This window comes from Ambystoma mexicanum, chromosome 8 (genome assembly GCF_040938575.1).
Source record: "Ambystoma mexicanum isolate Mex_15411 chromosome 8, UKY_AmexF1_1, whole genome shotgun sequence".
Classification (NCBI taxonomy): Eukaryota; Metazoa; Chordata; class Amphibia; order Caudata; family Ambystomatidae; genus Ambystoma; species Ambystoma mexicanum.
The window spans coordinates 136907021-138060453 of record NC_090929.1 but is presented as its reverse complement, the minus strand read 5'-3'; the positions used below and the strand labels follow the sequence as shown (position 1 = coordinate 138060453).

Genomic DNA, 1153433 nt, shown 5'->3' with positions numbered 1-1153433 from the left:
CTCTCCTCAGGCGGAAAATAAGGAATCGTCTGTAAGATTTTTAGATATCTTGGCTAACCCAGAAAGGGGTAGGCTTAAACTTAGAGATAGGGAGATTTATGATATGGAAATCGAAAGATTAGCCACGAGTAAAAATAGCAGGAGTAATGAGCAGACCATTGAGGAAGTGCGTGGGGATAAACAACTACTACCAAAAAATAGAGGCAAAAGCATAAAAATTATCAAGAAAAACCGTATGGATGATAGCCCTTATCTAAATAGAGCATGGTTGTTGGAATGTTTAGGGAGAATAACACAGCTGCATAGTATAAAATCCTCTGACATAGAAAGAGTTATTCTACCCAAGGTAGGGAGTTGGGAAAATTGGGCTATTGTTCAATTCGGTACTGCCGTAATTGTTGAATTGCTCAGAGAATATGCAGCAGAGATTTGGAACAATGAATATGAAATTGTACTGTGCAATAACATTTTCCAGTAATAATAAACAATGTTCGATGGATGGTAACGTCCAACTTACCGCTAGTGTAGGAAAACTTAATAAACCAATAACCTGGATTCCGGACGAAAATTATAGATTGGAAAATTAAGTAGAGGAATCCGCTATTACTGTAATCTCATGGAATAGCAGAGGCTACTGCTATATTTTACAGAAAGAAAGTGTGCTTCTATTAAAGACTACTGCGATATTTTACAGAAAGAAAGTGTGCTTCTATTAAAGAGTAGCAACATATTTGCACTCCAAGAAACATGGGTCCTTGGAACCATAGTAATGGATGGTTACAATATTTTATTCAATCCAGCATTAGCTGGCGATAAGGGGAGACCTATGGGGGGGTCTCTGCATTGGTGTGAAATCCTCCTTTAAGAATAGAAATTAGTACCCGGCGAGAGTCAAGCAGAATGCAACATGCATTCTGATTGGCTCTCGCCGAGTCCTTACCCGGCCGAGAATCCTTTGATTCTCGGCCGGGACTCCAGCTGCCTTGTCCTCGGCGGGGGGCGTGGCAGCCCCTCAGCCATTGAGGAGGCTCGAAGCGGGGCCATCCCCGCTCCGAGCCTCCCCACGGCTGAGAGGCTGCCTCCGCCCCCCGCTGGGTACTCGGGTAAGCATTTTTTTTGTTCCCTTCCCTCACTCCTCCCTACCCCACCCCACCCCACTTACCTTCTTGCTCCTGCTTCCCTGGTGGGGGATGATGGCAGCCTCCAGCAGTGTGGAGACTCCGCGCCTACACACAGCTGGAGGCTTCCATCGTCCCCTGGCAGGGACGAAGGTACGTTTTTTTTTTTCTCCCCCCTTCCCCTCCCTCCCGCCCTCCCAACCCCACTTACCTTCTGCTTCTTTCTTTTTCGGGAGCGGACGCGCTGGGAACACTTGTGTTCCCAGCGCGTCCGCTCCCGAAGGCCGCCATGGAAAGAGAAAACGGACTCCAGTTTTCCCTTTCCGGGCAGCCATTTTCTTGGTCGTTTTTTTTTTTTCTGTCCCGAAACGCTGCAGCGTTTCGGGACAGAAAAAAATGCTTTTGGTGCCCCGGTCACGCATATAATGCGGGCCGGGGTACTAAAAGCAATATGACCAGAGCGGCGGGGGCATTACCGACTCAGGTAATGCCCCGGGCCTTCGTTAAGGCCCTTGCTTCGCTCGGGCCTATAACTATGGGCCCCTGGGCATTACCTGAGTCGGTAATGCCCCCGCCGCTCGGGTCATATTGCTTAAATACGAACAATCAGATTTCTCTAACTCGGTATTGTGTGCTATTATTGAAAACATTTTTCAGGGAAAGACCTTCTACTGATTAATGTGTACAGGCAGAATCTCCCAACGGGTATGTAATGTTAGCGGGGGATTTAAATAGTTATTGTGATGTGGCCTTGGAAAGAATGGTGGATTGGACAGAAAAATGCGGAAGCCATGAGGCCATTCCCCCCATGACGATTGGGAACGTAGGTTATAAAACAATACCACAAATCAATAATGGCATTGCCTTGCTGAATTTACTTCAGAACTGGGATCTAAATTTTGTAGAGCCTACTAATAGTGGCTCCAAATACGTTACATGGAGCAATGGATCTGTGAGTTATAGATTGGAGTACATGTTTATAGACCGTGGTTTGGAAAGTAGAATAATAAGGTTTGAGCATGTCCCTGCTCTTCTAAGCGATCATAGTGTGCTAAAATGCCTTTTCAAAGGACATAGGGGAAGAGAGGGGCTGGTAGGAGAAAGCTTGAACATACAAATTAATGGGGCTTCAAATCGTATCTGCTAGATGGAAAAAAAATCTTAATAAATTTGATGAGCTGTTTGACTATCTACCTATAGTGGGCCAGGAGATTGCATTAAATGGTCGTAAGGTGATTGGGGATCTTTAAACATGGTGATGAAAACTAATAGCAGAATTTCACTGTCTCAATTGAAGAGAAATAAATCTAAGAGACACAAGAATCTTTATGTCTGTCAGATCCAAGAAAAGAAAATGCTATTGAAGATGGATATAAATAAAATTAAAAAAGATGTGCACACTCACAATAAAAAAAGTGTCTATTAGAAATTTGCGTGCCAAATACAAAAATTGTAATAGGGTGCATAAGAGCCATATAAAAAATGCAAATTGGAAAATGATCCTGTCCTTATGCCGTACCCACGATTCGAAAAGATTTTGGTACCTTTACAGGCCATATCTTACTGAGGATAGTGACTCAGATGTTAACAATATATCTATGGATTATGGATCAAATATGTCAACGATCTGTATTTTGTAGAAAATTTGCCAGATGTCAGACAAGAAATGGGGTTGTCTGACGAGGACAGAATCTTCCCGTTCAATTTGCATAACATTTTAGCAATTATTAATAAGATGAAAGCATCAAGGGCTCCTGGCCCTGACAAATTATCTAACATTGTTATTAAGCGAAACCCTCTGAAATGGGCTAAGATACTGCTACACTTGTTCACTCAAATTTGGAAAAGTGGGGAAATTCCAGCTAGCTGGAGAGAATCTTTATTTATCCCCATATTTAAAAAGGGAATAGAAATTGCCCTAACAATTATCGCTTACTTTCGATGGCCGACTCCAGCTGCAAGATCTTTTGCTTATTTCTACTTACTATAATTAATAGTTGGATTAAAGATAACAACCTCTTATCCCCCTACCAAACAGGATTCAGAGTGGGTTGTAATACCTTAGATAACCTGCTAGCTCTGAATTGCATCCTTTGAAATACTAGAAAAAATAAAGATTTAAGGCTCTATGTTTGCTTCATAGACTTCTCCAGAGCCTTTGACTGTGTTAACAGGGATAGGCTATGGACTAAGCAAGCTGGATGGAATATGAATCCGCTGGTATTACACTTTCTGTGGGAAATGTACAGAGATGCATCTGTTACTATTTTCCTGAATAAGTGCATCACCCGATCCTCACCTATATCCACTAATCTGGGTTTAAAACAGGGATGCGCCACTTCTCCTGTGTTATATAATCTATATGTAGCGGATATTGGTGAGAGATTTGACAATATTAGAAATGTTCCACCAAATATTGGGGGGTGACACATTAGCTGGATGTCCTACGCAGATGATACTGTGTTGATGGACAGGACGCTGGTTGGCCTGCAGAGGTCGCTGGATGAACTCCAAAGGTATGCAGCAGAAAATAACCTTAAGAGAAATGCTGGGAAAACAAAAATAATGATCTTTGGGGCAAGTATTGATAAGTGTAAAAAATCGAAATACCAATGGAAAATTGACACACAGTCCATTGAAATTGTAGAGGCATACCCTTATTTGGGCATGCCAATCTGTGAAAAACGTACCCCTAAATATTATCATGAGGTGATAGCAAATAAAGTCTTTAGGAAATGGAATGTGATTAGAACGTACATTTCTACTAAGGGTGGTCTCTCAGTTGAAGGCCTTTTAGAAATCTATAAGAGTTGCATTGTACCGGGTGCCTTGTATGCCCGAGAATCTGTATCATCTAGATTGTTGGTGTATAGCTATGAAGGAGGCCTAGATGCCTAATCCTATTAGATGTTGGTGGATCTGGAAAAAATAGAAGGCAAACTGTGGAGACTAGCATTGAGACTCCCCAGATCTACCCCTATTGCGGCAATTAGATGTGAATTGGGCCTTACCTCTCTTACCACATTATGGAAGATTAATTGCTGCAAGTTCTATACAATATAGGATGATGGTTTGTTGAAATTGGTTTGCAGCTATATGGTCAAGCCGAATAATAATAATTGTTTTACGAAAGATATATTACACACCTGAATCAGTTTCCTAAAAGATATTAATCTTAAGCTCCCTATTGACATTTTTGAGACAGCCCACCTTTTTAAAATTTTGAAAAGGAAAGTAATACAGTAGGACATGTGCAATAACCCAGATTCTCTTGGAAATAAGAAACGCTATTCAGAATATAGTTTACAAGGATTGGAAGCTTCTAAACTGAGAAGTTCTATTTTAAAGTTGCAAATATGGAACTGTCCAGGTTCATTATGTTACTAAGATTTAATCTTCTTCCATGCTTTGAGTATGTGGGAGGCTGGACAGCTATACCATGAGTGAAAAGAGTCTGCAGGATGTGTAAGGATAAGGTGGAAACACCTCGACACCTGTTGACGAACTGTGAACATTATCTGAGTTATATTATAGGGGGTATAAGGATCTGACAAGTGACTTAAGGATGATAGTAACTGATCAGTTCTGGTCAAGCATTTATATGGCTTCCTCTTTGATGTATGTTGGCGCGGCCTATTTCATATGGAAAGAGATTGTTAAGAAATGGGAGGCTGTAACGCTACTTGAATAGCTATATTTTAGAATATTTAGCTATGAAGGAGCCCTAGATGCCTAATCCTATTAAATGTTCAATTTCATTTAGTGATGGAATGCTTCAATGTACTTTAAGGTCTTTTAATGTTCTTATTGATTTATTGCTTTAGGGTCAGCATATTTGCATGTGATAGATTCATATGCTATATAAGATGAATTTGCATAAGATTTGTATAATAATACAGTTGATTGATTCATATTATAATGTATATATGTTTTAAATTTGTATGTATTTGTAAAGATTGAATTTGTATAAGTGTTTAAGGTTTTTATTAACCAATTACACTATAAATAAAAATAAAGACATAATAATAAAGCATCATATCATATATCATATCATACATGATATTACTAATACTCTCGTGGAATCTTTTATGGATGTCACGGAAGACTTAGCACCATTGAAGGAAAGACACTGCCAGGAGAGATCTAGAGGCAACACTTGGTTTAACGCAAACCTTATGGAGCTTAAAGCCAAAAAAAATTAAATATTTATATTCTTGGAGAAAAAATTGTGACTCGCTTAGTTTGGACACCTATAAAAAAGCAGCAAGGACTTTTAAAACAGAGCTCCTTATAGCTAAGAATGAGTCATTTAATGACAGAATCATGAATGCAACCTCAGACAGCAAGGAGATATTCAAAATCCTAAAGGAACAAGAACAGCCGAAAGGACCTAATAAAGGTCCATTACTAAAAAAATGAGGAATGGTGCACCAATATCCAGACAGCCATGATAGGTAAACTTGAAAAAATAAAAAAAGACATTGAAGAAATAAAACTTTCTATGAAAAAAGACCTGCAGCCAGAGTCCAGTGATACTCCAGCCAAGGTTGATGTTCAACAGACCTTCAACTTTTCACCCATCTCTGAAGCAGAACGAACAAGGATTCTCATGCAGCTCAAAACCACCAGCTGCAAGGGCAATCCTTGTTCTGCCATGATCATCAAGGAGTGCTCCCCAGTGCTTATCCCAGCCTTTTCCATATTCGTTAATACCTCCTTCGGGCCAAAATTGTGTCCTAGAGGTTCTCAAGAATGCATGGATTACCCCCCTGTTACAAAAAATCTAATCTATGTTCTCCAACCCTGACAAATTACAGGCCCATTACCAATGCACCGTTTCTCCTAGAAATACTGGAGAGGGTTGCCTATAACCAGATCTCACTACACCTTAATAGCTCACAGATACTGCACAAATACCAATCAGGATTCAGACAAAATCATGGAACTGAGACTGGTCTTCTTGCCTTGAAATCACAGCTGCTTCAATCGATGGATAATGGCGAAACATCCTTGCTCATGATTTCACACCTTTTGGAGGCCTTCGACCTGGTGGCTCACTCCATCTTGATCGCCAGGTTGAGGGATATCGCCTTTTTCTCAGACCATGCCACGCTATGGATTACCTCCTTCCTGAGTAGTAGGCATGGGAAGGTTGCTAGTGGGCTGGCAGAGGCGAAACTGGTCCCTCTGACCTACGGGATCTTTTCACCGTGTCTCTATAATATTTCCATGGTACCATTCTTCAAACTGCTAGAACAAAAGGACATTTTATTTGCCAACTACGCAGATGACACGCAATGTGTCATCCCTATATCAGGCTCACACAGTACCGATGAGAATAACATCAATAATGAATATCACACTATCCATACCTGGGTGGTATTGAATTGCTTGGCCTTGAATAGTGAGAAAATTGAGCTTATGATTGTGGGAACGGCCAATAGTCTTGCCAAATTAGGCCCGATGTTCAATGCCTTCAGTATTGACAACTGCAAGATCGAGGTTAAGAGAAAAGTAAAAACATGAGGCATTATTCTGGATATGAAAGCTCAGGTGAGCAACGTAGTCTCCACATCTTCTTATTGCATAAAGTTGCGCAGACACCTCCGTCCACTTATATCTGAAAAGAGCGTGAAAACCATAGCCAGAACCATCATTGGCTCAACAAATGATTATTGTTGTAGCCTTCTTACCGGCATCACACAAGTAGACACCAACCGTTTACAGGTCATTCAGAATGGTGCAGTCAGGGTGGTTGGTGTAGGGTCTGAGATGGAAGGACCATGTGTCCTAGGCAAGACGGAGCCTGCACTGGCTCCCCGTCAAAGCCAGAGGGCATTTTAGGATGCTGCTCATTATACATAAATGTGTCGTGGATCACATGCCGGCCTATTTATCAGAGGTGATTGTGAAAAAGCAGAGCTCAAGATCCATAAGGTCCAACAATGCCAATCTCCTACAAAGAGCAACTCTTGCTATCAGTTTCTCACCCCCTTGTGCTCAGTCACTTTTTTTTCTTTCTCGGTGCCTGCCCAATACCACTGGAACTCTCTTCCTCTTTCTCTTCGCTCTATTACTCTTATTCTTTATTTCGTACTTCTCTTAAAAACGACCTTTTTCAGTCTTGAGACAATTGTGTATAGCTTGTGTTTTTACTCTGATTGTACTGTGAGTGTATTGTGTTCAGCTCTTTGGCATAGAGTGCTATATAAATTACAAATAAAATACAAATACAATCTCTGCCTCCCATACTATATCGGATTCCTTATCAATTTTCTTTGTCCCGAGAATTAGCGAAAATGTGTGTTACCATTGCAAAAACCTCTTCTACGTCTAGGGAATTACAGGTCCTTAATAGAGAAGTGCACTCTACTGGACCATTGAAATATTTTCCAGTCTTTCAGCTTACGACAGTAACCCAAGTTTTGAACATCATTTCTAAGTTCCAATCCACTTCACATCTTGATCCTATTCCTCTGAGAATTTTGAAAGACATTCAATTTGAGTTAGCGCCAATGATCACTACAGCAATCAATGCATACTTTTGCACTAGTTACATACCGTCATCTTTGAAGCATGCTCTTGTTACTACTCTGCCAAAAATGTCTCCACCGGGCCCATCTGTCCCAGCCAAGTTTCTTGTGAAGATGCTTGAAGGAGACTTTTTAGAAAAAAGAGTCCCTACTCAATCACCATCAATCTGGTTTCCAGCATTGTATGAGTGCAGGATCGGTACTGGTGGCAGTTACTAACGATTCCACCAGACGAGCTGAAGGTCAAAAATAGCAGTATTGATACTTTCAGACCTTTCAGCAGCGTTTGACACTATTGACCATGACCTCCTTTGTCAACGCCTAGAGAGCAGTGGGTTGTCTGGCTTTGACCTGAATTGGTTAAAGTAATTTTTCTCCAACCGTTTCCAAACACTCTCCATTCCCCCTCCACCCGTCCGCATAAGGCAGAAGAGGTCCCCTTAGGGTGGGACGTTCCTCAGAGCTCGGCCCTATCACCCATTTTTTTCAATAGGTTGTTACTTCTACTCATACACAGATGATACACAGTTGATCTTTCGTACTGATCGGGACCCTACTGAGTCGCCCTCTGTCTCAGAACATAATTAGCTTAAGTTAAATGGGGAGAAGACAGATGTTTTGGTCGTCGGCCCTACCTCAGCTAAACATCTCTGAACTCTGGATTTTCGACCATAGGAACTTGGCCCTCTAAGGCCAAATCTGTAAACAATCCTGGTATTTAGTTCTCAGAGTCTTTGGCCCTCATTAGGGGGGCGCTGGTAAAACCTGCCAGTAGGCGGCAGGTTACCAGCAACCCCGTAACATGTTTCTGCCACCTGACTTCCTGGTGCCACTGGGATATTATGGCAGGCGGCAGGAACGGTTAATCCACATTCCCAGGAGTCGCATAGAACTCCACTGTAATGGGGTCACTGAAGCACCAGCACTGTTGCTAACGGTGCCGGTGCTTCAGTGAAAACACTGCCAGCAGGTGCCTAAACTCCCGGCAGGTCTGGCCTGCCGGGAGTTCTGTGCCCCTACCAGAAAACTCATCATTTAGCAGTCCAGAAAGGGTTCCAGTACGTTGCTACCGGCACCCTTGTTTCCAGACTGACAAACATGTAATGAGTCCCTTTATCTCCTACACTTCCCATCAGTGCCAGCTGTAGTGTTGGCCATCTGAAATATAAAACTCTGAGGAAAATACATCCCATCCCATTTGAAATTGAACTCTTTCATGAAAATACTTCACTTTTCCCTTCTTACCGTAGGAATTACATATGATCTCGGCCTCTATCTATGGAGTAATTGATTATGGTAATGCTACTTTATCATATTAAACAGGTGCAAGTCTTGCAGAATTCCACCATAAGGCTTGTAGCTGATTTAGGAAGTTGCACTGGCTTCCTGTTGACCACAGAGTCAACTGTAAAACTCATTGGGCCTCATTACACGGTAGGCGGTGAGCCATGGCGCTATTAGCGCCATGGCTCATGCCGGTAAAATACCGGCACCGCCTTGGCGGAAAGGGGATTTACCGCCCCATTCCAAGGTTGGAGGGGCGGTAAATCCCCCTTCCGCCATTGCCTTTCTCCATTCCCATTTCTGCCCCATAGGGCTCTATGGGAATGGGGAAGGTGCTAATTACGGCACCGCAATTTTGCGGTGCCGTAATTAGCTCTGAGGTCCCTTAGCGGGTTGGATTTTAACGCCTGCAAAAAGCAGGCGTTAAATCCCCCAACCCGCAAAGGGACCTCGTAGTAAGGCGGTAGGGATTTACCGGTACGGGTATTTTACCGGTACCGGTAAATCCTTACCGCCATCCGTGTGACTCGTGCATCAGGGTTTCTATGGCAAAGCGGCCGTGTACCTCCAGGAAAGGCTCTGTAAATATAAACCCTTGCATGCTTTTCGGTGGCCGCGCCAAAACTTTGGAACAGTCTTCTAGATTGTCATCTGAGTTTTAGCAAGTCACTTCCTGTGAATAACTTCTCTGTTGCTTATTCCAATTCTCTATTGGTTTCTTCCCCTACCTTTTCTTTCTACCTGCTCGGCACCAGGATACCCTTGGGTCACAGTTCGTGCTATACAAGTTCCATTACCGTACAATACCAGTGGTGAGTAGTTGGAGTGTTCATCGGAGTGCAGTTTTGTTTTCTTCAGTAGCAGGACAATAGTGGGCCTCATTACGAGGATGGCAGTAGCCTGCTGATGTTACTGGCAGGTTGCTGCCGTCCTCGTAACACAGAATCTGTGCCACCAGGACATTACAAGTCCTGGCAGAGCAGGAAGTCAGGCGGCAGATATGGTAAGTCCCCATTCCCGTGGATTCCAATAGAAATGGGTTAGTGGAAGCACTGGCACTGTTGTTAATGGTGCCAGTGTTTCCATGACAACTCTGCGGGTGGGTGGGTGCCGTTGCGTCCAGCAGGTCAGAGCCGGAGTGTTGTGGTCCGGAAAGGGTGCCGGTACGTTGCTATCGGTACCCTTATTTCCGGACTGCCACACTCTATAAAGAGTCTCTTATGTCCTGTTTTCACAGTGTCCGAGAAGATTCCCTTATTGGGGGGAGGCCTTTGTTATGTTATGTGACATTTATGTAGAGACTAATTTTCATTCGTATTCCCTGCAAGCACTGTGTGTTTTCTGGGAATTCGGTTTTCCGTAGTCTATGCTAAATCGTTATATTTTCTTTGAAGTTTTAATATTCTATAAGTATACCGCCGACAAAATAACTGTTTAGTTTGGCAAACCAATGACAATTAACGCACAAGAAATAATATAAGAAAATAACATTCCCTCTTTCCTTGCACCAAAGAAATTTCGAGAACATGCGCTGAGACCGGACTTTCCAGAATGCTCTGTGCCTGCGCCATATCACAAAGGCGTTCAATACGCTCTGTGTGCGCTGAACAAAACAGCCGTGGCTTTCAGGGCCTGTAATTGAACTGGCAGCTCTTGGCCACTGGAAACACAATGCCACTTTGCAGTATGTTATTTCCTCCCTCTGGCATTTCCAGGGCTCACAGGGTGGCCCTCCAGATCCGTCGTGAAGGCGGATTGAAAGAGCATCGTGTGGCGCCATTGTGCAAGAGGGGGCTTTTGTCCTCACTCTTGCAAAAGGAGCCCGTGTATTACAATTCCATCAGCAACTTAACACCGCGGGTTTCGGTCGCCTGTGCCTTCAGAAGGGCTCCATCACAGACATACTCCGGCTTGTAGCGTTGGTCTGTGACAAAGAGGCTGTGGGCTTAAAAGCGGGCGAGCGGTAAAGACCGATTGCAAACACACTCATTCAGCCGGAATGGAAATCTGACCAGGCTCCACAAATGGGCACGTTGGGTTCACGGGATGAGCAATTATCATCAATAAATATATCTGTACACATATATGTGCATGCATGTGACGCCAATTCCCCGGGCTTAGCCATTGCATGCACGCTTTGGTTGAGTGATGAATGTTGGTTTGCACACGTGCTACGAAGCCGATGCATGATTGCAATGATCTATGATATTTTTTCTGGGGTTCCATGGCAGCTTTTTCAACCTAGGCTATGGGGGTCATTGGAGTTTTGGTGGTAATTCTGTCGGGATACCACCAAAACGGTCATACCGTTTCCATCAATTAGAATGGCGCAATTACCGGCATATTCCAAGTGGCGGAAACACCGGTAGATCCCCATTCCATGGAGTGCCATAGTAATCCATGGAGGGGAATGGCAGAATTACCGGCACCGGAATTACCAGTGCCGGTAATTCCAGCATTGTTTTGCCAGTGCAAGATTTACCTCCAGCTCTTGGATGGAGATAAATCAGTTCTCCCACTAGCAAACGTGAGTTTTGCCAGTGCGGTAAAAGTGCCCATGGCAGAATTACTGGCACTTTTACTGCACTGGCAAAACTGTAACAAGGCCCTTGGCCCGTAGGCATATTCTTCTGCAAATGGAGAAAGGGAATTAACCACCTGTGGAGTTGAGCGTAAATCCCCCCTCCCCCGCTGTTCTCCCCACAGATCGCCTTTGATGTCCCCTCTTATAGTCTCACCTGATGGTTTGAAAAGATGAGCTCTCCATCCTGCATTGAGCGCAGGGGCGCGTTGATAACCAGTTGCTTCACTGGCTCGAAGGAATTGGTGAGTTCCAGAACAATATTGACTCCGAGATTCCCGGCAAGACGCCGTAAGTATAAAGTTCGTAAGAGTTCAAATGCCTGACTTTCACTCTTGTCCGATTCCTTGTAGGTTGCAGTTTGACCCTAATGAAGAGTTCCTCGTGGCAACCGGTAGTATTCTGGTAAGGATTTGTATTTTCCAACACAGTTCGATAAAATAATGTCAATATGTAACCTGTTGCTTTCTCCCTTATTCAGGCGCTGAGAGAAAGTATGAAGTCTTGGGGAAAAATACCTCCGGTGGTAAAATCATCAGGTAAGTCTATTGCGGTGAGGAGGGTTCCCCTTGTCAGTCCCTTTGTTTCACCTATCTGTCCTTTTGTTTCCCCTTAGGGGCCGGGGTTCGGCAAAGATGCAGTGGAAGCTGCGCCGACCCGTGAAGAGGAATAGTACCCCTGGTGGTAAAATCAGGTAAGTCTATGGGGGGGTAACTAATATTCCTCTGTGTATTCCCTTGGCTCACCTTGCTGTTCTTGTCTTCTCCTTAGGCGCCGGAGTGTGGCGGGAACCTGCAGGAGGATGCAGCGGAATATGAAGATGCTGCGAAGGCTGGTGACGTGCATAAAATAACTTCTTTCTTCCAGCTCGAAGGCGCGATGGATCGGGAATTCAGGTAAGGATTAAAGGTATTGCTCTTGTTCTAACCTTTTCTCCTTCTTTCTCCCTTTTTCTAGGAGCTCCAAACTCGAGGCGGGAGTGGCAGAGGGCTGGATGCAGACTTGCAGGCACGGTGAGCGTTACGCTGCTGGATGCAGAATAACGCGAAGCGTGTGCTGCTCTTCGGTTCTTGGTTTAAATAGCCTCCAAAGCAGTCCCAGGTAAGTATTCCTCCCCAGCCCCGCCCGAGTAAAAAATAGTCCCTACGTAAAGTAGTCCCTTCCAAGCCTCTTTTGGCTTGGAGCTCTTGCAGCATGGTCTGCATCAGGTAAGTTTGCAGCATGGTCTGCATCAGGTAAGTTTTAATCTATGAGCCTGGCGCCTATGGCACCAGGACTGACTCTCCATATGAGCCTGGCGGCATAGGCGCCAGGACTGGACCCAAATAGCCCCTAGCAGGGGTTGTTGGGCTTGCTTAGGATAACTTGATGCCTGCTTCCGGGGTTGCTGGACGTGGTCTGGGTCCCCCGTGGGTAGGCACCATGACAGCACTCCCCCCAAGGACCCTCCTAAAGTCGTTCTTCCCTGTGGTTTCGGTTTGTCTGCGACATTTCGGTGGAATTTTTTCACCAATCGGGGTGCATGAACATGGTCACTAGGTTCCCATGACCTTTCCTGTGGTCCGTAACCTTTCCAGTCGATTAAATAAAAGAGTTTTGACTTTATCAGCTTGGAGTCCAGGATGTTCTTAACTTCAAATTCGGGTTCTCCATCTACAAGGATAGGGTCTGGTGGCTTGGTTAGACTTGTCCCTGGTTGCACTGGCTTCAAAAGTGACACATGAAATACGGGGTGAATTCGCATATTAGCAGGTAAATCCAACTTGACAGCCACCGGGTTGATAAGGCCTTAATAGAGTAAGGTCCCAAATATCTGGGGTTAAAGGTCCGTGTTCCCTTTAGCGGTATATGTTTTGTGGCTAACCATACTTGGTCCCCGATCTGGTATTGTGGAGTATCACTTCTATGCCGATCAGCATCTTTCTTGTATTTTTCTTTCACCTGTTTTAAATGTGTAGTTGCTTCCTTAAAGGCTTGTGTAATCGTAGCGTGCAGATGGTCCACTGCGGGCATTTCTAAGTGTTGGGGTGAGTCAAGGTCTGAGGTTCGAGGATGGTGCCCATATAAGGTATAAAAGGGGCTTTGTCCAGTTCCAGAGTGTACTGAATTATTGTATGCATATTCGGCAATCCAAAGAATATCTTTCCAATTACTCTCAGTCTGATGTAACATACAACGCAAGTATTTTTCGAGAGTCTGGTTGGTCCTCTCCGTTTGACCATCGGTCTGGGGGTGGTGACTGGTCGATAACCTCACATCGATTTGCGCCAATTGACAGCATTGTTTCGAAAAATTTGAAATGAATTGACTGCCCCGGTCAGAGACCAATATGTACGGAAATCCGTGTATGCAAACAATGTTTTTGAGGAACTCCTTGGCCAGGATTGAAGCTGAAGGTAATCCCTTTAAAGGAATAAAGTGGGCCATCTTGGAAAAAAGATCCACAATAACTAGAATGGTGTTAAATCCATTGCATGGGGGTAGATCAGTAATAAAGTCTAACAATAAGGTGTGCCATGGTGTAGGCGGAATGTCTAAAGGTTGTAAGAGTCCAGCTGGTTTTTTCTTTTGACTTTTGTTTTGGCTGCAAATGCAACAAGACATCACAAATGATTTAATATCCTTTCGCCAGGTGGGCCACCAGAATTGTCTTTTAATTTTAGCTTCAGTTTTTGCAATACATGGGTGCCCCTCCATTAGGGTATCATGATAACAGGAAATGACTAGCTCTTGTAGTTCCTTGTGCGGCAGAAATAGCCGCCCTTGGTAATAAGGCAGATCATTGGTGACAGAGTAGTCTGGGCCTTTTTTTACCCAGTCCTGCAGGGCTGTAGGATCAAAGAGTTGCTGGATCTTTACCTGAATGTCCTCTAGTGTCTGTAGAGTAGTCATGCCAATAATTCTTTGTTCGGAAATTATAGGTACTGGTTCTGGGTTCACTTCTGCCTCTCCCATCCCTATTCGGGATAAGGCGTCTGCTTTACCATTCTTACAACCTGGTCGATAGGTTATTACGAAATCAAACTCGGCAAAGAACAATGCCCATCGGAGTTGACGTGACGATTGGGCCTTGGCTGTCTTTAAATACTGTAAGTTCCGGTGATCGGTGATCACAGTAATGGTATGCCTGGCACCGAGAAGATAGTGCCACCAAGCCTTGAAGGCGGATTTAATGGCTAATAACTCCTTGTCGGTAACCGCATAGTTTAACTCGGGTGCCGAGAACTTTCTGGACCAAAATGCTACTGGATGAAGTTGGCCAGTTTCAGAGTCCTTTTGAGACAGGACAGCTCCCATCGCTAGACTGGATGCATCGGTTTCCACTATGTATGGAAGTTCAGGGCGCGGGTGCTTTAATACAGGTGCAGACGTGAATTTCACTTTCAGCACTTGGAAGGCATTTTCAGCTTCTTCAGTCCACATAAAGCGTTTATTTTTTCACAAGAGTGCTGTTATGGGATGTACAACATGTGAAAAATCTGGGATGACTCTACGGTAGAAATTGGCAAAGCCGAGCATGCTTTGTACTCCTTTAACTGAACTTGGTGATGGCCACTTAAGGATTGCGTCCACCTTTCGTGAGTCCATTCGGACTCCCTTTGGGGTCAGGATAAACCCAAGGAATTCAACTTCTGTGGCATGAAAAACGCATTTTTCCAGTTTTGCATATAGTTTGTGCTGGCGCAATTTCTCAAGGACTGCTCGGACGTGCTTCACATGGTCAGATTCTGAAGAGGAGTATACTAGAAAATCATCGATATATACGACAACACAAACGTCAATGAGTTCACGAAGGACATCGTTCATGAAGTATTGGAAGGCTGCTGGTGCATTGCACAACCCGAAAGGCATCACCTGGTATTCGAATAATCCATACTTAGTGCGGAAAGCAGTCTTCCATTCGTCACCTTCTTTTACACGTACCAGATGGTATGCCCCCGGAGATCTAATTTAGTGTATATACAAGCGTCCTTCACTTGGTCTAGTAGTTCAGGGATCAGAGGCAATGGGTATCGGTTCTTAACAGTTATCTGGTTCAATGCGCGGTAGTCTATGCACGTTCTGAGGTCACCTTCCTTTTTGGGCACAAAGAACAAAGCTGAAGATGCAGGGGACTTGGATGGGCGAATAAAGCCATTGGCAAGGTACTGGTCTAAGTATTGTCGTAGGTGAAGGTTCTCAGGTTCCGTAAGGGCATAGATCCTGCTACAAGGGGGTTTTGCACCGGGTATGAGATCGATTTGACAATCGTATGATCTGTGAGGAGGTAAGGTGTTTGCCTGTTCTTTTTAGAAGACATCCTGGAATTCTTGGTATTCTGGAGGTAGTTGCATGACTGCTGTGGTTACTGTGGCCAGGCATGCATTCTGACTTTTCTTTGGGTAACAGGTTTGCGCACAATCCGGAAAGGTTATTCTCTTCTCTCGCCAATCAATACAAGGATTATGTGTTTCCAACCAAGGTATTCCCAGTATTATTTGGAACTGTGGGGCTTTGATTAGATCAAACACAATAGTCTCTCGATGCCCATCCTGACCCAATAGTGTCATCTCTGCGGTGGAATGAGTTACAGGCCCAGAGGCAATTTCAGTTCCATCGACTGTGGTAATGACATCTGAGGTGGTTTTTCGGCAGAGAGGTAGATTCATCCTGGAAGCCAATTCATAGTCCACATAGTTTCCTATGGCCCCGCTATCAATGTATGCCCTTACTGCGTGCATACGCGATGGCTGCCCTGGATCTACGAGGAACATTGGTATGAAGAAATGCGAGGTCTGAGTATCCTTCTTCAAACTCAGCAAGCAGACCTCTACGCTTGTCGGGCATGGTCGTTTCCCGAGTCTGACCCCATATGGCTTTTATCAGCAGCTCCTACCACCTTCTTGGGTGGTTTTACAGGGCAATCCCGTAGAAAATGCCCAGAAGTTCCACAATATAGAAACAATTGCATTTGCCATCTCCTTTCTCTTTCCTTCTGGGGTAAGGATCCTTTAACCCCTCTGATTTGCATGGGTTCTGAAGCATCTGCTCCTTTGGGGTTAGCATGGGTTTTGACCAACACCTGATTCTCAAACTTGGCTCGATCAGCCTTTCTGTTCTGAAGTCTGTGATCTAACTGGACTACTAAGTCTATATATTCAGCGCAGTCTTGAGGTGGGTTCACGACTTGAGCCAAGACATCCTTGAGTTCTCCTCGAAGCCCTCGATGAAATAACGTGATTTGTTTTACCTCAGGCCATCCAGTTTCCACTATCAACCTATTAAAGGTTGCGATGTAGGATAGAAGGTCCTGGTTACCCTGTCGTAGGGACAAAAGTTTGTTATCCAGGGCCTGTCCTTGGTAGTGCAGGGCAAATAGTCTTTCCATGCTCGTTTGAAAGCCCTGAAAATCCCGAAGAATTGGGTCATCCTGAGTAACTAGTGGAATTGACCAATCAGCTGCACTTCCGCTGAGATATGACAATACAAAGGCTACCTTGGCTTGATCGTTTGGGAAGGCTCCAGGTCTGCATAAAAAGTGCAAGCGGCATTTGTTCATAAACACGGCGAACCTTTTGGGATCTCCGGCAAAGCGTTCAGGTGGAGTTAATGGAATATTTCCTTGTAGGTTTATTTCCACAGGGTTACCCGATAACACAGGAGCTGGATTTCCCCCGGAACCAGGTAGGGGTGCTTGTCCAGCCTGGCTTTGCAATAGTTGCATAGCAAGGTCATCAGTTCGCTCCTTTGACAAAATCAGTTCTCTCCTAAGAGCATTGGTTTCTTGACGGGCGGAATGCACTTCAGCCCTCAATTCCCCTAGTAATTGGGCCAATTGGTCAGTCTCTGAGGTATCCATAACGCCCGGGTCGGAATTTGTGGGTAGGCTTCTTATTCTGTTACGCTCACCTGGCTCCCACAGAGGCGTCGATCGGAACTGGACAGCTGCGGTCTCCACCAATGTGATGCGTAGGGCCGAGATGACGGACTGGACTGGCCCACCTAGCTTCGTTTGCTTGGCCCGTAGGAATATTCTTCTGCAAATGGAGAAAGGGAATTAACCACCCGTGGAGTTGAGCGTAAATCCTCCCACCCCCGCAGTTCTCCCCACAGATCGCCTTTGATGTCCCCTCTTATAGTCTCACCTGATGGTTTGAAAAGATGGTCTCTCCATCCTGCATTGAGCGCAGGGGCGCGTTGATAACCAGTTGCTTCACTGGCTCAAAGGAATTGGTGAGTTCCAGAACAATATTGACTCCGAGATTCCCGGCAAGACGCCGTAAGTACAAAGTTCGTAAGAGTTCAAATGCCTGACTTTCACTCTTGTCTGATTCCTTGCAGGTTGCAGCTTGACCCTAATGAAGAGTTCCTCGTGGCAACCGGTAGTATTCTGGTAAGGATTTGTATTTTCCAACACAGTTCGATAAAATAATGTCAATATGTAACCTGTTGCTTTCTCCCTTATTCAGGCGCTGAGAGAAAGTAGGAAGTCTTGCGGAATAATACCTCCGGCGTTAAAATCAGGTAAGTCTATTGTGGTGAGGAGGGTTCCCCTTGTTAGTCCCTTTGTTTCACCTTGCTGTCCTTTTGTTTCCCCTTAGGGGCCGGGGTTCGGCAAAGATGCAGTGGAAGCTGCGCCGACCCGTGAAGAGGAATAATACCCCCGGTGGTAAAATCAGGTAAGTCTATGGGGGGTAACTAATATTCCTCTGTGTATTCCCTTGGCTCACCTTGCTGTTCTTGTCTTCTCCTTAGCCGCCGGAGTGCGGCGGGAACATGCAGCAGGATGCAGTGGAATATGAAGATGCTGCGAAGGCCGGTGAGTTCAGCGCAGCGCTGCAGCAGGCGAGGCGATGCGCATAAAATAACTTCTTTCTTCCAGGTCGAAGGCAGGATGGATCGGGAATTCAGGTAAGGATTAAAGGTATTGCTCTTGTTCTAACCTTTTCTCCTTCTTCCTCCCTTTTTCTAGGAGCTCCAAACTCGAGGCGGGAGTGGCAGAAGGCTTGATGCAGACTTGCAGGCACGGTGAGCGTTACGCTGCTGGATGCAGAATAACGTGAAGCGTGTGCTGCTCTTCGAGCGTGGTTTAAATAGCCCCCAAAGTAGTCCCAGGTAAGTATTCCTCCCCAGCCCCGATCGAGTAAAAAATAGTCCCTAAGTAAAGTAGTCCCTTCCAAGCCTCTTTTGGCTTGGAGCTATTGCAGCATGGTCTGCATCAGGTAAGTTTGCAGCATGGTCTGCATCAGGTAAGTTTTAATCTATGAGCCTGGCGCCTATGGTGCCTGGACTGACTCTCCATATGAGCCTGGTGCCATAGGTGCCATGACTGGACCCAAATAGCCCCTAGAAGGGTTGTTGGGCTTGCTTAGGATAACTTGATGCCTGCTTCCAGGGTTGCTGGACGTGGCCTGGGTCCCCGGGGGTAGGAATCATGACAGAATGTCTATGCAAGTGCTAACCTTGTGTTTCCTTTCCCTTTGCAGTTGCAGCTGATCGGTGCTTGATGGGCGGTTTATGAACCCTGACAGGTGGCCGGAGATGAAGATCCTCGATGATAGTGCGTCGGAAGAAGATCCCATGTTTGATGGATGTTTCGGGACTGGTAAAGATGCCGGGCGGTACCCGCGAGGGACTGCAGATCCAGGTAAGATATGCGCGTGGCTGCAGAAGAGGAAGTAATAGCAGTGCTTCCAGTAATGGTGCGGCTGACCCAGGTAAAATGCACGCGTAGTTGCCAAAGTGAAGCGATAGCAGTGCTTCCAGCGAAGGTGCGGCTGACTCAGGTAAGATGCGCGCGTAGCTGCAGAAGTGAAGCGGTGGTGTGGCTGACCTCAAGGTAAGATGCTGGAGTAGCTGCAGAAGTGAAGCAATGGTGTGGCTGACCTCAATGTAAGATGCTGGAGGGTTCCGGAGACTGAGGATACATGTGATGAAACTGGTACGGTCTTCTGAACAGCGGTAAGCATTATGCTGCACTAGCAGATAAACGGCAGCGCCAGCATGTGAGTGGGGCCGGCTTATATAGCCTGGGCCCAGCCACTCCCTTTAGGCCCCGCCCTGAGGCCCCACCTTGCCACTCCTCCAGTCTTCTGCACGTGGCTTCCATGCATTGCTAGGGCGCCACCCTGCCCAGATGCACATGCCTTCAACAGTCTGTGTGCAAAGCACACTTTATAATGAGCTTGGTGCCAAAGGCGCCAAGACTGGGTCCATTCAGACCCTGCAGGTTGTGAAGTGACTGGCCAATGACTAGTGGCCATAACACAGACTCTCTATTTCTGCTTTCCCAAAGACCTACCTCCTTCCTATGTGTTTAAGATTCAATACTCAGACAATTCCAACCATGCAGCATCATTTGATGCAGCATCATTAGATTGGACAGGGCCTCTGATTGTGATAGGTTTCCTTGACTTATTCACACCCACCTGGGCCTCCATCATTACTTTCATTGGCCAATTGAACTCTCTTTATCAAGTAGGGATGTATTTACTACGAGTTAGCACCTCGCTCAGGAAAAGGAGAATCAAAATGAACTGTAATATTGCTTTCAATATAATTCCACGTATGGACATGTTAATAAGAATTATATGAGATTAGCCAGGCGTGGAGGTGCACACTTTTTTCAGACCACTTTAGTAATATACAATTCTGTAACAAATGATAGATACAATTCAGCTACTCCTTGCAAGAGCTGTGCTACCAGATCTGAAAGCAAGTGAGAAAACAGGTCCCTCGAAACACCTCGGGGGACAAGCAAAGGCACACTATTATCGCAATACAATTGCAGAGTGTCCTTAATCACACTCTACTCAAGATTGTTTGCATGAAAGGTTATACATATTCAAAAATCAATATGTGACTCAGTACAGTTTTCAGATGCAATCAATTAAATCATTGATGATACACGGTAATTACTAGTATTACCGTGTGTACAAATTTCATAATCCAACAACCTCTTACATTTATAAGTGATTTCATACCTATTAATATTCCTTCATTATTAACCCATCATTTGTGGTCAAATTAGCATAATACAGTCAAAACATCAAGATATTGACATTTCATTCAAAGCAACATCTCTATATGAATGATTCAAATCTCATTAGTCCAGATATCATGATAGGAGAATCGATGTTACTGTCCGTGCTGTACTGAGATTCCTCAGATTGGCATCACCTATCGACTACTATGCGTTTCGGCTTTCATGCCCTTCTTCAGGTATTGATATCAGGAATTTGTATTTTTATTCTGGGGATAAATACAAATAATTCTGATGTAAGTATTTGAATACCTGTAACTGAAAATAATTGATACAGTAACAGATTAATCAAAATGAAATAGAAAGATCAATGCACCCTATACAACTAACCTTAAAGCCAGGTGTGGACCGGGTTTCAACACCCTCCACACTGCTTGAGTAATGTGTGCGCCAATACTGTAAGTAAAGAAACTACTTTTAGTCTATTGGTAATAATATCAGTCTCCAGTGGGATCAGTCGCTTGCAAGAGCGCTCTGTCCCACTAGGAGACCAGCATTATTCCATGTTTCAAGACACGTTTCATTTGTTAGATAAAAAGGACTCACCTCATCTTTTGGGGCGATGACCAAGATTACTTCTATTGACAGCTGATTTACTTTCTGGAACTCTCACATATGGAGTGAGTCGGTTTTTTAAGCTGTGGATAATTGGGTATATTAATAATATACCGGGGTTAATGTTTTTACTGTATAACATCTGTTTTTATCGTCTATCTAATGTTAACTTGTGAAATATTCACCATTTAGATGTTCACCCCTGTGCATCTATTCGTACCTTCTATTGAAGCTTGTTCTTCATGTTCACTTTCTTCTAATGTGCGGTTGCTATGGGATGCCAACCGCATTGTTTCTAATGGTGTTCGCCGTCCTAGGGACCATGCAGGATTATACACTGTCAACGGCATCCTTTTTGTTTGTCGTTGCATGCACAACTGAGTTATTAAAACATGGCAATTGATAGATAAATCATACATTTTAATATATCATTTCACATGATGTGATCCGTGTTTTTCCACTGAATCTAAATCTGTATTCAGTTTTTGATTCGGACCAAAGTTTACAAAGCTGTTGCTGAAAATGGATTTCCCATGGTCAATTCAAGTGCATCTCTTTTGTTGTGAATTTTAAAGCGGACATGGGGCCTCATTACATGTCTGCCGCTCCAGAAATAAAGGGTGCCGGTAGCAATGTACCGGCACCCTTTCCAGACTGGCAGACTACAAATCTGCTTTCTGGGGCCTCTGAGCACGGCAGCTCTGACCTGCCGGGCGCAGCGGCCCCGGAAAGCAGAGTTGTCACGGAAGCACTGACACTTTTAGCAACAGTGCTGATGCATCTGAGTCCCCATTCCCCTGATCTGCCGAAACTCCCGGTGGCACCAGGAATACAGGCGCCAGAAACGGTGTTACAGGGTTAGTGGCAACCTACCGATGGCACCGGTGGGTTACCGCCAACCGCGTGATGAGCCCCACGGTGTCATTCTATCAGAATTAATTTGCATTTGTGTGTGAACTAAATCAATACAATAGAATATATGTTTTTTATAAACCAAGCACCATTCAACAAAATCACAAACCTATCTTTATGTCTCAGACTTATTGCTCTGGCAAGATCAGGGCTCAGAGCCCGTTTGAAGCATCTGCTATTAACTTATAAATACAAACTATTGATTTGGCCTAAATCCCTTTTACTAAACTCGCATTTAGAGGGCTTTTTTGTAATTTGAAAACAGGGCCATTTCTTAAGTACTGCAATATTCTTTCTTTCTTTCTTTCTTTCTTTCTTTCTTTCTTTTTTCTTTCTTTCTTTCTTTCTTTATAGAAATCACAGGAAATCAATGCATTTTTGGCACAAAACGCCTATAAAATGTAACATTCATGACAGTGTGGAGGGCATGGGTCCTTTACAATGGGGTGAGAGAATGTGACGTGGAGACCAGGTGCAGCAGGGAAGGTGGAAACATAAACCAGGGACGAGAACAGGACAGAATGTCATAAGAACAGGATGGAGGGGAGTATTAAAATAAGAATGGAGGGGTGATGTAAAAGTGCTGTAGGGTTGTCCGTAAGGGTGGGGAGGGAAGCAGGGTGATGGAGTGACATAGAGTGCTAGGAAGCAGGTTCTTCTGAAAGGAGGAGGCTTTGAGGTTGGATTTAAATAGTGGTAGAGTTGAAGCAGTACAGAGAGGGAGAGGAAGAGCATTCCAGAGTAGGGGAGCGAGAAGAGGGAGAGAGCAGAAAGGAGAGGGAGATCAAGGGTCTCGAGTAGTGGCAAGGAGGTGAGCCGGGGATGATCGTAACGAGCAATAGAGAGAGTAGGGAGTGAGATGAGCAGATAGGTAGGGTGGGGCAAGACAATGCATCCTTTTGAAGATAAAGAGAAGACTTTTATACTTAACTCTTTATTTCATAGATAACAAGCCAATCTGGGGATGGGCGGAGGAGGTAGAGGTAAATCAAGAAAGGTTGAAAAGTGTGTGCACCGTGAAGTTGAGGACCAGAGGTGATAAATTGTATTTGGGAAGGCCATAGAGAAGGCTATCACAACAGTCAGATATTGAAATGACTAAGGAAAGTACCTCCTTCTGCTCAGCTCACCTCCAAAACTAGTGCAACTCCTCGCCGCCATTCCTGCGAGAGCCCTATCACTCCATTGGCAACAAACAAATCCAGCATCAGTCCGCTTGCACACGCTCACATATGAGCGGACTCAGCATGCCCGCAAGCAGTTCCCGAACACACTCACCTTGCAGGCACAAAACCTGCTCCGTTGCCACACAATGGAGCTACCTCCTCCTTTCTCTCGCCATACCCTTTGGATACTCCATCCTATGAGTCGACCATCAAGACGGCCAAGGTTGTGGAGTTGCCATCATCCACAAATCCACCCCTCCCCATCAGAGCCTCACTTCTGCAGCAACTACCAGCCTATGAAATCTTACTGGCCAAACTTGAATCCCTCCCCCCAAACTACCATCAATCTACTTCTCTTCTATCGCCAACCCTCAATCACTGGCAATCCTGAAACCGGCATCCCCCTCCTCATCATCCTGCTCCTCAAGCCTAATTCCAAATTCATTTTCTTAGGTGATTTTACTGTAGGCTACGAAGACCCCACCGACCAGAAGGCCACCGCCCACGTAGACACCCTTGAAGAGATACATTTCAGCCAATTGGTCCTCTCGTCCACCCACGAAAAAGGAAGAACACTTGACTGGATACTCCCGAGCAACACTCACCTCCAAGTATCCTCCATTCTGCCCCTTCCTTGGTCAGATCACTCATTAATCCTCTTCACTTTTACCACCACCACCAAAGCGAACCCCATCACATCACCACCAGACACACCCGTAAACTCACAGTGGAGCTTCTGGCTCCCTCCATCCTAGCCTCCCTCAAATCAGCCCCAAATAATTCCTCCCCCAAAGTCATTCTAGCATCCTACAATTGTACACTGCTCACTGCACTTGATGAATACGCTCCCTTCAAAACCACCTCCCGTAAAAATAAAAAAATAGAAACTGGTACACTGATGATCTAGCCTCTCTCCAGAAAAAGAAACGCACCCTTGAACATCTCTGGAGAAAGAACCCTACATCCACTAACAAAGCTGCCTTCCAGTGTTCATCTGACACCTACAAAACAGCTATCATTTCCACCAAAGACAACGGGCCTCATTCCGAGTATGGCGGTAAGGGATAGCGGCCACCGGTAACGAGACCGGTGGCGGTGATCCCTTACCACCATACTCCGAGTTCCCTTTGCGCCCTCGCCCTTAACGCCTGCTTTGAGCAGGTGTTAAAGTCGAGGGCGCAAAGGAGCCTCCAAGCCAATAACGGTGACCGTAATGAATGGTCACCGTTATTTGCATCTTCCCCATTCCCACTGAGCCCTATAGGGGCTCATTTGGGAATGGGGAAGAGCCTTGGTGAATGGGGAATTACCGCCCCACCAACCTTGGAATGGGGCGGTAATTCCGCCATCCACCAAGGCGCTGCCGGTCCGGGTACGGCGTCAACCAAGGCGTTAATAGCGCCATTGATTAGCGCCGTACTCGGAATGAGGCCCCACATCTTTAATAGCAGAATCTCTGATGCAAGGTCCAATACTAAAGAGCTTTTCAAAATTCTTAGAGAGCTCGAATCCTTAGCACCCCATCTGACAATTTTCCCAAAAATAAAGCATGGTGCACACTCATCCAATCTTTCCTGGACACCAAAACACGGAAACTAAGGGACAAAGCCATTCTCACAAAATCCCTTCTGTCACCCATGCCACGAACCCCCATAGTCAGCACCTCCACAACTGCTACTTCTCCTCCTCAATTCCAATTCTCTGCCGTCTCCCCTTAGGAAGTCCTCACCACCATCCAGCACTTGAAAGCTTCCAACTTTGTTGGCGACACCTGCCTAGCTCACATTGTCAAAATGTGTGCAGAACCCCTGGCTCCTACCATAGCCAGCTTGTTACGCTCACCTGGTATCCACAGGGACGCCACCCAGCCAGGTTACTCGCTGGTATGCTTCTGTCTTTCATGGGCGAGTGCAGTCCAGTTACTTCAATGACGCCGGCCCGTTTGATATTGTTCAGGTAGGTCTTATTGCTGTTCTTTAGTTTTGTTGCTATCCTGCATGGCTTTTTTTGTTTAAAATGTCTCTTTTTTCTCCCTTAGGTATGCGGCGCTTCAGCGCCGCGAACTGGTTTGGTTGAGCCCCGCTGGTAAATGATGGCGCATTAAGAGCGCTATGATGCGGTAAGTAAGCGCTATGCGCAGGGCGGCGAAGTCTTGCCTTTGCTAACCTGCGTTTTCCTTCCTTGTAGGTCGCGGTGTTCTTCAGCGCGAGTGGAATGTCTGAAGTGGTGCCAGCCAAGAGGCGACCAGCCAGGTAAGCCTTTTGAGCAGTTCGTAATTTGTAAATGTCTCTACTGCTTTCTTTAATGTTGCCTCTGTCTTCCTCTTTCAGGTCGTTCTGTCCGGGAGGCGTGCAGATTCAAGGAAGCTGTTCTCAGTAGCTGCGAGTGTTTAAAGATGAAGACTGCAGGTAAGATGCTGCTGCTAATGATGTTCCTTTTGTCTCCTTGCAGGTTCTGCTTCTCCAAGGTTCGAGGGAATAGCTGGACACGGTGAGTGTCACGTTGCAAGCTGCAAAGTAACGCGAAGCGTGTTGTCTTGCTCAGGTGTGGTTTAAATAGCCCCAACAAAATAGTCCCGGTAAAGTAGTCCCTAGGCTACCACACCCAAAACACTAGACCACATAGCTTGGTTCTTAGGAACCAAGCTATGTGGATGCCTCCATGTTGGCTGACAATACAATAAAGTAGTTCCCAAGCACATTGTTTTTCATGGTGTATGAGCCTGGCGCCATAGGCGCCACGACTGGCCCCATGAGAGCTTTTGAAGAGGATGCCAGGCTCTAGAGGCCCGAGTCCTGACTCCACCTGGCCAATGGGTTTGCCAGAGGGGGTTTTGGACAAGGGTCGTGACAGCACTCCCCCCTAAGGCCCCTCCCATGGTGTTCCTTCTGTCTGGCCCAGGTTTGGTTGGGAAGTTCTGATGGAATTTCCTGATTAGACATGGTGCATGGATATTCTCACTGGGCTCACAGGAGCTATCTTGTGGTCCAAATCCTTTCCAATTGACGAGATAATATAGCTTGGTTCTAGAGTATTTAGAGTCCAAGATATCTTTGACTTTGAATTCTGGTGCTCCGTCAACAAGTATGGGCTTAGGTGGTGTCCCAATCCGTGTGCTGGGTTGCATTGGTTTCAGGAGGGACACATGGAATACCGGGTGGATGAGTAGATTAGGTGGTAAATCCAGTTTCACGGCTGCTGGGTTGATAATTGCCTTAATGGTATAGGGTCCTAAGAATCTGGGATGAAAGGTCCGGGTTCCCTTGATGGGTACAAATTTAGAGGCTAACCAAACTTTGTCTCCTACTTGATAATCAGGGGCCTTTTTCCAGTGTTGGTCGGCGAAATGTTTTTCTTTGGCATGAATAAGGTGTTCCTTTGCCCTTTGGAAAGCCTGAGTAATGGTTGTGGGTAGAGTCTTTACCGCTGGCATTTCCAAGCTGGCTGGAAGGTCTAGTTCAGAGGTACGTGGATGTCTGCCATAAAGGTTATAGAAGGTGGTTTGTCCCGTGCTTGAATGCAAAGAATTGATATATGCATATTCGGCTATCCATAGTAGGTCTTTCCAATTCCTTTGCTCGTGGTGCAGCATGCAGTGTAAATATTGCTCGAGTGTCTGATTGGTTCTCTCGGTTTGGCCGTCCGTTTGGGGATGGTGACTGGTAGATAGCCAAAAGTCGATCTGCGCCATTGCACAACATTTTTTCCAGAAGTTTGAAACAAACTGGCTGCCTCGATCAGAGACCAGAACCGAAGGGAAGCCATGTAGCTTAACCACGCCCTCCAGGAACACTTTTGCTAAAGTGGCTGCGTCTGGGAGGCCTTTGAGAGGAATAAAATGGGCCATCTTCGAGAATAAGTCCACAACTACAATGATGGTGTTGAACCCTTGGCTTGGAGGTAGATCAGTGATGAAGTCAAGGGAAAGAGTGTGCCATGGAACTGGAGGAATGTCCAATGGTTGTAGGAGACCAGATGGTTTTTGTTTCCGTGATTTATTTTGTGAGCAGACACCGCAGGACTGAATATACTGAATGATGTCCTTACGCCAGGTAGGCCACCAAATGTTCTCTTTCACCTTAGCTAGGGTTTTGGCAATCCCAGGATGTCCTTCGATCAGTGAATCGTGATAGTTTGAAATAATATGCTGTTGTAATTCCTTCTTGGGTACATATAGGTGATCCCTAAAAAAGGGTAGATGGTCCTTGATGGTATATTGTTCTCCTTGAGTTTGCCATGCGAGGTAGGCATCAGTATTCATTGTGCGTTGGATTTCTTTTCGTAGTTCTGCTTGTGTTAAGGCTGTCATGATACCCAAGAGTTTGTCTTCAGGTATAATAGGTACTGGGTCTGGAGTTGTATATACTATTTCATCTATGCCCATGCGAGATAAGGCATCCGCCTTTCCGTTTCTGACTCCTGGTCAAAAGGTGATTACATAATCATATTCGGCAAATAAAAGGGCCCACCGTAATTGGCGCCAGGACTGGGCCTTGGCTGTTTTGAGAAATTGCAGGTTTCGGTGGTCTGTGATGACTGTAATTGTGTATCTGGCCCCCAGAAGGTTGTGCCTCCAGGCTTTAAAGGCGGATTTGATAGCCAGGAGTTCCTTGTCCATGATGGCATAATTAATCTCTGGAGGTGAGAACTTTTTCGACCAGAAGTCCACAGGATGTAGCTGGCTGTTTTCCGGGTCTCTCTGTGAAAGGACAGCCCCCATTGCGAGACTGGACGCATCAATTTAAACGACATAAGGGAGGTCTGGGCGAGGATGTCGCAGGATTGGAGCAGAGGTAAACCTTTGTTTAAGTTCCTGAAAGGCTTCTTCTGCTTTTCCGGTTCAAACAAACTTTTTATTGTTTTTTCATAATAGTACTGTGATTGGGTGCACAACCTGAGAGAAGTCTGGGATGAACCGGCGGTAGAAGTTCGCAAAGCCCAGCATGCTTTGTACCCCTTTCAGAGACGTCGGTGAAGGCCATTTCAGAATGGCATCTACCTTATGCACGTCCATTCTGATGCCTACTGGAGTAAGGATAAAACCAAGAAATTCTACTTCGGTGACGTGAAAAAAGCATTTTTCAAGCTTTGCAAACAAGTGATGTAAACGGAGCTTGGTGAGGACTGAACGAACATGCCTGACATGATCTTGTTCCGAGGCTGAGTATACTAAGATGTCCTCTATGTACACTAAGGCGCACACATCAATTAACTCCCTTAAGACGTCATTCATGAAATACTGGAATGCCGCAGGAGCATTGCATAACCCGAAGGGCATGACTTGATATTCAAACAAGCCGTACTTAGTACGGAAGGCGGTTTTCCATTCATCTCCTTTTCTGACTCGGACCAGGTGGTACGCTCCTCGGAGGTCCAGTTTGGTATACATCTGGGCATCTTTAACTTGGTCTAGCATATCAGGGATAAGTGGCAAGGGGTAGCGGTTCTTCACGGTGATCTGGTTCAATGCGCGGTAGTCAATACAGGTTCTCAAGTCTACTTCCTTTTTCGGTACGAAGAACAAAGGACTGGCTGCTGGGGACTTCGAAGGACGGATAAATCCATTTGCAAGGTACTGGTCTAAATAGGATTTCAAATGAAGGTTTTCTGGTTCTGTGAGAGCATAGATCCTGCCGCAAGGGATTTGTGCACCAGGAACAAGGTCGATCTGACAGTCATAGGGCCTTTTCGGCGGCAATGTATTGGCTTGGTCTTTTTGGAAAACATCCTGGTAATCATGGTATTCACTTGGCAAGGTATTAGTTGCTCCCAGGGTTGATACTGTCGCTCCGGGAGTCATGGGGATACAGACGTCGGGTTTCTCCTCTTGGTAATGGCAGGCAGGGGAGCAGTCCCCGGGGAAGGTTAATTTTCGTGCCCGCCAGTCTATCAAAGGGTTGTGAGTAACCAACCATGGCATCCCTAGTATTAGCCTGAACTGAGGTGCCTTGATGAGATCGAATGAAACAGACTTCCGATGTCCGTCCTGGCACAGCAAGGTTACCCTGGCTGTGCACTGGGTTACTGGTCCAGAAGCAATTTCTGTCCCATCCACTGTGGTAACCTTGTCCATAGTTGGCTTGAAAGACAAAGGAAGCCCCATCTCTGCTGCCAGTTCTTGATCAATATAATTTCCAACTGCTCTGCTCTCAATGTATGCTTCAACGGCATGCATTCTTGACGACTGTTGGTGGTTAATTAAGATCACTGGTATTGCAAAGTGCGAGGTCAGCAACTCTTTCTTCTCACTCGACAAACTGACCTCTATGTTTGTCGAGCTTGGTAGTTTTCCTATTCCTTAGCTTCATCCTTCTCTGTGGCCCGACTGTTCTTCTTGGGGCTTTTACTGGACAGTCCTTCAGGAAATGTCCTGGTTTCCCACAATACAAACAAAGCTGTTGTTGTCTTCTTTTGTCCTGCTCTTGTTTTGTTAATGGAGGCCGTATCCCTCCAATCTGCATGGGTTCTACAGCATTTTCAGGTACACGGGGTGTGTTTTCCCTTGGTCGAACATACACGGTCCGAGGGTCCGTTTTAGACCGGTCTGCCTTTCGGTCCTGCAACCGGTAGTCTAGCTGCACGACCAGATTTATGAATTCTGCACAATCTCTGGGTGGATCAACCACCTGGGCTAAGACGTCCTTTAATTCTCCTCATAAGCCTCAATGGAATAACGTGGTTCTTTTGTTTTCTGGCCACCTAGCTTCGGCAACCAGTCTGTTGAAGGTAGCAATGTACGTTAACAAGTCCTGATTCCCCTGTCGGAGGGACAAGAGTTCATTGTCTACTGCTTGTTCCTGGGTATAGCGAGCAAAACGTTTTTCCATTTCTCTCTGGAACCCCCAAAGTCATGTAATAGAGGATCGTCATGGGTTACCAACGGCACCGACCAATCTACTGCACTACCACTCAGGTATGATAAGACAAAAGCTACTCGAGCTTGGTCGTTTGGAAATGCTCCAGGCCTACAAAGTAAATGAAGGCGGCACTGATTGATGAATGCTGCATACTTCCGTGGGTCGCCTGAGAACCTTTCTGGTGGTGCCAGGGGCACTGTTCCAGGTAACGTGATCTGTACCGGAGTGGGTTGTATGGCAGTGTTTTGCATCGTTGGATTGCTTCCAGGTAGAGGCGTCTGTCCTGCCTGTGATTGCAAGTATTGCCTGCTAATCTCTTCAGTGCGTTCTTTGGTCACTATTAGGTCTCTCCGGAGGGCATTAGTCTCTTGTCGGGCAGAATGAACCTCAGCACAAAGCTCTCCTAGTAATTGGGCCAATTGGGCCATTTCTGATGTCTCCATGGCGCCCAGGTGGATTTTTTATGGTAGTCTTCGAGTTCTGTTACGCTCACCTGATATCCACAGGGATGCCACCCAGCCGGGTTACTCGCTGGTATGCTTCTCAACTTTGCACTGATGTGATCTGCGGGGAAGGTTCTGACTGAAAATACAGGCGGACTGTGTTCAAGACTGACCGACTGGGGTAAGTATCCTCCCTCCACCCCCGTATGATTTCAATCCCTCTGGCGCCCTCTCCTCACCTTGTGGTAGAGTTAGGCGTGCTCTCCGTCCTGCCTTTTTTGCAGGGGCCGTTGTCTTTCATGGGCGAGTGCGGTCCAGTTACTTCACTGACGCCGGCCCGTTTGATATTGTTCAGGTAGGTTTTATTGCTGTTCTTTAGTTTTGTTGCTATCCTGCATGCCTTTCTTTGTTTAAAATGTCTCTTTTTTTCTACCTTCGGTATGGGGAGCTTCAGAGCGGCGAACTGGTTTGGTTGAGCCCCTCTGGTAAATGATGGCGCATTAAGAGCGCTATGATGCGGTAAGTAAGCGCTATGCGCAGCGCTGCAAAGTCTTGCCTTTGCTAACATGCATTTTCCTTCCTTGTAGGTCGCGGTGTTCTTCAGCGCGAGTGGAATGTCCAGAGTGGTGCCACCCGAGAGGCGACCAGCCAGGTAAGCCTTTTGAACAGTTCGTAATTTGTAAATGTCTCTACTGCTTTCTTTAATGTTGCCTCTATCTTCCTCTTTCAGGTCGTTCTGTCCGGGAGGCGTGCAGATGCGAGGAAGCTGTTCTCAGTAGCTGCGAGTGTTTAAAGATGAAGACTGCAGGTAAGATGCTGCTGCTAATGATGTTCCTTTTGTCTCCTTGCAGGTTCTGCTTCTCCGAGGGAATAGCTGGACACGGTAAGCGTCACGTCGCAAGCTGCAAAGTAACGCAAAGCGTGTTGTCTTGCTCGGGTGTGGAAATAGCACCAACAAAATAGTCCAGGTAAAGTAGTCCCTAGACTACCACACCCAAAACACTATACCGCATAGCTTGGTTCTTAGGAACCAAGCTATGTGGATGCCTCCATGCTGGCTGGCAATACAATAAAGTAGTTCCCAAGCACATCATTTTTCATGGTGTATGAGACTGGCTCCATAGGCGCCAGGACTGGCCCCATGAGGGCTTTGAAGAGGATGCCAGGCTCTAGAGGCCCGAGTCCTGACTCCACCTGGCCAATGGGTTTGCCAGAGGGGGCTTTGGGCGAGGGTCGTGACAAAGCTTTATTAATGCATCATTCAAGTCCAACTCAATTCCCACTGCCTTCAAAGACGCATGGGTCATGCCTCTCCTAAAGAAACCCACCTTAGACCTCACTATCCCCAACAACTATCTCCCCATCACCACAGTACCTTATCTCCTCAAAATCCTGGACCGCACTGCCTATTTGCATCTACAATTACACCTTGAGAACCACAATCTACTAGGTACCCACCAATCAGGCTTCAGATCCAGACACAGCACGGAATCTGCCCTCCTTGACCTCATGATCCAGCTTGACCACATATGGGACAATGGCAAGCTTGCTATCCTCCTATTGTTAGACCTCTCTGCAGCTTTCGACCTGGTAGATCATGAAATCCTTTGCAATCACCTCACTTCAACTTTCCACCTTGCCCCAGAAGCCACCTTATGGATACAATCCTTCCTATCTGGCAGATCCACCAGGGTCTTTGCAGGCCCTGAATCAGCTGGCCCCATACCTGTCTCCTATGGTGTCCCACAAGGCTCCTGCCTCTCCCCCACCCTATATAACATACCTACCAAACCCCTCCATAACCACTTAGACAGCTTCAAAATACCCTACACCAACTTTGCTGATGACACACAGGTCCTCCTCAAAATCACCGGCAAACATGAACTAGACTCTACCAACATCAACCACGTCTTCAGCATCATACAGGCCTGGATGGCCACCCATCATCTCTGTCTGTATGACGACAAAACTGAGCTCCTTATTGTGGGTTCCACACACTGCCTCAGACACCTCAGCCCCACCTTCTGTTCCTTCTGCATCAATGGTAATACCATCCCCGTTTCCACCCATGTCAAAACTCTAGGCATTTACCTGGACGCAGAACTAAACATGCAAAAACATGTCAAAGCTACCGCCTCCTCCGCAGCCTACTCTACCAAACTTATAAACCTCTCCAGGAGATTCCTTATCTCTAACAACTGTCTCTCCCTAGCCAGAGCCATCATAGACAGCAAACTGGACTATTGCAATGCCATACTAGCAGAGACCTCCACCAAAAACATCAACAAACTCCAACTGCTACAAAATAACGGTCTCAGAGCAGTCTGGGCATGAAACACTCCGATCATATCTAACAAATCAGACGGGAGGCTCATTGGCTTCCCCATCAAAGCCTGTATCAAATTTAAACTCCTTACTCTCACCTACCACTGCCTTCACAACACTGCCCCCCTACCTCACAAACCGTATCACCAAGAAACACAACATGCACAATCTCCGCTCCTCCACCACATCAGCCTTGAGCATACCTAGATTTGCCAGAAAGAGAGCCGGGGGATCCTGCTTTACTACCATCGCTCACACAATCTGGAACACCCTTCATTAGCATATCCAAGACAAACCTGCCTATGCACTCTTCGGAAAGCAAGTAAAAACCTTGCTGTTCAACAAATATCTGTAACTCATACAGCCTCTATCTTCATTGGACTTGACTCACTATCTAAGATGTAATGTAATTACCATACTGTTTCCATCTATCTGTAACAAACTATGTACCACCTCTTAGCGCTATGATACCTCCAGGTATGGGCGCTACCAACAAATAAAATAAATAAATAAGGAGATTAGCTGTTTAGAAGTATTGAAAGGAGGAAGATGACAGATATTTCTGATATTTAGAGGGGTAAGGCTGGCTGCAGTGGCAGATTTGGAGATGAAGAGCAAGAAGTTGTGTGATGGCTCGAAGATGACACCAAGGTTATGAGAGGTAGCAGAGTAAGGAATGTAGTCAGGAGAGCAGAGAAGAAGAGAGGGAGAAGAAGAGATAGTCTGTTTGCCTAGAAGTAGAGAGCATCAGTCTTTGTGGAGTGGAGTTAAGCATGAAGAAGTGAGACGCCATCCAATTTATGATGGCAGAGAGACAGTTTGAAATATTTGACAACAGCTATTTGGATAAGGAGGGAAAGATGAAAAAGGTCTTTGTGTCATCACCAAAGAGTTAAGAGGAGAAGCCGTAGGAGGAGATAGGGGTGCCAAAAGCTAAAGTATAGAGAGTGGAGAGAAGTGGACCAAGGACAGACCCTTGGAGAACTCCACCAGTAAAGGGGGTAAGTGGGAGGTAAGGCTGTTTCAGGACTCCTGGAAGTGTCTGGGGGAAAGGTATGAAGCAAACCAAGCAAGGGCCTTCTCTGATGCCAAGGAGAGATAATGTAAAGAGAAGATCAGAATGGTCGAATGGTAGGCAGCAGAGAGGTCAAGAAGAATAAAAATAGATCAACGGTTCACATGATGTGCGGAAGAAATGAAGTTGCTGACATCGTGGAGAGCTGTGTCAGTAGAATGCAGAGGTCAGAAGCCAGATTGAAGAGGGTCTCAGAGGTTTTATCAAGCAACTCAATGTGCCAATTGAATACTACTTGCTCTAAGATTTTGGAATAATGTGGTAGAAGAGCCAGGAGCCGAGAGTTGACATGAAAGTTGGGATCGAGATCAGGTTTCTTAAGGAGAGGGATGGCAGTATCTGACTTTTAGGTTGAGGGAAAAGTAGCATTATCAAGAGAGGAATTGAAGTGGGAAGTAAGTTGTGAGGCAACACTGAGAGCTATGTGCTTCACAATGTGCAGGGACAGTGGGTCAGTGGGTGCACAGGAAAGGTTAGCAATGAGGAGTAAGGCAGGAACCTCATCAGGATTGGTGGGCACAAAGGAAGACATAGTACCAGCAGAGGAGGGTAGGAGTGGTGGAGAAAAGTGAGCACGGGGAGAGGATAAAAGGTAAGTAGCAAGGTTACTGCGAATTGTAAACATTTTGGAAGCAAAGTAGAGAGCAAGATTATTTGCAGAAAGAGTGGAGGAGATGGGGGAGCATTTAGGAGGTGAGAGAATTGAGTTGAGGGATGATTGGAGGTGTCTGGGTTGGGAGGATTGAGATAAAAGGAGAGATAGCAGTCATTTTGGCAGAGTCAAGAGCCGAGGAGTAGTTTTGAAGAGCAGTAAGGTAGAGTTGGAGATCTGAGGAATGTCTTGAGTGTTGCCAAGTGTAAAGTGTTTTCCGTATTGTTGGTGTTTTAGGGTGTGGATGAGTAATCCAGAGCTGTGGGGGCTGGGGGGATTTAGGAGTAAATGTGGAAAGAGGGTAGAGTGAGGAGAAGGGAGCATAGAGAGCACTGTTAAGGTTTGAGAAGGCTTCTTTGGTGGATAGAAAGGTGAGTTCAGCAAAGGAGGAGGCAGAATGGTGTAGGTCAGAGAGGGAAACACAGGTAAAGACAAATGTGCCATTAGCCTTTTTAATATCTTGATCAAAGGGATGTATAGTGGATCTGGGAATTTCTGGTCGCAAAGGAGCTGGCTTGTGCCTAAACATATGGTGACAGATTAACTGAGGTTCGGAGCTTAGGTTCACAGAATGTCAATGCTACATGAGATCTATTTTGCCCCATGCAACTGAAAAAATATAACTTTTATTTGTTTCTATTTCAAATAGCACTCAAATAATTTGTTGCGCTGTTCATTCATTTACTAGACCACTTGTGTGATTTATAATAATGGTCTGGAACTTCCTCCCACAATACTAGCATTCAAGTTGCACAGTTCTGCATGTTCCCTTTCGCATTTAAAGCCTACAGCATATCTTGTATTTTCTGCTTTTTGTGTGTTGTTATGTCTTTCAATAATTACTAGCGGAGTACCAAACCTTTGACTTCGAGTGAGTATTGTGAGTATTGTGAGAAACCTGAGGGCGTCCTCACATCTACTCCGCTTGGATCATCTATACCGGTGGCCAGTGAAGGGACACTGCTTTCTGAACCCTGGGGTTGGACGAACGAGGGAGGGTCACCTGGGTAGAGGGTCCTTGGGGATTGGAAGTGGGATGCACTTAGGTGAGACGCAGTATTCCACATTCCACTTTCAGGAAAGAACCACTATCCCAGAGGTGGTTATGGGATATTGTTCCCCATGTCCCCTTGTCCCTGAGAAGAACAAGAAATATTATCAACCGAGACGTACTTGAAAGAGGAGGAGTATGATTGGGAATGATGTACCTTTTGACGAGACTGTCCTTTCTGTGACCCTTTTTCTCCCACTTCACCCCTTGCCTCCACACTCTCCTCACCTGAGCTGCCTGATTCAAAGCTTTCGGAGGACAGGTTTCGGCTGGCGAGGTAGTCTTTCTCCTTCTTAGATGGTAATTGCCTATCACGGAGGGAAGCCACAGTGAACGCTCTTTCCGGGAACAAGCCGATACACCAGGGAAAAAGCCAAGCGACAGAAAAAACCCTTGTCAGGCACCGCAATGCACTCTGTCCGACTCCAAGTAGAAACCTCCAAAGTGGTGTTGCATACGGGAAGGAAGACTGTAGCAGGAAGCGGCGCGGACCCAAACAGCGAGGATCAGTAGCAGACTTGGAGCCAGAAGGCGTGGCTGGTGTCAAAGGCAACCAGGAAGGACACAGGGAACACAGGACTCAGGTAAGAGAAGAGAAAGACGAAAATAGGAAACAGACCGGAAATCCAACTGGAGAGGGAACCAGGGGAACGGAGAGGAGAAAGCAGAAAGAAAACTGGCACTGGGTCTCGAAGGAGGGAGACGCGACCTGGGCGAAAGGACCGTGTGAAACCGGTAAGAGGCAAAGTAGCGAAGAGAAGGAAAACTTCGTACAGAGGACGAAGTCAGTAGCAGACAAAAAGCACTGACGATCCGTAGGGAGAGTCAGCAGCAAGCGTAAACCCGGAAGCTGGGAACACTATCCAGAGGGGTTGCAACGCAGTGTCCACCGGGAGGAGGATTAAATACTCCCTGCGGGCTCCACGCTGAGGGAACTGGTATGGCAGCTAGAGCCCTAAAAATAGAGGAAGGACTACCAGCCTCTAAACCCATGCTGCAAGCGACACCACGAAAGTATCTGCCAGTCTTAGCAGTGGCGGATGACAGTATGCCCCCCTCCAGTGTGTGAAAACCCTGTCTTACCTGGGTGTAAGCGGTGGAATCTGGAAATTAACCTAGGGGCATGTACCTGCGAAGCGGGTTCCCACGAGTCCTCCGACTCAGGGTAACCCTTCCAGGACAGTAAGTATTCCAAACAACCTCTATAATACCTAGAGTCCTGTATGGCGGACACCTCATATTCATCCTTGTTCTTCTCAGGGAAGAGAACCTGACAGGGAACCGTTCTGCAGTGTGGGTCAGGGATGAAGGGTTTGAGAAGGGAAGAATGAAAAACCGGATGGATGCGACTGAGGGTAGAAGGGAGCTGAAGCCTATAAGTGACAGGATTGACTCTAGAGAGGACAGGGAAAGGACCCAAGAAGCTAGGAGATAGTTTAGAAGGATGTGTTAATTTTGGCAAGAATCTGGTGGACAACCACACCTTGTCACCTGCCTCCAACTTCGGGCATTCTTTGCGATGCTTGTCGGCCTGATCCTTATTGTGTCTTTTACAGTCTTCCAGGCTTCGTAAAGCAGAGGTCTGAGCTGCTGCAATGTTCTGTAGAACTTCTTCTGCTGCCGGAGAGTTGGTGAGACTTGGAACACTGAGCAGAAATGCCTTGGGGTGAACCCCGTAAGTACAGTAGAAAGGTGTAAGCGATATTCAATCAACACTACAGCTAAGTCAAGGCCTAGTCTGGGATGCTGAGGAAAACCCTTATTGATGTATTTTTATATCCAGTTCAGTATTCTGGATGACAACCCTTGTATAACACCCCCCTCTTAGAATCCCCCTGACCCCACTGAGCCATGAAGTAGGTTTGATTTGCAAATTAAAAGGTTTATTTGAGAATTTAAACAATATATATATATATATCGCACTTTATAATAAATTAATATCTGATAGTAGGCTTAGAAATATGATGTTGATCAACAATGGATAATCTGGCACTAGCACACTTCTTTACAATCAATGAGGAGTTAGTATAAGATGGATAAAGTAGCAAAAACACTTATGATTTCAAGGGAAAAGCAATGAGGAATAAATGCAGTACAGAAATACTTGATATGATTTTAGCAAAAGATAAGATAATCACTTTTTCTCTGGCAATTCACCCCCCCCTATGCAATGTAAGAAATGGAAGGAGATGGAAAGAGGAGCACACAGTTCTCAGGAATGCAATCAAATACAATACGAAATTCAGTTCCCCCCCAGCAAGCTTAGAGGAAACAGGTAGGAGTTTGAAACACAGGCCCAAAATGCTTTTAAATGTGATGGCAATGGATGGGAAAATGTGCCAACTGATTTTAATTCCCTCTAGAGATTCAGGGTGAGTGGGAGATGCGTGTTGGTATTAGTTCAGGCTCACTTTAGCAATGATTCAGGGATGGTTATTAAGAGGCAAACAAATTTTTTAGCAAAGGAAAGCAAAAAGCTGCTATCTTTTTACAGGTAAAGAAATCAGGCCAAATCGCAAATCGCGGCAAAATTCGCGAGTTCGTGAGTATAAGGAGTAGCAAGTCGGTTTTAGGTTAGTTGGAAAGCTTAGATTCTAAGCTTTCAGATGAAAGTTAAATTTCGTTCCTAGCCCAAACGGTTCCAGAGATACGGACGATTAAATAAAGGTAGATTTTCGGATTTAAAGTAAAACTCAAAATGACAGGTGACAGCTTGCAGCTTCAGAATGGACAGGTGACAGTTGGGCAGCTTTACAAATGACAGATGACACGATGGGCCTCATTACAACCTTGGTGCTAAGTGCACCAACTTTACCACCATGGTGTAAACTCTGTTTACACCATGGTGGATGGCGGATTTACCGCCCCATTCCAAGGTGAGTGGGGCGGTAAATCCCCATTTCCCATTTTCCCTTCCCCATTCCCATTTTTGCTCCATATGGCATAATGGGAGTGGGGAAGGCGCTAATTACGCCGCCGTAAATTATAGCGGCGTAATTAGCACCATGGCAGGTTAGCGCCATGGATTTTAACTCCTGCTAAAAGCAGGCGTTAAAGCAGGCGTTAAAATCAGAATCAGGCGTTAAGGGTTAACGGTGGCGTTAACCCTTAACGCCTGAGTTGTAATGAGGCCCGATTTCTAGGAGGCTGTTCTACTTAGGTTAAAATAGTTTGAATTAGATTATTTTAACTAAGAGATTGGTTCTGCACAGTTCTGCTAGGTACTCACAATATAAATTTGAACTAGGCCTCATCACGGATCTGGTCAACACGTCCGGCTGTGATTCTGCCTGCTCGGCGGGTCAATCAGGCACCGGTTCTGCTCACAGCAATCTGGGTCAGCTCTACTCTGCTGGTCGAGCCTCTCTGGATTCAGCGGCCTCTGGTTCTGGATACTGCTCTGCTTTCCGGTCCGGATCAAGTGGATTCTGGGTGTAACACTGCTTCCTGGGTACTGGCAAGAGTTCTTGGCAAAAGAATTCAGACAGCTCGCCCGGCTGTGGAATAGTTTGCAAATGATTTTGAGGCCTGCTGACAAATACTTTTGCTTGCAGTGGGCCTTCTTGGTTCAAAGTTCTGTAGTCTCTGTTTAGCTTGGAAGTCTAAGTGTTGGATCTCTGGATGTGACGTCGTCAGTCAGCATGCTCTGCAGCAAATGGAATTGAATGTCTCTACCTGTCCCAGCAGTCTCTTTTTATGTGTTTTGAAAATGGGTGTGTGCCTGGACCTAGCAAAGCCTGCCCCTCTCTACTTGTAATTGGCCCAATTCTCCCCTCTCCCATGATTGGGGGAAGGAAATGGATTGTCATCATGATGAGGTCTGTTTATGGGTCAGAGGATCCTCCCCTGGTCAGTTTGCCCACAAATCTATATTTGATTCAAATACATCTTTCCCAGATATACAATTTGTTGAAATTACATGTACACATTATATATTCCTTATGGTCCATGCTTGACCGCCTCTGATCCTGGGGGCTTGCATTAAAAAATGACAACATTTTGCGCTTTTTAACTGGTTTTGCAATATCGGACATTTACCCAAAATTACACACATGTGCGCAAGGAGTATGGACATTAATTGATGCAGTGTCTGATTTTTAACATGCAGACATTTGGAGTGAGACCCTATTTTCCGCTAGCAACCCCCCAGAATACACCACAGGGTCCTAACGCCTCTCAAAATGTTCACAGAAAAATCACAAAAATAATGATATTACTTATAGAATTCTGACAAGTCCGCACTATGAGTTATCTATCTTTTTAAAATTTTGTCCTGGTCAAAAAGGGGTGTGGCTTCCCACATCACAGGGTGGAATAACTGGTTTATCCACTTCCCCCAAGCTCAGCTGGCTTGCAGAGGCACTGCCCCTCCCAGTTTCCCCTAAGAGGAAGCCACTTTACGGCCCCCAATATAACATTTGCCTGAGTCCAGGACAGGCCTTTGTTCAACTCACTGTAGTCCCCAGCTGCTCCACCCCTAATCTAATCAGAGAGGTGACAACTCCTTTTGGCAAGGGGAGTGGCTGAGCAGGTTTCAACTCCTGTCGGGGGTAGTTGTCAGGCAGAATCCAGTTTCATTAAGCCAGGTTTCAGCTAAATGTCACTTTTTGTTCCCAGTTTAAATCACTTACAATTTTACATATACATTAAATAATTACTTCCTTCAAGTCATTTCAGAATATAGTTTTACATTATATCCACCTCTTAGCAAGTCTTTCCTTGGTCTGGTTTTGTTTCATTTGTTCAGTTTTACACAAAAGTCTGGTGGTTTTAAAACGCCGGCTTTCTGATAGTGGTGAGTACTGGTAATGCAACCATTTTTGGGATTAAGAAAATGAAATCCCCACAGTTCTGAGTTGCTTTTTTTTGCAATCAGCATTGCCATTCCCAATGGTTTCAGGCTACTGTGTGTGTAGCCCAATGGTGGTTTTAGGCAGTGCACTCCTGTGCTCACAACATAGGCAAAAATGGGTGGCAGCCTATTCTTCATGTTTTCCCTGTGCACTCTCTGGGGAGTTCTGGCCATCATGATGTTTTCCATGCCAGTACTGCACAGTTTTATTGTAGGGCTTGGATGCATGGGTAAAAACATCCCACAAAGGGGAAAGGCCGATAGCAGAATGCTTGGTGTTGTTGTATGTGAAAACCGCTGTGGGAAGCAGGGAAACCCAATTGTCTTGGTGTTGATTGACGTAACATCTCAGATATTGCTCCAAAGTGGCATTGAGGCATTCAGTCTGGCCGTTATTCTGAGGATGAAATCCCGAGGAAAGCGCTCTTTCAATGCCTAGTCTTACACAAAGAGCCTTCAAAAACTTTGAGATGTAGTGGCTCCCTCGATCCAAAATAATCTTATCCGGGATACCATGTAATTTGAAGATGTCGCTGGCAAAAACCTCAGCCATTCTCGCTGCACTGGGAAGACCCGGAAGGGGAGATAAATATGTCATCTTTAGTAGCAAAGAGAAGGAAAACTTTGTACAGAGGACGAAGTCAGTAGCAGACAAAAAGCACTGATGATCCGTACGGAGAGTCAGCAGCAAGCGTAAACCCGGAAGCTGGGAACACTATCCAGAGGGGTTGCAACGCAGTGTCCACCATGAGGAGGAGGATTAAATACTCCCTGCAGGCTACGCGCTGAGGGAACTGGGACGGCAGCTAGAGCCGTAAAAATAGAGGAAGGACTACCAGCCTCTAAACCCATACTGCAAGCGACACCGCGAAAGTATCCGCCAGTCTCGGGGGCGGCGGATGACAGAGACACAGTATCCTCCTTATCAGATCAGTTCCCCTTTTGTCCTCTCTTGGGATACCTGACAGTACTGAGATGAGGGAGAAACAACTGAGAGTGACAACGCCACTTACTCTCATCACTTTGGTACTGGGACGAAAAAGATGAATAAAGATGCACGTCAGTATACTAAACAGCTGTGCAGTAGCACCTTGAAGCATATCTCATGCACAGAATGGAATTACCATTAATTGAGAGTAATGAACACCACTTACTCTCCCCAGTTTGGTACTGGGACGAAGAAGATGAATAAAGATGCACGCCAGTATATTAAACAGCTATGCAGTAGCACCTTGGAGCGTATCTCATGCACAGAATGGAATTACCATTTTTTATTTTATTTTATTGTGTATAACTGTATTTAACAGTTTTTACAAAAGAGGCCTTTCCTCGTGAACTTTGTTTCCTTTTGGGTTGGCTTGCGAGGGTTAAATCCTTTGATAGTGAGCTTTCTAAGGGAAAGAGTCTAGGGTAGAGAGTCCAGGTCAAGGCTTTGCCAGAATTTTCTGATAGCGATGACCGGTTTTCGATTTAACCCATTCATCAGGAAAGCCCATCAATAATCTTCATCCAGCCTAGAGAATTGTGAGTATAAGTGGCCAAGATGGGTTTCTTTGTTAGAGATTAATGCGGGCAGTTGAGGATAAGGGGCTTCAGGCTTTTGATTGTGTTAGACTCAGAACAAAAGCGACAGGAATTTGCCACCGTTTTCCTTCGAATTCCCAGTATCTCATTCTTTTTCAAGGTGTTTAGTCTTGCTCTTAAGAAGGTTGAGCGGATTTTCTTGTTTGGGAATTTCAGAAGATAGTTGATAGGTTTGTTTATTTTTTGTGCGAAAGGAGGCAGGTGGGCAGTGGTCTTGTAGCTCAACGCTTTTGTCTGCGTATCACACCAGTCTCTTTCGCAGTTTTGGTTGGATTTGTCAGAAGTTCGTCTTCTGTGCTTCCTATCTCTTCTAAGATCGTCTGGTTTTTACTGAGCCACGCTTGAAGCATTTTATTGGTGCCTTTCTTTATTTCCTCATGAATGAGTACGTAGATTTTTTCTTTGGAAGATCTTGCTTTCTATACAGCATCAGACTGTTGAGAGACACTGCTCCTTTGAGCGAGATGAGGCTGAGTTCTCTTCTTATCAAAGCCATCGGGGTGGAGGCTGGGAGACGCAGCAATTTCCTCCAGAGAAAACCTCCGAGTTTTATCCAGATGGTTTCGGGGATCATAGGCATGGCTTCCGCTCCATAAGTAAGGGCTGGAACCACCTTCGCCTTATAGAAGGTGATTGCCGCTTTGAGCGATAAACAAACATATTTTTTGTCCATCAAGATAATTTGATTGGTCAAGGTTTTGTTTTTAAGGACCAGGGTTTCTTGCATCGGCAGTTCTATAGTTTTGTTACTCAAGGTGATTCCCAAGTATCTGAAAGTTTCAACTTCTTCCAGATGTTCTTTAGCAAGAAACCATGCACTGTGCGCTTTCCGTTTAGATGATTTACCCAACTCGATATTAGTGGGCATAGATGGACGTGAGGGATTGCTAATATGTGAGGGAATCACCCAAGTTGTTCTCAGAAGATTATGGTCGCTGTGCAGGGTGCAGGGTGCGGATGACCTCAAAACCGATGACATGAGTCAGAAGTTCTCTAGAAATATATACATGATCTAGAGTGGTTTGCCGCCCTGCTAGTTCCCAAGTAGGGATAACCGGGTCGTGGTTTGTCTCTGAGGTAGTTTCAACACAATCCGACGTCCATCTTTCCATCATGGCCGCTTTACTCATGTTATAGTTTCTACTACAGTAAGCTTCTATGTAACTCATCTACCTTGCGCATATACATTTGTTGAGCTTCATCTTACTTGTCTTTTTGGCATAGATGATTTTGTCATCCCTTTATACCTGATTACTTTGTTACTTGGATTACACCTTCATTATTTAAGTATTTGCATATCATTTCTGTACGTCCTTGTATCTTCCCTGTATGGCACCACTATACTTGTGTCAACTTGGACTTATAGCTCTTCTATGTCCAATGGTGTATGCCGACATTCTTCCATCGCTGCAGTACGAGGATACATTCGATACGGTTGTCTGAGTGCATAACGTCTCTGATACACTTGATGCAGTACTGGGATACATTGTGTCACGCATAAAGCTCTTCTACTGGTATTCGCGCAGTATGACGGAGGTGAGGGGGTAGGCACTAGGGATGACGTCACCTGCTCCTCTACACAGCCATGTCCCACTAATAGGTTCAGGGAAAGTCAAGCAATTTCATCTAATTATGGCCATCTGCAACCTATCAGATTCTCAGGGGAGTATAAAATGAGCAGTAATAGGAAGGAAGGCGAACAAGTTGGGAGAGCAGCGGAGATGCCAGAGTTGCCCAGGACCAGCCAGTGGGGAATGAGATTCTGAGATGCTGAGAGTCTGCAGAATGAAGCAGTGACAGGAAGCATGGCGAGGGAGTCGTGTCTCCACGGAGCTGGAGAAGTCCAGAGAAAGCAGGCGGAAGATGTGTTGATCCCTTATGAAGTGATTGGAAAGAGATGCTCATTCCCCGGGGATGCAAAGGGAGACCAGGAGTCTTTGAGGGGTAGCTGGCAAGGCCCTAACCGTAATGGAAAAAGACACAACTGGTGAGTTTCACATAATGGGAAACTCGGAATGTGAGTTGAGCAGGGTTGGTCTCTCCTGAAGTTCATATAGCTCTGCTTGATATTTGATTCTGGGCCCTATGAGTTGAGCAGGGGTGGTCTCTCCTGAAGCTCAGATATCTCTGCGTGATATTTGATTCTGGGCCCTATGAGTTGAGCAGGGGTGATCTCTCCTGAAGCTCAGATACCTCTGGCTGTTATTTGATTTTGGGCCCTATGAGTTGAGCAGGGGTGGTCTCTCCTGAAGCTCAGATAGCTCTCAGTGATATTTGATTCTGGGTCCTATGAGTTGAGCTGAGGTGGTCTCTCCTAAAGCTCATATACCTCTGGCTGTTATTTGATTTCGGGCCCTATGAGTTGAGCAGGGGTGATCTCTCCTGAAGTTCAGATACCTCTGGGTGATATTCATGGGCGTAATTATAGGGGTGGACAGGGGGTTTTGTCCCCCTCCCAACTTCTGTGGCATGCCCTTTTGTCCCCCCATCCTTTGGAGGGAGGGCAGGGGGGCTGTAATCATCAATTATGTAATTGGACAGCGTCAGCCCAACTGGGGTGCCCAGCAAGGCTTGCGCTGTCTCATTACATAATGCTGAGCTGCCTGGCAGCCACACTGCAACATTTGTGGGGCCGGGATGCCCCTCGTCGCTCAGTTCATCATGCTGACTGGCCTGACTCAAAGTCAGCATTCAGGGTGCTGAACTGAGTGGTGCAGGCCCGGTGCCTGTGCTGTCACGCTAGCAGCATCACTTCTGTGGGCCATGGCACAGAGTGTCGCCTTACGGCTTTGCGTTGGTGCGACACACCGACAGGAACTAAGAAGCTCATTCAGCTTCCTGGTTTCTGTCTGGAGGCGCATGAGTGCGAAGAGGTTAGGTCGGTGTAACTTGAGACATGTCCCTTACTGCATTTGAAAGCAGAGCAGAGGTAAGTTTGAAAAAATGATAATGTTTTTGTGTTTGTGTATGTAAGGCCCCAGGTTTGAAGACACCCTAACAATAACAAATGGTGCATTCTCTGTGGCAAACGACAGCTCTGCGATGCCTCTATAATTAGTCTTGCCACTTTTCAGGTGCTACTAAAGCACCACCATCCTAATTTCAAAATGAAGTTGGCGGAAGGTGTGCCCTCCCCAAGTAGAGTGGAAAAAGTCAAGCTTAGAAAACCTGTGACCCAAAACTGTCATACTCTGCAAATTCTATGAAATAAAGCGGAGTGCTATACGCCTTCGAAACATGGTGAACTTTTGTTAAGCAGTTTTTGCACTAGGTGCGCATTAGGAACTGTATGGCATTTTGTGTTCAAAGCAAACTTTTCGGAGCCCCATGCCATTTTTTCCACTGACCCCAAAAATAATCTTCACCAAACTGGCAAAAAGTATTTCGAGTTATGCAGACTCTTTTTCAGGACAGTTAGGTGCAAATTAGTCAATGGGTGTCATGGTTCAGGTTACAGGCCACCCAAAAAGGCTTCACTTACTAAAATAAGCAGGGGACTGTCCAACATTGTAAGAGTGGGGGGTGAGCGACAAAATGCAGTGCCTGCAATTCCACATGGTCTCAGTCACGCCCCCAAACCACCCACCCCTGCCCCAATCTACATTTTTGGTAACGCTAGTGGTAGATGGCATTTTAACACATAACAAAAAAGATAACACTGCAGGATCATTGCAGATGCAGGAAACTCATCAATTAGAGCACTGCCCAAGCCCTACGTGGCAAAAAACATGCAAACCTCTTAATTAGCATATGAATTGCACCAACACAAGTGACTTCACAGAAAAGAACATTGCAAGGAGCATCATCAGTCTTTGATACATACTTGGAGGTACCATGGAAGTAACTTTGGAATAAGTTGCCATAAGAAAGCCAAGTGACAAATAACTTTGTGGTGCAAAATACCTAAATTGCACTATTGTTATATATGGAGAAACTCTATAATCATTAGGCTTTTTTAAATTATGATATTGCGATATATTAACATAAGCTTTGAAGTGAATCAGAATCAGTTACAGAGCTGCAGATAAGGCGCCTCATCACGACTTGGGCAGTAACGTCGGCGCTATTAGCGCCAGCTCTATCTGCCCTACCGCCGAACCCCCCGGCGCTAATAGCAACGGATCACGAGTTCAGCGGTAATGGTATTCCCCATTCCCCATTGAGCCCATTCGGGAATGCCCCATTCCCCATTGGGCTCAATGGGGAAATTTTGCGCTCATACCGCCGGCGGATTTCCCGCCGACGGTTTGAGCGCAAATTTTCGGCGGATTTCCCTCCAGCTCAGAGCTGGGGCGAAATCCACTGAAGCCCTGATTTGGCGTACCCTTAAATCCGGTGGTAATAGCGCTACTGCCGGATTTAAGGGTTACCGCCAAAGTCGTGATGAGGCCCAATGTGATTAAATGATTTGCCCAGGATCACACACTTTGGTTAAATGTTGAAACTGGGATTTGGACAATTTATCTACTGTGCCATCTTCCCAGGTTTAGTTGATACAGATATTTATTAAGGTTTTGCTTTACATTTCATGTGCTTAAATAATTATTTATAGCACTGCCTTGGAAGGAAACCACATTACATAATAAACTAGCCTTTCATAGTAAACTAACCATACACTATATACATTGTCATAGAAATATGTTCAGCAATGAGAGTATGGCTTTAGTTTTATTCTCCCCATCCTCCATGCAAAGTCACAATAGCATCATGCAGATTAATGTAAGCCTCATTACAAGTTTGGCGGTACCCTTGGCGGTAAAACCGGCAGGCTGCCGCCAAACTTGCACATTTTTCTGGCACCTGTCAATGGGGAAATACAGGGCCATTACGGCCCTGGTGGACTCTGTATTTCGCCATTGCCAGGCAGCGGAAATTCTTACTCCCCATTCCCATTGAGCCCCATAGGGCCCCATAGGGCTCAATGGGAATAGGGAGGCCGGTAGCACTGGCACCATTCAGAATGGTGCCGGTGCTACCCGCAGAGCCTGCTCGCGGGTGCCGGTACGCCCGCCAGGTCAGACATTGCGGGCAGGAAGGCAGCCTCGAGCAGAACTCAGAGTTTACCAGTCCGGTAGTAACAATGCCGGTAGCTTACCGGCACCATTACTACCGGACCGGCAAACTTGTAATGAGGCTGTCATTATTTCATAAAGCATGCAGCATTATACACCTTTCTCACTTTTTATCACTCCCTCTGATTCTCATTTCTAGAGGGACAGATGTTCCTGCTAATAGTACCCCCCTCCCTCCCATCAGTGCCTAGTAGCTCACATTGTAATGCTCTGTTGACACAGAGCAACGTGAACACACTCTGTTGCCCGTAGTTCCTTCGGGCATTGTCCTGGCAGGGGGACACCTCAACCATTTGGAATGATCAAGGTGTCCTACTGCCAGGACAATGAGCGTGCTGAGCAGGAATTGCTCAGCACACATTGTCCTTCTAGCAGGACACCTTTCCCGTTGGGCACCCTCATTGAGGTGCCGACCGGGAGAGGTGTCCCAGTGACAAATGTCCCAGTCTGGCTCAGAAAAGAGCCATGGGAGGGCAGCTTATCCCCCCTCCCACCCGCCTCTGCTGCTTGGTACTCCACTGCCTGGAGTAATTTGAACACATGAACACATAACATAATTTTAATCAGTCAGGATCTTGTAAAAGAAATCTATCAGCGCGTACACATATAAAATGCTGTGCAGATCCCAAGTTTGGAGATATATGGCATTTAAAAATCTATACCAAGTACACTTGGTCACCCAGTGCAGTGCATTAACTGATGGCTTCTGCCTTTCAATGAATGGAAAAATCAAGGGAATTGCTGACATTCCAGTAAATCTGTTCCTTTCTGCCACAGCTTTATAGTTCAGCTAGGTCAAGTCAACGTAGCCCAAAATGTCAATGATCAGGGGGTGATAAAGCCTAGTCTGCTCAATGGACGTTGTACCACTGTTAAAATGTGTTCTTGTGTGTATGTACATATAAATGTTGTGTGCACACAGTGTATGTCAATGGAGGTTCTGGGTGCATGTGTGTGTGAGTGTGTGTACAAGCATTTGTGTGTTGACTTTTGTGTCGGTATAAATGATAAATAATGCATTGTTTGTTTGCTCTGGGTGAAATGTAGCTTGTGAATGTTATGTTATGTCACTGGGTGCATGGCAGGCCCGGATGAAGATGTGTGGGGGTTCCAATAGAATTTTAAAGGTACGCCACTAGTCTCATCAAAGTTATAGCAGAGCATCAACAATGGACTCTGGTGTATTAGTTTAGTGTTATCACGTAGGGATTTGGGTTGTTTGACCGTAGTCATATTTGCTGTGAATACGTTTTTACCTCAGTACAAAAAACCAAACCCATGTCCCCCCAAACTACCAGTACACACACAAACCCCCGTACTTACCTTTCTCAGTCCGCTGCCTCTCCTGTACTCGGTGGTTTCAGTTCCATCCCTCTAATGCGGGTCGGATCTGAATCCGCAGTGTCCCTTTTTCTTCTTTTTTTGTCGGGGTCCCCCGCCTCCAATGTTAAGGAAGCGGGGGAAACCCTGGCAACCCCTGAAGCCAAAAATACCGAAAATGGGGTGCGGGGACACCCACACAACCTCCACTCTTCATGTTTGGTATCTTCGGCTTCAATCTAATAGTTGTGACCAAATTCGGTCAAATCTACCATTCATTGACATTTTTTACAAACAATTTGTGTGAAACGATCCTTCAGAGCCACATCCGCCCTTCTTCCACTCACCCCTTTCCTTCAGTTGGCATGTCCCCCCCAACATTTTCTGCAAAGTTACTCCACTGGTGATATTTGATTCTGGGACCTATGAGTTGAGCAGGGGTGGTCTCTCCTGAAGCTCAGTTAGCTCTGCGTGATATGTGATTCTGGGCCCTATGAGTTAAGCAGGGATGGTCTCTCTTGAAGCTCAGATAGTTCTAGGTGATATTTGATTCTGGGTCCTATGAGTTTAGCAGGGGGGTCTCTCCTGAGGCTAAGATAGCTCTGCGTGATATGGGATTCTGGGCCCTATGAGTTGATAAGGGGTGGTCTCTCCTGAAGTTCAGATAGATCTTGGTGATATTTGATTCTGGGTCCGATGAGTTGAGCAGGGGGGTCTCTCCTGAGGCTAAGATAGCTCTGCGTGATATGGGATTCTGGGCCCTATGAGTTGAGAAGGGGTGGTCTCTCCTGAAGTTCAGATAGATCTTGGTGATATTTGATTCTGGGTCCGATGAGTTGAGCAGGGGGGTCTCTCCTGAGGCTAAGATAGCTCTGCGTGATATGGGATTCTGGGCCCTATGAGTTGAGAAGGGGTGGTCTCTCCTGAAGTTCAGATAGATCTTGGTGATATTTGATTCTGGGTCCTATGAGTAGAGCAGGGGTGGTCTCTCCTGAAGCTCAGATAGCTCTTGGTGATATTTGATTCTGGGTCCTATGAGTTGAGCAGGGCTGGTCTCTCCTGAAGCTCAGATAGCTCTGTGTGATGTTTGATTCTGGCCCTATGATTTGAGCAGGGGTGGTCTCTCCTGAAGTTCATATAGCTCTGCGTGATATTTGATTCTGGGCATTATGAGTTGGGCAGGGGTGGTCTCTCCTGATTCTCAAATAGCTCTGCATGATATTTGATTCTGGGCACTATGAATTGGGCAGGGGTGGTCTCTCCTGATGCTCAGATAGCGCTGCATGATATTTGATTCTGGGACCTATGAGTTGAGCAGGGGTGGTCTCTCCCGAAGTTCAGATAGCTCTTGGTGATATTTGATTCTGGGCCCGATGAGTTGAGCAGGGGAGGTCTCTCCTGAAGCTCAGATAGCTCTGCGTGATACTTGATTCTGGGCCCTATGAGTTGAGCAGGGGTGGTATCTCCTGAAGTTCAGATAGCTCTGTGTGATATGTGATTCTGGGCCCTATGAGTTTATCAGGGGGTCTCTCCTGATGCTGAGATAGCTCTGCGTGATATGTGATTCTGGGCCCTATGAGTTAAGCAGGGGTGGTCTCTCCTGAAGCTCAGATAGCTCTGCGTGATATTTGATTCTGGGCCCTATGAGTTGAGCAGGCAGAGTCTCTCCTGAAGCTTAGATAGCTCTGGGTGATATTTGATTCTGGGCCCTATGAGTTGAGCAGGGGTGGTCTCTCCTGAAGCTGAGATAGCTCTGGGTGATATTTGATTCTGGGCCCTATGAGTTTAGCAGGGGGTCTCTCCTGATGCTCAGATAGCTCTGCGTGATATGTGATTCTGGGCTCTATGAGTTGAGCAGGGGTGATCTCTCCTAAATCTCAGATAGCTCTGTGTGATATTTGATTCTGGACCTGATGATTTGAGCAGGGGTGGTCTCTCCTGAAGTTCAGATAGCTCTGCGTGATATTTGATTCTGGGCCCTATGAGTTGCACAGGGGTGGTCTCTCCTGATGCTCAGATAGCTCTGCGTGATATTTGATTCTGGGCCCTATGAGTTCGGCAGGGGTGGTCTCTCCTGATGCTCAGATAGCTCTGCGTGATATTTGATTCTGGGATCTATGAGTTGAGCAGGGGTGGTCTCTCTTGAAGTTCAGATAGCTCTTGGTGATATTTGATTCTGGGCCCGATGAGTTGAGCAGGGGAGGTCTCTCCTGAAGCTCAGATAGCTATGGGTGATATTTGATTCTGGGCCCTATGAGTTGAGTAGGGGTGGTCTCTCCTAAAGATCATATAGCTCTTTGTGATATTTGATTCTGGGCCCTATGAGTTTAGCAGGGATGGTCTCTCCTGAATCTCAGATAGCTCTGCGTGATATTTTATTCTGGGCCCGATGAGTTGAGCAGGGGTGGTCTCTCTTGAAGTTCAGATAGCTCTGCGTGATATTTGGTTGTGGGCACTATGGGTTGAGCAGGGGTGGTCTCTGCTGAAGCTGAGATAGCTCTGGGTGATATTTGATTCTGGGCCATATGAGTTTAGCAGGGGGTCTCTCCTGATGCTCAGATAGCTCTGCGTGATATGTGATTCTGGGCCCTATGAGTTGAGCAGGGGTGGTCTCTCCTGAAGTTCAGATAGCTCTGCATGGTTTTTGATTCTGGGCCCTATGAGTTGAGTAGGGGTAGTCTCTCCTAATGCTCAGATAGCTCTGCGGGATATTTGATTATGTGCACTATGAGTTCAGCAGGGGTGGTCTCTCCTAAAGCTCAGATAGCTCTGTGTGATATTTGATTCTGGACCCAATGATTTGAGCAGGGGTGGTCTCTCCTGAAGTTCAGTTAGCTCTGCATGATATGTGATTCTGGGCCCTATGAGTTGAGCAGGGGTGGTCTCTCCTGAAGTTCAGATAGCTCTGCGTGATATTTGATTCTGGGCCCTATGAATTGGGCAGGGGTGGTCTCTCCTGATGCTCAGATAGCTCTGCGTGATATTTGATTCTGGGATCTATGAGTTGAGCAGGGGTGGTCTCTCTTGAAGTTCAGATAGCTCTTGGTGATATTTAATTCTGGGCCCGATGAGTTGAGCAGGGGAGGTCTCTCCTGAAGCTCAGATAGCTCTTTGTGATATTTGATTCTGGGCCCTATGAGTTTGGCAGGGATGGTCTCTCCTGAATCTCAGATAGCTCTGGGTGATATTTGATTCTGGGCCCTATGAGTTGAGCAGGGGTGGTCTCTCTTGAAGTTCAGATACCTCTGCGTGATATTTGATTCTGGGCCCTATGAGTTGAGCAGGGGTGGTCTCTCTTGAAGTTCAGATACCTCTGCGTGATATTTGGTTCTGGGCCCTATGAGTTAAGCCGGGGTGGTCTCTCCTGAAGCTCAGATAGCTCTGCATGGTGTTTGTATTCTGGGCCCTACGAGTGAGCAGGGGTGGTCTCTCCTAAAGCTCGGATAGCTCTGCGGGATATTTGATTATGTGCACTATGAGTTCAGCAGGGGTGGTCTCTCCTAAAGCTCAGATAGCTCTGGGTGATATTTGATTCTGGGCCCTATGAGTTGAGCAGGGGGGTCTCTCCTGATGCTGAGATAGCTCTGTGTGATATTTGATTCTGGGCCCTAAGAGTTGAGCAGGGGTGGTCTCTCTTGAAGTTCAGATAGCTCTGTGTGATATTTGGTTGTGGGCACTATGGGTTGAGCAGGGGTGGTCTCTGCTGAAGCTGAGATAGCTCTGGGTGATATTTGATTCTGGGCCATATGAGTTTAGCAGGGGGTCTCTCCTGATGCTCAGATAGCTCTGCGTGATATGTGATTCTGGGCCATATGAGTTGAGCAGGGGTGGTCTCTCCTGAAGTTCAGATAGCTCTGCATGGTTTTTGATTCTGGGCCCTATGAGTTGAGCAGGGGTAGTCTCTCCTAAAGCTCAGATAGCTCTGTGTGATGTTTGATTCTGGGTCCTATGAGTTCAGCAGGGGTGGTCTCTCCTAATGCTCAGATAGCTCTGCGGGATATTTGATTCTGGGTCCTATGAGTTGAGCCGGGGTGGTCTCTCCTAAAGCTCAGATAGCTCTGTGTGATGTTTGATTATGTGCACTATGAGTTGAGCAGGGGTGGTCTCTCCTGAAGTTCAGATAGCTCTGCGTGATATTTGATTCTGGGCACTATGAGTTGAGCAGGGGTGGTCTCTCCTGAAGTTCATATAGCTCTTGGTGATATGTGATTCTGGGCCCTATGAGTTAAGCCGGGGTGGTCTCCCCTGAAGCTCAGATAGCTCTGCATGGTGTTTGTATTCTGGGCCCTATGAGTGAGCAGGGGTGGTCTCTCCTAAAGCTTGGATAGCTCTGCATGGTGTTTGATTCCGGGCCCTACGAGTGAGCAGGGGTGGTCTCTCCTAAAGCTCGGATAGCTCTGGGTGATATTTGATTCTGGGCCCTACGGGTTGAGCAGGGATGGTCTCTTCTGAAGCTCAGATAGCTCTGGGTTATATTTGATTCTGGCCGTATGAGTTGAGCAGGGCGGTCTCTCTTGAAGCTCAGATAGCTCTGGGTGATATTTGATTCTGGGCCCTATGAGTTTAGCAGGGGGGTCTCTCCTGATGCTCAGATAGCTCTGCATGATATTTGATTCTGGGCCCTATGAGTTGAGCAGGGGTGGTCTCTCCTAAAGCTCAGATAGCTCTGTGTGATGTTTGATTTTGGGCCCTATGAGTTGAGCAGGGGTGGTCTCTCCTAAAGCTCAGATAGCTCTTTGTGATATTAGATTCTGGGCCCTTTGGGTTGAGCTGGGGTGGTCTCTCCTGAAGCTCAGATAGCTCTGCGTGATGTTTGATTCTGGGCCCTATTTGTTGAGCACGGGGGTCTTGCCTGATGCTCAGATAGCTCTGTGGGATATGTGATTCTGGGCTCTATGAGATGAGCAGGGATGGTCTCTCCTGAAGCTCAGATAGCTCTGGGTGATATTTGATTCTGGGCCCTATGAGTTGAGTAGGGGTGGTCTCTCCTAAAGCTCATATAGCTCTTTGTTGTATTTGATTCTGGGCCCTATGAGTTTAGCAGGGATGGTCTCTCCTGAATCTCAGATAGCTCTGCGTGATATTTGATTCTGGGCCCTATGAGTTGAGCAGGGGTGGTCTCTCTTGAAGTTCAGATAGCTCTGCGTTATATTTGGTTCTGGGCCCTATGGGTTGAGCAGGGGTGGTCTATCCTGAAGTTCAGATAGCTCTTGGTGATATTTGATTCTGGGCCCTATGAGTTGGGCAGGGGTGGTCTCTCCTGATGCTCAGATAGCTCTGCGTGACATTTGATTCTGGGACCTATGAGTTGAGCAGGGGTGGTCTCTCTTGAAGTTCAGATAGCTATGGGTGATATTTGATTCTGGGCCCTATGAGTTGAGTAGGGGTGGTCTCTCCTAAAGCTCAGATAGCTCTTTGTGATATTAGATTCTGGGCCCTATGGGTTGAGCAGGGGTGGTCTCTCCTGATGCTCAGATAGTGCTGGGTGATATTTGATTCTGGGCCCTATGGGTTGAGCAGGGATGGTCTCTTCTGAAGCTCAGATAGCTCTGGGTGATATTTGATTCTGGGCCGTATGAGTTGAGTAGAGCGGTCTCTCTTGAAGCTCAGATAGCTCTGGGTGATATTTGATTCTGGGCCGTATGAGTTGAGCAGGGGTCGTCTCTCCTGAAGCTCAGATATCTCTGCGTGATATTTGATTCTGGGCCCGATGAGTTGAGCTGGGGAGGCCTCTCCTGAAGCTCAGATAGCTCTGCGTGATATTTGATTCTGGGCCCTATGAATTGGGCAGGGGTGGTCTCTCCTGAAGCTCAGATAGCTCTGGATTATATTTGATTCTGGGTTTTATGAGTTGAGCAGGGGTGGTCTCTCCTGAAGTTCGGATAGCTCTGTGTGATGTTTGATTCTGGGCCCTGCCATGAACGGTGCAGCAGGCAATGCACATTGCTTTGAATCGGATTCTACATTTGACAGCGAGCATGGGGAGTTTGGAGAGTGGGTGTGATGTGTTCCCATCTTTTAGGTCTTAGGAGAAGTCCAGCTGCTCCATTCTGAGATCTTTGTAAAAGGTCTAGCAAATATTCCGGCGGTTCCAGGTAGAGGCTATTGATCTAGTAGATCATGGAGAGTACAGGGGCAATTATTGATATGGCGCCACCATGTGGGAATGCCAGGAAATACATGATACATCCAACAGATTAAAAGACGACATTTCTTACTGTGACTTTAGCATTGTTTTCCAGAATCAGGAGACTGTACTATGAGGATGTGCACTGTTGCGATTGGCTGGGGGAAACTTAAAATTAATTTAGGCCAAACAATCAATGTGTCATTTATTAATCTGGTGTAACTTGACTTGTGTTCCATTTGAGTTGGATTCAGTTTGTCAGTCATCCATGAGCCTACGTGCAGGATTTTAGGCCAAGGTCCGGTTGATTTGGGGTTGGGGTTTTGGTACGTATGCAGGTAATTTGAGCCTCAACTGCATAGTTTTCGCACTTGAGTTCTTAATTGGTAAGGATTCCCTGGAAGTGGGTTGTCTACATGCTGATGGGTAGTGTTGACATACAGCATTATTGTGGTGTCCCTCAGGCGAGGTTGCAAGTGTGTGCCTTGAGGGGTCATCTCTTTCCTGTCAGGGGAAAGGATGTGATCCAGATTAGTGCCTTCATGCCAATCCACTCGTCATTAGGCTTTTTTGGAGAAGCTTGTGCTGATAGCGCCAAAGGCCAACAAAATGTCCAAAAGGTCCCCTTGGTGCGCTTGCATCAGCGTTGATTCCATCCTCCTCTTTGGTCTGTGTGGTGATTGGTGATTGGTCCTTAATGTTGTTGGTTTTCAGGTGTTTTGCCAGCGCTCTTGTTAGCTGACTTTTAAAAAACCGTTTGCATTGAGGGGTGGGTTAACTAAAAGTGATTAAAGACATTATTCCAATTAATTGAACCATGATTCGAGTCCAGTTATTTAAGCAGTGGGCATCTCTTCCTGTACTGCTGTGTCCACTGAAGGCAGTGAAGATGGATGCCACTGACAGGACAAATGCTAAGAGTTTCATCAATGGGACACCGTTTCTTTTTTTATTTATTGTGACAAATATTCTTAGTGCTGAAGGGGAAAGGTCTCTGTTAGGAATATTCGCCATTGGGAAGTGGGAAATGATGTGTGGAATTGCAAATGGAGGCGTCTGCAATGTATCTGTGGAGTTGTGATAGTGAAGGCGTGATTAAGTGGACATTTTTTTGGAAGCACACTTTTTCAGTAGCTAATAACTTGGATGACATTCAACCAATCTGCTCAAAACATTACAAAGAAAATGTTCAGTTCCCTCAAAATTATTTTAGAAAGTTTTGTGCCGATCCATCGATGGGGGCCACATTTATAGAGAGGGCCCCCAAACGTTTCATTCTACATTCAAAGTCCAATTGGTATTTATGCTCACTGCTACCACAAAAACAGGTGGATGGCTTTATAGAAACCTTTGATTATCAGAGCTGCGGACAACTTCAATTCTTTCCAGGTGTGTTGAAAAGTACAAAGATTGAAACCTAAGGAAAAAATAGTATACATACTTGGTTGGCTTGGCAAACACCTCTGGCGAATTGTATGCAGACTTTTTAATCTGGTTAGCCTAACTCAGTCGGGTGCACAGGGAGAATATTCAGCAGACCCCTGACATTTGGGCTGATACCATGGTCTGGGGAATGAGTCGGGCATGTGGGCTCACATTTGGGGGCATAAGCAATGTGCCCATGAACTGATAGGACACCAAGGGCTGAGGCTTTGCAAAGGCCTGCATGATCACTTTTGTCCTCGTCGCACAAGGAGATCACACATGCAAGGATGGGAGACGGAGAGGGGGTCATTCCGAGGTTGGAGGACCCGGTAAGCCCCCATTCAGTAAACCTTTCCCCATTCTCATTCAATGGGGCTCAATGGGAATGGGGAAGGCGCTAATAACGGTACCGCAAATTGTGGTACCGTTATTAGCTCCAAGGTCCCTTAACGGGAACCGCAGAGAACGTGTGGTCAGACCACCCGTTCCTGCCGGGACCCGCTAAGGGACCTCGGAATAGGGCGGTAAGGGTTTACCGGCACCGGCATCCTTACCGGTGCCCATAAACCCTTACCGCCCAACTCGGAATGACCCCCAGGGAATGCATTGAAAGTGTCTGCTTTTAGAATAAGGGCAATGTACTAGAATGGGATTCTATTAAAATATACATGGTAGACGTCATTAACTACCGATGACAGCACTGCGCGTGAACATAGCCTGGGGCAATGCCCTGAGAAAAGTGGACAGTGATCATGAATAGACACTGAAGCAACTGGGTGATCGTATCTCACTCAATCAATCAATTCTTTGTCAGATCTGGATTTCTCCATTAACAGATAAAGGACAATAAATACAACAATTCACGCAGAAATACCACAGAATTTAGACATAGCTCAAATGGCACTGGACAAGGCAATAGCCTACCTCAAAAGAGCTCTAGAAACATAGTTATATAAGTTATACAAAAAAGCAGTCTCATTGCAAATCATTACAAGGCGCAGTGCATCTTGATGAAACCTAATATTGTGAGCTTTAAAATAATAGTTTTCAAATTCCTTAGGTATGTCTAAAAAAGTACGAAACAGTAACAAAATGACCAAAGTTCTCCACCATACCAGTGTTGCAATGCCCGTTCCTATGCCTCCCATTTTTGTCCCACCTCTTCCTGGCATTCAACGGCAACACACTCAGCCTAGTCATCAGCACGGACCTCATGCCTGCACCTGATCTGATAGACCACATTTCACCTCCACCGAACGTGGTGTCGCGAGATCCAGCAGAGCGGGTGAGCGAGGGGAGAGTTCTTGGTATCCCCACATTCCGCTCCCAGGCCATATGTATAGCTTTCTGTTTCAGCGTGGTCACAAGGTGAGGCAGGGGGGCGTGATGAAGGGGGCCCATATATGCGGTACTCCATGTAGTCGGCTGTTTATACCCCTCATTATACCATAGCTATTTTGACGGAGCAAGGGTACCCCGTGATTTCCCCAAACACCTCCTTCGGATTAGGGTGGAGTGGCCCGTGCAAGCCTAAAAAAAATAACAGGGGAATCTAATTTTCGCCTGCGTCTCAATGGTGGAAAATCCTCATTCTAATTGCAGCGTACTATTTGGATAACCTTGGCCAGACTAACTCATTTTGTCAGAATTCTATTTTGAATCTTCTCCAAAATTGAGCAGTTGGAATAACCCCAGATCTCACTCCCGTACATAGCATCAGGGTGCCGTCCTTAGCTTTATAAACAACAAGGCATTTATAAAACATGCGCCCTCCATACCCATGATACCATCTTAGCAATCTACCCAACCTTGCGACAGCCTTCGCAGTGATGGACGATACGTGCCCTGACCATTTTCCCTTTTTATTTCCAAGTAATCGGAGGTAGCAGTGTGATTTTACTACCTCGATTTCCTCTCCATTTAGGGCCCATGATGATTGATTTCGTCCCTTTCGAAAAACCAGGACCTTGGTCTTCGTCCGATTCAATTTGAGCCCCTGGACAGAAAAATATTTCTCAGCATAGGAGAGGAGGCGTTGCAACCCCCCCCCCCCCCCCCCCACCAGGTGTCAAACCAATGAGGGCAGCATCGTCTGCATACAAGAGCGATCCGAAGGTAGTCCCATGCACGGAGCGAGGGTTAACGCTGGATCCCGGTGCCTCAAAGTTGCAATGGGAAAGATACAGGATAAATAGGAGGGGGGCTAAGGCACATCCCTGCTTCACCCCATTAGTTGTGTGAAATGGGTCTGGCAGCCCCCCAGCGGACGATGCCCGCACTGAGGCATGCGTATCCATATAGCAGAGTTGTAATAAGTTCGAGAGTCCAGCCGGTGTATTTAAAGCGACTAACTTTCCCCATAATTTATGCTTTGTAATTGAATCAAAAGACTTTCCCAAGTCAATAAACGCCATATATAGCTTCCTGCCTCTAACTGTGCAATATTTATTCATCAGCATAGTCAGCAACAGGTAGTGGTTGACCGTGGAGTAGCCTCTTCTGAAACCTGGTTGGAATGGTTTTAGTAGATCCGAAGAATCAGCCCATTCCTTTACTCTAGATAGTAGGCAGTTGGGGAAAACTTTGCCCGGTATATCAAGCAGCGAAATGGGTCTGTAGCAATTCGGATCGTTATAGTCCCCTTTCTTAAAAATGGGGACTATAATGCTCTGTGACCATGAAAAGGGGATACCGCAGAAGAGCTCACTGCTTTAAAAAGCTTACATGAAATTGCACACAACAAGTTTAAGAAGCCCTGATTGTATCTGGTTTGTGGTCTTACCAGGGACACACAGCGCCCATAAGGCGTGTTACAGGCCATACCTTCTGGGCACTGCAGCTAGAGGCAACATCAAGGGACATGGCTGTAGGCCACTGGGCACCAGCCATGGCTGAATGCCTGTGCTCACTGCAACCAGGTGCACTGTGTCCAGGCAAGGCACCCATCACTATTTTTTCCAAAGTATGACTGCAAGCCATGCTATGTGTGGGAGCCCTGCCAAAGACTCATTACTTACAGGTCTTGGCCTCTGGAGTTGAGGGGAAGGGTGGGGCAAATGCCAGGGAGACATATATCCCCACCTGGTGAGAGTGCTAATCATTATGGAGCCCATTTTGTTTAAAAACGTGATTGCCCAGAGACGACGGCTTTCGTTTGCACTTACGTGCAAACAGAGCCTCTATGTGTAATTTCCATCATTTGCACCGTGGAGTGCAAATGAAAAGTGTGAAACACTGGCAGAAGACTCTTTACACTTCTCTATTTGCGCTCCGCAGTGGAATTACAGTAAATGCCACATGCTATGTACGCATGGCAGGCAGCGTTTACAATGATTTCCTATGGAAAACGGCTATTTTTTGCTGGTGCAAAAAGTAGGCGATTTTGTTGGTGCAAAAAGTAGGCGATTTTGCTGGTGCAAAAAGAAGGCGATTTCCCCCCTTTCTCCCAATCCAGCCCCTTTCGCACCAGCCCAGCTACACAACCCCACCACAGTCCTTTATCCTAGGTCTGGACCGTGCACCCATCGATGTGCTGCCCTGGGGTTTCACATTGAGTCTTACCACCCCAGCTAACTACCTGTCAGAGCCACAGCCAGTCTCCTCGTCTCCCCTGTTAGGTGGATGATATTGGCTTTTGGGATACTTTGCACCTGCCACCTGCATCCTACTAACCGGATTATGTTTCCGAGCCTAGTACTGTACTACTAAAATGCCTGATAGCGCCCTCGCCTTGTGGCGCGACTCCGCCAGACTACATACTTACTGGATTTGCCTATTGCACTGCACCTGCCACCTGTATCCTACCAACCGGATTATGTTTCCGAGCCTAGTACTGTACTACTAAAATGCCTGATGGCCCCTTGCCTTGTGGCGCGACTGCGCCAGACTACATACTTACTGGATTTGCCTATTGCACTGTACACTTGATGTAGCCCCCGTACCATGAGGCGCGGCTATGCCTTTCTATGTATGCAGTAACACTTGCTTGTGGTTTTCCAATCTGAGTTTGCTTATGAAGAATTATTTTTGCACTTTCTGTAACTAGCACCCTGATGCCCAAGGGTTTGGTGCGCTGCAGTAAATGCTAAAATAAAATAAAATTAAAATAAATTCGTGTCACGGCAGCATGCACTTCTCTCGCCAGCGTGAAACCGAGCTCTTTTTCAAGGTGGAGGGCAAACGGGAGGCGGCAATTGTTGACTGGCCTATTGGGAAGTCTGGAGATTTCCCTCAAAACCCATGAACATCTCCCGGAGCAGGAATGGCACCGTCAAGACAGGTGTGACAGAGGCCTTCCATTTATATTCTGGGGTTTAACAGGTCCAGTCTTTCATGAAGCTTTATATTCGAGGCTTGGGTACATGTATGATATAAACAAAAGACAGAGATGGTTCGCTCAAACTCCAGAAAATGACACATCAACAACCACTGACGAATATCGGGTTCAAACAATCAAAATGAACAGAGAGACTTGTTAAACGTGGGGCTTGAGCTCGGAATGATCTTGGTTTTATAACTCGCCTTCATGTTGCCTATGCACTGTTCCTGTGCTGCCATCTGTCGGGCACTATACGCAACTATTTAATTTCGTACAATAGAATGTGATTGTTTCTTCGGCAACTGAAAAGGTCTAACAGAGCAAGCACCATTTCTTCCGCAATTAAAGCATTTCATGAGTGATTTTCTGCAAAGTGATTGTACAGTGTGACAAGGGCAGACTGACAACACAACACAACTGTAGGAATGTCCGGTGCTCGATGATAAGCGTTAGCCTGGACAGTGGAGTAACTTTGCTGAAAATGTTGGGGGGGACATGACAACTGAAGGAAAGGGGTGGGGTGAAGGGAGGGCGGATGGTGGCTCTGAGGGATCGTTTCGGCCAAATTGTTAAAAAAAAATTGGTCGAATGGTAGATTTGACCGAATTCGGTCACCACCATTAGTTCAAAGCCGAAGATACCGAACATGAAGAGCAGTGGTTGTAAGGGTGGCCCCCCTCAGCCCATGTTCGGTATTTTTGGCTTCGGCGGTTGCAGGGGTGTCACTCGCTGCCTCAGCATTGGTGGCAATGAACCAAACAATAAAAAGAAGAAAAGGGATGCTGTCGCCTCAAACCCCACCCGCGTTAAAGGGATGGATCTGATGCTGCAGGTTACAGGAGAGGCAGCGGATGGAGAAAAAGTAAGTGGGGGGGTTTATGGGTGTACTGGCAGTTTGAGGGGACATGGGTTTGGTTTTTTGTACCAAGGTAAAAACGTATTTACAGCGTAAATGAACCCGGTTAATTCCACCGTGATTTTGTACGTCGGTCAAACAACCTAAATCCCTGAGGGATAACACCGAATGGTAGAGGTGTCCTGCTCCCAATGAGCGCTGGGTAGCAGAGGGTCCTCACGTTGCTCTGTTTTACAATGTGAGCCATTAGGCAATGACTGTACTATTAGCAGGGACTTTTGTCCCTTTAGAAATGGGAATGGGAGGGAGTGATCAGAAGTGAAAAGGGTGCATAATGTTGCATGCTTTATGAAATAATGACTATGGCTTTAAAACCCAAGGAGGATTTGTTAGGCTCACATTAATCTGCATGATGCTATTGTGACTTTGCATGCAGAATGGGGAGAATTAAACTAAAACCCTACTCCCATTGCTCAACATATTTCTATGACAATGTATATAGTGTATTGTTAGTTTATTATTAAAGGCTAGTTTATTATGTAATGTGGTTTGCTTCCAATGTATTGCTATACATATTTACATGTTATATGTATTACATAAATAATAAGCACATGAAATGTAAAGCAAAACCTTAATAAATGCCTATATCAACTAAGCCTGGAAAGATGTGCACAGGCACTTAAATTGTCCACATCCCAGTTTCACCATTTAACCAAGTGTGTGATCCTGAGCAAATCATTTAATCACATTGTGCCTTATCTGCAGCTCTGTAAGTGATTCTGATTCACTTCAAAGCTTATGTTAATGTATCATGCTATTATAATGGAAAAGCCTAATGAGTATAGAGTTGCTCCACATATAACAATAGTGCAATTTAGGTATTTTGCACCACAAAGTTATTTGTCACTTGGCTTATTTATGGCAACTTATTCTAAAGTCACTTCCATGGTGCCTCCAAGTATCAAGGACTGTTGATGCGCCTTGCAATGTCCTTTTTTGTGAAGTCACTTCTGTTGGTGCAATCCATATCCTAATTAGGAAGTTTGCATGTATTTTGACTCAGAGGGCTTGGACAGAGCTCCCCAACAAACATACACAAACACAATTAAAAACACGTTTTTTTTTTTTAAGTACCTCTGCTCTGCTTTCAAATGCCGCCCGGGCCACGTCTCGCGTTACACCAACCTAACCTCTTCGCACTCACGTGCCTCCAGACAGAAACCAGGAAGCTGAGTGAGCTTCCCAGTTCCTGTCTGTATGTCGCACGAACAAGAAGCCGGAAAGCGATGCTCTGTGCCGCTGGCCCCTGGAAGTGCTCATGCTAGCATGACAGCACAGGCACCAGGCCCCGCAACACCCAGTTCAGCACCCTGGCAGCTGATTTTGAGTCAGGCCAGCCAGGGTGTGGGACTGAGCCACGCAGGGCACCCCAGCCCTGAATGTGTTGCGGTGCGGCTGCCAGGCATCTCTGCATTATGTTATGAGGCAGCGCAAGCCTTAGCCCAGCTGGGCTTGCACTGTCCATTACATAATTGATGATTGGGGCCCCCTGCACTCCCTCCAAAAGATGGGGGGGGACAAAAAGGCATGCCACAGAAGTTGGGGGGGACAAAACCCTCTGTCCCCCCCTATAATTACGCCCATGAGCCTGGAGGTGAGAGAGACATTTCTTGGGAATGTTTCACCGACTGTTTTACTTGTGGCGTTGTACTGGCATAATGCTTTACGTGTCTATGATAATGACATCTGGTCATTTATTTTCCATAAAAACACAAAAGGATCACACAGTTCAATGGTTACGTTAATTTTACACCCCACTTGTGTTAACATTGGTTTCCCTTTCTGTTACACATCCAGAATGTGTATAATATTTTCCAAACAAGACCAATGGACAGTCAGAAAAGAAGCACTTTAACCGTCACGCGAGCCTGGTTCCATACACCAGGAAATGAAAAATATGCTGCCAAGTGTACAAGATAATTTGCGACACAAAACACGGGCTAGGACCTGCACCCATGGGCAGAGAGTTTGGGTGGACACATTGAAATGATAGGTATGTAGTGTGAAAGGGCTGCAAGTACGGGGACTGCCCAGCACTGGGCCTGGCAGCCACAAAGGACGGCACCATAAAGAAGACACAGGACACCGGGAAGCTGAATGCTACGTCTTCTTTATTCCAACATAAACTTAACACAGAACTTTCCTCCTGCCTCCGCCCCCCTCCCTAGCCCAACGTCACTTCCCCTCAGCCATGGCCTCAAACGCGGGCCACCCACATAACGATGTGGTGTGGCTTGGGGTTGCCGCCTCTGCGACATGACATCTCCCCCCTTTTTAGGACAAAAGGTCACTCACGTCTTTCAGTCCATTTCCTCGATCAGTCTCGGGGGCTTCATGCGTCCGGCGAACCACTGACCGGGTTGAGGCCTCTCTTTCCTCGCAGTCATCCTCTTCTGACGACTCTCCATCTCCAAGATATGGCTCATCGGAGTGTCTCTCGTCGAGACTGTCATATGCGCATTCATATCTGAAGGTCGGGAATGCCCCCACTTTCCTGATGTGGGACGAGTTTCTTGTCACGGGCAGTTGTCCATCCCCTGCTCGAATGGTTTGTTGATGATGGAAGCTATCTGCAAAGTCCTCTTGATGCTTGCCATAAACCTTTCGATGATGCCGTTGGCTTGCAGCCATCATGGGGTTACTTTCCTATGCTGAAACCCCATGTATTTCGCAAAGTTTTGAAATTCTTGGCTAGTTAATGGCGGGTTGTTGTCCGACTTGATGACTCTTGGGATGCCGTACGCAGGTAGCATGCAGTCCAGCCCTGGGATTACGCATGTTGCCGACATGCTCTCGACCAGCTGGGCCTCCAGGAAGTGGGAGTGTTCATCTATGAGCACGAGCACATAGGTGCCATTTCGAAGAGGACCAAAGAAATCCACAGCCAGTTTATCCCAGACCTTCTCAGGGAGTGCAGACATCTGTAATGGGTTTGGGTCTGGTGGTGGGACTACTTGCGCACAGGTGGTACATCCAACTTCTATTTCCTCCACCATGGTGTCCATCTTAGGAAACCACACCTTTTGCCGAAGAAGACGCTCTGTTGACACCACCTTGCAGCTTTTGAGGACGACGTGGTCATCCACAATGGACAACTCATCCTTCACCAGGTCCAGGCACCTGATGTCATCTCTAACAGCTTCAGCCTCGTTTCTGGCTTGGTGTTTTATGAAGGAGGGTTTTTCTGACTTGATGCAGTGGGTGACGATTCTGAGAGCCTTGTCCTGCTCGGACGCAGCCACTATGGCAGCGCAGTCCACTGGGAGTGGTTGGAGTTGGTGCACCACGTAGTTGAGAAGGCATCTGCGATGGAGGGCCCCACAAGAGCCGGTCTTGCTGGGTGGCGAGAGAGGTAGTCTGCCGGATTATCCTCCTTGCCCGGGCAATGGTGAATGTCAAAAAACTTTTAATCCTGCAGGCGCAGGCCCCGTCTGGCAATCCTAGGAGGCATTCTGGCTTTGGGCTCTCCGTAGATTGTCAGAAGGGCTTGATGGTCAGTTATGACCGTGAATGATTTCCTGTACAAGAACAGGTGGAAGTATTCACATGCCCATACCACCGCCAGACTCTCTATCTACGCCTGGTAGTCTGCCTGTTCAGTTGCAGTGAGGCTCCTGCTGGAGTAGACGACGATGTACATGTTGGAGAGGTCGGTGGGGTCTCTCTTTGTTTAGATTGCACCCAGCCCCACCGGGCTGGCGTCCACGATTACTTCCGTCTTCCTTTGTGGGTCAAAGTACGCCATGTCCTTGGCCCGGGCAATGTTGTTACGAATTGTCTCAAATGCGCTCTGGCAGTCTATGGACTACTAGAATGGCTAGTCCTTGCAGGTGAGGAGTCAGAGTGGGTTGCTTACTGTGGCATAGGCCCTCATTACGACCCCGGCGCTAAACCATGGTGCTATTAGCACCATGGTCCATGCCGGGGTCCGCCATGGTGAATGGCGGAATTACCGCCCCATTCCAAGGTTGGCGGGGCGGTAATTCCCCATTCACCATGGGCCCTTCCCCATTCCCATTTTTGCCCAATAGGGCTCAATGGGAATGGGGAAGGTGCTAAGTACGGTGCTGCAAGCATCGTACTTAGCACCAAGGTCCCTTTGCGGCACCCTACTTTAACGCCTGCTAAAAGCAGGCGTTAAGGTCGGGTCCCGCAAAGGGACCTCGTAATCAGGCGTTAAGGGTTTAACGGCGCCGACACCTTTTACGGCGCCGTTAAACCCTTAACGCCAGGATCGTAATGAGGCCCATAGTCCTTGGGATATCTGGAGCAATAGCTCGCCAGTCCCAGAAACTACCGTAGTTCAGACGTGTTTTTGGGAGGTTGTGCCGTGTTGGGCGCTGCAACCTTATCCGGGTCAGGCCGCATACCTTATTCCGAAAAGATATGCCTGAAGAATCAAAGCGACCCTTTTCCAAATTCGCATTTGGACTTGTTGAGGGTGAGGCCAGCGGCCTCGAGTGCTGCACACACTTGGTGTAGAGCTCATGCACTTCCTTGGATTTTCCAAAACGCAGCACGTCGTCTGAGTAGTTGAGGCAGTTGGGCACATGTCTTACAACCTTATGGATCTCCTCCTGAAATATTTTGGTGGCCGAGGAAATGCCGAAACAGAGTCTTTTATATTGGAACAGACCGAGATGTGTTGCAAAAGTAGTGATGTAGTGGGATTCCGACGCTATTTCGATCTGGTGGTAGCCCTTTGTGAGATCCAGCTTGGAGAATACCTTTGCCCCGTGGAGTAGATGGATCATATCGGTGATCCTTGGCACCTGGTAGCATTCGCGCTCAATCGCTTCATTGGCTCTCTGATTACTTCTTGGGCACCGGGACAATGGGCGACACCCACAGGGTCGGACCGGTGACTTGCTCGATTACCTGCTGTTGTAATAGTTTGTCTAGTTCCTCCTCCACTTGCCTCTGTATATTCACGGGTATGCCCTGGTAATGTTGGGCAACCAGCCGGACTTCAGGATTTATATGTAGGTGTATCTTCCCGTGTTTCAGTTTTCCCAGCCCTTTGAATAGCTTCGGGTATGCTGCTTCCACATTTTCTGAGATGGCCAAGTACTTGCGTGCCATTAACTGATATAAAGAGGTCGATTCATGGAATTAATGTGCGCCGAAAATTCCCGCACAGAGGTGCCAAAACGTGCGATTCGCAGTAAAAGTGCGAAAATCGCAGTGCGAGTGCGAAAATCGCAGGAAAACCAGCGCACATCGATTCATGGAAGTCTGTGCGCGAGAAAAACATTGGATGTGCGCTGAAAAAGTGCGCCGCGCACGCCGGCGCACAGGTCATCCAACAACGTGCGCCACGGCCACTGTGAAATAGCACATAGCACAGCGCACCTCACAAAAGTAGGCGTAACACGGGGCGTAACACTCGGAATGGGGAACAACGCGTGAAAATATGGGCGTCACGGGAGACGTACAGGAGGCAAGTGCGCGGAACGCCCACACACTCGCCTACAATCCGTATTCATGGAATCGAATAGGGCAAACCAGCGCACGGTGAAAGACGCGCACAGGGCCAAACAAGTACGCCACAAGAAAGCAGGCGGTAGCGTCCCTGCACCTGAAATAAATGTGCGCCAAAATGTGCGCTAACAAAAAGCACCCATATACAGCCATGATGAATGGTCCATACAGAGGACAAATGAGGTGCAAAGGGGTACCGACAAACACGGACACCCGCTGTGTGAAAAATAGCATGTGCGTGTGTTTCTGGGTGCGCGGGAAGTTCCACACGCGATTGGCCTGGGTACGTGTACTTCGGGGTGTGCAGGAAGTTCCACACGCGATTAGCCTGGGTATGTGTACTTCGGGGTGCGCATGAAGTTCCACACGCGATTAGCCTGGGTACGTGTGTTTCGGGGTGCGCGGGAAGTTCCACACGCGATTGGCCTGGGTACGTGTACTTCGGGGTGCGCGGGAAGTTCCACACGCGATTAGCCTGGGTACGTGTGTTTCGGGGTGCGCGGGAAGTTCCACACGCGATTGGCCTGGGTACGTGTACTTCGGGATGCGCGGGAAGGTCCACACGCGATTGGCCTGGGTACGTGTACTTCGGGTGCGCGGGAAGTTCCACACGCAATTGGCCTGGGTACATGTATTCCAAGGTGCGCGGGAAGATTCACACGCGATTTCAGCAGGGTACGTGTATTTCGGTGGTGCCGGGGAATGCTACACATGATTTGGCCGTGTGGGTCCTCCCAGGTGTTCCCTCTACACCCTCCACGGCCCCTGCAGGCAGCCCACCCCACAGGGGACTACCCTGCACCCCTGCTCATGTCCCACAGGCAACCCATCCACCATGGCCATGCCCCCCAGCCAACCCACATGTCACCTTGCACTACTGATCACCAACACATGTCTCCCAGCACCCCCACCCCCCAGCACTGTGGGGCACCCTCCACCAGGCCCCCACTCATGTCTCCCATCACCCCCACCCCCCAGCAGTGCAGGGCACCCTCCACCAGCCCCCCACTCATGTCCAACTCATGTGTCCCATCACCCCCACCCACCAGCATCCAGGGGCACCCTCCACCAAGCCTCCACACATGTCCCCCTGCACCCCCACCCCCCAGCATCCAGGGGCACCCTCCACCAGGCCCCTAATCATGTCCCCCTGCACCCCGACGCCCCAGCAGTGCAGGGCACCCTCCATCAGGCCCCCACACATGTCTCCCAGCACCCCCCCCAGTAGTGCAGGGCACCCTCCACCAGGCCCCCACTCATGTCCAACTCATGTCCCCCTGCACCCCCACCCCCCAGCAGTGCAGGGGCACCCTCCACCAGGCCCCCACTCATGTCTCCCACCACCACCACCCCCGGCATCCAGGGGCTCCCTCCACCAGGCCCCCACTCATGTCTCCCACCACCCCCACCCCCCAGCAGTGCAGGGCACCCTCCACCAGCCCCCCACTCATGTCCAACTCATGTGTCCCATCACCCCCACCCACCAGCATCCAGGGGCACCCTCCACCAGGCCCCCACTCATGTCTCCCACCACCCCCACCCCCCAGCCGTGCGATTTGCCTGGGTACGTGTATTCCTGGGGTGCGCAGGAAGTTCCACACGCGATTGCCCTGGGTACGTGTATTTCGGGGTGCGCGTGAAGTTTCACACTTGATTTTGCAGGGTACGTGTATTTCGGTGTGCGCGTGAACTTCCACACGCGACTGGGCCTGTGAGAGTGGGGTACGTGTATTCCAGGGGTGAGCGGGAATATTTACTCGCGACTGGGCCTAGGAGAGCGTGTTACGTGTATTCCTGGGGTGGGCGGGAAGATTCACATGGTCGCCTACAACGCGCCGAAAAATAAATGGTCCAATCCTGAAACACGTACGCCAGCATGAAGCTGGCGTACGTCGACCCGCGCAGCATAAAAGTGCGCGCAAGCAACAAACAAGCTCAGACGCCGGGATGAATATACCGTCCCTAGCAGCAGTGGCCGTGGCTTACCAAAGGAGGAGGATAGTGAGGGCCCGAATTTTCACTCCAAGAACCAGCCTTTTTGGTATGCCTGATGACCAGGTGAATGGGAGGAGCAGGTTTCCACCACACATAATACTGGACCTGGTCAGTGAGTGGGAGGATGACCTCACATCACCCACCCTGTGCTCCCAATCACTCAGCCCCCTGGAGAATGTCCTTAATGTACTGCACTTCTTGGCCACAGGATCATTTCAGCAGACAAGTGCCATAGTGGGTGGGGGGTCACAGGCCACGCAGTCACGCTGCCTACACCAGGTCTTGAACATCATCACTGCACGCCCATCAGTCCGCAGGCACATATACCTGCCCAGGACACCTGCAGAAAGGCAGGCTCCCGCCCTGGATTTCTACGGTGTGGCACAATTCCCCAAAGTGCTAGGTGCCATTGACTGCACCCATGTGGCACTACGTCCCCCCAACCGCAAGCACTGGCATTCCATCAACGTGCAGGTAGTATGTAATGCCAAGGGAATCATCACCTCAGCATATGCCAACTATCCAGGGTCCACCCACGACAGCTTCATTTACCGAATGTCTACCCTAAGCCGGGACCTAGAAGCTGGGCGGCATGGCGATACATGGCTGCTTGGTGAGTATGAATGCCACTGCACATGCATGCCTGTCAGATGCAGAGTTATGTCACTACCCCACTAATGATACCCATCACCTCCTCACCAGGGGACAGTGCCTACCCTCTGAGCACCCACATGATGACGCCAATTCGGAACCCCATCACGCCTCCCGAGGTAAGATACAACACAGCCCATATTGCAACCCGGGGCATAGTGGAGCAGACATTCGGAGTGCTCAAGTCACGCTTTCGATCCCTTGACCGTTCTGGCGGGCAGCTGTTATATGCGCCCCCAGTAGTGTGCAGGATCATAGTGGCAGCATGTGTCCTGCACAATGTTGCAACACGCCGGGGCCTGGCTGTGGACATGGTGGTGCCCCCACATCCCCAACCACATGCACGCCCACTGCGCATGGGAGGGGAAAGGGCACGGGGTGAGGCAGTCCGTACGCAGCTGGTGGCTAATTACTTCACATAGAAATCACACCCCTGTGGAGTGCACACAGCCCTGGCACATACCATCTGATAAGCAATGATGACTCGACCTGACAATTATGACAAACAAAGGGACAGTCAACTGTCAGAACCATAGCAGCCTGAGATTGTTCATGTGGAAGTGTCAGAATGTGTGCATCCCTACCTACACAAACACCACCAATGCAGTGTCATCAAAAGACACACTTCCATGCTGCAGAAATGAATACCCACTGGCAAAATACTACATGAGAACAGTGCCATGTCACCCAACCCCTCCCCGGCACGGCCAAACAACACACCATGGCATGTCATGCAATGTGAGAGCAAACAAATTAATCCCCACAACATGCCCCAAGTGTCACCAACTACAGTGTCCCTAATGGAAACATGCCCACACATGAAATGCTCACAGTAATGCAGGACCTACAACACACATTACCAAATACTTACCAAGAATACCAATCACCTACACAACCTCCAACCTACCTTAAACATGACATTACAGACCTAAAAAATTGGTAGCCTCATTACCTGATAATGCCAGCACTTCGAACACTTACAAGTATACAGTGTTAGCGCCACGCAAGAGTGTAGGAGCACTGCTTACAACATGGACTCCAGTTCTAAGGTGGACCGCCTTGTGAAGACATGAGAAATGGACCTGCAAATTAGGAGGATGAGATGGATGCAGAGGCACATATCAATACACCATGCAGTGTACAATACAACAACAATATGCACTATGAATGTATACACAGTATTGACTACAGACTGCCCACACATCAAATGGGAGTCCAACGTCACCATGTACGTCAATGTCACTTGGGCACACCCTTTGCAAGCCCATGGAAACGGGAAGCAGGAGGGGTGTGTGTGACTCAAACCCAAGCATCTGAACCAAATACATGACAAGCCTGCATGTGCCCAGCCACAATGCAGCGTATGCCCACAGGAACCACGGAAGGCAACAAATAGTCCCAAATAATCGGGAAAAATAAAAATAAAAATAAAAATAAAAATAAAAAAAAATCAAAAATGGCCATTGATGGGCCCGGGGGGGTTGAGGAGGCCACCCAGGAGGTCCGAGGACAGGGTGCACACCAAAACCCACCTGTGTGGATCCTGGGAAAAAAAAACACCTCCATGGGCTCATGGCCCACACGGCTACCCTATTGTGGGAGTATCACTGCTGTCGCTATTATCACCCTGTGCAGCTGCATCCGGAGGTGGTTGCACTATGGGAGGCAGCCCACGCAAGGCCCTAGTCTGCTCCTCCATGGCTGCAAGCATGCGGGTGTGGTAGGTCTCGTTCTGGAGGATGAGTGTGCGGAGGTCCCCATGCAACAACTCACGGGATGCCCGGACCTCCGCCCTCGTTGCCTGCATCTCAGCTGAGAGTGTATGGGTGAGACGCTCCAGCTGCTGTTCTGTCCTTTGGTATGTTGAAGCCTCAAGCTCAACAAGAGTCGTCCTGAGGTGAAGGAGCTCCTGCCTCAGGGCTTCCCTGTGGCCCTGGGACTCTATGGAGATGGCCTCCTGCAGAGTCGCCAGTGCCGCCCGCCTGTCCCTGTTGGACGCCAACATGTCCTCCCTGTGTGACTGGCAGATGGAGTCGGTTGCCTGCTGTAGTCGCTCCATCAGCCTTTCAGGGGGGACAATGGAAGTGGCCACCCTATCCATGGCCTGAGCCATCATCTCGGATGATGCTGCCTGTTGGGTTGCCATACCGTAAATGGTATTGCCAGGTGGCGTACGGCCACCACGTCGGTGGGCACCACACCTGTCTGGGGCAAGGCGAACTGCGCCTTGCTGTGCCGGCACTGCCTGAGGCTGCAGGACTGCATTTCCCCTCTGATCTGCTGGCCCAGGAACAGGATCAGATGTCGCAGAGTGTGACCCTGCATCCGTAACCACCAAAGGCATAGCTGCCAACACTGACATCCCCATTGAGGGTTCTGACCCTGGTGCAGGTGGGTGGGACAGAACAGAATCCCTCCCTGGAACACTCACCTGCGACGGCACGTAGGTCTCATCATCCGAATCAACACCTGAGTACAGCTCGGGGGAGGTGCAGCCAGAGACACCCCTTGAGAGCATGACCTGCAGCACTTGTGGGTTCTCACCCACCACCACACCACGTCCCTCACTGGTGGTTGGTCGGCCCTCGGACCCCTCCTGGGTCTGCACCATCTCCACAACCCCAGCAGTATCAGGTGCGTCTTCCCCTGCAAAGACATAAAAACAAAGAAATGGAAACAGGCATTAGCACCATGGCACACAATGAGGGCTGAGAAGCAAGAGAACCAGTACTTGATTGACACATGTCCCACATGACTAAAACCCTCCCATGCATGCACCCTCACTGCATATGAAGGGCAGGCAAATGGCACACACTGATGACACCAAGATGGAAGATGAACACATTTTCTGCATGCTGCCTGGCAGTGGCATCACACATTGGCCTGTGATTGCCAGGTGAAACACACATGCCATCACACAGATGGCATGTACCATTGCTATTGAGTGAAGATGGAGAGGAGGGCAGCACCTATTCATTCAGTCCAGTTCCCGCATGTAATAGCTTTTCTAATTCAAACAGGTCAGATTTTTCACCTGGAGCTGCCAGTCCAAAATGGTCCAATTGCACAGGGACATGTGTGAACAAATGCTATCCAGCTAACAAAGTCACTCCACTTTACCATAGCCATGTCAGACATGTGACTAGAGGACTGAGAAATGCCTAGTAAAAGTGGTGGAATGCAAACAATCTGCCTGAATGAACAGAGAAAAATAAGCAACAATGTTGTGGCAAGGTGACACTTCAAGGGCAACTGGCGTGCTGTTGGGCTAGATGTCTACTGTTGGCAGAAGGGATACTGCTATGGCCAAATGCAGCTGCGCAGGATGTATTGCATGAAGCACATGGCTGACCCATACGACTCAGGCGCACACACTCCCACCTGGCACACAAACAGAAGCCCTCACACACACACCATGCACATGGATGACACACACATGCATGTGCACTCACCGGACAATGCCTCGTAATCAGGCAGATCTCCCACGCCTTGGATCTGTTCCTCCGTGACGTAGGTCCCAGCGACTGACTCATGTGGAGTGAGTTCCATGTCCACTACTGGAGACCCACCTCCAGTCACTAGAGTTGCGGCATGACTTGAGGCCAGCTTATTCTTTGCCCTGCGCTTTAGGTCATTCCAGCGCTTATAGCAATCATTGGCTGTGCGCCTCACGATTCCAAGGGCACTTACGATGTCCGCAACGGTCTGCCAGTGTGCCTGGCGTTGTGCAGGTGTGGTCTTGGATTCTGCAACAATGACCATCTCATTATCATGTCCGGACACATACTCGACAAGTGCATTCAGTTCGTCATCCGTGAAGCTGGGCTTCCTCGACGGGCCGGACTGTGTAGCCGTGTCTGGGGCATCAGCCTGTGCCAGACGAGCACTCTTCACCTTCCGCTTGGAAGGTGGTGGTGATCCTGAGTGTCCTGCGCTGCTCTGGACACTAGGGGCAGGAGCCCTGGTGGACTCTGTATCAGGAGTGTGGGATTGCACACTCAGCATGGGAGTTGGTGCAGGCATTGGCTCAAGTGTAATGGTGTCAGGGGGAATGTCAGCAGGATGGACTAGGACCGACACTGTCCTGGCTGGGTGTGTGAGAGCTGGGGTGGATGGAGCCGCAGCTGCCCCTGCAGCCTCTCCGCCCTGCCTACTTGGGGCAGCAGATGACCTTGCTGCCCCAGATCCACGTGGCATGATGACATCAACGTGCACCAGCGCACGTGTCATAGGCCTGCTGACCTGGAAGTCAGCCATGGAGTCAGCCAGGTCTGGTGCCACAATGGGCTGGTCCAACAAGGGCTGAGCATGGATGGTGTCAGCCACATCAGCCTCAATGGGAGGGGGGGGATTATGGGTGCCCTTGACTGGTCCTCCACACATGGGGGGGACAGGCTCACCCTGCAAGTAACGACCACGTCCCCTACCGAATCCACCACGGCCACCACTTGTGGCTCTTCCACCTTTGCCACCCTTACGGAATCCTCGCCTCCCAGCCATGGCACTGATGTTAATGTGCGTATGGGAGTGGCTGTAAACTATTGTCCTGGGCAATTGGGGGTCAAAGGGGTTTGGTACCAGATGGTAATTGTACCCTAGTGCTCTAGCAAGGCTGAATGTAACCCCTGGGGAAAGATGACGGGTCACGCTACGCACAGGAGGCCCAAAAAAGGGAGATGACGTGCACGCAACCCCTCCTAGACCACGTGTGCAGAAAGAAAAACCTGCACTACGCTGTGGCACCCAGTAACACAAGAATGAACGTATGCGTGTCACACGCAGCCTAGAATGACCTCTGAAGGGGTAGGCTACACACGGGGCAAGCACAGATGTTAGATACGTGCGTGACTCACCGTCTGCCAGGTAAAAGAGCGTGAAAAAGGAGCGCGTTTGGTTGGCAACACCCCCGCCAAAAGAAGATTTGTACGCTGTCTGAGGAGACAGGACAACAGTAGAAGGGAACACTGTTTGAGGGAACAGGCCCAGGTAAACCAGTAAATGAGAAAAAAGAGAAAAAGCTGTCAGAGGTAACAGGGAGTACGAACTTGAAACGCCGTGAAGTAAATCGTGTGTGAAACGACAAGAAGTACAGAATTCACCCACTCGCTCTCCACGAAAAGCACGTACAAGGAAATGGTGTTCTACACGTACCTTTTATGCAGGCCCACACGTCCAGCGTCACTTACGCGGCGTGTACGCGCTAGGGCCATTTCCACCAATTACACTCTTTGTCACTTCTGCGTGTAGGGCCATTTCCACCAATTACACGCTTTGTCACTTCTGCATGTAGGTCCATTTTCACCAATTACACGCTTTGTCACTGCCGCGTGTACGCACTAGGCCCATTCCCACCAATTACACGCTTTGACACTCGGACGTGTCTTTCATTTTTTTCACACGCAACATTTTCCAACGTGTGCCCAATTCAACGTGCACGTGACTTCATAGACGCGCATACGCTGGTGACGCGTTTACGCGCTAAGGGCCTTTCCTCGAATTACACGCAGACGTGTTGGATTTTCACGTGCCAAATCACTCCGTATCAAGCTGGCCACGCGTTCACACACGGAAGACCACGCTCCTGCCCAGAAGGCCAAATTACTTTCCCCCCAGAGCCCTGAGCACGCTCCCACCTGCCATCTGCTGCTGCCTGACTGCCTGCTGTCCACGTGCCCTGCCATTTGCTGCCTGCACATCAGCCAGGGGTGCTGTTGCTGTGACTACCCCTGCTTGAACCGAAGACTCCCGACTGATTTTCCATCGCCCCACAGCCCAGCCCCAGGACCCAGTTGCCCACCCACTCCTGCCTCTGGGGTTGCCATGTCGGGCACTGCAACATCTGGCACCAGTGGCAACCCCCGGCCAAGGAGGCAGAGGGGCACCAGCTTCACTGCCACCGAAGTTGGTGTCCTGGTGGAGCATGTCCTGGGGCAGTATGATGCCCTCTTCGGAAGGTTGCGCGCCGACAAGGAAGGACGGACTCGGATCTGGATGGACATCGTGACTGCCATCAACGCGGAGGAGGTGGCAGTCCTCGACTACGAACGTGTCAGGAAGCGCTGGGAGGACTTCAGGTCCAGGACCCTCAACAAGGCCCGGCGCCTCCTGAAGGCAGCGGATGCTAAGGGGCGCCGGGGCCACTTGTCGGAAGATCAGATGAGGGTCCTGGAACGCATATCCCCAGCGCTCCACATCCAGGTCCTTGAGAAGCAGACCCGTCTGGAGTCGAGTGGTAAGTGTACATGCATACTGATTGTAAGCTGTGCGTGTGGTGGTGTGCCAGGAGTGTGCAGGTTGAACATGTATTTTTATGTGGCCAAGTAGGGGGGGTGTACAGGGCCGTGATGGTGACACATGCGAGGGGTCTCATGTGTGACACATGGATGGTGCTTGTGTGTGTGGGCTTGTATGGCACAGGATGTGGAGGAATGATTGTCAGGTGTGACATAGATGTCGATCAAAACACTGCGACAGTTGGCGGAGGTGTACACATGCATGCAAGTTTGGTGTTGTGTGTGCATGTGTAGTGTACTCCCTATGTTGCATGTGATGTGTGGATGACCTTTGGCTGCTCATGCTGTTGTATGTGAATGGATGATGCTGGCTGTTGCATTATGGCTGTGGTATGGCTCATGTGTGCAAGTTGAAATGACATGTGTGTTGGGGATTGTGATGCCATGTCTGAGGTTTACCAATGCCACTCATGTATAACTGTCATGTGTGTATGAGTCCATTTTACAGTGCCCTGATACCTGTGTTTTCTTTCTCCCTGTCTGCAGCGTCAACTGATGAAGAGGGCGGAGAAGGTGCTGTGGAGCACAGCGGCAGGGGTCGCACCACCAGCCGGAGACGCAAGGCCCGGATCCCCTCCCAGGTTGTGATCTCGTCGGGGAGTGAGGAGTCCGGTGCCGCGTCCCAGGCCGCAGCTGCCGAGGGGAGGTCCAAGAGGCGGAGGTTGGAGTTGGACTCCTCGGCAGCAGAAGGGGCAGCTGCGACCCCACAGGGCCCAACGGGGGAAGATGGCACGGAGTCATCCAGGTTGGTGGGGGGTTTGGTGGAGGAGGAGGCCGTGCAAGCAACAGAGACGGGGTCTGGAGGTGGGGATTCCACTGGTGCTAGTGGTGCAGTGCAGGACCAGGGGCAGGAGGCAGCACAGGTGGAGGTGCCTGTGTGCAATCCTGTCCCTGATCCTGTCACTGCATCATCTTGCACCAGCAGGGATGCCTACGTCCAGACCCGTTTTCAGGCAGGGGATGAGCTCACGACAACTGGCCTTCCTCTGCCTGCGGACGTGGCTATCCGGGTCCGGATTGAGCCTGTCCTGACTGGTGTGGCGTTGTGTCAACGGGCCATGCAAGGTGACCTGCAGTCTTTTCATGAGGAGACTGCACGTCATCTCGAATGGCTCGTTGACCACGTCGGCCTACTGGGACAGGTCACCCAGGCTGGATTCCTCCGTTTGATGGGGCTTGCTCAGACCCCCTCCTCAACTGAACCCCCTATGCGCCAGTCGTCCTCCGTGCCATCTTCCCACCCATTAGTCACCTGGGTGCCCTGTGGAGCTGCCTCTGACGGTGCGGCCAGGCTGGTGGAGGAGGCATCCCTGCCAGTCGGGAGTCGGACGTCCAGCAGGGGTGGCCACATCAACGACTGCACCCCAGCCAGCGGAGGATGTGCAGGCAGCAGGAGGCAGTGCACGGGCAGAGGCCCAGCAGCAGCAGCAACGTGGTGAGAGCCATGATGGCTCGGGGCCTTCGACATCGGAGGGGCAGGCATCGGCCAGAGGGCAGGAGGACCCAGGACGGGAAGTGTCTTCCGTGTGGCAGCGGTTGGGCCACGCCATAGATGCGGAGCGGCAGCGGGCAGAAGAGGCACGGCTCACAATGGTCAGGGCGGAGAACTCCATGCGGAGGGCCCTGAGGCGAGCCGAGTGCCTCGAGGCAATCCGCAGGGAGTTTGGGGTGAACATGTTGACGGCCCTGCAGACCCTTGGGGCCATGGAGGAGGACCGCCTCCGGGACATTGAGCAGGCGTTCGATGATGCCCTGGCCCGGAACATCCCGAAGTGAGCCGTCGGACTAGCCCGCTGCCCTTGTAAATAGTTCTGTAGTTAGTGTTAGGTTTCCTTTGGTTTTGCATTTTTTTTTTACCTTTTGGACAATGGGCCACATTTTTGTATATAGTTTCTTTTTTTTAGGTAGTGTTATTAGATAGGTTTCATTTCTTCTGTTGGGATCATGGACCCTGGATTGTTTATCTGTATATAGTTGACTTTTGGATTTTCATTTTTTTTAATGATTTACCCATGGAGCAATGGTTTTCGATTTTGATTTTCCATTGGATTAACTTTTGTGGACTGTGAATTTGGACACCTTTCCTTTGGATTATGATTTGTGGTTTTGCATTATTTCATGGACCTGCTGGTTTATTTTTTTTTAATTTCCATTATTGTTTGTTTATTTTTGATTCAATTTATGTTGCTTTTAATACATATTTTGTCTTCAAACTTCAATGTGTAGTATCACCTCATTGGTTTCATGCATATCATGATATGGGTTTTGACATTCACTGACACCCATTGGGTGTATGTGAGGGACATGTGTTCATTTCCAAACTTGCAATTGGGGTTCTATCATGTTATTGCCATTTCTAAGTGGGTGGATGCAATACTCGGGTGGGTGTTTGGCATTTGGAGGCTGATCATAAGGGCCAGGGATCTAGATTGTGATGACATGTTGGCTGGGGGACATGAGTGGGGGGCTGGTGGAGGGTGCCCCTGCACTGCAGGGGGGTGGGGGTGGTGGGAGACAAGAGTGGGGGCCTGGTGGAGGGTGCCCTGCACTGCTGGGGGTTGGGGGTGCAGGGGGACATGAGTGGGGGCCTGGTGGAGGGTGCCCCTGGATGCTGGGGGGTGGGGGTGCAGGGAGACATGAGTGGGGGCCTGGTGGAGGGTGCCCCTGCACTGCTGGGGGCTGGGGGTGATGGGAGACATGAGTGGGGGCCTGGTGGAGGGTGCCCCTGCACTGCTGGGGGGTGGGGGGGTGGGAGACATGTGTGGGGGCCTGGTGGAGGGTGCCCCTGCACTGCTGGGGGGTGGGGGTGGTGGGAGACATGAGTGGGGGCCTGGTGGAGGGTGCCCTGCACTGCTGGGGGTGGTGGGAGCCATGAGTGGGGGCCTGGTGGAGGTTGCCCCTGAACTGCTGGGGGGTGGGGTGATGGGAGACATGAGTGGGGGCCTGGTGGAGGGTGCCCTGAACTGCTGGGGGGTGGGGGTGATGGGAGACATGAGTTGGACATGAGTGGGGGCCTGGTGGAGGCTGCCCCCGCACTGCTGGGCGGTGGTGGTGGAGGCAGACAAGAGTGGGGGCCTGGTGGAGGGAGCCCCTGCACTGCTGGGGCGTGGGGATGATGGGAGACATGAGTGGGGGCCTGGTGGAGGGTGCCCCTGCACTGCTGGGGGGTGGGGGTGGTGGGAGACATGAGTGAGGGCCTGGTGGAGGGTGCCCCTGCACTGCTGGGGGGTGGGGGTGGTGGGAGACATGAGTGGGGGCCTGGTGGAGGCTGCTCCTGCACTGCTGGGGGGTGGGGGTGCAGGGAGACATGAGTGGGGGCCTGGTGGAGGGTGCCCCTGCACTGCTGGGGGGTGGGGGTGGTAGGAGACATGCGTGGGGGCCTGGTGGAGGGTGCCCCTGCACTGCTGGGGGGTGGGGGTGATGGGAGACATGAGTGGGGGCCTGGTGGAGGGTGCTCCTGCACTGCTGGGGGGTGGGGGTGATGGGAGACATGAGTGGGGGCCTGGTGGAGGGTGCCCCTGCACTGCTGGGGGTGGGGGTGGTGGGAGACATGAGTGGGGGCCTGGTGGAGGGTGCCCTGCACTGCTGGGGGGTGCGGGTACAGGGAGACATGAGTGGGGGCCTGGTGGAGGGTGCCCCTGCACTGCTGGGGGGTGGGGGTGCAGGGAGACATGAGTTGGACATGAGTGGGGGCCTGGTGGAGGCTGCCCCTGCACTGCTGGGGGGTGGGGTGGTGGGAGACATGAGTGGGGGCCTGGTGGAGGGTGCCCCTGCACTGCTGGGGGGTGGGAGTGGTGGGAGACATGAGTGGGGGCCTGGTGGAGGGTGCCCCTGCACTGCTGGTGGGTGGGGGTGCAGGGAGACATGAGTTGGACATGAGTGGGGGCCTGGTGGAGGGTGCCCCTGCACTGCTGGGGGGTGGGGGTGGTGGGAGACATGAGTGGGGACCTGGTGGAGGGTGCCCTGCACTTCTGGGGGGTGGGGGTGGTGGGAGACATGAGTGGGGGCCTGGTGGAGGCTGCCCCTGCACTGCTGGGGGGTGGGGTGATGGGAGACATGAGTGGGGGCCTGGTGGAGGGTGCCCTGCACTACTGGGGGATGGGGGGTGATGGGAGACATGGGTTGGACATGAGTGGGGGCCTGGTGGAGGGTGCCCTGCACTGCTGGGGGGTGGGGCTGGTGGGAGACATGAGTGGGGGCCTGGTGGAGGGTGCCCTGCACTGCTGGGGTGTGGGGGTGCAGGGAGACATGAGTGGGGGCCTGGTGAGGGTGCCCCTGCACTGCTGGGGGGTGGGGGTGCAGGGAGACATGAGTTGGACATGAGTGGGGGCCTGGTGGAGGCTGCCCCTGCACTGCTGGGGGTGGGGGTGGTGGGAGACATGAGTGGGGGCCTGGTGGAGGGTGCCCCGCACTGCTGGGGGTTGGGGTTGCAGGGAGACATGAGTGGGGGCCTGGTGGAGGGTGCCCCTGCACTGCTGGGGGGTGGGGTGATGGGAGACATGAGTGGGGGCCTGGTGGAGGGTGCCCTGCACTGCTGGGGGGTGGGGGTGGTGGGAGACATGAGTGGGGGCCTGGTGGAGGGTGCCCTGCACTGCTGGGGGGTGGGGGTGGTGGGAGACATGAGTGGGGGCCTGGTGGAGGGTGCCCTGCACTGCTGGGGGGTGGGGGTGGTGGGAGACATGAGTGGGGGCCTGGTGGAGGCTGCCCCTGCACTGCTGGGGGTGGGGGTGATGGGAGACATGAGTGGGGGCCTGGTGGAGGGTGCCCTGCACTGCTGGGGGGTGGGTGCGATGGGAGACATGAGTTGGACATGAGTGGGGGCCTGGTGGAGGGTGCCCTGCACTGCTGGGGGGTGGGGGGGGTGGGAGACATGAGTGGGGGCCTGGTGGAGGCTGCCCCTGCACTGCTGGGGGGTGGGGTGCAGGGAGACATGAGTGGGGGCCTGGTGGAGGGTGCCCCTGCACTGCTGGGGGTTGGGGGTGCAGGGAGACATGAGTTGGACATGAGTGGGGGCCTGGTGGAGGCTGCCCCTGCACTGCTGGGGGGTGGGGGCGGTGGGAGACATGAGTGGGGGCCTGGTGGAGGGTGCCCCTGCACTGCTGGGGGGTGGGGGTGCAGGGAGACATGAGTGGGGGCCTGGTGGAGGGTGCCCTGGCACTGCTGGGGGGTGGGGGTGCAGGGAGACATGAGTTGGACATGAGTGGGGGCCTGGTGGAGGCTGCCCCTGCACTGCTGGGGGGTGGGGGCGGTGGGAGACATGAGTGGGGGCCTGATGGAGGGTGCCCCTGCACTGCTGGGGGGTGGGGGTGGTGGGAGACATGAGTGGGGGCCTGGTGGAGGGTGCCCTGCACTGCTGGGGGGTGGGGTGCAGGGAGACATGAGTGGGGGCCTGGTGGAGGGTGCCCCTGCACTGCTGGGGGTTGGGGGTGCAGGGAGACATGAGTTGGACATGAGTGGGGGCCTGGTGGAGGCTGCCCCTGCACTGCTGGGGGGTGGGGGCGGTGGGAGACATGAGTGGGGGCCTGGTGGAGGGTGCCCCTGCACTGCTGGGGGGTGGGGGTGATGGGAGACATGAGTGGGGGCCTGGTGGAGGGTGCCCCTGCACTGCTGGGGGGTGGGGGTGGTGGGAGACATGACTGGGGGCCTGGTGGAGGGTGCCCTGCACTGCTGGGGGGTGGGGGTGGTGGGAGACATGAGTGGGGGCCTGGTGGAGGGTGCCCTGCACTGCTGGGCGGTGGGGTGCAGGGAGACATGAGTGGCGGCCTGGTGGAGGGTGCCCCTGCACTGCTGGGGGGTGGGGGTGCAGGGAGACATGAGTTGGACATGAGTGGGGGCCTGGTGGAGGCTGCCCCTGCACTGCTGGGGGGTGGGGGTGGTGGGAGACATGAGTGGGGGCCTGGTGGAGGGTGCCCCTGCACTGCTGGGGGGTGGGGGTGATGGGAGACATGAGTGGGGGCCTGGTGGAGGGTGCCCCTGCACTGCTGGGGGGTGGGGGTGGTGGGAGACATGAGTGGGGGCCTGGTGGAGGGTGCCCTGCACTGCTGGGGGGTGGGGGTGGTGGGAGACATGAGTGGGGGCCTGGTGGAGGCTGCCCCTGCACTGCTGGGGGGTGGGGTGATGGGAGACATGAGTGGGGGCCTGGTGGAGGGTGCCCTGCATTGCTGGGGTGTGGGGGTGATGGGAGACATGAGTTGGACATGAGTGGGGGCCTGGTGGAGGGTGCCCTGCACTGCTGGGGGGTGGGGGTGGTGGGAGACATGAGTGGGGGCCTGGTGGAGGGTGCCCTGCACTGCTGGGGGGTGGGGGTGCAGGGAGACATGAGTGGGGGCCTGGTGAGGGTGCCCCTGCACTGCTGGGGGGTGGGGGTGCAGGGAGACATGAGTTGGACATGAGTGGGGGCCTGGTGGAGGCTGCCCCTGCACTGCTGGGGGTGGGGGTGGTGGGAGACATGAGTGGGGGCCTGGTGGAGGGTGCCCCGCACTGCTGGGGGTTGGGGGTGCAGGGAGACATGAGTGGGGGCCTGGTGGAGGGTGCCCCTGCACTGCTGGGGGGTGGGGTGATGGGAGACATGAGTGGGGGCCTGGTGGAGGGTGCCCCTGCACTGCTGGGGGGTGGGGGTGGTGGGAGACATGAGTGGGGGCCTGGTGGAGGGTGCCCTGCACTGCTGGGGGGTGGGGGTGGTGGGAGACATGAGTGGGGGCCTGGTGGAGGGTGCCCTGCACTGCTGGGGGGTGGGGGTGGTGGGAGACATGAGTGGGGGCCTGGTGGAGGCTGCCCCTGCACTGCTGGGGGTGGGGGTGATGGGAGACATGAGTGGGGGCCTGGTGGAGGGTGCCCTGCACTGCTGGGGGGTGGGGGCGATGGGAGACATGAGTTGGACATGAGTGGGGGCCTGGTGGAGGGTGCCCTGCACTGCTGGGGGGTGGGGGTGGTGGGAGACATGAGTGGGGGCCTGGTGGAGGCTGCCCCTGCACTGCTGGGGGGTGGGGTGCAGGGAGACATGAGTGGGGGCCTGGTGGAGGGTGCCCCTGCAATGCTGGGGGTTGGGGGTGCAGGGAGACATGAGTTGGACATGAGTGGGGGCCTGGTGGAGGCTGCCCCTGCACTGCTGGGGGGTGGGGGCGGTGGGAGACATGAGTGGGGGCCTGGTGGAGGGTGCCCTGCATGCTGGGGGGTGGGGGGGGTGGGAGACATGAGTGGGGGCCTGGTGGAGGCTGCCCCTGCACTGCTGGGGGGTGGGGTGCAGGGAGACATGAGTGGGGGCCTGGTGGAAGGTGCCCTGCACTGCTGGGGGGTGGGGGTGCAGGGAGACATGAGTGGGGGCCTGGTGGAGGGTGCCCTGCACTGCTGGGGGGTGGGGTGCAGGGAGACATGAGTGGCGGCCTGGTGGAGGGTGCCCCTGCACTGCTGGGGGGTGGGGGTGCAGGGAGACATGAGTTGGACATGAGTGGGGGCCTGGTGGAGGCTGCCCCTGCACTGCTGGGGGGTGGGGGTGGTGGGAGACATGAGTGGGGGCCTGGTGGAGGGTGCCCCTGCACTGCTGGGGGGTGGGGGTGATGGGAGACATGAGTGGGGGCCTGGTGGAGGGTGCCCCTGCACTGCTGGGGGGTGGGGGTGATGGGAGACATGAGTGGGGGCCTGGTGGAGGGTGCCCTGCACTGCTGGGGGGTGGGGGTGGTGGGAGACATGAGTGGGGGCCTGGTGGAGGCTGCCCCTGCACTGCTGGGGGGTGGGGTGATGGGAGACATGAGTGGGGGCCTGGTGTAGGGTGCCCTGCATTGCTGGGGTGTGGGGGTGATGGGAGACATGAGTTGGACATGAGTGGGGGCCTGGTGGAGGGTGCCCTGCACTGCTGGGGGGTGGGGGTGGTGGGAGACATGAGTGGGGGCCTGGTGGAGGGTGCCCTGCACTGCTGGGGGGTGGGGGTGCAGGGAGACATGAGTGGGGGCCTGGTGAGGGTGCCCCTGCACTGCTGGGGGTGGGGGTGGTGGGAGACATGAGTGGGGGCCTGGTGGAGGGTGCCCCGCACTGCTGGGGGTTGGGGGTGCAGGGAGACATGAGTGGGGGCCTGGTGGAGGGTGCCCCTGCACTGCTGGGGGGTGGGGTGATGGGAGACATGAGTGGGGGCCTGGTGGAGGGTGCCCCTGCACTGCTGGGGGGTGGGGGTGGTGGGAGACATGAGTGGGGGCCTGGTGAAGGGTGCCCTGCACTGCTGGGGGGTGGGGGTGGTGGGAGACATGAGTGGGGGCCTGGTGGAGGGTGCCCTGCACTGCTGGGGGGTGGGGGTGGTGGGAGACATGAGTTGGGGCCTGGTGGAGGCTGCCCCTGCACTGCTGGGGGTGGGGGTGATGGGAGACATGAGTGGGGGCCTGGTGGAGGGTGCCCTGCACTGCTGGGGGGTGGGGGCGATGGGAGACATGAGTTGGACATGAGTGGGGGCCTGGTGGAGGGTGCCCTGAACTGCTGGGGGGTGGGGGTGGTGGGAGACATGAGTGGGGGCCTGGTGGAGGGTGCCCTGCACCTCTGGGGGGTGGGGATGCAGGGGGACATGAGTGGGGACCTGGTGAAGGGTGCCCCTGCACTGCTGGGGGGTGGGGGTGCAGGGTGACATGAGTTGGACATGAGTGGGGGCCTGGTGGAGGCTGCCCCTGCACTGCTGGGGGGTGGGGTAGTGGGAGACATGAGTGGGGGCCTGGTGCAGGGTGCCCTGCACTGCTGGGGGTTGGGGGTGCAGGGAGACATGAGTGGGGGCCTGGTGGAGGGTGCCCCTGGATGCTGGGGGGTGGGGTAGTGGGAGACATGAGTGGGGGCCTGGTGCAGGGTGCCCTGCACTGCTGGGGGTTGGGGGTGCAGGGAGACATGAGTGGGGGCCTGGTGGAGGGTGCCCCTGGATGCTGGGGGGTGGGGGTGCCGGGAGACATGGGTTGGGCATGAGCGGGGGCCTGGTGGAGGCTGCCCCTGCACAGCTGGGGGGTGGGGGCGATGGGAGACATGAGTGGGGGCCTGGTGGAGGGTGCCCTGCACTGCTGGGGGTGGGGGTGCAGGGAGACATGAGTGGGGGCCTGGTGGAGGGTGCCCCTGCACTGCTGGGGGGTGGGGGTGCAGGGAGACATGAGTTGGACATGAGTGGGGGCCTGGTGGAGGCTGCCCCTGCACTGCTGGGGGGTGGGGGTGGTGGGAGACATGAGTGGGGGCCTGGCGGAGGGTGCCCTGCACTGCTGGGGGTTGGGGGTGCAGGGAGACATGAGTGGGGGCCTGGTGGAGGGTGCCCCTGCACTGCTGTGGGGTGGGGTGATGGGAGACATGAGTGGGGGCCTGGTGGAGGGAGCCCCTGCACTGCTGGGGGTTGGGGGTGGTGGGAGACATGAGTGGGGGCCTGGTGGAGGGTGCCCTGCACTGCTGGGGGGTGGGTGTGATGGGAGACATGAGTTGGACATGAGTGGGGGCCTGGTGGAGGGTGCCCTGCACTGCTGGGGGGTGGGGGTGGTGGGAGACATGAGTGGGGGCCTGGTGGAGGGTGCCCTGCACTGCTGGGGGGTGGGGGTGCAGGGAGACATGAGTGGGGGCCTGGTGGAGGGTGCCCCTGCAATGCTGGGGGCTGGGGGTGCAGGGTGACATGAGTTGGACATGAGTGGGGGCCTGGTGGAGGCTGCCCCTGCACTGCTGGGGGTTGGGGTGGTGGGAGACATGAGTGGGGGCCTGGTGGAGGGTGCGCTGCACTGCTGGGGTTTGGGGGTGCAGGGAGACATGAGTGGGGGCCTGGTGGAGGGTGCGCTGGATGCTGGGGGATGGGGGTGCCGGGAGACATGAGTTGGACATGAGTGGGGGCCTGGTGGAGGCTGCCCCTGCACTGCTGGGGGGTGGGGGTGATGGGAGACATGAGTGGGGGCCTGGTGGAGGGTGCCCTGCACTGCTGGGGGGTGGGGGTGCAGGGAGACATGAGTGGGGGCCTGGTGGAGGGTGCCCCTGCACTGCTGGGGGGTGGGGGTGCAGGGAGACATGAGTTGGACATGAGTGGGGGCCTGGTGAAGGCTGCCCCTGCACTGCTGGGGGATGGGGTGGTGGGAGACATGAGTGGGGGCCTGGCGGAGAGTGCCCTGCACTGCTGGGGGTTGGGGGTGCAGGGAGACATGAGTGGGGGCCTGGTGGAGGGTGCCCTGCACTGCTGGGGGGTGGGTGTGATGGGAGACATGAGTTGGACATGAGTGGGGGCCTGGTGGAGGGTGCCCTGCACTGCTGGGGGGTGGGGGTGGTGGGAGACATGAGTGGGGGCCTGGTGGAGGGTGCCCTGCACTGCTGGAGGGTGGGGGTGCAGGGAGACATGAGTGGGGGCCTGGTGGAGGGTGCCCCTGCAATGCTGGGGGGTGGGAGTGCAGGGTGACATGAGTTGGACATGAGTGGGGGCCTGGTGGAGGCTGCCCCTGCACTGCTGGGGGTTGGGGTGGTGGGAGACATGAGTGGGGGCCTGGTGGAGGGTGCCCTGCACTGCTGGGGGTTGGGGGTGCAGGGAGACATGAGTGGGGGCCTGGTGGAGGGTGCCCCTGGATGCTGGGGGGTGGGGGTGCCGGGAGACATGAGTTGGACATGAGTGGGAGCCTGGTGGAGGCTGCCCCTGCACTGCTGGGGGGTGGGGGTGATGGGAGACATGAGTGGGGGCCTGGTGGAGGGTGCCCTGCACTGCTGGGGGTGGGGGTGCAGGGAGACATGAGTGGGGGCCTGGTGGAGGGTGCCCCTGCACTGCTGGGGGGTGGGGGTGCAGGGAGACATGAGTTGGATATGAGTGGGGGCCTGGTGAAGGCTGCCCTTGCACTGCTGGGGGGTGGGGTGGTGGGAGACATGAGTGGGGGCCTGGCGGAGGGTGCCCTGCACTGCTGGGGGTTGGGGGTGCAGGGAGACATGAGTGGGGGCCTGGTGGAGGGTGCCCCTGGATGCTGGGGGGTGGGGTGCAGGGAGACATGAGTTGGACATGAGTGGGGGCCTGGTGGAGGCTGCCCCTGCACTGCTGGGGGGTGGGGGTGATGGGAGACATGAGCGGGGCCTGGTGGAGGGTGCCCCTGCACTGCTGGGGGGTGGGGGTGATGGGAGACATGAGTGGGGGCCTGGTGGAGGGTGCCCCTGCACTGTTGGGGAGTGGGGGTGGTGGGAGACATGAGTGGGGGCCTGGTGGAGGGTGCCCTGCACTGCTGGGGGTGGGGGTTGTGGGAGACATGAGTGGGGGCCTGGTGGAGGCTGCCCCTGCACTGCTGGGGGTGGGGGTGATGGGAGACATGAGTGGGGGCCTGGTGGAGGGTGCCCTGCACTTCTGGGGGGTGGGGGTGATGAGAGACATGAGTTGGACATGAGTGGGGGCCTGGTGGAGGGTGCCCTGCACTGCTGGGGGTGGGGGTGGTGGGAGACATGAGTGGGGGCCTGGTGGAGGGTGCCCTGCACTGCTGGGGGGTGGGGGTGCAGGGAGACATGAGTGGGGGCCTGGTGGAGGGTGCCCCTGCACTGTTGGGGGGTGGGGGTGCAGGGAGACATAAGTTGGACATGAGTGGGGGCCTGCTGGAGGCTGCCCCTGCACTGCTGGGGGGTGAGGATGGTGGGAGACATGAGTGGGGGCCTGGTGGAGGGTGCCCTGCACTGCTGGGGGTTGGGGGTGCAGGGAGACATGAGTGGGGGCCTGATGGAGGGTGCCCCTGCACTGCTGGGGGACGGGGGTGATGGGAGACATGAGTGGGGGCCTGGTGGAGGGTGCCCTGCACTGCTGGGGGGTGGGGGTGGTGGGAGACATGAGTTGGGATGGGTGGGGCCTGATGGAGGGTGCCCCTGCACTGCTGGGGGGTGGGGGTGGTGGGAGACATGAGTGGGGGCCTGGTGGAGGGTGCCCTGCACTGCTGGGGGTTGTGGGTGCAGGGAGACATGAGTGGGGGCCTGGTGGAGGGTGCCCCTGCACTGCTGGGGGGTGGGGGTGATGGGAGACATGAGTTAGACATGAGTGGGGGCCTGGTGGAGGGTGCCCCTGCACTGCTTGCGGGTGGGGGTGATGGGAGACATGAGTGGGGGCCTGGTGGAGGGTGCCCTGCACTGCTGGGGGGTGTGGGTGGTGGGAGACATGAGTGGGGCCTGGTGGAGGGTGCCCCTGGATGCTGGGGGGTGGGGGTGCAGGGAGACATGAGTTGGACATGAGTGGGGGCCTGGTGGAGGCTGCCCCTGCACTGCTGGGGGGTGGGGGTGATGGGACACATGAGTGGGGGCCTGGTGGAGGGTGCCCCTGCACTGCTGGGGGGTGGGGGTGATGGGAGACATGAGTGGGGGCCTGGTGGAGGGTGCCCCTGCACTGCTGGGGGGTGGGGGTGGTGGGAGACATGAGTGGGGGCCTGGTGGAGGGTTCCCCTGCACTGCTGGGGGGTGGGGGTGCAGGGAGACATGAGTTGGACATGAGTGGGGGCCTGGTGGAGGCTGCCCCTGCACTGCTGGGGGGTGGGGGTGGTGGGAGACATGAGTGGGGGCCTGGCGGAGGGTGCCCTGCACTGCTGGGTGTTGGGGTGCAGGGAGACATGAGTGGGGACCTGGTGGAGGGTGCCCCTGGATGCTGGGGGGTGGGGTGCAGGGAGACATGACTTGGACATGAGTGGGGGCCTGGTGGAGGCTGCCCCTGCACTGCTGGGGGGTAGAGGTGATGGGAGACATGAGTGGGGGCCTGGTGGAGGGTGCCCCTGCACTGCTGGGGGGTGGGGGTGGAGGGAGACATGAGTGGGGGCCTGGTGGAGGGTGCCCTGCACTGCTGTGGTTTGGGGGTGGTGGGAGACATGAGTGGGGGCCTGGTGGAGGCTGCCCCTGCACTGCTGGGGGGTGGGGGTGATGGGAGACATGAGGGGGCCTGGTGGAGGGTGCCCTGCACTGCTGGGGAGTGGGGGTGATGGGAGACATGAGTTGGACATGAGTGGGGGCCTGATGGAGGGTGCCCTGCACTGCTGGGGGGTTGGGGTGCAGCGAGACATGAGTGGGGGCCTGGTGGAGGCTGCCCCTGCACTGCTGGGGGGTGGGGGTGGTGGGAGACATGAGTGGGGGCCTGGTGGAGGGTGCCCTGCACTGTTGGGGGTTGGGGGTGCAGGGAGACATGAGTGGGGCCTGGTGGAGCGTGCCCCTGGATGCTGGGGGGTGGGGGTGCAGGGAGACATGAGTTGGACATGAGTGGGGGCCTGGTGGAGGCTGCCCCTGCACTGCTGGGGGGTGGGGGTGATGGGAGACATGAGTGGGGGCCTGGTGGAGGGTGCCCCTGCACTGCTGGGGGGTGGGGGTGGGGGGAGACATGAGTTGAACATGAGTGGGGGCCTGTTGGAGGGTGCCCCTGCACTGCTGGGGGGTGGGGGTGATGGGAGACATGACTGGGGCCTGGTGGAGGGTGCCCTGCACTGCTGGGGGTTGGGGGTGGTGGGAGACATGAGTTGGACATGAGTGGGGGCCTGGTGGAGGGTGACCCTGCACTGCTGGGGGGTGGGGGTGGTGGGAGACATGAGTGGGGGCCTGGTGGAGGGTGCCCTGCACTGTTGGGGGTTGGGGGTGCAGAGAGACATGAGTGGGGGCCTGGTGGAGGGTGCCCCTGGATCCTGGGGGGTGGGGGTGCAGGGAGACATGAGTTGGACATGAGTGGGGACCTGGTGGAGGCTGCCCCTGCACTGCTGGGGGGTGGGGGTGATGGGGGACATGAGTGGGGGCCTCGTGGAGGGTGCCCCTGCACTGCTGGGGGGTGGGGGTGGTGGGAGACATGAGTGGGGGCCTGGTGGAGGGTGCCCCTGGATGCTGGGGGGTGGGGGTGATGGGAGACATGAGTGGGGGCCTGGTGGAGGGTGCCCCTGCACTGCTGGGGGGTGGGGGTGATGGGAGACATGAGTGGGGGCCTGGTGGAGGGTGCCCCTGCACTGCTGGGGGTGTGGGGGTGGTGGGAGACATGAGTTGGACATGAGTGGGGGCCTGGTGGAGGGTGCCCCTGCACTGCTGGGGGGTGGGGGTGATGGGAGACTTGAGTGGGGGCCTGGTGGAGGGTGCCCTGCACTGCTAGGGGGTGGGGGTGGTGGGAGACATGAGTTGGACATGAGTGGGGGCCTGGTGGAGGCTGCCCCTGCACTGCTGGGGGTGGGGGTGGTGGGAGACATGAGTGGGGGCCTGGTGGAGGGTGCTCCTGCACTGCTGGGGGGTGGGGGTGGTGGGAGACATGATTGGGGGCCTGGTGGAGGGTGCCCCTGGATGCTGGGGGGTGGGGGTGATGGGAGACATGAGTGGGGGCCTGGTGGAGGGTGCCCCTGCACTGCTGGGGGGTGGGGGTGATGGGAGACATGAGTGGGGGCCTGGTGGAGGGTGCCCTGCACTGCTGGGGGGTGGGGGTGGTGGGAGACATGAGTTGGACATGGGTGGGGGCCTGGTGGAGGGTGCCCCTGGGGGCTGGGGGTCCAGGGGGACATGTGTTGGTGGGCAGTAGTGCAAGGTGACATGTGGGTTGGCTGGGGGGCATGGGCATGGTGGATGGGCTGCCTGCGGGACATGTGCAGGGTAGGCCCCTGTGGTGTGGGCCGCCTGCAGGGGCCGTGGAGGGTGTAGAGGGAACACCTGTGAGGACCCACACGTGCAATTCATGTGTGGTGCTCCCCGCGCACCCCTGGAATACACGTACCCTGATGGAATTGCGTGTGATACTTCCTGCGCACCCCTGAAATACACATACCCTGCTGCCTTTGCGTGTGATACTTCCCGCGCACCCCTGGAATACACGTACCCTGATGGAATCGCGTGTGATACTTCCTGCGCACCCCTGAAATACACGTACCCTGCTGCTTTTGCGTGTGATACTTCCCGCGCACCCCTGAAATACACGTACCCTGCTGCTTTTGCATGTGATACTTCCCGCGCAACCCTGGAATACACGTACCCTGATGGAATCGCGTGTGATACTTCCCGCGCACCCCTGAAATGCACGTACCCTGCTGTTTTTGCATGTGATACTTCCCGCGCACCCCTGGAATACACGTGCCCTGATGGAATCGCGTTACTTCCCACGCACCCCTGATGTACACGTACCCAGGACAATCGTGTGTGAAACTTCCCGCGAACCACTGAAATACACGTTCCCCACTTGGCGTTTGCTGTTTGGCAGCCCTGTGAACTGGTCCAGGGTTAGCGCAGCCCTTTGCGATGATTTGGGAATTTTGAAGGCTTTTCCTTGCGCGAGGGCGTTCTTGGGGGCGTAACTGGCGCTGCTGCAGGGTCGCTGCGCCACTCTGCGCCACGGCTGGTTTCGGAGGCTAAAATCCATGAATACGCTGTGCGATGAAAAGGATTTTTTCGCACGCGGCTGGCGCAGTGTATCGCCTGGGGACACTGTGCGCCAGCCGCGTGCGCCACTTTTGTGCGAATTTCTATGAATTACCCTGACAATGTGTACCAGCCCCATGTCAACTGCCGTCCTGAAGCTGAGTATGCAGCTGCTTTGAGCTTCCGTTTTTAGAAAGTGTAGCAGTATCTTTGCCGCGTAGGTCTTGTGGGTGCACCAGGCTGTCATCATGCCCTTGCAGCGCAGAGGCGTGGTCGACCCATATGAATAAATGTCAATTGTTTGCCGTTTGAGTTTTGGTGGCTGGGCGAGGGCATTGTAGGCCTCTTCACTTATGATGTTTACTGTCGCCCCTGTATCGACGAGGCACTCCAGCGGGTGTTGTTAAAGTGCAATGTGAGTATGGGGCTGTGTTGGGGGGCAGTATTGTTATTTAAGGCCCACACATGGGGCCTCATTACGACCCAGGCGGAGGACTGGCCTATGCTGCGAAGTGTAGCTGTTTCTATTGGCTGTATAGGTGCTATCCCGAGTTCTGTTGACCTTCAATCTGCCCAGGACTTACCTTCTTGCCTGGGCCCTGTGCAGTTGCAACCTGCCTGCAGTCAGGCTGAGGGTGTGATCGGCAGGCCAAACGTGGCCTTATGCTGCAAATATGTGTTCCCTCTTACCCCTGGGCTGCCGGCTTCCCGGGGTCTGTGCACAAAGGATTGGTGGGTGCCTCACTTCCTTGACCCCAGAGCCACTGGTGCTTCCTTCCCTTTTGTCTTTGAGGGGGTCAGGTGCTCCTCCCCCTTATTTCTGCTTTGTATGCAGGGGCCCAATGCTTCCTTTGGGTGTGCAGGCGTGCTGGGCGGGCTGCTCATGGGGAGGTACACCGACATGCGTGGCTCATGCCTGACGGCATCCTCCCCGGGCCCATGGTTCGCCACACTGCCTCTTGGCAGCACATCTGCCGGCCTGCGCAGACGCCGCTGTGCGCATCTGTTTCTCCTGTCACCAAAGTGAAAGGGCTGCAAGTACGGGGACCGCCCGACACTGGCCCTGCCAGCCACAAAGGACGGTGCCATAAAGTAGACATGGGACACTGGGAAGCTGACTGCTACGTCTTCTTTATTCAGCCGTGCCCTCAACTGCGGGCCACCCACATTATGATGTAGTGGGGCTTGGGGTTGCCGCCTCTGCGACATTAAATGTAGCAGAATAACACATTGAGAAAAACAAAAAATGAGCAGCCACACTAAACACTCAACAGGGCCACCATACACATGCAGGCCAGAAGGGGGAACAAAATAAACATGAAAAATACATCACAGAGTGAAAAATATTCCACAAAATGCACGCGGATCTCCCGCGCAAAGCACCCAATCAGAACACTGTGAATCCACTGTAGGGCTGGGCGGGCAGATTGAAGTGAAACATGTGCGCCGAATTTAAAATATTTTGCAAAATGGACAAAAACATAAGCTGTTCCCAATAAACACATGTTATATCACTGCATGACATCTGGATACGCCCTGGGCACAGTCGCCCTATCAGGAGAGCCTCTCGTTATGGCCTACATTCTAATTCTTAAAAGCTATTTGAGCAAACCAAGGGTGTTGCTTTTAAGCAGGAGCATGCAGAAGCCAAATAAACCCACATTGCCCTGTGAAGGGGCCTTTGCTCGTTCCAATTACTTTCTAACTTTATTTGAGCAAACACATTTTTGAAGAAAATGAGTGCACCTAACCTAAGACACAACTCACCACGTTCCCCTGAAACCATGACCTTTCCCAGTGGCTCTACTTTAGCGCAGCCCCATTTTAGAACTTCCGGCTTTGTTCTAGGCTATTTCTGGCGAAGGAAACCGATAGTTCAGGCATCGCCAATGACTTCAGTTCAAAACGATTCATACATTGGACGTGCTTATTTTTGTTTAGCTGCATGCCAATGGATTCATGATTTAGGGCCTCATTACACGGATGGCGGTGGACCAAGGTGCTATTGGTCCATGGTGGTAAAATACTGGCACTGCCTTGGTGGAAAGGGGAATTACCGCCCTATTCCAAGGTTGGCGGGGCGGTAATTCCCCTTTCCCCCATTGCCCTTCCCCATTCCCATTTTTGCCCCATAGGGCTCTATGGGAATGGGGAAGGCGCTAATTATGGTGCCGCAAATTGCGGTACCGTAATTAGCTCCCTGGTCCCTTTGCGGGTTGGTTTTTAACGCCAGCAAAAAGCAGGCGTTAAATTCACCAACCCGCAAAGGGACCTCGTAGTAAGGCGGTAAGGGTTTACCGGTACCGGTAAAATACCGGTACCGGTAAACCCTTACCGCCTACCGTGTAATGAGGCCCTTAGATTTGAAATGAACATGTACAGAGCAATTCACACGATGGTGGAAGATGGACATGTTCTGGCGCGGCTCGGTATATGCATTAAAGGAATGGTGCGCTCAGAAATATTAATTGCTAAAATGATGGATTTCAAAACACCCGCGTTGTGTTCTGCCTGCCTTGGCTTTCACTTTGGGGCTCGCGGGCTCCCCTGGGGGAGCCCAAGAGCCCCAAAGTGAAAGCTTCTGCAGGCAGAAACACTGCGGCATGGAAACACAAACGCGTTGTGTTTCTGCCTGCCGTGGCTATCACTTTGGGACTCCAGAGCTCAGGGGCTCCAAGCTGAAGCTACCGCAAACATAAATACAACGTTTTAAAAGCTGCGGTTTTATTTCGAAGTTTTCCGGGCTCCTCCAGCCCGGAAAACTTAGAAGAAAAAAAACACAGCTAGTGCTTATTTCAAAAAAAGAAATTAGCACTTACCGAGATGCAGCTTTCCTGCCTGCAGTCTCTGGTCTCTGTCCTCCGGCACCAATGAAGCAAAAGCCACCCAGTGGTAGCTTTTGTTTACTACAGCTGGCTGGCTTTTGCTTCATTAGTGCCGCAAAGGCAAGCACAGGCGGAATCCATTTCACAAAATGGATGCTTCCTAGTGCTTCCCATTTTAAAGTTTGAGCTTCATTTGTTCAATACTTTACATAGGGACTTAAAAAAATATAAATTTTAGATATTTTTTTTAGTATTGGCCATCTTTTTTGCCAATAATATTTCTGAGGGCACCATTCCTTTAAGCGGACAAACACACATGCAAATACACACATAAAGAAAGCATGTCCATACACATGCAGAAATACACAAAGCTCATAGGGCTTCATTACGAGTTTGGCGGCAGCCATGGAGCTATTAGCTCCATGGCTGCCGCCAAATCGGGCTCCTTTACCGGGTTCCCTGAATGGGGAATTATCGGGCCTTTCCGAGTTCGGAGGGCCGGTAATTCCTCCCTCAGGGAACCCGGGCTTGGACCTTCCCCATTCCCATTTGAGCCCCCGTAGGGCTCAATGGGAATGGGAGAGGGAGCTAACAACGGGCCAATTACGACCAGCCCGTTGTTAGCTCCCTGGTCCCCTCGCGGGACCCAGTAATGACGCCTGGTATTGCCAGGCGTCCTTATCGGGTCCCGCGAGGGGACCTCGTAATCGTGCGGAATGGTGTTAACGGGTCCGCATCCATTAGCGGAACCCGTTAACCCATTCCGCACGGGTCGTAATGAGGCCCATAGTCTTTTTTCCCCCAGGTGATTCTGGAATGATGTGCATTCCTGTGGGTGTCTTGCTGGCTGACTAGGATAGAAAGGTGAGCAGTGCAAGAAGGCTATGCTATGGCTCTCTTGCATAGGATGGTCTTATACAACACTTTGAAGAAGTCCTAAGTAAGTGCAGAGTGTCAGGACTGACTAGTTTCATAACAGGAAGAGTAACAAGATTAACATTGTGCCTTTAGAGCTGGCTGGGTTAGTTGTGCTTTTAGAACTGGCTGGTTTAGTAACAGGAAGAGTTTGTTCATAGAATTAACATTGTGCTTGCCCAAGTCAAGATGGAGTGAAAGAAACTTACTCTGATTGGTTAAAGAAACAATGATATGTTTGGTTGCCTGATTGGTGGAGAGGACAATGGGTTTGATTCTTGGGAGATGAGCAAGATTCTAAACTGCCTTTCATCCAGAGAAATTCAGTGGCTGGTTGTGTATTAGTTAAGCTCCTTAAGTAAGGCCTTTCCAGAGCTCAGAAAATCTACCAAAGTAAGAATATCGTTTGCTGATCCAATTTGAACAAGAAGTCATCAGGTGGGATCGTTCTTTTAAAGATTTTGAGATTGTCACAGTGAACTTTCATTTTCTTTTATAAGAAAACTTAAAGAGTAAACAAGTTTCAAGTTCATTTGAGAAAAGAGACATTACAGTTAAAGTTATTATAAGGAAAACAAGCTTGAAGATTGTGCGTAGGATTTTAAAGTTGATTAACTGTGTGAAATGTTCTTCAAGACTGTTTAATGTGTGCGCGAGCTCGCAAGTTGCCGTTTTCGTGTTCTTTTTAAAGTGCGTGTACATTTTTCATGTGAAAGTCGTTTCCTGAGAAAGCGCGTGTGGTTTGCGATAGAGCGCGTGCCAAAAAGAATTGCGCGTGTGAATTTTAGCGCGTGTACATTTTTCACGTGAAAGTCGTTTCCTGAGAAAGCGTGTGTGGTTTGCGATAGAGCGCGTGCCAAAAAGAATTGCGCGTGTGAATTTTAGCGCGTGTACATTTTTCACGTGAAAGTCGTTTCCTGAGAAAGCCGTGTGGTTTGCAATAGAACGCGTGCCAAAAAGAATTGCGCGTGTGAATTTTAGCGCGTGTACATTTTTTCACGTGAAAGTCGTTTCAAGAGAAAGCGCGTGTCGGGCTGCGATAGAGCGCGAGTCCATTTTTATCAGCGAGTGTTATTTTTATCGCGTTTACGTATTTTTTCACGCGGGCGGGTTTTTTAAGATAATCGCGTGTGTATTTTACACGCGAGGACAATTCTTCACGTCTTCTGATTTCACGTGTTTATCGCACACGCTAGTAAAGGAAGAAACTATACGTTCTTTGTGTAAATGTGTAAATAAGGAAAACAATTCACACGCAGAAAGAAAGCAGTATTCCAGGAAGTTAAAGAATATAATTTAAAGTAATTCATGCAAATAGAACTCAATGTTTTCAGAGAAAGACTGCAATTTATGTAAGCATTGAAAACTACATAAGATCAGAAGAACTTTGAAGTAAGAAGAATATCTAATTCTGAAAAGATGTTGCAAAGGCCATCACTTTAGGATTCTAAAGAGACTAGGTTGGCTTGAACTATTTGCACAATACAAGATATATTTACAAGATATTCCACAAAGGTTACTAACCTCTAAGTCTTTTACTGAGGTTTAAGAGGTAAAGAGTTTAGAATTTATTTAGCATAATTTAGAAAAGAAGTTTTCTTATTATATTAGTAACCAGGTGTATTTGTTTATCACAGATACCAGAGCCTACCAGACGGTTGAAGGGCAGCTGTGTCTCCGTTGTTATTTTCTTCAAATTACCCTTTCCCTTTCTTGGGGTTTTCAGCTCAGCTTATGTTTAAGGGTTGAGAGGTGAACTCCTGGTGAGGGTCTGTGGGGCCAGCATCAGCTCCTGTGGAATTCAGTCAAACCGGACCCTGACAGGATGAAAGGCCCATGATAATATTTTCCACCTGAGCTGATATGGAGCCCACAGAGGCACTAGCTAGTTCCATAAGGGACATGTTTTCAGAGTTAAGGGAGGAAATGAGGGCTGTGCGAAAAGAAAAGCAGGAATTACAAGTCAAGTTTAAAGAGTTAAACTCCAAGGTTACCCGTAAGGGTGAAGAAATTTCTTTGGAGTCAAGAGATTCAGAGGATACTAGTAGAGAATTACCAGTGTTAATTAGAGAGGATTTGGGTGAAGGAACGAGTTCTCAAGAAAGACGCAGGGGAAGTTTGAATATACCTGTAGGTCCAGTCCCCTTAGCACCTCCAGAACGTTTTGGGGGAGAGGCCAAGAAATGCCAGATTTTCCTTACACAGTGTGAACTTCATTTCCTTTGTCGACCTGAAGCTTTTAACACAGATGCTTCTAAAACAGCTTTTATGCTGTCTTACCTCACTGGTGAGGCAGCAACTTGGTCAGTATTATTGGTTGGTCAAGAGAATCCAATACTAAAGAACTTGTTAGCTTTCAAGTTAGAATTTAAAAAGATGTTTGACAGACGCCAATTATCTCAAGAAGTAGATGGAGAACTACTAGAGTTAAAACAGGGAACCAAAGATTTAGTGTCTTACATCACACAGTTCAGATCTTTAGTATTAGAGAGCAATTGGCCAGAAGAGAAGCAATCCTCTTTATTTTATAGAGGTTTGAAGGAGGAATTGAAAGATGCATTATCTACAATTGTTAATAGACCCACTTCATGTGAGGATTTAATTAATCTGGTCATACAAATTGACTATAGATTAGGGGAACGCAAGGCTGAGCGTAGAAGAGGAGGAGTTGAGCAACCCAGAGTTTTCCCTAGAGTTGATAGAGGAAGATTAGAAATTGTAAATAAAGAATTGAGAACTGGGAACGCAGAGAGAGTAAATAAAGTGAGAGGTCCTTTAACTAAGGAGGAGAAGGATAGGCGAAGACAGAATAATTTATGTTTATATTGTGGGAAATCAGGACATTTTGTTGGAAATTGCCATTGGTGTCTAAAACCTTCTGCATCTACTAACAGCTCCAGAAATCAGCAAGTGGCAAATACCATCCAAGCAGCAGTACCACATAGTACATTGAATGTATCCTTGTATATTAAAGAGGAATTAAAGGGAAGTGGTCCAGTAGTAATAGATTCAGGAGCCACTGGTAACTTCATGGATTGGAATGTGGTTAAAGATATGAATGTGCCTTACGTTGTAAAAGATATACCAGAGTATGTGAGAGCGGTGGATGGGTCTCAACTGACATCAGGTTTAATTACACATGAAACAATCCCATTAGAAATGGAAATTGGAGGACACTGGGAGGAAATTGTGTTTGAATTAATTGACACTCCACAGTTGAAAATAATTTTGGGAATGCCTTGGTTGACGTATCATAACCCTCAGATTGATTGGGGAAGAAGAGTGGTGAAATTGGATTCTGCTTTTTGTGTTACAAATTGTTGTAAAGAAGAAATTCAGGAAAATGTTTCTAGTGATAATTGTTCAGAAGTAGTGGAAGGTTTGGTGAATTTGGGAACTATAGTACATTCTATAGGGGCTGTAATGGGAGAATTACCAAAGTGTTACCATGATTTCAATGATGTGTTTAGTGAAAAGGAAGCTAATGAATTACCTCCTCATAGAGAGTATGATTGTAAAATTGATTTAGAACCAGGGGCCCACATTCCTTGCAGTCGCATCTATGCCTTAACAGAAAAAGAGAATCAACATTTGAAGGATTACATCCAAGAAAATTTGAATAAGGGTTTCATCAGGCACTCTCAATCGCCAGCAGCTTCTCCACTATTTTTTGTTCCCAAAAAGAAAGGCACTTTACGAACATGCATAGATTATAGAGCATTAAACAAGATAACAATTAAAAACAGATATCCGCTGCCTTTGATATCAGTAATGTTAGACCAGATTCAAGGAGCCTCAGTATTTAGCAAACTAGATCTTCGTGGTGCATATCGTTTGGGGCGAGTTCGTCAAGGTGATGAATGGAAGACGGCATTTAGAACAAAATTTGGTCTTTTCGAATATCAAGTAATGCCATTCGGATTGTGTAACGCTCCCGCAGCCTTTCAATTTTTTATAAATGAGGTATTAAGAGATTTTATTGACATCTTTGTAGTAGTATACATAGATGACATTCTCATTTATTCTAAGGATCTCATGCAACATGAAGAACATGTCAAGAAAGTGTTACAACGACTAAGGGAGAATAAACTATTTGTTAAATTAGAAAAGAGCCAATTTCATACCAGAGAAGTGGAATTTCTAGGTTTTATGATTTCTCCCAAAGGTTTGGAAATGGATATGAAGAACATTAAGGCAGTTGAACAGTGGCCAACTTCAACTTGTGTTAAAGATATCCAAAGCTTCCTGGGCTTTGCAAACTTTTACAGGAGATTCATTAAAAATTTCTCTCAAACTGTTGCTCCTATCACCAAATTATTGAAGAAAGGAATGAAATTTGAGTGGAAAGATGAAGCGGATCAAGCTTTCAAAACATTGAAGAACTGTTTTACATCTGGACCGATCTTATTACACCCAGATGCTTCACAACCATTTTTTGTGGAGGCAGATGCTTCTAATGTTGCAATTGGAGCAGTGCTTTCTCAAAGGCATCCTGAAACTGGACAGTTGCATCCTGTGGCCTATCTATCTAAGAAATTGCTTCCAGCAGAAGTGAACTACACAATTACAGACAGAGAACTCCTGGCAATCAAGAAAGCATTTCAGGAATGGAGACATTATCTGTTGGGAGCAAGATTCACAGTAACCATTTTAACCGATCATCGAAATCTTCTGTTTTTGAAATCTGCTCGAACACTATCACCTCGACAACTTAGGTGGTCACTTTTCTTTTCAGAATACGATTTTGTGATAACATTCAAGCCTGGGCAGTTAAACGGTAAAGCGGATGCTTTATCACGACAAGGATATTCGGGAGAAGTTGAAAATCAATTATTACCAGAACCAGTGATTGCAGAAGAAAAATTTATCCTAAGTGCTACACAGGAAGAGAATCAGCTTCTTAAAAAGATTCTAAAGGAATTACCAGAAGATGAAATTCAATCTTGGTTAGCGGAGGATTCTGGAAGACATTTAATTGAAGGATTTCCATGTGTTCATTCTAAAATTTACCTTCCAAGCAAGGAACTGCAAAAGGAAATTATGCAAGAATGTCATGAATCCAAGTTGGTAGGTCACCCTGGAATTCGTAAAACTATTGAACTGATTGAGAGAAAGTTTTGGTGGAAAGAAATGAAAAAAGATATTGAAGACTACGTGAAAACATGTGAAGTCTGTGCTCGAGTAAAGTCAGGAGGAGGAAAACCATTTGGGTTATTAAATCCATTACCAGTACCTCCTAGTCCTTGGTTTACAATCTCTATGGATTATATTGTAGATCTTCCCAAAGATCAAGGTTACACTACAGTATTAGTAGTTGTGGATTTACTAACTAAAGCTGGGCATTTCATTCCCATGAAAGGAGAGGCTTCTGCAAGGAATCTGGCAAAAGGTTTTTTGGAAGAAGTAGTACGATTACATGGTCTACCAACACATATTGTATCAGATCGAGGGTCCCAGTTCATTTCTAAGTTTTGGCGAGCTTTCTGTACAGAGTTGGGAATTGAGGTAAAGCTTTCTTCAGGTTATAACCCACAGACCAACGGCCAAACAGAGCGAGTAAATCAAGAATTGGAAAAATATATTAGAGGTTTTTGGCAAGAAAGAGAAAGTTGGGTAGATCTTCTTTGGCTAGCAGAGTTTAGCTATAACAATTCTGTCAAGGATTCTACTAAGTATTCTCCATTTTTTAGCAACTATGGTTTCCATCCACGATTTTTGAAAGAAGTGTTACCATCTGAGTATTCCAATCCAGAGGTTGAGCAGCGATTGACTTGTATTAGAGATGGTTTAGTGAAAGCTAAAGAAACCTTAGAAAAAAGTAAGCTAAGATTTAAAACATTTGCTGATAAGAAACGTCGTAAAGCACCACATTATCAGGTGGGTCAAAAAGTTTGGTTGTCCACAAAAAACTTACGTTTAAAGGGAAGAACTAAATTTAGTCCGAGATTTATTGGTCCATTTGAAATAGAAAGAATAATAAATCCTGTAGCAATCAAACTGAAATTACCCGCAAGTATCAAAAGTCACCCTACATTTCATGTTAGCTTAGTGAAACCTTGTGTGTCAGGAACTAGATTAGGAAAACCACCACCAGCAGTTTACACAGAGGAAAATGACGCAGAGTTTGAAGTTAAGAAAATCTTAGATTCCAGGATTGTTAGAGGTACCCTACAATATCTTATTGACTGGAAGGGATACGGTCCTGAAGAAAGATCTTGGGAGGATCAAGTAGATGTACATGCCCCTCAATTGATAAAACAATTTCACAAGAGTTTCCCTGCTAAACCAGGCCCTGGGACAGGGCTTTGAAGAGGGGGGTACTGTCAGGACTGACTAGTTTCATAACAGGAAGAGTAACAAGATTAACATTGTGCCTTTAGAGCTGGCTGGGTTAGTTGTGCTTTTAGAACTGGCTGGTTTAGTAACAGGAAGAGTTTGTTCATAGAATTAACATTGTGCTTGCCCAAGTCAAGATGGAGTGAAAGAAACTTACTCTGATTGGTTAAAGAAACAATGATATGTTTGGTTGCCTGATTGGTGGAGAGGACAATGGGTTTGATTCTTGGGAGATGAGCAAGATTCTAAACTGCCTTTCATCCAGAGAAATTCAGTGGCTGGTTGTGTATTAGTTAAGCTCCTTAAGTAAGGCCTTTCCAGAGCTCAGAAAATCTACCAAAGTAAGAATATCGTTTGCTGATCCAATTTGAACAAGAAGTCATCAGGTGGGATCGTTCTTTTAAAGATTTTGAGATTGTCACAGTGAACTTTCATTTTCTTTTATAAGAAAACTTAAAGAGTAAACAAGTTTCAAGTTCATTTGAGAAAAGAGACATTACAGTTAAAGTTATTATAAGGAAAACAAGCTTGAAGATTGTGCGTAGGATTTTAAAGTTGATTAACTGTGTGAAATGTTCTTCAAGACTGTTTAATGTGTGCGCGAGCTCGCAAGTTGCCGTTTTCGTGTTCTTTTTAAAGTGCGTGTACATTTTTCATGTGAAAGTCGTTTCCTGAGAAAGCGCGTGTGGTTTGCGATAGAGCGCGTGCCAAAAAGAATTGCGCGTGTGAATTTTAGCGCGTGTACATTTTTCACGTGAAAGTCGTTTCCTGAGAAAGCGTGTGTGGTTTGCGATAGAGCGCGTGCCAAAAAGAATTGCGCGTGTGAATTTTAGTGCGTGTACATTTTTCACGTGAAAGTCGTTTCCTGAGAAAGCGCGTGTGGTTTGCGATAGAGCGCGTGCCAAAAAGAATTGCGCGTGTGAATTTTAGCGCGTGTACATTTTTTCACGTGAAAGTCGTTTCAAGAGAAAGCGCGTGTCGGGCTGCGATAGAGCGCGAGTCCATTTTTATCAGCGCGTGTTATTTTTATCGCGTTTACGTATTTTTTCACGCGCGCGGGTTTTTTAAGATAATCGCGTGTGTATTTTACACGCGAGGACAATTCTTCACGTCTTCTGATTTCACGTGTTTATCTCACACGCTAGTAAAGGAAGAAACTATACGTTCTTTGTGTAAATGTGTAAATAAGGAAAACAATTCACACGCAGAAAGAAAGCAGTATTCCAGGAAGTTAAAGAATATAATTTAAAGTAATTCATGCAAATAGAACTCAATGTTTTCAGAGAAAGACTGCAATTTATGTAAGCATTGAAAACTACATAAGATCAGAAGAACTTTGAAGTAAGAAGAATATCTAATTCTGAAAAGATGTTGCAAAGGCCATCACTTTAGGATTCTAAAGAGACTAGGTTGGCTTGAACTATTTGCACAATACAAGATATATTTACAAGATATTCCACAAAGGTTACTAATCTCTAAGTCTTTTACTGAGGTTTAAGAGGTAAAGAGTTTAGAATTTATTTAGCATTATTTAGAAAAGAAGTTTTCTTATTATATTAGTAACCAGGTGTATTTGTTTATCACAGATACCAGAGCCTACCAGACGGTTGAAGGGCAGCTGTGTCTCCGTTGTTATTTTCTCCAAATTCCCCTTTCCCTTTCTTGGGGTTTTCAGCTCAGCTTATGTTTAAGGGTTGAGAGGTGAACTCCTGGTGAGGGTCTGTGGGGCCAGCATCAGCTCCTGTGGAATTCAGTCAAGCCGGACCCTGACACAGAGCAGCACAATGAACTGGCTGTACTCAGCATCCTCCTTAGCCAATTCATTCCTGTCTTAATCCCGATTCCTGGTGTTTTCCAACTGTATTTCAAAGAGACTTCAGGTAAGAAAGATCAGACTGCTCCTAGAAGTCCTGGACATACAGCGCCTAAGGGACGTAGCCACCCACGGATGAGAACTTTGGTACATTAGCAGGTTACTGGTTAAAATCCCATGAGTGGGAACTCGTCCCATCATCCTTATTAGGATGGGTCATTGAGATCTTTTAAATTGTCTAATAGAAGCACATGCTTTACAGGGATACAAAATAGCGCAAACCACACACAGAACTGTGAGGTAAACACAAGTTCTTATCAGGGCTTCAAATTTTGAAGTAGGTGTGTTTTCCTCCCTATTTCTTAATGCTTCCCTCTAGAACCTCTGTAGAACGTGCATGAATACAATTAGAGACCCACTGTGGCTCCACGCTATTGGTATCACTAGTCTGAACATCCGTGGGGCAGTGTGGGTTGGAGCAGGATTGAAGGAATGTGTCATTTGTTTCCTTTTTGTTTTCGGGAAGATCGTTTAACCCCCTTTTGTTTTGTTGGGAGAATTTGCCAGTTTTTACAGAGTAAATGGGCCTCAGTACAACTCTGGCGGTAGCCGTGCCGGTAAAAACGTCTGGCTGCCTCCGGAGTTGTATATCTTTTACGACGGCTGGCAATGTAACCGGCCACTACAGCTCCGGCAGTCCCTGAAGCCAGGTGTAGGAAAAAGTAATTCCCCATTCCCATTTGAGTCCCAAAATGGTGCCGTTGATACCGTCAAAGTCTGCGAGCGGGTACCTATCCGCCTGCCAGGTCTCACCTGGCCGGCGGGACAGCAACTGCCTGCATAACTCGTAGTTCGCCGGTCCGGTAACAACAGCACCGGCAAGCTTTCCAGCACTGTTGTTTACGGCCGGGAAACTTGTAATGAGGCCCAATGTGTCTGACATTCCTCTTATCTGTGGGACTAGTTAATTCTATTATCATAATTATTGGCAGTTGGTGAGTAGGGTCGAGTGGAACTTGGTCATGTGATCGAAGACACACTCATCTTTCAATCACTGCTAAACTGTTGGTGCCTCCTTGTTTTGCTGCCCTTCTGCCCTGCTGAAGCAGCCCTCCAGCCTTGTGATGCCATCTTCATTACTGAGACCTGGATGGTATCCACCTCGACATACACAGTCAGTGGTCGAGCTTTCTCAGTGGCAGCCTCAGCTCTCTGGAACTCACTTCCACTCTCTTTTCAGGTAATCTCTGATCATTTGGCTTTCAGGAAAAAGCTAAAGATGTTTCTATTGTGTCTAAAAAGCAGGAAGAGTATGCCTCTCATTCACTATGATGGCCTTCTGTAGACTTTGGGATTCTTCAGCGCCAAGATACCTTCAGGTCATAGCTCCACTCAACCAATTCTTATAACATAACCTACATCTTGGATGTCCTCATACCAAATGGCTACAGAATTCTACAATAGATCATACAAATTAGATCAGCGCAGGCCTCACCATCATTCACAAGGTATCATGGCAATGCACCCAACTGGACGTTGCCACCCCGGGCTCTTTCAAAAACCTTCCCTGCCACTTCCAGCTCTCCACAAAGGACAAAGTCACTTTTCACCTCATCTAAAGTCCGGCCAAACCCAACACCTCCTTCCATGTCTCTCTCATACACCAACAATGGGGGTCATTACAACCCAGGCGCTAATTGCGCCAACTTTACCACCATGGTGTAAACGTAGTTTACACCATGGTGGATGGCGGATTTACCGCCCCATTCCAAGGTGAGTGGGGCGGTAAATCCCCATTTCCCATTTCCCTTCCCCATTCCCATTTTTGCCCCATAGGGCATAATGGGAGTGGGGAAGGCGCTAATTACGCCACCGTAAATTACGGTGGCGTAATTAGCATCATGGCAGGTTAGCGCCATGGATTTTAACAGCTGCTAAAAGCAGCCGTTAAAATCAGAATAGGCGTTAAGGGTTAACGACGGCGTTAACCCTTAACGCCTGGGTCGTAATGAGGCCCAATATCTTTATTGGTGACTTCAACATCCCTGGCAACACAGTAACCAAGTCTATGACGAAATATCTACATTGCCTACTCGACACTTTACACCTCACACAGCACATGAAAAAACCAACTCACAGGAAAGGCAATATCCTCTACCTCATCATCACCACTCTGCCTGACCTCCATCAGAGCTCTCCAATTCCACTCCACTGGAGACACAGGCCTCATTACGAGTGCAACGGTAAGGGGTTCATGGGTCCGGTAAGGATGCCGGTGCCGTTATCCCCTTACCACTGCATTCCGAGGTCCCTTAGCGGGTCCAACTAAGTCCGGCTGGTCAAACAAGCCGTCCCTAGCGGGAGCCGCTAAGGGACCAGGGAGCTAATAACGGGCCCGCTATTTACGGACCCGTTATTAGTTCCCTCCCCATTCCCATTGAGCCCTATGGGGGCTCGAATGGGAATGGGGAAGGGTATTTTGAATGGGGACTTACCGGGTCCTTCAAGGTTGGAATGACCCGGTAAATCCCCATTCAAAGAACCCAGACCCGGACACGACTTTGGAGGCAGCCATGGTGCTATTAGCACCATGGCTGCCTCCAAACTCGTAATGACCCCCACAATCTGGCAATCCCATTGGACATTAGTCACACCACACCAGTCAGGGAAGCTAATTGGAAACCTAGCAAACAAGCGTTCAGATTATTCAGGAACTTCCCAGTGGATGCTCTCACTGACGACCTTTCCAAACACCACCGCAAATGGGCTGATCAACCGGTGACCATTTGGAGTGGGTCTCACTTTTCCAATAACTCACTGCCACCCTCACAACAAAAATCAAACACAATGCCTCAGTGAAACAACGTACCCTTGAGCCTAGACCTTCCACACCCTGGTACACCCAAGAACTGAACTTCAACAAACGAACCATTAGAAAACAAGAAAAGACATGGCAAAAATACTGCAGCACATCATATCTCACCCTGCTCAAGGAACTCCATGCTGCACACAGACTACTGATCACCACTGGCAAGACCAACTACTGCCAAAACACTGTAGCCAAGCACAACAATGAAAGGAAAGCCCTCTTCAAAGCCATCAAGTACTGCATCAACCCTCTTTCCAACCCACCCGTACTGCACTCCAACAAAAAATACACCGCTATCAACTCCATCTTCATCAACAAGATCAGCATGATCCTACAAAACATAGACATCAACACCACAACTGACAGCACACTAAACATACCATCTCCCAAAACCACAACTACCTGGACAACTTTCAAGACACTCACTGTGGAATCCTCACTGACACCATAGCATCCCTCAAAATCACATTGTACGTGGATGACATCCTCCCTGTCTCCATACTCAAGACCCTTCCATCTGAAGCACTCATCTTTTACCTGGAAATCGTCAACAGCTCCCTAATTTCCCCTCAACCCTCAAGACCGGATGAATCATCCCGCTTCTCAAGAAACCAACACTGGACCCTGCTCATCTCAGCAACTGCCAACCCATTACCCATCTTCCCTTTCTAGTTAAGATCCTTGACCAACCAAATTACCACACAACTCCTCCAACACATCAAAGCCAACAACCGCTTTTGGTTCTATGAATCTGGCCTCAGACCCAGATGCATAACAGAAACAGCCAACATTAAGGTGACCAACGATTCCCTTAAAATCCACAATGAAGGCCATCCGTACCTCCCTGTCCCCTTTGACCTCTCAGCCACATTCAACACAGGACACCACCAGATACTCACCAACAATCCACAATACCACATGGGGATCAGCAAGATCATCCTCATCTAGTTCAAATCCTACCTTGCTAATCACAACCAGTTCAAACAAAAAGGATTCCTCCAGATCACAAACTCTTCTCATCACCGTCATAGCAGGCATGGGTAGAGTTGGTGTGGAAGTTGTGATCCCACAAGGATCCATCCTTTCCCCCAAGATCCTCAATCTTTAAATGGAACCGCTTGTAACCCTCAACGCTCATAACATCCTCATCCAGCAATTCACAGATGACACGCAGCTATACCTCAAGATATCTTCCTTCGAAGAAATCCACAGGCTCAAGGCATGCTTCACGTTGATCCTGTCACATTGGTCCAGTGCTTACCTAAAGCTCAACCCATCTAAGACTGAATTCCTAGTGCTGAACAAAAACACCAAACACCCTGACATCCAGACTTGGCTCTCTCCAATGAACCTTGAGGGCTTCACGACCCAGTGAGCCACTTGCGTCAAGTTCCTTGGATTCGACATTGACAGATACCTCTTCTTCAAACAGCACATAGCAGGGAAGACACAAACTGCTTGGTACCAACTTTCCCTCCTGCAGAAAATCAAGACCATCATCCCAAAAACCATCTTCAGATCTGCTGTCCAAGCCATGGTCCTCTCCCACCTGGATTATGGGAATGCCCCTTTGGAAGACCTTCCGTTGACTACCCTGGCACCTATGAGATGTGTCCTGTATGCTGCAGCACGACTCATCAAAGGTCTCTGCAAATGCGATCACATCACCCCGACCCTCATCTCGCTGTAGGTGTATATCATCTTCAAATCCTGCTGCATACTCTAGAAGACTTCCACCCTGAAGTCCTCAAGCTACCTCACTGAGAAACCCAGCTTCTCTGGAAGCCTTTGATCTACCAGATGTAAGGACATGTACAGACCTGAACTCTGGCAGTACAGGAAGGAAAGAATCAGAAGACAGGCATTTTCTGTCCACGCCCCATGACTCTGAAACCCCCTCCCTGTCAACATCAGACTCACTCCCTCGCTTATACAGTTGAGGAAGGAGCTCAACACCCTCTCCTTCAAGGAATGGCTCCTCCCTAACAATAATTCCACGCACCCTCAACTCCCCACCCTACCAGAGACTGGGTGAATCACTCCCCACTGTTTCTTCCCCTTGTTGCTTGTAGATCCCTTGTTGCAAAATGTACCCACCCTCCTGCACCCCTGTTGTTAGCTCCCCTCTTACTGTTTCTCTGCTTCCTTCAACGTGTTCTTCCCCCTATCATTGTAAAGAGCTCTGTTGCTTCCCGAAGCTAGGTCCGCTCTCAATAAATACCTTAATAATAAAAGTCGTTATTATTAATAAGATTATTATTTATGTGGCCAGTGGTAAGTTATTGTTATTATGTTAAATTATCTTATGGCAACACAAGTTTGCCAGGGACGACATATAAGCCCCCTGTCTCGCTAACATACACTTGAATAATACATTGCCAGGAGAAGTGACCCTTAAAACAAAGAAGAGACTCGATAGGGCTAATTTATAGAACGCTAGGTTCAGCCCTTAGCTAGCATATGGACAATCAAAAACTAGAGAACCAAACAGTCTTCCTCCCTCTTCCTCTTCAATCCATAAACTACCTGACTAGGGCCATGTACCAAATAGGTCCTGAGTCGTTAAATATCTTTAAACCATGTATCATTTATTTAGTCACTGGGGACGCACATACATATTAAACAGATAGATATATACAAATATAACACACATACCATTTTCAGAGGCACTAATCTACAATATTAGCATCTTGCATATTCTAAAATACATCCGAAAACTAATAGCAAGTAAAAACATATATAAAAATATTCATAAAACCACACCCTTCCTATACAAAACTAAAACCAATAGTGCAGTGTTGACACCAATTCATTTCTCAGTGCAATAGTCAAGTGCAAATTTGCTAATGAAGTGCAATACAATGTTGGTTGGGCAGCATCAGACACCTCATCTCATATGGGGATGCCTTACTGGAGGAATCCGTTCTTAAAAGTCGCCCTTAGTCTACCTAAAGGGGACGTTAATTTCAAGCTAATAACAATTCTCCACACTGCTTGTTTTTCAGTGTATATGACCCAACATGTTTCGTCTATCTTCCAAAGACAAGAACTTTTAAATGTCTGTAGACTTCTTCAGGGGAACCAACAACAAACAACTATATAAAAAAAACAAACAACAGCCTCAAAACATTCACTTTAGCCTGTTCCAGACTAGGCTTATATTCTTGTCCTTCACACAATGTGAATTATGGCAATTCGGAGTCCCAACGCCAGACCTTAGAGGGGCTACCACCGAAAAAATGATGGACGTGTCAGCAAAGGTATGGATTGTTTCCCTTTGGGCACAGGAATCGGTTTGGTATCTCGTCTTCTAAATAGACTCTGATCACACTCTGAGAGATAATCCTAGTTATGAAGTGTTTCTTGGACTCGAGTCTCAGATCACATATGCTCTCAAGGAGCTGCAAGCCTCTTCCACGGATAGGATGCGGTGTAGCACCCGAAGCGGGACATCGATTCCTGTAGACACCGTATGCATTCGGATCAACTGCGGGCGTCTGAACTTCCCCTCGCTGCCTGCTGAAGAAGTGACCCACCAGTGTGGAAGCAGGAACAGTTACACTTCTTTTGCAGTCCCGAGTACAGTGACAGGCTACAAGGTAACTCACTTGCATATCCAACAGTACTGTCTTAGTTCTTCAATGTAAAGATGGAGAACTGTGATATATGTAGGTGAGAATAAACAAAAGCTACAAAGAAGAACAAACTTTGATTAATGGTAGAGCATGGGGTTGGCAACCTGCGGCTCTGCCATGATCGGTTACCATTGACTAAGCTGGCCAACACTGATAGAAGGTGCAGTCCAAAACTTCTGGAGAGCCAAAGGTTGCAAATGCCAGCAATATAGTATACTCAAAGCACAACCCCTGTCGGCATCATTCCTCTTCTGCTGTTATGTGTTCACCATCCAATAAGGACTGTCAGGAACACCAGCTTTAAAGCATTCGTCAATGGGTTAGGCTGGTGGTCCAGGACCACTCACAAGCCAAGTAAATGCCATGCTAATCTACATGCAATAAGGACGTTAAGTTTTATTTCACATGGACTTTAAACTCAAAGGGCCTCATTACACGGATGGCGGTGGACCAAGGTGCTATTAGCACCTTGGTCCATGCCGGTAAAATACCGGCACCGCCTTGGTGGAAAGGGGAATTCCTATTCCAAGGTTGGTGGGGTGGTAATTCCCCCTTCCCCCATTGCCCTTCCCCATTCCCATTTTTGCCCCATAGGGCTCTACGGGAATGGGGAAGGCGCTAATTATGGCACCGCAAATTGCGGTACCATAATTAGCTCCCTGGTCTCTTTGCGGGTTGGTTTTTAACGCCTGCAAAAAGCAGGCATTAAATTCCCCAACCCGCAAAGGGACCTCATAGTAAGGTGGTAAGGGTTTACCGGTACCGGTAAAATACTGGTACCGGTAAACCCTTACCGCCTACCGTGTAATGAGGCCCAAAGTCTATTTAAACTCTGTACCCACACATCACATCACATCACAGGATTGCCATCCATTTGAGAGTTGACCATAAATAAGACTGCTAAAAGTCAACCTTACCAACTTCCAAGTGCTTTTTTACTGTGGACTTTGAGGGCTAGCACACAAGCCATGCATGATTGCCTGCTTCCTGGCTGAGCACAAGCACTGTACTACAGACACAACCATGTTTGCATTCTGAGGCATCTGTCATACTACATATATGACTGTTCGCTCGTTAAAATGCTCCTCCACATACCACTCCCTCATTTCGTGACAAGAACTGCACGTTTTAATAACTACATTAATTCTTATTTTGAGAAGAGTCTTTGAAAGTCTCAAAAGTGTAAGGTCGGCCCAAAAACCGATCGATAAAAAGCAATCCAAGGAATCAATAAGGAGTGGACGATTTGCAATAAAACCAAGATTTATTACATGCAATTACGGCCGGGAGGGTCAGTCAGCTCCGTAGAACTGAGAAACTGAAAACGCTCTCGGCCTGCTCACATTTGAGATGAGTATGTAAAGACAAAAATGAAAATGTTAACAGTAGTTACAAATATGAAGTACATGTTAATTCCACACTCCCTATTGGCAAGGCCCTATACAAAAATCTAAACACACCCTATACAGCCCAAAACCATTGGTTAGTAAACTGCCTATGATCATCTAAGTGCAGGTCCCTAGGAAATAACCTAATTGTGCAGTCAACAGACAATACTCAGTTTTGATTGGACAACATTATTCATATAATTGTTGCTACTTTATTTATTTATTTACTGGGTGTTTATAATGTGCCTGTACACAGGGCGTGTCGAGGCGCAACAAAACAAGGGGGGACAGGGACAAAAGGAGATTCTGCTCAAGTCTGAGAGGGGCATGGAGGCCATTCCTGACGGAGGCACTTGTGAGGCGAGGGGTCTACCTCCCACTATCTGCTTCAAAAAGCATCTGATCTACAGATAGTTGGAGCTAGAAGACCAAAGGGCTCTACCAGGGAGGTATTTAGGAAGAGTTGATGTAGCGGGGTCCCATGCCCCAGAAAGCCTTGTGGGTGATGTAGAGGGTCTTGAACTTGACCCCCCCAACAACCGGGAGCCAGTGGAGAGATTGTAAGGCGGGAGAGATGCGGTCCCTGGGCTTAAGGCCAAGGGTAAGTCTTGCAGTCCTATTCTGGATTAGTTGAAGGGGGCGAAAGAAGGAGTTAATCAATTTGAGGAACAATGGTCTTTTCTCATTGGCCAAGACAACTTCATGATGTGCATGCCCCCTGAAATTACCCAGTCATGTTGGAGGTGTGAACAGTGTGACCAGCATATTAGATACAACGACATCCTTGCCCTTAATCTCAAACACCCGGCAAAATCAGGAAGTTCCCAGACCTCATGGGGGTTTGTTCTGCAATACTTTTTGCAACTCCCAATTTGAAACCTTTTGCTTTCCCTTGCACACATCCTCCTATCTCCTGAGGGCGAGATTACTTCATAAAAACACGGCTGAGGCTAAACTCTTTGGAAACTAATTCTTCATATTTTGTTGCGATACCAAGCCTTTCTTACTACAGACCCAGTTTTCCTGAATCCCCAAGGGGGCAATACCACTACAACTTGATTCAGTATTCTGGCAATACCTTTACTCAGGCCTTGTTCTCACCAAGATCTGCCCTTCACAACTATATTACTAATCTAATATCAGGAACAAAACTGTTATAATGCATTCTACTCAAAACCCCCGTGAACTGCTAGGGCCTTGTAACCTTAACTGATATCTGCACAGTACTTCCCCCTTCCTCCAGGGACCTTGGCTGTCTAAACACTTGCTGTGGGTGAAGCAAGAACAAAATCTAATCAATGAACAGGACAGAAGCTCAGCAATGCGGCCTAGTGCTTCTTACTGACAGAGAGCTGCAAACGTTAACTGGGCCTATTCAAAATGGCAAGGCTCTGGCTAATGTGGCAGGTGCCCCTTATGCTAATAAAAGGCAATATCTATCCTACTTAATATTTGCACAACCTGGCACTTCAGCCATATACTCCACACTAACAAAAAGCTTTTCCTAATTAAATATTGACACAATTGCACTGCAACGAAGACATAATCCAATTCAGTGATGCTTTCTAGGAAACCCGTGGAGTGTCATAGGCCCAAATGCTAAGCGAAACGGACAGTGTCTTTTGCTGCCCCTCATTTCACCATGTAATGCTTTCTAGAGTGGGCCAAAACTAAGTGCCATTCATGCGTGGATATAAATGCTAAAACAAATGATAGAAATACTGACACTAAAATGACCATGCTAATAGAATGTCCTATGCTAATGGAATGTCCTATGCTAATAGAATGTCCTATGCTAATAGAATGTCCTATGCTAATGGAATGTACGCAGTCTGAACCTCCTTACACGTTTGGGACGTTGCACCTGCCAGGGATGTCATTTGGGGTCGCAGTTGCAACCCCTGAGGTCTCCCTTGCTACCCCTAGGAAAAAAAAAATAATCACTTTTTTTTAAAATATAAGCTCCTGGGCTGTGGCTATTTATTTCTGGAGTGTCTGACTTTCTTGTTCAGGCCTCATAAAAAAAACGGGATTCCACAAGTTTATCACTTTGAGCAGTGACGCTAAATAAGAAGGAATAGGAATAACACATCATTTGTCTTTCTGGAATTCTATCCAATAATTGCTAGACTCATAAAGGTTTATTTCCAGACACACTTCAGGGGGTGAGTCACTGATTTAGCCTGTTTTTAAACGCCTCAACTCAGCCTTTCACCATTCTGAGGTCGATAAATGAGTACCAACACAGGTTGGGTGATATTGTATGCATATTTGATCTATATAAAGCTCTTAAGCGTAAATGCTATATAATAACATATCCTTATCATTTGGCCTTGGGCGTCTGCTTGCATTCACAGTAATTTGGTAATATGGGCCTATACATACTGATATTAATGATACACATGGTGATCCATTCTTGTATGAAATGTATATAACATTATAGTGATAACGCAACCATATTTTTCGAAGTATACTTAGGAACTAGTGTGCTGTCCCTTCCTGTTTTGTCAAGGGGTGAAAGGTTGTGAAACATCGCTTCCTGTGATGTCACTTCGAGGTGAGGGTCAAATGACATCACATGCTGTGATGTCATCAGAGGTCAGAGGTCATGTGATGTCACTTCCGCTATCCATGGCATTTTGGTGAAATGACGTCCCTGGCACCTGCATAGTGACAAAAGCTTATTCATATATCAGTAAGAGTGGAGTATTACTTGTATTTAATTAGTCCATCTTTTGTAACATGCTAATTACTGGAGATCAGTCTCTAAGCGCGTTACATTCCTTTCCAGACAAACGTGTTGTCCCCAAGTTGTCCATTCACTCAATAACGGACATCTTAATTTCCACAGAGTATTTTTTGATCAGACGGATAAATAGTGGAAACACATTTTTGAAGACTTATATCACGTGTCTTGTCAATCTTGATGATTCAAGTCTATGATAAAAAGAAACAAATGTGATACGGTCTCCTCTAAAATGCCACTGCTTTCAAGGCAGGACTTTCGGCGCTTTATAGATAAACAAATAAATAAATAAATAAAGGTAGATTTCTACCCATCAGATATGAAAGGTCCCTCCTTAATACAACTTTCCTCCAGATGGCCAAACGCGTGATTGTAATATTTCAATAACAATGTTTGATCTTGTCTCAATTGTGTGTCTTCAGATCAATTCTTTACAACTTGCACTTGAAAACGTAAAACAAGTTTTGTAAAGTCAAACGTTTGGGATTTTGAATAGGCATGGGACAGGCATTTTCCAGACACCGCTAATAGTGCTGCCTAGCCATCACATGGCAACAGTTGGTAAATGAGGTTAGTGCCTGGGCATTTTACGGTAGAACCTTGTAAATACCTGTCTAAAGCCTATGCAAGAGGCAACACTGTTGGTTTTGCCAATGCCTGTTTTACCATCCAGAGAAGGAAACAGATGCAATGACAAAAATGCTGCTTATAAATCAAGCATATGAAGGCATACTTAGTTAAGACATTTGCATTCAGCAGCACCTAGTTGACAGCTACAGTTAATTATTACCCGGCACGTGCTGTCCACGGGAAATACTACATGTGGATTGGCTCTTTTCCGAGCCATACCACACGGTATTCCCGTGGACGTACGAGCATGCCAGCGTTTGTTCCCGGCGGGGGGTGTGGCAGCCCCTTAGCCAATGAGGAGGCTCGAAACGGGCCAATCCCCGCTCCGAGCCCTCCCCAAGGCTGCCTTCGTCCCCCGCTGGCGACTCAGATACGTTTTTTTTCCTCCACCCCCATCCCCTGCAAACTATCCCCTCCCCACCCTCACAACCCTACTTACCTTCTTTTTTCTTTTTCTCAGGAGCGAACGCGCTGGGAACACTTCTGTTCCCAGCGCGTACGCTCCCGATGGCTGCCATGGAAAGGGAAAACAGGCTACGTTTTCCCTTTCCCGGTGGCCATTTAAAAAAAAAAACATTTTTTCTGTTGCTAGGGGCACCGGGGGCATTACCTGGGGCGGTATTGGCCCGCCGCCCCGGGTCTTATTGCCACAATAATTACCCTTAAGAAAACTGCATGGAAATAACATTTAGCTAGACCTCTGGTTTTAAGGGGAGGCCAAAGAGATGCAAGTGGTCTGTGTTTTTTATTTGTGATGGAAATTTGGATAACAAAGCATAACCTATCACTGCCATGTTTAATTATGGAAGGATTTAGGTAAGTTGCTGCTCAATTACACTGCTCATATTTCAATTTGAATCAAACACATTGAACATTGATAATAAAACAAACATTATATAACATGACAGGCCTTTTTGTGACAGACTGGAAAGCACCAACCAGGGTAAACATATATTACCCAGGGTCTCTTAACCCTAGGCAAGGAGTTGCGGCAGCATTTTTTGGATGGTCGACGCTGGCTTTTGATTGGTGACCTTAGAACTGCAGAGTGCTTATTTCTTTCTTGATTTCTTCCGGAAATATGCAGCCATTTCTTCCAAAGTCTTCCCTTTTGTTTCCGGGAGAAGGGTGACGACGAAAATTATGTTCAGGACACAAAAGATTGAGAAAAACAAGAAAGCCCCAAAGGCACTAAGACCAGTCTACAAGAAAAAAACACAAAGGTCAAGGGTCAAAAACTCCAAAGCATATAAAGCATCTGAGATCCATATATCTACAACTCTGAACTTCTTCCCTTTAAGCCTGCAAGGCCAGAGCAAGGATGTATGCCGCCCCAATGCAAAGGGCTGTTTTGCCCCTCCCATCCGTCATAATGAGGCCAGTTTGATAATGTTGGGGCCAAAATGGGGAGCGCCAGCCCTACGTATCAGTCAGTTGTGGGAGTGTCTGTTGGGAAGATGCATACTCCCACAGATAGCTAAAATCCAGCATTCTGGCAGGAACAAGAAAGAGCAAAGAAGACATCCGGGGTTCAACATTTCTAAGAATAGAAATCATGATCAAATCCAACTTATTTCAGATAAAATCTATAGAACTGTTACTTGTTTGATACAATCAAACATCAACCTTCTCATCCTGAAAAAATGGATTTATACATATGTTATAGAACTAATATTATTGATTAAGAGCATTTTTGGTGTTGCGTTTTAGATGGAAACTCTACATTGGCTGTAGTTGCTGTTTTAGGTTTTTTGAACAGTTTAAATATGAATATAGGATGTTAACCTGTAACAAATTATTACATTTTAATTAATGTACTACTGATATCGACTGTGAAATACTAATTAATTGTATTATCTTCTTATTTTTATCTATGTGTTTATCCATATGTGTATTTGTATGTGTCTTTTTACTGAATTTATATTTCCTTTTTTTTATATGTGCTATTTCATGTGAAAAGTTAATTCATTGTGAAGGTTGTGTTTACAATCAATTTTTAAACAAACTGAAATTTAGTCTACAATAAAATACCGTAGCGCTGTGAGACTCTAGTTGTTGCCGATTGACCACAGATTACAGATCCATTAAGGGGCAAAGCGCAGATATCATATTGCAGCTCTTTGATCTCATGATCACTTATCCTCACCCTAAACTCCAAGGATAAGCTCTAAGGCAATCCTATTCTCCCTTGTTTTGAGGGCAGTTTGGTAAAAATTACTAATTTCGATAAGAGCGATTAAGAGAATAGAACTCTGCTTCAAGAATAACTTGCAGCATCTAAGGTAGGGGTGTTTTAGTGGGACCACCCTGAAAGGAGGGAGTTGTATCTCACTTTGTATTTTGTTTCTCTCTTCTCAATATCCAGGTTCTTCTGAGGCTAAGACTAGTTTTCAGAGTGTTACTACTGTCATTATGAAATCCTTATCTGACAGTGATGTAATATGCATATGTCTTTCTGAATACTGTATTAATACACATTTTCAATGAAAACATCCATGATGCCATACTTCTTCGTAAACCCCTCCAACGCGTGATGAGATTTGGAGGAGAGGATCTTGATGGGTTTGAATCCCTTTTAGGGAATACACCTGGCCTGGGACAAGTCCAATCCAATACATTTTCCTCACTCTGTTGCAGGCTTTATGGGTCATCTCCCCACAGCACCTCGATGTCTATATGAACCCATTGCCCCCCAGGATTGACTCTTTTGATGTGTTTCACCTACTCTATGCTCATGCCCAAATCAGACCTACCTGAGAGCAGAGAACAACCACCCAAGAAACATTGGCCACTGCACTGGTGAGTGGCAGGAATGGGTGGGGGCCAGCAACTTATATCTGCAATGGGATAACACTGAGATCATCTGTTTGGCACCCCTCCTTTCTCTTAGCTATCTTCTGTGGGCACCTCATATCTCCCAAAGACCATAGATCGAAACTTATGTGTCATCTTTACTATAAACTTGACCTTTGCACCACAGGTCAATATGTTCACAAACAACATGCATTTTTCAATTGTGTGCCTTACAGAAAATCTTACCTTGTTTTGTCTTCCAGTGTAGGTTGGGCCTAGTCCAGGCCCTGATTATACTTCACTTGAAGTATTACAAAAGTATATATAAAAGCACTCCTGAGAAACTAAATTGGCAGCTTAAATATATTCAAAATAGATCAGCCTGTTTGATATCAGGTTCTAAAAGGCAGAAACAACCCTCACCAGGGCGGGACACGTCAAGCCGGTCTGTGGCCTATTTAAGCCGGTGTTACTGTGCCGTGCGCGTACCATGATTTTGCATAGCACTGTATGCTGAAGAATCGAATTTGATGCAGCTAGGAATTTCATTTAGCATTTAACATCAGGAATTACTAATTTTAGTTTCACTGCGTCTCACAAACTATATAGTTCTATTGGGGGTTTGTTTTGGGTGCATTGTGGCCAAAACTGCTAGTTACAAATCCATACCTGATTTAACTTTGTGTCTTTTAAACTGTTCCGCGTATCTTCTAGACTGCTTAGATTTGAATTTGTATCGCACTCCATTTTCTTAAGAAACCAAAATGCGCAGCTCGAGCACTGCCCTTGCTTTACTAGTCTGAACTACAACTCCCTAGTGGAGTGGAGTTCTAGCCAATATATCTTTCCCACCAGTCGCAACAGGGCCGGCACAACACCCGTGGTGTACGGGTGTACGCCTTATCATTTAATACCTTGGATTCTGACTGGTGAGTTTTATTTGCTATTCCTCCTCTTCATTAGCTGCTCCTTCTGTCCTTTAGGAATTTGCAGCACGGTTTTCTTTCCCTTCGTGTCCTGAATAAGAACAGGTCTGAAAAAATTGAAATGTTCTCCCTACTGCACATTTTCAACACACCAGTTTTCATTCTTAAAATGGCATTGAGCAATGCCAGATCAGCTATCAAAAATGCAATGGCTATAAATGACTATATTGAAACCAACAAACTAGATATTCTCTGGATAAGAGAGTCTTGGTTTACAGCCACCTGTGTTTCATCTTTCATTACCTTGGTACCAGATAAATACCAGATAAAATGGATCAATAGGGAACAGCAAAAAGGGGGCAGGTTTGCCATTCTCCACAACAATATGATTGACTTTCAGAATTTTTGTACCTTGAACTGGGATGATATTTCACATATACTGGCTTGCACATATCAGATTACCCCCATTGATTTGTGTCAGGAGATCCTATGTTACAGGGCCCCAGGATCGGCCAGGCTTTTTCCTGACACCTTGGATGCCTATCTGGGGACAGAAGCGCTTTTTCACTCAAAGCTAACTATTTTGGGAGACCTCAATATCTGATGATACAGATGTATCTACAGATACAGATTTTAGACATCTACAAGACATCCTGGAATCTCACTTTCTTAACATTCTCTCAAAATGACTGACTCACATTAGTGGGCATTTTCTGGATACTATTCTGTAAAGACACCTTAATTTACGCCATCTTGATAATCAGCCAGGTAGCTGGACAGATCATCACATGGTAAACTTCACCATGGCCATTAACACTATTAAAGGTAAAACTATGACATCCGCAAACCTTGAACTTCAATGTCGAATAAAAGATCTTGGCCTTATTTCAGATATTAAGCTCCTGCATAACGTACCGTTAGTACCAAAGGAATCCTTATGTTCTGAATTTTAGTCAAATTGATGCAACAGATGCAAGCAAATTGCGACATTATAGCCCCTTTAAAAAAGGTGAAAACCACACAGAAAAGAAATAATCAATGATATAGTGGAAAACTAAGACTGCTTAAGGGTTATTATCACAAAATGGAGAAAAAAGGGCTCAGGATGAGGACTGAAGATGATCACGTTAAAGCTAAACTCGCTCTAAAGATCTACAAGGGTGAAATCTTACTGGCTAAGTCTCTGTGCCTCCAGAAACAGATAGCTCTTGCAGATAACCGATCAAAAGCTCTGTTTACGGCTATTCAAAATGTTTCTAATCCAATCTGTATAAATCCTAGCCTACCAATCTCTTTAATCCATGGCAAATGATTTTAATCATTTTTTCTCAGATAAAATTGACCAGATTAGATCAAATATTGAGTCTCACACTGTAACCTTTCAAACTGAGTTTCGCAGTGATTATATGGTCAGTTATGGAGCAAATTCACCTGAATTAATTTTTCGCTAGTAACTGAAGAAACTGTTGAGAAATTGATTTTCAATCTTATGCCAACAAACAATTGCTATGTTCCTATTCTGGCCTATTTGGCCAAACAACATACACAGGCCCTTAGTAAGCCCCTACAATTGATTGTGAACGATTTGCTAACTGAAGGCAGTATACTGTTGACTTCAAAGAAATCATATGTATTAGTCTTAGTTGCGTATTTATAGACACGCTTAATACCCAGAGGTTTCTAAGCGCGGACCCGGGGATCAAACCTGTGTTGCTTTGTGTCGTCTTATTTCCAAACGCGAGCACATTGCCGCTGAGCTATCCTCCCTGGGCATATCTTACCCTAATGCTAAAAATGCCCACCTTGTATCAAAAGATTCTTTCTTACTACTGCCCTATCGCTGGCCTTCTCTGGCCGGCTAAAATCCTGGAGAAGGTTTTGACCTCCCAATTGCAAGAATTTCTTGAAGTTAACAACATCCTGGCTGATTACCAATCGGGATTTAGGCCAGGTCATGTCACTGAGACAACCTTGGTGGCGGTCTGGGTTGATCTGCTTGAAGCTACCGACAGGGGCAATATTAGCATGCTTGTCATGCTCGACCTGCTGGCAAAATTCAACACATTAGATTTCAATATACTTAAAACCAGGCTGCTATCGCTGGCGCATATATCCAAAGAGGCCATTAAGGGGTTTGAGTCATTTCTAGCTGATTGCTTAAAACTGGTCAAGTTAGGCCCTTTTTTCTCTTTAGCACTACAAGTCACATATGGAGTACCTCAGGGTTCATCTTTGTCACCTCTGCTTTTCGATGTATACATACATCCATTGCTTAATATTTTCACTCAATTTAATTTACATTCCCACTCATATGCAGATGATACGCAGATATATGTTTGTTTAAAACAACCAGCAGAGACAGTAGAGCGACTGGTGAAATGAGCTGAAAAAATCCAATGTTGGATGCTAGAAAATAAACTTCAACTGAACCCTTTGAAAACTGAGATTATTATTTTTGGCCCGAAAAATAAACTGTCCAATGCTATATCTGCGATCTCAGTCTGTAAAAAATCTAGTTGCTTCTGGCAGTCTAGCTTAAGTTGCAATCTACATGTGAAACAAATCATAAAAACCTTATACTTTCAACTCAAATTTTTAAAACCCTTGTTGCCACTTATTTCTAAAAAAGATCGTCCTACTGGGGTAGGCACTCTCACAAACTCGAAGCTGGATTATTGCAATGCCCTTTTATTGGGCATACCAACATATCAACTCCAACATTTACAGGTAGCCCAGAACTCAGATATATGTATGATATATATGTATGATCGTCCCGGGAGGATAGCTCAGTGGCAACGTGCTCGCCTTGGAAGCAAGACTACACGAAACAACAAAGGTTCGATCCTTGAGGCCGAAACCTCTGGGTATTTAAGCGCGTTATAAATATGCAACTAAAACGACAACAAACAAAAAAAAATCTGTAACAGCGCCCTGATGCCCCCGGGCTGTGTGAGCGCTTTAAAAATGCAAATAAATAAATCATCTTTTTCCTGTCATCGAAAACACCTATCTCAGAGGTCTGGAGAAGCCTTCACTGGCTGCCTGTTCAGTGGCGGATAGAGTTTCAGATTCTATGCCTTGTTTCTAAATGCATCATGTGCTTGCCCCAACATACCTGACATCTAAGATCCTGCCTTGTTATTCGATTTGTGTCATACGATCGAACGGTCAAGGTATATTAACAACCCCCCCAGCCGCCCTCTCGAACATCTACCTGGGGAGATGACGACCCCGGTGCTAAACCATGGTGCTATTAGTACCATGGTCCATGCCGGAGTCCGCCATGGTGAATGGCGGAATTACAGCCCCATTCCAAGGATGGCGGGGCGGTAATTCCCCATTCACCATGGGCCCTTCCCCATTACCATTTTGCCCCATATGGCTCAATGTCAATGAGGAAGGCGCTAAGTACGGTGCCGCAAATTGCGGCATCGTACTTAGCACCAAGGTCCCTTTGCGGCACCCTACTTTAACGGCTGGTAAAACCAGCCGTTAAGGTTGGGTCCCGCAAAGGGACCTCGTAATTAGGCGCTAAGTGTTTAACGGCGCCGCAGCCTTTTACGGCGCCGTTAAACACTTAGCGCCTGGGTCGTAATGAGGCCCATGGTTCTCTGTTCACGGCCCTCGTATCTGGAACTCTCTTCTGCAATACTTGCGACAGACTCATTCTCTATCCAGTTTCCAGAAGCTACTAAAAACGTAGTTGTTTATTGAATTGGCTATATCCTAGAAAGCTATTTATGTTCCATATTTACATCTGCGCCCAGATGCAGTCCCCTGCTAGGTTCCTCCGGGATATGCGCATTATAAATACACACATCAAATTGGCTTCCAGGGGACCACTGTATCAGTTGGAAAGTGCTTTGCCTCACTCTTGAAATGGGCAAACAGGGGTTCAGGTACTCACTATACCAGAGCACATGCTTACTGTTGAGAAGTGCTGTTACTCTGCTATTAAAAGTATTGCATTCCTGTTGAGAAGTGCTGTTACTCTGCCATTAAAAGTATTGGATTCCTGTTGAGAAGTACTGATGTCTTTCAAATAAAAGAGGTGCAGGTACTCAGGGCGGGCAAGTACCTGCCCATTTAAAGCACTGCTCTCGGGGCTGTTTGGAGTGTTGCACTTGGCCACCATTGCCACACCTTACATGCCCCTGCAGGTATCTATGCCCTACAGCAAAGGGGCTGCTCAGTAAAGGCAAATTCCAACTATCAGCAATGGGCTCCCCGGAGATAGGAGACAACAGAAGAATGGGTTGACGTGCAAGAAGCGCTGAAAACCTCCAACCTCCCCGTTCATCCAGTGCTCCGCCCAATGGGAAGAGGGGTTACATATCTTAAGCTCTCCAGGAGACAAAGTTAAGCTGAAAGATGCTAACATGACGATGAATGGCTAGCCCCTCAACCAGGGAGCCAATCAGGTGCACAAGAGCGCAAGGCCCTGTTGTGCAAACTGTGTACCGTGCAGGCCGCACGTGTCTCCTATGCCGCCATTTCTTTTCTGTGCTCAGTCCACACACTTGCAAAAGGGTCTTTGCTCCACACAATCCCCACCACCTCTGCCTATCCCTACCCTGTGCCCCTCTCCCCCACACTGGCTCCTACTTACCTCATCTACTGGGACATCACCGTCCCACTGTCTCCCCCACCACTTTGGGCATAGAATAAAATGCCCCAAGCAGCCACCATCATTTGTAGGTTTTTTTAAGGGAAGTTGGTGCGCACGAGATATACAAAGTCGAATTCCCATTATTGATACCCTGGCTCGCATGCCATGGGGTGCTAATACCCCTATGTACCATGGTGATGGGCTCACTCCAAGCATGATGTTGGTATTGTATTGTACTGTATTGTAGTCGTCATTCATATAGCGTCTTTTACCATAACCATAGTTTCAACGCGCTTGTGGTCAGAAGACTCAGATTGAACAAGCTGTGTCCATTTACTGTGTATTATATATGTGTGCGCCTCACACTGCACAAGGCCTCTGCTGGACTGCACTTACCATGATATCAATAAATGACATGGTGACCAGGAAGGCAAATGCCCAGCAGATCAGAAGGCAGAATCCAGTGGCCCCAACTCTCACTCTCAGTGGGAACATCTCAGATATCACCAACACTGGCACGGGACCCCAGCCCAGGCCAAAACCTGTGAAGATAAATATAAAAATGGCCACTTAGCTAGAATCTATTTAAGTCCAAAATGTCAGATCAAACTGAAAAGAAGACAGCATTGTACAGTAGCATGAATGGCATCAATGTATGGGGTCAAGTACCTGGTGCCATGCACTATAGAGATATGGCAAGGGACTGAGTTTGTTGACCAAATAGATGAATGAGGCCGGAGGCAAAGTTCCTTCATAAGGTTGACAGTCAGGATACTTGCAATATCTTCACAACAGTGCTATGTGATCTGGAATTGTTTTTTTCTATTGGGGGAGTCCCCTCGTCCCCTCGAAAACCCCCATTTCCCCATGGTGTTTAAGCCCACCGCCAACCCCCTCTCCGGCCGTTTTATCTCCTTGCCCCAAACCACACACATATATATATTTTTTGTTATCTGTTTGTTTTTTGCTGTTTTGGGTCCGTTAAAAAAATCCCTCTGTTTTTTTCCTTATAATCACTGGATACACTATATAACATTTGTTGCAGGTATTTTATTCCTTATAATGCATGGCCACACCATGATTTCCTTAATACTTGGTCTCTTGCTGACTCTAATGCAAGAGATTTAACAGCTGTTGACACCATTAATCAATGGAGAATATGTTTAGATGAAACAAAAATTAAATATACAGTTTCTGATCAAATGGCAAATATATTTAGGGAGTATAATGCAATGCATTTAAAAGCTTGTATTGGGATTTAAATAAGCAATAAAATGCCGGATAGATCCGTACTCCCAGGGTTCATATTAAGCAATGCAAAAAAAGAAAATGGCTCCCATTAACAGTTCCTTAACGATTAATGACTGTAAATTCTCAAAGAATGCTATTCCCAAACAAAGGATTCTGAAAATCTCACACGCTTAATTTAGTGCTACAATGAAGTGTTAGTGCCTGCACCAGGGGGTTCTATTCTGTGGCAGGTGATGGCAGGACTAGTTAGTGGTCGCCAGCCAAAGGCAAGGGCCTCTAATGAGGGTGAAGGTCACCTAGCACACAACAGATCCCAAATGAAAGGGATCTAATCCTGTCAGAGCTTGTGCAGGGGCCGGGAGGGGGGGGGTGGACAGCCAGCGTTAGTCCCTGTTTCCTTACCCAGTGACTACTTCAATAAGGGAAGCTTGGAATGCAGCCTTTACATAATGTTAGAACCTCATTTACATGTTTACTGATTGGCTAGCGAGATGGAAACAATGAGCCTGGATACTACACTTAAGCAATAATGCTAAATTTTGAGGGCCTTAACAACCAGGTCTAATACCCCCCCCAACGCAACAATAAAACCACAAAACCTGGGATAGGCAACATGATATTTTTAATCTGAATATTCTGGCTTATTTAAAATAATAAATTAAGAAATTAAAGGCAGTCCCCTAACATTCAATGCTGGGGTAGTGACCCACAATATTCCACATAAAACAGGATGCATGTCTACAGAAAAGAAACACAAACTGCCTGCTGTTATCTTGCTAATGTTTACATTCACAAAACACGCAAACATCCATAAGTACAAAAGCAACACCGAACAACTATTCCAAAGAAAAAAATATATTCCTCTCCAATATGAGCATACCAATTGTCATCACTTGTCGGATTCAAAGAAATAAAACCATTCTCAGAATAAACTTGAAAGCAAAAGAAATTGCTTAGTTTTCTCTAAAACCATTGACAAGTGCTGGCGTCAGAGAAAAATAATGGGTTCAGATAGGACATATTCTACACGGAAATGTTGGACACTATTACTTTCGAGTATATATTGACAAAGATAGAAGAAGGCTTGGCAGGGTTGACTTGGTTACACCTTGATACAAGTTACACTTGGTTACACTTATTCTATGAGTTTTGATTCGGAGTAGAAGCATTTAATTTGAAGAGAAAAATATCTTGATATGTTAAAAGGTCACATAAGCATGAGATTCTGAAATTGAAATTGAAGTGGAATCAAGAGCTTCATTTTAATTGGTATTGGGCATCCTCTTAAAGCAGACTCATTCTATTTCTGTGCAATGTTATTTGGAAAAATGGCATTGGGTATTTAAATGTATATTATCTTCCTCGGAATGAAAGGGTGAAACAAATCTCTTTTCTATTCAACTTTGAGGAGTAGGTTATGAAGTTAATCAATCCCTGGAAATCTGTGAACCATGTTGTACACAGTGCTTGCAAACCTATATGTAATTTGTTCCTGTGAAACCCAGGGATTTAATTCATGATTTGTTACTGTCAGAGACGAATGTACCCTGTGCAATTTTGGTTTCTAGGACAATCTATTTGAAATACATTTTGACAAGGTTTCATTTACACACCCAGTCCCCCTTTAGTGAAATAGCATGCAAAGGGGACACTGTTAAAATACTTTTAATGACCCTCTGGGATATAACCAGTTCTTGGGGCATTCATCTAAACGCTCTGGAGGTATTGTGCACACTTCTGCTTTCTATTCCAAATGCCCAGGGCAGGTAGGAGCTTAGCTCAAGCCAACTCCATCAGGCAAGCTCTTGCTTTCACACTATACACTGGGTCTCACATCCCTCTCAGGGAATCTAGCTATGTCCTCAGAAAGGCTGCTGCATGCTGCGCCCTTTGGAAAAGGCCTTCGTAAGGAGAACTTCCATCAGCCCCTTCCAGTTGGAAACCCAATCTGCTTTTTTCAAATTTCCTGGAAAAAAACACCTTCTTCCTATGTGTTTGACTTAAATTGCCCATCCCACTCCATTCATAGAGCATCATTTGCAGTGGAAATTCTGGATTGGACAGGGCCCATGATAGGTTCCCTTCACTGAAACCCACCGGGATCCTCCTCTTTGGTTCGATTGGCCCAATGTATTTTAACATGTCATAAGGTGATGTATTTAGCTTTGAATTCACACTCCCCCTTGAATTATGATAACATTGGACTCAAATATGTATTTCACTTATGATTTCTTGTTTGGATCTGCGACCTCAATAAGAACTATGTATTCAGAATCTCAAGAAAATTCTGTACTCAGCGGCATCCTTCATGTTTGTGTAGCTGCACGTATAACATAGTTTGTAAAATATGCAAATGGATGAATAATTCCTATAAATTAATATATTCTTCTTATCTATATATATATATGTGACTGGGGCCAGTCCACAGAGTTTAAATCTAGTCTCAGTTTTTAAATCAAGCCCAGGGTAAAATAATGAGATCTGGCCCTTACATCTAGACTGCATTTCGAGGAGCGAAAGGCCCAGTAGCTTGAATAACCATATGCAGCTATTCATCAGGCAAACAGTGGCTGGAGTAACAATTTTGAAGTCCACTGGCCACTCTATGAGCCCCCTCATTCAGGAAGAGAAAGCGGCACAGCTGGTGGTGGTGATGACATCTGTGCCGCCACCCTCACTGGGCACCAAGTTATTGTTATTGTTAAATATGTTTTATAGGGCGCAGCCCGCCCATGGTCGTCAGTGCACAGCATTTAAGAGGAGAAACAAAGTCTAGAAAACTAAAAGGGGATGGGAGTCAAGTAAGTGACTTCATCACTGATGAATTGTCAGGTCCCAATGCTCTGATTCTGCAGGAGTTGCTGAACCCCACTCCTGTAGGTATTGATCTACGTACAATATCCTGTTGAATATTCTTTGGCCTTCGCAATACCCGTGGGGCAAACGACTGTTCATACCTCCTCCTCCCAGGGTGAAGGCTGTGAGATACTGTGATTCTGGGTCAAGGGGCACTGAGAAGAAGACATTCTTCAAATCCACTACAGTAAAATGGGTTACCTGTTTTGGGATGCTGCACAAAATGGAAGCAGGATTTGGGACAAGGGGGAACTCCTTTTGGACAATATCGTTAAGTGGGCGGAGGTCCTGGATCTTACCCCAGGACCCCCCCTGTCGCCTTCTTCACAGGGTACAAGGAGTATTGTATGAAGAGGTTGAGGGGACAAGTATTCCTTGCTTTAGGAACTCTTGCAGTGTCTCTTGGATCCCTTCCTCCACCTCTCTGGACGGGGGTATTGTATCACTTGGGGCAGTATTGCTCCGGGCTCGTGTTATTTTTACAGGGGTCACTTCTCTCAATAATCCCACATCATGGGGGTTGGTAGTCCACAGGTTGGACGGTACTTGTTACATGGCTGGGTCATAAAAGGAAGGTGGTCCGCTGGCAATGGCCATGAGGGGGCTCGGCACATTTCTTCTTTGGAAATGAAGCATGCTCAACAAATATAATCATGGAACACCCCATCACTATGCTTGCAGACTTCTCAATAGTGAATGCGGCTGCTGCCAATGATTGTTCCAAGGGAAATTACCCCTTCTAACTGGGTCTAAAATCCCATTATAATATGCTACGGTTTAGTGCCAAAATGTCATTCTCTGTGTGAGTACTGCTGTCATAACTGTTCCATGTGTGTGCAAAAACAAAAAGAACTCTAAATAATTGGGAATTCCTAAAACTGGAGAGGTGCAAATTGCTTTTTTCAATTCATCAACCCCTTTCTCCATCTCCTCAGTCCATTCGATTGTTTTCTTATTCACCTGTGCTTTCTTCAGAGCCTGCAAAAGGGGTCTCGTATATGAGCTATAATCAAATACCTATGCTCTGACATAATTACACAGTCGCAAAAACTGCTGCATTTGCTTTATCATGTGTGGTTTTGACGTTTTCATAATTGCCTCAGCTCTTTCAGATGTAACTTTCTTTCTTTCATGCGAAATTAACTGACCTATGTATAACACCTCTTCCTGACAATAATCATTAGCTGAATCAAGTCTCATCTGCACTCTTCCTCTGTTGTGCTAAAAACTAAAATATCATCTGTGTACTGCAGCACAATGCTTGGCAAATCAATACTGCTTAAGTCCATCTGCAGGACCCTATTAAAGATCGATGGAGACTCACAGTAACCCTGGGGCAAATGTGTACTTTCCAGCTTAGTCTGACGGAACGTAAATGACATAAAATCTTGGGATTTTTCAAGTCAATCAATGTAAAATATTGTGCTCCTGGGGGAATACTGCATAAAATCGTTGCAGGATTTGTACCTAAAGGAAACTCTGCCTCTACAATCTGGTTAATTCGCCTAACGTCCTGAATTAAATGCCATGACCCACCCTTCAATTTCTTAATCGGATACAATGCGGTTTTAAATGGTGACTCTGACGTCACCAAAATGCCTTGTTGCACATAGTCTTACAAATGCCTTCATCTGCCTCTCGAGACATAGGATACTGTCTTGCTCGAGGTAAATTTGCTCCTGGTTTCAACTTAATCTTGGCTTCTCCCACCCCCTTTAACAGCACTATGTCATAGGGGCCGGTAGTCCATAAAGAGGTTGGCACCTTTCCCAAGTCCTCATCCAAAAATGCTGCCTGCTGCCGCACTATCATCATTTGCTGTGGTGTGGGATCTCTCTTCTTTCTATCCTAATCCAATAAGTAATGCTCATTTCGAACACCACTTCATCGTCTGACAGATCGTCTTTAAACATATCCTCATCAGTGACATCAGTCAATCTGTACCCTTCCCCAATGGCAATCACTGTTCTCCATGGCCTGCCCTCATCATCAAATCCTTCGAGCATGGCCAATTCTCCTTGCACCATGACTACTTGTAATTCCAAGGGAAAAGCCTGTCCCCCCCCTCTTCGTCCATAGGTATATGTGCCCTGAACAAAAATTTGTCAGGTATTCTCATAATCTTGCCCACTAACCCTGGTAGCCATGCTAAGAAAATGCATACCCCATAGTGAAAAACGTCTGGTTCTAATGGTGTTCCTCACAGAGCTATTTGTCCTGTAAATGCCATGATAAATTCACCCACATTTAAATAATGTATTTCTGGCGTGGAGCACACTATGCCTTTGTCAGTAAAGGAAATCGTCATATTTAACTTCATCATTAAATCTCGGGCCAGCATATTAACTGGTGTCTGTCTTGAATACAACAATGGGACAGACACATCACATTCTCCTATAGAGACTGGTAATTTCTCAGTAAAAGGAACTCTACTTGTAGTGCCAGAGAACCCTTGAGCATTCATAGCATTTCCTGATAATTCCCTCTCGTATACATGACCAAGTTGCACCCGTGTCTACTAAAAAAGAAAAAGATTTGCATCCTATGGTAACATCAACCTTTGGTTCCTCTTGAGGATTTGGTGGCACTGATAGTACTGAACACATAAAGTCACCCTGTGAGCTGTCCTATTGTGGGTACATGCTTATTACCATGCCTGTAAAAGGGTTCCCTCCCATGATAGTGACACCCCCTACTCTAGGAGTCAACAACTGTCCTGTGTTTGCACTCTGCTGTATCTGCATAGGTGCCTGCTGTGACTGCCCTTGCAGCGGATTCAATGGTGCTTGCTGTGGTTGTAAAGCCTGTTGCATTTGCGACATTTGTGCTTAGTACACTGTCTGATCTTGGGCAAACCCATCCCTACTTTGTGGGCTATATGCTGGAGGATAAACTGCAGCCCCTCTTGAGAATTGCCCATTCTGTACATACCCCTGACTCCCACATGTTTGCGCAATGTGCCTTGTCATTCCACATGTCCAACCCACAGGAGGGAGTCTGCTAATCTGCCCTCCCTGCATGCCTTGATTATCATTCTGCACATTCTGAAAACTACCTTGGTTATTCTGGAAGCTTCCTATATTATTCTGAAATCCTCCCCTTCCTCAGAAACCTGTTCCCTTGTCTCTTGGCATGAATCCGTTCCCTCCTTTATCCAATAGCCACTGATCTTTCGCCGGCAGCACCCCCGCTACTTGCTGTGTCCCCAGCCCCTCTCCGCTTGTCAACATCGCCCCTTCTATAGCATTTTCTGAACTAGCTTAGCTTCCTCGAGCTTCCTAGCATCTTGCCTTTTCTAATTTTTCTCTTGCAACAATCGGCAATGGTGTGCAATGGTCAGCTGTATTTCTGGCCATAACTTTGCTTCCATACTATCAGCTTCTTGAGCTGTCTCTGTGCCTGTTCTGGCAGTCCCTGACATAAAATATGATAGAATACAAGTATTGATTTCCACCAAGGCTCTCGAGTTTCCAAAGACCACTGTTCCTGAAAATTCCGAATGTAAGCAAGTGAATCTTCGCCTTCCAGCATCTTGCGTGCCATAATTACCCCCATATCTGACGTATCAGGATATTGTACTCTAAGCACTTTCCAGATTGCCGCTTTACAATTATAAACAGTGCTCCATCATGCGTTGTGTTTTTTGCTGTGACACTTGAGTATCCTGCTCTTGTCCAAATGTCATCAGCCCTTTCCTCAACGATAGCTGCTAGAAGACCCTTAAGGGCCATTATAACTAAGGTATTTCCTCCTGTCAAATGTTTCCAATTCATAAATCCATTTCCCTGCCCCCACTGTTAAGCTGCGCAATTTTCATCTTAAATTGTTTTTATCCATCTGGGGCCATGGGATGTCCTGCGGTCTGGCCCGTCCTTTTTCTAACAAAGGGAATTGCAAAATCCCAAAATCGCAATCTGCTCCCATCGTCTGCCTATACATAGTAGGAACAATGGTTCCTGATCACCTTCTACCTGGTTATTACCTCAGTCTGCTCACATATGGTGGTGATTCCCCCCTCTCACTGTGAGAAAGCCTTTTAGGTCACTCAGGGTATGCCATGGGTTCTGGCATCCTTTAGGCTGGTTTAAAACTGACCACCTTACTTCCTTGTCTGTCTGAAAATATCCCTCAGGACCGCATGCACTAACACCCTCCTCCTCATGGAAGGTTTTCCTGTCGTTGTCTCACATATCTTGTCCCCAACTAGTATGGCTGTCATCATTCTCGTCTCTGTTTAGAGTCAGCCTGTCCAAAGACAAGGCTCTGTGCTTGGGAATAAACAAGCTTCCCTCCTTCCCTCATGACCCGGCAATTTCAGATCGATAGTCTTTCTGTTTATCGATTCATTTATTGTCCTCATCTCCTGTTAAGCCTTGTCGGTTCTGTCTCTCAAAATTCTCTTTCTAGGGTCCTGGCATCACTTCTTGCGACTGAAGAAATTCATCTATGTCTTCCCACAATACTACTGGACTTGGTTCTATTAGCTCTTTCTCAATGCGATCAATGTCGCGTGCCCTCTGTCTTCTCTTTTGATCCATTTCTTCATCAAGTTCCCTTTGTTTATTTGCTTCCTCTCTAACCCTGTCTTCTTCCTGTTTTTTCACTTTTCTCCTCTCATTTGCCCTACGCACCTCTTCCGCTTTCGTCTTTGCATTCTTTTATCCCTTCATTTCTATTCTTCATCTGCTTCTTTTCTAATCTTTCTATCTCATTCTTCGATTGCTCTTTGTTTATTGTCATTTCTTCTTTGATCTTCTGCTTTTCTTCCTTTCTTAACTGTTCTTCCTGATACATCTGTTCTCGTCTTTGTCTAATCTTTCTTTTATACTCGTCTTCTTTCAATCGCTTCTCTCGTTCCCTGTCTTTTTTATCCTGCCCATCTTGATTTTCCCCTTGCCTTACTTCCTCAATGCTCTTCCCATCAAGTTTGAGCAATAACTGACCACCCATCCATACATAATGTATGAGCGCTATCTCGTCAGCTTTGTCTTTTTCTCCTTTCCATCTCTTAATTTCCCGTTCTATGTCTAGGGTCAAACTCGGCCATTCACTTTTCTCTTTGTCCTGTAAGACTTTAGAGATCATGTCCTTTTCTGAAATTCTTTCTGGGCTCTCATCACTGCTATACACAGGTGGTCCATGTATCGGATTACTATATCCTGTCGCTGCTTTAAGCTCTCTTAATGTATACAATCCTTCATCTTTTGTACTATCGCCATTTGCTTCAGGCACGGTAGGTGGAGCAGAAAGCAACACCCCTCTCTTTACATTGATTAAGCATCCAGAATTCAGGAGGCGGGTCTTCCCGTTCCTCCTGATACATCTTCCAAAGCTCGAGGCTAGCTAACCTTTTCTCCAATTTCTTTCCCGTGTGCGCAGCGTGCAAGTATGTGGTCATGTGTTGCAAAACTGCATTTGACAGCGATCCTCCTTGTGGCCATGGCATGAACATTTTATAGGCCATGACTTTAACCAATTCTACACTATATTGCTTATGCCTGGGTGTGTGTTTAGGCCGTTGCTTACATAGGTGCATAAGTTGAGTAGCATCCTTCATTGTGTCAAGTCTCAATCGACTGTCGATACTTACTGTTATTTTACACAGAAATACTTTTCAGAAAAACGATAAATATGAGCGTGCACCAATCGTCGCCGCTCTAAATGTCTACGTCTCTCTTTACTTTAATCTACCTATTCAATCGATACCATCAAACACTAATTAAATAAATAATTTACTCGCAATCCTCTTAACACAATCTATCATTTGTCGCTCTTCAACATCTCATTGTTTCCTCTATACATAAAATACATACAATGCACACACGGACAAACTGGCCGAACCCAAAATATGTCTCTTTTCTGCGCTTCCCGCTGCTATTCTTGCCCCTAAATTTACTCTGATGGAAGTGTAAATTATCTCCTTTAGCAAACCTTGTTCGTTTGTCGCATATTCATCCACTTGGATTTTGAAATAATTTCTTCTAGACATTCCTTGAATGTAGGATTCTGGGCTTGTATGTGATGCTCCTCGTCATTAAATAAATACCTCTATGTGACGCTCTTCATCATTAACTAAATACCCCTATGTGGCTCTCTTCATCATTAACTAAATACCCCACCAACCTTTTGTTACTTTCGTCCCATTATCACTTTCCCCAATAATTTTTTGTCACCTTTCTCAACCTACTCACCATTTGCTTTTCAGCTCCTGACCCTCGGGATCGACTCCTCCTCAACCGGCCACCGTCGCCGTCATTCTGCTCAGCTCCTTGTGGAAAGTAGGAGGGGATTTCATGAAAGAGGGACCCATCCCACCTATCTCTTAATGTCTTGCAAGAACTTTTTCGGCTGCTATCCACAGGAAGCCTTGCGGTCCTCCAGCTAAATGGCAGAAGATATTCTGATATTCTGAGCCCCTTAAAAGCCTACTGCGTCGATGGGTCTTTAGCCATCCTACCTCTGCTACCACGTGAACCCCGGGACCTGGGGCCTCTTAAGACAAGGTAGCAATGCTTAGAGATGGATGGGGATGCAGAACTAACTCATACATCAATAATTAAAATGACTCAGGAAGTTGGCAAACTTAGTACTGTTTTATTAACAATTATCTAAAACAGGGAGTTACAACGGACATCAATGGACGCCGCACAGCATAATCTTGCATTCTCGAGAACTCAACTCGTTACATGAAAAAAAACACAGATTTATAGTAAAAACGTGTCATCATTGATGTCACACTAGATGGCAAACTAAGAAAACCTACTTGGGGATGCCATAAGCTTAACAGGAACATCTAGGTATAAGTTCCATACTGACGGGGGTTGTTATTGGGTCTCTAACATCAGGTGGACAACTAAGCCCATCCCAAATGCAAGTCATCTTCCGTGTCATACTAATACTCGACACTTTATTATTGGTTACACAAACTGCAGGGCTCTTTGATACGTGGCCCTCTATAATTGGTTGGCACTATTGTACCCTTCTGGAATATTCAGGGGCTAGGAGGGTTGGCCTGGTCATGCCTCCCCACCCAATTAGCCCAACATCCATCAGCAGTCCTGCAGTCTGTCATTCAATTAGGTTTTGAACTCGGCCTTGTAGAAGCGCACTGTGCCTGAGAATAAAAGGGGGTGTGGCATGGTCTTATCTTCTGGTTTTCTGGTGTAGCACGACCCAAAGTCTATTTTCATCTGATCATGTGACTGGAGACCACGTTTCTGAGATTTTTGTTGCATAAAACACTATTAAATTATGAACTCTTGACGCCTGCAGTGTTTTTTCATTCCACCTCAAACAGAAGTTTGTTACTTTCTCACGGCCATGTAGCTTCTTGACAGACAACCAGGCTCACTGTGGCCTTGACTCTTGGTGCTGGGGCAGTCAGCCTTTTTCGACTTCTCCTTCGCCATCAACTATTTTCCAACTGCACCACACTCCAAGCCCTTTCCATTCACAGGGTTCAAGTTTGCTAAAGTGTATTGTGGAACATCCAGATTCTATATATTCCTATTTATATACAATGGCACACCGCTACAATCTATTCACTATGTAGCCAGCCTCAGGATTGCTTTGTCTACTTGCGTTACAGCATCTGTACAAGTTTAAAATGACTTTGCATTTTCTTCAGTGTTTCTTCACATGAGCAATGTATGGGAGGCAAGGTCTTTTAGGCCCCCTCCCTTCCATTCTGACCCACTTGCACATTATGTTCGTCCAACATGCGCCTGTGGCCAGGGATGCTGGATGGCCGAGGGACGACCCATATGGATGCAAAGCTCAACCAGTAAGATGATTACTGACTCCATTTTGCACCAAACTCCAACTCCATTTTGTAAATGGCAAAACAGGCTTCATAAGCAAAAGCAGCCTGCAGGGCTGCAGCTCTCCCTTCGAGATTGCGCACAGTGGGACAGTTATTTCCATCACCCTCTTCCCCTCTGTGTCTCTGCAGCAGTCCTGTTCCATGGGAGACTAGGCACGGATAAGCTACAAGACAAACACTGTATCTTTCGCTTCCCTCCGTCCATCACTGACCTGTGAATGACCGGCCAAGAGCTTGGGTCTGAGAGAAACAATTAATCTCCACAAACATGTCCCGTCCCTTGCAGACCCTACATTTATGATAAATGCTGTGTATGACCCCCCCCAACTTTGCTCCTCTTTTGAAGTAACAGTTACATACCCCACGCTTGTGGGCCACCTGTTTCACCCACACTGCTAATCCCCCCTGTAAAGGCTGTAAATCCCTCTCTGTGGTTGTGTACTAAGGGGCAGACTCTATGAAACGCAACAAAACGATCTTTATCAAATTGCACAAAGCACAAAGCTATGATCTGTATGTTTGGAGCCTATATTGTTGGTTACATATCATTCCCTACCAAAGACAGACACTAATGTATGATATGCCAAGTAGCTCGCTTGATCTGATGCACAGCATATGATCAGTATGCTCAATGGTTTTTTCAATACTATGTCTATTCTTACAAGTGTTCAAATAGTATAGGTTTCTCATGTGTACATTATAAACAAGAAGGGCACTAGTCTAATGTGAATAGAGTCATTTTGCAGCATGATAACTACAAAGACATAACCTGTAATGTAACCAGAGCTTGCTGATTATTTGTTGTACATGCAATGACAATAGCCTGGTTTTACCTCATCATAATGATTCACACATAATCCTACAAATCGAACGGGACCAAATCTAACATGCCTCACTGCCTTCTCTCTCCCTTTCTTGCAGCGCCGCTACAAATGTAACCTCTCACCCTTCCGCCCTTCCGCTGAGCCTGTACCAAGTATTCACCCTCTTCTCAGCCCTTTGACACATGATGTCACCATGAACCTGCCTTGCACCCCCAGACTCTGGTTAAAGAAATATGGCCAATAATCCTCTTGCCCCAAAGCCTTTTGATGTAACGATTGCATGCCCCTCATCAATGTACCACCCCAGCTCACCCCAGACCCCTGATCCCATGTGTGGCAATATATTCTCCTCACAATAACAAACAATAAACAATTTTCTAATGAGATCTAAAGGAACGGTTGATGAATGTGACAACATAATCTCGTGAATAGGCTAGGCACCTGGACCCATGTATTCTCACTTTTATTGTCCAGGTCAGATGTTTAGTAATATAGCTCTCATATGTCAAAATGCATAAATAACATTCAAGGTATGTGTGGTCACAGGGGCAATTGTTAAGTAGCATAAATTGTAACAGCTTGGACATCATCTGACCCTGCGCTCCACCCAGAAGAGCCCAGCTGCCCCGTGCACCCCGCGCTGGCACCACATGGACCTCCGCCAATCCTGGAGCATCGTGCCTAAAGAATACATAATGCCCAGTCTGCAATGTCCAATCCCCACAACTTATGTGCCCCCTATAGTCTACATCATCTATGACGCAATTTTTTAATAAATATGAATGTTTTTCTATTGTCAGGCAGAGCGCTCTCAGAGTTTGCAGAGTTCTCTTTTTGCCCTATTTGGTTTTGGATAAACTTTACTTTTTATCTTCACCCGCACTTGGTCCTGGTCTCATTCCCTCCTGGGGTGTGTCCATTACTGACTCTCATTGGGGAGTTATCACTGTCTCTTTGGGGGACGCTCACTTTCAGCATCTTCATTTAAATTCTGAAATGTTGCTTAACTTTGACACCTCCTCTTCAGATCTTATAGATTTTTTATGTTCTTTTTTCATTGCTGTCTTTTCTAGGTGCATCAGTTCTGCTTCACGTGACATCACCAGCCCTTTTCCTCATTCATTTTCATACTTCTTATGGGATTCTCTCCAGAAGACAATTAATTCTTCTTGAATGCATATAAGGTTTTCTCAGTGGATAACTTGTCTCAAGAATTCTTTGCAGTATAGGCATCCTCACTGGTACTGCGCATGTCGCAATTTCCGGTTCCCAACATATAGGCACCATGGGGCAGAGCTTCTGGTAGGGGTATTTGGCTCCTCCTCTACAACCATATTGTAGAAGCATAGTATCCTTTAGCTGCAAATCCAACAACGATTTTGTGCAGCATTCCTGCGGAAGTTGCCTGTTTCACGGTCATTGACTTGAAGAATGCATTCTTCTCAGTACCACTTCAGCCAGACTCACAAGACTTGACCAGCTTTATGTATAGGAACCAGAAGTGGAAACAGACTCGGTTCCCACAGGTGTACTTTAAGTCACCATCTATCTTTAACCAAGCTATGCAGATGGACCTGAGCACCATGCAGACAGAAAGCACAGTTTTATGGTATGTAGAAGACATTTTGATTTGCAGTGAGACAGGAAACCAGTGTAGACAGGACTCAGTACACATGCTGATTGTGTCAGAAGACAAAGGATACAAGGTGGACAAGGGCAAGGTACAGTACTGTCGGAAGGAAGTGCTATACATTGGATAGACAATATCACAAAATGGCCGACAGATTACCCCGAGAGAGCAGAAACAATATGCAAAACACCTAAACCCAGGACAGTGATGCAACAGTACTTAGGGTTATGCAACCACTGCAGTGCATGGGTCTTTGACTACAGAACATACAGTAAATACACAAGGCCACTATTGTGCACCCTGAAGGATGCACAGAAGGGAAACAAGACACCAACATGGACAACTGAGATGACTGAAGCATTCGATGAACTGAAGGAAGCAATATGCCCAGCCCCAGTGTTAGGGATCTCAGACTACAAAAAGGAATTGTTCTTGTTCTCGCACACCGACAGTACAGTAATGAAGGTAGTACTGACACAAAAGACAAGCATGGGTCACAAGCCAATAGCTTACTACAGTGGACAACTTGACCCAGTAATGAGAGGACATTATCAATGCGAACAAGCTTTGGCAGCTGCGGCTTTTGCAGTGGAGAAGTCAGCAGCGGTAACAATGGTGCAGAATCCAAAGAGCACATTGACCACACAGAGAGCATCAGGATACAAGGTGATACTATTGAATGTAGACTTGAAGACAGTAGGATGCAAGACTGTAAATCCAGTAACATTCTTGGCAGATGTCCTACAAGTAGGAGACTATGCACACAACTGCACCAAGAACATTGAAATGTTCAGCGAGACACGCAAGGTAGACGAGGACACACTTGAGGGGGGAAACGTGCTCTACATTGATGGTTCTTTAACAATTGATCATACTGATGGGGTCAGAAAGAAGACCATCAGGAGGAGGTTGCACAGAAAGTAACAGTAGTTGGCAGAACCCTGTGCAATGTGCATGACTGCCACAAAAGGTGGGATGACCTGCACCTGAGGGTGCACAACCTCCTGTTGGCCTAGCACAGCCAGGACATGGCCACAAGTGGTGGCAGCGCATCCCCCATCCACCTGCAACCCTGGGAGGAGGTGTGCAGCAGTGTGCTATACCTGGAGTCCATTGAAGGTGTTGGTGCTACAGAGGCCGGAGCCATGACATCCGAGGAGGCTGATGAGTACACATAACCCCAATGTCACATCAATTTCCCTGTCCACCCTGAACACACTACAGCTGCAAAACACTCCAAGTGAGTTGTGCACAATGAGTGGAGGGAGGGGACACTTAAGCCCCCTCTATTATTCCTATGCTTCCCAGGTGAGCCCAGTTATGGCTGCTTCAGGTCCAGGGCCCCGGACTTGGGGCACTCATGCGGGAACACCTCTGGAACCATCACCCCTTTCACACGAATGCATCCATGAGTGCTGCCATATTCCCATGCATATCCGTGTATAGTTAACGCAGGACTCCATTTTGTAACGTACAGACTCCATCTTGCAAATAAGGGGAAGGCTATTCAGATTTCACCCTGGTCTGCAGCCATCTATGTTAAGCGAACAGCTTGCGTAACCCAACCCCCGCCACCTCCTCTCTGCCGTCCGCATAATTGCCTGGTTCCCATGAGAAGGCTGGCAGCAGGAATGCAACAAAACCCACACTGTATCACTTGTAGTCCAACTCCCTCCAGTGATTCAGATGCAGCTCAGGGGGAAAGGGCTAGAGCCAGTGCTATCTGTCTCTGTAAATTTGCCCTGCACCCTGGCCATAAAAACCTAATCCCCGTGCACCCCAGAGCAGAGTCAACAACGAAAGAGACCCTTAAATCAGTGAATGTATTTTCCCTTCTGACCTGTATGTGCAAAAGGGTGCCCTCTCATTTTGTGTGGAGTTCGTATGACCCCACTGATATTTTAACCGAGCCAACGAGTAAAGCAGTGCAAATACATATACGTGTTCTATTAGAAGTTCCTATGTTAACCTGTAATATTGAAGGTACAGTGTATGTTGACTCATAACATTGAAATATGTACACGACTAATTGTACTTCCATAACGTGTAAACAAACCTTAGATCTTGCAAGTTCACACAATGCTACCTCACTGTTGATATTGTAGAATGTTATTGTATGCATAACGTTAGAAAATCTCATATGAACCATTAGTCGTACTTAGCTACCCGTGTTGTGTGGTTATTTGTCAGCTATTCCTCTCTCGCCACCCCCTGTTTTTGTGTTGTGATATTGCCCAAATTGCATGGAATTAGCAGAAGTCCTAAACGCAAAGCCAAAATGTATGAAGCGGTAAACCGTGATGAGTAAATATAAAGGCCCCAAGTTAACACGTGATGAAGGGGGCCTAATCCTATCCCCGATCGTCCTGGCTTCATAAGGAGTTATGTTGTTCAGATACCTAGACACCTAAGCCCCTATAAGGAAGTGCACGTCCAAAGATGAAATGTATTTTCTGTAATCCAGTAACAGCCACCATATATTCTAACCTCCCCCTTGTCAATATTGAATGATTACCACCAATCATACATTGACCTTACAACCCCCACCCCCAGCTTAGTGTTCAAGTATGTCCTGAGCAAGAGAGAGTGATATCCTTGATAGAGTCATATAATTGATGCTAAGTAATGAATAAGCATGCCTTGTTTCCACACGTGCCAGCCTTGCAGCCGGATGAACCAGTCAAAGGTATGAATGGATGATAATGTGTGGCCACAAGGGCAAATGTTACAGCAGTAGAATATCAAAGTGTCAACCCATCGGATGTCCAACTGAACTCTCGACCCCACATATCACATCATCTCGTCACGTGTCCGTGGACCAATCAGCCATCACCGACCGTATAGCACCCATAGGTGCCTCCCCTTAGTGACCAATCCCGATCAAATATGTGCCCCCTAGGCCTCCCCCTTGCTGACGAGTTATCATGTGTATGAAAATGAAATGTAACATGTTTTCTGCAGAGCGCTCTCGTGAGCAGAGTAGATTCTGTTTGCCCTAACTTTAGATAAAAGCCTTTGATCGCACTCTCACTTGGACTTGGTCTTATTCCCTCCTGGGATGTACCTGTATTGACTCTGTTGGGCAATTAATTCACCAGCAGGCCTGTGGGGGCCTCTCACCTTCAACAACACCAACACAGCCCTGCTGGCCCCCCCACCTGCAACCTGGTCCTACTCAATGACATGCACCTTCACCCTAAACCGCTCTCATACCCCAATCACACATAGAACATAGCACAGGCATCCTGTATCGCCAACATAGAATTTTCCTGCTGGCACTCAGACAAACATCCCCTGCCACAGCAGAACTGCTGTGTTTCCGCCGTGCTAGACCCGGCAAAAAGTCACGTCAGTGCCAAGCACCTACACCACTAACAAATGACCAGCGTCACACACCAAGGAAAAATGTGACTCCCTCATCCCAGCCAGCGCGACCCATGTGCACAAATTCCCACTGATCGCTGTAAGTGCTACAGGCAGCAGGCACATAGTGGCCCCACCCATGGCACAACCCTCTACAACACGACAGCTTGTGTGCCAAACCTCTAAAACCCTACCCAGAAACTACAAGTACACCACAACCGTATCTCCTGCACACGACACACCATGTAGGTATATCACACATCCACCCGCACAGTATCCATGAAACAAGAATACGTGCACCATGCCATGTCCCCCGCGATGTCACTGACACAGCACTGTCATCAAAAAGCCAAAGCATGAATATCTGCCTCATCAGTCCACACTCTTCACTGATGCCACACTCTTCACTGAGGCCAATCCCAACACATCAAGGGGCACCAGGTGTCGACGCCGAAGGACCACCGCCACCTCAACCCAGGACTCCACACCCTCAACAGCCAGACATGCAACTGCAACCCCAGCTGCATCTGTCCACCAACCTCAGGTACCCGTGGTCTATCCAGCAGTACCACCGCAGGCTCCCATGGTCCCTCCAGCAGTGCCACTGCAGGCCCCCATGGCCCCTCCAGCAGTACCACCGCAGGCCCCAGTGGTCCCTCCATCACTGCCACCACAGGCCCCTATTGTCCCTCCACCAATGCCACCACAGGCCCATGTTGTCCCTTCACCACTGCCACTGCAGGACCCACAAGTTGTTCCCACCCCGCCAGCCCCAGAAGCAGCAGTGCCACCCCCACCACCACCGCTACAAGGCCGTGCACATGCATGCTTTGGAGACGACACAGCGGACGAGGCTGGTCTGGAAACTGGAGACATGACAGACCAGACCATTGAGGATCCCCTGGCCTTCAGCCCCATGGGCCCAATTACCCCCCAGCATCCACCCTTCCCCAGTGTGAGGGATCCTGAAGGCTGTCGCACCAGGATGGAGCAACGGCAGGATGCATTCACATCCCTGGTGCAGCAGCACCTCCAAGAGCCCCAGCTCATGCGGGAGAGCATGCAGGCCAGTGGAAGACGTAATGCACGTGCACTTGCTCGATGCACATGTGCCATTGTCCTAATGTCACAGAGGGTAAAAGAGGGCAACAGTGTGATGTCTTACATTAATGAAACAATGTTGATGTTGCTCCAGGCCTATCTAGACCGACGGCCCATGGCACTACCACCCACTCCATCAACAAGCACAACACCTAGTAGTTCTGTGCAGAGCGGCCCAAGGTGGCGTTCCATGCAGCTGTCCTGCCCTGCACACAACTGCACACCGGAGCCAAAAAGGGGACGCAAATAGGCCATGGACGCATACATGCCCTGTCTGTGACTCGTGTTAATGTACATAGCACAACATGACAGGAGTTGGCTAGAGACAGTTGGGGAGAGGTAGTGGTGAGGGATAGTTGGAGAGGGGGCTTGGGGAGGGATAGTTGGAGTGTATAATATTGGGAGTTAAGTCATTTCACATTTGTATATATTTTCTTATCACAAAATATAGTTGGTGTTGCAAAAAAAAAATCATGGACATTGATTTTTCCTTGTGAGTGTTTTTATTTATGTGCAGTCCCCAGTGCGCTACCTGGGCTCTGCCGCGTGTGTCACAGGTGATTAGAAGAAGTGCTGTATAAATTCATCTTGCGCGTCACGTCCAACCATGCCATGATGGCGCTGTGCAATTGCCAGCTCATCATCACTGTCATCCTCAGTCTGAAGTGGGTGCATGTCCATGTCGGGTGGCAGGGGGTTGTTGTGTCTGATAAAAATGTTGTACAACATTGCACAGGCAAGCACTATCTTTCCCACCTTTTCAGGGCTGTACATTAGTGCTCCGCTCGATCTGCTCAGGCAGCAGAACCTCGCCTTTAATAGGCCAAATGTCTGTTTGATGGTGCACCGAGTACATACATGGGCACGGTTGTATGCCTGCTCATGGATGTTGTATGGTTGCCTCATGAGGGTCATCAACCAGTCCATGATATGATATGGAATTTATAATGTGCCTATACACAAGTGTTTCAGGGAATAACCAGCATCACATGCACAGGAGCAACAGAAAGTTTACAATGTCATTATTCTGGCCATATCATGTTGACACAGGCTGTATAGTCTTCACTTGAGGAGGCAAACATGCACATGGAAAATGCAGTTTGGCTAGCATATGTCCTATTTCGGGTAGGAGAAATGCACTTTTAAGAAAGCGTGTTGGGTGTGTGGTGTGCAGTGCAATTCACATGGCACATTCACAGACAACATGACCTCTGACCCTTTTAGTACGACTGACACAAAAGGAACTGCTGTATGTGTCATTATTGTGTCACAAAGAAATATTACAGATATGTCCATGTACTAGGGTACATCTAGATTTCGAATGAGATGCATGTGTGATTGTGTGGTTCTAACAGGCAGGTTACCTGCCCAATAACAGGCAGGGGACCTGGCCACCCCCTTCTTCTCAACATTCTCTCTTCCTTTGGTTTCAAAGGTTCTGTACTCAACTGGCTATCCTCTTACCTCTCCTCCCGCTCTTTCACTGTTTCCTGGGGAGGCCGATCCTCTCCTTCCAAGCCTCTGGAATACGGAGTTCCCCAAGGCTCGTTGCTTGGCCCTTTCCTTTTCTCACTTTCAACCTCCCTCCTTGCCTCTGTTATCTCCTCATTTGGCATCTCTCACCATTTCTATGCCGACGACACGCAGCTCTTTCTTTCTCTTCCTTCTCTCCTGACTCCACCTTAAACTCTCTTCCTGTCTTACTGCGATTAAAAACTGGATGTCTTCTCGCTTCCTTTCCCTTAACTCTGACAAAACTGAAGTAGTTTTCTTCCCCTCCAACTCCCTTCCCCGTCTCACACCTCCTCCTTTTATTCATTTTCCCCCCTCTAATCTTACTTTCTCCCCCCACGCTCGCAATTTAGACATTCACTTTGACACCTCTCTCACTTTTTCCCACCATATCTCTCTCACCTCTCGCGCCTGTCGCTACCACCTCTATAATATTCGCAAGGTCTGCCCCTCTCTTACTTTCCATGCCACTAAACTTTTAATCTCCTCCCTTATCTTCTCTCGCCTCTTCTACTGCTCCTCCTTACTCTTTGGTCTCCCTACTTCACATCTCGCCCCCCTCAAATCTATCTACCATTCTGCCATCCGTACCCTCTGTCTCCTCACCTACCGAGACTCTATCTCTGCTTCCCTATCCTCCCTTGGCTGGCTTCCCTTTCAATCCCAACTTAAATTTCATGTCCTTTGCTTAGTCTTCAAATCTCTCCATGATCTTGCTCCCCCTTATCTCTCTTCCCCTCTTCCCTTCTCTCTTCCTACACTTCCTCTCGCTCCCTTCGCTCCGCTGACCACTTCCTTCTTACTGTTCCTCCTTCCCCTTGTGCCTCCTCTCGTTTCCGCTCCTTCCAACTCGTAGCTCCTCACCACTGGAACTCCTTACCTCTCTCAATCCGCTCTATTCCTACCTTTTCCTCATTCCGCACCTCCCTTAAATCTCTCCTTCTCCATTTTCCGCCATGATTCCCCTCCCCTTATCACTCCCCCTCTCCCACCCTTTCCCTCTTCCCCTTAATCACCTCCCTCCACTCCCCCTTCCTCTCCCTCTACACCCCCTTTGACCCCCTGTTCCTCTTCTCCTCTTCCTACCCATCCCTCCCTCTTCCACCCAGTTCTACTCCACTACTCTCCCCTCCCCCTCTCTCTAATTGCTCTACATACTCTTTTCTTGGTCTGATTCAAAATTCATAATTTGCTTCACATTCATATTTGCTTCTACTGTTACTGTTAATTTGTTATCGTTAAATTTACCCTGTTGTTAAAATGTGCAGCGCTTTTGCGTAAAGCGAGATATAAACCTAATAAATACAAATACAATGGGTGTGCAGACAAATGGTGTTATGTGGGTGGGAGCATATGTATTCTCTATCTGTGCATCAGGTGTTGTGGGTTTGCTTGACTGTGTTTGTCCTTCTTGTTGTCACTTTGGTGTGGTGCATTCTGGTACATGTAGTTCTTTTTGTTTATTGCTGTACGAAATTCATGTTGTCATGCATGCACTGGATATTTTGCCAAAATTGAGACACGCCTGTCAAGGCCTTGCACTCAGGCATGCTATTACTGTGTTGCACCTTGAGTAACATCTGCACACTTGCACGTTTAATGCACTCACAACACCAAGTAGGTTTGTCTCCCTTTAACCTTTACTTTACTTGTTGTACTATTGTCACAATTGATTATCCTTGCTCTTATTCATGGTCTACCTTCCACTTTAACCTCCCTATCCGGCCTCTGTGTGCTTTCATGGTGTTTTAGTAATTGTATGAGTGCTTAGACGTAGGAGGAATAATGGATTGATGCATACACTGTGCACAGCCACTGGTGATGGGTGTTATACATGCCCATAATAAAAAACTGCACATGCCCTTGTACTTAGACTCACCCAGCAGTCAGGTAAGCTATGGTCTTTTCTGCCCACCCCCCAAATTCAACAGTGCACATGCCCTTGTAGTTAGACTCACCCAGCAGCCAGGTATGCTATGGTCTTTTCTGCCCCCCTCAAATTCAACAGTGCACATGCCCTTGTAGTTAGACTCACCCAGCAGCAAGGTACGCTGTCCGCATTGACATGCCATATACCGAGTCAGCGTGGAGTTGCACAGCACCATGGAGTCGTGGGTAGAACCAGTAAATCTTGTGCAGCAATGGGTGATGAGGTGGCGGGCATCACACGCCATCTGCACATTCAGTGAATGATAACGTTTTCTGTTGCACAGCATCCACAGCATGCCTGGCCACCAGCTTCACATGTGTGCAGCCGAAATCACTGATGACGTTAGGCCTGTCTGCAAGGGCATGGACGGCTATTTTCATGCCATTAACCTGGTCAGCAGTCCTGGGTAGGCTGATTTGGTCTCGAATGTGGCGCAGGAGTGCATCAATGACCTGGAACAGGACACGTGAAAACAGGGTTAGGAGATCTCATGCATCTCGCCAACAGTGTGCTGGTATGTGTCTAAGGCGAGGAAATGTGGCACAGGCACTACCTTGAGCAGGGGGGGGGGTGGCTGTGTGGATATTTATGAGGCTGACCAGGTCGTCATGGATCAGGTCCACTATTGCAGTGATGGTGTCCCTGTCTAGCGGGTACAGGGTTTGGATCTGGCTTTGGCTCAGGTTGAAACGCATGGCCCTTAAGCGTGGAATTGATGGCTGTCTGCATGATGCAACCTGGTGGACGTTGGTGTTTTGCTGGCCCATGAAGGCCCTCCTTCTCCTCGAGCACTTCCGCTGCATCCTCTGCCTCCCTGCCTCTTCAATTAATAGGCCTGCAGGCATGGCCTCCAGCTCCAGTACTGCTACTGCTAGCATTGTGATGTTGTAAGGGGTTTTGGGGTGTGGGAGTGGTTCTTTTGCGCTGTAGCACTGCTCAGTGGGATAACCTGCTCTGATTTTGTGCACCTGTGGCATGTTTCTACACACCTGAATCTACTTAGCACCTAGTCCACGATGCCGGTGTTTCAGGCATCGTTTTCACATTGCTACCGGCATCTCCATGCCTGTAATTGCGTGTCCGTGCAGTTCGGAATGTGCACTTACTAACGCCATGCCGGTATCTCAGGCACGGCTGCTGCATCTCTCTGCAGATTCCGGCAATGGTGTTGCTGGATGCTGCGGGTCACTTGTGGCGGTTCCAGTATTACCGGCATCGCAACTCAGACTAAGCCGATCTGGAAAAAAGTTGCTGGTACGGATCTACCGGCAACGCTATTTCGGGACCGGCATACTTGCATTGAGGCCCAATGTGCAGATGATGTGCGATGCCCGCCACCTCATCACCCACTGCTGTGCCAGATTCCCTAGTTCAACCCACGATTCCATGGCGCTGCAGAACTCCACGCTTCCAGGCTACATGGCACATCACAGCAGAGAGCGTACCTGGCTGTCGCGGGAGTCTATTTACCAAAGCATGTGCACTGTTGATTGGGAGGGCATAATACACTATAGCGTACTTGGTTGTTGGTGAGTCTATTTACCAAAGCATGTGCGCTGTTGAATGGGGGGAGGATGATACACCATAGCGTACCTGGCTGTTGGGTAATGGCACCGACACACTTACACCTGGAAAAGCCACATTTACTTTTTGAACGTGTCATTAAATTGACATTGATGACTGCAGACATAAATCCCTAAGATCACCCTGATTCCACACAAAAATGTCCATACAATGCATGGACATCCTTTCCCACTGACAATGTGCATGTCAACATGCTCAACTATGACATATGCCACGTCTTCAGAAATTTGCATGTGAAATTTTGCATTGGTCAGTGAACACTATACCGACTATTCCAACATGATATGATACAGGCCAACATGAACCTTTTCCACTTTCTGTCGCTCCCGTGCAGGTGATGCTGGATACCCATTGATGCCATGGCTGATGACCTCCGTGAGGCAACCACAGAACCAGCACGAGCAGTGATACAACCCTGATCACATCAGGACTCGTTGTACGATTGAGCAGACATTTGGCCTGTTAAAGGCAAGGTTCCACTGCCTGAACAGATCGCGAGGGGGGGGGCACTTATGTACAGCCATGTGAAGGTGAGCAAGATAGTACTGGCCTGTGCCATGTTGCACAACATGTGTATCAGGTGCAACAATCCACTACCCCCGACATGGACATGCATCCACCAGAGGAGGAGGAGGATGACAGTGAAGATGAACTGCCATTGGCATATCGCATCAATGCCATGGATGGCCATGATGCATACGATGCACTGATTCAGTACTATTTTTGATCACTTCACACACGCACCTGGCACAGGCCAGCTAACGCACTAAGCACTGGACAGTAAATAAATCACTCACTTGTACTAAAAAAGCAATGTCCAGACATGATTTCAATGCAATACCAAGTGTAATTTGTATAATGGAATGATTAACAAATGTGGATCGAAAAAAACAACTGCTAAAACTATCCCTCCCCACTTCCCCTCCCCACTTCCCCTCCCCAACTATCCCTCCCCACTCCCCAACCCCAACTATCCCTCCCAACTATCCCTCCCCACTCCCCATCCCCAACTATCCCCCCCACTCCCCATCCCCAACTGTCTCTCCACAACTCCTGTCATGTTGGGCAAGTAGTACTTGCACAAGTCACATACAGGGCACATGTCTCTTCGGGGCCTATTTGCCTCCCCTTTTTGTGCCTGGCGTACGACTGTGTGCAGAGCTGGACAGCCGCATTGAACGCCGTCTTGTGCTGCTGGGCATGGAACTAGTAGGTGTTGAACTGATAGATGGTGTGTGGGCCTGTTCCGTGGGATGTCTTTCTAGGAATGCCTGCAGGAATATAGCCATTGTCTCAGCTATTGAGGACATCACACTGTTGCCCTCCCGTGCCCTCCTGGACACCTGTACAATGGCATTCGTACAACGGCCAAGTGCACAAGCATTTTGACGCCCACTAGCCTGGACACTCTCGTGCATCAACTGTGCCTCCTGGAGGGGCTTCTGCACCAGGGCACTAGGGCAGTCAAAGCATCCTGGTGTTCCTCCATGCACCAGAGTTTGCCATCCATTTCACACACACTGGGGAAGGGTGGGTGTTGTGGGCTCATTGGCACTATGAGGCTGAATGCCAATGGCTCATAGGTGCTGTGGTCGGTTGTCTCCCCTGTGTCCATTCCGCCATTGTCTGCTTTGTCCTTTGCACTGGACAGATGTGCACATGCATGTAGCTGTGCTGGTGGTGTTGGTACAGCAGCAGCTGGTGCTGCGTTGATGGGTGCATCTGGGGTGACCAATGCTACCTGGATGGGTGCAGCTGGGGTGACCGGTGCTGCCTGGATGGGTGCAGCTGGGGTGACCAATGCTGCCTCAACGGGTCCAGTTGGGGTGACTGGTGCTGCCTCAATGGGTGCAGCTGGGGTGGCAGTGGCAGTTGTGCCTGTTGAGGCTTTGGTGTCCTGGGTGGATGTGGTGGTGGAAGTCCGTGGAGTGGCATCGACGGCTGGTGCTCCTTGCAGTGCTTGGCTGGGCCTCTTCATTGTCAGAAAGGCAGGTTGTCAGAGAACAGTGTGCATTGATGAGGCAGAGATACATGTATTATGTTGGTTGTGGCTGTGTTGTGTTGGGGACATGGCAGGGTACATGGCATGGTGCACACATGCCTGTGTCATGCATACTGTGCGGGAGGATGTGTGATGTTCGTACATGGTAGAGTAGTGTGCATTGCGGATACTGTCATGGTGTACTGCCAATTGCTGGTTACTGTATTAGGGGTAGGCCCTTCACGCTGTGGGATTTTGGGGTGGGGAGGGATGTGGTATGGATGGGGTCAGCATGTGCCTGCTGCCTGTAGCAGTTATGGGGTTAGTTGAGCATTTATGCTCATGGGTCGGGCTGGCTGGGACAAGGGGGTCACATGTTGCCTTTGTGTGTGACGGTGGACATTTGTGAGTGGAGATGGGGCTTAGCACTGTTGTGACTTTGTGCTAGGGAAGCAATGCGTCCATGTATTGAGCTGTGGCAGGGTGATGTGTGTCTGTATGGAAGCAGATGAATGTTCTGTTGGAAGTACAGGGTGCATGTGCTGTGTTCTAGGTGTATTAGTGGTATGTGTCATGTTTTGGGGGCCAGGGTGAATGTCGGTTTATCCACCCAGGTTGCTGTACTCTTGGTGGGGATGCAGGTTTTATTTGGTGTTGTGGACGATGCAATTGGCATGTCATATGTTGGTACAGTAGTGGGCGCAGGGTGGACAGGGAGGTTGACATTACATTGGGGTTACGTGTACTCACCAGCCTCTTCAGGTGTCCCGGCTCCGGCCTCCGCAGCACCAACCCCTTCAATGGCCTTGAGGTGCAGCACACTGCTGCACATCTCCTACCAGGCCAGCAGGTGTATAGGGATGCGCTCTGGCCACCTGTGGCCATGTCCTGTCTTTGCTGGGCCGAGAGGAGGTTGCATTCCCTCAATCTTTGGTCGTCCCACCACTTGTGGCAGTCTCGCACTGTGCAGGAGTTGTGCCGACTGCAGAGACCTTCTGGGCCACCTCCTCGCAGATGCTCTTGTTGCGCAGCTAGGCTTGCCTGTGCTGGTCGTTGGAGAAGAGGTCTACTGCATGCTGGACAACGGTGTCCTCTTGCATGTTCAATTCAGCATCACTGAAGCGTGGCTTCGGTGTTTGGGTCTCACAGACTGTTGATGTCATGGTCACAATGGAGTTTGTGTGGTAAGGTTAGGTGGATGTCGCCTGTGCTTTCAGTTTTGCAATGGATTGTGTTTTTATAATAGCCACCAGCCGATTTCCTGTTCCGGCGATCACTTTGTTTCCGGTCACAGTATTTCTGAGACCGCCTTTACCGGTGCCGGAGGTTCTGGGACCGTGTTGCCAGATTCAGAGGCACTGGCACTAAGGATGAGGGTGTTGGCATTTTTGAGGGGTTTTCGTGGTGTTTCCGTGACGCTGGTAAAACCATTTCTGGAATGCCGGAATATGTGTGCACAACAACATGTAATCTTCTGGAGATTCCAGCATCACGGGTTGCCGGAAATGGTGGCACCGGCATGCCATAAACTGGGATTACTTACCAGCATACTTGTAATGAGGCCCATAGTTTTTAAAGTTTAAAGATTGGTATAATATTGTATTCCCATGTGAAGGTGAAGGATATAGTTCAGTCCTCCTTTGGGAATCACAATTAGGCACATGCGACCACTCTTTCATGTAGTTTTCACAAGTAAAAGGTTGTAACACCTGTATTGTCAAGATTAGGTATTCGGTAATGGTCTTAGCAGTGTTCCCTCTCCTTAATTAGGGACACACAACCATTCATTCAAGCAGTAACTGCCTTTCAACGACTGAACAATGGGTTTAAGCAACATTAGCTTCTCACACGATTAAAATGCCTTTCACGCTATATGTGAGTGCTACATTTCCATTGTTCTAGGTATTTCAGATGCACAAACAACTTCTACTCGCTTTAATTCTTATGCGAGTGAAAAGGGAGCTGAACACTGTTGCTGGCAATCCTCACGCAAGGTGTATCTCACCGGCTTGTTGAACACTTGCTCTGTGGGTTGCACTGCTTTCCCAATTACAGCTACAATCTCTTGTGTTTCTGGCTCACTGAGGACCCACACTCTTCTCATGTAAAGGTGTCTCTGGTCCAGCCACATGTTTAGGGAGCCCCTCTCGTTTCTGAGACCCATGGCTTGACAACTGCTTCTTGCCTCTGTCTCCTGCACGTCTGCTGCTCGGCATCCACAGCAATCAAGCTCACATGTGGAAAGACATTTCTCCTGCATGCCTTCTGCTGCACAGCCTCTGCACTTCAGAGTTTAGGGGAACAGAACCCTCTCAGAACAAGCAGGTGAAATCTGCTGTATCACTGTTCCGGTGTCCTTCTTATTCTCCCACTTCTGCTTACTTTGCCAACCTCGTATCTTCTTCCTTCTGCTACTACTGCTGCAGGTCGTATTCCAGTTACAGTTCCACTGCTTCCAATTCTCTGCACCTGGGGGGGCCTTTTATGCTTCCCAAGTGGGCTGTTAGAGTTAATTGCCTGACTACTGCAACTACATGCCTCTTGAGCCCTACTCCTCATCCCAGTACTTCTAGGATTATGGGACTTGCAGTCCCCTTCAGTAAAGTTAGTTTTCTCAACAATTGAGCTATTTTAAGGGTGGATCTACTTCTCTCAAACTCATTAACAGATGGGTTGTCAGAATTGGGGATTCATTGGGTTGAGGAAAGGGTTATTTTTTTAAAAGGGGGATTGCTGGTTAGGGGGGAGGACTGCTGGGGGTTGAGGGGTTTTGGGGGAGACCCCCCATTAAACACAAGAAGTTAAATGGAGCTGTCCAGTGCTGAAATACATTAAAGATTTCAGCACTGGACATGGGTTACATTTTGAAAATGGGGGCTGGTGGTGGGGGTTAGGTGGAGAGGAAGCCTGGGGGTTGAGGGGGGTTTGGAGGGGAGACCCCCCCAATAAACAATAAACATCACAAGTTAGAGGAAGCTGGCCAGTACTGAAATACTTTATAGATTTCAGCACTGGACAGCTCCCTGTAACGTTATAACGTTATGCATGTTTCACAGACTTTCCATGCAAAAAATGTGTTTTATGTATGGGAATTCGATGTAACACTTTTCATTGGAAAATATTTGATGATATTAACCTTCGATTGGAATAGATTCGATGGAAAGACATGTATCCGGTTTTGTAAAACGTAGCGTCATCATGGACGGTGTCGAGCTACATCACTCCCCCATGCTCCACCACCCTTTTCCATATTTCATTAACCTGCTCTCCCAACAGAGAGATGAACAAGCTCTTTATATCTCCTACAGCTAAAATAATTCATGCTGTGTGCTTCTGTAAGGCATACATCCACTTGCCCACCACCGCACTGAGGGAGGGGAGGGTACGCATTAAGTTGTCCAGATCTATGTGGGGCCAAACTACATACTGAGACCTCCCCAGTCCCTTCTGCAGCAACAGAAACTGTGTTCCTCATTTTCTATACCATTATACTTTCCCTTGCCTCTTACCCTTTGCTATGACCATTCACCCAAGTTGTAGTGTAAGCCTGTGGCCCCATTGTGTTCTTTTTTCCGGGTCCTCTCTCTCCCACCCATTGTCCACCTCCTCTCCTTCCCCATCAGTATATACAGCCATAGTCTACACTGAGGTTGTGCCTGTGCATATCTTGTGACTCTCCTGTAGCTTCCCCTAAATTGGGTGTTTCCTCCTTTGCCACTAAATGAGGATTCTCAATAGCTTTATTATCAATCTTAAAAAGAATCTGTCCCACCCAACATTGGTCTGTTCCTATTGGTGCACACTCCCCCAACCCTTGTCCCTGTGCTGCTCTTGTCAGTTGCTCCTCCGCCTTCTGTAATGCTCCTTTTATTTGAGGGCAAGCCTTATTCTCAATTTCTAAATTTAATGGGTCTCTGGTGGTGTTCTGGTATTTTCCTAATGTTTCCTTTGGGTCTTCAGTTGGGCTTGTGAACTTGGGGTTATAGTGTATCTTACAGCTGGCTGTAGGGGGTAGGACCCATAAGGGGGCAGGGCATTTTTGACTGTGCACCTGATTGGATCCCTCTTTACCATTCTCAGGGATATTCTCATTCTCTACAAGCATTTTACAGAAATCAAGTATACTCTGTCTATTTTTAAACTGCTTCCCTTTAAATGTTGACAACAAATGTGTGCATATGTACTAAAACATTTTTTTCATATCTGCCCTCTTCGGGCTATGGTGCAAAAAGTTTATCTGTTGTTCCCTGGACCCGCTCTTTGCGGTACTTTAAAATCTTTTCCTTATATTGCGGAAGTGCTTTACACATATGTTCCAATAGAGTATCCATAATAACACGAGGATCCAACCTCACTCAAAATAAACCAAATTCACAAACACCGGACCAGCGGCATCTAATTTCCAAAGCTCACAAGACACTGATAAACTGTCAACACTCCTCAAGTTCTCTTCTCGAACTGATGGATAACCTGTCCTTTCCTCATAGGAACATCACTATATATACAGCTTCGCCACATTAACTCTGCACTTTTCATCACTTTATGAAGTTATCTTTCCTCGCATCAGGGGAGATTCACCTAAACACTTCATTAATACTCATGCAGTATTGTACAACGTTGTCTTTCCTCATCTAGAGGAGCGTTCCCCCGATATTTAATTTACTTCTAAACAGTGGCAATTCACAAGCAATATTCGAACAAAGACAAATGTCAAAAACACTGCGTTTCAAACAAAATGTGCACTCACTATGTGTCTTCTGAGTACCCTGATGCTGTCCCCCCTTTAAAGGCCGGCACAGCCTGCCACAGCACCCCCAATCCAAAGATCAGACAGACATTAGAGAACACAGTGTCTGCTCACCTATTCTGTTTGCGTGCTGTGGCCCAGGATGTGCTGCGGGTGCCCCCGGCCTCCTCGGGGGGGGGGGACTGAAGATTACGTTGGTAGGTCACCAGCTGTTTGACTCCAAATAAATCCAGGAAACAATAACGAGGTGCACACATTTCAGAAAGACATCTCTTTAAAGCATGCAATTATCGTCCGGGAGATCAATCAGTATCAAGTGACCAAAAGGCTGAGGACTCTAAACCCGTCCACATCGGGCTACCATTTTTATAGACAGACACCGCAAAGTAACAATATGGTGCAGACATCAAGTAGATGCAAATCCCTATTCTCTTTCTAGCTCTCATCATTTGCAAACCTAAAGATTGACATAGATTACCCTACTCTTTTGGTTAGTACATTACACGTGACATCCCAAATCCACCCGCCTGGAGATGGCTTAATAGGGCAATTAGTGAAAAGTGAAATCAGCACTTCGTGGCAACAAATAGTAGATACATTAACATCCTTTCCCATGACACCAGCCAGCTTGGCACACAAAGACCGTTCCCAGGCCTAGCAGCTTGCTTACCATGAAACATATCTTTGCAACTACCACATTGATACATGAAGCTGTCTCCAATAATTAACTGGACCAAGGACAGAAACTGTTAGTTGCAGAACGTTAAGCTTGCCTGGGAAAGAGAGAGAGAGCTCATAGAAGAAACATGTAACAGAAACCCCACTATTATTTGTGCTAGCAGACCACTCTGTCATGGTCTCGACAGTCCTAAAACTTCGCTAGAGGGTAGTAGATCTGATAGCCTTATTCAGTATTTTGGCAGTGCCTCGACCCGAGGCCTAATTCACATCAGGAATCATCTTTTTCAAATGTTTTATTTCCATTTACCTACTGCTAAAAGACATAGGGCCTCATTAAAAGTCAGCCGGTCTGGAAACAACGGTGGCGGTAAATCCACTGCCACTGTTGTTTCCGGACCGGCTGATTCTGAGTCCTGCAGGCGGGAGGTGTCACTCCCGCCAGGTCCCCCCAGGTCTGACCTGGGGGGAGTGACACCACCCGCCTGCAGGCAGACATGGGAACACCGGCTCTGTCATGGACGGAACCAGTGTTTCCATGGTCCCCATCCCATGGGAATGGGGATTTACACAATTCTGCCTCTGGAATTACCGGGTCACCGGGGTTGTAATGCCCCGGTGATTCCAGTTATCACAGAGGCAGAATGGTATTACGGGTCCGGCGGCAGCCTGCTGTTTTTTCCGGCACGGCTACCGCCGGACTCGTAATGATGTTCATAATCCGTTATTATTTTGTATGTTCGACTTCCCTAGGAAAAGGTTCATGAGAGAAGATAACAGGATCTTCGTCTTTTGAAACAATAACTAATATGATTAATATTTGCGCTAATATTTGCGCTCCCTGGCCATCCAGCCACTTTACAAGTTCTCTTGGATGCTGTTCAAACACGGCCTAATCGAAAAATGGCAGAATCACTAAAACATCATGAAACCCTCACCTTTTGAGTCTTCTCACAGTCTGTATTTCCCCTTTACATTTAAGACATTGCACTTGCATATTAACACTATCAACAAATCATTCAAATAACTTTATAATACACTATCTTGCATAATACTAAAATATGAGGAGACAGTGTGCTAATTTTGCCATGCAACATAGCGAATTGTCTTGTAATGTTTAACATTAATTACATGATACATAAATGCAAGGCTATTTGAAATGCACATTGTTTAATGAAAGGGGTTACATCTAGTCAAATAATTGCTACATCTATATCTCTAAGGATATTGAGTGCCCAGCTGCAAATCTCACAGACAACTAAGAATCTGGCTTTTCATCGACTGACCCTACAATCAAGCTTCTGGCAGCACTCAGTCTCTCTCGCTGCAAATCTAGCAACAAGAGACCTGTTTGAGCGTACAAGCAATTGATAAGGTATACCGTCTTTTCATCAACAGGCCAGTTTTACGAATACATAATTACGAACAAGTCATCGAAATTTTACGGAGGTGCGAAAGGGGAAAGGGGTGATAAGGGGTTGGAGGGTGGGGAGGGTCGGGAATAACTAAAATTAGGTGGGTGAAAAAAATAAAAATAAAATGAAGATTGATGACTTTTTTCGTAATAGTGTCCTCGTAAAAAAGGCAGTCGTAAAAATGCCTGTCGTGAAACGGCATAGAACCCTTTATAAATGCTGCTAACATAACAGCATAACAGCGGTTGTGATGCAGTGCCCAACAGAGTCAAGGGTAGGGATTACCACTGTATATTGCACAGTTGGCTGCAGCGGCATGGTGCATACACCCTAGTGTACATGCACAGACTGACTAAATGGGCCTGCTGTACTTATCTGTGGTTGAATTGTACAGTTCTACTTTTAAAACTGCAAAACCTTTGAAACACCTATTTGCAGCAATGATGGATTATTTTGGTAATTTTAGTTGCTTAAATACACTGCAGGTAATTTTGGTGTTCAACATTAATCACACTTCTCTTTTGTAAAATGTACACATTTTACTCACCCGCTACAAAGGTCCCGACACTGCAAATTGCCATCCAATCAAGATCGCTGTTTGTTTTGGAGAAGGATGACGGTTTTTTTTCCTGCTCCTCTTCTTTGGAAGGTGAAAGTTTCAAAAACACTGCCAACAAAGCTGTGCTGACCATCATAATAACAGCTGCAAAACAAGGTTTACATATTTACTAAACAAATCAATCACTCAAGGTGAAGAGTTTGAACTCAGTTGTATCCTCCCCATTGATGCAAATAATGACACAGATTTAAGGAAATTGAAAATACTGATTTTCCCACCAGCTTTCAACGATGCCAGGCTTATTAGTCAAAGGAGAAATGTATGATAAGTTTATCCAGCTCACCCAAACAATGTCCCAGAAGAAAATAGATGGAATGGTCAGTCCTGGAGGTAACATTGTATCGGTGGAGAACAGCTGTGCCTGGAGGTGGCAGATGTGCCTGGGGTAGAAGAAGCATGTGCAAACCCTCACTTCAAAAGAGGAGGGCATGCCTGGCCTCTCTTTCATCTCCGATCTGCATAAGGGAAATGGGTATGGGAAAAGGGCTCAAATGTAGCCAGGAAGATAACTAACAGTAGAATGCTTTTTAGGAGGGTATTGTAGTGAGTTTAAGTTTTAAGAAAGATGCAATGGACCTCATTACAAATATGTCAGTATGGGGAAACGGCAGTACAATGGCAGCAATGGCATTACCACCTCTTTACTGCCAATTTCCCACACCAGGGAACTATACATTGTGGAGGTAAAGTGAAAATCGGGAGAGTTACTGCAGTGGAATTACCGCTCACGATACATATTCAACAATCCCCCTAGAGTATTACGGGCTACAAAAATGAATATCAACCCTGCCTTTTCACCAGTCAAAAACCCCTGGTAAATCCACCAGACCGAGTAGTGAAAAGGGGAAATTATTTGATAGTAATACTGAATTGCTGCAAAGCTCATAATGATGCCCAATGAGTTGCAAGCAATCAATGATGGTGCCCCAGTTAGGAATCCAGCCTTCCGCCCTGCGTCTTTGTTGCAGTTGTGTCTGAGTTATGTTGATAAGTAGTGGCATATTCCTTGGGAGCAGTGCCAGCTGAGATGGCACTTGATCAGAGAAGAGTCTTGGTTGGTGACATTCTTGGATGGACTAAGACCGATGTGTGATGGGACTTCGTGATCCAACATTATATGGCGGATTGAAAGAAGGAGTCAGACATGCTGAAGACATTATTCAATATCTTTAATCAAATTATAAATTAAAAGCTGAACTTTCTCTATTGCTAGTGAGAATACCCTACCTATCTAAAGGATCCAAAGGTGCTCGTCAGCTGTCAGGAAGTCCAGAGTAAATGTGTCCTCCATCCAAACTAACTCTATCTGACCCTACCACTATATCTAACTAAATTAAATAGGTTAGGAGAGTGTCTTATATTCGCTTGGTCTTCTCTCTTCTCTTTATATAGTTTCTTTATTTACAACACTTCTCTGTGGTACAGATATTTCTTAACATAATCTCCCTGGATAGTCTCTGAGATCAATTGCTGTAGGTCTTCAAAGAAACTCTTGGATTTCATGCTTTCTGTGGTCCTATATTTTCAGAATGTTTTCTCTGGCGGTGGTTCCTCACACTTTTGTTATCCTTTGTAGACTCTTCCCAGTTTTTAATTTGAGGCTTTCCTTGTAATACATTCCCTGTCTCAGACTCTCTCATCTTTTATCCTGTTCATGGGGTATCTTCCCTTTCTCCCATGGGATTTCTTTCTAATCTCTGTTTGTTCCCCGCAGGGTCTGGGGAATCCTCTTCTGTATATTCTTTTCACTTCTCTTGTTAACTGGTTTCCCTTTTAATATCTCATCCTCCAGACTGGGACGAGTTTCTCTCTTCTTATAATAACCCTCTTCCCCAACCAAGTAATTTGTTACTCGTTTTTTCTGCTTTTTACAATTCCAATTACACAGTCATATCATTACTTACGAGAACTGGAACGAGTTTCTTCAGATCACACTTCTCGGTCATCGCTTCGCATTCTAGGCTCCTCATCGGGTTCCTGCCACACACTGCCACGGATGACCGTAAGCTATCGACTCTTCCAGCAATGGTGATCTGGGCATCGTTGTACAGGCGTCCTGCCCACCACACTGGACTTGTGGCCATGAAACCACCGGATACCTCATTCCTTCTTTCCTCCTCACAATGCTTTCCTTGCATCTGCACACACCGGACTCTGTCGTTTAGTACTGGCGTTCTCCGGCTTATTGGAGTCATGGGGTATTCGACTCACTTTCTTTCCACAAGGTGTGATGATGTCAGAGGGCTTCCACTGCGCACAGGGCTCTCCTCCTCTTCTCCATGCACTCGTCCACGTTAAATATATGTCTTAAGGTGACATCTTCCTTTTATTTCCACATGAATTTCTCTTGGCATTGCCTTCAGTCAAAATGAAAAGATGTCAAATTCCTTGTTATAATAGTCAGTCCCATGTATGCATCTACAGTAGGTGGTTTAAGGAGTCCCTCACAGGAACGGGAGTCACCGTACCCAAAGGGAGAGTCGCTCCAGGTGAGAACCGACTTGCTTCGACCCCAAGGGAGTGTCTTGCAGAGTGGGCATGTTTTAATTGTTAATTTGTTCTTGAAATACAAATAATCTGTATTTTCTCAACTAAATCAAATAAAAATAAAAAAATATATATACTTCTTAATAAATATCTTGAGCTAAAGTTTCCCTTGTGTCATGTCAGTATTAATATTTCTAGCAATGAGTTTATGTTCCATTGAAACATACAGATCTATAGCTGCTTTTTGCACGAATTCTGGAGCGAAATTCAGTGGAGAAGAGTGTGTGAAATTGTCTGTGGTTAAATCCGCCGATATACCACCAAACGAATTTACTGTTAATGCCACTTGGTCTGGCGGAATTACTGCAGGATGAAAAGTGGCGGTATGGCAGTGTTAGTGTTAGTCCTCATTTATGGAGTCCATAGGACTCCATGGTGATTTCGGCAGAATTACTGCTGGTGATAATTCTGACGAAATTGATGTTTTCTTGGCAGTAAGGTGTCAGAACTGCCTCCAGTAATTTGCTGGAGGTTTTTCCTCCACCTTACCTCCAAATCATTAGGGGTTATTTTCATTCCCTCTGGGCCCATACACAGGTTTCCTGTGAGGTCTGCTTACAAGATATACATGGTATAAATCCTACACTACAATAAAATACAACTGTAAAGTAGGGTGGCTGATTGAGAAGGGCTAGAGTCGACCAATGTATGAGGAACAGGCAGTTGGACAAGAGTGTGGCTGGAAGAAATTGGGGACCGAGTTACAGAGATTGCTAGAGAGAGATGGAAAGAGATGGAAGAAGAGAGTTTGAGAGAGGAAGTAGATAGAGATGTTTGAGGCGGGAGGAGGAGAAAGGAGACTGAGGAGAGGAGGAGAGAGAAGTCTGCAGCAAGACGGATGAGAGAATGAAGGAAACCAGGTAGGATAGAAGGGAGTGATAAAAGGTGATTGAAGGAGTTGTCATGGTTATACAAGGAGGGTACTCTAAGAAGGGGAAGGAGATACACAAGGCAGGGGTTGTTCTGTCAGTTGGAGGTAAATTGGAGTGTATGAATGTGTTCATGGGAAAACTGATTGGCTGGAGGTTTGTGAAAGGCAGCTTGGAATTTTCAGAAAAATTCTAAACTGCCTTTCATTCAAGATAAGAACTGAGCAGGTCACAGCAACACCTAGCTCCAGAACAGTTTGAGAATCAAGTTGTTTCAGCAGGTTTTCACGAAGAAGCCATAGAAGAAAAAACAGATCTTCAGTTCCAGCAGTCAAGAACCATAAAGCTAAGTGACATATTTAAATATTTTCCACTGTAAAAGCTCAGTGCTAAAATTGACAATAACTTATTTTAATGTAAATAGTTGGCCTATCAAGTAGGTATACATGTCCATCTTACTATGTGTTAAGTGAGGTGGAATTCTGTGGCGTCTGGTAACATGGAAGATCAGGAGCTCGGGATCTTCGTTATCAGGGTCACGCACACTTAGTAATGTGATAGGCAAATAACAGTTATTAAGCCGCTCGGAGTAAGGGGCTGGGACAATTTGAGGAAAGGACCTCAAGGCACACAGAGGAGCGTGGTGATGTGGCGCAGAGCAGAGTCCTTCACAGAGGACCGATGACCTTTCAGTGAACGCAGCAGCGCGGTAAAAACATAGTAAGTGAAAAAGCAGCTAAATTAGAGAGTGTGCATATATTTAGAAGAGCATCAAGGCAGCAGACGGCGCTCGGAAGCAGTGGTGCATCGAATAGTTTAAACCTTTAGAAAATATGAGATTCTGAGGTAAAAGGGACTAAACAAACAGATATGGTGCCTGAGAAAGACAAAATAAATGTACACAAGAAGAAAGAAAGTCAACCAGAGGATGTTAGATAAATCTACAGAAAGAGACAGAATTATCTTGGAGAAACTAGATAAGCACTAAAATAAAGGCAGTGAATCATCTAGGAGTAACAAGATTAACAAATAGGAGAGGTCAGCACTACACAGAGAAGAGACAAATATAAGAATACAGATCAAGGCAGAATAAGGTAGCAGGTGAAGTTGGTGGAATCCTGATAGATATTCTTGGGATATTTCTCTTAATCCTTCTTGAGGAAGAGAACTGTGGAAGCAGAAACAGCAGCTAAACTGAGAAATTCAGAGAAAGGAAACGGGTGCCTTGGAGCGCATAGACGATGCCGACAGGTAACTTGTGGAAAAGGTCAAAGATCATAGTGGGACAGGATAGGTAAGAAGAAGTAACTAATAACCTCTTGTATTTGATTCCCAGGTCAGTGGCACTCAATCAGAGAATGTGTGAGGGAGCCACTAGCAATGTCCTGTAATATTTTATTGTATTCACTTCCCCTTTGCTCCAGGGTAGTCAGCTCAGAAAATGTAATTGGAAACTACTTTGGAGGGGTTAATGGATTTCTTCTTCAGCCACCGCAAGATCAGAAGCTGACAGAGGTTGGGATGAAAGTAGGTATATTCAAGGAAGACATTGGGAGGGAGAAGACAAGACTAAGAGAAACATCAGGAAGGAGACGGGTTGGAGGTTCAAGGAGGTGGTTGGAGAACATATTCATGAGGAGGAGTGACAGAATATCAGGGAGGAGAGAATTGGACACAAGGAAGAGATTGGAAGGAGATATAAGGAGGACGTTGTCAGAGATACGAGAAAGAGAGAGTGATAGAGCGAGCGGGAAAGAGAGAGAGTGCATCATGGAGGAAGGAAGAAGGCACGAGTAGAGGCTAAATGTGATATCGAAAAGAGAAAACATCAAAGAGAAATTAGGAAGGAGGCAGAGAGAGAGAGGAGAATGGAGACGATAGTAAGGAGGGAGGTACAGAGAAGAACCAGATCTAGGTGGAGAACATCAAACCAGAAGACTGTATTCAGAAGTCAGACAGAAAAGAGACTGTAAAGGAGATGCGAGGTGAAGGTGAGAGGATATTTAGCCAGAGAGAAGTTGTGGAGGTTCAGACACAGGCAATCCCAATGCCTGACAAGTGTGAGTCTGGAGCCGCTGTGAAGTATTCAGGGGATATAGGAGGAGATACAGATCATAACGGAGAGAAAAGGTGGTGCTGGAAAGGTCCCCTTAGGCATGAGACCATGGTTAACCATTAAGGAGGATGTCGAGAATCATGCTGAAGAGAAGAAAATCTGAAGTAAAGATTCTAGATAAATTCAAGTTCACTACTTCTTGGCGGAAGCTCTTGAGTTTTGTTGCCAAACACCAACTCGTCCCTCCTTCTACCCTCTACATGCAACCATGTGGGCAACCATGTGGGCACATGTGGCCCCAGGAGACACAGGAAAAGGGATCTCCCTTGAATAGAGGGCGAGAAGCAGAGGAACAGAGACTGCGGACTCAAGAGACAAGAAAGACAATTAAACCCCCAGGACTATGAGTGACTGAATTGATCATATACTCTAGGGAGGGAAACCCGACTCAGGTTCACAAGCTGATACGCAAACTGTTGAACACAATGACAAGACATGCTGTTGAAGGTTTAGGTTGTGTTTATCTAACTTAGCCCAAACCTGTAACTAGCCCTAATAACTCTTTGTTTAATTCGTTTTCTTTTTTGTATCTGGTTTAGAAAAAATCTTTTGTAAAAAGAAAGCACAAAGCAATTGGTCAAAATCAAACATCATAAATAGAGAATAAAAACATCAGAATACAATTTCCAATAAATTAATTAATCACATTCATAGTCTTATTAAAACCGGCCACCGCTAGGCCCTCTGATACAGAATGAATATTTATACATCTCATCCAATAATAATCACAATGACATAACTTCATTACATTATTCCAATTACATCATTTTAAAATAAATTTGTTTCTAGACTTAGTTAGTGCTTCGCATTCTAATAATTAATTTTTCAATTTTTACATTGGTCCCTTATTACAGAACCTACAGCTGCTCTCCTGCTGAGTGATAATGTGTCTCCTAAATAGAATCTCTTTTGTTAACAAGTTCCAGCGTAATCTCAGAAGGATCATTCTATAATGATGATTAGGCAATCGAGCTAAAATGAACGATGGCGTTCCATGCCTTTTATGTTCATATGCCAAATCGCTCACAAAAGGATAGGAATGCAATAAAGCAGCGCTACTCACCTAGTCTTGGTCATATAGGGCTTTCCTGACTTTCTCTGGATTATTGGCCAACAGAGTATCCCTGTCCATTTCCACACTCGTTAGAATACGGGAGCACTGGGGATTCCAAGATGGCCACTGGAGCATGAGAGTGTGCGTTCCTGTGCTCCTTCTGGGCTGCCGCATGATGTGACATTAGCAAATGCAAAGCTTCAGCAGTGATTAGCCTCCCCACTCCCACTGATTGTAAAGGAGGTAAAGCGCATTACCGAGTAGTGCCTGACGCTGTAACGGGCTGCAACGCGGCTCAGGGAAGGGTAAGAGAACGGACCCGGACTGCAGGGAAAGCTGCGTAATGGAGCCGGCTGAGGCCTGAAGAAGCGGGACGGGAGAAAGGAAACACCCGTCTGCTGAGGAACCGGCAGAGAGACGGTAGGTGGAGAGGACCACCCTCAGTATCGCGACGGACACCAGAGGAACCTGCTGTTTGTGGAACAGGAGGGACAGCAGCTGGAGGGGAGGCTCACCGGAGCATAATACGGAGGCTGGGGGGAAGGACGCACCCGCACAGAACTGCAGTGAAGTAGGAAGGTGCTCAATGACGGTACCCTCAAAGCAGAGAGAGGGAGCAACATAAGAGGAGCACCGTATGCCCGACATGAAGTAAGGACAGAAAACTCATGAGGGATATCATTTAGGGGGCGCAGAAGCGGTACGGACACAGCCCGGAACGGTAGAGGGAAGCCCCTCATCACAAAAGCACACAGCGGGAGAATAGGATGATAGGAATAGCTGCTGAATGGGGCAGGATGTGAAAGAGCAGAAATAACAGCCCCGGAAAGGATTGAAAGAGCGCACGATAAGGTGAGAGAAAGCGTCCAAGGCAGTGGAGCGCCCTGAGACTGGGTGCAAAGAACACCCAAAACAGAAGGCAAGAGAGCGGTGTCTGAGGAGTGACATGGTTTTAGTGAAGGCTAGAGGCAGGGGACAAGCCTGCTGGGGAAACATCATGCATATAAGTGCCATAAGGAGCTAGGAGGATGGCAAGCTGAGGAGCGAGGAGGCAAATGAGCCCATCCCCCAGTTTTATAGAAGTACGGGGAAAAGCTACATGAGAAAAAGAAATAGAGGCACGAGTGATCCCTGACCTGCCCCTGAACTGCCTAAAACTGGTTGTGGATGTGACGAGGCTGAGGAGATAGGAGAAGGTGGGGACTGAAAGGGAGATTATCTCGAACCTAACGGACAACATATAGCAGCTTGTACAACTGGCATATTATGGCACAGGGAAAACTGGAGACTGGACTGCTCTCCTCTAATCCCATAGAGGGGTGCTGACTACCGGTGAGCAAACGAGCTAGCTCCCAGATGCCAGAGACAAAAACCCAAGAGCACCCCTGCAAGAGTAAAAGGATCAACGAGATCGCAAGGAGGGCAATTGGAGTGGTGTTGGTGTTGGAGGCAGCAGCAACAGATAGATTCACAAGCAGCTGAACCAGCAGAAGAGACAGGGGGAAAGGATAATACAGAAACACCAAGAGGAGCTGCAAGACTGTTTGCGAGGGATGTAAAATAGGAAGATGGATTCCTTCTACAAACTATTTGGGAAAACAAAGTAGGAGCTCAAGACATCTCTCCAGGACGACAGAAGAGAAATTAACGAGCTGGGAAATAGGGTGGATGCGGTCGAAGATGGTTTATCGGAAATGACAGAAGAAGTGAAACAAAACAGTATCTGCTTGAAAAGGTAGCCAGAACAATGCACAGTCTGGTATCCAGGGACAAGATCCCGAGACGTTTTAGTAGCCTTGACCTCATACACTATGAAAGAGGAAATTCTTAGAGAGGCAAGAGCGCAACATGACGTGACAACCAATATGACCCGGGTCCACTTATACCAAGACTTGGTATTGTCTACATTACATAAAAGGAGACTGATGTAACCTGTCACCAGGGCATTAATAGCAAAGCACATGTCAGATTCTGAAGAGATCGCCCGCACTTCCTCCTCACCTGGGTCCTCTGTGGAGCTGTCTTCAGGATCCTTCTTCTTCCTTCGGCGTGACGTCAAGGTGTCCTTCCCCTTCTTGTCCTTCTTCTTCTTCTGAAGTAAATAGGGTGTCTCTCCTCTGGATGCCACTCTGTCAGTTGAAAGCTTCCCCACAGCGTGGTCTCCCCGCGAGTGAACCCCAAGTTCAAGGAAAAGCCTCCTGGCTGAAAAATCCTGTTAGTCCAGTGTGTGTTGGTAAGGTGTCTCCGGACGAATAGCTGCAGAAACGTGGAGGCACATATGAAATGGCAGAAAATCCTTCAGGCAAAGATATGGTAAGTTGAACAGCTGCAGCTTCCTTCGTGAACACAAGAGAACACGGGAGATGGCAAGGTAAGCACAAGAGAGAGCAACACGGAAAAGACAGGTAAGTAGGCAAGTATGCCAAGAGAATCAGGTAGCAAGAAAAGGGAATGAAAGCAGAACTCCCACGAGATGGGCAACCACAAGCGGCAAGTACTAAACCGAGGAAGGAAGGATACAGATAGAAAAACAGCACTGCGGCAGCAAGGGCTCCGTGAAAAAAGGGGAAAGACAGAACACGGCTGCAAGATGCACCGCGAAAGGGAGAAACAAGCACTGTCAGACACTCAGAAAGGCTACGGAGTGTAAAATGGACAGAAACAATAACTAGCGTTCGGCACGAAGAAACAAGGTGCAATGCACCGCAACGCTGAATCCGGGGTCTGTTATCCCGAGAGGCAGCCATGTTGAATAAAGACTAGACCGCTAAAGGTGAAAACACTAGATTAAGAAGTGGAATATTCTAATGGTGGCGCCAGCTGTCGCATACTTTCCAGGAGGGCAGGACAGTATACCCCCTCTTTCTCGGACGGGCCCCTGGTTTTCCCAGGTGCAATTGATGGAACTTCTGAATGAGCAGGGGTGAGTGAATGTTCCTTCTTGGTCCCAGGTTCGCTCAGCTTCAGAAAACCCCTTCCAATGGACTAGATACTGTAACACACCCTTCCGGTATCTGGAGGCTGCCAGACGGGATACTTAATATTCCTCTTTGTCAGAAGAAGCAGAAACCTCTGGCCTCAGAATCTTCCTGTGAAAGGGATCTGGTTTGCGTATCTTCAACAAGGATGTATGAAACACAGGGTGTACCTTCTTCATACTTGATGGAAGACAGACGGAACGCTACAGGATTGATCTGAGATTCAAAAGGGTAAGGACCAATGAATCTGGGAGAGAATTTCCCTTTCCTTATCCATCTGGGTAGACATCTTGTGCATAACCAAACCAAAGTTCCTTTAGACCAGGACGGGTTAGGTAATCGTCTTTCATCGGGCCCTTTGCTTGTAACTCTTCCGGCTTTCTTCCAGAGTCTCAGCAGCTTGTTTGTGGGTCTCCTTTAAGTTCTCTAGCATCTGTTCTATAGAAAGCAGTTTGGAGGTGCTTGGTACGTTGAGTGGAAGATGTCGGGGATGGTATCAATACATACATAAGAACAGGCTCATTCCGATAGCTGTGTGTAAAGTATTGTTTTACGTGAACTCTGCCATATGAAGAAATCTACTCCACTCATCCTGTTTGTCACAACAAAAACAACGTAGATACTTCTCTACCGTGGCATTCGACCACTCTGTCTGCCCATTGGTCTGAGGGTGGTACCCTGAAGAGAGAGCTCTTTGACCCCCATTTTTTGACATAGAGACCACCAGAAGAAAGAGGTGAATTGGTTGCCACAATCCGATACAATGGTGTTTGGAAGGCCATGTAAACGGAAAATGGGCTTCATTACGACCTAGGCGGTAGGGGGTTAATGGCGCAGGTAGAGCTGCCAGCACAGTAAACCCCCTACTGCCTCCTTATGAGGTCTGCTCACGGGTCCCGCTAAGGATGTCTGGTAAAACCAGACGTCCTTAGAGGGACCCGCTAGCAGACCAGAATGCTAACAACGGGCCCATCATTAACGGGCCCGTTGTTAGCATCCTCCCCATTCCCATTGAGACCTATGGGGCCCAAATGGGAATGGGGATGTACCGGGTCCGGGTTCCAGGAAAGGGAATTACCGGGCCCTCCAAGGTCGGAATGGCCCAGTAATTCCCCATTGCTGGAACCCGGACCCGTAACCTGATATGGGGGTAGCCATGCTGCTAAAAGCAGCATGGCTACCTCCATACTAGTAATGAGGCCCAATGTCTCTCTGAAATACAGAGGCGGTCTGAGGAGCTGATGGCAGAACGGGTAAGGGAGAGAAGTGGGCTAGTTTAGACAGGGTGTCCACTGTCACCATGATCGCAGTATAGCCTTCTGACTGCGGAAGGTCCACGATGAAATCAGTGGAGACGTGAGTCCATGGTCTGGAGGGAACAAGATCTTGTTGTAACAACCCGACTGGTTTGGAGGACATGGTCTTTCCTAGGGAACACGTAGGGCAAGTAGAGACATAGACCCCCGTATCCTTTCTTAAAGTCGGCCACTAAAAATACCAATATAGCAGTCCCGTGGTGGCTTTCTGGCCCTTATGCCCTGCGTACGGAAGATCATGACACCAGGCCATTGCCTGATCCTGAAGAGCCTTAGTGGGTAGAAAAATGCATACTTCTTGAAGTAGAGACCCTCCTTCCTTGTCAGCAGTTATTTCAGTGCATTGGGTAAGGCTTCTAGCTCTAATCCTGTACGAACGTCCTGTAGGAATACGTTGAATGCAATAATGATCTGCTTGCCTACTAGTACGAGTTCAACTTCACCTTCAGAATCTATAGTCTGCCCGAAGTGGCGCGACAGCGCGTCTGCCAGGATGTTTGTCTTCCCTGGAATGTATGTTACAGAAACATCGAACTGAGAGAAAAAATATGCCCAGCGAGTGTGTCCTGCATTCCTGCATTCCATCTGCTGAAATATGCAAAGGTTTCTGTAATCGGTTCTGACGACAAAGCGATGAAGTGCTCCTTACAGAAGATGGCGCCATTCTTCACAAGCTTGGCGTATGGCAAGCAGTTCCTTCTCAATCACAGAATAGTTCCGTTCACTCATTGTGAGGGTTCTTGAATGATAAGCTATCGGATGTTCCAGACCATCTTCCCCCTCTTGTAGGATTGCAGCCCCTACTGCACCTCCGGAAGCATTGGCTTCAACCACAAATGGTATGTCTTGGTATGGCTGTCTTAGGATGGGCACGGTGGTGAATGCATGTTTGAGCCGCTGGAATGCTTGCTCCACCTCTTGACCCTAACAAAAAGGGACTCCCTTCTTCAGAAGTGCAGTAAGGGGCAACACTTTATCAGAGAAATCTTCAATGAATCTTCGATAAAAGTTTGCCAGACGTAAGAAACGTTGGATATCCTGTACTGTCTTAGGGGTAGGCCACTGAGTTATTGCTTGTATCTTGCTAGGATCCATCTGTACCCCTTTTTCAGAAAGAACAAACCCTAAATAGGAGACTGATGAGACTTCAAAGAAGCATTATTCTGGCTTGGCAAAGAGGTGGTTCTTTTGTAGCCAAGACAATACCTCTCGCACGTGCTTGCGATGTTCAGAGGAAGAGGTGGAGGAAACCAATATGTCATTTAGGTATACTATGACATTCAAATGCAAAAGATCTGCAAACAATTTGTCCATAAATCGCTGGAACACTGCCGGGGCGTTCACTAGTCCAAACCGCATCACTGTGTATTCATAGTGGCCTAGGGGAGTTCTGAAGGCCATTATCCATTCAGCACCAGATCTTATTCACCACAGATGGTAAGCTCCCCTAAGGTCCAACTTTGTGAAAACAGATGCCCCCTGTACGGCTTCCAGGAACTCCTTGATTAAAGGCATTGGGTATCGGTCCTTGATGGTGAACAGGTTTAGGCCACTATAATCGATACATGGCCATGAGTTCTTTGGTTCCTTTTTTAGGGATGGAAAAGAGGGATGCACCTGCGAGGGATCTTGATTTCCTGATAAGTCCATACTTTAGGTTAGTGTCCAGATATTCTTTAAGAGCCCTGCGTTCAGGGATGGACAGGGGATACGTTCTGCCAAAAAGGATAGATGCCTCTGGTGTAATCTCTATGGCACAGTCCTCACTTTGGTGAGGAGGGAGGAGGTGATGTTCTTTGTCTTCAAACACTTTAGCAAAGTCTTAATAATGCACAGGTATAGAGCAGACTTAAGGCCAGTCCCTTCTCAGGGTTCTTGAGAGGAATGCTGTGGATGGAACCCACACAATTTTCCTGACATTGATGGGATAGAAAGCATACTGTATTGTCAGGCCAGTCTATGAGAGGGTTGTGGCGTCGCAGCCACGGCATTCCGAAAATGATTGGAAAGTGGGCTGCTTGGATAAGGTTGAAAACCACTTCTTCCTGGTGTTAAAAGACTTGGATCGGGTGTGTCTCCTTAATGATTAGCCCGGATGACAATGGTGACCCATCCACACCCTCCACAGGAATAGATTTGACCTTTGTGCGAATGGGTAGTTTGTTCTTCTCTGCCCAGCCAATGTCCACAAAGTTGCCTGTAGCACCACAGTCCATCATAGCTAAGGCCTCCCATTCCTGGGAGCCTACTGACAATGAAACCTTCAATATCATGGGTTGGTTATCCTCCTGAATACCCAGAGACTCAGTGTGGTTACAGGGACTTATAGCAACAATCCCCGACCTATCCCTGTTTAGGTTCGGGGAGTAGCGTTTCCCGACCCCCGAGGAGGGACTTCTGGGTAGTCCCATAAGAGATGTTTCTGAGAGCCACAATACAAACACAGGCCCTGTTCTCTTCTCCTCTTGAGTTCTTCAGGGGTCAAAGGACCGCTGGCTGCTCCGATCTGCATAGGGTCTTCTACCGATGTACCAGTGGAGCGATCCCCTTGCATGGATGGGTTCATCAATGGTTGTGGAACCAGACGATTCACCAGACGATTCTTTCGTCGCTTTTGTCTCCTCTCTCCTAATTGAAATTCCATCTTTAACAAGAAGGTTACCAGTTCTTGGAAGGATTGGGGTTGAGACGTTCCTTCCAGCTCGTCCTTGATATCATCATGGAGACCACGGCGGAATAGAGTTTGTTGAGCTGAGTCCGGCCGTCCTGAGTTTGCGGCCAATCGGTGAAAGGTGGAGACATAGGTTTGTACATCTTGAGAGCCCTGACGGAGGTCTAACATGGCTTTGTATGTGGACTACTGGACCTCAGGTCTCTCAAAACGAGACCTGAATTGTTGGGTAAATAAGGCATAGTCATTGACCGCCGGGTCAGCCTGGGTTATCACTGGGGTAGCCCATGCCAATGCATTGCTGACCAAATTACCTTACAGCCCCTCTTTTTAGACCCACCAATCAAATCAAGTCCCCATGGGCACACTGTCATTCCTAGCTTTCAGTCCATAGAAACAAATGCTGCCGTTGGATTCTATGCCTGCCACTCACTAATGCCATACCCACATTACACAAAATCACAGGTGCAGCACTGGCAAGTGAAGGGAAGACTCTGCAACCACAGTCCAGACAGGCAGACCATCGGAATGTGATGATATCACTGCTAAAACGAGACACTTGATGTTTAGTAAGCTGCTCCTATGGATTTCCTACAAAGAAAATATATATATCTATAGGCAGCAGCTGAGTCCTAAAAATGAGCAAGGCTTTAGAGGGAGAATAGTTGGTCCACAATACAAGTACTGCTTTGTAGGGTGGATGTTTCCCATTGATTATGACCTACTTAATCTATTAAAAATAAGAAGAGTGGATACCCATAGCAAAACTAAGAAAAACATCATATTCATATTTATTTATTTATGTATATGGAGAGAGGAAAAATGCTCTTTTGATCACAAGGGAACATACAACAGAAATCAGATTTGATGAGAAGCAGTGAGCTTCTTACTATGAGGTGAATTTGAGTGACATTCCGACCAGGTTCTGGAGGGGAGAAAATGGAACAGTCACCAGGACATATACATGGACATACATAGATTAAGGACAACCAACGTTAGACATTTTTTTAAGTGTAGGTAGGTGGTATGGACAGCTGTGTTAGTGGTGTGACCATGATTGATGAAGTGCTATAGTGGAGGCAGAGAAAGAGGGACAGAGGCGGGTTAATGGCGAGGGAAACATGTCAGCTGGAAGGCAGATGAGAGGTAGTTTAAGAGGGTAACTCAGAGGTGAGGAGGTAGGCTTTCAGTTTGGTTTTGCATACATTCATGTGGACTGTTTCTCATGTCCGGGGGAAGAAAATTCCATGCAAGTTGAGCAAGAAGAGAGAAAGAGCAGAAGCGGGAGGAAGCACAGGGAAGACGAGATGCAACATGGGTAGTCAAGGAGGCAGAGCAGAGATTACGAGGCTCGTAGAGTTTGATAGATGAAGATAGATATGATGGTTCCTCACCGTGGACAGATTTGTGAACAAGGAGAAGACATTAAAATCTGACCCTGTTTTTTCGCATCATCAGCCATCCAGCCTGAGGAGTGAGTTGAGAGGTATATTTGCTCCAGGAGACAGAGAACTGGTGAGGCACCAAGTAGAATTTAATCCAGACAAGGGCTCAATCATGAATCCCAAGACGAGACAGTGTATTTGGAGATCAGAGTGATCAACAGTGCCAAATGCAGTGTATAGGTCAAGGAGAATTAGGATAGAGGATAGGTTGGAGTGCTTAGCAGTGGCAAGATGGAGACATTCATGAGAGCAGTGTCCGTGGAGTGACAGGAGCAGAAACCTGCTTATGATGTGATGTGATAAGATGTGATAAGTCATTTATAACGTGCCTGTAGATAAGTGTTTCTAAAAGTGGGTCTTGAAGGTTGTGGATGTCTAAGAAATTGTTGACAGTTGAACACAGCCATTTTGTGCACTTTGGAGTAGTGTGGAAGGAGAAACAGTGGGCAAAAGTTGACTGGTAGGCTTGGGTCAGCCCCTTGCCTTTCTTCTGAGAGGGATGACCATGGCTGTTTTGAAAATAGAGGGAAATCAAGCTAAGTCGAAGAAAGGCCTCATGTGCACCATGAGGCCTGCGGGCGATTTGGCGCTCTATCAAGAATTTAAATAAATAAATAAATAAAACAGAGTTTAGGGAGGTGAGAGGCCACTAAAGGTTTTGACTAGCTGTGGGTCAAGAGGGTCTGATGGGGCACAAGAGGGGTTACCCTTTATCAGAAGAGATAGATCTTCTTCAGTTTTAGTGTGAGCAAAGTGGAAGACAGAGGCAGAGGATGATGGCAGAGTAGGTGGAGTGTATAGGTGGAGTGTATAATGTAGGAGGGAGTGTGAGGAAGGTGAGAAGACAGTCTTTAATTTTGGAAATTTTTGGAGCGAAGTTATCAGCTTTGTCATTAGCTGTGAGAGTGTAATTGATAGTCATAGGTTTAGGAGGAGTGTGTTTAGGGTGCCATTAGCTGGTGAGGGTGGCAGGAATGAGAGTCCATGAGGGTGAGGTACAATTCACTTTGTTGTCTACCAAGAGAGGACTTAAGAGAGGTCTGCTCAGAGAGGTAGGTCCTCATGCGAGTGGGTACGCCTCCATTTGCGCAGCAGCCAACGCATGTCTGTGCGGAGAGAGCAAATGAATGGGGTGAGAGCCATGGTTGAGGATGCTGAGACTTGGGGGTGAAGGTTAGGAGTGGGAAGTGAGAGGAGAAGGAGTCATATAGTAGGGATTAGAAGCTGGAGAAGGCAGTGTTAGTGGAAGAGGCATCAGGTGTGAAGGAAGAGAGTTAGAGCAGTAGGTCAGAAAGAAAGAGAGGAACAGCAAAAGGTTTACATTTCCTTTTAGTAATAGGTGAGGCAAGTGGTGGGGAGAGGTCTGAGGGTGGAAAGGAGATGGTGATGGAAACAATGGAATGATCAGGTAGGGATGGTGTGACAATGGTATTAGTGGTTGAGAGACAGGAGGAGATGAATAAGGGATCCAAAGATTTCCCCCACTGTGGATAGGTATGTCGGGGGGAAATTCTCCTGGGGTCAGTTGGGCCGTCCGCGGACCTCCGGGCAGAGAGGCCCCAACTCCTCACGTATATCCCAAAAAATTGAGTATGAGACACACGCAAGAAGCAAGGTGATTCTGCTGTTTATTAAACAAAATGGCAGGGATGGGTCAAGGATCGTACACGTCCATCCTGACACTCTCTCCCAATCGTGGGGCTCGCAGGCCCTTTTTACCTTAGTATGACGCGCTACTTGTGTCACCTGGGAAAGTTAGCAAAAAACCTATCGCCACTCGGGATTGGCTCCTCGAGTGGTAGGGTTAGTATAGCATACGTATAGAGAGCGTTATTAGTGGTCGAGGGTTAGTCAGGTGGTATACTTGGGTTGTCCCTTCAATTTGATACATGAAAACTGTTACATGAAGACCCCTGAGGATAGGTCAATGTTAATGGCGTCAGTGATAAGAGCCCCATGTTCTGATTGGTCCACTCGCGAGCCCCCCAGTCTGGGACCATCGCTGTTCCCAGCTCGCGGTGCACCTGCCAATTGCAACAATGTATCACTATGGGTATGTGCAGACAATGTGAGGATTTATTCATATGCTGGAAGGCAGACTACTCCCACCGCCGCAGATGTCCATTGAGTCGCTTAATTGTATCTGCCTGTGTCTTGAAACGTGGGATCCAGACGCCTCCCTCCTCCTGGGCCTGGCACCCTGTCAGGTTCGGCTTGGTCATGTGAGGTGAGACCGTGGTTGAGGCAGAATTCTGCACAATTAATATTGCATTTTCCACTGTGTGCCTGGCTTAATTTGCAGGTGTGACCTTGGCGTCGGCTTGCGGCATGCGAGTTTGCAACATTGTGCCCTTGACTGTCTGCTCTCGCCGGGCTCATTCTGCAGGGTCAGCAACTGTACTCTTGCTCATTCAATGTTCATGGAAGCTCTTGCTTGTGGCCTACTTGGGCCTGGTGCATAGGTGGAGCCGTTTGATACACAGGCGCTTTAGGTAATGGTATCATATTGCTTTATCCCCAGTATCGTGTCTTCGTTATATTTCTCATTATGATGCATGGGTTTAGGAGAAGCGTGAGCAAGCCTTTTTAGATGAGTTCATTGTGCGTCTTGCGTTTCTGCATTTTGAAAAGCCTATGTGAAAAATAATAAAGATGCGTGTCAGTGGGTGTGTCCGTCACCTACGTCATAGCACTGAGTATGTTCTTCGTGTGGATTGGTGTGGGAGTGTCCAGTGTGCATGTTTGCACGGGTGTGCTGACCGTTGGCTAGGTCATCATGGCATCTCTAACGATGTGTTGATTTTGTGTTGGATGGTTCAGTCGAGTCCATCCATGCCTCAGGTGTCGGCATGGGCAGGGCAGGCTGGTGGGCAGGCGGGTGGGCATGCAGTGGGCACATCCGTATGTTCCTGTACCAAGGTATTTGGTCGTCTGGTAGATGGGCAAACTTCTCTCGTGGCGGGTGCCTGGACCGTGATCCTCTAGGCCAGGGGTGTGAGGGGATTGGTGGGAGCCTTTTGTTCCATTCTCCCACTTCAGTCCCCCCTCTGGTCGACTTGTCGACCACAAACATATCCTTTTCCTTATCTCCTCTCACTCTCCATATTTTAGTTACTCCTCCCAAATGTCCATAGTGGTCATTTGGTCTTCAAATGACCAATACATATATACACAGGTTCCTCCAGGTGTGCAGTATACCCACTTCCCTATGTAGCTTCTTGGGTTTCTTGGGTTTTCAAGCTTCACAGATGGTGGGTCCAGGTGGTTGGTGATGATCTGGTTGCGCAATTTCTCTCTCTCTTTTATTATTGTGCCTGTGTGTTGGCCGTCATCTGCTGGCATCAAGGGGTGCATACCAACCATTTCGATCATCTCGTCTGTGGTGCGTGCCTTCCGGGCCTTCCAAAATCTTATTATGATCAGTGCAGCTCCAGCCAAAATAATGCATCCAACTATAATCTTCAGTCCATCCAACAGCCAAGATGGCATCCATGACCATAATATCGAAAACCAGCTGTCATCCTTTTTTACACCTTTACTTTCATCCATCATTTTGGAGTGCATCTGGGCAAATTGTGATACTGCTTCTGTCAGTGTACCATTGTCAGCATCGTTAGCAGGAATGAATGTGCAGCATGATTGTCCTATCTTTGTGCAAACTCCTCCTTCCATTGCTGTGAGGAGGTCCAGTACATATCTGTTCTGTAGTGCTACCATCCTCACTGCTCGCAGTTCCTCTTTTATTGTGTTGAATACATTTACTGTAGAATTAATTGTCATCATTAGTTCCCATCGAGTTATCTGGAGCCATTTTGCGTTTGCGTAAGCCTGTAGTCCCGGATGTAATATTGAGGAGAAGAACATTGCTGCTCTGCTGAATAGTCTGTGTTCTGGCGGGATTGAAGTGAGTGCTGTTTCCGACCTTCCCCATAGATAATTTCCTGTCAGAGGTTCTCCTTGTCTTTTCTTTCTATTCAGGACAGTGTTGTTGTCGTTGTTTTGGTTTTCTGGCCCCTTCTGAGGTTGTACAGATCTCTTCTTCCTCTTGTTTCCTTCATCCATTTTGGGGAAGTTCGCCACATTCACCTGTTTCTGGGGCACCACTAGTGATGGTACATTAATGTGTACCATTGTGCATATACCATTCCACAGAGGGGGCAGTGTGTGGTATGCCTTGTCTCCGCAGGCCCAGTAATGGTCCATTACCACTGCTGTTCCTGCTCCCCCCTCAGGTAACTCCGTCACGCTTTCACAGTTGGTGTTGTATCCCACGTCCACTTCTCCTCTATGTTGGTAGCATACCTTAGGTGCAGACAGCGGCAGTATTGTTATTGGGTTTTCATCCTTCTCTATCCACGTTAGCATGGGTACGTACTTGACCTAAGTCATCCAACATCTGTTGTTGTGTTCAGCAATAGTTGTAGTATCCTCTCTCGTTACCATGTTGCTGCCAACCACACCTATGTCCCATTTGTTACCTAGGTACACCTTCCCTGTTATTATTATCAGTGGTCTTTCCCAACATCCTTGTTTACCAGGAACTTCAGTGGCGTACCAATCACATGGTAGGTATTGTAGTGTTACTTTCTTTGTTTCTCCTTTTTCAGGGCCACTTGTTATGTATCTGAATGCTTCAGCATGCAGAGTGGCCTTGTGGTAACTCAAATAAACCTTGAGGAAGTTGTTTTCGTACGGGTATGTGTCTCGCGTTTTCCATACCAGGTGCACCGTGTTCCCTTGAAATCTCCCTTTCCTTTGGAACAGTGCCAGGTATATTATACATCGTGCTGTCTTTTCATCTATTTCCGTGGCAACGAAAGTTCGGGAAGCGCTCATGGCGTATGGGATCAATGAGCGGACGTAGCAGCTGTCTTCTGTTGTCTGCTTACCTATTTGAGTCATGTGCTGGTACCACATGTTGTTCGAGACGTGTGCTGAATCTTGTATGTAGTTGTCAATACCTTTATTATCTGAGTATGTGCTGCGTTTAACTCTATTTCCCTTCTGTGGAATTTTGCTAGTACCACCTGACGTAACACCTGTTGCAGCCGTGGGTGGGGGTATATTAGGTTTGGGTACAGCCAAAATACTGATAGCATAACTGTTCTGCCATACAGAGGCAGCCAAGAACCCGGTGATCGTTAAAATCCCTACCATCTTTATTACAGAGGCTAATCTCACCGGCATTTTGCTCTTACCTTGCTGCAATCCGGCAGCTAATTCTTGCGACGTTAAAGTTGCCCGCCTGAAAATTCTCAATATGCTTGTTATTAGTGTTAGTTGTTGTTTTCAAGCTCTCCCTAACAAGTAGTCGTTCAGTGCCGAGGCAAAGAGCTGTTCCCACCCCAATCTAAGCGATCTATCTCTTAGGACAGGCAAGTATGGGTGAAGATGGGGCATTGATTGTTCTATGGTCAAGAGAAATGCTGTGTAGTAGACACGTACCCTCCTCCTTTTCAGCTACTTTGGCCTTTTTATGTGATAGACAAATTGGTGTGATAGTTCTTCAGGGTAGTTATTGTCTGAGGGTAGCATCTACTCCTGGGCAGTGAACCTTGTTAGTTATCTGTTTTCTTAGCAGTACAATAATACACGGTACCTGCATGTGCGAGAGAAAAAAGAGAACATTCAAGTGTTTACATGTGTATATGTGCAAGATAATGTCCTTCAGTTGGGTTATTACTGCAGTGGGTAGGACGTCGATAGGCAGAGGGTTTAGAGCTCAACTGGCGGAAGTCTCTTTACTCTTTGATCATGTGACCATGGGGTGGGCGGTATGGGAATTACCCTTCTCTATTTCAGTAGTTGTCTCTGGGGAATCTGGGGGGTGGTAGGGTAGGGGGATGTTGGCTGTGGTAGAAGTCTCTTCCTCCGTGGGTGACGCTGTTGTTGTTCTTCCAATGGCCCTGTCGGTGACGCTAGGGCGGGTCTGGAGTTTGTAGATCTTTACGTCGTGTAGGTGATTCCAGGCACGTTTGTCCTGTAGCTTTACTGCTCTCGTTGATACTTCCTCTACCAGGTGGGGGCCAGTGAAGCGTGGGCTGTTCCACTTTCTGTTGAAATTGCGGAGTAGTACGTGGTCACCTTTAGCAATTTTGCACAGTTTTTCTTTTTCCAATTTTTTATCCGCGTCTTCTTGTTGATCACTCTTAGACCCGCCCCGCGTGCGCTCGAGCTGTTGAGACACAAACACTACACTACTAATCAAAGAAGACACATATTGGTACATTTCATCACCAAGAACGGTTGCAGTGTTTTCATAATCAGTGAATGCTCTTGATGTTGGCGTTAGAGGAAGGCGCATTTGACGTCCGGTCACCACCTCGTGAGGGGTGAGGTGGTGATCGGAGCCTGGTCTATTCCTTAGCTCAAATAGGGCTAGCGGAAGGCATTACAACCAACTCTTCTTTGTTGTTTGCTGTATTTTTGCAATTGCCTCCTTCAGTAGGCCATTCACGCGTTCGCATATACCGTTGGCCTGCGGGTGATATGCACATGCAAATTTATGCTTGATGTTCAGTAAGGATGTGATGTGCTGGAACATTTCATTGGCGAAATGCGGGCCATTATCTGACCGCAGTACCTCGCACACTCCCCACCTGGGGAAGACCTCCCTCACTAGAAATTTAGCTGCTCTGAATGCATCTGGGTGTGAGCAGGGCCCTGCCTCAATCCACCTGGAGAATGGGCATACTACTACAATCATATACCTATTTCCTTGACATACGTTGATCATATCAACATAGTCAATATGGATGTGTAGGAAGGGTCCCTCTAGCCGGGGTATAGTACCTTTTATCACCTTCAGCGTGTGACCGGCTGTGAACTGTTGACATGTGAGACAATTGCTGATAAAATTTGTCACATGGGAATTTAACTTGGGGCAGAACCAATCTTCCCTAATTCGTGCTGCAATAACTTCCTTGCCTGTGTGGGCTGGGTGGTGTAGTTGGCTCAGGGCGGTGTTCAATAGTGCCAATGGCATTACCATCTTTCCAGTGTTACCCTGGCGCCATAGTGCGTCAGTTGGTGACATTGTACATCCTCTTTTTACCCATGTTTCTTTTTCTGCCATTGGTGCAGCCGCTTGTAGCTCCATTATCTGTGTGGCTGGGAGATGGGTGTACCCTTCTCTTATCAACATCTCCTTAGCTATTCCCCTCCCTCTCCCTCTCTCTGACTCTGGGGAGTTCCATATCTCACCAAAATATGCAGCATACTTTGCATGTGCGTCTGCTGCTGCATTCCCTTTTGAGATATGATCTTCTCCATTAGTGTGTGCGGTACATTTGACTAAAGCTAATTCTTGGGGGTCATTTATTACTTCAATTAGTTCAGCCAACAAGAGAGCATGTTGCACTGGGGTGCCGTCAGCATTCCTAAACCCTCTTCTCCTCCATTTGGACAACCCTGAGTGGACAGTAGACGTGACATATGCGCTGTCAGAATATATAGTCACTCGTTTGTCAAAGCTTTCCTTCAACGCCAAGATCAGTGCAACTAATTCAGCTGCTTGAGCAGAGTAATGCTGTGGTAATTGTATGCATTTCATCGCCACACACACCGGTACCTCTATCATTTTTACCACTGCTGCCCCAGTTCTCCTTATCCCATCACTTTGGTCTATTGTTGATGACCCATCAATGAACAAGAGCTCACCTCCATCTAGTGCGTTCTCTTCAACCTTTCTAGTACATGAGTACATTTCGGTAGTCTGCGTACAATCATGTGCATAGTCTCCTTCCTCAATTACTTCTGCTATAAACCTTGCAGGGTTAACCGTGCTGCATCTAACAATTGATAGTTCTGGTCTAGATAAGATGATCTCATAACCTGACGCCCTCTGTGTGGTTAGTGTGGACTTAGGCTTGTTCAATATTGCAAATAGTGCATGTTCCACAAATAGTGTGGTTGGGCAAAGGCAGCTGCGGCAAGACCTTGTTCGCAAGGGAAGTGTCCTAACATCACAGGATCCAAGTGGCCACTGTAAAACGCTACTGGTTTGTAACCCATGCTTGTTTTTTGAGCCAACACTGCTTTCATTACTGCTGAGTCGCAATGTGAAAGCATAAAGAATTGTGTTCATAATCTGGGGTGGCCAGTACCGGAGCAGTTGATATTGCATCTTTCAGTTTATCAAAAGCCTCTTTCATTTCCATAGTCCACCCCAACATTTTCTCCCCTTTGTTAGCTTCTTTTAACGCCTCAAGTAGGGGTCCTATGTATGAGCTGTAATCAAACACCCATGCTCTACAGTAGTTGCACAGTCCCAGGAACTGCTGCAGTTTCCTCACTGTTTGGGGCAACGGCGTTTTTGAAATGGCCTGTGCTCTTTGTGGTGCAATCTTCCTTCCGTATTGGGATATGAGCTGACCAATGTAAAGTACCTGTTCCTGACAGTACTGTAACTTTTCCTTGTCTACCTTGTAACCCTTTTCAGCCAATATTGTCAGCATCTTCAATGAGTCCTCTCTGCATCTTCTTTCGTTTGTGCTGCAAATTATTATGTCATCAACATACTGCAACACTGTGCTTTCCACTTCAATGTTACCCAAGTCCATCTGTATTACTCTGTTGAAGATTGAGGGTGACTCGCAGTACCCTTGTGGCAATCTGGTGTGTTTCCACTTTGTGTTTCTGTAAGTGAAGCTTGGCAGATCTTGTGAGTCTGGGTGCAGGGGTATTGAGAAAAAGGCATTTTTGAGGTCTATCACTGTAAATCGTGTTGCCTCTGCTGGAATGCCGCACAATATTGTGGCCGGGTTTGCTGCTATGGGGTATTCTGCTTCCACTATGTTGTTCAAAGGCCTGAGGTCCTGTATGAAGCGCCAAGACCCCCCTTTAGCTTTGCGCACTGGGTATACAGCTGTGTTGCATGGTGATTCTGATGGTACCAATATGCCATTATTTATAAGGGTCGTTATTGTTTCATATATGCCCTCATCTGCCTCTTTTAATAGTGGGTACTGTTTCACTCTGGGGAGTATTGCACCCTTTTTCAATTTTATTCTTACTCCCCCTATGCTTTTTATGCACCCCACGTCATAGGGACTAGTAGTCCATAATGATGTGGGTACTTTTGCCATATCCTCCTCAAAGAAGGGAACTGGGGTGGATGTGGGTGCTTCAAGTGCCATTGCAATTTTCTGTGCCACTTGTTTGTACGTCACTCTTAGCCATATTTCTACACTCATCATAAACACCATTTCACCTTCTTCCTTTTCTTCTGAGAAGAGCTCCTCATCTGACACCTGGGTGAGTCTACATCCCTCTGCTAGTGCTATCACTGCCCTCCATGCTCTTCCTTCTCTGTCTTGGGCATGTACTGCAATGTAATCAGCGGTTGCTATAATGCTCTCTATGTTCACTGAAATCACCTTTCCTTCTGGTTCATTGGCTGGTGTTTCTGGTCTAAACTAATAGGCTGCTGGCCTCCTCCAGATCTTTCCTTCTATCCCTGGCATCCATGCAAATGCCATGTCTGTCCCGTACTGGAACAGTTCACCATCTACTGGCTCAGCCCTAATCACTGTCTGTCCACAGTATGCTTGCATAATTTGTCGTGCAGTGAGCATGTTAATTCCTGGAGTGGAGCAAATTATGCCGTCCTCCGTAAAGGAGATTGTCATATTCAACCTGCTCATTATGTCTCTCCCCAGTATATTTACTGGTGAGGCCCTAGAATATAAAAGTGGGACTGACATGTCATAATCCCCTATTGATAAGGGAATGTTATCAGTAAAGGGAACCAACCCCCTAGCCCCAGAGAATCCTTGGGTGTTCATGGCTTCAACTGACATCTTAAATTTACCTTCCCTTATGCAAGACCGGGTCGCCCCGGTGTCAACAAGGAATGATAATTTTTTGTCACCTATCGTTACCTCTATGCGTGGTTCCTCCGCACTATTAGGTGTTACTGACAGGATGGGACACACCAAGGCCGTCTGTGGGCTGTCCTATTGAGGGTATAATGATTGACCACTTCCTGTGTAAGGGTTGTGTCCCAGGAACGTCACCCTTCCCAGTTGTGTTTGCTGTAGTTGTGTATTGGTAGAGGTTATGTTATGGTCTTGGATTTGGGCAGGTTGCTGTGCTTGCTGTACTTGGGGTTGTTGTGCTATTGCTACCTGTTGTTGTGGCAGTGAATATGTCTGTGGCTGTTGTTGTGTTACTAGTTGTTGCTGTCCATTTCCCTGTTGCAATGTCTGCTGTTGCTGGATGCCCTGCTGTTCCTGTGTGGGCCCTTGTTGTCCCTGTTCACTCCATGATGGTGTGCCTGGTCTCACTCTACACGTGTGTGACATGTGCCCTACTAATCCACAAATCCAGCACACCGGTGGTTCCCTGTTCTGCCATGGAAAGCTTCCTGTGTTGTCCTGGTATACTGGTTGCCCGGTGGGTAGAAATTTCTAAGTCCTCCCACCTGCTGTTGTGTGTTATATCCATATCCTCTCCCTCTCATTATTCCTCCCCTTCCCCTGTTGTAATTATAATACCCAGCTCCTGGCGTTGAGTATCCTCCTCCCATGTTAGTCGTGTATGGTTGGAGTGGCGGCAGCTGTTGTGTTACAGTCTGTGATGATTGTATTTGGGAGGGATCTTGTGCAGCCACTACTTGTGTGGGGCTTTGAGTCATTGTTGCAGGTGTAGTTATTAGTGCGCCTTCCATCATGTATTTAGTAAGTTTTTTCTGTACTAATTTAGCCTCTTCCGTTTTTCTATCCTCTTCTTTTTGTTTCATTTTTTCTTGCCATGTCCTACAATGATGCACTATTGTCAGTTGTATTTCTGGCCATGCTTTTGCTTCCATCCCCACTACTTTCTTCAGTTGTTTCTGAACTGCTTCTGGGAGCCCTTGTACTAGTATATGGTAGAATATTGCTGGTGTCTTGTCCCATTGTTCTCTAGTTTCCATGCGCCACTTCTCTTGAATTTCCTGGATATAATCAACAGGATCTTCGTTCTCACGCATCTTGCGTGAGGTAATTGCTCCTATGTCTGATGTGTCTGGATACTGTACCCTCAGTGCCTGCCATAATGCATGTCTGCAGTTTGCGAATGGTGCCCCATCGTGTGATGTGTTTGTTATTGTGACCCCGGGGAAGCCCGCTCTCTTCCAGATGTCATCCGCTGCATCCCTTAATATTGATATTAGAAGGCCCTTTACATCCCCCACTGCCAATTTCTGTCCTGCGGTGTGTTTTTCCATTTCATATAACCATTTACCCACACCTCCACTTAATGATGGGAGCCTGCACTTTATATTTTCCTTGTCTGCATGCTTCCAGGGGACGTATTGTGGTCTAACCCCTCCCCTCTCCGGAAGTGGCATTAGGTTGTGTCCTGGTTGGCCCTTTGGGTCCCACACAATCGAATCCGTACACCCCTCCTCTTCTTCCCTGTCTTCTACGTCATCAAAGGGGTCCACATTGCTCGTAACTTTTTCTCCTCCGTCTCTTCCCTTTCTTTTATCATTTCCTTTATTTAATGTGGGCGTGTGTATTCGTTCTCCCTGCCTGCGTCCAGGGAGGTCTCTAGGCCTACCTGCATAGGGTGTCAGTTCGTGTGGGAAGGGCGCGAGTTTAGATTGGCATGTTGCACGTAATGAGCGTGAGGTAGTGGAGCATGTAGGACGGGATGGTGACGGTGTGGCTGCACGTGTCTGCCTTTCCGCTATTCCTTGCTCTTCCTCCTCACTTCCCTCCAGTTCTTCCTTTCTCCTGCAGATCCATGGTGATTCTCCATTTATCCGGGTGATGTATAATTTATCTAAGCTTTCCCTTTCACTGTCTCTCCCTTCCTTCTCTATCCCTTCTCCTTCCTCACTGCAAAAGTCCTCCATTAATGGCAACCCCCAATCTGTCTTTTTCCCCCTAATCGTTACTGTTTTTAAGTCTACTAGATCCGTTCCTCCATTGTCTTCTTTGCCAATTGCTCCCCTTTGTGCTGATGTTGTTGCTACTTCTGTGTCTCTGTATACGTACCTGCTTACTTCACTCCCCCCTCTCCTTTCTTCTCTTTCCCCTTCAATTTTCTCCACTATATCTCTACCAATTTCCTCTCTTTTCTTTTTCAATTCCTCCATTACTTCAATACTCATCTTTTCCATTATCCTTTCTTCTTCTTTCTTCCTTTCCCATTTCGCTCTTTCCCGCTCTAATATACCCTCTATCATCCTTCCTTCTTCGTATTTCCTTGTCGTTTCTGATAGTAATCTCCTTCTCCATAGTTCCATTTCCTTTTCTTTCTCTTCTTCTTCCCTTTTCTTGTCACGCAGTGCTGCTCTGGATACCCTCTCTGCTACTGCCTTCACCCTTTCTGCTTCTCTCTTTTTCTCCTCAGTTCGTTCCCTCATTTTGTCCAACTCATCCTTGCTTTCTTTCCTTTTCCGTGCTCTCTCTCTTTCCTCTCTCTCGAGTTGCTTGATCAGTGTATTCTGCTCATCCCTTAATTCTGCTAACCGTTCTTCCAAAATCTCTTCCTTCTGTCGTAACAGCTCTTCCCCCTTTCTTTTCCCCGCTTCCCCTTTCCTTTCACTCTTCCTGGTGTTGTCCTCGTTCATTTTCCTTACTACCTCCTCCTCTTCTTCTGTTAATGAACCTCTTAATTTTAATAATACCTGCGCAGCTACCCACTCATCCTGTCCTATTCCTGCGATCTGTTCCTCGCCAATCCCCCCTTCCCCTGCGGGCATTTTCGTGCGAGCTGATCCCGTCGTGCAACTCTGCTCCCTTCCTGTGTGGCTACCTTTGGCTGTATATGGTGGCAGGCTGTATGCCGGGTTCGAGTACCCCTCAGCCCCCTTAATTGAACCATGTCTCATAGTTCTGTTAAAGGATATAACCCCCTTCCTCCTTTTTCACTACCTTCGCCAGGGGTATATCGCCGTTCTGTTCCTTTTTTATTTCCTTTTCGCTTATGTTGTTACTCTTCTCTCCTCCCTCTTCTCCGTTCCCCGTGTTTTGTGTGCCTTCACTCTCTTTCTCCCCATTCTCTCCTTCCTCCTTAATCTTCTCTTCCTCCGTTGTCCCCCCATAATAAACATTCCGTTTGGTCCTGGTCGGGACCCTTGGAACATCCTCCATAAGTTAAACACCTCCACGTGGTGCGTCAACTTCTTCCCCTTGTATGTGTTATGCAGATGGTTTAATAGTGAATGTTGGGTATATGGATCGAAGCTACCATTAGGCGGCCATGGTGTCGTCATTTTGTTGTCCGTCCCCTGTGTCCATTCTATGCTATACTTGATCAGTTTCTCCCTATGGGGTGACAGTGTTTTACATATGTGCTGTAGCGGGGTAGTGAGGGTGTTCCCCAACCCTCCCGATCCTGCCCCGTATGACATAGTAGCGCTTCACTTGTTATCCTTCCCCTATTTGGTAGTGGTTATCTTACTAACAGTTTACACTATACAGCCTCATATCTTTACCTGGTCCCGTAAGTTTGGGGACTTGCGATAGTCCGCTAAGGAAAATTAGTAAAATATAGCATTTACATTTGTATATTCTTTTCTTTCTTTTCTTCTTTTATCAAACACCTTTATGGCCCCCTGCGGCCGAGGCGCACGTAACCCCCTGCGGCTGCGTGCCCCTTGTGACGTTCTTATACAGCCGTCCCACTTTCGCTTGCTCCTCCTCCTTTTTCTACACTTGCCGTGGCCGGCGTTCTCCGTGCGCAGCCACGTCCCCCTTTTCACCTTCCCCCGATCAACTCATTACCGTTTACCTCCGTTTCCACTCCCTTACCACAACTCTCTTCCCCACCACTCTCAAAAATAAAGATGCCTTGTGCTCGAGACATCCTATGAAAGCCCTACTGGTGACGTCACCGATCTCTTCAAACTACTGGTAAGTTCTTCATATGTTTTTAAAAGGTCAAAATACACTTGCAATCTACCCCTGTTAACCCCACAGCTGTCTTCCTGTCACGCCTGGAACAAGGTAATCAACAATATAATCGGATTGCGCACGCTGCGTCGCCTCGCGTGTGATACGCCCCTCGAAAGGAGTGCTTAACCAGCCATTTATCTTCCGTATTGGGAAACCAGCTAGCTACCGCCTACAGGGAAACGTCATCTATCTATTGAGTTTCTTGCCCGATCAATAGGGATCCTCATCTACTCATTGATCAGTAATTACCAAATCGTAGGAAACCGCACACACACACCCTTACACGTGGTCGCGACCTAGGCCAATCAGTGTCTACGATCGGCCGCACGTGATGTTTTTGTGCTCCGCCCCCTTCTCTCCTGTAACGTAACGGCTTGCTCTCGCACTTGTCCGGCTACCATTCATTTCATCGCCAACACTAATTTATGAAACCTTCGCCGCGCACCTGTGCAACACCTCCCGCCTCCCGTATTCAATTCCTCCCCCCTCCCTCACAATTTCACATTGCTTGTTGTGCGTGGCATACTCACCAAGTTCTCTTGATGCAGGGCCGCTCGACTGCGTGCACCCCTCCAAGCGGCTCGCCACCTCCCCTCGTCTGGACCACGTCTGGACACTCGCCAACCGCGGGCGGGATACTTCTCAACCGGCTCCCAAAGGCCAATATACGGATTGCGCTGTCCGGTCTTCTCGCAGTTCTGCGATGGTCCTGTAGTCCTCAAAAGGGGGCAGCGGCAGAGGGGGCCGCGCCGCCGGGCCTCCTCGCAACGGGAGTACTCGGAAAAATAAAATAAAAGCAGACCTCAAACAGATCTCAGCAGTGCCTCCAACTTGTCGGGGGGAAATTCTCCCGGGGTCGGCTGGGCCGTCCGCGGACCTCCGGGCAGGGAGGCCCCAACTCCTCCCGTATATCCCAAAAAATTGAGTATGAGACACACGCAAGAAGCAAGGTGATTCTGCTGTTTATTAAACAAAACGGCAGGGATGGGTCAAGGATCGTACACGTCCGTCCTGACACTCTCTCCCAATCGTGGGGCTCGCAAGCCCTTTTTACCTTAGTATGACGCGCTACTTGCGTCACCTGGGAAAGTTAACAAAAAACCTATCGCCACTCGGGATTGACTCCTCGAGTGGTAGGGTTAGTATAGCATACGTATAGAGAGCGTTATTAGTGGTCGAGGGTTAGTCAGGTGGTATACATGGGTTGTCCCTTCAATTTGATACATGAAAATTGTTACATGAAGACCCCTGAGGATTGGTCAATGTTAATGGCGTCAGTGATAAGAGCCCCATGTTCTGATTGGTCCACTCGCGAGCCCCCCAGTCAGGGACCATCGCTGTTCCCAGCTTCCGGTGCACCTGCCATTTGCAACAATGTATCACTATGGGTATGTGCAGACAATGTGAGGATTTATTCATATGCTGGAAGGCAGAGTACTCCCACCGCCGCAGATGTCCATTGAGTCGCTTAATTGTATCTGCCTGTGTCTTGAAACGTGGGATCCAGGCGCCTCCCTCCTCCTGAGCCTGGCACCCTGTCAGGTTCGGCTTGGTCACATGAGGTGAGACCGTGGTTGAGGCAGAATTCTGCACAATTAATATTGCATTTTCCACTGTGTGCCTGGCTTAATTTGCAGGTGTGACCTTGGCGTCGGCTTGCGGCATGCGACTTTGCAACATTGTGCCCTTGACTGTCTGCTCTCGCCTGGCTCATTCTGCAGGGTCAGCAACTGTACTCTTGCTCATTCAATGTTCATGGAAGCTCTTGCTTGTGGCCTACTTGGGCCTGGTGCATAGGTGGAGCCGTTTGATACACAGGCGCTTTAGGTTATGGTATCATATTGCTTTATCCCCAGTATCGTGTCTTCGTTATATTTCTCATTATGATGCATGGGTTTAGGAGAAGCGTGAGCAAGCCTTTTTAGATGAGTTCATTGTGCGTCTTGCGTTTCTGCATTTTGAAAAGCCTATGTGAAAAATAATAAAGATGCGTGTCAGTGGGTGTGTCCGTCACCTACGTCATAGCACTGAGTATGTTCTTCGTGTGGATTGGTGTGGGAGTGTCCAGTGTGCATGTTTGCACGGGTGTGCTGACCGTTGGCTAGGTCGTCATGGCATCTCTAATGATGTGTTGATTTTGTGTTGGATGGTTCAGTCGAGTCCATCCATGCCTCAGGTGTCGGCATGGGCAGGGCAGGCTGGTGGGCAGGCGGGTGGGCACGCGGGTGGGCACATCCGTATGTTCCTGTACCAGGGTATTTGGTCGTCTGGTAGATGGGAAAACTCCTCTCGTGGCGGGTGCCTGGGCCGAGATCCTCTGCGCCAGGGGTGTGAGGGGATTGGTGGGAGCCTTTTGTTCCATTCTCCCACTTCAGGTAGGTGATGGATAGAGTGGAGAGCCTGGTCACTGGGAAAAGACTGAAGCACAGATTTCTGAGAAGTGGTTGGACAAAGAATGTTAAAGTCACCTAAAAGAATGAGGTGATATTTAGTGCAAAGAGAATCAAGGAGTTGCCCAAGTTCATCAAAGAATGGTCCAGTGGGACCAGGAGGGTGATAGATGGACACAATGTGACCCGAGTGGGGCAGAGAAATAGGAGAGATGGTGAATTCAAGAGAAGTAGGAGAGGACGTGGCATTGGAGATATGTGAGGTGTTGAGGCATGAAGAAAGTAGGTGTCCAAAGCTTCCATCTCTCCCAATCAGACGAGGAGGGTGAATGAAGGATAGTTTGGAGTCATGCAGGGTTGCCAGAGTGGCAGTGTGTTAGGGAGAATTCTCCAGAATGGCTAATTCCCCTTACCTACTAAGTCCCTCAGCAACTTTGCTGGATTTCTGGGATTTATTTATTTCACCTGGTAAGAGTGTGAGCCTCTTTTCACCACTCTTACATGTGTTTTGGTGTGTGTGTTTAACATTTTTGTGTTTATAGACTGCGGAGCCTCACGTACTCCATAAGCATCATCTTTTTACTGTGTGTGTTACACAGCACCTTCAGTGCAGTGACACAGGGTTGTCTTTTTAGACTTCCCAACTGCAACTCCATTTTCTCGGACTGACTACTGTCTCCCACAGCATGTAAAGTTACCATTCACTTTATTAGTCTCTTTTAAAACTCACAGACCCAGTACAAACTATCTTACATAGAGTTCTGGAAAGGGTTAATAGTCATGCCTTTTTGTCTGTTTCTCATGGAACATTGTTTCGTTCCCTTTTCATTAAGACTTGGCTGGTGGAAGTGGTAACTACCCTATTTTTCCTACCGCGGTTATATTACATAGCCCTGGTATTGTTTTAGGCTATCTTGGTAGCCTCGAACGTAAACCCCCTGGACCATATATGTTTTTATACGGGTCCGGCTGGGTTTATTCGCCATTTCTTTTTGTAAAAGTCCTTCTCGTGTTTTACTCTGCGCACCATACCAGGTTTGGTTCCTTTGTTCGCCGATCTTTCTCGGGCTTCTGCACAGAAGCCCTCCTTAAGTGCCTGAATGTCTGGGGTGGACAGGATGTGAGGGAGGGGTTTAGGACTCCCTGCACAGGATCTCCTTGGAGACCCATGTTGCACTGTGATCTGATTGGCTGTGGTGACTGTCCCGGCAGGACAGCCACCCTGCTGTGTGATTGACAGCCAGGCTGTGTGAATGGGGGAAAACTGCATAAAAATCAGGTCTCTGGGGCTGGAAAGGCAGAGTCACCACTGGATCGAGAGAACCGAAGAGAAGCTAACAGAAGAGGACCTCTACCACGACTGAACCTCCCGGTGAAGCCCTGCTGTGGGTCCGAATCTTCAACTTCGACGACAGGGAAGATCTATAAGGAATCTTCTCTCCTTGAGCTGGTGGGAACAACCAGTTTACCAAACTGCTCGTCAGGCCTCCCTTCTCTGGTCAAATTTGCTGTACAGAGCTACAGTGAACCGGATAGCCAGAAGGAACAGACCCTGCTGGCGTTTTAAGGAGCGCACATTTTTTTTGTCGCTTTGCTCTGCTGCTGGTTTCTTCCCTGGGCAGTGCAGGACCCTCCAGTCTTCCTCCTTCTTGTCAGTCTGACAGTCGCTTCTGCCTCAGCTAGAGCATTCTTCTGCTTTAAAGGTACTGTTCTAACCCGGTTGTTAATTTCGTCCAGCCGCGGTGAAACTGTGTGAAATCTTTCGCCAATCCGAGGGCTTGTCCTTCTTCATTCTTTAAAGTAACTTTTTGTCTGACCAACTTCGTTCTGAACTCTTGGCAAAGACTTAACCGCAAACTACTCTGGACTGTGTGATCGTCTGCAAAGACTTTGGTCCATTGACTTTGGGCCAGGCCCCTTTAAATTGATTTCCTCACTGTAGTTCCTTTTTCTAGATTGCCCTGCTTACTTACTTGTTGGCACTGCTCAATTTCTGTCTAACTTTGTCTTTCCCTCCCTTTTGAATTACTGGAGTGCCATTTTGCTCACACTTCATTTTGAGCCTAACTTGTCCAGAATCTATTGGGTGCGGTGTAGTGTATTAGTAACGTGATTTTCTACTGCTTAATAATAGTGAAATGTTTAATAACTGATGTGTAAATAAATGTATATTCTTTTACTCAGAAACCTTGACTCATTGTTTGTTTGAATCATAGTAATTGCTGTCCTTTGTGTAACTATTGATACTGCTCACTTCACTCGTTGTGTGTGGTGTTCCCAAAGGGTACTGCATATAATTCTGCCTAACACAGTGTCAGATGGAGAAATCCAGGTTTCAGTGATATGAAGAAGATCTACGTGAGGAGAGCTGGCTTGAACGTAGTCAGTGATAAAGGAAGTTCTGCTGCATAAAGACTGAGTATTCCAGAGTGAAATGTTCAGTTGATGCAGTAAGGAAGAGTTGTGAATTTGGGTCTCAAAGTTGCCTTATGCAGCCAATAAACACTAGCTTACAGAATAATGGAGTCATGTAGAAGGTTTCACCTAATGTGCTGCTGCTCTTGGGGTGAATCAGGGTGATTTACAGATAAAATGGTTGAAAGAAGTGGGAGGAGTTGCTTAATGATGTGCCTCATTGGGGTCTTCTGGGTGGAGTAATAAAATGAAACGCAACAGGCTTCCTCACTGATAGCAGAAGGAGGCACTGGAGGGAATCGCTGATGCTAACACTGGGACTGAAAGCTGCATTTACCAAGGTCAGATTGTGTGCAACCACACAGGAAATAAGCTTCAACAGGACACAGGTCCTGATGAAGGAACAGCTCAGGCACAGCTTTTGATCCAGCAATAAATGAGTCGAGAAGCATTCTGCTTTTGCTTCCCTAACTCATTTCCCTTCTATAACCTTCTCCATCTCCTGTTTCCATTGTCTTCCATGCATAGCCTATCCTTCTAACTATGAACATATTATTGTACCCTACCACTGTATCATAAATGCAAACATACCCCATTACACTGGGGGATGCTAGCCAAGTCCTGGTTTTAAGTTTTCATTCTGGGACTTGGAGTCCCAGATTATAAAGCCAGTACTACAAGAAAGAAAATGCAACATTAAAACCACGACTTGACTAGCATCACCTGATTAGAATGCAACATGTAGGATGCATCCCCCTGTTCTATAGTGCTGAATTCCTTCACAGTTATGTCTGCGCTATATATAACCCAGCAAAACAAATACATACAGACCCGCAATCAGTGACAACACTGTACCAATTTGAATAGTCGGTGCAGAAATTTCCTCTTTTTTCACTTACAATAATAACTTGTTATTTATATAGCGTGTTTTACCAAAGTGCTTTACGTAGAACATTTTTATAAACAATAATTATCACCCAATCGAAATTGGTACTCATTTAATTGACCTCAGAAGGATGAATGACTGAGTCACCCTTGGCAGGAATCAAACCTACGACCTGCAGACCACAGATTGCAGCAAGGAGCGTTTAACCCACTGAGCTATCTTACCGGCAAAAAAGTGCTTGCATAGTGAGGCTGGCACGGGTAATATGAAAGAATGGATCATGTCAATATCTTAACTGTGCAGGAATATGTTTTAGGGAACCCTTAATTCATGCACTTTAAATGCTCTAAACCTTCATTACCGGATATAATGAGCAGTACTCTTCGTCCAGTTTTTTCCACGACAAATAAGGACACAACTGCAAAGAGAAGAAGGATCCCAGCTACAATAAGAGCTGCCAAGCTACTGTCCTAGAGATCCAAAAAGAGAGAGCAAATCAATTTACAGAGCAAACATCCATGTGCTGTTTCAATCACCTTCCCACCTGAAGAGACACTACTGCTTTACCTCGAAATTGGAATCAGCAAAGATGATTTCGGAATAAAAGATGACTGCGCAAATCCCAGTGAGCTGCTGAAAAATTCTCAATGAACTACCAAGAATTAATGGCTTGTAAATAGTAGGATCCTTCAAGTCCGTCAGGTAGCTAGTGTTTTCCTGGTGAAATAAGACGAAAACAGAGGTAATGATAATCCTAATACAAGGCAGGTAACAGAAAGGGCTTTTGTAAGGATAATGCAGTTTACTGCAAACCATCCATGCATTCAGCTTTTTAAAATTGATCATTAATAACCAACCAAAATTTATACTTATAATTAATTTCATAAAATATCAAATGTTTAAATAAATTACTAATACATTTCAACATCGTTTACAATATAATTCGAATATGAAGGTACTCTAAATTGAGTGAATATCATCCCCAACATATATGTAGATGGCAGCACATCAAAATTCAGAACTATTCAAGAAATTGTTTTAAATGAATACCTCTGTCTAACTAGGCAACAGGCCTTGCAGTCTAAAAGCAGATGTTTTCATGAATCTATGAGATTTGGAAGTCTACATGGATGGCAGATGCAAGCATCTTTATACAAATGTTTCAGAATGCCCAAACCTGTAGCCTGGGAATAAGATATCATTGCATATTCCTTTAAGTTCTTCTTTAACACGGCATGGCACAATTGTCACGACCCTTGCCAAAAACCCCCTCTGGCAAACCCATTGGCCAGGTGGAGTCAGGACTCGGGCCTCTAGAGCCTGGCATCCTCTTTAAAAGCCCTCATGGGGTCATTCCTGGCGTCTATGGCGCCAGGCTCATACACCATGAAAAACAATGTGCTTGGGAACTACTTTATTGCATTGTCAGCCAACATGGAGGCATCCACATAGCTTGGTTCATAAGAACCAAACTATGCGGTCTAGTGTTTTGGGTGTGGTAGCCTAGGGACTACTTTACCAGGACTATTTTGTTGGGGCTATTTAAACCACACCCAGCTTGCAACGTGACGCTCACCGTGTCCAGCTATTCCCTGGAACCTCGGAGAAGCAGAACCTGCAAGGAGACAAAAGGAACATCATTAGCAGCAGCATCTTACCTGCAGTCTTCATCTATAAACACTATAAACACTTGCAGCTACTGAGAACAGCTTCCTCGAATCTGCACGCCTCCCGGACAGAACGTCCTGAAAGAGGAAGATAGAGGCAACATTAAAGAAAGAGTAGAGACATTTACAAATTACGAACTGCTTAAAAGGCTTCCCTGGCTGGTCGCCTCTCGGCTGGCACAACTCCGGACATTCCATTCGCGCCGAAGAACACCGCGACCTACAAGGAAGGAAAACACAGGTCAGCAAAGGCAAGACTTCGCAGCGCTGCGCATAGCGCTTACTTACCGCATCATAGCGCTTTTAATGCGCCATCATTTACCAGCGGGGCTCAACCAAGCCAGTTCGCCGCGCTGAAGCTCCGCATACCTATGGGAGAAAAAAGAGACATTTTAAACAAAGAAAGGCATGCAGGATAGCAACAAAAATAAAGAACAGCAATAAGATCTACCTGAACAATATCAAACGGGCCAGCGTCAGCGAAGAAACTGGACCACACTCGCCCATGAAAGTCAACGCGCCCCTGCAAAGAAGGCAGGACGGAGAGCACGCCTAATTCTACCACAAGGTGAGGAGAGGGCGCCAGAGGGACTGAAATTATATGGGGGTGGAGGGAGGATACTTACCCCAGTCGGTCAGTCCTGAACACAGTCCTCCTGTATTTTCAGGCAGAACCTTTCCCGAAGACCACATCAGGGCAAAGCTGAGAAGCATACCAGCGAGTAACCCAGCTGGGCGGCGTCCCTGTGGATACCAGGTGAGCGTAACAGAACGTGAAGCCTACCATAACAAATCCACCTGGGTGCCTTGGAGACATCAGAAAAGGACCAATTGGCCCAATTACTAGGAGAGCTTCATGCCGAGGTTCATTCTGCCCAACAAGAGACTAATGCCCTCCGGAGAGACCTAATAGTGACCAAAGAATGCACTGAAGAGATTAGCAGGCAATACTTGCAATCACAGGAAGGACAGACGCCTCTACCTGGAAGCAATCCAATGATGCAAAACCCTGCCATACCACCCACTCCGGTACAGATCACGTTACCTGGAACAGTGCCCCTGGCACCACCAGAAAGGTTCTCTGGCAACCCACTGAAGTATGCAGCATTCATCAATCAGTGCCGCCTTCATTTTCTTTGTAGGCCTGGAGCATTTCCAAACGACCAAGCTCGGGTAGCTTTTGTCTTATCATACCTGAGTGATAGTGCAGCAGATTGGTCGGTGCCGTTGGTAACCCATGACGATCCTCTATTACATGACTTTGGGGGGTTCCAGAGAGAAATGGAAAAACTTTTTGCTCGCCATACCCAGGAACAAGCAGTAGACAATGAACTCTGCCTCGGAACAAGATCATGTCAGGCACGTTCGTTCAGTCCTCATCAAGCTCCGTCAACATCGCTCGTTTGCAAAGCTTGAAAAATGTTTTTTTTCACGTCACCGAAGTAGAATTTCTTGGTTTTATCCCTACTCCAGGAGGCATCAGAATGGACGTGCTCAAGGTAGATGCCATTCTGAAATGGCCTTCACCGACGTCTCTGAAAGGGGTACAAAGCATTCTGGGCTTTGCGAACTTCTACCGCCGGTTCATCCCAGACTTCTCTTCCTTTTTAGGTACATATAGTCGATCCCTAAAAAAGGGTAGATGGTCCTTGATGGCAAAGCTTGAAAAACTTTTTGCTCGCCATACCCAGGAACAAGCAGTAGACAATGAACTCTTGTCCATCAGACAGGGGAATCAGGACTTGTTAATGTACATTGCTACCTTCAACAGACTGGTTGCCAAAGCTAGGTGGCCAGAAAACAAAAGAACCACGTTATTCCATCGAGGCTTACAAGGCGAATTAAAGGACGTCTTAGCCCAGGTGGTTGATCCACCCAGAGACTGTGAAGAATTCATAAATCTGGTCGTGCAGCTAGACCACCGTATGCAGGACCGAAAGGCAGACCAGTCTAAGACGGACCCTCGAACCGTGTATGTTCGACCAAGGTAAAACACACCACGTGTACCTGAAAATGCTGTAGAACTATGCAGATTGCAGTGATACGGCCTCCATTAACAAAACAAGAGCGGGACAAAAGAAAACAACAACAGTTTTGTTTGTATTGTGGGAAACCAGGACATTTCCTGAAGGACTGTCCAATAAAACGCCCAAGAAGAACAGTCGGGGGGCCACAGAGAAGGATAAAGCTAATGAATCGGAAAACTACTAAGCTGGACAAACGTAGAGATCAGTTTGTCGAGTGAGAAGAAAGAGTTGCTGACCTCGCACTTTACAATACCAGTGATCTTAATTAACCACCAACAGTTGTCAAGAATGCATGCCGTTGAGCATACATCGATAGCGTAGCAGTTGGAAATTATATTGATCAAGAACTGGCAGCATAGATGGGGCTTCCTTTGTGTTCTAAGCCAACTATGGACAAGGTAACCACCGTGGATGGGACAGAAATCGCTTCTGGACCAGTAACCCAGTGCACAACCAGGGTAACCTTGCTGTGCCAAGATGGACATCGGGAGTCTATTTCATTCGATCTCATCAAGCACCTCAGTTCAGGCTAATACTAGGGATGCCAATGTTGGTTGCTCACAAACCTTTGATAGACTGGTGGGCATGAAAATTAACCTTCCCCAGTAACTGCTCCCCTGCTGGTGTTACCAAGAGGAGAAATCCGACGTCTGTATCCCCATGACTCCCGGAGTGACAGTATCAACCCTGGGAGCAACTAATACCTTGCCAAGTGAATACCATGATTTACATGATGTTTTCCGACAGGACCAAGCCAATACATTGCCGCCGCACAGGCCCTATGACTGTCAGATCAACCTTGTTCCTGGTGCACAAATCCCTTGCGGCAGGATCTACACTCTCACAGAACCAGAAAACCTGCATTCGAAATCCTATTTAGACCAGTACCTTGCAAACGGATTTATCCGTCCTTCGAAGTCCCCCGCAGCCAGTCCTTTGTTCTTCGTACCAAAAAAGGAAGGAGACTTGAGAACCTGTATTGACTACCGTGCATTGAACCAGATCACTGTGAAGAACCGCTACCCCTTGCCACTTATCCCTGAGATGCTAGACCAAGTTAAAGATGCCCAGATTTATACTAAATTGGACCTTCGAGGAGCGTACCACCTGGTCCGAGTCAGAAAAGGAGATGAATGGAACCGCCTTCCGTACTAAGTACGGCTTGTTTGAATATCAAGTCATGCCTTTCGGGTTATGCAACACTCCTGTGGCATTCCAGTATTTCATGAATGACGTCTTAAGGGAGTTAAATGATGTGTGCGCCTTAGTGTACATAGACGACATCTTAGTATACTCAGCCTCGGAACAAGATCATGTCAGGCACGTTTGTTCAGTCCTCACCAAGCTCCGTCAACATCGCTTGTTTGCAAAGCTTGAAAAATGTTTTTTTTCACGTCACCGAAGTAGAATTTCTTGGTTTTATCCTTACTCCAGGAGGCATCAGAATGGACGTGCACAAGGTAGATGCAATTCTGAAATGGCCTTCACCGACGTCTCTGAAAGGGGTACAAAGCATGCTGGGCTTTGCGAACTTCTACCGCTGGTTCATCCCAGACTTCTCTCAGGTTGTTCACCCAATCACAGTACTATTACTAAAAGACAATAAAAAGTTTGCTCGGACCGAAGAAGCAGAAGAAGCCTTTCAGGAATTTAAACAAAGGTTTACCTCAGCTCCAATCCTGCGACATCCTCGTCCAGACCTTCCTTATGTCGTTGAAACTGATGCGCCCAGTCTCGCAATGGGGGCTGTTCTTTCACAGAGAGACCCGGAAACCGGCCAGCTATATCCTGTGGCCTTCAGGTCGAAAAAGTTCTCACCTCCAGAGATTAATTATGCCATCACAGACAAGGAACTCCTGGCTATCAAATCCGCCTTTAAAGCCTAGAGGCACAACCTTCTGGGGGCCAGACACATCATTACAGTCATCACAGACCACCGAAACCTGCAATATCTCAAAACAGCCAAGGCCCAGTCTTCGCGCCAGTTAAGATGGGCCCTTTTCTTCGCTGAATATGATTATGTAATCACATTTCGACCAGGAGTCAGAAACGGAAAGGCGGATGCCTTATCTCGCATGCGCATAGATGGAATAGTATATACAACTCCAGACCCAGTACCTATTATACCTGACGACAAAATCTTGGGTATCACGACAGCCTTGACACAAGCAGATCTACAAAAAAAATCCAACGGACAATAAATCCTGATGCCTACCTCGCATGGCAAACTCAAGGAGTACAATATACCATCAAGGACCATCTACCCATTTTTAGGGATCGACTATATGTACCTAAGAAGGAATTACAACAGCATATTATTTCAAACTATCATGATTCCCTGATCGAAGGGCACCCTGGGATCGCCAAAACCCTAGCTAAGGTGAAAGAGAACTTTTGGTGGCCTACCTGGCGTAAGGACATCATTCAGTATATTTAGTCCTGCGGTGTCTGCGCACAAACTAAATCACAGAAACAAAAACCATCTGGTCTCCTACAACCATTGGACATTCCTCCAGTTCCATGGCACACTCTTTCCCTTGACTTCATCACTGATCTACCTCCAAGCCAAGGGTTCAACACCATCCTTGTAGTTATGGACTTATTCTCGAAGATGGCCCATTTTATTCCTCTCAAAGGCCTCCCAGACGCAGCCACTTTAGCAAAAGTGTTCCTGGAGGGTGTGGTTAAGCTACATGGCTTCCCTTCGGTTCTGGTCTCTGATCGAGGCAGCAAGTTTGTTTCAAACTTCTGGAAAAAATGTTGTGCAATGGCGCAGATCGACGTTCGGCTATCTACCAGTCACCATCCCCAAACGGACGGCCAAACCGAGAAAACCAATCAGACACTCGAGCAATATTTATAGTGCATGCTGCACCACGAACAAAGGAATTGGCAAGACCTACTATGGATAGCCGAATATGCATATAACAATTCTTTGCATTCAAGCACGGGACAAACGTCCTTCTATACCCTTTATGGCAGACATCCAGGTACCTCTGAACAAGACCTTCCAGCCACCTTGGAAATGCCAGCAATAAAGACTCTACACACAACCATTACTCAGGCTTTCAAAAGGCAAAAAAGGAACACCTTATGCATGCCAAAGAAAAACAAAAGAGATTCGCCGACCAACACCGTAAACCAATGCAACCCGGCACACGGATTGGGACACCACCTAAGCCCATACTTGTTGACGGAGAACCAGAATTCGAAGTCAAAGATATCTTGGACTCTAAATACTCTAGGACCAAGCTATATTACCTCATCGATTGGAAAGGATTTGGACCACAAGATAGATCCTGGGTGCTCAGTGAGAATATCCACGCACCACGTCTAATCAGGAAATTCGATCGGAACTTCCCAACCAAACCTGGGCCAGACAGAAGTAACACCATGGGAGGGGCCTTAGAGGGGAGTGCTGTCACGACCCTGGCCCAAAACCCCCTCTGGCAAAACCATTGGCATGGTGGAGTCAGGACTCGGGCCTCTAGAGCCTGGCATCCTCTTCAAAAGCCCTCATGGGGCCAGTCCTGGCGCCTATGGCGCCAGGCTCATACACCATGAAAAACAATGTGCTTGGGAACTACTTTATCGTATTGTCAGCCAACATGGATGCATCCACATAGCTTGGTTCCTAGGAACCAAGCTATGTGATCTAGTGTTTTGGGTGTGGTAGCCTCGGGACTACTTTACCAGGACTATTTTGTTGGGGCTATTTAAACCACACCCGAGATAGACAACACGCTTCGCGTTACTTTGCAGCTTGCAACGTGACGCTCACCGTGTCCAGCTATTCCCTCGAACCTCGGAGAAGCAGAACCTGCAAGGAGACAAAAGGAACATCATTAGCAGCAGCATCTTACCTGCAGTATTCATCTTTAAACACTCACAGCTACTGAGAACAGCTTCCTCGAATCTGCACGCCTCCCGGACAGACAACCTGAAAAAGGAAGATAGAGGCAACATTAAAGAAAGCAGTAGAGACATTTACAAATTACGAACTGCTCAAAAGGCTTCCCTGGCTGGTCGCCTCTCGGCTGGCACCACTCCGGACATTCCATTTGCGCTGAAGAACACTGCAACCTACAAGGAAGGTAAACACAGGTTAGCAAAGGCAAGACTTTGCAGCGCTGTGCATAGCGCTTACTTACCGTATAATGGCGATCTTAATGCGCCATCATTTACCAGTGGGGCTCAACCAAGCCAGTTCGCCTCGCTGAAGCTCTGCATACCTAAGGGAGAAAAAAGAGACATTTTAAACAAAGAAAGGCATGCAGGATAGCAACAAAACTAAAGAACAGCAATAAGACCTACCTGAACAATATGAAACGGGCCGGCGTCAGTGAAGTAACTGGACTGCACTCGCCCATGAAAGACAAAGCCCCTGCAAAGAAGGCAGGACAGAGAGCATGCCTAATTCTACCACAAGGCAGAACCTTCCCCACAGACCACATCAGGGCAAAGTTGAGAAGCATACCTGCGAGTAACCCAGCTGGCTGGCGTCCCTATGGATACCAGGTGAGCGTAACAACAATATGAGTACAAATAGGTCGCCCATCCATTATGGGGTAAGCTTTCAGAAATGTATCAACCAATTTCCTTTCCTTTTTATACTTAATATCAATCGCAAAATCAGTTGCTCTCATTTGCAGTGTAATAGAATTCATGGGGCGTTCACCTTGGGTAAATGGTCAGCTCTCTATTCAGCCTTGCAAATTGAGGGGTTGCACACTCATTTGGAAATTGGTTACGACTAGCGATCTGAAGGGCGACCAGTCACTACTCTGTCACAATGAGGATGTGTGGTGGTCACACTTTGCTAATTTGTATCAGATCATTGTGCCCCACAACCTCTGCCGCCAATTGTTTTTTGTGGGATTTTCACAGAGCTTGACTTTCTGACAGTGACTAGTGAAGAGGTGGCTATTGCCCTAAATTCCATAAGCAGTGGAAGAGCTGCAGGCCCAGACCACATTCCGATTGATTTACAAAATGACGAGGTGACTATATGGGCCACTGTACTCTCCAGGTTATTCAATTCTATTCTGTCCAGAGGGGAGGTTCCAGATTCATGGAGAAGGGCAGTGAATATACCTATTTATAAAAAGGGTGGTAAGGACAACCCAGACAATTACTGCCCAATCTCCCTTTGGGATGGCATTTGCAAACATTTTGGTAAAGTAGTGCTGAAACATCTACAGGGCTGGGCGGACAGGGGCTGCATAATTCATGATTTTCAGGTGGGCTTCAGAGAAAACAGAGAACGATCAATCAGTGTTTCATGTTTTTCCTTCCATTACAAAAATATACTGTCCTAAAGAAAATGTGCCTATATGTAGCTTTTGACTTTAAAACTGCATTTGACTCAGTCTGTAGAGCCACTCCATGGAAGATATTGCATAAACTTAAAGCCCCAGGTGTTTTGATCATCGAAAGAGGGGTCAGAAAAGATTGCACATTGGCCCCCTTCCTTTTCAATTTTTATATACAAGAAGTGATTGATATATTACTGAAAGAGTGTCAAGATTGCCCCAAAATTGATGCCGATAAATACCCAGCCCTGTTATACACTGACAATATGGTCCTCATAGCGTCATCCCCACAAGGCCTGAACAAAAACCCTGTCTATCTTTGTGAAGAAATGTAATGAGTTAGATCTCAGACTGAATATTTAAAAATCTAAAGTGATGGTCTTCTGACCCAAATGTGTAAAACGTAGGCCACTAAAAGTGGAAGCTGATGGCTCTGTGCTTGAACAGATAGAATTCTATGATTATTTGGGGGTGAGATTTGAGGAACAAGGTGGCTGGGCAGCTCAGGTTATCAAATCGTCTGCCACTTTGGAGAAGGTCGGCAGAGAAATGTTGGCATTCCACGACAAGCATGGCAGAGGTGAAATTTCCCTTGTGCTGGTCCTATTCAATAAACAACCCATTCCTGCTGCTCTGTATGGCTCCGAATTGTGGGGGTACTGTAACATTTCAAAGTTATGTACCATTGAACACAAATTTCAGAAGAAATTGTTATTGCTACCTGTTAATGCCCCATCAGCTTTGGTTTTCTTGGAGCAGGGATGCACCCTGGTCGCTTCCTTTATCCGTACCAGGCCAGCCATCATTTGGGCTACGTTATGGAGGCAGCGCGGTCTCGAAAGATACCGGAATGCAGCACTTCACCTCTTTGCTATGGGGGGTGGTAAAAATGTACAGTGGGCTTCTCATGTTAAGTCGTCTCTTCAGTACTACGATCTGCTGGAGATATGGCTAAACTTTACAAATAGAAGGTATGATAATAAAAGAAAGCATTAAACAGAGTGGTAATGAAATTCTGCTGGTGGACGCTGCTGCCTTAAAACTTGGCCCCAGTTATCTGGAATTGAGTCACATAGCGGGTCACAAATTATATTTGGATTCGATTTCTCCAGCTTTCGAAAAGGCTTTGTATTTTTGTTTTCAATTGGAAATTCCTCTGGTGGCCTCAGTTACGCAAAAGTGGTCCCCTGGAAACACAAGTGTTTGTCCACTCAGTAAGGAAGGCAATGAGACAGAAATGCCTTTTTGTTATTCTGCAGCAGGTCTGCCACTTTGAAAAAAATGTACCTGACCCCACTATGGAGAACCGATAAGATTCGGCAAGCAGTTAGTGCTGTGAGATTTATGGAGCAGTGTCTGGACATCCATGTTGTCAGAGCAACTGCACACTATATTCACGGAGCATGGATGCTCAGAGCCAGGTCTCAAGCCTAACTGTCAGGTATTAGTCGAGATTATTGTGGTCATGAAAGTGAGGTTGCAAGCTATTGACTCTCCTCAATTTGTTTTATCCATTGTCATATTTACTTATTAAATCATATTAACTTCACATATTTTGCTTCACATTTTTATCTCTGTTTTTAGATTTATTGTACTGTATTTGTATTGATATATTAATTGTGATAGGATAGTTGTATTAAAGTTTATTTTTTTTTAATGAATCTATTGTCCTACTCCATTTTCTCATTTTATTCATATGTACTTTTATGACTGATTAACCGAAATAAAGATGATGATGATGAGAATTCATGTTTTGTCATAGACTCAGATTTTCTTTATTGCTTCCTCAATTTGTGCAAATACTTCCAACCATATGGCATCTACTCCTTTCACTTTTTAACCCAATTGATCCCTGATGATGAGCTAAAAAGGTTCTTTTAATATTAAAAAAGAGCATTTGCTACGACAGAAACAATCATAATATAACAATTACATGCACATACCTTGGCCTGAAAGCACAATGGCTGTAACTCAAACCCTGCTCTAGTCAATTTGTCATGCTTTCCCGAGAAAAACCTAACGTGATGTTCCAAAGCAGTACCTCAAGTCTTTTTACCCAAAAGATGTTTTCAAAGGCCCAGAGCTTAGAACCATAAAGCAACATTGGGACTATTTTCACTTCATACGCTTTAATTAATGGTCTCAAAATGTAATCTCCAAGCCAATTATGGAACACTCGGAACGCTGTCATAAATTATGTTAACTACGTTCCATCAATGATAATCGATTATTCATAGATATGCTTAGCTATTTGTAGTTGATGATTACCTCTATAGGCATGTCCTCTATCATCCAGATAAAGGAATGGTGCACTGGCGCCCATGTGACCCGGCAGTCCGTTTCATCGACTTCCACGGGCCCAAGGGAAATGGTAGCTGCAGGTGCAGCTGTGCACACCACCACCCAGGCTCAGGGTCTGCCAGTGTAGGCTGCGTTGGCACCTGAAGAGTCCATGGAAGATTTCCAGGAGGTCAGGAGGCATACTGTACGTTCACGCAGGGCTGCCCTGACGAGGCACGTGTCCCTGGGGCACTAATGTCATCTGCTGCCCCGACCAGCCGGATCTTGGCAAGTACATGGGCAGATGCAGCCGACACGAGCCCGGTTGCGAGTCTACCAACCAGGACAGTCCCGGTCAATGACCCTGGCACAGCAGATGTTGCTGCGCAGGGTCCATTCCAGGGCATCCAGCAGCCACTGACGCAAGTCAGCGCTTCCGTCCTTGTTCCACCTGCCACTCCCTCGGTTCAATCCACCAGCGCCACTGCCCACACTGATCAGGGCGGCATTTGCCAGCCAGAGTCTGCACCACTGTCCAAGAGGAGGAAGGTTGCACCTGTAGTAGAGGCTGGGAACCCAGACACAGCTCCGGCCTCCGGCACGTCGAGGAAGAAGCCTTTCTGCAAGCAGGAACTGGACTTCCTTGTGGACTACTTGCGGGACCACAACTGTGATATGCTAGTGGGGCCCAATTGTCAAACTACGGCTGCCCATCGTATGTCCCACTGGAAGCAAGTTGCAGATCATGTGAGTGCATTCGGCCATGAGGTGCGCACAGCTCAAGAGTGCAAAAACGTTGGGATGACCTCAAACGCAGTACTAAGGCAAAGCGTGCCTCTAATTACAACATGACTCAGTGGGCTACCACATGAGGAGGAAGACCTCACTCCCCACAAGTCTGTCGCTGCGGAGTTCATACCAGCAGGAATGGTCGAAGGAGTGGGAGAGATGCTGGTCTCTGATGCCCCGTCCAGTGGGTGTTGTAGCGTCTTTGTCGAGGACATGTGTGGTTTGCTTGTGTGATGTGTTGTGCTTCACTGCCACTACACGTCATGTGTACATGGTTCCCATGTGCAAGTCATGCAATGCTTCAATGATGCGTGCCTGCTGTGCAGGATGCTGGACATGTAGTGCAGACGGGGACTGTCCTCATGGCCACACTTGCACCCCATTCACATGCTATTCACCCGGCTGCCCCTCCGGTCCATGTTCCAGCTCGCTGGCCATTCTGCAAGTAGCCTGGGGTCACTTTCCTCTCAGCACTGGGACTATGTCATTGCATGACTGATGTGCATGTGTCTTCGGCCTGCATGTGGGTACTCCACGTAGGCATCCTCCCCTGCCCCTCCACCCCCCTGCACCACAATTTAACCATGGCACTGGTATGCATCATGTTGGCATACTGCAATGGCCTGTTGAAGGCTCCTGTCTCCATGCAAACTTCCACCAGCCAACCTTCCAGACACATGCAGTGGGGTACATCCTCTGTCCTTGATGCAGGGTGTATCACTTGGACTGCACAGATGGCAGATGCTTCGCAGCAACATGAGTGCCCATTCATGCTCCATGTGCATTCCATGCATGCCCCTATGTGTCCTTGACAGAATGATCACAGTAGTAAGTGTCCAGCCTGACCTACATTTCCTGGCATTTGATCATTCCATGCCCACTCTGTCGCAGGCCGGCATCACACACAGGTTTAGGGTGTCACAGTCTGAGTGGGGCACAGGCCTCACCCTGATTCTGGCCCACTGACTCTGTTCAACTGGTGTAGTGGCTTCTGCACACATGGGTGTACTACTGAGGGTTCATCATGTGTCCTGCTTACTGTCCCATCATCATCTGCTGTGTCGTCAGTTGAGTCAGATGATGCAATTGACGCTACTCAACACTGTCTGGCAATACACAGGTCTCAGGTCACCCTTTTGCTGCCATGCAATGCCTCCCTGCATTTTCAGTTAGGGGAGTGGGGGGTTTGCTTGTAGCCATGCAACACATTGCGTGCACATTGCACGTGATTGCTGAACTTGCCCTTGCACTGCCTTCACGTCTATTGGTGTACTTCATGATGTACTTGTTCATGTAGATAGTGGCTCACTTACACATGTCCTGCACTGCATCAACCCACATCTGAGCCGGGTTTCACCCTTCTACATTAGTACTCACTGATGCATTGTCAAAGTCACCTGGCATGTATGGACTCTTTTTCATCCCTTCTCTGTCATGTATGCGACGGGCACAGGTGCATCCTGTGACACATGTACTCAGTAATTGAACTCCCTAGTGGTTGTTTAGATGGGTGTATTGGTCAATGTGCGGCCTATACCAACTTGCGTAGGGAAGTGATTGGGTGTAGCCTGCCAATCGGGTTGTGATGACTGTGCAGCATCCTTCACGTGTGTATGTGTGCAGTTCCACATGCATCAAAGCAAGCATGGTAATGGCTGCTTGCTTTGGTGTATTGGATGCTGGTCATGTTCACAATACAGGTGTAAGGGGAAATGGGTGTATCTGAACACTTTAACATGTACATATGCAGGCAGCTGCAGCATTGTGTGGTGCAACATTGCTAGTACTCCCTTATGTGTTCGTGAAAGTGTCCATTTACACATGTGTCTTCTGCAGCTTTCTTGTTGACTGACTAATATGTAGTTGATAGACGTTTATGCTGTAGACATTTATGCATTGCACACGTTATGTGGAAGTGGCAGTATCCCAAAGGTTCACTGTTGTGCAGTATGTGTAGGGCCAGGCCCACTTAGCTACTATGTTGCTTCCTGGCCGTGAACATTCCCAGAAGAAATGATGTAATAGGCACAATCATAGACCAATGTGCACAATCAAGCCCTGAGGGGTGTTGTGGAGGCCTCATGTCCTGCAGCTCGGACGGTACAGGGCGTTATGGTCCCTCATGCCTGGTTGCAGGCCCTTGCTTTGCTTGTGACATTCACTACTTCTACATGGCCCATGCCACCCGGTACGGGGCGAGCTGCAGATGGATGTGGCTATATTGATGATGATGCTTCAGTGATGCATGGCTACATGCATGTTACCTGTGTCATTGTGTGTTTGTATTCACTTGCAGCAGTGGTCAATTTGCAGTTCAGGCATGGTTATGGTGTGTTGCATCTCTTAGTTGCCATCTGTCTTTTCTGCCTGTGACATGTGCTGGACAGAGGTGGTGTCTGATGGAGTTCATATACTACATTTTGTAATACTGTAGGCTTTGCTATTTACACACATCCATTTCTGCTTTTGGGATGTGTATGCATATGATGGCCACTGGATGTATGCCAGGTTCTCCTTTGTGTGTGACATGTCTGCTTCATGTGTTGGCTGTGTATGTGATGTCTATGTGTGTGTGTTTAATGTGCTTCTGACATGTGTAGTAATGTTCATCTTTTCTTCCATTTCCAGATGATGACGCAATGGAGCCAGAGGATGGTGTTGTCATGCCAGACACAGGGTTGCTATCACACCAGCAATCCAGCACAAGTGGGGATCGTGGGGTGGTAGGCCACGAGAACCCACTTGTGTTAGAGACCATCTTGCCTAGGGCTGGCAATGAGTCTAGCTTGGATGATCACTCTGACGACAATGTTGAGTTGGATGTGCATCAGGTCCATTTGTCAGAGGTGAGTGATTCTGATGTGGACGCTCCTCTGTCTGGGACACCTGCACTGAGGGGCCAGACGGTGGTGGGACCTCCGCCTGTGGTGGATCGGGACGCAGGGTCACCCTCCACTCAAGTTGCTGATGTGCTTGGGGCATCAGGTCGACGAAGGAATGTAGTCCTGCAGTGGCAGGCGGTGCCAACCCAACAAGGATGTCAGCGTCTTGGGCCCCGCAGGTGTCAAGCCCAGCAACGCAGTGGCTGTGCACCACTGGGGTATACTGAGTGGGAGCAAGCCATGGTTGCCAATTCAGAACACCAGGGGGCAGCAATTGATAACATCGCTAAGAGCATGGAACGTGTGGCCCAATCCGTGCTACCCCCTGCTAGGCAGGGGGAACTCCAGCAGCGGGTGGCACGTTCCACGGCCCGCTAGCTCAGGCTGGGCATGGTGGCCTCAGACAGGGCACGCCGGGCTGAAATGGTGTCTTTGCGTCAAGCAATTGCTGCTCACGCAGAGGCACACATGGAGGCCATGAGGGTTGAGTATGAATCCCTCAGATCTACTCTGGGTGTGCTCTTGATGTCCCAGAGGCAGCGGTCAGAGGAGAAGTTGGAGAAGCTAGAGAGTACCATCTCGGCTGAGCTACGTGCTTGCCGGGAGGTATACCAGTTGTCCAGCCAGGCCATGCACGAAGAACTCCGTGTTACACGTGCTACCTTGCAAGAGGAAGCACGCGTATCACGCAAGGTTCTACATGCTGGCCTACGTGTCATCACTGCACAAAACCAGACTCACCCATCCCGCAGTCTTGCTGCCGACGAGGAGCAGGCTGTGCCTAGGCATGGTCATGGTACTGTGCCACGTCAAACTTTTCAGTCAGAGGGTGACTCGGACGACGAGATATCACCCACACAGGTCGGGCTGTGCAGGTGTTGAGCCCATGGAGTTTTTTTTTCTCGCAACATCATCGCATGTGGGTGTTGAGGTGCACCCTGTACCTCCCCCCTCCTGGTTGCCTCCCCCCCCGGGTCATATGTAGCCATTTTTGTTTTTTCATTTTAGTTTAGTTAGTTAAAAAAAAAATTGATAGTTTAATTAGGTAATGTAGCTTTTTTATAGTTAGTTTAATTAGTTAATATAGTTTAAAATTGCTTGTCTATTGTGCATTCATGTGACGGTGTGGTACTTTGTGGCTTTTGAAAGCATCCACTGTCTGTTCCAGCTGGGCCCTTCAAGCTTGTCTCGTGTATGTGTTTGCAGCTTGGGGTCCTGACTCACATAGACCACTGCTGCTTCCCTTATCCATGGGCTCGCAAGGATGGTTCGGTGTTACAGTCATTTACACAAGGGCTTTGGACAGTCATATCTGTGGCCTGTCTGCTGCTGTACTACTTGTGTTAACACCCCTAGTGGGGATTGTGGGGGTTTTATCCATGGCATGTCTGTATTAAATTTGGGTGGGTTCATGATTGATGTGTCCATTAATTGATATACATTGTGATGTATGTTTTTTTCTTTGCTGTACATGTGCTTGATGCACTTCATGCTGTAGACAGTGGCCTGCACCCTTTGCCTGTCAAAGTCACACTGATGGTGGGAGGAAATCTGATGTAGGTCTACAACGTGGCCCTGTCACAACCAGCATGAAGAGACACACACAGGGAACTTTCCAATGTTAATTATATGTTTTGTGCCCTTTCTGCAGGAGAATGAGCCTCCAGACCACCTTTGCCAGCAGACATGGGGCATGGTACTACAGACAGCTGGCCACGTTTGGTGGGGCAGATGTGTGCGCAAGCAGTAGCACAGGGCTTGTGCACAGATGCCCAACAGAAGCAGACGTGTTCCCAGGAGCTCCAAGCAAGGTGAGCAGCACAAGGGGGCCACACCGCAGCCAACCTTCCACTAGGCCACTTGCACATGCATGCTAAGTAGCGTCACTGATTGAGGAGCTTGGACAGATATTGTTGTAGAAGCACACAGTACAGCTAAAATGCTTTGGGGGACAAATGGCAAGTTGCTTTACAAGTTGTCAGGGGCACACGAAAGGGCTGTCGCACATATCCTCCGGTCCCCCCTGCTCCATAGAAGCTGAGTTATTAGCACAGTAGTGTTCCTAGCCAGATAATTATACAGCGCACAGGGACACCCAGCGAGGCACAGACTTGTGTGCAGTGCATATCATTTGCATGTGCTAATTGCAACTTGCACTGCATATTGTAAGCCACGGCTGGCAGGACACGACTTGTACTGAAGTCGCACCTCGCTATACGCGTCTAGCAGCTCACCCAGGGACCATTCTATCATGTGTGAATCTTGAGGCATTGCTCTTCCATTTACCGCTTGGCCACGTGTGCCGCCCTTACTGCATTGACAGTGTATGAACCATCACGATGGCAAGCTAACGTTTACGTACATAGCACCAGACAAGAGTGTTTGTTTGTGTAGAAGTCAGTGACTTTGGGGCATTGATGGTACTGTGTGTGTGTGTGTGTTGTAAACACACACAGATTAGTGACTCTCGCTCTCTTTGCAGCATGGAACTGATCCTGTCACTGGACCTAGGAGTGCACAGGTAGGATGCCAGCACTCACCCCAGAGATAAGTCTCTCTTTGTCTTGCATTTGACTCCTTTAGTACAATGTGCATGTAGAACTTGTTTTCTCTGATTGAGTATGTTATTGTGAATTGTGGTATTTTGTATTTGGCCTACTTTCCCTTGCCAATCCAACTCCCCTCTCCTGCCCCTCTTTCCGGTTATCCTGAATAGCAATGCCTGTCCATCCAACTGATCCCTGACCCTCTTTCCCTTCCGGGGTCTCGGCAGGCTGTGTAAGTTTTAACTTGCAGGTGCCCAGACCACAGAGGGGGTGGTTGGTTCGTGCCACTCCTGCGCCAGGAGACCGGAGCTGTGACACTACCCATCATTTGTGGCATCCTCATTGGATGTGGTTTCCAGAAAAAGGTACCTATCCTGTTGGCCCATTGTTCAACTGTGCTGCCTTGGAGGTTGTATCATTGTGCTTGTACATGTGCCTGGTCTTAATTTTGTACTTCAAGTTATCTACTGGACACTTTTCCAGGGTTTTCTGGTGCATAGAGCCTCTTCCAATGTGTTTGGGGTTTGGGTCCTTTGAGTTCTCCGCAATTTGGTATTTTTACCAGTCAAAGAGGCCTCTGAGGGGGCTACACACTATTTACACGCAAGGTGGGACATGAACACCAAGGGGTAGGGGGATACTGTAGCCAGGTAGACTAGAAGGAAGAAGGCTACATACCACAGACACAGTTGTTCAGAAGGTCATGGTGATGTGTAAATGAGGGTGGGCCTTTTGTTGTTGGACAATACGCCTGGCCTACAGGGTTTGGGCACTCTCTGACAATGTCATTGTGTGGTACTATTTACATGATATGTTGTGCTGGTCAATGGCTGTTCCTGTGTTGTATTTACTTTTCAGGTGTCAAGGGATTGTTGTGCTTTGACATGCTGAGGTGTACACATGGTCAGTGTTCACATGTGATGGGTACAGGACACTCAGGGTCACTTTATTTCACATGCATATATTGAGTGCATGTCCCTACTGACACACACAGTTGCACAATGCTCAACCACACGTGCAACCACCCTTCCATGTCCACAGGTGCACACATATTGCCTTCTCAGGCATGCTGTGTCCCTCTAACGCATGATGAATTGCCATTTGGGGATCCTGTACATGCGTCAATAGTTTATTTTTTACCTTAGTCCTTTTCATGTGGTGCTGAAGGTGTATCCCCAACACAATGGCTGCTCACTGTGATGTGTGCTGAGCAGTGTGTAGCAGGAGAGGCACACAGCACACGGTTTGGGGAGTAGTGAGGTTGCCATGTCGAATGTGCATGTGAACAGGCATTCAGTGCTGTGTTGAAGCTACCACTGGTGCAAGGCATTTGTGTATGACTTGGTATGTGTGGGAGGTTGTTGGTCAGTCATTTAATCTGATTCCATGTCAGGCGTCATTGTCTCGGGCCACTTTCCATTTCTCACGTGTCACTCCGTATCTTATTGGTCATGTGTTTGGCTTTTGCTGTTGCATGCCATGTCATGGTGTGGCAGACAAGGGTGATGTGGTTTGGGAGGGTTTGGGTGACATACCAGAGATTGTCATGGCCTGTTTTGCGGGGGGGTGTGATACAAAGCTTACATGTGTTCCTTTTGGTCACACAGGATTGGTTATGTTTAAGTAGCTAGGGATGCACACAATGTAGCACTTCCATGGCAACATCCTCAGGGTGGTAAGGTTGTGACAGTTGACTGTCTCTTTGTCATCATCGGTTGTCACCTGGTATGTGCCAGGCGTGTGCACTCCGCAGGGGTGGGAGTTTAGGTGAAAAATGTGGCCACAAGCTGGGCCCGGAATGCCTCGCCACTTGCCCTTTCCCCTCCCATGGGCAGCGCAGGTGCGTGTGGTTGGGGATGTGGGGGCACCACCATGTCCATCGGTACGCCGTGCCGTGTTGCAACATTGTGCAGGACACATGCTGCCACAATGATCTTGCAACCTACTGGGGGTGCATATAGTAACTGTCCGCCAGAGCGGTCAAGGGAGCGGAAGCGTGACTTGAGCACTCCGAATGTGCGCTACACTATGGCCCTGGTTGCAATATGGGCAACGTTGTATCTTACCTGGGGTGGTGTGGTGGGGTTCCAGATTGGCGTCATCATGTGCTTGCTCAGAGGGTAGGCACTGTCCCTTGGGGAGGTGAGGATGGTTGTGATTAGTTGGGTTTGTGTATTCATCTCTGTGTGACATGCATGCATGTGCACAAGCAATTATACCCTACCTAGGAGCCATGTGTCGCCATGCTTCCCAGCTTCCAGGGCCCGGCTCAGGGCGGACATTCTGTGTATGAAACTGTCATGGGTTGAGCCAGGGTAGTTTGCATAGACAGAGGTGATGATTCCCTTTGCATCGCATACAACCTGCATGTTGATGGAATGCCAGTCCTTGCGGTTTCGATAGATGTGCTCAGCGGCCATAGGTGGACGTAGGGCCACATGGGTGCAATCTATGGCACCAAGCACTTTGGGGAAGTGTGCCACCCTGTAGAAGCCCTGGACCACGGCCTGCCTTTCTGCGGGTGTTCTGGGCATGTATATGTGCCTGCGGACTGAGGGGCGCGCAGTCATGATTGCCAACACCTGGTGTAGGCAGCGTGACTGCGTGGCCTGTGAGACCCCCCCCCCACTATGGCAGTTGTCCGCTGAAATGACCCAGTGGCCAAAAAGTGCAGGATATTGAACACCTTCTCCAAGGGGCTCAATGCTTGGGAGCACAGGGTGGGGGATTTAAGTTCATCTTCCCACTCCCTGACAAGGTCTAGGATGATACGAGGTGGTAACCTATACCTGCCATAGACCTGGTCGTCAGGCATCCCAAAAAGGCTGGTCCGGGGCAAAAAAATGCAGGGCCTGGCTATTATCCTCCTCCTGCGGTGTCCCATGATCAGCGCTGCGACAAATGGGACATTCATCATAGCTGTGTATACATGTTTGTTGTTGCGTGCACTTTTATACTGTGAGCGGGGACGCTTCCGTCTGCCTTCCTGTGGCGGACGTGTTGACGCCTGTGCACATCTATTAGCGTGCGCATGTTTGCCGTATTCGATTCCATGAATACGTATTGTTCGCGTATGTGTGGGCGTTCCGTGTATTTTCCTGCAGTACTTCCCCAGTTACGCCTTCTTTTTCACACGTTGTTACCCATTCCGCATGTTACGCCCCGTGTCCCGCCCCCTTTTTGGTGAGTGGGCGTTGCGCACGGCGTTCGGGATGTTGGAATGACGTGTGCGCCTGTGTGCGCCATGCAAGGATTTGGCGCACATCCTGCAGTAAACACGCGCATGCCGTTCCATGAATCGCACGTGTGTGCATGCGTTTGCTTTTTCACGCTTGCACAAGCTTGCCTCAAGATTTTCGGCGCACATTTGTTCCATGAATCGGCCACTTGATTTTTAAGAAGAAAGGCTCACGAGCAGCCCTATGCATATACTGCCAGCAAAGATTGGCAATACTGTCACAATAAACCAGTGGTCTTCAAACTGTGGGGCTGGCTGCCCGAGGGTGGCCCGAAGGTAGCCTATGGGGGGGTGTGAGGCTCTTCAAAAAGGGATTACAATGACTGCTTATAATAGTAAATATAGCGGATATGGTAATTGGGGGGCTCATCAACAATAGTTGTACTCATGGGGGGTTCGGCAGCAATATTTTTACTCAAGGAGAGGCTCAACATATAAAACTTTGAATACCACTGCAATAAACAATCAAGGAAGCATTATCTTGGCATAATCTGCAGGTTCCTATATCACAATTGACACATTTCCAAGCAACTGATATCTCTCTTGTGGCAGTACATTCGAAATGAAAAAGCACAAATTCCTTTCTTTCATTCTTATCTGGCAATAGTGTGTTATATTTTGTGTGAATTAGTAAGGATGAACCATTTTAATTTTAATGAATTCACAAGAGAGTGTGTTGAATGGTATTACACTGTTATTACTCCAGTCTTGCCTAATGTCTTTCTTTCTAAAATCACTCATAATAAGACTTGCTGGTAATGACTAATCTATCTTTAAACCAACTTCTTCAAAAACGCTTAATTTCCAATTTATTTTAAAAGTCAACAATGCGTTCTCAATATCTTTATTGAAACCATCTAAAAGAATTGAAAGCAGGTATCCCCGAGGGGGCAACTTAATGTTTACAAATAATGCGAGTTTCAACATCTTTAATAAGGTAGCCAATGATGTAAGACTCAATTCAGCCCTTACTAGCTGAATCAGAAGACTCTTGGCAAATCTTTGGCCACTACACCAGCATTCCCCCTCAATACCATTTAGCCGTTTATAAAAGAAGCAATAAAAACATTGTAAACCATACGCACATTTTTGAAGATAAGCCTTGATAAAGGGAATTGAAGGAATAAACACCAAAACCATGGTCAAAACCTTTAAGAGCCCCATTAGTATCAAATAACAGTGGACTCCCTCAATCTGTGGTCAATATACAAACCAAGGTAGCAGAAACTATCCACTACCTCTAGAAAAGCTTCATCCTTGTGCCACACAAAGGAAGCTTTCTCCATGGTGGATGAGAAAGACATCATTTTAGCCTTCACAATATTTATATACAAATTGAGAGATTTAGAATAGTGAGTGGTGGCCTTTATGCTTCTTTGTAACCCCATCTTTATAAAAATAATAACAATAATGTATTTCGTATATAGCATTACACACCCATAGGTCTCAGAGTGTTGAAATAACAGAAGACATTATTACCCCACAGAGTGTTCAGCAGAGCTATATCATCCTCGTAGCCCAAGATGTGGATGTGTTGATCACCCTAGTTTGGTTGCAAGTTCCTGGCAGCATGTAAACATATGTTCACATATGCTATGCATACATTGACAAGCAGAGGATACAGGTCACACCCCTGCTTCAGTTCATAGTACACCACAATAGGTTCTGAGTCCAATCTTACTCTTACTGTTCTATCATTATGTACATGAATAGGTACATTTAGGAGCCCCTAGGCAATTCCCCAGACAACGCCCCCATGCTGCAGATTTATTTTCCCCAGAATGTTCCTCACTACTTTGTCAAAACCTGGCATGCAGAATAAATAGGCTACAAAGAGAGGTGGAGTTCCTTGTATTTAAGCCTGATTAACCAGCAAGATAAGACAGACCCTTATGGGTCCTTCCCCTTACTGAAGCCTATTTTATAAAATGGCAATATTGTCTGCTTGTCAACCCATTTATTTAAAGCCTTTAAAAACAGAGGCAAAATTGTTTCTTGATATGATGAGCAGAGCAATAAGATGATCATTCTGGGGGTCTTCCCACTTGTCTTTCTCATGAATAGGTATAAAATAGCTTCCTGACATGAACATGGTACAGTTCATTCCTTTGTAATATTGGCAAACAAGTCTGTTAACATTGGACCCAAAATATTTTTGGCAGCTTTAGTAATCATGTTAGTGAGACTATTAGGGGAGGGGCCCATGACGGCTTCACGTTAGTTGTAATTTGCCTTATAGTCCCCACTGAAAACTCCCAGTACTATGGATGGCCCACTCAATCAGAGTTCAAGCAGGTGAGACATAGGCTACCCCTCCCTTTGACAATGGTAAGTATTCTGGTGGTGAAACCCAGAGATACAGTATTAAAGGATCTGCTGTTCAGGTACTTGTTTGAAACAGGAACAAACACAAATGTATTAATCATATACTCAACATGTAAAAAAGAAACTGGGTATAACAATAATTTTGATGTCTTCGAACCATACAATTACTTTGGGTTTGATCAAAACATCAATTTTGTGAGGTTAGTAACAGATGACTTTGGTGCATTGCATTACTTCAGTACACTCACATGGCCCACTCAATTAGACAAAAATCATTGACATACTTTACCACTCTCATGTACCTAAAAGGTAATGGGATTACCTCTCTCCTTCAATAGGGTAAACTAAGCAAACGGTTTACCCTTGCTAATAAGGGATTCAGAGACCCTAGAATCATTACTGGCAACATCTTCCAGAATTGTACACCAGCAGTGACCCCTCATCAGCCAACCTCTAGATGCTTATTACAAAATTCGAGTTTTTTCATTTGACTTCTTGAAAATACTTTCTTATGCATTCTCTATTCTGAGTAGTTGTGAATGGGGCTTGAATATGACATGAACACACCCCTGGTTGTTACAAGAGAGCTGTCAAACATGAAGGCGTTTTGAAACAGAGGTTGTAAATAAATGAAGCATATCTTTGATTAGGACAAGGTGAAGGTTCATGAGAGTTGTCAAAATACATATAGCCCCATATGTTCTACAGCGGTTAAAATTGAGTGGGTTAATGACTGTCTTCAGTGCACCAATGGTTCTTGCTGGCATATGGGAAAATTAGTCCCAGAACGAATAGCTTTCAGGTTGAAATATTCAACAGTACGTTTTTTACAATTATTCTAGTATATTAGTTATTGGTTAAAAGAATTAGTGTTACATTGTAGCTCGCACGTCACTTGATGATCTAATTCTAACCATTCTCAACTTTATGTTTTACATAATATATGCATTCGACACTTTTTCATTGTGATTAATGTGACAATCACATTCCTGTGCAGTGCTATATCATGTATTCTACGTACTTTATGTTCCCTGTAACATTAACTTGACTAATCGTTGAACTTCTATTGCATAAATGTATGCTGATATTTGCATGCATGTTAAGATTATTTTTAAGAATTACTACTTTCAAGTGTATGCTAATTCGCAACCTGTAATGGAATTCTGTAATCTTTGGTATCCACTAACATTTCATTACAACTTTATGATTATTTAATTAGCAATTCAAAGCTGGGAATAAAGTAGGGCTGCCATGTGAGGTTTAAACATTTGAAAAGTCAACAAAGAGATGCTCTTTTTGATAAATAAGATGTGGAAAGCAAAAATGCAATATAAACTAGATGAATAATCAAATTACCTATGTAGATTTTAAAGCATTTACTCAACTTAAATGCATGGGCGTTAGGTAGCGGTGGACATGTTGGCAAATGATCTTACCCAGAACCCAATACTCTCTTCGATCTGGTTAGCCTCCCATTCATGGTCCACATCTGGTCCCCTCAGGAAAGCCAACGCATTCAAAGCTTCGGCGCGCCGCTTCTGTTTCAGCAGAAATCGGGGCGTTTCAGGCATCATTATCATGGCCAGGAGCATCATGAATGGTGGCACGCAGCAAGCAAGAACGAGCCAGCGCCACGGAAACATCAGCCCTGCAAGAAATGCCGGAAACACAGGAGTCAAAAAGTACCAAGTGGATTAGCTTAATCATAACAGCTGTCCCAAGAAGAACAATGGATGAAAAAAAGAATTGCATCTGCCTGATTTATACAAATGTGAATTATCACCAGAAATGCCATCACCAGGAGCCAGACAATGAGTTGCACATATTTTTAGCATAGTGTATACATGGTCTCTATTTCCCTCAGACAAACAGGGATTTTCCCGCAAAAATGGAAGCCTGTGTTTATTTCTGAAAGACATACCATTGATTTCCAGGAGACCTCTTTCAATATAGCTTTATTTATTTATTTGTTTGTTTATTTTTGTATTCAGATTGCGTAAATATAGCGACATCACACTTTGTAGAGAGCTGCACCATTTAGAAAACTTCTTAAGTTAAAGCAACAGATAAAGCTCCTATCAAAAACAACAAATACAAAAATTCTACCAAACCAAAATAAATGATAGTAGCTGTATCCACTACAAACAGAAATGGACTGCCACTGGTAAATAAAACTAAAGGACTTTTTCAACAATAATATTTTCACTCCTTCCCTTAGTTCAAGAAGAGAATGAGATGCACCCACATTTTCAGAAAATTAATTCCACATCATTGGGCCCATGTTGAAATTTAAGGACCTCATTTGCTAGTATAGCAAGCAGTAAACATTGATTTCCATTGGATACGCTTTTGTGCAGTGGAAATATCCTCCACACAAAGAAGGTGGATTTTAAGAATCTCATTTATGAAAGTCAGAATTTGGTGGATTGGTAAAACATGAAATATTCCAAAATACAGATGTTTTATCACAAGGGCCAAACTCGTAATGAGGCCAATTTAGGCCTCATTACGAGTTTGACCGTGCAATAAAAAAGTGGTGGCAAACCTGCCATTGGCACCTTTTTTGGCAAAATAGATTTTCTGGCACTTTTAAAGCACACCAAATTCGGTGCTTGGAAATAAAGTGGATGAGTTACCTCCAGCATAAACTCCTCCACTTTACCACTAACAAATTCGGGTATTGCCAAATTACCAACCATGGTAATTCCTAACAGATTTAACCCGATTGCAAGTGGCGGTAAAGGAATTGCTTTGGTGGTAATGCCTCTAGATTATAAACTCATACACTCCAATAATTTAGCTGCTGTATTTTAGACAGATTGAAGGCTCATGAAAGGATAATCCAGTAATCCTACCAAAACAGATTGTTTATATTCCTACCAAGATATTACCAGTGTCTAGACAACCACCCCAAAGCCAGGTGATGGAAAACATGATTTATCTTTTCAATAAATAATGCTGAAAAGGATGAGATTACGGAAAAACGGACATGTGTCATTCAAAGTTAAATTAAAGTTGAAGTAAAAACCCACAGATATTACAATAGAATCAAAGCTCACCTGGCATTCAAATTCAGCTAGTTTAGCTGCCTTTGGGAGAATGGTGAGGACTAGAGACCACCAGAAATTGAGTTTGTACATGTTACTACAAATACTCTATTGTGGAAAACAAACAAACCACAGTTGAGATGAGGAGGAGCAGGTATTAAACAGAACTATGGTTGGCTTGGTATTTACTTGGATTGGCAGATATTGGAGGCAGAGCTAACTACAAGAAAAGGCTCTTGGATTTTCTCATCAGCGAAGCACCAGCAAAGCACAGTTGCGACGCAGGGCGGCAGGCAGTAGACGGAATGGTGGCGGTCTTGGTGTTTACTGGAATTGGTAGCTGTTTGGAGGCAGAGATAACTACAACAAAAGACTCTTGCATTTTTGCATCAGCGAAGCACCAGCAGAACGCAGTTGCGATGCAGGGGAACAGCGAGTAGACCGAACTGTGGTGGTTGTGGTGTTTACTTGGATTGGCAGATATTGGAGGCAGAGCTAACTACAAAAAAAGGCACTTGGATGTTTGTATCAGTGAAGCACCAGCAAAGCGCAGTTGGACGTAAAGCAGCAGCGAGTAGACCAAATGTTGGCAGTCTTGGTGTTTACTTCAATTGGCAGATATTGGAGGCAGAGCTAACTACAAACAAAGGCTCTTGGGTTTTCGAATCAGTGAAGTGCCATCAAAGCGCAGTTGTGATGCAGTTGAGAGATATAAAAAGGTAAGAGAAGGCCTTTCTCAGAGCCAAACCTGTTACAACCAGCTTCTGCCACTTGTAAAATAATGTATTGGTGACTGCTCCGATTATAGATTTGTGTACATCGCAAGTCATAATTATTTATAACTTGAGGAGCAGAGGGGAGGTTGAGACCACAGACTTGGGAGAAGTACTCCCTCCCTCTGAAATTGAGGAACTATTTGTGCCGTTCAACCTTCCAGTTTCCCCAGTTCATCGACGTTCTGTTGAGGACATTGAGGGTTCTGAAGATCCTGTTATGAGATCAAACAGTGCATAACAAACCATTTAGTACATTTGGAACATCAAGCAGTAGAAGAACAAGCACCGATTTTGAAATAAGCCATCACTGAATCGGAACTAATTATGAGGGAAGTGCAATTAAATGAGTCCATCCCTTTGCCTGCTACTCCAGCCCTGTTTCAGTCACTGGGGCCTGAGATAGAGCCAGAGCCAGCAAATGAGTCAGAGGGGTCTCCTTTCATCTCAAGCTCTGCGGAACTATCAATTCAGCATATGAAAAAAGATTTCCTACCTGCGCTGGCATCTCAAAATGTTCTTCTTAACTCTTTAGTTAACGTTTTTGATTTTTTAAGGAAGAAGTCAAAACCAACTCTTAAAATGAACTTTTATCCATAAAAGGGTTTCTGCATTGTCAGTGCGTCCAATAGTGGAATAAAAAGCTGGAGCGCAACTTCCGAATCTGCAGTTTCAAATGCTGGTCTCCCGAATGAGTCAGGGGGTTATTGCTGAAATAGAGATATAGCCATTTAGGACAATTGATGGAGACACCCTGGATACCCCTTCCTTCACAGGGTTTTATTGACGAGGTACAGACGCTGGGTGCCATCGAGGTAGTTATGGAAGAAGAAGTAATTATTCTAAGTGCAGCATCCCCCTCTACAGACCCCGATGAAGCATCTTTCTATCAGAAAAAAGCAAAGAGAAAAGAGATGGGGAGAAAAGATGCGATGAGAAAAGGGAAGAAAACGGAAGAGTCGAAAAATGAACAGCAATTCCTCGCTGAAAAGTATCCGCTCAATTTACATGAAGATGGTGTAAGTGTTGAAACTTTAGCTAATACGACATCTGAAGCGAATAACCACATGCGGATTGCCCCAATCTTTAAAAATAAATCCAAAATGAGGGCTAAGAATCAAGGTGACAGTGAGGAAAATATTTGTCCTCTGGTGCCTATGGAAGTGGAGTTGGTGTTGGAGCCAGTGGCTAATGATTCTTGCGCTGTGATAATAAAGGGTGTACCAAGAGCGTGTCAGGCTGAAAATGACAAGGTGTCAAAAAGTCTGAGGCTATCATTAATCGCCTCTTTGGACCCCAGTTCTGAATCAGCAGCCCCAATTCAAAAGCGTCAGTCTACAATTTATGGAGAAGAACCACCCTTGGCATGTTGATCAGAACAGTCACCTTCATCACAAAATCATCAATCACTGGTATGTCCAATGTCCACCTCCTCACATGGGAATGTGAAAGGAATGGTTAATAGAAAAGTGTTTGGTGGTGCTGATGAGTAATGTATAAATATGGAGGTCATTTTTCCCCAAGAAGACAGGATTGTTCTGAACAGAAGTACCCTTCTTTCAATTTTTCATGACATACCAAATCTTAGGACTTGGGAAATATATTGCTTTTGTGGATCTTAATGACAATTATAGAACAGACGTAGTGGCAAATGGTATTCCATCCTGTATAGTGAGAGATGTTATTTTATCCTCAGTGGATGAAGTAAGACAGCAGGGGTTTGACCGCTATGTCTATAGAAATAAATTGCAGGATAATTCCTGGATATCTAATACTTCTCCTCTTCCTATGACCATAACTTGTTCAATAGGGGAGGGACACTTCCTCTCGAAAGGTAATGGTAAATGAGAGCTCAATAAGGGAGGCAACTTGAGCAGAGGATTGGTCTTGGTTATCAGGGTCCATGACTGTATTAGGGGCGAAAGAGGCGGTAAAGAGGATTTACATTTTTATTTGAAAATGAATCACTGTGTGCAGAATTGTATAAATATGAAATGTTTAAATTACAGGAAATCTTCCCGGTTGAATAAGTGATTTTAGACATATTCATTGTGTTCTAACAAAAGCAATTAAAGGGTTGAAGGGTAAAGCCAAAGGTGGATTGCTAACTGCGATCCATTCAAAGTGTGTTTGAGACGCCCAATTGTTGAATGAGGGAACCTATGGTATTCTTGCTACTCTTGGAAAGCATATGGTGCAAATTAGCAGTTATTAATATTTATCGGAACTATCAGGATGTCTCTATACATTAAATGTTTGCTACTCTAGCGCACATTCTGTTAGCCTGGTTGGAAATGGGGACTATGGATAATATTATTTTAGCAGGCGATTTTAATGAAGACTGCTAATGATGATCCTTCGCCCTCCTGCTCAAAAGAAAAAAGATCAGGATATTATACGAAACAGGCCATATATGGTAGAAAGTGGGCACATTTATATTTAAAAGTTGGAACTTGCTTATACTCTCTCATGATAAAAGGAATTTAAAAAGTCTCAATGTAGTTGGCAGTGGGAATTGGCATCATCTCATATTGATTTTGTTGGTGTCTTTGAGAATTTATTGACAAAGGCTAAGCCCTTTGAGATCACAAATGGTACCCCTAGTGACCATACCGAGTGTACATTTCCTTAATTTAGAACATGGAAATGTTTCCCAACTTGCCTGTACAGTTGATGCTCGTCTCGGGAGGACAGCTCCGGGGCAACGTGCTCGCCTTGGAAGTAAGACGACACGGTGAAACACAGGTTCAATCCCCAGGTTCACGCTTAGAAACCTCTGGGTATTAAGCGCGTTATAAATAACCTATCATATATATATCATATCATATATCATATGATGCTGCAAGAGGCAAAATAGGCTTGTATGGCCCTCTCACAAAATTACTAGGTTTATGTTAAGGCCAAAAAAAGTCCTAAGATTATGCATCCGTAGCATTTCAATAAAGATTTACAAGAAGCCAAGAGGCTTCTGCGAATTGGCACTAAATGGATTAAGAAAAGTTTCCCAGAAGGGGGTCATAAAGTTGAATTGTTAAGAAGTGAAAAACAAAAATATAAAAATATGATAAAAGCCCTCTGTGTTATAATGTACCAAAAAGAAGGGGACGTCCTGTTAATGGCTATTCTTTAACAGACAAACATAAATAATTTGAAGCTGGTGAAAAATAGGCAAAACTTCCAAGTGTTGGCAAAAATAAATCCCATACCTGAAGCTGATTGGGTTAGACATTTTTTGCACCTTTATGGGGCACACCAGCTGGCGAAGGGCGGCCCAGACATTGGTGTAGAGGCCTGGGCTATATGGTTTGATCTGAGTTGTATTAAAGAGGTAATTAAGAGGAGTAGTAACTCGAGAGCCCTGGGGTCCAATGGACTGTACAATATGGTTCTAAAAAATAATCCCCATATGTGGCCACTTATACTAAGAAAGTTATTCAACTCAATTATAGAATTTAAACAGATTCCTGCCACGTGGAAATTAGCCCATGTGGTTCCTATTTTAAAGAAAGGTGATTGCAGTGGACCAGCGAATTACAGACTAATCGGCTTATTGAATGTTGATTGTAAGATTTCTTCAACAGTGCTCTTGAAACAATTACAAAAATGAGCACATTCGATGATATATGGAAGGCGAACTAGGTGGGTTTTAGGGCCGGTGTAGGTACTTCTCTTGCAGGACGGGTCATGAATATAATTCAGAGATTGACGTGGGAAAAGGCAGTTCCAGAAACAACAGTGTTGCAACAATAGACTTATCCCTAGCATTCAATAGTGTAAATTGAGAAATATTGTTGACTAAGATGGAGTTTTGGGGAGTACCAAGGGAGCTCCTGAATATTATTAAACACCTATACAAAGATTCTGCATTGAGGGACCATCTTAACCTGGAAGAGAGCTTAACAAAAAACAATATTAGTTACCAGAGTTCCCGGCCCCATTTCTTTTTAATGTATATTCAGCGAATCTTACTGAATTTCTCTGACATATGCTGACAATATTATTTTAACGGATCATACCCGAGTTGGCAACAGAGATTGTGGAACTTGTTTTGGGACTTTGCCGTTAAGAACAACTAACGGATTAATATCAACAAGACTAAAGTCCTGTCCCTTACAGCTGGATGACGAAAGGTGTGTACGTGTCCTAGAGGACAGGAAACTAGATCTAGCTGGAGATTTTAAAAATGTAGGTTTTTGGATCTTTTCCACCCCATGTCAAAAGTAGCTATTGGCAAATCTGTATGAGAAAGCAAAACCTTTGATTTCTTTAAAAACATAAGGTATGGAAACTTTTAGATTTTACCCATTTTGAAATGTTATTATGTGAAGGTAGACCCTGCGATTATTTATGGTCTTGAAATCCACAATTTCTTGATTGATGTTGACTTTACTTACTTGGAAGGCATATTCTAGAAATATGTTTTGTCTCTCCCAAAGTCAACACTGATGGCTGCATTATGATTTGAGCTAGGCTTAGTCTCTTTAAACTTCTGTCTGGTGGAGAATAATATTACTCTGTTACGCATTGTTGAATGCTCCAAGAGGCTCCCTGTTTGAGTCTTTTGAAAGGGATACAAGCAGTTTTTCTAAAATCCATATGATTAATTGTGCTGCTAAACTTCAGTTGTAAGGATTGGACCCCCAACTTGTCTTTCAGAATCCTTATAGGTTTAAAACTGTACTTTGGTGCCTCGATTGGCGCTCTACTTGTGATGCTATAGGAGAATATAAACTCTTGACAGACCTCAAGAGCATCCACAAAAAGTTAGGGGCATGGGCTCCCTACCTAGAGCGCTTCTCATTTTGAAATTTAGGATATATAATATTAAGATTTAGATTGAATCTTATACAGACACAGGAAATTTGCCATAGGTGGAAAAAAGAAGGTTATGATTCTCTGATGTCATTTTTTGCAGTACTGAGGTGGAAGCAATTAAAGATATAGTTGTGGAATGTGAAGGGTTAGAGGTGTCCCACTTGTTTTAGACATTAGCCACGGGAAACCTTGTCGAAATGATAATATGATGGTAAATAATTTTCTGTATCTAATGCACGTTATCAATTTTTGCACTTTATGAAATTATTTGACTAAGTGGCACCATATGGATTATTTTGTTGTTACAGGGATGTATTCTGAATTAAAAAAGTCTAAGATATTGGTTCTGTTAGGTTTATATATGTACGTTTTAAGAAGATATATAAATGTAAAATTGTATGATTGTGAAAATTATGTGTTGTAAATATGGAGTTTATAGGATATGTGTAAGGTTTGTTTTTATAAACCATGTGCACAAATAAATTAATAAAAAAATATAAAATATTCCAAATTGGAATGACGACCGAACAGCCTGAGAGGTCAAGTGAGTATGATAAACATTTTGTAACAGGAAGGGTCCATATAATTTAGAGTCAAGTGGACCCTTCAGTTATTTCCCATTTGGAGTCCCATTTGACGCCATGGTAAAATTGCATGTTATCGCATGTGGTGTAATTGGTAATATCGTATTCAGTAATGCTTTCGTGTGGAGAATATTTCCTCAACATGAGAGCCATCGGTTTTTGCCACTTTCATTTGCTAAACTCCAAATTTGGCAGTGTGGTAAAACATATGGCATTATTGATTACTAGATATTTTACCACTTTTGCCAAACTTGTAACACACGAGACCCTAAGGGCCTGATTTACAAAAATGATTTCAAAGGGACTTTCCCATGTTAAAACATGTTTGTAAATCAGGCCTTAAGTCTCTTTGAAAAAAATCACTGTGTTTTATTTTCTGAGCTCATTTTATATTTCGTGGCGTGCCTGATGACAGCAAATTCACATTTATATGAACTGGATAAGGTCACTGATGAGTAGGAAAATAGCATATTGGAGTTCTGGGGAGAGGAGTGAGCATGGAGGGGGATCCGTGGTGACTGATTATTTGAAAACACCCTGAAAGACAACTACGCAAAAAGTATGACACATTGGTTTAAATCTAAAGATGAGAGCGAAGGAGAAGAAATCTGCAGCCGATTTTCAAAGTGCAGAACGAGAAAACTTGGGTTCACACCCCAGCTCCATTACACCAAACAATATTATTATGGTCAGATTACTTTACCTCCCTGCGCGTGGCAAAATTGTGAGTACCCAGAAGCGGCTTTGTTAAGCATGCACTACATAGCAACAGCCTCACTCATGAAATACTGTTATATCTCACTCTCAAATTTGTATTGTAATTAATAGTGGTTTTCATGATATTAAGGTATAGTCAGTAACAACTGTTAATAAGGTGTAATTTAGGACTTGTAACTGATGTTAGTAAACATGTTATGATGCCATTACCATAAATGGTCATACAAATTCTGGTAAACAAACATGTTATGGTTCTGACACCAATTGCATATATAAACACGTTGTGCTCTCATGCCAGGTTTAAAAGGGCATCTGGCTGTTGTTGCCATTTATGTGACAAATATCAACAAATACGTTTATAGTCTCCCCGGAAATACTGAATCTTCACAAGGTTCCACTGTGCTGTATATATATATATATGCCTGACTCTCCAGATGCTTATATGTATATGCAGCAGGAGGGCTTCTTTCTTTTATGAAAAAAAATACTTTTTCAGGAAACTCACCTTGACTCCTGGAAGTCCCTGACTTCAAATTCACTACAGTTTTGCTGCATGTTCGGCCATATATAAAGTACACAACATTGGCTTCGTTGGTCCTCATTACAAGCTTGCTGGTATCCTGGCAGTAAATCCCACCAGGATATTGGCAAACTGTATTACGGTTACCGACACTCAGTCTGGCAGAATTACCACCGGATTTTGAGTGCTGGTAAGGGCGGTAAATCTCCATTCCATGGAGTCCTAGAGGACTCCATGGGCAATATGCCTGCATCACGGCACCGTTAATACTGGTGCTGGTAAAACTGGCTATTTTTTGCCTTTAGGGTGGCTGAAATCTTAGCTGAAGGTAATTCCTCCACCCAACTGGCAAACTTGTACTTTGCCAGTGCAGTAGCGTGCCAGCAAATGTTAATGAGGGCCTGTTAATTCCACACTGGCAAAGTTGTAATGAGGGTGTCCCTTAGCTCCCTCTTTGGAATTTAAAATGTGAGCCTTAGCTCTCCCATAAAAACATTAAATAAATGATTGAGGTCTGTTTGGTGGGGGAGCTTTCATGTGCATGTCTCTCCAACAAAATAATTGAACAATGGGGGTCATTACGAAGTAGGAGGGCCCAGTATTTCCTCATTCAACAAACCCATCCCCATTCCCATTCAAGCCCCAATAGGGCTCAATGGGGAGGGTGCAAACAACGGGCCCGTTGTTAATGGGCCCGTTGTTAGCCCCTGGTCTGCTTGCGGGGCCCGCTAAGGGCACCTGGTAAAACCAGGCGTCCTTAGCGGGTTCCCGCAAGCAGACTCATGATGAGGCGATAAGGGGTTGACGGCTCCGGCACCTTTGCGTGCCGTTAACGCCTTACCACCTCACTCGTAATGACCCCCAGTGTCCTTATGGTAAATCAATGACATCATGTTGTAGTCATTGACATACACCATATGCAGTAGTGTTAACACTTTATAGTCAGTGATTATATGGGGTGAAAGTGTTAACGTGTTTTACCCAGTGATCTCGTGTTAAAGTAATACAAACAGCTTATAAAAGATGACTCTTTGGTAGGGTATTGATAACAAGCAATAGTCAGTGACACTATGGTAGAGTATTGTTAACACATCAAAGGCATTGCCCATTAAGAAGAATGTTGTTAACACAATAAAGCTGGTGACCCTGAACTGGATAGCACAGCCCGTTTGATGAGTAGCAATTACCCTGCAGATAGATGGGGATGCAGACTTTATTCATACATCAATAATAGAGACAACTCAGGTAGTTGGCAAAAGGAAGACTGCTTTAATGTCAATTATCTAAAACAGGGAGCATAACGAACATCAACGCAATCGCTCGATCCTCTTAGTCAAACATTCTTAGAAAAAACTGAGATCTTATAAGGAAAACTCATCATCAAATGACGTTTACCTATGTGTGTACTAACGTCATCTTACGTGGCAAACTACAAAAACCTACAAGTATGGGTGATTGGCTCTGAGTGAACATCTAAGTATACGATCCATAGTAGTCTAAAAAAGTGTGAATATGTGATTGGCTACTTAACATCAGGTGGGGCAACTAAGCCCTCCCCTAAAACTGACCACTATGAACGTCACTAAATACACGACGTCCCATTGGTTTACACAACTATAGGACCCTTAAATACTCAGTCCTCTACAATTGGTTGGCACTCTAACCTCTGTCAGTACTTTCCACCTACGTCTAGCAGCAGCCAGGCTGGACATCCAGGTGCTGGTGAGCTCACCTTAACCATTGATTCCCACCAATTAGAATATCAATCTATCATCACCTCAGTGATCTACTGTCAATTAGGCCTCTGAAGCTCGGCCTTGAGATTGTTCTTAGCTCTGAGAAATTTAGACAGTGAGAAGCACGGTCTGCCTTCGTGAGTAGGTGTGACCATCTTGTTCGTCCAACTTCATGCTTACATGTGACTAGAGACCATGGAATCAAGCCTTTTGGACATCTTCCTTGTTATGTTCATGCCTTCTGAACTGGAGTTTTGTTCTTTCACACGATTTGTATCCAATGTCAGTTCAATCCAGTTTGATAAGACCTCGGCTTCTTGTGCGAAACTCCAACAAATCTATATTTCTCCTAGCCCCGCGTGGGTAACCATTTGTCGAAATGCAACTATCTAACCCAGGGGGAGGTGGACCACTCTAGCCCCCCCTGCAAAGATATCTCAGGGTGGTTGTGCACTGCACTGTGTTACTGCTATACTAGGGACACACACACAAACCCAAACACTAAGAATAGACACAAGATAAAATAACATAAGACACAAAGAAAACACATGAATCGATTCAACAATAAAATCACTTTTATTCATGCACAGCAGTGTGCACGATAAACAGTACTAGCAAAGCATGGATGCAATCTAGTGGCTTCTATGCAAGCAATCTAATAACAATTATCCAGTCCTGCTGGATCTATAATCCTAATAACAATGCATGCATAGTAACAACAAATGTGGCCTAGTAACAATTTGCAAGCATCAGCATTTCTCTCTCTCATCACCACACATCGCACATCAGCTCTCTCTCTCAGAGGACAATCTCTTCTGATGAATCTCCCCTTCTCTAAGTGTGTCAAACCCCTGCAAGTGTGTGTGCTAATTCCCCCATGTCAATAGGCCTTAATCAGCAATCAGCAATACTCCCCTTTCCATGAGCAAGCTTCCCAGGCTTCCATCTCAAATGTGTCCCATCTCTAGCCGGACAGCTAGGTCTGCTCCCAGCACGACTTGAGCCTCTCTCTCCTCTCTCTGCTCCCTTGCAGTGAGTCTCCCTGCACAGCCTCGCACAGGGCCTCTTTCTCCTGGCCTCTCAGAGGTCTGGTCTCCTCTTCGAACTGCTCACTCGACCTGCCTGAAAACTGTGCAAAATGCTACTATCTACCCCTGCGAAAGATAGTTGCATTTTGACAAATGGTCACCCACGCGGGGCTAGGCCAAAGATAGATTTGCTGGAGTTTCACAAATGGCACCCAACGTGGGGCTAGGCCAAAGATAGATAGTTGGAGTTTGACACTTCGTCTGCTGAGATTCACTTTGTAATTCAATCTGCTTTTCAACTGCGACGCACGAAAAATGAGGCCTTCTTGCTACTGTCCAGCACTGCTATGATGCATATAGCATATAGGCGCTTGCTGCAATCTATTCACTATAAAGCCAGCCTTAAGATTACTTCGTCTGCTTGCGTTTCTTTTGCATCTGTACACGTGAAAAATTACTTGATATCTTCATCTGTTTCTGTGGCATAAGCTTCTTCACCTTGATCCTAAGATGTCACTTATCCTTGATACTTTCTTGATGCCTTATAGAATATCTGCATTGTCTGGTCTCTGCATCTATTCTATGTATGTCATCTCAGCTCGGCATGATGTATACTGGCGATGGTTGGCATTTTTACCATTCGTCCTTGCCGTTTATTGGCTCTACTTCTTCAGGGATTTCATTCAAATGGTCATCATATTTTCTTGTATGTAGGAATGGTTTTCTCAATGGGTACCTTGCCTCTGAGATTCTCTTAGGTATTGGTACTTTCACTGGTACTGGACAGAGTCCATATTCTGCTCTTTGTTGGTTCAACTGTTCTGTGTATGTCACATACTCTGGTTTCCAATACACAGGTAAAAGGGGTGGGACAGTTAATGTGGGGGTACTTAGCTCCTCCTATACAACCCTATGGTAGATTAATGCTTTAGTATGTGGCAGTATGGTGATACTATGGGAGAGCATTGTTAACATGTTATTGTCAGTGGCCCTATGGTAAATTATTGTTTACATAATATAGTTGGTGATCTTTTATTGAGAGTTGTTAACATGACTTAGTGGCCCTGACGTAAAGTATTGCTAACATGACATAGGGCCTCATTCCGAGTAGGGCGGTAAGGGATACCGGGCACCGGTAAGGAGACTGTTGCCGGTAATCCCTTACCGCCCTACTACGAGGTCCGTTAGCGGGTCCCTCCTTATGGACGGGACCCGTTAAGGGACCAGGGCGCAAATAACTGGCTTGACATACGCAAGCCCGTTATTTGCGCCCTCCCCATTCCCATTGAGCCCTATAGGGGCTCAATGGGAATGGGGAATGGCTTTTTCAAAGGGGACTTACCGGTCCCGCAAAGGTCAGACTACACCGGTAAGTCTCCATTGAACTAGACCGGTGCCGGACCTGTTATTGGTGGCAGTCATGGCGCAAATAGCGCCATGACTACCACCAACCTCGCAATGAGGGCCATAGGCAGTGACCCTGTGGAGCATTGTTTACACGTTATAGTCAGTAGTCATTCCTAACACAATGCAATCAGTGAACATGTGGTAGAGTATTGTTAGCACAGCATAGCGAGTCACCCTACAGTAAAGTGTTGTTGCCAAATCGGTGACCTTTTATTCGAGTATTGTTACCTTGACATCATCAGTGATCTTGTGCTACAGAGTATATGCCAGAGTAGTGAGAACATGTTATTGCTAGTAAACCTATTGCAGAGAAGCTATGATAGGGCATTTTTGCAGTCCTTTACACTGTGCAAATCACCATTCGGGTGGCCCTAATATTATGGACTTAAAAGACAGCATGTACAGAAATTAAAACATAAAGTGACAAAAGAAAAATGTACTGAAGAGCCAAAAGCTGGCTACCAACAACCTGCACAGCAACTACTGCTCTAGAGCTAAGTCTGCACTTTAAACAATAAAGATAAGGGTGCAAGAGCTTCCCTGATTGGCTGGCAGCACTTTTATGGTGGCAATAATTAGTGTGTTGATATTGTATTAAGTTATGTGGATGTGTGATGGCTTGAAGTGTGCTCAAAAGTGCCTAGGAGTTGTGGGGACTTCTAAGCAGTTAATCAAATTGAATCTCCTCCTGCTGAGAGCCACAGGGGGTAGTGGTAAAACAGAGCTTGCTGACGGATGTATCACAGGCTCGCTGGGTCAAAGGAGACATTCACATTAAGGGCAAGACCCTAGAAGGGTAATCTTCTATGAAAAGGCGTGTGTGCAGAGATCATCTGGCATTTTAGGCACAGGTTTTGAGATCTTCCTGCGCTACCCAGGTGTGTCTATCAGATGCCAGAGGGAACAGGAGAGCACACACTCTTCAGTTTACTTCCTAGGTCAAGAAGGGCCAGGTCCTACAGCCAGGAAAGCTGTGATGAACTACGGGAACTCTTCAATGAGGGTAGACCCTCTGGGAGTAAATCCTTGGACCAGGCTGCCAGGACATTATTGAGTCCTGCTAGGAGCTTTATGGGTATGGTATTGGTTGTGGGGGTGGTTGGATTCTTCTTGGGCTGAGGCTGAGCTCTTCTAGGAGTTGGATAAACTACACAATCCAGCCTTGTCAACCCATCTCAATTTAGGCTGCAGTTACCTTGTCCTGTACGTAGAGGGCAGCAGGGGAATCTCAGGTTTGGAAGGATTGCGGAATCTTTGAGCTTTGTGGCCCTTGTCTTGAACTGAGTGCCACTAACATGTATTATTTATTAATGTGGGTGTCTGTGGAGTGCTAAAAATGAAAAGAAGGGGTGAAATAATAAACAAGTAAATAAATAAAAATGAAAAAAAGAGCTAAGCTACCTTAAAAACCAAAACATTAAAATTCTGTAACATGATAGAAATTGGGAAGAAAGAATTAAAAAAAAAAGAACAAAACACAAGGGCAGAGCAGGGTTAGGTTAATATACAGTGAGCGATGAAGTGTAATTTGTCAAATTTGTGGGGGCAGAAAGGAAGGGCATTTACCAAAAGCAAAAGGAAGAAGAACATCAAAACTATTAATTCAAGATATCATGCAGATTTGGGAACAAAAAAAATAGATGGTTACTGTTTACAAAACATAGTAATGACTAGAATAGTTAGTGACAACACAATCAAGTTTTATTTCAACTTTATAGTTGGTAACCCTTGGTAACGTAGTGTTAATACATTATAGTCATGGAGATGCTCTGGTCGAGTTCATTAACATGCTATGAGAAGTAACTCTAGTGCAGAGTACTGAAAACACCAATTAGTTAGTAACTCTATGTTAATACATGGAATTCAAGTGGAAGTACCCCGCCTTCTTGTATTCTCAAATACCTGCAACATATACGCCCAGTATTCCAACCACTACCATCAGTGGAATGCATGAGATCAAAACTCTCTTGTTTTTTCTATGGGCTATTTCAGCTACATAGATCTAAGATGAAATAAGAAAGAAAAAAGAAGGTTTTACTCGAAATAACACTATTTGAAACCATGCACAATCGCAGTGACAGAATGCACAAACTTTGCTTTCTGCAATTCTCTTGTTGCATAGTCCTTGCAACAAAGCACTTCCAAACACATTTTAAAGGGTCATTCACAAGAGAAGGATAATTGGAAGGATCAGTCAATGTAACATATTTAAGTGAAAGATACATTGATAAACAGAAATATGAAGTAATACAATCCTGTGTCCTGCATAGTAATGTATGCACAGTCCCAGAGTAGGATGTCTGTCGACTCCTGACAGGCAGGTGGCTGTGAGTAGGTTAAGTATTGGATTCTTCTTACACAGACTATTCGGATTCAGGTAGGGTCAAATACATGTAAATGAAATGTGTATCACTAGGAAAACTAAACCTCTGCTTATAATGAGTGGGATTCGGGTCTCGGGGCAACGTGCTCGCCTTGGAAGCAAGACGACGCAGAGCAACACAGGTTCGATGCCCGGGTTGCGCTTAGAAACCTCTGGGTATCTAGCATAAATAACCAATTACATTTACATTCACGTTCTCCAACCCAATAATCTATTCATGGAAAGCAGGGGGTAAGGCACTTTAGAGGTGCCAAACAGCATCTCTCCACAATAAATTCTAGTAAAAGAAAGGACTCTAACAGTGTTCGGATTTCAACCCCATTCCATCATCTTATAGATGAGCCTTGTCTTCAAGCTTCAGGTTTTCATGCTTCCCAAACTCTCATCTGCCCAGTCTGGTGCCCCCTCACCCCTCTGAGGGCAACACATCTTTACATTGAAGACACACGCCCCTGGACTGGAACATATCACAAATCCATATCCAAAACAGAGGCACAACACAACTACCACAGGGAGGCAGACGCTACCGTGCACCAGATCAGACTGATTTAACCCAAGACCAGGAAACTCTGACAGCACACTTCATGATCCAACACAATTAAAAGAAAAACAACTTTCAAGGTTGGTACCATTCTACCATTCTGCAAAGCATGGAACCAAATAACAGAAACTGGAGTTTGTCTTTCTCTATGAAAAACTGAACTTACTAAACTGGAAAGAGAACTATTGTGAATGGAGCATTTGCCAAAGGTCTTGCTATGCATCTGAGATGGTCATGCTTCTTATAAAGAGAGAAGTGGTGCCTATATCCACAATTCACTCAGTTCAGATTCCTTACATGCCAACATTATCCATTCCATTCCATTTGTGAGATATTAGTCCAATCCGGGTTTTAACTTTACATTCTGGGACTTGTAGTCCTGGATTTTCCCAATATAAATTCAGGACTGCAAGTCCCAGAATGCAAAGTCAAAACCAGGACTGGACTTATGTCTCCTGAAATTGAATGGGTTATGTTGGCATGTTCTGATGTCAAATATTGTATGCTACACAGCTTGATCAAGAGTCTCAGACCACATCCTTGATGGTAATTCTTTGAGAAACATACAGGGCAGTGTGATGCTTGGTACTTACTGGAACAAGGAGTGAAGCCATGCCAACACCTACGCCTGCGATAAGTCTCCCAATGCACAGCACCCACACACTTGGGGAACCAATGATGACCGTAAAGCCAAAGAGGAACGGCAGAGATGAGAGGACCAGACTCATCTTCCTTCCAATCGTATTCACGAGCCACACTGCCATCACTGCGCCGACAGCAGCTCCCAAGGCCAACGCCGACTGCGAGAGAGATAGAAGAGAACAAACATGACACAAAAAGATCTCTGGGGTTGGATCGATCTATAAGTGCTTCATGGAGATCGGTATTAATCAAGGAGAGTACAACTCTATTGCTGTTAAGAGCAATCTTTGCCAGCTCTGGATCCTAATACATAGTAATTCATGGGCAGCTGAGAGCCCTGTGTTTTTATGGTAATTGAACAGCAAAGAGCCTTTCCTGTATGTGGCATCAAAGTTCTATAGACCTAATGGGTAAAGAGGTGTTTACAGTATTATTCATTTTGACCTAGTGACATTGCTCTCCCAGCAGACACTGGGTGCTGTAGTGTTCTTAAATATCAAGGGCCTCACTTCGGAAATACCGCCAAAGTCAAATACTGTTACCCAATGCAGTAATGGCAAAGGTTTGCATGATTTAAAGTCATGCTGACCCTTCTGTGATCCCCTTTCTGGAGCACCATTGGACCACTTTGGGCTTTGCCATATTTCCACGTGTGGTATTCACTACATGCAGTAACATTGCATGTGTTATTTCCCTCACACAAAACTAGGTAGTTTTGGCGCGTTTCAGTTTTGAAACTCTGAATTTGGCAGTGCGGTAAACGTGGCGGTAGTTCCATTAGTGCCACTTTTTCACGGCATTAGCAAGCAATAAATGAGGCTGTGAGTGATGTTATAAGCCAGCCCGGGGACTTTGACAGGATAACAGGCAGAGACTACACTGTGACTGATGGATTAATCCAACTGGATCTGTGCCTCAAGTATGGCAGCCGTGGCCATTAGGTAATCTCTCCAAGGGTGACCAGTTATTTTTTTTAAACGGGACAGGCAATAGGCATAGAAGTAGGACTTAAGTAAACACGAACAAAACTGTAGTCTTATTTCTATGTCGCTGGCCTGTTGCGGGTGGGGGGGTGGAGGTGGGGGTTGGGGGTGCTCACAGGAACATTTCTCTTATTGGAGGAGAGCACCCAGGATGGGGAAGGAAATGGGGCCATGAAAAGCATTCACACCCCCATTCAGGTACAGGAAGAGTCCCGATGGCCCCGATTTCGGGATTTTGAAATCGGGTGCCTGCAAAAACCAGGACCGTAGCCACCCACCCTTCCAATCTAGGGACGGGGTTTATAAAATAAAAAAACTCCATGGACTCTGGGACAGATGGCGATTTCCCGGGACTGTCCCGGGAAAACCGGGATGTCTGGTCACCTTATCTCTCCCCAACACTGTGCATGACCAGGCCTTTCTATTCTAGGCCACCTAATGTGTTGGGGGTTAGGTGAGGTTGCAGGACCCCAGCGTGGGAACCCACAAGGGGGAACAGCAGAGGAAAGGCAACGTGTTTTAAAGACTTACCACTACCTATTCTGGCCTCTTATGATCTAGCAGGGCTGGCTCGAAGTGTTACGAATGAAACTGGGAAACTTGGCAGTGAGGTGTACCTGGCATTGGTTCTCAAATATGTGATAGTGGAAACCAACAAATATTTATATGGCTGGTGTAACAATGTGTTTCTAATATGATGGCGGAAGTTAAGAACAGTTCAGCGGATGGAAGGAGACTGAGGTGTGTAGTATTCGTCAATTCATCTCCGACGTTTGTGGATGTGGGTGGGAGGGTCTGGGCTCAAGGGGGGGCTACCTGTCACGAAGCAGGGGCTCCTAGTTCTTGACCTCATGTCATGGGAAAGCATTCTGAGATCTGCCTATCGAACTCTTAGAACACCAGCATTGTGCAGTTTTGTGAATGTGCAAAACATTTCATGCAAAATGTTTGCAAATGTCGTTTGGGTTCATAAATCAACACACCAGAAAATGCAGCAATGCATTTCAAAATATAAAAGTGGAACACAAGCTTTGATAAATCTGGTCATTTGTGAGTAAAAAAACTAAAGCATTAAGTATTTAGATGTCCACCATTCACATTTCTTTCAAAGCATCACATTTTGCTCCAGATCAGGCTGCAGAAATTAAAACGTGTAAATCACCCTGCTCCACACACTCTATTGCTTTAATGGTGTTTAATGGTGTTTGACCCCTTCAAATGTTACTTATTGATTGTTATTGGTAGGGATATTTTCAGATGCCTCAAAGTGGCTGAGTAGAAAAGCAGCCCAGACTTAAATCTTAAAACGGGAGAGGGACGCTTAACAGTTACGGTACTTACTGTCAGATTCTGTGCCATGTACAGCAACGTTTGCCAGGCCGGAAAAAAGTCACACAGAGCCTGGCGAAGTGTAAACTGCCTTATTTCTTTTTGCGCGCCAGCCTGGGGATTTGAGCATTGCGCATGCGCGGGGCACCATCCTTTGGTCCACCATCCACAGCTCTGGCAGCAGGAGCTGTGCTCTTTTAACCATGTCCCTGCCGGACATGACAGCTTCCCCTTTCTGACCAACAAATAACAATAGTTCACTCACAGCATACTTGCCAACCCTACAGATTTAGGCAGTAGACTTCTGCTTTTGAAGCAACCTTGCCGCCTGTTGTATCCGCCCTGCGTCCCGCAACGCGGTGACGCAGGGTGTCTGAATAAAAGCACCACCGCCGCGAGGAGGAGGCAGTTCCGGGGCATTCTAACCTAACAAGCGTGTGTGCGTCTTATTCGCTCCTGCCGGAGCTGCGTATGTGAGGCCCTCCTCCGCGGCCTCACACGTTCTATCCCCGGGCCTTGCGGTGCCGCGGATAGAACACAACATTGGCGACGAGGGACGAGGAACCCGAGACACGGACACAACGCACGATAAGCTGATCGCCGTGGTAGCGATCTCAGCAATTTTTGGAAACCCGGTGGGGGGTGGGGGGACACACAAACCCCCCCCACCCAAAAAAAATATATATTTTTTTTTTCCATCTCCTTTATCACACACTCGCTTTACACAACAGAGGTGCCACATCCAATTCTGGTGACCTCAAGGAACTGCCACAGGTGCCACATCCAATTCTGGTGACCTCAAGCAACTGCCACCATGAGCTCTTGACACCCGGGAGCCAGTAGGCACACGCACCACGACGCAGGAAGGCCCCACACGGCCCTGGCACGAAGGAGTGCAGCAGACAGGCCTGGTCAGTCAGTCAGGAGACTACAGACCCCCACGGACACGCACTGAGGTGAGGCAGAGAACACCATCAGGGGAAAGTGTAGCCCTGCCATGGCGACCGGAACATCCATCCCCAGGCCTGGCACGCCATCTAGACTTGCTGCAAATTTATCAATGTCCACGCCGCAAGCCCGCCCACAGGGTGGCTCCTCTGTCATGATACAGCCATTTTACCCATTTACGATCCATCTTCAGTTGGCCCCCGGTGGCAACTATGGATCCAAAAGTTCGAAATGGCAATGGAATGTAAGGACATCACCACCGCCAGGAAAATTAGATCACATCTGTTGTTAAATGTAGGGGATGAAATGCTCCGTATTTTCAACTCACTAACCATCGATGATGGCCAGGACATTTACCAGCAAGCGAGGGACGCTTTGACAGCCCATTTCCTCCCACAATTCAATCCTGACTACAAAACTTTTATATTTTGTACCACTATTCAAGCTGAGGAGGAGACTCTAGATGCCTACCACACCTGACTCAGAAAACTGGCGATATCCTCCGAGTTCACGGATGTCGAGAGAGAAATTAGGAGACAGCTCATCAACGGCATCCATTCAGAGAAACTGAGGAGGATGGTACTGAGTGAAAGAGGAATCTTGCTAACACGCATCCTTGAATTGGGTCGCCAGAGAGAGCTGGCACACGCCAGAGCAGCCCACATGGGTACGACACTCCAGAAGCTACAGCCCGCCCTCACGACGGCCATGGTTGCCCAAGTTACCAATCAACAATCAACGAGGGATGAATCTGGTGCAAACTACACGAATGCCAGATGGCAGCCACGAATCCCGGGGCCCATGGAGTGCGCATTGAGTGGTTGACCGTGACATGGACGGAGGAACTGCCCGGCACAAGGGACAACATGCGGCGCATGTGGCAGGAAAGACGACTATGCCAAAGTGTGCCGTTCGTCAACTTCCCAACAACCCACACCACAGAACGTCCAAGAGAAGAGTGGGGGCAAGAAGAAGAAGCAAGTTAGTGCCCGACGAGTGGAAACAGCAAACTCCTCGACCGAGGAAGAAGGGGATGACACGACCAGAGCCCACCAGGAGCCTGCCAAGGAACAGTGGAAAAAAGGGAGAAAAGTATATCTGGTGTCAGCCCTCAACCATAGCCACGGTACGCCCAGGAAAGGACTTAGGACAGGAAAGGACTTAGGAGGCGCAAGTGCCAGGTCACGATCCAAAACCAGCAAATTTGGATGACCATCGACACAGGGGCATCCGTGAATGTCATGCCCACAAGCACTTTTCGAATGCTACAGCCAAAACCGAACCTGAAGGACACAGACACTCTGCTGTTCGCATACGGGTGCAAGAGTCCATTACCCGTGGTTGGCAGATTCCGCACGACCCTCAGCCATGGTGAGACCGTGCTACTGTCCAAGATCTACGTGGTGGACGCGGGAATCGAATGTCTCCTAAGTGTCGACGCGGCGGAAGACCTGGGCCTAGTAACCTTCATCTGCGAAATAAAGGACTCACAAAAAGTTGAGAGGCTCCTAGAAAAATATCCCAACCTGCATAGAGGCATAGGATATTTGAAAGGCAAGTCGATCAGACTCCACATCGACGAGTCAGTCCAGCCAAAAGCTGTCAGACAGAGTAGGACACCATTCCACATGGCGAACCAGCAGAGTGGCAGAGTGTAACACCATCACACAGCATCTGCTCACAATTTGGTGTTAGCATTCAGAATTATACATTTTTCAACATCTTTCCATGTTGTGCTGTTTGTATCTTTTGTATTTTCCTGTGATGTCATTGTTATGGGAATTATTATCTTTCAAACTTGAAAAATCCTACATCTTTTTGGTCAGAGAATGTTGGCAAGTATGTCACAGTTTATCATCCACATTTCTTCAATTAGACGTACGGGATGCTTAATACACTGCACAGGTCTCGCCGCGACTTCCTGTGTCACTTCTGTCTCTCATTCTCTGGGATTCTTCTTGGGCAGGGTTATTCTGCTCTCCTCCATGTCGCTGTCTTGCTCTTCTTCCTACAACAACTTGAAATGAGGCACATTTTGCGTGACGACCTTGCATGGAGTCCTGGCAGTGATCATTGCCACTTTACGTGAGTGACAACCAGGTGCATAGGATCAAACCTGAGGTCAGTATTCTTGCAGTGTGTCTGGCGCACAAGAGTTTTGTCCCTGCACTGAATGCTTGACCTTCTGGTCTGCCGCCTGACATTAGCGTATTCTTTCATGTCCCTTTTCTTGAGTGCATCCACCATTTGCAGTTTGTCCTCTCCTCTGATCGAGGTGGTTGCGTTATGCGGTAACCTTGTATGTGTCTTTTTTCTGAATAGCAGTTCTGACGGGCACCGTTCTGTCGTTCCATGCAGTGAGTTTCTATAATCCTACAGCATGTTATCTGTAACAGACAGCCAGATTGTGTGACGTGGACCTTAATTCATTCTATTGCAGTATATTTTTTAGGCTTCCCGTGAATCTCTCGATCATGCTGTTTGTTTGAGGCCATGAAGGGGTTATCTTCCTGTGGTATATGCCCATCTGACCCATGAATCGGGCAAATTCTATACTGCTGAACGGTGGTCCGTTATCGGACTTCAGCACCTCTGAAATACCCCATGCTTTCAAGATGTTGTCAAGCTCCGGTATTACTGAGATGGGTGATGTAGACGACAACAGCTGAACAAGAGGGAATCATGACAATTCATCTATGATGGCCATCCAGTATTTGTTCTCTCATAACGAACCAAAGAAATCGATGGCGAGATTTGTCCACGGTCACTCTGGCAACTCAGACATCCGAAGTGGCTCAGGATTATTGGCTCTCAAGGTGCTTTGGCAGAGTTGACATGTACCGACGGTGTGCCCCACCAGTTCATCTATTCTGGGGAACCACATGGTGTCCCTGATTTGTTGCTTGGTGACCACAACCCCTCTATGTCCTTCATGGATGAGATCAACAAAGTATTGAGGCAGATTCTTCGGGATTATTATTCTGTGCACTTGTATCACAAGGCCATCTGCCATATTGACAGCTCCTCTCGCACGTGTCTAAAAGCGATTAGCTCTGCTGCATCTTCTGTTGTGTCTCTGGTTGCTCTGCTGTTTATTTCTCTCCACCTTCCAGACTTTATGATACCTTTTGACTTCTTTAAGAGGCCATCATGTCAAGTATGTTCTTGTAGTGGTTTGGTCGTAATCACCTTAGGAGTTTCTTGTTGCGTGAGAAAGTTGGCATATTCTTCTGCCATGGATGTTTCTGTTGAGTCACGAGGTAGCGGATGACACGACATGAAGTCTGCTCCTTGCCTGCTTTATGTATTATGGTGATGTCAAAGTCCTGTAACTGGAGACCCCATTTTTGTATGCAAGGAGGCATCTTGCAATGCGGATTTCATAGATGGTCACTAGTGCTTGATGGTCAGTTGCAATGGTGAATACCTTCCCCAGCAGAAACATTTGAAAGTGCTTGAACGCCCATACAACTGCAAACCCTTTCTTTTCAGGCTGAGAATATCCCATTTCTATGTCTGATAGCTTTGTGCTGGCATATGTAACCACCGCTCTTGGAATTGGGCTAGCATCCACTGTTAGCTCAGTGCACAGATCTGAATCGAAATATGCCATCTGCTCTGCAGATGCTATGTCCTGCCTGATCTTCCTGGCACTCTTGAGGTCACAGAAAGTAGCATCCCTGTGTTGTGAGTTCTCTGAGTGGTGCACTGACGGTGGTGAAGTCACAGAGATACCTGCTGCAGTAACTCGCCATTCCCAGGATCAGTCTGACTACACTGACATCATGCGGTGGTAAAAGTCTTGTTATGGCAGCTATTTTACTCGGGTCAGGACTCACCCCTCATCACGAAAATATGTGTCCAAAGAACGTAAGATGTGACTTGTGGAAGGCACACTTTTCATGATTCAGAGTTAGTCCTGCTTCCACCAATGCAGTACACACCTGATGTAGTGCTTCATCGTGCTCCTCTAAGGTGGTCCAGAACACCAGGATGTCATTGCTGTAAATAAAACTATTTTGATGGGGTGAATTACCTTCCTTATGCTTTCCTGAAATATCTCCACAGATGAAGAAAATCCAAAACTTAACCTTTTGTACCTGAAGAGCACAACATGCATGGCGAATGTGGTGATATACCTTGACTGCTCGTCTATCTTTATCTATCCTTGTTAAAATCAAGCTTTGAGAAAATCTTTGCTCCATTCAGGAAGCTGATCATGTCATCGAGGTGCATTCTGTGGTGTCTCTGGTGGCCAATGGCTTTGATTGCCTGTCTCATGTCGATGCACATGCATATCACAGAAGGTGTGCATTTTTAGGTAACAGCCACTATATGAGACAACCAGGGAGAAGGGCCAGTGGCCGGTTCAATAATCCTGTTCGAGCAGGCAATGTATCTGTTTCTCTACCTGTGCTTGAAGGTGGAAAGGTATTCTCCTTGGGTGCTGAGCGACAGGAGTGACTGTCATGCACCCAGCATCATTACATTCATGGACTCGACTTACCTCTCATCACGCCGCTGCCCGTCGCCTCCATGTTCATGCTGGCCCCACTGCAGGCTCTTCCGGCAACATTGTTCTAGCTAGGCATCGGAGGACGCATCAGAAACAGTCATGTGTTCGGTTTAAGCCGCGTTCCCAATGGAAGTAGCCATGGCGACTGCAGGACCCCCGGTCGCGTCCAGGGAACATAGGACGTCAAGTATGTGGTTACTACGGTAACCGCATAAATACGCTCAGGTTTACAGCACACGATGCTTCGGAGCTGTGCTTTTGCTGGTGCTTGTGGCGTTCTTGTTCCTTCGTTTCTCCTATTCCCTGAGTTTTGGAATTCCTGGCTTTTGATCTTTTTTCTGCTTTTTTGGATCACAGACCTCGTTTGGATTTGCCCTTCATTTTGTTTGCTTGGATTGCCTCCCTGTTATTTAACCCTGGACTGCCTAACGGACTGTATTTGGAACTCCCATTGAACCGCTCACTTTCTGATATTTGACTCTGGACTGCCTAACGGAGTGTTTTGGATTACCCATGAACTTTATACTTGGTTTCTTCGGCGTTTGAGGAATTGGTCATCTCTATTTCCGGGGGGCTACTCCTTCCATTTCCACCCGAAGGAGCCCCTGGCTGCTGGAACTACACCATCTGCCCTGCACCTTCTTGAGGTGGGTTGTGGACTGCTGCACTGCAGGAACCCTGGTCTTCTACTCCCACTTCCATGTCAGCCACAGTCTCTCAATAGGTAGGTGTTCATTCATACATTTGCACTTGTGTCCTTGAACGTCTGTCTTCATCTTTATCTGCTCTGTTTTCCCTACACCCTTGGAGACCCGGTGCCACCATTCCAGCCACCTGTGGCTCTAAAGATCGGTCAGTGAGTGCATTCATTCTCCCTGAAGGTACTTGGGGACGGAGGTATTCATACTCCATACGACAACCACGTCTTAATTAAAAGTTCATCATTTCTAGGGTCAAGGGTCTGAGCCGGAGAAGCCAAAAAGTCAAGAAGCAGAGTTTGGCAGTTACCACCAATGCAGGGATCCTCTATTACCCTCTGGCCCATGATTCCTTTGAGCTTTTGAGGGAGGGGGCATTTGTTTATTTATGCATTTGTTAAGCGCGATAAACCCAGAGGCATCAAGGTGCTGGTTACAGGAAATCTACGTACATTCAGTTTGTAAGCATCAATAGACAATTGGGCAGTCTTAGGTCAGGTCTTAAGAGAAGAGCAAAGTCTTGAGCTGTTTCCGGAAGGCCCAATAGGATTGTTCTGATTTTAAAGTCAGTGGTAGAGAGTTCCAGTATTTAGAAGCGATGACCGGGAAACCAGAGCCCCACGCTCTAGTCCGTTTGAATCTTGGGGTGATGAGTTGGTGGCTATGGGTGGAGTGGGTGGGTCTGGATGATTGCGCTTTGCAGAATTTTTGAGCCAAGTATCTGGAGACAATGTTAGAGAGGTATTTATGGGTAATGGGTAATGGCTAATGTCTTGAAAGTGATGCGCTCGTGAATTGGGAGCCAGTGCGCCTTTCTTCTTGCAGTTGTGATGTGTCCCCACTGTGGGATGTTAAGTGCAGCTCTGAGTGCATTGTTCTGGATTACCTGGTGTTTTTTGATGTTCTTCGAGGAAGTGCCAGCAAAGAGGGCATTGCAGTAATGCAGTCTGCAGGAGATAAGGGAACAGGCAATGGTAAGGTAGCTGTCAGAGGACAGAAAAGGTCTGCAGGCATTGATTAAGATCTAGCATTGACCTGCCTGGTGAGGGACAGGGTGGAGTTTAGGTAGACGCCCAACATTTCGACATCCCTTGATACAAGGATCGGGATGCAATCTATAGTGAAAGCGTTGTAGGCTTCTAGCTCTCTTAGCGATGCTGTCTTGTCATCGCCAAAGGCATAAGAGGTCAGAGGCCATCCAGGCGTGGATGGTTTGGTAGACAGAGTGCAGAGAGTTAGAATCAGTAGAGTAGTTGCCAGTGAGAGGGAGGAGGATCTCAGTTGTATCAGCGTCATTTGTATAAGAAATACAGGTTGAGAACACTGCGTAGAATGACAGTTATTTGAGATTTGCTTGCAGAGTCACACTGAAAAGGGGCCAGACATGGAGGATGGACTCGGAGATCAATTTGTCACTGTGGTAGGGAAGCAAAGGCCCATGAGAGTCTGGTATGTTGCAGATTGAGCCAGGGTGCTTACCTGGTGTCCCGGGATGAAGTAACTCCAGTCTAAATGACTCTGACGAACCCAGGGGTTACGTCCCCTTTTACCACCAAGCGCACACTGCTCCAACTTCAAAAACAGGACGTGACCAAAGGATTTGCTACACTTCCCTTTACATTAGAACTGACAGGTTGCATCAAGGTGTTTAAAGTAAATGACACCACAAGCAAATAGCTGTAGTACTGGGACAAGGGGTCCCTAAACAGAGGTGCTGGAAAACTGCCATCCACGTTGTAGTGGTTGTTCACTAAGGTGACACATTCTCCTCATAAAAAGGGAAATAGAATACAATTACAGAGTTGGAAGTAGTATCAGCAGCAGAGGACGTAGCGATAGCAGTGGCAACTATGACCCGGAATGGAGTACTAGTAATACCAATAGCAGTGGTTGTAAGTGCAGAAGCAGTAAAAGCGGGCACAGCAGTGACAGTAAAAGAAACCAAGGAAACATTTGCATGCACTTCCGCGTTCTCAATGTCACTGGACCTAGTAAGATCGTTGTTGTGTTGTGTTGTGTTCTCCCCTGTTCCCCTCCCGTGCCTAGTCGCGCTCTGAAACACTTGTGTACGAGCACGATCATATAATAACATTTGGCCTCATTACAAGTGTGCCGGTCCGGTAACAATGGTGCCGGTAAACCTACCGCCACCGTTGCTACCGGAACGGCAAACTAAGAGTCTGCGAGCAGCTGCCGTCCCGCCCACCAGGCCTGACCTGGCGGGCGGGACAGCACCCACTCGCTGACTTTCACGGAAGCACCAGAACCGTTATTAAAGGTGCCGGTGCTTCCGTCATCTCCATTCCCATTGGGTCATATGGGACCCAAGTGGGAATGGGGATTTACATTTTTCCAGCGCCTGACTTCCCAGAACGCCGGGGTCTTAATCCCCCAGTTATTCCGGGAAGTCCGGACGGAAGACCGAAGAGGCTCTCAGAAGTTGCAGCAGAGGACTCGGCAGTGCGGATACATCGTTGCAAGCAGGATGTGCAAAGAAGTTTGCTGCATGGTGTGCTCAGAGTAAAAGGAAAGACAGAAAAGCATTTCCCGAGCGGCATCACATAGTCAAGTGAATTATTAATAAAGGACAAGAAACAAGATGGTAGAGAGAGAGTTTTTCATCGCACAGGACAGGAAAGAAGAAAAGAAGCAGTGATGTATAGACCGACGACACGTGAAGTGGCAAATCAGAACACATGTGATATGATTTGATAGTTTACTTACATAGCGCCTATAAACAAATGCCTTATATAGCGCACATACACGCAGTCCAGCAGAAAACCGTTTAATGAGCCCAAGAGCCGGCAGAAGCCAGAGCTTCACTAAGTGGTGCTGCCTCGAACTTTGGGAGATAAAATCCCTGAATGCAAGTGGTGTTCTTGCGGAGGCTGACAGGCGGCCTCAGGAAATTGGAGGCTTCACTACCTGGTGTGCGCGTCGGCAGAGACCTATCACACGATAGAAGGGTGAACGCTACCCTCCAGACTAAGCCGAAAGCTGTGTGAACCGAAACAACCAGATGGGAAGTGGCTGAGAGGTGAATCGTGTGGCGGCACAAAATCTAAAACAAGCTACGACTTCACAAGAATATTTCAGATTTTGTACAATGTGTGACTGCCAGGGTTGATAAAAAGGGTAGAAGTGTTAAACCAACTTCCTCAACCCCCACATTGTTATAACACTCTGTCATGTGAAACCTGACATCAATCGACTAGCCTAACGCAGCCAAACGCCACACCAGTATAAAAGACAAATACAACCCAGGCGTTAAGGGGTTAACGGCGCGTAAAAGGTGGCAGCGCCGTTAAACCCTTAATGCCTGATTACAAGGTCCCTTTGCGGGTGGCACTTTAACGCCTGCTTTTAGCAGGCGTTAAAAAACCAACCCGCAAAGGGACCTTGGTGCTAAGTACGGTGCCGCAAAGTACGGTGCCTTAGCGCCTTCCCCATTCCCATTGAGCCCTATGGGGCAAAAATGGGGAAGGGCCATGGCGGCATGGGAATTACCGCCCCGCCAACCTCGGAATGGGGCGGAGTCGGTAAGTTACCGCATGGACCATGGTGCTATTAGCACCATGGTCCAACGCCTGCGCCGTAATGAGGGCCAAACACATTAGAACCTCACCTTGTTCTTCCTCATCCCAGTACTTGAGGGGGGAAAGGGAAACCAAGGTTACCATGTGGAGGACGAACCGACTAATCACGACAAACCAAGCAGGAAAGACCAGGGGATGTGGATTGTCCCCCTCCCCCCGGCATTATCAAATGCCCTTGAAGGAAAACAAGTCACTTCTAACAGTGGGACAGTCTTACTTGTAACACTTATGCATTCTGTGTTAGGGAACTTTTTGCAATTATAATTTCCATATTGGAATTTTGAGGCAAGGGATACCAGCAGGCTGTAAGAAAGCAGACAAGTATATTTGTATTTTTCCTTGTAGCAGGTTTTTGCAGTATTTAGAATCTGAGGGTCATGTTAGGTTTACCACACCGGACCGCGGTTATCAATTTGGACATCCTGAAAAAGACTGGTCCATTAGCTATTTTGTTGAGGCTGGGAAACCCCTCCTAGAGTTAGGGATAGTGAGGCCTTTTTACAATCCCTTTTATTATTTAAATAAAAATATTTGGGCAAACTATCTACCTGTGTCAGTGTCTCTTTATGTCCATTACTTCACATATGATGTCAGCAATGGGATGTGGCCTGGCTGACATTAACCGGGGATCCCACATTCGCGGTAACCCCAAGACTGCTACGCTTGGAAAAGAAATGAAAACGTTCTTCTTTTCCCACAGTATGTCAGTTACCCAAGAAGAGAAAGCAGACCAACCCTACTTTATCGGGCAAAGAGCACAAGGGCAAAATCATGGTAAAGAGTACAGCTCCCAGAAGCATCTCGACTCTAAGATGGGAGTCACCTTTAAAATATTGTCCTCGCAAGCTATTGTCCGAATAAGATTAACTGTATAGGGGAATAGTTATGATCTCTTTTGTTGTCAGGAATATGAGAGGGTGGAGACGGAAGAGGTGTTGGAGGGCTCAGGTAGTTGAAGAACGTGTTAGAGGTTATAAACTACATTTCCCAGCATCCTCCCGGGTATTTAGTAGTTGTTGTCGTGCGCGCCTTGGGCCAGCTGACACTAATTGGGTACAACTTATCAAGGGCCAACGACGCACGGCAGGTGTGGCTTATTTTGTTTGCGAGGTGAACCACGCTGGAGGACTGAAGAGCTTCACACATGTTTGTCCATATTTTCGCCACGGACAGAGTGCATAGCAGCACGGTCAGAGGAGGAGGCGCGTATCCCGATGTCGGTGGGCTATGATCTTCGCAGCGGCATTCGGGAGTGTTCAGCAGCTGACGGAGAACACGCGCTGCTGCTGAGGCTACAACAGATTACGTCCAGGAAGGCTGATTAGCTTCCCGGACGAAAAGATAAGTGCGGGAAGGGGATTTGGTATCTTTTGATGCATTGAAAATCATGTCTCTGTTAAACACTACTCCTAAGGTGCCGCACCCGTGTGCATGAACTCATGGTGTCAGTACTCAAGTACGAGTGCGTCAAACTTGATCTCTAAAAAACGTGTCTAGGAGCACGCAACTGTCTTACCATTTCTAGTGTCAGGAAATACACGTCACTCGAGTATTAGTGCTGTCAACTCAATTCCTCAGAGTGTGTGTTAATATGTTTGGAGTTTGGAGCCAGGTCTAAGACTCTATATGTTTTATGTTATGCACATGTTGCTACTGCTTGCCCACGGGGCCATGTGTCATGTGTTTTCATGTGGGAATGACATCCCAACAGTCTGTTTTCATTTTTTCTTGCTTCTATGTGGTCTATGTCAGTGAAAAACAACCTAAGCCTGTATCAAGGGGTATTAGGAAGTGCAAGGTTTCTAGGATGAGCATCATTAACCTGTATTAAGTGGTATGACTGGTGTTCTGTGGTATAGGTTATGGTTTATGTTAGTCCATGTAACATTAGACAGGGTAGGGTTTTTTCCCTGTTGCTTCCTCAGACCTATCCATTTTAGGCATTCCCTAACCCTCTCTCCGGTTTTCCTACATTCCCCTTCCCGTCCACAACCTCTCCCTAACCCTCTTCCCCCTATTGGCTGCCACATGGTAACCTGTATTTAAAAATCAGGAATCTGTGCCAACCACAGGTGGAGGGTCGACTACATTCGGATCCTGTGGTTCGGGGGAGAGTGTTGCCACTTTCTCCCCCATTGTTGTGTATTTGACATTTGTCCTCAAGAATACCTGATTACGGCCAGAGATAAGATTGTCATCTCTTTGGACATAGGGCCTCATTACACGGTAGGTGGTAAGGGTTAATGGCCACCAGTAAGGGTACCGGTGACTGTTAACCCTTACCGCCTTATTACGAGGCCCCTTTGCGGGTTGGTACTTTAACGCCTGCTTTTAGCATGCGTTAAAAAACGAACCTGCAAAGGGACCTTGGTGCTAATTACGGTACCGCAATTTGCAGAACCGTAATTAGCGCCTTCCCCATTCCCATTGTGCCCTATGGGGGCAAAAATGGGAATGGGGAAGGGCCTTGGTGAATGGGGAATTACCGCCCCCACTCACCTTGGAGTAGGGCGGTAATTCTGCCATCCACCAAGGCAGACACGGTAAAATACCGGCGGCAAACATGGCGCTAATAGCACCATGGTTACCGCCTACCGTGTAATGAGGCCCATAGAGATAAAACCTCCTACTAATGTAATTATTTAGGTGATGCCGCCTATGGGAACTAGAAAGAAAAGAGAGTGCAAATGGCTACCCCTCCTGTCCTACGAAGAAGAAATTAAGTTAGTCTGTAGGAACCTCTCGTCCACCCCAATCAAAATCGAAAGGGGTGATCTGATGGGACATTTAACATGTGAACATCTATGAGGCTCTGCACACCGTACAGTGCAACAAGGGGAAAGTGATCTCCAAGAAAACATTCCCCTTCACACGAAAACAGATGTTGAACTAGATCCTAACATCAGTGATGGTCTGGCCAATAATGTGTTTAATGGGGGAAAAGAATAACACTCCTAGTTTCCTATCACATCTGGACTGTATCTCTTCCTTGCAAGTAAAAGCTCCATTAGAACTTGAAGGATCTGGAAATGAGACTCTGTATGAAAGAAGAATACCACCAGCTCCTTCGCCGAGGTATAAGCGTTATGTCTGTGGAGGCTTTGGACATCCCCAAAAGGATTGTCTCATACAACCTACACCTCTACACAAGGTAACCCCTCATACGGAAGAATTACCCATTAAAGAGCATGTCCAGGAGTCTTAATCCTAACAACCTCTGATGAAGAAGACTCTGATGCTCCTCTGGAAGTAACCCAGGACAAAGAATAAAAAGACTGCTGCAAGGGGCATCCCAAAATGAATCATCAGATGGAGGAGCCCTTCTATGGGTATCCTGGATACCAAGAGGAAGATCCGGACCACTATTCAAAAATTGGACCGACTGGGAAAAGAGACGGGTACCACGAGGAGGATGAACTGACTAATCATGAAAAACCAAGCAGGAAAGACCAGTGGATGTGGATTGTCCCCCTGGCATTATCAAATACCCTTGAAGGAAAGAAAGTCACTTCTCCTAACAGTGGCGCGGACTGACAAGTAGGAAAGTCTTACTTGTAACACTCAGGAATTTTGTGTTACGCACTTTTTGCAATTATAATTTCCACATTGGTTTTTTGAGGCATGTGATAACAGCAGGCTGTCAGAAAGTAGTCAAGTATATTTGATTTTCCCTTGCAGTAGGTTTTTGCAGTATTTAGAGTGTGAGGGTCATGTTAAGTTTAAAACACAGGACAGTGATTGTCATTTTGGACATCCTGACAAACACTGGTCCATTAGTTATTTCGTTGAGGCAGGGCCATCCCTCATAGAGTTAGGGCTACTGAGGCCTTTATCCAAACCCTATTATTATTTAAATAAAAACATTTGGGCAATCTATCCACCTGTGCCAATGTCTCTCCGTGTCCCTCCCCTCACATGACACAGGGTGCTTACAGTGAAGTGGGCTCCCACTGAAACCAATGATGTCGGAATGGTCAGGTGCTTCAGGGGGATGGGGCCTGCAAGCAGGAGAGCTGATGAAGTTGTCCACAGTGCATAAGGGATTGTGGTAATCTGGAGAAGGAGATCTTAACCATCGGATTCAGTGGAGTGTCAAAGGTGCTGGTGCAGAGCTTTGGTTCGTCCATGAATGCAGGTACATACTTTCAGCAGTAGACACATTGGCTTGGTAAGGGGGGGGTGGGGCGGGTTGCTTCCATCCTCCTCAGGAGGCCCTAAGTGAACACACCACCAAATTACAAACCATGCAAAATTCATATAGACAGATGGTCAGCCCGCCCACCCATCCAAGTACTCAGGAAGGGCTCGCACACAAGAAGGAGGGGAAACCGCACTATCCCAGACAGGCATCTGCATATGCCAGTCAGAACTGGATTTAGGTTGGTTACAGCCACCAGTCCTGGGAAACAGACACCCAGTGACTTCTTCCATCCACACAAGAGGAAAAAGGGATAGTCTAGCAACTTGAGGTGTTCAAGGAAAACAAAGGCTACCTCCATTTTGTGGATGGATGAAGGGGTAAAAATGGGCCCCAGTCAAGTAAAATGCTTTCTACAATGTGGAAGCCATATGACACAAAGAAAAGCCACCGTCAGGCTAGCCACAAGACTAACATAGATGGGGAACCTTTGGGGTACGATGCATTAGCATTCATAAGAACTGCTAAGCAGATAAAAAAAGTCCCAACCGAGAAAAGCCAGCAAGAAGGATAGGGGACTACCACATCAGGGAATAAGCAGGCTTTCCACCTGACAAAGATGTGTACCTCTATATTATTACATATATTTGGGATTGTATGGTCCTCGTGTACCGGTTTTGAAACAGAGTGGGATCAGCCTTACTGCTAGCTCTGCCACATGTGGTTTCCACCTTTTTCACTTCTGAACCAAACAAAACAGCTACCCAATGTAGGGAAGGAAAGGGCCAGGTGGAGTTTGGCAAAATGGAATATACATGTTGTGCTTTTTATAGCACTCTGCTACAGTTCATGGTACTTTTAAATACAGTATTTCTATTTTGAAAGCCCTACAGATCATTATAGGTATTATGTTGGGCCCTTCTGGCTTGAATCACCCAAATTAGTAATTGGATTGTATTTCATAAGACTGTTCATCCCACTCATCCACCCCATTATTAATAAATGACAAAGAGATATAAATAGATTTCCTGGTACCTGTATCTAGCTATTGCATCCCTTAGGGGAAGCATATAGTTAGGTATGTCCTCAAAAAGACCTCCCAACAGTCTGTTTCATTTTTGCTTGCTTCTATGTGGTCTATGTCAGTGAATAACAACCTAAGCCTGTATCAAGGGGTATTAGGAAGTGCAAGGTTTCTAGGATGAGCATCATTAACCTGTATTAAGTGGTATGACTGGTGTTCTGTGGTATAGGTTATGGTTTATGTTAGTTCATGTAACATTAGACAGGGAAGGGTTTTTTCCCTGTTGCTTTCCCGGACCCATCCATCTATCCATTCAGTGAATGCATCAACCTCTGATACCATATATGACACTTTACTCCTCTGAGGATTGACGTCTTGATCAATACTTTTACCCGGAAGATTGCTATTGGAGATGGTGGTCATTGTGTAGTTTGGCCAAACACCTGCTAGCAGGCTAATTTCTCCTTAACTGAATGCAGTGAAAATACCCTTATCCCAAGGAGAGAAAACATATATTTGAGATGGAGTAGAGCTGGTATATGGGTAGGATGAGCAAAGAGTGGTCCTCCTCAAAACAAGGAGCTCTACTGTGTCCCGCTTAGAATTGTAGGTAGACCAGACCTTCCAGTAGCTGGCATCTGAGTCACAGCCTTATTGGCATCAATTGCACATGTTTGGGGAGAATGTATGTGCAGTGTGCTTGTATAGTGAATAGGTATATTTTAGGCATAATTAATAGATATAACTCTAGGGTAGGGATATGACCTTGGCGATGCATGTGCACATGTTTTCTCTTTCTCACTGTGAGGGTCGATCCCCCCTGATGCTGTGCATGTACATCATGGTCTATCTTGGAGACCCCCTGAGAATGGGCCCCTTCTGCACCTAGAGCAGGCAACAGTCAATATGAAAAGTACTGGTCTTGCCTTGGGACACTGATACTGGGCAGTATGAGATGAGACGTGAAGATGAACAGAACCCCTTGCTCAACAGATGATCACAAAGTCGCCATGTTCTGAGTTCACCAGGGGCATCTGCTGTTCTTACATGTTTATTGGCTAAGCACAGAATGAATTGGGGCCGGCCTACCACTCTTTCTGTACATCAAGTGTTGCTGAGAGAGAGCAGACAGAGCAGAGTATCCCTGCTCTGCTGAGTCCTGGTCCAGGGAAGAGGGGTCCCTGATGAAGCTGTTGACCTCCATCTCCAGTGTCTGTCATTCATTGTGGAAGGGCAGCCTGGATTCCTCCTGGTGGAGTACAAAACCCAGGATAACCCAATCTGACAATGATATTGTTAACTTACGCTGTATACTTCAATTTAGGCAGGCAATAGTGTTCATAATTATACTTTTTGACACAGATGACAAGACAACGCTCATTAAAGCAAGGAATTAAATGCAAGTCTACGGGGAAACCATGTATTAATAGTAATTATGTACTTACATCGGTCAGAAAATGGAACCTTTTTTATGCAACCCTTACCCCAAACCACACCGCATCCAGTTCGTTCATTCTTAACCTTTCATAGCGAAATATTTTCAGATCGGCGATGGTGGGCGAACTGTATCCCAGGGCGAATCCACAACTCATCGAAGCTAATATCGCAGAAAAGGCAGCCAAGTACAGATTCCCGTTTCTGACCTGGCTGTAGATTGATTAAAAAAAAAAGTTTGTCTCCCATTCCTTTATTATTATTTTAGTACATTTTTGCATTAGAACCTTACTTTGTGCACATTTTATTTTGAGCATTTTGATCAAAATAACAACTGGGATGCTTGTATTTGTTACAGAAAATAAAACAGTAAAATATGATACAATATAAAACATCTTATTTCAAGGGGTCCCCCAAACAAGTGCAATCTAGTGAATCACAAAGACAGAAATCAAAACCACAACTCACTTTGTGACCAACACACCTATGTCACTTTAAAGGTCTACATGCAAAATGGACAACAGATGTTGTTTGGAACCTGGAGCATTGCTGAGAGTACAGTAGGAGGAAATGGTTGTGCTGTCGCAATTTAGAGATTTAAACAAGTAGGTTAAGTTGGCCCAGGTCAATCCAATCGCGACGTTGCCTATTTTTAAGTACTCTTCAACTGAATAATATTTGTCACCAAAGGGGAAGGGTTTAAGCCACTACGCCTAATAAGGTATAAAATACAAGCTATCAACATTTGGTATCTGAAATAACCTAAACTGAGAAGTGGTATGGCGAGAAGCAAGATGGCCCCTTTTCAGGGTCTCCTCGTCCTTACCAACCTTTTCATTTAAATAACTAGGCCGAATCGCAACACATTCCTTTCCCCAAAAAGGCAAACCACAGCAGTGGCATTCCACGCCGGTTGTATGTGCACTCTCCTTCTTGGTGTGCTTCAGCAATAGAAGGTGCTTCTACCCCTTTCTTAAGATCCTACCTCCTGGGACCATCTGACCTAGGCTTTTGCATACAACTTGTTTCTCCTTCCCATGGAAACACCTGTCTCTTGATCTGTTCATGCTTTCCCTCCTCCTAATGCCAGGCTTCTCGGGAGGACCTCCAACCCTCCATCTGACTATCCTGATAAAAATACATTGCAACCGATTGTATCAGGGGTCCTCGTCTGGTAGGTAATGGCAAAATAACAAGGTAGACCAAAAAGAAGCGTTCACCGCGCAAGAAGTAGCACAGTTTATTGCAAGTACAGATCGTTCTGGGAGAGCACAATTCAATCAGCACAGTGGAAAAGGGCTGCCAGAAGGGAGCCTTCAGTGCCACCCTCCACGGCCAAACATTTTATAGGGTTAAACATTATTAGCATAAAACATAGTTAGCAACACTGCTGTATTATCCTACGAAGCTTATTAGCGGAACTATGCCTGTCCCCTATAGCTGAACATTAGTCAAGCATGATTGGAGCAAACTTCTGGACCCCCTCTGCCCATGACGCCCTATGTGACATCACAAACCTTCCCACACCGCCCCTCAATGACAAACATTTCGTGACATATTGTACTAACCACTGGAACTTTATTCTTCTGCCAGTGGCCAGTTCTCATGAGAAACACAAAGCAGCCTGGGTTTGGCAATGAAGAGACATTCACACGGCATCTAACCAATGAGGTGCCTTACTGACACCAGCAAAGACATAAAACACTGTTGAACCCAGGGACACCGAAAATCTCCACCTGATTGGTCCCCTCCCGGCTCACCACTTCACTCCAACAGCCCTCATCCCAGGCCCATCTGCCAAGGAGGGATTTGAAACCGCTGAACCCACCATGGTGCTCCTTCTATTTAAAGTTATTTATTAATTGGACATCCTCTGTTCCAAGTGAGTGCCCAGGAGCCGGCTCACTGACCTTGAAAGTATCAGATGGACTCCTCCCCAAGTAACTACAGTCCCCTCGGAACAGATGATGTGCAATGTGTCTCTAGCATGCTGCTGTGGCTGAGCACTCGAGAAATGCATGTCTGCCCCCGAAATACGGAATTCGTCAGTGTGAAAACCCAAGTGGCTTACTTACCTGTGGGCTTTATGTCTGGGTGGCTGTGATGGGAGTCATGTTAGACTATACTAACCTTGCTGCCGCTGCCCCTGTCCCAGAGTCCCTTGTTTCCCCAGCTCCCCACTGATACACCCACCCCTCCTTTATCCCTCAAACTCCACGACCCCCACCTGTGCACACGGCACATAAGTGACATGATTCAGCTGTCAATGGTGTTACCACCTCTAGGGATGCCCCCTCCCATTATCCATTACCCATCATTCCCTCAGCTGATAAGTGCCTTGTCCGTGCTTTATTTGCACCTTCACTGCACCCCCACCCTCAATTCAGCCCACCATATTCTTACTTACCATTTTGGGAACCCACAGCCTCGTTACCCTTCTCATACCCCCCTTCTTCCTCATCTTGCCCCAGCAATGATTCCAATACCATACACTCTTGTCCATTGGCGGAACAGGCCACCCAAAAGGTATCGTATTCCTCCACATTTGCAGGGGGAACTGTAAGTAGCACTCATTTATCACCCTCAGCTGTTTCAGACAGTATATTATTTACTTTATTCAACTCTTTTTTGCCCTCCTCCCCACCAACCTTCTTTGCCATTATATATCTCCTCCTTCCCTTTATATATTTGCAATGTCTTAATTGCAGCTGGCCTGCACAATAAGTGATGAGCACCAAGACGAGCAATGGGACAGTCACCTTAGACAGGTTTGCCAACCAAGGGGGGACCTAGGAGAACAAGCCCTTGAACCACATGTCCGTGTCTCCTTTGTCATCTTTTCATGGAGAGTGCATATTTCCTCAATGGCCTCAGTTAGTGTTCCATTCGTGGTGTCATTCGCTCACAGGGTGTCATGACCCTTGCCCCTGGCCCTCACTGGCAAGTCAGCCTTCCAGTTAGGGCCAGCTCAAAGGCCTTAAAACCTCATCCAAGACTCTCTTGGAGTCAGTCCTGGCGCCTTTGGAGCCAGGCTCATAACGATCATGAAGACCAACATTAGAATGGGACTATTTACTTGGGATTCTTTAACTTGGGGCGGGGGTTCAGCCAACATGGAGGCACACACATAACTCAGTGACAAGGAACTGGACTACTTTGGGTGTGGCAGGCCTGGGACTATTTTACCTGGACTACTTTACCTGAGACTATTTAAACCACACCCAAACAGCAGAACATGCTTTGCGTTATTCTGCTGTGGGCAGCATAACGCTCACCATGTCCAGTTCTTTGATGCCAGTTTACATGAAACCAAGGACCTGCAGAGAGAGAAAGAACACTACGAAACTAACCTGGAACAGTATCCTGTCTTCAATCCATCGCCGACTTCAGTTCCACTCACCTGAAGGTACGAACTCCATCATCCGGCACCGCATGCATCCTGGAATACCATAACCTGGAAAGAGGAGAATGAAAGACAGCATTAGTAAGCGTTTACTAACGTTTCCTCCCGAATGAAGAAAGTCACACAATTCTTACCTGGTTAGTCATCTCTTGGTCAGTATCATTGATGGAAAATTACGGCGAGGAACATCGCAACCTGCAAGGAGAGAAAAGACACAGGTAGCAATATAAAAGGCGAAACAGCGCCGTGCATCGCGCATTACTCACCGGACAGCATCGCGCATACCGCGCTTTCGCCTACCGCCCCATGCTCATCTTCAAACTACATGACAACACCAAAATACCTTTCCATACCTAAAAGGAAAGAAGCAAGACATTATTATTCGAATTAAGAGGAGCATAAGAACTGCATATAAAGACTGTAAAGCAGCAAACCTACGGAGTCGCAGCAGGCCTGGATTCCCACAGGGGGGCTTGCACCAGTGAAGTAACTTGGTCGCTGCTTGCCCCCCACATCTTCGCGCCCCTGCCATGAGGAGCAGGGCGGAGAATCCACCTTTTACAATACTAAGGTGAGGAGAGGGCCCAATGGGGAGGAAGGAGTTGAGGCCAAGGGAGGTGGGAAACATAAAGACAATCTGGTATTGAATCCAGCTCTCCTATATCGCAGACCCATCTTTAACCAGAGGCCTTACCAAAGGGACCGGGAGAGGGTTTGAGAGTGCAAATCATCCAACCAGTTCTGGGTGGCATCCCCGTGGATACCAGGTGAGCGTAACACAGGGTCCATGGTGCAGTTGCTGTGCCAAATTTTGTGGCACACGCCACCCTTCATCACCGTCAACATATCTAAAACCTATTCTGCAGTGCTACTAATCTCACAGCACAAAGTTCTTCTTGCACTGCATTGAGCAGCCTTTTTCCAATGAATTTGCCACCTGCAAGAGCTTGCAGTGGGTCACCTGCAACCACTTTGCATTGGTGGCTGCAAGAAGAGTGAGGTGAAGAAAACATACACCCTTAAAAAAAAGACAAAAACTGTGCAGTATATTTTCCAAACTTCGTGACGAGGCCTCGAAACAATAATTATTACTTCGCTTCTTTCTATTTGCTTTGTGCCCCCACCATTCTTGTACTTGCTGTTCGTCCATCATTCTTCTCTTTAGCAGTGCCGGGTGGTCATTGAATGGTATGAGGTCTGCTTGCGGCACTACCAGGGCTGGGCTGTGGAGCGTGATGAGAAAACACAGTCTCCCCCCCACCCAATCAGGAGGCAGCTAGGCATGTGGTTTGGGCCTGAATGCCCATCAGTATTCCATCACTGCCGTTGTCCACTCTGAAGCACTGTGGTACTCATCACTCTTGAGCAGCCAGTGTTGGCCCCCCATATATGTTGTCCCTGTTGACCTAAAACGTAAGGAAACTCATGTAATAGGCTTTATGTAGATTGGTTGCTATCTTTCATCTAACCACATCAAGGCATGCTTATCACAGACTGCACTGCAAGTGTTATTTATTTTTACTACATTCTCCTCAAATCCCACTAATCCTTCCACTCGACACTGCACCATTCCTCCCTTCCATTTCCTGTCAATAAACACTGACCTTTTATCCCCATTAAAGTCTGGGTATGGCACCTCGGAATATCATGTGCTGATGAATTTTTGCAATGCACTCTGTCGTGATTAGTGAACATTTGCTCTCCTTTTGTCTCACCTTCTCTTACATATTGTACTATTATGCATTTAGTATTTTCTTTTGAGGCCATCCTTTCTAACTATAGTTTATATAGTTCATATAGTTTATATAGTAGTCTGCATATAACATTTCCCCATCATCTATCCAGGGAACTGCTACTGTGTGCCGTTGAAAAAGTCCTTGCATTCCACACAGAGACAGGTGCATCAGACATCCCTCCTCCCCTACTGGTACCTCTTGGGAAAGAAAGAACTTGAGCCCCCCTGTGGAATGTGGAATGAGAGAGCACACATGACAAGTGTCCTTAGCCCTCTCTCTCCCCAAATGCCGCATATCATCATACCAAGTATTGTGTGATGAATCCTTCGAACTCCTCACAGAAACCCTACCTAAAGTCTCCTCCCAGGTGTCCAAGGAAAGGCAGACGCTTCCTGATCCTCACCCTGGGGGTGCTATTAGCCAGGTGGGTCACCAGAGAGGAAAAGGGCCTCAGGGGAATCAGAGGACTTTGTGGGATGAGACGCAGTATTTGTCTTTCTCAAGGAAGGGAGTATCTTTAATACCAAAATATGCAATGGCTTGTTCTCAGCAAGAACCTTTAATTTCTCAATCTTACTGTCAGACTGGGGATGAAGACCCTAGTTATCAGTCAGATGTTAGAAAACCCACAGAAATAAGGAAGAAGAGTCTGTAATTGCTACCAATTTAAACCCTAGGAAATCCCATTCTTTAATAATGCCGCAAACATTGTGCAACCCTTATGGGATTCCATGTGTGAATATATCTGAGAAGAGTAGAGAATTTAATGAGATTATTTTCAATGTAAAAACTTGATGTTGGGGACTTCAAGTACCATAATCCCCACAGCACTGGGACAAGGAAGAGGACTGCAGAGGCACACGATTGCCGGTTGCAGTCTATCAGGAGGAATGACCTACACCTGAGGAGGAATGGGAGTCATAAATAGCCCCCTCAGGTTTAGTTTAGTTTAGTTTATTTATTTGCAGAGCACACCAAACCCTGAGGCATCTGGGTGCTTGTCTTACAAGTTACAAATTTGCGAACACTTATCTTACAATGTGCACAGTAGCATACATACAAATAGTTATGTACAATGGAATAGAAAGGTACAGTGGTATAGCCAGAACATGGCTAAACTTACATAATTACATATTTACAGATAGTTAGATATGTGAAGGTCAGTGAGAATCCTTGCTGTCGAGTCAGTGTGGACCAGTTCATAGGTGGACAGGTTAACGGGAGCTGCTCCTTTATTTCTTGTGAAGCCAAAGTTTTACATGCTTCCTGAACAGGTGGAAGGAGGGTTCACCTCTTAGTGTTAAGGGGAGAGCTTTGCAACTTTTGGCTGCTAATACTGGGAAGCTAATCCTTCCAGCCCTTTGTAGATTGAAGCTGGGAATCTTGAGGCAATGAGTCTGGGCAGAGCTGTTGGGACGGGTTGGAAATTGTGTACAATGCTGTTTGTCAGATTATTTTGGTACCTGGTTGGCCAGACACTTATGTGTAAGTGGTTTTGAGTACAATTCTTTGTTTGATGGATAACCAGTTCAGATTACGTCTGGTTGCCGAGATGTGTCTCGGGATGTTCATTGCTGAACTGATGGCATTATTTAGAATGACTTGCATCTTATTTAAGTTCTGTTGGATGGTTCCTAGATAAAGCGCATTGCAATAGTCAAGTTTTGACAGGACTAGGGCTCTGACTATTGTGATGCAATTAGCAGTGGTGATGAATGGTCTGCAGGATGTGATTAATTTGCAGGTATATGCCGGAGAGGAGGCAATTGCATTGGTTTGTAATGTTAACATGAGAGCCGAGTCTAAGTAAACGCCTAGGGTTTTTACATCCTTGGAGGTTACGATTACGTTCCCATCAATGTTAAAGGAGGTGAATTGTTCATCAAGTTTACTGTGTGAAGGCCATTGGAGAGGGAGAGGGAGAGAGAGATAGAGATAGAGATAGAGAAACAGAGACAGAGACAGAGACAGAGACAAGGAAACAGCAGTAGTAGCAGGTGGAACAGTTTTGTATTCTCCACGTGGCAGCAAAAGCAGAAGACAAAAGTGAGCAGAGATGCACAGGACCTCAGCAGGGTGTAATTGTGATGCTCGAGTTTGCAGTTGCAGAGCTTATGCAGCGTAACGAGTACCATTTTGCTGCTTTCCCCTCTGTCAGACGAGCATGGGGTCGGAGGAGTTCTGTGCTGCTGTAGGAGCCGGAGAGCTCTAAAACGGACAGACGCCGACTGCGGGAAGCTGTGCACAGGAGATTGCCGGGTCGTGCAGAGAATCTCACAATTGAGTCCAGGCAATTGAATCAACAAAGCAGCATTCAAATGAAAGAAGTTACGTTTTGAATGTCAAACCAACACAAAGCAGATTAATACTTCTAATGTCAATCAAGCTGACTTAAGAAGGCACAAAGGGCAAATTTAGAACTGGATAATCATACAAAGGAAGTTAGATTGTCGCATTGTGGGTCAGACTGAGAGCCAACAACAAAAGAGGGCAATGCATCTAGCAGGCAAGAGAAACCATAATTGCCATTGCCAAAACCAAAAGAGAAGTAAACATAGGCAATTACAAAAGAGCCAGAACTTCCCAAGCCAAAAGAAGGTTGTTGAGATATTGATCAATGAGAAAGACTGTTGCCCCTCCAAAAAAGGGATCCCAAAGGAAAATGGTTTAAGATCAAATTGCCAAAGAAGTGTGAAAGTGGAGCAGAATCCCTATCAGCAGTTGGTTGACAGAAAAGGAGAGAAACAAGAATGGCAGGCCGGCTGCCCTTCTGAAAGAAAATATTCAGAGGAAGATCAGCATAACCTGCAGCAATAAACAGTACCAATGTGGGACTTTTTTTCCCTTAAAGCATTTAATATAATATACTTGGAATTGTGAAGCACATGATATTACCAACCCGTTTACCCTTTACCACTGAAGTACCTGTAGTCTGTTCTAGCCTGGCAGGAGAGTATACCAGGTAATACTATGATCTGTGCTGGCAGGAGATTTCACCACCAGTACAGAGAACCTTGTAGTGATAAACCTGGCAGATGAATGGACCAGGTGGAAGCAGCTGTTGAAGTACTGTGGTGTGGTTAACAATATTGAAGCAGTTTAAGAATCACAAAAGAGTTTTGGTGAATTAAAGCAGAAGCATCCTGTAAAGCTAATACCATTGAAACAAGAGCTGTGTGAACTGCTGCAGAAGTGTTTAAGATTGTCAGTCAAGTGGTCTTGTGTACTGTGACTGAACTATTATAACAAAAACCTTTCTTTTGTTGAAACCAATGAAGCAAGGAATTATTGTAGGCTGATGAGAAGACGTTGTTTAAAGGTTTTCTGTCACAAAGAGAAGGAAGGAACTTAGTTGAGCACTTGTGAACTGTTGGTTGAATACAGTCTTGGAACTTGTATCATCAAAGTGGAATAAAGAGATTTGAGCTCGAACTTTGTTCAGAGACAGGATTCCCTGAACTTTTGTTTGGCACTTTTGAACAGAATCCTGCTTAAATATGGAGAAGGGGAATTCCCCCAGATTGGAAAGAGAAACAATGTGTGTGATTGGATTCTAACTTTTATATTGCTTATTGTTGAATTGCCATATATTACCTTATTGGTATATGTTTAAGTGTGAGCCACAGAAACCTTTTGTTAGAGTGTTTTCTTTAGTTTATTTGAGGCAGGAAAATCCCCATCAGATAGTGAGGTATTTATCCAACCTTTTGAGTTAATAAAATGGCATCTTTTGAAAAACCTTCACAAAGTTGTCCACCTCACATTTCTGGCCCCTCACAATTGGCAGATGCTGTGTCTTGCCTGCCCCAATTGTATTGTGGAAAACATCTGTAATAAACACACTCATTTTTGCTCTCGTATATTTGTCATTATTTTTCAAAATGCTGTCAGACTGCTTGCTTATCAAGAACCACAGTAGGGTGTGAGAGAGAGAGAGAGAGAGAGAGAGAGAGAGATAGAGAAAGAGAGAGGGAGAGAGACACAGGATCAAGTAAAAACAACCCACATCACATTCATTTTGTGCTGTCTTGTATTATGAATCCATGGGTGCTTATCAGTCACTTGGCAGAGGGGCTTGCGTATAAAGCAACGTGCGGCCCCATATACCTATGCTCTTTCCATTTCTGGATAAAATTCTTGTTATAGACTTTATCACCAGGATAGTGGGGTGCAGCTGGTGGGAAGACATTCTCTTCTTGTGTTTCTGCAATGACTGTCACTATGGGCGGCCGGTTTAAGGGTGTTTGTACCTGATGGGATATATAGGCAATTGCTTTTGTGAGCTCTGTCAAGTACATTTTAAATTCTTCCCCCAGTACCTGAGATGAGTTGTGAGTGTCCGAAATTGTAAGTGTAGGAGAGGAAGGTGCATGCATTATTCCTGCCAGGTAAGTTACATAATATAAACAGAACGAGAGGGAGGCAATAAACCCCCCTTTTGCCAAGTGCAGTTGTTAGCTTTGCCTAGTGATCTTTAAGCAGGCCATTTAGTCATCCAAGAATGCCATTGGCTTGTGGGTGGTACACTGAACAGAGGCCATGCTTTATCCCTGGGAGTGCTGCAACCTCGATGATAAAGGTAATTGGCAAAGTGTTGCCCGTTGTCTGACCTTAATTCATTACATATACCCCACCATGGAAATACATCCCACACTTGAAATCTGGCCACCAATTTTGCATCATTGTGTGCACAGAGTCCCACCTAAAGACAACATGAAAAAGGACTGACAACAACAAGCATATACCTGTAGGAGATACATCTATCTTGCATGTCGACATAGTCAACATGCAAGTGCCGGAAGGGCCTTTATGGTCGTAGTAGTGTTGCTTCTACAACATTCAACATGTGCCCTGCAGAAAACCTTTGGCTCATTAGGCAGTTTCCTGTAAATTCAATCACAATCTCAGGCAGCTGTGGCACAAACCATCTGTTGTTTATTTCTGTGGCCACGTGTTCCTTTGACAAATGGGCCAGGAAATGCAGCTGCTCTAATGCTACATTCAGTAATTTTTTGGGCATTAATGGCATTCCTGTGCTATTCTGTCTCCACACCAGGTCGCTGGGAGAAAGAGAACAACCCCTCTGTATCCACAGCTCCTTCTCTTCTCAGGAGTCTTCACCTTGTAGTTCATTTATCTGGACAAAGGGCAGAGCATTGAATGGTTTGGTTGTGTCAGTTCTGTCTGTCCTTTTTGACCCTTGCAGCATCATAGGTACTTTCTCTGATGTACCGGGATATAACTTTGTAGTCCTTTCGGGCAGGAAGGCCACTTATTTTGCTGCTCTGTCAGCCAGATCATTCCCTTGGGAAATAAAATCCTGACCACCGGTGTGGGCAGAGCACTTTATTATTGCTTTGGGGACTGCTAATACCATTATTAGCTGCTTCAACAATTCTGCATGATGGACAGGGGACCCATCACTTCTCCAGAACTCCCTACTCTCCCACCTTGCTAATCCTGAATGCACTGTGGAGGTGGCATAGGCAGAGTCAGAGAATATGATGACCAAATGCCCCTCTGACATGTCTAAGGCTCTTGTTAGGGCCACCAATTTAGCTGATTGTGCATAGTAGTGAGTCGGTAATCGTTCCCGCAAGCAAATGCAAAACTCCCCCCTTATATGGCCCACCACAACAGCACCCGTATGCCTGAGTCCTATGTTGCAGTCTATCGTTGATGACCTGTCAATTAAGAGCATACCCCCTCCCTCTATTGATTCCTCCTGCACCTGGGGGTTCCTCTCTAATTTGTTCATGTAAGATGTGCAGTCATGAACATATTCTCCTTCTTATATGGGCTGTGCTATGAAATCTGCCGGGTTTACCACACAACATCAGATAACCTCAATTGCTGGATGTGTCAGTATTATCTCGTATCCTAAGGACCTTTGAGTTGTAAATGTTGATTTTGATTTTTCTAGTATTGTGAAAAGCGAGTACTCCACGTACAAAACTACAGAGCAACCCATTGTTATCATTGCTGCCTTCTCTATTGCAAATAGTGTTTCTACAAGTGCTTGTTCACAGGGGAAATGACCCTGCATCACTGGGTCTAACAATCAGCTATAGTACGCCAGGGGTCTGTGCACCTGTGTTTTCTTCTGTATGAGGACAGCTGTCATCACTGTACCGTCAGAATGGGAGAACAAATAAACCTTCTCTTTATAATTGGGTTTTGCCAACACTGGTACGTGCGCCAATGCCTCTTTGAGTTCAAAGTGCTCATTAATTTCTGCTGTCCATTTTATGTGACCCTTTACCTTGTGCGCTTCCTTAAGTGTCTACTGGAGAGCTTTTGTAAATGTCGACTAATAAAATACCCAAGCCCTGCATTAGTTGCACAGTCCTAGGAACTGTTGCATCTCTTTCACTGTGCAGCAATGTGGGGCCTGGTGTATTTCCTCTACCCTTTCTGATGTTATTCTTCGTACTTCTGTGGATATTATCTGTCCAAGGTACACCACCCTTTACTGGAAGTACTGTAATTTCTCCTTATCTACCTTGTAACGCTTGTCAGCTAGCACGGTCAGAAGAAGGATGGAATCTGCCCTGCACTGCTATCTGTCACACTGCAAACTAGGTCATCCACATACTGTTTCACTGTGCTAGGCACCTGTAAATTGCTCAGATCCATTATAATCACTCTGTTAAACACAATGGGGAACTCACAGTATCTCTGAGGTAACCTTGTGTGTTCAAAGCATACTGTGTGATAGGTGAACACAGTGAGATACCTCAAGTCAGGATGTGATGGGATAGAAAAAAAACATGTTCTTGAGATCAATTACTGTGAAGTATTTGGCGCTTGCGTGTATATTGCACAATATTGTTGCAGGGTTTGATAGGAGTGGGAATTCAGCCTCCACTATGTTGATCAAGGGGTGCAGGTCCTGTATAAACCGCCACGCCCCTCCCTTTCCTTTTTTGATCGGCTATATGGCCGTATTACATGGTGATTGTGAGACCTGTATTATGCTCTGCTGCCATAACGTGTGGAGCATGTCATAAATTCCCTCATCTGCTTCATGGGAGAGGGGGTATCGTTTTAACCGAGAAAGCAGCGCCCCTTCTTTCAATTCTATTGTAGCGGCCACTGCTCCTTTGAGCACTGCCACATTATGGGGCCCCTTTCTCCACAATATTTCAGGGATCTTCTTTAAGTCTTCTCGAGTGTAACTCGCTTGCTTTTTGACATGCTGTGTCAGTTGCAGTACCAACCTTTCTATCACTTTGATGGGACATGGGATGTGTAGTTAGAACACCACTTCTCCCTCCTCTTCCTCTCATCCATCTGCAAAAATATCTACATCAGCCTGGTCAGTCAATATGGGGTTGATACAGAGTACTGTACGTCATTCCATGTCGTCCTCATCTGTCCCACATAATATCATAATTTCTTTTCATGTGATCACCTCCTCTAAATACAGCAGTATCTGTGTGCCAGTGGTAACGTCCTTGTGCCATGAGAGTCTGAGCAGAAATTCTGAAGATAGTCTGAATGTATTTCCCTTTATCAGAGGTTGCCCTCATAATGTGCTGTGGGCATAGTGAGCCTGTAAGATGGCTGCCACCATTGCTGGATACATGCCAGGAGTGGAACACACCATACACTTTTCTGTGAATTAAATGGTAGCATTCAGCTTGCTCAACAAATCCCTCCTCAGGATGTTTATGGGAGTGTCTTTTGAGTACATTAGAGGTGCTATGAGGTGCTGTATCCCTATGGTTAGGGGTAAATCCTGTGTAACTGGAACTGTGACAATAGCCCCAGAAAAGCCCTTTGTGTTCAATAACTTTGTTAGACATTGGAAACCCACCTTCCTTTATGCAGGATTTGGCGGCCCCCTTATCTATCAAGAAGGAGAAATCATTCTGTCCTTTCTTCACTGCTACCTTGGGTTCCTCATTGGGTTTTTGAGTTACTGCAAGGACTGGACACACATACACTTTCTTTGGGCAGTCCTATTGGGGCGTTAGGTTTTGTGGGAACAGAAAAGGGTTCCCTCACAAAATAGTCACTCATGTGTAATGGGATATTATGTTCTGGCCCAACAGTGTACCGTCCCCATGTAGCTGTGTTTGTGCGGATTCTTACAATGGCTGAGGGTGCTGTTTGGGCCGATGTCTGTGTCTGCTGGGGAGGAAGTTGCACCTACTGTGCTTGGAGCTGCTGGGGCTGAAGCTGCTGAGGTTGGAACTGCTCGGTCAGCCCCTGTTGTGGGGGTGGGGCATGTTGCTGTGCTTGTTGTACAAAGGGACACATTTGTGCAAAATGTCCTTTGTTGCCACATGTAAAGCATGGCTCAATAAACCTATACCCGCACTTCTATACCCACCCACTCTATCCCGCTGTCAGTATCCCCTCCCCTGCGGATAGTATCCCATTTGCTGGTAAGCTCCCCCTTGTGGGTAAAACCCTGGCTGCTTGACAACCCATTGTGGGATATGCTGTTGTTGCATGTACCCTCCATGCTGGAGTGCACTCCCTACCAGGAACCCTCCCTATTGGGCTGAGACCACCGCTGCAGGGTCAAAGGTGAGCATTGCCCCCTCGAGCCCTGGATAACTTCACTAGCTTCTTTTGTACCAGCGTATTCACTGCCTCAGTGGCATTATCATTTGTCTCCCTCTCCTTCTCTTGCTTCCTCATGCAATAGTGTATGATAGTTGACTGTATTTCGGGCCACCCTTTTGCTTCTATCCCCACTATTGTGTCTAGTGAAGCCTGCACGTCTGATGGAAGCCCCTTGGCCAGTATATGATAAAGGAGAGGTATGTATTCATCCCAGGACTTCCATGTCTCTAATGTTCCGAGCTCCTGTAGCTGTCAAGTGTACTCTGCGGTGTCCTCGTCTGGCTTATTTCTTGTAGGTCATTACTGGCCCCAGATCTGAGCTGTTGGGGTACATGCTTCGCAGTACTTCCACACATGTGCGCGAAAGTTGTTAAAGGGCACTCCGTTGTGTGCGTTTGTACTCAATTTAACCTCATTGTATCCTGCTTGTTCCCATATTTTTCCCCCACTTCTCTATTATGGCTACAAACAAGCTTTTCATATCCCCAATCACCAGGGTAGCCCCGGATGTCCCGTTCTCAGGTGCGTATATCCATTTGCTCTGGCCACAAGGGAGGGCAAGCTGTAAATCAAGTTGTCTTGCACTATTGTCAGCCATGGCACATAGTAAGCATCACCCCTTCCCTTCTGTAGTAGGGGCATTTGGGTTGTCTGAGGCCCTATTTTCCATCCTCTTCCAGTCACTTTTGCTATCCCTATTTTTCCTTTTCTGTGGCAAAGTCCCTGCTTGTTTCCCCTGTTTCTCCCTTTTTCCTTTGCTTATGTCCCCTCTCCTTCCCTTTATCTGCCCCCCAGGGGTCTTCATCCTTCATGCTAACTTCTACCTCCTCCTCCTCTGTGGAGACACTGCAGTCTTCATCAAGTGTGGCCATTTCTTCCTCACCCTCGTCAGACTCCCCGTTGTCCAGTTCAAATGTTATCTTTCCTGATGTCCACCCATCTCTACCTCCAGCGGTCCCCCTCTCCTTCCCTTTCTTCCTAACCTTCTTTTCTTTTACTCTCTCCGCCTCCTTGAACATTGTGTCCAACTGCTGCATTGTGCTTTTTTGTATGTCTGCTAGGTATTTTCAGTCAACCTTTTCCTTTGGTTCCCCTGATCCGCCCTCCTTGCTCTTCTTTTTCCCCTTCTCTGAGTCCCACCCATGTGGGGACATGCGCCGAGGGGTGGTGTACCCTGTGGCAGGCTTTAATGTTGGATACAGTCCATAGGGAGGGGACAAGGTGCTGGGTAGTTCTGTCATGGCATTGTCTTGCCTACCCTTCTTTTTGGGCTCTTTCTTTGTCTCTTCATAGAGCTTCCAAAGCCCTAGAATATGTTGTCTGCTGTTGAGTTTCAATTCTTTATATGTCGCTAGCAAGTACTAGAACATATTTTCTATTATCCCACTATAAAAGTGTTCCCTCCCCAGGCCATTCATGAAAACACTGTCCTGCAGTGTCTCAGATCCACTGAAAGTGGCATTTATGAATGTTATCATGATATTGGGGTAATTTATCACACATGTGATCCAGGGGCCTATCCCTAAAAGCCATTCCGTGTGCCCTGCCCCTATGCTATCCTCTAACAATTCCCTTCCTTCTTCTCTTTCAAACTTCCCTAAAATCCCCTCCTTTCACTCCCTCACTTACACACTCCCCTATGTTCCCCTTCACATACTTATACTTACCTCTCCTTCAGCTCACACCCTAACCACATTCACTGGCTCTCTCCACAGGCCCGCCTACTCACACCTGTCACATGCACTTGACCTCTCCTCAGGCCCTCCCACTCACATGGTGTTAGTACAACAACGGCCCTCTCCACAGGCCCACATTCTGTTATGTTAATATGCGACCCGGCGGGCCACACCCCTCCTCCAGGCCCACATCCGCAACTAATATGCCTAGTGTGAGAAACCTGATGGTGTCTCCCTGACTAGTCCCCGGGGGGATCTGGCATCCAGGGGGCCAGGACACAGTCATCGCTATTGGATCCAGTTACTGGGGGTGGACCAGTAACGCAGGATAACCTGGACGGGTGGTCCAAGCGGATTGGAAGTGGGACACTGACGGGTGAGACGCAGTATCCCCCTTCTTATAACACCTTTTCCCCATCCTACCCTCTAGGATATACAAACACTCTACCCCCCCAAACGCCATACTGAGATCATATGTTTCATTGTATCTGGAAAACTTTAATAAAACCTTTTTTTTTTAAAAAAAACACTCTACCCACCCTTTTCCAACTCTAACACTTTCACACATCATAAGAGACGATGGACAAACACCAGAGCCATTTACCTGACCTGTCCCAAAACAAGGGTCAGGCAAAGTCAGGCAATGGACCGGAATCACACATACCTGACGGCCCTTTCCCTTGCCCACAGGGATCAAATGTGGAGCACGAGAGTACCATATGAGCAAGGCAGACCGCACAATCAAGACAGCTGTCCAGGCACAGCAGTTCAAGAGGAGGAGAAAGACGGTGCGAACCGAGAGGGTGACCAGGAGAGATGCGACTTTGCCCTTTCCGACCAAGGCCTGAGAGACCTCCGTAGAAGGAATTGTAAGACTGCGAACAATAGCCCAAGTGTGTTGCAGCAGATGTCAATGGTACACGGAGCATGCCTACGCTGATAAGCAGGACAGATGGAGACACCTGCTACTGTAGTACCGGCCTTGACTCCCGATACGAAGAAGGCCAAGCCGTTCAACGCAGCCAGTGAGTCGAGGGGAGAACCGATAAACAAACTTGAACTGTGTTGAACAAAAGTAGCAAACGGTTGATTGCATGATGTAAAAAGAACTGTTGATGTAAAAGGGGAAAGCCAGCTGAAGATGAGCCAGGCACCACGTTGGTGCTCAATCGAGAAACTCTGGGCGATTACCCGATTGTTGAAACTACTATTACCAGAAGGCCTCGGGAAAGGCAAGAAGAGGGACAAAGCCATCATACAGGGGTCTAGTCAAATCCTCTGTACAGTCGAAAGTCTTTGACCGGCAGATGATCGTGAATAAGGGAAGTGAATCCCACATCGTCAGAAAGTATAAGGAACTGTGAGATTGGCAAGAGGGAACCTGAAGGAGGGATGCTGAAGGAAAGGGGCAAAGTCTAAAGTCCCAAAGAACAGTGTGTTGACAAGAGTGAACCCTGTGGAGGGTTTTCCACCTTGAACTGTTTAATAAGACATTAAGATTCGTGAATACCACATAGGGGGGTCAAACTGTGAAAAAGCATCACCCAAAGTAAAAGCAGAAAAGACCTGTTGTTATTTTGAATGCATCAGGCCCTCAAAGGCAAGAGACTTTTTTCAGAGCAAGAGACTTAGCAATGGAAGATCCTGATAGCTGAAAACGGAACTGTCGTCTCATGCTGGGAAATCTCGAGCATGTGCTGTGCTCCAGAGACCTGCCTTGTCCCGTGCTCAAAACGAGGGGAAAGGAGACCACGACTACTGCATCCCGACTTATTATTTGTAAACACTTCTTCATTTCTTGCAAGCCCTACCCCACACTCTTTTGCATTTAGGATTAGCAATAGGTTTTTCTTAGTATAGGCCTTTTTATTTTACAAAATGCCAGTAGGACTGCCTTATTTTTGATTTGATGGTCATAGCTTGCTCCCATCATAGGTTTAGGTTTAGCCTAGGTGTTTTTCCACCCTACCTATACAGTTTAATAAACACCCTTTAACTGTGATCCCTTATGTCTGTCTATTCTTGATACCATACCTTCCTTACACTATATACTAAGTAATTTTGGTGTCGACGCTTCCATCTTGGCCAAGTCCACATCAACTAACTACTATTCTAACCATAATAATGAAAATCAAAAACCCCTAACATGTTACTATCGACTGAAGCCAACATATAATACTCTATTTCGCGCCCTACTTCAATTAATCAACGGATGATAAACATCCTGTCCCCAAGAAATAACCCAACTATACAATTGCTGGTATTACGGGCAACTCCCATCTAATGGGGTCTGCCACTTATTACACACTCTTCTGCTCTAATGCAGACGTGCCTGCCACATTTCTCTAAATGCCATGCAAACTTCCATGTTGTTCTTTAACGCTTGTTCTACCATACCTGCATTAAACCTCAGAAACACCATAGACTAGGGCCTCATTATGATACTGGCGGTAGCTGTGCCGGGTAAACCGGCACGGCTGCCTCTGTTATCATTTTGTTTCCGGTGCCTGTGAATGGGCAATTACCGGGTCATTATGGCATTGCCGGACCCGGCAATTGCCCATTCGTGGGCACCGGAAAATATTCTTCCCCATTCCTACTTGAGCCCCATAGGTCTCAATGGGAATGGGGAAGCCAGATGCACCGCCACCATTCGTGACAGTACGCCCGCCAGGTCAGACCTGACGGGCGTAAAGGCACCTGCGAGCAGAACTCGTAGTTTGCTGGTCCGGTCGTAATGGCGCTGGTAGCTTACCGGCACCGTTACTACTGGACCGGAAAAGTTATAATGAGGCCCTATGAATATTAATGAGAAATACATTTCCCCTTGGTGTACAATGCTACTTACTTACTCTTAAACTGTGGACCATTATTACTAATAATTTCACTGGGATATCCTTCCCTCCTAAACACCTGATCCATACATTGAATTCTCTCATGTCCCATGAAACGCTTGACCACCTTTACTTCTGGCCACTTTGAAAAATAATCCCCATCACAACAACGAACATGGAGCCTTCTTTATCTGTATCATAAGGACTAAGAAAATCAATGCCCAATCGCCATTTGGTGTCTGATGCAGCCTGGCCTCCACATCACTGTCGTACTAGGCCCTTTCACGCATGAAAATCTTCTAAATACAACACCTTTTATCTTTCTATGCATGCCATTTATGCACCAGCTGAGAGAAGCGGCCATTGCAAAGGGCTGGTGGCTTGACAGACACCAGATCACATCTTTTGATTCTTTTCAGCCTGGAGGATATTGCAGGCCATTCAGACTTTTTTCACTGAGCTGTGTGCACTGAATCAGCATGTCAAACAGCACACAGAGAGATCATAAATGGTTTCTTTCTGTTCAACTTTTGGTTACACTCTTGTTGAGGCAAATTAGCTTTACTCTTACAATTTAACTTAGTCGAATAATAATAATAATAATATTGACACTGTGTGTAAAATACTCCCACCTCAAAATTGTATCTGGTGCGTGGATGAGTATGAGATTTCTAGTTTAAACCTTAACTTGGAGTCAATGTGGTAAATGGTGCTATAAGTGGTCAGTGGCAACAGGGCCCTTGTTCAACAATGAGTGATTGTTATTACACCAATCGCACATTTTCAACAATAAGCTTAAAACATTCTAAACTCAACTTTTCAGCCAGCGCTAGCACTGTTACAAAATGATCAAATGGTTGCATTTGCAAATGAAATAAAAACTCAGCAAAGAATGTCCCATTAGTGGTAATCCACATAGGTATTGAAATTGAGTGTTTAGTGCTTCATGGAGGATTCCTCCAACTTCTAAGCCCTGTGATTATTATTAGCTCAATCGGTAGTCCGTTAGTAAGCCTAACTCAGGCCAACCAACATTTGACTATAAGATTAGATATAGATTTTAGCATTGAGTAGTTGCCTCTCTGTGCTATCGTATCACAAAAGTGGCATATCATTAAGTAGAACTAGTTCCAGTAAATGAGGTCTTCCATTAATCATCCACAGACAATTCTGCTATCAAATGTTAAAACACGTAATACAAGTCCTGTTTGCTTTACTGTGTAACTGGAAATGTGTGTTTGTGTCTTAACAATTAAAATATACACAGAAGAGATCAAATGTGCATACCTGTGTAGAGGAAGCATTACTGGAGTATTGAGTGACTCACTCTGCAATATTAACATCCCCTTCTGCAGCATGCTTAAAGAAGAAAATCCGCTGTAGAGTGGCTGGGAAATGGTACACAAATAATTTGTTGTTCTATGTTTCAATTCCTACGATTTACAGTCTAATAAATTCCTACTATGTGGAGCTTTTCTGATCCTGTATGCAGTTAGCCTTTATATTTGAACTAGTCGCTATCAATGCTATATTAGTTCTATCTGTGATGAGCTTGCACTGCAGCGGCAATCAACTGTGTCTGTATAATGTGGGTGGTGCTCGCACTGTGTTATGCTATTCCCATTCTATGTGAGGGGAGCTTGGATCACTTAGCCCCTGCCGAGAAAGTTCTTTTTGATGGGAATTCAGGCTGCTGAGGGCTATGTTGTTCCTGTTCTATGCAAGTGTAGCTTGCATTTCTGAGGACTTTCATTTAACTGTTCAGTGTGGGAGTGCTTCCACTGCTCCATCCCATGCAGTTCCTTCTCTAGGCAAGTGGAATCTCTACTGCTGTGACCGACGACTTACCTGTACTCATCCTGTACTATTGAGACATACGCTGTTCCAGTTCTATGTGAGGAAATAATGAGCTACTGAGGTCGATGGCATACTGCTTCTGAATTGGGAGGGAAGTGTGCACTGCTGAAGCCTATGTTGCACCTGTTCTATGTGAGGGGAGTTTATACTGTAGAGTCCCATTGCTTTTCAGTTTTCTGTGTGGGTATCTTCAACCCTTGATTTACCTTGCATAGATCCGCTCCACCTTTACTACATGATGACAACTTGTATTGCTGTTCTTCTGATTCGCTTTTTCTATTTGTGAGAGGGAAGCCTGGACGGCTCCTATTCAAGCGGACTTGCTCTGTGCGAGGAGAACGTTAAACAGCCTATGCTGCTGCTGTACCAATTCATTGCATGCAGGGGAAGCTCAGAGTGTCAGCGCTCTTCTGTTCCATTTGTGAAAGGGTGTTGTTCTACTGCACACTGTGCTTTGCATGCTAATTGTGAGAGCAACATGTTTGTCTGTCAAGATGTCAACTGCTGCCACATGATTATGATACCGATACTGTCTGGCTGGATGTTGCATACTTTACTTTTTACTCTCTGTTGAAGGGGAAAACTCATTTTTTACTCTCTTCAAATCACATTTACTCTCAAAGTTTAAAAATAGGGAGTAAAATACTCCCACTCAAAATCCTATCTGTAGCACTGGATGCACCCCTTGTTTCTGCAATTGTATTCTTTTGTCAGATTTGCATCACTGCTTGTTCCACTTGTGTGTCAACTCCAGGTCACCAATACATTTCCCTAAGCTTCCAGCTAGTTCCCACAATGCTTGAATGACTTTCATGCAGCATGTAAGGTTATTTAGCGTGTTACAGCACAGAGTACAGCACTACTGCACAGGATCAATGTGTAGCATGTTTTTTTTTATGCAGTACCACTGCATGGGTTTGGTGCATTGCTATGATGCAATTGTTTCAAGCTATGTGTTGCCAGTGTAACATGGACATATACGTGAGGGCAGGTTATTCAGTCAAAAACGATTTTTACATATAAAATGCAAATCATTTCTTTTTCGCAGTTAAAAGCACACATGTGTACATTCAAAATGCGCACTATTTTTCACCTGAAATGCCTATGTTGCAAGAGACACATTTGAAAATTAATAAACTAACATCATTAACAACTAACCTGATCATAACCCACTAATAATAATGTGTTCTTCAGTGCAACATGGATGGAAAACGACAGGCTCTGAAAGTCATTATTTAAATGCACATTCCGTTTTTTTTTTTCTTTTTGCTCTGCTATTCTGTCCACAGTAATTGCAGGAAGCAAAGACCACGAATAAGCAGGAAATCAGTTTGGTTACAGTTGCAACTCTATAAGCCAAGCCATTGTGTGCAGAGGGCGGTTAGGGCATGATAGAATTTTATTGGTTAGGATCCTTTGGTAGGAGGTAACCAGAGTTTTTTTTGTTTAATCTCGAGGAAGGAGCTGGGGAGAGACATCTTGACACAGCTCGAAGAAGGACTGGGTTGATAGCTGGGGATGCCTGATTCCTAAAGCAGATTCAACTTGGTTGCAGAGACTGGGATTTCCAGTCAACAAGTCCCAATTTGAGTGACAGCAGATGCTTGTCCTTGCTGGGTGAACCCCTCCAGAAGGCGACCAGCCAAAGAAGTTACATACTGAATAAGCCTGGTAATTATCTCGCTGAGGTGTGGGGGCTGAGTGTGTACGAAAATATTCAGTCAGTGTAGGAAAGGAGATTCCTGTGCTTTACCCATGTGTTTAATGTTGCAAATTGAATTCTTGTCTCCGCCACTCCCTTTTCAGTGTATCACAAATAATGCTGTTACTGTGCTATTTCATTTATTTCTGTAAAGAGTTAGATCGTGTTTAAATGCAACTTTTATAATACACAAAAATATCTGAAAGCAGACGGGTGGTGTGTTTTATATTTACAAATACAGTGCTGATGATGTGGGAAGATGTTTAGACAGTGCAATTGTCATTTTCAAGGTAGCTAAAAATAAGACTTGGCTGCAGCTGTGTGCATGTCATTCAGTATGAGCAATTATAAATAACTGTGTGTGTTATAGCCTTTTTGCTGAAGGTACATGAGTCAGCAAAAATAGAGACCCGGGACATAGTTCACTACCGTATATAAGTTAGTGAAAAATACCACATGATAGCTTGCTGCCGTAGACAAGACAGCGAGAAATTTTCCATGGTGGCACACTAAAAGTGAAAATGTGGTGTTCCTGAAATGCAAGCCTGAGGTCTCTATAGTGATTACACGAAAAATCTAAACAAAAATAAGGGGTTCTGGATATTGGGGCCACAAATAAAACAAAGGAATTATTCTCACCAAAATACCACCAACCACGCATACCAACTACGCATGTCTGTATACTGAAATAATGCATATCCACTGTATTATTATTATTATACATAACCCAATCTGAATACAAGGAGTGATTGTTGCTAAATTATTTTTGGCAGTAAGAAAATACCGCCAGGCCCCAAATCTACACAAAATACCCAACATATTTATGGTGCTTTGCAGGCTGGGAAAGTGATCACAGAGCACCTACTGGGCGTGGCAAGTGTGTCTCACACTGCCATCTGTACATTAAAGGGAACCCATTTCATAATAGCAGTGTGTTACTAAAAACGAATTTCAGAATGTCACAAAGGGAAACCACATTTTCAGATCTAGTGCAATATTTAGAGGCAAAATTGTTTGCACATGGGACGTGGTCGTCGAACAGTACCTTAGAATGGCATGACCACATTCAGGGTGAGGTGTAGAAAGAAAAACTAGACAATATTTTTGCAGAACGCAGCATAATTCAGGTCTGCCTTACAAGATTATTGAATGCAGCCGATAAAAGTGCAGAGAAAGACTGTTTAATACGGCTATGCGGCAAAATATGGTTTATTTTGAATAGGTCCCTGTGAATGCAGGAAAATGATACCCAGCTAATTAACAGGTTAAAGACTGAATTAGATGGGGCAAGTAAAAATCAGGAAATGTTAAGAGCAGAATTGGATATATGCCAAAATGACACGCAATTAAAATGCAGAGACTTTGATGCTCAGTTATCCAAATACAAGAAACAATTTGAGGATAATGAGCAAGAATTGGTACACTTAAAAGCCTTAGTGGACCACATTAGACAGGATAAAGATGAGATTGTTTCAGAAATGCAGATTTTACAAAAAGAAAATTTTGAAAAAGAAAGTGATCTCCAAAGTGCAGAGCAAGAAATGATTAAAATGATTCAAGAAAAAGAGAAACAAAGAATTCAATGAATGCCAAATGCAAATGTGCGACATGCAGAAGGTAATAGATAAAATGAGTGATGAAAACAACTATCTGCAAAATGAAGCACGCAGGCTCCTTAAAAAGTGCAAAGACTTAGAACAACAAATGTGCATTCCCAGGTCCCAGGAGAGGCGGCAGGGTACCACATTCAATGGAGTGGAGGTGAATTCTAGTTCTGCCCAAAGAGCTAATGCTCCAGTGACTGGGCCGGTGACTGAACTTGGTTGCAGCGCCCTTGGGGGATTTGATACTCCCATTGGGGGCAGCCACCAATCTCATACACCCGAAAACAGGATTGAATCACAAAGTAGTGCAATTCCATGCATTGCAACAAGTAGCCCCATAAAAATAATGAAATCCATTAAAGCCCTGATCAAACCATTTAAAAAGGGAGGTGAATGCTGCATTGAGGATCACTTAGAAGCGGTTCATGACATTTTTAAAGCACTCCAGATACCTAAGGAACAGTACAGACAATATTTTCATTTAACTTTAGATGCCCTGACGGCCAGCATCATAAGGGGATTAAATGAACAGCAGAATATGACATCAGTGGAGTTTGAAAAAGAAATTAGGCGTCATTTTTCTCCTTTTCAGTCATTGCAGGAGGCAAAGAAAGTCGCTTACACAATCACTGCTGGGCCTAATACATCCCCTCTCCAATTTTTACAAGACTTAAAAAGAGCATTTTCTCGCTTTGATGTATCTTTTGACCCAAATTCCAATGAGTTTAAAACTGCATACTTCTATGGGCTACAGAAAGACATCATATCCCAATTGGTCCGTAAATTTGACCGTGACAAGTCCCTTGAATGGATTGTACATCAAAGCACAAAACTATATGAGGTACTCTATTGTCAGGGTAGAGAAAGTGATAAAATGAAAGAAACTAGACCTAAATCTAAAGAACCCTCAGCCACAGTAATGGAAATCAGGTCATCCAAAATGTCCCTTGAGTCTGCTCAAAGCCAAGGTAAAAATAATGTGACACCTGAACAAAGGGGTAATCAACAAAGATCGCCCTTTCCTGTACCAATGTTCCAATCACATGATCCTAGTAATAGGGAGAGCTACATCAGCCTAGGTATTTAGGGGACAGACCCTGGGTAGGATATCGGCCTGATATGTCAGGTATGAAAAATAACCAGAGACAAAATCAAGATCAAAGAAATGATGGTCCCTACCAGACATTGGGGACACAGAGCAGATTTGATCCCAACACCATGATATATGGTAATCAGGATAGACCCCGATATGTGGATCGATTTACTGATAATGGAAATCAACATAGGGGCCAGTACCCACAATCTGAGAGACAGGACATGAGGCAAAACATGAACTACAATCCACGTCAGTACAATGATTCCCCACCAGGGGACTATAATCAAAGGATGGGTGCACCCCGCTCCCCTCCACAAATGAATCAAGAGTTCAGAAACCATCCCAACAGACATCAATCACCTAAGAGGTATCAGAATAGATCCAATCAGGGGGAAAACAACAAATATCGACCTAGGCCACAGAAAGAGGATTCTAGAGAGATGGAAAGGTTCCAGTGCCTTGAGGCCCAAGTGAAAATGTTAGCTGAGCAAATAAGAAAGCTCTATACAGCACAAAAACAACCATCTAAAGAGGGGGCTGATGGCCCTAGCAATGACCGGGGGGCTTCTGAGAAGTGACTAAGTACTTATGACACCTGTAGTGCCAAAAAGACAGATTGCCCTGATGTAATTTTGCATAATGACTCTGAGATGCCTAATGATTTAAAAGTGAAAGCACCAATAAATGAACATGTAACAGAAAATGCAAATACTTCTAAAAAAGAGGTACGGTTTAACCTAGAACTAAATCAAACATTGAAGATTTGTGCAAATAAAAAAGAAACACTGGAAATTCCAAAAGAACAAAGAGACAGATTTAAGAAAAATGACTCATGCATGGGGAACACCAGTGAACAGGGAGTAAGTGGGGATGCTATAGCTCCTTCCCTGGGCAAGCAAAACAATGACCAAACACAGGCAGAAACAGGAAATACTCAAAAGGAGGGTACAGGTCAATCACCTGAAGAATTCTTTGAGCCACATATTTTTGAAGAGGCTGAAAGGGCTGGTATCACACTAAATGATCACAAATGCACAGAATTAAACAATGACAAATTGCTGAATGATGTTGTTACACATGTTCAGTTGGAAGGTTGTAATGTGGTCCCTGATGTTACCCAGATGGATGGGCGAACAGTGGCCACACTCTAAAAAACCTCTGATCATGGAGAAATGAATAAAGTCTCTTGCGCAGAAATGGGTAAAAAGGAGGGAAAAATGTCTTTCCATTTGCCAATGTGCTTAGCCAAAAGTGAAAAAGGCCTGAGAAAGGTGAGCCCTGAAATCAGTAAGAATTCACACTTCTTATGTGTATTAGAGGAAGTTGAGGACAGATATTATGCACCCATCACTGTAGAAGAGAAATGCCACACATTTGCTATGATTGACACTGGCGCACAGGCCACAATTATGTCCAGGGAGCTAGTAAAGAGTATCAATGAAGAGAGACCCCCACAAAGTCAGATCACAGTGAAGGAAAATCAAGGTCCAGTGCATAACTTTAATGGGGAGGAGGTGCCCATCATACGTGTAACTGAGGTTGACATAAAAATAGGAAAGCACAGAATGAAACAAGAGGTATTGATCACATCTCTTTGTGAAATTCCATTTCTGATGGGGACAGATTGCCTGAAAAGATTGTCTCCTCTCATAGATGGGGTGAATGGAGTGCTGTGGTCCTTAACCAAAAAACCATTGAGAAACTAAAATCACAAAACAGCAACATAAATGAATGTCACACCGTTGCCAAAACAAATGAGGTATATATCCAGAATAGTTGCATACCTAGTGTCACTGTTATATTAATGTGTCAAGACAAAATGCAGAGCGACAATGAAGGACTACCTGTACAAATATACTTGGACCCAAGGAAAAATTGGCAGACTGCCATAGATGAGCACACATTACGTTTTTATTTAAAAGAGAAAACAATCAAACAGAATATTGCTCCTAAAACAGATTCAGAAAAACACATTACCACTCTTGCTTAAATACACATGGAAGATGAGTAACCATGGGTTCATGTTGGTATAAATGACTGTTTTAAAACAATAAAAGCCACTTTGGCGCTTGAACAGGAGAGGAGCTTCATTAATGAGAAATTGTTGCAAAACATAATGGAGAGGGAGGAAATCCCGAAATTTAGGATTAAAAACCAATACGTTTCTGGGTTGGACAGTCCAGACTTTGAAAAACAAATTGCAGGCAGATGCATGCTTAAAATTAGCATTGGGCAGAAAACAATTTACCATAATGTATGGATAGTGAGTGGAGCACAAAATGACTTTTACATGGGCAATGACATCATGCACAGAATGTGTATGGTGTTAGATTTCCTTAATCAAAAAATATGGTCACGCCTAGGTGGCCCGGCACCTGAATTTGAAGACAAAAGAAGGGCTTATCATTGTGCACAACTGGTTCCTTATGCAATCGAATTACAAATGAGGAAAGATACTATTATTCCTGCATTTACAAAACAGTTTGCAATAACACTGAAATGCAAAAATGGACTGCAGATGAAAGACTCGGATGCATTTGTATGCCTGAATGAATCCATAAAACAGCAAGGCCTGGATTTTGAATACATTCCATTGGTAGATATTGGTGAAGGATCTGTAAAAATTATGGTAAATAATAAAGGTTGTCAGGATATTCATTTAGAGGAAAACTCCCCATTAGGAATGGCCATACAAAAATCACATTATACGGCAGATTTAAATAACATGGTGATTGGAAATATCCCGGAAAAGTATGTAGATGCCAAGGGTGAGTTGCCAGAACACCTGGACTCTCAGCCCAAAGGAATATTGAAAATTCATTCTGTGTATCCTTATGATTCAAATGAGACAGTGTGCTGCCATCAAGAGGATTGCATAATATTTAATTTAAATGAAAATGAAACAGAAAATCAGCCCATTGAAGTGGAAGCTGATATGCCAAAATATTTAAAAGTGGCAGCTTTACAAAAAGACACAGCCACACAGTTAGAGGAAAGCGCCGAGATTCCCTTACCAGAAGATTTTCCAGAATTTTCCAAAATGGTAGAAGAGCAGATCTCCTTAGCGGATGCGTGTGACAGCGATGAGGATAGAAACAATCTGAGGGAGATATTTATGGAGTTTAAGGATGTAGTTGCAAAAGATGCTTATGATTGTGGTTTAACTGATTTACATGTGGCCACACTACCAGAAGGGTGTAGCAGGAGTCCAGTATTTGTATGCCAGTATAGACTACCGCTGGCATGTTTAGAATCATTAGCAGAGATTATAAAGAATTTGGAAGCTCGGGGAATCATCAGGCCCATTCATAGCACATCCAATACACCTATTTTAGGTGTGTTAAAGCCAAATGGTCAATGGCGGCTATGTGCAGACTTGAGGGAGTTAAATAAAAGAGTGCCAGCATCCAGATGGCCACTACCATTCATTGATCTGGGCTTAGCTCAGGTACATGGTTCAAAAGTGTTTACCACATTAGATCTCACCTCTGGATATTGGTGCGTGCCATTGGCAGAGGAGATACAGAACTTATTTTCCTTTACATTTGACAGGACTCAATACGCCTGGCTTAGAGCTCCGTTCGGTTACATCAATAGTGGGAGTGAATTTGGCATATTTTGAGAAAGGCAATGCCAGATGCAGCGGAAAGAGGAACCATAGTTTATGTGGATGTCCTGATAAAAAATGAAAGCCTGAAAAGCCATTTTGATGAAATAAGACATGTGCTTGGCCAATTGCAGAAAGCAGGCGCCAAAGTGTCTTTACAAAAAGCACAATGGTGCAAGAAAAAAGTGAACTTTCTAGGCCATGAAGTGACTGAACATGGGCTAAATCCACAAAAGAAAAAAATAGAGGCCATACAAAAACTAAAGGACCCTAAAAATGTGAAAGAGGTAAAAAGTTTATTAGGGATGACAGGCTATAACAGAAAGTTCATTGACAATTATGCTGAAATTACTCAACCATTGACTAAACTGCTTAAACTGAATACACCCTGGATATGGGAAAAAGAGCAATCTGAGGTAGCTAAATTTAAGGAATGTCTTGTAAAGACACCATGTTTAGCATATCCCATAAAGGGTAGGGATTTCTTTGTAGGAATAGGGTTCTCTGAACATTGTATGTCAGCAGTGTTATCACAAAAACATGATGTGAATCACAAAACTATTGCATATGCAAGTAAAGCATTTTCCCAAGTTGAAATGAAATTCAATGAATGTAAAAAAAAGGCCCCATTAACCACTGTGTGGGCGCTACAACATTTCCGCCCTATTGTTCAGGGAGAAAAGGTGATTATTGAAACAGATCATCAACCTTTGCAGTTTTTAGAGAGTAAAAGAATTAGGTCAGGTAATCTAGCGCAGTCCAGAATCACTTCATGGATGCTGGCATTACAAGGTTTTCCTGTAGAAGTGAGATATGGACAAAATAAAAAGAGCCCAATTGCTCAAGGGTTAGCTGACTTACATGACTGTGCAGCTGAACAAGTATCAAACGAAATGGAAGTGGAACCTAGTTTGCAGGAATTTGAACAATCACCACACAAAGCTTTTGATGAAAAAACATGCAAGGATCTGCCAACTGTATATGTGGATGTTTGTGCTTTTCACATTGAAAATGACAGTAATAAACAATATGGGGCCGATTCATGGAACAAACGTGCGCCGAAAATCTACGCGCAAGCAGGCGCAAGCAGGCGCAAGCAGGCGCAAGCGGAAAAAAACAGGCGCACGCACACGCGTGCGATTCATGGAAGTCCCTGCACGTGCACACCCCAGGATGTGCGCCAAACCCGTGCATGGCGCACAAGTCACTGCAACATCCCGAAAGGCGTGCGCAACGCGCACAGTGAAAGCGCTCAACCTCGGCGCATACACCAGAAAGTGGGCGGGACACGGGCGTAACGTGCGGAATGGGGAACAACGCGCGAAAATAAGGGCATAACTGAGGATGTACTGCAGGGAAGCAGACGGAACGCCCACACGCACTCGAACCACACGTATTTATGGAATCGAATAGGGCAAAGCCACGCACAGCCAAAGACACGCACAAGCCGAAACACGTCCGCCACACGAAGGCAGGCGGTAGCGTCCCTGCGCATTACAAAAGTGGCAACATACAGCAATTGGGCCTGTGCGAGCGGGCTACGTGTATTTCAGGGGTTCGCGTGAACTTTTTCACGCGATCGGGCCTGGGGGAGCGGGCTACGTGTATTTCAGGGGTTCGCGTGAAGTTTCTCACGCGATCGGGCCTGGGGGAGCGGGCTACGTGTATATCAGGGGTTCGCGTGAAGTTTTTCACGCAATCGGGCCTGGGGGAGCGGGTTACGCGTATTTCAGGGGTACGCGTGAAGTTTCTCATGCGATCGGGCCTGGGGGAGCGGGCTACGTGTATTTCAGGGGTTCGCGTGAAGTTTCTCACGCGATCGGGCCTGTGCGAGCGGGGCACATGTATTGCGGGGGTGCGCGGGAAGCAACACACGCGATCGAGCGGGGTACATGTATTTCGGGGGCACGCGGGAAGTGACACATGCGATTGAGCGGGGTACGTGTATTTCGGGGGTGCGCGGGAAGTTACACACACGATTGAGCAGGGTACGTGCATATCAGGGGTGCGCAGGTACTTACACACGCGATTGAGTGGGGTACGTGTATTTCGGGGATGCGCGGGAAGTTACACACGTGATTGAGCGGGGTACGTGTATTTCGGGGGTGCACGGGAAGTTACACACGCGATTGAGCGGGGTACGTGTATATCGGGGGTGCGCGGGTAGTTACACACGTGATTGAGCGGGGTACGTGTATTTCGTGGGTGCGCGGGAAGTTACACACGCGATTGAGCGGGGTACGTGTATTTCTGGGGTGCGCGGGAAGTCACACACGCGATCTCATCAGGGTACGTGTATTTCAGGGTGCGGGGGAAGTATCCCACGCAACATCAGCAGGGTATGTGTATTCCAGGGGTGCGCGGGAAGTTCCACACGCAATTCCATCAGGGTACGTGTATTACAGGGGTGCGCGGGAAGTTCCACACGCGATATCATCAGGGTACGTGTATTTCGTGGTGCGGGGGAAGTATCCCACGCAACATCAGCAGGGTACGTGTATTCCAGGGGTGCACGGGAAGTTCCACACGCAATTCCATCAGGGTACGTGTATTACAGGGGTGCGCGGGAAGTTCCACACGCGATATCATCAGGGTACGTGTATTACAGGGGTGCGCGGGGAGCAGCACACGTGAATTGCACGTGTGGGTCCTCCCAGGTGTTCCCTCTACACCCTCCACGGCCCCTGCAGGTGGCTCACACCACAGGGGCCTACCCAGCACATGTCATGCAGGCACCCCATCCACCATGGCCATGCCCACCAGCCAACCCACATGTCAACTTGCACTACTACCCACCAACGCATGTCCCCCTGCACCCCCAGCCACCAGGGGCACCCTCCACCAGGCCCCCACCCATGTCTCCCACCACCCCCCAGCAGTGCAGGGGCACCCTCCACCAGGCCCCCACCCATGGCTCCCATCACCCCCACCCCCCAGCACTGTGGGGCACCTGCCAGCAGGCCCCACCCATGTCTCCCACCACCCCCACCCCCAGCGGCAGCCTCCACCAGGTCCCCACCCATGTCTCCCACCACCCCCACCCCCCAGCAGTGCAGGGGCAGCCTCCACCAGGCCCCCACCCATGTCTCCCACCACCCCCACCCCCCAGCCACCAGGGGCAGCCTCCACCAGGCCCCCACTCATGTCTCCCATCACCCCCACCCCCCAGCACTGTGGGGCACCTGCCAGCAGGCCCCACCCATGTCTCCCACCACCCCCACCCCCCAGCCACCAGGAGCAGCCTCCACCAGGCCCCCACTCATGTCTCCCATCACCCACACCCCCAGTACTGTGGGGCACCTGCCAGCAGGCCCCACCCATGTCTCCCACCACCCCCAACCCCAAGCCACCAGGGGCAGCCTCCACCAGGTCCCCACCCATGTCTCCCACCACCCCCCAGCAGTGCAGGGGCACCCTCCACCAGGCCCCCACCCATGTCTCCCATCACCCCCACCCCCCAGCACTGTGGGGCACCTGCCAGCAGGCCCCACCCATGTCTCCCACCACCCCCACCCCCCAGCCACCAGGGGCAGCCTCCACCAGGCCCCCACTCATGTCTCCCATCACCCCCACTCCCCAGCACTGTGGGGCACCTGCCAGCAGGCCCCACCCATGTCTCCCACCACCCCACCCCCCAGCCACCAGGGGCAGCCTCCACCAGGCCCCCACTCATGTCTCCCATCACCCCCACCCCCCAGCACTGTGGGGCACCTGCCAGCAGGCCCCACCCATGTCTCCCACCACCCCCACCCCCCAGCCACCAGGGGCAGCCTCCACCAGGCCCCCACCCATGTCTCCCACCACCCCCACCCCCCAGCAGTGCAGGGGCAGCCTCCACCAGGCCCCCACCCATGTCTCCCACCATCCCCACCCCCCCAGTCACCAGGGGCAGCCTCCACCAGGTCCCCACCCATGTCTCCCACCACCCCCACCCCCCAGCAGTGCAGGGGCACCCACCACCAGGCACCCACCCATGTCTCCCACCACCCCCACCCCCCAGCCACCAGGGGCAGCCTCCACCAGGCCCCCACCCATGTCTCCCATCACCCCCACCCCCTAGCAGTGCAGGGGCAGCCTCCACCAGGCCCCCACCCATGTCTCACACCACCCCCACCCCCCAGCCACCAGGGGCATCCTCCACCAGGCCCCCACTCATTTCCCCTATCACCCCCACCCCCCAGCAGTGCAGGGGCAGCCTCCACCAGGCCCCCACCCATGTCTACCACCACCCCCACCCCCAGCAGTGCAGGGGCAGCCTCCACCAGGCCCCCACTCATGTCTCCCACCACCCCCACCCCCCAGCAGTGCAGGGGCAGCCTCCACCAGGCCCCCACTCATGTCCAACTCATGTCTCCCATCACCCCCACCCCCAGCAGTGCAGGGGCAGTCTCCAACATGCCCCCACTCATGTCTCCCATCACCCCCACCCCCCAGCCACAAGGGGCAGCCTCCACCAGGCCCCCACCCATGTCTCCCACCACCCCCACCCCCCCAGCAGGACAGGGGCAGCCTCCACCAGGCCCCCACTCATGTCTCCCACCACCCCCACCCCCCCCAGTCACCAGTGGCAGCCTCCACCAGGTCCCCACCCATGTCTCCCACCACCCCCCAGCAGTGCAGGGGCACCCTCCACCAGGCCCCCACCCATGTCTCCCATCACCCCCACCCCCCAGCACTGTGGGGCACCTACCAGCAGACCCCACCCATGTCTCCCACCACCCCCACCCCCCAGCCACCAGGGGCAGCCTCCACCAGGTCCCCACCCATGTCTCCCACCACCCCCACCCCCCAGCAGTGCAGGGGCAGCCTCCGCCAGGCCCCCACCCATGTCTCCCACCACCCCCACCCCCCAGCAGTGCAGGGGCAGCCTCCACCAGGCCCCCACTCATGTCCAACTCATGTCTCCCATCACCCCCACCCCCCAGCAGTGCAGGGGCAGCCTCCACCAGGCCCCCACCCATGTCTCACACCACCCCCACCCCCCAGCACTGCGGGGCACCTGCCAGCAGGCCCCCACCCATGTCCAACCATGTTCCCCACCACCCCCAAACCCCAGCACTGTGGGGCACCTGCCAGCAGGCCCCCACCCATGTGCAACTCATGTTCCCCAGCCAACATGTCATCACAATCTAGATCTCTGGTCCCTATGGTCAGCCTCCAAATGCAAAACACCCACCCGAGTATTGCATCCACCCACTCATAATTTGCAATTACATCACAGAACACCAATTGCAAGTTCCGAAACAAACACATTTCCCTCACATACACCCAATGGGTGTCAGTGAATCTCAAAACACACATCATGAAATGCATGAAACCAATGAGATACCACACATTGAAGTTCACCAAAAATAATATGTATTAAAGGAAACATAAATAGAATCAAAAATGAAGAAATAGAAACGTGAATGTACAAAAATGAAAAGAAGCATGTCCGTCAAAAAAAGCAAAACCAAAAATAAAAATCCAAAGTAATGTCCAAAGTCAATGTCCACAAAACAAAATCCAATGGGAAATAAAAAAGAAAGCCATTGCTCCATGGTCAAAAATAGAAGCAAAAATACAATCCAACTGTCAACTATGTACATGGGAACAATCCAGGGTCCATTATCCCAACAAAATAAAGGAAACCTATCTAACTACACTAACTAATAAAATAAACTATATACAAAAATGTGGCCAATGTCCGAAAGGTCCAAATTAAATAAAAACAAAAATGAAACCTAACACTACCTAGAAACTATGTACAAGGGCAGCGGGCTAGTTTCACGGCTCACTTGTGGATGTTCCGGGCCAGGGCATCATCGAACTCCTCCTCAATGTCCCGGAGGCGGTCCTCCTCCATGGCCCGAGGATCCGCAGGGCCGCCGACGTCTCCACCTCCAAACCCCTGCGGATTGCCTCGAGGCACTCAACCCGCCTCAGGGCCCTCCGCATGGAGTTCTCCGCCCTGACCATTGTGAGTCGTGCCTCTTCCGCCCGCTGCCGCTCCGCATCTATGGCGTGGCCCAACCGCTGCCACACGGAAGACACTCTCTGTCCTGGGTCCTCCTGCCCTCCGGCCGATGCCTGCCCCTCCGATGTCAAAGGCCCCGAGCCTTCATGGCTCCCGCCACGTTGCTGCTGCTGCTGTGCCTCTGCCCGTGCACTGCCTCCTGCTGCCTGCACATCCACCGCCGGCTGGGGTGCAGTTGTTGATGTGGCCACCCCTGCTGGACGTCCAACTCCTGACTGTGGCAGGGATGCCTCCTCCAATAGCCTGGCCGCACCGTCAGAGGCAGCTCCACAGGTCACCCAGGTGACTGATGGGTGGGAAGATGGCACAGAGGACGACTGGCGCGTAGGGGGTCCAGTTGAGGAGGGGGTCGGAGCAAGCCCCATCAGACGGAGGAATCCGGCCTGGGTGACCTGTCCCAGCAGGCTGACGTGGTCAACGAGCCATTCGAGATGACTCGCAGTCTCTTCATGAAAAGACTGCAGGTCACCTCGCATGGCCCGTTGACGCAACGCCACACCAGCCAGGACAGGCTCAACCCGGACCTGGATAACCACGTCCGCAGGCAGAGGAAGGCCAGTTGGCGTGAGCTCATCCCCTGCCTGAAAACGGGTCTGGACGTAGGCATCCCTGCTGGTGCAAGATGATGCAGGGACAGGATCGGGGACAGGATTGCACACAGGCACCTCCGCGGCGGCCTGTGCTGCCTCCTGTCCCTGGTCCTGCACTGCACCACTAGCACCAGTGGGATCCCCACCTCCAGACCCCGTCTCTGGTGCTTGCACGGCCTCCTCCTCCACCAAACCCCCCACCAACCTGGATGACTCCATGCCATCTTCCCCTGTTGGGCCCTGTGGGGTCCCAGCTGCCCCTGCTGCTGCCGAGGAGTCCAACTCCAACCTCCGCCTCTTGGACCTCCCCCCGGCAGCTGCGGCCTGGGACGCGGCACCGGACTCCTCACTCCCCGACGAGATGACAACCTGGGAGGGGAGCCGGGCCTTGCGTCTCCGGCTCTCGGTCGGATCCCCGCCGCTGTGCTCCACAGCACCTTCTCCGCCATCTTCATCAGTTGATGCTGCAGACAGGGAGAAACAAAACACAGGCATCAGGGCACTGTACAATGGACACATACACACATGACAGTTGTACATGAGTGGCATTGGCAAACCTCAGACATGTCATCACAATCCCCAACACACATGTCATTACAACTCTCACACATGAGCCATACCACAGCCATATCGCAACTGCCACCACCATCCATACACATACAATAGCATGAGCAGCCAAAGGTGAGCCAGACATCACATGCAACACAGGAAGTGCACCACACATGTACACACACCACCACACTTGCATGCATGTGTACACCTCTGCCAAGTGTCGCACTGTTCAGACGGGCATCCATGTCACATCTGCCAATCAGGCTTCCACATACCGCTGTCACATGCATCCATGTTGCATCACTGTTGCACCCTTGTCAAATACACACACATGCACATGTACACAGTGCTGATACATGCAGCCGAAAACAACATACATGCGTGACATCACGGACATGTCTACTTACATACACATTCATCCAAACATGTGTGCCCATACAACTGCATTTGGCATGCAAGCCCACACACACAAGCACCATCCATGTCTCACACATTACAGCCCTCGCATGTGTCAGCCCCACGGCCCTGTACACCCCCACCCATACTCGACCCCATACAAACAGATGTGCAACCTGCACACTACTGAATAATCACCACACGCACTGCTCACAATCAGGATGCATGTACACTCACCGCTCGACTCCAGACGGGTCTGCTTCTCAAGGACCTGGACGTGGAGCGCTGGGGATATGCGTTCCAGGACCCTCATCTGTTCTTCCGACAAGTGGCCCCGGCGCCCCTTGGCATCCGCTGCCTTCAAGAGGCGCCGGGCCTTGTTCAGGGTCCTGGACCTGAAGTCCTCCCAGCGCTTCCTGACATGTTGTAAGTCGCGGACTGCCACCCCCTCCGTGTTGATGGCAGTCACGATGTCAGTCCAGATCCGAGTCCATCCTTCCTTGTCGGCGCGGGAACTTCCGAAGAGGGCATCATACTGCCCCAGGACTTGCTCCACCAGGACACCAACTTCGGTGGCACTGAAGCTGGTGCCCCTCTGCCTCTCTGGCCGGGGGTTGTCAGTGGTCACAGATGGTGTTTGCCCCGACATGACAACCCCAGAGGCAGGAGTGGGTGGGCAACTGGGTCCTGGGGCTGGGCTGTGGAGCGATGGAATCCCAGTCGGGAGTCTTCGGTTCCAGCAGGGGTGGCCACAGCAACAGCACCCCTGGCTGATGTGCAGGCAGCAAATGGCAGGGCACGTGGGCAGCAGGCAGTCAGGCAGCAGCAGATGGCAGGTGGGAGCGTGCTCGGGGATCTGGGGGGCAGTAGTTCGGCCTTCTGGGCAGGAGCGTGGTCTTCCGTGTGCTTACGCGTGGCCAGCTTGATACGGAGTGATTTGGCACGTGAAAAATCTGCACGTCAGCGTGTAATTCGAGGAAAGGCCCTTAGCGCGTAAGCGCGTCTGCACGCATACGCATTTTCATCAGACAGTAGGCCCCTCAAGCGCAATCGCCCCTGTGACGTGACGCGTACAGACGTGCCTGGGCATTTCAGCGCGCGTGAAAAACTGCACGTCTGCGTGTAATACGAGGAAAGGGCCCATGCGCGTAAGCGCGCGTGGAAAACTGCACATCCGCGTGTAATATGAGGAAAGGCCCTTAGCGTGTATGCACGGCAGCACGCATATGCGATTTCATTGGACCAAAGGCCCTTAGTGCGTGAGCGTGTCTGTGACGTGACGCGCGCAGGTGTTTCCCTCATTGCACGTGATGACAGAACACACGTGGAATTCCACCAATCGCGTGTGAAAGTTCCCCGCACCCCGGAACACACGTACCCAGGCTAATCGCGTGTGGATCTTCCCGCGCACCCTGAAACACACGTACCCAGGCCAGTTGCGTGTACGCTCACTCCCCTCCGATCACACGGGATGACACTCGGACCGTATCCGAATATGGGAAACCCGCGCACGGCAAAAGACGTGCACAGGCGTCAACGCGTCTGCCACACGAAGGCAGGCGGAAGCGTCCCTGCGCACAGCATAAAAGTGCGCGCAAACAACAAACGCGTATATACAGCTACGATGAATGCCCCATTTGTCGCTGCACTGATCGTGGGACACCGCAGGAGGAGAAGAATAGCCAGGGCACGCATTTTCGCACCACGGACAAGCCTTTTTGGGATGCCTGACGACCAGGTCTATGGCAGGTATAGGTTTCCACCCCATATCATCCTAGACCTGGTCAGGGAGTGGGAAGATGACCTCACATCCCCCACCCTTTGCTCCCAAGCATTGAGCCCCTTGAAGAAACTGCTCAATGTCCTGCATTTTTTGGCCACTGGGTCATTTCAGCAGACCACTGCCATAGTGGGGTGGGGTCTCACAGGCCACGCAGTCACGCTGCCTACACCAGGTACTGGCAATCATGGCAGCGCGCCCCTCAGTCCGCAGGCACATATACATGCCCAGAACACCCGCAGAAAGGCAGGCCGTTGTCCTGGATTTTTTCAGGGTGGCACACTTCCCCAAAGTGCTCCCCCAAAGTGCTCGGTGCCATAGATTCCACCTAGGGCCATTGAGCACATCTACCGAAACAGCAAGCACTGGCATTCCATCAATGTACAGGTGGTATGTGATGCAAAGGGAATCATCACCTCTGTCTATGCAAACTACCCTGGCTCCACCCATGACAGTTTCATATCCAGAATGTCCGTCCTGAGCCGGGCCCTGGAAGCTGGGCAGCATGGCGAGACATGGCTCCTAGGTCAGTACAAATGCCCTTGCACATGCATGCAAGTCACACACAGACAAATATCCAAACCCTAATAATCTCAACTATTATCACCTCCCCAGGGGACAGTGCCTACCCTCTGAGCAACCACATGATGACGCCAATCCGGAACCCCATCACACCACCCCAGGTAAGATACAACGCCGCCCATATTGCAACCAGGGGCATAGTGGAGCGCACATTCGGAGTGCTCAAGTCACGTTTCCGCTCCCTTGACCGCTCTGGTGGGCAACTACTCTATGCACCACCAGTAGTGTGCAGGATCATTGTGGCAGCATGTGTCCTGCACAATGTTGCAACACGGCAGGGCGTCCCGGTGGACATGGTGGTGCCCCCACATCCCCAACCACAGGCACAGGCGCTGCCCATGGGAGGGGACAGGGCACGTGGCGAGGAAGCCCGGACCCAGCTTGTGGCCACATTTTTCACCTAAACTCCCACCCCTGCGGAGTGCACACAGGCCTGGCACATACCAGGTCACAATCGATGATGACAAAGAGACAGTTAACTGTCACAACCCTACCACCCTGAGAAAGTTGCCATGGAAGTGCCACATCGTCTGCATCCCTAGCTACTTCAACACAAGCTATCCTGTGTGACCAAAAGGCACACATATGACATATGACATGATATGGGCCATACACAAGTATTCCAAGGCGCAATGAGGCAAGGAGGGTGGAACAAGGGAACACAGAGAACGGTACTACTAGGCCAGGTGTCATTGGGATCGTGCAAGTGCAGGGGTAGGGGGAATGGGAAAAGTGCAAGGGGAAGGGTGGGGGGGAGTCCAGTACAGGGGAAGTAGCCCAAAAAAATAATACATAGGTCGCCTGGTGGCAACTACAAAGGTAAGTGCAGACAAGTGCTGGGAAGGGAGGGCTGTAGGGATAGAGAGACAGTACTGCAGTGCAGGGGTTGCCAGGGAGGCAGTGCAAGTGGAGAGTGGCTGGGCCAGGGACCGAGGTCGGTGAGAGTAGCCCAGTTGCAGCTCCTGTGCAGTTCCAGTGGTGAATTCTGCAAGGGAGAGGCAGACAGTAAGCAGAAGCAAAGAGGAAGGTCTTGAGGTGCTTCCAGAACTGGAGATGATTCCCCTCAAGTTCAAGTCAGGCCGGAAGTCTGTTCCAGGGGGAGGGCTCTGCTGCGGAGAGAAATCTACCCCCAGCTAGTTGCTCTGAGAAGCGGATTACCCGGACATGCAAGGTGTGCATCACACACACCTGCAAACCAGGCCATGGCCATCACTGTCATGTCACTCAAACCCTCCCAAACATCAACATGACATGGCACGCAATACCCATACACCAACGCAGTAACGATAAGGTACACATTGCCATGTCCTAAATGCACAGTGGCATTGGACACTGCTGCCTGACCCGGAATCAGATGAAATGACAGATCAACAACCTCCCACCCAAAATAAGTCATTTCCAAATGCATTACAACAGTTGTAGACGTAACATCACAATGAATGCCTGTCTACATGCACATTATGCATTGCAAAATCAACAATGCAGCTCATGTGTGCAGTGTCCTACTCCTGCATCACACTGCTCAGCGCACAGCACAGTGAACAGCCATTGTGTGTGATGCACACCCTGAGCATCACATCTAAGTGACAGACCACTTCAAACATCAAATTAGGCATGTACTGGATCCATGATCGGTCACAGAACATGTGCTGCCGGGACACAGTGGGCACCAGAAGGCAAACAGTGTACACGTGGATATGCAAGGGAGGGAGTACATGTAGTGCATCAGAGTGCAAGTGTGTGGTTCTGCAAGGACATGCACTCCACATAATCATGTGCACTCAAGTGACCATCAGTGTTCCCTACACATCACATGTGAACATCCACCATGTGTACACCCCAGCATGTCAAACCACAACTATCCCCTCGCACCTGAAAGGAAAACACAACAAATGAACAGGCATTGATCAGCAGAACACAACATGTACATAGAATACCACCATTACTATGTCAGAGTTCCCATCACACTGCAGGGCAAGGCAACTATCAACAACAACACCCCCCTCCCTCACAAATGACCATGACCCACTGAACAACTGCACCTGGGTCATGGAGCCTCCAAACCTCAATTCCACCTGGCCACAGGATCACCTTTACCCTTCGTCACCATCTCCCATCTTGTGTGTAAAAAGATGCCTGAACCCTCAGAATCCACACTCATTTCCAATATCACAAAATCCAAGGCATAAAAACGAACCCGAACACCCTCCAGTAGATGACTTGACGTAGCAGTACCTCACAAAGGCCAAGTACTACCACAATGATGCAACAACCAAGGTAGCACAGCAAAACAATGTCACGACAGGATGTGAGACATGTGTGGTACATGACATAGGATGGTGCACCATGAATGGATGTGTACTGTCACAGGTCCCCTGTACAGACGCGGGAGTGTCCCGAAACAACCACCCCCACCATGTCCCGGGTGCCTGCAAGGTCAAACTCACACAGGCCCCTGAGACCCTGGTGGGGAATGAGGTTCAGGGATATGCAGTCGGGACAGGTGTTGACACACTGGATGACTGGAATGAGCGGCAGGAGAGGGGAGGAGGAATGACACATGAAACTAGGGAATGCACGAAAATGTACAACCTGCATGAACACATACACAATCCAAACAAACTTGGACATCATTGTCATGGCCTTCTGTAGTCCAGGCTCAGGAGTGGTACGAACCAACCACCCCCTCTAGGGTTTTGGCGCCTGCAAGTTCGGGGCTTACACAGGCATCCGCAACCCCAGTGGGGAAAGAGGGTCAGGGAACGTTGCTTGGATAGGCACGGGAAGCAGGAACACCGGGTAGAGGGTACAGGTTTCAAAATTGCATAGGATCACGGGTGATTAGGGAGAAAAAAACATACCAAATTGAACCACACATACATCCATGCATCAGTACACTCCCCAGCAAGCCTATGCAGAGCAGTTCGTAAGAAAAACAACAAGACACTTAGCTCTGGTTTTGAGTGCTGGCCTCCTGCCTGCGCACTCTCAGGTCCGGTTACAGGAGCACTGCAATGCTGCAAAGAGAGACACAGTGAACAACCTGTACGTGCCAATTTCACAAAAACACAACACCAAACATGCCCCATAGCAACAGACTACTCTCCAAACAGACAATCTGTGGTTGATGCTTCGTACCCATATATAACATCACCCCTGTGACGGGTCATACACAGTCAATGCAGTAAGGCAGCCGCTGCTGGGTGCGTGGCAAATGGAACACCAATGTGTCACAATTCACACAACATGCAATGTTCCCTGGGTAAGCAGACAGACCCATATAGCAAGCCATGACTACAGAGCAAATTGCGTACCACCATAACCGAAACAAAGTTGGCAGTGCATTTATCATGAAGTACGTGGAAAAGACATGCACTGCACCCGAGTATGTCCCTTGCTGTATGTCCCTGTGAGCTGCCCCTTTCCATGTCTCGGAAGGCTACATGGTTGATACAAGTGGCTCAATGGAACTTGGTGTACCGGAGGGTATGTGCCACTGCCCCTGCATGTGTCCCAGACAACCCTACTATCAGCAGCCATCAGTCCACAAACACATCTGAGCTGCATTGTGTGCTTCAACACCAATATTCGTCTAAGCTCACCCTCAGTGCTGTGACTAAGCCTGCATGTGCAACTCGCCTGGTGCAGGCTTTTCTGTGTCGTGGCCCCCCTGTGATGCTCACCTTGCCTGGAGTTCCTTGGAACATGTCAGCAGTTCTAGGATGTGGGTCTGCAATCACTCTGCCTCTGCTTCTGCACACATGTGCATGTGGGCACCAACAAACAGGTCCAGAATTCCGTCGTCCAATGGGCCATGTCTGCTGGCAAAGGTGCTCTGGAGGCTCATCCCCCTGCAGAAAGGGCATGAAACACATGATTAATGCTTCAAGGTCATCTGTGTGTGTCTCATCAGGCATCTCATTACTTGACCATGTCAGAGAGTCACATCACAAATCACACCATCAGTCAGTCTTTCACCTCCAAAGTGTGGAACACTATCTACAGCATGAATTGCAACAAGCACATGTACAGGAAAGATATGAAACATACTACACAATGCATAGCAATCAATGTCCACATCAATCATGACACACCCCATCTAGCAAAAGCTGAACAGTGGACAATGACACCTAAATCATTCCCACTAGGGGTGTCAACACAAGTCACACAGCACCAGACATGCCACAGATATGACAGTCCAAGGCCCTTGTGTAAAATGCTGTAACACCAAACCATCCTTGCGTGCCCATGGATAAGGGAGGCAGGAGTGGCATATGTGAGTCAAGGAACCCAAGCAGCAAACACATACACAAGACAACCATGAAGGACCCAGCTGGAACAGACAGTGGATGCCTTCAAAAGCCACAAAGCACCGCACCGTCACATGAAAGCACAATAGACTAGCAATTTTAAACTAAATCAACTATTAACTAATTACACTAACTATGGAAAACCTACATTACCTATTTAAACTATCAAACAGAAACTTAACTAACTGAACTAAAAGAAAAATCAAAAATGGCCACATACGACCCGGGGGGGAGGGGAGGCACCCAGGAGGAGGGAGGTACAGGGTGCTACTCAACATCCACATGCGATGATGCTGAGCCAAAAAAAAATCCTCCATGGGCTCAACGCCTGCACAGCACGACCTATGTGGGAGATAGATGGTCGTCCGAGTCTGGCTCATTCTGGAAAGGAGGACGTGGCACAGTACCCTGGCCACGCCTAGCCGCAGCTTGCCCCTCGTCGGCAGTAAGTCTGCCGGACGGGTAAACCTGGTTCTGTGTGGCGATGTGACGTAGGTCGCATGCAGAACCTCCCGTGATACACGTGCTTCCTCTTGCAAGGTAGCACGTGTAACACGGAGTTCCTCCTGCAAGGCCTGGCTGGACAACCGCTGTACCTCCCGGCAAGCCTGTAGCTCAGCCGAGATGGTACGCTCAAGCTGTGCAAACCTCTCCTCTGCCTGCTGCCTCTGGGACATCATAAGGACACCCAGAGTGGATCTGAGGGAAGCATACTCCTCCCTCAGGGCATCCATGTGCGCCTCTGCGTTAGCAGCAATTGCTTGATGCAGAGACGACATTTCAGCCTGGCGTGCCCTGTCTGAGGCCGCCATGCCCAGCCTGAGCGAGTGGGCCGTGGACCGTGCCGCCTGCTGCTGGAGAAGCACCTGCCTAGCAGTGGGGAGCACAGATCGGGCCACACGCTCCATGCTCTCAGCGATGTTCTCCATTGCTGCCCCCTGCCGTTCGGAATTGGCAGTCATGTCTTGCTCCCACTCAGTATACAGCCGTTGCGTGCGGTGACCGCGTTGCCGGGCTTGACTCCTGCGGGACCCAAGGACCGGGGGTCCTCGCTGTGTTGGCACCGCCTGCGGCTGCACGACTACATGCCCCCGTCGACGTGATGTCCCAGGCACATCAGTGACTGGTGTGGAGGGTGACCCTGCGTCCCGATCCACCACGGGCGGAGGAACCAAGACTGTCTGATCCCTCAGTGCAGGTGTCGCAGAGAGAGGAGTGTCCACATCAGAATCACTCACCCCTGACACATGGACTTGATGCTCATCCAACTCAACATGGATGTCAGAGTCGTCATCAAGGCTGGACTCATAGGCAGCCAGAGACAAGATGGACTGCAGCACTTGGGGGTTTTCGTGGCCTACCACCCCACGACCCCCACTAGTGCCGGGTTGATGTGGCGTTACCAACCCTGTGTCTGGCATGACAACACCATCCTCTGCCTCCATTGCGTCATCACCTGAAAAATAGAGAGAAAAAGGTCAATACACATGTCAGAAGCACACGACACACACACACACCGACAGCAAAGGCATCCGGCAGACATGTGACACACAACATATGACCTAGCATGCATGCTGGGTATACTTTGAATAGCTTCTGTGATCAGACCTGTTGAAAGGTGGCAGTTTCCATGGAAGTGGGTCTATGCAGTGCAGAAAATGTGTACGCCACTCACTACCTACATGTACAAGCACTACATGGTGTGTGCCAGGAAATGTGAAAGCAGTGCAATGTCAAATTCAAACATCACGTGCATTGTGCATTCAATGTGTACCATGTATAGAAGCCAAGCACCCCTCCACCCCAGTACCAAAGCAGGGATGCCTAGCATGGTATCAAAAGGCTGACCATACACCTGTGTATTGACAGGCAGTGTTGACTGGCATCAACAGCTTAATGTGATTCAAATTACAACACTGCAAATGATGCTGGGACAGTGGGCAGGACACATGATGGAAACTCCGGAGGCCGCCCACGTGTGAAGAAGACACAACAAGAGTTGGACAGAGTCATTGGCCATTGAACAGGCTGAGGCCTGTGAGCCACACAGATTGCCAGAGCCTAAACATGTGTGCAACGCAGGACTGAGCCACAGTTGACATGGGAAGGCTGATGAGATGGCAGGCAATGTATGTAACCAAGGACTTATATTACAGTGATCATCCAGTCAAGGACACATAGGGGCATGCGTGCAATGCACATGGAGCATGAATGGGCACTCATGTCCCTGCGGGACATCTGACCCATGCACAGTACAAGTGAGATACCCTGCATCGAGTACTAAGGCTGTACCACACGGCATATGTCTGGCAGATTCTAGGCTGGAAGTTAGCATCTACACAGGACACATGAACAAGAAAGTACACATTGGCAAGATTGAAGCAGACCAGTGCAAAGGTGGAACTGGGGTGCAGAGTGGCGGAGGAGGGGCAAGGGAGCATGCCTACATGGAGTCCCGCATGCAGGCAGAGGAGTCATGCATGACGGTAGCATTGCATTACTTACACATCAGAACCATGTACACGTCACATGTAGCAGCAATCATGCACAACACATCCCACAAGTGAAACACACACGTCCTCAACAAACACGCATCACCACTCACTGGACTGGGCATCAAAGTCCAGCTTCTCTCCCACTCCTTGGACCAATTCAGGTGGTATGAACTCCGCAACGAGAGCCTCATGCGGAGTGAGTTCTTCCTCCTCTGGTGCAGGCCCACCGCCAGTCACCAGAGTCAAGTTGTAATTTGAGGCACGCTTGGCCTTAGTGCTGCGCTTGATGTCATTCCAACGCTTTTTGCACTCCTGCGCCGTGTGCACCTCATGGCCGAATGAACTGACATGTTCCGCAACATGCTTCCAGTGGGTGTCACGTTGGGCAGCCGTGGTCTGACTATTGGCACCCACTAGCATGTCACGGCTGTGGCCCCGCACGTAGTCCACGACGAAGTCCAGTTCCTGCTTACAGAAAGGCTTCTTCCTCGACGTGCAGGAGGTCGTGGCTGTGTGTGGGGTCCCAGCCTGTGCTGCAGGTGCAACCTTCCTCCTCTTGGACTGTGGCGCAGACCCTGGCTGGCTAATGCCGCCCTGACCAGTATGGCCAGTGGGTTCGGTGGATTGAGCCAAGGGAGTGGCAGGTGGAGGGATGACCAAAGGCCTGACTTGTGTCAGTGGCAGCTGGGTGCCTACTAATGGACCCTGCGCAGCAACATCAGCTGTGGCAGGGTCGTTGGCCGCAACGGTCCTGGTTGGCAGACTCACAACTGGGGTGCTGTTGGGTGCATCTGCCCATGCACTTGCCAACACCCGGCTGTTCAGGGCAGCAGATGACATGACTGCCCCAGGGACACGTGTCTTGGTCTGAGCAGCCCGGCCTGCCCCTATGGTTTCCCCCCTGGCCTGTTGGAGATCTACCAAGGGCTCTTCAAGTGCCAACGCAGCCTGCGCTGGCAGACCCTGAGCCTGGGTGGCGGTGTCCACAGCTGCACCTGCAGCTACCACTACCCTTGGACCCGTGGCAGTCGATGGAACGGACTGCCGGGTCATATGGGTGTCAGTGCCAGATGCAGGAGCTGCATCCCCCGGAACCACAGGGGGTGGTGGCATGGCTGCACCAACACATGGCACAACATTGTGCTCAAGTGGCGCACCCCTGCCTCTTCCCCCTCTGTGGCTGCCCTGGACACCCTGGAGTCCCCCTACTCCCTGGTCACCACGGCCACGTCCCCGACCACGCCCGCCAGATGTAGTAGTGCTGGCACAGATGGAGTGGTGCCAATGGGAGGTGTACACCACAGTTGACCTGGGCAATTGGGGTGAAGGGGGTGGGAAGCAAGATGTTAACAGCCCCCCTGCACCTGTAAGGCTGTATGTGACCCCGGTGATGTGGTGACGGGTCACGCAACGCTCAGGCACCCCAAAACTGCAGTAAAACCGTGCACGCAACCCTGCAGCCTACGTGCGTGGATTCAACCTCCCGCAGTACGCGGTGGCACCCAGTAACACGAATAACGCGTACGCGTGGGACACGCAGGCTACTATGACATCGAAAATGGGTGCGATACACAGAGGCACCCGCAGTGGGAAAAAGAGCGTGTGCGACTCACCGTCTGACTAGCGCGATGCAGAAATACACGCGTAGCCAATACCCCGCCAAAAGAAGAGATACGTCCTTGATACAGAACAGGAAGCAGCTACACACGTCGGTCTCCACGAAAGGCACGTACAGCGAACTGCTGGGCCCGTTCACCTTTAACCCGTGCTGAGGGAAACGCAGGCGCGCGTCACGTCACTTACGCGCATGGGCCCTTTCCTCGTATTACACACGGACGTGCAGTTTCCACATGCGCTTACGCGCATGGCCCTTTCCTCGTATTACACGCGGACGTGCAGTTTCCACGCGCGCTTACGCGCATGGCCCTTTCCTCGTATTACACGCGGACATGCAGTTTTTCATGCGCGCTGAAATGCCCAGGCACGTCTGTATGCGTCACGTCACAGGGGCGCTTGCGCTTGAGGGGCCTTCTGTCCAATGAAAATGCGTATGCGTGCAGACGCGCTTACGCGCTAAGGGCCTTTCCTCGAATTACACGCTGACTTGCAGATTTTTCACGTGCCAAATCACTCCGTATCAAGCTGGCCACGCGTAAGCACACGGAAGACCACGCTCCTGCCCAGAAGGCCGAACTACTGCCCCCCAGAGCCCCGGGCACGCTCCCACCTGCCATCTGCTGCTGCCTGACTGCCTGCTGCCCACGTGCACTGCCATTTGCTGCCTGCACATCAGCCAGGGGTGCTGTTGCTGTGACCACCCCTGCTGGAACCGAAGACTCCCGACTGGGATTCCATCGCTCCACAGCCCAGCCCCAGGACCCAGTTGCCCACCCACTCCTGCCTCTGGGGTTGTCATGTCGGGGCAAAAACCATCTGTGTCCACTGACAACCCCCGGCCAGAGAGGCAGGGCACCAGCTTCAGTGCCACCGAAGCTAGTGTCCTGGTGGAGCAAGTCCTGGGGCAGTATGATGCCCTCTTCGGAAGTTCCCGCACCGACAAGGAAGGACGGACTCGGATCTGGACTGACATCGTGACTGCCATCAACGCGGAGGGGGTGGCAGTCCGCGACTTACAACATGTCAGGAAGCGCTGGGAGGACTTCAGGTCCAGGACCCTGAACAAGGCCCGGCGCCTCTTGAAGGCAGCGGATGCCAAGGGGCGCCGGGGCCACTTGTCGGAAGAACAGATGAGGGTCCTGGAACACATATCCCCAGTGCTCCACGTCCAGGTCCTTGAGTGTACATGCATCCTGATTGTGAGCAGTGCGTGTGGTGATTATTCAGTAGTGTGCAGGATGCACATCTGTTTGTATGGGGTCGAGTATGGGTGGGGGTGTACAGGGCCGTGGGGCTGACACATGCGAGGGCTGTAATGTGTGAGACATGGATGGTGCTTGTGTGTGTAGGCTTGCATGCCAAATGCAGTTGTGTGGGCACACAAGTTTGGATGAATGTGTATGTAAGTAGACATGTCCGTGATGTCACGCATGTATGTTGTTTTCGGCTGCATGTATCAGCACTGTGTACATGTGCATGTGTGTGTATTTGACAAGGGTGCAACAGTGATGCAACATGGATGCATGTGACAGCGATATGTGGAAGCCTGAATGGCAGATGTGACATGGATGCCCGTCTGAACAGTGCGACACTTGGCAGAGGTGTACACATGCATGCAAGTGTGGTGGTGTGTGTACATGTCAGGTGCACTTCCTGTGTTGCATGTGATGTCTGGCTCACCTTTGGCTGCTCATGCTGTTGTATGTGTATGGGTGGTGGTGGCAGTTGCGATATGGCTGTGGTATGGCTCATGTGTGCGAGTTGTAATGACATGTGTGTTGGGGATTGTGATGACATGTCTGAGGTTTGCCAATGCCACTCATGTACAACTGTCATGTGTGTATGTGTACATTGTACAGTGCCCTGATGCCTGTGTTTTGTTTCTCCCTGTCTGCAGCGTCAACTGATTAAGAGGGCGGAGAAGGTGCTGTGGAGCACAGCGGCGGGGATCCGACCGCCAGCCGGAGACGCAAGGCCCAGCTCCCCTCCCAGGTTGTCATCTCGTCGGGGAGTGAGGAGTCCAGTGCCGCGTCCCAGGCCGCAGCTGCCGGGGGGAGGTCCAAGAGGCGGAGGTTGGAGTTGGACTCCTCGGCAGCAGAAGGGGCAGCTGGGACCCCACAGGGCCCAACAGGGGAAGATGGCACGGAGTCATCCAGGTTGGTGGGGGGTTTGGTGGAGGAGGAGGCCGTGCAAGCACCAGAGACGGCGTCTGGAGGTGGGGATCCCACTGGTGCTAGTGGTGCAGTGCAGGACCAGGGACAGGAGGCAGCACAGGCTGCCGCGGAGGTGCCTGTGTGCAATCCTGTCCCCGATCCTGTCCCTGCATCATCTTGCACCAGCAGGGATGCCTACGTCCAGACCCGTTTTCAGGCAGGGGATGAGCTCACGTCAACTGGCCTTCCTCTGCCTGCGGACGTGGCTATCCAGGTCCGGGTTGAGCCTGTCCTGGCTGGTGTGGCGTTGCGTCAACGGGCCATGCGAGGTGACCTGCAGTCTTTTCATGAAGAGACTGCGAGTCATCTCGAATGGCTCGTTGACCACGTCAGCCTGCTGGGACAGGTCACCCAGGCCGGATTCCTCCGTCTGATGGGGCTTGCTCCGACCCCCTCCTCAACTGGACCCCCTACGCGCCAGTCGTCCTCTGTGCCATCTTCCCACCCATCAGTCACCAGGGTGCCCTGTGGAGCTGCCTCTGACGGTGCGTCCAGGCTGGTGGAGGAGGCATCCCTGCCACAGTCGGGAGTCGGACGTCCAGCACGGGTGGCCACATCAACAACTGCACCCCAGCTGGCGGAGGATGTGCAGGCAGCAGGAGGCAGTGCACGGGCAGAGGCACAGCAGCAGCAGCAATGTGGTGGGAGCCATGAAGGCTCGGGGCCTTCGACATCGGAGGGGCAGGCATCGGCCGGAGGGCAGGTGGACCCAGGACGGGGTGTGTCTTCTGTGTGGCAGCGGTTGGGCCAGCAGATAGGTGCGGAGCGGCGGCGGGCGGAAGAGGCGCGGCTCACAATGGTCAGGGCGGAGAACTCCATGCGGAGGGCCCTGAGGCGGGCCGAGTGCCTCAAGGCAATCTGCAGGGGGTTGGAGGAGGAGACAGCGTCGTCCCTGCGAACCCTCGGGGCCATGGAACAGGACCGCCTCCGGGACATCGAACAGGAGTTCGATGATGCGCTGGTCCAGAACACCACGGAGTGAGCCGCTGGACTTGCCCGCCGCCTTTGTATATAGTTATATAGTTAGTGTTAGGTTTCCTTTATTTTTTTTTTTATTTGGTTGCGATTGGACAATGCGCTACATTTTTGTATGTAGTTCAGTTTTTAGTTAGTTGTCATAGTTAGGTTTCATTTGGTTGGGCTCATGGACCCGGGATTATCTTGTAAATAGCTCTTCAATGGATTTTTATTTTTTATGGAGTTTTTTCATCGCCATGGAGCAATGGTTTTTGTTTATCATTTACCCTTGGATTTCTTTTCTGACTGTGACTTTGGACACCATTTATTTTGATTGTGCTGTGTGTTTTTGATTTTTTTCATGGACATTCATCTTCTTTTGGTTGTTTTGCTTTGTGGTTTTTCTCATTTCATTTCCATTCAAGTTGATTTTAAATACATTTATATTTTCATCCTTTAATGTGTCGTATCATCTCATTGCTTTCATGCATGTCATGTTGGGTGTTTTAACATTCACTTGCAGCCATTGTGTGTGACAGACATGTGTTCATTTGCATTATTTACATTGGGTGTGTAACATGTAATTGCCTTTGATATGTGGGTGGATGTGATAGTTGGTTGGGCCTTTTGGCAGGGGAGGATGGCCATTACGGACATGATTGGGGATTGGTGGGACCCAGGTGCAGGGGGGCATGGATGGGAAATGGGCGAGGGCCTGGTGGAGGGTGCCCCTGCACTGCTGGGGGGTGGGGGTGGTGGGAGACATGGGTGGGGGCCTGGTGGAGGCTGCCCCTGGTGGCTGGGGGATGGGGGTGGTGGGGAACATGAGTTGGACATGGGTGGGGGCCTGCTGGCAGGTGCTCCACAGTGCTGGGGGGTAGGGGTGGTGGGGAACATGAGTTGGACATGGGTGGGGGCCTGCTGGCAGGTGCCCCACAGTGCTGGGGGGTGGGGGTGCAGGGGTACATGAGTTGGACATGAGTGGGGGCCTGCTGGCAGGTTCCCCACAGTCACAGTGCTGGGGGGTGGGGGTGGTGGGGAACATGAGTTGGACATGGGTGGGGGCCTGCTGGCAGGTGCCCCACAGTGCTGGGGGGTGTGGGTGGTGGGAGACATGGGTGGGGGCCTGGTGGAGCCTGCCCCTGGTGGCTGGGGGGTGGGGGTGGTGGGAGACATGGGTGGGGGCCTGGTGGAGGCTGCCCCCGGTGGCTGGGGGGTGGGGGTGGTGGGAGACATGGGTGGGGGCCATGGTGGATGGGGTGCCTGCAGGACATGTGCAGGGTAGGCCCCTGTGGTGTGAGCCACCTGCAGGGGCCATGGAGGGTGTAGAGGGAACACCTGGGAGGGCCCACACGTGCAATTCACGTGTGGTGCTCCCCGCGCACCCCTGTAATATACGTACCCTGATGGAATCACGTGTCGAACTTCCCCCGCACCCCGAAATACACGTACCCTGATGGAATCGCGTGTGGAACTTCCCGCGCACCCCTGGAATACACGTACCCTGCTGTTTTCGCGTGTGTAACTTCCCCTGCACCCTGAAATACACGTACCCTGCTGACATTGCATGTGGAACTTCACGCGCACCCCTGGAATACACGTACCCTGCTGATTTCGCATGTGAAACTTCCCCCGCACCCCGAAATACACGTACCCTGATGGAATCGCGTGTGGAACTTCCCGCGCACCCCTGAGATACGCGTACCCTGCTCGCACGGGCCCAATCGCGTGTGGAAATTCCTGCGCACCCCTGAAATACACGTACCCTGTTGGAATCGCGTGTGTAACTTCCCCTGCACCCTGAAATACACATACCCTGCTGATATCGCGTGTGGAACTTCACGCGCACCCCTGAAATACACGTACCCTGCGGAAATCGCGTGTGTAACTTCCCCTGCACCCTGAAATACACGTACCCTGCTGATATCGCGTGTGGAACTTCACGTGCACCCCGAAATACACGTACCCTGATGGAATCGCGTGTGGAACTTCCCGCGCACCCCTGAGATACGCGTACCCTGCTCGCACGGGCCCAATCGCTTGTGGAAATTCCTGCGCACCCCTGAAATGCACGTACCATGATGAAATCGCGTGTGCAACTTCCCGCGCACCCCTGAAATACGCGTACCCTGCTCGCACGAGGCCAATCGTGTGAGGTACTTCCCGCGCACCCCAGTGATACACGTAGCCCGCTTGCTGTGCTGGTACAGGGTTAGCGCAGCCCTTTGTGCTGGATTGGGTATGTTGATGGCTTTTCCCTGCGCGAGAGGCGTTCTTGGGGGCGTAACTGGCGCTGTTGCAGCGTCGCTGTGCCACTGTGCGCCACGGCTGGTTTTGGTGGCTGGAATACATGAATACGTTGTGCGCGGAAATGGATTTTGGCGCACGCGGCTGGTGCAGGGATTCGCACGCGCACACTGTGCGCCAGCCGCGTGCGCCACTTGTGCGCTGAATTCTATGAATTACCCCCTAAGTGTCAGGAATAGGGAATGTCTGGTTGAAATGTGAAAGCGTCCCCAGTGTAGGGATGAGGATTGGAGCTAGAAGCAGTCAAGTGGCAGAATTGGCTGCCATTTATAAAGCAATTGCTACTGCAGTTGATAATAAATTCAGTGAAATTGTCCTGGTGACTGATTCTGACTATGCACGAAATAGCTTTGTGGAGTATTTACCTGGCTGGAAAGCGAGAGGCGTGGTTACATACAACAAAAAGCCACTTAAACATGGAAAAATGATACAAGCCATAGAAAAATTGGTGTCAGAAAATGATTTGACAATATACTGGAGAAAAATTCGTGGACATTTAAAACACCAGGAGAGGATAAGGAGGGAAATGATAAGGCAGACCACCTGGCTAAAATTGGGGCTGTGATGGGAGAATTGCTACCTATTGATGATTTACTGGGTGAAATACAAATTGATGCAGTAACACGATCTAAAGCACCAAAGGAGGTAGATCAACCAGTGGTGCAATGGGGCCATGACACGCCAGACCAAGATTTGATTGAGGCACAAAAGAATGATCGAATTTTGGTAATCTATTATAATCATTTGATAGATCCTGAACAAAACCCTTTAACAGAAAATGATTGTATGGGAAAAGAAGAGTTGAGGGTACTATTAAAGAATAAAAAACGAATTAGATTACAAGATGGACTCATGATTAGAGAGTCCATAACAGGACAGATACAGTGGGTGGTACCCCTTTCATTCAGAGGGCTAATGCTACAACATGCACATGATGCAATAACTGCAGGCCACAGAGGTTCACAAAAAACATTGGAAATACTAAAAGATTATGTTTACTGGCCACATATGTCCCAAGATGTGGAATTATATACTAGAGGGTGTCTAGTATGCGCCCAATTTAAACCTGCTTCACCAATGCATAGAGCCCCATTGATGAAAAGAGGCCTAACTCTCCCATGGTCAGATTTGCAAATAGACTATGTAGGCCCTTTAACAAGGTCGAGCAGAGGACACTGTTACATTTTAAGTGTGATATGTTTGATGTCGAAGTGGATTGAATGTATTCCTGCACCAGATTGTAGTGCCCAAACAGCAGCCACATTGCTGGTGAACCATGTGTTCTCAAGGTTTGGGTTGCCACAAAGAATTGAGTCAGACAGAGGAAGTCATTTCACAAGTACTCTAATGAGTAAGGTATGGCAAATACTGGGTGTGAAAAGGAAACTACATATCGCATATCGGGCAGCCTCTTCAGGTGGAGTTGAACGGAGCAATAGGTCTGTTGTGGATATTTTAAAGAAATTCGTGGCAGAAGCAGGTTCCAGCTGGGATTTACGTTTACCGTTGGTTTTGATGGCAATCAGATCAACTCCTGCCAAAGCAACAGGTGTTAGCCCCCATGAGGTCTTGACAGGTAGGAAAATGGTGTTACCACAACACCTACTATACAGAACACATGAGCAGACACTTGTGAGTGCATCCACAGTTCACGAGTACATTGATAAACTGAGGAAGCATTTGCAACATGTGCAGAGAAATCTGGAAAGGGCTGCTGACAGTGCTAAGGCATACTATGATAAAAGAACATCAGTGAGAGAATACAGTGTAGGGGATCAGGTGTACAAGTTTCATTTTGGAAAAAGTAAACAGAAAAATTCTAAAATTCTAGGAGCCTGGCAGGGGCCATTTCGAATTATAGATAAGATCTCTCCTGTAGTGTATAAAATTTTGAAGAATGAAGGTGAAACAGCGATAGAGCAGTTTGTCCATGTAAATCAGATCAAGCCATGCCATCCCAGACACGAGATCAGGTGGCTTGAGCATGTAGAAACAGAAAGCCCTGGGGCTACTGCCCACTGATGTACACAATACAACAGAAAGTCCCTTGAACACAAAAAGATAAAATAAATGGGTACAGTCAGGAGGCAGTGACAGAGAAGTTAAAAAGTTGATTATTATAATGGCACATAAACACTGTAATATATGTAAATAAATATATAATATAAAAAGTAAAAAAAAAAATATATATATATATATATATATATATATATATATAATGGAAGCTCATGGTCGGTGTGCAGAATGAAATGCATTGAATTTAAAATGTTGTTTCATGTATGCTTATTTTCTTTTTAACCTGTGTTTAATTTCAGAAAAAAAAAATGGTTTATTTTTGGCAAAAGGGTAAAGTTAGTATTGTGCTATATACTTAATCTGTTTCTTTTCTATTTTGGTTTAGAACATTAACTATTTATACCGGAGGTCACGGGAGACGATGGAGTCCTGGAGCCCACGTGGACGGATTCCGGGAAAGCCCCGAGGGGGGGCGGAGACCAAGGCTGCAAAGCGATCAGCATTGAAGATGACACCAACAATATGTTTAATGATGATGATATTTGGAGGGATCTTCAAGAATTCAGAAGCACAGATTGTCATTGAACCTGGACCAGCATCTGGTATCGCGGTGGAAGAGGCACCAGGATTCATCATGAGTGATAGAAGGATGATTTTCCAAAATATCTACATACCATTGAATCCTGAGATTTTGATTGAAAAACATTTGAGCAATACCGGCATTAAAATTGAACAGACTAAAGAGTGGCTGGAAATAAGAAAAGAGGACGCTAAGCTGTCGATAAGAGATATATTGATGCAATTGGAGAAAACATTTGTGAATTCAGCAGACATTAAGAAGAGGAGAGGAAAGAGAGGTGTGGTGATGCTCGCGATATCATTGGTAATGTCTATAGTTGGAGCCATAATAGGTACCACAATATCAACAGCCAATGCTATTTCGGTAGGAACACTGAGTACTAAAGCGCAACAACTGAATATTGACCCAGAAATAATACAAAAAACATTAGATGGGATTAGAGGGGGACTGGATGAACAAGTAAGATTCATAAATGAAACTGCAATCATTCTAAATGAACAAGCGGATGTGATGCAACGGGCGATGAAGCTAATTATTAAGCATGACAGAACTTTAAATGAAATATTGAACATAATGAGTCCTGTTGATAGACTATTAACGAATTATATGAGAGAAGTTCAAACTGCAGTTTCACAATTGATTCAAGGACATATCCCCTTGTATTTTGTTTCGCAGGATATTGTTCATCAAATGATAGAAAGACTGACCAGGAGGGAAATTGATGTTGTACAGGTAAAAATTGCATTTGAAATGGGTAATGCGATGCCATTATATGTGGACCTGGAAAGGTTGGAAATTGGATTTCTACTATGCATACCATATGTAGCTCATGAACTTATTTATCAAACGAAGTGGGTACACAACGTGGGATTTTGGCAAGAGGACACATTTATTAAGATTAAGACTCCAGAAGTGGTGGCATTTCAGTCATGGGAGCCTGAAGTTTATTTAATACCAAATGGAAACATGTGTCAAATTTAAAGAACAAAATTATATGTGTCCAGGTAAACCGTTTGTTCCTGATGCCACAGATGCTATTTGTGGTTTGAAATCTGACCCAAGTATATCAGTAGGATGTGAGGTAATTATTAGCAATATGGGGAGTGAAGAACTGGCACAGGCTAAGATGGTCAGAGGTAAATGGTTGGTCAGCACCTGCTTAAAAAACATGAAAGTAGTACATTTGAACCATGGAACATACGTGGTTAAACAGGTGAAATATAATGTTTTTTATTTACAGGTTCCAAAGGATACAATTGTGTCAATTGGAGGGTTAACATTGTTTCATGTAACGAACGATATTTGGGAAAGCCAAGTGGAAAATATAGATTTTTTTCAAAGGGACACTTTTCCAATAGATCTGGATGTGGAGTTTTTATTGAATCACAAAGAAAAACATGTTATAAAAATGTATCTGAGAAAAAACAATATTACAGTTAGTAATCTGGGGATAATAGAAGTGGGAAGATTTAATTGGGGAACCTGGGGGGGAACGCTCAATAGTGGGTTTTGCTGTCCTGGTGCTAATCATGGGTGGTTGGTTGATTGTGCTATCAGTAAAAATGAAAATGTTGCTGATTTTGGTAGCTACGTCAGGAGGAGAAAGATATCCCAATACACATGCATTTTAAAAGAAGGATGGGGAGCAAACTTGTAGCATGTGTAGCATGTTTTTTTATGCAGTACCACTGCATGGGTTTGGTGCATTGCTATGATGCAATTGTTTCAAGCTATGTGTTGCCAGTGTAACATGGACACATAAGGGAGGGCAGGTTATTCAGTCAAAAACGATTTTTACATATAAAATGCAAATCACTTTTTTGCAGTTAAAAGCACACGTGTACATTCAAAATGCGCACTATTTTACACCTGAAATGCCTATGTAGCAAGAGACACATTTGAAAATTAATAAACTAACATCATTAACAACTAACCTGATCATAACCCACTAATAATAATGTGTTCTTCAGTGCAACATGGATGGAAAATAACAGGCTCTGAGAGTCATTATTTAAATGCACATTCAGTTTTTTTTTCTTTTTGCTCTGCTATTCTGTCCACAGTAACTGCAGGAAGTAAAGACCTCGAATAAGCAGGAAATCAGTTTGGTTACAATTGCAACTCTATAAGCCAAGCCATTGTGTGCAGAGGGTGGTTAGGGCATGATAGAATTTTATTGGTTAGGATCCTTTGGTAGGAGGTAACCAGAGTTTTTTTTGTTTAATCTTGAGGAAGGAGCTGGGGAGAGACATCTTGACACAGCTCGAAGAAAGACTGGGTTGATAGCTGGGGATGCCTGATTCCTAAAGCAGATTCAACTTGGTTGCAGAGACTGGGATTTCCAGTCAACAAGTCCCAGTTTGAGTGACAGCAGATGCTTGTCCTTGCTGGGTGAACCCCTCCAGAAGGCGACCAGCCAAAGAAGTTACATACTGAATAAGCCTGGTAATTATCTCGCTGAGGTGTGGGGGCTGAGTGTGTACGAAAATATTCAGTCAGTGTAGGAAAGGAGATTCCTGTGCTTTACCCACGTGTTTAATGTTGCAAATTGAATTCTTGTCTCTGCCACTCTCTTTTCAGTGTATCACAAATAATGCTGTTACTGTGCTATTTCATTTATTTCTGTAAAGAGTGAGATCGTGTTTACATGCAACTTTTATAATACACAAAAATATCTGAAAGCAGACGTGTGGTGTGTTTTATATTTACAAATACAGTGCTGATGATGTGGGGAGATGTTTAGACAGTGCAATTGTCATTTTCAAGGTAGCTAAAAATAAGATTTGGCTGCAGCTGTGTGCATGTCATTCAGTATGAGCAATTATAAATAACTGTGTGTGTTATAGCCTTTTTGCTGAAGGTACATGAGTCAGCAAAAATAGAGACCCAGGACATAGTTCACTATCGTATATAAGTTAGTGAAAAATACCACATGATAGCTTGCTGCCGTAGATAAAACAGCGAGAAATTGCCCATGGTGGCACACTAAAAGTGAAAATGTGGTGTTCCTGAAATGCAAGCCTGAGGTCTCTATAATGATTACACGAAAAATCTAAACAAAAATAAGGGGTTCTGGATATTGGATACCCAACAAGCATTTGTATTAGCTTGCTTCTAAGTAACGGAGGCACCACAATCCTTTGACCTCACAATAAAATATCATCCTCTATTGATAACTCGTTTTTCTCCTCCCATTATGGTGATCCACTTCCCCCACTTCTTTCTTCAATGATCAATGCATGTGTATCCAATTAATAACTTGAACTAATATGGAGGCTGCCCTAAGCTTATTCTGCTGCTCTACCTCATAGACAGCTCCGTCCACATCTAATTCACGGAACAACTACATTCGCAACAACCTCCTCTTCCTTTTGCTCAAGTTCTTTCTCCTGATTAGCAATCCTGGCATCAAATCTGTCGCACTATTATACACTCCTGGCACATATTTTACTTCACAATCATATTCGTGTAATCTGAAATCTTGACTAGCAATTATCGGCATTGCTCCGACATACCCTTCACAGACCTTCAACCTTCAAGAAAAGGTTTGTGTTTGGTTCTTATGATAAATGGTTTGCCCCATACATACTTTCTACAGTACTCGACTCCCCACACACATGCAAGCAGTTCTCTCTATTATGAACATCTGGCTTCCATTTCTGATACCGCCCTAGAGGCATGGTCAATTATCTTCTCTTCAACCATGACTTCCTGAGATAGAAGCACACCTTCAAACTCAACATCTACCGTAATCGTAGCCATTTTCTTAACATCAAAATGCACCAAAATCAGACCCAATATGATCCCATACTTGAAATGCCTTATATCTTCCATGCATTGCTAATCCCACACAAACTCTATATCCTTCTTTAAGATGTTGTGTATGCAGTCTTTGATAGATTTGCTGAACTACTCAGCCATCCCCAGGAAGGCCCTAACTTCATCTATGTTCGTGGGGAGCTTCCTTAATAACCCTTTGCTGTAGCTTGTCTGTGGTGTGGGCCATGGTAAGTGGAATGCAGAGAGGTTACTATGGAAGGTTGGAGGTTTGAGCGTTGGAGTGTTTGTTCTGAATCAGTTGTAACAGGACACTGGTGTGTGTGGATGGCCAGTGTTTATGTCAGGAACTAACATGCTTGTAACTTACCTGACATCCTGGAATAAACATACCTGAAGTACTGGCACAGTATCTTCCTTTACACACAAGGCTACTTCACCATCACTGCATCAGCATTTGGTGTATATCCTTTTCTGCTTATTACATGACCTAACTCCACTTCCGATGCTCTGAACCTGCACTTACAACTCTTCATAGTAACCCCATTTCTCCCTGTGCCCAGTACAGCACAAAGGCAACGCTCATACTCCACTTGTCTCTTCCCAAAACCTAAAAGGGCATTGTGGTACACTAACATTGCAGGCATATCCATGAGCACATTACTCATTACAACAGCAGCCGCTGCCAAGCCGAATGGCATTCTTCTGCACTGGTACAATTCAAATGGTTTAATGAATGCAGTCACCTGCATTCTGTCCTCTGTTAACTTAATGTGATGATATACAGGCAAGAGATCTAGAGTAGTAAACAAATATGCATCATGGATACAATTCAGCATTCCAGCAATCACAGATAGGGGATGGAATCCACTAAAATGCTCTTGCTAAGATCTCTTAGATCTACACATATACAAATATTTCCACTTTACTTATTTGCTGCTACTATTGGGTTAATTCATTCAGCTGAGTCTATTTGCTCAATAACTTTCTCCGTCAACAAACTTCCACCTCTTTTCTCAAACTCAAATGTTTTGTTCTCTTCTTATGGTGGTCAGGTACAGCACTTGGCTTAACAATATTGTTGTGTACGTAACCTTGCAAACAGCCAACCTTTCCATTGGAAACTTCCGGTAACACTTCTTCTGACAGCTGCAGTCCCACATTCAAGATGGGTCTAATTTGCTAGGGTCTAGTCTAATTGCTGAAGCTGCTTGGTCTTTCCATCTCAAAACTTCAACACCTTTCTTTGCTAGGTACACCGTAATCACAGTAATTCTGTCTTTGAAATCAGTCAAAGCCTGCAACATCCGGGAGGATAGCTGAGCGGCAAAGTGCTCACGCTTTGAAAGCAAGATGACATGGAGCAATCACCAGGCCCCCACTCATGTCTCCCACCACCACCACCCCCCAGCAGTGCAGGGGCACCCTCCACCAGGCCCCCACTCATGTCTCTCACCACCCCACCCCCCAGCAGTGCAGGGGCAGCCTCCACCAGGCCCCCACCCATGTCCCCTATCACCACCACCCCCCAGCAGTGCAGGGGCACCCTCCACCAGGCCCCCACTCATGTCTCCCACCACCCCCACCCCCCAGCAGTGCAGGGGCAGCCTCCACCAGGCCCCCACTCATGTCTCCCACCACCCCCACCCCCCAGCCACCAGGGGCAGCCTCCACCAGGCCCCCACTCATGTCTCCCACCACCCCCACCCCCCAGCAACCATGGGCAGCCCCCACCAGGCTCCCACCCATGTCTCCCACCACCCCAACCCCCCAGCAGTGCAGGGGCACCCTCCACCAGGCCCCCACTCATGTCTCACACCACCCCCACCCCCAGCAGTGCAGGGGCACCCTCCACCAGGCCCCCACTCATGTCTCTCACCCCCCCCACCCCCCAGCATCCAGGGGCAGCCTCCACCAGGCCCCCACTCATGTCTCCCACCCCCCCACCCCAGCATCCAGGGGCACCCTCCACCAGGCCCCCACTCATGTCTCCCACCACCCCCACCCCCCAGCCAGCAGGGGCACCCTCCACCAGGCCCCCACCCATGTCCCCTATCACCACCACCCCCCCAGCAGTGCAGGGGCACCCTCCACCAGGCCCCCACTCATGTCTCCCACCACCCCCACCCCCAGCCAGCAGGGGCACCCTCCACCAGGCCCCCACTCATGTCTCCCACCACCCCCATCCCCCAGCCACCAGGGGCAGCCTCCACCAGGCCCCCACTCATGTCTCCCACCACCCCCACCCCCCAGCAACCATGGGCAGCCCACACCAGGCTCCCACCCATGTCTCCCACCACCCCCACCCCCCAGCCAGCAGGGGCACCCTCCACCAGGCCCCCACTCATGCCTCCCACCCCCCCCATCCCCCAGCATCCAGGGGCAGCCCCCACCAGGCTCCCACCCATGTCTCCCACCACCCCCACCCCCCAGCAACCATGGGCAGCCCCCACCAGGCTCCCACCCATGTCTCCCACCACCCCCACCCCCCAGCCACCATGGGCAGCCTCCACCAGGTCCTCACAATCCCCAATCATGTGCGTCATGGTCAGCCTCCACAGCCAAAAAGCCCAACCAAGTAACCCATTCACCCACATGGAAAAGGAAATTACATGTTACACCCCCAATGTTCATAAAGCTAATGAACCTATGTCCGTCACACACAATGGTTGCAATTGAATGGGAAAACACCCAACATGACATGCATGAAAGCAATGAGATGATACCACACAGTGAAGTATGAAAACAAAATTGTATTAAAAAAATAAGAATGCAAATGAAATGAAACAAACTACAATGGGAATGAAAAAAGATAAGCTGCATGTCTGTTAAAAAAATAAAAACACCAAATCCCAATCCAAAAAAATGTAGTACAAAGTGAAATGAAAAATAAAATCAATCCAATGAAGAACTACGTACAAAACATCCAAGGGTCCATGAGCCCAACTGAACAAAGGAAACCTACAAAAAACCCTAACTAAAATGCAACTATATACAAAAAGTAGAGCAGTGTCCGTTGACTCCAAATCATAAGAACAAACAAAGGAAACCTAAAACTAAAGAACTATATACAAAGGCGGCGGGCAAGTCCAGCGGCTCACTCCGTGGTGTTTCGGGCCAGGGCATCATCAAACTCCTGTTCGATGTCCCGGAGGCGGTCCAGTTCCATGGCCCCGAGGGTCAACCCCCTGCGGATTGCCTCGAGGCACTCGGCCCGCCTCAGGGCCCTCCGCATGGAGTTCTCCGCCCTGACCATTGTGAGCCGCGCCTCTTCCGCCCGCCGCCGCTCCGCACCTATGGCGTGGCCCAACCGCTGCCACACGGAAGACATTCTCTGTCCTGGGTCCTCCTGCCCTCCGGCCGATGCCTGCCCCTCCGATGTCGAAGGCCCCGAGCCTTCATGTCTCCCACCATGTTGCTGCTGCTGCTCTGCATCTGCCCGTGCACTGCCTCCTGCTGCCTGCACATCCTCCGCCGGCTGGGGTGCAGTTGTTGATGTGGCCACCCCTGCTGGACCTCCGACTCCCGACTGTGGCAGGGATGCCTCCTCCACCAGCCTGGCCGCACCGTCAGAGGCAGCTCCACAGGGCACCCAGGTGACTGATGGGTGGGAAGATGGCACAGAGGACGACTGGCGCGTAGGGGGTCCAGTTGAGGAGGGGGTCGGAGCAAGCCCCATCAGACGGAGGAATCCAGCCTGGGTGACGTCCCAGCAGGCTGACGTGGTCAACGAGCCATTCGAGATGATGTGCAGTCTCTCCTTGAAAAAACTGCAGGTCACCTCGCATGGCCCGTTGGCGCAACGCCACACCAGCCAGGACAGGCTCAACCCGGACCTGGATGGCCACGTCCGCAGGCAGAGGAAGGCCAGTTGATGTCAGCTCATCCCCTGCCTGAAAACTGGTCTGGACGTAGGCATCCCTGCTGGTGCAAGATGATGCAGGAACAGGATCGGGGACAGGATTGCACAGAGGCACCTCCGCGGCGGCCTGTGCTGCCTCCTGTCCCTGGTCCTGCACTGCACCAATAGCACCAGTGGGATCCCCACCCCCAGACCCCGTCTCTGGTGCTTGCACGGCCTCCTCCTCCACCAAACCCCCCCACCAACCTGGATGACTCCGTGCCATCTTCCCCTGTTGGGCCCTGTGGGGTCCCAGCTGCCCCTTCTGCTGCCGAGGAGTCCAACTCCAACCTCTGCCTCTTGGACCTCCCCCCGGAAGCTGCGGCCTGGGACGCGGCACCGGACTCCTCACTCCCCGACGAGATGACAACACGGGAGGGGAGCCGGGCCTTGCGTCTCCGGCTCGCGGTCGGATCCCCGCCGCTGTGCTCCACAGCACCTTCTCCGCCCTCTTCATCAGTTGACGCTGCAGACAGGGAGAAACAAAACACAGGCATCAGGGCACTTTACAATGGACACATACACACATGACAGTTGCACATGAGTGGCATTGGCAAACCTCAGACATGTCATCACAATCCCCAACACACATGTCATTGCAACTCGCACACATGAGCCATACCACAGCCATATCGCAACTGCCACCACCATCCCTACACATACAACTGCATGAGCAGCCAAAGGGGAGCCAGACATCACATGCAACACAGGAAGTGCACCACACATGTACACACACCACCACACTTGCATGCATGTGTACACCTCTGCCAAGTGTCGCAGTGTTCAGACGGGCATCCATGTCACATCTGCCAATCAGGCTTCCACATACCGCTGTCACATGCATCCATGTTGCATCACTGTTGCACCCTTGTCAAATACACACACATGCACATGTACACAGTGCTCATACATGCAGCCGAAAACAACATACATGCGTGAAATCACGGACATGTCTACTTACATACACATTCATCCAAACATGTGTGTACGCACAACTGCATTTGGCATGCAAGCCTACACACACAAGCACCATCCATGTCTCACAGATTACAGCCCTCGCATGTGTCAGCCCCACGGCCCTGTACACCCCCACGCATGCTCGACCCCATACAAACAGATGTGCAACCTGCACAGTACCGAATAATCACCACACGCACTGCTCACAATCAGGATGCATGTACACTCACCGCTCGACTCCAGACGGGTCTGCTTCTCTAGGAACTGGACGTGGAGCGCTGGGGATATGCGTTCCAGGACCCTCATCTGTTCTTCCGACAAGTGGCCCCGGCGCCCCTTGGCATCCGCTGCCTTCAAGAGGCGCCGGGCCTTGTTCAGGGTCCTGGACCTGAAGTCCTCCCAGCGCTTCCTGACATGTTGTAAGTCCCGGACTGCCACCCCCTCCGCGTTGATGGCAGTCACAATGTCAGTCCAGATCCGAGTCCGTCCTTCCTTGTCGGCGCGGGAACTTCCAAAGAGGGCATCATACTGCCCCAGGACTTGCTCCACCAGGACACCAACTTCGGTGGCACTGAAGCTGGTGCCCCTCTGCCTCTCTGGCCGGGGGTTGTCAGTGGTCACAGATGGTGTTTGCCCCGACATGACAACCCCAGAGGCAGGAGTGGGTGGGCAACTGGGTCCTGGGGCTGGGTTGTGGAGCGATGGAATCCCAGTCGGGAGTCTTCAGTTCCAGCAGGGGTGGTCACAGCAACAGCACCCCTGGCTGATGTGCAGGCAGCAAATGGCAGTGCACGTGGGAAGCAGGCAGTCAGGCAGCAGCAGATGGCAGGTGGGAGCGTGCTCAGGGCTCTGGGGGGCAGTAGTTCGGCCTTCTGGGCAGGAGCGTGGTCTTCTGTGTGCTTACGCGTGGCCAGCTTGGTAAAGAGTGATTTGGCACATGAAAATCCTGCACGTCAGCGTGAAAATCGAGGAAAGGCCCTTAGCGCGTAAGCGCGTCAGCACGCATACGCGATTCTATTGGACCAAAGGCCCTCAGCGCGTAAGCGCGTCAGCACGCATACGCGATTCTATTGGACCAAAGGCCCTCAGCACGTAAGCGCGTCTGTGACGTGACCCGCACGAGTGTTTCCCACACAGCACGTGATGACAGAGCACACGTGGAAAGACTGCACGTCAGAGTGTCATCGCGTGTAATTGGACAGCACGTCAGAGTGTCATCGCGTGTAATTGGACAAAAGTGCGCGTACACGTGATTGGCCTATGTACGTGCATATCAGGGGTGCGCGGGCACTTACACACGCAAGTACGTCAGCGCACCTGTATCCCGGGGTGCGCGGGAATTTCCACACGCTATTGGACTGGGTACTGGATTTCAGGGGTGCGCGGGTCACACGCTCGCCTACAACACGCGCAACGCATAAATTTGCGCGCTAACTAAATAACAAGCTCAGAGCCAGGATGAACATACCGTTCCTAGCAGCAGTGGGCGTGGGCTACCAAAGGAGGAGGAGGAGGATAGTCAGGGCCAGAATATTCACACCCAGAACCAGCCTTTTCGGGATGCCTGATGACCAGGTGTATGGGAGGTACAGGTTTCCACCACACATAATACTGGACCTGGTGAGTGAGTGGGAGGATGACCTCACATCACCCACCCTGTGCTCCCAAGCACTCAGCCCCCTGGAGAAGGTCCTCAATGTACTGGATCATTTCAGCGGACAAGTGCCATAGTGGGTGGGGTATCACAGGCCACCCAGTCACGCTGCCTACGCCAGGTCTTGAACACCATCACTGCACGCCCATCAGTCCGCAGGCACATATACCTGCCCAGAACACCTGCAGAAAGGCTGCCCCCCTGGGTTTTTACGGTGTGGCACGATTCCCCAAAGTGCTAGGTGCCATCGACTGCACCCATGTGGCTCGACGTCCCCCCAGGGCATCAGAGCACATCTATAGGAACCGCAAGCACTGGCATTCCATCAACGTGCAGGTAGTATGTAATGCCAAGGGAATCATCACCTCAGTATATGCCAACTATCCCGGCTCCACCCACGACAGCTTCATTTACCGAATGTCCACCCTAAGCCGGGACCTAGAAGCTGGGCGGCATGGCGATACATGGCTGCTTGGTGAGTATGAATGCCACTGCACATGCATGCATGTCAGATACTGAGCAAGGTCACAACCCCACCAATGATACCAATCACCACCTCCACAGGGGACAGTGCCTACCCTCTCAGCCCCCACATGATGACGCCAATTCGGAACCCCACCACGCCACCCCAGGTAAGATATAACACAGCCCACATTACAACACGGGGCATAGTGGAGCGCACATTCGGAGTGCTAAAGTCACGCTTTCGCTCCCTTGACCGTTCTGGCGGGCAGCTGTTGTACGCTCCCCCAGTAGTGTGCAGGATCATAGTGGCAGCATGTGTCCTGCACAACGTTGCAACACGCCGGGGCCTGGCCGTGGACATGGTGGTGGCCCCACATCCCAACCACATGCACAGCTGCTGCGCATGGGAGGGGAAAGGGCACGGGGGGAGGCAGTCCGTACACAGCTAGTGGCTAATTACTTCACATAGAAATCACACCCCTGTGGAGTGCACACTGCCCTGGCACATTCCATCTGACAATCAATGATGACTCAACCTGACACTGATCCTGAATGTCTGGAGAATCAACCGTGAAAACCATATCAGCCTGAGATTGTTCACCTGGCAGTGTTACAATGTGTGCATCCCTACCCACACAGACACCACCAATGCAGTTTTGTGAAGAAACACATCCAAGCAGCTAAAATGAATACCCACTTGCAAAATGCAACAAGAGGACAGTGCCATGTCAGCCAACCCATCCCCAGCACCGCCACACGACACACCGTGCCATGTCAAGCCATTTGCAGGTAAACAAAGTAATCCCCACAACATGACACTAGTGTCACTATGTACAGTGTCCCTAATTTAAACTTGCAACACCTGAAATGCTCACAGTAATGCAGGACCAACAACAAACTTGAGCAGGTACTACCATTAACATGGCATCACAAATGTAAGAAATTAGTAGTCTCACCACCTGGAAATGCCTGCACTCCCACCACTACCAACTGTGCAGTGTTGGCGCCATGTAGAGTAGTAGGTGCACTGCTGCCAACATGGACCCCATCTCCAAACTAGGGGGCCTTGTGTAGACATGAGGAAGGGACCTGGGAGTCCAATGTCACCATGTACGTCAATGTCACTTGGGCACACCCTTTGCAAGCCCATGGAAACGGGAAGCAGGAGGGGTGTGTGTGACTCAAACCCAAGCATCTGAACCAAATACATGAGAAGCCTGCATGTGCCCAGCCACAATGCAGCGTATGCCCACAGGAACCACGGAAGGCAACAAATTGTCCCAAAAAAATTGGGAAAAATAAATTTAAAAATAAAAATAAAAATAAAAATAAAAATAAAAATAAAAAATGGCCATTGATGGGCCCGGGGGGGTTTGGGAGGCCACCCAGGAGGTCCGAGGACAGGGTGCACACCAAAACCCACCTGTGTGGATCCTGGGAAAAAAAAACACCTCCATGGGCTCATGGCCCACACGGCTACCCTATTGTGGGAGTATCACTGCTGTCGCTATTATCACCCTGTGCAGCTGCATCCGGAGGTGGTTGCACTATGGGAGGCAGCCCACGCAAGGCCCTAGTCTGCTCCTCCATGGCTGCAAGCATGCGGGTGTGGTAGGTCTGGTTCTGGAGGATGAGTGTGCGGAGGTCCCCATGCAACAACTCACGGGATGCCCGGACCTCCGCCCTCGTTGCCTGCATCTCAGCTGAGACCGTACGGGTGAGACGCTCCAGCTGCTGTTCTGTCCTTTGGTGTGTTGAAGCCTCAAGCTCAACAAGAGTCGTCCTGAGGTGAAGGAGCTCCTGCCTCAGGGCTTCCCTGTGGCCCTGGGACTCTATGGAGATGGCCTCCTGCAGAGTCGCCAGTGCCGCCCGCCTGTCCCTGTTGGACGCCAACATGTCCTCCCTGTGTGACTGGCAGATGGAGTCGGTTGCCTGCTGTAGTCGCTCCATCAGCCTTTCAGGGGGGACAATGGAAGTGGCCACCCTATCCATGGCCTGAGCCATCATCTCGGATGATGCTCCCTGTTGGGTTGCCATACCGTAAATGGATTGCTCCCATGCGGTATTGCCAGGTGGCGTACGGCCACCACGTCGACGGGCACCACACCTGTCTGGGGCAAGGCGAACTGCGCCTTGCTGTGCCGGCACTGCCTGAGGCTGCAGGACTGCATTCCCCCTCTGATCTGCTGGCCCAGGAACAGGATCAGATGTCGCGGATTGTGACCCTGCATCCGTAACCACCAAAGGCGTAGCTGCCAACACTGACATCCCCATTGAGGGTTCTGACCCTGGTGCAGGTGGGTGGGACAGAACAGAATCCCTCCCTGGAACACTCACCTGCGACGGCACGTAGGTCTCATCATCCGAATCAACACCTGAGTACAGCTCGGGGGAGGTGCAGCCAGAGACACCCCTTGAGAGCACGACCTCCAGCACTTGTGGGTTCTCACCCACCAGCACACCACGTCCCTCACTGGTGGTTGGTCGGCCCTCGGACCCCTCCTGGGTCTGCACCATCTCCACAACCCCAGCAGTATCAGGGGCGTCTTCCCCTGCAAAGACATAAAAACAAAGAAATGGAAACAGGCATTAGCACCATGGCACACAATGAGGGCTGAGAAGCAAGAGAACCAGTACTTGATTGACACATGTCCCACATGACTAAAACCCTCCCATGCATGCACCCTCACTGCATATGAAGGGCAGGCAAATGGCACACACTGATGACACCAAGATGGAAGATGAACACATTTTCTGCATGCTGCCTGGCAGTGGCATCACACATTGGCCTGTGATTGCCAGGTGAAACACACATGCCATCACACAGATGGCATGTACCATTGCTATTGAGTGAAGATGGAGAGGAGGGCAGCACCTATTCATTCAGTCCAGTTCCCGCATGTAATAGCTTTTCTAATTCAAACAGGTCAGATTTTTCACCTGGAGCTGCCAGTCCAAAATGGTCCAATTGCACAGGGACATGTGTGAACAAATGATATCCAGGTAACAAAGTCATTCCACCTTGCCATAGCCATGTCAGACATGTGACTAGAGGACTGCGAAATGCCTAGTAAAAGTGGTGGAATGCAAACAATCTGCCTGAATGAACAGTGAAAAATAAGCAACAATGTTGTGGCAAGGTGACACTTCAAGGGCAACTGGCGTGCAGTTGGGCTGGATGTCTACTGTTGGCAGAAGGGATACTGCTATGGCCTAATGCAGCTGCGCAGGATGTATTGCATGAAGCACATGGCTGACCCATACGACTCAGGCGCACACACTCTCACCTGGCACACAAACAGAAGCCCTCACACACACACCATGCACATGGATGACACACACATGCATGTGCACTCACCGGACAATGCCTCGTAATCAGGCCGATCTCCCACGCCTTGGATCTGTTCCTCCGTGACGTAGGTCCCAGCAACTGACTCATGTGGAGTGAGTTCCATGTCTACTACTGGAGACCCACCTCCAGTCACTAGAGTTGCGGCATGACTTGAGGCCAGCTTACTCTTTGCCCTGCGCTTTAGGTCATTCCAGCGCTTATAGCAATCATTGGCTGTGCGCCTCACGATTCCAAGGGTACTTACGATCTCCGCAACGGTCTGCCAGTGTGCCTGGCGTTGTGCAGGTGTGGTCTTGGATCCTGCAACAATGACCATCTCGTTATCATGTGCGGACACATACTCGACAAGTGCATTCAGTTCGTCATCCGTGAAGCTGGGCTTCCTGGACGGGCCGGACTGTGTAGCCGTGTCTGGGGCATCAGCCTGTGCCGGACGAGCACTCTTCCTCTTCCGCTTGGAAGGTGGTGGTGATCCTGAGTGTCCTGCGCCGCTCTGGACACTAGGGGCAGGAGCCCTGGTGGACTCTGTATCAGGAGTGTGGGATTGCACACTCAGCATGAGAGTTGGTGCAGGCATTGGCTCAAGTGTAATGGTGTCAGGGGGAATGTCAGCAGGATAGACTAGGACCGACACTGTCCTGGCTGGGTGTGTGAGAGCTGGGGTGGATGGAGCCGCAGCTGCCCCTGCAGCCTCTCCGCCCTGCCTACTTGGGGCAGCAGATGACCTTGCTGCCCCAGATGCACGTGGCATGATGACATCAACGTGCACCAGCGCACGTGTCATAGGCCTGCTGACCTGGAAGTCAGCCAGGTCTGGTGCCACAATGGGCTGGTCCAACAAGGGCTGAGCATGGATGGTGTCAGCCACATCAGCCTCAACGGGAGGGGGGGATTATGGGTGCCCTTGACTGGTCCTCCACACATGGGGGGACAGGCTCACCCTGCAAGTAACGACCACGTCCCCTACCGGATCCACCACGGCCACCACTTGTGGCTCTTCCACCTTTGCCACCCTTACGGAATCCTCGCCTCCCAGCCATGGCACTGATGTTAATGTGCATATGGGAGTGGCTGTAAACTATTGTCCTGGGCAATTGGGGGTCAAAGGGGTTGGGTACCAGATGGTAATTGTACCCTAGTGCTCTAGCAAGGCTGAATGTAACCCCTGGGGAAAGATGACGGGTCACGCTACGCACAGGAGCCCCAAAAAAGGGAGATGAGGTGCACGCAACCCCTCCTAGACCACGTGTGCAGAAAGAAAAACCTGCACTACGCTGTGGCACCCAGTAACACAAGAATGAACGTATGCGTGTCACACGCAGCCTAGAATGACCTCTGAAGGGGTAGGCTACACACGGGGCAAGCACAGATGTTAGATACGTGCGTGACTCACCGTCTGCCAGGTAAAAGAGCGTGAAAAAGGAGCGCGTTTGGTTGGCAACACCCCCGCCAAAAGAAGATTTGTACGCTGTCTGAGGAGACAGGACAACAGTAGAAGGGAACACTGTTTGAGGGAACAGGCCCAGGTAAACCAGTAAAAGAGAAAAAAGAGAAAAAGCTGTCAGAGGTAACAGGGAATATGAACTTGAAACGCCGTGAAGTAAATTGCGTGTGAAACGACAAGAAGAACAGAATTCACCCACTCGCTCTCCACGAAAAGCACGTACGAGGAAATGGTGTTCTACACGTACCTTTTATACAGGCCCACACGTCCAGCGTCACTTACGTGGCATGTACGCGCTAGGGCCATTTCCACCAATTACACGCTTTGTCACTTCTGCGTGTAGGGCCATTTCCACCAATTACACGCTTTGTTACTTCTGCGTGTAGGGCCATTTCCACCAATTACACGCTTTGTCACTGCCGCGTGTACGCGCTAGGCTCATTCCCACCAATTACACGCTTTGACACTCGGACGTGTCTTTCATTTTTTTCACACGCAACATTTTCAAACGTGTGCCCAATTCAACGTGCACGTGACTTCATAGACGCGCATACGCTGGCGACGCGTTTACGCGCTGAGGGCCTTTGGTCCAATAGAATCGCGTATGCGTGCTGACACGCTTACGCGCTAAGGGCCTTTCCTCGATTTTCACGCTGACGTGCAGGATTTTCACCTGCCAAATCACTCCGTACCAAGCTGGCCACGCGTAAGCACACGGAAGACCACGCTCCTGCCCAGAAGGCCAAACTACTGCCCCCCAGAGCCCCGAGCACGCACCCATCTGCCATCTGCTGCTGCCTGACTGCCTGCTGCCCACGTGCACTGCCATTTGCTGCCTGCACATCAGCCAGGGGTGCTGTTGCTGTGACCACCCCTGCTGGAACTGAAGACTCCCGACTGGGATTCCATCGCTCCACAGCCCAGCCCCAGGACCCAGTTGCCCACCCACTCCTGCCTCTGGAGTTGTCATGTTGGGGCAAACACCATCTGTGACCACTGACAGCCCCCGGCCAGAGAGGCAGAGGGGCACCAGCTTCAGTGCCACCGAAGTTGGTGTCCTGGTGGAGCAAGTCCTGGGGCAGTATGATGCCCTCTTTGGAAGTTCCCGCGCCGACAAGGAAGGACGGACTCGGATCTGGACTGACATCGTGACTGCCATCAACGCGGAGGGGGTGGCAGTCCGGGACTTACAACATGTCAGGAAGCGCTGGGAGGACTTCAGGTCCAGGACCCTGAACAAGGCCCGGCGCCTCTTGAAGGCAGCGGATGCCAAGGGGCACCGGGGCCACTTGTCGGAAGAACAGATGAGGGTCCTGGAACGCATATCCCCAGCGCTCCACGTCCAGGTCCTTGAGAAGCAGACCCGTCTGGAGTCGAGCGGTGAGTGTACATGCATCCTGATTGTGAGCAGTGCGTGTGGTGATTATTCGGTATTGTGCAGGTTGCACATCTGTTTGTATGGGGTCGAGGGCTGTAATGTGTGAGACATGGATGGTGCTTGTGTGTGTAGGCTTCCATGCCAAATGCAGTTGTGCATGCACACATGTTTGGATGAATGTGTATGTAAGTAGACATGTCCGTGATGTCACGCATGTATGTTGTTTTCGGCTGCATGTATGAGCACTGTGTACATGTGCATGTGTGTGTATTTGACAAGGGTGCAACAGTGATGCAACATGGATGCATGTGACAGCGGTATGTGGAAGCCTGATTGGCAGATGTGACATGGATGCCCGTCTGAACACTGCGACACTTGGCAGAGGTGTACACATGCATGCAAGTGTGGTGGTGTGTGTACATGTGTGGTGCACTTCCTGTGTTGCATGTGATGTCTGGCTCCCCTTTGGCTGCTCATGCAGTTGTATGTGTAGGGATGGTGGTGGCAGTTGCGATATGGCTGTGGTATGGCTCATGTGTGCGAGTTGTAATGACATGTGTGTTGGGGATTGTGATGACATGTCTGAGGTTTGCCAATGGCACTCATGTGCAACTGTCATGTGTGTATGTGTCCATTGTACAGTGCCCTGATGCCTGTGTTTTGTTTCTCCCTGTCTGCAGCGTCAACTGATGAAGAGGGCGGAGAAGGTGCTGTGGAGCACAGCGGCGGGGATCCGACCGCCAGCCGGAGACGCAAGGCCCGGCTCCCCTCCCGTGTTGTCATCTCGTCGGGGAGTGAGGAGTCCGGTGCCGTGTCCCAGGCCGCAGCTGCCGGGGGGAGGTCCAAGAGCCGGAGGTTGGAGTTGGACTCCTCGGCAGCAGAAGGGGCAGCTGGGACCCCACAGGGCCCAACAGGGGAAGATGGCACGGAGTCATCCAGGTTGGTGGGGGGTTTGATGGAGGAGGAGGCCGTGCAAGCACCAGAGACAGGGTCTGGAGGTGGGATCCCACTGGTGCTAGTGGTGCAGTGCAGGACCAGGGACAGGAGGCAGCACAGGCCGCCGCGGAGGTGCCTGTGTGCAATCCTGTCCCCGATCCTGTCCCTGCATCATCTTGCACCAGCAGGGATGCCTACGTCCAGACCCGTTTTCAGGCAGGGGATGAGCTGACGTCAACTGGCCTTCCTCTGCCTGCGGACGTGGCTTTCCAGGTCCGGGTTGAGCCTGTCCTGGGCTGGTGTGGCGTTGCGTCAACGGGCCATGCGAGGTGACCTGCAGTCTTTTCATGGAGAGACTGCACGTCATCTCGAATGGCTCGTTGACCACGTCAGCCTGCTGGGACAGGTCACCCAGGCCGGATTCCTCCGTCTGATGGGGCTTGCTCCGACCCCCTCCTCAACTGGACCCCCTATGCGCCAGTCGTCCTCTGTGCCATCTTCCCACCCATCAGTCACCTGGGTTCCCTGTAGAGCTGCCTCTGACGGTGCGGCCAGGCTGGTGGAGGAGGCATCCCTGCCACAGTCGGGAGTCGGAGGTCCAGCAGGGGTGGCCACATCAACAACTGCACCCCAGCCGGCGGAGGATGTGCAGGCAGCAGGAGGCAGTGCACGGGCAGAGGTAGAGCAGCAGCAGCAACATGGTGGGAGACATGAAGGCTCGGGGCCTTCGACATCGGAGGGGCAGGCATCGGCCGGAGGGCAGGAGGACCCAGGACAGAGAGTGTCTTCCGTGTGGCAGCGGTTGGGCCACGCCATAGGTGCGGAGCGGCGGCGGGCGGAAGAGGCGCGGCTCACAATGGTCAGGGAGGAGAACTCCATGCGGAGGGCCCTGAGGCGGGCCGAGTGCCTCGAGGCAATCCGCAGGGGGTTGGAGGAGGACACGGCGTCGTCCCTGCGGACCCTCGGGGCCATGGAACTGGACCGCCTCCGGGACATCGAACAGGAGTTCGATGATGCCCTGGCCCGGAACACCACGGAGTGAGCCGCTGGACTTGCCCGCCGCCTTTGTATATAGTTCTTTAGTTTTAGGTTTCCTTTGTTTGTTCTTATGATTTGGAGTCGACGGACACTGCTCCACTTTTTGTATATAGTTGCATTTCAGTTAGGGTTTTTTGTAGGTTTCCTTTGTTCAGTTGGGCTCATGGACCCTTGGATGTTTTGTACATAGTTCTTCATTGGATTGATTTTATTTTTCATTTGACTTTGTACTACATTTTTTTGGATTGGGATTTGGTGTTTTTATTTTTTTAACAGACATGCAGCTTATCTTTTTTTCATTCCCATTGTAGTTTGTTTCATTTCATTTGCATTCTTATTTTTTTAATACAATTTTGTTTTCATACTTCACTGTGTGGTATCATCTCATTGCTTTCATGCATGTCATGTTGGGTGTTTTCCCATTCATTTGCAACCATTGTGTGTGACGGACATGGGTTCATTAGCTTTATGAACATTGGGGGTGTAACATGTAATTTCCTTTTCCATGTGGGTGAATGGGTTACTTGGTTGGGCTTTTTGGCTGTGGAGGCTGACCATGACGCACATGATTGGGGATTGTGAGGACCTGGTGGAGGCTGCCCATGGTTGCTGGGGGTGGGGGTGGTGGGAGACATGGGTGGGAGCCTGGTGGGGGCTGCCCATGGTTGCTGAGTGGTGGGAGTCATCGGTGGGAGCCTGGTGGGGGCTGCCCCTGGATGCTGGGGGGTGGGGGGGTGATCGACATGAGTGGGGGCCTGGTGGAGGGTGCCCCTGCTGGCTGGGGGGTGGGGGTGGTGGGAGACATGGGTGGGAGCCTGTTGGGGGCTGCCCATGGTTGCTGGGGGGTGGGGGTGGTGGGAGACATGAGTGGGGGCCTGGTGGAGGCTGCCCCTGGTGGCTGGGGGATGGGGGTGGTGGGAGACATGAGTGGGGGCCTGGTGGAGGGTGCCCCTGCTGGCTGGGGAGTGGGGGTGGTGGGAGACATGAGTGGGGGCCTGGTGGAGGGTGCCCCTGCACTGCTGGGGGGTGGTGGTGATAGGGGACATGGGTGGGGGCCTGGTGGAGGGTGCCCCTGTGGCTGGGGGGTGGGGGTGGTGGGAGACATGAGTGGGGGCCTGGTGGAGGGTGCCCCTGGATGCTGGGGGTGGGGGGTGGGAGACATGAGTGGGGGCCTGGTGGAGACTGCCCCTGCACTGCTGGGGGTGGGGTGGTGGGAGACATGAGTGGGGGCTGGTGGAGGGTGCCCCTGCTGGCTGGGGGGTGGGGGTGGTGGGAGTCATGAGTGGGTGCCTGGTGGAGGGTGCCCCTGCTGCCTGGGGGGTGGGGGTGGTGGGAGACATGAGTGGGGGCCTGGTGGAGGGTGCCCCTGGATGCTGGGGGTGGGGGGGTGGGAGACATGAGTGGGGGCCTGGTGGAGGGTGCCCCTGCTGGCTGGGGGGTGGGGGTGGTGGGAGACATGAGTGGGGGCCTGGTGGAGGGTGCCCCTGGATGCTGGGGGGTGGGGGGTGGGAGACATGAGTGGGGGCCTGGTGGAGGGTGCCCCTGGATGCTGGGGGGTGGGGGGGTGGGAGACATGAGTGGGGGCCTGGTGGAGGCTGCCCCTGGATGCTGGGGGGTGGGGGGTGGGAGACATGAGTGGGGGCCTTGTGGAGGGTGCCCCTGCACTGCTGGGGGGTGGGGGTGGTGTGAGACATGAGTGGGGGCCTGGTGGAGGGTGCCCCTGCACTGCTGGGGGGTGGGGGTGGTGGGAGACATGGGTGGGAGCCTGGTGGGGGCTGCCCATGGTTGCTGGGGGGTGGGGGTGGTGGGAGACATGAGTGTGGGCCTGGTGGAGGCTGCCCCTGGTGGCTGAGGGGTGGGGGTGGTGGGAGACATGAGTAGGGGCCTGGTGGAGGCTGCCCCTGCACTGCTGGGGGGTGGGGGTGGTGGGAGACATGAGTGGGGGCCTGGTGGAGGGTGCCCCTGCACTGCTGGGGGGTGGGGGTGGTGGGAGACATGAGTGGGGGCCTGGTGGAGGGTGCCCATGGTGGCTGGGGGGTGGGGGTGGGTGGGAGACATGAGTGGGGGCCTGGTGGAGGGTGCCCCTGCACTGCTGGGGGGTGGGGGTGGTGGGAGACATGAGTGGGGGCCTGGTGGAGGGTGCCCATGGTGGCTGGGGGGTGGGGGTGGTGGGAGACATGAGTGGGGGCCTGGTGGAGGGTGCCCATGGTGGCTGGGGGGTGGGGGTGGTGGGAGACATGCATTGTTGATCAGTAGTGCAAGGTGACATGTGGGTTGGCTGGGGGGCATGCCCATGGTGGATGGGCTGCCTGCGGGACATGAGCAGGGGTGCAGGGTAGTCCCCCGTGGTGTGGGCTGCCTGCAGGGGCCGTGGAGGTTGTGGAGCGTACACCTGGGAGGACCCACACGGCCAATTCACGTGTAGTACTCCCCAGAACCCCTGAAATACACATACCCTGCTGAAATCGCGTGTGCAACTTCCCGCGCACCCCTGAAATACACGTACCCTGCTGAATTTGCGTGTGGAACTTCCCGCGCACCCCTGGAATACACGTACCCTGCTGAAATCGCGTGTGGAACTTCCCGCGCACCCCTGCAATACACGTACCCTGCTGAAATTGCGTGTGGAACTTCCCGCGCACCCCTGAAATACACGTACCCTGCTTGCACGGGGCCAATCGCGTGTGGAACTTCCCGCGCACCCCAGAAATACACGTACCCTGCTTGCACGGGGCCAATCGCGTGGGGAACTTCCCGCGCACCCCTGAAATACACGTACCGTGCTCGTACTGGGACAATCGCGTGTGGAACTTCCCGCGCACCCCTGAAATACACGTACCCTGCTTGCACAGGGCCAATCGCGTGTGGAACTTCCCGCGCACCCCAGAAATACACGTACCCTACTTGCACTGGGCCAATCGCGTGTGGAACTTCCCGCGCACCCCTGAAATACATGTACCCTGCTCGCACTGGCCCATTCGCTTGTGGAACTTCCCGCGCACCCCTGAAACACACGTACCCTGCTGAAATCGCGTGTGGAACTTCCCGCGCACCCATGGAATACACGTACCCTGCTTGCACTGGGACAATCGCGTGTGGAACTTCCTGCGCACCCCTGAAATACACGTACCCTCCTGAAATCGCGTGTGGAACTTCCCGCGCACCCCTGAAATACATGTACCCTGCTTGCACGGGGCCAATCGCGTGTGGAACTTCCCGCGCACCCCTGAAATACACGTTCCCCGCTTGGCGTTTGCTGTTTGCCAGCCCGGTGAACTGGTCCAGGGTTAGCGCAGCCCTTTGCGATGATTTAGCGATTTTGATGGCTTTTCCTTGCGCGAGGGCGTTCTTGGGGGCGTTACTGGCGCTGCTGCAGGGTCACTGTGATTCTCTGCGCCACGGCTGGTTTGGGAGCCTAAAATCCATGAATACGCTGTGCGCGTAAATCGGTTTTAGCGCACGTGCCTGGCGCAGTCAATCGCACGCGGACACTCTGCGCCAGCCGCTTGCGACACTTTTCTGCGAAATTCTATGAATTACCCTGATACTGTTTAGAGACAGTAATGTGCGAAACTTTGCCCGGCAATTGTGACGCGCTGCCCAGAGGAACAACGTGTTCCATAGCAGACTGCTGCAAACAGTATGAACGCTAGCTCGCTCCCTGGGAAGGTTGAGAGAGGAGAATTCTGCCCTGCAACCAGTGACGCGGCCGACATGACAAAATCTACCTGGTAACAGTGACATGCTGCCAACGAAGGGAAACAAAGCATTCTATAACAGAACACTACGCCACAGAGGGTACACATATTTATTGTTGTGTGCGCACAGAGAGAGCCTTGAGGAACACAAACGGACGGCACAGAGGACTGGGAATCTGGTAAAGCATTGAATCCTGAGTGAGCCACAGCATTTAATATACTGAATTCCAAAATGTATGTATACACAATACTTAAGGACCATTTACCAAGTTAAGATGGACTTATGTACGTTAACTCTGCGTGGAGCACATGTTTTCTTGTAAATCAAATTAAGCACACTACGAATCAAAAAAAGGGAAAAGGGAAAAAAGGGAAAAGTAAAGGAGAATTGCTTCTGGAGACTGGCACACACCAATGACATTCCTGCTTACCCCACGTGATCCACCAATACATTCCTGCTTACCCCACGTGATCCACCAATACCGTGGAAGCGCTGGAAATAATCCTTTGAACACTATGCCTATGCCTCAGCAGTGTGTGGGGCTAGTTATGGCATCAAAAGAAAATAATCATTGTTGATGCATTGCTTACGCACCCCAGGACAGGAAGAATGTTATGGCCTTTCTGACCTGCTGGCGGAAGACGCTCACAACCGGTTTATAGTCATAATGTCGACAACAAAAATGTCGACAGTTAAAAAGTCGAAAAAAAAATGTCGAAAAAAAAAATGTCGACTTTTTTTTTCAATGCATTTTTTTTTCGAAAAGGGGGGGGTTCCCCCCCAGCCCCCCTTTTTTTGTTTTTTTTTTATTTTTCCCTTTTTTTTTACTCCCGAACCCCTAAAATAAATATATAATTAAAAAAAACGAAAGTCGACATTTTCTTTTTTCGACATTATTTTGTCGACATTTTTGTCTGTCGACATTTTTTTTTCGACATTATGACTCCCCACCCTCACAACCTTAATGAATAAGTGCATAGCAAAACTTGATAAGCATAGTGCAAAGTGAGTATCATTTTGGAGAGATATAAATTTGGCAAAAGATCACAGCTTGAAGGGGAATCAGTAGAGACATTCGTCACGGCACTAAGAGGGTTGGTGAGAACCTGTAATTTTGGTCAAACAACAGATGAGCGATTGAGAGACCAATTTATATTAGAGTGCAATGACAGAAAAATCAGAGAACAACTCTGGTGCAAGGGTGACCCACCACTCAAAGAAGTTCTACACATCGCAAAGGAAGTAGAGCACACAAACAAATGTGTGAAATGCTTTAAAAATAAAGTACACGTAAAGTTGCCCAAGGAAAAGAAGCAATAGTAATACTTCAGAGACGACATCGTCTATTTCTGGTAGCAAGGTCACTACATCAACCAAACCCAAAATTGACAATGTGAACAATGTGAACAAACCCAACTCTAATGCTAAACCTACTCCAAACCTCAAAAACGATGCTTCAGATGTGGAGCAAGTGGCCATCTTGCTAATAGTCAAACGTGTCCAGCTCTCAGTGGGAAATGCCAGAAATGCTAAAGAAAGGACATCTTACAAAATGCTGTCGGTTTGCAATATTAATATGGTTGATGATTGGTACTGCAATTCTGAAGAAGCAGTGTTAGCTCTTGGTGATGGAGAGGAGGATTCGGATGGTCCAAGAGATTGGGTGATCATAGATGGCAACAAAGTGGAGATGATAGACTCTGGGGCGAAGTATACCTTACTCCCGAGAAGAATATTTGAAAAATCTTTCCCAGGAAAGAAATTGTTGGAAGTTGATATCAAACCATGAGTTTACAGTGGCGCAGGATTAGATCTAACTGGATGGTTTGATGGTTTGAAGCCTTGATGGAGTTTAAAGGGAGAACAGCGGCTGGGAATGTATATGTCAAGGGATCAATGCCTCTCCTTAGCTGGTTGCAGCAGAAACGACTGAAAATCAGGCTGAATCCCAATGATGAGGAGTGTGTGTTACAAGTTGATAAAGCAGAAATACAAAATTAAATATTCAATGATAAACCAGGATGTCTGAACGCAATCATCCACAAAATTCGCCCAATACCGGATGCTGAACCAGTTGTTCAAAAAGTAAGAAAGATCCATTTAGCCCCACTAAAAGAAGTAAATGATGAATTGAAGAAATTGGAAGAAAGTGGCATAAGAGAGAGAGAGAGAGAATAGAGTCATTAAGATGGGTCTCACCCTCAGCTATAGTTGGCAAACCCAATGGAAAAGTAAAGGCTGTGTGTAGATCTCGGTGCACTAAACAAATGTGTAATACCGGATCGCCACCTACTTCCCAACATCTTAAAGTCTTTATCAACCATGAATGGTGCAAGAATATTTTCGTCATTGGATCTAACAGCAGCATATCATCAGGTTAAACTGCATCCTGAATCTAAACTAACGGCATTCATAACACAAGAGGGACTATATCAGTTTGTGAAAATGCCGCTCAGCCTTGTTTCAGCCACTTCCGCATTCCAAAGGATCATGCACGAAATCTTTAAGGATGTAGAAGGAGTAATATGTTTTCAGGATGACATGCTAATATTTGGATCAGATCAGCAAAACAAATGATCAGAGACTTGACAAGGTGATGAGAATGCTGATCAAGAGAGGCCTAACATTGAGCAAAGAGAAGTTTAAAATCAGACTAAGATTGAGTATTGAGGGCAAAAAGTCTTGGCTGAAGGAGTAAAGATGAAGGAGAAGCTTGCCAGCAACATAAAGAATGCAGCAGAGCCAATAAATAAGGATGCATACGTTCCAATAAATAAGGGTGCATACATTCCTAGGCATGGAGCAATACTACTCAAGATGCATTCCTAATTTTGCAAGCATGACTGCAAATATGAGAATGCTTCTGAAGAATTACTCTTGTAGAGGAGGAGCCAAGTACCCTCACTCCATTGGCTCCGCCTACATTACCTGAAAAGTATGTACCAAAGTAGGTGACGTATACTGCACCAATAAGAAAGCAAAAAGAAGAGCAACAACTCTGTGCAGTACCCATAAGAATAGCTATACCTAAGAGAATATGGGAAGTGAAGTACCCATTGAGGAAACCATACCTACATCCAAGACAATATGATGGCCATTTGAACGCGATTCCTGCTGAAACCAAGAAACTGTATGACCAGGATGAATGATGACATCATACAAAGCTGAATCGACTCCATATAGAAGATAACAGACCAGAGAGGCAGACGATTTATGAAGAACAAAGAAGTACCAAGGATAGGTGACATCTTGGGATCAAGATGAAGAGACTTATTACATAAGCATGATGAAGATACTTAGTTAGTTTAAACGTGTACAGATGCAATGAAACGCAAGCAGCAAAACAATCATGAAGCTAGCCAAAATGCTTACAGTGAAGAGATTGCGGCAAGCTCCTACATATATATACCTCATAGATACACATGGATTACTTAAAGAAGGAATGTTCCACTACGTATAAAGCAGTCTTGAGCAACGAGGAATGCCTCAATTCAGTGTCGTAGTTACAAAAGCAATTGAATTAAACAGAATATATTTCAGTTAAGGAGTTGGCTGAGCCAAGGTCTTATCAAAACTAGAATTGGCTGACATTGGATACAATTAACGTGAAAGAACAGAAACTCCTGTTCAAAGAAGGTCAAGTGAAAACAAAAGAAGTTAGAGGACTATTGGAGAATAAAATCAAATACACGAAAAGGCTCAAATCGTGGTGTCCAGTCACGTGATAGAAGAAAGTTGGACGCGAGAGAAGAGCACACCTACGCACGGAAGCCAGACAGTACCCATACTCCTTAAAAATTCCCAGAGAACAGTACAAACTCAAGGCCAACTTCAAAAAGCTAAATGACACTGAACCATTGAGGTGAGGATGGAGCGTATTTTTAATTGGTGAGAAGCTGGTATCAAGACAAGCTTACCCACACCTGGTTGTTCGGTCTGCGTGCTGCTCGCGTAGGTGGAAAGTTATTGATGGGGGTTAGTAGCCAACCAATTGTAGAGGACCACGTAGTTGGGGGTCCTATAGTTTGTGTAGCCAATGGGACGTTGTAGCTTTAGTGACGTTGATAGTGACCATTTGGAAGGGAGGGCTTAGTTGCAACACCTGATGCTAAGTATCCAATTATGTCTCTCCATTACTCTATACAGATACAACACCTATGCTTAGTTATTCACTTAGAACCAATCCTGCTTCCTGATAAGTTTCTATAGTTTGACACGAAGGATGACGTTGGTAATGGTGTAGGTCTATACGTCAGCAGTGACACATTTGGTCTATAAAAATGTTGTTTTTTCTTAAATGAAGAGAGAGTTGAGTATCGAGCGATTGCTGTTTGTTCGTTGTACTCCCTGTTTTAATTACTTGGGTTAAAACAGACAAACTTTTGCCAAGCTATTTGTGTCATCTGAATTATTGATGTTTGATTAAAATCTGCATCCCCATCTATCTCCAGGGTATTGCTACTCATCTTAAAGGGCTGGAAGTCTCCAGTTCACTTGGTAGCAGAGATTGATGGTTAGATAAGATACTATTGGCCGCCGACATAAGTAACTTTAGGGTCTCAGCAATATCGCACAACCTTTGCCATTCGGCTGGCAGGGCGTGAAGCTCCCCGTAGATCGTGGTTAGAATAGGAGAAATCCTTGCAAGGAGGGTGTGATGGGACCCCCATTTTTTATTGAAACCTTTCCCACATCTACGAGAAGCGGATTGGAAAGCAGCTCGAGATGCGGTAACAAAGGCGGTGATCCCGAGGGTCAGGAGATGAAAAACATGTGAACGGTGAATGAACAAGACCAAAGAGTGCAGCAAAAGAGATGCATGAATAGTAAATAACGAAGAGTAACGGAGGGAGGCGGGATAAAATATAATGCAAGCGTAAGAGCGTAATATATATCTATATGGGGAGAAAATATATTGACTTGAGTGTTGCCAAGTAATATATGAGGAAAATAGTTGTGAGGTGTAGCCACGCTATAAGGATATGCCCCGTTCCTAGACTTTAAAGAGTGCAAGCTGAAGCTTTCATTCAGAACCCCCTTACGAGGGACATATAGAAGACGAGATAAGTTTAAAGACTTTCTTAAGGGAATTATCTTAAGTTCCAATCAGAGCAGAATTTAGAGGGTAAGACGAATCCTAAGAGAGGATCGTGAGGTGCACATACATGTGGCCGGTCAAGTCTGTCTGTTTTGCTTTATGTGGTTGCAAGGTGTGATGATGTCAGTGTTGAAAAAAGAAAAGTTTTAAGTAATGGGCGACCGTGAAGTTAAGACGCGAAAAGTGATTATTTTAAGATTAAACTTTGATGGCTGTTTTTCAGCAAGATTAAAGTAAAAAATTGCATTGTGACGGGATTGGAGCTTGCAACGATTGGTGCTCGCTCATAAGTGTATGTTGATTGAAACATAAAATTGAAAACTGTAACTAAAACATAAGCGAAGTGGTAGTAAAAAGAAAAGTAAAAGTTAGAAATGGAAGAAGTTATGCCATTAGTGCATCTTTGCAAACAGCTACCAAAGCATGTGCTTAAACTTAAACAGTACATTGCAGAGTGGATTAAAGGAAGCGCAGACAAAATTTTCATGCCCTGGCCCCAAGGTGGATCGTTTTCAAGAGCAGTTCTACAGCATATGACGACATATTTGCATACTGCGTATACAGGAAAAAAGTTAGAAAAGCGCCTAGCGAGTCTAGAGCTTTGGAAAATGGATGAACACGATAAGGAGGAGGAGCCTCCTTTAGATTGGATACTGAATATATGCAAAGTGGGGGGTGAAGAGCCTTCTGCTCCACCCGCCCCGTCTGAAATGAAAGACGAAGTTAAAAAAGACAAAGTGTTATACCCATTAAGGGAACTTAAAGCAGCAACGGGATATAGCAATCCGTCAAGAGTCACCTACGCAAAGTAGTGACGAAGGCCCAGAGAAAGATATTACCTCCAAAGTCCAGATGGACAAGGAGAGACGCGATAAGGAGAGAAGTGATCAAGCAAGCACATCTCTAGACATAAGGAGAGAAATAAAGAGATGGAAAGGAGATAAGGATAAAGCTAGAACGAGTAGTTGGGAGGTCAGATTTTACTTAAACTCAATGGTAAAGGCATCGAAGATGTAAGACAAAGGGGAGATCAAGACGAACAAGACAGAAAAGACAAAGAAAGGGAGGAAAGATTGAGAAATGAAGAAGCGAAAAGAAAGGATGGACAAAGATGATAGACAGTTATATCAAGATGAGCAAGCTAAAAAGCAAGAGAGAGCAGCAGAACAAAGAAAGTGTGATAATAAAAGAAGAATAGCGGATGAAAAGGAAAGGCTCAAAGAGAAAAGAATAGAAGCTGATGAAGAGGAAAGGGTAAGAGAAAAAAGAATACAGAGACGAAGAAATGAGGAAAAACAAAGGGCATATGAACGAAGGGATATGAAAAAGAAAGAGGAAGATACAATAAGAGAAGAGGCGAGAAAGCGCAGAGAAGTCGATGACGACATGGAACGCAAAAGGAGACAGAGGGCACGCAATCTGAGTATTTGGAAAGGGAAGTAAGAGATCCCAATCCACGGTTAAACTGGGAAGACATAGAGGAATTCTTTCCCGAGTCTGAGCCATTTCCAGGTATGTCTAGAATAAATCTAGAAGACGAGTTTGACTCGCAAAGCATTGGGGAAATGATTGATAAAGTATATCACGAAATGCAAGCCCAGAAAGAAGCACAAAGGAAGGGAAAAAATTATCGTCTTGAGAGTACTCAGTTGTATGACACGGAGGAAGCCTCAGGTAGTATGAGACAGAAGGAGCTGTCTTTAGACAGATTAACATTAAATAGAGATGATGAGAGGAGTTGCACGAGTTGGGCTCAAGACGTATCAGATGAAGAAAGGGAAACCTACTCGAGGGACGTTAGGAGTGATATATGTGATCTAGAAGAACATCCACCTTTGGATAAGGAAGTAAGATGGTCAGATTTAAAGATACTTGTGTCCAAGGCATCAGAGCCACTGACACAGTCAGACCGACATAAGGGGCAACCCCATGGTCAGAAGGGGGAGTCCCGCCTTATGTAAGCAGGCTAAGGTCATTGCCAGGTAGACAGTGATGTGGGAATATTAATCTAGCAGTAGACAGACAAATGATGAGAGATGAGAATGAGTTTGGAGCCTCACAGTTCCCCTTGTTAGAAAAGGGAGGAGCCAGGTCACAGTATATACCATGGCCCCAGATGCACAGGGAAAACTTAAAATGTAAACTCCCGAATGTAACTTCTGGCACTGGAAAATGGATACATGAAAAAAAAGACAGGAGGGAAGACATTAGCTATAGGGGGATATTTAAATATTAAAGGTCTTCTAATGGCCATACTTGGTGAAAGAGCTGATGATGTATGGACACGGGCAGGTTACCCTGGTGTGACTACAGTCAACACTGCGCCTGATGGAGCACCATTTACCAATTGTAGAGCAGCAATTTGGAAAGCGCTTCAAGTACTATATCCGGATACTTCCGATATGGGAGCTATAATGACAAGAAAAATGAAAGAGGGAGAGGACACGTTGCTTTATATTCAAAATTTTCAAGACGCATGGGCGCTTGAAACACCTGAGGCTTGGGGGAAGTCTATACCTATATTTTATCATATACTATGCCAAGGGCTGCCAGAACAATTGCAGAAACAGCTCAAGAAACTAGTGGGGATAGAAGCAAAACCATGGTCGGAAATTCTGGTAACCATTACAGACTCCTGCAGGAAAAGAATTGCAAAAAAGACAATACACGTAAAGGTGAAAAAGCAAAGTTAGTTCAGAAAAATGTATCCAAATACGCCATTGAAGGGGCAATGTTAACTAACGTGGGTGTATCAAACTTGCAGCAGGCAGTATCTATGTCGCAAGTAAATGACCAAAGACAGTTTGATCAGACAAATAATGTATATGCTCCAAGAGGAAGAGGATATCGAGGAAGAGGTTGGCAAGGTAATCAAGGGTATTGGCAGAATAATTAGGGTAGTTTTCAGAATGGACAAGAAAAGGTTCCAGTATATGTTAAATGGTAATCCAAACATGCAATATGGGCAGATGAGGAGACAACCGCTTGTATGTTGGACATGTGGAATGACAGAGCACATAGCTTGTATGTGTAGAAGCCAAGGGATGGTACAGAATGCACAGTTTTCAAGACAGGGAAGGACAAATCCACCTGCATATTCGCAGCAGAGCGGAAATGGAGTTGCGCAAGATCAAACAGTGCAGCAGCAAGCGCCTAGAGTGCAGCAAGGCTTGCAACCACAGCAAGTGACAGGTAATCAACCACAAGGAAAATGGCAGCAATCCCCTATGCAACTTCAGCAGAACACAAACAAAGAGCAATCTATGACGCGTAGAATAGTAGGTGTCACTGTTGATGGAGGAAATCCATTCACGAGTGATGGAGTGAGGCTGTACCCGCAATAAGACAGCTCACTGGGAGACCTGATGTGTTCAGTCCTATCTATTACACCGAATCCTTGTGAGGAGCCAAGGGTAGACGTAATTGAGGCAGCAAAGCTTTTTCCTTCCTAGTGGACACAGGTGCAACACGGTTGTGTATGCGTGAGGGCACATTTTGAATGTCTGGCGATGCGATGAATACTCAGGGCTTTACAGGAGCAACAAGTTGTGTTCCTTTTACAGAAGAATTACCAGTCTCTATAGGAGAATGTGATATGAAGGTACCACTGCTTTATTTGAGGCAAACACCTGTCAACATATTAGGACAAGATTTAATGACAAAAATGAATATGACCATTTTGTTTACAGATGTTGGCATAGTATGCTCAACACCGGGAATGCACTATTAAAATATGTGCGAAATTATCAGGGCATACACAGGACAAATAGCGCCTAGAGCAATACCATTGGAACCCGAAGTGTTTCGATGTGTGAAAAGAACAGTGAGCTAAAGACTTGGTTGAGACTCTCACAGGGGCCATCCACCCAAGAACAAGTCAATGGGCTATGTTCGTGCTGGTAGAGAGTTTCCCAGACCCACCTCTGTTTTACATACCAAGTAACTTTGGGTCTCACCCTAAGTTACCAGGGGAATCCAGTGTGGACCCCTTGCTCACTGCTCTTAGAGAGGCACAGCTTCACCTCACTGATGATGCCCAACTAGGCTGAAACACGTGTATGGGGTTGCTGTGGTAGTCTTGTTCAGAGGAGAATTGCCTAGCATTTTGGTGCTGGACTGCCCCTGAGCAGGACAAAGACTGATATGCCGGGACATTTCTTCTCTGTGAAAAGAACAGTGAGCTAAAGACTTGGTTGAGACTCTCCCAGGGACCATCCACCCAAGAACAAGTCAATGGGCTGTGTTCATGCTGGTAGAGAGTTTCCCAGACCCCCCTCTGTTTTGTGTTCCATTATGGGATACGCATTCTGTTAACATGGTTGCCAGGTCTGGCGGCAGAACCATGAGCATACCAGATGAGTTTCTATTTAGACCACAGTTACCTATGGATGAGGAAGAGGGGGAATTATCCCCTTAGCCTTAGAAGCAGCTATAGTCGGAGGAAATATGCTTGATGCAACTGATGATAAGGGTAGACGATGGAGTACAATAATTGCCATTGAGGAAGGCTGCAGAGTGACTGACATCACTGATGAAGATTTGTTTGGAGATGACAGATCTGACGATTTTGTGATATTTGAAATGTGCATTACTTATTGGGTCAAAGCGATTAAGAGAGAGGTCCTGCAGAGAATGATGTTAGCAAAGAAACATCCTGAATATTTTGATGAAGATATGGCGAAAGTGCCAATTTCATTATGGACCACTGGCCCTATGACATAGGCTTACTGAAAGGAGTTGGGGAAGTGAAGATTACATTGAAACCAGGAGACATTTTGCCTCGAGCACGGCAATACCCCATGTCTCGAGAGGCAGATGAAGGAATTTTTCAAAACGACTTCCGCCATGATGGACCAAGGTATCTTAGTGACGTCAGAATCACCATGTAATACATCAGTTTACCCTATTAAAAAATCAAAGGGGGGGTCTTGGAGGCTAATTCAAGACCTTCGCCCAATAAACAAGATTGTCGAGGCCGAGTTCCCTCTAGTTCCTAACCCGTGTACGATTCTATGTAATATACCTGTTGATGCACGATATTTCACAGTGATTGACTTGATAAATATGTTTTTCTCAATCCCATTGCACAAAGACTCACACAATTTAATATCATAGACTTTTAGACAAGTGAGATTAAAAAGCATGAGGATGCCTCAGGGGTACTGTGAGTCCCTGTCTATATTTAATAGAGTCCTCCGGATGGACTTGAGCAATATTGCCTTAGAGAGCATTGTGTTGCAATACATAGATGCCATTTTAGTTTGCAGCACCACAGAGGAAGAGTGCAGACGCGATTCTGTTCAGCTAATGTTATACTTGCTGACAAAGGATATAAGGTTGACAAAGAAAAGTTACAATATTGTCAACAAGAAGTGTTGTACATAGGCCAATTGATTTCACATGAGGGAAAGAAAGTTACTCCTGAAAGAACTGAAGCCATTTTAAAAACACCTAAGCCACACACAATAAAACAGATGCAGAGTTTTCTAGGACTATGTAATTATGTCAGAGGATGGGTCTTTTACTACAGCTCTTATACTAGGCCGCTGTTACAGAAGAAAGCACAGGCAACGCAAGAGAAAATCATGTGGACTGAGGCAATGGAAGAAGGGTTTGATGAATTGAAAAAAGCCATTTGCATGGCTCCAGTTTTAGGGATTCCCAATTATGCAGAGGAATTATTTTTATTCTCGCACACAGATGGTACTTTTATGACAGCAGTACTCACACAGAGAACTACATTGGGGTACAAACCCCTTGCATATTACAGTGGAATTTTGGACCCAGTAATGAGAGGTCACTTTCCATGCAAACAAAGTTTAGCAGCCGCCGCGTTCGCTACAGAAAAGGCTACGAAAATAGTTATGGGATGCTCCATGACGTTATTTGTTGAACCTCCATTATTTGCAATTTTGGAGAAACCAAAAGGCACGTTGACTACTCAAAGGGCTTCTGCCTATGAGGTAAACATATCAACTCCAGCGATTAAAATAGTCTGATGTAAAGTAGTGAATCCAGCTATGTTTATAGCTGAGCCTATTACCGAAGGAGAACCTATACACGATTGGGCGAACTATGAAGAGTTCTGTGATGAGCTCCCTAGGGTAAAGGAGAATGCACTTGCGGGGGAGAGATTGTCTTCATTGACGGTTCTTCGAGAATCAATCAAAATTACGGGCAGAGATATACAGGGGCCACGGTAGTGAAACATTTGACAAATGGAGAATTTCGAGTGCTTGTTAGTACTCGATTGCCAACACATTAATCAGCGCAAGCTGCAGAATTATTGGCGTTGATACTCGGTCGAGAATCACGCAGACCAGGAAGTGACAGTGTACAGCGACTCTGCCTATATGAAGTCAAAAGTGCACGCAGGATTAGCGCACTGGAAAAGGAGGGACTACCTCCGAGCAGACGGCACGCCACTGCAGCACGCAGCCTTGTTGGACAGGCTCATTAAGGCACTACAACTCCAAATGGGCAGAGCAGTCGTTAAATGCGCAGTTCACACGAAAGGGACAGATTTTATCTCGAGCGGAAATCAAGGAGCAAATGCTGAAGCCAAGCGCATAGCAATAACAGATATAGGAATGATGAATGTTCAAACCATTAATGTGAATGAAAGAATGACTGTGATGACAAGTGTGGACGAGGGATATTATCATATGTCTAAAACACAAATAGTGGAGTTTCAAGGAGAGGCACCGCAAGAGGAAAATATCTTATGGAAGTAAAGAGGGTGTTCATTAAACCCTTCTGAAGCATTGTGGTGACAAGACAGCACTGGTAAACCAGTGATACCTATAGCCTTACTAAGGGTAGCGCTAGAACAGTTACACTACCCAGCGCATACAACTAGGGAGAATCTTGCTGTAACTATTGCTGAGGATTGGTTCGTACCGAACCTAATGGAGCATGTCGCATTTTTCATGGTAAATTGTATTATTTGCCAGCAATTCACGGCTGGGCATACACTGCACATAGTGAGGGGGGTCATCCCAAGATCCAATGGCCCTTTTCAGCACTTGGATATCGACTATGTCGACATGATACAAGTTTGTAATGGATACAGATACCTATTAGTTGTAGTATGTCCTTTTTCTAGATGGATACAGGCAGGTCCATGTACATACCCAGGCTCTACCTGTGCAGCCAAGTTCTTGGTGTGTGAAGTGTTTCCTAGATGGGTAGTGTTTGAAGTAACGAGATTGGATATTGGACCTCACTTTGGTAATACAGTTCTCGAGCAGATCACCTTGCTGCTTGGTATTAAACTTACGTTTTCTTCGGCTTATCAGCCGCAAGGAAATGGTATCTGTGAAAAGCTCAATGGCCTGTTAAAAGAAAGAATAGCTAAGTTGAAGCTTACTATGAAAAAAAGGTGGTTACACTGCCTACCACTGGCATTGTATGCATTGAGGAACCAATAGGTTCGGACCACCATCTCACGCTGCACAAGATTGTGACAGGCAGAAGAATGAGAATGCCTTTAATGCCTCCATCCCACGTTAGAAGTGATGCTCAGCCAATGTCAGAAGTGTTAGGACTTTAATTGCAAAACTATTTGAATTGTTTAATATCTAGTTTTTCTGTGATTTCAGGACAGTTGCAGAGACGAGGGTGTAAGACAGTACAGAACATAGAAGGAGATGCTTCAACAATCTAAAATCCTGAATTTTTACGTCCAAGAATCTACCCAGGAGACAAAATCCTGTTTTGTAATCATGCAAGGAGAAAGTGGGACGAGCTTTCACAGTCCTTTCATTGTCGCGGCCATCTGCTGTCAAAGTGCAGGGTAGGCGAGCTTGGATCTTCCTGGGAGACACTAAAATCTATGCCGGAGAGACGCCTCTGCTTATACCCCACCGCGAAGAAGCTACACACATCGGGGAAGAACCACAGCACGTGCAGACGAGCTCCATGACAAGGAAGAAGGACGCATAACTGGATACATGGAAAGCTTGAAGAACTTTTTAGTTGGACTGTGGCTTAATTTGGACACTCCCTTTTCAGCTATAAATAAAAGGGTAAAAGGACACATTCGAACACTCGGTGCATCCTAGTTGCAGAGTAACAGAAGATTTGCATTCTTAAAAGCCACAGTAGGTTATTGACTTTGGACTGAGGCACACTTAAGCCTTGATAAGAATAAGGATATGCTAAATTTTGATTGTGGACACAGCAATTGGAAAAGGATACAGTACCCTGATTCATTCAATACAGAGCTCTTGCTCTGTGTTACTTATGGTGTTACCCCATGATGACCCTTCTAGGTATATACTTACGTATTTTGAGTTGGTATTACGTTTGTATCCGTCACTGGTGGGGAGAACTTGCCGCATTCCAGATTTTTTTGGTAATACTGACAACGAAAAGATTGTTAGAAGATTGCTCATAATCATCACTGAAGAGTTTTCGTAGTTGCCTGAGTTCAGTGAAGAAAACACAAATGCCCCTACCACCCGACACATCACATACACTGGTCAGTGTGGTGTTATTTCGTTTAATTGAAGACTACCTCCATCTTGTTGGAAGACACACGGATGTGGTGACCTTTCTTCGAGACCCAAGTAATATTGCAAATTTGAATGTGATCCTGGAAGGAATCATCATCCAGGTGGCAATCTATTCTGAAAGAAATCACAGAGCTGTGTAGAAACTTTCCGCCGAGGGACAGATCGAGGAAGTGATAAAAACCTAAAATTTTGTTCATGCTGACAGGGAAGCTACAATGTCATCTGGACTGAAGCAAATTCGAGGCATCAATTGGGAAATGGTTAATGAAGCAGATTTAATAGAAGCTCGCAGACATCATCTTTTTTCCACAATAAAGGAACATTTGCACCACAACTGGTGAAGGAATTGGTTCCAGAAAGCAGCTGGTTGATCGAGGATGAATGCTGAAGAAGACAAGTTTCCAGAAGCAATCCAGAAATGCAGCATCATTAAAAAGTGTTTTTCATTCCTTAGCATCAAATGATCAAGATGTCGAGATGGGTAATGAAAGTAGCAACTTTGTGTTGCCCCAAGAGGACAGATGAGCAAATTGGCCCAGAAGCAGATGCTGCAGGATCACCTACCACTGCACTGTTTACACGTGTATTGTATTCATACTCATATTGCTTTCACTGACAGTTAGAACTGCTATTTATATAAAAGCACATGATGCAAGGATTCCTGTATATGTTTCCGAGCACAGGGAAATGATAAACGTCGCAACAAGGCAACCCAGGCCATTCATAGTCATTCCCGTCCCTAGAAAAAATGGACAGATACCTGAGATCGAAATGGATGTTATTAGCAATACATCACACACAGCACGTGTTTCAAACACTACTTTTGAACACCGGAGACAGGGTCGGCGGAACAGGCAAAATAAGGGATTGACAAAGGAGGACCCACACTGATAATGCATGCAGACACACCTGGTCCAGTGACAAGAAGCCCAAGCACAAATCCCACAGAAAAATCACATGCAGAGATGAAAGCAGAATCTATATGGCCGATTTTAGCTATTGCCAGGAAAAAACAGAGAGATAAAGAAAGACATGCTGAACTTTCATCTACTCAGAGAACCCGGATGGATGTTCCTGCATATCAACCAGCCAGAAGAAGTTATACCGATGTATTCGAAGATGTCGTTTTAGAAAACTACATGAAGATTTTGAGAATTAAAAGAAGCACCCAAGAAGACAATTATGAACTGAATTATTATCTAGAAAGCACAGTACACTTAGGAAACAACATATGGTACCAACAAATGAAAGAAGTTGGAAGAAGGATGTCAGATGAAGAATGCTTCATATGTGCACTCTTGCCATACAGCATGGGGAAGTCAAGAATCTTCATAGCAATTGAAATTGATGTCCAGACGGCTCATTGCCTGCCGCACATAGGACTTTGCAGCACAAGAGGTCAATTTATGGGAAGTGATGCTTCACTTAAATGGGAAACTGAAAAGACAGATTCAGATGAAGATGACTACATACAAGATATAAAGACAAGAAACAGAGCCCATACGAGAAATTATGTGATCAGATATGAGAAACCAGGAGTGAAAGGAGCTGGCATTAGATGGGAAGTGAACAAGAAACTTGATGTCAAAGATAAATCTGCAGAAGACACTCGAAGATGGAAGAACAGAGGACAAATGCAAATCTGGGGAACAGTACTGTCACCAGACGGATGGGAAAAAAGAGTGGTGATCTGCAGAGCATGGATGATCGTTGGATACTACAAAGAAACAATTGAGAATGCACAAATGTTATGCAAGCCATTGTGGCCAAGACCTGCTAAACTACTGACATGGGTCGAAGACAGATGAGGACCCTTGCAGATAGTACCATTAGAAAGTTCTAAATTATGCTTCAGGAACAATGGTACAAGAAAAATGGGAGAAAATCAGAACTCTGGACGAATATTCGATGCACCAGGAATAAAGATTGGAACAGCAGTAATCATGAATCACTATTGGGTTTGTGGATCAAAAGCCTGCATCAGACTGCCTAAAGATTGGGCAGGAATTTGCACATTGGGGAATGTCCATGTTCCTGCATTGATGATTCCTAAATGTGACCTGAACCTTAATAGTTTTCCAAAAGCAGATGCGTATCTAAGAAAGAAGAGATCTGTAGAATTGATAAATCAAACAAAGAGAGAGAACTACTTCTCTGCTAAATCAATACACACCTTTGATACTATCCCGTATGAACACAGGCTGTTCAGCCAGACCTCATCAGTGTTCACGATGATCTTTATGCCAAGAATCCAAGTGGGAGCAAATATCAAGTGGTTACAAACCACCAGATGGGAATTGCTGCAGACAATTAACACAACTATAAAAGGATTCAATGCAATCAGAGAAGAACAGAGAGCTGTAAAACAAATGGCTCTCCAGAACAGATATGTCCTGGACATGATTACAGCCATGGATGGAGGCGTTTGTGCCAAAATTGGAAAATCATGTTGCACATTTATACCTTCTCACAATGACGAGAATGGAACCTTGACAGAGGCCAGAGAAATGCTGACAAAACTCCATGGCCAGATGATAGAAGAAGTAGAAGGTATTGCTGATGACAGCTGGTTTGGATCACTCTTCTCATGGATTCCACAATGGATGGCAGATATGTTCAAATTTCTTGGAGATTTGCTATTATTAGTGATGCTTAGATTCTGTGTGATCAAGATAATAATCTCACAATGCAAGAAGACAGTAAAGAAAGCCATAGGGATGACGATTATGATCGATGTGGAGCCAGGATGGAAACCTAAAGACTTGAAGAAATCAGATACTTTGTGAAGTCTAGTATCCATGCACCCGAGGGAACGATGTTCCTATATCCAAAGGACCACAAGAAGTATGTGGGAAGATGGATCTACTGCAGTCCAAGTGGACAGTGCATGCTCATGACATGGAACAAGGATGAGCATGTGAAATCAGCCGGATACCTGAAGGGAGTCATAAAAATAAGGGTCCCTAAGAGGCACTTCTTCAGACCAGGATGTCTAGGAATAGAAGACAATGTGAGAGTGGTCGATAAATCGCCCAGAGGGGCGAGTGTAGAGGAGGAGCCAAGTACCCCTACTCCGTTGGCCCCACCTACATTACCTGAAAAGTATGAACCAAAGTATGTGACGTCTACTGCACCAATAAGAAAGCAATAAGAAGAGTAATGACTCTGTGCCGTACCCATAAGAATACCTATACCTAAGAGAATATGGGAAGTGAAGTACCCATTGAGGAAACCATACCTACATCCAAGACAATATGATGGCCATTTGAACGAGATTCCTATTGAAACCAAGAAACTGTATGACCAGGATGAATGGTGACGTCATACAAAGCTGAATCGACTTCATATAGAATATAAACAGACCAGAGAGGCAGACGATTTATGAAGAACAAAGAAGTACCAAGGATAAGTGACGTCTTGGGATCAAGATGAAGAGACTTATTCCATAAGCATGATGAAGATAGTTAGTTTAAACGTGTACATATGCAATGAAATGCAAGCAGCAAAGCAATCATGAAGCTAGCCAAAATGCTTATAGTGAATAGATTGCGGCAAGCAACAACATATACATATATATACCTCATAGATACATATGGATTACTTAAAGAATGAATGTTCCACTACGTATAAAGCAGTCTTGAGCATCGAGGAAGGCTCAATTCAATGTAGCAGTTACAAAAGCAATTGAATTAAACAGAATATATTTCAGCTAAGGAGTTGGCTGAGCCAAGGTCTTATGAGAACTAGAATTGGCTGACATTGGATACAATTAACATGAAAGAACAGAAACTCCTATTCAAAGAAGGTCAAGTGAAAACAAAAGAAGTTAGAGGACTATTGGAGAATAAAATTAAATACACGAAAAGGCTCAGATCGTGGTGTCCAGTCACGTGATGGAAGAAAGTTGGACGCATGAGAAGATCACACCTACGCACGGAAGACATGTGGAATCTGAAAATACAATATAAGGCTTTTACACCATGCAAAGAGAAATACACCAACACGGGCTTGTAAAGATTCCCAGAATCTTTATTGCAATACTGAACAGTTTACGAAACAAAGTACACAAATTGCTATTTGGCCGTCAGTACTTCACAGTGACCACCAGAAGGTTCAATGTGAGCAGTGAACAGGAATTGCTAGCTGGACATCAGCATATTTATACAGTTTCTTCATAACGATGTCCAGCCTCCTACAACTTAATCATGTACTGGGCTAGGGTTTGCGCCAGGTTCATTCCTAATTTACATATCTCGTGCATGCGGTTTACTTCTTAATACATTTACTAACAAACACTATTATTCTCTGGGTTTAACTTTAGCTCTTTACATATTTGTTTCAATGCAGGTCAAACAGATGTTTTGCATGTCATGTTTAAATAGCGTTATTGTTCTTATATACTAGTAGGTTAGCATCGCCTGATTCAAGTAATCCCCTGATCCCGAGATCAACAAAGGAAAAGGTCTACATGACCCTAATATGTAGCCTGCAGGCAGGTTGGACATTAACTTGCCTACAGAGGTTGAAGAGGTTAAGTAAGAACAAGAGAACACAGGTCGGCCATTTCAGGCCACAGGGTGACTTTGCACGATAAACTAAAATGGCGGCTTTAACCTAAAATGGAGGCTCGATTAACTTAAGGTTGCGACCTTGCGATGAGGATTTCCTCGCAGAGCGACTGGGCTTAAGCCAACATATACAATGAGGACGAAACAATATTATATCAATTTTAACAAACCCTCCTTTTGGCCTATGCCAAGTGCTAAACTACCTCCAATCACTTTACGACTAACTCCACATTTCAACGTCTATACACCCTGAATCATTATCAGACATATCTATTGCCATTAGATCAGACACAAGAGTTTCTTTCAACACATACTCCTTGGAAACCTTATCTGGGGCGTATATTTTATGCCCTAATACACTTGTTGCTTGCGCGCAACACCCCCCTAATACCGAACATATACCAGGGAGACACTGTATACAACAACAAAGGAATAGAAAACTACCCAAGATAATCAGCAGGGCCGAAAACAACTTCCATCCCCACGACTGTAGGAGGTCCCAAAACCATGCACTAAGTTCCCAGTTTCTCTCAGGAACATGTACTTCCGATCTAAGAACATGTAGATTTTGGATCGCCCTAAAGATCGTTGGAGAGGAGTCTGGTACGTAAACACAGCAAGCGGACCCCACTAATTTACATACTTCTCCACGCTCTGCCAGAATGACATCTAATGCCATCCGGTTGTGAAGAGCTACTAATCTTATCGCTTTCTGTTCTAACGTCATATTATAGAGTATGTCAGTGGTCCGGTTGATGGTTCTCTCCAGTACTCTCGCTAGTCCCCTGATATCTTCTGAATTCATAATTTGCCCAAAAAATGGCACAAAGGATTTCATGATGTCTCCTAGAGTTTGCGCTGGAGTATCCCCCTTCACATCTCGTCGTGGACGAGTCTTCGAAATTTCTGCAGTACTGGCAATAAATACCCCAGGTAATAGAATCCCTAAATAGTAGGTTCCTTGCCAATCCCTGGGCAACCATGGAAATGCCACATTACCGCAAATGAAATAGACAGGTTCACCTACATACAGAGCTCTGTTCTCACTAGTCAAATTCGCAACGTTGGCGCATCTTCTAAAATCACCCATTGACCGTGTTCCATTCCTCTGTATGCAGAAGGAAACTGAATCGGGGCTATGGTTAACAGAATAAGATGGAGGCGTGGCATCCTTATTGCCTATAGGAGCCATTTTGAAAGAGATCAAAGACTGAAAAGGACGAGACAATCTATGGGCCTAACAGAAGCAACGTTTGGCTTACTCCTATTTGCAAACAGCGAGCATCCCAGGGGCATCAAAACACGTTTTTCAAAACTATTCAAATTTGTACCATCAAAGTTCCCTGAGATGCTGTCATTCCAATGGCCAAAGAATAGTGCTCTAAGAGAAGCATAACAAGCAGATGTCAAAGGTAAAGGATGAATGTACCAACCCAGCCCCTTATCCCCATGTTGCGGTAAATGCGAGCAGATCCAGCAGTTGGTTCTATTAAAAATTGCATGAGTGGCATTCATTATTAACAAAAGAATATTATTCTGATAGTTCCGTCTATGCAAAGAATCTCTAGGCAACAAGGTATGCAATTGCACGGAAGGAGTGGGTATAACGGATACATTTTCAACAGGTAAAAAGTCCTCCAGCGGATATGCTTCTTCCAGGTAGCATAACCCAAAACCAATAGTTACTAAGAACCCAGTTATTATTACAAAAAGGCAACAATACATTTTCGGGGTCGCCTTACACGCTTGATCATTGTCTCTGCTAGTCACATATTTATCTAAAGGTTCGGTACGAGCGGTAGCGGGTGCAGGTATCGTAGTCTTCAATCGAAAAAACACCAATTGTTCGTTTTCTGGCGACTCCAGTCGTGCGTCTTCTTAATGTCTTTCCCACAACCCTTAGCCAACAGAATCCTTTCGTACAGTCAGGCCAAAAGGCAAGCCCTCAAATGATTTCCTCAATCGCACAGTCAGACCGTGCCGTATGTCTATCTTCTAGGACGTAAATTATATTTCACAATTTCCGGTACTGGATCAGAAAACAGTATGTCGTCACTTCCCACTGGAGGTGGTGAGTGAACGGAAATGGGATCAGAAAATGGATGATACGGAAGTACCACTGTTGGAGAGTGTGGAGACAAGATGGCTGTTTTGTCTGGCCTTAGGAACTCTGGAATGGTCTCCGATACTGTCTTGTCGGTTGTTGCTGTTTCGGGCATGTTGGTTACAGCATTGAAAAGGGGATTCTGTGTCTTCTGTATCGTATGGCACGGGCTGCGGGATCAGTTTGGTGTGTGTTGCATGTATCCAGTTCTTCTGCCCTGCTACCCGCACCGCAGTCTGGGTGACTAGCAGGACCTGGTAGGGACCCCTCCACCGAGGTGCAAGGCAAGACAACCTTTCAAAAACTTTCGTGAGGATCCAGTCCCTGGTCGTAGACTGTGACCGGGACCCTCGTACTTTACAGGTAATGCCTCTCGTACCTGGTGATAAATTGAAAATAGATTTTTAGTCAACTGGTTACAGTAATCTGAAAGAAGCACATTCTCTATATCCCGCAATGAGTGACTCTTTGGCATACCCCAAATATTAGCAGGCCTCACGATTACCACCTCAAAGGGAGAGAGCCCAGTCTTAGTTTGAGGGGTTGTTCTCATCGACAGCAACACGATCGTTAAGGTGTCCGGCCATTTTAACTTGGTGCCAGCACACGTCTTACGGGCTTGTTCTTTATAATGCTGTTATGCCTCTCCACTAATCCGGCTCTTTGGGCATATCTGGCGAATGGAACCGTTTATCAATCTGCAATCCTTTGCATATTTGTAGGATTACAGCAGCGATAAAGTGTGGCCCATTATCCGACCAGATGTCTCTCGGCAGCCCGAACCTAGGAAAGAACTCTTTCAAAAGAGTTTTTGCCGTGGTTATGGCCGTTGCATCTCTAACAGGGAAGGCCTCAACCCACTTGCTAAATGCACAAATGACAACCAGTACGTATTTAAGATTGTTACAACGTTCCATCTCAATAAAATCAAAGTGGGTGACATCAAACGGAACAGAAGGTTGAGCGAAACTTCCTCTAGGAGTCGAGGTACCTTTTCCTACATTGTGCTGCAAGCAGACCATGCACCCTTGGACAAAGCGCTCCGAAATTTTGAAAATGTTATCATTGGCCCATACACTATGTAACATTTTTGTCAATTTACACGCACAGACATGGGTCGGACCATGAGCCATGATGACCATCATTGTAATGTAGGCATCAGGGAGAAACCATTTTCCTTCAACATTGTCCACCCAACACCCAGCACCATCCAATCTCCCTGCACCCTCGACCCATTTCTTGGTCTCCTCTGCAGTAGCATCTGCTTGAATGTCTTTAACAGAATCGATACTTTCACCAAAAGTGCAAACATTTACAGTTTCCCTTACAGCATACATTTCTGAACTAAAATCAGTGGCAGTTTGTTTAGCTATCTGATCGGTGAAAGCATTCCCTTTTCCTATATCATCTGTAACCTTTTGATGTGCTGTACATTTTACAATGGCTAACTGAACAGGGAGTGCGAGCGCTGAAAGTAATCGCACTATTAAAGTGCCGTGCTGTATTTTTGTGCCATGTGAGGTCAAGAAACCTTGGGTCTTTCCAAAGCCTACCAAAGTTGTGAACTACCCCAAAGGCATATTGACTGTCGGTATATATATTTACTGTAAGCCCTTCAGAAAGTTCACAAGCTCGAGTTAATGCTATAATTTCTGCGGCCTGCGTGGAATTTGCATAATTCTTTTGGTTTCCACAATCGTGCTTAAGGTAGTGACGGCATAAGCAGCCGTGGATGTACCATTCGGAAGTTTGAAACAGGTGCCATCACAAAATAGCTATCCTTGTGGGCTATTCAAAGGCGTGTCTTTCAAATCGATTCTACCTTTAGTCTCTTGTTCTCTAGTGTAAAAGCAATCGTGTGATGTTTTGTCACCATCAACAGTATCTTGCAGGACAGGTAAAAGTTCAGCCGGATTTAATACACAACACCTCTGAATTTGAATGTGGGGAGCAAACAAGATCAATTCGTATCTTGCTAATCGTGCGGGAGTAAGGTGTTGCGTTTGAGTTCTATTTAATAAAATATCTACAGAGTGAGGTACCATTAGGGTTAACGCATTACCCAGGACCATTCCCTCACTCAGTTTTACAGATGCAGCAGCAGCAGCGACAGCTCTCAAACATCTCGGCAAAGCGCATTTAACAGGATCAAGGACGGATGAGAAATAGCCGCATGGCCTATTCTTCCCACCATGTTCCTGCGTTAACACAGCCAAAGCACATCCATCACGTTCATGCACATTCAACACAAAGGCCTTTTCATAATTTGGAGTTCCTAAAACCGGTGCCGAACACAGCGCAGTTTTGAGCAAATCAAATGCTGTCTGGTGTTCCTAAGTCCATGGCAATGGCAAAGAAATGCCCTTCTTTGTCAAAGCCAGTATTGGTTTAATCGTTAACGAAAAGTTAGGGATCCACAATCTACAGTAAGAAGCTATACCTATCAGGGCTCTAACTTCCTTCTGCGTATTTGGGACAGACATGCCAGAAATAGTTTTTATTCGTTCATGTGTCAACCTTCTTCCCTCCTTTGACAGGAGATAGCCAAAATAGGCGACCTCCTGACAACAATATTGGAATTTCTTGAGTGAAGCTTTGTGGCCATGTTTTGCCAGATGACAAAGCAACAACATGGTGCCTTCTTTACAGGCACTTTCAGAATCAGCAGCCAAGAGGAGATCATCTACATACTGTAGTAACGTACAAGTAGTAGGCAACTCGAGAGTATCGAGTGGCTCTTTCAATGCTCTACTATAAATACTTGGACTCTCAGTGTACCCTTGTGGTGCACGAGTGAATGTGAATGAGCATCCACCTAGGGTAAACGCGAACAATACCTACTATCCTTGTGTATAGTGTAGGTGCCTTTCCCCGTCTTACTACGTGTGAGAGAAAAAGAAATAAAATAACACGCAAAACCCCTTGTCGGGGAAAGAGGCACTGAGACCCGGCTGAAAGAGTTAAAAGGATGGTTTATTTCTCCAGCTAGGAAATAACTCAAAAAACTCTTCCCTCATTACATCAGTACCAATATTTATATTAGTTAAAGTAACTCTAACAAAAAAATACTAAATGGACCCGATTGGCCAGACGGTGTGGTGCTGTAGGTGTGGATAGAATCTCTTCCTCCTGGTTGGCTGAGTAGCTGTCGGACGTCAAACATCTTGTGCCTCATGCAGGTCAGGGTCCGGTCACTGTGGTCGCTACCTAAGCTAGTATTGTTTCATACTAAATGACAAATTATTCAAAACATTTTATGCTACTTGTCACATTTCTACATAAGTTACACACAATGATTATTGTCAGTACAATTGGGTCATTCTTGGCTTTAATTGAAGGCCTTGACCTTTATTGTGCATGTAAAAGAATCAGGCTATGTTTCGCATCTCTTTCTAGGTTTCAAATTCATTAGTGCAAGTAAAAGCATATACAATAATAAAAATGCTTAAGGTTAGTAGTGGGTGTGTTGGGTGGGTTTCGCAGGACACAGGCTAGGGTCTAGCCCTCGAAAGAAATACCTTACAGGGGGTGCAGGGTCAGGATGGCAATACATTGTTTTAATGGGGGTGGGTGGCTTGCACGTTTATGAGAACGAATTGAGCAGAAAGTGCTTAGCTCATCTTGATTCACATGCCGGTTTTCAGGCAAACAGTGATCTCAGAGGAAGAAAACTGTAGCATATTGATTGTTGTAACTTTCTCCAGCTTCAGCGTGAGAATGGAAGCGCAGAGCTTTCCTTCGCAGGGGGAGTGCAAGGGTGGGGCCAGCCAGCTGCCTGCGCGCCTTGTGTGTGTGTGTCTCTGTCCTTGGCTACTGCGGTGGAAAGGGGAGCTGAGCATTGCTGTACTATCGCAGTGAGGCCTGTTTACCCAAGATGGAGTCGAAAAGGGGCACATAAGATGGCTGTCCCGTGTCTTGCTCAGTAGTCCCATCTATTCAGTAGTCAACCGTAGGCAAGGGGCAATTCCACTACCGGAGGCACACGGTCCAAGCCTTGTACTGAGGAGTGTACAACGCGAGGGGGCCTGAGGACCCCTCGCTCCCATACAATAGGAATACTGAAAAACGCGTTTTTGAGGTCAACAACGCTAAAGTGAGTGGCAGAAGCCGGAATCATAGTTAGTATCGTTGTAACATCAGGTACAATGGGAAATTGAGGAGCCACAATTTTGTTGATAGCACGCAAATCAATTATAAACTGAAAAGGAATCGCATTATCACCTTTTTTATATACTGGCAAAATCGGACTATTACACAAACTACCTGTAATTTCCTCAATTTCTCCACGATGTACAAAATCAGAAACTATACATTTCAAAGCCTGTTCGCCTTCAACTGAGATCTTATATTGTGGAATGTGAGGCAATTTTACTCCATGTTTCAGAATAATTTTAACAGGTTCAATTTGAAGAATGCCCACATCATTATCATCAATTGCCCATAAGCATTCCAGAATGTTACTGAATTCTGGCGGTAAAGGTCGAGTCAAAAACTGAGAAGCGAGTGATTGCTGAGGTGAAATTGTCAACCGAACTCCTTCCGAGGAGCAATATATTACTGCATTCAATTCCTTCAGCAAATTTAACCCCAGCAAATTCTCTCCACAGTTTGTAGTAAGTAGAAATGGACACTGCTCCGTGAAGGGACCAAGTGTTATCGGTACCGGCAAAGAGACTGGCCAAACTACAGGTGTGCCTGAAAACCCCATGGAAACGTTGGACTGCCCTGACAGGGGAATGTTTGGAACCTGTGAATGGTCAATGGAACACTTTTGTGCTCCCGTATCTACTAAAAATAGATGCTTCCTATTTCCCACAGCCATCTCAACGTAGGGACCTTTCTGATGAACGGGAATAGGCGTTGGTTCCAAATCCTGCTTCGGGCAATCCTAACGAAACAGAATGTCATCAAAAGAAAGCTCTTCAGAGAGGTACGCGGCAGAAGGATGATCAAAAATGTTTCTATTATTCACACTCGAAACTTGTTTATCCTGTGAAGAAGGTTGCTGTGATTCTGGCACAAACTGACCTCTGCCAGGGCCCCCTGCACCTGGGCGACCTCTGGATCATCTACCCATGTTCCCAAATGACCTTTGCTGCAAGGTCGGACATTATGCACACCAGTGACCTTCCTGTCGACAATAGGCACACTGGTTAATGGTTACCGGCGCCAGGGGCGTACTTCCCTGTAGAATGTATTGACCTCTAAATTGATTACCCCCTGTAGGGTTTCTAACAATCTGTTGCAATGGTACTTTTGTTTTCAGGTCACCCTTTCTTTTCTCAAGTTTTTCCTTTTCATTATTCACACAATTTTCATAGTACTGAGCCATGTGCAGTACTTCTGATTGAGACTTCGCCTGCCAAGCGCTTTCGGAGGACATAATCTGTAACTGGATGTCAGGCAGCAATCCACGTACAAATTTGTCGACAAACAGCCTTTTCCCTGACTCTGTGCCTAAGTCTTGTCCACTGAAATCTGAAAATACCTGTTCGAACCGATTGAAGAACTCGGTAGCACCCTCAGACTTTCCTTTGACCCAGGCCGTAAGCTTGTCCCAAATGATTCTTTTTTCAGGAACTATAGTTTTTAATTTTACAATAATCCTATCAGGCAAAGTTAATAATAATATCACTTGAGGCGGTCGCTTACCAGCTGGTCTTTCTCTGTCGAGCCTAACCATATTATCCTGTGTATCTCCTAACCCAGGTACATCATCTAGAGTCTATCTGTTTCCACAAATCAACTGGCAGGAGTACGGGAAATAATAAATCAATATCACTTAAGGTGAATACCGATGATTGTAAGACCGACTCTATTTCTTTATAGAACCCCGTCGGATTCTTTCTTATATCAGGAATAGATTTCTTTATGGTGTTCACTTCCTGTCTCAAGAACGGGATGTGAACAAACTGCGATACATAATGTGCAGGAATGTCCACAGCGACTTTACCTCGTGTAGCATCGGCCACAATCTCAACTTTTGGGACAAATGTCAGAGGGACCTCTCTCATAGGCAGCTGAGAAGTAGGTAGCTCCGAACGCTTACTAAGCAACAGAGCCAAATCAAGTGCTAAGGCAGTCGAAGAGGTATCAATCGAAAAGGCTTTCTTATAAACACTCAACAATTCTGCGGATCAACAAATCTTTCTTTTTACACACTCATTCTGCAGGTATTCTACCATAACCTGTATCACTTTCTTTTGCATTTCTAACGTATACTGACCAAACATGTCATATACTTCATCGGGAGTTATCGACATATCCGAAATACATCTTTGTACAAATTCGCGCTTCCTCACTTATCAATTCACGGCAAGGAGAAAACCGTTTCTGTAAGAACATAGTACCTAAACTATCACCATCTGCTTCTTCATTCTGTAACTCTTCCAACTCCTTTCTATATACAAAAATACTCTTGACATGCTCATATACTTTCTCCGCAGTATCTTTAGACAACGCTAAGGTGTTCAAATCCTGTAACCCTTGTGGGAGATCTACATCGTTTAATCTATTCCACATTATGCTCAAATGAATTCCTAACCCTTCAATAAAAACATTTTTCTCAGGAATACTTTTCAGATTTTCGAGTGTGGAAAGAACATCAGCTTGTTTACCCTTCTCCATACAATGTTTATCCCAAGCAATGAATTAATTCTTTTTATCTGGGGACACAGTATTACGAGTCACAATCCTTAATCCCGTTCCCTGGTCTACTACAAGCGATACAGAATCACTTGGAAGAGGAAGAGTAGGCACATTCTGAATGTCAATAGGTGGAAGCAAGGTGGCAAGCAAAGGAGCAATGGCTGGAAGAACAGCAGGAAGAACAATAGGAAGGACCGGAGGAACTATAGGAGGAGGAATAATGACAGGAAGGGGCAAAGCACCAGGACGAGGGACGTACGGGGTGGAGCAGAGGCATCGGGTCTTCGTTCATGCAAAAGTTTGTTAATCAATTCATCGGACGTATGAAAATCTTTTGAAGGGTACATTTTCTGAATGCCTAATTGAAATGCTCTGTCCGTGTTCCTAACTGATTCCAATTGTTTATTTTGATCATATAACAGCGCCTTTTCGGCATTTGTCATATGTCGACGCATATGTTTCTCTCTACTTTTTTGTTGCTGCAAAGCTTCTGTTTTCCAACTGTGCAATGCGTCAACTGCTGCAGGTCTAGCCTTTTTCTTTACCAATACAGACTCTAGGTATTCTATATGAGGGATTTCAAAGCTACCATTGGTTGGCCACCGAAGATTAGAGTTATGTCTGGTCTGTCTGTGCCAAATATCATTAAATGCTATACTACCAAAGCCTTTCTTACAGTACATAGTACATGGCGGCGACCCCTCTTGTGGTGCGGGATGGCTATCTTCCAAAGATTGTCTGTCGCTGCGGAATAATGCCCTGAAGCAGGCAGACATTTTCCCAGGCATATCCGAATTCTGGTGTTGCCTGGTCAAATAATTGTGCTCGCGAGTACAATGCGCCAAATTCAAATTGTCAGGGTTAAATTAAGAATCAGGTCACAATTCACCTGACCAAAGGACTGGGAGGCCCGATCGGGTTACTAAGAACAATTCTAAGGACCCACGTGTCTGGTGATTTCGGCAAATTTACCCACCTCGATATATGGACCCTCGTCAAGACGTTGTCTCGGGCTACAGCTCACCGTTCAGGGATCGGATCGTGCTGTTCTGTCGAGGAATTTGCTTCTCGTCCAGAGGGGCCGTTTTGTTGGCACCGTCCGATCCCGGTCCGATAGCCGAGCCAACCTTCAACGAGACGAAGTCAATCTGTGGAATCAGAAAATACAATGTTAAGGCTTTTACACCATGCAAAGAGAAATACACCAACACGGGCTTGTAAAGATTCACAGAATCTTTATTGCAATACTGAACAGTTTACGAAACAAAGTACACAAATAGCTATTTGGCTGTCAGTACTTCACAGAGACCACCAGAAGGTTCAATGTGAGCAGTGAACAGGAATTGCTAGCTGGACATCAGCATATTTATACAGTTTCTTCATAACGATGTCCAGCCTCCTCAAGTTAATCATGTACTGGGCTAGGGTTCGTGGCAGGTTCATTCCTAATTTACATATCTCGTGCATGCGGTTTACTTCTTAATACCTTTACTAACAAGCACTATTATTCTCTGGGTTTAACTTTAGCTCTTTACATATGTTTCAATGCAGGTCAAACAGATGTTTCGCATGTCATGTTTAAATAGCGTTATTGTTCTTATATACTTGTAGGTTAGCATTGCCTGATTCAAGTAATCCCCTGATACCGAGGTCAACAAAGGACAAGGTCTACATGACCCTAACATGTAGCCTGCAGGCAGGTTGGACATTAACTCGCCTACAGAGGTTGAAGAGGTTAAGTAAGAACAAGAGAACACAGGTTGGCCATTTTAGGCCACAGGGTGACTTTGCACGATAAACTAAAATGGCGGCTTTAACCTAAAATGGAGGCTCGATTAACTTAAGGTTACGACCTTGCGATACGGATTTCCTCGCAGAGCGACTGGGCATAGGCCAACATATACAATGAGGACGAAACAATATTATATCAGTTTTAACAGAGAGACAGTACCCATACTCCTTAAAAAGTCCCAGAGAACAGTACAAGCTCAAGGCCAACTTAAAAAAGCTAATTGACACTGAGCCATTGAGGTGATGATGGCGTGTATTTTTAATTGGTGAGAAGCTGGTATGAAGACAAGCTTACCCACACCTGGTTGTTCGGTCTGCGTGCTGCTCACGTAGGTGGAAAGTTATTGACGGGGGTTAGTAGCCAACTAATTGTAGAGGACAACGTAGTTGGGGGTCCTATAGTTTCTGTAACCAATGGGACGTCATACATTTAGTGACGTTCATAGTGACCATTTTGAAGGGAGGGCTTAGTTGCTCCACCTGATGTTAAGTATCCAATTATGTCTCTCTGTTCCTCTATACAGATATAACACCTATGCTTAGTTATTCACTTAGAACCAATCCTGCTTCCCGATAAGTTACTGTAGTTTGACACGTAGGATGACATTGGTAATGACGTAAGTCTACACGTCAGTAGTGACACATTTGGTCTATAAAAATGTTGTTTTTTTCTTAAATGAAGAGAGAGTTGAGTATCAAGCGATTGTTGATGTTCAGTGTACGCCCTGTTTTAATTACTTGCATTAAAACAGATTAACTTTTGCCAAGCTATTTGTGTCGTCTGAATTATTGATGTTTGATTAAAATCGGCATCCCCATCCCTCTCCAGGGTATTGCTACTCATCTTAAAGGGCTGTAAGTCTCCAGTTCACTCTCAATTCATATGGGACTCGGAATGTGCTCAAGAATTCGCCTAAATCAAGGTTGCATTAGAGTGCACACCCTCACTTAAGGACTTCAGGCTAACTTTAAAGTCGATAATGTCAACGGATGCCAGTAACACAGGATTAGGGTCTGTGTTTACAAAAGGTGAAGGCAATAAGGAGTTTGCCATCGCTTTAGCTTTACGACTTTTAAGAGTAGCTGAAGTAAATTACTCTACCATTAAAAAGGAACTTGTTGCAGTCACATGGGCAATTGAAAAGTTTAGAACATTTCTATGGGAGACTGAATTCATTATACGCACAGATCACAAGTCATTGAGAGAAACCCTACAAAATAATGGAATGGATGGCGTATTTTGCATAAGAAGATGGGTGATTGCACTGCAAGAATATCGATTTGACGTGGAATACATACCAGGGAAAAGTCTAGAGGAGCAGTTACATGCCTTTGCAGGAAATCCCGCCCCCCTGCCTCCTATATGTTGGAAGCCTGAGAGCGTGCCTTGCTTAACACCAGCAGTTGTGACTATACCACAGCGAGAATTCGAAAGAGGGTACCCTCTGAGAAAACCCTAACAAATGTATCCCTGAAGAGACAATAATCTGAGGGAGGAACTCCCTGAAGGAATATGAAAAGGACCAAAAAGAGGAGCTGGTGACATCACGAAAGACGAGCGTGACGCAATGAGGATACTGGCTGAAGAGAATGCATGGATCTTAAAGAAACTGATGACGAAGTTGAGAATCGAGTAAACTTTTATATGCGAAAAGACGATTGCACGTGTGCGAAGCACTGCAGAAAATGCAAGCCGTTCAATAACTGTACAGATGCTGTAACGCAGGTAGATTAAGTAATCTTAGAAGCTGGCTATATGTAGTGACTAGACCGCAGCCAAAGCTGCCATTGTATAGAAACTAGACATCGGTGCCATGAATTTAGTAATCCAGCACCCATGGAGAGAAAATGCGAGAACTGTGTCGCAACAAGTATAAGCTGAGACCGTGGAAACGAATGGCGAGGCTGTCTGACCTGGTATCAAAACTGAGGCAGCCAAGGTCGGTTATCTATTCTTGAAGACAGTGAATGTGAGAAGCTGAATTATCCCTTGTTAAGGTGCAAAGAAAGAACACCAAGCGTGCCAAGTTTTATACACTTAAGACATTTAAATGCTGCAAAATTGACCAAATCGTGGTCTCCTGTCATGAGAGCCAAGCATGGAAATAGAGTAAAGCGTGGCATTCTAGAACATTGATAGTGAAAGCCTGTACTCCCATATATTCCCACAGCAAATAATACTTTGCAGGGCCAAGTCCAAAGACAATCTTCATGGCAGCAGGCATGGGTGATGAGAGATGTTGGGCTAATTGGGTGGGGAGGTAAAGTCAAGAGCACCTCCTGGCACCTGGATATGAGCGTATGTGCTGCTAAGTGAACCGAATGTTCCAGACATGGCACGAGCATGCCAACCAATTATAGAGGGCCATATAACAAAGGGCCTTATAGATTGAGAGGCAATGATATACCGTGTACTTAAAAGTGTTGAAGATGACATGTTTTAGAGGCAGGCATAAGTTATTCACCTGACAGTAGATAGCCAATTTTAGATGTTCCCCTTGAACGTATCACAATCCCTCATGGGTTTTTCTCATTTACCACATAGTATGATGTCATGTCTGATGTATTTTTTGCATATATGGATGTTTTTATGAGCAATGCACTGAGAGCTCAAGCGAACGTCTGTTGATGTCCGTTGAAACTCCCTGTTTTAGATCATTGTTAATAAAACAGCACCTTTGCCATTTTCCTGAGTTGGGTGGATTATTTGGTGTCAGAGATATTCTGCATCCCCTTCCATTGTATGCACAATACCCAAAGGGCCAAATGCTCAAAAGGAATACCCCAGCGGATTGTTTGTCTTGCATCGGTGTGGATGGAGAGGATGAAAAAGAGCACATGGAAGAGGAAGCATGTGTACTGTATGCTGAACCAAGAATAACGAGTGAAGAATGGGAGAAAAGTGTTGAAGAAGATAACATTCTTAAAAAAGTGAAAGTGATTCCGGAAGGTGGTGGAGTATTGAGGAAAGAAATAGTTGGTGGTACCAATTTAGAAAGACTTTGTAATGTAAGTGAAGAACTGCATGTGGAGAGGCTATGTGATGAGAGGGGATAGAGTGATCCCAGCTAACGATCTGAGAAATAAAAATTGAAACAGCCCATGAGGGACACCAAGGCACCACAAAAACCAAACAGGCGTGAGAGTGGAATTCTAATGGCCTGGGTGTGACTTGGAAGTGGAGAGAATCATGAGGGACTGTGTCCCATGTTGTTTGAGTGAAAGAAATCTTGTGCCAAGAGAAAGTCCAATGTCACTGGTACGAATGCCCCACATGCCTTGGTAAAGAGTGGGCATGGATATTGTTGGTCCCATCCATGGCAGTGGTTTAGACAAGTACTGTATTCTGTTGACTGACGTTTTGTTCAAATGGGTGGAGGTAAAAGTTACCAGATCCATTACGACAAAAGATGTTGTCACTTTTATGGAAGATGTGTTTAGAAGGGAAGGATACCCGATGGAGCTGGTGACAGACAATGGTGTCCAATTTAAATCATAGGTAATGGGTGAGTATTTGGCAAGGAATGGTATTCAACATAAGCTCAATGCAATTTATCATCCCCAGACCAATGGGGGAGCTGAACGCTTTAACAAGGTAATCAAGGACTGCATCAGATGGGCTTGGGTGAATGGAGAGGATTGGGAGGAAGTTGTAATGAGTAGGATGGTTGCACACAGATTCTGTACCCACAGTACGACTGGAGTATTTCCATTCGAGTTATGTAGGGGGGGCTAAATATAAATTGTGTCTTCCATGAATTTGGAGAGCGAAGTGGATGGGGAAAAGTGTGCAGCAAGTGAGAGAGAGAATAAAGGAGAAACAAATGAGGAACACATGGAGATACGATGAGAGGAAATCTGTAAGAGAAATTGAGGTAAAACAAGGTGATTATGACAGAATCAAATTGACAGGTCTATTGAGGCAAGGTCCCATGAGGTTTTGAGGGTTTTACATAATTCTGTGAGGACAGAAGATGGAAGACTCTGGAACATGAACAGAGTGGCAAAAGTAATGAGGAGTGCATGTGGAGGGAGAGTGAATGGCAGAGGAATGAATGGATGTGTCATGGAGAGAGAGAGAGAGAGTTCCACAAGTAATCATAATGCCCATGGTTTGGAGAATGGTGGTAAGCGACCACTTAGGTCAGTAAATACGCCAGAGGGACTTAAAGAGTTTGTGTTGTATTGATAGGAAGGAGCTGTGTAGTATTCCAGAATGTAAAGCCTACTGTACTGATGGACGCTGAATAAACCTACTTTGGAAAGATATCCAGGCTCATCCTGTACTTCATTGCCTAGATACTGAAACTGGAAATCCACACTGTAGAGTGTTGTACTCTGCAGGGCCTCATTCACTCACCATGCTACTAGGTCTGTTTCTCAAATTTAGTGACAAGGCAATTGGTGAGCAGTAATTGTAAATCAACCACTCTGCTGCTGGTATTTGATAAAAGGCACACCTCTGCAACTTTGTCCGCCTTGCTGAACCTGGAGGAAGATGTACCTCAGCGTTCCTCCCACAATCACGTGCAACCGACTTAAACGTGTCTGAAGGCCGAAACCAAATCAGTGAAAAACTGCTAGAGCCCCTCATTGTGCTGCCACGACCAATCATCGCAAATGCGTAGTAACAGGTCTGTGTCCAAATGGGTCTTCATTGGCACAAAAGAGGGACCCGTTCCTGTCCCAACACTGGCTCCAACTGCCTTTCTCTAAACCTCTGTTGCCGTTCTAGAACTTATGGCATGTGACAGGACTGGAGTGCGGCTCAAACACATACACGCAACATTTAGAATACAACACACACAGCCGCATATTAATTAATTCATCTTTTGCTCTACATTGTCATGCTTCCAAGACAAACGAGTCACCTCTGAGCTATCCTATCATCCCATATTAGACAAAAGTAAATGCCTACTTAGTCAATACTGCATGTAAAAGGAGTACCCCTGCTTGCCTATGGGATATACAGTAATCACCATGCAGTGCAAGGTGGAGCAGTCTCATTAAAGGCACAAGAGAAGAGGTTTTGTTGGTGGGGCCTGTAGGCTTTCATTGTGTTGTAATGTAAGCTTCTGCTCTCCAGCTGGGAGTGTGGAATGTTACCAACCTCACTTGTGGAATGTGTGAGCTGTGGGGTTCTGCGGGTGACGGTTGGGCTGAGTTGAGAGAGAGTGTGAGTGGGGTGTGGGGCAAGCCGAGTGTTCCGCCTTCTTGTCTTGTTTATCGTGTCCCCCTCAATCCCTCTGTATCTGTGAAGGTACAGGACCTGGACAATAAAGTTGAAGTAACTTACCTTGAGTGCCCGAACTTCACTTTACCACACTGGAAACAAAGATGGGATTATGAGGGGACCGCTGTCTGCTGGGGGGGTGCAGCGATTTCATCCTGAGAACACTGCCCCCGATGGAAGGCCCCACACCCAGGGCTAGTTTGCACCTTGAAGTCACTGGACTCTTGCAGCCCTGCAGTGTTCTTGTTGATTTCTTGCGCGAGAGTCTGGCAGGGCACCAGTGCCCACAGTGACAGCTGAGCTCCGTGTGATCTGAGAGGTCCGTGTGGTGCGGCGCTGCCTCTAGCCGACCAGCTGACTAGAGCCGAGTTGGGGACGGCTCCTTCTGCGAGCGGTGGCACCCTGGAAGGGAATATGTGACAGTCGTTGAGGATGTCCCAGCTCCGGAGTTGAAGCGGCCAGCAGCGGTTTGGATGCGGTCAGGTCTGGCCATGGAGTGGAAGAGTGGGACTTGTCACATCTTGGAGGGCCGGCAGCTGTGTGTTCTTGGTCTGTCTCCAAGGAGTTTCCCTGTGTTCCCTGACAACCTGGTGGGACACTGTTCTGTGGATGGCTCTGCAGGAGCAAGCAGTGTTGTGGATGGCTCGGAGCCTGGAGCAGGAATGATGATGTCGCTTTCATCAAGGACTCTGTGCGCCAATCAGCTTCACAGCCGTTGGTGTCCCCGTGGGTATTGTCCCACCCACGCTGCCATTGAAGTGAATAGGAGGATGCAGACGCGGGGTATGCCTCAAGTAATCAGCAACAACAGTCACGTGAGGCGTTCAAATGATGAAGCACATAACGTTTGTGTGGTTCCAGATTCTATACAGCTGGAGTGCAGATCAGAGGTTGTGGGCTGTCCTGGACCTGGTGTAGGTGTCTGGCAGAGGACAGTGGATTCCACGATGGGTATTCCTGTTGCTGGTGCTGAGAGTCTGTTTCAGTTCCTGGATGAGGCCCTGGGGTGTTTCGAGGAACCCGTTGGGTCAGGAGCAGTTTGGACCAGCGGTTAGAACAGGTTGGTGTCTTGGGCCAGTGTGATGTTGTGTATGTGTAGTGGCCCACGTTTAAGGGTGCAAGGAATAGAATAGCTCCTGGGTTGTGTAAGTAGTCAATGTATTGTTGAGGTTGTTGCCTGTTTTTTGTGGCCTTTCAGTCCCTGTTAGGCCCACCTCATTGTTTTCCTTCTTTTGGGTTTCCCTCCTTTAGGTTGGGTTTCCCTCTTTTGGGTTTATAGTTGTTGGTAGTAATGCCTAGGGACAGGAGGGGACACTTCCATGGGACTGGAGGTAACGTTAACATTGGACCTGTGGGGGGTACTTCCAAGGGGCTGGAGGTAATTTCGAAAGGTCGGACTTGAGGGTGGTCTTTCGGGTACTAGAGGTGACATTTGGACCTGTGGGTGGTGCTTTCAAGGGCCTGGAGGATTTCATGGAACTTGAAGTGGGGATAACTTCATAACCAATAATGGAGAACTTTAGGGCAAAAGTTATGAAATGCAAAAGCGTGAAGAGATGCGATAATTTTGTAAAATACAAAATATCCATTGTGTTTTCATGTTATGTGTGCCATTATGTGGTTCTGGATGTTGAAAAATCCGGTGGTTCCTATGGGTGACTGTCTGTGTGCGTTGAGGTGTGTGAGAATATGTTGTACTGATGTTTTTGGTTCCAATGTTTAGTGTTTAATTTTTAGTTCCAAATGTTTAGTGTTTAAAGTGCAGGTGTGTGATTCTGGTGTTTAGCGGTTGGTATAGCGTGGATGGCCGGGTGGGTCTACGTAGCAGCCTTATCATCTGTCATTGGTTCTTCAGTGTTAGGGATTTTTTGTGTTGGTTAAAGGAGCTCTGGGTGGCCGGGTGGGTCCACGTGTTCTGCCGTTAGAGGCAATGTGTGAGTTAGTGGAGGCTCTGGTTCCATTTGGTGGAGGCTCCAGTTCTTTTTGGTGGTGTTGAGCAGGCAGAGTTTTAGTTTCTGGGTTAGGTGGCGTTAATGAGGACAGCCAGTAGGGTCCACAAATACTGATATGAGATTGTATTGTGGGATCTAATAACGCTGTGGATGTCCGGGCGGCTTCATGCGTTTTGTTTTATTGCAGCAGGGCAGTTTTAGTTTATGGGTTTTGTCAACGTATGTGGATGGCCAGGAGGGTCCATGTATCCGGCTGTATTCTGGTTAGAGGCGTTGTGTCTAAGTTTATGTCTCAGTTTTCTGTTTAAGGTTCATTAGCAGTTGTAGTTGAATAATAGGTGAGTCTGCATTTACATCTGTGTGGATTGCCGGATGGGTCCGCATTTTGGGCTACAACTATATGTGCTTTTGTTGGTTGGGCTAGGTTGTGAGTATTGGGGTGCAAATGGCCATGCTGGTGTATATTTGGGTGTGTGTGCGCACACAAGTTTATTTGTGTGCCATTTTGTGGTTCGCCAATGTTTACAGGAGCCTCAATTCATTTGACTTCTTGTTCTGTGTTGGGGTTTTCCGTGTATCTAAATGCCTGGATTTCCAGTTCAGATTTCCTGTTCATATGCAGTGGTGGAGATACCGATCAGTGGGATATTGATTGGTGTTCAGTTTTGGGTTGTTCCATGGTGGTAGGTTGGTTTTTGAATATGGTGTGGTCCCTCGATAGAGTTTGGCATTTGTTGTGCTCTTTTGAGCTGGGTTGTGCCCGGGGGTGGCAGTTCCGAGACTCTGGGGGGCAGACCAGAGTGGAATGATGTTTGTGCGTTGGTGGACTAGGGTTTGTTAGGTAGTAGAGTTTCCGAAACAATAGTTTGATCTAGGAGTGGCAGTCCTACGTTCCGAGGGGCAGCTCGGGGCGGTGGAGGTGCTTTGTTTGTTATTTTTGTTTCTCATGGGTTCTATCGAGGTTTTGAGTATTAGCAGTGGTTCTGTTGGGTGTTTCAGTTGTGTTGCATTGAGCATGGTGTTCGGGCGTTTTGGATGGTCGGGTTAGGCCTGTGACGGTGCTTTGGAATGGTCCGGTTAGGCCTGTGCGGATTCTCTTTGTGTTTGGGTGCTGGAATTGCGAATATGGACGGCCGCCGTGTTCTGTGACTTAGTGCTGGTCTTGTAGTGATGTGGGTGGTATGCTGGTCATATTGCTTTCATCATTTTCTTGTGTTATTCCCCGAGGGAGGATGAAGTGTTGTAATGTGAGCTTCTGCTCTCCAGCTGGGAGTGTGGAATGTTACCGACCTCACTTGTGGAATGTGTGAGCTGTGGGGTTCTGCAGGTGACGGTTGGGCTGAGTTGAGAGAGAGTGTGAGTGGGGTGTGGGGCAAGCCCAGTGTTCCTCCTTCTTGTCTTGTTTATCGTGTCCCCCTCGATCCCTGTGTATCTGTGAAGATACAGGACCTGGACAATAAAGCTGAAGTAACTTACCTGGAGTGCCCGAACTTCACTTTACCATACATTGGTCTAACTGTGTTATGTCCCTCATGATCGATCCATGATGTTGTAGCTTGACTGGGTATATGCTGGATGCCTGTAACTCACACTGGAGCATGTTGTTTGCTCTGCTGGACTCCACCCTATTTTCTTTCAGTGGATTGGTGAGAGGAGGGCCAGCAGCCTGCCACCACATTCTATTATCCAAATAAAGACATGGAAACATTATCACAATAGTAGGAACCTTACTTCACTAGAGCACATGCTAATACAATCTCCCTCTTTCATCAACCATAGCATTTTCCACCTGTTCAGAGGGAGGCTCCATTCTATAACCTAATTGCTTAACTATAAAGGAGCATCACATGTTTAATTAGTACACAGCACAACACTACAAATATTACTTGACCCCATTCAAGGTCTTCTGGCCTGCCGTTTTACTAACAAAACCAGAAGCCACCACACCATCTCTTACACAAGAGACGCCAGTTTTGGTAGATCTATAAAACACAGGCCTCGCAGATAGGCATTAGTGGGAGAAAGGTCCCTTAAACTCCTGTAGTGTTGCACATTTTCTGCCACTTGTACTCTTAGACCAAAACCAGCCCTTGAACATTCCAATAGTAAATGAACACAAATGGAAGCGAGCCAGTAAATGTTACGAGCATATGACCATGTTGGAGAAGAAACCAATGCCTCTTCACAGGTGGAATTGGAGCTCTGCGACAAAGGAAAAAAACAGAGTTGTCCAATTAGATGAATAGTTATTTTAGGCCCTGGCACTTCTCCATCTACCTCCATTCAATTAGCAACCCCAGCTGTTCTCCCTGGTCTGCTTTCCTTTGCTCAGCACTTTCCACTTCTCCCCCCTTCCATGCACTTTTCCCCTCCCCCTCTCCCATGCCCTTGCGCGTTCTCAATGTCACTGGGCCTAGTAAGATTGCTGTTTTGTTCTCCCCTGTTCCCCTCCGTTGCCCGTCCGCTCTCTGGATTACTTGTGTACGAGCGCGATACAAATAAAATATCAATATCAATGCATATAGTTTATGCCAAGAAATTGATTTGAATCCAAAAGAAATGTGTAAAATAGTGCAAGATTTTTGAGAGAATGTACTTCTGTTCGGAGCCTAGAGAATTGATTTTCTATTTGTAAACTCAAAGGCGTAGGGGTGTCGGCTAACTCCATGTAACACGGAAATACCAATTATGGAAGACCAAAGGCAGGAATCAGCTTTGGGAATTATCTCAATACATATATCCCGGCTCCTTCTACAACCAACATAGGATTAATACAACAATCAGGAATGATTTCCATACTATAAAACAGAGTGGCCGAAAAGTCTGGCCTGGTACTCACGTCAGGTAGACATCCTCCTGAGATGTCTTGGCCTCCTGTCTCTCCTCCTTCGCCAAGAATGGCTCTCGATCAGCAGATGCCATTGGGAAAGCTGAGGCTCACTCATGAGATCAACGCATCAAGATCCATGAGGGTGAAAGTGCCTGCTAGCCTTTGGTGAGCACGCTGCATTCCGAAGCAATTAGCACCAGGCTGACATGAAAGTGGCTGACTGGCGGGTAAAGAGGTTACCTGCGGGCATTTATAATTAGTATGTCGCCTTAATCTGGACCACTGGGGTCCCAAAATGAGAAGATTTTAGCACAGAAAACAACACTGTGCCGAGTGGGCACTGCTTCCAGAAAAAGCAATGTTCGAATGTCTGCACTTATTTGCTCAGAGCAGGTGCAGCCAATCACAGAGTGTGACCTGTTCTAGAACCTTTCCACTGGAGTTACTTCCTTACATCACAATGCAGAGTCCACCGGTCACCAGGCATCTGCCCGTGCCTAATGCCAGTTCCACAACAGCATGCAACAGCAGACACTCTATTTTGCGGTGTGCAACATTTAAAGGGTCTTTTGTAGTATCCTGGGTAGCGGGATGACGCAGGTCACAGCAGGAACGAGGCTGCGCCCAGGATTGTAGACAAGGTTAGTCTTTATTATGTTACAGCTCACAGACAGGTAGTTGGGGAGACTATGGTAAAGATGACTGAAATAACCGAAGATGGTTTCTTCCTCCATGTAACAGGCTAGAGACCAAAGGTGAGTTATATGTCTGTTTATTCTGTCTGATGTACACTTGTAGCTTAAGTGTAGCACATAGATATTCAGCACAGACACTGGCCCATCCACACACCAAGCCAGTTTACACCGACTGCTCCTCCAGAACTGCCTCCACTCAACCAGCACACCGTATTCCATGACACCAGCACATTCCACTGACAGCTAGGCATGACGCAATGGACAGTGGGCACATTACTACACTTCTCCAACCCGTGCATCAAGCACATAACAAGAGTAATGTACAGGCCAAGAACACAACCGGGAGAGTAATGTACAGTAGGCACATTACTACACTTCTCCCTCCATCAATATACAAGGCACAGACTCACAGGAAGAAGACCAACACACAACGAGAACCAACCTCAGACCACGTGTGGCCAGCACGTAGTCACTGTGTGGAACCCACAAAGGGGACAAGACAGCATGGCAAGGAAACCCTGCAAGAATAAAACAGGGCCGCTGAAACGACCCAACTGTATTGCACCCACAAAATGCACAACCAACCTAGCTATCACTAAACACCCTCCTAAAAGTATTGATAAGAAAATCACCACTCCACTCCCTCCTAAAGGAATCCAAAGCAAAAGAAACACACCAAGCACCTCACATGGCGCCATCCAACCACATCTGTAACCAAAAGCTGAAAATACCATGCACCTCACATGCCCCAACCAACCACAACTGTAACCAACAGTTCAAAATACCATGCACCTCACATGGCCCTGACCAACCACAACTATAAAAGCTGAAAATACCATGCACCTCACGTTTCATTTATTTATTTATTTATTTATTGTGCATGCGTTAGGCACTTATACAGCAAGTACATTGTGTTTCAAAGTGCCCATGGGGCAACAGGGAGGGAACATGGGAATGAAAAACAATTAAAGCAATGAAGGCTATAGGCAGACCTACTAGGCCTTGTGAGCATTCAGAATGTGTAAGTGCAGAGAGAGAAGAGGGGAAGAGGGAGTGGGAGGGGCGGTAAGTGCTGGTTGTGCCCAGAAGGAAGGGTTCGGGAGTGAGCAGCTGTAAGTGCCAAGTGGAGGAATAGTATCCCCAATAGTAGCCCCTTCAAGAAGGCGGGAGGTGCAAGTACGCTAGCTGGCCGCAGATCCAATAATAGTCCATCAGCACGCAGTACCTTTCTTGAGGTCGGGTACTTGACAGTTTTGTTACATTGTTTGTTCGACCCAACAGAGACTGTCCCTTGTAGGGGAGGATAGGTCAATAGTGAGAGAGAGAATAAAGGAGAAACAAATGAGGAACACATGGAGATACGATGAGAGGAAATCTGTAAGAGAAATTGAGGTAAAACAAGGTGATTATGACAGAATCAAATTGACAGGTCTATTGAGGCAAGGTCCCATGAGGTTTTGAGGGTTTTACATAATTCTGTGAGGACAGAAGATGGAAGACTTTGGAACATGAACAGGGTGGCAAAAGTAATGAGGAGTGCATGTGGAGGGAGAGTGAATGGCAGAGGAATGAATGGATGTGTCATGGAGAGAGAGACAGAGAGTTCCACAAGTAATCATAATGACCATGGTTTGGAGAATGGTGGTAAGCGACCACTTAGCTCAGTAAATACGCCAGAGGGACTTAAAGAGTTTGTGTTGTATTAATAGGAAGGAGCTGTGTAGTATTCCAGAATGCAAAGCCTACTGTACTGATGGACGCTGAATAAACCTACTTTGGAAAGATATCCAGGCTCATCCGGTACTTCATTGCCTAGATACTGAAACTGGAAATCCACACTGTAGAGTGTTTTACTCTGCAGGGCCTCATTCACTCACCATGCTACTAGGTCTGTTTCTCAAATTTAGTGACAAGGCAATTGGTGAGCAGTAATTGTAAATCAACCACTCTGCTGCTGGTATTTGATAAAAGGCACACCTCTGCAACTTTGTCCGCCTTGCTGAACCTGGAGGAAGATGTACCTCAGCGTTCCTCCCACAATCACGTGCAACCGACTTAAACGTGTCTGAAGGCCGAACCCAAATCAGTGAAAAACTGCTAGAGCCCCTCATTGTGCTGCCACGACCAATCATCGCAAATGCGTAGTAACAGGTCTGTGTCCAAATGGGTCTTCATTGGCACAAAAGAGGGACCCGTTCCTGTCCCAACACTGGCTCCAACTGCCTTTCTCTAAACCTCTGTTGCCGTTCTAGAACTTATGGCATGTGACAGGACTGGAGTGCGGCTCAAACACATACACGCAACATTTAGAATACAACACACACAGCCGCATATTAATTAATTCATCTTTTGCTCTACATTGTCATGCTTCCAAGACAAACGAGTCACCTCTGAGCTATCCTATCATCCCATATTAGACAAAAGTAAATGCCTACTTAGTCAATACTGCATGTAAAAGGAGTACCCCTGCTTGCCTATGGGATATACAGTAATCACCATGCAGTGCAAGGTGGAGCAGTCCCATTAAAGGCACAAGAGAAGAGGTTTTGTTGGTGGGGCCAGAAGGCTTGCATTGTGTTGTAATGTAAGCTTCTGCTCTCCAGCTGGGAGTGTGGAATGTTACCAACCTCACTTGCGGAATGTGTGAGCTGTGGGGTTCTGCGGGTGACGGTTGGGCTGAGTTGAGAGAGAGTGTGAGTGGGGTGTGGGGCAAGCCGAGTGTTCATCCTTCTTGTCTTGTTTATCGTGTCCCCCTCAATCCCTCTGTATCTGTGAAGGTACAGGACCTGGACAATAAAGTTGAAGTAACTTACCTTGAGTGCCCAAACTTCACTTTACCACACTGGAAACAAAGATGGGATTATGAGGGGACCGCTGTCTGCTGGGGGGGTGCAGCGATTTCATCCTGAGAACACTGCCCCCGATGGAAGGCCCCACACCCAGGGCTAGTTTGCACCTTGAAGTCACTGGCCTCTTGCAGCCCCGCAGTGTTCTTGTTGATTTCTTGCGCGAGAGTCTGGCAGGGCACCAGTGCCCACAGTGACAGCTGAGCTCCGTGTGATCTGGGAGGTCCGTGTGGTGCGGCGCTGCCTCTAGCCGACCAGCTGACTAGAGCCGAGTTGGGGACGGCTCCTTCTGCGAGCGGTGGCACCCTGGAAGGGAGTATGTGACAGTCGTTGAGGATGTCCCAGCTCCGGAGTTGAAGCGGCCAGCAGCGGTTTGGATGCGGTCAGGTCTGGCCATGGAGCGGAAGAGTGGGACTTGTCACATCTTGGAGGGCCGGCAGCTGTGTGTTCTTGGTCTGTCTCCAAGGAGTTTCCCTGTGTTCCCTGACAACCTGGTGGGAGACTGTTCTGTGGATGGCTCTGCAGGAGCAAGCGGTGTTGTGGATGGCTCGGAGCCTGGAGCAGGAATGATGATGTCGCTTTCATCAAGGGCTCTGTGCGCCAATCAGCTTCACAGCCGTTGGTGTCCCCGTGGGTATTGTCCCACCCACGCTGCCATCGAAGTGAATAGGAGGATGCAGACGCGGGGTATGCCTCAAGTAATCAGCAACAACAGTCAAGTGAGGCGTTCAAACGATGAAGCACATAACGTTTGTGTGGTTCCAGATTCTATACAGCTGGAGTGCAGATCAGAGGTTGTGGGCTGTCCTGGACCTGGTGTAGGTGTCTGGCAGAGGACGATGGGTATTCCTGTTGCTGGTGCTGAGAGTCAGTTTCAGTTCCTGGATGAGGCCCTGGGGTGTTTCGAGGAACCCGTTGGGTCAGGAGCAGTTTGGACCAGCGGTTAGAACAGGTTGGTGTCTTGGGCCAGTGTGATGTTGTGTATGTGTAGTGGCCCACGTTTAAGGGTGCAAGGAATAGAATAGCTCCTGGGTTGTGTAAGTAGTCAATGTATTGTTGAGGTTGTTGCCTGTTTTCAGTGGAGTGTTTTTTTGTGGCCTTTCAGTCCCTGTTAGGCCCACCTCATTGTTTTCCCTCTTTTGGGTTTCCCTCCTTTAGGTTGGGTTTCCCTCTTTTGGGTTTATAGTTGTTGGTAGTAATGCCTTGGGACAGGAGGGGACACCTCCATGGGACTGGAGGTAACGTTAACATTGGACCTGTGGGGGGTACTTCCAAGGGGTTGGAGGTAATTTCGAAAGGTCGGACTTGAGGGTGGTCTTTCGGGTACTTTAGGTGACATTTGGACCTGTGGGTGGTGCTTTCAAGGGCCTGGGGGATTTCATGGCACTTGAAGTGGGGATAACTTCATAACCAATAATGGAGAACTTTAGGGCAAAAGTTATGAAATGCAAAAGCGTGAAGAGATGCGATAATTTTGTAAAATGCAAAATATCCATTGTGTTTTCATGTTATGTGTGCCATTATGTGGTTCTGGATGTTGAAAAATCCGGTGGTTCCTATGGGTGACTGTCTGTGTGCGTTGAGGTGTGTGAGAATATGTTGTACTGACGTTTTTGGTTCCAATGTTTAGTGTTTAATTTTTAGTTCCAAATGTTTAGTGTTTAAAGTGCAGGTGTGTGATTCTGGTGTTTGGCGGTTGGTATAGCGTGGATGGCCGGGTGGGTCTACGTAGCAGCCTTATCATCTGTCATTGGTTCTTCAGTGTTAGGGATTTTTTGTGTTGGTTAAAGGAGCTCTGGGTGGCCGGGTGGGTCCACGTGTTCTGCCGTTAGAGGCAATGTGTGAGTTAGTGGAGGCTCTGGTTCCATTTGGTGGAGGCTCCAGTTCTTTTTGGCGGTGTTGAGCAGGCAGAGTTTTAGTTTCTGGGTTAGGTGGCGTTAATGAGGACAGCCAGTAGGGTCCACAAATACTGATATGAGATTGTATTGTGGGATCTAATAACGCTGTGGATGTCCGGGCGGCTTCATGCATTTTGTTTTATTGCAGCAGGGCAGTTTTAGTTTATGGGTTTTGTCAACGTATGTGGATGGCCAGGGGGGTCCATGTATCCGGCTGTATTCTGGTTAGAGGCGTTGTGTCTAAGTTTATGTCTCAGTTTTCTGTTTAAGGTTCATTAGCAGTTGTAGTTGAATATTAGGTGAGTCTGCATTTACATCTGTGTGGATTGCCGGGTGGGTCCGCATTTTGGGCTACAACTATATGTGCTTTTGTTGGTTGGGCTACGTTGTGAGTATTGGGGTGCAAATGGCCATGCTGGTGTATATTTGGGTGTGTGTGCGCACACAAGTTTATTTGTGTGCCATTTTGTGGTTCGCCATTGTTTACAGGAGCCTCAATTCATTTGACTTCTTGTTCTGTGTTGGGGTTTTCCGTGTATCTAAATGCCTGGATTTCCAGTTCAGATTTCCTGTTCACATGCAGTGGTGGGGATACCGATCAGTGGGATATTGATTGGTGTTCAGTTTTGGGTTGTTCCATGGTGGTAGGTTGGTTTTTGAATATGGTGTGGTCCCTCGATAGAGTTTGGCATTTGTTGTGCTCTTTTGAGCTGGGTTGTGCCCGGGGGTGGCAGTTCCGAGACTCTGGGGGGCAGACCAGAGTGGAATGATGTTTGTGCGTTGGTGGACTAGGGTTTGTTAGGTAGTAGTGTTTCCGAAACAATACTTTGATCTAGGAGTGGCAGTCCTACGTTCCGAGGGGCAGCTCGGGGCGGTGGAGGTGCTTTGTTTGTTATTTTTGTTTCTCATGGGTTCTATCGAGGTTTTGAGTATTAGCAGTGGTTCTGTTGGGTGTTGCAGTTGTGTTGCATTGGACATGGTGTTCGGGCATTTTGGATAGTCGGGTTAGGCCTGTGACGGTGCTTTGGAATGGTCCGGTTAGGCCTGTGCGGATTCTCCTTGTGTTTGGGTGCTGGAATTGCGAATATGGACGGCCGCCGTGTTCTGTGACTTAGTGCTGGTCTTGTAGTGATGTGGGTGGTATGCTGGTCATATTGCTTTCATCATTTTCTTGTGTTATTCCCCGAGGGAGGGGGAAGTGTTGTAATGTGAGCTTCTGCTCTCCAGCTGGGAGTGTGGAATGTTACCGACCTCACTTGTGGAATGTGTGAGCTGTGGGGTTCTGCAGGTGACGGTTGGGCTGAGTTGAGAGAGAGTGTGAGTGGGGTGTGGGGCAAGCCCAGTGTTCCTCCTTCTTGTCTTGTTTATCGTGTCCCCCTCGATCCCTGTGTATCTGTGAAGATACAGGACCTGGACAATAAAGCTGAAGTAACTTACCTGGAGTGCCCGAACTTCACTTTACCACACATTGGTCTAACTGTGGTATGTCCCTCATGATCGATCCATGATGTTGTAGCTTGACTGGGTATATGCTGGATGCCTGTAACTCACACTGGAGCATGTTGTTTGCTCTGCTGGACTCCACCCTATTTTCTTTCAGTGGATTGGTGAGAGGAGGGCCAGCAGCCTGCCACCACATTCTATTATCCAAATAAAGACATGGAAACATTATCACAATAGTAGGAACCTTACTTCACTAGAGCACATGCTAATACAATCTCCCTCTTTCATCAACCATAGCATTTTCCACCTGTTCAGAGGGAGGCTCCATTCTATAACCTAATTGCTTAACTATAAAGGAGCATCACATGTTTAATTAGTACACAGCACAACACTACAAATATTACTTGACCCCATTCAGGGTCTTCCGGCCTGCCGTTTTACTAACAAAACCAGAAGCCACCACACCATCTCTTACACAAGAGACGCCAGTTTTGGTAGATCTATAAAACACAGGCCTCCCAGATAGGCATTAGTGGGAGAAAGGTCCCTTAAACTCCTGTAGTGTTGCACATTTTCTGCCACTTGTACTCTTAGACCAAAACCAGCCCTTGAACATTCCAATAGTAAATGGACACAAATGGAAGCGAGCCAGTAAATGTTACGAGCATATGACCATGTTGGAGAAGAAACCAATGCCTCTTCACAGGTGGAATTGGAGCTCTGCGACAAAGGAAAAAAACAGAGTTGTCCAATTAGATGAATAGTTATTTTAGGCCCTGGCACTTCTCCATCTACCTCCATTCAATTAGCAACCCCAGCTGTTCTCCCTGGTCTGCTTTCCTTTGCTCAGCACTTTCCACTTCTCCCCCCTTCCATGCACTTTTCCCCTTTCCCTCTCCCATGCACTTGCGCGTTCTCAATGTCACTGGGCCTAGTAAGATTGCTGTTTTGTTCTCCCCTGTTCCCCTCCGTTGCCCGTCCGCTCTCTGGATTACTTGTGTACGAGCGCGATACAAATAAAATATCAATATCAATGCATATAGTTTATGCCAAGAAATTGATTTGAATCCAAAAGAAATGTGTAAAATAGTGCAAGATTTTTGAGAGAATGTACTTCTGTTCGGAGCCTAGAGAATTGATTTTCTATTTGTAAACTCAAAGGCGTAGGGGTGTCGGCTAACTCCATGTAACACGGAAATACCAATTATGGAAGACCAAAGGCAGGAATCAGCTTTGGGAATTATCTCAATACATATATCCCGGCTCCTTCTACAACCAACATAGGATTAATACAACAATCAGGAATGATTTCCATACTATAAAACAGAGTGGCCGAAAAGTCTGGCCTGGTACTCACGTCAGGTAGACATCCTCCTGAGATGTCTTGGCCTCCTGTCTCTCCTCCTTCGCCAAGAATGGCTCTCGATCAGCAGATGCCATTGGGAAAGCTGAGGCTCACTCATGAGATCAACGCATCAAGATCCATGAGGGTGAAAGTGCCTGCTAGCCTTGGTGAGCACGCTGCATTCCGAAGCAATTAGCACCAGGCTGACATGAAAGTGGCTGACTGGCGGGTAAAGAGGTAACCTGCGGGCATTTATAATTAGTATGTCGCCTTAATCTGGACCACTGGGGTCCCAAAATGAGAAGATTTTAGCACAGAAAACAACACTGTGCCGAGTGGGCACTGCTTCCAGAAAAAGCAATGTTCGAATGTCTGCACTTATTTGCTCAGAGCAGGTGCAGCCAATCACAGAGTGTGACCTGTTCTAGAACCTTTCCACTGGAGTTACTTCCTTACATCACAATGCAGAGTCCACCGGTCACCAGGCATCTGCCCGTGCCTAATGCCAGTTCCACAACAGCATGCAACAGCAGACACTCTATTTTGCGGTGTGCAACATTTAAAGGGTCTTTTGTAGTATCCTGGGTAGCGGGATGACGCAGGTCACAGCAGGAACGAGGCTGCGCCCAGGATTGTAGACAAGGTTAGTCTTTATTATGTTACAGCTCACAGACAGGTAGTTGGGGAGACTATGGTAAAGATGACTGAAATAACCGAAGATGGTTTCTTCCTCCATGTAACAGGCTAGAGACCAAAGGTGAGTTATATGTCTGTTTATTCTGTCTGATGTACACTTGTAGCTTAAGTGTAGCACATAGATATTCAGCACAGACACTGGCCCATCCACACACCAAGCCAGTTTACACCGACTGCTCCTCCAGAACTGCCTCCACTCAACCAGCACACCGTATTCCATGACACCAGCACATTCCACTGACAGCTAGGCATGACGCAATGGACAGTGGGCACATTACTACACTTCTCCAACCCGTGCATCAAGCACATAACAAGAGTAATGTACAGGCCAAGAACACAACCGGGAGAGTAATGTACAGTAGGCACATTACTACACTTCTCCCTCCATCAATATACAAGGCACAGACTCACAGGATGTCAGGAAAGGAAGAAGGCGATGGATATGGCAGGGGAAATGTGCACAAAATACACAGTAAACAACCTTGAATATAACAATGTGATTTCAATACCCAAGACTCGTGTATACCACTATATGAAAAGGAATGTAGGGTAAGTACTTAGAACCTCCTTATGACTGAAAGGAAAGTCGGCAAACTCCTTACCCACTATGCTATTACAGATACTGACAGCGCTAAGCCCACGTAAAGGGCAAGCAGGGACAGAATCTGTAAGCTGACACTCTAGACGGTACTGAATAAAGAATTTGGAAACAGTACTCACAAGGACCGGAATGACCACATGAATGCCAGTACTCACGAAGACCGGAAAGACCACTTGGATGTCCGTATTCACGAGGACCGGAAAGACCACTCAAAAGTCAGTACTAACCCACAACCCTGTAAATCAAACAAGAACCCAGAAGGCAGTAAAGGCAAAGAGTGAGGATTACTAAATACCTAAACCCAAGTCAAAAGGCAAGAAGGAATAGTACAGCGTAGAAAACAAAAGATAATCACACGGGAGCTAGTTACAACAGCTTCCCACACCTAATAATAAAATAGGAAATAAATGTAAAAGTGTAAAGGAAAACATGGCATGGATCCCAATAGAAGGCAAGGATCAGGAGCAGTGAAAACGATATCAAAAGGGAAACTTTCCCACCCATCCAAGGTGAAAAGGCAGGAAACTAAACCTGTAAAGGAAAGATTAATGCAACAAGTCTTTCAGTAGCAAAGGACAATTTCTAGGAAACAGTGAACACAGGCAATTGGGCTACAGCAAAAGGAAAGCTCAGAGAAAGGCTGCATGCAGACAGAGAAAGGGAGAAAGGGATTTCCAAAAGGCAGAAATCAATTAGGCATACAAATACGAATTCCAGGACAAGGAACAAGAAACACTAACTAGAAACTGGGCACAAAAAACTAGGAACCAGGAACAAGGGGCCAGTCAGGACAGGAACGCTACAACAATGACCAGCGCTGGACTGAAGCAAACTGAGGCTTTTAAAGCTGCTTAACGAGCACACCCCTCAGGCGTGTCGCCTGCTGCACCTGCAGCCACAGGTGTTGCCTATCCTCCACCCAGCCTTGTCCTGCAAGGGAGGAGGTGAGGCAGTGAGCCAGGCATTCTGGGAAGCATAGTCATTTGATTAAAGTAGCAGTAGCATGCTGGCTGCCAAAAACCTGGAATGGATCCGGAAGGGAAGTAATTTGGGAAATAAGGTTTTAGCGCTCCCAATTCATCGGGACACTGTAGCATAAGGTTCGGAGGAAATGTCCAGTAGGGAAGAAACCCCAAAACATGCCCCCAAGTGGCGGGAACGGGAGCGAAGGGAGCGAGCCGTGACACTATACCCCCTCCCACGGCTGACTCCAGGCGGTCGTTACTCGCACAAAACATCTTCTTTCCATGACAGGAGCGCTTTGTCTTCAGAAGTGGCACTGACGGAAACGATGACCCACGGGCAGAAGCAGAAGAACTGGAATGAATAGAATCAGGCCGCAGTCTATAAGAGCCATAGGCGGGTTTTCGGTGAGGAAGAGACTCATGGGTCGAAGAAAGGCATGAAGGACTTGCAGGACCCGAAGCAGAGTTGGAAGGTCCAGGAAGCTTAGTCACTGGAAGAGGATATGCATACATCTTTGAGGAGAGAGGCAGGCTGGTGCTACATGCCTTAGACAACGGTAGAAGTTCTGTTAGCCTCACTGCCGAGAGTGGACACACAGGAGGTGAGGAAACAGCAGGTTTCAGGAAATGTTTATGTTCGGAAGAGGAAGATGGCGGCTGAGGTAGAGGTTCGGATACTCTGTCATCCATCTGGGTAAAGGTTTGTGGTTGAAAGTGACAAAGATTCGCCTGCATAAGTTCCATGCCTTGGAGGTCTGGAGATCCAATGGGTTGTACGAGGCTGGCACTCCCATTGACAGTCATGTAGCCAGTCAAGTAGCCACCTTGTTGCACGTGGGATACAACCGCAGGAACGTTTGGCATACTGATAGGAGTGTTAGACACAGTACTTGGAACATCAGGCATACTAGCAGCGGGAGCAAAAACAGGCACATCTTGAACTGCAACAGACATTCCCCTCCTTTGGCTACTAGCACCCAACTGGCGCTGCAGCTGGAGGGCCGTGCCCGTCCCTTCCCTCAGGCTCATGTGGGATTCGGCAACAAAAGGGTTGTCAAGCGGTTGATCCAAACCGGACAACAAACGCGGACCGTCCAGCCCGCTATCCTGGTCGGCTACTCGTTCGTTGACTGGGCCGTGGCGGATGGCATCCGTTTCTCTCTCGTGATACTCCAGGCAAGTCCAGCGGCCTCGCATGTAAGGCCCTCCCGAGTCGTGAGTCGGCTTGATGTTTCTGAAGAGAGAGCTGGCAGAAGTCTCAGGCTCAGATGTTGCATATTCGGGAGGCGCTGATGCTACAGTCAAGTAGTTGGGAGAATTGTTTTGTGTACAAGGCAGACATTCTGGTGATCCCCCTGAAGCATAAGAAGGGCAAGATGGACGTTCATCAGTAAATGGTTGGGCTTCAGGAGGAATCTCTGGAGCACAAGAATATGCAGCAGGATCCGACAGTGTAGACAGGTACACCTCCGATATTGGCAGCGAGGCTGAGCAGGATACAGGTCTCTCATGAACTGAAGCCAAACTAGCAGTAGGCTCTGGGACCGAAGACATGCACTTAGAATGTACTACCGGAGGCTCCATGGTTGAAGGATAATCTGCTGGATGAGTCACTATAGCCGAAGACAAACATGCCAGAGGAAATTCTGAGGCTGAGGGCATGCAAGCTGGAGCCATCTTGTTAGCTGAAGACAAACTTGTCAAGGTATTTGGCTCTGACTGCGTACATGGTGAAGGCTCTTGGGTGACTGGCAGACATAGCACTTTTTTGTTGATCGAAGATATGTGTGCCAACGATGACTGCAGAGCTGTGGACAGGATTATTGAAGAGTCAATGGTAGTAGGAGGACAGTCTGAAGTCCCAGAAGTCGACAGACACACTTGTGGTTCAGGAATGGAAAGCCCCTTTAAGGTAGTTGACCCCTTGGCACCAGTAACCAAAGTCTGAGCTGTACCCCTGCCGTCCCTCTCCTTAGTGGATGACACAGAGTCTCTTCCTTTGTAGAAGTCAAAATCAACCAGAGGAATCACCATAGTAAAGTCTCTGTTAATCAGGATTTCGTCAATTGACCATTCCTCTGTCTTAGCTTCTGAAAGTGGCTGATTAACAATCAACAGTTCAGGGATCGCCTGCCGGGTTTTTGGTTCAGTAAACTGTGGAATGAGTCCATCAAAACATGAATGCTGCACTGTCTTTGACTGCTCGTAGTGACCGAAATTGGCAGATGGAAGAGCGAACACAGAGGTAGCATCATTTTCCACATCAGCTTGAATGTCTACTTCAGTCTCAGCAGCTAGATCAAGGGCAGAACCTAAGCCTACTGTTGTGACTGATTCTGTGTATGCCACCATTGTGGATTGTGTTTGGAAATCAGAAGCATGTATGTGTTCAAGCTCAGAGTTATGACAAACTGCTACACAGGAAGCCTCAGGTAAAGGAGTGGCTTGTGAATCTTCAGCTAACACCAATTCCTGACAAACGGTAGGACAGTTGTCAGAACCTGTGCCCTGAATAAGCGCTGTGCTTGAAAAAAGACTTTCACTCCCAATAGATCTTACATATTGACAAGTATCATGATTTACAAAAGTCTCCGCACTCAGGGACTGAACAGTATTCACTTCATCAACGGATAAAGTTGGAGGTGTATTCAGAAAAGACTGTAACATCTTATTCTCCTCTTTTAAGGAAATGTATTCTTGTTTTAACTCCTCAAATTCTGCTTTTAGCATGTCCCGCATTAACTGTACATCCCTATCAGTAGGCACAGGGGAAGGCATGATGGCATCAGGGCTGGATCCTGCCCTAGCCATCTGGAAGTGCACTGATTGTATATTGTCATCTACTGCTTGCAGGTCTTGTGATCTATACTCTCTCTTACCGACGTGGTCTGTGTTTCTTTTAAGCAGACTATTGGCATCAGACCCCTTGGCATTAGAGACCACAGTAAGAACCTGTGCAGAGGAGTAAGCTGTAGACTGAGGGCAGAAAACAGAAGATATGCAAGGAACCCCTCCATTCTTCATGCTTGAATCATGAAACTGTTCAATCTGAGGTAAAGCACAACCGGAGTCATGGGGTTCAATAACAGAGGTACTTGTGTGTATAAATTCTAGCAGTGTGTTGTTTTCCACTGCTAAGGCTTGTGCGGACATAGACTCTGGATCAAAATTAAAGACAGAGCTAGGATCAGGCAATGTAGGATGGGCCTCCCAGTGGGTAAAATACTTTGCACGTAAATACCCATTCGTGTCAAGGAGTTCATTTAAGTCAGGAGCAGAGATTCGATTTTCACGGGTAATTGTAAGGGAAGCTTTCTGTATAAGCTTGTTAGAGGCCTTGCTGCCTTTCCTTCGTAATCTGGCCATGTTCAAACGGGAACAACGGCTGGTCATTCTGTCAGGAAAGGAAGAAGGCGATGGATATGGCAGGGGAAATGTGCACAAAATACACAGTAAACAACCTTGAATATAACAATGTGATTTCAATACCCAAGACTCGTGTATACCACTATATGAAAAGGAATGTAGGGTAAGTACTTAGAACCTCCTTATGACTGAAAGGAAAGTCGGCAAACTCCTTACCCACTATGCTATTACAGATACTGACAGCGCTAAGCCCACGTAAAGGGCAAGCAGGGACAGAATCTGTAAGCTGACACTCTAGACGGTACTGAATAAAGAATTTGGAAACAGTACTCACAAGGACCGGAATGACCACATGAATGCCAGTACTCACGAAGACCGGAAAGACCACTTGGATGTCCGTATTCACGAGGACCGGAAAGACCACTCAAAAGTCAGTACTAACCCACAACCCTGTAAATCAAACAAGAACCCAGAAGGCAGTAAAGGCAAAGAGTGAGGATTACTAAATACCTAAACCCAAGTCAAAAGGCAAGAAGGAATAGTACAGCGTGGAAAACAAAAGATAATCACACGGGAGCTAGTTACAACAGCTTCCCACACCTAATAATAAAATAGGAAATAAATGTAAAAGTGTAAAGGAAAACCTGGAATGGATCCGGAAGGGAAGTAATTTGGGAAATAAGGTTTTAGCGCTCCCAATTCATCGGGACACTGTAGCATAAGGTTCGGAGGAAATGTCCAGTAGGGAAGAAACCCCAAAACATGCCCCCAAGTGGCGGGAACGGGAGCGAAGGGAGCGAGCCGTGACACAGGAAGAAGACCAACACACAACGAGAACCAACCTCAGACCACGTGTGGCCAGCACGTAGTCACTGTGTGGAACCCACAAAGGGGACAAGACAGCATGGCAAGGAAACCCTGCAAGAATAAAACAGGGCCGCTGAAACGACCCAACTGTATTGCACCCACAAAATGCACAACCAACCTAGCTATCACTAAACACCCTCCTAAAAGTATTGATAAGAAAATCACCACTCCACTCCCTCCTAAAGGAATCCAAAGCAAAAGAAACACACCAAGCACCTCACATGGCGCCATCCAACCACACCTGTAACCAAAAGCTGAAAATACCATGCACCTCACATGCCCCAACCAACCACAACTGTAACCAACAGTTCAAAATACCATGCACCTCACATGGCCCTGACCAACCACAACTATAAAAGCTGAAAATACCATGCACCTCACGTTCCATTTATTTATTTATTTATTTATTTATTTATTTATTGTGCATGCGTTAGGCACTTATACAGCAAGTACATTGTGTTTCAAAGTGCCCATGGGGCAACAGGGAGGGAACATGGGAATGAAAAACAATTAAAGCAATGAAGGCTATAGGCAGACCTACTAGGCCTTGTGAGCATTCAGAATGTGTAAGTGCAGAGAGAGAAGAGGGGAAGAGGGAGTGGGAGGGGCGGTAAGTGCTGGTTGTGCCCAGAAGGAAGTGTTCGGGAGTGAGCAGCTGTAAGTGCCAAGTGGAGGAATAGTATCCCCAATAGTAGCCCCTTCAAGAAGGCGGGAGGTGCAAGTACGCTAGCTGGCCGCAGATCCAATAATAGTCCATCAGCACGGCAGTACATTTCTTGAGGTCGGGTACTTGACAGTTTTGTTACATTGTTTGTTCGACCCAACAGAGACTGTCCCTTGTAGGGGAGGATAGGTCAATAGGACCCCCCTTCCACTACATCTCCCACCCTAGTGAGGACTCATGACTCGTCGGCAGCCCACCGGCCCCCGGGCCCAGGCGGCAGGGCAGCTGCAGACCGACACGTGAGGCTGCACCACCATGTTATGTGGCAGAGCACAGACGCCATCTAGTACTAAGCCAACTCCATTTTGTTAAAAACGTTTAGATCTAACCCAGGCAGAGCCAACATGCACACTGAAAGCTGCAGCTTGACCCCCACTCGACCGCGCTCACAGAGGCCCACACTTCTCCCACCCCCCGCCACATGGCAGATCTGCTGAGGACTCATTCTCACGAGCCACCAGACACAAACAAACAACAAAATAAAACACTGTAGCTGTTAACCTTCCGCAGTACATCATTGCCCCAGCCATGAACGGGAACATTAGGAAGTAACTGAAACCAGCCCAAATCCTGCATGCCCTGACCCTGTACCAAGCCCCCAGCGTTAGACTGTGTGGCGCCCCACGCCCCTGCCTACCCCGAGCACTCTTGTAATGTGTAGAAACCATTTATGTAATATATGTCGTGTTGACTAACGTTCGCTGCTAATGTGAACAAGAATGGGTAAAGAGTAATATGCAACAGATATTGTTTATAATGTGAAGATGTACGAAGACTGGCTAACTAATGACAATATACAATAACCTGTGTTGCCCTCTTTACACATACACCTGCCTAACACTACCTCATGATAGTATATCAACTATAGATGTGAAATGTTGTGCTAAAAGGTATGGCCCCCAGTTAGTATCCCTTCTAATGCAAATGCATACAAGTCATGTTAGAGACCACACGTGTTGTTATTCGCCCCTCACCCAAGGGACAGTACACTGCTTTGTGTGGGATGCCGCGCACAGAGCTGCAAGGCCATCTCCCCCTCCTCCCGCCCAGGCCCTCCAGAGATAGCTGGTGTTCAAACAGCACAGCCTTGCCTCCCCTCCCGACCCTGCTGGACCCATTTCAAGCATCCACCTCCCCCATGTCAGAGGCCGCCACAGCCTGACTCCATGACGTACGAGCTACCTGGTCCTAAATCCCACCGTCTCTCAGGCACCAGTCACATGCCCCTCATAGGCCAGTGGTATCTCCGCCAACCCCAAGTTAATGGCCCTCAAAAGGGAGGCACCCACCTTTGTACCAACAGATCATAATACCATCCCTCACCAAATCTAACAAGACAGGGTGATCGAGTAACCCTTCCCATGCCCCTGACTATGCACATGGGACCAGCTTGTTTGAACCTACGGTATCTTCACAACTGATGTATTGGGACACTTCCGATTGCATATCAATGTTCCTGTCTGCGTATTGATCTAAGGTCAGTGCTTACAAGAGTTGTAAGCCAGCAGAAGCATGAAGTGTGACGAATGGGTGTGAATGTGTGGCCACAAGGGCAAATGTCAGTTTAGTTACCAATCAACACTACAAGGCATGTCTGGCCCGGCACTCCACCCCGATGAGCCCAGCTGATCTTCCAACCCCACGTGGCGCTGCACCAACGTCCACCAATCCTGAAGGAGCAACTATCTACAATGTTTGCCCCCTAGACATCACCACCCAATCCCCACAATTATGTGCCCTGTATAGCTTGTGTCACCCATGACGTTGTTCTGTAAATAAGTAGGCCTGTCTTTGCTATTGTCAGACAGAGCGCTCTCAGAGTTTGCAGAGTCCTTTGCATGCACTATATTGATTTAGATAAAGACCCTTTTGATCTCACCCGCACTTGGTCTTGGTCTCATTCCCTCCTGGGGTGTGTCCTTCATTGCCTCTCAATAAGGGGGTGCGTTTCTGGGGACGCTTACATTCACCCTTCACTGACAAAACAAAGTTCATATGATTTCTGTTGGTCCACTTTTACTGGTCTCTAGAGGGCCGCAATCCATGGTAGTTTTGTGATATGTTCTGTCCATGTTTGCTTGCATGTTTGCTCCACAAGTGTGGTGATTTTCTCAGAGAACCTACAAGTCCTTCGGCCCTGCATGCATGTGTCATTTCTTGCCACTCGTTGTTGACATATCTCGTCCCCTCGATTACTAGATGTGGTTATTTGAGACAGTTGGGGGTTAATATAACTAGTTTTGTATTTTTGGGGGTCAGGATTAATGAGTTCTAGATGAACGTTGGGTGACTGGAAAGTGCCTTTAATCCTAAATAGAGCAAGATGAATTAGGCATTGGGTATCTATCATGGATACTTCTTGCAGAAACTAAGACCTTGGGTGCCCCAGATGTATACAGCATTAAGGAACAGTCATACCAACTCCCATTAGTCATTTGTCTTCCCACTGCACTCATGTCAGAGTACCTACGGTTTGAGTGTTCAGGATGACGAATATCTTCTACTGCATCTAGTCCTAAGCCATGGTATGGATCATATTTTGGCGCGCTTGCCGTTTCTTTTTGCTACTACGAATTGCATGTCTTTTCATTATTGTACTCTACTGCTAGTCATATTTACAGTACTGCTCTCATTACACAAAGAGTTTTTTACATTCAGCATTAGTATTTGAAATATTTTACTATTACATATAGTGGTTTGGGAGCTGCTACTATTTGTGATTGTCACATTATGCATTGATCCGATGTTCATCACAATGGTTGTTTCTGAACTATTAAATTGTTCACTTTTATTCCTCTGTTCATTCGTGTTTAGGCTTGGGCTAGGACTTGTCATTATGACATGGGAGGAGGTTGGGATGAATTTAATCACCAGGGGCTTCTAGGGATGAGCACAGCAATAATGGATGGTACTTCAGATCCATTGGAAGGAACCATAGTGATGTTAAAATGTACTTCTGTACCCTTTAAAAGTGATCCAGTGACATTGGAAGGTATACTCATATTCTATATTCCTGTAGTCCCCTCCCCCCTTCTTTTAGATGACCAGCCCAGACAAAAGATGCTACCCAATAAATTCCCAATTCAAACATCATTATAGTGAACAAAATGGCAGTAAAATGAAGACCACAACCATAGCTATACATTCTAGTGCTACTGATGCTATGTCTATCATTACTTGAAAAATCTCTATTTCTATCATTACTCAACAAATGTCTCAGTGGTGTCATTTCCATCTTCGATGCACCTGTACGTTTTGGAAAAAATGTGCAGGGGAGGGAAAAGGTAAGTGGTGGGGAAGAGAAAAGGGGGAAGTGAGGGGAAGAGAGAGAGAGAGAGAGATAGCTCATGCTCTAGCAGCAATGCATGTACACTGTGTCTTCTCACATGCACTAATATGGACAGCATAGAGCTACGTTATTGAGGTAGTGGTTTGTTGCTCACTGTGGACACTTGGTGTCACGTCAGGTAGTGCCCTGCAAATGTCTGAGAGGTGTATCCAGTACCTGAGCCCCTTCACTTTCATTGCAAGGGGGGTGGAATACACAACCTTGTAGGGCCCATGGAACCTGGGATTGTTCCATTTTAGCACACAGCTCCTGTCAAATACCATTTAATTATTGTTTGAATTCTTCCCCTAGAATTTCAGCTGCTCTATGCACATCTGATGCTCTTCATACTGATGACAGGGGTATTTACATGCGTCGGGCAGTTACTATTTCGTGGGGGGACAGGTGGTGGTCCTTACTGGGCTGTGTGGGCATATGAAACAGGGCCTGGGGCAGGCAGTACACCCAATTCTTTTTTAGGGTGTTGCATACTTTAGAAAATCGGCTGCTTTTAAGGAGGCCATTGAGCCTCTCCACCATTCCATTTGCTTGTGGGTGGTATATGGAGCACATACAATGTTTTATTCCTAACAGGGTAGTTATTTCCTTGAAGAGTTCATTGAAAAATGGGTACCATTATTTGACCTTAAGACGCCACACACTACCCATCAGGGGAAGACCTCTCTGACGAGGCATTCAGCAGTACACTTGGCATCTGGGTGGGCACATGGACCGACCTTAACCCACCTCGAGAACGGACACGCCACCACAATCAAATAACATGCCCCATTACATCACTCTCCCGTGTCTGCGTGGTCAATTTGTAGCTCACAGAATGGATCGATGGGGCGGGGTCCCTCTTAATGTTCTCAGTGTCATTACTGTACTGAACACCTGACATGTTGTACATTGGTCCACCATCGTTGTGAGGTGCTCTTGTAAATTTGGGATAAACCAATCTTCCTGGATGTCTGCTGCAATGTGTTCGTTTTGAGCTATGGAATGCGAAGTGCAATCGCTTGAAAGCTGTGTGCAGTAACGCCATGGGCATTACCACCTTTCCTTTGCTCTGCTGTCTCCATAAGAGATCCGTAGGTGATTGCACGCACCCTCATTTAAGCCATATGTCTTTTTCTTCTGGGGTGCCCCACGCTGTAGCTTAATAATTTGCACAATAGGGATAGCTGTCTATGCATCTGTGCCTGGCCTGGCATCTACCGCTGTCACAATATATTCTGCTGATGTTGGCCCTGAGAGATAGGGTGCAGCCTTTGTGCCACGTCATCGGCTGTGCTTCCCAGTGATATTTTGTCTGTATTGTGTGTATGTGCTGTGCATTTGACAACCGCCACCACAGAGGGCTCTGCGAGGGCAGAAATCAATGTGTTAAGCAGGGCAGCGTGCTGTACTGGTGAGCTGTGTGCTCTTCTGAACAACCTTCTTCTCCAGTGCGACAGACCTGCATGCACTGTTGTGGTGACTTAGGCAGAGTCTGAATAGATGGTAACGCAGCACCCTTTAGAGGCCTGCAGGGCTTCTATGAGTGCTACTAGTTCAGCTGCTTGTGCAGAATAATGCAGGGGTAGTCTTTTCATGACCAGTGTTTCATATTCTCCCTCTTCCAAGTGTACCACTGCTGCCCCAACATGTCTTTCGCCTGTTTCCTGATCAATTGATGCTGACCCGTCAATGTAGAGCACTTCCCCCTCTTCTAGGAGGGCTATCTTTGGCTTTGGGGATGTCATCGTCCTCTCCTTCATATGATGCACAATCATGCTGCTGTAAATCTTCAGCTGTGCATGGCTAAGTGAGGAACGTGGCAGGATTTACTTTCTTGTACCTTACCACATGGATGTGGGGGCTAGAAAGTATGATCTCATATGCTGATGCTCTTTGTGTTGTTAGTGTGGACTTGGAGCGGTCTAGTATTACAAAAAGTGAGTGCTCCACATACAAAGTTACTGAGCACCCCATGACAATTGCAGAGCTCTTTTCAATAGCAATGGCTGCGGCAGCAAGAACTTGTTCACAGGCAAATTCTGCTTGCATGACAGAATCGTGTCTACCACTGTAATTTGCTAGTGGTTTATGGCCCTTTGTGCTCTTTTGTGTGAATACTGCTGTCATGAGTGTGCCATTTGGATTTGGATGGGAGAAGATGTAAAATTCCTGTGTGTGATCTGGGATGGCAAGCACAGGCACTATTGAAATTACTTCTTTTAAAATCATTGAAAATAGTTGTCATCTCTGGGGTCCATTCAATTTTGTTGCTTTCTTTCTATGCTTCCTTAAGAGCTTACTGTAGGAGCGGCCTTGTGTATGTTGCATAGTCTAAGATCCATGCCCTGAAATAGTTGCATAATTCTAAGAATGTTTGCATGTCCTTCACTGTGAGTGGTTTAGGAGTTGCTCATACTGTAGCTGCCCTGGAAGGAATTATCTGTTCTCCATCTTTGGAAATCAGTTGCTCTAAGGAAAGCACTTCCAGATGACAGTACTGGAGTTTCACCTTATCCACTTTGCTACCTTTTATCGCTAACAACTGTATTAATGCTATGGAGTCCCTTTGACAGCTCTGCTCGCTGTCGCAGTAGGTCATCTAAGATTTGATTATTTTGCTGGGCACTTGGATGTTCCCTAGATCTTCATGTGATATAATGTTAAAAATACTGGGGCTCTCACAGTACCCATGGGGCAAGCTGCAGTGTTCACAGCATTTCCCGCCCAGGGTAAATGCTGAAAGGTACTGTGAATCTGGATGGAGAAGTACTGAGAAGAATGCATTCTTCAAATTGACCACAGTGAAATGGGTAGCCTCCTTGGGAATGCTACACAAAATGGATGACGGGTTGGGAACAAGTGGAAACTCTTTCTGTACAATAGCATTAAGGGGTCGCAAATCCTGGATCATCCTCCAACTGCCCCTGTTGCCTTTTTAATGGGGTATATGGCCATATTGCATGGCAAGGTGGAGGGCACCATGATCCCTTGGTGCAATAGGGCCTGCAGGGTTTCCTGAATCCCCTACTCTGCCTCCCTGGACAGTGGGTATTGTCTGACCCGTGGGAGTACTGCTCCTGGTTTGAGTGTTATTTTTACAGGAGTTACTTCTTGCAACATCCCTACATCATATGGGTTGGTGGTCCATAAATGTGTGGGGACATATTGAAAATCTGTCTTGCTGAATGGGCGTGGCCCACTAACAGCCATGAGGGGTCTTTGCACTTTTCTGTATTGTACCATTATTTCACATGGTATACAAATCTCAATTATTATTTCTCCATCATTATTGCCATCCTCAAAAAGCTTCTCATCAGACAATTCTCTCAGGGGCACATACGCAATACAGTGCGCCATTGCGACCTGTGGGGGTCAGTACCGAGCACTACAATCCTTTTAGCAGACACAAGCAGCCCTTCCAAGTCTTTGTGAGAAGATGGCACCAGCCACCAGCTCTGAGAGCACTACAGGTCAGAAAATAAAGTCAGTGGGTACCCTCCACTCTTTTCATGTGATCTGGGGGACCGCTCGGACCAGTACCTTGATGCCACAAACAAACATGTCTGGATTGACAGAGATGCCTCTCACTGCCACTTCACTGGCCACCGCATGTATTACTAGCATTGCTCTTAGGGGGCACATGCCAGGTGTGGCACAGACAATCCCTCTGTCTGTAAACAAGATTGTCATGTTCAATTTGCTAAGCAGATACCTACTGAGCAAGTTGACAAAAGAACTCTCCAAATAGAGATGGGGAGCTCACACAACCTTCTCTCCCACCTTGACGGCTAGATCTTTTGTGTAAGGAACCATCAAAACAGCCCCGAGAATCCCTGTGTGTCAAGAGTTTTTCCTGGTAGCGGGAAGGTTCCTTCACTAATGCACAACTTCTCCGCTCCTGAGTCCACCATGAAGCTGAATTGCTTATTTCCTATCTCTGCCCCTACCAGTAGTTCCTCTTCTGGATGTAAGGTCATTGACAAGACTGGACATGCAACTGCTCTCTGTGGGCTGTCCTAGTCGGGGTATGTGTCTGTCCTGGGGAACAAGAAGGGGTTTCCCCCTACCATTGTTGCTCCTTGATATGGGGCCGCTGCTCCGTTGGGTACAGTAGCAAAAGGGTGCCTGCTCTCGGCAGACTACTGGTTGGGGTGGGGCTGGTGTGGCTGCATTGCTTGTTGTTGGTGTGGTGGGTGGTAAGGGCCAGGGACGATTTGGCGAGGTAGCTGTGTATAGGCCTGGTTAATCTCATATGGGATTGTTGACATTCCCTGAGCGGGCCCTTGAGTGATACCTGGGTGGGGATACCCCTAGGATTGTTGATTGTACTTATATTTTTTTTAAGAATATTGAGGCAAAGGAAAATAGAAGAGAGGGAACATCCCAGAGTAAATGGGGGAAGGTGGAGCCACGTGCATTGTTTAAACAGTGCAGGAAAAATACAAGTATAAATAATTAGAGCTCAGGAATAATAGTGGTTTATGTTTAAGCTTGTTATTTTAGTTTGTTTTATTGGCGTATTTTATGGTGAAAGGAGGGAGGCCCAGGACGGGCAAGTATTGAAATTGATATTGATATTTTATTTCTATCGCGCTCGTACACAAGTGTTTCAGAGCACGAAAGTATGTGTTGAGTGTGGACGCGTGAGGTGAGTGTGTGATGTGGCTGTAATTGTAGAGCTCTAAGTGGGGCAGAGGTGTGGGGGTATTGGACAGACGATTTTATATTGTGATTTTAATTGATGATATTCAGTTGCAATGTTGACAAAATTGAACTGTATATGTTTTAAATTAGTTATTGCTTAAAAACTGAGGCACAGCAGCATAGGTGTAGCCCCACTACCAGACACAAGGGAGACACGAATATGGGGGTAGAAACTCCCCTAGACCATATGTGCAAGACCCTGCCTCTGTATTGTGAAAAGATTAAGAAGTATCACAACCAGTGGGTGACTGAGACTAAGACTAGTTGTAGAGGAGCAGTTGAATGCCTCTGCAGGAAGTCCTGCCGCCCTACTACCTGTATTCTGGAAGCCTGAAATTGTGTCATGTTTGACACCAGCAGTTGTAACTGTTCCACGTCGGGTCTTCGAGAAAAGGTATCCACTAAGAAACCATACCTGATCTAACCCTGAAGAGATGACAATCTCTTGGAGGAGATCCCCGAAGGAATATGAAAAAGAGAGAAAGAGAAGATGGTGATGTCACATGAAATGAGCATGAAGCACAGAGAAGACTGGCTGAAGAAGAGAATGTATGGACCTTAGAGAAGCTGATGACGAAGTAAAGAATCGAGTAAACTTTAATGTGCAGAACGAAGATTGCACGTTTGAAGAGCACTGTAGACAATACAAATCGTTCAATAATTGTACAGATGCAACAACGCATGTAGACTGATCATAGAAGCTGGCTATAGGTAGTGAAAAGGTTGCAGGCGAAGCTGCCATTATATAGAAGCTGGACATCAGTGTCACAATTTTAGTAAACTCAAACCATGATGAAAAGGGCTGAAGGCTGTGTTGCAGCAAGGAATTAGCTGGGAGCATTGAGGAATCGAGAAGGGCTGTCTGGCCTGGTGTCAAGACTGAAGCAAGCCAAGACCGGTTATCTATTCTTGAAGGCAGAGAACGTGAGAAGCTGGTTCATCCCTTATTAAGGTGCAAAGAAAGAACACGATAAGTGTCACGTTTTTATTAAGTAAAGACATTTAATGACACTAGATGGGGGACGATGATGAGCGGCCAAGATAAAAAAATCAATTTTTACGATTACGCAATATCTTGCCAACATTCTAGAGCTTGACAAATAAACAGACTGATGCTTTTATGTTTATGGGGCTCTTCTCTTACGATTAGTTGGGAAATCAATCATTTTTGTTCTTTTTTTTGTTTTTGTTGTTGCTCGTGATTATTGCGATAAGAGAATAGAATTATTTCAATGGGTTTATAAATGAAGTTTATATATAAACTGTATCATTTTAAATAGAAAAATTAAAAAAAACAATTAAATGCTATCAAATGGGCCAAATTGCGGTCTCCTGTCACGTGAGCTGATGATGGGAATAGAGTTGGGGACACAGCCCAGAACTTTTGATAAGCGTGTGTTGATACTCCCTTGAATACCCAGAGATGAGAATACATTGCAAGGCCAAGTTCAAAGACAGTCTGCATGGCAGAAGGCATGGGTGATGAGAGAAGTCCACCTCCCAGCACCTATGTCTGAGCTCACATACTGTTAAGTGAACTGAATGTTGCCGAAGGGCACAAGAGTGCCAACCAATTGTAGAGGGCCATATAACGAAGGGCCTTATAGTTTGAGAGCCACTGGAGTACTGTGTTTCTAATAACTGATGAGGATGGCTTGCACTAGGGGTGGGCATGAGTTGTCCACCTGATCATAGAGACCCAAAACAACCTGACCCCTTAAAGAAAGTATATTTAGATGTTCCCCTTGAGCCAACCACAATCCCCGTAGGTTTTCCTTATTTGTCACCTAGTATGACGTCTTATATGGCAAATGTTTGCTAAAAAAGTGTTGTTTTTTAAGAAATGCTTTGAGAGAACACTGTGCGATGTCCGTTGATGCCCGTTGTACTCCCTGTTTTAGGCAATTGATAATAAAACAGTAAAAAGACTACAGAGTTATTCTGTTTCCCATCCACCTGCATAACACGCTACATAAACAAGGGCCATAAGCTCATGTGGTAGCAATGGTAGGATGGTTCAGACCCATCGACCTGTTAGCTCCAGATTTTTTCGTACGATCAGACATCCTCTGCCATTTTGCCGGAAGATCACAGGGTTTCCTGTGGAGAGCGGCCAAATAGATTTTGCAAGAAAATCGTGACAGTGGGCAGGGTCCCTCTTTGACAAAATCCCTACCTGGTTTCCACAGGCGCTTTGAGGATCGAAGGCAAAAGTGGTCGGTTGGAGGAAGAGGGCCTTGAGTCAAAAGACTGAATGGTGAGTAGATTGAGGGGAAGGGCAAATTAGGGAGACATGATTGTGGTAATTTAAAGGAAATAGGATATATTCTGTGGAGATAGAGATGAGAAGCGCCCAGAAACCTGACCCAAGGGGATCGAGAAGAAGTTGTCTCACACTCCAGTCTGAGTCACTAGGCTACGTATGAGCAGGTTCATATTAGGAGACAATTTAAATACTGTGACAGGTTATTTATTAGGGGAGAGGAGAAAAAAGGTGATCACAGAGTATTTTTTAGTAAATGTGTAAAGTTGACTATTCTCTCTATGTATTTGTGTTGAGTTAAGGTGTTGAAGAAGTAACAAAGTTGTGAAGGAATTGAAACAAAGTTAAAGAGATAAAAATACTATCTAGGGAAGTGGTTGGTACCAATCCAGAGATAGACAGAGATAAATGAAAAAAGTAGAGGTTTGAGCGGCGATTATTGGAGCACGCTCATATTTATTGTTTTAGAAAATATTGAAAAGGCGGTGAAAGCTGTTCTATATAATCTGGTAAGTATTGACAGACAATTGGGACTTGTCATAATGAGAGACACTCCCCTGATGCATTTATGTAAGACATTGCCAAAGCACATCCCCAAGCTTAAACAGTATAGTGCGCAGTGGGTGAAAGGCACGGCAGATAAGATGTTCATGCCTTGGCCACAAGGGGGATCACTGTCAAAAGCTGTATTGCAACACATGACCACATACTCACACGCTGCGTACAAGGGGAAAAAATTAGAGAAAAGGTTAGCTATTTTAGAGCTCTGGAAAATGTACCAGGAAGACAGGAAAGATCCACCAACTGAGGAGTGGATCAGTGTAAGGAGGAAGGTGTTGAGCTCTTAGCTCCCCTTGCCTCGCCTGAAGTAAAAGGTGCTAGTATGGAAGAAGTAGGGTTGTATCCTTTAAAGGAACTGAAAGCGGCGACGGGGTATAGTATTCTGATATACGAACCGCCTGCTTATAGCAGTGACAATAGTCCAGAGGAGAGTAAGAGAAGAGAGGAGATCTTTGAGATCATACAAGATAAAGAAGAGAAGAGTGACCGGTCGAACATATCGACAGAAGTAGAAAGAGAGATTAAGAGGTGGAAAGGGGAAAAGGATAAAGCTGACGAGGTAGCGCTCGTATAGAACAAATAGATTAGAGGACAGATATTACTTAATCTAGATGGGAAAACCATTGAGGATGTAAGGCAAAGAGAAAATGAGGACAAACAAGATAGAAGGGATAAGGAATGAGAGAAGAGGTTGAAGGAAGATGAACGCAAAAGAAAGAACAAGGAATGGCGAGAACAGATGTATCAGGAGGAGCAAGAGAAAAAACATGAACGGGCACAGGAGCAAAGAAAGTACAACGATAGGCAAAGAGCAATCAAAGATAGAGATAAAATTGAAAGGAAGAGAGAAGAGGAGGGAATGCGGAAATAAAGGGACAAAAGTATACAGAGACGAAGAGAAGAGGAGGAAAGGAGAGCAGAAGTGAGGCGAGAAAAGCAAAGACAAAAAGGAGAGAGTTAGAAGGGAGATGAGAAAATGAAGAAAATTAGATGAAGAGTTAGAACGAAGGAGGAGACAGTGAGACTTTGATATTAGCCTTGTTCGGAAGGAGCCAGCAGAGCCAAGCCCAGCAATACGATGGGACAGTATAGAAGAGTTTCTTCCGTTAAATGGAGCAATGTCAGGGGCATCTAGAGTAGCATTAGAAGAAGAAAACGTTGATATAGGAAGTATCGGAGACAGGATCGATAAAGCCTATCAAGAGTTAAAGGAAGGTAGCAATTCTGGAAGTGGAGGGAAGGGAGAGCAGTCCCTAGTATTCGAATCGCAAGCAAAGAAGAAAATCCATTTAGCCTCGAGCACAAAGCTTTATCCTTAAGCGGACTGAACTTAGATAAGTGTGAAGGGGATGAGAGTCATAGTAGTTGGGGACTAGACATGTCAGATAAGGAAAGAGAATCCTTCCTTGGGGAAGAGGAAGGGAAAGCGTGTGCCCGCGAGGGAAGTCTGCAGAAGGACAAGGAAGTAAGATGGTTCAATGTAGCTCAACGTAGTGATAGGACGCCAGATCCCATAACATATCCAGAGCGTCCAAGAGGATGATCGTACAGTGCAAGGTTGTCCAACATACGGCCCGCGGGCCACAATGCAGCCCTCCAAGCCACTTCATGTGGCCCGCGAGGCTGCACAGACAACATTGAACAAATAAAGAAATGAACCGGGCTGTGGTGGAGAACTGTTACTGCCTCTGGTGCCCCCTAAAAGGGGGTGGCACCAGAGGCAGTAACAGGCCACGGCCCGGTTTATTTATTTATTTGTTCAATGTTTGACGGGTCCGTGGACCCGATTTATTTATTTCTGCAATGTTGGGCGGACCCAACATTGCAGAAATAAATACATTAATCGGGTCCACGGACCGGGCAAACATTGAACAAATAAATACATAAACCAGGCCGTGGCGGAGGACTGTTAATGCCTCTGCCACGGCCCGGTTTATTTATTTATTTGTTCAATGTTTTTTGGGTCCGTGGACATGAATTAATTAATCGGTGCTCCGCCCCCCCCCCCCCGCAGGCCGGAGAGAAGAGACGCAGTATGGATGGCCCTTTGTTCCATCCATACTGTGTCTCTCTCTGGCGGCCCGGGTAAAAGCCAGGTAAAAAACAATGTTTAAAAATTGTGGGACGGGTGCAAAGCAACATGCTCTTGTTTTGCATCTGTCCCTCAATTTCTAAAAATCGTTTTGGTTCGGGTATACTTCTACATCTGTGTGCACGGATGTAGAGGTACACCCAACCCAAAACGATTTTTAGAAATGGAGGCACAGATGCAAAGCAAGTCTGTCCCCCAATTTCTAAAAAATCGTTTTGGGTTGGGTGTATTTGTACATCTGTGCACCCCTCTTGGCAAGCGGGGTGCACAGATGTACAAATACATCCAACACAAAACGATTTTTTTTAGAAATTGGGGGACAGACTTGCTTTGCATCTGTGCCTCCCTTTCTAAAAATGCCAAGAGGGGTGCACAGATGTAGAGGTACACCCAACCCAAAACTATTTTTAGAAATGGAGGCACAGATGCAAAGCAAGTCTGTCCCTCAATTTCTAAATTTCTAAAAATAATTTTGTGTTGGGTGTATTTGTACATCTGTGCACCCCTCTGTGCACCCCTCTTGCTAAGAGGGGTGCACAGATGTAGAGGTATAATGTACCCAGAAGGATCGAACCTGTGTTGCTCCTTGTCGTCTTGCTTCCAAGGGGAGCACATTGCCCCTGAGCTATCCTCCCGAGACTCTGAAGATCTCAAGTACATTTAATGATACAGAACCAGAACTATTAAGCCAGTCTAACATCATCTTCATCATCATCAGAATAAATCAACACTGTTGTGGTTATACAAGAGCTAATATATTTAAAGGGATGGAATTACTCTGAATGTAGCAGCACTATTCAATAACCCAAAGTGCTTAAGCATAGTTAATGTGAAAATACTACACTTCTCACCATTGGGACAGTACTGCCTTGGACAGAGTTTCACACTGAAGAAGTGAGCAAGTGATCTGGGGTATGCAGCCCACACACACGCAGGGGATTGCCATGCTCCCGCTTGCGAGATTTGCACCAAATTAGTGAGATTTTGCGCCAAGGCACACGCACAGTCTTTGCTCTGAGGTTTGACACATTCACAGGATGGGATGGCATTTCGTTCTCCTATCCTAGTTGTGTTGCTCTGCCTTTTGAGGGCTACTAAAACCTGGATGATTATAGAGGGGTGGAGTAGGGGCAATATTGGCCTACTGGAATGTAACTGGAAGGCTTAAACCTCCTTCTTACTTGCCTTTAGTATATGCAATACATGCTAGCCAATGTTTCCACTGTTCTGCACCACCCGTCCCCCTCGTAACCAAGTTGGCGATTACGTGTAAATGCGGTCATATAAGTGCTGGTTATGTCACTTCCTATATTTGGGCACCCCCCGGGAAATTCATAAGTCGGCTACCCTGCCTGATTTATTTATTTGTTCAATGTTTGTCTGGTCTGTGGACACGATTAATTAATTTATTTCTGCAATGTTGGGTCCGACCAATAAACCGGGCCGTGGCGGTGGACTTTTACTGCCTCAGGTGCCCCCTGGAATTGGATTATGCTTCTTTCATTACCACAGAAGTAATGAATGTGTATTACAGAGATAAGCTGGCATATGTATTGGGCACACTGCACATGCTCAGGCAGCATCAATCATGCTTTGTAGAGGACAATGCTGGCCTAAATTGTGAACAGCCAGCATAGACATGTTGCTACAGAGGCATACTTTGGGCACAACCAGCATGTCAATTTGTTACATCAGTGACAGTGCTGTTTTACACTGTGGACACATTGATCATTAATAAGTGTTATGTTCTACAATGTTCTTGTCTGCTGTTAGTGACATGGAATGTACATGTTCCCCTTTAGAACTGATTGTAAACTTATGGCTTTTTGGTCACTTTTCCTGCTGTAAAATGCACATTTTCAGCCCCATATTTGGAAGAAAAATCTTGAGGGGGGTTGGGGGGGAGACCCCACCCCAAACCCTCCCTAGATTGTTATAGCTCCCTCGCTACGCTCGGTCGCCCCGACTATTTCCGAGAAATATCAACACATACACACTGGAAGAAATCACAGGAAACTAACCTTTGATCATTGCCCCCGACACCAAAAGCTATCTTTGGGACTGCATGGCTATGCCTGTGATGCTATTGTGTCAAAGGTCACACACCATCGCTTTTGAATATACTGCTTTGGGTCAGGGTGTTCACCTTTGGCTCGCCGGCCCTCCGGGTGACAAAAAGTGAATGCTTCGGCTCCTCATTCAAAAAGGTTGGACAAGCCTGGTATAGTGAGAAGGGAGAATCACCGCCATATTTGAGTAGGTTAATATCGCTACCAGTGAGGAGACGGGCAGGGACAATTGTCCCTGCCAAGGATAGGAAGACGATGGGAGACGACTGCGGGGTAGGGTTTATGCTGTTTCCCATATTGGAAAAAGGGGGAATGAGACCACAGTATATTCCATGGCCGCAGATGGACAAGTATGATTTAAGGTGCAAGCTCCCATGTTTGGCGTCTGGTGCTGGAAATGGATATATGAGTTAGAAAAAATGACAGAAGGAAACATGCTAGCCAAAGGGGACATTAAGGGTCTCTTGGCAGCTATTCTTGGGGAGAAAGCTGATGACATATGGATGAGTCTGTCCCTTAGAAGAACACCCTGTCCCTGTCTATACGCTCTATTCCTAGGCTGCAGATGGTGTGTCGCCATCCGCAGCCTAGGGATAGAGCATATAGACAGGGACAGGGTGTTCTCCTAAGGGACAGTCTGCATGTGTGTGATCTCTCTAAGAGATTGGTATGGATGTGTGACCATTGACCAAGATATACTCCACACCATTTTGTAGTGCTACAAGCTCCATATGTAATGGTTGGAATATTTTTTCTGGACTAGAGTCCACCCATGAATGAGCCCTTGGTGTTTTTGTTTTTGACACATGGAGGAGAGGAGGCTATTCAAGTGTGACAGTACAGAAAACACTGCTTGATGGAGCTCCATTTATAATTTCAGAGTAGATGTTTGGAGGGCTCTCAGGGTGCATTATCCCGATAAATCAGATAACGTGCAATTATGACACGTAAAATGAAAGAAGATGTAGACCCTACTGCTTACATTAAGGACATTCAAGAGCGTTGGCAACTTGAAACGCGGGAACCGTGGGGAAAAACAATGGCAGTATTTATCACATTCTATGTCAGGGATTGCCCGAGCCAGTACAGAGGCAACTGAAGAAACAAGTGGGAATGGAAGTGAAGCCATGGGCTGAAATACAGTTGACAATAGTGCATCAGTGTCAGCTGTTGCAGGAGAAAAATAAGAAGAAAGATGAGGCTAGGGAAATAGAGGAAGACAAATTAGTTCAGAAATTGCCATGGAAGTGGCAGTATTGACAAGCGGAGAAGGATTGGGGACGCAGCAAGCAGTGGGTACATTGTAGGCACGCTAACCAACGCCCTATGGACCAAGGAGGGAATGGGTTCATGCCATGAGGCAGAGGTATGGGGCATAGAGGAGGGGTGGATTCCAAAACCATCAAGGTGGGTTTCAAAGGCGCAGAATGAGAATCAGAGGGTGCTAGGAGGATTCAACCAAGGAGGATTAGTCAGGCGGCCTCCCCCTGTATGTAGGACTTGTGGGATGACAGGACACATTGCACGCTTATGTGGGAGCCAAGGGAATGTATAAAATGGATAATTCTCAAGAGGGGGGACAGCTTATCCTCCATCATATAGCATACAAACTAGGAAAGGGTTTGCCTAAGATCAGAAAGTGTGTCAGACACAAGTGCCATGAATGCAACAGGCACAGCAACCAGAGCAATTGCAAATGAATCCATCGTAAGGGCAGTCGCAACCAGCCAACATGCAGACACAGCAGTATGCAAACACGTGACAATTATTGACACTTAGAATAGGAGGTGCCACTGTGGTAGGAGGAAATCCTTTCACAGGTATAGGGGTATGCATGTACCCACAATAGGACAGCTCACGGGGCTACTTGATGTGTACAGTACTATCAGTGACACAGACCCCCAAGAGGAACCAAGGGTTGATGTGACGGTAAAAGGCACATTTTTTTCTTTTCTAGTAGACACTGGGGCTACTCGTTCATGTATACGAGAGGGAAAATATCCAATGTCGGGAATTGCCATGAATGCTCAAGGATTCCCTGGTGCTATAAGTTGAGTTCTTTTTACTGATAAATTACCAGCCTCTATAGGAGAGTGTGACATGTCTGATCCATTGTTGTATTCACAACCAACTGCGGTTAACATTTTGGGACGAGATTTGATGAGAAACGTTAACATGATGATTTCATTTACTGATGAAGGAATAGTGTGTTCCACTGCTGGAATTACACTACTTGAAGGTGGGCGAATTCATACTGGCGTTCACAGGGCAAATGGCTCTGTGAGGTGTCCCAGTAGAGCCAGATGTTTTTTTCTTAATGGGGTGAGCATTCTATTAACATGGTTACCTGGTTTATTCGGGGAGACTGTGAGGACACTTGACAAATTCTTGTTCAGATCAGAGATACCTATGGACGGAGAGGGGGAACAGACTATCCCTATAGAATTAGAAGTAGCATTAGTATGAATGGAAATGGCGATGCTCGAAGGAACGGATGACTAGGGTAGACCATGGAACAAGGGTACAGGTTAACTGACATTGCTGATGAGGTTATGTTTAGAGAAGACCCAACAGACGACGAAGTAGTGTTCTTTATAAGCATCATATACTGGATAAGAATAAAGAAGAGGGAAATCCCACAGTGAATGGTGATAATACAGCAGCATCCAGCATTTTTTGAGGAAGACTTAAAGAAGGTGCCAAGTGTCCTATGGTCTACAGGCAACACATGACATAGGATTATTAAAGGGGATAGGGGAAGTCAAAATAAAGCTGAAACCAGGAACAATTTTACCTCGAGCAAGGCAGTACCCCATGTCTCGAGAGGCTGATGAGGGCATATTCAAGACCATTTCAGCACTGAGGAAACAAGGTATTCTGGTGCCATCAGAATCATCGTGCAATACTACGGTGTATCCTATCGAGGAATGAAAGGGAGGGTCATGGAGATTCATACAAGACATGAGACCGATTAAGCAGATTGTCCAGATGCAGAGTTTCCCCTAGCTCCTAACCCGGTGACAATACTATGTAGCATCGCAGTGAAAGCATGATATTTCACGATGATTGATTTGAAAAATGTGTTTTTCTCAATCCCGTTACACAAGGACTCACAAGACTTGACTTAATTTATGTTTCGCAAAACTCTCCTAAAATAGACTTGTTAGCCCCAGGGGTACTGTGAGTCTCCATCAATCTTTAACAGGGTCCTCCGGATGGACCTAGGCAATGTTGATTTGAAAAGCACGGTGATATAATACGTAGATGACATTTTAATTTGGAGCACCACAGAAGATAAGTGCAGACAGGACTTGATGCAGTTGATGACTATCTTAGCAGACAAAGGATACAAGGTAGACAAGGAGAAGTTACAATATTGTCAAGAAGAGGTGTTATACATAGGACAGTTGATTTCACATGAGGGAAAAAAGGTGACATCTAAAAGAGCTGAGGCAATTATGAAAACTGCAAAACGGCATTCAGTAAAACAGATGCAACACTTTTTTGGACTATGCAATTATGTCAGAGCCTGGGTAATTGACTACAGTTCATACACAAGACCCCTTTTGCAGGCTTTAAGGAAAGCACAGACGAATAAGATTAAAATACAATGGACTGAGGAGATGGAGGAAGGGTTTGAGGAATTGAAGAAAGCAATTAGTACAGCTCCTGTTTTAGGAAGTTCCAATTATGCGCAGGAATTTTACTTATTTTCACACACTTATGGGACAGTCATGGCAGCAGAGGACTACATTGTGGTACAAGCCTGTAGCATACTACAGTGGGATCTTAGACCCAGTTATGAAAGGACACTTTCCTTGCGAACAGTCATTGGCAGCCGCCGCATTCGCAATTGAGAAATCTACAAGCATTGCTATGGGCTGCTCCACGACTCGCTTCGTGGAGCATGCTCAGTTTGCCATTTTAGAGAAACCCAAAGGTACATTGACATCGCAAAGAGCTTCTGCCTATGAGGTAATAATTTCAAACCCATTGATCAAAATTGTCAGATGTAAAATAGTGAATCCTGCCACATTTGTAGCAGAGCAAATAATAGAGGGTCACCAAGTGCATGACTGTACAAATTATGTGGAATTTTATGATGATAAAACATGTGTGAAAGAAAATACTTTGCCAGGAGGGAAACACTCTTTATTGATGTTTTTTTGAAAATTGATCAGACAAGTGGAGAAAGACATTCTGGTGGTGCTGTAGTGAAGCATAGAGCAAATGGTGAGTTTTAGATTGAAGCAAGTGCCAGACTACTGTCTCACTTTTCAGCTCAAGCAGCAGAATTGGTATTGCTTACTGTCGCACTCGAGAAACACAAAGGGCACGAAGTGACAGTGTGCACTGTCTCCAACTATGTGATGTCAACCGTATACGCAGGGCTAGCATGTTGGAAAAGGAGGGGCTACCTCTGTGTGGTCGGCACTCCAGTAGAGCACGCATTATTATTGGAAAGGCTTGTTAAAGCACTACAAATTCCAGTGGCCATAGCAGTCGTCAAATGCCCCTCTCACACTAAGCAAACAGATTGTATTTCTTGCAGGAACGAAGCCGCAGACACAGATGCCAAAAGGGTTGCGTATTCACCAGATATCTCAAGTTTTGACACCCCAAATGTCGAAGAGAAAGGAGTCACGATTATGATAATGCAAAAAGGATTTCATAATTTGCCAAAAACCCAATTAATGGAGATTCAAGGAGTGAATCACAGGACGAGCAGGAGCTATGGAAACGGAGGGGGTGTTCTTTATCCCCCTCAGAAGCATATGGTGACAGGATAGCACTGGAAAGCCGGTGATTCCAGTAGCATTGTTAAAGGTAGCACTTGAACAGCTGCGCTACCCTGCGCAAGTGACTAGGGAAAGTCTAGCTGCAATGATTGAGGAAGACTTACTTAATTCCAAATTTGTTAGAGCATGTTGCATTCTTTGTAGTGAATTGCATACACTGAGAATGATTAGAGGTGTAATACCTTGACCGAATGGTCATTTTCAGCATTTACATATTGATTATGTTGACATGCTGAAAGTATGCAATGGATACAGGTATCCGATAGTGGTTGTGTGTCCCTTCTCTAGGTGGATTGAGGCAGGTCCATGTACACACCCTGACGCCACTTGCGTCTTTCCAGGATGGGGTGTGAGTGAAGTGCTGAGATCTGACTATTACTAAGTATTAAACACAAGTTTTCTTCTGCTTATCACCCACAGGCAAATGGAATATGTGAGAGGCTGCGCTTAGTTTGTATGCCCTAAGGAATCAGCCTGGTTCGGACCACCACCTTAGCCCCCATGAACTAGTGACTCGGAGGTGAATGAGAATGCCTCTTACACCTTCATCGAGGAGTAGAAGTGATGTCCAGAGTACAGCGAAACTGTTAGGTGATGAACTGCACAATTATTTGACATGTATGACCTCTAGCATCTCTCTCATTGCAGATCAACTCAAGCGTCAGGAGGGTCGGTCTCAGAACACAGATGAAGACCATTCATCAACCGGATCATCTGAACTATTATCAGCATCCACATTGTTTGCTGGAGATCTAGTCCTAATTAAAAACTTCACCTGAAGGTGGCACAAGCCACGTTTCAGTGGCCCCTTTATCGTTGAAAATATAACACCATCAGCAGTAAAAGTCAAGGCAGGCGAGCTTGGCTCAGTTTGAACGATGTGAAATTGTACACCGGCGGACAGTACCTCCCACCATTGCCGATCCAGAAGCAAGACAAGAAGAAGAATTTTAGCGTGTGCAGACTCGATCGATAACAAAGAAGAAGGACGATATAGCAACTAACTGATAATGCAGATTATGCATTTGGACTGTGACTCATTCGGACACTCTTTATAGATTTCCAGCAGTAGTGCAAACATTTGCTAGAAGTCACAGGAATCTTTTGAAAAATGAACTTTAGAGATTTGTTGATCTATCAGTTATGCTTAAACGACAGTTCCTCGTTAAAAACTGGAAAAGAGCACAGCATCCATAGTCGTTTCTTGGTGCATATTTGTTCTAAAAAATTGAATTCCATGATGTTGACTGATAGCGATGTGCATTGGCTTTTGCTTGCTGTTTTTGTGTTCATCCTTCAAGCTTATCCTGCTCTTGGCAGAAGAGACGTTGATGTTCGCACTTTTTTAACAGGATCCTAATAATGGCCCTGTAATCAGAAGGCTGCTCATGGCAATAAAAGAGGAGATATTGCAACTGCAGATGTAAAAAAAAAGTGTTTCTTTTTTGCTTAAATGATCACAGTAGAAATGAGGAATGATGAGGTAAACATGATTTTAGGGAATGAACAAACACAACCACTACCAGTATGGCGAGAAAGGTGTATATTGGTATTCAGGTGTATGATATATGCATGTTAAATGTATTGTTTTGTCTTTCTGTTTCTCTGGGTTCACACTCTCTATTTTATTGGTCCAAATAAGACAGATGTCCCTTTGATCCTCCTCACTACGTGAACTATTTCTGATTTGTTTATTTCCACTGTGGCAGAGGCCCCTAAGATTCCTGCTGCTGGGAGAACTGTTTTTGGCTTACTTCATGAGTATTACATAAATCGTGCAATAGGGTGACACAGGAGAAATGCAGGAGAAGATAATGAGGGGATAAACACTTATTTAGATTATACAGCACACCTGGGTAATAACCTGTGGTATCAACACATGAAAAAGGTGGGGGAGAGAACATATAAGGAGGGTTGCTACGTGTGTTCCCTCGTACCATATGCTTTGGAAACTTCTAAAGTTTCATAGCCACAGAAGTATCAGTGAAAAAAAGCCCATTGCCTGACGCATCTCGGTCTTTACATGACAAGAGGACAATTTCAAGGCAGAACAGCATCCATGTTGTGGATGAGTAAAGCGACATATCAAAGAGAAGACAATTATGTCAAAGATTTAAGGACAAGAGAGAAGCCAGAAACAAGGCATCAAATACTAAGATATGAACCACCTGAAATGAATGGAGCTGGAATCAAGATTCTGCAATGCAAAGATAAGAATGGGAAGGAAATACGAGAATGTTGGGGATGAGATCGACTACACATCAAAAGAACAGTGTTCACTGATGAAGAGTGGGTCGATGGGCTGGTTGTGTGCAAAACAGCAACATTAACCGGACAGTGGCAAGCAGTTGTGGAAAATGCAGAAAAGGAATGTAAAGAGCAAAGGCCGAAGACTACAAGATTGTTAAAATGGGTCGATGACAAAGGAGGACCATTACAGATACTACCCCTGAAGGATGCATTCTTGCTTTTCAGAAATAATGGTACAACGAAAGTTGGAGAGAACCGCCAGTGTGGCCGAATTTTTGATGTACCCAGGTATGAAGGAAGGGACAGCAATCCTGATGGATCATTATTGGGCTTGTGGGTCCAGACCCTACATGAAGCTGCCCAAGGACTGGGGAGGGATGTGTTCCTTAATGCACATCCATGTTCCAGCGTGATTCCACAGAGTGACCTGAACATTGGTGAATTTCCGAAAGCAGATGCACATTTAAGGAGGCGAAGATCACTCGAATTTCTCAATCGAACAAGGAGGGAGAATTACTTCTCAGTAAAATCAATAGAAGTCTTTGATGCTATTCCATACGAGCACAGGTTGTTCACCAAGACTGCCTCAATGTTTGTGGTTACCTTTATGCCTGGGATCCAGATGATGGCCATCGCCAAATGGTTGCAGATTACCAGATGGGAACTTCTGCAGGCCATCAGCACCACCATGAAGGGATTCAATGCTATCGGGGAAGAGCTGAGAGCCATAACTGATGACCCTTCAGAATAGATATGCCCTGGACATGATCACAGAGATGGATGGGGGAGTTTGTACCAAAATCGGGCCATCATGTTGCACATTCACACCTTCTCACGATGACAACAATGGGACCTTGACAGAGGCCATAACGTTGTTGACAAACTTGCACAAGAAAAAGGAAGATGAGACAGAAGACATCACAGATGATGGATGGTTTGCGTCCATTTTCTCATGGGTTCCACAGTGGATGGCGAACATCTTCAAGTTTCTTGGATCAATATTGGTGATGGTGATGTTTGGATTCTGTGTGATCAGGATAATTATTGCACATTGCAAGAAAACAGCAAAGAAGGCAGTAGGAATGAAGATCATGATCAATGTCGAATCAGGGTTGAGACCCAAGGAGTTGACGGATGAAGATATCAGAAAATACATAGAGGCCAGCATCGTAGCACCTAAGGGAAGTAAGTTCCTGTATCCAAAGAATCACAAGAAGTATGTGGGATGATGGGTCTATTGTAATCCAAATGGACAGTGCAGTTACATGAACTGGAGTGTGGATGACAATGTAAAATCAGCAGGATCTCTAAAAGGAGTGAGGAAGATTTGTACCCCGAAGAAGCACTTCTTCAAGAGAAGAAATCTAGATGTGGAGATTAAGGAAGGTGTGGTTGATGACTCGACCAGAGGAAGGAGTGTAGAGGAGCAGTCGAATGCCTCTCCCGGAAGTCCCACCCCCTACTACCTGCATGCAAGAAGCCTGAAATTGTGCCATGTTTGACACCAGCAGTTATGACTATTTGTCAGAATCCGCCCGTGAAGTTCATGGAAGACTTGGCATTTCTAGTCGCCAGTCTAGTCCTCACCTAACATGGCGGACTAAACTATAAATCATGGCCATGCCCCCTCTTCGGCGCGTTGTACCTGTTCTCTTTCAGAACGCCTTCAACGCTGTGTGCGACCATAGTGCTTACCTGCTTTGGATTTCGTTTCAATCTCCTTCCTAGCCTTCCATTCTGCTGTTTCTTTGCTGTCCGTTCTGCTTTGTATCCTTTTACTCACTCTGCCTCGTTCGGCTCTTGCCGGTGCTTTTTCTACTTTTTTATTTGCGTGTTCCTGGCGGAGTCGGTCGGGTTCTGACATCCTACATTCTACATTCTATCCTCGAGCCTTTTCCCTTGGGCTCGTCCAGGTTGTCGCTAACCCTTCTTACCTTGGTTACCGGTCAGTTTCAGTAAACGACTCCGGTCAGCTACTTCTATTTTATTCTTCTGTTTTCTTTGACTCCACGGTAGGTGACTTCCTGTTTTTCTCTGGTTCGGGGGGATACTCTTACTACCTGCCTTTCCGCAGTTCCTTCTTCTTGCTTCTGGTGCACATCTTTCCTTACCATCTTCCTCTCCTTTTCTAGTTCTCATCCATCTTCCACTCAGAACTTCCATCATTTGCACTCATCTCTACAGAGAATTTTGCCTTAGTTTGATTTACATATCCCAGATTCTGTATCTTCCTGCTGACATCGGATCCTTTCTACTTCCTGCAGTATACCCTGCCTTCTTGGATTGTTTTCAACACAACTCGTGGCGGGAAGTGTGACAGGCGTCCTGAACCCTTACCTATTTGCAGACTACACAGGTTTTTTTTTCCCCAGAGGCTTTTTCCCTGGAACATTGGGGGTTTAGCTCCTCGGGGTTCACCTTTGATAGGTTACGCTTCCTGTCAAGGTGGCCTCTGGGGCAGTTAGACCCTACTTACACAACAAGAAAAAGAGGTTAAAGGAAGGACAGTCATCAGACCACCGGAAGCCGGCCCGGAAGACTCCAACCAGTTCCAAGGACAGTTCATCAAAAAGTAAAGTTGAGGAGCAGGTTGGGGAGGTCAGACCTTCATCTGACACTATTCTGCATCAAGTCTTTGAGAAAAGGTATCCATTAAGAAAACCATACCTGTTGTATCCCTGAAGAGATGACAATCTCTTGGTGGAGATCCTTGAAGGAATATGAAAAAGAGAGAAAGGGAAGTTGATGACATCACAATAAAACAGCATGATACAGATAGGAGACTGGCTGAAGAGGACAATGTATGGACATTATAGAAACTGATGTTGAACTCCAGAATCGAGTAAACTTTCATGTGCGGAACGAAGATTGCACGTGTGAAGAGCACTGCAGAAAATGCAAATCGTTCGATGATTGTACAGATGCAGCAACGCATGTAGACTAAGTGATCATAGAAGCTGGCTATACGTAGTGAATAGACTGCAGGCAAAGCCGCCATTATATAGAAGCTGAACATTGGTGTCACAATTTTAGTAAGCTTAAACCATGAAGAAAAAGGCTGAGTGCTGTGTAGCAGCAATGAATTATCTGGGAGTATAGAGGAATCGAGAAGGGATGTCTGGCCTGGTGTCAAGACTGAAGGCAGCCAAGAACGGTTATCTATTCGTGAAGGCAGAGAACATGACAAGCCTGTTCATCCCTTATTAAGGTTCAAAGAAAGAACACCATAAGTGCCAAGTTTTATTAATTAAAGACAATTAAATGCTATAAAATGGTCCGAATTGCGGTCTTCTGTCACGTGAGCTGAGGATGGGAATAAAGTTGGGCACGCAGTTCAGAACTTTTGATAAGCATGTGCTCATACTCCCTCCTATTCCCAGAGATGAGAATACGTTGCAAGGCCAAGTTCAAACACAGTCTGCATGGCAGAAGACATGGGTGATGAGAGACGATGGGCTAATTGGGTGGGGAGGTAAAGTCAAGTCCACCTCCCGGCACCTGGGTCTGAGCTCACATGCAGCTAAGTGAACTGAATGTTGCTGAAGGGCACAAGAGCGCCAACCAATTGTAGAGGGCCATATAACGAAGGGCCTTATAGTTTGAGAGCCAATGGAGTGCTGTGTTTCTAATAACTGATGAAGATGACTTGCACTAGGGGTGGGCATGAGTTTTCCACCTGATCATAGAGACCCAACCTTGAATCTCACGCCTTGAAACACTTGTGTATAGGGGCGTTTTAAATGCCATATCATATCATAACCACAACCCAACCCCTTAAAGTATACTTACATGTTCCCCTTGAGCCAACCACAATCCCCTGTAGGTTTTCCTTATTTGTCACATAGTATGACATCACGTATGAAAAATGTTTGCTATAAAAGTGTTATTTTTATGAAATGCTTTGAGAGAACGCTGTGCGACGCCTGTTGATGTCCGTTGTAACTCCCTGTTTTAGACAATTGATAATAAAACAGCAAAAAGATTGCCTTCTTCCTGAGTTGGTCTGATTATTGCTATACAGAGTTATTCTGTTTCCCATTCACCTGCATAACACGCTACCTAAACAAGGGCCATTAGTCAGGGTTCCTTTGACAGAAGCATGTTGGAACATATGTCTACCTGCCTGACAGCAAAATACAAGGGAAGACCATTGCAGAATAGAAGGAAAGTATTGAACCTCTGGAAAATGTTTGAAGAAACAGAGGATCCAAAGTGAGAAGAGGCGACAAATGACAGTAGTAAAGAGACAGGCACAGATGAAAATGGGAAGAAGGTGGAGGGTGTCAGGTGTCTTGACCCACGTTTGAATCATTATGCTACAACATTTGGTGCTGTGGGCTTAGAAAATCCAAGATGGCCGAAAAGCCCACATTTGCGCCAGAATCCAGGAAAACCGCGCAGTTTTGCGCACACCAAAATGATCGCCTGACCTGCCACCTACCAGTGCGAGCGTGATGTGCCAGAAGCGCCATGAGTGAAACGTGGTGCCAAAGGAAAAACAGCAGTGCCTGTTAGCTCAAAAAGCGCTTTGAAATCACATTTGTTTCTCTGAAATGCAAGCTAAAAATGCCTATTTTAAACATTGCAAGATATTCAAAAATCTCACTGAACACCAGCAGACATTGGCAGAATGTAGTCTTGTGTGCATACAAAATCTGGAAAGATGAAGAGCCTAAAATAATGTTCATAACACAACTGGCTGAGCGGTGGATGTCAGCAGCTTAAGTGAAATTGGACTTAAACCACTAAAATCGAAATGTTTAAAATAAATGAGTGACCTACTTTTGAGTGTCACATAGGTTGCAACTGTTTAAATGTCATAGTTTTGAACTTAGAATCAGCGTTGTAGCTGCATGTATAAAAATTGTAAGCTTGATTTGAATGAAGGAACCTGGAACAAAAGTGACATTTAGCTGAAGCCTGTCTTGAAGAGATTGAATTCTGCCCGGCAGCTACCCCCGACAGGAGTTGAAACGTGCCCAGCAACTACACTCACAGGCCTGGCTGCCTTCTGCTGTTCCCACCAAAAGGAGATTACACCTCTCCGATTGAATTAGGGGTGGGGTACCTGGGGCTGCAGGAAACGGAACAATGAGCTTTCCTTGACTCGGGCAAATGTTAAATTAGGGGGGTCATAAATGGCTTCCTCTTGGAAGAAACTGGGAGGAGCAGTGCTTCTGGGAGCCACCTGAGCTGGAGACGGGGACAGACAGAAATCCCCCCATGTGCTTTGGAACCTAAACCACACCCATCTGGGCCAGAGCATAATTTTAAAAAGATGGATAATTCATAGTACGAAATTGTCAAAATTATATAATAATATCATTTATTCTTGTGATTTTTCTGTGCACGTTTTAAGAGGTGTTAGGTCTCTGTGGTATGTTCTGGGGGGTAGTAGCGGAAAATAAGGTATTACTCCAAATGTCTATGTTAAAAATCTGACACTTTATCATCTGATGGCCATATTCCTTGCGCATGTTTGTGTAAATTCTGGAAAAGTTTAGAGGTTGTGTTCTTGATGAAAAGGGCAGAATTCTGTCAGAAGTGGACATGACATCTTACAAAGACAGGGATCGGATGATTTGGTGCTACAGAAAATAGGTTAACTGGACATGTAATATTAGAAAAATTGTACATGGATAAATATTTGGATCAATAATAGATTTGTGTGCACATTGACAAGGGGAGGATCCTCTGACCCATAAACCTACCTCATCACGATGACACTTCATTTTCTTCCCCAATCAGAGGACGCAGATTCTCTCACCTATCAGGATCCTCAGAGGGTTGGGCATAGAAAGCCAGCCTTCCCACCCATTTTCAAAAGACATAAAATGAGTCAGTGAGACCCAGGTAGAGACATTCACTTTCCACTTTGCGAAGCACTCTGCCAGACCAGACAATATCCAGAATACTCCAGAACCAGAACTTAGAACCCAGACTTCAGAACTTGCAGCAGAGAGGCCTAGTCCAAAAGCTGAATCCTTCTCAGCAGGCCTCAGAATCCAGCAACCAACCAAACTCTTCAACAGCCGTGCTGTGCTGTTTGATTCTGGTTAGAACCCTATGCCAGAACCCAGACAGCAGTGCTGTATCCAGAACCACAGACTAGACCCAGACCACTGTGCAGTGCAAAGAACTTTTGCCAGAACCAGAGATCCAGACCAGCAGAGCAGAGCTGACCCAGATCGCTGTGAGCAGAACCGGTACCAGAGACTGTCCGTGGCGAGAGAACCACAGCTAAACCTGTTGACCAGATCGGTGATGGAGGCCCATTCCTTCCAAGACTAGGAGTGAGTATCCTGAAAACTGTGCCAGAACCAATCTCTTAGTCTAAAATAATCTGATTCAAACCATTTTAACCTGTCCAGAACTGCATCATAGAATCGTGTGTCCATTCTCCGATTTTAAACCTGTAAAAATGTCATTTGCCATTCTGAATCATTATTTCATTTCTGAAAATCTACCTCCACGAAATTGTCCGTATCTTTTGAACCGCGTGTGCTAGGAACGAGATTTAACTTTCATTTGAAAGCTAGGATCCTCAGCTTCCCAATAAGACTTTCTACTCCTTATAGTTTTTCCATAATCGCGCTTGACGCACTCGCTGAATTGCAACTAGCTGAATTTCACCACTTGTAAATAAATAGCTGCTTTTGCTTGCATTGCTGAAATTCATTTTCAATCTGATAACCATTCCTGAATAATTGGTAGTGTTGACCTGAACCAATCTTAAGTAGCTATCACCTACCCTGAATCTCCTATAGGGAATTAAACTCATTTTAGCATATTTTTCCCTTCTTTGCCTACCCCATTTAAAAGTACTTTTGCCTGTGTTTAAAATCATCCCTGTTTCTCTAAGCTTACTGGGGGGAACGGGAACTGAACTACATTTGATTGTATTCCTGAGAACTGTGTGCTCTCCTTTCCATCTTTTTATATTGCATAAGGGGGGGGTGAATTGCCAAAAGGGGGAAAAGTGATTACATTGTCTTTTGTTGAAATCATACCAAGGTTATTCCTGTGTTGCATTCTTTTCCATCATTGCATTTCCTTGAAACCATAAAAGTATTCTCTGCTACCTTATCCTTTCTATACTCATTCCTAAGTAATTGAAAAGAGTGTGCAATTGTAACATTACCCATTGCTGATCAACATTATATTCATAAGTGTACTATCAAATATTAATTTATTTATAAAAGTGTGATATATATATATATTGTTTAATTTTTCCAATAGATTTGTAAATTGCAAAACAAACCTACTTCTTGGCTCAGTGAGGTCAGGGGGATTCAAAGAGAGGGGCGTTATATAAGGGTTTATCATCCAGATTATAACTTGTCATAAAAATATATAAATAAGGGCTCCCTTTGTGCATCCCAGACCAAGCATTGACTTAGTTGGAGTGCTTGATTGAAGTCATTAACAAGGGGAAAAAAGGAATATATCTGATAGCAACTCGCCCAGCGGAAGGGTACACTAATCCAACATATGTATCAGCAGGCAAGATGGTAGTACCAGCGGCCACAGCCGGAGGTTACTGCCCACACTGGGTTAAGCGCAAGAGACCTAGAAATAGCATTGGCATCGACACGGACAGCGTTATGTAAGAGCTGCATGCGACGTAACAAAGGCAGATACACCCTTGCCTCCTGCGGAGGCACCGATGCAACCAGTGGGAGATGAGTGGAAGTCGTAAGATTTCCTATTCAGAATAGACAGCGCACTCATAAGAACCTTTCAGGTAGAGTGTGATGGAGAGACAGACAGCCTGGGCTACGAGAATGTAGGGTCATGAAGAGGAGATGACGAAGACTGGAGTGAATTTGATGATACTGAGGACAACAGGGAAGGGGATGCAGAGCAAGCGCCCAGCGCACACCCAGGTTAGAAAGTTTATGGGACGGAAAATTGAGTGAGAGATTTGGCAGGATAGCATTAGCAAGAAAAAAGGGCAGTGACTGAGAGCAGAAAGGCAAGATGAAAAAGCATATGCCACTGATACACAAATGAGCAGGGAGGCCTCACTATGTACCCTGGGCACAGATTAACCTCCTCAAGACACTCCCACCACTCACAGCGGGGGCAGAGAAGTGGATATATGCTTTTGAAACTAACACAGTGGGGGTGCCCTTAGCAATAGGAGATATTAAAAGTCTGTTAGTGGCCGCAATTGGGGATAAAGCAGAAAATGTGTTGGTGAAGGTGGGGTACCCATGAGTAACATTAAGTTATGATGCCCATGATCGAGCCTCATTCAACAAGGTTAGGGCCATGGTGTGGGATGCATTGCAGCGAGCGTTCCCCGACACTTCTGATTTACAATCCATCATGCAGTGTACTATGGGGGATGATGAAGACGCTGCTCAGTTTATTCCCATGGTCCAAGAGATGTGAAGGGCAGAAATGGGCAAAGCCTGGGACCAATCAACTGGGCTTTTCTATTTTATAGCGAAACAGGGCTTACCCAAGGAAGTGCAGAAGGCACTCGATAAAATGTCAGGGATAGAAGCAAAAGAATGGCCCAAAGTTCAAAGCATTATAGTTCACCATTGTAGAAGGATAAAAGAGAGGGAGAAGGAAACGATTCAGAGGCAACAGGCCGAGGAAGTGAAATTGGTCCAAAATAAGTTTGTGGAAGTAGCTGCGGTGGCCACAGGGCCAGCAACAACAAACAGAGGAGGGTGGGTATGACCCTACTGTGGCCAATGCAAGAATAACGGCAGTGTGGGCTGAATGAGGACAAGGACAGTGGTTCAGCAGCCAACAATTCTCAGGACCACAGTGGCAAGGAGGACAGCAGGTAGGACAAGGTGGGTTCTGAGGGTGAAAGGGAGGTGGGTTTGGGGTCTGGGACCAAGAGGAGGAGGAATAGGGCAGTGCTGTACATGCAGGAGGTGGGGGCACGTCTTCTGAGAATGTTGGAGTAGACAGGGTATGGGATACAATTACAATCAGCAGAATTATAGTCCTCCATCCCAAGGGAATCCTCAGGGGCTGCCTCCCAGAATGACCTCAATACCCTATGAGATTCATCAAGCTTACACACAGCTACCCCCGCAGGTTCCCTGCCTCTGCCAACCGCAACACCCGCAGCAAGCAGTTCAGCATTATCAACCCCACCCTAACATGCAACAAACAGACAACAGGAATGCCTTCGGCAACACACCCAATAGCACAGTGGTCCCATTTCAAGGCTCTACCATGGTAGGAAGAAACCCTTTCTCGACTAGGACAGCTCACAGAGAGCGTTTGCGTGTCCAGTCCTATCAATGACCCTAAATCCAGAAGAGGAACTTTTGATGGGGGAAGAGATAGGGAACAAACAATTAATCTTTTGGTGGACTCAGGAGCAGAGAAGTCGTGCATCAGTGAAGGTGACTTCCCGCTATCACAAAAAACTCTTTGACACGCAGGGATTCTCTGGGGCTGTTTTAATAGTTCCATACACAAAAGACTTAGATGTAAAGGTGGGGAGGAAAGTTGTAAGGGCCCCCCTCTTACACTCTGAGAGCTCTCCTGTCAACTAGCTCGGTAGGGATCTGCTAAGCAAGCTAAACATGACAATCTCATTCACAGACAGTGGCATCATCTGCGCCATACCTGGCATGTGCTCCATGAGGGCATTCCTGTCAACCCGACATGTTTGTTTATGGCATCAGCGTGCTCGCACAAGCCGTCCCCCAAATTACCAGAACTTGCTGGAGAGTACCCACTGATTTCATTTCCAGCCTGTGGTACCCCCGGAGCTAATTGCAGGCACAATACTCTGCCTGGACCTAGAGGGTCTGCTAGTGTCAGCTAAAAGAATTGTAGTTCTGGGTACTATACCCCCACTATGCCAGTGGCGCACCGTCTTATGCATCCATCCTACTGCGCCCCTTAAAGAATTGACTGATGCAGAACTCTTTGAGGATGGCAACGACAGGGAAATCATACTTGACATTTGCATACCCTGTGAGGTTATGTACAGTACCGAAGGGTTCTTGAGGATAGCAAGCCCCTCGTCCCAGATGTCATCGAGCAAAGGCACTGCGATGACCGTCTTCCTCTTGGCCTTCGTTGTTGGTAAAGAAACCCTTCCTTTTTTTGTTCTTCAGGGGAGAGCTGGAAGAGCTCGGATGCCCTGGTTATCATGGCGTGAAAGGGAGAGGGGTGGACTCTCCTCCGCTTGTTCGGAGGGTTTCCCGATGCGCCTGGTTCTGGATCCTCCGTAAGGGTCCATGGTAATCTCGTCCTTATCTCGGTACCGAGATAAGGATTGGATCGCCAACAAAATGGCCGCCGAGCTATCCTGGGGCTCGGGTAATGGCTGCGACGGACAGGTTGGCCACTCCACTGGGCCCTCTTCATCGCCATCGTCGCTATCTTCGATCACATCAGCAGGGACCGTCCCCTGGGATCGAACCTTCTTGAACCTCTCGTTGAGGCCTATGAACCTCTCGTTGAGGCCCTTCTCGGTTTCCACCAGATCCTCCTCAGAGGCTGATTCTGAGTCTGTAATGGCCACCGCCCCCCCACCTCTTTTTCCACCGGGGACTTCACGGGGGTCTTAACGATGGGCTGGAAAGAGAATTCCCTCTGCGGTGGCAGGAATACTCTGGGCCCAGAGGCCGTTTCCACTGGTGTAGTCTCAGCCGGCTTCACCAGGGTCGCAGCGACCACTTGGATAGAGGCCTTTGCCGGCTGGATCAAAGCCCTCACCACCTTAGGTGCGTCCTGGGCCTTCGCCTTTGGGGGAGGGTCAGCGCCTCGCTCCCTTTTCGAGATCGACCGGGGCCGCTCCAGCAGCTTACCCGGGTTCTTGGACTTCCTCTTCCCCGAACCAGAGTGCTGGCTCGTGGTTGAACGTGCCAGGGAAGTAGAGCCCTGCCTGGCAGCCGAAGAGCCCGACCTTTCGGCGCTCCCGGTGCCCGCGGACTCGCAGTGCTTGGCCTTCTGTTGGGCCCCCGTCGCCAGGGCGCCCTCACAGGACTTAGAAGCCCGCTCAGAATTTTTCTTCGCCTTCTCACCTGCTGTGTCCTTCTCCAGCCAGGCGGCGAGGCGGGAACGACGATCTTGTTTGGTCCGTTCCGAAAGTTTCTTGCAGAACGCACAGTCCTTCTCCACATGCGTCTTGTCCTCATGAAGGCAGTAGAGACATTGCGAATGCTCATCCTCCTTGAAAACATTTTGGAATCCGCATCCAGGGCAGCACCTGAACAGCTTGTATCCGGGCGTCGAGCTTCCCTAGTCCTGGGCCATGTCCGTTGAGGTAGGCCGCAGAGCTTCTGGAATCCTCCAAGAAGCATAAACTTGACGAAAACTTCACCCTTGAGGGGCGTAGAAGAATTCCGAAATGGACCCCCGTTATCGGAAGTAGAAACGGTGGAGCTTGAGGCTCGATTAAACCGAAAAAATGAGAAAATCCTAAAAAAAAAGCGTGAAAACGAAGCAAAAACTCGAGAGCTAAAGCACGAGGACTCCCAACACTTGAGCATGCAGTAAAAATCTGAGGATGGCTGCCGGAAGCGGGGCTTAGGGAGAGGGCAGTCATTGGCTGGGGGCAGTATGACCCAGAGATCAGTGATTGGTTACTACTAAGAAAGACAGATCAGAAACGAAACTGATACTGATACTGATTTTTTCTTTACCGAGGATTCCCAGCCTGACGACGGGGAATATTCATGAGCATGTGAATCCATGCCAGACCCCATGCTGGAGAAATGAATTGCCGGGCTTATCCAAATGAGCACCCCTCTGGCGTATTTGGAGTAGGGGGCACCATAGCACTGCCCGTCCCAGTGTTCTGTTACTGCGGCCATAGTTTTCTTAGTCAGGTGGGTCTCCTACAACAATGCGATGGCCACCCTTTTCCTGTTAAGGAAGGATTTCACCCGATTCCTACGCATGTATGTTCACAGAGCTCGAACATTCCATGTTATCACTCCGATTTCATTGGCCATTTTAGTATTGGGTTCCCCCCCACCGCACTCCCGCCCCATTGGTCTCTAGTTGCTCTCCCCAACTTCACTAATTGCTTCATGCCCCGGGTGGCCCCGGCCCCATTGTGCAAAACCACATTCACATGTTTCTTGACACATACATCGCTCTGTGTAGGGATCCAACCATCACAACTTCCAAACCAAACTAAAACTAAGAAACTGTGCTCAGCTGCCACTTTCCAACTGTGGCGCTTGAGTGCCCCCGCATCTGCTTGGCTCATCCGGGCTTTAGCAGGCGAGCTGTGGTGCGTCAGCAACTGGCGGACACCTACCAGTTTGTGGGGTGTGTCTGTTCGCTCTGTTCGAGAGTCCAGTCTTGCTCCCGCCATTTGGTGATACAAAATGTCTCATTGTTCAGTGTTGCTCACTCTCAGATTTGCTGCTGGCGAGTCCCACCCGCACCCCATTCTTCCCTTGGGCCAACTGTTGTTCATGTGTTTGCCTCTTGACCATTGTCCAGGTTGTTATGTTCCAGCCACACTGTGGCCGTCGCCGGCTTTCCAGGAAAACGGCCCGTCCTTTGTAGAGCACCTTGAGCCTGGCCGGATACATTAGCATGTACTTCAGATTCAGTTTCCTGAGTTTAAACTTGATTGGCACGAATGAGTTCCTTGCCCTTTGCACTGCGGGTGTGTAGTCCGGGTATATGGATACACTGGCATTGTCTCAATGGATCTCCCCTCCTTCTCTGGTGAATTTCAAAATAGTCTCTCTGTCGCGAAAGTTCAGTATCTTTGCTATCACGGGGCGTGGATGTGATCCCGGTGGTGGTCTCTTTTGCAGGGATCTGTGTGCCCTTTCTACCACGAACCTCTGTAACAAGGATTCTGCCACAATTTCCTGTAGGATCATGTTTTCCACAAAGTCCATCGGGTTGGATCCCTCCATTCCTTCCGGGATCCCCAACAGGTGTATGTTGTTGCACTGGCGCGCCCTTCTGCATCCTCCACCCGGGCTTCTAGTGCTGCGTTCTTCCTTTCTAGCTCTGTCAGCTGCTTTTCTAGTTCTTTGGTGGTTTCTGTTGTCTCCTTCAGTTCCGTTTCGGCGGTTGTGACCCTTTCAGTGAGGTTGCAGACATCTTGCCTCATCAGCTGCACATTGGATTTGACCTCCTCTATCTTGGTACCTATGAAAGCTCTGAGTGCTGCAATTGCTTCCAGCACTTGACCAACATTAGTGGCGGTTTCTTTGCCCGGCTGCGTTGTTGGTGCTTCTTGATTGCTGTGCAGCTGCCCTTTCTGCTTGGCGGCATTAAGAGTTCATGATAGTGGTGTCTTTCTTATTCTGTGTTGTAGGCATAATTTTGCTATCACCTGGTTGTATTTCGAGTATAGTGTTGGTAGTGTGCGCGCTTCCCGTTCGCGCTGCTGTCACTCCTTTCGGGTTCTCTTAGATCTGTCCAGCGCATGTTTATGAAATATGTTGGTTGTGTGTTCTCGTGCTTAGTTCTTTGGATTCTAATCTCAAGCTTGAGGGTCTCCGTCCTGCTGCGCAGTTTCGCTGCTCACCTTATCTGCATTGCGTGCACCTCTTATCACTCCAGGTTGTTGTGTTGCAGGTGCCATAGTGTTATGGGCCCTGTATCATCTCCTTCATCCCCAATCTGCATCCCTGTGAGCGCCCAACTCCTCGCCTGTCCAGTCTGTTTGTGGTGTGCCCCTGGTTTGCGTTGCTGTCCCTCCCGTGTGGGGTTCCCTCAGATCTGTTAAGCACCCCCTCTGGCAGGCTGCAATTTGTGAGTCTTTGTATTTATGTTCTCTCCTTGCTTGGTTACAAGTTATGGGGGTTACTATTCTTCGTTTGATGTCGTGCCACGCTTTACCAGCACTGTTTATATCCTGTGCCTTGTGGTACTGCTATTGCATTGCGGGTAGTAGCGCATTGTGTGCCTTGGTTCACCTTTTCTACACCCTGAGCTCCCAGCACTCCGCCCTTCCAGGCTATTGTTGTGCAGCTAGATAGCTTTGCTGTTTACCCCGTGTGCAGGTACCACAGTTCTAATTCCGCCTTGCTGCCGGGTAACTTGCTTGGGTGTCTTTGGCCTGTGCTTACTTGCTTCTGGCCGGTGGTCCGGGGGCTGCACCGTGTTTGCTGGTGCTGTTTGGGTCTTGCCCAGTGCCGCGCCGCTATTAACTTGTGGGTGCCTCAGTGCTGCTGGCCTTGGTGCTCTTCCCCGGGCTAATTAGTGTCTCTGGGGGTGCTTAACTTCCCACTCTATGAGGGTTCAAGTTTTGGTGTATTAAAGTAGAACTTACTTGGGACTGCCCCTTTTTGCGTGTGTCTCAGAGTGGGGGTTCGTGGTTGCCTTGCTTCTGGGCTTAATCCACATCTTCCTTGAGTCCCCCCCTTGTCAGCAGGGTATTGTTCCGGCTACTGTGTGTATCCGCGGCTAGGTGTGGGCTCACTCGTTCCCCCTCTTCTCGGTTCGCCGTCTCTGTCCCCGGAATCGGCTTGCGTCTCCTGCTGCTTGCTGTACTCCTCCGGTGCAATGGACCAGCTGGTTGACGTGTTGGTGCTTGGTAGTGTGGTCTGGCCCTGTGCACTCAGGCCCCATCCGGTGCGGTTTGTGGGGAAGCCCTTACTGCGGTCAGCCGCTGCAGTCGGTTTGGTTCGGGCCCCTCTTATGTCTCTTGAGGGACTTTGGGGTGGTCCCAGGTTCGCCTTTTCGCCACCTTGCCTGATGCTTTATTAAGCGATTAGCCTCGAGCCGCCATGGCACCGGGTGCTTGCCTCGCATTCGGGTGTGTGGCTGCCTTACCCCTTCACGGTCAGATCTTCATCCAGCTCAGCTTGCAGGCGTCTCCTCTACTATGTCTTGTTCTGGGGCCCCTGGGCACTGTTGCGTGCACACCTCCAGTGTGGGGGCCTTGTGGGGTCCCTGCCGCCTCCAGTGTGTGTTGTCCAGCTCGGTCTCACACCGCCTCACTGAAGCGGGTTCCTTTTCCCACCGGATGGCTTCTATCTCGGAGCTTCTGCTACGCCGAGTACCTTCTTCCTGGGTCGGCATGCCGCTCCTGCTGCTCCCTGGCTCCGATGTGGAGCGGCCTGTTTGGGCCGTAGTCCGTGGGCCATCAGGTGCTCGATTGCCTTGTTTCTTTCGGTGCGTAGAGCCGCACCTCCCATCCCAGACAGACCACGGTGCTTGAGCACCCTCCTCGCCTCTTGCCTCCGCTTCCTCTAGTGGCTCTCTCCGCTCCCTCTCCTCATTTCCATCCCGCTGCGTCCGCCATCTTGGGGTTGCAGAGGCCTCTTTTCTCCGCCGCCTTCCACCACAGTCCTCTTCCAATTACTGACCATGTTGCGGTCGGGGGTCAAGAAACCTGTTGCAGCTTCGATGGGTGTGCTCGCGGATGCTTAATTTACTATTTTTCATGCGTTTTCTCAGGATCATGAAGGATCTTGGTAGGAGCTCCTCTCAAATGTGGCCTCACGCCATGAGCCCAGGCCACGCCCCTCCTTACAACTAAGTTATAAAGTAGTGTGGCATAATGTTCACAAGAAAAGAAAGTGTTCACCAAATGATAAGTCAGGATGGCAGGGCTGGGGTCTCCCTTTCCCATGTTTTTAGCATGGGACAAGCCAGGACCTTTGAGCACAGCACACTCCTGGGCCTCGCCAGCACAAGGTTATGATTCCTTTCAATGATGCCAGGACCTTCTGGGGCCAAGTCTCTTGCCTTAGAAGGCCTGCTGAAACAAACAATAAACAAAACAAAAGTTCCTTTGGTAATCTTTCACGTTGGGTGATTGCTCTTTGGCCCTCAGATCCCCCTCAGCCGGGCTCTGATCCTTCTTACAACGTTAGCCTCTCTCAATTGGGTTCACCACAGTCTTTCACTCAAAAACATATCATTCAAAAGTCTCAATGTCTTTTTAAACAACTGTCCATTGTGGACCCCCCTCAGCCGGGTTCACACTGGTCGTCACAATGTTCACGGCTACATCACTGTTTCCCCTCAATTCGCAGGCATCGCTCTGTTGGGTTCACATTTGCCAGTTTCACAGTTCAATCAGTTTTCTTCAATGTGTCAAAGAATTTTGAACGTAAGAGGGGTTTTCCTCAACCCTCATAGGACCACTTTGACACGTCACACTGGCCTCTCCTAAGGCCTCTTGGTTTTCATAGTTTCAACAAAACAACACAACCCAAAAAAGGCTTCAGTCAGAGTCCTTCAAATTAGCGCCCCGCAACGCCTGACCACTCTGCTTCTGAACCTTTTACTAGGGTTTCTTTAAAGTTCAATTTCACAAGTTCTTTGTTCAACAAGGTTGCCGCCTGCAACATTGGACCCAGCACAGTTCTTTTACTATCTGTCTTCTCTGACTCACCGGCTGTGCTGAACTGTTGGAGTTTCTTGTCTTGGGAGGTGTGCATAGTTATTGTCAATTGCCTGACTCTGCCAGACCTTTGTGTTGGGACATGTCAGGTAAACAGCTCTGGTGTTAGTCCGTTGTCTTTCACGGTGTAAAAAAGTGTCTGTGTCAGAAAAGGGGGGCATAGAGCTTCTCAACATTCTATGGGGTATGATGGGGAAAGGGGTTAGAAGGACGGGGGTACAGCGTCTCGCTCATCGGTATCCCACTTCCACTCCCTGAAGACCCCCCCATCCAGGTGATCCTCCCACACTGGTCGACCCCCAAGAACTAGACCCAATAGAGATAGCCGTGTCCTGGCCACTTGGATGACAGATCTCTGGGGACCAGCTGGTGAGACACCTTCAGACTACTTTGACTAAGAATATAAAGAAATAAGTGTTCAATACCATAGAAGGAAGGAAATGCTTGATTAATGTCGGAAATATAAGCAGGGATACATTAAAAGGTTCTAATACCCCTTCCAGACCAAATATATTCACAACAGTGAGGACCACTCACACCCACCTTTTTTTCTTGCCACACTGTCTAAACCCCACAAAATGATCGGTCAATTAAGGTGAAAGAAACCCACCCAGGAATACTCGAGGTGGGACAGCCAATTGGAAACTGAGTTGTATGTTGCAAAAAAGTTAGAATGGTTACTGTTCAATCAGAAATGGAGAAGCTGGATAACTCCATTATTAGGTCATTGTTAAAAGGAAGTCATTAGCATGGTCATGAGGAATAGGATAGGCCAAAAGCGCTAACTATCATATAGAATCCCATATAGGACAGCAGCTACTGTCCAATCGGTGAATGTGAATTTACATGCATCTTGGAACAAATTTATGAAACATGACATCACTCCTTCCTATATAAGCCACCATTTAATGTTGAGTGATTTTGAATTATTCCCAGCCGAGGCTGCGTGTGATAAACTTTTGTTTTTATTGCATCTCATGCACTTTTATTACCCCTTGAACTCCCCCCATTTCCTTTCCACTTCTCGTTTTCTTGCACTTTCGCGATCTGAATGACACAAGGCCCAGAGTGATCGCTGGTATAGTCCTACCTCTGTATTCCCTCCCTTGTCTTGTCACGCCTAGAAACACTTGTGTACAGGAGTGTTATAAATGACTTGTCATATCATATGGATTGTTTTTTTATGACTTGGGTTTTTGGGACTACTTTACATTTTTAAAACACCAGCTGCAATGGCTCCCCTTACAAACGTCCCTGCACCACATACAAGTCAATGACAGCAAGTGCCCTCTCCTACACAGCACAGAAAAAGATCTTGTTAGGTGATCTTAACACCAGAATCCATGGCATCAGCAACAGGAAAACCTTGCAGAGTTCAAATGAAAGAATAATGAAAAGAAAAAGGAAACAGGACTTCTGCCACGGACACCTAATGGAGAACAACCTACCCAATCCTTTTAGACAGACACACTCCTCCTACACTCCCGAACCGAAAGGATTTTAAGGCCCTATGCTTCAGAGAACAGCTCTACTGTTCACTCAACGCCCCTGTGCCTACTCATCTATTATGGCATTAGGGCTCTTTATTTGCTTTAATTGTTCCGCTGTGTCATACAACAGAGATAATAATTATCCTTTCCTTTCTTCTATGGTGCTACCTTGGTAGCCAGCTAGGTTTGCATTTTATAAAACCACAGCCATATCTAGATACATATATGGGTAAATGGGGATTAGGAAAGGCCCAAGCTAGGGATGATTAGCATCCCCTGATTAGTCTCAAACTGCAGCTATGGCATCTAGCAGGATGACATAGAGGTTGTGTAGTGATAAGGTGTATGGGATGTTAAGGGTTAATAGGAGAGTGGGATACGTGGTTGGGCTCTCATCATGAGGGGGGTCTAGAAAGGAAGGCTTTGAAAAGAGAGACAGTTGAGGCAGATGACAAAGTAGCGACCAGTATCTGGTGGAGAGTTGTCAGCAGGGCTATGGCGCACAAACTGGTCTAAAGAAATTGGAGTTTAACTAACATGCATGTTGGCCTCTAATACATCAAGTTGGCAATGAGAAACAGGCGACTACACAGTCCTGCAGAAACATTGACAGTTCTGCTAAACCAGCTTGGAAAGTGCTGAAAAGAAACCCTGGGAATTGGCGTCATTGTCACAAAGTCGCTCAGAACCAAGAGGTATTAGCAAATGCACTATGTGCGTCATGTGGGGAGCATGAGACAAGGAGGATGATAATCACGTGAGGCACTGGAGTGGGGTGAGTACACCACGAAGCAAGGCACTAGAGTAAGCATATAGTGTCACAAGGGAATGGGAAATCTACCAAAATGTCGCCTCCAGAATTCCAACTCCCAAAAATTCGGACTTTTCTTTCGATCGCCCCTTACACCACATATATGTGTGTGGGGGGTGGTATGGCATATATTACAAGTATGGGGAGCTGCAGGGGTCTCCCCCCGCATATGAATGTTGTGTAAAGGGGGACTTCTGGGATCGCAGTAATCACATTGATCCAGGGAACGTACCGCCATTTTGGAGAACTGCAGCACATTTGGGGAAAGAATCCAGCAAGGCAAACGAAACGTGCTGCAATCTAAACACTAACTTCCCAAACAACAAAAAGAGGTGACTGCAGGCAGAATCCACAAAGGATCAAAGAAGACAAAAAGAAGGGCGTGTAAGTGAAGCTTTAAAGTTTACCTTGAGTACTAAATAATAAATATGAAACATAGAAGGCAACTAGGAGTGGAATAATAACAAATGCAAGTGATTACTATACACTGTCCACATCATTTCTAGCAGTACCTGGGGATCTGCCCATTCCATGGATTGAATGGTTGGATGGATGGAGTAGTGGCCAAATGATATCAGCACCATCGACCATGAGAACCTAACAGCAGCCAAGATAAAGGCATTAAAATATATATATATATATATATATTATTATTATTGCAGTCCCCAGGTCCTGAGGGAGAGCGTATTTTCAGGGAAATACCAGCCCTCAGGAATGGTGAGGGAGAAGCAGACGAGTACGAGAAAAAAAAAAACAGTTGGAGTTTTATCATCATCCAAAAACCAACATTGGAGTTAACAAATATTTCTATTCCTGTAGATGAATATGTAAGTGCTTTGGAGAAGTTGGTACTGACATGCAATTTTGGGAGAGGGTAACACAAGATGAATTAATAAGGAATCCAATTATAATTCACACAAATAACAATGTAATGCAAGAAGGATTTTGGACGAGCAGGAACCCCACCTTGGAAGAAGCAAAAGCCATAGCAAAGAAAGTAGATTATACCTGTGTTGTATTGTGCCTTTTCTCCGGTCTTTGTGAGCCGATGATCTTGAGAGGTTGCTCGAGTCTGTGCGAGGTCATGATGGAATGTTTGGTGTGTATGTGGAATATAAGTAGTGTTTGACTGATGGTTCCACCCAGGAAGTTAGAATGGTGCAGCCTGGTGGTGGGAGCCAGTGGGCTCCATTCCCTGCTCCCTTCCCTAACCTTAGCTCCTATCTTTAATGAACCTATACCTGATGTTACCCGATTACCTTGATGTCTAATAAATTACCTTACAGAACGTAACAGCTGGCTCCAAGGTTCCATCATTACAACAACCACGACTTAACTCCGAGGCCATAAAGGAAAAGGAGAAGCACACATCACAAATAGCAGCAGTGAAACAACAAAATTGAAGGAAGGTATGAGCAAGGGAGAAGGAATAACGAGGAAAGCCAAAGAAGAATGGAAAAATCCTCAGACATGAATATGCAGACACAAATAATGATTCCCAAAGTGGAAAATGTTTCTGTTGTGCCAGGAAGGGGCATTATGCTAGTTCAAAAACTTGCCCAGCTTGGAACCAGAAACGTTCAGTGCGTGGTATCAAAGGACACTTTGCAGTTGTATGTAGAAATGAGAGGTATGGGAGCAGGAGTAATTCAGAGAAGGAAATGTGGAAGGAGAAGAACCGGAAGTAGAAGTAGTGACAATTGTCCATGGCAAAAGGAAGAAAGCTCCCAAATGCAAGTTGGCTTCAGGTTCTCCATACACCATCATTGCAAAGGAAAGCTGGCTATAAAGGGATGAGAAAGATTATATTGTAGAATTATTTTTTATAACTTTATTAACCACAGCACAAGATAAAAACAATATGCACACTGAATTAATGATGCTTCCCCTAGTCCTGCACGCCAAGAGTTCCCACTAGATTGGCATCTCCTCCTCAGCCAAAGTAAAAACAAATCCACAAAGTGGTGCCCAAATGTCTCAGGCTCCCTGTTGCAACAGGGTAGGTTCACGGAGGGTCAGTGCCATATCCGAACACCAGAGAACATTGCCCATCCATTCTCTTTGAGAAAGATCTCTGCTAATCAGGATCCCATGGTAGCCGACTGAGTTTTGCTCCCATTTATATATTCCAATGTTTTCAGGTCTAATCATTGCATTATTCAGGAGGAAAAGTATGCATGTTGCCCAATTTACGTGTAGTCCCCAATGTTCTCCAAATTGTATTATTTCTGGTCTAAGAGGTTATAGGTTATGTCGGGTTTCTTAAAATGAAGCAAGATATCATCCGCATGGAGAGATATCTTCCTGCGATCCCCCGCCAAGCCTCTTACTACGGAGCCGCCTTATTCTGTACCAAGAGCCTCCATGGATAGTGCAAAAAGAGGCGATAAGGGATAACCCCGTCTTATGCCCCTGCGTAGGCAAAAACCTGCAGAGCTGCTCTCCAATGCGCAGACTTTGGGCTTCAGGTCTGCATGCAATAGACCAGGACAGTGGGTAAAATAGGCAGATATGCCCATCCTATCAAGTACTTGAAACAAAACGGTCCACGATAACGAGTCGGAAGCTGTTTTGGCATCCAAAAAGGATGTTGTTGCTTGGAAATTGGGGTCAATCTGTGCCAGCACCGCAAAGACTCCACAAGTTGAGGGCTGTAGATCTGCCTGGTAAGAACCCGGATTGATGTAAATGGATTAAGGTGCAACCACTTTCAGAAGGTTCTCTGCCAGTATTTTTGCAAAACTGTATCTAGCATCAGCAACAATATGGGAATATACAATGCAGTTTTCAGGATCCTATTCCAGTTTTAGGAGGAATGTGATACATGCTTTGTTCATAGTGTCAGGCAATGGACCGATCTCTAATGCCTCCATTCACACTTAATCAGGTGCAGAGCTAGCATTAATGCAAACTCCTTGCGAAATTCGTCTGTTGGGCCATCACTCCCAGGGGACTTTGCTGCTGGTAATTACCTTATTGCCTCAAGGAATCCAACAGTGGAGGTCAGTGTAAGTGAATGACCCATCCAATAAGAAATGACAGGTAAATGAACAGCTTGTTTCAAGACAGAACACCCTTGTGTGGCTTTAGGAGGCCTTTGGCGACACCGGTTGTCATTACAGATTAATCCCAGCCAAACACAGACACCACTCCCTTGCGACAAAGCCAGATGTGCACAAGGCCCATCACAATTGCACAGTTATGTGTCCCATTTAGGGCAATTAAAGAAATCTCTAGCATGAAGTGCTATAAAAACTAATTTGGATACAGACCCCCCTGGTTTAACACTAGATCTAAACCTCTATTTTGTTTCATAGATACTGAACACATGAACCCACTTGAAGGGGATTTGAAAATAACATTTCTGTCCTGATGAAGGCAGCTCCAACTACAGCATTATCCAATCGCTCAGGAGGCCGAAACACAGTTGTGTCAACAAGCCAAGAACACAGTAGTGCAACATAAGACATTACTCAACCACCCTAATCGGTTAGGCAATTAGCTGTAGATAGCTGTAGTCGATTGTTAGGGTCTATAGAGTTTTGGGAATACACTCTCTATTTTAAATTAGAATTGTTCACACATGTAATGTATTATATTATCACTCCTCTGCGAAACTGTTTTGATTTCATGTTATGAATGTATTGATCTCAACCATTGAACTTCTGACACATTAATTGTATATAAGCGAATACATTGACTTTAAATTCACTACAAGCCAGATGAAGAGACATTGTTTGGGTCTATATGTATCCGTACACGCCCTGTTCAATTTTGTATGTATGATCAATTTTGTGTTTATGTTGTCATATCTCCCTCAACATGAATTAATTCCCTCCTAAGGATTTTCAGTAACACCCCCCCCCCAGGCCAATTGAAGTGCTTCTAATGTCCATCTTAAAGGTTTATTATACAGTGGCGACTCTCGGTAGAGGGCCTGTATTAGTTTCAAAGTAGGTGGAGATAGCTGTCTCACCATGTTTTGTAAACAGTAGTTCTAGTAAGGAATTTGGTTTAAAATGCCAGAGGGATGACACAGCTGTATGTCTGAAATTATTAAGGTCCACTAGATAGGGGAGTGGTTGGAGATCGTCCTAGGCAGGAGTACAGTTTCTTGTGACGCATATGTTCAGTCATAACCATCAGGTTTTTCCTTATGTACATGTCATGTACTGAGGAATAGAAATAACCCAGAGGAGTCCCAGTTATCCAAATGCCACAGATCCACCAGACCCAAATAGGACATGCATGTGTGTTCCTCCTGGGCGGACAGAGGGAGCCCCCTTGGCCTGCTTCTGACCTGTCCTTAACTACATCTAGAATTGTATTAGTCACCCGCCTAAATCAGTTGAGTATCAACAAACAGCACACACTTATCCGCCAATGATGTGTCAGCTTTGTGGATACCAATGCTCCAAATACTAATAGTGCACAGAGCAGGTTAGTCCCTTCCCAGCCAACCCACGAACAGAGTCTACTGCCTAGGGGGCGTAGGACCTCAACTCACCGTCGATCCGGAGTAGCATTCAATCAACACGTTCCCAAATAATGAAGGCCCTTTGTCCAACTGGATTAATGTAGCTCGGATCTCAAACATGCCGTCTTAGTCTGTTTGGCTTATATACCTTATTGCATCAAATCATTGGAAACAAGAACCCCCCTCCCCCTACCTCTGGACGCACTTTCCTGAAGAGGGCCATCCCGGCTCTCAATTGGAGATCAGTGTAGCCCGAAACTCAACTCAACAGTTCTTCAACCTGGCAGCCATGAGATTGTACATTATTATTGTTATGTGAAAATACTTTAACTGTTAAGTTCCATCAGCGAGACCTATATATTCACCTTAGAATACTGTTTAGTCTTAGGTTCACGGCAGTGAAGTAGATCAATTGTATAGATCACCCACGATTAGCAGCAACCTTGTTCATCTGTTCACAATCATGTGTTTGCTACGCTATTTCATTTTTTCATATATGTTGAGTATGATGGGTGTGAATGTGACACAATTGCTGTGTGTGTAAAGTTGAGGGGTGGGGGGCTTCTCCCTCCATTCATTTTGTAGATTTGCTTTTATGCATATTTTTTTGATTTTGATGAAATATTGTTTCCATCCCACTCATATGTGTATGTTTACGTATGTTGATTGATATTTGAATTTTGCTTTTCAAAACAGATTAAATTCTCTCAACAAAGCAATCTATTGAAGCAGTGCTTTCCTCCCTGTGTCCAGGATTGCTGGGCGAAGGGTTATATCTCCTTTGGAATTTCAGACTGGGGTCTATGAATGTTGCTTCCAAATACTAATATCAACATCAGTAGCCATAACCTGAAACGGTATTGACTTGTGTATCTGGGTTGTCTCTCATTTTACAGTAGAAGTGTTTGATTTATAAAATCGAGGAGCTTGATGTATAAAATCATGAAGGAGCCCATGTTTCGGCAAAGGACTCATTGCTTACATCAGTCAGGTGCTATTCCTGCAGTTGCAAAATCTTGGCCCCTTACAATATGCCTCCATTTACCTGAATTGTATCCTTTTATTCACTCCAGCTAAGTATAGAGATTCCCCCATTGGAATTACTGTCAATTTCTAATTGGTAATGTTCAACACAAGAGCTCTTAAAAAAGGAAGCAATTTTAGCATTGCAAACATCTGTGCCGTGGATCACCTCTGTTATATAACAAGTAACCAATATCTCGAAATTACCACATCTAAACCCCAGTCAGCAGTATAACACTGCAAATTGTCCCCCAAAAGTGAACACTTTAACCATAAGTAACATCCCATATAATCAAACTGTTGGCTACGGTTCACAACATTGGGACCATCATTCGTAACTTACAGATAGGACCTGAACTGTTACATACTTATGGATATGAATATTCTACCTCCGGACAGATAGTTAGGATGTTCCTTGTGAATATTTACACAGTACTCATTAGATGTGGAGGGCATGGCATCTAGAAACATATGGGATTCCTCAGCTGTTGAAAAGGAGTATGTCTTATTGCCATGGATCACCAGACTCCTCTAAGGACCAAGCATAGCATATTTAATGGCCTTTCATTCTGTCAGGCTGAGAGGTCCTGTGTCCGCGGAAGCTGCGGAACCCCCGACAATCCCCCTGAAATGTAATTCCCAGAATTAGATATTAATTCAGCTCTGCAAACTACACCCCAAAGGGAAAGGGGGAAGTGGATAACAAAACAACACCAGGCAGACTGCGTCAAGGCTAACCAAGGCTGAACCTGCAGAGGATATAAGAAAAAAGCAGATACAAATCCTTTTATCACTAACTTATCCTTTAGAGTTGGAAAGACTTTAAATCCTTAACTAATATAGTAAGAATCATACCTGGTTCTTCTCTTGAAATTTCTTAGAGAAGCTGTTAAAGAAGCTGAAAATCTCTCTTACTTGAGTCTCTTGAAATTCACAGCAACTTCTTATTTTGGGCAAACCTGGAAAGTTTTTTGCTCTTTGCCTTTTTGTTTCTCCAAAATTCATTAATAGTCCAGTTAAATTGTGTTTAATATTTTCTTTCTTTTTCTTTCAAACTTTTCTTTAGTTTTCAAAACCTTTTTACAATTCAATAGAGTTTGAGAAGTCTTGAAGAAACACGCGTTAAGCACACACGCAGATGATCACAATGCTGAAGATTCGCAGGTTGAAAACTTCCCGCGCTGAAGAACACGCGCTCTGTGAGAAAAGTCCACGCGCTGAAAACACACACGCTTGTAGCCTCACGCGAAGCAGAATTCACGCTAACGGATTCTAGCGCAGATAACGCACGCGCTAGTAAACACACGTGCAGTTTCCTTCCCCTATTAAGGCTATTTATCCCTTATTCAAGTTTCTTTCCCATTATTTCTCTTTTATTATCCTTTTTTAGATTAGCCTTGTGTGGGTGGGATGTTTTCTATTGTAGTTTGTTTGGCCTTAACTTCCTGATTCAGAATCCTGGTTCTGTCCCAAGGCAAAATGGAGTTTCACAGGGACAGCTCTGATTGGTTAGAAAACACTGCTGAACAACAATAAACATTCTAAACTGTCACTCTTTGCCTTTGATCATCTAAGCCCCAGCTGAGAGGACGTGTGTAGTGGCTGCTCCTGCTTAAGACTTGGGCCTGTTGGATTTTATCCTTCAGGTGCTAGCAGTTGAGCAGCTACTTTCTTGGGGGTTTCAGGAGAAGTTCTCAGCTGTCAGGAATGTGACTTGAAGACAAGAAACTCTGAAGATCTTTAGGAAATCGTTCAGGAGATAAGTGACTTTGTTAAGAGATAATTAGACTGCCGCTCTGTTTCTCTTAAAGACATTTTAGTGAGAACTTGTAAAATGTTTTCTTTAAATTTATATTTTTGAACTGTTTAAGTGCGCTTGAGATTTAGCGTGAGGTTAACGTGTGAACGCTATTTGTTAAACACGTACTACGTGTAATCTGAAACTAACCGTTGAACCTTGCGTGTGCGAGTGAAAATAGCGCGTGTGTTTTTAAGCGCGTTGTTTCAGCGAGAGAATTGTATTGCGCGTGTGTTTTCCAGCGCGTGTGCTTCCTAGCGCGAGAATCTGTTCGTCGCGTGAGAACTCAATTGCGCATGTGTTTTCCAGCGCGTGTGCTTCCTAGCGCGAGAATCTGTTTGTCGCGTGAGAACTCAATTGCGCGTGTGTTTTCCAGCGCGTGTGCTTCCTAGCGCGAGAATCTGTTTGTCGCGTGAGAACTCTATTGCGCGTGTGTTTTCCAGCGCGTGTACTTTTTAACGCGTGAACCCGACCGCGTGTGAACTCTTTTGCGCGTGGGAATTAAGGCACGGGAATTAGGCGCGGGAGTTCAACTGCGCGTGTGTTTAGTAGCGCGTGCGTTATCTGCGCGAGAATCCATTTGCGCGTGAATTCTGCTTTGCGTGTGGCTACAAGCGTGTGTGTTTTCAGCGCGTGGACTTTTCTCACAGAGCGCGTATTCTTCAGCGCGGGAAGTTTTCAACGTGCGAATCTTCAGCATTGTGATCATCTGCGTGTGTGCTTAACACGTGTTTCTTCAAGACTTCTCAAACTCTATTGAATTGTAAAAAGGTTTGTAGAAAAGTTTGAAAGAAAAAGAAAGAAAATATTAAAGACAATTTAACTGGACTATTAATGAATTTTGGAAAAAAAAGGCAAAGAGCAAAAAACTTTCCAGGTTTGCCCAAAATAAGAAGTTGCTGTGAATTTCAAGAGACTCAAGTAAGAGAGATTTTCAGCTTCTTTAAAAGCTTCTCTAAGAAATTTCAAGAGAAGAACCAGGTATGATTCTTACTATATTAGTTAAGGATTTAAAATCTTTCCAACGCTAAAGGTTAAGTAAGTGAGAAAAGGATTTGTATCTGTTTTTTTTCTTATATCCTCTGCAGGTTCAGCCTTGGTTAGCCTTGACGCAGTCTGCCTGGTGTTTTGTTATCCACTTCCCCCTTTCCCTTTGGGGTGTAGTTTGCAGAGCTGAATTAATATCTAGTTCTGGGAATTACATTTCAGGGGGATTGTCGGGGGTTCAGCAGCTTCCGCGGACACAGGACCTCTCAGCCTGACAGGAGGGCATGGCATCTAGAAACATATGGGCTTCCTCAGCTGTTGAAAAGGAGTATGTCTTATTGCCATGGATCACCAGACGCCTCTAAGGACCAAGCATAGCAGATTTAATGCCCTTTTCTCTCATTCTTTGCTTAGCTGCCAGGAAGGAAAGTCAGGCCCTTTTGGTGGCCAATGTAAAGTCTGGGCAGAAGGAAATCCTTGTATCTGCATAACAAATCTCCCCAAGCTCATGCTCTCTCCGGAGAATCATGTCCCTATATCTGTAGTTAAATAAGTGGACAATGCCTGGCCTTGGATTCTGCCCCAGTTCGGGGATTGGCATCAGGGACTTGTGCACCCCTTCAACCAGGCATTGCGCTGAGATGGAGGGATCCTGCTCAAAGGCTTTGAAGAGTGGTTCCATAAAGGATTCCATATTTGCTGTTGAGGATTCCGGGAGGCCCACAATCCGCTCATTGGTCAGCCAGGATCTTGCCTCAAAGTTCTCATTTTTGGGTTGCACCAACTTCCTATTGGCATTTAATGACTGGGCAGTGTCTTTTATGACTGTGACATAGTCTTCCAAAGTGCATATGCAGTATTCAGTTTGTGTTATGCAGCTGCCCTGCTTTTCAATCGTGTTACATTGTTTCTATCTGAAAGACCAAGTGGTGTAGGGGAGGACTGGTCCAGGAGACCCCTCTTGTCTGCGTTTCCTCCCCAGGTGAGGGCTATGGCTCATCGGGCGTTCCCTCGTGCCACCCGGGCCCAGGTGGTGGAGGGCTCACCCGCTGGAGACATTGCCCACACGTACCGAGTGCCCACACGTATTGATTGCCACACAAATTTAGCTAGGCCCGAAAACCATTTTTTGCCCGGTAAAGATGGTGTGAGCTCAGCGCACTGTAGCGCGGCCCCCACCCTTGGAGAGTCACATCCCTGTTGCCGCAGCACCCTGGCAGATCCGCTGCGAGCACGTTCCCACGAACAAGACGGACATGAGCTAGCGCAATACGCTAACATTGTAACAGTTCACCTCCCGCAGTGTACTATCACTATCAGCATGACCCGGCCAGCAGGCCTGAACAATGAGAAGAACGATAAAATGGTCATCTGATGGCAGACAGTCTTTATATATATATGTATATATTAATGTCAAGACCTCTTGCAAAGTATGCTTTCTTCTACAAAATCTCCTATATTACAAACGCCTGTAGAATGTATTAAAATGAGAGAGCATGCTCCCATGATATAAGCAATGGCGAGCTCACACCATTACAGGTGGATGTTAATAATAAAGGAACGCTCCAGGGATCTGTTTGTTGCGTGGATCACTGGGCAACCTACCTCCCATGGTTTTGTGCCATAACCACGCTAATGCTGCTAGAGTACACGAGAAAGCGAATGCAACTATACTATGAACTCATGTAAAGGATGCACGAGAATGCACTTATCATGTGTGTATGTCTAAGCCCCTTATGTGCCACCACCGTCACGTACAGTGGCGGGTCGTTTTCTATGTACTCCACCGACCCAACTACTACCTCATTTACTGCGAATGTATATGCATGTAACTAAAATACTGTAACTGCTAGAACATAATATACAAATATGGTGCTCGGACTGGGTATAATCGAGACACATCCAGCGAAGTTAAATGCATGTTTTAAAGTGATTTTGAATAAGTATTATAGAAAGTGTTCAAATGTTTGTGATGTCTTTACCTACATTCGGCAACACACGAGGGAGATACCTTTGAAAATGCGTACAAGGCCATTCCCCCTCCCACCCTGCGAAGGCTGCCAAGACATGAGAACAGAGGCCCGCTCTGCGCTACCCCACCTCCCCCGACTAGACTGGAGCCACTTCAAAGATTTGTAGCCCCCACTGCAGCACCCAAGGCCGCGGCCAGCCACCTGCATTATATACAACCCAGCAGTAAACCTTTGTCTAAACTCAAGTGCCCCCTCGTAAACCCCACAACCCACCGGACCATCTTAGACTTATGGCCCTGTGCAATCAGGACACCCAACACTTTGACAACACGCAGCGGAACATCCATAACAACTTCTAACAAGACAGGAAGACCTGTACCGCCCGTCCCTGGCCCCAAAGCTTAGCCCCTCGACCTATGGCCCCGGTCAACAGGACACGGGTAACCAGGCCTCGTTATATTACCTCCAGACCCCTCACAAGGTGCATTCCTCCTGTGTTGCATTAACCTATAAAATAACCTATTGGAAGATTTACTAAAGAGAATAACACTGTAAATGACTGAATGACTGCGGTGTGCATGGCCGAGGGCAAGTAAGTCAGAAAAGGCATTCATCTCTGCCACAGGTAGCATTGGCACACCAACACCGCCCGGATGAACTCAAGCCGACCTGCCAGGCCCAGCCCAACCCACGAGGGTGACCAGTGACGTCCTTCAGCCAAGACCAACCATGCCGCAGCAGCACCTATAGTTAGTCGTCGCCACCCAATCCCAATGAACTTGTGCCCCCTATAGTATGTAGGTTTTGATGACGTTTTTTGTAAATATATACGCCTGTCTTTGCTATTGTCAGACAGAGCGCTCTCGGAGTTTGCAGAGTTCTTTGCATGCCAATTCTGATTGATAAACTCCCATTTACGCTCACCCGCACCCTGTCTTGGCCTTATTCCCATTTTGGGAGAGTCCTTCATTGTCTCTCATTGCGGGGAGGATCGTGCTGTTTGGGGACGCTTGCTTTCAGTGGTGACCCCGATAGCGTGATTTTTATTTCTTCCCAACTCCTTATAACCGTCCCCTTTTGGCACGAGAATCTCCGGTCGAAAAGAGATACGCACGGTGAGCCGGCTCCGGGAGGCTGCCCGCCAACGGCGACCGGTACACTAAGAAGTGCGCACTCAATAGAGAGAGGGTACGGGATCCCGGTTGAAAAATCCCCTTTGAGTACCGCTCGCCGGAGCCGGGGCTGACTGTTGAGCTGACGGCGACACTGCCTGGACGGACCCAGTTTCGGAGACTATCGGTTCAAGACGGGCACGTGAATACTAAGTGCGAGCGATTGTAAGGGGAGCGGGGAGAGAAGTGTAGGACAGGTAACGAAGAGGGGGGTACGCAGATCTACTAAGGATCATCTTGAACTTTTCTTGCTTTTTCTTCGCATATGGCCATTAGGATTACGAGGTGAATAAGAGATAAAAGTGACGGGAACCTAGCTCCGAAAGGGGGTGGAAGGCGGCGCTGCATAGTGCTATCTTGACTAGTACTGGGAATATATGAAGAAGTGGAGTATAAAATAAAAGTGTTCAGCAAAAGGGGACACAGAGTACATTAGTGACCGCTATTACTCTTTTCCTTTCTTTTCTTTAAGGGTAGGGGGGAGAATATAGAACTGTGATTAGCACAAACTTAGGGAGACAGTAAGAGAAAAAGAGTCCTACTAGAAGGGGGGAAAGCAGGTTAATATCTATATATATGCGCATCTAGATATTCAAATAAGACGAACAGGGACAGCCGGCTAGGGAGGAAAGGGAGGGCAGCCTGAATGGTGAATTGAGTGGTGCCAAGAGGTGTGTGCACCTCGGATGTGCTAGAAGAGATTTTGATGTTGTGAATGTGTGAAGTGGTTGTAAATGAGTAATAATTAAATGGTCATGGTAAGTGTGGCCGGATAAAAGTTTTTTTTTTCCTTCTGAGACAACGTCACCATAGTGAAGTGAGTGAGTACCTTTTTGATGTCCAGGCCGACATTGTCAAAATAAAGGATGGGTTGCTCTTGTATGTGCCCCACAAAGAGAACAGAATAGACATTGTGTACGGCCAGTTTTGTATTGCGCAGTCAGGGAGGAGGAGAGCCCAAAGGGAGCCAACATTGAATGTGAAGTAAAATATAAAGAATAACATTGATACTGCATTTACATTGTAGTTGCAAACACACGGAGACACACCAGCACTAGGAGGGCGCAGAGATGGGGGCTGAAACACCCTTATCACATATTTGTAAGAATCTCCCGGGATACGTGGAGCGGATTAAAAAATATCACGACCAATGGGTGACCGAGCTAAAGGGGGAGGGGTTACCTCAGATTTGGCCCGAGGGAGGGTCATTTGATAAAAGTGTTCTGGATACGGTGGCCACATGCATTTTTCTAAAATACAAAGGAAAGCAGCTGCAGAATAGGAGGGAAATATTAGACCTTTGGAGGTTATTTGAAGAAGTACCACCGCCTAAAACACCAGCATTAAATCCTGATTTCCCGTCCACCACAGACAATCCACTACTAATACAGAGAGATGTCAAAGAAGTGCCAAGTGTAGCGCCACCAGTAGAGGTAATAAGTCTGTACCCGATATTAAAGAAGCCTGTGCCCGCAGAGGGGTACAGTGACCCCGCTTACATACCTTCCCCCAAAAGATACTACACCCCACCGGCCCACGGCACCTCCGCCATATGAAAGCACGAGGGAGCGAGCCCAGGCAGGCACACAAAGGGTAGATATAGAGAAGCTCACAGATGATTTAGAGTCAAGACTGTCGATAGCAAAAGACGAGCTCTCAAGGATAAAAGACATATGCGAACGAACAGCACTAGATGCAACTAGATCAGGGCGTACGTCCAGAACACCAGGTGAACATAGAAAGCCCGAAGAGGGGTGGAAAAAGGGCGAGATCCTGTTCAGGATTGAGGAAGAACCAACGCGAATAATAGAAGTAGGGTCCCGAGATGAAGAAAGGCTTGGGGGAATTAGAGAGGAATTGCTGTGTGATATAAGGGACGAGTTAGAAGAAAGCGACAGGATGAGTATGGCGATGGGAGGGGGAAGCGAGGGGGAGGAAGGTACGTGTTCAATGAGAACACTGGACGATGAATGGACGGGGCGATTAAGGAACAGAGTGGGGAAAATGGCACCAATGGGAACATCAGCAGCCAAAACGGGCCCGGATGGGACGACGAAAGGGAAGCTACAGCTCCCGTTGATACACAGGGGAGGAGGGAGGCCTAACTATATCCCATGGGCGCAGATGGATAAAGCCAATTTATTAAAGCTATTGCCCCCGTTATCAGGAGGGGCAAGTAAGTGGATATATGCCTTTGAGAAACATACTGCTGGGGTACCCCTAGCTATAGGAGATGTGAAAAGTCTACTCGTGTCAGCAGTGGGCGATCAGGCTGAAAGAGTATGGGTAAAAGCCGATTTCCCGGGAGTAACGTTAGACTGTGACCGCCATGATGGGGCATCCTTTAACACAGTGCGTGCCAGGGTGTGGGATGCCTTACGCGAAACATTCCCAGACACACCGGACTTACAGTCAGTGATGCAGTGTACAATGAATGACGGGGAGGAAGCTATGGATTACATTTTTCGGGTCCAAGAGATGTGGAGAGCAGAAACTGGCACGCCCTGGTATCAATCGACATCTTTATTTTATTTTATTATAAAGAGAGGGCTCCCAAAGGAAGTGCAGAAGGCGCTTGACAAGATAGCAGGTATTGAAGCAAAGGGATGGCCAGAAATTCAGAGCATAATAGTACACCATTGTAAACGAATTAAGGAGAGGGAGAAGGAGGTGGCGCAGAAAAGATTGGCAGACGAGGCGAAGTTAGTACAGACAAAGTTAGTGAAGGTTGCAGCAGCAGTAGCCGCGCTCCCACACAGTAAGGAGGGAGATGATGAGGAGGAGGGGCTGATAGCACTCCAAGGAAGGGTGGCAACTAATTGGGCGGGAACAGCACAGCGGCAGTGGACTGAGCAGGAGCAAGGTGGAGGTCCGCAGTGGCAAGAGTGGACCCCTCGAGGGGGACGAGGTGGGTACAGGGGCCGGAGAGGAGGCGGACAAGGGTACGGGGGAATGGGAGGAAATGGATGGCAGGGTCCCAGGGGCCCCCAGGGGAGTTGCTGGAACTGTGGACGATGGGGGCATTACTCCAGGGAGTGTAGAAGTAGACAAAACAATGGGTTCCACGATGAGGAGAATTATGGTCATCCACACCCAGGGAGCCCATATGGTCTTCCAATGGGACAGCAGCAACTAAGAAACCCCGGCCAGGGTACCACGGGCCAGCAACAGGGACCCCAGTATAGGACACAGAACCACCCACAAAACAATGACAGTATGCAATACACGCCAGGTAACCCTTTCGCGACAACAGCAAACGGGGCCCCCGCGCCAGCGCCTTAAAGTGGCATGTCAGTGGTTTCAGGGAGTGTTTTTAATGAGGGAGGGGCGATGAGATACCCCGCATAGGACAGCCCACAGAGAACACTTGCGTGTCCAGTTCTATCCACCACCTACAATGCAGCAGAGGAACCATTGGTAGGGGCGCAGATAGGAGACAAGCAGTTTATATTCATGGTTGATTCGGGAGCGGAGAAATCATGTGTCAGAGAGGGCCGATTCCCGTTATCTAACAGGAAGTTAGAGACGCAGGGGTTCTCTGGGGCCGTAACTGAAGTTCCTTACACAGAAGCTTTGGATATAACGGTGGGGGGTAAAACTGTAAAGGCACCCTTACTGTATTATGAGCATTCACCCATAAATTTATTAGGGAGGGATCTCCTAAGCAAACTTAACATGACCATATCATTTACCGAGAGAGGGATAGTGTGTTCTACACCCGGGATATGCCCCTTGCGTGCGATGTTGGTAGTGCAAGCCTACACAACCACACAGGAAATACGAGGGCTGCCACAAAACGAGGAAATGTTTATCAAAGGGCTAAAGACTCTGGCCCTCATAATCCCCGAGCTAGGAGGCATGGACTGGAGGATCCCGGCGGAGTTCCTCTTCCGCCCCATAGTGTGTCCCAACACAGCACCGGGATCAGTGGTATCATTAGACTTGCACGCTGTACAAGTGTCAGCAAAAAGGATCGCTGTGATTGGAGTGGACGAGGAAGGGTGTGAGTGGCGCACAGTGCTGTGCACGAACGCCAACATCGCCCTACGAGAGGTAACAGATGAGGATCTCTTTTCAGATACGGACGGGGATGGTGAGATAGTAATGGAAATAGCGATGCCCTGTGATATTTTAATACAAGCAAGGGAGACCCCCGTCCAATTGATGACAGTGGTAGGAGCACCACCGTCATTTTTTGATGACGACATGAGGCTCGTACCAAACAACTTATGGACAACAGGCCCCCATGATGTGGGACTGTTGCATGGAGTACAACCTGTGGTAATAAAACTAAAGCAAGGAGCAATTTTACCGTGAGTTAAACAGTATCCTTTGTCTCGTGAAGCTGAAGAAGGGATAAAAGAAACAATAAATGCCCTACTAGCACAAGGGATAATAGTGCCTTCAAGCTCCCCATGTAACACCTGTATTTATCCAATCAAAAAAGCAAAAGGGGGGTCTTGGAGGATGATACAGGACTTACGCCCCCTCAATGATGTAATTCAGAAGGAGTTCCCTCTAGTCCCGAACCCTGCATCAATTCTATGCAGCATCCCGAAAGAGGCATCACATTTCACAGTAGTAGACTTGAAGAACGCATTTTTCTCTATACCCCTGGCTGAAGAGAGTAGATACCTCACCGCCTTCACACTGGGGGGTAAAAGATACGAACATTGCAGATTACCACAGGGATACTGCGAGAGCCCGAGCATATTCAACCGCGTATTACATGAAGACCTAGGAAACCTATCAGTTGAGAGCACCATTATTCAGTACGTAGACGATTTACTAGTCTGCGCGCAAAACGAAGAGAAATGCAGAACAGATTCCATAACATTATTGACTTTGCTGGCCAACAAAGGGTACAAAGTGGACAAGGGAAAGCTACAGTACTGTTTGACAGAGGTCCTGTACCTGGGACAGCTGATTTCAAGAGATGGGAAAAGAATAATACCAGACAGAGTAGAAGCCATAAGATCAGTAGGAGAACCCACAACAGTAAAGGACATGCAAAAATTCCTGGGAATGTGCAATTACTGCCGAGCATGGATACTAGATTATGCGGCATACACCAGGCCCCTATTACATGCATTAAAGGTGGCCCAACAGGAGAACAGGAAGATGGAATGGACGGAAGAGATGAGCTCCTCTTTCCAAACATTAAAAGATTTAATTTCAAGCGCCCCAGTACTCGCAAACCCCGATTATGGACGCGAATTTTACCTATTCTCACACTGCAAAGAAACTCTCATGACAGCAGTGCTGACTCAAAAAACGTCGTTAGGACGCAAGCCACTGGCTTACTATAGTGGTACTTTAGATGCCGTGATGCAGGGCCATTTCGCGTGCGAGCAATCACTCGCTGCAGCCGCGTTCGCGATTGAAAAAAGTGCCACAATAGTAATGGGTTGCCCTGTGACATTGTTTGTGGAACATTCATTATTTGCAATACTCGAGAGATCAAAAAGCACACTGACCACACAGCGGGCGACCGCCTACGAGATTATATTGTCCAGTGCCAACATCCATATAGTGAGATGCAAGACAGTGAACCCCGCCACATTCATTACCGAAGCGTGCACACTGGAAGACATGCAGAACCACGATTGCGCAACCTACACAGGAGAGAGAGGGGAGGACACAGTGGTGTGTGAGAACGCTCTAAGCGAGGGGGAAGTGTATTTTGTGGATGGGTCCGCATCAATTGATGTGGACACGGGAGAAAAACACGTTGGCATGGCAGTAGTGAGGTTAGAAGACGGTGAGTATGAAACACTGGTACAATATCGCCTCCCATCACATTACTCCGCACAGGCAGCAGAACTGATTGCGCTCATAGAAGCACTACATGCAGCAAAGGGTTGTGCAGTGACAATATACACAGACTCAGCTTACATGACAACTACAGTACATGGAGGCCTAGCAAGATGGGGGCGTAGGGGATTTAGGTGGGCAGACGGAACACCAGTACAGCATGCAGAATTGTTGAAGGAGTTAATTGAGGCCCTGCAAAACCCTACAGCAGTAGCAATAGTAAAGTGCCAAGCACATACATCCAACACAGATGTTGTGTCTTTAGGGAACGCGGCAGCGGACGCTGCCGCCAAGGAGGCTTCCTATTTTCAGAAAAATTACACAGGTGAATACATGCTTAAGGACAAGACAAACGAAGAGCCCCCAGAGGGATATAATATGATGCCCATACCACAAATAATAGAATTGCAGGAAGGAGCCAGTGCAGAGGAAAAATTATTGTGGACAAAGCGAGGGTGCAGCAAGTCAGGAACAGACCTGCTGTGGCGGCAAAATAACTCGGGGAAAGTGGTAATGCCAATACAGCTATTAGAGATTGCATTTCAACAGCTACACTTCCCTGCACATAACACCAAACAGCACATTGCAGCAGAAATACAGGAAGAATGGTTCGTGCCCTGTCTCCAGGAGCATGTGTCTCGATTGGCAATGGAATGTACAACATGCCAAATATACAATTCAGGAATGACATTACGCACTCTCCGGGGAACAATTCCTAAACCCATTGGCCCATTCAAGGAACTGCATATAGATTACGCAGACATGGGGGAAAGGTGTAATGGCGCACGATACATGATCGTGGTTGTGTGCCCATTTTCAAGGTGGGTGGAAGCAGGACCTTGCGCACGACCTGATGCCAAGAGCGCCGCCAAGTTCCTAGTAAGGGAAGTGTTCCCGCGCTGGGGAATTTGTGACGTGATTCGCTCAGACAACGGCACTCATTTTGTGAATGAGCTTTTTAAGGAAGTCACTACATTATTGGGAATAAAACATAAATTATGTTCAATTTATCATCCTCAAAGTAATGGCGTAGTGGAAAAGATGAACGGACTGTTGAAGGGCAGGTTATCAAAACTATGCTTCTCATTAAAGAAGAATTGGATTTACTGCCTACCCCTTGCGCTATTTGAACTACGAAATCAGCCAAGCAAAGACCACCATTTGTCCCCGCACGAGATCGTGACTGGGAGACGGATGAACACAGCACACTCGCCACTGCGCGAACACTCAGACGCTCACAGAAGCACCGCGATATTAGGAGATGAGTTCACAGATTACTTAAGGAAATTGACAAGGGCAGCGCGCGCGATATCAAAGCAACTGTCCCCACCCTTCACTAGAGAAGAGGGTAATGTAACAGGCGCTGTCACGGAGCCAGGGCAACAGCTACAGCTAATGCCAGGCGACGATTTATGTCAGAAGCTTTGTGCGTCGGTGGAATGCACCACGATTCCATGGCCCATACGAAGTAATATTTTGCACGCCCACGGCAGTAAAGGTCAAAGGCTTGAGGTACTGGGTGCACTTGACCGACGTCCGAAAGGCATATAGCAACGTACAAGAGGAGGTAAATGAGGAGGCACAGACAACAGCAAACGGTGCAACTGAGCAGAATGTCTGAATACGAATTTGTGTGTGTGTGTGTTGGTACTGGACTTGTTGGTTTGTATATACTTAATGAAATGACCAAATTATGGCCTGTATAAACCCTTGTCTGTGGATACCCATCCCCGTATCCCCACCCGCTTCCATTCCCCGTCAAGTATATATTGGCACTGATGGTGCTAGCAAAATGTTTACATGCATGCACTTAATGCACTCTTATATCTTAAAACAGGAGCTTCCATGGCATCTAACGGGCAGCCTGCAACGGATAGATTTACTAGAATTAGAGAGTGGTTAACTGTGAAATGCATATATTCGTATGAATGTGGACTATCTGCGTGCATTATATTGTTTTTTACATTAATGTTTGGTCTGGTTACATACTGGTTCATAGCGTTCATCTCTATCGAGATGAACGAGGGGGGAGGGAACAACACAACTATTGGGGCCAATACAACTGCAAGTGTCAATGCCAATACAAGGGAAGGTGATTTCTTGGTATGGGACGGAAATAAACTTGTGTGGGGCTACTATACTACGCCATCCAATGTTGTCATCTCACAAGATGGAGGCCCAAAGGGGAAAAGACAAAATAACACACTGTCCCCACCTGAGATGTCTAATTACAATGCTCACAGCTTAAACGACCGAAACCCCTCTGCCATGTCCTGGTTGTATAACACCCCCACCAGCCAACCTGCCCCCATGGCCATAGACAATCAAAGAATGAAAGCAACACATGAAATATTATATGATGACTGGGTGAAGGGGGGCGGGAATGAGAAAGGAGGGTCTAGTTTGTCCCTTGCCCAGGGAGTTGGGAAGTATATGAGGAATAAGAACAACAGACGGAAGAGGAGGGAAGCAGGGAGGAGGAAGTATGATGAGTACTATGGGCTAGGTCTAGATAAGATGGAAGACCCACGACACCCCCACCAAACAAATAAGTGGTATGCAGACATGAGTGCCACAGCTAAACAAACAACAAACGAGAGCTGTTATGTTTGCTCCCTCATCCCTCACGCATCAGGTACACCCAAAGTTCTGTTACCCAAAGAGTTGCCAATTGTAGATGCCCAATGTCTCCTTCATCTCACGTTATGCAGAATTAAGGACACCTTCCAGGCACATGAAGTGACTTTTCAAATGCTGCAGAACGAGAAAACGTGCTACCCAAAACCGACAGGGGTTGTATGTCTGGAAGAACCTTTTTTTTTAATTGAAGGGACACTTTTTCTGATAACAAGTGGAAGAACGAAGAAGTAATGTGTAAAGCTGAAGCACTGAGGGGTGTGGCACCGGAGAAATTGCAATGGATAGAAGAAACGTGCACACCCGTATGGAAGGAACACATTTCAAAATTAACTTGGGTTACACCCATCGAAAAGCCTTTCAAGCTGCAGAGTGAAATAGACTATGAACTGTGTTTTAAAGGAGAAGGGAGAACCCCCATGAGAACAAACAAGAGCTGTAACAAGACCCTCACCATCCCAGATCTAAGAAAAGGGACTGCGGCCCTTATGGACACGTACTGGGTATGCGGCAACCAGGCATACCTACACCTCCCCCCGTCATGGAGTGGCAGCTGCTCAATGGCCACTCTGCACTCAGCCCTAATGGTGATACCCGAAAGCCACATCGATGGGAGCAAAAGGACACAGGAGCGCATGCAGCAAAGTGTGGCTCAACCAACTTCAGAGTCACAAATTTATGTCCTGTCTTCTGGAAGCGAGGGAGAGGTGCTGACCCGCAACAGACGAGCATCAAACTACATATCAAAGGCGTCATCAGAACTATTGGCTCAGATCCCAGACAAATATCGATTATTCAGCTCAGCAGAAACATTTTTTGCCACGCTCGTATCAAGTGTTCAAGCAAGGGCTAACGCAAAATGGCTCCAGATAACCCGTTGGGAACTAATTCAGCTGGCAAACGACACTGAAGAAGGTTTTAACATAATAAAGGTCGAACTAAGAGCCTTGCGACTGATGACCATGCAAAACAGGTATGTCCTGGACCTGTTGACGGCGATGGACGGCGGTGTTTGCCGAAAAATAGGAAGTGCCTGCTGCACTTTCGTACCTTCTGAAGACGCAGAGAACGGCTCCCTGTCCCATGTGATCGAAGCAGTCCACAACCTAGGAGAAAAAATGAAGATGGAAGGCGGAGCAGAAGATAGTACATGGTTCGATAACATCTTTTCCTGGGTCCCCTCATGGCTTGGAACAACTGTGAAATTTTTGATGCCAGCTGTGGTGTTCCTCCTTTTAATTTTCTGCCTGTGCCAGGTGGGTCTTCGAGTCTGTGCTAACGCAGTACCAAATGGTGCAATGATGATGGTGACAATGGGCAACTCACACGGTACAATAAAAACGATGCAAGAAGCACAAGTACAAACAGGGGTAGACAACACACCCAGGTACCAACTGGTGCCCATGTACCACGACAAGGATATTGTAGATAAGCTGTGGCACACCACCATCAAAGAGCCCCGCATACTAGAATGGTACGAGGAAGTTTGGGTAGATTTGGAGGGAGATGGTGGGTGTATATATCTCACCTGTACTCCAGATGAGTACGCCAGGAGAGGTGAGAGCTTAAGGGGGGTGTGCAGAGCATGGATGCCTATCAAAGGAACTCCTGCATGGAATGAGGCAGTGATGGACGAAGCAGAATGTAGGAGGATAGAGGATTTAAAGAATTCGTTACTTAAGTAACGAAAGGGGGGAAATGTAGGGGAGGACTGGTCCAGGAGACCCCTCTTGTCTGCGTTTCCTCCCCAGGTGAGGGCTATGGCTCATCGGGCGTTCCCTCGTGCCACCCGGGCCCAGGTGGTGGAGGGCTCACCCGCTGGAGACATTGCCCACACGTACCGAGTGCCCACACGTATTGATTGCCACACAAATTTAGCTAGGCCCGAAAACCATTTTTTGCCCGGTAAAGATGGTGTGAGCTCAGCGCACTGTAGCGCGGCCCCCACCCTTGGAGAGTCACATCCCTGTTGCCGCAGCACCCTGGCAGATCCGCTGCGAGCACGTTCCCACGAACAAGACGGACATGAGCTAGCGCAATACGCTAACATTGTAACAGTTCACCTCCCGCAGTGTACTATCACTATCAGCATGACCCGGCCAGCAGGCCTGAACAATGAGAAGAACGATAAAATGGTCATCTGATGGCAGACAGTCTTTATATATATATGTATATATTAATGTCAAGACCTCTTGCAAAGTATGCTTTCTTCTACAAAATCTCCTATATTACAAACGCCTGTAGAATGTATTAAAATGAGAGAGCATGCTCCCATGATATAAGCAATGGCGAGCTCACACCATTACAGGTGGATGTTAATAATAAAGGAACGCTCCAGGGATCTGTTTGTTGCGTGGATCACTGGGCAACCTACCTCCCATGGTTTTGTGCCATAACCACGCTAATGCTGCTAGAGTACACGAGAAAGCGAATGCAACTATACTATGAACTCATGTAAAGGATGCACGAGAATGCACTTATCATGTGTGTATGTCTAAGCCCCTTATGTGCCACCACCGTCACGTACAGTGGCGGGTCGTTTTCTATGTACTCCACCGACCCAACTACTACCTCATTTACTGCGAATGTATATGCATGTAACTAAAATACTGTAACTGCTAGAACATAATATACAAATATGGTGCTCGGACTGGGTATAATCGAGACACATCCAGCGAAGTTAAATGCATGTTTTAAAGTGATTTTGAATAAGTATTATAGAAAGTGTTCAAATGTTTGTGATGTCTTTACCTACATTCGGCAACACACGAGGGAGATATCTTTGAAAATGCGTACAAGGCCATTCCCCCTCCCACCCTGCGAAGGCTGCCAAGACATGAGAACAGAGGCCCGCTCTGCGCTACCCCACCTCCCCCGACTAGACTGGAGCCACTTCAAAGATTTGTAGCCCCCACTGCAGCACCCAAGGCCGCGGCCAGCCACCTGCATTATTTACAACCCAGCAGTAAACATTTGTCTAAACTCAAGTGCCCCCTCGTAAACCCCACAACCCACCGGACCATCTTAGACTTATGGCCCTGTGCAATCAGGACACCCAACACTTTGACAACACGCAGCGGAACATCCATAACAACTTCTAACAAGACAGGAAGACCTGTACCGCCCGTCCCTGGCCCCAAAGCTTAGCCCCTCGACCTATGGCCCCGGTCAACAGGACACGGGTAACCAGGCCTCGATATATTACCTCCAGACCCCTCACAAGGTGCATTCCTCCTGTGTTGCATTAACCTATAAAATAACCTATTGGAAGATTTACTAAAGAGAATAACACTGTAAATGACTGCGGTGTGCATGGCCGAGGGCAAGTAAGTCAGAAAAGGCATTCATCTCTGCCACAGGCAGCATTGGCACACCAACACCGCCCGGATGAACTCAAGCCGACCTGCCAGGCCCAGCCCAACCCACGAGGGTGACCAGTGACGTCCTTCAGCCAAGACCAACCACGCCGCAGCAGCACCTATAGTTAGTCGTCGCCACCCAATCCCAATGAACTTGTGCCCCCTATAGTATGTAGGTTTTGATGACGTTTTTTGTAAATATATACGCCTGTCTTTGCTATTGTCAGACAGAGCGCTCTCGGAGTTTGCAGAGTTCTTTGCATGCCCAATTCTGATTGATAAACTCCCATTTACGCTCACCCGCACTCTTGGCCTTATTCCCATTTTGGGAGAGTCCTTCATTGTCTCTCATTGCGGGGAGGATCGTGCTGTTTGGGGACGCTTGCTTTCAGTGGTCTAGTTTCTGATTCACTGAGTCAAAGCCGGTTTTTATTGGTGCCAAAATAGGGGACAGTTCAGGACGTAGAGCCTCCATGGTGTGGTTTCCTTCTGTGCCCACTGGTGGAGCAGCATAAGAGACAGGGTGCCAGGTTCACTCAGTAGCCTTTTCCGTTTTGACAGCATCAAAGCCATGTTAGTCATACAGCTTTCTGTGAGGAAGACTGTTGCGATTGGCGTCCATTACCCATAGCCATATGGATTTTGGGAGCAACAAGCAGGGTCCTCCCCAACCCCAAAGCCCTGGTGGTAGAAAACCCCCTGAGCAAGTCTATTTTCTGCCTGTATTCAAATGTCAGGTCCCCGAAATGGCAGTGCCTCTCAGGGTATACAGTGCCCTACACGCTACATCCTAACCTTACTGCGTTCTGCAAGGAGGTCCTGACATATATGTTGTTGTATTAAAGGGGAGGGGATGCCCTTTACCCATTCTTCAGAAAAACTCTACATTTTATTCACAACATAAACACCAACTAAAAAAGAATTGTCATTACATCAGGCAAAAACTAAACGAAATTCTGGCAAGGGATTGATGTTGTCCAGTATTAGTAATACAAGGTACTATTTGACTTTTTTCAGGATTGTTTTGCTAAACACTTGCTATCCACAACAGCTGACAAGTCAGGCATAACATTTGCTCTGAAGGATTAAGGTAATATCATTTAATTAGGCGGTCTTATTAAAATACCTTTTCTAAAATGCTTACTTGCTAAACTAATTTTGATTTCAAAATATTCAACTTTGATTAAAATGAAGTATGTTCTTCTATAATAACCAACAGTCTTCTATTGCAAAGTTAGAGATACTAAATATCTATGCAATGTAAACATTTAATAATTTCAAAGAGACATACATATATGTTTATAAGGAATTATATGTGCAGTTCTTACTGAAAGATGCTCTGTGTAAAGAATGCCTAAACATGCAATTAACTTCAGGGTTAGGCAATGGAGCAAAGTCTTGTTACAGGTCTTAATGGGAGCTGGGTCAACTGTTTTAGACCGAAACATATGTAGACAGATTAATATCTTTTTAGTTAGACTAGTTAGTTCTTCAAAAAAAAGAGAATTGAAATACAACGAATTATGCAAAAGAATACCAATTACATATTTCCATTAAGTATACCATATACCACTGTTTGTTGCCTTTATTATTTATGTATTTATTATTATGTATCTCTTTCTCCCTTGCTTCGCACTTTCCACTTCTCCCCCCTTCCATGCACTTTTCCCCTCCCCTCCCCTCTCCCATGCACTTGTGCGTTCTCGATGTCACTGGGCCTAGTAAGATCGTTGTTTTGTTCTCCCCTGTTCCCCTACCTTGCCTTGTCGCGCTCTGAAACACTTGTGTACGAGCGCGATAGAAATCAAAATATCAATAAGTGTTAATGTATAACTGGCAATGGGAGGGTGTGGAAAGCAAGGATGCAAGATGGACATGTCTCCTCCATGCTCCCCCATGATCCTAAATAAGATGAGCATTCCATGCATCAGTCCACTCTGAACACCACCCCCACTGTGACCTGGTGCAGGGCTGCAGGGTGACCCCTGGCATCTACGGACGTGAACCAATCAACTGTCCCGGGCATTGAAGATAGATGAAGGAAACCAACCTGAGCCGGCCAAGCCCAAGATGGCAGGCGCAACATCGAGCGCGTAATTGCAGAGGAGGAGACCAGCAGGAGAGCGGGATGAATCTACTCTCGGAAGCTGAAGCAGTGGTGCGCTAGCAGGGGAACCGGAGGACATCAGGTGAGCGACTGAGCGTTCCTAGCTCCCGACAAAGCCCTAGCAGCTACCAGGGGATTTCATATGATAAGGATGCACCGAGGCAAAAAAAGACAGTGACTTAATCAGAGCCGCAGCAGGCAGCGAGCAAGAGTAGCACCATAGGAGGCAGGAGGGGCGTGTGTGTCAACAATTTGCCAAGCAGAGCCCAAAGCTCGGATCGAGACCCTGCTGATGAACAGAGAACTGATCAGTGTGGCCTAGCATTGTCACCCACTTGGAACTCAGAGCCTAACACAAAATACAGGCTCAATGGGAGGAAGACTACGATAGAGGAGACATGGACAAGGGGCAAAGAACCCAAGCAGGGCTACGACAAATAAAAATTGATGTGTTCACAAAACAAGAAAAGCAAAAGCAGAACCGATGTGAGCTCTGAGACGCCACAGATGAAGGAGGACCAAGGGCACATAGCAGATCAAACTGACGTCAATATTCTGGAAGCAATTGCTGCGCTCAGGGAGTAATTAGAATTGATTAATTAAAAAGCACTGTTGGCCTTCTTAAACAAGATGTGTGAAATCTGGCAGTAAGAGTGTGAGAGACCGAATAAATGGTGCAAGAACTGCCCTTAACCAGCAAAGACTTACAAATGACAGTTTGATACCCGACAACAAAAGTGTGGCTGCTACAAGATCAGGGAGAAGACGCGGAAGGAAGAACAAGGAGCAATATTCAAATTCTAGGTTTGCCTCACCACATATGTCAGAAACATGTTGCTACAGGAGATCGGCCTCAGGACATTGTCGCCGGGCTTTACAATTGAGAGGGCCCATAGATCACAGGTGAAGAACTTTCCACCACCCCCCACAGCAACTCCTAGGCCAATTATAGCCAAGACCCTAAATTTCAAAGACAAAGAAAGGATCCTGACCTTCTCCAGAGAAGGAAGGAAAATACGTCAGGGATCAGCCATGTTAGCGATTTACTCTAACTACACATTACAGGTCCAAAGGAGGAGAGGCCACTTCGTTTAAACAAAAGACAGACTTTGGTGCCAAGTCATAAAATACATGCTCCTATACCCAGTAAAGTTAAAGGTGTTTCATATGGTGAAGGCCATATGCTTTAATTTCTCAGAAGAGGTAAACACCTGGATGGACGCTAACCAGATGGTTTCCATGGATACCGGATGTGACAACACCTGATACACCACCAAGGGAGGAAGAATACGATGGACGAGACATGGATTTTACAGTTGCTAAATAGGGGACCTTCGCTAGGAAGCAGGTTAGGTTGCAGTCCACCTGTTTGATTTAGTTTTAAGGGACCAGTGGGACGACAGTGGCCAGTCTACTTGCTTGCCCCTTACCCTTTAAGTAGGGGATCCAGTGTACTGTGTGGTATCCAACCGTCAAATTCCACAAATGGGGGTGGAAAAATGGCGGCGACACCGCTACAGGCTAGTTCTGGTGGATGGTTATTCCAATTTCAACACTGTTTGTTTAGTTTGTTATGGTTAAATCACAGCTTGGCATTATAATACATGTAGAGAATCTGAAGTCATGGAGGGAAGGAACAGTAAACCTGATGTCCCTGGGTGGCGGTGATGCAGAGAGGGTGGGCAGAGGGTTGAGACGGAAAGGAAATTGCTGAGTTGCTAAAGGTGTCCTCCTGGAATGTTAGAGGCCTGAGTAATTAGTCAAGAGAATCGAAATAGCCTCATACTTCTGAAGGATGAGAATTGAGGTTGCAATGTTGTAGGAGACTCATTTTAATGCAGAAAGGCAGGCCCGGGTTCTAAGGAAATGGGGAGGAATAGGATGTGGGTCAGCATTCTCCACTTATGCAAGGAGAGTGCTCATCTGGATAGCTCCTGGGGTGTCCTTTTGGGCAGTGAAAGTCTGCTCAGATAGCAAAGGGAGGATGGTTCTGGTCCATGGATGTTTGGACGGGAAGGAAGTGGCTCTAATAAACACTTACGCACCCACCCATGATGCATCCACCTTCTTCCACTCCTTGTACACTGGATTGACCCCCTTTCATGGGATGGCATGGATTTGGGCCGGAGACTTTAATTGCACCTTGGACCCAACCATGGACTGATCTGATAGTAGGCATAGTACACCATCCCCACCTGCCATGATACTAAAACATCTATTAGAAGACCTAGTGCAGAGAGAGAGATTTGGAGATGGCTGATGGGACCCAAGAGGGAATTTTCATACTACTCTGGAGTACATAAAGTCCACACACACATATATATATATATATATTACCTTTTTACGTGGATATAATAGCTTTGGGAATTTGTGAGGGCCTCGTATGAAGGGAGGACGCTCTCTGAACACTCCCCTCTGGTAATGGAATTGGTCATAAGCAGTCAACCGGCCCCAGTTCCGACGTGGAGGCTATGAGCAGAGGCTCTTCAAGATGGACCGTTTTGGGACCACATGGTGGAGCAGATAGGAAACTACTTTAGAGACAATGAAGGGAATACTAGTAGCCCAGGGACCATGTGGGATGCCTTCAAAATAGTTCTGCGGGGACAGCCATAACAAAAACAGGGGGATTCGGAAAGGAGATAGAAAGGGCACTGTGTGGAGTAGAGGAAGCAATTAAGTGAGAAGAAGAAGCATTTCCCAAAAAGAGTAACGGAGAAGGGACCCTTATAAGACTTAGACAAGAATGCCTGGAACATTGGGAACGGCTAGGAAGATATAGCTGCGCGAAATGCACCGAAAAACGACACGGGCAGGGATATAAACCGGGCAGGTTATTAGTGTGGCTTTCCCGCAAAGGTGGAAATGAACAAGGAATCACTGGGATAGAGGACCAGTGTGGGGAACTGTGGAGATCAGAGAAAGAGATAAATGAAGCTCTTAGGAAATGTTATCAAGATCTTCACCAGACCCAGACAGGATTGTGAATGTTAGCAGTGCCACACTTGGTTAAGAATTGTGAACATTAGCCTGCCCCAAACCCATACTAGATTGTGATTGTTATCAATGCTGCACTTAGCTAGAATTGTGAACATTGGCCAGCACCGGAACCAGACAGGATTGTGAATGTTAGCAATGCCACACTTGGTTTAGAATTGTGAACATTAGCCTGCCCCAAACCCATACTAGATTGTGATCGTTATCAATGCTGCACTTCGCTAGAATTGCGAACATTAGCCCGCGCCAGACCCAGACAGGATTGTGAATCTTAGCAGTGCTGCACTTAGTTTAAAATTGTGAACATTAGCATCCCCAAACTCATACTAGACTGTGAATGTTAGCAATGCCGCACTTAGCTAGAATTGTAAACATTAACCTGCACCGTACCCAGACAGGATTGTGAATGTCAGCCATGCCACACTTGGTTTAGAATTGTGAACATTAGCCTGCCCCAGACTCTGACATTCACTATATATTATGTCATCAAGATCAATACGGAGATGAGCTTCCTTAGTCATGCTTCTACTACTGTGGGACGCATCTGATCTAATATCTTCCTTCCCAGGTGCTTGATCCATTGCACTTCATTCACACTTAGATGAAATCATAAGCATTAGCCTGAGTCACATCTGGATAGAAATGTGAATGTTAGCATGTCCCACACCTAAAAGGAATTGTGAATGTTGGCATGCCCCACACATGGATGGAATTGTGTGTGTCAGCATGCGCATACCGAGATGAAATTGCAAACATTAGTCTGAATCGCTTCTGGATAGAAACGCAAATGTTAGCTTGTCCCACTCTTGGGTGGTGTTGTGAACATTAACCTGAATCGCATCTAGACGTAAATGCAAATGTAAATGTAAATGTTAACATGCCCCACGCGGTATCCGGTCATATTTTCGAATACATATTTCGGAAACACCATTATGTCAAAAACATTTTGCCGAAATTTTTTGGGGGGGGAATATATATTTTTTTATTTTATGTTTTTTTTGTTTGGTAAGTAAAAAAAAAAGTGTAAAAAAAAAAGACGTTGGGGGGGAATCCCCCATTTTAAACATAAAATTAAAAAAATAATGTTTGCGTCGACATAATGGCATTCGAAAATATGCCATTCGAAAATATCACTATAAACCTCCCCACACGTGTATGACTGTGTACCCTGTTTTCCTGTTTCCCATGCTGTTGATATATAGCTGTATCCACCCCTCCTGTCGCTGTAAACCCAGCCCCTGTCTCTATGTGTCCGTGTGTCCCCTGCCATCATGTTCACGTGCATGGTCTCTGGCGCTTTAAAGATAACCATCATATCACATCACTACGCTTACTCCGTACTATACACCATCATACAACTAGAACACAGCTATACCCCTGATAAATTCGGCCTAGATGTTCACATACGAATAGAATAGGACCCCATGAACACCTCATCACCCCCAATAAAATGCAACCCACCAAACTGCACCATCCAACTGATATCTTCAGCACCACACCTAACGCTAGGATGCAGCTACCATCCAGCAATTACATCAGCTGCACACTGATCTGGTGCACCCATGCACCCTACGACACTATCCCACTCTACTGACCAGAACTATGGTTCCTGAGGGCGTTCAACCTACCAGCCCTTTGAGGTCATACCAATGATATATAGAGCACTATATAAATGCCAAGTAACATAACATATATAGTGCAGAGGAGACAGACAAGGTAGCTGAAATCAGAGACAAGTTGGCAGATGGAGCTGCCTAACCTGAATGAAAGACGGGCGGAGGAGCTAGGTACGCTGCTCACCATAGAGGAAGTTAGGGCAGTAACAGGGGCACTACCCACGGGCAAAACACCAGAGGTGGATGGCTTACCGGACAAGTTTTATAAAGAATTTGTAGATGAAATTGGGCCGAGACTACTGCAGACCTTTGAAAAGGCATATTAGGCGGGTCGAATACCACCCGCCCCCAGCATGGAAGAGGCTATCAGTCAGATTCTGAAGCCTGGGAAAGCAGGGCGATATTGTGAATCATATAGACCTATATCGTTAATAAACCAAGATAGATAAATTCTTGCGGCAGCCCTGGCAGAGAGGTTAGAGAGTGATCGGAAATCTGGTCCACCCAGACCCAACTCGTTATGTCCCGTGAAGGGTGACATCTGCGAACCTAAGAAGACGATATGCAAAGACAGAACACAAGCATGGTCAGAGGGCTGCGCAGTAGTAGCGTTAGATGCAATCAAGGCATTCCACTCGGTGGGGTGGGAATGTTGAATGCCTCCTTGGGCAGGTTTGGAATAGGGGGAGGGGGTTTATGAGATGGATCCTGATACTTTACTCCGTGTCATCTGCAAAGTACGGGCAGGTAGGAATGTGTTTGAGCGGTTCTGTATTCAAAGAGGCACGAGGCAGGGATGTCTGATCTCCCCCATGCTGTGTATATTGGCCCTCGAACCACTGGCTGCATGTTTGAGGAACAAATTCAAAGAGACAGGACTCCTAGCAGATGGAACGCACCATGTGGCCTTGTTATACGCCGATGACATACTATTGTATGTGCATAGTGCGGAAGACAACTTGGCACAATACCTAGAGGTGCTGGAAAACTTTGCGGCACTATTCGAACTTTTGAATAGTAGAACAAAGTAATATATCTTTCCACTGGTGGGTGGGCTGGGGTTGAGGATAAACAACTCCTACACCTAGGATTACAATGGAGAGTCAAAACGTTCAGATATTTGGGTGTTAATATTCATCACGACTTTCGGCTTAACCACCAACAGAATATGGTAAAAGCCAATTTGGGACTGTAGCCTTCCATCCAGTCCCTCTCAGTGATGGGCAGAGCTGCACTGATAAAGATGATTGCCCTCCCCCGTTTGTTGTATCATTTTGTGAATATCCTGTATTTCATCCCAGGGTCTTACTTTGGGGAACTATGGTCAGGGGCTTTTTATATGGGGCTCAGGTAGAAGCAGAGTAGCCCTAGATCCGTTACGTAGAGACTATGAACTGGGAGGAGTGTGACTTCCGTTGTATTATTTAGCAGATCAACTGCAGCATACGGCCGGGTGGCTGTCTGACAAAGAACCACTGGAACAAGCGCTAATACAATCGGCAATCGTTCCCTATCTACTGAGAGATGGGTTGTGGTTAAAGAAGAGCAGACTCCAAGGTCGCCCCAACCTCTTATGGCTGGGAAGGAAGATATGGGCCAGAACCACAGTGTTGTTGAAGCTGGGAGAACCATACTCGCCCCACATATCAGGAGCGGCTATAGTTGGGAAAACACACAAGATCTTGCCTTGATAAGGTCCCAATGGGAGGAGAAAGGGCTAGCGACGATGGGGGGAATTTACTCTCCCCTGAGGGGCTCTTAGAGTTTGGTAAAGTAGAAGAAGAGTTTGGAGGAGTGCAGAGAGGGTAATTTTTGACATACACGAAGCACGAGAGATGGCAGGACTTCCCAGACACTTGGTAGAAGATGACACACTTAGACTACTATATGATGCGTCAGAAGCGAACACAGGGTGTATAGATTGTTCCAGGGACTACTGCCAGGGGACATCATCGTACTCAGACGCAAGTAGGAAGCAGACAGACAGGGAATTCACGGATGCAGAGTGGAACTGTAACCCACGAAAATCTCAAGAAATGGCAGATTTAAGTTGACCCAAGTTTATATCTTACACAGAGCCTACATGACCCCCAAATCACATTGGGCGGCTCCCAGGCTTGACGGACAGTAGGTGCCCTAGTTGTAAAGAGACAGCAGCTGATTTTCTAAACATGTTCAGGGCATGCATAGTGGTCCAGGGGTTCTGGCAAGAGATGGAAGTGAGGCTCAGAAGATGTGGCTTAACTGGATATACCTGGTCACCAGTAGCCGGTTTGCCTGGGGACTTCCTGCGCTCCAAATGTGGTAAGCCAGCACACAGACTAGTATATCTGTCATGGGTGCCAGCAAAAAGAAGGATCGCTATGATGTAGACATCACGAGAGGGCCAAAGTATAGAAGGGTGGTGGAATGACCGGCGGCAAGGGTCTATGGCAGAGACCGTGCTGTGGTACGCTGCTATACAAGGGAGAACCAGAGAAAGCTTGGAATGGCCTTGTACACTCTTTTTAGCTCACCGGATGACAAACCTCCCTGAACTTTGAGCCAAGGGCAAGATTGAGAAGGCCTGTCAGGATGGAAAAGGAAGAGATGGGTAGTAGTTCGGATAAGCTCGAGGAAGGTGGAAGGGATCAGTTAATTGAGCTCCAGTAGGTTACAAGCTGCGTGTTTTTTATTTTTACAAATTAAGGGAGAGGGGTTTCGAGGAAGGTGGTGAGGGCTTTTTTCAATTGCAATAAATATACATAACAAAGATTTTATATTGTACAATGATAATATGGTATGCTACTAAATAAGAAAAGTTAAACAAATTTAAAAAATTAAAACAAAGTCGAGCACTCCGCAAAAAATTAAAGAATATATACATATCCGGGAAACCTTGAGAGATTGTATTTGGAAACAATTGGTGGCAGACCACCATGATTAAACCTGGAGAGTATATAATAGGGGGAGTGTGTGGGAAATGTGTAGCTCAACAATGAAAAATGAGGCTCACCCAAGATACTGCTGTTCTTGGTCAAGGAATAGGGAGCAGTGTTGGGGCGACCTCCCGATCAGAGTGTTGATAAGAAATGGCAACGTGAAGTGAGAGGTGATGAAATGTGCAGAGATCTGTACTCAAGGAAACACTTTTTTAGACTTGTACCAGTAAAATGGACTTTGGGCTCGGTCGTTTGTTGTTTTCACCAATCATTGGCATTTATAATTGTTACTTCGAGTATTGTGTTGCATATTATGAAATGCGAATACATAAAGAAACAAGGAACCTATGGCAGCCTCATATAAAGAAAAATAAAGCTTCAAGCAGGATGTTGAGTATTAAAACACAGTCATTACATTTCAAATAATTGTTCAATTGCATATAAAAAAATAAAAGGAAATGCATGACTGCCATGATTCTCTTTCCATGTTGCAAAGGAGCTTGCCAGAAGCCGATCGATAAACGTGTATTACCATTTTTTTCAATAGAACATGTCATTTTTACAGAATTTAACATTTTTGCATTTTTTGTAAATTAACTTTATTCATTTTAGGAAAAATTGCCATGAATAATACAAATATTTTATTTTGTCAAGTTTTATTGAAAGAGGACATTAATAACATGTTTCCTGTCCTAGAATATTCATGACCAGATCAGGAGTTTGGTGGTAGTCATAAAACAATTACCAATCCCAGATGGTTTACCAACCATACTGAAACTCTTGCAGAATGCCCGTTTTAGTGTGGAGGTAATTAAAGCCACACAAAAGCATTTCAACATGCAGTAAATACAAGACACCATAGAGTCCTATGGTTCTCTGAAATAGGAAATAATAAACGTCAGCATGACTTGGAATCATGCCCTTTCAGGCCATTTACTGCATGTGCTAACAATAAATGTGTTTGGCAGTATTTCTTTCAAAATGTAATTTATCGATTTATAAGGCGTCGAAGCCCACGGGCATCAGGGCGCCAACATGGAGAAGAGACGAAACAAAAGTGAGATGGGACACACAGAAAGAGGAAAAACCAACCGTCTATCCTAGTGATTACCTAAAGAGAGCAGTTTTTAAAAACACGGCGGAACTTCCGATTTTTTCGTTCCAGTCAGAGTAGTTGGGAGTTTGTTCCAGATTTTGGCTGCTCTAACAGGGAAGGATCTACCCAGTCCATTGGACCGTTCGTGGGTAGTGTTATTGATGTGGCCCTGGTTACCAGAACGCAGTGATCTGCTATTCGCGTATTGACAGATTACCGTTTTCAGATAGAGAGGAGCTGTTCCAAAGAGACAACGGTGTACCAATGTGCTAGATTTGAAAGCAATCCGGTCTTCCACCTTCAGCCAATGATTGCGCACGGTACTGTTCTGGATTGTCTTACATTTAGTCAGCCAAGCAATGTTTTCCCCTAATAGGAGTGCTTTGCTGTAGTCCAGCGTTGGATGTATAGTGGCTCGGGCATTAGCGGCGCAGTTCTCTTCGTTGATCAAAGGCCTGATGTGTCTGAGCAGGCATAGATGATACTGGCAATATTTGTTTATTTGATTGGCATCGGCTTCCATGCTCATTGAGGATTCCAAAGTGATGCCTAAGGTTTTTACTTTGCCTAGCACCGGGATGGCATTGTTCTTGATATTAAAAGGTGGTGAACCCTGTGCTCAGCTTAGCGTGAGACTGTCAGGAGCCGAAAATAAGGAGTTCGGTTTTACTGATGTTTAGACACATCCAGTTCATAGTCATCCATGCCTCAATGATGTCGTAAACACCTGAACCTGAGATTTCACGCGAGTCCTTAGAGTAGTTGCAGCTGAGCTCTAGGACTAGCCGAGTGTCATCAGCGTAGTTGGTAAAGACTGTGCCGGAGCTCTCCAACAAGGCGCAACGAGTTAAGAGGTATAGATTAAAGAGCACAGGTGACAAACTGGCACCCTGTGGTACTCCACAACTAATGGGAGCTAGAGACGAACGAGCATCCCCCCCAGTGGATTTTGGACATTCAGTTGGCTAGAAAGGAGGGAATCCAACTGACTGCCCCCTTCGAGCAGTTTCCTGCCTGTTTGAGAGCTTGCAGTAACCTGTTGTGGTCCAGCAAATCAAAAGCAGCACACCGGTCGAGCAACATCAGCACACCAGCTTTTCCTTCATTCATTATCATCAACATATGGGCCTGCAGGTCGAAAAGTGCCGTGTCTGTGCTATGGGCGGTTCCAGGTCTTAAAATTGCGGCACAAAATGGCCGTGTATACAAACTATTGTGGCAAAAATGCTGTGGTCTTGCTGCCACAATCATGTAAAGGATAAGGGGGACAAAAAAAAAGCCCGCTCCCCTTAAATGGTATAATGGTATAATGGTATAATGGGGTACACCTTTACCGGGTCAAACCACAGCATTTTTGCCACCATTTCATTTTACTGGCGACATTTTTGCTGCAATTTTATTACCCGATACCCTATGGGATTGCCTGAAGCCCGATTGTTGTTTTTGCAGATTGTTTTCATCCTCGAAGCGTTGGAGTAGCCCTGTAGCACACCTATGAAGGATTTTCAACAAAAAGAGGCAGTTTGGGATTGGTCTGAGGTTACTTCGATCTTTCTGGTCCAGACCAGGTTTATTTTTAGCAATGGGGCGACTGTCACGATTTTAATAGCTTCAGGGATGTAGCAGACTCTAAAAGAGGCACTGACCATGCAGGTAAAGAATGGAACACAAAGTTCTTGGTGATCCAATATGATCCTGGGGATCCAATATTACCAAACTCATAATTAGGCCCTACGTGTCTTAAGTCAGTACATACAAGTAAATCTAATTGAGAAGTGAGCGATCATGTAATACGGTTCTACGGGAATTTCCACATTTGTACTGCTGTACTCAAAATCCAGTAGGAAAATGTGTGTTCATTTTTTTTAAAACCTATTTTAGACATGGTACGATCAATTGTATGGGTGTCAGTAGGCCTCGAAGTAAACCAGTAAATCAGTAACATTCATACTGTGTGAATTCGTGCCAAGTGATTTCTACCATTCAGTATGACCAACTCCACTGGGACAATTAATTAAACCTATATCAACATTAAAGAACTTGGCTGTTAATTGGACACCACATTCTCACTCCTGTAGGAAATATGTACTGGTGCACAGACTTTTATTTAACCTCTTGAACACAATCAAAAGATCATTGTAGAAAGCATCTGTACTTCCTTGAGTTTAGAGATGTCAGGAAAATCCCATTCCTGCCTGCAATGGTGTCATCATGACAATGCAGGACTTCTGTCATCTTGGACACTGACCACAGTCAGAAAACAAAAGGAATTTAAAAAAAAGTACTGCTTGCAGCTTGGTCAAAGTCTTTGCATAGTCCATCAAGACTTTTGACATTTATGACCTTTCTCTTTTAGAATATTATTTAGATATCTACACCAGTTTTCAAATCCACTATTGCAGACTTGATCACAACAAATCGCTGCAGACCCCAGTTGAAACGCTTTTCAATCAACTTCTTGAATCAGTTACATTACGAATCACTTTAAGAAATATCCCCCCCTTACATCCTGTACTCACCCACTTGCTCATCAGTATCCAACTTTTGCAGTATTGCAGAAGACACAACAAGCAACCACCATGGCATAAAATGCCAATTATCATCAGAAAAGCATATAACATTTCCTTCAAAAAAGAGATAAACTGCCTAATTCTGGGCATTGTGAGCATTCTGTAGTATTGGAGTAGTGTGCCCCAAGAAGATAGCGGTGTAATACTAAAGGTTACATGCTATCACTGGGGAGTTCGGATTTGTCTTGTTTTACTAGTGGTAGAATACATGCTCAGTTTCCCTATTTAACCAGGCTAGTGATCGTTATTGATTCCATTTCAACTTTATGAAACAATATGCCAAAGGGAGAAGCATGCATTGGTATTACTTGAGCAAAATAGTACATTCCATTTAACACAAATAAGTAAATCATTAGCCCTGGAGGGAAATCAACAACGTGAACCTATCATAGTTGACAAGTTTTATTATTCGGTCCCATAGATATTTAGACATACGTGGAAATTAGTGCAATCAGTTTTTCAAAGTAGATATCATCGTAACAAGCATGTGTGTCTTAGCAAATGATTAATTGTACAAAAACAGCATACTATCTGCTCCCTAGATATATAGTTATGTACAATAGGTATTTATAGACGCACAGCATTTTGCTTACAAAACAACATATTTCACATCATAATCTGAATGTAACAATATCTAGCAACATGAGACTTTAATATACATTCTAACATTAGGAGTATACTATTAAGTCTGAATACTGCTCAGAACGCCCATTCCAATTGGGAAGAGAGGGGAAGGATGAGGGAGAGTAAGTGCAGAGAAAAAGAAGGGGACAGGAGATTGAAGAACAAGAGAAAGAAAGCAAAAGAAAGATTGAGCGAGTGAGATTTCCTGTGTTCGCCCTAGCTTTAAAAAATAGAAACGCATCTTCACAAGTGCAGAAAGCCACAGCACAGCGATATGATGGAAGCTCTCAAGAACTGTAAATATTTTCTACATTGCACTCTTTTTCCTTGAGTGTCAGACATTTTCAGCAACAAAAACCCTGAGAGATATGGGAGTACAATTATGAAAAATAAAAGTACATATTATGTAAGACACTCGCTTGTCATCAACACAGAAAAAACTAAAATCTTGTCTATTGGACCTACATCAGGCAGAAGAGACCGTGCATTCAAATGGGCTGTTGGTGGCCAGCCATTAATTTCAGTTAATTCGATCCGTTATTTGGGTATTGAATTAAACAACTCCATCTGTGAAGCACAATGGCTAAAAGGTCTAAAACAGAAAGCCGTAAATCTAGCGCTACAAGCAGCCAAAATCAATAAAATCTTTGGAAAATTTTCCCTGACCCCAGTCCTAACGTTCTACCTCCAAAAGGTAACACCAATTTTAACATTTGGTGCAGAAGCAGGATGGAATATCAGCGAGCAAAATTGGAATGTATTAGAGGGTCTCTTTTGGAAACGTGTCCTCAACCTGCCAAACTGTCTTCCAATTATGTTGATATGTCATGAACTATCGCTGAATTCACTCTTTACCCATGTGATCTGGAAGTCTATTTCGTTGTGGCGTAAGATGAGAGAAGCGCGCGGTGCGCAAGCCTATAGAATATTTACCGCCTCTGACGACACGAAAATCAGCTGCCTGTTGGATCAATGGAGTATAAGAGTTCAAGAGTGGATTGCTGCAGCAGATAAACAATTTTGATCTATTTTCCCGTCCTAAATTGGCCAAAAGAAAATTTGAAGAATGGGCATGGATAGTTAATATGGGAAAACATACAAATCTCGCTGCCTCCCAATGGCTGGGCAACGCTAAAAAAAAACTAAATTGCCAGCCCTATTACCTGACTCAATGTTATACTCGTCATTACCGGGAACAATTCCTTCGCTTCCGCCTAAATACGCTGAACACGAAGGAAATCTTATTTCAAAGGAATCATCCCAATGTAAATAATAACCTTTGCCGCTTTTGTGCAGTTTCGGTTGAAACCTTGAAACATCTAATTCTAATATGTCCAGCCATTGACGACCTTCGCTCTATTCATCTAGGCAAATATGCCCCTAAGTATGGAGATATGTCTACCTGGTGGCTTCTAATTTCTTCTGGACAAAATGTCAAACATGTTTGCGTGATCGTAAACTACTTGAACGCTATCCTGAGGTTTCCCCCCCAACTACAAGGAACGTCCAACCTAAGGGCTGAGATGGTTGCATGTACGTCTGACTTTCCTTGTGGCCACAGTAGAGGCCGGTGATGCTACAACGCGTGGAAGATGAAACAAATGTTTGAAACAAAAGTTTCTTTCTTTCTTTTTTTGTAAAAAAAAAAAAGAAGAAAAAGAAACTGTCGTTTTTCAATAAAAAAAAAAAAATAAAAAAAAGACTCGCTTCTTATCAATGCAATGTTGGATTGTGTGTGCAGGCATTCTAATAGGCTGGAAAAAGGCAAAACGTAATCCCTTTAGCCGAGAGCAAACACATTCACAGAAAAAGGCTTCTTCCACATATCCTGTTTAAGTAAAATTCTCTTTCAAGAATATTTCTTCTTTATCACATGGTATTTTCAAGAAACTTCCAAAAGGGAAGAAAACATACTATTTCATCTTTGGTCCAACTAGGTCAAACAAATGATAGTACGACTACCGATATACAGACCATGCAAATTTGGATAATGTTTCAAGCTGTTAACGCACATGAAAATATATATTTTTTGAAAATACATATTTTTGAAAAGTAGCAAAGTACCTTTGTATTAACTTAAAACTCTGAAGAGTAGATATTTAAAGCTGTGATGTCAAGAAGAGGGATTCAATTATTTGTGCTTTGAATGCAAAAAACCTACCATCGTTTTCTGTTAAGAAAAGAATTCCCCATTATATTAAAACAGAAACAGACAAATTAACAAATGGACATTCAGTCTCTCTGTGCTGCGTGCACATACTTTGCTGAACACTCGGCACGCAATGTGGTTCTCCAGTGTCTGCAACAAAGTTATGTACTGAGAATGCTGTGATGCAAACTTTCCCCTGACGTTACACTCGTCAGGTATACGGTGATCTTCGAAAGTGAGCTTCAATTTCTTCCAGGGATTTCCCCTTGGTTTCGGGGACACAGAAGATGGTAAAAAATACATTCAAGATACAGAACCCGGCAAAGAACCAGAAGGTTCCATAGGAAGTCAATGCAACCTAAAAGAAATAATCAGAAGAGGTATAAATGAGAAGAATGTCAGTAAACATTTAGAAAAAGCCATAAACTGCAACAAGAGAATATTAAACATGTCAAGAGTCAGAAAAAGTCAACTTTAGAAATAAATATGGTACATTAGCAAACTGAAAAATAAGCCAACTGAATATGCAGTTTTTACAGGTTTCTGGTAAATGCTAGAATGTAATGTTTCTATGAGGTTCGACCCCAAAAATGTGAAAGTGGTAAGTTTCAACCAGGTAAGTTTTATCATTGCTATTTTTCTCTTCCTTCCTTTAATGAGGGGGGTTTCCTCCATACATATGATATGATTGTTTATTTATATAGCGCCTATACACAATGTGTTTCAAAGCGCTTCAAGGCAAGGGAGGGAACAAGGGAAAATACAACCACATTCTTACAGGCCATGAACAGTAAGGATGTGAAATTAACTATCGTACTCGACCTGACGACATTTCAGATGGTGCAAGAGCTAAGACATAGATAAGGAAGGAAATGGAAACAGACAGGCGACTACCGTACTAGGCCTGATGACATTTCTGGTAGAGCCGGAGAAAAATAAAATGTGAGGGAGAGGGGTGCAGAAAGGGAGGGGAGGAACAAAACAAGCGACTATCATACTAGGCTTGACGACATTTCAGATAGTGCTGGAGGGGTGGTGGGGAGGAAAAAAACAGCAATGGGAGGGTGGAGGAAACAGAAGAGGGTGCTATCATATTAGGTCCAGGGACAATTCTGATAGAGTAAGTGCATAGAAGAAAGTAAGGGGAGGAGATAGGAAAAGGGAGAAGGGAAGGGAGGAGAGAACAGAGAGTAAGCAGTCAAAAAGAGTGGAGAAGCAAGAGTGGAGAGCGAATACAATTGCAGAAGTCAGTAGTAACACATGATGTTGCAAGCCAGGATACAAGATGAAGAAGGGAACAGCATGATTCAGGGCCACCATGAGTACAAGATGCAAAGGAAGTCCAGCATGAGAGTTAAGAGTGACGCACCATGAATGAACTCCATAAAAGTCAAATCCAGCATTGGCCACAAGACGGTGATGGTGAAGGAAGGCTTGCTAAGTGGTGAAAAAAAGCAGCAGGCAGGAAGGCACCAGGTGGGCAGGGCTTAGACCAGGTGACCTAGATCCACTTGCACCTGCTCCCCATCTGCAAAGGAAAAGAAGCTGGAGGGCTCCTTAAGTAGGGAAACAGAGCGGCAAGGAGGAAGGCACCAAGTGGGCGGGGCTTGCTAAGTGGTGAAAAAGAGCGGCAGGCAGGAAGGCACCAGGTGGGCAGGGCTTAGGCCAGGTGACCTAGATCCACTTGCACCTGCTCCCCATCTGCAAAGGAAAAGAAGCTGGAGGGCTCCTTAAGTAGGGAAAAAGAGCAGCAAGCAGGAAGGCACCCACATCGTTGACCCCATCCCACAACTTTTCCCACCACTGCATGCCCTCATCCCCTATAAATGTACATTCACAATTAAACTTACTGGGTTGAAACTTAGCATGGTCACATGTTTGTGGATAAAACCGCTGGCCGAGTTCAAGGCAGCAAATTTTCAATGTTAGAATTTCTCAGAATCTGGTCAGAGAGGACAATTGAGTTTCTGAATCAAACAGGTTTCTAAAGTGGCCTTTTATTCACCAGTACATTCTAACCCCATCCCCCTTCTAGCTTTGTCCAAGACAAACTTTATATTATTTAATGTATCTTTGTAGGCATGCCAGCATTAGCTGTAGTCACATTTGCATTATGTAATTATGCATGAATTAATTAACTAGTGCATAAGAACCATAATAAATGTTGATCTGGGAGAAAAACAATTGATACAGGAAATGCACAGTTAATTTAAAGTGAACCTTCTGGCTGTTACAAACATTACATAGCCTCAATGTACAGCTTCTGCTACATTTGCCTCACTACATAAATCTGCTTTTCTGATCTGCAGATGAGCATCACCCTAACGTGTCAAACACTTTCTCCGAAGGATTTTTTATATGCTCTTTTAATGAATATTTGGCGTCTGATGAAAAAACAGGTGGGCGTGTGTCTACATTGTCTTCTGGGTCCTATGGGCTACTCTTTCACCGAGACAATGTGCACAACCCAGCGTACAGACTAGAGTATTAAATGCAAACATGTTCTTATGTTTTTCACAAACCTTTATTTTGAAGATTCGCATAGAAAAACCTCCTTGAAAGGCTGTACCTTAGCACTTTAAACAGCAAGAAGGAGTGGAGGAAACAAATGGGAGTAGAATCTATGAAGAACATTGGGCTCATGAGCGTATCAGAATAGGTGTGTGCTCAAAGCTGTTTGGAAACATCATAAAGTCGAATTCAACGCAGAATAAAAGGGAGTAGGCTTTGCCAGGGTGAAACCTGGGGAATGACATACATTACTCATTGTAATCATATTTCCAATGATTATATCTGCTTAGATTCACATGCTGTGCATATACATATAGTCCGACATCTCGTGGTAATCGCTGAGTATTGCATCTTTCGAAGATTGAAAAGGGACGTCGACATGGGCGTGTACAACGGGACGTGTAATGTACTCAAAATCCTTCAGACACCGGTTGTTTTTGTTCTGCTGTGAGGGAGCCTTCCAGAATGCATGAGGGAGTACAGAAGAACGTGTAAGGAGTTTATGTTCCTTCTACTCCAAGAAGGGAAGGCTCATGTAAATCTAATCAGATACAATCATCAGAAATAGGATACGGCGATTACTGTATATCTTCTGATGTTTGGTGAATCTGCTTAAAATCACATGCTGTGCATAGACTAGCGAGCAGTACCAGGAGACGGTGGTGGGGTGTGTGAAGGAACAGTAGCAAAGGGATGTCTTGGAAATGCTTGTCCCACCAGAGAATCAGACTTGGAGTGCGCGTCTACTCAGTAATGTTGAGTGAAAGTGCCAACAGAACTCCAGGTAGCTGCTTTGCAAATAGAATCAAGACGACCATTCACAATAAAGGCTAAAGTAGCTCCTGTGCCTCGAGTAGAGTGAGCTCTAGGCATAAAGGGTAAATCTCTTGGCAAGAGAGTAACACAGTGTGATGCATTTCACAATTCATTTAGAAACCAGGGATTTAGAGACAGGGTTCCTTCTCTACCAGGAGCAACAGAGACAAAGAATTGGCTTGCCTTTCTTTCTTAGTTGTTTTGTCTTTTCAAGGTAATACACCACTGCTCTCCTAACATCTAGTGTATGGAGGCTTCCGCCAGCTAAGTTGGTGGGATTCTGATTCTGAAAGAGCGTAGGAAGTTTGATGGATCGATTCACATGGAATTAATTTAGGCACAAAGCGTGGGTGCATGCGCAGTACCACATTGTCTTTATGGATAGTCACAAATGGGTCTTGAACTGGGATATCCTGCAGTTCACCAGCTCTCCTTATAGAGGTAATGGCCACTAGGAAGGCTGTTTTATAGGTGAGGGCCTTAAGAATGGGGTTATGCATTGGCTCAAAATGTGGTCCCATTAGTCTTGTGATAACATTCTAGTCCCAACCGAGAGTTGGGTTATAAATAGGAGGGTGAAGTATTTTTATCCCTTCCATGAATGCCTTAATTACAGGAATTTGCCACCATGAAAATTTGCTATGAGATGTGGTGTACGCAGATAGGGCAACAAGGTGGACCTTTAGAGAGTTGAAAATGAGTCCTGAATCCAAGAGGTGTGTTAGATAGAGGACCATGTCTTTATGTGAACAGTCAATAGAATTGATGTTTTTAGTATTAGGATCTATAATTTGATAAGGCATTTATAACGCACCTGTACACATGTGTTTCAAGGCGCGACAAGACAGGAGAGGGTTATGTTATGTTACATACATTTCTAAAGCGCATGGTCACAGTAAGGTATCATGGCGCTAGAGGATAAGACAGGCGATGAAAATCAAGGAACACAGCAGCATCTAAAACAAGAATGTCTTCACAGCTTTCCTGAAGGCCAGGTGATTGGATAATTTCTTTATGGCCAGCAGGATGTCATTCAATAGCACAGCTGCTGCAATGGAGAAGGCTCGTCCTTCAATCCGGACACGCCGATAGGAAGGTACCACAAGCAGATCAGCAGCTGCAGAATGCAGCCGCCTGTTCGGATGGTAGCAAGTAAATTTATATAAAAAAAATTCCACACCCTGAGCGTGTATTTCCTGATGCGTGATACACAACGCTTTAAACCTAATGCGTTGGATCACTGGGAGCCAACGGAGTCCGAAGCACCATAGAGATGTGGGCTCCATAGGGCATGCCTGTTGCCACCCGGGCAGCAAGATTTTGTAACCGTTGCAGACGCTGAGTCAATCCCTTCGGCTGAGCTAGATATAATGAATTACAGTAATCTAGCCGGGATAATATCAACGCTGCCACCAGAGGCAGATGAAGAGAAACAGGGATCATGGGAAACACTTTCCTTAAAGTTATTTGCTGAAAGTGCCAGCTTGGCAAACAGCTGCCAATTGTTTGTCCATGGAGAGGGATGCCGACAGAAGGACACCCATGTTTTTCACCTTCTCCACCGGGACTGGTAAAGGGCCAAGAGCAGGCGGCCAGAAAGAGGACACCCAAAGTGAAGGATCGGGGGGGAGGGACAGCCCACCACCAGTACCTCGGTTTTGTCTCCGTTCAGTTTAAGCCAGTTGTAGTTCATCCACTCCCCAATGGCAGCCAGGCACCTCCCCAGACACGACATCTCAGCCTGATCAAGATCTAAACGGATCCGGATCTGAGTGTCGTCGGCATAGGAGTAGCACCTGACGCTGAAGGGGCGGATGAGACACACAAGTGCCCAAATGTAAATAATAGAATCAGAGACAAGGAAGAACCCTGCAGCACTCCACACCAAAGATGAGAAGAAGCAGAAAGAAAAGGGGGCAAAGAGAGAGAGTGAGTACGATCCACCAGGAATGACAGGAACCAGGCCAGTGCCTGCCCAGATATACCTATCTGGGCAAGACAGGATAGAAGAATGGGGTGGTCAACAGTGTCGAATGCTGCTGATAGATCTAACAGAATCAGGGCACCCATCCCACCTGCATCCACTAGCCTGGCCTGGCCATGTCGTTCTGGACAGAGTGGACAATAGGGGTGACACCAGAGACTCCAGAAGCTCTGAGAGAAAAGGAAGAGAAATCGGACGGCCAAGCATATCTGCAGTGCGCCAAGAGCACTGCCAGACTTTACCCGCAGGAATCTTAGGTTGCACCTCCGCGGTTATAAACTTGCAGGTACCAGTGAGTGGTCAGACCACAAAACAGATTCAACTGACTGCAAGGTCAAAAAGGTTTTCTTAGCCAAAATCAGATCCAGTGTATTGCCAAACCTATGCGTAGGTCCTAATACATATTGGTGCAATTCAAGATCCAACAGTATATCAAAGAAGATATTAAGAGCTGGAGGTCGAGGGAGATTACATTTCAGATTGAAATCTCCAAGTACCACCAAGTAAGTATATTGTACCTGGAGGTCAGCCAGTAAATCGATAAAAAGTTCCAGGAAATCTACAGGGGGAAGATATATCAGCAAAAAGTAGCATATAACCACAGGAGAGATAGCACATCTGAAAAGTAAAGCTTTTGTGACCAAACAATGGGAGCGAATGAGCTGAATAACAGTAAGCTCTGACCTGTAGACTACAGCAATCCCACCCCCATGCTGCGGTGACCGTCGGTCCAGATGGATAATATGGTAGTGAGGGGGGAATGGCCTGAACCTGAGCTGGGGCTGAAGTTGCCTGCAGCCAGGTTTCTGTCAGGCATAATACAGCTGGGCAGCAATTTAATAAAAGAGCAGATTTCACACGTGTGTGCTCGAAGGCAGCAAATATTTAGCAAAACAAAGGGTACGGAGGGAAGACAAGGCAAACGATCTTACTAGGACTTGTGTCATTCAGACCGTGCAAGTACGGTAGCGAAAGGAGCAGGTTATGGGAGAAGTGCAAGGCATAGGGAAAGTGCAATCAGGGCAGCATTGCTCGGAGCAAGTGCAGCTAGGGCAGCACAGCTCTCGGTAAGTGCAAGGAGGCGGGGGACTGTAGAGGTTACAGTTACAGCCCCTAGCGTACGGCAGGCCTGGACGTAGTACAGGGAGACTGGTCATGGAGGAGCCTAGTACCCAGTGAGACTCTGAGGGTATATAAGCAACCCATAAGTCTGGCAGATAGGTGTGCACGGGAGGGAGATCGAGACAAAGCAGAGGAGAAAGGGAAAGTCTTGAGCTGCTTCTGGAATTTCAGGTGGTCCGGCTCAAGTTTGAGAGGTGCAGGCAGGCCGTTCCAGAGGGAGGCACCTGCAGAGGAAAGTGATCTGCCTGCTACTCACAGCCCAGAGAAGTATCTGACCCTCAAAGAGTTGGAGGCAGCAGAGCGAGGGGCTTGAAAAGGAAGGTATTTAGGAAGAGAGTGCTGGATGTAGTGCTGGCCCTGGCTCCAGATGAAAGCCTTGTGTACGATGCAGAGGGTCTTGAACTAGACCCGTGCAGCCACTGACAGTCAATGGAGAGATTTCAGGGCTGGAGAGATACGGTCCTTGGGTTAGAAGCCACGAATAAGTCGTGCAGTCCTGTTCCTTGATTAGTTGCAGAGGGCGGAGAGTAGAGGAAGGCAGATTGAGAAAGAGGCTGTTCCAGTAGTCCAACCTAGAGAGAACCAGGGCTCTGGAGACAATGAGATTCTAAGAGAAAGTGAGAAAAGGAAGGGTACCTTTGAGGAGGTGAAGCTGGTAATGGGCCTTTTTGGAAAGGTCAGTGATGTGAGGAGAGAAGGGAAGAGTGGAGTCAAAGATGACCCCAAGGTTTTTTGCCTCACAGGAAGGCGAAGGAAGAAGGCCCATGGAAGGCAGCCAGAGAGAGGGAAAGCGGGAGAAGGATCTCTGTCTTACTGGCATTAAGGCAAAGATCATTAGAGGCGCACCACTCTGATGCTGAAGTCGAGATTGGAGAGCCAATCTTCACGGGTGTTCAGGAGAGCAGTTTCCGTGCTTCTGGCTGCTCTGAAGCCAGTATGATGATCATGGAGACAACCAACAGTTTCAGTATTAAGAATAAGCTTGGAGATGGCCAGTTGTTTCAGAAGTTTGCCTAGGAAAGTAGTGATAGAAATCAGGCAATAGTTAGCTAGACAGGTAGGATTGCAGAAGGCTTTTTTAGGAGGGGGTGCCCAAGGGAGTGCTTGAAGAACGAGGGGAAAGTTCCAGTGGCGAAATAGTGATTGCAGAAATTGGCCAAGGCTGGTGCGAGGGTGTCAAATGTGGTACTTGATGGTTCTAGAGGAGAAGAGGAGCACCTATTTGGAAGATACTTTCATAGATCAGAATTGTCTCGAAACATCGCCAGGGGTTATCAGAGAGAAAGAGGAGGAGAGGGTGAGGCGGCCAGAGGGGGGCCGAGAGAAGTATAGGGGGTGGAGGGGAGAGAGAGGACAGGATAGTTTTAGTAGTGAACTGAGAAGCCAGGGCCGTACAGAGGGCCTGGGAGGGAACAGGAGAGGTGGAGACTGCAGAAGGATTGGCCAGTGCCTGGCAGATTTTAAAGAGTTTGGGCGTGTTGTTAAAGGCCACAGAGACACAGGCTTGGATGTGGACTCTCTTCTTGGACAGGATAAAGTCTGGATCGCCTTTGGAGCAGGCGGTAGGCCAGTTTTTCAGAGGATGCACCAGAAGCCCTCCACTTCCTCTCAGCCATCCTTGGAGGTAGGCTTCAAACAGATTCTGGTGGCAGGAGCAAGGATGTCCAGAGTGTTGCAAATAGCAAGATGGCGGTTAGAAAGGGCCCTGTCAGGGTGTGAGTCAGCCATAGGAGTAGCAGAGAAAGTAGAGGCAAAGGCATCTACAGTCACACGCTTCAACGCTTCATGGGCAGAATGACCGAGAAGGTAGGCAATGGGTCTGGGGTGTGCTTTGCCTGGGGGACAGTGGGGAGAGAGTGAGAGAGGGAGAGAGGGAGAGAGAGAGAGAGAGAGAGAGAGAGAGAGAGAGAGAGAGAGAGAGAGGGAGAGGGAGAGGGCGAGGGAGAGGGAGAGGGAGAGAGAGAGACCAGATGAGGGATCAGAAGCATCCAGGTGGATGTTGAGGTCTCAGAGGAGGAGAAGTTGAGAGGAAAAGGTAAGGAGAGATGTGGAGAGGCCAGCCCACTCAGAGAGAAAGAGAGTAGCCTGGCCAAGAGTCCTGTAGATGGTGGCCACAGCAAGAGAGAGGCCAGGAGAGAAGACATGCATTACTTACCGTAATAGCATTTCTGATGATTGTATCTGCTTAGATTCACATGCTGTGTACATAGTCCAACACCTAGTGGTAACTGCAGAGTATTACAACTTGTCTTTCGAGGATTGAAAGGGGACGTCGACATGGGTGTGCCTGTAACACTATCCCTAACGTGACGTGTAGTGTACCCAAAATCCCTCACGCGTCCAGGTCCCAGAGATTGTATTTCTTCTGCCGTGAGGGAGCCTTATGACTATCTTGAGTGAGTACAGAAAAGAGAGAGGTAGTAAGATGTCAATGTTCCTTCCATCTGAGCGGGGAGGAAGGGGGGTCGCCTGTGATTCTAAGCAGATACAATCCTCAGAAATGCTATTACGGTAAGTAATGCATGTCTACTGGTGCTTGTTAATCTGCTTAGAATCACATGCTGGGCATAGACTAGCAAGCAGTAGTCAGAGTTGGAGGTGGGTTGTGAGAAGGAACAGTAGTGAAAAGATGTCTTCGTACTGAACTGTTGGACCCCAACCCTTTAAGACGAGGTAGCAACACCCTTGAGATGGATGGGGATGCAGATGTTACTCAAACATCAATAATCGAAACGACTCAGGTAGTTGACAAAAAGATAACTGTTTTAATATCAATTATCTAAAACGGGAAGTACAACTGACATCTCAGCGTAAGGTCTTTCATTGAATCTTTAAAAAAGCATTCTTTTATAGCAAAAAATTATCATTGATGATGTCAACCTACGTATTACTAACGTCCTCCTACATGGCAAACTACAAAAACCTAGTGGCAATTGTGATAGGTTCTTAAGGAACCTCTAAGTATTCTATCCATACTAGTCTCAGAGAGTGAAGAAAAGTCATAGGTTTCTTAACGTCAGGTGGGGCAACTAAGCCCTCCCCTTAAACAGGCCACTATGAACGTCATTAAATTCACAACGTGCCACAACGTTACACAAACTATAGGACACTTAATCATAAGGTCCCCTACCATTGGTTGGCACTCTAACCTCCGTCAGTACTTTTCCACCTACGTTAGCAGCACGCAGGCTGGTCTTCCAGGTGCTGGTGAGCTAGTCTTAACCATAGCTTCCCACCAATTATTATATTCACCTCAGTGGTCTGCTGTCAATTAAGGCTTTGAACTTGTCCTAGGGAGTGTTTTTTTGCTCTGGAGAATTCAGGGGAGTGAAGGCACGCTCTGCCCTCATGCGTAGGTGTGATCATCATGTTCGTCCAACTTCATCCTTCCACATAACTGAAGACCACAAAATCAAACTCTAGTGCATTTAAAAAACTATTTTCTAATAGACCTCTGATGTCTTCCTCATTTTTGTCCATGCCTTCTAAACAGGAGTTTTGTTCTTTCATACGATTTGTATCCAATGTCTGCTCACCCCAGCCTGATATGGCCTTGGCTTCTTGGGGCTCATCCAGCCTTGCCTTTCTGAGTTTCACTCCTGTTAATTTGTTTAATTGTTTTTAACTGCGACAAACTGGAAAAGAGGCCTTCCTTTTTGGACCAGCTCTGCTATAATGCGTAGTGCAAAACTTCCACTTGCTTCAATATATGTATATGTTGGTGCATGCCACAATCTATTCACTATAAAAGGTAGTCTCAAGAATACTTTGTCTGCTTGCGTTTCTTTGCATCTGTACACGTGTAAAATAACTTGATATCTTCAACATTTCTGCAGCATAAGTTTCTTTATCTTGATCCCAAGATGTCACTTATCGTTGATACCTTATTGATGCAGTATTTTTACTGGTACCGCACGTGTCTCACACTCTGGTTCCCAACATATAGGCAATATAGGCGAAGTGGTTGAGGTGGGGATACTTGGCTCCTTCTCTACATTACTGCTTGTCCCACCTGAGAATCAGACCTAGGTTGTATCTAGGGAATAGTGTTTTGTTAGATCTCCTCTTCCTCAGGTGAGCAACTGCTTTCGGGAAACTGTCAAGACTTAAGTCACTTATAGGAATCTCCAACACTGGAACATGAACATTCACTAGTGAGCATCGTCCTCCCCAATCTTTGGGTAGCTTCATATACGCTGTGGATCCACAAGCCCAATAGTGATCCATGATCACTGCTGTTCCAAGTTTCATTCCTGGTACATCAAAGATTTGACCACAGTTCTGATTCTCTCCAACTTTCCTTGACCATTGTTTCTAAAGCACAGCTTTGCACTCTCCAAAAGGTACTATCTGCAAGGGTCCTCCTCTATCTTCGACCCAGGTCAGTAGCTTAGCAAGTCTTGGCCATTGAGGTTTGCAGCCATTCTGCACTATGTCAATGGCTGGTTGATTACATCCAAAGACCACCCATGCTCTGCAGATCACCACTCCTTCCCATCCATCTGGTGATAGCGCTGATCCCCAAATCTGCATTTGGCCTCTGTTCTTCCATCTAGGAATTTCTTCTGCAGATTTTCCTGGACTTTCCCGTCTCTTGTGTATACTTCCCATCTGATTCCAGCTCCTTTCAATCCAGATTTTTCATATCTGATCACGTGATTCTTAGTATGAGCCTTGTTTCTTGTCTTGGATTTAATCATCTTCATCTTGATCTGTCCATCCTATTCACATAATATGCGGGCATAAAGAGGTCTTGCAGAACCTCCATAAGTGACCTCCCTCTAAAAGGTAGCCCAGGCTTATCCATTACAGGACCAGGTGCCCCTGTGTGCATCTCTAGAGTAGGAACAATCACATAAGGTCTCGACTGCCTTGTAGTTGCCACATCAGTACCCTCCTTCTGTACAGGGAGATTAACAGGAGTCTTTGCTCCATTTACGTCTATATAGTAAGCAGTACGTACTGCAAGTGAGAGCTGTATCACTATGAACAGAATGAAAGTGTAAATTACGTACAGGCAAGTCCATTTACAACAATAGCTTCTTGTACATCATGGACGTCTCTCAGGATCTGCCATAATGATATTACTACTAATGCTGCCCAATTTTACTTGTTTTTAAGGAAGGATAAAATAAACTTTAATTGGCCAATATTATGCAATACACTGGAAGCTGTTGAGTCTGCTTCACACCCCTTCCGCTTGAGCTGATCTGAAATGACAGATATACTTGAGGTCATGCATGTTAACTAATCACGTAACTCCTTTCCTAACAATTCTGCTGTTGTTTGTGCATCACTTCTAGTTCTAGACAGAGGTGTGAGAGGTGTCCTTCGCCTCCCTGTCACTATTTCATGGGGGCAAGATGGTAATCTGAACATGGTTGATATCTCAATGCGTACAATGCCAGTGGTAGACCATGCAACCATCCTTTCTTCAAGGTAAGTTCCAATTTGGCTATTCTCTCTTTAAGCAAGCCGCTGAGTCCCTCACAAACTCTGTTCGCTTGCAGGTGATACGCTGATCAAAACTTGTGCTTTATGCTAAGCAGCAAGCTTATTTGTTCAAAGATTTCATTCACAAAGGGCCATTATCTGATCTTAATACTTCACATATTCCCCATTTATGAAATACTTCTCGTACTAGAAATATTGCTGCACAGGTGGCCTCTGGGTGTGTACACGGTCCAGCTTCAATCCACCTCGAGAAGGGACATACAACTACAATCATATCTGTATCCAGAGACAACCCCTATTCTAGGAGTCATTAACTGACCCGTGCTTATGCTCTGCTGTATCTCTGTGGGTGACTGTTGCGACTGCCCTTGTGGCGGATTCATTATTGCCTGCTGTGTTTGAAAATCTTGTTACATTCTCGGCGCTTGTGTTTGCTGCACTGTCTGATTCTGAACAAACCCATCTCCATTCTGCTGCGAATATGCAGGTGCGTTTGTGGTCCACCTCTTGATAATTGCCCATTCTGCACGAATCCTTGACTTCTACATGACCGAGCAAAGTGCCCTGGCATACCACATGTCCAACCTACAAGAGGAGGCCTCCTAACTTGCCCCTCCTGCATGCCTAGACTATCGTTCTGTGTGTTTTGAAACCCACGTTAATTATTCTGGAAGCCTCTACCTCGAAAGCCTCCCATTCCCTGTGGTGCAAAACCATTATTACCTTGATCGAACTGCCTTTGGTTTTTCACCTGCGGCATGCTTGCAACGAACGCAATCCGTCCCCCCTAGTCAACATCGCCCCTTCAATGGCGTACTTAGATCATTTTTTCTGCACTAACTTTGCCTCTTCACCTTTCCTAATATTGTCTTTCTTTCGATTCTTTTCTTGGCTGCAATTTTGTGAAATGGTCAGCTGAATCTCTCACCATGGCCTTGCTTCCATGCCCACTAATATCTTGAGCTGCTTTTGTACTGCTTCTGGCAGCCCATGGCACAATATAGGATTAAATACAGGGTATGGATTTCTCCCCAAGCCTCGCCTGTCTCCAAAGCCCACTGCTCTTGGAAATTCTGAATATAAAAAAGGCGATCCTCCCCGTCCTGCATCTGCTTTGCCATTATAGCTCCCATGTCGGATGTTTCCATATACAGTACTCTAAGCGCTTTCCAGACCACTGCCCTACAGTTATTGAACGGTGCTCCATCATGAGCAGTGTTTACCGTAGTAACACAATAGAATACCCTGCTCTTGTTTGTTTATTTTATTTATAGTGCACACCTTACCCTTGGGTATCTGGGCAAATTACAAGAAAATGCAATTCATAGTTACAGACATCAGTAATAACAGAAGCAATACTTAATACAGAAAATATAATATATAGCATATGTACACAATGAGCAGTGGAATCGGAGGAGGGCTGGTGAGGCTAGTAGGGAGTGTCGCTGGTGAAGAGCAAGTTTTTCATATTTTTTCTAAAGCTGTGGAAGGATTGCTTGGTTCTTCAGGAAGAAGGGAGAGAATTCCAAAGTTGGCCGGCTAGGACCAGGAAGCTGCTACCGCCTGCTTTTTTAAGTTTAAATCTAGGGATTTGTAGGCTTCCTGAATTGGCTCATCTGGTGAGTCGTGCAGTGTTTTATAGAGAATTTATCAGTGAGGTACTGTGGGGCTGAATTATTGGGGCATTTACAGGTTAGAGATGCTGTTTTTAGTTGAATTCCTTCCTTAATAGAGAGCCAGTTGTTATCCCGTCTTATGGTGGAGCTATGCTGTCTGCGAAGGCTGTCCTAAGAGCGTGATTTTGCAGAATCTGCAGTTTCTTGGTGATGTGTTTATTGGCCCCTAGGTAAAGCGCATTGTAATAGTCGATTTTGGACAAGAATAGGGATCTAGCCAGAATAACACAACTTTTTGATGAAAGGAAGGATTTACAGGCCCAGATGAGCTTAAAGGTATAAGTAGTTGCAGAGACTGTTGCGCTGACCTGTTTGGCCTTGCTTAATGAGGAAGTTAGGTAAAAGCCCAATGTTTTTACCTCGCTGGCGACTTAAATGTTGTGTCCATCAATATTAAAACGATCGGTATTGGTCACCCAGTTTGGTGATATCGACAGGGGAGGCTAGGAGGAGGCACTCATTTTTTCGTCATTTAGGCGGAGACCATGTGTGCCCATCCATGCCTGAATGATAAGGTAGATTCTGTTAATCAGGGCTAGGTCCTTGTCATAGTCACCGGTCAGTGGGATAAGGATCTGGGTGTTATCTGCATAGTTTGTGTAGGTGACACCCAGTTGATCTAGATCATCAAACAGTGGTTTGGTAAATGCATTGCAGATGGTGGGTGACCCACATGAGCCCTGAGGGACTCCACATGTTATGGGGATAGGGTTTGCTGCGGCCGATGCTGAAAACACTCTTTGTACTATTACTTAACAAGGACTTGATCCAAGCTGTGGCTTCTGGTGAGAAATGTGCTGGCGTGGAAAGGTGGTTGCATAGGACCTTGAGGTCAACCAAATCAAAGGCAGCCAAGATCCAGTAGGAGCAAGAGGGCTGAGTTTCCTTTATCTTTGAGGTCGTCAATTTGTATTTTAAGGTCAATCAGGGGTGTTTTTGTTCTGTGTTGTGGCCTGAAGCCTGATTGACGGAGACCTAGTAGTTTGTTGGACTCAAAGAAGTTTTGTATTTCATAATAGGCTGTCTTGTCTATAATCTTCAACAAGAAAGGCACAGTGGTGATGGGTCTAAAGTTAGTGGGTATATTGGTGTCAACAGATTTTTTTTAAGAGAGGAAGCACCCATGAATTCAAGTTATTTGCTGCGGTGCATGTGCGGAAGAAGGCATTAATAAGCAAACTGAAAAAGGGAGCGAGTATGCTTGCTGCATCCTTAATGACAGAGGCTGGGCAGGAGTCCCCTTGACAATTTGAAGGTTTCAGGGAAGCTATGATTTTGAGAACCTCTTGGGTAGATACAGGTGTGAATTCAAATCGTTGGGTTGAGGAGGGAATGTTGTGTCTTTGTTTTTGGGAGTTATTTTGAGGTGGCAGGTTAAGTTTTTTGTCAAGAATTTTCTTTCTGAGCAGACCGATTGTTAGCTAGGGCCTCCTGTATTTTGGTGCACCAAGATTTGTCTTTGGAGCAGAGATCTGTAGCGGGGTAGGAGTTATATGAGGATGGTAAATAGTTATCTTGTACTTGAGCTGGCTTTATCAATCTGTTCATTATAAGTAAACGTCATCAGCCCTTTCCCAAAGGCAATCAGGAGACCTTTAATGTCCCCTATAGCTAACGTGTTTCCTCCCGTAATTTTCTCTAACTCATGTATACATTTCCCAGCGCCAGAAGTTAAACTCGGGAGTTTACACCTTAAATTATCCTTATCCATCTGTGGTCAAGGTATATACTGTGGCCTAGCTCGTCCCTTTTCTAATAAATAAAACTGCGAGATCCCAAACTCACATTTGTCTCCCATCGTCTGTCTATCCATAGCAGGGACAATGGTTCCACTCCACCTTCTACCTGGCAGTGACCTTAGCCTGCTCACATAATGTGGCGAATCCCCCCTCTCATCATGGGATCACCCTCTAGGTGGATCTAGCTGCATCCATGATTCTGACGCCAGAGATTTGGGTAGGTCTAGATCCAACCATCTTACTTCCTTATCCATCGAAAAGCACCCTTCAGGGCCACATGCATTTCCTTCCTCCTCCCCATGAAAGGTTTCCCTGTCCTAGTCTGACATATCCTGTCCCCAACTCGTGTGACTTCTCTCCTCTTCATCTCTATTCAGAGTTAGTCGATCTAAAGACATGTCATGATGCCTACCCCCGGGCCTCCGGATCGAGTCCATCAGCTCCGGGAGCAGGCATCCAGATTCTCATTAAAACCCGAACAGCCCCGGCTGGGGGCTGTTTGGATTCAGTCCTGGGCCAGGCTCATCATAGAAATCAGTCCTGGCGCCATAGGCGCCAGGCTCATAGACTTTACTTACCTTATGCAGACCATGCTGCAAATGAGTCCAAGCCAACGTGAGGCCTGGATGGGACATTTTATTACATGGACTATTTTTCACTTGGGTGTGGTTCTGGGGAACTTCTTACCTGGGACTACTTTGCAGGCTATTTAAACCACGCCCGAACAGCAGTCCATGCTTTGCGTTATTCTGCATACAGCAGCGTGACGCTCACCATGTCTGCAAGTCAGCATCCAGTCTTCTGCCACGCCCGCCTCGAATCCAGAGCTCCTAGACAAAAGGCAAATAAAGGAGAAGAGGTTAGATCACAGACAATAGATTCCTTACCTGATTCCGGACCCAGCACATCTCCGAGCCTGGAAAGGACATTATTTCAACACACGTCGCTTCGCCAGCAGCAGCGCCGCGTTATACTCACCAGTCCACCGCATCTTTCGACTAGGCGCTGCCTCCATCATTTTCTTCATCGAAAACCAGCACCTGGGGGGAAAACAAAAGGAATAACAGGGTTAGCCAACAAGGACAATCTCTTTGCCACCATAAGCTTACCTGCTTTACCACCGGAGGTATTATTCTTTAATTCGCTGCATCTTCCTATGCCGCACCTATAAAGGGAGAGAAAACAGCAAGTTAAACTCATGCAACTTTTACCGGACAGTGTTTGGTAATACAGACTCTTACCTGAACGCCATCAGCTGCCTCCAGGCAAAATTCTTTTGGACCCAGCTGCAAACCAACGAGGGAATGGAACAAGAGTGAACATCGGACATATTGAACTCTTTGAACTTTATAGACACTGGAGTCATTATTCCTCTGGAACTCCTCCAGTACCTTCAACCTAGTGAAAGAACTGGTATCTATGCGCCCCTGCATGCCATGCATGATGGAGAGCTCATCATTTAAAACCATAAGGTGAGGTTACCAAAAGGGAATCTCGGAGGCGATTAGTGGGGAGAACGAGAACTGTTGGGGGGTCGGGGGGGGCATCATTAAAGTCCACGGGTGGCTAAATCCCTTTCTCCACTTGCAGGAGAATACTTCTACGAGTCCAGCAGACAAGATTAGGCGGGCCAGTCCAGACTGTCATCTCTTCACTACGCATCAAGTTGGTGGAGACTGCAGCTGTCCGGGTCCAATCGACTTCCCTGTGGGAACCAGGTGAGCGTAACAAGACAGCTCCTTTGGCTCAAAACTGCATGAGGCTCCTTCTTTGTCGTACAAATGAGTACTCTCGAGTCGATCATTTTTAACCTTCCCCTGCAGCACTTTTAGTCCTCCTGTCACGATAGACTATCAATAGCGTCCTCAATGCTTCTAGAGTCAAACTTATCCTCTAGATTTGCTCTAGACGGACCGGCTATTGGCTCATGTGCTGGGAAGAACTTGTCTAGGTCTTCCCATGCTACTACTGGATTAGGATCTATTAATTCCTGTTCCACACGTTCAAGATTGTGTGCTCTTTGCCTCCTTTTTCGTTCTAGTTCATCATAAAACTCCCTTTGCTTACTTGCTTCTTCTCTTACTCTTGCTTCCTATTTTCTTTTCATACCTCTCCTTTCATTTGCCCTTTGTATCTGTCTTTTCGTCTTTGTATTCTTTCATCCCTTAATTCGTTCCTTTCTGTTCTTTCTCGTTCTTCGATTGTCCTGTATCATACTTTCTCTGCTCTTTCCTGCTTTTTCAGTTAGTCATCTTGATACAACTGTTCCCGTCTTTGTCTATCCTTCCTTTTCGCCCCGTCTCCTTTCAATCTTTCCTCTCTCTCTCTATCCTTTTTGTCCTGCTCGTCTCAATCTTCCCTTTGCCATACGTCCTCGATGCTCTTACCAACGAGTTTATCTGACCACCCATCCATTTGTTCTCTATAAGTGCTAACTCGTCAGTCTTATCTTTTTCTCCTTACCATCTCTTTATTTCTCTTCCTATATATAAGGATGTACTTGGCCGATCACTCTTCTCCTTGTCACGTCTTTCCTTGTCCCTTGGGACTTTCGAGATTACATCTATCTCAGACATTTTCTCTGGGCCATCGTCGCTGCTTTGCACAGGCGACTCATATGCCAGATTACTGTACTCTGTTGCTGCCTTAAGCTCTCCTAATAGGTATAACCCTTCTTTTTTTTTACTATCGCTGTCTACTTCAGGCAAGGCGGGGGGAGCAGAAGGCTGCTCACCCCCCTCTTTGCATATGTTCAATATCCAGTCTTCAGGAGGTGGCTCTTCGCTCTCCTCCTGGTACATTTTCCAGTGCTCTAAGCTCGCTAGTCGTTTAACTTTCTCCCTGTATATGCTGCAAGCAAATATGTAGTCATATGCTGCAAAACTGCCTCTGATAAGGATCCGTCCGCCTTGTGGCCATGGCATGAACATTTTGTCCGTCGTCCCTTTAACCTATTCTTCACTGTACTGCTTAAGTTTGGGTGCGTGTTTCGGCAACTGTTTGCAGAGGTGTAGAAGTGGAGTAATATCCTCCATTCTGACTCGTCACACTTGACTGCCAATACTCACCCTTACTCTCTGCAGATTTCAAAAATATGTTTCAGAAAAACAAAACAATATGAACGTGCACCAATCGTCGCAGTCTCCAAACCCTCTATATCACGTTTTTTACTTTAATCTACTTTTTCGCTAAACACCACCAATTCAATTTCCACTAAATAAATAATTCTTTGATCTCATGTTTTCTGTTCACATTCCTCTGTTTTTTCACCATATTCAGTCACATAAAACGAACAGACAAACTCGACCTGCCACATATAATTCTCAGTCTTCTCTTTAAGACTTATCCTACATCTAAAAAAATACCCTGATTGGGATATGAATCATTCTCTTTAAACTTGTCTTTAAGTTCTTGGGTCTAGAAACGATTCCTTCTGTTACGTTTTTACGACGTAGGAAACTGGGCGTACTCTTTATCGTGGCCTCTTAACTGCTTGCCTCTCCTCAAGTCAATTACTCAATATTCAACGTTCATCGTTCTCAAGTTACTTTCCCCTAACCTCCCTCAGTTACTCGTTTTTCCCTTATTTTCTTCACCCACTCACAATTTTGCCACCTCGCTCAGTTTTTACTCACCATTCATTTTTCCAGCTTCCGACTCTCGTGATCGTCTGCCTTTTTAACAGTCGTTTGAACTTTCCGTTCGTTCAGCTTCCTGTAGACGCCGGGAAGGGTTTCTGCCTGAAAACAAGGGACACGCCTCACCTAGCTTGTAAGACTCATCTTTAAACTATTTATGCTATCTACAGGGAGTTTCACGTCCTTTCAGCCGAATGGCAGAGGTCGTGCTATTTCCAGGACCCCAAAGCCAACTATCTCTATGGATTTTAAACCATCCTCTCCGCTACCACGTGAACTCTGGTGGTCTGCAGCTCTTTAAGACGAGGTAGCAAAACCCTGGAGATGGATGGGGATGCAAAAGTTACTGAAACATCAATAATCAAAATGGCTCAGGTAGTTGGCAAAAAGATAACTGTTTTAATATCAATTATCTAAAACAGGGAGTACAACGGACATCAACGGACATCTCAGCGTAAGGTCTCTCAATGCATCTTAAAAAAAGCATTCTTTTATAGCAAAATAATCGTCATTGATGACGTCTACCTACGTATTACTAATGTCATCCTACATGGAAAACTACAAAAGCCTAGTGGCAATTGTGATAGGTTCTTAAAGAACCTCTAAGTATATGATCCATACTAGTCTAGGAGGGTGAAGAAAAGTTTTAGGTTTCTTAACATCAGGTGGGGCAACTTAGCCCTCTCCTTAAACAGGTCACTATGAATGTGACTAAATACAGAACGTCCCATTGGTTACACAAACTATAGGACCTTTAATCACGCGGCCCCCTACCATTGGTTGGCACTCTAACCTGTGTCAGTACTTTTCTACCTACGTTAGCAGCACACAGGCTGGTCTTCCAGGTTCTGGTGAGCTAGTCTTAACCGTAGCTTTCCACCAATTAGCATATTCATCTATCATCATCTCAGTAGTCTGCTGTCAATGAAGGCTTTGAACTTGTCCTTGGGAGTGTTCTTTTGCTCTGGAGAATTCAGGGGAGTGAAGGCATGCTCTGCCCTCATGCGTAGTGTAATCATCATGTTGGTCCAACTTCAACCTTGCACGTGGCTGAAGACCACAAAATGGAGCTCTAATGTATTTAAAATACTAATTTCTAATAGACCTCTGACGTCTTCCCTGTTTTTTTCCATGCCTTCTAAAAAGGAGTTTCCTTCTTTCACACGATTTGTATCCAATGTCTTCTCACCCCAGCCTGATACGGCATTGGCTTCTTGGGGCTCATCCAGCCTTGCCTTTCTGAGTTTTGCTCCTGTTAATTGTTTTTAACTGCGACACACTGGAAAAAGAGGCCTTCCTTTTTAGACCAGCTCTGCTATAATACGTAGTGGAAACATCCATTCTTTACTCACTTCAGTATATGTCTATGTTGGCGAATGCCGCAATCTATTCACTATAAAACTAGCCTCAAGAATACTTCATTTGCTTATGTTTCTTTGCATCTGTACATGTTTAAAATAACTTGATATTGTCATGATGCCTACCCATCAGGACCAAGCCCATCAGCTCCGGGAGCAGGCATCCAGATTCTTATTAAAACCCCAACAGCCCCGGCTGGGGGCTGTTTGGGTTCAGTCCTGGCGCCTTAGGCGCCAGGCTCATAGACTTTACTTGCCTGATACAGACCATGCTGCAAGTGAGTCCAAGCCAACGTGAGGCCTGGATGGGAAGATTTTATTACAGGGACTATTTTTTACTCGGGCGTGGGTCTGGGGAACTTCTTACCTGGAACTACTTTGGAGGCTATTTAAACCACGCCCGAACATGCAGCACACGCTTCACGTTATTCTGCATCCAGCAGCCTAACGCTCACTGTGCCTGCAGTCAGCATCCAGTCTTCTGCCACGCCCACCTCAAATCTGGAGCTCCTAAAACAAAGAGGAAAGAAAAGGACAAGGTTAGAAAACAAACTATTTTCGAATTCCTCACCTGATTCCGGATCCATCTCGCCTCCGGATCTGGAAAGAACATAATTTCAGTACGCGTCGCATCTCCAGCTGCAGCGCCGTGCCATACTCATCAGTCCTCGCAGCATCTTTCGATTCGGCGCTGCCTCCATCATTTCTTCGCCGAACTCCGGCACCTGGGGGACAAAAGAAAACAACAAGGTGAGCCGAGAAAACCAACAAATATAACTCTGATCACCATAGACTTACCTGATTTACCACCGGAGGCATTATTCTATAACTCTCCACATTTTCATGTGCCGCACCTGCAAAGAGAGAAAACAACACGTTAAACACGTGCAACATTTACCGGACAGCGTAGGGTAATACAGACTCTTACCTGAGCGCCACCAACTACCACAAGAGCATCTTCTCACGAACTCAGCTGCAAGCAAGGAAGGAAGGGGGGAACAAGAGTGAACACCGGACATATTGAACTCTATGAACTTGATACTTACTGGTCCTCGCCAGGAACCTTAGAGTCAATACTCTCCAGAACTCTCCCACGCCTTCAACCAGTGAAGTAACTGGCATCAACGCGCCCTTGCAATACATGCAGGATGGAGAGCTCATCTTTCAAGAGTATTAAGTGAGATTGCTGAGAGGACACTTCGGAGGTGATTAGTGGAGAGGACTGTGGGGGGTGCCATCACTTGAATCCACGGGTGGCTAAATCCATCCCTCCACTTGCAGGAGAATACTTCTACGGGTCAAGCAGACAAGATTAGGAGGGCCGGGCCAGTCCAGTCAGTCATCTCTGCACTACGCATCACGTTGGTGGAGACCGCAGCCGTCCGGGTCCCCTGTGGGAGCAAGGTGAGCGTAACAGATATCTTCATTGTTTCTGCAGCATACGTTTCTTGATCCCAAGATGTCACCTATCTTTGATACCTTATTGATGCCCTATAGAATGACTGCATTCTCTTATCTCTGCATCTCTTCCATGTACGTCAGTTTAGCTTCATGTGACGGTGGTGGTGACATCACCATTCTTCCATTCCATTCATTGGTCCTGCTTCTTCTGGGATTTCATTCAAATGGCCTTCATACTGTCGTGTATGCAGGTATGGCTTTCTCAATGGGAACCTTGTTTCCAGGATTCTCTTCGGTACCAGTATGTTTATTGGTACCGCACGTGTCTCACACTCTGGTTCCCAACATAGAGGCAATATAGGCAAAGTGGTTGAGGTGGGGATACTTGGCTCCTTCTCTACATTACTGCTTGTCCCACCTGAGAATCAGACCTAGAGTGAGTATCTAGGCAATAATGTTTTGTAAAGGGGTGTACAGAACTCCAGGTTGCCGCTCTGCAAATGGACTTGAGACACATTTGCAATGAACGCTATGGAAGCCACTGTGCCCCGAGTAGAGTGTGCTCTAGGCTTGAAGGGCAGATTGCTCTTGGCAAGAGTGTAGCAGAGCGTGATGCAATTGACAATCCACCTTGAGATGGCTGACTTAGAGACAGGATCCCCACCTCTACCAGCTGCCACAGAAACGAAAAAAACTGGTTTGTCTTCCTTAGTGGTTTTGTTCTTTCTAGGTAGTACATGACTGCCCTACGCACATCCAGTGTGTGTAGGTTTCTTTCCGCCACGTTAGTGGTGTTCTGGAAGAACGTTGGCAGTTCTATTGACTGGTTCACATGGAACCTAGAAATAAATTTGGCCGCAAACCGAGGGTGAGGGTGAGTGCGCAGAACATATCTCTGTGGATTGTAAGAAAAGGGTCTAGAATTGAAAGGGCCTGCAGTTCACTGACTCTTCTTATTGAAGTGACTTCCACTGGGAAGGCGGTCTTTTGAGTAAGAGATTTGAGACTTCCTTTATGCATAGGCTCAAAAGGAGACCCCACAAGTCTGGTTAATATCACATTTAGGTCCCATCCGGGAGCCGGGTTAGAAATTGGGGGATTAATTATTTTAACCCCCTCCATGAAAGCTTTGATAACTGGGATCTTCCATCACAACACCTTCTGTTGAGACGTGGTTTAGGCTGAGAGTGCAGCTAAGTGAACCTTCAGAGAAGTAAACACTAGATCTTAGTCTAGTAAGTGAGTCGGGTATAACACAATATGAGAAGAGGGCAATCGATAGGATTGATGCTCTTGGAATTGCAACACACGACCAAGCGTTTCCACTTATTGGAGTAGCAATGTCTGGTGTTAGGCTTTCTTGCTTCCCTAAGTATATCCATGCATCTCTGAGGAATTTGGAGATGCCCAAACTCTATGACCTCAGGAGCCAGGCCGCTAAATTGAGAGTTTGGGGCATGGATGAAGTGTTTCCCCCTTATCCTGATATAGCATCTTGTATGGGCAAGGCAGTCTCATTGGAGGAGAGAGAGACCTCTCCATCAGATGGGAGAACCAGAGTTGGCGTGCCCACATCGAGGCCACCAATATCATGGTGACTGGTTCCTGGAGCATCTTGTTGAGTAGGGGGATCGGGAGAAAAGAGAAAACAAATTTCCCTGACCATGTTATCCAGAGACCATTCCCACCCTGGACCAGTTCTGAGGGTACCTGGAGGCATAATCTGGGCATTGTGAGTTCTCCAGAGGTGCGAACAAGTCGTTCTCTGAGAAGCCCCATTCTGCAAAAACGTTGGAAACGATGTGTCGTGTAGTCGCCATTCGTACTCTACGGGCAACGGGAAGTCTCTGCTGAGCAGGCCTGCCAGAAGATTGAGTTCCCCTGGAACGTTTTGAGACAATAGAAACATCTTGTGTTTGAGAGCCCATTTCCAAATATTCTGTGACAGTTTGGACAGCCCTGGAGAGTGAGTGCCTCCTTGCTTGTTCAGGTAGTACATGGCCATGGTGCAGTCTGTGAGGATCAGTACTGCCTTTCCCTGCAACTGTGTCTGAAAGGCTTTCAGGGCCTTGAATACCTCCAACAGGTTTATGTGGTTGAATGCTACTGCTGGGGACCAAACGCTGTGTGCCGTCTGTTGAAGGAGGTGCCCCCCTAACCCTGTGAGGGATGCGTCTGTCGTGAGAGTGGCTACTTCTGCGGGGGTGGTGAAGGTTTTCCCCTTCAAGAGGTTTTCCCTCAACCACCACTACAGAGAGAAAGAACGAGGGCTGCCTGGATAACCACTAGATCATGACACCGTTGGATGTTGATCCACTCTTTCACGGGGCGCATGCGCAAACGTGCGTGAGGAACCAAGTAAATGCAGGATGCCATCATCCCTAAAAGTTGCATGGCCTTGCGTACCGTCACCTGTTGACTGGCTACATACTGAGGGATCTGAAAAAGCACGTTTTGAACCCTCTTGTTGGAGGGGAAGACAAAGCAGTCTTCTGTCCGAATTAAAGCCCCCAGAAACTGCTGGGCTGGACTTGACTGGGGTCTAGGCTGAAATTCTTCTCGTTTTTGGAGAATCCCAGGCTGAGAAAATCCCAGGCTGAATAAAAGGTCTATTGTCTTTTGAGTGTTCGATAGGCATGTTCCATAGGAGTCCCCTATTATGAGCCAGTCTTCGAGGTAAGGATAAACTGCGATGGATTGCCTGCGCAGGCGTGCTGCTGCCACTGCCAGTACCTTTGTAAATACCCTTGGGGCTTAGTAAATGCCAAAGGGAATGACCTTGAACTGATAGCGTTTGTCCTTTATCATGAACCTTAGTTATTTCCTGTGTGCCGGCAACATTGAAATATGAAAGTATGCATCTTTCATGTCCAATGTTGCCATGTAATCCCCCTGCGTTAGTAGAGGAATTACCTCTTGCAATGTTACCATTTGAAACTGTTGTGGTTTGACAAATTTGTTCGCTGGGCGCAAGTCTAACAGTGCGCATGGTGAGATCCTTTTTGGGTACAAGAAGTACACTGAATAAATACCCTTGTTTACCTGTAAAAAGGGGACGACTTCGATTTTTCCCTTTTCCTGCAGTATCTCAACCTCTTGCAGCAGGATCTTCAGGTGTTCCGGTGTTAGGAGCCTGGAACTTGGAGGTCTGTATCAAGGTGGGAGGCTGTACTCGATGCAATAACCATGGGTGACCGTCTTGAGCACCCACTGGTCTGTGGTTATCCCCTCCCATGCATGCATGCAGGAATGATGTTACATGTCCCCTGACCGAGAAGGCATGGAAGGGGACCCGGACTTGAGAGTCATTTCTGACCGAGGCCGGGGAGCCTCTGGGTTGACGTTGCGACCCCTTCCCTTCCACAGCATTGTCCTCTGGGTGGATAAGGGTTTGTGGAGGCAGAGCCTTGTCCTGAGGACCAACTGTTGCCCGAGCCATACCGGTTGTGTGGGGACAGGGAGTAGGACTGCCCGTGAATGGAGCAGCAAGAACTTCCTCCTCTTTGTTGAAAGGGTCTTTGAGTGATCCGATTCAAAGTCTTTAATGTCTCATGTTCCTTTTTGGCCGTTTCCAGTGCCTCATCAAAGGACTTGCCAAATAAGTTTGAGTCTTCCACAGGTTTGTTGACCAACGACGCCTGCGTCTCTTGTTTGAAACCAGAGCTCTTCAACCAGGCGTGGTGTTTTAAAAGGGTACCCTGGGCCAAGGTTCTCCCTGCAGTCTCAGCAGCAACCAAAGTATTCTTGAGGATGTTGTGGTTTAGCTGCTTACCCTCTGAAATAATTGAAAGCAGACGAGAACGCACTGGTTCAGGGACCTCTTGCAGGACCTCCTGTAGCAGATTTCTTTGGACGTCCGAATAGCTGGCTAACAGTGTGGTGTTGTTGGCTATGTGGGTAGAATATGCAGCCGCAGTAGTGACTCTTTTCCTAAGAGCATACAACTTTTTAAATTCTTTGTCCGGCGGAGCCTCGCCCCCGGACACGGGGACCCCTACCCTTTTTCTTGCAGTCTTCACTACAAGACAATCTGTGATGGCATGAACCTTAATATATAGAGGGTCAGAGGGTGAGGGGCGAAAGTTTTTCCTCTCAAGTGTTCACAGCCCTAATCTGAGAGGACGTTAACAAAGAAGGAGCGATGCGCCTTTTGATGGAGTTGAGTAAAGGGATAGCCTGGCTGGCGGGAGGCTTCTCATTTCATGGGTCTTCCATGAAGTCTGAATCTAATACCGCCTCTTGTGTGGCTATTTGGAAATGTTCTGCTGCCTTCTTCAGAATGACATTAAACGTCATCTGGTCATCGACAGGTGAAGCCTGACGGGGAGGAGGGAGGGTCCATACATTTGGTATCAGGGTCCGGGTTATGGGTGGGTGATAGCCAGGGTGGCTCATTCCCCCTTCTGGTCATCCCCCCCTCCCAATCTTGGGTCTGATCAGTTGCATCCAAAAAGGGATCATCCTCTTGCAAATAAGGATCAACAGGCTCTTCTTGATCTGTAAAGTCACAAATCTCAACCTCCTCATGAAAAGGGTAGATGTCCTCTGAAATTTGGTCACTGCAGGATAAAGGTTGTCCTGCCTAGCTCGCTTTAATGGTGAACCTCTCAGAAAAGTCCACAAATCTAGCCAACCTGTCCATACACCCTTCAAATCTTTCTCTGGTCCATGGAGAAGAGCCAGATGGGTCTATAGGGGGAAAGGACTCCTCCTGGGGATCCCCTAGACTAGAATGCCGAGATGTATCAAGGAGGGTCTTAGATAAGGACTTAGATAAGGAGGAATAATCCTCCCGCCCCTCCAGGTGTTCAGGCATGTCTTTAGACCCGTATTTCGGTTTACTGGCCACCGAAACGATCTTGGCGAGATTCTCGCTGAAGTTGGGCGTTACCAGGAGGGGATAAGGCTGTTTGGACGGTTGCTGTAAGGATTTCGACGCAACCGGAGTTTTCAGCGTCGGCATGCTCTTATGAGGCGTCTTGATGGCCTTGTGGGTTTTGGTGCTTTCGCCCTTACTGTAGACTCCCCGGACACATGCCGCTTACACTTGGAGTATTGTTGAGGAACTCGACGTACCCGTTAGCGTTTTGGTCCACTTCGGCAGATCTGCCCAGGCGGTATCGGGGGGTTATGTGTTTAGTTTTATGGGAGTCGCCAGGGTGTGCCTTCCCCATAGCAGGACTATCGTCGTGCCTGGTGGGTCCGGGGACGGACATCGTGGAGCGTGAGCGCTCAGATATAAGGTCAATGGCCGCTGGATCAGAGACATAGCCGTCGCTTAGCTCCACATCACACTGAGGCTTCTGCAGTGGAGGAGCTACCCTCAGTACACGTCACGTTAGGGATAGTGTACAGGCAGGCTCATGTCCAATTTGTTAGGCAGAATCCTGTGCAGTTCCCTTAGAGAGCACTACAGAAGATTAAGACTACAGGTATGAGCAATAAAATCCCCTTTGGTATCAGTCTGTACCACAAATATTTAGTTAGTAGCTGTGGCTAAACAGTCAGACATATCTCAAGAGGGAGATGAGCAATATTCAGGGTTTACACAATAGGGCTACATCACTATGGCACAAGGAAACACTAACCAAAGCTTTGTATTAAAAAGAATAGATATATTTATTTCACACACTTCTAGTTATTAAAGCAATTTAAACTCAGTCAAGAAAAGAATACACAACTCCCTAGTTAAATTGTAGACATGTTTCAGCAAGAGTGAAAACTGAGCAAAATGGCACAGTGAAAACCAAACACAAATGGCACTCTATCAATTTCTCACAAGGGAGGGAAAGAACAGGTTATACAGGAATATACTCTTAGTCACCCTAGCAACACTTCCCAATAAGATTGTGACAAGTTTAGGCAATGCAGTGCTTTAGCATGTATAATACTTGGGTGAAAACCGAGCAAAGTGGCACTTCACAAGTTTAAAAAGTGGGAAGGAAGAGGTGGTTATAAGAGTTAGGTGCACCAACACATTTCTAGGTGAGAAGCAATCTAGAGAAGGCAGTTGTAACAGATTTAGCCAGAGTCAATAGGCCTGTGCCAGAGTCAGTGGTACAGGGCAAAGAGCCCAGGAGCAAAATGTTCTTGTAGCTGCAGTCAAGTCTTTGTTAAATGATTCAAAAAGGTGGTTGCAGAGGGTGAAAGACAATGTTAGATGATAGGGGCGGCCAACCCAACAGGTAGGTAAAGGATTTAAAACACCTTTAGCACTACCAAACGAACAGGGAGGCCTGGCGGAACAAAGTACCTTAAAATGTAGAAGAGGCTCCTGCGGTGGCGGGTTGTTCCGGGCAGTTCCTGCAGTTCGGGAGATCCAGCAGAGGAAGAGAGGCTCTCGTCGTGGGGGAAGGTTCGAGTTACCACACTGCCCAGGGTTGAAACCAGCCGCGGTGCTGCCAAACGAAATAAAAGGTATGCTCCTTTAAATCACGGTCCGGGTGGACGGGTGCCTGGCTATCCAGTCTCGAGTGCAGGGCACTAGCGATTCGACCAAGGCAGGTCCTGGAAGGCGATTGGCAAACTGGTTGGCCCATCAGCTTGCAGATGAAGATCTTCTCTCGTTGTGTGGAAAAAAAGTGGCGAGACGCTGCAGCAGAGCTTCACAGGTGGTTCAGTTGATGCAGGTGTCTTTGGCTTCCCTCCTCTTCGGCTTCTTAGTTCCAGTGGCGACGTCTTGCTCTTCATGTCCTCAGGACCCTGCTTTTATGCAAAAAGACCCCCATTCATACAGCCTAGCTGTCACTCAGTGGAGTGGTCATCCTGGAGGGAGACCCTCCAGCTTATCGGGGCAGAGTGCGACATGAGTTGCTGAGGCAACCCTGTCCAGGGGTCCTACTCCCACTCCCACACAATGGGTCCACCCCAGACTCAGTGGCGCTGAAAGGAGGGCTTCTTGGTAGAAGCCCACCAAAAGGACGAACAAAGGATCCCCGACCTGGGTTAGGATTTTAGAGAAAGAATTTATATAAAAGTTCAGGCAAATAAAACCTACCAGAGTAAAGTTAATATAAAAATAAACCAGCAGTATTTTAGAGGCTGTCAATAAATGAACATAGGGGAAAAACTATTAACCCTTTCCAGTACCTCCATAGTAAGATGGGTTTTACTGGTTTTGTTCATAAAGAGGGACTAGTAAAGTCAATGGGGACTTTACATGCCTTGGGAGACAGTAGTCAGTCCCAGGGTATGGAGTCTATGTTGGGGGGGGGTCGCTACGACACCCCTGTGTTACTGCACACATAACACATGTGTATAAAGATGGTGCAGATGAGGGTGAGATAAACCCCATAGACATTAAACACAAAAAATAGCCTAGAACACACATACTAAATATGCCTAAGAGTGGGAAAAAGAGTCTCACTCTTAGCAGGAGAAGAAAACAAACCGTTCAAATCCAGCGAAGCTGTTGGGGGACTCTATAGGTAGGGGGAAATTAGCCATAGAATGAGAATTCTCCCTAACAGACGTCCGCTTTCGATTCTCAAAAAACAAGATGCAATACTCTGAGGTTACCACTAAATGTCCGACTATATGCACAGCATGTGATTCTAAGCAGATTAACAAGCATCAGAAATATTTATATCTCTTGCCTGCAGACCAGGCATTCAAAAGGAGGAGTAGGCCTGCGTAGGAATGACAGAAGCAGGGACCCACTCCGGAAAGATGAGAGCTACTTCCTTTTCCAGGTCATTTAGTTGTGGGCACGGAGAGGATCTTGTAACCATCAGGGAGGAGAGTGTCAAAACTCGTGACAGCGCTGACCGTGAACCAAGTCTCAGTGAGAGCGAGGACATCCAGGTCAAGCTCCTCTTCGAGGAGGTGACAGATGTCAGAGGAATGTGTGACAGCAGAACGAGAGTGGCAACGTGCAGCAAATTGGCACATTTGAAAGACTTCTGGGGAGGGATACAGGCTTGAGGTACATCCGGCGAATATGGTAGATGGGCCCGAGAGTGGGCAGAGGTGATAGCAGGTGGTGGCACATATATTTTATTGATGGTCCGCTGCTCAACCCTTCCATCAATCCTCTTTGTATTAAAGCATGCACAATAGAGATCATATCCACATACAGTACTTGAAATAGATGCCCCACACATAACGCTCACGTTTCTGACAAGATTCTCAATAATGAGCACTCAATGTTCTTACACTCTCCTGTACAGTGCAAGTCTTTTAATTAGTAGAAATATAAAGACACATTGCTACCATTATTGTCACTACACATAACACACTTAATATGCAAAAGGCTATTAATGAATATGCAGCTATAATTGACATTGCATCTAGGTCTACTCAAGACCAATCAACTAATTCAGAAGCAGAATACCCACTATAGAAGTAACTATCTACCTCAATAGAACTCACTAGACTTCCCCTCTTTCGCAGTGTGATTGAGACATAAATATTTTTTAATTTTATTTGTTTATTGGTTGAAAAATATTAACCTTTAACATTTATTTGCATCTCTTGCCCAAATAAATAGACCTTAACAGCACACATTTACTTTCATCAAAAATGACATCCAGTTAACTAACATTTCCTTAATTCTATCAACTAATTTTCATTGCAACTTAAAACAGAGAAAAATGAAGAATTCACGGATCTAAAAACCCCAACATCCACAAATAATAAAAAAGATCAATTTGTAATGATTTCAAACAATAATCCAAGTAGAAACAGTCCCATATAAAATTCCAATGGTGTAATCTGATACCTTCAATAAAGTGACCAAAAATGCTATTTCTCCAGAACACCAATTCTGAGCATTAACACACACAGGGCCTGATCACGACCTCGGTGGTAACGCTAACGCTATTAGCGCGGGGGCTATTAGCGCGACCGCCATAGCCCCCGGGGCTAATAGTGCAGGATCACGAGTTGGGCGGACTTGGAAGTCCCCATTCCCGATTGAGCCCATTCGGGAATGCCCCATTCCCCATTGGGCTCAATGGGGAAAATTCGCGGATTTCCTGCCGGCGGTAATAGCGCAAATTTTGGGTGGATTTCCCCCCAGCCAACAGCTGGGGCGAAATCTGCCAAAGCCATGATTCGGCAGTCCCTTAAATCCGGCGATAATAGCGCTACCGCCGGATTTAAGGGTTACCGCCGAGGTCGTGATCAGGCTCTAAGTGTTTCAGGGATTCTACATGAGCATAACAATGCTAACAAGTTGGATCTTCCACTTCCTTTTCTTTCCAACGTCATCTATTTTCCCTGGTTGGCTGGAGGTTTAATCAGAAACGCATAAAGGTTCTAGCAAAGAGCCAAGAGAGGTACAGTAATGAGTAGGGAGCACAGCATCCAAGTTTTTGGTTTTCCCTACTTAGGTCTTTGTAATAATTATAACTGTATGATTTTGCGCAAGTATTGATCCAATCGATGTTAAAAAAAAATGTCTTTGCAAACATGGGGTTTGAAACGGCCTCTTCATCAACATTACTGGAAGCCTAATGTAGATGAAATCTGCAACATTGTACAAGCAGACTTTCGGAGCCGACCGGAGGAGGCTGAATTAACTTAGAGCACAGAAAGATCCTCTTCCACAGTACCCTAGTGTTTAAAGAGTTGAGACTCAGTTCAGCTCGAATAACAGCAACAGGCACTGCTTTCGAGAGTCCCAAAGTGCTTTTACACATCATTCCCTCAATATAACCAAAAATATATGTAATCAGTTGATGGTGTATTTCCAAACCACAGAAGATGATTGGGATCACTTTCACCTCGTAAAACTTAAGTACTGGTTTGGTAAAAAAAAAGTGCCAAAATGTAGATGTAGAACTTTCATTTGACACAACATTTCTTTAGTTTTACGAATCAGGAACCCTTTTGCCTTTACTTCATGATATCGGAACTCAATTCTTTGGCCGTTCATTGTCCAACTATTACAGACTTTCCTGCGACCACTGTGCACTACCATCCTTTCTGATTTGGGAGTATTAATGGTCAGAGCATTTTCCCTTACATAGTGACCAAAAAAAGTAGGTGCTGAATGACGACCTTGGAATGGTCCAAAAGCAGGATGTCATCCGCGTAGGTAAGCCATAATATTTTATACCCAAACATGGCTGGGGAATTAAACACTGTCAACCAGTTCCATTCAAATGTCTGACAAGTAGATATTAAATAATAAGGGAGACTTTGAAATGTCCCCCTTGGCTTCATCTCACTCTTAGTGTCATTTCAGAGTGTAATTTAATCAAAATTAACAACAGATGGTTAGGAATCTGCAATTTCCTTAATTTAGACCAAAGCACGTTTCTCTCAACTCTATCAAATGCCATAGACAACTTGATAGAGACGATGTAAATCTCTGAAACACGCTTCAGCAAAACAACCTGCTGCAAATGCTCAATAATAAAGCCTGTGCTGTTGGTCGCAACCCCTTGTCTAAAACAATTTGGTTTGGCTTGAGGACACCTGCACCAACTACCCATGAGGATAGCTCAGCCAAGACCAGAGATGTAAACATGTTGGAGTCCCCGTCTAGGAGAGCGTTCAGCCTGCAGTTTGAGGGGCTATACTGGTCACCTTTTTTTAAAATAGAGGCACAATTGTAGCTGTGTGCCAGGAGTTTGAAACCTTTGATGGAGGAGGACAGAGTTAAACAGTCCAGACAATAAGGAGGCCCAGAAAGGGGGATTCATCTTTAAGACCGCGTTACTGAGGCCACTGGATCCAAGGCCTCTAGACTAAGATTCTGAATCAGCTGCTCAATATCCCCCTGATTGAAATTAAGGTCCCATAAAACCACACTACATGCAGGCAGGCATGATGGTATTACTGATCAATATAGGTCAGTAAAATGGACAATTCATACTTCTTTGTAAATGGGGCATTCCAGGAGTCTGACTTGGGAGTGTATCGCTTGTTTAGAATTTACCAGAAATTGTTTTCTGACTTTCTCAAGATGCTATTCAAAATACTCTTCTGCTTTCTGGTGCCTTTCAGTTTCTTTTTATATTTCCTTTTTACCTCTTTTATAATGGTTAGACATTCAAGAGTGTTTATATTTGCGTTCTTAGCAAATCTAATATTAGCTTGCATCTCTTGCTTAAGTTATTGCATTTCTGACACATAAGCACCCCTTCTTGTAATGGCACATAATCCAGAGGTTCGAACACTCTGGATATTATCATACAGTATTTTGGCAAATAAGTCATAAAGAGCCATATCATCGAAAACATCACTCCCCCTACTATACCATGCCACAGTGAACAGGTTGATAAACCTAGTCATGTTCTTATCACTCCAGGTTAGTCTGTTTGTAATACTGTTCACTCACACACAGGGCCCCATTTCCTCCGTCACCGGAGTATGAGCATGCAAATGTTCCCCACAATACGCAATGGTCACTAGGTTCTGCATTCACGCCGCCAAAGTGCACACATTGTTGGAACATCCACGGGGAGACAAAAATATAGTAAATCCCTGAATACTGCTCACCACAATGGTGTTTCGTTATAAATCCCCCACCACATTCCCGTTCAAAGAAAGTACAATTCCATTGCCTCAAAAAGGACTCATTTCACTCCCCTTACCTCAAATGTGTTTTTTAGGCTGATGGTGTCTGAGACAGTTTGAATTAAAGTGACCTGCTGACAGAAAACGATTTGGGCCCTCATCACACTAATGGTGCGTAAGAGTATGTTCCAACCTCTCTATTAACACATCCTGCCCCATTTCCCGATAATTATTATATAAACTGATTATCAATATTTAACCCAAATTGCATTGTGTGTTAATTCGCACAAATGACTACAAGGGGGATGGGAGAAAAAGGTTTGACTGATGGGCCCACGCTTGTTTTGTTGCTATCAACAGACCCCAGCCCCCACCACCGTTGTCCCCCTACCCAAGGCCTCCCAAGCACATTGTTTCATTGTATACCAGCAAATGGCATTGATAAGTCAATGGAGATGTTTTCCGTCAGGAAGAATTCCTGGATCAGAATTAGTTCAATGTCACCCAGTTTCTCAATGGTACTTCCTCGACTAGCTAGGAGTTTGAAGCCACAGGAGTTCCAACAAGCACCACTAAAAACCCATCTTGTCAGTACAGCTCTCTGGATCACTATCTGTGGTCATTTCTGAGGCCCAAAACCAGTTTCCCCTCTCTGAAGGGTTGGCATGATCGAGAATGGGTTTTGTGTTCCGACAGGCAACTTCTACTGGGACCTGTCAGCCCAAGACAGGCAGTGGTAATTTGATAGCCATTAAAGAAACTCACATTAAAACCTCTGTCTTGGACAGTCAATGGGGGACAGCAGATGGTTACGGACAAGGATAGAGGGGATATCGATCACTGCACTGTCTACTGTGTTGTCTGAGATTAAATCCACTCTTGTAATGTCCCCGGAGTTAATAATGCTTAATGCTGGCATTTCGTGGAGTATTGACAGAATAGTGCTTCTATTCATAATTAGATTGTCTCCTCCTGGGAAGACACATTCCATTAGAAACCTGTTACATCTTTCATGAGGGACACCATTGCCTTCATTCTTCGTGGGCCCCTTTACCACCCTGTGACTGCTGGAGGGGGGGGGGCTGTGACTGCTGTGGGGATAATAGGGGGCCAAGTTCCCCTCACTAGTTCCAGAGTCCCCCACTCTAAAAAATATCTGAGTGTGGTCTGCACACTGGATCCGCACACTCTTCATAGAGTTCAGGGGACCAGAATACTGGCCTTGCAGTTCCACTGTAGAAATGACAAATGCAGACACCTCGTCGGCCATAGCACTAGAAAGCCAGTCCTGAAATGAGAAACAGCATCAGAGGTGGGCAGGACAGTTTAACAGGGGAGGATGTTTCCTGCTGTGGTTTTGTGATGTTCTGTCTAAAAATGGACGACACTTCACTTTTGTAGAACGGGACCCGCAGTCTCCAAGGTTGGTGCTCCGCCTTCTTTACTCTCCCGCGTCCTGGTGAGGGATAGGGGCCCGTACAAATGTCAGTTTCGAGCCTCTAATGTTTGCGACCCATTCATATTTTTGGTGTGCCCTCTTACGGGGCATTTTGTTCCGCCCAACCCTGGTTTCCTTTTTTTCTTGTAGATGCAACTAGTTCCCTCCCTCTTTACCCACAATCTCACAAGGGAGGTGGGCCATCCTAACAAACTCTTCCAATATCAATTCGTCCTCCAGACTCAGGCCCCTCTATAAAATACAAAGAGGATCCCCCCTTTCCCTTCTTTATAAACCCCCCAAAATACTGGACATGGGAAGTGGGGGGAACACCCTCAGAGCCCCTGCTCCTCATGTTCGGTATTTTCAGCCGCGACCTAATTGTTAACACCCCAATTGAACAAAACGTCCATACAGACAGTTTTTTCAATTACATTTGGTGTTACCACTTGCCCTACACATTACATGGCTTGAGATATCGCTCCGAGATCATGCCCTAAGCATGACTAAAACCAGAGTGGGCAAATAACCAAACCACATCTACTAGATGTGTGTTCTTCCTCGTATGCCTTCTCATCTGTACCCCAATGCAATAGGTTTAGCCTATAGGTGTCGCAAGCAACACCTAAAAGCCTGTAGTTGCCCTCCACTGGGTATCCACTCAACCGCTAAAGTTTGTATAATGAGTCTGAGGCTCCAGGGATCAGGTCAAAGAAGAGAATAACTAACATAAAGAAAACATACTGGGAGTATACTGCCATCAAATGGCTGGATTCTGATATAGGTGCAACGTATACCAGTTACATGGAGCACTACACACTGTGGAGCAGGAAAAGGATGTAGATTTATTTAACACTGCATCAATATATTTAATTCATTTTTAGTCAATTTCTGCTAAATAATGTAGTGAAATAGTGCAAAGTCAGCTGCTATTGACTGTCTTTGTGTTGGCCCTTTAGTTGAAAGGAAGTTCACATTTTTGTTTCTGTGGTACAAATTACAACAGCTTTGAAAAAATGGCTTAAATCAGCTTCCTTGTATGACTTATACAAAGTCAGATATCACGTTTTTACTGTACATTCCATTAAGCAGAAATGTGCTTCTACCTGTTCCAAGGCAAAATATTGGAGAGGAGTTCACCTTAATCTCAACATAATATTGAAAGTAATTTCTAGAACACTGGGTACACTAGTATCAACACCCCACTCATTGCATCGAGTTTCTATGTAAATAAAATTCATTTACTATTTGTTCAATGTATTTACCACCAATAGCTCTGCTGATGTAGCAGTAATGGGCAGGGACCCACAGTGCCCCTCATTTGGTGGCAATTGTACCCTACCTTCACCCTCTCCTGCACGCTCCTAAACCACTGGCCAGTGGAAACGGGTGCAACACAGTTTGGACAGCAGGTTTAGCAATAGGACCCAGAATCAGGCCTTCCATTGACCTGCTCACTCGGACCATTCATTCACTCAAGCCCACGGCAAAGCCGCAGGGGTGGGGGTTCGGTGAGCAAGGAGCAAAGACCTGCCAGAGGTGCTCCAAGAGCAGAAAGAGTAAATCTCCTTTGGCAATTTCCGCTTTACTTTCTAGGGTTTGTTTGAACGCCAATATTAAATAATTATTATGGTACGATGGAGCATATGTTGTGGGATTGTGTGAAGGTTCGAGGGTTCTGGAACGATGTAGGTGTAATTTGTGAAGAAATCCTGGATGTGACAATTGATTTTCATTTCGAGACAATAATTCTGGGGAACGATTTCAACTTGGATGATCTCTCTCAATGCCAAAAAAAAATGTTATTTAGAGGAGCTGCAGTGGGTAAGGAAATTATCCTTAGAAATTGGAAATCTGTTGCTGCACTGGAGAAAGAATTGTGGCTAAGTGAAATGTGAGATTTGGCAGCTATGGAGGAACGTATATATAGGAAACAGGGCAAGAATGGTTTGTTTGCAAAAATATGGGGGACAATTTTGGAACTGTATTGAATTTGATTTTATAGGTAATGAGATGTGAACTGCGGGTTAGGGTGGGTTTTGTTTCTAAAAATACTCGTTTTTGATGTTTCTGTGAATTTGTATGTCATTTTTTGTGAATATGTTATTGCCTTTTCTTTTTCTAAATAAAGTTTCAAAAAAAAAAAAAGATTGCGACAAATCCACCTCCCACAAAGCAAAAAGAAGTCACACATAGCAAGAGCTATAGCACCGATAACAGAGTAAAAGGTTTTAATAAAGAAAAACATCCCAGATGTATGAATTCCCCAGAAATTTGAAGGAGTCCCCTGTGACAAGAGCATCTGGTATGGAAAGCAGTTCCTGAAAGGACACACACCTGAGAACGGGCAATGAGAGTAGAGACATAGAAAGAAAGAAAATGACAGAGCAGGCCAGAGTAGGCAATGCAATACAGCCCGTTCAGTCTAGACAACAGTAATTTTCAAAACTACATGCATTCCAACCAGGCTGCCCTGAGCCTCACATGTGAACATCAAAACACAGGCATGATGCTAATACAATTACTAATACCATTCTCAATAACTCGGGCAGCAAATAAGCCTACCCATGGACCAACAAAGGTTGTTACTGACAGGGTGCATGCCTGTCCCGGGGACCTCCCGCTTGATGCATGATCTGCGTGAGACTTCGCCCCACAGCAGTACTAAGCAACTGGCCAGGGCATTGAAGGTTCCAACAGGTGTTCCTATTTACACCACATTGATTCAGACAATGGGGACAGTGGGGAAGCCATTAATGGAAAGTGTCCCCACAACAGGGGTACTGGCAATGCTGGAGTAGCTGCACCTCAGAGCATTTCTACAGTGAAGACTTGCTGCCAAAAGAGTTTGGGGACATGGTTAGTGATCAACAAGTTGCAATAAAAAGTTATGTCACTATGTTTCCTGATGTCAGAGCTAAATGGTGAATTGGAGGGCCTAAATAAATTACTCTAGGCAGGTGAGCAAGGGGCAGGGCTGCAGGGCAGAGAGTGCATGATCCATCCTGTTAGCACCAGTCGAGCAAATCTTCTGCCGACAAAGGGGTCCTCCATTTATGCCACTAGTCAGCACGGTCTATACACCGAGCCCACATACAACCCCATTTGTCGGCTATTGCTCAGTAGGTGTCCACAAAAATCACCCGGCTACATATCTAGTACACATGAAGGTTTGCATCCACTTAGAAAGCCTGCCCCCCCTCGGATGCTGGTTCTGCCAAACTGGTTCAGCTAGGCCCTAAACATGAGTATTAAACCAAAAGCAGATGTTCAAAGGATGAGAGAAGTTGTCAATATAGTTTATAGAAAAGACGTCCCCAAATTGAAAATGGAGGGGACAACACAGTGTGGGGATGCGCCTCTTAAGAAGTTCACCCACTGTATCAGACAGGAAAAGGGTTTGCTTTACCTCACTGGGGTAGCACGTTAAGTGTTAAGAGACTGCCTGATCCCGATGGTATCAAAATGGTCCTCATTGAATTGATAAAGGACTGGTTTCATTTAGTATAGGGTACTTACCCCATTAAGGGCAGGCATGCAATGAAAGAAACCTTGTCATGAAAACTTCAGTGTGTCATTAATGTTTTTGCAAGGTATCATCTTACCCAATCATCACTTCCACATAGGGAAGACCAGCCAACAAGGGAGGCAGGGAGGGACCCTAAAAACAATCACCATTTATTTGATTGAGAAAGACAACCTTTGCCCTCCTTCCACCCAGAACTTGCAAACAACGTGGGGAGGTGGGGTAACAGGGGATCAAGGTTCCCTGGGAGAAGTTAAGATTCAATATCAGGTCATGAAACATAACCGGTTTAACCCATAGAGCTTCTGATATGGATGGATAATTTGCTTATTGGAGCAGTTATCTGATTTCAAGTAACTTGGGCCTAGGGCCCTGTGTTTAAACCTGGATATGCCCATTTCTATAGCCCAGTCAGACAAAAGCAGAATGGGGTGACCAAATGGGGGCTTAAAATGTGGATTGATATCTGACTAAACCCTACATGATAGGGTTGACGTGGCTGCTAAGAATGTTTAGGGGATGAAGGTTTTGGATCCAAATGAGCATGTTTTATTTACCCTATTTGTGTATAATAGGGTGTAAAGACTGGAGGGGGCGTCTGTACTTCTGCTCTCTATATGGTCGAGGAGAGGCACAGAGGACCCCAGCCAAGATTCTCTATTATTGGTGCGTGGTCGAGCAATCAAGGCCTAGCTTCTCAGGAGGTGATGCAGGCTGGTTCTTAAGTATAGTGTAGTCCCCCAAATCCCCACAAAGCAATGTCCACACACTGTATTACTGAAAACACAGTCTTTATATAATTAATATTCAAGGTTATGTACACTATAACTCACTTTGTGCTCAGAAAATCAACAATGGTAAATATATACAGTTCTAAAGTGGTACCACAAATATTATCAGACTTCATTAAAGTGCATCAACTATACTGTCAAATGTCACACAGATCAATAAAAAGGAAACCAGCAATAGGCATAGGAAGGAAAGCAAGATGGTTGAAACAACTGGCAGAATACTGGCTCTGTTACCTAGACACAGTTGTGTGGAGATCCCCCCCACCTGGGCAACCTGTAAAATAAAGATATAGCACAAGCCCAGTCCATATATTGATCAATGGTCTTATTCCCTCCTATAATGTTTTTACCCCCAGAATGTACCTGGTGGAGCAGAGTTATTCGAAGAAGCGTTGATGGATCCTTCTTGAGTGACTCCCTTTAAAAGCAGGAGCCACGGATCGTCGAGAGGTATCGAAGATGGTAAACTTGGCATTGATGAGAAGTTTGGGGGTGCCGAGGCCACGGCGTCGATCCAGGCGGTGCTCGTCGGTGATGTCCTGCGAGGATAAGGTGTGCGGGGCACCTCGGCGATTGCTAGTTCAGGACCGCAAAGAGTTTCTGAAGAACTGTGGCCCAACAAGGGCGTTGAGTCATCGAAGTCTTTGTGGTCTTTGGGTGGCCGGAAACCCACCGGCGGATTCTCCTCGGCGTCCTCGACTTTCTCCGGCAGGATAAAGCGGTCATCGGTGCGGACATGGGAGTCCAACAGTCTTAGGCAAAGGAGCGGACAGCTCTGGTCGTCGGCGGCACAGCGCCAAATGGTACCCTCTTCTGGGGCAACCCGGCTTCGACGTGCCTCCAGCGGTTACGCCAATACTCCGAACCCTGGTCGACGGCAATGGACTTCAACGGCGTCGATGTCCGGGTGCCTCACTTTGTTCTCCTCAGCGGTCCCCGTCTCCGGTCGGCAGCCTTTCGAAGGTCACCGGTGCTTGATGGTCTCTCGGAGCATGGGAAGAGGGGGCCTATCCAGGTCCTCTCTCGGATCAGTCCTCGACGAACTTGGCAGCTTTCGGATCGGGTCGAAGCAAATGCAGCAGCAGTTCTTCTAGCTGGGCATCGAGGATCAGAAGTTCCAGTTACTCTTCAAGTGTAGACACATCTTCTGAACAATTTCCAGTGGTGAGAGGTCCCCAGATATACTATTCTGCCTCTCATTCCCATGCTGGGTCACACTCAGCAGCCAATCATACAGAAGGGCATTCATGCAGTCAGTCACCCAATGTATGGGCATTCATACAGTGCATTCAGGCCATACTCCTCCCTCTCAGACACTCACAACAAAGAATGTGTATTGGGGCAAGTACCCAGCAATTCAACACTACACAGAGCATTCATACCAGTTTCGGGCAGGGCTGTCTCAGTCTGTCTTTCATACGAGAAACCAGACAGTCACAACAGGAAGTGCATATTGGTCACACACTCCATTCATCCAGGTCCCACCCACAGGGTGTACCCACAACATACAGTCACTGGGAAGGCTCCAGCCAGTCTGACCTGGACTTCACAACAACACCATATATGGAACTTCCACCCAACAGCCAGTCAGGGGGAAGGGACAGAGTCAAGGCTTCCTGTGACTTTGGGAAAACAAGGTAACAGGCACTAGAAAGCAAGAAGCCACAGGGGCCATCTTGTTTCCTATCAGGAATCAACTGATTCCAATGGCAGGGCCTGGGTATCCCAAAATGGAGGATACTCAGAGCACCTGTCAAATTCAGCATAGAGCTGCCCAAACACATACTCTAGGGGCACAGGGTTGTATCCCCCCCCACCCATGGGTGCCATAGGGTATCCCATGGTTCTGTACACCAAACCAAAAACAGGAAGAGCTGCATTGTCAGGAGTCCCACATGGACTCCTGGGCAGAAAACAATACAGAACACAAATGACAGGGAGGCATTTCCAGCATCACATAGGGTCCTAATGTTTCTGAAGGCTCCAGATTGCTTACTTGCTTGGAAGCCTAGATTAATACTTCAGATGACCAACAAATCACAGATGGTTGGATCTTTTTGGTATTGCTAAGTGAATTCAATAAACAATTTGAGCCAAAAAAAGCCCCCTTGGAAAAACATTATTATGAACTATATCAGGTGGCCAAGCTTGCAAGGTTAGGGATACACCTTCTGGCTTGGAAATTAGAGCAGGATTTTGATTTATGTATGCACCTGGAAAGAGATACGGGCCCTTTAGTCGTTAGCCCCACTCTTAATGGGCAATGTCGCTAATAACACAAACCTGGCTAATAATTGTTAAATGGCCAGGTGATGCTGCTTTGATGAAGATACAATTATTCCCACAATGTAAAAATCCCTTTTTCCTTTTCTTAGCAGTGTGCTTGTAGAAACCTTGACCTCCGGCATGCAAATAGAAACATATACACTGTTGATAAACTTGCTGTGTCCCCACGTCACTAAACCCTTTGCCTTTGTGGCTCACAACACTTGATAAGGCGGGATTACCACTGGAGGCAATACGACAGGCGGTAATACCATCTGATTACAAGTGCAGTTCTGCCGGTGTAAATCCCCCTTAATGGAGTCCACAGGCTCCATTGGGGAATTTTGCTGGTATTACCGGATGGCAATACTGCCAATCATTGGAGATAAAGTGGAGGAGTTGCCACCAACTTCAAGGAGGTAATAACCAGCAAAAATGTAGGTAAACTGTATCACCTCCATTTTCGTCCTGGGCCTCCAAACTCGTAATGAGCCTCAATATATTGACTTCCCTAAAAGCACCTGGGAGCGGAAGAGAGGTGAACAAAATACACATAAGGCACTGATCACATCCACAAAATGTTTAGAAGGAAGCAGGATACGAGAGGTACTACAAGCAGCCATTGCTACAAATAACAGCAGTACTTCAGATGCACAGTAATACAGGGGTTAGCTAAGAATGTGCTCATGTCAGAAATGTGTGTAACTTAACAAAAATGGGGTAACTACCTTAGTTGTCTTTACGTGGCTAGCGATCTAACCACCCGCAGTGCGAGTGAACCAGCACTGACAAGGACAGATTTCTCCTGTATTATTTTGACCTCCCACCAAAATATATGACAGTTGAGACAGTTGTCAAGTAATGCCCAAACATGTTATGTATTTGGACCTGTTCCTAGTATAGTTCGTAACGAACTGGTCAAATGGATTTTGATGGATATGCTGAGTGAGGATAAAGGAGTGTAGTGGAAATTAGGTTATTGCTTGTGATGAAGGGTATGAGATGCGGCATATGATGCAATTAATGATCTGTGCTTTTTCAATATTTTAACCAGTTTCCAGATTGCTTAGGAACCTGTTGGAAAACAAGTGGGTAAACTCCAATAAATTACATTTAAGAAACGACAGGCTGCCCGAACCTAGGGTTGCGTGAGGTTAGTCCTTAAAACAGGTCTATCGGGAGGCTGTTTTTTTTTATATACAGAAAAGCATTGATTCTGTAAAATGTTCCATCTTTAAGTTGTCATTAATTCCGATCAGAAACAAAAATCAAAGACTGCTCCAGATTCACATGATCAATCAGGAGATGGGAAACTGGACACGGAGAAAGCAGATGATTTGCTTGTCTCAAAGCCCTACGTGGCCCCATCTCTTTTTACCTTACAAAAGGTATTGAACTAAGGGTAAATGCCTAAAACCTGATCACTAAGTGGAAGTCAAAATCCATGTTTATTGGGTGAAGTTTCTCATACCTGAAGGGCCGCACTCTGGAACTCTTCCCCCGCTCCATCTCTTTCTCCAACCAGATTAGATAAAGAGGGTTTAAAAAATAAAAGAAATTAAAAAAAAGACTCTTGGATCCTACATTTTATTCTCCAACTATGGACGTTGAGCTGGAAAAACCACTCATTTGACTTCAGGAGCTAGATTTCTGTTGACAATTCAGCCTCCCTCACCTTCCCTTCTTTTCTTGTTCATGCACTTCTGCCTCGGCGCTGTGATGTGGATTTGCAGCAGTACAAGCTATTAACTAAAGACCATAAATAAATAAATACATGCATTTTTTTAGTAACATGCATAAAATATGTCTTTTTTCTTTAGATCTCATGGGTGTTAAGCCTTTCAATTTTGTTTCCATAAAATCACCGACCATCAACCGAAGAAAAGACTAAATCATGAGGGTCAATGGGGTAAAGGAATAAGCAGACAGTGCAAAGTAATAGAAACGTTGCAATAACAACGGAAGGCCATGTGGAATGAAGGAAGAGTCCTACAGACTGACAAAAAACACATGTTTTAAGAGACTGACATAATCTCAAGGCCTCAAAAGAGAGTTGATGTTTCTTTGCCCATCTTTCTGGTAGACAAGAAATTGGCCTATTTTTTTAGTTTAAAAATTAAAAAATAGCCACATCAAATCTCGATCGATACTGGCTCAGAACTAAACGGCCATTAAAAGCAATTACATTTTTACCTGTGTTTGAAATACCAATGGGCCTCATTATGAGTTTGCCGCTCCAGAAACAATGGCAAACTGCAAGTGTGCCTGCCGGAACCGCTGTGCCAGAAAAGTCTGACCCTGCCGGGCGCAGCGGCCACGGTAGGCAGACTAGTCACAGGAGCAGCGGCATCAATGTTAACTGTGGCAGTGCTCCAGTGCCCCCAATCCCATAGAGACTGAGAGGACTTTATGGGAATGGGGATTAACGAAATTGCCAGCGTCTGACGTCCCGGCCGCCAGACTTGGCATAGCCCAGTGGCACCAGGAAGTCAGAAGCCAAGCACTAGCAGGGTTACCAGCAGACTCGGAATGAGGCCCATTGATAAGCCATCCATTCCCAAATCAGATGTCTGATCCTCGGTCACACTTACCATAAGATCATGAAATTCCTTTGTTACCAGAAAGGCGAATCCCCAGTTTGTGACGACACAAAAGCCACTTGCCACGCCTCTGGCTTTCACTGGAAATATCTCCGACATCACGAGCCATGGGATGGGGCCCCAGCCAATGGCAAAACCTACAAAGATCAAACAGCAAAAGGAAGCGTTTTACAGGAACACATTCCCAAATCCAGAAAAACAAGCATTCAGCCCCAAATAAATTGCCCAAAAATATGCATGGCCTTAAAACGGCAATTTTCAATCAACCTGGCTTGCTAAAAATTCAAACATTTATACTGGTTGTTGAAAAATGTAATTGAATCATAGTAATTTGGGGTATACATGTTCTAAAATTAATACACAACAGAATTACCAAATGTTATATTTCAGGGAAGGAAAATGCCCACAACGAAGTTAATCTTCATTTAGAGGTCTGCAAAAATGAGTCAATTTACATCTACAGCAGGAATACTTAACTTAATGGTTCATGTGGTGTTAGATGCACATATTTTTGACCAACTGATTGTCTTGCAGCACAGAACAAGGGGTTAGGATTCAGGGGGTTCAGCACCCACAGCCCAGAGAACATAATTAAAGTGAAATGTGGTGGGCAGAGTTTCCATTGGATAGAGCAAAGCAGAAGGCAAACACATGAGATTAGGGGAGAACCTCTCCCACCCCCACCATTAAAGAATAACTCCATTAATGTGCACAGTGTTAATGTGGCGGGGGTGAGGCAAGCTGAACAACTTGAACTGAGAAAAGTTCATTCAGGAGGACCAGGCAACGCAGAGGAGTGCAGCATTTAAACTTTATTTTTGGGTCATATGACGACCCATTGGTCATGTCGATCTAGAGGGGACAACCTGTTAACAGTATTTTTTGTAGATGTCTAATGACAATCTGTTTGGACATGCGATCAGTATCGGATGGTCAGTTGCAGTAAAAACCTTTTTATATGTGGATCAAAAGACATGTATCAGTTTATGGCAGGATTTACAGTGCTACAGTCAGGTCTATGAAGAACCCCCGCTGTTGGATATAGGTCAGAGATTGCCATCAAGCAGAGTGGAGACTCTGTAGGTAGAAATGTGCAAGGTGATATTTCCACAGCACTCCACATAGAGGGTTCCAACCAAACAATATACCAAACTTGCTTACTATGGCAGTGTAGTCATTGTTCACTCAAGGGTGGAAGGAAGGCTGGTGGTGAGGTGGTTAGGCCCAACAGCGAGCCCCTCCCCCCTCCCACCCCAGGCCCCCGACTCGCCTCTTCCAAGAAAAAACACTGGACAGATCTACTGAAAAATATATACTCTTTGTACATTATAATGCTAAGGGTTGGGGAGAATAAGCAACACAAATTACTTATTCATGACCGGAATCTATTTATTTATTTTATTTATTTGCATTTGCATAGCGCACATGCAGCCCAAAGGCATCGTGGCGCGGGTTCATGAAAGTGTAGCAAACATTTTGCTTTAGGATGGTTACACGTGACCGTGAGGTCTCTTAGTTGCAAGTACATAAGTCAATCATACATACACGGATTCAGGCGGACATAAGAGAACTTTCAGTTGGTATTCATATGAAGAGTTTGGTTTTGATTGCTTTGCGGAAGGCTTGGTGAGACTCAATCGTTCTTAGGTGGGGTGGAATGGTGTTCCACTGTGTGGTGGCTATCGTGGGAAAGCTTGATGCCCCTGCGCGGGCCTTTTTTGTCTTGGGCACGAGGATCAGGTTGGAGTACCTCTCCCTAAGAGGTCTTGTGGTGGTGTGCTTGACAATTCTCTGGACAAGATATGGGGGAGCAAGATCATGAAGGCATTTGTGTGGCAGGGAAAGTGTTTTGAAGAGGATTCTCCGTTTGACAGGGAGCCAATGGACCTGCCTCCTAATTTCAGAGATGCGTTCTTTCCTTGAGGTTCCAGTGGCTGCCCTAAGGGCATTGTTTTGAGTCAGTTGTAGTTTTTGCAGGAGGTCCCAGATAGGAGGGCGTTGCAGTAGTCGAGTCTGGAGCCAATTATGGCCTGGCAATGGTAAGGCAATTCTGTCGTGATAGGAAGGGTTTGGCTGCGTTAATAATTTTGGCGTAGTAGGCTGATGAGGTGGCAATAGAATTCACTTGTCTGTCCATGGTGAGGTCCGAATCTAGGTAGACGCCAAGTGTTTTGACGTTGTTAGATACCTTAATAGGTGTGTTGTCAATGGTGAATGAGGAGTAGTCCTGACAGAGGTTACCCAAGGTGCTGGGTGAGCCGATAAGTAGGATTTCCGTTTTTTTCGCTATTGAGGCATAGCCAGTTGTCCGCCATCCATGATTGGATGGTAGAGTATATGTTAGTGAGATTAGACATGTCTGTCTTGTAGTCACCTGCGAGTGGGATTAGCACCTGTGCGTCATCCGCATAATTGGTGTATGAGATGCCCATGGAGTCCACGATGCTAAACAGAGGTCTAGTAAAGAGGTTATATAGCGTTGGCGCTATACATGACCCTTGTGGGACTCCACATTTGATGAGGCTGGGGGTGGCAGAGGCTGAGTCAGAGAAGACTTTCATAGCCCTTTCTTGGAGAAAGGAGGTAATCCATTCACAGGCTTTGGGGGAGAAGTTGGCAGCAGATGCAAGATGGCGGCAGAGGGTGTGATCGAACAAGTCGAACGCAGCAGATAAATCGAGAAGCAGGAGCAGTGCCGGTTTGCCTATGTCTCCAAGGTCATCCATTTGGTTCTTTAGGTCAAGGAGAGCCGTTTCAGTGCCATGTCGTGGGCGGAAGCCAGATTGCCGCAGGCCTATGAGACGGTTCTCTTCCAAGTATTTTTGTACTTGCATGTAGGCTGCTTTGTCCAGAATTTTTTTGCAGGAATAGGACCATTGTGATGGGTCTATAGTTCCCAGGGATGGTAGGGTCAAGTGATGGCTTTTTTAAGAGTGGGCGTACCCAGGCTTCTTTGAGATCTTTGGGAACAAGACCTCACCGGAAGGATGAGTTAATGAAGGCCATGAGGAAAGGTGCAAGGGTGGGAGCAGAGTCTTTGATGAGTTGGGGTGGGCAGGCATCTCCCTTGCAATTAGAGGGTTTGATGGACTTGAGCAGGGCGATGACCTCCAATTCTGTGATATCTTTGAAGTCAAATGGGGGAGAGGGTTTAGGTTTAGGGGTAGTAGGCACTAGGCTGTGCTGGCTGGCTATTAGTAGTTTTAAGATGTTTTTAATGGCCAGTGATTTTGGTCTGCAGGGTGTTGAGCTTGTCTAACATGGCAGACTGAATGCTGTTACACCAACTTTCATCCTTGAGGAGCGTGGGTGGGGGGGTGGATGGTTTTTCCAGCTCTCTGAAGATGGAGAAAAAATTTTTGGAGCTTGATTTGGCGTCATTGATCCTCGAGTTAAATGACATGGCTTTGATGACATTATTTTTGTATGACTTGGAGATGGCCTTGAAGGCCTCCCTGTTCGATTGAGGGATTGGCTTTCCATGTGGAGAGGGCGGACCTTTTCTCTGAGCGTTGTTTAAGCAGCTCATTCGAGAACCGAGTATTAGAGTATTTGATTTTTTTGGCTTTCTTTGAGGTGAGAGGGGCGATGGCGTCGACTGCTTTGGTGATGATGTGTTTAAAAGGTGCTGGCTAGAGTATCTGGTTTATTAGAGGAAGGCGCTTGAAGCGCAGGCACCATCAGAAATGGTGCCAGATTTTCTGCTGTAAGTTTGCGAGAGCTCCTGGCGAATGCTGCTGGACACGGGGTGGTGGGGAGCGATTGCCTTTTTTTCGAGGCAAGATTGAATTGGATATAGTGGTGGTCAGACCAAGGTATAGGGGTGTTGGCGGGGATTAGAATGGAACAGTTATGCTGGTTAATCTGATCCAGAGTGCGCCCTTTGATGTGGGTGGGCTCAGAGATGGTTGGTGCGAATCCTTAAGTGGTTAGAGCTTTGTTGAGGGCTTTGGCATGGTGATCCTTGGTGTCGGTCAGTCCCAGGTTCAGATCGCCCAGGAGAATGATTTGGGAGGTCTTTTTGATATTATCCGACAGGGAGAGGATGAGAGAGTCTTGGAAGTCAGTACTAGGACCAGGGGGTCGATACACAATATGCATGGTAATGGTGCAATTGTGGGATAGCTTGATTTTGAGTGGGAGGTAGTCACAGTTGTGCCCAAGTTGTCCTGGAGCTTCCCTGATGCTGAGGGTTTCCCTGGCTATGAGGGCGACACCCCCACCTCTGGTTGGTACGGTCTTTCCTAAAGATAGTGTAATCTGCAGGGATGGCTAGCGAAAGAGCAGGGCCTGAACTTTCATTGAGCCACGTCTCAGTGACTACTAGGATGTCGAGGTTATCTTTGATGATAAGGTTGTGAATGTCAAGGGCATGCACAGGTATGGAGCGTGCATTGACCAGTGCGCACCTAAGGGTAGGGTCAGAATGCTGTGAGGTGGTGTTTGGTGATGGCTGAGGAATAACAGGTGGTGGCACAGAGTTATTGTGTAGAGCAATCATTTCGGCTAGTGCAGCAGTACAGTTAACATGTTTGGGCATACACATATCAGCATGTTTGGGCATACACATCAGGAGGCACAGGCAGTGCAGCAATACAGGCATTAGGTTTGGATAAACATTTGGCGTGTGCACCTGGGTCTGTGCAGCATGCATTGCTCCTTTGTTGTGAGTCTCGTGCCAGGCATAGCAGGCAGTGGGGGTAGTAGGCATGGACGACAGAGGCATTGAGGCTGTGTTGACTTTAAGACCCCACAATCAAGATTGCATTGGGGGAATGGAGATAGTGATAGGCAGTGCAGTTATGCGTGTGGGGGGGGGCGCCTTTGACATCAGAGCCGCGATATGCTTTGCAGTGACGGATCACCTTTGGGGGACTCCTGGTTTCAACTCTACGGTTGCGCACGCTGATGCAGGGCTCGTAACTGGCCAGCGGGGAGAGGAGAGTGTGCAATCGCAAGCAGATATTTCTAGTGAAGGGAGCGGGCGGGAGGGAGTGGAGGGGAGCCGGTCTGTGGCTCGGGAGGCTTGAGAGGTGTACATTAGCGCACATGTGGGGGCATAATAGTAGTGCCTTACCTCGCGGCATGCATCCGGGACCCTCGAGCGCCGTCGAGCAGCGGAGAGCTGCAGAGAGGGATGACGGCCTTTCCTCCTGGCCTTCCCTTTGCGGCAAGCCTCCTCTCCCTTTAAAGCAGGAGAGGAGGTTGCGGCGAGGTGTGGGGGCCAATCCGACCTTGCAGGTCGTTTCGTTGTGGCGGTTGCCATGGTCACGGGCACGGCGGCCATTTTATGTATATTACGGGCCTCGTGGCTTGCAATGGGGAATCCAACAGCCGATTCCTTCAACGGCGGGGCATCGGGTCTCGCCAACAGTGTTGCGGCAAGTGTAGCTACAGAATTACAGATGTCCCCTCGCAGCGGAGCTGCAGAGAGGGACGACAGCCTTTCCTCCTGGCCTTCCCTTTGCGGCTTTGCATCTATAATGCTAGTATGTGAGAATTTGCGGTAATGTCTCCAATCTCTAGCATTCAGTTGGATAGTCAATAAAAGTAGACCATTTACTATGTATAATATCTAGAGCGAATGAAGGGGTAAGCACTTTTCAGGCAGTGTCCCCAAAAGGACACCAAAAGTTAGAATATATTTAGGAGGGGGCAAAAGGTAAAAACTGCAAGCTACTAGTAGCCAGCCATAATAAAAAAAAAATAAAAAGAACACTGGCCACCTCAATTCCATACAGAACACCACTCTCCAACAATCAAATATCACAAGCCAATGTCTAGTGGAGAGTGGAAATTTTGCACTTGGAATTTAGGATTTTAATATCGGGAACATGTGAGGGGGTAAACACTTTTAAGAGATTCCCAAAAGGGACAACAAAAGTTAGAATACATTTAATATTATATTACCAGACTTATATTGTCTCAATAAACTACCAGAAATGGGTGAAGGCAATGTAAGACCCAGTATCCTAATACATTTCAATGGGCAGGAGAGCAGTCAAGTGATTTATTATATTCAATTCTGTAATAAATCCTAGGTAAATGCTAAAATGCCAGGCAGGCTTAAGTGAGACAGTGACCTAAGCAGGACCCATACAAAAATGTCAATGGTGAGACAAGTAGCATTTTAGTCAGTTTAGAGTAGTATACAGAATGTTCCCCACATGGAACAATGGCACAACGCATGTAGGCACGCCACAGCTATGGACTAAAGTACTTGTTCTATCCCACAGGTGTGGGCAAAGGGGCAACAAACTCCAGACAAAACCACCTTGAATATCTCCAATTCCAGGTACAAGACCCCACCAATGAGCGAAGGAAGGAAGCAGAGCAGGATTGGGGCCAATGGAAAATCTAGGTAGCGGGGTGGCTTCAGGACCCTGCTAATCCAAACCCCAGGAGACCATTGAAAAGGCTTCAGAAGAATATATCAGGACCCCAATACCGGAACCCAGGGCACAAGTTGATCAGAATTTGGTTGAGAAGAGGTGGGGAAAACCTGTAAAGTACAAGGCTTTTTTTAAAATGTATTTATTTTTTATTTTTACAGGGCTGAGATGGGATCAGGTACTCTGTTCTCGGGAGGATAGCTCAGCGGCAACGTGCTCGCCTTGGAAGCAAGACATGACGGAGCAACACAAGTTCGATTCGATCCTCGGGTTCCTCGCTTAGAAACCTCTGGGTATTAAGCGTTATAAATAACATATCATGGCATATCATATCATTGAGCCCCGGACCAGTAAACACGTAGAGGCAAGATAAGAAAAACAATCAATGTACCAAAGACGATGGCCCACCAGCCAGAAGACAAAGCAGGGATGAGGAAGGCACCACGATTTAGTAGGAATCTGAACAAGGGTAACTATGGCAGAATAATCAGGCTTCAACCAATGTACAAAGGAAGGCTGACGACAAAGGCAAAACCTGAAGCCCTCAAAAGAATTACAAACAGTAGCAACCAGCTAGTGAGCACACACAAGGGGGATGTGCAGGACAACCTGTTGAGGAAGCAGACGACATCTTACCCTGACCCGACTGTCTTGGGGACTCCGTGGGATAGAGATTGGTGAACTGTTTGGCCAAAATACAATGGTCAACAAGGATTCAGAGTTGAGGACTTTTATCCTAACAGCCTAAAGCGAGATCAAGTGAACAAGGACAAAGTGAACCTCTATGAAATCACCAGGTTGGCAAGCCCATTCTAATTTCCTCTATCCCCTCCAGGACAGTGCCTTCAGACATATGAAGATTTGACAATTCTGGCAGGGATTCACTTATACATGGAATACTCCAATACCAGAAGAGGACAGGACAGAGTTTCAATGGTGATTGATTCAGACAAACCATAGAAGAACAAGGACTATAGTGTGTTAATAATTTAAGGCTGCAAGTATAAAGAACAAATACCTAATCCTTCGTGTCAGTGAATTCACCACATGTGCTAGGAAATGCAAAGCTACTGTGCTTCAAGTCAGTTTGTAAACTTAAAGAGAAGGCACACGTAAAACTAATAATCATGCAACAGAGGAGTGCGAAACACAGGAAGGAAATCAGATTATGAAAGTCAGATAAGAGCAAGAGCTCTGAAATCTCGAATTATCGACTAATGATAATCTAGAGCAGGATTCAGAGGAGGTTGGGTGGGGGAGGAGGGAGAGTAGAGTACAAGACTAGAATGGAATGGCATGGCATACTACCCACCCCCCTTTCTGTTAATTCTTTCAGTATCTTTACCAACATCTTTAAAGTCTATAAACTGAAGTGAAGCACAGCAACTTTGCATTTTCTAGCATGTTCATTGAGTTTACTGACATGAGAAGGAAGGTATTACTGAAGTTACATACAAAGAGAGGGCACAAAATGAAAGTATCCCAAGTGTCAACTTCCTTTAGAAAAAGGCTTGCGTAATTCTTTTTTTTTAAAGTACATCTAATGCAGAATCACCAATGACGGTCTGACCCAACAAAAAAATGACTAGTCAGAAAAAAGGGACATGCTGTGGTAAAAATTACAGCCAACATGCAGTAGAGACTCTGAAAAGGAAATGGCAAGGGACAAACAGGGCATATCTGCAAATGTATTGCAGAGATTAAATGCTGATTTACATTTTTCGTGACATGCTTGTCAACCAAGGTTATTAAAATATGCCACAGCATCGCTGTTTTTAAAGGCATCCCTTCTACTTCACGGGAGACCCAATTCTTGTAAACCCGCCCCTCATTCATCTACAGCCTGTTATAAATGGAACAGCTGCTAACGTGCAGTGAGCCAGCAAAGGTGCCATTTCTAATGTCAAATGGCCAGCGTTGCCTAACAAATTCTGATTCTGCCCCTAACGCCCCATTTCACCAAACAAAAGGTCCAAGGCACCCACTATGCAAATGAAACGTCTTACCCCACCCATTCCCTGTTCCAAACTCATTCCCAAGTCCTGTTGTGTACAGTGGCCAATATAAGGGAGAGTAAAAAGGGAGAGGGCAAAGTGAACAGCGAGATAGTTCTGCCTGCACAGAGCTGGTGAATCAGGGATCCCAATGGGGAAAAACAGTCATACTGTTCCCCTCCACACACTGAGACTACCCCTTTCATATAATGGAATCTACCTCTTCTTTCACCAAAAATGTTCCTTCACCTTTCTAAAGTACCCTTTACCTAGGAACCTCTTTCAACTCTGGATCTCTCTTCCAACATCTCCGTCTTCCCCAAAGATCTCATCACAAGATGCTCTACTTGGAAGTGATGTTCATAGCGCACTCAAAACTAACAAATATTAAGTACAAGTGCATTCATTTGGCATGAACCCTTTCTCATAATTATATTTATGTGTATGAGATGTGCTTGTTAAAGGCACAATTCAGCATTTACTTACCAGCTATGTAGAATCCCATACTGGAGAGGGCCAGCCATGCCAAATGATTGGATGCTTCAGAGGGAGACACATTCAATGTTGAAAGTACATCTGTATGCGATGAGTTGTTGGGGTTAATTGATGATAGTTTAAAATACACTCCAAACAATGCAGCACTGATGGCCATAATAGTGCCTGTGAAAATAAGGGAATGTCTGAGAAATTGTATACTCATTTAAAAGAGAATACTGCATGCTCAAAATTCTGCAAATTCAGGATGGGTCAGAGGACCTTATCACACCCAAATCAGAAGGCGTCAGAAGCACAAAATGGACACTAACAATTCCATCAATATGTTTCAGATAACCAAGTTCCTATGATAGGTAAACAATACTATAAAGCTTCCACATAAGTCTGCCCCTCATTTTACCCTGATGTTTAATCAATGAATTACCAGAGTCCTGGTGCGTCCCTACAAATCTGTCATCAGACTGAACAAAACTAATTGGAAAGTTCAAGATGGACAGCAGTTCCTGGTCAGCGCTAACAATTGAAGGGCTATACACAGTCGCTCAAGATGGCACGTTTCCCTGAAATACCCTACCTACAAACTTCGCAATGGACTGTCCCCTGCTCATCGGCATGATGATAGGCTGATGAAATTGGTACATCTTGACTAGACCTATAAAAAAAACTAAAATAAAAAAACTGTCCTTTGTTTTTTTTTCTAGGGGTGCAATATGCAAATTTTGTGCCTAAATAACCAAATAACTGCCAGTTTGAACATTACCTACGTTTCTCTCCAATCCAGATGGAAAAGTACAGGCTAATGTAGAGGCTCATTCTACCAAAATCTGTATTAAAACAATTAGTTCTAAAAGAGAGCTTCTGCTGAGCCTCAATCCATCACCTGCTCATTGTTTAACTGTGCAATCTGGGGTATAAACATATGCCAATATCATGAGGTGAAGTGTTTGGAATTTAGATGCAAGTGTTCGGGGCAACACCTGTAGTACGTGTCATGTGAGGGACTGCAGGAAAACATGAATATTGGGACATTGTAAACTGCTTGGAAATGTTTTTATCCAAACTGGAGCAGAGATGGTAGCATCTCGACTTCATGAGTTTGTAAATTATTCTACCAATGTAAGTGGGAAAGAGAACATACGGAATGTCTCACAGAGTCAGGTCTCTGAGACACTACTGGGGAACAGGTAAATGTAAACTCTAGTAAGGTTGGGCAGAATAAATAAACTAATTAAACAATTGCCCTTGTACAAGAGTGCAGGTATGGCACATTTCATACCTTTACAGACTGCTCTGATGTGCCACACGCTTGCACTTATGCATCAGAGACACTATGCTCATGAACTGACGCCCACATAAGTGCAGCACTGGTTCAGGACGCTCAATCGCGGGATGAACCTGGGGAATGTGCCTGGGCTCAGCAGAGGATTCCAATGGGTGCGACCTCTGGCATCATTGTTCCAGCAGAGTGGTGAAGCAGAAGACAGTGCACGGGGTCATCTTCACTGTCCAGGAGAGCTGGCACCTCTCAAGACCTCTGTTTGTACCACTTAGTACACTTCTGAAGACTAAGCACCTCACCTGGTCTGTGCTGAGTTTTAACAACACTTAAGCCATATTGTAAATATGTAAAGGTCTCCTAATCGCTGTCTGACCAGCTCATGGCCAAGGTTGGAATTCAGACTCGTGATCATGAAATATACCTTAAAAAATTAGACACAGCCATCATCTAGGTTTCACATTAAGCTCCAGACTACACAATATTAGTAACTTCTTTACCAGAAATAACCAGGAGCATTTTTCTTCCTGCTTTGTCCATGATAATTGCTGCCACTGCAGTAAACATTACTTGAATTACACCAACGGTAACTGAGGCCAGGCTGCCGTTCTGGAGAGACAACATGACATGAGTTAAAAGGGAAGTGAGTCGTGTATAAAGAGTTAGAAAAAAGGGCATTCAAGGTTGAAAAAATACTGCAGTACCTTGAAGTTGGCGTCTTCAAAGATGGTTTTTGCATAAAACATAACCGCATTGATACCAGTGAGTTGCTGGAAGGCCATGAGCGAGATCCCGATGAGAAATGGCTTGTAAAGTGCTGGGGTCTTCAGCTCGGACATTTTGAGGCGGTCCCCCTGAATAACCAAGTGGAATAGACAGTTAGAATCACAAGACCACTAAAAGGTAGTGACAAATAAGAATGGCATCAATGGCAAAAAGAATAATTTGCAATTATTATGCAACTTGAATTAGTACTCATTCTATGCACTTAGTAAAGAGGAAAGGCCTAATTCCGTCAGGATTCAAACCAGAAACGTAATAATCTAAGAGGTGTGCTCTGAACTCGCATAGTTATTTCAGGGGTCCTTATTGGGACCAAAACTAAAATCCAGTATGCGAGACAGAATAGAAAGGTTCATAGATCAACTCATGACCGCGACAAAGAGATACCATTTTAAAAGTTCTTCTGGGTAATTCACAAAGTAGGAACAAAAACATTATTTGCCTTTCGAAGTGACTTTTAAAAGGTTTTTTGGTTTTGTCTATTAACGCTGGTAAGGTAGTTCAGCAAAACATTCTGGTGCGTTGGTAGACTCCTTTGATCTTTCTATACAGATAACATGAATACCACATCCGTTTCAGAATAGTACTTCTGGATTAAAACAAGGGCAGCAAGTGGGCTTATGAGCGATACGTGTTTATCGTGATTCTGCAAGCATGTCTCAAACTAAAAACAGAGATTTTGATAGAAAACCATTCGGAGCCCAATTGATAAAATACCCTTTTTGATGCAAGCAGCCCCATTGACAGATGCATGCATACTAGGATGCGTCTCGGTCAACCTCTGTTACAGGTGAGTAATGCATTTGCCAGTGAAGTAAGAGTCATACTCCGACCCCACCATCTGCTAACCGTGCATGGGTCCGTCCGTTTCACATCCCTCTGATAAGGAATGTCTCACAGGAATACCGGGTCTTTCCATGCCAAGGGAAACCCAGATGGGCTGTGTGAGGAGTCAGAAATGAAAGTCGGACACAAAGTTGCCATGATTTTTGGTTTGTTTTATTAACAGAAATGGGTTGGGAAAATGGATCTCTGACCATGCTACAAGAGGAATCTGCCTACCGAAAACGAATTATCTGTCTGTGTCAGGATTTCAAAATAAAAAAAGGTCCTTGTGTCCGAATGTTTTATCCTGACCCTTGCACTACAAACCAAATCATAAGGTGAAAAGGGAAATATCTTTAACCTGGTGATTGCAAAAAGAGTAAATAAAAGGAAAAATAGAACAGCTCCAACATAAATGTTCTTCAAGATAAAAGAACCTTGGTTCCAAAGGGCAATTCTTTCCCCTGGATTCATCAACACTATGCCAATGATTCATGGTCTAACTGTTCTTTGAGTCTTTCATGGCGCACAACAATCCTTTGTATTACAAAGCTCCTTAGCCTTGTAGTTCCTTCCTTCAAAGGTTCCTGCTTTGGCTCAAGAAACAGTCCTTTCTTGGGACTTCTTGTAGATTTGCAACTGCCTGGTTTACTCGCCCGCCAGGTCTTCTCACATTTATAGAAAAACAGTTCCTCTTTCAATTCCATAATTGCATGCCTCTTCCTTGGTTCTGTATATCTGGTTGTTTCAACAATCGCTTTTGGTTTCCCCCAAATCTGAATTCCAGACTCATATATATAGCTGGGGCTCGTACTTGCAATATACCGTCTTGGTTTGCAAATAATCTCTGTAATGTCTCTGTGGCTTTCAAGTTTACAAATTGGGTTTGGAGCAGTCGCCTAAACGCCCCTGGGTCCCCACTTTGTTTGGGTTGACTGACCGTCTGTGTGGCATCTTCGGTCCCATTTGCGCTTATGCAGCAAAGCTTTGCCGCTCCTTTCTACTCTTGACTGCTTCCATGTCGTTAAGGTTCCTCTTGGGGCTTCCCGTCAGCATGCCTGCCTTACTACCGACCAGTCCTGGTAAGTGAAGCATGGCTTTCTCTGACTGCCAAACTCCCAGGAATCTTACCTCCGTTCCCGGCGTGTCTGCAACATGTTCTGCTTGCTGGCGAGTCCATTGGCTCTGCCACACTAGTCTGGGCTCCCAGGAACCACACACCTCACGGAGAGATACAATGACTTCTTCCCAACAACAGCAGCCTCTTCAATTGGTTTTTAATCTTTAAATTTCCCATGCACAGATGCACTGAGAACAACTAGCTCATTGAGCTTGAGGCTCTTTCCGCTCTGTATTGCTCCCTTCGTCCTCCTCGTCCCAGTACTTGGGCAATTGTGAGAGTAGAAGTCCATGTTAGGACAGTTTTTCCGAAGTCCAATGAAGGGCTTATTAAAACCAGTGAACTGAGGCAGTACAAGACTCCACTCTTAGTATAAAGCTGTACCACCTGAGCTCAGGGTAGCGTGGACAGAGCAGCCAGGCTCATCTTAGGAGGGAGAGAGGGCTGTAGAACCAGTACAAAGAAATGATAATACAAATGGTCCAAAGAAACGCTATGTATTGTAAAAGATAAATGGTTAATTTGAATACAAGTAGCCCCAGATCAATCTTGGGGGAAATAAGTACTATCACAGATCATATAAACACATTATAGAAATTCACAACACTATGCTTGAAGTTACACAGACCAAAGCATATAACCTAGTTTGGAACACCGAAAAGGAGTTCTAGGGAAGTCAAACCAATAGTTACTTTTTAGTTACTCTCAGTAATATAAGGGTAGTAGACCCTAGCAGTTGTACCGTGAAGCTCAGCAAGAAATCCCATTGCAACCCAACTGGACAATATACTTTTTGTGAATAGCGGAACACTTATTCTAGGAACAGTAAAACACCTACATCTCCGATTCAGGATAGCAGTTATTCTAGGGTAGTCAGACCTTGGTGTGTAATATTCAATTACAGTTGCTTTTCGATTCACAGACTAAGGGAAGCAATAACTAACTTATTTTAGGATAACACAGTTATACTAAAACCTATACACTTTTTACAGGGGCTATCAGCAACTTAAAGGGAGGAATAAACCTAAGACTGTTTTTGTGTCTGTCTACAAAAGACCAGGGAAAGCAAACCACAGTGTTAAAATGACTCATTATTGTAGGTAGGTAAAACCTAAAACAGACTTATTGGGGACAGTCTAACTACATGTCAGGGGAAGCAAGACCCAGTTGGGGGCACTTCTACATTTATCCTAACAGGAATAGTGAAGTGAAACCAAAAGCATTACTTTTGGGAAGAGACACAACAAAATCTCCGGTGAGTAATAGAACGTTACATCTAATTTCTGTTAGAATGGCAAAACAGTTTCTAAGGAAAGAAATATATTACATATACTTTTAGAATGGCAAAACATTTCTAAAGGTAAATAATAACTTTAACTGTTCACTCTCAAAGGTTCCCACTCACAAAGGCATAAGGAAAAAGAATCCACCAGTAAAAGCAAAACGTTCTAGCGTTGAGACAGGTGAGGAAGATTTATCATTGCTATGAAAATCTTTCCTAACAGTCCATTGATGTTGACCGATGCAAATGACTTGAAAAATGACTTGCAATCTTTCCAGATGAGTCAGTTCTACATGGATGATAATTCGAACTGGAAAAGACAGTCTTAGAGCTTTTACCCATTTTTTCAGGGATGAAGTTTGGTTAAAAGGGCTTTTGGAAAAGGCTTCTCTATTTTCCCAAAAATGGGGTATAGATGCATGCCAATAGGCAAGTAGGGTAATCGGTATTCAAGGGGTCCTATTCATGGGCAAATGGGGGATACCATGTTGCATCCAATGAAGCCATGTTATCTCCCCGGCGGTGGTCTCCCTCATATAGCTGCACCCAGGGTCAGGATCAGGTAGCGACTGCCGTCCCCCGGCCACATGGGAGGAGTTAACCGCTAGGGCATCCGTAATGACTCCATTGGACTCATCACAGCTGGTAGCAGTAGTATCTTTAATCTAATTTTTTGGGACAAACTCTTATTCACCTTTTGTTTGTTATGTATGCCAGCATTTTGTGCACTTCAGTGGTAAAAAAAAAAGAAGAAAAAAAAAAAAAAGGAAATGCTTAGGCACAGTTTTCGTGCTTCACGGTCCTTCTGGCAGTCTTCCTCCAGGGCAGAGTTAGGCAATGGGCATACTCTTCACAGACTGGCCAGAGCCCAGAAGTAGCCTCTGTGTGCATGAAACTGGTTTAGGCTGGGTAAAGTGCTGCAGGCGGCCACAATACACATCCTAAACCTAGCTTGAGGAAATGTCTATACCAATGATGTCTGCTCCTGATTGGACAGCTACACAGGGTGCGTTTTTGATGGTCCCCCGATAGGTGGATTGGGGTGCACGGAGCTGAAGATATTCTATATCTGGAGAGGATAATTTTTCCACCATAAGGGCCAAGAATCCAAAGCACGAGAGGGTGTAGAGGGACACTGGAAGACTGCTGCTTGGGCAACCACCGCTCAAGCCATTTAACAAAGGGTGAAGCTCTTTTCTTTAATCAGCAGAACTCCCACAGTGCATCCTTACCTTGAACTGGTGGGTCTAACCAGTTCAGAGACATTCCTAGCCGAAGCCATTCTCCTGGAGCTCTGACGTCAAGGACCTGGAACTAGAACGCTGCATCTGAATAGGGGACTTCTCCTCTTGCCTGGGCCTACCACTGCCTTGTGCTGTGAAACTTCTAGGTTATGCCTTTCGTGGGCGCTACTCTGATGATGCTCTCTGTCTACAAGCAAAGTCCAACTAAAGGTGGAGTCCTGAGTCAACGTGCCTCCAGATCCTGTGTGCGGACATTGCAAATGGGCATTGCCTCATTCTTGTCCTGTTAGTCCCCCAACTTTGTAGGATCAGAAGTAGACTCTTCTAATCTTCCCTAACTGGAGCACAGCCAGATGATATTCAGAGGCATTAAAATCGCTGACAGACTGGAACCCCTAAATCGCAGGACAGCTGTCAAGAGATCAGGACAATAGAGTTGCTGCCCAGGTTTCGAAAGAAACTTAAGACCTTGTTTAAATAAGGTTGAGGTTGCCGGCTTAGATACAGTATAGTATTATCATGGTGGGAGGGGGGGGGTGCAAAAAGTCCAGGTGATAAAGTTGTTAAATCTGCTCCTTGATACGCTTGGTTTTGTTATAGCAGCGCATTACACATCCCTCAATCAATCAAACAATAAGCAACCACGACCCCTGGTCTTCCAACTGTGAAACTTGCAGTGAGAGCAGATGTCACAAACAGCTCTGAATTATTAGATTTGTTTTGATTGGCGTACAAAACGCTAAGCTCGTTATCTGTTTTGAAGTTCCATATTGAATAACATGGCATGGAATTTCCTTCTCTGCAGCTACTTTTGCCTTTCCTTTGCTGGTGGAACCAGGGCACATGAATCCTATTTTGAGGGTCCCATGCAAGACTGGCACTGGTAGCTTCCCCTTTTCTTTGCAGGAATGTGGCCACTGTCTCCAGCACTGTGCAACAAATTGAGATTTTGTGAGAAAACTTTGATTAGCTTTTGAAATCTCTCCCAAAGTAGCCTAAACTTGGTTACCTATTGTGAACGTGGTGAATACTTGTTCTTCGGTTAGGGACTGAACTAACTCAGTTTAGGTACTGTGGACCAGCACATCCTTTTTACATTAAACATTATAAAGCCGTGATAATCGTGTGCAACAAATTATACTTTACACACAATCCCCAAAAGTGTTAGCCAATGCCTTACTGCTCGTCCTCGTTACCAAGTGAGTTTGGTTAGACTTTGGTTGTAAATATTTTCAGGTACACTAAACTTGGCTTTGTGGAATACTACATTAGAAGTAGTTTAAAAAGGTAAAAAGATGCCTTGCCTGCATATGCCCCATAAATAATTTTCACAAATCCTGCTTCCAAAAATATACCACAAATACAGTCATGAGAACAAAAGCAAACACATATTCTGTTGTGCAGGCACACATTTTAGAGAAATATTTTGCAAGACAGGAGGGCACTTTGAGGCATCATTCTAAAAGATCAGTGCTTCTGTATTTAATTATTTCAATCCTCCAAAAGATTAGATCAGTAGACTCGGGTTAAGTTCATGTGGATAGGAGGTGTGGCACACCCACCATACCATTAAAGCAGCAAGCTCTCAGTGTCTCAACTGCCACACAACTGCCACATACAAAACACCAAAACATCACACACAAACACCTTTGGGGTTCATTTACCATTTGTGTACCATTTACACACCCAGACATGTACAGCAAACCAAACAATGTCAGGACATACTAAACATCCATCTGGGATCTCTTTTTGAGCCCAACCATCCACGACCATACACACAAAGATGGGCTTAGTGACCAGTAGCGTACTAATGAAGAGGTCAGGTGACATCGTAGGACTGTGCATGCAGTTTCAGCAGTATGATGGAGTTATTGTTTGGCCATCTCAAATTGCAGGTTATAAGCTTGGTGATGTGCATGTGTATGGCATGACATAAACAGAACTCTACTCAAGAAATAAGACTGGCATAATGCAAAGACCACCCACTCCCAAATGATCAAAAAATGTCAAACTGAAGAGGACTGTACTGCCATATATATTTAAGTGTTCAGGTAATTATGCTGGTGAGCGAATGTTGACAGAAAACACACTGCCAACTGCATTTTCTCTGTCCCCCCAAACAGGATGGAAAGAGAGCAAAGGGATTAGATGGTGTGGGAAGGGGCAAGGTGGGTGCAGAGGGGTATACGACCATTACAAATAATGAAGGCAATGCCACCAGAAGCATTAATTGCAGGTGCCATTCAATAGGTGGGAATAGGACCAAGAACCAGGTCTCTTTTCGACTACACCTTAGAGTGAATTGTTTAACAATGTTTTATAAAACATTGTTTTATAAAAGACTTTGAAACACTTGTGCATAGGCGCGTTATAAATGCCATATCATATCATATCGAAACAAATATGAGCTTTTCCAAGGAGTTCACAAGGAGGTTGGCACCAGATGCACTAGGCAGACTATCATTGCCACAATTGAATCGTGGACTCAATCTAGTATTCACATATTTACACTTGTGATAAAGAGCAGCATACACATCTAAAGCGTGACTGAAAGGATCTGAGAAAATGAGTATATTGGTGTAGATAAAAAAAAAAACAAGTTACACACACAGCACACCATTTCCTACTCGCCAAGGATCAATTACTACTAGCCATAGTGGGGAGAGAAATAATTGGAGGCTTGTAGGTGCTGTCGCTTTTTATTAACATTTATCGATCACGGTCAATAAAAAAAAAAGATCTGGTTGAGTTTATCCACAATGCTGGCTAAGTGAACTAGTGGAAACGCCCGTGTGCATGGGTTAATGTGCGTAAAGAAGACATTTCCAGAGCATAAATGTATTATGTGGTGTATTGTAACGTAATTTATGTTAACAGACAAACATTTTTAAAGGATCTTGCTCCTTTTATGTGGATGAGTAGTAACCTCAAACAAAATCTGACAAAATCTGTTGAAAGATCAACATAGTACATACGGCCAATTGTTGTATCTGGTACTCATTGTCTTCGATTCCACTTATGGGTTTTGGACTCAAATATAGAATGTTGAGGGATGTCAATTCACATGCAGCATGATTCGAAGTAGACATGAGATCATAAAATAAAGGAAATTGAAGACATTGAAGTAGACATGAGATCATAAAATAAAGGAAATTGAAGACAAAGTGTAGAACGTACATGAAGAATATTATTGATATAATACATACCAAGAAATATTACAATGACTAAGTACATTAAAAAAGTAATTTATTTTGTTAGAGAAATAGTGCTTAATCAAATGAATTTCTGTTTATATATTTTTTTAATTTATCTATTTTCTTAGTGAACTATGCTGTTAAAGTGGTATCTCTGTTTTAGGCCTTTTCTGCAGCTAATTGTATGTTATTTTTGAAATACCCATTTTGTTGGTCTGGAAGATGAACTTGAAGTCTTATTGTTGTATGCGCAAGGCAACAGCTCCCTCTAGCAGCGATAACAGACGACGCAGGCAGGATGGCTTCGGACAAACATAGATCTGGCCTTTTAATATATAGTATATAGTATGAGGGTTCATGTTGAGTAAACAAACATATTGTGTATTTGTCTTTGACTGGAATTGCAAAACTGTTTGTGCCGGAGTGGACAGGTTAGATGGAGTATATTTACCTTCCACCTGGTGTTACCAGATAACAGAAAGGAACTGCCTTTTAAACTGTTTATTGACTTCAATGCAACAAAAGGCTTTGCGCATGTTGTTTTGTCATTTACTCCAGTTTCTCTTGTGGCAAGTAGTTATTCGTGAATGGTAGACTTGGCTTCTTTTTCTTTTCCTTTTCTCGTTTTCTCTTTAATTTTTATTGTTCAGCTGCAAAGCCGCTTACGGTACGAAAGAGTTCTCCTTGTCAGAACTAGAATTTCCTCATGCACCTCCGATTACCATCGAGTGCCATCCATGTGAATGATAACTTTACACTATGGAAAATCTAGAGATTTTATGTATCTGAGTTTGAAAACAATTTAATCATCAAAAGGGTGGTTATTTTTTAATTTGTTTTTTTAGATGACCACATTAAGACTGAAGTTTTGCTTAATGATATTTGGTCCCAAAGAAGGGTGAAACTGAAATGCGCTGAACTCAAACTTTACCCATTTTACTTTATTTCGTACCAACACCATTTATTTCTTGAATATGCTGTGTTCTCCAATATCTATTTTCAACTACATACACTGATTTATCGATTGACTGGTATTCAGTACAGTGGTATGCAGGGGACGTGAGGGTCCTTAAGCTTAGGACTCTTACTTTTCCATTTCAATGCAACAAAGCAAAGTGGTAGTACTTTTGATTGCTGCAACACACTGCATGTCACATTTAGATTTAGATGTTTAGTTGGAGGCATTTTCCATTTCGCTCCAATAGCCCCTGTGCACCTTCTGCTATCTAATTTATCATACTTCAGAATAAAATGCTAACCAAATGGCCAGAGGTTAGATCACATTTAACGTGTTCACAGAGCAAGCTTATGTTCTTAAGTTTAAACCAGCTCTAGGTACTACTATCCTTAAACCACTCACCCATTATGATATGCATGTCTGATAATTGGCTGCATTACATCCGTTTATATAAACATACATGCTTTTACTGTCGTTTTGCCATTTTTAGCACTTTAAAAACTGAAACAAGTAATAACTTAGTTAACAGTATTCACTTTTGTGCCATCAGAAAAATGAAAGCTCGAGTCTGCCCAGATGCGATTCGAACTTTGACTTGCGGGTTACACACAGATGTCAGCAGTGATTGCTTAAGTCACCATGCCCTCTGATGGGACACATTCAATGTCAACTGGCAGTGGTCACGTTAAAGACTGTGCAACTTGTCGGGTCTCCTTCCTGTGCTCCTGCACTTTCCTCCCAATTGCCTCCTGTTCCCTCTGCTCAGGTTACCTCAGGATAGTATGTCCATCTTCAGTGCTTGCCAATCACAGTGAAATAACTGCATGCAGCTGCACCTCAGAGCCTGTTGTCTCCCACTCTTGCATTTCCATTGTTGGACAACCAGTAATGTAAGATGGATTTCGAGGGGCTTGGCCCCTTTAAGAGCCGGCCTGATACTGTTCACCAAAGAGACAAGGCATTTGTTGCCCCAACCATAGTGGCAGGCAGCACTTTGTATTAAGTTTGCATTGTGGCATGTTGCATATGGTAAGGTGGCTGGGAAGTGTAGGAGGGATTAGCAAAGTGGCACTATGCTCATAGAATATATCCGCAGCTGTTCCATTTCCTCACAGAGCACCGATAATGAATCAGTGATGGTGACTAAATTAAGAGAGCATATATTGAGTTATTTAGTATTTGTAAATACAGAAACGTGCCACATTCAAATTGCTGAAGGATGTCCCTTAGTAGCTTGATACAGAATTTGTGGGATCCAGGATCCCACGGGTGAGCCGTGGACATGCTTTGTGACCTTAAGCACTTTGCACAGAAGCATATGCCCAAGGTTTTGGTTAAAAAAAAAAAACTATTTAAAAAAAACAAACAAAAAAAAAAGGAAGAATCCTTGTGGTAACCACGACATACATTAAAAAACCTGCGTTTCCCGGTCCGTGCTGGCTTGACTGTGCCAGGCGGCGGGGCACTGCCGGAGCCATGCATACATCAGAGCCATAAAGAGCACATAAGTGGCAATCAGCGCTGTCACTGGCTCTGTGTGGTGAGCTGCCGTGTGTAACAGCGGTCTGGATCCGTGTTCCGGAGAGCTCTGGGATCCCTGCTGGGTCACCTGGGGACGCACCCCCCGCCTACCGGGGTTGGAAACTCCCTGAGCCGACCCGTGGCCGTGGAGGGCCCATGCCTGGTGAGTGAAGCTGGCTGAAGAGACTAATCCTGGCGCGTGCCCGCTACAGGGTCGGCTTCTACAGAAGGACCCGTCATCCCCTATTTGGCGCTGGCATACACGATCAGTGTGGCACCTGTCATGCATGGGTTAATCAGCTCAGGGTCTAGCTCCAGGTTGTATGCTGCTATAATTGACTGGGTCTCGGGGTGGGCGGAGGAATCGCGGCCAAATGGGGGCTGGGGGGTGCCCTGGCTGCCCCACTATCGGAGAAAACCTGGAGGCATTGCTCTATGCAAACGTGTGAGGTTAGGTTATGTTATTTGGCATTTATATAGCGCTCTATAGATCATTGGTATGATCTCAAAGCGCTGGTAGGTTGAACGCCCTTGGGGACCGCAGTCCAGGTCAGTAGAGAGAGAAAGTGTTGAAGGGTGCGTGGGTGAACCAGTTATGTGTGCAACTGATGTAATTGCCAGATGGTAGCTGCATCCTAGCGGTAGGTAAGATGATATTAGTTGAATGTGTACAGGCTGGTGGATGGACACCCAGACTGGGTTCTGGCGGTGTTATGCCTGTAGGACGCTTATGTGAGCAGCTAGGCCGGAATGTCATGATATAACTGCGTTTCATTAGAGTGATGAGGTGTTCATGGGGTAATATTCATATGTGAACAGCTAGGCCGAATTGATCAGGGGTATAGCTACATTCGAATTGTGTGATGGTGTAGAGTAGAGAGTAAGTGTAATGATATGGGATGGGAGTGTTTGCGTGGGATTGTAAGCCAATGCAGTAGAAGCACACAACTCTAGCTAAGTGTGGCATTTGCCAACATTCACAATTCCATCTGGGTCCGGCACAGGCTAATGTTCGTAGTTCTATCTAAATGTGGTATTTGTTAATATTTGACAAAATGTAACCAAGTCTGGCAATTGTTAACATTTATGTCACATCTAGATCCTATCTGGCGCAGGCCAACGTTCACCATTCTAGCTAGGTGTGGAAATTGCTAGCATTCACAATTCTGTCTGGGTCCGATGGAGTCTAATGTTGCCAATTCTATCGAAATGTGGTCCTTACTAGTCTTCCTAATTCCAAGTAAGTGTGGCACTTGCTGACGTTCACTATTCGATGTGAGTGTGGCATTGGTTCCCTTCATGAACCGGTCTAGATGCGAGGCTGGGTAGTGTTCACGATTTCATCCAAGTGTGGCACTTGCTACAATTCCATCTAAGTTTGGCACGTGCCATCATTCAAAATTCCATCTAGATGCAACGCAGGCTAATGTTCACAGTTACATCTAAGTGTGGCACATGCCATCATTCACAATTCTATCTAGATGCGACCCTGGTAGCAAGATTTCTCTTTACTGCACCTTTCCTTCCATTTTCATGGACCCCCAAATATTTTGCTTTTATTTTTTATCCTGACCTGTACTTTCTACAGTGCAGTGAAGCCTTAAGATTCACTACAATGTCTTTTGCTCATCTGTTATGGGGAAACTGACATGTCCTTCAGGCTGTCAGTACTGGGAAACATTGTTTCCCTTAGTCTTGTTACTTTGTTACTACTTTTAGTAACTGGTTATCACTTGTGGTAAATTATTGTAAAATGCATCTTAATTATTTTTTTTAGAAGGTTAAATGGAAAATGATAGCATCCCCAAAAGAGAGGGTGGGCCAAGAATCCTTGGACAAGGCAGCTTTAGAATGAAAAGGAAATGAGATTCAAGGTGGACGTCTGAGCTTTTAGGACGGCCCCCCCTTGCCTGGATCACGGGTCCTACCCAGATAATGAGAATGCTGGAAAGGGAAGAGTAATGACCAGTGGGGCAATGAGGAAAATGAAAACAGGCCATGGGACGAACCAATTATCTAGTGCAGATACGAGAAAGAGAAAAGTCATAACAGAGTGGTAGATGTTATGGAGACGGTTAGGGAGAATTCTCACCTCCACCCAGAGACACCCAGCAACTTTGCTGGTTTTTGAGGACTTGATTTTTGTTTTTTTAACCTGGAGAGAGTGAGACCCTTTCTCCCACTCTCTCATGTATTTTAATGTGATTTTTGAGCTTTGTGATTCTTTTGGTTATGGAGCCTGACAAACTCCATAGGCATCATCTTTTACATTGTGTCACACAGCACTTTCAGTGCAGCGGCACAAGGAACTCTTTCAGATTTCCCAAAGGTTTAATACCTTCTCTGGGATAAACTACTGTTTCCCAGAGCAGTGAAGTGAAATTGGCTTCACTTACAATTGTAACTTTCTAGACCCAGCACATACTATCTTACAATAGGGTGCTTGAGGGGCTACTTAGCAATCCCCCTTGTCTAGCTTCTCATGTAACATTTTTATGTTACCCTTTCCTCACCGAATGGCTGATGGCAGTGGTTTCGTTTTAACTACCGTAGTGTGCATTTACCGCAGGCTGCGTTCACAGCTGCATTAAAGCACCCAAGGGTGCCATTTTTGTCAAAATGGCCCCAGTCTTCTTTTTTCGCCATTTCTTTGTGGAAAGGTCCTTCTTGAGATTTACTCTACGCGCCAAACCAGGTTTGGTCCCATTGTTCACTTTGCCTTTGGCGGGATTCACGAGTGAAGGCCGCCTCTGGCTCCAGGGTGTCTGGGGTAGGCAGGAAGTGAGGGAGGGGCCTGAAACTCCCTATGCTTAGTCTTCTAGGAGATCCAAATGCACTCTCTAGTGATTGGCCGGCTGACTGTCCGGCAAGGAGAGCCACCCTGCTGGGTGACTAACAGCTAGGCTGGAATGAATGGGAGAGAACTAAATAAAAGGCGAGGCTTTTGGCTTGAAAGGCAGAGTCGACCACTGGCCGAAGGAACCGAAGAAGAACTCAAAGAGGACACCTGCTGCAACTCCTCGACCGTTGGTTTGCCCTGTGAAGCCCTGCTGCTGTGCCGAAACTCCAAATTCGTTGAATGTCCGAATGTCCAGAGTTTCCGCTGGAAACCGTATAGCTAGGGAGAGGAACACCAGATTGTGTGCGTTGCTTTTAAGCTGGCCTAGAGCTCCAGGAAGATCCTCCGGACTCCCAGAAAGCCTCCCCATTGCCCCTGCTTCCATTCATTAATTTTTTCTTTGCGCTACAGTATCACTTAGCCTAACAGTGTAATTTTATTTTTTCCTGGCATAATTCCTTGGTTTACATTCCTTTCAGTGCGAGTAATTACATTCGAAATGTAATAACTTTAGCCTTACATGTTTTTCCGTAATCTCATCATTAATGCTTAATTTTTAATTCAATTGCTCCGCTATTTCCCTTTGCTCTGTGCTTGGAAGCAGTTTTGTGCCACTTGGCAATGGCTTACATTTAAGTGCATTCAAAATTGGTTCGTTTTTCACATCCAACATGGTGGTCATTCTTTGACACCATGCGGGGACGTACGGACTACACCGCACTGGTTCTTTTTCTGAGATTTTCTTTTAAAGTCCTTTTACCATGTTTGTGGCTGCCGCGCAGCACTCTGTTAATTGATTCCACTACGGCCGTCTAGGTAGGACGCTTTTTCATGACCCCCATGCTCTGCCTCATCCTAAATCGAGTGCACGTTATTCTTAGTTCACCTAATTAAGTAATGTATTGCCTGTTAATCGTAACGCTATGTAGTTACGCGCCTTTGCACATTTTCAACAATTTGTTGTTATTACGCTTTTGGTCCTTTTAACTCTTGTCTTCTGGATTCCGGCTTTAATGTTGCAGCACTTATTATTTTTTGAACCCTTAATTGACTTACCTGGCTCTTGGTAATGGTTCATTGTGCTTATCACTGTTACTTACGTTTTGTTCTGTTTATTTACATTTTTTATACCAGTATTACCGCAATAGCGAAGCTTTGAGGTATGCCTTTTATTAATTCTTCGGCTAATTTAATTTATCGTGGTCTCACAAATTGACAAATTCCTTTGATAATTTATCTTCGCAGAGTTGTCTTGGCACTGTCCACAATTTATAATCATAAGGCTTCTAATTACAAGTCAAGGTAATACCCCAGTGGGATATTTTGCTGTAGATTCATTAGATACATATATTTGATGACCAAATAGTGCATTTGGTTTTTGATTGCGCTGCTGTAGTCACTTATATTGTAATATCTCTCCCCTTTTTCCCTGGTTTCTTCCGGTTATTGAACACTTGGCAACTAATGAACTTCAACCAAATGCGGCATTGACTCCTTTTTGTTCTTCTTGTAAACTGTTCATGTCTGTTGCATCATTTTATTTCATATGTTTTCATATGTATCCTGAAATACTTACCCCTTGGTTCTGTCCCCTGGTGGCATGTCACCCCGTTATTTAATTAATGTTTTACTTCCTTTGAACCGATTATTTGTATCTATAATGTATGTTATTATCTATGTCTATGGCAAATCAATTAGTTCCTTAATTTCGCCTAGCCTCACATGAAGAGCCGGTTTAGGCTCGAAACATTTGTCAGGCTGTTCCTGTGTGCAATAAATCTTTTGGATCACCAGCTCTCAATTGCATACTTCCGTGGCGCAGTGTGACTGGGACCCGCCCGTGTCTAACTCCCAGAAAGCAGGACGGGCCGAGTCTGAGCCCCCTCAACAGAGCGCAGGACCCCAGAAGCAAGGAAAGCCCATCTCGACAGCCAGGAACCACAGTGTTGCTATTTGCGGTAGACGCGAGGAGCTGAAACACTGAACAGCCACTGATTTGAAGATTGCTGGTTGTGAGCGCTGACCGTCCCAATGCAGTGCAGGAGAACCCAGAAGTCCTCCCTCTTGTCCCCACGACTGAGGCCCAGGAACAGCGAGATCTGCAGAGCTGCACAGGAACAGAAGTCATCTGCTGGACTTTTTCTTCAATTCAAAAGGTACTGTACAAAGTCTGAGAAAACTTGCCTCTTGTAGTATAGTTGCTTGCATCTTCTACCACTCACAAGTCTAACGGCTTGTGGCCCTACATTTTATTATTCTTTTCTTCAAAGACTTCCAAAACATTGTGCAAAGACGATTCTACTTACCTACCAGAAGTTCTTCATCCTATACAAGTCTTTTGCCCATTGACTTTGGCCCAGCCTGTTACACTGAATGACTCTGCTGTGGGGGATCCAAAAGTATTTGCCTGCTTAAGTACATTTGTGGTCTCTTGTTGTTCTAATAATCTTTTCCTTTTACCAACTTATAACAGTACTCTAAATGCAAACAGTAAGATATTAATGTCCCCAGGAACCTAGCTATTGAAGTCACCTGAGGGTGTAGGTTGTGTCTGTGGGCAATTCCAAAAGGGTCTTTACTGATTTAGAAAGTAAGAGTGTACAGTATTCAAGTGTATTTGTGGGTTACTATTATATTGCTCCATTCTGAAGAAGGCTTATTCTAACTGACTGATAAATGCATTGATAATTGTTTATTCACGAAACCTTGAGTGTAAGAGTTTATTTGAATACTTTTCACTGTGAATCTCTGTAACTCCCCTACAGCTCACACTGACCCCTCTTGAGATAAGCCTGGCTGCTCAACACGCTACCAAAACCATGTAGTACAAGCTTATACCAAAGGTTGGGCTTCCTATACCTGTAGTCAGAGTTGTTTGCAGTGTTCCCAGAGGGTACTGCATACAAACTTTGCCTAACAGAGACCTAGAAGAGGCGAGGCCCAGCAAGTGTAGTGAGGAGGCGGACCTCTGTTTCTGCTGAAGCAGAACCCGTATGTAGGACTGAACAAGAGCCCAGGTGTTTAGAGGAGTTCTGAGGTTTGGAGATCGTGGTGGCAAGATGGAAGAAGGTCCAGGTGTCCCCTGAGGTTTAGAAGATGGAAATCTTATTGCAGAGCTGGCAATACTTGGTGAATATGTGGAGAGCAGATCAGTGTGCTGTGTGAAGATAGAAGAAAGACTCTGGAAATAGCAGTGCATGAGTTGGACCTGTCCCATAGCAGAGTGGAGTCCACAAAGATTCCACACACAATCTTAGGTAAAACTCTTCAGGCTAAAACTCAAAGCGTCAAAAAAGCCGATTGTTAACAGTTTCACCATTGCAGGACGGAGTATAAAGTTCACAAGTGTTCAGCACACAGTCACAAGGGTTCTTACTCCAAAAGGTTCCCAGGACAGTTTCCTGTTGGGATAGAACCACCTCTGATCCTTTGTGCTAATACTGAAAATGTTGCTGTGTATCCACTACGAGATGGTGGAACAGATGAAGTTCCTTTTCCACTTGCAGACAGAGCCAACTGGGTTTGCCTTCCCCAATTTCCACAGAAAATCTTAATATGGCCTGATCACCACCACAGGGACCAGAGCTCCACCCTCTCCACCTCTTCCCTACATCTCTTCTTTTCTTGACACTCCTCAACATCACATCAGGCTCTTGCTCCTCCTCCCGACCATGAGTTGAACTTCTTATTGTGATCCTCTCTCTACCCCCTGTATTTGGCAACACATGCCCTTCTGTTTGCTACCGGCTCTGGCTAGCTTCCATCATACTAGTGCTGGGTGCTCTGCAGCTTGCCAACCTCTTGCTGGTGTCTTCTCGTAGGAAATCCTGATCTCCTCTTACCATCTCCTGTTGCCTCTCTCCTTGTACCTGCTGCTTTCTTCCCCATGCCACCTCCTGTTGTCTCCCTTCTGGAATCTTGTGATGGCGCCAACCAACCCCCTTCCGATGGCTCGCTCCCTCCTCCTACTAGCACCTTCTGAGGGCTCCCTGCTAGCACCCCCGTTGCTTCTTCTCCCTCTCTGACTCAACGCTGCTCTTTCCTGCCTCCTAACAAAGTCATGCTCCCACTTCCTTCCCAAATTGCTAACTTTCTCCAAACTGTAACCACAACCTTTTTTAAAACACTCACGCCCCCTGGAATGCCACTTTCGTATTGCAATAGCTCCTCCTCTTGGGCAGGGCTGATGGTAGGGGCACGTGCGTGTGTTCTTGATGATTATGCAAAGTGCCAGGGTGCTGGTTGGGGCTTTCTACCAACAGATGCATTCTCTGTCTAATTATATAATGCAAATGTCGTCTCAGCCCATACACATGCACCGACAGCAGCAGAGTGGACACGGGACCAGCAATAAACGTTTTTAGTGTCTCAAAAAGTGTACGGATAGTTGATGAGATTAGAGTCAATGGCTTGGTGAGCCTGGTGGGACCACAGGTTCCTCCCCATAGCACCCCAGGCCCAACACCCACCAACTCCGAATGTTTGCCCTGGCACCCTTTTGTTACACCAATAAAAGTCCCTTGAATAAGGCAGCAGACAAAATGATAGGTCTGATGCTGTATTTTTGGGACATGTATGAAATTACCAAAGAGTTCAGAAAACATTGTACGATAAAGAGAATGATTGTAGGGCACACTGGGAAACATAGTGAAAGTAAAAAAATAAAAAAATCCAAAAGACATTGTGAGAGAAAGAGACTTGACACTTCCTTCTGGGGAAATGGGGGAAAAAAAGTGCATTTTCTAAAGAATCACCTAGAGACATTTTTGTATTTTCTTTTCACAATTATGGGTATTCTATATCAAAGAAATTCCATCCTGACAGCTTACAAATAAACCCTGCACATGTGACCTAAACATTATTTTGTGAGCTTGTGTCATTGGTTTTGGCACTATTTAAAACCCCTAAAAGGTAATGGAAACTTCTTACCCCAATTATTACTACAAAATCAAAGTTAAAAATCCTCTACATGTCCTGGCATTAGGACACTGTTATATATAGTCTTGTACATTGTCACTGGCCTGGAGTGATTGGCAATAGAATGTGATGTATGATGCAGACAGGGGAATGTTGAGTGCATCAGTGTATGAATGTTCTGAGTGAGTGAGTTGGGGCCTGAGCTGGAGTGAGTGGATGGCCAGTGGGTCTTCTCCTTCATGTGTACTGTACTACCTATCCCTGTCCTTGTCCTGTCATCCAGACTACTGTATATACCTGAGAGTAACTGGAACTGTACATACTGTACCAATAAAGCATACCTGGGACAACATCAGTCTCCACAGCTGGTCTGTATGTCCCGTGTGACTAATAAGAGACTTTATTACAGACACCTACTGGAATATACCGGTCAGGACAACAATGTTGAAGGAACGGCAGTCGATTCCAAAACATTCATAGTCTCAACATATACTTATCCAAGATTTCCATTCCTCGCTTCAAATACTCCGACAATGGAATATTCAGCACTTTCAGTTCAGAAGTTAAGCATACTTAGGGAGCAAGAAACTAATGTGCATGTTCCACGAAAGATGAACCAATATTCATAATAAATGCAGTTATTATACAAATAATCATTCCAACATCAATACCAGTTCTAATAACTCAATTTCTATATATAATAAGGAGTGGGAAAATCGACTGTTGCCCAGGCATGGATTCAGCATTTTCCTGGCATTCCCATAACAGTACTACCTAGCCAGAAAATGGCAACAGTTAGCAAAGGGTGTTAGTGCCTTGCAAATACCCATCTAATGCGTATTCAAGAGCCAAAACTATTGGCTTTGACAATGCTGGTTTTAACAGGATCGGAGTAAATGGAATAGATGCAAGGACACACAAATGACTTCTAAATCAAGCGGATGATGGAATACTGGACATTTAATTACACAGAAAGCTGGTTTGTACCTACGATTACAAAAAAGGCTGCTCAAAAAGCAAGGCTAGAAGAGAATGTGTTCTTAGACGGGAGGGGCCTGCGAATGGCCTTAGGGACTAGTATATCTATGAGCAGTTATTGGTGGGTAAATGACTAAACAAAACCCACAAAGGCTGTGTGTGGCTACTCACATGCCACCCCTCTCCTTTATTCACTTCCCATAACAATAGTTTTGGCTTATGTGCAGCACTTACCATGCCACCTAAAAGCCGAAACAAAAAATGTAATTTACACATTTTTGCAGGTAAAATATGAAGTAGCAGATGGAGTAGGTGGTGACAAACCCAGTCCAGCTTCTAATGAAAACAAGACTCCTGCAGTTGGGAAATCCTATAAAATATATCAAAAGCTCAGACCTAGGCTCCAGTGAGGTTGGGGCGGAAATTGCTTTAAACTTCCCAAGCTGCCTGTACCAGTCGCTTCAATTCCTACTACAGAGAGCACAGACTACACCAATTAAACATCTCCAAGACGAGTATGCATGTTGGGCATGAGAAAAAATAATCATACTGCCTTCTTGAACCTTCCTCTCTAATGCTCCGTAGTTATTGACTTCTGGAATGGCATATGGCACAAAACGTTTTCTGCGAATGGTGTGTGATAGACAGAACACACCTAAATGCTTCAACAAGTTGGAGGCCTGAATTAACAGCAGACGCTTGAGCCGCTAGCGGTTTGATTCTACTTCTCAAACTTGTCTGTATGGAAGAGCATCAGGAAATAAATCAGCATGGCACTGGGCTCACGGGGATAGAAATGAGAGTCTATTCTGCAAGTCCATTACATGACTAGACTGGCACAATTTTGAAGCACTTACCATAATAAACTAAACTGGCTCACATTACCTGGTCCTGTGTACTCTCCTCAATTTGATTACACTCCCACTCATGGTCCACGTCTGGTCCTCGCAGAAACTCCAACGCGGCCAAAGCCTCTGAACGTCTCTTCTGTTTCAGTAGAAACCGAGGGGTTTCAGGCATGAAGCACATGAAGAGCAGCATAACAAATGGAGGAACACAGCAGAGAACAGCCAGCCAGCGCCATCCAAGACCCATTCCTACACAAGAAAATAAGAACACAATCAGAAGGCAGGCAGTTTAGGAGGCTGTTTGACTGTGGCGTTTCCTCAACACGCGCAATTTGCAAACTGTGTGGACTTTTTAGCAGCTTACCTCCCCCCCCCCCTCGACCCCAAGCTCTGAAGCTAAACAGACCACCTAAATGTTCTGGCTTAATAAAATGGTGCTCAGAAAGTTTCCAAGCATCCATAGCAGATAAGAAACTCGAGCATGGTTAGGTAAAGAGCTTTGCCATGGATCCCAAAATATTTGGTCAAGTGATCGCCCAGGCACACAGTCTGCAACCTCTTACTCAAATGTATCGAAATACCCTAGGTGACATGGAGGGAAATCAATGCCATGTAGTGGATGCTGCTGGCATAGGAAATGACATACGAGATGGCACTAAGATTAGGAGACCAAAGATTAGGAGACCAACCATTGTTCCCCATTTACAACAGTGCTTTAGGCAACAGGTTTTCTAAGCGGACATATTATTGCTCCTGATGTAATACTGATTTCATGGTCACAAAAGGACCAAGCTTTCAATAGTTTAACGAATTCTGCCACTATAAATAGGTGGGGATTTAGATACATTATCTGGGGGGGGGGGGGGAAGCCTGTTTGCACTTGCATGCAGTGGAAACGTATAGATTGTGTGCACATGCCACTCACCTGTGGCAGGGGGTAACATTTTAATGTTCCAAGTTTCTATCCCGGTATAAAAAGTCAAAAGCCCTCTCAGTGCTCTGAACATGTACACAGCACACCATTTCTAAATTGCCAAGAATCTATCACTCGCCAAAGGCTAGTGGCAATGGCACATGCTGAGGCCTGACCTGTGGCATTTCTATGCTTTAAAGGGATGGTCTAGTAAAAAATTTTATTTAAAAAATAGATAGGCCACATAAAAAAAAATATACCAGCATCCTCCGTTTTAAAACTTCCTATGTAAAATTTTGAGCTATTCAAGCTCAAAATTCGAAAAAGCAAGCACAGGGGCGCCGCCATTTTGTGAAATGGAGGCTCTCCTGTGCTGGCTTTTGCTTTTGCGGCACTAATGAAGGAAAAGCCAGCCAGCTGTAGTAAACAAAGTCTACCGTTGGGTGGCTTTCCCTTCATTAGTGCCGGAACTCGGAGGACGCGGACCGGAGACCAGAGCAGGAAAGCTGCAGCTGAATCTCGGTAAGTGCTATTTATTTTTTTTTACAAAAAATAAGTACTAGCTGCGTTTTTTTTTCTAAGTTTTCCGGGCTGGAGGAGCCCGGAAAACTTAGAAATAAAACCGCAGCTTTAAAAACATTGTATTTATGTTTGCGGTCGCTTTTGAAGCAACCGCAAACATAAATACAACGTTATTGTGTTGGAAAACGCTGCGGTTTTTCTTTCCAAGTTTCTCAGGCTCCTCCGGCTCGGAGGAGCCTGAGAAACTTGGAAAGAAAAACCGCAGCGTTTTCCAACATAACCGCGTGTGTTTCTGCCTGCTGTGGCTATCACTTTGGGTCTCCGGTGCTCGAGCACCGGAGACCCAAAGTGAAAGCCACAGCAGGCAGAAACACACGCGGTTATGTTTACATGCCGCGTAGTGTTTCTACCTGCAGCTGATTTCCCATTTGGGGCTCTCGGGCTCCTTATGGGGAGCCCGAGAGCCCCAAATGGGAAATGCTAAATGCTGCGTTGTCTGCCTAAATCTGCTTTCCCATTTGGGGCTCTCGCCCGAGAGCCCCAAATGGTAAAGCAGATTCAGGCAGACACAACGCGGTTGTTTTCCACATGGGGAGCCCGAGAGCCCCAAATGGTAAAGCAGATTCAGGCAGACAACGCGGTTGTGTTGGAAAACGCTGCGGTTTTAAAACCGCAGCGTTTTCCAACACAATAACGTTGTATTTATGTTTGCGGTCGCTTCAAAAGCGACCGCAAACATGAATACAACGTTTTTAAAGCTGCGGTTTTATTTCTAAGTTTTCCGGGCTCCTCCAGCCCGGAAAACATAGAAAAAAAACGCAGCTAGTGCTTATTTTTTGTAAAAAAAAATAAATAGCACTTACCGAGATTCAGCTGCAGCTTTCCTGCTCTGGTCTCCGGTCCGCGTCCTCCGAGTTCCGGCACTAATGAAGGGAAAGCCACCCAGCGGTAGTCTTTGTTTACTACAGCTGGCTGGCTTTTCCTTCATTAGTGCCGCAAAAGCAAAAGCCAGCACAGGAAGGCCTCCATTTCACAAAATGGAATTTTGAGCTTGAATAGTTCAAAATTTTACATAGGAAGTTTTAAAACGGAGGATGCTAGTATATTTTTTTTTATGTGGCCTATCTATTTTTTAAATAAAACATTTTACTAGACCATCCCTTTAAGACCACGCAGCTAGGGGTACAAATACCATTTCGAAAAACAATACCCATGTCAATGACTGAAATTATATTGAGCGATTGCTCAATGAGTTCATAATTACTGAACGTTGGGAGTTCCTTCCTCACAGATGTTTAATAACCGCACAAAGAGTGATCATTATGCATCGCGTGTGTCCTGTATCAAGCACACATTACATTCACTTGCACATTTATTAAGTCATTGGTAAAAAAAAACTCTGGTCACTTATTTAGCAGTTTAGCTAAATAAGCCAAGTTAGCTTCTTAGGTGTGCCCATGTCATGTCATATGTTTATGACAGGTTGATAGATATGCACGAAGAGCAAAACACAATATTGTGCATATGGCTTACATTTCTCCCAGAATATCGGTGCATTTAAAACAGAGAATGTGCACGACCCTCCTTACACTGACCCAGGCCAAAACTCTGCGTGGGGAAAAATAAACATTAGCTCTAGGCAGACCATAGACCCCAATGGAGTGACTGATGCCACTGCCATTTTATCCTCACACAGATTCAGAATATTGGCTTCAAAGTCACAAACCTAATGTTAGGTTGAGTGTTGTGACAAATCAAAGAATCCCCAAGCTGAGTGTTCATTACATGCTCAGGGATCCAAGCATCCAACCCTTTCATTACACATATTGTCAACTACAAAGATCGATGTTCAGTCTGATGTTCCATCCCAAAAAAAACTATATATCTCATTTCTAACATCACAAAACCGTTTCGCTTTATACTGTAACCATGATCAAACAGTTTGTAAAGCAAAACAAAAGTCACAAAGCACTCGATCCAACTAAATTAGTCAAATATCTTTATTAAGTTAAAAACAAAGTTAACATATTAACCAGCATGGACTTTAAAAAAATTGGCATTTTAAAAGTCAAACATTCCTCCGTCTGCGCCATGCGTTCCACCCCTATGCAGGGACTTCCTCAGGCAAAGTAAATCAATCTTTTGAGCGCAAACCTCTTTCTATTTATACTCTTACTGGGAGCTCATTCTGATCAAAGTCATGTGACTCGTTTGTAAAGTTGTCATTCACCTTGCTGAAAAGCTTGTGCCCATGTTGGAGCATTGCAAGTCTGAATAGACAAACCATTTGTAAAAATTATTAACTTTGTCCGTTTTGACAGACCTTTCCCACTTAGCTACCATGTGAGTAAATTTAATTGTACTAAATAATACCATTTAATTACGTTTGCTTGGTGTGCTTGCCCTTAATTTCAATAAAATCACTCAGTACCATAATTTGTGTACTGAGTGTACTGAGAGCCCCGAGCATGTCCCGTCTATTCAGACAAGTATATTTGCAATGGTCCAAGATGGCCACAAGCTTTTCAGCAAGGTGAATGACAACCTTACAAACTAAACGAGTCACATGACACTGATCAGAATGAGCTCCCAGTAAGAGCAGAAATATAAAGAGGTTTGCGCTCAAAAGATTGATTTACTTTGAGGAAGTCCCTGCATAGGGGTGGAACGCGTGGCTCAGACAGATGAGTGTTTGACTTTTAAAATGCTTATTTTTTTAAGTCCATGCTGGTTAATATGTTGATCACTTTTTTTTAAACTTAATACAGATATTTGCACTAACTTAGTGGGATCGAGTGCTTTGTGACTTTCGTTTTGCTTTACAAACTGTTTTTGATCATGGTTACAGTACAAAGCAAAAAGTGTTTTAGATATTTGTTAAAGGGACGTTATGGTTAGGTTGCGCTGCCAAAAACCTATGAAATTCAGTAAAAAAATGTTCTTAAAAAGGGACGTTCTGGTTTCAAGTAAAACCGAAAAACCCCTGAAATTCGCCAGTTATGGTAAGCTAAGCAACCATAACTCGCGCCACCACCGTGCACTGCTAAGACTAACACCCAGGACATCAAAGATAACAAAACTATGAAATACTTGATGACATTATTGAAAAATTTGCACAAGAAATCAAACTAAAAAAGCAACGCCAATTCTTAAGAGACGAGCTAAACTACAAGTTTAAACGGGTGTACACCTTCAACAAACCACCAGGTAGACAGTTAAAACCTCAGAACCCACAGAAATTGAAAACCAATCCATCACAATCAACCACCCCACCATCTTCAGAATCAGAATCTTTTGAGTGAATCAGAACAAGTATCAGACTCCATCCCAGAAGAAGGACATGAAACCGAGGACCAAAAAACCTGATCCCATCCTCTTCTACTTTTTTAGAAGAATGCAGACGTTTCAAAAAAACTCGTTCAAACCTAAAACAAAATCTAAAATGGGGTTTTACCACGACAGTCAACACCGCAAAACAAAGAGGGGCCACAGAGGAACAGGCAACCACAAAGGGAAACGATACAGACAAAAGCAATGGCATACAAACCAGGTAAATGAATCAACCCAAGAGGAAAACTTAATAATCAACCTCACAAACCAAAAGACCTAATCTCAGCACTCAACAAAGGACTCACTTTTTGTCCAACAAATACATATGAAACGATTACAGACTTGTACCGATTTTGCAGGAAACTAAAACTGAAAAAATTCTTTCTACACAATACCAAACAGAAAACGGGTACTACCTCAGCTCTGTGCTCAGAACTCTTTAGCACATGTGGAAAACACTATCAATCTTTTGAACTTATCCGAAGAGGACACTCATACAGTGATTTCCTTTGCAAAAGAACAAGATATTACTTTGGGACTGGCAAAACACACTTAACTCAAATCTCGATCTCAATTCACTCCAATCCTATCAACAGAAAATGCCATAGATCTGTTTCAAAAAGCAGTCCAACGTGATTTGAGGCAATTGTACCTAAAAAACCAGAAAGTCAAAATCAATCACAATTTAAACTTAAAACAGTTATTAGCCATCCAAAAATTGAAAGACAATGACATTACAGTCAGAACTGCCGACAAAGGTGGAAACAGTCCTATTGAACACTGATGACTACATTCGAATAGCTATGAATCATTTAAATGATATAGCATGCTATCAACCGCTTCACACAAACCTCACTCAAAAACTACTTGCAGATTGGAATTTGATGAGCTTTCACTGGCATGACAAAGGTCTGATGACAGACGAAGAATACAAATATATGAATGTTGCACATCCAATACTTCCGACAATCTACTTCATGCCTAAAATACACAAATCCTTCACCGATCTACCACAATGTAGACCTATTATTAACAGCATCGGGTCCATGACAGAAAGAATCTCAGAGTATATAGACCATTATTTATAACCTTTAGCGTCCAACTTGAGCTCATTTATCAAAGATACTACACATGCATTGAATCAATTGGAGAACATATATTGGGAAGACAATTTCTGGTTTGTAATATTAGACGTGACAGCACTCTATACTAGTATCATCCACAACAGAAGAATTCTAACAGCAGAACATATCCTGAAAACCAGATCAGTCTCACTGCAAGATCAGAATATGATTATTTTAGAAATGATCCATTTCACCCTAAACAACATCTTTTGCTTTGGAGACAAAATATTTAAACAAGTCCAGGGAACAGCAATGGGGACGAATTTCGCACCTCCATATGCGAATTTGTATATGTGACATTTTGAAACTCAATTTGCATGGCAGCATCCAGACTTCACAACCAACAACAGGATTGCTTTTTGGGGAAGATACATCGACGCTATTATTGTGATATGGAATGGGTCGGAACAACAGTTACAAGAATATCACCCGTTTTTGAACAACGACTACAATTTGAAATTTACCATTAACTATAACCAACAGTCCATTGAATTTCTGGATCTCCACTTGTACATCGAGGATACACAAAAGAGACTGCTGTTAACAGCATTTTACACGCTACAAGCAACCACCCCCATCACATCAATCAAAATATCCCATTCAGAGAATTCTTACGAATTAAAAAGAAATTGCACATCGGTATTTGAATTTAAAAAACACCAAGCAGTAAGCATGAAAACATTTAGGAACCGTGGCTATAGCCCCAAGCATCTGAAACAAATGGCACTCAAAACCAGGGAGAGACCTAGAACAGACCTACTACAATAAAAGCCACCAAAGAACTCAGAACCAGATCAACTCAGGTTTATCACGACCTATAGTACAAACAATTGCACCATTAAGAAAATTCTAAAAAAAAAAAAGAACTGGAACATTTTGACAACTGATTTAGAATTGAATATGTCCTTGGACAAAAATCCCAAAATGGTATTGCAAAATTGTATTAACTTGAAGAGAATGATGAGTCCGTCAGACTTTGACAATAAGAAATATGAGATCTACACACAAAACCAATTGAGAACCACAGAATCTTGGCTCACACCTCCCACACAAGGTAATTTCAAATGTAGCAACTGTCAGATCTGCCCACATATGTGCAATGCAAAAAAAAATGTACGCAACCAAATGGAAAAACAACCAAAATCAAACAGTTTATCAACTGCAATAGCTAATTTGTTATTTACACCATCATTTGTGCATGCAACAAATCATACGTTGGCAGCACGATAAGGAAACTAAAAATCAGAATTGGAGAACATCTGAGAGCAATCAAGAATAAGGACATGAAATCACCGATATTTTTTCATTTTCAGCAACACCACTTGGACACAGATTTATCAAAAATCAAATGCCATGGTATAGAAAAACTATCCTTTCCAAAAAGAGGAGGGAATTTGGAGGTACTTCTACGCAAGAGAGGATTTTTGGATTTGGACTACGGACACAATCCATAGTGGACTTAATGTTGACCAGGAGTTAAACCATTTCTTTTAAATTTGTTTGGTTTGAAATGATTATACCATTCTCTTTGCATTCCTTTGTTTTGACTGGTATGTTTTATCCCAAATGAGTATGCAGAAGCTAGGCCTTCTCTCATTCTATACCAATGGTGTATTGTAATTTGCATACGAGTAGCTTTTCTGACAACATCTACTTTTTGAAATTTGTCTTATGCCATTGGGGCACAGAAGTAATTTCCATATAGTGAATTGTTTCGAGTTTATACATGATACAGGAAATATTTATCACGACCGCCTCCCTATTTCGATTCATGTGATTTAAACTCCGCCTTTATTTTCTTAGCCCACAACATACCCTCATCTCTAATATAAAATGACAGGTACTCCACGACAGGCTTTCTTTCCTCTTTATTGTCTATCAACAAAGTTAATATGGGGGATTTTTTGCATCCAATTGTGCATAATCATTCTGCAACACGCGCAGATTTTTTCCACCATCCGATAGTATGCACTGATTGCTCGATATATGTTCCCTTTTGAAGTATCAGCATATACACCATTTTCACATTTTTGGATCAAAGCATACAAAGTTATGACACGACAGCACCCCATTCAAAGATGGCGTGCAAGTAAAAACAGTGCGCGACACGATCACGTGGTATTTACGATCCGAGTCCAGAGACCTTTAACTTCCGGGTCACAAATGCCAATTCCGACTCCACTGTCGAACGGCAATCGCACCGTAATTCTACTATGTTTTCGAACGAACCGCCCTTTGAAAATCTATGGTAAGAAGGATTTTCACAATTTTTTACAGCTTTAACAACGCCAACACTTCTATGTAACTGATAACTTAGGTGTAACATATCAGAACACCGGGTAAATAATATTTACTCTCTGTCTTTATTTAAGGACATGTTTGACAACATTTAGAAGCCATACCGCCACTAACAAACTACCTATCTTCACATAGATCAACGTGATCAGGCTGACCATGTAAGTTTACACTCGGAGAATGATCGATACCATTAACAACCCCATAAAACCTGTCCTGATTTTATACTATAAACTCTTTCTTTTTCTGACATTCTTTCTTTATCTTTGTTTTATTAGGTAATAATGCATATGTGTCAACTGTACAGAGTGTGAATCAGTTTTTTCCAAAATATTTTTTTCTAACGCGTGTGCCATCAAATCCCTGAGGGACCGCCAGACATCAGGCGGGGAAACACGTGTCCGGACTAGTTTGGACACATGTAATTATCAATTACTAGCAACAAAGCCGAGGATTGAATGAATACAAAATTCAATGAAATATATTTTCCAATTTGTGATTTAAAATCAACAAAGGCCAAGACAAACCGTTGCTTCGTCTTTTTTTCAGAATTATACTTGGTATCAACCTTTTTTCATATCATTCGATTGATTGTACAAATGATAACTCTTTTGTGTTAAGCGCGGTCCACCTAAAGGTCTAAACAATCATATTTTTTTCGAGTTTCACTTCCCTCTACAGTCTGAGGGAAATAGACCTTTGTTCTGCTGCTTGAACACTTGCAACCACCAGTCAGCGAGCAGCGCCGGAGTCAGTTATAGACTGTATTGTTTTTGGATCCTAACCATAATGTCCCTTTAACAAAGGTTTTTTACTAAATTTCATAGGTTTTTATTAGTGCAACTTAACCATAATGTCCTTTTAAATGTATGAAGGCCATTAGCACCCTAGGTTCCCAAAGCGGGAACCAGGGGTGCTAAAAAAATGATTTTTCTTCCCACAACGGGACGCCGCAGGAAGGAAAATCCTTTACCAAGATGGCCACCATGGAAAGGGAAGGCGGGGTTCCATACAGGGCCCCTCTTCACTTCACAACACGTGTGCGCGGTCTTCGCAGCTGCGCATTTTCCACAATGCACGTGCGTGGTCTTCACAGCTACGTGTTTTCCACAGCGCGTGTGCGCAGCTTTCACTGCTACGTGTTTTCCGTTAATGTTTGTGCACGGACATCATTTCTGCGTGTTTTTCTTCAACGCATGTGCATGTTTGGATGAGGCACATGCAAGTTCGGATTCATCTTTTTAGAGCACGTGCACGAGTTTGAAAAAGATACACTGATACATGCTTCATTCAACGCGTGTGCGCAGTCTTCTCAGCTACGTGTTATCTACAGCGCATGGTCTTCGGAGCTACGTGTTATCTACAGCGCGTGTGCGGTCTTCACAGCTATGTGTTTTCTAGAACACGTGTGCGTGGTCTTCGCAGCTACATGTTATCTACAGTGCGCATTTGCGGTCTTCGCACTACGTGTTTTCTACAGCACGTGTGCGTGTTCGGATGAGGCACGTGTGAGCTCGGATTCATCTCATTTCTGCGTGTTTGGATAAGGCGCGTGTGAGCTCGGATTCATCTGTTAAGAGCGCACGTGCGAGTTTGAAAAAGATACACTGCTACGTGCTTCCTTCAATGCGTGTGCGGGCTTCATTCAACGCATGTGCATGGTCTTCTCAGCTATGTGTCATCTACACCGTGTGTGCGTAGTCTTCGCAGGTACGTGTTATCTACATCTCGTGTGTGCAGTCTTTGCAGCTATGTGTTTTCTACAGCGTGTGTACGCGGTCTTCACTGCTACTTGTTTTCTGTTAACTCCTGTGCGTGATCATCATTTCTGCGTGTTTTCTTCAACGCGTGTCCGTGTTCGGATGAGGCGCGCGTGCGAGTTTGAAAAAGAAAGTGTCTGCGCGTTTTGACTGGTGCAGTATATGTCAAAAGCGGGTGAAGTAGTTGTAAGCGTGCGCTTTACTGCGTGTGCATGGTCTACACCGCTACGTGCTTTCTTCGTGTTCGGATGTTTTTTTAGTTAACACTTTTTTTGCTTCTTGCAGCCATATTCCATCCCATCCTCATCACCGCTCCCCTCCCCAAACATTATTTGATGCGTTTGACGAGTGCAATGTTGTGTTTTTTTATATGTTTTACCGCGATGTCTGCGGACACCGGACGAGAATCCAAGATGGCGGGCGTCTCCAAAAATCCGACGCAGTTCACTCTTCACCCCAGCCAATCGGAGAGCATGTCACATGTCCGCGGACATGACGCATGCCGTTTGGCCAATCCGTGTCCTGTCCGCGGAGCGAACAGGGAAGTGTGTCCGCGGAGCGGACATACTTTTTTTGCAAAGTTTGGTGAGGAATCGTCCAGGGGGAGCGAAGTTATAAGCCGCCCAAAAAGTGCTCTTCCTATGGAAACAGCAGCTTAACCATAACTACACGGCCACTAGCATGGCCGTGTATATATATATATATATATATATATATATATATATATATATATATACACACATACATACACACACACACACACACACACCCTCTAGGTTATGCTAAAGTGCTTCATTCAATAACAATTGTGTAACATTCTTATTACAATTACAATATATACTGGAACAGGTCATTAGAAATAAACAGTCAACATTTTAAAATGAGACAATTTAAAGTGTTAGCAGAATAAATAAAACGTTTTTCAATAGCTCCATTTGCAAACAAACATCTCCCCCACCCATCTTGGCTCTCTTCCTCATCTCCCCAACAACCAAGTTATCAGGCGAGAGAGTGAAGGGAGACGGAGAGGAGTGGTGAAGAGTCAGACTCAAGGATGTCACTTCAAGGGTGTTTAATTTAAAAGAAAAATGCCTATATGTCCCTATTGCTAAAAGGGGGTTCCCTTCATATCAACTAAACTAAAAAGGTGCTTGTATTAAGCCCCCCCCCAAAAAAAGAATAAAAAAGAAAATAATAAACACTTAAAATAAAATTGTCCACAGTCTAAAACCTATTAACTATTTGGCCCTACCACTTACAAAAACATAAAAAAATAAACCAGAGCAATGTCTCCCCTGCTCAGGTTTCTTTTGATGAAACTGACTCGTATCTCTCAGGGTTTCTCCCAGAGTCTATGGCCCTCATTACAAGTGACCCAGTCCAGAAAGTGGGAGATAACAATGGTTACTGGCACCTTTTCCGGACCGGGTCACTCAGAGTCTGCTGGTAGGGGCGGCCAGCTGCAGGTAGGGGCTGTGAACTACTGGCAGGCCGGACCAGCCAGTAGTTCAGGCCCCTACCGGCAGATAATTCACTGAAGCACCAGCACCATTACTAACAGTGCCAGTGCTTCAGTGTTCCTATTCCTTACGGTTCCGCAGCTGCCCGTAATATCCCGGATGGCAGAAACAGGAAGCTGAGGTTGCCAGTAGGTCGCCTATACCCGCAACCTCATAATGAGGGCCTATGTCACAGTTACAATGTTAGTTTTTGACAGTTCATCAAAAAGAAAATCCCAAGTCTTTCCTAAGTCTTCTCAAGCACTTTTTGCTGAACCTCTGGACTGTTTTCCTTCAATCCGGAATGAGTGGAGCCTTTTTCCACTCATTCATTCTTGTGGGCCCCGTCTTTTGGAACTCTATTATTTGTATTCTACCTGTACTATGCAGTCTGTCTGCTCCATAGCTCTTAAATGCATCTGTGTTTTTACTACTGCAGCACATAGCTTCTTATAGGCAGTGTTGCTGGGGGAACCTTGGGCCCACCTTTAAGATTCTTTTTCTGTACCCTCAAGTAACTAAAGTTCTTCATAGCTCTCCCAAATTTCTATAGTCTGAGAGATTGGTACACACCACCTTCAGTGGAGTGCCAAAGGGATACCGAGTATCCCCCTTCTCGCTACTCCTGTGACTTTTTAGCTACATAGACAATCTCCTAGCTATGGCTAGTGGCAGGGGACGTGTTTTACCAACTATTGTGTAATTTTTATACCGCAGGCTATGTCCATAATCTTAGTAGTGCACAATAGGGGCCATTACTAGAGTAGTTGCTTTGTTAGCACTTGTTCTACCATTCTGGGAGGGGGAGGTCAGTGTGTGTATTTTGCCTTTGGCGGGAAATCTTGAGTATCCCTGATTAGGCTTCAGAGTGGCAGGAAGCAGGGGAGGAGTCTTCCGACCTCTGTCCTTTGTCTGCCATGGTGTCTGAATAGGACCAGCTCCCACAGGGGGGTCTGGCGGTTTGATTGGACAGCCAAACGCCCCTTTCTGTAAAATGCGAAATGAGATTGCAGAGGAGTGTGTGCTGGAACTGTATAAAAAGGTGATGTTTCTGAAGTGAAAAGCAAGTCGACCACTGGAAGCTGAAGTAACCGAAGAAGAAGACTACCAGAGACTCCTGCAGACCCTTTGCAACACCATGAAGGGACCACTGCGGTCCTGACTCCATTTTCTGTGCGACTGAGGCGCTCCGAAGAGGACAACTTCTTTCCTTTGGCTAGTGGGAACAACCAGTCCCAATATGAACTTTGCATTGAGCCATCTCCTGAGGTCCTAGGACTTTCCAGAGGTGCAGAACCTCAATACCAGGAGACCTGCTGCCCATTTTGAGTGCATTGTCGTGAAAGGCCGAATCCGTCCAAATCTTTGCTGAACCCGTAAAGACACTCCAGAGATCCGATGCAGCTCACCCAGACCCCCCCACTAGAGTGCGGGACTGCAGGAAGCGGAGAAGATTGACTGGACGATCGATCCATGTCCTTTGTTGGACTGCAGAAAAGGTGCAAAACTGCAGAGTGAACCAAGTAGTTGCCGAATGTCGTGCTACAGGTCCTCTTTAGAGTTAGGGTGCTGTTGACATTAATAAATCACTGTTGCATTTAGAATAACCTCGAGGAGTGTTCAAGAAAAGAGAGTTCAGAACAAGACGAGTACTCACACAGTTATCCTTAAGAAGGTAAGTACTTTCAAAATAACCCCTCAATGCAAAGTCAGTTAACCCTTTCCTGAAAGGAAGGAAAAACACATAAGCAAGGGAGAGAAGAGTCATTCAGGGAGCCAGGCCAGCCAATGTTAAGTTAGAAAAAGTCAAGGTGAACTGAAGCACTTCTTGCAGGTAAGTAGAACGTCTTTCAATGTTTAAAAGAGTCTTTGTAGAATAGAAGAAACCAAAGTAGGGCTACAAGCGGATTAGGCTTGTGAGGTAGAGAAGCTGCAAGAAACTCTATAAGAGCAACCGAGCCAAGTCTCCTATGAGGACAAGTAAGGCAGCCCAACAAGAGGTAAGTTCTCTCAGACTTTACAGTACCTTTAGGTTGAAGAAAAGGCGATTTCTGTTCCTGTACAACTCTGCAGATCATGGTGTTCCTGGGCCTCAGTCGTGGAGACAAGAGGGAGGTTGTCTGGGGACTCCTGTACTGTAATGGGACGGTCACCGACCGCAACCAGCAATCTTCAAACAAGTGGCGCTTCGATGTTTCAGCCCCTCGCGTCTACCAGAAATAGCACCACCGTGGTTCCTGGCTGTTGAGATGGGCTTTCCTTGCATCTGGGGTCCCGCACTCGGAGGGGGCTCAGGCTCTGTCAGTCCTGCTTCCTCGGAGTCCGGGGGTGGGGGGGGGGGGGGGAAAATCTTCCTGGAGCTCTTGGCCAGCTTAAAAGCAACACACACAATCTGGTGTTCCTCTCCCTGGCTATTCGGTTCCAGCAGCAACTGCAGTGGAAGTTCAACCAGCTCTGAGAAGATGTCCAGGTAGCTTACCTTGGAGTTGATTGGTCCTACCAACTCAAAGGGAGAAGTCGTCCTTGCAGGGGCTTCTCTGTCGATACGAACGAGTTTCTGCACAGCAGCAGGGCTTCACCGAGCAAACCAACGGTCCAGGAGTTGCAGCAGATGTCTCTTCAAGTTCTTCTTCGGATTCCTTTGTCCAGTGGTCGACTCTGCCTTCCAAGCCAAAAAGCCTTGCCTTTTATGCAGGTTTCTCCCATTCATTCCAGCCTAGCTGTCAGTCACCGAGCAGGCTGGCTGTCCTTGATGGACAGCCAGCCAATCACCTAAGAGTACATTACTGTCTCCTAGGAGACTAAGCACAGGAATTTTCGGGCACCTCTCTCTTTCTGCCCACGCCAGACACCCTGGAGCCATAGGTGGGCTTCACTCGTGTATCCCGCCAAAGGCAAAATGAACAAAGGGACCAAACCTGGTTGTGTTCATCCTAAGCAACCTAACCGGCAGTGCTTTAGCCTGGGCAGCACTATATATATATCTGGCAACAGCCCCATACTGGAAGACTTTGGTGAGTTCGAGAAGGGCTTTTTGGCTGTCTTCCAATCATCCAATCATGCCACGACAGCCCAGAACAAGCTTTTTGATTTGAAAGAGGGGCATATGGATTTAATCACCCATTTGAGCTGCTATCGTCAACTTGCTGCAGATTCCCAATGGCCGGTGATCACACAACGTACATTCTTCCGTAGGGGACTATGTGAAGAGTACAAGGATGAGTTAGTCCATGCTCCAAATCCCGAATCATTACAGGGATTGATAGGCCATGTCTTTTGGATTGGTCATCTTGCAGAGCGCCTAGGTGAACAAAGAAAGAGGGTTGAACTAACAGCAACAACCAATACCTACCTTTCTCATTCCAATTCAGCCAGGAAGGGACACCCCAGAGGAACATATGCAAATGGGGGGGCCTTGTGAGGACCCCTGTCTGAGACAGAACGAAAGAGAGGACTACTCAAACGATTGAGTCTATACTGCGGTGGCAGTGGCCATTATCTGGGTCCCTGTCCTTTGAGGCCACCCAGGCCTGCGGGAAACTAAAAGGGCTAGTGGCAGGAATTGGAAGGAGCAGCAAGCCCACGTCCCATTGAGAAAAACCCTCTCATCACCCCCGGGTATCATCCATGCCACCAGTCAGTCTTCTGTCCTTGACAGTTCATCTTCACTGGAGCCGGAATCTACACCCAGTCCCCAAATTCTGCTCTTGCCCTACTGGATTGTGGCGCCTCAGGTAACTACACCGATGACGTTTGCACACCAGTCTGGGGTACCCCACACAAATAAACTGGTTGCCTGGCTGATTGAAGTGATTGATGGTTCCCCATTGGCTTCCGGTCAACAGACTGAACATCTCCAGCTGCAGATAGCGGATCATGTGGAAAATATTGCCTTTGACGTCATTCGAACACTTTCTTATTCGGTAGTTCTGGGGCTACCCTGGCTATGTTGACATAGCTAGAGTAGTGATTGGTCAGCAAGAACTCTACGTTTCTCAGCGTCTCAAGATCATCCAGTACTACAGAGTGAAGCCTCTACAACTGTACTAGGCTTTACAGTGTCTAATGTACCAGACGAGACTGTCGTTTTTCTCATGTATTCACCAGTCCTGAATCAATTCCTTTACCTCCTCATCGCAATATATTATATTATATTTGTAACACGCTCATATACAAGTGTTTCAGAGAGCGACAAGGCAAGGGAGGGGAACAAAGGAGGACAAAAAAACTATATTACTAGGCCCCATAACATCAAGAATGCGCAAGTGCAAGAGACAGGGGAGAAGTGGAAAGTGCAGAGCAAGGGATAAAAATACAACAACTGGTAGTGCAGCCAGCATTGTGGCAAGTGCAAGGTTAAAGCACAGACAAGGGGTGTCTGATAAGTGCAGTTAAGGGGACTGTAGGGTTGCAGATACAGACCCAAGTGCAAGGACGACCAGGAGGCAGTGCGGTTGTGACACAGGGTGGGCAGTGACCTGGGCCTGAAATCAGGGGGTAACTAGGTGCACAGAGCCGAAGCAGACAGATCAGCAGGGGAGAGGAAGAGTGAAGGCAGAAGCAAAGAGGAAGGTCTTGAGGTGCTTCCTGAACCGGAGATGGTTCTCCTCAAGTTTCAGAGTGGCAGGGAGGCTGTTCCGGAGGGAGGCCCCAGCCAAGGAAAGAGATCTACCCCCAACTCGTTGCTTGGAGAAGCGACTGACCCTGAGGGAGTTGGAGGAGCGAAGAGCTTGAATGGGAAGGTATTTACAGATGGAGTTAAAGGTATTTTGGATCCTGGCCCCAGAAAGCCTTGTGGACAATGCAAAGGGTCTTGAATATAATCCTTGCAGCCACTGGGAGCCAATGAAGGAGATTTCAGGGCTGGAGTGATATGATAGCAGGGCTTGAGGCCAAGGACAAGTCTCGAGGTCTGTTCTGGATGAGTTGGAGGAGGCTGAGAGTAGAAGCAGGCAGAATAAGAAAGAGGATGTTGCAGTAGTCCAGCCTTGAGAGAACCAGCGCTCTAGAAACAGTAAGCTTCTAGGTGAAGGAGAGTAAAAGAAGAATACCTTTGAGGAGATGTAGTTGGTAGTTTGCCTTCTTAGAGACGTCAGAGATGTGAGGAGAGAAAGAGTGTGGAGACTAAGAGGACACGAGGTTCTTAGCCTCAGAGGTGGGAGCAGGAAGCGGGCCAAGCAAGGCCGGAACATGACATGAAAATAAATCTACAGCCGGGAAAACCTATGGGAAAGTCTATTCCCCGACTTTACAAGAGAAGGAAGAAATAAAACGCCCTCTGGAAGAGCGTCTGTAGAAGGGATATATTGTGCCATCCAAACCCCCTGCAGCAGCACCTCGGTTTTTAGTCTGGAAAAAAGAGGGCACACTATGGCCCTGTACAGAGTACTGTATGTTGAACGAGATCACAGGGAAGAATTCTATGTCAAGACCTGAGGCTCACATTATGCTTTTCTTTCTTTCAATTAAATATTAAACAGAAGCTCAGCAGCAAGGTATTTCCGCACTTACATGTAACAAAACTCATGTTGGAAGTGCTAGGAAAAAAATACATAACCAGGAAATAACTTAACACACACAAAGTCCTCACAATACCAAGTAGAGAAAAAAAGACTCCAAATCCCATGATGCCCAGTAGTACATTGGTGCCCCAATGTCACGTGACACAGTTCCTCCAATAAGTGTCCAAATGTCCCAATAAACAATCCTGAATAAGAAACGACTTCCTCTTTCTTTGCTGCTCACAGCAAGAGAGAAGTCATTTCTTATTCAGAATTGTTATGTCCAATGTATTTTATTCTTTCTTTGCTTTATTTCTGTAGTCAACGTAGATGCAGCTTCATTGTATTTGTTTACTCAACGACGGCAGCTGCGCTACCGTCGGCTTCGTTGCTTGTGGAACGAACGTTGTGTAAACCGAAGCATTCTGTTTACACAAGCGTTCCAAGTAATAGCCCGCGCATCTTCGTTTCTCGCCATCCTGGCCTGGACTTCCATATGCGGGTTCCAGGAAGGCATTGTTGACAAAGCGCGACGCGCCCGTGAGGCGCAAGGGGGAGCCCCTGTCCGCGCTTTAACGGCGCGACGCGCCAGTGAAGCGCAAGAGGGAGCCCCTGTCTGCGCTGGTCCTTTCTTCAAGCTCCGGTGCTCGTACGAGCATTTCCGTCTAATTTCTAACGGCTGATGCAGTACGAGCACTGGAGCGAACCCTTTCACTCAATTTCTACTTTATAAAAAAAAAAAAACAGAAAAAAAAAAAAAAAGGAAAATCATTCAGATATTAGCACGATAGCAGTTCCTGAACACGGAGCTTGCTCTGCTTTGTTGTCTGCCAGGTACTGAAAGGAGGCGAGACTCCAGAGCTTCTGCCACAGAGGGTGGCATAAAAAAATAAAAATATATATATATATAGATAATAACATATACCTACCTGGATAAAGAGTTTTGGGCAATTGAGAGAAGGTGGTCAGCCCAATAAAAATTTTTTTTTTTAAAAAAAGCGGGGTAAGGTGTGTCACTATGGCAACACAGTACAGTCCCTATTCAAACCAGGAATGGTCTGAGGAAGAGGAGGACACTTGTTTCATGGATGAAGTGGCTATGGAAAGGAGCCTACAAAAGGCCCTAGGGTCCGCTGTGGAAAGCAGCGTACAGAAAGCGGTGTCCGGCATGCTTATTCCCATACAGCAGCGTTTGGAGGAGATGGAGGAACGCTTGCGAGATGCCTCTCCAAAAGGAGGTAAAAAGACATGTAAGAGAAAACACCTTACCTTACAAAAGCTCTGAGACCCCCCCCCCCGAGCCAATTGATACCTGCCACTGCTGCATTAACAGATGCCTTCTCCAGGCTGAAACACGCCTTCATGACCAGAGAGGTAAACCCTCCTATTGAAAGACCCTGTAACCCCGAGGAAGAAAAAAGGGGCTTTAGACCCTCGAGCCCTGAGGAAGACCAGCAGGGCATTGAAGAGGATACAAACTCAGTTGTATACGATGAGGAATCGCCACATACCTCCTCAGATGAAGATACCGAGAGGTGGGATACAAAACCCTCAACCTCGGGGAATGCGGCAGCCCCCGTCCCCAAGGCAAACGTTAAAGAACACCACCCTACGGAGGGAATGTTCGATCCTGAGGACTTGATCCACCCCAGGCCCACCGACTGGCAGCCGTCAGTCAGAACATCAGAATATATGTCTAGCAGGCTACGTAAGCCGCTAGAGAAAGAAACCAGAGCAAGACTCAGAGCTGAATGCCCGCGTCCTGACATTCCACATAAGATTGCTATGACAGCTGAACTAGATTCCAAGATGATTACCTTCATGGCCAAACACGTAAAGGACCCAAAAAAGGGTATAGACAGAGCCTGGAAATCATGCCAGGATAAGCTGTTGGATGTAGCAGGCCCGCTTGCAAAGATTTTAGATCTGGCAGAAGGAGTTTCCATCTCCTCCACCCCTATTGATCCGATTACTCTTTCTGGGTGGGCTCAAAGAGACATTTGTCTGCTTGGGAATGCGAGCTGCGCCATTTCCGCCGAACGCAGGAAAGGCATACTATTCAGGATTGATGGGAAACTTGCAGAATTGGCGAATACAGAGTCTGGTGCGGCTGCACAAGGACTACTTTTTGGTGATCCTTTTATGAAGGAGATGACCAAATTCGTGAGCACCTTCACCGCTTTGGATAAGGCTCAGGGCTCTATTAAGAGGGTTTTTTCATCTAAGGTTTTCGCCAGGGCCGGTCCAGGTCGAGGTCTTATCCCCCGGCCGCTATACTGTCGACCGAAGACCTCAATACCATCAGCAAAACACCTCGCAGGATCGAGCCGACACCTTTTTTCCCTCCAGAGGACGTGTTAGATGACGCTTACGGAGGAGAGGATCAAGGAGCGGATCTCAACAACCCTCAAGTCAGTCTAACAACTGCAGCGCCAGCGCCGCGCGCACCCATTGGAGGGGGGGAGATTAGCTTACTTTGCAGACGCCAGGGACGCTTTGTCAGGTGACACATGGGTCAGGAATGCAGCGCGCGGACTGCAGCTAGAATTTTTCGCGCAGCCCTTTCAGTACACTCCCCCAGCTCCAATTCTTATGTCAGAACTAGATCAAAGAGCGCTAGACAGCGAAATTCAGAACCTGCTCCTGAAGGGGGCGAACCAGCCCTGCTCGACACCAGGTGGATTTTTCAGTCCGATTTTCCTAGTACGCAGAAAGGAGAAAGTGAGACCTGTAATAAACCTAAGGGCACTCAACAAATTCATTGTCTATCGACACTTCAAGATGGAAGGCATCCACATGCTGAGAGATCTTCTCAGGCAGAGCGATTGGCTCGTGCGTCTAGATCTCAAAGACGCTTACCTTGCAGTGCCCATCCATCCGGAGCACACACAGTTTCTAAGGTTTTCTTGGGATCACAAAGATTGGGAGTTTACGAGCCTACCCTTTGGGATATCTTCAACTCGCTGGGCATTCACCATGCTGTTAAGACCCGTGGTGGCTCACTTAAAAGAACAAGGCGTCCGCCTGATAATCTATCTGGACGATATCATCCTCATGGCTCAATCTCGAGAGCTACTACAGGATCAGGCCAGATTAACAATAGACTTATTCCACAGTCTCGGTTTTCTCATCAACTCGGAGAAGTCGGTTCTGCGCCCTTCCAAGAATTCCAGCGACTGGAGTCTCGACAAGAACATATTTTTCCGCTTACAACATTGGGAGCCGTTGTCCATAGATCTCTTTGCGTCTCAGCTCAACCCGCAGCTGCCAGTGTTTTACAGCTGGAGGCCCGATCCAGCAGCATCAGCGACGGATGCATTTCTACAGCCTTGGACGCAAGGGGTACTCTATGCGTTTCCCCCCCCTTCTCAATGATAGCAAGGACCCTGGCGAAGGTCCGGCTGGACAGAGCAGAATTAGTCCTCATAGCCCCAGTATGGCCTTCTCAGATTTGGTATCCAGTTATTCAGGAACTTTCCACGGATTCTCCAATCCTTCTCCCCCAGTGTCAGGATCTCCTGTCAGATCCATGGGGACGAGCTCACCCTCTACTGATCTCCGGGTCGCTGACCTTGGCAGCGTGGAGGATTTCAGGGCAAGATGGAGAACTTCGGGTATGTCCAACACAGCAATTCACCTCATTGAAGAGAGTTGGGCCCCTGCCACCAGCAAACAATATTCCAATTCCTGGAATGCATGGAAGCGGTGGTGTCAAGACCGAGACGTGCATCCAGTTTCAGCACCGTTAGATGAAATCCTAAATTATTTAGCATCCTTAGTAGAGAAGGGTTTAGCCTATAGGACAGTGAACGCATACCGTTCAGCAATTTCTGCAGGGCACAATATCATACAGGGAGCTCCAGCGGGAGAATACCAATTAGTGTGTAGGTTAAGGAAGGGTATCTGCCTTACAGTGCCTCCTGCGTCCCGTTACAATAAACTTTGGGACGTCAAAGTGCTTAATCTCTTCCTTTCCTGGCCGGATAACGAGGAGTTATCCCGTACGGCACTATCCGGCAAGCTTACGACACTACTTTGTCTGATCTCCTGCAGGAGATTATCTGACGTCAGGGCTCTAGATCTAGAAGCTAGGTCTTTTTCTCCAGACGGTATCGTTTTTCATATTCGAAGGAGGACTAAATGTGATTCTAGAGTAATCTCTTATCCGGCATTCAGAGAACAGCCCAAGCTTTGTGTGGTTCGGTGTTTGAAGGCTTATGAGGAAGTCACGGCTCCGCTTAGACTTTCTCCAAACGGACAACTCCTTATAGCTATTCGTAAGCCTCACAAAGCAGTTTCGGCCCCTACCTTAGCTCGCAGGGTGCGTTGGACGCTGTCTCCAGCGGGACTATATACATTGCAATTCAGAGCCCATTCAGTCAGGGGAGCCATGGCTTCGAAAGCTTTTCAAGTTGGTGTCCGTCTCGGGGACATCATGAGACTGGCTGACTGGGCAGGCGAGTCCATATTTAAACAATTCTACTTGAAACCAGTAGAACAACCTGCTTCGATAGTGGTAAGTAAGCTTTGAACGAGCATAATGTGAGCCTCCGGTCTTGACATAGAATAAAGATTTTCCATAATAACTTACTAGAAATTCTCGATTCTATTAAATACACGGAGGCGAACATTATCCCACCCTTCGAAGAAAAGCATATTGTACTGCATGTAAATGTTGCTATTGTTGCTTCAATCTGTCAGTTTAACTTGGTTTACGCTGCATACTAATATTCAGATGTTTTTCTTCCCGCCCTTTTGAGACCTAGGGTTGTTATACGCAAGAGCTAACATATTCTAATTTTTTCTTGACAGCTCCCGCAGACTAGTCCACCTGATATGCACAGTGATGGATCTTACCCCGTTGGGCCTGTTTAGAGTTTATCAGCGATATCAGCAAGTTCGCAGCCTCGAAAGAGGAAGTCGTTTCTTATTCAGGATTGTTTATTGGGACATTTGGACACTTATTGGAGGAACTGTGCCACGTGACATTGGGGCACCAATGTACTACTGGGCATCATGGGATTTGGAGACTTTTCTCTACTTGGTATTGTGAAGACTTTGTGTGTTTTAAGTTATTTCCTGGTTATGTATTTTTTTCCTCGCACTTCCAACATGAGTTTTGTTACATATAAGTGCGGAAATACCTTGCTGCTGAGCTTCTGTTTAATAATTAATTAAAAGAAAGAGAAGCATAATGTTCGCCTCTGTGTCTTTAATAGAATCAAGAATTTCTAGTAAGTTATTATGGAAAATCTTTATTGTTAACCATTACCACTGATACAGGACATTTTGGAGTCTCTAAAAGCATCCTCGATATTCACCAAATTGGATTTACGAGGGGCCTATCATCTGGTACGTATTAAGGATGGGGATGAGTGGAAGACTGCTTTTGAAACATCTTTGGGGCACTTTGAATACTGTGTAATGCCTTTTGGTCTATACAACACCCCTGCCATCTTCCAGCGGTTCATGGATTCAGTTGATTAGGTATACCCGGACTGATACCCTAAACGACATTCTCGTTTATTCCTCCTCTTTGCAAGAACATATTGACCACGTTTCTGAAGTCCTGGCCCAATTGCCTGCCAACTATCTCTATGCCAAAGCTGACAACTATTGATCAAGACCACATGGAATTTCTGGTATACGTGATCAGTCCTTCCGGCATCCAATTCGACTCAAGGAAGGTGAAAGCAGTTTTGAATTGGCCGGTCCCGCAGGATGTAAAAGCTCCACAACTGTTCCGTGGGTTTGCTAACTTTTACCACTGCTGTGTGGCTGGTTATTCCACTTTGACGGTGTACATCACATGTCTTCTTAGTAACAAGAAATCATTCTGATGGAATGACACTGTCAACATCGCCTTTTCGGCCCTCAAAACCATTTTTACAAGGGCTCCGGTCTCAAAACATCTGGATGAAATTAATCCATTCATCGTCGAAGCCGATGCCGCTGATCGGCCATTGGGACTTCTGCAGTTCAATCCCAAGACCTCCAGTGAACATCCTATTTCTTACCATTCCCAGAAGCTAACTGCATGCAAAAGGATCTACTCAGTTATCGAGAAGGAGATTTTGGCCATCATGGAAGTATTCCAGGAAGGGAGACATCTTCTGGGTGGGATCCATCAAATGGAGGTGAGGACGGATCAACCTAATCTGTCCATGCGCCTCGTCTGGTCCACCGATTTTTCTGCAGTTTTCCGTCGAAGCCTGGTACTCCCAGAGGGGGGCAGGGTATCAGGTCCCGGACCCGTCAATGCTGTGGCCCGTGGAGACCTACCTGGTGGTGCTACCCACAATGGAGCCTTGGATAGAGGAGGGCAGGGAGGTGTCTTAGGCACCAGGGCCTGGAGTTCCGCCTGGCACACAGCATTCCCCTAGCATCCTCGTACAGGGCACCATGTTGATTCCAGTGGTCATGTGCAAGGACTGTGCACCGGTCTCTGGGAAGAAGCTATTGCCTTCCTGTTCTTGCATCCACAAATGCTTTAGAATTAGGCAAGACTTCTTTAGACTGCTTCTAGGCTATACAAGAGACCAGGGTGGAGGAGGAGCACTGAGTAAGCCTTTTCATGCAAATAATCACACACACACACACACACTGAAATGGGCAGGCACTAAAAGAAGGGAGTTATTTGAATATAAGGTGCAAATTACTTAGCTGAATACATTTGTAAATGTTAAATCCTATTTAGTTCTAAAATCTGAAAGCACAATAGAAGAAGGCTATCTGCCAAAAGGAATGTGGCCTGCGCTAAAAATGGATCGCAAGGCTCATGTAGTGTTGCGTCACTGAGGCTAGCTCTGGCAGAGCAGCACAAAGTTACTCAGTGACTGTCTGTCAAAAGCCTATGCATGCTAAAAGGGGATTTTAACATGCTTGATGCACAATATACAGAATTATGAAAACCAGGTTTAAAAAAGGAGATTATAAGACCAGATAAAAATAGGAGTAAGATGAGTGGGGTATGAATGAAAGATAGCATAGAAATGTTTGGTTTTTCCTGGGGCTAAGCCTCAAGGCTTGTAAAAGGCTGCAGGGCTGCAGTGTGAGTCTATGTAAGGAAGTAATATGTAAAGTAGCATGTCCTAATAGAAATCGCCGACCATGAAGAAAGGAAGACTGGATCATCCCTTGCATGGAAGCAGGACGGTGTGGGTTGGAGCCATGGCCATATCCAGTGACCAAGCCAAGAGTATAAAAGCTCCTGCCTGGCACCAGTTTGCAGGAGAAAGGAACTGCTGAGGGACAGAAGAGACCGTTCAGGCAGCAGAATTCTTTGCTCGCATCCTCATTTCTGTAAAGAATACATTGGTTATCCTTGCAAGATAGACTCTTGGCCTTACTTCCAGAGAGGGGTGCATTTATTCTGGTGCGAGCGTGGATAGGGGTACCCTTATAATTAGGGATACCCCTGTAGATTAGGCTACCCTTACACACAGTCTCTAGCACAGTCGTAGCAGCCTCATTTAGCACCATGGCAAAGCCACCCGCGGCTTTCAGTATTAAAAACACTGCCTTTGCATGGTTCGTAACCGTCTGAATGCGCTACGTACGTGCAATTGTCCTTGTTGCTCATGACCACAACAATCCGTTTCTTTCCTTAGCCTCTGACTGAGTCTCGCTTGCACGTCTTTTCCTCTGCATTGCTTCGGACTCTGCCTCGCTCTTCTCTGATGGCTACCTTTTCCTGGTCCTCCTGGGGTTGCCTACTGTCCTTGCCAGATACTCTCTGCTCTTCCTTGCTAGAAACATTTGTGAACAGGCGCGTTATAAATGCCATATCATATCAGTGCCCTCTTCCTGTACCAGCCTTCAGGACTTGAATTGGACCTAGTGCTGTTCCATCACTTTCCAACTACTCAGCACTCTGTGGCTTCTCCAGCCAGCGCCTCAGCACTGTTCCTGCACCACGTATATCCAGGGAAGCTGCCTCGTAGGGAGTTGTTCTCCTTGCTCTCCCCTAGAGTTCCAAAGAGCGGTGGGCTGAGAGACGGCTTCTCACATCACTCATTTTTCCGGCAACACTCTGGACAAGTCACCCCAAGGCTGGGGAGACCTTACCACGACCTCTTCAGCTATGTGACCAGGTACTTGACAGCACCTAGAGGTGTCCCGGGTCACCCCCTCTTACTTCCGACTCAAGCCGCTGCTTGTGTCCCTTCATCGAGTCCTTTTACAGGTCTCCCTTCTTAGTCGTTTACTTGCTGCTTCTATGACACTAGAGACTGGAAGAAATCCTCTGGAACTCTTCATATTCTACTGTTTGTCAAGACCTTGAGCCCTCGCCAAACTGCCTTTAGCTAGGGTTGTGTTTTTGGACTTAAAAGACGTGGTGTGCAAAGAAGCCCTCTCTAGAACCTTGAACCAAGCTAAAGTTACACTAACCATTTTCCTCCCTTAGTGACTGCACCATATGAGTTTACAGAATAAATGTATTACCGTATGAACTGTTAAAAACCGCTGGTGCGCGTAATAATAGATAACACGATAACATTGTCTTTTCCCTTTCTCACATTGCTACAAATGTAACTGCGAACAAACACAAAAGTGAAAATGTCCTTTGAAGTATATTAACAAGTACTCCGAAGTGTTCTAGTGTAAACGTCTAAAGTATTTTAAGTGATTCTGGTGTGTATATATAATAAATACATAATTTGATATAAATTATAAGTGCAAGAGTTTCTTTGATGTGCATGTCTAGTTACGGTTCAGTGTACTTACCTACAAATACATCTTCCTCTTAAGATAAGCCTGACTGCTCTGCCACTCTACCAAGGTCCTGTGTTAGTACAGACTGATACTAAGAGTTGGTGATCTACAAACCGCTGGGATAGCTAGAGTTGGAGATCTACAAACCACTGGGGTAGTTTAGTAAAGTCTTGCTTCCAGTAGGACTTTAGGAAAACTCTGCTAACAGCTCCCCTTCTGGTTTCAAACAAAAGCAAGCTTCCAAGTTCCCCTTGTTCCTGCTTTTGGTTTAACTGGTTGAACCCTCCAGATTCCCTTTCACATGTATGTTGTGAAGTTCCACTTATCTCAATAGGGCTCTCCTGACACATCTGGCCCTCTGACTTTCCTAGCTCTTGGGGCAGTCTCTTGGGCCTCTGCCAATGTTCAACACTTGGGTTTTGAGGGCTCCCATAACCCTGCAGGAGATTATTTCTCTGGGGTAGGTCTGACCTCCATGTGGTTTTACTCCACTTGCTTTTCTTTCCCCTTTCTTGCTCTGTTCAGCTCGCCTCCCTTCACCCTGGGCAACCCGGGTCCCTTCACAGCCTTCGGATGTGCTCCATCAGAGTTCCATCTCAGCAGGAACAATGCCGTTCTTCACTCTTTTCTGTGTCTCGCCGTTAATTAAGCGTTTGGTTTCCTTATTCGGACATTCTCTGCACTTTCTACGGTTCTTGCACCGAGAACGGAGAATTTGTTCTCGTGTCGCACCATGGTCTCAGCGACTCAGACCCACCACAGTTGCAGCATGATCACATCACCAGATAAGGTGGCGTTTTTTCAGTCTTCGCTTCTGAGATATTGCACTTCTCTCCATATCTTAGTCTCTGCAAGCCACTGCTAGCTCCACGGATAGAGCGCAGCTCTGCCCGTCCAGGATGTTGTCAAGTCAGAGGCTCAACTCTGTGTATGATTTCTCATCCGCCATTCAAGTTTGCTATCGCTTTATTCTCGCTGCCATACTTCCAAGGGTTGTGTTGTTTCCCATCAGCTGTTCGGTTCATGGGGATTCAGCACTACCTTAAGTCAAATGGTATGGAAGCAATGTCAGTATATTTTGGATGCCAAACAACGGATAAAACCTCAGTCTCTTTTACTCCCATACAGGCAAACAAGGTATTTGTTACAGGGAGTTCGCGATAGGAATGGGAGTCTTTATTATTTTGAGCCCCACACACAGAAGTATAGTCTCAGTATTACTGACTCCCATGTAGGCAGGTAGTGAGTGGTTTATCGGCAGTTTCTCACAAGTCCTTGTCCCCTGAAAGGGAGTCACTCCCTGTGAGGTCCCGTTTTCCCAAATCACTAGGGAGGGTTTTGATTAGCAGACTCACCTCCCTAGCCTTAGAAGGGGATGGCTCCCCCTAGTGGAGAAGTGATGAATTACCCAGATGGGAGGGAAATGAGGAGGGGTGGAGGAGGGATATATATTCCTGACTTTATTAGCGATTCTGACCTCTCATTAAAATGCACATCGCTAAGAAGACCCAATTAACAGATCACAATCTTGCCCTTCTCATTCCTGCCCCAAGTTTCAGAACACTTGTTCAAGACCTGGTTCTATCCCACCTGGACTTTGGCAACGCCCTACTCAGAGGAGTCCCTGATGCCTATCTGAAAGCCGTCCAGCATGGCCCATCACAGAACTAAGGAAATACTACTACGTAGTCAATGAGCTGCCCTGGCTACCCCTACAAGCACACTTCATGTTCAACACTGCCTGAATCAACTAAAAAACAGTCAGAACCAAAACACCATTACATAGCAGAGAAGCTCACCACCTGTGGAGCCAGCCTATCACCAGAACCCACAATATATCCGGTTTGGGAGCAAAGAACTGCAAGAGGGGAAAAACAGGAAACCAGCTTTTTCCTGCTATGCATGCCGTCTATGGAACAAGTTAGCAATGCACATCAAACTGGCCCATCTATCCTTTCAGGAAGGAAGAGAAGACCCTACTCTTCAAAGAATATCCAACCAATTCTGATCTTTCCACTCCACCCCATGTCTCCCACTCTGGGATTCCTACCTTCCCTGAACCCCTTAACCATCTCAGCTCCTCTGCTACCCCAGCATCCGTGTCTCACCCTCCTCGTAAGGGGGCATCCCTTTTGTACATCGATCCATTGCTTCTCAGATATGTTTGCACTTTATAAATCTCATCCATAAGAGGGAAGTTAAGGCAAACATACACCTTAATTTACAAATAAAATGGGTTACAAAAGCATCGGTTTTAGAGTTCAAATATATTTTTCTCGACTCAAGAAAATACACCTATGGAATGGGAATTTTTACCTTCTAAAAATCATTTTACTCTAAGCTTTTAAAAAACGGACAGTAAAATATTCCCAATTCAAATTTGTATTTGGAGCGCATCCTCTAAATATGTCAGCATATCCTTTGACCAAAGTTCTTAGGTAAACCCTAGTCCTCAGCAAACTGGAGTGGTACTCTAGCCTACACCTGGGTATTCTCCACTCTACTCTTTGCTCCCCTAAGCAAAGTATTCAACATTGGCACATGCACACTTAATCTTCCTAGACCTTCTCCCTGCTTGACATGCCACCACCTGGCTGGACGGCGTTCTACGGAAAATCTATCCCTAGTCAAGTTTCTGCTCCTAGTTTTTAAATACATTCGCAGCCTTTTACCCCACTATCGCGCTGCCTGCATTGCTCTAATCCTCCCCCTCTTTGCGCTCTTTACTCCTCTACTCTCAATAACTGGCTCCCCACACCTCTGTGCCACTGTCGCTCCTTCACACTACAGCCACCCCCTCCTCAGCGGAATGCTGCTGCTCCCCCTCCCAGCCATCAAAGCAATCAAATGTATTGAGCTATTAAAAACCACAGCTCAAGCAGCATCAGTTGACCTGTGAAGGTACAACGCGTACCCCAACTGATCCCCTCTCTATCCAACACCTGTTCTGCCTTGTGATGGAAAAGGTCAGGAAATTATGAACCCATGAGCGAATAAATGTTTATTTGGAATGAGGAAAAAAAAAAATAATAATAAGAGAGGGATGTGGGGGTTTCGGAAAAGTTAAAAAATGCACAATACATAGTTTTCAAGTACCCTTTGCATGTGTAAATTCCCTTTGATACTTTGGAAAAAATGCTTCATCTCCAACTTGGTTTGCTCATAAAAGTATGCTTGGTATATTTATTAAAGGAATAGAAAAAATGTAATTCAATTGCTGGGTTTCACATATATTTAGCAAGCTAAAGTCTTTAGCTGGAGAATTTCTGACCAAACGTTTCTCTTGATATTTCTACTGGTTCAGAAATAATAATTAAAAAAAAAAAAAAAAAAAACACACTTGGCACTCATTCAGACAGTCTTGCATGGATCAAACAAAAGACGAAGAAAGCCTTCAAGAAAAATAGGCCCAGAGTCCATCCTTGTGTCAAATTGGACATGGGATAGAGGCACTGTAATGATCTGATAGTATAGGTCTCACCTGAAAGTCATTACATGGTTAGAAGAAAACAATTTTGTAAATGGCAGCAAAAAGGTTTCATTCATCACTAGCTGGGGTACCCGGCATTGTCCCTGTCCTGATCGAGTGATATCTCATGTGCCCTGAAGGATGTGGCTCTTGTCCTCATGTCAACAAGTCTTGCTTCAGTTTGCTATGGCATCTCATTTGCCCTGGAGAAAGTTACTCTTGTCCTCTGGTTGGAAAGTCAGGCGGCTGTTTGTTGTTGTGTTTCAGAAGCTCTCGATATTGATGTTTGCTTTGCATCAGATGGAGCTTTTCCAAGTGATGTTCGTTTTTTGTGCGGCATGTTTCAGCCACTCAATGGCTTCAGCACATTTGAGAAAATGCCCAAGAAAGATTGATTGTGCTCTCTTCTTTTGAATGAACTTAGTAAACTGTAACCATAACATTCTCCATATTTGGAGTGGCGCAATAAAAAAAGCAACATTTTTGGGCAATACAACTCCTAAGGGAGATTTTGTGCTTTGACCTACTCATACGAGTATTTGCTTTAAAAATTCATTATTTTCTTTGCAGTAATCTGGAAAAGTAGGACGGTGGGTGCAGTTAAAACAAATGGAAACATATGCTAGCATCCATTCCTTGACAAACGTAAAACATCAAAACGTAAAAATATTGCATTTACATTTCCAAAAACATCTGGGACGAGGCCCTATCGCCTATGCAAAGCAAGAGTGGCATGGTTCCTGTTATATGAAAAACTCAGACGTAGGAACTATAATGGTCGGCAGTGATTCGAGATTTCTAATACAGTAAAACAGAGCTACATATAAGGAAGACAAGCCAAGTATCTCCACTGAGCGAAAACTACTTGAAAAAGAAGCCCTCAGAGAAAAAGAACAGTTAATTTACCCAAATAGATGGGTCACTCTGGTAAAACAAAAATCAGGCAAAAAGCTGCATGGGGTCAGGGATCCCTCTCCCTCAACAAATCTGGCCCTCGGTCTCCTGCATACAAACCATAAAAAGGTATTATTCAACATGATGGGGCTAAAGAATGAGCTCTCTATCTGGGTCTTCAGAAAGCAATCCTACCGAAATGCAGTACCCAACATTCTTACATACCTGCAACATAGGCTCCCAATATTCCGGTTACGACCATCAACTGAACACACGACCCCAGTGTTCCTCGGACTCTTGGGTGGGATGTTTCAGATATATAAACCTACAAAGGAGCAAAGAATACAGGAAGATATAACTCACTTATTAAAAAAGAAATGTATATCGTCGCATCACTATCTCATGCTAGCATTGAACAAGGATTTATAGAACCTTGAGAACACTCCAGTGGTAACAAAGCTCTCACTATACTGCTTCACGTAAATTCACATAAGAACCGTTTCGGTTATTCCACCTGGGCAGAAAGTTCATGAGTTAAACACCCGTCCCACAAAAGGAATCCCCCACACTTTGAATGGTAAAATCCAAGGTATGCAGATTCAGCCCTCCAGAGTTAGACAGATCGAGTATCATTAAATGGGGTAGTAATGTAACCTATGGTTAGAATGCTTAGCAGTAAGTGGACGCCTGCATGAATGAAAGGCTAATTAGAAACGGGATATCATTAACATTTGGAGATATAGGTTGGGGAAATGGTATATGTGTAATGCATAATAGGTGGGGGGTGGGGGAAGGGTATAAGTTAGGGTAGGGAGGAGTGAGGGGGGTCTCCCCCGCATTTAAAAAAAAGAAAAAAAAAATCTTTTTTGGGTGAAATGGATTCAGTGAAATCTCCACTAGGAGAAATATATTCGAAGAAATCACATCCTATCTGAGTACGACTTTCCTAGGGAAAAGAAAGATGACAAATAAAACAAAAATGGATGGATATTAATGGGGTAAGTTCACTTTAGTAGAAACAGGGTTCATTACCTCTGAAATTGATCACAATGGAATCCTAAGAGAAAGAAGGTCACTGTGGCTTAAATTAAAAAAAAAAAAAAAAGAGGACATCCTGATGGCAAATGTCATTTTCCTCACTATAGCATCCATTTAAAATATGCTCGGCCAGAGCGTTTCGGGTGATTATCTAAAGGCATCTGATGCCACATGTGCTTGGGTATAAGCAGCAGTAATGAACATTTATTATAGCTGGAGCATTTTGTGCCTAGCTGTTGCACAGAGATCAGAAAAAGGTGCAGTGTGGGTTGGTGTGAATTATAGAAGGCAGGATGTGACGGAGTAGAAACAGGTCACTGGGTCAGTACTAGATGGCACAATGTACAATTGTGTTGTGTACACACACACCTATACAACAGTTGTTAAGACTGCAGTTTCATAAATCAGAAAAATATGGAATCAGCAAAAAATATAAACAACAAGGATCTTTTGGGAATGAGTGAGGCGAACATTAGACAATCCTTAACATAACTTCTAAGGACAATCAATATACAGTTTTTGGGTGTATAGTGTAATCGCTTTTCTCTAATTTTAATCATTGACAAATAAATCAACACTTAACTGAGAATATTAATTTGCAATGAGTATATATGTAATGAACTATGACATTATCATTCGTCTTACGTTTCAATTGAAAACTGCACAGAAATGGGGGACATTTTCTGAGAAGTGATATTTCTTTTGTCCGATTCTCTGCGGGTCATTACAGTTGCGTGAACTGTAATGGCCTTTAAGTGAAGAAACGATTTGAACACCAGGGATCAAAATTGGTCCCAGCTATTTATCTTCCACTTGTGGCCTAGGAGAGCCTGGCTAGCTTGATACCAATGACCACTCTCAAGTCCCCAGGCTAACTTCTGGAATACCTACACTACTGAACACTGACATTAACTATGTACATTTGGAAACGTTTGTGAAGGAACGTTAGGGAACACCTAGACGAGATTTAAAGCATAACTGGTCAAATATAAAACAGACAAAACGTTACTGCATGTTATGTAAACATATGATTAGCAGTTTATGTACTAGCAACTCCTTTTAAGTGGTGGCTCCAACTTTCTGGGGGATGCCAGACAGCCAGGGCCTGCTTTTAGCTCCTGTTCATCAAATATGCATTTTAATACTGGACTCATTTTCAAAGAATGACCAATGTATACATACCCATTTTAATTCTGAGCACTATACCCCTCCCCCCATACACACGCGTAAAGTATACTGGGGCATCCCACTATTTGTGGTATAATTTGTGAGTTGGTGTAGAGCGTAATCTTTGTCATAAATAAGTGATTTTTATGGGAATGAACGACTCATTTTCGATTGGTGTTCCCTTATATATTCTGCAAATGAATGTTTTACCGAACTTATTAAAAATAAAAACAGGGCTTTAATATGGGGAAGATCAAACAAGTCACAAGGATAGAAAATCAACAGAATATAAGCAAGTACGCGGATTATAAATGTGTAATAGTGTGCAAATCACGTCAGTTATAAACATGCTAGATAAGGTGCTTGAAACATGACATTGTGGAGCAAGCTGTAAATTATTTATCACGGCTGCCAATTAGATTTGATTAATGCTCACTTTAATACACAATTTCTTTTACATAATATACCCTAAATTGCCAAAAAATACAATTGTGGGCATAACACATTACTTACTGGAACCACAAGAGATGTGACACCACTAGCTAGGCCGGTCAGAAAGCGCCCAGTGTACAGCATCCATACGTTCTGGGCAGAAATAATGATGGCAAAGCCAAAGATGAATGGCAGGGAGCACAGCATCAGACTCAGCTTCCGGCCAATCTTATCAACCACCCAGCCTCCAAACACTCCACCGATGGCAGCTCCTATCGTCACGATGGACTAGTGTGAAAACAATAGAGAAATCGTACACAATTAGGCGGTTCAGAGGAAATTAATGAGCTGTTGCCTTCTGCTGTATGGGCAACACAGCATACAGAAGAACATCTAGGACTGTTGCGTGCATACAATACTATAGGCAACACAATCAAGAGTCTCAGAAGGACACATGATAACATAAGTAAGGTGTTGGCCACCGGCCAGGGGAGGAATGCTGTACACACAATTCAAAAGTACTTCGATCAGATTTTAACAGGGAAGATTGTGTGTGCCTGCACTTTTGAAACGCAGTGCTGAACATTTCAGTTATGGCCATCTGCTTCTATATAAGAGCATACTTTATACTTGCTGGACCTTGAACTACTGCTTCACTTAATGATCTACCAAATACCAAAATCCAGTCCGCTTTTGTAATGATAAACAAATATGAAAATAGTTTCTACTGAAAGTCATGCAGTGTATTTTCGCATACACATGTATTGTGGGTAGCCTGAAAAACAGGCCAGCTGGACATTTTTACTTGGCTAACCAAACCCTGCCCTTCACCAACCAATTGTTCCATTGGCTACAATCTTGTGAAGCGGCCCATGTGGACTTGAAAGACAAAGAAACAGTAAAACCAGGACAAAGATATACAAGAGATTAAGATGGAAAATCAGAGACTTTGGAGAGGGGAGTCACATTTCAAGGGTCTCTGTCTTGGTCATGGGTATTTAGCGATTCTGCGCTTTGTCTTTTAATTGGTTCTATGTCGTTTTGCCGCAACTTGTTTTTCAAAATCATTCTTGCGATGGAAGTATTTCTAAAAATCAAATTTTTGGGGGATATTTTATATTGCGGGGTCCGCCCCAAAACCCCCTTTCCCTATATTATAAACCCTATCCCAACCACATCCCCACCCTTTCTAACCCCTTACCTTATTCTCCCAAATATTGCGCTTTTATCATGTAATGGTCTCAGAAAAATGACATTGATAAAACACCCATCGGCAAATCAACGCAATACCCTTTTAATTATCAGAAGTATAATGAAAAGACTATGAATACTAGAATGCAAAATTAAGCAAACTGCAAAATCTAAAGTGGCTGAACTTCAGGCATGTGACGAAAATCGGACATGCAACAACTTAAGAGATACAAATGGATGGATTGTTGCAAATACCCATGAACATTTCAGTTGCCACATTTTGTTAGAACTTACCCCAAACCAGGAGGCCTCAGCTTTGTCCAATCTTAAATCGGGGTCATCACCATTGTTCAGGTCTGGGATCGCTGGTGAACTGTATCCCAGAACAAATCCAAAACTGAGAGGTCCTAAAACTGCAGCAAACGTGGCCAGGAAAAGCTTGCCGTTTTTTACTTTGCTGTAGAAAAGTAAGAACTATATTACAGATAGTTTAAATATTATTCCATTCGAAGCAGTGTCACAAGGGTGGGGTGCAAGAATCAAGTTATAACCTTAAACAAGCCATTTAAAATTCAAATATGATTTTCATCAGTTTTCCTTTCTTAGGCGCATTGTAAATAAAATAATAGGAGACTACCGCTCAGCCCTACAGGGAAGGGGTTTACCGGCCACTTTTACTCCATAAAAATAGGCAAATAGATCCAAATAATTTAAAAAAGGGAGTAAAAATACTCCCAACAAAAATGTGAAACAGACACAGGACCATTTCGCCCTGCTTACATCCACACAGCTCCATGGATATGTTTGTACCAATAGTACACGTAGAGCCACAGGAAGAAACGCTACTATTTTTACTGGCCGATCTGAAAAGATAAGATGTACATCAATAACTTGGTTCAAAGAAATATTTCTTACGAAACATTTCTGTTTTACAGGAAAAACATAGGTTTACTCGCTTATTAAATACTTCCCGTGGGAATAGAACCAACGGTTTTAATCACTAGAAATTATTTTACTACCAAGTTTAAAAATGAGAAGTAAAATACTCCCACTTCAAAATCTTATCTGGAGCACTGCTACCACTCTTTGTCTAGATTGTACTTAAAAGCATGAAGCAGACTGTCCTCCAGAGAAGGGTGAAAGCAGCTATTGAACTCTTCTTCTTAGACATGGGAGTCGAATTGAGACATATAGGCAAGTACATTTAATTTCATGTAAAACAAGGGTGGGACGATTCATGAAGCCCAAATACATAACTATAGATGCGACCCATCAAGCATAGGTCAATTCCCAATACCTTTTCTAGTACATAAAAAAGGGAAGGTTGAGTGCCCAGCCGAAATTAACCAGGCCCTAAACACTCAGCCAAACAGCAGAGACTACACGAAATCTAGAATATAATTAATGATTTCCATAGTAAGCCTTTTAACAGCCCAACCTGAATGCATCACTGCAGCCTTCACAGGCTCTAATCAGGAATTCAGAAAGTGAATAAAGTGGCTGTATTCCACCACACCCTATGAAAATTGTGAACATGTGTTGCTTCACCATGCCATCCGGCACAGAGTCATCATGCAGAATATGAGGTTTCATGTCCATAGTTCAAACATAGGGCGTGAAAAAATCATTTTTTCTATTGCACTAGTTAATGCCAGATTTAAATGACTCTGCAATGATATGACGTAGAATCCAAAGGAAGGGTGCATTACGACCACCCGAGTCTCCTCCATCAAGTGAGTCCAAATCTGAATTACCTACATTTTTAATAAATGATCAAATGATGAATATTCATAACTGAATGAGAAATTACTGTGCATACTGAAGCCGCGTGCCCCTGTTTGAGTTAGGATTGGGGGAAATCTAGAAATTTGTATTTCACCTATGTTTCATGTTGCCACAGTAAAATATGGAACAAACATGATTTTGAATTCAAAAGGTATTTGGAGCAGGAAATTCCCACCTTTTCACGTCTATTGAAAGATTAGCTTCCTTAATAGTTCTGGACACTCCCAGATAATAGTATGGGAGTGTCCAACTATTAAGCGAGCCAAATGAAAGATTTGACCAATCAAAAAGTGTGATATTTTCATGACAATGTGTGGGACTATCACCCATAATAAAAAGGGAAACACTGGAAGTATAAGCTGCAGGCCAGGAGGACACCTGTTCCAAATGGATGAGTGCTGATCCTGGACAATATCTTAAGATGACATGGCCTTGTCTAGGAAGAGTCTGAAGCAGATTTACATGAGTCAGACCTGCTTTACAAGAGGAAAGAGTGAGAACAAAAAAGGACTGGCTGACTAGAGGTTGCTTTGAAACCTAGAGGGCCCATCCTGGCTGAATGCCTTAAATAATTAATCAAGAATGAGGATTAAAATGACCCCGATATAATTAGACTGAGGCCCTCTAGGATAATTTCTCTGCTACGTCCCTGGAGTGGGAGGGAACTGGGGAGGTGATGCCACTAGGGGAGTCAATTTCAAATAAAATGCTTTAATATTGTAGTGGGAAATACACAATACTTTCACACTGCATTTAATGCCAACCAAGAATTAATCGCAATACAAATCAATAGAATTTTCCAGCTGTGTATGCACAATATAAAACAGATTGCATATCTGCGCAGCTAAAGCACAGTTCTTTGTAAATTAAAGCCAATCAAATTGTACCCAATGTGTTCTCATAGGTGTAGTCAACAACCAATGCTGTGATTTGAATGGCCATGTTCCATAGTTTAACAACTTGTGACCTATGAAAGCCACAGATACTTATTGAGAGATAAAAGGGAATTTAGCTGTGTTACTTCCATTTCCATAGAAACTAATGCCAATGTAAATTACATTCTCTCCTCTCTCTTGACATTGCAAAGTACGGAAAGGTCTTTGCACCGATGGGATCACATCTGTGAAGTGTAGTGGGAGGGCTAGTCCACCCTGTAGTACAAAACCATAATACCATGCTAGCATGTTGGGTCAGGGCGGGTGAACGCCTATCCTGTGCATTCTAAACTGATAGCACTGCTCCCTTAACCCAAACCTGCAAAATTAGATGCTATTTGCATGCACAAACTAGCAACCCACAGAACCATATTTAGATCATGGGGGGAATGGATTTCTATGAAATAATAGTGTTGCTATTTATGAAACCCTTCTCTGGTACCAATACTTGTTACTGATATTGGAGAAAAAAAGTGTGCACAAACTATTGATTGATTATAATGAATGTAATGTGATGTACAAACCACTCGAATTATTTGGATACACTGTATGGAAAGCGGCATCTAAAGGACATGGAATAGAATTGTGTTATTTAAGAAAGGATGTTTAGAAACCGATACAAGGAATGACTGTATGGATGCCACCTTTTAGTGAGATATCACAGGCAGGTCATCTCTTATTGTGTAAACAAGCTACCAATGTTGTGGTGACTTCCCCTGCATAACGTTATGGGACCACAGCTGATTTCTTTTAAGTAAATACATTTGAGTTTAAACTATATACACAGCCTGCTCTTTGTCCCAGAAGTGTGGGGCGGGACTCTTTAGCAAGGACTGTTTGATCAGGGATGGCTACTTGGTGAAAAGATCAGCCTATGAAAACATCTCTCAACACTATGCTTCAGGAAGGACCAGAATGCCCTGCTCTTCAAAGAGGAGCGATTGCTCCTCCTAAGCCTTTTTCTCTCCCTCTGGAGTTACCCTCTTACCCAGCTCTCCCTACCCATCCAAGCTGCTCTGCTACCAAGCCCTCCAGCTAAGGTGCGTATTGGGCCTTTTTTTGTGCACAAAAACTTGTCAATACGGCCCTTTTCATTAGTCCTTGCGTACAGCTTACATATTGCTGCAACCCCATAAATCATGGAGTTCACTAGTGACAGCCTTGCAAGCAGCAGCTTGCAAATCCACTCTTTAGAAATCCACACACACAGTTACTTGAGAGAAGCAACTGGGGTGAGTCCTGCTCTGTTTATTTTTTTTTAAACACTCTCCTCCAAATAATTATGTAGAAGGGAATTTGGGTTTTGTTCAACTGCCTACATTTTGTAGGTTACAGTGGTATTAAAGAATTTTGAATCATGAACATGCTTTTCACATTGCTTTACGACACATGTACTATTGTGTGAAATGAAAATTGTCTTAAACTAGGGCTGCATTTTTGCATCATTTTCCTCTGCTCCATGCAGCAGCATGAGCATTTCATACTTTTTCTTTTCATCATGGAAGCACATTAATGGCTTGGGGTTCTTGATGTCGAATTTAGGAGAGGCTCCCATCAAGCAGTTGTTTGGCTTTTGTGAGAAGGAAAGGCTTTTGGTGTTGTTGTGTTTTTTAAGTCTTAAGAGTGCATGTGTTCGGGTGCATGCACATGAATGAAAGGGCACTTTACTTAGTGTGCTGTCTTAGAGAGCAAGGACTAGATGGACATGTGGTCTGGACTTTACTTTAACTCCTTTTCTGAACAAGCCAGTATAGTGGTTGCAGATAGAAGCAGTGCTGTATATATTTTCAGTGGCACAGATTGTAGCGGTACCTTTCAACAGGACTGCTGTATATTCAGGCAAAGTTGCCTAATTGCAGAGCTGCTATACGCACGTCATGACTCAATACCAATTATTCACAGCAAGGCTGATTGCATCATGCCCACATTTCTTAGCAGGACTGCTAATTTTGGGACAGCTTCTGTAATGACAAAGGACGAACATGTGTTGGCATTTTCTGCAGCAAGGTATAGTACTAAGCAAGAACAGTGTCTGAGCTCTTCCCACCGGTATCACTACAAAATATCGAATCCCATTACTGCAAGGTAGAACACCTTGCAGGGAAGGAAGGGAAATTAGGGGTTCGGGGTCCCCCCTGATTGACGAGTTAATGAGCGGGTTGGGAAGGAGGGAGGGCAGTATGTGAATTCTGCACTTTAAAGTCAATACAAAAACGGCCAGGAAAAAAATCAGTCTTTTTTGTGTCCGGGCTTTAAAATGCAGAAATAACACATAGAACTGGATAGTTTCCTAGTGCCCAAAGATGGTAGGAATCTCAAACGAAAATCGGAAGGAGAGGTGGAAACGGACACGAGAAATGCAAAAACACGGAAATATGTCTTTTTTGCGTTTTGGGTTCACATGGATCACAGCTGCTGACAAGTTAAGCTGTAGTGTGTGGTTTGTGGCGCTACGTTAGCAAGCCTGAAGCCAACACTTAAGGCTCATTTGGAAACTAAACCTTAGCAAAAAAAAAGACCATGGATTTGTTTGTACGGCAGCTAAAAGGCATACACAAGCAAAATACACTGTTAAAACATGGCCTCAGTACCTGCAAATGCTTTGGAAGCTTCTTACCACATTATCTGGGGGGAAAAAAAGCCCTTTACAGATGCTGAGAGTAATTCTGCCAACAGTTCTCACTGTCAACCGGGTAATGCTTAGTGACAGTGCAGCAGAGAAATGCAAAAGTATCTTTGTCTGACACCACAATTTTCTGCCGCATCACTAACCTGTCCTCTTCTATCAGTACAGAATTGATATTGTGCTTGAAATATTGGAGAAATATTTTGTAAACCAATTCAGGGTAGAGCAACTGCATCTATAGTCATTGACATTGTTAAATACATCCCGTTCCCACTGCCTAAAGTGGGAGCCGTGTGTTGGTATTTGCTTGGATGGTGCTCCTTCAATGTCTGGTGCTAGAACTGGGTTAAAAGCAAAAGTGTTGATAGTAGCTCCACATATATTGTGGACACACTGCGTGATACCCGGGAAGCTTTGCCTGTGCGCAATATGGGGAATGGACTCTCAGGAGGTGCTTACTTTTTTTGTAAAGATTGTGCATTTTATTAAGATGAACCGCACAAGAGTCCATCTTGTTTGCCACGTTATGTGCAGAAATGGAAGGTTGCTCTCCAGGGGGAAAAGGTTTTATATTGTGTTTAGGAACTCTGGAACAAAGTTAGACGCTTTCTCCTGGGTTTAGACCAGACGAAAGTAGAGCCTCTATGTGATTCACACTGGCTTGTACTGTAAGCTTACTATGGTGTCCTCTTTGAAAAGCTACATTTTCTAAACCTCTCCCTGCAAGGCACAGGAAAGAAACCACATCATTGGCTATGAACGCAAAAATGTCAGCATTTAAGAAGAAGTTGGAGCTTTGGAGGAGGAGTGTTAACGTCTGCATTCCGACGCGTTTCATTATTAACAGATGCTCTTGAGGAGGTGGAGTATGATCTTTTCATGTGTTGCTGAACTAATGGGAAACCATCTCAGAACCACTCTCAAAAGTACTTTCCAGAGGACAATTGTAGCATTAATGACCAAGTGGTTCAGCCTTCCTATCGGATATAGGGGCCCGCCCACCTCCCAATACACCTCCATGAGGACCTAATGGAACTTCAAAGTGACCGCCTACTGGAGAGTCAATCCAAAAAAAATTGTCCTTGGGTTGATTTTGGCAAAATGCATTTTCCTCCTTTTATCCAAATGCAGTCAATGTACTGTTACCTTTCAGCACCTCGTACCTTTGCAAGATTGGATTTTCAACTTTTGCAGCCCTAAAGATTAAATATCGGTCAAAGCTGGAAGAAAGCCAACCACAGGTTATTGCAAAAATTGAATCCAATAGTGATGGCTGGCTGCTGAAAGGCAGGCCCACCCTTCACACTAGCTCTCCAGTATGCCACTGTCCAATTTGCAAGTGACTGCATTGATAGTAATCAAGTTTTTGTACTTAAGTATGTCCTACGTTACTCTTTGAAACAAATATTGAACGCTACTTTTAGTCACGTCCCCTGTAGCAAAGAATTTTGAATGCTGAGTTTACAAATATTTTCCCCTCCAATTAATTTGAGTTATTGCAAGCAATGATTTTGAAAGAAAGTTGTTTTGCACCCACACCTCCATTTGGCACCATTCTACACCAGAAAAACATTTTGGAGTCCATGTGGATAGAGGGGCCCAAGCCAGGTACCTTTTTCTTAGGGTGGGCTTGGGGGTCAAACATGTTTGAAGACCACTGCCCGTAGAGTGACTATCTTGTTATCAAGAAAATGTTTTTAAAAAAAAAAGAAAGGCAAAAAACCTAATTGCTATCTTGCTGGCACAGCTATATGGTAACATATATTTTGATTGCTAGTTTGGATGAGCCATTTTTCAAAGTATATACATTTCCACTTGCTACTTCCCATTTAATTTTTTGATCCTTATGAGTGCCAAAAAGATTTCCTTCACACTGGATTTCTTTTTTGAATAGTTTTATTTTATATTCAAGCTCTTAATCTCACTCACTCTCTACACGGGTTTCACCCCTGTTCATATTACAAGGGACCCTCAGGAGAGATTTGATTTGAAATTTGATTACTGTTATTAAAGAAGAAAAAAAAGAAAAAACATCCATTCTTATATGCTTGATTCAAGAATTTTTAAGGCAAAATACAAGTTTAACATTGACTAGTGATTTTTCATAAAGTAAATAATACCATACAGATGACACTCACCAATGATCGTTCGTTTTTGTATTTGTTATGCCACACTTCAATCATTCAACTTGGATCTTTGCAATTCCTGTGCATATACCTTTATATATCTTTTGGGTGTTTTACCCTATTTAAACAAGAAAGCACATCATTTTAGTTTAAGTTAGGCCTTGTTGGGTTACAACCTAGTTAGCAGTCAGCATTCTAAAAAGAGCTTTGCGGGAATCAAAGTTTCCTCAGCTTACCTGATTGTTAGAGGTGATCCGCGTGTCACTCTCCGGCTCCTTTTCCGGTGCGCTTTGTCATTACAATTTGCGCGTTTTTTATACTGTTTCCGCGTATGACATCATCACGTTCGCGCTCCCGCGTGCGTGGTGATGTTATTGCGCATTTGCGTGCGACGCAGTGGCCATTTTAGATGCCGTACCTTTTCAATAGCCAGTATTAACACGATTTACTTCATCGTGTTGTTTTTTTAAAAGGATATAAAGTAGTTAGATAATATGCATTAGGGATAATAAATAACAACAAAATTAATAAATTTAAATAAGTTTTCTGCAACCAAACTCTTCGCTCTCAAAGCCAATTACAAAATGAATTCTCCGAATTTAGTCCAGTATCACATGTGTCCATAGCGCAAATCTGTCAAGACCATAGATTTTCAATTGATCCACATTGAAGTCTTTGTGTTCCATTAGGCAATGTAATGATATTGGGTATTTTAGATCTTTGTTCCTTATGGCATATAAATGTTCAAATATTCTAGTTTTTAAGCTTCTTATCGTACTCCCTATATATAGTTTTGTGCAAGTACATTCAATTGCATACACCACAAATTTACTGTTACAGTTGATAAACTGTTTTATTTTATATTTTACTCCATTTGGTAACACAATTTCTTTTTTTTCCATTGACCATTTGTGGGCATAATTTACAGTTGCCACATTTGAATGAGCCATAGATTGGTTGCTGCTGGAACAAACTTCTAATGTCTGGCTTATTTGTGGATTTCAGATGGCTGGGACTTAACTTGCTCTTTAGTGTTGGTGCTTTTCTGTAACATATTCCTGGCTTATCATCTATATGCTTTAGTAAAGCATCATCCAATTTTAACATATTCCAATGTTTTGTTAAAGTTTTTCTTAGTGTCAATGCATCGGATCCGTAAGTAGTAATACATTTTGTTTTCGTTGGTTGCTGTCCTCTTTTAGGTTTATCCTGCAACAGATACTCTCTCGAAATTATTTCAGCTTTTTTGATCGATTGCTTGACTTTTTTACTTTATATCCTCTTTGTGTAAACTTAGTAATCATCTTATCTGTGTTAGTTTCAAATGCTTTTTCTGTACTGCAATTCCTCTTGATCCTTAGTATTTCTCCATATGGAATATTAGCTATAATATGCTTCGGATGGTTGCTTTGGGCATGTAACAGACTGTTACCTGCAGTTGGTTTCACATAGAGGTTTGTGTAGATTTTGTCCTCTCACACATAAATTTCTAGATCTAGAAATTGAATTTTATCCTTTCTGAAGTTTGTGGTTAATTTTAGGTTGAATTCATTATCATTGCAGTACTTCACATACTCTTCAAAGTTCATTTGATCTCCTTACCAAATCAGGAAATTGTCGTCTATAAATCGACCCCAAAAGATGATATTCTTGGAATCGGTAAAGGCTTTGTGCTTCCAGGCATGTTTGATTTCAAAGTAGCCCATATATAGATTTGCATATGATGGGCAAATTTGGACCCCATCGCAGTACCTTACTTTTACCTGAAGATTTTATTGTTGAAGCAAAAAATATTGTTCTGTAGGGCAAAATTCAACATTTCCAAGAGATATTGTTCTCCTCCTTAAACGAGATCGATCTTGTTTTCAAAAAGTATTCAGATGCAGTAATTAATTGATTGTGGTTAATACTTGTGTATAATGATACAACGTCCAATGTTGGCAAATTGTAGTTACTTTGCCAAGGGATTGAGTCCAGTTGTTGAATGATATGTTTTGTGTCTCTTATAAAGGATGCCAATTGCACTGTTAATGGTTGCAGATGTATGTCGATAAATTTTGAGATTCGCTCTGTGATTGAACCTAATCCATTAATTATGGGTCTGAAGGTTGGATATTCTTTGTATTGCTTATGTACTTTTGGGAGGAAGTAAATTGTAGACATTATTGGATGTTGAACATTCAGATATCTTTGTTCCTCCTCTGTTAAGAGACCAATATCAAGCCAGTTTCTGCTCATGTCATTCCAAGTTTTTGTTAATTGCTTCTATGGATTTTGCTCTAGTATTTCATAGTTTTGTTGCACATTTAGTTGTTTAGAGACTTCCCTTATGTAGTCTTGTCTGTTCATTAGAACCAATTTGCCTCCTTTGTCGGCCATTTTTACGATAACTTCCTCATTTTTGGATAGCCCTCGTATTGTTTTCCATTCTTTTTTTGTTAAATTGAAATTAATCCTTTTCCGATTTTCTAAATAATTCTTCCTCAGATCCTCTTTTACAGCTTTATGAAAAAGATCAATCACATTTTCTGAATTGAAATTCGGTGTGAATTTTGAGATAGGTTTTAAACTTGTTTCCTCTGAATGAAAAGTATCTATTTCTTGTTCCTCTATGAATTTTTTTATTGTGAAATCTTCTTCTCCTGCTAGGTTTAGTAAATCAACCGTTTGCTCTATAAATTCTTCCGATAATACTGATGGAGTGGTTGTCACCTTTAACTGTGTTTTACGTTTTGGATTCTCCTCAAAAAACTTCTTTAGTTTCAGTTTTCTGCAGAATTTATAAAGGTCTAATTGCATCTGAAAATAGTCCATTCTATTGGAAGGGCTAAAGGAAAGGCCCTTATTTAATGCTGAATTTAAGTCAGTGTCTATTTTCTGATTTGAAAGGTTGAGAACTAAGTGTACCTTTGATTCCCTCACAGCTTCGATCTTGTTTGCATACCTTGCTGATTTCTTTGGACGTTTTTGTCCTCCTCCGCTTGATGATGTTGTCAAAGTATTTCGCGTGGACCTTAGGTTGGTATTTAAATTCATTATATTTGTTTGTTGACTTTTTTGTGTAATCGAAGCTCTTCCAAAAAAGGGCACTCTTGGTCAGTTTATGGAGTTGCTTCATCACCCATATTTGTGCTCTCTTTTTCATTTCTTGACTCAGCTCTTAGTTAAATATCACTTGCAGAGTATGTCTGATGATAACGGTGAAATTTGAGGACTGACATTCTCTGTAACTCCCATTTTTTGTACCGTTTTCTGGGTTGATTTCTGATCATATTTTCTTTGAAATGTATGGATTCTTTTTTGTAGATAATCATTTTCATCTCGTATGAATTTCTTCTGCTTTTTCATTTTTAACTCTTCCTCAAATTTTTGGAGATACTTATCTATTAATTGATAATTCTTATAGGTAACTTCTGGTAGGTTTAATTTTTCAATTTTCTGTTTTATTGCTTGAATTTCTTTTGTGATCTTCTCATGATTTATAATTCGAATCATCATTTCCCTTGAGGTATTTTTTAATAGGTGTTCCCAATCATTTAATGCTCATTTGTCATCTTCCTCAAAGGAGGGAAAAATGCAAATTCTTAGCCCCCTGGGTATTCTACACACTTCCATATACATTTTTAACGTTTTTATTTCCAACCATTTGGACAGTTCAATTTTATTCGCTTTTTCCAACTGTTCAAATACATTTCTTAAAGAGGTGTTTGGAGGAGAACCTATATTCTGTGATTGTCTGTGTCGTAGGAATAATTCTTCAGCTACTGCTTCCCGTCTCTCATATGCTTCATCCATTTTGCTTTTTATATTTTTTGCTTTTTAGTTTTGATATGAATTCAGCCTGAGATGCCCTTGGAACACACTAAAGATACACTTTTGGCAACCTTTTACAGGACTTTTACTCCCAGCGAATTCTCATTTTTTAGCTTGCTTTTGTTAGGGTTTGTCAGCTGTGGTGTTGTATCATTACCTAGATTGCCAAAGGTAGGGTTAAATCATTTTTCAAAGTATATACATTTCTACTTGCGACTTCCCATTTAATTTTTTGATCCTTATGAGTGCCAAAAAGATTTCCTTCACACTTGATTTCTTTTTTGAATAGTTTTATTTTATATTCAAGCTCTTAATCTCACTCACTCTCTACACGTGTTTCACCCCTGTTCATATTACAGGGGATCCTCAGTGTCAGTCTAGAAAAACGGATACCTCTCATGAATGACGACAAACGTATTTTGGTGGCTGTGGGCCAACCGTCTCATGTACGATATGATAGACATATAGGTTTCCGAGTTTACCAATGAACGACCATTTTGATGTAACAAGGATCACCATTTTGTTTTCCAACAATTGCTCATTGCTTTCTGTTCTTATTGCTTCGCAGCACATTTTCTGCTTACACTGCTCGACTGTTAAACATTGTTGACTGAACGTGAAAGGACAAGGCCACAAGCTAACAAGAGTTCATTGAAACACAACGTAGGCAGCGCCAGGAAGGAATGCCCGGCTCCATCCCGAATGTAGCCTTGAAGCAGAGCTGCAGGGCATTTAATCATTTCACAGCTGCCAGCCAGTCTCGTTATATGGCAGAATATGTTAGAATAAAGCAGCTAAAAGCTTGGATTATGCTCCTCTTACGGCCTCCCTTTTCTGAGCCCTGTAGAGCGTGTCGGCTCCCAGGACACGAATAGCACCTCATAGATAGCAATGTGACTCTTCCCTCGTATGTAGCTCGCTTCCAAGAACAGAAGCGCTGTGTTCTGTTCAACAACTAAAAGATGCCTCCGCACTTGCAAATTACATATTGTTACTAGAATAGATATTTGAAGGTGTCATAATTGTCGGAAGTGTCCATCATCACACCGAGTTCAAAGAAACCCAATAAAGGGGGGTGTTAAACATGTCATAGCTGGTTGTACAATATGCATTTTGTATATATGTAACTGATGTACGTAATTCGCTCTCTTGCGTCCCTCGAGGTCTAGAAATGCATGTCGCGGGGCGTGAGACCGAGTTGGCCAACTGAGACTAGTTGCTTTGCAATAAACCCTAGCTTTGGGAATACAACCTCGTGTCTGGCGTATCTATCGTGTATGGTGACTTGCCTTGTTTCCATAGACGTAAGGGACCCCTAGGGGCCCCTTTCATCCGGAGAGATTTGATTTGCAGTTTGATTACTGTTTTTAAAGAAGAAAAAAAAGAGAAAAAACATCCATTCTTATATGCTTGATTCAAGAATTTTTAAGGCAAAATACATGTTTAACATTGACTAGTGATTTTCCATAAAGTAAATAATAGCATACAGATGACACTCAACAATGATCGTTAGTTTTTGTATTTGTTATGCCACACTTCAATCATTCAACTTGGATCTATGCAATTCCTGTGCATATACCTTTAGATATCTTTTGGGTGTTTTACCCTATTTAAACAAGAAAGCACATAATTTTAGTTTAAGTTAGGCCTTGTTGGGTTACATCCTAGTTAGCAGTCAGCATTCTAAAAAGAGCTTTGGGGAAATCAAAGTTTCCTCAGCTTACCCGATTGTTAGAGGTGATCCGCTTGTCACTCTCTGGCTCCTTTTCCGGTGCGCTTTGTCATTACAATTGGTGCGTTTTTTAGTCTGTTTCTGCACATGATGTAGTTTGGATGAGCACTTATCCTCCTTGGTCCCTAGGGGACAGTGCACGTGTGGGCTTAAACTGCAGAAGCTTAATGTACTAAACAAACCTTTGCAAAATCCCTGGTTGCTTTCAAGTGGTTAATTATCCAAGTGCTTGCTGTGCGTTTCTGGTACGGTGCATATACAACTCGTACACATGACCGCACCTTCAGTGGGTAGGAGCAAAATCATTCTGGTGCTTTACTGGGAAGGAAAGAGTTGCACAGACCCAGCGATACTCAAGATTTGACTCTGGTCGTCTGCTTAAGAACATTCCAGTGTCGCATAGCCCCTGTGAGAATGTGTCTCTTGTATACAGAGGGCACAAGGCTTGTAATTTTCAATATGTTGCCCAGACAGCAGCATGCCAGTGCATAGACACCCGGTGGCATAGATTTCCCTTGTGTGGGGATTGTTGATGTGTGGCTTGTGCGAAGCGTGTGTGACTCTTGCAGCATCTTTAATATTGCTTAATTCTGAAGCAGGGTGCCAAGTGGCATCGTTTTTGTGTGGCAGACTGTTTGAGCCGCTGTTTGGTACAGCGTGTGCTGCACACACCGCCAGGTATAGTCAGGCTGGGGATGGTTGAAACGCCCTGATGAATGAGTTCTTTGATTCCTGCGTTCCTCCTTCTGGTGGCACATGGTGCTTTGGGCTTAGATTTGCTGTTGTGATTTGGCGCACAGACAATGGTTGCAGATATTGGCTATCCAAGCTCTCATGAAGGAGGGAGAGAAAAAGACTCCTCTAACCAACAGTGGACAGATGTCCCCCCGCCCCATCTATTTATTTCTTTTAGCAAAAAAAAAAAAGTGTCATCCATTAATTGTCCAGCAACTGAATTTGCATTAAAGGAGAGTTTCAACGCTCCCCACGCCCCATCCCCCCGTTTCAAGGTGGGGAACATTGTTGAGATTTGTGAAAAGTGTACAGGGCAGGTACTCTGAAGTTCAAGGTCAAAGCAACCCTAAAGAGGTTCTGTAAAACTGCCCCCCATAAAAAGCGAACTGTCTGGCATTCAAAGACTCATTTTATATTGTAATGCTTTTGAATATTATTTTTTCACTTCTGGATGTTACGGATGCAATACCCAAGAGGCAGAGCTTTTTACGCCGTTTATTTTAAAGGGCACATAGATGGCTTGTTCACCCCCATTTTCCATTGCCTTTTCGGTGCACAGTAGGGCTAGTTGTGCCAGCCTTTATGCGCAGGGGACCGTGTTCTAATTCCCCTCATGACTCAAGCTCTACTCATTTACGTTTAGTTTGTTCAACACTTTGGGGAAATCGCTACATGACTTAATATATACAAATGTAAGTTTCAGGGACTCTGGATTACTGCATGTTCTAGTTATACTTATGTCACATTCTCTATATAGGTTGAGGAGGTTCCTGGAGGGATTTTATTGCCCCTTCAATGTGTTTCCCCCCTCCCCCCAACCACTTGACCTAAGCAGTTAATTGAAGATAGTTTGCCTGTAAACTTTATTGAATGCTTGCTAGGGATAGTGATTTATGATGATCTGGGGTGAATGCTTTTTATGGCTTTTCTATTTATCTAATGATTGGACCAGTTAATTCTCGTTAGATGATGTTGAGCTACTTTCTTGCTTGTCTGGATTTTTCAGCAGCCTTGTCTATCAGGACTGGCGCGGTAGCGGGAATTTTCTGACCTGGGCGTGAAAGGAGTGCTGTGGATTGCTTTGCTATTTCAAAGTGGGAGGTCACTTTATTCCCTTAAGGCAGTGGTCTTCAAGCCTTTTTATGCGGAGCCCCCCCCCCCCCTTTAGTAAAATAATTTCTGCGCCCGCCACAAATTCTAAGCATGTCCAGATTTAGATAGAATTGTGAATATTAGCATGTCCAGACTTGGATAGAATTGTGAATACTAGATGCCTAGACTTGGATAGAACTGTGAATGTTGGCCTGCGTCGCATCTGGGTAAGACTTTGAATACTAGCATGTTCGGACTTGGATAGAATTGTGAATATTGGCATGTCCAGACTTGGATAGAATCTGTGAAGATTAGCATCTAAGCCCACACTTGGATAGAATTGAGAACATTGGCCTGCGGACTTTGAATGTTAGCATGCCCGCACATAGATAGAATCGTGATTACTAGCATGTCCAGACTTGGATAGAACTGTGAATGTTAGCATGCTAAAGGTCAGGTAACCCAATAACCAATATAAGCTCAAAAATCTCCATACTTATCTCACTCAAAAACTCACACAAGCATCTCTCGCAGAACAAGCCGCACGTACTTCACAACACTGCAACAACACATAAGCCGGAGCAACAGCACACGCGGACTGTCACCGATCCAATAGCCGCACCAAAGCTCAGTATCTGGTGTATACCGAGCTGAAGCTGCCAACAGAACACCACTCCTCTCACTATCCTACTCCCTATTCACCTTACTAACCCTCCCATCTTATCATTTACAGATCCGCCAGAGCGCCTGGGGAACAATTCCGTTGGTGACGGTGCGCGGTACAAATACCTTTAACATTAACAAATTCTTATATTTTCTATTAAAAAGTCACCATAATCCTTCAAGCCCCCCACCAACTGGCATCCTTTGGGCCCCCCAGTTTGAAGGCTTCTGCCATAAGACGTCCTAGCTGTTCAGCATACAGACACCCCCTTTTCGTGGGTGGAGCAACTCCTTCCCCGTTCCACACAATGACTGTTATACAGATCAGGCCGATTGCTTTCAAACCATTGCCAAGTAGGGGATACATGCTCCTACTGGCTGCCCCTCTCTGGCTTTAATGCTGTTGCTGCTCCAATGCCCGCACAATATTCCACACAAATAGTCCATGCCTTCCTCCGATAGGTGCACCCGACCCTCTACGTAATAGGTGATCTACATGTATCCAGCCGTGGTGCATGTGTGAGAAACCATGCCTCTGCAAAGTTTACCCATGGCTTGGTTTACTTTTTTGCAGGATTTTTCCACTGCTATGAGTGCTGCACTAGTTCAGCTGTAGTGCGTCATTTATTGCACATTAACAATGCTTATGGGGGGAGGGAGGACTTGTGACCCTTCTGGAGGATAGTGCCTGGCTCATATTATTAGCAAAGGCCTTCCTTCTAAGGTGTAAGATTACTTTTTGTTCCCCCAGTAAAGATCACTTTGGTCATGGGTTCTGTCACTGCATACCCTCCTATTTCCTGTACATGTTGCTGTCTGCAAGGTTGGGCTCTCTATGGTTGATATTTACATTTATGAAACTGAAACATGCGTTTGTCTTTTAAAGGACACACACAAAATGACTGCAGCATTTTAGGTACAAGAGCTCTGCAGTTAAGCACGTATTGCCTCTCCAGAAAACACACCTCTAAATTTACGAACAGATGCAACTAGTTAAAGCCACAATGGGTGGAAGTCTTGGAGGAAGTTAACCATGCACCAAGAGACGCTTCACTCATAAATCGGGACACCTAAGGCAGGAACATCCACAGCAAGCCCACTATATATTAATGGTTTTGGGTACAGACCTGGTTCACAAATACTTGGCACATACTAAATTTACATATTTTATTTCTTCTTTTAGAAGAAGAACCATGGCACTCTTTGATTCAGACAATTCTCTGTGCATTTGAAAGGATGGGGAATTTGAGCCTTTGCAATTCCTGGTGAAGTTAATTGGAAATTGCTGATAGAGGGTATCAATGAAAGTAGAAGAGAAATACGTGAAGAAAAGGATTTCCAGGAGTCATGCTTTTCTAGTTAGGTAAGCAATGTGTTTTTTTTTTGTTCATCTATTTGAAGTTTGGGGGAGGAGGGTACACCTGACGTCCCTATGTTGAGTCTTTCCCCTGTTTCACACATACCGATGAATGCTACACTTCATTTACAGCAGCTCTTTCCTCTAGAGTAACTATAGATGGTCTACTGATTTCTCTTATGTTATTGGCGAACGCTATGGGTTGAACGGCCTCGGGGACCGTAGTCCAGGTCAGGGTATGTGTGCAGATAGGAGAGAGAATGGATTGCTATTGGCGAATCACACTCTACCTCCTTTAAGTTAGGTATACAGTCTTTTAGAATGAAAGTAAAACAATATCATCGTGGTATTCATCTGTAGGTGAATTTATTCCCATTAAGTCAGCCGACACATGTTTCGACCTTAGCTGTCTTCAAGGCCTTGAAATTGAACACTTGGTGTGGTGACCAGGTTTGGAAGTTGATTGTGAAAATATCTTGAAACAATTTTCTGATAGTACTTGATGATTAAAGGGTTGATTCCCGAGAGACCAGTCAATGGCTGGCACGTTGTGCTAAAAGTCTTTCGTGGTGCTTGGACATCCTGGATTGGTTCCCCAAATCGAAATTCCTAAACTATCTTTTTTGATTTTTTTTACACCTTAGATGCAATCCTGAAAATGTAGTCCAGGGGTTGGGGAACTAATCTAGGATGTCCAAGGTAGAGCGTGATTCGCAAATACCAATCCGTTTCAGTCCTATTCATTCAAGGTCTTTATGCGCAGACCTTGTGGAATTGGTGATGCAGTTCGCCACCATTTATAAATTATAGTGGTCACGGCGCACTCTCAACGGTATGTACCCATGCAAATTGTTATGTGTGCAGCTACTGAGTTCTGGGTAGCTGCATGGGGAGGGAGGGAACGCGCCAAGGAGAGCAAGAATAAGGAAAACTCCAAGGGGGAGGATAGGGTCACGCTTAAGGGGAGTCACCCCATTGTACAGCTCAGGCAAAATGTTTGTTGTACTGGTAGTCACATTATGAAGTTTCAACTTGCCTTTTTCATACCCGCAGCCAAGAAACAGTATTAAGACACAGGAAACATTTAATGAACTAACGAAAAGCTATAATTGAGGCATTAAAAAAAAAAGGTAGAGGAGAAAAAGGCAGCTACTGGTGGAATCTGGAAAAAGAAGATGCAGTGAAAAAAAACAAGAGAATTATATTGTAAAAGCTGATGGGTGAAAACTGACTATTCCAAAATGTATTAATGGCTGTTCACAAAAGCTGGAAAACCTTTTTGGCAGGGATGGCTAGTGTTCTTCCTTCCTTCCTCAGAACCTGCCTATTACTTCACCTGGACAATTGATAGACAGCATTACATTGGCAGATGTCTGTGTAATGTTGCAGTTCCCAGAGATGTAGCTGTGCGACAACTGCAATATATTGGACTATAAAGTAAAGTAACCCGTCAATTGTCTGCTACAAATGTTTTGTCGGACAGATCTAATTTGACAAGCTCAATTCTCTCACCACGTCTTCTTAACAGTGTGTTCTTATTACAGTAAGACTGTCATGCCTGTTTGGACCATGAAGTGACACCTACACGTTACCACACACCTGTGCAATCTTTCAGATTACGGTTTTAAAAATAACAATAAAATTGGAACATCCCCACAACCGAGTTTGGTTGCTACGTCAGCCACTGCTACTAATCTACAATGTAATTGTAGCTCACATGCGGCTCTGTGAAACTGAAGATGCAAGTGATCTTGTGTGTAGAACTATTATAGTTGATCTGGTGAATTTGTAGGTTGGTGCCAACTTGTAAATGGTACATGTTTTTGTGCTATTGGATTTCTGTTGGGGGTCAGCTAATGTTTTCTTGGGTGTGGTGAATGGTCGAACTAATTGCTAGCTGCTCATAGTGATATTGGGTGAAGTGATCGACAGTCTTGTCATGCAGGTAGACCTTCTGTTTAGGTCACTGAAAGTGTTTATTTTAGTGCAGTGATTTGTAATTGTGGGAGTTTATTGGGTGTGATGCCATGTTAGCTAGAGGGGGGATATGAAATGAGGGAGATTAGTGGTTGGTTCGTAACGTGGGGTGGATTTGTAGTTTTGTATACTAAATCAGCAAACCTTAGTTATTTAATGACATTTGAGTGCTCTAGCAAAGATGGCAAGTAACGGCTGCAAATTCCATGTTTTCCAGTACACTATCCATAAGTCTAATCCTATAGTACTACCACCCATTTTACACACAAGGAATCAAAACCCTTTTCCTAAATCGTTTGAAAGCAACATCCTCCCGAAGTTGTCTGCAATAATCGTTCACAATTTCAAATCCATCCTAAAGTTGTCACAGGGTCATCCTGGATTATCTCCCACCTATCCTGAAGTTGTCATGGGGTCCTCCTGGAGTAATCCCCACCCATCCCTGAAGTCATCCTGGAGTAATCCGCACCATCCTGAAGTTGTCATGGGGGTCATCCTGGAGTAATAAAAGATCATCACTGGAAGTAATCAGAACTCCTCTTGGAGTAGTTTCTGTGATAACTCTAGAGTCATCCCATTTGAATATTTCAGCTTATACACATACTTAAGGATGGTTTCGGATGATCTCCCTGAACTAGCCATGGATGACTCTAGGATGGAGTCACCTGATGACTCAAGAATGATTCCAGGAAGATCTTCCTTTTTGACTTGGGTACAGATAGATGCTTATGCACGGGGCATATGTACAATTATTCCTAATTTACAAGGAACTTGAGGAGTGCCAAAGTTAAAAGCCTTGTAGTGGACTTACCTGAAATATCGATTTTCCTGGCTGTTAACAGGTACAAAGGCATCATCGCTCGTCCAGCGCCCCAGAAGAGGTTGGGTATCCTCTGGGTCCATGGTGGTCCTTATTTTGTTTGCAGTAATCTGGAAAAGTAGGATGGTGGGTGCAGTTAAAACAAATGGAAACACATGCTAGCATTCATTCCCTGACAAACGTAAAAACATCAAAACATAAAAATATTGCATTTACATTTCCAAAAACATCTGGGACGAAGCCCCATCGCCTATGCAAAGCAAGAGTGGCAGGTTTCCTGGTATGTGAAAAACTCAGACCCAGGAACTATAATGGTCGGCAGTGAAGTGAGATTTCTAATACAGTACAACAGAGCTCCATATCTCAGGAAGACAAGCCAAGTAGCTCCACTGAGCGAAAACTACTGGGAAAAAAAAGAACAGTTAATTTTCTCCAAATAGATGGGTCGCTGTGGTAAGACAAAAATCAGGCACAAATCTGCCTGAGGTCAGGGATCCCTCAACAAATCTGGCCCTCGGTCTCCTGCATACGAACCATAAAAAGATATTATTCAACATGATGGGGCTAATGAATGAGCTCTCTATCTGGGTCTTCAGAAAGCAATCCTACCGAAATGCAGTACCCAACATTCTTACATACCTGCAACATACGCTCCCAATATTCCGGTTACGACCCTCAACTGAACACATGACCTGAGTGTTCCTCGGACTCTTGGGTGGGATCTTTCAGATATATAAACCTACAATTGAGCAAAGAATACAGGAAGATATAACTCACTTATTAAAAAAGAAATTTATATCCTCGCATCACCATCTCATATTAGTATTGAATCTCAAACAAGGATTTAAAGCGCAGTGAGAACACTCCAACAATCCAACAATCGCACCTCTTCCCAGAATCGGCGCAAACTATGCTTGAGAATTCCATCTAAGTGTGGCACATGCTAACAATTGCATTTCTGTCTAGATTTGGTGCAGAGTAGACTTGAGAAATTCCATCTAAGTGTGGGATATGCTAACAATCACTTTTCTGAAATTCCATATAAGTGTGGCATATGCTAGCAATCATATTTCTGTCTAGATGCGACGCGGGCTAAGCTTGAGAATTCCATCTAAGTGTGGCATATGCTAACAATCCCATTTCTGAAATTTCATCTAAGTGTGGTATATGCTAACAATCACATTTCTGTCTAGATTTGGCGCAGACTAAGCTTGAGAATTCCATCTAAGTGTGGCATATGCTAACAATCACATTTCTGAAATTCCATCTAAGTGTGGTATATGCTTACAATCACATTTCTGTCTAGATTTGGCACAGACTATACTTGAGAAATTTCATCTAAGTGTGGTATATGCTAACAAGCACATTTCTGAAATTCCATCTAAGTGTAGTATATGCTTACAATCATATTTCTATCTAGATGCGACGCGGGCTAAGCTTGAGAATTCCATGTAAGTGTGGCACATGCTAACAATTGCATTTCTGTCTAGATTTGGCGCAGACTAGACTTGAGAAATTTCATCCAAGTGTGGTATATGCTTACAAGCACATTTCTGTCTAGATTTGGCACAGACTATACTTGAGAAATTTCATCTAAGTGTGGTATATGCTTACAAGCACATTTCTGTCTAGATTTGGCGCTTCTATCTAAGAGTGGACATGCTAACATTCACAATTCTATCTGAGGGTGGACATGCTGGTATTATGGCACTCTGTTATTGGTAGGTAGGATAGAGTGGCAGGGTTTTCTGGAATAGAGTGATTGCTCTACTCCCCACCCATGCCACACTCACGGTTTTTTTGTTGGTGTCTGTTGGCTGCTGGCTTCCTTGGCGTCCCCTGCAGACACATCTTGGAGCCGCCGATGTTGGAGCCGCCCTTGGCCTTGGGGCCCTTTTCCACGGGGGCTGCCGGGCAGAGGGCTGCCCTGGGAGGGTTCATGATATGGGCCAGGGCACCAATTGTGGTGCAGGGGGAGGGTTGGGAGGAGGAAGGGAGCTGTAGCGCCGAGTGCGCAAACGTTTCCATTTTAAACACTTTTACAGTGTTTGGAAGAGTTGTGGGGCATCTGGGAGTACACTCACCTCAGCCAGGTCTTCTTTGGAGTGAAGGTGCTGGCGAGGACGCCACGCACCGGGAGTTTGTTTCCCTTTTATTTTTATTTTATTTTTTTTAAATGGGCCAGGGCACCAATCGTGGTGCAGGGGGAGGGTTGGGAGGCGGGATTGGGCTGGGGAAGGGGGGTGCAGCGCCGAGTGTGCAAATGTTTCCATTTTAAACACTTACAGTGTTTGGAAGCGTTGTGGGGCATCTGGGGGTACTCACCTCAGCCAGGTCTTCTTTGGAGTGAAGGTGCTGGCGAGTATTTAGGATAGAACTGTCCATAGAAAATCTCTTAGTTTAAAGTAATCCTATCCAACCCATTCCAACATATCCAGATTGCATTGTAGAATCTCTTGTGTCCATCCTGAATCCTTCTCAAATCCATATAATTCTGTGTTAATCGTAGTGATAATCATCTTTGCGCTAATATTTTTGCTGAAGAAGGCAAGTGTCGCAGCGGACAAAGATCAGACAGAGGCGCCTCTGGACTGGTGGCGTTACCATTGGTATCTCGCATCTTCATAGCCTCCCTTAGTGTTAAGAAATCCTTGTTTGTAATCTTCAAAAAGTGCATCTCTCATTTGAAATCTTGACTCTTTTCTGAAAGTATTTCCGTGATCGCATTTCTCACGCGTGGAAAAGCTGCCCCGAATTTGCACTGGACTCAATTTCACTCCATATAAAAATAGCTATTTCTTGCATTCAACTTCTGAATTTCGTTTTCAATCTGATAATCATTCAAAACATCACTGCTAGTGTCTACCTGAACCTATTCAAAGCGGCTCTCACTAGTTCTGAATCCTATTTAGCGAATTAAAATCATTTTTAGCATTTTTTTCTATTCATTACAAAATCACATTCAAAAGCATTTTGACCTGTTTAAAATCATTCCTGTTTTTCTCTAAGCTTGCTGGGGGAAGTTGAATTGAACTTGTATTGTTGATTGTATATTCCTGAAACATGTGTGCCTCATTCCATCTATTCAGATTGCATATTGGGGGAGGGAGTGGTAACAGGGGGAAAGAGTGATCACATTGTCTTTGATTGAATTCATATCAAGTTTCATTTCTGTGTTGCATTAATTTCAAATCATTGCATTTAATTGAACCCACACAAAGTTTTATTCTCTGCTACATTGTTCTTCCTATTCCTACTCCTAATTGATTAAAGAGATTGTTGATTATTCTAATAGGTAACGCCCCAGCACTCCACATAGGATGGCATGTGCTGGACCCACAAAGAGAAAAAGTAAAGTCATTTTTCACTTTACTATTCTTGGGAACAGTAGTTCACAAGAAAAAGGTATTTTAAACCCTATGAGAAATCTAAAGGATTTGTCAGTGACACTGCACTGAAGTTGATGTGTGTCACCATACAAAAAGTAGATGCATATGGAGTTTGGCAGACTCCCAAAACAGTGAACACACATAATCCAAAGGTCAAAACACATAATGCAGTGGGACAAGGGTCTCACTCACTCCAGGGTTAAAATTAAAAAGTCCTACAGTCCAGCAAAAGAGCTGGGGGTCTCTAAGGTTGAAAAGAATTAGCACAGAAATGAGAATTCTCCCCAACATGACTGCAGCAATATATGCCAGTATTCACATGCACTCCTTCACACAATATTCATGTTTGCTTTGCGCAAAATCCAACAACCATAACGAAAAGTACCTCCAGGATAAAAAATAAAAAAATCAAAAGAAAAGGATCCAAAAAAGAAAGAAGCAATAAACAAACGGAACCACAAAATCCCATCAACTACCCACAACCTACCAAATACAAGCAACAACAAACCACAAACAGCAAAGACTAAACCCAAAAGACCATGAAAAACACCAATCGAAAGAGGACGCCCACTAAGGAACACAACCCACGCATCATACCTCTCCACAAGAAAGACAAAGAAGCCAGAAAAGACAATAGAAATAATAAGAAATCCCAAACCACTCGGGAAAGTACGGACCAGCATGATCCCACAACCCCAAAAAACTCGACAAACATCTGAGATGGCCCAAGGAAACATACAAATAAAGCAAAGACAGACTACAATGCTCGCTACCTGTCCACATACGACAACGTGGTAAACAAAAACAGCACCACAACAATGAACCGACAGCCAACAAGCTTCACGAATACAGACCCAACCAGGACACCAAATGGATGACAGCTAATAAACCAACCCAACCCGGTCTCCACCATGGACAATACCCCAACCAGAACAAGGAACAAATTGGAAACCATCACACTCACTCTACACCCCCTATATCACCAAGGCTGGAAGAACAGAGGGGTAGCGACCCTATTTACCACCCGGAAACGAACCAACCCTGTCATAAACCTTATCGGTCTACTCGACAAAGAGACTGACAAACAAAGAACCACCCCACCCAAAAGACTCAACTGGGAAAAACCCACCTGGAAAGGAACCCCAACTAACAACACACTGATCAGAACAAGCAATACTAACAACAACACAAAAGGGAAATCCAGCAAACTACACTGCAGCCTCCTTAACATTAGATCCATGGCAAAACACTCAACAGAAACCAATGACCTAAACGGAGCAGGCACAGGCGTGCTCTTCCTTACAGAAACCTGGCTATCAGACAACGATAAAGCCATCATGAACGAAGCAATACCCGACAATTATAAATTAATACACGCCAACAGAGAAAACCGAAGAAGAGGTGGAATCGCAATTATACACAAAAAACACACCTGAGCATCTTGAATCATCAAAACCAACGCGGAAGACTGAATCCCTCCTAATCAAGATAGAACTCAATGACCAATCCAACATAGTATTCCTACTGATCTACAGACTATCTTCTTACAACTCCAACTTTGCAACAAAACTAGCGGACGAGGCCGCCATGCTATCAACCCACCTCGACAACCTAGGTGAAAGAGATCCCACTGATACAAACATAGATACAACAGAAGACACACTCAACAATTGGATCACAAAGGCCATTGACCAATTAGCACCAGCTAAAACATTCAAAGCAACACCACCAAAAAAAACTGGCAAGCAAAATGGTTCACAGAAGAACTGAAAAAACACCAACAAAAAAAAAGAAACAACTACAAAATGGGAGAGAACAATACACCAAACAAGAATAAATAAAATACCAAAGACAACTCAAACTGTACAAAGCAACAGTCATCAAAGCAAACAAATAAACAAATCAATAAATAAATAAATAAATAAATAAATAAACACTACTACCCCACAAGAATTGGCAAACAATTCATAGAAAGAACTTCATCACCCCTACACAAACACTTTGTGAAAATCACTTACACCAGAGCAGGGTCTGTGTAGTAGCTGCACAGCAGTTACTGCCTCTACAGGCATTATCCTGCGCAGGTATAATTATATATGTAGTCATTTGCACCAGAGCAGGGTGTGTGTAATAGCTGCACAGCAGTTACTGCATCTGCAAGCATTAGCCTGAGCGCCTTAGCCTGCGCAAGTATTACATATGTACTCACTTACACCAGAGCAAGGTCTGTGTAGTAGCTGCACAGCAGTTACTGCCTTTTATCGGGCATTAGCCTGCGCAGGTATCACATATGTAGTCATTTGCACCAGAGCAGGGTGTGTGTAGTAGCTGCACAGCAGTTACTGCGTCTGCGAGCATTAGCCTGAGCGCCTTAGCCTGCGCAGGTATTACATATGTAGTCACTTACACCAGAGCAGGGTCTGTGTAGTAGCTGCACAGCAGTTACTGCCTTTTATCGGGCATTAGCCTGCGCAGGTATTATATATGTATTCACTTACAACAGAGCAGGATGTGTGTAGCAGCTGCACAGAAGATACTGCCTCTGTGGGCATTATCCTGCGCAGGTATAATTATATATGTAGTCATTTGCACCAGAGCAGGGTGTGTGTAGTAGCTGCACAGCAGTCACTGCCTCTGCGAGCCTTAGCTTGTGCAAGTATTATTAGATAGGTAGTCACTAAACCAGAGCACGGTCTGTGTAGTAGCTGCACAGCAGTTACTGCATCTGTGAGCATTGGCCTGCGCAGGTATTATTAAATATGTACACGGTCTGTGTAGTAGCTGCACAGCAGTTACTGCGTCTGCGAGCCTTAGCCTGTGCAGGTATTATATATGTAACCACTTACACCAGAGCAGGGTCTGTGAAGTAGCTGCATAATAGTTACTGTGTCTGCGAGCATTATCTGGCACAGGTATATATATATATATAGTAATTTACACCAAGAACAGGGTCTGTGTAGTAGCTACACAGCAGTTACTGTGTCTGTGAGCATTAGCCTGCGCTACTTAGCCTGCACAGGTATTATATATGTAATCACTTACACCAGAGCAGGGTCTATGTAGTAGCTGCACAGGAGTGACTGCGTCTGCGAGCCTTAGCCTGTGCAGGTATTATTAGATATGCAGTCACTTACACCAGAGAACGGCCAGTGAAGTAGCTGCACAGCAGTTACTGCGTCTGCGAGCATTAACCTGTGCATGTATTATTAGATATTTAGTCACTTACACCAGAGCACGGTTTGTGTAGCAGATGCACAGCAGTTACTGCGTCTGCGAGCAGTATCCAGCACAGGTATTATTAGATATGTAGTCACTTACACCAGATAGTAGCTGCACAGCAGTTACTGTGCCTGCGAGCATTATCCGGCACAGGTATTATATATTTATATTGTTACTTACACAAGAGCAGGGTCTGTGTAGTAGCTGCACAGCAGTTACTGCGTCTGCGAGCCTTAGCCTGTGCAGGTACCATTATATATGTACAGGGTATATGTACAGGGTCTGTGTAGTAGCTGCACAGCAGTTACTGCGTCTGCGAGCCTTAGCCTGTGCAGGTACCATTATATATGTACAGGGTATATGTACAGGGTCTGTGTAGTAGCTGCACAGCAGTTACTGTGTCTGCGAGCCTTAGCCTGTGCAGGTACTATTATATATGTACTTGGTCTGTGTAGTAGCTGCACAACAGTTACTGCATCTGCGAGCCTTAGCCTGTGCAGGTACTATTATATATGTACAGGGTGTGTGTAGTAGCTGCACAGCAGTTACTGCCTCTGCAAGCCTTAGCCTGTGCAGGTAGTCACTTACACCAGAGCAGGGTCTGTTTAGCAGCTGCACAACAGTTACTGCGTCTCCGAGCATTAGCCTGTGCAGGTATTATATATATATATATATATATATATATATATATATATATATAGTAACTTACACCAGAGCACGGCCTGTGTAGTAGCTGCACAGCAGTTACTGCGTCTGCGAGCATTATCCGGCACAGGTAATATATATATTTATATAGTCACTTACACAAGAGCAGGGTCTGTGTAGTAGCTGCACAGCAGTTACTGCGTCTGCAAGCCTTAGCCTGTGCAGGTACTATTATATATGCACAGGGTCTGTGTAGTAGCTGCACAGCAGTTACTGCGTCTACGAGCCTGTGCAGGTAATATTATATATGTACAGGGTCTGTGTAGTAGCTGCACAGCAGTTACTGCGTCTACGAGCCTGAGCCTGTGCAGGTAATATTATATATGTACAGGGTCTGTGTAGTAGCTGCACAGCAGTTACTGCGTCTACGAGCCTGTGCAGGTAATATTATATATGTACAGGGTCTGTGTAGTAGCTGCACAGCAGTTACTGCGTCTACGAGCCTGTGCAGGTAATATTATATATGTACAGGGTCTGTGTAGTAGCTGCACAGCAGTTACTGCGTCTACGAGCCTGTGCAGGTAATATTGTATGTGTACAGGGTCTGTGTAGTAGCTGCACAGCAGTTACTGGCTATGCAAGCATTGCAGAGCATGAACCGTACCGTAAATGAGCTTCGGAGCAGCTACTGTGTCTATGCCAACAACAGGCTGCCCCGTGTAATTTAAAAACCAGATGTTTAGAAAATCACGTACTTACAATATTTAATTTCAACAAGTGATAAGTGCAATACTAGGAATTACAGTTTTAACGTGCATTCCTAGAGGTTGCAAAACGGCTTCTCTTAACAATATAACAACAAAGGGATAAGAATATCTAAGTTGATGGATGCTAAAAGAAATGCATATAAAATTCACTACAAGAGCTGGATCGCATGCACCTACCAGATGCTCTCTGGAAACGGGACAGGAGCGATTCGTAAAGGGTACTATTGTCTAGTTCCCATTCGAGAAACTGACAATAACAAGGCCCGCCTCCACTGCATCACGTGGGTTACAACGTCCGCTCCATCACGTGCGTTTCTCTGCATCACGTGCGTTTCGACGTCCGCTGTATCACGTGGGCTGCTCTGCATCACCTGGGTTTCAACGTCACGTCATCATCATTTTTGCACGAGCTAGAAGGCAAGGCGTTGCAAAGCACATTTCATATAATTGATTGTTATTTGGTTTCTGGTAAGTCTTAAAGTTATCTTATGTTGATTGTCAATATTGGGGAGGGGGTATTTCTGTGGTTTATAATGTGAATCAGGGGTGAGGTTTACTTAAAGTACAGGCGGATTCCGTTTTTCCCTGTTATTTTCGGATATATAACGTGCATCACAGGGGTGAGGCAATATTGGGGAGGGGATATTGTGTATTTTGGGCGTTGAGATTTATTTAAAGTACAGGTGGATTCAGTTCGTTTTGGGGTTTTCTAATGCAGATGTGTGACGTGTATTATGGAGTGGGGCTGGGCACAGTGCGTTCCTCCCGTCCCAATGGGACTTCCACTGTACCAGTGAACAGTACAGCCAACAGTTAGCCTCCCCGCTGGAGGGGAGGGGTTTGGAGGATTTGATATGTGCAGCAGATGGGGATATGTGTCTTATACAGACAGACGCATATGGGTGCGAATTTCCAGCATAACTGTTCAGTTATTTACGGGGTGGGGGACGATCTGGCATTCCCCGGGGAGGGGATTGTTCATTTACCCCTTTGCAATGTGTGGAAGAGGAGGCTAAACGGAGGCCCTGTATTGCTTTCATTATCAATCACACATTTTAAGTCCCCATGAGACCGGCTAGCATTGTGTGTTTGTTTTAAAGTTTGCCGATACTTTCTGAAATGCCTTTATGGCTTAATGACGTGTGATCTGTTACGTCGTCCTGACGTTTTCACGTGAGACGTCTACGTGCTTAGGAAGAGGATCGGGGCAGGAGGCGGGAGCGCTCCACGCCGTGCACGGGCAGGTATTTATAATGCCCTTATTCATCTCGGAGAAGTCCCAGGTATATTTAATGATGATATTTTTATTTACATCGCGCTTATACACAGGTGTTTCACAGCGCGGCAAGGGAACGGGGGAGAACAAAACACTGATGGGTTTGTTTTTCCTATTTTTAATTATTATTTTTTTTAATTAATTTTTGTTAAATTTAATCAACCTTTCAATAATCTTTACAACGTGTTAAGACATTTTTGGTATACAAAAAACACAAATACTTCCTAACGAGCACAAAATAAAATCTGCTACCATAACATGTATGTCTCCTTATAAAACTCAGTTCATAGAAATAATAAAACAAATCAAGTATTCTAAGAGAAAGCAGAGCAAAAGTACAACAAAATACAATGGATTCAAACAGCATAATCAACGTATTGAGCTTTGCTTTCCTTTCTCATTTGTTTGCTAGACAGTAAGATACAGTAAACACAGGCCACACGAACTTCATATTTTTGAGCCCTTTACACGGGTTTGCTTTCTAATTGTAGACTTTCCAAGAAATTAACCGTGGCTAGTTGTATTGGGAGAAAAGAGCAGCCCAGGATAATAGACCAACGCGTGTTTTCTTCAAGACTACCTAAATGTTTACAATACTTACCAAAGTGTGTTTGTTTACGATCTCTGAGGTCAGGGCCCTCGGTTAACAGATGTTTTAATGTTTCTATACACCCCCGATTAAGGCAATAGCGGCAGAAGTTAATTTGGGGCTGAAGAAAATGCAGCTTTATCAAAACCTCCTTTGTATGCCATAAGTTAAAGCGTAGGCGTAGAATCGCCAACCTGTATTTCACTGTAGGAGCGCTCTAGATAATAAGGTAGGGTACAGACTTTCCTTGGCGGGAACCTAAGAATGTCGCCCCCTTCATAACGCATACACAAGTCATAGTTGTTAATCCAGTTGGCCTGGTACAGTTTCTCTTTGGCCTTATTGGGACTAGAAATCAATAGTTCAAAAGAAATGTCACAAGTCCCAACAATTTCACAGATTTTGTTGACCCAATTAACCATAAAGCAGGGTTTCGTTGAGAACAAATAGGCAGATAGTGATCTTAAAGTGATGTCAGCGTTAGTGGAGATTAAACATTTCCTAAATAGGGAACAAAGTCTCCAATTGTATAGTGCATTAAGATAAACTAGACCCAGTTCATACCAGGCAATAGGAAGACAGGCAGGTAAATTGAGAAGTTGTCGCCAGATTTGGCTTCCCATTGGTCAAATTGGAAGCAGGTATTAGTTGGTAATGTTTCTAGCCCATATAGTAGAGCGGGCGTTGCCTTCTGGGTCCAATATAACCACGCTGGCCTGATGGTAAATTTGCCATATCTAAACCTAATTATTTTAGTTTGAGCTATGGCTGTGTCTAGTTTCTTCTGCACCAATTCAAGATGACCTTTTGGATTGTGTGTGCCCTCAAAACACATGCCCAGGTAGGTGTACTGTGTTACTATTTGTAGGACTTCTTGATTAATTGACCACTTAAAGCGTCTTGTACCGATCCTTGTGGGTGCATAAATGACAATTTGCGTTTTCTGCGTATTTACTCTAAGTTCATTTTGGTGAATATACGTTTGAAAAGCAGTCAAAAGATTTTGCAGTCCCATCTGAGTTTTGGAAATGAGCACAAGGGCATCTGATCAGCGTACATAAGAGCCTTAATGTCAAGACCTCCCAGTTTCGGTGAATCTGAAGTTATGCTGTGGAATGTCTCTGTGATCGTGTATGAAATAATTGAATGCAGAGGATGCCAATAAGAACCCCTGTTTCAATTCACGTGCTGTCTGGATTGGAGCCGAAAGTACACCATCTAGTGAAAGACTAACACGAATAGAAGTTTAGGAGTGTAGAGCATGAATAATTTCAAACAATGTAGATGGACATTGATCTCTCACTAGTTTATCCAGAAGGAGCACTCGAGAGAGAGAATCAAAAGCAGAGTATAAGTCCACAAACGCGAAATAAAACGCTTGTTTGGTGGACTGACACTGTGCTTTAATTGCGTTCAAACGTAGAAAATTAATTTGAGTGCCCATACCAGGCACAAACCCTGTTTGCGAGGGATCACGCAGTTTATTTTTTTGAGTCCAGGTATTGAAGTCCTGGAGCACCAGCTTTGTAAAGATCTTGCCTGGGGTGTCCAACAAAGCAATGAGAGCGGTCTCCCTTTTTAAAAATAGGGATAATCACAGAAGTTTTCCAGGACAATGGGATTGTTCGAGTCCTTACTACAAGTTTGAAAATTTGGTCCAAAATGAGGGCCCATGCAGCAATGTTGGCTTTTAATGTGACATTTGAGATGCCGTCTGGGCCGGCTGCCTTTGATGTGCTAGCACCTCGTATAAGATCCTCAATGAGTTTTCTTCAGGGACCATTTCTCTGCTCTAGATTGCTGTGCCCGTTTACCCACAAAACATGGATCGGCAAATAAGATGTAAAAATGCTCAATCCATTTGTGTTCTTGTACAGCCATCAGTTGTGCATCGGCTTGTAGGTTGCAAGGTTGGTTATTTAATAAAATCCACATCTGGGCTGAGTTTTTGTTTATCATCATGTGTCCCATATGCTTACTGTCTTGTTGGAACATGTGTTTTCTCGATTTTACCCAATTTTTGTATTGATATTTTGCATTATTTAACTCTTTTAAACATGTTGGGGCACCCATTGCTATAATAGCTCTTCTTTGTCGCCTATATGCTGTACGTTGTGCTTGTAAATCATGATCAAAAACATTTTTTGCTAGAATAGTGACCACGTTGGTGTATGGTAGGTAGTAGGTCTGTATAGTGAACTGGGTTGGCAGCCCTTGCATTTTTTTCCAAGGTGTGTCGATAGGCTGACACCTTGGTATATGACCATTTAAGCCGAGTTTTTGAAGCATTAATGGCCAAACTTTGATTGGTAATTAGTCTGACGTTCTGGTTATGCGTTCCCAAGATTGTAAGGGGTAACAGCTTAAGATCACTATATCGTAGTTCGATCATCTCCAGCCTTTGAACCTGTTGAAACAACAATCTATCAACATAGATGTAATCGATGGTACTTGTGCTGGAATTGCAAAACCATGTGGTGTGGGCAGGGATGTCCCCATATACTGCCCCATTCCCCATGTGGAATTGTCTGTCCGACATCCATTGCCGAACGTCTTTGGCATCCCTTTTTGAATTCCAACAATCTAGGTTCAAATCGCCTAGAATAATGGTGTAAGTTATGTTGCTGGAGGTGTTAATTTTGTAAAGCATGCGCCCGAGGCTGGAGTAAAAGGCCTCATCTGACGTTGCGGTATGTATTTGCTAGGGCTATAGTTGGCGAACCATACATAATTTTAACCAAAAGAATATAGGCACTTTCAACTGCCCAATCAATAATGGTGAGGCCCATTTTTAGATTGACCGCAACCAGCAGTCCTGAGAAACGTCTGCCGCTGGTAGGTAAGGCGGGTAGTAGGATGACATCAAAACTATCCCATATTGGCGTCTCGGTCAACCACGTCTCTTGTACAGCAATCATATGGAATGTTTGAGCGAGATTGAATAACAAGGTTTGGAGATGAGTGTGCCCTCTTGAGTTCCAACTCACAATTTTCAGCGCTGCTATGGCGGCTAACAATTGCTGTTACGAGTGCTTCGCCAAGAGAGTAAGACCATCTCTCGTCTCAGTGGAATGAATACTTTATATATGTTTGTTTTTGGAGCAGAACTTTGGAAATGAGGCATGATACGTTCCAGGTCTTCCGCTAAGAGGAAGCCCATGTCAAATAACCTCATTCTTTCTTGCCATATGAAATTAGCCACCACACCGGACGGAATCCACAACCTTATGATCTAATTTGAGATGTCTGAAATTAATTCGATTTGTGCTATGTCGTGTGACGACACATCGCGAAGGGTGTTCACATAACTAAAGATGTTGAGCACACTTCTTCGATCAGTAAGTCGGAAAGTTACCTTCTCTACATTTCAAGATAAGGGAGTGGAGATTCCCAGGCCTTTGATGTATTATTTTGCTGGAAGAAGGTAAAATCAGATCAGTTGGAACATCATTCGGCTGTGGCACCGGGATGGTAGATGGTATAGTATTAAAGATGCAGCCTTGGTTCGAGATGCTCATAGAGGCAGATGGGGCGGGAAAGGAATTAGCCAGGCTATTTGTCCCCTGTTTGTTTTGGTGATCCAAAACCACAAGGGTCGCAGATGGCACTCGGGCCGCTGCATGTTCTGCAAACTAGGCATCAATCATTTGTTTGTCGCGGTAATGACCTACGACTGACTCCCACCTGATGCTGTGGGCAACTCTCGTGATTGATTTGAGGCAGCCAGGTCTTTAGTGGAGTGATCACTCGACCTTATAACGTTTTGCCCCTGTGAGGATTCAAGTGAGGCTACGAGCCCATTCAATGATGAGTATGGAGAAGGTGGGAGAGGCCGATGGGCTGCCTCATCGACTGCCTTAAAACGAATATGATTGTTGGTTGTCAATTTTACTTCAGACACCTTTGGAATGACCTTGTCAAATTGCTCACATGAGGAGGTCTTGCATGTTAGGTTTCTACTTGGACTCAGCTCTCACCCTCGACAAGCAAGTAAATGCCACAGCCTCAGCAACCAGTTACACCTGTAAACTCATCCACGCCTGTAAACCATACCTTTCCACAGATAGCTGCACCACCATAGCGTAAGCCCTCATCCTCTCTAAATTAGACTACTGCAATGCACTGTACCTAGGCACCAGTAAACTTAACACTAACAAACTCCAAACCCTGCAGAACAATTCCCTCAGAACAGCCCTAGGCATCCCCAAAGGACAACACATATCTACCCATAGAAGAGCCGTCAACTGGCTGGCCATCAATGACCGTATCAAACTCAAAACTTTGAACATTACACACAATTGTCTGAACAACAAAGCTCCTGCATACCTGACAGAAAAATTCACAAAGAACACCTCTGAACGTCCCATCAGAAAGGCCCTCTCAAATAGCATCAAAGTCCCCAACTTTAAACTGAAAAGAACTGGTGGGTCCAGGTTCCCGGTTCTAGCAGCGCAGCTCTGGAACTCCATCCCAGATGCACTTAGAGCTACCCCCTCCTTCCATGTGTTCAAAGCTAACGCTAAACTCTGGCTTAACACCAATGACCGCTAAATGCCCCAACTGCACCAAATACTCTGTATATTTATTGTAAACACTGTAACTTATCTTTACTGTAAGTCATCCGACAGTGCAACACAAAGCGATTCTGATATATGTAACATATCTCTCTTGTAAGTAAGAAATGCTTGATATATGAGCTTGTAATATATGATCCTGTAACCTACATAATGTAACGTATTCATGTACCTGTAACCTAAGATTTATTTTCTGCAAGCGCCCAGTTGCTTGCCAGGCGTGCACTATAAATATACAATACAATGTGTCAGCCGGCGGAACTGTACCACCAATAGCCTGAAAAAATGCTTTTAAGGTGTTTTTCGGTCCTCTAGCTCCTGGTATATTCTTAGATTTCTTTAACATGGACCGAGGCCCCTTTGAATGCGAGCATGTAGGTTTTTTTTCTTTTTTGCTACTTGACAGGCATTAGAGGTACTTGGGTTTAGGGGGTTTGCCTGAGCTACCTCTTTGCCGTTGGGCAGCTCAGCAGCAGATGAGAGATCCATATAGGAAGTCTTGAGTCGCAAACAGGGCCTCGTCTGTTTTAACCAGAGCTGCCAGGTGAATAATGTCCGCAATAATTGGTAAAGATGGCACATACGCCCTGGCCACATTGTAATACTGAGGTTGCAGAGCCAGTCTTGGCCGATCAACTGTACACTCTGTGGGTATTGCAGTTTGAGATTCTTGATTTATCGGACATCTCGAGTTATGATCAATGAGAAGTTGATGATTGATATTGAGCCCCTGTTTTATGTCAGCTAGAAATACGGCTTGTTTCTCCATTTTTACATCCAGGGTTTCAAACAGTCTGAATAAGCTCATGACAGAAGTATTAATAGCTTTTAGAGCTAATTCAGACATCACAGGGTTGATTGGCCCATGTGCTTGAATTGCGTGACTCGCCGGCGCATACCTGTGTGCCCTGGGGGTGGGCTGTGCAAAGGAGGGCAGCGTGGAACGAGACAGAGCGTGGAGGATAGTGCAACTACCACATCTTTGGATATTTTCAGTTCATCCATGATGGAAATCGGAGACTCGCACTGACTGGCATAGATCAGATGGCCGAGCTATCCTCCAACTGTGTGGGAAATGGAATAGGTGACACAGCCAGGTGAGCGGGGACATCATTATACAAACCCTTAGCCTTAACTGGTTCCAGAAGGGTATGATCAGACAAGACGCGCCCATTATGTTGCTCTGCAACCCATGAATCTTGATGTGCTGTATTCATCAGTTGCGAGGCATGCACACTTAGTCTGGATAAAGATGTTAGCACAGTACATTTTGGAGAGTTTGCTGAATTGGATCCTAATCGTGCCATATTTTGACCTTGAATTAGTTGATGCGTGTTCACTGGTGTTAAAATGATCGCAGTGTGTGAAGAATGAGTGTTTTGGTTGTAACGCCACTGGTGCTACAGTTGCATTTGCAATACCCACCGGCATATCTGACTTTAAGGTAAACATTTTTAGAAGCTTAGAAGCGCAAAAACCTAAAAACATGCAGGTTAAACGATGTAAACACCAACTTAGTCAATTGCAAGCCTTAATTAGACCAATGCAAACGTCAGTCAACGCTCTATGGCCGCCCGCTTCACCTCTGCGGCAAAGCGGTACTTAACTCAGTACTTGCCCGAGACCGCGTGCGTTTGTTTTAAATACGGTCCAGTGTTAGAAAAAATCCAATCCCAATGCGCCTGGGGCAGGCCGAGCAGATCAGTCAATCACTATGGAAATTAAAACAGAATGGCGTCAGTGGGCGCGAACAAATGTTCAAACAATGGCTCGTACCGAGCACAACACAAAGTAGACGACTTTGTTACTGAAGCCACAAAGCTAAAGTCACCTTAATCACTGATATCCAAGCGACGTAAAAGGAATCCAGCAGCAGGTCCGTGCAGAGCAGAGCGAAGCAGCAGAACTCGCGACAAAGCGGTACTTAACTCGGTACTTGCCTATTTTGATTGTAGTCGCACCAACAGCGGATCTTTGTGTCTTCTTGGCTGGTATCCCCATCCTCGGCTCCACCCACCCCCAAACAGAAGTGGTTTATGGCTGTGCCGCACACGCCGAGGAAATTTCAGGGCAGATTCGGCTGCCGCCATCTTCACCCTTATCCGGTGGTGGAAATTGATAATATTTGGTGGGGGGTCAAACAAGGGCTGGGGTGGGGGTGGGGGCGGAGTTGAAGGGGCGGTGCCCAAAGAGGCTGGGTTTGGGGGGTGGAGCTGAAAGTTGACCTGCAATCAAAGGAAATGTCCAAAATAATAGTTTAAAACGGCGCAAATTCTTTCATGCTGCTTCTTTTACAAACTATGTCAATTTGACTTCCATCGCACTGGCGATGAGTTACTTCACTATGCAAATAATACTTTTGACCAGTGCTGCTGAGTAAATCTTCTTTAAAATGCACAATTTGCATCCCATTTTATATATACAAAAAAAAAAAAATCCCCTCTTGGGTACTATTCAAACATGCTCAGAAAAGGAATGAATTACAGTTTACAACCATGGGCCACTTTTTCATTGGTGGCCGCGACAATTTTATGGGCCAGTCCGACCCGCACTTGTACAAGGGAGCAAACCATACCATCCATCTGTGCACCTACTACCAACAGCACTGCAGTATTAGTCTACGCTGTGATCTGAGCTCATACAGAGGATTATTTTAAGCAGACTGTTAAAGAATCATTAAAAGAAGCAATTACTCTAGCTAATGGTGAAAGAGCAGATAATCTATCGGGAAATCCTAGTTTAAACCGAGGGATTGTCCTGCAGCCTCATTCGTAAAACCTGCTGATTTCTGTTTGCCATAAGCAACGTTTTCTTTTACTTGAACCACACCGGGCACAGCTCATGCAGCTCCCCTCTGAAAGCAGTTGGGTGGCTGCATCGTGTGGGATAGTTTAAATGATAATAGGGGTATTTATTTATTCATGCAACGTTTGAAGGCTACCTGTATATTTATTTTATGCAATTTGCATAAATAAACTGGGTTGTGGCTGAGGACTGTAACTTCCTCTGGTGACCCTGTGCACCCTGCACGGAGTCCCCAGAGGAAGTTAGTTTGCTTTTCCTGCAGCTGTGACCTATATCATGTGTACATGTAGGGTGGCGGAGCCACCAGAGCGCTCATGGCGGCAAAGAGCTGCTTCGCCCCCCTACTCTGTGCGGGCGCTTTCTTTTCTTTACTTTTTTTCCAAAGTAACCCAGCGCAGAGCATGGGTTTGGGGTTTGCGGCGCTGAGTCTGGCCGGATCCCGCGACCCGGCTACACATCTCGTGCCGGATCTCGGATCTGACGAGAGCCGGCCCAATGACCAGTGCTGCCGTTATCTGCGCAACAAGGCTTTCACTGTTATAACAGCAGTGAGCTCACTACGACGGTATGCAGATCCCTTGGTATGATTTCTGTAACTTTACTGCAGAGACTGTACCACAAGATGGGGTCACTGTAGAAAGCAGGTATTTGACATGCTGGACACATTATTGTTCAAATGTGCGTTTTACACATTCAAAGGAAAAAAGTAATTTCCAAACTCAAAAACGCTGCTGACACTGTTTTCTTTGATATGTTTTTTTTTTCCTCTGAGCACCACACCAATACAGTTTGTGTGCCCCTTGCTTTGTGTTTTTATCACAGGTTATATTCATAAAGATGTTATGTTTACAAATAAATGCTTCCATTGTGCTGACAGCAGTTATTAGGAAATTAAACTGGGTTCATGGGTGCCACGGAGGCAGAAATTCCCCAACCCATCCCTTGGTCAAACATATTTTATAGCTCGTCCTTTTTTTATAAGTAATAGCAAAAAGCCATTTCGATTAACAAGTTTTGCATATCTTTTGTTTTTATTGTTTTGGTTAAATTCAACCTTAAACACAGTCGAAATTCTAGAACTGCAAGCTCAGGAGATAGCAGCATAGAGGCTGTGCTCCTGTGCCCTGTTTGATTTTATATTCCCTTACAATATGTCTGATTCAAACTCAGAAGACACTCGGCCAGCAAAACGCCAAAAAGGGAGAGATTGAGAAGAAATTGAAACAAGAGATGCAAGGGATGACAAATTACTGGAGCTTCTTACTAAAGTAACTTTGGACATCTCAGAAATCAAGGCCAGGATGATTAATACTGAGGAAAGATATTCAGCACTCAGTTAAAGTGTCTGGAATTGAGGATCATTTATCGGCTGCAGATGAGAGAACCTTAAAACTGGAAGATAAAATCAATAAACTGGAAGCACAAAATGGAAAATTGCTGGAGGAACCATCAGAACGAGGACATTTCTCGAGGAGAATCAACATTTGAGTGGCTGGTTTTCCAGAAAATGTTGAACATGGAAATCTGATGCATTTCTTGGAGAAAGCTTTGATCTCAATTTTGGAGTTGTATTCAGTTTCTCTGGAGATGGAAAGGGCTCATAGGTCCCTGGGAAGGAAACCAGCATTGGGTCAAAGACCAAGACATTTCATTGTGAAGTTTATCAGATACCCCATTAAGGAACTTATTTTGAAAAAGTCACGTGAGTTAGGGGATCTGGCATGAGGTGGTAACAAGATTATGATATTTGGTGATCTTAGCAAAGATGTATTGGATAAGAGGAGGCTTTTCCAAGCAGCAAAGGAAAAAGCGAGGAGTATGAAAATGCAGTATTATATGGTTTATCCTGCAGTCTTAAGGGGGGTGGTTAATGGCCAACCTCAATCCTTTGTGGATCATGTAAGTGCTGAAACCTTTTGTCTACTCTGGAGCCTGCAAATATGGATATTACCCCATCTGAACCTCCAGAAGTGTACATCAAAAATGACTTTATTATATACTTTAAATACTGTTCCTTCTATTTATTTTTTGTTTTTTAAATTACAATATTGTTTTTTTTGTTGTTAATTCATCTGTTTTTCAACGGTTCGGAACGCATTGCTTACTTGAATAACTACAAGTGCTGCAGATGGTGCAGATTAGAGGTAAGCACCTTGTCATTATGACGTCGGTCATGTGATCACCGTACGCACAATCTTCATTGTGGGAAGGAGGACAGAGGTACGAACATTCGTGTGTTGGGTACGGCGTTGTGTGGAATGCTGAAGACAACATCCTGGCTACGGTGATTGAAACGGCAAGTAACTTCTTGTGTGCTTTTGTTTGCCTTCAGCTTCGGGTGGGTGCTGAGGCTGCACAGTTCTTATGAGTAATTGTGGATCGGGAACGGCATCAGAGGCAAGTAACAAGTGGCTGCTATTGGAATGTCGGAATTAATACTACACACCTTTCATGTATCGGCAGAGACTTTAATTGGTACCTTCGGGCGCAGAATTGAAATGACCTTTTACTTAGGTGGGGGCGAAGTGTGCATTTTTGTCAAGGGTTTTGTGATGATTATTGCCCCCTTATACATCGGATACATTGGCGGATATGGCTGTGGGGGGGGGGGAATACTGTCTTGATTGAGAGTAGTATGGAGCAAAAAACACGGGGTCAGGTGCTCGGTGTCATCGGCCTGTTCCTCCTCCACACACCTCAAAGCCGCAGGATGCGTGCATCCGTCTATCCACAGAGAAACGCGCTCATGCTCCTCAGGGGCTTCAAAGCCGAGTCGGTTTGTTCCTCCACCACAAAAGCAATTGTAAGGCGAGATAAAGGGGTTCAGGACATGCAGACGACAGAGATATCTGGGACTCTGGAACTTTCCCTGGATGTTTCTATTCAGCAATGCACTTATAGGGACAACATGTGACCAATCGCTCTCTTTACAGCGGTCTAGTCAACATACCCAGTGGGACATGCTGGGGTGGACAGTTACATTCTCTCCACTAGACCTGCACAGCGATTCTGGGGTTATGGCTGTCAGACAGAATGCACTTGTATGGTGATGGGTTCCATTTCTGTTTGATTATTGGGACGTCAGATATTGGTATGTGCTGTTGGGGCCAAATTATCATCTGTGTAACTGATTTCTGGGTCACATGGCATCAGGCCTTCATTGGATGGTGACTCCTCTGCAGCACATTTCAAGGTATTGCCCTCATAGCAGCTGTATTAAAAGGAAAAATTGGATCAGTTACCCATTGATTGTTTATATTCTTATGGGAAGTTACCGAAACCCAGGTTGAGGATTGAGGCGTTAACAATCACAAAGTCGACTTTGATCTCCGTAATTAAAAGTTGTGAGGAGAATGTTTTTCTTTATAGCACTGCTTCCATTTGGTTGAATCCGGATTTGATGATTGAATAAAATTTTGTTTTGGAGAAGCTAACAAGGGAATTTTGATTATAGGGGATGCATGGGGAAATGATTGAATGGTCGAGTTTGAGGAACTTGTGCTTCGATTTGGCTTGAGTAATAGGGAATTTGTACGGTATACGTGTCTGAAGCAGTTAATGCGGGAAAAGCATCAAATTCTTGATGAGCCATTGGGTGAAAAAACACAACTGTGTATGTTATATGGTGCTGCTCCAAATGTAGTTTCCACGTTTACCAAATTGATACCTGTACAGGAGTGTATGCGGGCTTCGCGGGAGACACTGAGAATGAAGTGGGTGACTGAACTGGAGTGGTTTATCAGCAAAAGATTGGGATAATGCTTGGAGGGTGACAGTGGGAAGTAAATGGACTTGAATTTAAGGTATATTCATCAACGACTTTTAGGGTGCCTCTACTGGACCCCAGTGAGGATGAAAGCGAGGGGTTTGATAGCTTCAGATTTGTGTTGGGGGTGTAATCGGTTAAGTGGAACTTGGTTACATATGTTGTGGGGATGTGAAAGGGTACTTACCTTTTGGAAGGATGTTTTGGATCGTGTGAATATGGTGATGGGTGATTCCTTTCCTGGAACGTTTGAATCTGTGATTCTCCTTTCAAATGGATGTAGAGGTCTGAAATTCTGTGCTGCTTCTGATTGGATTGCTAGGGCGTTGATGACGGCTATAAAACATATTATGAAGGTTTGGAAATCACGGAAAAAGCCAGGTGTTGTTGGTTGGTAGATATGCGTATATTGTAGGGACATGAAAGGTCTCGTGCTTATCAGCTTCGAGAGACGGAGTATTGTGAAGTTGGGAATCCTTCAATGATTTATTTGGGTAAAGTGTAAGTTGGTTGGTTTGGTTGATGATAGGGTTAGGGTGGGGGTTGATGTTGCAGTGTTATGTTTATGTATGTTTGTTGTATGTGGTGTTTTATTTTTCGGATATAGGGTGGGGTATCGGGATGAAATTTTACTGTTATGTGGTTAAGGCTTTGTTCTTCAAAGAATTGGTTGGATTGTTACTTTGAAAATTCTCACGGTTGTTGTTATATATGAGTTATAATTTAAATAAAGATGATGGGGGGGGGGGGGGGAAGAAATTCAACCTTTAAACACAGTCTCAGCAATGGTCTGTCAACCTGCTGAGCTACCCTGGGAGCCATCTACTATAGAGGAAGTCTATGCATCCCATGATATACTAAAATCACTGCATTACCAACAGTACATTGGTTGCACCGCTGCCATTGAAGTGATTTAAAGTGGAATTCATGTATATCCTGCTGCGGAGGGTGACTATGGGAAGTAAATGGACACCTGCTGCGGATGCCAGGCCTTCACCTGCATGTGGAACCATATTTTGCAGAGAAGCCAGGGGCCTTCGCGTCTGGCATGGCAGCCGTGGCAGTCTGCTGCTATGTCAGCGCTGTCACCTAACCGCAGTATAAGCTACATGGCTATTACTCTGTTTCCAAAAGTTGGCTTGGTGAGTTAAGAACTACTGTGTCGTATTCTATGTAAGATATGTAGATGAATGGTTTTAATGCCAGCAGGCTGGACTTCACAACTGTTAAGGGTAACCTATAACAAGCTGATGCTCTTTCGCTCGCTCTATTTTGTTTTGTCTCTGTGACTGAGTAGGAGTCACGTTTTCAGGTATGTGCTCTTGACTGCTCTCTCTACCAGCTGGTGTGGACTGGCCTATAGGGAACTTTCAGAGATTTCCCGGTTGGACCCTGCACCCTAGGTCCCTTTTGTGTGCGGGGGAGGATGTGTGCCGACTGGCAGTGTAGTGGGCACATTTGGTACTGTCAATCTGGTACGTTAATATTTTTTTATTGTACTTTTTCAATTGCAGGAACTCAAATTGGCTTAATCATCCCATCTTGCACAGCAAAGTCCCCAGCAGCAATGGCACCATAAAAAATCCTGACATCTGTATTAGGACTTTCCGACGGTAAGAATGTCTTTTTTTAAAACTGTATTTTGCTGTGGGTGATGGTGGGGTAATTTGAAAGGTATAGTAGGAGTCGCAATCAGGGATTTCAAACCTATTTTTGAGGCTGTTCCTTCATGTCCAGTTTGGGGCGGTACTGAAAGTTCACGACTCATGTGGGAGTTGCATTTACAGTGCACTGTGTACTCTCTCCTGGCTTCCCAGTGTTAAGTCCGGCTTACTAGCTGATGCCTCACACCCAAGAGCTGGTTTTAATCCCTGGTAATTTTTTGAAGTCTCAGGTAGACCCATGTATCCTTGACTAACTGTTTTCATTGCAGCAGCATCGCTCCAAGCGTCGGTGTGTCAACCTAACCACCTGTGTCCCAGCAAGAAAAATCCAGTGAAGCACTTGACCCAGTCATGCAGGCAAGTAAGGATTTCTTCTCCCTATGTAATATTGGTTGAGTAGAAATGCTGAAGGTTTATATCGGCCCTGTGCAATGTGCATCCAGGTGTGGTTTTCGCCACCCTGTGGCGTAGTCCAGGACCACACTTCAACAAAATTCAACAAAAAATTCAAGCTAGAACTTCACGATCTGAACAGGGAGTCTTCTGAGACTTGTATCAATGTGGTGTTTTTTTTTTGTTTTAATCCAAGCAGCATTTCTGACCTATTACTGCTGAGTTTGTTTTTCCCCCAAGCTGTTCGCATGGTTGTTTTTCAATCTTATGTAGTGATTTGTCAATTTAAATCTTTTAATGCATTTTTAATTTTTGAAAACTTTAAATGGTTTTTTAAAAATAACGTGACATAACTTAACATGGGGGGGGTTGCATTGTTTTCAGGATCAGGCTCCTTTTTTAGATGGACCATTGGTACTAAGTGAAGAAAATATCTTTTTCACTGTACCGTTTGGGGAGGGGAGGCGTCGATTTAGAAAGACCGCTCTGAGCGATCACAGAGCGGTCTTTCTAAATCGAACGATCATACTTGTCAAGCCCCTGTCACCCATGAGTGCGTGCAGGGGCTGACGGGCGCTGTGAGACCCAGCACAGTCATCACAGGAGGCAGAGGTGTATTTTTGACTGTGTGCGCGCATGTGGGTAAGATGCGTGTGTTGGGGGAGGGACATTGGGGTTTCGGGGGTCCCCCTGATTGACGAGTTAATGAGCGGGTGGGGAATGAGGGGGGGCAGTATGTGAATTCTGCACTTTAAAGTCAATACAAAAATGGAAAAAATCAAGTCTCTTTTTTTTTTGTGTTCGGGCTTTAAAATGCAGAAATAACACATAGAACTGGATAGTTTCCTAGTTCCCAAAGGTGGTAGGAATCTCAAATGAAAATCGGAAGGAGAGGTGGAAACGGACACGAGAAACGGAAAAACACGGAAACATGTCTTTTTTGCGTGTTGGGTTCACATGGATCACAGTTGCTGACAAGTTAAACTGCAGTGTGTGGTTTGTGTCGCTACGTTAGCAAGCCTGAAACCAACACTTAAGGCGCATTTAGAAACAAAACCTTAACAAAAAAGACCATGGATTTGTTTGTACGGCTGCTACAAGGCATACACAAGCAAAAGATACTGTTAAAACGTGGCCTCAGTACCTGCAAATGCTTTGGAAGCTTCTTACCACATTATCTGGGGGGGGGAAAGCCCTTTACAGATGCTGAGAGTAATTCTGCCAACAATTCTCACTGTCAACCGGGTAATGCTTAGTGACGGTGCAGCAGAGAAATGCAAAAGTATCTTTGTCTGACACCACCATTTTCTGCCGCATCACTAACCTGTCCTCTTCTATCAGTACAGAATTGATATTGTGCTTGAAATATTTTGTAAACCAATTCAGGGCAGAGCAACTGCATATAGTCATTGACCTTGTTAAATACTTTCTGTTCCCATTGCCTAAAGTGGGAGGCGTGTGTTGATATTTGCTTGGATGGTGCTCCTTCAATGTCTGGTGCTAGAACTGGTTTAAAAGAAAAAGTTTTGATAGTAGCTCCACAAATACTGTGGACACACACTGCGTGATCCCCCGATCCCCGGGAAGCTTTGCCTCTGCGCAATATGGGGAATGGACTCTCGGAGGTGCTGACTTTTTTTTTTTTTTTGTTGTTGTTGTAAAGATTGTGCATTTTATTAAGATACACCACACAAGAGCCCATCTGTTTGCCACGTTATGTGCAGAAATGGGAGCTGAACATGATGCTTTGTTTCACACGAAGGTCATGTTGTTCTCCAGGGGGAAAGGTTTTATATTGTGTTTAGGAACTCTGGAACAAAATGAGATGCTTTCTCCTGAGTTTAGACAAGACGAAAGAAGAGCCTCTGTGTGATTCACACTGGCTTGTACTGTTAGGTTACTATGGTGACCTCTTTGAAAAGCTACATTTTCTAAACCTCTCCCTGCAAGGTACAGAAAAGAAGCCACATCATTGGCTATGAACGCAAAAATGTCAGCGTTTAAGAAGTTGTTGGAGCTTTGGAGGAGGAGGGTTAATGTCTGCATTCCAACGCGTTTCATTATTAGCAGATGCTCTTGAGGAGGTGGAGTATAATCTTTTCATGTGTTGCTGAACTAATGGGAAACCATCTCAGAACCACTCTCAAAAGTACTTTTCAGAGGACAATTGTAGCATTAATGACTGAGTGGTTCAGCCTTTCCTATCGGACGTAGGAGCCCGGCCACCTCCCAATACACCTCCAGGAGGAACTAATGGAACTTCAAAGTGACCGCCTACTGGAGAGTCAATTCAAAAAATTGTCCTTGGGTGGATTTTGGCAAAATACAGTTTCCTCCTTTTATCCAAATGCAGTCAATGTACTGTTACCTTTCAGCACCTCGTACCTTGGCAAGATTGGATTTTCAACTTTTGCAGCCCTAAAGACTAAATATTGGTCAAAGCTGGAAGAAAGTCAACCACAGGTTATTGCACAAATTGAACCCAAAAGTGATGGCTGGCTGCTGAAAGGCAGGCCCACCCTTCACACTAGCTGTCCAGTATGCCACTGTCCAACTTGCAAGTGACTGTATTGATAGTAATCGAGTTTTTGTACTTAAGTATGTCCTAAGTTACTCTTTGAAATAAAATCCAGCGCTACTTTTAGTCACAACCCCTGTAGCAAAAAATTCTGAATGCTGCGTTTACAAATATTTGCCCTCTAATACATTTTTGAGATCTTGCCAGCATTGATTTTGAAAGAATGTTGTTTGGCACCGATACCTCCATTTGGCACCATTCTACACCAGATAAACATTTTGAAGTCCATGTGGATAGAGGGGCTCAAGCCAGGTGAATATCTTATCAAGAAAATGTTTTTTTTTTAAAAAGGCAAAAAACCTAATTGCTATCTTTCTGGCAACGCTATATGTTAACATATATTTTGATTGCTTGTTTGGATGAGCACTTATCCTCCTTGGTCCCTAGGGGACAGTGCACGTGTGGGCTTAAACGACAGAAGCTTAATGTACTAAACAAACCTTTGCAAAATCCCTGGTTGCTTTAAAGTGGTCCATTATCCACGTGCTTGCTGTGCCCTTGTGTGCGACGTTGCTATTGGTCCGGTACGGTGCATATACAACTCGTGCACATGACTGCACCTTCAGTGGGTAGGAGCAAAATCATTCCGGTGCTTTACTGGGAAGGAGAGAGTTGCACAGACCCAGCGATAGTCAATATTTGACTCTTGTTGTCTGCTTAAGAACATTGCAGTGTCGCATAGCCCCTGTGAGAATGTGTCTCTTGTATATAGAGGGCACAATGCTTGTAATTTTCAATAGGTTGCCCAGACAGCTGCATGCCAGTGCACTGACACCCGCTGGCATAGATTTCTCTTGTGTGGGGATTGTTGATGTGTGGCTTCTGCGAAGCATGTGCGACTGTCGCAGCATCTTTAATATTGCTTCATTCTGAAGCAGGGTGCCGAGTGGCAACGTTTTGTCTGGCTAGCATGAAGGCTGGCTAAGTTTTGAAGTGTGTGGTAGACTGTTTGAGCCGCTGTTTGGTACAGGGTGTGCTGCGCACACCGCCAGGTGTAGTCTCAGGCTGGGGATGGTTGAAACGCCCTGATGAATGAGTTCTTTGATTCCTGCGTTCCTCCTCCTGGTGGCACATGGTGCTTTGGGCTTAGATTTTCTGTTGTGATTCGGCACACCGGGAATGGTTGCGGATATTGGCAATCCAAGCTCTCATAAAGCAGGGAGAGAAAGACTCCTCTAACCAACAGTGGACAGGTGCCCCCCCATCTATTTATTTCTCTTAGCAATGCTTGCAACCTGATCATTGCTTTCACTTAAGCCATTGAACACCAGCCAAAGTGGCATGCATGAATTGTCCAGCAACTAAATTTGCATTAAAGGAGAGTTTCAACGCTCCCCACGGACCCCCCCCCCCCCCACCCCTTGTTTCAAGCTGGGGAACATTGTTGAGATTTGTGAAGTGTACAGGGCAGGTACTCAGTGAAGTTCAAGGTCAAAGCACCCCTAAAGAGGTTCTGTAAAGCTTCCCCCCTATAAAAAGCGAACTGCCTGGCATTCAAAGACTCTGTAATGCTTTTGAATATTATTTTTTCACTGCTGGAAGTTATGGATGCTATACCCGCGAGGCAGCTTTTCACCCCCGTTTTCCATTTCCTTTTCGGTTCACAGTAGGGCTAGTTGTGCCAGCCTTTATGCGCAGGGGACCGTGTTCTAATTCCCCTCATGACTCGTGCTCTACTCATCTACGTTTAGTTTGTTCAACACTTTGGGGAAATCGCTATATGATTTAATATATACAAATGTAAGTTTCAGGGACTCTGGATTACTGCATGTTCTAGTTATACTTGTCATGTTCTCTATATAGGTTCATGAGCTTCCCGGAGGGATTTTATTGCCCCTTCAATGTGTTTTTATTTTTTATTTTTTTCTAACCACTTGACCTCAACAGTTAATTGAAGATAGTTTGCCTGTAAACTTTATTGAATGCTTGCTAGGGACAGTGATCCCTGTCATTAATTTTGAAAAATCTTTTTTGATCATTGTTTATGATGATCTGGGGTGAATGCTTTTCATGGTTTTTCTTTTTTTCTAATGATGGGACTAGTTCATTCTCGTTAGATGATGTTGAGCTATTTTCTTGGTTGTCTGGATTTTTCAGCAGCCTTGCATATCGGGACTGGCGCGGTAGCAGGAATTTTCTGACCTGGGCGTGAAAGGAGTGCTGTGAATTGCTTTGCTATTTGAAAGTGGGAGGTCACTTTATTCCCTTAAAGCAGTGGTCTTCAAGCCTTTTTATGCAGATTCCCCCCCCCCCTTGAGTAAAATCATTTCTGCCCCCCCTTGCCACAAATTCTTATTTTTTTAAATTAAAAAGTCACCATAATCCTTCAAGCTCCCCACCAACTGTGGAATCCTTTGGGCCCCCCAGTTTGAAGGCCTCTGCCATAAGACGTCCTAGCTGTTCAGCATACAGACGCCCCCTTTTCGTGGGTGAGGCGACTCCTTCCCAGTTCCACACAATGACTGTTATACGGATCAGGCTGATTGCTTTCAAACCGTTGCCAACTAGGGGATACATGCTGCTACTGGCTGCCCGTCTCTGGCTTTAATGCTGTTGCTGCTCCAATGCCCCCTCCATGTTCCACACAAATAGTCCATGCCTTCCTCAGATAGGTGCACCCGACCCTCTACGTAATAGGTTATCTACATGTATCCAGCCGTGGTGCATGTGTGAGAAACAATGCCTCTTTACCCATGGCTTGTTATGCAGGATTTTTCCACTGCTATGAGCACTGCACTAGTTCAGCTGTAGTGCATAACTTATTGCACATTAGTGATGCTTATGGGGAGGGGAGCTTGTGACCCTTTTGGAGGATGGTGCCTGGTTCATATTAGCAAAGGCCTTCCTGCTAAGGTGTAATGTTTACTCTTTGTTCCCACAGTTAAGATCACTTTGGTCATGGGTTCTGTCACTGCATACCCTCCTATTTGCTGTATATGTTGCTGTCTGCAAGGTGGGGCTCTCTATGGTTGATATTTAAACAGGTTTGTCTTTTAAAGGACACACACAAAATGACTGCAGCATTTTAGGTCCAAGAGCCCTGCAGTTAAGAACGTATTGCCTCTCCAGAACACACACCTCTAAATTTGCGAACAGATGCAACTAGTTAAAGCCACAATGGGTGGAAGTCTTGGAGGAAGTTCACCAAGCGATGCTTCACTCATAAATCGGGACACACCGGGCAGGAACATCCATAGCAAGCCCACTATAAATTAATGGTTTTGGGTATAGACCTGGTTCACAAATACTTGGCACATACTAAATTTACATATTTTATTTCTTCTTTTAGACAATAACTCAAATCATCATGGCCCTCTTTGATCAGACAATTCTCTGTGCATTTGAAAGGATGGGGAATTTGAGCCTTTGCAATTCCTGGTGAAGTTAATTGGAAATTGCTGATAGAGGGTATCGATGAAAGTAGAAGAGAAATACGTGAAGAAAAGGATTTCAAGAAGTCATGCTTTTCTAGTTAGGTAAGCAATGTGTGTTTTTTTTTTTCATCTATTTGATGTTTGGGGGAGGAGGGTACATCTGACGTCCCTATGTGGAGTCGTTCCCCTTTTTCACACATACAGATGAATGCTACACAATGCCCACCTCATTTACAGCATCTCTTTCCTCTAGATTACCTATAGATGGTCTACTGATTTCTCTTGTGATCGGTGAAGAGCTATGGGTTGTGCGTCCTCGGGTACCGTAGTCCAGGCCAGTAGGTGTGCAACTAGGACAGAGAATGGATTGCTATTGGCGAATCGCACTCTACCTCCTTAAAGTTAAATATACAGTCTTTTAGAATGAAAGTAAAACAATATCAGGGTATTCATCTGTAGGTGAATTTATTACCATAAAGTCAGCCGATGCATGTTTCGACCTTAGCCGTCTTCAAGGCCTTGAAATTGAACACTTGATATGGTGACCAGGTTTGGAAGTTGATTGTGAAAATATCTTGAAACAATTTTCTGATAGTACTTGATTATCAAAGGGTTGAGTCCCGAGAGACCTGTCAATGGCTGAGCATTGTACTAAAAGTCTTTAGTGGTGATTGGACATCCTGGATTGGTTCCCCAAATCTAAATTCCTAAATTTATATTTATTTGTTTTTTTTTTTTTTTTTACACCTTGGATGCAATCCTGAAAATGTAGTCCACTGGTTGGGGAACTAATCTAGGATGTCCAAGGTAGAGCGCGATTTGCAAATACCAATCCGTTTTCTGTCCTATTCATTCAAGGTCTTTATGCGTAGACCTTGTGGAATTGGGAATGCAGCTCACCACTATTTATAAATTAGTGGTCACGGCGCACTCTCATCGGTATGTACCCAAACACATTGTTGTGTGCAGCTGCATGGGGAGGGAGGAAAAGTGCCAAGGAGAGCAAGAGTAAGCAACACTCCAAGGGGGCGGGTAGGGTCACGCTTAAGGGGAGTCTCCCCAGTGTACAGCTCAGGCAAAATGTTTGTATTTATGTAACGTGCACCATCAGGCCGGGCGGCATCAGGGCGCAACTTACAACAAGGTTACATAGCAAACATAGATACAGTGCAAAGTAATTCAAAATATACAACAATATACATCATTTACAGACGTTTTACTAGGGCAGGCTCTAGGTACATAAGAAATCTGAGTTTCACGGCTGGTTAAAGAGCCAGGATTTCGTTTTGGACTTGAAGGTACTAAAACATTCTTCTGATCTGATGGTGAGGAGGAGGGCATTCCAAAGCTTGGCGGCTAGGACGGGGAAGCTAGATCCTGCCGCTTTTTTTTATTTGACCTAGGGATAGTTAAACAGTGGGTTCGGTTGGTTCTTTCGGGACAGGTAGGCATGTGGCGGTAAAGCCATCTGCAAAGATAACGGGGGGGGGGGGGGCTTGGTTGGCTAGGCATTTGTGGGAAATGCTTAAGGCTTTCAGTGCAATTCTCTGTTTGACCGGTAACCATTGTAGGTTGGATCTGGATTCCGAAATGTGATGGTTACGCGGGATGTTTAGGGCCGCTCTAATGGCGTTGTTCTGTGAGATTTGCAATTTGTTCAGATTCTCCTGGCTAGTTCCTAGGTAGAGGGCGCTACCATAGTCGATTTTGGCCATGATGAGGGTTCTGGCCAGTGTGAATGTGTTGGGGGTGGTCAGAAATGGCCTGCAGGCTGCAATGAGTTTGCAGGTGTATGCCGAGGCAGATCTGACTGCATTTGTTTGTCGGGTGAGGGATAGGGCGGCGTTGAGATAGACGCCTAAGGTTTTAGTGTCTTTCGAAACATGGATGGTGTTTCCATCGATGATGAATGACTGGTAGGCTTGCTCAAGTTTGCTGAGACGTTGCGTAGTACCCAGGATGAGGAGCTCCGTCTTGTCATTATTGAGGCATAACTGTTGTTGTTCCATCCAAGCTTGGATGACCAGGTAGACATCATTCAGGGTCTTGGTGTCAGCCAAATAGTCACCAGTGATGGGAATGATTCTCTGGGTGTCATCGGCGTAGTTCGTATAAGAGACACCCAGATAGTCAAGTACATCAAAGAGCGGGTTTGTAAAAACATTGTATAGTGTTGGCGACACGCAAGAGCCCTGGGGGACGCCGCAGTGAATAGGGGAAGGATCTGCAGCTGCAGATTGAGAAAAGACCCGCATAGATCTATTGCTCCAAAAAATGATTTGATCCAGGCCGTAGCTGACGGAGAGAAATGGGCAGCGGAGTGAAGGTGCTTGCATAAGATCTGGTGGTTGACCAAATCAAATGCCGCAGAGAGGTCGAGTAGGAGTAACGAGGCAAGTTTGCCGTTGTCCTTTAGCACTTCGATTTGAATTTTTAAATCTAGTAGGGCTGTCTCTGTTCCGTGTTTGGGGCGGAAGCCAGATTGTCTGAGACCTAGAAGATTGTTGACTTCAGGTACTCTTGGATTTGCAGGTATGCTGCATGGTCTAGAATTTTTAGCAAGAATGGCACGGTAGTAATAGGTCGATAATTGGTAGGTATGCTAGTGTCAAGAGAAGGTTTTTTGCGCAGGGGGATCACCCATGCGTCCTTAAGGTTGTCGGGGACAATTCCTGTTTTAAAGGAGGCATTAATGAAGGATGTGATAAATGGAGCTAGGTCGTGGGCAGATTCCTTAATAATTGGGGCGGGGCAGGGGTCGCCCTGGCAGTTGGAAGGTTTGATCCTCAGGATAATGGTTTCCACCTCTGCAACGGAGAGCAGTGAGAAGGCAAACTGTTTGAGATTGGGCAGGTAGGGGGAGGGTGGTCCCAACTGGTGTAGGAGGGCGATTGTCCAGTTTCAGACTGTCTTGTTTAGGTAGGATTTTAGATTGAAGCGTGGTGATTTTATTCAGTAACGCTGCCTGAATGCTGGTACACCATTTGCTATCTTTGATACAAGTATCGGGAGGGGAAACGGGGGTTTCGATCTCTTTTAGGATCTTAGAGTTCCTTAGAATTGGAGTCGGCTTGTAGGATTCGATTGTTAAAGGACACTTTTTTTCGCTTCTATAATGGCTGCTGTGTAAGTGAGCGATGCCAAGAAATAAACGTCTTTGCGCGCGTAAGAAGGGTGACTTTTCCAGTGATTTTTCTGCACAGCGTTTGGTTTTGCGGAGAACTCTTAACTGTGGGGTAAACAGAGTTAAGGTGTGCTCGTGGTTTGACCTTCCTCAGTTTAATGGGGCAATTGTGTCTATAGCTGTAAGCATGCTGCAATTATAAATGTCAGCTAGGATGGTGGTGTCATTGCAAGAGTCAGTGGCCGCTTTGAGAGGTGGGAGTAGCAAAGGGAGGGAGTAGCAAAGGGAGAAGTTTCTCCTTATGTCCTTTTTATTTCTGGTCGGGAGAGTAGGTGCTATCAAGGTCTGGATGCGGGGGGAGGCTTCAATGTTGAAAGTGATTATATGGTGGTCTGACCATAGGCAAGGGGTGTTGGCCAAGACGTTGATGTTGCAGATGTTGTATTGGTAGTCACATTATGAAGTTTCAACTTGCCTTTTTCATACCCGCAGCCAAGAAACCGTATTTAAGACACAGGAAACATTTGATGAAATAACGAAAAGCTATAATTGAGGCATTAAAAAGAAAGGTAGAGGAGAAAAAGGCAGCTACTGGTGGAATCTGGAAAAAGAAGATGCAGTGAAAAAAACAAGAGAATTATATTGTAAAAGCTGATGGGTGAAAACTGACTATTCCAAAATGTATTAATGGCTGTTCACAAAAGCTGCAAAACCTTTTTGGCAGGGATGGCTAGTGTTCTTCCTTCCTTCCTCAGAACCTGCCTATTACTTCACCTGGACAATTGATAGACACAGTATTAAATTGGCAGATGTCTGTGTAATGTTGCAGTTCCCAGAGATGTAGCTGTGCAACAACTGCAATATATTGGACTATAAAGTAAAGTAACCCACCCGTCAATTGTCTGCTACAAATGTTTTGTCGGACAGATCTAATTTGACAAGCTCAACTCTATCACCACATCTTCTTAAGTGTGTTTTTGTTACAGTATGACGGTCATGCTTTTTTGGACCATGAAGTGACACCTACACGTTACCACACACATGTGCAATCTTTCAGATTACGGTTTTAAAAAACAAAAAAGCAGTGGAATTGGAACATCCCCACAACCGAGTTTGGTTGCTACGTCAGCCACTGCTACTAATCTGCAATGTAATTGTAGCTCACATGCTGCTCTCTGAAACTGAAGATGCAAGTGATCTTGTGTGTAGAACTAATATAGTTGATCTGGTGAATTTGTAGGTTGGTGCCAACTTTGTCTTTGTGCTATTGGATTTCTGTTGGGGGTCAGCTAACGTTTTCTTGGGTGTGGTGAATGGTCGAACTAATTGCTAGCTGCTCATAGTAATATTGGGTGAAGTGATCGACAGTCTTGTCATGCAGGTAGACCTTCTGTTTAGGTCACTGAAAGTGTTTATTTTAGTGCAGTGATTTGTAATTGTGGGAGTTTATTGGGTGTGATGCCATGTTAGCTAGAGGGGAGATGTGAAATGAGGGAGTTTAGAGGTTGGTTTGTGACGTGGGGTGGATTTGTAGTTTTGTATACTAAATCAGCAAACCTTAGTTAATGACATTTGAGTGCTCATGCAAAGATGGCAGGTAACGGCTTTAAATTCCATGTTTTCCAGTACACTATCCATAAGTCTAATCCTATAGTAATACCACCCATCACACACAAGGAAATAAAAACCCTTTTCCTAAATCGTTTGAAAGCAACATCCTCCTGAAGTTGTCTGCAATAATTGTTCACAATTTCAAACCCATCCTAAAGTTGTCACTGGGTCATCCTAGATAATATCCCACATATCCTGAAGTTGTCCTGGGGTCCTCCTGGAGTAATCCCCACCCATCCCTGAAGTCATCCTGGAGTAATACAAGATGATCACTGGAAGTCATCAGAACTCCTCTAGGAGTAGTTTCTGTGATAACTCGAGTCATCTCATTTGAATATTTCAGCCTATACACATACTTAAGAATGGTTTCAGATGATCTCCCTGAACTAGCCATGGATGACTCTAGGATGGAGTCACCTGATGACTCAAGAATGATTCCAGGAAGATCTTCCTTTTTGACTTGGGTACAGATAGATGCGTATGCACGGGGCATATGTACAATTGTTCCTAATTTACAAGGAATGTGCGGAGTGCCAAAGTTAAAAGCCTTGTAGTGGATTTACCTAAAATATCGATTTTCCTGGGTGTTAACCAGTACTAAGGCATCATTGCTCGTCCAGCGCCCCAGAAGAGGTTGGGTATCTTCTGGGTCCATGGTGGTCCTGGGAGCTGACTAACTGTACAAGGTTAGGTTACACTGTAAGCTTGCTTTTTAGGAGTATTGGTTGTATTGGGTTGTAACAGAAACTGGGTTGTATCTGCTGCTGCCACAATGCAGCACCAGAGTATACACAGCGAGGGCCCATGGAACCTTTAAAGCGGGTACCCTGCCACAGAGCTCTCGTTGGACCGCAAGCAGACACAAAGCCTATGAAGTGTGGCACTGGTCGGCTGACCTAATGCTGACATGAGCATGTATTTGTATACTTCCTGGAACGGGTTAGAGGAGGCCGTGCTGTAACGGGTTAAGTCCGGTTAAAATTTTAAAGATATCTTATATCACGAAAAAAAAGTCGCCTCCTCATGTTTGTATAGGAGTACTAGAAAAACAAAAAATATTATTACTGCTCTAAAAATACAATTATTTTAAATGTACTGTTAATATCTGTGTTAAACAAAATACGTATAGTTTTACTTAAAAAATAAATATGTGTACAAAATAAGCATCTTCAAAATAAAAGTGCTGCAGGTATGTGAAACGCTTCAGTCTAAAATGGCGACCCGTTTGGCACCAGGCAGACAGCCAAGCGCCTCATTATAGACCTGACCTCTGAAGCGGTCAGGATAGAGTTGGACTGCAGAGAGTTCTATACTAAACCTCTCTGCCCACTTCCCTTTTAAAAAAAAAAAAAAAAAAAATTTGAAAAAATGTATCAGCCGACTGAATGAAGGTCTATTATCCCAGTCCCACATTTCCAACGACACGCTCCGAATCCGTTCAAAGAACGAGAAGAGCGTCGAGCATATCGATGCCCCGGCCCTGCAAGCGGTGGGATAGTGTAAAGGAGCAGAGTCCTCAATCGGCGCCACTCAATCGAACTCTGAGCAGCTGCTCGGCAGCCATCCTGAAGTGAGACGTGAGCGCCTGACCGGTATGGCTGAGCTGGTGGGATACATTGTCAGTGACAGACTAGACGGGCAAGTGGCACCCCCTCTTTCATTGGACTCAGGCTGCACATAAGAGGTGCTTCGGGACGCCCCCGGTGGGACTGCGGGGAGAGCAGAGAGATGGGCCTACATTAAAGTGGAGATAGCCAAGCTAGCCCTGACAAGACCCTACCTATAGATGTGGCATTAAGTCTGGCTTTCCATGTCGTCTGAGTCCACCCGGCCTGCTGGCACTCATCTCAGCTCCTTTCCTTTACAGCTTGTTGTACCCTTGGCCTAGACCTGTCAAACGGTGCTGCCAACTCATCCCCCTCCGATGTCAACCTTTTGAAAGTTGTGCAGTCCTTGTAAGTTTTCCCACGTGAGTTCAGAGACATGTCATGCAGTTTTTTTTTTCTGTGTCCTTGTACTCGTAGGACCTGCATTTATAATGGGGAAAAGCACACTTATAAGTCCCCAAACACAAAGAATGACTAAGGCATAATGAATTGGGGCGTCTTGAAGTTTCCACTCGTGTCTGGAGTCCTAACATGGAAACGCGCATTTACATAACTTCAACTTTTCATAGAAATTCATTACAGTTAGAAAGCTATTGCAGGAAATGGGCCACAGTTTTTTGTAATTCACCCAAAGCTGATGGGTTAGAAAACTTGATACCTCTTATCACGCATCTCATTCTTCTAATTTCAGCTGGTGTAAGATTTCAGACCTACATACACCAATGACACCACAAACCAGTCTACTCCAATGTAGATCATCTTTTATTGTATTAGTTTTTCACTCTTTCCAACCCCACCCAATGTTCAATTCATTGGTACTTAATTTAGGCAAATGCCATAAAGGTTGCAAACACCACAAAATCAACTTTTTAAAAGCAATTGCTTAGCACCAGTAGTTTAAATGGATATTACTCCGCCAGGCGCCCTTTATATAGACTAGTATTTTAAAACCTACATGATAGCATGCTGTTTCAGTGCTTTAATCACAAGCACATTAAGTATCGTTTCAGAAACAAGTTATTAAATATCGTTATCCACATTTTATTTCTCCTGTTGACCCAAGCAAGATAAATATATGACGACACAGCCGAGACGAGAAACATTTTTGGTACTTTTAGAGTCCGCAATAGCAACTAATGCATTTCAAATCCTTGCTTCATTAAATCTTGTATTTAGCGGCAGCCTCAAAGTTTTCATACGTAGGATAGATCAAAATCTGTCTCCCACACATGCAAACAATGTGGGCAACTATCTGAAGTATACATGTACTCCATTTGTATGCATATGCACTGAATGGAAGACTGCCACTCCTTTTTAACTCCAGCAATAAAGGTCTGATATATCATATTTCTGACGCTTGTTAATCTGCTTAGAATCGCATGCTGTTTATGGTCCGACATCCAGTCGTAACCGCAGAGTATTGCATCTTGCCTTTCGGGGACCGAAGGGGGTCATCGGCATAGGCGTGTCTGTAACACTAGCCCTATCGTGACGTGTAGTATACCCAAAATCCATCACGTGCCGAGGTCCCTCAGATTGGTTTTTTTCCACCCAGATAACTGGTCCTCCTATACCGGAGTTCTTACTAGAGACATTGTTTATCTTACCGAATTGTCGGTTATTCCCTGTTAAGTCCCTTCACAAGAACATCTTTGACGAAGACTACGGGAGATTCATCTACGGCTGTGGATTTCGGCGGCTGGCTTTTCCACGTGGTCGGGCCCTCTGGCCGACCTATACAGTTAAACAGTAAGGAGAGGGGTCAGGGTGGCCATATTGTCGGTATGTCTTTCCTCCTTTCCCCTCCTTTTCCCTTTTGGTCTGGTCATCCTTCCCTTAGCTCTGTAGAGGACTCTTTTTTTAGATTCTGCCCTAACTGTAGGGTTAGATATCCTTGGAAGGACGAACACAGGACGTGTAACACCTGTCACCTCCCCCCCCCCCCCCCCCTCCCCCCTAGAGCATGGCGAGAAGCGGTGTGCGGCCTGCAAACTCCTTCGGCCTAAAACCCTTAAGGAGCACCGTGTAAAGCGGTGGGCCACGTACGGTATGTCGCGGGCGGAACCCTCCCACCCCCTCCTACTCAGCCCCCCCCCCCCCACCGCCACACCAGCTGAAAGTGACAGGGGTACTTCGGATGACCAAACATCTGTTGCAGATGTTATAGACCTTGAGGCGGATGTTTCTAGGTCCGCTACGCCCGTCTCTGACTCTGGTCTTGCTACAGGGACAACACCCGGCGACGGGGGCGTACAAGCGCATCGCACTAAGCACACAACCCCTCCACCGGTTTCAACATCTTCGTCGAAAAAAAAGGTGAAAGTGCCAACAGGGCTGCCGAAAACTTCGCCGGTTTCCTCGGATCGTTCTGATCCAATGCCTTCCCCACATCCGTAGCGGCGTCTTGCGACTGTGCAATTTAAATCAAGTAAGGGCGCTGCCCCAAAAACTGCACACGTTGAAGCGTGGAAATCGACTGTCTCAAAGGCTGCGGTAGGCCTGAAAACTACATCTAGGCCTCTACCCACAAAACTGACCGCTAGGCCCTCTAGTGCCGCGGAAGGTAGTACACCTGCCGATTAAACCATCGGAGCCACTGTCTCACACCGATTCGGCGACTATCAAAAGCAGCATCGAAAGAATTACAGCGGCAGTGGGCCTTTCCCTGGTTCCGCCGAAAGTTATGGGACAAGCCGCGGGAAAAAGTTTCAGATGCGGATTGGGATCGCGATTTTTACGAAGATAGTCAAGAGCCTCTTTTCGACACCCTAAGAGACTCTTTTCGACGCAGGAAGGTGGAAAACGTCGTTTCTTCATCCGCAGGCCCGTTTGGGTCCTCTAAATGGACTACAGAGAGGTTTGAAGGGTGTATGTATCGGCTGGGGAGGATTATCGTGTTTTCTGATCATCCTCCCCCGAAAAGGGCTCGGATGGACCCTAATCTCCAAATTGAAGATCAGTCTCATGCCTTCCAGCAGGAAGACATCGTCCATCTGGGGACACATAGGGACATTTATAATGAAGAGGAAGCTTCATTTCTACAAAGTTATGAGGAATAACAGGATACTAAGGACAACTGGGAGGAAACCCAGCAAGAAGGTCCGGACCCATGGACACAGCAAGATCAGGACTCTGATGTTTTGTGCCTGGATTCTCCTCCGTCCACCCCGGTTCGCCAGGCCTCTCCTGTAGATGACCAAATGGCATTCAACTCCATGTTGAAAAAAGCAGCGGAATACAAGAGGCGGTGCCTGAGCAGGATTTTTGTAGAGTAGATCCTTAAGGAGAAACCTCGATCTAGCCAGGCCATACCCCTCCCCAACTCTGTTAAGAGAAGGGTAGCCCCACTCCTTGGTATCACTAGCTCAAACCCGGGCAGTGAAACCGAGAGTCAAAAATGATCTCATCCTTCCCCTTCCGACCCTCTGTACATCAGAGGGCTCGCCATCCCAGATTCATTGGTAGTGACTACCACTCTGAAAAGGGCAGGGGGGGTACCCCTTTCCACGGGGGAGTCACTGCCAGACAAGGAATCTAAGTGACTGTATGCCCTACGTGAGCAGCCGCATACACTACGCGGATTGCTAATAATACAACACTATTGGCAAGTTATGCTGACGCTCAATGGAACTTGCTCCAGGAAGGCCTTCAAGAGGTTCCTGAACCCGCCAAATCAAAACTTCTCTCCATTGTAATGGAGGGAAGGCCAGTTAACCAGCATGTGATCAAGAACACCCTGGACGCTGCGGAAACTGCAGGCAGGTCTCTGGCTCAAGGGATCCTATTGAAAAGACGCGCTTGGCTGCGTACGCCAGGTTGAAAACCGCAAACTCAAGCCTCTGTAGGGGAGGAATGGCCACGAGGCCCTCCTCACCTACAGCTCCCTCCCCAGGTGAGGACCATGGCTCGGTGGGAGCACCCTCATGCCACCCGGGCCCAGGTGGAGGAGGGTTCACCCGCCGACGACATTGCCCACACGCACCCTGTCCTTGCATTTACCGAAACTTAAGTTAGGCCTAGACGCCATCTTGCACAGCAAACATGGTGTGAGTTCAGCACACTGTAACGAGGCCCCCACCTTTGGAGGGCCTTTCATGCATCTCTGCCGCCTCAGCAGCCCTGGCAGATCCGCTGCGAGCGCGTTCCCATGAGAAAGTCGGAGATGAGCTAAACCCGAGATGCCAACACGGCAACATTATATTAGTAACAATGTGATATTGCACCCCGTATGACCCGGACCGCAAGGCCGGGGCAACGGGGAAAAAGCTGAAGCATCACTATCTGAAGAAGGTAGAAAATAGTTCAAGTATTGGTATTAATGAACTACCTCTGTTTAAAATGTGAATGAACCATAAAAATGTAACGTTATATGATATCCCTCCAGGTCTGGACTAATGCTGCTATAACCACGGAGAAAGATGTTGACCAAACGTGTAACCTCTATTTGTAAAAGTGTTTTTCAATAGTATGTAGAAACTTGAACTCATATATGTTTTGAATCACCCAAAGCGGCGAGCATCAATCTCTGTAGGCCATAACCTAGATATCCCTCGTATAACGTCTAATGTACATACAATACGCACACAATGTAGCGAACATAATGTTAGGTAATGAAAAGGTACTGGAACCGACTGTATTAAAGAAATGTGTAACGAAAATGAAATATATATATATATATGTGTGTCTGAATAACGTTAAAATAAGGCAGAACAGTATAAAACTTCTGCATTCACTGATCAGCAACGCACGAGGAAAATACCTTTGTGAGTATATGCAAGGTCATTCCCTCTCCCACCCCACCAAGCCTGCCAGATAAAAAAGCTAAGACTTGTGCCGCGCTCCCTCACCTCCCCCAACCAGGCTGGCGTTACTTCAGAGAGTCAGAGGCCCCGGCGCCGCAACCAAGGCCACAGCCCGCCACCTGTGTTATTTACAGCACGGTAATAAACCCACGGATGAACCCACTGATCTACCAGCACCCTCTCATAAATCCCACGAACCCCCCAAGAATCCTGACCCCGTGTAAGGACGACCCCCATCATTGGGACAAGACACAGAGACCCATCTATATAATAACTTCTAACGCAGCAGACAGACATGTATCACTCGGCCCAGGTCCCAGAGCCCCGTCCCGTGACCTAAAATACCGGTCAATAAGACACAGGTAAATCTCACCCCAACCGACAACCACCAGACCTCTCACAAGGTGCATTCCTCATGTGTTGTGTTTATTTTATAAGATAAGCTGGTGAAGCGATTTATTAATGAACGTAAATGTCATTTTCTGAATAACTGTAGTGTGCATGGCCTAGGGCAAATGAGACAGGAAAGGTATTCGTCATTGTCACAGGCTGCCCCAGCACATCAACACCGCACGGATGACCTCCAGCCGGCCTGCCAGGCCCAACCCAACCCACGAGGCTGACCAGTGACGTCGTCCCGCCAAGACCAACCCCGCGGCAGCAACACCTATAGCTAGTCGACACCACCCAATCCCAATTGACTTGTGCCCCCTATAGTGTTTAGGTGTTGATGACGTTTTTTGTATTAGAAATACGCCTGTCTTTGCTAATGTCAGGCAGAGCGCTCTCGTAGGTTGCAGAGTTCTTTGCATGCCTTATCCTTGGATAAACTCCCACTTACGCTCACCCGCACTCTGTCTTGGTCTTATTCCCACTACGGGAGAGTCCTTTATTGCCTCTCATTGCGGGGAGGATCGTGCTGAATTGGGGGCGCTTCCTTTCAGTGGTGACCCCGATAGCGTGATATCTCCAAACTATTTTTCCTAACTCCTTCTTAAACGACCCCCTTGTGGCACGAGAATCTCCGGTCGAGAAGGGATACGCACGGTGAGCCGTCTCCGGGAGGCCGCCCGCCAACGGCGACCGGCACAATAAGAAGTGCGCACTCAATGAGAAAGGGTACGGGATCCCGATTGGAAAAAAATCCCCTTTGAGTGCCGCTCGCCGGAGCCAGGGGCTGACCGTTGAGTTACCGGTGACGCCGCCTGGACGGACCCAGTTTCGGAGAGTATCGGTTCAAGACGGGCACGTGAGTACCGAGTGCGAGTGATCGTCAAGGGGAAAAGAAAGGGAATTGGGAATAACAGAACGGGGACAGGTAGAGGAGAAGAATATCGGGGGTCTACTACAGACGGGTCTTGAAGTTTTCTTTATTCTTTCTTTTGCATATGGCCATTAGGAGTAAGAAATAAGTGACGTGGTAGAAGTGACGGAAACCTAGCTCCGAGAGGGGGTGGAAGGCGGCGCCGCATAGTACTATCTAGACTAGTACTGGGAATATATGAAGAAGTGAGAAATAAGTTATTGGTGTCTAGCAAAAGGAGACACCGGGAATATTTTTAGTGATTGTGCTCTCTCTCTCTATTTCTTCTTTTTCCATTTCCACGGGGTAGGGGGCGAAAATGAGAAGGGTATAAAGAAGTTAGAACATCTTAAAAAGCGGGGACTCAGCAGTGGCACGTACAGACGTGAACACAGTAACCGTAGCAGGAAAACAGGGACAGCTGGCTAGGGAGGAAAGGGAGGAGAAGGACAAAAGAGTGAGTGGAAAGCATTGTGAAGGGTGCGCGCACCGTACGAGTGTGAGAGACGAACGGGTGGCCGCGAGGTGGTGTCAGAGAGTGTGGCCATAACCAGTACTTGATCAATTACAAGTGAGATCACATAAGAGTGCCTGGGAATGGGAAGGAGATGAGATATGGTGAGTGAGAAAAGATTTGTGCAGTGAATAACGGTGGGTGATAATTTTAAGAGGTCCGCTCTTGTCTGTGCCATAAAGGAATACATACGCATATTTACAGCTAATAAAAGATAACGATAGCGAACGTGGTAGCGCTAGCGATTTAAAGTATGGGGGCTGAAACTCCCTTATCACACATTTGCAAGAGCTTGCCGGGATATGCTGAACGCATAAATAAATATCATGATCAATGGTTAACAGAATTGAAAGGGGAGGGGTTGCCCCAGATTTGGCCAGAAGGAGGGTCTTTTGACAAAAGCGTTCTTGATATGGTATGTACATGTATTCGCCTCAAGTATAAGGGAAAACAATGGCAGAACAGGAAGGAGATATTAGATCTTTGGAGATTGTTTGAGGAAGTACCCCCACCCAAAGCTCCAGCTCCAAATATTGATTTACCCTCCACCACAGACAATCCACTAATGATCCCGCGAGAGGAAAAGGAACAGTTAAGTACAGAACAGCCTGCGGAAGTGGTTATGTTGTACCCAATATTACCTAAACCAGCCCCTGCAGCAGGATATAGCGACCCGATTTATGTGCCTCCCCCTTCAACCAGCACGCCGCAAAGACCAACTGCACCCCCACCATACGAAAACACCAGAGAGCGCACCCAGGGAGGCACACAGAGAGTGGACATAGAGAAGTTAACGAGTGACTTAGAGTCGAGGCTTACAGTGGCACGAGATGAGCTCTCAAGAATAAAAGACATATGTGAACGCACAGCATGCGCCCCCACACAATCTGGACGCACGTCTAGAGCGTCGAGCGAAAGTAGACAAATTGAGGAAGGATGGAAAAAGGGGGAAATACTGTTCAGAATTGAGGAAGAACCGACCAGGATAATAGAAGTAGGGACAGCAGAAGGAAGCATTGGTGATGTCTCGCGAGAGAGAGGGATCAGAGAGGATTTGTTATGTGATGTCAGAGGAGGGGGGGATGAGAGTGATAGATTGAGCATGGCAGTAGGAGGAGAAGGCGAGGAGCTAGATGGGGCATGTTCACTGGGGACTATAGAGGATGAATGGATAGGACGACTAAGAAATAGGGTGGGGAAGATGGCGTCATTAGAGTCAGCAGTGACTAAGGAAAAGGAAGCTGCAACGGCAAAAGGGAAATTACAACTACCATTACTCCACAGGGGAGGTGGGAGGCCGAACTATATACCGTGGGCTCAGATGGACAAGGCTAACTTAATGAAATTACTACCACAGCTGTCAGGAGGGGCAAGCAAGTGGATCTATGCATTTGAAAAACATACCGCGGGTATACCGCTGGCGGTAGGAGATGTGAAAAGCCTACTAGTGTCCGCAGTAGGGGATCAGGCGGACAGAGTGTGGGCTAAAGCGGGTTTTCCAGCTGTAACTTTAGAGTGTGATCGCCATGATGGGGCTTCTTTTAACACCGTGCGAGCAAGGGTGTGGGACGCACTGCGGGAAACCTTCCCGGATACCCCTGATTTGCAGTCAGTAATGCAATGTACCATGAATGATGGGGAGGACGCTATGGATTACATTCTCCGGGTGCAGGAGATGTGGAGAGCGGAAACGGGTACGCCCTGGCACCAATCCACGTCTCTATTCTACTTCATCATTAAAAGAGGGCTCCCAAAGGAAGTACAAAAGGCACTAGATAAAATAGCAGGTGTTGAGGCAAAAGGCTGGCCGGAGATCCAAAGCATAATAGTACACCATTGTAAACGGATCAAAGAAAGAGAGAGGGAAGTAGCACAGAAAAGGTTGGCGGACGAGGCGAAGTTGGTGCAATCAAAATTGGTGAAGGTCGCAGCAGCGGTAGCGGGACTCCCACTCATACGGGAGGGAGAGGAAGGAGAGGAGGGGCAAATAGCAATACAAGGAAGAATAGCAGCGAATTGGGCAGGACAAGGGCAACGACAGTGGACAGAGCAGGAGCAGAACGGAGGTCCAACGTGGCAAGAGTGGGCCCCAAGAGGAGGAAGAGGTGGGTACAGGGGGCGAAGAGGAGGACAAGGGTATGGAGGAATGGGAGGAAATGGGTGGCAGGGTCCCAGAGGTCCACAGGGGAGCTGTTGGAATTGTGGGAGATGGGGGCATTACTCAAGGGAATGTAGGAGCAGACAAAACAACGGTTTCCAAGAGATAGAACAGTACGGACACCCCCATCCAGGAAGCCCCTACGGCCTCCCCATGGGACAATACCAGCAACCAGACAATGTAGTACAAAGGAGTAACGCACAACTACACGGACATCAATACCGAACACAAACCAGCCCACAGAATAATGACAATGTGCACTACACGCCTGGTAATACTTTCGCCACAGGAGCTAATGGGGCACCAGCCCCCGCACCTTACAGTGGAGTGTCAGTAGTTTCGGGGAACATTTTCGATCAAGGGGGGGCAATGAGACACCCCGCATAGGACAGCCCACAGAGAGCACTTGCGTGTCCAGTACTGTCTACGACCCACAATGCATCAGAGGAACCATTGATAGGAGCGCAGATAGGAGACAAGCAATTCATATTCATGGTGGATTCGGGAGCGGAGAAATCATGCATTAGAGAGGGCCGGTTCCCGTTATCTAATAGAACGTTAGAGACGCAGGGGTTCTCTGGGGCTGTAATTGAAGTTCCTTACACAGAGGTATTGGATGTGACAGTGGGGGGTAAAACAGTGAAAGCACCCTTACTGTACTATGAAAACTCTCCCATCAACTTACTGGGGAGAGATCTCTTGAGCAAACTAAACATGACCATATCATTCACAGGGAGCGGCATCGTATGTTCAACGCCAGGCATATGCCCCCTCCGTATATTAGCAGTAATACACGGCCACACAATAATAAAAGAGATCAGAGGGGTACCAAGAAATGAGGAGATGTTTGTTGAAGGCATGAGAACATTGGCTCTCATAGTACCAGAACTAAAAAGGGTGGAGTGGAGAATCCCAGCCGAATTCCTTTTTCGTCCCATAGCAAGCCCTGACACTGCTCTTGGGGAAGTACTATCGTTGGATTTGCATGCAATACATGTATCAGCAAACAGAATATGTGTGATTGGTATTGACATGGAAGGGTGTGAGTGGCGGACAGTATTGTGTACAAATGCAAATATCCCGCTGAGAGAGCTCTCGGACGAGGAGCTATTTTCTGACACTGAAGGAGATGGTGAAGTAGTGATGGAACTGGCAATGCCCTGCGACATTGTAGTTACAGCCAGACAAACTAAAGTTGAACTAATGGCGGTAGTAGGAGCACCGCATACATTTTTTGATGAAGACATGAGTTCAGTACCCGCTAACTTATGGACTAATGGCCCCCACGATGTAGGGTTGCTACATGAAGTTCAGCCTGTGGTGATAAAAGTAAAACAAGGAGCAATACTACCTCGGGTGAAACAATATCCACTGTCGCGAGAAGCAGAAGAAGGGATCAGAGAGACAATAGAAGCACTGCTAGCACAGGGTATAATAGTGCCCTCAAACTCCCCATGCAACACATGCATTTACCCAATCAAAAAAGCGAAGGGGGGTTCATGGAGGATGATACAAGATTTACGCCCATTGAACGATGTGGTAATGAAGGAGTTCCCTTTAGTCCCGAACCCGGCGACAATACTGTGCAACATTCCAAAAATAGCATCACACTTCACAGTAATTGACTTAAAAAATGCGTTCTTTTCGATTCCCTTGGCAGAAGAGAGCAGGTACTTGACAGCATTTACATTGGGAGGAAGGAGGTTCGAACACTGCAGACTACCACAAGGATATTGCGAGAGCCCAAGCATATTTAACAGGGTACTACATGAAGATCTGGGGAATTTGTCTGTAGAAAGCACAGTGATTCAGTACGTTGATGATTTATTGGTTTGTGCACAGGATGAGGAAGAATGCAGACAGGACTCGATAACACTCTTGACATTATTGGCAAATAAGGGGTACAATGTGGACAAGGGGAAGTTACAATACTGTCTGACGGAGGTCCTATACTTGGGTCAGTTGATATCAAAGGATGGCAAGCGAATTATACCAGACAGGGCACAGGCGATTAGAACAATTGGGGAGCCCAAAACAGTAAAAGAGATGCAGAAATTTCTGGGTATGTGTAACTATTGCCGAGCATGGATATTGGACTATGCGGCGTACACAAGGCCCTTGCTACAGGCACTGAAAGAAGCACAACAAGAACACAAACACATAGAATGGACAGAGGTGATGAACACAGCATTTAACTCACTAAAAGAGCTGATATCAAGCGCTCCAGTACTAGCAAACCCAGATTATGGGCGCGAATTCTTCTTATTTTCACACTGCAAAGGAACATTGATGACAGCAGTACTGACACAGAAAACATCTTTAGGGCACAAACCACTCGCTTACTATAGCGGCACCCTAGACGCAGTAATGCAAGGTCATTTCGCGTGCGAGCAATCCCTAGCTGCAGCCGCGTTCGCAATTGAAAAAAGTGCCACGATAGTGATGGGCTGCCCGGTGACACTGTTTGTGGAACACTCACTTTTTGCAATATTAGAGCGAACAAAGAGCACATTGACAACACAACGCGCCACAGCATATGAGATAATACTGTCCAGCGCTAACATCCATATAGTAAGATGTAAAACAGTGAACCCAGCCACATTCATCACAGAGGAATGCACTGTAGAGGACATGCAAAACCACAACTGCGCCACGTACACAGGTGACGAAAGTAAGGATCCAGTGATTTTTGAAAATGCCCTGACCGAGGGTGAGGTGTATTTTGTGGACGGGTCAGCATCAATAGACATGGAGACAGGAGAAAAGCATGTGGGTATGGCAGTGGTACGATTAGAGGAAGATGAATATGAGATACTAGTACAACACCGCCTCCCATCACACTATTCAGCGCAAGCAGCAGAACTAATAGCGCTAATAGAAGCATTGCATGCCGCCAAGGGGTGCGCAGTGACCATATATACAGACTCAGCATACATGACAACAACAGTTCACGGTGGGTTGGCCCGGTGGGGGCGGAGAGGGTTTCGGCGAGCAGACGGAACGCCAGTCCAGCATGCAGAATTATTGAAAGAACTGATTGAGGCCCTGCAAGACCCCACGGCAGTGGCCATCGTAAAATGTCAAGCTCATACCACAAATACAGATTTTATATCTTTGGGGAACGCGGCAGCAGACGCCGCTGCCAAAGCAGCTTCATATCTACAAAAAGGTGAAATAGGAGAGTACATGTTGCACCACACAGCAAGCCAAGAGGTCCCCACAGGATACAACATGATGTCCACACAGGAGATAATAGAGCTGCAAGAGGGAGCTAGTGCAGAGGAAAAATTGCTGTGGACTAAGAGAGGATGCAGCAAATCACCGACTGATTTATTGTGGCGACAAGAGTTCAGGAAAAGTGGTAATGCCAATCACGCTGTTAGAAATAGCATTTCAACAACTACACTTTCCTGCACACAACACAAAGAAACACATAATGGCAGAGATACAAGAAGATTGGTTTACACCTTGCCTCCAGGAACACGTCACAAGATTAGCTCTAGAATGCACGACATGTCAAATTTACAACTCAGGTATGACATTGCGTACACTAAGGGGTACGATACCAAAACCAAGTGGCCCATTCAGAGAGCTCCACATTGATTATGTAGACATGGGAGAAAGGTGTAACGGGGCTCGATACATGATTGTGGTTGTATGTCCATTTTCGAGGTGGGTGGAGGCAGGCCCTTGTGCCCGCCCTGACGCGAAGGGCGCCGCGAAGTTCCTAGTGCGGGAAGTGTTTCCGCGCTGGGGAATTTGCGACGTTATTCGCTCAGATAACGGGACGCATTTTGTTAATGAACTCTTTAAAGAAGTGACTACATTATTGGGAATAAAGCACAAATTATGTTCGATTTATCATCCTCAAAGTAATGGCGTCGTAGAAAAGATAAACGGCCTGTTAAAAAGCAGATTATCAAAACTTTGTTTTTCCCTTAAAAAGACTTGGATGTACTGCCTGCCTTTGGCCTTGTTTGAGCTACGAAACCAGCCAAGTAAGGATCACCATTTGTCCCCGCACGAGATCGTCACGGGAAGAAGAATGCACACAGCGCATTCGCCTCTCCGTGAGCGTTCTGATGCACACAGAAGCGCAGCTATTTTGGGGGAGGAGTTCACAGAATACCTGCGAAAATTGACACGGGCAGCGCGCGTAATTTCAAAGCAACTAGCCCCCCCCTCGACAAGAGAGGAGGGGAACGCGACTGAACCAAACGGTTTGCCTGAAAAACCACTACAGCTAATGCCTGGTGACCTTATATATGTTAGAAGTTTTGTGCGGAGGTGGAACGCACCACGCTTCCATGGCCCCTATGAGGTAGTGTTTTGCACGCCTACAGCAGTAAAGGTTAAGGGCCTGCGATATTGGGTGCATTTGACAGATGTACGTAAAGCTTACAGCGCTGCGGAGAGTGAGGTGCAGGATGAGGCACAGGCAACAGCGGACGATGAAGTTGTGCGGAATGAATGATTGGAATTTTGTGGGCTTCATGAGATGAACAGTGAACACAATTAGCGCGCAACAAATGTCCTGGACTAAAGCATGTACACATGTATATGTAAATTTTCTTTTTACAATTTTTGAAAGTTTTGCGTGGGGTTCTTTTTTTCCCTTCTTGTGCTCTTTAAGATGTTTTTATTATTGTTGTTTTTAAAATGTCATGTTTTTTATTATTTATATATATATATAGTAAGGTACGAATAATATTGACTGAAAGCTACCTTGTCTGTCAACAAACCCCCTTCCTCACCCAACCCTATATTTTATCACCGAAACGTCACAATGTGGAAATGCTTACATGTTTGTATTTAATGAACTTTTGTGTCTCAAACAGGATTTATCATGGCATCGAATGGGCAGCCTGCAACTAATAGATATGTTAGATTTAGAGAAATGTTAGTGGCTAGATTAACATATTCATTTGAATGTGGTTTATCAATGTGTGCTATCGTGTTCTTCATCTCAATGTTTTGTCTGGTGTTACACTGGATTATAGCGTTCATCTCTACCGAGATGAACGAGGGGGGAGGGGGGAACAACACCACCCTTGCTCCTGGAACGAAAACAATTCCGACTGTAAATGTCAAAGACGGTGATTTCTTGATCTGGGATGGATCACACTTTGTGTGGGGATACTATACTACACCACCCACTGCTGTCCTCTCACAATGGAGAACCAAAAATGTAGATAATGACACAATGTCCCAACCTGGCACATACAACAACCACACGATCCCTCCCGCCCCAATGTCAAACAACGATCTCTTGTTTATTAAGGAGGATGGAAAAGTGATTATGATGACAGAACACAAGTCCCTATATGAAGAATTAGAAAAGGGGGGTGGGAGGGAGGAAGGGGGGCCTGGTTCTTCACCTCCTATAACGAGAAGGTACAGAAGAAGGGAGAAAAGTAGGCGGAGAAGAGAGACTGGTGGAAAAGGGTATGATGAGTATTATGGGCTAGGGTTAGACAAAATGGAAGACCCACGACACCCTCACCAAGCAAATAAATGGTATGCAGATATGAGCACAACAGCTAAACAAACAACCAATGAGAGCTGTTATGTCTGCTCACTTATCCCCCATGCATCAGGCACACCTAAAGTATTGTTGCCACGAGAATTGCCCATTGTGGATGCCCAATGTCTCCTTCATCTCACGCTGTGTAGAATAAAGAACACTTTCCAAGCACACGATGTCTCTTTCAGAATGGTACAGAACAACAAAACGTGCTATTCGCAAGCGTCTGGAGTGATCTGCCTTAAAGAACCTTTCTTTGCAATACAAGGGACACTGTTTTCCGAAAACAAATGGAAAGACGAAGAAGTGCTGTGCAAGGCAGAAGCACTGAAGGGTGTCCAACCGGAAAAGTTGCGGTGGATGGAAAGAACGTGCTTGCCAATATGGAAAGAACACATCCCTAAATTAACATGGGTAACAGCGATGGAAAAACCCTTTAAGCTACAAAGTGAAATACAAAACGAACTATGTTTCAAGGGAGAAGGAAAAATGGCAATGGGAACGAATAAGAACTGTAACAAAACTCTCACCATCCCAGATATGAAAAAGGGAACAGCAGCACTAATGGACACCTACTGGGTATGCGGAAACAAGGCGTACCTGCACCTTCCCCAATCATGGAGTGGTAGCTGCTCAATGGCCACTTTGCATTCAACACTAATGGTGATTCCCGAAAGCCATATTGACAGAAGTAACATGGTGAACGGAGGCTCGAACCAGAATGCAGCGTCTCCAACTACACAAGCGCACCTTTATGTCCTGTCTTCCGGAGGGAAAGGAGAAGAGCTTTCAAGGAACAAGCGAGCCTCGAACTACATATCACAAGCATCATCTGATTTATTGGCACAGATCCCAGACAAGTATCGCCTGTTCAGCTCCGTGGAAACATTCTTTGCTTCGCTAGTATCAAGTGTCCAAGCAAGAGCAAATGCAAAATGGCTCCAGATCACACGGTGGGAACTGATCCAGTTGGCCAATGACACTGAAGAAGGGTTTAACATAATAAAGGTGGAACTACGAGCTCTGCGATTAATGACCATGCAGAACAGGTATGTTCTAGACCTGTTAACAGCAATCGATGGAGGTGTTTGCCGAAAAATAGGAAGTGCATGCTGCACGTTCGTACCTTCCGAAGACGCAGAAAATGGGTCCCTGTCCCACGTTATTGAAGCAGTACATAACCTGGGCGAGAAGATGAAAATGGAAGGTGGAGCTGAGGATAGCTCGTGGTTCGACAATATCTTCTCTTGGGTTCCCTCATGGCTTGGAGTGACAATGAAGTTCCTGATACCAATAGTGGTGATCATCCTTGTGATGTTCTGCCTGTGCCAGGTGGGCCTCCGATGTTGTGCTAATGCAGTCCCTAACGGTGCAATGATGATGGTGACAATGGGCAACTCCGGTGGTACAATTAAAGCAACACAAGAAGTACATGTGCAGACAGGAACAGACAACACCCCCAGGTACCAGTTAGTGCCTATGTGCCGTGACAAGTACATAGTAGATAAGCTATGGCACACCACGATTAAAGAACCACGAGACGTAGAACTGGAATGGTATGAGGAGGTCTGGGTAGATCTGGAAGAAACTGGCGACTGTATATATTTGACATGTACACCAGACGAGTATGCTAGGAGAGGTGAGAGCTTAAGGGGGGTGTGCAGAGCATGGATGCCCATAAAAGGAACCCCTGCATGGGATGGTGCAGTGTTAGAGGAACAAGAATGTAGAAGATTAGAAGAGCTAAAGAAATTCGTTACTTTAAGTAACGAAAGGGGGGAAATGTAGGGGAGGAATGGCCACGAGGCCCTCCTCACCTACAGCTCCCTCCCCAGGTGAGGACCATGGCTCGGTGGGAGCACCCTCATGCCACCCGGGCCCAGGTGGAGGAGGGTTCACCCGCCGACGACATTGCCCACACGCACCCTGTCCTTGCATTTACCGAAACTTAAGTTAGGCCTAGACGCCATCTTGCACAGCAAACATGGTGTGAGTTCAGCACACTGTAACGAGGCCCCCACCTTTGGAGGGCCTTTCATGCATCTCTGCCGCCTCAGCAGCCCTGGCAGATCCGCTGCGAGCGCGTTCCCATGAGAAAGTCGGAGATGAGCTAAACCCGAGATGCCAACACGGCAACATTATATTAGTAACAATGTGATATTGCACCCCGTATGACCCGGACCGCAAGGCCGGGGCAACGGGGAAAAAGCTGAAGCATCACTATCTGAAGAAGGTAGAAAATAGTTCAAGTATTGGTATTAATGAACTACCTCTGTTTAAAATGTGAATGAACCATAAAAATGTAACGTTATATGATATCCCTCCAGGTCTGGACTAATGCTGCTATAACCACGGAGAAAGATGTTGACCAAACGTGTAACCTCTATTTGTAAAAGTGTTTTTCAATAGTATGTAGAAACTTGAACTCATATATGTTTTGAATCACCCAAAGCGGCGAGCATCAATCTCTGTAGGCCATAACCTAGATATCCCTCGTATAACGTCTAATGTACATACAATACGCACACAATGTAGCGAACATAATGTTAGGTAATGAAAAGGTACTGGAACCGACTGTATTAAAGAAATGTGTAACGAAAATGAAATATATATATATATATATGTGTGTCTGAATAACGTTAAAATAAGGCAGAACAGTATAAAACTTCTGCATTCACTGATCAGCAACGCACGAGGAAAATACCTTTGTGAGTATATGCAAGGTCATTCCCTCTCCCACCCCACCAAGCCTGCCAGATAAAAAAGCTAAGACTTGTGCCGCGCTCCCTCACCTCCCCCAACCAGGCTGGCGTTACTTCAGAGAGTCAGAGGCCCCGGCGCCGCAACCAAGGCCACAGCCCGCCACCTGTGTTATTTACAGCACGGTAATAAACCCACGGATGAACCCACTGATCTACCAGCACCCTCTCATAAATCCCACGAACCCCCCAAGAATCCTGACCCCGTGTAAGGACGACCCCCATCATTGGGACAAGACACAGAGACCCATCTATATAATAACTTCTAACGCAGCAGACAGACATGTATCACTCGGCCCAGGTCCCAGAGCCCCGTCCCGTGACCTAAAATACCGGTCAATAAGACACAGGTAAATCTCACCCCAACCGACAACCACCAGACCTCTCACAAGGTGCATTCCTCATGTGTTGTGTTTATTTTATAAGATAAGCTGGTGAAGCGATTTATTAATGAACGTAAATGTCATTTTCTGAATAACTGTAGTGTGCATGGCCTAGGGCAAATGAGACAGGAAAGGTATTCGTCATTGTCACAGGCTGCCCCAGCACATCAACACCGCACGGATGACCTCCAGCCGGCCTGCCAGGCCCAACCCAACCCACGAGGCTGACCAGTGACGTCGTCCCGCCAAGACCAACCCCGCGGCAGCAACACCTATAGCTAGTCGACACCACCCAATCCCAATTGACTTGTGCCCCCTATAGTGTTTAGGTGTTGATGACGTTTTTTGTATTAGAAATACGCCTGTCTTTGCTAATGTCAGGCAGAGCGCTCTCGTAGGTTGCAGAGTTCTTTGCATGCCTTATCCTTGGATAAACTCCCACTTACGCTCACCCGCACTCTGTCTTGGTCTTATTCCCACTACGGGAGAGTCCTTTATTGCCTCTCATTGCGGGGAGGATCGTGCTGAATTGGGGGCGCTTCCTTTCACCTCCCTCATCAACGAGCCCATTGAGGATTCTAACCTCTTCGGGAAAGCAGTGCATGAGGCTTTGGAAACAGCCAAGAAGGAGCATGAGACTCTGAAGTCTCTGCAACAGATCACACAGAAGCCTTCCACCCAGAGGGGTAATAACTCGGCGGTCCTTTCGAGGGCAAGCCTGTGCTGGCCAAAACAACTACGGCAGTGGAAACTTCAACTCAGGACAAACCTCTGGAAACACTGTACTACCCAGCAAGGGGGCAGAAACGCATCAAAGGCAGAGGTAGAGGCCCCAATCCCAGAGGATCCACAGCCTCTGCTCAGAAATGACCACCAAATCCAGGTCCCCTCCCATGTTATCTCAGTCGGGGGGCGATTAACATCTTTGCTTTTGGCATGGGAGGGGATAACTTCAGACCAGTGGGTCATAAAGACGTTTGCCCACGGTTACTGCGTGGAATTCGCCCGACCTCCACAATTCAGTCCGCTGTGCTCACGGTGCCTTTTCACCGGACCATCTGGAGATCCTGAATCAAGAGGTGGAAGACTGCACACAGAGTTTGGTCCCCTCAAGTAGCGTCCAACCATGTAAACCTACTGGAGCTATTAGCGGTGTTCAAGGCTTTGAAGACGTTTCGGGTGCAACTGCAAGGGAATACAGTGCTGATTCTAACGGACAGCACTACAGCCATGTATTAATGTATTACCTGAACAAACGGGGGGAGGCACTCATTCTCCAGGGCTATCCAAGCTGTCCCAGAACATTTGGATATGGGCTCTCAAACACAAGATGTTTCTGTTGTCTCAATATGTTCCAGGGGAACTCAATCTTCTGGCAGAAGTGCTCAGCAGAGACCTTCCTGTGCCTGAAGAATACGAATGGTGGCTACACAAAGACATCGTGGCCAACCTCTTCGCAGAATGGGGTTTCCCAGAAATCGACCTATTCGCTACTCGGAACGCCCATTGCCAAGACCACGCATGCAGGTGCCCCCAGAACCGATCCAAGGGGAACGGTCTCTAGATAACATGGTCGGGGAAATTTGTCTACGCTTTTCCTCAGACTCCCCTTCTCAACAAGATAGTGCACAAGATGCACCAGGAACCAGTTACCATGATACTGGTGGTCCCCATGTGGGCCCCCCAACCCTGCTTCGCTCACCTGATGGAAATGTCCCTCTCCCCGCCAGTGATACTACCCTGCCCGTACAACATGTCTCGGGACAGGGGTGAGACCCTACACCTGTGTCCACAAACTCTGAACTTAGCAGCTTGGCTACTGAGGTCATAGTTTGGATACCTTCAGCTCCCTCAGAGGTGCACGGACATACTAAGGGAAGCTATAAAACCCAACACACGTTATTGCTATGCCCGCAAATGTACGCGTTTTGTCATCTGGTGCAATTCCAAGGGCGTTAATCCCATCGATTGCTCACCCACACACATTGTGCTGTACTTAAACCATTTGTTGGGCACTGGGTTAGTCTTCAATTCCCTAAAGGTTCATCTGGCTGCTCTGTCAGCCTACATCACATTACAACAAATAGTGTTGTGGTGGAAAATACTGGTGATTTAAAGCCTTTATGGAAGGGGTTAAGAGGATTTATCCTCCCATTTCTCACCCGACCCCTGGATGGGATCTAAATGTGGTTTTGACCAGGCTCATGGGAGCTCCCTTTGAGCCTATGCATAAAGCAAGTCTGAAAGACCTGACTTATAAAACTGCCTTCCTAGTGGCTATCACTTCTATCAGAAGGGTTAGCGAACTACAGGAGCTTTCTGTTCTAGACCCCTTTGTTACAGTCCACAAAGGTAGTTCTGCGTACACATCCCAGATTTGCGCCTAAGTTAATCTCAAAGTTCCATGTGAAGCAATCGATCGAACTGCCCACTTTCTTCCAGAACCCTACTAGCAGGGCCGAAAGAAGCCTACACACACACACTAGATGTGCGCAGGGCAGTCATGTTTTACCTGGAAAGAACTAAACCACTGAGGAAAACAAGAGTTCTTCGTTTCAGTGGCAGCTGGTAGAGCAGGGGATCCTGTCTCTAAATCGGCAATCTCAAGGTGATTTGTCAAATGCATCACACTGTTTCTCTCTTGCTAAGAGAGAACTGCCCTTCAAGCCTAGAGCACATTCTACTCTGGGCACTGTGGCATCCATAACATTCATTGCAAATGTTCCCCTTGAGTCCATTTGCAAAGCGGCAACCTGGAGTTCTGTACACACCTTTACAAAAAAACTATTGTCTGGACACTCATTCTAGGTCTGATTCTCAGGTGTTCACAAGCAGTATTAAGATATCTTTTCTCTACTGTTCCTTCTCACAACCCACCTCCAACTCCGGTTACTGCTCGCTAGTCTATGCACAGCGTGTGATTCTAAGCAGATTAACAAGCATCAGAAGACATGCATTACTTACCGTAATAGCATTTCTGATGATTGTATCTTCTTCGATTCACATGCGCCCTGCCCTCCCTACCTCCCCGCTCGGGGTGGAAGGAACATGGACTGCTTACTTTCTCTTTATGTGCTCCCTCACGGCAGAAAAAATAAAATCGGAGGGACCTCGGCGCCTGAGGGATTTTGGGTACACTACACGTCACGATAGGGATAGTGTTACAGACACGCCTATGCCGACGTCCCCTTTCAGTCCCCGAAACACAAGATGCAATACTCTGCGGTTACCACTGGATGTTGAACCATATGCACAACATGTGAATCTAAGCAGATACAATCATCAGAAATGCTATTATGTTAAGTAATGCATGTTATATAATTTTTTTACCCGAGAAGAGTAAAAACGTACCACCTCATGGACAAAGCTAGGCACTTTGAAACCACTATGTTGCTGATTTAGTAGAGATGAATAATAAAGTTGAAGAGATTCAATCTCCTTTTCAGATTTATATAGGTTTAGAGCATAGTAAAAGAGCCTGTAGACTCTTGTACTATGCTTTAAGCCAAACTTAACGTGTAATGTATTACTAAGGCGATTTTTGTTTTACTTTTCCTGCTTTGTACATTTGACCTCGGTGGTGGCGTTTTATGAGAACAAACCATATATCCTTATCTATTGCATTAGGTGCTTTTTCAACTGAGATATTGGACCTTTTTAGGTGATGTACCTGCACTGATGAAAGCTCTTTTGATTATGGGAGAGTAACCATTTTAATTGTAAATGGTTATTTTATTGTAAATGTTTGTTTTTTCTATTTTCTGTTTTGTTGTAATGTAAAATGTCAGGAATTTGTGAAAGGTTTTAATGTGTTTGTTTTAAAACATTAAACATTCGTGCTACAATAAAATACAACATTAAATACATAATCATCCGAATAATTATCACCTTAGAAAAATAATTATGATCATTTACTTATTGTTCGTTTGAAACGCTCCTATTGTCAGTCGCTTTGAGGGTCCCCAAGTGGAGGAGGGGGCGAGACATGCAGTAGAAGGGAGGGCTCAGACTGTTCACAGCCATGGTACATGGCAATTTTTTTATTGTGGGGAACAGGGCAATAAGTCGAGAGCAATTAAAAGCAGGATGTACAACAAATCAAACGGGGACAACCGTGTTGGAATAAGTGCAGGAGAAGGTAAAAGACTTCCATCAAGTTAATAATACATAGTTATAGATGGGCTGATCGTGGTGCTCGTTGTGGTGACGTCAAATACTCGCAGAATGTGACCGCCAGACACCGTGCTCGGAATCGCGCGTCTTTTTGAAGAAAACTATTTGTAAGGATCCTGTGGAATTTCAAAGGGTTCTGTTTACGCCTGACGGCGAGTGGTAAATTGCTTCACAGCAAAGCACCGGCAGTTTCCAAACACTCAGTTGGCAAAAGCAACCTAACAATCCAATGTAAAGGAATGCTATTCAATGTAATTACCCCTGATTAAGAAGTGTTGTCATGTGCATGTCCATCCATCACTTTATGATGTTTTTTTGAGGCACATCTTTGAGGTAACTGCCACTCGTCTCTGTACATTTGACTTTTTTGTATTTACTCCAGAGGTTGCATTGAAAGTAGCAATTCCAGGATCATATGTTCTACAGTGAACGTGGAGAGGATTCATTCGTTTTTTTCATCAGGATTCATCTTTGCATCCACTGTAATAACCATAATCTCTTGGGAAAACGTGTATATGAAGTTAAACCTGTAATTGAATCTTTCAGTGGCACAGCGTTACTGTTGCCTTTCTTCGCATATCACGTTATATGTATTGACCCACAACTCCCTAATTAAGGCAGGTTTTTTACATGATCTGCTACTAGCCACATCTTATACTGTCTATGCCTGAAGGTTCGCTCTGTGGCCTGCTCAGTCATTAAAGCAGCCCTCTGGATGACCTCTGCATGTACCACACTTTGTTCTGTTAATTTATCTTTACATGCAGCCTTCTACTTTCCTCTTTCTTTCTATCAAAGAGGAACAATTATTGCAAAGAAAAATAAGCATGATTTGAGCTGCAGCCCCCACCCAATATCGCACCGATGCTTCAGTCACTCGTCATGTTTGTTTTTTCTTTGCTATGTTTGAGAGAACTGCAAAGGGGAAAGAATACTTCTAAGAAAAATGAACACATGGGGAGCTTGGAGCCCCTGGCTTAACAAAAGCCCCATTGACCTCTGAGTGCAGGGTTTGGGGGCAATGAGGTGACCAAATATATGCTAAAAAGACTGAATTGGTAGTTCATCAATGTCTGTTGCACTTGCTAAATGCACTTTTATTCCTGAAAGGAACACACAAGCCCCAGATGCAGCACCCGGTCTCCCAAGCAAAACCAAAATAAACTACTTTCGAAACTACACTTTCAACAATAGCAGATTGTGTTTGACTCTAAACCTTGCGAAGGGGCACCCGACTATGGGTGGAGAACAAACGCACATCCTGAATGCAAAATACCTTTCTGGGACCTAATAATTCCATTCAGACTGTGCACGTTGTGAGTGAGCATGAACGGGTCAGAAGTTGCGCGTCACATCCACTGACACCAATAACAACCTTCTGTGACCCCAGTGTCTTGGAGAATTCCATAGTGCAGGGGTCTGCAACCTTCAGCTCCCCATATGGTTTTAACTACCACTCCCATGAGCAGTCGTCATTCATTATGCTAGTTGGGGCTAATGGGAGTTGTAGACCAAAACATCTGGAGAGTCAATGTTTGCAAACCCCTGCTCTAGCGAAATAGAAACCACCCAAGTAAGTACATTTTTTAAATAATTTATCAGCAGCATATCTGCATGTTTGTTTTCTATGTAATTGAAGCACCGACTTTGATCTCGCAATTGTTGTACATGGAAGCACTGCTGCTTAATTGCAAGTGTAAAAGGCTCCAGTGCACTTTTTTCTTTCATCGCGTTGGCATAGTGTTTGTCATGCAAAGGTGCATTCAACTATGGCTTGACCTAGTGATGAGGTTTCTAAAGGAAACATTTGATTTACTCCGACATCCCATCCTTCCATACTTTGAGGAGTTTCCGCTTGCAGGGACTGGACTGCAGCATTTAGAGGTGCATACGAAAAAATCTCTCAATTTTGATTGGCTGCGTATAAGCGCATGCAATCATGCCCCACCAGTCCTTTTCTCTGAGCCAGATGGGAGGATGATTTATCGGTACAAGCTTTGCATGAGTGGGTAATGGGATTGCTTGAATTACTATCTCCACACTACAGAACCCTGTGGCAGGGGTCCTGTTTTCACAGCCATGTGATGATTGAGGTGTTCCTTTGCAAAAGTACTTCATGGCGGAGATCCTCAAGGTTTGGCTAAAACCTAATTCGGGCTCATTGTTAACTGGGTAATTGATGGGCATTGGTCTCTAGTCCGCGTGTCTCGCCTCCCTCCCTCTGCATTCATCTTCGGTGGCAGTTAACCTACTGTTGAGATCCCCAGAACATGTTGAGAACCTAATGTGTGTCCCCAGAATAAAAAATCAAAAAAATCTGGCTGTACTATATATGGATTTCAAGACCTTAATTTGAGGAGATTAATCATCATTGTCTTTGCATTTGATCCCAAATGAACAGTAGTATATGATGTGACATCACATAGGTCTTTGCTATGCTGCAGAGGCAAATGAGGTTGCTCAAGATCTTTCACAGTTAGCAGCTGACCAAGTGACTACCTCAGCAAGATTGATGGCTATTGGAGTTGACAGAAGGCGGCAGGCCTATTTGCGGGCACAAAGTTTGTCACAAGTGTCCTGGACAAGATCGTGGACCTTCTTTTTGAGAGAACTCGCTTCTTTCACTCTTCGAATGATGTGGAGCTTCAGAAAAGAGAACCTGCACTCAAACGTCTAAGTCATTAGCACCCCCGGTTAAGCCGCCTCAGCAGTCCTGGATCTGCGCAGCCTCCTTTTCTGCCCTGGGTTTTTAGTGAACTCTGAGTAGTCTTCCTTGATGCCTGTTGAGAGGCTGACCTTTTATAGGCTTTGTATTTGATACTACCTAGCAACACTAAGATAATTCAGGGCCTGATCGCGGCTCTTTTTTTCCTGAACAGCTCAGCAACCACAACCTGGTCGTTCTAGAGGCTCCTGGGTCTAATGGACGCCTGTGTTCTGTTGGAGGAGGCCCCATCTTTACCTAGCATCTGTCTGGTCTCGAGCATCTCTGGCTCAGTCAGTGGTGTTACAGATTCCACCTTTATTTTAATGTGAATTTCAAGTGGTGAACTGACTGCTCCAATCTGATAAGGAGAGTGGGGTTTGGTAATCCCCTCCCTTCCTGGACCATCACAACACACTCCTCGTTGTTGGGCTGAGTAGCAACCCTCGGCGACTTGTAGCACACAATCTGAGGAATTCCACACATCAGTTGCTCTATATCAACGTTTTGGAGAGTCGAGCCATTTTCAGTGCCATGAAAGTATACATGCCTATCATCAATAATTCTTGTGTCCATGTCCTCACGGATAACACAACTTCTATGTTGTACCTGAACAAGCAGGGTAGAAACAGCAACCCCCCCCCCATCCCGTTTCTCTGGCAGTGGGGCTGTGTGACTAAGGTCTTCATGCTTGAGTGTTGGAGAGAATGATGCGTGAGAGGTGAGTATCTTTTTTTTTTTTTTCTTCTAATGGAAATGCCTATGGAGAAACTTTAAGAATTCACAGCAGGTGGTGGAGACCAATAGGATTTCAGAAGTCCGTTATGTCCAGTAGAGGGACATGTGTTAAATTGGTGGTAGAGGAGGGTGCTTGACATCGGAAGACTTCCCAATAGGTTGCCTGTCTTTTCTAAGGCAGTGGAGTGGTACGAGTCAATTGCATGGTAGGCAGTGCAAGATATTGCCAATGTTTCCTAACCCATGGTAGCTTCTTGGGAGAACTTGTTTATTGGGATAAATCTGAATAATGTTACAGGCCAGTCTTCCCCAAAAGGAAAGGTGTGAAAGATTAGAGCACTTTCCTGTGTTGCCCGAGATGGAGGGCACTGTATCTGCTGCTGTTTTGGGGTGAAGGGCTGAACAGTGAGCCACACAGAATATCAATAGAGCCTGGCATCCCCCCACTGTGATGGGAAGAAAGTGGGGTACGTGGACGCAGATTGAGATTTGGTGCCCAGCAGAGAAGTTGCGTGTTACAGCTTGTAGTGATTGGACAGATTCAGGCACATGTCAAATGTATTTATTTATTTCATTTGTAAAGCGTGCACAAGCCCTGGGGCATCAGGGCGCTGTAGAACCAGTGACATGTGTTGCACTTAACAGACATTCAATATTGGCTCTAAAGTTCTCTGTTTTATTTATAAAACAAGGAGGAAATATTATCGCAGAAAACCTGAGATCCTGAATTTACCAATGTTGGAGCGGAAAGATCCTTGACTGTTTGTTTCAGAACATTTACAGTGGATTGAATGGCTGAAGCGTGAAATGAGTGCTTTACTGCTTTCAATGCGCTATGATGCGGAGCAAGATGCTTTTTAAAACGGGCTTTCTGCAAAGGTTTACAGTTGGTCCACCATTTGCATTCGGCCTGCCGTCTGAAGCTCTTCTGTGAACCAGGGAGCAGAGGGACGCACAGATTTCTTCATCCATTTCAAGGGTGGTAAGCACTCGACTGCGGCAGAATGCTCCATCATAAGCTGAGAAATTGGTGCGGGTGATGGTAGTGGGCCATCGGCTGAAGCTCTGCAACTGGACGAAACTTGGTTGGCTAAAGTAGTAGTTCAACTAGTCTCCAATTTCTTAGCAAAGATTTTGGACAGTTTTGACAAGCAAAAGGTGAGGCGAGCACAAGCTCAAAAGGGATTACAAAATGATCCGACCAAGTCAGAGCTGATAAAACACACACGATGAGCGGGAGCAAAAATTAAATCTAGGGTTTGTTCCTTAACGTGAGTAGGTCCAGTGACCAACTCGCAGAGTGAAAGGCTTTCCATAGGCTAGAAAAGAAGAATCTGATGTGTCTCGATCTCGTTGTTGCCATGGAGAGGTCGGTACATGCGATGCCGCAGCCGTGTCGCCACCCCCTGGGTATGCCGTGTTGCAGCGTCCAATTGGTCACCATGGAGACTATGTGAAATGTTTAGAGGCGCACGCCCGCGCAAGTCTTCAATTTGCTGGCAAGACTTCAGTGAAGCAGCAGGTGAGCGTCCACGTTACATGCCCCGGTGTGTTTCTTACAATCACTTAGTAAGCACTGACGTAATCTTCTTATTTGCTTAATTTCAGAGCTTGGATTTCATTTGAAATTGAAGCACTCGTGTAACTCAAATGAGGTAACTATATGCATATTTCTAGCACACGCTACGATTGATATCACGTTGGATAGCGCTTGAAATGTTTGTTTTGTACTTTACAGAGTTCATAAAGATTGACCGCTTGGTCAAACAAAGGTATTCATCATTTTTGCCTTTCATGATTCTTTCACTAAGTATGGTGTTGAACTGCACAATTTATACCATGTACCATCATTCTTTCTTCATATTTTTTTTACATGTACTTCTCCATGCACCCAATTGGGTATGTATGACATTTATTTGATCACTGCATACAACAATGCATGATATTGGTTTTATTTATGCCATCTTCTTTATGAACTGATTCAAACTGTTGGATAACTTTGAACATGATTGTAATGTTGAATGCACTTATTTACAATTGTACCTGGTAGGGCTCAGCCTTGATGAAAGAGAATCTCTCCGAAATGCATTGGCTTAAGAGCTCTTTCCGATGAGGCAGCAGCTGGCCTACCCTACTTTTGCTATTAAAATAAAAACAATTCGAAAGAAAAGCCTAAGACTTGTTTTGTAACCCTTACATTACTTGGAGAAACCATTTGCATGGTATTTCAGAAGGGGCATTCCTTATACTTACCTTCCTTCAACTTTCCGGTAACCCCGTAAGGGGAACAGAGTGAGAGCAACTGGCTAACTGTGTGGTTTCCACCCAGTTTTTTTCAGTGTTAAAGATTTTAGATCCTGCTATCTTTGGATCTCTTCAACTGGTCTGCTCCTCTAAATATGTTACTTGATTAGTAATTACAGCATAATTCAGAATATTTGTCACCTAGTAGTGCTCATCTCTTTCCTTCATCTAGTCTCTCAGTCTCTGCCCACTCTGGGATTCTTTCAGTCTTTCTCCACTCTGGTGCTATCCTTCTTCCTCCCCATTCTGGGATTTTCTGGGGCTCTTCTCTTTCTTACTCCCCAGTCTGGGGCACTTGTTTTTCTCACTCCCTACACTGGGGATGTCCTTCTTCCTCCCCACTCTGGGGTTTTCTCCGTCCCTTCCAACTCCGGTGCTCTTCTTTCTCACTCCCCACTCTGGGGCTCTTCTCTTTTTCTCTTTCGCCCGCCTCCCTCTGCACTGGATCCACAATGTACTTCATTTGATTTCCTCATGCAGTGCTCCTCGGGAGGGGCATTTATCCTTGTCGGCTCTTATGTCATCGACGTATATCTGTCCAACGAGTTGCTCACTTTCCCAGCATTGACCTAAAGCACACATATCCCTTTCACTCCCTTTTAACTTAGGGTTTGTGCCCGTTCGGTTCTCTTAGGCTCTCGTACTGATGGCTGCTACTCCAGCCTTGATATGCTGTGTTCATATCTCTCTCACCTGGGTCGTGTCCATTTCATTTTCTCTGGCTTTCGTACCTTTGTCAGTTTCTGCAGTCTTGGGAACAAATGCTCATAGCCCGCGCTGGTGTCCTTGCATAGCAGAGTGTTCGCTTCCCTTTCGCCTCTCGTCTCGGTGGCAGAGGAACTTGCCTTGTGGCGCTCGGGGACACGGGCTCCTCTCCTTTGTCTGGTCTCGTCGTCTATTGCCAGCCCAGCCCACCATTGTTCTTCAGTGGTCTGGCCACCAGGGAAGACTGTTTTCTTTCTGTGTCTGTTCTTCTGCTGAGCAGAGCTTCTTGCTTGGCCAGAGCACCTGCCTCTCAGTCTCCAGCTAGCGGGTCTCGCTTCTCCCACACCACTGCTGGCTCCACGGCTTGGCGTAGCTCTGCCACTCCAGGACTTCGTCTCAGAGGCTCGCCTCCGAGTATTGATGACTCTCCTCCCTCCATAGCAGTAGCTTTTCCATTTGCAGTCCGCACTGCTCTTCTGCACATCATCAAAATAAAAGTGTCGTCTTTGATTATGGCATTCAGACGATGTTCAGCATTACCCTAAGCCAATAGCGTACACGAAGAGTCTTTGTTGGTAATAGTTATAAAAGGAGATATCAAAATCTCTCCCGCAGCCATATCGTCAGTGTGTTTCGGATTCGGAGTTCCTTATTGGAATGGTGAGTCCTTGTCTCCAAGAGTGGAGTCACTCCTAGTGAGGTCCCACTTGCCCAGAGCCCTGGTAGGGTCTTGCTTAGTGAGTTCACCTCCCTATCCTCAAAGGGGTTGGCTCCCCTCGTGGGAGAAGGGATGAATTGTCCAGATTCGTCACACAACCAAATAGAATTCTTAGGGTATGAGCTCTCTTCTACAGGTATCCATATGTGTACCAGTATAGGAAAGACTCTACTGGAATGGAAATGCCCAAACACTGTAAAGGCCTCAATTCTATAGGCGGTTTATCCAAGACTTGCATCCATTGTGTTGCCACTCACCGTGTTGAATAAGGCGACAACACAGTTTACCTGGAACACCGCTGCCGAATCCGCATTCAATACCCTGAAAACAGGCATTTACATCTGCACCAGTGTTGCAACACTCTGACCCAGACCATCCATTTATAGTGGAAGCAGATGCCTCTGCCTTCGCTGTATAGGCTGTTTTATCGCAGAGGTGCCCTACAACCACTTGCACCCTGTTTCCTATTATTCTTGAAAACTGTCCCTGATAGAATGCCTGTATGCTATTACTGGAAAAAGAACTTTTGGCCATAAAGGCGGCCTCTCAAATTTCACCATCATTCTAAGAAGCTAAACGTACTGACCGCAGGGATCTACAGGCCTACCGTGAAATGCACCAATGCCAGACAAGCACGCTGGCATCTGTTTTTTTGCCCTTTTGATTTCCTATCGACCAGGGACACTACACGGAAAGGTGGATACACTTTTCGTATGCCTGGGGATGAAGGGGCCACCCCAATATTGCCAAGACCCATTCTGTCCAGGCAACAGTTTCTTTGTTCCTGCACGGCAACATTGGGAGCGGCAAATAAGATTCTAGCCTGGCTCCTGACCAACCCGAAGGACCTTGAGGAATACAACATCACTCAGCAAGACTGCCTACTGTTCCTGCAAAACCGGCTCTTTCTCACCAGCCCTGAAACACATAATGCAGCTATGTTGTTGCATCGTGATACACAACTATTGGCCCATCCTGGTCAACGGAAAACACTGGATCTTCTCGGGCGTTGGTGGCCTCACATGAAAAACAGTCATTGATTACGTCCTCTAGTGTCCCATATGTCTGCAATGCAAACCTCAACCAGAGAGACCTATTTGAGTGCTACAACCCATTCTGGTGCCACCCAAACCCTGGTATGCCATAGCAAAGGACTTCATCGTAGAACTCCCCAGCGCCAGACTGCACAGACACAGACGTCTCTCGTCTGCGTACAATTCAGAGCGATGGCCAGACCGAAAGACGCTTGAACACTTCCTCAGGTGTCTGTCTGTAACACCAAAGTGATTGGCTGTCGGTCCTCTCTATGGAATTCAATTCAGCAACCAAAGTTTCTCTATTCTCTGCACTACACGGCACGTATCCTAAGAATACATCTTTCTATACCCCCGACACCACCAGGGTCCCAGCAGTAAGGCAATGAATAGATAACTTCAAGAACCTTCACCTCGGTGAGAGTGTGGCTAGCAGTCATGCCCTCGGTCTGTTACAACCCCCGCCCACGGGTTGTTACTTGGAGGCTCTACTGTTGCTGGCATTTTTCGAAGCTCGGCAGGCGAGATTGTGGTCATAGGAGGTGGCACAGGATCAGGCGGCACAACACAGCGGCAGTGGTCACCTACTCCATGGGCGCCACCATTACGCCTTCAGAGCGCATGCATGGACGACCAGCTCCATGGCATCACACATGGGCCCTATGGCTGGCGTATGTTGTTGCCACAGCAACAACGCAGGAGGCTCAGCGCTCTGGCTCAGTGGCAACATGGGATTTGAACCCTGCAGTGACTGTAGCCGGTGTGTCTTAATACACTCTGTGTCTCCTGGCGCTGTTCTTGTTTTCTCCTGTTTCCTGCCTCCTGGATACTCTTGTCTCCTGTGGACGCTTTTCTCTTGCTACTTGGCTCCTGCTCTCTGCCTCCCTGTTTCTGTGCCTGCCTGGTTCCTCAGCTTTTCTTGCTTCTGCTTGTTTTCTTGCTGGGCTTGCCCCGCTCGTGCTTCCCTGCCCTGGCCTCTGCCTCCACTTCCTTCAGTGCCCTCCTTCTCCTACATGCTGCTTGTGTTTGAGCTGCCTTTGCATCCTGTCAGAGCTATCTCGATCTCTACCAACCTGAGTACCTCCTGCCTTACCTTTCCACCTCAGAGGCACATCATGGCTTCCCGGTACAGAGCTTGTCACTGTCACAGTAATTAAATCCAGGAACCTGTACCGTGGTGTTGGGAGTCAAGTCTCTGGGGGCCTGCCTAGTGTCTGCCATCCACGGGGGGAGGGGGGTTTGGGGGGCTGAGATTGACTCTGCCAACGCTTAAGCAGCACCAGCTATTCTGGATCACCTGCTAAATGCAAGATCCGGTCTAAGGCATTCACATTGTACAAGTCTGCAGCAGCGTCGGGATCAGGTATTTGACACTCACAACTATTCACCTCCGCCTGCATGGTCACCAAAAGTTTTTGCCTCGATACATAGGACCTTACAATGTAACGCAGATTATCCTTTTCCGATTTGTTTGGCCTTACCCCGATCCAGGCGGATACATACCTTTTTTCACATGCCCCTTCTCAGTTCCTGCCCTCCTACAACCTGTCTCCTCGTCCTCCATCGTATCTAGTCCAGGGCTCACCAGAGTATGAGGTCAAGGCATTACTGCACTTGCGTCTCTTCAGAGGTATGATCCAGTATCTCGTCCACTGGAAGGGATATGGCCCCGAAGAACGAACTTGGGAACCAGCCTCTCACATACACGCTTCATGTTTACTGGCTCAGTTCCATCGGGCTCTTCCTTCTTGCCCTTGTCCTTCTCATGCCTTGCGCGGGGTGGTCTGTTGTGGGCCACCTGCATCTAGAGCCAGTCCACACCTCAATCCAGTGCTGGAGATTGCCTTGCACACTTCCCGGCAGCCCTGGGGACCGGCATCAAGACACACAGCATTGTACGTAGGCGTACTACATCATTACCTACCTGGAAGAAAAAGCTCCTGCTTCCGGACAGCTTTGCTTCTCAACAAGCTTGCACAGTTGTGTGGTGTTGCTGGGTGCTACGTCTTTCTTGTATTCTTTCCCATGGATTTGACCTCGGCATGCTCCTTGTGTACCTTCTTGGATCTCCCCTCTCCGATTAGGCATTTTGGTTGTGCTTGCCTGGAGTTTTGGAGCTCAGACCATCCCTGGATTACCTTTTGCGATTTCTGGAACTTGGCTTTTTTACCTGGTCTCTGGATCCTCTGCTCTCCCTGGATTGCCTTTAATTTTAGTACTCTGAACCTTTGGATTACTCGTCCTGTGTGGAACCCGGATTGCTCTTGGCTAGACTGACCCTTCGTCCCTGGATTATTTTTTGGGATCTTGGATTTCTGGTGTAGTGTTCTTGCTTGGTTCTGGATCTTTGAGACCTTTTTTTGTTTTTCTAATTGGCTTGACGGAATCTCTCCATGGTTTTGACGAATCGCGCAGAAGTACCTATCCCATTCCCCCCTCCCTTCTACACTTGCATGTTCTCAACACTCACAAGGCATAGTAGGATCTCCCCAACCCCACCCCCACTCTATTTTAATATTTATTTTTTTCTTATGTTTTTTAATTGTTTCTCATCCTCTTGTCCCCTCCCTGTTGCCCTGTGGGTGCTTTGAAACAGTATTTACTTCCTGTATGAGTGCCAAACAAGCGAACAATAAATATAAAATAATACAGAACCGTCTCTGATGTTAAATAAGCTATATGGCTGAAAAGGGAAGGCAACAGGCCTGGATGGCCACCCAATTAACTTTTTCTCTGCGTTTATGGCCGTCCTGGCACCCAAGTTAATGCAACTGTTCCGGTGCTATATCTCTGACAACTCCCACTGTTCCTTTTTTGGGGCAATGATGTATGTTCTACCAAAACCAGAGGGGGGGGGGTCACCGGGTGGTCAAGAACTATAGACCCATCTCCCTGATAAATGCATAGGCTAAGAACTTTATGAAAATCCTAGCCTTGAGGTTCGATCCTCTCCTGCTCAAACTAATAGACAAAGATCAAGTCGGGTTTGTAAAGGGATGTCATCGGTGGCGAACACTTGCTTGCTGCGTCACATCATTTATACGGCAAGGAAAACAGACCAGCCATGGGCGGCTAGCACATTAAACGCAGTGGAGGCTTTCAACAGGGTGGGGTGGACTATTTTAGAGACTGCTCTGAGTTGGCATGGCTTTGGGACGAATATCTCATTAATCACCACCCAGTACCACCATCTGAGAGCCACAGTATGTTGATGGCACCTTCTCCCCATACTTTCCGTTGTACTGGGGGACGGGAGAGGGTCGTCCTCTTTCACTTCTCTTGTTTATATTAGAGTTTGAACCCTTTCTGCAGCAAATGAGGGTTAACTAGACATTTATTTATAGCATTGTATGGTTAACAAAGTCAACTTTTATTTCATACTTCACAAATAAAAAACCATAAAAAACAAGACTTGGGCTGCCAACAAGGAGACTAAACAAGTACCCTTAAGTTTTACAGTTTTAATCTGCCCTTCATAGAGCAACAGCGATGTCCATCTAAAGTCGTTTAATGATATCAATGATGGTGACAATCCTTTTCCAGAGTTTAGTCTAATTATACAGTAAAACAAATTATACAGGCTTTGTGGTACTCATGAAAATATTTCAGAGGGCTTCAGCCAAATAGTTCCCTTCCATACCAGCAGATCTGTGCTTGTGTCCATAGCTTCAGTATTGTAGAGCAGTCAGTCAAAAGATGTTTAACAGACTCCTGTGTGCCTCCCCACACAGATGAGTCTTTCATTCCCCAGAATGTTTAACCACGCTCCAGTTATTTCCAGAAATTAGTTTTAATTTTAAGTAATCCCAGGCTAGTAAAGTTACCCAGAAAGTGGTGAATGTAGCTGCAGGTAGCTTCCCGATCGTAGATGCATTCAAGAAAGAAAAAAGCATTGGTTTTAGTGGCTAAGTTAACAAGAAGTTGCTCCTTGCCTTGCACGTATTAAAGAGCTTTCATGATTTTCCTATAATGAGGAAGACTGACAATCGGAACGGTGGGCACCCCCACTCTGAAGTGCAAAACGTCTGCATATGCAAATGTCATCCTGGCCCTTCTAGAAGACCCTCAAAGCTCGCTGGATCCCTTTGGGGAGGGGCACGGGGGAAGATTGAATGTTGATCCAGTGTGTCGGGAATATAAGCTTAATGTGGTGAAGACGGAGGATATAACCTTGAAAAGGTTCTGCTTCAAAGCTCACTGTGATAACACTGGCCTGCTCGGTAAACATTCATGAATCAAGTATTTGGGCATACTATTCTGTAATATCAACCACATGATCAAGTTGAATGCTGATGCAACCATAACAAAAATTGAATCTCTGATGTCTAAATGGTTCCAACTCAGGCTATCGTTGTGCGGCAGGATGGACACCGTTAACATGTCTAGCCCTGTAGTCTTTTATCCCCTCGCCATGCTTCCTCTAAGTTGGCCATCGCATTTTTTTCAGTCCATCGATATTAAGCTGACTCAATTCCTGTGGAACAAGAGCCTCCCACTGCAAAAATCTCAAAGGGAGTTGGCTTCCCACATTTTGTCGGTACTTTGAGGAGTCAGACATGAGAGACGGACACATAGGTGGAGTTTTCTTGTAAATCGCCATTCATTAAATAATAAAGGGTGAGACAAATGCCTAACTTTCCCTAACCTAAGTAATCAAGGCTGAAGGAAAAATGACCTAGTGTATGAACAATGGCTTCAACTCAAAGTAGAATCCACAGTTCTTTTCATCCAATATGCCCTTTGTTGGGAAAGTGACTATCTCCGTTTCAAAACGTTTTCTCACTCTTAAGACAATTGTAAACGTTTTCACAACCTCTGTTTGGCAGACCAAAAGGACTTTCTTCATATTTCAGATCGAAATGTCAATGGAAAAAAGTGATTTTCTCAAAAAGACTGATCACCTTCTATCACATTGCATTTCTTCTTCATACGCAATACCTTAGTCAGGATGGATTATACAACAGTAACTTCTTCATAAGCAATACTTTAGTCAGGATGGGTTATGCAATAGTTCTTCAAAATACAGAAGTGGAATTGCCACTTTTTTTTTTACCACAGTCGCACTACTTCAAATCTTTTTCCTTCTCAACTCGCCTGCCAGGACTAACCACTATTTGTCCCTTTCCTGGTATACTCGGCTGCCAGGATAAAGTTCCTACTACTACGACTTGTACTCTGTGAGACTTGCACCAAACCTTCCACACTTGACTCTTTAATGGGGAAAATTGAACCAACACCGACTTCTTGGGTAAGTCTTTTGACTTGTAACACAATTGGCTTACAACTATTTCACATTTATGCTTTCCAAAACAGCAATGATTCTCACATTGATCTGTTTGCCATAGGCATTGAAGGTTACAGTTCTCCCCCTTGATCCGTCCTACAAGGAGGGCTTTTCTTCTGCCGACTCTGATCTCTGGCTACACAAGCTATTGTCTTTTAGCAATGTGGTTGACAACTTTCTTCCAATGTATCTGGGACTGCTACATTCAAAAGGCCTTTATGATATGATAATTTATTTATATTGCGCTTTACATAGGTGTTTCAGAGCGCGACAAGGTGAGGGAGGGGAACGGGAGAACAAAAACGATCTTACTAGGCCCAGTGATATTGGGAACACGCAAGTGCATGGGAAAGGGGGAAAAAGTGCATGGGAGGTAGAGAAGTGGAAAGTGCGGAGCAGAGGAGAACTGATAAATAATAAAAAATAAATGGATAGTAAAGGAAATAAACAGTGGGTGTGCAGCCAGCAAATGGCAAGTGCTATGTTTACGGTGGCAGACTGGGTCTATCAGGTAAGTGTAGAAAGAAAAAGAAAGGGAGGGTGGGGGACTGTATGGGTACAGATGATTGTAAGGGGTGGCCCAGAGGCAGTGCAGGAGGGTGGCAGGGTGGGCAGGTACCTGGGCCCAGGGAACAGAGGGTGGCCAGGTGCACGGTGCCAAGAGAAGGCACTTCAGCTTTCTTTGGCTTTGACAAATCAGATTATAGTCTTCCCTTGGTCAGATATCCCACTTTGGAAAACTGTATTCACTTGATGTGGTATGATATGAGAAGTCATTTATAACGCGTCTGTACACAAGTGTTTCTAGGCACGACAAGACGAGGAGGGGGAAACGGAAGGAGGACAAACAATTGTCTTACTAGGCCTTATGTCATTCAGATCGCAGAAGTGCCCAAGGGGCTTTGGGGGGGGGGGGGGTGAGGAGAAGTGCAGTTGACTCAATAAGTGCTGCCAGATTGTGGCTCTTAAGTGCAAAGAGAAGGGGCTGTTGGGTTACAGATACAGACACAGACCCTTAAGTGCAGAGGGAGCCAGAGGCAGAGAGAGGACAACTGGACATGCAGGAGCCTGGGCCCGAGTTCAGGGGTGGCCAGGTGAACAGTGTGCAGAGCTATCAGGGACATTAGCAGGGGAGGGGAAAGTGGAAGTGAAAAGGCCTTTGAGCTGCTTCCGGAACCGGAGGTGGTTCTGCTCAAGTTTGAGAGGGTTATGGAGGCTGTACCAGAGGAAGGCCCTAACCGAGGAAAGAGATTTGTCCCCCCATTCTGTTTCAAAAAGCATCTGACCCTCAGAGAATTGGAGGTGGATGAGCAGAGAGCTTGAGAAGGAAGATGTTTAGGAAGAGAAAGTTGGAGGTAGTGTGGTTTCAGGCCCCAGAAAGCCTTGTGGACGATACAAAGGGTCTTGAATTTGATCCTTGCAGCCACAGTGGAGTGATTTCAGAGCTGGAGAGATGCGATTCCTGGGTTTGAGGCCAAGGTGACGGCTCACAGTCCTGTTCTGGATGAGAACTTGCTTTGATTATTGCCTCCTTTTGGCTTTGACAATACGGGTTACAATATTCTCCTGGCCAACATCTGTCTCTTGGGAGATTACATTCACTCTGCTCAATTATTTTCCCCTCTTGGCTTTTTTTAATTTTTTTGTTTTTGGTAGTAAAATTAATTACACCTTTACAAAAAAGTATTACAAAAGAAAAAACACAATATTCCATATCTCAAAGCAAAATAATTACACATCTTTGCTGTTTCATCTCATTTAAATGCAAACTATTGACTTTTTTACTAAAATAAAAAAGGTATTTCATAACCTTCTACACAAAGACACTTCTAAAGTTAAAAAAGGAGTGCTAGACGAAAACACCAACAGTACTAGCCCTAGTGGTTTCAAAATGTTCTTTTTTTGTTCACCCAGCCTATTATCGGATTCCCAACTGAACATCATGAATCGCCCGGGTCATAGCGATTTGCAGCTTCACTGTTTGTTTTTTTTTTTTTTAAGAGCATTGGCACTAGCCACAAGTACTGGTTTCTTCTCCTGTTTGAAGTTGCGATATTCCCAGCTAGAATGTCTCATTCACAACACGTTAGCACCACAGGGGAGAGATTATGCCCACTCACTTAGTTTTTGCAACTCACTATTCTTTTTGTTTAGTGCAGCCTCAATTATATTCACGAGTTTCACAGTAGCCAGTATAATCGGATTAAGTCCCCACATGCATCGTAACCAGACCATTTGATGTTCAAGGCATGAATTGGCTCCCATATAGGTGCCTAAACATATCAGTCTTTGTGATTCAAAATGCGGGCAGTACAGAAATGTTCTAAGGATTCTGATTAATTAAGGGTCACACAGAACCGACCGATCTCTCCAACCCCAACTCTCGCTGACCGAACCATTTTCTAATGCGGGTGCCTGTGTGAATTAGGTCAAGTCGAAATCTCATGTAGATCATTCTGTCTTTCTTATGGAAGCACAAGAGATGTCGACTGCGTGGAGTATGTGAATGTCTAAATCTAGCATAGTTGGAAAATGAAGCATATCCCGCAAAAGTCAGCATTGTGGGCCCAAGCATTCTTGTGAAAGTTTTTTTTTTTATTTTTTTTTTTTAAGCAGACCAGGGTGATCAATTATGTCTTGCTTCGTCGAATTCAAAGAAGTTAACACCTGGTTCATTCGATTTTGAAAGGTAGAGATTGAGGCTGGATGATCAGCAATCGGAATCAACTGCAAGTCCTCATACAGGGAATTCGATGGTGGGGAGAGCATTTTCATGTAATTATTAAACGTACGCCATTTGAATCTATCAGCTAGTGCATATAAGCCTAATTCGTGTATCAAAATAGGGTTTGGCAAATATCACGGAAAACGCAACACTTTCCAGATTTTACCTTGAATTGTATTCAAGTTGGGGCCCATGTTCAACAAGCAAAGATCTAAGCTGTGCTGTATTATGGGCTCGACCTTCAAGTGTATCAAGGGAAGTATAGAAAATTTGCAGTGGCGATGATAGAGGAGTCTCATTTGAGCGGTCAATTGCACTAGTTTAGGACTGCATGTCATTTAGTAACAGAGTTGCTATTGGACAGCTTATAGCCCAAATAAGTGATCTCACTCATAATATTGATCTGATTTAGGTCGACGTTTCACTTGAAAACATGTGGTTTTCTCTTGGCCGTGAAGACTATAATATTTGACTTGACTGAATTAATCATCAGATTGTTCAGTTGACAACACTATTGGAAATGATTCAGCTTATTCTGCATCCCCAAGGGCGTTCTGTCAAAAAGAATGACCTCAGCGAAAGCCAACCAATTCAGGCGCAACTTGCCCAATTTAACGGGGAAGATGTCATTCACGTCGCAGATTTTCTCAATATCCGCCAAATGCAAATTGAATGGAACCGCAGCCAGGTTGCAGCCCTGCGTCATCCCAACTCTGGTGGGAATGTTATCAGATAGTAGACCGTCAGTTGATACGTACCCTGTATGAGGTATTTTGATTCAAAAGCGCAATCAAGGCTACCTGATGAGGGTATTCCAAACCATAGGCCAGCATTTTCCTCCGTAGGTGATTACAGAGAACACTGTCAAACGCTGATAAGTCCAATGATGCCATATAAATGGGACCATTGGACAGATTGCTTGATGACATCAAAAGGTGTGCGAGAATAGTCATGTTTAATTGTGTGCTCATCGCCTTGCGAAAACCAACCTGGGCTTTGGATAATATATCGGCTGTTGCGATAAAAGGCTTCCAATTCGCTCAAAATAAGACGAGCAAAGATTTTCGCTGCTACGTCAATCAAGGCAATGGCCTGAAGTTAACAGGATTGTCCAGTGGCCCCTTTTTATGATTTGGGATGATTATCGCTGTCAACAAAGATGGAGGTATTAATCCCGTTAAGAATATCTGTTAATAGCCAGGGCTGTCACGAGGGAGATTCAGGGGTGGGGGGGGGGAGGCAAACTGCCCCAGGCCTCGCAGCCCCCTCTCCTAAGGAGAAGGCTGCAGTCTCCCGTACCCTTTATTCACACGGGGGACTGTGCTGTCTCCTCTCTTCGCCTGCAATGATTTTGCTGTTTGTTGCGAAGCCATTTGGCTCCGCAACAAACAATAAAATAATGGGAGGCAGCAGGGCTCAGAAGTGAGCTCTGCTGTGTCCCGTTAGTCAGCTGACAAAGTGGACATGCTGCATGACAAGAGAGGACTCCTCTCCCGTCAGTCAGTGTGTTCACGTTGTCAGCGTGACCACGCTGACTGATGGGAGAGGAGTTCTCTCTTGTCAGGCAGCATGTCTGTGTCGACTGCGTGGATGCGTTTGAAGGGTGCATGGAGGTAATGTGTTTATTTTAAATAAAATGTGTGTATATATGTGTATTTACATTGGTGTATGAATGCATGTGTGCATGTTGGTGTTTGTGTCAATGCTGTTTGATTTTATGCATGCACCTTGGATCTATTCATGCGTGTTAAACCATTAAGTGAGGAATTACAACCCCCCACCCAGCCTCTCCCCCAACCCGATCCCCTCCTCACATCATTTTGGATGCAGAACATTCAGTTTGGGCAATTGCAGAATTCCTGAGTAATTTTCACTGTGGCCTGTTTTATTTTGAAAAATAGGTGGTTGTTGTGGACGAACAACCCCCTCACCTCAGAGGTAGATGTCAAAGTATTAGTAGCAACAGGTTGAACAGAGGCCTCAGTGAAGGGGGTGGTGGTCAATTTGGAATCTGAATAGTAGTAAGATTGGCAAGTACGAAGTCATCTATTTGTCTGGTGAAGCTTCAATGTTACAAGCAGCTAGCTCTCACCTTCATTTCTGAAACGTCAGACTTGAGGACTGCTGTGAGAATGAGATGTCTCATGTCACCACTTCCCTTCTAATCACTCCCCTAGCATGCAAGTGCTAACCCCACATCACGATTTCAATTACCTAAAAATGTATGCATATGACTACAGGTGCTAACAGTAAAATGTTTTAGGTTAGTAATTGTTTAACGTTTGTGTCCTGTTCGATCTGACCATGGCTCTGTCGGTCAACCCGCCAGGGGCTGGATGACCGTTTTGAAAGCGGATAGTGAGTGGGGCCAATAAACCCATTGCACTTTCGCCCCCCCTCGCAACCCCCCCCCTCCCCGAGGGATGGCATCTGGACCTTTCACCTTTTACAGTTGAAATGGGCCCCCAAGTAGCTGCCCCCATGTTGGCAGTATTGTGACACAGACACCTACTGATAATCTGCAGCTTTGAACCTCCTTGCTGCATTATTTTGACTTCATTATTGATTTAAGCACTCAACAGGTGCCTTGGACCATTGTTCCAATCAGTAAGGGGTGCCCCAAACATCAAAAAGAAATTGGACCCAACCATCCCTGACACATCTTTAGCCAGCACTGCTCCCACTTCCCTCCCAATTCCCTAAGCCCAGCTGGAAAGCTGAATAGCTATTTCACCTTCCCTTTGGCCAGTAGTTGTACCTTTCACCCTAATTCAGAGGCTGTTTACTTTCATAGTGCTATGCTAATCTCTGGAGAGGCGGGCCATCTAAAAGCTGAGACCAGAAGTTAAGACTTTGGCTTTATCAATGTTAGTCTGTTGATATTGCTCGGATAGGTTTTTGTGCTATGTATGTTTGATGACGCTGCTGCTCCTTAACGAGTGCTACTGGCTGGCGAGTGGCGACACATCGAAAGAGGCCTTCTGCCTCAAAGTGGCCAGGGGCTGGCGCCTCCAATGGAGCTAGGTCAAGTCAACAAAGCCCAACATTTCATTGCATAGGAAGGGGCTAGAGCCTGATCGGCTCAATGGTTTTGCGCCACTGCATGGCATTCTTTTTGTTTGGGTTATTAGGTTTGCCACCAATAAGCCAAAACTATTGCTTTAGCGAACAGACAGTGGTGGAAATACTTTTTGTTTTTTTCTGGAGCATCCCTCCTACCGCAGTGAAGGAGGCCGGGACCAGCGACGCGAGGATTAGAAGGGTGTAGGGCAGGTATTTTAGTCACCCCATGAACATTTGCCTCTTCCACTCTCTTCCAGGATTTATCGTTAGCAAAGTTCAAAATCTGCACCCCTTTTTAAACCTAAAAAATGCACATCAATATTTCAAGTACAGTGCAACATTGACGAGGGATTTCACAGCGCTCCGCTCAGACCCTCAAGTGGTCTTGTGAGGAAGTGTCTCACTTTGGAACCTAACGGCCACGGTTTAAATCCCTGCCCAACATAGTTTAAAGCATGAACACACGAGCAGTACAAAATAAACATATAGTGCACAGATTTCCCAGATTGTGGAGCTGTAGTTCCAATCTGGTGAGTAATTATTTGCCATATCCTGGGCCTGGGAAGATCCGTCCCAATGATAGCATTGAGTACACATAGGAAGAAATGCAATATGAGGATGGACTTGTAGATGTTGTTTAGTTATTTGCCCACCCATTGACTTCTCATGGCCATGATAATCCCTATGGCAATTCTCACCCAGTTTCTGCCCTCCCCACCCAAAACACCACCTCGCTGGAACTCGGCTTTAAACACGCCTTGCCATCAAACGTTGCCCACAATGTGCCTGCAAGTGTTTTCTCAAAGGAGTCTTCTGAGAGTTCATGACTTCATTGAAGTTGTAAACACAGAACTGGTGTAATAAAAATGTGCGTGTCTTTCGCTGAAGTCCTGTAAAAAAAAAAAAAAAAAAGCATTGGCAAAGCCAACAGTTTGGCTTGTGTATAAGTATTAGACATTTGCCAGGCACTGCTATTAGCTGCTCAGGTACTCAAACTATTTTGCACCGGCACCATTAATGGCCAGGTAATACCAATACAGAAGTCTTTCCCATGCCTACACGAATGCCCAAACTGTTAGTATTGCCAATGCTCTTTTTGCTTTACCCTTGATGCACAGGACTATGCATCAAGGTTAAAGCAAACATACTACTTGGCGAAATTGGGCCACATTGAATGTAGGCCAGTCTAGTCCGTAATAACACTAATGGTACACAGTCAGCCTGGATGTGCTTTCTGTGGCATGGCATTTTTACTGGCTGGGAGTCCGTACATGGTAACAATGGCATATATTGATGCAGCCTGCATGGACATACATGAGAACAACCAGCATGAATATATTTTTATACTAGCATATTTTGCGTGGAAATGCGGCATTAAATGTATTGAAAAATGTTCCTGTGCACGGTTTGTGATTTGTATCTATTGGGATTTTCCTCCATACAAAACCAATTGCAAGCTGTATGGATTTCTGCCCCTTTTTGCAAAGAAAGTGCTGTAAATGGCATAATTTTACCCAATGTTTCAAACATTTTATTGGGAGCGAGAAATCCCCCCTCCCCCCCCCCCCTCTCAAGCAACCCTTGTTTGGTTTGGGATCCCTCACTGCTTCGTTGATCCTGCCTGATTGGCACAAACCTTTAAGCCTCAAAGTTCACAAATGTACCAGCCTCCACTGTACATCACTTGTCACTGTGTATGTGTGTTTTAATGCACACACAGGGGCAGTGTCTCCTTAATGATATGGCATTTATAACGTGCCTGTACACAAGTGTTTCCAGGCGCGACAAGTCAAGGAGTGGGAAACAAAATAGGACAAAACACAGATCTTACTAGGCTTTGTGTCATTTAGATCGCGCAAGAGCAGGGAAGGGCGGAGGGGAGAAGTGCCGAGGGTGGGGTAGGATGCAGAAGTGCAGGAAGCGTAAGTGCAGGAACAAAGGAGAAACAAGAGTGCAGCCAACAGGTGGCAAGTGTGGGTACTCATAAGTGCAGCCAACGGGTGGAGATAAGTGCAAGAGAGGGACTGAAGCGTTACAGATATGGACCACAAGTGCAGGGGAGCCAAGAGGCAATGCAGGATTGCAACAGGACAGGCATTGACCTGGGCACGAATTCAGAGCTTGACCAGGTGACCAGTGCATGGATCAGGCAGGTGATCGGCAAGGGAGAGGAAGAGAGAAGGAAGAAGCAAAGAGAGGTCTTGAGTTGCTTCCGGAACCAGAGATGGTTCTCCTCAAGTTTCGGAGGCAGGTAGGCTGTTCCAGAGGGAGGCCCCAGCCGAAGAAAGAGATCTGCCCTCAACTCTTTGCTTGGAAAAGTGACTGACCCTTGGAGTTGGAGGTGGCGGAGTGGAGAGCCCATCCATCCTATATATATTTATGCATATGATGCAAAAGTAAGCCCGGCATACACCTTGCTTCAGTAGAGAAATCTGACTTTGCTGTAGTTGATTTGGAGTTGTATTAATAAACCATATATGGGATCCTGCACACAAACACAAAGGGAGATTTCTCGAGTCTCCTGTTTGCGGAGGTGCCACCGCTGGCTGAGTGCACAAAATTGTAAGGGGCCTCACCAAATGTTTTGCCCCGGGCCTCACCACATCTTCTGTTGGCCCTGTTGATAGCGTGTGAGCAGGTGCTTTGCCAAAACGTGTGGGTCATCCTTGATGACACAAGGTGGAAGCCCATCGGGGCCTGCTGCTTTGGAAAACGTCAATTTCCTAATTACATCTTTTATCTCCCATTTACATCTAGATGGAATCTTCATCCATGGTCTGTCAAGCTCCTGTTCTAAATAATAAAGAGGCAGATCATATATTTTCCCAAAAATAGGCCTGCCAAGTAAGTCTAGTTATTACAGCTACCAAGCGATTAACTGGCACGCATTTGGGGTGTCTTAGAATAGCCCATAGATCCATTTACGTTGTGCTTGCATAACAGTTCAATCATACGTTGATTCTCAAGGTTATAGCAATCATGACGAATTTCCTTCACTTTTTTCTTGTATTTAGCCAAAATCTATTTATTTTTTTATTTTTAACTGCTCTATATAATAAAGAGCCTTCATAATTTTGTTTAGCGGCTGAAAGGTCATGATTTTTTAAACGTTGCAAAGCATTTATAGCTGGTGAGTATTTATGCAAGAGCTTTGGATCCATTTCCCTCGGCTAGGCTTTAGATAGGGTCACAAGATGACCTTGAATCATCATTCGATTGATATCAATGACCATCTCTAAAAAGGCGGAAGATGTCGCCAACTTGTCAGTGCAGACCAACAGATCCCTGTTAACCAAAAACACAAGTCTTCAACAAGTGCCTGGGTTCCATCATACAGAAAGAACTTGTCTGTCACTCTCAACCAGGCCCATAGGGATTGATGTCTCGAAGGTTTTGGGAGCAAGATGTAACCTGGTGCACAGCAAACTATGATCGCCCAAGCCAACATTAGAGATTACCATTGGGTCAAGAAGACTTGACATCTCTAGTGATGCCAAAAAAAATAATTTGGGGATTGGGAGTTACCACGCTCACAGGAAACTGTTGGACTGTGGGATGCAAGGGAGATTGGATAAATATTCCAGGCTCCAAAGAACTCAGTCCAAAGCTTCCCTCTGTTTTGAGCTTTCCTTGCATAAGGGGTAGCATAACAAACAGCTGACTTTTTTTCCACCTATTTCCAGACATGCATTAAAATCTCCACCGATCAAAATTTCATGCAGTGGATAGTTCAGCGAGGCATTGGTCAATGTCCGATTTATTACTTTTAAAGTGGTTTCCAACAATCCAGCGTTTGGATTCCAATAAAATGATAACAGCAAAAATGTGTGTATGATGTCGCCTGTAATTCTCAATTCAACCATTAAAAAAGCATCAGACTTATCCAAGGGCTTGGCCGTAAATCGTAAGCTATTTTTGATTTAGAATAGCGATGTCCCCACAAGGACGACCTGTCTGGTTCTGCCGAGCTGGTGCGCTAAACGACACATAGCCTTCTAAAACAATGTCATTCAAAGACATTGTTTCTTGTAAAAATAGGATCTCCGGTGCATTTTGCATCCCCACCATTTTGTGCCAGGCATCGAGGTTCCTTACGCCACAGCAGTTCCATGATGAAAGAGCGATTATAGATGGTTATGAAGTGGACATACCCTCCTTCATTGTGGCTGCCACTTTAATAAGTGGCTCCAACCACGTTAGGCCACTTAGTGCCTGTGTGAGAGAAGCAAGTTGCTGTTCTAGTTCTCTGCTTTGGTCCCCATTGGTTGTCGAACCAGGACCCATTGGGGCCCTGACCTTGGAAACTGACAGGACGAAATCCAGAAAGGACCATGCATCGTCTATATCGCTAAACAAATATGGATATAGTCCCAAAATCGTCCTTATAATCCAGAATGAGAGTGGTGATAATTTGGGACTGAAATTTGCAAAGCACTCTAAAGTTATGACTTGCCAATTTGACCCATTCGAGGTCTTTAGTGGATAGGTTTCGCAGTGAAGGAATCTGATAGATGCGTTAATCAAAAAATGACCTATTAATCTGTGATGTTCCATTTAGGTTGGGATCACTCACCCAGCCAAGTATGTGTTTCATCTGTCTGGGGGGTCTCCGAAAATAAGAGATTCCCTAACAGAGAGGTCAACGGTTTGTCCTCTGTGTTAGGTCCACCCTCAGCCAAAGATTCCACCTCGACGACATATTCAATGCACGCGGATCCAACCCAGGATCCACATTCTCCTGATCATTTGGGATGGTGTGATTAAAAACCCCTCCGATTTCCCTCGTTGTTAATTGAGGGTATCAAAATATCGTGTTTTTTTTGTGTGTGTTGTGTGTGTGTGTGTTTGCGGCAATCATCTACTATTGTACAAGTTCCCACCTTTTTTATTTTCTACACTTCGGAAGAAGGCTGTAGTTGGGATTGCGTCTTTTCAGTGGGTTTTACAGATGGTCTAGAAAAAGGCACAAAGAACATCGCTGTTTCCTACAACCTTAATCTGTAGATGTTAGTTCCAAAAGGTTTACTGCAACTACATTCGATCGAAACTTTGTGGAGGGGGCTGTACCAGTTTCGTTTTGGACGGTGGAGATGTCTCCACTATAACTCTAGGTTGGACTGTGGCTTTCTGCTTGGCTTTGGTGGAATTTGACCGTTTTGTGAGCTCTCAAAAAATGATTTCTTCCCCTTTCGGGAGATGAAATGCAACCCTGATTGTCCAGAAGCTTTCACGCCAGTGTGATCCACTGTTAAAGGTTTTTTGGACTGTTTGGAGGCTTGAAGATCAAGTCAGAGCTGATGGACTATCAGGGGATGGGGGTTGACTCCTCTACCATCATTATCACTCCATTTGAAGCTTCAGAGGCTACTGGGGGTTGGGTTTTCAAAAGCTCATAAACAGCTGTTCCACTTGTAGCAATCGATCATGATGAAGTTTGTCCACATCCAGAAGATTGATAGGCTCATTGGTACCTTACTCTATTACGAGAAAGTTTGAGCCTTGGAGAGCTTGGGAACATGTTCTTTGTAATGGATAGGTATCATTCACCATGTTATCTGTTTGCGTTCCCTGTGAGATTACTAAGGGGATGGATGAGCAAGGGACAGTAGCTGATTGGAACAATGTCGGCATTTTTTCTATTTGACATAGAAGGATTTTGATTGTTCCTCAGACAGAATATATCCTAATTTTCTTCCTTCGCAAAGGCCAATGAACCCTCCATGTCTCTCAATGAGCAGTGGGTGAGTGCATGGCCTTTGTCAAGAAGGTTCAGAATTCTCGTTCTAACCGGAAAATTCTGCATTTCCTGAGTAAAACGATCAGTGGGAGAACCCTCCGGAGTCGAGGATGTTATATCAACTGCTTTTGAAAGAACATGACCAGAGCCATTTTAATTAAATCATGGTCACTAAAGGGGTTTGGCAAAAAAGAACCAATGCCTTCTGGTTGGGCATCGGGATTATCTCCATGACAAGGAACTGCACTCATTCCACCTGCTTGATAACTCCAATCTAAAGGTTCCCTTCCAGATGCAATAGGCGCCTTGTAAGTAAATTTTTCTGGGAGGTGAAGGTGGACTTGCTCTCGAAATGCATGGGTCCTAGAAGCAGGCGATGAAGGGCCAAGAAATAACTATACGCATTTTCCCAACTCACTCATAATCACAGGCGTAAGCATTGAAGTGTCTGCAATGGACACACAACCTTCCTGAGGTCTTTAATTGGACAGCCACAGTCAACTCGGAGGGGGGGGGGAGATCACAGATTATTTGCCCTTTGTCATTTGTATCTTTAACAGAAAATGACCGCAAATTCAGATCTGAGTTGGCCACAATAAGAATAGATCCCTCCCCAAGTACAGGTCGAGGAGATATGGAAGGATTCTGTGCCCCCTCTGTATCGACGGGCAATGGTCCCAAGGGCATAGTTATCGACATGGATAGAGATTTTTTAGTTGGAGGTAGCAGAGGTAAGGTAATGTTTGGTGTTTTAACAGCGGTATTTTTCACTAAACCTTTTGCTGTTTCACCCAAGCGATACCCACTTCTCAAAGAGCGACTCATGGTCAAATTTGCACAGGTGAATATATCCAATTGACTAAAAAGTATACAACAGCAAGTCTTCTAATGCCAGCGCAAATATATATTTAGGAATTTGTTGTACTAATCGGTACACGAAGTCAACAATTTGCAGAAGTTGTACACTCCGATCCATGTCTGGGTGCCCAGACGTCTAGTTAATCCCCATCCTTCAGGCCACTGTGCAGATTGACATTCAAAGGTAGACTACACGAGTTTTTGGCTCCTATAAAGGATATAGGTGCAACCCATAAGAACGCCTTTGCCAGGCTAAAGACCCCTCCAATATGGTTTCACCAAAGCACTTTCAAAGTACCAATTCAAACTTCCAACTCTCACAAGAGGTAAAAAATCACTCATGCGTAACAAGCGCTAAGGTGGCCCAATAAGAGGTGTCACTCGAATGCTTCTGTCAGATTAGATTCAAGGGCCATGTTCCCAATGCGTGTCCCCTAAAACGGAGGCCAGAATAGATCACACACTGCTTCGAGGGATAGAATAGCGTGAGACAACTACCAGCACTTTGACAGATGTGGTCATTCACAAATCAAACATCCAACCACCATTTCACTATCTAGCAGGTTTTAACAGCACGTTGGTCCGCAGTCACCCCCACGGCTGTAAAACAAGTTTGGCCAAGCTCATAAACAGTGCTTAACAATTAACCATTGTACATGATTCCATAACCTGTCGGGGTTCAAAGGCACCAAGGCCCACAGTCACCCCCCAAAGGCGAAGAAAAAAACAAAGAAATTGGCCAGACCCCCACACACCGCCCAAAAATAAAGCGTTGGTCAAGGTTCCACTACCTGACAGGGTTCAAAGGCACCGTAGCCTGCAGTCACCCCGGTAGGTGAGTCAAAAATGACCAAACCAATGGACACTGATTGGAGGTCGACCACTATTCAAGGTTCGACTTCCTGATGGGGTTCAAAGGCTCCTAAGCCCACAGTCACCCCCAAGAGGTGCGAGTCAGATTTAACTAGACAAATAAGCAATGTTTGGAAGTAAACCACTGTTTTAGGTTCCGCTACCTAGTGAGGTTCAAAGGCTCGTAGCCCCACAGTCACCCACTGGCATATGAGACCCAACACTGGCATGAAGTTTGCACTACAATTGGGCAGCTTTTACTATCCACTGCGTAGTCTCAGTTTACAAAGTCTACCACATTGACTTGCTACACGGCTTAGTTCAAGTCCAAGCTACACCCTCACACAGTGACATCCAAGTTCGTAGAGTACACAATAGTATCCCAAAAAGTTGGACAAGCTAAATCCAAATTGGGGTTTGATGTACATAAGGAGTCAATGGTGTTCAAGAACAGATGGGGTCGATAGCTGCACCACACGACCAATACAAGATGGACTGAAGGCCAACAAAATAAATGTCAGTTCACAGTGGTTTTCAGACAGAATTTGCCATATTTGATATAGGGAACAGCAGTAAAGTCTCATCAAAACCATTTCTTTTGTGGTCGGGCGGGGTAATGCCGAGCAGGTTTGTTGACTGGAAGTTCAGAGACTCACCAGATGGTCAAACGCTCCAATACTTGTTTGTGAGCCTCGGGGTCAGCACCTCCACGACCCCACTCGCCCACCGAACACCAAACTCACAGCTGGCACGCTGCGCTCCGCGCATGCGCAGTGTTTGACGGGTGATGCAGAGTTACGGCAAAGTAGAAAGAGGACTTCCCAAGAATCCAATAGACACAGCCAAATAGTCGTTGCAGTTCACCGTAGGGGCTCAGTACAGGGCGGTTCACGGATTCGAGCCAGAGAGGCGCAGGAGTCAAACCTCCTCCACCAGCAACCACCAAACACACAGCTGGCACACCGCGCCTCTTGGCTTTAGCAATTTGAGTTACAATGCTCTCATGTTCGACATCTCGCAACAGGAGGGTTGAGCCCAGTTAGCTTTAGTTTAAAGGTTTGATATTCAAATGGTGCATTTTTTGCACAGCTGTCAATTTCTGAGCACCCGGTGGTCCCCTCCTATTAGGCCAACTCGCCGGTATGTCCTGGTGTCTGCGTCGGACTCGCTGCTTCTGCTTCACATGTCGGGGTCTCCCTAACATTTGACAGCGCTGGTCAGTCTTCTACTCGTGTTGTCTGTCAGTGGAGCACCCGCTGCTCCACACGCGTTCTGGTGTAGACTTCACACCGGAGCGAGATGCAGGACACGGAGAGCTTCTCTCTCCTTTGGGTTAGCTGGCTTCCACAACGCTTCCCGCTGCACGTCCTCTGCTTCTGGCTGGCTCTCCGAGCTCCACCACATTATTTGCACGTTGTCCCGCTACTGGCAATGCAGCGGCTCCAACCTCTGCCTTCTCCTGGTGCTACTTCCCAATGGCCCACACGTGAAAGGCCTTTAAATGTTTAAGTCACGCTCAGGTGTGGGTCATTATAGCAACTAGACCGCACATTGGAGTATTTGGGACTTGAGTCCACAATGTTAGTTATTTTTAAAACATTCACTCCGCTTTGTGTAGGGGATTTACATAATGTATATTTAGGGAAAGATTTTCAAGGAAATATGGGTTTTATCTTGGGTCCATAACTTGAACCCGATGGAGAGTCGTTACTAAAAGTAGTAGCATTAACTCCCTGCCTCTTATATAATCTGTACAAAGGTTCTTATACTTGCTACCTTGGGTAAATCTGCTAGGGTATTCAATTAAATATTCGGGCATTAGCAAAACGTAATCCTCAGAAGATTACTACTGCGTCTACCCTGAGGAAGTCAACGCATTCCCTTGACAGCCTTCTCCCATGTGATTTTTTTTTTCCACCCCCTCCCCTGATACCACCCTCGGGGTTAGGATCAGTTAACGTCTGCCTTTCCCTAGTCACATGGGAGGAGACTTTAGGCTGGGGTTCTGTAACTACTCCACAGGAGTCATCGCAGTACATGGAGGCATTCATGAGCACGCAAGTTTTAAGCTGGTTTCCGGGCCACGCTCCTCACACGACGTCTAGATGGCTTGACTTATAAGCAGACTTGGCAGCTGCACACCGAACCAATGACATCCCGCATTTGAAGTATAAACCTATAATCTCGGATATTGCCACAATTGGTAGTACATGCAATGCTATGTGCAAATGGGTAAAGTGCACAGGGCGACATGCAGTGCTCCAATTTGCACCACCAATGTGGTACAACGATAAGTCCATGGTGGCGGATAAGACAATTTTCTAGCACAAATGGGCTCAAACAGGGCTACTATATAAAAACCAGATGTGAACGGACAACGGGTTGGTGTCTCTTTCAGAGCTTTGACCTGACACCCCTCCAGTGGAGAGTTTCTGAGATGCATAAAATTAGCGGAAAGCAGAAGGGCAAAGTCACTCTCACATCAGCCTGTTACTATCGGTCTCAGTTACCCCACTGCCTCAGCCTCAAGTATATAGAAATCGCTACAATCTGGCAAGCGGGCACAGTCATATTACAAGACAGAACTTTCTTGGCACCGTAACTGTGAGACACTTATTCCAGCGTAGTCATGGCCGACCATATGGCAGAGGGTCAGGCATTCCATGTCGTCGGCCTCGATCACACACTCTCTTCATGAGTTACAACCATGCCTTATTTACACCATCCGGGCTGGCGTGGCCCAACTGAGATCCATGCGCTTCATTGTGCTGGTCATGTCAAGCAAATAAGACTGCACTGATGCACCTGTTATTTGAGTGTAAACACGCATACACTTTTTGCGAATCCATCTGCCCTACAGTCCTGTGTATTTGTGAGGAAAGTATTCCTTTATCGCAAAAGCGATCATATATGTAATGGGTATATATTCAAAGGTGGCCACAATCATCGATTTGTCTTTTCGATACTTTGATTGCCATAGCATTAAAGGCCATCACGATCAACTGAAAGAGTTTAGACAAGATTTCTAAAGTTGGGTGGTGGAATCTGGTAGGCTACGCTCACAGAATGGAATGCTGTATATCCAGGAACCTCTCTGGCCCCTCTTCGATTGAGGGCCATTGGGCAGTGTTGGCGAACTTTCTGGATGGAGGCAAGGGCACCGACCTCTAGAATGGTTTCTATGGCTAGTACGGAGGCACCACAAGGAGGGGGTCAGTTGAGTACATTGAATGTAGGAAAGACCAAGGATAAAATTTGTTGCAGCAGGCCTGAAGGTGGCCCTAATTATTGTGCTCTGTTTGTTTGAGTGATGGGGTATGTATGAGTGATCAGGATTTGGTTTTGCAGTGGAGAGTACAGCCCTATGGATAGATCACTGGGAAAGGGCGTTTCATTGGAATGAATTGTGCCCTGGGGCAAAGGCCTGGTCGAGGTTTGGTACATGCGGTATGTGAGGCTGACCAGTGGAACATTCATATCTGTAATGCAAAGGCATACAATTCCTTGCCACAGCATTATCGCTCTTGGCTTCCAATGTACCTGAGGGAGCTGGTCCTCGCGCATGAGTTTGTCCATATGTCTCCTCACCTCTTTGCTATTTTCTCTCATTCTTTTCTCTAACCCCGTTTCCTTTCTCTGCGCTTCTTCCCCCCCCTGCGCTTCTTCCCCCCCCTGCGCTTCTTCCCCCCCTGCGCTTCTTCCCCCCCTGCGCTTCTTTCCCCCCTGCGCTTCTTTCCCCCCCTGCGCTTCTTTCCCCCCCTGCGCTTCTTTCCCCCCCTGCGCTTCTTCCCCCCCTGCGCTTCTTTCCCCCCTGCGCTTCTTTCCCCCCCTGCGCTTCTTTCCCCCCCTGCGCTTCTTTCCCCCCCTGCGCTTCTTTCCCCCCCTGCGCTTCTTTCCCCCCCTGCGCTTCTTTCCCCCCCTGCGCTTCTTTCCCCCCCTGCGCTTCTTTCCCCCCCCTGCGCTTCTTTCCCCCCCCTGCGCTTCTTCCCCCCCCTGCGCTTCTTCCCCCCCCTGCGCTTCTTCCCCCCCCTGCGCTTCTTTCCCCCCCTGCGCTTCTTCCCCCCCCTGCGCTTCTTCCCCCCCCTGCGCTTCTTCCCCCCCCCTGCGCTTCTTCCCCCCCCCTGCGCTTCTTCCCCCCCCCTGCGCTTCTTCCCCCCCTGCGCTCTTCCCCCCCCCTGCGCTTCTTTCCCCTCCCTGCGCTTCTTCCTCCCCCCCCCCCCCCCCAACACAACACAACAAAACCTACATTTCGGCGGGGGCTAAGTGGTGATGGGAGGGGCCACTTCAGAAAATAGGCAGGGCAAACTTGGAGGCTCTCTGCCCCCACTGGACTGTCTGCTGCCCCCCCACCCGCCCCCCACCGCCCCCCCAAAATTGTCTGGTGTGGGAACCAACTGTCAAATAATATATTTTAAAGCGCAATATGCAGAAAGGCAATTGAAGTCTTTGTTGAAAGTAGACGCTTTAAAGTTTTACTGTGTGTTGTTCAAGTACATTTTTCTGAACAAACAAGCAAAACGTTCACACCGCCAGTTTCGGGAAAGGCTTCCCTTACCTCTCTGCCTAACACCTCCAGGGTGCAGCTATGCTACAATTTAGGCGGGGCTAATCCTTCAAATGTTGTGAGAGACACTAACTTCAGAGACAGTGGCAACCTTGCTTGTGTAGGGGCATCTAACCTCTTTACTCATTTTAATGAGACTGTTCTAGTGCTGCTTCAATGTTACAATCAGTTAACTCTCTTCTTTAAATCTGAAAACCAACTTCTTGCAGATCCTGAAGGTCCTAGAAAGTGTGAAAATGGCAGATGGTGTGCAATGAAAGACTCATAACATAACAGGACATAGCAGAGCCTAGGGCAGTACTCTGGACTTCCCAAGCAACTTCAGTGGCTCTGAGCAACAGGGGAGAAAATGTAATGTAATGTTGATTCTACCACAGCTAGTCCGCTGTACTAGAATCTCTGGTGCACTGACTGGCTGGTGAGACGATGTCTGCCTGTCAAATCAAGTGATAACAGACACGGGGAAGGCCAGTGCAGCAATAATGCAATTGTATGTGACCGTATTGGAGCTATTTGCAGAGGGTACATCAGTGTCACTACACATTTAAACTGTCCTATTGTAAGGGTGTAAACATAATCACTTAATAAGCACTCCAATTTTTACAGTTGAATTCAGGGTGAGATTTTATGATTTGCCCGGGATTACACACGAAGTAAACACGGGTAAACAGCGAAGAAGGGATTTTAACAAACTCTGCAATTTGGACACAGCCACCTTCTTCCATGCTTTACTTGGAACAAATATTTAAGTTTTGGGTGTCGAGGACTACAGTAATACTGTCCTATAGAGTGTACTTGCAAAATACACAAATCACATTGTAAAGCATCATAACAACATGTAAATCCTTAAGCAGCGTGTTGAGCCGAAATAATATCAGTGTACCTTTTTTTTATTTTCCAAATCCTGAATGCAAAACTATAAGATGCAAAATATCTATTTACCCACTTTGTGTTCAGCACTTGAAGACACACAATAACACGTGTAATAAACTCACTTAGGTTGGAGATTTGTCACAAACCTCCAGCGTGTTATGTAAGGACATCAATAGCTATACCAAAATGTTCGGTGTACCCGTGGTGAGGAGTGGCAGACTCGGGTACAGAGTACAGTAATACACAAAAACTAGTACTGCTACTTGGAAGCCTTCCAAGTAGCAGTACTAGTTTTTGTGTATTAATGTAAGGACATCAAGGCAGACTTACATTTTAGCATATCAAGCTATTGGACATTATAGGTATGAACACATTTTCAAAGGGTGCTTTATTGTGTTGCTCGCTTTAACTGTCACAGATTTGCAAGGTGACTGGTCGTCTTTCAGTTGGAAATTCACCATTATGCATAAGAAAGGCTGTGCTGCTGATGACAAAAGAAAGGTGCCGGTTCATTATGCCACTGGCAGTAGAGCCAGGGACGCAGCCTGTGTGTCTCAGGGGGGCTGTGACTTGGGGAAACGGTAGTGCTTGATCATCCGATCCAAGCAGATTTGCCTCGGAAGAAAGAAAAAGAAAATGTGCCAACAGGACCATGTTCCGGATCCTTTGAACAGTTAAAGGCTCTGCACGGATGCCCCGCCCCAAAGCTAACATATCAGGTGGCACGGGGGGGGGGGCTTCAGCCTGGTCAGCTCAATGACATTGTGCCCCTGTTCTCTGTGCCCCTGTTTCTTCAACCTTGCGTCTCTTCCTTACCTGCTTCTATTGTTATAATTAGTTTAGAAGATGGAGAGTCATATGTTATAATAGTTGCCCAGGGTTTGTTTGGACGCAGTGATCCTAGGTCGGGGGTCTGCAACCTTTAGCACTCCACATGGCTTGGACAACTACCAATGTAGTCCATGGTTAAGAATCATGGGAGTTGTAGTCCAAAACTGGAGAGCCAAAGGTTGCAGACCCTTGTCCTAGATGTTGCAACCCATCCGTGGGCTTGCCTACACTGTTTATACATTCTGGGGCTGTTTTGTTTGCTTGAGTGTTTTTAGCCATCGGGAATATGGCATGCCAGACATAAGTGTATGTTTTGACAAATCTTCAATAAAAAGATGAAACGCAAAACCTAGAAGAGCATGGCCATTAAAAATTGCCGCACACGGCGAAGGCGGCATGCCACATCTACATAACAAAATGTTCCATTCACCCCACCCTAGGTCAAGCATGCACCAGACAGAGCTTGTGCCCATTCAGGCGGCCGCGTCCAGAGGGTACTACCCACACCGGGCAGGGCAATCCAGACACCACTAACAAAGAGAAGCATGGTGGTCAGCCCCCAACATGTCGGATCAGAACATCCCAGACACAGTACCAGTGACCCCACAACAACAGGGCCACCAGACAGTGTCGGACTCCCTGCCTGTGCAACTACCTGGCACATTCGATGCCCCTGACACTAGTAACATGGGGCCTGGTGGGTCAGAGACTTTGACCTGTATGTAGGGGCAATTGGCCCAGCCCAGTGGAAGATGCACGTCGGTGGTGCCTACAAAAGCTACCGGCTGGCCCAGCCACAAGAGACGTAATAGACAAGTTCCCGGCTGACTCTATCGACCCGATCCAGGGCCTCAAAACAGCTCTAGCCACATATTTCATGCCCCACACCAATGTGCACTATGAGAGGCAACTCTTCCACACCACTAAGCTGGAAAAAGGAGAGACTATGAATGCTTTTGTAATGAGACTACGCAGCAAAATGTAACACTGCAATTTTGAAAATTACTCTTAACACCAAAGCACTCTGCTCGCAGATCATTGCCGAGTGAGAGTCGCAATCATTCAGGAGAAAACTACTGCAGAAGGCACAGTCCCTGGAGGAAATCCTCATGCTGGCAAGGGCAGAAATGGCTATCAACTCGCAGGTGGAATCATTTGTTAGCTTAAAAGGTCATCTGCTGCAACCCGACAGTGTGCAAAAACTAGCGGTAGCCCCAAGGGAACCGGGCAAACCATTATCGATGGAGGCTATGAGTACTCACATGAAGGCTCATGCCCAGCAATTGGACAACCTTGCTCAGACTGCGGAGAAGAGAATCACTTCAAGTCAGTTTGCTGCCTTGCGAGAGGACCCGGGCAGGAAAATAATGGAGGCACATCGAGCAGGTCGCGCAGGAGGCCCACGACCACTGAAAACTCTCAGCTGCCGTCTTTTCAACGGGGAAAGGAAGGAGAGATCACAGATCAGGAGAGGCAGAGAAGAGAAAGGGAGGAAGAAAGATGGAAGGAAAGCAGACGGTACTGGACGTCCTTGACGAGACCGGATTGCCGCTCGAGGCGTCATGTCCGCTACCTAGTCGAACAATTTCCGACAGATACCCAACAGAGTTCCTCAGAATGGTAACTAAGAAGAAAAGGCTACCTCTACAGTCTATGAAACCAGAACTCAACCAAGCACAGCCCCAAGCACCTAATGCAACTGAACGATACACAAACGCAATTTCTCATGCACATGGGCGGTCATCCACGAACAGGTGTACTGGTCATTACCACACACTCCTAACTTACGCCCAGCAGAAGTAGACATCTACCTGTATGGCTCAAAAATCCCCTTGAGGTATTTGGGGCAGTTTGAGGCACACTGTCGGTATAAAACAGACCATGGACATACCAGTACTAGGGGTGTACCGAACTTGGGCTTCGAGTAAGTATTCGGCTGAATTCCGGCTGAAAAAAAGCTACTCGGCTCCGGCCGAATAGTTTCTTGCTATTCGGCTCTTGCCGAATACTTTGACATTCTCATTTGAATACAATGCAACATGAACTCAGAAAGGCAAATATAGAGCCTCATTACGAGTTTGGAGGCAGCCATGGAGCTATTGCTCAATGGCTGCCTCAAAACCGGGCTCCTTTACTGGGTTCCTGCAATGGGGACTTACCGGGTCATTCCGACATAGGAGGACCCGGTAAGTCCTCATTGCAGGAACCATTCACCATTCGAACCCCCATAGGGCTCAATGGGAATGGGGAGGGAGGTAACAACAGGCACATTACAAGTGTCCCTTTGTTGCCTCCCTCTTCCCCTCGCAGGACCCTGAAAAGACGCCTGGTTTTACCAGACGTCTGATCCGGGTCCTGCAAAGGGAACCTCGTAATACGCACTCCCGTAATGAAGGGGGCGAGTCCCGTACCGGCGTCCTTCATTACGGGAGCGCAAGCCTCGTAATGTGGCCCATAGACTTAGAATTAGACCAGACAAATTGCTATCACACAGCTGAAAAATATCTTGTATTGTAATCTGCTCTTTAGGACATGTTTTGTTACAGATTCTTAGACATAAAAGGTGCTCATCTTTTATACTTAGCCTGTAACAATACAGGAAAATCATTTCTTTTGGGGAATGTTTGTATGCAATGTGCACTTTTTTCAGTTGGAAAAGACAAACTGAAAGAACTGCATAGATACTTTCAGTTCCTGCCATGTCACTTACCATTGTGTACCTCATAGTTCCCCCCTCCCCTCCCCCTTTTTTTCTTTTAAGGACTTGAGTCGTGAGTTTAATATTATCTGATATTTTATCAGGAATTGTAAGTTGCATATGTTTGTGTATTGGCGAGAACGAGTAGCCAGGAAGGTAGCAACATTTGTTTGGGTGGGGTGAATAGGTGAGATGGATTTCACGCATTTCAGATTTCCTCTTGACTTTTGTCCTGCATGAGCCGACATGAACCATTTTATATTATACATTTCTGTGTGAGCTGCAAAGAAGTTTCGAAACTAGACCGCATCAACTTTGCAGCTGCATAGAGAATGCAATGCATCTGATTCACAAAGGCCGTCCTTTTGCATTTGTGAAACCTCCTACTTTAACTGGCACTGAATATGCAACAATCTTCTGTACATTTCGTCGCTTCATTTTAGCTAAATCTGCTTTTTTTCCTGGCTTTTATACTTTAAATAAAGATACTACATTAATTACAATGAAGAGAAATAAAAGTATTGAATGCATTTAAAATGGCGCTTTATTTGTTTTTTTAATAAGTGTTTTTTTAAAGTTTGGAACATGATTTATTAAATAAAGCAACTATTCGGCTTCATATTCGGCTTCGGCCAAATAGTTGACAAACTATTCGGTATTCGGCCGAATACTAAATGTGCTATTTGGTACAGCCCTAACCAGTACACGTGATCTCCACCCCTACAGAGTCTGGGTGTACAATGAGTTTCAAGACAGCAATTGAAATAGAGTAATTCCCATCCTCTATAAGCTCATGGTCCAGAAATACATTGATACTGTGCACAGTATAGAGCAAATCTGCCCGGCCCTGTTCAAAGGAATCAAAAAGCTCCGTAATCGACAAACCGCACTTCACATTGACCCAGAAATACGACCAGTGGCGCAGCATTACTGGGAAATACCATTCAATATCCAGCGACGGGTGGAGGAGTTGCATTTTTTGAGCCCGGACATCATCGAACCAGTGTCAGGCACACGCCCTGGCTGTCGCCCATCGTCCCCGTCCCAAAGAAAGGATCGGCTACCATCCGGCTATGCGTGGACATGAGCAGGTCAAATGAGGCCATTTAACGGGAGAGGCGACTAACCCGGACATGGTTCATCTACTAAACAGCACCAAAGTCTTCCCGAAACTGGACCTAAACAAAGGGTACCATCAGCTAGTCTTATGGCCGGAGGAAAACCGGTACGTTACAACATTCGTAACCCATCTGGGGTTATACAGGTACAAAAGGCTGTGCTTTGGTGTCTCGTCAGCAACTGAAATCTTCCAGGCGGAAATGCACAATGTGATCAAACCTATTCTGAACTGTATCAATTACAGCATGTTAGTCTTCGGCACAACGGAAAAGCACAATGATACACTAGTCCGAGTGTGCATGGCCATGGAAGCAGCCAACCACACTAGATCGCGACAAGTGTGAGTTCAGGAAAGGAACTCTCTGATTTATTTTTTTTTGTCACATTTTCTCAGTGAATGGAATGACACCTGACCCCGAGAAAGTACATGCATTAAACAAGACATCGCCGCCGACTAACGCGCCCTTTATATCAAGGACTTTGCGACAGTAAGTGAGCCCACGAGGGCACTAACGAAGCAACATACACCTTTTCACTGGTCGACAGAATGCAAGGCAAGCTTTGCAGCTATTCGCTACAGAATAGCGAGGGCAGAAAACATGGCCTACTTTGACACGGACAGGGAGACCGAACTGACGGTCGATGCAAGCCAGGTAGGTCTGGGAGGCATATTAGCACAGAAGAGCCCAGTTGGCTCAGGACAGAGACACATTGTTTCATATGCGAGCAGGCGTTTGTCCAAAACTGAACAGGCTTATTCCCAGGCGGAAAAAAGAATGCCTGGCAGTTGTATGGGCCAGCAAACATTTCCACTTATTCCTATACAGAAAACCCTTCACAATCATAACGGACCACCATGCGTTGCTGTTTCTATATGGTAACCCGCAGGCGAAAATGCCACCTAGCATTGCACAAAGGGTCCTACGGCTACAGGATTACTCATTCAATATCATCCACAGACCGGGTAAGGAGGCCAACCTGGCGGACTTCTTGTCGCGCCACCCCAGACCAGAACACACCCTAGAACCATTGTTGGCTGATCAATACATCAGATACCTCATCCACCAGAACATTCTGCAAGGCATAGAACCGGTGGAGCTAGCCAAGGTGGCAGAGGATAACATTGCATTCCAGATAATGATGGAGGGATTGAAGACAGGCAAATGGCGATCAGTTAAAGAAAGAAGTAGAGGGGAGTCGGTAGAAACGAGAAAGGATGTGGACATTCTAATGTTGGTCAGAGACAATCTACTTTTTAAAAGGGAACAAGATCACCATACCAAATCGGCTCAGGAGACGAGTGCTGGACCTTGAACTTGAAGGACAACAAGGGATATTCTCAACAAAAACAATGCTACGCTCGGTGTGGTTTCCAAAGCTGGATGGAATGGTGGTATTTTTACTGAGAGACTGCCCCATGTGCAGCCTAATCACCCCGAATAGACACCCAGACCCACTGAAAATGTCACAGCTACCAGGAGTGTGCCTGGAGTTGACCCAATATACTATTCCTGAATGAGAAGTCAATGACCCCCGGTGTGGGTACGTTTTTGACAAGAATAAGCCGTGGTTTCTAACTGTACACTATTTGGAAAGGACAACCAAGACTAATGCATTAATTTTCTTTTGTCTCTTGTTTTGTTTGTATGTCTCTCCTCTTTACCTCTCCCCATTTAACCATTATTATCTCTTTTTTTTGTGTTTTCTTTTTACAACTGACCAATGAAATTTTGTGATCTGACAATTACACAATCGTATTGTTATATTTGTACTATGATACTGAAAAATGTGTTTACTGTTTTGTTTTTATATCTCTGCCTTGAATGTGTATGACGGAATACATTTGTGCTGTTTATTTAATTTTGCACCAGTTTTGATTACACCAGCCCTAATTTGAAAAAGGCTGTTAGGGGCCGAAACTTGTGTAATTAGAGGGCATTTATCCCACTACAGTTAAAATTAAGATTCATTTTGCAATCCCTACTAACCAGGCGCTTTTATCCTGGATCTTTTTGCATGCCTCGGCATACTAGTTTTATCATTGAAGAAATGGTGTGAAGTTTGTTATTGTTGTTGGCATTTAAATTGGGGGGAGGTGTAGCGTCGGGAGTTGTAGTCCTGGGCTGGCAGGGGTGAGACAAGGGCGTGGGGAGGGAAGTGACGTGGGCTGGAAGGGGAAGGGGCAGTATGTTACATGGAGATGTTGAATAAAGACGTGGAAAATCCTGCTCCGTCTCCGCCTGGTTTATTCCTGCACAGCAAGGTGCGCACAGGTGGCCCCTGATGACCTGAGGTTCCGGTCTTAGCATGGGGGGCCCGACCCGACATGTCTTTATTCTGTTACAGATAAGTGAAAAGGCAGGAAACTCCTAAGGAAAAAAAAACACCTGATTAATGTTTTCGTTCTTTATTCCCCATCTGTCCAAGTTAGAACCCTTGCATGCATTCCACATTACATTACATACATAGCATTCCATAAGCACTCAGCTTGGAAGAGACCATAGGAACCATCACATGGAATAGGCTATTGATTCTGAGTAGGGGGGGCTCCCACCTTTTTACAGACTCGATTTTGTGATAACTTGAAGGTCAATCCAAACTGGAAAACCATTTAACATATCCCATCATCTGTAATGATTCAAGTCCCTGCATGGCTTAGTCAGTGTCGAGCAGTAACTGGTAAAAGTGTATTTTAATCACTAGCCTTCCCATCCCAGATTTAGAATACTCAGTAAAGTTTTATGCCTGGGGGTATTTTTATTTATAATTGAAGCGTGTCAACGGACACTGTTTTATCTATTTAATTTTCTATTCAAACTGCTTTAAAAGAAGGATTATTCCTTTTAGAATGTCATTGTATCCTGCATTCTTCATTCGAGCTTTGAACAAATCTTTGTAGACCATCTTATTCTTTTTAAAAAAAAAAAAAGTTTATCCTAACCGTTGAACATTTTTAGAAGAGGAATGTCCTCCAATATTGCTCAAAGTGACATTTGTAGTCTACCATATTAATACCAGGTTTGGTGCTGTAATCTGTCCCTAAAGTAAGTCAAGTCCCAATTCTGCGTGTATAAATTCAGATGATTTGTTTGCTCTTTGGAAGGAGACTTCTACAAAACAACGGGAGAATTACTCCAGTATGAATGCGGAACTTCTCTGACCTCCCTTGCCCCATAAACCATGAATAGGACAGAGTTAGTCCTCGCACCAGTGGCGCCCTGATATCACCTGCTCATAGTGATGTCAGAACTACTTTTGCCATCACTCCTGATGGCTTCTTTCAGCTGCTGCGGACAGGACAGCTCTTTAATATCGATCTGAAGGATCTGGTATATAGAAACTGAATGCCCCTTTCCCCAACTCGCAGATTTAATAGAATGCAGAAAAATGCTGTGATTGCTCATGTGTAGACCTCGAGAGTAGTCGGTCCCGCATTGGATTTTCCATATAACCAATACATGTACAAATGGCCTCCACTTGTATTCAAGATCCGGAATGTCAAACTTGATTTGGCCTTCAAGGACGAGCTAAGCATGAAGGAAGCACTGATATAGCAAGAGTGCACTGATCTCGACCTTGGCCGTGAGTATCCTAACTCTAAATGTCACATCCTCATCTCCCCAGAGTTCCACCCTCCATTCCAGAACCCACAGTAGGCAGAAATGCACATAAGCCCAAGATAACTATTCCAAAATACAGCATAATAGCCATGAAGGAGTATAACATATGTGACTTAATTTCATTCAATAAACAGTTATCAATGTGATTGTATTGAAGTGTCCTGACATGAAGGAGAAAAAACTGTTGATGATTTGAAATGTATGTTTAAAGTAAACAAAAGGTAGCCTTTGTTCTCCATTTAGACATCCAGTTCTCCAAATCGCATTAACATCGTCAAATCAATGTGGCAGATTTGTTGCATGTGTGCTCGTTGCAAATTCCAAGTCGGTTTACCTCAGGAAATCATCTCTTGTCCCACCTTAATTGAAGTTGAACTATGCAACCTGTTAAGTGCAAATAAATATGAACTTGCCTTACATTGTTTAAAACACTAACCTGTTGTCAGTGGTACAACTCTAACTTCTATTTAATTTTGAATAGATCGCTTTTGAACAGAAATGAGAAAACGAAGTACAGGCCCAAACTACATTCACCTAAGACTCGTCTGCTGATTTACAATAAGAAGTTACTGGATCTGTCCTTTTTAGAAGGTCTCAAATGAAGCCAGCATGCATACTTTGTGTGGGACAAATTAATTTGAAGTCTACAAACTCCTTTGGTATGTGATTGTGAACATGTTCATTTCATATATTAATTTAACAGTAACAGCAGATTAATAGTCTAGTTTGTCATTTTATGACTGCCAGCTTTGTTGCTAAATGCATGCAATACAATATTTATGATTAGTGGCCTTTACATGTTGTCAGTTCTTGTTTTTTCCCAATATAAACATCTCCAAGCCTGCAATTATATTTGACACCATTTCTACTGGAATCATGGCAAAACTGAAAGTTGGTTAGCTAACTAAAGTTCTTGGCGGCAGAAGGTTTCATATTTTTACTTTGCCTTTTACTATATACTTTTACTATACCGTGAATAGTAAACAAAGATGCTGCAGTGAGCAATCGCATTAATAACATGCATGTGTACAATGCACTCAATCATGGCACCTACAATGGGGCTAATTGTGGCTGTGAGGGAAATGTTACAGAAGTTGCAGTTCCTCAATTCCCATGTGTGAACATAAACCTGAGGATATGTGCTGCAGGCATGACCTCAGTACGCTAAATCTCGTAACCATTATTGTGCTCAGAGGGTGGGCACCTGTGCCAGTATTTCGCCATCAGCTTCCATCTGGATATCAATGACGCTCTGTCCAAAAATCTATAGCACACCACAGATTTACATTTAAAAATATCGACAACCAAATGTGCGGTTCAACAGGTAAAGCCGCCTCTACAACAGCACTGTGGCAGTAATTTTCCTCCAGCAATCATACATTTTTTGGCATTACCTTACCATATGAAGAAAATCGGAATGTGGAGCTGCGCATCCTAAACCTTTATCATTCCCTCCTAGAATGTGTGCATGTGAAATGTTTGGGGTATTGTGAAATTGGTTTTAAAACATAGTGCACTAATCTATATTTGGAACTGAAGACCACCAGTCCAGTACGTAGACAGGCAGCCCTCACCACGTTTTTCTGTGATGCTGTAGACACCTGTTCCGATTTCTTAGGGGCTCTATATTACATCGTCTAGCGGAAATGGACATCCTAAATAGTGTAGTAGTCATGTGGGTTAGTGATGTATCCCGTGACAGATGAGAATGGTGGTTTTGCTCGGGATACAAGAATGTCCCCTATAGCAGCCTGATTTATTTCTTTGTATATCATTTTTTTTCCCCCCCCCAAACTGGTTTTCTTCCCCAGGTCAACCCGTGGCTAACGCCGCAAAGTTTTCCTCTACTGTCTGGGGAAACTGGTACTTTTATGTATACGAAAGAGAAATTCAAAGCACAAATCTATTAAGAATTGGTGATCACTGTCCCAAAAATCCCACAATTATACAGTTTACAAGGTCATAACAAAAATATGTATACTTTCATTGCTAAAATCATCAATTTGTTTAAAAAAATAAACTGCTAATGTTGCACAGTATGTAACATTCCAATTAGCATCCACTATACATAAAAATCTGTACAAAATACATTAATATAAAAAAATCAGTACAGCATTTGATTAGACTCCAAACACGTAGGCCTTAGAATAAATCAATATATTTGGCCCCATTGTGGTGTTCTGTAACCTGCCCAACATGTTTCAGTCCCTAAAATTAATTAACAGAACCTTCTTCAGAGGCTGAAAAGCCACAATTTCTTCGTAGATTGACGGATGCGCAAACTGGTTTCCACAGCATAGCAAACGCCCAAGACACTATAGGATAAAACAGGAAAAAGGACAAATCACCAATAACGTTAGTGTAATACCACCACCACCAACTTGGCTCACAGATTGCATCAACCTTGGACGGCAATCTAAATTGTGCTCCTTACTGCACCATCAAACACCAAAGCTCTGTGTGCATGAGGGCCTCTGACTAAAACAGACCACATTTCTAAGACAGTAGCAGCTTGATTTCTGTTGCATACACTGTATCCGATGTAAATAAGCCATCACTGCCACCTAGAGTCTGTGAAGGTGTCCACAACAATCCCACCAAACTGTTCCTTCAGGAAAGTCAAATTCTATGACAAGACAGGAGGCTCGCATTATGCTTTAATCTCTTTAATTACTGCCATTCAGCATTTTCAACAAAACATTTTAAACCTTAACATTTGCTCTTTTTTTTTTCCTTCCTTATGTAAAAAATACCAAATATGAGAGGTTTTAAGTTCTAAAGTCACTGTTCTTTTCTGCACTACCTTCCTGCCTCTTTCTTTTTGCTGCCATTTTGAGATAAGTACCTGTCTCTTATTTCATGATAAGTTTCGGGAATTACCTCAATATTAGCGAAATGATTATTTGTATTACACCTGTTGTCTTCTTGACTAATTTAATGAGGAATTAGTGCTTACCTCACGGGAGTTCAGCGCGCGTACGCGTCGGTTAAGTATATATATTTAGTGACATGCAAGCGTTATCAGGTAAATCAACTTCGGATTTTAATATAACAGGAGCGGGTATCGGAGTCGCGAGCGAACGCGCTCGCCTTAGGCTGCCGGCCCCGCTCTGTCAGATGCTGAGAACGCGGCGGTCTCTAGGACCCAGGGGAGCGGGAGGAGTTCTGCTTCCCGGCATTCCCTGAGGACACCTCAACGCTCGCGCGTAATTATTTCATTATGTTGCGAAGCAGAGAGTGACGGTACGCCTCCACAGCAGGGGAATTCGAAAAAAAAATGATTTTACCGTGCAGAGGGGAGAAAGGGATTATCCTGCTAAAGCAAGGCTGACTCTGAACCCGTAAGGCTTTTACTTCCACTACTAGTACAGCCTTCCCACTCCTCAGTGCTGACAAGCTGATAGTTGGCTTTGCCAACAGCAGTGATGGCTGCATACAGAAGCCCTGGCCGAACGCCATCAACTTCTCCGGAATGGAGTGCAGAAAAATGGGAGGAGGATCCCTCCCACCAGGAAGCTAATTTATCTCAGAGCTTTAAGAAAGTGCTAGGGAACTCGCTTACTCAAGCAGTCTCGTTAGGAGTACAGCCTATAACACAAAGGCTCGAAATTTTGGAGGCGATGATGGCAGAAAGGCAGAAGCAGGTAACTGCCAAGAAAAGGCGGGCAAAGAGCTCAGAGGCAGGGCCGTCAGCCAGACCCCCCGCAGACGGGGTTGAACCAAATGGGTGTAAGGTAGCTCGGAAGAGCAAACACTCTTTGACAACCCCCTCCCCCCCGAGCACTAATGAAAGGGAGGATGCTGCTCCCCAAGATGTAAGCGACCCCGTCGCTAGGCTAAAGAGAGCCTTCCTGGAGGAACAGAAAGAGAGCCAGGACAGACCCCTTACCCCGGGGGTGAATAATTTAGGGGATGATGACGAGGGCTACTTGGCCGATGATGAGGGGGGGAAGGAGAGGAAGACACCTCACGACACTTCGAAGAAAGTGTCGACCCTCAAGATATGGAGAACACCGCTGACCTGTTCGATCCAGAGACTATCAGACACCCAAAATCTTCAGAATGGGTGCCTTCATCCAGGGTGTCAGCGTACATGTCCCAACACATAAGAAAGCCGCTGGACAGATGGCTGCGTTCACGCATGAGGTCAGAGTGCCCTAGGCCAGAAGCTGGCGGAAACTCCAGACCTAGATCCCAAGATGGTCACGTTTGTGACTAAGTCAGCGCGTGATATTAGAAAAGGAATAGACCGCGCCTGGAGAGGATGCCAGGACAAGCTGTTGAACATAGCAGGCCCGCTAGCAAAAATAATGGACCTGGCTGAGAAGGCGAAGGACACCGAGATTCCGGTAGACCCCCTTGCTTTAGGAAACTGGGCCCAGAGGGCAGTGTGTCTTCTGGGAAATGCTAATTGCGCACTTTCGTCAGAAAGGAGGAGAGGAGTCTTATTGAAGATTGGCGAAAAATTAAGCGATCTAGCCTCTTATGAGGCAGGGGAGAATGCCAAAGGCCTATTGTTTGGCAAAGCTTTCGCTAAAGAGATGGTCCAGTTTGTGGGCACATACTCGGCATTAGAGAGAGCTTGGAGCTCAATAAAGAAAATCTTCCCGGGACGTGTTTTTTCCAGGACCGGGCGACACAGGGGCTGAACGTCCGGTCGCTACAACTAGCAGCGCAGGCCCCAGGGACAACAAGCCCAATACTGGGAAGGGAAAGCTCAAGATACCTTTTTCCCATCCAGAACCAGATTTCCGAGAGGTCGGAGAGGATCTGATCGGCAACCCAGTGCCGCTGCCGGTGAGTACAACAAGCATAAGAGTAGGATGCCGAACTCTCCAATTTTTGAGCGAATGGCGAGCGAAGCATGGGTGATACAAGTAGTGGCAGGGCTGCGGCTGGAGTTTGTAGGAAACCCCATACAGAGAGTAGAACCTTCCCCCATATATATGGCAAGCGAATAGAGTTAGAGTTGTTGCACAACAAGCTCTTCAGTCTACTAAACAAGGGAGCTATAGAGCGAGATATGCAAGAGGTGTGAGGTTTCCTCAGCAACATGTTTCTGGTCCACAGGGAAGACCAGACTCGGCCAGTCATAAACTTGAAGAGTTTAAACGCATGGCTTGAGTACAATAATTTCAAGATGGAAGGCATTCACCTTCTACGCGATCTCCTCCGCCAAGGAGACTACTTAGCGCGCCTGGATCTCAAGGACGCTTATCTTACAATTCCGATAGCCCAGGAATTTCGAAGTATCTGCGCTTTCGGTGTAAAGTCCAAATTTGGTGTTTCTCTTGTCTCCCATTTGGGTTGGGGTCCGCCCTGTGGGCCTTCACCAAAGTGATGAAACCGGTGGCAGCCGCCATAAGAGAGAGGGATACGTATTATCATATACCTAAATGATATTCTCGTACTAGCCGCAGACAGAAGTACTCATCAAGAATGTACAATGGATCTGCGCACTGTTGGCCTCTCTGGGGTTTTTAGTAAATTGGGACAAGTCGCAACTAAGGCCAGTTCAGAGACTGGAATTTCTGGGCTTCACCATAGACACAGTGAAAGCGACCCTCGAGCAAAGTGAGAGCGATAAAGAAAGAGCTCAAAGTAGCGATAGCGAAGAAAGTGATTTCGCTTCGATGTCTAGCCAGAGTAGTGGGATTGTTGGCCGCCTAGATTCAGGCGATATTTCCAGGCCCACTCCACTACCGGGCTCTTCAACGTCTCAAGATCAGGATCTACAAGGGGCGTAGGGTATCACCAACTAGTGGCCTTGGACAGCGAAGCGCTCACCGAGCTTCACTGGTGGCTTCAAAATAGGGAGGCGTGGAATGGCCGAGCCATTTTCGGAGACTCGCCAGAGTTAGTTATAGAATCGGACGCAAGCAGGTCAGGCTGGGGAGCCAGACGCGAGCATGTAGAAACAGGAGGAAAAATGGTAAGATCAAGAGTTGCAGCTGCACATAAATTGCCTCGAGTTGTTAGCAGGTTCATTTGCAGTGCGAGCCTTCACGAAGGGCAAAGCAAGGTTTTTTTTATAAAAAAAAATTAAAAAAAATATTTGTTTTTGGTGTAAAACACCTTTTACAAGATCACTTCATTAAAATATATTTTTGATAACCTATCCAACAAGTATAAAGACAAATTAGGCTTATATCTGCTCATTATAAAACATGTAAACATCCATTGTACCAAATGAATTTCCCTCACTACATAGTTCATCAGTTAGTGTTTTATCTAGTTCATAAAACACTCTTTTTCCATTTCTTTTCCAATATGCTTAAACAGACGTACCGTTGCTATTATGGCTGTATTACTCGCTCCCCACATGCAGTGTTTCCAAATAGTTTCTTGCGAAAATCGTGTTGGCATCTGTAAATTCTTTCAACATTATTACTCGTATATTTTCAAAGTAGGGACAGTATAAAAATAAATGTTTCAGCTATTCTAGCGATTCTTTACAGAATCTACAATCCTGGTCACTTCTCACATTTTCATCATTATTCCCATATCTTGTTCGTTCTTTGGTGTGAATCAGATCCATTCTGAATAACATGTATATTCTACAAATCCTTTTTTCTGGACATAATAGGTATTTCAAGCGAGGACTTTGAGCGTGAATAAATCCTGCATATTCTTCAAAGGATGTATATGAACAAACTTGTATTATGCATTCTACCCAGTCATATTCAAATCGTTTTTTTTTTGTTATGTACATTTGCATCTAAGTCATTCACTCTCCTATTGATTTTCAACAGGAGATTGTCCATTTTTTCTTTAAATTTTAATATTGATACAGGATGATTCTGGGTTATCATTTTGGCAAATTCTATATAAATCGAATTTCGCAGCAGATCTAGCATCTTCAGATAGAGCGAAAGTAAACGCCAATGATAGCGTGCTGCTAAAGATGTTATACCCAGTTCGTGTCTTAGGATGGCATTTGGGAGACTCTGAGGCAAACATAGGGCATTTTTCCATAGTATTCCTTGTATACGATTGAGACAAGGTCCCAGGTCTACTAGATTTAATTCGACCCCGTATAATAGAATTGTTTCTACTTTCTTCCCATAATATTCATATAGGGGAATCCAAGGAGAAGGTACAAAATGTATGGTATGTCATTTTCATTTGCCCTTTAAGAGTTTGCATTTTCTCGATCAATAGTTCTTTAGCTTTTTTTAAGGTGTTGTTATTGGAGACCTTATAACCCAAATAGAGCATTTCTGGAACCACGTTATCCGTGTTGTTCCAATAGTCCACGTAAAGCAAAAATCATGTTAGATTTCTGTGGGTTAACGTTGAGATTGTTATTGTTGCAGTACGACTGAAAACGCTCTAGTTTTGCCTGCAGTCTCGCCTGTGTTTTATCGAATAGAAGTATGTCGTCTGCATAGGCTAACCATGATAACTTAAGATTACCTAATCGTACCGCAAATGGGTCATTTTCATTCCAGATCATATCCAAGTCAGCCTTATATAAGTTAAATAGAATGGCTGCTAGATTACATCATTGCTTCACCCCAATCCAACTAGGGATAGCATCTGTTAAGGTTGCTTCACAAGTTATTCTCACCTTAAAATTTGTTTTGTGGTGAAGCATGGAAATCGATGTTTCTAGGTGTCTTGGGGAAATTAGCATTTATTTTTCCATAAGATTTCTCTTATAACACAGTCGAAGGCCGCTTTGAGGTCAAGAGAAGCAACAAAGATGGGACTTTTGTCAGGTGTTTTACAAGATGCAATCAGGTGAGCCAGGACACTTGCATTCAGTGTAGTTCCCATTGCCTTCCGAAATCCCACTTGTGCTATGCTTAGACAATCGGTGTTACGAATCACTGTCTCAATTTCTTGCAACAACAATATGGAAAAGATTTTGGCAGACACATCCAGCAAGGCTATTGGCCTAAAATTATTCGGGTTGTCAATGGTTCCTTTTTTATGTATAGGTAGTATTATTGATGTACGCCATGAGGCTGGAATTGATTTGATGCGAAATGTCATCTGAAAGTTTTGTAAAAGTATTTGTGCCCAGAATAAGGGATCATCTTTAATGACACAAGGGGGTAAGCCATCAGGCCCCGCACATCTAGACGCTTTCAACTTATTTATTGCATACAGTATGTCTTTCATGTCCCAAGGACAAATAGCTGGAATATTTTCCATACTGGGTGCTTTTTCTAAATGAGAATTCCACCAGCATACTATATTTATGTATGAAAAAGGAAGTCCATGATGCTCCATCAATAGCTGCTTCGAATTCTAGGTTTTGGTCTTTGTTGTTACCTCTTAGATGTTTCCATATGTCTCTAGTGTTACGTTTACATAACATTCTTACCATAATTTGTTTTTGTTTCAATAACTTGTTGGCACGAATTCGCGATAGATCAAATTTGAATTGCATAATTTTTTTTTTATATTTGTAAAATCAATCGCTTCATGGAGCATAAGTGACTCCCTGTTTGCTTGTTAGCTATAGAAGTTATATGACCTGATATCATCTTGCAAGCAAGGTGTTGTGTCCTGCTCAAGATGGACAATATCTCCGCAGTTCGCTACATAAACAAGCTGGGAGGGACAAAGTCCAAGCTACTGGCGGAATTAGCGAAAGATTTCTGGCATGATTGCCTGGAACATCATATTGCAGTCACAGCGGAATATTTGCCAGGGGCTCTCAACGAGGTAGCGGATTGGAACTCGAGGTATCTGATAGATTCAAGCGATTGGAAACTTCACCCACGAGTTTGAGAAGCTGCAGAAGCGCTGGGGCCCAATGCACAGAGATCTATTTGCGTCCAGACTAAACGCTCAAACGCAGACATACTTCAGTTGGAGGATAAACCCGGGAACAGCGGGTACAGATGCATTCCTACAGACTTGGCACGGAGTGTTTCATTACGCATTCCCGCCATTTGTCATGATCACGAGAGCGTTAGCGAAGGTTCGCAGAGATCACGCCAAACTTGTGATGGTACTACCGCTCTGGAAATCCCAGCCCTGGTTTCCAGTAGCGATGGAACTTTCTTCGGATTTTCCGAAGAAAGTTCTGCATCAGCCAGACCGTCTGGCCAGAGCCATCCCCTGATGGCAACAGGCAGGCTGCAGTTGCTGGCATGCAGGATTTCAGGAGAAAGTGGGAATTGCCAGGAATTTCGCGAATCGCTGCAGACTGCATCAAAGATTCCTGGGCGCCTTTCACCATTTAGGAGCTATAGCACTGCATGGAAAGCCTGGGCGCGATGGTGCACAGACCAGTGTCTGGATCCCGTTTCAGCCCCTTTAGTGCAAGTTCTTAATTTTCTGGTGACTAAATTTCAAGAAGGGGGAGCTTTTCGAACGATAGGTGTTTATAGATCAACGATCTCAGCGGGACACGATAAAATAGAAGGGGTTGCAGTAGGCGAGCACCCAGCGGTCCTGAGGCTTCTCAAAGGAATAAAAATAAGAAAGCCCCCCAGAACCGAAGTACGCAGTCTTATGGGATGTTAGAGTAGTGTTCAAACTTTTCCTTAGATGGCCAGCGAACAAAGATCTTTCCCGCTCGCAGTTATCAGGTTAACTGGCAATGTTATTGTGCCTTGCATCATGCTGCAGAGTATCGGACGTAAAGGCGTTGGAAATCGATAGGAAGATCTTCTATCCTGAAGGGGTAGCTTTTCACATAGCGAAAAAAACGAAGACTGGATCGCGAGTGATTTCATACCCTTACTTCACAGAAAATGAAAAGCTATGTGTTGCTCAGTGCATCAAGGATTACGAAGTCTCCACATAGCATCTTAAGCTGCGAGGGGTTTCCCAATTGCTTATAGCACGCAGAAAACCTTATTACGCAGTTGCAGCGGCTACTATCGCTAGATGGGTGCGCGAGGTTATGCAATGGGCTGGAATTGATCTGTCAATATTTGGGGCACATTCTGCGAGGGGTGCAATGGCTTCTAAAGCATTTACAGCTGGGGACGCTCTTCAGGACATTATGAAATCGGCATATTGGTCCTCAGAGTCGACCTTTAAAACCTATTACTTCAAGCCTGTTTCTAATATTACTAATGCAGTGGTGGCAAGCTTTGAACAAGCGTAATGTGAGCCTCCTGTCTTGTCATAGAATAAAGATTGCCCACGCTAACAGCTCAGGAAGTCTTCATTCTATGAAAGACAAGGAGGCGAGCATTATATCCCACCCAAATGAAGTATTTCAAAATCTGAACCTGTATATGTATTTTTAATGCTCAGATGTTGTTGGCCCGCCCTCCTGAAGTATTTTCCATTTCTCGTAGGAGAAGATCAGAAAGCGACTTGACTCCATACACGGATCAAAGATGTTAAGAAGTTTGTTCAAGTTGGTCCGGAGGACCTAGCAAGTTACTGTTGAGCAGTCAGTTCCAGTTTTCCTCCAGGGTCACAGCTGATCAAATAGAGGATAGTTTCGAGTTCAGTACACAATGGAGTGGAAAAAGAAAGAGGCAGAGGACTATCATGGCGGGTTCTTATACTGCGACCTGCTCCCGGAAAGGTGGATCAGGAGAGGTCAGGACTACTAAGCCCCGGAGGATCATGGGGGAGGTAGTGCAGAAAAGAACAGTGACTTTAGAACTTTTAAAACCTCTCATATTTGGTATTTTTTACATAAGGAAGGAAAAAAAGAGCAAATGTTACGGTTTTAAATGTTTTGTTGAAAATGCTGAATGGCAGTAATTAAAGAGTAAAGCATAATGCTCGCCTCCTTGTCTTTAATAGAATGAAGACTTCCTGAGCTGTTAGCGTGGGCAATCTTTATTCTTCAGTCGAATCACCTAAATGGGGGTACGTCTCATTCTAGACCGGTTTCATTCTGCACGTCATAAATCCATTACATATAGTTGGGTGCCAAACATCTTCTCTACGCATCGGAAACCGTCTTGCAAGTGTGACATTTGGATTACATTGCAGCACTCTTGCCCTAGCAAAGCACCACGTAAGATGTGTCCTTGTGCATAAAACTAGCATTTGAAGTAGTGCGTTGGAACAAGCTTTTCATAAATACATGTATGAAAAATGCTTTTTAATACTAATACACTAAGAGTTAGTTTAGAAAAAAAATGTAATTTCATTTAGGCTATTTTATTTTGTGTTTAATTGGGCGCATTTTATTAGCTTGAACTGTGTAATTGTAACGTATCTACTTCGAACGGTTCAGAATTGTGCTGCCACTGGGCTCTTTCTTCTAAGTCCATGCTGATGGGAAGAGGTTTGCTGACGTTGTGTTTGAGCATGTGCAGATGAACAGTATCTGTCAATATTGCATGTTACTATGCAGTATGTAATAACAGAGCTTTACTCTGGCTATGCTCTATCATTCCTTTTCCAGATTGCACCTTAATCCTGCTCGGCCCTCACACTCTTGGTGATTCGCAGGTACCCAGTAGACTTGTTTGTTTTATGGGGAAATCCGTGTTTATGTGCGTTCTCTACTCGCCCTCCTCGTGGGTGAGTGTATACCAAAGTGATTTTTCCTCACTACTCATCATTTGACAGTTAACACCCAGGCGTCGCGCTGTGGTGCTGGGGCCACAGCTGAGCTGTGTCGCGTGTCTGAGGTGGCTAGCTAAAACAATTATGCTGCTGAGACCTGACTTGAATGGGTTGAAATGGTGCTGGCTGTTAAGGTGAAATAAACGTCTCGTTTACTTCTGACTTTCGTTCCCGGGCACATGTTAGTGCAAAGGCCAGGCTTCCATGTTTCAATATTTCAGGCAGTATTACAAGTATTATACCAATTTAACCTCTCTGCCAGTGCATGTGTTAATGGATCAGAAAACAATTTAAGATGTCTTTAAAAAGAACAGCTTAAAGCTGAGGTCAGTGAGGAGCCTGTGGAATCATATTGCCACATATATTCTGGAGATTTATGACTTTCCATGCATACAACCAACATTGCACCGGTTTTCTGCCAGCGGCAAGGATCTGCATCATATGGTTGATTCCCGCCCTCCTTTCTGTACTTTGGCCTTTCAGTCACTCGAGGGCCTTGCCTTATGGTTGCCGGCGCTGCATGTAGTATTCCCAGTCCAATTCCTCTTGCATTCATGTGCTAGCTCAGTGACTCCCCTGCTCTATGGCAGATTTGGAGCTGCCTTGTAATTTTGATGTGGTCTGTTCTATCAGCTGTTCCCTGCTACTAATCACCCTGCTTTGTACCCTGATGACTTGACAGTACATGTACATCTTATGGTGGTTTCTAATGGAGGCAATGCAATGTCTTTGTGTGCCTCCTATCTCTTGGTTCTACACGTTTATAGGAGGGTTGCCACTGACCTGGTTTTCAGTTTTGTATAAGCCAAGCCAGAGCATCTGGGAATGTTTACCCACTTCATTCTTTTAGAGCTTACCTTGATTCTTCTTCACGGCACTCAGGGTGGTTTCATATTGGAAACTGCATCCTACATTGTGTAAGGGTGTTGAGTGGTACCATAGTGTTAAGCACCCACCACGCTTGTACATTACTTTTGCAATCTTTGTTAGCCTAGGCTTGCAAGTGATTTCAGACGTTGACAATGTTTATTCCTCTATATATGGTATGGCTTTCACGCTATAACTTCGGTTGCTATTTTATTTGATTTCAAAACAATTGGCACAATAGTTTGCTGCATCACTGTTCACTTGGCTGTTCTTGTTGGTATAGCCTAGTTGCCGGCATACTTGCGTACAATTCTATGACACTATGAATGAATTAGTAATCGTCTATGCTGCTTGGGCATTTGTAGACATAGAGCACAATTGTTCATACATATGGAGGGAAGGATAGTGTTTTCTTTTTTTTTTCCTCTCTTATAATAAGTGCATAGGCTACTGGGGGGTGGGGGGGTATGGTTAAGAATGTTTTTCAATTTGTATGTAATAGTATTTTGATTAGGTCTGACTGTCAAATTTTTTTCAATAGAAATTTGTGTATGTCTTTGTTTTGTGTTTGTTTCTGTTGGGGAAAATGTTACTTCAGACGACTCTGAACTCGTCTCACAACTGGATCCAAGTTAAGTATAAATTCATCGTTTCTTGTATTGGGTTGTTCTACTGCTCTGCTCCATGCTGCAAATGCTGGGGGAAGTCTGTCCACGTGCAGTTAAAATGTTTGACTCAAAATAAAGGTTTACTATTATGGATTTGTAAGGTAAGATGAGGTTATTATCGTTGGGTACATGGGATGTAAAAGGTTTGAAAAAAGAACTTATTGGCTAAACTTTGGCGAGCTAGAATTGATGTGGTGCTTTTGCAGGTTCAGGGAATCTTTTTTCTAACTCGAAATACTCAAAGCAGTGGTTACATTGCCATTCGTCAAAATCGAGAGGGGGTAGGAATTTTGATGCAAAGTGGGCTAGGTCTCCATGTGGATAAGGGGGGGCGGGTCATTTTAATTGACTTTCTTTATGAGGGAAGACTTATCACTCTTGGATCTATGGTCCCTGTATTGGAGGAGGTAGTTTCTTTGCGAGTTTGGTTAAAATGTTGAATGCTATGAATGGAGAGGTGGTGGTTTTAGCGGGGGGGGGGACTTCAATTGTGTATTAGACTATAAGCTTGATAGATCTTCAACATGTTCCTTCACTGGACATAAATCAAGTAAGGAGTTTCGGGAATTTCTTGACATGTTTGACTTGGTTGATGCATGGCGATATCTACACCATGGGGAGAAGGGCTTCTCGTTTTACTCTCCGGTCCATGGCTTTTTCTCGGTTAGATTATGTTCTTGTTTCTGATACACTAGTTGAAGCTGTGATTGAGGTAGATATTGGTGAAAGACATCTCTCGGATCATTCATTGGTTGGGATTAAGCTAAATATGGGGTCGAACAGAAAGGACTTTGGCAAGTGGAGACTTAAACATTTCATCCTGAAAGAGGAAGATGCCTTGAAGGCTCTATGTAATTCTGTTGTGGATTTCTTTGAGGAGAATCGTTGCTCGGCAGATAGCCTGATGGTATGGGACTCATTCAAAGCTTTTATTAGAGGGGAATTAATTAATTGGACCGGTAGAATAAAGAAAAAGGGGAGAATTAAATTGATTGAACTTGAATCTGAGTTAGGAGTCTTGCAGAAAAGTATGCTCGAACGAGGTCTGCAGATGATCGCATTCAGACCGACAAGGCTAGGGAATTATTGAGATGTGAGATTGATACTCAAGCGTATCGGGGTGATTTTTACGTCAAACAGCAATATTGGGGGGTAAAGGAGACTTGAGGGAGGGGGGGCAGATTGCTGGCTAATAAATTGAAGGGTTTCTCAAAGATCTTTTGTTCAGAAAATTGATAATGGTCCGGGTGGTGTAGCTGTTAAGGAGATTAGTGAATCCTTTCGCACGTTTTATGCTGCCCTATAGTCTGAGAAACACATTCCGCTCGAACACGAACTAGCTGACTTTTTGGGAAAAATTGATATTCCCTGCCTTTCTACTGAAGGTTGTTTATTTTTAGAGGCCCCCATTTCTGTTGCAGAGGTTTTGCAGGCTATTAATGGTCTTAAAATTGGGAAGTCTTGAGGGTCAGATGGATTACCAACATAATTTTTTTTAGCCATTTGGTATCCGATTGGCACCAGAATTATGTGCTCTTTACAATCGCTTTTTTTGTAGAGGGTTCTTGATGTCCCTCTATGAAAGAGGCTATAATTAGTGATCCCCAAGATAGGACAAGACGCATCAAAATGCTGTGATTGGATAAGCATATTGGGGATCTGATTGACAAAATACAAGTTGGTTTAATGAAGCAGCGTTATGGATATGATAATATTAGAACACTCCTGGATGTTTTGAATTTAACAAAGTCAGAAATTGAGAAGTTAGTATTTACTTTTTTAGATGCTGAAAAAGCTATCGATAGGGTAAACTGGACCTTTCTGAACTATACGTTGCTGAAAATGGGCTTTGGATCCTTGTTTATTAACGCGGTGGGGCTTTACAGTTGGACATTAATGCCAAAGTCTGGGTGAATGGGGAATTGTCAGCCTCGTATAAACTATTCAGAGGCACGCGACAAGGGTGCCCACTGTCTCCTTACCTTTTTAATCTAGCGCTGGAACTCCTCTTGATTTATATCCGGCAAAGTCAGCTTCTGAAGGGTTTGAAAGTTGGGGAAGAAGAAATTAAGGTTCTAGCTTATGCAGATGTCACGATTGTTCCTGGTAATCCAATCAGCCGGGGGCTCTGTTCTGAAGCAGATGATTGAGGAGGTTGGTTTTCTTTCAGGTTATAAGGTTAATTTGGAGAAAACAGTGTTTTTTCCTGCCCAAGACAATCCTGTTCGTAATTGTTTGATGGACTGGAACTGCAAATGGAAGAATGGTAGTGTGAAATATTTGGGGGTATATCTTGTGAGACTTGCAGAGGCTGGTTGGATACAATGTAGATAAAATGATAGACTCTTTGTAGAGACATCAGCAAATGGGGAAGACTTCTGCTCAGCATCTGGGCGAAAATTAACACGATCAAAATGGTACTTTTACCAAAAGTCCTGTTAAATTTACAAAAAAAAGCATGGGGCGTATTGATAAGGTGTTCCAGGAATTTTTGTGGGGCGTTGGAAAGAAGTCGAAAATACCTAGTTATATACTGGTTCGTAGTGTGCAAGAGGGAAGTTTTGGCTACCCTGTCCTTGAAAATTACTGCAAAGGATTTATTTAAAAATCAGTTGCTTATTTCAACATGGATAATTCTTGGCGCCGTTATGGGCATAGATATAAAATCAAAAAATGAGGCCATACCGGATTGAGAGTTTGTATTCACTCGGGAGATTACCTAAACCTATATCTGGCTTGCAGACAGCGGTTGCTATCAAGGATGCTGTAAAATTGATGATATTGGGAAGTGGACAGGGATTGTTCTTTTATAGGGAAGCTTCCATTTGGCACAATCCAGGTTTGCAGATCAAGAACAAAGTGTTATGTTGGAGGAGTTGGATTAATAGGGGTGTGTTGTTGGTTGGGGATGTCTGGTTTGATGGTAGAATGGCTACGTTTGAACACTTGAGAGAAATTTGGCTTGCTAAAGAGTGAGCTGAGGAGATTTGTTGGCGGCTTTGATCTCGGAAAGACAACAGATGTTAGGAATTCCAATGATGCAGAGGCCGTAAAGGTGCAACCTCCTCGTCTGCGCCACATAAGGTGTCAACTTTTTTGAAACTTTTTCCATTAGAGACTCATCTGGCAGGATCATGGGAGAAGTTGAGGCACACTTGGTCTGAGGAATTGGGTAGGGTTATTACAGTGAAGGAATGGGAGAATCTGTGGAAAGTTCTTGTTAGGGCGAAAGTTGAATTTGCGTTATATTCACCAGAAGATATTGAGGCGCCTTTATTGGACGCCGGTTCGGATGCACAGGTTGGGGTTGTTAGACACTGAAAGTTGCTGGGGGCCTTGTTTCATATGATGTGGAATTGTCAGGGTGAGGGACTTTTGGAATAACGTGCTGGATAGAATTGATTTGATATGGAATGTTGTATGTCCGAGAACCCCCATCTACAGTGCTTTTGAAATCCCCACAACAATGTAGGTTTATTGGTTGTGCAGCTTTGGGTTGGATTAATTAAATCCTCTTGGTCGCAACCAGACAAATATTAAAAGTCTGGAAAACCAGGAAAAAAACGTGTGGAAGAATGGCTAGTTGATGTACAAGTTCTCTCAAATTTTGAGAAGATAAAGTTTAAAAAGCAGCATAGAGAGGATGTCAATGTGGAACAGTGGGGACCGTTTAATGAATTTTATGACTGAAGATTAGACAGAATATGAGAATTTGCTTGATGTCGTCTGGTAGGGTGGTTGTTAGTTTTGTGTATGTGTGTCTGGTCACGTCCCATGTGTTTTTCCCTTTTATTTGGAGGCCATTGTTAGTTGTTAGTAACTTGGATTCATGTTTTGCTTCAAATGTGCTATTGCTTGTTATTCTGATTGATAATTACTTATTAGCAGCCCTACAGTTAAGGTGCGTAACGTCCCATTTTACGCACATAATGAAAGGAAATACGGATTCTTTATTTTTCTACTGCGTACCATGTACGCTGTATTTATTAATAGAAAAAAAATACTTTCTGCCACTAGATGGCACTGTAGTACGCAAGCTCCTGCCTTGAGGCAGGCAGACACTTCCCTTGGCAGTCTCTCTCAGAAGAATGTATCCTAATCCAGGACTCAAACCACCCCCTCCTGGAAGACCTTTCCAGAAACACGTGTCCTGCTGCATTTTTTTATATGCAGAGTGAGCTGAGAGTGGAGGCGGCAAACACAGTGACATCAGCCAGGTAAGCATCCCGAATGTTAAAGGAAGTTAAACTGTCTTTAAAAGGACCAGTTTAATTCCTATTCCCTTGTGCGTTTTTGTAGGCTGTGAGGGGAAATGTACAAGTAGCAGGGCCACACGTGGAGGGTGTTTGAGGTGTTTTGTAGCACTTTCAGCACCGTTTGGAGGTTAGGTGTTTGTTTCTGTATCATACCTGTGTTTCTGCTGCTGGCAGCGCTTTTCAATTGCATTTTTATTTTCTCTCTGACAGCCCGGACCTCTATCTGATATAATCTCGCATGGTCCGGGTTGCCAGAGAGAGAAAAAAACACAATTTACAACAGTTGTAAATCATGCTCCATGTCTGTCTCCCTCCTTTCCCCCTCACCCCCCGCTCATGGCCCATGTCTCCCTTCTTACCCCCCTACCACCCGCTCATGCCCCGTGTCTCCCTCCTTTTCCCCCCACCCCCCGCTCATGGGCCGTGTCTCCCTTCTTACCCCCCCACCCCCGCTCATGGCCCGTGTCTCCCTTCTTACCCCCCCACTCATGGCCCATGTCTCCCTTCTTCCCCCCACCCCCCGCTCCTGCCCCGTGTCTCCCTTCTTCCCCCCACCCACCCCCCGCTCATGGCCCGTGTCTCCCTTCTTCCCCCCGCTCATGGCCCGTGTCTCCCTTCTTACCCCCACCCCCGCTCATGCCCCGTGTCTCCCTTCTTTATCCCCCACCCCCCCGCTCATGCCCCGTGTCGCCCTTCTCTCCCCCACCCCCGCTCATGCCCCGTGTCGCCCTTATTCCCCCCACCCCCACTCATGCTCCGTGTCTCTCCCCTGTTCCCCCGCTCATGCCCCGTGTCTCCCTTCTTACCCCCACACCCCGCTCATGCCCCATCTCCCTTCTTCCCCCCACCCCCTGCTCCTGCCCCGTGTCTCCCTTCTTTCTCCCCCACCCCCCACTCATGCCCCGTGTCTCCCTTCTTCCCCCCCACCCCCCGCTCCTGCCCCGTGTCTCCCTTCTTTCTCCCCCACCCCTCCCGCTCATGCCCCGTGTCTCCCTTCTTTCCCCTCCCACCCCCCGCTCATGCCCCGTGTCTCCCTTCTTCCCCTCCCCCACCCCCCCGCTCATGGCACGTTTCTCCCTTCTTTATCCCCGACCCCCCCGCTCCTGCCCCGTGTCTCCCTTCTTACCCCTCATGCCCCGTGCCTCCCTTCTTTCCCATCCACCCCCCGCTCATGGCTCGTGTCTCCCTTCTTTCCCATCCACCCCCCGTGTCTCCCTTCTATCCCCACCACCCCCGCTCATGCCCCGTGTCTCCCTTCTATCCCCACCACCCCCGCTCATGCCCCGTGTCTCCCTTCTTCCCCATCCACCCCCGCTCATGCCCCGTGTCGCCCTTCTTCCCCCCCACCCATGCCCCGTGTCGCCCTTCTGCCCCCAACCCATGCCCCGTGTCGCCATTCTTCCCCCCACCCATGCTCCGTGTCTCTCCCCTGTTACCCCCACACACCGCTCATGCCCCGTGTCTCCCTTCTTCCCCCCACCCCCGCTCCTGCCCCGTGTCTCCCTTCTTTCCCCCCCACCCCCACTCATGCCCCGTGTCTCCCTCCTTTATCCCCCACCCCCGCTCATGCCCCGTGTCTCCCTTCTTTATCCCCCACCCCCTGCTCATGCCCCGTGTCTCCCTTCTTTATCCCCCACCCCCCGCTCATGCCCCGTGTCTCCCTTCTTCCCCTCCACCCCCCGCTCATGCCCCGTGTCTCCCTTCTTCCCCTCCCCCACCCCCCGCTCATGGCCCGTGTCTCCCTTCTTTATCCCCCACCCCCTGCTCCTGCCCTTGCCCCGTGTCTCCCTTCTAACCCCTCATGCCCCGTGTCTCGCTTCTATCCCATCCACCCCCCGCTCATGGCCCTTGTCTCCCTTCTTTCCCATCCACCCCCCGCTCATGCCCCGTGTCTCCCTTCTTCCCCCCCATCCACCCCCCCGCTCATGCCCCGTGTCTCCCTTCTTCCCCCCCATCCACCCCCCCGCTCATGGCCCGTGTCTCCCTTCTTTCCCATCCACCCCCCGCTCATGCCCCGTGTCTCCCTTCTTCCCCCCCCATCCACCCCCCCGCTCATGCCCCGTGTCTCCCTTCTTCCCCATCCACCCCCCGCTAATGCCCCGTGTCTCCCTTCTTCCCCATCCACCCCCGCTCATGCCCCGTGTCGCCCTTCACCCCCACACCCCCGCTCATGCCCCGTGTCTCCCTTCTTCCCCCCTGCTCATGCCCCGCGTCTCCCTTCTTCCCCTCCACCCCACGCTCATGCCCCGTGTCTCCCGCCTTCCCCCCCCGCTCATGGCTCGTGTCTCCCTTCTTACCCCCCCACCCCCCCGCTCATGCCCCGTGTCTCCCTTCTTTATCCCCCACCCCCCGCTCATGGCCCGTGTTTCCCTTCTTACCCCCACCCCCCGCTCATGCCCCGTGTCTCCCTTCTTTATCCCCCACCCCCTGCTCATGCCCCGTGTCTCCCTTCTATTCCCACCACCCCCCCCGCTAATGCCCCGTGTCTCCCTTCTTTCCCATCACCGCCCGCTCATGCCCCGTGTCTCCCTTCTTCCCCCACCCCCGTTCATGCCTCGTGTCTCCCTTCTTTCCCCCCACCCGCTCATGCCCCGTGTCTCCCTTCTATCCCCACCACCCCCCACTCATGCCTCCCTTCTTCCCCCCCCCACCCCCCGCTCATGCCTCGTGTCTCCCTTCTCCCCCCCACCCCCCCCGCTCATGATCCGTGTCTCCCTTCTCCCCTCCACCCCCCCGCTCATGGCCCGTGTCTCCCTTCTTTATCCCCCACCCCCCGCTCATGCCCCATGTCTCCCTTCTTACCCCTCATGCCCCGTGTCTCCCTTCTTTCCCATCCACCCCCCGCTCATGCCCCGTGTCTCCCTTCTTCCCCCCCACCGCCCGCTCATGCCCCGTGTCTCCCTTCTTCCCCCCCCACCCCCGCTCATGTCCCGTGTCTCCCTTCTTCCCCCCCACCCCCCGCTCATGTCCCGTGTCTCCCTTCTTCCCCCACCCCCCGCTCATGCCTCGTGTCTCCCTTCTTTCCCCCACCCCGCTCATGCCGCGTGTCTCCCTTCTATCCCCACCACGCCCCACTCATGCCCCGTGTCTCCCTTCTTCCCCCACCCCCGCTCATGCCTCGTGTCTCCCTTCTTTCCCCCACCCCCGCTCATGCCTCGTGTCTCCCTTCTTTCACCCCGCTCATGCCCCATGTCTCCCTTCTCTCCCCCACCCCCGCTCATGCCCCATGTCTCCCTTCTTACCCCCCACCCCCCGCTCATGCCCTGTGTCTCCCTTCTTTCCTCCCACCCCCCGCTCATGCCCTGTCTCTCCCCTGTTTCCCCCACCCCCGCTCATGCCCCATGTCTGTCCTGTACCCCCCACCCCCGCACATGCCCCGTGTCTCCCTTCTTTATCCCCCACCCCCTGCTCATGCCCCGTGTCTCCCTTCTATCCCCACCACCCCCCGCTAATGCCCCGTGTCTCCCTTTCCCATCCACCCCTGCTCATGCCCCGTGTCTCCCTTCTTTCCCATCACCCCCGCTCATGCCCCGTGTCACCCTTCTTCCCCCCACCCCCGCTCATGCCTCGTCTCCCTTCTTTCCCCACCCTCTCATGCCGCGTGTCTCCCTTCTATCCCCACCACGCCCCACTCATGCCCCGTGTCTCCCTTCTTCCCCCACCCCCGCTCATGCCTCGTGTCTCCCTTCTTTCCCCCACCCCCGCTCATGCCTCGTGTCTCCCTTCTTTCACCCCGCTCATGCCCCATGTCTCCCTTCTCTCCCCCACCCCCGCTCATGCCCCATGTCTCCCTTCTCTCCCCCACCCCCGCTCATGCCCCATGTCTCCCTTCTTACCCCCCACCCCCCGCTCATGCCCTGTGTCTCCCTTCTTTCCTCCCACCCCCCGCTCATGCCCTGTCTCTCCCCTGTTTCCCCCACCCCCGCTCATGCCCCATGTCTGTCCTGTACCCCCCACCCCCGCACATGCCCCGTGTCTCCCTTCTTTATCCCCCACCCCCTGCTCATGCCCCGTGTCTCCCTTCTATCCCCACCACCCCCCGCTAATGCCCCGTGTCTCCCTTTCCCATCCACCCCTGCTCATGCCCCGTGTCTCCCTTCTTTCCCATCACCCCCGCTCATGCCCCGTGTCACCCTTCTTCCCCCCACCCCCGCTCATGCCTCGTCTCCCTTCTTTCCCCACCCTCTCATGCCCCGTGTCTCCCTTCTAGCCCCACCACCCCCACTCATGCCCCGTGTCTCCCTTCTTCCCCCCCACCCCCCGCTCATGCCTCGTGTCTCCCTTCTTCCCCCCACCCCCGCTCATGCCCCGTGTCTCCCTTCTCTCCCCCATCCCCCGCTCATGCCCCGTGTCTCCCTTCTTTCCCCCCCACCCCCGCTCATGTCCCGTGTCTCCCTTCTTCCCCCACCCCCGCTCATCTCATGCCTCGTGTCTCCCTTCTTTCCCCCACCCCGCTCATGCCGCTTGTCTCCCTTCTTACCCCTCATGCCCCGTGTCTCCCTTCTTTCCCATCCACCCCCCGCTCATGCCCCATGTCTCCCTTCTTTCTCCCCCACCCCCTGCTCATGCCCTGTCTCTCCCCTGTTCCCCCCACCCCCGCTCATGCCCTGTCTCTCCCCTGTTCCCCCCCACCCCCGCTCATGCCACGTGTCTCCCTTCTTCCCCCCACCCCCCGCTCATGCCCCATGTCTCCCTTCTTTCTCCCCCACCCCCTGCTCATGCCCTGTCTCTCCCCTGTTCCCCCCACCCCCGCTCATGCCCTGTCTCTCCCCTGTTCCCCCCCACCCCCGCTCATGCCACGTGTCTGCCCTGTTCCCCCCCACCCCCCGCTCATGCCCCATGTCTGTCCTGTACCCCCCACCCCCACACATGCCCCATGTCTCCCTTGTGTACCTTTCCCTGTTTGGGACCGGTATACCCAGATGTGGAGCCCAGGTGGCTGTGCAGAAGAGATGTGACCTAGCAGTTCGGGCTGCACTGCCCTTTTGGGGATGGGGCCATGCCTGAATTGCATATGGTTTTTCCCCGTTCTATAATGACTTGGCAGGTGAAAAAAGATGGTCAGGAGGGTTGCCCAGAGCAATGCCAGTGGTTTAATATCAATTCTAAGCCTTCCAGCCATCACCTCTTTGTTTTTGCTTACATTATATAGCGCCATTGGCTCACTCATGTGATATCATGATGTGAGCTGTTTGATGTCATGACTTGCATTTCAAATGCACTTCGTCACATATTTTATTTTAAAGGTCACTTGTTTCTAAGTAAAGGAGCAAGGTCGAGCATGGCGACTGCTAATAACGTTGAACTGAACTTGCGCTATTATTATCACTCGAGTTAGCAGCTAGAGCACGATTTCGTTGTATGTAGGTCTTGACACCCAAAACTTAAATATTTGTTCTAAGTAAAGCTTGGAAGAAAGTGGCCATGCCCAAATTCAAAGTGTGGGTTAAAATCCCTGCTTGATCCTGGGCAAATATTGTAATCGCACCCTAATTTCAACTGCAAAAATTGGAGTGCTTATGAATGATTACACATACACGGTACACCCTTACAATAGGACAGTTTTAATAAGTGTAGTAGAGCCACATTGGTGTACGCTGGTGCTCCTATGCTAGTAGCTCCAATACTGCCGCATAGAAATGCATTATTGCTGCACTGGCCCTCTTCCAGTCTCGTAACACTGGATTTGACAGGCAAACGGTCTCACAGCCAGTCCGTGCAGCAGAGATTCTAGTATAGCAGACTGGTAGAACCAACATTACATTTTCTCCCCTGTTGCTCCCAGCCACTGAAGTTGCTTGGGCCGTCCAGATTACTGCCCCACACTCTGCAATGTCCTGTTATGCTATGATATTGAGTCTTTCATTGCACACCATCTGCCATTTTGACACTTTCTAGGAGCTTCAGGATCTGCAAGAAGTGGGTGTTTCAGACTTAAAGGAGAGTTAACTGATTGTAACATTGAAGCTGCACTAGAATAGTCTTATTACAAGTAATCAAGTTAAATGCCCCTTCACAAGTAAGTTTGCCACCCCTCCACCATCTCCGAAGTTATTGCTTCTCCCAACATTTGAAGGGTTACCCCCGTCTAAATTTTAGCCTAGGTGCACCCCTGGATGTGTGCACTTGCATTTTGTTAGGCAGAGAGGTGAGGGAAGCCTTTCCCCCGAAACTGGCGGTGTTAGTTTTACAGTGTTTGCTCAGAAAAATGTACTTGAACAGACACAAACTTTAAAGCTGCTACTTTCACGAAAGACTTCATCACCTCTCTGCATATTGCGCTTTAAAATATACTTTGATAGTTGGTCTCCAGACAGTGGGGGAGGGGGGTAGACGGGGGCAGAGCCTCCAAGTGTGCCCAGTCTATTTTCTGAAGTTGCCTCGGCCAGCCCTGTCTCTCCCATCCGGCTTGCATTGCGCACTTGACGACTCCGGCCAACCCATTTTGCTTTGACATGAGCCCTGGGGGTTTAATGGCCTGGCCCCACAACCATCCCTTGGGGCCCTGTCCTGATTTCCTGCCATTTCTTCTCCTGTCTAGCTCCTGCATCATTCCCCCCACCCCTCTTCTCATTCACTTGGGCCGAGTTGATCATCTCATTCCCCTGGGGCCCTCTCCCCTTTTTTAGGCCTTTGTGTACCACTCTGAGGCCCCCACTCCCCTAGTCCCGACCTTGGGTTGGGGCGGGGGATTACCGGGCAGGTATGATTAAAGTGCATAGAAGTAGGAGGAATCTGGCATGAAGTACTAGCTAAAATGGTGGTAAAGTGTGTTGAAGGCATTTCATAACCAAGAAGAAGGCAGAACAGAAAGCACACTCACAAACGGAACCTGGAAGGTAGAGGAGCCCTGCGCTGTTGCTACTAGACGACCAGGCACATATGGGGATTATATAGGGATGGATGTGGAGGGGCGCTGTTTAAATGTAAAGTAACAATGCAGAGAGATGCATAAAGACTTTACCAAGCTAGGGGTGAAGTATGCACAATTTACCCAAGTAGTCTGTTCTTCACTGGATTACTATTTCCGGGAGTGAGTTGGTGTCTTCTTTTCCCCCAAGTTAGCTAAATTGTGTGTGCTTCTGTAGCTTCCTACATTTATTAATTGATGCAGTCTTGTGGGTCCCGGTCACCTTTTGTGAACAGTCATAGATTTGTATGGAGTTCAGGCCTAAGTTAAGAAAACAATCCCTCTGTTCACTGCACATTAATGCCATCTCGTAGACCTCTTTATGCCAATGTTTCTGGTCTTCATTGGTATATGGTCAATAAGCAGCAAAACTATCAGAGGCTCTGCTGGACCAACCAGTACTCGGACTCCAAAGAGCTGAACTAAAAGTGGGGAGGCGGGCACAGAACCACCATCCCAGCCCATGTACTTAGAACTTCAAGTACATGGGAAAGGAATCGCGCTAATTGCAGAGATTAATGTCTACACACTTGGCACTACTCTATCTGCTTGGCATTTTAAGAGCATTGCCAGGAGGGATCTTTATTATGTTATGAATAGTACGCTATAGTTTCAAAAGCTGAAGCTATGATACGTTTTGAACAACTTTATGTTCAATTGCATAACTAATATAGAATAAAAGGTCATGTCAGGAAGGGTGGTTCAAGTAAATTGTTCATGCTGTTTTTCAGGTAGGAGCAAGGTGCCTGGCAGTGGCAGAATTCTAGGGAGAAGCAAGAAAAGAAACTCAGAGGGAGGACAGCTAAAATGGCTGCAAAGAGAACACTGCTAGATTTCTTTGCGCCTAGTACAAAAAAAGCCCAGGAAGATCCTGTACTGTTATGTGGAGCAATTGTACATGACATTATTCGCAACGTAGTTGACAAAGTTGAGCAGCAGAAAAAAAAACATACAGGAGAAAATGTTGAAGATAGCACTTTTGCTGAATGGCAAGTTAGGTATCCATGGTTAGAAACAAAAATGGATCAACAAGGCAATAGGGGACTTCTATGTAAAGTTTGTGTTAAGGCAAACGTTCGTAATGTGTGGGGACAGGAAGGAGCCATCAATGTTCAATTATCAACCATATCGCGCCACAAGGATTCCAAAGATCATCAAACTGCTGAACGGAAAATTGCATACCTTGTGATGTCCAACATCGATTCAGAATGTCTAGGTAGTAGTGACAGTGAGGAAGATGTCAGCATTGTTGTAGAAGAGAATGACAAAAGATTGTTCAGTACAGTATTTTATGCAGCAAAAGAGGAATTGCCATCCGAAAAAGTAAATAGTTTACTTGAACTTCAAGCTAAAAATGGAGTTACTACTGTACACAGTAAAGATTACAAAAATGTAAGCTGGGATTCGGTGAAGGATGTACAAAGTAGCATTGCATCTGTGATAGAAAAACAACTATTTAAGCAACTAAAGCAATCACCTGTGTTTGGTACTATGATGGATAAAAGTCAGGATCTTGGTGTTCAAAAGAAACTGGCTATTTGTGTCCGGTACCTTGATAGTACAGGAGCACCATTTACTAAGTTTTTGCGTAATTTACGCATTGACGATGGTAAAGCAAGCACAGTTGTAGCACGGGGGACAGAAAGAATGAAGAGTATTGGTCTTGATATGGGAAAGCTTGTATCTCTTGGAACTGATGGTGCTGCAGTTATGTTGGGATCAAAGACAGGTGTTGGTGTGCAACTCCGGGCCAAATACTCACCATTCCTTACTCAAACACATTGTCTTGCACACAGACTCAGTCTAGCATGCACAGACTCTATGAAGAAAATGCCAGTCCTCGACAAATTTACATCCCGGTTAATTCTTTATATGCCCTATTTCATACTTCTGCAATAAGAACAACAAAACTTGAGAAGGTGCAAGAAGTAATGGACGATCCTGTTTTAAAAAGGAAAGACACACTTGGTTAGGTGGCTTAGTATGAGAAAAGCGGTTGAAGCAGTCCACAGAAGCTACCCTTCGGTTGTAGTTTCTCTATCAGAGCTTGCTGCTGATGGGAACGCTACTGCATCTTCACTGCTCAAATACTTTAGCAGCTACAAGTCAGCCGTTATTACTGCATTTATGTTAGATGTACATAATGTGGGAATTCTTTGCCGGGAATTGCAGAAACAGACTTTACTATTTACTGAAATTCAGCCATTGGTAGATGCTACTTTTATAAGTCTTGAATCCTTACTCAAAGAGGATGGTGATAATTTAGGCTATTTGAGATTATCGTTGGGGTCGCCTGACACAGAGGGCAAATGTATCTCACTAAAAGGTGTAATACTATCTTATAGTTCTCTTTCGGATGCAGAGTTTAACTTATTAAGAGAACAGTATGTCACAAATCTAAAAGAAAACATTGGGAAGAGATTTCAAAATGAGGATAATGCCATTTTTACTCATTTAGGGAAATTGTTAGAACCAGCAACAGTTTTAGACAATAGTCAGAAATCGGGGAAGCACTCAATGCCATATCCACATTTTATGGACAAGCAAAAAAAGTAAGAATTCAGTATGACAGCGAAGGTCTGCATGTTGAGGAAAATGAGATTGCTTCTTTATTAGATGGCCAAACTTTACAGAAAAAAGAATGGCCTCTGTTGCATGGTATGATTAAGGGGAGCTATAAGGGTTGCAGCATGACAAAAATCTGCAGGCGTGTTGCTAGTCTACATGGTGATTTGATGCCAAATATTGCAAAAGTATGCAAAATTGCTTTGTCTGTGTGTAACCAGTGTAGAATGCGAACGTGCATTTAGCACACAACAGGATTAAAACAAAATTCAGATGCTCCCTTAAAAGTGAAACCATGGAGACTTTGATGAAAATCGTCATGTTAGGACCATCCTTTAGGGACTTTGACCCAACTACTGCAATAAAACTATGGCATGCAAGGAAGAAAAGACGTCCAGCCAGGCTTTCACAGCCATACACACCTAGACAAAAGAAAACTAAAATTAACTGTATTCTTGTAGGTGTTTCTGCCGTGATGCTTTCAAAAGCATTATATACATTTGATGGGCGAGTGTGTATTAGCAAGGACACAGCAAGCCTGGAGTTTTGCATATTCAATCCTCTTAAGCATGGTTGGAGGAGTGAAAGTGGAGACTTTATTTGTCAGAGACTAAACTTCACCCCAAAACAGGGCAGTCATGTACTGTGTAGCCAGGAGGATGCAGATGTTTGCAACAATATATAAGCTTGTCTTTTGAAACGTAGACTGATCCGTTTACCTCCATTCTTTATGTGACAATCACACACACCTATAAACAGCTCGCTTTTTAAGTGTATCAGGCTGTTTTTTCATGTTTTAGTGTGTGATTGTGTAATGGGTGGCTCAGTTTACCTTGCTCCGAGCTACCATGTACGCCAGTAAAAGTTGATTCTGGCTAGTGAGTAATGTGTGGAATACTTGGTGATCAAAACAGATTACCTTGGCTCTACGTGAGGGTAACACTTTTATTTGTGAAGCATTGCATGTTATTTTCAGAATTTGTGAAGTCTGTTTTACATTACAGGAAAGGAGACCACATGTAATCTTTCCAATGAGAACAACACACAGAACATGTTGTAAAAATTGATTTTGAAGTTATATAGTTCCTAAACTTTAGCCTGGCACTGTTTTGTTGACTGCTTTCACTTCTTTCAAACTATGTAAACAAGGTCTGTACTGTAACACTTGCTTACTCACGCTCCATCTGTAGGAAATGCATTAGTCTCATTCTATAGTTCTTAGCAGAGTTTCTAGGCCCAGAATTTTGAAAATGAAGCTGCGTATGTAGCATGTACTCGCAAGTTATTTTATGGCAAAAAATTTTCCACAAGTGTAATAAAATGGTTAAAGGCAAGCCAGACAACTTTGATCTACAACTCTTTTTGTCTACAGGTCTGACTTTACGTATGTATTGGGTGTATATGTTGGATACGTTTTACTCTCTTGCAGAGTAGAAAACTCATTTTTACTCTTAAAATTGCATTTACTCTATAATTTCAAAAATCATGCGTAAAATACTTCCACCTCAAAATCCTATCTGGAGCACTGCTTATAAGGATGGTTTTATTCTGCTGCATTGCATGTATTACTTGTGTTTGTTTGGTGTTAACTTTTAAAAAAAATGTAAATAAAGAGATTTTAAAAAAAACAAAGTTTGGCCACAATACCTGCTTTACAATGCTTAGCATTTTCTTTTTCAGTGCAAATGTACACTCCTGCTCCTCAACATTAGGGCAGGAACATTTTTCAAAAGGGTCTTGTGAGATGACTTGCACCAGTACACTCCAAACAACACAAGTAGATGATGAGTGAGACACATTACCTATATTAACTTTACTCTTACATTCCTCCTCTACATATGAAAAATCCACACTATCAACCTGTTTGATGAAAATTCACAACAGCCTGGCTCCTAATGCGGAGGATTGTGTAGCTATGTCCCCGGTGCCCTTCGATCTGTTTCCAAAACGGTCTGTCACAGACTACAACAAAATGTGCTAGTACCACAATCCTATGTTCCCATCAGAGTAGCATTTCAAACTCACGTTATGTGGGTGCTTCTACACATAAAATCTCATACAGTAAGGGTACCATCTAACGATATTTGAACTTGAGGAACTTTTTGGTGATATCTTTTGGTTTTACCTTCGCGACCTAAATATTTTCCACAATTAAGTTCGATTTAAACATATATCCTTGTGTGTGTCGCATAGGTGTATGCATCTACAGAGACCTAGAGTTCCTCTACTCAGTACAAAAACATTTTGTTTGGGTGTGCTTACACCTTTTTTCTGCGCCAATTACTCCTGTTGCAATGTTTTCATTTTCTAAAATAAAGATTCCAATTCAATTTGTGCATAGGATATTTATTTCTGGTTTAGCCCTTTTTGGATGACGCATGTTTCGGCATTAGAACTCTGCCTTTTTCAAATCCGGGCTGTTCTATTTTACAACAAAGAAATTCATTACAAAATTATTTTGGACTGGTGTCCATGCTGATCAAAAATACAGTACACTTTTTGACACCCATTGTGATTTCAAGCAAAATGAAATAAAACGACTGCTTGTGGAGTCCCTAAACATACAGCATGAGCAGATGTGGGGTTGGGGTTTTAGGGGCATGGGTTTGAGAAGGCTTGTTAGTTATTCAAACACATGCATGATGTACACTGAACCCCTTCCCCTTCTTGTTTGTGTTGTTTGGTTGGTTTATTTCCTAAGTCTATTGGAACTATCCAAAGGGCGAATTTATACGAGCACAAATTGAATTGGAATCTTTATTTTGGAAAATGAAAACATTGCAACAGGGGTAATTGGCGCAGAAAAAAAGTGTAAGCATACCATCTAACGATAACCTACACATTCAGTGTGCGACCAAACTACTACTGTCTGACTAGCTTCCCAAAATGGCCTCTTTCCATTCTTCAAAAAAACCACTGGACACGGGGGACTCCCTTTATTAGATCCTGCACATAAATCACATTACTGTGTCTTCCTGTTCTAAAAACCATACAAACGACTCGCCACTCTCTCCAAAAACAGAAAGAAAAGGGGGCGGGGACCACAGTTGCTTACATAGAAAAGCGCATTGCTACCCGTGTGTGCCTTCCTGCATCGCGGCTATCGCGTTGCATTTTCTTAAAGGAGTTGTGCCTCTGCCAAAGTCCCCACAACTCTGCAAAAGAAACATTTGCTGCTATTTCGACCATTACTTGTATTGCCAAAACAAAACTGTTGCCTACCGTTTTCCTCTTGACCATGGTTCATCTTCCCGTTCCTGGCTAATCCACCACTGCTTGGCCTTCAGCGCTTAGTCATAGCTGGTGGCAGCAAGATAGACAAACTACTGGTTAATTTCCCATTGCTCAACATGAGCGCAATCTTGGGAAAGGTAACATTGGACAGTGTAAGTATGGTAGTACAAGCTACTGCCTAAGAAACCAAAGAGCCCAAACATCGCTGCTGCATTGGTTACTCAAAAAAATTGCAATTTTAAACAAATACCCACATACACGTGGGTGAGAGTACCTGAAAGCACTTTTCTACAGTCAAGTTTTCATGGAGATCGAATGCTCATCAATAAAACAGCAGTTCTATTCTTTTTTTTGAAGAATTACATATTCAAAAACAAGTATTCATAAGGGTCATACATCTCATCAAATAAGGCAGCACATTCATTCTTTTTTTAGCCTTCGATCAATTAATGCCTATATTTGTATCTTCGACCAAGAAATTCTTGAAACTCAAACATCAAACCTGGCAAGTGGAAACTTATTTAAAGTAATAATCAAAATTCAAAAAAGTAAACTGACACAAACATTCCCATTAAGCCATTAGTAGTTGTAACCATGGCAGTCAGTCAAACCTTGTGGGCAATATTGCAACACCAGATTTTTGGAAAAACAAGACCAAGCAATTGTGCCATTCTACACCCTCATTATGACCCATAATATGGCTGTTAGTTTTGAAATTTGACTTCAAAGAGTCTTTGATATTTGGACCCTTAATTGTCTTTTAAAATATGTCCCTTTTCCGTATAGTGTTTAACTAGGAGGGCCTGTAGAAGGTTGTTTCTAACACACCTAAGGTGCTCTATTAATCTGGTCTTACATTTCCTGTTTGTTTTGCCCAAATATCGCAGCCCACGCGGGCAGACTATCATATACACCACATTATCACTGTTGCAGTTTGTTCTTTAATGACCCATTTCTCACTTGGACCAATATCTATTTCTGTGGTCTTCATTGTAAATTGACACATGACACGCTGTCCACAAGCAGAATGCCCTACCAGAGGCGCCATGCCCCACAGTGTGGATTGTTTTATAGTCTTGGGCGGTTTATCAGTAATGTCATTTCTTATGACCATACTTCTGATGTTCTGACTCCTCTTAAAAGTTACCAACGGCATAGCTTCCTTCTTAAATATCTTTTTTACATTTTCTCATAATCACAGATTTAATACTATAAGGCAGATCAGAGAAGGTGTTCACTAACACCAATCCTGCGTCCTTGTGCTCTTTTCTGGGCCTATCCTCCAAGAGTTCCTCTCGGTGGTTGTTGTAGGCCCTCTTAGCCGAGGTTTTGACCAAACGTCTATGGTAACCTCTAAATATCAATTTCTCAGCCAGAATATTAGCACTTTCTTCATAGTGCTGTTTTTTGCTTCAGCCTCAAATTGGCCAAAGTGTAGGTTGGCCTTAATATGGTTAGCATGGTGGCTCGGAGGGCATTCCGATCTGTAGGTTTGTTGAAAGGTTTAACCCATAATTTATCTTCCTTGTGAAAGACCGCAATGTCCAAAAAATTAATTTCGTTCTTACAGATTATCTTGGTAAACTTAAAATAAAAAAATATTTTTGGGTAGTCAGTCCTATCACAAATTAATTTGCTGCCAACAGGGTACCCCCTGCCCCCCACACGATTAAAATATTGTCTATATATCACAGCAATTGAATGTTTTCCTTGAAGGGATTGCTGTCATACACTAATTATTTTTTTTTCCTTCAAATAATTAGACACATAAGTTGCCCACGTTCGGGGCCCCCCTGGCCGTATTTGTATTTTATTTATATAGCACACCAGGACCAAGGGCATCCGAGCGCATATCTTGGCATAGTAAGGAACAGCACAGTAATAGTTAGTTAGGATAAACAAAACATAGTGTACAGGAAATACAAAATATTAAACAGTCTAAGGTGAGCGCAATCTATACAGTAGCATTATACATTGTATACAATATGATGTGCAGCAATATCTACAGTTAGCATGAACATAAATACAGACGCTGGGCAGGTAGCGAACCGAAAATGTCCTAAAGTGGAATTAGGCTTGTGTAGTGGATAACCACAGTTTGGTTTTTTGTTTGAAGAGGGTTGGCGAATGTTCGGATCTGATAGTTAATGGAATCGAATTCCAAAATTTGGAACAGAGGACTGGGAAGCTCGCTCCCCCAGCTTTCTGCAATTTGTATCTAGGGATGGTCAGGCAATGTGCTTGAGCCGATCTGAGTAGTAGGCGGGTAGTGAGAGAAACGGGAGGCCGGATAGGTGGGGTCCTGATTATTCAGACATTTATGTGTGAGGGTAAAAGATTTCAGAGAAATGCTTTGTTAAAGAGAGCCAGTGTAGGCTTCTCCTTGTTTCAGAGATGTGTGAAGATCTGGCGATGTTGAGGGCAGCTCTAATGGCGTTATTTTGGGTAACCTGTAGTTTGTTGACGTTACGTTGGTTGGTCCCTAGATATAAGGCATTACAGTAGTCCAGTTTGGACAATGTCCTGGCCAAGATAGTACAATTCTGTGTGGTTAGGAAGGCGGCGGCATGCTGTGATAAGCTTATGTGTAAGCGGATGCCGAGACGACTGCGTTTGTCACTTAAGTGATAAAATGGGGTCAAGGTGGATTCCTAGTGTTTTGGTGTTGGTGGAGACTTTGATAGTTACCATCAACGTTGAAGGTTTTGGAGGAAGGGTCGAGTCTATTTAATCGGTGTTGGGAGCCCAGGAGGAGGAGCTCTGTCTTGTCATCGTTAAGACAGAGCTCATGCTGGGCCATCCAAGCTTGGATGACTTGATAGATGTTGTTCAGGGCTTTAGAGTCCACTATGTAGTCACCTGTGATTGGAATGAGTATCTGGGTGTCATCAGTGTAGTTGGTGTAGGTGACACCCAGATAATCAAGTACATCAGAGGTTTAGTAAAAACGTCAAAGCGTTGGTGAAACGCATGAACCTTGAGGCACCCTGCAGGGTACCGGTGTAGGTTCTGCTGAGGTGGTAGGGGAGAATACCCTCATCTGTCTGTTATCCAGGAAGGAACTGATCCATTTGGTGGCTTTTACAGAGAAGTGGGCCGCTGATTTCAAGTGGCGACAGAGGATTTGATGGTTGACCAGATCAAAAGCTGCAAATAAATCAAGGAGTAATAACAAGGCCATTTTACCATTGTCTTTTAGGTCTTCAATTTGAGTTTTAAGATCTAGTAAGGCTGTTTCCGTCCCGTGCTTAGGTCGGAAACCAGATTGTCTTGTGCCAAGAAGATTGTTGTTTTCTAGATGCTTCCGAATCTGTAAATACGCTGCCCTGTCCAAGATTTTCAATAAGAAAGGGACAGTGGTGATCGGCCTGTAATTGGTGGGAATACTATTTTATTTATTTTAGCATTTGTAAAGCGCACTACAGCCCACAGGCAACGAGGCGCTATAAGGACATTTTAAGAAGGCTTGCTTGAGGGTTACAGAAAGCGGCCGCAAAAAGTAAATTTAAATACATTCGCATGGTTAGAGGATACACATAGGACGTTACAGTTGGTTACTAGGGTCCAGCGTGGGTTTTTTTTAGCAGTGGGATGACCCATGCGTCCTTGAGGTTATCAGGAACAATACCCGAATGGAATGAGGAATTGATAAAGGCAGTGATGAAAGGGGCAAGTTCATGTGCAGATTCCTTGATGAAGGGGGCAGGACAAGAGTCACCCTGACAGTTGGAAGGATTCGGTTTGCTAATGATGCTTTCTACCTCAGTGATGGTAAGAGGAGCAAAGCTAAAAGGAGTATGCGTGAATATGGGGGTTTTGGGTTTATTAGTCATGAATTTAATTTGGAGGGAGGTTTGAAGGCAGTTTTGCTTAGCATTGATTTTACACTGTAAAGTGTATATTTTGGTGAGGAGAGCTTTTAGAATATTATCGCACCATATGCTGCCCTTATTACAAATATCGGGAATGGAGGAGGGGGGGGATTCTAGAATTTTAAATAGTTCCTTCGTATTAGATTCAGCTTGTGAGATGCGTTGGTTGTACTTCTCTTTTTTTAGCTTGTACAATTGCTTCCTTGTAGTTGAGTGTTGCTATGATGAGGTTGTCTTTATTAGCCTCACAAGGATGGCTTTTCCAGAGTGCTTCAGCAATCCGTTTTTCTTTACGTATTGTTCTAAGATGTGGAGTGAACCAGGAATTGAGATGGGCACGCTGTTTGGGTTTCCTAGTTTTGAGAGGTGCTATAGTGTTAATAGCTTTGAGCAAAGTTTGGTTGAAGATGTCCACCGAGACCGTTGGGTCATCATGTGAGAAGGCACGATTATGAAGTATTGGCAAGATGAGAGGGAGAAGTTTGTCCTTGGTAACGTCCTTTTTGTTTTGTGGGGATGGAAGGCGCAATATTAGGTTTGGTGCGTGGATCATTGGCTGGTATGTTAAAGATGATGATGATGTGGTGGTCTGACCAGGCACAGGGGTCGTTAAAAGCGATATGCGTGTGCAATTTAAGTCAGCGATCCAATCGAGCGTCCTCCCTTTGGAGTGGATAGGTTTGAGAATGCGATGAGAGAATCCTAGGTTTCAAATATTGCTAGCAATCTCTCCGGCATGGGAGTCTTTGGGATCTAGTAAGCCGAGATTAAGGTCACCAAGAGGTAGAACTTGAGTTAGGTTTGGTATTGTCAGCCAGGATGGTCGTCATGTCATTCAAAAATGTAGCGCGTGGGTCCGGGGGTCTGTAGATGAGGTGCAAGTTAGCTGTGTTATTGTGAGATGGAGAGAGTTTGACTGAAAGGGACTCGGCAGAACTGAATTGTGTGTTGGGAATCAATCTCATATTGATGTCATCTTTGTGGATTAATGCAACGCCGCCTCCTTTGGAGAGGTTAGAATTGCGGTCACTTCTGATAATGGAATATCCATTAGGGATGGCAAGTGCCAATAGAGGACCTGAGGCTGCATGTAGCCACGTTTCCGTGATGGCAATAAACTTGAGGTTTTGTGTGGTAATGAAATCTGCGATGTCAAGGGCATGGGCTGGGAGGGATCTAGCATTGATGAGAGCGCCCTTAAACTCATTTTTAGGCAGTGTCTTGAGGTTGTCAGGCTGTACCTGGGCAGTCTGAGTCTGGATGGTGTTTGTTCGCTGGTGGGTGGTATGATGGAATTTGGGTATGTGGAGGAATCTGGTTCTTAATCTGAGGTTTCTCAGATGTGGCGGGCAAGTTTGATTGGGTGTTGGTTTGGTTGCAAAATGCTGAAGCCATAAGGTGGGAGAGTTGAGGTATGGATTAGTAGTGTGAGAAAGGTTAGAATTTTGGGTGAAACAGTGTGCAGGTGTAGAAGGTGAGATGGGTGTAGTGATGTGGTGAGCCAGTGGTTTGGTAACAAGGTTCAATGCCGGACACATGGTAGTGGGATAATAACCGTGACTCTATGGTGTGGTGCAGGGCAGTGAATAGTGAGAGCGAGTCAAGGGAGTAGCCAAGGCCCACAGTGCAAGGCGGTGGCAACCAACAAAGGTGCAGCAGCATAGCGAGATCCAAATGTAATGAGGGTGGCTAGTTCAATGCAACAGTCAAATGAGCAGCATAAGGCTAGATGCAACAATCCAATGGGGTGCCACCTAGGGCTAGGTGCAGCAATCAACAGGTAAACAGCATATGGTCTGAATGCATCAAACAGAATGGGCCACCTAGGGCTAAAAGCAACAGTCAAATAATGAGCAACATAAGGCTAAATACAACAATCCAGTGGGGTGCCACCTAGGCTTTTACTATGTGCCGCGGAACAAAAGGTAGGCGGCAGGTGGGGTAGAAGCAGTCAAAGCTGCAATCTACTTAGCCAGGAGCGCTGGGTGCAAGGCTAAATGCATCAGTCAGAATGAGAGCTATCAAAGGCTCCATGCAACAGTCGGGTGGCAAGTGTCTTTATGCTTCATGACGCTAGTTAAGCCATGGGCGTAGGTACGTGGTAAGAAGCATGTGCCTGAAGTGTGGATACCAGTGGATGCTATGGTTGCAGGTGGAGTGGGGGCACTGTCTGACCGAGCGGGGCAGTGGCTCAGGTAATTAATGGGCTTTAGGGTATGTAAGGGAGGGAATAAGCGGAGCAGGGGCAGTGCTGTGCCAGAGGACAGTCGGAGGTGGGGGCAGGCAGTATCACGAGAGCGGCAGTCCAGAGGAGGTACATATGGGACCGCAGCTAGGGAGGTGCAAAGACAAATTGCGTAAAAGGTCAGATCGGGTAATCCTGCATAGTGCAGTGAACAGAATAAGGCGTTCAACACATGCACAGCCGCAAAGCAAGGCTGTGTAATACACGCAATGTTGTATACAGTGCAAGGAACAGATACATTTGGTGGCAGAAACGTAACAAAATGCCAGGCCTACAATGTAGTTCTTTGAGGAGCACTGGGATGCACCTTCTGATTGTTGGTAAAAGATCCCCTTGAATTGGATTTTCTTTTTTTTTTTTTAAATGTCAAGGCATACTCCACACACCACAAAATGAAAGCATAATTGACTGGATGGTCATCATCTCTACCCAGCAGCACTTCTTCCACCACTTCCAATGTCTCCCTTTGGGGTATCACTGTGTATAGAGATTGAATGTCGAAGCATATCAATAAGTGGGTACTGGTATCAAATGTACTCCCTTCTATCTTATTGATAGTATCTGTTGCAGCTTAACATAAAAGAACACTGTCAATTGAAACATATCCCCCTTTGTTCTAAGCTCCAAGTTTGATGAAAGTACCATTCACAAACAAATCACTTAAGGTATGATATGATGAACGAAGCAAAGTCTCTAACTTGTATTGAATGTGAGCAGACACCCCATGACATCAAACAGAGGGAAGCGAGATGAATAGAAAAGAGGCATGGATACTCGTCTGGAGAGTGTTTGACCCCCTCTCCGTTATGTACATGGTTTGGGTTTCCATCTTCGATCTTTTGTAATTCCCCCATAGCAGTGACTTGTGATTAACTGGATATACTGCTACACACTCCACTATGACATGTGGCTATTCATGGCTATCCTGAAACCACCAGATGGCGTACTGGGTCTGTGTACCCCAAACATACAGCTCTAGATCAGGGATCATAAGGCCACTTTGTAGGCAAGAGTTAGTTATGTAAAAAGTATGTGAAAACAGAACGTTTTCATAGGCTATTCTCGACTGCTTAGATGCTAACACCAGTGAAATCCTCAAGCAGTGCATCCAATTAAAGAACTCCTGGGTAGGGACAGCCAAAGCAGCCCACCATCTTGGCTTTCGATATGTGCCCCCATCTGTCGACTTTAAGCGGAAGAATGTTGTGCATGTCCAGGTAGCTACCCTTCAATAGAAGAATGTATTCTACTAACCCCTATTTCCAAATAACAAATCCAGTCTGGGCTCCATCTAAACCAAAACTGGCCCACCTGCAATTGAGGAAGCATCCTCTGTGTTATCATTTCATACTCCCTCCTCTCCTCCCCTTCAGTTGATTTTTTAATCCAGCCAAGCTCCCATACTTCCTAATATCAGCCATTGTTGGCTCCAAATTAGTATCAGTATATTTAATCTAACATAGCACTAGCATACAGGGGGGTAATATTATAAAACTATATCGTTTTTTAAATCTGTGGTTGCTGCTTTCTAGGATGGCACGCTACGTACTCTATGGCCAGTGCGAAAGGAAGGGACGGCAGTGGGAAAACCTGCCTTGTTCCCTTTGAGAGCAACCAGGTCGCAGACCTTATTTCATTAGTGAGAACACTCATTTTGGGGTCCCTATATGGAAGTCTTATACGTTCAGTGAACTGTGGCCCACTCCCGATCTATGCAAGAGCTCCAAAAGAAAAGGCCATTCCAAGAATCGGATGGCTTTTCGGCGTCTAAAGTCAGTCACCACAGAACTGGTAGGATCAGTATTGTGGATCAATATTATGCATGACTCCAAAGAGCTGTCTCAGGTTTTACTGTGTGGAGCGCTCTGGTATGAAGCCTGTATGTTTTCTAAACACTAGGATTGGCATTTGTGTTAATGAATGCTGGGCCTTAACCTTCTCCAGACTCCTTTTTCTAAATTTATTAAAGATAGTGGTTGTTATGATGAACAACTTTGGGGTGGTTTATCCAGTTTAAGAAGTAGGGTAATAAGCACAGTTAGTGTAGACTAGGGGGAGAACAACTTTCTCCAAAGATTCCTCACAAATACTAGTAATATATGGACCATCTTGAGGGCAAAACCCAAAGAATTAAGACCACATTTGCTCTGTGCCTTGTCATTTGGTAGAGCCTTGATAGTATTTAAGAATTCATCTATCGTAATCGGGGTGTTGTGAACCAACTCAATTCAGATTCTAGCCATCCCATACTACTCTGTTCAAGAAGGTCTTTACATCAGATTTTGAGCCCAGTGGTCTTGTAATGTTTAACGGTTGATAATCGTGCATGAAGGCGGCATTCATGCCCTCAGCCTTACATCTTGCATTTCCATCCTCCTCATCCATCCTAACAATAAGACACCCTCTTGACAGAGCCAGCAAGTGAGGAACCTGAATACTCCGCTGTGCCATCACCATCCCCCACAGCGTTTCCACCAGGGAAGACTCAACCGAGCGTAGAGGTGTGCCAGGTCCACTGCCCTGGCCGACGCCAGGCTTTCACCACATTTGCTACTGAATCCAGAGGCACTCCTTTTACAGAGCCACAGCACACAACGCCTGGTATGGCAGATACTCTATCCCCAAAGGATAGCAGCGGGAGCCCCTCCGATAACTTGGATTCAGCCCACTTAGGGGTGCCCTTCTCCTAAATGCTGCAACACCTGCATAACTGCAGGGCTCCCCTGGAATGCGACCACAAAACTCCACAGGCCTGTTGGATCGTGGGCAAGCCTGAGCCTCTGATGCAGAGTTCAGAAGCACAGTCAAGGCCCATGCAGGCAAACCCAACAGGTAGGACCCAACACCTCTGTTCGGCAATCTGTAGCTCTGGGACAGCACTCAATCCGCCATCTCCCAAAGTGCGAGTGGCACACCGAGTGTTGGTGGGCTGAGGCTTTAGACCGTGATGTGTCTTGATCTCTAATGGGTGCTCAGGACAAGAGCCTACAATCTACAGTCCACCATAGCACCAGATCAAGTTCTTTGTTGTCATAGACCTTCTATTACAGTGAATGCTCAAGTCCCGATTGCAGGATATGGAGCTGATCCGAAGGGCCAAATTAAAGCGTAGCTATCCTGGCAGCCGCGCTCTCTTGTCTTCCTGGCAGCAGAATGTTGTACAATGTGTACTTGCTTCATTGTTAATGCTTAACACTATACTGTATGGGAATTGAGTGGCTCTTGGGGAAAGGGAATACCTTTCTCTCCCCTATGGAGGCCCGTCTGTCAATGCATGTAATTCCTTACTATAATCAGCGTGCTTCATATTACTTTTCAGGATACACCAATATGGTTCAATACCAATCTAGTTGAATCCCATTTGACTGCAGTGTTTTTTTATTATACATTTTTCTTACCTCAAAGTGATAGATGGTGGGTTGGGGTTAGGTATGTAGTAATGGGTGATGAGGGAGTTGCTTGCGTCTTCCTTGCATTTTGCGGTAAAGAAATTTGATTTTTTTGGGGGAAAAATGGGATTCAACCAGGTTAATTCAAGCAAATATCATGGATCCTTGGTTTTCTGGACATGGACTATACATATTATATCTTGGTATGTTTTAGATTTTGCATGTCACGCAAGGGATGCCCCCAAGTTAGCTTGGGTTATTTTATTTACTGAAAGTGAGCGTCTCCACATATGCAATAAGAACTCCCCAATGAGAGTCAATAATGGACACACCCCAGGAGGGAATGAGACCAGAACCAAGTGCGGGTGAAGATACAAAGTAAAGTTTATCCAAAACCAAATAGGGCAAGCAGAGAACTCTGCAAACTCTGAGAGCGCTCAGCCAGACAATAGGAAAACATTCATATTTATTACAAAATACATCAACAATGAGGTAAGCTATAGGGGGCACATGTGGTTGGGATTGGGTGGCAGACTAGACACAATATAATGTTTAAGGACGCCTCTCCAGGATTGGTGGAAGTCCATGTGGTGCCAGTGCAGGGTGCACAGATCAGCTGGGCTCTTCGGGGTGGAGCGCAGGGTCAGATGACTTCCAGGCTGTTACAATTTAACCTACTTAACATTTGCCCTTGTGGCCATACATACTTTGACCGTCTATCTAGTTTAACACATGAGCGATATATATCACTAACCATTTGACCTTAAAAATAAAAGTGAGAATACATGGGTCCAGGTGGCAAACTCATTCATGAGATTGTTGTCACACTCATCAACCGTTCTCTTACATCTCCTAAGACAATTTGTTTATCATGAGGGAAATATATTGTCACACAGGGGGACGTGGGTCTGGGCTGAGTTGGGGTGGTACACGGCTGAGGGGGCCTGTGATGTTACTTCAGAAGGCATTGAGGTGAGGGGCCTGTTGCCCATATTTCTGGGTCTGGGACTGTGCGGCAAGTTCATAGTGGCATCACGAGTCAGGGGGCTGAGGGGTGGGTGGATACTTGGTGCAGGCCCAGTGGAAGGGTGAGGGGATACATTTGTAGCATCAGAAACATCAGTGAGAACAAGGGCCTTTAGCCATCAGCCCAGCATAAGGGGGGAGGATGGTGGGGGGCTGAGTGCGCGGCGCTGCAGCAGAGGGGAGAGAAGGCCCTGTGGCCTGCTGCCTGTCCATTTTGCGGGGTTACATACGAATCATTAGGATGAAGGGTAGAACTAGGTCAGTGTGGTTGCAGGTACGTCAAATAATATACGAGCTCTGATTTTAGAATATAGGTTACACGTTATGTTTATCATGAGTATCATGGTACAAAATACATTCTATCTACAATAGCCTTGTGGCTTTACCATTTTGCATTATACACATTTAGAACCGTATGCTAGTTGAACACATATATTGGAAAAAAAGCGAGCATCTGGATCGTGTACCTTGCATCATATCGAACAAGTAAATTAACATATCATACATCAGTGTGAGTGTTTGGCAAAGAATAAGATTTGCCCAACAGTATGGGGCCTAGACATATAACCAATAGCTATATGAGCAGTAAAATAGGTAAAGGTCTTCTTGTTTCGTTTCATAGAATCAGCCCCTTAATACACAACTACAGGAGGGGATTTATAACATTTACAGAGGGATTAGCACTGCGAGTGAAACAGAGTGGCACACAGGCGTGGGGTATGTATCTGTTACTTCTAAAGGAGAGCAAGGTTGGGGTGTTATCCACAGCGTATGTCATAAATGTGGGGTCTGCAAGGGGACAAGACATGTTTGTGGAGATGAATTGTTTTCCTCAAACCCAAGCATTTGCCTGGTCATTCACAGGTCAGCAATGAACTGCGGAAGGTGAAAGATAGTGTATGTCTTGTAGCTTGTTCGCGCCTAGTCTCCCGTGGGAACAGGTTTACTGAAGGGACGCAAAGGGGAGGGCGGGTGAGGGAGGTGACTGGCTCGCTGTGCGCGATCTTGAGGGGAGAGCTCCAGCTCTGCAGGCAGCCTTTGTCCATGAGGCCTGTGGTACCATGTACAAAAGGAGTCTGATTGTGGTACAAAATGGGGTCTGGGATCAGCTTTCTGGCCGAGGTATGCATCCATATGAGTCGTCCCGCAGTCATCCCACATCCCTGGCCACAGGCGCATGGGTGGCCGCTGGACGAATCATAATCTGCATGTGGGTTGGAATGGAGGTGAGGGGTTCTTGAATACCTTTCCTCCCATACAGTACCCAAGTAGGTGACTGGCATACAGTTATTCATTTTTATAGCACCTGTCACTCCTTCCTCCTATCTGCTATCAACATCACTGATCGACATTAGCTTGACTTCCGGGTGTGTAGATCCACATTCCAAGATCATAACGTCAGAATAGTATCCCACCTGCCACTGCAGAGTTCAAAATTGAAGGGAGCTGGGAGCTATTTAGATCCTGCTTGTAGCCTATAAGAGCCTGGTTAGCTTGACGCCAACATCTACCAGTCACTTTAGCTCCCCATGCTAGCTGATGCCGAACAGATGCACCTTTATGAATGTAACTTTTTATTTGTAGCAAACTATGAACAAACATTAGGACACGGGGCAGGTAGGAGCTTGTAGGAAAAACTGATCCCTGTGCTTATCTGCTTGGTAAATCGTATGTGTATGATGCTTCCTGCAGACGTTACATAGTTCCTGCAGGACAAACTCCTACTAAAGTCCCGCGGTTTGAGAAGGAAACTATTTGTTGTATCCCTGGTGGTTATTTATTTTGCAATTTAGAAAGCGCACCCAACCCGTAGGCATCTGGGCGCTGTACTTAGTAGACAACACAATGGTTACATAGTTATGCCTATACAAGGACATGAGATGTAAATACAGTACCATAGCTTATAAGATCATCTTAGGTTACATAAATCCTTATTGTAGATACGGTACAGTTTTGCTGATCATAACTTATTTTCGTAGTTCATTTGAGAAGAGCCAGGTTTTCAATTGTTTTCGGAAGGTCCAATAGGAGTCCTCTGACCTAAGTGAAGCTGGTAGCGTGTTCCAGTGTCTAGCAGCTATCACTGGGAAGCTACTGCCTCCAGCTTTCTGCAATTTAAAAGGAGGGGTGGAGAGCAAGTGTTGCTGTGCTGAACGACTGGACCTGTTAGACTGAAAGGGAGTGATTTTATCTGCCAGGTATTTAGGAGCTGACTTGTATAGGCATTTATGCGTCAAGGTTAGTGTTTTGAAAAGGATGCGCTCCAGAACAGTTAGCCAGTGGGAATTGCTTCTCGTCGCAGAGATGTTTGTATTTTTGGGGATATTTTGTGCTGCTTTGATGGCGTTGTTTTGCATGACGTGTAGTTTTTTGATATTGTGGTTATTGGTACCGGCATATAGTGCATTGCAATAGTCAAGTCTGGACAAAATGAGGGCTCTAGGTAGCGTGATGCAGCTGTGAGGTGTCAGGAAATGCCTAAAAGCATTAATAAGCTTTGATGTGTAGGCTACTGCAGACGCTGTAGCATTGACTTGTTTATTTAGTGTTCAGGCTGAATCCAGGTAGAAGCCGATAGCGTTTGCTTCCTTCGACACTTTAATAGCAATGCTGTCTATATTGAAGACCTTAAAGGAGTCATCGAGTTTATATAGATGAGACTGTGATCCTAGGAGGAGCATTTCCGTTTTATCATTCAAGCATAGGCCGTGATGGGCCATCCAAGTCTGGATGGTGTGGTAGATTACATTGAGTGATGCTGAATCAATGTCGTGCAAGCCCGGGGATGGGGATGAGGATTTGAGTGGCACCTGCATAGTGTAGGTGACACCCAAGTCGTGAAGGCAGTCGAATAGGGGTTTCGTAAAAATGTTATTGAGTGTAGGTTAGACACAAGATCCTTGTAACCGGAGTTGGCTGTGCTGTTGCACTCGGTGAAAATACACTGTCGGTGAGGAAGGATTGTATCCATTGAATGGCTTTCGAAGAGAAGTGGGATGCTGACGCTGAGTGATTGCATAGTATTTTATGATTGACTAGATCAAAGGCTGTGGAAAGGTCAAGGAGGAGGAGGGATAGTTTAACTTTTTCTTAAAGCTCATCCATTTGAATTTTTAGGTCCAATAATGCTGTTTCCGTCCCATTTCTGGGATGGAAGGAAGCCCGATTGTCGAAGGCCGAGGAGGTTTGTTAGCTTAGTAATGGCGCTGGATTAGACTTTTGTCATTTTGTTGTAGTGATGCCTAAATGTTTAATCATGGAATCACTTCTGGAAACAGTTCATGTTGTTGGATTTTTTATGGTTTTTAAAACAGCAAATGGTTGCCACGTTCTTGCAAGCAAGTATTTTAACATTTGCATGAGAAAAGGCCAACACGTGTTTCGACCAGCGGTCTTTATCAAGGCGGTAGCGTATAGGACTGGGTGGGGTCCTTGGATAAGCCTTTGTGGATCCAGGGCGGCCTCTCTGTACACTTGTCTTCATAGTGATCGTTTAGTCGTAAGTGTACACAAAGGGATCCAGCAAGAATCCAACAGCAAATAGTAAACATTAGGACACATTTATACAACATTTAAAGCATGATCGGTCATAAATAAGGGACAAAAGGATACGTTTGCATCTTATGTAGACGTTAGTTTTGCGGAATGCTATGCACTAGCTCCTAGTTCTCCAGTGGTAGCTCCTGGACACTGGTAATGGTGGATACCTAGGAGTTCCTGCCTATCAAATCTCAATTTCGTCCCTGTACTGGGCAGTTGACCACCCAGAAGGGCCCAAACTAACAACCTCCTCGGCAACTGGCACAGAGACCTCTAGAGCCTGGCTTATTTCAGATGACTCGAACACTGTATATTATGCTCTGAAAGGGCCTAAAGTTGTCATGCTTTAATGTTCGTTAAGAACCCTAAATGAATACAAAAAATAAACCTTGCTATGCATATGAGCGTGCCTGATTTTCAGACGAAAAAGAATATCAAGGGACCTGAATGGCCCTAATCACTGCTTGCTACAATTGAGTAACAATTTCATAGCATATCCCACATAGGAAATGAAGTATCCTGCTCTGATGGTAAATACTGAGGCAGCTCAGGAACCAGGCGGAACTCCGTAGATGCATTAAAGGCATCTTTATTTGAAACGGCAGTTACAGGAAAGAAATTAGAAGCAGAAGACTCCATACAGAAAAAACATACAGAAAAGACCACCAGATCATTCATCTCTCCACGGATTGCCGCTGTCGGAACACTCCCCCGCCCCCCACAAACACACTGCTGACCTCACACAAGTCAACATTCTACATTCACTCAGCAAGCAGATAAAGGTAGGATACTGCAAGAATCTTAGCACCTGGGGAGAAGGCACCGTCCAATCGGGAGCTGAGGAATGTAGTCTTTATCCCATGAACCAAGCATGCATTCTGTCCTGCGGCTGGCATCTTCCTCCCCGAGCTCCTGCAGTCCTCCATTTCCCCACCACCTCCCCCTACTTGCTACACCCCATACTCCCTCCCATCCAACCCCTAATGCCTTAATTATCTTCACCAGCAGCCGCCTCTGCCCTGAGCCATCCCTGAGCTCTGCCTCTCACCAGTTTAGAAATAAAAGATGGCTCTGTACAGTGACAGTCTTTCTTTTCCATAATCCGCTACACTGTGATCTGCATGCATGTCATTTATTAAGATTAAATGGAAGCTATTAACACCTTAGGGCTTAGCCTTGGTCCAGCCCACCAGCACAGGCATTATTGCTATAATAGTTTTCGCTGGCATGAGTATTGAGAAATATTCAGAGCGGAGATCATCTTACTGCATGCTTTCATTTTGTAGTCATTGCCCTCCTCCTCCAGCTTTCCATGCTGCTGTCATGGGGGGAGGGGGGGGGGCTTTTATACAATTATTTGGGCCCACAAATCCATTTTGGTTTTTCAGCCGCATGAACTGAACTTTGTTTGCCAATCATTCGAAAAGAATGATTTGATGCTGAATGGATTGGCCCCTACATGAAATTATGAGCAAATAGCCAGAAGTCAAGCTAAATACAGTGGCTCGTGCTGAAGATGAGCATGCCATACCTGTATCAATGTTGGGTCTGCCCTCTGAGGGCTACAATGTATTTATTTCCATTTGTAAGGCTCTTCGCACACAGAGGTATCTGGGGGCTAGTTGCTGTACATGGATGAAGTAGTTACAGTGCATAATATAGAAGAAGTAGGCAAAGTCCGATCTAGCAATGGCAGAGCTAGTCGTCTTGTGTGAAGAGCAGGTTTTTTGGGAGGAATAGAGCGAGTGGTCAGATCTGAGTGGGAGTGGAAGGGCATTCCATTGTTTGATCGCCACTACTGGGAAACTGCAGCCACCTGCTTTTGCTCGTTTTAATTTTGGCCGTGGTGAGGAGGTGAGGGCTCGGGTAGGTCTATCGGAGTGGGGTTTGGTGAATTTGCTGGTTGGGCATTTAGGGGCTGTTTGTGATGCACTTATGTGTAATGGAGAAGGTTTTAAATTTGATGCAGTCTTGGACAGGTAGCCAATGGGCATTACGTCTGGCGGCAGAGACGTTATTTGTTTGGAATGTTCAGTACTGCTCTTAGGGCATTACTCTGTATGATTTGGAGTTTTTTGGTGTTGCTTGTTTATTCCTGTTTATTCTACTATCCCATGTATTGCACTTTCCCCTTTCCCCCTCGTACTTTTCCCTTTCCACCTTCCCATGCACTTGCGTGATCTGAATGACACCTGGCCTAGTAGGATTGTTGTCTGTTGCCCTTGTTTACCCCCAACCACCCCCCCTCCACTGCCTCGTCGCACCTTGAAACACTTGTGTATAGGCGCGTTATTAATGCCATATCATATCATAGGGCGTTGCAATAATCTAGTTTGGACAGTATTAGGGCTCTGGCTAATGTGATGCAATTGCCGTGTGTTAGGAATGGTCGACAAGCTTTAATGAGTTTAGCTGTGTAGGCTGCTGCTGAGGCCGTTGCGCTGACTGGTTAGGGAGAGCAAGGAGTTGAGATGGACTCGTAGAGTTTTCCCTTCCTTCAAGACAGTGATGTGTTCCCATCTATGGTAAAGGATTTGTAATCACAGTGCAGTTTAATTGAGATTGGGTCCCTACTACTAGGAGCTCTGTTTTATCGTCATTAAGACAGAGTTCATATTGCACCATCCAGGCTTGGGTGATTTGTTATATTTTGTTGACGGTGTTGGTATCCTCAGTGTGGTTATCGGTGATAGGCAAGAGGATCGGCGTATCGTCCGCGTAGTTGGTATAGGAGATGCCTTGTTCATCCAAGATGTCAAACAGGGGCTTAGTAATAATATATACTGTTGGCGAAAACACACAAGCCTTGGGGCACGCTGCAGAGGACTGGGGCTGGTGTGGCTGCCGCATGATTGGAGAAAACGCTCATTGTGCGATTGGAAAGAAAGGAATCATTCCAGGCTATTGCTTGGGAAGAGAATTGGGCTGTGGAGGAGACATGTTGGCAAAGGATTTGGTGATTTACCTGGTAGAACGCCGCGGCTTGGTCGAGTAGGAGCAGGATGGCTAGGTTCCCATTGTCTATGATCTCATCCATTTGGATTTTGAGATCCAGGAGTGCTGTGTCCTGGGCAGAAGCCAGATTGGCATAGAGCGAGGATATTATTTGACTCCGTGTTCCTGTATTTGTAAGTAGGCTGCTCTGTCTAGAATCTTGAGGAAAGGGACGGTAGTGATGGGGCAGAAGTTGGTAGGCGTGTTAGGGTCTAGTCAGGGGTTTTTTAAGAGTGGGAGAACCCATGCATCTTTCAGGTTATTCGAACGATCCCTTGTGCGAAGGAATTGTTGAGTGAGGTGATAAATGAGTTCTGCTACACATTCTTTGATCAAGAGGGCCAGGCAAATGTCGACTTGGCATTGAAGGCAAGCGTCCCCAGCCAGCACGATCCTCCCCGCAATGAGAGACAATGAAGGACTCTCCCAAGTCGGGAATAAAGCCAAGACAGAGTGCGGGTGAGCTTAAATGGGAGTTTATCAATCAGAATAGGTTATGCAAAGAACTCTGCAAACTCCGAGAGCGCTCTGTCTGACAATAGCAAAGACAGGCGTATATATTTACAAAAAACGTCATCAGTACCTACATACTATAAGGGGCACAAGTTCAATGGGATTGGGTGGCGATGACTAGCTATAGGTGCTGCTGCGATGTGGTTGGTCTTGGCTGGAGGACGTCACTGGTCAGCCTCGTGGGTTGGGCTGGGCCTGGCAGGTCATCCGGGCGGTGGTGTTGTGCCATTGTGGCCAGTGTCAGAGATGAATGTCTTTTCCTGACTTATTTGCCCTATGCCATTCACACCGCAGTCATTCAGTCATTGCAATGTTATCTTCTTTAGTAAATCTATCAATAGGTTATTCTACAGGTTAATTCAACAAAGGAGGAATGCACCTTGTGAGGGGTTTGATGGTGATTTATCCGTGCATGGTTACCAGTGTCCTGTTTGACCGGTACCATAGGTCGTGGGGCTAAGTCTCCGGGCATGGGACGGGCGGTACATGTCTTTCTGTCTCGTTAGAAGTTATTATGAATGGGCTGTTGTGTGTTGCCACAGTATTGGGTGTCCTGATTGCACAGGGCTATAAGTCTACGATGATCCGGTGGGTTGTGGGGTTTACGAGGGGGCGCCTTTGAACGTGTGTGTCCAGGCAGAGGTTTACTGCTGTGCTGTAAATAATACAGGTGGCGGGCCGTGGCCTTGGGTGCTGTAGAGGGGGCTACAAATCTTTGAAGCGGCTCCAGTCTGGTTGGGGGAGGTGGAGCAGCGCGGCTCGGGCCTCTGCTCTCATGTTTGGCAGTCTTCGCAGGGTGGGAGGCGGAATGGCCTTGCACATATTCACAAAGGTATCTTCCTCGTGTGTTGCCGGCTTTCAGAGGTGAAAACATCACAACCATTTGAACACTATTTGTTTGAATCACTTGAAAACATACATTTCAATTTGCTGGATGTGTCTCGATTATATCCAGTCTGAGCACCTTATTCGTACACTATGTTTTAACAACTACAGTATTTAGTTATATGCATATACATTTGCAGTAAGTGAGGTAGTAGTGTAGTTGGTGGAGTACATAGAAAATGACCCGCCAATGTACGCGGTGGTAATGGCATATAAGGGCTGTAGATATGTACACATGACTGGCGCATTTGCCCGCGTCTTTTCACACGAGCCTTATGTATAGTCGCATTCGTCCTCCCCTGCACTCTAGCAGCATTAGTTCAGTTATGGCGCGGGACCGCGGGGTGTACGGTTTTCAATGATGCATATAGAGAATAATCCCCTGGAATGCTTTTTATCATTTGCACACCCCCGCAGGGGTGTGGGTCCTTCATTGCTGGTGTCATGTAAACATGCGTTTCTTACAATAATTACACAATTTTACAGGTTTCTTTAGTAGAAGTAGTTTTATGGAAAGGATACACGTATTACAAGTAGTTTTTGACATTCGTATTTGGGTATTTTTCTGCTTTCATCGGATGACCATTCTACAGTTCTCCCCATCACCCAGGCCTCGCTGACCGGGTCATGCTGGGAGCAGTGATACACTGTGGACAGTGAAATGTTACAGTGTTAGTATCTTATGCTAGCTCATGTCCGTCTTGTTTGTGGGAACGGGCACACAGCGGATCTGCCAGGGCGCTGTGGCGACAGGGATAATTGAAACTCTCCGGGGGTGGGGGCCGCGCTGAGCTCACACCATCTTTGATAGACAAAATGGTTTCTGGGCCTAGCTAAATTCAATACGTGTGGGCAATGTCTTCAGCAGGTGAACCCTCCACCACCTGGGCCCGGGTGGTCTGAGGGGACGCCCGATGAGCCATGGCCCTCACCTGGGGAGGGGATGTAGGCAAGGGGGGGGGTCTTTTGGACCACTCCTCCCCTACATTTCCCCCCTTTCGTTACTTAAGTAACGAATTCTTTAACTCATTCAATCTCCTACACTCTTCTTCGTCCATAATTGCCTCATCCCATGCTGGTGTTCCTTTTATCAGCATCCAGGCTCTGCACACCCCCCTTAGCTCTCACCCCTCCTAGCATATTCATCTGGGGTACAGGTTAGGTATATACATCCGCTCTCTCCTTCCAAGTCTACCCACACCTCCTAATACCATTCTAGTATACGGGGCTCTCTGATGGTGGTGTGCCATAATTTGTCTATGTTATCCTTGTCATGATACCTAGGCACTAGTTGATACCTTGGTGTATCATCAGTTCCGGTTTGTACCTGCACTTCCTGCATAGTTCCCCACGGGTGTTGCCCATTGTCACCATCATCATTGCACCATTAGGTACTGCGTTAGCACAACATCGAAGACCCACCTGGCACATGCAAAAAATTAAAAGGAGGAACACCACAGCTGGCATCAAAAATTTCAGTCGTTCCAAGCCATGAGGGGACCCAGGAGAAGATGTTATCGAACCACGTACTGTCTTCTGCTCCACCTTCCATTTTCATTTTTTCTCCTAGGTTGTGTACTGCTTCGATCACATGGGACAGGGAGCCGTTTTCTGCGTCTTCAGAAGGTACGAAAGTGCAGCAGGCACTTCCAATTTTTCGGCAAACACCTCCATCCATCGCCGTCAACAGGTCCAAGACATACCTGTTTTGCATTGTCATCAGCCGTAAAGCCCTTAGTTCCACTTTTATTACGTTGAACCCTTCTTCAGTGTCATTTGCCAGCTGAATCAATTCCCAGCGTGTTATCTGGAGCCATTTTGCGTTTGCCCTTGCTTGGACACTTGAGATGAGTGAGGCAAAGAATGTTTCTGCTGAGCTGAATAATCGATATCTGTCTGGGATCTGAGCCAACAGTTCTGATGATGCCTTTGATATGTAGTTTGATGCTCGTCTGTTACGGGTCAGCACCTCTCCTTTGCTCCTGGAAGACAGGACATACATTTGTGGCTCCGCAGTCGGCTGGGCTGCACTCTGTTGTATGCGTTCCTGTGTCTTTTTGCTCCCATCGATGTGGCTTTCTGGTATTACCATTAGGGCTGACTGCAGAGTGGCCATTGAGCAGCTGCCACTCCATGACGGGGGAAGGTGCAGGTATGCCTGGTTCCTGCATACCCAGTACGTGTCCATCAGGGCCGCTGTCCCTTTTCTCAGATCTGGGATGGTGAGGGTCTTGTTACAGTTCTTGTTTGTCCCCATGGAGGTTTTCCCCTCTCCTTTAAAACATAGTTCATAGTCTATTTCGTTCTGTAGTTTGAATGGTTTTTCAATGGCGGTTACCCAAGTTAGTTTTGAAATGTGTTCCTTCCATACTGGTGTGCATGTTTCTTCTATCCATTGCAATTTCCCTGGTGCCACACCTCTCAGTGCTTCAGCTTTACACATTACTTCTTCATCCTTCCACTTGTTGTCCGAAAAAAGTGTCCCTTGTATTACAAAAAATGGTTCCTCCAGACATACCACCCCTGCCGTCTTTGGATAGCAAGTTTTCTCGTTCTGCAGCATTCTAAAAGTAACTCCATGTGCCTGGAAGGTGTTCTTAATCCTGCATAACGTGAGATGAAGGAGACATTGGGCATCTATAATTGGCAACTCTTTGGGTAGCAATACTTTGGGTGTACCTGAAGCATGAGGAATGAGGGAGCAGACATAACAGCTCTCGTTTGTTGTTTGTTTCGCTGTGGCACTCATGTCCGCATACCATTTATTTGTCTGATGGGGGTGTCGTGGATCTTCCATTTTATCTAGTCCTAACCCATAGTACTCATCATACCTCCTTCCCCCAGCGTCCCTTTTTCGTCTGTTGTTCTTGTTCCTCATGTACTTCCCAGCCTCCTGGGCGAGGGAAAAAATAGACCCCCCTTTCTCATTCCCGCCCCCCTTGGCCCATTCATCATATAAGATATCGTGTGTTGCTAGCATCTTTTCCTTTTCGTCCCTGACGTTATCTTGCAGGTTGTTTTTTAATATGGGGGCAGGTTGGCTGGTGGGGGTGTTATATAACCGCGATATGGCAGACGGGTTTCGGTCATTTAAACTGTGCATTGTAATTAGATATCTTTGGTGGAGACACTGTGTTGTTTTGCATTCCACCTTGTGGCTCTTTCTTTTCTAAGATGACAGCATTGGATGGTGTATTATGATAACCCCATACAAGTTTAGTTCCGTCCCATACCAGGAAATCACCTTCCCTAGTATTGACACTTGCAGTTGTATTGATCCCAGTAGTACTGTTGATCCCAGTGCTGTTAATCATGAACGCTACAAACCAATATGTAACCAGGCCAAACATCATTATAAAAAACATCGTAATGGACACAGATAATCCACACTCATACCAATATCTGCATCTCTCATTTAATAATTCTCTCATTCTACTAATTCTATCCGTTGCAGGCTGCCCGTTAGATGCCATGGTAGCTCCTGTTTGAGGTATAAAAGTGCATTAAGTGCATGCATGTAAACATTTTGTGGGCACTACCAGTGCCAGTTATATATTGAAGGGGAATGGAAGCGGGTAGGGTTGCAGGGAAGGGTATTCACAGACAAGTGTGTAAACACGTCATAATTTGATCACTTCATTAATTACATATAAGTTCACAAGATAAAAGGAAAAAACGTTTTTTTTTTTTTTCCCGTAACATCTTAAAAAGAATGCAAGTATACTTATCAGTCATTTTTCCATTCAGGTCCGTTACTGTCACACATACACAAGTTCGTATTCAGACATTCTGCTCAGCTGCATCGTTTGCTGTTGTCTGTGCCTCCTCAGCTACCTCCTCTTGCACATTACTATATGCTTTTCGTACATCTGTTAAGTGTACCCAGTATTTTAGGCCCTTTACTTTTACTGCCGTGGGCGTGCAGAACACTACCTCGTATGAGCCATGGAACCGTGGTGCATTCCATCGACGCACAAAACTCCTGACATGAATTCACCCGGCATCAGCTGTAGCTGTTGCTCAGGCTCCGTGACAGACCCTGTTATGTTTCCCTCCTCTCTCGTGAAGGGTGGAGAGAGCTGCTTTGATATTGCGCGCGCTGCCCTTGTCAATTTCTTCAAATAGTCTGTGAACTCTTCTCCCAATATCGCGGCGCTTCTGTGTGCATCTGAGTGTTCACGCAGTGGAGAGTGTGCTGTGCACATTCGTCTCCCAGTCACGATCTTGTGCGGGGACAAATGGTGGTCTTTGCTTGGCTGATTTCTGAGCTCAAATAGCGCAAGGGGCAGACAGTAAATCCAATTCTTTTTCAATGAAGAGCATAGTTTTAATAACCTGCCTTTTAATAGTCCGTTCATCTTTTCCACTACGCCATTACTTTGAGGATGATAAATCGAACACAATTTATGTTTTATTCCCAATAATGTAGTAACTTCCTTGAAAAGCTCATTTACAAAGTGAGTGCCATTATCTGAGCGAATAACGTCACAAATTCCCCAGCGCGGGAACACTTCCCTCACTAGGAACTTTGCAGCGCTCTTGGCATCAGGTCGTGCACATGGTCCTGCTTCTACCCACCTTGAGAATGGGCATACAACCACGATCATGTACCGTGCTCCATTACACCTTTCCCCCATGTCCGCGTAATCAATATGTAGCTCTCTGAATGGGCCAATGGGTTTTGGAATTGTTCCCCGGAGCGTGCGTAATGTCATTCCTGAATTGTATATTTGACATGTTGTGCATTCCATCGCTAATCGAGATACGTGCTCCTGGAGACAGGGCACGAACCATTCTTCCTGTATTTCTGCTGCGATGTGCTGTTTGGTGTTGTGTGCAGGGAAGTGTAGTTGTTGAAACGCAAATTCCAATAACGTGATTGGCATTACCACTTTCCTTGAGTTGTTTTGCCGCCACAGTAAGTCTGTCGCCGACTTGCTGCACCCTCGTTTTGTCCACATCAATTTTTCGTCTGCACTAGCTCCTTCCTGTAATTCTAGTATTTGTGATATATGCATCATGTTGTACCCTTCTGGGAGGTCTTAGTTTGGCTTGTGCTGCCGCGTTTCCCAAAGACACAACATCTGTGTTGGATGTATGTGCTTGGCACTTCACTATTGCTACCGCTGTGGGGTCTTGGAGGGCCTCAATTAACTCTTTCAGCAAATCTGCATGCTGTACTGGTGTCCCGTCTGCCCGTCGAAATCCCCTCCGCCCCCATCTTGCTAGACCTCCATGTACTGTCGTCATGTAAGCTGAGTCTGTATATATTGTCACTGCGCAACCCTTTGCTGCATGTGGTGCTTCTATGAGCGCAATCAGTTCTGCTGCTTGTGCGGGGTAATGTGATGGGAGGCGGTACTGTACTAGTATTTCATACTCGCCGTCTTCTAACCTCACCACTGCCATACCAACATGTTTTTCTCCCGTGTCCACATCAATCGATGCAGACCCATCCACGAAGTACACTTCCCCCTCGCTCAGAGCGTTCTCACACACCACTGTGTCCTCCCCTCTTTCTCCTGTGTAGGTTGCACAATTGTGGTTCTGCATGTCCTCTAGTGTGCATGCTTCTGTAATGAATGTTGTGGGGTTCACTGTCTTGCATCTCACCACATGGATATTGGCGCTAGACAATATGATCTCATAGGCTGTTGCCCGCTGTGTCGTCAGTGTACTTTTTGACCTCTCGTATTGCAAATAATGAATGTTCCACAAACAATGTCACAGGGCATCCCATTACTATTGTGGCACTTTTCTCAATCGCGAACACGGCTGCAGCGAGTGATTGCTCGCACGCGAAATGGCCTTGCATCACGGCATCTAAAGTACCACTATAGTAAGCCAAAGGCTTGTGTCCTAGGGACGTCTTTTGTGTCAGAACAGCTGTCATGAGTGTACCCTTGCAGTGTGAGAATAGGTAAAATTTGCGTCCATAATCCGGATTTGCTAGCACTGGAGCGCTTGAAATTAACTCTCTTAATGATTTGAATGATGCGCTCATTTCTTCTGACCATTCTATTTTTTATTTTCCTGTTGTGCTTCTTTGAGTGCTTGTAGTAGGGGTCTCGTGTATGCCGCATAGTCTAATATCCATGCTCAGCAATAATTGCACATGCCCAAGAACTTCTGCATGTCTTTCACTGTTGTGGGTTCCCCTACCTTATCGCTTCTACCCTGTCGGGGATTATTCTTTTTCCATCTTTTGATATCAGCTGTCCCAAGTATAAGACCTCTGTCAGGCAGTACTGTAGCTTTTCCTTGTCTACCTTGTAACCCTTATTGGCCAATAGAGTCAGGGGCGTTGTTGAATCCTTTCTACATGTTTCCTCGTCTTGTGCACACACTAGTAAATCGTCTACGTACTGAATGATCGTACGCTCAACTGATAGGTTTCCCAAGTCTTCATGTAATATGCGGTTTAATATGCTTGGGCTCTCACAGTATCCCTGCGGTAATCTGCAGTGTTCATATCTCTTTCCCCCCAGTGTGAATGCTGTCAGGTATCTACTCTCTTCAGCCAGGGGGATTGAGAAAAATGCGTTTTTCAAGTCCACTACAGTGAAGTGTGATGCCGTTTTTGGGATGCTGCATAATATTGATGCAGGGTTCGGGACCAAAGGGAACTCTTTCTGAATTACATCATTTAGGGGGCGTAAATCCTGTATCATCCTCCAAGACCCTCCTTTCGCTTTTTTGATTGGATAAATACATGTGTTACATGGGGAGTTTGAAGGCACTATTATCCCTTGTGCTAGTAGTGCATCTATTGTCTCTTTTATCCCTTGTTCAGCTTCACGGGACAATGGATACTGTTTCACTCGGGGTAGAATTGCTCCTTGCTTTAGTTTTATTATCACAGGTTGTACTCCATGCAACAGCCCTACATCATGGGGGCCTGTTGTCCACAAATTATTTGGTACGAGTCTCATGTTATCATCAAGGAATGACGGCGGTGCTCCTACCACTGCCATCAGTTGAGCGGGGATTTCCCTAGCTTGAATCGAAATGTCACAGGGCATCGCTATTTCCATTACAATTTCACCATCCCCCTCTGCATCTGAAAAGAGATCCTCATCTGTTAGGTCTCTTAGGGCGATGTTGGCATTCGTGCACAGTACTGTGCGCCACTCACATCCTTCCATATCTACTCCAATCACCGCAATCCTTTTCGCTGATACCTGTACAGCGTGCAAGTCTAATGATACCACTGACCCTGGTGCTGTGTCGGGGCACACTATGGGGCGGAAAAGGAACTCTGCTGGAATCCTCCAATCCATTTTCCTTAGCTCTGGAATTATGAGGGCCAATGTCTTTAGCCCTTCAATAAACATTTCCTCGTTTTCCGGCAAACCTCGTACTTCTTGTGTGGTCGTGTGGGCTTGTACTACCAACATTGCACGCAATGGGCTTGTTCCGGGTGTTGAACACACTATACCTCTCTCAGTGAATGATATGGTCATGTTGAGTTTACTCAGGAGATCCCTCCCTAATAAATTTATTGGTGAGTGTTCATAGTACAGTAAGGGGGTCTTTACAGTTTTTCCCCCCACTGTTACGTCCAATGCTTCTGTGTAAGGAACTTCAATTACAGCCCCAGAGAACCCCTGCGTCTCTAACTTCTGGTTAGATAGCGGGAACCGGCCCTCCCTGATACATGATTTCTCCGCTCCCGAATCCACCATGAATATGAACTGCTTGTCTCCTATCTGCGCCCCTAGCAATGGTTCCTCTGATGCATCGTAGGTGGTAGATAGAACTGGACACGCAAGTGTTCTCTGTGGGCTGTCCTATGCGGGGTGTCTCCTCGCCCCCCCTTGATTGAAGAGACTTCCTGAAACTACTGACACGCCGTTGTAAGGTGCTGGTGCGGGGGCCCCGTTTGCTGTTGTCGCAAAAGGGTTGCCTGGCGTGTACTGCATATTGTCATTGTTTTGTGGGTGGTTCTGTGTTCTATACTGGTGCCCCTGTTGTTGCTCATTATTACCTTGGCCTGGGTTTCTCGGTTGTTGTTGTCCCATTGGAAGACCATATGGGCTCCCCGGGTGGGGATGGCCATACTGTTCTACCTCTTGGAACCCGTTGTTGGGTCTGGCTCTGCACTCCCTAGAGTAATGCCCCCATCTTCCGCAGTTCCAGCAACTCCCTTGTGCACCTCTAGGGCCCTGCCATCCATTTCCTCCCATTCCCCCGTACCCCGGTCCAACTCCTCTTCGGCCCCTGTACCCACCTCATCCCCCTCGAGGGGACCACTCTTGCCACTGCGGACCTCCGCCTTGCTCCTGCTCGTTCCACTGCCGCTGTCCTGCTCCAGCCCAATTAGTTGCCATCCTTCCTTGTATTGCTACCAGCCCCTCCTCCTCATCTCCCTCCCTGCTGTGGGGGAGTGCGGCTACAGCCGCTGCGACCTTCACCAACTTTCTCTGCACTAGTTTTGCTTCGTCTGCCAATCTCTTCTGCGCCACCTCCTTCTCCCTTTCCTTTATTCGCTTACAATGGTGTACTATTATGCGCTGAATCTCAGGCCATCCCTTTGCTTCAATACCTGCTATCTTGTCGAGCGCTTTTTGCACTTCCTTTGGGAGCCCTCTTTTTATAATGAAGTAAAATAAAGATGTCTATTGATACTAGGGCGTGCCCGTTTCTGCTCTCCACATCTCTTGGACCCGAAAAATGTAATCCATAGCCTCCTCCCCATCATTCATTGTACACTGCATTACTGACTGTAAGTCTGGCATATCTGGAAACGTTTCTCGCAAGGCATCCCACACCCTTGCACGCACTGTGTTAAAGGAGGCCCCGTCATGGCGGTCGCAATCTAATGTTACTCCCGGGAAACCGGCCTTGACCCATACTCTATCAGCCTGATCCCCCACTGCTGATACAAGCAAGCTCTTTACATCTCCTATTGCTAGGGGTACCCCGGCAGTGTGTTTCTCAAAGGCGTATATCCACTTACTTGCCCCTCCCGATAACGGGGGCAATAGCTTTAATAAATTGGCTTTATCCATCTGAGCCCATGGGATATAATTCGGTCTCCCTCCTCCCCTATGTATCAACGGGAGCTGTAGCCTTCCTTTTGTCGTTGCATCTACACCCGTTTTGGCTGCTGAGGTTCCCAGTGATGCCATTTTCCCCACCCTGTTCCTTAATCGCCCCGTCCACTCATCATCCAGTGTTCTCATTGAACATGTACCATCCACCCCTTCACTTCCCCCTCCCATTGCCATGCTCAACCTGTCGCTTTCTTCTAAATCGTCCCTTATATCACATAGTAGTTCCTATCTGTCCCCTATAGGCCTTTCTTCATTATCAATACCTCCCTCTCGTGTCCCTACTTCGATTATTCGTGTCGGTTCTTCCTCAATTCTGAACAGTATCTCACCTTTTTTCCACCCGTCTTCAAGTGTTCTATTCTCACTCGGCGCTCTAGACGTGCGCCCTGATCTTGCTGCATTAAGTGCTGTTTGTTCACATATGTCTTTTATCCTTGCGAGCTCATCTTTCGCTATTGAGAGTCTTGATTCTAAATCATCTGTTAGCTTTTCTATGTCCACCCTTTGTGTACATGCCTGGGCTCGCTCCCTTGTACTTTCATATGGCGGGGGTGCCGTTGGCCGGTGGGGTGTAGTAGTTGTCAGGGGAGGGACATAAGTGGGGTCACTGTACCCTTCTGCGGGCACAGGCTTGTTTAATATCGGGTGCAAGCTTATTACCTCTATTGGTGGCTCTACATTTGACGATTCTTTAGCATCTTTCTGTATCATCAGTGGATTGTCAGTGGTGGATGGTAGGTCAGGATTTAATGCTGGTGCTTTAGGCGGTGGTATCTCTTCAAATAACCTCCAGAGATCTAATATTTCCCTCCTATTGTGCAACTGCTTCCCCTTGTATTTCAAACAAATGCATGTGGCCACCATATCCAGAACACTTATCAAATGACCCCCCCCTCGGGCCATATCTGGGGTAAACCTTCTCCCTTCAGCTCTGTTACCCATTGGTCATGATATTTCTTAATTCGCTCCGCGTACCCTGGTAGGTTCTTACAGATATGTGATAAGGGTGTTTCGGCCCCCATCTTTGTGTTTTCCTAGTACTTGTATGTCTCTGTGTGTCCACAATTACAATGTAAACCTATTACCAATATGGGTTTCATCTTCTACTTCGCATTCAATAATGGGCTCCTTTGTGCTCTTCCCCCTGCCTGCGCAATGCAAAACTGGCTGTACACATTCTCTTTTGGGGGGGGGGCACATACAAGAGCAAACCATCAGTGATTTTGACAATATTAACCCGGGAATCAAAAAAAGGTACACACTCACTTCACCTTGTCATTTTTGTCTTCAAGAAGCTTTATCCGGCCACACTTACCATGACCATTCAATTACTATACATTTATAACCATTTTACACACCCACAGCACCAAATTGTCTTCTGACGCATACGAGGTGCACACACCTCTCTGTAACACTCTATTCACAATTCACGCTGCCCTCCCTTTCCTCCCTAGCCGGCTGTCCCTGTCCGTCTTATTCAGATATATGGATGCGCATATATATATATATATATTGGTCTGCTCTTCCCTCTCCTAGTAGGACTCTCTCTCTTTTATTTTCTTCCTAACGTTTTGTACTGATCTCACTTCTATTTTCCCCCCTAACCCTAAAGAAAGGAATAGAAAGAAGAAATAGCAGTCACTAATATATTCTCCGTGTCCCCCTTTGCCAGACACTTTTATCTTATTCTCCACTTCATATATTCCCAGTACTAGTCAAGATAGCACTATGCGGCGCCGCCTTCCACCCCCTTTCGGAGCTAGGTTCCCGTCACTTTTATCTCTTATTCACCTCTTAATCCTAATGGCCATATGCAAAGAAAAAGCAAAGAAATTTTAGGATTATCCTTAGTAGATCTGCGTATCCCCTTTTCTACCCCTCTTCGTTCTCTGTCCTAGATTTCTTCCCCCACTCCCTTTACGATCGCTCGCACTCAATACTCACGTGCCCGTCTTGAACCGATAGTCTCCGAAACTGGGTCCGTCCAGGCAGTGTTGCTGTCCGCTCAACAGTCAGCCCCGGCTCCGGCGAGCGGTACTCAAAGGGGATTTTTCAACCGGGATCCCGTACCCTCTCTCTATTGAGTGCGCACTTCTTAGTGTACCGGTCGCCGTTGGCGGGCAGCCTCCCGGAGCCGGCGCACCGTGCGTATCCCTTTTCGACCGGAGATTCTCATGCCAAAAGGGGACGGTAATGTTAGGTCGGGAAAAAATAATAATAATCACGCTTTCGGGGTCACCACTGAAGGCAAGCGTCCCCAGCCTGCACGATCCTCCCCGCAATGAGAGACAATGAAGAACCCTCCCAAGTCGGGAATAAAGCCAAGACAGAGTGCGGGTGAGCTTAAATGGCAGTTTATCAATCAGAATAGGGCATGCAAAGAACTCTGCAAACTCCGAGAGCGCTCTGTCTGACAATAGCAAAGACAGGCGTATATATTTACAAAAAACTTCATCAGTACCTACATACTATAAGGGGCACAAGTTCAATGGGATTGGGTGGCGATGACTAGCTATAGGTGCTGCTGCGATGTGGTTGGCCTTGGCTGGAGGACGTCACTGGTCAGCCTCGTGGGTTGGGCTGGGCCTGGCAGGTCATCCGGGCGGTGTTGTTGTGCCATTGTGGCCAGTGTCAGAGATGAATGTCTTTTCCTGACTTATTTGCCCTATGCCATGCACACCGCAGTCATTCAGTCATTGCAATGTTAACTTCTTTAGTAAATCTATCAATAGGTTATTCTACAGGTTAATGCAACACAGGAGGAATGCACCTTGTGAGGGGTTTGATGGTGATTTATCCGTGCATGGTTACCAGTGTCCTGTTTGACCGGTACCATAGGTCGTGGGGCTAAGTCTCCGGGCATGGGACGGGCGGTACATGTCTTTCTGTCTCGTTAGAAGTTATTATGAATGGGCTGTTGTGTGTTGCCACAGTATTGGGTGTCCTGATTGCACAGGGCTATAAGTCTACGATGATCCGGTGGGTTGTGGGGTTTACGAGGGGGCGCCTTTGAACGTGTGTCCAGGCAGAGGTTTACTGCTGTGCTGTAAATAATACAGGTGGCGGGCCGTGGCCTTGGGTGCTGTAGAGGGGGCTACAAATCTTTGAAGCGGCTCCAGTCTGGTTGGGGGAGGTGGAGCGGCGCGGGCCTCTGCTCTCATGTTTGGCAGTCTTCGCAGTGTGGGAGGGGGAATGGCCTTGCACATATTCACAAAGGTATCTTCCTCGTGTGTTGCCGGCTTTCAGAGGTGAAAACATCACAACCATTTGAACACTTTATAATATTTGTTTGAATCACTTGAAAACATACATTTCAACTTGCTGGATGTGTCTCGATTATATCCAGTCTGAGCACCTTATTCGTACACTATGTTTTAACAACTACAGTATTTAGTTATATGCATATACATTTGCAGTAAGTGAGGTAGTAGTGTAGTTGGTGGAGTACATAGAAAATGACCCGCCAATGTACACGGCGGTAATGGCATATAAGGGCTGTAGATATGTACACATGACTGGCGCATTTGCCCGCGTCTTTTCACACGAGCCTTATGTATAGTTGCATTCGTCCTCCCCTGCACTCTAGCAGCATTAGTTCAGTTATGGCACGGGACCGCGGGGTGTACGGTTTTCAATGATACATATAGAGAATAATCCCCCGGAATGCTTTTTATCATTTGCACACCCCCGCAGGGGTGTGGGTCCTTCATTGCTGGTGTCATGTAAACATGCGTTTCTTACAATAATTACACAATTTTACAGGTTTCTTTAGTAGAAGTAGTTTTATGGAAAGGATACACGTATTACAAGTAGTTTTTGACATTCGTATTTGGGTATTTTTCTGCTTTCATCGGATGACCATTCTACAGTTCTCCCCATCACCCAGGCCTCGCTGAACGGGTCATGCTGGGAGCAGTGATACACTGTGGACGGTGAAATGTTAGTGTTAGTATCTTATGCTAGCTCATGTCCGTCTTGTTCGTGGGAACGGGCTCACAGCGGATCTGCCAGGGCGCTGTGGCGACAGGGATAATTGAAACTCTCCGGGGATGGGGGCCGCGCTACAGTGCGCTGAGCTCACACCATCTTTGATAGACAAATTGGTTTCTGGGCCTAGCTAAATTCAATACGTGTGGGCAATGTCTTCAGCAGGTGAACCCTCCACCACCTGGGCCCGGGTGGTCTGAGGGGACGCCCAATGAGCCATGGCCCTCACCTGGGGAGGGGATGTAGGCAAGGGGGGGGGGGGTCTTTTGGACCACTCCTCCCCTACAGCATCTCTGAAGATTTAAGGCCATTGATCATTTTTGGGACATTTTGTATCGTACCAAGTCTGAAGGCAAATCGTTTGTTGGGATTGGGCAAGAGGTCAATGTCCACTGCTGTATGTAGCAGGGATAATTTGGCATTTTTGTCTGGATATCGGTGCACCAAGTGGAATCCTTGAGGCAGCTTTCTGGTGGAGCAACAGGGGATTCAAGTTTGCGCAGGATGGCGAAAAGTTCTTTTGTGCCTGTTCTGGCATTGGCTATGCGCTCGATGTAAGAAAGGCTCTTCGCCTGGATGATGGCCTGTTTGTATGTTTTTGCTGCGTTGAGGAACTGGTCTTTGTTTGCTTTTGAGGGTGTGGTTTTCCAGATGACCTCTGCATTTCGTTTGGTGGCTTGTAAGATTTTCAGGTCTGGTGTGAGCTCTAGGTTTTGGCTTGCAGGTACTTAGTGGGGCAACTTTGTCTATAGCTAGAAGGAGTTTGCTTATTTAACTATGCCATTAGGTTGGGGTCGCAGTCTGTGTGTTGATATTTAGTGATGGGGCATAGAATAGGGAGCATGTTCTCTGGAGTGATGTTGCATGTATTACTAGATTGCGAGGCAGGAGCCAGTTGTGGGAAGGCATTGGTTGTGGTGTATTTTTGGATGGTGAAGGTGATGACGTTGTGGTCCGACCAGGGGTTGGGGAGGTTGGAGATAATTCTAGTGTTGCCGTTCATATCTGCCAACCAGTCTAGTGTTCAGCCTTTATTAAGTGTAGTCAGGGTGATGCGTTGTGTGAATCCTAGTGATTCAGTTGTGTTGGTTATGGTTTTAGCATTGGCATCTGTGGGGTCGTTGAGGCCTAGGGCCAGGATTAAAGTCTCCAAAAATAATAATTCTGGAGGAGGGTTTAGCATCGTTGGCCAGCATGAGGGTGATGTCCTCATCTAGGGATAGTTTGGGCCAGGTGGTCTGTTTATGATGTGGAGGGTTAGTGAGGCGGTATCAGCAAAAGAGTTTTATAGATGATGACTGCCGAGTGGAGGGTTGGGCAATTCTCTTAGTGTCAAATTCTTTTTGTCAATGAGTGCTACACCACCTCCTTTGGCTAGTGATCTGTCTTTTCTGAAGATGGTGTAGCCATAGGAGATAGCTAGTGAGAGGGCTGGACCTGCAGCTGCATGCAGCCACGTTTCTGTGATGGCTAGTAGGTCAAGTTGGTTGGAGGTTATGAGCTCTGAGTTGTCGAGGGCATAGGCTAGGGGCGATCTTGCATTGATTAGGCCTCCATAGATGTTGGTTAAGTTGATGCACCAACTTATTGTTTGCAGTGGTAGTTGTGTGGATCTTAAGGCAGGTGGACATAGATTGTGAGCTATGGCTGCCAGATTAGGTCCAGAGAGTTGCTCTGGGCGATACAGGACATTCTTACTAGGCTCAAGCATGATATTGGCAGTGGGGTTTGCTGTGTTTGGCTCACACATGGGATCTATGGAAGGATTCACTAGGCATGCCTCACACATTGTAACATCATTGGGGTTCACTAGGCATGGGTCACACACAGTATCTACAGTAGGATTCACTAGGCATGGCTCACGCATTGTAACATCATTGGGGTTCACTAGGCATGGGTCACGCACGGTATCTGCAGTAGGATTCACTAGGTCAGGGTCACACACAGTATCTGCGGTAGGATTCACTAGGCATATGTTACACACAGTATCTACAGTAGGAATTACTGGGCAAGGATTGTATACGGCATACATTAGGATTCATCAAGCATGGTTCACACATTGTAACAGAAGTGGGCTCTCGTAGGTGGGTCACATATGTTGTATCCATTGGCGGTGGGGATGTGCTTGTGCATAGAGCTTTGCGTTTGGGCATTTGGAGAGAGTTTGTCGTTCTTCGTTGAGACTGCGAGATTGTTTCTGCTAAAGAGGGGGGATTAGGGGAGAAGTATTCATTGGGTGAGTCAGGCGGGGGTGTGTTGTGCTGGCATGATGGAGCTCTTTGTAGCTTGTCTTGCTCTGCAAGGCGCGCACGATGAAGATGCAAACAGCACCAGATAATACCCACTTTTGATGCATTACTTTGGAGAATGGCTATAAGATCCACGCACCAAATGTTTCCATGGTTCGGATTGAAGCGCTGGTGCAAAATTACCCTCAACATGATGTGCCGTATTTGCCTGCAGAGGACTATTCTTCCGTAAGGGCCATCATTTGGATCCCTTTTTTCTCGTAGCAATGTCTCTGGTGGTGGTCCTTGCTTCAAGATTTTGTCAGACTTTTAGACATTTTGTATAGATTGTGACATTTTAAAGGGGCTTGTGTGGTTCATTTCCTTGGCTGCTTTCACAGTGCTCTTTGAGCTGTACAACAATAAGGCAAAGAGCACTGTGATTACAGGGACTCCTGTGGTCCAGTGATGAAGGGCTATCCCCCTCAGCCACGCTGCCTGGGTTAGAGTCGCTGCCTGTTTTTTTCTGGTGCTTCAAATATTATTTTTGAAAAACAAAATTTGAGGCAGCCAGAAAAAAATGTCTGGGAATCGAACGCGGGTCGCGTGGTTGAAAGGTGCTAACCCTTCACCGCTGGACCACGATAGTCCATTTCCAAGAGCATGGTGAACATGCCCTGTTAAATAAACAGGAAATGCTTGCCACGGTCACAGGATAAGCACTTGTATAAATGCCATCCTAATAAAGTAAACAAACGTATTTCAGCACAATTATTGAACGCGTTTGTTGCATTAGGATTGGCCTTCATAGGAGGACTGCCTGCCATGTGAACGTGTTTCAATTCTCTGCAGTAACAAGCTCAAATTAGGGGGCTCCTGCTTGATTACTAATGCGAGAGAAGAGAATTGAAGGAATAGATTATACTGTTTCTACATACAAAATGGATCCCTAATTTCTTTAAAAACAGGACTTTATAGCAGATGTGCAGCTTATTTTTCATAGGAACATTTAAAAGAAATGTCAATACGTTTTATTAAGAATGTCCAATAGTTTTAAACATTAACATTTTGGGAGAACTTCACCTTTAAGTGTATTAGCTATGTGTATTAAATAGGTCATATCCCAGGTTCATGTATACCATTACCTCTCCTACTCATCCACTGGCTACTCATCCCCATACCTCTGTGTGTTGCCTACGGATTCCCCACTCTTTCCTAGGCAAGTCATTTCTGATCGAAATTACAGTAATAACCCTCAGCAAATGCAAAATATGGCCATCATGGTTAGTGCAGTAGGACCTACAGGGTTGGGTTGCATCAATGTGTATTACCCCCACACCTAGCATCTGCTACCCTGGCACCTCCTACACTGTTACACATGGATACCCAATTTCCATTGGTTCCTGTCTCCTCAGTTCTTGCCTCACCAGCGTGTGACGCCACTAGAGCATAGAGAATAGGGCCCCCCCCCCTTGCCCTTCACTTAGCTCAACGCTGGGGTACAGGAGGGCTTTTGTGGCAGACGCAGGTCTCCTTTCATGTCTTGCCCTCACTCTGCTTCCTTGTAACATAGCGGAGAGAGAACAAAAATCCTTATGCGTAGAGGTTATGGGTGCGACAAGTGTTGGAAAGCACACATAGGAGAGAGGGCGCAAGAAAAACCTGTCTGGATTTTGTGCTGTCCTTCATCCATGTGGGTCAAGGCAAATGTTATTTGCCAAGGGTCGCAGCTGTCCCTTGGATGGCCTGAAGCATTAATAAGCATCTACACCATGCCTATTAATATTAACCTGCAATTGGTTTGTGCATGGGGGTGTAAAGTGTCTTGTCAGCACCTATTCTTCACTGCAATATTATTCGATTTACATTTTCTATATCTTCTGGGAGAAGGCCTTGTTTGAAATACTAACAGATATTTTATTTGTTGGTGAATAGTGACAACAATTTAATGTGTGTGCACTAAAAAGAACTTTGTGGTTAAAACTGTATTTCTTCACCAAAATGTTTTCTTATTTTGGAAATGCATGGGGATTTAGTGTAAAAGCCAAACTAATGTGTTTTTATGTTCTGCAGATAAATGTTTCCATAACCTTATGGAGAAAAAGGACTTTGAAACATGGCTTGAAAACATTTCCGTTACATTTCATACTCTTACGGACTTACAAAAAAATGAAACTTTGGATCACCTTATTAGTTTGAGTGGGGCAGTTCAGCTCCGGCACCTTTCAAATAACTTAGAAACTCTTCTCAAGCGGGACTTTCTCAAGCTTCTCCCGCTGGAACTTAGTTTTTACCTCTTAAAATGGCTGGATCCAGAGACCCTCCTCATGTGTTGCCTAGTGTCCAAGCAGTGGAATAAGGTTATAAGTGCCTGTACTGAGGTGTGGCAGGCGGCTTGCAAGAAGTTGGGCTGGCAGATTGATGATTCTCTGCAGGATGCTTTGCACTGGAAAAAGGTTTACTTGAAGGCCATTGTGAGAATGAAACAGCTGAAGGACTCCCAAGCCTTTGAAAAGGCTTCATTAATTGGTCATAGCGCCAGAGTATATGCACTTTATTACCAGGATGGACTGCTTTGCACAGGTAGGTCTCGGATACATATTCCTACTGCAAAATTTCTTCTCTTGGTTGAATTACTCTTTCATTTTCAGAGTGGCTTGATTTGATTAATTGGGTTCATAGTTTTCTTTTTATGAAGCAAAATCGCAAGAACATTTGAATTGGTTTATTTTGCTCCCCTTTTTAGTTTTGGCTCATAATGAGGAATACCTTTTTGTACATGGTGCTAAAAGTGAGGGATGACATTGCAGGCACATTCCTAAAGTGTTCTTACACTGAATAGTTTAGGTTCATAGGTGGCTCCTCAGTTCCAAAATTAGTTCTGGCTCATAGGTGGAGCTTTAACAACAAGTAGTGAAGCTGAATGGCTTTGGGGGTGTGGGCACTTTCAGGGATGCTGCCCTCCTTTCCCATGATGATGCTGAAGAAAGAAATGTACTTGATCCGGTATTCTTGCGTGTTTTATCGCAGCATCAGGGTTCAGGCTGTAAACTGGAAAATCCCACATACACCACTCAGTCAGCCTCCAGCAACAGGAACAACTGCTCTCTCAACTGTCCCCACTTGAACCCTAGTATTCCTAACCTCCCATCTTACCTCGCACATTCCATGCATACTATGCATCCGTCATCTGACTACAGCTGACTCCCTACACCAACCCCACAAACATAATTAAATAAAAAATAAATAAAAAAAGCAGCAATAAGTGATAATTGCAAAAACAACAATATATAAACAATTGGCGAAAAACAGCAACACTACAATTTCTTCACTTTTTGTATGCAACACAGTCTTGTAACTTCTTTGGTAAACTTATTTGAAGGGAGTTTGGTAAACTTATTTGAAGGGAGTTATCCTCCGATGTATTCCACATCTATGACAGTTGTGTCCCACTGCTGTGCACTTTGGAAACTTTTCAGCAGAGGGCGCCCTGCGTCGATGGCGTTGAGCCAATGTCCCTCGAGGGCCTCCGTCAAGGGTCGACATCACCAGATGTTATATATAGGATGCACGGCGCCCGTTGCTTCAGTTCTGTTTTGTCCGACAGCGAACATGTTAGCTTCGTTAAACTCTGCACGCTTTGTGGATTCTTCGAATCTCTTATGATGTCTTTCTTTGACCCCTCTGACTCCAAAGTCCGGGTTCAAGACTTGCCGGGACTGCAAGTCCAAGATGTCGTTGACCGACCTGCACCGTATTTGCTTATGGTGCCTGGGTGAGTTGCACGACACCGACGACTGCTCCAAATGCCAGTCTCTTACAGCCAAAGCCTTGCGTGTGCAGGTAAGCCATCAACAAAGTCCCGTAAGACTGGATCAAAGTCTGGGCTGTCCACCGATGATTCGAGGGGTGTGACTCAGCGTCGGGTGGAAGCTCGAGGTTCTCGGTCCTGGAGTGGTTCTCGCCATTCCTCATCTTCACGGCACTTTTGGAAGTGCTGACACCGGTCACCTGCCCCGTTCTCTTCGGAGGATGGTGCCGTGCGTAAGGTCGCCTGTCCCACGACATCCTCGATGCCGGAGGAGTGGGCAGCGTTTAAAGAGCAAATGATGGTGATTTTTTTTCAGTCGCAAGGCACGATTCCTGTCGCGCCTGCTCATGAAGCCGGCAGAGAATGTTCTCGATCCGCGGCTCTCACGCCTTCGGTCACCCCGACTCTCACTGGGAGCCCTCGAGGTCCCGTGCGGATAAGAGCAGTTGCAAGAGACGTGTGTCCAGGTCTCGGTCCTCGTCCCCAGCGAGACTGTTGCAACCTGTGGAGGTATCATGCCGGCGTCGACTCGGACCATGCTGTTCCGTCCTATCAGCCCACGCATGTAGCAGCGTCGACGCCGAGAGTCTCGGCACGGATTCCTGCGTCGAAGCCCTCAATGGTCTCGAAGTCTATGTTCTCACCGCCTTTGGCGTCGAAGGTCTTGGCGGTCTCTGCGTCCTTGGCGCTTTTTGGGCGTAATATGTCTGAGGAGTTTCCTGAGGCTTCCTCTAGGTCTGGGAGGCTGGTATTGGGCCCCAGAGCCTCTTCTGTCAATTTGGCTGGGTTTTACAAGCCTCTGCCTGACATTTTTGAGGAGGAGGAAAGATCAGACATTGAAGATCCTGTTTCTCAGGATGAAGCTCCGAGATTGTTGGGCGACAGTCCACTGGAGGAGTTGCGGCAGTCCCTACAGTGGCCTGGATACTTCTCCGGAAGTTGAGTTTGGTAGGCCTGAGCTGGGGGCTCATGCAGACTCTTCCTACAGGCGGCTCATGTCTAGGGTTTGTGAATACCTGGGGTGGTCCAGGCCTCCTGAGGATTTTATTCAGGATGACCTTACTGACATCTTTGCCCAAGGTTCTCTCCTGCGCCCCTCTGCCTCTGACCCGGTATTGCCCTTCCAGCTTACATTGCAAAAAAGGGTGTCATCGGCTTGGCAGGCCCCGGAGTCGATTCCAGCGGTCAATAAGAATTTGGCGAAGAAGTACCGCCCATCTTAGCAACCCCAACTATTTGTCTACTCAACCCACTCCTGAGAGTTTGGTGGTTCAGGCAGATACAGCCACTTCAAGGCAGCAGGCGTACCCTACCATCCCTCCGGATAGGGACGACAAGCGCTTCAACGGCTCGGAAGGTCTTCTAGTCAGGGAGCATTGCACTAAAAGCTGTCAACTCCGCATGTGCCCTGGCAAGATTTGCACACACTGTGGATATGTATTTCCTGATCATATTCCCGAGGGGGAGGAAAGGGATGGCTTCCTTGCCATCGTGCGTGACGACAAGGATGCTGTGTGTGAATCCTTTCAGTCGGGGTTGGACACGGCAGACTGTGTCAGCCGGTCCATGGCTGCGAGCACCGTACTACGCAGGTTTGCGGGGTTGTGGAAGTCAGTGTTTGCTCCCGATGTACAATCATGTCTTCTGAACATGCCCTTTGATGGTGTTCATTTATTTGGCAGCAAGGCTGACAAGAGCCTTGAGGTTGCAGACCTCCAAAGCTGCAGCAAAGTCTTTGAGCGCTGCAGTGCGTCAACCTACGCCTTTTCGTCCTAGGGGACAGCAATGGAGGTGAGGTTCCTTTCGGTTCTACTCTACTTTTGGTAGATCGAGAGGAGCTGGCAGTCAAAGGGGCCACCTTAAGAGTACCCATGGTGGAAAACGGGGTACTCGGGCTGCCAAAGCCACTCGGGCAGTTGCCTCTTTGCCCCCTGGCACTGTCGCAGCTGCTCAAGCTCAGGCATGAGGCCCTGTCCCATGGTTCGCCGGTTGGGGGCAGACTTGGGCAGCATCTTGGAGAATGGCGTGCCATTACTTCGGATGTGTGGGGTTCTGGATATCATAGCCCAAGGCTACTGCCTTCCCTTCCTTCAGCGGCCTCACAACAATCCACCGGGGAAGCTCTCTTTGAAGCATCCGGATCCGCTCCTTGCGCAGGAAATCCTATCCCTGCTGGAGAAAGGCACCATAGAGCTGGTGCCTGTAGAGGAGAGGAACAAGGGATGGTATTCCCCATATTTTGTTGGCCCATAGAAAGACTGGGGGGGGGATTGAGACCCATTATGGACTTGCATTGGTTGAAAAAGCTTCTAAGGAAGGAAAAGTTCAAGATGGTCACTCTTTCTCAAGTCCTCCAGGCCCTTCAACTTGGAGATTGTTTGGTGTCTCTGGACCTCAAGGATGATTCATCCCAAGCACAGGAAGTACCTGAGGTTCGCAGCTGGCGTCTCGAACTTTCAGTTTCGGATCCTGCCGTTCGAATTGACCTCCGCCCGAGGGTCTTCACCAAGCTGATGGTGGTTGTGCAGCATACTCCAGGAGAGGGGGGATTCATGTCTACCCCTACCTGGACGATTGGTTGATCAGGGCGCATTCTCCCCAGCAAGCCCTGGATCATCTATCCGTCACCTGCCATTCCCTGGGCTTCTCCCTAAATTTAAAGAAGTCGCATTTGAAACCTTCCCAGCGGCTCCAATACATCGGAGCAGTGCTCGACACGTCCCTGGGGCAGCGTTACCCTCCCCAGGTGAAGGCTCATCACATACTGCAGATGGTGGACAAGTTTCAATGTGCCCAGAGTCTCCCGGCGTTCAAATTCTCAAGGTTGCTCGGCCTCATGGCGTCCTGCATTTTTCTGGAGCCAGAGGCCACACTGTGGATGAGATCCCTGCAGTGGGCTCTCAAGATGCAGTGGTCTGTTCTCCGTCAGGATGTCGGATCTCGTTCAGATTCAGCTCTTGGTCACCGAGGATCATCTATGGTGGGCCGATGAAGGAAATCTGATGAAGGGGGCACCGTTTTAGCAACCATGGCCGGAGGTGATGATCGTGACGGATGGATCCCTCACAGGATGGGGCGCTCATGCCAACAAGTTGACAGCCAGCGGCCGTTGGTCTCCGTCGGAGTCCAGACTCCACATCAATCTATTTAAGCTGGCCCTGAAGGCTTTTCTGCCGTCTGTGCGTGGGAAGAATGTCCAGATTATGACGGACAACAGTGGCCATGCATTACCTCAACAAAAAGGGGGGGCAGTGTCACTCCCATTGTGCAGGGAGGCGATGCAGCTCTGGTTCTGGGCCATCCAGCAGGAAATCTCGATCTCGGCATTGCATCTGGCTGGAGACGAAAACGCGGCGGTGGATGCTCTGAGCAGGCAGAGTGTGGTCTCTCACGAGTGGGAGTTGGCTCAGGAAGCAGAAAGTCCTTTTGGAGATCTTCGCCCTTTGGGGGACCCCACAAGTGGATCACTTTGCCACCAGCGTCAACAGGAAGTGCGAGGGATTCTGCTTTAGGGAATTTCCTCCAAGAGGAGCCTTATTAGACGCGTTCGTGGTGGATTGGTCATTCCCACTGCTATACGCGTTTCCTACAGTTCCCATCATTCTTCAGGTGTTGCAGAGGTTACGGAGGTTCGGTTCCTGAATGATCCTCATTGCTCCGGATTGGGCCAGGAGAGCGTGGTTCCCGGACCTTCTCGACATGTCCATATGCCCTCCACGCCGTCATCCCTACCAAGACGATCTGCTCTCATGGGAGGGGGGGGGGGTCAGGTTCTCCATCCAGAGGTCGGGTCTCTCGACCTTCATGCTTGGTATCTGAAAGGTTGAGATGCAAGAATTGGGACCTCCCCGATGACGTGATGGAGGTGTTGCTTTTGGCCAGGCGGCCCGCAAACAAGTCCCTGTACTGTTGCCATTAGCGGATGTTCTGCGACTGACAGGGGACAGAATGTGGATCCTTTCCAATGTTCCATTCCTGTGGTGTTGTCCTTTTTGCTTTCTTTAGCCCACAAGGGCCTTCAAGTGGGTACCGTTAAGGGTTACCTGGCAGCGCTGGCCATATTTAAGCACTCGTCTGAAGAGTGTCTTTAAGAATCCTTTGATTTCACAGTTTCTGAAAGTACTGTCTGTGTTCTCACCGTCCCCTTTCCAGGTGCCGGGTTGGGATTTGAATTTGGTTTTAAAGTTTCTGATGGGTGCTCCGTTTGAGCCCTTACATTCTTGTCCATTGAGATTGTTGTCTTTTAAAACTGTGTTTTTAGTTGCGGTTACTTCCGCACGCAGAGTGAGTGAATTGCAAGCACTTTCTGCCAAGCACCCCTTTACTGTTTTCCATAAGGACAGGGTTGTCCTGCGGGTGCGACCTTCCTTTCTTCTGAAGGTTGTGTCTGAATAGGGAATAGATATTGACGTTGATATTTGTAGTACTTTGTTTTAGATAGGTACTGGAGTCCCACAAATTGACAAACTGGACAACTTAATGAAACTAGAGCCACTGAAAAGTAAAGCAGCAGCACACAGTAGATTTCAGCTGGCAGTTTCAGCATCGGTTGAGCGGACCATCAAAATTTTGCATGGAACATTTCACAGGTGGCTTGTATTTTGAGGTTAATGCCTTGTGATACACGGGTCACGTTCACCAATGGCTTCCCGCATACTTCCCCTCTCACTGGATGCACACATTTCAGCATCATTATCTCCATCAAGCAGCTGTCGAATTCAGTCCATTATCCTAGCTTAAAGAAAAAACCATTTCCATTCATGATGCAAAAAAAATGCAATTTACTAAAAGAGAAAGCCTTAGTTAGGGGTAGTACCCTGCTGTTTGCAGCCTTCCTCAACTTCACTGCTGCGTTTGACTTCTTAGATTAAATTTGGTTACGGGCAAAACCTGTGGTCTGGATAAGGGCGCCCTGAATTTAATTATATTGCACTATTCAGAGACAGGTGTCAAGATCAGGCTAGATACTGGAGGTTCCTTCTCCAAAGAAATACCCACTAACCATTGCCATAAGTATGGGTGCGTTTTGGCCCCCTCCGTATTTAATCTGTAATTGCTAAATTTCTTGCTTAACTTTACAAAAGACTTAATATTTCAGTCCAATTGGGCTCCTAACACATTAATTTGCTGGCATACACGGATCATACCTCCCGCAACGCAGCCTGGAACCTACTTGGGAATATGCCAAGATTATTTTGTTTTCTGATGTTTGTTAATCTGCTTAGAATCACATGCTGTGCATAGTCAGACATCCAGTGGTCACTGCGGAGTATTGCATTTTGTTTTTCGTAGTCGCAAAGGGGACGTGGACATAGGTGTGTCTGTAATACTATCCCTATAGTGACATGTAGTGTACCCAAAATCCTTCACGCGTTGAGGTCCCTCAGATTGTTTATTTCCGTCCAGAAACTGGTCGCCTTAATGCAGAGCTCGTAAGAGACATTGCAATGCCATTATTCCACCCTTGGTCGTTTCTTGTTAGTTATCGCTAAATCCAAACGCCTCAGGCCCTCCTTCGACGGCCTAGCTGTTCCCCCACCGAGTCAAGATCTTCGGCGGTGGTCTCAACTGAGGCGAACAAATCGGTGCTGCCGAACACGTGGCCTGGCCTTTACAGTACGGAGAGTGAGGGTTGTGGGACACTTTTGTTTCCCTTCTAGAATGCCTTTCTCTCTCACCCCCCTTTCCTTCGGGGTCGTTGTCACTTTTCCCTGTATCCTCCGCTATGGAGAAGACTCCCTTTAGTTTTTTTCGCCCACGTTGCAACGGCAAATTCACGTGGAAAGATGAGCATAAGCGGTGTAACCGCTGCTTACCCCTCGACCACAACGAGGACGGCTGGGCGGCCTGTAAACTACTTTGCCCAGAGACTTTAAAGGACCGCAGGGTCAAGAGGTGGGCAGCCTACGATATGTCAAAGGCTGATTCCTCACCCGCCGCCGCGAAATGTGATGAGGGGGACAGTGATAACGCTACCTTCGTATCGGAGGTGGTCGACCTCTCTAAGGAGCGTTCCTGCTCCTCCGTGTCTGTCCCCGTCAGGTTCGGCAAACGCCCTACTTATGGGGATGTACACCCCGGCGACGCCGACGCACGTGGAAAACATGAAACTAAACACACAACCCACGGCCCTCCTTCGACTAAGTCGAAGAAAGCCCTAGCGCCAACGGAGACGCTGGATTGACCGACAGCCTCCGCTGACAGTAAGGGTCACAAGCCCTCCCCGCAACCGCAGGCGCGGCTAGCAACTGGGCCGTCCACAAAGAAGGGCGCGATCACCAAAACGCCAGACGCCACGCCTCGTAAGAGAGCGGGCGTAGACAAAAACGTCCCACCAATGTTGAAGACCGTGCAAGACGAGCCCTCGACAGAGAATTTAGTCGTCGAGAGCTTGGCTAGTATAGTCTCCTGTGACACTCAGACGGCGAGCGAGTCGCTGAGTCCCACTCACAAGGCCTGGGAGATGCCGAAACAGACAGAAGGTACGCCGGAACCTCCACCACCGTCGAAAGAAAGACCTAGCCCATGAGAAGGGTTCTCAGAGGCGAGTGGAGTATATCCTCCAACCTTTGGGAGAGATCTCGACGGCTACAGGCGGAAGAGCACCCCTTCCCGCCTCCAGACCGCTAGGGGGTACCCCAGTGGACTTTGGAAAGATTTCAATCTTGTATGGACAAACTGGATAGGTTCATGTCCACCCCTGAACACGTTACACCCATAGGGCCAAGGGAGATACTTCATGAAGATCCCAGGGCCAAATATCCAAGACCTACTTCAGGAGGATATTGATGCGTATGACCTCACTGCAGAGGACACTCACTTTCAAGAGGATGAATTCATAAATAATGAGGATCTAGAAGACCCTGCAGAAGGTTTTGAAGAATACCCAGACATGGGTGGTAAGGGCTTCAAAGAAGACCCGGACATAGGTTTGCAGCCTTTCACAGTCTCCAGGGGCATCAACAGACCCAGACGTCCTGGATCTGTGCTCTCCTCAGACCACACCAGTCAGAAACCCGTTGCCTGTGGATGACCAGCCCACTTTCAATGCTCTGCTACGTAAGGCAGCAGCACATTTTGAAATTGATACAGGGGAAGTTACTCCAGATATTTACTTTGTGGAGAAAATAATTAAGGAGCAACCTCCTAGTCAGGCCATTCCCCTTCTTGCCTCAGTCAAAAGACGACTCGCTCCATCTTTATCAACATCGGCATTGGTTAGAGGGGTCAACCCAAGAATTGTGAAACTCTTCAGTCCCTCACCGTCAGACCCATTATATATTAGAGGTCACTCTATACCTGATTCCTTGGTAGTAACCACCACAAGGAAGAGGGCAGGGGTTCTGCTATCTACTAGCGAAGCACCCCCAGACAAGGAGGGAAATAAACTTTATGCCTTGGGAAAAATAATTACTTCCTCAGCAGCTTTCTCCACCAGAATTGTCAATAACAATACCTTGCTGGCAAGCTACGCTGATGCCCAATGGGGAAAGTTATGCGAAGGCCTCAAAGAAGTCCCTGAGCCCTTAGGAACCCAGTTGTTAGCCACTGTAACAGAGGGCATTCTGGTAAACCAGTGCCTCATTAAAAACACGCTAGATGCTGCAGAGACAGCTGGCCAGTCATTAGTCCAAGGGATACTTCTCAAGCGTCACGTCTGGCTCAGAAACTCAGGTTTTAAGCCAGAAACCCAGGCGTCCCACATAAACAAATCAATTGAGGACTCAAACCTGTTTGGTAAGGCGGCGGACAACGCTCTGGAGACAGCTTAAAAGGAATTTGATACCAGACCCTGGACCAGATCACAAGACCGCCTAACACGCGAGGTTACGGCAACAGACGATTTTTTTCGTGGCCAACGTCAAAACCAACACCACTCCTCAGCAGGCAATTGGTCCTCCACCCAACGAACCAACGCACAGTATGCTCGGAGGACAACGTCGTGGGAAGAGGTTGGGGTCCCACTCCCAGAGGCTCCCCGGCTACCAACACCAAATGACCCAAAGGTTCGGGTCCCCTCCCATGCATCTCCGGTCGGGGCCGGTTAACATTTCTACCAGCATGGGATGGAATAACCACAGACTGCTGGGTACTGTCAACCATAGCCCGCAGTTACTGCATCGAATTCAGTCGGTCCCCTACATTCAGACACCCAAGGGGAAGACTCGCCATACTTCTTCAAGAAGTCGAACTGCTACTGGAAAAAGGAGCAATAGAGGGTATTTATTCAGTGTACTTCCTTGTACCCAAAAAGGATTTAACCATGCGCCCTGTACTAGATTTTTGCCCAGCGAACAAATTTGTCAAACCTCAAAAATTTCACATGGTGACTTTACAGGAAGTAATTCCCCTGCTATCTCAGGGGGATTGATTACATGGCAACACTGGACATGAAAGATGCATACTTTCATATTTCAATGTTGCCAGCACACAGAAAATACTGCAGATTTATGATAGAGGACAAACATTAACAGTTCAAAATGCTACCCTTTGGCATAGCGTCAGCACAGAGGGTATTCACAAAAGTACTGGCGCAGCACATCTGCGCAGGTTGCCCATTCCAGTATACCATTACCTCGACGATTGGCTCATAACAGGGGATTCTTACGAGACATGCTTCTCAAATACCCAAAAGACTGTAGACCTTTTGTTCCAACTGGGCTTCTCCATCAACAAGAAGTCCAGCCTAGACCCAAGTCAAGCAATTCCTAGGGGCTCTAATTCGAACAAAGGACGGCCTCGTCTTCCCCTCCAACAAGAGGGTCCAAAATATGCTGTTTCAGATCCCTCAATATGTAGCCGGTCGAGAGGTGACGGTACGCAAGGCCATGCGGTTGCTAGGAATGATGGCGGCACACATTTATTTGGTACCTCACGCGCGACTGCGTCCAATGCAAGAGTGGCTCAACAGCCAGTGGTGTCAGGCCAGCGGACAATGGGACGATCTAGTGGTGGCCTTGCAGGCCCTGATTCTCTCGCTGCGGTGGTGGTCGAATGAAAACCTTGCAATAGGGAGACCATTCGCCACCCCCACAGCGGAAGCCACTCTAACCACAGACGCATCCCTCACAGGATGGGGTGCTTACCTTCCCAATCAGATTGCCCACAGAGTTTGGACCCCGAGTGTGGCTTCCAAACTTGCTGGAACTACTGGCAGTCTTCAAAGCACTGAAGGCTTTCCAGACACACCATCAAGGGAAGACAGTGCGACAGCACCACGGCCATGTACTACCTGAACAAGCAAGGGGGCACTCGCTCTCCAGGACTGGCTAAGCTGTCCCAGAACATATGGAAGTGGGCTCTCAAACACAACATGTTCCTATTATCCCAACATGTACCAGGGGAACTCGGTCTTCTGGCAGACAAACTCAGCAGAGACTTCCCTCTGCCCGCAGAGTACGAATGGCGATTACAAGAAGACGTCTCCAGCGTTTTCGCAGAATGGGGCGTCCCAGAAATAGATCTGTTAGTGACTCTGGGGAACACCCAATGCCGAGATTACGCCTCCAGGTACCCCCAGAACCGCTCCAAGGGGGAACGGTCTCTGGATTTCATGGTCAGGGAAATTAGTTTACGCTTCCACACCCCCCTCCCCCATCCCCCCCCACCCAGACTCCCCTTCTCAACAAGATAGTGCACAAGATGCACCAGGAACCAGTTACCATGATGCTGGTGGCCCCCATGTGGGCCCGCCAACCCTGGTTCCCTCACCTGATGGAGATATCTCTTTCCCCACCGGTGAAACTACCCTGCCCGTACAACATGCTGTCACAGGACAGGGGCAGAACGCTGCACCCATGCCCACAGACCCTGAACTTAGCAGCCTGGCTCCTGAGGTCATAGAATTTGGACATTTGCTGCTCCCACAGAGATGCATGGACATCCTTAGAGAGGCAAGGAAACCAAACACTCGTTACTGCTACTCTAGCAAGTGGAAACGGTTTGTCATCTGGTGTAGGGCGAACAGTCAACCCCGTTGACTGCTCTCCCACACATATTGTTCTATACCTGACTCACTTGTTTGACTCAGGATTAGTCTTTAATTCTATTAAAGTTCACCCAGCTGCACTCTCCGCTTACACTACGTCTCAACACAAGGTGTCATGGTGGAAAGTTCCAGTTATGAAAGCCTTCATGGAGGGAGTGAAAAGGATCCACCCCCCCTATATCTAACCCAGCTCCTGGATGGGACCTAAATGTTGTACTAACCAGGCTAATGGGCTCCCCCTTCGAACCCATACACAAAGCAACCCTTAAGAATCTCACTCTTAAAACTGCTTTCTTAATCGCCATCCCCTCCATTAGGAGAGTGAGTGAACTACAAGCGCTGTCCATACTAGATCCCTTTGTAACAGTTGACAAAGATAAGGTGGTTCTACGCACGCACGCACCCTAGGTTTGTACCAAAATTATTTCAAAATTCCATGTCAACCAGTCTATAGAGCTACCAACGTTCTTTCAAAACCCATCAAACTTGGGAGAAAAAAGCCTACACACACTTGATGTGCGCAGGGCGGTTATGTTTTATATGGGAAGAACTAGACCACTGAGAAAGACTAATCCGTTCTTTGTCTCAGTGGTGGCAGGAAGAGAAGGTGGTGTTGTTTCTAAATCCACTATACATAGATGGATTGTCCAATGCATCACTCTTTCTCTCTTGCTAAGAGAGCACTACCCTTCAAGCCAAGAGCACATTCTACTCGAGGCACTGGGGCATCCATAGCATTCATTGCAAAGGTACCCCTTGAGTCCATTTGCAAAGCGGCAACCTGGAGTTCTGTACACACCTTAACAAAACACTATTGCCTAGATGCTCACTCTAGATCTGATTCCCAGGTGGGACAAGCAGTACTAAGACATATTTTCTCTACTGTTCCTTCTCACAACCCACCTCCAACTCCGGGTACTGCTTGCTAGTCTATGCACAGCATGTGATTCTAAGCAGATTAACAAACATCATACTTACCGTAAAAGCATTTCTGATGATTGTATCTGCTTAGATTCACATGTGCCCACCCTTCCTCCCTGCGTGGATCGAAGGAACATAGACGTCTTATTACCTTCTCTCTCTTTTCTGTACTCACTCATGTACTAAGAAGGCTCCCTCAGGGCAGAAAGAATACAAACAGAGGGACCTCGACATGTGAGATTTTAGGTACACTACACGTCACTATAGGGATAGAATTGGACACGCCTGTGTCGACGTCCCCTTTTCGACTACGAAAAACAAAATGCGATACTCTGCAGTGACCGCTAGATGTCGGACTATGCACAGCATGTGAATCTAAGCAGATACAATCATCAGAAATGCTTTTGCGGTAAGTAATGCATGTCATACAGACACTTGGCACCAAGATTTACTTTTTTAGTAAAGAGGAAAAAGTGGCAATTATCATGACATTTGTACAGTGTGATGTTTTAAAATGTTAGCGAATTTCTTTACCTTAGTGTGTGGCTGGGGAATAGAAGGTTTATTCTGGTGGAAGGTTGAAAAAAGTAAATTGGGCTGCTAGTATCATGGCCTCTTTAAGGGGCTTTGAATGTACGAAGGGTGCTCCTGCTAGAGGTCTAAATATTGAAATTGGCACCTACCATTCTTGGCTTTGAAAGTAGACTTACCGTTCCCATAAATTGGCTAAGTAGATTGGGGGGGGCATTTGTGGAGACATGGTCTAGGATTAACAAATTCAGTTCCTACACAATATATTGGCTCTGAACTGGGATTAATGTCCTTTGGTTAATCCAGGGAATGGGTCCCCGCTACCCAAAGGCAGCCACCCCCTTTGGGATTAGGGTGGTGAGCCTGCTAAGCCTACTATCTAGCGCACAGAACAAGTGGGATCCCACTGGAGATGATCCCACCGCCCACCCCTGGGGATAGGCAAACCCTAAATAGGGATACATCTTATCCTCACTTATCCCTGGAATCTGCTAGCTTTATGGTCTACATAGAAGTTAACTTGCATAAGGATTTACCACTTAACACAACAATGCCTGGTATGTTTTATGACCCCTTTGATGCACCATTTTCAACCCTGGATGCAAAACGGTCCCGAAGGGTCTCCAGCAACAAGGAATTTGCAGCCTCCAACTCTCCTCCACTCCCACCCTTTTTAGCACTCCTCTTCCTCGTCTTCTCTTCCCCTCATTTCTCTTTTATTTCATAACCGGTCCTCTGAGAATGGAATGGCTCTGCAGCACCGTCATGTAAGATGGGCTCAGGAATTATATCACTACTGGATGAAAGGTTTCAGAGCTTTAGATCACTTTGTTAAATACAGTATCCCTTCTCCTGAGCAGCAGGACTCTGGACAAATGATTAGTTGCATACATTCTTTAGGCATACGTGGCTGATTGTTCATTGACTGTTTATAAACATTTATCTATCACTCCAATACCCCGGAGGGTCTACATGTGCTGGTCATTAAGCTGATATTGGAAAAGAAAAGATTTCATCTGGGATTGGAACTTTAAGGGCTGCAGCCTTTGAAAATGTGGGGCTGGCACATTTTTTTTTTTTTTGCAAGCTGGAATTTCAACATGCAATTGATTTGAACTGTGTCGGAATTTGACGAGGAAGTCTTAAAAGGGCCTCAGGAGCCAAATTGTACTCAGTTCTACGTTAGACATGCTAGTTTGAATTGTCTTCTCTTTCTGATATTCAGCCAGTGGAAGGGCTGTCTGGCACATGCTCTTTTTTTGTGTGTGGGGACTATAAAGAAGCCTACCCACAATGTTTTCTACCCTCTGCAATGTATCTAAAGGAATTTCAGGGAAACCTGCATAGACACATTAGTCGAGAGCAATTTACAGCCAAACCCAGAACCAGGAACGCAGTGGCACAAGTTCAGAAGGTGAATTACCTTTTTAAGTAATCTACATTGATGAAAACAGCTACTTATGACTGCATTAATCTGGATACTCAGGGTCTTATCTGCATCACAATAAACCCCCAGGTTCTTCATCTTTCGTATTAACAGGAAGCCATTCAGCTGTAAATGATGTACTTAGTTCCAGGTGTGAATGATATTAAACTATCAATAGTTTTTGATCCCACTCTCACCGTACCTCCGCCAGAGTAAATCTGAGTGTCATCGGCATAAGATTGCATCAACACAGATAGGACCTCAATAGACTGATCCCACGTTACAAAAAAGTCAACATGTCTGTTAAGCATTCCATGTTAGCTGGAGCTGGTGGTTTAATAGATTAATGTATCTCTTTTAAAGGGGTAGTTCGGTCAAATGTTGTTGGTTCAATCGATTGGGCATGTATTTTAGAACATACATCGATCGTTCTTCCAGTGCAACCTGCCCAAGTTTATTTCACTTGAACACATGCGAAAACGATGGGTCGGGTTCCGCCATCTTGTGCTAATCTTATCCGTTGATCCATCGCCCTAACTTCAAGTGCCCTCGAGGCACTAATTCAGATCACCCGCCCCGAACGCTGACATCACTAGACGCTCACGATGAGCGCCACCTATTTTAATGATGTTAATGGGCAGTGTAGCCAATCATATCCTGTCATCAACGTCCTAACGTTATCTAACGCGGAAGCAGGAACAAACACACACATCCACAACAGATGCAAAATGATAAACAGTTATTTTGAAGAAAACAGCAATAGTCTGGAGCATAACAAGTACTTTTAATTTTGACATAACGCTGAAAAGAGGTAATTAAGTCCACAAAAACATGGTTAACTTTTTACAATAGAGGTTATACAAGGCATACATTTGCAAAAATGGATTAGCAGAGATTGCTAATTAAAATGTTTTTGATTAGTAAAACAACCTATTTGATTAGCAAATTTGCACTATTTTGAATGTTACCATAGGTTATTTGTGCCAAACACATAACGTGAGCAACAATACAGCATGGTTGTGTAAGGCTGAAGTAAAACATCAGTGATCAGAGTCTGTAAAATGGAAAGGTTAGCTGCATTGATGGATACACATAAATAAATGGACATGATAAAAAGGTTCTGAAAACAGTTTTCAGTGGATGGATCTGTGCATTTGGGTACAGTCTGTGTTGCAAGGAAGTGACTCATATGTATTGTATGCTTGGCCCATCATTTGCGGTGTATGAAGTTCTGAAGTTTCATAAATCAAACAAAAATGTTAAGGGAAAGTCATAGCCTGAGACCAAGTGCTTAGTATATGCTGTTGTCAGGTAGGGCAATTATCAACGTAAGGTGGCCAAGATGGCCCTTGCCTGTCACTGATATTGACTTTTTTAAATTATGTTAAATACATATTTTGCACGAGGACAGGGCTGCTAACAGTCGTTAAGCCCAAGCACAGTAAACCCAAGTGCAGCATTCCAGCCCTGTGCACCCATGAAATGGATGGCTATTAGCACTCACACGCCCTATGGGGTGCTGATACTATTTTGTTTGTTTTTAAGATAACTACGCATTGCGCAAGTTTTGCGTAGGTTGATTCAGTTGAAAAGCAATTAGATATGTCCGCTATTGGAAATGACTATTTCCAGGACATGGAGGTGTGCAGGTGGTCGAGGTGTGGCACTCCAGTGGAGACTCGGCCTGGAGCACTGCCTCCAAGGATAGTGTAAAGGCTGGGCAGATGCGCAGTGGGCCAGCGTGAAATGTGTGCGTCTACTTGCAGATTCAGCTTGCTTTCCCAGCCTCTGTATTGGCCAGCTCTCCTGCAGGTGCTAATATGATACAATCATAATGGTAGAGTACAGCAAGCTCTGGAGGCTAACTACATTGGATGGTAGTGCAGTAGATCTGTAGCTGTACAGACTGGATGGAACTATTGATCACAACTTTGTTGTAAATATCAGCTTTGTATATTCATTATGTAAGAGGAATGAAAGTAAGTCTCAGTGGAATGGGCCGTGTAGCGGCAGACAACTGGGCAAAATAGGTGGAATATTGTAGTTTGCGGCCACCTCGATTTCAGACTAGCTGGTATCAAGCAACACAGTGATAAGAGAGAATGTCAATGAATTTGGGATCCGTTCATGGGTTGAGCAGCAGTTGGACAAATGTATGCAACTAGTAAGTCACAGAACTAGGTTTGCCATTAAAAGCATTTGGTCGTGTGATCATGTAAGGTTTCAAAAGCGCTCACTCGTCAATACGATGCATCTTCCTTAACACATGAAATCTAGTTGACACTATGATATTTAGGTACACTAACCTTAACTTTACTGAAAAACGTGGATACAATGCCGTTATATTAACAGTGGCAATACTGCAATTATGCAACAAACTTACATTTTTAGAAATGGAATTGCAGGACTGCCTTTAAAAAATAAAGTTAACAAATACTGGTCTTTGCCAAACTTGATATAGTTGGGTTACTTCTGGTTTGAAATTATTTGAAAAATAAAGAACTTCTCTTGCCTAGCACTCCTACACAGAGCATTGACAGTTTTAGAGTGAGGAGATGATTACTGCTGCGCTACCTCTCTATTAGCTCCTTTGAACTTGCAGTGAACAGAGAAAAGATGGTGGAGAGGGTTCATAGTGAAAAAATCAAAAACAAAAAAGGTCGAAAAAAATGTTGAAAAAAGTCGCATTTTCTTTTAAATTCGTTTATTCGAAATGCGGGGGGGGTTCCAACCCCCCTTTTTTTTATTTTATTCCCGGACCCCAAAATAAATATAATTTTAAAAAAAGGGAATTCAACTTATTTTTTTCGACATTTTTGTCTTTCGACATTTTGACTGTACACCGGTGGAGAGAGCCCCAAGGGCAAGAGAGGAATGCAAGGTGAGCTTTCATTGAGCAGTGGAATTTAAATAGCTAACTATGCTACACAATTGCCAATTTAATTAGCAAGCCTATAGAATTGCATATCAAATTGCTATGCGACACTGCTTATTATTTATGCCTTGTTTATAGCTAGCGAACATTGCATGGTTCTCATTTGTGAACGGTGATCTTATAATGCTGAATCCGTTTGACCCATTAATCCCATTCTTCACAGAAAGTTATCTTCCATCACCGATTTCTGATTGAGGCACATGGCGTTCCATTACAGAGAAGAAATTAGGGGATTTAATTTCAAATGCAACACTTTCTCGTCTGCACATTTTCAGAACCTATAGGCTGCCTTGTTGCTCCTCATTACTGCAACTGCAAAAGGACAGATTGGTGTCTGGCGATCGTCCCAGATAATGGTTATCACAGATGCGTTGTTGATGATTATCGTCCAATTGCGGTTAAAGAAGCAGTCGACCGGTAAACTGTACCCATGACAGGTGCACATCACTATAATATAACTATGGAAAATCGAGAATGCAAAAATATATTTCAGTTCCCAATATATAATTGTATATACACAGTATATATTTTTTAACTATCAATTTAAGTTACAATTAACAAGTGCAATGTCTATTATTTGCGTTGAATTGAACATTCATCCATCACATAAATCATGTAGCATACAGCACACTTTCCATGCTTACTTAAATATTTAAAACGTTGCTTACATTGTGTCTTGTGTTTCCATTCTCCCTGTGGGATGGATGACTAACCGCTTCGAAAGACAGATCTCAGTAATAGACATGTAACATTCCTTCGTAAGCTGTCAATGTAGTGAATTTTTTCACCACTTTGTGGATATTCGACACATTTTGACCTTCACATTGTTAGTGAGGTGGATTCAAGGACACATAACAATGCGACCCTTCATCCAGCGTGTCAGACGGAGTTAGGTTTTGGGAACAAATGCCACAAAATTGAACAATATTTATGGCAAGCTGTGCAGTGAAAAACAGCGAAATATTTCAAGTTTCCCGCATATTTATTTATTGTGCATTTGTTAGGCACTTAAACAGTAAGTCAATTCTGTTTTAGAGCACCCTTTTATTTCTGTATTGTGCATAAAATATTGCCTTGCATTTCAACTGTATCAATGCGCCTGGTCCCACAACATGTACATATTCTTTCAAAGATGACCCTAGGTGAGGTGCAAATAGGCCTGTATTTTCCTATATACTTCAATAGGGCAATGCCCGAAAAAAAGTATGTCTGAAATAAACAGATTTCGAATATAAAAGCAGTGGGTTAATATAGAGACGGCACGAACCAACCGACAAGGGACGGGTGGGTTGGTGATTTTGCACCAGTCTGGTTGGACTGTTGCAGACCCAACAACGCATTTAATGAGCAACAATAAAAAGAAAAAAACTTTACATCACTAAAATTCCAGCATGCCTGATGAGTGCCATTTTGAAAGGCTTACTGGCTTCTGTGTATATCTATTCCAGCAATTATATTGATTTCTGCATTGATGCATGCTCTCCTGGTTGTTCTCCACATGTGGGCCTCCGCAGTAAGATGTAAATGTGCAAAGGCCAGAGGCCCATGTTCATAGTACACATTGGCAAGACATATTCCTTTGCTAGTTATTTCAATGTCGGCTAACACTGTGGCACATAAACCTTTGGTCTACTGCTATCTACAGCCACTTAACATGTATCCTACTTTCCAGAGAAGTTGGACTTAATTTATTTATTTGTAAAGCGCCTATACAAAAAATTGTGTTTCAAGGCACCACAAGACAAAAGAGGGAGGGTAGGGGGCAGGGATGAAAAACTGTCAAACTAGGCCTTGTCATTCGGCTCATGTAACAGCAGTAACGAGAAGTGCAGGGGGAAGGGAGTGGGGAGGGAGGTGTATGTTGGGGCAAAAGGGAACATGCTAGGGTGGGAGGAAAGTGGGGCAAGAGGAGGTATGCAAGTGCAGGGGGGAGAAGAAGAGTCAGAGGAGGAAGGGAAGAAGGGGGCCAATAGGGCTAGGCAAGTGCTAAGGGAGGCCTGGTGGGCAAGTGCCAGAGGAAGCGGGGAGTGAGGGCCACATGCAAAGCGCTAGGATGGGGCTGGACCAGGCGCAGTAGGGATTCACACCGTGTCACGCAGATTGTCGGGGAAAGGGCCCAGGGGTGTAAGTGCAGGTTGTGCCAGGGTCTGGGGGGCAGGAAGGCAGTGTGCTGTGGTATACTGGTCGAGAAGGGCCTGGTGCCCTGTGGAGCTCAGAAGGGACCGGGTAGCCAGTCAATGCGACAGAGGGGGGCATTAGTGGGGGTGGGGAGATGAAGAAGAGAAGTTGGATCATGAGAATATTTCGGAAATTAGGGTGGTCAGGCAGAAGCCTAAGGGGGGGCAGGGAAGCCATTACAGAGGGATGCTCCTGCCAAGGAAAGAGATTTACCCCACATGCTCTTGGAATAGCATCTGATCTGCAGAGAATTGCAGCTATATGACCGAAGGTCTCTAAGAGGGAGGTATTTAGGGAAAGAGTTGGATGTAGTGGGGTCCCTGGCCACAAAGCTTTGTGGCTGATGCAGAGGATCTTGAACTTAAGCCTTGCAGCCACCGGGAGCCAGTGGAGATATTTTTGGGTTCGAGTGATGCTGTCCCTGGGCCTGAGGCTAAGGAAAATTTTCGCATTCCTCTTCTGGATTAGTTGACGAAGGGACGAAGAGAGGATTTAGTCAGATTGAGAAAGAGGCTGCTGCAGTAGTCCAGCCGGGAGAGGACCAGAGCTCTGGAGACATTGTGTTTCTGTATGTCTGCTACTCCAATTTTCTGCTTAGATTCAACTATTGAGTTCATTACAAACAGGGCTCGACATTAGGATTGGATAAGCAGGAATTACAAGCAGTGCCTGGGTATTCAACAGTAACAGGTCAGCAGGAGCTACCACTGTGGAACAAGGAGCCTAGTTTATAGCGTTACATTAGTTAGCCTGGGGAGCCAAAAGTAGCTCCTGGTAACCGTTGATTTTAAGCTCACCAGTGACATTACTTCGCAAACATTAATTTTTTAAAAACATATGATTTAACAATTACATCTCAAGTGACCTACTATTCCATTTATTGTGCAATGAAAACAGTTTCCAAATACTGTGCAAAAGCTATAAACTGGCTTTGTTAAACATTGTGAAGAGAGCCACACATTTGAATCTTGAAGTCAACCTTTCAACAAGTTCAAGTTTTGGAGGGTAAACGTCTTTTGCAATGTTCCCTGGCATAGACTCGGTCCTGGAAACAAAATCTGGATCAATTCCATGTGTTTGCATTGGCCAGCACATTCAATGTCAGATCCTTCACAAATTCAAAATCCATCTACTGCCAGGTTTGCTTTGCCACCCACTGTTTGCTTCTTTTGGTAAACTCGTTGTTATGAGGCATCCCGAACATTCCTGCACTTTTTGCTCGTTCCCTTCCAACGTTCTCGTTGTGTGTGCAAGTACAGCCAGTCTTGTTCTGGCTTCCATACCGTCTATGCCAAAATGCAAACTTTTAGGCCTGTACTTTAGGCACATATTATGGAACACCTCTAAATCTCCAGTGTGGTAGAACTCCGAGTCCCCTTATGTCTCTTGAAAGCGTACACAATCATCTCAAGCGCTGTGTGAGGAGGGAAGCCTGGAACCAATCACTGTTTCTTACTCTCCTGCTCCTTGCTCAGTGGTACATGTGCACATTCGTGGAAATGCTTGTTTTCTTTCCAAGAGTGTATGTTAGAACAATGTTGCTCAATTAACGCAATTTTTCAAGCAGAACAGCCACAGATCCATCACAATTTTTTGAGCTCCACCAAAGATTGTTGCTGATAGGAAAATTCTGTAGCTTTTCTTTTTCTACAGCAGCTCTTGATTTATTGATTTTGCGACATGCCATACATCATATTGATGCTTTGTCATAAGGAAGGCATGGTATCAACAATAAGACCGACACAAATGACCACAGTTCAAGTGTGTTTATTGAACTCTTTCACAAGGGTGTGATGAACACCTATCTAACCTAAATCTACAGATGGGAGCAAACTATGACCATCAAATAATACAGTGCTAGTGGAGTTTTGTAAAAAAATAAAAGGGCCTATACTAAACAAATATTGCCAATCCTTGCTGTTAATTTATAAATATTGTGGGGTAATGTTCATGAAAAAGAAAAGTGTTCAGTAAATATGTCTGCATCATTGGCCTCCCTTTCACACGTTTTCATCACCGGGCAAGCCGGTTCCCTCTCGAGCAAAGCACACACTCTGGCTTCTTACACGTATTCAACTTGGGTGCTTCACCCTGGATCCCCCTCAGCCAGCCTCAGGTCCCTGTTTTACGATTTTATTACTGCGGATCCCCCTCTTCTTCCCCTGTACCAATAGGTCTCCCTCTGCCTGGCTCAGACCAATTGTAGTTCACCTTAGTCTATCGAAGACTTTAAAGTGTGCACAGGATTTAGCTTGATCCGTCGCACGACCACTTAGATACAAACTTCCATTTTACAATACAGTTTCCATTCAGTTGGATACCCAACATAGACCTTTGAATGAGCACCCATGTGGCGCCTTTGGTTTCCAATTATATTTGCGTCGCTCATCACATGTATTTCACACACTGTCCTCTTCGGATTTCTTCATTCATGCTGCTTGCAACTTTGTTCAAACACAAGCTGGTTTGGTATCGCTCTCTCTGACAAACCGGCTGTGCTCTCTTTACTGGTGCTCTTTTGTTGTAGGAGCCAAGTACTGTACCACAGCGGCAATCGCTCCTCCTTGCCTTGGTTATCGACGTGGGAGAACCCCGGGTACTTTTGATGCACAGTATAGGTGTGTTCAGCTTTAGTTCCCTGTTTTAGGCTTCTTACTTTCCAAGGTTTGCGTAAGTAACGGTCTTTAAAGGCACTTCCCTCATTCCAACCCTCGCTCCTTGTATTAAACTGCCATCTTGGAACTGCTGTTTCCTGTGTGCTTTTCCACGGTGTTAGTGCAAGGCATAAAATAAGCGGTATTGCATCGCAGTTTGCGATAGTTAGTCCCGATTTGCTTTTTATTTCAATAGTCATGTCGCACAAACTGCGACATGATTTCTAGAATGAGGGTTACATGTTTAGTTAGCGTTGGCCTGTGCTTGTGGTGCAGAGCGCACATGCAAGGCAGAGGGGGATGGGCAGCTGGGCTGTAACGTATCAATTTTGCATGTGCCCAGCCTGACGCCGGCTCAGAAAGACATGCACAGAGGCACCCATGTGCAGAGGTCAGAGCACGGAAGGGACAGCTAGAGTCGCATCTTGGCTGCCCACCCATCATGGATGCCCTGGGTAAGTACTTGTTAATTACTGCATATGCTGCAGGCTGTGTGTTCAGTGCAGGTGGCTGTATAAGCCCCGCACTGATAAAACTGCCTGCAGGCATATGGTCTTCTTAATGTTCTTTGAAGCGAGGATTCCAGTGATTTGCTGCTGTCCCGCGCTTCAAAGAACATTTTGGAAAGTCTTATCAGGCTGTTTCATCAGTGCAGGGCTCACAGATCCTGCACTGATAAAACAGCCTGCAGATATATTGCCTTCTCAATTTTCTTTGTAGCACAGTACTACAGTCATTTGCTGCCATCCTGTGTTTCAAAAAACATTTTGAAAACCTTGGGCTGTGGTGTTAGTGCGGGGCTCACACTGCCACAGCACTGATAACACTGCCTGTACGCAGGGAAGTATCCAGCATTGCAAGAGCGCAGAGGTTGGGGGTCGGAGAGGGGGGAGGGGGAGCGAGCAACAGAAAAAGTACTGATAGTTTCCCCGCAACTTGGTGCACGCAATTCCATATGGTCCCATTCGTCCCACTAACCGCCCACCCCAATCTACTTTTTTGGTTGGCATCATTAGTGGTAGATGGCATTTTAACAAATAACACAAATAAAACTGCAGAATCATTACGTATTCAGGAAACTCCTCTATTAGAGCTCTGTCCAGGCGCTCTGGGGCAAAATACATACAAACCTCCATTGCATATGGATTGCACAAACAGAGATGACTTCACCAAAAAGGGCATCGCAAGGAGCATCATCAGTCTTTGATACTTGGAGGCACTATGGAAGCGACTTTAGAATAAGTTGCCATAAGTAAGTCGAGTGGCATATAACGTTGTGGTGCAAAATACCTAAATTACACTATTGTTATTTATGGAGCAACTCTATATTCAGGTTTTTATAAATAACCGCATGGCATATCAACATAAACTGTGAAGTGAATCACAGAGCTGCAGATAACCGTGTGATTAAATGATCTGCCCAGGATCACACACTTTGGTTAAATGGTGAAAATGTGATGTGGATTTAAGCAACTGAGTGGTAGTATATAAAAGAAGGTGTAAAACATGACGCACAATATATCCACAGGAATTGCACCTACACGTAAATCCGTATATTCCTTTAAAACATGTCTTTATTTAATTCATTATAACACTCTTAAAATGATCATATTACATAAAATTCATCATCCAACACACAAGATATAAAACATATAAAAAGACTCAACTTTACAACACATAACAATCCCAAAAAATCGGGTTAAATCTGCTGATTTTTACATTGACTCCGTGTGGGACTCCACACTGAAGAAATTTCTTTTCAATATCAGTTTTATTAGTATTTCCTCAATAACCCAACTTGTACAAGTTTCTGTCCTAAGAGCACGTATTACTGTGGGACATTCATCAGGGGTACAGATGGTATGTGTTTGTATCTGAAGGTGGATTGTATCTCTTTCCTGGCACTTTCTTGTCGCTCTGGATATAGCTAAAAAATTGACACCTGTTGGATAGAAACAACGTATATTACTAACTTGTATGGTAGTTTTGTGTCTATTAAATAGACTACAAACATCATCACCCTGATCCAAAAAAGGGGTGTGAGGTAAATATCTTACTTGACATACCTTCTGAATTGTGGTGATAACTTCCACAAGCCTCACCAAATCGTAGATTTTGGTGACACACGACTTCCAAATGATTACAGGAGGTCGCTCACAAACTGCCTCTCAACTTCTATAAAAAGAAACACACAGATAGAATTCCTAAACTCATTTTCAACTCAGGTGAGGACTGTATATGATCTATTGTCTTTAAGTATCCAAGTCTTACTTACAGCACTTCCATGTAAATCAGGACTCCAGGTGAGGATATGCCTCCAACTCGATAGATGGTAGGGTGGGACGGCAAAGTTAAATCTCCCTGTGGAGTCAAAAGAGAACCAATGAGTTGTGGTAACCATTTGTCTCTGGACACTTTATTTAGAAAAATCCCCTTATATAAGGGAACTTCAATCAAGAATAGGGTGAAAGTTCGCCCAAACTCTTAAAACTCTAGGGTTACGACCAATAATTAAATTCCAGGTACTCTTACAACCAAATTACTACGAAAGGTGATAGTATATCGAAGCTACGAGCCACTATATATACTATCCCTCTTACCACGTGTCGCTTGGAACTCTCAAGTTACGGCAAATACGACACAAAAATTGGATACCGGGATTTTTTTATGACTGGAGTACTGCTAAAGATAATTATATATCTAAGTTGCGAGTCTGTACACACACTCCCTCTTACCTTGAAAAACCGAGTGTGGCCTCTGGATAGATCCCAGGTAAGAATACGCCACCTAACACTGAACCCAAAGCACTTTTCAAAATATTCATGTGACTCCGTCACGTTACACGAAAAACGTGCAGACGTCACGCGTATGAAATCGCGTAGTGACGTCATCGCGTGATAGTATATCGAAGCTACGAGCCACTATATATACTATCCCTCTTGGAACTCTAAAGTTACGGCAAATACGACACAAAAATTGGATACCGGGATTTTTTTATGACTGGAGTACTGCTAAAGATAATTATATATCTAAGTTGCGAGTCTGTACACACACTCCCTCTTACCTTGAAAAACCGAGTGTGGCCTCTGGATAGATCCCAGGTAAGAATACGCCACCTAACACTGAACCCAAAGCACTTTTCAAAATATTCATGTGACTCCGTCACGTTACACGAAAAACGTGCAGACGTCACGCGTATGAAATCGCGTAGTGACGTCATCACGTGTCGCGTAGTGTCCACAAATCGCGTGTGACAATGTCTAAGAAACTGTAACTAGAGGCGGGCATACTGAAGCTCACTCCCTAACACCCAAAGCTGTAGGGTATATAATGAGGAAGGAATAAAGAGGAAAGATCATGAGGGAAAAAAAATTGAGGGAAAAAAATATAATAATAAGGTAAAGAACATCGCTGACCATGCCCCATGAGGTATCAAAACAATGTATTGTCATGGTAAGCTGTGATATAGTTTGTAAACATAAGTATAATCAATAGAATTGTCAAATAAACACAATCACACAATCACCGAATTGCCATCTATTTTTCAAAGGTACAGTCTCAGCATCTGTTCAAACCCTTTTGTCAGCAGTATACGATCCTATTACAAAATTGTAGAACAAAGCCATGACTTTTTCAAAGGTGCATCCAAAACATCTATTCCGCCCCTTGTTTCAAATATAATAATGAAAAACAACATTTGGCACGATGATGATATTACTACATTCTTAGATCAACTTCATAATCATCAATGTGAGGATCAGTAGACTTCAAACATGTATTCTAGGAAACTTCCTAACACCAATACATCTATATGTACAATTGTAAATAGAGACTAATAACAAGAATGACTGTATAGAGACGATGTCCCTTATGCATTGTGCCACTCTATATTCTCGTTTAAACCCTGGATATGGCTCTTAGTTTGGAAAATTAATTTTTGCTCCAGACTTAAGTTTCTTGTTAATCAAATCTTGTGTTTTACCTTTTATATGTTTCAAAATAGTCCAATAAAAGTCTGTACTTTTATGATTTTTTTCCAAAAAATGCTTCACGAGTGGTGCTTGTTCCACCTTATTTTTGATGCAACTCTTATGTTCAGTCATTCTTATTTTACATTTCCGATTGGTTTTACCAATATAGATGTATTGGCACGGGCATTTAATAACATATACAACATTCTCTGTATTACAGTTTGTATGCTCAGTAATGTTCCATTCTTTATTGAGACCTAAATCTACTTGGGTTGTTTTGGTGGTCTGTGCACACATGCTGCAATTGCCGCATGGATGATGTCCTACAACTGGAGGTAGATCCCACAGTCTTCTCTGTTGGGTTTCTCTGATTCTATTGTTTCCAATGTCGTTCCTCATCACTAGATTGCGCATCGTGGTACTCTTCTTGAATGCCACTAGTGGTTTAACCCTTTCCTTAGGCATCACCTTCTTCCAATTTTTGTTGATAATGGCTTTAATCTTATAGGATAGATTACTAAAAGTATTTACAAACACTAATGGATTCTCTTTACATGTCTTATTCTGGTGTAAATGGTGGTCAAATAGGGCTTCTCTGTTATTAAATGCTCTCTTCGCTGCATCTTTAACTAGACGTTTGGGATATCCTCGGTTAGTCAGTTTCGTAATCAATTTGTTGGCACCTTCCTCATATGACTCTCTCGTACTGCTATTCCTCTTAATACGAAGAAATTGACCAAAGGGTAAATTATTCTTCACATGTTGGGCATGGTGACTAGAATAATGAAGAAGAGCATTTCTATCTGTTGCTTTGTTATAAGGTTTTATCAATAAGGTACCCTGATGATGGTATATCGAAATGTCCAGAAAATCAATCGTATCATTACTCATTTTCATAGTAAATTTAAGGTACCTATTTTGTGTGTTCAGCCATTTGTTGAATTCATTGGCTTCTTCTACACTGCCCTTCCAAATGACAAAAATGTCATCTATGTAACGCAGCCAACACACTATATTGTCTTGAAACAGGTTTAGACTGCGATATATGACCATCATGAAAATGAGTAATGAAGAATAATTTACCCTTTGGTCAATTTCTTCGTATTAAGAGGAATAGCAGTACGAGAGAGTCATATGAGGAAGGTGCCAACAAATTGATTACGAAACTGACTAACCGAGGATATCCCAAACGTCTAGTTAAAGATGCAGCGAAGAGAGCATTTAATAACAACAGAGAAGCCCTATTTGACCACCATTTACACCAGAATAAGACATGTAAAGAGAATCCATTAGTGTTTGTAAATACTTTTAGTAATCTATCCTATAAGATTAAAGCCATTATCAACAAAAATTGGAAGAAGGTGATGCCTAAGGAAAGGGTTAAACCACTAGTGGCATTCAAGAAGAGTACCACGATACGCAATCTAGTGATGAGGAACGACATTGGAAACAATAGAATCAGAGAAACCCAACAGAGAAGACTGTGGGATCTACCTCCAGTTGTAGGACATCATCCATGCGGCAATTGCAGCATGTGTGCACAGACCACCAAAACAACCCAAGTAGATTTAGGTCTCAATAAAGAATGGAACATTACTGAGCATACAAACTGTAATACAGAGAATGTTGTATATGTTATTAAATGCCCGTGCCAATACATCTATATTGGTAAAACCAATCGGAAATGTAAAATAAGAATGACTGAACATAAGAGTTGCATCAAAAATAAGGTGGAACAAGCACCACTCGTGAAGCATTTTTTGGAAAAAAATCATAAAAGTACAGACTTTTATTGGACTATTTTGAAACATATAAAAGGTAAAACACAAGATTTGATTAACAAGAAACTTTTAAGTCTGGAGCAAAAATTAATTTTCCAAACTAAGAGCCATATCCAGGGTTTAAACGAGAATATAGAGTGGCACAATGCATAAGGGACATCGTCTCTATACAGTCATTCTTGTTATTAGTCTCTATTTACAATTGTACATATAGATGTATTGGTGTTAGGAAGTTTCCTAGAATACATGTTTGAAGTCTACTGATCCTCACATTGATGATTATGAAGTTGATCTAAGAATGTAGTAATATCATCATCGTGCCAAATGTTGTTTTTCATTATTATATTTGAAACAAGGGGCGGAATAGATGTTTTGGATGCACCTTTGAAAAAGTCATGGCTTTGTTCTACAATTTTGTAATAGGATCGTATACTGCTGACAAAAGGGTTTGAACAGATGCTGAGACTGTACCTTTGAAAAATAGATGGCAATTCGGTGATTGTGTGATTGTGTTTATTTGACAATTCTATTGATTATACTTATGTTTACAAACTATATCACAGCTTACCATGACAATACATTGTTTTGATACCTCATGGGGCATGGTCAGCGATGTTCTTTACCTTATTATTATATTTTTTTCCCTCAATTTTTTTTCCCTCATGATCTTTCCTCTTTATTCCTTCCTCATTATATACCCTACAGCTTTGGGTGTTAGGGAGTGAGCTTCAGTATGCCCGCCTCTAGTTACAGTTTCACACGCGATTTGTGGACACTACGCGACACGTGATGACGTCACTACGCGATTTCATACGCGTGACGTCTGCACGTTTTTCGTGTAACGTGACGGAGTCACATGAATATTTTGAAAAGTGCTTTGGGTTCAGTGTTAGGTGGCGTATTCTTACCTGGGATCTATCCAGAGGCCACACTCGGTTTTTCAAGGTAAGAGGGAGTGTGTGTACAGACTCGCAACTTAGATATATAATTATCTTTAGCAGTACTCCAGTCATAAAAAAATCCCGGTATCCAATTTTTGTGTCGTATTTGCCGTAACTTGAGAGTTCCAAGCGACACGTGGTAAGAGGGATAGTATATATAGTGGCTCGTAGCTTCGATATACTATCACCTTTCGTAGTAATTTGGTTGTAAGAGTACCTGGAATTTAATTATTGGTCGTAACCCTAGAGTTTTAAGAGTTTGGGCGAACTTTCACCCTATTCTTGATTGAAGTTCCCTTATATAAGGGGATTTTTCTAAATAAAGTGTCCAGAGACAAATGGTTACCACAACTCATTGGTTCTCTTTTGACTCCACAGGGAGATTTAACTTTGCCGTCCCACCCTACCATCTATCGAGTTGGAGGCATATCCTCACCTGGAGTCCTGATTTACATGGAAGTGCTGTAAGTAAGACTTGGATACTTAAAGACAATAGATCATATACAGTCCTCACCTGAGTTGAAAATGAGTTTAGGAATTCTATCTGTGTGTTTCTTTTTATAGAAGTTGAGAGGCAGTTTGTGAGCGACCTCCTGTAATCATTTGGAAGTCGTGTGTCACCAAAATCTACGATTTGGTGAGGCTTGTGGAAGTTATCACCACAATTCAGAAGGTATGTCAAGTAAGATATTTACCTCACACCCCTTTTTTGGATCAGGGTGATGATGTTTGTAGTCTATTTAATAGACACAAAACTACCATACAAGTTAGTAATATACGTTGTTTCTATCCAACAGGTGTCAATTTTTTAGCTATATCCAGAGCGACAAGAAAGTGCCAGGAAAGAGATACAATCCACCTTCAGATACAAACACATACCATCTGTACCCCTGATGAATGTCCCACAGTAATACGTGCTCTTAGGACAGAAACTTGTACAAGTTGGGTTATTGAGGAAATACTAATAAAACTGATATTGAAAAGAAATTTCTTCAGTGTGGAGTCCCACACGGAGTCAATGTAAAAATCAGCAGATTTAAACCGATTTTTTGGGATTGTTATGTGTTGTAAAGTTGAGTCTTTTTATATGTTTTATATCTTGTGTGTTGGATGATGAATTTTATGTAATATGATCATTTTAAGAGTGTTATAATGAATTAAATAAAGACATGTTTTAAAGGAATATACGGATTTACGTGTAGGTGCAATTCCTGTGGATATATTGTGCGTCATGTTTTACACCTTCTTTTATATACTACCAGTCTTATCCATGTGGTAAGGAGTGTGTTTTGTGATCCATTAATGCATGGTTTTTGCCGTTTGAGAAAAATATATTTAAGCAACTGAGCACATCTTCACAGATTTAGTTGATATAGATATTTATTAAGGTTTCCCTTTGCATTTCATGTGCTTAAATAATACTTTATTTAAAGCCATGCCTTGGAAGAAAAGCACATTACATAAACTACCATTTCATAATTAACTTTACACTATATACTTCATTATAGAAATATATTGCAATATAAGTGGATGGCTTTAGTTGTATTCTTCCCATCCTTCATGCAAAGTCACAATAACATCATGCAGATTAATGTTAGCCTAACAAATCCACTGTGGATTTCATAGATCCTACAGTATGATGTACCCTTCTCAATGCTGATCACTCCCTCCCATGCACATTTCTAAAGTGACAAAGGTCCCTGCTAATAGCCCCCTTGCTCCCTCCCATCAGTGCCTAATGGCTCACATTAGCTCACGGACCTTGGGACATTGTCCTGGCAGCAGGACACCTCTCAGTTCGGAAAGGGTCAGGTGTCCTGCTGCCAGGATGATTGTGCTGAGCAGGAATTGCTCAGCACACATTATCCTTCTAGCGGGACACCTTTCCCATTGGGCACCCTCATTGAGGTGTCCCAGTGACATAATTCACGGTCGGGCTCTCAAAAGAGCCTGTGGAGGGGGGTGGGGGGACAGCTTGACACCCCATGCCCCCTAACCCCGCTCGGTATGCCACTGCCTGTAGGCATGGGTCCCAAGTTTTGATTTTTGTTACAGGGGCAGAACCAAATTTCGCGATGGGGGCAGAAATTCTCATACGGCTAAGTGAGGGGGCCGGATCCAGCCACCTTTTTTAAAACCCATTTACCAGCAGGAATTGGGGGGGGAAAGAAAGCCACAGCATTTATAGGCAGGTCTGAACCTATAACAACTCAGTAGCAGTTGTCTAAATTGCTGGGCTGTCTTTGCAGTATGCTGATTTTGTAATTCCTACTTCCCCCGACAGCTCAGCCACAAACAGTTTGGCCTGTCCACCACCTGCCTCCAATGAAGGCTGACCACAATAAGGCTGCTGTACCCCTTTTGAAGTGAGAAGCACTTGCTAATTTTACATGTTAACACTTCATTAAGCCAAAGCCAACAGGAGAGGAGGCCGGCCGGAGTGATTCAGAATAGGATTCTTTATGGTTGCAAAATGAGACTCCTGCCCCTGTTTTTCAAAGTGAACAGAGAGTGGGGGAGGGCACAAATTAGAACAGATAAAAATAAAATGCAACCAAATGTATATTCTAATGAAGACTAAAATACACCTGGAGGAGGGGGGGGGGGTTAATACCACAGATTATCAAGTGGGGAACTCAAACACTAAACTTTCACTGAAAAGCTATTAATCCATTTTTAGCAGCAAGGGTCTATTCTGAAGCCACCCGGCTTAATAGGCAACAAGGTGATAACCCTTCTAGATACCGAGGAAGCCCGAGGAAGGTGACGGCCTGAAGGACTGCAGAAAATGCAACTTATGTGTGTAATGTATGCACTGCAAAATATGATAGTGCCCTCCCATCCTCCCCCAGATCTAAAGATGTCTTCTGAATACACGCTCCATCAACAAACATGCCATCAGCGTTCATAAAATATCTGTGGAAAATATTGATATCATGTGTATCACCGAGACCTGGCTAAAAGAGCCCGTCGGCCCCACCTGCCACCTAGCGGTCCCCGAGGGCTACACCATATACTACACCAACAGAGAATCAGGACAAAGGGGGTGGTGTGGCAGTTATTGCCAAAGACACCATTCAACTGTTCCCGACTAAAATACAATGCAGTGGTACTGAAATCCTCCACCTTAAACACCTCCAAACCAATAATAGTAGCCTCAACTTAATTGTTTACAGACCACCTACCTCCATGCCCAACTTTAATGAAGAAATAACACACCAACTCAACATGATCAAAGGACCCAACACCACCACTCCTAGGAGATCTCAATCGGTGGCGGGGAGACCCCAAAGACAAAGAGACCATTAAACTGGAGAAACTCTTGAATAACAGACTATCAAGTGATGAACACCGATCCCACCATGGACAATGGTCATCTACTAGATTGGGTTGTTACCAACAACCTCTTATCCCAAGAATATAAAACTGACCCATGTATATGGTCGGACCACTACAGTGTGACCTTCCATATCTCCCCCCCCCACTCAAAAACCCAAACAACCCAAACTTCCCAACCTCCCTGTTAAAAAAAACACTGTGGAATTATAAAAACATCAGCAAGGAGCACCTGATGCAATGTCTAGACACATTTGAAACGCAGGGAAATAATGAAGACACATGCGAGGCCACCCTATGCAACTTACTTAGCCACCTACAGGCCCTAGTGGACCTAGAAGCTCCACTCCGAACCAAAACCTCTAGGCCCAAGGACAAAAAACATGAGTGGTTCACCGAGGAACTCCTCGAACAGAAAAAAACTCAAAAGAAAAAGGGAAAATGAGTGGAAAAAGAACCCACATTGGACAAGAAAACACTTTGGAAAATCAGTGAGAAAACACCCAAATTAAGGTCCTAAACAAGGTTAAAACCTTGGGGATGATGCTAGAAGCATCCCTGGGATCAGATGCCCAAACCCTTTACATTACAAAAACGTACTCATACCACCTGCGCCCACTAAAAGCCATAAGACCCTACTTATCTGAGGAAAATAGTGCCACGGTCGCAAGAGCTACCATCTTATCTCGCCTAGACTATGGCAATGCCCTAATTCTAAGAGCTAATAACTGCTACCACAGCTACTAAGTTCTGCAAAACAATGCAGTGAGAATCATTAAGCAAAAAAAACAGGAATCAGCACATCAGCGAAGCCAGGAAGGAACTTCACTGGCTAAACATTGGAGAGAGTCTAATTTAAATCCCTCACGCATAATGTATTTTTGGCAAAGCCCCTGCATACCTGAAAACTAAAATCATTCCATACAAACCTACGAGAGAGCTAAGTTCAGCCAAAAAAGGTCTGATAGTGGTAGCTCCCTTCAGACTAAAAATAGGGCAGATAAATCCTTCCCTATAACCGCAGCAGGCCTTTGGAACAACCTCCCTGGCCAGTTAAGGATGGAAGCCAATTACCAACGCTTTCGGAAACAACTGAAAACCCACATCTTCAAGTAATACGTATACTACATCCTGCCCACGTACCTATGCAGGCCTAATGTCTTCATTTACGTGTTTTATTGTCTTACAAGACCCAATAGTTGAACACACATAGCCCACATTATGGAATTCGGGTCCCCCAAGGGGTCATTCGGCATGTGGCCAGTGCACCATTGGAAGCACACAAATCCCAACTGCAATACCGAAGGTGTAGTCTATATGATTACCTGCCCGTGTCAGTTAAAGTACATAGGGTGACCACACAGCAAGTGAGCAAAAGCATGATTGATCATAGGTTGTCATTAGGACAGGCAAATTGTCGGCACCCATTGTCTCCCACTTTGTAGCCGAAGGCCACTCTGATGACTTCAAATGGACAATTATTGAAATAATTAAACCTCCGAAGTGAGGTGGCAACTACCATGACATCTTGCTAAGGAGAGAACAAATGTGGATTTTTCTACTGAGCACATGTAAGGTGGGCTTGAATTAAGTCATCCAGTGGCAGCAATTAACTGTAGTGCCTTGCTAATATGCATATTTTATGATGTCCACACAGCGCAACCATCAGGAGTCACTTGCCTATGCACCATCAGCATATCTCTGGCTACTTGAGGAAGTGCCACTCTCCTCGATACCCCTGTAACACTAACAATCCCAACACGATGCACAATCCATTAATGAAGCCATTTAGTGGCCACAAGCAGCTGGTATGCTCTGTCAACATGCATATCTTACACTGCCTATACGGCACCACTGTGGGCCACTTCTTTATGCCTTACTAGCTTGTCTTAGGACATTAGAGGTAGCCGTCATCTCCTTTGTAAAAAAATCAACATGTCCAATATATGGACTGCGAAATCCATTAAAGATTCCCATATAGGAAGAGCTTGGTGCCGCTTTAATGACATCTAACCTAGCATAAATAATTGCCAGAGAGTGGGTAGTATGTATTACAATACATCACGAAATATCCACACATTCAATTGCATGAAATGTTTTTTACTTGCCAAAATGTTTTTCATATTCATGGGAATTGCTTTTTGCTATCCCAGTTCTTGTATACAAATAGGATCCACTTGGTACAACACCATGCCTCCAGCCCATTCCATCATGTCCACCACGTATTGCTCTCCCTTGTGGTCGCATGATCCACAGACCCCACTCCTCGTGACGAGCGCAGAACTCTTTTCGATCCGCACTCGCACGAGAAACGCCCTGTTCCACCAGAGTGAGCGTACAGGGACTTTTGCATGCAGATAGAATCAGCACAGCAAGGTAAGCACTCGCGCCCATGTGAGCGCCACGTTACACCTTTCCTTTCTGGACTTGTGACAGGCGGCAATCATTTGTGATCACTCAAGCGCCATGCTACATCCACCTTCTTTCTGCACTTGTTACAGCATTCGTTCTCGCTCTCATTCATTCCTTTAGAGATGTCAGACTCCCCTGCTGACAACAGTAAGAAGCAGGCTTTTACCACGTTGCTCCGCGGTCCACACAGACCACCAACTTACATCAGGTGGGTGGATTCCCTTTCAGATGCCAATCCAACTATACTGATTTATAAACAGGCATGCTTTTCAGAACCATACCCGCATACAGGTAGATCCCATATAACCATGAGCACACACTTGTTATTTCGTTCTCCCCGCCCCGTCATTTGTCTATCAGAGAAATTGCACAGCCAGTCAATGATATGGCAAGGACCAGTTCCTTTTTCTAACAAAACTAAGATTAACACATGTTTTTGACACAATGCGGCTGTAATCCTGCTACAATGCAGATTCCATAAGCCAACGGGGTACTTGCACCCTGCTTTTTGATCTTTGTCTCCCCACAGGAGACGGAGGCGCTCGTCTTTACTGTAAAACACAGTGACGTGTTGGAACGTGAATCAACACATTACAAACAATGGTCCTGAAGAAGATGGTTTAATTTCGAATGCCATCGAAACCGGTCGACCAACGGGTCATGCAGGGTCCCATTACCAGTTTGATATTCCAGACAACAAGGAGGGATACGATATAATACAATTACAATTGCACTCGCGTATAGTGAGTTTTAAGCGGTCCAAAGCAGATGGGCATTTGTTTTGAACATGTTTTGGAGCACAACCAAATGTATTTAGTATATTTCACGCTTGTGGGTAAATAAACTAATGAAAAAATTCCCAGGGTTGCAAATATGTTTTCCACCAGTGAGCTTTTACTGACAGGATCTAATATTCAGTCCTATCTGGGTAATAATAGCCGATTGGTTGGAGCTCGAGTTCTTTGAACCTCCACAGGCATTTTCAATTGGTAGAGACTAGGGTCGGCTTCTCTTCCACTATCCCTGTTAGGTAGGCAGCGCACCATCCACTACCTAGGGCCAGACACTCCTGTCAGGCACAGAGTGTTCTTCCACTAGGGACAGGTAGGACACTGTCTATACCTGTTTTTGTTAAACTGAGACATTTCCAGTCGGTATTCATTTTCTTTCTCCCTAAGAACCGTTTCTGTGTGTTAAGAGACTGTTTGTTTAATTTACAGTTAGGCAAAGTAATCTTCCTCTTTTGTTTGCAACTATATACCCTGTTGCTGTAGTGCAATCCAACTTCAGCCATAGAACTTGGATCTAAAAAAAAACACTTTTAGAACCCAAGACTATAAGTCACCACTCTGGGCGACCTGAAAACACATACTACAACTCACCTTAAGGGAGCCCTCATCAATGCTAGATCCCTCCTGGCACTTGCCCTTGACATTGCTGATCTCATCCCCTCTAAGGACCTAGACTGCCTAGCAATCTCGGAAACCTGGCTGCACCCAGCCGCTGGCCCTGTCCTCTCCCTGGCCATCCCTGAGGGATACACTATCCTCAGGAAAGACAGATTGGTATCTAAAGGAGGCAGAGTAGCTGTCATTGGCAAAAATAACCTTCCTTTCAGAGAAATTCCTAACCAAGCTATACCATCGGGAAAAATCGTCTCACTCAAAATCTGTCTGCCATAGCCACATTCACAATTCACCTAATCTACAGATCCCCAGACCCTTTGCTATCATTTGAGGAAGATATAGCACAACTCCTCTCGACCAACACCAAGCCTTCTTCAAAAATCATCATTTTGGGGGACTTCAATTTAGGTCTCAACGACTCCCATGCACTGGCCCTTGCAAACACTATTGACGCGCAAGGCTTTACCCATCGAATTTCCAACCCCATGCATGACAAAGGTTGTATACTAGACTGGCTAGCAGACCTCAATTGCCACACCAACATACTAGCCAACAACCCATGCCCTCGGTCAGACCACAACTTCATCTTATTCTCAACGATGTAGCCCGAATATCCTGCCTCAACCTACCTCAGCGGCACTCTCAAACTCTCGAAACATCACCTCAGAAAATATGCTCCCCCTTCTACGACTAACAATTTACCCTCACACCAACACCAATCCCACCTCCATGGTGACTCTACAACCAAACTCTCCCTATCGCCATTAACAAAGTTACTCCGCTGGGCAACCACAAAGCCAAATCAATAGCCCACCTAAAGTCTTGGTACACTTCTAGTCTCAAATATTTACGAACTGCAAAAAGAATTGCTAAGAGCGCTAGGAAAAAACACCCTCTCACGTGAACAAATTGCACTTCAACACCCTAGCCGTGGAGTACAAACCAGCCACCATCCAATCATAAGGCAACTCATACAATGAGAGAATCGCAAAAGCAAACTCGGGCATGAGAGAGCTCTTCACTATACTACATGAACTCGAATCACCAGCCCCCTCACCTGACCACTGTAACAAAGATCTACCCTGGTGTAAGAACATTCAAAAAGCCCTCCTCCGCAAAATCTCCCTACTCCAAAAATCGATGCTAAGAAATCCAGCCTTGCCCCAGCTGCCCAGACCCCTGACCTGCCCCCCCACACTACCTACTTCCGCGCCTAGATTCAAATTCACCCCGGTTTACCATCACTGAAACCACCAAAACCATCTATGGCCTGAAACCATCCAGATGTGAAGGATACATCTGCCCAGCCTCTCATCAAAGACTGCTCTAGTAATGTACCAGAAAACCTGAAAGGAGCATGGGTACTGCAAAAAAAAACAGACTGGACTCTAATGTCCCCACCAACTACCGCCCTATCACAACAGTACCCCTCCTCCTGAAAATACTCGACTGAGCCGCTTATGTGCAAATTCATAAATACTTGGAAACTCACAACTTCCTTGGCCTCTGCCAATCAGGCTTCCATCACGGAACGGAAACCGCCCTCTTGGACCTCAGAATCCAAATACATGAGATTAAAGGCAAGGACAATTTGGCCATTCTCCTCCTACTTGACCTCTCAGCAGCCTTTGACTTGGTAAACCATAATATACTATGCTAACACCACACCTTGCCCCAGCTGCCCACTTCTCAGTCAATGCTATAAAATGGATCGAATCCTTCTTATCCAACTGCACCATGAGAGTGTTTTCTACCACTGCGGCAGCCCCCCCCCCCCCCCCACAGCCCCAGTTACATGTGGAGTGCCCCAAGGCTCTTGTGTATCACCAACACTATACAAGGTGTTCACCAAGCCACTTTTTGACCTCCTAGACAAACTGGGAGTCGCGTTTACCAACTGCGCGGATGGCAACCAAATACTCCTACCCATCACTGGCAACTATGACACCGACTCCAACTCGCTGAATTAAATCTACCTTGCCATTCAAGCCAGGATGGCGCAACACGAGCTATGCCTTAATGACGAGAAAACGGAACTACACCTCATTGGCAGTCAATCTCGGCTAAACCACCTACCTCACTCCTACAAATCCTTTACCATTGATGGTTACATTATCACAGTTGCAAAAGAGGTAAAAACATTAGGAGTTTATCTGGACTCCCCGCTCTCCCTAACACAAGGTAAGTTAATGCAATTGTGACGGCAGCGACCTACCCAGCCAAACTGATAATTGCCAGCAGACCTTTCCTGAGCAGTGACAACTGCATCACCCTCACCAGAACCCTCATTCTGTCGAGGATTGATTATTGTAACTCCCTCTTGGCAGGCTCTAACGCCCGAAACATTAACAAACTACAAATCATCCAGAACAATGCTGTAAGAGCCGCAATCAACATCCATAAAAAAGAATATATCTCTTCAGCCAGATGAAATATCCACTGGCTACCAGTTCGGGATTGCATCACAAAATCTCTTACACACAAATGCCTGTAAAACAGCACCCCGATCTATCTAGATAGACAAATCTCCATAGCCCAGTCCAATAGATCATCCCGATCTGCATACTCCAGCCGCCTTTCTATCCCTAGATTCAGATGTCAAAAAGCTGCAGAATGCAGCTTCCCTGTGATTTCGGCCAAACAATGGAACTCGCTGCCCCCAGCGCTGAGAATCAGACCCTGCCTTTGGTTCTTCTGCAAAGGCCTCAAAACCGGGCTCTTTTCCCAGGATACCTAGAACTACAACCATACAGGTACTTGTAACCATGTACCAGCATTCTACCTGTACCTGCATCGAATTGTATCCTAACTTTACTGTATTTGCTATAGAACTTCTCTCATTCATTGTAATCAAATGCAAAATGTAACTACTGTAACCAACCATCTTACGCAACAAGCTCCTAGAGGCCTCAGTGTTCGGTGCGCTATACAAATGTCAAAATAAATACATTCTTTGGAAATACATGCAGGACTGTACTTTTAGCATGGCTGCCATTTGTGCAACCCAAAACAATGCAAGAAGGCATTTCGGGATTGTCTCTATGATCTGTTAAAGAAATCAAAAAAAATATTACTATTAAAGTATCCCAGTGAGAAAATCCATCATTCTTTTTGATGGTTAAAAATGTACTTTATAAAAAATGGCACCTAAAGCAAACGTGCAATAAAATGCACTAGGAAAGATTACATTTGGAAACAATACTCTGTAATGTTATGTGCTAATTAAAGAGATAAAAATGCGTAGGACAGTTGATAATGGTGTAGATGTTTACAATAAAATAAGAATAGGGTGTACATTGAGTATAAAACAATAGAAAGTGGCCTAGCAGAGAATGTTGACACTACAGAAAACAATAGTAAAAGTTGATTAACGGTTACTTAGAAGAGCAGATGAGCCGGCTTAGCAAGCAAGGTAAAAATTTGAAAGCTGGGGATTTCCATTGTCGAACTTGCTAGGTTTTCTTAACTTTCACAGTGTTTAACCGATTACAGAAGTGGGCGTGTATGTTAATGTCTGACATGTTTGTTCACACCCACCAGGTCTCTATGACAATGTTGGACCTCAATCCCGCCAGTGCAGCACCCTTTTGATCGCACGCCCACAGGTGCGATCTGTCATTGATAGCGGGGTGGGGGGTGGATGGATGTGGATGAGGCTAGCGCATTAGGCCCGGAATACAGTCAAAGGACACAGGCGTATGTTGATTGCAGGGACAGGGTCTTCAAAAGGAAGTCTGGAGACACCGGGTCTGGGGTGGCCATGTGGATAAGGGTCCCCATGCGAAAGAACCCTTTGTGGTGTACATGGTATTCGGCACCTTGAGCGTTCCCATCCTCCCAGCCCCCTTGCGAGGGCACGCCCATAGCTCCCAACTGTCATTGATGGTGGAGGGGGGATGGATGTGGATGAGGCTAGCGCAATAGGCCCGGAATACAGTCAAAGGTCACAGACATATGTTGATTGCAGGAAAGGGTCTTCAAAGGGGAGTCTGGAGACACACCGGATCTGGGGTGGCCATGCAGATAAGGGTCCCCTTGCAAAAGAACCCTTTGTGGTGTACATGGTATTCTGCACCTTGAGCGTTCCCAGCCTCCTTGCAAATGCACGCCCATACATCCCAACTGTCAGGGAGCGCGATAGACCAGTAAACTTGTTAAAGCACACCAATCTTTTACGTTACTCTTAGATGTTTGGACGTGTTGTGGATTTACAAAATATGTCTAACTTCTTCGGATTATCATTTTAAATTTTTTTTTAAATTTTGTTTGGTAAAGTGGATGGCAATCGCACTACAAATTATACTGCTGCGGTCGAGGTTCTGTCTGTATAAATCAACAGTATTTTCCATGGTCACTGGGAATTCCTCGCGAATGGCTCGAACCACACAAGCAGGTATTACTTGTTGAATGCCAAATTCCAGTCTTCCATGAATCCACCATGTAAAGGCACGATATGCCACAAGTCTGTACCACCTGCATAAGCGATACAGAAATAGTTTACTTGAATGAACCCCAATAATTGATTTGTTTTGTTTGCACTACCTTGTAAAATGTTAGGCATTGTTATGTTTGTTTATTTGTAAAGCGCAACCAGGCCCATGGGCATCCGGGCGCATCATCTTACATACAGGTTGCAGACGTTACGTTACAGTTACATAATAGTGATCAGTATAAGTACAGTAGAACAAGGCAGGAAAATCGAGTTCACAATCTTTACAAAAGATAATGGCGATGCAAATAAGTAAGACAGGTACACAGAGAACGGTAATTCAGAAGGCAGGCAAATGCACTGAGGAGGTTAGACTGTCATGGTGTCCATGTCCTGGAGCCAGCGTTTGGCATTGCGCTTGAATACATGGAAGGAGGGTTGTGATCTGAGAGAAGCAGGGAGTGTGTTCCATAACTTTGAAGCCAGTACGGGGAAGCTAGCACCTCCCGAGTTCTGGAGTTTGAATCTCGGTATGGTCATTGTTTGTAGTTCTGAGTGGTCTTGAGGACGTGTGTGAGGTGCATTGGTTCATGAGGTAGGCAGGGGCGAGGTTGGCCCTAACTTTGTGTTAGTGCCAGAGTTTTGAGGGATATTCTGTGCTCTACCAGAAGCCAACGCAGGTTGCGTCTAGTCTCAGAAATATGCGACTTCTTAGGGATGTTGAGGGCTGCCCTGATGGCATTATTCTGAATTACTTGTAATTTGTTAATATTTTTGTGGCTGGTACCTAAATAGAGGGCGTTACAGTAATCGATTTTGGACAGAACTAGAGTTCTGGCAAGTGTGATACAATTAGGTGTGATAATGAACGGCCTGCAGGCGGTGATTAGTTTACATGTATATGCGGATGATGCTGCTACTGCGTTGGTTTGTCTGGAGAAGGATAATGTGGCATCAAGGTAAATGCCAAGAGTTTTAGTGTTGTTCGAGACTGTGATAGAGTTACCATCTATTGTGAATGATTTGAAGGCAGAGTTTAGTTTCTTCAATTTAGCATGTGTGTCGAGGATTAGTAACTCAGTTTTATCGTCGTTAAGACAAAGACCATGTTGCGCCATCCATGCTTGTATCACTGAGTAGATATTGTTAAGGGTTTTGCTGTCAGTTGCATAGTCTCCAGAGATGGGAATGAGTATCTGAGTGTCGTCCGCATAGTTAGTATACGTAACTCCCAGATAGTCAAGGATGTCAAGCAAGGGCTTCGTGAAGACATTGTAGAGCGTAGGGGATACGCAAGAGCCTTGTGGAACCCCGCAAGGTACCGGGGATGGTTCAGCAGAATCAGTAGGGGAGAAGACCCTCATAGTTCTGTTCGCCAGGAAGGAGCTGATCCAGGAAGTGGCAGTCAGAAAAATGGGCTGCAGATTTCAAATGGTGGCAGAGCGTTTGGTGATCGACCAAGTCGAAAGCTGCTGACAGATCAAGCAGTAGGAGGAGTGCTAGTTTACCATTATCTTTTAGCACTTGAATTTGTGTCGTGAGATCTATCGAGGCAGTTTCCGTGCCGTGTCTTGGGCGGAAACCAGATTGCCTCACTCCCAATAGTTTGTTAGACTCTAAGTAAGCCTGTATTTGCAGGTAAGATGCTCTATCCAGTATTTTTAGTAAATAGGGTACCGTGGTAATAGGCCTATAGTTTTTACGGATTGGCAGGGTCAAGAGTCGGTTTTTTGATTAGCGGAATGACCCAAGCGTCTTTTAAATTATCAGGCACTACTCCAGTTATGAAGGAGGCATTGATAAGGTTAATAATAAACGGCGCTAGATCATGTGCAGCTGCCTTGATGGTCGGAGCAGGGCAAGCGTCACCTTGGCAGTTAGATTTGAGTTTCCTAATGATATTCTCCACTTCCCAAATTGACAAGGGGGAGAAATTAAATGGTTTGCACGTAGGCTCAACGGTAGGGGTCTTGCTAGGATATTGTTTGTAATCCGGGTCAGAGAGTAGCATACATTTTTTCGCGTTGATTTTAGATTGTAGCCGGGTTATTTTATCCAGGAGGGCCTTCTGGATGTTCGTGCACCATAGTGCGTCTGTGATGCATTTGTCGACAGGAGCGATCGGCGATGCCAATTCTTTTAAGATCTTAAAAAGTTCTTTTGTGTTCAATTCCGCTTGTAAGATCCTTTTGTTATAGGTGTCTTTTTTAGCAAGTATAATGGCCTTTTTGTAGTTGGATGATGCTAGTATCAGCTGGTACTTATTAGTTACCGAAGGGCACTTATGCTTTAAAAAGGACCTTTTCATGCAAAGTACTGACACTACTTATGATTTCAAGTAGGGATCAATTAGAATTGTGAACGCGCATTCCAGCAAAAACAGTTTGGGAGATTCTTAAGTGAAAGAAACGTAATTGTTCAGACGATAAAGATGAACACTTTGTTTTTAGATTCAAATGAGTAATTTATTCAGTTTACTGAAAAATTCTTTCATCAGATATTCATCCAAGTTATATTGATGTAGGGGAACAACATATTATGTTAGCCGTCTCGGTCGTCAAACCCAACATATATAGAGTGAACTTACTCATTACTTGGTTTGCGAAGGGGCGGACTGTAGTTCTAAGCACGTGCATAAGGACCATCATCATTCGCAACACGGATCTTGTAAGGCAGGCAGCCCTTAAGCTATGCTGCTTGGTAACGCATAGCAGTGGTGCGTATTCTTCGGCAATGTAGACCAAGCAGCCAGAGTTTTCTCTGCAACTGAAGTTCTCCACCAGAGTAGGCATAAGTTCCCGAGGATTGCAGGTACACCAGGTGGAAACGTGCTCCATATGACTGGGTTCAGGCTCTGGTGATTGATCATTATGACTTTCATCTGATTCCACATTGTCTAGAGTTTCCTCTCTTTCAAGGATTTCCTCTTCTGAATAATCAGGCTCGTACAGGTAGGACTGAATTGCTCTCTTAATTCCTGAATAGTGAAGAAGCTCAGAATCAACAGTGAGGTAATTAACCCTTTAAGTGCCATGGGTATTTCTCCCCAGTGTCAGGGCCTTTTTTTGGTGATTTCGGTATGTGGCCATTCAATGGCTTGTAACTTTTTTGTTACATGAGATATCTCGGCCAAATTTGGCTCCTTTTTTTCCCCACATGTAGGCGGTCGTAACGCCACCCAGGAATCCTAGGTTGCTGTAGGGGGGTGAGAGAAAATGAGCAAAAAGGGCGAACATTTTGGGTTATTTCAAAAAATGCCAATAAAATGATGTACAAAGAAGCCTGTGGTGTTTTCCTTGTAAGAGATAGGAACAAATGGTTTGCTGTGCTGGGTTCCCCAATTTCCTGGCTTTCAAGAACAGGTTGAGTGGAAATGGAAAAAAATTATTTTGATGTGGTTATCAACCGGTTTGTGAGAGGTAGGCGATTTTGGCCATTTTTGCCAATTGGACATGCATAGACGGAATGGGAGAAAAGGGTAGGAAAAGGCATATATTTCTGAAAAGTAGACAAAATCCCAAGTTTAGGAAGGGGTGATTTGCGTAGGTCAGGCAAACACTAGGTAGGGGAAAATGCCAAAAAAGCTGTGTGGGACATGAGTGGCTTGGTACGGCAATGGCTTCTATGGATTTTGAGAAAAGCAATGCTCCAATACATTCCCCCGACTCTTGCAGTTAGGAGAGAGCGTTTTACAAAACAACCAATACCACAAGCCAAACACTGAGCCATGGTACACAGGTGTTTTACGCTCACGGCCTGAACAGACGCACTTAGCATGTGTAAATCGGGAAAACCAATGTGGTGAGGAACGGCAAGCATACATTTTATGAAAGCGCACAGGCAGACCTTTTCAAGGGTAGATGACTTGTGCAGGTTACAAAAGTGTATGGTGCCTAAAGCTTCGACTAAATGTAGGGCACATTTGGGAAATGAAAGGGTTGTGTGACAAAGGGCACCAGCAAATGAGTCAAAACGTTATGAAAACCACACAAACACAACACATGGCCTACCGTCCCGCGTTCCCACAGGTGTCCCGATGAAAACCGTACCTCACATGTGTGGGTGCACCTACCTGGCCGCCAAAGGGAAAGCCTAAAACACAAGTAACCCCAAGTCTGTTTTCAGACCGGAATTTGAGACGCTCTGCCGACAGGTATGATTTGCCCAAATCGCCCCAGAACTTATTACCCAGACACCCCCGCAAAGTCCGAAATGTGGGAAAAAAACACATTTTCTGCACATTTCGCTCGGCTCACCCATCGAGACACGCCCCCGACAACACATGGCCTACCGTCCCGCGTTCCCACAGGTGTCCCAATGAAAACGGTACCTCACATGTGGGGGTGCACCTACCGGGGGTGCAAAAGGAAAAGGGTAACCCACTGGGAACCCCAAGCCTTTCGCCACTGCCCAATTTGTTCATGTGGGCAACCTACAGATTTGGGCCTAGGGTGTTGAAGCAGCAAGGGAAACGGGGAACCCCACGCATTTTCCAAAAGAGGACACCCGTGGGAACCCACACATGGCCAAATTGGAGGGGCGGCCCATCTCATGCAGCCCTACTACCCAGGGGCAGATAATGGGGGGGGGGGTGTCCTGCACTCCTCCCTGGGCTCAGGCGTCCATTCCTAGGAGCAGATATCTGGTACCAGGAAGGGCTGCATGACATGGCACCCACTCCATTGTGGCTGGGGGCGAGGGGGTCAATTCCCCATCCCATTAGAAACTTCCCAGACCCTTTGGGGTGTGCCACAGTGCCCCCTAAAAACCGTTCCACCATTTTCAATTTTTTTCTTTGTTTACGAAACTTGCCTTGGTGCAGAGGGGCACCTTGGTGTGCCCAAACCTTACTGACCCACCCACTGGGGGGCCTGTCCCACCATTTCTGGGGGGCTTCTCCACCCTCACCCGAAATGGGTGGCAGAGGCACCTCATACAGGCCTCCCTGGGCCGGCTGCGTGAGGCCCCCCCCCCTTCCATTTGGGGTGGGGGGAGAGGGCCCCCAAATATGGTGGGACAGGCCCCCCAATGCATGGGGCAGTAGGGTTTGGGCATCCTGGGGGTAGATTGGCACACTAATGTGCCCATCTGCACCAAGCGAAGTTGGGTAAACAATGAAAATAATACAAAATCGTAGGCTGCTTTTTAGGGGGGGGCTGAGGGCCACCCTAATTTGGCAGCGAATGTTATACTGCAACGGGGGGTGGCACTCACCCCCTGCCCCAAATGGAGGACCCCACCTCATGCATCCCTCCCAGGGGTCAGATGCCCCTTCCTAGGAGCAGATATCTGCCCCCAGGAAGGGTTGCATGAGGTGGAGCCCTCCATTTGGGGTGGGGGGGGTGAGGGCCACCCCCCGTTGCAGTACATCATTTGCTGCCAATTTAGGGTGCCCCCCTAAAATGCAGCCTATGATTTTGTATTTTTTTTGCTTACCCAAGTTCGCTTGGCGCAGATGGCCACATTAGTGTGCCAATCTGCCCCCAGGGTGCCCATACCCTACTGCCCCATCTATTGGGGGGCCTGTCCCACCATTTGTGGTGGCCCTCTCCTCCCCTTTCCAAGGACACCACTTTTTGCCATATCCCTGGTGGTCTAATGGGCCGCAGGGCCCCAAACCCCCTCCGACCCCCCCCCCCCCCCCCCCCCTCCCTCCTTTTTTTTTTTTTTTTCCTTTTCACTCTTGGGGGCAGCAGTGATCTGCCCCCAGGGGTCTCTGGCGCTGTGGCCCCCTGCTTTGGAGCCACGGGGGACGTTTACCTAGTAAGCAGTACACCCCCCCCCCGCGTCACAAACGGATCTGTATTGATCCGGTGACATTGCTGCCCGCAGATCGCACGCCCTGCGCCCGATCCGCGGGCAGCAATGCCACACAATGGGTATCGTTGTAAAGGGGATACCCGCCTCGATCTCCGGCTTGAAATACAGCCGGAGATCGAGGCGGAGCAAGAAGGGCTCTTACCTTCTCTCTTCCCCGTAGCAGCCGAAAATGGCTGCTGCGGGGAATTTACTTTGTTTCACACAGACGTGCTTTATGCACGCCGACGTGAAACTGAAGGTAATCCAGCCCCCTGGCAGTGAGGGGGGACCTCCCCCTCACATAGCCCGGGGGTTGGATTACAGTTTTGAGCGATCCCTGCTTTGCAGGGATCGCTCAAAACAAGGTGCCGAAAAGGACAAGCTATCTCGTCCTTGGCACTGCGTATGCACTTCCAAGGACGAGATACCTCGCCCTTGGCACTTAAAGAGTTAAAAACGTTTTTGTTTGTATAAAGTAAAGAAAAGTGGTTTCCTATTAGCAATGAATGGTAAAGGAAGACAAGCGAAAAAACAGCTGTCTTACAGAAAGGCATTCTAAAAAGACAAGGTTAATAGGCTCAAACTTTAAAAGTTTTCAAGGACACATATGTAAATATGGTTTGGTACAGACATTTGTCCATAATATAAGAAATGAAAAGCAACTACTGAGTTAACTCATTTTAGGCAGTATAAGTACCGGTTCTCAGTGTGTTGTAATTGGCACATAGCTGAACAAGTTAGGGAAGCTCTAAATGAAATACACTGACACGAAGGAAAAACAAACTCCAACGTTGTGTGATCAGAAATAGATTGCGCACAGAGGACATTGCCATGAGACGTGCATTGAGGTTGATTGATATTTTATTTCTATCGCGCTCGTACACAAGTGTTTCAGAGCGCGGCAAGGGAGGGGAACAGGGGAGAACAAAACGGCAATCTTACTAGGCCCAGTGACATTGAGAACGCGCAAGTGCATGGGAGAGGGGGAGAGGTGGAAAGTGCGAAGCAGAGGAGAAACAGATAAATAACAATAAATAAGAAAGGCAACAGTGGTAATGCAGCCAGCAATTTGCAAGTGCTAGGTTTAAGGCGGCAGACAGGGTAGGTCTGATAAGTGCAGGAAGAAAAGGGGGGGGCTGTATGGGTACAGATACAGACCCCAGTGCAAGGGGTGGCCCAGAGGCAGTGCGGGAGGGTGGCAGGATGAGCAGGTACCTGGGCCCAAAGGACCGAGGGTGGCCAGGTGCATGGTGCCAAGAGAGAACAGATCAGCAGGGGAGAGAGGGAGCGAAGGCAGAAGAAAAGAGGAAGGTCTTGAGGTGCTTCTGGAACCAGAGATGGTTCTCCAAGTTTTAGAGTTGCAGGGAGGCTGTTCCAGAGGGAGGCCGAAGACTGAGATCTACCCCCAGCTCGTTTCTTAGAAAAACGACTGACCCTGAGTGAGTTGGAGGTAGAGGAGCGAAGAGTTCGAGAGGAGAGGTATTTGCGGAGGGATAGCTGAAGGTATTTTGGACCAAGACCCCAGAAAGCCTTGTGGACAATGCAGAGGGTTTTGAATTTAATCCTTGCATCCACTGGCAGCCAGTGGAGAGATTTCAGAGCTGGAGAGATACGATCCCAGGGCTTGAGGCCAAGGACAAGTCTCGCAGTCCTGTTCTGGATTAGTTGCAGAGGGCGGAGAGTAGAGGCAGGTAGATTTAGAAAGAGCCTGTTACAATAGTCCAAGCTAGAGAGAACCAGAGCTTGGGATACCATGAGCTTCTGGGGGAAGGAGAGGAAAGGCAGAGTACCTCTGAGGAGGTGCAGTCGGAAATTTGACTGGAGACCTCAGAGGGTCGTGAACTGGGGTGTGAGCATCTAATAATGTTGGCACCGGGTGATCTGAATTACTGCTGTGAGGGCACTTAAACTTGGGGCGATGAATCAACGGATAAGATTAGCACAAGATGGAGGTACCCAACATGTCGTTTTCGCATTTTTAAAGGGAGAAAAATGTGGGTACGTTGCATTGGAATTTATTTTAAGAATGATTGATGTATGCTGTGAAGTACATGCCAGATCAATTGGGCCAATAAAATATCTGACCGAAATACCCTTTTAAGAATACTTGTTTGTGTAATGCAAGCAAAAGGTTACGGTTTGATTCGTGAGAGTATTCAGTTTAAATTTCCTGTCCAGTTATCAATACCGTTTTGTATTAATGGTATGTGTTCTGGCTCTTCAATTCAATAGACTGCATGAGAATTTGAAAGACAGTAAAATACTGATCAGCTCTCAATATTTGGCGATAAGAGATTTTTCACATAGTACTCCCCTTTCTGTGCTTGCTTATCTTCACCTTTAATTAAAGCAATTCAATAAAGACCCCACGTTCGAGAGGTTTACTTGGGTTTTTGTTTCTTGCATGTGCAATACGTTCTTATAAACCAAGTCACTTTCATATGTTGGGTTGTCCCTAAATTGTGCATGAGCGTTGAGATGTTGCATAACTAGCGTATGCTAAAATGGACCCCGACACAGCATTCTCACATCTCTGAAATGAATGGAAGTTAAAGAGCCATTCTTTAATTTTTTTTATTGTGCACTTGCCAGATTTTATGACTTTTAGCACATGTTTTCAATAACAATAAATGTATTGTTTGGAACTCTGAATATAACAACTAATTATCCATTGCCATCGCTTAATTTTAGTTTAATATCATCATTATGAACGTAATGGTTCATAGCGAAGTGTTTTTTCAGAACAGGCTTTTGTGTGTTATTTTTTAACTTCCCAGATACCTTTCTCTCTTGTCCCAAAATCTTTAGCTCAAAGAGATGAATTGATTGCTACATGTTGCCATCACTGTTCTGGCACAATGGCCTGAGGGTTCAATGAAGTAAGCCTGTCTGCATTGATGTTTTAAAGGTTCTGATGACTTGTCTGCAAAACTTTGGGACGTGAGCACAGGCCAGTGCATCTATGGGATCCAAACGCACACTTGTGCTGCAGTGAAGTTTGATGAACAGAAGCTTGTAACAGGATCCTTTGATAACACGGTTGCCTGCTGGGACTGGAGCACAGGAACGAAAACACAGCATTTCCGAGGACACACAGGGGCGGGTATGTCTACTTCTTAGAGAATATCATTTTTGATTTTGCAAACCCTTTTGGAACATTGTTTTGTGACTGGTTCTATGTTGATGTCAAGTCACTTTTGTAATGCAGTTTTGTTTATAGTTGGATCTGTATCACTGGAATTGTTCAAGTGTTGGAGCTGTGTGATTTATATGTACTGTGGAATTTATATTGTCACCAAGCAAACCTAAATAAATATTTTAAAAAGGAAAAATTGTTGGGTCTGTAAGGAAATGTTTCCCTGGGAGAAATGCAGAAAATATTATTTACAAATGTATGTATCAATCAATAGTGACACAGCATCTAACAAATTAGACAGCAAGATTAGAAAGCCCTAGAAATACATAATTGCAAAGTATGTAAAAACCTTTAGTCAGTATAGACCAGCTCACAATGCACATAACAAAATTATATCCCTAATTGCATTTCAAAAGCGAGACACAAAAAACAAATCATCTCTCAGACTAAAAAGAGTTTATGAAATCCCACTAAAATGTAAATCTAGAAATTTGGAAAGCATCATCAGAGTTGTACAATGGAGGGTCCCAGTTGTCGCCATCAACATCATCGCCGACCAGTTTCGACATAGACACAGTTTATATTGCCATGTTTTCTTCAGGTTGCCAAAACTACAAAAAAAATTACCTGAATGATATGGCTAGATTGGGTCCAAAAGTGCACCTATGGCAGTACCTTTTGCACTTTTTTGATTTATTTGTACTGGGCAACCGGCCAAACTAAATCGTATTTAGGTGCAGATGGATCATCAGATGGTTGTCAAGAGACAGGTGAACCAAAATTCAACTAGTAGGCAATAAAGAGAGCCCAGTGATGTTAAAACCCATAGCTGACAACTACATTCATTTAAATAGATGGGTCTTTAAAGCTTTTCGAAAGAGACTCAGCAAATTAGGTGCCTGAATTTGCTGGGGTAGTCTCTTCCATACTCTGGGTCCGTAGATCGAAAAACTCTGGTTGCCCCTGGACACACACGAGGATGATGGAATTCTCAATAGCAATTTTTCCTCGGACTGCAGCGAACGGGTTGGGCAATATCTGTGGATTGCGGCTGCCAGATGGGTCGGAGCCAAGTTGTTGTTCTAAGCCAATTCTGGCCCTCACAGGTGGCCAATGCAAGGAACGACGGAATCCTCGAACTATGAGCAGCCGACTTCTTCACCCCCACCACCAGTGTCACTGTAGCATTCTGTGCTCCTTGTAGCCGTTGACACTGTTTAGCTGCAATACCTGCAAGTAGACTGTTGGAATAGTCTAATTGGGAGTTAACCAATATGCAGAGAACTGCTGGCGACTTATTCAGTGGAACATAGGGTAGAACCTGATGCAGGAGAAGATTATAAAAAACTGACTGCACCTTAGTGCTCACCTGAGCCTCACTACTTCGATTGACCAGATGCAGCCCAGATTTTTCTTGTCGGCAAAAGGAAGATCTGTTCCCAAAAAATGAGATACTTAAGGGTAGTTGCCCGCTTCAAGATGTTTCAGGCCGACCTATACCAACTCAGTTTTCTTAGCATTAAGCTGAAGCCAATTAGCTGTCATACAGCTACTGACCTCGTCCAAACAGACCTTAACTCTCGAAGGAATCTTCTACATTGCCTATGCTAACATATACCGGAGTATCAGCATAGGACTAGGAATTCATCCTATGTTTTCTCAAGATGTCAATCAATGGGCGCAGGTATAGATTAAATAATAGAGGTGTGGGGGTAAAAAAGATCCCTGCGGCACTCTACAAGTCTGAACCAGGGGATTGGACACTCAACCTCCCACTTTGACCTGTTGCTGCCATCCTGTGAGGTTGGCATCATGGATGGAGACCCAGACAACAGATTCAATGTATAACAAAAGGTATATATTAAAGAAAATGTCCCGATGGAGCAAGGCCTTATTTGCCCTATGCTACAGTGGGATTTCCCTACCTAAAGAAACTAAGGAAAGTCTGTCAGTAAGTTTAACTGAAAAGTCTGTGTCCAAAACATATGCTTGCTCTCACAACCAAGACAATAAAATGCATAGGGATTTCACCCATAAACTAAACGGTGTTCCAGAAGTAAAGTTCAGAGCTATTTTCAGCTCAGTTGTACTCTTTAGCATCTTTTCCCTAAATGTCAACCAGTTGATCACAATTGTCAACAGTTTATTCAATTTACCTTCTCCTAGACTTGAATTAACATAGTTCCACACCTTTAAGTGTCAGAATGCCCTTCCCCAAGTTCAATATAGTTCCAGAACATCACGTCGCGGGGTTCCATTCCCGAAATTCAATATAGTTCCAGTGCAGCATGTCCCATGGTTCCTTTCCGCAAGTTCAATGTCAAAATATGTCATAAGAAGTATCTTGAAGCTTTGTTCTTCAGACTGAGTATGAACAATTATTTACAGCTCTGGGCTCACCAAAGGTAGTGTTACTTTTAACAGTTTCAAGTTTCCTTGTTAGCATATAGGGGTTCTCTGGTCTTGACGCAGTTTTTAGACCAAACAGTCCACCCATTACAGGACACGCAACCAGGTACCTTGCATTCTCTTTCGGCAGATCAATATTCAACATGTAGGAGTTCTCTGGTCTTGGCGCAGTTGTTGGATCGCATGATTTACCCATTACAGGTCACACAAACAGGAACTTCAAGCTCTCTTTGGGGTAGTTCAATATTCAGCTAAATTAGTGGTGTCTCAAATGCAGATCCACACAATTGTCCCGAGAGGATAGCTTAGCGGCAACGTGTTCGCCTTGGAAGCAAGACAACACGAAACACAGGTTCGATCCCCAGGTCCACGCTTAGAAACCTGGTTATTTAAGCACGTTATAAATACGCAACCAAGAAAAAAAAAACACTTGTGCAACTAAGAAAAAAAATGATTCCTGTAACAGCGCCTCAATGCCCGCGGGCTGTGTGAGCGCTTTAAAAATGCTAATAAATAAAACAAGCACTTGCTCAGCCTTCACTTCAACTCTGCAGTCAAGAGTCGATCATTCACCTTTGTTTCCTATTTTCTCTCGGTTTATAGTTCAATCTTAGCAGGTTTGTTATTTGCATTCAATTTGATGTTCAATGTTAGCAGTTTGGCTTATTCATGCAACTCAATATTGTAAATTAAGTCTTTGCCTTTCTTTTCACTTCGCTATTCAATAAATGCATGTTTTGCTTATTTCATTTCACTAAATGCAACTTGGCTTGTTTCATTCAATTTGGTATTCAATAAGTGCAACGTTGCTTACTTCCAAGGATCAATACTATATTCACGCCCCCCCCTGGAGCGCCAGGGTTGTTCCAGTGTCCCCGACACTAGGACCCAGGAGCTCCTCTTGGCTGCTTCTCACCAACCGGGAAAGCGTTTCGCTGGGTGCTTCGTACAGCACATCTGCTCCGATGTGCAGCTCTGCCTACACACCACGGCAGCGCCTGCCGCCCGCCTTCCGTTCTGAGTATTCTCTGCCCTGTATAGTCCCACCAGCAGGACTCGCGGGTTCTTGATTTGCGGCTCGGCTTCTTGTGCTCCTGCACGGCTCCTTCTGCTGTGTCTTCCTCTTCCCCTGCTGCTCTTCTGTGCTTCTTCATTCCACCTCTTCCACAACTGCAGTCCTTTTAATGGGCTGCAGGTGTATTCGATTAACGTTGCCCGTCTCTGATTACAAGCACATGCCTGACCTTCATGCATCTTCTTTGTCCCAGTACCAAAGTGGTGAGAGTAAGTGGTGTCTCTTACTCTGTTGCTTCTTCCTCGTCTCCTGGAGTGGGGAAGGTGTTCAATGTTCATAACTCTTCGTCGTTTCTTCCTCGTTTCAGAGCTGTTAGGTACCCCAAGAGGGTACCCATAAAGGTCGGGGAAGGGCCATCACTAGGATAAGGTGTGTTTTGTCCCAAGGTACCACATCCCAATCCTCCTCCTCATCCGAACATGCCTGGGGTGATAATATCTCTTGCCCTTCTCAGAGAAAAGGGAACATGGTGAACAATATCCCATAACCTCTTCTGGCATAGGGGTTTCCCTCCTGAAAAGAGGATGTGGAACACCGTGAGCATCCCAGCTCCAATCCCCATGGGCCCACCATCCAGGTGGTCCTCCCTCGCTTGTCAAAAATGATCCAAAAGCAATGGTCTTTCCCTGGTCACCTGCATCTGCATAGAGGTTCCACTAAGGCCCGCAACGAGGCCCTAGCTCATTTCTCATTCTCCCAATTTGGATGGAGTCCTACCTTCCAGCCCGCCGGTAGCCCTGGCCTTAGCTGTGCTGCACCTCGCTACTTGGCCCATACTGATTGGGGTAAGCTTCTTAGTACTATGGGGGAACCGCACCTCTGTGCAATCACTGATGCGTTTCCTTGGTTTTTAAATCAAGGAATCGAGACATTGACCCTGGAAGATTGCAACTGCCTGCCCATCCACTTCTGTTGATCCCACTTTGCATCAGATTCTTTTCTTGTGCAAACTTGCTTCTGTGGAAATCCAAGGCCCTCCAAGATGGCCGACCCACTTTTCCTCTAGTGAACCTGCTGTTGCCTGGCCTGCTTCCTCTCCCATGGGTTGGCTTGGCCCTTTTTGAAACAATAGCAGCAACCGGGAGGCGGGAGCCGGCCTGTTCCACGAAGGCCCGGTCTTCTCCCTGTCCGCTGCCTGGCCAGGCCTGAGGGGGCTGTCTCTACACCCTCACACAGGTGCACCGTGATTTATGGACCCTGCTCTCCCTCTGAGCATTGCACAATGACTGAGCTACTTTAACACTGTGGCGTTAGTTGCCTTTACTGACTACCACTTCGCTCATCTTGACTTTCCTGCTTTTGCCCTTTTTCACCTGGACTTTGATTCTTTTTGCTTCCCCCCTATTTTCATTTTTAGCTGTGCCTAGTGGCTTAGTGTGTTTTGCTTCCGCCCTAATTTCATTTTTAGCTGTGCCTAGTGCCTTACTGTGTTTTGCTTCTGCCCTAATTTCGAATTTAGCTGTGTCCAGTGGCTGCTTTGCACTTAATCTGTCCTGCTGTCCTTTACTTCTCCATCTCTTCTGCTTGCATGCACCCCCACCCCTGTTTTCTCCCCTTGTTTCCCCTCCCCATCCCCTTGTTTCTCCTATCTTATCCAACTGTTTCTTATTCTTCCCTTCTCACTAAGTCTAGTAGGAAGAAGTTCAAAAAGTATATCCCGGTCTCCAACCCAGGCCTACCCATTGTTGACTCCTACACCAGCGCTTCCTCCAGACAGACCCTCACCGACATCCTCTTTGTCGTCCCTTCTCCAGATCTATGGACTCCTCATATGGTCTCTGTGCTCTCTCCCTACTCCTCTTATCCCATTAATGGTGGCACCCAGTGGTGGGCCCTCCTGGCTTCCTTCCTCTCCTCTAAGGTCATCATAAATGTCTACCTCAATGGCGCTATTTTGGTCCATGGATCCCAGGCCAAGCTCCTCCTCTTTGACCGACACATTTATTTCCTTCCCTACCTTCCTCTGCTCCCTGACCTCTTCCCTATGCCACTAATATGGCGCCTTCCTCCTCCTCCTCCTTGGCTACCCTGCCCTCTCCTACCTCCTCGGCCCTCCCTCAGGCTCCTTCACCTCCGCAGGGAGTACCTCTAATTTGTACCCCTTCCCGGAAGTCTTTCAAGGATGGCAACCTTCTCGCCACTCTGAACTCTCGCTCAGCTGTCAAAACACTCTTCTGACATCTGCCGTCTCCTCGAAGAACTTGACCTTGATGTCCTTGGTCTCACAAACATCGTTCACAGCTAGCTCTGTCACAAGCTTTGACACTCTCCTTCCTGATGGCTACAAGATCCTATCCATGCCCAGATCCAACCGGTCGAGTGGGGGTGTAGCCTTGATCTACCCGGAATGGATACCTGCCTCTATCATTCCTACGCAGGCCTATTCCTCCTTTGAATGCCTGGCCTGTAGACTTTCTCTCTCTCTCCTGGCCACCCTCTCACGGTTACCACTATCTACCGACCACCTGGTTCGATCACTGCCCTCCTCTCCGAGTGGGCCGACCTCTCTTCTTCCCACCCAGCCTCTACCACTCAACTCCCCTCCTTGGAGATTTCAACATTCACCTGGATGCTTCATGTCCCGCCAGGGGTCTCTTCCGTGACATCTGCGACTCCCTCTCTCTCTCTCTATTCTTCCCTCTAGCCCGACTCCTTCTGCAGGGCACTCTCTCGATGCCCTGATCTTCTCTGACCTCCTTCTCTCTAACTCGCTCAAGACTCCTCTCTCCTGGAACAACCACTTTCTCCTCATCTACCCCTAATGCCAAGCCTACCCCTACACTGCCACCTACCTTCTCATTCATACGACACATTAAGCGTGTCAGCTGAGGCATTCGCTGCATCCTTCTCTCCCCCCAGCACCTGTGTCTGACACACACCCCGTCGTAGTCCTTTCCGCACTCCACTCTATCTCTAATACACTCGATTTACTTGTCCCTGTTATGAGGATCCGCATGAAGACAAAAATCAAGTGCACCTCCTGGTACGACTCTAACCTAGTCACCCTTAAACGCAAGTGCAGGGTGGCTGAGAGGAAATTGTTGGCATCTTATACACGCTGTGACAAACTGACCTGCCGCCTGCTCCAAAGGCAATACTGATTCTGTCCTCACCAAAAGAGAGCTCAAATCCAAGCCTGCGTCTCTGCGGCATCTAACATCTCGGCCGTACTCTTTAAAATCTGCAAGGAGCTGGCCAATTCTGCTGTCTCTACCTCTCCTGCCCCCTCCCAGGCCCTCTGTACGGCCCGGGGCTTCTCACTTCATCTCTAAAACTCAGGACATCCTGTCCACCCTCCCTACATCTCCTGCTCCCCCCCCACGCGCTCCCATCGCACTCCGTCCCCATCCCACTCTCTCCCCCCAGCGACCACCCTCCCTCCTCTGCCTTTCCTCTCTTTTCCCCTGATGAGATATCTAGACAAGTCTGATCTATGAAAACCTCATCTAAACGGGTTCCCTGTTCAACGAAAACCATCAAGGACCACATCAAAACTCTCGCCCCAGCCTTGGTGGACTTCTGCAACCACTCCTTCTCCGGTACCTTCCCCTCCCCCTGAATCACTCTCTTGTGCACCCTCTTCTCAAGAAGCCTTCAGCCGACTCCTCTCTTCCGGCTAATTATTGCCCAATCTCTATCACTCCTTTACTTGGCAAACTCCTGGAACGGTGGGTCATCTCCCAGCTTAATCTTCACAGTGAATCTGTTGGCTGTCTCCATGACCATCAATCTGGTTTCAGAGCAGCCAGAAGCACGGAAACTGCTCTCCTGAACATCCGTGAAGACTTGCTCTCCAACTTGGACTCTAATCTCCCCTCTGTCCTCATCCTACTCGATCTCTCCTATGCCTTTGACACAGTTAACCATGCCATCCTGCTAAACCGGCTCTGTGATGATCTGGATATCACTGACCAGGCTCTGGCCTGGTTAACCTCTTGGCTCTCTGATCGACCCTCCCGGGTCCAACTTGGGTCCTTCCCTTTCTCTATTTCTCGCTCCACCTGCAGTGTTCCCCTGGGGTCTAACCTCTCTCCCTGGTGGTCCAACCAGTACCTGGCACCTCTCACCTTCTGAATTGCTGCTTTCTGCGCCAACTTCCAATGCTACGCTGATGACACCCAGCTCTCTTTCAGGCTCCCCACTGACGCGTCTTCTTCTCTCATCCCGGGTTTTGTCTCTGCAATCCAAGAGTGGTGTGCCGCCAGTGATCTCTGCCTGAATGCCAGCAAGACAGCGATCCTCCTCATTGGCACACCGGCAACCTCCTTTCCCCTCGCACTCTCCCTTGCCGCCTCACCACCCCCACTGCTCCAGGTCCCTGTCCTCCCAGCTGCACACCTGCACTGCCTCCTGGCAACCCTGCACTTCGGGCTGTATCTGTAATCCTACTGTCCCCTCTACCTGACTATCCATCACTTGTCATTCTGCACTTAACCTTGCACTAACACCTGATGGCCGCACTTCTTATGTCATGATCCTATGTACTGCACTTCTCCCCCTCCCCCCCCCGCCCACCCCCACCTGCCCACCAACCCCCCCTTCCTTCCCCCTGCACTTGCGCAATCTCAATGTCACTAGGCCAAGTAAGATTGTCTTATCCCCCGTTCCTCCCCCTTAAGCCCCCTCCCCCCGCCTTGTTGCGCTATATATAAAAATATATCATATCAAGGGGAGTAGATGTGAGAATACCCTAAGGTTTATCACACCCGATAGAAAAAATTAAAACCAAGGGATAGCCTGTACTAAAACACTTCCGATAGTACTAAGTCAATTAAGATATAGTGATCCACTGTATCAAAAGCGGTTGAGAGGTCCAGCATAACCAGCAGGGATAAATCTGCCTGATCCGCGCCCTTAAGCAGTCTCATTGCCAAATGTTGGGCGGAAACCTTATTGTAGGGGGTCTAAAAGCTGCTCCTTTTGTACATGCTCATGTAGTTGTACTGGAACTACCTTCTCAGGCACTTTACCAGGCCAGGAAAGTCCTACTACTGGCTGGTAGCTTTGAAAATTCTCTGGTTCCAGATTAATTTCTTCAAGAGCGGTGTGACCACAGATCTTTTTGCTCTGTAGGTACTGACCCAGAAAGTAAGGACCTATTCACAAACTGTCAGGTGTCATCTCAACAGCCAAATGTTTTGCCTGCCACGCTGGTAAGGGCAAAAGAGCATCATTTGTTGGTTTCAACCCTCCCAGCATAGACTGAATAGTCTCATCTGAAACTGGTGAAAATTCACACTGTGGGACATAATCAAGATTGCTTGCTGCCCCCATATTGGGGGCATAATGAATATCCTTCCTATCACCAGGTGTCGGTGCTTGATTGGCACACATTTTTTCCTGAATGAGTTACATTTTTGTTTTTAAAACAAATAGGTTGAAAGCGTTAGCCGACGCTAGAGGGGCCTCAGAGGGAAGAGTGGAACATGTTGGATGGCAGAAGGTAGAGATGATAGAAAATGGGTCTCTTGACGGGTTACTTGCACCAATTATTTTATGAAAAAATCTGCTTCAGCGCTAAAAATTGCCACTTTATTGTCTTTCATGGGTCTTTTAACCTTAGCAGCCATGGAGGTAGATCGATTTTTCCACCATTTCTGTTCTAGGACTCAATTGTTGTTGGAATAAACTTAAACACTGCGCGTACAAGGGTATAGATGGTTTTGATGCCTGCTTGATTTAAAGGTGGCCATACTGCCACAAATATTTCCCATGGCTTCTGCTTCTTTCGCAAATAAAGTGTTGCAGTTCGCTAATGAGTCAGTCCTGTGTAGTGCTATTTTTAGATCAGCTGCAGATAGTTTATCCAAATCTGTGGTACTATGATAAGTAGATGAAAGAGGCAAAATTAGGAGGTTTCTCTGTTTTGTTGACTAAATAAAAACATCCTAGTGAAAATATCCGGCAGTGTATTAGTCAAAGAAGTGCTTAAACCCCTTAATAAAAGTAGATCAAGCAGTGCCCCTGGATATGTAACTGAGATACCCCTAATGGTTTCAAATCCTGGTTTGCCATTATGTTCCAAAGCTCTCTTGAGGAGTAAGTTGATCATTCAGACAAATATTAAAGTCCCTTAGACAAAATAGTTCTTTGTGTTTGCTTCCAACTGAAGAGGTCGAAGTGCTCTAAAAAGGTTTTGGCAGGGCCTGGAGGACGGTACCCAAAGGAAGTATTTCCAGATTACGAGGGAGAGATGGCAAAGCTGAAAGATGACGAATCTGTGTTGGCTCCCCCCAATCCAGTGCCTCAAAGTGTGACATTTTCAGGGAAGCCCTGCAGGTTACGGCTACTCCTCCACCCCTCTTGAAATTACAATTAACAAATGGAGTATTAAAACCTTCTTGCACTAAGTCATGAAAAATGGCCTGGGAAGTATGTGTAAACCATGTCTATGTGATTGGAAAAAAAAGATATTCAAATTGTTTATCTCAATAAAATCATGAATTTCGTGTGCATGACACTGTGGATCTCGCATTTTATAAGGCGGCCTTTATAGTTGTGCTCGCCGAGCATAGAGGTTCCGGCTTATTTTTACATCCGTTATTTTCTAATCCTAAATCCCGAATGTTGTGCAATGCGTGAAACGTCAAATGGCACTAAAATAATTTGGGCCTGCAGAATGCCTCTATCATGCTGACCCTGGGCATGTCAGCGCTCGTGCAACAGCTAATATAGATAAGAGATACTAATATCTATTTACCCACTATCAAACTGGCTGTTGGTATCTGGATCGGGAGCTTGCGTTCTACGCCAAACCAGGCGTAAACAGGCTTTGCGTCAGCGATTTGCACTGACACAGGGCCAGTTAAGACCTGTGGCGCCACCCAGTGATGTCAAAAGGGTGTGCGCTACTCTTAATGCTGGGAAATTGAGTCCGATGGCCTGTAAAGAATGCCTCTAAACCGAGGCTTGACCCCACAATCACTGAAAGTGCTATGTGCGAGTAATTACAGGATTATTACATTAAATACCCAAATTCTAAACGGCTGGAACAGGATTATGGATATCATCAATTTAAAAATGAAATTTTAAAATAACAATTTGCACAATTCGTAATTATATTTAAAATCCCCCCCGGACTCGGATTAAGTCCTGTTTAAATATAAAAGGCTACTCTTTAGGATTAAAAATGCAGACTCCATCAAATTCTGTAGTAAGATGTGGTGTTGGCTGATTATCAAGTGCATTTAGTAGTTTTTTTAGCTTAACACTCCTTTCTGCATCGCAAGATAATATTTCCAAGGGTGACGTGTTTATTGCTAAGGTTTTATCTCCTAAATTGATATTGGCAACTCAACCTTCACGTCACGTTTTCATTTCTCAGGATCCACAGTTCCATCATGAACACATTAACGCTCAGTTACTCCCCATTTCATTAGGATTTTAAGTATAGATTATTTTGGAGTCTTGCTTGGTTGAAAAAGGTGGTGAATGCAAAATAATATTATTTTTTTAATAGTATTTGTTTTTTAATAAATTGTACAATTTCTAAGAGCATCTCTCTTTATATTCTAGAGCAGCACATACCCAATAAAATCAATGTGTGGTACACTTAGTCATATAGTAAACTTGTCTGGTACTTGTTACTGTTGCATTCATTTCTGTATACATAAATGTAGTGATTTAGATATTTTCATGAGTTTCAAGGCACAAAGTTACTCTATATAACATTTAGCATCGCCTCAATTATCCTTGGCTTGAAGGCGGTTGTACTCTAATGCTTGGTTGTAAATATAGAGCCATAGCAATGCACCTGCTTCAACCTTTGCTCATTGGATTATAGAGAGACCACTTCTAAATGAGCTTCATGGCATATGCTTGTTACTCAAAATGTTTTCATCTTTTAGTTTTTAGCATCGATTACAATGATGAACTTGATATCTTAGTCAGTGGCTCTGCAGACAACACTGTGAAATTATGGGCCTTATCAACTGGATCATGCTTGAACACGCTTACTGGACACACTGAATGGGTTACTAAGGTAGGTTTTAAGTGTCACATAAATGAAAACCTTTTTGTAGAAATTCCCAAAAACATTATTAGTCCATGCTTACCCCAACGAAAAATATGATTACCACTTGAGTAAAGTGATCATGAGAGATCGGGATGGAAAACATTTTCAAATCAATTTGAATTAAGTTCAGTCAAAAATCTGATCCAGGTTGACAGCTATCCGATACCCAGCACTTGGAGCTCTTTCTCAGGGTGTTTAGTCATTTTTTTTTTATTTTCATATTTCTGATGGTGTAGCTGTGGTTCACTGTCCATTGAAGTTACCTTGGTTCACAAATGATGCACATTCGTCCGTGGAGTCATGTGGACATCATTTAAGAAATAAAAAGGTGCTTTCGTTTATAATCGTCTTGTGCACAATCTTTTGTGGTTGAATTTGTCATCTGATCTTTGACACTTCAAGAGTGTCACATTATTATTGCAAATGTTACATTAAACTTTGAGTTATGTGCATTATGTTGATCGTTCAGCTCACTCTTATTTCCATTTTAGGTGGTTTTGCAGAAATGTGAAGTTAAGTCTCTCATGCACAACCCTGGAGATTATATTCTTTTAAGTGCTGATAAGTATGAAATCAAGGTATGTGATTAGTGCTTCTTCTCACTGACTGGTAGTTGACAGCAGTGATTTTTACTACCCAGTGCGCCAGATAACATTTTGAAGTGGGAGTATTTTACTCTATATTTTTGAAAGTTGGCTGTAAAATGAAAGTCCCATTGCCAATGGGAGTATTATATAAACTAGTAAAAATATGTTCAACTGTAAAACGGAAATGTTTTTTGTGAAAAATGCTCCTTTGGACAAGTTATTCATGCACATTAAAAGATACATTTGACCTCTCCCATAGTTATAGTAATTTCTTCCTGTGGTATTTTATGAACTACTGGTCGAAACACATCATTTAATCTTTTTGGGTGAAAGCAGGGGCGCAAGCTCCTATGTGTCCATTTCCCATTGTTTATTGTGAGTATTTTTACTTCCCGTTTTAATTATTAGGGAGTAAAAGTGGCGGTACCATCCTTGCCTGTGTTGGGCTGTTACTATTCATGACATTCGCAAAGTGGTCCAGACCGGTGTTAGGACAGTTTTTCTAAAGTCCTACCAAGACTTCATAAAAAACATTTCTGAGGCAGTACATGAGCTCCATTCTTGTATAAGGCTGTACCATCTGAGAATGTGGGTAGCATGGACAGAGCAGTCAGACTTATTTTAGGAGGGAGAGAGGGCTGTAGCTGGGTACATAGAAATTACAGCATACATATTGTCCACTGAAACACTATGTATTGTAAAATTAAAGGGTTTATTTTAAATGCAAGTAGGCCAAGATAGATCTTGGGGTAATAAGTACTATAACACATCGTACAAACACAATGATGAGCACTAACTCAGTATGTATGGGACACAACCTAAAGTATAACCATATTGAGAATACAATCAGTAGTCAAGGTGAGTCAACCCTTCATCACATTTAGAATGGCAGTCTATTCTTGAGCAGTAAATCCAGGTTATATATACTTTTAGAATCAGCAATTCAAGGGTAGTTGATCCGGTCAGTCATGAAATTACATAATAAACCAACCCTGTTACAAGTATACTCCTTGCACTGATTACTTTTTAGAAATCAGTTCTGATATAGTAAATCGACACAAATACTTTCTGTAGGGGCCTTAAGCTACTCTGAAATGTAGGAACACACGAACTGTTTTAGAATTCACTAAGCAATTCAGGGAATGCAAAATCCAATTAGTTTGAGAAAGACACAATATATTTCAAGGTAAGTAATTGTCCTACGGTTAGATAACTATCAGCTAAGGTAAGTAAGAAGTTTGACATTATTTTAGAATAGCACCAAAGCAATTCAGGGAAAGCACAAAACTGGGTTACACAATTAGAAGAGCAGCAGCTCTTCAAGGACAAGTATTAAAGATTGTTTTAGCCCTTTAGAAGGCAGAGCTGGGAAAGCAAAACCCAATGGTATACTTTAAGAAAGACAAAATCTATTTCAAGGTAGGTAGCTTTTACACTCATTCGGTTAATACTAAAACAGTACAAATACTTATTACTTTTCAGAAGGGGGGAAACACCATTCAAAGTTAGGAATGTATATACTTTTTAGATAGGCAGAATGCAACTTAAAGGTAAGCATAAACTTAATGACCCTTTGTAACTTCAAGTAAGTACAGAATTCTTATAAAGTCCTTCCCTAGGGATGGTAACAGAAGTCAGCCAAAGCCGGGGCGAGAGAGGAGATGTTGTCCTTGATGGCTATGGAAGAGCAGGGGAGCACCTGTTTGTAGGAGACTTTCATAGAACAGACTACTCAGGAGACCGCATCCGGTGCAATGGGGGAGAAGGAGGACAGTATGGGAGGACGAGAGGGGGGCCAAGACAGGCAGGAGTAGGGTGAGGGGGAGGAGGAGAGGGGAGTAGAGGATTGTGAGGACAGGATGTCCTGAGTTTTGGTAGAGAAGTGGGAGGCCAGTGCAATGCAGAGGGGCCTGGCAGCGAAGGGGAGAAGATGAAACGGCAGTAGGATTGTCAAGTTCCTTGCAGATTTTGAAATGTTACGCCGTTTTATTGGTGGCCCCAGAAATACAGGCTTGGACATGAGCCTTCTTCTTAGAGTGGATGGAGAGTGTATATTGCCTCTGAAGCAGGCGGAAGGCCAGTTTGTCAGAGGATGTCTGAGGCCTGCCACTTTCGTTCAGCAACTCTGCGCTTGCGTTTCAGAGCGGCCAAGTCAGAGTCATACCAAGAGTTGCACTTGGAGGCAGGCTTCATGGGGATCCTCATGACTGAGGCAAAGATGTCCGGAGTGTTGGAGATGGAGGTTAGCGAGTGTTGAGTCGGTATGAGAGTCAAAAGTGGGGGTGGGAGGGAGGAGGAATGAACAAAGCGGCAAATGATGGGACTAACACAGGCTTCATGACTGAGGAGACTGGCAGTCCGGGCAGAGACATTGTCAGGGGGCCAGGGAGATCAGAATGGGAGAAGTGGTCAGACCATGAGAGAGGAGTAGTTAAAGGGTTGGAGAGGGTGATGTCTGCTGAGATGAGAGCATCCAAGGTGAGTCCAGCCGAGTGGGTAGGGCCGGAGGGAAGAATTGGGAGGGAAAGGGTGTCGCAGAGGTCGCAGAAAAGTACAGTGGCCGCATCCGGAGAGTCTTGATGAATATTAGTCACCAAGGAGAAGAGGTTTTGGGGGAGGAGGTCAGGAGAGAGGAGGAGAGGTCGGCCCTTTCAGAGAGGAAAAGGGGGTGTAGGTCAAGGGAGCCTACAGATAGTGGTTAGTGTGAGGGAGAGGGTGGGGACACACACCCAGCTTACAGGCGAGGCATTCAAAAGAAGAGTAAGATTGAGTAGGAATGATAGTAGTAGGAACTCATTCAGGGAAGACCAGGGCAACTCCACCTCCAGACCTGTAGATCCTTGGCTTGTAGAGGATCTTGTAGATCTCTATGGGAATAGGGACACTGGAGCACCGGCACCGTTAGCAATGGTGCTGGTGCTCCTTTGTAGTCTGCCTACCGTGGCGGCTTCGCTCGGCAGGGTCAGACCTGTCGGGCATAGTGGCCACAGCAGGCAGACTTGGAGTTTGCCGGGCCGGAAACAAGGGTTCTGGTGAGTTTACTGCAACCTTGTTTCCGGACCGGAAAATTTATGCAGCCCTGTGTCTGCAAGAGGCACCCTTACAGTGCCATCAGTAAGTCATTCCTCCGCTTGTATTCTTTGTTTATTAATGGAGGCATAAACCACTGAATTACCACAATTTGTTTAGAGTTTAATGCATAAAGGATCACCCTCCATTGTGAGAAGCAGTTCGTTTTCAAGTGCATTGTAATTTAGATTGTGTGCACCCAGAAAAATTAGGCATAGTGCCACAGAAACTGGAAATAGTCTGGCCCCCCTTATGCAGGCTGTTTGGTAAGATTTTCATTTCAATGATAAGTCTTCCTCACTTGTGTCAACCCCAGACCTTTTTGCTTGGACTTGGTAATAATTTTACCATATCCCTAGGTGAGTGGGAATCTTTTTCCCCTCTCACCTTTTTTATACTTTCTATGAGTGACCTTTTTACGTTTCTCCATAGTGTATGTTTGGAGTTATAGTTTTCCATAACTTTGGACTGACTGTATTGCACTATGGCAGCACCCATCATTTTAAATGCAGTGGCTTCGTTTTAATTCTTATTATTTCCTGGGTGAACTACTGTTCCCAAGAAGTAAAGTGGGATTCACATTCCCTTTACATTGATTTAAGTGTGCCGGCATACCCCACCTTATGTGGAGTGCTGGGGAGATGCAATGTATCCCAAGACCACCATTCTACTAGAATGGTGTGATCCTTCTTTCGCTATTTCTCATTTGCTTGTTGTTTCTGGGGTCTTCCCCTGGCATTCTAGGTGGAATTGACGACCGTGGAAGTTTTGTCTTTGGCAGGAATCCTTTGTATTCCACGCCTAGGCTCCAGAGTGTCTGAGAAGGCAGGGAGCGAGTGAGGAGTCCAAAACTCTGCAGCCCATTGTCCTTCACCTTGCCTGAAGGGAACCACCTCCCAATGGGGGGCTGGCTGTCCTCATTGGAAAGCCAGACCGCCCCTTTCCGTAAACTGCAGGGAGAGTTAGCAGAAGTTGTGCTGTAAATCCTGATAAAAACACAGATCCTGGAAGCTGCTGACAAGTCGACCACTGGAGCTGAATGCAAAGAGGAAGATAAAGAAAAGACGTCTGTAGCGATTTCCATCGACCAGATGGCCTGCTGTGTAACCAGAGCCTAATGCAACCCTTCCTTCCAATTGACCTGGGGGGGGGGGGGTCCCGAATAAGACGACTCCTACCAAGAGGCTGGTGAGATCCACCATTCTCAAGTCGTCCTGTATTTTGAGCCATCCCACAACAGGCTGTGAATTTGCTAAGCTAAAAACCGCCAATACCCTGGGACCTAGAGCCTGAGTGCAGTGCATGGTCTTCCGAAAGTCTGAATACGTCTGAAATGTTGGTGGACTCCTGCTGGTCCTCCAGAGACACAATTCGAATCCTTGAAGTCCCCTCACCAGAGTGCAGGATCAGATTAGTGAAGAGAATCCGACCAGCAGTATTCGTTCTTATTCACAGAGCTGCGAGAATACATGAAGAAACCTTTGCTGAAAGCTGTCTGCTGCCAACCGCTTTTGCAAGTTCCAATCCAGTGTCTAGTTCAGGGTCTGGGCCCTGTGCTGCTGCATCCTGAAGGCATCCACTCCGAATCTTTTTTCTCCTAAGGTACTGTGCTGGCTTGGGTAATACTTACCTTAAGTCTTGTGTAAATCCTGTGCGGCTTCGGGGGTGATTTGTGTGGTTGGGAGTTTGCCCATACCACTTGCCCAGGCCGAATGCTGGAACGCAACTACATTCTGCATGTTAGCACTACTCTAATTTCATTGGTTACTTCCTACTGTACTATTTGAATAACAGGTCTGTGCTGCTTTCTTATCTCAAATTTCATGCATTCTGTAATTCCTGTGATCCACCCACTGCACTTGCGTTCCTTCTCCCACTATATTGGCTGCTATGCCGCCTGGTGAATTCCTCTTGCCCAGTGCAGTCTCTTCCTGACCCTCTCACCTCACCCCTTAGACCTCTTGTACTCATGGTGTCCTCCTCGTCTCCCCTATCTACTCTAACTGCTACTCTGTCACCTATCCTACCCCTCTGTCTGGAAGGAAAAAGTTAGAAATTGCTTATAGTCTCCAACCCAGGCCTCCCCATTGCTGATCCTATGTTGATGCTTCCTCCAGACAAACTGTCACTGACCTCCTCTTTACTGTCCCCTCTCCTGACCTATGGACTCCCCATGTGGTCTCTATCCTATCCCCTTTCTCCTCCTCGCCCATTAATGGTGGAACCAGGTGGGAATTTATCTTGGCATAGGTGCATCTAGGTGCATCATAAAAATTCTACCAAAATAGCAATCTCATGGCCCATGGCTCTCAGCCCACCTCCTCCTTCTGGATAGGTGTCTCCTGTCTCTCATTAACTTACTCTCCTTTCCTGCCATCCCTCCGTCTGCCTCCCCTCTGACCTCTCCGCCCCCACTGGCGGGTGTACACACGTCTCTCTACCGCTCCTCGGAAGACCTTTAAAGGTGGCAACCAGCTTCACTTAGCTACCCTCAACTCTCACTCTGCTGTTAAACACTCACCTGACATGTCACCTCCTTGAAGACATCCTCGCACTCAACGAGACGTTGTTCAATGCCAGCTCGGTCACTGCTTTTGGCACTCTCCTTCCTGAGGGCATTGGGCTCCATGGGAATGGGGATTAACAAATATACCAGTGACTGATTTCCCGGCCACCGGACTCTTAATGAGCCGGTGGCACTGGGAGGTCAGGTGACCGTAAATTATTACAGGTCTGGCTGCACCCCGCCGGTAGCACCAGTAGGGTTACCGCCGGACCTGTAATGAGGCCCTCAGAGTTCCAGTTGTAGGCAATGCAATGACCAGGATAATCGCTCTGACCTAAACGTCTTGCTTAGTTCCACATCTATGCAACGTGGCTATTTCAATTGGAAGCATTAGGATGGAAAACCAATTGTAATACAGTATATCCTTTTGTCCATCATGCCGACCATTAATATGTTTATCTTAATGACACAAGCCTTCAACTAATGTGTTAAGTGATAGCGGATGGGAATGTAAGGAAATTGTTGTGCACAGTAATGGGGAACAAGATTTGTTTTTAATTCAAATTGTAACACTTGGTGAATACAGCTGTACAGATAATCTGTGTCTTCCTATGTCCAGGCTCACTCCTTCCAAACTATTGGAGTTGCTCTTTTATGTTATGTTATTATTTATAAAGCGCACATCCACCACGGCACCTTGGTGCCTAGGACATTAAGCGGGGGCACTCAACCGCCACTCTAAAAAATAATCGTTTTTAGCACACGTCGGAACTGAATGATTCATTAGATTCTGCATTTCACGGGGTACCCGCAGCAACCAAAAAAGCACGGCCACCCAGTCAAGCACTCCAAAAATATCAGAATGATGACCAGATTGCCCGCTGCTGATCATAAGGACCCAATTGGAATCGAAGGTCTACATTTATCCTGGAGAAATTCATCACCCAGCCCCGTAATGCACCCGATGTACTAGGCATGGGGCTTTAAACTTGATCCTCTTAGCCACAGGGAGCCAGTGTAAAGCACGGATCACTGGACTAACATGGGCACCATATGGCGATCCTGTCGCTACTCTGGTTGCCATGTTCTGCAAGTGTTGAAGCCGCTGGATCAAGCCCCTAGGTTGAGCCAGGTAAAGGGCATTATAGTAATCAATACGGCCGAAGATTAAAGAAGCCACCACCTTAGAGTGCAAAGCCTCCGGTAGAAAAGGTATAATCCTGCGAAGAACCTGTTGCAGATAGAAGCCCGTTTTACAGATAGTGCTGACTGGTCTAGCCATCGATAATGTAGATGAAGGCACAACTCCAAAGTTCTTCACCAACGTAACCGGAGAGGGAACGCCATCCAGAGCTGAGGGCCAGAACGCAGAAGTCCACAGGGAAGTCTTAGAGGGGCGACCCACCACCATCACCTCAGTCTTCTCCCCACCACCATCACCTCAGTCTTCTCCCCACTCAGTGTAAGCCAGTTGCTATCCATCCAGCCCTTCACGGCCGACAAACACTTGCACAGCCTCAACAACACCTCAGATTGGTCAAGTTCTCACTGCACCAAAATCTGGGTGTCATCCGCATAGGTGTAGCATCTGAAGCTGTGGGAGTGGATGAGAGCAACCAGCGACTAAACCTAGAGGTTGAACAACATGAGGGACAAGGCGGAACCCTGAGGAACACCACAGGATAAAGCTTGAGACAGAAAAGGAGGAAGGGAAAGTGACTGACTTCGCCTTGATAAGAAAGACGAGAACCAGGCCAGGACAGTTCTCAAGAGACCTGCTGTGGCCAGACGGAACAACAAGATGGAATGGTCAAACGTATCAAACGCTGCTGACAGATCAATTAATATCAGAGCATCCACTCCATCTTGATCTGCCAGCATAACCCGATCATCCATTTCCGACACCAGTACACTCTCAGTACCCTGTCCTGGTCGAAAACCAGACTGAAACGGATCTAGACCGTTTGAGTGTTCAAGATAAGAAGATAGAAGAGGGGACACCAAAGGCTCTAATACTTTCAGAAAGAAAGCAGTGAAATAGGGCAGTAGTTGGTCAAGACCGAAGGGTCAAGCAAATGTTTCTTTAACAGTGGTAGTACGATGGCCTCTTTCAGTTCAGAAGGGATAATACCCTGCTGATAGGAGCAGTTGACCATGGTCGTGACAAGAGTAATAACCTTGGCGAGAATTTCCTGCAGCACTGCCGCCGGGAAAGGATCTGAGGAGGCTGCCGATTTTTGTATTTTAGTATTTTTTTTTATTTTTATTTAGCAATCACCTTCAGCACGTTCTCAGTAGTGAAAACACGGAAGTCGGACCAAGAATGTAACGATCTGACATTAGGTTCACTCTTCCCGAGCAATTGCTCTGGATACGATCACGGCTACCTGTCACCTTGGTGATAAAATATTTTGCTAGGGAATCACACAAAAACTGTGACGGAGCCATCTTGGGTGTAATGGCAACAGTATAAGTAAATGGTTTGACAACCGAAAATAGCTCCTTCGACTGGTTGAGAGCCGTCACAGCTCTGTGTATTGGCGCGTTTGATTGCTCTGATAATTGTTGGTCAGCTTCTGAAAGCGGACCTTTTCATGCATATCGTAGTTTCCCCGCCAGTTCCGCTCTTCCTGCTTTAACGCTAGGCGGGCTGTCTTTAGCTCTATTGAGAAGTATTCTGCTCATTGATCCTCTGGACACTGCAAGATGTACAGATCTTTTATTCTGTTGTAACTCCAGCAGCCCCAACCCTTTTCCATCACCACAACAGTCCTCTCGTCAAGTCTAAACATTCTCCCCGGAACCAAACCTGGTGTATGAGCCAAGTTCTATTATGTAACACCACACAGCCCATAGATTATCCATAGAATACAACATTGCATTAACGTTGTAAGAACGTATATACATAATCTCATAAATATATACACCTACATATACATTCTGATATGATGTGCTTCTTACCTTCATAACGCACCACCTCTCCGGAGTCTGAGTAAGGGTAGACAAATCAGGTATAGAAATCAAATTCTATTTTTTGGCCGTTAAAGCGGCTAATGCCCTACGGTCCACCAGACGCCAATTACGGTGAGGGACTGCCGCAGGACAAAGCCTGGAAAGGCGTGAAACATTAATGATCTGGAATGACAGAAGATAGTGATCAGACCAGATCACAGGCGGGGAATCACTTTGTATATTGGCATCGGCTGTAAAAAGATCAAGAATACCACCATGCCTATGAGTGTGGACTCCCCAATCCATTGATTCATCCCTAAGTCCGCCATTGAATCGCAGAACTGGGCTGAGCCACTGGCAAGGGGAGGGTTAAGCCTAACATTAAAGTGTCACACAATCAAGATATTAGGAAATTTTTATTGAAGCGCAGCCACAAAATCTGGGAATGTGTCGGAAAAGTCTGCGAACGAGCCAGGAGGATGTTATACTATAAGAAGATGTAACGCAGACTTATCCGGGCCCTCAACACCTACCAGAAGGGCTTCCATTTTAATAGAATGGGAGATTGGCATCGGCGTGAGAGCCAGAGGTCACTTAGCAATAATCGCAACCCCTCCACCTAGATAGTGAGCTATTCTATCTAGATGTACAATACTATATTTATCTGGAAGTGCTGAGGTCAATGCAAAGGCTAAATCCTCAGTAAACCATGTTTCAGTTAAGCTCTGCCCATATGTAAGTGCCGAATGCTGAGTACACAGAACATGTATTTAAATATTCACCTTGGGAGGCTAGCTTTGCATCATACTTCTGGAAACATTTTTGTTTCTAGCAGTTCTGCTCCTTCTGTCGGCTTCCACTTTGTTTCCGACTTAGGGGTCCAATGACATATGGGAAGGAATAAGGAGTCTGTTGGTTGCTGATCTCCGAATTATCCTGTGGATTCCCGATGTCTTGAATTATCCCATCAAAAGCAAGCCCTTCACAAATGCTAATAGTTGAATTTGGCATGAACCCACCTCCATGGGTTTGTGCTACTTGTGCATGTCTTTCACAGGTAGGAGCATCAAAAATGAATAGAAAATACCAGATCCCACAATTGTAGAAGGAACCCACAGATCTCTGGATAAGACTACACACTTCTCTCCTCCTCCTTTACCAGATGAAATTGGAAGAATTCATATAAAAGCCACATTTTCTTCAATGCCTTCATGCACTTCTGAACATTGCACAAATCTGCTTTGGTCTTAAATTTGAGGAATTGTTTCTAGAAAAAGTGAAAAAAAGGGTTACCATCTTATATTTTAGGGGCAGAGAAGAGTGCCTCCATTTTGATAGAGGAAGATGTGCTAAATGTGGAACTCTTTACAGCATCGAATAATTCTGCTAGTGTTATTACTGTTTATGGTTCTCAATTTATTGACCTTTCAGAGAATTTAGTGCTTAATTTGCCAGGTTCGGTTTCTAATTTTGGAGTCCAGTTTGCACATAGTTTTCTCGGTTGAATGTCTTACTCACTGAGCTATCTTGCTTGTACTCACTCTTGGGCATGTCTTCCCATACACCATTCAGTTTCATGCATTGATGCATCAGTATTTTGCAACTCTTATTTAGAAAGTACCCCTCTCACCCCACCAAGGAGGATGCACAATAAATGGATGCCATTGAAAAGACATGTACCACAATGTGTTATTTCACCTGAGACCATTGAATGCACACCCAGTCCTCTTGGGTTGCAACCTCCAAATGTGCACATGTGTGAAAAAGATTAAAAACTAGTTGTGAGCCTTCTTACAAAAAATATTGTCTCTGGAATAACACAAGGGTAAAGGGTAATGGTGGACGACTCCTCTCACGTAAATGTTTCTGTCATGGTTCAGTGCACCTCATTCATAGACCAGGTTTTTTTCAGTAAAGCATGAACTGGGATCATGATCTTGGAAAGAAAACCCTAAGAGACAGGTTCCTCATAAGTGTGCAGTGCCACTCTGAGTTACGTGCATGTTTTTTCACCTTAAGCAGAACACCTATTCATTCAGTACTAAGAAGCTCCATGCTATATTCCTGACACTAAATGCTTCATATCCCTCAACACGAAGCAAGAACGTACCCCTCCATACAGTCAGCATCATTGCAACGTTCTAAGTAAATGAGCATGGGAGGCTCCATTCTTCTTACTTATGTTTTAATCGCAATCCAGGCTGAGAAGTGTACCGTTATGACAACGTGAGATTTCTGACTCGGTCCTAAGGCCAAGAGAGGGGACTATGCAGCCCATGAAAGTCGGCCTACCATGGCAAAACCGCCAGAGCCCTGAGCTCCATGGAAGTGGTGCAGAGATTTCACTGCTGAACCAATCTCCAAAGCCCTCGCCTTGTCCTGACCCAAGTCATGTCTCCTCAGACCTGGGAGATGCAGAAAGCAGTGTAACACAATTTCTGTATTGTTAATAAGAAAATGGTTTGAAACCCGCTAGTCCCCAGGGCTCTGTAATCCAGGTGGCCAGGACATGGCCATTGCTTTTGGATCCAGTTCTTGGGAGGGGGGGGGGTGGACTAGTGCGGGAGGATCACCTGGGTGAGGGGTACTGAGGGAGTGGAAGTGGGACACTGGCTGACAGTACGCGGTATCACCTTCCCTGTAACACCTTTACCCCATCCTACCAGGTAGGATACTTGGGAACTCAACACCCCTTCCCTCCTTTCCCTACACAAACACTTTCTCACTGATAGCTCGCTGTGAGAGAAAACGGACTAACACCCGACGCGTATACCTGACATGTCCCAATACAATGGTCTGGCAATCCTTGACCATTAAACACATCCAACTTCATCACAGTTCCCCACACAGATAAAAGGTGGAGCACGAGAGCACACTCTGAGCAAGGCAAAGCACACAAGGAAGCAGCGGTTCCAAGATGGCAGTTTAATAGGCGACGGAAGGCGGCAAAAACCAAGAGAATTGCAAGGAAGGAAGTGCCCTTGACCTTTTCAACGGAAGACTGGTACTTTTAAGAACCTTCTAGAATAGGAAACATAAGACCAGGAATCTAAGTTGAAAAGTGGCGCATTATGTGTCGGAGGCACCTGGGGCTCTACTGCATCTATGGTCAAGGCGGGGAGAATAGTTTGCCGCTGTGGTACTGTCCTTTGCTCCTACAACAATGCAGCGCCAGTGAAGTCTGCACAGCCGGTGAGTTGGGGAGACTGATACCAGACCGGTCTGTGTTGAAGCCAAGGTTGCAAGCCGCAACATTGTATAATGAAAAGAGAAGAGAATAGTGTATGAAGCATATGTGGCAAGTGAATCGGACACACTTAATCAGCGAACGAGTGATAGGACTTTGAAACCAAGATACACTACAGTAAACCGAGTGGTCTGGGACCATGTGGCTGCTCATCGAAAGTCTCTATTAGGTATCCAGCTGAAAGTTGGCAAATGTGAAGAGCGATAAAGAATTGTGAAATCGGAGTGGTCCTGAAACGGCTCAAGCAAAACCCTGTGCACATTCTAAAGTTTTCAATAGTTAATGAAGGTGTATAGAAAGTTGGTCTGAGCCCGGCGGAGGGAGATCAGCCTACAAAGATTTTGGTTAAAGTAAGTTTGTGTAAAGTTATGAACATTGTGTAAAAAGGAATCTGAGCCTGACCAAGGGGGATTCTAGATCTCAGCCCGGCTGAGGGGGATCCGAGGTGAATAGCGAATCGCCTAAGAACTTGACGGCCCTCTGAATGAAGAGACTTTAAAATTGAAGCGAGACTTGAACACGGAAGTCTGTAATGCTTTTATGTCTTGAACTGTATCCTCCTGCTAGAGAAGCCAGAGACTGTGCTAAGCTTGAGTGTACCACCTTGTCCCGTGCTGAAAACGTGGGGAAGGGAGGGCCAACGGCCTGAGCATCCTGACCTATCATTTTGTGAACTCTTCTTTTGAATGGATTGTGTCCTCCCACGTATTCCTCCTCTTAGATATTCGGATCTTCCAGCTTGCTGCTGCTTTGGAAATTTTTCACTACAGTGCGCTTTGCTGGAGGCAGAGGCCTTGAATGTCCCTTGAGGGCCGCCGTCGACCATCAACGTCATCCGTAGTATAAAGGGCTCAAGCTGCGCCCGTTAGCCTCAGTTCCGTTTTTCCAATAGCTTGCTTCATGACATGAAAACGGCACCTCAGTTCTTTAGTCATTATGTCTTCATCGTCGAATCCTTCCACGCCTAAAACTGGCTTTAAAAAATGGCAGAAATGCGGGAAGAAAATGTCGGTCACTGACCCCCATCAAAATTGTCTCTGGTGTTTGGGCCCTGACCAACCAGGATCTGAAGGAACGTAGAGGTAAACTGGCGATGGGGGAGGAATCCTCGAAGTCTTCGAGAAAACTAAAGGGAACGAGGGAATCTGATGGGAAGTCTCGATTAGGTCGAGGAAATCGAGATCGACAAGTCGCTCGAGGAAATCTTCCTAGTCTTCGTTGAAAAAATCTAAGCGGCAGACACTAGTCATCCCAAACATGATTCCCCCGAGAAATTGGAGGCTTTCAGAACCTCCATGTTGAAATGCTTCGAGAATGCGGCCCAGACCCCCTCGAAAAAAAAAACGCGTTGAGACCATGCTCCTACTCCAAAAGTGACAAAGGGAGCTCAAAGACCAGACGTCTGAGATCCGACGATAAATCGCAGAGGGTGTCACCGAAGGATATTTCCCGACACCTAGTAAAAAAATCAGACCTACCGGTGCATAAATGAGGTAACATTCGGCAAGATGGCGTCGGGAGCTCACCCGCCATCGAAGCCCATGTCGAAGGCTACTTTGCATCCGTCCATAACGTTGACGCCTCCCTCGACGTTATCGAAGCCAGCGTTGATGACCTCGACTCCATTATCTAGGCCATCGCTAATTTCAGTGCCAAAATCGACACCCTTGTCGAAGCCGAGATCGATGCCGGTCGGAAGTGTTCCAGCCTCAACCTAGACAGGATTTTTTCAGATCAATGTCTTCAATTTTTGAGGCACAATCCTCTGAAGAGGAGGTTACTCCGGCTGGAGTAACATTTGAGACTAGGGATGTCTGAGTTAGTAGACCCGAATTCTAAAATGGCGGATTTGTACGAGTGCCTTCAGACAGCCAGTGGCCTGGATACCTCCCCTGAGGTAGATTTTGATAGATCCAACCCTGCAGACCATGCAGATGCAGGGTACAGAAACTTAATGAATAGTCATTGAATTCATGGGATGGAATGCAAATTCCCCAAATTTTGACCAAGATGACATGACGGACTTCCTCAATGAAGGCCCAAAGAAGGACCCTGTCCTGACTTTCCATAGGGCATTACAGAAAGAGTTATGGCCACATGGGAAACCCCAGATTCTGGCCCAGCTATAAATAAAAAGTGTGTAGGGAGGTATAGGCCTTCCTCAACTGACCCTGAATACCCATCAAAACATCCCTCGCCTGAGAGTTTAATGGTGCAGGCGGCCACATCTACAAAACAGTCAGCCTACCCTTCGATTCTCTCCCGGATAGGGACGACAAAAGGATTGATGCCTGGGCCCGGAAAACTTTTTTTCTTCGGGCAGTATGGCATTAAAATCCACAAATGTGACTTGCACTCTTGCAAGGTTCTCATACACCCTGTGGGATTGTATAACGGCAGCGGCTTAACACATCCCTGAGGGCGAGGAACGGGAAGGTTTTCTCACAATTGTCAGAGATGGAATGGAGGCTATGGGGGAATGCCTCCAATCAAGGCTGGACACTGCTGATGGCATAAGCAGGTCCATGGCGTCTAGCACAGTCCTGCGCAGATTCACATGGCTGAGGAAATCGGGTTTTGCGCCGGATGTGCAATCCAGATTACTCCATATGCCTTTTGACAGCTTGAGGTTGTTTGGCAGCAATGCAGACAAAAGTTTAGAAAAGCTGCAGACCTCAAAAGCGGCTGCTAAATCACTTGGTGCCTCTATAAGACAACCTCAACAACACTCCTACTCGGGGTCATCTTCCTGGAGCAGTTCTTTTACTCCTCATTTGGGAGAGGGGAGGGACAGGCCAGTCGGAAAGGTCAACAAAGAATAATCCCTCGTGGTGGAAGAGGAAAAGGTGCTAAAATAGCCCCAGCAGCGGCATCTGTCCCCTCAACCACTGCTGCAGCCACTGCAAAGCCACTCTGAGGCCTTAACCCACAAGACCCCAGTGGGAGGCAGGATCACTCAGTATCTGGACTAATGGCAGGGCATTACTTGAGATGCTTGGGCACTGGAAACAGTGGCCCAGGGTTACTGCCTTGCTTTTCGACAAAGGCCTCGGGACCATCCACTGGGATCCAGCTCTGCCAAAATTCCAGACCCGCTCCTTGTGCAGAAGGTTTTAACCCTGCTATAGAGAAAGGTGCAATAGAACATGTACCTGTAGCGGAGTGGAACAAGGGTTGGTTCTCCCCTTATTTCCTCTGTCTTGTCTTTAAATCTCTTCATGATCTTGCCCCTCCTCTTCCTACTCTCCCTCTCGCCTCCTCCGTTCTGCCAGCCACTTCCTACTCACTGTCCCACCTGCACCTTGTGCCCCTTCCTGCTTTCGATCCTTCCAGCTCCTTGCCCCACTACACTGGAACTTTTTACCTCTCCCTCAATCTGCTCAATCTCCTCATACTCTTCTTTCCGCTCCCCCTTAAAATCCCACTTCTTCAATCTCCCTCCTGACAGCGCTCTACTATTTCCTCCCCTGCTTCTCTCCTACTCAGGTTCTTAATCCAATGATCTCGGCATATTGTTCTGCAAACTGTTCTTGGTTATTTGACTCATGTCTTGTATTATATTGCTTCTAATGTATTCATGTTTTATGTAAAGCACTTTGGCTTAAAGTGCTACATAAAATTTAATAAATATAAATACTTTCTCATCCCAAAGAAGGATGGAGGATTGAGACCCATTTTGGACTTAAGAAACTTGAACAAGTTTCTCAGGAAGGACAAGTTCAAAATGGTAACCCTTCCTCAGATCCTTCAGGCTCTCCAACTCCAAGACTGGTTGCTATCATTGGACCTTCAGGATGCTTTTAGGTTCGCGATTGGCAATTCTCACACTCCGTTTCGAACTCTGCCATTCAGGTTGACCTCCGCCCGAGGGTCTTCACCAAGCTGATGTCAGTCGTGGCGGCGAGTCTCAGGATATGATGTGGGTATTTATTTCGCGCCTGTACACAAGTGTTTCAAGGCGCGATGCTGCAAGTGTGAGACAACATAGGGAAGGCAGAGAAAGCAAACCTACTAGGCTGAGTGTCATTCAGATCGCGCAAGTGCAGGGGAAACGGTAGAGGAAAAGTGCAGAGTGGGAGGTGGGAAAGGGGACGGTGCAGTACAAGGGTTAGTATAATGCATAACAATAAGAGAAGTAAGGCCAGCTGGTGACAAGTGCAAGGGTACGTGCAGACATCTGGAGTTGTTGAGTGCTGGTGGGGGGCGGTAGGGATAGAGAAAACAGTCCCAAGTGCAGGGGTTGCCAGGGAGTCAGTGCAAGTGTGTAACTAGCAGGGGAGGAGACCTGGGCCCGAGATCTGAGGGTGGCCAGGTAACCAGTACAGTTTCAGCCAGAAATTCAGCAGAGGAGGAGAGAAAGCAGAAGAAGAGGAAGGTTTGGAGGTGCTTCCGGAACCGGAGATGGTTCTCAAGTTTCTGAGACTGTTCCAGAGGGAGGCCCCAGCTGAGGAAAGAGATCTACCACCAACTCGTTGCTTGGAGAAGCGACTGACCCTGAGGGAGTTGGAGATGGATTAGCAAAGAACTCGAGAAGGAAGATATTTAGGAAGAGAGTTGAAGGTATTGGGGCCCCAGAAGGCCTTGTGAACAATGCAGAGGGTTTTTAACTTAATCCTCGCCGCCACTGGGAGCCAGTGCAGAGATTTCAGTCCTGGAGAGATACGATCCCTGGGCTTGAGGCCAAGGACAAGTCTAGCTGTCCTGTTCTGTATGAGTTGCAGAGGGCGGAGAGTAGAAGCAGGCAGATTAAGGAGGCTGTTGCAGTAGTCCAGCCTAGAGAGAACCAGAGCACTGGAGACATTGAGCTTCTGGGGGAAGGAGAGGAAATGAAGAATGCCTCCAAGGAGGTGCAGCTAGTAGTGAGACTTCCTAGAGACGTCGGAGATGTGAGGTGAGAAGGAGAGTGTGGAGTCAAAGATGATCCCAAGGTTTCTTGCCTCGCTAGTGGGAGGAGGGCCAAGAGAGGGGGGGATTCACCTATACCCTTACCTGGACGACTGGTTAATCAGGGCGAGGTCACCTGAACAAGCCCAGGAACATCTAACCATGACCTGCCACTTCTTACACAGACTGGGCTTTTCCCTCAATTTCCAGGAGTCACAAATGGTACCACTCCAAAAGCTCCAATTCATCAGAGCTACACTGGATACATCCTTGGGAAAAGCCTCGCCTCCTGAGGAGAGAGCTCACCACATTCTGCAGATGGTAACAAAGTTCCATAACGCCCAGCGTCTACCGGCCTTTGATTTCCTCAGGTTGCTCGGACTCATGGCATTCTGCGTTTTTCGCTGTCCAGACAAATGGTCGACTTAAAACTGGTCAAATTATTTGGTCGACTAAATTTGGTCGAATTACAATTTGGTAGAAACACATTTTGGTCGTTTATATTAATTTTGGTCAAAATGTAATACAATACCCAAATATAAGAAATGCAAACTTACACATTTTGTTTGTGTATTATTATTCTTCATATTTAATATTTTTTCTTTTCTTACATTAATGCTTAAATAATTTGTTTATTTTACACATAGTAAAGTTAAACCATTAAAATAAATATATAATGCAAACTTTTTATTAAATCAAATAAGTTATACGTGTGTATTCATTTTTTTAAGCTAGGTGGTGCTATTTGATCATTTATCAATACTATATTTTGTATAGAACTTGTATAAAGTTTGTTACGTATGACGTCTTCGTCCTGGTTGGATACCTGTTGCTCGCGCTCCGGACCTGTTAATGGATTTTTTTTTTTTGCATTGGTTTTTTTCTTCTGTTGGATGTTTTTTTTTTTTTTTTTTTTTGCGCGGATCCTGTCTTGGAATGGTTTTTTTAATGGATTTGATTTTATTTTCTCAATGGATGTTTTTTTTTAACACAGTGATTGCTGCGTTTCCTTGGATTTTTCATTGGATTTGAACTTTCTGGATTTTTTTTTCCCTGGATCGTTTCGTGGATGGATGTTTCAACCGACTTGGTGGATTTTCTTTCGGATTTCTACTTTCTGGATTTATTTTTCTTTGGATTGTGTTGAGGATGGCCTTGTAAGACGATTGTTTTTTTCCAATCATGGATGGATTTTTGGACGGAGATCTCATTTGGCGTTGGTTTACTGTACTTTTGGATTGGTTTTCGTGAATGCAGCCAGCGTTCCATGTTTGGTGAGTTACTTTTATTTACTTTTAACATTTCAAATTGTATGCAATTGTTTCAAGGTACTGTATTGGCTCTGTATTTTCAAATTTATGCACTATGCTTGCTATTCTTTCTTCATGTTCTCTGTATTTTCTTTTTGACATTGGTCGGTTTTCGAGTGGCAATGTTTGTGACAGCTTGATTTCTTGTCTATTTTGTTCATTTTTCAGACTTTTAAGGAAGTGGTTGGATTATTTGAATTGAATTATTTATTTTGCTGTGCCAACCTTCCTGTACGTTGTTGGTTCTTGGGTATTTTTTAATTACTGATGTGTAACAATTCCATATTTTAATTTCATATTTCCCTTTTCTTCGGGTTCCATGTCTCGTTAGTTGCCCAATCCATGTGTTTTCCATGTAGTCAAGTAAAGTGCTTAATTGTTCTTCATGATTAGTATAGTAATTAGATGCAATCAAAGTATCATAATATGTAGTAACCATGTCCTCTTTTACAAATGCCAAAGCATATAATCGTTTGATTTGGTGTTAAAATTCGGTATCCTCTATGTATAATGTTCGTAATCCTAATTTTTGAATTCTTCTCCACAGTGATTGACCAAAATGAAAAAAACAACCTTGAATATGTGTTTCAGGATACATTTTTGAAAATGCGTTCATTTGTCCCAGTTCAAAATCCATGATTATAGTTTCTGGTTTTTTTTCAGGCAATGATTCTTGTATTATTTTATATATACAGCTGTACAGTTCTGTTTTTCCTGGCATTAAAACGTAGATTAGAGGTGTAACTGTTTCATTTACTGTGCCGTGGACGCTATAAAACTGATGAAAGGGTGTAAGACAGGTTTTGAATGTCGCATCTCCATGCCAACTGTTCGAATTTCCTAAATGTGCTATGTTTTGAAAAGTTGTAAAAATTAAAAAATGTTTCTTTCTTTATTTCTAAAGTTTTCCATAGAAATCGCTCCCCCTTTTCTGTTATCTGTAATATTTCCGGTATAACCATATTTTCATAACTTACTGGTGCCATGGGTAAGTTTTCTTTCTGTTTTAGGCGATTTATATTTCGTTTTACAGTAGTCGTGTTTGGCATCTGTGCCGTTATATGTAGCGGTAAACTTTCATATGCCTTTTCAAATTGAGAAGTCGATGCTTCATTCGTATTTTTCTCTACATTTTCTTTTAATGCGTTACGGCGGTTTTCATAAAGAAAACACTTATTGTCCGGCATGTGGTTATGTTCGCAGGTTAAACGTATGTTTTCACCTTCCGTTATTGCCCTTCCTTTGCAATTATTTTTGGTGTACTCTTTACACTTCCAATAGCTTTTCTCTTGTTTTGTGCATTCTTTATTGTATATGTAGCCTTCATACGTTAATTGCGCTGCGCCCCTTTGGGATTTTATGAATTCCATTTTTTCCTATCAAGCAGTATCTGAAATAGCAAAATTATAAAATTAATCTAACCAATTCACTTGTATTTTGAGTAAAAGTTTGTAGTTTTAGATTCGTTACTTCAAAAATGCAAAATGGAACATATACATGCTGAAAAAATAACGTTCGATCACTAATTCTATTTTTGGGAGGTTTCGTATTTTATAAATAAATGTAAAAAAAAAAAAAACAGGGGGTTGGTGGGGGTGAACCCCCTCCCCCGATTAGTGATATAAAACTGTGTGAACCAAACTGTAATGTGCTTATTTAGTCTGTGTAACTCACCATTGTTTTAGTCACGTATACGCTTTATGCTCGCGTGTTCTGATCAGATGCTTTCTCTGTCACTTTCCTGACGTACTGACAGTTTATTTTTAACCGTCATCTGTGATTACCGGTGTCATACGAGGTGCTTTACTCTACTGTTATTTCCTGTGACCTTTTTTTATGTCAATGATAATCTCTATCTGCCGCCATTCTCTTTTTATCGTATTCAATGATTTTTCGACCATTTCACTTTCGACCAGTCAGTTTCGATGAATTGACCTGTTTACATTGTGTATATTGGATGTCGACCATTTGGTTTTCGACCATTTTCATTCGATCAGTTTGTAATTCGACCATTTGTTTTCGACGAAATGTCTGGTAACCATGGGAGGGGGGGGTCACAGACCAGTGGGTGCTCAAGACCGTCAACCAAAGTTATTGTGTCCAGTTCCGTCCACCTCGATAGCCATCTGCTCTTTGGTGGATGGTATCAGCAGCTCACCTGCAAATCCTGCTGGAAGAGGTTGAGATCCTTCAGGAAAAGGGCGCCCTAGAAGTTGTCCCCATTCATCAGGTAAACAAGGGTATTTATTCAATGTACTTCCTTGTACCCAAAAAGGATCTCACTATGGGCTCTGTGTTAGACTTGTGCCCAGCGAACAAATTTGTCAAACTGCAGAAGTTCAGAATGGCAGCATTGCCGGAAGTAATCCCTCTGCTGGTGCAGGGGGATTGCATGGCAACATTGGATATGAAAGATGCATACTTTCATATTTCAATGTTGCCAGTGCACAGAAAGTACCCAAGGTTCATGGCAGAGGACAAGCGCCATCAGTTCAAGGTCCTTCCCTTCGGCATTGCCTCAGCCCCACGGTTGTTCACAAAGGTACTGGCGGTAGTAGCTGCTCACCTGCGCAGGCAGTCAATCCCGGTCTACACTTACCTTGATGAATAGCTAATAACAGGGGATTCGTAAGGAACATGCCTAACACCCACCCAAAAGACGGTAGAGTTCCTCTTCAGTCTAGGGTTCTCGATCAACGAGAAAAGGTCCAGCCTAGACCCCAGCCACGTCAATCAGTTTCTGGGGGCTCTAATTGAGACCAAAGGCGGTCTCGCCATTCCCATCAATGAGAGAGTTTTAGGGGGGGAGGAGAAGGGGGACTCACTTTCCAGGTCTATCCAAACTGTCACAGAACATATGGAAATGGGCTCTCAAACACAAAAGGTTCCTCCTGTCACAATACGTTCCAGGGGAACTCAATCTTCTGGCGGATGTACTCAGCAAACACTTCCCACTACCTTTAGAGTATGAGTGGCCATTACACGAAGACATTGTTGTCAATGTCTTCGCAGACTGGGGCTTCCCAGAGATTGACCTGTTCGCAACTCTGTAGAACGCACAATGCCCAGATTACACCTCCAGGTACCCTCAGAACCGCTCCAAGGGGAACGGTCTCTGGATAACATGGTATGGGAAATTTGTTTATGCGTCCCCACCCACCCTCCCCGACTCCACTACTGAACAAGATGGGGCACAGGATGCACCAGGAATGATTCTGTGGGCCCGCCAATTTTGGTTCTCATTTCATGGCAATATGTCTACCCTCCCAGGAAGCTGCCATGCCTTAAAAGTCCACTCAGCTGAACTTTAAGAACACACCACTTATCAGAAGGAAGTGTTGTGGTAGAAAGTTACAGTAATCGAGGCATTTATGGAGGCGTTAAGACCTCACCCCCCCCCCCTGTTCCAACCCAGCTCCTGGATAGGACCTGAACATTGTACTTACTAGACTAATGGGGCCTCCCTTTGAACCTATGTATTAGGCTAGCACTCCCCTACAAGATGCCTTCTTGGTGGCAATCGCATCAATAAGGAGAGTTCTTGAACTGCAGGCCCTCTCAGTTCAAGACCCTTTTGAAATGATGCACAAGGATAAGGTGGTCCTGCGCACTCACCCAGGTTTTGCGCCTACATTTATTTCAAAGTTCCATGTGAACCAATCAATAGAACTACCCACCTTTTTCCAAAACCCTACTAACGTGATAGAAAGGAGCCTCCACACACTTGATCTGAGGGGAGCAGTGATCTATTATCTGGAGAATACAAAACCACTAAGGAAAACGAACAAGTTTTTTGTTTCAGTGGCAGAGAAAGGGACCCTGTCTCTAAATCAGCTATTTCAAAGTGGATCGTAAACTGTAGCTATTTCAAAGTGAATTGTAAACTGCATCACGCTGTGCCACACTCTTGCTAAGAGAGATCTGCCCTTCAAGCCTAGAGCACGCTCTACTCGGGGCAAGGGTGCTTCCATGGCATTCATTGCAAATATTCCTCTTGAGTCCATTTGTGAAGCAGCAATCTGAAGTTCTGTACACAACACTAGTGCCTAGATACGTACTCTAGGTCTGATTCTCAGGTGGGACAAGCGGTGCTAAGACATCTCATTGCTACTGTTCCTTCACACATCCCCCGACCATCTCTGGGTACTGCTCGCTAATCTATGCACAGCATGTGATTCTAAGCAGATTAACAAGCATCAGAAGACCTGCATTACTTAACGTACTGTGATTGTATCTGCTTAAATTCACATGCGCCCACCCTTCCTGCCCTCGGTAGAAGGAACATAGACTTCTTGCACCTTCTCTCTCTGTAGTCACTCACGTTGGTCAGAAGGCTCCCTCACGGCTGAAAAAACACAATCGGGGGGGGGGACCTCAACGCGTGAGGAGTTTTGGGTACACTACACGTCACATTGCGGATAGTGTTAGTCACGCCCATGTCGACGTCCCTTTTCGACCCTTGAAAGAAAGATGCAATACTCCGCGATTACCACTAGATGTCAGACTATATGGACAGCATGTAACTCTAAGCAGATACAATCCTCAGAAATGCTATTACGATAAGTAGTGCATGTCATTCAGGGACGGGTCGGTGCAGTAAGCAATGCTATTCCCGGCATGGCTGAAATGTCCTTCACATAGCTCTGCACCCCCCCATCACCACTTTCAGAAAGATCCTTAAAACCTACCGGTTTCCCCACACATAACCCTGCCCACCTACACTGCTATCACTTGCCGATCTTAATCTTCCTATTTATTTTATTTGAGCATTTATAGCAGCGCCCAAACCCACAGGTATCATGGCACTACTTTAAGAACATTAGTTACATTAAGTACAAGAGATAACAGTTAAGACGGAGAGAGACAGTGCATACACGTTGCAGTATGCAGAGGGGTTGATGGCATACTTGGGCCGTGCCACGCCTCTGAGTACAAGGGGCTACAACAAATATGCAGTGTCAAAAATAGGTCAAATGCACCATTGGAATGCCTCACTTCATGGTGCGGGGGGCTACAACAAAAATGCAGGGTCAAAATCGGTGAAATGCAACCTGTTCTTTCCTGAAAACATTTTGTAACTTCTATTTTCAACTCCCACCTTTTTTAAACTTTAAACCATGTAAGGTGCTCTGAGACCCTCTGGGTAGGGCTAGCACTAAACAAAAATCCAAATAAAATATATACCTTCCGAGCAAGAACAAGAATGCTTGTGGTCACCAGGAACTGCAAGCTCTGCTCCCTATCAGTTCTCTGGACAACATAGAGCACTACATGGGCACCCCACATAGGTTAAAAATGACTCCCAGGGCTCAGTCTCTGTAAAATCTTGGTTCTGACCGTTAAGCAATTTAAACATAAGGTAAATCTATCCCCAAAACTTGATACCAGAGAGAATGCCTGAAGGCGGGGCGCTTCCTTGAGGAACTGGAGAAGAAGCCTGGCAGGAGGGCAAGAATAGTCAGTCTAGCTGAGTTTTAGGAGCTGTGTTTGCTGTGGCAGTATCGTTTCCATTGCTGTTGCTTTGCCTGGAGGTGGAGCCTGTACTGCTTAAATCATATGAGACCCAAGACTCGCCGCAGAGTCTAGCTGAGTCTTAGGAGTCTTTGGAGGCGTGGTGGTATGGTGTCTGAGACAATGGGCGACCTGCAGCTGTCAACACGCACTAGAGGAAGAGCATTACAACAACCACTGACTTGATTGCAGCTGCGCCAAAGAGCGAGTGAAGCACCGAACATTTCTGAGGTGGCCCCTCCAACAAGTCAGCTTGCTGCGTCTGTCAACTCTGTTAACATTGTCTAGCGTTAATTTAAGCAAGTCGACATGTGGCATGTCCAACGCTACACCCCTTAGTCTTGCGACCAGCACCAACTTAAGTACTCTAAGCATGTCGCCAACTGGCATTTCTAATTTCGTCACTCCTTGCCTCCTGAAAGCAGGAGCTCGGCGGAACGTCCCTTGTGCTTCCGACAATAATGAAACCGGAAAGTCTTACTACGTACCAGAACATCACGCAGTCTTATGTCCCTGGTGCTTCGAGTGGCCGCTGTTGTGTTCTGCGTCTAAGGATCCTTGCAGCGCGCATGCTCGCTGCATGCGAAATGCCGCAAAGTGCCTGCCTGCACTGTGAAGCTGTGAAGCAAACGGTTGATTGGTGTCTCAGCCACAGACTTGCTTGACGAAGCACACGATCCACCTGCTTCAGTCTGTAATCTAATGAATGAGGAAACGATTGAGAACACAAGGAGCCCACACAAGTCAGGAAATAAAAGTACGCATTTCCCTTACACTGATCAAATGTTGAAGGCACTTGCTGATGGAAAGAAATATAAAGATCTGTCACCACCATTATATGATGTTTTCCTTTTTTCTAAACCCCAGATAGACTGAAGAGAGGCTTCCTTACCATTGAATTCAAAAAGCTCCAAGTCTGGGAAATCTTCACCCCTCCCCAACTGTTATGCCCTGCTGACCTAGATGACTCTTGTGGGGGTCCAAGTGACAACCTGATGGTGCCTGAACTGCTGAACGCCACACTGCCACAGGCAAATGCAACTCCTGAAGTCCCTGCTGGCATCCCATTGACTGAAGAACGTATCAGCAGGACAAATCGTCAAGCCCGAAGAGAAGAAAAAATTCTCTCGAGTTGGTTAACAAACTTCTACAAGATCTTACTAAAATAACGTATTGCGTAATGGAACCAAACCTGAGGAGTGGTTAGTGTCTTCAAGCCTAAAGAACGCTGCGAGAAATGAACTGACTCCAATAAAAATGAAGACACCACTTGAAAACATGGGACGAAGTGCCCCATTAAAATGCAGGAGGATTGAGGACAGTGACTCTCCTGGTATGTGTTGCTCTGCACAAAGAGCTCGTAAAGATCCCAAACAAAAAACGGCACATTTAAGACAAAGCGCCTTGCTTACTGGAAGATCTGCGCAATGCATCGCTACGGCCGACAAGCCATTGTCTTTCGCCCAAATTGATTGAGTCTACTACAGATGACTTGTCTTTTGAATCATCGATCATGCAACGGGAGTATCCTAAAATTCGGCGCCTGCACTATACGGCAAAATTACGAAGATCAGACCCTGTAACTAATATCAAAAACAGTTCGAGAACTGCAACATATTTTGACATCCACAATGTCTGACTTTGTCCGTACATTAAACTGTGCAAACAAATGAAAGACAGCCTCAACGACTTAACCACGTTGGTTGCCTTGATGAACTCTAAAGTGGTTAACCTAGAATGTGACAACAATCGCTTTAAACAAATTTTTTATGAATCCAATAATAAAATGCACTCTTCGCTGTCACGCATGGCAGATCAAAAACAAAATAACAGTGATGACAAAACCGCTGGACGAAGTGGCTAAGGCAGCGCTTGGACTACTACGTCAACAAAAACGTACTCCTAGAGAGGAAAGCTGTCAAAAGGACCTGACAAATCACTCCACATTTGAAAAAAAGAAAGTAACGAGAAGCACATCTACTAAAGAAACAAATACAGAGCTTTTCTGTAGGAAACCCGCAACTATTAAGGAGGAGGTCCCTGCGCCCAAACACCCCCCCCCCCCCCCAACCCCCCCCAAACTGTTGTGGATGTAGAAACACGGATGTCGAGGGTTGCAGACACGTCTTGTGGTGGCACATTAAGTCATCCAAAACCCTGGAGACAGTCCAAGCGATGAACTTCAATTCCCTTCTACACCTTTAGACAACAGGTTTGGCGCTGAATCGGGGAACAATCCGATGGCCGAAATCAGATCTTTTGCGGGCGCACTAAAAAGCATGCAACACTGTCTAAACAGTGCGAATGGTGATTTGAAATTCCCTTCCACCTCTGCGGACCTCAGAGGCCTAGGCCCTGATCCTACTGGATTTGTGACTCCTGTTCTCATGATTGATGATCCCACGGAAGAGATGTTTGTTTTTTTTTTTTTTAGTTTTTTTTTTTTTTAAAAGTCGAAAGTAGTTGGAAAAACGGTCAAGCCAAAGTCAAATCGAGTAAAAAAAAAATAGAAAAACTTGAAGGGAAAGAAGGCCCGAATGACGCATAACTAGAGTAAATTTCTTCGGAACATCAAGTCTGTAAGCTTCACCTTAAATTCAAACTTCACTTTCCCAGAAAATGTTACTGGAGCCAAGCAAGTATAAAAAGGCTGTTCCACTGCAAAATGCATGCTCAGATCTGACTCTCTCTCTCTATTACTGAAACTTCAATTAATTTACTAGATCTATCATTTTATGAAGAAGAGGAAGCTGTTGACAGAGTCCTCCCAAGACGCAGGGACTGGCAATGACGAGGCACCTAAAATCATTGCTTTGTCCTCTTTGCCTTTCACTCTAGCCATTAAATTCTCAAGAACATGTACATTAGTGCTCCCTATTTCCACGACTCAGTTAATGATTGAGGATCCACGCAGCCCTCCGTGACCTTAAGACAGAAATGGGAAAATTTGGCAGCGGAACAAGTTGCGGTACCTTTTGAGCCTATTAAACAAAAAACGAGCACAGATGTGAACGTTGACAAGGTAAAACCCATGCATTCCCAAAAGCATGTACATGAACTCAATGCGAGAAACAAAAAGCATGCTAAAATCAATGATGGCGGCCATCGTAGCCCGGTGCCTAAACCAACCCAGAAGTCAGGCAACTCAAATGGAAAAATGAGAAGTTAAACACTGGTAAACATCTAAATTCAAAGTATTGTTTATGCTTGGAGCATATTGAAGACCTTGAAAATGACTTGTCACTGAACCTGAATAATGTATTACGTTTATTACATTATGTGGCAAGTCTTCAAATGATTAACACAAATTATATAAAAATTGTGGAATTCTTTAAGGAGACCCATAATGATGTGAAACTCCACATTGATTCAAGAATAATATGTAACATCGTATTGGAGGCTGCCCCAACCTTAATCTCGATGGGATTTGATGTTACTGAAATTCAAAATCACTGAGATTCTGAAAGTGAAGAATTTGACTCTGGTGTGAGGAAAACTATGGACAAGAATCCAAACCATGTCGCTAACTATAAAGGCATGGAACGCCATTGACCTGCCATGTACGAATGTTTGATGGATTCTTTGGAAAAACACACCGTAGAAGCCAAAACATCCTGCAAGGTTGTAACAAAGCTGCATTATGCCGCAACCCATGGAACATATTAAAATAACCTTTGCTCTCCTCTAGTTGTTGACCCTCCATGTGCAAACACCCTCTAGTTCCAAAAAATTGTGCGATGAATCAAATGACTGGAGTTGGATCTCTGAAGCCTTAGCTGACCAGAACAAAACAATTTATTAAGTTACTAAGATGTTGGAACACCCGAGGTTTTGCACACTTATTTCAATCTAATTGGTTGGAAGATCTACATAGTGTGCGCACAAGAAACCTGGCTTGTGGAGTGTCCTACGATATATGGATTTGAAATTGCAATAAATCCTGCGATCAAAAAGGCCATGGGTCGCCCCATGCAGGACTTCTGACATTTGTAGGGAAAAGCTCTGGTTATAAAATTCTAGAAGCTAACAACATCACTCCCTACATCCAACAAAAATTGCTGGTTTCTGAAAATGCAAAAAAGACGGTAAAGGACCGACTCCATGTCATTAATATTTATTGGCAACACAAAGCAACTGGTATATTATCTTTTGTTGACCAAATAACCATAATAGATCAAATTTATGAGAGAGAATAATTTTTGGAGCTAATTCCATATGGATATTTAAACATTGATTGTTTGAAACTAAACAGCAAACCCCGGCATGGAAATCTGACTACTGTGAATGCAGCCGAACAATGGTGTTCTGAAAGGGAAACGAGGAACATGCACATCTTAAATGGCAACACGACAGGCGATAGACCATCTAACGCAACTTGGAAGAGACTATCACAGGAGTCAACGTTAGACTACTTTGCTTCGGAGGCTCTACATTTGCGAGTAAAATCCCTACAAGTAGTGACAAAATCTGAAAGCGATCGCAATCTGGACATATTATGCATGTCTGCCTTAGCGAACAACATTGATTGCCAGTAGAAACATGAAATAGCGGTTGAACCAAGTAGAATTAGACTCAGATTGACCGAACATTTCAAGATTATTAACCACGCATATCAGCTTGAGCACTGCCAATTCGAATACCAACTTTTACTTGTGAGCTTCATGGACAAAAAACAGGGACTGGAAAACCATGCATTCACCACTAAACACACATTCGATCTTGAAGACATATTCCATATCTATCACCACAGCTGTGCTGCTTCGGAAAATCTTTTGGCGTCTGTGTCCTGCGTCGATGACGTCGATCTCGAGGACCTCCTCCGACGGCCGTCACTGGATGTTATAAGTAGGACGCACGACGCCCGTAGCCTCAGTTCCGTTTTTTCCGCGAACGTGTTCGCTTCAGAGATCTCGGCGCGCTACAACTCTTTGGAGTTTGTTCTTTCGGTTCTTCGAACCTGTTAGTTTGTGAGACGTTTTCGTGATGTCTTCCTCTTCTTCCACCATGCGTCCGGGCTTCAAGAAGTGTGGGGACTGCGGGTCCAAGATGTCGGTGACTGACTCGCACGACGCCTGCCTCTGGTGCCTTGGTGAGGCCCATGACACGGATGATTGTGTCGACTGCCAGACGCTTACGTCCAAAGCGCAAGAAGAAACTGTCGGTCGGTAAGGTGTCCAAGCCCCAGAAGTCGAGGTCCACGGGGCTTTCGACGGACGATTCGAGGGGCGGCACTCCGCATCGTCGTCAGAAGTCCAGTGGGTCTCGGTCCCGGAAGCACCGTCATCGGTCCTCGTCCAAGGACTCCGCCCATCGGCGGGTCGCTTATCCCACCAAGCATGCGACTCTTGAGGAATTGGCTTCCTTCGATAAGAAAATGCTAGCGATTCTCGAATTGCAGGGCACTGGTCCGTCCGCGCCTCCGAGTGGGGTCGGGCGTGATCGGACTAGAGACACCGCTCGTACGCCTTTGGGCTCGGGTTGTCAGCACGATTCGCGGGAATGGTCCCGCTCGGACAAGGGGAATCGTTCTAGTCATGCCCGTTCCAGGTCCCGGTCCTCGACACACTCGAGACCATGTACCTGTGATGTCATCGAAGAAGTCGACACCGGTGGCGCCGAGGTCGTCGAGGGACTCTCAAGGCTCCGCCTCCGAGGAAGTCATTGACGCCATCAGCGCCCAGGCTGTCAAAGAACACGCTCGGGGCTCCGCCCTTGAGGCCTGTGTCGGCGCTGTCAGCGCCGCGTTCGGCGTCAACGCTGATTCACTCGACGCCTTTCGAGGCTGTTTCGATGGGGGTACACCAGGGTACGGTGGAACCCCCTAGAGAGGCTCTGGCCAAGGCCAAGCATGGCTTTGTTCCCCATTCTGTGCCCACTTTCCACCATCTTGAGTACATTTTGGAGGTGGATGAGGGCTCTGATGATGGCATGGTTCCTGATACGGTGCCAGATGAGATTCTCTCGGGACATAGTCCGATTGAGGACATGCGTCAGTCCCTGCACGACGCCAGTGGTCTGGACACCTCTCCGGAGGTGGAGTTTTGTAGGCCTGAGCCTGGCACCCATGCTGACTCCTCGTACCGGCGCCTTATGTCTATGGTCACCGAGTACTTGGGGTGGTCTGCTCCCCCAGGGGATTTTCTTCAGGACGACCTCACGGATATCCTTGACCAAGGTCCACCAACTGAACCGGTACTGCTGTTCCATATGGCTCTACAGAGGAGGATGGCGGTGGCTTGGACTGCTCCGGAGAGTCTCCCGGCAGTGGGCAAGTCTTTGCCGAGAAAATACCGCCCAGCCATTAGCGACCCCTGTTACTTGACCAAGCACCCCACTCTGGAGAGTTTGGTGCAGGCGGCTACGGCCCCAGCAAAGCAGGCGTCTTAACCTACCATCCCTCCTGATAGGACGACAAGCGTTTTGATGGTTGGGCGAAGAAAGTGTTTTCTTCAGGGGGTATGGCTCTTCAGGCTGCCAACTCCGTATGTGCCTTGTCACGTTTCACGCACACTCTGGAACTGTTTCCTTAGCGGCTGAACATTTTCCCGAAGGGGACGAACGGGATGGTTTTCTTGCTATGGTCCAGCATGGCAAGGATGCCATGTGTGAGGCCTTTCAGTCGGGTTTGGACATGGCAGATTGCGTCAGCCGGTCCATGGCGGCAAGCACTGTAATACACAGATTTGCGTGGTTGTGGAAGTCAGGGTTTGCTACTGATGTGCAGGCCAGGCTCCTCAACATGCCCTTTTATAGTGTCCATCTTTTTGGCAGCAAGGCTGATGAGAGCCTTGAGAGGTTGCAGACCTCCAAAGCTGCAGCAAAGTCGTTGGGCGCTGCAGTTCGCCAACCTCCGCCTTTTCGTCCTAGGGGACAGCAATGGAGGGGAGGTTCCTTTTGTTATTACTCATCCTTTGGTAAAGCGAGAGGAGCTGCCAGTCAAAGGGGCCACCGTAGAAGTGCCAGAGGTGGAAAGCAAGGTACTCGAGGTGCCAAGGCCACTCGGGCAGTTGCCTCTTTGCCCTCAGGCAACGCCGCTTCAGCTCAGTCATGAGGCCATGTCCCGTGGTTCACCGGTTGGGGGAAGGCTGGCGCAGCATCTTGTCGAATGGCATGCCATTACTTCAGATTTGTGGGTTCTGGAGATCATAGCCCACGGCTACTGTCTTCCCTTTCGGCAGAGGCCTCACGACAATCCACCAGGGAATCTCTTTGAAGAGTCTGGATCCGCTCCTTGTGCAGGAGGTTCAAGCCCTGCTAGAGAAAGGCGCCATAGAACTGATGCCTGTAGCGGAGAGGAACAAGGGATGGTATTCCCCTTATTTTTTGATTTCCAAGAAAGACTGGGTTTGAGACCCATCATGGACTTGCGCTGTTTGAACAAACTCCTCAGGAAGGACAAGTTCAAGATGGTTACTCTTTCTCAAGTCCTCCAGGCCCTTCAACTTCAGGACTGGCTGGTGTCTCCCGACCTCTAGGACGCTTATTTCATGTGTCGATCCATCCAAAGCACAAGAAGTACCTGAGGTTCGCGGTTGGCTACTCACACTTTCAGTTTCGGGTCCTGCCGTTCGGATTGACCTCCGCCCCGAGGGTCTTCACCAAGCTCATGGTAGTGGTGGCAGTGCATCTGAGGAAAAGGGGATTCACGTCTACCCCTACCTGGACGATTGGTTGATCAGGGCGCGCTCTCCCGAGCAAGTCCTGGATCATCTGTCCATCACCTGCCACTCCCTCCACAAGCTGGGCTTCTCCCTTAACTTGAAGTCCCACTTGACGCCAACTCAGAGGCTCCAGTACATCGGCGCAGTGCTCGACACGTCCCTGAGGCAGTGTTTTCCTCCCCAGGTGAGGGCTCATCACATTCAGCAGATGGTGCTAAAGTTTCAACATGCCCAGAGTCTCCCTGCGTTCGAGTTCTTGAGATTGCTCAGCCTCATGGCATCCTGCATTCTTCTGGTGCCAGAGGCCAGGTTGCGGATGCGATCTTTGCAATGGGCACTCGAGCTCCAGTGGTCTCAGTCCTCCGGCAGGATGTCGGACCCCGTTCAGGTGCCGCCCTGGGTCGCCCAGGACCTTCTGTGGTGGGCCGTCGAAGTCAATCTGATGAAGGGGGCTCGATTTTGGCTACCCTGGCCGGAGGTGACGATAGTGACGGACGCATCCCTCATGGGATGGGGAGCTCATGCCAATGAGTTGACAGTCAGCGGTTGTTGGTCTCCGTCGGAGTCCAGACTCCATATCCATCTGTTTTAGCTGAGGGCCGTCAGGCTTGCCCTGAAGGCTTTTCTGCCGACTGTGCGAGGGAAGAATGTCCTGATCCTGACGGACAACACAGTGGCCATGCACTACCTCAACAAAAAGGGGGCGGCAGGGTCACTTCCTCTGTGCAGGGAGGCGATGCCGCTCTAGTTCTGGGCAATCTAGCAGGAAGTTTCGATCTCGGCAGTTCATCTGGCCGTAGACGAAAAAGAGACGGACGCTCTGAGCAGGCAGAGTGCGATCTCTCACAAGTGGGGAAGCAGGGGAAAAAAGCATAGGCTTTGTGTCCATGAAAACTGATTTGGTGATCGAGCAAATTATACTTGAGGACTTTATAGGTGGTAAGACATTTTGTGTCATGCCCATGTTATTTCTTGCTTGTAACACCCCAACAAATTAGACTGGGTTGCTTTTGTAATAAAAACTGTTTGTACACATTTATAACATGTGCTCCTTCCTCCATACGGTTGGGATTTCCTTCTCATGGAGACTGGACCAGGACCATTTTTTCGCACAAAAAATCGAATCCCTCAATTTCAGTCGGATCGTGCAGCAGTGCACACGGCCAGACCCCTATTGGTGCTTCCGGCCTCACCCCACCAGTCCTGTTCTCCATGCTTCTGGTGCACCTTGCATTCTTTCCCACCATCCCCTTCGTTTTTGATGTCTTCCTTTTTTGTTTTCTTTCTTGTGGTTCCCTGTTGGAGCAGCAGTCTGACCTATCTCTAATTATGCCAGGTAAATCTTCTTGCGAGATCTGAGATGGGCAGGACCCCACACTCCTTATGTTTGACTTGTTTGGGGCTGCGGTGTCAGACATTCACTCTTTATTTTGAAATTTGAAAATGCATATAAGCCATTACACAGGATGATAAAAAATAAATAAAGGAATAAACGGCATCAGATATATTCCAAACTCTCTCGCTTAGCAATCAAAGAATTCTTCCGAATAATGCCTGCTGAAAGTAGCTTTCCATTACTGCATGTCGGTGGTCAGACATAGATATACCGTGATGGTCGACCATCTGCACAAAGGAGTAACTGCTTTCTTGAGAAAGATAGTGGAATAGAAGTGACGTCACTGCCAGAATACGCTGTGTGAGGGTATTTGTGTCTTTCAACCAGATGGAAAACTATGACTCTGGTGGTTTTACTTTAATCAGACCTATGACCTTTGACATTTTTAATTCCAGTTAAATCAAAGTAAATAAACAATGCAGACATGCATTCTGAACAAATTGTAAACCATTGCCACAAACCATATCCCACTGGTCTGTGTAATCCTACAGATAAGGGATGTATCAGCCACTTTTACGCCATAAAAATAGGCAAATACTCCCAAAAAATAAAAATGGGGAGTAAAAAGAATCCCACCAAAAAAATAGGAAACAAACACGTAGAAATTTGTGCTCCTGCTTTCACCCACACTGAGCTGAAGAAGTAAACATGCATATTTTAATGTGCATGAATAACTCAGTGCAAAGAAATATTTATTACAAAAAGATTTGTTTTTCATTTCAAACATATTTTTCCACGCTTATAGAATACTCTCATTGGCAATTGGATTAAAATTTTCACTCCCCAAAGAAATAATTTTACTCCCAACTTTAAAAAATAGGGAGTAAAATTCTCCCACTTCCAATTCTTATCTGGAGCACTTGGTCTGTGCCATACAAGGCCACAGAGCCGTGTTTCATATTATAAGTATCTATTATTTTGAGCATTTTCTCGGAGCCTAAGGCTCAGGTTGTCATATGATTTCCAGCTTGGTATAGGAAGTGCATTGACACCCGATCCTCTAATATATTTCCTCCTGCAATTAAAATGTATCATCCCAGACTTGGCAGTATTAACTCTTTGCTCCCCTTTCTATAAGAAAGTTGACATATCCATATATTGAGATACGATATGATAGGTTATTTATAACGCTCTTAATACACAGAGGTTTCTAAGCGCGGACCTGGGAATCGAACCTGTGGTACTCAGTGTCATCTTGCTTCCAAGGCGAGCACGTTGCCCCTGAGCTATCCTCCCGATGTCGTCAGTCCTTTCCTGTAGCTAGTATCTCCTCATGTGGCATGGGGAAGGCAGCCTCTACCTGATCCTGACCGTGGAGGCGGCTATTTGAGGGAGGATCACGTGAGGGGAGGTGACCCTGAAGGAGAAAGCTCAGCATCATCAGATGAGACATGGTATCCACCTTTCTCTTTTAGGGATACTCATTCCATTCCCATGCATTAATGGCATAGTGTGATTACCCCTTCAGCAATCCTGCTAATGGTATCCCACCATATTCTGTAACCAACCAAATAGTCAAAACCTAAGACGAGGAAGAGTGGCTGAGTAATGCTGAATACTCGACCGAATCAGAAGGAGCAGCCGAGTGTTTGGATGGATCTGGTTGGCTCCAAGCAACTCCCTTCATGGAAGCAGGAGTTTAAAGATGGAACAGCTGAAGGTAAGAGTTGTAGTCGGCTAGTTACTGCCAGGGATGCCCGCCTTAGAAGCCCAGAGACGAGCTGGGAGACGGCGAGAGAAGGACTGCACGAGCTGGCTTGCCGTGCTGGCATTGCAGCAAGAAGAGGACCCTTCCTGGCAACTGTGGGAACTGAGAAGCTGTGCTTGTGCTGCCCGAACACGCAGACAGGCTCAGGAGCAAGCCGCCAGACAAAGCCGGTAAGCTTATGGAGAGGAGGCGGAACGCCGGGGTGCTTCTGTGTCTTTTCCGCGGGAGATCCAAAAGACACCAGAGCAAGGCGGTGAGCCCTGGGAAAGGTCACTGGGGAATTTTGGCAACTCTGCCATGTACCAATATGTGCAAGTTAGATAAATTGGGTAACGCCAAGCGAGGAGGTTGGGTCACGGACACTTTTTGGGTCACTTAACAAGGAAAGTGAATGGATTAGGGTTTGAGACCCGGCGTTATGGAACTCTGTGAATACGAGGAATACAGAGAAAGCCTGGCAGGAGAGTATAGCAGGTTTGGAGAGTCTGGGACCTGCACCCAAATTGTGTAAAAAGAGCTACATGAAAGAGCCTGGCAGGAGAAGTATACCAGGTGTCTTGCGAGTTTGGGACCCGCACATATTGTGTTAAATTGAAAAGAGAATCCCAAGGAAGAGTCATGACTTTGGAGTTTTGAGTTAGTGTTTGTGGAAAAGACTTGGGGGAAGGGAGTTATTTGCCCTGAAGTAGATTGTGATACCAAGAGGATAGTCATCCGCTTAGGCTTTAAGGAACTTGCTTATACGTTGTTTTGTTGGGAGAAACCCGGGGAATGGAGCCATTCCCAGAGTCTGTTATGTTACTTGGCATTTACATAGTGCTCTATATATTATGGGCATGATCTCAAAGCGCTGGATGGTTGAAAGCCCTCGGGAACCGCACTTCTGGTCAGTAGAGAGATGGTGTCGTCGGGTGCGTGGGTGCACCAGTTTTATGAGCAGCTGATGTAATTGCCGGATGGTAGCTGCATCCTAGCGTTGGGTGTGGTGCTGAAGATATCAGTTGAATGTGTGCACTCTGGTTGGTGGACACCCAGACTGGGTCCTGGCTGCGTTAGGCCTGAAAGATGCTTATGTGAGCAATTAGGCCGGAATGTGATGGGATAGCTGTGTTTTTTCAGGGTGATGAGGTGTTCATGGGGTAGTGTTTGTATGTGAACAGCTAGGCCAAATTTATCGAGGTGTATAGCTGTGTTCTAGTTGTGTGATGGTGTATAGTAAAGAGTATGCATAGTGATGTGATATGATGGTTCCTCTTTAAAGCGCCCGAGACCAGGGACGTGAACAGGATGGCAGGGAACACAGCGACACACGGACACAGTGACAGGGGGCTGGGCTTACAGCGATAAGAGGGGGACATAGGGATATACAAAAACAGCAATGGGAACAAGAAAGCAGGCTACACAGAGGCACACTTGCACGGTGGGCACACACGAGGACTAGAGGTTAGGGTAATTCCATCCAGCCATTCCATCCATTCTATCCATTTCATCCATCCATTCCATCCGTTCCATCTGTCCATACCATCCATCCATTGTTTTGTTGAGAGAAACCTGGGGAATGGAGCCATTCCCAGAATCTGTGAACATTATCCAGTTGTAACTTGTGTTGGATTACATCTTTATGTTGAACTTGAACATTTGTACACTTTTCAAGCCAGAGACAATACCCTTAGCACCTTCGTTTTAGAATGTGAGGGTTTGAGAAACCTAAGGGTGTTCCCACATCTACTGCTCTTGCATCCACTATGTAGGTGACAAGGTAAAGGCCATCGCTTTGGATTCTGCCCCAGGGGTGGACAAGCGAGGGAGGATCACCTGGATAGAGGGTCTTTGGGGATTTGCGATGGGATGCCTTTAGGTAAGACAGTATTCCACATCCTTTCAGAAGGAAACCCCTATCCCAGAAGTGGTTATGGGATTTTGTTCACTGTGTTCCGTTGTCTCTGAGAAGGGCAGGAGATATCATCCCAATGTATTGGACAGAGGGGGAGAATAATTGTAGATGAGGTATCTTGGGACAAAGCACAGTATCCCTATTATCCTCGTAACAACCAGCCTAACCCTCCCCCAAACATTTTGGGTAATTATAAGAACTTTCCTCTTTATTCCCTTCTTGGGGTACCTAGCCGTACTGAGAAGGGGAAGAAACAACTGAGCGTTATGAACAGTACATATTTTCAACAATCTGTTAGTGGGACGAGGAAGAGGCCACTGAGAACAATAGATAACACTTTCTCACACCACTTTGGTACTGGGACAAAGAAGATGCTGGAAGGTCAGGCACATCCCTGTAAGGAGTCGGCAGTCTTCAATGAAAAACACCTGCAGCCCATTACCGGATCACTGGTGTATAAGCGATGGAATGATGCCACATCAGACAGAAGCCGGGAAAGAGAAGGACACAGCAAAAGGAGTCGTGCGGGAGCAAGAGTGGCCGAAATGCTGACTAAGACCTTCGGAGTACTGCTGGTATGACGGTGCCAGACGAGATCCCACAGAAGGAAAGATGGGCAGCAGACGCTGCCAGTGAGTGGAGGTGAAGCTGCGCACAAGAGCCGAAGTGGGCTGTTTAAAGCGCTGCTGACCTGGCTTTCCTGCGAAATGGGAGAAGCCGTTACAAGGAGCTGCAGAGTCCAAATAAATGTCTGGGAAAGTTAAAGACACTGGGGGCGCCCTGAAATACGATGAGATAAAATATTATATCTTTATATCACGCCCATACACAGGTGTTTCAGAGCGCGACCAAGCAAAGGGAGGGGAACAAGAGAAAACAAAAATACAATGTTACTCGTTCCAGTGACATTAAGAACGCGCAAGTGCATGGAAAAGGGGGAGAAGGGGCAGGGGTGTGGGGGGGTAGTGCATGGAAGGGGAGAAATTGAAAGTGCAGAACAGAGGAGAGAACAGAATAAATAATACATGGAATAAATAATAAATGCAGTGGAAATGGTAGTGCAGCCAGACAAGTGGCATGTGGGTGATTAATAAGATAGATATATATATATTATAAGGATATATCTGATAAGTGCAGAAGGAGAGTGGGGGACTGTATGGGTACACGTTGGGGAGAATGCACAAACATTTGCCAATTCCCTCCACTTTAGAGACCCCCAGCAACTTTGCTATATTTGTAGGACTTCATGTTTTTAACCTGGAGAGAGTGAGAGCCTTTTTCCCACTCATGTATTTTTGTGTGAATTTTACCTCTGTTTTCTTTTGGTTATGGAGTCTGACAAACTCCATAGGCATCATCTTTTACCATTGGGTCACACAGCACCCTCAATGCAGTGGCCCAGGGAAGTCTCTTAGATTTTTCAAGGTTTAAATACCTTTTCTGGGATAAACTGTTTTCCAGAGCAGTAAAGTGAAATTGACTTTACTTGGGGTGTGCTGGGTCTAGCAAGTACAATGCTATCTTACAATAGAGTGCTGGAGGGATTACCTAGTATCCCCTGTCTAAATTCTCATGGAACATGTTTTATGTTACCCTTTCCTCAATTGACTGGGTGGTGGCAGTGGTTTCGTTTTGAACTACCTTGGTTTGCATTTACCGCAACCGTTCATGGCTTCGGTAAATTAACCACAGGAGCCATCTTTTTCAAAATGGCGTCCCCAGTCTGTTTTTCGCCATGTCTTTGTGGAAAGGTCCTTCTAGAGATTTTCTCTGCACGCCAAACCAGGTTTGGTCTCTTCGTTCATTTCGCCTTTGGAAGGGTTTCTGAGAGAAACCCCCCTCCTGCCTCCAGAGTGTCTGGGTTAGGCAGGAAGTGAGGTAGGTGCCCGAAACTTCCTGTGCTCCCAGGAGACAAATGCACTCTGGTGATTGGCTGGCTGACTGGCACCCTGCTGGGTGAGTGACAGCTAGGCTGGAATGAATGGGAGAGAACTGAATAAAAGGTGAGTCTTTTGGCTTGAAGGCAGTCGACCACTGGCCGAAGGATCCGAAGAAGAACTTGAAGAGGACGCCTACTGCAACTCCTGGACCGTTGATTTGCCCGGTGAAGCCCTGCTGCAGTAACTACTTGCCAAGTTCGCATCGACAGAAGCCCCTGCATGGACGACTTCTCCCTTTGAGTTGGTGGGACCAATCAAATCCAAAGTAAGCCACCTGGACACCCATCTCGAAGCTGGTTGAATTTCCTCAGAGTTGCTGCAGGAAACCGTATAGCCAGGGAGACGGACACCATATTGTGTGCGTTACTTTTAAGCTGTAGTAAAGCTTTTGAAAGATCCTCCGACTCACACAAAGCAGGACTGACCAAGCCTGGGCCCCCTCAGCAGAGTGCGGGACCTCAGAAGCAAGCCCAGTCCACCTTGACAGCCAGAAACTGCGCTTATTGCCATTTGCTGTACCGCAAGTACCTGAAACGCGAAACAGCCACTGAAAGTACAGTTTGTCGGTTGGCAGTTTGACGGTGCCAGTGCAGGAGTCCCCTGATGTCGGGCCCAGGAACAGTGAGATATTCAGAGCTGCACAGGAACAGAAGTAATCAGCTGCATCTTTTGTTCTTTACCAAGGGTACTGTAAAACAAGTCTAAGAACGTACCTCTTACTGTAGAAGTGCTTGTAACTTCCACAAGTCTAATCAGCTTGTGGCCCTACATTTGATTCTTCTTGTCATCAAAGACTCCTAAGAACTTGTGCAAAGACTTTTCCATTTACTTACCAGAAGGGTTTTATCCTATCCAAGACTTTTGCCCATTCACTTTGGCTCAGCCTATTGAATTCAATGACTCTTCTAGTGAAGTCGAAAAGTATCTGCACTGCTTCAGAATATTTGTGGTCTCTTGTGTTCTAATAACCTTTGCCTTTTACCAACTTTTTAAGATTATTCTGAATACCAACAGTAAGGTATTAATGTCCCCAGCACCCTTGTCACTAAAGTCACCTGTGGGTCTAGGTTGTGTCTGTGGGCCATCCCAAAAGGGCCTTGTCTGAGTCAAACTCCAAGTGTACAGTATTGAAGTACATCGGTGTGTTACTGTTCTATTGCTCCCTTCTGACGAAGGCTTTATAACTGGCTGATGAACAAATTATGAATTGTTTATGCAAGAAACCTTAGTGCAAGAGTTTATTTGAATACCTGTAACTGCGAATCTTCGTGTAACTCCACTACAGCTCACATTTCCCCTCTTGACATAAGCCTGGCTGCTCAACACGCTACCAAACTGTGTAGTACAAGCTTATACCAAAGGTTGGGTTGCCTATACCTGTAGTCATAGTTGTTTGTAGTGTTCCCAGAGGGTACTGCATTCAAACTTTGCCTCTCACTGGTGGCAGCCGTTGAGGATATATTGTAGAGTTGTTACATTGAGAGTTTGCTTTACTTTTGTTCAACTCAAAACCTTCACAAGGCTAAGCTCCACAATTGTAACATGTCAGATATGGATAACTTCAGACAGGAAGCCCTAATCATTTTGACAGTAGAACAACTGAAAGAAATGTGTAAAGTCGGGTCTCTCCATGTTAAAGGAAGGAAAAATGAACTAATTGCAAGATTGTTGAATAATCAAAGTCTGGATAGTTGGCCTGTCTCACCTACGATCCCAGGAAATGTGGAAAATGATGAGGATGATGATGATAGTTCAGTGTCTAACTCTAATATTGTTGAAGAGTTAGAGGAGTCTCGGGAAGAGAGACCCTCTTTACCTCAACAGGCCCTTATGCCTCAACCTTTAGCCACAGGGACCCTACCAGGTCCAGTACTGAGTCCAGAATGTGTCCCTCTTGAATAGATGAGACTTGAGTTACAGTTTAAAAGATTACAAGTCCATGCTGAAGCCAAGCATCAGGATCTCAAACGAAGGGAAATTGAATTACAACATGCTATTGAAATGAAGAAATTGTCTCTTGAAAATGTTTCTATCCCAGAGTCTTCTAGGTCTTCCAGTCCTCGCATGCCTAAGGAAGCTGTGAGTATGTATGAGGTGATACTTGATATTTTGGATTGGTTGGGTTCTTTTGAATATGATTATGGGATTCAGGGTTTCACAAGGAATCTGTTGATTCATTGACTTTTGTCTAGGCTCCCCCAAGTTGCAACTGGTGCTGTAATGGAGGTGGTGGAACTTGATTGGAGTATGAAAATGTGAAGCTAGCTTTGATAGCTAGATTTGGGAAACTCCTTCCCAGTACCTTTTGAGGTTTAGGACCCTCAAAAAGACTGATGGTACCCCTTGGGCTACCTGGGTGTGTGAATGTTTGAAAACCTAGATGGTTGGGTTAAGGGTTGCAGAGTGAACTCTTTTGAAGGAAGGGGGAATCTGTTTTTGTTGGAATCTGTTTGATGCCTGCTCTCCTGAGCTGAGATAGCACTTGGCTCACTCTAAAGAGATTGATCCCAAGAAGCTAGCAAAGGCTGCTGACTTGTGGGTTGCCGACAGGGCTACTCACAAGGATTCTGCGGCCACTCGCAAAAAGGATGATGGGAAGCAGCACAAGAAAGATGACAAAGAGAATTCTAAGCGCTCCAATCCAAAATAGGGCCACAAACAAAAGAAGGGTAAGCCACATGGGAATCCAGGTCAGTCTAGTGAAACCTCTGGTGCCAAACCAGAGGAAGGTCAGCAGAAGCCCCATTTGTCAAAACATTTGGAAAATGTTATGCTTGTGGGTCAACTGACCATGTGAAAGGGATCCCAGATGCAAGGGTAAACCTTCAGGGGTCCACACTGCCTCCTTAGCCTTCATTCCAGAGGAAGAAGTACATATGGCAAGTGGAAACTTTCAACTATTGGCTGAAGACCCTATTGGAGTCTCTGCCAGTGTTTCTTTAGTGTCCCTGGGTCTGTGGGAACAGCAGAATATAGATGTGTATAACTCTATACCAGTTGACACAAAAGAATACTACAAGGACAGTGTACTTGTAAATGGGCAGGAGACGCCTGCCATTAGAGACACTTGGGCCAGCATCACAGTGATGGATGAACACTTCAAACCTGAGGATGTTGCTAAGGCACCCAAAGGTCCCACTAAGTTTGCTGAAGGCCCTATCCAAATGGTTCCAATACTACCAGCTCTCATCCAGTACAGCAACATGACTATAAGAATACCTGTTAGTGTAAAAAGTGAGGTGCCTGGGAGAGCCCTGTTGGGAAATGAGTTAAAAACTCTAGTTGTATCAAGCACCCGCAAGTCTCCCAGTAAAAGGAAGCAGGAGCAGACGAGGAAAGCCAGAGAGCTCACTTTAAATGACTCTCAGTGGGTTGTTACAGAAGAACCTATAACACCCAGTCCACAGGAGAAGGCAAATTCTATTTCCAAGAAGAAAGAGACAAAGGGGAAACCGAAGGTCTCAGGAAACCAGAAAGATAGCACTCCTCTGCATCTAACCCGGACATCCCCGAGAGGACAATCCAAGGTCATACCTGTCTACTCTACTCTACCAGCTGAAGCGGAGTGTGAGAACCAACCAGGGGAGGTTGAGTCAGCTACTGAAGATTCAGAGCTGGAAGAAGACCTCCCCCCTGTTGGAGATCTGGATCCTAAAGACCATCCTGAGCTGCAGTCTTTACTGGCAGAAGGAGGCCCCTGTAGGGCAGAAGTCAGTGTCCTACTCTTGAAGGACTTTTCCAACAGGCAGCTTCCCAGCTGGAAGGGCAAGGGAAGCACAGGTTGTACTGGGAGGATGGCCTCCTCTACAGTGAACCTACTGAGTCTACCCCAGGAGACTACAGGAGACTTGTAGTTCCCCATGAGGTGAGACCTCAGTTCGTACAGTTAGCCCATGAGATTCCTTTCGCTGGTCACTTAAGCTTTAAGTAGACCAAGGAAAGGATTTCTCTCTATTGCTACTGGCCTAAGTTGGGGTCTGATGTAGATAAATTCTGTAGGAGCTGTCACACTTGTCGGACATCTGGCAAGAGTGGAGCCAAGAATGCGACACCTTTGGTGCCCCTCCCAGTGGTGGGAGTTCCTTTTTGAGAGGGTAGGAATCAACAGTTGGTCTCTTAACCCTCCTACATCTTAAGGCAACCGATTTATATTGGTTGTGGTAGACCATGCTACCAGGTATCCTGAAGCTATACCTATGAGGACTGTCGCAGCTCAAGCAGTGGCTAAGGCCCTACTTGGTATTTTTACCAGAGTAGGTTTTCCTAAGGAGGTTATCTCTGACGGGACCACATTTTATGTCCCACTACATGCAGGCCATGTGGAAAAACTGTGGAGTGACCTACAAGTTCTCAACAGCCTACCATCCCCAGACCAATGGGTTGGTAGTGAGGTTTAATAGAACTATGAGGAGCATGATGGGTGCTTTAGAATAACCCCTTAGAAGAAAGTGGGTCCTTCTACTGCCAGGCCTGCTTTGCTTATAGAGCTGACCCTCAAGAGTTTGGAATCAGTCCCTTTGAGCTTCTCTATGGTCATCTGGTTAGAGGTCCATTGGCCTTAATCAAGGAGGGGTTGGAGAGTGCTCCTTCCTACAAGCCAGTGAGTCACTATGTGTTAGGTCTCCGAAGGAGAATGACACAAATGATGACAGAAGCTTCAGAAAACTTGAAAGCAGGTCAGGCTCTGGTGAAGCATTGGCATGACCAGAAGGCCAACATGGTTGAGTTTACCCAAGACCAGCTAGTTCTAGTTATGGTGCCTACAAGGCAGAGGGCCTTGCAGGACAAATGGATTGGATCCTTCAAGGTTGTGGGAAAACCTGGAGAGGTCAATTATTTGGTGGACTTGGGCAATCCTAAGGAGGCCCCCAGGGTCTTTCACACCAACCGACTAAAGGCCTATATCTCTAGACCAGACCTGGGAGCTTTGCTTCTAGCCTCTGATCAGGAGGACGAGGAGATTGAGCCTCTACCTGACCTCAGGGGACAACCTTTAGATGGAAAGATAGGAGTTTTTTTTTTTTTAAACTTTTATTTTTGGCGGCAGAGGTAGCATGGTACACACATCAAGGCAACAATCACAATTTAGACAGTATAAGGTGAAGCAATACATGAAGCATAGTACATTGATGGTAATAGCGTCAGACAACAGACATAAGGGAATCCTGTAGGTATGGGTTCATGTAGTAAGGATGGTCACTGAAGGAGTGGGGGACGAAACAGAGCTGGAGGTGCCCTCCCCTTGACAGTTCAGGTATGAGTTGAACTCCGTCCAGATGTTTCTGGGACGAGAGGTGGCAGGGAGCATAGATATAAATTCCTCCTCACAGTTGCGCGACCAAGTTAGCATGTGAAGCCATTTCTGGTGGGTCGGGGGGAAGGGACTTTTCCAGCTCTGAAGAATGCATTTCTTGGCTATCATACAACCAATATTAAGGAATCTAGCCGAGCCCCTGGTGTCATCTGTTTTCCAGGCACCAAATAGGACAGCCAGCGGGTCGGGGTCAATTACAGTGTCAGTGATGGCCGTGAGTGTTTCTAGAATACTTTCCCAAAATCTAAGCAATTTGTCACAGGACCAGAACATGTGTAAGTGATCAGCCTCTATAGCCCCGCAGCGGGGGCAGGGGTGCACCGCAGCCCGGGCGAATCTCGAGGTCCTGTGCGGAGTGTAGTACAGTCTATTTAGGAGTTTGTACTGCATGGCGCGGAAACGGAAATTGAGGGAGACTTTTTGGGTGTGTAGGCACATAGCCCACCAGGTCCCGTCTGATATCTCCAGGCCTAGTTCGCCGGCCCATTCAACTCGTGCCTTGAGGGTGGGTGTAGGGGTAGTGGCCTGAAGAATCTTGTAAAGTGCTGAGACTATTCCACGGGCACCACCAGAGTTAGCGATGTATGCAATGGCCGAGTTGTCAGGGGGCTCTTCAGGAAATGAGGGCCATTTGGTACGGAACGCAGCCCTTAATCTAAAGTACTGAAGGGTCTCCAAGGCGGACCCTGTGTGGCCCGATTTCCAGGTTTGGGGGTCAATAAACCTGCCATTAGGGTAGAAGTCCGTCAGTGCCCGGTATCCCAGCTCCCCCCAGTGTCGAGCCAATGACGCATCATGAGTGGGTTCTAGGCCGGGAAAGTCCCAAACAGGAAGCCATTTGTAGTACGGGGAGGCCTCCGGTGTCTGAAACAGAAGGCGAGCCCAGGCTAATAGGGTCGTGTTGAGTGGGTCAATGGGAGAGTCGGGTGTGTATTGCCGATTTAGTATGATGGACATTAGGTCAGTGCCAGTCGCCGCCAGCCGTTCCAGTTTGACATGGGGACGCACTGGGGTACCGGGGTACCAGTGAGTGGCAAACTGTGCCTGGGCCGCGTACCAGTAGAGTGATAGCTCCGGAGCCGTGAGTCCCCCTAGTCTATATGGGAGTGTCATGTCCGTCCACTTTTTGCGCACTGCGCCAGAGTGCCAGAGGAACTGTGCACAAATTGTGTGTAGTCTAGCAAAGTAGCCCTTCCCGGGCCACACAGGTATATTGCCAAAAGTGTAAAGAAGTTTAGGGAGAAGGATCATTTTAATAAGGGAAAGCCGACCCGCGATGGATAACGGAAGGGCGCGCCACCGTTGGACTTTAGTCTCGACTATCTGTGCTACCGCAGAGTAATTATCAGCAAGGAGGGTGGATTTAGTTAAGGATATTTGCACACCCAGATATCTAACGCCCTTCGGTGACCAACGGAGGGGGTATTCAGTGGTGGGTTGTTGGGTGGATTGAGTGAGCGGAAAGATCTCAGATTTTGAATAGTTGATGGTGAAGCCGGAGTGGGTGCCGATACGGGTGATATCTCTCAATATTGGGTCGAGATGTGACGTGGGGTCTCGGATGTATAGCAAAACATCATCTGCATATAGAGATATAATCTCGGGGCTGTCTTTCAGTCTTATCCCCTTGCGGGCATGGTGAGCACGGACATAGTCCGCCATAGGTTCAATTGCTAGAGCGAACAGTATTGGGGAAAAGGGGCAACCCTGTCGGGTACCCCTAAAGAGTGTGAAAAGGTCGGACGTCAACGCATTGGTCCTCACCCTCGCCACGGGAAAGGCGTATAGTAATTTAATGAACCTGATCATGTTTGGGCCGATGCCCATAGTCTCCAGAACAAGCCATGTGTATTTCCAGGAGACCATGTCGAAGGCCTTCTGGGCGTCCAGTGTGACCGCCACCGCTTGCGTATTCTGATCGATGCGGGACATCACATTAAAGAGTCTCCTAATATTATGGGAGGTAGACCTACCAGGTACAAAGCCGGCCTGATCTTCATGGACCAAATACGTCAAAATGGGCAAAAAACGATTGGCAATGATTTTCGCAAAGATCTTCGTGTCTATATTCATAAGGGAGAGGGGTCGGTAGGACCCACACTCATCCTCCGGTTTACCGGGCTTGAGCAGCACAGTGATAGCTGCCTCGCGCATGGAGGGAGGGAGGATAGATAATCGGAGCGATTCATTCCAGACCTCAAGAAGCCTGGGGGCTACTATGGCGACGTGTTCTTGGTAGAAGGCGGCAGTTAGGCCGTCAGGTCCCGGGGCTTTGCCTTTGGGCAAGTCGGAAATGGCTGTCACTATCTCATCAAGTATAATAGGGGAGTCTAACCCGTCCCGAGTAGTGGAGGAAATCTCTGTGGTGGGGATCTGGTTGAGAAGTTCTCGCATATATTGTTCAGTGTGTTCAGCGGGTTGGGAGTAGAGGGACCTATAGAAATCAGTGAATGTGTCCAGGATTTGTTGGTCAGCCCATTGAGCATTGCCCAGACTGTCTTTAATGGAGGTGATTTGCTTTCGGCCAGATTCCCATTTAATCAGTGACGCCAACGTTCTCCCGGGCCTGTCCCCCTCCCCATATTTCCTGGCTGCTTGAGGGCGGCCAAGGTATTGTATTTCGCTGACGGCAAGCGTGTTGAACACCCGGAGTTCATCGGAGACTTGGGTAAGCGTGACAGGGTCAGCCCTGGTGGCACACTGCAGTTCCAGCTGTTTCAGTTTGGCTTCAGATCGACCCAGTGCGGTTCTGATCGTTTTCAGCACTCCAGCCTCACGGGAGATGGACATACCCCTAATATACACTTTGAAGGCGTCCCATCTGACTGCAGCCGAGGTATCTCGGAGGGTGTTGTGTTCAAAGAAGGACTGGATATCAGCAAGTATTTCAGCCTTAAACACCACGTCCCTAAGGGCATCCGATTTGAAACGCCAGGTGCTAAATGTCGGGGCAGGCACACCCAGCCTCACCGAGAGTGTAATAGGGGAATGATCAGACAGTGTGCGGGGTAGGATCTGGGAGTCCACCACTCCACCCATGATTCCCCCTGATACCAGAAATAGGTCTATCCTGGAGGAGCTATCATGCACTGATGAGTAGTAAGTGTAGTCCCTAGATTGGGGGTGTAGCGATCTCCAGGCGTCCCAGATGTCTAGGTTTTTGGTGTGGGAGTTCAGTCTGCGTGCGGCACTAGACAGGGGACGGGGGGCAGCACCAGTTCTGTCCAGGACCGTATCCAGAATAAGATTAAAATCCCCACCCCAGAGGATCGGTACACCCACATATCCCAGCAGGATGGAGGCAATAGTATCGAAAAATCCAGGAGAGTCCACATTGGGGCAATAGGTGTTGACAAGTAAATATTCTCTGTTAACTAGAGTGCAGTGCAGTATGACATAGCGTCCCTCAGGGTCAATGTAACTTTTGTGCAGTGTAAACTTAATGGACTTATGAATCATAGTTAGAGCCCCCCTGGATTGAGTGGAATAGGAGGTGAAGAATCTTGCCGGCCCCCAGGTCGGAGCCATGGATCTAGGGATGTGGCCATCGGAGTGGGTCTCCTGTAGGAACACTACTCTACACCCATGCCTGTTGGCATAGGCCATTATTTTACGGGCCTTAGTATGGTTACTTAACCCCCGGACATTCCATGACATTATGACGGTAGACATTGCGGTGACGGATATTCCATTACATGACATATATTCTCAATGGACATCACGGACCCACCAATAGTGCGTCCTCCAAAATTCGGAATCAATCTTGCAGTCGTGGCCTTTTAGTGCGCGCCTCATGCAACCTCGTGTGCCTTTTGTAAATAACACCCCGTTCCCTCCCCCCACCCTCACCACCAACCCAAGTTTAGCAGTGTGAACCCAACCCATCCCAACCAGTGCACAGTCGGGTCGACCCCAACATGATCCAATCTGTGCAAGAGCCCAACAGGGGCTAACCCAAAACAAAATTATGTAGAACAGTGCAATCGCAGTGGGGTACGCCATTGCCGTGTGCCAGCGTGCTTGGAACCAAAGGAATTCGAGAGAAAACAAGCAGTGTGTGCGGTTTGGTAATGTAGGATGCTGCAACTATAGGTGGCCGTGTCAAGCCTGCATGTGAATCCAAGAAGCATGCCACTCAGCAATAATTGGAAGTCAACATGGGCAGAATGAGTAGTTCAGCATATTAACTTACAGGAGCTTATTTGAGAAAGTAGGTGCAGCGAGTGTAGCCCAGAACATGTGAGAAACATAAACGTAACAGCAGAATAGTTGTGGAAAAGGCTAATGTGCAGTGGAACCATCTAAAGCGCCCGACCAGAGGCCGATCAACAAGGGCAGGCCACAAGCAGAATCTAGACATTCCCCATCATGTCAGCGGGCGGAAGAGGGGGAATATGTGCTTCTATGAATTTCACTGCTTCCGAGGGCACGGTGAAGAAGTAAAGTTTATTGTTAAATGTGAACTTTAGACGCGCAGGAAATAGGATGGCATAGGGAATACTTCTTTCCCTGAGCAGCTTTTTAACGCCAATGAATTGGCGACGCTCCTGCTGAACTCCGATCGAGAAATCAGGGAAAATTCGAATCACTTGTGAGTCCAATCTGAGCTCGCCTTTTTCACGTGCAAGGCGGAGGATCTGGTCACGGTCTCTGAAGCTCAGAATTTTCGCAATAATGGGCCTCGGGAAGTCCCCAGGCTTGGGGCGCGGAGCCAGTGCTCTATGAGCCCTTTCAACAGTGAAGAAGGGGGACAAATCAGGATTGTCTAAAAGTTCCTTCAAGAGGATCTCAACAGCCAGTTCAAGTCGACCCTTCAGTGCATTTTCTGGGACACCAATAATGCGTATATTGTTCCTACGAGATCTGGATTCGAGGTCATCACATTTGGCCTTTACCGACTTCATATCTGCGACAAGGGTAGACACCGTACTCTGCAGTGTGACTATATTGTCCTCATTAGAGCTGATCCTGTGTTCAGTTTCGGTGATTCGCACCCCCTGTTCTAGTTTAGCCTTCAGGGACGCCACATTTGCATTAATGTCGTCCAGTTTTTCATGAAAGGCTGCAAAATTTCTAGCCATTGACTCCATCATGATCGTCTGGTCTGCAGGGGGCCCTTCCGCAGGGGGTGGTGATTCGTCCTGGACGCATGATGCATGGGGCGATTCAGACCTCGGGGTGGCTTTTGCGAATTTGTCCATGGCCCCGGTCTTGCTGGTGTTTCTGGACCTGCTGGACATCGTGTGGCGTGAAGCCTGAGAGCTCAAGTGCCGTGGTAGGACTAGTGTGGGTGCAGTAGCTCCGCGCGGTCACAGGGACGTGGTGGAGGCCGCTATCTTGACGGCGGGCAGAGCTATCGGGGGAGGGTCACCCCGGGCCGGGATTGACCAGGCAGTTGGCTCCTGTGGGTCTCAGGAGGTGTAGTGGGCAGACGCCGGGCCGCGGGGCCCAGTCCTAGCGAGGAAACGGGGGCCAGCAACCGGGTCGGGCCAGGGAATCGCAACTCCTCACCTCATGAGCGGCCGCCCGGCTGCGCGCAGGAACAGGATGGCGGAGTCCCAGCGAGACCACGCAGGGCCCCGGCGGCCGTCACACGCGGCCGACGACCCAGCTCCAGCGACGTCCAGCGAGGCCTCCGCGCTGCCGGGTGATATCCTCCAGGTGGGCCGCGGCGCCCCAGCGGCCGCGGCGTAGGGCGAGGCAGAGGCACTGCAAGAGCGTAAGGCAGCGGGCAGGGAGATCCAGGCAGCAGGCGCCGGTACCCCACGTCGGATCAGCGCGGCCTGATAGAGGGCCAGTCAGGCAAACGAGCCGCGGAGCCGCCAGCAACAGCAGGGGTATCTCGGCGCCGCCACACAGCCCGCCCGTCGGAAGTGCGAGGGCCCAGAGCGGCCCAGCGCGGAGGGCAGAGCCCGCGGCTGAATCCAGAGTCAGAAGGTCCGAATCAGGGCCAAATTTCACAGGCAGGTGGCTCAGGGTATCAGCAAGGTGGGAGCCGGGTCTCAGATCGGGGGAGAACAGCAAACCGCAGATGTCAGATTCGTAGCAGCGGCGCACAGAGCTGAAAGGCTAGGCAGCCATTTTGTCGGCTGCTCAACAGCGCCCCTGGAAAGATAGGAGTTAATCTCTCTTCTGACACTGGAACAACAGGAGGAGTGCTAAGCTCTGTTAAATCAGTTTGCCCCCCTGTTTTCACTATCACCAGGCTTGACCCCTTGGGGCCAGCATGAAATTCTCACTGGTGACTGTTTACCTGTTAAAAATAGGGGTTACACAATGTCAGACCATGTAAGAACCCACATAAAGGAAGAGGTCAACAAGATGCTTATTCTCGGGGTAATAGAGCCCTTTACAAGTCTAGTTCAGTTGTGCTAGTACTCGAGGCAAGATCCAAAGAATTGACATTCTGTGTGGACTATAGAGCCCTTAATGCAGTCACCACGACTGATGCCCATTCTTTACCTAGGACAGATGAGCTGGTGGACAAACTTGGTTCAGTACATTTGACCTAACCTCGGGCTATTGGCAAATAGCTCTGACAGACCATGCCAAGGCGAAAACCGCATTTTCAACCCCTGGAGGCCTCTACCAGTTTATGGTTATGTCTTTTGGATTAAAACACGCACCTGCTACATACCAAAGGATGGTGAATCATGTTCTGAATGGGATGGACGACTTATGCATGGCATACATGGATGACATTGCAGTGTTCAGCCCTACTTGGAAAGAGCATATTGATCACCTAGGATCTGTATTGCAGGCTCTTGTGCAGGCCAATCTGACCATAAAGGCAAGTGAATGTCAAATTGGTCAAAGTAAAGTGGTCTACCTTGGACATGCGATAGGAGGAGGTGAAATAAGACCATTGCCTAGCAAAGTACAGGCTGTACAAGAAGGGGCCCCTCCTACTACTCAAACCCAAGTGAGAGCCTTTTTAGGTCTTGCAGGTTACTACAGTTACTTCATAGAGAACTATGGGACCCCAGCTTTTCCCTTAAATGTGATCTCCTCACCCACATTCTCCAAGAAGGTCAGGTGGAATGAGGAGTGCACTAATGCATTAGGCAAGCCCTTTGTCAAGGTCCAGTCTTAAGAGCTCCTGACTACAGTCAATACTTTATTGTACAGACAGATGCTTCCAATACAGGTATAGGTGCAGTTCAGAGTCAGCTGGATGAGAAAGGCAGGGAACACCCCATCTGCTTCATCAGTTTGAAGCTGAAGGAACCAGAAACAAGGTGGGCAACCATAGAACGTGAATGTTTTGCCTTTGTGTGGTCTTTGAAAACGTTTAGGCCATACTTGCATGGATCTACTTTTGTGATTTAAACAGACCACCAACCCTTGAGATGGTTAATGCAGATGAAGGGGGAGAATACTAAATTGTTAAGATGGTCAATCAGCCTACAGGGGTTTGATTTTTACCATTGAACACAGGTCAGGGTGTAATTACCAAAATGCTGATGTCTCTCCAGAAGGTATGACCGACTGGAGTAAGGAATTTCTTCCAGGGGTGAATTAAATCCTCCTGTCCCTTAGTCTGGGGGGGTGACGAGTGTTGGGCAGAATTCTCAAAAATGTGCCAATTCCCTCCACCTCAGAGACCTGCGGCAACTTGCTGGATTTTGTGGACTTTATTTTTTTAACCTGGAGAGAGCGATAGCCTTTTTCCGACTTTTTGTGTGAATTTTTCCTGTTTGTCAGACTCCATATCCAAAACAAACTCCATAGGCATCATCTTTTACCAATGGGTCATACAGCACCCTCCGTGCAGTGGCCCAGGGAAGTCTTTTAGATTTCCCAAGGTTTAAATACCTTCTCTGGGATAAACTACTGTTTCCCAGAGAAATAAAGTGAAATTGACTTTACTTGGGGTAGGCCAGCCCACCCTATCTTACAATAGTGTGCTGGAGGGGTTACTTAGTATCCCCTGTGTCATGATGCCTACCTCCAAGGAGCCAGGTCTGACCCAGCAACCCCAGAGGCAGGCATCATTTCCCCCAGGGGAGTGCCAGCGGGCCTAAGCTGGGGCCCTTTGGACGCAGTCCTGGCGCCTTAGGCGCCAGGCTCCTGTTGGACCCCTGTCCTGGCGCCAGGCTCATAAAGCTAGATATGTGTTCAAGTGTTTTAATGTGCACTTACCTGATGCAGACCATGCTGCTACATCCAGGCCCTTTTGAGGCCTGAATGGAACTACTTTACCTGTGGGACTACTTTCCACCCGGGTGTGGTCGGGGAAGGATACATACCTGATCGGTGGAAGGATACACACTTGGTCCTTTTTCTTCCAAAGCTATTTAAACCACACCCGATCAGCAATTCGCGCTTCGCGTTGTTCTGCTCCTCGCAGCTAGACGCTCACCGTGTCTGCTCCTGCATCTGGACCTCAGCCACGCCGGTCAGTATCCTGGGTCACCTGCAAAGGGAGACAAAAGACCTTACCTGCTAAATCAGCACTACGGAGACATCACACCGACGATCCTGAAAAGGAAGACATCATTTTTAAAAGCATTTCGCTACGATCGCTGCAGCGCTGCATTTCACTCACCTATCCTGGACGCCTCCATCTTCAGCAGCGATCATCCGGATCCACAGCCACTTCCCAGAGCCTAGAGAGAAAAAGACCAGAACAAGGTGAGAGAAGGAAAGGAATAGGAAAAGCTCAGTTTCCTTCTAAGACTTACCTGTTTGGGTCATTCCCATTTCATTTTGGGTCTTGCCGCTTCCAGGCATTTTCCGGACCCCGGCCCCTATGGGGAAAAAAGACAGACATTGAATGAGTGAATGCAAAGACATTACCCGAGCGCTCATCCAGAACTTACCTGTCATTTTCTGGAACTGCACGTTTCACTTCGGGTCGGCGCCATATCTCCGGCATTCCGAACCCCGGACCCTAAGGGGAAAAAGACATAAGCATTAGCGCTTGCTGCAACAAGACAATGAACATTATTATTAAGCTTGGACTTTTGAACTTGCAGCAGAACTTTTGCAGCGCCTTACCTGAATAGTCAAACTTCTCCAGCATGGGGTCTGGCATGGATTCACATGCTCATGAATATTCCCCGTCGTCAGGCTGGGAATCCTCGGTAAAGAAAAAACCAGTATCAGTTTCGTTTCTGATCTGTCTTTCGTAGTAATAACCAATTACTGGTCTCTGCGTCATACTGACCACAGCCAATGACTGCCCTCTACCTAAGCACCGCCTCTGGCAGCCATCTTCAGATTTTTACCGCACGTTCATGTGTTGGGATCCTCGTGCTATTGCTCTCGAGCGTTAGTGCTAATTTTTCGCGCTTTTTACAAAAAACTTCGATTCTTTCGGTTAAAAGAGCCTCAAGCTCCACCGATCCTACATCCGATCAACGGGGACCCGTGTCGGATTCATCTGTGCCCCTCAAGGGTGAAGATTTCGTCGAGCTACACTTCGGAGGACTCCAGAAGCTTCTCAGGCCCTGTCTCGGAGATGGCCCAGGAGAAGGGAAGCTCGACGCCCGGAAAGCTGTTCAGGGTCTGCCCTGGATGCCAGCTGCAGAACGTCTTCAAGGAGGACGAACACACTTTCTGCCTTTACTGCCTTCATGAGGACAAGACGCACGTGGAGAAGGACTGTGCGTTTTGCGGCAACATGTCGGAACGGACCATGAAGGACCGCCATCAACGTCTCGCCAACTGGCTGGAGGGTAAGAGCCCGTCTGGCGAGAAGAAGAAGAAATCCGAGCGGTCTTCTAAGACCTTTGAGGGCGCCCCGGCGACGGGGGCCCAACATAAGGCCAAGCACCGCGAGTCCGCTGGCACCGGGAGCGCCGAACGGTCGGGCTCTGCGGGCGCCAGGCAGGGCGCACCCTCCCCGGCACCATCAACCACGAGCCAACGCTCTGGGTCGGGTAAGAGGAAGGCCGAGCACCCGGCGAAGCTCCTGGAGAGGCCCCGGTCGAGCTCTAAGGCAGAGGAGGAGCGTGGCAGTGCCCCCTCCCTCAAGGATAAGGCGGTGAGCGCACCTAAGGTGGTGAAGGCCTTGATCCATCCGGCCAAGCCCTCTATCGAAACGGTCGCGGCGGCCCTGGCTTAGCCTGTGGTGGCTGCACCAGTGGTGGCGACCTCAGGGCCCAGAATCTCCCTGCCTCCTCGGAGGGAGTCTTCCTTTGTGCCCATCGATAGGACCCCCGTGAAACCCTCCGTGGGGAAGAAGAAGGGGGGGCAGGGCGTCGTCGTAGAGTCGGCCTCAACCTCAGAAGAGGAACTGATCGAGGTCTTAAGCCACGGCCTAGGCGTGGAAGAAGGCCAGCCCGTCGGAATGGACCCCGACGCAGGTGACGACGACGACATCATCGAGGAGACCGACGGGGCCCCTGCTCGCCCGTCGGATTCCCCTCTGCCAGCGCCGCAAGACAACTCGGCGGCCATTTTGTTGGCCATACAGTCCTTATGCTCCGAGATAAGGACGAGGCTACCGTTACCGACGGAGGAACCTCTCCCGTCGGGGGATCCAGAACCGGGACCTTCTGGTGTTCCCCCTACCAAGAAAAGAAGGATCCATCCACCACCTCCTTTTCAACCGTCGCGCCCCTTCCAGCCCTCCTCCCCGTCCACCCGAGGGGATGATACGGGGACTGACACGGCAGCGACGGGTACGGACGACGAGGCATACGACGAGGATTTTCCGTCGTCGCCTCCCCCCACCAGGGCCTCTTCGCCCGACGAGATCGGATCTTTCCACTCCATGATCTCCAGGGCTTCCGAGCTTTTCCAACTCTGCCCTGAGGAGAAGAAAAAGGAAGGCTTCCTTTATCAGCGGCGCGAGGCCAAGAGGAAGACGGTCCTCGCAGTGCCTCTGTTGGACGACATTTGGGATGAGGGCCTTTCCCTCCTCAAGAACCCTTCCACGACGCCAGCTAGAAGAGACCGGTACGAGAAAAAGTACCGGGTCCCGGACACGGCCCCCCTATGCCTCCGGGCGCAGCCTACCCCGGACTCCGTCGTCTCCGCGGCAGCCAGGAAGAAAGCGGGGGGGGGTGCGGCCTCCACATCGACTTCCCCGCCGGACGGCGAGGGAAAGAAATTGGATACTATGGGGCGTAGATTCATCTCGTCGGCAGCGACGACGATTAAAGCGGCCAACGCCTTGGCTATCGTGGCCCGCTACGACAGGGAGCTCTGGTACAAGATGGCTCCTCTGCTGGATTTTCTGCCGGACGACAAGAGGGCGGAGGCCCTTGAGATCCTGCAGGAAGGTGAGGTGGCCTCGGACCACGCCATCACCGTGGCGACGGACATCGCCGACACTGGATTCCGCCAGCTGGGCAACGGCGTTTGCCTTCGACGTCGTGGATGGCTCAAAGCTACGGACTTCCGGCAGGACGTCCAGACCAGAGTCCTGGACATGCCCTTCGACGGGAACAACCTGTTTGGGAAGACAGTGGACGATTCCCTTCAGGCCATCAAGGCGGATACTGAGACGGCCCGGGCCCTTGGAGTCCTGCAACGACGGACGCCCTTTCGGAGCGGCGGAGGCAAGGGCGCCTCCAAAGGTTCCGGCGGCGGTTTCGCTTCCTACCGTCAAGCGGCCCGCTCGTCGTCGCAAGAGGCCTACAGAGGACGAGGCAAGTCTAGCGGACCCCGCCGTCGTCGCCAAGGAGGTCAAGGCGGCAAGGCCGCGTCCAAGCAGGATTGAACCGGCCTTGGGGTCGGGTCCCCACCGAAGCACCCCGGTGGGAGGCCGGCTGGCGGGCTTCGTCAGCGTGTGGGAGTCCATCTCCACCGACCGTTGGGTGCTGGACGCCCTGGCCCGGGGCCACGCGCTCGAGTTTCAAAGAAGGTGCCCGCGCGTCCCCCCCGTGGCCAGGAAAGAACTTCACGTCCCTCAACTTCTCCTGGAGGTAAAGGCGATGCTCAGAAAGGGCCCCATCGAACTCGTCCCAAAGAGGCTTCGGGGCTCCGGAGTCTACTCGAGATACTTCCTCGTGAAGAAGAAGACGGGAGGATGGCGCCCCATCCTGGACCTGCGACGTCTGAACAAGTTCATCAAGGCGCAGAAGTTCCGGATGGTCACCCTCCAGCACGTCCTGGGTCAGCTGGAGGAAGGAGACTTCCTATCGTCGTTGGATTTGGAGGATGCCTACTTCCACATTCCCATCCTAAAGGGGCACCGCAAATTCCTCAGATTCGTGGTCCAAGGGCGTCATTACCAGTTCAAAGCCCTTCCCTTCGGACTACGGTCGGCACCCAGGGTATTCACCAAGTGCCTTGCACCGGTGGCGGCGCAGCTGCGCCGCGAGGGGATCCACGTCTACCCCTACCTGGACGACTGGCTCATCCGCGCCAAGACGAGGGAGCTCGCCGTGGTCCACACGGCAAGGACCGTCCAACTCCTCACGGACCTGGGATTCTCCGTGAACTACGCCAAATCCCACCTGGTGCCCGCGCAAGTCGCACTGTTTCTGGGAGCGAGGCTCGACACAGTGTCCCTTCTGGCCTCCCCGTCGGAGGAGAGGACCAGGACCATCTTGGGCAAGGTGCAACGGATGTTGGTGGCCGACGCGGCCAAAGTGAGGTCCATCAAGTCCCTCCTCGGGATGATGTCTTCCTGCATCTACCTCATTCCCATGTGCAGGCTCCGGATGCGCCCGTTGCAAGAATTCCTGGATGCGCGCTGGATCCAGACGACGGGCAGCTTCGAGGAAAGGATCAAGCTCGACGAGAGTTTCCGACGAGCGATACGGTGGTGGGGCACCCGCGCGCATCTGACGGCGGGCATGGACTTCCAGACCCCAGCCCACCAGGAGACTGTGACCACGGATGCCTCCCTGGAAGGGTGGGGAGCGCACACCGAAAATCTGCACGCAAGGGGACTCTGGCTCCCGACGGAGAAGTCCCTACATATCAACGTCCTGGAGCTCCGTGCAGTGTTTTGGGCCCTCAGGTCTTTCCTTCCGTCCCTCAAGGGCAAGGTGGTGAGGATCTTCACCGACAACACCACCACCATGTTTTACATCAGGAAACAGGGCGGAACCAGGTCCCCAGCGCTGTCCAAGGAGGCGCAGGACCTGTGGCATTGGGCCGTCGCCCAAGGGATTTTTCTGGTGCCGTTTCATCTGGCAGGGATAAAAAACACCATCGCCGACTCACTCAGCAGGGAGCTGCGCTCGTGCCACGAGTGGGAACTACGGCAGGATCTGGTGGATCGCCTCTTCCGACGGTGGGGCACACCCCAGATCGACCTGTTTGCGACGGCGACGAACGCCAAGTGCCGGAGGTTCGCCAGCAGGTTTCCCCAGACGAGGAGCATGGGCGATGCTTTCTCGTTCCCCTGGGAGGGCCTGTTCCTCTACGCGTTCCCTCCCTTGCCTCTGCTAATCCGGCTCGTCAACCAGCTCAAGAGGTCACGGTGCAGGATGATCCTCGTCGCACCTGCGTGGCCGAGGCAGATATGGTTCCCGGACCTTCTGGACTTGTCAGCGTCCCCGCCGATCAAGCTGCCGGCGGACGCGGATCTACTCTCCAGGGAAGGAGGCGCCATCCTCCACCACGACCCGAAGTCGCTGAACTTGCAGGCCTGGCTCCTGCAGCACTAGAGTTTGGAGGATACGACATACCGGCCGATTGCAGAGAGGTTCTTGCAAAGGCCAGGGCGTCCTCGACTCTTAAATGCTATGGACACAAATGGAAGAGGTTCTCTGTCTGGTGCCACGCACAGAAGATTAACCCTCTACGGATTACGGCTCCCCAAGTACTGCCGTACCTGCTGACGCTGGCCAAAGCTGGTCTGGCACATGCGTCCATCAAGATTCATCTTGCTGCGATCTCCCGATACACCAGAACCACGGGCCGGACGTCCTTGTGGTCTCATCGTCTGGTGAAAGAGTTCATGAAGGGACTGTTCAGATCGTTCCCGCCGGTGAAGGCTCCGGCCCCGGCGTGGGAGCTCAACGTGGTGCTGACCAAGCTCATGGGACCTCCGTTCGAGCCTCTGCACTCGGCCCCGTTGAAGTTTCTATCGTGGAAAACAGCTTTTCTTGTGGCCATCACCTCCGCACGACGAGTGGGAGAGATCCAGGCCCTTTCCTGCAAGGCCCCGTACTTGACTTTCCACGACACGAGGGTAGTGCTCAGGACGCACCCCTCCTTCATGCCCAAGGTACCGTCGGACTTCCATCTCAACGAACCCTTGGTGTTGCCTGTGTTCTTCCCGTCGCCTTCGTCGCCGGCTGAGAGGACTTTGCACTCGCTGGATGTAGCTAGAGCGCTGAGGTTCTACGTGGACCGCACGAAGGGTTTTCGGAAGACGTCACAACTCTTTGTGAACTTTGGACCTGTCAATCAGGGGAAGGCTCTCTCAAAGGCTTCCATCTCCAGATGGCTCTCCGGCTGTATCATGTGCTGTCACCGGTTGGCAAACCGACCGCTGCCTGGCTGTCCGAGAGCCCATTCCACCAGAGCGATCGCGGCTACCACGGCGTTCCTATCTGGTGTGCCCCTGCTGGACATATGCAGGGCTGCTACGTGGAGGTCGACGCACACCTTCACGAAATTCTACTGCGTCGACCGGGATTCCAGGGAGGAGTCCAGGGTCGGCCAAGCAGTGCTGCGCAACCTGTTCGCCTGAGGTGAGCCTGGTGAGGAGGTAAGATGCTTAATGTTGAGTTGATGTGATGCTTAATGTTGAGCCTTTGCCACCTCCCGTGGTTGTGCATGTGTGTACTGCTATGTATTCTTTATTCATGAGCATGTGAATCCATGCCAGACCCCATGCTGGAGAAGGAACAAGTTACTTACCTGTAACTGTTGTTCTCCAGCATGGGTCTGGCATGGATTCACATGCGAACCCTCCCGCCTACCCCTCTGCGGCTCTTCACTTGGTCATACTGCCACTTCACGTGCTTCCAAATCTGAAGATGGCTGCCAGAGGCGGTGCTTAGGTAGAGGGCAGTCATTGGCTGTGGTCAGTATGACGCAGAGACCAGTGATTGGTTATTACTACGAAAGACAGATCAGAAACGAAACTGATACTGGTTTTTTCTTTACCGAGGATTCCCAGCCTGACGACGGGGAATATTCATGAGCATGTGAATCCATGCCAGACCCATGCTGGAGAACAACAGTTACAGGTAAGTAACTTGTTCCTTACCTGAACTCCCATCAATTCTCAATCCAGTGAAGTAACTGGGTTTCAACGCGCCCCTGCATCAGAAGCAGGATGGAGAGCTCATCCTTCCTGACCCTAAGGTGAGACTTCACGGGGAATCGTAGAAGGGTATCGTGGAGGGTTGGAAGAGAGTGGGAGGCTTGAGCATAACTCAGTCAGTAGGTAGTACTCCCTTTTCACGCACAGGGGAATCTTCCTGCGAGCCAGAGAAGCCAGAGTAGAGGGGCCTTTCCTGTCCATCTTCAGAGTCCTGCGCTTCACCATTGAAGAAGCATCAGCACTCGAAGCCAGACCTGCGCCTCCGTGGGAATCAGGTGAGCGTTACACCCTGTGTCTAAATGCTCCTGTAACATGTTTTATGTTGCCCTTTCCTCACTTAACAGGCTGGTGGCAGTGGTTTTGTTTCAAACTACCTCCGTTTGCATTTACTGTGCGCATTCGCAGCTTCGGTAAAGTAACCGCGGTAGCCATCTTTTTCAAAATGGCGTCCAGCCATCTTTGCTAAAATGGTCCCGGTCTTTGTTTTTATCCATGTCTTTGTGGAAAGGTCCTTCTAGAGATTGTCTCTGCGCGTAAACCAGGTTTGGTCTCTTTGTTCATTTCGCCTTTGGCAGGGTTTCTGAGAGAAAACCGCTTTGTCTCCATAGTGTCTGAGGTAGGCAGGAAGTGAGGGAGGTGCCCTGTGCTTAGTCTCCTAGGAGACCCAAATGCACTCTTCGGTGATTGGCTGGCTAACTGTCCGGCAAGGACATCCACCCTGCTGGGTGAGTGACAGCTAGGCTGTAATGAATGGGAGCGAACTGAATAAAAGGGAAGTCTTTTGGCTTGGAAGGCAAAGTCGACCACTGGACGAAGGAACCAAAGAAGAACTTGAAGAGGACGCCTGCTGCAACTCTTGGACCGTTTGTTTGCCCGGTGAGGCCCTGCTGCAGTAACTACTTGCCAAGTTTGCATCGACAGAGAAGCCCCTGCAAGAACTTCTCCCTTTGAGTTGGTGGGACCAATCAACTCCAAAGTAAGCCACCTGGACACCCATCTCATAGCTGGTTTAATTTCCTCATAGTTGCTGCAGGAAACCGTATAGTCGGGGAGAGGGACACCAGATTGTGTTACTTTTAAGCTGGCCTAAAGCTTTTGAAAGATCCTCCGGACTCCCACCAAGCAGTACTGACCAAGCCTTAGCCCCCTCAGCAGAGTGCTGGACCACAGAAGCAAGGACAGTCCACCTTCACAGCCAGGAACCACACTTATTGATATTTGCTGTACCGCAAGGAGCTGAAATGCGAAACGGCCACTGAAAGTTAAGTTTGCCGGTTGGCAGTTTTGACGGTGCCAGTGCAGGAGTCCCCTGACGTCCTCCCTCTTGTCCCCACGACTGAGGCCCAGGAACAGTGAGATCTGCAGAGCTGCACAGGAACAGAAGTCATCAGCTGCATCTTTTCTTCTTTACCAAGGTACTGTAAAACCAGTCTAAGAGAAGTTACCTCTTACTGTAGAAGTGCTTGTAACGTCCACAACTCACAAGTCTAATCAGCTTGTGGCCCTACATGTGATTCTTCTTTTCATCAGACTCCTAAGAACTTGTGCAAAGACTTTTCCATTTACTTACCAGAAGGGTTTTATCCTATCCAAGACTTTTGCCCTTTGACTTTGGCTTAGCCTATTGAATTCAATGACTCTTCTAGTGAACTAGTATCTGCACTGCTTCAGAATATTTGTGGTCTCTTGTGTTCTAATAACCTTTGCCTTTTACCAACTTTTTAAGATTATTCTGAATACCAACAGTAAGGTATTAATGTCCCCAGCACCCTTGTTACTGAAGTCACCTGTGGGTGTAGGTTGTCTGTGGGCCATCCCAAAAGGTCCTTGTCGTCTGAGTCAGAAACTCAGTGTACAGTTTTCAAGTATATTTGTTTGTTACTGTTCTATTGCTCCCTTCTGATGAAGGGGTTGTAACTGATACACTCAAGGTTTCTTGCATAAACAATTAATGTAAGTTTATTTCAATACCTGTAACTGAATCTTTGTGTAACTCCACTACAGCTCACAATTCCCCTCTTGCAACAACCTGGCTGTTCAACACCCTACCAAAACTGTGTAATACCAAAGGTTGGGTTGCCTAAACCTGTAGTCATAGTAGTTTGTATTGTTCCCAGAGAGTACTGCATTCAAACTTTGCCTAACAGTACAGATACAGATCCCAGTGCCTGGAGGCAATGCAGGAGGGAGTCAGGGGTGAGCAGGTACCTGGGCAGAGGACAGAGGGTGGCCAGGTGCACGGTGCTGAGAGAGAAACAGATCAGCAGGGGAGAGGAGGGGCAAAGGCAGAAGCGAAGAGGAAGGTCTTGAGGTGCTTCCGGAACGGGAGATGATTCTCAAGTTTCAGGGTGGACGGGAGGCTGTTCCAAAGGGAGGACCGAGCCGAAGACTGAGATCTGCCCCGGCTCATTTCTTTGAAAAACGACCGACCCTGAGGGATTTAGAAGTAGAGGAGCGAAGGGCTCGAGAAGGGAGGTATTTACAGAGAGATAGTTGCAGGTATTTCGGACCCAGGCCCCAGAAAGCCTTGTGGACAATGCAGAGGGTTTTTAATTTAATCCTTGCGATCCACTGGGAGCCAATAAAGGGATTTCAGAGCTGGAGAGAGACGATCCCAGGGCTTGAGGCCGAGGACAAGTCTTGCAGTCCTGTTCTGGATTAGTTATAAAGGGCGATGAGTGGAGGCAGGTAGATTTAGAAAGAGGCTGTTACAAAAGTCCAACCTGGAGAGAACTATAGCTTGGGAGACAGCGAGCTTCTGGGGGAAGGAGAGGAAAGGCAGAGTACCTTTAAGGAGGGGCAGTAAGATGTTTGACTTTTTGGAGACGTCAGAGATGTGTGCAGAGAAGGAAAGTGTGGAGTCAAAGATGACCCCAAGGTTCTTAGCCTTGCGGGTAGGGTTAGGAGGAGGGCCAAGGGAGGCCAGCCAGAGTGAGCGGAAAGGATGGAGAAGTTGTCCCAATGAGGAGGATCTCAGTTTTGTTGGCAGTTAAACAAAGATTGTTGGCAGCACACCAGTTTTGAATGGCAGATAGGCAATCAGAGATGAGTGAAGGCAAGGAGGTGGCTGAAGGAAGCCTGATAATGAGCTGGGTGTCATCAGCATAGCACGAAGTTTGAGCAAAAAATGGAAATTGATTAGGCGAGGGTTGTCCGGTATTGGTTGAAAAGCCAGGGCGAGAGGTTTGACCATCGGGGAACACCAGAGGTAGAGAGGGAGATAGCGGATAGGAAATACACAACTGTTACTATAAATGCAGTAGGGTCCAAGTAAATAAAGTTGTCTTTTGACAAATGAAAGAAGCAACGTTGCTTCCATTGAATACTGAAGTAAATGGAAACAAAGTTGCCTTTATTGAATACCAACTGAATGAAAGTAGTAAAGTAATATTTATGGAATACCGATTGTAAAAGAAACCAGCAAAGCAGCATTTTTGGATTACCGAATTAAATGAACTAAGCAAAGATGCCTTTATTGAACACTGAATGAGAGGAAATAAGATATGCAGCATATAATTGAACTGAATGAAATAAGCAAAACATGCCCCTGTTGAACTGAAGTGAAAGGAAATAACAAACTGGTTAAACTATTGAACAATGAACTGAGTTTAATTGGCAAGCTAAGGCGACAGAAAGACTGGGTGCAAAGTTGGAGTCAAGGTTAAGTAACCACTGATGAGTTAAAATCCAAGAAGTGCGTTTGAGAAAATACTTGTTTGGCTGCATATTGAACTACTCATGGAGACCTGGAAGTTCCTGGTTGCGTGACCTCTAATGGTTGGACCGTGTAGTCTAAAACTGAGTCGAGACCAGAGAAATAATTTTCATTGAATCATGAACTGGTGAAACTGAATGCCAGGTCCCTGGTTGCATGACCTGTAATGGGTGGTGGACCTTGTGGTCTAAAACTGCGCCAAGACCACTGTTTAAAGACAAAGTTTCAAGATTTTTCTTTTGTTTCATCTTTTGATATTGAACTTGGTGAAGGGCTTCCTGTCTTTTTCAAAAGTGTGGAACTTTATTCTTCAGCAACGTGGAAGGAGCCACGCTGCCTGGGCGCCTGCAACTCTTCACCTGCCTTATTCACCTCTGCAGTACACGCGCATCAATGGGGTAAGCCCACTGATGATATGATATGCACCGCACTCGTAGCGCAAATTTCGTCATTTCACCTCAAATCATGTATACTTTGCAAACGCAGCCGGAGGATTGTAGAATATTCCCTGCCCTACCTCGAATCCTGGAACCGAATTTTCATGTCATTTGCATCTTTTTCTCTTGATGCCTCATTCCTGACCGCACTCCCCTCTCCCTTTGGCTGCCTGGCCTTGAAAGGCCAATCGGGGCAGCCGGGAGGCGGGAGCTGGCCCTGGACTACCAAGGTCCACGACAAAGGCCCCTGTCTACTCCCTGTCAACTACCAGGACGCGGCAGGGCAAGTACCCCGCTGTAATACTGTTTATGCCCACTGAATTGACTCTTGCATTTGTGTTTGCTGCCGCCCTGCAACATGGGGTAGGCTCCTGGTGTATGCCCACTGAATTGTCTCTTGAATTTGCGTGTAGTTGTATGTACTTTTCTGATGCTTGTTAATCTGCTTAGAATCACATGCTGTGCATATAGTCAGACATCCAGTGGTAACCGTGGAGTATTGCATCTCGTCTTTCGGGGACCGAAAGGGGACGTCGGCATAGGCGTGTCTTTAACACTATCCTTAACGTGACGTGTAGTGTACCCAAAATCCCTCACGCACCGAGGTCCTTCAGATTGTTTTTTTCCACCCTGATAACTCTTCGCCCTATAGCGGAGGTCTTTCAAAAGAGACATTGTTTATCTTCTATACCGACTTGTCAGTTATTCCCCGTTGAGTCACTTCAGTCACAAGAACATCTTCGACGAAGACTGCAGGGATTCGTCTACAGCTGTGGATTTCGGCGCTTAAGATCCGGCTGCCGGACTTTCCACGTGGTCGGGCCCTCTGGCCGACGTTTACAGTAGGGAGAGGGGGGTCGAGTTGGCCATATTTCCGGTATGTCTTTCCTCCTTTCCCCTTTTGGTCTGGTCATCTTCCCCTTTGGCTATGGAAAGGACTCCTTTTAGGTTCTGCCCTAAGTGTAGGGTCAGATATCCTTGGAAGGACGAACACAGGACAACAACGCCTGTCTCCCCCTAGAGCATGACGAAAAGCGGTGTGCGGCCTGCAAACTCCTTCAGCCTAAGACCCTTAAGGAGCGCCGTGTAAAGCGGTGGGCCACATACGGTATGTCGCGGGTGGAACCCCCTTCCCCCACCGCCACACCCACCGAGAGTGGGTGTTGCGAATGTAATAGACCTCGAGGTGGGCACTTCTAGATATGCCACGCCCGTCCCCGACCCTTTAAGGCCTGACTCTGGTCTCGCTGCAGGGACAACACCCGGCGACAGGGGCGTGCATACAACCCCTACACCAGTTTCGACGTCCTCGTCGAAAAAGGTGAGCACCAACAGGGCCGCAGAAAATTTCGACGGTTTCCTTGGATTGCACAGATCCAAAGCCTTCCCCGCATCCACAACAGCGTCTTGCGACTGGGCAATCTAAATCAAGTAAGGGCGCTACTCCAAAAACTTCACATGTCGAAGCGTGGAAATATGACGATGCAATGGTCCCGAAGGCCGCGGTAGGCCCGAACGAATAACCCGCTAGTCGAAAAACCGACCGCTAGGCCCTCTAACGCCGCGGAAGGTATATTACCTACCGATAGACCATCAGAGCAATTATCTCACGCCGATTTGGCGGGTATCGAAGACCGCATCGAGAGGATTACGGCGGTGGTAGGACTTTTCCCGGTTCCGCCTAAAATCCTGGGACAAGCAGCAGAAAACTCTTCGAATGCGGTTTGGGACCCTGATTCTCAAGATACTTATGAAGATAGCCAAGAGCCTCTTTCCGACACCCTAAAAGACTCTTTTCGATGCCGTAGGGCGGAAAAGGACGTTTTTCCTCCCATAGGCCCGTCTCGGTCCTTTAAATGGACTAGAGATAAATTCGAAGGGTGTATGGACCTAACCCTCAATTTTATTCTCACTATCTTGAAGATAAGCTTTCTGTCCCAGTCCAACATGAAGACATTGTCCACTTATACACCTATAGGGACATTTACTATGAAGAGGAAGAAGCTTAATTTCTACACAATTATGAGGTGGAACAGCAGGGTACCACAGACAATTGGGAAGAAACCCAGCAGGAGGGAACGGACCCATGGACACTGCAACATCAAGATACTGATGTATTGTGTTTGGACTCCCCTCCGGCTCGTCGGGCCTCGCCAGTTGATGACCAGATGGCCTTCAACTCTATGTTGAAAAAGGCAGCTGAACATTTTCAGATCTCGACTCAAGAGGCAGTGCCTGAACAGGATTTTGTAGAGGATATTCTTAAGGAAAAACCTCAATCTAGCCAAGCCATTCCTCTCCTTAATTCCATCAAGAGAAGGTGGCCCCCTCCTTGGTATCACCAGCTCAAACCCGGGCAGTGAACCCAAGAGTCCAAAAATTGTTTCGGCCGTCTCCAATCCGACCCTCTATACATTAAAGGGCACTCCATCCCCGACTCGCTGGTAGTAACTACCACCTGGAAAAGGGCAGGGGTACCCCTTGCCACAGGGGAGGCACCGCTGGACAAGGAATCCAAGAGACTGTATGCTCTACGCAAACAAGTTACCTTGGTGGCTGCATACACTACGCAGATAGCAAATACCATGCTATTGGCAAGCTATGCTGACGCTCAGTGGAATCTGCTCCAGGAAGGCCTCCAAGAGGTTCCAGAACCCAAACATCTCGCTATTACAGCAGGCAGGTCTCTGGCCCAAGGGACCCTACTAAAAAGACACGCTTGCTGCGTACTTCAGGGTTTAAACCCGAAACGCAGGCGTCTCATCAATAAGCCTATTGAGTGTGGGATGTTTTTACCCATACATCCGAGCCCTACCACAGAACTGTGCATTACTGGCATTGAAAACCTCATGATGGCCAGAACTCCCCAGAAAATGCACAGGAAAAACATGAAAAATAGGTTGCCATCCATTTTTGCCTCTGTTAATGTTAATACAAGAGACCATGGCCAGGCCCTATCCTTTGGCTACACACAGAGCAAAAACCAGTGCAAAGAAATATGGTGCTGTACAAAATCTGACATGTATTAATTCAAGACAGCTCCCAAAAAGGGGTGCAGTACTGGCGCTCAACACTAACCGGCGATAGTGGTCTAAACTCTGACAAGGAGGCCTGTCTTTCAGGAGCTGACAAGGAACCTGAGTTAGCTGGAAACTTCAAAGCCTTGCTGGTTAATGAGAATTCTTAAAACCTACTGGTCCCAGGCCCCACATCAGAAGGCAGTCTGATTCAATTAAAAGTTCAAGAGGCCTCTGTCCATGGGAAACATTCACACCTGCCCTTACCAGCAACAGCACAGGAGAGCACATGGTCGTGTTAATCAAATGCAGAGTGGCACTCTGGTGTGCTGACCTCCGTCAACACAATAGACTCTTCAGCTGAATAGGATATGCTGATTTGAGGTGTAATTGTCAACAGTTGCTTTGGGGGAAGGAAATACATTTGATATGAGTCAAGCCAAGTTTCCGGGGGGCGGGGACAAGCAAATGGGTGTACTGAAGGAGAGGCAAATGTAGGTCTTATTTAATTGCTTATAAAATATTGTATTAAGCTTACAAAAATGTACAATTTGGAGATTCTTAATATGAAAAATGTACCTACAATTTGAGACTAAACTCAACTCTGTACGATGTTCTGAGACCGAACCCTGCGATTTATTAATCTTGCAAACACTGGGTTTATGCTAGAGACATGATCACTTATATTAATTAATATGCTCAGGGAGAGGGTGCAGGTCTGTGTAAATTTTGAGGAAAACCAATATGGCGAAAGTCACTAAAAAGCGCAAAATGTTGTCGTTTCTAAACCCAAGCTCGTAGAAACGTGCCTTGAACCAAACTGTACCTTAAGCAATCTGTGATGTGTACATGTAATTTCAACGACGTGTGTATCTGGGAAACCTGTTGGTTATGAAAAATTCATTTTCTAAGTAAAAGCAAAGGGGCTTTTCTTCAATAGATGGTAAATTGGGAGCACTGAATGACTCACAACTCTGTTCCCCAGTCAGGCGACAGAGAATCCTATAGCCTATAGGGATCCTCAGAGTGTTGGGCATAGAAAGTCAGCCTTCCCACCCACTTTCAAAAGACATAAAAAGACCCACTGAAACCCAGGTAGGGACGGCTCTTTCCACTTTCTTGCGTAGCACTTTGCCGGACGACTTCAAATCCAGACAATATTCAGAGACCAGAACTTAGAAAACCTGACTCCAGATTCTGGAACTTTTTAGCAGAAAGGCCCAATCCACAAGCTGAATCCTTTTCAGTGGGCCTCAAAATTTTTTGCAACCTGATATTCAACAGCCGGGCGAGCTGTTTGATTCTGGCTAGAACCCTGTGCCAGAACCCAGAAAGCAGAGCTGTATCCAGAACCGCCGACCAGACCAGACCGCTGTGCAGTGCCGATAGCAGACCAGACCGCTGTGCAGTGCCAAGAACTTTTGCCAGAACCAGAGATCCAGACCAGCAGCTTAACCTTTTGACTAGATCTGTGACGAGGCCCATTCCTTCCAAAATTAGGAGTATCCAGCCAAAGCTGTGCAAAACCAATCTTAGTTTAAAATAATCTAATTCAAAGCATTTTCACCTATTTAGAACTGCATAGAAATTGTGTCCATTCTGTGATTTCAAACCTGTGAAAGTGTCATTTGAATCTTACTTTATTTCTGAGAATCTACCTCCACTAAATCGTACCATACCATACGTGCTAGGAACGAGATTTAACTGTCATCTTAAAGCTAAGAATATAAGCTTTCCAACAAGCCCAAAACCGACTTTCTACTCTTTATAGTTTTCCGTAATCATGCTTTACGCACTCGGAAAAAGTGCAGTGAATTGAAAACTAGTTCAATCTCACCACACGTTAAAAAAATAGCGCTCTCTCTCTTGCTTGCATTGATGAAATTCGTTTTGATCCTGATAATCCCTCATGAATCATTGCTAGTGTTGACCTGAACTAATTCAAAGTAGCTGTCACCCACCCTGAATCTCCTATAGGGAATTAAAATCATTTTTAGCATATTTTTCACTTCTAATCACATGTAAAAGTATTTTTGCCTGTTTAAAAGCATACCGGTTGCTCTAAGCTTGCTAGGGGGGTCTATTGCATTTGATTATATTCCTGAAAATTGTGTGCTCTCCTTCCATCTCTTTATATTGCATAGGGCGGGGCATTTCCCTGAAACCATAAAGTATTCTCAGCTACCTTATCCTTTCTATACCAACTCCTAAGTGATTAAAAAAGTGTGCTAGTGTAATATTATCCATTGTTGATCACTGTCGTGTGCTATATATTTAATTTTTCAAATAAATCTTTTAATTTGCAAACAAACCTACTTCTTGGCTCAGTGAGGTCAGGGGGATTCAAAGAGGGGTGTTATACAAGGGTTTATCATCCAGATCTATGAACTTGTCATAAACATATATAAATAAGGGCGTCCCTTGGGCATCCCAGACTAGGCATTGACGTAGTTGGAGTGCTGAATTGAAGTCACTTAACAGAGTGGGGGCTCGAGCCGGGACGTCTGGATTAGAACTACCACTTGACAGCTTAATACAGTGTGCTAACTGACAGGATACATAAATCCTGTTGGATCACCACGCTGTGTTAGACTGTAAAATCACCCCTCAAAAGAAGGACGCTCTAAGGAGACGGTCTGTTTTGCAAAATAAATTACTAACTTCTGTAAGTCAGGAAGGAAATCAATTTCCAGAAAGACGACTTTGGTAGATATCAAAATAGCCAGAGAGCACCTCTTACATTAGCTATTTGTGAGGCGAATGGACGGAACAGGACCAGACGGTGTGGTTGCAGGCAATCGCACCCCAGATCACTGCAACAGGGTCAGACGTAGAGAGATCAGGGTCCATTACATGTGGCCCTGGGTGAACTATATATGGCCTCTAAAGCCAAAGATGAGCACGACAAGATTGTCAGGATAGCGGCATATTTATATTTTATATATGGGAGCCATACAGGACAAATGTGCTGAAGGCCAAGATCTGGCAAATAGGCAACAGATGGCATTAGAGAAGGCCCAATCTGACCTGGTCTCTTCTGAGCAGAGACTGCACAGGAGCCAGGAGTCAGAAAATGAGAGTAGACAGTATCTCATTGAAATCAAAGAGGAAATGGGTATCCTGCAACAGGAAAGGTCTGACCAGGATACCAGATTTCGAGGCCTTGCAGAAGGAGTACCAAGAAGGTTTGGACGCCCTAGTGCAGAGCCAGAAAAAGCTGGAGCAACAACTGGACTTCAATAGGGCATGCGCAGAGCAGGTAGGCACCCTGCAAAGCCACCTAGATGGGGAGAAGGCAGAGAGCAACAAACTGATTCTGAAAGACCTGGATACCCAGACAGAATTTGAGGAAGAGCGCCAGAAAGCTGGTGCCCTTAAAAGGCAGAGGGACGACCTGGCGGCACAGATGCAGGCTCTTAGTCAGGAAAGGGACACCTTAGGCCAGGAAGTCTGCCAATTAAAAGGAAAAATTGAAGAAAATCACTTGGCCCTCCAGGGACTGGGTGACCTCCAAAAAGAGAATCAGAACTTGTTAGAGCACACCAGGAGGGTGGAATGGGCTCTGGCAAGAAAGGAACAGGCCAGTAGGGATGGGACTCAGGAGGTAACCCTCCTGCAGCAAAGACTGGCCCAGTACTACAGGACCAACCAGGAGGCACAGAGAGAAAATGAGGCTCTCTGGCAGGACAATGATAGGCTCCAGCAACAAGTAGCCATGCAGGAGAGACTGATAGTCTAGTAAAGCCTTGACTTAGGAACTAAAAGCACAGGCTCTTGCATTGCAACAGGGAGCAGGGGCTGATAGAGATGAGGTTCGCTGGGAAAGGAAAACACCTGAGCATAACCTCAGGAGCCCTAGTACCAGAGGCCTTCATCTCTCCCAGTCCCTGGACTCTGCCACCCCCATGTCCCCTGGCGCACATGAGCACAGGGCCGAAGGGATGGCAGATTACTATCCAGCCAAAAGTATGGGGCTCATAGGCCAGTACCACCCAGGAATGGATGGGCGGGCATCCGGGTATGGGCACCTAAGTACAGTGCAATTTAGTGGGGAACCCCAGGAGAGTAGGCCCACTAAGGGCATCCTGAAAACCTCTGCCCAGTTAGGTCAGTGGGGGGGGGGTACCCATCAAATCCTGGCAGCAAGGAGGTTTCCGAAGACTCCTCTGAGCGTCACAAGACACAGCAGACCAGGTCCCCACATTCTGCCAGACATTCCCAGGCTCGCAGAATCCGGGAAAACCTGGAAGATCAGACGGGCACCTCTGGGAGCAGTGCTTCTGAGTCAGAGGATGAATGGACCATGGCTACCCGAACCAAAAAGGCCAATAAGGCAAAAAGGGCCTTGCTTAAGGATCCCTTAAAACAGATTAAGGCAATAAGTGTCATCACCCCTTATCACAAGAACGCCAAGTATTCTGTTTGGGAACACTTGGAGCTTTATGAGCAAATGATGGAGACTTTCCATTTGAAGGACAGTATTAGCTGTATTCAGTATGTCAAATGGACATTCTCCCCAGAATACTCCAGTTTCTTTGCGGGGCTGGAGGACCAAAACCATTCAAGATGGTCCACATATATGGCGGCCATCTTGAAACATTTTTCTGTTCACCGGAATCCCCAAGAGGCTCGCAAGGCAGCCTACAATTTGCAATGTGGGGAGGATCAGGCCCCACAAGAATTTGTGCAGGAATTGAAGCGTGCCTTTGCGCAGACTACCAGAAGGGTGCGCACGGACAGCAAAGAATTCAACACTTTTTTCCATGCCTTGCCCAAATACATAATGACCCAGCTAGTGAGAGATTTTCACGAGAAAAGGTCACTAGACTGGGTCATTGAACAGGCCACCCGGATCTATGAGGTGCAGAAGCCCATAGAAAATAAAAATAACGCTCAGAAAAGCCCCAAATCGACCAGCACCCCTACTGCTGCCAAGGTGGCAGAGGTAAAGGTTGCCCCCATTTTAGATTTGGAGATGGGGGGGGCTAAAAACCTGCCTGCACCGAATAATTCTAAACCCAGAAGGCCCTCGAGCCAGTCACAAACGGGGAGTCAGGGAGGTAGTCCCACAAATGGGGTCCCTCACTCCCCTGATTATGTAAGTCCCCGTTACAAGGGAAACTGACCCATACTGGGTTATGTGTGGACTCCTCCAGCACAAGGGGGGGGATCCAGCCTAGCGCCTAACCCAGGGAACTTCCCTCCTAACTTCCCACAGGAGGGCAGAAATTCACCAAACCATGGGCAGAACTTTTTTCCCAGGTATCCACCCAATTTCCAGCCCCAAAATCATCCATCCTTCTTTCCCCAATTCCCTGAGCCCAGACCACCCAATTCGGGAGAGGGGAGGCCAAGGGTGGAGGGGTACCCAAATCTTCCCAACCCGGGGTACTAACAGAAAAGGGATAGCTACCCTTCACGGGATCAGCCCAGGGGAGAAAATAGAACCCTGTATCAGCCTGAGCGGGTTTCACAGTTAGAGCGCCAGATCCAAAATATGGCACGGGATCTGGGTCACATGTTGAAGGCTCAACAGAACCCTCCGATGAGCATGCCGGCGCATAATGCCCCAAACTCTGGGCCTGGTGCTCGAGTACAATGATGGGGGCAGCACCCCGATAACCCACCGGTTCCCAGGGAGGAGGCACAAGGGGAAGGGGGATGTAAATAAAGCCTTGGAGGAAGCTTCCTTCCCCACTTGTAAACAGCCCCAGGAACCAGAAACAAAATCTCCTACCCCTGAAAGTCTGCCACCCAAGGAGCAGAGAGGAGGTAGGAGAAACAAAGGACCCAAACAGACCCAGTTTGTGGAGTAGGTAAGATCTTCCAATTTGAGGGAGAAGGATCCTCGGAGGATCCTGGGAAAAGGATCTTCTCTCCTTCAGAGATGGGAGAACTCCTCCCAAAGAAAGATGGGTCCCAAGGGATTCACATGCCGCCCATCATCTCATCCCAGAACCAACAGCATCAAAATCCCTAGGTTCAAACCCATCCTGGTGACTGCCTCCAAAAAGGGGGGGGGGGCGGCCCAGAACCAGGTGAACCCACAACGGCTCTGATTTCCAGTTGCCAACTTTTTCTTGCAGATTCCCATGACTCTCCACAGAATTCTGCCCAGATCTCTTCTCTCGCAATGTTGAGGAGAAGGAGGGAAGATACTATGCCCGGTACCAGTACAGGGGCAGGGTACAATTTTGGCACTGGTGGACACTGGATCCCAAGGTACTCTTCTGTCCAGAAGGGCCTTTGATGAACTAAATGCAGGAAGGGGGCGAATTACCATATTCCTCTCACCTCTCTTCCTGGACAACTTCAGAACTTTGACGGGAAGGAAATTCCCGTCATGGGGACTGCGGATTTGGACATCAAAATTGGGCGACACAAAGTGAAACACCCGGTCATAGTAGTGACTCCAGAGGGCAACCTTTGTTTACTAGGGAATGACCTCCTGAGAAGATTGTCACCCCTAATAGATTGCGTAAACAAGGTCCTCTGGACCTAGACTAGCCGACCAATAAAATTAACAGAGTGTCAACCATGTTTGTTTAAACGGCACATGCCACATGGATGAACAAAAATCTGACCAAGTAGAATTTCACTTCCAGAACAACCAAATTCCAGACGTGACAGTAATAGCAGTAGGACAACATACTGGTGATGGGAGGGTCCTCTCTATTTCTGAAAATCAACCTTCCTTCCAGTTTAAGGTGGTATTCCACACTGGAAGGAAACACTCTGAAATTCTTTACTAATCCACAATCCGACATTCCCACTCCAATAGTCCAGAAAGATGTGAAATCAGCTCAGAGCCTGGCTGATATTCAGCAAATTGGAGAGCAGTTGTTAATCCCTGTTCAGTTAAATGATGGGAAGGACTCTGTTCTCGCCCGAGTGTGTGTGAACAACGGTAAGAGCTTCATCAGTGAAGCCATGTTCCGCCAACTCCCAAAAGATCCAGCCATTCCCACATTCAAACTGATAGACAAATGGGAAATGGATCTGGAAACACCCAATTCCAAACATCTCCTGCCAAGCAGGTGTATTCTCAAAATCTCCATTGGCAACAAGAGCATAGTCCATAATTGTTGGGTCGTGCGAGACGTCACTGCCGCCTTTTACTTAGGCAGTGATATTCTCAATCGCTTTGCCATTAGTTTGGACCTAATAAACTTCAAAGCTTGGTTCAGATTAGCGGATAATCCCATGGGCTTTGATGATCCAGAAAAAGCATTTAGGTGGGCTCAATTGCTACCTTATGCAGTTGAAATTCAGATTAAAGAGGAAGTCACCATCCCAGAAAGGACCCGACAATTCTCCCTGGAAGTGAAAGTTAAGAGGACAAAAATTTAAAAACCCTGATGCTTCTATTCATCTAAATGCTTTTCTCCAACAGCAAGGGTTAGGGGTAAACCCAACTCCATTAGTCAACATAGAACATGACACCATTCTAATAGAGGTGGATAACAGCGACATAAAGAGTATTACTCTAGCCGCAGGCACCATTATTGGAATGGCGGTTGATGACCGACATTTTTCCCTTGATTTAGGAAATGAACTGTTAGGACCAATCCCCAAGGACTGTTTTGACAGTGATGACAATACAACACCAGACAGGATCTTTACCCGGCATGGCGGGGGGGTGGGGGGGGGACTTCCTGGTGTACACTTCCTGCCCTCATGGTAAGGAAGATGTGACTTGTGACTTCAGGAGGGATGAGGTGATTTTCCAGGTCCATGAGGGCTGCCTTTCCCACCTGAAGCCTCCAGTCCAAATCAGCACCCTGACCAGGGACTTCTCCAACCAGCTGGAGGAGGCAGCTGAGATGGCAAAACCAGAAGTCTTTCCAGGCTTCAGGCAGATGGTTGAAGAGAGAGTCAACCTATCTGATGCCTGTGTGACTCTGGAGCAGAAGCAAAAGTTGAAACAAGTTTTCTTGGATTTCCAAGATCTCTTCGCGGTGGACTCGTATGACTGTGGTCGCACCGACATCCACACAACAAGTATTCCCACGGACCCTGGCATGACTCCAGTGTTAGTGAAGCAATATTGCTTGCCTCTCACATCCATGCAGTCCCTTACTGAAATAATTGAGAACCTTGAGTCCCGGGGAATAATCCGTCCAGTACACAGCACCTTCAATAATCCGGTGTTGCGAATAGTGAAGCCAGACGGCCAGTGGAGACTCTGCGCCGACCTTAGGGAGCTCAACAAACGGGTCCATACTTCCCGATGGCCTCTTCCCTACATTGACCAAGGGCTGGCCCAGATCCAGGGGTCACAGGTATTCACTGCAATAGACCTGACCAATGGATGCTAGACCGTGCCTGTCAGTAGGGAGGACCAATACAAGTCGGCCTTTACCTTTGGGGGCCAGCAGTACACATGGACCCGGACTCCATTCAGATACCTCAACTCCGGCAATGAATTCAACATTTTCCTACATAAGGCCATGCCCGACCTGGGTGCGAGGGGTAACCTGGCTTATGTAGATGTCCTCATCAAAAGTTCATCTGTGGAAGAACACATAGGGGAGATCCGTTATGTTCTGACACAGTTGAGGGCCGCCAGAGCAAAACCTTCCTTTCAGAAAGCACAGTGGTGTGGAACCCGTGTTAATTTCTTGGGGCATGAGATTACTCCTCAGGGTCTCTGTCCCCAGGAAAAGAAAGTGGAAGCACTTCAGAAACTAAAAGACCCGACAACTCTGCGGGAACCAAGGATCCTCCTTGGACTGACTAATTACAGCAGAAAGTTTATTGAGGGCTACGCAGAGATCACCAGACCCCTGATTCATCTCTTGAAGGGGGGGGGGGCTCAAGTGGGAATGGGGTCCAGAACAATCCGAGGCAGTAAGACAACTCAAAAGAAGCCTCTCACAAGCACCTTGCCTAGCTTACCCTGTCAGAAACGAGGAGTTTTTCTTGGAGACAGGGTTCTCTAATACATGCTTGACTGCAGTATTATATTAAAAGTATGACAAGGTCAATAAAGTAATCTCCTATGCGAGCAAAACTTTATCCTCTGTGGAGGAAAAATTCAACGATTGTGAGAAGGCACTCCTGGCAACGGTGTGGGCATTGAAGAATTACTGCCCGTTTATCCAGGGGGAACACATCATAGTGGAGACTCCACACCAGCCTCTGCAATATCTCCAAAGTGACAGAATCTGGGCCGGAAATGTGAGTAATTCCCAAATTACTTCCAGGATTCTGGCAATGCAAGGGTTTCCTGTGGAGGTCAGATATGGCCAAAACAAGAAGAGTCCCCTCGCGCAAGGTCTGGCTGACTTGCATGATTTTGCCAGAGAAAACTGTCTCGAAGACGAAAGTCTAAAAATCAAGGACAACATGGAGGCATACCTTAATTCCCCACACAAAGTATTTGAAGACAAGTGTGAGGGAATGCCCACTGTATATGTGGATGTATGTTGACAACAATGGGGAAAAATAACTTGTGGCCGGCGTAGGGAATGCATGGGTGAATGAGTCCCCAGAACCCTCCGCTGGGTACAAGATTGGTCCCCGAAGTAGTCGGGTGGCAGATTTGATGGCTGTGCATCAAGCCATCATCACTGCTGTCCAACATCAACTCCACGAACTGGTCATAATCACAGATTCAGACTATGTACGGAACAGGTTTGTGGAGCATCTGGTTAATTGGAAAACCAGAGGCATGTTATGTGCTAATAACAAACCCTTGAAACATGGGAAGTTAATCCAAAATATTGATGTTCTGGTCACCTCGAATGGGATGACCGTCTACTGGAAAAAGATCAAGGGTCATTCCAAAGTAGAGGGACCAGACAAAATTGAAAATGACTTAACTGGTCAGCTGGCCAAAACCGTGGCCATCCAAGGGAATCTAATAGAGATTAAGTCCCTGTTGGGGGAAATCCAGGTCACTGCTATCACTAGGTCCCAGACAAATGCTCACAATGATCTTTCAACTGCACAATGGAGTAAGGAGACCCCAGATGCTGATTTGTTTACGGCTCAGAAGGGGGGATCCAATAATTGCTAAGTTTTACCAACACATTGACGACCCCGAGAACTTTCCCCTGACGGATACCGATTACATTGGGAAAGAGGACCTTGGAGTGTTGATGAAATGTCCAAAAATGTTCCGAATCCAAGACGGTTTGTTGGTAAGGAAATCCCAAGCTGGTCATGATCATTGGGTGGTCCCTACCTCATTCCGAAGCCTGATGTTAAGTCATGCCCATGATGCGGCCACCACCGGTCATTGGGGGGTTTCATACAACACTTGAGATCTTAAGAGAGGTTGCATACTGGCCACACATGGGGCAGGACCTCGACCAATACTTGAAGTGGTGTCTTGTGTGTGCGCAATTTCAGCCATCATCCCTCACACACTGTGTGCCTCTCCAAAAGAGGGGGATGACATTGCCATGGTCAGATTTGCAAGTCGACTTCATAGGTCCCGTGATTCGCTCCTCTAGGGGAAATAAGTACATGTTGACGGTGACATGCTTATTTACTAAATGGGTGAAATGTCTCCCGGCCCCAAACTGCAAGGCAGAGACAGCAGCTGCCCTGATGATCAACCACATCTTTTCGCGTTTTGGTCTACTCCAAAGGATTGAGTCAGACAGAGGTAGCCATTTTACCAGCGAAGTAATGATAAAGATGTGGGAGATACTGGGGGTTAAAAGGAAGCTACACATTGCTTACCGACCAGCTTCTTCTGGGGCAGTAGAACGTTACAACCAAACCATTGTGAGCATATTAAAAAAAGTTTGTGGCAGATTCTGGGCCAAGTTGGGATATCGGATTACCTCTGGTCCTAATGGCCATCAGATCTACCCCTTCATCTGCAACTAAAATGTCACCATTTGAGCTGATGACTGGACGCAGGATGGTGCTTCCCCAGCATTTTCTCTACAGGACCCAAGAGCAAACCTTGATCAGTGCCTCCACAACGCATGAGTATGTTGAAAATTTAAGGACCTCCAACATGCTTTTGCCTATGCTCAGCGAAACCTAGAAAGATCAGCCGATAGCATGAAGACGCACTATGATTTGAAGACTACTAGGAAAGAATACAATGTAGGAGCCGGGTTTATCTATACAATTTCCAAAGGAACCGGGCCAAACAGCAGAAATTTCTGCCTACATGGAAGGGACCTTTTGAAATTGTAGACAGGATGTCGCCTACAAGATCCGCATCCCCAAGGGTAGTTTGGCGGAAGGTGAAGACAAGTGGGTCCATATAAATCAGCTAAAGTGTTGCCATCCCAGGCACTCTGCAGCAACTGGAGGAGTCCTCTGCAATCCCAGAGGGGGCCGCTCCAGAGTAATAAAAGTCCAACCCTAAAATATTCCACCTGTAGCCTATAAAATCCTACGATTCTTGAATGCAAATGTCTCCTGATGTATAAAATGTATATGTTCGCCCCACCATTAATGGTGGTGGGGAAATGTCTACGAATGTTTCTGCCACTTTGCTTTGTCATCCTAGGAGAGATAAACCATGGAGACTGACCAAGGAGGACGACCCAGGGACCGGGGGCAAAGATCTGATGGGCCCGGGGTACCACCCAATACTTCGATCAGGACCAGCAAGGAGAACTGATCGATCCACCCTGATGGAGGAAAAGATGCTGATGTTTGCCATCGACGGAATCGGAAGAAGATGAGGCAAACATCCCAGATCTTGCGAGTTCCATCAGTGAAAGATCAGAATGGCCATCGTAAGAGGGGGGGTTTGTGGGATGTTTTCATCCATGCCCTGCCACAGAACTGTGCATTACTGGCATTGCAAACATCATGATGGCCAGAGCTCCCAAGAAAATGCACAGGGAAAACATGAAAAATAGGTTGCCATCCATTTTTGCCTCTGTTAATACAAGAGACCATGGCCAGGCCCTATCCTTTGGCTACACACAGAGCAAAAATCAGTGCAAAGAAATACGGTGCTGTTCAAAATCTGACATGTATTAATTCAAGAAGTCCTATCCAATGGACGCTGGATTATGGGTATGTGCAATAAAAACAAGAGGGAGACAAACCACCCGTTGCGTTTTAGATTGCTACGAGACTGAAAAAATGTCTCGTTGTGATGTCATAAACGTCTTGTGACTGACATGAAAAATGTTTCAAAAATGTTGGGGTTTCCTATATTGCTCTTTATTTACCCAAACAAACTAGAGATCTGTTTCATGCAGGTGATTGTCTGCGTAAAAAATGTTAAAATAACAAGTGGTGAGAGTCATCACTTAGATAGTAATTTTATGAAGCTAAGCAATGCTACTTATGCACTTGAGGTGCTAAAAAAACCATCTGTAACTGGGTTATGATCTTTTGGTCTTGAGATCCTTCCTCTTTCTTCAGGAGATATCTTGTGAAGTTTGTGGAGGAGCCACAACCATCAGGTCGACCGGTTTCGATGGTTAAAAGGTATTATAAACCATCTTCTTCAGGACACAGAAGTGATTTCAGTGGTGGCCTAATCAGAATCCGCCCTCAGGTGTAGGGCAGTTTGTATATGCCAGCAGCAGGCTCAGCCGTAGAATCCTGCAGGAGGGGACAAAAAAAAGGGGGGGGGGGACATTGTGAAGTGAAATCATCAGAGATCTCTTCTGGCAATGTGGTATCATACATAGTGTCATACCATGCTAGATCCAGTCTATATAGTTGTTATTCCTCTGTGTAATAACTCATTTCTTAGAAGAGCATAGCCCCATCTTTAGGGGGCAAAAGTATGCCACTAGAACCCTGAGTTGGAAGAGGTGGATAGTGCTAGTGAAAGGCTTGCTATCCTGAGGAGTATGTGGTGCCACCTAGATCTATTATTGGACAAGTGCTGTCGGTGCTTGGAAGGTGCCGGCAATGGCCTGATTAGGAAACAGGCCCTGTCTATGGTCACACGTTCCCCAGCGAAAAGCCGCCGTGCCTGAACAATCCGCCATGGTACGTCACTACGGCAGCTGGGCAAAAGTTTCCGGATAAAACAGCAAGTGAACAAGGGATCGTTCAATATCATGCACCTGGGCCTGGTGTGTAGTATATCCATAAAGTGCCTTGGTGTGGCCTGAGGTGTGCGGTCCTCTGAGGGAGACCAGAAAAGGAAAAGAAAAGAAAGGCTGCTTACCGGGTGTCCAATAGCAAAAAATGCTATCTGCTGGCGCGGTGCTCAACGTCTCGATGAATCGGAGGGAGTGTAAACCGCTTACGTGATCTACCTAGGGGCGTAGTATATGAACGCCAGACTTGAAGTCACAGCTATCGACGCCGGGGGCCGTGCGTGCGTCGTCATTGGCCACATACGATATCTATGGGTGTGGTCAGGGGTGTGCGCAGGTCACGTGATCCTGAGAAGGCGTGCCCAGTTGTGAAGATCAACAAACCTCGTAGTCGGGCGTGATATACAGGCGCCAGACTTGGAGTCGCAGCTAATGACGCCGGGGGCCGTACGTGCGTCTCCATCCAATGTCTATGGATGTGGTCAGGGGTCAAGGTTTACACTCCCTACTGATTAGGCCACCACTGAAATCACTTCTGTGTCCTGAAGAAGATGGTTTATAATACCTTTTAACCATCGAAACCGGTCGACCTGATAGTTGTGGCTCCTCCACAAACTTCACAAGATATCTCCTGAAGAAAGAGGAAGGATCTCAAGACCAAAAGATCATAACCCAGTTACAGATGGTTTTTTTAGCACCTCAAGTGCATAAGTAGCATTGCTTAGCTTCAAAAAATTACTATCTAAGTGATGACTCTCACCACTTGTTATTTTAACATTTTTTACGCAGACAATCACCTGCATGAAACAGATCTCTAGTTTGTTTGGGTAAATAAAGAGCAATATAGGAAACCCCAACATTTTTGAAACATTTTTCATGTCAGTCACAAGACGTTTATGACATCACGACGAGACATTTTTTCAGTCTCGTAGCAATCTAAGACGCAACGGGTGGTTTGTCTCCCTCTTGTTTTTATTGCACATACCCATAATCCAGCGTCCATTGGATAGGACTTCTGGAATCTAATGAAATAAAAGGGGCAATCAAACCCAATGTAGAATCGTTCCCCCGAATAACCGTCTTTTTGTGAACTATTATAACCCTACGGTTAGGGATGGCACGAATGCTTTACGGTCAGAAGAGACCGCAATTTGCCCTGATGTATATTTGCATGTATTAATTCAAGACAGCTCCCAAAAAGGGGTGCAGTACCGGCGCTCGACACTAACCGGTGCTAGCGGTCTAAACTCTGACAGGAGGCCTGCCTTTCGGGAGCTGACAAAGAACCCGAGTTAGCTGGAAACTTCAAAGCCTTGCTGGTTAATGAGAATTCTTAACACGTACTGTTCCCAGGCCCCACATCAGAAGGCAGTCTGATTCAATTAAGTTCAAGAGGCCTCTGTCCATGGGAAACATTCACACTTGCCCTTACCAGCAACAGCACAGGAGATCACATGGTCGTGTTAATCAAATGCAGAGTGGCACCCTGGTGTGCTGACCTCAGTCAACACAATAGACTCTTCAGCTTAATAGGATATGCTGATTTGAGGTGTAATTGTCAACAGTTGCTCTGGGGGAAGGAAAGACATTTGATCTGAGTCAAGCCAAGTTCCCAGGGGCGGGGACAAGTAAATGGGTGTACTGAAGGAGAGGCAAATGTAGGTTTTATTTAATTGCTTATAAAATATTGTATTAAGCTTACAAAAATGTACAATTTGGAGATTCTTAATATGAAAAATGTACCTACAATTTGAGACTAAACTCAACTCTGTACGTTGTTCTGAGACCGAACCCTGCGATTTATTAATCTTGCAGACACTGGGTTTATGCTAGAGACATGATCATTTATATTAATATGCTCAGGTAGAGGGTGCAGGTCTGTGTACATTTTGAGGAAAAACCAATATGGCGAAAGTCACTAAAGCGCAAAATGTTGTCGTTTCTAAACCCAAGCTCGTAGAAACATGTGCCTTGAACCAAACTGTACCTTAAGCATTCTGTGATGTGTACATGTAATTTCAACGACGTGTGTATCTGGGAAACCTGTTAGTTATTAAAAAATTCATTTTGTAAGTAAAAGCAAAGGGGCGTTTCTTCAATAGATTGTAAATTGGTAGCACTGGATGACTCACAACTCTGTTCCCCAGTCAGGCGACAGAGAATCCTATAGCCTATCAGGATCCTCAGAGGGTTGGGCATAGAAAGTCAGCCTTCCCACCCACTTTCAAAAGACATAAAAAGACCCACAAACACAGGTAGGGACGGCTCTTTCCACTTTCTTGAGAAGCACTTTGCCGGACGACTTCAAATCCTGACAATATTCAGAGACCAGAACTTAGAAAACCTGACTCCAGATTCCGGAACTTTTTAGCAGAAAGGCCCAATCCACAAGCTGAATCCTTTTCAGCAGGCCTCAAAATCTTTTGCAACCTGATAATCAACAGCCGTGCGAGCTGTTTGATTCTGGCTAGAACCCTGTGCCAGAACCCAGAAAGCAGAGTTGTATCCAGAACCGCCGACCAGACCCAGACCAGACCGCTGTGCAGTGCCAAGAACTTTTGCCTGAACCAGAGATCCAGACCAGCAGAGCAGAGAGAACCGCAGCTAAAGCTGTTGACTAGATCTGTGACGAGGCCCATTCCTTCCAAAATTAGGAGTGAGTATCCAGCCAGAAGTGTGCAAAATCAATCTCTTAGTTTAAAATAATCTAATTCAAACCATTTCCACCTATTTAGAACTGCATGGAAATCGTGTGTCCATTCTGTGATTTCAAACCTGTGAAAGTGTCATTTGTCATTTGAATCTTACTTTATTTCTGAGAATCTACCTCCACTAAATCGTCCGTATCTTTTGAACCATACGTGCTAGGAACGAGATTTAACTGTCATCTTAAAGCTAAGAATCTCGGCTTTCCAACAAGCCAACTGTCTACTCTTTATAGATTTTCCGTAATCGCGCTTTACGCACTCGGAGAAAGTGCAGCGAATTGAAAACTAGTTCAATCTCACCACACATTAAAAAAAAAATAGCTCTCTTGCTTGCATTGCTGAAATTCGTTTTCAACCTGATATTCCCTCATGAATCATTGCTAGTGTTGACCTGAACTAATTCAAAGTAGCTGTCACCCACCCTGAATCTCCTATAGGGAATTAAAATCATTTTTAGGATATTTTTCAGTTCTTTGCTAATCGCATATAAAAGTATTTTTACCTGTTTAAAAGCATAACGGTTGCTCTAAACTTGCTAGGGGGGGGGGGGTCTATTGCATTTGATTATATTCCTGAAAATTGTGTGCTCTACTTCCATCTCTTTATATTGCATGGGGGGGGGGGTGAATTGCCACAAGGGGAAAAGTGATTATATTATCTCTTGTTGAAACCATCTCAGTTTATTTCTCTGCTGCATTCTTTTCCATCATTGCATTTCCTTGAAACCATAAAGTATTCTCAGCTACCTTATCCTTTCTATACCAACTCCTCCTAAGTGATTAAAAAAGTGTGCTAGTGTAATATTATCCATTGTTGATCACTGTCATATTCATAAGTGTGCTATCAAATATTAATTTATTCATAAAAGTGTGAGATATATATATATATATAGTTTAATTTTTCAAATAAATCTTTTCATTTGCAAACAAACCTACTACTTCTTGGCTCAGAGAGGTCAGGGGGATTCAAAGAGGGGTGTTATACAAGGGTTTATCATCCAGATCTATTAACTTGTCATAAAAATATATAAATAAGGGCTTCCCTTGGGCATCCCAGACTAGGCATTGACGTAGTTGGAGTGCTGAATTTAAGACACTTAACATGAGGAAGCTAACCTCTTAGGGAAAGGGGTTGATGAGGCATTGGTAACAGCCAAGAAGGAGCATGAGACTCTTAAGTCTCTGCAACAGATCACACAAAAACCTTACCCCCTCCCCCAGAGAGGTAACTCTCGGCGGTCCTTTCAAGGGCAGTTCCGTGCAGGTCAAACTACTATGGCACAGGGAATTTCAACACAGGACAAACTTCAGGAAGCCTGCATACTACCCTTCAAGGGGTCAAGGACACGCAAAGGCAGAGGCCCCGATCCTAGAGGAGCTGCAGCCTCTGGTCAAAAATGACCACCAGATCCAGGTCCCCTCCCATGTCACCCCTGTCGGGGGGCGATTAACATCTTTCCTCACGGCATGGGAGGGGATAACTTCAGACCTGTGGGTCATAAAGAGCCCACGGGTACTGTGTGGAATTCGCCTGACCGCCACAGTTCAGACGGCCGTGCTCACGGTGCCTTTCACCGGACCATCTGCAGACCCTGAATCAAGAAGTGGAAGGGCTGCTGGGAAAGGACGCGATGGAAGCCGTCCCTATTCTTCAGGTAAACAAGGGTATTTATTCAGTGTACTTGTACCCAAAAAGGACCTCACCATGCGCCCTGTTGTAGACCTGCGCCCAGCAAACAAGTTCATAAATCCCCAGAGGTTTTGGATGGTAACACTACAAGAAGTGATCACACTACTGAAACGGGGGCACTACATGGCAACATTGGACATGAAAGATGCATACTTTCATATTTCAATGTTGCCAGTGCACCGGAAATATCATCTAAGTTTCATGGTAGAGGACAGGCATTACCAATTCAAGGTACTCCCTTTTGGCATCACCTCAACGCCAAGGGTGTTTACCAAAGTCCTGGTAGTGGCTGCAGCACACCTGCGCAGACTATCCGTCCCAGTTTACCCTTACGTCGATGACCGGCTCATCACAGAGGACTCTTACAACACATGTCTTTTGAACACCCAAAAAACAATACATCTTCTTTTCAGTCTGGGTTTCTCAATCAACGAAAAGAAATCCAGTCTAGTCCCCAGTCAAAACTATTTCTGGGAGCTCTAATTCGGACGGAAGACGGCCTCGTCTTCCCCTCCAACGAGAGGGTTCAGAACATGCTTTTCCAGATCCTTCAATATATAGCCAGTCGGGAAGCTGTGCGCTTGCTAGGAATGATGGCGTCTTGCATATACTTGGTTCCACACGCGCGGCTGCACATGCGTCCCATGCAAGGGTGGCTCAACAGCCAGTGTTGTCAGGCCAGCGGACAATGGTAGGATCTGGTAGTTGTCTCGCCAGCCCTCGTTCTCTCTGCAGTGGTGGTAAAGAGAAAACCTCTTGAATGGGGAAGACCTTCACCACCCCTGCAATGGAAGCCACTCTCACGACGGACGCATCTCTCACGGGGCGGTGGGCTCACCTGCTTCAGCAGACAGCACCTGGAGTGTGGTCCCCTCGGGAAGCGTCTAACCATATAAATTTACTGGAGCTATTAACAGTGTTCAAAGCATTGAAGGCCTTTCAGATGCAACTGCAAGGGAAGACCGCGCTGATTCTAACGGACAGCAATGTATTACCTGAACAAACACGGGAGCACCCACTCTACAGGGCTATCTAAGCTGTCCCAAAACATTTGGATATGGGCTCTCAAACACAAGATGTTTCTGTTGTTCCAACACATTCCAGGGTAACTCGATCTTCTCCAGCATGGGGTCTGGCATGGATTCACATGCTCATGAATATTCCCCGTCGTCAGGCCGGGAATCCTCGGTATAGAAAAAATCAGTATCAGTTTCATTTCTGATCTGTCTTTCTCAGTAGTAACCAATCACTGGTCTCTGGGTCATACTGCCCCCAGCCAATGACTGCCCTCTCCCTAAGCCCCACCCCTGGCAGCCATCCTCAGATTTGTACCGCACGTTCAAGTGTTGGGAGTCCTCGTGCTTAGCTCTCAAGCTTTTGCTGCGTTTTCGCGCTTTTTTTCAGGAGATTTTCTCTTTTTTCAGTTAAAAGAGCCTCAAGCTCCACCGTTTCTACTTCCGATCAACGGGGATCCGTTTCGAAGTTTTCTACGCCCCTCACGGGTGAAGATTTCATCGAGTTATGCTTTTGGAGGATTCCAGAAGTTCCGAGGCCTACCCCGGACATGGCCCAGGAGAAAGGGAGCTCGACACCCGGGAAGCTATTCAGGACCTGCCCTGGATGCCAGCTTCAGAATGTTTTCAAGGAGGACGAGCATTCGTTATGCCTCTACTGTCTCCATGAGGATAAGACGCACAAGGAAAAGGACTACGCGTTTTGTGGAAACATGTCGGAGCGGACCATGAAGGATCGCCACCTCTGTCTCGCCCACTGGCTGGAAGGTAAGAGCCCGCCAGGCGAGAAGAAGTCGTCCGAGCAGTCTTCTAAGTCCTGTGAGGGTGCTCCGGCAACGGGGACCCAACAAAAGGCTAAGCATCGCGAGTCTGCGGGCACCGGGAGCGCCGAACGGTCGGGCTCCTTGGCTGCCAGGCAGGGCGCACCCTCCCCGGCGCCATCGACCACGAGCCAACGCTCTGGCTCGGGTAAGAGGAAGTCTGAGAATCCGGCGAAGCTTCTGGAGAGGCCCTGGTCGATCTCGAAGACTTCGGCAGAGGGTAAGCGAGGCTCGGACCCTCCCCCGAAGGTGAAGGCCCCAGGCGTACAGAAGGTGACGTTGTCCGTGATTCACCCTGCTAGGACCTCGATTGAGGATGTCGCCGAGGCCCTGGCTCAGCCTGTGGAGGCTACACCAGTGGAGGCGCCCTCAGGTACCAGAGTCTCCCTGCCACCGCGGAGGGGGGAGTCTTTCAGGCCCATCGAGAAGACCCCCACGAAGTCCTCGTTAGAAAGTGGGTGTTAGGGGGTGGTGGCCGTCGTGGATACGGACATGACCTCTGAAGAGGAGCTCATCCAAGTCGTGGAGGAGACCCAGCCCATCGGGAGGGATCCCGACGAGGGCGACGGTGACGCAGACGAGGCTCCTCAAGAGCCCTCACGCCTGTCGTTTCTGGTGCCGCAGGACGCCTCGGTGGCCATTTTGTCAGCCATCCAGTCCTTATGCTCGGAGATAAGGACTCGGTTGCCCCTTCCCCCGACGGAGGAGCCTGAGCCAGACCCGACGGAGGATCCGGAGCCAGGACCTTCGGGGAGCCCACCGCCTATGAGGAGGACAACGCATCCTAGGCCTCCTCTCCCGCCTCTGCGGCCTTCTCTGCCTTCCCCCCGGTCCACTACCCACGGGGATGATACAGGCTTGGACAAGACTATGACGGCGACGACAGGACGTGCCCCCCGTCGCCCCCTGCCCGGGCGTCCCCGCCCGACGAGATTGGATCCTTCCATGCAGTGATCTCCAGGGCATCCGAGCTCTTCCAGCTCTGCCCCGAGGAAAAGGAGGGGTTCCTTTACCAGCGGCGCGAGGCTAAAAGGAAGACGGTCCTCGCCATACCGCTTCTTGATGACATCTGGGATGAGGGGCTCGCCCTCCTCAAGAACCCTGCCACGGCTCCTGCGAAGAGGGGCCGGTACGAGAAGTAGTACCGGGTCCCCGACGCTGCCCCCTTGTGCCTTAGGGCGCAACCTACCCCGGACTCGGTCGTTTCGGCGGCGGCCAAGAAGAAAGCAGGGGGGGGGGGCATCAGCCTCGACTTCAACCTCCCCTCCGGACGGTGAGGGTAGGAAACTGGATGCGATGGGACGACGGGTCATCTCATCTGCAGCGACGACCATCAAGGCGGCCAACGCCCTGGCCATCGTAGCCCGCTACGACAGGGAGTTGCGGTTGAAGATCGCCCCTCTGTTGGACTTCCTTCCGGATGCCAAGAGGGCTGAGGCCCTGGAAATCTTGCACAAAGGTGAGATTGCCTCAGACCACGCCATTACAGTGGCTACGGACATCGCCGACACCGGTTTCCGTCAGTTGGGCAACGCCGTTTGCCTGAGAAGACGAGGATGGCTCAGGGCGACGGATTTCCGCCAGGACGTTCAGACCAAGGTTTTGGACATGCCCTTCGATGGGAACAACCTTTTTGGCAAGGCGGTTGATGAATCCCTTCAGGCGATCAAGACGGACACGGAGACGACCCGTGCACTGGGTGTGCTCCAACAACGACGGCCGTCCTTTCGGAGCTCCGGAGGCAGACAGGGTGCCTCCAAGGGAGCCGGCAGCAGCTCCTCTACTTACCGTCAAGCGGCAAGGTCTTCGTCGCAGGAGGCCTACAGGGGACGCGGCAAGTCAGGTGGATCCCGCCGTCGTCGCCAAGGTGGTCAAGGAGGCAAAGCGGCCTCCAAGCCAGATCGAACCGTCCGTCGGGTCGGGCCCCCTCCGAAGCACCCCGGTGGGAGGCCGGCTGACGAATTTCGTCGGCGTGTGGGAGTCCATCTCCACCGACAGTTGGGTGCTGGACACCCTGGCTCTTCGGCACGCCCTCGAGTTCCAGAAGAGGTGCTCCCGCATTCCTCCCGAGGCCAGGAAGGAAAATCACGTCCCTCAACTGCTGTTGGAAGTACGGGCGATGCTCAGGAAAGGTGCCATCGAGCTCGTCCCGAAGAGATACTCAAGATACTTCCTCGTGAGGAAGAAGACAGGAGGATGGCGTCCCATCCTGGACCTGCGACGACTAAACAAATACATCAAGGCACAGAAGTTCCGGATGGTCACCCTCCAGCACGTGCTGGGACAGCTGGAGGAGGGCATTTCCTGTCGTCGTTGGACTTGGAGGATGCTTACTTCCACATCCCTATTCTAAAGAGGTTGTGTTGAGCTATGCCTTGATAGTGCGCCGAAAAATAATGGAATGGCAAGTAGTGATGATTAATCAATTCCTGTTTATTTTTGTGATGTTAGAGCCTTTGTGGATGACACGTGTTTCGGCAGAGCTGCCTTTATCGAATCCAGGCTATATAGATAGCTCATAAGTCACTGCATAATGCATAAAGGTGCTGAAGTTCACAGGGATGAATCCCTCCTGATACAAAGAAGACTTCTTTGTATCAGGAGGGATTCATCCCTGTGAACTTCAGCACCTTTATGCATTATGCAGTGACTTATGAGCTATCTATATAGCCTGGATTCGATAAAGGCAGCTCTGCCGAAACACGTGTCATCCACAAAGGCTCTAACATCACAAAAATAAACAGGAATTGATTAATCATCACTACTTGCCATTCCATTATTTTTCGGCGCACTATCAAGGGATAGCTCAACACAACCATTATATATTGTCACAAACGGAGTGGAGGGACTCTAAGTCTCCGTAGTAGCTAAACCTGGTGCGACGCAAGATCTTTAACATCACCTCAACTCTCATGGACAAACCCTTTTAATTTAACGGGGCGCGTAGGTACTGCAGCAGGTGTTATCACAAACAGTCCCTCACCAAGAATGCTATTCTAAAGAGGCACCGAAAGTTCCTCAGGTTCGTGGTCAAAGGGCGGCACTACCAGTTCAAGGCCCTCCCGTTCGGATTAAAATCGGCACCCAGGGTGTTCACCAAGTGCCTAGCACCGGTGGCGGCGCGGCTGCGCCTGCAGGGGTTCCAGGTCTACCCCTACCTGGACGACTGGCTCATACGGGCAAGGACAAGGGAGCTCGCCGTGGAACACACTGCAAAGTCTGTCCAGCTGCTCACGGACCTGGGGTTCTCCATCAACTTTCCAAAATCCCACCTGGTCCCGTCGCAAGTCGCCCTGTTTCTGGGAGCACAGCTCGACACAGTGGCGCGGGGGGCCTCACCGTCGGAGGAAAGGATAAGGACCATCCTAGGAAAGGTGCAACATCTACTGGCCAAGGACGTGGCCAGAGTGAGGCCTATCAAGTCCCTCCTCGGAATGATGTCCTCCTGCATTTATCTGGTGCCCCATTGCAGACTTCGGATGCGGCCCTTGCAAGAATTCCTCGACGCCCACTGGATCCAGACGGGCGGCTTCGAGGACAGGATCTCGCTCGACGAAACGTTCCGTCAGGCGATACGATGGTGGGGTGTCCGCGCTCATCTGACAGCGGGAACAGGCTTCCTAGCCCCGGCCCACCAGGTGACGGTGACGACGGATGCCTCCCTGGAAGGTTGGGGAGCGCACACCGGGGGCCTCCACGCAAGAGGCCTTTGGTGCTCGGAGGAGAAGACTCTCCACATTAACATCTTGGAGCTCCGCGCAGTGTTCTGGGCCCTCAGATCCTTTCAGGGCCTTCCTTCCGTCCCTCAAGGGCAAGGTGGTGAGGATCTTCACCAACAACACCACCGCAATGTTTTACATTCGGAAGCAGGGCGGAACCAGATCCCCTGCCCTGTCCAAGGAAGCCCAGGATCTGTGGCATTGGGCCATCGCACAAGGGATGTTTCTGGTACCCTTCAATCTGGCAGGGATAGAAAACACCATCGCCGACTCACTCAGCAGGGAGCTGCGCTCGTGCCACGAGTGGGAACTGTGCCAGGATCAAGTGGACCGACTCTTCCGACGATGGGGCGAACCCCAGATCGATCTCTTCGGTGGCGAACTCCAAGTGCCGGAGGTGCGCCAGCAGGTCTCCTCAACCGAGGAGAATGGGCGATGCCTTCTCATTCACCTGGGACGGCGTGTTCCTTTATGCATTCCCGGCGTTGCCGTTGCAACTCCGGGTCATCAACCAGCTCAAGAGGTCCCGGTGCAGGATGATCCTCGTTGCACCGGCGGGGCCGAGGCAGATCTGGTTCCCGGACCTCTTCTCTCCAGAGAAGGAGGCGCCATTCTTCATCACGAACCAGAGTCGCTGAACTTGCAGGCCTGGCTCCTGCAGCACTAGAATTTGGAGGATACGACATCCCGGCCGACTGCAGAGAGGTTCTTGCAAAGGCCAGGGCATCCTCAACTCTCAAGTGTTACGGACACAAATGGAAGAGGTTCTATCTCTGGTGCCGGGCACAGAAGATTAACCCTCTGCAGATTACGGCCCCTCAAGTATTGCCATACCTACTGTCTTTGGCCAAGGCTGGCCTATCTCACGCTTTCATCAAGGTACATCTGGCTGCCGTCTCACGTTACACCAGAACTACAGGACGGGCGTCCTTGTGGTCTCATCGTCGAAGGAATTTATGAAAGGACTGTTCCGATCATTCCCGCCGGTGAAAGCTCCCACGCCGGGGCAGGGGCCCAATGTGGTACTAACTAGGCTCATGGGGGGGCCCCATTCGAGCCTATGCATTCAGTGCCGTTGAAGTTTCTGTCGTGGAAGACAGCATTCCTCGTGGCCATCACCTCTGCATGACAAGTTGGAGAGATCCAGGCCCTGTCTTGCAAGCCTCCATACTTGACTTTTCACGACACGAGGGTGGTGCTGAGGACGCACCCCACCTTCATGCCCAAGGTGCCGTCGGACATCCACCTCCACTAGCCCTTGGTGTTGCCAGTTTTCTTCCCGTCGCCTTCGTCGCCGGCTGAGAGGACTCTGCACTCACTAGATGTAGCTAGAGCGCTGAAGTTCTACGTGGATCTCACAAAGAGTTTCCGGAAGACATCACAGCTGTTTGTGAACTTTGGACCTGTGAATCAAGGGAAGGCTCTCTCGAAGACTTCCATTTCCAGATGGCTCTCCGGCTGCATCATGCACTGTCACCGGTTGGCAAACCGACCGCTGCCCGGCCGTCCGAGAACCCATTCGACCAGAGCGATCGCTGCTACTACGGCGTTCCTGTCTGGTGTGCCCCTGCTCGACATCTGCAGGGCTGCTACGTGGAGGTCGACGCACACCTTCACGAGATTCTACTGCGTCGACTGGGATTCCAGGGAGGAGTCCAGAGTCGGCCAGGCAGTGCTGCGCAACCTGTTCGCCTAAGGTGAGCCTGGTGAGGAGGTAAGAGTTGCTTAATGTTGAGTTGTTGTATTGCTTGATATTGAGCCTTGTGCCACCTCCCGTGGTTGTGCATGTGTATACTGCTATGTATTCTTATATTCATGAGCATGTGAATCCATGCCAGACCCCAGGCTGGAGAAGGAACAAGTTACTTACCTGTAACTGTTGTTCTCCAGCATGGGTCTGGCATGGATTCACATGCGAACCCTCCCGCCTACCCCTCTGCGGCTCTTCACTTGGTCATACTGCCACTTCACGCGCTACCAAATCTGAGGATGGCTGCCAGGGGTGGGGCTTAGAGAGAAGGCAGTCATTGGCTGGGGGCAGTATGACCCAGAGACCAGTGATTGGTTACTACTGAGAAAGACAGATCAGAATAGAAACTGATATTGATTTTTTTCTATACCGAGGATTCCCGGCCTGACGGGGAATATTCATGAGCATGTGAATCAATGCCAGACCCCATGCTGGAGAACAACAGTTACAGGTAAGTAACTTGTTCCTTCTGGCAGACGTACTCGGCAGAGATTTTCCTCTTCCCGAAGAATACGAATGGCGTCTGCACGAAGACATTGTATCCAACGTCTTCGCAGACTGGGGCTTCCCAGAGATCGACCTGTTCACAACTCAGGAGAACGCCCAATGCCAAGACTACGCCTCCAGGTACCCCCAGAACTGCTCCAAGGGGGAACGTTCTCTGGATTACATGATCAGGGAAATTTGTCTACGCTTTTCCCCCCTGACTCCCCTTCTCAAAATGGTAGTGCACAAGATGCACCAGGAACCAGTTACCATGATACTGGTGGCCCCCATGTGGGCCCGCCAACCCTGGTTCGCTCATCTGATGGAAATGTCCCTCTCCCCACCAGTGAAACTACCCTGCCCGTACAACATGTTTTCTCAGGACAGGGTTGAGACCCTACACCCATGCCCACAAACTCTAAACTTAGCAGTTGGCTCCTGAGGTCATAGAGTTTGGACACCTACAGCTCCCTCAAATGTGCATGGACATACTCAGGAAAGCTAGAAAACCGAATACACGTTATTGCTATGCCAGCAAATGGAAACATTTTGTCATCTGGTGTAATTCCAAGGGTGTCAATCCCATCGATTGCTCACCCACACGTATTGTGCTGTACCTAACCCATCTCTTGGACACTGGGTTGGTCTTCAATTCCCTAAAGGTTCATCTGGCTGCACTGTCAGCCTACACCACATCACAACAAAAGGTGTCGTGGTGGTGGAAGATACCGGTGATTAAGGCCTTTATCGAAAGGGTTAAGAGGATTTATCTTCCCATTTCTCACCTAGCCCCTGAGTGGGGATCTAAATGTGGTTTTAGCCTATGCATAAAGCAAGTCTAAAAGATCTGTCTCATAAAACGGCCTTCCTAGTGGCTATCACTTCTATCAGAAGGGTTAGCGAACTACAGGCACTTTCTGTTCTAGTCCCCTTTCACAGTCCACAAGGATAAGGTAGTTCTGCGCACGCACCCCAGATTTGCACCTAAATTCATATTGAGGTTCCACGTGAACCAGTCGATTGAACTACCTACCTTTTTCCCACTAGCATGGCTGAAAAAAGCCTACACACACTAGATGTGCGCAGGCCAGTAATGTTCTACCTGGCGAAAACTAAACCACTGAGGAAAACAAACCAATTTTTTGTTTCAGTGGCAGTTGGTAGAGCAGGAGATCCTGTCTCTAAGTCCGCTATCTCAAGGTGGATTGTCAAATGCATCACACTGTGTTACACTCTTGCTGAGAGAACTACCCTTCAAGCCTAGAGCACACTCTACTCGAGGCACTGGGGCATTCATTGCAAATGTTCGCCTCGAGTCCATTTACAAAGCGGCAACCTGGAGTTCTGTACACACCTTTACAAAACACTATTGCCTAGACACTCATTCTAGGTCTGATTCTCAGGTGGGACAAGCAGTAGTAAGACGTCTTTTCTCTACTGTTCTTTCTCACAACCCACCTCCAACTCCGGGTACTGCTCGCTAGTCTATGCACTGCATGTGATTCTAAGCAGATTAACCAGTATCAGAAGACATGCATTACTTACCGTAATAGCATTTCTGATGATTGTATCTGCTTAGATTCACAAGCGCCCTCCCTTCCTCCCCGCTCGGGGTGGAAGGAACAGACGTCTTACTACTTTCTCTCTTTATGTACTCACTCACTATAGCCTTGGGCTCCCTCATATGGCAGAAAAAATACAATCTGAGGGACCTCGGCACGTGACGTGTAGTGTACCCAAAATCCCTCACGTTAGGGATAGTGTTAGACGTCCCCTTTCGGGTCCCCGAAAGACCAGATGCAATACTTTGCGGCTATCACTGGATGTCGGACTATATGCACAGCATGTGAATCTAAGCAGATACAATCATCAGAAATGCTATTACGGTAAGTAATGCATGTCACCTTGAACTTTCTTTCGCACTTTGCGTGTGTTGTATTACTTCTTATGACCTTCTATGATGTAATCACCATACTCGCTTCCTTTCTGTAACCTGAAGCACCATAACCATTTTCTTAAGTAAAGGCGCCTAGATACTCCTGGGTTTTGTGCGCTATACAAATACTAAAATAAATAAAAAATAAAATAAGGTAAATTGAACATTGTTAGGAACTTAATGACATTTGTGGGGAAAAGAAGCTAAAGAGTAAGCCTGAGCTGGAAATAGAGCAGAACGTTACTTCTGGAACACTGTTTTGTTTATGGTTGACATCCCTACACATTGTTTTGTCTTGGTTGTGAGGGCAAGTATACGTTTGGACACAGACTATTCAGTTGAACGTCCTGACTGACTTTCCTTAGTTTCGTTAGGTAGGGAAATCCCACCTAGCGTGTAGGGCAAGATAAGCCTTACTCCATCATGAAATTTTCTTTAATGTAAGCCTGTTCTTTATTTTATTGGACATTTGTAAGGTGCCTATACACAGGTGTTTCCAGGAGCCACAAGACAGGGTGGACGTGCGGGGTGAGGGTGACATGGGAATCATAAGAATAGAACAAATACGGTTACATTGGCCTTCTGACAATCCTACCGTGGAAGTGCATGACAAGGTGAGAAGTGCAAGGTGGAGGGGAGAAGATGAAGTGCAAGAGAGGGGTACCCCTATAGGTGAACTACTCAAGACATTGAATCTGTTGTCTGTCTCCTTCCATAATGCCAATCTCACAAGGGCTAGGATAGGATTTCGGACACAGGACATTTGCTTAGTACATCTTGACACAGGACAGACCCTTAGTTTTGGTCGAGGTAGGGAAATACCACCTAGATTAGGGAGAGTGAGGCATTTCCCAACCCCTTTATTGTTTAATAAAATTCTTTAACAAATACCATAAGTCCTCTGTGTCTGTGTCACATTCTGGTTCCTTACAATATCAACTTTTGTAGAGTAAGTTGCGTCCTTGCCAAAACCGCTGCGTTGTTCACACATAACAAAACAGGCAGACGGCGCCTGACTATGCAAGCGACATCAGGGGTCAACGCTTTTAAAATGCAGGCTAGCTCATTAATAAATACGTCAGGATGCTGATATGCACCCTTGCCGAGCTCCATTCTTAATGGAGAATCTGCATGTCCGATGGCACTTGATATCGTTTCTTACTTATCCTATGCGCTGTGTAAACTCCAATTATTGGATAAATAAGATAAGGTGGAATACCCATGGTAGTTGGCCTACCCCATAATGTCTTCCTATCAACACAGTTAAAGGCTGTCAAATGGTCCATATATGGCACATTGTAATTATATTCACTTGGACTTGGACTCTGCCAAATCCTCCTCCTTTCACAATCTCCCGTAAAAACTTTAATCTATCCTCCAAGCTTTGCTCACACCTTCTAAGCCAATATATTTTTCTGTGCTTTCTGCTAATGACTTTGCTCACTAATTTTCCTCTGAAACATCTAGAATTCGTGAAACGGCCCTACTCTATCTCACCCCCCACCCTCCTGGCCACCACCTCTCCCCGTGCTACTCTTATTTAATTCCCTCCTACTAAATTAGAACCCATCTTTCGAAGGGCCATCCTATCTAGCGCTCCTATTGACCCATTTGATCCTCAAATGGTCAGACTTGGTCTGTCTCCTGCCCTTATCTCTCTGAGCTCTTTTACTGCTCGATCCGCGCTAGTCTCTTCCCTGCCTCCTTCGTATTGTAAACTCTGATACTCACGACTCCAAACTCTTCCCTACTCATATTTTTCAACCCTTCTGCCACTTTCAACACTGCACTGTCAACCACTCCTTCATTCTTCACAACCTTGGGTATCACAAATCTGCTCTCCTTTGTAATGCTCAATACCTGTAAGGTTGCACCTTTAAAATCTCCTGGAAATCTCAAACCTCTGACCCCCATGCCACCGCTCACCCAATCAGCATCCCTCAAAGAGCCACCCGAGATTAGGTTCTTTTATTTCTAGGTGCGCATCTCGTGCTGCTTGGGGTTAGGTCCATTTGTGAGGTTTGGTCCCTTACCTAGACCCTGTCCTTGACTTCTCTTAATTTTCCCCTTACCTTTGTTCATTCTTTACTACAACTCCTGGAATAAGATGAACTCCTGTACAAGGGTAAGATGGTAGGTGGAGGAGCTTTTTTGTACGCAATTTCCCTTATGTGACGAATCCAGGAAGTTCATCCCTTCTCCTCAAGGGTGAGCCACCCCCTTTGCGACTACAGAGGCGAGTTTGCTACGCAATGCCCTTTGGGGCAAGGAATGCACAAGTAGACTATATCTATTTGGTAGTTATATAGGAGTTGAACATGGCAATCGGACACAGGGCCCCCTTGATTGTGGACCGCCAAAAGAGGACAAAAACCGGCAGAAGAGTGCTGATTTCCTGCAGCATCAGTGTAGCTCTGAGCAGAGAGAGGAGACCTGGAGCCACAGACCACGCGGGCCACAAAGGAGTCGAGGACAAGGAGCCAGATAGTCTGCTTCCATCCATGAACCCCACTGCTGGAGACAAGGTGCAAGTCAGCGCACAGCGTTGGCTGGAGGGCGACAACCCTATCAGAAAGGGCTAGAAAAGCCTGATGCTGAGTCTAGGTTGAATGCACAAGATCCCACAAGGGGGTAAGAACAAACCGGCAGAAGCGGCTAGAGAAGCCGATGGCCCAGTAGTGGCTGAGAACACGAAAACCCCATGAGGGGGGCAAGGACAAACCAGCAGAAATTACTGGAAAAGCTTGTGACCCTGTCTGGGCTGAGAGAGTGAATGCCCCATGCAAGGGTGAGAGTATTGAAGCAGAGCTGAAGAAGCCCATAGCCTAGTGTGAATTGAAAGCATGAATTACCCCACAGAGGTGTGGGGTGGGAATCTCGGGGCCCAGTCAAGGCTGAGAGTGAGAATACCCCACAAGGGGATGAAACTGAGCAACCAGATAAGTCGGGAATAGCCCATAGACCACCTGTAGCTGAGAGCAGGATTGTATCGACCTGTAGCCAACATGAGACTGAGAAGGAAGATGACCAGTAGGCCCTACTGACGAACTTGGTCATAGCTGTGAACCCTGGGCTTCACAGGTAAGACTAAATCCTGGGAGATGGGATAAAGCAAGGAACTATGTGAAGCATTTGACATTTTGTTTGCTTAAGCAAGGAACACCAAGAGTCCGTTTTGGAGATCCCTTCGAAGGATTGGAAGGGGAACTGAGAACTCATGGGTGGGTGTCAGTTTCTTTCTTTATTTTTTTCTTTTTTTTTCTTTTTTTCCTCTCCCTCCCACCCGGTGGACTGACTAGCTCTCTTGTGGATACCTGGCCAGAAGCATTGCCATTCTGTGGTTGCAACCAGAACTCACCTTGCTCCCCGTCTATGAACTGTCCTGAAGAGGCTTGCATTTCTTCATTGGCAGGGTTTGCATCTTGCATCTGGACCTGACCGGAAGAATCCTTGCACCCCAGCTTCTGGGCACCTCTCACCGGAACAAACTGTGGGAAATCTAACCTCCAGCGACTCCCGACCCCCATTTTGTCACCTGGGAAAATCTGAGTTTGGGGGGGAGGGGAGAAATGGAAAGCATTTGTCTCCTCCTGGCCTCCATGGGATAACACTAGGAACCAGGCCCTTTGTATCCCAACATTTCATTCCACTGCCTTTTTGTCGAAACTGGTTTGTATCATAAGAAAGATTAGAACACAACCGATTTGCATACAAAGATCACCGAACAGCACCACCACTAAACATCACAAACTGTGAATCACTCCTTCTGCACCACCAAACCAACCTGTAATTTCTACTCATCTACAGACCGCCGACATACAACCCTACTTTAAAGGAAAAACTTGTGAACGCATCACCAACATCGCCATAAAATATGACTAGCTGATCATACTAGGAGATTTCAAAAGCTGGTTTATAGAAGGAAACACCAACTCACCTAAAACCCTAACAAATCAACTTGCGACGATGCATCTACAGCAATTGGTCAAAGGAGCAACCCAGCAGGGCACACGATTTAGATCCTCTGAGGCAACCACCCCAGAATAGCCTTTGTGATTCTCCCACCAACGCGAAAACTAATTCACCTCCCAAAAACTCCTCCAATTCAGAAAAGGAACTGAAAATCAATAAACATTGCAGCACTGAACACTAGACTGGAATCCACAAAACCATCAAACACCGTCTTGGACCCATCCAACATCAAAGAAAGAACTGAAAAAATCCAAAAATGGATCATAAAAACACTAGATGACATTGCATTGGAAAAAGTATTCTCCCCCTCACTAAAGAAAACAATGGCGAGATGGTTTACACCCACCTCAGAGCAAAAGAAGAAACACCCACAGCTGAAGAAAACGAATAGGAAACTGTAACAACATTGGTGGAAAAACTACGATCAACAGAAAAAAATCACACACAAGACAGATATGACTGTACAAAGCCGAAATACGCCAAGCAAAAAACAATGTTACAACAAACGCAAGCAACAAGCAGAAAGAGATGTGCAACATCCTTAACAAGCTAAGAAACTCAACTGGTTGCAACAACACACCCACAACCGCACAAAAATGTTGCAATGACCTTGCAGGACACTTCAAAAGCATAATCAAAAACATCCAACAAGTCACCAAGAGCATGCATAAAAACACAAACAACTCCCCTAAGCATCCAATGCCAGAACCAACTACCAAACTAAACAACTACTCCCCATTTTCGACAGAAATATTCACAAGCCTAGTGAACAAAAGCCACAGATCCTCGTCACCAGAAGGTCCTTGCCCTCTAGACAAGTACAAGAGAATCCTCACTCAAAAAACACCTGCAGAATACTTCAACCATTCATTTGCAACAGGAAATGTGCCGTGAGCCTTCAAATCAGCATACATCAAGCCACTTCTTAAAGACCCATCGGGAAACACAGAATACCTAACCAACTACAAACCAATTTCAAACATCCCATACCCGGCAAAACTCTTAGAAGGCTGAGTTTACGAACAAATCCTGAAACATGTAGAAAACAATCGAATACTAGACCAGGCACAAGTCGGCTTCACACCCATGAGAGGAACAGAAACAGCAGTATTATCCTGTGGAATGATCTAAAAATCAGTGCAGACTCCATCGTCACTAATACTACTAGATGCATCGGCAGCCTTCTACACAGTCTACCACAATACACTCAACAATAGACTCCAAGAAATAGGAATTTGCAACACAGCATTACTATGGTTAAAATCCTTACTAGTGGAAAGAACATAAACAACGTAGCTAAACCTCTTCAACTCGGCACCCCGCAAAACAAGCTGCCGAGTTCCACAAGCCTCCTCACTCTCACCACTGCTCTACAACATCTACATGACTCCTCATCAAAAGACATGGTCTCACTTGCTACAACTATGCAGACGACACACCAATCATCTACAAAATCAACGCTAGTAGAGGACAAGGCCCAACCCTTATCAACTGCCTTTCAGAAACAAACCATTCAATGAGTACCAACATCCTTAAACTCAACCCGGACAAAACAGAAACCATGATCGCACCCAACGACCCGTTGAACCAAAATCACATTCCATGGCCTACTGGAATGGGGACTCGAGCAGATCTTTCCAAAGTGGTTAAAACCTTGCAATATTATTGGATGACTTAACACGAAATGCGAGTCAACGGAGTAGTAAAGAAGTGCTTCTTCCACCTACATACAGTCAAGTGATACTACCTTTCTTCACCTTCCCACATAGAACACTCACCATCATCTCCCCCGTGTCTAGAGTAGACTATGCCAACAGCATGTATCTTGGAATGCCAGACTACCTTACCCAAAAACTACAGCAAATGCAGAATGTAGCAGCAAGACTACTCCTCTCACTCACTGAGAGAGAACAAAAATCAAGTCCGCATTGAAGAACCCTACATTGGCTACCATTCCCAAAAATGTTTTTCTTCAAAACCCTCTGCATAACTCAGTGCAACCCACGGCCAAGAAGCTGAATTCATACAGGGAAATATCTCAATCTACTAACCAAACAATACCAAGGTCCAGCAACGACATTCGCCTGAAACCAAAACAATACTTAAAGCAGAAATTTGGTGGATCAGCTTTCTCTGGCAGCTTGGCAACACTTTTGAACTCATTCCAGAAGGAACTCGCAACAGCAGACCACCTAAAGGTCAGAAAAGTGCTAAAAAACATGGCGCTTAAATTCACCAAGCTAAACAGGAAACACAGTCGAATGGAAACAGCCAACACAACACAAGACCAATGCCCAAAAAAACTAAATCTGGATACCCCAACGAAATAAAGCATTTTAGCACAAACCACTATAGAATAGGAACCCTGCCAGACCAACATAACCACCGCATATAAGGGTACAGACTGCTAACACTAACAAAAGCATTCCGATGTCCTGCATACTCAGTCAAACACCAAACAAAACACACACATACCTCTGCCACAGCAAACACCTAAAACCACTACAAAATGCACACTCGACAGCAGCCAACTAAACACACACTACAGAAAACTAAACCATTGCACACACACTCGTACAGTAAACAGCACCTAACCCTTACCAACTAATAACAAGCCCGGCACACAGTACTGTTTTTTCCAAACTGAAGCTTCCAACAACACATCAAAGCTTTCTAGCGCTTTCCCTCTCCATTCCACTAACTAAGCCCTCCCAACTTTTCAGATCCACCAGAGTGCCTGGAGACCATGAAAATGGCAGCGGTGCGCGGTATAAATCACAATAACATAGCTCCACAAACATTTAAAAACTCAAGACATTTTACCTGTTTAAAGGCATCCACCAGAACCTTCTGTGTCTTTTACAGTGGAAGAAGAGGAAAGCTGTCCGAACACATGCACAACGTTTGTAAATAAAAACCACAACATCCCCAATGTCGAGCACTTTTTGAACCTTAACACATGCTGTTTGAAAACACAGCTTGAACTCCATCCATTTGCCTCCACTTTTATGATGTAGGAGACTCATCCCTACACACCCTGGATAATGCATGTAAAAGTAACACAATGGAGCCGAGGTTGAGATTGACTAGAGTTGTAAAAGCATATATTTGGCAAAGTATTTACTTTTACTGCTTTCAACATATGTAAAAGCTTATTTAAGTTTAGTGAGGTTTCGTGTTGATATTTATAGAATGCAAACCTAGCTATAAATTTGGTAATGCGATTGATGGTACCCTACTTTTTTGTTGCTGCTTTTATTTGCCTGCATAGTTTATAGCTTTTATAGTATTGAATGTCTAAAGATCTTAAAGCGCTCAGTAGCTGCTGCATGGCAGCATGTGCCGCTAAATAATGATCTGCTAATTATCAACTGTATCTCTTTTCATATAAATGCAAACACTTTTCTCATTCTGTTGATAGATTTGGCCAATTGGAAGAGAGATTAACTGCAAGTGCTTAACAACACTGTATGCATCAGAGGATCGAAGCATTTGTTTGCAACCTAGACTTCACTTTGATGGCAAATACATTGTATGCAGTTCATCATTAGGCTTGCACCAGTGGGACATTGCCAGCTTCGAGATTCTCAGGTAACACTTTGGTTTCAAAATCATTTCTTTTTTTTGTATAAATGATTTATGACGCATGTTTTAATGAAAAGAGAAGCTGGGGAAACCTGCTTGTGAACCTCCGGCACTTGGTGTTCGTCGCTGTCGCAAACAGATCTATCTGGGTATTGCCCCATCTGCGGAACAGGTGATCCACTTGGTCCTGCTGAAGTTCCCTATGTGTGGCAAGCGCGTAGCTCCCTGCTGAGAGTCGGCGACGGTGTTGATCACTCCTGCCAGATGAAATGGGATGAGGAACATCCCCTGTCCCGTAGCACAGTGCCAAAAGTCCTGCGCCTCTTTGGAGAGCACCAGGGACCTGGTGCCCCCTGCTTCCTGATGTAGAACATTGTGGTGTTGTCCGTGAAGACCCGTACCACCTTGCCCTTGAGGGACAGAAGGAAGGACTTGAGGGCCCAAAACACTGCCCGCAGCTCCAAAACGTTGATGTGTAACCACTTCTCCGGTAGCCACATGCCTCTTGCATGAAGACTTCCTGGTGTGCGCTCCCCAACCCTCCAGGGAGGCGTCCGTCCTGAGTCTCTTGATGAAGTGGGGTCTGTTAATCCACGCCTCAGGACAGATGTGCGCGCCCTCCTCACCTCTGTATCGCTCGATGGAAACTCTTGAGTGCGATCTTGTACTCAAAGCTCCCCGATACTTGTATCCAACGGGCATCGGGGAACTCCTGCAGCGGACGCATCCATAGCCTGCACAGCCAAATGAGGTAAATGCATGACAACATCATGCCAACAAGGGACTTGATGGACCTCACCCTTGCTACCTTCAGGGTCAACAGCCGCTGTACCTTGCCCAAAATGGCCGCTGTCCTCGCCTCCGACAGACACCAGGCACGACACAGAGTCTGGATCCCTGAAACCACGCGTCCTGCGATGGAATCAAGCAGGACTTTGTGTAGTTCACTGAGAACCCCAGATCCGTCCGGAGTTGGACGGTCCTTGCCGTGTTTTCAATGGCACTGTCCTTTGAGCTTGCCCGGATGAGCCAGTCGTCCAGGTAAGGGTACACATGTTTGTTTATGTGCCTGCTTATAACGCGCCGGTAGCCCGCAGGCATCAGGCCACGTGGAACCGAGAACATTCAAATCACATAATACTTTCTGTTTGGCGAGATTTAAGAATTGTGGTGGTATGTTTGTATCATTGGAACAGGAAGGTTTTCAACAATTTCCTGAACCTCTGATAATTCACTTCTTGCCGTAGTACCATTGGCAGTTTGTTCCAATAATGTGTGGAAAGATTTCCATCGCCCACAAGCACAATTTGCACTGGGAATATTCAGCGTGCCCCTATCAGCTGATAGCCACTCCTCAGGCATCCTTGAGGAATATAGAGAGAAAATTGTTTCTTAAAATAACTCTAGGCCTTTCCATATATGCATTTATAGATTATCGTCATGGCCTTAAAATGTATTCTTTGCTCCATTCTTAACCAGTGTAGGTCTCTTCTCCCTGCTGATACATGTTCCCTATTTTTAATGCCCTTAACTATTCGAACTGCATTATTTTCCATAACTTGGCACTTTTGTATTTCCCTCTTTGTGGCTCCCACTAGAAGAGCGTTGCCGTAGTCAAGACGCGACAATATGATGGCTCTTGCTGTCGTTGCAGCAATGGGTTCATTAAAAAAATGGTCTTCTGGCTCTCAAACACATGTAGTAGGCATTATTTTTCTGCAAATAGTTAACCTGAGCCTCAGTTCCCACTGATGGTTCCACCATCATCCCGAGGGTTTTCACATAGGGTATCACTGGGATATTGGCCTCCTTGATGTTAAGTCTTATATTCTAACCCCAGCTTCCAAAAATCATGAATTCAGTTTGTGTTATTTAAACACATCCAATGATGCATCCATTTTTCTATAATGTGGTATTCTTCTGTTTTTTTTGCACTGTCGATGTTATAGTCTCCCTTTAGTTCGAAAATGAGCTGCGTATCATCAGCGTAATTTGTACAAAAAAATATACCAATGTGTTCTAAAAACTTGCAGAGGCTTCTCATGTATAGGTTGAACAATAAAGGCGACAAGCTTGCTCCCTGTGGAACTCCATATAAGATGGGGCCGGCCTCAGTAAATGTATCGCCCCAGTGTACTCTTGCACTCCTATCTTCCAAAAAGGATGACAGCCATGCCAGCACCCCAGGAGAGCAACCCGCTATCTTAACCAGTGCTTCCTGGAGGAGTTGGTGGTCCACCAAGTCAAAAGGGTGCTAAAATCCAGTAACATGAGAATACCTGTTTTACCTTTATCTAGTCTAGCATATGGGTCTGAAGATCGAGCCTAGCAGATTCAGTGCTGTGGGTGGCACGGAAACCTGATTGCTGTTCATGCAATAGCTTCCGATCTTCCACATGCTTTTGCAGTTTGTTGCAATTTTATCTAGAATTTCCAAGATGAAATTTGAATTCGTAGTAGGCTGTAGGTTACTGGGATCCTTAGGATCCAGCCCTGCTTTTTTTAACAAGGGGGTAATTGTTGCCTCCTTCATTTCGTTGTGTACCCACCCCTTCTCTGAAAGATGCATTGACCATCCTCGTCAGGACTGGGGAAAAGAGTTTGTTCTCCAGGATGATTTTGGTGGACAGAATGTTCTCTGCACAAGAGGTGGGTTTCATTTTGGCCATTACCTTACATAAATCATCCTCGGATATGGACGAGAAACTGAAGCGCTCCATTCCTTCCAAGTTCATGATTTCAGCTGGAGTAACTGGTGAGTCTCCCTTCGTTCTGGCTGAAATATTATTTTGAGCTTTATAGATCTCGGCTGCAAATGCTTCTTGCACACTATCACAGTCTTCCCTGGTGGGGGTGTGTGGCAGTGAAAGCATCTTTGGCTTTTCAATCCCCTTAATTATTTCAAACATTTTACTGGATGTGTTTGAGGCTTCCTCAATTTCTTTATTATAATAATTCTTCTTTGCTTCCTTGTCACCTTTCCTATATGTGTGATCTGTGATCTAAAGTTTATTTACTTGAGTTGGGTTCTGACGCCATGTTCTTTTTTTGGCTCGCTTCTCCTGTTTGAGTTTATTTAAATCCCCATTGTACCAGATTCAGTGGTCGTCATTTTTTCTCACCAATTTCTGTTTCAGTGGTGCATTCTCATCCACCAAGGCTTGCATGTATTTATATTTCTTCAGCATGCTCTCGCAGTCGTCTTTTTCAAGGAAAGGCTGTGCACTTTTCTGAAGGCATGGTTTCAATGTCTCCGGGCCGATATTTTTGATGTTTCTACTCCATACCTAAATATGGGGATTTTCATTTGATGTATGCGGGGTATTTAGTTGCACTTTGAACGTAACTGCGTAGTGATCCGAACATACACAAGGCTCCGTAGTGACTTTATAGGAATTCAGGTTATTAGTGAATACCCAGTCTAACTGGTTCCCTTGGGGAGTCGTGGGTTCTTTATTTAATAATGGAAATCCCAAGTTCTTCATGGCTTTTTCCAGCATTAATGCCTCATTATACTCTGTATTCCCTCTCCACCTGTTCCTATCTCCTACTAGCATAGTAGAAGTATTGGTCGATATGAGCCTGGTAGCTTGAGAGGTAACTTCGTTTTCGAAGCAAGAAACTAGGGAATGTGGTCGATATAAAACGATGATATTTAAGCTATCATTAGGTGTGTATGTACGTTTTAGTTGCATTGCTTCACAGCCTGTACATGCAAAGTCAGCCCTGAACATTTTCAACGTGTCTCTGGCTATGACAGCAACTCCTCCATTCTCTGTTTGTTATACATTATGTACTCTGGTACTGTATTTTCACACACTGGTCCAATGGGATCTTTCAGCCAGGTTTCTGTTATGCATAGTAAATCTAAATCTTTCTCTTTAATGAGGTCCTAAACCTTATGTGCATGTTTGTTTAAAGACTGCATATTTAGCAGCCCCACTTTCAGCCTAGCAGTGCTATATATATTATCACATTTCCTCTCACTTTCTTCTCCCTCTGCTTTTCTAGAGGGGCTACTTCTCCATGTCCGGTTTCTCCTTCCTGCACGGCTTTCAGTTGTGGCTCTATTGGTCTCCCCCATATGGCTCCCTCTGCTCTCTCCCCCATTTTCTACTGACTGGTGTTTACCTGCCTTCATTTCCTACAGCATGCAATAGATATTATGTATATCTGTGGTGTTTTAGCGGTTGTGATCTGTCAAACCGGCTTCACCTGGTAATACCGTTTCCAGACTATGAGCAAAAGTTCAAAGAATATAAAAAAAAAGGTACAGGTCTGAATTACTCTTACGTTTGGAACACCCCATGCACCTCCTTGCACAGACTGAAACAGACTGTGCCTGCCAGTGCGCGCTGGTGTGTTCGTAGGGAAGGGTTAGTAGGGAAGTATGGCTCTGGGACTACAATCCTTCTGGGGATTGTAGTTCTTTAGTGAAAAGAATGCAGGCTTTTACTTGCGTCTCGTCGAATATGGATTACAAAACAATTTAGGCACTGGAATCTTATTTGTATTTCAATTTTAGGGTTACACCCACTATAGCAGCTCTAAGTAACTCGCTAAAATTCTTGTTAAACAATTCTAATACAAGCTCAAATTTGTCAGTAAAACAGTGATAAAATTCTAAATTAAAAATTTGCGATGTAACCGATGTCCCTCAGGCACAGTCTTTGATAGTAAACAGACCGTGCACGGCGGATCCCTCGTAGACGCAGCTGCACCGGCGCCAGGCACTTGGTGAACACTCTTGGTGCCGTCTTCAGTCCGAAGGGAAGGGCCTTGAACTGGTAATGTCTTTGAACCACAAAGCTTAAGTACTTACCGTGGCTCTTGTGTATGGGGATCTGAAAATAGGAGTCTTCCAAGTCCAGCGACAATAGAAAATCCCCCTCTTCCAGCTGTCCTAGCACATGCTGAAGAGTCGCCATCCGAAACTTTTGCTGAGGTCCAGGATTGGCCTCCAACCGCTGGTGGTCTTTTTGACAAGGAAGTAACGAGAGTACACTCCGGAGCCCCGGGGCCTCTTTGGGGAAAAACTCTATTGCACCCTTTTTTTAGCATGGCCCGCACCTCCAGCAGAAGCTGAGGGACGTGGTTTTCCTGAAGGGCCACTTTTGGTGTACTGGGACACTTCCGTTGGAACTCTAGGGTGTGTCCGTGAGTGAGAGCGTCCAGCACCCAAAAGTCTGTGGAGATGGTCTTCCACACGCTGACGAAGTTCGCCAGCCAGCCTCCCACCGGGGTGTGTGGGATATATTGATCCACTCGACGGCATTGCCCCACATCATTAAGCTGCAATTGCGCAGAAACGACCACAAGGGCTGCGCTCGCTCCTGTGAACGCCACGGCTTATAACTGCGTTTTGCAACAACAAAGAAAAGGGCTGCACCATCCTGCCAAGCACACATCGGGCAGGATGGAACCAGGGGGGCACATTGAAGGAGATTGCCAGTGTGTTCCGGCATAAATTAAAGGAAGAAAGTGGAAAAAGCAGTGTTGCGTTGCTGCAAAAGCCAAAAAATCAATTGGAAAAGAAACCCTTTTTCACCTTTAAAAAAAATTTCTTTGACGCTAATTCCCTCTGTTCCTTAAAGCCACTGTGATTTAATAAGCCCTACCAAGCCTTCTGTGTGTCACTGTGCCTCAGCAAAACCAGGCATGATTCTGAATTGACAAGCCTATTCAAACTAACAAAAAAACAAATCAACCAGGAACCTTACTTTTTCTCACACGGGAAACAGTCATTTTCTCTGCAAAAGTATCCAAAACTCAACTGTTCAGAGAGATACTCTAACTAACGCCAGCATTTCAAGAGAATAACTATAGTTGCAGACAATGTGTGAATCTGCTGGAGATGAAAAGTTGAATTTAAAAAGGAAGGCCAGCTGCACCACGTGTAGGGGAAAACTTTTTTTTTTAAATTTGCTTTTGCAAACTAAAGAAAAACAAATGCCTATATGTGGCAACAGTACAGTTGTTACGCTCACCTGACTCCCACGGAGGCGCTGGCCTGGTTCGCGCTGCTGTGACCTCTTCTAAGGTGATGCGCAGGGTTCGGAAGACGGACTGGACTGGGCCCCCAAATCTGGCTTGTCTGGCTCGCAGAAGTATCCTTCTGTAGGTGAAAATGGGGGATTAACTGTCTGCGGGGTAATGCAATCGGCCTCCCACTTTCCCCTCTCACCCTCCTTGAAACCCTTCTGTGATTTCTCATAGCGTCTCACCTTAGGGTCTGGAAGGACGAGCTCTCCATCCTGCTTCTGATGCAGGGGCGCGTTGGTATCCAGTTACTTCACTGGATTTTCGGATTGGTGAGAACCAAACTTGCTTGGCTTCCAGGTAAGTTTTTTTGATAAGAGGTTCCCCTTGTGTCCATGCATTAATGTACTAATGCTAGTGTCTTTTTCCCCATTGGGGCCGGGGTACGGAATGCCGGGGTACAGGCACCGACCCGAGATGAGAGGTGAAATCCTTGTAGAAATCGGGTAAGTCTTTAATGAGCGTTTTTTGGTAATGTCTTTTCATTCGCTCATTAGCGCTGATGTCTCTTTTTCCCCTTAGGGGCCGGGGTCCGGAAATGCCAGGATGCGGCGCGGACCCGAAATGAAGAGGGAATAAATCAACAGGTAAGTCTTAAAGGCTAGTTCCGGGACCTTTTTTTTATTGTCCCTACGGTTCGGCCATGTGTTTTTAAGCATAAATCGGTAGATCGTAGAAAACTTTCCTATGGACCTTACCCGACTTTTCGTCCATTAACGCACTCGAAATCAGCCGCCATTTTGTGATAATCCTATCATTTCCCCCCATCGACCTGGCTCACCTGCGTTTGCGGCACTAAATCATATCCCCCGCCCCTGAAACAGACTTTATCAAAACATTCATATTCCCCGCCTCTATCCGTGACGTGACTGTGCTGCGTAGGCAAACGCGCCCAGGCGTCTTCTACGCGACTCCACACAGAACCCGGAAACCAACACAGATCAGCTCAGAACACAGCGCGCCACAATTCGGAATATGAAACTGTACTTTTAAATCAAACCGCAAGATTGTAAATTTGGTAAAGTACATTTATTTGACATCAAATGTTTAGAGAATATTCAGCGATTTGCATTTTTCATTGCTCTCGATCCAAAATAGTTCGTCTTGAGGCAAGCGATGTTCGTGTGCAGTACACAGGGTGTTGGTTTACGATAAAATAAGCTCTTCGGTCGCATTGATAATCGCATGGCTGTTCCAACAACGAGGCACTAGGCCACCACAACGGTATGTATGTTGCATCTAGCCATTAGTACCGCGTAAGGGCATACTTGTACTTGGCGATCGTCCCATAAAATGGTCAGGGTGGTAACGTTGTTCACGCGGAGAAGCAACTGGCGGTTGTAAAAGCCATCCGCCGGTGTCTGGTACTCGTGACACATACAATAATGAAGGATGTACCTGTTTTAAAAACATAAAAAATGAAATTAGTCTCACCATCAGATCTTTATTAAAATTATTCATTTTATATATTAGGTCGGGAAATTATTTCATAGCTAGGACAGTGCAACTGGGTATTATACGTCATTTCCAGTAACCCACCCCCTCTCCTCCGCCTTTTTCAGAGCCGCCTGAGCGCCAGTGGACCACTTCTTCACTGATATGATATAATATGGCATTTGCAACGCGCCTATACACAAGTGTTTCAAGGCGTGGCGAGGCAGGGAGGGGGGGGGGAGACAAGGAGAAGACAGACAACGATCCTACTAGGCCAGGTGTCATTCGGATCGCGCAAGTGCAGGGGTAGGGGGAAGGTAAAAGTGCAAGGGGAAGGGGAGGGGGGAAGTGGAGTACAAGGTAAGTAGCATAAAATAATAAATACATAGGGCCAGCTGGTGGCGAGTGCAAGGTAAGTGCAGAACAAGTGCTGGGAAGGGGGGGCTGTAGGATACTGAGACAGTCCCCCAGTGCAGGGGTTGACAGGGAGGCAGTGCAGGTGGAGAGTGGAACGGCCCAGGACCGAGGTCGCAGACAGTGGACCAGTTGTAGCAGGGGAGAGGGAGAGAGAAAGCAGAAGCAAAGAGGAAGGTTTTGAGGTGCTTCCGTAAAAGGAGATGGTTCTCCTCAAGATAGTGCGCGGTACAAAACAATATGCCACATAGAACGAACAAGTACAACTTAACCCGTCTTTAAAGCTACTGTATAGTAATTAAATTGCGGTATAAACTCATCTAAAGAGTTACTTTCATTATATTTGCATTTCCCATTGTGTCTGTGCGTAGGGCAGCCCCGAAATACCACTCCTTCTATGCCAACGTTATTTCTTCTAATGAACGAACATTAAATGGCTTTCGTTTCTGAAATTATATTCATTATCGTTTACGTTATTGCCCCACACCCCCAAAAAGAAGTCTTTCGGGATGGTCCCGGCCTGTCAAGGTCAAATAACAATAGAACCTTATACTGAGTCGTGGGCCATTCCGGCACCCGAGCAAAAAATCAAAGCAGCTGACCTTCACTTTGAACGAGCACACATTCCTAGTTAGCTACATTCAGTGTAAGGCCATCTCACAGGACTTGAAATTTACACTCCATCTTTGCATTTTGTCTGCGTGCATTTGCAGCCCCAGAGAACCATAAATACGGAGACATTCTATATGTTTTGAAAAATGATTTATATTACTGTTTGGTTTAATTTAATGCGCATATGAACAAGGTTGGATAGACACATTGCATGTACACTGAGCAATCACTTTTATTTACACAATACATAGATACACATATTCAATGGGCCTGCGACATGAGGAGACTCCAGAGCAAAGTCACAGGTGACACCCGGGTGGTTCGCACAACTGCACGGTGAAGGGAGGGGCAACGGTGGAGAGACACATTGCATGTACACTGAGCAATCACTTTTATTTACACATTACATAGATACACATATTCAATGGGCCTGCAACATGAGGAGACTCGAGAGAACAGACAATCAAATTACAATCATTTAAACCGTGATGTGTATTTCTCAATGAGCTCTGCTTTAGGTGGACATGGAACAGAGGCAATGTTGGGTGGCAATGCAGTTGTCCCCTGCACAGGTTCGTTCACAACTCCATGTATGTGCCTATCTAGGACATCAACAATAAGTCTCTCAATAAACTCATATTGCATATCCTGAAACACTGGTTTGATCACCCATTGTTTACTTCTTTTAGTGAAGGCCTTATTGTAGCGAAGCGTCCCTAAAGTTCCGGTCGTCCTACTTTGTTGACGGCCAACATTATGGTTATGTGCCAAGACCGCTAGAAGAGTCCGATTTATCATGCCCTCCATGCCAAAATGCAATCGTTTTGGCCTGTACTTTAGGCACATATTGTGAAACACCTCCAAATCTCATGTGTGGCAGAATTCCGTGAGTCCCCTCAAATCTCTTGTTATAGTTTTATCAAATACAATCTTTTCAATGGCTTTGTGAGTGGGTGATGAAGGAATCAACCACTTCTTCTTCCGTGCCTCCTCTGTGGACAAATGGCCATGTTCACAATTGTGGAAATGTTGGTTTGTGGTCCAGCGGTGAACGTTGCTACAGTGTAGCATTACTGACCGCCATTTTTCCAGTAGAATTTCCAACGACCCTCCACATGTTTTTGAGCTCCACCAAAGATGGTTGCTGATTGACTTGGACCACTGTGAAATACCTTGCATATCTTTTTTTTTTACCTGCAGCTGACATTTTTTTATTGATTGTTTTTGCAAGATGCCATACGTCAAATTGGTGATTTATATTTTTGTACTCTTCTCTCATTGTCTTGGCAATTGAAACGTGTCTGTCCGTGGCTATCAGGTCGATCACCATTCCCCGCAATTGTAGTTCTTGCAATGATGCTACAAAGCCAACTTTCTCCATGGCCACTGAGGATGTACTTTGTGACACCTGCACGACCACCGAACTCACAATTTTCTTACTTTCCATGTCCTGAAAGTGGTAGGTGCAGTACTTGGCTGAAAATCCTGGGCTGTCGCATTGTCCATCACCGGCTAGCCTGAACCGTTTGCCCGCGAATGTACTATCAATAGACATTTTTTCCATTCTCCAAGCTTCGCTAATGGCTGGAAATAGATAATCGATTTGGTATTTGTAGAACTGAGTTTTCGCAATGAAATGGATTCCCACAAACTGAAAGAAATACTGTAACTTTTTAAAACTTGAACCACTAAAAAGTGCGGCCGCTGCACAAAGTAGATTGCCTGCTGGCAGTTGCCCCAGCATGGGTTGTGCAGACCATGAGAAAGGATGATATTTTGTACAGGTGGCATGTATTTTAAGGTTAGTGCCTCGAATTGCACGAGTCACATTAATCAATGGCTCCCCACATACTTCCCCACCAACCGAATGCCCACATTTCATCCTAATAATAATATCAAACAACTATCGAATACAATGAATTTGGCCTCTTTCCTTTTACTGTCACTCTGCATCCCAGCTGGTTCGGCCTGTAACGTTGAGGACATGTCACTCACATGAAAGGTAGAATCTCTGATATCGTCTTCCGCTATGTTCAGTGATATTGATGGTGTTTCATTGTCGTCCACTTCATTCTCTTCCATTGCAACATCTGTTCCTTCTCCGGCGATGGGTGAATAAAACAATTTCTTCAACTTTCTCGCGGTCTTAGTTTTTGCGGGTGTGGATTCTGTGAATTGATCTCCGACTGCATCCGAACTACCAGGAGGACATTCACTATCAATGGCTGGTGGTGGTATAGCTCCGTTGTCAATCACTTCATATTCTTCCCATTGGCACGATGCATCTCCAGTCTCAAGTCCCTGCCAAAAGGTTTGAAAAGCAACATCTCTCGTTCGCTTCACTGTCTGTGTAGATCTAGTTCGTACACCCACTCGCAACTAGAGGACAGATTGGAAAAGGGATGTTCAGTTTAAACACAACTTACAGTATTGAACTATTAGAGTGAAAACCAACATAATATAGTGACCAGGACACTAACCTTCTTTTGCTTTCTTTTCTTTGAAACTTTCTTGCCTCGAACTTCAACATCAGGACGCTGTTGCTACGACTCATGTGTGCATGTCTCCACTTCCTCTTGCGCTGCAACGACTATATTTTCATGATAAGCACATCCATCACGCACTGACGCTCCATCGACTCCCTGAAACATAGAACTTTCATTAGTATGTATAATAATATTGAAAACACAAAATGTACTTGAGGACCAATACCCACGTACATCTCAATAGCAAAACACGAATGAACGCATTGTGTAGATCATTCAAACGACAATTATTCACGCATTGTTGATCTAGTTAGATGGAACTGTCAAGATCCATACCTCGGGCTCCGCATAGACTTCCATTGATGATATTATTGAAGATGACGCTTCAGCAACTCCCTGAAACACAGTAATTGCATTAGTATGGTTTTCTATTTTGGTAAAAAGAACAAACTTTGTGCAGGCGTCAACGGCTCATCTAAATAGACCTGCACAAATGATCAGTTGTCTAAAATAAGTAATGGATATCTAAATATGATTCGATTTGCTCGATCGTTGGAAGTGTCACCACCCAGAGATCTGCATCAACTACTAGGGGTGTGATGTTCTTGTAGAACATTGCGCCGACCCGTAACTGCATGCTCCCCCTTCTTCTTGGACTAATGCTCCATCGACTCCCTGAAACATAGGACTTTCATTAGTAATGAACACAATATTGAAAAAAGAAGACACATAGGAGGGCGACGACAGAAGGACATATCAATGGCTAAAAACGAAAGAAACATTGTGTGTAACAATCACGCTACAAGAATGCAAGATCTGATGATCTCCATCGATGGAACTGTCCGGAAACGTACCTCGAGCATCTGAGTGACATCAACGTTTGTCGTCAATGCGTTGGACTCCTCAGCATCTCCCTGAAAGACAGTACTTGCATTATTTTGGATAACAATAATTATAACTTAAAACAAAGACTAGAGGACGAGTACTAAGGTGTACCATTAGGTAAAATAATTACACGATAAATTAAAACTATTGATTTACATGCCTAAAACAAGTCAGTGGCAGAATAGCTAAGTAAGATTACCCGATAGGCGCTTGAAGTGGCTGATGACTGCAATAACGACACGGATGGAGAATCTTCCGCCTTCATATTGAGTGGATACATAAATGGGGAAATTATTGTTAGCTAATGCTACACACTACCGCAAGGCCGAGAGATAAATACGTAAACTTGACTCACCAGTGTAGGGATGTGGACGAATAGAGTGGGAATAGCGGTTGAGAGCAATTTTCGCTTCGCTCGCGGTGTGTTCTTCTTTATTAGCAATGATGTGGAGTACATGTCTGAGCTAAAGTGCCTGCTGCAGATGCGGTATCGATCACCCCTCTTGTCCGCAAAGACTTCTAGGACTCTACTTTCAAGCTCAGACGGTGGATATCCGCAATATCGGACCCATTCTCTTATCTGATCTATTGTCTTAGGGAAAACATGCATTATAGTACCTTCAGATTTTTTATGGGTCTTCGAAGGGCAACTGCCAATGGAACAAGCAGGCATTGTGGAAAGTTCTGAAAAGTAAAGATCAACAATTCTCTATGAATACCAATGTGTTAAAAAATTAAATGACACATAAAAGGTTCAATGCAAGGTTCGTTTTGGTTCTTGGAACTATGCACGTTATTCCCATGCGGATAAGTATTTGAATAACTTTAAAAAAATAGAAAAATAATTTGACTAAACTCAGAACATGTGACTAGTTCCTTGCATGTACTGTCTTGAACGAAAAGAAAACGTGGATGCAATATGATGACTACTAGCAAATAGATATAAATTTAAAAAATTGGACGCAAAATGATTATGGTACATGGCCTTACCTTGACGAACAAACAGTTAGATGCAGGGATCAGAGTAGTTTCTTGTCGTAGAACAGGGAGCAGTTCACAGGTTGCAAACTGACGAGTTTGCTCAAAGTGGTCACGGAAGTTCACAGAGACGAAGAGCAGATAACCAGCACCTTCACGGGTTGACTAGCAAAGCGCAAAGAAGTTCTCATTAGAAATATGAAGTGGGTTATAAAGAATTCGAAACAGGGGTGCGTTTGTGAATGAATGACGTGAATATGTCGTGGCATTATGCGGTTTGCAGGGGGGCGTCCAGCGTGAGGGGGGATGCTTGGCAGGAGACACGGGGTCTGGAGGTAGACATGGGAACAACAACCCATGCTCTATAGACCACTTTGAAGTGTACATGGTCTTTGGCACCTCTTGGCCTTTATCGCTCCCTGACAGCTCCACTTGCCAGCGCAAGTACCCCGGTGCAAACTGCCTTTGATAGGGCGGGGGGTGGATTGGGGCGGTGGTCGTGCAGACAAGACTCGTTTGCCGCAGGGCCTCACCAAGGAGAGGCCATCTAACTGCATGTAAGAGGCAGGATCTAGTACATGGAAGGCAGGGGGGTGAGTTTATAAAAACCTCACCCTCCCTGGAGAATATATGGGTGCAGTTCACCCTGGAGACCCTGGATGCCTAGGCAGTTAGCAGCAGGCTGGCCTGTGGTGGCAAGGCGGCACGGGCCAGAGGGGGTCATCTCTGTACCCGGTGCCCAAAAGGATGATTTATTATGATCAACCATATTGATTATTTACCTATAACCATGTTTTGTATCAATAAAATCCAACGGCCTTTTATTGCCAACGCTTGAACAAAGTGGTGTGGTAAGTATTTTTGGGGGAGGAGGCAAGGCCGGGAGACTTGATGCCAACCCGCAAAATAACATATGCATGTCTGCTGCATATGGGTTCAACGGTTATGTGGATTGAAGGTGGGCGGCCAGCGGGAGGGAGGATACTGGCCGGAGACATGTGGTGTAACAAGACAAGGCACAGGAAGACTATTCAATGGAGACACACTAGATTCATTTAAAAAATCAAAACAACCATTAAAATATATGTTGGGTTTTATTTTAGATCTTAATTTCAATTGAACATAAATAATAAACATTACACATTGTAAAGTTCCGGTTGCAGCACATCCAGGGAAAATCCGGGGTATTGTCCACTGTCGCTGGGGAAATGTTGTCTAATGGCAAGTACCACACAGGCAGGTATTACTCTCCGAACGCGGTGTCCGAGCCTACCGTGAAGCCACCAAGTGAAGCAACGATAGGCCACCAGCCTGTACCACCTGTGAAAAAGAAAGATGCAAACTGTATTAAAATGACAAAACTTTCTTATCAATGTCGATTCAGGTAAAAAATGTCATTCTGCTTTGAAAAAAATTCTATCTAGAAAATGCACAATATGGAACCAATTTACATGCGTTCGAATGATATGTAGATGTAATTTTATATGTGGGAGACGACCATGAAATAGTAGTGGCATCACTGACATCACAACCAGAGTATACTTACTCATTACTCGGATTACGCGGACGAACAGTGCCGCGAAGTTTGTGCATAAGCACCATCATCATCCTCAACACGGTCCGTGAGAGGCAGGCTTCCCTGAACTCTGGCAGCTCAGTGATGCATTGCGGACTTGGCTCGCCTTCCGAAATGTAGGCCAAGCACCCGGAATTTTCACGGCAGCAGCAGTTCTCCTCCTCAGTTGGCATTAGCTCGCACCGATTGCACGTGCACCAGGTGGAGACGCCGTCCATGCGACATGGTCCAGGCTCTTCATCCGTTGACTGGTCCTCCCAACTGCCGTCCGAATCCCCATCGTTTTCGCGTGCTTGCCTTTCCAGTAGTTCCTCCTCGGTGTACTCGGGCTGGTACATATACGGCATTATTGTAGCCATTGTGTGGTAAAGAAAGTAAAATAATTTACAGAGATGGTACAGGTGTTCACAAAGCCTAGAAGCGGCGAAGGTAGCTGACCAGAGTCACAGAATACTCAAAGTAACACAGAGAGAGTAATGGAATCGAAAATCTGCTGTTGTGTGTTGTGAAACGGTGTGTTTATACTTATTGAGGAAAGAGGCGTCCTGCCATTTCCATGGCGACACTTCATTAGCTGAGGCGCAGCGATTGTTGACACGAAGCGTGCTTTGGTGTTGGGAAATGGGCGGTACGCGTCTGCTGATGTCAGGCTCAGGGGCGGGGGATTTGATTTAGTGCCGCAAACGCAGGTGAGCCAGGTCGATGGGGGGAAATGATAGGATTATCACAAAATGGCTGCTGATTTCGAGTGCGTTAATGGACGAAAAGTCGGGCAAGGTCCATAGGAAAGTTTTCTACGATCTACCGATTTATGCTTAAAAACACATGGCCGAACCTTGGGAACAATAAAAAAAAAAGTCCCGGAACTATCCTTTAACATGGAGATTTAGCTTTCCTTATTCCCTTCTTCTCTCTCACCTTTCGTTCTGGTCTTTTTCTCCCTAGGTGCTGGGGCATGACTGCGAATCCGGATGATCGCTGCTGAACATGGAGGCGCCCTGTAAAGGTGAGTGGAATGCGGCGCTGCAGCGATCGACGCAATGAGCTTTTAAATAAGTCTTCCTTTTCAGGATTGTCGGCGAGATGTCTCCAGGATGCGGATTTAGCAGGTAAGGACTTTTCCTTCTTCTGTTCTCTTCTTCTCTTCCTTTGCGGGTGATCCAGGATGCTGGCAGGCCTGGCAGAAGTCAGGATGCAGGAGCAGACACAGTGAGCGTCCAGCTGCTAGATGCAGAACAACGCGAAGCACGTGTGGCTGTTCGGGTGGGGTTTAAATAGCCTTGGAAGAAGTTCCAGGTATGTATCCTTCCCCGACCACGCCCGGATGGTAAATTAGTCCCACAGGTAAAGTAGTTCCTTTCAGGCCTCAAGGAGGCCGGGATCCTGCAGCATGGTCTGCATCAGGTAAGCGCACCCAAGCATTCCCATAATGAGCCTGGCGCCCATGACGCCAGGACTGATGTCTTTTATGAGCCTGGCGCCAGGACACTGTCCAAAGGGCCCCTATATGGGGTTGCTGGGTCCTTCCTTGGGGCCTGGATGTCCGCTTTCGGGGACGCCGGGTTTGAACCGGCTCCCCGGGAGCGGGCATCATGACAGCACTCCCCCTCCCCCAGGCCCCTCCCAAGGTTGTTCCCTCCGGGGGTTTTGGTTTGTCTGGGAAGAGTCGGTGGAATTTCCTGACTAATCGAGGTGCATGCACATGGTCGCTGGGTTCCCACGACCTCTCCTGAGGTCCGTACCCCTTCCAATCAATTAGGTAGAACAGTTTTGACCTAAACATTTTTGAGTCTAAAATGTTCTTCACTTCGAATTCGGGCACCACATCTATTAGATTAGGTTCTGGAGGTTTGAATAGTCGGGTTCCGGGTACCACTGGTTTCAGAAGTGACAGGGTGAATTTGCATACTAGCTGGTAAATCAAGTTTAACAGCCACTGGGTTAATTATTGCCGTAATAGAATAAGGTCCCAGATATTTTGGGTTAAAAGTTCGAGGCCCTTTGAGTGGTAAATGTCTGGTAGCTAACCACACTTGATCCCCAATCTGATACGGAGGTGCTTCACTCCGATGTAGATCAGCATTCTCCTTGTATTTTCTCTTGGCTTGTTGTAAGTGCGTAGTTGCCTCTTTGAAGGCTTGGGTAATTGTAGAATGCAGATGTTCTGCTGCAGGCATTCCGAGGTTCTGAGGTGAGACGAGGTTTGAGGTTCGAGGGTGATGCCCAAACAAAGTATAAAAAGGACTGTGGCCAGTTCCAGAGTGTATCGAATTATTATATGCGTATTCGGCTATCCAAAGAATGTCTTTCCAGTTGCTTTCAGATTGCTGTAACATACACCGTAAGTACTGTTCAAGGGTCTGATTTGTCCTCTCGGTCTGACCATCGGTCTGAGGGTGGTGACTGGTCGATAATCTTACGTCGATCTGCGCCATTTGACAACATTTGCGCCAGAAGTGGGAAATGAATTGGCTTCCCCGGTCAGAGATTAGTATAGATGGGAATCCATGTAGCCGAACAATATTTTCGAGGAATTCTTTGGCTAGGACAGAAGCTGAAGGTAAACCTTTCAAAGGAATTAAGTGGGCCATTTTGGAAAACAAATCCACAATTACCAGAATAGTATTGTACCCCGAACAAGGAGGCAGGTCCGTAATAAAATCCATTGATGGGGTGTGCCAGGGTGCTGGTGGTATGTCTAGAGGTTGAAGGAGACCGGCTGGTCTTTTCTTTTGACTTTTATTTTGGGCGCAAACACCACAGGACATCACAAAAGATTTAACATCTTTTCGCCAACAGGGCCACCAAAATTGTCGTTTGACCTTTTCCTCTGTCTTGGCAATACCGGGGTGTCCCTCTATTAATGTATCATGATAACCGGAAATAACTAGTTCGTGTAATTCCTTATGTGGCAGGAATAAGCGTCCTTGGAAATAAGGTAAACCATTATCTATGGTAAAGTCTGATCCCTTTTGTATCCATTCCTGTAAGGTTGTAGGGTCCAGGAGTTGTTTCACTCTGGCTTGAATGTCTTCAAGCGTCTGTAACGAAGTCATGCCTAGAATCCTCTGTTCGGGAATTATTGGTACTGGTTCTGAGTTTGTATCAGATTCTCCCATTCCAATTCGGGATAAGGCGTCTGCTTTGCCATTCTTGCAGCCAGGTCGATAGGTAATCACGAAATCAAATTCAGCGAAAAACAAAGCCCATCGGAGCTGCCGTGATGACTGAGCCTTGGCGGTTTTCAAATACTGTAAATTCCGGTGATCAGTGATCACTGTGATGGTATGTCGAGCGCCAAGCAGATAATGCCGCCAGGCTTTAAAAGCGGACTTAATGGCTAACAGTTCTTTTGTCCGTGATTGCATAATTAACCTCGGGTGCCGAGAATTTTCTGGACCAAAATGCTACGGGATGCAGTTGGTTGGTTTCGGGATCTCTTTGGGACAGGACAGCTCCCATGGCTAGGCTGGATGCGTCAGTCTAGACGACATAAGGGAGATCTGGACGCGGGTGTTTCAATATAGGTGCGGAGGTAAACTTAGCTTTTAAATCCTGAAAGGCCTGCTCGGCTTCTTCAGACCATTCAAAACGTTTATTTTTCCTCAAGAGTGCAGTAATGGGTTATACCACGCGTGAAAATTCCGGGATAAACCCGCGATAGAAATTGGCAAAGCCGAGCATGCTTTGAACCCCTTTTACAGAGCTAGGTGATGGCCATTTGAGGATGGCATCCACTTTTCTTGAGTCCATTCGGACTCCTTTGGGTGTCAGGATGAAACCTAGAAACTCGACTTCTGTGGTATGGAAAACGCATTTCTCCAATTTAGCAAATAGTTTGTGTTGGCGCAGTTTTTCAAGTACTGCCCTGACGTGTTTTCTGTGATCAGATTCCGAAGAGGAGTACACCAGAATGTCATCGATATATACGACAACACAAACATCGATGAGTTCCTGAAGGACATCATTCATGAAGTATTGGAAGGCAGCCGGCGCGTTACACAATCCGAAAGGCATCACCTGGTACTCGAATAATCCGTATTTAGTACGGAAGGCAGTTTTCCATTCGTCGCCTTCTTTAACTCGTACCAGATGATAAGCCCCCCGGAGATCTAACTTGGTCTATATGCAAGCGTCCTTCACCTGGTCAAGGAGTTCAGGGGTCAGAGGCAGAGGATAACGGTTTTTAACCGTTATCTGGTTCAATGCGCGGTAATGGATACAAGTTCTAAGGTCGCCTTCTTTTTTGGGCACGAAGAACAAAGCCGAGGATGCCGGGGACTTTGACGGGCGAATAAAACCATTAGCTAGGTATTGATCCAAATATTGTCTCAAATGCAGATTCTCAGGTTCGGTAAGGGCATAAATCCTGCTACAAGGGGGTTGTGCACCAGGCACCAGATCGATTTGGCAATCGTACGATCTGTGAGGAGGTAACGTGTTGGCCTGTTCCTTTTGGAAGACGTCCTGAAAGTCTTGGTATTCCGGAGGTAGTTGCACGGAGGCAGAGGTTACAGATGCTAGCTTAATCTTCAGGTTTTCTGGGTAGCAGGTTTGTGTACAATCCGGGAAGGTTATTCTCTTAGCTCGCCAATCAATTCGAGGATTATGTGTCTCTAACCAATGGATTCCAAGAATAACCTGAAACTGTGGAGCCTTGATTACATCAAACACAACACCCTCCCGATGGCCGTCGGGACCAATAAGAGTCACCTCAGTAGTGGAATGTGTTACCGGTCCAGAGGCAATTTCAGTTCCATCGACTGTGGTGATGACATCTTTGCTGGTTTTAGGATGGAGAGGGAGGTTAATCCTAGAGACCAATTCACGATCCACATAGTTTCCAATAGCCCCACTATCGATGTATGCCTTTATTGCATGCAACCGCTTAGGCTGTTCTGGATCTACGAGAACCATTGGCACAATGAAATGCGAGGTCTGAGAGTTAGTTTTCAAGCTCGGCAAGCGGACCCCTACACTTGTCGGGCGGAGTCGTTTCCCAAAACAGAGTCTTCATGGTTTTTATCAGCGGCTCCTACCGCCTTTCGGGGCGGTTTTGCTGGGCAATCTCGTAGAAAGTGTCCAGAATTCCCACAATAAAGACATAATTTTAACTGCCGCCTCCTTTCACATTCCTTTTGAGTTAAGGGTCCTTTAACCCCTTCAATTTGCATAGGCTTAGAGACATCAACTCCCTTGGGATTAGCATGGGTCTTGACCAACACCCGGGTCTCAAACCTGGACCGATCTGCTTTTCTGTTTTGAAGTCTGTGATCCAATTGGACCACTAAGTCTATATACTCTGTGCATTCTTGGGGCGGATTTACAACTTGGGCCAAGACATCTTTAAGTTCTCCGCGAAGGCCTCGATAAAACAACGTGACTCTCTTATCCTCTGGCCATCCCTCGTTTCCACAATTAGTCTATTAAAGTTTGCAGTATAGGATAGGAGGTCCTGATTGCCCTGTCGCAGGGATAGAAGTTCGTCATCCAGAGCCTGCCCCTGAGAGTGTCGAGCAAATAACCTTTCCATGCTTGCTTGAAACCTTTGAAAATCACGGAGAATCGGGTCATCTTGAGTAACCAGTGGAACTGACCAATCGGCAGCGCAGCCGCTGAGATATGACAATACAAAGGTTACCTTGGTCTGATCATTAGGGAAGGCCCCAGGTCTGCATAGGAAGTGCAAACGACACTGATTCATGAATACGGCGAATCGTTTGGGGTCCCCCAGCAAAGCGTTCGGGTGGGGCCAGCGGCATGTTTCCAGGTAGATTAATCTGCACAGGGTTGCTGGAAACCACAGGAGCGGGGTTCCCTCCGGAACCGGGTAGAGGAGTTTGCCCAGCTTAACCTTCCAAAAGCTGTCTGGCCAGGTCATCAGTTCTTTCCTTTGATATTATTAATTCCCTCCTGAGGGCATTAGTCTCTTGACGAGCGGCATGTACTTCGGGCCGTAATTCCCCCAGTAATTGGGCCAACTGATCAGTCTCAGAACTTTCCATAGCGCCTGGGTGGGAATTTGTAGGAAGGCTTTGCGTTCTGTTACGCTCACCTGACTCCCACGGAGGCGCTGGCCTGGTTCGCGCCGCTGTGACCTCTTATAAGGTGATGCGCAGGGTTCGGAAGACGGACTGGACCGGGCCCCCAAATCTGGCTTGTCTGGTTCGCAGAAGTATCCTTCTGTAGGCGAAAATAGGGGATTAACTGTCTGCGGGGTAATGCAGTCGGCCTCTCACCCTCCTTGAAACCCTTCTGTGATTTCTCGTAGCGTCCCACCTTAGGGTCTGGAAGGACGAGCTCTCCATCCTGCTTCTGATGCAGGGGCGCGTTGGTATCCAGTTACTTCACTGGATTTTCGGATTGGTGAGAACCAAACTTGCTTGGCTTCCAGTTAAGTTTTTTTGATAAGAGGTTCCCCTTGTGTCCATGCATTAATGTACTAATGCTAGTGTCTTTTTCCCCATAGGGGCCGGGGTACGGAATGCCGGGGAACAGGTACCGACCCGAGATGAGGTGAAATCCTTGTAGAAATCAGGTAAGTGTTTAATGAGCGTTTTTTGGTAATGTCTTTTCATTCGCTCATTAACGCTGATGTCTCTTTTTCCCCTTAGGGGCCGGGGTCCGGAAATGCCAGGATGCGGCGCGGACCCGAAATGAAGAGGGAATGAATCAACAGGTAAGTCTTAACATGGAGATTTAGCTTTCCTTATTCCCTTCTCTCTCACCTTTTTTTTTCTGGTCTTTTTCTCCCCCTAGGTGCTGGGGCGTGACTGCGAATCCGGATGATCGCTGCTGAACATGGAGGCGCCCTGTAAAGGTGAGTGGAATGCGGCGCTGCAGCGATCGATGCCATGAGCTTTTAAATTAAAGTCTTCCTTTTCAGGATTGTCGGCGAGATGTCTCCGGGATGCGGATTTAGCAGGTAAGGACTTTTCCTTCTTCTGTTCTCTTCCTTTGCAGGTGATCCAGGATGCTGACAGGCGGGACAGAAGTCAGGATGCAGGAGCAGACATGGTGAGCGTCCAGCTGCTAGATGCAGAACAACGCGAAGCACGTGTGGCTGTTCGGGTGGGGCTTAAATAGCCTTGGAAGAAGTTCCAGGTATGTATCATTCCTCCAATCAGGTATGTATCTTTCCCCGACCACGCCCGGATGGTAAATTAGTCCCACAGGTAAAGTAGTTCCTTTCAGGCCTCAAGGAGGCCGGGATCCTGCAGCATGGTCTGCATCAGGTAAGTGCACCCAAGCATTCCCATAATGAGCCTGGCGCCAGGACACTGTCCAAAGGGCCCCTATATCGGGTTGCTGGGTCCTTCCTTGGGGACTGGATGTCCGCTTTCGGGGACGGCGGGCTTGAACCGGCTCCCCGGGAGTGGGCATCATGACAACAGTGTTGAATGAAAGCCTGCCAGTCTTTGGCAATATGAAGGTGTTTGCTGCTGGTGAGATTATATAACCTGGGTTATTTTATGCAACCGGCTTGCTTTAATTCTGGATCTAAGATCAGAAATTAAAGGTTAAAACTATGGTGGCTGAAGTTGCAAGTTGAAAAACAGGTGTTCTGCTTGGAGGGGTGGCCCCCAAAAGGAGGGCTCTCAGCAGAAATTGACAGCCCTCTGATAATTACGGGGTTGATCAGACTTTCGTCTCTGAAGGGACCCTCACAATGAAGCTCCCAGGGAAGGAAGCCTGAGGTGTGAAGGGGCAATATAACTTCTATCAAGGGAGAAATCCCCACCATTTTCTGAAGGAAATGACTGTTGGCAGCAGTTGAAGTTAAAGAAAAATGACCAAGAGACAAAAAGAACTGCCATTTGTTCACAAAGACTATTTCAAGAATAAACTTTAAAGACTTGGAAAAATTGTAAAAATGTTGCAGTTTAAAAGTGTGGGTTTTTTTTGTGTGTTTTCATTAGAGACAGGATTGAACTCACTGACACCTTGGGGGAAGAAAGGGCAAAGTATTGAGGGTAAACAGAAAAGTATCAATATTGCAAACATACATTTTTGTACATACATCCCTGGGGAGAATGCGCATCTGTGTATAAAGTTAGGGAATTGTAGGCTGAATCTTTCATGCTCAAAATTACCAAAATGTGTCAGAAGGGCGAAACAAGGTCCGACAGTCTGCCGGATTGGACAGATATGTGCTGCATAAAATATGGAACCTGTATATATAATTTGCCAAGAGATTGCAATGGTGTAAATGTGTTTTTGGCAAAATCGGATTTTAAGTAAAGTAAATGTGGGCGCTTTTGGACATTGTAAAATTCACCTCATAAATTTCACCTGATTCCCTTGGAAATCCAACCCGTTGAGAGCAAGGCGGAGATTAGCACCCCTGTCCAATCCAAGTAGTTTAGGGGCGTGCTTAGTTAACCCTGCCCAGCCTATACTTTGATGTCATTATGCACTATAAATAAGGGTCCCTGACGAGACAGACGCACACCCCTCCTGATTTCCTGCACTTCGTTCCTGTACCCGTCATCTTCCAGATCCAGACTATAAGGCCAAGCATTGCTGATCCTACTCCAGGGCCCACTACAGCACACAAGCAGTGCTGATCCCATTCCCAGCAAGGCCTCCAGTGTAAAAAACCCATTAACAAGGGGAAAACTGTGGTACCTTTTGGAATCCTGATCCAGCATGGCTTGCTGCCACTCACTGCATGCTGCTACAATCCTGCTACCCTGATGACCTATGGTATCCATTGACCAGAATTGCCAGTCCAGAAGTGCTACCCGGTAACAAGAACTGCCCAGCTGTTTGCCAGACGTCCTGCCGTGTAGTGACCAGAACCGTTGACTGTCCAAAATCCAAAAACTAAGAGGACTGTGAGTATCAATTACCACCCCACCTAAACCCAGAACCTATCTTGTCTTTGTCCTCATCCCACTCTGTCACCTATCCTTATACCTTGTTCAAACTGTCAGTCATTCTTGCAACCCTGCCATTGATTTCTAGGGCTAGCGCCATCTCTTTGGTCATTTTGTCTCGTGAAATCCTAAGCCATTAATCCTATTTTGAGTGATCAAACTGGTTCCACCAGGGTGGGCGCTGGGTCGAGGGAGTTGAATTCGTGAATCAATCATGGGGCGTACTTTGTCCCTCTTTGGTGGCCTGGCCTGAATACTCTAGTGTAACGTAAAACTGTTCTTGCCACAACTGATTTACTTTCCTATTTTCGCGCCTTCATTTGACTCAAAGTGCACCTTTCTAGAACTTGCATAACTCACTCAATTTACCAGGGAACTTTGCAGGGGGAAATTCTAATGTGGGTGCTATGTCCTCAATCAAAAGTGCTCCTATTCTGCTGTGCTGTCTATGTACTCCACTAAAAAGCCAAACCCAGTGCTTTGCTCACATTCTCATTTGCAACTATCACTCCATTGGTGATTGCTGCCCTATATTAAGTGTGTGATTTCTGTTGGATTTTCAATAAATAAATATTGGATTTGACCAACCAGCCTGGTTCATGGTCTTTTGTGACCCGGGGTATCTGAAAAGGTGGTCTTGCTTGAGTGGTGTATCATCCCAAAATTTAATCCACATAAATAAGGAGAAAAGCACCTTAGTTAGGCGCTACATACTAGGCCTAGACCACGGTGTGCGTGTCGCTTGATTGAAATTCTTAACAGGTGCACTGGTGGGGGCCTGACTTCACGGCCGGTTCAGTCTTGTTTTGACGTTGAAGCGCCGCCTTGGCGACAACGTCCACCTCCAGACTTGGCATGGACCCTGTAGGTCTCCTGGGCCGACAAGCAGGAGGGTTGATGGTAGGACAAAGCACCTCCTCCGAATCCTTTAGAAGAACCTTGGGATTTTCCTCCAGAATTCTGAAAGGACGGGCCTTGTTGCTGAAGCTTTCCCAAGGCACGAGTCGTCTGTCAGCCTTGATGGCCTGAAGAGACTCGTCCAGTCTTTCCAAACAAATTTTCTCCGTCAAAGGGTATGTCCAACACCTTCGACTGAACGTCCTGGTAGAAATTAGTGGACCTCAGCGAGCCCCGTGACTAAAGCAAATGCTGTTGCCCATTTGGCGGAACACCGTGTCAGCAATGTCCGTGGCAACTGTAATGGCAAGGTCCGAAGCTACTTTGCCTTCCTGACCGATCACCAATGCATCAGTCCTCTTGTCGGGAAGGAAGTCCAGGAGGGGGGCCATCTTGAACCAAAGTTCCCTGTCGTAACGCCGCGAGGGCGTTGACGGCCTTGATGGTCGTCGCTGCTGACGTGATAACTCTTCGCCCCATGGCATCCAACTTCTTCCCCTCACCGTCCAGCAGGGGGGGTAAAGGGGGGGAGACAAGGAGGAGCACAGACTTCTTCTTGGCTGCCGCCGAAACTACAGAGTCCAGAGACGGCTGGGATTGTAAGCACTTGAGCGCAGAGTCCAGCACCCTGTATTTCTTCTCATAATGGTCCCTCTTCGCCGGAGCCGATGAAGGGTTCTTCATGAGGGACAACCCCTTGTCCCAAATGTCAACCAATAACTGGATCGAAAGCACAGTCTTCCTGTTCGCCTCTCGGTTTTGGTATAGAAAACCCTCTTTCTTCTCCTCGGGGATGAGCTGGAATAGCTCAGAGGTCATGGAGATCATGGCGTGGAACGAGCCAATCTCGTCGGGCGGTGAAGATCTGGCAGGCGGAGACGGGAGCTCCCCCAAGTCGTCGTCCGTGCCTGTCGTCGCCGTGTCCGGTTCCGTCTCATCCCTCGGGGGGGCATGTGGGGGAGGGAGAGGGAGGCGAAGGGTGGAAAGGAGGAGGGGGTGAACTCTCCTCCTCTTGGATGGAGGTTCCTCCGATGGTCCCGGCGCCGCGGGTGGCTCAGCCGGCGCAAGAGGCATCCTTGTCTGGATTTCCAAGCACAGGGTATGCTGAGCCGTGAGAATGTCCGAGATATCCCCAGGTGGTTGCTGAGGTGGTGGTGACGGAGACAAGGGCATTTGCGGCTTAGGTTGGTCCTCCGTGTCGTCACCGCCCTACTGCTAGTCGGTTTCCTCGTCGTCACCTTTGTCCTCGTCTGGATCCATCCTGTAGGGCCTGCTCTCAACCCATCGTCCCTCTTGGAGAATCGGGAGGTTGGTGAGCTCCTCCTCTGAGGAGATGTCCGTGCCCTGGAGGACTACCGTGCCCCCCATCCCCTTTCTCTGCGACCAAGGGAGACTGTTTCGGTGAAATGATGGGCATCATCTTCTCTGGCGTCTTTTTGATGGGCTGGAAAGAGGATTCCCTCCTGGCAGGCAGGGATACTCTTCCCTTTGAGACCGTGGCCTGCGGATCTGCCACTGCGGCATTCGTGAGGGACGACACCACTCCTTCGATGGAAGGTTGGGCCTTCGTCTGATGCACCTGGACCTTCACAGTCTTGGCCGAGTCCACAGCCTTCACCTTAGGGGGAGGGTCGGGCCCCGCTCCCCCTTGGCCTACTCTGCAGGGCCGGTCTAGGTCTTCTCCAAGAGCTTGCCCGGATGATCCGACTGCCTCTTCTTTGAAGATCCGGAGCGTTGGCTCGTGGTCGAAGGCCCTGGCCACTGAGGAGCCTGTCGCAACGGCACTCCTGGAGGTAGTGGCCTCGCGGTGCTTAGCCTTATGTTGAGCCCCTCGGCAGGGAAAGTATGCTGCCAGGACTGACCCAGAGCAGGGGCCTTGGCCTGCAGCCACTCGTTGAGACGCTTGTGCCGATCGTTCCGCGTGCGGGGCGCCATCTCCTGACAAGCCGCACAGTCATCCTCCAAGTGCGTCGGGTCCAAGTGCAGACAGTAAAGGCACAGGGAATGTCTGTCCGAAAAGACATTCCATAGGTTGCAGCCGGGGCAAACCTTGGTGAGGCGCTGAGTCCTTCTCATCCATGTCCACGTGGCGTAGGCCTTGAAGCTTCTGGAATCCTCAAAGAAGAAACGCGACAAAAAATTGCCCTTGAGGGCCGCTGAAGAATCCGAAAACGTGTCCCGTTAATCTAAAAGTATATCGATGGAGCTTGAGGCTCGATTGACTGAAAAAGTTGAGCAAAACTCTTATAAAAATCGCGAAACGCAGTAAAAGCTCGAGAGCTATAGCACGAGGACTCCTAACACTTCAACATGCGGTAAAAATCTGAAGAGGCAGAGATTAGGTAGAGGGCAGTCATTGGCTGGGGATAGTATGGCGCAGAGATCAGTGATTGGTTGTTAGGAGAAAGACAGTTCAGAAGTGAAACTGATTTTTTCTTTACCAAGGATTCCCAGCCTGACGACCGGGAATATTCATGAGCATTTGAATCCATGCCAGACCCATGCTGGAGAATAGTTACAGGTAAGTAACTTGTTCCATATGTGATGTCTGCCTTAATTTCTGTTATGGTAATAAATGGTCCCCTTGTATTAGAAGTACTCTCTTCCATGCCTAAAGCGTGTATGGTCTCAAACAATGGTAGCATTAAGCTTAGAGGACCAGCCATCCTTTATGTTGGATGTACATATCGATCAGTGACTGGTCTGAACCAAAAAGTAATATTGCACCAAAGGATTGGTGTTTTCCTTAAGGATCGCTGCGAAATGTATTGCGCCATTACCATCAAATACTCATGGAGGTTACATCTGGAGATTTAACTTAATGATTCAGGGTCATCGCTATGCATTTGCGCTTGAATTGCAAGAGGAAGTCGTATGATTTAATGCTTATTGAAGCTCTTAAAATAAACTAAAGTCGAATTTATGTTTAGATTATGTTGACCATTGTTTTTACAGGGCCAACCACAACATTGCTTTTGGCCAACCACCACGTTATTTAATTTTCTACTTTTTTCAACCACTTCAACATTCAATCAAATGTGTCCACAAGCTGGTGTTACATTAGCGTGAATTTCAAATGAAAATGTTCATATTGTGCAAGCCGGAACTTTTGCATTTCTTCAGCTTCTATTCTTTATTATTTATTTGAATTTTCTGTGTGTGTGTGTGTGTGTGTGTGTGTGTGTGTGTGTGTGTGTGTGTGTGTGTGTGTGTGTGTGTGTGTGTGTGTGTGTGTGTGTGTGTGTGTGTGTGTGTGTGTGTGTGATACAGATTTAGATTGTGTTACTGACTTTACATGGGTGAGGGGGAAACGTCCCAGTGTGTGGTTCAGCCCCCCCCCCGTCGCCAGCATGCAATCATGCGACCTTCAAGATCGCCGTCATGTGGCCTTTTGCAGTCTCTTCCCATCTGCACTTTACTCCTGGCGTTGGACCTGGCACTCTCTGGACCCCGTGTGAGCAGCTGCTGACAATCCCAACACGCGTGTGGCCTCACCTCCCCTACCAGCATGCGATCACATCGCACACTTGCCCTTGGTTAAAGCTCCGACCTGAGCGTCCCATGCCTGGGCATTCGGCTCTTCCTAAGGTCAACTACTCTCCCTATTTCCCTGTTGGCACTGGTTCATCCATTTGCTTGCCTATGTTACTCTGTTTTACCTGATATGTAAAACCTCACAGTGCATTACTTTGCCTTGCATGCTTAGTATCCTTTTTTCTCACTAAGAACATTTCTGTTCACATTTCTAGTCTAGACCTAGATGGGTCTTTCGTTCAGTGTCTCACTCAAATCTCCTCTATCCTACTCTCCATGACTTCCTTCCTAAACCAAGTTGGCGCCTGGTTTTGTTTTGAACATATTTTCTTTCAATTTTGACTTCCTCTGCATTACCAAAACCAGGATTCGGCAGCTTGACTCCACTACTCAAGCAGCTCTAACCTCTGTCTATACCTCCTTTTAAGACTGGACCAGACTTATTTTTCATCCTTGCTGGCCCCATGCTCCTCTTTCTTCTCTTAATCTTTTCTATATTTCAAATGTCATGCTCCTCTCCTTTTCCTCCCCCTTGCCTATAATCTTGTTGGTCATCTGTCATCCACCAGGTCCTTTTGGGTCTTTCTTTGCCCATCTTGATCTGTTTTCTTCCCTCAGATTTTAACTTTTCTTTCCTATAACCTTACTTTGCTCCCCTCCTCTTCTACTCACTTCAGAGGCGTGGTTCTTGACCTGGCCTTTATCTCTACAGATTGTAATATTATCAATCCCATTCAAACTCGCCCCCTTCCACCTGCTGATCACTTTTTGCTTTCTACCTCTCATTACCCCCTTCCCTTTACTTCTCTTGCAAGTCCCTCATCTACCTCTAGTTTCATGTGATGGGACTTTAGTAACCTCTCCTTTTCCACTGTAGTTTTTCCAACTGCTCTCAAGCACTCCCTTGTGCACCCTTTTCTCAAGAAACCTTCTGCTGACCCTTCCATTCCGTCAAACTACTGCCCGATCCCGATCACTCCTTTCCTGGGCAAACTCCTGGAGAAGCTGGCTCTCTCTCAGCTAAACCTCCACACAGAATCAAATCATTTGTTTCCACAACGATCAGTCTGGCTTTAGAGCAACCAGAGGCACGGAAACTGCTCTTCTGAACACTCGTGAAGACCTGCTCTCAAATCTTGACACTAACACTCCTTCTCCTTGATCGCTCCTCTGCGTTTGACACGGTTAACCACAACATCCTGATCTCATGGCTTTGTGACACCTTGGGAATAGCAGGTCAGGCTCTGGCCTGGTTAACCTCTTTTCCCTCAGACCGCCCATCCAAGGTTGAACTTGGTGCCTTTCTCTCAGCTATCACCCTCTCAACCTGCGGTGTTCCCCACGGTTCTAACCTATCCCCCTGGTTCTTCAGCATCTACATGGCTGCCCTGGCACGTGCGATTGCCACTTTCACCTCCAGTGTTATGCGGATGACACTCCGCTATCCTTCAGGCTACCCTCAGCCTCATCCTCCTCTCTCATACCTGACTGTCCGCCATTCAGTCATGGTGTGCTGCAAACGACCTTTGTCTCAATGCCAGTAAAACTGAGATTGTCGGCATTGGGACACCTGCTCCCACATTCCCCCTCACTCTGGCCGGCCTCCCTTGGCTCTGGGTCCTCTTCGACTCCACGCTCTCCTTCTCCTCTTACATTTCTGACATTTCAAAAAAAGTCTATCAACTACACCTCCTTACAGGCACTCTACATTTCCTCACTTTCCCTCAGTGGCTCACTGTCTCCAGTGCCCTAGCTCTCTCCAGGCTGGGCTACTGCAACAGCCTCTTCCTCAGCCTCCCTGCTTCTGCCCTGCAACTCATCCAGAACAGAGAGACCGATCCTTGGCCTCAAGCCCAGGGACCACATCTCTCTGGCGCTGAAATCCCTTCACTGGCTCCCCATGGCTGCAAGTATCAAATACAAGACCCTCTGCATTGTCCAGAAGGCTTTCTGGGGTCGGGGACCTACCTACCTTCAACGTTGCTTTCCTAAATACTGTCCCCCTCGAGCCCAACGCTCTTCTACCTCCAACCTTCTGCGAGTGAGCCAGTTCTCAAAGCAGCGATTTGGTGGGAGATCCCTTTCCCCAGCAGGTGCCACCCTCTGGAACAGCCTCCCTGCCACCCTCCGTCTTGAGCCTGAGATTCTCAAGTTCCCGGAAACTCCTCAAGACCTTCCTCTTCTCCTCTTCCTTCTCTCACCCTACCCTGCTAACCTAGCTCTCTGATCTTCCTTTTCTCCCTCCTTCACACAGCTTGACTGGCTGCCTGGTGTACCTCAGTCTCACAGGTCCCAGGCACCGTTGGCAGGCTTTCTGCAATTGCTGCAAGGCCCTACACCCCACTGCACTTGTAATAAACATTGAGAGCTTCTCTGTCCGCACTTCACCAGTCTCTGACTTGGCGCGCTTGGTCCCCTGCACTTCCTTTGCCCTCCCGCACTTGCACATTCTGTATACAGACCTGCCTGAAGATTGTTATGTCTGTTCTCCCTTGGCTTCACCCCTTAATGTGCACTTGAACAAATTGCAGCATTGCCGACAGGCCTATTTGCTGTATCTAAACTGTTAAATGTATAATATTCACTTAATCTGCTTGTGCAGAACGTTATCGTCTCAGAAATTCAAGTGCTCTGAGCAACTGTTTTTTCCTCTCGTTCCTTCCCTCCTTGAGTGCTTTGAAACACTTTCCTGTCTATAGGCGCTATACAAATAAACATTACTATTACCATTCCGCATCAATGGATCCTAACTCAACCCACTTATCACGTTCTCCTTTTTCCATCTATAAACCATATTGACTCTGCATCTTGATAAGTTAGTCTTCTATTGCACCATCTCTTGACTCGTTTTGCCCTTTATCTCTTTGCAAACCCAAAGGAACCCCCGTCCTTGCCTGTCGTATTCCCTTAAGAAGCCTTACGATTCAACTACATAGAACTGAGCACAAATGCCTGAAATTTAGGAGTACTGCTATCAGTCCTTTGCCTCATTACTGCTTTCCTTTTTTTCCCCCTCCTCGAACAAGCCAAGGCTAATTATCATGATCGTATTTAGTCCCAGAGTTCTTCTCCCAAACTTCTCCATTCCACCCATAGTAAGCTTCTCACTGACCCAATCTCTGTTTCATCTTCCTGTTTGCGTTTCTGATCGCCCCCTGCCCCCCTTTTCACGTTTTGCCCTATCTTAGAATCTGGCATCGCCAATTCCATTGCTCATTCTCATCCTATGTCTGCTACTTCCGATCTCTTACCTGCTTCCCTCATCAAACCTATTTATATCCTTGTCCTATCTTTAATTCTTCTTTGTCCACAAGTTATTTTGCATTCGCTTTTTAAATCTGCTACTGTTGTCCCTCCTCTTAAAAAAAACCTTCTTTAGACCCTGCTGATCCCCCCCCCCCTAATTTCCTTGCTTCCTTATCTTTCAAAACTTCTCGAGCGACTAGTCTATTCTCATCTGTTTTCCGTTCTTAATATTCATAATCTTCTATCCTCTCACCAATCTGGTTTTCATTCCGTCTTTTTTATGGAAACCACCCTTCTTTCGGTTTCTAATTCTATTGTTCATGCACACCACCTTTAAACACTTGCCTATTCTTCATGGCTTTTGGCTTGGTGGATCATGGAACCCTTCTTTCTACACTTTCTTCCCTTCAGTTTTCTGATTCTGCCCTTTCTTGGTTTTCTTTTTACCTATATGACCGCTCTTTTACTGTCAAGAGACAGGGGTCCACGTCCCAGTCTTTCCTATGGTGTACTCCAAGGCTTCACCCTTGGTCTTTTTTCAATCTATACATCCCCCTTCCGCATCACTTATTCGGTTCCATGTAATAATGTCACCACAAAAATCTCGCCATGCAAAAATATCGCCGAAAAATTGCCGTTTTTTGTGGCGACATTATTGCATGGAAAAAAAGTTTTACATTTTTATTTTATTTTTATTTTTTTTATTTTTGCCCCTGTCCCCATATATATGGTCACCCAAATAATATCGCCACGACACTTTCGCAGCAATATTATTTACGGCGACCATATATATGGCGATATTATAACCTGATACCACTTATTCTTGACTTTGGCTTCCAGGTACACTTGTACGCTGATGACACACAAATCTTCACTTCCTTTTCGTACTTTGATGTCTCTATACGTACACGTCTCTCTTCTTGTCTTAATGCTGTTAACCTGGATGGCCTCTCGGTTTCTCTGTCCTAACCCTAACAAAACCTAAAACGTTTTTTCCTGCTTCCTTGGTCTAACTCCTTCCCCACACCATCCACTGGAACTACCTATTCCTAACCAAGCGCACAAACTCGATTTTACTATTTGTCTAGTCTTTCTCAGTTTTAACCTAGATTGCATCTGTCTTTAGCATCCTGCCATTTACACTTTCATAATTATTTTAAAAAAGATCTGCCATCTTCTTACTTTTCCTCCACTAAACTACTACAACCCTTGGTTCTTTCTTGTCTCAACTACTGCTGTTCTTTATACATCGACCTCTCTAACTATGCCATTTTTTTTCTTCTGCGTTCTCTTGTCTTCTCAAATGTCTCCCTACATGGCCCGTCTGCAGTGCTTAATTTGTGCCAGTGGCTAACACACACACAAGCCTTTCCAACATGGCGTTTTGTATCGCAATATATCCAGGTGTGCTTAGTTCCTGCTCGGGTGGGTCACCTGACTTGCCATACATTTGCCACCAAGTATTTTTGCTTTATGCATTCTACCGGAGCACTCCCAATGAAGCATTTCCAGGTAGCAGATTGATTCTCTGTGTTCCTTGGTGCCGCGTGCACAAGAGCCTGGAGTCGAAGCGCTTCTAGGTGTCCCCGCTGAAACTTCCAGAGCAGAGCTTCTGCGGTTCAGGCAGGACCCTCCAGCTTAACGGGGAGGCCAAAGAGCTGTAACTCTCCTGCTGGTGGGTGCACGTCCCACCCCAGGACCTCTACTACCTCTGCCACAAACACTACACGGGCTTTAGGGAACTCGTCGGCCTGAAGGGAGGTCTGAGGATTCAGCAGCTCTTGCAGGACAAGAGTGGAAGCGTGCTGGACATGATGACCAACTCCCGGGTGCCAGAGTCCCGCTATGGCAACTTCCAGTTCACCTTCCGCACCAAAGAGCTGCTGGCCGCCTACAGGGAACACCGAAGCAGCACTGCGGGGGCAAGAAGCCGCTGGTGCTAGGCACCGAGGCCTACACCCTCGCGATCGTGCACTGGAACCTCGTCCACAGCCCGCGCTGCAGGGACTTCCAACACCTGCCCACGATGGACCCCCCCGGGGCCCTTCTCCCGGGATGGGAACTTCATGTGGGTGCTACAGTCCTTGAGCCACAGTTTCCTCTGGTATATAGTACAGCCCAGCCGTCCTCGGAACATACTACAGCCTGTAAGACACTGTAGGCCCATGGTCTGGAACAGTGCAGTGTACGCCTTTCACCTTCCTGGGAACACTGCCACAAGCAACCTTTTGTTCTGTTGAGTTTTCCTTTGATTTAGTTATAGTGCATACATACGTTTCGGCCTAGTGTGCCTATTACACATCGTGTGTTTTCTTTCCCCACAGTTTGGCCTCCATCTGATTACACTACACAGAAACGCTGTCTTAGCCTTTAGCATGTCGATGCACTTGTCTCCTCATGGTAATTTATGCTTGCTCTGGTAACACTTTATACATTACTAGCAGCGCCTACAGTTTAATTGATGCCCCCATTTTTTGCTACAAGCGTGGTGATTCTTTCCCATGAAGCATTTTATGCACTCATTCAGTGACGCAGCTACAAAGTGTGATGTAGTTCCTTCATGATGTTGAAAACATTTGATTAGTGACTTAAAGCAACTTTGTTTTGCATATCAAGATCGTAGACATCATGGATAGAAACAAATCTTCAAATGGGCGCTTTGTGTTGCTCACTTTAACTTGCACAGAAGTGCAAGGTAAGGGGTGTTTTGTGAGCTCTTTGAGTTGTAAATGTTCCATCATGCATATGAAAGGCTCTGACTGCCACTGATAAAATAAATGTTTACGACCTCCGCACCTTAACGACCTGCAGAGCCATGGCTGCTTTGTGTATTTTTCTGCCTAGCTGTAACTTGGGAAACGGGCAGTGCTTGAATGTCCGGCCTCAGCGGTTTCTATATTTGTTTCAGGAAAAAGACAAAGCGTCAAAGACGCATTTCTTGAGCCTTTCAATAAAGGTATACTGTGTAAAAATTATAAGTACTGGTACGGTGTAACAATGATTTATACTACACTTCATCTCTGGCCTAACCTGTAAAAATTTCCAGTCCTATCCCTAATATTTCAAAATTGTCAGCTGCTCCGAGTAATTTAGTTCGGAGTATGCGTATTTTAAAAAAATCTGCACTCATGGGTTAATTGGCGATAGTACTGCTTCACGTATAGCAATAGGGAGCTCTGGCAAATATATAGCGCATCACAATTTCTTTCTTGGCTCCCTTATACTTCCTCAACCCATATGTGCTCCTTCGCCATTAATCCCACTACTAGCCCGTGCCAGCAGTTGTCAACCTTGCTGTCTGGATCCGAATCCTCCCCAACTCCTCACCTGAGCTGCTGGAGCTGATTACTGGTGCCTTCTTCGTTTGGTAGTCTTTTTTTTTAAATTTATTTTATTTATTTTTTATGAAGATGGTCTACCTCGGAAAAACACCACAATGGTTACTTGAACGACAAGTAGACCAGTGTTCCCGCTCCTGAGATAGCCGCGTTGGGGGAAAAAGCCTGCTTGGGCACAAAAACCCTGCGATAGTTCTTCATGAGATTGGATAGATTAGTTGTTTCCTGAGAATGCAGATGTCCCAAGTATGATTGCTGTTGCTGCAGGGGGTTCCAGATGGAAAGGTACCGCTCTGTAAATCCAAAGACAGAGTGCCGTTGTGATCCAGCAAACGTATTACCCAATGTTGGGTGTAATGGTAAGACTAGGAGTACAGACACTCCGATGAAGAGAAGAACTGTGCTGGGAGTCGGTGCCCTAAGGAAATGCAGACGACCGACAGAGGTGGATACCGGAGGGAGAAAGAGGGAGAAAAGAGAGCAGAGTAACCGGTGCGGCACAGAGGGATGGTACAAGAGAAAACACGAGAGGAAGAGAGAAACCTGGACTGACAGTGCGCTGAGAGGGAAGAGAGGAGCACAGAATAAGATGCACGAAAGCACAATAAGGAGCGGAGAGGGAGAGACACCGCCACGGAAGCACGGCAGAAGGAAAACGGACGGGGCTCGTCAAAGCCAAGAGCAACAGCGTACTAACCAAAAGCGAGGCGAGGCTCAATGGATGAGCTGACCACCGGGCGGACTGAGTGTAAGTACCTCACGGTGGCGGCCATCTTGAAAGACTAGACCGCGCCGTGAGCGCTCTCGAACAACGTGATGGGGAAATCAATGGCGGAGAGCCCTCCAGCGCTCCCAAAGGCGCCAGACAGGGGAACGGATGACAGCAGTTGCTGCAGCGCCAAACATGCGACACGCAGCAGCAGTGTGATGGGCTGATATAGCACTGAGCCGGGCCGCCGGGGCCGCAGCACCGCCCGTCGGGGGGGCGGCATTAGTGAGCCAAGATTTTTTGGCCGCTGGTACTTATTTTATAAATTCATCACTGCCTGTATCCGCTGGCTTCCCACTAATTTTTGTTTCAAGTTCCACTTTTTCTGTCCTGTCACGACCCCAGCTCCTCCCCCTTTTTGTTTCTTCCGTTTTTGTTCCTTCCAACTTCTTGCCCCTTGTCTTTGTAATGCTCTACCCCTTGAGTCGGTCCTGCCCCTCTCCTAAACTATTCAGAAAACGGCTCAAACCTCACCTACTTCAGGTTGCATAATCCTACATATTTCTTTCTTGAATTCTTGCTTTGCGAGTTGTATTGTTGATGGTTTTGTTAAATTTGTTCATAGCACTAATCGGTACAATAGGTGCAATGTACAGCGCTTTGGACAAAAGCGCTATATAAGCTTGATAAATATAATAAATAATGGAGTCAAGCTAGACTGTGTGTTAAAATTATTATATTTGTGGTGCTATGGATATGAGTTTGAGTCAGACCAAAATAAAAGGGCTGTTGAGTGGAAGTTTTTTTGTCAGTCCTAATTTCGATTCTTGTTCACTTTGTGACACACAAATCAATGGCAGTTAGTGAATGGAGACTATTTGTCATATATTGTGGGTATTTATAGTCTGGCCAGAATTTTAGGAGGGTACTCACACTCGCATTCCTCTATCGCTATATCCTTTTGTGGCATTCATCAAGTGAAGACATTTTTTAACTGTGGTTTTCAAGAGCCTTCTGACGAGCAAGTGTTTTGGTTCTTGTGTGTTTATACCTTTTTTGGGTCTGTGACTTATACTTGGCAAGACCATCCCCTTGCATATGCCATCTAAACTTAGGTTTACTATTAGCAGATTGTATACCTTTAGGTGAATTGGAGGTTCCTTTTTTGGTGCATAGTAGGTGGCCAGATTTGCATGGACACTGAGTATTTGCTTTGCCAAGTCTTGTGCATATTGCTGATGCCTTTGGTTTATCAATCACCACTGTTCCGTTTCTGCTGAAAATTCTGGCCAAGGCAGCATATCCGCAGATCCATTCATACTTAGACGCACACAACATCCTTGGTAAAAGACAATCTGGTTTCAGTCCTTGTTACGGCACCATGTCAGCCCTGCTTGATCTTAATCAGCTACTTGAATCGCTGAACAAAGGCAAGTCCTCCTACTCCTGGATCTCTCTGCCACCGTTGACTTGGTGGACCACAAGATCCTGTGCAAACACCTTTTGGATACTGCACATTTCTCCCATGAAGCAACCACCCGGATTACCTCCTTGCTGGAGGGCAGAGCCATGAGGGTCTTTTCTGATCACGCATCAGCCATTCCATCTCCCATTGGATGTAGGATCCCACAAGGATCCTGCACACCCCGCCCCCCCCCCCTCTCTACAATCTCTTCACTCTACCACTGTTCAGCGACCTAGAAGAGTTTGGCATAGCTTTCACCAACTATGCTGATGATACACAAATTCTTCTTCCTCTATCAGGCGACTACGAGCAAGACCTCAACACCCTCCAGCAGACACATGCCTGCATCCAGGCCTGGATGGCAGCTAATAGCCTATGTCTAAACAGGGAAAACACAGATTCTTCTGGTAGGCCCCAAAGAGTCCCTAAAAAAACTAGACAAATACAGCGCTTTTTTTTTTTTTTTTTTTTAGCATTGAGAACACTGTTATAACAGTCTCTACGGCAGTAAAAACCTTGGGTGTGTACTTGGATTCCACATTATCGCCATTTCATCATCTGCTGCCCTTATGACAAAAATCAGCGCAGTGAAACCTCACCTTTGGCCCACAAATCGCTTCCGCATTGCAAGAGCTGCTATTGGAGCAAAGTTGGATTATTGTAACCTCTTACTCCTAGGCACATCTGGCAAGAACATAAACAAATTGCAAACCACGCAAAACAATGTGCTCAGAGCGGCTCTAAGTAGCCATAGGAGAGAGCACATCTCTCAGGCCAGAAAAGATGCCCACTGGCTCCCTATCAAAGAGTGCATACTGTTCAAGGCCCTCACTATCACACACACATGCCTCTCCCAGTCCGCCCCCTCCTACCTAGTTGAACTGATACATCAGATGCTCACCCTTAGAACAAAACGAAATCTATACGCCCTCTTACTCTGTCCCAGCGTTCATTAAAGCCAAAGCTGGTGGCACCAGCTTCGAAGTGCTAGCCCCAAAAGCCTGGAACGCCCTCCCACTCAGCCTAAGAAAGGAAAACTCTGTGTTCAGAAAGGCCCTAAAAACCAAGTTATTCAACTAGATTGTACCTGTTTGTTTTCTAAGGATGTTCCCCTGTAACCATGGAACACCTCCACAACACTGTCCTAGAACCTATGCAAGCTTGTTTTCAATAATCTGTTTTAAATTTGTAGCTAAGTGAATGTACTGTAACAGCGCCACGGTGCCTAAGGGCCGTTTTGTGCGCTTTATACATTCAAATAAACAAATAAATGGTCTCTGGCGGTAGCCAATGGTAGGAAGTGCTAATTGCATGGTTTTGTCTGCTTTCGCTTTTCAAGTCCAGAATAATCTGGCTGTGCAATTTAACACACTTTTGGATGCTTTCGTTTTTATATTTATTTTTAAATGTTTTGGCACGGCTGTTGGAGATTACATTACAGTAGTGTGCATGGTTGTGTGCATAGTCTGTGTCCTGAAATAACATTCTCAGCTGCCCAGAGTTGCAAGCACCAATGCTTTGTGAATGTTGTTGCAACATCCCTTTGGGCATGCATATATAGTCCTACTTTCCTCTCTTATTGTCATTTAGAGCAGTCAACATAGTGCTGATGAGCATCAAATTTAAAGGCTACATTCCTTGGTAGCTCACCTAGGGTTGTCGCTACTTCATCGTACTGTTGTATGGGACCACATCACCTGTTGGCAAGGAATGGAAAAAGAGAAATTGGGTCTTTTTCTTCCTGTGTCACTTAGCATGTCCACCTTCTGGTGTGTTAACTGTCTACCTTCTTCTCCAAAGCATTGAGTAGCGCCTATGGGGTACCACTGGGTGTGGCACCCTCACAGATCCTGCCGTGTCCCGGGAGGATAGCTCAGTGGCAACGTGCTCGCCTTGGAAGCAAGATGACATGGAGCAACATGGGTTCGATCCCCAGGTCCGCGCTTAGAAACCTCTGGGAATGAAGTGCGTTATAAATAACCTATCACATCATAACTTGTGCATATATCTGCTGGCTGATCCCATTGTGAGTCAAGTGAGCTTTCACACAAATGCTAAAGAGACTGAGATTTGCCTTAATCGTTAGAAAAATGTTGGTGTTATCCAAGGCCACAGCCCAACTCACCGGTAGTACGTTTTGGATGCAAACAAATTGGTTTAAATAAAATGCAGTGAAGACCAAGATAATATGTACTTATGGGTCCTACCCAAACTGGAGATTTGCAACCTTAGTTTATTAGGGGCCTGTATTCCATACGCTGTTGCTTTGACTTACATAAGCAGAAATTGACTGTACACTTACAGCATTATTTACTGTGTAATTGGTGACAGTGGGGAAGGTTGAGAGTCCCTACCCCTGCATTCTGAGCAGATACTCCGAAACCAGTATACCCTGATCTGTGGTATTTGGGATGTCCTTGTGTTCTTTTCATTCATAGCTAGCAGTGCACCAGTCTCTCCCTTCTACAATTGATGGTTTCTTCACTCATTTTGCTTCCTTTCATTTAGGCATTAGATGCTCAAACCTCAGTGTTACCTCTAGTAGTGGACTTCTTGCAGTTTTTGGGGAACTAACAGGTGGCCTGACAAGTGTAAGGGTGCAGAATTAGGAGATCGACAGAAGACTGGCACGATTGTTGCTATAGATTTTATTTCCAATTAAAGAAAATGGAAAACCTTCCTATCCATAAAACTAAGAGGGGTGTCCCTGCCTCAAACAATAAACTAAGAGTACAGTCATATTGTCAGAAATAATAAAGGTCCACCGTCGTGTCAAAACGTATTCCTGTCCATTACAGTAACCTACAACTAAGGATAACGTTCTGCCCCCTTCCGAAAAGGCTTTTTCCTCTGGAATGGAGTATTTGTCTTGGCAAAAACAAATATACGGGGAAGGATGTCTCCCTTCCCCTGGATTTCGTAGTGTTCCAATGCTATAAAATGATTCCACAGTTGCCCTTTTAATCTTCCACCGATTTAGGAAGGGTAAGATTCCCTTCCCCAGGTTTTCTTATCAACTTTATATTTGATTGCAGTTTCTAGGCCTTAGCTAGCTGACCCGTCTATCTTCTGCCCAAAGTCCTGGGAAGTAGAGGGGTGGTCCTTCTCTGACGTCCTTCTCCCTGTTCTTCACTTTCTTAGCATCAGCCTCTTTTTGTATTCTCCTCCCAGATGCAGTAACTCTGCGCTGTGCCAAAATTACCTTGGTTGCGTTTTTTTTTTTTACAATTCTTTCCTCTCCCCTTCAATTTCTGCTGGCTTGGGGGCCGTGGTAAATTAATTCCCTTCATCTTGAGATCTCGTCCCATTGATCTGGTGGGTTGTTATTTACTTTCTCCGTCACTCCTGTGTTTTGCGTAGCACTTATTCCCTCCTTCCTCGAAAGTTCAATACCGTTAAACTCCGGCAACGTTTGCTGTTTCTGATGCTCCACTGTTTTATAAGATAGCATCACCTGATTTCTTTTTGGAGGATGTTCTTTAAAACCTTAAGTTCAGTCAGCAGGGATATTTGTACCTCCTGGAAATCCCAATCCCTTTTTTCCTTTTCCGGTTGCCCTCGGACCTCCTCCTTTTTCTTTAAGTCGTGAGATCCTAGGTTTTGTTTCTCCTTGTCTTTGCCATTTTTAGTGTCTTCCTTGGCTCCTTCGGTAAGTATTTGCTTGCTTTTTATATTTAAGAAGTTGTCAATTTTCTTAGAGTGCTGTTATTTCTAACGGTTTCATGGAGATCTTATGGCTGTCTCCTATGTCTGTTTTTATGGAAGCTATTAATTCTGCTTGAGCGTTGATCTTACATTCCAGTGCCATCAAGTAGCTTTTTGTGTTGTGTCCTCATCCACCGTAACGTTATCGCCCATACCCGACTCAATTTCCATGAGTCCGAGTATGTTGCAAAGACTGACATAGCTGGGGAATAGGACAAGCTAGTGCCCTCGTTGCCCTCAGAACTTTTTTTGTTGGGTAGCTTTTTTTTCTCCACCCAGAGGCTCTTTTCAAGTCTTTCACTAAATTCAGCAATGAGTTGTTATCTATTACGTTTGACAAGCATTTGTCCTTGTCGATCTCTCTTGTATCTGATGAATGTCTCGGTGATGTCTTATCCAGGGCTCCGAAGAAGGCAGTGATATCTGCTTGAGAAGGCTGATCATTTTTAGCACTTATTAAGGCTGAGTACCTGTTGCCACTGCGTAAATTGAGGCGGTTATGTTGTACATTTTCCTTCCTGGTTTGCTTTTTCCTTGTCATATTTATCAGTAACAATGTCTAAAATAGTTACTGTTTGCTGATAGACCACCACAGACACCTGCGGCTGTCGGCAAAAAGTTGCCCCTATCTCCTCGGGTCTACCAGACCCCGCTCAGGGGCTCACCAAGCTCCTCCAAACAACAAAACTCATCACCCGGTGTAGATGGCGCCAAGCACTTATTCGCCTCAGAATGCTGCTAGCAAGGAAAAAGACCATGGAAATCGTCAACCACATTACAAAGCACGTCAAACCAACATCGTAGGTAGTCTTTGAAAAAGTCCAGGAAACCAACGCCTGCTTCCGACGGCTCTAATCAGCGCCAATCAAATGTAATAGTTAATTTTTTTGGAGCCTTAGTTGAGGAAATCAATAAAACCTAAGTGGTTTGCCCTTATTCACTGCACTGGTTAAAGCAAACGGTAAAACCCGACTGTTTTGCTTTTTGCCACACATCGGAAACACTGCGGTCAGCAGACTACTCACAGTACGCTGCTGCACCAACCCGGTCTGATCTGTTAGGAGGGGCCAGGGGGGGTGGGGAATGAGTCTGGAAAATTTGAATTTGTTTAGGACTTACTTTATTTTAACGGGAATGGGCTTTATGATAAGCCAGCAATCTTTTTGTAACTCACGGTGGTGTTCCACCTAAACTCAAGGTGGCCAAGATCACCATTGTCATGAATTGTGGCATATGTTTCAGAGACCAATGATTTGCATGGTGTTACTGTTACTGAGAATCTACACTTGTGCCCCACCAGAACTACAGAAATGTCAATAGCTTTCCAAATGCATGTGGCCATTACTGGGAACTCTCAACCGGCTGCTGTGAGGTGTCTGAGGGTGTCCTCGCTTTTTTTCCTAACATATCCTCCGGAAAGGGAAAGGCTGTCGCTATCGAATCCTGACCCTTAGGGTGAATATGCGAGGGAGAATCACATGGGTGGAGGAGACTTGTGAGGTGGGGATGAGGCACTCTTGGGCGAGACACTGTATCCCCCATTTGCTCTTTCTAATGAATCTATTTTATCCCCCAGGCCTTTGTAGGTTATTACCAGACCCTTCCATATCTTTTACTTAAATCTTCTCCAAGTACACACCAGTCAGTAATTTGGGCGATGAAGTGAGACACCAAAGCCATACAACCTCTTTTTGGATTCCTATTCACACGAACACTTCGGTACTGAGACGAGGAGGCCACCATTAACACAGAAGTCAGACTGGAGGAAGAAAGATGAGTGGTCTAGTTGTTGGACTCATCATGGAGCTGGGAACTCAGCTGAGTGGCTTACGGAGAGGCACGGAAAGTGTGAAGAAGAGTTCCAGGGCAGAAGACGTGGCGGCAAGAGGGTACCTTCCCAAGACACAGCGGTATAGAGTGTGTGATCCGGTGCAGCGAGTGAGAGGGGCATATTGGCAGTCTCGGACAGAGTTGAGAAAGAGACTCCCAAATACTCACAGGTGCAGGACTGCTTACTGCAGTTTACCGGAGCTCCGAAGTAAGCAGTGAGGAAGCCTTGGAGAACGCGTTATGCCAAAGGGAACCGGCGCGAGCAGACCACGGGTGCAGAGGGTTCTCTGGAAAGTCGTAAAAAGTGGAAAACAGGCCATGAGAAGACTGAGTCTGCCTTGGTGATAAGGGGGCCCCGGAAACAGTGGATGGGCGGTTTAGTGCCATGGGCATTTAATTTTGAGTATCTGATTTGAATATAAGGAAACAAATATGAAAAAGTTATTTAACATGATGAGAAGCCATAAAAGCAAGCCATTGCCAAGAGCCGAGAATAGTTGTGCAAAAGAACTGTACAAGTAACAAAGCCTGTATGCAAGAGAAGCCTGGCAAAAGGGCGCCAGATGCTTTGATTAAGAAACCTGAAACAGAATGTTTCCTAGCCGGAAAGTGTACTGGGAAGCCTGTGGTAGTCTTGCAAGTGAAGGCTACTAAACACATGAATGATTAAAAAAAAAAAAACTATTGATAAGAACACTTCAGGAGAACTTGAAAGGATACTAATTCAAGCCCCACTGTGAAGCTGAAACTGTGGGAAGATAACTATGAAACGGATCCAAGTAAAGTGTCAGTTGTGTGACCTGTAATGGATGGACTGTGTGGTCTGACAACTGCGCCTAGACCGAATAAAACCACCTAAACAAAAGCCACGTTGTGATTGAATAACGGAAACCTGTGTGAACTGAAATTTATTTACTGAACTTTATGAATTGGTGAAAGGCAGCCAAAACCGAAGAGCTGAGAAGTATCCCAAGGAATTGTTATTTTGGAACACTGGATATCCCAAGGAATTATTTTGAACATTGGAAGACTTGAAAGCTTGGGGAAGGGAACCCCTCTTTTTTTAAAGTAAACTATTTGAACCTTTGATTTGGACTTCCTGACATAGACTATCATTTTTAGTTCGGTAGGGAAATCCCACATTAGTAATAGGGCAAGTTAGGCAATTTTCCAACCCTCCTTTTTAGCTAATAAAAGTTTGTATCTGAAAATTCTGTTCAGTTGTCTGTGTCTACTTCTTGATGCCTTCACAAATGGTGTCAGATGTGTGATGCGGCACAATAGATACAAGCTGGGGAACCCTACATTTTGATAGCATCAGACCCCTCGGTAGCCTTAAACGGCTTTAGATGGTTTGATATCTGTAGCAGTAGGGCAGCAATCACTTCTCCCAGATGAAAGAAGACTAATACTTACTGATCCCGTCTTGATTCCCACATACATACATACATCCATCAAGTTGGCTCCTAAGTCGGGGTTAGCATGGGCATTTGGAATTGATGTGTTATCCGGAGTTAGACGCAGACTTCAGGCGGGACATAAAGGAGTTGGTACAAAACCATGGTGAAGATCCTTTCAGGTTCATCAGGGAGATGATATTGTACAGGGGGTGCAAGAGAGAGCAGTGTTTCCTAGGGTAAAGGAAGAGGCTGGGAAAGAGGTGACAAAACGAGGTACCGAGGCTTCGGGGAAGCTGAAGAGACACCTCGTACCCCACACAAACCCGAACCCAGAAGGGTTATAGAAGAACCCGAAACTCGTCCCGACCTAGCATTTGCCCTAAGTCCACTGTTAGCTGAAGCCTTCTTGCAAATCCTACCAGAATAGGGTCGGTAGAAAGGGGGGGACCCTTTTTCTTTTTAAATCATGGCTAGATATATAGGGTAGACACCACTTCTAAGGGCATGGTTAGAACACAGTTGTGGTACTGAAGAGTCACAAATTGTCCTGGAAATAGCCCATTCCCATTGGATGGGCACTCAGTTAGGGCAGACAAAGACCCAGGCACAAATCCTTAACAAATTCTACTGCCCCTGAATTCACTCATATATTAAGACTTTTGTACGGTCTTATGCGATCTGCCAAAAGACCAGTGGCCATATGCCACCACCAGTGCCCTTACAACCAGTCCCAATCATTGAAGTTTAATTTTCTAGAATTGGCATGGATATTGTAGGTCCCCTAGAAACATCAAAGTAGGGGAATAAGCATAGTATGGCCATAGTAGACTATGCCATGTCATATCCAGAAGCCTTTCCCCCTAGACCTAATACCACTCGGCAGATTCTGAAGCACCTACACCCCTTTTTTTTTTTTTTTAGAGTAGGATTTCCCGAGGAAATCTTAACAGTACATTCATGAGCAAGCTCATCAGGAAAGTGAAAGAACTATTACACATTAACACCCTAAGAACTTCAGTATACCATCCACAAAAGAATGGGCTTGTAGAAAGGTTTAATAAGACCCTGAAAACAATATTACAGAAGCTAGTCGAACAAGACTGAAGGAATTGGGATCAGATGATACCTTGGGCTTTATTTGCGGTTAGAAAGACCCCCGAGGCTTATGATGTCAGAAGGAGGTCATGAGGTTTCCCGAATCTATTAACTAATGATGTCAAAGGTGGGGAAGGAGGTGCTCCAGCTGAGAAGAGACTGGGAAGAGGAAGCAGGGGAAACCATGAATGACGGGTTCTGGATGAGGGCCCAGAGATACCACAAGAAGGTATCTAGAAATACGCTGCTGCAACAAAAACAGCTATATATCACGCATAGGGCGTACTTGACCCCCCCCAGAGGATTGCTAGGCTCAAGTACGCCGGTAAAACTTGCCCCAAATGCGAGTAGGTGGATGCGGGAATGATACACATGTTCTGGGCGTGTCCTGAGATGAGGACATTCTGGGGGGAGGTGGCCCACCTCTTGTCTGAGAAGGGGATTAAACTAAATGTGGCATCTGTTTGGGCATGCATGGTGGGGGGATTCTCTAGACCACGTAAGCTGGCACATGTTAGCAAACTCAAGGACCTGGCCTATATACTTGCCAAGCGCAGAATCGCCATGGGGTGGAAAGAAACTAATAGACCGAGAGTGGATGTATGGTGGTATGACCTTCAGATATGGGTGGACGCAGAAACGGCGGTATGGAGTGAGGCGGCCAATGGGGGGGGGAGGGGCGGAGAAGAAGCAGAGACACTGGGAGCGCGGAAGTGTTTGGTAGCTACCCTATCGGATTCTATCCTAACTGCCCCTGATGAGGATTCTTTGGAGGGCGACGACCCAAGAGGTGATGACCGCAGAAGGTGATGGAGAGTAAGCTCTTGGGGCGGGGTAACAGTGGCTGAACATGATGCAATATATGTTAAGACTAGAATTCACTTTTTGGTTTGTGGTTGTTTAAAAGCAATAAAAAATGTTTTAAAAAAAAGAGACCACCAAGGCTTATACAGGATTTGTCCTGTTTGAATTACTTTATGGACAGGAACCCCAAGATATACTGGACCTGTTGAGAGAGAACTGGGAGGAAAGAGGGGAAGCTCCAATTCCACTCTCCCCAACCGCCCACCATCTTTAAGAACACATGTCTGTTGTAAGATCTTTAGTCTAAACCCATATGGCCAAGGCACAAGAACAGCTGAAAACCTCATACAATCGAAAGGTCACTTGAAGATCTTTCTCAGTATGCCAAAAGGTGTTAGTGTTAACAACCTTGGAGAATGAACTGATCTCCAAATGGCATCAACCTTACGAGGTACTTGAACAGACGGGACCCTGTAACTGCAAAATCTCCCGAACGACCGACTAGTGAAAACCCAGGTAAACCATATCACCATTTTAAAGGAGTGGAAAGAAACCCCAGCAGAGTCTAATACCAGCATTCTATCTTGTTTAATACCCCATGACTCTGATATAAAGGTGTTTATTTGTTGTTTGCTTGTTAGGCACTTATACAGGAAATGCATTCTGTTTCAAAGCGCCCACAGGGCAGCCGGGAGGGAACATGGAATAGCAGTACAAATTAAATACAAAAAATACAGAGGGGGAAGGGACGTCCAAACCTGCTATGCCTCGTGAGTATTCAGAATGTGCAAGTGCAGGAAGGAAAAGGGCAGTGGGGTAGGTGCAGTGCTGTTCGAGGGTGAGCCGCAGATGAAGTGCAATGTTTATAAAGTGTTATGTGGCTAGGAGCCGCGTTGAGTGGAAAGTGCGAATCTCCAGTGCCAAGGGTGTGCTGAGGCAAGTGCTGAAGGAAGACCGATGTTGGGGAGATTGAGTGTGAATTGTCAGAGGCTCAGAGGATGCATAAGGGTCCAAGACCCCAATCACAGCAACTGTGGGATTAGCAGAGAAAGGAAGAAGGGAAAGAGGAAAGTCTTGATGTTTTCAGAACTTCAGAAGGTCCTGCTCAAGACGCAGCGGGAGGAGGAGGCTGTTCCAGAGGTATCCATCTGAAGAACGTGCACATCCTCCTGCTCTCAGTTTAGTGAACCGCTTTACACACAGAGCGTTTGTGCCAGAGTAGCGTAGACATCTAGAAGGAGAGTATATGGTAAGATAGTTACAGATAGTGTGGCCCCCGCCCAGACCACCTGGTAGATAATGAAGAGGGATTTTAATTTGATCCCTGCAGCAACCGGGAGCTAGTGAAGGCTTTTTAGGGCAGGAGGGATGCAGTCCCTGGGCTTAAGGCCAAGGATAAGTCATAGTGCTCTATTCTGGATAAGCTGAAGGGGTCGCAGAGTGGAAGAAGGTAGATTGAGGAGGCTGTTGCAATAGTCAAGCCTAGAGAGAACTAGGGCTCAGGAAACATTGAGCTTCTGGGGGAAAGTGAGAAATGGGAGAATTCCTTTGAGAAGGAAGAGTTGGAAGTGGGATTTATTGGCAATGTCCTGCGTGTGAGGGAAGAAGGATAAAGAGGAGTCAAAGATGACTTCAAGGTTTCTGGCTTCAGAAGGAGCAGAGGAAGAGCCCAAGGTGGGAGGCTAGAGAGAAGGGAAGAATGAGGGAGCAAGGGTCCCAATTGGAAGGATCTCAGTTTTGCTAGCATTGAGGCAAAGATCTTTGGACGAGTACCACACCTGGACGGCAAACGGGGATGAAGGAAGGTGCTAGTGAGTCAGCAGGAAGTCTGAAAAAGTGTTATGTCGTCTGCATAAGACTGAAAGTTGAGGGAGGAGGCGGCGATGAGGCGTGCCAGATGTGCAAGGTAAATGTTAGAGCCAGAGGGAAAGGATAGATCCCTGGGGAGACACACGTGGAGAGGGATGTAGGAGAGAAGGTACCCAGGATGACATGGGAAGAGTGGTCAGTTAGAAAAGAAGTCAGACCTGAACTTCGTAACAGCCAGAGAAAAACCATCATATCCACACTCCTGAGGGCAAAGTGGTACACCTAAAACATATAGACTACCAGAAGTGAGGAAAGCTACCATATTCCAGGAAGTTGGGCAGGCGCTTGAGGCTAATATTGTTGAACCATCTAGTCCCTGGCCTTCCCCATCGTATTAGTAGCCAAACCCGATGGGACATGGAGACTGTCATGATGCCTACCTCCAAGGTGCCAGACAAGACCCAGCTACCCCAGAGGCAGACATCATGTCTTCAAGGGAAGTCACAACAGCCTCAAGTAGGGGCTCTTTGGACTCAGTCCTGGCGCCTTTGGCGCCAGGCTCATATCGGGCCACAGGCCCCTCATAAAAGGGGACTTTGTGTTAAACGTGCTTAGTGTTAACTTCCCTGATGCAGACCATGCTGCAACATCCAGGCCTGAATGGGACTACTTTATCTTTGGAACTACTTAACCACACGGGTGTGGTCAGGAGAGGAATACATACCTGAGAGGAAGGATACATACCTGGAACTACTTTGAAGGCTATTTAAGCCACGCCCAAGCAGCAACTCACGCTTCGCGTTGTTCTGCATCTAGCAGCTGGACGCTCACCGTGTTTGCTCCTGCATTCTGTCTTCTGCCACTCCTGCCAGCATCCTGGAACACCTGCAAAGAGAGAAGAGAAAAGGGTAAAGAAGAGTCCTTACCTGCTAAAGCCGCATTCCGCAGACATCTCGCCGACGGTCCTGAAAAGGAAGACATCCATTTAAAAGCACATCGCATCGATCGCTGCAGCGCCACATCTCACTCACCTGTACAAGGTACCACCACGTTCTACAGCGACATCTGGACTCGCAGCCACATCACCGCGCCTAGGGAGGAAAAGACCAGAATAAAGGTGAGAGGGGAAAGAAAACAAGGAAACCTTAATTTCCATTACAAAGCTTACCTGTTGGGTTATTCCAACTTCATTTCGGGTCGGTGCCGCATCCTGGCATTTCCGGACCCCGGCCCCTAAGGGGAAAAAGAGACATCAGCGTTAGTGGGCGCATGAAAAGACATTGCCCAAACGCCCATTAAAGACTTAGCTGATTTCTTCTGGATTGATCTTTGTTTCGGGTCGGTGCCGCATCCAGGCATTTCCGGACCCCGGCCCCTATGGGGGAAAAAAGACATCAGCGTTAGTGGGCGCATTGATACAATGACACAGAGAACTCTCATCAAGCTCACCAGAGTCTCATTCTTTGGTTCCACAGCGCTTCTCGGAATAGTTTCCGCACCTGAAAAAGGGACAACGAACAATTATTATTGCGGAATCATACTCATTAACAGAATCCTTACGGTACTATACCGGGAAAACAAAACTTGAACCCTCTACAATCAAATTCCCAGTGAAGTAACTGGATACAACGCGCCCCTGCATGAGAAGCAGGATGGAGAGCTCAACCTTTCAAACCCTAAGGTGAGACTTCACGTGGGGGTCGCAGGAGGGTTTTGTAGAGGGGTGAGAAGGGAGCGGGAGGCTTATACTTTCTCCCGCAGATTGTTAATACTCCCTTTTCAAATACAGAAAGATATTCCTGCGAGCCAGACAAGCCAGATTCGAAGGTCCAGTCCAGTCCATCTTCCGGGTCCTGCGCTTCACCATAGAAGAAGCAACAACACTCCAAACCAGACCTGCGCCTCCGTGGGAGTCAGGTGAGCGTAACAGAGATTTTGTATTGACTTTAGAAAAGTCAATGCAATATCTGCCTTTGGTGCCTATCCGATGCCCCGTATTGATGCTTCCATTGATTGACTGGGCAACGCTATCTATCTTTCTACCATAGACCTTACGAAAGGCTATTGGCAGGTTCCACACCTTTGCCATACAGCTAGGTTTATTCCAGTCTAAGTTCCTCCCATTTGGACTACATGGGGCTCTGGCAACATTCCAGCGGTTGATGGAGAAGATCTTACAACCTTACTCTGATTTATGCAAGCCTATATAGATGACATTGTGACCCACAGTATGACCTGACAAGATCATATCTATCACCTCTATAAAATCATGAGTTTTAAGAACAGCTGGGTTAACGGCTAATCCTAAAGTGCAAATTAGCTCAATCCGCAGTAAAGTAATTAGCATTTTTCATGGGGGAATGGCATGGTACAGCTACAACAAGAAAAGGTTAAGGCAGTCCTAGAGGCACCTACACCAAGAACAAAAAGGATCTAAGGCCGTTCTTAGGACTAATTGGCTATTGCCGTCGTTTCATCCCCAATTTTTCAAGTAAAACCGCTAGACTCACTGACAAATTGAAAAATGCAGAACCCCCGAAAATCGGGTGTAATGAAGTCCATCAACATTTTTATATAACCTTGAAAGAAACCCTTTGTCAGAGGCTTATCTTGAAAGTGCCGATTTTCCAAAAGAGTTCATCCTTCAAACGGATGCTTCTTTAGCGGGACTAGGAGCTGTGCTCTCCCAAGATCACAACGGCTTGGAACACCCAATACTCTACATAAACAGCAAACTATTCCCAAGAAAGACAAATTACTCTTATTGTGCTAGAAGCCCTTGCTATAAAATGGTCCATTATCCACCTAAAGTACTATCTGTTGGGGCCGAAGTTTAAACTAGTTACAGATCATTCACCTTTGGTATGGATTAGCCAACGGAAGGAATCAAATCCACGGGGGATGCAGTGTTTTTTTGGGATCTGCAACCATACTGTTTAACCGTGGAACACCGAAAGGGTCTAGATCACGGAAATGTCGACTTCCTTTCTCGATTCCCCCTGAAATATCCAGATCCAACCTGCATTAGGGATTGGGTGAAGAATCTGAGGGTGTCCTCCCAGGGGGCCAGGAGAAGGCTGTTGCTATCGGATCCTGACCCTGGGGGTGCAAATGTGAGGGAGAATCACCAGGGTCGTGGAGACTTGAGGAATGGGATGAGGGACCCACTTATTTTAGTGTTCGGGTGCCGGTATCGTTTCTTGAACCATAATAGGTTGAAGAGAGGGGCGCCCGCTACCGCCTTATCTTGGTTGGCCCATATATGTTGGGGAGTGTGCCCTACCCGTTCCCTTATCACCCGCAGCTGTTCTGCCACGTACCTTCAAAAGTGGGGAAGCGCTAGTCCTCCCTGACATTTCTGGGCTGTTAATGTCGACATCGAAATCCTAGGAGGTGTGCGTTTCCAAATATAGGCATTTACTATTTTGTTTAGTGATCTAAAGAATGTTTTTGGAATCCTAATTAGCAGTGCTTAAAAATGGTATAGTGGTTTTGGTAGTACTGTCATTTTTATTGCAACCATTCTGCCCCACCATGATATCTTTAAAAGGTTCCATTTTGCTAGGTCTAGTTTCAGGTTTTGCAGAAGTTTCGGGTAGTTGGCTTTGTACATCTGGCCCAGTGAGGGTGTCAATGTTATCCCTAAATATGTAATCCCTCCTTTTGCAATATTCATCTGTGTTTGGGCCAGTCATTCTACTGTATCTGGGTTTTCTGTTAAGTTCAAAATCTCCGATTTGTGTTTGTTAATTTTGAAACCCGAGATAGACCCAAATAGTTCTAGTTTGTTTATCAGGGGCGAGAGATTGGGGTTGTCAGACACTGTTTCCTGGCAATATTCCATTTATGGCCACCCGCAGTGTTGGTGAGTTGTAGTTGGCCATAATCTTTTCTAAATAATTTTCTCCAAAGCCCACTTGCTCCATTGTGTGAAAACGTGGTGACCACTCAACCCTGTCAAAAGCTTTCTCTGCGCGTGTTGTCTGAAGTCTGCCTGGTTGGTATGAATCCTGATTGGTCTAGGCCTACGAGGGTCGGGAGTAGTCGTGCATGCCTGTCAGCCAGAATTTCTGTGTACAATTTTGCGTCCAGGTTTATTGGGGCAATCGTCTATATGACCCCGGGAGTGTTGGGTCCTTTCCCTGTTGGGGAAATACCACCAACTTACATTCGTTCATTGATCTGGTTATGTCACCGTTAGTCTTGAAGCTGTTCAACAGGTTTGTTAGCTTTGGTGCTAGGGTGTCCTGATATTTCCTATTAAAGGAGTCCGGGTATCCATCTGACCCCTGTGCTTTATTCATCTAACCTTATTGCGCTTATGACATCCTCTACCTGTATATCCCCATCTAGTAATGTCTTGTCTCCCCCACCCCCTGATTTCGGAGAGATTCGGTTCTTCCAGATATTTCTTCTGCAAGCCCACTCGTGTATCATCTGACCAGTATAGGGTCCCATAGCAGTCCCTCATGATCTCCCCCATGTCCTTGTTCGATATCTTTATTTGGCCTTGCTTGTCCCGTAGCTTAAGGATCGTTTTATTGCACCCTTTTTCCTGCAGTTGTCTAGCCAATAATTTATCTGCCTTATGTGCCCTGATATAGTAAGAATGTTTTAAACGTAGGAGCGCTTCTTCCGCTTTCTTATTTTGCAATGTTCCCAATTGGCCTTGTATGTGTTTGAGGCCTAATTTTACTTTCCTGCCGGGGTGGTTTGCTACTTCTTTTTGTAATCCTTTCAGTTTTACTTCTAGTTCTTATTCTCATATGCTTCTTTGTCTATCCCTGTTCACTTTTATGGCTATTGGGTCGCCCCGCAGTACTGCTTAAAAGGCGTCCACTGTATCGTTGCTGGAAAAGTACTGTTCAATCTTGTCTTTTATAGACTCTGCTACGAGTTGGTCCTGTCGGAGGTCTGTAGGAAATGTCCAGGTCCATATTCCTTCCCGGGTCTTGCCTAGTATTGCCGTTACCAGAGCATGGTCCGAGAGAGAGATGGGACCTACATCAATGTCCCCCGCCTTCCCCACTAGGCCTATGGAGGCCCATATGCAGTCTATTCTATACTGGGTGTTATCTACATGTGAATAGTGGGTGAAACCCTCTGCTTCCCCTCTTATGCCTCTCCATATATCGTGGAACGCTAGCATTTCAAATTTCTTTTTTATGGCTTTTCAGGGAGCATATGCCCCCTGTTGTGTTTTTGAGCTCCTATCCCTTCTGGGGTCCCAGGCTATGTTGAGGTCTCCAGCTAGTATAATCTCCCCTGAGGCATATCCCTCCACAATCATCAGTAGCCCTCTTAAATAGCTGTCCTGTCCCGTATTGGGAGGGCATACTGACGCCAAAGTTAGTTTCTTGCCCCCAATTTCGACATTAAGAGATACCGCCCCTCTTTGTCTGTTTTGGGATTCTGTATTCGTGCCTTAAGTTTATCATGTAAGTCTAGCAAGACTCCCACCCTTTTTTTTTTCACCTGCATTTGCTTGGTAAATTTGTGCTGTCCCTCTGTTTAGTTGCTTACGATCAACGTTTTTGATGTGTTTCTTGGTACATTAGGATGTCTGCTTTCAGACACCAGACCAATCGTTCAGGATTTTTCCTCTTGATAGGGGTGTTCATCCCCCGCACATTGAACACTAGAACTTTCACTGATGTGTGTTCTCTAGCCATATCCTAATATTTCTGTCCCCTGATCTCTACATCCACACCACCGTTTTTTTTTCTGCCCCCTTTCCCCTTGACTCTATATCCTCGACCAACGCCCGATGGCTCCATTTGCCCTTCCTTCCCACTGAGGAGGGACAAGGTTGCTAAGAGCGCTTGGACAATTCCCTCGTGCCTGGTCCTCACACATCCTCAGAACAAATTTGTGGGGACTCCTAAGCCCCACTCGAAATTCCAAGACCGTCCTTCTCCTGCAGGGCCTCAAATTGTCTGAGCACGGATTGATCACACCCCCATATCTAGCAAATTTACCTCCATCTTCTTCCTTGCTGTGGGTTCTAGAGTTCTTGATTTTCATTTTTTGGGTCCCCCTCGCCCTGTTTTCCCCATTGTCTTCCACCCCTTCGGTTTTCCTGGGGCCTTTGCTCGCCCACATGTCCTTGATTGTCTTCCTCTTCCTGCTGCAGGTTCAGGATCTGTTTTTCCCCTCCTCGCACGTTGTGATCCTATGTTGCCTCACATACCATGTAAACAGCAGACCGAATGGGAATGTCCACTTGTACCTGACTTGGTTGTTCATTAAATGTTGGACTACTGGTCCCATTCTCATCCTCTTCTGAAGTGTGGTTTGTGCAAGATCCTGTTATAATTGTACTTAATTGCCATTCACTCTGTTGTCCCATTGAACTCGCGTTTTTCAGGATCTGCTCTTTCTGGCCATATGACGTTACTGCTATCAGTACATCCCTTGGACGTGAACCTGACTCCATAGTTCGCCTTGGGCCCACTCTGTGTATTCAGTCTATCTGAACTGGTTTCTCAGGGGCCGCTGCCAGAACTTCTGCAAATAGTTGTTGGACTGTGCTGGTCAGGTCCTTATGTTCGACTGATTCCGGAACATTTTTTATTCTGATGTTGGATCTGTGCGACCGATTTTTCAAATCTTCACATTGAATTTCTAAGTTACTAGAAAGGCGAGATAAGTGTTCTAGGACCTCACATGTCTTGTGTGTCGTCTTCGATGTGATGGACCACTTTTTTCAGGGCATCAGTTCTCTCCTCTAGCTTTGCTATATCTATTTTCACCTCCTGGAGTGATTTCTTCATCTCTTCTTTTAGTGATTGGATTTTTTCATGGAAAGTGAGTAGGAATTGGCTCTTGAAATTCCCTGAAGCAATTTTGCATGTCCTCCTTAGTCATTGCTCTCTCCCCCTCTGCCTCCTGTTTTTGGGGTGCGGGGGGGATGGGTTCCAATTGGACTCCTCACGCTTCGATGTCTTTGTGTTGTCAATGCTATTCAGTTGTTTAATGTTTTTGGGTTGCTTCCCTGAGAGGGTCTGTTGCACAGGGGTCGTTTTCGTTCTGGACTTGGACATAAATGCTAGTTCTGTGGTACTGTATTTGCTTTTCTTTCCACAGGCTCACTTTCACCTGATCTAACAGACCACTGGCGCAGCGTCGTGGCTGGATCCCACTTTATATCCGCACTCTAAGAGCCTAGTGTCGTCCAATTAAGAGTTGCCGTCTTCTCTCTTCTGTATTGGGGGGCACGTACAGATTCCGGCGAGGCTGCTTGCTTCCTAGTGGGGCTAACGTTGAATTTGTGTCTTACTTCCCTGTCTTTTGCTCACGTACTACCTCAACTCCTTTCGTTGCCTTCCAGTGAGAGGCTGAGCGACTACCTCTGTGTGGGGGAGGGGTGATCCTTTTGACAGCTGTAGTGAATGGAGAAAAGCTCCAAGCTTAGGTAGTTGAATTTGGGTTCCCCTTCCACCTTTTATTGTCTAGGTGCACTGTTCCCTGTCCTTCTTTCTGTGTCTGGTGTCTGTTTGTATTATTGTGCGTTCTGGCTGGTATCACGATTTTCACTGAACTCCATTGGCATGGGGCTCATCCTTTCGGGTGCTTACTTGATTCTCCTGGCTTCCGTCATGCCTTTCTCCATGAAATGCCATGCAGGGGCTCATCCCTCTCCCTCGGCGCTGGGGTATCTCTCCTCTGTGTAACTATCGCAGTGGCCGTTGTATTTGCCACTTGCGGTCTCTGTTAATCCCATAAAGCACCTTGGGGGGGGGGGGGGGGGCTATAATCCCTGTAGCCCCCCTGTCCTCAGAGGGGATCTGGCCTTCGAGTGTGGCAGTTGTCTGTCGGGCTGGCACCTCTCTGCCTGGGTCCTTCTCCGCAGGACTGTGTAATTTCTTTCTCCCATTCTGGTTTTGGCATAGGTAGTCGTACGGGCGCCTCCCGTCTTCTCCTCGGTTTCCGTTCCCCTCACTATCGTGCATGCATGAGGCCCGCCAGTAGGTTGTTGTTGCTCAGCTTGGGTTCTGTTATCCAGATGCCGGATCCGGCACCAAATTGTGCATTTCTGGGGAGCGCTCTTAAAGCTTGATGCTGTCCTCTTTTATCCTTAATTTCTGCTTTCTGGGGGTGCGTTTCATTCTCGATTGCTTTGTTGTAGTTGCTACAGTCACGCCCTGGTGGGGAGAGACCTACATACGTCCTATGCCGGTCGCCATCTTGGAATCTTTTTTTTTTTATAGGATATGCTTGGACGGAATGGAAGAGGAAGATAGGAATGCTCAATGGGAACACAGAAAGGAATACATTTCTAAAAAGTAGACACAATTCCAAGTTCAGGAAGAGGTCATTTGCGCAGGTCGGTCTAAAACTATGTACCTGAAATTTCCATAGTTCGAGAAACAATTGGAAAAAAAGACAGAAAAAGAAGTATATGGTGACATGTTTGCACTTGTAAGGTAATGGCTTCTGTGAATATTGAGAAAAGCAATACACTGCTACATTCCCCCAACTCTTCTAGTTAGGAAATCACACATTTTTCATGTTTCACAAAACAAGCAATACCACAAGCCAAAAACTAAGCCATGGTAAAGAGGATTTTAATGTTGATGGCCTAAACAGACTAATTTATCATTTGAAACTAAGGAAAACAAATGTGGTGAAGAATGAAAAGCATACATTTTTTTGAAAGAGCACAGGCAGACCTTTTGAAGGATAGGTGACTTGCGCAGGTTACAAAAGCGTACAGTGCCTAAATCGGCAACTAAATGTAGGTTACATTTGGGAAATGAAAGGATTGTAAGTGCAGTAGGAAATGCATGAGAACATTATCAAAATAAAGAGAAAACACAAATGTCCTACCTTCCCACATTCCCACAGGTGTTCTGGTAGAAATGGTTCCTCACTTGTGGCGGTGCACTGACCTGGACGCAAAGGGAAAAGGCTAAACCACTGGTATACCAAAGGGACTGGGAAGACAAAATATTTATGGTATTTGGTCTTGTAGACGACCCACAGATTTGCCCCCAGGGTGTCGCAGCAACGAAGGAAAATGGTGAACTCCATGCAGTTCTGAAAAGAAGACCCCTGTGGGTATCCAACAAAGTCTGACTTTGCCAAATCGCCCTATAATGTATTACCCACACAGCCTGGGTATTACCCCAAAATGTAGGGGAAAAATATAATTTTCTGATATTTGCCACCAGGAAACTACTGAACCACACTGGCAACAGCACCTGTCCTACCTTCCCACATTTTCCCAGGTGTCCCGATGAAAACGGTTGCTCACATGCGTGTATGCGCTTACCTGGTCGGAAAAGAAAAAGCGCTGACCGTCCCCAAGTCCAGCGGCAGTCCCAGGGAGACCCGGCAGGGTCCCCATCCCTAACGCAGTGCAGCCATAGCTCCAGGATGGTCGGGGGTGATGTCCTCGGCCATGGGCGCCTATCTCCCATGTGGGGGCGATCGTCCCCAAGAAATGCAGTAGTCCCAGGAATTCCCGGCATGGTCCCATTCCCTCACTGGAGGTAAAAGCTCTAACCGCGCAGCCAGAGCTCCAGAACGGTTCGGGGTGATGTTCCCGGCCATGAGTGCCTGTCTCCTATGTGGGTCGATCATCCCCAAGTCCAGCGGCAGTCCCAGGGAGGCCCCGGCAGGGTCCCCATCCCTCCCCGGAAGGAAAAGCTCTAAAGCAGCGCAGCCAGAGCTCCAGGATGGTCGGGGGTGATGTGCCCGGCCATGGGTGCCGGTCTCCCATCTGTGTTGACTGTCCGCAAGACCAGCAGCAGTCACAGGGAACCCCGGCGGGGTCCCCATCCTTCCCCAGAGGGAAAAGCTGGAACACATCCCAGCCAGTGGTCCAGGACAGCCGGGGGGTGCTGCCCCTGAGCGCCTGTCTCCCATGTGGGTTGACCATCCCCAAGTCCAGCAGCGGTCCTAGGGAGCCCCGGCAAGGTGCACATCCCGCCCTGGAGGCAAGATCCATAAGGCGTCCCAGCCAGAGCTCCAGGAGGGACGGGGGTGCTGCCCCCGGCCTTGGCCGCCTGTCTCCCATGTCGGTCGACGGTCCAGAAGTCCAGCCATCGTCCAGGGAGCCCCGGCAGGGTCCCCATCCCTCACCAGCTCGAAAAGCTGTAACGCAGCCCAGCCAGAGCTCCAGGATGGCCGGGAGTGCTACCCCCTCCCTTGGACGCCTGTCTCCCATGTGGGTCGATCGTTCCCAAGTCCAGCGGCAGTCCCGGGGAGCCACGGCAGTGTCCTCATCCCTACCCGGAAGGAAAAGCTTTAACGCAGTGCAGCCACAGCTCCAGGATGGTTGGGGGGTGGTGTCTCCGGCCATGGACGCCGGTCTCCCATGTGGGTCGACCATCCGCAAGCCCGGCGGCAGTTGCAGGGAGCCTCGGTGGAGTCCCGGTTTTCCCCAGAGGGAAAGACTGTAAAGCGGCATGGCCTGAGCTCCAGGACGGCCGGGGGTGCTGCTAGTGGCCTTGGATGCCTGTCTCCCATGTGGGTTGACCGTCCCCAAACCCAGCGGCGGTCCCAGGGAGCCTTGGCAGGGTCCCCATCCTTTCCTGTGGGGGAAAAGCTCTAACACAGCGCAGCAGAGCTCCACGACTGTCGGGCTGATGTCCCCGGCCATGGGTGCCTGTCGCCCATGTAGGTTGATCGTCCCCAAGTCCAGAGGCAAAAGCTCTAACGCAGTGCAGCCAGAGGTGCACGACGGTCGGGGGTGATGGCCCCAGCCATTGGCACCTATCTCCTATGTAGGTCGATCATCCCCAAGTTCAGCGGTGGTCCCAGGGAACCTCAGCCGGGTCCCCATCCCTACCCGGAGTGAAAAGCTCTAATACCGCGCAGCCAGAGCTCAGGTGAGAGTGATGATCAGTAATTGCCCGACTTCTCCTGACCATAGTTGCGGGACATGTCCGGTACACTGCTCGGATGTGAGTCTATTTTCTCCCAGAGCGGGCTGTCCGTGTGAAGTGTTGGAAAAGCGGGTGGGGGGGGGCTAAAGTTCCCACATATCCTACCTGGTAGGGTGAGGTAAAGGTGTTACAGTGGAAGGGATACCGCGTCTTGCCATCCGGTGTCCGTCTCCCACTCCCCGAAGACCGCCCCCCTCCTCCCCAACACTCCGCCTCCCCCCCCCCCCGCCCTGCCCAGGTGATCCTCCCGCACTGGTCCACCCCCAGGGTCTGGATCCAAAGGCAATGGCCATGCCCTGGCCACCTGAGAGACCCCCGGGGACTAGTGGTTTCTCACACATCCCTAACCCTATTGACAGGACAGTAGTCCAAAGACAAAAGGAACTGTTTTGCATCGATAGTCATGAAAGATCTACTTGTCTCTGTACATACCCATCTCTTGACTGGTGGGGCCAGGACACTTGAGTCTATACAGTTTAATATATAGCATTCACTACAAAATAATTGCATATTGGCATTAAGCAGCATTCTATTTTAGAGCTTACATTAGGGACACAAGGAGCAGAGACGCATTCTACAAATCTGAGCCCAGCTTCTCCATTGTCCAGACTTTGATGGGTGGCTATATACAAAGTGTTCCACATTCTTGGTGCCATGAAAAGTGCCTGCCTTCTCTTTTTATTGCTTGTGTCTTGGCACTATCAGAATAACCAGTTTTGTGTAGAGGTTTGCAGGTTGGTTTTGGGCTTTCTGACTTTGGGCTTTGTGGAAACGAGTGTGCTAAAATAAATGTGGTGCAGGGTACATAGATCCCTTTTGTAGTGTCACCTTTGGATCCCCAACCCAGTATTTAATATTGTTTTGGTATTCAGTTTTTGGCTCATTTACTTTTCCACATATTGGGGCCTAGAACTGCCTCTGATATTGCTCATCCTCTTTTGGCTGATAAATCTGTGCTGGAAGGCAAAGAAATAATTTTTAAAAAAGAAAAACAAATCCATTGGGACATTGGTGAAAACTATGTAAGATAAAACCTTTTGGCACCACATTCAGCTGTGCTTGGGGAGGATGGGGAAATCATTTAGCTTTTTCTCATGCTCACTTGACACTCCAGTTGGAGCAGGCTCACATACCCTGTTCACTTAAGTGAAACTCACTGGAGCTATTGTATTGCTTATTGCATAAAATCCTGGCGAGACATCCAGAAGTATCAGCATGGGATGGACACTTCCACAGCTAAATTCAGATGATCATCTCACACTAAGGATAGGTCTGCCTCAATTCCATGACTGTGGGAGTCCTGATTGGCATTTGTCACACATTTGTATTGCTTTTTATGTGACAGTAGCTGCCTCCATTTTTTTAAATACCTTTGTAAGCCCTTTAGTTTGTAGGCAACTGCTAGGTTCCTCTGGGTGCATTGAATCTTTGTTTTTTAAGAAGTGACACAGTAAGGTAGTTTGTTATGCATGGGGTCTCCTTGATTAGAGCTAGTAATGAAGACTGGTTATAGTAAAGCCAATGGGTAGGCAGAAGGTGCTGCAGTAATTGCTTGCCATAGGTCCCCAGATTATCTTGCTGTGAAAGCTCAGCGTTTGCTTTTGCAATACCCAATGAACCTATGTGGCAATGAGACATGCTGGTAAAGAATGTAGTACCAAGGAGACGGTGGAAAAAAGTACTTGGCCTGTAAATTTAAAAACTTAAACAATTTAAAAACTGTAACTTTTTAAATTGTATAAACTTAACTTTAGGAATGTATGTTAATGGATCAAAGAGTTAAAATTTGGACAGTTGTACCTTTTTATATGTATGTTACATATAGAACCCTGAACTTTAAAAATCTTATGTTATAGATGCATGTTTTTGATGGCCAGAGTTCAGCTTTTGGAAATTATTCCATCTGGTTTCTTCACTATAAACTGCAGTCTCCTGTTGTATTTGGCTGGGTGTCAGATGTACAAACAAGTACACTTCTCGATTATACATTCAGAATACTAATCTAGGAACTAGAGCAAATCCAGAACTACACCTTTAGAAGGTCCACAGGTCAAGACTCGATTAAAGATGTGGATTGCCTGTTCTTGGACAACCTTCAGGCTTTTTACTTACATATGCATAAACTGAAGAGTCACAAAGTTTCTCAAATGCATGGTATTGAGACTGCATAATTTGTAGAAAACACTGGATCTAATTAATAGAATTGTCTTTCTTTGCAGGGTTTATCTTACATTATTTTTTATGGTGGGGGTTTGTAGGGTGGCACGTTCTCCTCTTTTCCATTGTGGGAAACCACAGCAATCTGCATTTGGTCCATGAGGTTGTGCCAGCCACAATGAAGCTGCATTATCCTCCATGTCCCAGAATGGTGTATGCCATGTAAACCCTTTGTGGTTGGTTGTTATACTATCTAACTGTAATTTCACTAAATCTGTTTGGCCTGAGGTGGTGCTGTGGCTTCACGAACGATCATCCTTAATCAGTGGAGTGGCGTCCATGTTCGACTCCAGTAATTTCACTAGATTCCTAAACAATATGCTTGTGACTTTTCACAGTTCTCACTGCCAAAACCTGATGCATTCAGAGCCTAGGAAGAATGTTTTCAACAAGTTGATCAAGCAGATGATTCCACATCCTGAGCTCACTTGCTGGCCGATGTTCCAGTTGTCACGGTCACATCTGCGCCTCTCCATGCTCTTTCTCTGGGTGTCCACTGCTGCCACCTCTTCCTTCACCCCATCCTCAACCATCATCTGACCCAGTGCCTCCACCGCCCCAGATTCAGCAGTTCAGGGTGATCAGGAAATTTCTCACTGATGAGGATGATAATCAGCAGGATGGGGCGGAAGGAGAGATTCTGTCAGCAGAGAGCATTCCATGAAAGACTGTCTGGACTGAAGATTCTGCTTCGAGAGACACCTCAGTCGGAGCTATGCTGGTGGGGTCTCTATCATGACATCTAAAAGATTAGGTGTGCCCTTTCAAAGATATGTCCGAAGGGAGTGTGTCCTCCGACGTATTCCTTATCTTGATAGATCGCCAGCTTGCTGGCATCAGAATTTTTTTTTTCAGTAGAGGGCGCTGCGTGTCGACTTCCCTCGAGCCGATGTCCCTCGACAGCCTCCGTATCGGCGCCGATGTCATCATGCTCATAAATAGACTCATGCAGCATCCGTTGCTCAGTTCCGTTTTTCCATGCTTTGTGGGCTTCGGAATCGCGTTGCTCAGTTCGTTAGTCCGAAAATATATTCTTCATTATTCCTCGAGAATACCAACTCTTACTCGATGGCTTCCTCAACTGAACCGACTCCACGGTCTGGCTTCAAAAAATGTCGAGACTGTGGAAAGAAAATGTTGACAGATCCTCACAGGATCTGTTTGTGGTGCCTGGGATCGGAGCACCAATGTCCGGAGTGCGAGGACTGCATGTCTATGACGGCGAAAGCCTTGAAGGAGCGTAAGGGGAAGCTTGAGAGAGGTAAGACAGTTAAAACTCCTTCGAAAGTTTCCTCGGCAGAGTCGAGACATTTGTCTCCTCGCCGACACAGGAAACATTCTCGTTCTAGGTCTCCCACCACTCTTCGAGATCCAAGCATTCGAGTAAGAGACGTCGAAGATCCCCTTCCTCGTCTTCTGTTTCTCCGAAAAAAGTCACCTGCCCCACAAAACATAGCTCTCGGGCTGAGTGGGAGGAATTCCGTAAAAGGATGCTTGGCGTCTTCGAGAAAGCGGCCTCGACTCCACCCCCCCCCCCCCCCCCCCTACGACTCCTCCCCCCGAAGACAGCTGAGGGTGATACCCTGGGTGAAAGACCCGAAAAATTGAAACGCCACGAGTCGTTGCACCCGCCGAAAGAAACTACTCGAGCGTCACGAACCCTCGAGCAAAGGCACTGTGCCATCAACGCCATCGTCGAAAGTCCCTTCACATAAATCTGCGTCATCGACGCCATTATCGAAGGGCTCATCGACGCATAGGTCGATCGAATCGACGCCGTCTTCGACGCAGAAAAAGAACAAACCCACGGCTGTCACTACCTCACAGCCAGTGGTCATACCCAGGGCCTCTAACACGAGTTCGAGAATGTCATCGACAACCTCGAGTAGGATTACGATCCTCAAGTTCTTCAAGGCCTCTTCCAATCTTCTCGACACCTTTTTCGGTGTTTTCAAAGCCTTTAACGTCCGCTAAGACGACGTTGACGTTTTCTCAACCAATTATGACAAATTTAGCCCCTTCTGCTCTGGAAATGGGATTTAAACCATTTCCAAGGTCTGATCATTTCAGACCTTTGTCCTCAATTTATGAGGAAGGGGAGGATTCGGATCAAGAAAGACCCTTTGGGTTGCAGAGATCTGCAACACCTGAACCAGAGGAATTTACCTCTGAGGAAAATAGGTTAAAGGATCTTCGAGAATCCTTACATGAGGCAAGTGGGTTAGATACTTGCCCCAGAAATGGAATTTGCCAAACCAGACCCAGGGGAAAATGCTGAGTCCCCTTACAGAATTTTAATGGCAAGAATTATAGAATTCATGGGTTGGTCTACACCTTCACCTGCATTCCAACAGGATGACCTTACAGACTTTTTAGTTAAAGGTCCACAGGAGGATCCTGTGGTTCCATTTCACGCTGCATTACAAAGAAAAATATTGGCTAACTGGGAAACTCCTGAGGTTATCCCGGCGGTTAACAAAAAGTTATCAGCCAGATATAGGGTATCTACTACTGACCCTGAATTTTTGTCTAAACATCCATCTCCAAACACCAGAGAGTCTGGTTGTTCAAGCAGCAGCATACCCTACTGTTCCACAGGACAGGGAGGACAAAAGATACGACTCTATGGCTAAGAAAGTTTATTCTGCATGTAGCATGGCGTTGAAATCTATTAACGCTACTTGTACGCTCGCAAGGTTCAGCCATACACTTTGGGAGTGTGCTTCATCAGCGGCTGACTGCCTCCCAGAGGGAGAAGAAAGGGCAGCGTTTCTAAACATCATTAAGGATGGTATAGACGCAATGTGCGAATCCCTTTAAACTGGCATTGATTCTGCTGACACCATCAGTAGGGCCATGGCGGCAAGTACTACAACCCGCAGATTTGCGTGGTTGTGAAAGTCTGGGTTTGCTTCAGATGTACAAGCCAGACTTTTAAATATGCCCTTTGACGGCTCTTCTTTGTTTGGTAAGAAGGCAGATGACAGCCTAGAAAAGTTAGACATCCAAAGCAGCAGCAAAATCCCTGGGAGCTGCAATCCGTCAAATGCCATATTGCCCCTCAGGAACCTTTTGGAGAGATAAGTCCTTTCGCTTTTATTCCGCATTCGGAAAAGGCAGAGGACAGTGGGTTCAAAGAGGTCAAAAAAGATTCACCCGAGGTGGACGGGGTAAAAATACAAAAGCCGCAGCAGCAGGTGCCTCTTTACCCTCGGCACCTGGATCAGCCGCCTCTAAATCTCTGAGGACTCTCCTCACAAGACACCAGTAGGGGGCAGGCTAACTCAAAATCTACGTCAGATGCTTGGGCATTGGAGACAGTTGCCCAAGGTTACTGTCTGCCTTTTCTACGCATTCCTCAGTCATCCACCGTGGAACTGCTCTCGGAAAGTTCCAGATCCACTCCTCTTGCAGGAAATTGTAGACCTGCTGGAGAATGGTGCCATAGAACCGGTCCTGTAGCGGAGAGGAACAAGGGCTGGTACTCCCCCCTACTTCCTAATACCGAAGAAGGACGGAGGACTGAGACCTATCTTGGACTTACGGGAATTGAACAAGTTCCTTAGGAAGGACAAGTTCAAGATGGTAATTCTCTCTCAGATCCTTCAGGCCCTCCAGCTCCAGGACTGGCTGGTATCTCTGGACCTTCAGGATGCTTATTTCCATGTGCCAATCCATCTCAAACACAGGAAATACCTGAGGTTCGCAATTGGCGGCTCTCATTATCAGTTTCGAGTTCTGCCATTTGGGCTGACCTCCGCCCCGAGGGTCTTCACCAAGCTAATGTCGGTAGTGGCTGCAAGTCTAAGGTGGGAAGGGATTCACGTCTACCCCTACCTGGACGATTGGCTGATCAGAGCTGTATCTCCGGAACAAGCTCAGATCCAGCTAGATTGTCTGCCACTTCCTTCACAAACTGGGCTTCTCCCTCAATTTAAAGAAGTCACAGATGATACGATCAGAGACTCCAGTTCATTGGAGCGGTCCTGGACACTTCACTGGGAAAAGCCTCGCCACCAGAGGTGAGGGCTCAAGATATTCTGCAGATAGTCACCAAGTTTCAAAATGCCTAATGTCTCCCAGCCTTCGACTTTTTGAGGTTGCTAGGCCTTGTGCCAGAGGCTCGCCTGAGAATGAGATCTCTTCAGTGGGCACTAAGAAATCTGTGGTCGCAATTCTCAGGGAGAATGACAGATCTCCTTCAGGTTCCGGACAAGGTGGCTCGAGACCTTCAGTGGTGGGCCTGCCAGGAGAACATCTTGAAAGGAGAACTGTTTTGGCAACCATGGCAGTAGTCACAGATGCCTCACTCACGGGGTGGGGAGCCCATGCCGACTTGACCATCAGCGGTCGTTGGTCTCCATCGGAGTCCAGACTACATATCAACCTGTTAGAGCCGAGAGCAATCAGACTAGCGCTGAATGTTTTTCTGCCCTCTGTACAGGGGAAAAATGTCCTGATAGTGACGGACAGCACAGTGGACATGCACTACCTCAACAAAAGAGGAGGCGTAGGATCACTGCCTCTGTGCAGAGAGGCGATGCAGCTCTGGTTTTGGGCAATACAAGAACAAATCTCTATCAGCAGTTCACTTAGCCGGAGAGAAAAACCTGACGGCGGATGCTGTGAGCAGGTAGAGTACAGTCTCCCATGAGTGGGAACTAGCTCAGGAAGTCCTTCAACAGATCTTCACCCTTTGGGGAACCCCTCAAGTGGATCTGTTCGCCACCAGCATCAACAGGAAGTGCGATCAGTTTTGTTCAAGGGAATTTCCCCTGAGAGGAGCTCTTCTCCTCAAATGATCAGAAGGTTGAGAAGGTTCCGGAAAGCCATGATCCGAATTGCCCCGGACTTGGCCAGGAGAACGTGGTACCCGGACCTTCTGGACATGTCCATCTGCCCGCCAATTCGTCTTCCACTCAAGGAGAATCTTCTCTCGCAGAAGGGAGGTCAGGTTCTCCATCCAGACATCAGAACCCTCAACCTTCACGCTTGGTATCTGAAAGGTTGAGATACAAGGATTGGGACCTCCCAGATGACATCATGGAGGTGTTGCTTTCGGCAAGAAGGCCAGCAACAAAGACAGTATACCGCTGCTGTTGGAACAAATTTTGCAGCTGGTGTAAAGAAAAGAATATCAAGCCCTTTTCATGTGGTAAACCAACAGTGTTATCTTTTCTACTCTATTTGGCAAATTCGGGCCTTCAGGTTGGCACTATGAAGGGCTATCTCGCAGCGCTATCTATCTTCAAGCGCACTGCAGAGGAACCATCGTATTTCAAGTTACCCTTAGTAATACAATTTCTGAAGGGATTAACCAATGTCTATCCTCAAAGACCATTCCAAGTTCCCTTATGGGACTTAAATTTAGTCTTAAATTTCCTGATGGGTACTCCTTTTGAACCACTCCACTCATGTTCGCTAAGGTTTCTCACCCTTAAAAATGTCTAATTAGTGGCATTGACATCTGCTAGGAGGGTGAGCGAATTACAAGCTCTAGCTTGTAAACCCCCTCATACAATTTTTCATAAAGACAAAGTTGTCCTACAAGTGAAGCCTAATTTCCTCCCAAAGGTGGTTTCTGAATTCCATTACCTTACCTTCATTTTATCCCCCTCCAGGGGAAAGAGGAAGTAAGGCTACATAGGCTGGACCCAAGGCGGGCTTTGAGCTTTTACATCAGCAGACTTGCTAGGATTAGGCAAGCAGACCAACTGTTCGTAGGTTACTCAGGGCACAAATTGGGATTACCGATAACAAAACAGACCATTTCCAGATGGATTATTTTGGCCTTTCTGGAATGTTACAAACTGGCAGGGAAAGAGCCTCCTCAAAATCTTAGGGCTCATTCAACCAGGGGTATCGCAGCCTCTTCGGCCCTCCAAGGAGGGGTACCGATTCGAGACATATGTGCGGCTGCCACATGGTCGTCTGCACATACCTTCACAAGATTTTACAACCTGGATTCCTCCTCTAGCCAAGAGACTAGATTTGGCAAAGCTGTGTTGTTCATTCTTGAAGGGAAACATGGCAATTTTACTCCCACCTCCAGTTACACAGCACTTCTATGGGAGTCTATCAAGATGAGGAATACTTCGGAGGACACAATCCCTTCGAAGAACAATTTACTTCTTAACTGGTAACGTTCTTTCGATGGGATGTTCCTCCGACGTATTCCTTATCGCCCCTCCCATCCATTCCCTAGGTAAAAGTTCCCTTGTGGTTACAGCTTACGCTCCTTCTGGGTCAATAACCAATTAATGTAAAACAACTTTTAACGTCAAAACGGAACTGAGCAATGGACGCTGCGCGAGTCTATTTATACGCATGATGGCGCCGATACGGAGGCTGTCGAGGGACATTGGCTCGAGGGACGTCGACGCGCAGCACCCTCTACTGAGAAATTGTTTCCGAGGCCAGCAAACTGGAGATGATCTATCAAGATAAGGAATACGTCGGAGGAACATCCCATCGAAAGAACGTTACCAGGTAAGAGAAGTAACTTGTTCTTCTAGTGGAGGCTAGAAATGTATGGGCCAAACCTCAAACAGTTCACCCTTCCCACAGCCCTCTTTAAGCAGTGACCCTGCCTTCAGATATGTGGTGCACATCAGCCACTTTTCCTCTCAACCAAATAGGCAAATACCTCCAACAAAACAAAGTAGTGAGTTAAAATCTTCCGAACAAAAAATAGGAACCAATGAACACCTAAGAGGGTGCCATTTTCCTCCACCCGCATAGCTCCACACATATTTTGGGATCAATGTTTCCAGCAGGGCAGTGCCACAAGGATGTGTTCTAATATTATTGCTGCCTTATCTGAAGAAGAAACGTAAGCTAAAAATGCATCTTCTACTGAGCACAGCAGTATGGATTATACAGACATCTGTTTTACAGTTAAACTTTCTTTACTCACAATGATCCAATTGGGAATATGAATTATTTTTTATTCCCTAAAACATTATCGACTTCAAAAAATGTAAGGAGTAAAATACTTACACTTCAATATCTTATCTGGCGTACTGGAAGTGACACTATTGTTGATCCCCCGACTATTCTTCAGTCACAAGGCCTCTAAGTAAGGAATATATGGCACTTGAAGAAGTTGATAAAAAGGGGTATGCAAATGCAGCTTTTCAGCTTCGACCGGCTAATGCAGAGGCAATGCTTGCTGCTGCCAACCAGAAACTGGAAGCAGCTTGCTGAGTTTTAATACATTTTGCCAATCGACAAACTCCATCAGTGGGGCTTGCTACTGTAAGGATTGTTGCTCAGGACTTGCTTGAATGGTTGGCCCTCCATGTAGATACTTCTGCAAAATGCCTTGCCTTGGGTGCAGACAAGTGTTCACGCTACCAAGTTCATGAAAGAGGTGAAAGAAAAGGGGCAAGACCTGCTATTTGATGGAGTCCCCTTTTTTCACAGATCCACCAATGAGGAGCTTAACAAAAAGGACATCACCTTTACTGCCAAACCAATAACAGCCAAACCGCTTCAAAGTTGCTCTCGTCTGTTTTTTAGTTGTCATTCCTTTTCAAATTGTGGGGCTTTCTGGATCACTATGCCAGTCAGGCCTACAGAGGCCCTCCATCACCCCTGTCTAAACCAGAAAATGCATCAGTGGACGACATGAAGAATTATCCTTCCCAACCTTCCTTTGTCTCTGGCTCTGCTTCCTCTTTCACTCTCAAATCGTCAAAGTGGGTTTTGTATGACCATTCAGTACCCCAGCAGGGGAATGGTGGCTGACCCTTTACGTTGGTGCATGAAGGCCCATCACATCTGACTCTTGAGTCCTCAGTGTAAAATTGCAAGGGTTTTGGCTACCTCTACCTTCTCCCTCCTCCCCCACCCCAACTGACCTTGGTTGCTCAATCTTGTAGAGAAAAGTCTAGAAAATGATAAGGGCTATAAAGACAGGTCTCCCTCAGGCGAGGGTACCAAAACACAACCCGGCTGGCCTTCTCTACCTTTCTTAAGAAATATTCAAGATGATCTCACCTGCTCAGATCCAGTCTTGAAGGGTGTTGGGGCAGAATTCAATTTTTGGGGTTCTGCAGTCTCAATTTATGGGGCCCCTTTTCTTTTTTACTCTTCTTTTTCACTCCATTATTTGTTGCAGGTTTAATTAATTTACTTTGGTGGTCAGAGGGACTATTGCTGAAGTTCCCCTGCCACTGCATCCCTTTTTTCTAGGTGTAAGGTATATGGTATTGGGCTGCCCATAAGGCGCCCAGTCGCCAGATTACCTCCCATGGATTCCCCTTTTCTGCCCTAGGGTGATTTTATCACCCTACATTGGTTTTAGGAGGTATGCTGGTGGCAGCTATTATTTCGTTTTGGCTTCACCAGGGGTGCAAGCCGATTTACCACATTAATAACCCAATGTGTCTTTATGGTAGCCATTCGGTTAGTAATGGGTCTTTATAAGTTGTACACTCTGCCATTTTGTTTAAGGGGCATCCTTTCATCAGGGGAACCACAAAGCAGGCCTTAAAATGGCTGTTCTGGCCACAGGATGGCAGCCTCCATGGTGGTTGAACTTACTACACTTCCTGTGGAGGTGGACCTGAAGATTTGGCAGATTTTGAGGCGAACCTGATTGTCTGGCCGCCAAAACCTTTTAAGGTAAATCATTTCACGGGATTGGTGGGCTGGAAGCCAGCCCTTGTGAGTAAAGGAATATGTAGGGGCAACCCTGTTCCTGAGCTCAGTCCTGCTGGATTCTTGGAGGGGTGAGCAGGTATGCGTACCTGCTCGAGGAATTTCAGCGGTTTCCCTTTGATGCTGCATTTTTAGGTCCTCTCCTGGCCATACTGGCTGGATGCAGTGGCCTGGGATTATCTCCGGGTTGGATCCTTGGCTGCTGGGTGCCTTTCCCGAAATGTCCTCATCCTGCTTTTGGCCCTGCCTATCTGCTGGGGCCAGGCCGCCCATCTTGGGGTAGTTTTTTAGGCCATTTTGACCTAATTTTATCGCTGTTTCCAGATGAGGCATACCACCTTGATTTTGGAATCTGCCACCACTGGAAAGGTGTTGGGAGTCCCCATAACGGGGGTCGGGGGGCAATTCCTGGGTGACTGGATCCTACATTTCGGCCTCTCAAAAAAGCTGTTACTTACTGCGTCGTTTCTCCTTGGTACTTACCACTGGGCCCTGGGTTGGTGGGTTATCTCTGCAGTCTTGGGTTCTGCAGGTCCCATTTCTCCATTGGATAACACTGGGGGCTGAATCCTGCTGTGCATTTCTACTCCTGGCGCTGCTGGGTCTCAAACCCTCTATTGGATCTCTTCTGGGTCTCCACTGGTGTCCCCCGAGGTCAGAAACAAACGTACCTTTTTTCCCTATTGTTTCCTATGGGGCACTGTTCTCAACGCTGGAGCTCTTTGATGTGACACGATAAGGTACTCGCACCGACTGGCTTTTTTTAGGATCCCTGGCGTTTCTCCCCAAGCCTTGGATCTGGAGAGACTTCCTCTGATTAACTAGGGAATTTTAAAACTGTACATTACACTCCTGCATAGGATATACATTGTATCACTATGTGCTGTTACTGTTTTCCTGCTTGTGGTATAATATGCCCTTCTCGACCTAGGGACTGTTTATCTAATAGATATCCTTGAGTTTGGTAGTACTTCTGGCTCTGTTGGCCATTGTGTCCCCCTGTGCTGAACTTCTGAGCGTCATACTGTGTTGTCTGTATATGTGTCAAGTATAATACGTCATGTAGAAGGTAATGGGAAGCCTGTAGTTAGTTCTGTTTGGTACCTTTTGGGTCCTGAACATGATCTAACATGATCTAACTTACTGTGTGTACTATGGTCTACGGGTCTTTCGATTAACTTACATTTGAAATCTTATGTATAGTGCCTACCACCAGGTATGGGACCTACATTTTAGGGTAAGGAACAAGTTACTTACCTGTAACTGTTGTTCTCCAGCATGGGTCTGGCATGGATTCACATGCTCATGAATATTCCCCGTCGTCAGGCTGGGAATCCTCGGTAAAGAAAAAATCAGTATCGGTTTTGTTTCTGATCTGTCTTTCGTAGTAGTAGCCAATCACTGATCTCTGCGTCATACTGACCACAGCCAATGACTGCCATCTCCCTAAGCCCCGCCTATGGCAGCCATCTTCAGATTTGGTAGCACGGGAAGTGGCAGTATGACCAAGTGAAGAGCCGCAGAGGGGTAGGCGGGAGGGTTCACATGTGAATCCATGCCAGACCCATGCTGGAGAACAACACTTGCAGGTAAGTAACTTGTTCCTTCTCCAGCATGGGGTCTGGCATGGATTCACATGCTCATGAATATAAGAATACATAGCAGTACACACATGCACAACCACGGGAGGTGGCAATAGGCTCAACATTAAGCAATACAACAACTCAACATTAAGCGTCTCTTACCTCCTCACCAGGCTCACCTTAAGCGAACAGGTTGCGCAGCACTGCTTGGCCGACCCTGGACTCCTCCCTGGAATCCTGATCGACGCAGTACAATCTCGTGAAGGTGTGCGACGACCTCCACGTAGCAGCCCTGCAGATGTCCAGCAGGGGCACACCAGATAGGAACGCCGTAGTAGCAGCGATCGCTCTGGTTGAATGGGCTCTCGGACGGCCTGGCAGCGGTCGGTTAGCCAACCGGTGGCAGTGCATGATGCAGCCGGAGAGCCATCTGCAAATAGAAGACTTCGAGAGAGCCTTCCCTTGATTCACAGGACCAAAGTTCACAAACAGCTGTGATGTCCTCCGAAAACTCTTTGTGCGGTCCACGTAGAACTTCAGCGCTCTAGCCACATCCAGCGAGTGCAAAGTCCTCTCGGCCGGCGACGAAGGAGACGGGAAGAAAACAGGTAACACCAGGGGCTCGTTAAGATGGAAGTCAGGCACCTTGGGCATAAAGGAGGGGTGCGTCCTAAGCACCACCCTCTAGGCATGGAAAGTCAAGTACGGTGCTTTGCAGGATAGGCCCTGGATCTCTCCCACTCGTCGTGCGGAGGTAATGGCCACCAGGAATGCAGTCTTCCACGACACAAACTTCATCGGTGCGGAGTGCATCGGCTCGAATGGGGGCCCCATGAGCCTAGTTAGCACCACGTTAAGTTCCCACGCCGGGGCCTTCACCGGCGGGAACGACCGGAACAGTCCTTTCATAAACTCCTTCACCAGTCGATGGGACCACAGGGACGTCCGTCCTGTGGTTCTGGTATATCTGGAGATCGCCGCCAGATGAATCTTAATGGAGGCATGGGCTAGCCTAGCCCAGCCTTTGCCAGCGATAGCAGGTACGGCAGCACCTGAAGGGCCGTAATCCGTAGGGGGTTGATCTTCTGTGCTCGTAAAGACCCTGGGGGCCGACTTCAATCCGAACGGCAGTGCTCTGAATTGGTAGTGGCGTCCCTGGACGACGAACCTGAGGAACTTTCGGTGACTTTTGAGGATGGGAACGTGGAAGTATGCATCCTCCAGGTCCAGCGACGATAGGAAGTCGCCTTCCTCCAGCTGTCCCAGCACGTGCTGGAGGGTGACCATCCTGAACTTTTGTGACCTGATGTATTTGTTCAAACGACGAAGGTCCAGGATGGGGCGCCAGCCGCCAGTCTTCTTCCTGACGAAGAAGTACCTTGAGTACGCCCCGGAGCCTCTTCGGGATGGGCTCGAAGGCGCCTTTCCTGAGCATCGCCCGTACTTCCAACAGCAGTTGCGGGACGTGATTTTCCTTCCTGGCCACAGGTGGAATGTGAGGGCACTTCTTCAGGAATTCAATAGTGTCCTCTTGCCAGGGTATCCAGCACCCAACGATCGGTGGAGATGGACTTCCACACGCCGACTAACTTCGTCAGCCGGCCTCACACCGGGGTGCTTCGGTGGGGGCCCGAGGCCACGGCCAGTTCAGTCCTGCTTGGAGGTGGAGGCCTTGCCGCCCTGGCCACCTTGCCGACGGTGGCGAGGCGCTCCCTGCTTGCCGCGACCCCTGTAGGCCTCCTGAGACGAGGAGCGTGCCGCCTGGCGGTAGGACGAGCCACCGCTGGATCCCTTGGAGGCCCCCTGTCTGCCTCCGGAGCTCCGAAAGGGCCGTCGTTGCTGAAGGGCTCCTAGGGCGCGGGCCGTCTCCGTCTTTATGGCTTGGAGGGATTCGTCCACCGCCTTCCCGAACAAGTTGCTGCTGTCGAACGGCATGTCCAACACCCTGGTCTGGACGTCCTGACGGAAGTCGGTCGCCCGGAGCCAACCCCGTCGTCGTAGGCAAACTCCGTTGCCCAGCTGGCGGAACCCGGTATCGGCAATATCGGTTGCCACCGTTATCCAGGGCCTCGGACCTCTATATGGGGGCCATCTTAAACCAGAGCTCCCTGTCGTAACGGGCCACGATCGCCAGGGCGTTGGCCGCTTTGATCGTCCTAGTCACCGCCGACGAAATGACCCGTCGCCCCATGGCGTCCAACTTCTTTCCCTCGCCGTCCGAAGGGGAATTCGACGTTGAGGCTCCTGACCCTGCCGCTTGCCGCTTTCTTCTTCGCCGCCGCCGAGACGTCCGAGTCTGGCATTGGCTGGGACCTGAGGCACAGGGGCGCGGTCTCAGGGACCCGGTACTTCTTCTCGTACCGGTCCCGTTTGGCTGGTGCCGTGGAGGAGTTCTTGAGTACCGACAGGCCCTCCTCCCAGATGTCATCGATTAGAGGCACCGCGATGACAGTCTTCCTCTTGGCCTCCCGGCGCTGATAGAGGAAACCTTCCTTTTTCTGCTCCTCTGGGCAGAGCTGGAACAATTCGGACGCCCTGGCGATCATGGCGTGGAAAGAGCCAATCTCGTCGGGCGGAGATGCCCGTGCGCCGGGTGACCCGTTCCGTCGTCGTCGAGCCCACCGCACCGTCATCTCCCGACTCGTGGGAGGATGAGGAGGGAACTGCAGGCCATACGGGGGCGAGCGGAGGAGAGGATTGGGTCCTCCGTCGTTTGTTCTGAGGACTTCCCGACGGGCAGGTTGTCATGAAGACAGTAGAGGCATCGCAAATGTTCGTCCTCCTTAAACGCATTCTGGAGCCCGCATCCAGGGCAGCTTCGAAACAGCTTGGGTCCGGGTGACGAACTCGCGTCCTGGGTCATCTCGAAGTAGGCCGCAAATCTTCTGGAATCCTCCAAGAGGTTGTGAACAAGCCGGGGGCATCAAGTCGGCCTCACAGTTCTTGCCTATAAAGATGTGGGAGTGGGCTGGACTTGTACGGCAAGCAGTTAATATTACCAAGTTTAAGGACGATGAGGATTCTGAGCGATTGGCGTCAAGTCTTGAATGTGAGCTGCCTTGAAAGTGTTGCAGGACTTGTTCAACCTCTAAAGTAGACCTATCGGCAAGTCATCTGATCAAAAATGTCTTCTTTGCATCAGCCCTTGATTTGGAAGGGCATTAGCAGACGATTATTATGGGCGCTGGGAGAGAGCCCCTCAAAGTATGCACGTGCTGTCACTGCACATGTCATGCAGACCGTTACTGTCCCTAAACTAGACTGCAGCGCTCTTAATGGCACAGTGCCACCTAGTGGCCAAGGATTTATCAGGCTCTTCACAAGCTTTGCATGAAGATAGTCATGACTATAGTCGATTCTTGCTAGCATATTGCTACGAACAACATAATGATAATCTAAAACCCCAGCACATTACTCGCAATGCATCTGTATCGAGGAAATTGAGTGTACTAATCAGTCCATTTTTGAACAGAGGAAATCCGATGCTACTGTCCCAACGAATCGAAGAGTTGTCCGCCCTGACATCACAAGACATTGAAAAGGTTGAACTTCCCAACTTATATAGTCAATCTAACTGGGTGGTAATAATGTTTGTCAGTTGTATGGTCGTGGAAAGATTTATGCAATTTACTGAGGAATTGGATAATATGGACTGCTGTTTGCAATTATACTATGGCTCCCTTGAGGAGGATCAATTTAGGACCCCAGTGTATACCATGAAGGGAAATGCAGCAATTAAATCTGCTCGGCCAAACAAGTGGCTGGGCTAGCAAGTTCAACAATCTAAATTGACACAGCATACTCTGCCTAATAAGAACTGGGCTTCTACGGCTGAAGAGCCTTGGTATTGACCGCCAGTTTATCTTCAATTTTGCCTTGTCCTATCTTGGAACACAAGGGGCTTTAGATCATTTACTAAACGTTCCATAGGTTATGCTGCGCTTTCCACGACCAACGTTTTCATGTTATAAGAAACCTGTTTGACGTCAACCTTTTCAATCGACGTTACCGAACATATTTTCAACCTGCTGTCAGAGCTTTGAAGGGAAATCCTAGAGGTGGCCTATAAACGGGCATTAGACAAGGTTATAAAACAGTGGGGTATACGACTGGCACACAATGTAATAACGGCTTGGCAGTTGAAATTAAGATTTTTTTATATTAAAGCAATAGCCGCACTTTAATATTAAATGTATTTGATGCCCCCGATAGAACATATACCACTACATTGTTAAAATGGGTGAAAAAGACATTGTCAACATGGAAGCTAAACAACCCCAAAGGGATTATAATTATAGCTGGTGATTTTAATGCGCACTGTATTAATCTGGTAAATGACACCAAGACAGATACACAATGGAGACTGCTTTCGGAACATGCCAGAGAATTGATACAGAAGGTACGGAGGTGGTCAGAGGTATTACTGGAATTTATCCTTTTACCACTGTTAACAAGTAAAAATGATACTCTCCTTGAGGTGGTCACGTGAACTAATTGTCGTAGCACCTCAAGCTTGGACAGTATGTTTCTCACTGACTCCATGCATTGTAAAGTTTTGAAGTATGAAATTGCATTTCAGTCAATGCTCAGGGTAACATAGGTGTGTGGTCAAAGTGCCAACGAGTATATAGCGCGCATAGGCCGTCCCCCGGAAGAAGTACTAAAACACTGTAATAGCGACTTGGGGGAATTGTATGCATTAATTAAGCCCTGCCTTTACATGGCAGGCAAGATGACTGTACAAGGTAAAAGTAACTCTAGAATATTTGACTATCTGACCCATATTGAAAAGCGTATGGTGCGCAAGAAGGTGAGGTCCATTAAGAGAGATAAGAGTCTTGCGTTTCAAAAGCAATAAATTAAGATTGAGGCTACATCTACCAAATATAACAACTGGCTGCATAGCCATAAAGCCAGTTTCGCATCAGCCAATTGGAAAATTGTCTTTGGCCTGATTCTTACAACTGACTCACAGAAATTCTGGCACTTATATTGGACCTGGTTGCAATGGCCCCCAAAGCAATATATGCTATTGAAGTAGTTTGGAGGGTGTTTGTAAAATATCTTTAATGGGCGTAAACCACTGTGAAATGTAAACTTGTTTGCTTACATGGGTGAACATGGAAATTAGTGACATTCTTGACTTTTGCTAAACTACATCTTTTAGCCAATGTAATAATGAAATCCAATCCTCAATTCTGGGCCAGTTTTTCATGAAATATACACAACCATATATATATAATTGGAGTGCTCCCTTCGAGCTGGCTCAATTCTATATTGATTCCGATCCACAAACGTGACTCCCGTATAGACACCAACAATTGTAGATTACTAGCCATGCTAGATCCCAGCAGCAAAATTTTTGCAACCATTTTGTTGCAATTACTTAATAAATGGGCTAGTAGCAAAAAACTATTAAAAGCCTAACAGTTGGGATTTAGGAAGGGCTATTCCACCATACAGGCCATGTGGGCCTTAGGCCTGTTAGCAGCGAATGTATTAAGGGGTATTGACGGCAACTTTGACATATGCTTTGTAGATCATTCGGCAGCATTTGATAGTGTCGACCACATTTTGTGGTCTACATTAGAAAGGTGGGGCATAGACAAACATTTGTTGTATTTCATTAAGGCCCTATATACTGTTACAACTGTTGCTGTTCAACTCTCACAAGACGGGGATGCCTACCAATAGTGGCTTGAAGCAGGGGTGCGTATTAGCGCCCCTGTTATTTAACCTCTACGTGGCTGACATGGGTGAGAAAGTACGCACGCCCCGGACTTTCCCACCACCTATTGGGGGGGGTGGTGATACCGTGGATTACTTAAACGGATGACACCGTTTTATTAGACCACACCGCTCTTGGCCTACAAAGAGCCATTAACAACCTTGCCCAGTTTGCGGATAAGAACCGCTTGAAGATAAACTTCACGAAGACTAAGGTCATGCATATACAGAGTAAAGGCAGTCATACTACAAAGTTTAGCTGGTATACCAAGGATACAAACTTGGAGCGGGTCAAATCCTATGTCTACCTTGGGCTACCTTTTTTCAGTGCTTCTACACCTATAAAATAGAATTCCTACGTCAAAGCAAAGGCTATGCGACGATGGCTGGTATTGAGGGGATTTAGCAACAGAATAGGTGGAGTCAGTAGAATTGCTGGAAGTTTATACCAAAGCAATTGTACCATGTACATTATATGGATTAGAAACTGTTCCTGACAACCACGTGGGCTGGCTAGATAAATTAGAGTGAAAAATAAAGGTCTCTTTTGGGCCTACCTACGAGTGCATCTCTGGCTGCCATGAGAATGGAATTAGGCACTCCTTTATATAATATTAGGAAACTATCTTGGTGGAAGTTATTTATAAAAATAAGTCAAGCCAGTTTCCCAATGCATACATCGGATACATTTACAATGTCTAATGGACACATACACTATCAAAGGGGTAACAAAGCCCATCTTAAATTGGCAGACACTTTACAAGAGTATCTAGTTAGTATCAGACTGCCATTGAATGAGGCAACAGATACTGGCTTTTACTGAAACTCGTGTTTTAAGTCGCATGACTGGGACCGTGTGAGATCCATCGGTTTACTTGAGAATTAGCGGTGTTACGATGAGTATGCTAAACAAAGCTTTGAAAATCAAAATCTGTGTAGTTACCTGATTAAGCCATGTGCCCAGTGAGAAACGTGAGGGTGTTCTCACTTGTAGACCCTGTGGATACTTTGTTCAGGTGGCCAGGGAAGGGCCATCGTACTTGAATTCCGACCCTGAGTGTGGACGAGAGAGGGAGGGTCATCTGGGCAGGAGATCCTTGGGGACTTTGGAAGGAGCACCCTCCGGAGAGACATGGTGTACCCCATTTTCCGACACACCCCTACCCAACATCCCCCCAGCGGTTATGGGATATTGCCACCAAAGTCCCCTCCTACACCAGCACTGTCCCGCAAGGAAAAGGAGAAAAAAATCCAGCGAAGTTAAAATCACCCCTAAATAGTGATGCAATCGATATTTCTCGTTCCTTAAAAACGCGAGGATATAATATAAACATGAGAGGACCCTTTTTCCCCGCAACATTACATCTTCTCCCCTTTTCCTGATAATCCATCCAACTTTCCTTCCCTTTCTATGGGGCACTACAACCCCCACAATTCCATTTCCCTACTGGACTGCCAAGGACTGAGATGAGGAAGAGGATGACTGAGGCTAGAAAGATTACCACGCATTCAGTACAATGGCCCTGTCCCACGAATGAGGTCAGGCCGGATCAGTCACTCTGCCACAATGAAACGCACTTGCAACCCATTACCAATCTCCCTAGGTATAAAAGGAGTGGCCAGAAATCAGAGAAAACGTGCCGTGCATACCGTGTGGTGCAGGAGAGCTGAAGAGCAAGACTGACACCGGAAACCGTAGCAGCAGGAGAGAGGTAGAAAGGAGCCGTGCGGTGGAGAATAGAACGCCAGGAGGCTGTCCAGGGGCTACAGAGAGCCGATGATAGTGAGGCGAAGGAGCTGTGTCTCCCTAAGGCCAGCAGGTTTCAGAAGACGCCTCGAGGCTTGAGAAGATTTCCCTTTGATGTGCCAGAATGTGCTCCATTCCCGGGAAGGCAGTGGCCTTGGGAAGTTCCAGAGGCTGACTGGGAGAGCCCCTGGCTTAGGACATTGAAGATTAAGTAAGAAGCAGGCGACAGTTGACAGCCAGTGAGTTGAAAGAGAAGGAAACCGGCATGTGAAGTCAAACGTGATAAAGTAGAGAGTGAACAATCGCATGTCTGACTGCAGACGCTTGTAAAACTGAGGAACTGTGGAATAGTGTATGTATGTATGTATGTATTTAGTTTTTATATAGCGCCGATAGCCCGCAGGCATCAGGGCGCTTGTACATAGAACACCGATACTGCGAGACCGAAGACAGACAACACGTATGGGACGGACAAACGGTACAGCTAGCTAATGAGCGACGCAATCTCTAACTAAGGACCTGTGCCCACGGGTTCTTATCTAAAGAGGTATGTTTTCAGCCTCTTCCTAAAAACTGGGTGACTGACTTCGGACCTAAGTGATTCAGGGACGCTGTTCCACAGTTTGGGAGCCAGCACAAGAAAGGATCTGCCCAGCACTGTTTTTAGCTTAAACTTGGGCACGAGCAGAAGACATTTTCCACCCGAGCGAAGGTTTTTGGTGGGATTGTAGGGCCTTAAGTGTGTTTTCAAATAGGGAGGCGCTGAGCCATACAGGCATTTGTGAACCAAGCAGAGGGCTTTGAACTTAATGCGCTCCTCTACCCTGAGCCAATGCAGCGCTAGCCTCTCTTCAGTAACATGGTCTTTCCTTTTCAGGTTTTTTACTATTCTGACCGCGTTGTTCTGGATCACCTGACAACTGGATAGATCCTTGGAAGCGGCCCCCAATAACAGGGCATTCCCATAGTCGAGCCGTGAGAGAATGATGGCTCTGGCTATCGTTGCCCTGTTTGCTTCATTAAGCAATGGTTTGATTGCTTTCATGAGCCTAAGATAATAAGCTGAATTTTTTTGAAGGAAGTTAGTTTGGGCGTGAGAGTCGACAACTGAATCGACCATCATGCCTAGGGTCTTTACCTTGGGAACCACTTGGATAGTGGCATTTTTAATTTGAAAAGAGCTGTACTCTGCTCCCAGTTTTTCCAACCGACGACTGGAGCCAAACAACATCAATTCTGTTTTGGAGTTGTTCAGGCACATCCAGTTTGCCTGCATCCAGTCGTCAATTAGCTTATAAACCTTGGTGAGCGTTTCACTATCTGTGGCGTGGTTCCTACCCCCCAACTCCAATATGAGTTGGGTGTCATCTGCGTAGTTAGTAAATGACACTCCGGCATTCACCAGAAGGGTGCACAAAGTGCGCATGTAAATGTTAAAGAGCATTGGGGATAGGCTAGCACCCTGGGGCACTCCGAATAGGATGTCGCAAGAGTCGGAGAAACTATTACCCCAGTGAACTCTCGCTTGGCGGTTAGAAAGAAAGGATAAGAGCCAGTCAATAGCTCCCTCCGAGCAGCCAACGCTCTCCCTAAGCGCCTTGATAAGAAGACTGTGATCCACTAGATCGAATGCTGCACTGAGGTCTAAAAGCATCAGCATCCCCAGTTTGTTGTCGTCTAACATCGTCAACATCTGATTCTGATAGTGGTCCTGCACAAGCCGACACACATTATTGAAAGTCTCTGTTCCAATGTTGAAAGATGGAAAGTGACGCGGTGGTCCTGTGTAAGAGGAAAGAAACGCATTACCAAAAGTCTCCGTTACTTTGAACTGTGTTAAGCAAACAAATTGAACAGTGTTTGAAAGTGAAAGAAGTTATAACAAAGTATGCGATTGACGCTGTGGAATAGAGGAAACAAGATGCACTTTATTGCGAAGGAAGGCAATTGTGAAACTATTACATTGTTGAATAGAGAAAGAAAGAATTGTTTTTGAAACTTCAAGGAGAGGCTGTAGTTTGGGGAAGGGAAATCCCGGAAAGCCTACATCCGAGTTGTGATAAAAAACCAGGTAGGTGTCCCAGAAGTAGGAATAAGAAGAGAAGAATTACAATACCCCAAAAGACTTTGCAAGTGACAAGCTCGAGCCCAGCAGAGGGACTCGAGCCCATTGTGGGAAGTCTGGTTATTAAGAAAAGGGCAGACCCGGACTCTGGTAAGGAGAACCAAATGGGCCTCCGTGATTTGTGAACTATAAACTGGGATGCTGAAATTGTGAGAAACGTAAAGATGTATTCAACAGCCAAAGTGTTGCCTCGTCAAAGAACTGGCACGCACTCGTACTTGTCAGAGACCCAAATCTCTGGGATAAAAAAGTGGATTTAAATTAATTATCACTATTAGTGTGTCATTGTCCAACCCTTCATACAGCCTCCCCTTCACCACCCACCATTTGCACCTCTTAAAGAACATGGCCAGCCACAGACACACCTCTCCCATTGCCTGCAAACAAGTCTGAGCCTACAGCCATTCATATGCAGATTGCGATCAACCTGGGTGTTTTGGCTGCTTGGGAATGGGTTTTGTTTCCCAAACAGCCTATGCAAATAAATAATCCTCTTCCAGCACATGAGGGCGCAGTGCAATGTTGCATTGGCTTGATATCGGTAGGGCGCAGGTTTGAGTCCTCAGTAGGCATGCACTTAAATAATTATTTTAAACAAGTTGCAGTCCTGGAACGGTATGGTGGGTAGCATAAAGTAAGGGAATAATGACGGGTTACCCCGAAAAGTAAGAGAACGTCGTACCCTTTACTTCATGCACACTTTGATCTCTGTGTGTACCTAAGAAATTTAGACCCAAATACATAGAATTAGCATTGAATGAGGACTGTATCCCCCTGTCGACCGGCCTCGACTCGTTTGCTTAGAGGGTTGCCTTTCTGCAGAGACTAACAGGCTCACTCACTCGTACCTTGGCAAATCACGATATGTAGGCTCAGATATCTGCCCTCTCCTCCTAAAGCATGTACGCGCCCATGTAGAATTGGACCGGCGGAGCAGCATGGCCAGCAGCAGCCTCCTGCGAAGATCTCCATCCCTCCAGGGAGTGGTGCAAGCCCTCTTAGCCATCCACCCCAATCCCTCACCTGAGTTTCGGAGGCAGTGGGGGTTTGAAGATCCTCTGCAGGTAAGGGCCACAGGGCACGACTTTCCGAATGCAGGTTGCGTATCTGTGCTGAATCTCTATAGCTGCCACCCCCTTATGCGTGCAGGAGATGAGGTAGGGGTCAGTTGGTAATGTGGGTAGGCTACTTATTTACTATTCTGCTGTTTAGAACAAAATGGAGGAAGGTGCTGTGAGGAGTTTGGAATAACTAAAAGCTAAAACCGACGTATTTAAACAAATGCATTACGTGCCCATTGGAAGTGACTTTGCTGTGCTAACTGTCGGGATCTCAAGAATAACTTTGGCAAACTTGTTGAGCGTGACCAAAACGTGAAGTGCTAATACTGCCCAGCTAGGGGTGTCCTCTTGTAGACCTCAACACCAAAAGGGGAGTTCCCCTGACGGACATTGAACCTTAGCATGTCCTACGAGCCGGGATGGAACTGTAATACAAATCATTGGTATGCCCTACCGTTTGTTCTTTGAATTTTTACAGTGTGTTCCTTTAGTTCAAAGGCCCAGGAAACGCTTTTGAATCCTTTTTTCTTTTCCCTAGCCAAATATAGCATCAGCTCAGGCTGGACGTTGAAGCACTGCCTTTTTCCCCAAGTCACAGCAGGGCAGACACACACACACGGCATCCGTGGCTCTGCAGGTCGTAAAGGTGCTCGGGTTGCAAACACATTTCTTTTATCAGTGGCAGAGTATGCATGATGGGCCATTTCCAACTCCAAGAGCGCGCAGAGCACCAGATATGTTTATATCCGTGCAAGTTACTAATCAAATGTTTTAACATCATGAATAACAACATGGTCATTTATGGGCCGTGTGCATTTTAAAGCCAAACCCCACAAGAGCTGATTGTTTATATATGTGGGAGAGGTTACCAAGCTGTATGCGAGAAAAACGGGCTTTATTAGGGCTTTTCTCACTTTGTGTTAGGGATGTACACGTCTGTACATTTCTCGCATATTCAAAGCAGTAGCACAGTGCTAGACAGTACAGCCCACATGGGTGATTTATTTGTTCGGAGGACTGCAGTGCCTTCCTCTGTACACTGGTGCGTCACGACTGTGTTTTGTTTGTGGATCCGAAAGGGCTCTGCATTGAATATTTAACAAACACCAAGAACCCAGTAATGAGAGGCCGACAATGTATCCAGTCTAGTTTTACTTGTGAATGTGTTTGTATGCATGCATGGCGGATGTCTGAGTACATGCGTATCCGCATTTGAATGTGTTTGTTTTTACATATGCATACATGCATGTGTGCGCTGGCTAAATGCTATATGAATGCGCGTGAATAAGGGTGTGTTTGCTTCATGCGCATGTTTGAAGAGAGTGGATCTCAATTTTTTGGGGCTTCTGGTAGCATGCAATTTATTTACTGGGCATCAAGGAATGACAAAATTAGGGTTATTACATAGATAGTCTAACCTATATTGGGAATGCCAGTCTGGCCGTGTATTCTTCCTGTGCACGTCATTTCTTCTGGGCATCATGTGTAAAGCGAACATGATTAAGAGTTAGTACGTGGCTAGACTGACCTATGTTGGTACAGGCAGTCTGGATATACTTTCTTACTGTCGCTTGGCCTGTTTTTTAAAAAAAAAAAAAATTTTTTAGCTTCATTGGTAAAGCTAATTTCTCCAGCATGGGGTCTGGCATGGATTCACATGCTCATGAATATTCCCTGTCGTCAGATGGGAATCCTCGGTAAAGAAAAAAATCAGTATCAGTTTCGTTTCTGATCTCACTTTCTTAGTAGTAACCAATCACTGATCTCTGGGTCATACTGCCCCCAGCCAATGACTGCCCTCTCCCTAAGCCCCGCCTCTGGCAGCCATCCTCAGATTTTTACCACACACTCAAGTGTTGGGAGTCCTCGTGCTTTAGCTCTCACGTTTTTGCTGCGTTTTCGCGCTTTTTCAGATTCTCGTTTTTTCGGTTTAATCGAGCCTCAAGCTCCACCATTTCTACTTCCGATAACTGGGACCTGTTTTGGAATTTTTCTACGCCCCTCAAGGGTGAAGTTTTCGTCGAGTTTACGCTTCTTGGAGGATTCCGGAAGATCTGTGGCCTACCTCAACGGACATGGCCCAGGACAAGGGAAGCTCGACGCCCGGATCCAAACTGTTCAGGTGCTGCCCTGGATGCGGATTACAAAACGTTTTCAAGGACGACGAGCATTCGCAATGTCTCTACTGCCTTCATGAGGACAAGACGCACGTGGAGAAGGACTGTGCGTTCTGCAAGAACCTTTCGGAACGGACCAAACAAGATAGTCGTTCCCGCCTCGCCGCCTGGCTGGAGAAGGGCACAGCAGGTGAGAAGGCGAAGAAAGTGTCTGAGCGGGCTTCTAAGTCCTGTGAGGGCGCCCCAGCGACGGGGGCCCAGCAGAAGGCCAAGCACTGCGAGTCTGCGGGCACCGGGAGTGCCGAAAGGTCGGGCTCTTCGGGTGCCAGGCAGGGCGCTACTTCCGCAGCACGTTCGACCAAGAGCCAGCGCTATGGTTCGGGGAAGCGGAAGTCCGAGAACCCGGGTAAGCCGCTGGAGCGGACCCGGTCGATCACGAAGGGGAAGCGAGGCGCTGACCCTCCCCCCAAGGCGAAGGCCCAGGACGCAACTAAGGTGGTGAGGGCTTTGATCCAGCCGGCAAAGGCCTCTATCGAAGTGGTCGCTGCGACCCTGGCGAAGCCGGCTGAGACTACGCCAGTGGAAACGGCCTCTGGGCCCAGAGTATCCCTTTCCAGCCCATCGTTAAGACCCCCGTGAAGTCCCCGGCAGAAAAAGATGGGGGGGGGCGGTGGCCATTACAGACTCGGAATCAGCCTCTGAGGAGGATCTGGTGGAAACCGGGAAGGACCTCAACGAGAGGTTCATAGGCCTCAATGAGAAGTTCATTGGACCAGGGGACGGTCCCCGCTGATGTGATCGAAGATAGCGACGATGGCGACCCAGTGGAGCGGCCATCCAGTCCGTCGCAGCCATTACCCGAGCCCCAGGATATCTTGGCGGCCATTTTGTTGGCGATTCAATCCTTATGTACTGAGATAAGGATGAGATTACCAAGGACCCCGAAGGAGGATCCAGAACCAGGCCCGTCGGGAAGCCCTCCGAACAAGCGGAGGAGAGTCCACCCCGCTCCTCCCTTCGTGCCCGTGAGGCCTGTGGACCACTCATCCCCCTCGCCGGACCCTAGAGAGGATACGGCGACAGATACAGCGACGGGGACGGACGACGACGGCGGCGATGACACAACGGACATCCCGTTGTCACGCCCTCCCCCCTCGGGCTTCTCCACCTGACGAAATTGGCTCCTTTCACGCCATGATAACCAGGGCATCCAAGCTCTTCCAGCTCTGCCCTGAAGAACAGAAAAAGGAAGGGTTTCTTTACCAACGACGAGAGGCCAAGAGGAAGACGGTCCTCGCTGTGCAGTTGCTCGACGACATCTGGGACGAGGGGCTGGCTATCCTCAAGAACCCTTCCACGACACCCGCCAAGAGGGACAGGCACGAGAAGAAGTACCGAGTCCCCAATGCCACCGGCTTGTGCCTCAGGGCCCAGCCCACGCCGGACTCTTGTCTCGGCAGCGGCCAAGAAGAAAGCAGCGGGTGCGGTGGCTTCAACTTCCACTTCCCCGCCAGACAGCGAGGGAAAGAAGTTGCACTCCATGGGACGACGATTAAGGCGGCCAATGCCTTGGCGATCGTGACCCGCTATGACAGGGAGCTTTGGTTCAAGATAGCTCCCCTGCTAGACTTCCTACCGGACGACAAGAGGGCGGAGGCCCTACAAATTCTGCAGGAAGGTGAGGTGGTGCCGGATCACGCCATAACGGTTTTAACGGACATTGCTGATACCGGATTTTGCCAACTGGGCAACAGGGTTTGCCTCCAACGAAGAGGATGGCTCAAGGCGACGGACTTTCGCCAGGACGTCCAGACCAGAGTGTTGGATATACTGTTCGACGGCAACAACCTTTTTGGGAAGACGATGGATGAGCCGCTCCAGGCCATCAAGACCGACTCGAGGCGGCCCGGGCCTTAGGGGTACTTCAACAACGACGGCCCTTTCGGAGCTCCGGAGGCAGACTGGGTGCCTCCAAGGGATCAAGCGGTGGCTCTTCTACTTACCGCCAGGCGGCCTGCTCCTCGTCCCAGGAGGCCTACAGAGGTTGCGGCAAGCAAGGGGGATCCCGCCGTCTTCGTCGCGGAGGCCAAGGCGGCAAGGCATCCTCCAAGCAAGACTCACCCGGCCGTGGCGTCGGGCCCCCACCGAAGCACCTTGGTGGGAGGCCGGCAGACAAAGTTCGTCAGCGTGTGGGAGTCCATCTACACCGACCGTTGGGTGCTGGACACCCTGGCCAACGTGCACTTGCTGGAATTCCAAAAGAAGTGTCCTTGCATTCCTCTCGTGGCCAGGAAGGAGAATCGCGACCCTCAACTGCTGTTGGAGGTAAGGGCGATGCTCAAGAAAGGTGCCATCGAGCTCGTCCCCAGGAGGCTCTGGGGCTCCGGAGTGTAGTCAAGGTACTTCCTCGACAGAAAGAAGACAGGCGGTTGGCGCCCCATCTTGGACCTGCGGCGGTTAAACAAATGCATCAAGGCGCAGAAATTCAGGATGGTCACCCTCCAGCACGTGCTGGGACAGCTGGAGGAGGGCGACTTCCTATAGTCGTTGGACCTGGAGGATGCTTACTTCCACATCCCCATTCTAAAAGGACACAGTTTCTCAGGTTCGTGGTTCAGGGACGCCACTACCAATTCAGAGCCCTGCCGTTCGGATTAAAGTCGGCACCCAGGGTATTCACCAAGTGCCTGGCACCAGTGGCGGCGCGGCTGCACCTGCAGGAGATCCACGTCTACCCCTACCTGGACGACTGGCTAATCCGGGCAAGGACAAGAGAACTCGCTGTCGAACACACACCGAGGACCGTCCGGCTGCTCACAGAACTGGGATTCGCCATCAACTACCCCAAATCCCACCTGGTTCCGTCGCAAGTAGCACTGTTTCTGGGAGCGAAGCTCGATACAGTGGGGAAATTGGCCTCCCCGTCGGAGGAGAGGACGAAGGCCATTCTGGGCAAGGTGCAGCGCCTGCAAGCCACAGACGTGGCCAGGGTGAGGTCCATCAAGTCCCTCTTCGGGATTATGTCCTCATAAATCTATCTTGTACCCCTTTGCAGCCTTTGGATGCGTCTGCTACAGAGATCCTCGATGCCCGCTGGTTTCAGGCGATGGGCTGCTTCGAAGACAGGATCCCTCTCGACGAGGAGTTCCGTCGGGCGATCCTATGGTGGGGTACCCGTGCGCAGCTCACTACAGGCACGGACTTTCAGACCCCGGCGTTTCAGGAGACGGTGACGACGGACCCTCTCTGGAGGGTTGGGGGGGGGGCCCACACCGGAGATCTCCACGCAAGAGGCCTTTGGCTCCCGGAGGAGAGGTCTCTCCACATCAACATTCTGGAGCTCCGAGCAGTGTTCTGGGCGCTCAAGTCGTTCCTTCTGTCCCTCAAGGACAAAGTGGTGAGGATCTTCACCGACAACACCACCACAATGTTCTACATACGGAAGCAGGGAGGCACCAGATCCCCAGCCCTATCCAAGGAGGCCAAGGATCTGTGGCACTGGGCCGTCGCCCAGGGGATATTTCTGGTTCCCTTCTACTTGGCAGGAATAAAAAACACCATTGCCGACTCACTCAGCAGGGAGCTGCGCTCGTGCCACGAGTGGGAACTACGTCAGGACCAGGTGGATCGGCTCTTTCGACGATGGGGCAAACCCCGGATCGACCTTTTTGCGACGGCGACGAACTCCAAGCGCCAGAGGTTCGCCAGCAGGTTCCCGCATCCGAGGAGCATGGGCGATGCTTTCTCGTTCCCTTGGGACGGCCTGTTTCTATACACGTTCCCGCCGTTGCTGCTCCGCCTCATCAACCAGCTCAAGAAGTCCAGGTGCAGAATGATCTTCGTCGCACCGGCGTGGCCGAGGCAGATCTGGTTCCCGGACCTTGTGGACTTGTCAACGTCCCCACCAGTCAAGCTGCCGGCAGACACAGATCTTCTCTCCAGAGAAGGAGGCGCCATTCTTCATCACGACCCAGTGTCGCTCAACTTGCAGGCCTGACTCCTGCAGCACTAGAGTTTGGAGGGTACGATATCCCGGCTGACTGCAGAGAGGTTCTTGCAAAAGCCAGGGCGTCCTCAACTCTCAAGTGTTAGTCATAAGTGGAAGAGGTGTTCTGTCTGGTGCCGTGCGGATTACGGCCCCTCAAGTACTGCCGTACCTACTGTCGCTGGCCAGAGCTGGACTGGCTCACGCCTCCATCAAAATACATCTGACTGCCATCTCCCGATATACCAGGACTACGGGACGGGCGTCCTTGGGGTCTCATCGCCTGGTGAAGGAATTTATGAAGGGACTGTTCCGATCATTCCCGCCGGTGAAGGCTCCTGCCCCGGCGTGGGAGCTTAATGTGGTGCTGACCAGGCTCATGGGTGGGCCCCATTCGAGCCTATGCATTCGGCGCCTTTGAAGTTCCTGTCATGGAAGACAGCCTTCCTCGTGGTCATCACCTCTGCACGACGAGTGGGAGAGATCCAGGCCCTGTCTTGCAAGCCTCCATACTTGACTTTTCATGACACCAGGGTGGTGCGGAGGACGCACCCCTCCTTCATGCCCAAGGTGCCATCGGACTTCCACCTCAACGAGCCCTTGGTGTTACCAGTTTTCTTCCCGTCGCCTTCGATGCCGGCCGTGAGGACTTTGCACTCGCTGGATGTAGCTAGAGCGCTGAAGTTCTACGTGGACAGCACGAAGAGTTTTCGGAAGACATCACAGCTGTTTGTGAACTTTGGGTCTGTGAATCAAGGGAAGGCTCTCTCGAAGACTTCCATTTCCAGATGGCTCTCCGACTGCATCATGCACTGTCACCGGTTGGCAAACCGACCACTGCCCGGCCGTCCGAGAGCCCATTCGTCCAGAGCGATCGCTGCTACCACGGCGTTCCTGTCTGGCGTGCCCCTGCTGGACATCTGCAGGGCTGCTACGTGGAGGTCGACGCACACCTTCACAAGATTCTACTGCGTCGATCGGGACTCCAGGGAGGAGTCCAGGGTCGGCCAAGCAGTGCTGCGCAACCTGTTTGCCTAAGGTGAGCCTGGTGAGGAGGTAAGAATTGCTTAATGTTGAGTTTTGGATGTAATGCTTAATGTTGAGCCTTTGCCACCTCCCGTGGTTGTGCATGTGTATACTGCTTTGTATTCTTTTATTCATTTGCATGTGAATCCATGCCAGACCCCATGCTGGAGAAGGAACAAGTTACTTACCTGCAACTGTTGTTCTCCAGCATGGGTCTGGCATGGATTCACATGCGAACCCTCCCGCCTACCCCTCTGCGGCTCTTCACTTGGTCATACTGCCACTTGGCATGCTACCAAATCTGAGGATGGCTGCCAGAGGTGGGGCTTAGGGAGAGGGCAGTCATTGGCTGGGGGCAGTATGGCCCAGAGATCAGTGATTGGTTACTACTAAGAAAGACAGATCAGAAACGAAACTGATACTGATTTTTTTTCTTTACCGAGGATTCCCAGCCTGACAGGGAATATTCATGAGCATGTGAATCCATGCCAGACCCATGCTGGAGAACAGTTGCAGGTAAGGAACTTGTTCCGTAAGAGAGGCAGATGTACAATTAATCTATAGAGCCCAATCCCTCACCTCTGCCATATTGGAAGAACAGCAAGAGAGCACTGTGCATGACAACTGGTACCAACCCAATACCACATCGAAGGTATGAGAGACGTTATGTGCTTACACTGTATCGAATGTAGCCTCGAACTGAAATGGTAGACATGAGCTTGCAGACACCACTGGATATAGAAATACTGGAAGTGAAATCGGACTGAAGAGAAGTGACCTCACACAGAGAGAAGATACATAGACTCACTGAAATTGATAAATAGATGTTCAAAGAATGAAGATGTAACTGAAGCAGTGGAATGAACATATATGCGAATATGAAGTAAACGTATGTACTAAGAAGATAAGTGACAAGAGATTTAATCAATGTGTGTATATTGGCAGAAATGCAAGGTAGATAAGACAACGTAAAAGCTTACCAAAGTAGGAAATATAACGCTAGTAAAGCAGCCTTGTTGAGAAAATGGACGTCAGCATCGTATGATGGGAAGCGAGAAACCTCGGAGAAAGACCAGGGCTGTAGAGCTGACAGCCGCTGGAATACAGCTTTGTACGAGAACAAAGGGTATTTTGTAGGCTTAGGATTAAGGATAGCACAGCAAGAAGCAACTACAAGGAGCAAAGGGGATAAGCCATGTACGAAAGACCTATTTCGAAGGGATTGTGTCCTCCGACATATTCCACATCTGACAGGTGTGCTGCTTCGGAGACATTTTCGGAGTCCTACGTCGATGAGGTCGATACGCAGTCCCTCAAGGTCCTCCGTGAAGCCGGTGTCACCGGATGTTATATTAGGACGCACAACGCCCGTAGCCTCAGTTCTTTTTTCCACTAACGTGTTCGCTTCGGAATCTTGGCGCGCCTTGGTTCTTCTCCTGATAGAATCAGTTAGTTCTTGGTTTTTGTGAAAAATCATGTCGTCTTCTACCCCGCGGTCGGGCTTCAAGAAGTGTCGGGACTGCGGTTCCAAGATGTCACTTACAGACCCGCACGACATCTGCCTCTGGTGCCTCAGCGAGGACCACGCCACTGATGACTGCGATGAATGCCAGTCTTTGACGTCTAAGGCCTTGCGGGAGCGGAAGAAGAAACGATCTGTAGGTAGTGTTTCCAAACCCCAAAAGTCGAAATCCGCTGGACTTTCAACCGACGATTCGAGGGGCGAGACTACGCGTCGGCGTAAGTCCAGGGGGTCTCGGTCCCATAGTGGTTCCTGCCATTCCTCTGCCTCTTCTAGGCACTCGCGGAAGCGCCGTCACCGGTCGCCATCCTCATCTGAGGACTCTGCCAGACGGCGAGTAGCTTGTCCCAACAAGCATTCCTCTCCTGCGGAATGGGACGCATTTCGTAAGATGGCGATTTTCGAATCGCAGGGCTATGTTCCGTCCACGCCTTCGAGGTAAGCCAGCAAGGAACGCACTAGGACCACCGCTCGCACACCTTCGGGCTTGGGCGGTCGGCACGATCATCGGGAGCCGTCTAGGTCCCGATCGGACAAGGTAGATCGCTCTAGCCATGTATGCTCCAGGCCCCGGTCCTTGAACGCCCTCGAACGTCGGAGCCTATGAGGTCTTCTAAAAAGACATCGACGCCATCGGTGCCTTGTCCGTCGAGGCACTCTCTCGAGGCTCTGCCTCAGAGGATGTCATCTGCACCGAGGCCGTCGAATGACACGCTCCGGCCTCGAAGCCGCTGTCAAAGTCATTGGCGCCTCGCTCGACGTTGATGCCGATTCCGTCAACGCCTTTTGAAGAGGCTTTATCGGAGGTGCCCCGGAGACCGGTGGAAACCCTGAGGAAGTCCGTACGGCCCGTTTGACCTTTTTCTGCGCCCTCATCCACGGATTTGTTCTGGATTACATCTCTGAGGTGGATGAAGGGTCGGATGTGGAAGGTTTTGTTACTCGGGAGGTTCCTGATGAATTGTTGTCTGGTCATAGCCAGATGGAAGACCTGCGTCAATCCTTGCAATGACGCCAGTGGTCTGGATACCTCCCCGGAGGCTGAATTTGGCAGGCCTGATCCTGGTACACGCCGAATCTTCTTACAGGCGTCTCATGTCGAGGGTGACTGAGTATTTGCGGTGGTCTGCTCCACCCATGGATTTTCTGCAGGGTGACCTGACAGATATCTTGGACCAAGGTCCACCCACTGACCCGGTGCTGCCATTTCATATGGCCTTACAGAGAAGGGTGGCAGTGGCTTGGACTGCTCCGGAGAGTCTCCCGGCAGTGAATAAGTCCTTGCCGAAAAAATACTGTCCAGCCAGTTGCGACCCCGGTTGCTTGTCTTTACACCCCACTCTGGAGAGTTTGGTGGTGCGGCAGCTATGGCCCCAGCGAAGCAGGCGGCGTACCATTCCATCCCGCCTGATGGGGACGACAAGTGCTTCGACGGTTGTACAAAGAAAGTGTTTTCATCTGGGGGTATGGCTCTAAAGGCAGCCAACTCCGTTTGTGCTTGGCAAGATTCACTCTCACTCTGTGGAATTGTTTCTCCAGCATTGGATCTTTCATGGATTCACATGCTTAGAATATTCCCCGTCGACAGACTGGGAACCCTCGGTACACTTATAAAGCCGTTTCCCATAGGACACAAAAGTGTCAGAAGTTTTCCTATCTACGTCGTTTTTGGGGCCGCCCACGCATGCCCCACTAGGATGTAGCGGTATAAATGCCCTTCCCCCGCGGCTCCCTCCAGAATTCAACCATCTCCAAGGTAGTGGGAGCACCTAGTGTAGTCTATTTTGTCAAGGTTGTGCTGTTGGAGTTTTGTCCTGATGTCTGGGAAAGCGCTCATTCGCCCGTGCGCTACGTGCGGGTTGAAGAAAGTGTATGATGGGGACGGACATATGGATTGCATATACTGTCTACACCCTCATCATTCGGCAGACAAGTGCAACATATGTAAGGGCTTCTCCCGGAAGACTCTTAAAGATCGAAGTCGGCGACTAGTGGCATGCTTAAACGATGGAGCGGGGCATACCTGCCTTCGGAGGTAGGCTCCACGCGCAGCGTGGCCTCAGCGTCAAAATCTTCAGGGGCCCTGCGCCACTCGACATCGTCGGAACCCCCGGTGAAAAAATCACGACCGGCGGAGAAGGAATCATCGAGAAGCCATTCTAAGGAGTCCTCGCCGAAGAAAGCCTTGTCATCCTCATCGTCGACGAAGGACAAAGGAAAAGTCGAAATCCTCCTTGGGCGATCACCACAGATCGACCTCGAGTCGAGAAGCGGAGGTCAAGTTCGGAAATGGCAGGAACGCCTCGGGGACCTACACGACCACCACCGTTGGCGACGGCACGGCAGTCTTCGACCCCTTCTCTGCCACTGACACCATTGGTCTCAACTATTCTTGGACTGCAGATGGTGACGACGACAGGGCCAGCTTTATCCTCGTCGACGGAGATTCCACAAGAGGCCTGGCGACCAGAAGTATTCGACCCAGTTTTGCCGGAGACCCTTCTGCAGCAAGAGGCGGCCGTGTCGGTGTCCTCGGGAGATGCGGATGTGAGTAGCTGGCCCTGCAGACCTCGGGTTCTGAGGAATTACCAAGCCTCTCCGGGGGAGCCAGCTTTCCGGGGTCTACCCCTCTTCTTAATCCGCAGTCCCTCTTTTCGCTGGATGTTTTATCCATGTTACAGACTTTGTTGAAGACACTGGACGAGAGGCTACCTCAAGCAACTCCTGCCAGGAACCGAGCCCGTCTCGTCGGCCACCTCCATCAATCGGCAGTGCCCGCGGGTGAAGACCTCTCAGCTGCACGCCATGAGGAGGGAGAACTGATAGATTCGGACTCGGACAGGAGAACCTTATCGGATGTCTCACTTCCCCCCTCCAGGGATCCAACCTGGGAGTCTGAGGTGGAATTGGAAACCCCGAGAAGCCCAGCCCAGGAAGAGGCGAGAAAGGACTCTTTTCTTTTCGATCACATGGGAAAGAGAAGGTCAGTGTTCTCCGTACCCATCCTGGATCATGTGTGGCAGGAGGGGTTGCAGACCATGCGTCACCCTTTCTCGGAACTGGCAATAAAAGGTCGCCTGGAGAACAAATGTAAGGCCCCAGAACCTACCCCCAAGTGTCTGTCCTCCCAACCAACCCCTGACTCGCTGGTGTCAGCGGCGGCGGCGAGAAAGGCGAGAGCCCAGCACAAGTGCATGAACCCCGACCACCCTTCCCCCCCAGAAGACAGGATGCCTTTGGCAAAAAAAGTGCTGTTGGTAGGAGCAACCACAGTGAAAGCGGCCAACTCTCTGGCTATAGTAGCCAAATACGACAGAGATGTGGCACCGCCTGGCACCTATGCTGGAGCATCTTCCGGAAGAACATCGCAAGGCGGCGATGTTACTCATCAGGGAAGGTGAAGAGGCCTCCAATCATGCCATAAACATTGCGGTGGACCTCACAGAATCAGGGTTTAAACAGGTGAATAACGTGGTGGTTCTACGAAGGCAAACATGGCTAAAATGCACCAACTTTAGACTGAGGTGCAATACAAGGTGCTGGATATGCCTTTTGAAGGAGATCTTCTGTTCGACGAGAAGGTGAACGAGGCCCTGGACACGGCGCGTTCCTTAGGTGCCCTCCAGAGTGGTCGAAGTTTCAGGTCTTTTCGTCCCTTTAGGTGAGCATCGGGAAACTCCAGATTCTCTGCATCGAGAGACAGATCCTTCAGTAGGCCGGCGTACCCCTCCCAGGGATGCAGACAGGCTTCTCAAGCGGCAAAACGTCGCCGGGACTACCAGACCTCCAGGACGAGAACAGGTTACTCGTCGACGAGAGATAAGCAGACCAAGGACCAGCAATGACGGGCACTGGAATGTTCTAGGAGGCTGAGTATCGTACTGCATCAACGAATGGGAGCAAATAACAGATCAGTGGGTGTTGGACACAGTAAGGTACGGACATTCCCTGCAATTCAAAAGCACCCTCTGCACATTCCACCGGTGTTTGTAGCTCAACCCCATCTGAGCGTGTTGCAGAAGGAAGTAGCGCTTGTGCTACAAAAAGGTGCTATAGAATTGGTTCCGTCGTCGCAGAAGGGTCAAGGGGTTTATTCCTGCTACTTCGTGGTGAAAAAAAACAAACGGAAAATGGCGTCCCATTCTAGACTTGCGCGATCTCAACAAGACGTTGAAAAGCCTAAAATTCAAGATGCTCACGCTCCAGGAAGTGATCCGATTTAGTTCAGGAAGGGGATTTTCTGGCGTCTCTGGACCTGCAGGTCGCATACTTCCACATACCAATGTGTCGGCGACACAGAGTTCCTAAGCTAAGGTTTGTGGTAGGACGGACTCACTACCTGTTCACAGTATTACCTTTTGGGCTGAAATCCTCTCCCAGAACCTTCACGAAATGTTTGGCCCCAGTGGCAGCCTGGCTGAGAAGGCAAGGTCATCATGTGTACCCGTATCTCGACGACTGGTTGGTGAGGGGTTCCTCCCCTATGTCGACTCATACAAGTTTGCAGGCCACCATGCAACTTTTACAACGGCTGGGGTTTGCAGTAAACTTTGAGAAATCTTGTTGACGCCGTCAAGAAGCTTGGTCGCAATTCGAGACCCAGTCAGGGGTTAGTGAGGCCATCTCTCGACAGAATCACCAAACTCAATCAGTTGGCAAGTCGGCTGAGAATCAATACCAGACTATCAGTGAGAAAATGTGTCGATTCTGGGCGCTATGGCGTCCTGCATTCCTCTAGTGGGCAACTGCCGCCTGTTCATGAGGCCGGTTCAAGAGTTCCTGGCGGACCGGTGGACGCAGGCACAAGGGCTCTGGTCAGACAAGCTGACCGTCGATGACGACGAGCTCCTACGAGCTCTTCAGTGGTGGCAGGGCTTTCAGAATCTATCCAGAGGGGTAGCCCTACAGGAGCCGGAGTTTCGGCTAACCATAGTGACGGACGCATCCCTAACAGGCTGGGGGACACACATGGCACTCTACAAACGCAAGGTCGTTGGTCCCGGAGGGAATCACTCCTGCACATCAACGTTCTGGAACTGAGAGCAGTGCGCTGGGCCTTGAAATCTTTCCTGCCGCACATCAGAGGGTCCATAGAGATAATATTGACAGACAACACGACGGCAATGTTTTACTTAAGGAAGCAAGGGGGCATACGGTCCAGATCCTTTCCATCGAGGCTTAGAAGGTGTGGCATTGGGCTCTGAAACACGATATATCCATCGTAGCTGCTCATCTCCCTGGAGTAAGGAAAGAGCAAGTGGACTCACTCAGCAGAAAAAAATTGACCAAATACACTAATGGGAGATGGTGTTCAGTTGTTGAAGGTCTTCGAGAAATGGGGACAGCCTCCCATGGATCTCTTCGCAACGAAGAGGAACAAGAAGTGCGAGATGTATGCCAGCTGGTGGCCACAGGAAGGTTCTCTGGGGGAAGCATTCTCCTTCCCGTGGACGGACAAGTTCTTCTACGCTTCCCCCCTTGCCCCCCCCCTCCCCGTTCCCTCTTATATGGAGGAGAACTCTGCAGTGGATACGCAGGTACAGGTGCCGGGTCATCCTAGTGGCACCGTGTTGGCCGAGGCAGCCGTGGTTTTCCGACCTGCTTCACCTGTCAATAGAACAACCGTAACGTTCCCGAAGGTTCCCAATCTCCTGTCCCGGGACAAAGGAACAGTGTGGCATCACAATCCAGACACTCAATCTCACAGCTTACCTCCTGACTTTTCGGAATTTGGTGCCTTGAGCATTTTGTCGGATTGTTGGAGAATCCTGCAAGCAGCACGGGCCCCTTCCACCAACAAGTCGTACGCATGTAAGTGGAGGAGGTTCTATACGTGGTGTCAAGGACAACCGGGAATGCAACCTCTAAGGGAAACTCTGGAGCAACTTCTACCGTATATGCTACACCTGGAGAAGAGCCGATTATCTTTTTCATCAATAAAGGTACACCTGGCGGCCATCTCTAGGTTCACGAAGAGGAGGCAGTCGTCTCCCTTGTTTAGTGACGGGCTGGTGAAACACTTCATGAGGTATCTGTTCTGAACATTCCCGCCGATTTAAACGTTTCCACCAAAGTGTAGTCTTAATGTGGTGCTAGCAGGGTTAATGAAAGCACCCTTTGAACCAATGGCCACATCGTCTATGAAGTTCTTGTCATGGAAATTGGCTTTTCTAATAGCTATAACATCAGCTAGGCGGCTCTCAGAATTGCAAGCATTGGTCGTAGACCCGCCGTACCTATGGTTCTTTAAGGGCAAAGTGGTTCTGTCAACTAATCCTCGTTTCATTCCAAAAGTTCCTACGGCTTATCATAAACACTCGTCCATTGTCCTGCCTACCTTTTTTGCGACACCCTCATCGGCTGCGGAAAAAGTCCTCCATACCTTGGACGTGAAGAGAGCTCTAAAATGTTACCTTCATCGGACTCAACAACTTAGATCTACGTAGCAACTCTGCATTGCATATGGTCCATCGGCGAGAGGAAAAGCAATTTCAAAACCAGGACTGGCCCGATGGGTCTCGTCGACGATTGCCTTCTGTCATTCCAAAGCGGGAAAACCGCTACAAGGGCATCCGAGAGCTCATTCCACGAGGGCAACTTCGTCTTCAACGGTGTTGTGGGCAGGAATCCCGCTGGCAGACATTTGCCAGGCGGCATGGTCAGTGCCTCACACGTTTACCCACCATTACTGCCTCGAGCAGCAGCAGGCGGACGATGTACAAATGGGAAGAGCAGTCTTGCGCCATCTGTTTCAATAAGGTAAGCCCTTTTCAGGAAGGGTCTGTACTTATTTTAGCATATGTATATATAGATATTGATATGTGCATGTACATTTGCGTATTTATACGTTTGCAGTTATACGTAAGCATGGTTCGGTATAGGTATGCTTAGGAGGGTGCCGGATTGCATTCACACCTCCCCTTTTCAGGATCACTGCTGTATATTCTATTCTAAGCATGTGAATCCATGAAAGATCCAATGCTGGGGAAGGGAATGGTTTCTTACCTCTAACTCCATTTCTCCAGCATTGGTATCTTTCATGGATTCACATGCGCCCGCCGGCCTCCCCAGAATGCAATCTACTTGTATAACTAGGTTTTCACCCCATTCTGCTTTGGAGGGGTTGAAATCTGAAGGGAGCCGTGGGGGGCGGGGCATTTATACCGCTACGTCCTAGTGGGGCATGCGTGGGCAGCCCCAAAAACAACGTAGATGGGACACACAAGTGTCGGAAGTTTTCCTATGGGAAACGGCTTTATAAGTGAACCGAGGGTTATCAGTCTGTCGACGGGGAATATTCTAAGCATGTGAATCCATGAAAGATACCAATGCTGGAGAAATGGAGTTACAGGTAAGAAACCATGCCAATCTTTGGCGGTTGAACATATTCCCAAAGGGGAGGAACGGGATGGTTTTCTTGCCCTCGTTCAGGATGGCAAGGATGTTGTGTGTGAATCCGTTCAGTCGGGTCTGGACGTGGCAGACTGTCAGCTGGTCCATGGCGGCGAGCACCATGATGCGGTTTGCGTGGTTGCGGAAGTCGGGGTTGCTCCTGATGAACAGTTCCAGCTTCTCAACATGCCCTTCGATGGTGACCATCTTTTTGGCAGCAAGGCTGACGAGAGCCTTGAGAGGTTGCAGACCTCCAAAGCTGCAGCAAAGTCGTTGAGCGCTGCAGTTCGTCAACCTCCGCCTTTTCGTCCTATGGGACAGCAATGGAGGGGAGGTTGCTTTCGATACTACTCTACCTTTGGTAGATCGAGGGTAGCTGCCAGTCAAAGGGGCCAACGTGGAGTACCAGAGGTGGTAAACAAGGTACTCGAGGTGCCAAAGCCACTCAGGCAGTTGCCTCTTTGCCCTCGGGCACTGCCGCAGCCGCTTAAGCTCAGTCATGAGGCTATGTCCCATGGTTCGCCGGTTGGGGGAAGGCTGGCGAAGCATCTTGTAGAATGGCGTGCCATTACTTCAGGTGTGTGGTTTCTGGAGATCATAGCCCATGGCTACTGTCTTCCTTTCCGGCCGAGGCCTCGCGACAATCCACCGAGTAAGCTCTCTTTGAAGAGTCCGGATCTGCTCCTTGCGCAGGAAATCAAATCCCTGCTGGAGAAAGGCGCCATAGAACTGGTGCCTGTAGTGGAGAGGAACAAGGGATGGTATTCCCCATATTTTTTGATCCCGAAAATACAGGGGGATTGAGACCCATCATGTACTTGCGTGGTTTGAACAAGCTCCTCAGGAAGGACACGTTAAAGATGGTTACTCTCTCAAGTCCTCCATGCCCTTCAACTTCAGGACTGATTGGTGTCTCGACCTCAAGAATGCTTACTTTCATGTGCCGATTCATCCCAAGCACAGGAACCTGCGAGTCGCCAACTGCGAACCTCATTTTCAGTTTCGGGTCCTGCCGTTCGGATTGACCTCCGCCCCGAGGGTCTTCACCAAGCTCATGGTGGTGGTGGCAGCGTATCTCAGGAAAGGGGGGATTCACGTCAACCCCTACCTGGACGATTGGATGTTCAGGGCGCGCTCTCCTGAGCAAGTCCTGGATCATCGGTCAGTCACCTGCCACTCCCTTCACAAGCTGGGCTTCTCCCTCAACTTAGTCCCTCTTGACACCTACCCAGCGGCTCCAGTACATCGGAGCAGTGCTCGGCACATCTCTGGGGCAGTGATGCCCTCCCCAGGTGAGGGCTCATCACATTCTGCAGATGGTGGACAAGTTTCAACGTGCCCAGAGTCTCCTGGCGTTGGGTTGCTCGGCCTCATGGTATCCTGCATTCTTCTGGTGCCAGAGGCCAGGCTGCGGATGAGATCTCTGCAGTGGGCTCTCAAGATGCAGTGGTCGCAAGCCTCCGGCAGGATGTCGGATCCCATTCAGGTGCTGCCCTCGGTCGCCCAGGATCTTCTGTGGTGGGCCGTCAAAGGCAATCTGATGAAGGGGGCTCCATTTTAACGATCCTGGCCGGAGGTAACGATCGTGACGACGCATCTCTCACGGGATGGGGAGCTCATGCCAACGAGTTGACAGTCAGCAGTCGTTGGTCTCCGTCGGAGTCCAGACTCCATATCAATCTGTTGGAGCTGAGGGCTGTCAGGCTAGCCCTGAAGGCTTTTCTGCCGTCTCTGCGGGGGAAGAATATCCTTATTCTGACGGACAATACAGTGGCCATGCACTAACTCAACAAAGGGAGGTGGGGGGGGGGGCAGGGTCTCTACCTTTGTGCAGAGGGGCGATGCACCTCTGGTTCTGGGCCATCCAGCAGGAAATTTCGATCTCAGCAGTTCATCTGGCCGGAGACGAAAACGAGGCGGCGGACACTCTGAGCAGACAGAGCACGGTCTCTCACGAGTGGGAGCTGGCTCAGGAGGTTCTCTTGGAGATCTTTGCCATTTGGGGGACCCCACAAGTGGATCTCTTCGCCACCAGTGTCAACCAGAAGTACGAAAGATTCTGCTCGCAGGAATTTCCTCCAAGAGGAGCCTTGGGGGACACGTTCGTAATGGAGTGGTCCTTCCCACTGCTGTATGTGTTTCCTCCAGTCCCTGTCATTCCGCAAGTGCTGCAGAGGTTACTGAGGTTCGGTTCCCGAATGATCCTCATTACTCCGGCATGGGCCAGGAGAGCCTGGTACCCGGACCTTCTTGACTTGTCCATCTGCTCTCCACGCCGTCTTCCCTACCGAGACGATCTGCTCTCACGGGAGGGGGGGGTCAGGTTCTCCATCCAGAGGTCAAGTCTCTCAGCCTTCATGCTTGGTTTCTAAAAGGTTGAGGTTGAAGGATTGGGACCTCCCTGAAGACGTGATGGAGGTGTTGCTTTCGACACGAAGGCCTGCAACAGTCCCTGTGCCGTTGCCGTTGGAGAAAGTTCTGCAACTGGTGCAGGGTAAAGAATGTGGATCCTTTTTCAAGTGCCATTCCTGTGGTTCTGTCTTTTTTGCTTTTGTGTTGGCCCACAAGGGCCTGCAAATGGGTACCATTAAGGATTAACTGGCGGCGCTGTCCATATTTAAGTGCTAGACTGAGGAGTGTTTTTTTCTTTTTAAGATTCCTTTTGATTTCTCAGTTTCTGAAAGGGCTCACTAATGTGTTTCCACCATCACCTTTCCAGGTGCCGGGTTGGGATTTGAACTTGGTGTTAGTTTCTGGTGGGAGCTCCGTTTGAGCCTTTACATTCTTGTCCTTTGAGACAGTTGACCTTTAAAACTGTATTTTTGGTTGTGGTTCCTTCCGCTCGCAGAGTGAGTGAGTTGCAGGCACTATCCGCCAAGCTACCTTTCACGGTGTTCCATAAGGACAGGGTTGTCCTTAGGGTTCGTCCTTTTCTTCCGAAGGTTGTGTCGGACTTGCATTTGAGCCAGAAGGTCATTCTTCCGGCGTTCTATCCTCTGCATCCTGGTAAGGTAGAGGAGAGGCTCCATAGGTTGGATCCTAGGAGAGCTTTGTTTCTACATCTCACGCATGTCCCGGGTCAGAGTGGACTATCTGCTCTTTGTAGGATACGATGGAAGGTGTTTGGGACAAGCGGTTACTAAGCAGACCTTGTCCAGATGGATTATCTTGACAATCGCTGAATGTTATCGGTTGACGAGTAAGGACCCTCCAGTAGGCTTACAGGCCCATTCTACTAGGGGTCTAGCTGCCTCTACCGCTCTACAGAGGGGTGTTCCCATTCGTAACATTTGTGAAGCAGCCACATGGGCCTCTGTCCATACTATTGTAAAACGCTACTCCCTTGATTCTATCCATGGGCAAGATTTGGCCTTTGGCAAGGCGATACTCTATTCTTCAATTTGATTGGGCATTCTAAAATTCTAAATTCTTTTCCCACCTCCATACGTTGGTACTGCTTTGGGAGTCTGTCATAGATGCGGAATACGTCAGAGGACACAATCCCTTCGAAGAACAAGTTACTTTTTTACCTGGTAACGTTCTTTCAATGGGATGTTCCTCCAACGTATTCCACATTGCACCCTACCAGCCTGCCCCTCTACAGAATTTCTTATGTGATTGCAGCTTACGTTTCCGCAAGGCTTTCTGTAGTCATACTGGCAGAAGATTGGTGCCACACGTTCTGGGAAAAAACTACAACTGAGGATACGGGCGTCGTGCGTCCTACTTATAACATCCTGTGACGTCGGCTCGAAAATGTTTCCGAAGCAGCACAGCTGTGGTGATTACCTGTCATAGATGTGGAATACGTTGGAGGAACATCCCATCGAAAGAACGTTACCAGGTAAGAAAGTAACTTGTTCTTCTCTCGGGTTAAGTAAAGGAGTGAATAATGATGAGTACCTAGTATTGAACAATCAAAGATGCAGAAAGCATATGCAGGACGAAGCAACCAAGTCTCCAGAGGCTAAGAGCAGTATTAGCACCCAATATAATTGAATGAAATAACATTAAATAAAAGGACAGAATGAACAAAATCATGGGCTCAAAACACGTGGTGTAAGACATAAAAAAAGGCCTATTCATAAAGCTCTAGATGCATATAGCAATTACCTTCCCTCTCTTGAAAGTTCTGAAGAGAACAGACAGCAAGGTCAACTACAAAGAATCAGCCTTGGCTTGGGGCCTTACTGATGAGAGATGGTAGGCTAATTAGCTAAGAAAGGCAGTTGTTTGATGTTCCCCTGCACCTGGGTTTCGTTGCTTACGTGCTGACAAGTCGAATTTCCAAAGTTGGAAGAGTGTCAATCAATCAGGAGGGCCTAAGTAATGGTGAGCTATGCATTGTTGCAAAACGCTATCCACTGCTGGTATTCTATTAGTATCTGTATTATACATAGTTAGCGGTTGTTCAAGGCGTGCCTACCGGATAAGGGGCAGCCAATGATGAAACTAACAATTACATTCACTTTTTTCATTATTTTTATTTGTTTGGTTTAAAAAAAGACCTTTACAAAAATCAAAAAAACATGACATTAAAAAAATGTATATATCATATAAGACAATAGACATAATTACCTAGAAAAAAGAAACACTAAAGTATAACATAACATAGCCTACAGACAGCAATAATGATATCACTACGGAAAGCTCATACTCTAAAATAAAAACCAGTCTTCTCTAAATATTTTAAAACATTCAAAAATAGTCTAGACTACAGCATTTCCATTAAAGCCTTGATCAAAATGTCACTGCACAAATTCATACATTTAATAAAAGCTGCCACCGTTAAACCTTCTGAAATATTCTGAATGTTCAAACAACTATTCCATAGGAAATCATCTTCCACTAACATGTGCTTCAATACAAATGGGTCTTTAAAAACATCTTCTTACGGTCATTCAGCGCATTACAGTGCAACACTAAATGCCTAATTGTTTTGAGAACTGCATTTGTATTGCACAATCTACAGCCACTATTTTCTTTAGTGATAACGGTTCTCCTTAGTAGGATTTCCTTTGTTAGAAACAAGTTCCAACGTAGCTTTAATACATTTGTTCTATAGAAACAGTTGTGAAACTGTTAACAAAAAGGAGAGCATCCCTCGTCTTTTATGTTCATGTGACAAATAGTTAATAAAGGGATGTGAGTGAAATAGATATGTCGTGTTAACCCAATCTTGATCCAACAGGGCCCTTTTAACTTTAGTCTGGTTTTTGATTAATATGGTATTATCCATTGAAATTCCGGAGAACAGTTCTTCACATTTCAAACCAAACCGTAAAAAAAACTGCAAATTCCTAGACCAATTCTTAAACAATGATCCCAAATCCTCATAATAAATTAGTCATAGGGGAGATCATTTTAGAGTATAGTAGTAATGCGTGCCATCGGACGCAAACTCTTAATGAAGAAATTCCCAGCTTAAATCCAATAGCTGCTAAAGGTATTACACTTGGAGCCTTCAGTACTCTGCCACAACTTGGCCTCTGTTTGGTCCAATAATTTAAATATGGTGTCGTCATATAATTCAAGATTATGAGTTTTGGGACGATTTTCCCCTCATACAATATTAAAACCGCTTTAACGGATAATCTACCAAATTTTCTATCAATCTTAACTGCTTTGTTTTTGCTTTGTTTTCTGCAACAAGATCTCACAAATGTTCTTCAGGCCAGGTTGGTCACTGAAGTGCAAGCCTAAATAGATAAAACTAGCGGTTGTCTTGATTTTAGTTTTTCCCCAAGTTCCAGGAACAGCTACCTCCCTCCCTTCCTTCCTTTTGAAATGGCCAAGATCCTGGTTTTAATATTAATTAATAATCCATTATTTTTGGCATATTTTGAGAAGGAAACTAGGAGTCTCTGCAGTCCAACCTTTTGTGTTATTTAACAATAGAAAATCCTTGGCATAAGCCATCCATGATACTTTACACGAGCCCACTGTAGGGATAATCATACCCACCTACCGGAGGTGGTCAGCCACATCAGACATGTATTGGTTAAACAACCAAGGGGCTCAAACACAACCCTGTCCTACATAGGAACGTATCCTATTGGACTGGCCCCTTCTTGGTTTAGTTAAACCCGACTAGCTGAATTTTCATAAAGGCCTATAAGAAGCTGCAATAGCCCTTCCGGCAGAACCCAGCTATCTTAACTTCACCCACGATCTGTTTATGGTCAAAGGCCGCAGATAGGTCTATTGAGGCCAAATGGGTACAGCAACAGGGATCTGACCAGGCCGTCCCTTGGCGGGATCTCACAACAAGAGCATTCATATTTGTTGAATAAACCTTACAGGGGCTGTTTTCTAGTTTATCTAGCCTATGAGAAGTGTCAGCCCATTTCTCCAAATGGGTTAAAAGTAGTGAAGCAAAGATCTTAGTCAGCATCAATTAAGTCAATAGGTTGATCATTTTTAGGTTCCAACCTACTGCCTTTCTTGTGTATAGGTACTAGGTACTATGTGGGCAGTGCTCCACGAATCTGGAAACACTCCAATGCTGACTATACTCTGAAATTGCAAAGAAAGCACATTAGCCCAATTAAACACATCAGCCTTAAAGGTTTGTGCCAACGGCGCGAGACTTTTTATATTTTGTCAATAGATATTTAATGTCTACAATGTCGAATTCAAAGCGATCAGGTGCTATCAAATTCAATCGTCCTAAGCACGTCATTGACTTTAAGGTAAAGTTCCATATAGGTCAGCAAAGAACTCAATCCACTGATGTTCAGAAACCGCATTCAATTCATTAATATAAAGGGTCCAAAAGGCTGCCACATTGGAGTTGACCAGAATTCGGATCATGCCCTCAGCATCTCGCTGCATCATATTGGCTCTTCTACACTTGCAAAAGTTCCTATATTTTTATTTTACTTTCTCGGAAAGAGCTAATCTCGACTCCAGGTTGATGGTGAAAGCTTTATTTTTCCTAATCTCTACCCTCATGTTCCGTTAAACCAGAGCCATATGCTCCTTATAACCGTGTAGGGTTTAGTTGATCTAAAATTGGGGTTTGCTCTTACTCGGTTGACCATTTCCAAAAATGAAATCGTCAAAATGGTTGGCATTAAAGACCTCCATCTTCCACTGCAACTAGGTAGATGGAATAATGCGCTGGAGGTCCAAATTCATAATTGCAATATTAGGCTTAGTCCATCGAATGGCGATGCCTGCAACTGTAGATCTAAGTTGTACCCTAGTGGTACAATTATTGGACTATCGAATTTGGCTTTTAAAATGCCATGGTCACTCCAATCATTCCTAAAAACATTGAAAATGGTGGAGCAATTTAATAAACAGCAGTCAACAAAGATCTAGTCGAGAGTCAATGAACTGGCGCCTCTGTACTATGTTGGACAGTTGGGTTTAATTTCCATGGTCGCAACCATAAAGGGCATTAAGCCCCAACACCTCCATGGCCAAGCATCAACTGTTGCCTGATTGAGATTTAAAATTCTGAGGAAGCATTTCAGAGAGGTCATATTCCAGATCTTGTGGAGGAACAGTTTGCATTGAAGTCTCCTGCGACAGTGACCCTACCCTTGGGGTTAGAGGCAGTACATGATTGGGCAAATTCAGTAATGGTTTTTAGAAAGTCCACTGCTAGTAATTTAGTAGTAGTTATAGCTGTGCTTTGTTCAATCAGTGGAGACAAGATAGACGGACAAAGTTATTAAAAAGGTCTCCATTACCATTGGGTCTTGCGATAATCGCTGTTTCCTTGGTTTTCCTAAATAACAGCAATTCAATTTTGAGGCTTTTGCCTTAGATTGTTTAGTAGCTGGAAGAATGAGGGAGAGCTTTATTGCCACGATGTCGGCCTCAGAGTGGTCAATCGCGGATGCTATCGGAGCTACTTCCTTAGCTCATACGTTATGGGTTCCATTTATTGTAATCAAACCACTCTGTACAGATACGGCTGGATACGGCAATAGTAAATCTTCCCCAACTGTAAGATGCTGAGTAATCACTGTTGCTCCTACGTCCCGTCCCCTTTCCTCAAAACTTATGGGACATTCCATCCTGTGGGACGGGACCGGAGCACTTTTGTAAAAAGCATCACATTTTTCAAAAATGTATCCTTCTCTTTTTACGTGGGGTACCGCATGTGGCCGTAACACCGCCCTCCTTAGCTCCCCCCTCGGCGTCGCCCATCAGTCATTTTCTCCGTGTGATAGAGGCTGGACGCACTTGCATCTTTGGGAGATTTTTTTTCCTTCCAGTATCCTTCTCTCCAGCTCCGCTTTGGCGGTTGCGTTGTCAGTCTATGCCGGTTTATTTAGCATTTCCTTCTTGTTATTGCAAGCGATGCTTCGCTCGGGTGGATCCCCATCCTCTTTGTTTAGAGTTTTTGGGTCTGGATCATCGGTGGGGTTCTCGTGTTTTTACTGCGATTCCCTCTCGGCTCGGGAACTTCAACGTCATCTTGAGCGGTGGGAGGTGGTGTTTCAGCGCGATCCTCCTCCGCATTTTCAGAGTTTCATTGACAAAAAGACGAAATGCCTGGTGAGTTCTTTCGTTTTTAGGGCACCCCGATCGGGCGACTCCTTCCTGGGGGTCTTCCCGGTCCGGGATTGGCTTCAAAAGCTCTATTACCCGGGTTCCCCCTGATGTGCCTTCCAGGCCTAAAAAAGATACCAGAGATTTCTCTGAGGGCTTCTGTAAGCGGCCTACCAACACCGGATTACAATCCGAGCCCCCTTCTGTGGGTGCTAATCGATACCTCAGTTCTACTGAGGCAGTGGGAACCAGAGCTTGCTTCGAGGGCTCCTTGTCTGGAGCTTCCCATACAGACACCGGGGCTCGCCCTGAGGCCTCTGTAGAGGCTTTCTGTACCGAACCAAGGTTTGAGGACCCTCTTGAGGGAGCTGTTACCGGATTCTGTTCCGAGGTTCCTCTCTCGGGGACTAAGGTGACTGACCGAACTGAGACCTGTCAAGGTCTTGACTGTGAGGTGGATTCCTCAATGTTGGCGTCTTTATGGTGATACCGGTTCTGTTGAGGGGGGCACAGAGTGAGGTCGCCGACCGAAATACCTCTTATCGGCTCTGTCGAGGTTCCTCTTCTAAAAGCTAATTTGGCTAATAGTATGTCTCAGAAGCATCTTAGGCCGCACTGTACCGGCTCTGCCGAGGTTCCTTGTGTTGAGGCTAAATTCAAGGTCCCTGACCTGTCTGTGGTGACTCCTGCCTCTCTCTCACACGTGACGCAGTCAAAATGGCGCCCGTTCCCGCGTGAACTACGGTGCCCATTTTGGATTCCTCCCTTACACCTACGCCATCGGCGTCGGGTGCTGGGAGCGTGTTTTCAGGTGAACATGGACTTTCTGGTGCAAATCGGTTTTGTCCAGTTTATGATTGGAATGCTCGGATGCCATTACGGCACACGGTCTCGCTGCCTGCTAAATCTGCTCCGTTGATCTATGTTGATCCGGCTGGAGGAAGTCCTCCTTGGCACCCCTCTCCCTTACTGCCTTGGAGTTAACCCTCTCACGAGCGGCCTCTCCCCACTCCAATGCCTAAGCCTTTGGCAGAGGATGCCTTTTTCGGGAAGTTTCAGAGGCTCATTCACTCTGACCCCATGAAGGAATATTTCAGAGGTCTTTTTAGGGAAATCTGCCCTTCAGCGCCTACTCCGGTGCTGATGGTTCCAGCCGTAGCACTGGTGGTTCCGGCAGCTGTTCCATCTCTACCGGTTGACCCACCTCCAGCCCTTGCACCCCTGCCCCCCTTGTCTCCAATATACATGTCTTTGGCAGAGCCAGATGTGATGCAGGTGGATCCGGACTTGTCGGATGACACGCATGGGGATCAGGATAGCGAGGACCAGCCCCGCTCTGTTAGAGCATTCCATGACCGGGTTCTGGACATCTCTTCTGGATGTGCCAGTACCTGAGGCACCTGCTCCCCAAGAGGGGGTGCTTTCTGGGGCGTTCATATCGTCTCCTCAGGAGCGTACCAGCTTGTTCCTCCAGAGGGACGTTTTGGTCGAGGTCCGCAAGGTCTGGGATAAGCCACTCTCTGGACTTCACGTTAACAAGAGGATTGACGCTTCGGAAGAGGTAGCCTTAGCTTCTTTCCTGCTTCCTTCCTCCACAGTAGTGGCGGCTGCCACGCTACAATCGAGATCGGCTTCCATGTTTTCTACAGCGGTCGCTCAGGTGCTGGCCAAGGAGGACAAGTTGCTGGACTCCTTGGGGAGAAAGATCTTCGCTAATTCGGCCCTGCAGTTGCGCCAGGCGAATGCAGAGCTCACCTTAGAGCGGACAAGCTGGATGATTTTAAAGATGGCTTGTCGGATGCCAGGGTTCTGGCACAGTATATGCTCGAGGCCGCAGCTCATCCTGTTGACACCTCGGCTCAGGGCCTCATGCTTGGTGTTGACGCCTCTCGTCAGGCTTGGCTTCATGCCACAAAGTTTTCTAAGGAGGTCCAGGATAAGGTTCTGGACCTGCCTTTTGACGGGAAGGAGCGGTTCCATTCTTCAACGGATGAGGAGCTGACCAAGACTAAAGACAGCACTCAAACAGCCAAGTTCCTGTCCGTGTTGGTGAAGCCGCTGTTCAAAGCTCAAAGAACTTGATCTCAGCCTCGGTCCTCCTCTGGTTTTCTAGGGTTTCTGGATCGGAGGAAACGCAGGGTCGATCCTCCATCTGGGAACTCACGTCGGAAGCAGCAGCGGGGCTGATTTTTCTCTCGGTCCTCTGCCTCCTCTTCAGGACAGGATCAAGCGGTCTCTCTGCCGAGAAGTCAGCTAAATTATGTTTTTCGGCACGAGACCCCGGTGGGAGGGCGCATTGTGTCTCACTGGGAGGCGTGGCAGACCATCACCGAGGATCGTGAGTCTTGTACATTGCTCGGGCGTGCTTCCTCTTGCCCCTTCCCCCTACCCCACCCATCAATCCTCCCTTCCAGTAGTCGTGGACACCCTCCCTCAGAGGCAAAGTACAGAATCTTCTGGATCTCAAGGCGGTGGAACCCGTTCCCCCTGGGGTAGCGAGGGGAGGGCTTCTTCTCCCGTCTGTTTAGTGCCCAAACCCAACCAGGCTGGCCTGTGCACCATCCTAGACCTTTCCCAGTTCAACCTTTCTCTTCCCCAAGAGAAATTCAAGATCACGCCCGGTCAGATAAAGTCCTTTTTACAGAAGGGTGATTGGCTCAGCGTGGTGGACCTTCAGGATGCGTATATGCATATCCTCATTTGGAGTCCGCATCGGAAATACCTGCGGTTTTCCATGGGGAAGAAGCATTTCCAGTTTCGTGTGCTCCCGTTTGGTCTCAGCTCGGCACTGCGTGTCTTTACGAACATGTTTTTCATCGCCGCTTTTCTTCGGCTACAGGGTATCCATGTATATCCGTATTTGGACTGGCTGCTGCGCAGTCGTTGTCCCCTGAAAGCCTCGAGCAACCTTCAGTCTCTCCTCCAGCTCCTGTTCCAACTTGGACTGTCAGTGAACTGGCGGAAATCCTCCATGACGGTCTCTCGGGACTTGATTTTTCCCGGGTTTTCGTTGCAACACGATCAATTACAGTGGGTATCTCGGAGAGCATGTCAGCCTGGTGGTTCCAGAGGCTTCTGGGATTTGCGCGTGCTGGCTCTTCCTCTTGCTAGCCTCAAGATGAGGCGGACGCAGATGGCTCTTCGGAGCTCATGACTTCAAGCAGTGGATCCAGATTCCAAAATGATACCGGTTCCACCTTTCATGAGGACGGACCTCTTGTGGTGGTTGTCTCTCAGCAATCTGCCGGTGGGCGCTCCTTTCCAGGACCCTTGCCTACTATTGACTGTCACAACGGATTCCTCCCTTCTGGGTTGGTTGCGACATTGGATCATCTTCAGGTTTTCAAACTTTGGTCGCCACCGGACAGGCGGCTTCATATAAATTATGTGGAGCTCCTGGCCATTTTCCTGGCGCTGAAAGCATTAAAACCAGGCATTGTCAACAAGGTGGTCCGTGCCCATACGGACAATGCGGTGTCCATGTTCTATATCAACAGACAGAGGGGTACCAGGTCTCCTCTTGTAGATCTTGCCATTCAGATTTGGGAATGGGGCATTCAGCATGGTATCTGGCTGGTAGCAGTACACATCCTTGGCCAGCTGACTGTCACTGCAGATGCCCTCAGCTGACTAGCAGTGGTCAGCTACGAGTGGGAACTGAACACAGAGATCCTCTTGGATATTTTTCCATATTGGGGCACTCCAGAAGTCGACCTCTTTGCGACATCGACAAACAGGAAGCTTCCTCTGTATGCTTCCAGGAACGGGCTTGGAGCATCCTCCCTGGGAGATGCTCTCGAAATTCCATGGCACAACATGAGGGCCTATGCTTTTATGCCTCTTCCTCTGATCCATCGGGCGCTTTGCAAGCTAAGGAACACAGTGAATTGCTCCCTCCTGTTCATAGCCCCTTGGTAGCCGGCCAGGTTTTGGTGTTCGGAGCTTCAGCATCTATCGGTGTGCCCGCCGCTCAAGCTTCCGCTGGTTCCCGATCTGCTGCACCAGAACCATCAGCAGCTGTGGCACCCCTCCCCACAATCGTTCAGTTTGGTGGCCTGGTGCCCGAGTTCAGATCTTTAAAGCGTTTCAATTTGTCCGCGGATAACATGCACATTATTCAGGCAGCCAGGAAACCCTCGACAAGATCTCAGTATAAAAGTAAATGGCTACAGTTTTCCCACTGGTGTTTAGCTAGGCAGCTGGACCCCAGGGAGGCTACTATCGACATGGTCCTGTCTTTTGTCTGAAATCTGGCACAATCAGGCATTCATGTCTTGCAGGACTTATTTGTCGGCTGTCGCCGCTTACCTGTCCACTGACCAGTGCTCTTTTTCACTGATGAATCCGGTCATTAAAAGGCACTTTGCGGGCCTATTACATCTTTACCCTCCTGTTCGCAACCTGCATCCAATGTGGGATCTGAATGTGGTCCTTACGGCCTTGTGTCATAATCCTTTTGAGCCCCTGGCTACTGTCGATTTTAAGTACCTTTCGTGGAAAGTGTCCTTTTTGATTGCTGTGACTTCGGCAAGACGTGTAAGTGAGCTTCAGGCCTTGTCGGTAGAGCATCCATTCCTTGCTTTTCATAAGGATAAGGTTGTGAAGCGGACGAATCCCTCCTTTCATCCAAAGGTGGTCTCTGATTTTCATTTGAATCAGTCCATCTCATTGCCTGTCTTCTTTCCAGACTCTGCCTCAGAAGCTGAAAGAGTTCTGCACTGCCTGGACGTTAGAAGCGCCCTTAAGTTCTATCTGGACAGAACATCTGAGCTTAGGAACTCTTCGCAGCTTTTTGTGACCTTCTGAAATCCACGGGGAAAGCCGGTCTCGAAAGCGACCATCTCCCGATGGATTGCTGCCTGTATTTCTGAGGCGTATACCATCCAGGGTCTTCGGGCCCAAAAGGGAATTCATGCTCATCTTATGCGGGGCAAGGCGGCTGCCGTTGCCTTACAAAAATATGTTAGCTGGGAGACCATTGCGAAAGCGGCTACGTGGGCTTCACCATCGGCTTTTTGTAAGCATTACTGTCTGGACCAGAGCTCCACTGCTGATGCTCAGTTCGGTGAAGCTATGCTTAGGAACCTGTTTCAGTAAGGAGTTTCCATCCACCTGTAATTCCTGTGAGGAGTGCTTGGGAATCTCCCATAAGTATGGAGGAAAGGGGACGGGACGTAGGAGTATAATTAAGTTACTCACTGTAGTGACTACCTTACACCTAGTCCATAGTCCCCTTCCCCCATGCGCACGCCCATCGTCGCCTCTAATAAGTTTCCTGTTATTGCTTAAAGGTCTCAGACCTGGTGATAGAAAAGAACTGATGGGCGATGCACTGGGCAGAGCTAGGAGGGCGGGGTTACGGTTAAAAGAGAAGGACACATTTTCAAATAATTTGATGCTTTTTACAAAAGTGCTCCGGTCCCGTCCCACAGGACGGAATGTCCCATAAGTATGGAGGAAAGGGCACTATGGCCTAGGAGTAAGGTAGTCACTATGGTGAGTAACTTAATCCGGCGGTGAACAGAAACAATTGTCACCGAAGAGTCGTCAATCACTGTACCTGTTGAAGGAATACGCATTCCCTGGGAAGCCAAACCCCCAGCTCCTTTAAGTATCAGCTGACCCAAAATCGGTTGAAGATGGCAACTTGATCCCAATGCATCAAGTTTGCCATTGACCTCAGTCATGATTAAAGTGTTAGCTTTCAACTCATTCCATTTTCTGTCATATAGGGTCACGAAAGAACTCAAAACCATGTTTAGCGCAGACATGTTCAGGTGGGTCAAATGAATTCTCTCATCCACCTCTCTGTGTATGATGCATTGCGGCGCCCCATGATGGATCAACTTCTTCAATAGATGTATGTTCCCATCTGGGTTATTGGCAATAGCATAGTTGTCAATAATATTAGTTAAGTCTGTCGGAGTGCCTGGTTGAGATGGGTCGCAGGTTTTCTGAATAACACTTCCAGCAATGCAGTCGGAAGTGGGGCCAGAATACTGATTATTTTCCAATGCAGATCTGCAAATTCTATTATGCTAATAACAGTAAGATCTTTAATCTCTGCCGTAGCACACTGGGCTGTCATGGAGTGATCCAGGATTGTAGTTCATTTCACAGGGATAATGGATTTGATTTCCGTACTGATCCAAATAGATTTAGCATAGTAATAGTTAGCAATTCTCTGAACCACAATTGGCGAGTAAATGGAGCCAATCTTGGGCGTGTAATGAATCTGGTGTGGTCCCAGTGCATTTGAATCCTGGTTTGTTTACTTCCACATTCAGTGTGCCGGGAATCGGTGCAGGAATCAATGGAGGTTGAGAACAAGTTCCGCTCAAATTTTGTATTAAAGAGGCCACAATCTGTTCCTCTTGAGAGTTCGGTAGTTCATTAAGTTTTTACTTCAGAGAATTCTCCAAAGTCACAGGCTCATTCTGTGCATTGTGGGGCTAATAGTTCTAAATGGTCCTCCATGGCTGATTGACTTCTGAGGCCCAATCTCATGGTCCCTCATTGAATTTAAGAGTAACACGGGATACCTAGATAACCCTGCAGTCTCTAGCATACCGTTAGCAGTAAAGCTGATTCTGCAGCCCATATATCAGCCGGCAGCACTCGCAAGTATGTTGGAGTCAGTAGATGTAGGTGTAGGGCAAAGCCCTTCGGCCGCTGGCCCGCGGACTGCAGCCTGCACAACACACTTGGCGCACACTTTGCAGCCCGCTTTGCGGGAAGGGATGTAAATAATGCTGCAGCGTGTAGGACGAGCTCCAAGGAAAACAGCGAGGAAAGACCTGCAGCAGGTTCTGCAGACTGAACACACTTGGCACTTCAGGTATATATGTTTCCCTAAGCAATCCCTCCACCTAATAGGTTTTACTGTGTGCCACGTAGGATGACCTCATAGCTGACGTACATCGAGGTATAAAGTCTTATGTGTAATGGAGATGAGTGTGTGAGCTACAATTTGTTTGCCAGGTTTCCCTACTTTATTGAATTAATAATAAAGTAGTATTTTGCCATATTCTTTGAGTCCGGTTATTTCGGCCTGAGGTCATTTATTTGGTAATCCCATTCGGCACTTGCAATGATCCAGGTGCTACTGCACACAAACATGCTAAGTGGTGTTATGTGGCTAAACAGGCCTGCATTGATGGCACCAGTCTTGCTATGTAGTCTTACTGTGGCCTGGCATTTTTTACTGGGCATCAAGGGTAAGCATACATAAGTGTTATTTGGCTAGTCCGGCCTACATTGGTGCAGCCAGTCTGGCAATTTTTCTTACTGTGGCATGGCATTCTTACTGGCCAAGCCACAGGAGTAATATCTTATAAGGTAATACTGGCCTATATTGGTGCTGCCTGCATCAACAAATATGGGCACAGTCTGCATGAAAATGATTTTCATACTGGAATCTATTCTGGGTAAAGGTCTCGTGTACATGTGTTTGAAAATTCTCCTGCACTGTTGGTGGCTTGCATCTATTTTTTTTTTCATGTGCTATGATACAAAAAAGATTTCAATATATGTGGCTTTTTACCCAATTTTCATAGAAAGTTGCTGTAAAACGCACAATTTTAACACATTATTTAAAAAGAATTCTCAGGGGTGAGGGGCGGGAGGTGGAGGTGGACCTCTCAAACCCTCCTGGGCAGCTTCAGCCTCCCTCGTTAGGCTTGATCGCTCATGCATTTCAAGGTAAACATATACGTCCTTCCAATAAAAAATAAATCACTAGCCGCCCCTGTGGAAGAGGATACATTTGAATTTTTGGGGAACTATACGTGTATGCTTTTCATCTGCAGCGTCTCATCCATGGTACTTTCCTGAAGTTACAGCAGTCCGGAACTGCTCTTTAATTCTGATAACTCTGTGATGGCCAGCCAGGTTCTGTTTTTCCGACCTTAAGAATTTGGCAATGTCCCAGCCTGTTCACCTTCTCTTGTCTCTGGGGGGAAATAGGGCACATTCTCTTTTGGCCATTGGTGTCCCTCTGAAATCAGAAGCTACCTCCTAAAGCCACCTTCAGTAGAATCATAATGTAGTAGTGGTGGTGCACAGCCATAAGCTTTTCGATCCAATAGCTATGCTGACTTTTTAAATTGGTAACTTGAAAGACAGGGTTTTAGTAGCCATTATAACAGATCTAAGTGATCCGACCACGGCTGATTTTTGCCGCGGTCGGGACGTTCGCATGAGAAAGGTGCGAACTACCAAAAGTTTGCACCTTTCACATGCGAACACACGTACACTACGGGCGCTGCAGGGGTGTCCGCCGCAACCCCTGCTCACTATACGACACATTATAGTGAGCGGGCTGTTGCGGTGGACAGCCCCCGGAGTGTCTATTTTTTTACCTGCAATGCTACCACCAAAGGCTCGAACCTTTGGTGGTAGCATTTTTAAATCTAATTGTTCATGCAAACCATTAGATTTGGTCAAAAAGTACAAACCCATTACAACCGGTAAGCAGATTAACGAGCTCCAAGCCTTCTAATTTCAGAGATACAGTAGTCCTTCGGATTCACCCCTCCTTTGTTCGACATGTTATCTTGTGATTCCATTTCAATCAGGGCACTTCCTTACCAATCGTCTTCCCTAGTCCTGTGTCAGATGCAGAAAGGATCCTCCACTAGATTGTTTGTCACCTTGAGGGGCACCAACAAGCGTAATAAGGACTCTAAAGCTTTCATTGCCTGGAGGAGTCGCCCTCTTCCAAAGAGTCTTCATGCATGTGCAATACATGCAAAGGTGGTGTCTGTCTTCTCAGGGTCATGTCCCCGAGACATGTTTACCAAAACAGTAGCTTCAAACGCTCCTTTGGTTTTTTGCCATTATCACGTTCTGGACAGCAGCTTCAATTCAGATGCACAATTTGACAGTCAGTTCTCAGAAATGTGCGTGACTAAATAAGCTGTAGGTCCATCCTCCGTTGCGATCCGAGTGGGCAAGAATATCTCAAAAGTATGCAGCACATAAGAGCAAGAAAAGGTTACTGAAAGTGGTGACTACTGTGCTCCTACTCCATAAGCCAGTTTCCTTCATACTACAGCCCACCTTCCCCTCTAAAACCTAAGCCATCAGTTAGGCAACTACCTATGTGGATGGAAAAGGGCTTGAGGGTGAGGCCTGGGGCGGGGCTTGGAGAGGCAAGTTAAGGTTTCAAAATGAGGAAAGGACTAGGCAACAAAAAACACTCCAGTCCCATGCCTGTAGGACAGAATGTCCCAATATGATGGCAGAAAATGTACTATTGAGGAGTACAGTAGTCACTATGAATAAGTATGGTTTTATTTAGTCACTATTGGATCTTCTGCTACTATAAGTGGGAATGCCCCATTCAGGAAGCCAGGAACCCCAACCAATGCTCCGTAAGCCTGGTGCTACACTCATATGCTACAACTTTTGCACTTCTAACCTTACTCTACCCATAGGAATGTAAACTTGCATTTACATGTGAATGGGACTTCTGTATGTATCGCTTTTCCCCACTGAATCTCCACACTGAACTCCCACCACCACATTCCTCTTCTTTGGAAGCCCTGAAGTGAGTCGCTTTTCATTTGTGCATTGTCTGTAGTGTCTTCTATTGTGCTTAACGCTGCTTTCAGGCTTCTCAAAGCCCTATATTGGAAGAGGAAAAGGGCAATAGAGGGAAGGAGGGGCAAGTGGAAGAGAGATCAGGGGACAGAGAAAAGAAACATTTGTACCCAGGGAAAGGCCATTAACCAATCGGGTGGCTGGAACAGCAGGCAAGAATATACATTCTCCGACATGCTGTTTCAGCCATTCTTGCCTTACCACTGTCCTCCACCCCCTCAAACCAAACCGAAACCTTTTCCCCAACCCTTCCCTCCCTCCCTGCTTAGCTACAGGCCTAAGATTAATGCTCCAGCCCGGCGCACCTCCCACTCCGGCCACCGCCATAGAAATGGAAGAGGTACTTGGTCCCTTTTCCCTATTTCAGTGAGCATCTTGGTTTCTTTATACTATGTTTCCTTCAGAGATTGGTGTCGCTTACAGCAGCCAATCTTTGGAGAGAAAAAAGAAAGCCGTTCGCAACACGGATGAACTCTGGGGTGCAAATGGCTTTCACACCCGGCGGGGGGGCGGAGGCATGGCCGGGACCATGGCTCGGGCTAGCTGGCGGGCTGTTACCAGCCATGTCTGCCCTCCCGCCGTGGCGTGAAAACCATAGAGTTGAACAGTAAACCAGTTCTTAATTAAGGAGCAGAGTTCAGGGGTGCGGGTAACTTGGGCACACAGTCTTGCTGTTCCCTCCCTCTTCCCCAACAGCACTAAGGAGCAAAGGAAGCAGGGTGCATGTAACTATTAAGCAGCCATTGGACACATCTTGATCCTGTCACCCTATTCCGACAAGTTGCTTATATGATGCAGTCTATTGTAAGAATAGCATTTTAAGAATAGTAGAGTTCTACAAAGTGTTCTCATGTTTACTTTAAAATGTGTATGCATGTATAACTGATATTTTCCCCAACTTTTTTTTTTTCTGTACTAGAATTATCAAGATTCCGGATTCCGCCAACCTGTCCTTGCTTGGCTTTGGAGAGGTGTTTGCCCTTTTATTTGATAATCACTACCTGTACATTATGGATTTGAGGACAGAAACCCTGATCAGCCGCTGTTCACTGCCCGAGTACAGGAAATCCAAGAGGGGCTCGAGCTTTTTGGCTGGCGAAATCTCTTGGCTAAATGGACTGAATGGAGAAAATGACTCTGGACTTGTTTTTGCCACAAGTATGCCCGATCACAGTATTCACCTGGTTTTATGGAAAGAGCATGGCTGAGGATGCGCCCACAGAAGAGTGAAATGCATCTTTTTATGGAACAATGGTGCTGCTTGCTTCAAGAGCGTCCACAGGAGCAGACTTTGCATGATCCAAAGTTGCACACATTATGGTATCATCATGCAATGCACAATCATTTACTTTTAGACATGACTTGTGGATGAAGAAAGGATGTTTGGGTTATTTTATTGACTGAGTGCGAGTTGGCATGCTCATGTTACACAGCAGAAGTCCATTTCTCTTCAATTATGGTTTACTTGATATTGAGCGCTGGGATACACCTGTGCGTACTGAAGAAATGTGTCAAGGGACATTGAACGTACATGCTGAAAATAATCTGGACAGAAATAATCACATGCAAAACAGAGTTGGTATTTCACGATATCTCATTTTCTCGAATGCGAGCCGAGTGTACATTTCTTGAACTTTTAGTCATATACAGTTTTTACACGTTTGTTTTATGCAGTTTGCACTCCAACTGACTTGAAACCATTTGGCAATAAGTCTGTTGTTTCCTTGCTTCCTCTTTGCAGAACAAAAGTAGATTTCATTCAAATACAGAAGTCTTTCCCTATTTTGAATAAATTAATCTTTCCATCGAAAGGGTGGTCCATTCTTTAACTATTTATCGTCAGCAGCAACGCTTTCCTGGTCATGTTTTGTATTTGTTCTGTGTTTTTAAAAAAGTGCTATTTGCAAAGTTTAAAGTTGTAGCCAGGTACACCGATGCACTATTGAAAAAATTATGTGATAGATTCTTCAATTTTTACCCAGGTGAATATGTATGAATGGGAAGACTTGACATTAGGAAAATATAGAACTAACAGTGTTGTAAATGGCTGCACTGTGTAAAAAATGTTTGGATGAGTAATTTGAAAGTAGTTTAGACGGTTTGTAGTGAACAGTCACATGTTAAGAGAATGAATCCTTAGAGTGACCTTGGGCCTCATTATAACACTTGCCAGTTCGGAAAAAACGGTGCGGGTAAGCTTACCGGCACCGTTGTTTCCAGACCGGCAAAGTAAAAGTCTGGCGGGCGGGTATTACCGGTTCCAGTGTTTCTGTGGTCCCCATTCCCACATGGGAATGGGGAACAACATATAATCAGCACCTGACTTTCCGGGCGCTGGGGTTGTAATACCCTGGTGTTACCGGCAAGCCAGGCGCTGGTAACTGTTTGCGGGTCCGGCGGCTACCTGACAGTTTTACCGGCACGGTTACCGCCGGACACGTAATGAGGCCCCTTATCTTCACCCAGAGCCTGTCTCATCCTGTGCCTTTGTTTAGTTGGAAAGTGTAACTTGAAGGGCCATTGTATATGAACCAATCAATGATGTTGACTATTCATACAAATGTGTAATTTTGCTAAAACAGCCCTGCTATTTTAAACTGTATCCCGTTCTACATTTGGTAAGTAAAGCTATGCATATGTCTGATTGTGCTTTCAACTAGAACAGTGAGTAACATTCAAACACTTGTGAGATGGACCTTTAATAACCTTAACCCAAAGCAGGCATACCACTTAAGAAGCAAGCGCACGTTTGTACGTAAAGCAAGTTTAATGTACAGTCGTCCTGGGAGGGACTAGATGACACTGTAGAGTCAAACTAACCCGAGTATCCCCGAATTACACAAGTTGACACATTATATACTTTTTTGCAATAGTTCAAACACTCCCATATATTTTATTACAGTCTCCTCCCCCCCCTCCCCCCCACACCAACCCCAGCATGTGATTGGTCAAGATCTATACAAAAGAAAAAAATCTTTCTCCAATTCCCCCGTTCTCATTGGTCACAATTTTAACTACCATCTTAAGCTCATGTGTAAAACGCACTCTGTCTGTGGTAGGTCGCGACATCCTCATAGTTACGCATTCACATACAAACATCTATTACTAGTATTACTATGCTGGATACATATGCAATTTCAACATCGCACCAACTTTGTGCACCCCCGGTCACACACAGGGCGCGCACAACGTGAACCCTTCTTCCTCATTGGGACCTTTCCTGTGCACCCCCACACACTTCTGCAAGGCACCCAAGCACATTTAGTATTGTTTAACCATCAATCCTGTGGGCTTCCAAATTGGCAAAGTATTGTGAATGGTGGAAAGCATTGTGATAACATTCATAACAAGTAGCTTTCTACACTGTATTGTTGAATACACTTCCATCTGTTCTGACTTATGCTACCACAAAGCGCTGAGTAGATTTAGCTTTTTGTGATTTATTCGATCTAGTTGATTCATTACTGCAAGAAAATGCCTGGCCGTGTTCAAAGGCATCAAAAACATTGCTGACGGGAAGTAACAAGTCAGCGAGTTTCAAATGCCAAGCCCATCAAGTGGCTCCTGCATCTCGGTACGTAACAGCTTGATTTCCCTTTAAAGCATCACGCAGACTTAGAACTTTTGTTCTCACTTTTTTGGGACAGAAATATTAACAGAATTATTTTACGTTGGCATCGTTTAGCCCATGGAGGGTATATTAGGCATTTATATTACACAGCCACGGTAGTAAATATATTTCGAAGGGATTGTGTCCTCTGACGTTTTCCTTATCTTTGATAATTCGTCTCTAGCTTGCTGATTTCGGAAATGTTTTCTCTGTAGAGGGCGCTGCGCCTCGACGTCCGCCGAGTGGATGTCCCTTGACAGCCACCGTATCGGCGCCGACGTCACCATGCCCATAAATAGCCACGCACAGCGTCCGTTGCTCAGTTCCATTTTTCTGCGCTGTGGGGCCTCGGAATATTGTTGCTCAGTTCAGTCAGATAAAACCTCTTGTATTTACTCGAAATACCAACTCGTTCTCGGTGGCTTCTTCATCGGAACCGACGACTCCGCGGTCCGGCTTCAAAAAATGTCGAGACTGTGGTAACAAAATGTCGATAACAGATCCACACAGGATCTGCTTGTGGTGCTTGGGAGTCGAGCAACATTGTTCGGAGTGTGAGGACTGTATGTCCACGACGGCGAAAGCCTTGAAGGAGCGCAAGGGGAAGCTCGAGAGAGGGAAGTCAGTCAAAACCTCCTTGAAAAGTTTCTTTGGTCGAGGCATTCATCCCCTCGCCGTCGAAAGCATTCCCATTCTAGGTCTCGAAGTAGCTCCCACCATTCGTCGAGATCTAGACACTTGAAGAAGAGACGTTGAAGATCCCCTTCCTCGTCATCTTCTGTTTCCCCAGAAAGTGTCTCCTGCCCCACAAAACACAGCTCTCAGGCTGAGTGGGAGGAATTCAGGAAGAAAATGCTAAGCGTCTTCGAGAAAGCGGCCTCGACCCCTCACCCCCCCCCCCCCCCCCTCATCGAAGACAGCTGAGGGTGATACCCTGGGTGAAAAACCCAAAAAATCGAAACACTGCGAGTCGCGAAAGAATCCACCCGAGAGCGCCACGGGCCATCGGGTAAGAAGGCACCATCTTCGCCGTCGTCCAAGATCCCTTCGACGCATGGATGGGCGCCATCGACTCCGTTGTCGAAGGGTTCTTAGACGCATCGGTTGATCGAATCGACGCCATTGTCGAAGCCGACATTGACGCCGATGAAAGAGAAAACCACGCTACTTCACAGCCAATGGTGATACCAAGAGCCTCCAGCACGACGCCGAGACCGTCGTCGACATCCTCGAGTAGGATCCCGATCCTCTCAAGTTCTTCGAGGCCTCTTCCAGTTTTCTCAACGCCTTTCTCTGCGCCTTCGAAGCCTGTCACATCGGCGTCGACATTGATGCTTTCTCGCCCAATAATGACGAGTTTGGCTCCTTCTGCCTTAGAAATGGGTTTTACACCATTTCCGAGGTCAGAGTACCCCGGATTATCTTCAATCTATGAAGAAGGGGAGGATTCTGACCAGGAAACCTTTGGGTTGCCGAGGACCACACTACCTGTTTCAGAGGATTTTACCTCTGAGGAAAGAAGGTTGAAAGACCTACAGGAATCACTACATGAGGCAAGTGGGCTGGACACTTCTCCAGAAGTGGAATTTGTTAAACCAGACCCAGGGGAACATGCCGAAACACCCTATAGAACCCTGGTGGCAAGGATTATTGAATTTATGGGTTGGTCTGCGCCTTCACCTGTTTTTCAACAGGATGACCTGACAGACATACTAGACAAAGGTCCACAGGAGGATCCTGTGGTCCCCTTCCATGCAGCCTTGCAAAGGAAGATTTCATCTAATTGGGAAACTCCTGAGGTTATCCTTGCAGTCAATAAAAGCTTATCAGCCAAGTATAGGGTAGCTGCGGCTGACCCTGAATACTTATCAAAACACCCGACACCAGAGAGCCTGGTGGTTCAAGCGGCAACTTCATCAAGCAGCAGATCCGCTTACCCTACTGTCCCACAGGATAGAGATGACAAAAGGTACGATTCTATGGCAAGAAAAGTCTTTTCTGCTTGCAGTATGGCGTTGAAGTCCATCAACGCCACCTGTACGCTCGCCAGGTTGTCGCACACTGTGGGAGTGTGCTTCATCAGCGGCTGACTGCATACCGGAAGGAGAGGAAAGGGAAGCCTTCCTTAACATCATCAAAGATGCCATGTGCGAGTCACTTCAAACTGGCATTGATTCCGCTGACAGTGTCAGCAGGGCCATGGCGGCAAGTACGACAATCGGCAGGCATGCGTGGTTGCGAAAGTCTGGCTTTGCTCCAGATGTACAGGCCAGACTTTTGAATATGCCCTTTGACGGCTCTTCTTTATTCGGTAAAAAGGCTGATGACAGTCTGGAAAAGTTGCAGACATCTAAAGCAGCGGCAAAAGCTTTAGGAGCTGCAATCCGCCAAACTCCTTTTCGCCCCTCCGGAACCTCTGGGAGAGGAAAGTCCTTTCGCTATTATCCCGCATTCGGGAAAGGCAGAGGACAGCCGGCTCAAATAGGCCAAAGGAGATCCACCCGAGGTGGACGGGTCAAAAAGTACTAAAGCCGCAGCAGCAGCAGGTGCCTCTTTACCCTCGGCATCTGCATCAGCCGCCTCCAAACCACTCTGAGGTCTTTCCACACAAAACATCTGTAGGGGGCAGGTTAACTCACCATCTGACGGAATGGCAGGCTATTACGTCAGATGCTTGGGCATTGGAGACAGTTGCCCAGGGTTACTGCCTACCCTTTCTACACATCCCTGAGTCATCCACCGGGGCACAGCTCTCTAAAAGTTCCAGATCCGCTCCTCTTGCAGGAAATTATAGACCTGCTAGAGAAGGGTGCCATAGAACCGGTACCTGTAGCAGACAGGAACAAGGGCTGGTACTCCCCCCTACTTTCTCATACCAAAGAAGGACGGAGGACTGAGACCCATCCTGGATTTACGAGAATTACAAGTTCCTCAGGAAGGACAAGTTCAAGATGTTAACTCTCTTTCAGATCCTTCAGGCCCTCCAGCTCCAGGACTGGCTGGTATCTCTGAACCTTCAGGATGCTTATTTCCATGTGCCAATCCATCTCAAACACAGAAAATACCTAAGGTTTGCAATTGGCGACTCTCATTATCAATTTCGAGTTCTACCATTTGGGCTGACCTCCGCCCCGAGGGTCTTCACCAAGCTAATGTCGGTAGTGGCTGCGAGTCTAAGGAGGGAAGGGATCCACGTCTACCCCTACCTGGACGATTGTCTGATCAGAGCTGTATCTTCGGAACAAGCTCCGATCCAGCTAGATTATGTCTGCCACTCCCTTCACAAACTGGGCTTCTCCCTCAATTTAAAGAAGTCACAGATGATACCATCACAGACTCCAGTTCATTGGAGCGGTCCTGGACACTTCGCTGGGGAAAAGCCTCGCCACCACAGGGGAGGGCTCAAGATATTCTGCAGATGGTCAACAAGTTTCAAAATGCCCAGTGTCTCCCAGCCTTCGACTTTTTGAGGTTGCTAGGCCTCATGGCATCCTGCATCTTCCTTGTGCCAGAGGCTCGCCTGAGAATGAGATCTCTTCAGTGGGCACTGAGAACTCAGTGGTCGCAATTCTCAGGGAGAATGACAGATCTCTTCCGGATTCCGGACAAAGTAGCCCACGACCTTCAATGGTGGGCCTATCCAGAGAAAATCTTGAAAGGAGAACTGTTTTGGCAACCATGGCCGGAGATGACAGTAGTCCGACGCCTCACTCACGGGGTGAGGAGCCCATGCCAACGACTTGACCATCAGCAGTCGTTGAGTCCAGACTACACATCAACCTATTAGAGCTGAGAGCGATCAGACTAGCGCTGAAAGCTTTCCTGCCATCAGTACAGGGGAGAAATGTCCTGATAATGATGGACAACACGGTGGCCATGCATTACCTCAACGAAAGAGGAGGCGTAGGGTCATTGCCACTGTGCAGAGAGGCAATGCAGCTCTGGTTTTGGGCAATTCAGGAAGGAATCTCTCTATCGGCAGTCCACCTAGCCGGAGAGAAGAACTTGACAGCGGACGCTCTGAGGCAGCCTTTTCACATCTCCCACGAGTGGGAGATAGCTCAGGAAGTCCTTCAAGAGATCTTCGCCCTTTGGGGAACCCCTCAGGTGGATCTGTTCGCCACCAGCATCAACAGGAAGTGCGATCTGCTCTGTTCAAGGGAATTTCCCCCCGAGAAGAGCTCTAGGGGACACGTTCGTAGTGGACTGGGAGTTCCCACTCCTTTATGCGTTTCCACCAGTCCCTGTTATTCCTCAAATGATAAGGAGGTTGAGAAGATTCCGGAAAACCATGATCCTAATTGCCCCGGACTGGGCCAGGAGACATGGTACCCAGACCTTCTAGATATGTCCATCTGTCCTCCAATCCGTCTTCCACTTAAAGAGAATCTTCTCTCACAGAAGGGAGGTCAGGTTCTCCATCCAGACATCAGAACCCTCAACCTTCACGCTTGGCTTCTGAAAGGGTGAGGTACAAGGATTGGTGTAACGCTCACCTGATTCCCACGGAGGCGCGGGTCTCGGCAGGAAGCTGTCTGTGACTCGAAAAGTGATGTGCAGGACTCGATTGGCTTCTGGGGTCGAACCTCTTCGCACTGTGTGTCGGACTCGAAGAGTGAGGTTTCTGCAGGTGAAAGAATATGGGGGTTAATGGTCTGGGTTGTTGAATGTCCCTCTCTCTCTTCTCCCAGCTTTTTCGTAGAGCCCCCAGGTCAACGTGCTCACCTTATATAGGTGAATGCTGGGCTCTCCATCTGCGTCTGGTGCAGGGTGCCGTTGCCAGTTCCTTCACTGGTGAAACACAGGCCTATTGAATTCAGAGGATGGTTACCGTAGTTATCTGCACGAGCGGTGAGTTTCTGGACACCTTTTGTCTTTATAGTCTTTACATGCGTGGCACGTTTATATGCAGACTCTGTATAATGCTTTTCCCTTATGTATTGCAGGGCTCTTGAGATGAAAGATGAAGTGAAGCGCCTGGAAGTTCGTAAGTATGGCAAGCGCTCTAACTGTCTCTTTCCTTGCAGCTTAGTTCGTGTTAAAGAGACGCCGGAGTATTCGCAGGCGTTTTACTGTGACGAGCGTGATGGACGTAAGTAAATACCTGCTTAATGTCTTTTCTTTTGCCTTTCAGATGTTGGGTTGCAGGGCCGGAGTCCGCGGAATGCCAGTAAGTTGTTAACGATACTTTGTCTTCACAGGCAGCGATGCAGAACGAAGAAATCCGGAATTCACAGCGTGCCGGTAAGTATGGCAATGCTTTTGTTTTTGCAGGTGGAGATGCGGCGTGAAGAAACGGCCGCAGCCGATGGATCAGGTAAGTAAGCACTGCGTGTAAAGTTTGCGTTGCTAACCTGTTTCTGTTCTTTGCAGGTGCTGATGATGTCTGGATACTGAAATGGTAAGTAGGATTCTTGCAGGTCCAGGATCGGAAGAAGAAAGGCCGGAGCAGACTCGGTGAGCGTTCTGCTGCAGATGCAGAATAACGCGAAGCACGCTTCATCTATCGGGTGTGGTTTAAATAGCCTTGGAGTGATGAGGCGTCTTCTTCCACGGCCCTGCCTAGGTAAGAAAAGAGTTCCAGTTTCCAGAAGAGTTCCAGTGCTGTATCCAGGGAGTGGAGCTGCCCCACCCAGGTAAGAAAGTAGTTCCTGTTCTCAGATGGCTTCTAAGTGGCTGGTAAGTAAGCAGCATGGTCTGCTGCAGGTAAGTCCACCCAAGCATCTTCACACCTATTATGAGCCCGGCGCTTCCAGTGCCGGGACCAATGGTTTTGATGAGCCTGGTGCCACCGGCGCCAGGACAAGATCCAAAAGGTCCCAGTGGGGACCGGCTGCTGCTTAGGATTAGGGGCCTGCTTCCAAGGACGTTGGGCTGGTCCTGGCTCCTTGGAAGCAGTGATCATGACAATTGGGACCTCCCTGATGATGTCATGGAGGTGTTGCTTTCGGCCAGAAGGCAAGCAACAAAGTCTTTATACCGCTGCCGTTGGAACAAATTTTGCAGCTGGTGTAGAGAAGGGAATATCGACCCTTTTTCATGTGGTACACCAACGGTGTTATAGTTTCTACTCGGCTTGGCAAACTCAGGCCTTCAAGTTGGCACTGTAAAAGGCTATCTCGCAGCACTTTCAATCTTCAAGCGCACTGTGGAGAAACCATTGTATTTCAAACTACCTCTAGTAATACAATTACTCAAGGGATTAACTAATGTTTATCCTCCAAGACCATTCCAAGTTCCCTTATGGGACTTAAATTTAGTCTTAAATTTCCTATTGGGTACTCCATTCGAACTACTCCACTCTTGTTCGCTGAGATCTCACTCTTAAAACTGTCCTATTGGTAGCACTAACATCTGCTAGGAGGGTGAGCGAATTACAAGCTCTCTTGTAAACCCTCCCCATACAATTTTCCATAAGGACAAAGTTGTCCTACAGGTGAAGCCTAATTTCCTCCCAAAGGTGGTTTCTGAATTTCATATCACTCAGAAAATTACCTTACCTTCGTTCTACCCTCCTCCAATGTTCCCTCTAAGCTGTGCGCATGTGCGCTTGCCCAGCTTCCTTCTGGGTGCCGCTCAGAAGATTTTTAGCAGCGCACACAGACAATTCTGACCTATTCAAAAAGTTTAAATAAGGCACAAGCCACAGCAATTACCTGCAATTATCTTTCCTTTGAATTAACCAACTAATCTTGATATCCTGCTCATTTGCATTAGACTACTATGCAAGGGTGACAGTAAACACCTAAAATCCTAACAGCAAAATAAACACACAAGAGGTTAAAACGTATGTGAAAAAACTGGCTCCCGTGTACAGAAGAATCTAACCAAGATATGCCTGCACACATTAACCAAATAATGTTGCCTCCCCACCCATGACTCCTAAACCTGACTCAACCACACGTTTACCTTATGATTCTAACTTCGGCTCCAGAACACATTAAGATACTACCAGACAACCTTGACTCTTTCTCTCTTGGTTCTGTGAAAGGTTAGCAGACTTGAACCTACATCCACTTGTTTTATGTTTGTTGTAACATGAATAGCGGCCACGCTCCACCATTTGTTACTCATTGCGCCTTACCAAAAGCGTCACCCACACTATATAATCGAACTACCAGCTCAATTAACAGATACTGACTGTAAGTAAGTAGGCTACTTGGATGTGTATCCTTATCCCATACTTCCTCTTTTTTTTACATATGTCAGGCAAATGCTTTGAAGTGGCCCGTTTGCAAGTTAACACATGGTAACATTCTAAAAATCAAATACTAATTTGCCCTCTAAAGATTTTGAGATGACAAATGCGATGCACAGCGTCTCCTATTTTAGCATTACTAACATTACACTATAAGTGGAGAGCAACATTGCAATTTTATTTACTTAGCCTACAAGGGATAATGGGTATGGAGTGTGCCTGGGACTACTCGCCCATAGTATCCGGGCACCGTATATTCAGACAGAAGAATGCTTTTCACTGCATCATTTACAAGTGTCCAGATACCTTTGGGCAGAGACCTTCACACATTATATGGTAACTCGCTTCTATACAAAAACTCTTTCACTGAGCACTTGTGTAATCCTACACAATGATATAAGGGTGGGGTATGTTGACAACAGTCTTGTATGCACTGCAAAAGAATTGTGTACAAGCAGAGTCATGACATTCTTAAAATGCACATAATTTGTTGAGGCATTATATATGCCTTGCTTGCAAAGTATTGTGGGTCTGCATATATCCCAGTGAGTAATTGCTGCTAAAATCCCTCACTTTTTACAGTGCTCTATCAACTAGTATTGGAGGCTAACACAAGGGCCGGGGAACGGTACAGGTGGAAGAGCACAGACCATCACTCCTTGCGGGTGATGAACAAAGCAGCACATTTCAAAAACCAAGGCAGATGTTGGGCAGTACACTGAAGGAATTGTGTTGCTTGTTTGCTAAAGGATAGGAAATTAGGAAATTCTAGTACCCGTCTGGACAACAGCACCTTCGTTTTCTTTCTATGCTCAGCTGCTGAGGGCTTTTCAATATAACCATGTGTTCTGTGTGTATCGTCTCTAGCAGATCCCTGTATCTTATTTAACTTATTACAAAGAATTACAGAAGAGGGATCCATAGTTACAGAAGAAAGCACTCAGTCAATTGTATCTCTGATGAATTGATGCTATTAACTTACATGTGATTTTCTTCAGTAAGGCACTTGTTTAATTGTATCTAGGCTGTGGAGACGAAGGGTGGGCAAAACTATACACTTTATTATGTGCGTTCCTTCCTATGCTACTGTTCTACTGGTCACTAATTCGAAAAAATATCAGTGGAGCTTTGTGTGTTTAAGCAATGATATGTTCATTGTTTCTCATTTTTGTTAGGCACATTTTCCTTTTTTAGGGAGTAAAAATGTATGGTGCATATGTCTCTTAGCCGCAGGGCTGGCGTTATCACTACACACAGGGGAACGTAATGTGGATAGTAAGCAGAGGCACAGGAATTTTTGATCCTCATATTCTGAGGGGCAGTTATTTTGATGCAATTATCATCCTCACACAAATTATTAAAAGCATGTTCTCCTGGCCCTTGAATTACTTCATTAAAGTAGCACTTGAACTCCTATCAACATGTTTTTTGACACATTGCTTTTAATTGACATTGATCCATCAGCAAATGTTGTATTCTGTCTGAATGCCTTGACAGCCACATCAGTTATGCCAACAGATATGTGTGTTTTGTAATAGACATGAGTGATTTTCCAGTGACATAAAACATACCTTTTTCTCTGCACAGAAGTATGTTTGCAAGGTACCGTGGCAGATGTTGAAGTCTTGGACTGGTTGATAAGTTTTCTCAATAATCGCATATGACATATTTTAATTAACCTATCTAAGTGTTGTAAGATTTGTGAAGAATTGCAGTGGTTCGGAAGAGTAAATTCTTTTCTAAACTCTCTTTTCCAACGGTAGCTCACAAAGTGGTTTACCTCATTAGACAGTTGCGCACATGAAAAATAATGTGCGCACAACAGCCAACCAGTTCCGCACTTAGAGAAAAATAATTAGAGGGAACATTGCCCTCCTCCCCATCCGGGGAAAGAGGAAGAAAGGCTACATAGGCTGGACCCAAAGCGAGCTCTGAACTTTTACATCAGCAGACTGGCTAGGATTAGGCAAGCAGACCAACTATTTATAGGATACTCCGGTCACAAGTTGGGACTACCCATAACAAAACAGACCATTTCCAGGTGGATTATTTTGACCATTCTGGAATGTTACAAACTGGCAGGGAAAGAGCCACCCCCAAAATCTTAGGGCTCATTCAACCAGGTATATCGCAGCCTCTTCGGCCCTCCAAAGAGGGGTACCGGTCCGAGACATATGTGCGGCAGCCACATGGTCATCCGCACATACATTCACAAATTTTACAACCTGGATTCCTCCCGCATTCGGTTCATTCCTAAAAGGGATACATGACATTATTACTCCCACCTCCAATTACATGCCACTGCTATGGGAGTCTATCAAAGATACGTCGGAGGACACAATCCCTTCGAATAAAAAGTTACTTCTTACCTTGTAACGTTCTTTCGATGGGATGTTCCTCCGACGTATTCCTTATCGCCCCTCCCATCCATCCCCACAGCAATACTTCCCTTGTGGTTGCAGCTTACGCTCCTTCAAGGTCAATAACCAATTCAGGCATGACTTATCTTATGCTACAAAACGGAACTGAGCAACAGACGCCGCACGTGGCTATTTATGGGCATGGTGACGTCGGCGCCGATACGGTGGACGTCGAGGGACATCGACTCGGCGGACGTCGGCGCGCAGCGCCCTCTACAGAGAAAACATTTCCGAGGCCAGCAAGCTGAAGACGAATTATCAAAGATCAGGAGTACGTCGGAGGAACATCACATCGAAAGACGTTACAAGGTAAGAAGTAACGTGTGTGTATATATGTATATATATTTCTGATGTTTGTTAATCTGCTTAGAATCACATGCTGTGCATAGGTCCGACATCCAGTGGTCACTGCGGAGTATTGCATTTTGTTTTTCGTAGTCGAAAAGGGACGTCGACAAGGCGTGTCTGAAATACTATCCCTATAGTGACATGCGTTGTACCCACAATCCCTCACGCGTCGAGGTCCCTCAGATTGTTTTTTTCCGCCCAGCTACTGGTCGCCTTTACGCGGAGCTCCTCGAGAGACATTGCAGATTCCATCTCCTCGACCTTTGGTCGTTTTCCATATTTAATATATAACATATCGATCCCTCCCTCGATGCAGTTGTGAAGCTGTCTCCGCCGAGCAACATCTTCGACGGAGGGGACGAGCGGAGGAGTTCCTTCGGCGTTGCCGAACACGTGGCCTGGCCTCGCAGGCCAAATACAGTAGGGAGAGTGGGGTCGTGGGACATCTCTGGTTCTTTTCTGAGAATGCCTTTCCTTTTCCCCTTCCTTTCCCTTGGGGTCGTTATCACGATTTATTGCCTCGGCTATGGAGAGGACACCCTTTAGGTTTTGCCCGCTTTGCAAGGGCAAGTTTACTTGGAAGGACAAGCATTCACGGCGTAACCGCTGCTTGCCCCTCGATCACAAAGAGGAGGGTTGCACGGCTTGTCGGCTTCTTAAGCCAAAGATTCTAAAAGACCGTAGGGTCAAAAGGTGGGCGGCCTACGCTATGTCGAAGGCCGATTCTTCACCCGCCGCTGCTACCACCGACAGTGACTTCGTCGTCTGTCCCAGGCCCCGACGGGCTCGGCTCTGCCCTGCTTATGGGGATGAACACCCCGGCGACACTGACGCACACGATACCACACATAAGAACACAACCCATGGCTCTTCTTGGTCGAAGACGAAGAAAGCATCGGCGCCCAAGGAGACGCAGGTTCCACCGGCGGCCTCCTCGGACCGTTCAGGTTAGAAGCCCCTCTCGCAGCCGCGACCAGCGACTGGGCTTTCGGCAAATAAGGGCGCCGCCCCCAAACCATCAGCCGGCGCGCACCAGCAGAGAGCGCACGCCGCCGTAGAACGATCGACACCCGTAACGTCGAAACCACAGCCCTCCGCTGACAAACGAGTCGCAGAGAGCTTGGCGAGGATCGTTGTAGCCGACGCCCAGGAGCGTACGCCGAAAGACACGTCGAGCGCTACGCAGAGGTCGAAAGACACGCCGAAAAAGCCCGAAGAAAGGCAGGGACTACCCCCTTCAGTCGGGGGGACCCTCAGCACACCGGAAGGCTTTTCGGAAGGCGACGGGACACTTTCCTCGACGTTATGGGAGAGGTTGAGCCGTTTTCAGCTAGATGACACTAATTTTCCACCGCTAGACCGCTCAGGGGTACCCCATGAAACCATGGAAAGGCTCCATCTCTGCATGGAGAGAAAGGAGAGGTTTATGAAGACCCAGAACCCTCCCACTCCCAAGAGAACAAGAGAAGGGCCTCAGGAGGACCCCAGGGCCAAATATCCGAGACTGGTCAATCCCCAGCAGGACACAGCCTCAGACTTCCATAATGTGTATGACCTCACTGGTGAGGAACAATACTTGGAGGAGGAGGATGAATTTGTGGACGATGAAGAGGGACAGAACCAGGAGGAAGGTCTGGAAGACAGCCCAGACATGGTAGGAGAAGGCTTCGGAGAAAATCCAGAAGAAGGACCTTCGCATCCCTGGAAATCCCCAACAGTATATTCGGACACTGATGTCCTGAACCTAAAACCTCCTGACAATTCACCTGTTAGAAACACGTCTCCCATTGACTATCAGCCCACATTCAATGCCCTGTTGCGCAGAGCAGCAGCACATTTCGAACTGGACACTGGGGAGATCTCTCCTGAAATAGACTTTGTGGAAAGAGTAATTAAGGAGAAACCCCCGGTCAGCCAGACCATTCCCCTCCTCGCTTCAGTGAAGAGAAGAATCATCCCTTCGCTATCCACACCCGCACTAATCAGAGGAGTTAATCCAAGAATTGAAAAACTTTTCACTCCTTCACCCTCAGACCCGCTGTACATCAGGGGACATTCCATTCCGGATTCCCTTGTAGTAACCAATACAAGGAAGAGGGCAGGGGTGCCGCTGTCCACCGGCGAGGCACCACCTGACAAGGAGGGCAAGAGGTTATATGCCCTTGCAAAGAGAGTCACATCCTCGGCTGCCTTTTCGGCAAGAATTGCGAACAACAATTCTTTGCTAGCTAGCTACGCAGACGCGCAGTGGGCCAAACTGCGCAAAGACGCCGAAGAAGCGCCGGAACCACTACGTACACGCCTGCTATCAACTATTGGCGAAGGAACCCAGGTCAACCAGAGTATTGTAAAGAACTCTCTGGATGCTGCAGAGACAGCGGGACGTTCCCTGGTTCAGGGAATATTCCTAAAACGCCATGTATGGCTGCGCAACTCAGGGTTCAAACCGGAGACACAGGCGTCTTTAATAAATAAACCTGTTGAAGACTCAAACCTCTTCGGGAAAGCGGTGGATGAGGCTCTGGAGATGGCTAAAAAAGAGTTCGATACTATCAAAACTCTTGACCAGATCTCTAGGCCCACTACCAGACGCGGCTATGGCAACAAACGCTTTTTTCGTGGCCAACGCCAACAGCAGAATCAGCAGCAACAGTACCCTGCCATCAATTACCAGACCAATAGTGGCCAGTACAGCCAAAGAGGCCAGCGCCGGGGCAAAGGGAGAGGTCGGGGGTCCACCCCCAGAGGCTCCCAAGCCCCCAACAACACCAAGTGACGCGAAGATTTGCGTCCCCTCCCATGCAACACCGGTCGGGGGCCGGATAACATCCTTTCTTCCAGCATGGGAGGGAATAACGTCAGACCGCTGGGTACTTTCCACCGTAGCCCACGGATACTGCATCGAATTCAACAGTTCCCCAACATACAGACCCCCGAGGGGACGACGCATGACACCGGAACACCTTGCCATCCTTCTCCAAGAAGTACAACTGCTGGAAAAAGGAGCCATAGAGGTCGTGCCTCTATCTCAGGTAACGGAAGGTATTTATTCAGTGTACTTCCTTGTACCCAAAAAGGATCTAACCATGCACCCTGTATTAGATCTGCGCCCAGCAAACAAGTTTATCAAACCCCAGAAGTTTCGTATGGTGACCTTACAGGAAGTGATCCCACTGCTATCACAGGAAGATTACATGACAACATTGGACATGAAAGATGCATACTTTCATATTTTAATGTTGCCAGCGCACAGAAGATACCTCAGGTTCATGATAGAGGGCAAACACTACCAGTTCAGAGTGCTACCCTTCGGCATAGCATTAGCACCAAGGGTATTCACGAAGGTACTGGCAGTGGCCCACCTGCGCAGGTTGTCCATCCCACTTTACCCTTACCTCGACGACTGGCTCATAACAGGGGATTCTTACGAAACATGCTTCTCCAATACCCAAAAGACTGTAGACCTTTTGTTCCAGTTAGGCTTCTCCATCAACGAAAAGAAGTCTAGCCTAGACCCCAGCCAAATCAAACAATTCCTAGGGGCTCTAATTCAAACAAAGGACGGCCTCGTCTTCCCCTCCAACGAGAGGGTCCAAAACATGCTGTTTCAGATCCCTCAATATGTGACCGATCGAGAGGTGACGGTACGCAAAGCAATGCGCTTGCTAGGCATGATGGCGTTGTGTATTTATTTGGTACCTCACGCGCGCATGCGCCCTATGCAAGAGTGGCTCAACAGACAGTGGTGTCAGGCCAGCGGACTATGGGACGATCTAGTGGTGGTCTTGCAGGCCTTGGTTCTCTCGCTACGGTGGTGGACAAAGGAAAACCTGGAAAGAGGGACACCCTTTGCCACACCCGCGGCGGAAGCCACTCTAACCACAGACGCATCCCTCACAGGATGGGGGGCTCACCTATCCCAGCAGACTGCTCACGGAGTGTGGACTCAGAACGTAGCATCCAAGCACATAAATCTACTGGAGCTACTAGCTGTGTTCAAGGCGCTAAAAGCCTTCCAGGAACACCTACAAGGCAAGACTGTGTTGGTCCTTACAGACAGCACCACAGCCATGTACTACATCAACAAGCAGGGGGCACCCACTCTCCAGGACTGTCCAAACTGGCCCAAAATATATGGAAGTGGGCTCTCAAACAAAACATGTTCCTACTGTCACAACATGTACCAGGGGAACTCAATCTGCTGGCAGACAAACTCAGCAGAGATTTCCCCCTGCCCGAAGAGTACGAATGGCGACTGCACGAAGACATAGTCTTCGACGTCTTCACACAATGGGGATTCCCAGAAATAGACCTGTTCGCAACCCTGGAGAACTCTCAATGCCTAAGTTACGCCTCCAGGTACCCCCAGAACCAATCCAAGGGGAACGGTCTGTCGATGCAATGGTCAGGGAAATTTGTTTACGCTTTTCCCCCGACTCCCCTTCTCAACAAGGTGGTGCACAAGATGCACCAGGAACAAGTGACCATGATACTGGTGGCCCCAATGTGGGCCCGACAGCCATGGTTCGCTCACTTGATGGAGATGTCTCTATCTCCCCCAGTGAAACTCCCCTGCCCGTACAACATGCTGTCACAAGACAAGGGCAGGACTCTGCATCCATGCCCCCAGAACATGAACTTAGCAGCTTGGCTCCTGAGATCATAGAATTCGGACATCTACAGCTCCCGCAGAGATGCATGGACATTCTCAGGGAAGCCAGAAAACCTAACACTCGCCACTGCTATTCTAGCAAGTGGAAGAGATTTGTCATCTGGTCCAGAGGAAAAAGCATCAACCCGATTGACTGCTCTCCCACACATATTGTTCTATACCTGACCCACTTATTGGATTCAGGTCTAGTGTTCAATTCCATTAAAGTCCACCTAGCGGCACTTTCTGCATACACCACTTCCCAACTCGAGGTGTCGTGGTGGAAGATCCCTGTTATAAAGGCCTTCATGGAGGGAGTAAAGAGAATACACCCCCCGATAGCTGTCCCAGCTCCCGGATGGGACCTTAACATGGTACTTACCAGACTCATGAGCTCACCATTCGAACCCATGCACAAAGCATCTCTTAAAGACCTCACTCTTAAGACTACTTTTTTAATAGCTATCACCTCCATCAGGAGAGTAAGTGAACTACAGGCTCTTTCTGTTCTAGACCCCTTCGTTACAGTTCACAGAGATAAGGTGGTTCTACGCACGCACCCAAGGTTTGCTCCGAAATTCATCTCGAAATTCCACGTAAACCAGTCTATAGAACGGCCAACGTTCTTTCAAAATCCTTCCAACTTGGGAGAAAAAACTCTAAACACACTAGATGTGCGCAGAGCGGTCATGTTCTACATGGAAAGAACCAGACCACTGAGGAAGACTAATCAGTTCTTCGTCTCGGTGGCAGCAAGAAGAGAAGGGGATGCAGTTTCAAAGTCCACTATTTCTAGATGGATTGTTCAATGCATCACTCTCTGCTATACTCTTGCTAAGAGAGAACTGCCGTTTAAGCCAAGAGCGCACACTACTCGAGGCACGGGGGCGTCCATAGCATTCATTGCAAATGTTCCCCTTGAGTCCATCTGCAAAGCGGCTACCTGGAGTTCTGTGCACACCTTTACAAAACACTGTCTAGATGCACACTCGAGATCTGACTCCCAGATGGGACAGGCAGTATTAAGACATCTTTTCTCTACTGTTCCTTCTCATAACCCACCGCCAACTCCGGGTACTGCTCGCTAGTCTATGCACAGCATGTGATTCTAAGCAGATTAACAAACATCAGAAGACAATGCATTACTTACCGTAAAAGCATTTCTGATGGTTTTATCTGCTTAGATTCACATGCGCCCACCCTTCCTCCCCGCTCGGATGGAAGGAACATAGATTTCCTTTTATATCTCTCTTTTCTGTACTCACTCACGTCTAGAAGGCTCCCTCGGGGCAGAAAAATACAAACGGAGGGACCTCGACGCGTGAGGGATTGTGGGTACAACGCACGTCACTATAGGGATAGTATTTCAGACACGCCTTGTCGACGTCCCTTTTCGACTACGAAAAACAAAATGCAATACTCCGCAGTGACCACTGGATGTCGGACCTATGCACAGCATGTGAATCTAAGCAGATACAACCATCAGAAAGGCTTTTACGGTAAGTAATGCATTGTCATATATACTAAAAAGTGGTCTCATACCTTATAGCGGTTATAGAGCTAGATGTTGGATTCTTTCTGGTATTCTCAGTTGGACGCAGTTAAAATAATACGCTCAGAAAGATGTAACATTCAGGTGATTATTTGTGGACTTCAAACAAAGGGGGTCATTCAGAGTTTAATGGAGAAAGATTCCAGCTCCACCGTGGTATTTCTAAAAATCTGCACTATTCAGAGTTTGGTGAGGTGATATTTCTATAATGCCTCCAAAGAAAAAAAACATTGTAGGTGATAATATAAAGTTTTGTTTTATTTTTAAATGTTCCTGTCATTCTCCAGCATGGGGTCTGGCATGGATTCACATGCTCATGAATATTCCCTGTCGTCAGGCTGGGAATCCTCGGTAAAGAAAAAATCACTATCAGTTTTGTTTCTGATCTTTCTTTAGTAGTAACCAATCACTGACCTCTGGGACATACTGCCCTCTCCCTAAGCCCCGCCTCTGGCAGCCATCCTCAGATTTTTACCGCACGCTCAAGTGTTGGGAGTCCTCGTGCTTTAGCTCTTGAGTTTTTTGCTGCGTTTTCACGCTTTTTCAGGAGATTTTCTCTTTTTTGGTTTAATCGAGCCTCAAGCTCCACCGTTTCTACTTCTGACAACGGGGACCCTTTTCGGAATTCTTCTACGCCCCTCAAGGGTGAAGCTTTCGTCGAGTTTACGCTTCTTGGAGGATTCCGGAAGATCTGCGGCCTACCTCAGCAGACATGGCCCAGGACAAGGAAGCTCGACGCCCGGATACAAGCTGTTCAGGTGCTGCCCTGGATGCGGATTACAAAATGTTTTCAAGGAGGATGAGCATTTGCGATGTCTCTTCTGCCTTCATGAGGACAAGACGCACGTGGAGAAGGACTGTGCGTTCTGCAAGAACCTTTCGGAACGGACCAAACAAGATCGTCGTTCCCGCCTCGCCGCCTGGCTGGAGAAGGGCACAGCAGGTGAGAAGGAGAAGAAAAGGTCTGAGCAGGCTTCTAAGTCCTGTGAGGGTGCCCTGGCGACGGGGGCCCAACAGAAGGCCAAGCACCGCAAGTCCGCGGGCAACGGGAGCGCCGAAAGGTCGGGCTCTTCAGCTGCCAAGCAGTGCGCTACTTCCCCAGCACTTTCGACCACGAGCCAGCGCTCTGGTTCGGGGAAGAGGAAGTCCGAGAACCCGGGTAAGCCGCTGGAGCGGACCCGGTCGATCTCGAAGGGGGAGTGAGGCACTGACCCTCCCCCCAAGGCGAAGGCCCAGGACGCACCTAAGGTGGTGAGGGCTTTGATCCAGCCGGCAAAGGCCTCTATCGAAGTTGTCGCTGCGACCCTGGTGAAGCCAGCTGAGACTACGTTAGTGGAAACGGCCTCTGGGCCCAGAGTATCCCTGCCTCCGTGGAGGGAATCCTCTTTCCAGCCCATCGTTAAGACCCCCCATGAAGTCCCCGGCGGAAAAAGAGGGGGGCGGCGGCGGTGGCCATTACAGACTCAGAATCAGCCTCTGAGGAGGAGCTGGTGGAAACCCGAGAAGGGCCTCAACAAGAGATCCATAGGCCTCAACGAGAGGTTCATAGGCCTCAACAAGAGGTTCAAGAAGGTTCGATCCCAGGGGGCGGTCCCTGCTGAAGTGATCGAAGATAGCGACGATGACGACGAAGAGGGCCCAGTGGAGCGGCCATTACCCGAGCCCCAGGATAGCTCGGCGGCCATTTTGTTGGCAATCCAATCCTTATGTACCGAGATAAGGACGAGATTACCACGGACCCCGATGGAGGATCCAGAACCAGGCCTGTCGGGAAGCCCTCCGAACAAGTGGAGGAGAGTCCACCCCGCTCCGCCCTTCGTGTCTGTGAGACCTGTGGACCCCGCATCCCCCTCACCGGACCCTAGAGAGGATACGGCGACGGATACAGCAACGGGCGATGACACAGCGGACATCCCATCATCACCCGCCCCCCGCAGGCTCTTTCCACGCCATGATAACCAGGGCATCCGAGCTCTTCCAGCTCTGCCCTGAAGAACAAAAAAAGGAAGGGGTTCTGTACCAACGACGAGAGGCCAAGAGGAAGACTATTCTCGCGGTGCCTTTGATCGACGACATCTGGGATGAGGGGCTTCCTGTCCTCAAGAACCCTTCCACGACACCTGCCAAGAGGGACGGGTACGAGAAGAAGTACCGAGTCCCCGATGCTGCCCCCTTGTGCCTCAGGGCACAGCCCACGCCGGACTCTGTCGTCTCGGCAGCGGCTAAGAAGAAGGCAGCGGGTGCGGCGGCTTCAACTTCCACTTCCCCGCCGGACAGCGAGGGCAAGAAGTTGGACTCCATGGGACGACGAGTCATCTCGTCGGCAGCGACGATTAAGGCGGCCAATGCCTTAGCGATCATGGCCCGCTACAACAGGGAACTCTGTTTCAAGATAGCTCCCCTGCTAGACTTCCTACCTGACGACAAGAGGGCGGTGGCCCTAGAAATCCTGCAGGAAGGTGAGGTGGCGTCGGATCACGCCATAACGGTGGCAATGGACATTGCCGATCCCGGATTTCACCAACTGGGCAACAGTTTGCCTCTGACGACGAGGATGGCTCAAGGCGACAGACTTTCACCAGGACGTCCAGACCAGAGTGTTGGACATGCCGTTCGACGGCAACAACCTTTTGGTAAGACGAGTCTCTACAGGCCATCAAGACTGACTCGGAGACGGCCCGGGCCCTAGGGGTGCTTCAACAGCGACGGCCCTTTCAGAGCTCCGGAGGTAGACAGGGTGCCTCCAAAGGATCCAGCGGTGGCTCCTCCACTTACCGCCAGGCAGCCCGCTCCACTTCCCAGGAGGCCTAGAGAGGTTGCGGCAAGCAAGGGGGATCCCGCCATCGTCGCCAGGGAGGCCAAGGCTGCAAGGCCACCTCCAAGCAAGACTGACCCTGCTGTGTTGTCGGGCCCCCACCGAAGCACCCTGGTGGGAGGCCAGCTGACAAAGTTCGTCAGCATGTGGGAGTCCATCTCCACCGACCGTTGGGTGTTGAACACCCTGGCCAACGGGCACTCGCTGGAATTCCAAAAGAAATGCCCTCGCATTCCTCCCGTGGCCAGGAAGGAGAATCGCGTCCCTCAACTGCTGTTGGAGGTAAGGGCGATGCTCAAGAAAGGTGCCATCGAGCTCGTCCCCAGGAGGCTCCGGGGCTCCGGAGTGTATTCAAGGTACTTCCTCGTCAGAAAGAAGACAGGCGGTTGGCCCCCCATCCTGGACCTGCGTCGGTTAAACAAATACATCAAGGTGCAGAAATTCAGGATGGTCACCCTCCAGCACGTGCTGGGACAGCTGGAGGAAGGTGACTTCCTATCGTCGTTGGACTTCCACATCCCCCTTCTAAAACGGCACAGGAAGTTCCTCAGGTTCGTGGTTCAGCGACACCACTACCAATTCAGAGCCCTACCGTTCGGATTAAAGTCGGCACCCAGGGCTTTCACAAGTTCCTGGCACCAGTGGCGGCGCGGCTGCGCCTGCAGGTGATCCACGTCTACCCCTACCTGGACGACTGGCTAATCCGGGCAAGGACAAGGGAAGTCGCCATCAAACACGACGAGGACCGTCCGGTTGCTCACAGAGCTGGGGTTCGCCATCAACTACCCCAAATCCCACCTGGTTCCATCGCAAGTAGCACTGTTCCTGGGAGCGAAGCTCGATACAGTGGGGCAATTGGCCTCCCCTTCAGAGGAGAGGACAAGACCATCCTGGGCAAGGTGCAGCGCCTGTTAGCCACGGACGTGGCCAGGGTGAGGTCCATCAAGTCCCTTCTCGGGATGATGTCCTCATGCATCTATCTTGTGCCCCTTTGCAGACTTCGGATGCGTCTGCTACAGGAGTTCCTCGACGCCCGCTGGTTTCAGGCGACGGGCTGCTTCGAGGACAGGATCTCTCTCGACGAGGAGTTCCGTCGGGCGATCCTATGGTGGGGCACCCGTGCTCACCTCACTACAGGCACAGACTTTCAAACCCCGGCGTTTCAGTAGACTGTGACGACGGGCGCCTCTCTGAAGGGTTGGTGGGCCCAGACTGGAGATCTCCACGCAAGAGGCCTTTGGCTCCCGGAGGAGAGGTCTCTTCACATCAACATTCTGGAGCTCTGAGCAGTGTTCTGGGCTCTTAAGTCATTCGTTCCGTCCCTCAAGGACAAGGTGGTGAGGATCGTCACCAACCACACCACCACGAAATTCTACATACGGAAGCAAGGGGGCACCAGATACCCAGCCCTATCCAAGGAGGCCCAGGATCTGTGGCACTGGGCCGTCGCCCAGGGGATGTTTCTGGTTCCCTTCCACTTGGCAGGAATAAAAAACACCATCGCCGACTCACTCAGCAGGGAGCTGTGCTCGTGCCACGAGTGGGAACTGCGCCAGGATCAAGTGGATCGGCTCTTCCAACGATGGGGAAAACCCCAGATCGACCTGTTCGCGACGGCAATGAACTTCAAGTGCCAGAGGTTCGCCAGCAGGTTCCCACAGCCGAGGAGCATGGGCGATGCTTTCTCGTTCCCTTGGGACGGCCTGTTTCTATACGTGTTGTTGCCGTTGCTGCTCCGCCTCATCAACCAGCTCAAGAGGTCCCGGTGCAGGATGATCCTCGTCGCACCGGCGTGGCCGAGGCAGATCTGGTTCCCGGACCTTCTGGACTTGTCAGCGTCCACACCAGTTAAGCTGCCGACGGACACGGATCATCTCTCCAGAGTAGGAGGCGCCATCCTTCATCACGAACCAGAGTCGCTGAACTTGCAGGCCTGGCTCCTGCAGCACTAGAGTTTGGAGGATACGACATCCCGGCCGGCTGCAGAGAGGTTCTTGCGAAGGCCAGGGCATCCTCAACTCTCAAGTGCTACGGAAACAAATGGAAGAGGTTCTCTGTCTGGTGCCGTGCACAGAAGATTAACCCTCTGTGGATTACGGCCCCTCAAGTATTGGCGAACCTATTGTCCTTGGCCAAGGCTGGCCTGTCTCACGCTTCCATCAAGGTACATCTGGCTGCCGTCTCACGTTACACCAGAACTAGAGGACAGGCGTCCTTGTGGTTTTATCGACTGGTGAAGGAATTTATGAAAGGACTGTTCCGATCATTACCTCCGGTGAAGGCCCCCGCGTGGGAGCTCAATGTGGTGCTGACTAGGCTCATGGGGGGGCCTCATTCGAGCCTATGCATTCAGTGCCGTTGAAGTTTCTGTCGTGGAAGACGGCATTCTTCGTGGCCATCACCTCTGCACGACGAGTGGGAGAGATCCAGGCCCTGTCTTGCAAGCCTCCATACTTGACTTTTTACGACACGAGGGTGGTGCTAAGGACGCACCCCTCCTTCATGCCCAAGGTGCCGTCGTACTAACGCCTCAACGAGCCCTTGGTGTTGCCAGTTTTCTTCCTGTCGCCTTTGTCGCCGGCTGATAGGACAATGCACTCGCTGGATGTAGCTAGAGCGCTGAAGTTCTACGTGGACCGCACAAAGTTTTCAGAAGACATCACAGCTGTTTGTGAACTTTGGACCTGTGAATCAAGGGAAGGCTCTCTCGAAGACTTCCATTTTCAAATGGCTCTCCGGCTGCATCATGCACTGTCACCGGTTGGCAAACCCACCGTTGCCAGGCCGTCCGAGAGCCCATTCGACCAGAGCGATCGCTGCTACTACGGCGTTCCTGTCTGGTGTGCCCCTGCTCGACATCTGCAGGGCTGCTACGTGGAGGTCGACGCACACCTTCACAAGATTCTACTGTGTCGACCGGGATTCCAGGGTCGGCCAAGCAGTACTGCGCAACCTGTTTGCCTAAGGTGAGCCTGGTGAGGAGGTAATTGCTTAATGTTGAGTTTGTATGTAATGCTTAATATTGAGACTTTGCCACCTCCCGTGGTTGTGCATATGTATACTGCTTTGTATTCTTTTATTCATGAGCCTGTGAATCCATGCCAGACCCCATGCTGGAGAAGGAACAAGTTACTCACCTGTAACTGTTGTTCTCCAGCATGGGTCTGGCATGGATTCACATGCGAACCCTCCCACCTACCCCTCTGCGGCTCTTCACTTGGTCATACTGCCACTTGGCGTGCTACCAAATCTGAGGATGGCTGCCAGAGACGGGGCTTAGGGAGAGGGCAGTCATTGGCTGGGGGCAGTATGACCCAGAGATCAATGATTGGTTACTACTAAGAAAGACAGATCAGAAACGAAACTGATACTGATTTTTTCTTTACCGAGCGTTCCCAGCCTGACGACGGGGAATATTCATGAGCATGTGAATCCATGCCAGACCCATGCTGGAAAACAGTTACATGTAAGTAACTTGTTCCTTTTCACCTTCCGCGTGAATGTGGAATTCGATTATGTACAGTATTGGTTCATACCACTACTGTACAATTTTAGTGTGCTCAAAAGGGGTCAATTCTGACTCTTTTTCATGCATTACATAGGTATCTTGTTGGGAGGGGTGGCATCAGAGATGCCCACATTTTCACCGTCTTTGCATGGTCCTTTGTAAAATCTTTTTTCCCTGTATTGATGGTAAGCAGCTGTGCTTTCTTTCTGTGCAGTAATACAATATTTTGTACTTGTTGGGGCCAATTTGAATATGTTAACAATGGGTGGGTTTTCTGCAAGAAGTGTGCCTAAAATACTGCTGCTGGTACTTACATGGACTACTGCTGGTCGTTTTTGAATTGGTGGATGCTAAAATCGCCTGTATTTGGTAGTTAAAGTCCCAGCTGTGGGTTTTGTGTTGTCCTGGGGAGGCAGGAAACATGCAAGGGTCTTTTAGTGTGCCAACTCATGTTTGGCTCAGAGAAAGAAGCCAAGCCCCTGGTCAGCTAGCACTCAACTCTAACAATGAAGTCCCTGGCTTCGCCACCTCCCTACAGTGGTCTAAAATTAAAGATGGGATCCGATGGGATGGGCAGAGATGTAGTCTGCTGTCAAATTGTGAACTGGGACTTGGGGAAATCTGGGCTCAAAATACCAGCTTTTGCATTTCACCAATTGTATGGCTCTGGTAAATAATGTTACTATGTTCGATATGTGGAAGCGTTTCCTGTGGCCAGGGTCTCTAAGAAACCACAAACCTAAATAAACTATATGTTGCATAAAAGGAAAGTAATGTCAACAATCTATATACATTTTAATTGAGGATGGGTGGGAAAGGGATGAGTTGGAATTGAGTTAACTAGTTCTGGAAGTTGAGGCTGCTTCATTGTAGTCTTGGACCACTGCACTGCATCATGGGCCAAATAATTATACTTGCCCCCCAGGCTATAAGTTGCCATTCCTCCCCTGCATACCTACGGATTTCAATTTAATTAACATTTGTACAACCCGAGTGAAATATAACCAGACCGCATTACCATATGGAATGGTTAAGCACAGATTATAGTATAAAACCATGAGCATAAATGAACAAAAACAAAATTTTCATACGTAATCACAATTTAAATAGATGAGAAAAGGGAAGCTTGCATTATAGGTCTTTCTAACCAGCTTTATTTTATTTTTTTAGAGCAGATGCTAAAGTATCTTCAAACATTTAGGATTTTTATTTAAATATTAGACCTGATAGTTCACACAAGTCATGCTTGAGAAACTAAATGCTATGCTTTAGAACATTTCAAAATATGACTACATAATGTTCCCTGTGTCTTTATTATTATTTTTTGTAATTATAGTTCATTCAAAAGTTCACATAATACATACTGAGAAGGTGAAGGTGTCTCACCCGCTAGTCCCCGGGGATCTGTCAGCCAGGTGGCCAGGACACGGCCATCGCTTTTGGATCCAGTTCCTGGGTGTGGACCTGTGCTGGGGGACCACCTGGATGACTGGTCTAAGGTGGAGCATGAAAGCACACTCTGAGCGAGGCAAAGCACACAAGGAAGCAGCAGTTCTAAGATGGCAGTTTAATACAAGGCAAAAGACAGCGAGACCAAAGAGGATTTCAAGGAGGGAAGTGCCCTTTAAAGCTGAAGAATTCTGCATTGTGCCTCAGCGGTACCCAAGGCTCTCCTGCATCAATAGTCGAGGCGGGGAGAATCGTTTGCCGCCGTGGTACTGTCTTTGGCTCTTACAACAAAGCAACACCAGTGAAGTCAGCACAGCCGGTGAGTTGGGGAGACTGATACCAGCTCGGTCTGTGTGGAAACAAAGATTGCAAGCAGCAACATTGTATAAAGGAAATTGAAGAGAACAGTGCATGAAGTGTATGTGGCAAGCGATGTGAATATTTTTAAAGCAGCAGATGAGTGACTGAACTTTGAAGCCAAGCTAAGATTCGATACTGTAAACGGTGATCTGACACCACGTGGGTGTTCATTCGAAAGTCTCTGTTGGCTAGCCAACTGAAAGGTGATAATGGTTAAAGGGAAGGAATTGTAAAATCGAAGGGGTCCTGCGACGGGTCAAGCAAAAACCTGTGCACATTCAAAAGTCTTCGATACTTGATGTAAATTGAAATTGTTCCAAGCCTGGCTTAGGAAGACTAATTGTGTTAAAAAGGGACCTGAGCCCGGATGAGGGGGATCTGGGGTGAACTGTGAGTCACCTGAAAAGAATATCCTACAAGCATTGTGGAAAAGGGATCTGAGCCCGACTGAGGGGGATCCAGATGAATAATGAATCACCTAAAGTGACTACTTGTGAAAATCCCTGTGCACATTCAAACGTCTTCGATACTTGATGTAAATTGAAATTGTTCCGAGCCCGACTGAGAGACTAATTATGTTAAAAAGGGATCTGAGCCCGGCTGAGGGGGATCCAAGGTGAACCGTGAGTCATCCGAAAAGAATATCCTGCAAACATTGTAGAAAAGGGATCTGAGCCCGGATGAGGAGATCCAAAGGGAACAAACATTGTACTAAAGAGATCTGAGCCCGACTGAGGAAATCCGGGTGAATAGTGAATCACATTATTATTACATAAAGTGACTACTTGTGAAAATACAAAGAGGAAAAGAACTTGTAGTTTTTTTGTTTGGTTGCATCAGGCCCTCTGAATGAAGAGACTTTGAGAAGCAAAGAGACTTGCGCACAGAAGGTCCTGATGCTAATGATCAAACTGTATCCATGTGCTAAAGAAACCAGAATTTGTGCTACGCTTGAGCGAACCGTCTTGTCCTGTGCTAAAAACATGGGGAATGGAGGCGGCCTGAACATTCTTACATATCATTTGGAACACTCCTTTGTTTTTCGTGACACTATTTTTATTTAGAGGTAAAGATTGGCAATATGTTTTAGTATAGGACCTTTTATTTTGACAAGACACCACTAGGACAGCATTATTATTTTATGGTTTTAGCTTGCTCCCATCTGTAGGTTTAGGATTAGATGGGCATTTATCACACCTTTTTTGAAGTTCAATAAACACCCTTGAACTGTAGTCACTTGTGTATTACCGTTGATACCATGCCTTCCTTACAATGCATATATTACTTACAATATAAAATCGATTCTCGGGACAGACGCAACAGATATAATGCACACAATTTAGTAAAACATAATTATACAGTCATAGTTCATCGTGCTACATTGTGCAACACTTTGCTGCTTTTCGAATTTCCTTGTAGCCAACACTGCTGTCCATACCCAGTTTAAAGCTATATGTAGCTATTTATTATCTGTATTTAAGCAGGCACGCCAGAACACATCCCCTTCAATATTATCAAGGTGCATAACAAAAGGACCTAGCAGTGTCATGTAAAGGGAACAATGTGCAATACATTCCATCAATACGTGGTGAGCGGTTTCCATCTTCCCTACATTGCCACACAATTGACAGAACCGATCTTCCTTTGCAATGTATAGCTCTGGTCTACATTAAAAACAGAAGATACCACCACTACCTTCCCTGCTTCCTAACATACAGGTTGTAGATAATGGAGTCACCAAGTGTCTACGAAAGGCTTTTTGCAAAACATATCTATATCCAAAAAACAGATATAGTTGAACACTATATTTTAATAAGTATACATATTCTTGTCAAATGTTAGTTTATCAAAATAAAACCATTTACAAAAACATTTTTTGTTTGCGTTTTGAAGAAAAAACAATGCATCAACATGTATCGCACATATACTGCAGTGCAACTGTTCATTCAGCCCAATGTGATCTTAGTAACACAGGTGACTGTTTAAATCCATGACTAGATTGCTATTAAACATGGGGCGTCACTATTGAACATGGGGCGTCAACACTAGTTTGTGTTTCTGGGTATCGGAACAAAGCACTGGAATGGAATAACTCTGGATGTCGGTGTGTTGTTGAAATCAGTCTTCAGGACGCTTTTTACAATTGATAACAGGGCGAATACGGCTTCATGCGCAGGGTCCTGTGCATCAGACGTTCAAACCTATAGGTTTAACAATAAAATGATATATTAAAAATCTGGTCAGCCATATTTTTTACGTGGGCATCTTCCAAGTTAGGCACAAAGGGGAGTTCACACTACTAACCTTCTCTTTAGTTTCATGGAGTGTGGGGAGTCATTTTTCTTTATTTTGGCTCATCGTTTGTATGGCAACGTTGGGGTTATTCCATTGCTACAAAGATGGAAGATCACCCAATGGGATGACTTTAAACTTAACACTCCAAGATTTGCATTCAAAAGAATGCCAAATCTCAAGGATAAATTGGTGCAGACATATCGGGTCAGACCAGACCCTCTACCTAAGTAAAACAATCTGTGGCACCTCCTACCCCTTGTGGGGCACTTTAAATGTGGCCACTGCTCAGTCTGCCAATTAACAAGCAACATCAAACAAATCGACCTAAATGGCGCATTTGGCATTTTAAGACCTTCACTAAATGGGTAATATACAGTATTAAATGCCCTTGCGGCTTAATATACATTATCAAAATCTACAAGATCCGTCAAATTACGCATATGCGAACACTGATCTGCCGTGAAAAATGATATTGTAGACAAAGCCCTGGTAGCCCACTTTAAAGAAGCAAAACACACATACAATGATATTTACTGGTTTGTTGTCCAAACAACGAGAGTCCAGCGGAGGTGGCGATCAAGATCTAGCCCTAGAAAAAAAACTAGAACAAAAATGCATCCATGATTTAGACGCTGTCAAAATGGGACTTAATGTTTCGGTCGAGTGGAATTTATTTTTCCACTAAACCTGGCCATGCTTCACTCCTTAATAAGTAGAAACTGTTTTACTACCTGTGCACACAAATACTGGATATTCAAAAATAGTACACCTTATTACATCGGCTTTGACATCATGCGTTAGACACAGAAGATTAACCAGTGATTTCTACTCATTACACAAATAAATTATCGACAGTACCTATTGGACGTCCTCTTGCGTCACATGAAGTTACATACATCATGGATGGCATATTCATTAAAACATTGTGTTGGCTATGTTAGCCACTTGAGTTGTATATGCTCCGTTAGTACTCTTGTGCATGCCTATCTTTAAAAGTACCAAGCATTTGTCACGTAATATGCCCTGACTTGACTAATTATTTGGAATACAATAGACCACCGAAGATGGCGGCTCTGCCGACACACGGTGTTCAATGTGAGACGCCCTGTCCACGTAACAAGTGAAGATAGTAAAAAGCAAAAATGCACTAACGCGTGCTGATAGCGTCTAAGATTACAATCACGCTGCGAGTGAGGACATCGAACGGGAACTACACATTAAGTGTAAATGTTTGCGTGACAAATAGCCATTATTTCTAAGCGTAATTCATGGGCGTTGAGGTAATTATAGTATTCGTTTCTTGGCCATTAGATCATCTGGTCTGAATATTGCAACCGGCGAAGACATGATGAGACGCAAAGCGTGGTGTCGAGCCGCCTACGATACATGCAACATCCGCTGCTTGTAGAATCTTATTCAAGTGAATGAAACCGGATTGAAGTGGTAAGCGTTGACTTACATTACTGGGACATTAAAATGTTTAAAAATCTGTATGCTGTACTTACCCATGGCAACATCAACATTCTATGTACTTATCTCACTAGATCGTCTGGGGATGTCATACTCCAGTTGAACATTGAGCCATCCAGTTCTGGGCATTGAATGTCCATGCGCACAATAATTTCCGAGATCGGAAGCGTGCCTTTTTGAAACAAGACACAGGTACCTTAAATAATGAGGCTTGTGGAATCTGCTTGGATCACATGCTGTGCATAGGCCGACATCTAGTGGAAGCTGTGGAGTATTAGTTTGTTTTTCGAAACTCAAAGGGGCGTCGAACTAGGGCGTGCCAGTAATACTATCCCTAGTGTGACGTCCACTGTACCCATGATCCCTCACGGGTGTAGGACCCTCAGATTGTTTTTTTCCGCCATACTTGTCGGAAGCATAGTTGCAGAGTTCCCTGGCTTTCAGCCATTTATCATAAATTAACCTAAAATTCCCGTTCCTCAAATCCCACGTCGAGATTCCGAAGATTGACGGCGGTACTGAAGAAGGAACAGCAGGTGAGACTGTACGACGGACTTTGGGCCTCGGAAGGCCTCTCGCCTCGGCCCTGCAAGTAGGGAGAGTGGGGGGTGGACATACTGTCACTCGTTTATTTTCCTGCATACACTCGCCCGCTGCCATATATTAACATATGGAGAGTACTCCATTTAAATTCTGCCCCAAGTGCAACCGTAAGGTTCCTTGTGTAGATAAGCATAACACCTGTAATCTGTGTCTGCCTAGGGACCACCCCGAAGCAAATTGCAGAGCGTGTAAGCTCTTTAAAGCTAAAACACCAAACGTTGGGTCCATTACGCCAGGCAGCTCGAGGCCATGGGTTCCTTCAGTGATGGCAGCAACGCCGCCGTATCGGACGGCGAGGGCACATGGGTGTCGTTAAACAACCAAACGCAAGCCCCCGACCTCGGAGGACTGTCCGGCGGGGCAGTTATGGGGACTACACCCGGCAGCAAGAGCGCTACCCACACACCTTCATCTAAGCACACTAACCCCACCCGAGACTCGACACTCGTGTCGAGTGATCGGCAGAAAAAGGCACAAAGAGCGGTCCGCAGAATCGGTGTCCTCTGGGCGCTCCAGGTCACGGTCGCCCCATGACACGCAGCAACCATCTTTGATTGCTAAGAGTGCCACGCTATCTAAGGTCACAGAGGTATGGTCGTCGGAAGACTAATTCGACTTCTACCCCCAGACAGCAATTCAAAGTCGACTCCGGCTGTTCGTTCTACGTCTGCCTCCGAGTCTCGACGTCCCTCCTCTAAGACTGCAGAACCTAGTGAACCCACCTCTGAATCTCAACGCCTGGCGTCGAAAGATTCTGGGAAAGCCAAAGAGTCAGGAAAACATGCCTCTACACATGGGAAAGGGGGGAAACGAAAAAAGCTTCTGAACACCAGAAACATAAATCTTCTGAGAAGTCTAAGACCTAGCACCCTGTCACTAGGCCTAAAGTTGGCCCTCCTACTCCACAGGATATGGGAATAGAAGATGAATCCCAGCAGGAAGTGGTCATTCCCAGTTCCAAAGAATGGAGCTCTGAAGACATCGACAGAGTGATGAGGAGAATGTCTTTTATGGCAAATTTTTACGAGGAAAAATCCTGATTACTTCCTGAGCGATCAGAATACCCCTGCTACCTCTACTCCTTCCAGATCCAAAGACCCTCTACCCCCTAGTAAGAGACCCCATACTGAGGCTCCAGTTCAGGGCCAGATTTCAGACCCTCTCACTATTGAACCTTATCAGTATGGTGAAGATCCAGGCATACAAATACTGGATGACCAGGCAGGGATCGCATATTATGGAGACGAGGAGGACCAGGTTGAGGAGGAGAAAGACGAGGCGGAGGAAGACGAGGCAGAGGCCTATAGTCTCGACTCCCCTATTACCAAGGATCCACCGGTGAATGACTCACCTGTGGACAATCAGCTATTACTGAACGAGGTCTTAGCTAGCGCTGCAGATCACTTTCAGATAGACACTCAACGGGCTTAAGAGAGGGACTTTGCAGAGCAGATTATGGGTGGCAAAGTCCATTGCCCAAGCCATACCAATTCTTAAGCCCATGCAACGCAGAATTGACACCTCTCTACTCACCCCTAATCTTACCCGGGCAGTCAACCCAATAGAGATTATTCAGGGCCGCCCCCTCCGACCCACTTTATATAAGGGGGTCAGCTTAAACCCGACTCATTGGTGGTTACAACCACCAGGAAAAGGGCAGGTACACCTCTAGCATCCTCTGAAGCTCCCCCAGACAAGAAGAGCAAAAAGATATATGGGCTAGGGAGGAAAGTGGCCTCCATTTCCGCTTAACAGGCAAGAATTGCTAACACCACCACTCTGCTGGCAAGTTACAACGGTCACCGATGGGAACAGGTAGCTGCCCTCATTTCTTCCGCACTTGGCGTCGGAAGGGAGATCGGTGTCCGAATGCATTCTCAAGGTGACTTTTGACACAGCAGACCATGCAGGCCGGCTCATCGCAGAGAGCACAGTCATCAAGAGACAAGCTTGGCTAAGGCAGTCAGGGTTTAAACCCGAGACCCAAGCCACACTCATTGACATGCCGGTGGAACCCAGTGTCTTGTTTGGGAAAGCGGTGGAGGAGGCACTCAAAACAGCCAAGGACGAATATGATACCCTAAAGTCCCTTGGACAACTAACTAATAAACCAACGAGGGAATAATAATTTTTGTCACTCCCTTGGCCAAAATTCCCAGCGGGGGTCAAATTACTTTCAAGGGCAAGGAGCATCGTGGGGAGGCAACCAACAGGCTTCAGAGTTTCGCCAGAGGTCAAAAGAGGGGACATGGTAGGGGGAGAGGCAGCCCAGGTAGAGGTGCTACACCCCCCCAAACAGTGACATTCCGCTCCGGGTCCCTTCCCATGCATCCCCAGTAAGGGGGCGCATTTCCACCTTCACCCACGCATGGGAAGGGATCACTTCGGACAGATGGGTGCTGTCCACAGTGTCCGCGGGATACTGTATCGAACAGTTGGAGCGCCCCCGCGACCATCCTCCAAGACAGAAAATACACTCCTTGGAGCACCAAAGAATCCTCCTCGAGGAGATAGTCATTCTTCTTGCAAAGGATGCGATAGAACTCATCCCGGGCAACCAGGTAAACAAGGGTATTTATTCAACTTACTTCCTTGTGCTAAAAAAAGATCTAACAATGCGCCCAGTATTAGATTTACGCCCTACAAACAAGTATGTCAAGCCCCAAAAACTTTTGCATGACTACACTTCAGGAAGTAATCCCCCTACTAAAGAAGGGAGATTACATGGTAACATTGGACATGAAAGATGCCTATTTTCATATTTCCATGTTCCCAGCGCACAGAAGATTCTTGTGCTTCAAGGTGGACAGTCAGCACTACCAGTTCAAGGTGCTGCCCTTCGGTATAGCCTCGGCTCCAAGGGTATTCACCAAGGTACTGGCGGTGGCGGCAGCGCACCTACGCAGGGAGGCAATCCCAGTGTATCCTTACCTGGACGACTGGCTCATCACAGGGGAAACCCCTGTAATTTGCAGATTCAACATTCAAAGAACGATCAACCTCCTCTTCCAATTGGGCTTCTCTATCAACGAGAAAAAATCATGCCTGGTGCCAAGCACCTCCAAACACTTCCTAGGAGCTGTCCTATCAAGAGGGGTTGGCCTTTCCATCAGAGGAAAGAATTCAGAATCTATTACTGCAAATTCCTCTATCAGTCCGGTCATCAGATAAGGGTTCGCAAGGCGATGTGTTTGCTAGGCATGATGGCATCATGTATTTACCTGGTTCCCCATGCACACCTGTGCATGCGACCCATGCAGGAATGGTTGGCGAAATGGTGGTCTCAGGCAAGTGGTCAGTGGGACGATCTAGTGGCTGTTTCGCCAACACTAGTACAGAGTCTTTGCTGGTGGACAAGAGAACACCTGTCGAAGGGGAAACCCTTTTACGATCCAGAAATACAGGCCGTAGTCGCTACAGACTCATCCCCGTCAGGGTGGGGAGCACACCCCCTTCACCACACAGCTCAGGGCCTCGGGTCTCACACAGTGGTCAAGAATCACATCAACCTACTACAGCTTCTGGCAGTCTTCAAAGCGTTCGAACCCCACCTATCGATCCCTTCAGTGCAGATCCTAACGGACAGCACGACAGCGATGTTTTACATAAACAAACAGGGGGACACACGTTTGCCAAATCTGTCCAGGCTTGCCCAGAACATTTGGAGATGGCAACTCAGACGGAACATTTACCTGTCATCTCAACATGTTCCAGGGGATCTCATTTCACTAGGGGATGCTTTGAGCAGAGACCCCCTCCCAGAAGAACACGAATGGTGTCTACATGAAGAAGTCATAGGAGACCTCTTCTCACAGTGGGGTTTTCCCCACTATAGACCTATTCACCACAAGTGAAAACAGATGATGCCCCGGATTCGCATCCAGGTTCCCCCAGCCAGGCTCCAAGGGGAACGCCCTATGGATGAACTGGTCAGGGATGTTTGCCTACGCTTTTCCACCAACCCCTCTGATGAGGAAGGTGGTCAACAAGATACACAGTGAATCGCTGACGCTCATCCTAGTTGCTCCCATGTAGGCGAGACAACCGTGGTTCCCGCACTTGCGCAAATTGCCGGTGTGCGAACCCATCAGACTCCCGTGGTGGTACAACCTGCTCTCCCAGCACGGAGGACAAACAGTGCATCCTCAACCCAACTCGATGAACTTGGCAGCATGGCTCCTGAAGTCAGAGTTTGGCCATCTCAATTTACCACCGAGATGTATGGATATTTTAAAAGAATCAAGGAAACCTAACACAAGGCACTGTTACTTTGATAAATGGAAAATATTTGTTATTTGGTGCCCGAATAAACAAATCAACCCAGTTGATTGAACTCCTTCAAATATTGTCACCTACATGCTCCACTTACTGGATGCAGGGTTGGTATTTAATTCACTCAAGGTACACCTGGCAGCGCTGTCGGCCTACACCACCTCCCATAACAAGGTGTAATGGTAGAAGGTGCCAGTTGTCAAAGCTTTTATGGAAGGGGTGAAAAGACTCCACCCTCCAATTTCTAACCCACCTCCAGGGTGGGACCTTAATGTGGTGCTTGGTAAACTCATGGGCTCTCCCTTGAACCCATGCATAACGCTAGTCTCAAACACCTGACTTATAAGACTGCCTTCTTAGTAGCCATTACATCCATAAGAAGGGTCAGTGAAATTCAGGCTCTATCAGTGCAGGATCCTTTCTTTTTTTGTTCATAAGGATAAACTGGTTCTACAAACTCACCCTAGGTTCTCACCTAAGTTCATTTCAAAATTCCATGTTAACCAGTCCATTGAGCTTCCGGCCTTCTTCCAAGAACCCAAAAGCTCTGCTGAGGTGAAACTACACACACTAGATGTGCGAAGAGCGGTCCTCTACTATGTAGACAAGACCAGACCGCTAAGGAAGACAGATCAACTGTTTGTCTCCGTAGCAACAGTCAGAGAAGGAGATTGCGTCTCTAAAGGTGCCATCTCGAAATGGATAGTCAAATGTATCCAGCTGTGTTACTCCCTTTCATAGAAAACTCTGCTTTTTACGCCAAGGGCCCACACTACAAGAGGCACCGGGGCCGCTCTGGCTTTCATTGCAAATGTACCCCTTGACCCCATTTGCAAAGCAGCTACATGGAGCTCTGTTCACACTTTTACTCAGCACTACTGCATTGACACTCATTCCAAGACAGATGCTCAAGTGGGACAAGCGGTTCTAAGACATTTGTTCGCTCATGACCCTTCTTACATCCCACCTCCTCCTCCTCCTAACACTGCTTGCTAATCTATGTACAGCATGTGATCTAAGCAGATTCCACAAGCCTCAGATGGGATACATTACTCACCATAATCTTATTTCTGATGCTTGTATCTGCTTAGATTCGCATGCGCCCGCCCTTCCTCCCCTCTGAAAGAAGGCGCATGGATGCTTGTAGTCTTAATGATCTGCTTGGATACTCTGTACTCGCGCTACTCCTCATGTCAGAAAAAATACAACATGAGGGTCCTACACACGTGAGGGATCATGGGTACAGTGGATGTCACACTAGGGATAGTATTACTGGCATGCCCTAGTTCGACGCCCCTTTTCAAGTTTCGAAAAACAAACTAATACTCTACAGCTTCCACTAGATGTCGGCCTATGCACAGCATGTGAATCTAAGCAGATACAAGCATCAGAAATACGATTGCGGTGAGTAATGTATCCCATATGGAGTGTGCATCAGAGCACTTGTTTCTGTGCCTTAGGATGATAAAGGAGCTAGCACCAAAACTATATATGCTTGCTTCCCCCCCTTTGTAGCAATGGAATAACCCCAACATTGCCATACAACCGATGAGCCAAAATAATTTCCGAAGAACAACTCCCCACACCCTGTGAAACTAAAGAGAAGGTTAATAGTGTGAACTTCCCTTTGTGCCTATTTGGAACAAGCCCCCGTAAAAAATATGGCTGACCAGATTTTTAATATAGCATTTTATTGTTAAATCTATAGGTTGAACGTCTGATGCACAGGGCCCTGTGCATGAAGCCGTATCTGCCCAGTTATCAATAGTAAAAAGTGTCCTGAAGATGGGTTTCGACAACTCACCGAATCAAGAGTTATTCCATTCCGGTGCTTTGTTCCGATACCCAGAAACACAAACTAGTGTTGAGGCCCCATGTTTAATAGCAAGCTAGTCATGGATTTAAACAGTCACCTGTTTTGCTAACATCACATTGGGCTGAATGAACAGCTGCACTGCAGTATATGTGCGATACATGTTAATGCATTGTTTTTTCCTTCTTCAAAACGCAAACAAATTGTTTTTGTGAATGGTTTTATTTTGATAAACTCTTTAACATTTATTTTTTGACCAGAATATGTATACTTATATGGTGTTCAACTACATCTGGTTTTTGGCTATAGATGTGTTTTGCAAATAGCCTTTCGTAGGCACTTGGGGACTGCATTATCTACAACCTGGATTTTGGGAAGCAGGGTAGCTAGTGGTGGAATCTTCTGTTTTTCAGATACGCCTTTACTCATCCACCACAGCCGCCTATATTAAAAAAAGGACTCGCCCTTGCTCACACTTTTTGAATTAGCTCTGGTCTAATACATGCTAATACTGGCAGTTTATTTAAACCAAGCAAAAGGAGGAATTTGCACAGAATTGGGGAAAGACATATTTTTAAGTAGCCTTGTGGCGTTTTGAAGCTATGGGACAAGGTCTCCAAAACAGTATCATAGCTTCTCAAACTAGCCAGTTGATTATAATTCGAAGACCAGGCCCATCGTTCCAATTTCGCAATAAACTGCCTCCTCAATCCATGTGGTGGTTCTTCCCAATTCGATTCCCACCCAATTTTAGCAAAGGTCTTAATAGCCAAAATGGTATGCTCTCTGCAAGCATGAGCACTGATGTCTTTCCCCATCAATTGGAGTAGAGGAGAGATCCGAGATGATCTGGGTTTTATGAACAGGAGACATCACCTTTTCAATGCCAGAGAGTCCCATTTCTAGCCTAATGATTTCAATAGGCATGCTTGGGCCTAGTGCAAGAATTCTTCTCCAGAATTTTCCTTCGATAATCTTGAACCAAGACAAATCCTCCATAATTAAGGCCTCCAGCCCATATAGCATTGATGCACAAAAACTCTGTTTATATAACATTAGCATGCCAAGTAGACTATAACCAGATGTCTAATAATCACATTTTTCACCTCGATAATTGAGTAGTCACTGCAAATTGCAAATTCCAAACCCAGGTATTTTAAGCAGGTGACATGCTCAATATAATTTCCACCAACCTATGTATTGATGTCTTTTTATCAGAGAAGTACATCAATTTCTTTTTCCCATAATTGATTTTTAAGCCATTTAAGTCGGCATAGTTTTGCAGTTGAATTTTAGATCTTTTAAGGCCATAGAAGGTATGGTCACACAACACCAAATCATCTGCATAGGATAAGCATGGTACTTTTTACCCAACAATGTTCGGGGGACAAATATCTACACATTTCAAATTGTCGGCCAGATTGGCCAAATAGTTTTTAAACAGCATGGGCGCGAGGACGCAGCCTTGCTGGACACCTCTGTGTCACTATAGGATGCATCACCGCCTGCCCACGCTATCATGCCTGACCTAAACTATGGTTTTCTCATGTATTCCGAGCTCAGCAGACAGAAAGGCTTTAGGGCACCCCCACACTTCCATCTTTTTCCTCAGTTTTCCCCCCAACTACTGTGTCGAACGTAGAAAAATCAATCCTAGCAATGTACAGGCCAGGATTCCCTTTAGTTCTAGCCGCACTCACAAATGTGTCCAACAACTAGTGGCAAAGAGTTATTCCTAAACCCGCCCTGAAGCTCGTCTGAAATTTTCCAAGCAGATTTACAGATTGGGCCCACCTGTTCAGTTCTTCTAAAACCATGGATGCAAACATTTTCCCAGAGACATCAAGCATCGCCAACAGTCTATAGTTTTCAGACCGTGATCTCATACCTTTTTTGTATATGTGGACGAGTGTAGATCCTCCGAGAGGATGGTATATTCCCCTCCTCGCAGATCTTTGTGTATAAACTGTACAATAGTTTAGTCCAGGTCTCAGGCGAACCCTTCAGTACTGAATTAGAACGACCATGAGGCCCTGGGACTCTCGAGTCCTTTAATCAGCCTATTTTTCTTTCAATGTCATCAAAGTCGATACCAAATCATTCCTTAGCCACATTGACCTGTTTCACTTTAGGAGAGTTACATTTCCCCAGTAGTTTCCACATCTTTCCTGCATCCCTGATCAGGTACTGCCACTGAGCATTTCTACGGGGCAGTTTCCATCTCTTGACCCAGTTTGTATATTTATTTCTCACCTGTTGGGTAACTTTATGCAATGCCTCTGGGGTTGTGACCATACTCTTACTATATCGTAGCTCACCCCTCCTCACCATTTTTGCATCTTGAATTGTATTATCAAAGAACAGTCTCCCTTTGTGGTTGCTCAGGTGAGTATAATAAAATTTTTGCGCAGGGAACTATTTTTTCGTTACTGCTGTGAGCTTGTCTTACTTGATTAACATTGGAGCGTTAAGTTTACAATACGAAAAACATTTTATTTTCCTTTTGCATTGGATTAACAGTACATAGAGGTGCAAAGTATTGCATCAAAAGTGTCAAGTGTCAAAAAATCAATGTTTTTGACTAATTGTTAAGAAATGTTAAGACCTTCATGAGTGAAGTACAACATGTCTGTGGTGCTTAAAAGGGACAAAACAGTTCATTAAAAAAAAATGTTTTCCCCAACTATTAACATTTTATCTTATGCCTATTTACCAGTTGCAAAAAGTCCCCATCCATATTATTTTCAATCTTTTTTGTTGCGGTTGCCCTTCTTTCTGTGAGTTGTGTGAGAAACCAGAAGGTGTCTCACCCTAGTCCCTGTGGATCTCTCTCCCAGGTGGCCAGGGCATGGCGATCGCCTTTGGAGCAAGACCCTGGAAGTGGACCTGTGCGGGAGGACCAGCTGGGTGAGCGGTCAACGGGGAGTGGGACACCGAATGGCGAGACACAGTATCCCTCCCACAACACCTTTACCCAATCCTACCAGGTAGGATACTTGGGAACTTTAACCCCCCCCCTTTCACTTCACAAACACTTCCACACAGACAGCCCACTCTGGGAGAAAACAGACTTGCACCCGAGCAGTATACCTGACATGTCCCACTACTATTGTCAGGCAATTACTGACAATCGCCCACACCTGATTCCATTAAACTTCCCCACACGGATAAAAAGCAGAGCACAAGAGCACACTCTGAGCGATGCAATGCACACGAAGGAACAGCAGTTTCGAGTCGGCAGCTGAACAAGGGGAGAAAGACGGCAAACCAAGAAGGGTTCGCAAAGAGGGATATTCTCTTGACCTTTTCAGCAAGAAACCATTATTTTCAAGAAAGCTTTGAGTCAGGAAGCTTAAGGCCTGGAAACCAGACTGAAGAATCCTGCATTGTGTGTCGGAGATACCGAAGGCCCTCCTGCGGAACTGACCAAGGTGGGAAGGAGCAGCAGCCGCTGTAGTATCGCCTGGTCTTCCAGAACAAGGAAGCGCCAAAGAGATCAACACAGCCGGTGAGTTGGAAAGACCGATGCAAGACCGGTCTGTGTTGAAGTCGAGGTTGCAAGCAGCAACATTGTATAACGAGCACTGAAACGAACATTGTTAAACACGGCAAGCAGCAACATTGTATAACGAGCACTGAAACGAACATTGTTAAACACGTGTAATGAAAGATGCAATTGAAGCTAAACTGCTAATGAATGTTTTAACTTGAGAAGGAAAGATATGATGCCGTTGAGTCGTCCGGCACTGTGAATGTACTCAATCGAAGGTCTCTGTAAGGTGTCCCACCAAGAAGTGGCAGGAACAAAAGTAGAAGATTGATCAAAACATTGTGTGAAGTGAACCGAATCAGTCCTGCGACGGTTTAAGCAAAAACCTATTGCACATTTGAAAGTTTTCGATTTTGATATCAATATGAAACTGTAGAAAGTGAGATTACATAGTCCGAGCCTAAACGAGGGAGACCAAATGTGAATATCGTGCTAAAGGGATCCATGATCCAAGCCCGAATGAGGGAGACCAAGAGTAAACATTGTAGTGAAAAGGGGATCCAGGCCTGAAAGCGGGAACCCCATGATGAACCCTGGAAGCGAGAACTTGTGCATGTGAAGATCCTGATAAAAATGGAACTTTGATATTTGTTTGTTACAATAGGCTTCTGCAGTAAGAGTCTGTTATTGGAACAGAGGCTTTGGCAGAAGGCCCTGATACCTATTCTTTGAACTGTATCCTCATGGCAGAGAAGCCAGAGGATGTGCGCAGCTCGAACGTGCCGCCTTCGCCCGTGCTGAAATTGTGGGGAAGGGAAGCAAACTGCTCACCCATCCTGACATTTTATTTAACACTTTTCTTTGTGCATACACAATTGTCCCCACACCCTTTTGTATTTAGAACTAAGGATTGGCAATAGGTTTATTAGTATGGGCCCTTTGATTTGACAGAGACTCGACTAGGACTGCGTTATTATTATTTGATCGTAGCTTGCTCCCATCCTTAGATTGAGGTTAGATAGGTGTTCAACAAACACATTGAAGTTCAATAAACACCCTTAAACTCAAACTATTATCAGTTGTCTGTCTTCACTGTTTGATGCCATGCCTTCCTTACAGTTGCGTCCAAGCCCTTTAAAGAGGAGGGAAGTATAGACTTCAGATGCATTCTCACACCACATGGGCAGAGTAAAAGGTTGAATTGTCTTTTCCTTAACACCAAAGGTTTACATGCATCCTAAGGCTGCCCCACAGTATGTTATGGAATGAATTTTGTTATGTTGGCATTTATAGAGAGCTCAAACACCTGGGCAAGAGAGGGCTGGGAACTACAAGCCAGAGAAGTTGGGGTATATGGCTACTCGGTTAATCAGATCTTGCTGGAAGAGAAAACCATTGATGGCTTTTCTAAAAAACTGATAAGTTTATGATATGGCATTTACAACGCCCCTGTACACAAGTGTTTCAAGGTGCAACAAGACAAGGAAACAAAGGGAGGACAAAACAACAATCTTACTAGGCCTTGTGTCATTCAGATCGTGCAAGTGTGGGAAAGAGGTAAGGGGAGAAGTGCCTGGAGTGGGGGTGGAGGGGTGTGCAGGTAATCAATACCTGCAGCCAGCAGGTGGCTCATAATTGTAGAGAGAAGGGACTGCAGGAACAGACCCTTAAGTGCTGGGGGAGCCCATAGGCAGTGAGAGGGCAGCTGGACATGCAGGATCCTGGGCCAGAGTTCAGAGGGCATCCAGGTGACCAGTGTGTGGAGCAGTCAGGTACATAAGCAGGGGAGAAGAAGAGAGAAAGCGAAAGTGAAAAGGAAGGTCTTGAGTTGCTTCCGGAACCGGAGGTTGTTCTGCTCAAGTTTGAGAGGGGCAGGGAGGCCACATCCAAGGAGAGATCTGCCACTAATTCTCTGCTTGTTAAGGCTTCTTGTAAAGCGCACAGTCGCCCAAAGGCGGCATGGCGCTGGGGAGATGAGTAAATCCCTGACTAAAAGCCATCAACCACCCAACCTCGTGATTAGAAGAGATGTTTTTTATAGTCTTCCTAAAAGCCAGGTGGTTATGGATCTTTTTCACCTCGATAGGCAGTTCGTTCCACAGCTGAGCCACTACAACAGAAAAGGTACATCCAACCAATCAGGAATGGCAAAATGATGGTACACAAAGTAGACCACCTAACTCGGATCTTAAAGAGCGATTGGGAAGGTAGCGGGAGAATTTACCACGCAAATATTCTGCTCCCTGACCATGAAGTGCACGATACAAAGTGACAAATTCAATACGTTGGGGTACTGGTAGACGATGGAGGAGGCGGAGAACTGGAGAGATATGAACACCATACAGTGATCCAGTTGCCATCCGAGCTGCAAAGTTCGGTTGAAGAAGCGTCTGACCCTCAGAGAGTTGACCCTCAGAGAGTTGGAGGTGGATGAGCAGAGAGCTCATTCGGTTCTCAGATTTGTTAGAAATCCTAGAACTGTGGACTGAAAAGCTTCTTCCCACAGCCAAGTTTTTCTTAAATCTGTGGTGGATGAAAGGGTGGGTGTTGGTTGTTTAAGAAGCATTGTGGTGGAGACCCAACTGGGCCGAACCGATGAATCGCTAAGCAATCCATTTGAGAGATAAAAAGGGCTCTACTGCAAATACATTTATGAACCACAGTAAGGATTTTGAATAAATCCTAGCTGAGACAGGTAACCAGTGCCAACAATAGTTCAGTTTTAGTTGTGTTGAGGACAAGCCAGTTTTAGTTGTGTTGAGGCCAAGCCAATTGACTTCTATCCAAGATTTGACCTGGGTTATGATGCTGGAGAGGGTATCGTTATCATCCAAGAAACAACCAGAAAGTTTAAGGAAGAGCTGGGTATTGTCAGCGCAGTATGTGTAAGCTGGCATCTAGGTTGGAAAGGAGATAGTGCAATGTTTTGACACAGATATTAAAAAGCAGAGGAGAGAGGGCTGAACTCTGTGGAACACCAAGTTTATTGGCCATACAATCTGCCATGGTATCATCAAGGGTGAGACTACCGCCTGCCAGTAATAAAGGAGGAAACCCCAGTGGAGGGCAGATTCCAAAACCCCAGCCACAGATGACAATCTCTGAAAGAGAACAAGGTGGTCCAGGGTGTTGAAAGCCACCGAAAGGTCTAGCAAAATAAGCAAGGAAACCCCAATGTCTGTCCATATTCCAAAAAAGGTCCTCCCTAATGTCAAGGAGGAGGCAGTCTCAGTGCCATGAAAAGTTCTTAAATCAGATTGGCAGATACTAAGCCGAATATTGGAATGTACGTGATTATTTTGTTAATGAAAATCTCAAATTAGAAAATCATGAGTTCTAAATGCCTGTAACGAAATAATTGCGTACATGACCCCACCCGCTATCACCACATCCTGCAGTCCCCTCATCCCCCCTCCCCCACCCTTTAAACTTACTGCCTGCTTCTCACTTACCTGCACTTCATCTGCACGGCCACGGCTCCTTACCTGTGAAGCAAGTTCTGCCTCCTTTCGTGGGGCAAAAACGAAAATGCAATCTGATGTAAAGTTGGAGGAGAATGAGGTCAAATCAAACACAGGAGGAACTACTAATACTGTCCAAAATAATATTGATATTGCAATACTAGTACTTCACCCTGCAGTATAACTGTCATTTATAACACGCCTGTACACCAGTGTTTCTAGGCGCGGCAAGACAAGGGAGGGAAGACGGCGGACAAGACAAAAGATCTTACTAAGCCTTGTGTCATTCGGATTGTGCGAGAACAAGAAGTGCAAGGGGAAAGGGTGGGGAAAACTTGCAGCAATGCTCTGAGTAAGTGCAGCCACAGCAGCACTGCTCTGGGTAGTGCAAGGAGAACAAGGGACTGTAGGGTTACAGTTACAGCCCCTTAGTGTGTGGTAGGCCCAGAGGTAGTGCAAGGGTGAAGGATCAAGAAAGAGCCTGGTACCCAGTGAGACTCTGGGGACAACCAAGCAACTAGTCGGTCCAGCAGACGGTTAGGTCAGCAGGGGAGGGAGAGAGCGAAAGCAGAGAAGGCTGCTTTTGGAACTTCAGGTGGTCCGGCTCATGTTTGGGAGGGGCAGGGAGGCCATTCCAGAGGGAGGCACCTGCAGAGGATAGAGATCTACTCTCCACTCTCTGCCTGGAGAAGCGTCTAACCATTAGAGAGTTGTAGGTAGCTGAGCGAAGGGCTCGAAAAGGAAGGTATTTTGGAAGAGAGTTGGATGTAGTGCGAGCCCCGGCCCCAGAAAGCTTTGTGGTCAATGCAAAGAGTCTTGAACATGGTCCTTGCAGCCACCGGGAGCCAGTGGAGAGATTTCATGGCTGGACAGATGGTCCCTGTGCTTGAGGCCAAGGATAAGTCTTGCAGTCCTGTTCTGGATTAGTTGCAGAGGGCAGAGAGTAGAGGAAGGCTGATTGAGAAAAAGGGTGTTGCAGTAGTCCAGCCTAGAGAGAACAGGGGCTCTGAAGACTGAGCTTCTGGGGGAACGTGAGAAAGGGAAGAGTCCCTTTTGAGGAGGTCCAGCTGGTAGTGGGGTTTCCTGGCAACGTCCGAGATGTGAGGATAGAAAGAGTGGAGTCGAAGATGACACCAATGTTTTTTGCCTCGCGTGAAGGAAAAGGGCCCAAGGCAGGTGGACAGTGAGGGAGGGAAAGCCGGGGCAGGGGTCCAAATGAGAAGGATCTCCGTCTTACTGGAATTAAGGTAGAGATTGTTGGAGATGCACCAATCCTGAATCGCGGATAGACGGGAATGAGCAGGAGAGGAGAGGAAGTTGAGGGGAACTTGAAGGAAACCAGAGTATTGTCCACATAACACTGAAACTTCGAGGAGAAGGTAAAGATCAGGTGGGCCAAACAGGCCAAGTAGAGGTTGTAAAACCAGGGTGAGAGGATAGAGCCCTGTGGATCGTCACAGGTGGAGAGGTGGCAGAGAAAAAAGGACCAAGTTGGACCTCGGAGGGGAAGTCCAAGAGGAAGGTCAGCCACTCCAGGGCCTGATCCGTGATGTCCAGGTTCTCACGGATTCGGTTGATCAAGGAGGATGAGGACAGAAGGAATTCTGGTATCGAGGTTAGAGAGCAGATCTTCACGGGTGTTCAGGAGAGCACTTTCCGTGTCTCTGGCAGCTTTGAGGTCAGACTGATGGTCATGGAGGCAACCAACAGATTCAGTGTGGAGAGTAAGCTGGGAGATGGCCAGCTTTTCCAAAGGTTTGCCCAGGAAAGGGATGATGGAGATTGGCTGATAGTTTGCCGGACAGGTAGGATCAGCAGACGGCTTCTTGAGGAGGGGGTGGACAAGAGTGCTTAAGGGGAGAGGGGAAATTTCCAGTGGCGAAAGAGTGATTACAGAAATCGGCCAAGGCTGGAGCGAGGGTGTAAATATGGTCCATGGTGTAGGAGCAGTGGAGCACCTGTTTGGACAACACTTTCATAGATCAGACTTGTCTAGATACCTCATCAGGTGGTGTCAGTGAAGGATGAAAGGAGGAAAAGAGGGAGAGATGGCCAAAGTGGGGGACCGAGAGAGGAAGAGGAGATAGAGGACAGGATGGTCTGAGTTTTAGCAGAGAAGTGAGAGGCCAGAACCGTACAGAGGGCCTGGGATGGAACAGGAGATGTAGAGACTGCAACAGAATGGCCAGTTCCTTGCAGATTTTAAAGCGTTTGGCTGTGTTTTTAGAGGCCGCAGAGAGGTGGGCTTGAATGTCTGCTCTCTTCTTGGACAGGACAGAGGGTCTGTATTGCCTTTGGGGCAGGCCAGTTTGTCAGAGGATGCACCCGAAGCCCTCCACTTCCTCTCAGTCACTCTGCACTTGTGTTTCAGGACAGCGAGGTCGGAATCATACCAAGAGCTGTGCTTGGAGGTAGGCTTCAGCCGGATTCTATTGACAGGGGCAAGGATTTCGAGGGTGTTGGAAATAGAAAGATGCAGATTAGAATGGGCTGTGTCAGGGTGTCAGTATATATTTCATTCTTATATGGAGGCAAATAGTCTTATGGCAAATGAAGCAAAGTCCAAAGTTGTCATCTTCACCATGAGAAGAAAAGTAAAAACTTTACGGTGCAGCCTTGCAGGGATGAGAGTGGAGAGGGTGGAGTTCCAGCCGTAGGAGTAGGAGGAGCAGAGAAAGTAGAGGCAAAGGCATCCACTGACATATTCTTCATGGGCAGAATGACCGAGAAGGTAGGTGGCAGTGCTGAGGTGGGTGGGGGGGTTTACCTGAGGGATAGAGAGTTTCAGATGAGAGGAGAGTAGAAAGTGGTCAGTCCAAGAGGGAGGAGTGGTGAGAGGATTAGAGAGGGGGATGTCTGAGGTGAGAGAACATTCAAAGTATGTCTGGCAGAGTGTGGGGCCAGATGGCAGAATGGAAAGAGAGTGTCACATAGATTGTGGAAAAGCCCAGAGATTGGATTAGAAGCATCCAGGTGGATGTTGAAATTTCCGAGGAGGAGAAGTTGAGAAGTAGAGGCAAGGAGAGAAGAGGAGAGGTCAGCCCATTCAGGGAGGAAGAGGGAGATTCGGCCAGGAGGCCTATAGATGGTGGCCACAGTTTGAGAGAGGCCAGGAGAAGATAGAGAGCCTGCAGACCAGGCATTCAAAGGAGTAGGCCTGTGTTGGGATGACCAGGCCAGAACCCCCTCCAGAAAGATCAGGGCTACTCCATCTCCATGGCGGTTGGTTCCGGATTCAGAGAGGATCTTGTAGCCAACAGGGAGGAGTGTCACAGAACTGCCCGTAAACCATGTCACGGTGAGAGCAAGGACATCTGGGTTGTTCTTCGAAGAGGTGACGGATGTCAGAGGAGTGTTTGGCAGCAGAACAAGAGTTGAGAGTAGTGACGTGGAGCAGGTTGCCACATTTGAAAGACTTCTGTGGAGGGGGACAGGCTTGAGGTACACCCTGCGGAGGTGCCAGAGGGGCCTGAGGGTGGGCAGAGGAGGAAGATGACGGTGCCAGAGGTGTAGTGAAAGGAGTATTTGGAAAAGGGAGGAAGTTGATGACACTGGAAACATCGATCAAAAAGGAGGAGATTGGGCTGAGGGCCCTGACCCAATGTGCCGTTTGGATAGACATTGATGCTGGAGGAGTGGAAGGGGGCTAAGAGGACCTCCCACCTATTGCCAGCATTGATGGGAGAGGAGGAGAAAGGAGGGAGAACAGAGACCATATGATGGGTCCATAGGTGTGGAGAGTAGACAAAGAGGATGTCAGTGAGAGTCTGTCTAGAGGAAGCACTGGTGTAGGCATCAGTAATGGGGAGGCCTGGGTTGGAGACCAGAATATCCCTCTTGAACTTCTTCCTTCCAGACTTAGTGAGAGGGATAGGGTAAGAGATAGAGTATCAGTTAGAGAAGATGAGAGAGACAGAGAGCACCATAGGAGGTGCAAAAGAGGTAGGCGGAGGAGAAGAGGGTGAGAGAAGAGAGGCCGAGATGCACAGCCCTTTGGCACAGAAATCAGAATGCACAGGGGGAGGAAGAGGAGAGGGTCTGGGTCACAACAAAGGAAGACCCAGGAGGGGAACAAGTAACTCACAAAAATGACCGGCATGCCTTGCAGGGGGGATCTAGGTGGGAGCCTAGAGAGAACCAGCAACAATGCCACAGTTAACGGGATGTGAATACACCCAGATTTGGAAAAAAGGCATGTTTCTTTAGCACAGCACAATACAACACGCCCAGATTAGTACTACTGCCAGTAGTAGTAGTAGTAATAGTGCTGCTATGTTACTCTCTCTGCTTTTGTTCTTTGCAAAATCATCACCATAATATGCGAAGGCATCATGAAGAAGGACACAGACAACATACACCAGATTCAAAACAATACATTTTATTAAAATGTCAGGATGGAAAAAGGCCTAAATTGCCCTAAGCTAAGGTGGGATTGCACTACCTAAATAAAACTAACGAAGGTCTGAGTCAAAGAGTTCAACTTAAGAATCGGTCTGCGTCCAAACCCTATACTTTCCCTCACAACTAGAACTATACACTATGTAGGGATATCATCATCGATAAAGAAGCAGTACTTAACCCACAATCATGAGCTTCTTCCAGCTCTCAGCTTCCTTTCAGCTCTCTTCACCAAAGTATAAAATAGATCAAAAAACCAAAGTCTCAAAGTTACCTTTCTTACAATTAGAAAGCCAAGGTTTTCGTCATATCTCACGGTAACCTTCTCCAAGTTCCAAATCACATAGTTCAAACAATCTTGAAAATAAATGTTCCTAGTTAGGACTCTGGGTTCCTGTCCCCATGTTTCAAGAGGCACAGTTCAAAACAAAACGCAGCATATCTTTGTTTCCATAGTTCAATAAATGTTGATTTGAATATTTTTTCAGATAATTTTGCGGCTTGTCTCTAAGTTGAAAATTCCACTGCTAATCATGCTTCAATATCTCTTGTTTGTGGAATTTGTAAAGTCACATTAGCTTTCAGCATACTGTGGTGTTTAATATAATGGATGGCTTGTAATATTAATTCAATACTTCAACATATGATTTTCATGATTTTAAAATGTCTTCTCTCTTCTTTGGGTTCCAAAGGTGTTATTCTTTAGTTCAGCATTCAAGAATGATATCTCTTGTTTAGGGATAATTTTTCCTTTATAGTTCAAATGTTGTTTGTTTTGCTTTAATGGAATGGTTCACTCTTCAGAGACTTTCGAAAACGTGTTACTTACCACACGTGACCATTCCGATACAAAGTATTCCTTTTTCTTTGATAATTGATAAATATAGTTTGTTTCACTTTAACTGAATAGTACAAAATCCGGAGACCTTCACAAATGTGTTTATCACCACACACAACCACTCTGATACAAAGTATTCAGGTCAGGAAATGTTCAAGTTCACACACACGCACTCTGGGTTTCTAAATCCCCAGAAACGCACTGGTCGCTAAGTGTGCTGCAGCGTGGGTTGCACGGTCATCTTCCTTTGGTGGCGGGGCTCTAGTTCCTGCCCCTCCGACACTACGTGGGTGATTGTGCACCCCAGGGGAACAAGCACGTTGAGTAGAAAGGAAAAGGGCAGCCTTCCAGCACGGCTCCCTTCACTGGTCCTAGTCTGCTCCAGGGAGTACCAACTCCCAGTCCGCCCCATAGGGTTCCCTGCTGCATACACCGGCCTCCTAATCCTTCTCCTGTTGTCTCTTTTCCACAGGGTTGGTGTCCATTTATACACCTGCACCCCTTTAACAGGCTTCAGGTGTAAATGATCAATCAGCCTTGCCTGACCCTCATTAAAGGGACATGCCTGACCTCCATTGATCTTAGCAGGCATCTTCCTCGTCCCATTACTAGAGTGGTAAAAGATCATAGTCGTCATTGCTCTTAGTTGCCTTTTCTTCGCCCCAGTACTGTTAACTGTCAATTGGAGAAATTAGGGGAGCTGGCTTACAATAGCCCATAAAGGTTGGGGGAAGGGTTGGGTTGGTCATCACTAGGAAAAGGGGATACCAATTCTCACTCAAGGGCCCTCCACACAGGTGATCCTTCTTTACTTCTCTGCCCCCAGGGTCAGGATCCAATAGCGATGGCCTTTCCCTGGCCACATGGGCAGAGGATCCAAGGGGTCTACTAGTAAGAATACCCTCAGGTTTCTCACAAATAACTTCAAAGCACTGAATCCTTTCTAAGGTATTTTGTGCCTCCAGATCTTCGTCTTCTAGGAGGATAACCAGGAGTAGTACTTTTAGTAACAATATCAGTACTATTAGTGATGCTTCTGGACTACTAGTAGTAGCAGCACCATTACTATCAGGAAGAGGAACAGTGCTACTACTGGTACTAACACTATTTTGTATGTATTTGTTATTTATATAGCGCCTTTTGGCAAGGCGCTTTACAAAACCAATTTACAGTACTAATGAATTAAAATAGTGGTAAAACTATAATGATTTCAAATACAATTAAGATTGAATTAAGCAGGTTTTCAGATCAGCTCGGAAAGTGGAATAGGAGTGTATAAATCGTAAAGAGAGTGGGGGAGCATTCCACTTAACAGGAGCCAATAGTGAAAAAGAGCGGAACCATGAAGATGCACACGGAAGGCGGGCTACAGTTCAATGAAAGTGAGATTGAGAGGGAACATGAATAGAAAACTGAGATACATAGAAGCAAGTCCACAAAGGGCCTTGAACACAATACAAAGGAAATTGAATTTCTGTTGAGAATGAAAAGATAACCAACAAAGAGAAGCCAGACTGATAGAAATAGAGTTGTGAGCAGATAAAGAATACCGGCGGCGAATAAAAGAATTAAAGACAAACTTAAGAGGAGCTAGGCAAGAAATGAGGAGACCAAAGAGCAGTAGAGAACAGTAGAATAGGCGTGAAAATATTAAGGAGAAAGTTAAAAGCTTATTGGCACTAAAAGTTAGAAGAGATCTAACTTTCCAGATTTTGAAAAGATGGAAATGACAGGAATGGGATGTAGAGATGTGATAATCAAAAGAGATTATTGTGAAGATTAAGGCCGATATTTTGTGCCGAAAGAGGGATAGGCAAATGGAAGGGAGAAAATTAGATGGAGCGGAGCAGGAATTTGGGGAGAGAGATCATATTAGCTGGGGAAAAAAAAATCAGTTTTTGAAGGATTGCGGACAAGAAAGTCATCAGACATCCAGGTTTTGATAACAGAGACATGCTGAGGGATTCACGTGAATAGAATAGTGGGTGATAAAGAGGAGAAAGATAGAAATAGTTTGGTATCATCGTCCTAGAAATGATGACACAACTGAAAAGTAGAGTTCAGTTTAGCCTATGGAGTAGTATAAAGAGAAAAAATAGAAATGGGCCGAGAACGGACCATTGTGGAACACCATGCGAGCCAGTAAAAGGATCGGAGCGGACGCCAACCCAATATACCAAGTAGGTGTGATGAGACAAATGGGATTAAAACCATGCAAGTACAGAGCCAGAAAAGCCAAAAAAGGAAAGAGATTGGAGGAGTAATAAGTGATCCCCCGCATGGAAAGCATCAGATAGATCCAAAATTAAAGAATAGTGGATTATTTAACATAACCAGCAGAGAGCAGCGAGTCGCAGACAGAAAGAAGAGCAGTTTCAGTGGAGTGAAGACTTCGAAAACCAGATTGAAAACGAGGTAAAATGGAATTAAGGGTAACCAAGGAAGAAACCTGGGAATAGACTAGACGTTCTAACAGTTTGGAAAGGTGAGGAAGAAAACGAATGGGGCAAAGATTAGAAAGCATAGCTGGGTCCAAAGAAAGTTTTTTTCAAGATGGGAATAATAATGGTACGTTTATATAGAAGAGGAAAAGTGGAGGTAATAAGGGAGATTTTAAGAAGACTGGTGAGACGACAGATAGATTTTAGCAATACAAGTAGAAGTGACTGGATCTTTGGGTGAAGCAGTAGGATGAGCCTGTGAGATGAGCAATGACCTATCGGAATTGGAAATCGGTGAGAAGGAAGGAAGAAAGAAAGAGGAAGGTAGGGAAGCAGAACAAGAGGGCACTACTGACAATATTAACAGTACTACTGGTAGTTCTGCTACCAGTCCTAGTAGTACTACTTCTAGTGGCAGGAGTAGCATTACTACTACTACTACACTACTAGACGATTGACTATTTTTAGTAGATGTATTAGTACCACTATTAGAACTGCTGCCAGTCAGTAGTAGTTCTAGTATTACCACTAGTAATACAACTGATGTTGGTAGCAGTAGTGCTACTTGTGAATAGTACTGCTGCTTCTACTAGCAGCGTTAAGTGTACTTCTATTGACAGTGGCTTAACCTTACTACTGTACTACTAGTGATAATGTTACCACTAGCGATACTACTACTGCTTCATCTACTGGTAGTAGTGCTACTGCTATGACTGATAGTAATATTGTTGATAGTAGTGGTAGTAGTAGTATTAAAGCTACAACTGCAAGTAGCATTACTACTACACGTATCCAATTACATTATCCATGTTGGAACCACAGGTATTGCAACATTGAAGGGGAATAAATCTTTTGGTTTGAAACCGTCAAAGCGTTTAACAAATACCAGTGATCACTACCACCAGAAATAGTACTGCTCTAACCTCTACTGATATTATTGTTATTAGTACATTTGTTACTAAAAGTACAACTATGGGGCGTAGCTTTGATGTTACTGGTAGTACTGTTACTAGTTAATAATAGTCACACTAGTACATCTAGTACCAATACTATTGGTCAGGCAGAATGAGTATGTAAAAAGAGTTACTGCAAAGTAAAGGAAAATGCAACCTTTTACTTTTCCCCTATAATAAATATACATTTCTTCTCTGGTATCATTTCCTCAATAAGAGCTTGACAGCAGTTCCTAAGATAGAACTCAACCATAGCCAAATAATACTTTAAAAAATGATAACAACAAGATAGATGGCGAAGATGTTTTTGCTTGACAGTAAGTATAGGTAGTTGGGAGCAGCATATTTTATACTTGTAAAAACATGTTATCCCCTTTACACCGTACTTGCCTCTGCAGCAAGGGTTCTTTATGACGCCAATAGTGTTTGGATGTAATATTCATTATACATGGATTTGTGAATACATACTGTTGAAATTCTGAGAATTTGTTTTAATCGTGTATTTTTCATTTCTTCAAAACAAATTCAAAAACTAGATGCATAATTGTTTGTAAAAGCTTTTGCACAAAACATTTACATCAGAATGTACCATACATCTTTCAGTATTTTTTCAGATGCTGACTAGGCAAAATCGGAACCAATCCAAAGATCCGTGTTTCACAGTGGCTGGAGCCAGGGCCACTAACTAATCAATATGTTAAATGTCCATTGGAAATGTCAGGAGTCTGGGAAGGTAGCTACTGGATCATCTGTATCAAGATGTAATCCGAGGAGCAGTCAAGCACATGTGCTGGGGCTCTCCAAAAATTTGGTAACAGAGTGACTTGAAGATAGCCAATTGGGGGCTAGTCCCTGGAACTGTTTTTGTAGATTGAGGATCAGTTTTGGATTTAGGCATTAGTTCCCCTTAGATTTATGCATTTTGTTGCACCTCCAACACGACATAGTATTTCATCCCTCCTGATGTTAGTGCCACACCAGAACCTTTAAGATGTTAAACCTCCCTATGAGAACAATAAAGGTGTTTAACCTCATTTCTTGTTCACTGAGTATTCTGTTTACCATGATGGCAAGATCATGTCAGGAGTGGGATCAACAGGGTCCACCCAGAAGCCCCCTATTTAAAGGTAATTGTATTGTCACCCCTATAGGTCTGCCCCCAGGAATGCAGGTTTTAACGTGTATTATGCTGCAAATTGTGTAGTTCTCCCCTGATGCAGGCTCTTGGTAAAACACACTGTCCAGATCTACGTTCCCCAAGGCACCTATGGAGCAATAGCTCCCAAATCAGGATTGGCAGCCAGCCACTGCATCTATATAGAAGCCAGTGCATTGGACCGAGTCTATCGGGGATGGCAATGGGTCTCTTGATTAACAGTGGGCAACCTACCTATCATTATTATTGGGGTATTTATTGACTGCAGACCTAGATTTGGAAAGCAATGGAGCACTTCACAATCATAGAAGTAGTAGTTTAGGGAGCAGAAAAAGAAGGGAGTGGGGTTCTAACAGGGTAGGGAGGGAAGTTTTCAGCAATGGATCTACAAGTAATCAGGGGAGGGAACAGTGCGGATCGGATCACCCAGTCTCAGGTATGGTGAGCGCTGACAGGATATCCAACCCATTCTTGGCAGAAGCAGGATGCACCAGTACCATCCACCCCCTACAGAGGTACCCCACCACACAGATGGTAACACTACAGGGCCAAAGACCCCCAGGGAGGAAGAAGTTTAGGGTGTTTGTTAGATAGGTTGGGGGGTTTTAGGGACACACAGGAAAGAGGGTTAGAGAGCGGTAGTGGATAGCTAGATGGAAGGACCCAGGGGCCCCCATATAAGCCTGCTACATGCAGTCTCTTGGTCCTGGGGTGGGTTTAGTTGGGGTCTGGCTTTTTCTGGGGTGTGTCCTGACAGTATTCCCTCCACCTGGAAAGGCATGGGGACATGGCTTGTGGGGTTGCTGGCAGTAATCGAGGGGCATGAACATTCTCTTCAGGTTCCCAAGACCTGTACTGGGGCCCAAACCCCACCCAATCCAACAAGTACCAGATCTGCCCGCCTTTTTCTTACCATTCAACACAACTTTCACCTCAAACTCAGAATTACCATCCACTCCAATTGGAGGGTTTTTGTCGGTTTTTAGGGCTTATAAGGAGTAGCTCCATTTTCTCATTTAAGCAAAGGCCATGCTGTGCCATCCAAGCCTGGATGGTAAGGTATATTTTATTCAGTGCCTTGGAGTCGGTGTCGTAGATGCCTGTGAGGGGAGGAGGATTTGGGTGTCATCCGCATAGTTAGTGTATGCGATACCCAGATCATCCAGGTGATCAAAGAGAGGCTTGGTGAAGATATTGTAAAGTGTCAGAGACACACAGGAGCCTTGGGGAACCCCACAGGTGACGGTGGCTTGGGGGCGGGGGGTTGTGGGCTGAAACAATGGGGGAGAAGACCCTCATGGTTTAATTAGTTAAGAAAGACTCTATCCACGTTATGGCTTTTGTTGAGATGTACGGCCCCGCGGCGAGGGGTCTGCAGAGAATGTTATGGTTTACTAAATCAAAAGCTACTAAGAGGTCTAGTAAGAGGAGGGGGCTAGGTTGTTGTTACTTTTAAACACTTCCATCTGCATTTTTAAATCCAGCAGAGCTGTTTCTGTCCCATGCCCTTGGTGGAAACCAGATTGGCATAGACCTAGTAGATTATTTGATTCTAGATGGTTTTGGACTTGTAGGTAGGCTGCTCCATCCAATATTTTGAGGAGGAAATGTACTGTCGCGATGGGGCGTTAATTAGTAGGGGTGTTAAGATCCAGAGTGGGTTTCTTTAATAGTGGTAGGACCCAGGCAGGTACATTGCTAGTTGAGAATGAGGTATTGATCAAGGATGTGATGAAAGGAGCAAGCTCCACTGTGCAATCTTTGACGAGTGATGCAGGGCAGGTGTCCCCTTGGCATCTAGAAGTCTGCAGACATTTGATGATTTTGCTAGCTTCTGAGGTCGTGACAGTGGTAAAATCAAATAGAGTGGTAGGTTTAGGTGGTGTAGGTGCACTACATTGTATAGTTTGGCAGGGCATTTGATTCTTTTTTTGTTTTCAATTTTTGTTTTTTTTAATTTATTTTTTAAAATCTATTTGGTTTACAGTCTAATTACTATAGAAACAAACCTTTACAATTTAGTACAAAATTATCAAACATCACACTTCATTTTTCAATAAAAGGCCAGAGAATCAACCTACTCACCACCGAGACTGGGATGGCAGGAAGGTCAGGTGGCTCCCTTTGCAGGAATGGCGCCCTTCCCCCTTTCCATGCTTGAATTTCTCCCCCGAAACTATATCGATTCTACTCTCTGGCTATTTAATAAATTCAGCTCTTTCCCCAAAGATTTATTTTTCTGAAACTTGGGTGACTTCTAGCATTGCTGTCCGGTATCCTTCTGCTCGCCCTACCTTAATAGTGGTTTGCCTTATTCTACCAGGTGTAAAGACCTTAATAGGCCTACGATCGCTACTGTCAGTTGAATTTCAAGACCTGAATCTATTTTGGCTAGCGCAGTTTCTACTTTTAGTTCTAGACCCCGCAGGCTGCTGGATTTTAACCGATCATGATGTACCTTGATATCTTTGTACAGAGAGCCAGGTTCAGGGTTTATAATCTCTCTATAGAGGGATAGCAATTTCCATTCTGCCAAACAATCTAAGGATTTTAGTCCCAATTCGCCGCACAACTGCCACCCTGGTGTGCTCCAAGGTAAATTTAGAGCCCCCTTCCAGATTCTACCCTCCAACTTGGACCAATTTAGGTCCCACAGTGGTGATTTGGCTTCTAGGCTTTACAGTATTATTGGGACTATTTTGACCGAATAATATTTTAACATCGGAACGATCAAAAATGTACAATACTTGGCTCGGATTTCTATCAGGTGAGGGATTAGAGAGAGCAATTTGGTGAGAATGTCTTGTTCTACTTTATATACTGCTGGGCTTGCGTAGATCTTATAACCCAAATCTACTAGTTCTTCAACTTGTAGGATTATTTGTCCATCTAATACCCATTGATTGAAGTTGATCTTCCTGGGATGCTTAAATACTAGGATCTTAGATTTTTTCGGGTTTGTTGTTAGCCCATTTTTAGCAGCGTACTCACCCAACCCATTCAACAGTCACTGTAAGCCAATAGCAGTTCTATCTAGCAGGACGATGTCATCGGCATAGGCCAGCCAAAAGATCTTTCTCCCATTTAGTTCGGGGCTGGCCAAAGCCGACGAGATCAGATGTTCCACTGTGTCTGCTAAAGATAGATTGAAGAAAGTGGGCACTCCCAGGCATCCCTGCTTTACCCCTCGTTCTACTGGCACTGACTGACAGATGACCCTTATTATCAAGGTGCACCCTTACTGTCGTCACCCTGTGAAGTTCCATTATCATTGACAGTAGTGATTCCGGGATTCCTTTTCTCCTTAGTTTGCACCATAGCTTTGATCTGTCAATCTGATCGAAGGCCTTGGAGAGGTCGATCCAGGACCCATAAAAAGGTGTTCCTCCTTTGACCATCGTGGTTTCACTGAGCAAGCTTAACATGATACCATTCAATGCCGTCGACAGCCCTTTTTTAACAGCAGGATAGAACCTTCTCACATTCCACCCAAAACCGAGAGCTCGTTTAGCAAAAGCCTCATGAATATTTTGCTCTCAATGTCAAGGAGGGCGTTAGGGCGATGGTTTGAGGGGTTCGACCTATTGCCCTCCTTGACAAATGGTATTACCAATGCTGTTTTCCAAGAGTGGGAAAACACGTTTTCTATAGGATCTCTTTGAAAAGTTGTTTTAGTAGTTTTGCCCAGAGAGCTGGATCTTTTCTAAGCACCTGATATGTGAGGCCGTTGGGTCCTGCTGCTCTTGATGTTGAGGCCTTGTTACCTCCACGATCTCTTCCTCCTCTAGTCGCAACTCCCACCCGTTATCCAGCGGCATACATTCTGGCTCCTTTTGCGATTTTCTAAATATGTTTGTGAGGTGCTCTATCCACTCCTTTTCGGGTACTAGGTTACATAGAGAGCTGTTGGGCTGGGAGTCCAGTTCACAGATTACCAACCAGAAACTTCTTGAGCTTGATTCTGAGACCAGTTACAACATGTGCTCCCGTTCTCTTTGATGGAGGGGAGTCTACTTGATTTCTTACCCAGGCTTTATAATTACTCCTGATAGTTTTTACTTCAGATTGTATGACCTTTGATCTAATTTTAATGCCTTTAGTCCACAGATGTTTTTTCGCAGGCTTCTTTCTTGCCCAGGTTTCCTCATCAAAACTATTGATATGTTTGTGCTATGTGTTGTTTAGCAGGATTTCCGGGGGACTAGTGACCAGATGATATTCACAAACTTCTCTGGTTGCGAAGCTCTTGAGCCATTTGCTCTGAGATGTTTTGTAGTTTTTTTATTTAGTTCCCTCCCACCTTGTGTCATGATGCCTACTCCCGGGAAGCCAGTTCAGGCCCAGCGTCCCCGAAAGCAGACATCATGTCCCCAGGGAGGGACCCAGCAACCCCTTATAGGGGCTCTTTGGACATTGTCCTGGCGCCTTTGGCGCCAGGCTCATAGAAGGCATCAGTCCTGGCACCACAGGCGCCAGGCTCATTATGGGAGTGCTTGGATGGACTTACCTGATGCAGACCATGCTGCCGGATCCAGACCTCCTTGAGGTCTGAAAGGGACTATTTTACCACTCGGGCGTGGCTGAGGAAGAATACTTACCTGGAACTACTTTGAGGGCTATTTAAACCACGGCCAGACAGCAGCTCACGCTTCGCGTTGTTCTGCATCTAGCAGCTGAACGCTCACCGTGTCTGCTCCTGCATCCTGGCTCCACCCTCGCCCGCCTGCAACCTGGAACACCTGAAAAGGAAGGAAAGGAGAGAAAGGTGAATAATTGAACTTAACCTACCTCCATCCGGAGTCCGGAACCATCACTCTGACGATCCTGAGAAAATACATTATTTTTAGAAGCGCATCCCATCGCTCGCTGCAGCGCTGCGTTCCACTCACCTTCACGAGGCACCCTCGCGCTCTTCAGCGACTATTGGCACCATCCGTCGCCTTTCAGCGCCTAAGGAGAAAAAGAGACAAAACAAAGGTGAGCAAGGGAACAGATTGAGGAAGACCTGATTCTTCCACCTTAAGACTTACCTGATTATTGTTGGGACAATCTTTCCTCACCTCGGGTCGGCGCCGCATCCATCAAAAAGACTCACCAGAGTTTACCTTTGGCGAATACATTCCTCTACGCGGATTCTTCATCCTGCATCTGAAAAAGAGAAAAGGACAACGGACAATTAAGGCTTGAACTTTTGCAACTGAATACTTACGGCCTCATATCGGAAAAGTCAAGCGGAGTTGAATGCTCACCAAACCCGAGATCCAGTGAAGTAACTGCAAATCAACGCGCCCCTGCATCGGAAGCAGGATGGAGAGCTTGTCCTTTCAGACTCTAAGGTGAGACTCTACGGGGAATCGCGGAGGGGGTTCGAGGAGTGTGAGAGGGGAAAGGGGGGGAATCTGACACATTATCCAGCAGACATTTAATCCCCTTTTCCATCTACAGAAGAATTCTTCTACGGGCCAGACAGGTGAGGTTTGGCGGTCCGGTCCAGTCCGTCTTCCGAGTCCTGCGCATCACCTTAGAAGAGGTCATAGCAGTCCAGAACAGGTCGGCGCCTCTGTGGGAATCAGGTGAGCGTTACAGAACGCGAAGCCTACCTACAATTTCCCACCCGGGCGCTATGGAGACTTCCGAGACAGACCAGCTGGCCCAGCTATTGGGGGAATTACGGGCTGAAGTTCATTCCGCTTGCCAGGAAACGAATGCCCGCAGGAGAGAGTTAATTGTCTCTAAAGAACGAACTGATGATCTTGCCAGACAGCTACAAGGTCAGGCTGGTCAAACTCCTTTACCAGATTCTGGGGGTAATTCCGCCCCAGTGGTTTCAAATAACCCTGTGCAAATTAATCTACCTGGAAATATGCCACTGGCCCCACCGGAACGTTTTGCCGGGGACCCCAAAAGGTTCGCCGTATTCATGAATCAATACCGAATGCACTTCCTCTGCAGACCTGGGGCCTTCCCTAACGACCAAACCAAGGTCGCTTTTGTACTATCATATCTCAGCGGCAGTGCTGCGGATTGGTCAGTTCCACTGGTTACTCAAGATGACCCAATTCTTCGGAACTTTCAAGCCTTCCAGACAAGCATGGAAAGACGTTTTGCGTGGCATTCTCATGGACAGGCCCTGGACAACGAGCTTCTATCCCTACGACAGGGTAACCTGGACCTCTTAGCCTATATCGCGACCTTCAATAGGTTAATTGTGGAGACTGGATGGCCGCAGGATAAAAGAATCACGTTATTCCATCGAGGTCTAAGTGGAGAACTTAAGGATGTCCTGGCCCTGGTCGTAAATCCACCCCAAGACTGCTCTGAATATATAGACTTGGTGGTCCAATTAGATCACAGACTTCAAAACAGAAAGGCAGATCAGTCCAAGTTTGAGACCTGGGTTTTGGTCAAAACCCATGTTAACCCCAAGGGTGCCGATGTTACTGAACCTATGCAAATTGGAGGGGTTAAAGGACCTTTAACTCAAAAAGAGTGTGAACGAAGACGGCAAATGCAATTATGCCTTTATTGTGGGGCTTCTGGACACTTTTTACGAGATTGCCCTATAAAACCGTCTAAAAAGGCGGTAGGAGTCGCTGATAAGAACCTGATGGAATCTGAGTCGGGAAACGACCACGCCCGATACGCGTAGGGGTCCGCTTGCCGAACTTAAAAACTAACTCTCTGACCTCGCATTTCATCATGCCAATGGTCCTCGTAAATCTGAAGCAGCCTGGGCGGTTACATGCCATTAAGGCATACATCGATAGTGGGGCTATAGGAAACTATGCGGATCGTGAATTGGCTTCCAGGATCAACCTCCCTCTTTGCCTTAAAACCAGTAAGGATGTCATCACCACAGTGGATGGAACCTCTGGGCCGGTAACACACTCCACTACTGAAGTGACATTGTTGGGTCAAGACGGACATCGGGAGGCAATTGTGTTTGATGTAATCAAGGCTCTGCAATTTCAAGTAATTCTAGGAATCCCTTGGTTGGAAACACATAATCCTCGAATTGACTGGCCAGCAAAGAGGATAACCTTTCCAGATTGTGCACAAACCTGTTATGCAAGAAATCCAAATATTGGCCTAGCTACAGTAACCCCTGTCATTTTGCAAATACCGCCAGAATACCAAGAATTTCAAGACGTCTTCCAAAAGGAACAGGCCAACACTCTACCGCCTCACAGGTCCTACGATTGCCAGATTGATCTATTGCCCGGTGCACAAACCCCTTGCAGCAGGATCTATGCCCGTACCGAACCCGAGAATCTTCATTTACGACAATATCTAGATCAGTACCTAGCCAATGGTTTTATTCACCCGTCTAAGTCTCCTGCATCCTCGGCTTTATTCTTCGTGCCAAAAAAAGAAGGCGACCTCAGAACTTGTATTGAATACCGCGCATTGAACCAGATAACTGTTAAAAACCGATACCCTTTGCCTCTGATCCCTGAACTCCTTGACCAGGTGAAGGATGCCTGCATATACACCAAGTTAGATCTCCGGGGGGCCTACCATCTGGTGCGAATAAGGGAAGGCGATGAATGGAAAACTGCCTTCCGCACCAAATATGGGGTATTCAAGTACCCAGGTGATGCCTTTCGGATTGTGCAATGCACCGGCTGCCTTCCAATACTTCATGAACAATGTCATTCGGGAACTCATCGACGTTTGTGTTGTCGTATATATCGATGACATTCTTGTGTACTCCTCTTTGGAATCTGATCATAGAAAACATGTCAGGGCAGTTCTCGAGAAATTGCGCCAACACAAACTATTTGCTAAACTTGAAAAATGTGTTTTCCATGCCACAGAAGTCGAGTTTCTTGGTTTCATCTTAACACCTAAAGGAGTCCGCATGGACTCACGAAAAGTGGATGCTATCCTCAAATGGCCATCGCCTAGCTCAGTGAAAGGTGTTCAAAGCATGCTTGGCTTTGCCAATTTTTATCGCAGGTTTATCCCGGAATTTTCTCATGCGGTTCAACCCATCACTGCGCTCTTAAGGGAAAATAAACGTTTCGAATGGTCTGAAGAAGCCGAGCAGGCCTTTCAGGAACTAAAAGCTAAATTTACCTCCGCACCTGTATTGAAGCACCCTCGCCCAGATCTCCCTTATGTCGTCGAAACTGACGCATCCAGCCTAGCCATGGGAGCTGTCCTGTCTTAAAGAGATCCCGAAACTAACCAACTGCATCCCGTTGCATTTTGGTCCAGAAAATTCTCGGCACCCGGGGTTAACTACGCAATCACTGACAAAGAACTGTTAGCCATTAAATCCGCCTTTACAGCCTGGTGGCATTATCTACTTGGCGCTAGACATACCATCACGGTGATCACCGACCACCGGAACTTACAGTATTTAAAGACCGCCAAGGCTCAGTCCTCTCGACAGCTCCATTGGGCTTTGTTTTTTGCGGAATTCGATTTTGTAATCACCTACCGTCCTGGCTGTAAGAATGGCAAAGCGGACGCTCTATCCCGAATAGGAATGGGAGAAACTAATACTAACTCAGAACCTGTACCGATAATTCCCGAACAGAGAATTTTGGGCATGACTTCTTTACAAACGCTTGAAGACATTCAAGCTAGAGTTAAACAACTCCTGGACCCTACAGGATTGGGTACAAAAGGGATCTGACTTTACTATAAATAATGATTTACCTTATTTCCAAGGGCGCTTATTTCTGCCACACAAGGAATTACAAGAGCTCGTTATTTCTCGTTATCATGATACACTAATAGAGGGGCACCCAGGTATTGCCAAGACAGAAGAAAAGGTGAAACGACAATTCTGGTGGCCTTCTTGGTGAAAAGATGTTAAATCATTTGTGATGTCCTGTGGTGTTTGCGCCCAAAATAAAGGCCAAAAGAAAAGACCAGCCGGTCTCCTTCAACCTTTAGACATTCCGCCAGCACCTTGGCACACCCTGTCATTGGATTTTATTACGGACTTACCTCCTTGTTCAGGATATAACACTATTCTTGTTATTGTGGATTTATTTTCCAAAATGGCCCACTTCATTCCATTGAAAGGTTTACCTTCAGCTTCAGTTCTAGCCAAAGAATTCCTTGAAAATATTGTTTGTTTGCATGGATTCCCGTCTGTACTAATCTCAGACCGGGGAAGCCAATTCATTTCCCACTTTTGGCGTAGATGTTGTCAATTGGCACAAATCGATGTAAGATTATCGACTAGTCACCACCCTCAGACCGATGGTCAAACAGGACGAATCAGACCCTTGAGCAATATTTACGGTGTATGTTGCAGCAATCTGAAAGTAACTGGAAAGACATTCTTTGGATAGCCGAATATGCATATAATAATTCGGTACACTCTGGAACTGGGCAAAGTCCTTTTTATACTTTATATGGGCATCACCCTCGAACCTTAGACCTCGACTCACCTCAAGGCCTCGGAATGCCCGCAGTGGACCATCTGCATTCTACAATTACCCAAGCCTTCAAAGAAGCAACTACACATTTACAACAAGCCAAGAGAAAATACAAGAAGAATGCTGACCTGCATCGGAGTGAAGCACCTCAGTACCATATTGGGCACCAAGTATGGCTGGCTACCAGGCACCTATCGCTCAAGGGACCTCGAACGTTTAATCCAAAATATCTGGGGCCTTACTCCATTACGGCCATAATCAATCCAGCGGCCGTTAAACTTGATTTACCAGCTAACATGCGAATTCACCCTGTTTTTCACGTGTCACTTTTGAAACCAGTGCAACCTGGAACCAGACTAATCAAGCCTCCAGAACCCATTCAAATAGATGGAGAACCTGAATTCGAGGTGAAGAACATTTTAGATTCAAAGATGTTAAGGTCAAAACTTTTCTATCTAATCGATTGGAAGGGATACGGGCCTCAGGAGAGGTCGTGGGAACCCAGTGACCATGTACATGCACCTCGATTAATTAAGAAATTCCACTGGATCTTCCCAAACAAACCAAAACCCCCGGAGGGAACAATATTGGGAGGAGCCTTGGGGGAGAGTGCTGTCATGATGCCTACTCCGGGGAAGCCAGTTCAGGCCCAGCGTCCCCGAAAGCAGACATCATGTCCCCAGGGAGGGACCCAGCAACCCCTTATAGGGGCTCTTTGGACATTGGCGCCAGGCTCATAGAAGGCATCAGTCCTGGCACCATAGGCGCCAGGCTCATTATGGGAGTGCTTGGATGGACTTACCTGATGCAGACCATGCTGCCGGATCCAGACCTCCTTGAGGTCTGAAAAGGGACTATTTTACATATGGGACTATTTTACCACTCAGGCGTGGCTGAGGAAGAATACTTAACTGGAACTACTTTGGGGGCTATTTAAACCACGCCCAGACAGCAGCTCACGCTTCGCGTTCTGCATCTAGCAGCTGGACGCTCACCGTGTCTGCTCCTGCATCCTGGCTCCAGCCACGCCCGTCAGCAACCTGGAACACCTGAAAAGGAAGGAAAGGAGAGAAAGGTGAATAATTGAACTTAACTTACCTCCATCCGGAGTCCGGAACCATCACTCCGACGATCCTGAGAAAAGACATTTTTAGAAGCGCATCCCATCGCTCGCTGCAGCGCCGCGTTCCACTCACCTTCACGAGGCGCCCTCGGGCCATTGGCACCATCCGTCGCCTTTCAGCGCCTAAGGAGAAAAAGAGACAAAACAAAGGTGAGCGAAGGAACAGATTGAGGAAGACCTGATTCTTCCACCTTAAGACTTACCTGATTATTGTTGGGACAATCTTTCCTCACCTCGGGTCGGCGCCGCTTCTTTGGCACTTCCGTACCCCGGCACCTAAGGGGAAAAAGACACACGCATTAGTGGGTGAAAGCAAGATCACTAAGGGAACCATCCATCAAAAAGACTCACCAGAGTTTACCTTCGGCGAATCCATTCCTCTACGCAGATTCTTCATCCTGCATCTGAAATAGAGAAAAGGACAACGGACAATTAAGGCTTGAACTTTTGCAACTGAATACTTACGGCCTCATATCGGAAAAGTCAAGCAGAGTTGAATACTCACCAAACCCGAGATCCAGAGAAGTAACTGGAAATCAACGCGCCCCTGCATCGGAAGCAGGATGGAGAGCTCGTCCTTTCAGACTCTAAGGTGAGACTCTACGGGGAATCGCGGAGGGGGTTCGAGGAGTGTGAGAGGAGGAAGGGGGGGAATCCGACACATTATCCAGCAGACAGTTAATCCCCTTTTCCATCTACAGAAGAATTCTACTACGGGCCAGACAGGCGAGGTTTGGGGGTCCGGTCCAGTCCGTCTTCCGAGTCCTGCGCATCACCTTAGAAGAGGTCATAGCAGCTCAGAACAGGTCGGCGCCTCTGTGGGAATCAGGTGAGCGTTACACCTTGACCATATTCCACCAATCATAGCTTCCCTTTTATCCACATTATCTCTTGGTTGTGTATTTACTTGGTGAACATAGGTGCGTCTGTGAATGAAAGCTCCAATGTCGAATGCTCACTCCCCCCTTCTTGTTTAACCTTTGACACCGAGTTACAGGAAAATAGTCCCTCTCTGACAAAGATGTAGTCTAGCACAGAGGCTGAATTGCCTCTGTGCCATGTCATACACAGATCCCTGCCTCTCTGTGAGGCCTCGTTTTGCATTTTCACATCCCATGTGTTTGCAAATTCTAACCAGGCCTTCCCTTTACTAGATAGCTTCTGCATCCCTCCTCCCCCAGTCCCCTTTTTTCCATGTACACACTCTGCATTAAGATCCTCCGTCAGCAGTATATTTGCTTCTTGCCACTCTGCCTTGATTTTCCCCAATAGTTCTGTTAGCTTTCCCAGGAAAACCTGGATTTTGGGGGATGCTGGGTTCCAGTATACATTTATCACAATTAAGGTAGAGTGGCTCGGGCTGGAAGTTAGCTGTATTTTTTATGCTAATATACCTATTTCGTCTTTTTTGGGGTAGGGTGTTTAACAGAGCTACTTTTAAAAGCAATGATCAAACCAGCCGCGGGACGACCCTTTGCCTTTTGGCTGGCTGGCAAACAATATGTTACGAACCCTTCGATCTCTATGGGGTTCACCAGCCACGTTTCTTGAAATACCAATATGTCCATCTTCCCAAAAAGGTAGTTTCTTGTGTCCTTCGCCCTTAATTTGCTGGAGAACCCGCGTGTCCCAGCTCACCATATGTAACCCGTCTTGACTAAAGGCTCTGAGTGCCTAGGCCCATACTTCTCAGAACTTGTGACAGGATGTCTGGCAGTGCTGCCAATGTTTTTTCCTGTGTTGAGGTCGCTTGGGCGGTCTCCACGCCCCCATTTTCCCCGGCCCCCTGTGGACCTCTTCCATCTCCTTGCAAAAACTCCCCTTGTCTGTCCTTCAGTTGATTTGGAAAGACGGGGAGGGTATCGGGCATCGGGCAAGTTGCTGTATACTGCGAGTTCTTCGTGTTAAAGATCTCTGACAGCCTTTAAAATCGCGGATTGTGCTTTTTTTTTTAGCTCGGCCCTATCTCCACCGTGAACGAGTTGCTCCGGTCTGGGGATTAAACATATTCAATGTCATCTGTGGAGAACAAAAAGCGGCATCTGTTTTTTTTTTATATAGATCGAATCACAGATCTGCTTAAAGATTTGATTTTGGCTGACTTTGCTGTGATCTTCAACTATAGTTTGGAATTTTGAAGCCAGTAGAGGTCTCTGAGTTGTCTGTTTCGTTTCTCTGGATCCCCGGCTTCTCGCCATTTTCTGTTTCCACGGGTCCCACTCTCTTTGATTTCCCCTCACCCATCCTAATTTCTGGGATATTTTGAAATTTTCCTTTCCCCAAGGTCAGTCATTGGGGGTCAGATCTCCCTCTGGCCCTCCATTTGTGGCTTCAGTTCTTCTTTCTTTGCCCTCATGAATATCTGGGCCATTTTTATGTTTGACCCCTCAGTAGCAGTATTTCTGCTCCTAGTTGACGCGGCCGCTCCCAGCGAATGTCGGTTCTTCTGAGTAAATATTGGGGCAAGTTTCAAGTATTTATTTCCTTGGTCCTTGAAGGTGTTGTCTGTTTTTGTTTGTGTGTCAGTTTGAAGACCGATGCTCGCACTCACCACTACAGGATGACTGTTTGGGTTCAATTGGTCTGCACTTTTCGCCCCTGTCTGTTTTTGAGCGGGGCTCTCTGAACTGCTGACCTCTATTTCTGAGCAGTCCTCCGACTCCTTCCCCAGTGTTTTTTTTAGTTTTTAGTTTTCTTTCCTTTTCTGTAGCACCTTGCTTGTTTCCGCCATTGGCGCTTTGGGTTTTCTGTTTATTTTGGTTTTTTGATTTTTTTTTCTCGTTTTTTTGTCGGGTCAGGATAGGCCTCCAAATCAGTATTTTTTTCCCCTTCCGTCTTTTCTTTGTCTTTCTTCTCCTCCTGTAGTTTTGATTGCTTGCTTCGGTCCAATTTGAGGCTGATCCATTTGGAGTTTCCACAGCCCCTTCCCCCGTTGTTTGTTGGTCCTCTTTTGCATTCTCATCTTGATCTTCTATTAATTGGGCTGTCCTCAAAAGTTCTTCTATTGTAAATTCTGACAAGGGTGTATCTTCGCCATTTTGAGGTTGGCCTCGCCGGTTTGACTCTCTACTTCCCTCATTTTTGGTTTGTCCTGCCAGAGTCGCAGGACTTCCTGAAGCTGATTCCTCCCACTCTCGTCAGCCTTTCCGTTTTCAACCAGTAGTGCACGAAGGAGGTCTACCTCTTTACTTTGTTTTGTAACTTCTTTTTTTACCTCTGTTACCGATGGGACTATTGTGGTGTTAATCACATTGCTAAGGCCAACCGTAGAGGCATCACATTTCGCCATTTCATTTGTTAGTTCCAACAGTATCCCTGCTTGAGATTGGACCGCCCCTCTTATTTGTTTAAAGACCGAGACCAAAGAATTTAGGACATAGTTTAAAGCACTCAATGTTGCACCACTTGGGGTTGAGGTTTCATCCGTTTCTCCCTCTCTTCCATCGACTGAGTCTTTGTTTTGGGTGATTTCTTCAATGCCTGTTTTCCTTCCTTACTCTTAATTTCCAGTTTTGTTATTCCCCTGCTCCTTAACTGCATCCTCTGGTGTTACCTGTAGCCGCAGTTGTTCTTCTAGAGTGTTCTCATTCCCTCTACTACTTGCTGCAGGGCAGATCCAATTTAAATGTTCTACCAGCTCGTCCAGGCTTCTACTTCTCCTTGATTTTTCTTTGGATTTTATTAGTAGTAACCGTATATTCTAAACCTCTTTTCCAGTGATTTGTCTGCTCAACTTGGCTTTACTTCCCATTGACCTCTTCTTCCGGCAGCTGTCTTACTCCATGTACTTGAGCCTTGGTTGTTAGCAGATTGTTGGAGGGGCCCGCTGATGTACCACTTGTTAAAGGTGTCCCTGTTGTAGTAGAGTGTGCCATGGGTTCCAAGTAGGAGCTTTCCCACTCTGGCACCTTTGTCAGGTCAAGATGGGCTGTACTCCTTAATTTCATTATTTGGTTCAGTGGGGATGTTCTTTCTTAAATTATTTTCCCCCTGTTTGCCCAGCAAAGGATATTTGTCACCAGGGGCGTTGCTAGGGGGGGGCTAAGGGGGCTATAGCCCCTGATCTTTTGGTTGTAGCCCCGGATAGAATCTCAGGAGCTACAGCCAAAACACTAGCTAGCCCCCAGTCCCAACAGTTCCGACATCAGCATAGCCCCGGGTCTTTTCCAGACCTAGCAACTCCCCTGTTTGTTACTGACTCTAAAGTCGAGAGAGTTCAAGCCGTCTTGTCCATTACGGTTCTCTGCCGGGGCTATTCTTGTTCTTTACCTTTTTTTGGATGCAAAACAGCTGCAGATTCAGTAGTTTCTTTGATTCTGGAGGGGACCCAGGCCCTGTGCTTTCTTGTCCTTACTGTCCATATGCACAGTGCCCCTCTTTTCTTTCCTTCGTTCTGAGAGTTCTAAATATAGAACTCGGTGCTCGTGTGACAACTACCAATAATCCCCTGCTTTGCTTTTCCTACAAATCACAATGGGATCAACTGGAGTTTGGGAGACCTCCCCCTTCTACCCCTTCGCCATTCACAGCCAAATAATACCTGGTGCGGTTCCCTAGGGGTGCTATTGCAGTTGTCGCACAGCTCCCACTAATACATACTCTTTGTTCTTTCCATTTAATTATCAAGCACGTCCTTGCTTCGCCCCTCCTTCCTGCTCTATGATGTTACTCAGACATTTGTGTGAAAACATTAGTGTCGGGGCACTCGTCTACAGGCTTACCGTGTTAGGCTGCAGCAAACAGGGTTTCCGGATTCCGACTCGCGCTCGTTTCTTCAAAGCTGTTTCTCCCGGGTCCGCTTACCCACACGACTCCGCCGAACACACAAAACACTCGCCTCACTCCTCTCTCGCTCCGCTTGACTGGAGCTGGGTTTTTGAAGGCGCTCCTCCCCTTGCCAAAACAGCCACGGTAGACAGACTCTGCAGATGCCAGTAACCTTGATTTTGGAGTGTTTCCAACACTCAGAACACTCTCGCCTCACTTTGCTCTTCGTTTGCATTAGGGCGATTCTGTCAAGGAGTGCCTTTTGGATGTTTGAACACCAGGTACCATCTTTTGGTCCACTGTCTTGGGGTGGAACTGGTGATTTGAGTTCTCGCAGTATGGCCAAAAGCTCCCCAGTGCCTGAGTTGGCTTTGGCGATTCTCATTATGTGTTGCACTTTTGGTTAGGAGTATGGCTTAGTTGTATTTTCTTTATGCAACTTTGAAGATTTCTTTGTTAGCTACGTTGGGGTATTTTTTTCTAATTGGTCTCGGCTGCTCTTTTGGTGCATCACAGCGTTTTAAGGTATGGGGTGTACCACGTGTTCAGGTGGGCCAGAGGCTTGGGTTTTCACATTTTCAGTGGTGCTACCTTGTCGATAGCAGGAAAGTGTTTGGTTGTATAACACTACCATAGAGCAGTGGGAGTAGTTTTTTGACTGTGATGTTGGGAGTGTATCTTGATAGGGCCGCTGGTGCCAACTGAGTTTGGTATAGAGAAGGAGATGACCTGGTCAGACCAAGGGCAGGGCATGTTAGAGAGGATATTGGCATTGCAGTTTGTATCAACCAGTCTAGTATGCGTCCTTTGTTGTGTGTACGGTGGGTGATCTAGTGGATGAAGCCTAGAGCTTCGATAGTGTGGTGAGGGCAAGTGCATTGCCATCAGTAGGGTCGTTGAGGCCCAGGTTTAAGTCGCCTAGGAGTATGATTCTGGAAGCTGGTTTGGTGTTATTAGAAAGAAGTTGTGCTTCATTTCCTCGAGAAATTTGTTTGTGTTCAGCAAGCAACCACGTGCTAAAAGATTACGCTCCTGTATCTTGTACTTGCGTTCATGTAATTTCTTGTTCAGGTTTTCCTGGTGCTATGTGCTTTTGTCAGTTGCTTACCAGCTACTCTATGATTTACTGAATGTTTGCTTTTCCATAAGAGCATAGTCTTAATCAAGAAGTAATGTGCCCAGGTTAGCAGGACTGTGTATCTAGGAGCTAGGAGGTCAGGGAAGCAGGAGTCTACTAGTGTTCTCATGATATATGTTGGTATGTGCTTTTCCTTACTTCCCGAATACCCATCCCTTGAGCAAGACCCTTACCCTCATTCTGGTTACCCCAACACCCCCTTCCCTATCCACAACTTCTCCCTAACTCTCTTCCCCCATCATTGGCTGCCTCAAGGTAACCTGTTAACTAGAATCAGGAGCTGTGCCAGCCAAGGTGGGAGAGGGCAAATCAACTACATTTGGCTTCCGTGGTCAGGAAGGAGTTGTGAGATACTCCAGGGGTGTGAAACAGATTGTGTGTTGGATAAGCTGGGAGATGGCCAGCTTCTCCAAGAGTTTGCCCAGAAAGGAGGTCATGGAGATAGGGCGGTAGTTTGCTGGACAGGAAGGATCAGCAAAAGGCTCTTTGAGGAGAGGGTGCACACAAGGCAGTGCTTGAGGAGTGAGGGAAAGGATCCAGTGGCAAAGGAGGGATTGCAGAAATCAGCTAGCGGTGGAGCAAGGGAGACAATGGTGTCCTTGATAGTTCTGGAGGAGCAGGGGAGTACCTGTTTGGATGAGACCTTCATAGAGTGGACTTGTCTAGAAACCTCATCAGGTGTTATGGGAGAAAAAGAGGAGAGTAGGAGGGGATGAGAGAGGGGGGCCAAGGGAGGCCTGAGAGTGGGTGACAGAGAAGGGTGAAGAGTAGAGGAGAGGGAGGACAAGATGTCCTGAGATTTAGAAATTAAGTGAGAAGCTAGAAAAATACATTGTGCCAGGGAAGTCAGGGGAGACTGGAGTAGGGTTGGTGAGTTATTTGCAGATTTTGAAGTGTGCGGCTGTAGTGTTGGTCACAGAGATTCAGGTTTGGATATCGGCCATCTTCTTAGAGCTGATGGAGTCTGTATTGGCTTTGGAGCAGTCGGCACACCAGTTTGACAGATGATGTGCTTGAGGCCTGCCCCTTCCGCTCAGCAGCTCTGCACTTGCGTTTCAGAGTGGCCAGATCAGAGTTATACCCACAATTGCACTTGGAGGCAGGTTTCATGCAGATATTCATGACGGGGCCAAGGGTGTCCAGAGTGCTGGAGATGGAGAGTTGAAGGTTAATAAGGGCTGTGTCAGCGTGATAGTCAGTGGTAGGAGAGTGAAAGGTGGCAGGGGACCCAGCAGGTCCAGGTGAGAGGACAAGGGAGCATGATCAGACCAGGAGAGGGGAGTAATGAGATGGTTGGAGATGGGGCTGTCGGAAGAGATGAGAGCATGAAAGGTGTGTCTGGCTGAGTGTGTCAGACCGGAGGGAAGAATGGAGAGGGAAAGTGTGTCACAGAGGTTGTGCAAAAGCCCAGAGGCCGCATCAGGGGAGTCCAGGTGAATATTGAAGTCTCTGAGGAGGAAAAGATTGGAAGAGCAGGCAAGGAGAGAAGAGGTGAGGTCAGCCAATTCTGGGAGGAAGTGGGAGACCTGGCCAGGGGGCCTGTAGATTGTGGCCAGACTCAGAGAGGGGCCCGGAGAGAGACCAAGTCTGCAGACAAGGCATTCGAAAGAGGACTAGGCCTGAGTGGATATGATAGTAGCAGGGACTCACTAAGGGAAGATCACAGCAACTCTGCCCCTGGGCCAGTTGGGCCTGGGCTTAGAGAAGATCTTGTAGCCCTCAGGGAGGAGAGTGTCAAAACTCATGACTGAGCTGGCAGTGAACCGCGTCTCGGTGAGGGCGAGGATGTATAGGTTGAGGTCTTCAAGGAGGTGGCAGATGTCAGAGGAGCGTTTGATAGCAGATCAAGAGTTGAGGGTAGCTAAGTGGAGCAGGTTGCCATTTTGAAGGTTTTCTGAGGAGGGGTACAGTAGTGTGGTGCATCCGTCGGAGGTGGCAGGAGAGGGGAGGAAGTTGATGAGAGACGGAAGACACCTATCGAGAAGGAGGAGGTTGGGCTGAGAGCCCTGGTCCATTACAGTGCCATTTAGGTAGACTTTAATGATGACTCTAGAGGACAGGAAGGATGCCAAGGTTACCTCCCACCGGGTGCCACCATTACTGGGAGAGGAAGAGAAAGGGGCTAGCACAGAGACCATAGGGGGAATCCATAGGTCCGGTGAAGGAAAGACAAAGAGAATGTCAGTGAAAGTCTACCTGGAAGAAGCATTGACATTGGTGTCAGCAATGGGTATGCCTGGATTGGAGACCAGGCGATCCTTCTTGAACTTCTTCCTTCCAGACTTCGTGAGAGGGATAGAATAGGTGATAGAATAGCAATCAGAAAAGATAGGGGAGAATGAGAGAACCATTGAGGCAGGATGTAGAGAGGAGGAAGGGGGGAGAGGGAGAGAGGGAGGTACTGCCGAGCACAACACCAACTACAACCAACAGTAAGGACACAATCTAGAGTCAAGTGTCCACGAAAGCCTAGATTATATCATATAGTAGAAACACGACACCTAGAAGCACGTGATCAGGACAGAGGAAGATCCTAGATAGAGAGCAAAGCAACATGTTTAGACCTCAGGAAATGCAACAACTCACAGATTCGACTTTCATAGAAAGAGAGAAAAGCATAATTTTTAAACGCAGCAGCAATGAAAGAACACACAGATTCGACTTTTCTAGAAAAGAGGAAAAAGCATATTTTTTCCACACAGTAACCAATGCAAGAACACCTAGATGCGACTCCTAGAAGGGGAAAGCCCCACAAGCTAATTATGACAGATCACCAATGCTAGAAAAGGATAATATACAACTGTCCAGTGCAGCAGACTGTAGAATTAGATAATAGAAGTAATAAGAGAGTGGGAACAGTTAAGTAGGGAGCAGTACTGGCTTTTCCCCCTGCCCACACCTTTCTTACTGTGTCAGTCACTGCTGGTTGATGGCTGTGCGGCATGCTCCCACGGCAAACACCGGCTAAAACCCTCTGGAGCTTCTACTTTCGGAGCTGACCTTTGCCCCAGTTCCCTTCTCTTCAAGGGTGCTGCAATGGGCAGGAGGCTGCCCTAGGTGGAGGACCTACAGGGACCAAAACCCAATCACAATGCAGGAGGGCGGTTGCAGAGGGGAAAGCAGGAAGAAAGAGCAACCCAGAGCGGGCTCGTTGTCAAAAAGGCACCAAGGTGCGGGCGATGAAGAAAAAGAACACCAATTCAATACAAACTTAGTACAGCTCGAGCTGAACACCGGAGCACTTACACCATGAAGTTAAGCTGCCAATTGGCTGCCTGATGAAGGTAACGAGGGCTAGAACCTTTGGGTAAGCAAATTGACAGTCGTATGGATGATGGTCGGATAATGTCTCTGTTGCTCTTTTGCTAAGGATACCACAATATTCTTCATATTGTGCAAGCAGTTCTGTTGTTTGGGTGCAACCTAAGCTATTGTCGGAGACGATCATAGCTAACACCACTGCTGGATGTGGGTGCCCCGCAGCATCTCCATGGGGGTAGCAATGCCGTCCACAGTACGTGGAGGTGAAGCTCACGGACCGGGCCGCCCATTCGACCACAGGGTTGTGGGTGGTCAACGATTGCATGCCCAATATGATGCCAAACAAAGGGGCCGCTATCAGAAAAAAGCATAAACACTCCATATGATCCTGACACTGTATTTGCAAGGGTTCAGTACGGAACACCACTGGCCCCAATATCAATGGGGACCAGTCCACTGAGCTCATCAATTCATTGGTTTTCTTGGTATCAGTAGGTAGTTAACAATTGTTGACGTAATCCACATCTATAAAATTGCCAGTGGCTCGTGGGTAGCATGGGACTCTATATGTCCTTTGTTGGACAATAGAACCTTCGGTATCGGTATATGTGGGACTATGGTTGGAACCGTATTGCCCACTGAGAGTGAGGCCTCTTCCTTGATGCACCACCCACTAGGCTTGCAGAACAGTGTTGTTTCCTGCCTTTTTCGGTTTGGCCATACACTCACTCCCTTATGAAATGTCCGGGTTTACCATTTTAGAGGCACAGTTTGTTCATACGCCTGGTCACTCTTTTTTCTGCAGACAATGGTCCACGTGTTCCCCCTATTAGCATGGGCTCGGCTGCTTTGCTTGATTTCACCACTTCGGCTTGATGAAGATGGCTATCTTCTGTTTTCCTTCCCATTCTCTTCTGGCTTGTTTTCGTTTGGTGCTATGATGATCCAATCGATGGACCAAATCGATCATGGCGCTACAGATTTCAGGCTGCAGATCTATCTGGGCTATAACATCTTTTAATTCATCCAGCAGGCCGTGGTAGAACAAGGCTAAGCGTTTTTCCTCGGACTGGGAACACTGCAGGGCCAAAGGACACCTGGGGGAAGAGGGATAGGGTGGTGTTGGTTGGATAGGTTGGAAGTTTTATGGCAACTGGAAAGAGGGTTAGGGAGCTGTAGGGGGAAGCAGGGTAAGTTGCCTCATTATCTTCTTGTCTGCCCATGTGTGTCACATGCACTCAAGCACACTCCAAGCACTCCTCACCAATATTACCCGTGGTTAGGAGTGTTTAGCGATCTCGGCGTCTGCACACACTTTGATCAACCACTTACTTGATACTAGTTGTCTTCACTGGTATCTGGTCAATCTGTTGAATGCTTTCGCATCTAACACCAATCCATCGAATTATAAGCATTGAAATGCCATTCCATTGAATGACCATTTTGTTGCCTATAATTCGATGGATCCATTGAGATCTTGGATTAGGGTTAGGAGTTAGATTAAGGGTTACATTAGGGTTGGGGATAGGGTTAGATTAAGAGTTGGATTAGGGTTAGGTTTGGGGCTAGGCTTAGATTAAGGATTACTGTAGGGTTAGGGGAACTGGGAGGGGGGGAAACCCCCTAATATACATAAAAACTTAAAAACGTTGCAAGGAGCTGGCCAGTGCCGAAATTTCAGCACTGGACAGCTCCATGTAACGTTTTAAAGTTACAAAAAAAGAATTGAAATACTTTTTTACATGTAAAAGTGAATTTCCATTGAAACCAGTCCATTTATATTTTTCATGGACTGGTTTAGATGGAAATGCACTTTTAAATGTAAAAAAGTATTTCAATTCTTTTTTTGTAACTTTAAAACGTTACATGGAGCTGTCCAGTGCTGAAATTTCAACCAACCAATTCCCCTTTATCATGCCCTCCACCAACACAACTCTCCCCCACACCCCTCGGCAATAAGACACTGACTAAGGTTGTGGATGTACAAGGCCACAGTTGCTTTATTAAGCAGGAGATGGTTCACAGGTGCTCCGCTACTTGTTACTTGGTAATAGAGCATCAGATTTTTCTGCTCTGCGCTGCATACCCTTGCACTCCCCACTTGGTGGTGAGCAGCATCTGTTGAGCGGAACTGACGCTGTTACTTTTCCACTTTCACTTAGTATGAACTCCAACTTGATGGCGGGCAGCCTCCGTTTGTGCGGAGCTGACATTGACAACTTTAACTTTTCCACTTTATTAACTTGTTAACTTGTACGTTGAATACTCCCCCTTTCGGCACCGGCTTTATTTGCCGCCGGTTCCACTTCTACTACTTTCCCAGATGCAAGATCGTTAAACAATTTCACCCCCGTCACCTGCCCCCCCAGCTTCTCGTTGCCCAGGTATACGTGCTCTAAACTTTCCCTTCACCCCACCCCTTCCAAACCCTGGCCCCCAGGTCCCTATCTTATTCCTTGCCCCCCGGGGTCCCGCTGCTCTCTCGCCTCCTCACCCCTCCCTCCCTAGGTGCCTAACCTCTGCCCCTGGTCTCCAGGCCTACTACTCGCTTCCCGTTGCTTGTGTGACTCACCCATTGTTGTTCCCCATTAGGTTTCCGTTCTACTTCACTCCCCGTTGCACTTTTCCCATTCCCCTACGCCTGTTCACTCCTCCTCGTTCCCCTAGGGGTTGCCCCCCCCCCCCCACTCTCCTCCCCTTTTGCTCCCCCATGGTAACCGACCACTACCAACTCCCCATGTTGCTGCACCACTTTCCATACCTTTGGCCCCTTCGCCCTTATCCGGACCAACTGGATTCCCGTGCGCCCTGTTACCTTGTGCCTGCCAGCCCCTACTGCCAGTTGGCTAGTCCACCGCCAGCCTTGATCCTTGCACCTATCCACCTCCCATTCCTTCCCACCACCCATACATACCCTCCCCTGTTCCCAGTGGCTTGCTGAGTTAAGCACTCTGCTGCCGTCAAACTCGGACACTGCCAGTCCCTTGTGGATTCCACCAATCCGTTGAATTATAAGTATCGAAATGCCATTCCATTGAATGACCATTTCATTGTCTATAATTCAATAGATCCATCAAAATCTTGGATTAGGGTTAGGAGTTACATTAAGGATTACATTAGGGTTAGGGTTGGGGCTAGGGTTAGATTAAGGGTTAGATTAGGGTTATGGTTGGGGCTAGGGTTAGATTTAGGGTTAGGGTTGGGCCTAGGGTTAGATTACGGATTACATTAGGGTTAGGGGGACTGGGAGGGGGGACCACCCCCCAATATACATAAAAACTTTAAAACATTACAAGGAGCTGGCCAGCGCTGAAACTTCAGCACTGGGCAGCTCCATGTAACGTTTTAAAGTTACAAAAAAAAGCATTGAAATGCTATTTTTTACATGTAAAAGTGCATTTCCATTGAAACCAGTCAATTTATATTGTCGATGGACTGGTTTAGATGGAAATGCAATTTTACATATTAAAGATAGCCTGTCGATGCTTTGGCAGACAATGCTTTGCATTAGATGGTTTGGTTTGTAGATGCTTTTTTTCGACGGATTGACCATAAACCGTCTTCACCAGGACTGGTTGGAGTCTTGACGTGCGAACAGCCAAGCAGTCAGCTCTGTGTCAGAAGACCTGCTCTGTGTGCCTCAAAGAAAGTAATGCGCCCTGAAATGCATGGCCAGTATCATTAACAAACGCATCAAGCCCCGTGCTTATAGCGGCACTAGAATTGTGGTGAGTGTGTGCTCTTGGCGGCCCTTTAACTGAGGAAGCCAATGTGCCCTTAGTGGCACTGAGACTGAAGATCAACGTGCCCTTAGTGGTACAGGAACTACACCAGAGTGTGCAGCTCACGGCACAGTGAAAGTGAGGGAAAACCCAGCACTAAAGCGCTGTTCACTTCTCTATCTGGTGTGGCGGGGCTGGAGGTCACGGGCATGCCCTGCAAATGACTCCCTGCCGCTCGCCGGTTTAAGTTTTCTCGCTGCCTGGAGCACGTTGGAAGACGCACCCACCTCGGCGGGGAGGGAAGCCAGAACAGCAAGAGGCATGCCCGGGCACAGTCTGTGCTCAAGGGGTCCTGCCATGAACCAGAATGCCACTGCAATGACATTCTGGGAGTCGTAGTCCACGCTACATATTTCAGTACAGGGGCCCTCAAGGGCTTCCACAATGGCACCAAAAGGTGCACTTTGTTATGCCCTGTGCATGACCAGGAAGGAAGCACACTGGGGCCCCCCGTGTTAGCCTGCTGCATGCTGTCTCTTGGTCCTGGGGTAGGTTGTGGGTTTAATTGGGTTCTGGCATTGGCTCTGGGGCGAGCCCTGACAGACTGTGTATGGATCTAGGTGGTAAAGGGGAGCCATTCTTTGAAGAGGAGGGTCTTGAGCTCCTTCCTGAACTGTACAAGGGAGGGCCAAGTTGGATGTTGATGGGGAGGAGGTTCCAGAGTCTTGGGGCATAGGTAGAGAAGGCCTGTCTGCTGTTTTTTTGTCTTCCTGCACCAGCAGAGTTCAAGTCTGCACATGCCCTTACTTTTATTATAATTATTATTATTAGGGTATTTGATGAGTGCTGTGAAGGCATCATGAAGTACGACACAGACAATCGATTCAAGTCATTTATGAACTCAAATGTCAAGATGGTAGAAGGCCTAATTTGCTGTATGCTAAGGTGGGATTTCCCTACCTGAACAAAACTAAGGAATGTCTGATTCAAAGAGTTCAACTTAAAAGCCTGTCTGTGTCCAAAACCTATGCTTGCCCTCACAACTAAAACTAAACAATGTGTAGGAATGTCAATAATCAATAAATGGTGATCAGCACAAAGTTCTGAGCTGCTTCCAGCTCTCAGCTTCTTCTTCAGATCCCCTTCCCCAAGTTCAAGAAGGTTCCACAAAAGTCTCAGAATTACCTATTTCCCACTCAAGGTAACACAATTCCACACAATCCTCGGGGTTCCCTTCCCCAAGTTTCAAATAGTCTTAGTAGACATCTTCCTCTTCCTAGTACCAGAGTGGTGAAGGAGTGTAGTCTTCATTGCTCTTAGATGCCTCCTCTTCGTCCCAGTACTGTTAAGAGTCAATTGTGGGGAAATAAGGGGAGCTGGCTTACAAAAGCCCATTTAGATTTGGGAAGGGCTGGGTTGGTTTTCACTAGGGAACAGGGATACCATGTCTCACCCATCTTATATTTAACCAGCTTCCCTCTTTCTGGTACGTTTGGGTCGATGTTATCTCATATCCTTTTTCTGGTCACTAGGACACGTATGACAATACCCCATTACTGCCCATGGGATTGAAGGTTCTTCTTGGAAAGGATGGGGGAATACTTTGTCTCGCCTGAGTATATCCCGCTCCCAATCCCAAGGACCCTCCATCCAGTTGATCCTCCATCGCTTGTCCACCCCAAGGGTTAGGATCCAAGGGTAATGGTCTTCCCCTGGCCACCTGCGTGGAGGATTCAAAGGGAGTAGTTGTGAGGATGCCCTTAGGTTTCTCACAGCGTGGACCTAGCTTTGGCAAGCAACGGAGCACTTTCCTTTCGTACTGGGAAGAACACAGTAAGGGAAGCATAGAAATAAGGAGTGGGGAGCTGACAGAGGAGGGCATGTGTGGGCAATTAGCAGCAAGGGGCATAAAAGCAACCAGAGGTGGAGACAGTGGGGGGGGAAATCACTGAATCTCAGGCACGGTGGGAATTGCAGGGTGTGTGGACTGCGAGGAACCTGAGGGCATCCTCACATGCTCTCCCCCTCAGTTCTTGGGTATCAAAATACCCACTTCACTGGGTATCACTACATAATATCCCCAACAAAAATATCGCCGTAGATTTGGCCGTTTGGTTCGCCATAGGCGATATTTTTGTTGGGGATATTATGTGGGAGCGGGGGTTGCGCACATTAAAAAATGATGCAGAGGTTCCAAGGGTGTCCCCTGCAGAGTCCATGTGTGAATTGCGCCGGAAAAATATGGCGATATTTTTGCATCGCGATATTTTTGCAGCAGAATTAACACATGGAACCCTTGACTGACCATGGAGACCCTGATAAACTCAGTATGTGGACTAGGTTTCCTTAAACTGAAGCAACTAAAGAAGGTTCTCCCCTTTATTCCTGAGGAATTCCATGCCCAGGTAGTTGCAGCCTGTCTAAATGGGAGCATTGAATACTGTAACACCATTTATCCGGCCCAGCCATCATTCTGTATCCAATGTCTTCAAGTGCTGAAAAATGCAACAGTTCGGTTAGTGAAGCAGATTCCATTTGGTCAGCGCATCTCTAAGGCGTGTCAATCTCTTCATTGGCTGCCTACTACAGCCCAAGTCAAGTTTAAAGCCTCCTGCATGATTCACCGAGCACTGAGCGGGAAAGGTTGTCTGGACATTCAGTAGAAGTTACACAGCTATACTCCGGGCTGCCCCCTTAGATCCACTGATGCAGCACTTCTGTGCATTCCTAAATATCGAAAGGAGCGAGTCGGCAGCAGGGCCTTGTCTATCGCAGGGCCTCGTCTATCGCAGGGCCTCGGCTCTGGAATTCACTGCCACTCCAGCTGCGGAGCACCGTGGATTTCGCACTTTTCAAGCAAAACAAAAGTGTTTCTATTCATGTGATTCCCCGCCCTAGTCTCTTCGGTATCTCTCAAATGCACCATGATGCCTTTGCTGACAGCGCGCTGTAGAAGTACTTGATTGAGTGATCGATATGTCCTACTCTGAAGGAAGTTCAGGTGAGACAATATCTCGCAGTCCAATGGCATCCCTAGGTGAGGTGCTAGCCCAACTGGCTGCCATCAGATGTAGGCCGAAGAAAGATTTCAAACAGAATTGGAGCCACTGATTGCTGTTCAAGGAAAACCAAATATCCTATAGGGAGATATTCAGCCCTACAAAGAGGTGGATGATCTGGGGATTTCTTTTTTTTTTACTTCGAAAGATTAGAGGCTCAGTTACGATGGGAGGATGAGTTAAAATGATGCTACCTGGGGCCCTCATTGAAGGGAGAATTACAAGCTTCCTACCTGTTATTAAACTCTCAGGAGCAGTCTCCTTTACTGAAATCAAGGAAGGCCTCTTACAACAAGTGGGTCAGACCAGCAACTTCTTCATTAGAAATTAAGAAGCCTTAAATTAAATGCAGGAGAAACACCAGTCGAATTGAAAGAACATGTTAAGAATACACTACCATTATGATTAGGAAAGAAAACTTTGCCTGAAGTGCTGGAAGTCCTAAGCATAGAACAATGCATTAACTCCTTTCCTCCCTCACTCCAGCTAGCCGCATTACAACTAAACAACCCCACCCTCTCTTTAGCCATTGAAACAGGCCAAACATTTGCTGATGCTAACAAGCACTTCCATCTATTACATCAAACAGAACAGAGGAAAGAAAGTAGGAGTCCTCTTTGTCAAAATATTTTCCCAAAAGAAAAAGTAGATGTCTCAAATCGATTTAGGGATCTTAATAGCAGATAGGGGAAATGTAGAGAAAAGATCAGACCCAAAAATTAAAGAAGTGAGGAAAGAAGATATTAGGCCTACAAAACCCTTGGTTCCAATTTTTTTTCATGTAAAGAGCCAGGACACCTAGCAAGGAATTGTCCCCAAAATAAAAGAGAGGAACCTATGGAAATTTGATGTATGGTGGGGAAGTGTAGGAGGACCCAGGTTCTTATGAAGATGTTGAGACCCAGAGTAATTTATTTTGTGGAACATCCTCTACGTCCACTCATGAACCCATTCTCGGAAATTGAATCCTGCTTCAGGCCCTAGTAGAATCTGTCAGCAAAATAACAGCAATACGAGCGGACATAATACCACCTGAGAAATTAAAAGGAGCATCAACAGTGAAAATCATTTGTGTCCATGGAGACCAAGAGGTTTACCCCAAAGTGGCTATAACAATTAGAGTGCAAATAACAACCACCCATTTCCCTTCAGCCATTATTCCAGGTCTACCAGAGGATACTATTATTGGCACATACTTCCCCAATTTTCCATCTTTATTACAAGAAGTTAAACCCTGCCATTGGCACATTTTGCCACTCAAAACCTGGCAAGAAGAACCATTTATACCCACAACTTCTATATGATATTGGGCTTCGACTACCATTGGCATGCAACCCAGACCCCCTCCAACCCCCCCCCGAGAAGCCACCAGCATATGCCCCTTGTGTGGGAGGCCTTAATAGGGGAAGGGTATGTGAGGAACCTGAGGGCGTCCTCACTTGCTCTCCCTCAGAGTTCTCTGCTGAGGTGGCCTGGGAAAGACCATCACTTTTATATCGTGCCCCTGGGGGTGGATATGCAAGGGAGGATCACCTAAGTGGAGAAGACTTGGGGAGTGGCGATGGGGGGGGGAGATCCTTAGGTGAGGCATGGCATCCCCCATTCCCTTTTCACAATGTACCTTCAGTCCCAACTGCCTTTGAAGGCTACTGGCAATCCCTCCCCTCCTCTTTCTTTCCAAGTAACCCTTCAAAATGTCAATATTGTACTAGAACGAGGAAGAAAGACAACTCATCAGTTAGACTGAAAAATATACATCCGCCTCCAGTTACTAATATAAAGACATATCAGAGAAATACTGAGAAGAGGAAGAAGCAACTGGGAGTGATGCACACTTCCATTAATTCGCAGCACTCTGGTACTGAGACGAGGAGTAGGGATGTGGAGGAGTACTGTTGTGAAAGTCAGGCATGTCCAGCTAATTGGTATAATTATGATCAGGCAACTAGAATGAAAGACTTGCAATTAAAACCACTTAATAGGTCCTAGGTGTATAAAATGAGGGGCCGCCCAGCAGCAAGGGGCAACCATCCGGGAGAGAACCATGCAGGTGTGAAACTTCCAGGAGAGAACTTGGCATACAGAGGCAGGGCAGGCTGGAGAGGGACTGGCTGGAGTGAAGCCGGGTTGAGCAGCAGTGCAGAAAGGATGTCGGGCCCAAGCAGGCCATGTGAGGGTCAAGAAGCCTGCTGTTCCCTTTTTCCGGTGTCGGCTGCAGCAGCTGTGGGACACCGAACACTCTTGACCGCCACAAGCCATTGGTAGCCTCTGCTAGAGGAGAGCAGGGCTATGCGCAGCTGAAACCAAGGACGGTGAGCGCTGCTCGCAGAAGCTCACGAGAGGAACAGGCAGAGCTGAAAGAAGCAGACAAATCGAATCAGGAGGCCAGGAGGAGCAATAAGAGACCAGTGATTGTAAAAGAAACACTAAAACCGGGGTGCTCTGGGGCCGGAGAGAGGCATATTGGCATAGCAAATGAATGAAGAAGCATTGTAATAGCTATAGAAAGTTAAATTCAATGCTGTTTAATGCCAAACAAGCTGCAAGTTGGCATATATACTTTTGAGAGTGTTAAGAATGTTACTGAATATCGGAAAACGTTTAAAAGGGTTACAAGTATCCCTGAGAGTGCTACAAGCATTATTAAACACCAGAGAAAGATGGAAAGCATAGTAAGCACTTATTGTGAATGAGGCAAGCATTGTTGAATACTGAACTAACTGAGAAAGGTGCAAACATTGAGAGATGAGCAAACATTGTTGAATACCGAACGGAGAGATGTGATGAACCTATGTACATACAGCACGAGATCGAATTAAGTGATGAACTCTTATGAGCAAAGTGAAAGCAAGGTGGTGTAAAAAGGTAAATACTACAGAATTAGTTATGTGAATTACATGTTGTGGCAAAGCCAAGAGAATACCAAGGAGAATCTGAAATCAGTGTTTATTGACATATCTGAAGAATACAGAAGTTTAACACAGTGCCATTAGTTATTGGATGAGTGACCTTTAATGGATGGACCGTGTGGTCCGACAACTGTGCCTAGACCAAGCAAGTTCCAAGGGTTATTGGTTGCGTGACCTGTAGTGGGTGGACCGTGTAACCCAACAACTGGGCTTAGACTGAGTGACCCCTCGTTGAAATGAGCCAAGGAAATCAAATGGGAAGAAGCTTTCGTTCTGCCACAGTTACTTGTACTTGAGAAATACAGACACTTGAACTACGGAAAAGCAAACTTTATGAACTATTGAAAAGCCTGAATGGTTAAAGAGTTCAATTGTAATTATTTTGAAAGTCAAGAGACTCGAACTGCTTGTTGTTTGGAAACCTGGGTGAGCTGTCACTTTTGAGGAAGGGAAGCCCGGAACATTCTGAAGTTTGTTAAACTCTTGGGGAAGGGGACCCCGAGGCCTTTTTGGAATTGTCCTGATCTTGGACAAGGGAAGCTGAACCTAAGCCATGAGCTGGAAGAAGCTCAGAACTTTGTTTTAACCACACTTTCTTTTGATGCTGATATCCCTACACATTATATATTGTCAGTTGTGAGGGCAAGTATAGGTTTTGTAAACAGACAGACCTTTAAGTTAAACCTAGTGACACAGACTATCCTTAATTTTCTTTAGGTACGGAAATCCCTCTGTAACACAGGGAAAGTTAGGCCTTGCTCCATCCCAACATTTAAGAAAATAAAACTTATACTTAAAAAGTAGAAACTGTTGTCTGTGTCTTATGTCATGATGACTTCACGGGACGTAGGTGTTAGAGAGGATCCATTCCTTGAAGAGGAGGTTCTTGAGCTCCTTCCTCCACTGTTCCTTCTAGTGGATCGTAGGCCTCCTGAGATGCTCAGTGAGGTAACATGGGAACTTCTGGGTAACAGCCTTGCAGATGATGCAGCAGGATTTGAAGATGATACAGGATTCAAGCGGGGTCCAGTGCAGTTTGATGAAGATTCGGGGTGATGTGGTCGAATTTGCAGAGTCCTCTGAGTCATGCTGCAGCATACAGGACACATCTCCGGATAGTCTCCGGAAGGCCATCCTAAAGGGAATTGCCACCATCCAGGTTGGAGAGCACCAAGACTTGTACAGCAGATCTGAAGTTTTTTTCTGGGATTAAGGACTTGATTTTCTGCTGGGGAGAAAGTTGATACCAAGCCATTGCTATTACTAGTCCTCTGGCATAGGAAAAGTAGCTGTCCGAAGTGGCTGAGTTCCTCTGCAGTGACGGTTTGGCAACTTTGTGGGGTGCTTTCCTCTAGTGCATTTGTGTTTGTGTTGAGCTGCAAGACGAGATGCAGGCATGAAGGCTGCTGCCCCTGGAGACTGCTGAGCCGTGGTGCTGGTGGTGAGCCGTTGTAGGCAGTGAACCATGAGCCCTTGTAGGCAGTAAGAGCTGTAAGAGCTGGGGACTGGGTGGATAGTGAGGGCAGGCAGTTGCTATGCCAAACGTTCAGCAGCTCCCCCAGTCACCCGGTGAAGGGTGGTGCTCCATCTGCACCGTTATCAGCGGTGTGTGCTTGTGGTTCTCTCTTGCCAAGGACAAGGCAGGGGGGCACAGGGGAGCTCCAGTAGCCTGCTGAAATAGCAATAACAGGTGGGGAGGAGTGGACCGAGGGGGGGCCCTTGAATACACTTTAGGCAAGGTTGTGTGGCCCTGTATTATAAGCAGTGACACAACTCAGCCACGCATCCCAGTTGAGATAGAGGAACACACATTGGAATACTGGTGCAAGTGACAACGGCCATCTGCACGTTTTTAGTGTTCATTAGTGTTTTATTATTTTTTGTTGTCAGGCCACATCTATTTAGTATTTATTTATTTAACCATTAACATTCACCTTTGCACTTATTCAGTATATGCAAGTACCTCAGCTTTCATTGCAAGTGAGTGACCCCTATCCATGTGACTGTAGGGTGTTGCAATTGGTGTGCTGAACATTATGAAGCATCCACCGATGGCCCTACTTAAAGGAGTTCTCTTCCTTACATGTCCTCTTTTGGACCCTGATATAGGGAAGGATATAGCACCAAGGTTCGCACTGGATAGGGTGCACGGCATGGAGCTGAGATTGTGACGCTTGTGCATAGTATTTCGCCCTGCCCTGTCCATCACCACTCCTCACCCTACACTTTCCCTTATGTTTGTATGGCACTGTTTTGCTGGGTGATTTACCGCCCAGTAGTTTTGAAACTTTTGGTGCTCTGCCCATGCTTACATTGCCTGTCTGATGATCTATGCTTATTTGTGTCTTTTAGCAAAAGATGTCTTGGGGATATTTGAGTGCCAAATAGTAAGAGGTGCCCATAGGCTGGTTTGAGGGCAAAAACAGGTGAGGCACATCCATAGGATATGGCTGGACTTAAGAGGGGTGATGTGATGGAGAGTTCCACTCCCAATAGGAACAGGTTAACAGAGGTCCTGGTCGTTAGTGCACGTAGAAGAAGGCGAGTCCAGAAGAAAAAAACATGCTCCTATATTGATGATGACAAGAAAATAAGGAAAGAGGGCCAAGTTAAACAAGGAGATCACAGTCCTACATGGAATGGGGATAGTGATTTGCAGATTAGTAGACTGGATAATATGAGCTGTTGCTTCCATGTCCCAACTTGCAGAGACAGTCATGTGGGGAAAAAGAAGAGGAAACCCTTTGAACTCCTCCCCTTGATGGATCCAGTGGGGACTTATAATGTGAATCTCGGGAATATTGAAGCAATATGGCATATAGTTAGACAGAACTATTGCTGATTTTCAGAAATGCAGCCATTTTCATGACTTTGGTAAATGGTTGGACTTTTTAGATAATTCTGCACAATATGTAATCCCTGTTAAAATAGACAATTCTTGTCAAACTCACTCACATTTGAATGTTGAAACGGATGATGAGAGCTGCCAAACCGTTCAGATGGACTGGGGTGAATTGGCATGTACACCTTATACGGAAGTCCAGATAGTGGACCCTATTAAGCGCTGCTTATGTGCTAAGGATGGATAAAACTTATCAGACTAAGCTGGATGCTGTAAATAAGGTTAAACCTGTGAAATTGGCAAATGATGAGCAGAAGCACCCTCATCGCAAGACCCCAGTCACTATTGTTTAAGTCGAAGGGCAAACCCAATCATCTACAGTTGTGCTCCACACTGCAAATGCGGACCTTCGAAGGACATTGTTACTGGCTGATCATTGTGAGGATAGTAAGATCAAAGCTACGCCCAGTATGAGCCTTTTAATCACCAAAACACAGATGCCCTTTATTATGGATAAGTCTTTAAGAGAATCTGTCCTAGACCAGAGGTACGTCGTTATTTGTAATGTTTTGACACCAGCAGGCTCTGAAGCTAAGGAAGCCCTTAGGAATAAGGTTATGGCAGACAAAGGATTGGCCCTGGGGTCATAACAACTACTGACTTTAAGGTTCTACAGAGAATTATGATCAACCAATGGTGCACACAGGTTTGTTTATTTAGTAATGTGCACAAAACCCTCAGGTAGCAGGGCGCAACAGTTACAAGAATATTTAAAGCTTAGTTACATCATATGGTTATTACAATACATACATTACATATATACATATATACATGGTACAAAGAGTTTAGGTAAGAGGGTGGATAGTCTAGAATACATAAGGTGAATATGTTGACAGGGTGCTATCAACATGAAGGCCAGTAAGGTATTCCGTAGTGGGTGGAGGTTTATGAGGTATCCTTAGTGTGGAGCCAGTTCAGGAGGTTGTGTCTAAATCTAGAGCAAGGCTGGATTTCTCTCAAAGCAATGGGTAATGCATTCCAGGCAAGAGCAGCTTTGACTGGGAAGCTAAGCTCCTCCAGCTTTGGACAGTCTGAATCTTGGAGTATCTAGGAAAAGATGATTAGAGGCTCTAGTGTGGTGGGTGGAGGTTCGTCTGGTCAGTCTGGCAGAGATATAGGGTGGCACAGAGTTGTTGAGTCCTTTAAAGGTAAGGGATACCATTTTAAGGGTTATTCTATCGCTGATTTGTAGCCAGTGGTGGTCTCTCCTAATGTTGCACATATGCTCTCTACGGGGTATGTTCAAAGCTGCTCTAAGGGCATTGTTTTGCAGTATTTGCATTTTATCTATGATATTTTTGTTAGCGCCGGCATATAGGGCATTGCAATAATCAAGCTTTGACATTAGTCCATTGGCAAGCTTAATGCAGTTTGTTTTCGATAGGTAGGGTCTGCAATCCTTAATCAGTTTACAGGTGTAAGCTGTAGAAGAAGCCATGGAACTGACTTGTTTTCTGAGGGATAGTGTGGAGTAAAGATAAAAAACCTAATGTTTTTACCTCAGATACTACTTTGATAATGTTGCCATCTATGTTAAAGGCAGCGTTGCTGGGGCTTAGTTTTTTGAGGTTGGTGTAAGAACCCAGAATCAGGATCTCAGTTTTGTCGTCATTTAGGCAGAGGCCGTGTGAGGCCATCTATGCCTGAATGAGGAGGTATATCTTATTTACTAGAGCCGTGTCTTCAACAAAGTTGGCCGAAAGGGGTATGAGGATCTGAGTGTCGTCAGCATAATTTGTGTATGTGACACCCAGCCAGTCAAGTTTGTCACCGAGTGGCTTAGTAAAGCATTGTCGGTGAGACAGATGACCCTTGTGGGACACCACAAGTAATTACGATTGTGGGTCTGCCGAAGCTGAAGGGGAGAACTCTCATCGTACTGTTAGCTTGGAAGGATTGTACCCAGGATATAGCTTCACTTGAGAAGTGGGCAGCTGACGCGAGGTGTTTGCATAACACTGCATGGTCTACCAGGTCAAAGGCTGCCGATTGGTCAAGGAGTCTGTTTCTTGAGGAGTGGTAGCACCCATGACTCTTTGAGGTTCATAGGGACAGTTAAAGGAAGCATTGATTAGCTTAGAGATAAAAGGTGCTAGATCTCTTGCTGCATCATTAATTATTTGTGCAGGGCAGCTATCGCCCTGGCAGTTGGACGGTTTGTGAGAGACTATGACCTTTTCTGTTTCCAGTATGGAAATATTGGCAAACCTGAAGGGTTTGTCAGTGCTCGATGTATCAGCCGGTGGGTAGTGTGCTACTCTGTAGGGTGCAGGGATGCTTTTCTGTCTGCTATTTATGTCTGCAGAGTCACTATTTTGTTTGTTAATGCATTTTGGATACTAGTACACCATTGTTTGTTTTTCGGGACATTGTCAGAAGGTGCAATAGGATTTGCCATTTCCCGAAGTATGGTGAAGAGCTCATTGGAATTGGAGTTGGCCTTGATGATTCTATCATTGAATGTATTGCTTTTGGTTTGTATTATTTCTTTCTTGTAATTGTTGGCGAAGTTAGTGTAAAGACCGGAGGAGGAGGGGTCTGCACTTCCGTTCTCTATATGGTAGAGGGGAGGCACAGAGACCCCTGCCAAGATTCTCTATTATTGGTAGTTGTGGTCAAGCAATCAAGGCCTAGCTTCTCAGGAGGTGATGCGAGCTGGTTCTTAAGTACAGTGTAGTCCCCAAGCACCCACAAAGGAATGTCCACACACTGTATCGGTTACAACACAGTCTTTATATAATTAATGTTCAAAGGTATATACAATATCATGATAACTTGCTTTGTACTCCGAAAATCAGCAATGGTAAATATATACAGTTTCTAAAGTGGTACCACTAACCTTATTAGATCTCATTAAAGTGCATCTGGTCAGAATGAAACACAGATCAGAATAAAGAGGAAACCAGCAGTAGAGAGAGGAAGGAAAGCAAGATGGTTGACCAATTGGCAGAATACTGGTCCCGTACCACTGGACACAGTTCTGTGTGGAGATTCCCCCACCTGGGCAACCTGTAGAAGAAAGATACAAGCCCAGTCCATATATTGTTCACACTAGACTTTCCAATAGTTCTGCAACCCCAAAGTACCTTGGCGTTGTAGCTTTCCGCGTCAGGGAATCGGCGGCCCTTCTTGAGTGTCCTCCCTTTCATGCAGGAGTCGCGGGTCGTTGAATGTCCGACGGAGAACAGGTCGAGCTACGACGGTGAAGTGGCTGCGTCGTTCCTAGTGGTGCTCGTTGACGGGGGAAGTGTAAACGTCCTGCCAGAAAGAGGCGTGTGGGGCACCTCGGTGTCGATAGTTCTGGACCGCAAAGAGTTGAAGAACTGTGGCCCAGCAAGGGCGTTGAGTCCTCGGTATCTCTGTGGTCTTTGGGTGGCAGGAAACCCACCGGTGAATGCTCCTCAGCGCGTCGACGGTCAGGCCTTCTCCAGCAGGATACAGCAGCAACGATGCGGACGAGAGCGTCCTTGGATCAATTAAGTTCTTAGGCAACAGGAGCACGGCGGCTCCAGTCGGCGACGGTGGTCGTTGACAGTGGCGGACAATAGTCTGGGCGCTTCTCCTTGGAGTTCCGCAGCAATCCCTGTATCGGGTCGGCAGCCTGTCGAAGGTCTGTCTACCAGGGAGCCTAGGCAAAGATCAGCTGTGCACGATGGTCCCTCATAGCTCGGGAAGAGGCTGCCTTACCAGGTCCTCTCTGGGTCAGTTCTTGAAGCACAGCAGCTTTCAGATTGCGAAGTAGAGCAACAGCAATCCTTCTCGTCCAGCAGGGCTTTAAGATCAAGCTTCAGTTACTCCGGTTACTCGTCGTAGTGGACTTCCGCTTCTGAACATGATTCCTAGCAGTGAGAGGTCCCCAGATATACTGTTGAATTCCCAGTTAATTCCGCTGGGTCACACTCAAGCATCCAATCACGACTACGGTCATTCATGCAGGCAGACAGCCAATCAGGCACACTGGTCATTCAGGACATTCACTTCTCTCCAGACACTCACAACAAGTTATGTGTATTGAGACAAGTACCGGGCCATTCAACACTCCAAGTTGCATTCATACCGGTTTCAGGCAGGGCTGTCTCAACCATTGCGTCAACCACCAGATACTAGACAGCCACAACATAGAATGTATATTCATCACACAATCCATTCTCCCAGGTCCCACCCTCAGGCGTACCCACAACATACGGTCATTGAGAAGGCTCCAGCCAGTCTGGTCGACATTTCCCCACACTACCATATACAGAACTTCCACCCAACAGCCAGTCGGGGGGAAGGGACCAGAGGCAGGGCTTCCCGAGACTTCGGGAAGATCAAGGTAACAGGTGATGGAAGGCAAGAGGCCATTGGGGCCATTTTGTCTCCATCCGGAATCTACTGATTCCAATGACAGGGCCTGGGCACCCCCAAATGGAGGACGCTCAGGGCACCAGTCATTTCAGCACAGAGCTGCCACCAGCCTGTATCTTGCTCTGTGGGTCACACACAGGTGCCCAAAAACATACGCTAGGGGCACAGGGTTGCAACCCTACCCATGGGTGCCATAAGGGTATCCCATGGGTCTGTTCAGCAAAACCAAAAGAGAGAGAGCTGCACTGCCAGGAGTCCCACCTGAACTCCTGTGCGGAAAACACGACAGAACACGATAAAAAGCAGTAAAGGACAAGGATACGGAGGCCCTGTCCCTCCGATGCATTTCCAGCATCACAGTTAGATAGTGGAGATTTATTCTTGGTCGTAGGTGAGTGTCTCCAGATAGCTTGGAGTTTCCTTTTCGGAGCCGAAGTTCTTTGAGATGGGGTGTGAACCATGTATTGAGGTGGGACTTTTGTTTGCTTTTGCGCAGTATAACTGGGGTGATGGTGTCCAATGACTTGGCAATGGTGTTATTGAAAGTCTCAACTAGCGTGTTTGGGTCAAGATTATTAGTGTTAGCGGAGAGAGCTGGTAAGGGGGGGGGGCAATTTTTCAACAGTAATTTCTTTTTTGCTTCTGGTTGGGAGTGGTGGTACTGTTTCAAGATTTATCGGCTTTTGAAGCTCTATAGTGGATGAAAAAAACAAATAAGATGGTGATCAGTCCAGGCTTGTGGGGTTATTTTAGTAATGATGATGGAACAGTTCAAATTGGCTACCCAATCTAATGTACGCCCTTTTATGTGCGTTGGAGCGAGGACTTTTTGGGTCAGGCCATGCTCAGCCAAAATAGTTACAATGGATTGGGCTTGTTTCTCCTCAGCATCATTAAAGCCCAAATTGAAGTCACCTAGTAGTAGGAGCTGTGTGGAGTCCTTTATGTTGTTGGTGAGGAGACTGGAGAAGTCTTCCACAAAGATGCCTAATGGTCCAGGTTGTCTATACACTAGGAGAATAGTTAGTGTACTATTATTGGAGATAGGTAGTTTGGCTACTAGTAGTTTGCAGGATTTAATTTCAGGGGGTGTGGTTAGCCTTAATGCCAATTTGGTTTTGGCTATGATAGCGAGGCTGCCTCCTCTAGTGTTAGGTCTGTCAACTCTGAGTATGTGGTAATTGTCTGGTATAGCTATCATGAGTGTGGGACCTGCTGCATCATGAAGCCAGGACTCAGTGACAGCCATAAAGCAAGGTCATCATTGGTAAGTATATCAGCAATTTCAGTAGCATGCGCAACAAGAGATCTTGCGTTGATGAGGGCTCCTGAAATAGTTGTTTTTTTATTCCGCTCTTGGATTGGTCTTGTTTTGGGGCGTTTGGTTCTCTTTTGGTTATGAAGAGAGTAGGTAATGCAGTGAGTCTGAGATTTTTGCAATGCAGAAGCTAATACATATGGGTTTAGGTCAATGGCTAGGGAGTTGTGGGGGTCTAGTTCCATTGATCTTAGGATCATGGATTCGTGGCAGTCTTGCTCGGAGTCAGGCGTTTCTCTCAAAGAGAGTGCAGGGTTTAGTGTTGATGCAGGTCATTATTACGATGGGCCAAAGTAGGGTGAAGAGTATATGAGTAAGATGAATCTTTATGGTGTGCATATTATTTATTGTAGGGCCACACCTCAAAGGGTGTAAAGCGAGATAGAGGTACAATCTAAGTACTAGGCATGTGATATGTTCAATAGCAAGCGTATCATCGCCTCAGGGGCAACCTGACGCTAAGAGGGCGCAGGTTAGATATCGAGTATTGTATACTGGCAATTGCGTGAACATACGTTATTATTGAAGAGTATGTAGTGGTTGCGGTCGTAGTAACCTTGCAATTTTCTTAGCGAACTGTATCAACTTCATTAATGTGCCATCTGTTGGAGTTGATTGTAAACTCCACGGTATAAGGCCATTATCAGACGTAGGATCTATTTTCTGTTTTGAAAACTGTTTTGGTCGAGCTTGTATCATTTCTTACATGCATGATTGTATCTGCTTTCATTTAGGGCAGACACTGATTTGCATGTAGGTACATCTGCACTTTAGGCAATTGTTGTTTATGCTTCTTGTTATGTTGTTACTACGCCTTTTATTTTTTGCGGTTGGTGTTTGATATATCTGTTAGCGCCCTTATGCCCTCTGGCTGATATGGCGCAATATAAATAAATAAACTAAACATTTGTGTCTTCCGTGCTCTGTGCTGTTTGAAGGAGAGGTGTCTGTTGATGTCAAACCCAAGGCACTTGGCGCAGGTGGCAAGCTGGGTTGTGAAGCCCTCGAGGTGCATAACAGAGAGGCAGGTCTGGATTTCCAGGTACTCTGTGTTGTTGGCTAGTAGTAGGAGTTCAGTCTTGGAGGGGTTGAGCTTCAGGCAAGCACCGGACATCCACGACTGGATCAATAAGTCAGGCCTTGAGCCTGTGGATGTCTTTGATGGAGGAAATCTTCAGTTAGTGCTGTGTGTCATCTGCGTATTGGTGGATGTGCATGTTGTGTGGAGCAAGGTGGAGTGTTTCTGGCAGTTCGAGGGAAAAATTGAAGATTGCGGGGGAGAGGGTGGATCCTTGCATGACTTCACAGCAGATGGGAGGAGTTGGTGATTTGAAGGAATCCATTTGTACAAACTGGTGTATTTTATCAAGGTACGATTTGAACCAGCTGAGGATGACCTTGCTGAGCCCCATGCAGTGGTGTAGATTGTCAGCGACTGTCTGGCACTACTGTCTCAGATGATGCTGCTGCTGAGAGGTCAAGGAGAACCAGGAGGCAAGTATGGCCATCAAGGATTTTGAGGGCATCGTTGATCACCTTGATGGTAGACATTTGTGCTGCATCTGGGGCTGAAGACAGATTGGTAGGACCGAAGAAGGTTGTTGGCTTCAATGTGTTGGAGGAGTTGCGTGGCTAATGCTTCCTCAAGGATTTTTTCCTAGGGAAGATGGGGCAGTACTTGCTGCGATCGTCTGAGTTCAATGTTGTTTTTTTTATTTGTCCGGTCTTGAAGGTTGCGAGGAAGGTGCTTTGAGTTAGGAGCTGATGATGATTGTTATGTCAGGAAGGGGTGTTGTAAGTGTCTTGAGTACAGAGGCAGGTAGGATGTCATTTGCATACTATTTGGCTTTGAGGGATTCTAGAATGGCAGTGAGGTCTTTCATAGTGAGTGTCTTGAAAATGATCCCGGTAGTTGTGGTTTTGCAAGTTGGGATGTGTAGTGTGCTGTCAGGTGTAGCATTTGATTCTGTATATAATATCTACACCAAGATGAGAATTCCAATACAATTCAGAAACACACCTGTAACAATGTTGTGGAGTTATTTGCTACTGCTTCCTGTAGGCCTCTGTCAACTCTGCAATTAACAGAATGCAGGCAGGTGCAGTGTCTGTTGTCCGGTGCAACAAATGGTTTGTTCAAACTCACAGCAGGAATGCAAGTATGTTACCTCCCATGTTGAGGTAGGAGGTCATACCTAGGCAAGCCTGTTGTTTCTACTTCTAGAGCGGCGGTGTGTTGGTGTCCAGTTCCATCAACGCGACATGAAGTTTTTGGCAGTGGTGTGGGAACAGTAGCTGAAGTTCATGTCTGAGCTGGTGCTAAGAGCTGGTCATCATCCAAGGCAATCAATGGAGTAAATGTGGTCACGATAACAGGCATCAGTGATGGGGTTGTTCTGGTGTGCTGATGTGCTGCTGCCACTTGTACAGGCACACAGAGTGGTTAGGCTTCTGGAGGCTGTGTTTGGAGCGCTGGAGCCTCAGCCAGTGACAACTTTTGACATGCACAAGCATGCATCTAAGACAGATGTCCCCAGCATTTGACAGAAGTAGCAATAGTCAGCAGACCTGGAATGGTGAACAACCTCTAGGTTGATACACAGACTTCCTCTTTTGCCCATGGGTGTAGGTCTGATCACCAGGCACAGGTGAATGGCAAGGGCGATCTGGGGCTTCAGGAAGTGCTTCATGTACCTGGTAGTAAAGATATCTGACCACCTTTATCAAGGGTTTACAAGAATTCAAGATACTCTCCTTCAAAAGTAAATTCATCCCTCGAGCTTATGGAGGGATAGTGGTTATAGTCATGGTGCTCCCGGTCAGGATCGGATGTAATAACCCATGTTTACGATTTGTACTATTTCAGATATGGTGTGGTGCTAGTGGCAATTGCTCGGGCCGTCCAACACTAGTCTCCTGGAAAATCGTGGTCTCATTTTGATATAATTCTGGCATGCTAAATCACCACTGGTTTGGGGGTGATTTTCACAGTGTAGGTGTCAATTAAATTCAAAGCCTTGCATATGTCTCAAATCACTTGACTGGTGAAGCATGTGCCCCAGTCACTATCTGTTGTGACAGGGAGACCGAAGCAGGGAATTAATTATTTTAGCAGTTTCTTTGCTACTGTAATTGTATCTGCCTCCCTGCAGGGATCTGCTGCCATCCACCTGGAAAACCCATCCACCAAGACAAAAACATATTGACATGCTTAATCTTTTGGGAGCTGTATAAAGTCTTATCTGAATTATTAAAATTGTCCTTCTGGTGCCAGGTGTGGAGCCGTCAAAGACTGATGAGTGGGGTGAGCAAGGCGGCTGGAACAGGTGCTAAAGAAATGATGAGCTAGGGTAGGAAAATAAGGGGCAAACCAATCACAGTTAATAGGAGCAATCATACCTTTCTTGCCTGCGTTGGCTATGGAGTGTGTCAGGCAAGCAAGGTAGGCCATAGATTGTTTGGAATCAACTTACACCCTTTGCACATCCTGTATGCTTTCTCTTGGGTTAGGGGCTACATCTGCAGAGAAGGGAGGAATCAGGGTTGAAACACAAATAAGGGTGTTATCAAGTGCCAAATGGTCTCTGTCGTCAGTAAGGGTGTTTTCTTGTTCAACATCAGAGATGAATCACTCATGGGCTTTGCACTTTGAGCAATCCCACGCCGTGATACCTAAGGTTTTGGCCGTGTAACCAAATGCAAAAAGTAAATAAATGCGGCTACATTGGGCCCGTTTTGTAAAGGGGTACATACTGTGATGAATCTATCAGTGCCGTCACTTCTCTCTGGGTGGGGCCCCTTCCCACAGGACCGGGCAGATGAGGCCGTTACCCGATAGTCCCCCTAGGGGTGGTGCTCATTGGGAGGATCTCATGGGTGTGGACGCCCTCTGTGGGGGAAGTGAGGATTGTCGAGGGAGAACACGGTATCCATACCATCATGATATCAGACCTATTTCACCCAACCATACAAATGAAGCGCTTTCTTCTACTTATTTCCTTATACATAATAATTATGTATGACAGGCAGATAATACTGTGATGAGAGAAGAGTGAATATGGATTACTTCAAAAGTACTGCCACGAGGAAAAGCAGGGCAATGAAGAGCCCTTCACGGAACGGATACAAACATACTAGCTATTGGAAGCTAGAAAGACAATCCAACTTAAAAAACTGAGGAAGGGACTCTCCTTGAGATCAGTCGTGCCGCGGAGCAGCTTCACGCTGGGGAGCGGAGCAACACAGAGAGGCCATGCTGCGGACCCAAATGACTAGAGCAAGAAGGCGGGGACCGAGAAGGTGGAGAAGAGCCACAACCTATTTAGTTTTTGGGGAACCTGGCGCCCATTGGAAGAAACCAAGCCAGTCGAGGGGTCCAAGCGAGACCCGATGCGTGGTGAGAAACCAGCCTGGTGGAGCTGCCAAAAGCCAAAGGAAGACTGCAAGATGAAGCCACAGAAGCTTACCAGTGTTGCTGAGGACCGTAACCCTCTCGGACCAAGTGCAAAGGTACGCAGAGGGGGACCGGGAAGGCACAGAGAGACCGCAGAGGCTGTGGTTGGGAGAAAGTGCAGAGCCAACTTCCTGCTCCTATTGGGACCGAAAAGGGAGACAAGTTGAGAATGCATGCGGTGAAAGAGACTCAAAGACAGGTTTGGCAGGATAGGGAATACATATTACAAAGCTGAAAGAGGGACCCGGGACCCAAAAATTGAGAAACCAAGAGAGCTATACATATAAGATAATGCCTGGCAGGTTAGTGAACTTGGCTAAAGAAATCCATCCTACAGAGAAAAGAAAGTGGTCTGGGACCCACACAACAACACGATAAGTCCAGGGGAGAGATCTTTTGGCACAAGTCATGAAAAGCCCAAAGGGAGAAGAGATCCTTTTTGGCACACGTTACAAGAAGACCAGTGGAAGGGAGATATAGCCTTTGGCAGAAGACAGAACTTTGATCAATAAAGCTAGGGCAAGGGAGACGCCTTCCCAATATTGTTTTGGAACTTAGAACTTTTCTGAGAAGGCCTGGAGAGAGAAAGACCTTCTCCCCAATTACAGGGAACAACACATTAATGCCTAAGTAGTGACGGCTAGGGGAAGCTGCCTGACATATCCTGTAGGAGGGAGTCATCCTGCTGAAAGCATGCTACAATCTAGTTATAGGTTTCTGTTGAAGAGTAAGGGACGGAAATAGGTTTGGGACATAGGACATTGAATTATTTACTTTTGATGAACATTCTGACATCCTTTGTTTTGTTTGAGGCAGGGAAACCCCTCTTAGTTATTGGGGCAGGTAGGATACTTTTCCTTATTTTCAGTACAATAAAGGTGTATGCCAACAAGCATGCCACCTTTGTGTTCCGCATCTACTTTTGCACCCTTACAATACTGAAGTTAAAAAACCTTGCTGCTTCCAAGTTAAGTCACGAATATGAGTGTCAAAATGGGCATAGTGGGAGTCCATATAAATGGTGGCAGATTTATCCTTTGCTGATATAAAAGTATGTGCTACCTTACAGTAGTCTATCTGAACCTTGTTTCGCTCCACAATTGGCCAAACTGCGGCTCTTCCGCAGGCAGGCTGAATTCACATGGCACATATCTTACTCTCCCTTAGCTAGAACGCTCCTGCACAAGGCCTCTGCCACTTATCAGCATGCCATTGTCAATGTTAAATGACTGTACTATACCAGTCGGATTGAATCTGCGGCTAATCAACCTAAGGAGTTGTTTGGCTTATTCAGGCGCAGTCTTCTGATTCATCCTCCTCTAATTCTGTCCCCCCCCTCTCAAACTTTGTGCAATGCTCTTTTTTATTTTGTTGACAAGATTGCTATTATCCACCAGAAAATGTCTACTGTAAGGAACTCATGGTGGCAACAGTAAAGACAGACAGAAGTGATCACAGTCCAAGGGGGGGTTATAGGACTTTATAATGGGTGAGAAAAACGCCTAATCTAAAGAGAAATCTAACATGGGAGCAAGCTACGACCATCAAATAATAATAAGACAGTCCTAGTGGCATCTTGTCAAATAAAAAGGTCCTATACTAAAATAACTATTGCCAATCCTTACTACTCAATTACAAAAAAGAGTGTGGGATAATGTTCACCAGAAAAGAAAGAAGTATTCTCAAAATGATAAGTCAGAATGGTGAGGCTGGGTCTCCCTTTCCCACATTTGAAGCACGTGACAAGGCGAGACTCTCGAGCACAGCACACTCCTTGGCCTCGTCAGCACAAGGTTCACAGTTCAGTTTAACGATATCAAAAACCTTCAGAGGCTAAGGGCCTCTTTACGAGTAGTGCAGTAAAAACGTGGTCATTACCGGCATGGCGGAACGAGCAGGTCCGGCTCGTATGACCCCGCTAATAGCGGGTGATTACGAGTGCGCGCGAACCCCCATGCCGGAAATGGCCATACCGGCATGCCGCAAAAGGCCCTCCAACCCCCCCGATAGCCCATCATGGGACTCGCCGATACCGGCACCGCCTAGGAGGAACCCCTAAATACCGACCCAGTAATGCCAACATGCTAATACCGGGCTCGTAAAACCGGACCTGGAAATAACGTCATTGCGTCGGAACCGGAAATGGCCTGGCGGCCATCTTTAAAAACACAATCCATTGCCATCCTCCCTAACCACCAGTTGATACCTGTTGAGCACTGTGGCAATACTTTGGGGATGTCCAAGGCTACCCGGAAGACCACCCCCCAGTTGCGTAAACAGCGTTTCTGACGCAGAATTGAATATGTTGGCGGACACTCTTGCTGCACATGCAGACCTCATGAAATCCCATGACCTGAAGCGTGAGGTCCAGCAGAAGAAAAAGGACATCTGGCAGGAGGTTGCCCGCAAGGTTTCGGCTGTGGGGACCACCCCACGTACTGTCAGGGACTGCCATAAGAGGTGGGACGACCACCGCTTGAGGGTATGCAACATTATGTCAAGCAACAGGAGGGCAGCCATGGCCACAGGCGGGGGTCCCCACTCTCCTGCAAAGATGATGCCCTGGGAGGAGACCGCTAGCAGCTTCATCAATCCAGAGTCGATTGAGGGATTCGGGGAGATCGAGAGGGGTGCGGCATCATCCCCAGAAGGAGGTGAGTGACCCTGCACATCCCTGTAGTGGAAACCATGACGTAGCACAAGTGATGTGGAAGAGAGACTAGGGAAGGCAATGCACGTCACTACACCCACATCAGCATATCCAAGTCCTGATTGTGGCCCAAACCCTGCCACACAGAAATGCATACTGAGTGCCAATCCCATAACCAACACACCTGGACCGTGCCCATGTAACACATCACACAAACCCCAAATCAACGCATGCCACCTGCCGTGAAGTGAATGCCAAAATGCCCCCTAAGAACAACCTGTGTGACACACCTGTAAGACATGAATGCATGAATGAATAAATATTGAACAGCACAATTGCATGGCTCTGGCATGTGACACCATCACTGATACCCTGCATCTCTTCTACTCACAGGCACCGATGAGGAAGATGCAGGCAACTAAACACAGCAAGGGCATCCGAAGTCCCACCAAAAGAAAAGGGCAACCGCCACCTCCATGGCAGACAAACAGGCCACACCCACAGGCAGTATGCCTGACCGAGTGGAAACACAGCCAACAACACCTGCTGCCAGTGTGCCGGACACACATCAGACCCAGCAGCCCACACCAGTTGGAGGTGAGTCCCTACATGCACCGGCCACCACAGAGGATGACTTAGATGGCAATGTGGACCTTGAGGGAGTCACAGAAGTGACTTGTCCACCCAGCCCAAGCCCCCGGTCCACCCCCGAGCCCCATATCGAGCACTCACCCACCTACAGCAGTGGTGATCCCTGCCTCCATGACTCGGACCTGAGCACCATCGAGGAGGACAGCACCCAGAATGCAGGCCCCGTCAGTGCACCCCAAACCACTCCAGGTCCCACCAACAACCTGGAGTCGCGTCTGTCGAGGGTGGGGGCCCGACAGGAGGCCATGTTGGAGCTCCTGCGGCAGTACATTGCTGATGGAGAGGACACAAGGCGGGGAATCACAACTGCCATTGCAGGGACCACAGCGACCAATGCAGCAAGCACAGCAGCTGTGAATGCGTCAGCTGTGCTGATGAGGGACTGTCTGGGGGCAGTAACACAAGTACTCACTTCAATCCTGCTCCACATGCAGCGGCCACGCCTTGGAGCAGGCGTGGAACCTGCCTCTGACTCATCAACAGCCACCACACCTGCATCCTCAGTCCCCACCAGCCCTGTGCGCCAGACCCGAAGGAGTGCACAGCACTCCGGGATGCCACCCCCAGACAGCAAAAAGTCCCAGAAGTAGTGTGGCCAGACAATGGGAGTGGGACACATGGTTGGGGGTGAAGGGGAGCATTTCATGGAGTATATCGGGTTTTTTTGGGGTTTGTTGGGTGGGTTTGGGAGTTCACTGGGGTTTTTTGGGGGAGTGGTCAAATTTTTGCTGTTTGAACAAATACACCCGTTGTGTGCAAAAACATTCAATGGCTGGACATTGTTCATTTTGTCTATATCCATTTAATGTGTGACGGTGTTGAGTGGCCAACTTCCAACAATCCCTGTGTGCATGTCCACATGGACCCAGTGTGTCACTGACACATGTCTATCATAGTCCCTGTGGTTCAGAAGTATTCTTGAATCAGTGCTTGGTGTACTGCATGGCCATCCCGTGCATCACGTACTGGCAGGTGGCCTACTTCACCTCCGTCTCCATCCTCATCATCCTCACCCGGTGCATGCATGTCAATGTCAAGTGGCAATGGTACATTTCTCTGTACGCTCATGTTGTGCAGCATGACACAGGCCATGGTGATCTTTGCCACCTTCTCAGGACTATATAGGAGTGCCACACCAGACTTGCTTAGGCAGCGGAAACGCGCCTTCAACAGGCCAAAGGTCTGCTCAATCACAACACGGGTATGGGTGTGAACACGATTGTACTCCTCTTCATGGCTGTTCTGCGGGTTCCGCACAGGGGTAAGTAGCCACGGCCTCAAGGGATATCCTCCATCACCTGCAAGCAAATCCAAATAGGTGGGTGTCACTCTGAGCTGCCACCTTCAGGAGGCACAGTCATGGCCGCAGCTATTTGGTGTGAACATGCACATGTCCCTGTACGTATGCAAGCATGTTAACTAGATGCATACTATACTGCTATGAGGTGTGGTAGTCTGGATGGCGTTCAATAGATGATGCAGGGTGATATAATGCATGCTGAGGCGGATGTACTGTGGTTGTACAACAATGTTTAGCCTCCCATTTACGCTGTGTATTATACACTGTGCATGGTCGCACCAGCCACATTGCCACAGTTGCAATCCTGTTCAGTCATGCCTTGCTTGACATTTCCATGGTGGCGTGGTTGTGCCTCTTACTTGTTGCCATCGATATGCATGATTAGTAAAATGTTTGCCAGTGATGTGTCATTTTGGGTTTGGGAGATTCAGGTCAGGAGTGTCTAGCTCTCCATGCATTCTCCAATCACCGTCAATTGCCACCCAGGTGGAGTATGCCTCCCCCCCGCTTCCCACCCAGGTGGAGTATGCCCCCCCTCTCCCACCTAGGTGGAGTATGCCCCCCCCCTTTCCCACCCAGGTGGCGTATGCATCCCTACACACCAGTAGCCCATTGTGAACTGCCATGCAGCTGCCCCACTGTGTGTTGATAGGTGCCTGTGACCAGGAAGTGGAGCACAGACACCACCTTTAGTAGCGGGGGGATGGCAGTGCGTATTTCTATGAGGCTGCTAATGTCGTTGTGTATCCTGTCCACTATGGTGTTGATGGTGTCCCGGTCCAACCTGTACAGGGTGTGGATCTGCTCAGGGGTTAGGTTGAATGGACTGGGTCTGATGCAAGGGATTGGTGGCTGCCTATGAAGCTCTGCTGGCTTCGCTGGTGGTAATTGCTGGCTGTCTCGCCCTCCTTCTCCTCCTGCGTCTCCTCTGTGCTGCCTGTGGTTGCTGCTGTAGTTGTTGTAGTTGGTGTTGTTGCTGTAATTGTAGCAGTATAGGCATGTCCTCCAGCACCATGATTGCAACATCTAGTGGCAGCATTTTGGTGTAGGAAGGGGTGTGGTGTGTGGGTGTACTCATTTAATACCAGCCCAGCCTCCATTGACTCCACCTGTGGTGATTGTGTGAACCTGTGGCAGTTGGCATGATTGCTGATTGCTTTTTGCGGGTGGTCCGTGATGCCTGTATGGCCGGCATCGTGCAGCCCCTGATTACCGGCTTCGGGATCCCTGTATTTGCATGTCCGCGTGGGTTGTGATGCCCTCCTATTACCGGCATGCTGGTATTTGTTCCCCAAAGGGGCGCATGTACGCGCCCATACCGCTATTAGCGGCAGCGTTATTTAGGGTGCTGCTAATAGCGGGTTGCTGGGTCATAATAGACCAGAGCAGTAAGCGATGCTGGTAATCCTTTACCGGCATAGTTTTTCCATTACCTCCAACCTTGTAATGAGGCCCTAAGTCTCCTTCTTGCAAAAGTCTCTTACCTAAGAAGGCCTGTGGTGTTTCACAAAAGACAAACTAACAAAAGTTCTCTTGGTGATATTGCACCACATGCGATTGTTCTTTACCCTGAGGATCTCCCTCAGACGGGTTCGGATCCTCCTCACAACTTGGGCCCACCTCTGTTGGGTTCACTACGGCCTCTCTTTGACACAGTTCATGTATTTCTAATACAATTCATGTATTGCTCATTCTCATCAGAAAGCAGGGGTTTCTTTCTCCTAGCTTTCTTTCGGCATCCCTCTGTCGGGTTCACACTTGCTTGTAGTCATAGTTCACAATCTTATCAGAAAGTGGGGTTCCCGTCCCCTAACTTTCCTCTGGCAACTGGCCAGAGACTTTTAATTGTACAAGGGATTTGACGTAACCCTTTTAGGACCACTCTGACACCTTACGCCACCATTTCCTAAGGCCTTCTCATTGTTGTAGTTTCAAAAACAGGTCAAGTTCAGAGACTTTCGAAGGAGCGCCCACGTGGTGCCGGACCCCTCTGCACCTGGACCTGTCAGGTGTCTTGACCCACTTTTGGACTATTATGCTACAACATTTGGTGCTGTGGGCTTAGAAAATCCAAGATGGCGGAAAAGCCCACATTTGCACCAGAATCCAGGAAAACCGCGCAGTTTTGCACACACCAAAATGGTCGCCTGCCCTGCCACCAACCAGTGCAAAGAGAGATGGTTCTGTTCCAAATTCGTTTCATTGGTGTCAAAATTTGCTAAAATCATGGCCCACAAGACCACTCTAAAGATTCAACCTTCTTGTGGGGTGATTCACATCACTCTACTGCAAGGATCCCCATCAAAACATTGTCAGCAAGGATCATAACTGTCAAGCCAAATTCCCCTTTTAAATTTAAGAACAGCTGTCAAAAAGAAAATAGGTGCAGTACCATTGCACGCCACTGACCGGCGCTGGTGCTCTATAAATCCTGACAGGAGAGCTGTCTTGCAAAACTGTGCTTCCCAACAACAGCCCAGGATATCACACGACCCTGTTGATTGGGAGGGAGGGGACTTCCCTGCAGCCTGCAGGAAACAACACAATAGACTCTTTCAATTGAAAAGAATATGCTGATTTGAGGTGTGACTGTAAACAGTGCTCTGCCTGGAAGGAAGGACATGTGATCTCTGACTCACCAAGTTTCTGGGGGCGGACCCAGACACTTTTGTGAATTGAAGGCAAATATATGTTTTATAAGAATACTGATAACTAATTGTAACCAGGTGACAGAAATGTACAATTTGGAGATCCTTAATATGAAAAATGTACCTACAATTTGAGTCTAAACTCAATTCCGTACGATCTTCTGGGACCGAACCCCGCAATTTATTCATGCTGTAGACACTGTATTTATGCTAGAGACATGATAACTTATATTAATATGCTCAGGGAGAGGGTACAGGTCTGTGTAAATTTTGAGGAAAAACCAAGGTTGCAAAAGCTACTAAAAAGCGCAAAATGTTGTCATTTCTGAACCCAAGCTCGCAGGAACATGGGGCTTGATCAGAGACCTGTCTTAATTCATCCATCATGTGTACATGTATTTTCAACAACTTGTGTATCTGGGAAATATGTGTTTTGGGTAAAATTGATTTTCTCAGTAAAAGCAAAGGGGCGTTTCTTCAATAGATGGTAAAATGGCAGCATCACTCTGACTCACAACTTAGTTCCCCAGTGAGAGCACAGAGAATTCTCTAGCCTATCAGGATCCTCAGAGGGTGGGGCACAGAAAGTCAGCCTCCACACCCACTTTCAAAAGACATAAAAAGAGCCACTAAAGACCCAGGAAGGGACATTCACTTTCCACTTCAAACTGATTTCTTGCGAAGCATTTTGCTGGACCAGACAATATCCAGAAGACTCTAGAACCAGAACTTAGAATCCAGACTCCAGAACTTGTATCAGAGGGGCCTGAACCACCAGCTGAATCCTTTTTCAGCAGGCCTCAAAATCTTTTGCAACCTAACTCCACTCTTCAACAGCTGGGCTGTGCTGTTTGATTCTGGCTAGAACCCTGTGCCAAAACCCAGAAAGCAGTGCTGTATCCAGAACTACTTGATCCAGTTCCAGAAGACCAGACCCCGACCAGACCACTGTACAGTGCCAAGAACTTTTGTCAGAACCGGAGATCCAGACCAGCAGAGCAGAGCTGACCCAGAGCGCTGTGAGCAGAACCGGTACCAGAGACCGTCCATGGTGAGAGAACCGCAGCTAGACCTGTTGACCAGATCGGTGACGGAGGCCCATTCCTTCCAAGACTAGGAGTGAGTATCCTGAAAACTGTGCAAGAACCAATCTCTTAGTCTAAAATAATCGTATTCAAACCATTTTAACCTGTCCAGAACTGCATCATAGAAATCGTGTGTCCATTCTCCGATTTTAAACCTGTAAAAGTGTCATTTTGTCATTCTGAATTATTATTCCATTACTGAAAATCTACCTCCACAAGATTGTCCGTATCTCTGGAACCGTATGTGCTAGGAACGAGATTTAACTTTCATTTTAAAGCTAAGGATCTAAGCTTTCTAACAAGCATAACAATTTCTACTCCTTATAGTTTTCCGTAATCGTGCTTGACCCACTCGGAAAAAGTGCCGCGAATTGCAACTAGCTGCATTTCACCACTTGTAAAACAAATAGCTGCTTTTGCTTGCATTGCTGAGATTCGTTTTCAATCTGATAACCATTCCTGAATAATTGGTAGTGTTGACCTGAACCAATCTTAAGTAGCTATCACCTACTCTGAATCTCCTATAGGGAATTAAAATCATTTTCAGCATATTTTCACTCCATTGCAAATCCCATGAAAAGTATTTTTGCCTGTGTTTAAAAGCATACCAGTTGTTCTAGGCTTGCTGGGGGGAATTGAACATTGAATTGCATTTTGATTGTATTCCTGAAAACGGTGTGCTCCCCTTCCATCTCTTTAAATTACAACGGGGGGGGTGTGAATTGCCACAAGGGGAAAAGTGATTATATTATCTCTTGTTGAAACCATATCAGTTTATTCCTGTGCTGCATTCTTTTCCATCATTGCATTCCCTTGAAACCATAAAGCATTCTCAGCTACCTTATCCCTTCTATACTAACTCCTAAGTAATTAAATAAGTGTGCTAGTGTAATATTATCCATTGTTGATCACTGTCATATTCATAAGTGTGCTATAAAATATTAATTTATTTATAAAAGTGTGATATATATCTTGTTTAATTTTTCAATACATCTTTTAATTTGCAAAACAAACCTACTTCTTGGCTCAGTGAGGTCAGGGGGATTCAAAGAGAGGGGCGTTATATAAGGGTTTATCATCCAGATTATAACTTGTCATAAAAATATATAAATAAGGGGTTCCCTTGGGCATCCCAGACCAGGCATTGACTTAGTTGGAGTGCTGAATCGAAGTTGCTTAACAGACCTCCACTGGGCTTTCTTTAAAGTTCAAACAGACACACAAGCTCTTCCACTTGCAGATTCCTTGCGTTCGAAATGTTGCTACTTGCAACCTTGGGCTCCATACATTTTGGTTTGCCATCAGCTTCCCCCGACTCACCGTCTGCACTGAACACATTGGCTTCTTTGTTCTCTGGAGTCAAGGATAGTACCACGGTAGTCAGCTTGCCTCTTCGCCTGCGTTATCAATGCGGGAGGCCCCTGTGTACGATTGACATCTGCTGCTCTGCATGCCAGCTGTAACTCCCGGTCTTATGATTTCCCTTTCAGAGGCTTCGTTGGTCTGAGTTGAAAAGGGCAAGGGCCATTCCCTCTTTGTCATCTTTCCAGGCCCCACTGCCTTTCTTCTCCATTTGAACTGCCGGTTTGGTGTAGCTGTCTTTTCGTGCGTTCGGCCTTGCTCAAAGTGTGCTTTTGTGCTACACTTTTTATCCCTGTGGGGAAAGTAAAGGGCCGGCATGTGTGCGTGATTATTGTCATTTGCCTGACTCTGCCTGACTTGTGTTTTGGGACATGTCAGGTAAACGGCTCTGGTGTTAGTCCGTTGTCTTTTACAATGTAAGAAAGTGTTTTGTGGGAAAAGGGGTGGGGGGTAGAGCTTCTAAATATCCTACAGGGGATGGGGAAAAGGTGTTACAGGGAAGGGGGTACTGCATCTCAACCCTCTGTGTCCTACTTCCACTCCCCGAAGACTTCTCGCCCAGGTGATCCTCCCCCATTGGTCCACCCCCAGAACTGGACCCAATAGCGGTGGCCGTGTCCTGGCCACCTGGACGACAGATCTCCGGGGACTAGCGGGTGAGACACCTTCAGGTTTTTCACACTACTCTGGGCTTCTGTGGCTGCTGCAAGCCACTCTCATTCCTGGTCTTTTCCTTTTTCAGGCTGTCTGACATTGTGGTAGCCACTAACAGACTGAAATGCGTAGTGCCATCAAATAATGTGGTGTTCCTAGGCGCACAGTTGCTCACGGGGCAAGGCATCAACTGACCCTCAGCCGACAGAGTACAAAAATTGATAACCCTTACAAACTCTTTCATTCCAAACAAACAAATCATGGTGCGCAAATGCATGGCTCTACTAGGAACCATGTCCTTCTGCATTCCATTAATACCCAATTGCAGGCTACACATGCGACCGGTACAACGATTTCTACCTACCAGATGAACCCAGACACAAGGTTCCTGGGGAGACAAGATACCCATCACCCCGGCTCTCTCAAAGTCACTGAAATGGTGGGTAGTCCTCGACAACATCTCGAAAGGGATGCCACTAGTAGAACCCACTCACCAACTCACTTTTGTGACCGATGCTTCTCTAGCAGGTTGGGGAGCTCACCTAGGAAAACACCTGATCAAAGGCATGTGGACTCTCAAAGAATGGATCCTGCACATAAATGTCCTTGAGCTGCGTGCGGTCTATTGGGCCCTACAGTCTTTCCTTCCACTGATCAAGAATTCAGTAGTGCAAAGCCTTACGGACAGTACCACCACAATGTTTTACCTGCGCAAACAAGGCGGAACAAGGTCAAACACCCTGCTTCAAGAAGCTCAAGCAATTTGGAACTAGTCCATTCAAAATAACATCCTTTTACAAGCATTCCACCTGCAGGGGATACATAAACAGCAGGCAGACACCCTCAGAAGGGACTTTATGCAGTCCCAAGAATGGCGCCTGCATGACAACAAAATAACCAAGATCTTGTCAGCGTTGGGCCAGGCTCCTCTGGACCTCTTCACCACAACGTGCAACAAACAGTGAAAAGAATTTGTGAGCAGGTTACCACACTCCAGCACTCGGGGACGCGTTCTCTTTCCCATGGACTGACATCTTTGCATATGCATTACCTCCATTCCCACTGATCAGCAAGACACTCCAGAGGATGTGTAGATACCACTGCAAGATAATCCTGGTGGCGCACTGTACTGGCTGAGACAAAGGTGGTTCTCGGACCTCCTTCAGCTGTCGGCAGACATCCCAATCCATCTCGGGTTCCCAGGCCGACCTCCTGTCACAGACCAATGGTGCAATTCTGCATCCTGACTCAGGCTCCCTCAAGTTGACAGCGTGGCTCCTGATCATGCAGAATTCGGCCACCTAGACATCCTGCAGGAATGCCAGCACATACTAGCTGCATCTAGGGCACCTTCCACTAACATCTCCTACAACCAGCAATGGAAAAGGTTCTGTGCATGGTGTTCGCAGCAGTCCAACCTTCAACCACCGGCCATATGACCACAACAGGTTCTTCCCTATCTACTGAAGCTGGCAAAGGAAGGTCTTGCGATCTCCTCCATAAAAGGTACATCTGGCAGCAATCTCCAGGTTCACCAGAAAAAGAGGAAAACCCCCTGTTTACAGCGACAGGCTGCTCAAACCCTTCCTAAAAGGGCTTTTTCGCACTTTTCCTCCAAAGAAAATAATTCCACCGGTGTGGAGCCTAAATCTAGTCCTAGCTGGCCTCATGAAACCCCCTTTTGAACTGTTGGCGAATGCTGGAGAAGGGAGTAGTTTCTTACCTGTAACTTCATTTGTGCAAATTTGAAATCGCCAAATAGGAGAGAAAAGAAAAGCAATTCAAGCATGCAGAGGCAAATAGTTTTTTTTATAACTACAAATCTGTGCCATTGTGATAACACACCAGTCGGATACTTAAACAAAGCTGTGGTATAACACATTGGGGGTCATTCCGAGGTTGGAGGTAAGGGAAAAACAATGCCGATAAAGGATTACCGTCATCGCTTACCGCCACGGGCAATTCTGACCAACCAGACCGCTATTTACCGCACCGTAAAGTACGATGCCGAAAGAGCGGTCAGGGCGTGCGCATGAGACACACCATGCTGGCATTAGCGGCATGCCGTAAACAGGATAAGATCACAAGTGATGCGGACATGCAAGAATGGCCTCCTGAAGGCCGAAAAAGTCCTTACCGGCATGGTGTTAATACCGGCATCGCCGACCAGGAGTTAAGAACCCTGAGCAGTGTTTCCAAGAGCCACAGGTGCACACAATCAGCACAGGTGGAGGCAATGGAGTCAGGGCCAGTACAAAAGGAGCACACCCACACACCACACCCCCTCCCACAACAAGATGATACCAATAGCAGTAGCATTACTGGAGCTGGATGCCCTGCTTGCAATGCCTCAACAACAACAACAGCCACCACCACAGAGGAGACGCTGGAGGAGAAGGAGGGTGAGACAGGCCCAGCTTGCCCCACCAGTGCAGCCACCGTTACCACGCCGGCAGCCCTCAATCCCTTGCATCAGAGCCACCCCCTACAACCTAACACCCGAGCAGATCCACACCCTGTACCGGCTTGACCGTGACACCATCACCACCATAGTGGACCTGATACACAACGACATAGTGAGCCTCATAGAAATACGCACCGCCATCCCCCCTCTACTGAAGGTAGTGTCTGTGCTCAACTTCCTTGCCACAGGCACCTACCAGCACACAGTGGCGCACATGCATGGCATATCACAACCCTTATTTTCCCGGATATTGAACCAAGTGCTGGATGCCCTCCTCAAGCACACAAGGGACTACATATCCCTATCACGGACTCCCCAGGAGATATTCGATACAAAAGTTGCCTTCCATGCACTGGCAGGCATGCCAAATTGCGTAGGTGCCCTCGACTGCACCCACGTGGAGTTAGTGGTCCCGCATGCCATGGAGGTGGTGTATAGCAACCGCAAGCAATACCACTCCATCAATGTGCAGATGGTATGCAACACCAGCAAGATCAACACACATTGCTGTGCCCGATATCCAGGATCAACTCATGACTCTTTGGTACTGCGGAACTCCACGCTACATGGAGCGACATGCTGGACGACGTGCCTGGCTGCTTGGTGAGTTGCCTGACCGGGCCATGGCAGTGCATTGGGGTTGTGAGGTGGGTGGCTGCATACTCCACCTGGGTGGGAATGGGGGGGGTGCATATTCCACCTGGGTGGGAATGGGGGGGATGCATACTCCACCTGGGTGGGAATGGGGGGGAATGTTGACGTCAGTGCACAATGTGCACATCACCGAACACTGTGCCCCAAAGCAACTGAAATGGTACATGACAACCAAATCCCATAGTGATGAAGTAAGGCTGACAGCTATCACTACATGACTAACAGGTAACCAGCCCACATTCACAACACATGCACCACTCATCAGCGGCCCTCACACACCGTAAGGTCATCCGGCACTATGCACTGCACTATTTTTCTGTCTCCAGCATATCACCACACAGGACACCACACAGGACAGTCATCCCTGGCCGTGCATTGAACTGAGTTGACCAGGGATACCACAGTGTGTGATCAGTGCAGAATGGCCAATATAGAACTGACTACAGCCAACACTCCCTACTACCAAATTCCACAGAACACTACTCATCACTAATTTTACACCAACACTGCTGTATGCATTTACGATGCACGTGCAACAAGATGTCAGTGCACACCATGACCCATCTTGAAGATGCAACCCGCACCATTAGTCCATTGCACAGGACACATAGCGGGGCCAGAAATGGGGTCAATGCATCCAGGGACATATGTGTGTGGGCACAAATGACCTGCTACCATGTGAGACTAGTACAGTTGTCCTACATGAATGTGCGAACACTTACCTTCATTCCACTCTCATGCAGGTGATGGTGGCTATCCCTTGAAGCCGTGGCTCATGACCCCTGTCCGAAACCCACAGAACAGGCACGAGGAGGACTACAATCATTGCCATACCTGTACACGTGTGGTGATAGAGCAGACCTTTGGGCTGTTGAAGGCACGATTTTGCTGCCTCAGCCGGTCGGGTGGGGCACTCCTCTACAGCCATGAGAAGGTGGCCAAGATCACCATGGCATGTGTAATGCTGCACAATATGTGCATCCGTCGGAACGTGCCCCTGCCCCCTGACATGGAACTGCTACCACCTGATGATGATGAAGGGGAGGAGGAAGATGTGGCAGGACATCATCATGGTGCCGATGCACAGGAGGGATGTGCCGTGCGGCAGTCATTGATTGCACAATATTTCTGACACACAAGTCAGCAGAGGGTGACATAATGTTAGGACGTAGGGCACTGAGTGTGGGGATACATGTACACTATGCACTGTGCAAGATTACATGACACATGCGCAATGATGAATGTCCACTCTGGTGATTTTTTTGTAACACAACCGGTGTATTAAAAGTGAAAATATCAACGTGAAAAACAAACCCTCCACCGCCCTCACCCCCCTCTGCCTCCCCCATAACTCCCCCACGCACCCTCACCCCCCTCACCCCACAACTCCCTCACACACCCTCGCCCCCTCCCCCACCCGCACAACTCCCTCACACACCCCCACCCCCCTCCGCCTCCCCGACAACTCCCCCACACACCCTCACCCCCCCTCCCACCACAACAACCCCACAATGGTCCCATAGGGTCCACGTAGCTCACATGTAGCTGCCAGTATAGTCACTCTGCTATCCCGGAGCCAGGGGGAGGCATGTCCCGTCGGCGCTGCGCATGGAGCGACCGACGGAGCGGGCAGGTCTGGGTGGAGTTGCTCGTGGATGGTGTGTCCTCATGCCGAGACTCTCGGTCAGGATGAGCAGCCTCCATAGCATCCGCTATGCGGCCGAGCACCTTGCAGAGGCGGTTGGTGTTTTCCGTTATGGACTGGCCCAGTGCCCTCAAATCAGCACGCCACTCCTCCCTGGCCTGGCGATTGTCTTGCACGAATTCTGTTATCAGGGCAATGAGCTGGTCAGCCTGCTGTGCATCGGCAGATGAAGCAGTGGCCCTGTTGGGGATCGGGCTGACATGTCCTGCCGGCGCTTCCTCAACGGGACTGTACACAGGACTGCCATGTCCCTGTGTCTGTCCTTGTCCAGACTGCTCCAGTGTGTCGTTCTCACCAGAGTCACTGAAGGATACCTGGGGGTTTGAGAAGTCTTCAGGGGTGTGCATGACTTCCACAGTGTCGTCCTCAATTGCTCCCCAGATGTCATTGGGGCTGTCCTCAACTTCGAGGGGGGCCATGGCTGCCACCTCCCCAGGCACATTGGACTCCTCGGACCGTGCCATTGGGCAGGTGTCTGCAGGCAGTGCAGGGAGGGGTGGGGGTGGTGCACCATCCACGGGCCTTGCTGGTGCTGGTGGTGTACGTCCCAATGTTGTCTTTGTCGCTGGGAGACAGCGGCCCCTGCCTTGGCCCCTGGATGTGCTGGGACGGCCTCTCTCCTGCTCCTCACTGTCATGCTCACTGCCTGTGGGGGTGGAAGAGGGGTACGGCATGAGTGATGTTTGGATAGCCAGCATTCATACATGGCTATGATAGCACATTCAGACAATTGTGGGTAATCGGCATTTGTGTAGGGAATGGCACGTCATTCCATACTTGGGTGGTAAATGCATGCATATGTCGGTGTCACTCATGTTGGCCAGGTACTGTGCTGTCTAACATGCACACTGTTTACATCAACTACCCTGTGTGCCTCATGGAATGAGCAACTTTGTGTGGTATGTGTCATGTACGTTACAGCCTTGCACCTGGCACTGGCTTGGGTTTCACTTGCTTCAGCATGATTTACAGGGGGGGGGTGTGTGGCCGACCATGGTGTGACTCTTTGGCCAGATGTTAGCAGTGACTTTCATAACATTTGCCTTAGCAGTATTTACTTTGGACACTCGCCTCCATCAGCGGATGACGTCACTCCACACTCCATTTCTCCGACCCCTTCAATGGATTCGGCCCCTATCATGGCCGCACATGTCTCCTCCCACGGCATGAGTTTTTTTGGTGAACTTGTGCCTTCTCCAGTCTCCAAGGCCTGGTTTCTGTTCGCAGAAAGGATGCTCCGCACCCTCAGCCGCAGGTCATCCCACCTTTTGCGGCAATCCTTTACGGTGCGGGGGTGTTGCCCACTGCACACACCTTCTGGCATTCTAGTGCTCAGATTTCTCTTTTTTCTGCACAGCCTCCCTCCCCATGTTGCTGCTAAAAACAGTCCCAGCATGCTCGTGTAGGGTATCTACAAGCATTTGCAGCTCATCTGGGCTGAACCGCTCCTCTTGGAGGCGGGCAGCTCCCTTCTTTGGTGCTTTGGCATTCCTGGGTGGTTTAGGTACTTTCCGGTCGTCACCAGTGTGCCAGGGGTCCTGTGTCGTGAGGTTGGCAATGGATTGTGTTTTTAAAGATGGCTGCCGTGCTCCTTCCCGTTCCTGTGCGATGACACTATTTCCGGTTCCGCAATTTAACGGTGACTGTAAATAGCGGTGACCGCTATTTACAGTCACCGCTAATGCTGCGTTGCTCTATAGTGTTGTCTACGGTGCGATTCATGCCGGTAGGGTTTTTTTTCGGGCCCTTTTGCGGCATGGCGCTAGGTCCCTTACCGGCATGGCGCCAAGCTCATGCCCGCAAACTTGTAATAGTGCGCTTTTAGCGGGCTACTGCCAGCTCGGACACGGTATTTGCGCCATGCCGGTAAGGGACGGTACTTACCGCCAAACTTGGAATGAGGGCCATTGTCATGAGAATAATCACATTAATTTTGAGTGCATAAATAAATGGCATTCTAAGAAAGCTTATCCAATAACACCTCACATAGTAGATGGGTAATAATCAATTGGCCCTGGATTGCCTTTGCCTTGTTCGACAAAGCTCTGACTCACAACACACTTATCCTAGGAGGGAGCTGTGCATGTAGGGGCGTGGATTCCTTTCAGGATCTGAAAAAATATCCCTAAATGCAGGTGCCTCAATAGATCAAAGCAACACAAAAGAGGTGATGGCTGGAAGGTTTAGAATTAATCTTGGCCTCTGGTGTTGCTCTGGGCAACCCTCCAGACCGATTTGCCTGCCAAGCCATTACAGAGAGGGGAAAGAGTAGCTTGAGTCTCTAGGACCAGCAGGCACTGGACCCACGTCTGGGCATACCCGTCCCACTTGGGCTAACTAACGCAGTACCTGACTGATTTGTATATGGCTGGACCCCTTTTGCAATGGCACAGACGAGCTAAAAAACAGTGGTGTGGAAGGTTGCCCGGAGCATTGCCAGTGGTTCAGATTTACTGAAAACATTGCACCCATTACTTTTTGTTTGTAGTTTGCCTCTATAGATCAAACAATACATTTAAAACCAGTAAATTATTTGTGTTCAACTGTGTATATTGTACATTAGAGTTGAGATTTGAACTCTAATACATACACAGTTGAACACAAATAACCGATTGGTTTTAAATGTATTGTTTGTCTTATAGAGGTGCCTGCATTTAGGGAAATGTTTTCAGTATTACTAGTTCAGGCTTTATGATATGATAGGTTATTTATAACGCATACGTGCAGACCCGGGGGTCGAACCTGTGTTGCTCTGTTGTCTTGCTTCCAAGGCAAGCACGTTGCACTGAGACTATCCACCCGAAACCATATGTTGTGGGCCTTCCAAAGCAGTGCATCTCTCTATTTGCTACACATATAAATGTATAAAGGCTCTAGTGGCGCGGCTCTAAATGTACTGACAACCAAACAGAGCTTACTTTTCTTTCTGCATCTATTTGCTTACTTTCATTCTTTGATGCTGATCTTGTGAGCCTGACCTAGGGGTGGCAAATCCAGCAACAGGGGTACTAAGAAGGGAGCCAGGGGTCGTAGTTGAAACCCCCAATGGCCACCCCAAATGATGGCCATGCCCACAGTGGTTTAGCACTTCATCTGAACATGGGGCACCTGAGAATTCAGAAGCATTTCATGTCGACCAGGAACCTGTACTAAATACTAGTAGACAAGAAACCGGTTTACCGCTGACGGATCATTCTAGGTACGGAACAGAAGGAAGAAGTGGAGTTAGTGTAGCATTGATGTTGCTGATCCTACGGCTGTCCTATTGGGTGTTGAAGGAATCTTGGAGCAGAGGCGGAGGAAAAGGCTGGTCAGTCTGTTGAGCTGGCCATGTGGGCATTCTGACTTCCATTATCCATATTCCTTACAGTAATTACACAATGGGCGCTGTATGAATTGGCATTAGGACTGTTCAGGGCTTCACCTAGATCAGAACTGACTAATGTACCCCTTCTCCTCGCCCTGCCTCTTTGTCCTGGTCCTGCTCTATGGGCCTCATTATAAGTTTGTTGGTATCTCGGCTGTACATCTGCCGAGATACCACCAAACTGTACTACCGTTACTGCCACTTATTCCGGAGGTATTACCGCTGAATTATAAGTGATGTTTAAGCAGTGTTAGTCCCCATTAATTGGACCCCATGGGGGATTTCGGTGGTATTTCTGTCGGCCGTAATGCCGCCAAATTGGCAGATTTTGGGGGGTAAGGTTGTGTAATTGCCTCCAACTTCTTGCTTGAGGTTTTTTTGCTCCACCTTAGCCCCAAACTCATAGCGGGCTGTGCAGTAATGCGGCGGTAACAGTGTTTCCGCTGCATTTTTATCACACCGCCGAACTTGTAATGAGGCACAATCTCTTGCTCTTTCTTGTGGGGGGTGCAGTTGCTTAATCTGTAAAGCCATACATTGTTTCTCAGTAGCTTCTTTCTGTCTCGCTGCCTTTTCATGCAAATACACATTTTTTTTGTTTGAATGTATTTTATTGAGAATAAGAGGACACAGCAATAACCAGAAGACATTGTTAACAGAAATGTATAAGTACAATGGAGTGTAGAGTAGGATGATGGAGAAAATACATATTGATATAGAATATATATCTACGAAGTGAGTTAACATTCCTGATTTTTGAGACAATGAGACAATGAGACAAAGACAAGACATGACATGACAAAGACAAAGCAAAACAGACAGAAACAAAAGGAGTTGCGGAGGGACGAAACAGGATAATATGATAATAATTATATAATACTACGAGATGGGCACTTTATTTATTGGGTATTTATAATGCTCCTATACAGCAAATGGTGTTTCAAGGCATCACAAGACAAAAAGGTGGGGGGGGGGGCGTGCGGGGGCGAACAGGCATGAAGCATAACTAAAACGGTCCTACTAGATCGTACAAGCGCAGTAACAAGAAGGGGGCAGTGGGAGTACCAGTCAGAGCGGTATGCAATAACGCTAAGGTGGAAAAGAAAGTGCAGATCGGAGTGGAGAGTGCACACGTGCTGGGGGGAGAAGGGGCCCTGGGCTAGCTAAGGGGAGGCCAGGTGGATAAGTGCCAGGGGAATGTAGGGAGTGCAGGGAGTGAAGGTCCACATGCTAAGTGTGAGGACGGTGCTGGACTGGGCTCAGTAGGGGAGCAGGACCGCCAAGCTCGTAAAAGGGAGGTAGCCCAGTAGAGCAAGTGCAGGAATGGGGGGGGTCCGGGGAGACTGAAGTGTTGGGGTAGACTGGGCGTGGGGGGCCTGGTGCCCCGTATGACTCAGAAGGAACCAGGCAACCAGTCAAAATGCAGCACAGGGGAACATTAAGGAAGAAGAGAAAAGGAGGGTCTTGAGAAGGTTCCGGAACTTAAGGAGATCCGGCTCAAGCCTGAGAAGGGCAGGGAGGCCATTCCAGAGGGAGGCTCCTGCTCAAGAAAGAGATCTATCGCCCATTCTCTGCTTGGAAAAGCGTCTGATCTGCAGAGAGTTGGAGCTAGAACACCAAAGGGCTCTAGCAGGGAGGTATGTAGGGAGAGAGAGAGATGGATGTAGCAGGGTCACAGGCCCCAGAAAGCCATGTGGATGATGCAGAGGTTCTTGAACTTGATCCTCGCAACAACCAGGAGTCAGTGGAGAGATTTTAGAGCTGTAGAGATTCGGTCCCTGACCTTGAGGCCAGGGATACATCTTGCAGTTCTATTCTGGATTAGTTGAAGGGGGCAAAGGGAGGATTTAGGCAGATTGAGGAAGAGGCTCTTGCAGTAGTCCAGCCTAGAGAGAACCAGGGCTCTGGAGACATTGAGTTTAGGTGCTAAGGTGAGGAAAGGGAGAATGCCTCTGAAAAAGGTGCAGCTGAAAGTGGGCCTCCTTGGCAAGGTCTGTGATGTGAGGAGAGAAGGAGAGAGAGGAGTCGAAGGTTACCCCAAGGTTTCTTGCCTCACAAGAGGGTGAGCAGAGAAGGCCCATGGAGGGTGGCCAGAGAGTAGGAGGGCAGGAGGGAGCTGGGGTCCCAATGAGAAGGATCTCAGTTTTACTGGCATTAAGGCAGAGATCATTAGCAGTGCACCATGCCTGAATAGCAGTAATGGAGTCAGGAATGAGAGAGGAAGAAGAGGCGGCAGTGGAGGGAAGCTTGAAGGAGAGCTTTGTGTCGTCCGCATAACACTGGAAGTGAGGAGGAAAGGCCGAGATCAAATGGGTCACAGGGGCAAGGTTGAGGCTGAAGACCTACGGCGAAAGGATAGAGCCCTGAGGTACACCACAGGTGGAGAGGTGATGGAGGAGAGAAAGGGCCCAGTTGAACCTGGGATGTTCGTCATAGAGGAAGGAGGTCAACCAGTCTATTGCCAGGTACGTAATGCCAAGGGTATCACATAGCCCATTTATAAGGGTGCATGATTGACCATTTCAGAGGCAGAAGAAAGATCAAGAAGGATGAGAACGGAAGGAGAGTTGGAATCTAGGTTTGAGAGCAAGCCTTCACAGGTGTTCAGGAGTACAGTTTCCGTGCCTCTGGCTGCTCTGAAGCCAGACTGGTGGTCGTGGAGACGACCAACAGATTCAGTGTGGTGGATCAGCTGGGAGAGATGACCAGCTTCTCCAAGAGTTTGCCCACGAAGGTGGTAATGAAGATAGGGTGGTAGTTTGCCAGGCAGGAGTGTTCAAAAGAAGACTTTTTGAGGAGAGGGTGCACAAGGTAGTGCTTGAGGGCTAGCGGGAAGGAGCCAGTGGCAAAGGAGTGATTGCAGAAATCAGCCAAGGCAGGAGCAAGAGGGGCAATGTTCTCCTTGATAGTTCTGGAGGAGCAGTGAATCACCTGTTTGGAGGAGACTTTCATAGAGCGGACTTGTCTAGAGACCTCATTCGGTGCTATGGGCGAGAAGGAGGAGAGAAGGATGGAAGGGGAGAGGGGGGCCAGGGGAGGCCTGAGAGCAGGTGAGGGAGAAGAGAGGGTTGTAGAGGAGAGTGAGGACAGGATGTCCTGAGTTTTGGTTATGAGGTGAGAGGCCAGTGCAGTGCAGTGGGTCAGGGATGGCAGAGGAGATCTGGAGACTGCAGTAGCATTAGCAAGTTCCTTGAAGATTATGAACAGTTCAGCCGCGTTGGTAGTGGCCCCAGAGATGCAGGCTTGGATATAGGCCTTCTTCTTCAAGCGGATGGAGAATCTGTATTGCCTTTGGAGTGGCAGCCGGCCAGTCTGTCAGAGGATGTGCTCGAAACAAGTCACTTCCGCTCAGCAGCTCTGCACTTGCATTTCAGAGAGGCTAGGTTGGAGTTGTACCAGGTGTTGCGCTTGGAGGCAGACTTCATACGGATCCTCATGACAGGGGCAAGGATGTCAAGGGTGTTAGGGTGGAGAGGTGAAGGTTAGAAAGGGCTGTGTTAGTGTGAGAGTCAGTGGCCGGAGTGGGAGGGAGAATGAAAGTGGCAGCAAAGACAGCAACTGACACTTGCTTCATCGGTCGAATATCGGTGAAGGAGACCGGCAGTGTGGGCAGAGGTTTAGCCGGGGGGCCCCAGAGATCCAGGTGAGAGGACAGGAGCGCATGTCAGACCAGGAGAGAGGTGTAGTGAGAGGGTTGAAGATGGGAATGTCTGCTGACATGAGAGCATCCAAGGTGGGTCCGACTGAGTGTGTCAGACTGGAGGGAAGAATGGTAAGGCAAAGATAGTCACAGAGTCTGCAGAATAGTCCAGAGGCCATATCAGGAGAGTCGAGGTGAATATGGAAGTCTCTGAGGAAGAGATGTTTGGAGATGTTTGGAGGCCAGAAGAGGTGAGGTCAGACCACTCTGAAAGGAAGAGGGAGACCGGACCAGGGCTCCTGTAGATGGTAGCAAGAGTCAGCAAGAGAATTGGAGAGACACCAAGCCTGCAGACGGGGCATTCGAAGGAAGAGTAGGTCTGAGGGGGTATGACAGTAGCAGGGACCCATTCAGGGAAGATCAGGGCCCCTCTGCCCCTAAGCCGGTTAGGCCTGGGCTTCAAAAGGATCTTGTAGCCCTCCAGGAGGAGTGTGTCAAAAACAGTGCAGAGCTGGTGGGGAACCACGTCTCGGTGAGAGCGAGGACCTCAAGGTCGAAGTCTTCAAGAAGTTGACAGATGTCAGAGGAGTGTTTAACGGTAGAGCAAGAGTTGAGGGTAGCTAAGTGAAGCTGGTTGCCACCTTGAAAGTCTTCCAAGGTGGGGTACAGGTATGTGGTATGCCTGTCAGTGGTGGGGAAGGGGTCAGAGGGGCGGAAGAAGAAGAAGTGGCAGGAGAAGTGAGGACATTGATGAGAGACTGGTGACGCCTATCAAGAAGAAGGAGGAGGAGGTTGGGCTGAGAGCCTGGGACCATGACAGTGTCATTTTGGTATACATTTATGATGCCCCGAGAGGACGGGAGGTATGCTGAGAGGGCCCACCAATAATGGGCGAAGAAGAGAAAGGGGAGAGGACCGAGACCATATGAAGAATCTAAAGGTCCAGAGAGGGAACGACAAAGAGGATGTCCATAACATCCTGCTTGGAAGAAGCGTTGATGTATGTTTCAGTTATGGGCAGGCCTGGATTAGAGACCAGGATATATTTCTCAAACATTTTCCTTCGAGGCTTAGAAACAGAGATAAGCTAGGTGATAGAGTAGCAGTTAAAGTAAATAGGGGAGATGGAAAGCACCATGGAGGGAGAGAGCAGAGAGATGGAAAGGGAGAGAGAGAGTGGGACGGAGAAACTGTAAGATGCAATACAAACTCACCAGGCGGCCTAGCAGCAAGACAGGCACTGATGAATCAGGTGCACGAGAGGGAATTCCAGACCAGTGAAGAGAGTCCTGTGGCAGGGGGAGGGCGAGCTCGGCAAAGAGGCTAAGAGACTTGATTCTTAGCCAGCCTTCCTTCTCTGAGCCACCCAGGTGAGTCCGCCTTGGGAGAGCGAGAGTCGGAGGCAGCAGGGACGTCATGCTGCGCTTTCTAGGATTTGCCAAAGATCTGGAGAGATTCGCTCCTGTGGGTCCGACATGCTGCTTCGTCTCTGCGTCCTGAGTCATTGTGAAGACCTCATGTGTGGTTGGGTAGCACGGGAATCCCCAAGTCCATTGAAGAGGGGTGACCTGAGGTCCTTGATGCACTGAGGGATTCTGGGTGAGGGAAATGTAGACACCAGATTGTCATTGATCCCAACAGAGCAGTTCTTTTCTTTAGGGCTTAGTAGGAGGGTCTGATTGTTCCCCACTTGCCATATTGGGGACTGCTATGCTAGTACCAGTAGTGTTACAGATGTCACCATTCCGGTGTTAGGAGCGTGTGGATCCTGTTGCCCCTGGGTTGAATTAGCATGTGGTAGCATTTATACTTGGAGGCCGAGATCATATATGGCAATCGGTCCCTTCTTGAGCACAGTATCTAACCTCACAGCCGCACAAACACCATGATGATTACAGTACACAACACACCCTCCATGCACTTAAGGGGACTGGCATGAGTTCTTCCTTCAACGTGGCTTCCCGGCCCTCGCTCTGTTTCCAGTGTCTGGTACTCATGCAACACCTAAATGCTAGTATCAGCCTTGGGGGTCGGTGGAAAGTGATGTAATTTCGTTCTGGGTCCCCTATCCCATACCCTATCAGTTGGAGGTCTGAGCCCCGTTGATAGCCAACTGAAAGCGGCGCCCCCACTTCCTTATGGGCGAAGCTCACCAGGGCAGCACAGCACCCGGTAAATCAGTGGGGCACTCACAGCCACGGCCCTGCAGCTCCCTCGCGGATGCTGGGCTATGGGGCTGCGCACTCTCCACACAGCTACACCATGGAAGCAACCGTCCGGCACCAGCGGCAGCCCCAGGGCAAGGGGTGCCTCATGCGGCCACTCTGGCCTAGTAAGTAGAAACTCAAGGACATGTTCCTTGTGTTTCTACTTATTAGGCCACTTTAATTCATGTTTGCTAAGTAGACAAGGAGATGAGGCAATATTTCTTCCAACCTATGAACATTACATATAGAGTTCCACCAAATGTTCTGATTAATACGATCTAGATTTTTCAAATTAGCTGCAATTGTTTGAAACGCAACAACAATAAAAAGATCAAACAAATGACATGCAGTGGTTGGTAATACACCCTGGAGTAGGTGGCTTCCAAAAAAGAGAAGTTGAAGTTGAAATCACATTGTAATTTATAAGTAAGTTTTATAGTATTCCAAACGTATTTTCCAAAATCTTTGAACAAACTTACAATCAATAAACATATGTTTGAATGAACCTTCTACATCGAGACAACTCCAGCACTTATTTTTTTTGCCTAACCTTACATTTGAAAAGTTTAGATGGAATAATAAATACTCTGTGATGAAAGAAATATAAGGTTTGTGTCAAACTGGCAGATGGAGTGGTACATGAAATGTTTTTCCAAATCACTGGCCAGGCAATATCAACAAAAAGAAGATGGGCCCTAGGTTGAAACAGTCCTTACGCTTCGCTCTGAGAGATTGTCTTGGGAGGATAGCTCAGGGGCAACGTGCTAGGTATTAAGTGCTTTATTAAATATCATATCATCATAAACTGGTTTAGTTGGGTAGCAGCATGGTCACGGGTGGATGGCGGTGGTGCACACACCACCTCTTGGGAAGAATAAAATAGCCAGTTTCCCAGATACCTTGTGCTTTTGGATTGCAAAGATGGATATCTACACAGTAATTGCGATATAAACTCAAGTGGTTTTATTAAAGTGATGAAGACACGTAAACCATCATTACGGGACTGGCTGAAAACGGTGCTGGTAAAACCGGCAGGTAGCCGCCAGACCTGTAATGATTTACCAACGCCTGACTTGCCGCAATCACCGGGGCATTACAGCCCCGGCAGTCCGGTAAGTCAGGCGCCGGTAAAATGTTGATCCACATTTCCGTGGAGTTCCATAGGACGTTAATAACGGTGCCGGTGCTTCCGTGAAAGTCTGCCGACGGGTGCCGTTCCGCCTGCCAGGTCTGAACCTGGCAGGCGGAACGGCACCCGCCACCGTTGTTTCCGGACTGACAAACTTGTAATGAGGGCCATAGTCTTGGATGGTCAGCCGACACGTGTTTTGACCTCCAGGGTCGTTTTCAAGGCTAAAAACTATTTTGTCATGCCCATTGAGTTTCCTGGGCTGATGGTACTCCTGTATAGGCTGCAGCAATGATATATCCACCCTCTGTATGTCTGGGCTGGTGGTCTTGCCTCACCAAGAGTAGAATTA

The 1153433-nt window shown here is 46.5% G+C and overlaps 3 protein-coding genes across 15 annotated transcripts; 1 reads left to right on the top strand and 2 right to left on the bottom strand.

Moving 5' to 3' along the window:
• Nucleotides 1–114784: 114784 nt before the first annotated feature.
• On the bottom strand, nucleotides 114785–366424 carry LOC138473546 (solute carrier family 2, facilitated glucose transporter member 8-like). 2 transcript variants are annotated; one of them, XM_069612145.1, is made up of 10 exons: nucleotides 366052–366414; nucleotides 250249–250411; nucleotides 231484–231690; nucleotides 229869–229968; nucleotides 214776–214987; nucleotides 190841–190990; nucleotides 190635–190743; nucleotides 155626–155781; nucleotides 122781–122926; nucleotides 114785–115258 (listed from the first exon to the last, which is right to left on the bottom strand). In XM_069612145.1, the coding sequence occupies exons 1-10, from the start codon at nucleotides 366132–366134 to the stop codon at nucleotides 115109–115111; spliced, it is 1476 nt and encodes a 491-aa protein (XP_069468246.1). In that variant the 5' UTR covers nucleotides 366135–366414; the 3' UTR covers nucleotides 114785–115108. The 2 variants fall into 2 exon arrangements, with proteins under 2 accessions (XP_069468246.1, XP_069468247.1); XM_069612146.1 differs by lacking the exon at nucleotides 250249–250411 and having other exon boundaries at nucleotides 366052–366424.
• Nucleotides 366425–459109: 92685 nt separating this feature from the next.
• On the bottom strand, nucleotides 459110–597790 carry SLC2A8 (solute carrier family 2 member 8). 2 transcript variants are annotated; one of them, XM_069609496.1, is made up of 12 exons: nucleotides 597656–597790; nucleotides 590098–590197; nucleotides 589450–589568; nucleotides 570092–570254; nucleotides 568688–568894; nucleotides 566195–566294; nucleotides 535985–536196; nucleotides 516143–516292; nucleotides 515939–516047; nucleotides 514154–514327; nucleotides 505273–505418; nucleotides 459110–461854 (listed from the first exon to the last, which is right to left on the bottom strand). In XM_069609496.1, exons 2-12 carry the CDS (start codon nucleotides 590104–590106, stop codon nucleotides 461708–461710), a joined length of 1536 nt encoding a protein of 511 aa, XP_069465597.1. In that variant the 5' UTR covers nucleotides 590107–590197; nucleotides 597656–597790; the 3' UTR covers nucleotides 459110–461707. The 2 variants fall into 2 exon arrangements, with proteins under 2 accessions (XP_069465597.1, XP_069465598.1); XM_069609497.1 differs by lacking the exon at nucleotides 459110–461854 and adding an exon at nucleotides 504264–504430.
• FBXW2 (F-box and WD repeat domain containing 2) lies at nucleotides 597762–1031878 on the top strand. 11 transcript variants are annotated; one of them, XM_069609490.1, is made up of 11 exons: nucleotides 597762–597946; nucleotides 612003–612101; nucleotides 612425–612513; nucleotides 618413–618599; nucleotides 687364–687541; nucleotides 752693–753202; nucleotides 802047–802241; nucleotides 813606–813739; nucleotides 814264–814350; nucleotides 914600–914769; nucleotides 1030987–1031878. In XM_069609490.1, the coding sequence occupies exons 5-11, from the start codon at nucleotides 687481–687483 to the stop codon at nucleotides 1031273–1031275; spliced, it is 1446 nt and encodes a 481-aa protein (XP_069465591.1). In that variant the 5' UTR covers nucleotides 597762–597946; nucleotides 612003–612101; nucleotides 612425–612513; nucleotides 618413–618599; nucleotides 687364–687480; the 3' UTR covers nucleotides 1031276–1031878. The 11 variants fall into 11 exon arrangements, with proteins under 11 accessions (XP_069465591.1, XP_069465590.1, XP_069465587.1 ...); XM_069609489.1 differs by having other exon boundaries at nucleotides 597822–597946; nucleotides 612425–612509; XM_069609486.1 differs by having other exon boundaries at nucleotides 597822–597946; nucleotides 612422–612509.
• Nucleotides 1031879–1153433: the final 121555 nt, after the last annotated feature.

Bases quoted from the DNA above. Each gene is read 5' to 3' on its own strand.
- LOC138473546 (XM_069612145.1), bottom strand. From the start codon at position 366,134: ATGGCATCTGCTGATCGAGAGCCATTCTTGGCGAAGGAGGAGAGACAG. The intron at 214,988-229,868 runs GTATTTGAGAAT...CATTTCTTGCAG, and splicing joins ACTGGGCGTATATGTTGCAG to GGCTGATGTTTCCGTGGCGC. The intron at 122,927-155,625 runs GTGAGTAAAATG...TTATCTTCACAG, and splicing joins TGTCGGGACCTTTGTAGCGG to GTTTTGGCCTGGGCTGGGGT.
- SLC2A8 (XM_069609496.1), bottom strand. The intron at 570,255-589,449 runs GTAAGTCCACTA...ACTTTTCTACAG, and splicing joins CAGGAAAATCGATATTTCAG to CAAAGTAAAAAACGGCAAGC. The intron at 516,293-535,984 runs GTAATGTGAGCC...TTGGTTATTCAG, and splicing joins AGGAGAGTACACAGGACCAG to GGGGACCGCCTCAAAATGTC.
- FBXW2 (XM_069609485.1), top strand. From the start codon at position 638,463: ATGGCATCGAATGGGCAGCCTGCAACTAATAGATATGTTAGATTTAGA.